This window comes from Cloeon dipterum, chromosome X (genome assembly GCF_949628265.1).
Source record: "Cloeon dipterum chromosome X, ieCloDipt1.1, whole genome shotgun sequence".
Taxonomy (NCBI): Eukaryota; Metazoa; Arthropoda; class Insecta; order Ephemeroptera; family Baetidae; genus Cloeon; species Cloeon dipterum.
In genome coordinates, this window is record NC_088790.1 from 19271372 (window position 1) to 20402974 (window position 1131603).

At 39.5% G+C, this 1131603-nt stretch overlaps 82 protein-coding genes, 4 long non-coding RNA genes and 2 other non-coding genes across 186 annotated transcripts in view; 37 read left to right on the forward strand and 51 right to left on the reverse strand.

Annotated features, from left to right (window-relative positions):
- Window positions 1-1536: 1536 nt before the first annotated feature.
- Window positions 1537-81700, forward strand: Eip74EF (Ecdysone-induced protein E74). 3 transcript variants are annotated; one of them, XM_065496489.1, is made up of 12 exons: window positions 1537-1825; window positions 34267-34330; window positions 34387-34568; window positions 34629-34760; window positions 37004-37166; window positions 38643-38771; window positions 72731-72928; window positions 73714-73818; window positions 73932-74075; window positions 78551-78874; window positions 78935-79127; window positions 79606-81700. In XM_065496489.1, the coding sequence occupies exons 3-12, from the start codon at window positions 34542-34544 to the stop codon at window positions 79712-79714; spliced, it is 1524 nt and encodes a 507-aa protein (XP_065352561.1). In that variant the 5' UTR covers window positions 1537-1825; window positions 34267-34330; window positions 34387-34541; the 3' UTR covers window positions 79715-81700. The 3 variants fall into 3 exon arrangements, with proteins under 3 accessions (XP_065352561.1, XP_065352560.1, XP_065352562.1); XM_065496488.1 differs by lacking the exon at window positions 1537-1825 and adding an exon at window positions 24853-25067; XM_065496490.1 differs by lacking the exons at window positions 1537-1825; window positions 34267-34330; window positions 34387-34568; ... (1 more) ...; window positions 37004-37166; window positions 38643-38771 and adding an exon at window positions 67198-67666.
- LOC135947540 (uncharacterized) lies at window positions 27957-31256 on the reverse strand. The gene is made up of 4 exons (XR_010575640.1): window positions 31024-31256; window positions 30629-30742; window positions 28914-29014; window positions 27957-28402 (listed from the first exon to the last, which is right to left on the reverse strand). It is a non-coding gene; the product is annotated as an uncharacterized LOC135947540 (long non-coding RNA).
- Window positions 81701-82218: 518 nt separating the features above from the next.
- LOC135946106 (lysine-specific demethylase 7B-like) lies at window positions 82219-88276 on the forward strand. The gene is made up of 18 exons (XM_065494164.1): window positions 82219-82337; window positions 82522-82607; window positions 82689-82806; window positions 82862-83025; window positions 83190-83331; window positions 83384-83579; window positions 83642-83746; window positions 83943-84088; window positions 84143-84341; window positions 84553-84765; window positions 85251-85399; window positions 85901-86200; window positions 86422-86511; window positions 86662-86930; window positions 87254-87456; window positions 87514-87574; window positions 87628-87708; window positions 88082-88276. The coding sequence occupies exons 1-18, from the start codon at window positions 82240-82242 to the stop codon at window positions 88162-88164; spliced, it is 2703 nt and encodes a 900-aa protein (XP_065350236.1). The 5' UTR covers window positions 82219-82239; the 3' UTR covers window positions 88165-88276.
- Window positions 88277-89704: 1428 nt separating this feature from the next.
- LOC135945804 (ras-related and estrogen-regulated growth inhibitor-like) lies at window positions 89705-114247 on the forward strand. The gene is made up of 6 exons (XM_065493685.1): window positions 89705-89905; window positions 107519-107575; window positions 110175-110251; window positions 112853-113028; window positions 113345-113534; window positions 113591-114247. The coding sequence occupies exons 1-6, from the start codon at window positions 89845-89847 to the stop codon at window positions 113690-113692; spliced, it is 663 nt and encodes a 220-aa protein (XP_065349757.1). The 5' UTR covers window positions 89705-89844; the 3' UTR covers window positions 113693-114247.
- Window positions 114248-119380, reverse strand: Mybbp1A (MYB binding protein 1a). Of its 2 annotated transcripts, XM_065493684.1 has the most exons (10): window positions 119275-119380; window positions 118992-119216; window positions 118514-118893; window positions 117788-118316; window positions 117216-117653; window positions 116618-116838; window positions 115951-116237; window positions 115111-115676; window positions 114621-114941; window positions 114248-114537 (listed from the first exon to the last, which is right to left on the reverse strand). In XM_065493684.1, the coding sequence occupies exons 2-10, from the start codon at window positions 119214-119216 to the stop codon at window positions 114286-114288; spliced, it is 3219 nt and encodes a 1072-aa protein (XP_065349756.1). In that variant the 5' UTR covers window positions 119275-119380; the 3' UTR covers window positions 114248-114285. The 2 variants fall into 2 exon arrangements, with proteins under 2 accessions (XP_065349756.1, XP_065349755.1); XM_065493683.1 differs by having other exon boundaries at window positions 118992-119321.
- A 732-nt stretch (window positions 119381-120112) lies between these two features.
- Crk (Crk proto-oncogene, adaptor protein) lies at window positions 120113-124174 on the reverse strand. The gene is made up of 6 exons (XM_065495030.1): window positions 124018-124174; window positions 123560-123674; window positions 123162-123489; window positions 122089-122217; window positions 121929-122033; window positions 120113-121462 (listed from the first exon to the last, which is right to left on the reverse strand). Exons 2-6 carry the CDS (start codon window positions 123592-123594, stop codon window positions 121217-121219), a joined length of 843 nt encoding a protein of 280 aa, XP_065351102.1. The 5' UTR covers window positions 123595-123674; window positions 124018-124174; the 3' UTR covers window positions 120113-121216.
- Window positions 124175-124425: 251 nt separating this feature from the next.
- Sirt6 (sirtuin 6) lies at window positions 124426-126990 on the reverse strand. 2 transcript variants are annotated; one of them, XM_065495028.1, is made up of 7 exons: window positions 126943-126990; window positions 126153-126312; window positions 125729-125856; window positions 125430-125672; window positions 125148-125315; window positions 124968-125091; window positions 124426-124910 (listed from the first exon to the last, which is right to left on the reverse strand). In XM_065495028.1, the coding sequence occupies exons 2-7, from the start codon at window positions 126285-126287 to the stop codon at window positions 124557-124559; spliced, it is 1152 nt and encodes a 383-aa protein (XP_065351100.1). In that variant the 5' UTR covers window positions 126288-126312; window positions 126943-126990; the 3' UTR covers window positions 124426-124556. The 2 variants fall into 2 exon arrangements, with proteins under 2 accessions (XP_065351100.1, XP_065351101.1); XM_065495029.1 differs by lacking the exon at window positions 126943-126990 and having other exon boundaries at window positions 126153-126485.
- A 513-nt stretch (window positions 126991-127503) lies between these two features.
- LOC135946703 (bis(5'-adenosyl)-triphosphatase enpp4-like) lies at window positions 127504-130482 on the reverse strand. Its single transcript, XM_065495027.1, has 7 exons — window positions 129967-130482; window positions 129622-129899; window positions 129379-129569; window positions 128852-129061; window positions 128540-128797; window positions 128025-128130; window positions 127504-127964 (listed from the first exon to the last, which is right to left on the reverse strand). Exons 1-7 carry the CDS (start codon window positions 130303-130305, stop codon window positions 127862-127864), a joined length of 1485 nt encoding a protein of 494 aa, XP_065351099.1. The 5' UTR covers window positions 130306-130482; the 3' UTR covers window positions 127504-127861.
- A 269-nt stretch (window positions 130483-130751) lies between these two features.
- Apt1 (Acyl-protein thioesterase 1) lies at window positions 130752-169061 on the forward strand. 2 transcript variants are annotated; one of them, XR_010575540.1, is made up of 9 exons: window positions 130752-131033; window positions 131174-131205; window positions 131428-131493; window positions 131871-131918; window positions 131975-132119; window positions 132523-132624; window positions 132682-132846; window positions 132907-133037; window positions 169051-169061. XR_010575540.1 is itself a non-coding variant. In XM_065495031.1 (8 exons), exons 1-8 carry the CDS (start codon window positions 130983-130985, stop codon window positions 132955-132957), a joined length of 660 nt encoding a protein of 219 aa, XP_065351103.1. In that variant the 5' UTR covers window positions 130752-130982; the 3' UTR covers window positions 132958-133956. The 2 variants fall into 2 exon arrangements, 1 of the variants encoding a protein (XP_065351103.1); XM_065495031.1 differs by lacking the exon at window positions 169051-169061 and having other exon boundaries at window positions 132907-133956.
- Window positions 133816-134840, reverse strand: PDCD-5 (programmed cell death 5). The gene is made up of 5 exons (XM_065495033.1): window positions 134714-134840; window positions 134535-134620; window positions 134380-134473; window positions 134167-134327; window positions 133816-134062 (listed from the first exon to the last, which is right to left on the reverse strand). The coding sequence occupies exons 2-5, from the start codon at window positions 134613-134615 to the stop codon at window positions 134012-134014; spliced, it is 387 nt and encodes a 128-aa protein (XP_065351105.1). The 5' UTR covers window positions 134616-134620; window positions 134714-134840; the 3' UTR covers window positions 133816-134011.
- Window positions 135077-141273, forward strand: LOC135946702 (putative exonuclease GOR). The gene is made up of 13 exons (XM_065495026.1): window positions 135077-135412; window positions 135682-135989; window positions 136054-136383; window positions 136495-136725; window positions 136775-136846; window positions 136901-136969; window positions 137028-137165; window positions 137542-137671; window positions 139344-139616; window positions 139904-140198; window positions 140258-140399; window positions 140501-140618; window positions 140677-141273. The coding sequence occupies exons 1-13, from the start codon at window positions 135316-135318 to the stop codon at window positions 140757-140759; spliced, it is 2286 nt and encodes a 761-aa protein (XP_065351098.1). The 5' UTR covers window positions 135077-135315; the 3' UTR covers window positions 140760-141273.
- On the reverse strand, window positions 141414-159665 carry LOC135946701 (calcium-activated chloride channel regulator 4-like). The gene is made up of 13 exons (XM_065495025.1): window positions 159290-159665; window positions 147629-147908; window positions 146523-146679; window positions 146058-146178; window positions 145634-145749; window positions 145427-145544; window positions 145098-145367; window positions 144604-144936; window positions 144316-144543; window positions 143737-144110; window positions 143259-143602; window positions 142563-143101; window positions 141414-142249 (listed from the first exon to the last, which is right to left on the reverse strand). The coding sequence occupies exons 1-13, from the start codon at window positions 159656-159658 to the stop codon at window positions 141839-141841; spliced, it is 3660 nt and encodes a 1219-aa protein (XP_065351097.1). The 5' UTR covers window positions 159659-159665; the 3' UTR covers window positions 141414-141838.
- Window positions 169062-179500: 10439 nt separating the features above from the next.
- LOC135947233 (uncharacterized) lies at window positions 179501-180620 on the reverse strand. The gene is made up of 3 exons (XR_010575608.1): window positions 180084-180620; window positions 179910-180015; window positions 179501-179850 (listed from the first exon to the last, which is right to left on the reverse strand). It is a non-coding gene; the product is annotated as an uncharacterized LOC135947233 (long non-coding RNA).
- Window positions 180621-201587: 20967 nt separating this feature from the next.
- Window positions 201588-224771, forward strand: Eip78C (Ecdysone-induced protein 78C). Of its 2 annotated transcripts, XM_065493478.1 has the most exons (9): window positions 201588-201811; window positions 206184-206302; window positions 216681-216799; window positions 217994-218135; window positions 218918-219231; window positions 219638-219851; window positions 220336-220502; window positions 220561-220740; window positions 221328-224771. In XM_065493478.1, exons 1-9 carry the CDS (start codon window positions 201717-201719, stop codon window positions 221514-221516), a joined length of 1539 nt encoding a protein of 512 aa, XP_065349550.1. In that variant the 5' UTR covers window positions 201588-201716; the 3' UTR covers window positions 221517-224771. The 2 variants fall into 2 exon arrangements, with proteins under 2 accessions (XP_065349550.1, XP_065349549.1); XM_065493477.1 differs by lacking the exons at window positions 201588-201811; window positions 206184-206302 and adding an exon at window positions 212755-213142.
- Window positions 224772-228705: 3934 nt separating this feature from the next.
- Window positions 228706-234966, forward strand: LOC135945627 (proteoglycan 4-like). The gene is made up of 7 exons (XM_065493427.1): window positions 228706-228899; window positions 228960-229158; window positions 229998-230444; window positions 230685-231239; window positions 231323-231451; window positions 231510-231770; window positions 232351-234966. The coding sequence occupies exons 2-7, from the start codon at window positions 228967-228969 to the stop codon at window positions 234649-234651; spliced, it is 3885 nt and encodes a 1294-aa protein (XP_065349499.1). The 5' UTR covers window positions 228706-228899; window positions 228960-228966; the 3' UTR covers window positions 234652-234966.
- Window positions 234828-236587, reverse strand: Vsp37A (Vacuolar protein sorting 37A). Its single transcript, XM_065493428.1, has 6 exons — window positions 236378-236587; window positions 236133-236319; window positions 235739-236072; window positions 235533-235684; window positions 235360-235479; window positions 234828-235070 (listed from the first exon to the last, which is right to left on the reverse strand). Exons 1-6 carry the CDS (start codon window positions 236449-236451, stop codon window positions 234996-234998), a joined length of 942 nt encoding a protein of 313 aa, XP_065349500.1. The 5' UTR covers window positions 236452-236587; the 3' UTR covers window positions 234828-234995.
- A 303-nt stretch (window positions 236588-236890) lies between these two features.
- Window positions 236891-240670, forward strand: LOC135945027 (ADP-ribosylation factor-like protein 13B). Its single transcript, XM_065492382.1, has 9 exons — window positions 236891-237168; window positions 237648-237718; window positions 238341-238474; window positions 238625-238740; window positions 238799-238957; window positions 239342-239558; window positions 239735-239864; window positions 239919-240125; window positions 240228-240670. Exons 1-9 carry the CDS (start codon window positions 237131-237133, stop codon window positions 240314-240316), a joined length of 1161 nt encoding a protein of 386 aa, XP_065348454.1. The 5' UTR covers window positions 236891-237130; the 3' UTR covers window positions 240317-240670.
- Window positions 240662-241850, reverse strand: LOC135945032 (ninjurin-1-like). Its single transcript, XM_065492388.1, has 3 exons — window positions 241419-241850; window positions 241169-241351; window positions 240662-240902 (listed from the first exon to the last, which is right to left on the reverse strand). Exons 1-3 carry the CDS (start codon window positions 241704-241706, stop codon window positions 240663-240665), a joined length of 711 nt encoding a protein of 236 aa, XP_065348460.1. The 5' UTR covers window positions 241707-241850; the 3' UTR covers window position 240662.
- A 6286-nt stretch (window positions 241851-248136) lies between these two features.
- On the forward strand, window positions 248137-348386 carry AdamTS-A (ADAM metallopeptidase with thrombospondin type 1 motif A). Of its 3 annotated transcripts, XM_065492376.1 has the most exons (32): window positions 248137-248272; window positions 248863-249277; window positions 285543-285796; window positions 286040-286252; window positions 316482-316665; window positions 320874-320968; window positions 321153-321263; window positions 321641-321879; window positions 322082-322234; window positions 322297-322446; window positions 323310-323642; window positions 337207-337433; window positions 337493-337669; window positions 337723-337902; window positions 338363-338535; window positions 338670-338784; window positions 338845-338971; window positions 339137-339263; window positions 339314-339481; window positions 339736-339897; window positions 340099-340248; window positions 340532-340642; window positions 340787-340978; window positions 341084-341254; window positions 341322-341477; window positions 341774-341947; window positions 342745-342915; window positions 343907-344101; window positions 344935-345266; window positions 345463-345602; window positions 345665-345858; window positions 346523-348386. In XM_065492376.1, exons 2-32 carry the CDS (start codon window positions 249049-249051, stop codon window positions 346652-346654), a joined length of 5535 nt encoding a protein of 1844 aa, XP_065348448.1. In that variant the 5' UTR covers window positions 248137-248272; window positions 248863-249048; the 3' UTR covers window positions 346655-348386. The 3 variants fall into 3 exon arrangements, with proteins under 3 accessions (XP_065348448.1, XP_065348450.1, XP_065348449.1); XM_065492378.1 differs by lacking the exon at window positions 342745-342915; XM_065492377.1 differs by lacking the exon at window positions 340099-340248.
- On the reverse strand, window positions 293932-295617 carry LOC135945037 (uncharacterized). The gene is made up of 7 exons (XR_010575392.1): window positions 295462-295617; window positions 295276-295412; window positions 295162-295203; window positions 295076-295106; window positions 294964-295022; window positions 294343-294448; window positions 293932-294286 (listed from the first exon to the last, which is right to left on the reverse strand). It is a non-coding gene; the product is annotated as an uncharacterized LOC135945037 (long non-coding RNA).
- Window positions 301859-303596, forward strand: LOC135945031 (uncharacterized). Its single transcript, XM_065492386.1, has 8 exons — window positions 301859-301953; window positions 302001-302013; window positions 302060-302229; window positions 302284-302328; window positions 302380-302410; window positions 302461-302522; window positions 302573-302678; window positions 302732-303596. Exons 1-8 carry the CDS (start codon window positions 301921-301923, stop codon window positions 303001-303003), a joined length of 732 nt encoding a protein of 243 aa, XP_065348458.1. The 5' UTR covers window positions 301859-301920; the 3' UTR covers window positions 303004-303596.
- Window positions 323925-325325, reverse strand: LOC135945038 (uncharacterized). The gene is made up of 3 exons (XR_010575393.1): window positions 324722-325325; window positions 324532-324660; window positions 323925-324475 (listed from the first exon to the last, which is right to left on the reverse strand). It is a non-coding gene; the product is annotated as an uncharacterized LOC135945038 (long non-coding RNA).
- LOC135945033 (transmembrane protein 272-like) lies at window positions 325414-328465 on the reverse strand. 6 transcript variants are annotated; one of them, XR_010575391.1, is made up of 10 exons: window positions 328237-328465; window positions 328060-328177; window positions 327885-328007; window positions 327686-327826; window positions 327305-327634; window positions 327017-327123; window positions 326344-326577; window positions 326234-326279; window positions 326046-326174; window positions 325414-325987 (listed from the first exon to the last, which is right to left on the reverse strand). XR_010575391.1 is itself a non-coding variant. In XM_065492391.1 (6 exons), the coding sequence occupies exons 3-6, from the start codon at window positions 326428-326430 to the stop codon at window positions 325662-325664; spliced, it is 588 nt and encodes a 195-aa protein (XP_065348463.1). In that variant the 5' UTR covers window positions 326431-326483; window positions 326525-326577; window positions 327017-327344; the 3' UTR covers window positions 325414-325661. The 6 variants fall into 6 exon arrangements, 3 of the variants coding, with proteins under 3 accessions (XP_065348463.1, XP_065348462.1, XP_065348461.1); XR_010575390.1 differs by having other exon boundaries at window positions 327017-327163; XR_010575389.1 differs by having other exon boundaries at window positions 327017-327138; window positions 328237-328464.
- LOC135945035 (uncharacterized) lies at window positions 330506-334041 on the reverse strand. 4 transcript variants are annotated; one of them, XM_065492395.1, is made up of 12 exons: window positions 333846-334041; window positions 333559-333673; window positions 333329-333439; window positions 333187-333271; window positions 332959-333066; window positions 332777-332892; window positions 332063-332718; window positions 331462-331540; window positions 331304-331403; window positions 331118-331222; window positions 330954-331063; window positions 330506-330862 (listed from the first exon to the last, which is right to left on the reverse strand). In XM_065492395.1, the coding sequence occupies exons 8-11, from the start codon at window positions 331525-331527 to the stop codon at window positions 330984-330986; spliced, it is 351 nt and encodes a 116-aa protein (XP_065348467.1). In that variant the 5' UTR covers window positions 331528-331540; window positions 332063-332718; window positions 332777-332892; window positions 332959-333066; window positions 333187-333271; window positions 333329-333439; window positions 333559-333673; window positions 333846-334041; the 3' UTR covers window positions 330506-330862; window positions 330954-330983. The 4 variants fall into 4 exon arrangements, with proteins under 4 accessions (XP_065348467.1, XP_065348468.1, XP_065348465.1 ...); XM_065492394.1 differs by having other exon boundaries at window positions 330814-330884; XM_065492396.1 differs by lacking the exon at window positions 330954-331063 and having other exon boundaries at window positions 330506-330884.
- On the reverse strand, window positions 334622-336963 carry LOC135945030 (transmembrane protein 272-like). 2 transcript variants are annotated; one of them, XM_065492385.1, is made up of 7 exons: window positions 336763-336963; window positions 336297-336381; window positions 336090-336209; window positions 335911-335982; window positions 335735-335851; window positions 335252-335392; window positions 334622-335198 (listed from the first exon to the last, which is right to left on the reverse strand). In XM_065492385.1, exons 2-7 carry the CDS (start codon window positions 336355-336357, stop codon window positions 334909-334911), a joined length of 801 nt encoding a protein of 266 aa, XP_065348457.1. In that variant the 5' UTR covers window positions 336358-336381; window positions 336763-336963; the 3' UTR covers window positions 334622-334908. The 2 variants fall into 2 exon arrangements, with proteins under 2 accessions (XP_065348457.1, XP_065348456.1); XM_065492384.1 differs by having other exon boundaries at window positions 335911-336030; window positions 336763-336953.
- Window positions 348387-348993: 607 nt separating the features above from the next.
- On the reverse strand, window positions 348994-355842 carry yps (ypsilon schachtel). The gene is made up of 6 exons (XM_065492383.1): window positions 355673-355842; window positions 354089-354152; window positions 352904-352937; window positions 351783-352160; window positions 350881-351192; window positions 348994-350315 (listed from the first exon to the last, which is right to left on the reverse strand). Exons 1-6 carry the CDS (start codon window positions 355734-355736, stop codon window positions 350262-350264), a joined length of 906 nt encoding a protein of 301 aa, XP_065348455.1. The 5' UTR covers window positions 355737-355842; the 3' UTR covers window positions 348994-350261.
- Window positions 355843-356608: 766 nt separating this feature from the next.
- LOC135945025 (mucin-5AC) lies at window positions 356609-362248 on the forward strand. 2 transcript variants are annotated; one of them, XM_065492379.1, is made up of 9 exons: window positions 356609-356755; window positions 356871-357356; window positions 357419-357652; window positions 358326-358419; window positions 358480-358592; window positions 358647-358801; window positions 359216-359512; window positions 359784-361730; window positions 361951-362248. In XM_065492379.1, the coding sequence occupies exons 2-9, from the start codon at window positions 356878-356880 to the stop codon at window positions 362013-362015; spliced, it is 3384 nt and encodes a 1127-aa protein (XP_065348451.1). In that variant the 5' UTR covers window positions 356609-356755; window positions 356871-356877; the 3' UTR covers window positions 362016-362248. The 2 variants fall into 2 exon arrangements, with proteins under 2 accessions (XP_065348451.1, XP_065348452.1); XM_065492380.1 differs by having other exon boundaries at window positions 359219-359512.
- A 591-nt stretch (window positions 362249-362839) lies between these two features.
- On the forward strand, window positions 362840-384420 carry LOC135945026 (ABC transporter G family member 20-like). Its single transcript, XM_065492381.1, has 15 exons — window positions 362840-363004; window positions 367473-367624; window positions 368065-368224; window positions 371649-371803; window positions 372179-372286; window positions 372922-373015; window positions 379138-379383; window positions 380824-380910; window positions 380975-381093; window positions 381152-381413; window positions 381682-381859; window positions 381918-382193; window positions 382670-382846; window positions 383024-383110; window positions 383612-384420. Exons 2-15 carry the CDS (start codon window positions 367503-367505, stop codon window positions 383824-383826), a joined length of 2286 nt encoding a protein of 761 aa, XP_065348453.1. The 5' UTR covers window positions 362840-363004; window positions 367473-367502; the 3' UTR covers window positions 383827-384420.
- Window positions 384421-384879: 459 nt separating this feature from the next.
- LOC135945034 (clarin-3-like) lies at window positions 384880-391084 on the reverse strand. The gene is made up of 4 exons (XM_065492392.1): window positions 390782-391084; window positions 386411-386605; window positions 386214-386349; window positions 384880-385340 (listed from the first exon to the last, which is right to left on the reverse strand). Exons 1-4 carry the CDS (start codon window positions 390999-391001, stop codon window positions 385205-385207), a joined length of 687 nt encoding a protein of 228 aa, XP_065348464.1. The 5' UTR covers window positions 391002-391084; the 3' UTR covers window positions 384880-385204.
- A 594-nt stretch (window positions 391085-391678) lies between these two features.
- On the reverse strand, window positions 391679-393687 carry LOC135946993 (uncharacterized). Its single transcript, XM_065495536.1, has 5 exons — window positions 393416-393687; window positions 393088-393273; window positions 392842-393030; window positions 392550-392685; window positions 391679-392490 (listed from the first exon to the last, which is right to left on the reverse strand). The coding sequence occupies exons 1-5, from the start codon at window positions 393630-393632 to the stop codon at window positions 392352-392354; spliced, it is 867 nt and encodes a 288-aa protein (XP_065351608.1). The 5' UTR covers window positions 393633-393687; the 3' UTR covers window positions 391679-392351.
- Window positions 393688-394224: 537 nt separating this feature from the next.
- On the reverse strand, window positions 394225-399299 carry LOC135947020 (cilia- and flagella-associated protein 58-like). Its single transcript, XM_065495575.1, has 14 exons — window positions 398979-399299; window positions 398552-398913; window positions 397897-398065; window positions 397664-397840; window positions 397475-397612; window positions 396888-397149; window positions 396504-396642; window positions 396257-396452; window positions 396089-396197; window positions 395803-395981; window positions 395402-395737; window positions 395148-395345; window positions 394675-394785; window positions 394225-394599 (listed from the first exon to the last, which is right to left on the reverse strand). The coding sequence occupies exons 1-14, from the start codon at window positions 399051-399053 to the stop codon at window positions 394459-394461; spliced, it is 2592 nt and encodes an 863-aa protein (XP_065351647.1). The 5' UTR covers window positions 399054-399299; the 3' UTR covers window positions 394225-394458.
- Window positions 399300-400239: 940 nt separating this feature from the next.
- Aplip1 (JNK-interacting protein Aplip1) lies at window positions 400240-406327 on the forward strand. Its single transcript, XM_065494953.1, has 9 exons — window positions 400240-400258; window positions 400333-400466; window positions 400533-400689; window positions 401514-401628; window positions 401878-402150; window positions 402504-402656; window positions 403775-404106; window positions 405284-405465; window positions 405982-406327. Exons 2-9 carry the CDS (start codon window positions 400384-400386, stop codon window positions 406058-406060), a joined length of 1374 nt encoding a protein of 457 aa, XP_065351025.1. The 5' UTR covers window positions 400240-400258; window positions 400333-400383; the 3' UTR covers window positions 406061-406327.
- Window positions 406328-407208: 881 nt separating this feature from the next.
- LOC135946514 (neurogenic locus notch homolog protein 3-like) lies at window positions 407209-409922 on the forward strand. Its single transcript, XM_065494760.1, has 4 exons — window positions 407209-407377; window positions 408161-408298; window positions 408475-408609; window positions 409153-409922. The coding sequence occupies exons 1-4, from the start codon at window positions 407344-407346 to the stop codon at window positions 409212-409214; spliced, it is 369 nt and encodes a 122-aa protein (XP_065350832.1). The 5' UTR covers window positions 407209-407343; the 3' UTR covers window positions 409215-409922.
- Unr (cold shock domain-containing Unr) lies at window positions 409923-417515 on the reverse strand. 2 transcript variants are annotated; one of them, XM_065494759.1, is made up of 12 exons: window positions 417391-417515; window positions 416471-416878; window positions 415925-416214; window positions 414903-415273; window positions 414324-414537; window positions 413804-414103; window positions 413342-413530; window positions 413131-413286; window positions 412948-413070; window positions 411996-412668; window positions 411413-411581; window positions 409923-411296 (listed from the first exon to the last, which is right to left on the reverse strand). In XM_065494759.1, the coding sequence occupies exons 2-12, from the start codon at window positions 416556-416558 to the stop codon at window positions 411098-411100; spliced, it is 2772 nt and encodes a 923-aa protein (XP_065350831.1). In that variant the 5' UTR covers window positions 416559-416878; window positions 417391-417515; the 3' UTR covers window positions 409923-411097. The 2 variants fall into 2 exon arrangements, with proteins under 2 accessions (XP_065350831.1, XP_065350830.1); XM_065494758.1 differs by having other exon boundaries at window positions 414324-414540.
- A 786-nt stretch (window positions 417516-418301) lies between these two features.
- vret (vreteno) lies at window positions 418302-424397 on the reverse strand. Its single transcript, XM_065494858.1, has 17 exons — window positions 424172-424397; window positions 424055-424106; window positions 423855-423967; window positions 423508-423750; window positions 423271-423452; window positions 423082-423217; window positions 422958-423025; window positions 422408-422570; window positions 422202-422351; window positions 421932-422153; window positions 421111-421357; window positions 420631-420925; window positions 420344-420537; window positions 419894-420128; window positions 419616-419840; window positions 419272-419436; window positions 418302-419217 (listed from the first exon to the last, which is right to left on the reverse strand). The coding sequence occupies exons 1-17, from the start codon at window positions 424369-424371 to the stop codon at window positions 418949-418951; spliced, it is 3159 nt and encodes a 1052-aa protein (XP_065350930.1). The 5' UTR covers window positions 424372-424397; the 3' UTR covers window positions 418302-418948.
- Window positions 424398-426140: 1743 nt separating this feature from the next.
- On the reverse strand, window positions 426141-460628 carry p120ctn (adherens junction protein p120). 19 transcript variants are annotated; one of them, XM_065494750.1, is made up of 23 exons: window positions 460235-460628; window positions 445012-445098; window positions 443045-443163; window positions 441804-441872; window positions 440713-440754; window positions 436341-436509; window positions 435866-436043; window positions 435275-435511; window positions 434177-434305; window positions 434062-434121; window positions 433770-433802; window positions 433490-433657; window positions 433159-433378; window positions 432814-433107; window positions 432187-432425; window positions 431571-431588; window positions 431274-431413; window positions 430757-431009; window positions 430557-430695; window positions 429821-430166; window positions 429536-429628; window positions 429241-429288; window positions 427782-427923 (listed from the first exon to the last, which is right to left on the reverse strand). In XM_065494750.1, exons 2-22 carry the CDS (start codon window positions 445078-445080, stop codon window positions 429271-429273), a joined length of 3033 nt encoding a protein of 1010 aa, XP_065350822.1. In that variant the 5' UTR covers window positions 445081-445098; window positions 460235-460628; the 3' UTR covers window positions 427782-427923; window positions 429241-429270. The 19 variants fall into 19 exon arrangements, with proteins under 19 accessions (XP_065350810.1, XP_065350811.1, XP_065350819.1 ...); XM_065494738.1 differs by lacking the exon at window positions 429241-429288 and having other exon boundaries at window positions 426141-427923; XM_065494739.1 differs by lacking the exons at window positions 429241-429288; window positions 460235-460628 and adding an exon at window positions 445149-445171 and having other exon boundaries at window positions 426141-427923.
- Window positions 460629-465454: 4826 nt separating this feature from the next.
- Window positions 465455-475079, reverse strand: LOC135945536 (xaa-Pro aminopeptidase 1-like). Of its 4 annotated transcripts, none has more exons than XM_065493289.1 (17): window positions 474967-475079; window positions 474663-474832; window positions 473824-473985; window positions 470466-470617; window positions 469745-469831; window positions 469499-469678; window positions 469314-469428; window positions 468980-469096; window positions 468657-468921; window positions 468067-468187; window positions 467860-468006; window positions 467589-467802; window positions 466673-466906; window positions 466550-466618; window positions 466417-466493; window positions 466262-466357; window positions 465455-466206 (listed from the first exon to the last, which is right to left on the reverse strand). In XM_065493289.1, the coding sequence occupies exons 4-17, from the start codon at window positions 470610-470612 to the stop codon at window positions 465997-465999; spliced, it is 2079 nt and encodes a 692-aa protein (XP_065349361.1). In that variant the 5' UTR covers window positions 470613-470617; window positions 473824-473985; window positions 474663-474832; window positions 474967-475079; the 3' UTR covers window positions 465455-465996. The 4 variants fall into 4 exon arrangements, with proteins under 4 accessions (XP_065349361.1, XP_065349360.1, XP_065349359.1 ...); XM_065493288.1 differs by having other exon boundaries at window positions 470466-470620; XM_065493287.1 differs by lacking the exons at window positions 473824-473985; window positions 474663-474832; window positions 474967-475079 and adding an exon at window positions 473489-473672.
- Window positions 473812-474824, reverse strand: LOC135945374 (uncharacterized protein C3orf18-like). Its single transcript, XM_065493007.1, has 2 exons — window positions 474663-474824; window positions 473812-473985 (listed from the first exon to the last, which is right to left on the reverse strand). The coding sequence occupies exons 1-2, from the start codon at window positions 474822-474824 to the stop codon at window positions 473812-473814; spliced, it is 336 nt and encodes a 111-aa protein (XP_065349079.1).
- Window positions 475080-475242: 163 nt separating the features above from the next.
- On the reverse strand, window positions 475243-478558 carry LOC135945537 (lipase maturation factor 2-like). Its single transcript, XM_065493290.1, has 9 exons — window positions 478328-478558; window positions 478030-478222; window positions 477869-477970; window positions 477244-477740; window positions 476791-476919; window positions 476529-476734; window positions 476227-476473; window positions 475644-475854; window positions 475243-475593 (listed from the first exon to the last, which is right to left on the reverse strand). Exons 1-9 carry the CDS (start codon window positions 478422-478424, stop codon window positions 475356-475358), a joined length of 1920 nt encoding a protein of 639 aa, XP_065349362.1. The 5' UTR covers window positions 478425-478558; the 3' UTR covers window positions 475243-475355.
- An 8780-nt stretch (window positions 478559-487338) lies between these two features.
- LOC135947379 (uncharacterized) lies at window positions 487339-524315 on the forward strand. 6 transcript variants are annotated; one of them, XM_065496212.1, is made up of 6 exons: window positions 487339-487496; window positions 511791-511871; window positions 513277-513306; window positions 519897-519990; window positions 522180-522354; window positions 523932-524315. In XM_065496212.1, the coding sequence occupies exons 1-6, from the start codon at window positions 487388-487390 to the stop codon at window positions 524082-524084; spliced, it is 642 nt and encodes a 213-aa protein (XP_065352284.1). In that variant the 5' UTR covers window positions 487339-487387; the 3' UTR covers window positions 524085-524315. The 6 variants fall into 6 exon arrangements, with proteins under 6 accessions (XP_065352284.1, XP_065352286.1, XP_065352287.1 ...); XM_065496214.1 differs by lacking the exon at window positions 487339-487496 and adding an exon at window positions 491739-491994; XM_065496216.1 differs by lacking the exon at window positions 487339-487496 and adding an exon at window positions 501536-501578.
- Window positions 524316-524376: 61 nt separating this feature from the next.
- LOC135947380 (uncharacterized) lies at window positions 524377-526562 on the reverse strand. The gene is made up of 3 exons (XM_065496219.1): window positions 526339-526562; window positions 526159-526281; window positions 524377-524772 (listed from the first exon to the last, which is right to left on the reverse strand). The coding sequence occupies exons 1-3, from the start codon at window positions 526506-526508 to the stop codon at window positions 524595-524597; spliced, it is 471 nt and encodes a 156-aa protein (XP_065352291.1). The 5' UTR covers window positions 526509-526562; the 3' UTR covers window positions 524377-524594.
- Window positions 526563-526669: 107 nt separating this feature from the next.
- On the reverse strand, window positions 526670-527270 carry LOC135947388 (histone H4). Its single transcript, XM_065496228.1, has one exon. The coding sequence runs from the start codon at window positions 527233-527235 to the stop codon at window positions 526924-526926; it is 312 nt and encodes a 103-aa protein (XP_065352300.1). The 5' UTR covers window positions 527236-527270; the 3' UTR covers window positions 526670-526923.
- Window positions 527271-527431: 161 nt separating this feature from the next.
- On the forward strand, window positions 527432-528306 carry LOC135947381 (histone H3). Its single transcript, XM_065496220.1, has one exon. It carries the CDS (start codon window positions 527445-527447, stop codon window positions 527853-527855), a length of 411 nt encoding a protein of 136 aa, XP_065352292.1. The 5' UTR covers window positions 527432-527444; the 3' UTR covers window positions 527856-528306.
- A 778-nt stretch (window positions 528307-529084) lies between these two features.
- LOC135947386 (histone H2B) lies at window positions 529085-529805 on the reverse strand. Its single transcript, XM_065496226.1, has one exon. It carries the CDS (start codon window positions 529785-529787, stop codon window positions 529413-529415), a length of 375 nt encoding a protein of 124 aa, XP_065352298.1. The 5' UTR covers window positions 529788-529805; the 3' UTR covers window positions 529085-529412.
- Window positions 529806-530017: 212 nt separating this feature from the next.
- LOC135947383 (histone H2A) lies at window positions 530018-530484 on the forward strand. The gene has a single exon (XM_065496223.1). The coding sequence runs from the start codon at window positions 530054-530056 to the stop codon at window positions 530426-530428; it is 375 nt and encodes a 124-aa protein (XP_065352295.1). The 5' UTR covers window positions 530018-530053; the 3' UTR covers window positions 530429-530484.
- A 2638-nt stretch (window positions 530485-533122) lies between these two features.
- On the reverse strand, window positions 533123-534699 carry LOC135947384 (histone H2A). The gene has a single exon (XM_065496224.1). The coding sequence runs from the start codon at window positions 534661-534663 to the stop codon at window positions 534289-534291; it is 375 nt and encodes a 124-aa protein (XP_065352296.1). The 5' UTR covers window positions 534664-534699; the 3' UTR covers window positions 533123-534288.
- A 212-nt stretch (window positions 534700-534911) lies between these two features.
- Window positions 534912-535704, forward strand: LOC135947385 (histone H2B). The gene has a single exon (XM_065496225.1). The coding sequence runs from the start codon at window positions 534930-534932 to the stop codon at window positions 535302-535304; it is 375 nt and encodes a 124-aa protein (XP_065352297.1). The 5' UTR covers window positions 534912-534929; the 3' UTR covers window positions 535305-535704.
- Window positions 535705-536411: 707 nt separating this feature from the next.
- Window positions 536412-537409, reverse strand: LOC135947382 (histone H3). The gene has a single exon (XM_065496221.1). The coding sequence runs from the start codon at window positions 537401-537403 to the stop codon at window positions 536993-536995; it is 411 nt and encodes a 136-aa protein (XP_065352293.1). The 5' UTR covers window positions 537404-537409; the 3' UTR covers window positions 536412-536992.
- Window positions 537410-537577: 168 nt separating this feature from the next.
- LOC135947387 (histone H4) lies at window positions 537578-538005 on the forward strand. The gene has a single exon (XM_065496227.1). It carries the CDS (start codon window positions 537613-537615, stop codon window positions 537922-537924), a length of 312 nt encoding a protein of 103 aa, XP_065352299.1. The 5' UTR covers window positions 537578-537612; the 3' UTR covers window positions 537925-538005.
- A 1674-nt stretch (window positions 538006-539679) lies between these two features.
- On the reverse strand, window positions 539680-540487 carry LOC135945983 (histone H1-III-like). The gene has a single exon (XM_065493953.1). It carries the CDS (start codon window positions 540485-540487, stop codon window positions 539831-539833), a length of 657 nt encoding a protein of 218 aa, XP_065350025.1. The 3' UTR covers window positions 539680-539830.
- Window positions 540488-544362: 3875 nt separating this feature from the next.
- LOC135945135 (uncharacterized) lies at window positions 544363-562780 on the forward strand. Of its 4 annotated transcripts, none has more exons than XM_065492593.1 (8): window positions 544363-544523; window positions 559424-559727; window positions 560191-560394; window positions 560455-560758; window positions 561146-561457; window positions 561873-561997; window positions 562260-562437; window positions 562541-562780. In XM_065492593.1, exons 1-8 carry the CDS (start codon window positions 544514-544516, stop codon window positions 562616-562618), a joined length of 1515 nt encoding a protein of 504 aa, XP_065348665.1. In that variant the 5' UTR covers window positions 544363-544513; the 3' UTR covers window positions 562619-562780. The 4 variants fall into 4 exon arrangements, with proteins under 4 accessions (XP_065348665.1, XP_065348667.1, XP_065348666.1 ...); XM_065492595.1 differs by lacking the exon at window positions 544363-544523 and adding an exon at window positions 546987-547101; XM_065492594.1 differs by lacking the exon at window positions 544363-544523 and adding an exon at window positions 547053-547126.
- A 10-nt stretch (window positions 562781-562790) lies between these two features.
- Window positions 562791-588712, reverse strand: LOC135945134 (metabotropic glutamate receptor 3-like). Of its 4 annotated transcripts, XR_010575404.1 has the most exons (18): window positions 588517-588712; window positions 588051-588281; window positions 587536-587988; window positions 587346-587478; window positions 586810-587295; window positions 586473-586753; window positions 585936-586106; window positions 585722-585872; window positions 585429-585672; window positions 584536-585071; window positions 584294-584478; window positions 584074-584242; window positions 583839-584020; window positions 583640-583780; window positions 583232-583588; window positions 582443-582933; window positions 582321-582386; window positions 575960-576034 (listed from the first exon to the last, which is right to left on the reverse strand). XR_010575404.1 is itself a non-coding variant. In XM_065492591.1 (13 exons), exons 3-13 carry the CDS (start codon window positions 576002-576004, stop codon window positions 562939-562941), a joined length of 2502 nt encoding a protein of 833 aa, XP_065348663.1. In that variant the 5' UTR covers window positions 576005-576034; window positions 582321-582386; window positions 582443-582516; the 3' UTR covers window positions 562791-562938. The 4 variants fall into 4 exon arrangements, 3 of the variants coding, with proteins under 3 accessions (XP_065348663.1, XP_065348661.1, XP_065348662.1); XM_065492591.1 differs by lacking the exons at window positions 583232-583588; window positions 583640-583780; window positions 583839-584020; ... (10 more) ...; window positions 588051-588281; window positions 588517-588712 and adding exons at window positions 562791-563000; window positions 563064-563111; window positions 563756-564155; ... (5 more) ...; window positions 568569-568892; window positions 570526-570826 and having other exon boundaries at window positions 575875-576034; window positions 582443-582516; XM_065492589.1 differs by lacking the exons at window positions 582321-582386; window positions 582443-582933; window positions 583232-583588; ... (12 more) ...; window positions 588051-588281; window positions 588517-588712 and adding exons at window positions 562791-563000; window positions 563064-563111; window positions 563756-564155; ... (6 more) ...; window positions 570526-570826; window positions 580887-581091 and having other exon boundaries at window positions 575875-576034.
- A 414-nt stretch (window positions 588713-589126) lies between these two features.
- LOC135946692 (transmembrane emp24 domain-containing protein 5-like) lies at window positions 589127-590830 on the reverse strand. Its single transcript, XM_065495007.1, has 5 exons — window positions 590556-590830; window positions 590375-590478; window positions 590102-590288; window positions 589874-590041; window positions 589127-589816 (listed from the first exon to the last, which is right to left on the reverse strand). The coding sequence occupies exons 1-5, from the start codon at window positions 590718-590720 to the stop codon at window positions 589718-589720; spliced, it is 723 nt and encodes a 240-aa protein (XP_065351079.1). The 5' UTR covers window positions 590721-590830; the 3' UTR covers window positions 589127-589717.
- A 510-nt stretch (window positions 590831-591340) lies between these two features.
- Kaz (Katazuke) lies at window positions 591341-595572 on the reverse strand. Of its 2 annotated transcripts, none has more exons than XM_065495952.1 (12): window positions 595420-595572; window positions 594885-594948; window positions 594646-594831; window positions 594178-594581; window positions 593877-594119; window positions 592941-593133; window positions 592514-592886; window positions 592324-592459; window positions 592205-592264; window positions 591997-592151; window positions 591817-591937; window positions 591341-591669 (listed from the first exon to the last, which is right to left on the reverse strand). In XM_065495952.1, exons 2-7 carry the CDS (start codon window positions 594921-594923, stop codon window positions 592785-592787), a joined length of 1167 nt encoding a protein of 388 aa, XP_065352024.1. In that variant the 5' UTR covers window positions 594924-594948; window positions 595420-595572; the 3' UTR covers window positions 591341-591669; window positions 591817-591937; window positions 591997-592151; window positions 592205-592264; window positions 592324-592459; window positions 592514-592784. The 2 variants fall into 2 exon arrangements, with proteins under 2 accessions (XP_065352024.1, XP_065352023.1); XM_065495951.1 differs by lacking the exon at window positions 595420-595572 and adding an exon at window positions 595066-595222.
- A 220-nt stretch (window positions 595573-595792) lies between these two features.
- On the forward strand, window positions 595793-624169 carry CtBP (C-terminal binding protein). 5 transcript variants are annotated; one of them, XM_065495948.1, is made up of 8 exons: window positions 595794-596073; window positions 602123-602263; window positions 602319-602504; window positions 602573-602701; window positions 602824-603171; window positions 603296-603527; window positions 603803-604146; window positions 624038-624169. In XM_065495948.1, exons 3-8 carry the CDS (start codon window positions 602319-602321, stop codon window positions 624152-624154), a joined length of 1356 nt encoding a protein of 451 aa, XP_065352020.1. In that variant the 5' UTR covers window positions 595794-596073; window positions 602123-602263; the 3' UTR covers window positions 624155-624169. The 5 variants fall into 5 exon arrangements, with proteins under 5 accessions (XP_065352019.1, XP_065352020.1, XP_065352018.1 ...); XM_065495947.1 differs by having other exon boundaries at window positions 595793-596073; window positions 602123-602504; window positions 603803-604134; XM_065495946.1 differs by having other exon boundaries at window positions 602123-602504.
- Window positions 606874-618491, reverse strand: gl (glass). Of its 5 annotated transcripts, none has more exons than XM_065495943.1 (6): window positions 618245-618491; window positions 615119-615375; window positions 613900-614149; window positions 613438-613493; window positions 613296-613371; window positions 606874-611178 (listed from the first exon to the last, which is right to left on the reverse strand). In XM_065495943.1, exons 2-6 carry the CDS (start codon window positions 615322-615324, stop codon window positions 610444-610446), a joined length of 1323 nt encoding a protein of 440 aa, XP_065352015.1. In that variant the 5' UTR covers window positions 615325-615375; window positions 618245-618491; the 3' UTR covers window positions 606874-610443. The 5 variants fall into 5 exon arrangements, with proteins under 5 accessions (XP_065352015.1, XP_065352016.1, XP_065352014.1 ...); XM_065495944.1 differs by having other exon boundaries at window positions 613912-614149; window positions 618245-618489; XM_065495942.1 differs by having other exon boundaries at window positions 613296-613493; window positions 613900-614131; window positions 618245-618490.
- Window positions 624170-627488: 3319 nt separating the features above from the next.
- On the forward strand, window positions 627489-631158 carry bic (bicaudal). Its single transcript, XM_065493005.1, has 4 exons — window positions 627489-627637; window positions 627694-627834; window positions 628930-629255; window positions 630506-631158. The coding sequence occupies exons 2-4, from the start codon at window positions 627694-627696 to the stop codon at window positions 630510-630512; spliced, it is 474 nt and encodes a 157-aa protein (XP_065349077.1). The 5' UTR covers window positions 627489-627637; the 3' UTR covers window positions 630513-631158.
- LOC135947588 (small nucleolar RNA snoR639/H1) lies at window positions 628094-628220 on the forward strand. The gene has a single exon (XR_010575675.1). It is a non-coding gene; the product is annotated as a small nucleolar RNA snoR639/H1 (small nucleolar RNA).
- Window positions 630200-630323, forward strand: LOC135947589 (small nucleolar RNA snoR639/H1). The gene has a single exon (XR_010575676.1). It is a non-coding gene; the product is annotated as a small nucleolar RNA snoR639/H1 (small nucleolar RNA).
- An 89-nt stretch (window positions 631159-631247) lies between the features above and the next one.
- LOC135945369 (uncharacterized) lies at window positions 631248-636963 on the reverse strand. The gene is made up of 5 exons (XM_065493003.1): window positions 636410-636963; window positions 634957-635258; window positions 633899-634288; window positions 632149-632236; window positions 631248-631670 (listed from the first exon to the last, which is right to left on the reverse strand). The coding sequence occupies exons 1-5, from the start codon at window positions 636908-636910 to the stop codon at window positions 631587-631589; spliced, it is 1365 nt and encodes a 454-aa protein (XP_065349075.1). The 5' UTR covers window positions 636911-636963; the 3' UTR covers window positions 631248-631586.
- Window positions 636964-639579: 2616 nt separating this feature from the next.
- On the reverse strand, window positions 639580-643539 carry Ppt1 (Palmitoyl-protein thioesterase 1). The gene is made up of 7 exons (XM_065493004.1): window positions 643343-643539; window positions 643140-643249; window positions 641398-641525; window positions 641180-641338; window positions 640865-640970; window positions 640638-640808; window positions 639580-639772 (listed from the first exon to the last, which is right to left on the reverse strand). Exons 1-7 carry the CDS (start codon window positions 643443-643445, stop codon window positions 639647-639649), a joined length of 903 nt encoding a protein of 300 aa, XP_065349076.1. The 5' UTR covers window positions 643446-643539; the 3' UTR covers window positions 639580-639646.
- Window positions 643540-647336: 3797 nt separating this feature from the next.
- LOC135945573 (GTP-binding protein REM 1) lies at window positions 647337-692151 on the forward strand. Its single transcript, XM_065493348.1, has 6 exons — window positions 647337-647640; window positions 650491-650809; window positions 683266-683496; window positions 684848-684930; window positions 688898-689087; window positions 690016-692151. Exons 1-6 carry the CDS (start codon window positions 647404-647406, stop codon window positions 690279-690281), a joined length of 1326 nt encoding a protein of 441 aa, XP_065349420.1. The 5' UTR covers window positions 647337-647403; the 3' UTR covers window positions 690282-692151.
- Window positions 692152-692449: 298 nt separating this feature from the next.
- mRpL52 (mitochondrial ribosomal protein L52) lies at window positions 692450-693345 on the reverse strand. Its single transcript, XM_065496276.1, has 3 exons — window positions 693067-693345; window positions 692738-692873; window positions 692450-692679 (listed from the first exon to the last, which is right to left on the reverse strand). Exons 1-3 carry the CDS (start codon window positions 693177-693179, stop codon window positions 692521-692523), a joined length of 408 nt encoding a protein of 135 aa, XP_065352348.1. The 5' UTR covers window positions 693180-693345; the 3' UTR covers window positions 692450-692520.
- A 244-nt stretch (window positions 693346-693589) lies between these two features.
- On the forward strand, window positions 693590-710775 carry Spn (Spinophilin). 8 transcript variants are annotated; one of them, XM_065496269.1, is made up of 24 exons: window positions 693590-693714; window positions 695837-695911; window positions 696639-696781; window positions 697379-697594; window positions 698362-698765; window positions 698892-698986; window positions 699884-700158; window positions 700518-700832; window positions 701057-701364; window positions 701474-701743; window positions 701936-701950; window positions 702232-702420; window positions 702478-702634; window positions 702691-702975; window positions 703304-703432; window positions 703489-703845; window positions 703899-703952; window positions 704784-705092; window positions 706089-706319; window positions 706484-706642; window positions 706793-707002; window positions 707269-707478; window positions 707768-708004; window positions 708448-710775. In XM_065496269.1, exons 3-24 carry the CDS (start codon window positions 696671-696673, stop codon window positions 708724-708726), a joined length of 4815 nt encoding a protein of 1604 aa, XP_065352341.1. In that variant the 5' UTR covers window positions 693590-693714; window positions 695837-695911; window positions 696639-696670; the 3' UTR covers window positions 708727-710775. The 8 variants fall into 8 exon arrangements, with proteins under 8 accessions (XP_065352341.1, XP_065352345.1, XP_065352346.1 ...); XM_065496266.1 differs by having other exon boundaries at window positions 693591-693714; window positions 707747-708004; XM_065496273.1 differs by lacking the exons at window positions 707768-708004; window positions 708448-710775 and adding an exon at window positions 707065-707088 and having other exon boundaries at window positions 707269-707377.
- On the reverse strand, window positions 710371-714923 carry LOC135947414 (uncharacterized). Its single transcript, XM_065496275.1, has 10 exons — window positions 714823-714923; window positions 714573-714755; window positions 713935-714077; window positions 713750-713875; window positions 712702-713134; window positions 712122-712313; window positions 711736-711898; window positions 711544-711677; window positions 711032-711350; window positions 710371-710976 (listed from the first exon to the last, which is right to left on the reverse strand). The coding sequence occupies exons 1-9, from the start codon at window positions 714886-714888 to the stop codon at window positions 711036-711038; spliced, it is 1755 nt and encodes a 584-aa protein (XP_065352347.1). The 5' UTR covers window positions 714889-714923; the 3' UTR covers window positions 710371-710976; window positions 711032-711035.
- A 1049-nt stretch (window positions 714924-715972) lies between these two features.
- LOC135946497 (uncharacterized) lies at window positions 715973-723581 on the reverse strand. 2 transcript variants are annotated; one of them, XM_065494724.1, is made up of 10 exons: window positions 723411-723581; window positions 723161-723350; window positions 721748-721783; window positions 720970-721078; window positions 720809-720910; window positions 720350-720466; window positions 719912-720062; window positions 719482-719658; window positions 718670-718917; window positions 715973-717967 (listed from the first exon to the last, which is right to left on the reverse strand). In XM_065494724.1, exons 1-10 carry the CDS (start codon window positions 723421-723423, stop codon window positions 717653-717655), a joined length of 1458 nt encoding a protein of 485 aa, XP_065350796.1. In that variant the 5' UTR covers window positions 723424-723581; the 3' UTR covers window positions 715973-717652. The 2 variants fall into 2 exon arrangements, with proteins under 2 accessions (XP_065350796.1, XP_065350797.1); XM_065494725.1 differs by lacking the exon at window positions 721748-721783 and having other exon boundaries at window positions 723411-723578.
- Window positions 723582-724409: 828 nt separating this feature from the next.
- Window positions 724410-728199, reverse strand: LOC135946957 (uncharacterized). Its single transcript, XM_065495462.1, has 4 exons — window positions 727760-728199; window positions 727480-727698; window positions 726231-726579; window positions 724410-725137 (listed from the first exon to the last, which is right to left on the reverse strand). The coding sequence occupies exons 1-4, from the start codon at window positions 727760-727762 to the stop codon at window positions 724569-724571; spliced, it is 1140 nt and encodes a 379-aa protein (XP_065351534.1). The 5' UTR covers window positions 727763-728199; the 3' UTR covers window positions 724410-724568.
- A 494-nt stretch (window positions 728200-728693) lies between these two features.
- LOC135945278 (phosphatase and actin regulator 3) lies at window positions 728694-737893 on the reverse strand. Of its 7 annotated transcripts, none has more exons than XM_065492864.1 (14): window positions 737758-737893; window positions 737297-737338; window positions 736897-737190; window positions 736680-736784; window positions 733475-733893; window positions 732870-733119; window positions 732694-732811; window positions 732421-732618; window positions 732327-732347; window positions 732092-732276; window positions 731827-732030; window positions 731287-731390; window positions 731062-731234; window positions 728694-730547 (listed from the first exon to the last, which is right to left on the reverse strand). In XM_065492864.1, the coding sequence occupies exons 1-14, from the start codon at window positions 737864-737866 to the stop codon at window positions 730532-730534; spliced, it is 2238 nt and encodes a 745-aa protein (XP_065348936.1). In that variant the 5' UTR covers window positions 737867-737893; the 3' UTR covers window positions 728694-730531. The 7 variants fall into 7 exon arrangements, with proteins under 7 accessions (XP_065348936.1, XP_065348939.1, XP_065348935.1 ...); XM_065492867.1 differs by having other exon boundaries at window positions 732092-732261; window positions 732327-732344; window positions 732694-732814; window positions 737758-737892; XM_065492863.1 differs by having other exon boundaries at window positions 732327-732344; window positions 732694-732814; window positions 737758-737892.
- Window positions 737894-738167: 274 nt separating this feature from the next.
- Window positions 738168-739796, forward strand: Dpck (Dephospho-CoA kinase). The gene is made up of 5 exons (XM_065492871.1): window positions 738168-738350; window positions 738813-738945; window positions 739006-739209; window positions 739261-739348; window positions 739419-739796. Exons 2-5 carry the CDS (start codon window positions 738834-738836, stop codon window positions 739702-739704), a joined length of 690 nt encoding a protein of 229 aa, XP_065348943.1. The 5' UTR covers window positions 738168-738350; window positions 738813-738833; the 3' UTR covers window positions 739705-739796.
- Window positions 739797-740790: 994 nt separating this feature from the next.
- LOC135945442 (OTU domain-containing protein 5-B-like) lies at window positions 740791-743924 on the forward strand. Its single transcript, XM_065493135.1, has 6 exons — window positions 740791-741294; window positions 741358-741642; window positions 742115-742270; window positions 742328-742696; window positions 742762-742887; window positions 743463-743924. The coding sequence occupies exons 1-6, from the start codon at window positions 741184-741186 to the stop codon at window positions 743724-743726; spliced, it is 1311 nt and encodes a 436-aa protein (XP_065349207.1). The 5' UTR covers window positions 740791-741183; the 3' UTR covers window positions 743727-743924.
- A 10-nt stretch (window positions 743925-743934) lies between these two features.
- Window positions 743935-752903, reverse strand: LOC135945438 (PHD finger protein rhinoceros-like). Its single transcript, XM_065493130.1, has 12 exons — window positions 752495-752903; window positions 752278-752363; window positions 751545-751920; window positions 751328-751491; window positions 751119-751267; window positions 749892-749985; window positions 749641-749834; window positions 749413-749583; window positions 749218-749354; window positions 748923-749046; window positions 748471-748596; window positions 743935-748414 (listed from the first exon to the last, which is right to left on the reverse strand). Exons 2-12 carry the CDS (start codon window positions 752324-752326, stop codon window positions 744263-744265), a joined length of 5736 nt encoding a protein of 1911 aa, XP_065349202.1. The 5' UTR covers window positions 752327-752363; window positions 752495-752903; the 3' UTR covers window positions 743935-744262.
- Window positions 752904-753296: 393 nt separating this feature from the next.
- On the forward strand, window positions 753297-758802 carry Spt5 (Transcription elongation factor subunit Spt5). The gene is made up of 15 exons (XM_065493131.1): window positions 753297-753623; window positions 753682-753914; window positions 754176-754313; window positions 754366-754600; window positions 754657-754869; window positions 754920-755103; window positions 755151-755374; window positions 755438-755691; window positions 755746-755941; window positions 755996-756121; window positions 756482-756974; window positions 757475-757639; window positions 757694-757822; window positions 758146-758429; window positions 758491-758802. The coding sequence occupies exons 1-15, from the start codon at window positions 753396-753398 to the stop codon at window positions 758725-758727; spliced, it is 3339 nt and encodes a 1112-aa protein (XP_065349203.1). The 5' UTR covers window positions 753297-753395; the 3' UTR covers window positions 758728-758802.
- Window positions 758803-759306: 504 nt separating this feature from the next.
- Window positions 759307-776032, forward strand: LOC135945440 (NADPH--cytochrome P450 reductase). 3 transcript variants are annotated; one of them, XR_010575428.1, is made up of 13 exons: window positions 759307-759460; window positions 760501-760662; window positions 762291-762639; window positions 762842-762966; window positions 763795-763983; window positions 764039-764166; window positions 764244-764485; window positions 764541-764738; window positions 765042-765294; window positions 765693-765799; window positions 765856-765977; window positions 774712-775209; window positions 775433-776032. XR_010575428.1 is itself a non-coding variant. In XM_065493132.1 (12 exons), exons 2-12 carry the CDS (start codon window positions 760502-760504, stop codon window positions 766219-766221), a joined length of 2019 nt encoding a protein of 672 aa, XP_065349204.1. In that variant the 5' UTR covers window positions 759307-759460; window position 760501; the 3' UTR covers window positions 766222-766282. The 3 variants fall into 3 exon arrangements, 2 of the variants coding, with proteins under 2 accessions (XP_065349204.1, XP_065349205.1); XM_065493132.1 differs by lacking the exons at window positions 774712-775209; window positions 775433-776032 and adding an exon at window positions 766077-766282; XM_065493133.1 differs by lacking the exons at window positions 759307-759460; window positions 760501-760662; window positions 774712-775209; window positions 775433-776032 and adding exons at window positions 761944-762076; window positions 766077-766282.
- Window positions 767255-770614, forward strand: LOC135945441 (methyl farnesoate epoxidase-like). Its single transcript, XM_065493134.1, has 7 exons — window positions 767255-767406; window positions 767460-767699; window positions 768198-768601; window positions 769530-769813; window positions 770034-770154; window positions 770212-770353; window positions 770412-770614. Exons 1-7 carry the CDS (start codon window positions 767322-767324, stop codon window positions 770588-770590), a joined length of 1455 nt encoding a protein of 484 aa, XP_065349206.1. The 5' UTR covers window positions 767255-767321; the 3' UTR covers window positions 770591-770614.
- Window positions 770621-774872, reverse strand: ERp44 (Endoplasmic reticulum protein 44). Of its 4 annotated transcripts, none has more exons than XM_065493136.1 (8): window positions 774731-774872; window positions 774393-774468; window positions 773995-774326; window positions 773798-773913; window positions 773710-773739; window positions 773626-773649; window positions 773222-773478; window positions 770621-771481 (listed from the first exon to the last, which is right to left on the reverse strand). In XM_065493136.1, the coding sequence occupies exons 1-8, from the start codon at window positions 774764-774766 to the stop codon at window positions 771135-771137; spliced, it is 1218 nt and encodes a 405-aa protein (XP_065349208.1). In that variant the 5' UTR covers window positions 774767-774872; the 3' UTR covers window positions 770621-771134. The 4 variants fall into 4 exon arrangements, with proteins under 4 accessions (XP_065349208.1, XP_065349209.1, XP_065349210.1 ...); XM_065493137.1 differs by lacking the exon at window positions 774731-774872 and adding an exon at window positions 774581-774695; XM_065493138.1 differs by lacking the exon at window positions 773626-773649.
- A 1176-nt stretch (window positions 776033-777208) lies between the features above and the next one.
- Window positions 777209-785815, forward strand: LOC135945445 (UPAR/Ly6 domain-containing protein crok-like). The gene is made up of 3 exons (XM_065493141.1): window positions 777209-777399; window positions 781412-781573; window positions 783608-785815. Exons 1-3 carry the CDS (start codon window positions 777327-777329, stop codon window positions 783823-783825), a joined length of 453 nt encoding a protein of 150 aa, XP_065349213.1. The 5' UTR covers window positions 777209-777326; the 3' UTR covers window positions 783826-785815.
- A 31384-nt stretch (window positions 785816-817199) lies between these two features.
- On the forward strand, window positions 817200-871364 carry LOC135945265 (pleckstrin homology domain-containing family G member 5). Of its 10 annotated transcripts, none has more exons than XM_065492835.1 (26): window positions 817200-817554; window positions 818806-818869; window positions 824473-824521; window positions 828074-828203; window positions 845399-845677; window positions 854159-854259; window positions 858478-858617; window positions 858730-858809; window positions 858895-859047; window positions 859105-859234; window positions 859604-859761; window positions 860044-860244; window positions 860503-860616; window positions 860995-861144; window positions 861816-861926; window positions 861990-862148; window positions 862555-862794; window positions 863676-863884; window positions 864923-865105; window positions 865622-865965; window positions 866729-866889; window positions 866976-866999; window positions 867082-867334; window positions 867607-867719; window positions 867781-867974; window positions 868433-871364. In XM_065492835.1, the coding sequence occupies exons 1-26, from the start codon at window positions 817258-817260 to the stop codon at window positions 868440-868442; spliced, it is 4047 nt and encodes a 1348-aa protein (XP_065348907.1). In that variant the 5' UTR covers window positions 817200-817257; the 3' UTR covers window positions 868443-871364. The 10 variants fall into 10 exon arrangements, with proteins under 10 accessions (XP_065348907.1, XP_065348908.1, XP_065348909.1 ...); XM_065492836.1 differs by having other exon boundaries at window positions 861993-862148; XM_065492837.1 differs by having other exon boundaries at window positions 817200-817548.
- A 446-nt stretch (window positions 871365-871810) lies between these two features.
- Window positions 871811-874030, forward strand: LOC135946827 (uncharacterized). Of its 2 annotated transcripts, none has more exons than XM_065495244.1 (5): window positions 871811-872034; window positions 872388-872495; window positions 873025-873105; window positions 873164-873295; window positions 873621-874030. In XM_065495244.1, the coding sequence occupies exons 2-5, from the start codon at window positions 872403-872405 to the stop codon at window positions 873702-873704; spliced, it is 390 nt and encodes a 129-aa protein (XP_065351316.1). In that variant the 5' UTR covers window positions 871811-872034; window positions 872388-872402; the 3' UTR covers window positions 873705-874030. The 2 variants fall into 2 exon arrangements, with proteins under 2 accessions (XP_065351316.1, XP_065351315.1); XM_065495243.1 differs by having other exon boundaries at window positions 871814-872034; window positions 872381-872495.
- An 869-nt stretch (window positions 874031-874899) lies between these two features.
- Window positions 874900-877623, forward strand: meigo (Solute carrier family 35 member B1 homolog meigo). Its single transcript, XM_065494766.1, has 3 exons — window positions 874900-875237; window positions 875294-875496; window positions 876262-877623. The coding sequence occupies exons 1-3, from the start codon at window positions 875052-875054 to the stop codon at window positions 876842-876844; spliced, it is 972 nt and encodes a 323-aa protein (XP_065350838.1). The 5' UTR covers window positions 874900-875051; the 3' UTR covers window positions 876845-877623.
- Window positions 877624-878087: 464 nt separating this feature from the next.
- LOC135946279 (solute carrier family 35 member E2A-like) lies at window positions 878088-880879 on the forward strand. The gene is made up of 7 exons (XM_065494435.1): window positions 878088-878349; window positions 878440-878575; window positions 878640-878755; window positions 879394-879526; window positions 879584-879637; window positions 879699-879902; window positions 880299-880879. Exons 1-7 carry the CDS (start codon window positions 878175-878177, stop codon window positions 880468-880470), a joined length of 990 nt encoding a protein of 329 aa, XP_065350507.1. The 5' UTR covers window positions 878088-878174; the 3' UTR covers window positions 880471-880879.
- LOC135946278 (actin-like) lies at window positions 879985-883298 on the reverse strand. The gene is made up of 5 exons (XM_065494434.1): window positions 883062-883298; window positions 882533-882763; window positions 882323-882461; window positions 882056-882261; window positions 879985-881332 (listed from the first exon to the last, which is right to left on the reverse strand). Exons 1-5 carry the CDS (start codon window positions 883191-883193, stop codon window positions 880937-880939), a joined length of 1104 nt encoding a protein of 367 aa, XP_065350506.1. The 5' UTR covers window positions 883194-883298; the 3' UTR covers window positions 879985-880936.
- Window positions 883299-883778: 480 nt separating this feature from the next.
- Window positions 883779-886866, reverse strand: LOC135946799 (uncharacterized). The gene is made up of 4 exons (XM_065495176.1): window positions 886627-886866; window positions 886454-886575; window positions 885837-886135; window positions 883779-884714 (listed from the first exon to the last, which is right to left on the reverse strand). The coding sequence occupies exons 1-4, from the start codon at window positions 886679-886681 to the stop codon at window positions 884528-884530; spliced, it is 663 nt and encodes a 220-aa protein (XP_065351248.1). The 5' UTR covers window positions 886682-886866; the 3' UTR covers window positions 883779-884527.
- Window positions 886867-887395: 529 nt separating this feature from the next.
- Window positions 887396-978766, reverse strand: Oamb (Octopamine receptor in mushroom bodies). Its single transcript, XM_065493677.1, has 6 exons — window positions 978466-978766; window positions 916657-917028; window positions 912771-913067; window positions 896893-897045; window positions 895076-895444; window positions 887396-891473 (listed from the first exon to the last, which is right to left on the reverse strand). Exons 2-6 carry the CDS (start codon window positions 916906-916908, stop codon window positions 891078-891080), a joined length of 1467 nt encoding a protein of 488 aa, XP_065349749.1. The 5' UTR covers window positions 916909-917028; window positions 978466-978766; the 3' UTR covers window positions 887396-891077.
- Window positions 978767-980952: 2186 nt separating this feature from the next.
- Window positions 980953-985085, reverse strand: Dip-B (Dipeptidase B). The gene is made up of 12 exons (XM_065494440.1): window positions 984951-985085; window positions 984851-984893; window positions 984449-984739; window positions 983766-983877; window positions 983585-983709; window positions 983349-983527; window positions 982467-982657; window positions 982227-982409; window positions 981814-981915; window positions 981634-981760; window positions 981431-981543; window positions 980953-981293 (listed from the first exon to the last, which is right to left on the reverse strand). Exons 2-12 carry the CDS (start codon window positions 984862-984864, stop codon window positions 981159-981161), a joined length of 1572 nt encoding a protein of 523 aa, XP_065350512.1. The 5' UTR covers window positions 984865-984893; window positions 984951-985085; the 3' UTR covers window positions 980953-981158.
- Window positions 985086-986082: 997 nt separating this feature from the next.
- On the reverse strand, window positions 986083-1088199 carry LOC135945821 (potassium voltage-gated channel protein Shaker-like). 10 transcript variants are annotated; one of them, XM_065493717.1, is made up of 9 exons: window positions 1031644-1031787; window positions 1029106-1029156; window positions 1000573-1000696; window positions 999199-999464; window positions 997851-998494; window positions 995856-995985; window positions 994984-995174; window positions 992822-993064; window positions 986083-991814 (listed from the first exon to the last, which is right to left on the reverse strand). In XM_065493717.1, the coding sequence occupies exons 1-8, from the start codon at window positions 1031694-1031696 to the stop codon at window positions 992829-992831; spliced, it is 1695 nt and encodes a 564-aa protein (XP_065349789.1). In that variant the 5' UTR covers window positions 1031697-1031787; the 3' UTR covers window positions 986083-991814; window positions 992822-992828. The 10 variants fall into 10 exon arrangements, 9 of the variants coding, with proteins under 9 accessions (XP_065349789.1, XP_065349787.1, XP_065349786.1 ...); XM_065493715.1 differs by lacking the exons at window positions 995856-995985; window positions 1029106-1029156; window positions 1031644-1031787 and adding exons at window positions 997353-997482; window positions 1087884-1088197; XM_065493714.1 differs by lacking the exons at window positions 1029106-1029156; window positions 1031644-1031787 and adding an exon at window positions 1087884-1088194.
- A 19341-nt stretch (window positions 1088200-1107540) lies between these two features.
- Window positions 1107541-1115373, forward strand: su(r) (dihydropyrimidine dehydrogenase su(r)). The gene is made up of 18 exons (XM_065493709.1): window positions 1107541-1107815; window positions 1109795-1109905; window positions 1110524-1110694; window positions 1110978-1111324; window positions 1111445-1111571; window positions 1111626-1111909; window positions 1112177-1112258; window positions 1112313-1112478; window positions 1112538-1112650; window positions 1113002-1113289; window positions 1113379-1113543; window positions 1113599-1113751; window positions 1113803-1113923; window positions 1113984-1114246; window positions 1114302-1114478; window positions 1114536-1114766; window positions 1114828-1114985; window positions 1115041-1115373. The coding sequence occupies exons 1-18, from the start codon at window positions 1107771-1107773 to the stop codon at window positions 1115123-1115125; spliced, it is 3087 nt and encodes a 1028-aa protein (XP_065349781.1). The 5' UTR covers window positions 1107541-1107770; the 3' UTR covers window positions 1115126-1115373.
- Window positions 1115374-1116154: 781 nt separating this feature from the next.
- LOC135945820 (bromodomain-containing protein 4-like) lies at window positions 1116155-1124658 on the reverse strand. Its single transcript, XM_065493713.1, has 4 exons — window positions 1124517-1124658; window positions 1119275-1119426; window positions 1119078-1119212; window positions 1116155-1118998 (listed from the first exon to the last, which is right to left on the reverse strand). Exons 2-4 carry the CDS (start codon window positions 1119422-1119424, stop codon window positions 1116791-1116793), a joined length of 2493 nt encoding a protein of 830 aa, XP_065349785.1. The 5' UTR covers window positions 1119425-1119426; window positions 1124517-1124658; the 3' UTR covers window positions 1116155-1116790.
- A 143-nt stretch (window positions 1124659-1124801) lies between these two features.
- LOC135945819 (zinc finger protein 778-like) overlaps window positions 1124802-1131603 on the reverse strand; it is a 7202-nt gene continuing 400 nt past the window's right edge. Inside the window, exons 2-12 of the mRNA XM_065493712.1 lie at window positions 1131277-1131550; window positions 1131033-1131212; window positions 1130628-1130977; window positions 1130014-1130133; window positions 1129816-1129961; window positions 1129376-1129660; window positions 1128590-1128848; window positions 1128422-1128532; window positions 1127633-1127917; window positions 1127187-1127339; window positions 1124802-1126310 (exon numbers count right to left, since the gene is read on the reverse strand). Coding sequence (XP_065349784.1) covers window positions 1126038-1126310; window positions 1127187-1127339; window positions 1127633-1127917; window positions 1128422-1128532; window positions 1128590-1128848; window positions 1129376-1129660; window positions 1129816-1129961; window positions 1130014-1130133; window positions 1130628-1130977; window positions 1131033-1131212; window positions 1131277-1131550 — 2436 coding nt within the window. The 3' untranslated portion in view covers window positions 1124802-1126037. The remainder of the gene's footprint in view (window positions 1126311-1127186; window positions 1127340-1127632; window positions 1127918-1128421; window positions 1128533-1128589; window positions 1128849-1129375; window positions 1129661-1129815; window positions 1129962-1130013; window positions 1130134-1130627; window positions 1130978-1131032; window positions 1131213-1131276; window positions 1131551-1131603) is intronic.

A 1131603-nucleotide genomic window follows, 5' to 3' on the forward strand; every position in this document is an offset into this window, starting at 1 on the left:
ATTGTCCTGTCTTCTCTCTCTCTCTCGCTCTCTTCGAAAGCGCAACATAAAGGCTTCCGTGCCGCACCGCGAACCGAACAAGGCTCAGATGAAATTGCACTTCGCCAATTCTAGCAAATTTTCATTTGTTATTTTTAATTTTGATTTCCATTAAGTCAGTTTGGTAGTTAAAAAACGTGTACTTTTGGGGAATGCTTCTAAGCACAAAAATAAATACGCCAGAAATTTTACAGTGATCAAATGTTTGTTTTGTATTTTTTGGCAAAATTTAGAATACAAGGTTGGAATTTCTCCACCCAAAATATTTATTTTATAAATTAGTTTTGAGTTTAAATGTTTTTTCGTTTTTTCCTTATTAAACGGTCGGTTTCATAGCTACATTTTATAATTTAACAAATAAATCTGTTGTCATTCCTTGGGGCAGTGAAAACGTTAGAAAACGTAAGATAATGTTTGTTTTCGGCTCAGTGCGGCGAGAGATTATTTAATATAATGGATCGTTTTTGCAATATTTTGCTAGTTCGGTTTGCCGGGTCTTGCATTATTTTAATTTTACATATGTGTGTATGACTTTGACTATATCCAAGAACAAACAAGTAAATAAATTATAAACAGTTGGATATTTCCAATAAATTAATATTTTTATTAAAAAAGCCTGCTTCTCACGTTATCATGGCTTCGAAAAATATCCCAACAGTATAGAAATAATAATTTTTGTCCAGAAAATTTCACTAACATCTTAATAAAAATTATACGCGAAATGAAAACTGTTCCAATTTTAATTCCAGTTCCAACTAAAACACATAAATTATTGACTGGTGATCTTTTAAACTCATTAATATTAGACAAATCAAAATACAATTGTTTCGTTTTGCTGATTTAACATTTTGGTTTTGCCACAAATGTGGCGTTTTTTTCAAATTTTAATTTTATAAATTTTTGAGTAAAAAAGCGCATCATGTATCACTCCATCTTAAATGCATTAAATATATCTTAAAGAACTAAAGAATGGTAAAGAAAATTTTTGTTCACCAATTATTTAGTGTAACTTAGAACCTAGAGACAAAGCAGGCTGACTTAACCAGATGTTTATTCAGTGAAAAAATGGCTTACGTTCGGTCCATTAATAGACCATTGTGAACTGAATGAGAGGAATTGAATTTGAGGAATAACCCCAGAGACATGCACAAATCTTGGCCAAACAACGGTCATTCTAATCATTCCTAAGCCTTCCCTGGTCGCAAAATTCGTGTCCTATGCGATCAGGAGAGAAACGAGCTCCGTTCACCTCACGGTCATCAGCCTCAGCGGCTAGACGACGGCGCTCCTCCGAGGTACTGCAAATATATGCGGAAGGTTGCAATTTTCTGTAAGTTTTTCACCGAGTCGGCGGAAAAGACGGCGGCTCGCTCGATTTTCGGGTCGTTCCCCGACGAGGCTCGTCCGTCGTGCGTTGAGTGTGTGCCGCTAGACGGGACGGCAGCGTCGGCAGGCTGCCGGGCAGGACTGCTCTATGCTCACTCGTCGCCGGTCTGTCGTGTCGGTCGGATCGCTTCGTGTTCGCCGCGCAAGAAGCCGTCCGTCCTTTTGGTGCACATGCTCACCTGCGCTGCGTGCTGTCGTGCCGCTGACTCGCGTGTACGATGCACTTTTCGCTAGCAACCGACGCAAGAAGGCCACGTGCGCACCTTTTGTGACATGCATTCGGCGCCCGCCAGTTCTACTTGCTCTCGTTGAGACTGCGTTCGTTCGCATTTTACCCGCGTGCAATTTGTGGATTTGCAGTGACAATCAATCACCACGCTCGCCCCGCGGCTGTTTTCAGGTATGTGCTTATCTTTGCTCTGTATGGGGGATTTTTGTTAAAAATTAAAAAAACAAGCCCAAGCAGTAAAATTAAATTTCTATAAACATTTTTATAATTTGCATGACAGATACAGACAATACATGCAGACTATAAAATTGAACTTGCAGAAAAAATTACTTCTAATTTCCATTTTTTTGGATAGCTCAGTTTTTGATTGGACACGTGTAACAGAATTAAGAAGCTTCCTATAACTGTTTATAGCAAAATTAAGAAAATATTTCCACCATTTTTAATTATTAATAATACATAATAACTTTTCAGTTTCATTTTTCAAATATTCATCGTGCAACAATTTAATTTCTTTATTTTGTTTATTAAGTTTTGGCAGGAAAATTCCTTTCATACCCTTACTATCACGAAAATTAAAAAAAAAAATTAATAATAAAATGCGATATTAAAAAATCAGTGGTTACTACTGATCATGGAAAAGTTATCTTCGGGGTTTTAACTAGAATATATTATGGTTTGATAAATCTTTTCGTGCTAATAAACATTGTTACCCATCACACAATTGCATTTCCAACTAAAATAGTCAAAGCTAAAGCATTTTTTTCGCACAATGATATATTATGTCTATTGTTTCAAACTAGGCTTCCTGATATAAATCTATTTAAATTTATTGATTTTAGAGATAAATTATCATATTCAGACAGAGTGCATCTGCGTACGCGTTTTAATGAAACATACACATATTTCGCAAGACTTACAATGTGCATCAGCCATGACTCGCGTGGCGCACACGTGTTACAACTCTATTAAACTTTTAAAACTTTTTTAGCATCATTTCCGTGTAGGGGGTTGGAAATAGTCGGTTGAACCGGCGTGGGGTTAATAAACTATCAGAGCGACCTATTGTGACGGCCACGAAAATCGATAATTCACGCGTAAAGTTTCGGCCAGCTCTGTTTTATATAAATACCTCTCACGATTGTTACTTCCGAAATTCCAGAGCAATTAACAATGTTTGCTTCTACCAATATGATACATTTTGCCGAGCATTTGGTCATTTTTTAAATATATTTTTACCAAAAAGGATTTTAATGAAAATAAGTTAAATTTACCAGATCTTGACAAAGTCGGCAATTATTTCAGCTTTTAATCCGTCTGCAAACACAATATTTATTGATTGCAATTCTTGGGAATATATTTGCCTATCATAATTCATCTATCGTCAGTTCAGACTTGTTGAAATGGAATAGTTGTTAGTATTGTCTGTTCCATAAATCAGAATTTTCGAGATTTTCATGCCCCGCACAAACTGTTAATTTAAGCCAATAGTAGGTTGCAGGGTTCATATAGTTTACAATGAGCACGTAAAAACCACACCAATGATTTTAATGACAGAGTTGGGAATTTTAATTTGTATTTGGTTTTCATTTCTGTGTTCATTTGGCAGCTTTTTCTGAGAGTCTTGAATCAAAAGGGGAGTTTATCGATCAAGAGCAAAATTAGACGTCCATCCATTTTCAGCTCGATTTTTTTTATTTCAGTGGTTTTGCAAAGGCTTTTAACTGATCAATCTTATTGTTTTCAAATTAAACAAATGACCGACGACCTAGCTTGTCTGATGGAATGATCACAAATAAAATTATTAAGAAATATAATTTAAATTTTACTCAAATTCTTTAGAGTTAGAGGTTTAGACAGGACTGCTTTGCTATGCACGTTTCGCCACACACTTACAATTTCCGCTACCTCTTTCAACGTAATTTATGGGGGGTCACCAGCGAGAAGAGTTAGCTGGCAGGAACCGTATATGTTTATCATACTTATGAATTAAAATTCTATATATAGAGTCAAATTTCGCACCCTCCTAGGGATTTTAAGCAAAAATCACACTAAAGTCAACCGTCAAAATTCCTGAGAGGTTTTCACACACAGTCCTTTTAACAACACCGCAAAGCTACGATAGCACAAAGGCGAATACCAGCGGCATTCAAAAGAGACAGAAAAGCGTCGAGTGTGCGATGGTGTCTCATTAACGAATGTGCATCACTGATTTCGGCGGCGACGGCTGTGTCTGAGCTGTGCGCCGAGTGCCGATTTTTGTTATTGTTTTAAGGTCAGAGATCATGGCGCGCAGCGAAAATGCCAGGGGGGTCAACGGGGGCTGCACTTTTCCCCTTGATCCCTTTCACTTGCCGCGCGGCATGCAATTGCTCGTGCTGTGTACCGCGAGGCAGCTGTGCGCTAGCGAACGACCGACGTGAGAGAGTGCATTGATCGCATCTTTCTTTCACTCGCGCGCGCGAGTCTGCGAGCCAGCTCAAGCGCCTATCTGTCAATCAGTTCGCTCTCGGTGCTGTGTGTCTGTTTCTGCCATCGATATTGCCCTCTTTGTTTTTTGCCTGCCCACTTTCTAAACAGATAATCTCGCACGATCTCTATATAGTGGCGTCTATGCACTCCTATGATTTGCGGCTCCGCCATCTGACGCTTCAATGGGTATGGATTGTGTCGGGAACCTACTTTATTTGCAATAAAATCAGTGCATGTTTTTGTTTCAAAGGTGTTGAACCGATTTTTCGATATTTTTTTTTCATTGATTGATTGCAAGATGCAAGATCTTTGCTGGAGGGTGGCATTAAGTTATGACAAAATTAAATTTAAAACGATGGGTCTTTTTCAGACAAAGCAAAATTTGGAATGATAAATTTAATGAGATTGATTTAAAAATGGCAAAATATTAGGGAGTAGCCATTGTAAAGAATATTTACCTCGATCCTCACATTTTTACATTAAATTTAGTTAAAATAGTATCACAATTAATCAATATTAAAAATATAGCAGTTTCCGCGTAACAAAATAGAGAGGATAGGGAAAAACGCAACAAATCAAAATATTTCTGAGACATTAAATGACATTGAAGATATTACGTTTGTCTTTATTCGCTGTTTAATTTTTATCGAACTTGCGAGACGGTATGAAAAATACAAGTATTTTTTTTTAAAGCGAGAAGAAATTCAAAGTGTTTTAAACATAGTTTATATTTCCGGTGTTCTTATCTCTGTCGGTTGGAAACTTTTGTTTAATTTATTTCTCTCGTGTCTTTCTGTCACGTTGTTAATACGTCACTGAATGAAAATTCCACATTCTAACAAATTAAAATGAGTAAGGTAAGGAGAGTAAACCTATCTATACTCTCCTTAGAGAAAGGTTGACACAGGAACCGAAACTACCCCTAGCTCAATTGTTCGATCCGATTTTTGTTTGATTGTCTCTTTGGTATGATTAACATGCATAGATTACAAAAATATTCTTCAATGAAACAAACAGTAGATAGTAACTAGGATCTGAATCTATTGATGTATCCTATGTCATCCTGAATTACAAGATAGCCTGGCAACAATTTTCTCGTTTATAAATAGGACATATTTGACCATTTTTAATGTCAGATTTCGAGTCCACTGAACGAAATCTACCTAATGCTCTCTCACGGCGGGAAGTCTTCTTGTTACGAAAAAAATAGATTTTAAGTACTCGCGCTGCTATTTGACTAGCACAAAAATGTCCATGAAAATTCACTGTGGTTTACTTTAGTAAATTTTGGCTTAAATAAAATCCCCAAGGAAAAATTTGACAAAATGTACTGATGCATTTTGATATATAATTCCTCTCTAACAATTTAAATAACTACTAAATCTGTCTACTCGTGCTTTATTTCTCGCTCTATTAAATAAACTAAATTAAAAAACTCATTTAAAATTTCCATTTTTATCCTTTTTGTCAAAGATCATTTGCGTGAGAGGTGTTTTTTGATTAAAAAAAATCTGCTGTTGATTGGATATCACATTGGTCCAAACCTAAAAATTATCGACTAGCCAAATAACAAATAATTGCTGCAAGTTTTAAAGCTGCAGCTTTACAAATTATTTCCAATGTAATCAGTTAAAACCCCCTTGCAACAAAATAAAGAGTCTGATGAAATGTTAAATATGCTTGTGCACATTTGCATGAAAACAATTGGGACACTTCTTGGAGCTGGCGGAAAGGCGCTTACAAACAAATGCTGGAAAATAAATGCCATTCGCTTCCCCTATGTGCAGAGAAGCAACTGCTTCTCTCATTTGAATGGATGCACGCACGACTGTGTTTGCAAAGCATGTGAGTTGCATTAGTAAGCGGATAGCCCTGCGTGCACTTTTTTATTGCACTTGACCTCCAGCAGGTTGCCTATGCAGGCAGGCAGCCAGGCAATTTCAACACTCCTCGCGCTATTGAATTATCGCCTATGCACTAAGTTAACGAACTCGCGCTGCAGTGTGTTTGCCTAGAGGCTGCAATATGCGTGTTCGAGATTTGATGCAAAGATTGCCGCCTTTGTCGTTGTGATAACCCACACGCCCGGCATATGAAAGTAAAAGTGCTGGCTAGAAATTTTATTAGCTTCCTCCTTCATAAACCATCCAAATTTTTGGCATTTTTGTAAGTAAAAATTTTTATGAAACAATTTTTCACCCTAATTTTATAATTTAATTTAAAATTCAGTTAATGTTTTTATATATATAGTCAGAAGGACCAAACAACTGCAATAAATTTGATTTTTAAACACCAATATTTAAAATTAAATCCATTTTTCTTCGTCTCAATCCAAAGATCATATATTATAATTTTAAGCAGAAATAACTATTCTGTAAATTTAAAACGGTTGATAAAGGATCTAAATTGGAAACTTTTTGAAGCTTCAAAAGATTATAAAAATATATAATTTTTTCAGAGGTTGTTCTTAGTACATCCCGAAAAAATAATTGTTACAGCTGTCATTGGCATACACAAATTATTCTAAAATAATTTAAATACACATTTTGGCCTTTTTCTCTTAAAAAGTCATTTATGATCCTATAATCGCTGCATTTCACTTATAATTATGTGCCTCTCCGTTAGAAATGAGGCGCTGGTCAGCGGTGGGTTCACCGTGGTGCGTCCCTGAGGTCAATGCGAGTCGACAGGGGTGGGGACGGGGTTAAAAAACACAGCAGAAGGGGTTGTTTCTCTCTCTCTCGCACACTCTGTTGTTAGCAGCAGGTGTGAATAACCTCAGAGGCAGCTGTTAGCAAATACTGCGTGTGCCAAGGCAACTCTCTCTGCACGCTCCAATTGAGAAAATCACGTGGCTTTTCCGATGAGCCCGGTTCTGCCCACCTGGGAAATTAATATTCAATTAGATTTGGATTGAAATTACGTAGATATTGAATCATCACTATATTGAAAAACATTCTGTTTTCAAAAAATTTCAATGACGTCAATCGCTACTAGGGAAAATAAATAATTATTTTTATTATTTACATATACGAAAGGACGTAACGCAAGAAGTTTTAGATTGCATTTTCACACCCTTGAGCTTTCATTGCTTGCGATTGATTTTTCCCTCGAGGAAAGCTAAAAGTTTACATATTACATATACCTTGTAAATATAAAATGTGCAAAATTGAGAAATTTAACCTAACATAATATATTTCATGTGTTACTGGTGAAGGAGGTGTACATTGAATAATATATATTTTTTAATTTATCATTTTCATGGTTCAGCAGAACAGATTTGCCTGTACATTGCCAGACAAATTATTTCATAAATCAACATAAACATTAAAAGAGGGTGAGAAATTAGTTGGATAATTCTTGAAGAAATCTAGAACACGTACTTTACTTAAGAAGAATTTTTTTCCGACAGAGAAGCAACGATTTCCATGCTTTATTTTTAGCAGACGTAAATTTTCAGTTTTTCCTTACGGAAAGCGTAGGGGTGCATGAACCCAGGGCACCAATTGTAAGGACCGGAAAGGCACCGTCAAAACTTGAGGATTTAACTCAGCGGGCAGCGGCCAATTTGCAGGATTTTGAACTCAGCAAGTCACCACCTAGGGTGGTTTTTCTACGAAAGAGTCCACTAGATGGCCGTCCCTTCGACTCGAGCCTTCTCGTACGCGGAGAGAGCGTTCACCGCACTGCTGTTCACTGTAAACAGTGGGTTCGTTGACCGCACACCACGCTACACTCACTCAACTACGCGATTTTCCGTTTTCTCGCATTGCCTCGCAGTATGCTGGAAAATTCTAAGTTTTTGTGTGGAACCAGAGTCAACAAGTTGTCAAGCAGAATCGAAAGCACAATTTGACCGTGGGAAATTTTACCACGGTATAGAGGCGTTTAAGATAATTGGATGAGTTCATAAGTATTGGAGTGCATATTATGGTATAATTAGCGCTTATGTGAATATATTAGGAAATGAAAGTGAAATTTTTATATGCAGGGAAAATCTTTTCGCGCAAACGCAGTATTATTTGCTACAGTTTCCCTTTTTTTACAGTAATGTTGTCTCTGATATTTAGATGGGATGTTTGATAATATTGTTGATCATTTCTAAAGCACAATGGTTTAGAGATGTAGTTGATTAACTATTTTTCGAATTGTTTTTTCACATGGATTAAAAACGATAACAATGAAATTCCAATATTTAGTGGAAAATTTTCAGATTATGTTTTATTATTTTTTATTATTAACTTTTACCATATTAGTACACTCATCAATAGTTTTATTAATGGAACTCCAGAAGTAGACTCGTTGGATTCAACTGTACAAATTCAATTAGGTCTTCAATTCTAGTTGGAGAAAATTGGACAGATTACACAAGAAATTCAAATAGTGGTTTTGATATGCTGAAAATCTGTCATTGAAGAGAATTTTAGGTTATGTTGATTTCTTAATAATTGACTTTGAATTTGACCAAAGACGTTCCAAATTTCGTAACTCAGGCTGATTTGAATCCTTATTTGCACCTAAAATAGACAGTCCCAACCTAGATTTCCCAGTCACGTTTTTGTTTTTAGAATCGAGCATTAATTTTCTATTTAATGTATTTATTGTATTGACCATTGCAAGAATAATAATATTCTATTCCTAAAAAGTGGCCAATAATCTTGGTCACTTCAGAAAGAAAGCCTATAATATACTAATTATATCGATCGGCGGAAGCAAAAAGCACTTTCTATGCGATGTCCATTTTATTTGATCAAGTAAGTAAAACGCAGCGGTCTCGGCAATCAGGTGGCTGGGAAGCGCTGGAAAGGTCAGTGCAGACACGGTTTTTCGGGTCTCCAGGTGGAATACCCTGGCTGGCTGCTATTTCGGGCAATGTGTGTGAGTGATAAGAGGTAAAACAAGAGGCGACGGTGTGTGTGTGTGTCGGAGTCGGCGGCCGCAGGAGCGGTGAACTTGCAGCAGTCTCTGCGCTCCACGTGGTGACGTCACGTCGAGTGACGTGAGCGGGTCAACGGCTTGCCTTGCCCGAGCCTTCTCACTCACTCGCGCTAATAATAAGCAATCAGCTGCGCCGCAAAGTGCCATACATAGAGCTAATTATGCTCGCGAGCAGACCCCTACCTGCAGCGCGCAGGCAGCCCCGAAAGCGGCCCTTGCCCCGATCAGCGCGCATGCACGCATTGTTGCCTTGTTCCTCATTGTTGCAGCTGGCCGCGGGGAAAGCAACCTCTCGTTATTGCCTAGTCGCACAGTTAAATCAGCTATTTTAAGTGATCAATTATTTGTACGTCCACTGCGATTGTTTCGAGCTGGAGAAATTTCAGACAAGGTGGAAAATTCCAAAGAGTTCCCTTTTCAAGAATGTTAGCACGAGACGTAAATAGAATTCATCAATCCCATTTTTTTCTAATTGGGTCTACAATCAATGCATGTGACTTGATGTATGTTTTGAAAATAATCCCAAATATTTATGAACAGGGTATGTTATAATTTAGATTTTCGTTAATTCACTGGAAGAATGCAGGCTAATTTTAAATGTAAATCAAATCAAACACTAAACTTGCAAAGCCATCAAGCGATCCCTTGAATAATTTCTTTTGAATAACATTTTAATTTTGAAAAAGAAAGGGAAATAAATATACTGCTAAGAAGTCAAACCATTTCAATATATAAGAAATTTTTGCAGTGCATATAAAGTTTTTTTTTAAAATTGATGGAGACAAAATATACAGTAAAATTGATCAAAAGGGTGAAGAGAGCTAGTTAATAACAAAGTTTTAGTGTGGTGGTTGAACCAGCGCGCCTATCTTGCATTTTAATATGCACATCCTAAAGTTGAAACGCCTTTAAATATTAATTTATTTAAATAGTTTTGATCTACAGTTATTATTTTAAATTCAGGCCTTCTGAAAATCTCCGCCGTTTTTCTGTATTTAAATTTCAGGCAATGCCAGCCCTTATAAGAAAATCTGAGTGAGATATTGTGCAAAAACACAATCCTAGATGATTACCTCAAATGTTCCATTTGAAAAACTTTTGAGTGGAAATGAAAAAAAAAATGAAATTTAATATGGATATTATTTATTATATATCTTCTTTATATTTTTAATTAGACTCGGAAATTTTAATCGTCAATCGACCATTTTTTCTGTTAGCTCCATAGCTGAGAACTGGATATTTAATTACCTTCAATAGTCATGAAACTTTCTGATCTCGATCTCTAAAGAGAATGGTGTCCAAGCATCTGTTAATAAAATCGAGTTTTTTTATTTGCCGAAATCAGCTTAAATGCATTTTTTTCCAAACACAGAGGAGTAATGCGGATTTAAAAAATATCAAAATCAAATTTAAATCCTGAAAATATAGAAGAACCAAGTCCACGTTGAGTATTGCCAGCTGTATCTTTTATTTAAAATAACATTTTTGCGTCTCAATTCCTTATTTCCATTAATGAGCATATTAGCATTAGTGTGCATATCTTAAACTGTTTCAAAAGACTACAAAATTACAAATAATGCGGTGACAAAGCACTCGTCCGCTAGGGAAATTGTTGTATAGACAAAGATTTGGCAACCGTATAGAAATGGCAGGGTTAGCGTTTGTCTCTACATTTCGACACACTAATACGTGCGTCAAATGCTCATCGAAAGCATAAACACACCTATGCAGCTTGCAATGTCACTGTACCAAGGTCATTTCTCCGGTCGCAGCAAGCGCTTGGGGTATAGCTTTTCGTTTTTTCATCAAAGCTCTGCTCTCCGCATGTGTAAATCTAACGGGAGCATAATCGTCGTACGTGTGTGTAAAGGAAATAAAACAATATAGTATGCATATAAACTGCCGTGAAGCTTATAGTTTATTATTCCACGCAACGGCCGGCCTGCTTGCTCTTTCTCTTCAACCAGAATAATCCAAGCTGTGCGTTTCTATATGATTTTTGTTTCAAATTGTAGGTACAGATGGAATTTATTTGAAGCAATTCGAGCCATTGAGAAAAAGATTATTTGGTTCAAATTTAAATGGAAATTTCAACTCTAAAAATAGCTTAAATAGTTTTCTTTTTATCAAAAATAAAAAATTAAAACACGAGATCTTTTCAAAAATTTCCTATTGGTTTTTATTTAAGTCTACTTTCAAAATCGAATGGTTTTTTTCAACACTAGTTAATTTATTGTCCCCGAAAATTATGCGCATAAACAAATTTTCTGTTCTGAATAAAATTGTTCGTTTTAGGACAAATTGTTTTTCAAGCAAAAATCCTTTAGAAAATTCATCTCTCGTAACAGGATATTAAACTGTTTCAATTGTATTTACTATGTAAATAAATAAGCTAATAATTTTGGCCTTTTTATATTAAATAAAATCTTAATCTTTTGATGATCACATTTATATGAGAAAAACTTAACAAAGTAAAATTTTTAACACAAAATTTTATTTGTGCTAACAAGTTTTTATAAGATTGTTTCGTCAAACACCGTGATCAAAATTGACCAAAAGGACTTTCATAGTTTTGTTATGTTTGATATAAAAATTAACTTATTTTCCTGAATTACGAATATGAATATGAAATCAATTCACAATTTATAAAGTGCAAAAAGTTACCAGACAGTAAAAGGCTTCATTGAGTTCAGTTAAATTGATTGCCGAGCACGTTTACAAATAAATGTCTGGCCATGAATGCCAGGAAAATAAAATTATAGTTATAAAGAAATGAGAAAGACCCGGTTTGTATCGTTTCTTTAAAATACACGGCTTACAATTAAGGATCAAAAGGAAACAAGACACGCGAGGTCCTTGTGTGAACATATGCATATTTGCATCATTTTGTGCAATAAAATTTAACTGTACAGGCGACGATTAAACTTAAAAAAATTATTAGAGCAATGTTTTTATCTTTTAAAAATAGTGAATTTCAAGAATTGTGTATGGTTGATATTGAGTCCTGTCCTGGACAGTTAATAATTTAGCATAATTTAGTTTAAAAAAAAGAGTTGATGACTGTCTGTAATGCGGTTTGATTTCTCCGGAAACACATGATGCTGCTGGCTTAGCGCAGAGAGTGCGACATTTTTGCAACTTTGCGGTTTTTATATACAATGTAAATTTCACGCGTACTTACAGTCGCGTCTCAGTAAGTGCTAAGCCTCGCTGTACAACAACTTTCCTCTTTATTTTCTTCCTGTTGAGCTGTTCCCAGACTCGGTGAATTTTAAATACCACGTCTCCAAGGCCGCAAGCCAAATTATTTCACTGAAAGGTCACTCTCGCACTTACTCTAGCTGCGATTCACGGTAAGAATATTGCTGAAACCTTAACGCACCGCAAAAATCTAGTTCGGATTCAAAGAAGCACTCCAAGGCTCGTGGATCTTTTCTCAACCTAACGCAACTCTTAGATAATTTTGGAACAGAGGACAAGAATTAAACAAATTTTGAGGATAAATGGAATGAAAAAATTCACGAGCCTCTCAAGAATATTTCCTAACTCTTTGAAATTTTGAGATTTTGTTAACCAGACGTTTGTTAGCCTAGATGTTTCCCAGAAATTAACTCTTTTTCACGTAGAAGCAGCCTGCGTTGAGCCGCTTATAGCGTATATACTCTCATGCTCGATTTTAATAAGATTTTTGCCTGATATAATTTTGTCAGGGTTTTACCTGACGATATTACGATCAATATTATTTGTAACGAAGCAATCAATGTAAAATATTCGGGCACCCAAAGGGGAGCGTGGAGGGAGAGTCTCAGGTTATACAACCACCCCTCACGGAGGGGAGCGCTCGTACACACACACACACACCCGCGACGGCTCCGTCTTCTCCTGGTGGCGGCGGACCGGTCAAGTCGGGCCACTTCTAGCTCTCCCCTTGCTCATCCCTTGAGTAGCCGCAGTGTAATTCTCTCATCGCATCCGACACCAATAAACCGCCATAGGTATGGATTTCAAACCACCGACCCTGCTTTCCTTTATCGACTGGCTAAATACGTAGTCAACCCCTTTCCGTAGTTATGGCTAAGAGAATAAAGCTCAGAACGGGTGAGGAAGCGGCCCTGCTGACAAATTTTTATGAGAGTTTAATCCACAAATGATTGAGGTAAAAACGCATGTTCCAGACCTTTCCTAAATTAAAATGAAATCCAAGACGCGGCCATACAAAGTATCTACCTGCCGAGGACATTATGTGGAGAGTGCTTAGCTTTTCTTGTAAATTTTCAAACCTGCTAGACAAGTATTTTTCCGTCCCGAGGTTTTAACTGGCGAGACTTCAACTACTTTTCTCATTACCCGCACTGCACGTCCCCGAGCCATAATAATTGCGCGGCCGCTGCTTTCAAGGAACACCTTCGATGCGCGAGTGTAGTAAAATTCGCAGTTAGCTCTTCACATAATGCCTCAGAGGGCTCAAATTGCGAAATCATAAATATCAATTCAGGTGCCTCATTAGAATATCGAGAGGAGCTTGTAAATACCATGCAAAAACTTGTTCTGCTCTCTGAAAATCGTGTTCTTTTGATACAATTTAAACTTTCAAATAAAGCATACATAAAAATTCTTGGATGCATAAATAAAAAGGGAAACTAAAGACTTTTTTAAATTCAGCAACGGCCAATCCGAGGACTGATGGCTAATTACAGCACGATTAAAAAATTCTTAAAGCTTCTCCACATCATACGCTACGCTTCAGTTTTGTATAAATCCTTAAAATTATTTATAATAACTTTTAAATTTATTACCTCAGAAAAATGTAACAAACTAAAGATGAAATTAATTTTTCACGCGTTAACTGTGGTATATTTGGTTGATTAATTGCGATCGCATCAAGGGCGTATCCGTTACGAAACTGGAAATTTCGGCGAGGGGACCTCGGGTGAAAAGCGGGAAGGTTAGCAGCGTGCTCGCTGAGGATTATGCATAAGGAGATGTGAGTGTATTCATGTTTGCTCATGATATTGTGCGCGCGCGAGCTGGAGAAAGATTTTAGCAAGGTTCGTAAGGCACAAGGCAAACTTTTATTAATATCCGCTGCGCGCGAGCCGCGGCTATTGTGACGACCTTGCGAAAACTCAAACGCACAAGGGCAGCCGCAGTTAGTCAGTCAGCCAGCCTTTGTGCATTATGATTCTCGGTGCTGCCTACGGTGTAAATACATAAATACACGAGCTACAAACAAGGCTCAAATTAGCTGTATCGTTTCACCGAATCTTTTCATGGGGATCTCGGCTTTATTTCCCCTCTGGAAAGCTTCTCATAATCAGTCACGACAACATAGTTTGATCAAAATTGGTTACAGATGTCGACGACGAAAATTTAATATAATTAATTCGGCAGAGCGAGGAGGAAATTTATTCCAACAGTTTACTTGGAATTGCCAGGCCAGAAGAAAATCAAAACTTATAGTCACTTATAAGTCAAGGCAAACAATTTTGCTGGAGAATCCATTTCAAATTAATTAGCAGGACTACTTACATTATTGTTTGCTTTCGCGCAAACGTACTTAAAACATACGCAACTCCTGAGAAGGTCTAATATTTCCTCTAACCCAGGAAATTTTACCATGAGTCTAATGATTTTTCGTTGAAGTGTAGTAAATTTTCAGCACGCTCGGTTCTGCACTTCTTGATACCTTTTTTGTTCCCAAAGAGAGTTATAAATAGAATCGAGTAAATCTAATTTGTGGAACTTTCTGTATTTCAATTTAAACACTCCAAACATTTGATTTTAGAATTTTTTATTAAATTAGTTGGTTTCAGGTTACTTTTAAGGATTTGTGATGTGAAACTATTTTGCAATAGTAATATGTTATCAAATTACAAAAAAATTATGAATTGTAGCCGGATTTTCTAAAACAAAAGACAAACATCTATAGACTTGATTAAGTTAACTGTGCACAATTTTTGCGGTAAATATTATCAACTCCTATATAGTTATAAGAATGTATATATATAATAATATTTTTGTATCTTATTTTTCATTTAGTATTTTGCAAAAATGTAGACGGTTGCATGAACAAATTTTAACTTTCAACTTTTTGAGGATATTATAGCTATAATCGAAAGAATATTGTATCAATTCAAGAATTATGAAACTCTAGCTCTAAAAAAAGATTTTGCTCCAAATTTATATTTATATTGCAAAAACTGCTCCTATTCTACTTTGAAATAACGTCTTCAAAATTTCGTTGAGATCGATTGAGTTGTGATTTGTGATGCAACAATTAAAATGTAAAATATTGGGCTCAATATTGAATATTGATTAATAAATTTATCGTATTTTTAAATCTAAAATTTAATTTGCTTACAGAAATTAAAAAACAACATTTTTTGAATGATTCACCATCTCCCAGCGCCAACCTTACTTTTTCCTCCCCAAATTATAGAGGCCTCTTAATTGATTCAAACAATTAACCATTGATGTTTGCGAGGCAGCCATTTAAAATCGCAAACTTACACAATGGAAAGGAAATTTAATAACAAATATCTTAATTTGCAAACAAAAATGCTTAATGAACAATTCAAATACAGCATTCTAACTAAAACGAAAGCGAGCATCACGGAATAAATATTTAGATCTCTAAATATTCACTTTCACCTTTAAATTTGAATTATACAATGGCACACCCAGATATGTCAGAGGTTATTTCAAATTGTTATCGCTGGAGTTAAGGTATAGTATTTTTAAGGCTGCTGCATATAAGCGAAAAATAGAATTTCACCGGTGGGCTATCAAAAGTTGGCCAGCAGGTTTGCGATGGGGGCACTTTTGAATAAATGTTTTGATGCGTGCGGGCGCAATTCATTTGCAATTCCGCCCGCCACCGGCGAACAAAGCGCGCGCGATTTTTATGTATTTGATGGCGTCGGCGGAGTCGGCTATTTGTATGCGCATAATTAGCTGCTTTGAAATGCTAAGCGAGCGACACCTATTGAAAAAGGAAATTTCGGTGGTTTTCCCAAAGTAGACACTTTTCCATAATTTCCCGGGCGCTTTTTCAACGCACATTTCGAGGAATTTTACCCAGCGTCACCAATCAATCAAAAGCACGTATTTAAAATTTACAAATCCATCGTTTAATTGGTAGTTGACGGGTGATCTAAAAGTAAAAGAGATAAATTATGGAGTTTATAAAACCTTCCATAGCGTAAAAGATTCTTTCATTTTTTTTTGTTTAAAATTATTATTTTTTAAATAATTTTTTTAAAATTAGCATTAATTTTTTATTAATCGCAGGGTTTTGTTATTGAAATTATTTTTTCTTGCATAGGCCACCTAATGGAGCTAAAACACGTCGTGAAAAGAAAAATAATATCTCAAATTTCAAACAACCAGGACAAGTCCTATATTATTTAACCAGTATTTATTCAAAACGCGATCATATTTAGTTATAATACAATTTTGCTGGGGAAATTTAAAACTGACTTCATGAATCATGATTACATATTGCAATCAAAAGATTATGTTTCGTGCCCTCCTAACTGTTATGGTATTTAAATTTATTTAAATTACAGGAGCGCGGTCCTGCCCCTTTTGTCATGAGCCAACAATTGTCGGCGGTTTGAATTATTGTAATTTAGCATTATTTTATATGTATAACATAACAGCAGAAAGATGATTTTAAAAACAAGAATTCAGTTTTCGACCGTCAGTTACTCGGTACTTACGTGGAAGGAATTTTGTCACTTATTATTGTAAAACAATTTCAGTTCTGGTGTTTGATTAGAGTCCGATTGGATTTCAACTGTAAACCATTCCATCAACGAAATTCTTCATTGAATATGTATCGGTCTTCATCATATTTGTACCTTCATCCAAAAAATTATTTTTTGTAAGAAAAGAATTTAAAAATAACAAGATTCTAACTATATTCTCTTGAAATGGGGCACCAGAGCTTAAACGTTAATGCTGGTCAAGGAACAAATACCATCTTATTTCGATGAGGATGAAGTCGTTTTTCACTCCGAAAATAAGTATTAAAATTTCTGTAAATTGTGTAAATTTTACACCTATTTTACTTTTAAATTTGCTAGGTTAAAAAATCGCTCAAAATGATCAAAATCAAACGCTGAATAATTCTGATTACCTGATCTTGCTTTACCGATGAATAAATTTCAATGTCAACTCTTTAAAAAAAAATCGGCTGCAGTCTTGTAATCCTTCTGCACAAGTGGAAAGTGCTCTTGGCGGAGCAGGAAAAGCTCGCGGCAAGTGCACTTCTGCGTCTTTATTCTTGATTGCCGTGTCAACTTTGTGTTTTTCATCCTTGCCCATGGAAGGCCTTCCACTTTCTGGAAATCAGGAAATGCAAGTCTCGCGCTCAGAGCGAAAGGTTGATAACTTTAATCGTGGCAATTATCGGTGGAAATCGAAAAGTAGCCCACGCACGCCGCTTGCACGCTTTGCGGAGCGCCTGGAATTCGACAGCGTATGCACGGAGGAGAGCACTTGTGTGCTGCCAGGTTGCATAACTAGCTGCCATCCCACCGGAGGATCTAACACACGAAAATCTGAATTTAATCGGTTTACATCTTCAGAGATTTTTTGGCCGTTTATCTAGAGTAAACTGGTTTCGAAACTTATAAATTTTCTCAAACACCGTTCAGTAGGGAACACTGCCAAAATGTAGACAATTTTAAGCCTTTAAAAGGTGCAAGTGGATGGAATTAAAGGATTTTTATGGTTTTAGGTGCTTTTTAAACGCTTTAGAGCTCGAAGAAGATAGTTTTGGATGACTCTAAGGTGAACTTTCGTCAAACCAGCCCGTTGGCTCGCATTGTTAAGGCACTCTCAGGAGTGTCAAAGCAATGGGAGGTATTTGAGCAGTTCGGAGATCTAATACCGGCTGCCCAATGTCAGAGATGGCAAAAAGTGGTTAGTTTAGTGACTCGAAATGCTCAAATTGCTCAACGGGCTGGGAGGCGCACCGGCGCCGACTCGCTACTTGCTAGTTTGCACCTTTCCAGCATGCGTGATTTGGCTTCACGGGACGAATGTCTAGCGTTTCAAAAAAAGTCCTCGGCGCGGAGGCAAGTGGCCCTTGAGTGGGCTGGGTCCCTGTGCGGCCTGGTGCGTCCATGTTATCCGTTCGCGGTGTTAATGGGACCCAGGTTTCAGCATTCGTGCTAGTGCAGTGCGCGCCCTTCCCGGTCCTCGGACAGGGATAAAAAGAGCAAAAAAAAAATAAATAAGTGTCATAATTGCGTTATTTGTGCTCGTTAGGGGCCTTAAAGTAAATTGGAACCCACAAAAACCATCTTTCATCTTTATAATTCCTAACTCCACACCACCTTTAATCTGTCTAAGAAAGTTTTATTTAAATCTAAATAATTATGCCACTTTTTATTTCAGGAAGTTTTATTTTTGCTCGTGTTATTAAATGTTTATAGTTGCAAATATTCGAGGAATGAGGTTATATATTGATTTGCAATTTCAGAATCAAAACATGTCACTTCTGCTTGTCAGACTTGCTAATAAGTTACATTTCTCATTTTATTTTTAACCTTGAGGTACCCTGAGGTATATCTGCATGTTTAGTTTTGCTCTCTCTATGCCTTTCCTCTATTTAAAAATCACACATGAACTCAATGGCCAAATTTCGATTCGAATTTTCAGGAGGAATTTACAAATACACAGAGAAATTTGTTATTATACAAAATATCAACAACATCCAGTAGACGTGAATGGGATTTTGCAGCGCAATTTACTAAGTTTATTGTTTTCTTTATCGGTTATTTCCGTCTGCTAATAGCTTATTTTTTACTGCTCGAGCAGTAGCCAAACAACAACTCAGTGAGCGGCGTGTTGTTAGCTAAATATACCGGTTTCAGGCGAATCAAAAATGATTATATAACTTAATTTCACAGTCCCATAGCTCAATATGTAAATTGTTATTTTTTCTTTAGCATTCAACCCCCACACAATCACCAAATGAAAAAATCGATTGAAATTGAAAACTATATAATTCAATACAAATTTGTATCTCTAATATGAACTGTAAGAAACTGCATTGAATTGCCGGCATTAAAAATTTTCAGCCCTTGTGCCGAGTAAAAATGAGAAAAAGGCATCGTGGGGCTGGTCAGAGAGCGCGTTTTTATCAGGGCAGTGGCCGCGCGCGCGGACGAGATGGTCGCGCTGAAGCGAGCCATTCGTTGAACTTTCTCCGCCACCGTACTTACTCCTTTCTCCTCGGCGGGCCAAAAACATTATAATTTCATACACAAGCGAGCGCGAGTGAGTCGCTCAGCATCTTTATCAGCCAGGCAGGCATTGGCCGTGTGCGGTGCGCGCGGATCTCCGCGAGTGCGGTATTTAGCGGCAGGCGCAACTTTCACTCTTTGCGCGCCGCGCGATATTTTATGGCTTGCTCCCAGCCAAGTTAATTAAAATAAAAATTGAGAGACTCGCCCGTTCGACGCAGCTATGTCTTATCGCCAGAGTTGGATCCTTTACCGATTGAGTTGTAAATATATCCTCTGCGCCGCGATTAATTGTCGCGATTGTCCGACAATCGCTTAAGTAAGTGTGCCCGACATTAATCGCCCTCACGAGGAATTCAGAGCTGATCAATTAATCAAAAGGCAAAATTTCTTTCTCTTATTCATTTTTTTATTTTAAAACATAAAACATCATTTTTCCTAACCAGTGGACAATGAGTGATAAAAATAAAATCAATATTGTGTATTGGATTAAAAAAATCTTTATTTTAAAAATAGGTAAATTTTTAGAGTCAATCGTAACTATGCTTTGACAGTTTGCTGCTGTCTCTTGATATCTAGACTCATATTAAGTAAAAAAATCTGCCTGGTTTTTAGCCTAATCTTCAAACCACATTAAAGCCAAAGTTTTGCTGCTAAAACGCACTGTAATCTTTTTGTGAAAATGTTCTACAGAGTTTTTAATTGCAAGCTATATCAAGCACAGTCTCCCTACTTAATACAATTATCTTATATAACACACCACGAAAATTCCCGGTCATAACGCAAACACTGTTAGATAGAAATCGTCGAGAGAAATCTAAATCTTCCATTAAAAAATGGCAGTGCTTTTTTTAAAGAAAATTGGAAAGTCCGTCTTGGTAGCGGAAAAATTGCGCATAGCTGGACAACCAAACGCGAAAAGGGCAACATACAATTCGAGAATGAAAATTTGGGTGTTTTTTTGGAACGATGCTCAATTTCCGCGCTACCAGGGCATTGGACTTTATGATGATTTATTGTTGCTTCTAGTTTAAACTTTTGATTATTGCACGTTTTTTTAAAAAGATCAACTTAAAATGCTTTCTGAAAACAACACTATAAATTATTTTCGATTGTAGTTCCATCTACATTTCAAATTAAAAAAAGAGAAATTCGGAATTCTAGAAAAATCCATTCATTCTCTTTAAGACCCCCCTGTAACGGTGAAATTTTTACATCATTTTGAAATTGAAACGAACTATTGGGATAGATTGTAGAGTAAAAATTTATTGGAATTAAATTAACAGTGATCACCGTGAATGCCAACACGCGTTTTCAAACTTGAAGGTGCCGACAAAAGTTCACCCCGGGGGCATTTAAATTTAAAGAAAAAAATATATATTTTAGTCACCTTTTTGAATTTGAAATAACGAATAAATTCAGCAATATTTTTTTCTGCATGTTATCCCAACAAATTATATTCTTCTCTATTCTCATGCGTTTGATTTTGAGGTATAAAATTTGATTGCAGCACAAAAGGCACGCCATTAGCATGAATTGCTCGTTTGCAAGTTTCGTGTGACTGCTGCCGCTGCTGAAGTGCTCTGAATTACATTAAATGCCGCAGTCAGTCAGTCATCGCGTACAAGAAGGTTTTTGTTGGAAAAATTCGGTCGTTCACCTCCTCTCGCTCTCGACGTCGCGGTAGCAGTGGCGCTTAAAAAGCCACTCGATCCGCGCTCTTTTCTATCCAGCGACGCCAGCTATCAGCTCGGCTAGCTCGTCAATCCACTTCTTTTTTTATTATTGCCATTATTTGTTGGCGACAAAAGTAAAACAACGAACGACTGGATGGATAGATTTGTGCTTTATGCAACGAACAAAAAGTTCGTGTCGCGCTCTCGCGGTCTCGCGCATTCAGTGGGCCAGAGTGCACGAGAAAAAAGGAAAGTGGAAACGCTGTAAAAAGCCAGCCTACTAATTTTACTTTCATTTGCTCTCGTTTTCAAAAGTGAAGCTCACTCTCCATTTCTATTCCACTTGAATATTCATCCGTCCTCACCTCGCCAATTTCTGCGAGTTGTAAAATAGAAAACATTTTTGATACATTTTTACGAGGCTTTTTATTTAATATCTCTTTTCACTGCGTGACTCTAGCTTTAAAAATATGTTTAAATAACTTAAATTAGAAAAACATACGTAAGGAGTTTAATTAAAAACAGGGTACTTATATGTTAGCAGTTGTCTTTAATATCCGTGGATTTTAAATTTCCTGCAGCTAGAACTACGACGTAAGTTTTGTTAAGCAGGTTATAGTATTACACTGCTAATTAGGCCTGCGGGACCAGCTATATACGGTTCAAGAACGTGCAGGAGATTTTTTCTGTTCAAAACTTTGCTCTCAGCCGCCCATCCATATAACAGTCCGCGCTGAGTAAAGCTATTTTAGAATTCCTTTTTTTTAATGAAAAATCCATTTTATCACCATTTTCATCAGGTCTAGTCAATAAAATATACATTATTTTTTAGAAAAGAAGCTCTTAGGTTAGTTTGCTTTTCAAATGAAAATATAGTCAAACGCTGCAAATCTACCAGCAATTTGATGAAAACGAAATTTAAATAGCAGCGGGCCCTGTTTCATTATTTCGCATTTCAGTTCGATTTATCTTGTTCAAGAAATCAACTGCTTACTGCTGGAAACAATGAAAATTAATTTCAATTGTTTCCTTGTGCCTTTCATTTTCGTTCAGTGCATAATTAAAAAAGGAAAAACTAAAAAAATCCAATGAAATGAAAACCACTCTATCACAAAATAAATCTCTGTTTATGATCTTTTAACCACTGCAAGGCCTATTCGAACATCACCACCTTTTGAAGCGATTCCCCAGGCTCTCCCAACATATTTTCCTTTGTAATGCGCTGCAGTTACAGTTGCAGAGGCGAGATTGCATCTGCTCGCAGTTGGCTCGAATGCACTTGCCCGGCCCGAGTAAGTGCACGCGGCGTGCGGAGAAAAGGCTGCTGCTGCTGACGAGCAGTCCCGTTAGAGCAACCTGGTCCATAAATACAGGCTCACTCGCCATGGCGAGAACGTCATTAGCCGGCAATTATATGTATGTGTATTACAACAATTTTCGTCATTATGCGCTCGCCGCCCACTGCAGAAAAAAGCGAATCCTGTTGCTTTTGCCGAATCATTTTAATTCGCCGCTCTTTGCGGCCGTAGGCACATTGCTCGAGCGCTTATGCACACCGCGTGTGTGTATTGGATAATTTGTCCACCGCTGTCGTAACAATGTGATGACAGTGACATTTGTGATTGCAAAGGTGACGCCGAGTGAGTAGCGAAAGCAGGTCTCTCAGGAGTAGACTAATTTAACTTGGCATTGATATGAATTTAAAGTAGCAAAATTATGTGTTGGCAAATATGGCTGCTTCATATCAAGGGTTCAATAGTTAAGACGACATTTTTTCTGTGCCTCCCAAATAGGCACTTAGATGAGAATAATGAAACTTTTGAGCCACGCGTGCAGATCAAACAACTCATATTTTCATGAGATAGTTATACAAAAGCGTTTGCTAAAAAACGAATTTCATTAATTTGAATTTTTAATGTAAAACATCATCCAGCTTTTTCTGTTGTTTTTTTAGTATTATATATATTTGTTTATTTTTCATTTAAGTCAAATATACATATATAATGCATATAGGTCAGGTTATATACAGGTGAAAAGAGGCAACAACGCTAGCGAAAAATCTATAAAACAGACCGCAGTCGTCGCGATGCGCCCGTCCGAAATTTAAACTTTCCACTATACTTTAGGCGATCACAAAACGCTTTAAAATTCACTCCACAATAATTGCTGCTTCAAAAGAGCGCGAAATTGCGCGGCGGTGCAGTCTTCAAGCACAGGCGGCAAGTCGTTCCAGGGTTTTACGACCCTGAAAGAAAACGCGCGTTAGCCCAAAACGCTGCGGGTCGGGGCGGCTGGAGACGCGGGTACAAACCACTATTACCCCTGACTGAGAACGCGACCCTGGACGATTCTAGCGCGTGCATTTAAGCCAGTTGCACTGCACTGCACTCGCACGTTTTGAAAAAGTTCAGGTCGTTGTATTTAAGCAGCATTGTTGAGAAAGGCATGATGTTTTGCCGGCGGCGAGTTTTGGTTTAGATGAAAATTGCTTAAAATTTCTCAGGCAAAAAAATTATCTTCCAATTTAGATGATTTAGAGAGAGAAATCAGAAAATTGTTATCGTTCAATGCTATGGTGATAAAATTTGAAGTAAAAATAAGCATTTTCAATAGAATTATTCAATGTTTTTAAGACTGTTTTAAATTGAAAAAATTGTTAGTAAAAAAGTCATTTTATTTTGACAAAATTCCAAATTTTCGCTAATCGTTTTATTTTTATTTTTTATCGATGAAAATTTCAGAAGTAAGACTAATATTAATTAAGGCAGCTCTGAAATCGCAAGCCTGGAAATTGCCGCCGTGAGGAACTTATGAGAATAACAGTTCACACGAAATATTGTTTTCGAGTGATCTGCTACCTTTCTTGTTAACTCGCAAGGAACAGGAAATTTCTTGAAAATCCCAGAGAAGTTAACTTTATTACGTCCGTGGAATTATACTAAAGCAGAATATATATATTTTTTTTTAATAACAGGTTGCTCCGGTGATTGAGATGGGGGTTTAAAATAAAATTTACAGCCTGCTAATCTAGTCAAAGTTAAAAATTTACTATTATTGCTTTCCGAAAACTTTTCATATATTGCAATAGTTGTTGGCTGTGGAATGTAGACGTGTAGAGGTTTCAATTTTCTTTTTTGAACTGGTAGACAATTTAAGTTTATTAAACATCATATACAATTGTGATTATTTTAGTAATATTAAGAGCTACATCCGTTTTTAAACCGCTGTCGTGAAAACCCAGTTACTCATTTTCAAGGTCTCGTCATGGCCCTGTTTATAATCTCTGTTTATTTTTAAACAATTTTTCCGTGTCAGCGGATTAACTGATTTAGATGTTTCTATTGGAACAGTTCAAATTCTTCCTTAGATTGTGTATAGGAATAGATTGGAAGAACGGCGGTGACCCTCGAATTACGCAACGACGGCAGACGGCTCGTCATAATATTCGCACACCAGTTGACCTAGGCCGGCCTATCGCATAGATCAGGCGTCTAGGCCGAATGCCACGGCCAACCTGCAAACTCGCGCTTGCATATTCAACACGCGGCTGTATAGAAAAAGACTCGAAAAATCTGCAGCCGTCGCAATCAGCCAGCAGCGAGCGACACAATTGCTCCGTTTGCTTGCTTGGACCTGGCGCGGAAATTTGCAAATAATAACAAAGTGCGAGGGAAAATAAAGCGATGCTCACGCGCTCGGCGCTAGCGATAAATGCAAAATTGCGAACGAGGGCATAACCTTCATTCTGCACAACCTTCTGCGAGCGCGGCGGCGGCGATGACTGCGAGAAAGTTGCGATTTGCTGGTGGGGCGTTCGCGTAGAGGGGACCCTTTTCCCAATGGACTCGGCGGCAAAACAGTCTTCTTCCGTCCACCGGCCCCTACTGTTGCACCCGCGTGTCCCTTATTCTGTCGGCAGTGTGCCCGCCAGTGTGCCTTTTTTTCCATACCTCGCGGTGGGAAAAATCAGTGCCCAGTGTGCTCTGTGTGTTTTGTGCCTTTTGCTCCGCATATACTTGTGATTTGCAAAATTGGATTAACACACACCCCACAAAAAGGATAACACAACATGTGAGTTTTTAGTAGCTTTAATATTTTGTTCCATTAAGCACGAAACAATTTCAAATTTAAAGAAATCCTAAAACGCCTTTAAAAGAGAGCGGTAAAATAGTTGAGATTTTATTCATTTATTTTTAGGGTTTAATGTTAATGATTTTTTATAAAAATCTTCAAAACAATTTTTACACACTTTGTGTATTTTTTTTAATAGAAATCACTTTGCTGTTTAAAAATTCCCTGTTGGCATTTCACTCTTACATAATGTTTCCCACAAAATTATTGATACTACGGTCATTTACATTCAACGTTGCTCTTGGATTTGCCCAAGTGATAAATTCACAATTGCTGTCGGAGCTCGATAGGCATTGCAACCCTCTGTCGTCCAGGGCATTGCTACTTATTAATTGCACCGTGTCCTCTGCGCCGGACGCACGTAGCACGCTACAAGCTTGTAGAAGCGCGTGCGAGTGCAGAATGAACGAAGGGTTCAAGGCAGTTTTTGTGATAAACACGGTCACATGCAGAATGAGTGTTTGCTGGACGAGCAAAAGCTTGACGTGTTGTATTACAAACAATTAAGAAAATGCGCTTGTCCGGCGCAAACTGCAGTCAATTTCACCGAAAACGAAAGTCGCGGCCGCGTGACATAACAATGGCTGCAAAATCGTGTGCGGCGGCGGCTCTCGCGATTCATTCTCGCTAGCTCGCGGTGTAATTATTGTTTTTTATCAGATGCGGCACGCGGGATGCGCGCAACAATAAAACACATTATGTTCGGCTATCTCTCCCATAACGCGCGGTGCACTCTTACTTTTCATCTCGTTTCTTTCGTCCAATATCGCCGCACGAGATGATTAGCTGGCATTGTGCATCCTCAAGAAAGGCCCTTTGTGTGTGGCTAATTAGCTGCTTTCCTGTTGATATTAATTTTCAAACTGTGATGACTTGTTATTTCATCATGCTGGCAAACAACACATTAAGAATCGAGAATTTTTCTAGCTATTTGAATCTCAATGAAAATCATTCGTGGTTTTTTTACTTAAAAGTTTCAAATATTTTCCACTCGATACGATTTGTTTTTAGTCCTAACAATGGGATCCACTTTTTTTGCATCTCTCGGGCACAGGGTGTCAATGACCCTTCGCTTTCTCATCGCCAAAAATATTTCCCCCGTCCGCAGGCGGATTTTTCCAAACAAACCCCTTCGCGGACGAGGGGGGAGGGAAACATAATGCTGGATTGCCGCGGAAATTTCGTTTCTGCGAATTCCTAGCGCGAGATGAATCGAATCAAAGGCAGCAGGCAGATACGGTAGCAGAGCAGAAAAGTCTTATATTGGCGTGTATTGTGCTCGGCAGCGGCGACGGCGGTTCGATGACCCACGCGGCGCAAATAAACCGGAGAAAAAGGGCCGAAAAGGCTGCGCTGCATCCCCGGATGTGTCAGGAAAATAACCCTGGCGCGGAGCAGCATCCGAGCGCCGCGGCGAGCGAGCAAAACGAACAGAGAAAGTTTTCACCAGTGAAATGAAAGCGCAAATCTCACTTTCTCCGTCGGCTCCAGCACCGCTTCGTACACACGCTCGTTTTATTTATATTTATTTATAAACCACGCTCGCTCGCTCGGCGTCTTGTGCTGCTCGCGTGCATTGCTGCGAGTGCGATAATAAAAATATTTCAATCGCAATGAATTAGCCCGTTAATTGTTTCAAAAATGCGGATCGGGTGCGTCGATCCATCCGCGAGAGGAGAGATTCGGTTGCGCCTTCTTGATTGCTGATTAATCACACTGACTGGTTTCAGCGTATGCAAATTACGATTTGAAAGTTCTCTCGAGAATTGCTGCTGCTGTTTCAATAATTGTCGTGAATGCTTCCTAATTGATCCAGCGCCAATAAAAGCGGCTTGTTAAACAAAAATTGATTCCTCAGCTGAGATTAACTGTCAAACAAAACATGTTTTTAAACTAAAAAGAGACTCTTATTTACAACAAGTATTAAAATCGAATTTTTAAGTTTAGGGTTTTTAACACTGCTTGTTTATTCTTGCACACCAATTATTTAAATTTATTTTTTGAAAAAATAAAGAATTTTAATATATAATGATATTTATAAATTGTATATTAGGATGAAGAGTCACATTAAACATCAGTTAGTGACATAAACCCTAGTAAGACGATGAAGTATAGGTGCAAAATTAACATAAAGTTTTAATTTCAACTAGGAACGACAGAGAATGCACAATATCAAAGTCCAAATCGCTGGTGAAGGAAATTTCAAAGTGAATTTCATTAGCAATCAGAAAAATCGCTGCATCCGCAAATAACCGTACTGTCTTCAATGCGGATGTTTTTCGTTCTTGAACAAAACAGCAAAAACCGAAAAAAAGAAGCCCCAGACATCTCTTGGCGATGAGTAATTTTGCTTCTTTGATTAATTGCTTGTTGGCTACATGTAAAACAAGTGTCTTCTGTCAATTACAAATCCGTCAAAGGTACAATAACACAATGGAAGCATTATCAACGGCTTTTCCTTTTTCGAATGCGAAATGCGGCTGTAAAAGGAGCGATAAATATATAATACACATATAAATAAAGAGTGCGGCTACAATGCTCCACAGCAGCCGGCAAAGAAAGGTGTATGTATAAATATTTATACGAGTTTATACTCACTTTGTAATTGATACTATTTCTGCATGTACGTAGCAGTCGGTAACGGTATTTTGATTGCTAGCTCGGCTTAAAGGAAATACAACTGCAAATAGAAATTGTAATTCCGCTTTGAAATCGTTTTTTAACGGAAAGGAAATTTCAGTTTAAAAACAACGCTGGCTGTTGTATGAAAATAGAAACTAATGAAACCAAACACATGAAAAAAAAATTTTATTAACATATAATTTTTTATTTAATTTTGTCAGAGTTTACAATTTCTGTCTGCAGAAAAAAGATATTCTCAAAAACATTGCCCCTCCACTCGGTAGCAAAGCCATTTTATTTTTCACTCGGAACGCGTAAAACGCAAAATGTTGATGTCTTTCTGAGGTTCTGCTTCTAGAATGGAGAGAACAAAGTGGCTGGCCTAGGCTCGTTCGTTGGTTCGTGTGTGTTTTACACCATCGCTGCACGATCAAGGCTGCTGCTCATTTTGAGGGTCGCCACATTAACAAAAAAATTTAGGTCATGGGCCACGGGTGCTCGCGGTGCGTACGCAATGACGAGGCGGCGAAAACATTTTGGCGGAAAGTCAAGGCCGAAATTCAATTAGCGTCTTTTTGGTTTCACCTTCCTCGCCGGCTTCTCTATCTATGCGCCTGCGAAAACGTGTTTTAGTGCTCTGGGGCATTTTTCATCTGTAAAAAAGGAAATTAGTGCCCATTCAAAATAGATGCTGCGGAATGGCTTGTTTTCCGTCAAATCATTTGACAGAGGGACTAGGAAGTGAGCAATGAAAGCTGCTTGGTTTGATTTTTAATGTTTTCAAGTATCCTTTGAGTGAATTGCAAGGCTTGAAATCTCCTTTAAAAAATATTTCTGCTAGTTAAAAGAAATCTGTTGGTAAATCTCACTGTCTGAAAAGTTTTGAATTTTAAACCAACTATAAATCTGTGCGAAATGTTCAATATTAAATTGTATAAAAAATTACTGGGTGCATAAAACAATTTAGGAACGAAACATTTACAACTGTGTGTTAAAAACACGTATAGTTTCTAGAAGTTTTTCACATTGAGCGTTCAATCAGAACAGGATATTTTAACGAACATTGTATTTACTGATGCAATACCTGCAATTTGTTACAAAAGCTACATTTAATAACAAACCAAGCAGCTGCCAATTTTGGCAAAAGACGGCAAAATTTACGACCATGGGAAAGAGAATGGTGTCGTTTTCGGTGTCCACGAAAATCTCATCAGTCTGCTGGCAAAAAGTTTCTCCGACGAGACGAAAATTTCGGTCGTGATTTCCTGAAAATGCAAATGCCGGCAATAAAAGAATCGCAGCTCCGAAAAAACACATAATTCCGCTCCGATTTCCGCTCGGGCGGATCAGCAATTTATGATTTAATGATGTGCACGCGATAGAGAGAGACAAAGAAACGAAATCGAAAGTGGTCCGAATGCGGTAACCGTCGCGCGCGGGGGCTAATTATTTGAGTGCATCCAAAGCATATAATTCGCCGTATAATTCGTCGGCAGGCTCACAATGATCGCGTTCTCTCTCTCCTCTCATCGCATGCACTTTCTCCCCGCGCATTACTTTCTCCCATTTCACTTTCCCTGCTGGCCGGCCCGACCAGATCTTTGCCAGACTTCTTCTCCGCGGCCTGACTCACACGACTACTCTTCCTCGACGTGCGATTTGTCTCTGCAATTGCAAAGGGCAACGCTTGCTGCTTCCCTTTTTAACTGTGAATCCGCGTATACGATACGACAGCTGCGTGATTGACGCTCGTTCTTGCACCTAGGCTGCAGTTATGCCTGCAGGCAGGCGCAATAATGATTTTAATTGCCTTTCCCAGCACAAAATGGAGAAAAAGGGGAAAAATGTCTTCATTTGACATCAAAATTGATGGCAGATCTTGTTTCGTGCATCAATGCCAATTTAAATGCTTTTAAAATTCCAACCTGTAGTTTTCAGTAAGTCATTGAAGCATCAGCTATGTTGGAAAAACCAGTGCTCCTGTTTATCTTACAATGGAAATTTCCAATCGAATTAAAACAATTATTTTAAAATTGCACATAATGGATATTTTTTTAAAATTAAAACCAGGCGCTGTTTTCTTTTATTTGAACGGAGAGGAAGGTGCAGCATTGGATAGGTTTTATTGTTTTATGGTTGTTGCGAGATTGAGGAACTAAATGGAGATTATTTTTAGCCTGAAAAAATCTCAATTTTGTATTCTTATGACAATGATGTCAATAGAAATTATCTGAGGAATGAACAACCTTAATGCAAAACGGTGTAAACAATGAGCAAGGCGTGGTGAAGTAATGATTTAATTTTTAAAAAACCTAAGCTTCAATTGTGTTAGAGCTTAAAAATTAAACCAAGAATAAAGCAACAGATTAAATTAATTCACTTTAGATCACAATTTAATATTTGCATCTTCAGATTACATTTAAGTATTACAATTTTTCTTGTCTGCATTTTAAATGTTAACAAATGTAAAACATGATCAAATTGAGGCTGTATTTCCAAATTATTTGTTACTACTCAAATTAGCTAGTACAATTATTAAAAATTAAGGAACCAAATCAATATTTAAATATATCATAAATTAGGGTAATTTTGTTATGAAGCTCTTCACAAAAACAACAACAAAATATATCAGCAGATGAATCAAAAAGCCGTTTCGCAGGTAGAAGGGAAATTTGTTTACATTTTCTATGGGGCGTCAAGGCTGCCGCTGCTGTAAACTGCGAGCTGGCCAAATAAGGAAGAAGGAGTAAATCGCGCAGCAAAAGGCGGAGATCGGATTCAGAAATGTCAAAACTCTGCAGAGAGCATGCTAATTTTCATACACGAGCGAAGAGGGCATGTTCATGCACACTTGACCTTCTGACTCGATCAACACTTACACTTTCATTATTTGATGGGCCCTCTGCTGCGTTTCAGCCTGCCGTCATTATTATTTTCGCAAACTGCTCAGGGTCGCTGTGCCAATCAAAAGCCTTTTTTGCCTGCTCAAGAAACTAAATAAAAAATGGTCAATAATGACTCTGATTCTTAATTTAATGTGTTCATATTGGTAAATTAAAATATCAATGGATGATTAAATTTAGCAGGTCCATGAATAAAAATAAACCGTGTTAATCAAAGAATCTTATTTTTAAATCCATTGAAGCCTTAAACTTGAATAAAAAAACGAAAAAACAAAATAAAAAACCAAATTTAAATTCTAGGTGTGAAATAAAAAACGAGCGTGATGAGTCGCGTATTTTTATCGCGGGTAATTGTTGTGTGGCAGACTCACATTAGGCGGATTGCGGCCATCGATGTCTCTGATTCGTCTAGCTGCCCTGAGGAGCGAGGTGGGCCGGCGGGCGGGCGGGCAGGCGACCTTTCTCAGCCCTAACCTTCCCTTCCTGCCTGACCCTGACGGCTGCTGCCGCTGCTAGCCTCACATAATAGCCGCGGCGGCGGCGGCAGCGGCGGCGCGAGCAGTGTTAATCTTGTAGCTTGACCTCGGTACACGACGGCCTCCAAGGCAAGGTCAACAATCACACCGTTATGATGAAATCACCGCGACGAGCAGCCGCGCGCAACACTGACTCACACACACATACACACTCGTACTTTTCGCAAACGCATTTCCACGTGCGAAATTTATCCGATTTCCGCTGCAGTGACTCAATTTGCATGCAACTCTCGAGCACGAGGTGCTGAAGTCTTGATTGGCAGGACTTGCCTTGACCTTGAAAATTCGCCAATTCGTCAAAATAATTTTTTAATCTAGCAAAAAAACTGTTTAAAATATTTTGTTTCTAAATTCTTAAAATAAACTTAAATTTCTTAGATGATTGCAGCCTAACTGATTTGAACACTAAAGAATTTCAAATGTTCAAAAAAATTAGAAATTAAAAAGGGAAAGGATTTTTTAAACTTATACTTAGTCATAAAACAATGCAACATTTTCAGATCTAATTTATAAGGCCAATAAAATAAAACTAAGCTTGTGAAAAATATTGTTAAAGAAAGCAAAAATTTACTGTAAATAAACCTGTTCATAATTATATTTTGCAAAAACTCTTCTTGAGTCTCCTACATTTTCTAAATTAAAGTAGAATCTCTGATTACATATTCTAGCAATTATTGTAATCTCACAAAGTACAGTAATTTATTTTTATAAAAAGAGTTAATAATTAATTTAGCCAAACCTTTTGCCCCGGTTCAAAACCAAATTTTCTTTTCCCTTATCCCATAGATCTTGATTGAGGTAGACTTATTCCACCAACGCACACTCTTGTGCTTAGCAAACACTTTCTAAACATAATGGATGCGCGAATCGTGACCGCAGAACGTAGGAATAAAAGCAGAGCTGGGGGATCGCACAATCCGCATAGAGGACAGCGAGAATTGCAGTATTGCAAACTTTGCCCCTGAAAATCCGCACACGATTGTCAAAGCGTGGGCAATGAGAGGTGTCGCAAACCGTATTTTCTTCAATGAGAAGGTCGATGCCCCGTGGCTGTTTTAAGCAACGCACTCCTTATTGTTTTTTACTGCATAACAAAAACTCTGACGCTTGCGTTCAAATAGAGAGGGGAAAAATAAATATCGACTTTTTTAATAAAACGTATTTTGCATCTCAAAGGAGTTCAATCTAGAGCGTGTTATGTGATTAGATTGGTTTGTTATTTAATACACAATTTTTGTAAATTTTGTCAAATTAAAATGCGAGCGTCAGGGACAATGCAAAAACCAGTTTGTTAAGTGTAAATATTGTGTGCAGCTAAAATTAGTGCTTTTGAAAAAACCAAAGCACTTTTTATTTATTATAGAGAAAAATAGAAGAGAGAAAGTATAATTTGGAACTGTTTAAATGTCTGGGGATGATTTTACTTAATTTTTGCTCCATATATAACCTGAAATATTAATCTGCGTTATGAACTAAAATCATTGAATTGCCTTGGTCCACATGATAGATACGTAAATAACAATTTTTAAACACTGTAGGCCTTGGACCAGACTCAGCAATTTCATGTCAAAAGCCACCCCATCCGCCCTTGGTGAAGAGCGATTGATTAATTCTTTTGGGCTCGAAGGAAAACAACAACCATTAATTAAGAAAATCCTTGGCGATGGTTTAGGGCCGAGCGTCTGGCAATTATAAAATTCTTGTACCAATTTGGAAACGAGTATGAAAAATAATGCAATTATGATAATGGTTGTTAAGTTGGGAATTAAACGCAGAAACAAGTGGTCGGCGGGCGAATAAATTTCACGCTGCGCTCCGGTGTTCGAAGCAGAATTTGTCGCGTGTTTCGCATTCAGGGTCTCGGCGCCGCTCGCGAAAAGGAAGGTCTCTCGCGTTCAAAGTCACCGCTCCTGTTGCTATTTTCGCGAGGTTCGCTGTGTGGGAGGGAGGGAGAGAGAGAAAGAGAGAGAGAGAGAGAGAGAGAGAGAGAGAGAGAGAGGCGATTTGCCCGTCGCGCGCAAACTTTTACTTTCAATCGTGCGAGCGCCGAGTTGCGCCGCTCGCCGCCACACACTGACTGGCGCCTTTGAACGGTAACTTTTAACTTTACTTTGGTTTGCGATAGAGAACAACTCGGTTTGTTGCCATGGGCAATTAAAATCTCATCGCTATTATAATAAAAATGTTTCTAGAAATAACAACTAAGTAAACTAACCAATGAATTAAATATGAGAAATAAGAAAAGCAATGTATTTTATTTTTAATTACAGAAATTTTATGCCGCGCCGTTTGGGCTGTAAGGAAAATAAGTGAATATATCATAATTATGTTGAATGAACTATTATTTGCAAGATGTTTAAGTTATTTGGGGCTTAATTTTAAAAATGGCAAGGAAAATGGAGAGGGAGATAAATAATGAAGGTAACACAAGGCTGCATTTTTAAAAAATCGACAAGTGGTCTCAATCTAATTTATCTTAATGAGCACGACCAAAATATCTGGATTTGCATATATTTTCATCTGTCACCTTTGCATTAATTTCGCCTATTTTTCTCTATCCTTTTAATATTTTAAGAAATATACCGTATATTTATGGAAAAGTCTGAGAGTAAGAAACACACATCATCTTTTTCTAAAGATTTAAACGTTTAAAAATATTTTTGAAAAGGTCTTCTGTCAAATTTGAAAGATTTGGGAAAATAATTAAGTTGTGCCTAATGTATGTTTCTATCCAAAAGTTTGTTCTAATATTTGGCGTAAAAATTGCTTGATATAGAAGATCCAAATTTTAATTACTTAAATTAATACAAACTTTGGAGCCTTTTTAAATGATCAAATATAAATTTAAGAATTTTAAAATAGCGAGTTAGTTGCGATTTTTCACGAAAGTGAAAATTTCAAAGCAGAAAAGAAAAACAATTATTTTGTGAACGTCATGATTTTTTACTGCAGAAATTTAGCTTCATTATTTGTTTAAATTCGTCAAATAGGTTCAGTTCCATATTTAAACCGTCCTGTATGCCCGTAAAAATGTGTAAACTGAGTTGTTTTATAATGTTTTTACATCTTTGATTTCAGGTGCCAAATTACAGCCTATGGTGCAAGTGTGGAGAACGTTTGTGAAAATTAGGGACATCTGCAGGTGAGTGTGTCTCTTCAAATGCTGCGACAGTATAAAATTAAATTTATAATTTTCAGGAACTTGATGAAAAAGGGAACAAGAGTTTACTGACGGAGTGCTTTTGCAGTAGAGTGGCAAAGATTACGGCGTGGATACCACGGGCTTCTACTGTGGGGCCACCGCGGGGCCCGGCGGCGGGGCCTCATTTGATCCTGCTGCCAACAGCTTCAATATGATGGCATTTTTGGATGATTACCTGGTAAAATCGCAAGTTACATTCTTATTTCGGATGGCTTCATATGTGCCGTTTGTTTCACAGGAGGGCGAAGGAACGACGCCGCCCATGCAGGAGTTGTCTCAAAGCGACCTCAACAGTTTGCCCAACGTGGACGCGGACAGCACAGCATTCGAGCTTGACCTCCTTTTCTCCGACTTTCCTTCCAATGAGAAGGTTGTTCAACGTTTTGTTCTTCATTTAAATTAATTTAAACCACAGTGCAAAATCAGTAGTAACGCAATGATGACACGCATGACCTAATATGATCCAACTAAAATAATTGATTGAGAAAAGAGAGTGATAGATATTACTTTGCCAAGTTATCTTGAAGCAAATGCAAATGAATTCCGAAGAAAATGATAACACAAATATTCAGACGCTCAAAGCTATCTCGCAAGTTTGCAAACGAATGATAATATTTATTGTGAGAATAATGCCGCAAATTACAGTGAATGCGGCAGAAAATTATCTGCACTGAAAAAAGGGAATTTCAAACAGTGCATGGTTTTGATTTTATGCGAGGATCAATTCAAATATGCAAAAATGGAAAGATATCGCTTATGTTGTGTTTTTGGCGTTGAGTTGATTGTTTGTGGAATTTAGCAACTCTTTGATGGGCAATTTGAAAACCAAGCAACACAGAGAATACATATCTCGTCTATTCGCTTAAACCACTTAAGTTTGGTTGTCTGTCGTTAAGTTCCAACCAACAATGTGGCTTTGGAGTTAATTTGTTCCTTGAGCAAATTAAATTAGTAGTCTGAAGATACAGACAGTGCTTGACATTTGAGAAGCACACATACTTAAAATTCTCAAAAATCTACTAGATCCAACTTGATAAGTTTTTGCATCAGCAAAATCCTTAGAAACAAATGTTGTAGATTCAGTTGTATGTATTTTATCAACTCCAGCCCGTTGGCTCACTTTGAAAACCACTTAATTTGGTGACTCGAAATGCTCAAATTCATCAACGGGCTGGGAGGCGCACCGGCGCCGACTCGCCACCTTTCCAACGGCTTTAGGGACAAATATCTGGCGCTTCAATAAAATACCTCTGTGCAGGGAGGCCTAAAGATGGCCATATATTAGGCCCAAGCTCCTCTGCGGCCACTCGGGCCCCATGTGATCCGCTGAGCGGTGTTATTGGGACCCGGTGAACTCGTAGCCCACGAGATGTGCTGAGCTGAGGTTAAACAAAATCACTAGAAAGCAGTATGCGCCCTTTAGGAAAATTAGGATTGCGCAGATTGTATTTAATCGCTGGAAGTGAACATTTCTTTCTCTAATTAAGAAATTTTGGTGGGCCAATACAATCACCTGAACTAACTTTCAAAGATTTATTTTTTTGGGAAACTTGAGTAGTTCATAGCAAATTTTAATTATTTGAGAACAAATATTCAATTTTGTTTTAAAATTCTTCACAATTCAATTAATGCCAACTATGGTAGATTTTTTGCCAATCAGAAACCGATCAAGACAGGAAATAATAGTTTTCAACAAAATTTTGCAAAATCAATTTTTGGGTTTATTTTTTATTACGGCTCGTTGGTGAGTTTTAATGTTATTGTTTTAATACTGAATACTACAACAAAATCAACTTTTTCTCTTTGTCAAATACATAAATTATTTCGCCAGAAAGGATATTACTTAATAATTCTCACGCCGTTGGATAGATCGCGATTAAGAAGACAGCAATCAGGCAAAGCCGTTTAATATTTCGATAAATGTGACAAAATCTGAAATTTAACTGTCATACTCTGTCTGAATTTTATTTGTGCACACTGTAGAGACAAACTTGCTAAATTCCTCAAACAATAGGCTCAAGAATCATTTGCTATAGCCAATTTCATGTATTAAAACACAAGAAAAATTGCTTAAATTGCTCAACGGGCTGGGAGGCGCCCCGGCGCCGACTCGCTATTGCTGGTTTGCACCTTTCCAGCATGCGTGATTTGGCTTCACGGGACAAATGTCTAGCGTTTCAATGCAGTCCTCGGTGCGGAGGCAAGTGGCCCTTAAGTGGGCTGGGTCCCTGTGCGGCCTGGTGCGCCCATGTTATCCGTTCGCGGTGTTATTGGGACCCGGGTTTCAGCATTCGTGCTAGAGCAGTGCGCGCCCTTCCCGGTCCGAGAGGACAGGGATAAAAAGAGCATAAAAAAAACAAGGAAACCGGATTAAAACTAACTTTAGTTCCGTCGCATGTAATTAAAAAAACAGCATATTTTCAACAAGTGCATTAATTGTTTTTTATGCTTTTTATCCCTGTCCAAGGACCGGGAAGGGTGCGCACTATGCTAACATGAATGCTGAAACCTGGGTCCCAATAACACCGCGATTTACATTTCTTTTTTAGATATTCTTAATTGTATATGTATTGTTTATTGTGCGAAATTTTTGTTTATGGATTTTATTTGCAGGAGGAGAACAACAATGGCACAGCAGACAGCATAGACGTAAAGCACACGCTGACATCTCTGACTGCCAGCATTATCAGCGACCCCATGAGCACTCCTTCCCTGGCATCAAATGCACTGGCACAAAGGAAAATGAACGTCGCGACAGCTAATCCGCTCTTAGCAGGTAACGTGCCGCGAGCTGGCTCCAATGCAATGCTTTCAATTCAGGATGAAGGCTTTTGTTTGGCTCTAAAGGGAAGATAAACCTAATTTCCAAAACAGAAATCAAGGAGATTTGGCATACTGTTTTGTGTTACTGTCGGTTGAAAACATTTTGGATAGAAGCATGAAATTCTGAGCTCCTAAAGTTGTCAATTGATGCCTTAAAAAGCTAACTGGCATATAGCTACATTTTTTTCTGTCTAGAAGTCTCGGTAAATCTTGCAAAGCTAAAGAATTAAATTTAAAATCAAATATACGTATATTTATTAGCCTGGGAAGCGTACAAAATCATAGAACCAGACAGCAAACTCACCAAAAGACTAAACCATTTCAACGTCTCTGTTTAAACATTTACATTTTTTAGTAAAATTTAGAATTTGTTGAAATGGTGGAGTCGAATAAGTGGCGTGTGTGCTAACGTTTAAAATTAGCTTCACGCAGCACTCCCTAATCATTAGCAAAAAAAAATTAATGCAACTATTCTGCTTTGATAAAATTGTTCGTTATAAAGGAGCATTTGTCGTTAAATAATTTGGCTCCACGGGAAAGAGGGAGACCATGATATTTCTCATTTGGATTTTCACATGAAATTTACTTCTTTTGTTTGTGTAGATGAAGCTATAAAAATTAGTTTAATTTCCTGCTACTTGCAACTGTCAATCAATTTTTTTCGATTAATATTGCTTATCTTTATAGATCGAGACTGTTCATATCTCTCGCAAATAAGACAAAATAATATAAAAAATGCACCGTGAACCACTAAAGAACGAAAAATCTGAGGACTTGTAAATGTGTCTTTAAAAAGCTCTGCTGTGAACGTTTTAAATGACGTTTTTTAGTTACCATCATTAAATTTTACACTTATTCCATACTAATACAAGCTTGAGTATTTTAACAACAATAAGCAAAGTGCACAAGCAGTTTTAATTAAAAAAAATATTTGTATGAACACAAACCTAAAGACAAAGCGGGTTGAAGTGGATTTAGTGCTAATAATTATGGTTTTGCAGCGTATTAGACAGATCCTCTATTATCTTAATCTCTGACAAATTAGAATATTTGAATGAGACTTTTAATGCTGGACAAGTGAATACGTTGCACTGCAGCTATGGCCAAAACAGCTATGTATGGTGTTTTGTCATCCGTGAATTTCTTTGTCTATTTTAAATAATTGTGCATGCATATATAAGATAAGAATTTTGCCAAGTTTAAAATGTCGAACAGAAGTTACAACTGTTTCACCTTGTGCATAGCTAAAATATCCCTTTTCTTTTTTTGAATAACATGAATAGTAATCTGATTTTTGTATAAGATTCCTCAAGCAGCTGTCAAACTAAACTTAAATAATCGACCATTTTCAACCGTAAATTCGAAAAAAAAACCGAAAGAATAAACTCTTTGAGCAGTTTCAAATAATGTTATTTATTTAAATTTGCAGGCAAGCTGGCGACACCACTACCTACTCCCGTACCTTCTTTCTCGTCAAATGCACCTCACCTCGAGTTCAAAACTGAGTTCAAGCAGGAGTTTCCTCTCAAGACAAAATTCAAAACGGAGCCAGGCACTGGTGAGTACCCTCTTTTATTTCTTCATCGTTTTAGCTGATCCTAGATTGTTCCCGAAGTGATGATTATTGCATTAGCGCGATTAGGGATCAAAACAATTCACGACGAGGCACGCGTGCTCTGGTTTCACGGCAGGCAAAACAGACTATTTGCTATTAAGATCGGGCACGCACTATCGATTGGTTTATTAAACTCGTTTCAAAAATGTAAACTAATATGTCGTCGCTGTAGTAACCAACAAATATTTGTGTTACCTCGTCTCCGGCAACACTTACTGAGCTTTAAAAAGCACGGAATTGCGACTGGGAAAAGCGAAAACCTTATTTCGGATGTCACATTCCTTCAGAGGAAATATGCAACTTGTTGTGCTCCCGAATCAAGCGCGTTGCATACTTCCTAGATGAATGTGAAGAGACGGCTCCATACGATGCAAAGCATCTGGTTGGGAACGCAATAATTAATATCTCTGACGCATTTTACCTTTTTTAGTATGGAATCCTCATTCCTAATTTTGCTTTTGAAAATAGATTTTTAACTAGAGACATCATAGACTCAATAAGAACGTTTCCCACGTGCAGAGAGAAATTTTGTTGGGATGTTATTGAGTGCTTGTTATGAAATTATAATCACTCAAAAATTCAATAAATTTTTGCAACATGTTGTATAAACAAAGGGCAAAAATGACAAGCAGGAACTGCATAATCGCAGGAAAGTAAAAATTTATTTATACTTCGCCACATGCCACACGAAAAAAATACAATACATCGCATCATTTTCTCGCCTAGAGTTGTATCAATTTGTGGCCCATTGCAATTTTGATATTTTTAAATAATTCGATGGATTTTGAGGAAATTCTAGACCGTGTAGGTGAAATTTTTCATTCACATAAATGGTTGAATTCGTTGAGGAATTGACCGCATTGCTAGGGAAGAGAGACCAAGAATATTCATGGACGCATTTTCACCGCGCGCATTTCTCACTCGCAGAGAAGCAGGTGGATTATTTTGTGTTTCTCTTTCGCCGCGGGTTTTCACGTCCATTGTCTCGTTCGCTCGCTCGCTCGCTCTCGAGAGTGGTTTGGCCGGCGCTGCTGCTGCTTTTGTGCAAGAAACGCGGCGTTCCACATTAATTGGCAACCGTTCAATGATTTCGTGTCAACCAATAATATAAAAATACAGTCGCTTTTTATTGAAGCAAGAGCTGATTCACAATAAAGAGATCTGCTGCTGCTGCTGATGCTGTAGAAGTTGGTGAAAAGAAAAATCGGCAATCACGACCGGCGATTTTGATCGACTCTGCGTCGTCTGTTGGTATTGGAGCGCGCGCGCGAGTCTTTGTAATGGCTTATTTATTTCTGCGCCGACAGACTTTGCCAACTTTTTTCGATAAGTTTTTCAAAACCGAATATTGCTAACTGTCTTGCTTTCATCAGAGAGGAAAGTTTTCAAATCACAAAAAAGAAAATGCTCAAACAATTTCCCTGATCATGCTTTGTGTATTTAATAACGCTGGACAAAAGATATAGCAGGTAAAATTTTTGATAAATTGGATATTGTCTGAAAACCACTGAAAAATCAAGCTCGAGCTCAAATCTGGAATGTCTGTGACAGCAATTTGTAAAAAATGAGCTTTAAACTAATAACATGGAATGAAACCGGAAAAAATATGCGAGCACCGCAGTTAACGCTTGGATGAAACAAAAGAAACAGTGTTATCTTTTTATATTTTTAACAGTTAAAAGTTTCGGACCATTGTTATCTGTAGAGAGATTAAAATTAATGTCCCAAATATTTTAGTTTTCCCTAAATGGGATTTTTTTCATAATAGTAAATTTTTATAGAGGTAAATTAAAAACAAGACTTCATCTTCGTTGGATTTGGAGTTATTTTATTAAACTTGACTATTAGTTTCAGCTAATTTATTCCGTCCTATTTCATGAGGTAAAAAGCATGCAAATCAATTTTTGACACGATTAAATTTTTTTTTCACAAAATGTCACCTATTTCACGAGTCGGCTCCACAATACAAAATAAACTTTTTATTCATCTACTCTTAAAAATGCAACCAACCTTGAGTGAAATTTATGTTTTTAATGTTTAAAAAAATTATATTCAAAAGCTATAAAATATATCAGACCGAAGCTCAATTTAGACTTGTTGAGGCAAACCACGTCACTATCCCGTTTTAGAATGAAAATGAATTTTTCCGTTCACTTCGGCGGAAAGTGCGAAAGCACGTACCACAATGATTAAATTTTTGGTCGGAGCCGCACACGATAAAACAAAGTGCGGTGTTTCATCGAAATTCCTAGTAAAATTCATGTCCTCATTCGGCCAGGCCGACCGCTTCCTCCCTCGGCGGCAGCAGTCGGTGTGGGAATCCTGCGTCAAAGGAACGAGAGCAAAAGTTATGTCACCCGCCGCGAAGTGAGAGAGATTCATCCGACGGACGTGTCCATCTGGCATTTGAATCTAGGTTACGCGAGGTGGGGGGCGGCAGCAGTTTTTCGAATCCCTGGATATAGGCAACCGGTTGTGCAAATCCGCGTGCGGTGGGGGGCACTCGCTTGCATAACAATGAGTTTTTGGGGCGCCGCGCGCGCGAGTGCCGTATTTGGGTAAAGGTGTGTGGGTTGGGTATCGCTGGCGCATTGTGTAGGTCAGAGCGATAGCACTCTCGCAGTGTAGTAGGAGTGTGAGTGTGTGTGTGTATACGCACCGCCGGTTGAAAGGGAAACTGGGTTAGGCGCGCAGGTGGCCACTCTGACAAAGCCACATCAATACCATTCAAATGACAGGCTTGTCGCCGATTTGCTTGTAAAATGCTTACGCTCAAGTCTGGTGGAAATTTCAAATATTAATGCTCTTGTTCCAAAAAATCACATTTTATTTCCTCAGACTAAAACTATAAAATTGGAAGAATATGCCTACAATCGAATACACAATTGTGATGGTTATTTAAATTTTGTTTAGCTGAAAAATTGTGTTTGCACAAAATATTTTTAATTGATTTTTAAATTCAAACTCAGGGAATTGAACTAAAAATCAACACGTCTTTGTCAAAATATTAGTTGAGTTTATGGACTGAAAACTCTACTGGCTTTCTTGCTCTTTTGATGACAGAAACATTCACAAAAATATTTTGGTTTCATTTAATATTTAAACTTTCATACAGTATGTTTTGACATTTGAAAACTATTCCACATTTCCCATATTTAAAAAATAATTGCCTGTTCCTAAAAACTCTAAATTGGTAGAAAACTCGACTGTATGCAAATAACTAAATATTTTTTAATTGTCTACTCGCAACTCATTTAATCAGAGGAAAATAATTGAAACCGCAACGATCATAAGTTGAGCCCGCGAGCTTTGTTTGCTCACGTACACACACAAAAAACCAACCAATTGAAACAATAGAACGTAGAGTTTTCCTCATTTCGTGCGTCGATGGTGGAGCGTGTGCGTTCAAACACCTATAAATCAAGCGATTAGTCCCAGGTGCGAGAAGCAAATTAATGCCAAGCGTTTGCACATACACATACAAACACAAAAAGCAGGCATAGCGAGAACGAGTGGGAGATATTTTAGTACAAGGCCAAACTGCTGGAACAATGAGTTTACATACACACTCTTCAACTCGGCGCTGGCAGGCCCCGAATCGGCAGTCAGACACCAAAGAGATAAACGGCGAACCTACCGTCGAGCCGGGTAGATTCTTCAAAATTAAAGTTTTATTTTAATAATTTTGTTTGCAGTGTGAAAAACTTGTATTGCCGTTTTATACTATGGTTATCATGCTCTTATATTTTATTGATTTGCGCTAGGTGTTAAAAAACATAAAATAATATTTTATTTTGAATATTGGATATCGAACTATATAAATTACCATATATATTGATTATTTTTATTCATTTTGACTTTTGGTTATTAAATTTTAACATAAGGGAAGCCAACCCTGTTTTTTAACCATTGTGGATATTTTTAAATTCCATTAGAATAATAATTTAGTTTTTTTTTTAAATTTTAAGTTGGCTTTTCATGAATAATGCAAAAGAGCACCTCATTGTCAGAGACTTGCCCAGCGCGACGGTCTAGTATGTGTCAGAGCAGGTCTGTGTGTATGTGTGTGTCTTTCGGTATTGCATCACTGAACTTAGTTAAAAAGGACCTACTTTCTCTTGTACATAAACGAGCGCCACCATACCGAACTGGAACATGGGGCCAAGGCTGACTGCCAGGAAGTCGTGCGAGAGAGATAGACGTCACTTCCCCTTTCACTTTCAATAATCGCGCGCGCAACAATGGGAAACGCACACAAACACCACACACACACGTAACCTCTCCTCTTTGGGTTGCGTTTTCCTTGAAAAAGTGCATTAACTCCGGCCGGCGCAGGCTCACACGTTTCCGCGGCCTTTTCAAACAAAACGGCTTGCATAATGCGTTCGTTATTTGCGGTCGACTGACCCTTTCCTCGATTCGCCACGCGGCAATTTCCAGCACTTGCAAATCTCGCCGGACGCACGCCTTTTTGTTTCAGCGTGGTGCCTGCAATCATATAATTTCCTAATAAAATTCGATTTCGGTCTCTGCAATCCGATTGAGTGTGGCGGAACAATCCATTATGTGGTATCACGACATCCTCTGATGATGAATAAACAAATGAATAAAATTCCAAAAGACCAAAAGTTACTAACAATAAGTGAGGAAACAATTTATTTTTTAATGACGATAAGCTTGAAGTGATAAACAAAATTGCATCTGCAAGTAAAAGAATTTGTTTATTCAAACCTGAAAAAAATTAAATTGAATGAAAAATCGAGAGAAAGAGAAGAAATCTATACCGGCCGCTGTAAGGTCTCATAAATATAGCCACTGCAGAAAGCTTCCATAGAAAATGATTGACCACACTCAGTTTGTTGAGTACAATCAGATAAGGAAACAAATTACGAATCGCATGAAGCTTACCACTCTTTCTCCCATCTGTTGCAAGATTCATAAGCCCGTAAATATAGCTATTTTAAGAAGGAAATTTTGCTAATTACTGCACTGCTTAGAATTAAAACGGTTGGCAACAAGTTGTTTTAATTAGAAACCAAACGCATGATTCCACGTTTAATTGGTCAGATTATTTATTGATCGAAGGCCTCTCACAACACTTGAATCTCCATTTACGGCGACGAAATTCCGGCCGAGCATCGGCAGTAAACTGCGTTGAGAGGAAAGCAAGCGGCGAAATGCAGCACAAATACATAATTAGCCGGCGATGACGAGCCGCCGCCGCCGGCTTGATAAACTCGACGCACTGTCCATTTTATCTGCTGACCCATTTAAAGAGGCGACTTTTATTGCCGTCGTCGGTTTACAGCCGAGAAAAGCTCGAGAGTGTATCACAAGAGTAGCAACTGCACGCCGGGTATTATTCAATGCAGTGTGCTTTTCTTATTTCCCTTGTTACTCGCTTGCCGAGCGAGGTCATTGGGCAGAAATGCATTTTTTCTCCTCGCTGCAGCGCGTTCCTTTTTCACTCTCTTCGCGTCGAGCTGAGAGTTTTCTCCGCGCGGCGGATGCAAGCGTTGCTAATAGCAATGCTGCTTGTACGCTGGCTGGATTTAAAACGCCATGACCTCATTGCGGGCTTGACTTGTTGCACCTCAGGATATTGAGTTTCGCGCCAAGGAGAATCTACAACACTCGCGCACCTTCGCTGCCGCTGATTCCAACGTTGTCCGAAAATAATAAATCAATTTTTATTTCAAAACAGTTGCTCTCATTACACCATGAATAAATTTGTGAGTTTTGCATACGCGTGATTATTTGAATAATTATTTGGTTTCATGTTCATTATTTGTTTTGCTCTCTTCCCCAAGCTTTTGCGTTTCAAACCTATTAAAAATTCCACTCTGAATACCAATTATCTGAGTTGCGTGCGGTTTAATTTGAATAAAATTACAATGAGTGGCAAATTCATCGAAAATATTTTTTTTAATCGTGATATACAAATAAATGGTTGTAAAAACTGCTGAAATTATTTCAAAAATCCACACAGTGTTTTTTGAGGTAGGTTTATCTCAAATTGAGAGGCCAAAAATAAAAAAGCAGCTGTGTATAATGCTAGTTTCCTGTGGAACACGTGTTCCTTTTTTCCACAATAACATATTATTAATGTTGACAAATAGAGGGAGCCGAAATTAAACGCACGCCAAGTGCCAGAAAACAACCCCTTTCCTGCACCCCTTTCCTCTCCATCTCCGCAGAGTAAAAAGGGAGGATATTCGGCTCGCATTTCAGCCACTTAGGTTAATTAATTAAATGCCGAAGCACATGCCCTCGCCCTCACTCTTCTCGTTCAGGCTTATTTTTTCCCAGAAGTCGGCGGAGGATGCACCGTTCAAGCGCGACCTGATGTCGTCGTAACTCATTTCGCGCTAACAACTGTCGTCGCACTTGTTGTGCACTTGCAGCTCGCTGGGGAATTCTCTCTAGCCACGATTAATGCTCCTTCTGCTTAAAAAAAAGAAGCCAAGGCTGACCTGGGCACCATGTGAGTGCTGAGCAGGGAAAACGACGTTGCAGCTCGTGACTGAAATTATTTTCAAACACATGAGCGAAGGCTGAGCGGCTTTTTTTAACTCTCGAGAGTGCAGCAAATATAATGAATAAAGCAATATGAGCGAGTTGTTAAATTAAAACGAGGAGATCAAAGTTCCCTTCAAAATTAAAATCTAGCTGATTGACAGCAGAATTAAATTTCAGGCATATTAGATTGAATTTCTATAATTTGAAACGGTTGCATAATCGTCGGATTACCGCTATAATTTTGGCCAGTATAATTATATTTGCTATTTGCGTCGGTCACTGATCAAAAAGCAAATACTCGGATTGAGCAACGCTGATCAAAGGCGATGAGTGTATTTATAATACTCAGGCCGGTATAAGCGCACAGCCCTGCTGGAAAAGCTCCATAGTTACCAGATATGGTGCACGTGCCGAAAATCAGCAATTTTCCAGCGCCGACCTGTTGGCTGACTTCTCGGAAAAGGCTCCCAGGAAAGCGTTTGCGCAAAGCAGCTCCTCGCGTCACCAACGAGGATGTTGTGAAACGACGAATTTCGACTAGAATTTCAGCAGAGGGAGGGTTTTAGCGATCCCCTAGACTTTGCACTGTGTTACATCCAGGGGATTATATCTGTCCTTTCAAAAACGCAAATATTCATCAAGAGGAGCCAAGACACTAATCCAGATAAGATATTTTCAATTAGGAACTAATCCAACTGAAAAATATAAATAGGTATAATATATTTAAGAGAAAAAATGTATTCATTTGAATCAGTTATATGGAAAAAGCCAGATTCCCCCGTTTTCCTACCTTTTATTTATTTGTAATGTATATTATATTATACCATCCATCTTTTCAATCTCATGATATGTTTAAGTTGTTGAAGTATTTCCTTGTTTTTGTGTTGATGCTGTGTTGTATTAATACACGCATTGGTGCTGATTGAATTGGCATGGACAGGGAGGAAGAAAAGAGAAAAAGGCAGCAAACTCCTCGTTGGTGCTGCAGCATACATGCATGACGTAATTGAATTAATCCCAAGTAGGTCAGTCAGCTCCTCCTCCACGTCATTTTTATTGCACTTCTTACTCTAATCAAGAACGTGCATGAGTGGCGTATGCACATGCTACCGAGATGCGCTTCACTTTCCGTTTCTATCCCGTCCAACGTATTCTCTCGCTATCGTTTGCTTATATTTTTGTATACTTCTGCTCAAAGAGAGACATGGAAAGATATCGTTAGGAGTCGAATGTCAGACCATCTTCCCGGAGAGCCAGGCTGAGTCATGTTACTGGAGCGAAAAATAGGAATATTTCTTCTTTCTATGATTTTAATGATTTCTAGGGAGAGTTACAGTGCTTTCCTCAGAAACTTTGCCTATTTTTAGCTATGATGTTATTTTTATTTGTAATATGTTAGCATTCAAACTTTTATAGATTTTTTAATCGTGAAATGTTTCGTAAAAATGTGTCACGTGCTCCTAATATAATTTTCCCCCGAAACATTTTTTATAAAGTTTTTTGTATTCTATTAATTAAAGTAATTGGAAAAATTAGGGTTTTAACTGAGACAAAATCGCGTTGTTGAAAAGAATATCTTTCTAACTCCTCTTTAAAAGATGAAAAGCATTTTGTGTTGCGACTGCTTTGGTGCGAGGCTTAAGGTGCAGTGGGGGATAAGGTGCAGTAAGGGTGCACTGCTTGTCGCACACCTTTGTACTGCCACCTGGCAATACGGGTTAAATGCAAAATAGATATTAGGACAGTAGTGGCGAGAAGGCGCCACAAGCAATTTAAGTTTTGTTTATGAAATCTTTTGTGTTCTTTTTGATTCAGACTTAAAAAAAGATTAAGAGAAAACTGTTTTCGTTTGTGGGTTTCAATGTTCGTTGGTACTTGCCTAAACCTTGTTATTTCTGAATCTCTTGTTTACTTTAAAAGTGGAGCAGTACTGAGAAATTCTGAAAAATGATTTCCATTACCTTATAAAATATGCTCCGAAAATTGTGAATGAGCAAAATCTTTCTTAAGTTGCCGTAAACATTTCTGAGAAAATCAGCCACAAAGTTCACATGCTAAACAAGCGGTGAGCACTGTCTCCTTATTGAAAATCATGATTAATTTCGCCACAAGGAAAATGTATCTTATAAATCGCACACAGTTGGATAAATCACGACGAGAGGAATCGAAATCAAGCGAAAACAAATTAATGGCAAAAACCGTTAAATTTTGCGGTCAATTTGGCAAAATGAGACGGGTAAAAATTAGACTATTGCAAATAGTTGAGGTAATTATTCAAACGAACAATTTAATTAGTTTCCAATTGTAGTCAACAATTTTAATTTCAAATTAATTTTAATTGTTGTCTGTATTCACCCACCTTTAAAATACAATATACTTATGTGCTTATTTTGTCGAAAAACTACATAATTGGTAGTGTTTATTAGATCAACGTAAATTTGGAAAAATGAAACGAAAAATGATCTCATTGGTTTACAAATTCCTGGTGAATATGATATTTTGGAGTGACAATTAAAAATCAGCACAAGAAATTCTTAAAATTATAGTCATGGGAGTCATGGTAAAATAAAAAATGATACAATAAATCTATTTCAAGAAATATGTTCACTTTTATAAAAATAACTTCTTAATAAATATGCGTAAGAGGATTGAAATTTCACGATCAAATGAGTAAAAGGATTACTTAATGCCAAGCCTAGATTTCACAATGATACCACTTTTGACCAAAATCTGAATTATCATTATAGTGAAAAACCAATTTCGACTCGGAAACCGCGATTATCAAAAAACTCGTCGGTGGGACGGACGGACGGCAGTGCGTAGAGACACGTGGTAATATGCGCTCATTGGGAAAGCCGGCGAGTGAAGTGTAGTCAGCAACACGCATGACATCAGTCTGCTTGCTAATGAACGGCGGACGTGCGCATTATGCAATTCAAATAGGTCAGCGCGATGCCACTTGAGCATAGAGAACGCTCGCGGGCGCGTGTGTGTATCAAGATGGGAAACGCCGCGCGCTCGGCGGTGCAGACGGCTCGCGGAAGAAGCTAGAGAGGGGCTTGCACGATGAATGAGGAGGATTTACTTTCAAATTTGCCTGAATCGAGTCAAGGTTGAACCGCGAAATGATCGTTATGTAATTGTTGTGTGAGAGGAGAACGCGTCGAGTGTCTCGCGGCACCATTGTTGCACACTCGCGGCTGGAATATAATGTTGCAAATTGTATTGTGTCGAGCAGAAGGCGAAAAACTTGGAATTATATTAAAGAGACGCTTGGTGTAAATTGCTTCAACTGCAGGAAACCAAGAAAATATAATCCTTTTCCTTATGAGTTTGTTTTTTTAAATTAGAAGATAATTTTTTTTAATCAATTAGATTGTGTTTCAAACTTTTAAACCTGGTTGGAATCAATAATTTCCTCAAATAAATTGTTTTTTTAATATTCAATGATTGAGAGTAACATAACTTTGTGCTGAGTTCTACAGCATCATCTCCCAAAACGGACACCCTCGCAAAGTTAAATTAATGCGATATATACGATTTGGAATTGTCAGTTAACTTTTGCTTAAGCCCTTTGACAACATAACTTCGTGTATGATGGGAAGAATACTTATTAGTTTTAGGACCAAACTTAGACCAATTCTTGTAGGTACATTGTTTCCTTTTTCAGTACAGTTTTCTAGTGCCCATATTTTAAAATATAAAATTTTGCTCAAAAACGTAAAAAATCGACTAAATATTTTTAGATTCTTCTAGAGAGATAGTAAAAATCTTCTTCTCTCTACTTTAATTATTACCCCCTAGGTGCACAAAAAAGCTGTTAAATTTTTATTCTTTACAGCTATTTTTTTATTGAAAAACACTGGAAAATTAATGGAGATTCTAATTGAGAGCTGCTCTTTTGCTACTAAAAATTATAATGGTCTGAAGGCGACAATTATGGTCTAGTAGAGACTATATTAAATTTCATTACTTTTAAACAATATTCTTCTAAACATTTTTTCAAGTTGGTGCCCATAAAATTCATATTTTAAGGTCACAAATAGAAATCATTCCAAAGTTTTCAAATAGTTAAAATGAATTCCGAATCAGAAGCTAAAAATGATCAAATACCGTTCGTTATTTCTGAAAATTAATGATAAAAAATTCACCTGCAAAAACGCATTTAAATTTACAATCTTTGTGCGGAGGCTGTCCTGTCCCGCAGACTCAGTTACGTCTGCAGCTCACGGCACGGGCGATTGCGTTGCAAATGCACGTGTAACGATCTCTCCGTGGCAGAGGTTTCAAGTGGCCCTGCCTGCGAGTCTGGCGGCTTTTCTTTGAGCCCCGCCAAACACACACCCTCTCGCTGTCTGTCTGGCCGCAACCCGAGCCGCCCCCGGCGTTGGCGGCTCTGACATCACGACTCCATTAATTCAACCCGCTCATCTATGTAGCCACCCAATTCCTGCAGATCGTCTGGAAAATGTGAAACGGGTGCACACGAAGCAGCAGGAAAAGGACACAGCAGCTGCTAACTCCTCGAGTCAGTGCATATTTGTTTTCCATTACACGCCGGCAGCACGTGTGCCGGCTCCTCTCTCGAAATCAGTCTTCATCTGTCGTCTTTGGCAATTAACGACTCCATTCGAAATTAAATGTTGCAATGCAACAAATATTTGAATTTGATTTATCACAATTTTTACTTAAAATGTTGTTTGTAAAATAGAAGACAAAATAATTATGTTCAACATAAAATTAAAAGTTTTCCGTCTTCTTGAAGTTGCAAAATTTATTTCTTCCTTCAATCCATAAATATGGATACTGTAAATAAAATTTCATTGAGGTTCCGGATTTTTCATTTCGATCAAGCAATTTGATAGGTACAGGTTGCTTAAAAATTAATTCATGGCACCAAAGTGGTATTCAGCCGTGCTCGAAAAATTTCCCACGGCTCTAAAGAGAAACGCAGATTCGCGAAGGGAGCGACACAACCTTCAAAGAAACGGAAATTTCAACACTCGACTCAGCAGCAAGCATACCTATACACAGTGCGTCTCACTAGTTACAGAATTATGTTACAAACATAAAGTCATAGAGCTTCTCGTCGATTTCAAGCGCGGTGTGTGTATTCAATTGCGCGAATTTAGGTCAAACGCACTTAATCCGCGAGCGGCAAGCAATTGACCCGCGCACTTGTTACACACTCGGTGGCATAAGGGTGGAAATTGATGCCATTGAATAATGCACAAGAATTGCTATGCTGAAAGAAAGAGAGGCTTGAGAATAATTATCATCAATGGCGTAAAAATTTAATGAGCGATTGTAGTGAAATTTGCACTCCCGTTCAATTCAAAATATTTGTATTCCATTAATACAAAATATTTACCGGTAAGATTTTTGAATACGTCGAAACATTTCAACTAAACAAAAATTCTTTTGGCATTTTTTTAATTGAATTTTTTCCCACAAAAATATTTATAGATCTATATTTTTTGTTTCTTGCCTGTAATCAATTAATTTCGGAAAAACCACAAAAAAAGGAGTGAGAATGGTTGAGTCAACGCACACAAACGACACCGTATGTATATTCATGCAAACGGGGAAAGACCTGAATGGAAAACCCAAGCTCATTTCGCACGTGTTGCGCGAGCTAATAAGCAGATATACTGCATTCTCTTTTGTGCGTTCGCCTGTCTGTCTGTGTGTATATGCGTGTTTTTATATTATACAACACTCACGCAGCAGTGCGAAATTGGCACATTGGAGCAGCGGCAGCCTATATTTCGCCGCCGCCGCTGCCGATTCCTTTCATTTTCAGCATCACTTTCATGCGGGTCATGGCCACGCAATTCGCCAAAAACACACTCGCTGGCTTGCCCGACTGATCCACACAACTTTTGCAAACACTCTGCTGAGAAGAGCCGTGTGATTCGCAAATTCACGCAATCGTCGTCAACTCAGTGTTGGCCAACTTTCTTGTTGCACTCTCTAAATGCGAAAATTTAAATTCAGAACGGAATAGTATTAAATAGTTTATAATTAACAAAATCATCAGAATGATTTAGGACCAATTATTGCTTTGGAACATCAAATTTGTTTGGTGATATTGAAAATGTCCAGTGCTACCATGCTCATCTGACCCAATTCAAATTTCTATCGTTGATATTTGTCCTTATTAAGAAATATAAATCCTAACGCGCAGTATGCATATGCAAATTTGCCCTGCTACCAATAAAAATATGAGCTCAAGTTCAAATTGGAATATGCTCTACATTGAATTCAATTATTGGTATTGCTGTCATTGTAGGGCAAAAGGCATGACAATGCTAAAGAAGCGCTTCGATTTTCCATTCAAATGTTTGCAAATGCAATGCTTGAATTGGAGCAGATCTCTGAGGTCCATATTGCCTCACTGCATAATCTCGTTGCAGCGTGAGCGTGTCAACTTGCAAACAAGTGGGTTAGAATTATCACAGCCGCGCGTTTGTTATGCATGCGGCTCACAATCAGCCTAGATAAATAGCATATAACCTGAGCGGATGTTATCGATTTTAGATCGCCTCTTCTGCTCGTTTAACTTGCCACTTTTCAAATAGTTTCGCAACCTTATTTTTTGGGACATGAGAATTTTTTTTTTTTTTGACGCTGGAACTTTTCAAGGATGAAGTCTTGCTATTCATTTTTCCTGTAAAGAATGGAAATTTATTTAAAAGGCAATTTTTAAGGTAGCTGGAAGAATGATTCTATCGACATGTATGTATTTTTGGCCAGATAGTGCTCCCCCGCGGTCCAAACATCTTTGTTCTGTCTAGCTTTTCTGATCAAGAACAATTTATGTTCACAAATTATCTCACATAAATAGGAGGGAATCTGACCCTTCGTTTTTTTACGTATTAGTCGAACAAAAGCGCATTGTAATGAGCTTAACAAATTGCAAGGAGATGAAAGGTTCCGAGGTGACAAAAGGACGGAGGGGTCTATAGTTTCAGTTAATCAGCTCTTCTTGTTAGTGAATGTTGTGTATCTAAATTACTAGAAAAAGTTTTTTAATTATTAAAGGTAAGCTTCCTGAAGCAACGATTTTAGAAAAAAAATACGCTAACATCTAAACTCCACAAATATTGGTCCTTGTGCTCTGTTCAGTTGCGATAAATCCTTAATAAAATATAAAATAAATCGAGCTCACGCAAAATTGGAATTATAGATAAACTCAAATAATGATCAGAATTTCGCATTTCCAACAGAAGAGGAAATATTTTTCCTTAAATTTCGAAGCGAAATATTCCAAGTGACATGCGGTCCCATGGGAATTGAGCAAACAAACAAGCGAAAGCACTGCTCGATCATCACAATTCCACATTGTCAGCTTTGCAAATCGCGCAGAATTTCCGGAGAGCGTGCGATGCACGAGATGCCAATGTGAGTCACCCGTGCAACTCAACTTTTTTCCAGATCGCGTTTTGTATATGTGTATAATAAATGCGTGACTCACACCATGGCAGGTGCGACTCAAAATATTATTCTTTCTCGCAAATTTTTAACGACCGTGTCAATGACTCCAAGCCACTAATGATGATTCCACACTTGAGTTGGAAATAAATTATTTATCCTTTTAAAAAAGGTACCTAAAGAAAAGCTGAAGTGTTGAAAAATCCGAAAAAATTGATTACAAGTTTCCAGATTTGAAAATTTAAGCAAATAATGCTCAACGGACTGGGAGGCGCACCTTTCCAGTGGTTTTAGGGACAAATTTATTGCGTTTCAATAAAAGACCTTGCGGTGTGGGTGTGGTGAAAAGATGACCACATTTTGGGCCTAAACTTCTCTGCGGCCCACTCAGGCTCCATGATATCAGCTCGGCGGTGTTATTGGGACCCAGTGATCTCATAGCCCACTGGATATGCTGAGCAAAGGAACTATAGACACTAAAAATTGTGATGCTTCTGCCAAAATGAGTAAATTTCAGTATGCTGGGAGCAATTTTCCCTTAAATTCTGTTATTGCTTTAAACCAGAACTGCTAATAAAATTAAAATCGTCGTTGAAATTGTCATAAAACATTTTTTTTTATTTTGATGAGACCTTCTAGAACTGCTGTTTTGTAATTGGTATCATCAATTTACAACAATTTAATTAATTTATTGAGAAACAAAACGTTGCGTGTGTCCATAAAATTGAAAACGTTTCTTCGACTCTCCTTTTTGTCTGGGTGACCAATTTGGCTTCGGCTCAAACGCCTTCGAATCGAAAAGTTGATTTGGGCCAAAGCTTACTTGGCTCATTACCCTTTAAACTGAAGTGTGTACTTATGCAGACATTGGTCACCTTGACACGCTTGAAATCCTGTTTCTCCGCCGCTGCGCGTCGCATCATCCGCAGCGTGCTTGTAAAGCTTTTTGCTCTCGCTCGCGAGAAGAGAACGGAGGAAAACTCGTCGAATTCACTCTCGCGCCGGTCGGACGCATTAGCACGTCTCACGCGGTGCCAATTTGATTTGACGCTAGATGATGTTGCCACACGATTTGTGAACAAATTTGCCGAACGTTTGTTTGAATGGCTGACTGCTGCGAAAAAAGAGCAAGCCTGACCTAAAAACTTGCCTTTTTCAGTTTCTTTATCACTCCACCGACGCGGCAGAACCAGTTTCGGTGACAACAACCACAGAAAGAAACAGGTTGCCCATTTTCTCCATTCTAATTTGTGACAGTTGAGAGTGGCGCAACATTTTTGTAACAAGTGAGCAGAGAGGCAGAGAGAAAATGAAAAAAGTGGTACATAAATATGCCATTGAAAGAGCGACGAGTGCGTGGGTGGACATCGGACGCCAACTGCTTTCAATTTTAGGATGAAAATCTAAAAAATGCTCTGGTTTGCGAATGGCGCTTAGGATTTAAAGTATTTTGGGGGGTAGGAGGTGGAAATTAAACCTTGCGGGATTTTCAACAAATTCTTCTGTTTATAAACGTCAGTCACTTGGCGACTTAGTCTAACAGTTTACAAGGACCCGATTGAGCCGGGTCCTTCACAATTAAACGCTCGGAACTCTTAAGATGCGACTTGTTGGCTCGTGTGTCCGGCGAAAACTAATTTAAATTAAAAATCTCTCTCTCTGTTGAATTAACGAATTTCTAACAATCATGAATAACAATACCCTAGGATAAAAATGAAAAAGGAATGGGAGCTCGGCTCCGCAACCACTACAGTATAATTATTAATTCATGCAAAATTTATTGATTTATGATCCATGTCTAAAAATATCAAATAGGAGGGCTACCAACTGATTTGAAGTTTTCAAAACCGTAATTAAAATTTTAACAAATAATTTGTTTTAAGATAAATGGGAAACTATTGGTGTATACCTCGAAAAAATGGAAATTTAAAAATTTAAAAACAGAATCTAGAAAAAATACACAGGTGGGAATTTGAAACAAAATGTTAACTTGAAATATTTTACAGAAAATTCCAAATCAAATCCTGTTAGAAGAGAGAGTCGGAGTACCAAAAGTAAAAGAGACAAAAATAATTCACCTTCTTGAAGAGTAAAAAATTGCAGAGGTCGATTTTATTTAAAGAAGGTGAATAATGTTTGACGTTTATAAACGATTCCAGATATATGCTGGATATACCAAAACAAACGACCAATCCGCAGCTATTTGGCTGCTAGAAACGGCTTTCGTGTTTTAAGAAGCGTAAAAAAGGTCTCGATGAATCATGCACACAATCCCGTTCCCACAAGGAGCAAAAAAAATTACACGCACGTCAAATTACGCCGATTAAATGCGAGAACAAAATTAAGCCACAAACTTTTTAGGTCGGCAACTTGCGTCACAATTTTGTTCACCCCCGCAGCAGTTTTTCAAATCCGCTGATTGCCTTCCGTCGCAGCGTCTCGTCTACTCATAACGCGCGTGTGTTGTGTTTTTTATCCTCAACACTTGCCCTTTCACATGTGTTGCCGTCTTCCTAAAACACAGCAAATTACGCACACATGATCGCCTAAAAAAGCTCAACGAGCGTCTCCTCACTCTTGCGCCGCGTTGGAAAATAAATAATACACTCTCGGAGGGCAGACGGCGTGGAGGATCGTATGTTTCCAGCAGTTTTGACTGTGATTCAGAGCGGGAAATGTACACAAACACGAGGTTTGAAAAATCTGGCTTTTTACAGGGAGTGTAAATACAGCTTTTGACGTGTTCTTTTTGCAGAGAGTATAATTCCCTGCACAAACTAGGAGACTCATTTATTTATTAATTTATTTTTGTTTTGCTTTTAACTGAATGCTGAACCTTGGGACAATTAATTAACAAAGTTTCTCGCGTAATTTTTAAACCAGAGAGGCCCCAAATAATAAAGTTTATTCCTTAAAAAAGGGACAATAGGAATTTAATGAAAAAATTGCTCGACGCCTTTCTGGGTCTAAGGATTAGATAGCTGGACATCAAGAATCAGATTAGAATTAACTTTTGAACTAACAAAAACCACATAATATGCTCGTCTGAAAGTCAAAAAGTTTGGTAAAAAATCAGCTGTTTTACAATTATCAGCAAGCATAAAAATGTTATAAAACCTATCATATCCTCCAAAAATTTAAGCTTTTAGAATTTAATACATTTTCTTAAATTTCCTATTTGTTTTTTAGGTTTAATTAATTGATCTAATCTCTGCTTCCTGTTCCTCTTTTCACGAATCAACAAAAACAAATTTCACGCTGCGGCCGTCAAAAGGTCATTCATTCAGCACACACACACTGGATTGTTTACCTCCTCGAAAGTGACTGTGAGGACACGCCAAAACGAAAGAGAGAGAAAAAACAAACGATTCGTTGAACTCTCAACCTTGTTGTCGGCGCTGAATCAAAATTGCAGCTGTTCTAGAAGAAACTGTTGTTTAGAATTGCGCATATTTTGTGGACAACCTTGCGCCGCCGCCGCGCTATTGGAGAAATGCAGCGGCGGCCGAATGGAAACAAGGCCGCTACAGCGCGCGTGGAACAGGAAAGCAGTGTTTGTGTGACCCTTGCTCGGAATAATTGCTGGATTTAGTCAACTTTCCTAATCGGAACGGATGCAAAATGAGCAGGCGTGGTATACATAACGAAGAAAGTTTTGAGACAGCCCGCTCGCGCGTACCGATAATTCAGACAAAATCATGCTAATCGGCGAAACTGGCACAGGAAGTCGGCTGCAAAATAAATTTTCAGTGAATTCGATTAAATTGATATGAGCATGCGGAATAAAAAATGAGCGAGTGAGGTTAATTTTAGAACTCTAATACATAATGCAGAGGGGAAATTCCCAATTCCAGAAGCTGTTAGGGGATAATTTAGTTAATTGGAAAAGGAGCTCGTTCGGGCATGGAAAAAAATGTTAAGCGGAAATTTCAAAATACTGCAGAAGCAAGCACAATTATATATTTGAAAAGTGCGACCACTCGAGGTTGTTTTCATGTTGAATATAATTATAATTATAATTGACAACGAGGATGAAGCCTGATTTTAATTATATTCAACAAGCACAATTATGTTTCATGCAAATAGGTTTGGAAGACGACTCAAAATACTTGTGCTTTTCGCTAAATATTTATTTTACAAGTATAAATCTGTGAAATACGTCGCTGTAAATATTATTGGGTAAATATACAACCTTAACAGCCAGATGCAAAGGAGACCCTGCAGGGAAATTTGAATCGAAACATAATTCGTAGTCATGTTTATTTGTCATTAAATACCGCTGTAAACACCCCAACAAGAGAGTTAGAAAAATGGTTAAAAATGACCAAATACCGTTGAATTATTCGTGAAAGTTGGCAAATTGTGACGTAAGTCGTCTAGAGGGATGATGCTTATTTAATTAATTGAATAATTAACCTCACACAAGAGCATCATTATTTTTAACCTCTACACTCAGCACATCCCGTGGGCTTTGAGTCCCAATAACACCGCTCAGCGGATAACATGGGGCCCGAGTGACCACAGAGGAGCTTGGGCCCAAAGTGGCCATCTTTTTGCCTTCCCGCACCGAGGTCTCTTATTGAAACGCGAGACATTTGTCCCTAAAGCTAACGCCTCTGGAAAGGTGCTAAAACCAGTAAGTGACGAGTCGGCGCTGGTGCGCCTCCCAGCCCGTTGAGCTATTTGAGCATTTCGAGTCACTAAATTAACCACCTTTTGCCATCTCTGACATAGGGCAGCCAGTATTAAATTCCCGAACCGCTTAAATCTCTCCCATTGCTTTGACACTCCTAAGAATTCCTTAACAACACGAGCCAACGGGCTTGTTTTGAACTCATTTTGAAATAATTGCTATTTACATTGAACTTATTCATTTAGTTGACGAAATGTTTAAAAAAGTGTTGCATTAAAAGAGAAGCAGGGAAGAAGGGCAATGCTATTATTGCGATGAAACTAAACTTAGTTGGGGCGATTAGTCCCCAACTGTGTCAAATTATCGCCCTCTGATACCAGTGAATGTGATTACCACACACATCAGTGATTTAAGAACCAACAATGAAGTTCTATTAATGCCACAATTGCGTCTTAATTAGGTTGCACATTTGTAAAATATGTATAGTCTCCTAATTTTAAAATAAAAATTGCAACATTTTAATTGAGCTGTTATTAATTTTTCATATAATTTATTTTCTCCAATAGGCAGCTTCCGTCACAAAAAAAAACAGATCAAGCAATTAAAACCGAGCGTTGTTAATTGCTGTAATCTCTCAGTGTCTTTTTTATTATTTATAAAAAGTGCTCTGCAAGCATGCACCGATTAGTGCAGGGTCTGAACGAGACCAGATGTGCCCCGGTGCCCATCGTGTCGGCAGCGGGCGCAAGGGGGTTCGTCGGCGGTGGCTGGGCACAAACACTGACCGGCCTGACGAGGAAATGGTGCTCAAAAAAGACGACCCTGAAGCGAGACATTGACACTGAGAGCGGCTCGGCGCTTAGCCTTGAACTGGCTCAACATCGCGGACGGACACTCCGACGCTCCTGCTGCCGGGAAAACGCCGCCGAGCCCAAAACCGGCTGCTCTGCTCCTGCAGAAAATGCATATAACCTCTTCGCCGTCTGAGCAGAGATGCGAGAAGCAGGAAAGTCCTTCGTTTTATCCGCCCAATCACGAGTCAGACAATTTGAAAAATGCTGAAGCTGAAAGTGCCGTGAAAAATCTGAAGCGATATTTTTGTAATTTACTTCCACGAGTAAAAATTTATTATCACAAAAGTTTTTAGAAATGAAAAACGAATTAAAAAAAACCAGTACCATAATTTAAGCTTAAGTGGAATTGAGATGAGCAAATTTATTAATAAAAGGGATTAATTAACCATAAAAAGAGAAAGCGACAGAAAAGGAAGAAATAACGTGAAATCATCAGCAGTCAAAATCAAAACAAGTTTATTTCTGTATAAGCCGCAACCGCAATTTCGCACGCGATTTTGGCGAAACACCACCGTTTGCATTTGCGTCAAAGACAAGTCTGCGGCCTGCCAATGTTGACCGGTCAGTTCCAAATTCGAATATCCCAGTCACTCGAGGGTGATTCACCGCGGCCGGAGCGAAAATAACATGGCAACCTTTGGATCGGTGGTGGTTTTTCGACTCGGCGTCACCTTGAAAGGGTCAAAGCTCCTGATTTTGGGAGTGGACCTTGAAAAGAGCTTCTCCCTGACGTCTGTGCGCGCGCTGGCGAAAATAACGTGATAGAAAAGAAGAGAGGAAAGAAGACGCGCGCGTTTTCGCCTTCTTTCGGACTCGTTTTCTTCTCTCTCTCTCTAGTTCAGCGAGCTTCCGTGGCACCTGAGTCGTCCTTTTCATTCCGGCCTTATTGCCGAGGCGAATAATTGAGTTGAAACAATGCGGTCGTGTGTGAAAAAGCGTGTCCTCCACTTCCTTGTGGTGAGAACCGAAATGCTAAAATATACACCAGCTCGCACGCTGCCGCACCTCGAGCTTTGCTTTGTTCCTTTGTAAAGAGAGTAAATATGAAGTTTCCTCATCGGATTTGAAGCAAAAAACGAGCTGTTGACTTCATTATTTGAAACCATCAAAAGCGAAGGAATGTAAACAAAAACATAGTGTCCCTTATATTTATACTCTAGGGAAAGATTTAAGTTTCTTGATACGCTTTTATCTGACCAAAATATCAAATGGTGCAGAAATTCTAAAGCTAAACTGTGAAGTGTACAAACGAAACGTTAAATCTCCTCAAAAACCAATATCGCATTCAATGAATAGCGACTCAAAAATAGAATTAAAAACATGCTTACGTTTATTCATATTGATAAGGTTCTTTCGAAACGAATAAATCTTTTTTCAACAGGAAAGTCGTTGAAAAAAATTTCCTGGTACAGAAAACGTCAAATCTGAAATTGGACTAAATCACCATTTTCTAAAAGGAAAATTTTAATGCTAGAGTGCTTGGAAACGGTCTTGTTGTAACGAGTAATGCTGTTGACATTCAAATTGCGCTCGCTTTATTTCGAGAGAATGCTGTTTACTTGCGCGGTGGTTGACTTCTTGCTGTCGCTTTTGCTTCAACCGCAGTTGTTATGCCACTTGGCCGGCTGCTGACTCGCTTTTCTGATTAAAGTGAGCTCATCATGCACTAGTAGTGCCGTCATTAATGAGCTAATGTTTCAAAATGGGTTGTTTATATCTACAAAACTTTTGAAATTTTATGAAGCACAGCACGGGTGCATTATTCTTTCAAGTTGCTATTTGTAGCAAAAATGGAGGATGAAGAAATGGAAGTAATTTGTTTAAATAGAGAGCAGAGTGTACATAAGTTTCTGTTTTTCATCCCTCTTAAAATTTGTTTGCAAAGAAAATAAGGCGCACTTTGAAAGGAAACGTGCCAGGATATAATTATTACGTCTTATTGTTTTTAAACGATGTTAAGTTCTGTTTCTACAGCTAGTACTGTTTGCCATTTCTTGCTTTTAATATTTCTATTCAATGTATTTATTGTATTGACTACTGCAAGAATAAACAAGAATATATATATCTAGATAATTGCAAAAATAAAATATTGATACTTATTTTTCCATAATTTTTTTATTATTTGAAAAGGAAAAAGGGCAATTAATGTATTATTCTTATACATTCAGCTGGGAACTGTGAATTAGTTGGAAAATATGCACAGAACTAACGCTCGGGCTTATTGCTATGCCAATCTGCTGCAAAAATTTTTATATTGAGTGCCGTGTTGGTTAAACATCTCGTCTTTTATCAAGAGCACAAGTCATTTTAAGATGCAAAGATAAACCTTAAGATGGTTATTTACCAATTTAAATTGTGGCTAAATGAATTATTAGAAACCAAAACTTCAAGAAACAAATAGACTGGTTGCTCATTTCAAAGAAAATTAAGCCATTTTTTGTTAACATTTTAGACACAGAAACAGAACAAAGCAAAGTTCATTCAAAAAGTCAAAATTTTCGCGTTGATCGAACGTGTGATAAAATGCTTGGACTGATCGCTCGTAGAAACAATGCATTGGCGTAGGCAAGAAGCGCGGCGTCGTCGGTAATATTGTCACCCGCACGCTGACAGCCCTAATATGCATAAAATATGTGCATGCAAATGCATATGTGTGCATAATAGTAAGCAAATGAATGCACGCCGCTCTGATAAAAATAAAGAGGCTCTTCTCGAAGCTAGTTAGTCAGCTATTGGGGTCAGGGCTCGAGTGTGTGTGTGCGCGCATGATTTCGAAATCATCCAGCAGCAGAGCAGTGCATAGTATATATTCTTCTCACTGCTTTTATAAATGCGACGCGCGCGCGATGCCTCAATGCGCCGCGTGTTGGACATTCGTTCGTTGCTATTCCAATGCACAACCAACTCAATATCGTTGTTTTTCCGTTTTCCTTTCTAGTCACATGCATTATTCTTCACGGACGCGCACAATTTGCTATGGAAAATAAGGAGACGTATTGATTTGTGTTCAAACTGCCTAGTTACTGTTTTAACTTGCAAATATAAGAAAATTGGAGCTTAAATTTTGATTTACCCGATTTACCAAATTTAATAATTAAAACATTTATTCTTCTTCTTCAAAGACTATGCAAAACTTTGTTTAGCATGTCTCTCTCTCTCTTAAGTTTCTATCCCAAGAGCTCCTAAATATTTAATTTGTGTGAGCAAAGAGCCATTTCAGTTTATGGCTTCAGCCATTCCAGGTAAATAAAATCTGTTGTTGGCTGTTTATGTTGCTCAAAAAACAAAATTGGATTTCCCTTCATTCCAAGCTTCTGTGCCTGGGAAATTGGGAACCCGTGCAAAGAGTTTCGCCCAGCACTCTCGAACGCCGAAATTCTGAGAATTTTTGATGCTCCAACTCCTGTCACGTAGGCACCGACAAAATCAATAATATGTTTCATGGCGAATTTGCCAAAATCCTCTTATAGCTCGTTCGAAATAGAGGATGAATCGGATGATGTCGAGTGCTCTCTGGCACGAATTATTAGCATAAAATGTTTATCGTCAATATGCCTTGATTTCAAAGCAGTTTTCTCTTAAATGCGAGATATTGCAGAAAGCTTTTACGGTTCAAATCTGGATATTATCAACTCGCGTGAAATTTATTGAATATTTTTACAGATAAATAAGTCGCGGTATTTCATACGATTTAAAATATGCCCTTGAGAATAAACCCCTTTTTCCATTATTTAAAATGTAAATAATTTAGTCTAGAAAAATTAACGATATTTAGTGTGCTTACTGCACGTTGCAAATTATGGCCATTATTTAAATTTTCGTCCCTGGAAAAATAATTCTCTAGGATAAAAATTCGAATTTCTTTATTTGTTCCAAATATTTTTAACAAATTGACTTTTAGCAGACTTACTTTAATATTTTATGATTATATGATTTTAAGTTTCAAAATTGATTTCATGACAGATTAGCCACAAAATCTTCTTACCAAAGAAAAATCTAAAGATGCTGAAATAGTGAAAAATAAAACAAATTAGAAAATCAGTATCACGAGAAAAAGCAAGCATTTTGTTTTAAATTTGCTCTTAAAAGTGCTGGTTTTTTAGTTTATATACACAGTTTTTAAAATTTCCTTCACAAATTAGAAGTTTGTAAATCGAGAAGCGACAAAATCACTAAAATTTTCACCGGAAAACTCCACTTAAATCAGCCCTAGCGTTTAGTTTTCATAGATTCATCGTCTCTTCTGAATCCAAATATGGAGGTAATAAAAGTACATATCGTTTTGCCTTTTTCTCACATGAAATACATTGACACTATTTCTGTGAGCGAGGACATCGAGAAGGAAACCCAAGCGCGCAGGGCGTGTCGTTCGCGAGTGTCAGTGGCGATGAGCTAATTATGTAAAGGCATAATAATAAATGATCAGAATGCAGCGGATGACTTGCGAGCTGTCGGTTTCGACGATTGTTTTCGATGCACAAGTGCAGTCGGTGTGTCTCACCTGCGGCGCGAGCCAGCTTTGCTTGAAAAGAGAGGGGCGAATTGGGTCACAACAAAAATAGGGACCTTGGCCTGCTCGGCGTGACGTCACACTTTATTGAGCCGCCTATGTACATTTACGTGAGTGCACCAGCAGCAACCACAGTGTGTGCATGTACACGGTGCTCTTCGGATAATGTGCCGCCACAGCCGTGACAAATCTGCGTCCTTTTCACCACCGACGACCGATATTTTATCAGCGTCAAAATTTATGGCCAGCAACAAATTTGCTCAAAAATGGCACTCAACCCTCAGAAATGTTTTTTTAGTTCATAGCTGAAGTTGAAATCTATACACATTTTAAATATTCAACGTAGTCGTATAGATTTTAGAAAGCTTTTTTTCTAATAATTTAAATTTCTAGATTTCTATGCATTAGAACGTGTTGGTACCTAAAAAATTGAGCATCTCAACAACCAAACGCGAATTTTCTTGTTGCAAGAAAAGGGCAACAATTAAAACTTGTGTGTTTATTGATTGCGCAATTTTTCCATTGTTGTTAAATAACTCCTAATCTGAAATATTTTTTAATCTGTGTATGTCTGAAAGAAAATAAAAAATTTCACTGCAGACCAGATAAATGTGTCAATTAAAGCAGTGCAGCAGAGCCAATGAGTAATATTAATAATAATGGCCTAATTCCATGTAGGACTTAATAAAATCGCTCACAAATTGAATTGATAGCGTTATCGGCCAAATGTTACCGCAATTAATAACAGAGGCAGGAAAGATAAGAGGTCTGAACAAACTGCTCGTTATCACTCTCATTTGGTGAAGTTGCTGATTGTTTCTCTTTCAAATATACTCGATCTTGCAGCGCAAAAGTGCATTATGAAGGAGCGAAAACACGTTTGTCCACTATTGCTGGCACGTGCCCGGCAGCTAGAGATAAGATTGTGATTTTAGGGTCGGCAGCGAGTTTCAACTTTTATACGGATATTAAAAACACGTTGCTATTTCGATCAGATCCTTGCGTCAAGTGGTCACATGCCGCAACACGAGAGCACTCGCGGTTTAGAGTTGAGATGGGTCACTTTTTCGATGACCTTTCACTTCTTAATCGGAGCAGGAAACGCAACGCACGTAATCCGATTTGTGGACGAGGAATTCATAACCCAGAAAACATTCAGAGGAGACAGAGAGACACACATGGTATCATCGCTTCTGTTGCGGTGAAGTGTTCTTCGCTTGAAACGCCGCAGATTACAAAGAAATGACAGTGTTTTACCCAAGAAGTCGGCTCAATTTAGAGAAAAAACACACAATTAATTTTTACTCAGTATTTGTTCGTTTACTAAATGACCTAAATTGTGTTATCTTGACATTTTAAAGTCATAAATCATTATGTGCATTTGAGACAGTTGGAAAACCGTCACTTCCCCTGACATTTTTAATTACAATATCAGGCAACACCAGACTATTTCTGTAAATTATAAAACCTGAATTCATCAAATTTAAATAAAAACTTTCCAGTTCACCGGGAAATGAATTGGGAAATATAGCATGTCACATTTTGCCAACGTACCCTGACTAGTCGTTCAACCTTCATCCAGCTAGACTCTCGGTGAGGATGCGCACTCAATTACTGAGAGCATGCATATGTGCACGTATCTCTCAGTCAGATTGAGTTGGAAAAAAATAATTTCTGATTTAATGTTTTTGCGCCCAATGGAAGTGTTTTGGGAATTCAAGAGGATCAAATTGCTGTCGCTAGTGCACAAACCAATGCTAAAGGATTTAGTCAATAAAGCTGAAAATTTTCCTGGTAAAGCTCTGACTTTTTTTTAAAACGTTTGTATGTTCTTTTCAAACTGCAAGTACTTGTCACCTACAAGAAATTATATTTTATTTAACTACGAGGAGTTTTATCGTCTTTCTTAAGTAGTTGGATAGAGTTCTTTGAGTGGAAAATACGTACGTCTAACACAGAGTTTTTACTTTAGTTTGTCTGTGTGTTGGCAAAAACGTAAAACCAATTAAATTGTCACAAAAAGATCTGGAAACCATCATAAATACCGTTTCAAATAATTTAACAGCAATCATACGCTCAAAAGTTGAGCTGGTGGACATCATTGAGTGTATATCGACTCTGGGAGCAGGGTTCATGCGGGCAGGTTTAAAATCAATACAGCACAGATTATCCAATCAAAGTGCGTCAACAATATAAGGCTTTGCTGCTCTGTTCTCTCTCTCTCTCTCTCTCTCTCTCTCTCTCTCTCTCTCTCTCTCTCTCTCTCTCTCTCCTTGGTGCACAGGGGATGCTCGTCGCTCCCGCTGGGATGAAATCAGATGCTCCTGCGCTGGTGGTATACGTGCCAAATTTCAGGGCGAAACTTTGCTGATGTACGAATGTATCGAGTTTCCAGCAGCACGCGAAGCCGAGAGCAAACATAATATGGATCCTTCGCGGAGGGAAAATAATAAGCAATTTTGGCCAATGCGCATACAAACTGAAATTAGAAAATGTCCCCTTCTTTTAACGCGAGTTACGGACCCATTTCTACGGCGTCCTCCGCGTCGATCACGTAGGCTCTGCGCCTTGTTGTTTATTTACTTAGGCTGCTGGCAATTATTTCCTTTGAGAAGCATCAGCAGCCAGTTAATTGACAAACTTTTGTCTCGCGCGCAACCTTTCGCGAAATTGTGTGTGTGAGTGTGTTTTGGGCGTTTTGGCCGCCATGACGGAAAGTCAAATTCGCACGCACCCCGCGTTGTGTCGATTTAATTTTGCTCTCTGCGCTGCTTTGCTCCTTTCCACTTTCTTTTATTAAAAAATGCTTACAAAAACGGGAGAGAACGTATGCCATCTTGGATTAAAGCATTTTTATCACAAAATTTACACGATTTTATTCCATAATATCAGAGCTCGAATTTTTAACTGATCAAGAGTACTGAATCAGTTTTGCGCTGATATTTCAAATTGAAATATAACGAGATGAAAAGCACTGGTTATTTTTTTCTTAGACAAATTGAGTTGTTTTTGTGCACAGACGGAAGGTCTCTTTTCTCCTCTTGCCGAGTTATTATTTGGTAAAGGAGTTTTTCCTTTCTATATGTTCGCTGTGCGCATTTCTCTGAAAATATCTTCGTCTACATCAAAAATATTTAACTTCTGAGGAAATTTTTGCTTATTTTTGACTCCCTAAACAAGTTCTTTCATGGACCTGTAATTTTTATATTTACGGGAGAAAAGCCACGCAGCAAATTAAAATCAATTTTTTATTCAATTTGTGTGAAAAAGGAACTATTAAAACCACACCAACGAAATAATGTAAAAATTCAATCGAAAACACTCACAAGATCTTTTGGTCAAATTGGACAGTGCTTTAATTGATTTTTCTTAATCCTTCCTTAGCAATTAATCTCTCCATACACACAAAAATACGAATTGATAAGAAAAAACAGATAATGAAATGACACTGAAAAAAAATCGATGATTGGAGCCTTCCCAGCTCCCATTGCTGTGAAATATAAAAAATATTGAGCGACCGATATTAAATTTGCTCTATTAATATTATTCAAAGGGGTTGTCGCTCTACCTTAGCCAAAAAGGTCTTCTTTTTATAATAAAAAGGCCATTTTAATTTTTGACATAAAGTTAGGAGTTGAGGATATTTTTCCTTTGAAAAAGACGAATATTTAAAACAGTATAAGGCTCCATTGGTTTTGGAGGCAATTTAGATGGCTATGCTATTTTAAATTGCCAATAATATCACATTTTTAAACTCGGTTAGATGAATGGTGAGATCTCAATTTTTATTTTTTATTTGTATAGAGCTAAATACAATTTGGAAAGAACTCTTTTCGAAAAACCGTTATTTGAAAATTTCAAGTGGTTCAAGGCGTTCAAAAGCGATCTAGACAGTTTTGGATTATTTGTGGCACTTTTTATTCATGGTTTTGGGCTCATTTTTAAGTGTGGCTCAAAGCCTTCAATTTGCCTGATAGGTGCTCATTTAGTAAATGAAACGCACGTCAGAACAGAAAAAATTAGTCGACCGTCTTAAGTTCCTAACTTTGTTTCCCAATGAAAGAATGAGGAATCAAGAGAAAAATAGCATACCAATGTTACCGATTTAAAAAGTTTTTATTCGACTGAAACAAGTAAATCGGCCGGCACGTGTTCAAAAAGTCTTCAAAATTTCGCGAATTTCTTACCCGCGACTTGACTCGGTGCAGAGACAATGCAGACGAGGGTGATGGCAGTGGCAGAAAACAGCCCTCGATTTGCAACCTGTGCGCGCGTTGCGGCCGGCGAATTTATTGAATGGCTAGCTCTCCTGGTGTACCTGACACTGGCAGTGGCGGCTGCGTCTGGTGTAGTTGGTCGGTGGCCGTCGGAGGCGCTGCTCTCTCCGCGGCAGGGCTGCGATTTCTCTCTCGGGCCGGCGCTTATTAGTTAGTTTATGTATGGCACTAGGCCACGCAACACGGTAGACAGACAGTGAGTGCGCGCGCGGTGCCGGCCAGCGAGAGCAGAAAACGCCTGAAAGTGCGAGTGACAGACAGCGAAATGAACAACAGGTGCCCCACCGACATGGATAATTCGCGGATTTGAAGCCAGTGCTGGTTTTATTTTGATTTACCCTCACGAACACACACTCGCTCTCGTTCGTCCTCCGCGATGGAAGTTATGGTGCGCTTCAACCCCAGGGACAGGTCGATGTCGCCCGAGCCGCTCGACCTGAGCGTCGGCCCTCGAAGGCGCTCTTCGTCCGACCTGAGCCGCAGACACAGCGACTCGGCCGCCTCGGACGAGTTCAGCGACGACTCGTCGCTCGCCGCCAACTCGCCGGTCAGCAAACGGCAAAAGCGAAAGGGCTGCAACCCTTACAAGAAGTCGCTGATGAAGCGATACCGTGAGTTTCCACTCCTTTTTGTTTCCAAGAATCGAAGGCGGGGGGTTCCTTCGAAGACCGTAAAACGGTTTCACCACCTGAGGGTGTCAGGGTAGATAAAAGAACGCTGGCGAAATTTATAACAGGGTTGAATAAAATTGCCGTTATTTACGAGGGATTTTGTAGCTAAAGAAAAAACTCAAGTGCGTATTGCACTTCCTCGGGGCAGTTTTTTCTTGTTGTAAAACTTTATGATCCAATTGGCATCTTTACAAAAGATTATATTTATTTTTTTTCTCGACCGTCCTTTTTCAAGATAACATAACTTTTCCCCTATAGAAATTCCTCATGCACTTAGCGCGTGTGTGAGAACGTTTATATATATGTATTCACCAAACGCGGCGCCTGCGTTTGCGAAATCTGCGCCGTGTTTTTCGAGGAAAGAGCGGAAATTGTCGGCACCGCATTTTCGCGTCAGAGATCGCTTCCGCAATCGTCCGGCTTTATTTCCTCCCGCGGCCGATGGATCGAACACACGACGAAACTAGGCTGCTGCGGTCTATTTTTACTTTTGGGCCGATGCTTGATGCGAAAATACGAATCGGCTGACTCACCAACACCGCCGCCGCACCACCCAAATAAAACAACCAGAAGCCGCGCGAGCCAAACGCATCAGTCAACCTGAAATTTGTGTGCAGAGCGCCAAAAATCTCTCGCTGCTCTCGTTCTCCACAGACCAAAAGCAGACACAATGAATGCAGCATATATATATTTAATAGAATTTTGCGGCCATGGAAATTGTATGCTTTCCCACTCGGTTGGTTGCTCGCTCCAACATTTCAGCACTTTTAGAATGCAAAATTGGCCATTTTATTAAATATAATGTTGAAACTAGCATCAAATTTGCCATTTTAACTTGCTTTACCTCTTGAAAAATTAAATTTTCCCATATTCCAACAAAACAAATACAGCAGCACAAAAATTAGACTAATCTGAAGTGAGATTTGAAATACTAACAAAAAAACTGACAAATTTGACTAGAAAAAACCTAGTTCCTTTCGCTGTTAACTTCCAAAGTGCAAAATTTTTATGAGCCAAAATTTCAAATTTCGGGATTCGTGAATATCAGTAGTCACTCGGAGTTCTAAAAAATTTTATTGACTTCTACCGGCAAGTTTGAACCGATATGTAAGTCAGGAACAGTGTGCATAAGTTTGCAGCACCTGCGCGGTGAGGAAATGGAAATATCCGTCTGCTGACAAAGGATGAGATGCTCTTTTGAAAGAATGGAGCTCAAGGAAAAGAGCGCCGCTCGTTTTATCGCGCGTGCAGCCGCCAGTTTTCGGGTCAAGTTGAACGCTTTTCGACATAGTTGGCGCCAGGACAAGAATAGTGGCTCAGCCGAAATCTCTTCCAACCGAAAATCCTTCTGAAAAATCATTAGCAGTTGCACGGAAAGGCAAAACCGGCCAATACTGAATTAAAAAAACACCCTCCCGTGATGCAGGAATACACGTGTGCCTTCTTGACCTGCTCTCGAGGCTGTTTCCCCGTCGCTTGCTTTTCCGACGGCGCTAAACGTAATGCACATCATGAAACAACTAAAAATAGAGCACAGGGTATTGATTTTCCCGTTCCGTGTGGGGCGAGAGAGAGAGACTCAACACATAGACGGGCCAGACGTGCCACCCCATAAAGCTACAACACGCTTTCAGGGTCAACCGATTATTCATGGTGGCGGCGGCGGGGCAAAGATGGCTGCAAATTCGCTGATCGGCACCCCCGTCGCTCGCGCCCAATTTTCCGAAGCTCGAAACTGGCAACTGTGGCAATTGTGAAAAATAATAATAGCTCTTTCATTTATCTTTGTTGCACATAACTCAGCTGATAAGTTTTGGAAAATGAAGTAACTGCCATTGCGCTGATTTTCAACAAGCGAGTTCGTGACGGTAAACAAAACGAAAATTATCATATTGCACCGCGCCCCGTTATCAGTGCGCTGCCAGAGAGAGACAAGTGTCTAATCAGGCGCTAATTGTGCCACAAATTCAAGGCGAAATCAAACTTTGACTCTGCTCAGGCAAACAGAGAAGTTAGAAAGTGGTCGGTTTCGCATGGGAAAAATGCGCAACCTTGGCATGAAATTATTAAAGCACAAAAGTTCCGCCGCGCTGAGACAAACAATTGCACACTTTTGAGCACAGCCGCGCCGCTTCGCCTTCGATTTTCGCATGTCGGGCCTAGACACACAAAGCTAGCCGATCGTTATCTGCTTACGTGAATTTACACTCGGATTCTATGCCTTTCCAACTTGACTCGCTCCAACTACAGAAATTTGACTGCCTTTTCCCGGTAAACCGAGTGAATATTCAGGAGCTTCCGTCTCTAGTCTGAATAAGGAAACAGTGGACAGGGAATTTAACTTTTGAAATGACACGTAGTTTAGAACGCAACAAATTATTTTATTGCCGGAAAAAGACATAATAAAGAAATTCCATTTAATTTAAGTCGGCACGAACCCCATGATTTTCTAAAATTTGCAGTCAGATCTCTCTCAGGCGTTTTAATTTTCATTAGCGATGCTTTATTGTATCGGCAACTCCCACACAAAGAGCGTCCGCGAGTCTGTCTGTTGAATTTCTCAATTAGATCCAATTCATTGCGTGCGATGTTTGCGTCACTTCCTCGCTCGAGATTTTCACCTTATCACTGGTCTGTCTGTCTGTGCGAGCGTGTACCTCGGCGGCCGCGTGTGCGCCGGGTTTCATGCAGCGTATAGCTCTCACTTCGCATTCTCGCGGCCGCCAAGACCTATTTTTCCTCGCTGGCCTGATTACAAAATTTTGTGTGTGTGATGCGATGTCGTAGAAGTGAGCGGCAATCTTAATGTGCTTGTCTGCATTTTGTACGCTTCTCGTCGTCGCTTGCGACACTTTTCCGCATGTGAAATGTTTGCGCCTTAAATTTGGACATACTATTTTAGCACTTTTATTTTTAGCAACACTCTTGTTTTTTCTGGCTATAGTTCCAAAGTTCTGTTGATTTTTTCCCGTATGTATGAGGGATTTCTATGCTTTCTTCTCGTCTACAAAAGAAAATTCTGCTCTGCTTTCGAGTCATCCTCTTCTATTTTTGGTCTCTTCTGAGAAATCGGTGCGGCAGGCGAGGAAACAACAAAAAAACGCGCACGCAATAAACACGGCTACTTTCCTCTCTCCATTAATTGGCAGCTTCTTCTTTCGTTGCTGCTTTGAACAATCAAGTGCAAGACTCATTACCATTCCGTCTGGTCGTCGCACTAAACTAAGTAGCTCATTGCACTGAACAAAAGAGAAATTGTTATTGTTCGAATTATATTTACACTTTTCCTTAAACGCTCGCGAAGTAAAAGCTTTTAAAAAAATTCTACCTTGAAATGCGTTATAGTTTCATGAACGGGAAACGTATAACTTAAACGACCGCACTTCCTTTGAAAATTTTGTGCAATCGAATATCCACTGGTGATTAATCTGGGAATTCTCCCCGCCCGCGTTGTGAGCCATTCAGTATCTGCAAGCGGAACTTTTGGCAGGTTGCACACCACCTGCGCGACTTGGCCGATGGATGAATCAGGACTACAATAAAGGCGTTTTTTTATTTACCCGATCGCGAGAGTTCTTCGGCCGAGGAGGAAAAAATGGAAAGCAAAAGAGCTCGATCGTATTGCCATAGGCAGTGCGGCAGGTATATAAATGCATTCTGAAATGTGGGTCAAGGAATATCACACACACACACACACACACATAGTCTCTGTGTATGTGCACAGCGTTACAAGCCGAGATATACACTCGAGAGCGGGGATTTTTTCTTGCGGTGAGCTGCACTTGTGTCTTATTTTTAAATGAACGTGTAATCACTCTAGCAGTAGCTCACTTTGTGTGTCATTTATGTCAGATGAGAATGAGTGCTTGTTTGTCCATGATTCCATGATTACTGTGGACGTTTCCTTGAAATTTAGCCTGCTGAGAATAGGAGCTATTTGTACAAGTGCAGCAATTGATAATTTAATTTGTTGCGACCAAAGGTTTAATATTTTTTGCTCTCATTTAATATGAAATGAAAATATTTAAATTTGGCTCAATGTTTCCTGAAATGTTCGCTTACTCCCTGATTTGCAAATAATAACACTCGATTTATAAACAAAAATTTATTGATTTGAGGGAAACAGAGCGCAATTTCAATACAAAAACAAAACGATGAACTGATGCTGAACGCGTATACGAACGAAAGAGAAAACAAACAACGAAAATGAGAATGTCAGTCAGGTGCAAGAGTGGCACAGACACACACACACATTCGCAGCCATTATTATCATGCACTACTTAGTTCCTGGTCGCGTTCCTTTCTTCGCGTGCGAAGCAGCCAGCGAAACGCCGCGGTGAAGAAAGCAGCAAGAACGAAAACAAAATCATTTTTATTTGGCCGGCGAAACGAATGCTCGCGTGAAAGCCATAAACGGGCGCCGTTCGAGAGGGCACAATTAAAACGTAGAAAATCCGAATCCTGCCAGCTTTTTCCTGTTACATCCGTGTGGAATTGTCAGCTGAAATTAATATTTCCCGACAAACAGACAAACAGACCACGACTGAGAATAATAATGTGGCCGGCAGCAGCAGAAACTTCGCTGTGTGTTAACCGACAGCGTAATTCAATTAAGCCTCGCTGCGAGAGGAGAACAGCAATTCCGAGCCAATAAACAAATTCTCTGTTGGGTGCCTGGGAACGTGTGTTTGTTTGTACTTTCCGCGCTGATAACGTACTCGCATTCACACGCGCGTGGTTCAAAATGGAAAAGTGTGCAATCAGTAGCTCTTGTAAATAATAATCACTTGACTTGCTGCGTCTTTGTGTCTCTGCCCGGCCTTTGGACCTGTGCATGCTTTCAGTCAAGGCCGCACAAACTGGGGACAAAGTTTCAACTGGCGTTGAGCAATATTTTACTTTTCTTGAACGCAGATAATCTGAAAACCAGTCAATAATGTTACATGTAAATTGAAAAGGAGAGAATTTTCAGAAGTTATAATTTGTGTGTGTTTCGTGTTTCAGTGGACACAACTCATGGATCACTGTTGGGTGCCGACGACACAGACACCGACGATGATGGTCCAGCCACGTCGGTCGCCTCCCTGCCGCCTCCGCAGCTGAAGCAGCCGTCCTCCGTCCTTCTTCACAACATTCTCAGCCTGCAGCCGAGCAGTCTGCAGCATCCCCATCGGGCCGCCGGCTTCAGCTCCAGTTCCACTGGTAACCAAATTCCCTGCCCTCGAGTGTGTACTCGAGTGTGCACATGTAGTGCCGAACAAGTTAATTACTTTAGCCAACGACCGGGCAAAATCAATACAATCGAGCCGCTGCTGACGGGCGCACAATGTTCGCTCTATATGTTTATTAATACCTAGAGTTTCGCTTCATCTGACTCTTGCCGTGCTTCGCTGCTCACCAATTGGTCGTGGTACTCGCGGGACTGAGATTTTGCTTACTGTCAATTTTATTTATTTTTTAGATCCGGTTCAAATCGAGAGCGGGCAGTTTTCCCGACCATCTGATTTAATAAACCTTTCCCGCGTAAAATATACCTATTACATCAAAAACTAAAACAAGGTTAAAGTTAAATTATTGACAAATCAAAATTTCTATCAAATAAAACATTAGCATGATTCACAAAATCTAAAAATAAAATAAAAAAGCAGGCGGAAAATTGCGGTGTTTATAGGTTTCGGCGACAAAATAACGCGCAACATTTTCAACTGGCTTTGTACACGGAAAATGGCTTTATAAAATTGGAAAGGCCAAAATGATAACAAAAAATAATTGAATTTTCCTGAGAGATGCAAATAGATAACAAAATTCCAGTTTACCTCTTGGCTATACCAGAGAATATTGTATTAAATACAAGGAAACCTTTCGACGAAAGGCGTGTGTTTTATTGATTTAACTCACTCACTTTTTTTAAAACGTTTCCGTGTATCGCAATCCACCCACAGAGTCATAAAGAATTCAACTAACAGCAGCATTCGCATCAATTTCAGGTTCCCTCCCACCCTCCCCCGCCGACAGCGGTGTGTCCGACGTGGACAGCAGCAGCAGCGGCCACACGGACGAGCTGAGGGCTAGACTGCAGCTCCCCATCAATGGTGAGTGTCATTTTTATTGCTAAATTTCATGGTTCTTCCGAGAAAAAAGACGTTTCTTGAGCTGGAAAGCAGCAAATTGCGCCCTTTGTGACTAGAGTGTGTTGCGTCCTCAGGTGCGGCCGGCGGCGACAACGCTCTGGTGCAGCAACAGCAACAGCTGCTGCAACAACACAACTCGTACTACCAGCATTTATCGACGCCTTCCCACTTGCCACAGCACGCCGCCTACTACAACCCCAGACAACCCTCCAGCAATGGTGAGTGCCTCTGACACGTCACAAATTAAGACTTTGCGTCGAGCTGTGCATTGATTGCGATTGGAATTTTACTTGATTTGACCAGTATTTTGAACAGTACAGAATGAGTTATTTCTCAGAAGTTGGTTAGTTTGGATTAGCTTGGGATGAGATTTAGTTTAAGTGCCAATGCAATGTTGCTAGTTTTTAATGGATATTAAGTTTTTGTTCTTTTCTCTCTATTTCTATGCCGATGAAATAACAGTCGGTCATCAGCAAATGTTTATGAAAACAAAAAATACATATATTTATACAGTTTTTAGCAAGAAAACTTACTTTGAGAGAAGCAGCGAAAATTGTAAAAATTGATTAACGTTTTGATGTAGAGTGTTGCACGCATATTTTGCGTTTAATAAACCATTAAATAATAAAGTTTTTAGCTGCCATGAAAGAAATCAAAGATCAGCTCACATATAACGTTGAAATAAATTTTGCAGTCTATTCAAAGCTTAAAAAAGAAGTAGGCGTCACTCGGTTTTTGTTGTTTGCGATTCAAAGATTTAACCAATTCGATCTGGCGCTACTTCTCGTGCCTAATAAGTAAGACTTGTTGAATAGGAATTCCTTTTCTACCAGAGCCATCAAAAGATTTTTAGACTTAAGAAAAAAAACGGGGATGATCCCAGAACTGCAAACAAGCACTAAAAGGTCAACTGCTTTTTGTTGGACCATCACAGTCTGTTCCATTACTTGAGAAATTCCCTACACAAGGCGTCAATTTACAACAGCCACACTTTTCTAAGCAATTTTAAAAGCAGGCGAGAAACCGTTACAAATTGCCGATTCCCCGAATTCCTAAAAATCGGTCCATTCGCTAGAAGGAAACAAAGCAACACTGATGAGCGCGACAAAAAAACGAGGGTTGCTCTGCAGCCTTGGCGTCTGCCCAGAAGCGGTGAGCGACGAGACAGCGACTGAGCCGCACAATTACCCCCGAAACGAAAACAACCCCCAGTTGCGAATTCACGGTCGCCGGGGGCAGGCAGCCGCTGCCGCCGCCGGGCTTGACGACGAGGCTTGATAAGTGGGTGGACGGGGGTGCTCATTAAAGTGTGGCGGATTGGCGACCGACGCATGCGTCGCTTTGCACGCGAGCCGCGCTGACTCCTCTTTTAGATTTGCACCTGACCTTGGTAAAGTCACTATGTCGTTAACCCAAAGCGAAGCATGGCGAGCGCGCGCGCCGAGAGCAAGGTATGGTGATTTCAGGAAGGTATGGTCACAAGCCCAATTGCCAAAAAAACGCAATTTACTGGCAGAAATCACAATTTCAATAAATTCGTTAATACATTTTTTTAAATTGCCTCGTAACGAAAGACTTTTAGGCTAATAAGTTTTAGATTGTCTAGGAATGATCAAACCCCACTATAAAATTAATAATGTGAAAGTTTCCTCGTCTGGCTCAGAAGGGTTTTCCAACCTCCAGATGCTTATCCCGGTGTTTTTCCACCGTCTGGCCCTCCCCCCCGATAAAACAGCCAGACGGAAGGGTTATGTTGAAAGAAAGGGTTGCGCGCTTTTATTTTTTTGTATGCGCTGGCGGCGGCCAAAAGAGATAGAAGAGAGAGCAGCCCCTAAATTAAAATAACAAAAGGTGGGAGGGCCGACAGGTAGTACGATCGCGAGTTTTCTCTTCAGGTGTCGTTCTCGGTGCGCGGCGTGCATGCAGACACAGGAAGAAGTCAAGGTTAGGGTAGATGAGAAGCGGCGAGGAGGAGCGACCTAAGAATCGCGCACAAGCAGTTTTTCGTCTCCGTGAGAGTCACTCTCCAAAATTGGCTAGTGAAATATTGAAATTTGTTGACATTCATGCAGGAAGGAAATGATTTTAGATTTCATAAATAGTATTTACTCTCATCACGGTTATAGATGAGAAGGCAAAAAATTGAAATTTAGTTTTGATTTTCCAACTTCAAAGAGCAAGACTTTCTTGACACTATTTAACTTTCAACACTCTGAGGAAAATTCTAATTTCTCCCAGAAAGGAGCTCATTTTTTGCTTGCCATGTCTCGTGCGAAAACACAATCTTTGGCGTGTCAAAAGCTGCTGCTTTCCCGACCGCTCGGCGTCTGTCTTGTGACGCAAACCTTTTCTGTCGGCCCGGCATTTCACATATACTTTTCCTGTTTTTCGAAACTGTCTGCTCCGGTAAACAAAGCGCGCGCGTGTATTTTCGTTTTCGCTGGCGTTGCCGCTGCCGCCGTCGGTCGGATACTGATAGCGTGATGAGAAGGAAAGGGCTGGTCTGGAGCAGCGGCAGCAGCAGCAGATACACTTTTTTGAGCACTATTTCAAAGTGAGTGACCCGCCTGTGTGTCTCAAGGCCGACGAGAATACAAGCAACTCGCTCGTCCGCCCGCTCTTGTGATATTATTATGTGCTGTGGGCCGAGCGAGATCTTCTCCGCGCGCAGCCAGCCAGCCAAGCAACCACCATTTAACTTTATTACTCAAACACACAACACACAGAGCACATCTCGGCCGCTCGCTCGCTCTCGTGCTGTGTAAAAAATCACACTTCCTGTTTGTGTATGCAAGAAATAGAGAGAGCCTTTTCGTGCACTGCGCAACCCTTTTGTTACAGACCTCTCCTTGAAAAAGGAGGTCTCCTCCCTTTTGCAAGAACATTTTCAACGCGAAATACGCGGAATGGCAAATGGGGAAGCTAACAAGCTTGGTAATTCCTTAATTTGCGTGGTGCTCGAGCCTATGGTCTGTTGAAGGCGCCTTGGTGTTACTGTGATTCTCAAACACTTCCGTTTTGAGTTGGGAGTCAGGTCTTTCAACAGGCAATCTCAGCAGGGTATAATTTTATTTGCAGCCATTTTTCCTCGTTGGTTTTTACCAATTTACAGCACGAGTTTTTCTACACTCTACAGGATTAAAATATTTAAAACTTATATAGAAATAAATTTAATTTCGCTTTTATTCAAACCGGTTTTTAGATCATAATTTAGAAAATAAAATCGATTAAGCCGTCAATGTGAATGAGGAAAATTAAAAAAAAAAATATGAAATGACTTCAATCATATAAATTTAAATACTGGCCATTTGTTGTATCTAGAATAGATCTGAAGCCAAGCCTCATGCTGTAAATAATCCTGTTAAAACTCGCTTTTAAAGCTTAAAGCGTAAAATTTACCGAAAGCAGTTTTCTCGCAGATTTGCGTGACGAAACGACGCACTTTGCTCGCGCCAACAGGCTAATCAACGTGCATTTGGATTAATTGAGGCAGGTGGAAAGCAGGAAAGGCTGATAGTGAAACCTGAGCCAGGCAGCCAAGCGGAGTCACTCTTTCTCCTCTCCTTCGTCTTCTCTCTCGCTCTCGTCATTTTCACTTCCTCAGCCTACTTAATTCCAAATTTAATTTTAATGCAGCGCGTATCCAGGTCGCTCGCTTGCTCAACAGACTTTTCATTTGGCCGGCGCCGCGCGCGTTTTCGCCTTTGGCACCGAGAAGAAAGGAAGAAGAGAAGAAGGAGGAAACGCGCGCGCGAACCAGTGTATTACATTTTTCTCGAATTTCTAATGCGCCGCGAGAGGATGAAACTATATTTTCGCGTCGCTCGAGGCAGAACAGGAAACCTTACGAGGAAAGCTACGACGAAAAATAAAAATATCGAACCCAATTACACGCCGGCTCGCACAGGTGTATAAATAAACACACGGAGATTGTATAGAGTATATGTACTATATAATGCATGAATCTCGCGGCTCCCAGAACTCCAAGCTGCGCCTTATTCCCAGTGAATCTAGCAGCAGCACTGTGTTATAAGTTTGCAAATGATGAGTCGGTATTATTTGGTCCCTTGACGTCACGAGTCTCGGCAAACTTTGGAGACGGATTCATTTAACAGCGCGCACTAGCCTCGTCCTGCGTTTTGAAACATCTCACACGAACACACACTGTTGCCTCTCGCTCGCTTTTGGCAACCACCACAATAATCTCCTATGTGAATTGATGTTGTAGTTATTGGTTTGAAGCCAAAATTTGCTTGCATCTCAAATTGATTTCAATTCTGCTGGAAAACGGGATTTTGCAAAAGTCAATCAAGGAATTTTGAGCCTGAAGAGTCGACCGACCATATTCGTTTTTCAATTGGGGTTGTAGAAACAACTGTAGGAATTTTATTATTTTGTTTGTCAACTTTAGGAGGAAAGAAATAAACGATGTCCGAAGATTTTCCAATAAATTTAGCCCCTCTAGAATTCGACGTGAGAATTAAAAAAAAATCACTAACCAAGTAAAATTCCCAACAGGTTCTATTTAATTGCTTCTGACTGCTCATGAAATGATACTTTTGGTCCTCAAAAACACAAAAATAGCAAATTTCAACTCTGGCTACTGCTCAGACTCGCAAATGCACAGTTTGAACAAATCTCATTTTTTCCACTTTATGGTGCAATGTTTGATTTTGTCCGGTTATTTCCTCAGGTGCGGACCTGTACGCAGGTGCATCATCAAGCTACATGCAGCAGCAACAGCAGCAGCAGCACTACCTGGGTTTGGGCTCGTACGGCGGCGGCATGATGACGTCAACGTCACCGCCGATGCACCTCGGCCAGCAAGGCATGGTGAAGCAGGAGCACTCGCCGCTGGGCCTGCAGGTGGGACATTCGGCCGGCTCGCCCAACGGCGCCGACCACTACTTGATGAATCTCGGCTTCCACGCCAAGGCCAAGAAGAAGCTGAAGAAGCCGCGCGGACCGGGCACCGGCCTGCCCGGAGACACCAGCGTCAAGCGGAAAAGCAGAGAAGGTCGGTTTGCGCAGTCCTAGACCAAGCCTTCAAGGTCTCAATCTTTTCATTATTTCCCAGGCTCTACGACGTACCTGTGGGAGTTCTTGCTCAAACTCTTGCAGGACCGCGAGTACTGCCCGAGGTATATCAAGTGGACGAACAGAGAGCGCGGCGTCTTCAAGCTGGTCGACTCCAAAGCCGTATCTCGGCTCTGGGGCCAACACAAGAACAAACCAGACATGAACTACGAAACCATGGGACGAGCTCTTAGGTGAGAGGGCAAATCATACATTTTACTAACAATTTTTTCTGTTTATATTTCAATATGAACTCAATTGAAAATAAGCTTTATTTATTTTATTTTTGCAGTAAATATTTCTCAAAGAACAAAAATGCATCTTATTCCACTGGAAAATTAATAATAATATTTATTTTTCATTGCTCTTTTCGAAAGTAAAATTTTTATAATTAAAAACAATAAACCTTTCTCTTCTAGAAATAAATTTAATTTGTTCCATTTTCATCCCGTTCAGATAATTTATAATCAAGAATCAAATTTAGGTTTGATTTAATTTAAAATCCTTATTATTTCTCTAAATGATTGACTTACTAGAAAAATTCTCAGCTGTTTTATACGTAATGCCACTCAGTTAACAGTTTTGACTTTTATTATTATTCCTACGACTCTTTACTAATTGAGCTAAACTAAGCACTTAACGAAATGTTAATAAATTGATCTGAATTAACAGATATTACTATCAACGAGGCATCCTCGCCAAGGTGGACGGCCAGCGGCTGGTGTACCAGTTTGTGGACGTGCCACGGGACATCATCGAAATTGACTGCAGTGGTGTTTAATCAGCCCAGTTGCTAAGGACACGTGCATGTGTTTGTGTGTGTGTGTGTGTGTGACGAACTCCCCTCTGTGCGCGAGAGACCCACGAACACTCGAGACAATATTATGTTACGTATCTAACTCACACACCCATCGAGGACGCAAATTCCGTCAATTTCTTCGACGAGAGGAAAGAAAAGAAAGAATTAATTATGTTTCCCCCCAGCAAGATATGCAAATCTACAGAGAAATACATATAGTTAGTGTCTGCTCTAGCAAAGTAAAATGCTGCTCTCTAACCGCCGTGTTGCTGTTCATTCACTTCTGAGTCGGGTGGATTCCGCAAACTACTACTTTACCAGTTGTCTAAAGAAAGTAAGAAAGAAAGAAAGCTGTTTTTCTGGCGTCAGTGTTTTAGCAGAAAAGGATGGTTTTACAAAATAGACGAAAAATCTGCTTGCTCACAAGCGTGTCCGTGATATGAAATCATAAATGAAATGTTGCATCAAACAAACAAACAAACAGTTTAACTATATATATTTTTATGCACAATTACGATAGATAATATATTAAATTAAAACCAGGGTGGGGCTATTTTAATTACTTAACTGAGACGAACAGCTGATTAACACTTTTTCCCTGTCGTGCGTTGCGTGCTTGCCGCCTGTATGAGAATCTGTCTGCTGTATTTTATTTTTCCGGTGTGAGCATCCATAAATGGGAATCAATTGTTGCTGCGGCAATTTTTCAACTCTTAACAGAAAGAAACTCCTTCTGATCCACCACTGCAGAGCAACTGAACCCTTAGTGTCCAAGTAGAGCAAACATTTTTCTGGATTAATGTCGACTTTTAAGCTTCTTCTCTACTATATCTATTATTGTATCATAGCGTTTACATATTAAGTAGGGTGTAAGCACAAAATGCATCTCTCACGCTGTACTAAGAACGAACATCTATGTTATTGTGTGAATTTTGGCCAATTGCGAGAAAACAAGAGGGATTCAAGAGCCGTCTGATTCGTTCAATATTGATGTTTCAATGCATGTATTTTTGGAAGTTTTTCTGTCCGCACTCTACTGGCGATCGGATTTATGAAACAGAATCAAAGCGATTTTCAGTCCCAGTAATTTTGCTTCGAGATTTGAGTTACTGTTTTTGCCTTTGGTCAAACGCAAAGAGAGTTAGTTGTGCACGAAAAATCAGACAAGGGAAGGTCGATCTCAGGTAATATTAAAGTTGGAGAACAATTTGAGAGACAAAAACCAGCGCGAAAAGTGTTAATAAAACTAGTTGACAAATTTTGCGGTCCAAAAAGTTGTACATAAAAGAAAAACGATTAAAAATTAGCAGAAAAAGAGTTGAAAATATTAAAGTGATACAATGTACAGAGAGTTTGTATTTTTTGAATAAATTAGAGGTTAACGATTTATTATTGTAAAAATTGTATAAATTGAGAAGAGGCGTTGCAAAATGTATCAGAACTCGAAATGATACTTATTTATATTTTTTGTCAAAGGACGCAAACTCCTGAGAAAAAAATCGACACTTGATCGGCTGTTGCATATTAAATTTATGAATAGAGCAGTTAAAAGAAAACTTTTAAAGTATCTATAGATTGTAATTTTCCCATGACAGAGAGAGTACACTTAGTGGACGATATTTTTGCCTCGCTGAAGAGGTGAACTTCTGTTTCTTTGCTATTTTTCCTTTAGTTGGAAAACACTCATAGGGACCACCATTATTCTATCTTATTTTGAAGCAGGAAAAATTTCCAATAAATCTCAGACACAAGTTTAAAAAAAGAAAAGAAAATGTATTCAAGTACATGATTAGTTGTCCAAGGTTGTACTTACACGGTGTTATACATGGTGAAAATTGTGATTTCGCTGATGTTTATTTGTAAAAAAGAGAAAAATGTGAAAACCGACACTTGATATTTAATTGTAATGTTTTGGACTTCAATGAGAAAACAACAATAAAATAGTCAGTTGTATCTGCTCAAATAAAATCCCAACCCTTTTATTTGCAATAAAAACAGTTTACAATCTTTTGCTGATGTAGCCCAAAATTATTTTAACCTTTCAAACTATTTGTAATTTAAATATGTTTGTTTGATTTTAATTTTTCCTCCATCTTGAAATTGAATAATTAAAGGCTGTAGATACTTTTCGTTCTGAAAGCCGCCTGTAAATGACCAGGAAATAAAGGATAAAGAAAAATTGCTTAATTGCTCATATTTCCCCTCGCGCCGAAAGTTCGGTTAAGTTGGTGACATTGCTGCGTCTGCTGAATTTACAAAATTTGATTAAACCTTTGCGAGATGAAAGTTGATAGATTTTTCTTAACCCCATAAAATATCACAGAGAACGCTTCGTGATAAAATTGATTTGTTATTGATCGTTAAAAATTCATCGGTTTAATTTAACACAAAATTATAGTAATACACTCTTTATGCTCTTTATATTTCCGCGCTATAAAGATGGGCGCGGCTGTGGTCGCGCATTCAGCGTTGGAGGGGCACGCGGCACGCGAAAGAGCAAAACAAAAATGGCGACCACAACAGAGAGTTGTTTTTGGTGTGGTCAGAATTTCCAGGACGAATTTGTGGTGAAATGTGGTGCCTGTGCAAACTCATATCACTGCAGGTAAATTCTTGAATCTTTCAACTTCTAGTTTTCTCCGGAATCGCGGCCAAAAGTTGCTTCTTCGGCTCACTTTCGTGTTTGCCAAGTGTCGGTGACCTCAGCTGGTTTTAAATTGTAGCTTGATTATAATTTGGAAACCATTTACATTTCTACTCTGAGACTTATGCCGAGTGTTTTCTTCTAGATGTGTCGACACGTTAGAAGTTGTGGCTCAGGATTTTCAAGACTACCACTGTTCACAGTGCGTTGCTCTCGTGGGACCCACCATTTGTAAGTTCTATCTTTTTTATCGACCTTTGCCACGACTTGCTGTACTGCTGGACTCTCTTTATTGATAGCGTTTTTCCTCAGACAAAGATCCAGCCAACTATCACAGACACGACCGGTATGAAGTTGGAGCCGAGAATCTTCCGACTCAAACAGGCACTCCACATTTTATTTCCGAGCTGAAGACTCGTATTTTCTGCAGGTTTATCCTCGCCTTTCATTCTCCTGTAATTGGGATTCAATATGTATTTTTCCAGTGCTGGTGAGATCGTGAAACTCGTTAACGGAACTGACTTCAATGTAAATTATCTCTCGGAAATTGGATTCATGAATCCAATCCTGCTCGAGCCAGCGGAAAGCATAGAGGGCTTCAGGATGGTGCCTACCAATTTTGATTTTCCAAATGTGCCTCACGTTATAGGTATTAATCACTCCAGTTATAATGATGTTTTGTAATGATGGACAATTTTCCATAGCTTAATTTGAAATAACCCATTTTTGAGATGATTTCATTTTCTAAAAAATAATATGAATAAAATTTGTCTGCTTTGGGTTTGGTATTGATTAAAAAATGTTATGTTTCAGATGGTAATATAGAATTCACAGCGATTTGTTGTACAAGTCAGTCTGCCACACGACTCACAGTGGATGAATACATAAAATACTACATTAGCGGTGACAGGAGACGGATTTTGAACGTTCTTAGCCTTGAGTACAACCACACAGAGTACGTTGACCACAGCAAACGCCTAAGTAAGACTCACGCTTCTTTTTTTCAGGCTGAACAAATTAGTTGTGGCGCCCTTGGTCATCCGTCAAATGGACTGGAGAAATTGTGTAGTGTCAGCAAGCGAATGGCCGCAGACTTTTGACGACCGGCCCGTAAACAACTGTCTCATAATGAGTGTGGCGGACTGCTACACCGACTTCCACATGGATTTTGGTGGCTCTTCAGTTTGGTATCATCTGCTCAAGGTGAGAAATGGGACCTTTTTAGCACTGAAGCTTTGTTATGAACGCGCTTTTATTGTTTACAGGGAGAAAAGGTGTTCTATCTGATTCCACCAACGCAGCCTAACAGAGCAATGTACCAGCGCTGGCTCAACTCACCCAAGAGACTTGAAATGTTCTTTGCAGACCAGGTTAGACCATTTCCTTGACATAGAAATGTTTCCTTAAACTCTTGGCCCAAAGTTTTCTTTATGACCAGACAATGTAACCTTTTAATTTAAGTTAATAATTGTTTCTTTAATCATGTAGTTTTAATTTGAACCAATAAACAATTTTTCGGTTAGATAATTTTAACCGTTATTCTTCAAAAATTTATGATTGTTTTAGGTTGAAAAGTGCTATCAGTTTGTGTTGAGAGCTGGCCAAACCCTTGTACTGCCCGGCGGGTGGATCCACGCTGTTCTCACGATGCAGGACTCCATAATGTTCGGAGGCAATTTTCTGACCGATTTTAACATTGAACTTCAACTCTCGTGAGTCTCTCTTGGCCAAAATTTTGTTATTGAGTTTAAAACCGCAATTGGTAGGGCATATGCGATTGAGATGGCCTCACACACTCCAGCCGGTTTCTGTTTCCCCAACTTTGAAGGCCTGCACTGGTTCGCAGCAGACTCGATCACCAGTCGACTACGGCTGATGCACCAGAACGGCCTCAAGTGTCCAGACTATTTGCTCAGAGGGGTCAAGGCTCTCAACACACACCTCAAAGTATGGAAAAATAAGGACGTAAGTTGCTCTTGATTACAATTTTTGCAACTTTGTAATGCTCAGAGTGCTGTTCAGATACTATTTGATTTTTAAAGAAAATTCTGAATATTTAAATTGCTAATGACCCTATTTTCACTTTAGTAAGACAGTTTATTTAATTCATTCAACGACGTTTCTGGTCATTTTTGAAAAGTTTCTCTAATTGTGACTTGAAAATGTGTTATGCTAGACGCAGAAGGGCCGGAATGTAAGTGTTCCGACGCCATTGGATGGAGCAAATGTACTTAGAGAACTGAACAAGGCTATCCGTAACGCAGAACGGCTAATCAACACCTTGAATCCACCAAAGCCTGAGCGGGAATCCAAGAGGATGAAGAAGAAGCCCATTGACAAGGACTTTGTTGATCTCTCACAGCCTCTTTCAGCCAAAGTCACACAAGAGGTATTGCAAATTTGTATTGAATCAAATAAATTTTTATATCTTCAGGTTGGACAATGCATATAACGATATAACAGATTTTTTTTATCAGCGGTGCAACAGAAATGAATTTCCAGATGATTAAGCCAATTAAATCCCTAGAAAATGAAAACAGAAATTACAGAAACATTTACAGTCGTTATTGAAAAATTTAACCACTACATTTCAGTTAAACAAAGAAAATCACATTTTAGATTTTTTATTACATTTTTTTGGTTGTACGCACTAGAATTAAAATTTTTAAATTTGTTTTGGTCTAATAGTTTCACTGTTTACTTACCTGATCAGCTGGACCAATATTCCTGTCCTGCTCCCTCTGTCAGGTGGAGCTAGAAGTAAAATTCACAGGGGGTGGTGTGGAAGTACGCGTTTAGTTTGCGTGCACGTGGTCGCTGCTCCAACGTCGAAATAAAAATAAAATTGCATCAATACTCCCTATTTGATTTCAGAGAATTAGTCTGAAGGTGATAAGTAACAAAATGGATTTTGTATCGGAGACGTCCAGCTTCGACCACTACCCTGGTGAACAAAAAGAAGAACCTATACCAGAATTGAAAGCTGAGCGTGTAAGCAGTCTGAAGTTACGGTTCACTTTGGGGTAAGTTTCTAAAATGATAATGCATGAAGTTTTTAGCTTTTCTACGGTTTGTTGGAAGGTTTGTTCTATCGCTATCAGTTTAAAATTAATTAATTATGATCGTTTCACACTGGCTACAAATAATATTAAAACATAGAAATTGCATCCGTCTCTTACAAAATAAATTTTAGTTCTAAAATTAAATTTAAAAGAATGAAATCTATAATGCAAGTGGATATAATTGTAGAATTGAATCACCAGTTGCGTTAGCCCTTAGTATTCGAATTCACCTATAGATGTTGTTTCTTTAGATTTTAATGAACTTCCGCTTTGATTTAAGACTCAATCCTGCTCAAGATGACTTTGACCAGAATAATCTAGTTTCCACTCAACCAACTGTTTTGTTTTCATTTTCCTGTCAGTTTAATTTTGTAGTTGCCTGCCCACAATTTTGTTTTACCCTAAAATCTGGTGAAAATTAATAGATAGTGATTGTCGATTTGCTTGATTTGTATTTAACAGAGACAAATCCCTGGCTGAAACCTGCGTGCCTGCTGTCAAAGCGAAGGAGCCAAGAGATCCATACGCCTTCGACGCCAGCGACGATGACCAGTTGAAAATTGACGAGAGACCCAAGAAAATTCGCAAGTCAGACAAAAAGTTGCCGATGGAGGAGGTGCTAGAGCACCCGGTATTTCTGCAGGACGCTGTGATGGCCCCTGTCGAAACGGTGGGCACTCTTGAGTTGGGCGGTGAGGTTGACGTCGTAGCCTACGTTGATCCAAGCAAGTCACGTAGCAGCAAGGAGTCCAAGGGCAGCAAGTGAGTTCTACCCTCAGCATTTGAAATTCATTTTTTATCGCAGGAGTAGTCGTTAATTCCTCATTAATTCCCTCGGTAGAAATCCAAACTGTTACCTGAAAGTATTTTTTATTATTTGAACAAATGTTTGTGCTATTTGTAAAAAAATCCTGTTTTGTCAGTAAATGAAGCATTGTATTTTAGAATTTTTATTCAAAAATTTACAAACTCTTGTGTTCCAGGAAAAGGAAAAAAGAAAAATCTGAGAAACTTTTCACCAAGCCAGAACCGCCAAAAATTCTGCTAAAACCGCCTTCAAAGCCGCAGGAAACGTAAGTCTAATTTTGATATGATTAAAACACCTGTTCTACTTGATTTCAAAAACTCTGTAAAACTAAATTACACAATTTTGCATGATTACTATTAGGACCAAAGTTGTCTCGCTAAAGTGTATTAAATGTCGCCTCTATTTGACTTTGCAGTATCAGCCTGGGCACTGTCTTGCCTACAATTGGACGCATGCAATTATTGGTGAATGAGCGGCCATCAAAATCGCAACAGCCAATTCTGCATCATCAGCCTGCTGCAGCAAAAGCGACCGTACAGCAGTCATTCGCTGAACCAATAGCCCCCGTGCATGGGCCAATACTTAGAATAAACTTGCGATTGCCGGAAAAGAGGAGCAGGGCTCCTGTGGCTGAGGAACCTGCTGAGGAGCCTGCCACCAATGTGCATCAGGATGAAGACTATGGTGAGTGAAACTGAACATTTTATTATTTTTAATACGGTTAAAATTTGTTTTTGCATTTAATAACTGACAGAAATTTAATTCCCCCACCTGCAAATGTCAGATTAGTGGTTTTTCTCGACTCAAAGCATAATTTTGATTGTATTTGAAATCTTTGGGATTTTAAATTTACTCATTTGGATGATAAAATGATCAAATATGCCGAGTTTACGGTTTTCTTTTATTTTAAAGCTCGGTACTCATGTCACAAATTGAATTTTCTAACGATTTTGTTCTGCTAAAAACGGCACATGAAGGTTTAATATCAGTAACATATTTTATTGCAGTGTACCCGCCGTTGGACGGTTCTGACGATGAGGACTTTGTGTTCAAGCCAAGGGGTCGGCGCAAGATGGACGAGGCGTGGAACCCCAAGGCCAGGGTGGGGCCCGTCGTTCCTAAGAAAGACAGACCAATCAGGGAAGGCACCAAGAAGCAGGCGGTTGAGAAGGGCCTAGAGGCGGCCGCAGCCAAGAGAGCCGGACAGCCGGTGAGTCCACTTACTCCCAGTTCTGTTCCTTGTTAGGATTAAAAATTTTCTTTTCAGGCTGCCAAAAGGGCGTACATCAGGAAGAAGCCACGGCAGGCGCCAAAGAGCAGTTCACCAGGTAGGAAGTTAATTGCAATACACGTTTTCTTAAAACTGATGTCATTTGTTCAGAGGTGAACACAACCACGGCTCACGGACCCGGAAACTTGGTGATCGCTCCCATCGTGTCAGCGGTAAAAAAGCAAGATAAGGGTCAGTTTTGGATTTTAATATTGATTTAGCTTAAGAAAGGTCTAGGGAAAGTCAAAAATTATATTTAAAGAGATTAAAGGTTGGCGCCTGATTGTCGATAAGAGACATTTTTTTTAGACTGGGCTTGAAGTTTTTATATGCCATTTGGGTGCACTAGAAGTTGGTATCTCTCAATTTTAAATGAATGTATAAACGTGTTATTTATTGCGGTTTTTTGCATTTTATTTTTTTCACTAAGATATTCTATGCACTTCTTGTGAAAATTGATGAAATGATATTTAGGTCTGGAGATAATTATTACTCATTCGTTAGCTATTATTAGTAATTGTTGACGTTTTGAGAAATGTTTACTGATTTCCTTCTTATTTTACAGCTAAAAAGCCAAAGAAAGGAATGAAAACACCCAAGCAGCGGCTCGGAAAGATCTTGAAAATCCACCGAATGAACCTCAACTAGGCTTAATTCTTTTTTTAATAGCTTTTTTCAGTTCCTACAAAAATCTTTTCTCTTTCCAATTGGAACCTTTTGATATGAAATGAATGATGTTTAATAAATCTGGTATGAGTGGTTATTTTTTTTTGGTTTTTTGGCTAGTCAAAAATCCAAGCGTTTGGTTTTTGCCATTCCACGCACACCGAGTGTGTCAAAGGTTAGTGTTGTAAAGAGTTTTTAAAAGCATAATTTCCGTCCTGCTATTGACAAGCATCTTTTCATAATACACGAGACTACAGTAGTGGAGCATTACATGACATTGGTTGCAAATAAATATCTCAGATTGTGTTTGAGTGCGGTGAACAGTGTACAAATGTTTAGTAACAAAACTGTCTGAAGATGTCTAATTTTTTAAATACAATGCAAAAGCTACTGTGTACTTAGGGAATAAATGTTTGAATAATCAAGATATGATTATTAAAGGTCACTGTCAATAAAATTATATGATTAGTCAAAAAAGGTTATCATTTTGTTTCTCCCCTGCGAAATATTCATATTTAATGCTAATTAAAATGTTTGTACCTTATAATTACATGATTATTCTTGACATCAAGGAGGAGTTAATTGAGTAGGAATAACATGTATAAATTATGATCATGAAAATTAACTTTGCTTGCGAGTGAAAAAATCGGGCAAAAAACACTACACCTGCCCGCTAGTTAGGTCGAGAATAAAATCTGATGCGTTATATAGCATAACATTATGGCTCGTTTCAGGTTTGGTCTGATTATATCTTCTTATTAATCTGCTGGATATGATAATCACTCTATCAAACAGGCTGAATCACCGCGTGCCGTTTGTTTCTCTTAATTATGGACACGCGAACGTGTGTGGGCCCATCTCTTATGAATTGCAGTCGCTCGATCATGTTTTCAAATTGGCCATCCTGCCGTTAGTCAGAGTAATCATCCTTGAAAATCAAACCGCTGACACACTTTTCCAAAGAAGAAACAGTTCGATTTACAATTTTGAATGCACAATAAATTCTCCTCTAAAATTTTTACAATCAACAGCAAATTCAAAAAAAGCTTGTTTGAATTGATTTTTATCTAAGGCCGGACTTTATTTGCAATAAATCTGCTTCTCGTTGTTTGTGTCGAGACCCAGTTCATTTATTGCTTCGAAATTGATTATTGTAACTAAAATTTCAAAATCAATAAAAATAGTCACATTTTTCCATTAAAAAACTAGCTTCCACATTTCTCAAAAATCAATTTGCTCTCCATTTTCATTACAAAGTGTCTCTTTATGAAACGACCGATGAAAAAAAATTTAAACAAAAATATTTTTTCTATGCCTCATACGGTTATAACATAATGCAGTGAATTTTTTATGTTACTAGTTAAAAGCTAGAGGTTAAAAGGCATAAAAATCAAATTTTTCGCCCATGTACAGAAATGATAGTAAGATGAATTAGTAAAAAGGTGTTGGTCAGTGGTAGAGGAGAGAGATGGAGCGAAGATTCCCGAGTGCGCTGCTCCAGTGGCTCCACTCCCTGCTCGCTGGAGGTTGCAGCCGCTCGCGAGTGTTGTGTAGGCTGAAAACTGCGAAATCGTCAGTGCCTGTCCGAGTGCCGGCGAGTGCGGACCAAGCCAGACGACCTCTGCTATCGCGGCCACACACGTGCGTGACCTGCTGACAGCCATGACCAACCTCAGCCGCATCAAGGTGGTCGTCCTGGGCACCAACGGCGTCGGAAAATCAGGTGTGTTTTTACTTCCTTGAAAAATTGCAGAATTTCGTGCCAGCGAGATCAATTGATTGTATTATCGTAATAGTGCTACTTACACTTTTGGCGTGGAAAGATTTTTAAATTAAAATTTCTAATAGATTCCCAAGAGGAAATGGGCGGTTTTTATTTTAATTAATTTATGGTGTCATTTTTGGCTGACTGCAGTAATAAATTTAATTTTGGCGAGGACTCGTGCCAGGAGCCAAATATATAAAAGACTTTTTAAATTTAGTTGCAAAATGTAGAACAATTTAAAACATAAATTAATTATAAGGTTAAACAGCTAATTATATCTTGTAGTGATTCACTTTTTTTACGAATTTTTCCATTTTTCAACATCAACCAAGGTCTTAACAGCCAATTAATGAGTCTGGCGCCAACGGAAATCAATAAAAATGGTGAAAAGTGCAGTCGGGGCTTTCCTAGACTATAGAATGCCTCTGTTCAGTTGACAATTACTGTCTTTAAGTTTTACATATTGTTTCTGGAGTGTCTGGCGTCTGCAGGCGATCAGAGCGAGCTCATTGCTTTTTATTTGTGTCGCTCGTGTGCACCGGCGATATAATTATGCGCACGCAATTAGCTTGAATGTTATTCAATCGCACAGAGCCTACTCCTGTCCTGTCTGCTTACTCGCTTTTCCACTTCATAAAATGCATTTATTTTTGCTCTTGCTGGACTGAAGTTGCAGGGAAATGGATCGAAATTCACCGTGAAATGAAACGTGTCCTCATATTATATTACTGCTGGGGATTCGTCTTATTATGCGCAACTACTCCCGACAACACAAAACAACAACAACACTCTTAAACTGAAAAATACCAGTAATACACTGTGCAAAAAATGACGCTATTTGCTGAAATTAAATATTTTTAATCGAATCCGCCAGCTGTAATCAATTATCGTTTTTCGATATAGTTTTACAGCCTCACTTTTTAAAGAAAATAACTTTCACAAATGTTCGACCAGAAATTCGAAAATTCGTATTTTACGTCAAAACAAGGGCAGAAGACGAGCTCTCTGTTATCAAAATTGCGGTCAGCGATTTTCTTTTTATTGCGTTTTATTAGGGCACACATCCTTTTATTTCCAGCGGCCAAAAGGTGCTAATGCGGTCCGTCATAAAATGAAGACGTTTTGGTGCGTGCCAATGCGCCGATCGAGCTAAAATCCTGAATCAGTTGAAGAAAAAAATGCTTTTTATCTGAACAGATTCATCAAAAGCAAATTTAGCAACGAAGTTTTTATGCATACCTTGCCTTTTATATCTTGCGTGTCTTTTATAAATCGTCTTATTGTGAGCAGCGTTCGCATTTTAACACTACTTTTGACCATATTTCACACTTCTGTCAGAAATCGTGATATATTTTGATTTCAAAAGGACAATGATGATAATATTTTTTGTCGGATTTTTGGGCTTTAGAAAATTTTAAGACCTTCAAAAATAGTCTTTAAAATATTAAAAACTGTCCATAGAAAACGATCAAGAATGTGAAACCGACGCTTGATTTACCGTGCAGCCCGTGTCTGTTTGCCAATATGCAAAGATAGGTAAAAAAATCGGCAGAGAGAGCTTCAGAACTCTATGCATTGTTCTGGGTTTTAACATCAGACAATTACAAAGGTCGACTACTATTATTTCCTGTGCGTATGATATACCTATTTATGAGCATCAAATTAGCTCAAAAAATGTTTTTAAAGCCCAAAACCATGCAAATCGCCTGCAAAACCTTCAAAACACATCTTAAACGCTCGGAATAATCATTGAATTAATTGTTTTACAACCTAGACTGAAAAAAGTTCAGACGGATTTTGAGACCTTAAAAGTTGTTACATTCGAATTTTAAATTATGTTAGTTGGTTCTAGAAATATAAATAAAAATTTCCTCTAATTGTTAAGAGCAAAACTTTGTTAGTGATGAGCCCGTCGTTTTTTAAAAATTTGAAATCTATTTTGGAATCTGAAAATTTTCAATTTTAAAGATCAAATTTTTTGTACCTTAAAAATTGACAAAGACTGCGTAAATATAAGCTTATGTTTACGCTGGAAAAATAACAACCAACTGTCTATGTTTCACAGAGCTAATAAATATTCTGTTTGTCAGTTGTTCAGTGAAAACAAATATTTTCAATGTTGGTATTTTCCGCGAAAAAATCGATGGAATGCAGGGAAATTTCCCTTTATGAGGATTCCCTAGTGAGAGGAGGCATACTTTCAAAGTCGTTTTCAGTTTGACAAATACAGCGTATGAAAATATCAAACAAACAAAATTATCATGTTGGCTGCGGGAGCAGAACGACTCGACTGACAGCGTGCATAATGCTGCATCAATGAGCGAAAAATCTACAAGCCGCTCGCCTTACAAAATACAATATTATAATAAAGATCTCTCGCGCGGTGTTTGTCACAAGATAAACGATCAGGCTGCGCGCTAATATTTCACTCGCGTGAGATCGTATCTCCCTTCTCTGCTTCTTTTTCAATATTCAATTGACAAAGTCCCGCAGTGCGCGCTTATACACCGGCCGCGGCCATATGGTACAAAGAAATCTGTGCAATAAAAGCCAGCAATAACTCGTGCATCGACAGGGCGGCTGCATTAAAATGCCTTTCAAGCGGCGGCGGCGTGAGATGCGAGCGCAAAATAAAGAAACAAACGCGCGCGCCGACCTCTTCGAAAATGAATTTATGGGCCAGAGATGAGTATTGCAATGCATCACGCTGCAAAGATAAATTTATAAGTTATTTGCCGCGCCGATAAGCGCCTGAGTGTGTGACTCCTCGCGCGGCAGGCAACAATGGCCGAGCGCTCGCTCGCAACAATGCCCTTTCTCCATTTGGCGAAACTGCAGACAATGGAAGCAGGAAGAAAATCATCAAATCGTGTTTCGCTCCGCCCTGCTCTTTCCAAACACACACTCACACATATTGCTCCCAGATAAATTTACTACTCCAGAATCGATACCGCGTTGCCAATTTCGGTTGTTCGTTATATCCAAAGGCGGCGAGACATGCTGATATTGTAGCCGCACCTGTTGATTGTTTTGATTTACTTTCTTCCAAATAACAAATGAACATAAATAGTGCAAGAGCTGTTAAATTTAATATAAAAATTTCAATTAACTCTGGCAATTTATGGGTAATTTTTGGAAATAAGTTGCCCAAAAATTACTTACTCAAGGATTCATTCATAGCTAAAATTTGTTCTCAAGGAAAAGATTGAACGTAGAATTTGGTTGAAAATTCAATAAAAAATGGCACATCAAAAAGCCAAATTTTTATAAAAAAAATAACGCTGTCCACTTTTTCGTATAGAGTTGTGGAATGTACAGAACTATTACTTCATTTTGCGTGTTAAACAGTAAACCACGCCGCTCTTAATTGAACCAATGTAAAATACAAAATAATTCGGTCACTGGACTGCCTCTCCATTGTCCTGCTAAAGAGACGCTAGATTTATGCCTATTATAATTATAATAACGAACAAACGCAAATTGAATTTTCCAACCAACGGTGATTGCGTTGTGAGTGGCCTAATAGGGACCTTTCTAAAAAGTTAATGCTGTTATTCAATGTGGAGAAAAGTGACAAGCAGACGTCAGTTGCAGCGCTGCACGTCTATTGCAGGGCTGCACGTCCATTGCAGTGCACCTAGCAGTTCTCCTTTGTTTTCCCATGCGTTCACTAGGATTATGATGCATTTGTCGTTTAATCGTTTTGAAAAATGCCCGCTCTCATTTTGATTGATGCGTTTGGCTGGTAACAGTACTTGCGGCGCGCAGTTGGACGCCTCGTAATCATCTCGTCATTATTAGCTCAACTCGTAATTTTTCCATCTCTCGCTTGAACGCCCCCGGAGAGTGTAATTGATTACTAAGGTACACGCGTGAAACGCTGCACGCCGGCCTATTGTGCATGAGAACGCGTTTGGAAAGCACTCAAAACTTGATTTATTTTGTGTTTTTCAAAGTTAAACACGATTTTGCAGAGCTTAACATTTACCACATATACACACAACATTATATTGGCTGGACATGGGAATTTTTTCCAATAGAACATGTTTTTCCAAAGCTCTGCGCAGACTAAATAATACTCTTAGTGTTAGTATGGTCTCAAAAATTGGGATCAAAAGAATTTTAGAAGTAGGAGTCACTATTTGGGTATCGCATTTTTTACATAACTCAAAATATAACAGTGGACAAACTGAATTGCAACTATTTAATAGTAAATCGACTTTGACTGTGGTACACTAAAGTGTTTTTAACTAATTGTTAGAATATACAAAAATGTAAATTTACCTAGAAGTTTTGAGCTATACCTTTCAAAGTTTAAAAATTACAAGAGAGTTAATGCTTTTTTTATTTTTTCTCAAACAGGTTTCTTGTTTCTTAATGAACTGAAACCGTCTAGCGCTGTAGAAAGAGTATTACATGAAAAATATTCTTCTCGCTGACTTTTGATCTGATGTTGTAAAAGCTCTTTAACTATAATAATTCAACAATCCCTCAAGCATGAGTCATTTAAAAAATAGAAGTATGAAATAGTTTTTTATAACTATCAGCCCATATTTTAATAAAGGATTAACACTTTGCTTTGAAAAAATAAGATCTCCGGTAGGGAAATACATTGGTCACCGTAAAAAGAGCAAAAAAAAACTTAGCGTCATTTTATATTTCAGTGAAAATTCACATATGTATTTGGTTGAATTTTGGGAACATAGAGATAACCATTAAAACAGTTTAATGACAGGAAAATTAATAATAACAAGACTTCATACACGTTGAAAGCAACCAACCTTCTTCCTCAAGAAATTTGATCGACAATAATTATTGCTTTTTTGCGACTCTTTGTGTCACTCAAAACGTATTAAAACATTGGCTGATTTGGTAGTGAAGGCACAGAAAAAAATTGTGTGCGTTCAATTCTCAATCCCCTATTTCATAATAAATTATACAAATATAAAATAAATAAAAGTGCAGAAATTTAAGCTATATAGTTCATCCAAGAGGTCTTCTTTTATTTAAAAAAAGCGACTTTTTGTTGAAAATTTGGAGCATGGATTGAATGACAATCATCTGATCTTTGAAGTTTTTTTTTTGTTTTCTCCGCAAACTTGACGTATATAGAAAGGACAGAAGCGACCAACAAATGAAAGGGTTTGCGGTGGCAGAGGCCTGTATACGTGTGAGATGTGTGCCATGCAGCGCGGTGGAAAAGTCGTCGAAATGCACTTGATTCAGCTGAGTCGCTTGCGACAACCCACACACGACGCTCGATCTGCATTTGGTCGGCCGTCCGCAATTTCTCTGTGAAACTGACGCAACAACAACTGCCATTGACCTGTGTGCGATTTATAAACAAAGAAATGGCTCAGGTTGCTGCACACAGAAGAGTAAAATCAATCTGAATAGTCATGCAGCGGCGGTGGCGGCGGCCGGCAAATGCAAACCGCAGAGATCTGACTTTGCGTCGCACTTCATCATCTCTTTGAAAATTGAAATCGAACACATGAACATTCATAATTTAATATTCCACGCGGGGATGCACTCTTTGCGGTAAAAGGCTCACGTTTCCCGCTGGTTTTTCTTTTTCGTGCAGACGGACGCGTTTCTCCCTTTCTCCCCCAGTTGCATATCCGCTGCTGACCCTTATTGCTGTTGCTGCACTTCTTGCTTAATGGTTTCGAAAACTGGAAACTGCCTTAAGGAACATTACCTTGTAATCGAAGAATTACGAAATGTATTTGATTTATGAGACCGTTTTTTCCTTAATAATTCGCAAATCTTCACGAACTAAAATATTTGATTAAAAAAATTGTTGATAGGTGCCAATGATGAGATGAAGATATTGAAAAAAAGAATCGGAATAGCAGTAAATATTTCGAATTAGTACTTTTCGAAGCATTTTTAACTTAACCTGGAATTGAATTATGATAAATTTGCTGCACTCCAAATTTAGAGATCAAAAGTTTATCATAAATTAGTTATTTTTTGGGCCAATTATTGACATCAGAATTTCCTAATTCATCGTCAGTTGCCAACCGACCAAATTTCTCGTGTCAAGCGATCTGATTGATATTTTCGAAATTCAATGTACAGCTAAAATTTGATAGGGTGAAAAAAGACGATGGATTTATTTTCAATATTTTTGGCCGGGGTTATGCAGCTAGATCGAAACGTGTTCACATTGATCAAAGCTAATTTGTTTATTTTATATCCTAATTAGTATTTAAACCATTAAATTATATAAATATTGAAATTTGTTGTATAATGGAGGAGATTCACCACTGAGGATGTCTGTGTCAAATCGTCAGCATTTTCTCAAAGTTGAGACCGTTTTGTTCTTCCGTGTTGCAGCTTATAACGTAATTAATGAAATTACACAGGCGATCCGAGAATCCATCTTCATTGCGTAAACACAGAGTCAACCGCTGATAACTTAACTTTTTGAATCTGGTCGCGTGCGCGTTCAGCCAACAGTTAATTAATAACAGAGGTTTCAATCGGCCCGTTGCAAGTAATTATTGGAAAATTATTAAATGGCTGCGAACGCGCGTTTGTTTGATCAGCAGAGCGAGCAGTCGAGAAAGTGAAACCTGAAGCGCCAGCTTTTATTACAAAGTGCCGTGCTGAAATTATTATTGTCTTCTCATTTTTGTACTCTGGGGCGATTTCAAAGTGGATCACGCAGCCGGAGAGTTATTGAAGGCTTCGATTCCGAGGAAAATGGCCAATAATTTTTCAATCGAAATTTCCTCATTGTCTTGTTCTTCACGGCTCGTTGGTTTTTGTTGATGTTAGTTGTTTGCAAGCAAGTGGACGAAATTTCAACTTTCTTTTCGTTTTGAAACATTTATTGATGTGTATAGGCTTATTATTATTTCTTGTTTGCTCAAATCATCTTAAATTCCAGTAGAGAATGAAAGCTGAGAAATAATTGCCTCAGTTTTTTTTATACAAATTTAATTTCAAGAACACAAAAACAGCTCACAGTTTTGCTTCACTACTAAATTAGAATAATAACATTTATTCATTCATTTGTTGGATGCAGTTTTACGGCACGGTCTAATCATGAATGCTTTCTAATTGATTTTGAAGTAGATTAGCCCCGCTCGCGGGTGTTAAAGTACACAAAGGGATTTGAGTGTTTTAAAGAGCCGTTCTTTGTTTGTGACATTTATTTGGCGCCGGCAGCCATTGTGGCAGAGGAAAAGTGAAACAAATAATAAATGTGGAGGACATTGCGGGCGCAATGGAATGCATTTCCTTCTTTCTATTACCACTCTGCAGGCGCCATAAATATGTTTGTATAAGTGTGCTCCATTGGAGTTTAATAAAAATCGCACCTGTGCTCACTAAGAATGCGGCGGCGAGACGCGGGGAAAAGTTGCGATTGCAAGATAGAGACGATTCGAACGGAATAATTAATCAGCGAACATCTTGATAATTAACTATCGCGCGTGGAAAATATGGCGTTTCTCGTGTTTCTGCAATCTTGATTCCAGCTGAACGCACAGTTCCATTATGATCCGACGCGAATTTTGTTACGACAAAACGGCTATTTGCGCTCAGCAGGTCATGATACAATTAACCGCGGTCAGCTGCTAGCTGCTGTCCTCGTTTTGTTGCCTTTGACGAGCAGACTGTTGTTTCAATGAGAGTGAAATGTGAGTGTGTGGCCGATTTTGGGCCTGTCATAAACAGGGCTGCACTATTACGCACGTTTTTACCTGTTCTGGTATTTGATAACGATCCAATATAACTTTGGTGTTTACATGAGCATTAAGGATCATGGAATTTTGATTAACATTAGCCATTCTCAAGCCAAAATCAATATTCATTTGCCCAAAATCTACAAGATTTCCAAGAAACTATACTGTGCCATTTTTTGTCGTTATCTCCCCTTTTTTTCAAAAATTTAATGAGATTCGCCCGTTACATTTTTTATTTAAACTAAAATAAAAATAATTTTAATTAGATAAAATTGATTTGGGATTTGCGCTTCAAGATAATAATCGATTGCTCTTCCTGACTTCCTATCAATTTTTATTTGCACAAAATGTCGCTTTTTTATTAATTTGTTATTGTTTTTTATGTTAATTTCCAGTATATTCATGAAATTCTCGACCATCAATAAATATGCGTTAAGAGCAATCAAAATTTTCAGCTAAAAAATCGAATTTTAACCCTTTTTAAATTGAAAAATGTCTTTAACATGGGCAATCTAGTCAATAACTGAGAGAACTTAATTATTTGCTATTGCTAATAAAATTTCAAACACCGTCTGCAATTTATACCCAAAAGCCAATAAAGGATGAAGGTTTTTGTGCCAAAAATACCAGCTATATAAATTTGATTTTTAAAGATTGTTTAAAGAAATAGTTTTCTCATTTCCCAGCCCTACCAAATCGGGAGGCATGCGTGATCCTCAAATGAGGCATATTCAGAAACGTGACGCCCGAAATTGAGAGTAGGCATGGTTCACACACTGGAAATTAAGGAAACGAGTCGCTCCGGAAATAATTTATTATCCACGCATAGGACAAACCAATAATTCCCATTTTTGCCTGTGATTGATGGTGTGTTGATAGAGGCTGTTATTACAAAACATCCAACGTGCCAGGTCGGCGACCTTTATGTTCCTTTCCTTATTTCTCTCTTCATCATCCCGAATCCAAACGTGAGCGAGCGAAATGTCCTTCTCGGTGCAAGCAGATTCGCTGCTCCTGTCGCACACACAAATGCATCTCAGCTGCGTGAAAGAGAAAGAGCAGGATGGACTCGTTTAATCCTGACAAATGGCTCACACAATGCATCACAAACGCATTAAACGTCGAGAACGGAGAAAGCTTCTGCCAAAGGTGCTGAGGCGAGGATAAATATTATTGTCTCACATCGCATCTCGTGCGTTTTGTTAAGTGACAACGGAATGCCTCGATAATTGACCACTCATCCGGAAAAATCTGCATCAAAGTGAAAATTAAAACAAATTGCGTGACATTTTATCTTAGGCTTGGAAATGGAAGAGTCTATTCAAGTGTCGTATTTCTGCATTTTCCTTTCGTCTATTTACAAATCGCGAGTTCAAATATTATGATTTTGAACTCTAAAGACATTTCTTGGTGGCGAAAGCTGAAAAATATGCATTTTTTATTGTTAGTCACACGTATTTTTAGTGCATATTTTTATAGACTCACGAATTTATTTGAATATAGAAGAGGTATAAGGAAAAATATTATGTGAATAAGACTAGAGTAAATTTATTATGTACAGCTTAATTGGTTTGAAAAGGGCATTATAATATTTGGAAACGGCGCTACTAGAAGTAAATTTTACTCCTTGAATCAATCTGCAGATAATAAATTCTTCTAACAAGTAATTTTTGGGCTAAAAATAACATCTATTCCCTGTTGCAAAAAATGCAATTATTTTTGCCATGCCTAAGCCATAAAATATAAAAACAATTGCGATTTTTAAATTTTAATATCATTTTTGCGCTTCGATCGTCATTAAAATTTTAACCTATATAATGACGAGTTAGTTTATTCGGTGTAGTTATTGAAAAATGGGAAAGAAGTTATTCATCAAAGAATCAATTTTCCAAAATAGATAGTGTGTTGTTTTTATTTTATGATCTGGAACTCATAGAGTGAGAGTGAGTAAACATAACGGGTTTATGGCCCTCAATAAACAAACAACATAATCAGTCAAGAAAAGAGCATAGAGTAACATAATTCTTTCCAGATTGGCATGGCAATTTCAAAAAATTTAAATAGAAATGAAAGAAAAGTCATCATCTCTAAAGAAAAATTATCAGAGCTTCCTTACAAGAAAAATATTTTGTTAACCTTTTAGTGCAATGCATTTCAACATCTCCTTACGCAATTAGCAAACTTTCATCAATGATTCACAATGAACTGAAAAGCACAGGATAAATTACTTACTATATTGTCTATGTCGCATCGATCGCCTCCCTTTTTTTGGGTTGATTCTTGTTAAGGTCAAGATAGAACAAAAAATTGTCTAGCCGGCGCTGGACGAAGAAAATACAGGTGTACATCTCCCTCTCGGATCTCGTCTGGAAGGGTTGACGTTGACTCTCTACTCGTCACGTGTGTTGTCTTAGCTTTCCGATTAAACAATAACATCACTTCACTTGTTATCGGATACACGCCCGCTTAGAAAAGGCGCAGGTGGAAAATAAAAAAAGGTGGTCAGTGAAAGCAGTCTGTCTGTCTGTCTGCATGGCTAAGAAACAAAAGGCGTTTGTTGACGATGGAAAGGTCAAACGATACTGTCTGCATCAAATTGTTAATCTTGAGATACTTGTTTGAAAGTTTCAAAAATTCCCTTCATTATATTTTTGAGCTAAATTAATTACTAATTTGCTATTGTTCTGATAAAGATTTCGTTTCTAAAAAAATAAAACTTGTAAAGCGCTTAAACGTATAAGTGAGATGTTGATTTTTTCAAATGTTTTCGGTGGCCAAATCAGCCCTAAAGCTGGAAAATTTATATAAAAACAAGCCTGAAATGATTGTTCTGTGTAAAATAACCTAAGAGATTCATTGGTAGCTAATCCCGAGGAAAATTGACTACAGCTCTCAACACGACCGACAAATATCAATTCCCGCTGGCTCTCTCATTAAAAGTTTGACATTCATTAGCTTTCGTCAAACGTGTCTTTCTTTTCTCCGTTTGATTTATGTCAGCGGCAAAGAATAAATTTTATTTATGCGTTTGGGTCACCGCAGGAGAAGGAACTAATTACGCCCAACCGATCCGTGCATGATTCGATGATTTACGATTTTGCTTCCAGACTCAGGTCAGAGATCTCACGCGTCTCGCCGATTTCGCTTAGCCAAAAAAGCGGGAAATTACACTCAGGATAATATCACGAAAGCAAATCCGCGGGTGAAAATGTTACCAGTACATTATAAATCATGTAAGAAGCAAAAATTTAAATTTTTCTTTTTAAATTTTAAAGTCGAATTGGTTAAGAGGTTAACTATAACTGCTGGGATTAATCTGTTCCATTTCTGCCTTTTCGGTAAGGTATTCCATTTACTTTGGTAAATTTATTCTTCTGGGAAAACCTTCTTTAAGAGGTTAACAGTAGTTCCTGAAGGGTTGCAGCCTTTCGATTCGTGCTTTAATGCAAATTCCAGATAAAGCGCCACTTATAAAAACAACAATCCGACGGCACGGGAGAAAAGAACGAGTTTTTCTTCCGATTCTTATCTCGGCAGGAATAGGAGTTTCTTTCTTTCCATTTGCTTCTCGCGCGGCCACAACGACATCAAAGCTCGCAAGAAAAATCGAGTTAATATAGGGCTAGCGCTATCGCGTTCGTAGACGCAAGTGATCGAGCAAACAATAAAACTGCATTTATAGCTTTTACTCTGCGCGGCACCGGGTAAGTCGACACCAAATGTAAATCACGCATATAGTCAAGTGCTTTCTTTCTGTCCTTTCCCAGTTTTACGGTAAAATTCGACGAGCAGCACAGGGAGAATGAAACCTGATGCGGACTGCTGGTGTGGCCTAAAGTCAAATTCAGTAAAAAAAGGCTGACCTCGCCTGACCTCTGCACACGAATAATAGAGACAAGAAGCCTTTTTGTAATAACCCTAAACTTCGGCAAATTTCTGCGATTTATCTTGCATATTAAAATTAACTGAGAATAACCATTTCACTGTTCACAAATTTATTTGATCATTCGATCTTGTGGTAATTTATGCTGCAACCAGAAAGTTTATATGATTTTAGACGAGCATATTTAGAAAACAAAATTTGGTTGCATATGTTCCAAAGAAATTAAGATGCAGTATTTTTCATTTGCTGGAAAAAATGAATGTTTTTTTAATATCTCAGACAAAATTTACCCTAAAATACGTACCATCTTTGAAGGTGCATTTTCGTTGTTTAAAAATACATGGAAATCACCGTAAGTTTGGAGGAAATTACCCTGACCAATGACCTTCAAGATTTGTTTAACAATCTGGTTCGGCAAGAGGAATCCGATGCATACGTTAATTTGTTTTCAAATAGTTTTTTTTATCAAAACTAAAACATAAAAAAATTCAAATTTGACCAAAACATTTTCGCAGATCCTCTTGGTGTGATTTTTTACGTTTTTGGTGTGAACTTTCTGCCAATATTTCCTACTAACTGTGCGAATTAAGCTCTCTTAACCTTTGAAGTGTGCTGTAAAAAGCTTTTAATTTTGCAAGATTTTTTTCCAATCTATGAATATCAAATGATCTCATTGGTTTCGATAAATGTGTCAGAAGGATATTGAAAGCTATTTCTATAGGTTTTACGCTGTGTCATTTCCACGACCTTTTTGCAATTTCAATTTTTCTAAATATCTCCCGGACATCGGATGTAATTACACAAGCCAGCGAGATATTGACTTTTCTTATTTGCAAGGCTCAGTGAAGAATGCTTCCGTGCGTCGGTTGCGTTTTCTCATTTTCCGCGGAGAATATATTGCGCCACGACGGGTGGTCTCGTCGGTGGTTTGACTTTCGCAAAGCGCCGATTGACAGCGGTTCTCTCGCGCGCGCGAAATTGTGCAAGTGTCAATATCGCGCTGCGGGAAAATGGCAAAATAGGGCAGCTCAAACGCGGTCGGGGAGACACGGCGATCATTTGTAGAAATAATAATTTGTAATATCAGCAAAATCAATCATTTCCAATAACGAGTATTTTCTGCGGTCGAGTTTCAGCGCACTTCTTACATTCAATTGAGTTTGCGCATTTTTAAATATTTTTTTCCAAATTATGATTTCTTCAATCATGTAGATTTAAAATTAAGGCAAATATTTAAATATCTAGTTCTGACAATGAGCGGCTGAATTTGCCGACGTTTTAGCGACCTGATCGCTTTTTCAAGTGCCTTTTCACTCTTTTTTAATGTATATTTTGATGTGTAATATGGTGTAAGAGGAATAAATAAATTAAAAATACATATTACATTGAAATTAATTCGTGAGACTATAAATAAATTCTGATTATTTTAATGGCTTTGAAATGTTTTCAAGCCTCTTTCTTCTTGCCACTGCAGCTGTGGTAGAACCTGAAATCCATATATTATGCTAATTAATTAAGAAAGACAAATGCAAATTTTCCATCTCTGAGCTAAAATATTGACTGCTAATTAGAAACGATCATCAAAAATAAAACTAATATTGCGGATCGGTTTGGAAAGCTTTTAATTAGATCCAACTCTCACCATAAATACTGGCACAAAATGAGTTTCTATAAAAAGCAATTATTATATCAAACATTTTTGCTCGTTTTTGGCATCGACGACGGAACAAGGATAGCTGCAAAAAAGAGATCGAATAACGAATGGGTGAAAGTGCTGATTTTGCTGCAGACTGATTGTCCGGCGGACGAGCACCCACGCTCGCTGCTTGAAATTTATTTATAAATGCGAGTGTGCAGTCAGCAGGGGCACTAATTAATCGGCGCACTGCGAATGAAATGCCGAGCCGTTCTCCGCACGACTCGTCCGGCGTGCAATTACAATCAGCCAGATTTTTATCTGCCGTTTACACTCGATCCTCGGCATCCATTATTAATTTCGGCGGCGGAGATACTTTTGCGGTTGAATTTCAATTGAGACTTGCCACTGCATGGGTGGGCCTAATGATCCGTGTCTTTATTGACTCAATTCTGACCGATTCTTGTACACACGGCCCGCAGCACTGCTCCTTTTATCTGCAGCCTCGATCAATCTGTAGACACGAGTCAAACGCTCGCGTTTTCAGCATCCACTTGCCGTCCTAAACTTTCTCCCTTCCTCCTCCCGCCTGAGGATCGGCAATTTTAGGTGCTCGAATTGCACACTTTCCTCATTTGCTTTAAAATATATTAATTCTTTCGTTAAAAAATTTTAAGATCTAAAGAAAAAAACAGTTGTAAAAATAATAAATTACTCGTTAATTTCAATTCATAATTTGAATGAATATTAGCTTGAAAGATAAAAAATGAAAAATAAATCTGGATCTTTAAAGTTGCGCCTTTTATCTATTGAGCTCTAGGTTTTTACTTGACTAAGTCAAATAGAGATTTTATTCGATTATTTATTAATTTTTAAATACTAAATGATTTTGTGTTTTAGTTGCTTTCTATATTTAGATTCCCACGAACCAAAGTTATCATCTGCAAAGATTAAGTCGACCGCACTAATGAAAAGCAGCTAAATCCGTGTCTCAGAATCAAATAAGCCTCCGCGAACGCTATAAAAAAGTTGTACGTGCTTCTGCTTTGAAATTGCACAACTACGTCGCGGTGGCATTATTTCCACCTTGATTGATTTTTATTTGAAGAGACGATTTAACTCAAACAGACTACTGCACGACGCTCTGTCAACAGAAAGATTGCAATTTGCAATTCAAACGTGCTCACGCGGGAATGCAAACACGCAGTAAATTAGTTTTGTTTGATGCAAGAGGAAGGGATTAAACAAATTGGACCAGAGAATGCTGCAATCGTGGCTTTTGTTTAACTTCTTGATAGTGGAAATTGCTATGTTTGCATGCAAATGGAGGATGGAAATAGTTCTGCGATGACATGTGCGCGAGAGTGAGGTTGTGGTTATGAACCAACTGGAACGTAATTTCTTGCCGCTTCATCAGTTTGTCCGGTTCATAGACTTTTAATTTATTCGTACGACTGCTTCTTCCAAACTCTGCAATGAATAAATTAAATTATACTGTCGTTTTTCAAAAGACTTTCAACGATAACTATAATTTCACTAGTTAAGACCAAAATTTGTAAATATTTTTTAATACAAACGATTTTTTGAACGAAAATACTAAATATTAAAATTCTAAAATAGCGTTTTGCTTATTTTTACATAATGAAAAACTGGACTTCTTAAACCTAGCTTGTAACGTTGTGACGGCTATTTCTTAGCTTCCAAATTTTCACAAGCTGCGCACAGTTTGACCCGTGTTGACCTCCTTTAATTAACTGTTGGGATGTTAGGGTGCCTGCCTTTTCAATCCTATCTTCCCACACGAAATGTAAAAATGTCCCATATTAATTTTTGTACCGCTTTTCGCAACTGAGATTAATGTGTTTCGCCCTGAAACCACATTTGCGCTAATTTGTGCGAAGTGGAGTCTAAAATTGTGAACTTTTTTGCAACTTTGACCGTTAGAACCTTATATTTGGTTGACGTTAATAATTTTAATTTACACTCATGCCTAAAGAATTGCTGAGAATTCACCAAATATGTGGTCGTAAATTCAAAACTACATTATATTTGACTCATCTTTGACGTCCCACAAAGGACTAATAGTTTCCAGAGTGTCATTTTCAACCATTTTTGCCACTTCCGTAACACAATTTATAAAAAATACGGTATTTAATTCGACCTATTGAACAATTTAAATTCAACGCACGTAAGCGGATTGAAAGATCAGCTGAATTTTTTATCCTATATATTTCTCAGCTTTGTAAGAACATGTTTAGTTTCCTTCTTTGATATCTTTGTGCAATTTTTTCTTGATTTAAGCTTGGACCAGGACCAATGGTTCTTGGCAATGGACATTTTTGCTAAATTGCGGCACTGCGCTTGTAGCCGCACGCGTGCTTGGAATAGAAAATGAGTTTTTCGCCCAGCCAGACAAGCTCGTTTTTGTAATTTCTCGCCGAAGAATGATCACTTTAATTCCATTCACTTTCACTGAATGACTGAGCGGCGTCTGCCGCGAAATTCACTTAATTACGTGCGTGGCGGTCAATTAAAATAACTGGCGATTTTTCCGGATAACTCAATAAGCGCGCGGCAGACAACAAAGGACACACGGCAAACTCGATTTTCATCCGCACTTTCCCGCCAATTAAGAGCATCCCAAATTCACTTCCGCGGCCGCTCAAGGGGTTCGTGCATAATTAAAACCGTGATTACGGTCCATTAAAGCCGATTCGACAGGTGTGCGGCAGCGGATGAGTAATTTGCATGCGAGTGCCAAACAAGAACCGGCAATTACTTTTTCGCCAACTCGAAGCCGGCAATTTGCCCTCCAATTTCGCAGACGATAAATGATCAATGACTGTTTGCAACTTGTAATTTGAGCGGATCTCCTCTTAAAAAGTTTCATCTTGAAATTTCTAACAGGCCCCGCGAGTGCGGCATGCATGAGAGAAAACTTACTTCTTATATATTGATTGGTAAAAACAATGCGGGTTGTTTAATATTTCTTCGACGCCATGCACTTTTGATTTTCTCTTTCGATTCAACTCTTGTGCATGCATGCATGTACTTTTATTGCAATGCATTATTTGGAATCAAATCAGAGTTTTTGCGTAACGTAAGCGAAATGAAAGTAATAGTACACAGCTCGTGCTGGCATTATTTATTGTTTTCCTCTTGCTGCGATTTGTTCCACGCGTCTGTTTGACTGTGTCTGCGGATTATGCCGCGCATTAAATATCGCCCTGATCACGACTTTCGTTGCAAAATAGCCTATAAATCAGACCATTGGTATTTTGTAAACGCAAACGCGAGATAAGCAGCAGCTATTTCTTCTCCAAACACCTCTCTTTTCACCTGCTGCCCATATCGTTAATCATGGGCCAAATCGGTGTTTAAACTCTGCTGCGCGCGGACAGCTTCGTTGGCACAATAGCAGACATTTAGCTGAAATAATGTATCAAATGGGTACAAAAATGAAACGAGGAAGTTGCACGGTTGAAATAAAAAGCTTACTATGAAATCAGCGACGCGTATGTGAAAAATAGTTCAAATTGCTCTTCTCTTCACGGATTGCACCTCAAACCTCATCAGCCGAACTTAAATCGCATTACAAAAAACCATTCCACAGAATTAAATGCATAACAGGATTCTGAATCACCGGTCATCGAAAACGATTTGCAGAACTCCCTATATATGCTCACCAAAAATAGCAGCAAATAATTAAATCTCATACAACACTCACCATTTGTCCTGCCTCTGCAACAAAACTCCCTCCTACCTCCTATGGGAGCGCGTACTCTATCCGAAAAAGAATTTGTCCGAGACGGGTGATTCGGAAATTGTCAGAAAAGGAAATTTATCCAAAATGGATTTTGTCCGAGTAATTAATATAAAAAAATCCTAAAATTTATTTAGCATTAATTTTATATAATTATATGCGTATGTAATTATCGACTTCAATTAAAAATTGTTTATTCATTTAATCTCTTTGTCACGGATCAAATATAACATAGGAAAAGAGGGAAATGTGGCTGTTTTCCGTTTTCCAGATATTGTGAAAACCTTGCGGCAAAAGTAAAATTGGTAAAAATTTTGTAGATTTATTAAGTAATAAACTTTTTCATCACTTTGAACAAAACTGTGCTGTTTTTTTTCTAAATCCAAGGATGAATTTTAAGCGTTTTCGCTCCAAAAAGCTTGATCGAAATTTCTCAAACTCCCGTGGAAATTTCTGTAGATGAAACACTGAAAAGTAAACATCGTGGAAAGCTGCATATTATACAATTCCAACTGAAAATTTTAAAATTACCTCGGCTCTTATACTTACGAAAGGCGGAATGAATAATTATTCTAATTTGTTGTGATTCCAGCTGTGACGGTGCGGTACTTGACCAAGAGGTACATCGGCGAGTACAGCTCAGGAAAAGGTGAGATTTGCACTTTTCAAAATAGCACTGCAGCTGCATCTGTGGGTGTGGGAAAATCGTTCTGCGAGGACGGAAAACGAATCCGCTCTTCGTCTTCAGCAAGCTGGCTTTCCGTGAAGTAAAAATAAAACTCCGGCATTGAGTTGCACTTTTTTCTCGCGCTCGCAACGGAAACACCGCGATCGCGCTGCTCCGGCCAAACCCTTATTATCGTGTTTCTCATTAAATCTCCGTCGCTGTCGGGTTCTCTTTGTCTTTCGCAATTTGTCAGGCGCGTGAAAGGAAGTAAATTATTCGTCGCTATGTGCCGCATTTGTGGTGGAAACAAATTAATTCTAAATTCAAAAGCAAACTAACACGATATTTATCTCAGAGAGCCGAGGTGAATGTTTGCACAATGAATAATGTAATTTCTCTTTTCTACTCTCTGAGATTGTAAAGTGGAAACTTGTGAAGAGAGATAGAAAGAGCAATTGAAAATAGGTAATGGTATTTTAACCTTCTTTAAATCTACCAATGAATTGCATTCGCGGCTATTAACTTAAATTTGCTAGCTTCACAATCAACGCAGGGTTAAAATTTTCTTAAAAATGAAGACGCATCCATTATTTTTATTCGAATTAGTATTTATAGTCTATAAAACCAATCGTATCTGAGCACAAAGCCCCCTGAAAAACACAAAATTTTACGGAATAAGAAAGACCCGATGATTGAGACGTCACAACCAAATAAGTGAACTCGCATTGGCATTATTCAATTTCCTCACCTTTCACATTTCGTGAGCCTGCCTTTACCCTTATTTCTTAATTTGAGAATCTCCGACTTATTTGAATTTAATTGTAGCTTTCTCAGCAGTAGATACTCAATTAATGTGCCGGCGTTTGAATTTTATTTACTCTTATTTTCCCATTAAAAAGTTGTCAAATTCTGATTGGTTGTGCTTTTTAGGCTTACAACTAATTCTTCCATTTCACCGCGTCTTTTCAGAATAAAACAAAAATTATCCAGCACCAACCAAAAAAGAAACGAGTTTGGCGCAAATATACACATCGCAGACAGAGCGAAATTAAAAAATGTCACGCGCGTGAAGCGTCAAATCCGCGCGAGTGATTATGTAGGAAAGCAATGCGTTGTCAGGCGCATTTAGGCACGCTGGACTGAATTCGACTTCTGCGACGATATCGACGAGTATCGAGTTGCCGCCCTTTCTGGTTCTAAGTTGGCATTATTTTTGCTCTTGGTGGCCACTTTAGGAAATTCAAGCGAGTGTTCTGCGGTCAGCGAAAATCCAGAAGGCCGTCGGATTAAAAACTGCCCAGACTGCATCCTTACGCAGTGTTTGAAATAAAATAATGCGGCCGCAAGACCACTTTGCAACACAAGTTCACGGAAAACGCAGAAATGGCTCCGGCGTGACTCACTGCATGCGCGTCCATTGTATTTTGGCTGGGTGAGGGTTGAAATGACCATGAGATTTTGGTCGAAACAGAAATAATTATTGTAGTTATACAAGTGCTTTATTGGCATTGGTTTTGCAGACGGGTAGCATATATTGAATATTAATATTGTGATTTTTATTTATGGTAGCGAGAGAGCGATTATTTTTAGTACTGTCAATCCGTGCCTGATTTATTTTAACTTATTAAATAGTTTAGTTTAAATTGTCTGCATTTTTGAATGACACAAATTATTATGTTTTCAATTTCGTCAAAGTTTATGATGTCCAACACTGCATCTGCCACCAGCAGAGTGTGTAAGTTCTAACTCATATTTTTAAAATAAATGAAATGTCATTATTGATACATTTATAGTGTGAATTAAATAAGACACTTCTATTCTAATTTTCTACAGGCATTCGACTTTTGAATTTAAATCAATACAACATTCTCAATTTGACATCAGAAATGACGTCCTTGCATTCTTTGTTTTTTTTTTTGAGTTAACAGTAAGGAGCCGATATAGCGACCAATTAGGAGCGTAGAGGCGGCTGTCAATAAATTAGAGGCTCCAGAGCGCAGATTCGCATCTGGCGGCTCTTTTCTCTCTCGCGCGCGAAAATAACAGATCACGCAATTGGAAAAGGAGAAGCAATAATTTATTGATCTCGTGTCTGCCAACGGGGTGCGAGAAACTCGCCGGCCAAATTGGTTAATTGGAGCCGTTACTTTTACAATCCGACAAGTTCAGCATGATTCCAATTACGACAATTACTATGATACCTCGAATCTCGGTCTTTGCGCAAAACGGAAATTTATTTACCACCCTCCTATCTACAAAACACAACTAAATAAATAACCTGACACGCGGTGGAAATAGAAGCTCTCGCGGTCTCTGCGTTTGTTTGCGTCGTAAAACTTGATGGCCATTTTTCGATTTGTGAGCAAGCAAAAACAATCTTCGCAGGTGGTGTGCAATTCAAAAACAATGGGAAATAACTGTAAAAGCTAGGCAACGACAGCACGCGTGTGTGTGTAAATATTTGACCTTTGGTCATCCGCGTCTCGAGGGTCGAGCACTCAGGGCAAATTTTGGCACGATCTCTCGCCAGATACACATCGCCTGCCGACTTTTATTATTCGGATGCTCTGGTTTGTTGCAGACATGACTTACCAGCACAAAGTGACCTTTGACAGCGTTGTCACCGAAATCGAGATCCTCGACACGTCAATGTGTTCCGTAAGTATTTTCTTTCAAAGTAACCCATTTTCTTCTTTCGTCATTTCATTTTCTTAGAGAAAGAATGTAACAAATAATTTCAACGGGCCTCATCCTATTTACAATTTTTCTTTTTACCCAATTAGTTGTTTGAATTTCATTTCAGGTTAAATTAATTAGGATGAAATTTTTGCAACGTTATCATATCCCAACTTGAATGTTTATATTTTTTACTTTTCGTACCAAAATTATCTTTGAGAACTAAATGATGCTCTTGTGATTTTTGGGATGTGAATGAACATAAATAATAAAATTTTTTAATTTTTCTATTGATTTTATTTTTATTGATTTTGCATTGGCTTCTCCCTTTGACAGTCAAACAATTAATTAATTCTGTAATAAAATTGAGCCTAATTAGATGATTAAATAAAAACTGCCACGATATTTGCATAAGGGAAATCTGTTTAAAAAAAAACTTGAGGATTAAGTAACTTCATGATTTCATTCATATAGTAACCACATCAGGGTGGAGTAGAACAATTTTACAAGGGAGAAAGTCGGTTTTTGGCCAATAAAATAAGAAAGTAGAGTCGCGTAAACGGACAATGCGCACTTTTGGTCAACACACAATAAACTGAAATCACGCGATTAATGCAAACAGCAGGAGCAGCAGCCGGTCGCGAGGAGGAAAGAGGAAAAAGGAATAAAGCAAGTTGAAACGCGAGCGTTGCAATAAAATCTACGCAAACACACCAGAAGATAATAATACATATATTACTGCTCTTTGGGGGGAATAACGGCACACTCTCAATGAATTCACCGCCGTGCGCCAGCTGGGAGGCACTTGGCCACAAAGCACTCGCTTGCAAGCAAGTGCACAAACAGACACTTTGAGTTGTTAAATTGTAAAAATTTAATAATACACTTCTGCTCATTCAAGAGTGAAGTTGCAAGTTCTTAATTTTTGATTGTTTTAGATGAAATAAGAAGTCAAGAAAATTGGTCCAAAAAGTACATTTCCGTTAACATATTTTTATTAAACCAACGATGTCTTATTTATCTCGGTTTGAAATTTTAATTGACATCAAGTGCCAAGTCGAAAATTTTACTGTGGTTGGTGCCCTGGTCTGCTACCATAAATAAATATAGCAGAGCATGCAGGTCTATAAATTGGTCAATTACACTGAGACAAGATAAAGAGAGAATAGTTATTTCAAAAATTCCTTCACCTTTAAGTAGAAAAATTTTAACGTTCAATGAAAGACCCATAAATTTACAGTTTTTGTCTTTGAATTCTAAATATGCTGACCTAAAATGCACAGAAACGTACCAACTGCGAAGGCACTTTTCTGCTGCAGAATGCAGAACATATTTAACGCATTTAGTTTAATGGAAGACCCATTTTCCTCCGACGCAAGAGGTGTAACAATTATTACAGCCGCTTATTTTGTTCCCACAAAAGTGCCCCGTCGCGGATATGCTGAAACCTTCCCTCTTGAAAACGATTATAAGGCGCGAAATTAGTGTAGTACGCAGTAAAGGCGACAAAAGGATCCTACTTTTATTGCCTTTCGCAACCACCGCGATTGCCCGAGAATGTCGTTGCGTTTCGGTTTTCCTTGAGCGCGCGTGTTTACCTCAAAAGATCGGTAGAAATTCAAGAAGAGCGAGGCTAAAGCTAAAGGCGGTGGCGGATCGGAGGTTGGCGCCGCACGCCAATTTCGCAGACATCGCGCGCCGAGAGAAATCCAATCTTGACCTTTCCATCACTAGCTGTGTGTTATTTGTGTTTGGAAGCGAATTCCGCTGCCGCTTTTTGTTTCTTCATTATTCGTCCTAGAAAGAGAAATTACAGCTGCTCGCACAGACGAATTACGGCCAACTTCAAAAAGTTCCCTGAACCTTTTGTGCTTTAACAATTAAGGAGGACGAAAAGTGCTGGTCAGTGCTTCATGAATGCTGTGGTTTGTTTGGTTCACTTTAATCTCGCCGCGATTAAGCGCACTCACTTGAAACGACACGCACGAATTTTCAATTTGGAAACAGAGAAGTCGCAGCTCCAGCTCTAATACTGCTGACGACTCAATCGAAAACTCCAGTGTGGCAAAAAACTTTTTCCGCCTTAACATATTCATTGTCTTTTCTGACTGAGGAGATGAATCTGTTACCTTAAACAAACACGGAATGACTTGCACGATCCACATTTTTTTGCGCTATCAATAAGACAAAAGAGAATATATATACTCAATATTTTTTCTGTTCTTAAATAGGAAAAAATGAGCTCGCGTAAATATTCAAATTTTACAAAGGTTTATGCAAAGCAGTAAAATATATAATCGCTCGATTTGATTTCAAATTCATTTTATAGGACATCTTATTAAACGCACTAGGCGTAAAAATGTTACAGTTTCAAGTTTGGCATAGGCATTCTCTTGGAGTCTAGCCCGACACTTTTGAATGTGATATTAATCGATCACAACACTCGCCAGATAATTTACATTCACAGCGATCGTTTGGCTAATTTTATTTATTTATTCCCCATTCTTCATGCAATTATTATATTTAAAAAAACCTAACCTTTATAATGTTTTGTGTTTTAATAAAAAATTCCTGTTTTTGCAGGGGTGTTTTAACGAGCATTTGAAGTGGGGTGACGCATTTGTGGTAGTGTACAGCGTGGAGGACAAGGCGAGTTTCCAGGGCGCGCGCAGGACCTTGCAGAACCTGTCACAGGCCAAAGAATCGTCCTTCTTTAGTCTCCTCCTCTTGGGAAACAAAAGAGACCTGGATTACATGAGGTATACTTTGACTTAATTGATTTTTAATTGTTCAGTCAAAATTCAATTCTTAAAAAATGATCAAAACATGTTTTTTGCTACTAATAAAGCCTAAACCACAATTTTAATAAAAAATTTTGTTTTGTCTTGTTTATATCCTTTCATTATTGGTATATAAAAATTAAAAATATTTAATAACTCGTGGTTCGTAATTTATTTATTATTATTTTGCAAATTTTCCTATTAATTCAAATAAAATACCACAGAAAGACTGCATCAAGTTATGCGTTGAAAATGCCCTGTCTCGTTTTCCAATTTAATTTTAATTTGGTTTCAGGCGGGTGGAAGTAGACGACGGACAGGAATTATCCCTAAAATACGGCTGCCAGTTTTACGAGGTGAGCGCCGCAGAGAACAGCGCCGGAGTCAGTCTCGCGTTCATGTCACTGCTGCGCGAGGCCAGGTCGGCGCAGCTGCTGAGAAACCTTCCCATCCGCAGGAAGCTGGGCGTCAACAGTGTGTCCAAGGTTTGCGATTTCCAGTTTGCATTTGATCTGTTTTTTTATCATTTCGTTTTTTATAGGTGCTAGGTACGATTTTCGGCAAGAACAGCAGCAGTCAAAGCAACTCAGGTGGCCAGAGCAAGAAGGACCGAAAGAAAAAGAGGCCTTCATTGAGTATATGACTGAGGGACCTGTTGGATTCAGTTTTCAAAGCGAAGACATGAACCAGAGACTTGACGGCCAAATTTGATCTCAAAAAGTGGTGCTGACTTAAGAATATAGTGTCCAATCGCCTTTTTGCAAGTTGTTGTGTTCACAGATTCTGTTGTTAATTGTACAAAATCAGATTGCCTTTTATTTATTACTAGAGGTCTTAGCAGCGCAATATTAACAGTGGGTGGCTGCTCAGTTTTATCTGCACATTAGGCGGGTAGCGGCTGAGCATTTTTTTGCCAGCAGTTGACAAATTTTATAAAGTTAAGTTTGATAGTGTTTAACGGCCCCAAAGGGCCAGAGACCAATTTTTATCTGGCACCCTCCATTTTTACTTTCAACACCGGCGGCTGACCAAAATTAGCCAGCAAGCGCAGCTGGCTGAGACCTCTATTTGTTACTGTTAGATCTGTTTCTATTTACTGAGATTCTTTGTAGCAAAATGGTGCTGGAAGAGAACTGAGAATTTCAAGAGCTAGCTGCTGTAATTTTGTACATAGCCAAAATAAAAAGCAGATTACAAATTCGGTTGTATACAAAATTAAAATTTATTCCTCGAGTGCTACTCCACACACTTATTTAGATTGACACTTCCAAAACTAACAGATTGTAGGCCTTGAGAGCTGGCCTCTAGCCGCAGTTTCTTTGCGGCAACCTTCGCCACCTTTTCTTGGTTTTTAGCTCGCTTCTTTGCCTGCTTTTTCTCCTTCTTCTTAGTTTTCTTGTCTTTAGGTATCACTTCTTCCGCAGAAGCCTTTCCATTTTCAATTTTGCCGTTAACTTGGGTCAACAACTTCAACTTCTCCTCAGGTACCTAAAATTAAAGAATTAATTGATTAAATATTTGCATCGCAGACTGCATTGAAGACTTCAGTTTCATCAAATTTTAATACCAACCTTAAGCTGAAGGGCAACCCTTCTGAACAGCTTCTTGGTTTCTTTGCCAGCCAGGGTCACTTGCGGAATGTAGCCCTCTAAGTCAGCAGTCAGGGGCTTCTTCTGCTTCTCGTCAAGGCGAGGAATCAGTTTTTGAATTAGTGTCAACAACTGTCGCTCAAAACGCTCTTTCTGCTCCTTGCTGGTCAGTGCTGCAGAAGCCTTTATCGCCATTTGACCAAGCAGCTTGGATGATTTCAACTTGTTGGTCTGCATCAGCTGCTGGTTGCTCACCAGCTCTAGCAAAAAGGTAATGGCAACCGGTCTCCGGAAAATTTTGGTCTGAAATCAAATTATAACTTCAATATTGACGCAAAACCAAAATCACTACGCAACAATATACACTTTTTGTTAAACGTTTATTGTGCGCTTGATACACAATGCATTAGTACAATTTAAAAATTAAAGTCTAGTTCAGTAATTGTTTGACCAAAGGGGTGAGTCACATTACCTCTTCCGTGCCATCAAAAGCGTATTCCATTAGCAGGGGCAGCAGGCTGAGGTTTCCAGACCAAGAGGTCTTGAGGAGAGGAGTGAAGAACGCGGCGGGTAGGGCGCAGTCCCTGACGCAGAAAAATTCGCTCATAGCAGCCTTGAAGGCGTCGGTCAGAGGCCCAGAGGATTCGACGGACTGCGACGCGCGAGCCAGGAAGGCGGCCACGGCCGCAGCCTCAGCGGCCACTGAAAGGAAGACGGCCTGGGAGGTGCGGCCGCGTTCAAGCAGCGCGTTCAGACTCTCTGCCAGGTTGCTCTCGGACACGCCTTTGATGTCGGCGAATTTGCGGAGCTGGCCAAACGAGCAAAGAAGGTGCTTGAGGCGGCCCTCCAGCGGTCGCATCTGTGTGTCCCGCAGGCAGCGGGCCAGCAGGTCGAGCAGCGGCTCCACCAGCTGCAGCGTCAGGCTCAGCGACTGCTCAGAGCGCACATACGTCTCCAGGAGGTCCAACACTCGCAGCCGGAAGTGGAGCATCTGCTCTTGCACCTTGCTGTCACGCTTGCTCAGTCCTTTCCGGGCACCTGGAAATTAAATTTAAAGAAATAAGGGTCTTTCAATGCTCTTGTTTAACAGTTTGTAAAGGAAAGTTCAATTTAATTCCCCTATGCAATATTTTGATAAATGCTTTAAACTAGGGATTAAAAATAGTTTATTATACACAAATATTAGAATTGTTTCATTACTTTTGACTAATGAATTAAAAATTGCAAGTTAAGAAATATATAATATGTATTTATCTACATAACTGAAACACAGTTGATCAAAATATTTTTAAGCTGGAAATTAAATGTGTACCTTTAAATGCCTGACTCAGGGCCTCGTCCAGCCTGCGCCCTTCCTCCTCGGAAATGTCGTCAACGTCAACTGACTCAGCGTCAGACACTTCACCATTAGTGCCCAAAGCAGACCTCACGGCTGCTCTGATTTTGTCAGCCTGTGTGTCCTCCTGATCGTCGCCATCATCTTCATCATCATCGTCCTCTACTTCCTCATCCTCATCTTCATTGCCCTCTTCTTCAGCTTCTTCTCCTTCCTCATCGTCCTCCTCTTCAACCTCAGAATCATCTTCCTCTGCTTGATCTCTGGAGAGGATCAAAGAAATTGGACTTTTGGTAATTGTATTTAGGAAAAGGTAATTCAAGGTCGGGACAATATTTTGCAAAGTACAAAAATGCACCATTATTTTTACACGAAAGACATCTGAAAAAATTAGGGTTTTCCACATTTTTCCGAATTATACCCCTAAGAGAATCGTAACTTGCATCCTTGAGCCAAACAGGATAGAGAGTATGAAAAAAATCTATGATAATATAATAAAATATCCTTTATTCTGTGAGAAATTTGGCACTTGAATCGATTTTTTTTTATTATTCCGATAAACTCTGCAAACCCTGTATTAATTTTTCTGCTCTTGGCTTAGTTAAATTTAGAGTAAAAAAATATAAAACTCAGTTTGACTTACTTGGGCACCAAAGGGTTATCTTGGGCACTGCAGGCTTCCACCAGGCTGGTCAAGGCCTCCTGCGTGATCGTGGGACAAAGGGCAGAGAACATTTTCCTGATGGTAGCTCTCAGAGCGGCCTGAGGGTGCGCCAGCAGGGAGAGCAGAACCTCCACTACCACTTCAACCCAATGCTTGTCTTGCTTTCCTCCCAGGACCCTGCTGCAGCACTCATGCAATTCCTGTATTAAATGATCGATTAATTGGTAATATTAGAGCTGCATCTTGATGCTCGAAATTTGTAGCTGTTTTAGACGGTTAATTATGTGATAGAAGCAGTTTAAAATTTAATAATAAATGGTGCTCTAGTGCTCTACTATAACAATATTTTTTTAATTTACAGAAAATAATTACTATTTATTTATTGTACCTTATATAATTTGGTCATGATTTAGAACGAGTCTAAATTAAAGCTATAAGAAATTTGTGATTTAAATTTTAAGCAAATAAATATTTTAAAATAAGTGATGATATTGATTGATCCACATTTGATTGCCATATCCAATTGCTTTAGAGAGAGCAAGAGAACAGTAAAAAAATATAATTTGTTTTTTCTCACCTCAAGTGCTTCTAGGGCTTGATCAGGGTCATTGAGTAGCTGCAGACCGACGTGCACCATCAGCTGGGAGAGGACAGCCTCCACCTTGCCCCTTGCGGCGTCCAGCTCGCTCACCTGAGTAGCCATCTTCTTCCAGGCAGACACAGATGTAGTGCTCATCTTGACAGGTGGCCGTTTTTTCTTCAGCTGGCCGTCTACGTAGTCGAAGGCCGCTCGCAGAACGCTATCTTGAGCCACCTTCTGGCACCGCAAGAAGTTCTGTTTGGCGGCTTGATTCAGGGCGCTTGTGTTTGAGCCGGAGAAGAAGGCCTGCTCCAAGAGGAACAAGGTGGCCGTCTCTCGAGACTCAACCGCGGCTGCTGTGCTACTTGCCAGGGTTGCAATCATGTGCACAGCGCCACACTTGTCCTTAGTCTTCTTTGAATCATCCACTACCACCTGATTATGGGCAAAACAAGGGGTCACTCTTGAGTTTCCAGTTTTTATGAAAATTGTTAGGAAAATTATTGTTTAGCCATGTACAAATTTGTAGTGCTTTGTGCATTAATTTGTGACGTTCAGCCTAAACCTACCTTTTTGAGATTATCGATGGCCACTTTGATTCCTTCTTTCTGCAGAGAGTTGGCCACTGCCCTGAGCAGCCCACACTTTGTTACTTCGTCAAAGGAAAATTCGTCAGCAGTGAGTTTCTCCAGCACCTTCGCCCTGACCTTATCAGGAACGGTCTTGACCCTGTCCAGCAGGGCTTCCATGGCGTCGGCAGCGTCAGCCCGCAGCTCTCCATCCTGAAGGCTTTTCTTCAGGAGGCTCACGCTTGTCGAGTTCAGCAGATTGGGAAAATTCTGCTCATCGGAAGTTTTGAAGAGACTGCTTAGCAGGTTCAGGGCGGCAGCATGGCGAGCACGCGACGCTTTCCCTAGCACCTCCTGCACTGGTCCGTTCCAGAACTCTACCCGCTGATCCGCAGGGAGACGAGACACCAGAAGGTCGGTAACCGGATGCTGGCCTTCAAGCAGAATTTTCGCAAGGTGCGGCCAGTTTGCTTTAGCCACCAAGTCAAGGCCTAATATACCTTTCAACTCGGTCTTCTTCACCTTAAACCTTTAAAATAGAACAACTATTAGACGGAACACTCAAACTGTAGCCAAAATTGACATGCTTTTTCAAATAAGGTGTTAAATTTAAATAATTAAAAATCTAGCCATATAAAATTTGGTTTTCTGAAGCGTATTAATAGTTCTTTGTAAGTAGTGAATTTAAATTATTTTATCTACTTAAGCACAAAAGAAAAAAATTACTTTTTGTAAATGTGTAGGAGGATGTAAAGCGAAGACTGCGTTTGCTGGCTCCAATCCTTGACCAGGTAGGGTCTCAAGGCGGGCCAAAACAACCGGTGGAAATCATCGTCCGGGCTCTCCTCCAGAAGACATTCCAGGAAGGGTGCCGCGATTAGAGGCAGGTAACTCCGCTTGGACATGGCCCCAACTAACCCTTCGACGACCTGGCCCTTCTCCTCGTCCGAAAAGGTCTGCAGGCGACCTGATCGAAGCAAGGCACCCGCGAAGAGGATCTTGCCAAGTAGGAGGTCACCTTCCTCGCCCTTGCTGCCCCCTGATGACACCTTCAGTTCTTTTTGGGCAAACTCGCAGATAGATGAGTAAGGAAGATCGGTAAAAGTCTGCAAAATACAAAATTAGTATGAATAAATAATACTATGCAATTATTTGGCAACAAGAAAAATTATGAAATGTCGCAAGGTCTCAAATTTCTGTTTACCTTCAGGAATCCGGTAAATGTGAGGTAGTAGCCCTTTCTCGCCGAGCTCTTGCTGCATGCAAGGCCCCGCACAAGCCTGCGGCCAACATTGGACACTTCCTCCTCTTGACCATCCTTCCTCAGGCGGAAGAAATATTGCAGCAGGGTTTCTGCAGCCGCCAGTCGGACTTTGGAGTCGGCGCTTGAGAGGCGCGGAAATGCATCCAGCGCTGGATCGCGACTCATCTGGATTTGATTACAGGTAGGTCTTCCAGGTAAAAATTTCATGCACCTCAAAACTCACACTTTTCTCACTTCAGTGTATGTACCATTTCTTAGCATCCCAGTAAAAGAAAGAGCTTGGAAATTTTGAATACAACACGTGTTTACGACTGCAGCGGCGTGCTCGCAGTGGCCCGCTGACTGATTTGCTTTAATGCTATTGAGAGTTTGAACCAATCACACCATGCCATTTTACGCGCGTAATATTTGATTTCTGTTTCCAATCACAGACCACAACATCGCACTTCTAAAACGTGCTTGTTTATTTCTCTCAGTGATGGGAGTAAATTTAAAATTATGATCAATATCGATAAAATTCTAAGCAAATATTAAATTTCATTCAAGTTTAGATTTTGATTGGAAAAGTATCAAAAGTAATGTTAGATTTCTCTTCTTAGGCAAAAGCCCGTTCACTGATATATTGTAAAGTTACAGTGTCTGCCGGGTTACACATCTCGCCAGTTCTTATGATGAGAATCCCAATGTTAAAGTAGGGGTGGCGAAAACTGACTTTTCCATATTTAGTATTTTAAATTTTTTAACTTTATTATACACAATACAGAGGGCGGTGTCTGACCCGGTCTCACCGCAATCTAAAAAACTAGGATAATTTAGGAACAATATTTGATTGATATAGCTGACTGATTTTTATGAAAATTATTGCAAAGGAGAACACAACTTGTTTTCTTGTTTAATCTTTATATTTTATATTCATTCCCTGGAACTTTTGTCAACCATAGTTTTCCAACTCAAGGTCTATCACTTAATGTATATTAATATTCATCGATTTAGTTCCTAACACTGGAAAATTAAAAAATAACGATCTATAGGGTTGTGACAATTAATTAAAATGCATACAATCCAAGCTTGATATGATTCTCCTGTTATTATTTTATGCCACTGTTGACTGGAAAATATAATATAATCATTATGCAAGTGTGTGTACTGTACAAACAAATATTTTTTCAGCACTACTGCGGAAAGCTACATTATTTGCACAACGAGTCATTATTTTGCCAATTTTTACAAAAAGTTTGCACTTCTCAAAGACGATACAAATCCAATCTGCATTTTTGCATTAATTATTAAAAATAGTCAATGCGCTGGAATTACAATGAAGAGTAAAAGTATATAAACACATAATCCTCTGTGTGAACAGACAGCGAAATGCATCAATATCCATTTGGCGAGGTCGGTTCGTAAATCGAGACCAAACTGCTAAAGCCACGCTCTTGTTTCACTGCGTTCGAATGGAATTGACCGAAATGAAAAAAATCTGGATTTAAAATGCAGAATAACTCTGAGAGAGGCTCGAGCATACAAAATGTGCGCTTCAAATAAATAATGACTTAGAATTACTTTTTCTCGTTTCAACTTGGCCTACGGTTATTTACACAGCAGAAGCCACTTTCTCAGCGCCGAGCGAGCGAGTTCTGTCCCAGTGAACTGCAGCTCTCCTTCACTTTCCACGACGCACACAAATATATAATGTACACGGGGAAAACTTGCTTTCTTTCTTGTTATGTTTGAAGCATATTCAGAGCTGAGCGCAAGAGAGGCTGAAAAGACAGGCAAGGCCGTGTGCTTTACTTGGGCTCTGAAGCACAGTCTAGGGTTGGACATATTATTTAATCTTAATTTATGTCCGAGAGGCGTGTTACATTTTTACAAAGTTCAGTCAAACTGAAACTGGACAGGATTTAATCAAGGTAGAGCATTTTAATTGGACACCTGATGAAAGACGGTCCAATTTTGTGTGAAAATTTAATTAGTAAATATGTGTAAATAATTTTAAGCGAGACAAAAAGCAAAAAAAATTAATCATCCAGCCGAGAATATCAAACAAGCAGTCGCTGCCCTTTAGTTTGTGATGCGGCAACCCCAGATTTGTGCCGTGAGTATTGAGCCATAATAGACTTCTCTTGCCTCTGGAAACAAAGAGCAAATCAAGAGAGAGGAGTAGCCTAACATTCGTTGTCGGCAGAGACAACAGAGGAGTTGGCCGCGTCGTTGCTGCACTCTGCGTCGATGAACTCAACATGGGTAAAGGGAAAGTGGCCTGTGCGGCCGGCCAGCTCGCCTTCCCACTGGCCGTTGATGTTCATCTTGGTCACCTTAATAAGGTCGCCCACTTCCAGCCGCAGGGCTGTCTTGTCGTACGCGTTTGGCACTCTTGTCTGCTTCACCCTCGCATATGCAGGCAATATTCTCTGAAAGATAAAGAATCAAGACATAAGTCATTCATCGCCTTGATAGAATAGTAGAAAAAAACTTATGTGTTGTTACATTTCTTGTGTGCTAAATATATAACGCTAACCACTTTGGAATAATTATGCTGCTAAAGCTCTACTTTGCTGAAAGAATTAAAAAAAGAATTTGAATAAAAATTTGTTCAAATTTCAACTAAGTTAGAAAATTATAAGAGAGGAACAGTTCATATCGGCGAAGAGATGATTTTCTGCATTAATTTAAAGCTGGTAAAAGATAGAAATGTTTTTTTAAAGCAAATATATTAAAAATGTTTTGGAATGTTAGTCAAATTTTTTCAGGCATATTCTAGTTCACACAAAAGACAACAGTAAATTGAGAAGTAAAGGGCAGTTTAAAAGTTCTGAAAAATTAATAAACAGCCTAGTTAAACAAAAATGCTTAGCCCAGTTGAAAGAAGTATCGTACTTGAGCATTGGTTCTCCGGGTGCCTGTTTCTGGGGCGGGTCCCACATTGCCCACGCCGCTGTTGGTAGAGGCTCTCTGGTTTTCCATCTGTTGTCCTTCTTCATACTAAGAGTAGATGAACGTTAGCATACTCTCAAATTTCACAACAGAAAAGACCTACTCTTTGAACATATGGGACAGGAATGGAACCCACTTGTCCCACGCTGTTTTTCGCTGTCCACCACTGGTCCTCGTCTTTCATCATCACAGTCAAAATGTCGCCTCTCTTAAACGGCAGGTCATCTGGATCCTGCAGCAAATTTAAAATCATCATATTTAAATAGAGTTTCTCTCTGATAAGTTTTAACTTAACAAATTTAATAGCCTATATAATAAATAAAACTGCAGACGGAAACGCTATAACACCAGTTAAATTTTTTTTACCAAAAATGAAAAGTGATAGAAAATAATAATAAATATTCAAACGAATATTCTTGCATTTTTTTGGCTCTTTTTATCCCTGTCCGAGGACCGGGAAGGGCGCGCACTGCACAAGCACGAATGCTGAAACCCGGGTCCCAATAACACCGCGAACGGATAACATGGGCGCACCAGGCCGCACAGGGACCCAGACCACTCAAGGGCCACTTGCCTCCGCACCGAGGACTGCATTGAAACGCTAGACATTTGTCCCGTGAAGCCAAATCACGCATACTGGAAAGGTGCAAACCAGCAAGTAGCGAGTCGGCGCTGGTGCGCCTCCCAGCCCGTTGAGCAATTTGAGCATTTAGAGTCACTAAACTAACCACTTTTTGCCATCTCTGACATTAGGTAGCCAGTATTAGAACTCCGAACTGCTCAAATACCTCTCATTGCTTTGACACTCCTGAGAATGCCTTAACAATGCGGGCCAACGGCCTTGGAAAAAATAAAACTGGGTTTGCTCAATTGTTCAATATAGTTTTTTCATGGCTGGAGATTTCCGGAATAAAATGTATGTTTTTTCCAAACAATAGGTTTGCTGATATTTTATGTAATTTTAGCTAAAATGCATGGCAAATCGCCGGAAAAGTGAAAGTCAAAAGCTCAGAGGAATAAATCTTTACAAGTTGGCAGCAATGTAAGTTTTAAAATTATTCCATTACAAGGCATGAAAATGACCATTGAAAAATATATATGGAAAGTGAGACTTAAATTACCCAATGTTTCTTATTTAACTGCACATTTTAAGTGATATTGAATGTTGTAACTCACACTTCCTTCAAAGTCGTACTTGGCGATTATTCTCTCTATCCTGCGGACCGCTGGTCTGATCAGAGGCGTGGTGTCCAGGTAGTGCAGTTTGTAGAAGGCTAGCAGGTTCGGCAGGTCAGGGAAGGTTTGGTCACCGATACGGTACCTGTGCTGCTCGCCCTGCTGCACTTTGTTGATGATGTAGTGGCTAACCTTGCAGTCTTCCCTGACGCAGAGGACGTAGTCACCGTGGATGGTGGTGCTGTCTCTGACCAGAAAGACTCCGCCCTCCTTCTCGCCCATCAGCAAGTCCGTCGCCTCCTGTCGGGACATTTGTCCGAAGTACCAACTGCGAGACAGATAATGTGGTTTGAATTGAGTACTCGCGTCGCACGCGTCCGAGTTGATTGATTAATCACCTGCTGCGGTCATTGGGGTCAAATGGAGCTGCCATGGTCGCTGCTGTCCGTGCTTCGCCTGCCTCGGAGAGAGCCTCGTTTGTTTGATTTACTTATCAGCCAGCTGTGGCAAGACCTGCCGGCGAGAACCGCGGCACAGCGTTAATTACATGCAACTTCAGTCCATTTAACGCATCATTATCTTAAGGTATGTATCTATGTGCACAGAAGACGAGATGCCAATCGCGAGAGCTGATAAAAACGTCAGCATCTCGCGGCACCAGATTGCGATTGGCAGGTTGCAGACGGCTTTGGCGAAAAAATCGATTCTGGCATAGAAAGTTAGTGTTTCTGATGGAATGGTCGGCGGAAAAGGGCAAAAAAGGCAAAGGTTGCGGCTGGCAACAAGTGGCCCGCGGTACACCGACGGACCGCGTCCGACGCCGAAGACCGGCCAATCCACTCCTCATCGAACTCACCTTGTGGACAGTCGTTAACTTGGCGTTATCCAACACATGTCCGAAGACGTGTTTACCATCGCCCGGCTCTCTGCACGGCGATAATTAAGCCGCTAATTGGAACCCCTATCAAGAGACCGACGGAAATTTCCAATATGGCTGGGCGAGCACAACACACGACTCGATCGCTCCCATTGGAGCACCGCTTCCAGCAAGCTTCCACGCCCTAATGGCGCAAAAATTCAAATAGGGATTACATAATTACATTGAGGCATAGTGGGTATTTCTGTTTAGTGGTTGATTTTATAATATTATGAAACAAACTATTGCTTTCATAATCGTAACACTCATGGAACAAAAACTATTGCTTTCATAATCATAATAACACTCTCTATGTAAAGGAAAAGCGTGATAAATTAAAAAAACTGATCGCCTTAGTTTTTGTGATGGAAAATTGTTATTTCATGATATGGCCTTTACAAGTACATACAAAATTTATCAGATCGATGACATGAAAAATGCTAGTTTACACAATTTTTAAGTTTTAAGCGATAGCAGTCTTAAATCTCTTCTTTGACAACTGCATCTTCATCCTCTTTCACTTGTTGGCCTATTACTCCTGACAATGAGCTATCGTCCTCATGCTTTTTCACTTTCTTTTCTCCCCTCGCAGGTTCATTATTTTCAGTTTCTTTTTTAGTTCTTTTGCTGACTTTGTGGCAAAGGTCCAAATGCAATCTTTTAGTAGCACTGAGAACATCTTTCGGGAAGTCCCAGGAAATGCTCTGGTTGGCCGCCTCCTTGGTTGGGTCTAGCGACGGTTCGTAGCTGCTGGCCTCCAGTTTAAGTGCCTTCAGCAGGCCATCCATAACTCGGTCGGTATAGGTATTAATTATAAGATCAGCCTTCTTATCCTATTAAATGTTCAGGATAATTTGAAGTGAAAAAATTTTGTGGCTGGGACCACTTACATGTTTTGTTGGTTGCAAATTGCAAATGACCAGCTTGCCACCCCTATTTTTCGCAAAGGTGGGTAAATTTCCACTAGGAACTATCTGCATTGTTGTTCCCATGGCAATGCTCAGGTCAGCCAAACTGCAATAGTCAATTGAAATCACATAAGAGTTTGACAATTTGTTAAAATTAATTACTGCGAGTGCCAGTTTGCCATGTTCAACTCCTCCTCTGGCAAGTTGTCCTCCCAGTCAAGAATTGTGTCCTTGATTTTGCCTCTGCACAGTCGTCCTTTCTTGCCAGGGCAGTCCTTGTCCAGGTACTTGCAGCCAACTGATGTTGTTGCGTTTGATCGCAAAAATAATCTGCAAATTTAGATATGCTTTAAATTGCAGGAACAGACATTATTTAGTCAAAGGAGTTTGCAATTTCATTATAAATAATTAAGTTATATTGATATATGAAAAGATAAAAAATACCCCTTGCACTTGTCGCACTGCTCTGTGAACATGTTCCCATGCAATTCTGCGAAATGCTGACGACCAAGACCAGACCGCAGATGCAGTCCATCTATATTTTGGCTAACCACAAACTTGACAATGTTGTGGTCCACAAGCGTTTTAATGGCCATGTGCGTGCTAGTCGGCAAAACCTCGTTGAATGATTTATTGAACTTGGGCTTCTCCCCTATCGCTTCCAGCGTCCATACCCCTTGAGGACCGCTTGAATTGTTTATTTTTTAGAATAAATTCATCTGCAGTTAAGTTTTGGGTTTTACCGAAAGTCTGGAATTCCTGCAGAAGTGCTGATTCCGGCTCCAGTGTGGCAAACTATGTGCTTAGACTGTTTCACCCACGAGGCTAGAATCTGGATTTTCCTCTGAACCTCCTCCTCAGTGTCAAATATCTAGAAGACAATATGTCAACCATCACACATGTCTCAAATTTAGTTTTTTCTTTGCAATAACATTTATATAAAATTCGATGATTTTGATAAATTGTTGTGTTTTAAAGGAGTTAATGAAATTTGTTGCTATCAGTCAGAACATGCGTTTAAACTCTTGGAATTGATGGATTTATTCGGATTTATTTAAATTTCATTTTTAAAGCACAATATATATTTTATCATATTTGATGTGCCTGAGAAGTGTACGCTGCGTGTAAAAATTAAAATATATTTAATTTAAATTAAACACAACATACTTCTTTGCCACCACAGGTGCCCTTGTGTTCGTAAGGTGAGAGACCGTCAGCATAGGAAGATGCCATTGGCTCCATTTGAGCGAGGTTGGCTTGTTGCTCTGGATCCATTTCTGAAGAATTACCCGTTCCGTCCATAACTTGAAATCCTAAACTCTGTTTTCTGAAATAAGGGAACTTTGTTATTTAGAAAGCACATTTTTTCTTGACGATAAAATTTAACTAAGCATTAAATAGATGGCTACATAATAATATAAATAAAGACAACACTATACCAGATTTACATTCTTTAAATAATTATACACGCGGAGGAATCAATACAAAACACCCCCAAAGCAAATATTTTTAAGAGCTGTACATTTCTGTAGTCCAGCAAAATAATTATTTCACACTCCGCACTCTCTGCGTGCTCACATTCATGAAATACCTGAGTGGATATTTTTTGGTGAAGGCAAAGGAGTGAATGAAGACTTGCCAACAAAATACATACATACATATACGTAATCTAGTAATTTTTTTGGTTTTTAATTACATAATATTATCGCCATAAATTACCAACTTTTTTGCTTTGAAAAGACAATCTATTTTCTTATTTGATTTCTTGAATAAAAATCATTAAAATATATGATGCACAATAAAAAAGGTACAAAGACGCCGCGAAAGAATTTGAAGATCAGACACGTCAAAATAAAAATAAATAATGAACATGCAGACGCAGAGAGTGGCGCAAAGTTTGTTTTTGTTTACAATTGAGTTAAAACGACGTACATAAAACAATTAATAAGAAACTCACAATCAGCGCAGTGCGGTACCAGCAAACAGCCCAAACAGCCAGGCTTTCTAGCAACAGTAGCAATAGCAACCAACGAACCAACCAGCCAGCGCATACAAAAAGAGGGGGTGTGTCTTTAACTTCAAACTTCAAAACTACAAAGCTCTCTACCGCGAGGCAAAAGCAGCACAATCAGGTTATAGGGTGCCAGGCTAAATATTTAGTAATTTTATGTAATGATCTGATCAAATTATTACAATTTGATTGTATTGATAGTTCTAGTTAGCGTACTAAAACATCGATAGGAATAAAAATTAATTTTCAGTGTTGGTCAAGGTTTAGCTATTGAATTTTGTAAAATCATATCGCTCACATATTTAATCACATTACATATTTATTTGGGATAGTTGGGGATAATTAAAAAAAAATCATTCTAATTTCCGATAACAGCATTTCCATAAATATCACTCTGTGTTTGAAGAGAATTCACAGTGATAAATAATCTAGTTTGAGTCCTAGATTAAATATTTATTATGTTAATCAATGTTTAAAAATAAAGGCATAAAAATAAAGCATCAAAAATACCTTTTGCTAGCAAAATTTTGCACTTTTATTATTCAATGCCATCAGCAGCGTTTTGCAAGATTTGACATTCATAGTTTCAAAAGTCTTATATAGTTTTGAGATGAAAATAAAAGTTTACAGCACAGTCAATTAAGTATTTGTTTTTGCGTATTTTGCAACACATACTTTGACAAGTTTCCATAGAGAAGGAGCAGTGAAATATGTCTCTCTAAGTGGTCATTTGTTTAGTTAAAGTTAATATCAGTGTTTAAGTATATAGACACTCAATTTCCACACAATATTACAAAGTAAAAGTCTGGAAAAAAATACCACAGCATGTGAAAATTTCGTTATTGACTAACTGTAAGCAGTTTGATTAGGACGAGTCGCCGCTGAGAAGGTGCTGCTCCTCGACGTTCCCGTTGACTATCTCCACCATGATTTCCTCGTTTTCCTCCACCTCGAGAGACTGCATGCCTCTGTTTGGGAAATAAATTGACAGTAAATTTCATGTTGGTATGAAACAAGGAAAATCATACCTGTAAGGTTGCGTGCACTCATCTGAATGGCGTTTATTAATCAGCCGCCGAGTGGCAACGATACCAGTACCTCCGATAATTAGCACGGCGAGAGACACGCATGTGACTGCAGACATCACCACCAAATTTAAACAAACGGAAGAACAGGATTACTTGTCATTAAAATTAAAAACAAATTGGTTTAATCAAACATTTTTGGCAATACATCAATATAAAATTGGAAGATTTTCAACAAGTCTGGTTGAGATTTCAATTTTTAACTTTAAGTTTTGATAATTTCTTTGTGCTCGTTCAGAAAGAAATGGGTTTTAAGGATAAGTAAGTAACGCTATTTATTGTGACCAGTTGTTTTAAAATTATGTAAATTTAAACTGGGAAAAACTAGTGATAAATTTGGAAAACCAATAACTATAAAACTTAGAGAAAAAAAGAAGAGTTTATTGCTAGATGAATTATGCATAATATGCATAACAATAACAAACAATTTAATTGCTTTCAGTTAGTTTTTCTCTCACATGTGATGAGAAGAGAGGAGAGGCTAGGCGTGATGTGGTGCGCCCTGAGGAGGGACAAAGTGTCCGCACTCAGGGTGCCGTTAGTGGCGTGCGCTGGCAGCCTGAGCATGTGGCTCCACAAGGAGAACAGGTCGATGGAATGCAACTGCGGCGCTTGGTAGTCCTCTCGGATGCTGGGCCCAAACGCCAGGAAGAAGGGCTGCATTTTGCGTTCCAGGTTGTCGTAGCCATGCAGGCCATACCTGTGGCTGCTGGAGGCTATCAGAGGAAAAGGGTGAAATCTGATTTCTGCACTAGGTGAAGGTAACTTACGCGTGAAGTTGTATTTCTTGGCGTACTCGACGATGGCCTGGCGTAGGTCGTCAAAGGCGTAGCCCTCCTTGGCCACCAGCAGGATGGGTGGAGCGCGGCGGCAATTGGCAACCTTCCAATGTTCTGGCAGGTTGTCTTTGGTGAACACGTCGAAAGTGCGGTACTGCTGAGAGGCCCACTCCAGTTGTCTTAGCAGATTTGGTAGCTCACCTGATGAAATAAAAATTGTTGCGTGGAGACGGAGAGGTACTTTGAAGTCATTACAAAGCCATACAAAATTAGTAAAAACAAGAAAACAACAAGTAAAAATGACGTTATAAAAATTACTCTGGGGTTAGCCTGGTTAAGCTCAAAACTTAATATTTTTCACGCCTTCATGTTAAATTTTTCCCTCAGGTAAAACACATGTTTTTTTTAAACTCATAATGTTATTGACTGGAAATTATAAATTAAGCACTTTTTAACTATTTTTCTTCCTTAGATTGAATTCTGTGGCAATAATCAAATTTGTTACAAAACCTACATACCAGGGTTGGGGTAAACGTGGATGACAGGTGACGTGCCAACCCTGAGATAGAGAGACGAGTCTACAATTTTGTTGAGATCAATTATGCGGTGCTCATCTGTCTCGGTCATGCCGTGGTCACTGACAATGAAGGTGTCCACGCTCTCAGTCAGGTTGTATCTCTCGAGCTGATCAGCCAGATAGCCAATGTAGCTGAATTCAGCCGGTTAGGAAAATCTGTCAAAACTAAGGAATTTGGAAGTACCTATCAACGTTCTTTATTTGCTCTGTGACCTCGTCAGACTCTGAGCCAAACGCGTGAGCGTGGGTGTCAGGCTCCTCCATGTACAGCATGACTAGATTGGCAGAGCTGTGCTGCTGCGTCAACCACGACATGACCACATCGACTCGACGCTGGAAGCTCCACTTGGAGTCCCACTTATGAATGAAAGTAGGCACAACTCCTCTGTGGTAACTGAACTCGCTTCCTGGCCACATCATGACACCACTATTCCGCTCCTTACTGGAAATTTCGTTGAGAGTCTGCGAAAATGAAGTAGATATTTATTTATTAGTCTCTGATTTTCAAATCAGAATATATATTTTTTACCCAAATGGGCATGATTTGGTCGTTGTAGTGCCACAATTCTGCGCTGTAATTGACTGTTCTGTTGTACTGAGGATCGAACACGTGGTTGGCAAGCACGCCGTGGCTCTCAGGGTAAAGACCCGTTGCCAGCGATTGGTGGTTTGGAAAAGTTTTTGTCTCGAAAACGTTCATCAGGTCACCGTGCGACCCAATTTTCTTCAGTCGGTCAAAGTTCGGCGAGGAAATTCGGTCGAAATAGTCGTGCCGGAAGCCATCAAAGGAGACTATTAAGACGGCAGGGTCTGTGGTGAGAACGGGCAGGATCAGGCAAGAGAGAACGAGGAAAGCCCAACAAGCCATCTTCGCTAATTGTGGTCTTTGACGTCGGCAGGCGGGCAATTTGCGTGATTCAACACAATGCTACGCCATTCTTATCCAAACCTCGATGGAAGCACTGTTGTAGAGGCCATGCGAGGGCCTTGTGTCCACACTTTTTTACGTAGCAAACAGAAATTTTCCTCTCTTGTTTACGAAACTCTGGAATCATATGGATGTATGCCCTTTAAAAAGTGACGTGCAAGTAGGCGTTGAAAAATTCTTCAAAATATTTGGTAAAAAGTCCTCATGTAAACAAAAATCTGATTTAGAGTAAAAGTAAAAAACTATTTTTATCTTAATTTAAGATATTTTAAACAATTTTATACTTAAATTTTAATTTAAAAGATAAAAAAATTGTATATTCGCACTCCTTTCCGTACTCTCCAAACCCGAGAATCGGCCATGTCCACGACGCGAGCGCTCTCCGTTTTGTTTCAGCACTTGAGCAGCTGACCAATGACAGGTTAGGCCGACCGCGGTGTTGGTGTTCTTTGTTTTTCTGTGCCCCATAAGCATTCAGCGGTCGCGTATCGTAAATTCGATTATTTCCACTGATTCACGTCCAGCTAGGCAGCAGAGGAGGACCGCGGCTCTTTAGTTGGGCCATCGTTTGCTTTTTTTACCACTCGGCCATCGACTCAACTCTCGCAGGAACGACCATGGCTGCAAGTCCGGTAGTCATCGCTGCCTCAGCTAAACACACCGCCACGGTATGAATTCAAATTTGGAACAATAAATACAATGCTACTCACCCAGCAACCCCTTGATTCGGCCATGAAAAATATAATACGCCCTCCAGCCCACGTTCTTGTTATCCGCCAGGCATTTCTAATCGATTTTATTTTCTTAGGTCATTTTTCTTCACGGACTCGGCGACACTGGGTATGCAATTATTATTTTTACATTATTTAGTGTTGGCACAGTTTCTTCTCTTTTGATCAGGCAGAGACTGCATGAGCTCTCTTTTTTGAAATTGACAAACCAAGTTCTAAAAGCTTAACACAAGTTACATAGCCTGTAGTCTGTGTAAAACATCTTGATGTGACAGCCTATTCTCATAACCTACGATAGATTTTTATGCTGATTATGCAAACTTTTTTGCAGACATGGTTGGGCGAGTGGAATGGCTGCTATCCGACCTCCTCACGTCAAAGTTATTTGTCCTACGGCGTAAGTAATAACTGATTGTGAAAAACAGATTATATAGAAGAAATATACTTATTATAGTTTTGTTTGTAACCATTTGCATTTCAATTTGAATTTAATGTCTAAGCCTAGTAGGGCGGCTGTCTGAACCGGCTGCAGCTGAATTTTGGATCGGTGGCTGAGCATTTTTGCCGCCGCTGGCTCATCTTTCAACCAGCAGCTAACATGGCCGGAGCAGGCTTGGCCAAAGCAGACGGTTGATCACGTTACCCAGAATTAGTGACTGGCTGAGACTTCTCTAATTTTATTACAAATTGCTTGATCAATTAATGATAGGCTCAACTTAATTCTCATCTAAAATAATTGTTGGAAGCAAAAGACTTATGTGAGTCTAATTTCAGTCCTACCATGCCTGTGACTCTGAACGCTGGATTCAGGATGCCATCTTGGTAAGAACAATTAACATTACATTTTTTCGCGTCTTACTAAGAGTATGACCTGGCAGGTTTGACCTCCGTTCCCTGGACGCGGACGGTCCTGAGGATGAGGAAGGCATCAAGAATGCTTGCAACTTAGTTCATAAAATGATCGATGAAGAAGTTAAAGAGGGTATCGCCTCGGAACGCATTGTCATCGGCGGATTCTCCCAGGTTCTGAAAACAAACAATCCTAATTATTAAATAAGGAAATCAATTTTTGTTGGGGGTTAGATTTAGATCAGTTAAATCTTTAGTTCTTAAGGATGGTAAGTTTTTAACTGAAAGCTAAAACTGCTATTTAGAGTCGTTGCCTTCGTTTTATGTTTATTTTCCTTGTAAACATATTTATTCCTTTTAAACATTTATTCCTTTTAAATATATTTATTGTATTTTTCCAACTTCAGTTGAGGCTGAAGATTAAAAAATAATCGCAACTACACAAATAATGGAAAACACTACAGTTTGATAGGTTCTGAACTGCATTTAAAATGTGAAACAAATTTATTTTAATCCATTACCGTTGAGTTGGTTTCTCTAATAACTTAATTCATGGCAAACTGATGTCGCATTCCAGGGTGGCGCTCTGGCCCTCTACTCTGCTCTCCGCAGCAACAAGACCTTGGGCGGCGTGATGGCATTGTCTTGCTGGCTACCGATGCATCGTCAGTTTCCTGGGGTTAGTCTTTCAAGGCGTCTCAATTCGCCAGTAAATAAATGAATACTAAAATTGCAGGCTGCCGTTGGCAACAAGGACATTCCGTTTGTCCAATGTCACGGAGACTGTGATCCGGTTGTGCCGTATAAATGGGGCCAGGCCACCGCGACGCTGATGAAGCAGTTTCTCTCCAAGGCCGAATTCAGAACCTACAGAGGAATGGCCCACGGATCCTCTGACGAGGTCAGTGTCAACTGACGTTTTAGCAGTGATATTCTGATTAGTTTTAATTTTTTCTCCTAGGAAATGAGAGACTTGAAGAAATTCCTTGAGGCAAACCTGCCTCCTCAGTAGGCAGAAGTTGTTATCCCCCCAAGGCAGGTCCGGCAGTCATTAATTTGTCCTCGTCAGCTGGAGATCTGGCCAAAGAATGCCAATCACTTTTCAAGCATCATTTTATGCTAGCGACACCTGAAACGCCCTCCGTTGGCGCAATTTGGTTTTTATTTAATAATAATTGCAAAGTTTCCTCCTTAAACTGTCTGTTTACATAGCTTTTATTTACAACTTGGAAGATTTCCTTAATCCTGGCTGGATTTATTAGTTCTTGTAACTACTACTAAATTGCTTTTTAACAGTGGAAGTGGGTCATAAATTGCTGATTGTGAGTTTTTGAGTGATCGTTGCAGTCCCTTTTGTTCATGGAAGTCATTCTTCCAAGTATTAGATCTGCTCTGAAAAATTATTGTACCTCTTGAGGTCCCAATTTCACAACTCAGTATTATTTTAATTGTTCTGACTTTCTCATTTTAAGTACCTTGCAGACAAGTTGAACCAAAATTATACTCTGGAATATTGTGCCCACATAATAATCAATCTATTTGACTTGAACTTAGAATGTGGTTTTGTCATTGATGCAAAGATCCAAACCAGCAGAAGATGGGGAACCTTGTTATTAATCTAGAAAGGAAAGGCCACTGTAATCTGAAAATGCATTTCTTAACCTTGTTTAGTGGTAAATTAACACATGGGTAGGTTTGAGAGCTGTAAAATATCAAGCAGAGTCCGCTGTTTGTATTGAACTGGAGAACTGCGACTCTAATGTATCAAAATTTGATGAGGCAAGCTGCAATTGTATGAACCATAAATAGAAATGTAGCAGTTGTGTTCAAAGGGGCTGTATGCAATACAGCAATCAAAGTCATCATATTCTGTTATTTTCTTATTATATTTTGCCTTCTTTCATTGTGTTAGTTCGTTTTGGAAAGGAATTGATTGCAATTTTGTATCAAAATCTTCAATTCTTTTGGCTTGCCTAATTTTGAACAAATAAAAAATCAACCCCTATATTAATCGGTTGTGTCATTTCAATCCGGATAATGCATTATGATAAATAGTTGGAGCGTTCTCACAGATCAAGTTCATCATCAGAGTCGAGTGTAGCTCTTCTTCTATCAAACTGGAAAAATATTTTCTAGCATTAAAACCAGAACACTAAAAATATTTTGTTTTTTAGTCGTTGCACTAACTAATTAGACTCTGTAGTTAATAATCAATACTTACACTGACAGAGCTTTGCGACTTTGAGCTGCTCACGTTTTCCAAAATATTTTTGAGTTGTTCCTCGCCTAGCTGGCCTTGGATGCGACCTCTTTGTGCCATCGAGATGAGCATGGTTTCGACTTGCCGCGCTTTTTCTGGCTTGGCTATTTGCAGAGTATTCACTGAAATCAAAATAATGTTAAAGACTGAATTAATACATGATAAATCATGTACATCTGGCTCTAGCATCTTGGCTGAGAATTTGTGACAGCATAGAGTTTTTCATTTCATTTTGTTGTCTCATTCGATCCTCAGCTTCACTGGCATTCTACAAAAGTATGTACGGTGGTATTTTAGAATGATTTTGAGATGATTATTTTCAAACAAACCGCTCCTCGCGCTCCTCCTTGCTCTGCTCTGAGCTGTGCCATCCTTTTAGCTCTAATTTCGGCCAACTCTGCGTCGTCCATGATTGCTGAAATTTTATTTATTTATGTAATTAGAATAAAAATGTATCAATGATGTAGCCAAAGCAGTAAAAAAAAGCTTGACAGAGTCTGACACTCACGCAGGTGTACAAATCTAGTGGAGGTCTAATGGGTGGGTGTTGTTATAAGGAAAACGAGTTCAGTGTGTGTGTGCGTGAGTGCGAGTCAGGACGACAGGACACAGTGAAAACTAAAAAGTGGGCGTGGTAGCAGACAGCAACTTGCGAGTGGGAGTTTCTCACAACGCAGTAAGTTTCAATAATTGCCACAAGATGTCACTAACGCACAAGTCATGCTTCATAAAATATGTACTTCATACTTGATTATTTCTTGACTTGTTGAATCTAGCCACCGCCAGGCTGCCAGCAGTTAAGGTGTAGTATCCTGCGCAGTGGGGAGTTGTGTTGTGCACTTGGTGTAGGAGGCGTGGTTTTTGTTATGATTGTAAATTGTAACTCGGCGTTCTAGCTCTTCCCAAAATTCTCTTGGTTTATTCTTTTTGTTGTTTCGTAAGTGAATTCGAAAACGCACCGAATCGTGAATTACCTGGCTGTCTCTCGTTTCGCCGTGATTTATAATAACGGACTGACAACATCATAGCTATTTTGAGACAACGCCGACCAACTTCGACTTTTGGACCACTTTTGAGCCGAAAAAGTGCGTGCTTGAAATGTTTTGAGGAATGCTCCCATCGAAGGGAAAATTTTCTCTTTACGTTTGTCCGCACCTCTACACCAGCAAATGTGGCAGGCCCTACTGCCAATACAGTCATGCTGCCGGTAGGTTATGTCAGTCAAAAAGTTAAAAAAATGCAAAAATTGAACACGGCCACTAAGAGAAAATAAATGTTTTGCATTTTGTCCATCTCTTTTTTTCATACATGAATGACGTTGAAAAAATTTGAAAATTTTCATTTTGTGGTTTATTCCTCACATAAACTCGAGATAAAACGTACGCATTTCTGGCGGAAACAAAGCCGTCTGAAAATTATTGCTATAGACGTAGAAAATTTCATGATATCACATGACTTTATGAAAATTTATTGCAGAAATCACTTCAGACGCAATTCCCTCGAGGTTGCACTGCGACACCTTTGATCTTGAGTCGTTGTTTGAAGGGAGGAGTGCTCCATCTTCGCCGCTTCCACTCAAGACAACCTCAAATGTCGTGGTTCAAGAGGATGATTTGGTTCCCCAATTGGAGGCCCTCTTCGGCATGGAGGGGGCGCCAGACTTGTCACGATATGAAAAAGACTCCACCACATACCAGCCGCCAACGTACGAACCAACCCCTAAAAACAAACTGGCAAATAAGTCAACCACTGTTCCTCGCACTAGCCATGCCTCTCACAATCAGGTACTGTTTGTTTTTCCTTTTGAAAACCAGTCAACACCATATAATTTACTATACTCCCCTGCAGGAAAAGACATCAGTCAAAATAATAGAGGAGTATGATCCGTCGCCAAGGTCTGAACCCAGTTCATACATACCCACCAAAAAAGCTGAAAAGCGCAAGAGCTCCAGCAGGAAAGATGGGGACTCTAGCAAAAAAAGCTCGTCAAAACATAGAGAACGCAGCAAATCTTCCAAATCTAGTAGTAGCAGCAGCAGTTCAACCTCCAAACACTCTTCGGATAGGCACAAAAAAAGCTCTTCTCATCGGCACAGCAAGAAAGAAGTGGAGCGTACCACTAAGGAAATTATTGTTCTATCAGATGATGACAACGGCAATGACGATAATTATTCCATGGTCAGCGTTTTTTTTCCATTTTGCTAATATATCTTTTCTAATTGATTTTGTTTAAAAAGTTTGACAAGGCTTTACGTAGGTTGGAAATTAAATCAATTTATTGCACTGCAGGATTCTCCTTCTCCAGTCGAAATTTCTGATGGTGAAACAAAGACCAAGAAACGCAAATTGGACGAAACCTCAGAAGCTAACAACAAGAATGCAGCTTTGGTTACGGAACCTGCTGCTCTGGATCAAGCAGTGATAGATAAGAAGAAGAGAATTGCCCACATGTCAAACAGTGGCCCAAGTGTGAAACGAAATGCAATAAAAATTCGACCAGTTCCGCTTTCCATGGCACAGGTAAAATATTGCTATGATGTTAAAAATTATTATTTAAATTGGACTGCAGGTTCTATCTAATAGACTGAAAATGCAACAAGAGAAGAAAGTTGTTACCACAAGTCAAGGAAATTTGCATGAGGTTAGTGATTTGGCTTCTTGGAGTGAAAATCATTTAATTCTTGCTTATTTCTAGGATCAAGGCACAAGGATGGGCTGCCAGCCCAAAGGAAAAGTCAGGGTCGCCCATCAGCCAAAGGCAATAGTAAGCCTTGCAAAACTGTTGTTATCATCATTTTTTTAACATCCTGTTATTATTTTAGGATCCAAAATTAATAGTGCGGCCAAAGATTATGCCTGCCCCTTCCAAAATTCCTGCTGTAAGGCGCCAGTATGTTCTTGACAAACTCTTTGATTCCTATCTGGAGCTCTTGAATGACCCCTCTGAAGCTTCAAACAAGGTAATCATTTGGATTTTAATCAGTATGATTGGTGTGAAAGCCGCGCTCAAATTACTAAACACAACATCACTGTAATCAAAATGTGTCAGAGCCAAAATATTTTTACTAAAAAATAAATAAATAAATAAATATTTTGAAACTGTTTGAACGTAACAAACAATTGAAAACCGAGTCAGTTCACCTTTGAACGATCTCGTTTTTATTGTTCTCAGTTTATGGTGTGACGATTAATGCTGAAAAACTTATTTTTCACGAAGTCCATTCTGGTATAAATTGCTTCCTCCAAATAAAAATAAGTTTGTTGGTCTTTGTGTTGGGCCGCTCTCACATATAGCCTGGAAAGATTCTCTTTTTCATCCCGTGTTTTCCTTGGCAGGCATCAGAACTCGAGCTGTCCATCTTAAAGAAAGCCACTACGCCAAGCGCCTACACAAGCTCTTTCATCAAGGAGCAGAGAACAATCGTTGCGATGATCAACGGAAATGAACCTGCGTCAACACCAAAAGGTAAGAAAAGCTCTTTTAATTTTGCTCCATTGAAGACAAAAAATCTGTAAAAAGAGACATAGATAGGCATCATTGAATCAATTTTATATTTGAGCAGTTCTCCGCGAAATTGGAGGTCGATTGGACACGATTTTATTGGTGATTAAATATTTAGGTGACAATGTGCTTTAAATACTCGTTAGTAGATGGTGAAATTCCAAGTTTGAAGCTCGGAAATGGTGGCGTTCCCTATTTTTGAGGTATCTCAAAATTCCTCGAAAAACGAATTCTGTTAATGAAAGGTGGACAAACTTTTTTATCTCAGGGTCACGTCAGGGACAGACCCTGAAAGTCGATTTTGACCTTCCTAGGCCTACCCTAAGCCCTTTTGGTGTTTCTAAGCAAATGAAATGTGAAAAAATATACTTGACGAATGAGAAGCGAACTCGTTGCTTGAATGTCTATGCAGGGTTGAACAGCCTCGAGCCGGTTTTTAATTTTCAAATTAGAATTGCAGCTTAACTGTCGCGATTGCACCTATGAAACTTGGTGTAGTTGTGCAGAATTTCACGGGATACATTTCAGCCCTGAACCCCGAAAAAAATGAAGTAGGAAATCATCCCTTAATTTTGAATTTTCAAAAAGGTCGCGAAAGGTGACCTTGACCTTTGATCTGCGAGTTGCAAAGTTGTTCAGAATCGAAAACTAGTTTAGGCGGTGAAAATTTTAAGGGGATACCTCAACGCATACAAAAGTTGCAGTCCTCCATTAATTAACAGAATTCGTTTTTTGAGGAATTTTGAGATACCGAACAAATAGGGAGCGCCCCCCATTCCTATACTTCAAACTTTGAATTTTACTATCTTTTAACGAGTGCTTTCAGCAAATATAATTGTCACGTATATATATTTCAACGCCAAAAAATCGCGTCCAATCGACCTTCCGGTTCGTGTAGAACTGCTCATTTTTCCTTTCATTGAGGATCAAAAGCAAAGAAACGACTGACAAAATCATTACCCTGTTTTTAATTCAATTCTTACACCTAAAAACATTGACTGTAAAAACACTACTTGCCTTGTTATGATTGAACCGTGGGGATAGCATGAAACCTCTAAATTATTATCTATCAGTGAGCTTTCATAACATCAACATAGTGACATTTGAATCACATGACGAAAAATTTCAGTGATATTTCAAATAACCAAATGATGTTCACGATTCTGGGCTACTACTCGCGTAAGAAAGCATTATTTGTTTTATTTATTTATATAATTTATCTTTCTGCGCAACTCTGACAAACGCTCTTTTCATTTCATCTCATTATTTATTTTTCCTTTGACATGTGTTCTTTTCCTATTCAAGAGTCAACGCACTGAAAACTGGAATCATCTTTAAAAATCATCATAATTTTTAAGCGTGTTTCCAAAATTCTATTCAAATAACCACCTATTGTTTGAATGAGCCTGTTAAAAAATTTATCTTGTGATTTTGTGAAAGTTGTGGCAATCTCAAGTTCTGTGGTGTCCTTTTTTGAACGTACAATAGGCACACCAATTAATTTAATGCCATGAGTCGGTTGAATCAAGTGTTCACACTTAATGATTGGCTTTTCCGTCAGTTAAATATTCTTGGTGATTTTTCCAGTAATTTATATTTTTCCTTGTCGAAATTTGTTTCTCTTTCTCTGTTCCAGACAACAACTTGTACGAGAAACTAACAGAATATGTGCTGAGTGAGGAGCAGCTTCAAGCCAATGGTTTTCCAAGGCCTGGGGAGAACGGCGAGGCATCCTTCATTGATGATCCTATGCGGAGAAAAGCGAAGCAAATTCAGCCCGTTCACAAGAATGAAAGGATTTGCGAAAGATGCCACACTCTGTACAAGGTCAATGAATTTGGAATGCCAAGAAAGCTGGACACTGATGAGCTGTGCATTTTCCACCCAGGAAAGGCATTCAAGTTAAGAGGTAATTCAAGTGGCTATACATTACTCAATTGTTGATTCTTTTATGTTTATATAAAATATGCGCATTCCTTGAAAATAAAAAATATTATTTGAAAATTAGGAAACCGTGAATTTATACAAAATCATAAAAAATTGCTGCAAGTTTGAGGCGCTGGTTGATTTAGGAAAATGCTTTTTCAGATAATTTCCTAAATTTTAAAGCTAGCGCTAGCCTATTTAGAAGAAACTTAATGGTGCTTAATGAGAAATGAAAATTAACTAATTGTCAAATACGTTTTTTCCTTGAAGAGTTCAAAGGCGACCTGACGTACATTTGCTGTAAAAAGAATGCCTCGACTGAAGGGTGTGAGGCACACATTTACCACGTTTCCGACAACCCACATTTCAATCACAAGAAAGGATTCGTTTCAACTGCGAAAAACAGCGGGAAAGACCGGAAAAAGGTGTACGCACTAGATTGTGAGATGTGCATGACGATTAACGGCTCTGAGCTGACTCGTGTTACCGTCGTTGACGACAGCAATAAAATCGTGTACGACACTCTGGTGCTTCCACGTGTTCCCATCATTGATTATGTTACAAAGTAAGTGATTTTCAAACGTATTCCTCACACAGTGACTCACTATTTTTGCTGATTTACAGGTACAGTGGCATCACTAAGGAGCTCCTTGAGGCAGGACCTACCAAGTCGCTGAAGGACGTTCAGAGGGACCTTTTGAAACTGTTCCAGCCTGACACAATTTTGATTGGACACAGTCTCCACAGCGACTTTAGAGCTCTCAAGGTATAATACTAAATATTTTCTGTACTATAAATTCCAAACTGTATATAAGTAAATTTTAAAAGATGAATTTAAAATAATTTACTCTGCGTGATGTTTTTCAGCTTATCCATGACAGAGTGATCGACACGAGTATAGTTTTTCCGCACCATGACTCAGAAAAGCGATTGTCGCTGCGGAAATTGGCTGGGATGCAACTTAGTCGGATCATCCAGGAAAACGGTAATCTTGTATTATTATTGTGTAATTTCATAACTCATTCGAATTATTATAAATGCAGAAAGCGGGCATGACAGCGCCGAAGATGCGATAACGTGCATGGACATCATGCGGGCGAAAGTTGGAGAAAAACCGATTCGTTAGCCAGCAAACCATATCAAATGGAGTGTCGATCTCATTTTGTCGCGTTTTCTTTCTTTTGTCAGCTTTAATTTCGTAATTACTGAGTGCGAGGAAAAGGATTGTGAGACTTATCAGGCAGCTTAACTTTGATCGTAATTAGTTTTATAATAAGTGAAAATTTCCTAGCCTATACTGTCATTAAGCGATTGTATTACCAGTATTGACTTTTACAAGTCATTAAGCATTGCTGTGTTGAAAATTTGAAGCTGTTCACTTCCAGCGCGATAACACTGTATAACCCATGTCACATTATTCTGTTGCATCCTAATTTTCACTTCATTGACACGATTAACTCCTAACTTGGGTTCATGATCATAATGAAAGCAACGCGCCTTGTGATTTTCACTGCTCATACTGATAAACCAGATCAACTGGAATATTTATTTTGTTTGAATAGTAATTCGTTAAGAGAGCTGTTCTGAAATGTTCTTTGTATTTAAAGAAAATAACAAAAGCTTTCAGTATTATATCTTAATGCGTTTTTCCATTTCTCAGCTAACCTCCTTTTAATTTCCTGATAAAAATTGTTAAATGTATCTTTATCAACTGATTTTAGTCATTAAATATGCATTGAAAAAAGGTTTGGAGAAAGAGAAATTTAGAAGTAGGCTGTAATTTACAGTGTACAATACTTTGTTTTTATTTATTGCTCCAAATCGGTTAAATAAAATACATCTGTACATTATTTGATAGTAAAACCACCTGCACACTATATTCATTCTCTGCACTGGTAGAATCGGCTCTCAACAACAAGTCCGCGTTTGAAAGTCCTGACCAGGTGTTGAGAGCAACGCTGCAAAACGACAGCAGATTGATGGGTGGGTCAGTCTCATTGGTTTGGAGATCACGGCTGGCAACACCTTTAACACCAGTAGTTCATTTGTTGCAAAGTCAACACTGGCCACCCAAGCTGCAGAGGCGTTAATTGGTTTGATTCGGGAACTGACCAGAAGAGTCGGCATTGAGCACGCACGCACACTGAGACGAGTCTCGGGCAATTAAAAATAAGTTTTGCACTTGTGTCCTCAGAAAAAGGAGATTCACACCATGGTGACGTTCCTCTTCTTCTTTTCGGCACTGTTGACCGACGAGAGGCTGCCCTGCAGACTAGGGTTGAAGTTTGGCTTTGGCAGCGTAGGTGGCCCCTGCTTTGGCCGCTGGCCATAGATGCTGTTGCCCTCGTCAGCGATCGACATGAACGAGTTGTTGTAATAATTGACCGTGTAGATGGACTGGTCGTGCGGCGGTGGCGGCACGGGTGGCCCATCCTGCTGCAGGTAGCCGTACGGACTGTGCCGCCGTTCGTGCTCGTGCAGGAGCTGGCTCGCCGTCCACGACTGGTACGGGCTCAAGGTGCGTGCGTTCACGATCTGCTGGTGTGGAACGTTGTTCTGTTGCGGCAAGTGCACCTGGTGATGCTCTGGCATGGCGGCTGCATAGATCGCCTTATCCTGTTAACATAAAAAATTATTTAAGTTAAAATATGAAAAAAGTCAAAATTTTGTTTTCACTTAATTTGTTAACTTTTGAAAAAAACAACACCATTTTTATTAAGAAATATTATAAGAGATTTTGTCAGGAACTTATTCAGTTTTTTTAAAGAAAATAAAATGATGAATCGTAAAATACTTTAAACCTTATTTTTGACCCAATAAAATTCAGAGAAAAATGATTTAAAATTTTCCTACCCTTTTACGTTCAAGTTAATCAGGCCAAATTTTTGTGCAATTAACTATCATGTGAATTTAGAAGATCGAAACATACTCTTTGCTTATTGTAATCGTCCTCTGCCTCGTATCGGGGTGGTGGTCCAGAGAACGGCTGTTGGCCACCAGACGACAATGCTGGTGGCAGCGCTTCCTTTGCATTCTTCTTCCTATGCATGAACAAAACGCAGCCGACCGTAACAAGGATGACAAGAATGATCAGGCAGGTGGTGGCAGCGACTAGAACTTGGCTGCTGTAGTTGAGCCCTCCAGCGCTGGACAGGTTGGGCACCACTTTGGGGTCGGCGGGGAAGTGGTCGAGGTTGGAAGGAATCACGGATGGCGTTGGAGGAGACATTTCCAGCAGGCGCACCACGTTTGACACCTTTCCTTCCATTTCATAGACGTTGATGCCTCTGAGGGCCACGAAAATGGGGCGGTCTAGCAGTTGGGGCAACTTGTTGAAGTCCAATCTGAATGTCGTCTCTGTGCCTGCCTCCAGCGGAATGTCAAGCGTATGAGGCCATTTAGAGCAGGTTTCAAAGTTGTCCATGAGCGAAACCAAATCGAAAGCGAATCTCAAATCGTATCGTTCCACTGAAAATTCAGACAAAAAATGAACTCCAAAACATTCATAGAATTTTGGGTCATTGTTGTGAGGAGTAAAAACTAATGAGCTAAGATTTTGAAAAAAAAAAAATAATTGATGAAAAAATTACAAAAGGTAAACCGTCCAAAGTTAAAAAAATCTCACCTGTGCCAACATCACCGTTCGATCCTGGCGCCGTCCACACTAAGCTGGGTTCGCGTTCGCCTGACTCCAGCACTTTGAGGTTGCCAATCCTGGATGGTTGCAGTTTCTGGAGCTTTGATAGGACATAATTTGTCATCTTGATGTCCACAGGTGGCAAGGTGATCTGGAACGGCGGCAGGACTTTCGTGGCCGATGACCAGATGGTGCTTCCGCAGCACCGACTTTTTGGCATCTGTTGGTCACTGCTGTCGTCGTCGTCGTAATTTCCGATCGATCTGCGGTTCGGATAATTCGAATTCGTCTGCCACGTGTATGCTTGATGGCCATTCACTGACAACTCAAACCTGCAGAATACAAATAAAACTTGCTCAAATTCAGAATAAAAATTAAAGTATGTGCTTAATTATTGTTAAAAGTTGATGCTGCCTTGATTTTTTATGACCGTCATTTTCATCAAAAAAGGGGCGAAAATACCAACCTGTAGGTGCCAGCACTGCTTATTTCGTCGGGAGTGAAGTATCGTGAGTAAATTCCGTCGTTCTGCGTTATGTCGGGGTCGCCGCTGCCAGAGTCGAGCAGCGTGATTCGTTTCTCAAGTACGTTCGTATTGTTGTGCAGCATGGTGACTGTGACCACGACGTTTGCCGCCATGACGGGCCAGTCACCCTGCTTGACCTCGGCGTAGAGGACCAAGGGGTCGCTCTGGTCGTTCAATTCGAGACTGCTGGTGAAGAAGCGCGCCATCACAGGTGCCTCCGACTGACCCAAGCTCTTCGGGGTGGCCGACACCACAATGTAGTGCGGCTGATTGTTGCCAGGGTACTGATCAAACGTGTACGTCCATGTTCCAGACTGAAATTAATTAAAATGATGAGTTTTAGAGTTAAAATGATATGGCAGGAAATATAGAGTATATAACATTACGACTTCCTTAATAGTTCTTTTAGACAAACTAATACTTAATTCTATTTTTAAATGCCCCTTTTTAGCTCCCTTTTTGATAAAAAATTTCAAAATAATTTCCCGATTAATATTTTTTGTCAAATTTATATTTTACCTCGTTGAGGACAGCATTATTCTCGAAAACCCTGAGGTTGAGCAATTCCTCAGACCTTTGGTCGTAAATCCTATGCGATGGGCTTTGCAGGGTGACTTTTTTCAAAAGCGTATTTTGGGGGTTGTGAATGTACACAAGGACTTGACTAGGCTCGCCAAGACCATTAGGGACATAAAACGTTCCTGTCTCCTGTTTGCCACTGTTTTCCGCAACCTTCTTTCTGTGGATCTGCAGAGAAAATTTAGGGTTTTAATATTTTTCCTGCTAGCTAGCTCTTTGGAAGCTCACCTGAACGCGCAGCTTGGATCTGTCACCCTGGTAAAACTCGTTCGTAATCGCGAGGAACGCCTGCGTGAGCTCAAAATAGGAGTCAAAGAAAGACTTTTCATGATTCTTCCTCCTCTCCATGATCGTGAATGCGGGGGCTCCTGTCGCGTGGGCCAGACTGTCCAGGCTGGAGTATGTAGAACGCGCAATTTGCGGATAAGTCACTGTCGCGATCCTAATGCCTTGGCTCTTTGCTACATTCCCCAGGTTCTTAAGCTCGTTCACTCGGTCAGTTCCAGGGGCCACAAGCACTATCACAGAGTTTCCACCTTGCTTGCCATGTTTTGTCAGCATCTGTGGATTTTTAGGTGATATTATATTTTTAACTATGCAAACATTACTTTTACAAGAGTTGATCTCTTTGGAATATAAAGGTTAGATGATTTCACTTTTAAATATTTGAGAATTTGAGTTTTGCTGGGCATAATAAAATTGCATGGGTGCACAATACTCACGTCAATGGCCACTGAAACGCCGCAGTCAAGGCAGGAGGAGCCTTGCTCGCCACTATGCTGCTCAGCACCGTCTCCTGGCGAGAAGGGTAGGACAGATGAGACCTTCTGCCTGTTATGCGCGGTGTTCAGAGGAACCAGCGGCCGCAATTGGATGGTACTCTTGGTGTTGTTCTTGTGAGTGCCAACCACGGTTACTATGCCCACTTCTGTTGTATCGGACAAATCGAGGATGACCATCTTGATGGCATCACGCAAGAAGTTCCATGACTCCTGAAATTTTGTGGTTTTATATGAGTATTTATAATCTAGAAACCGCGGATTAGACCTACCCTGGAGGCCATGTTGCTGGTGTCCTCAATGACGAAAACATAGCGCGTGAGCTTTTCCCTTTTGAACTTCAAAACGGGGGTTGTGTCTCCAAAATACGGCTCTTCGCCTACAGGAATGCTAAAAGAGAAAATTACAATTTTTTAATACAAAATCCAATTAAACGAGAATTAAATTTTTTCCTAGAAAACATTTTAAATTTAACTTACTTCTTGAAGTCCTTGTGCTCTTGAATGACTTCCATGACGCTGAGTCTGTCGCACATGGCGTTTTGCTTGGTGGGCGCGTACCCGTTGTGGTTACTTTGGTTGCAGAATTTGGTCACCTGCGAGAGAAGCAAGGTCCAGTAATGAGCAGAGCTAATAGTACAAACAGGCCATTCTCAGACCCGGAAGTTAACGTTTAGTTTTAATACGACGGACAGAGCATATAAAAGAAATTCAGTTGCGAAATTTGAACTGCTGACCTGATAATACAATTCGAGAAGAATGGCGCATTAATGAGGTGCTGAGGGAAATGATTTTATCGCGGCTGTGATGAAGAGAAAAAAATCAGCTCGAGTTACACACGCTCGCATTCCAATCACACGCACGTGGGAAAATCAAGAGAAGAAAGAAATGTAAGAAAACTCACGTCGGGCGAAGTGTGCGCAAACATGATGCTCGTGGTGGCGTCTTGGGGAACCAGCAGGCGAGTCAGACCATCAGTGGTGCTTTTCAACGAGTATGCTGTTACGTTCTGGCCATTGCAAATCCTGAAATGAAACCACGACGTTGTAGTCAAAACTCTCAAACCTCAAAAACACGACAGAGAGCGAAAGCCAAGAGATAATAATGAGGCTCACTCTGGAATTTTATGGAACAAAAATCACTTTATCGAAATGCGGTGAAATTTCCTTAGAATTTAATATATATATTTAATGGCAAAATTTTAATTAGATACTGTCAGGAAATGATACAAAACATTTTGCTAAAAAGTAGGAAGTGTAAGAAACTAATAGCAGACAATTTTTATATCATAAATATTTTTTGCCAGAAAGAGAAGAAATAAAATAAGATGAAGTCAGCGGTGAAAGTTCGATGCGGAAAACAAACTCACCCATTAGTATTGACGAATTTGTCAGAGCAGCCTGAGACCCTAGCGGCGCCGTCTCTTTCGTCATAGTAGCAAAGCGGGTAGACGGCATCGCCTTCAATGCCGGACTCGTCGAACACGCCGTAGCGCAGCTTGGCCCATTCCTTAACGAAGGCGCGACCTGCCACAGGTACACACGAAGGTAAGTAAAAGATAAGATAAGGAAAATCACGCCCATGCAAAGGTTGTGCTCAACTTCCTGCCTGCATTTCTTTCCCATCGTCAAGAGGTTGTTTCAAGAAACATTTTTTAAGGCAAATTATTTAGTTGATCGTGGACGGAGGACGTGTTTTAATTTGATTTAATTGTGGTTAATGAAATAAATTTTTACTGCCAAACAAAAGTATCGAATTTCTTATTTGGAAAATATGGTTAAAGCAACTGATGCTACTATGAAGATAGATCGTTATAAAAATATTATCTCTTTTCCTATTATTTTTATATTATTGTTTTTTTTATTATTAAATGAAGAGTGCATCATGCTTGTCCGTGACATGATTATCGTCTTAATAGGGTGGGGGAGTATACTATTCTAAACCCTGGCACGGAAGGGGCGATTCGCTCAAAAAATTGTTTTGGCGGTCGCGTGGAAACAGTTTGTTTGGAAACACCAGTTCACGCTACATTTTCCACGGACAGCATTAAATTTATTTCTACTGCACGCGTACTGATTTTGCTTTTCTCCCCCATATCCGCATCCTGCCTCCATATATTTATATGTATGCTCAGGTCGCGGGCGGAAGTCGAGATGAGAGAGCAATCGCATTAAAAAGAGCGAGCGGCTCTCTCGCAATCAACCGCGATTCGTAGTTCGTCCACGACAAAAAGAATGATGATGCTATCTGCCTTTTGCATGTGAAACACGCGTCTACAACAATGATAATTAAATGCACTCCCCATAGGGCTCACTTCCACCAGGTAAATGGCAGAATTCGCACCTGAGAATACAATTGAAGCATTAACAAGTTAATTTATTTGCAGGTAAAAGCAGCACGGAATAATTTTTAACAGTTTTGAATTTCTGCCTACAATTTTCTGCGATTGCAATTTTTATTTTTAGAAAAACTTGCCTAGGTTGGCGTTGTAGATCAGCTTGGTGTAAGGGATCGAAATGAAGTCACCAGGCTTTCCACAGCCCTGGCTCTGTTGGGTCCAGAGATTTTCGCCGAAGATCAGGTGCTGCGGCACGATGCGCACGTCGGCCCTTGTGGTCATCTCGCCGGACGCCGGCTCCACATACTGGCCGCAGTCGTCGGGCCACGAGCTGGGGAAAAGTACACTCGCAGACCTGAAGAATGCTCGGCCCTCCAGTGCGTCGTTCAGGTCTCTCGACGCATGAATCATCATCGTCTGAAACAGTCAAAAACTCAGTTCACAAGGGGTTTCAAGTAAAAGTTCGTAAGCAGAGGAAAACAAATAACTTTTTTTCTGATTTTCAAATAATATGCGATAAAATAAAATTGTAAGTCGCTTCATCTTCAGTACAATATTTTTCTTTTCACTTGATAACAGCTACACTTTGTGTGGCCTTTGATTTTTAAGAAAAATTGTTTTCCTTACATTGCATGAAAAATATAAATCAATGCGACAGATGCTTTAAAATTATAAGCCCTTGAATCTGCGGCGTTTTTTTCATCAAACTTATGTTCAATAAAATCATTACTCCTGCTTTAAGCAAGGCTAACGCAATTTTCCTGTGAGACAGCTGTCAGCAACATCAATTTCGCGGAAACTTTTGGGCCGCGAGCACAGCCGACATCTGCAAGTTCGCGTGCGACTTTTCTCGCAATGTATTATTTCCATTTATTGCCTCCTTTGGCTTTTATTGTTTTGCTGCACCGCCGCCGCCGCCGCCAATTATCGGAGCAACGCTTGCTCAGGCCGGTTTCCCTTTTGGCAGGAAATTGATTCGCGCCTTTCCGGCCATTACCTGCCTCTTGCAGCAGCAGCAGTTTCATTACGCAAGTCACACACAGCAGCAGTAAGTCACTTTCGGGGCTTCTTTTCTGAATATCTAGTGTCTGATCAGACAAATTCTCACCGGGCCGGTGCACACTAGACCACGTGCTCGCGTTTAAACTTGTGGCACAACAGTTTATCGTTGCTGGCGGATCGTGTTACTTCATCATCTTCCTGCTGTTCATTATCAAAATGTTGAAAAAATGTAATACTAAACGAATCCCCACAAGCTGCGTTAGAAAAGATCCGTTTACCTTTTACGAGATGCAATATGGTCGGCGCGCAGAGGGCAGAATCCGAGTGAAAACGCCCAACGGTCTTCTGCCTTGTTTGGTCTCACCGACAGGCCTCATTTGTTTCTTTTCGAGCGAATTTCCTTCCTCTGAACGCATGATGAGCATTTTTCAGATTGATTGATTTGGTAGCTCTCGTTCTTTAGATGTCAAAATATATCATTTAAAATTTACGAGGGAATTTTAATTGGTCTAATTGTCATTGTTAATCGTGGTTGGTTTAAACTGCCTGCCTATTTTAGTTACTAAAACAAATCCTGAACGAATTTGTTCACATTTACGCATTTTATTTAAATAAAATCTGTTGCACAGATCTATCCGATTACGCACAGTGGAAATTCGAATTAACAACTCGGCAGACCAATAATTTCACGGTGGGTGGCGGCCTGATGAATTCTTATCTGCACGCCGGTGGCGAAAAAAAGTAACGGAAATTACCGGAAATTGCATTAGCGCAGCACCCTACCAAATTTAAAAGTCCAACGATTCGTTTCGCGAGCGGAAATAGGGGCACGCAACGTGCATTCTGGATTTCGGACAGAAAAAACGGCGGAAAAAAATTCGTTTTCCGGCGAGCAGGTTGCCGGCTACTGCGCCCACGCGGCGAGAGCGAAAATGCGACCCCAAAAATAAAATATCTCCATTTCCTTTCCGCCTCCCGACGGCTTTCGGTTTTCTAATCTCTCTTTGGTGCACTTCCGCCCGTGCGCGCTGTTCAAATTAGCTCCGCGAGGGCACACACCTTTTCCTCTCTCTCTTTCTCTGTTAACTCTGTTTCTCCGTTTATCACATTGGAGAACGCTGTTTGCCGCACACGCACTCACACACACACGCAATCTGTGTGCACTGCATTTCTCTCCTTCATTTCAGGTATATATGCTATGCGGGCGTGCTGGCGCGAAAAGCTTTATTGTCTGCGCTGATAAGGAAGCAAGCCGACAATTATTATTCGTTCGAGGTCGTTGTTTGCAACCTGCAACGGCTTCAAGCGCTGCGATAAAATTGTATTAACAATTCTAAAAATTCTCTTGTTACCGCACAGTGAAGTTGTTGGTTAATAATGATTTATACAGTCAAGCACGGTGGTTTTATCAAAAATACTATTTTTAGTTAAAAAACGGGTTTCTGTAAAATTATTAGCTATTGCAACAGGGCCTATAATATTACCCTTATGTCGCAACAAAATTTACCAAATTTATCGTAAGTGCTTTCTTGAAGGAACGTAATTCTTGTTGATTGTATATACTTTGAATTATGGCAATATACTTGTTTTTGTCTATTGAATTACTAAAAAGTGTCTGAAATCATCGACACACGACATAGCACTGTCACGTTTAAATTAATTAATGAAAAAGATTGTGACTATTGTGAGTAATTTTAATGATTGCAACATTAAACAATCACTGATATATTAGAATTTTCAACAGCTGCGTCGATGTTAAAAAAAAATCCTAAAGATTTAAAAACACACCTATTGTTCGGCGAAGAGAAGGAGAGGCAAGGCAAGATAATTACCTCGGCCATTATTCACGCGCGTCACGATCTTTTCATTTTCTCAGCATTTAACCCTTTTGGCTTCGAAGGCAAATTATTTATTATTACTTTTTTCGGAGGTGAATTCCGAGTGACAGTCAGAGTATACGCATTTCGGTTTTGGAATGCTCGCGGCCGGCGGCGGCAGCAGGCATCGGCTCGTTGCGAAACGCGTCGCCGCGGCTTGCGCAAAAAAGGTTGGTGGCCAATAAAACACCGAGTGCAGAAAAGGAAGACGCGTCCGCGGCATTCCTACTCCACGCCGCCAGCAGGCGCATCAGGCAATTTTTCTATTGCAAAACCGTTGGGCGGGTCTATAATCGCGCAGCTCGATCGACGTCTAACAATAAGTCAGGTTTGTGTAGGAGTGCATTAATTCTTTCCCAACGGAAAGACACAAGAATTACCGATAAAACGCAACTTACTCAACTTTATGATAGCACGATGGACATACAAGAACAAAAAATAGAAGTTGGGAAATTATTAGAAACAGACATAAGTAACATCTTACAAACCCGCAGGGGTGGGTAATTGGAGTGTTTCACAAGAAAGCTTCCAGCAGCGATAAGGTATTCTATTTGTCAAGAGCTTTTGTCTATAAAGCAATTCGGTGCGCCTTGCATCAAGTCCCAGAAGTCGTTATTTTTTTGGATCGCTCTTTTCAAACTGAACACTTTAAGATAAAACGATTTCACGTGGGACATTTTTGTAATATCCCAGACGAAACGTAATCAACTTGTTTTTTTCTGGTAGTGCATTTTCAATAAATTAATAAAAAATGTAAGTGCATGGAAAATTCCTGGGAAGAGATGTTTTTCTCTGATAGTTCTGAAACTCCTATAGAAAATTAGTTTTTATCAATAATTTGACCTTAGTAACCACCTTAAACTCGTCAATTTGAGAACTAAAAACATCAAAAAGGACCTAGCCATAATTTTTGGTCGCACCTGAGGATAAATCGCAGATAATTGCGTTCGGGCTGAAAAAAGGCAGAGGTGCTGGGAGGATTGTTTTGCAATGCGCGGCCAATCGAGGTCATCACTGTTTTATGATAATTGGCGCCGAAGAGAGAGAAGATTTTCATATTCATATACGCGGCGCGCGTTGGGCCGCAGCCGGCGGCTATTCCGAAGCATGAAAAATGAACAGTTAAGGTCAGAGAGCAGAAGCAATAGAGTCTCTCTCTGTTCTCGACTCAACCTTCCGAGCGTGTGTGTGCGTGCGTGCGGTGCACAACATGTGTGTCACCGCGTGATCCGCCCGCAAGAGCATACTTGCAATTCCGCGTGACATTTCCGAAAAGCCGTGACCTGCCGAGGTCGAAATTTGCATCCATGGGAACTGATTTGGCGCCTGGAAAGCGTGTCAAAACCGATTGATTGGTTGCTAAAACTCGTTTCTCTTCCTGCTGTGAATTTTTTACTCGCACCGCGTAAAATTGATTTCGGACTTTTGGAGAGGAGCAACGAAAAAAAAAATACCACTACTCGACAGTCGTTGAAAATACCTTTGGCCGATTGTTTATTTCCTATTCTGCGGTTCCATAGGATTTTTACCACACCAAAACGTAGGGAAATAGGCTGTAGTGTTGCAAGTGATTAGGCTTATTGTGGTAAATTTTGCCTCTATATTGTTCATGAGTTTAAGTGGGCTATCCGCTAACACTACAAATGCCCAACTCTCTCGATTATAAAATTTAAATATTCGTGTAAATGATGACCCTGTTTTTTTTTTAATTTACTCATAAATGCAATAAATGAATTTATTTTCAACCGAATAATTATGCCGTTTAAAATATAGAAATACTTAAAAAAAGGAAGATAACTTTTTATTTGGGACGCAAATTTAAATGTTGTGGCATAAATTTAGCAGTTCTGCAAATTCGTAAAAAAAATGTCTTCAATTGTCATCGAAAATAGTAGTAGTTTTTTGTTGAATCGGCAGAAAATTACATCTCTCATCTCTTTTCTTTCTGAACATATATTTTTCTGCTAATTGTAAGTTCTCCAAGTCAATGGAAAGTCTGCGGTGGTGCAGAAATAATTACATTTCCGCGCGTTATAATCTCCAACGACGACTGCGACTTTCAAAGAGCATAGAGGAAAGGCGCATCTTTCTTTCTCTCATCGGTCGTGTGTGTGTTTTGTGGCGCAACAACTAGCGAGCGATAATGAGGCTCTCCTTATGCAACGCGGCGCGTTCTGTCTGTACTCGACGCTGCGCGAGCATCGGGAAAAACAAGTCGTGACTGATGAGCCGCCGATTGCTGAGAACAAGTCGGCGAGAGAGAGAAGAAGATGCGCCAACTTTCGATTCTCTCGTTACGAATCGGGTTTAATGCGAAACAATGAGCTCGTGCCTTTCACATTAAAACTCTACATACAGCAACAGAGGAACGGGTTTGGTGTCATTAGAGACGCGAGCTGGTCAAGTTTCAACATGATAAACGAGACTGCTGACGCGCGGATCGCGTTTTAATTAAGCCGTGCGTCTGCGGTTTAATAAATGCAGGCAGATTGCTTTTTAAGTCGAGTTGTTTTCTCGCCGAAACTTCTTTTTGGGTCACTCTAAAGAGAAGATTTTTATTTGCCATTCTTCAGTTGATTTTGGACAATGGAATAGGTTTTTTGCATTACGATATCTTCAGCAAAAGGTCAAAGTGTCGATTGTTTGAGTGACTCCACGTTTTCTAAAAAAAAATTACTGTGTCGCAATAATTTTTAGTATGACTGGTTTCTTGGCATCCCTAATTTAAATTTAATGGCGAATACTTTATATTTTCTTATTGTATTTTTCTTTGGTTAAGAACTCGCATCTCTTATAAAATTGACTTTGCTCGCAAGTTGCAAAAATACAGAAATTTAATTTTAATAAAAAACTTCCCAAATATATGCTTTTTCATGCATCGTTTAAGCTGAGGTCAATCTGAATTCCGCTTTACATTTTTGATGATGACGTTCCCCCTTCCGAGCATTTTTGCAAAATTGCTTGTATTATTCGTGATGCTACAACTGCACCCGAACTAATGATGGAGACTCCTGAATTGATCAGCGGCGCGGTGAGAAAGCAGCAGTCATCCTCTTAAATGAGCACGCTGATTAATAATCAATACAAAGTGTATTTTCCGAAGTGCAGCATGACTAGACGATTGAATCACACCAAATAAGCAAATCTCGTTTCCTTCAAAAAGTCGACTGGCGTTCCCAGAAAGGAAGCGAGACGCGGCGGAGACTGTGGTGCACGCTTGGCTGGTCCAGATTCACGGCCGCGCGAGTGTCAATGCAGCAGGCGGCGCGCAAATTGGCGAACGCCAACAAAGACTCGAGCAGCAACAACATCGGCAGTCATTATGCTCATTTATTCGCGCCTTATTCGGCCATCTCGAAATGATGCAGCACCAACGATGGCCGCGGCAGCCGCAGAAATCGAAAGTGTACTATGGCAGGGCACGTTTGGTCCAGAAATGAAAACGATGCTTGTTGTGCAGCCAGGCGGCAAATATAAGCAAAAGTGGAGCGGCCGCGCACGCAGATTATTATCTGTCGCGGCTCGACTGGCAATTTAGGCACAAAGAGCCTATTTCGGAGGCCGTAAAAATGTGATAGCGAGGTGACTAATGGCTTTGCATTGTCCGGCATGCAAATTAATAAATAGCCAACTAGCGTGGCAAATCCGAATTTATGGCCGCGTGTTTCAAAAACATTTTACCACAGCTTTCTCCTGAACGAGACATAATAGGGGGTGTCTTATTTTATCCAAAGGACAGGTATAAATTATTTTCTGATAGATGGCAGCAAAAAATCGCGTCAGGTCGTAGGACGCATTTAAATGAACCCTTCAGGATATTTTTTACAGATTCCTTAAATATTTTCTGCGCAGTCAAATTTTTTCTATAGATGGACAGGCAAAGAAGAACGAAAATGTGTGGTTTGCTTGAATAAATACAACCACATCCGCATCCCTTAAAAAAACACATGTGCAAGGGTGGTCCTGAATGAAATCTACTGGAAAAATATAAGGCGGCCGAAATGACCACCTGCGAACACAAAGATGCTCTCGCTCGCTAATCTCCTTTCGCAGAGGATAAGCACACACTTCCCTTCAAGGGACAACAACTGCTGTGCGATGTGGTTCAAGCTAAATACAACAATTCTTGCAGGTGCACGTACAGCCTTTAGAGGCTGTCAAGGAATAATCTCTGTCCTTCCTAATATAATGAATAAAATGCCCACATTCGTTCTGAAAAAAAAGTGCGGGAAGCCATAATTCGTGTATTTTTGACACATACAAACACCCTTTAGAAAACCGAGTTATTCCCCTAGCACACAACAAACTAGATATCTTGGATAATTCCACTGACCAAGAGCAATCACAATCAGAGAAGAAAAAGTAATCAAAATTCCAGGCTGTGGTCGCGGCTTGCGGTGGCCTACAGCTGCACCGACAGCAATTTCAGCTCATTTTTTCTTTTTCTCTTTCCTCTGTGCGCAGTCAGTCAGGTCGTTCTCCGTCCAGATGATAAACGAGCAGAAGGGTGCGCGCAGGCAATACAGTTCGGCGGAAAAGTACAAGGGCGACCGCATTTTTGCATCGTGCGCGGCTGCTGCGACAAAAACAGCAGGAGTGTGTTTGGTCTGCCGGCGGCGGCACCTGCGTCGTCAGCGAACATGAAACCAACGCGCGAGTGCAGCAAGAATGATAATAGAAAACTGTTTAATTTATTCTCGATTGTTCTGTAAAGTCATGAACAGGTAACGCGCCTCGAGGAAAACAAGTGCTGAAGGATTTTGTCTCGTTCAAGTTTTGTTTCTCCCCGAAATTTCGTTTCTCAGTCCATCTCATGTGGAGGCTGCGGTTTCGGACAACAATGGACACTCGGCAGCCCTTTTTTGTGCTTTCGGGATGCTTTGCATGAGTGAAGCTAAAAAGCCGGACTCGTTTATTTATTTATCAGCGAATTGACACAATAGAGAGAGCTTGGAAATGCGAGAACGGCGCGTCTAACTGTGTGAGGGAGTTGCGGTTGCCTTGCCAAGCGTGAATCGCGCGCTGCTCTCTGCTCTGCTCTAGCCAGAAAACTGCTTTTTCTCCTCCTTGGCGAGATTGCCACTTAAAACTGTTCAAATCTAAAGAAGTTTTTGTCAAAACGACGTAATAATTCGATCATTTTCATACCTCGAAAGCGGAAAGAGCCATTTAAATGCCGAGGAACGTAAACGAGCAAACACAAAGGCGCGATGAATAACAATAATTAATTCCAATTCACGAGAGGAAAAATATTATTGGCGTGATGATGATTCAAAAAGCTTTCCTGCGGTGTGTTATTATGTGCATGGAAAATTACTATTAATAAGCAGCGGAGAGGAGCGGTCTTTATTCAAAGCAGCGGGATAGGAATTCCCCCTCCTCTTCCTCCAGTCAGCTCGTTTGACCCCGGCCAGACCTTTCGCCTCTTCTCCCTCCAGGTGAGCAAAGGTACATCCATCTATCAGCATTCACGTACGGTACTGCATTTTCGAGACTCTTGGATCGCTCGAATCAAAAGGTGAAAAATTCAGCTGACAACACACAGCATGGAAAGAAAAGTGGCACTTCTTCTTTTTATTCTTTTCCCCCTCAGAGACCACGAGTGATATACGTGCGACCTATTCGCCGTGAAAATATTACCAGCCCACTGAATATAAAATTATTTACAGGTGGATACACCCTCCAAATGCTTGGCATCCCCTTCTATTGACGCAGCAGATTTTTTTGTGTTTCGTCAACCATTGAAAAAAGTGTTGCGTTGCAATTCAGATTCCAGGAATTCATTTCTTAAGCGACCCTGAGCTAGGAAAATTACAATTTTAAAAAGAGCCATAAAATCGGCGCTAATCACGCCTCGTTTCGAAATCTGTGAGTCAAATTTGACCTTTGAACGGGAGGAGAGGTGTCTGATAAATATTCAGCATGGCGGGCAATTTCGTATTCAAACACGTCTTGCGGGTTGCATGACCAAACGTCACTTGGCTTGCTTGGGAATAAATTAAAGCGCGAGTTTAGATCAATATTGATTTTCGGTGTGCGCCGCACCAGCCTAAGCATGCTGGCAAAGTAGAAAAAACGAGTGAGCGAAGACCCGCTAGGCCGCCGCCGAGAAATAAGCCGCCCTCTCCGCTCGCAGCTCGCGTATATATACATAATATATGATACACGACAGCGTTTCAATTGTACACACACACACATCTGGTTTTGTATCCGATTACAGGGACGAGAGGGTTGCAAGATGTTGCGGCCCAGCCAAGACAAAGTTTTTAAATTAAAACTCTGAAAGTGTGACATGTACGGATTATGTAACCAAAACTTATAGACAGTAAATAGATTTCCTAAACCGGATTTAGGTATACCTGTTTTAATATTGTTTCCAATCAAATGACTCAAGAGAAATAAAAGGAGAGGATTATTCACTTAAAAGTCAAAATATTTTTCTATTAAAATTAGTTTTAAAAATCGATAACAATGAATCATTGTTACCTGCGCGCGAAAAAAATACAAAGCTGCCAACACTATACTGGCAATTTAGCACTAGAAGAGGAAATGAAAGCCTCATGAGGCGAGTCCGGGGCCAATAGTGCGTGCGTTTGCGTCCGTGCGATAATAAGCCTAGCGACGAAATCCGCTATTTGGCGTCGGTAATTATCGCGTCTTTCGCAGTCTACTTGCTGCACTGCTGGGTCATCTTACTGGCATAAACCCTTTCGCAGCCGCAGCCACGCTGCTTTCGTGCCCAAAGGGATTTACTGCTTTTGTTGGCGGCGGTGATCGGTCAGCCGCGCACAGCTCGCTGCAAGTTGGCCAAGCTTACACGTTCAGCTGCTTTCCGATTCCCACTTTTCCACGCCCGCTGCACTCGCTAGGATGAATAAGTGAAACAAACGCCGTGCAGAGCTCACACTGTGTTCTCGCATCGTTATCAAGCTGCGTGACCGCAAAAACTGCGTGGCAGGTGGGAAATTCTCCAGCCATTTCCGAAAGTGCACACTTTTTAGATCGAAAAAGTACGGAAAAGGTTTATCTTGGGGGGTTGTGCTCATTATGTCTGTCTCGGAGATATGGCATTTTCAGAAAATAGAACATTGAATTTCCCAGAAGACCAGAAACACACTTTTTTAACAAAATAAGACTGTCAGAACAAAGCACTGCAATGTTTTAGAGGTTCATTTATTTCAAAACACCTATTTTAGAATTAAGAATTATTTTATTTATCCGTCGTTTTTATCACAGAGTAAGTTTGGTTAAGGGTTCAAAAATAAAAAAAATCGTGTTGGTTTTCAGGGTTTTTACATAGTGACATTCTAAATGGTAAATAAGCCTCTGTTCCGTGGATAAAAACGAGCTCATACCCACATTTATTGCATGATTTCATAACGAATCTGGGGATCTAATGGACTGTGCATATTAAAGACTCCAAATGGACTTTTTATCAGAATGTTTTCCTGCTCTTCGTTCTCTTATCTCACGAGCGAGCGAGCGGCGAACGTGCGCGCCAGCGGGCCAACGAAGCCTCAGCACTCACGTGTGTATTATTATTACCGTACACACAGACAGGCCAGGCAAGGCATCGGTGGCCAATAAAGCACCTCGACAGGCGCGGAATGAACTTTGTGGCCCACACTACATGCTGCGGATGGATGTGGGACACGCCTAGCTAAAGCCTGGCGCTCTCTCGATGTGTGTCATCCTCGTTATTGGCCCCGCGCGCGACTAACAATGAGCCCCCTGACTGACAATAAAGCACGCCGAATGCGAAATAATTGTCTTTCCCGGAGCCCAGCCAGCGCCACGGCCGCATTCTTGCCGAGTGATTATCATTCCGCACCTTTGACATTGTTTCTTGTTTCCTCATTGGAAATTTTCCCGAGTGCATAGTGAATCACGCCGGCGACGCCGCCGACGCTGCGTCACTGATGCACTTTGACAGGTTTCTATGTGCACAGCACACCTTGCTTGCGAAATGCTGCATCTTTCTAGTTGTGAGACAATGGGAGTTATTTGTTGCCAGCAAAATCTGATCTTCAAATACACATTTGAATGTAAATAATTGACATAATATATTGTCTTGCAGTCAACAACTGCTGCAAGAAAACAAAAATATAAGTTTTATTAAAATGACATCGGACTCATTGGTGCCGGTTTGGAAATTTAACATAACGGATGTTCTTTTTGTCGAAATTTATAATTTCGTTCAAATGTGGTCGGCTCAGGAGAGAATGAGACCGCTGAAATAATAATGGGCCTTTATTGTGGGAAAGCACTTAGCAGACGAATGGAAACGGTTTCCACGATTATGTGCTCCTCCACTATACCGATTTATTTATTTATTTATTCAAATCAAAATCTTTTGCTTCCAGCTATTCCGCTGGTGCATTTCTAGCCGGCCATCAGGAAAACAATTTACAATTATTGAAAAATTCGGCTCTAATTGTATACTTGTTTGAATGAGTGCCATAGGCGTGCCTAATAAATTAACATTAAACAAACAGAAATCGAACCGGCAATCAAATAGATCCGATCGAGAGCTAGAATTGTAATTTAAGTTAAAGAGCCAGTCAAATTATAAACCATCAGTTCTACTATGAATGCTTTAAATTATTTCTCTCACGCGGTATAATTTTTAAATCGATTCTACTCAGTTTTTTGCAGGAAAGATTTCTTTAACTTTGTATAATACTAAATATTAAGATATAAAAAAACGAGTCAAATCAATAAATAATGAGACGTATGTATTCTAAATAAAAAAATTCTAGATAAATCGTGTAGCACTAGAAAATTGCAATTTAGAGAAACCCTGAATATTTTTTTTACGTGATGAAATAATATCTATTTCAAAATTTAAAAGGCATTTTCACGTCAATTTTCTAGAGAATTCAACGCCCGAAAGCAAAGCATGAAATTGAAAGAACTGACCTTTAAATTCTCGACAATAGAAGAGCATTCCGCGTGAGGAACGTTTTCTCCGATGGAAATTACGAGACCGTCGTATCCACTCTTGTTAAGGGTGACAGCGGACTGCGCCGTAAGAGTGGTGGCCTGGACGAGCAGCAGGGCGCCGATCACGCACCACCACTCCATCGCGATTGCGGGGACGCAAAATAGACGAAAGAAAAGTCCTCCTGGGTGTTTGTGTCCCCAAACGGTCTCACAACCACGGCAAACTCGGAACTTTTCACGCCTCACTTTCGGTGAAGACCTGAGCGCACCAGGGTCGCGCCTCGACTGCCTGCCTGTGCGCACGAGGGAGACGGCGGAGCCGGCAGCGAACGCATATCGCACCATGCGCAGGCGCTCTCTGCGCGGAGTCGTCTCCCAACGGGCCCGACTACAATAGCATTTCTTGTCTTCAGAGGAAGAAGAGGGAAATATTGAGTTTTTAGTTGTCATGAATTATTTTATTTGCTTAATTAAGTCCCTAAATACTGTGTTAAATATTTTTTCAAATAAAAATAATAACCAGCGTAAATATTCTTCAACTACAAAAAGAAGAAATAGGCCTTAAAATTCATCTCTTTGTTTGGTAAAATGAGGAAATAACAATTTTAGTGTCGAGCATAAAATTTGCCATTATTGAAACCGATGATTCATTCCGCTGAAAGAAGAAAGTCTCTGCTACAGACGAAACAACTTTGGATCAATGCTCACGAAAGAAATCAAAATCTTTCGCGGATAAATGAACAGACAGTTTAAATTTTAAATGGAATTACAATATTTTTGGTCCATCTCACATTTAAGGATCCTTTAACCCTTAACCTTGCAATATTAGGATGAAGCCAAGAATGCACCACATAAAATTGATTTTTTTTCCAAAATTCATCATGAGAGGGCGAAATAATGAAAAAGCAAACATATTTTCGAGGGAAATAGAATGCAAAACCCCAGAGAGTAAAAGATTTATGCTTCAAAAAGTCATAAAACCAGACCATAATAACCTTTCTTAGAAACTGAAAAAAATTAAAGTATTTTCTTCCGAGTGGGAAAATGTGAAAACATCGAACGAGCAGCTCTTATCTCAAAAACCAGTGCGGAGGCACGCGCACCTTTGACAGGTAAGTAATATTTAAGATGGTCAGGCACGCAAGCGTGAAGAAGCGCACATGAGAAAAATAAAGGACGTGAGCGAAGCAACAACCCTGAGGAGAATTCCATCGATGTGTAGCATACAATTGGGGATGCTCTGTGTACCCATTGTCAAAAAGCATTGTTGGTGCATGGTTCACTGCAGTAAAGTTTCACAGTTGACAATAGGCAAACAAAAGGGAAGAAGCCGATGAGCGCGCGAAGAACGATTTAAAATGTATTGACTTAACGAGGTTAGGATTTTTTTAAAAGATTACACAGCAAAATTTTGAAGCTCACTTTGACAGAGATAAAATGTTGTTATTGTGGTCGGTAATTAATTGACTTGTCTAAGTTTTTAGTTAAGTCAGATAAAATTTAAGATACTTGTCATTTTGAATTTTAATTTAAGCTGACTTAAAAATTAGAGATAAAATTGTCATCTTCTCTTTTGACCACATCCAGGTGATTGATTGCGTTTTATATTTGTTGAATCATTCAGCTGGCATCTTCGTGCTTACACAGGTGACTAAAGGTTTAGGTGCCAATGCTGCGTTGAAATTTCATAAGTCTTTTAAAATTGAAGACCCCCCATCGTCTTGGATATGGTGAAATTGCACATTTTCTCAACAAACACTCAAATTTTCATGGATGAATTGATTATTTCTCTTTAATTGCAACATGGAAACTTGAATTTGGTTGTTGAAATATACACAAATTTAACAACATTATTTAAAACATTTAACAAATTTTACTCTGCAAGGAAGCCATAAATAATATTTTTAGATAATGACATTTTTTCAGAAAAACTGCCATCCCAGATCATTTGTTTTGTAAACCTATTTAAATCGACATTTTTAATGGATTTTATGACCGTTATACCTGGAAATTCTAAAAGTTGGTTTATGTTGAAAGAAGTTGTTGTAAATAGTAATTTTATTTTTTTCTGTTAATGGATTGCAGATTTTGTTTCTCTAAATCAAGAATTGCAAAATCATTTCACTATTGAGTGTATAATTTTAAAATTAAAATGCAACAGGCCCGCGCACAAAGACGGTCTCTTGCCGTTAGCGAGTCACGTGATCACGGCAGCTTTAATTCAATATCTTCCTCTCGCGTTTTTTGTCTTAAGCAGGCACGGGCGCCGGCTCATCAGCATACAGAGAGTCTTTTGCATTGCGTAAGCAAAAAAACAATCTAATTGGCTGGTGATTTGCATAAAAAATAATGAGGAAAGTTGTTCTCCGCGCTGATGTCTTCTCGCAAATCCTAATTACTTGTTAATTGCTTTGAAGCGAGAGAGATTGCAGTTTCGCCGGCCGGAGTTCGAGAAGAGGCAAAAGCAGATTTCGTGCGCGTGAGAGACGAGTGTTTGTCACCTGTCTCTACGTTCTTAATTAACACACCGCGACGAACGAACGTGTGTTACAGTCTTGTCTTTCTCTTTGTAAAACTCCGAGTGAAAAGAGGAGACACACGCACAAGCTTTGTTTCCGACCGCTTTCGAAACGCACAAGAAAAAGAAACTCCAGCTATAGTCTTTGCTGCTAATTGATCACTTGATGAGTCACAAATGGTGCGTTTCAGTTCTAAGCACGGAATTTCACACTTTTGCTTTGGACATGTCATATACCGAAATCGGTCAGGTTTTCGACAAGATAAAAAACCAGTCTTTGTTTTTCAGACACTCCAGAACACTTTATACATAGTTTTTACTCAGAAGTTAGGAATGTCCATTATTTGATATAATTGGATATTCAGTTCAGAATCAACGCAGCTTCCTTACTTAATGTGTTGCAATTTCCAATTTTAAAATATGAAAAACCTCTCCAAATCTAGAAATTATAATTATTTTTTAAATTAACTAATTCAATTAAATTTAAACAGTTAATTCTTCTTTAAATCATTTAGATTTCTAGTGTCATATAGTTTTATAAATATTGTTCTCGCCCTAAAACACAAGTAAAATTTAATCAGTTGAATTAATATTTAACAAAATAATATTTCCTTATTTTTAGTTTGAATTTTCGTAAATTCAAATCAAAGCAAATAAACTGTGGGCTCTTTTGTTAATTTTGTGTGATGTGTCGTTTACAACAGTTTAAGACCTTTCAGGCCCAGCAAAGAATAAACACCTGCAGCGCGTTAGAATGCTTCAAAGGTTGTTTATTATTCAGGGTGTGGGAGAAACGTACTCTGATCGCGAGGACGGCCGCGGGTAGCGTCAGCATATTTTCTCATGCGTATACTAATACTAATACTATATCTGCTTTTTACACAAGTTTTCACCCAAGGGAGATTATAAGAAGCTGCGTTCGTGCCGAGGCCAACGATCAGCCGCTTTGCTTTGCGTGTCTTCACTTGTTTCTTCTTTCCCTAGTCCGCGTCTGCACGGGTGAAATGGAGTACTAGGACGATGTGTGGAGCGCAGGCAATTACCCAAATATTTTATAGTATTTTTCGGCCTGCGTGCCGATGCGTGGGAAATGCCTGATTCGATTTTTCACGGGTCCCAATTTGTTGTTTAGGTAAAAACAGGTATAACACAACTTTTTTCATTTAACATCATTTTGTGACAAAAATTTTTAGAACAAAACTGTTTCGTTTTTGATGAGGTCATTAGGCAGAGCCACATTGGTTGTGAAAAGGTTAGTACTGCAGCCGCAGCCACCCCACAGGGTTGGGGAAAGACGATGGGGACAACCACAAAACGGAAAAAGTTTGTTTTTCTCTTCTTTGGTTATTTCAAAATAGAATACAAAAAATGGAAAGAAAAGATGTCAAACTAGGGATTTTACTTGCACCTAATTTTAAGACAAAGACTGATGAACAGGATTTATGGGTATGAAAAGACTATATTTTGAAATTTTACAACATTTTTACAACTATTAATGAGAGGTACTCGCACTTATTACGGAAGGCATCCTCAAGCAAAACAAACTAATGTGAGAAAGTCTGGAAAAACATTTTATTTTCGAAACACATCCGCACTGAAAAGATTTGTAATATTCTATCAATGCCAGAGCCCTGATGAGTACAGTCTGTATAAGAAACCCTCATCAGCTCGAAATATTATCTCATAAAATTTATTATTAAGGTATATTAAAAGAATAATTAAATGTTACACCCGTTCTCCTGTCTGGATGAAGTGTGAAATCTGCTCTTTATCCTTATTTTTATTTACGATACCAGCCATCGTCTGGTTTTGATTTGGATTTTGTGCACCTATCAAACTAGTTGAATGAGAAGGGTTAACAAGGTTCTTTCAACTGCCAACAGCTGCTTAATTTCCAATTATAGGGTTACTTTTTGCGCCTTGTGTGCGCGACATCTGCGGACAATATTTCCCGTCTTGGCAGCACTTTATTTACCCGGCCCTGTGGCAATTGTTGCTCCTTGTGCATTAGAGACGAGTAATCCTCTTTTCCTTGCACCCTGAAGCACAAAGCGGGCGATCAGGACGTGCCTCCGCGGTAAGATTACAGCTTAACTCTATGCTCCTTGCTGCATATATGGCTTTCGCTCCTTTTCATCCCGAGGCCTTCAAAAGTCACATTGTATAAACAGGAACATTTTTATTGAGAAGTGCACACACCGTCGGCCTTTGTCGGACTTCAAAGTGAAAAGAGCGTTTTCTGCTAGAGGGATCCATCTGCTGCCCCCACACGATCTCTCACTTCTAACTGCGCTTCTATTTAGAGAAACGCGAAATTCTTGCTGACAAATGTTTAGAAAAGATTTGTGAGCTTGGATTTAATCATTCGTTGTACATAAAAATACACGGGTAATTTTACGCTTTATTGAAATAAAAAGCGTGAAATATTCTGAATTAAATTAATTTCCTCCAAATACCAAAATTACTCACCATTTTTTCGTTACAGTGGTGGCTTCTGTTTCTAGTCCAGAAAAACTATAGTTTTTTTTGCTCTTTTATCCCTGTCCTCGGACCGGGAAGGGCACGCACTGCACTAGCACGAATGCTGAAACCCGGGTCCCAATAACACCGCGAACGGATAACATGGGCGCACCAGGCCGCACAGGGACCCAGCCCACACAAGGGCCACTTGCCTCCGCACCGAGGACTGCATTGAAACGCTAGACATTCGTCTGGTTGGAGATATAAAAATGTATCAAACTGCGGGGTAAATTTTTCTAAATTAAATGCAATGCCAAAAAATGTTCATTTCCAAGAGCAAAAATTTATTTTTTAATAAATTATGTTGTACTATATCAATTTCATAATAATTGCATAATAAATCGGGAAGACAGCTTTTTGGAGAGAGCAAACTATCGCTTCCTCCAATAGGTAATCTAAGTTTTTTTTGTGCTAGATGAAAAATGATTAATTTTGTACCCCACTAAAATATCCTCCCCCGTTAAAATCCCGATTGCTCTTTAATTCGAGTTTAATTGGTTAGTGTATCTTTTTTAACAGAAAACCGCAATGCAGGAGAAAGAAACCCGACGCCAGGGTTCCCTTGATTACCTTTGGTGGCCAACCCCTTTAATTTAGTTAGCCAATGCGGTATATCTTTGATGCGCTTAGCCCCTGACTCACAGTTGAAAAGCCACAAAAAAAAAAGAGACGAAGGTAAAAATGGATTGCGTTTTAACACGGTTTCTGATTCTATTTCTCTGGATCTGGTGACAGTCCCTTAAACTGAATTAGGACGTTGTAAATTGAAAGCAAAAGGCAATAAAGGAGATCCATGATGTTATCAACATCAGCGGCCAGTCAGTCCCACGGGGCAGCTGACACCATCGAAGGTCTCGCTCTGTTATCGACGAGATCGTTACCTCCCTGACAATATATACAAAACAATCAATCAACCCCCAACTATTTCGCTTTTAGCTGAACAACAACAAAGGAAGTAAAATTCCTGAAAATAGAAAAAATACTACAGTCATAGTATAGGCGGGCGTATTTGGTTTATTTTATCGCCTCTAGTTGCCATCCCCATCAGGTATAGTCGGGGAATTATGGTCAGCGCCAAGGCGACACCCTTAAAACGCATTCCTTGTCCACGTGCAATAAATCACTCTATAGAAAAAATATTTGGGGATGCGCCCGTGCAACGAACTGTACACTAAAGCAAATAGAATCTGCCCCTGTTGTTAAAACAAAAAATAACATGAAGTAAATATACTGAAAAGCTAGTTTTGTGTCTCACTGGGGGGTCCTGCAAAAACAACAGCTGAATTTTAAAAGAGCTAAATTCCTACACAAAATAGATAATTACCAAATAAATATGTAATAAATTTGTACAAACCAGAAGGTTAAAATTTCAAATTGATTTTTTGTTCATATCAACATAAATGGGCATCTAATATTAGCATTGGAATTATTCAAACAATTTTTCGTAATTTGCGAATCGGATTTGCTGTTTTCATCCATGCACCCTCTATTCCAAGAAAAGTTTGCTACATCGTGGTTCCACCATTTTTGCAAAAAGGAATTCATCGAAGGGCATCGTGGTTAAACGCTGAATACATTATTCAAAACGACTATCCAGTTTATTGGCTTATTTATTGGCCTTTGTGCTCGGAAAACGATAAATTAGCGGCGGCGGCCGAAACAACAATGGGATTTTATTGAGAGGGCCGCTCGTAAAGCGATCGCCAATATTTCGTGTGGCCAATAAATATATACCTGAGCCCGCTCGGAACTTGTTTGCGTTTTCCGAGTGGTGCTATTGAACATTTGGTTCACTCTCCACGTTTAATGATATTCCGTGAATGCGCGCCGCTCACAATCAGGCTGGCTAGCTCCCGAAATAGAAATGCGTGCGGAGGCGAGGGTTGCATTATGGGAGTCGCATTTGAATGTTGCTGGAGTATTAAGGAAGGCCGCATGCTATTAGTCTAGCGCGATAAAACACTGGAGATAAGTCGCGGAGAGGAAACCACCGCAGCCGTCGTGTTTGGAGACCCAAATAGAAAAGCTGAGAGAGATTAAGGTGAGAGAGCCTCCAAAGCTGGGGCTGCTCCAGGGGCGTATCCTGTCTTCTCTAATTCACACGATCAAGAGAATTCAAGTGCTAAGAGTACAGCATAAAAAGCTGTGAGTATTAAAAAAATAATTAGACATGCATTGTAGAATACTGAGTTTGTATGGTTTTATTATTTGCAGTCAATCCAATACACACAATGCAAGAAATTGTTATAGAGCTTAAAGAATCTCTCGCCGCGTTGAGACGATGTTGTTTTTTTACTTTAAAAAATTAACTAGTGGATATAATTATTTACAATTTCCACAATTTACCTTTAATTTTGCAGGATATTTTAAACATTGCATCTAAAAATTCTTTGAGTGAGATTTTTATTATAAATGGGTACTAAAACGGTTAGTAAAAAAGCCATCAGCTCGAATTTTTCAAAATCCATCTGAATTTATGAAGGACTTGAATATGTATCAATTTCATTTGGTGATAAATATACTCATTTATGTAATGAATTTCCTGATCAAATCAAAATATCTTATTTTTTAATTTACCACCTATTCTCTTTGAGTTAAATTTCAACTTAAGAATTTTTTAGTTTATAGATCCAGAAAAAGTTCAATTTATTTTTGCCTGTGGTTTTCAGAATAATATACTAACGGAATGAGCCTTTCTAGTGCCGCCACTCACTGTTCAATGTGCATTAGGGGTCCAGACTGACGACGAAAGCCAAATAAAACTCGTGTTCTACCTGGGCCCGATGCGCGTGGAGACTATTTTTGGAGAGGCATTATCCTCTTAATACTGTCTGTGAGTGCGATAAAATCCTGGAGGTCCTGTGACCTGAGGGAAATGTCGCAACGACCGCATTCTCTTGTGCCCGTAGATTCTCTCGACTTCTCGAGATGAGTAATCTGCGCGGAAAGCAGGCGGCACTCTTGTGTCGCCAAAGGAGCAGTTATAAACAACCTTTGATGGCTTTGTTGCGCGTTTTGAAGCATCGCATTGCACGCGGGCGGGCTATCGGCAAACTTACTAATGATGAGTCACAGGCGTCCGCGCCACACACATTTTTCGTGGAAAAAAAGAATAGGTCCGAGAGCCACCTAACTAGTGGTGAATGCGACACCTTTGAAGGAAAGCGGCATCACACTTTTGAACAAGACAAAATATTGTGTGTGCCTCATATGGATGTTTTTCCTGCTCATTTGATAAGCCCCTAATTATGAATAGATTGGATTAGGCTCGAGCTGCTGGCAAAGTGTAACATGAGAAATAAACTTGGCACTCTACGAGGCAAATTGGTGTTCTCGCGAATCTGCGGCTGAGTGAGCTTCGGAAGACGAACACACAGCTCTCTTCTCAATCAGAGCAAAACGTTATTTGTATCGCATGGCACTTTGTTCTGCTCAGGGCGAAAGGCGAAAGTTGACACACTACGCTCTGCTGAGAGCTAACAACACAGCTATGTACATAAAACCTTTGGTTTGCTTTTACAAAAAGATACCATTATCTCTCGTTTACTGATATAAATGAAAGGTAAAATGATTGATTTTCTACTTCAGTGGCTTCTTTATTTTTTCTTTCAGATAAACATAAATTAAGTAACTAAAAGGGTTTTTAATATTATCAGCATTTTGTATTTGCAGCCATTGTAAAAATTTCTTTTGCAGGAATGGCAGGAGTAGTTTTGTATCCATCACTTACTCTTTAATAAAAAATTTTAGCACCAGATTTTTTCCTTTCCAGACATTTTCCAGACTTTTCTTCTGATCATAGTTCTATTATTTTTAATTGATACTGTGATAGAAAAATATGGAAGTTTTGTGTGCTCATAAAATTCTCTCCTTTACTTTATTGTTATACGGTCTCGTTAAAAGAACAATTGTGGTCCAAAAAAGAAGTCGTCGTAATAAAAAATAGATGTGTAATTGACTACTCTAAAACAGTTAAAAATTTTGTTGACTGTTAAAATAAGAAAGATTAATATAAATATATGTTATTGTTGTTTATTCCTCAAAGTTTGTTAACAAAATCATGTTTTGGCATAGTAATTAATATTATAAAAGCATGAGAGAAAAGGCATCACTTCTGGCGAACAAACTTACGAAAACCCTGTCCAGGATCTTGGAGTACAGCTTTTATTTTTCTCTTTAATCACATTCTTCACTTAACGTGCAGAAACATTTTCTCTGAAATAGAATTGCACCATAAAAATCGAATCAAATTTTTAAAAACATCCTTAAATCGCTCGAAATATTTTTCCTTTGTATAGTTTTGGCAATGAGTATAAAAATGCCGTCTGAGCGCAAGAGGCGTGGAATTTGGAGCGAGTAAAACGGCTCTTTTATCCATTCTCATCACATTTTGTCTACACTCGTCCTCCCTCGCCCGAATAAAGGCGTCGGACAAAGCCTGAAACTCAACCCTGATTTTTTATAGAGAAAAAAACCGAAGTACATACAAGTGTAAAACAGAAAACGCAGACAAAGCTGGTGGTGCAAGAAATCCATCTCGGCTTTCATCTCACAGGCTCATATTATGAGTATAAAATGAAATCGGAATAAATTCGCCCTGGGAAGCGAGGCTCACGTGTGCAGTTGCACATAGATGATGAGAGCCAAAGGGGAAATTGAAAGAGCTCCGAGAAGAATGGTCTGCTCTCGAGAGTCCTTTAAATCGAGCACCAACCGCAGCACACACAGCATGTCAAATCACAATCGAAATTGAATCGGCCCAGGAACCGTTTGCCAGGTCACCGACAGCGAATCTAGCTTTGTGGAGAGTTTCACACAATGTTGCCGTTCGCCAAGAAGAATTTGATGCAATTTTGGTGTAATTACAAAAAGGTGAAAATTTGGCAAGTTTTTTTTAAAAGGTTTTTATTAAAATAATGCCGTCCTGGTACATTCCGTTTATTTTTATTTAATAAACACTTATACATTCGGGCTGTATATCTTTGCTAGATTTTTTTTATATAAATTGGGTCTTGCTGGTCTGTTTCCTTTTAACAGTTTAAAAGATGCCACTAGCCAAGTTTTTGAGCATGTCTTAGCGAGATTTCAAAGATCGGTTCATATCTTTTGACATGGGCGAACAACTCGCGAAAACTCAGAGTCCCAATAACTAACAAATAACATGGGCGTACGACCTCATTGGAAGAAGCTCAGTCCAGAAAAGGACCAGCTTATGCTGAACTGCCTCCGCACCGGGGTCTTTTATTGAAACGCTATAGAATACGTCCCGTGATATTAATGCACGCAATACAAACGGCTGAAACATTAATATAAAATTATTACTTCCCTGTCATCCTCAACAAAAATATTTTGAAAAATAAATTATATCTTTACTCGCACTTACTAGGGAATGCATTCTCATGAAACAAAACCAAATCTAGAGAAAAACTAAAAGGTTAATTAACATATATCCCAGCAAGCACGTGAGTGAACGGAAAAAATTGTGAATTAAATTTTTATCACATTTTGGTTTGAGATGTTTTTTACCTAAGTAAATTCATTTTTTCCAAAGTTTCTTTGATCTAAAATTATTCTTAGTTAGACTAAAAATGCTCTTTGTTTGATAACGAGCGTCTGACAGGCATAAAATATCGCAATGAAAAAACAACTCGTTTAAAATTCGGCAAGCAGCCTGTTGCAGTTGATGAAAGGAGCTGAACAAGGGTGGGTTCGCAATTGCATAGTAATAAGAATCTAATTTATAGGCTCGCGTCCGTTTTTCCGGTCATTAGCTGGTCCCCCTCCCCAGGCCGGACACAAACAATGAACAAGTAACATACAATTTCCGCCAAAAACATTTGTAAGAAATGTGTGAGAAACGGGTTTCTACGTTTCCTTTCGCGCGTGCTCTCTTACACAAAAAATTGTGCATCAAATTTTCCTCCAATTTTTTTTCCTGTCCGCGCTAAACGATTGGAGAATAAAATAATATAATGGAAGGAAGTTATGTGTATATACGTTGGCGCGCATGCAACCTTTCATTAAGGCAAAGATGCGTGTGTAATCTTTCTCGACGCTGCATTTCTCTGGATCCCACGATCGTTTACTTCTCTCCCTTTTCTACTATGGCAAGTCCCCACTAATTTTTCATCCTGCTAACTACTTTATAATACACTGAGCAGACCGATATTTTGTGCGAGGCCAGCGAGAGATGAGCCCTCACTCACACGCCCACTCTCATTTTCCTCGTTCAGGTGTTCTCACACAAGGCACAAAGGGTTGCTCGCGGTCATCCTGGGTTCGACCTTTTTCCAGCGAAATTACAATCATCTCAAGGGTGGGTAATTAGGATTCGAAAATAGCTGGTATATATATCAAAGAAATTATAAAATGATTATTGAGAGCATTTTCCTAAACAAATCGATCACGCGATATTTTGTTTTGCACACTGTACTTATTTCTGAAATGAGTTTCCTTGAAATAAAAGAACATGAGAATCTGACAAAATAACCGGGGGTTATCATTTACCTAAGACTGTATTTTTAATGTCAACTATAGGAATAAATTCTGAAGGTTAAGAATGAAAAGAAAGCAGTGACAAAAGAATATTGACTAAGCAACTAAGCAGAAATATTTTAGGGGAAAATTCCTTTTGTTGTTACAGTGGAATAATAGAAGATATATGTTTGTCACTTCTCGCAAATTTCAAATTATTTAAAAAAATTAAATTTATAAAATCACAGAAAATTTTTAACTGTAAGCCAGATTATTGAACAAAAAATTGGGAGCTACTTTTGTGAGCTGCATGAGCACAAAAGCAAATTTTTTATACCCACGCAATAAAGCAGAGTAGGAATTTGATAAACCCTAACTTAAGAAGCAGCGCATAGCCCCTTGTTCACTTCAAAAGAGTTTTATTGCTTTTTAATCCCTTATCTGATAGCGGTTCGTATAACCTTAATTCCATCACCCAGGCGTGCAGCAGGGATTTTCATCGCATTTCGAGGCGGTTGAAATCCGCCTGTGTTAGATATTGTGCCGAAAAAGGATGAAGGGGCCTCGTGTCTTTCATCAACGATTCATCCGTCAGGTGCGCGCGTCTCCTGTTGCATTTTATGTGTGTGTCGCACACAAAAACCCAAATCCGAATCATCTCTCTCCCGGCACAAAGGCCAGATTTTTTATTCGACAAAAGCAAGTTTTTTAACGTCCGTTGCAGCTACAGGTGGGGCCACAGCATGGAAGAATAAATGTCTATTTTTGACCTAAAGACGTATTTTTTTGGAAAGTATTTAAAAATTAAGGTGCACTTACTAAGAGAAGGAATTGGTACTATATTTTCTTTAAAAAATTTTCTAAAAATATATCTTAATATAGAGTAAGAGGGCGATGATGTCGTAACAATAGCATTTTTTGTCCTTTATTGGGAAACGAATATATTTTATTTCTTAAACTTGCATTATTTTGTGTATTTTACACAATTGATGAGGCGCAACCTCCAATTTTAGTTCAATTTACATAATTCAAAAAATACAGAAAGAGGAGATAAATAGCAGCGAAATATTTCCAATTATATATATTTGATATTTGAAATATGTGACCACTCGAGGTTGTTTTCATGTTGAATATAATTAAAACCAGGCTTCATCCTCGTTGTCAAAAAGAGAAATTCGTCGTTTTTATTCCTCGATCAGTTTCGACGTCATCACATACGTCCTAATCATGAGTTACAATTACAATCAAATACAACAATGCAATAATGTCACATCTAAAATCACAAAAAGTTCCATACAATTCTTAAAAAACACCCACCTATTCATGAGGCAGTTGAGGCAAGCTCCAAAGACCAAATGTAAAAATTCTAAGCCACCCCTTTGTTAAAAACACGCACATCTCACAGGTGGTAGGGAACCTTTTTATTCCGTGAGCTAAATTTTCCCCCTTCAGCGCGTAAAATATTTTCCAAATATCACAACGTTTGATCGGAAGAATGTGGAAATTTTGAAGCAAGAAAAACAAATTTGTGGAAGAGGGCAGTTTTAGAGGCGGTGGCAATGGAATGCTCAGAAAACGTTATTAGTAACCCAACAAGCCACCTGCTTTGTGATATTTGGAAAAATAATTTGCGCGCTGAATGGGGAAAATTTAGCTCACGGAATAAAAATGTTCCCTACGACCTGTGAGATGTGCGTGTTTTTAACAAAGAATTTTTACATTTGGTCTTTGGAGCTTGCCTCAGGTGCCTCATGGGTGTTTTTTAAGAATTGTATGGATTTTTTTTGTGATTTTAGATGTGACATTATTGCATTGTTGTATTTGATTGTAATTGTAACTCATGATTAGGACGTATATGTGATGACGTCGAAACTGGTCGAGGAATAAAAACGACGAATTTCTCTTTTTGACAACGAGGATGAAGCCTGGTTTTAATTATATTCAACATATATATATTTGATTTCAATTTTTCATATTTTCAGCGCGCTGTTTATAAATTTTCCGTAAATAAAGCCAGCATAACTCATGCTCATTTGGATTATATAACAATTTTCTGAAGGTTTCAAATTTATCGATTAATTTCGCTTTTTTCAATAAATTTAAAGTGCTTAATGATTTTGAATGTCGGTCACCTTTTAACTTCCTTAGTTTGTGTTCAAAGTTATTTTAGGTGCGCCTATATACAAGAGCATCGTACAATCGTTTGCCGTATTTTGGTCCCTCCTGGTTGAATTCAATTTTTGTGATCACAAAAGAGAGGATTAAGCATAGAACGGGGTGCGTGGCGTGTTTCCCAAACTCGGATTTTCTGCTTCGTGTAATAAAATATAGCACGTCTCGAGCAGAAGGCGGAAAATACTGAGATACGAGACATAAATTTCGGTGCGCGCGGACAAAAAGCGTCATTTCTCATTATGCATTATTACTTCTGGAAGGTGCATGACGGCAATAAATTAAATTCCTCGCCGCGCAGACAATGTGTGCGGCCCGCGGTGGCGCGAATCGATTCGAACCTGGTGAAAAGGAGCCAGCCACCTTTGGATGGATGATTGGAATAACAATTTACGCCTTGCACAAAAACACGCGTTAACGAGCTCGGCTTTCGGGGCGGCCAGGGGCAAAAAACAATGCTTGTAACAACCGCCAATGTATTCATGCTCGACGCAGCTATTTCGCTTTTTGCGGCCCGGTTTCCTTCATTTTCACGCAATTTGCCAACGCTTTCCTCTAAAGATCTTATTAATACTTTTTGCTCTCCCCAAAACTGATTGCATACCAAGGAAAATCGTTTCTTGGTGCAATTTTTCATTCTACTGAACGTGTGGAACGTGTAAACGGTTCTTTGGAAATTTTCACGACGTTTTTTAATTGTTGATGTGCAATAATGGTTCTTAATGATTTAAATATATATGCAAAAAGAATAATTTTTAAGAGGTGCGCTGACAGAATAAAACAGCAGGCTTTTAAATTTTGAGTGCTCTGAAAACAGATGATTTTTGTCATAAAAAATTATTTCCTTCAGATATAAATTTTAATTTTTAAACGGTGTTATTTTCCTCAAATCGTAATGAACAAAACATTGTTAAAATTTAAAGACAAAATAAATCATCAGTAAAGTTTATTATCAAGATCGTTTGAAAGCTTTGGAAATAATTTGGCAGCGCAGTAACCACAGATTGTTTTTGGACTATAGCACGGCGATGCGCAGCCTCTGCAGATGAGCGGTTCCAAATATTGCGTTTTTGGGGCCGCGTAGGCTGCTGGCCATCGGAATAGGAGCGCGAGCAAGTGCACAATAAGGAACTACAGTGGTTGCGCGTGCACCGGAAATGGCCGCGAAACAATAATGAGCCCACGGGGGCGGACTCGAAAAATTAACGAGATTTTCGACCAGATGAATCACCGATTCGCCGCGACTCCTCTTTTTCTATGGTTCAAAACGATATATATACCATTTTTCATTTTCCAATTTGTCGCTCGCGGTTAAAAAATAATGGTTCATTTTGGGAACAGTTTACCTCGGACGCGGTGCATCAGCGAGCATAAAATCGCAGGTAACTAGACAATTTGCATGCAAATCAACCGATTCAGATGCAAATTAGGTGGGGGAGGTGCGACAGCTGATTTTAAAATCCGTTTTATTTTTTGCCTCTCCAATTAGTGGGCGAATACAACGGCATGACCAAATTCTAAAATGTTGAATCAGCCTGCATACTATTGCAGTGTGTACGAGGCAAAAATGTTAATTTCGTAATATCTTTGGGTTAATCACCCCTAAAAACTAATTGGATTCGCAAACCCTTGAAGGGCAGCTACCGTTTAAAAAGCCGAAAATGAGGTGTAATCAAATCTGCGGTGGTTTGAATCAATCCGTGACTTAATGAGTTTGCTGTGAATGAACAGCCGTCGATGGTGCGAGCTGATAGCATCGAGTAATACCATGAATTAGCTTTGCAGTTCCTGTCATTTTCGTGTGCGCAGCCCTTTTACAGTGGCCGCTCGAGTGATTCCTGCCGAGAGTTGAAACTGGAAAATAATGCAAATCGCGGCGGCGACGGCGGCGGCAGCAACTGACTCGGAACAAAACGCACCTGCTGCCGCTCGCTTTTTATTGCTCAAAAAGCAGCGCCGACTCGCTCCCCGCTCGTGATGTGTTGTGCACCGTGAATATACGCGAGACGAGCGAGGCAAGTAGCTCGTCTGCTCGCATGTGTACCGGCAGAAGCCGATCGTTTATCTGATTGCTCTTTGTTGAGAGATGCTCTTCCTACGCATATACAGCAACTGCTGACAACCTTAATGGAGTGCTACCGGTCTCTATAGGCTGCGGCAACCAGTTTTGCCATGCTCGCGATAAATCAGAGCGACAGCGAAAGTGAACCAATACTTATCAATTTCTGACGGGACATCATTGTTATTTATTATTGTTTTTTTAGCAATGCGATGCTAAAACGTTGCGTCCTCAAATTTGAGTGGGTTGACATTTTCTTTTGAATGCCGATGGAGCCTCGTGCGACAACTTAAAAATAGTGAAACTCGTGTTGATTTTATGCCACATATTTTTTAATTTTAAAAATTTATGATTTTTTTTCTATAATATTTCCAAATATTTTGATCAAAATAAGTTATAACATTTTCGCCCGAATTTTTGCAATTTTATGCCAACTTGATATTTTTCCATGGAAAGCACATTTTTTAACCTATATTTATCTGATAGTCTACTTTTTTCAAACAGATATTGGGTTGCGGTGTTTAAAATTATTTTTGCCCGTTTTATCACAAAAATTATATTATTGAATCTACTTTGCGAAAAGTGTATTATCTATTAATAAAACTTTTAAACAAAAAAGATCTATTGGAAAGAGACATGAAAATTCAGAAGAATTATGGGCTGGCGCTCCTTGGTTACACTACTGAACAACTGAATTGGACTCATACGTCGGCGTGAAATAAAGATTTAAAATTTCGAAAAATTAGTTCAAAAACCTAATTTCAGCCTCATTGTATTGTAAGTTTGATTGGAATGCTTCCCAAGTGGCGAGTTTAGCTGTCTGCCCGCTTAAAATAGAGTGAGTTTTGTGATTTATTTTTCTAGGAGAAGAATTTGCACCACAAGCCAAATGATCGATTTCCTGTTTAGATCCTCCTTAACCATGCAATTTTCAATAAATGCTCAGCAAATTCTTTTTAATGTCATGCCAGTAAAACGTTTAGCTCTATCACGATTGTGGGAATAAATATTAAGACAAATAATGTATCAAATTAGAATAAAATAACTTTATTCTGGTAAATCGACTTCATCAATCCAGAAACTTCATTTATCGCGCATAATATTTTTTCATTATACTCTGAGTCAAGAGTTTTAGTGAAAAAAATATATACATGTTGCGTGTGGAAACAAAGCACAGATCCGTACTTATAATTTTGAGCGAAAGAGAAGGGTGCCTTCGATGCGGCACACGCACCCCTGAAGGGACAAGAATGTGATGACTAACAAATTTCCAATCATATAGACCTTCTTCACCTCTCACAGCGTGGAATTGCAGTCCAATATTATCGGTCGACGCGCCGCGAGAGCAGCAGGTGTGAAAACAGAGGTTCCCGCGCGCAACCGCCGCGTCCGACAAAATTATAAATGAGAGAGAGAGAGAGAGAGAGAGCCTGATCCAAAGATGCTGAGTGAGTGGGTGCGACGGAGCAACAGGGGAGGCCTTTTTGCTCTCGCCAGCCGTCAGACGCGGGAATAAAGAGAGAGAAAAAACGAATCCTTTTGTGCTGCAGCCGAGAGAGAAAAGCGGAGCAATGGGGATCTTGGGTGTGCAGGCAGCGTGAAAACTAATTGAGATGGATGTGCAGGCAACAAGAGGCCACGGTTTATCCTCTTTTCTGCATACTGCTCGAGTATGAAGTGCGCGACGTCTCGTTTTCCTCCCTTCACATAATGAGTTTTGAATATGGGAATTTAATCATTAAGACAAAAGGAAGTTTTCTTTCCTTCTTCACAGCTTCCCTGCGAAGGTATTTGAAAATAAAATAATTAATTTGTTACTAGAGGTAAAGAGCTTCAAAAATACAAAAAATATCAATTCACTGCATAACTTTATTAATAAAATGAAGCGAAAAACCAAATCAAAATTATTGTAAATATTAATACTTTGTAAATTGACCGAAATTCAATCATTTTGTTCGCAAAATAAGTAAGCTTTTTCTTTACAGTCTGTAATTTTCAGTCGCAAGTCCACGGCCTTCTTTTGCTTCATTTTGTACTCAAATATGGCACAAGTGCCGTCTTGAAACACAGTTTGGTTTCTATTCAGCTCTGCACCAAGGAATGATTTCCGCAGCGATCGAGGGGTGTCAGTGGAGCAGAAGAAAAACTCCTTGCTGCATGCGCTCTTGTACACCAGAACACGCAGCTTTCCCAATTTTTGGATGTTTTCAGCTGAACTGTTAAATTAATTTTCTTTGTTTTTTCAAATTTTCATTGTATACTGACGTAAGCCTTCTATCATGCATTTGACCTCGTCGTAATTTTTCGGCATCCAGTGCTTGTTGTTCGGCTCCATCATACCACAAATCATTGATACTGAATCGTAGTCGCTCTTTCATGCGAATTTGCGTTTTAAGCCTTGACAGTAAAAATATTGCATTATTTGTACATACTGTAAGCGCTACATTTCCAAAACTAATCCTCTTCCCACAAATGAAGATTGAACGTTTTTCCACTAAAATAGCAATTAGTAGAGAAATTATTTCTTAACAAGCATTTTTTGCTGCATTACAAAATCCAATCGCAATTTTGTAGCTTTGGTACTGCAATAAATTCAACAAATGAGAGATTCAACACATGAGGCAAAAACAATAACTTAACATTTTGCAGAGCGAGGTAGCATTTTGGGCATCCATCCTCCTGGAGCTATTGAAATCCTCGTATACAGAACAGAAGTTCCAAAATATAATTTCATATTTCGTACATTATTGTATTTCTCAATAGCTCTGCCTGTGGTCACATTGAAACTGCAGTTGGTTGATTGTGCATTTAATTGCAAACAAGCCGCAATGCATGTGGCAAGGCCAACTCTTCTCGAGTGAACATGTTCTGGCTGCTGACATGTCTTAAAATTCGAATTCTCTACAAAGCCTGTGCAAGGATAAAGGAAAGCTTTGGCTGTTTAAATTTTTTTGTCTAAAAACCTGCAAAGAAAATCTGAAATAATGATATTTTAACTTCACCTAACATTTTATAAGTCGAATTTTACCAGGCAAACCAGACCACCGAATATCATCCTGTATCATTCATTAAAACACTGCCAACTGAAAATTTTCGAAAATCAGCTCGATGGGCAGTATAGGACAACATAAAAACATCCTGCTCGTGCTTTTTTGAAACCAACACACGTGCCAAAATATTGGATAGTGCGGAAGAGGATTCAAAGAGCGCAGTGTGTAAACTTTTTTAAAAGCCAATTCCATTCGCAAATGAGGAATAATTATTAAAAATTATAATTCTGTGAGTTTTTGTTACACTCAGAGAGTACCTATCAGGGATGGAATAAGGGAAAATCATCAAGAGAAGAAACTAAATCCGAGATGAAGAGCCTTAAAATCGCTTACAATTTATTTTCTATTATAATTTTTTTCTGTTTGATAATCAGCTTGGTGTATATGACAAAAATTATTTCCTTTATATCCTCAATTTAAAGTACGCACTGTCATTACTTCAATCGTATTGCTCGCAAATACAACAAGCTGTATCTTTGCAATTTGTAATTTTTAGTTTGACGCCCACAATCTCTTTTGTTCCATATTAAACAGCAGCTATAAAAATTAATTATATATTCGTCTCAGACTCTCCGAAGTAGAACTGACAGAATGAAATTTAACGATACAACTGTGTGTATTTATTGCGAATAAAAGCTGAAATTTTTAATCACTGACAATAATGAGTTGACTAAAAATTTTAAAATCAAGAAGGTACCATTGACACAAAAAGCGCTTCTAGCATCATAAATCTATATTGAAACAGCGCGGCCGTAGCTGCGAATTTAAAAAAATCAGCCAAATCATACGTCATTATAATGCACGTTAGCATCCTGCAGTGGCACAAAGGAAATAAAATAAACGTAAGCAATAAACGCAATTGTTTGACGTCCCTCATGCGCATTGACATAAAAAATTAGCTGTAGAATATCTGTTGAAAAATCGAATTGCATGGTTTTTGAGAAAAAGAATTGGAAAAGAATTAATGTTTATAATTAAATACCTAAAATACTAGAGATCAGATTTGCACTGATATGATTGAGCAACACTAACATGATTAGTATAGGCTGATTTTCGGTTGTATGTTTCTTTACCTCACCAAGGGCTCGACCAAACCTTTGATGAAGATTGTATATAATAAACTTATAAATTCCTGATTACTTATTGGCATTTTTTTTAGAAAGAAAATCATCTTTTTCTTTAATTCTTCACTATGGATCGTCAGATATTTTCCTCTCTGCTTATGCTCTATGTTAACTGCAAGATAAAAGGTTACTTTTTTGCTGAAAATCTGCTGCACTTGAGAAAAATCAAAGGTAGTTTGTTTAGAAATAAATAAACACACCATCAAAACTTCAATTCATTTAGCACTTGGTTTATTTAGCACAATATTGGTGGTAGATGCCAATGAAAGCCGATATTTTTTAAATACGGTATACATTTAACTCAATAATAGTACACCATGCTCTGACGCTGCCATCGCCATTATTTTATTTATCATGCTCGCATATCAAATAAGCTGAATCTTTACATTTTGAAATTTTTAGTCGGACGTCCACGGCTTTCTTATCCTTAAGTTTAAACTCGAAATGTGCGCACGTGCCGTTTTGAAACACATCAGTGGTTTGGTTTCCATTCAGCTCTGCACCAAGGAAAGATTTTTGCAGCGACCGGGGAGTGTCAGTGGAGCAGAAGAAAAACTCCTTGCTGCACTCGCTCTTGTACACTGTCAAACGTAGTTTCCTCAAATTTTGAATATTTTCAGCTATCAACAAGGATGCCTGTTTTTATTTGGATGAATTTGCGAATAAAAAATGTACTGACGTAAGCTCTCTATGATGCATCGGACTTCGTCGTAATCCTTGGGCAGCCAATGCTTTGTGTTGGGCCACATCATGCCACAAGCCATAGACCCAGCGTCGTAAATGGACTTTTTGGAAAATAACGTCGCTATACCAACGTGCTACAAAGTATCAGCTGCATTCATTTTTCACTCACACCAGGAGTTTTGGTTGCATAGAAAAGCCTTTTCCCGCAAACTGAGACCCTTCGCGTTTCAACTTAAATAGAGCTTGAAAATATTTAAGCATTATTTTATGGAATGTTTGTTTATTTACGTATATCAAGAAGTGCCTTGTAAGCTACATACTGTTGCATAAAATAGATATAAACACATCATAAAACTGTTTAACACTTGCGTTTTTCAACGGAAGATAACATTTTGGGCATCCATCTTTCTGGAACTATTGAAGTGCCTTATTTTGTGAAATATAATATCATTTGTTACACAGCCGTTTACATTATCATAGTTCAATATCAGTTTTCCTGAAGTTTTATTGAAATTGCAGCGAATAGATTCCGAATCCAATTCCAAACAATCTGCAATGCAAGTGGCAACTGAAGCTTTGCTGATGTGCTTGATTTCTTCTTGAAACTGGCAGCTGGAGTCATCAATCGAATTCGCCTCAGAACCTGCAGAGGTGAGCTTATCGGAGACGGACTACAAAAAGAAATTGGGCCATACTTGCAAGGAAAATCTAAAAAAAATTTAAATTGAGAATCACGCATAAATTGCAAATTATTTAAGTTACCGCAGATAGTAGGAACACGACAAGTACTTCCAGCATCATGCATTCAATGAAAATGGTCGTGGCTTCAAAATAAACTATACATCAACCGTCACCGCAATTCTTGTTAGAACCTCGCGGGACAGGAAATTTCGCAATCGCGTGGAAAATCAAACGCAATATACACAAATTTAATTATTGAAGCCTCCCTCTCTTCAAAAGTATATGAAAACCTGCTCTTTCACATATAATGTAAATTTAACTTAAATAAAATGTTTAAGAGTTTAATTAAAATTTTTTTTGGTACAACATGTCCATAGATCTAATGTCGTACTTGCTCTTTAAGAAACGTTCTCAGCAATCCATTATTTCAGCCAGAGCTATTTGGTTGCAAAATAATTAAATTTCCCGCACTTTGAAATTGTTTGCTTTAATTCTATTGAAAGCAAGAGAAATTTTATGCAATAAATACATAAAATCCACTTTAAATCTCTTTTTAATCTCGTTGTTGAGACTTCGAATTTTATTTTGTCTATGTTTGTATTATAGTATTCCAAAATGTGGACTCTAAAAACGTGTGATCGTCACCTCATATCGAAATAAATCATCAATATGGCAGATAATACTCAATATTTATATCGTAATAGCAAAATTGCTTTCTCGGCGGCGACGCATGTTTTGTCTGGCATCTGGCACGCGATGTTTGGCACATCGGTGCCATGGCGACAGTGAAGTCAATTCTTCTTGCAGCGCACGGGGGTGCGGAGCGCGTCGATTTTGCCATTTAAAAGGCCAAAGGGGAAAGAGCAGGCCAAGTATCATAGCAAACGGCTCACTCATATCGCACTGCGCTGGCCAGGTGCCGCCCGGTTTTGTTTCTCCAACGTCGCTAACACCTGACGCAGTGTCACGTGCAGCACATTGCAAAAATAAGCAGGTGGTCATGTGCAGCAGTTAAATTAAGCGACAATGGTTTTTTAATTAGAGTTTCAAGTGCGAAAGGCTCGTTAGCAATATGACAATTGCATTTAAAGGGCCAAATGAAAAAAACATCAGACAATTTTTTAAAAAGGGTTGCAAAAACACTTTCTTCAAGCAGAAAAGGAACTTGAAATTGAGTAAAACTGTTAAATTTAATTTTGTAACTCTACCATAATAAAATTTCTTGATGCACGTGGTAAAAACTTGATCCTATATGGCTTAATTATTTAAGAAAAAAATAAGAGTAAAATTAAACGATCGATTTTAATAAAATATCAAGATACACCTCTTTCAGATTGGCCAAGAAAGAGCCGATTTCTGCATTCTTCGTTCTTATTCTCTGTGTTGTGTCGCGGCCTGTTTTTTGTCTGGATTGTCTCCCATGAAGCCAGTCGATTTGTTACAAAACGCGCGCGCAGGTGGAAGGACAATTGATCCGAAGCCGTGTGAACCCTTTGTGTGCTCCAATCGAATCACACCACCGATTCCCATCAGTCAATTATTTCCAGGGTTCCCAAGCAGAAGATACAAACTTTTTTCGGACATCGATCGAAATCGCAGAGCAGAAGCCGAAAGAAGCGGTAAAAAAAGACCGAGAGTGGACAAGTTGCGATCAAACTCCCGAGCAGGCACCAAAGATCATTTCTCTTTTCGCTTTTTTCTGGCCTCACCTGCACTCTGGTCCTGGGAAAATAACGTAAAAAAGAGGAATCAGATGAAGTCAAAGATACATTAATTTTAAAGAATACATGGAATGATTCAAAGAAAAAATTAACTCCATGTACATTTTATCCACTATAATTTAGTTTTACATTTGTCTCAATATCTTGAAAGCAAAAAATGTATTATTTAGGAAAAATTAACCTAGAGAAATAAAACCTTACTTTTTTAGGCTGGTCTAAATATTATCGATCAGATACTTTAAAAGTCTTTTAAGAAAAATTAGATTAGATAATGACATTTTAAAAGCAGTATAAGGTATCACCTCATCAGTGCTCATTAAAATACCTCAACAAAAACAAATTTTTGGATATGTCCAATTTGACAGAATCATTTCTTATTTGAAAATTTATATTTATGATATAAACACATTTTTCTCTCCGATTTTTCCCTTTTACCGCCGATCTTTATCCACCCTTATGAAGTAAACAATTAAATTTCAGAAAAATCCTATACAGTTTTTAAATGATAAATATTATTGATTGTTTTAATTTAAGTTGCTTTAAAATTTTTGACCCCGTACGCGTGTGATCTAACTAAAAAATTGAAAAAACAATCCGCAGCTCTTTCAAATCATCTGGATAATATTTAGATTTACCAATAGGAAAAGACCCTTAAAATAAAAATGTCATTTCATCAGAGTTTCTTGTAGATTTAAATCAATAAAATTTTACTGTAAAATCTCCATTTAGAACCCATTTTTAAGCAATCAAAATTCAATTTCCTTCTTTCACAAGAGCCGGGAGGAATAAAAAATTAACAGATTTAACGCAGGTGCACATAAACTCGAATTTATCTCCAGTCGAAGAGGCGAATAAGTAATGGCGCTAATAAAATAAACACTCTGATCGGGAAAGAGAGACTATTTAGCTGTTTTTAAGCGACGCTTTTAGAGAAATGAGCCGGGCCACAAAACGAGCTTTAAATAGCGCGTCTCTCGCGTCTAATCTCTGCATCCTTTAAAAAAGGAAGGGACAGTCACCTTTCGATCGAGCCAGTGCAGTACCTGCCGCGGCCGAAGGTACACAGGCGAGGCGCACCTTTGCAGCATTAAAAGCTGACCTGTGACCTGCGAGCGAGCGAGCTAGCTATAGCGAGGCGTACGTGGCCTCCTCCTCCTCTTTGCATTTAACGGCTGCCTCCAACCGACAAATAAATTATTCCTGCCCGCTCCATCAGGTGCGTGTGTGTATACGCTCAACCTGCCAGGCCGTTACAGCCGTGTTTTGTTTTCTGCTTTTTCTCTGTAATAAAATTAGCCCGTAGACTCAGCTCATCGGTGGAAACAAACAGCCGACACGCCGCCGCGCGGTGATTATAATTTGAGTATATTTTTGCAAGCTCACAAGGTCTCAGGGGGCACATGACCTTTGGTGTCAAACGCGGAGAACGCGACGGGGCGGATCGTTATTATTATTTTTCGGGGAAAATTATGACAGTCTCAATCTATTCGCATTTAAAGGGGTCTAATTTATGTCTTTGTGCGCAAAATTATAACGTTTACATAAAAAGTATTTTGGAAACTATAATGAGGTTCTATACAACTCTAAAAGAAGTGCACGTGATTACATTATATTTGTATAGCAGTAAAAGAAAATTTCCAACGTGTTGCTCTTGTCAAAAGTGAGTCATTGAGGGAGTTTTTTTAATAGGTGTGGAAATTGAACTAGTTGTTCATTTATTTGAATGAATTTAAGTTTGTCAACAAATGTCAAACCGTCTATCCCTATCAATCATTTGTAAATACTTGGAAAGGCACTCTCAAGCATCACAAAACCATTCTAAAAATATCAATTGCTGTAATTATTATATTAAAATTAATATTAAAACAATTATAATTAAGAAATGTTATTATCCGCCTGCGCCCAGACTATAGGACTCACAAGAAATTCCTGAAAATTATTTACTTGAATTTTGCATCAAATAGATCCACTTTAAAAGCATGCAAAATTACATCCTTGGTCTCGTGGTAGAGACTTTGAAATACCAACACGCTATAAAATTGTTTGTTTCCTTTAGGGTCAAATTGACATTAAATGATACCACCATTAAAGACTCGGGGGCGAGAGCTAGGTTTTTGCGACCGAAAATTACATCAAGTAAAATGGCTTCAAAAAATTCAAATTGTATCATTCGTCGTCGTATTATGAGAAAAAGTTGCACCAGTGGTCCTCTTATAATTTTCCATAGCTGGAGAAACTAATTTATTCACTTTTTGTATGGTGATTTCAATGCGTGAATTAGCCGTATTTTATTGGATTTTCAAACTAGAAACTAGGTGAGCCCTTGCCACTATTACTTACACAATGGAAATGAAACGATGAAGTAATGTTATTTCACAAACTGATCGTATATATATACTTGGCAGGAACTTCAAAAATTATTTTCAAATGAAAGGCAAGCGTGCAGGCTACCCTCAACACCGAAAATGTGTTTGGACTATCTCTCACTGAAGAGAAGCAATCAGAGCCATTTATAATATTACTTTAGTTTTAAAATTGTTCATTCATCATCAATGAAATATTGATGGTCTTGTATTGATAAACAAGAGAGAGTCAAATTCACATGAATCAGTACATCTAAAATTATGGATTAATATGCCTATTCAATTTATTCTTCCATTTTATTTATATTTGTTGTCTGGTTCTCAATCTTGTGAATTAATTACTACACAATCGACTGAATTGAAAAGGGCCCATTAGTGTGAGTGTTAAGAGATTTTTCATTTACAAACCCGTCGCGTTCATCAAGCCGCGTGTCAAAATAAAAGCGAAGATAAACAAAATATGTATTGCTGGGGCCGTCGTCGCGCATTTGCATAATGAAGCGAGCTAGCCGGCGCACAGACCGACCAGCAGACAAACACACACACACTCCCATCTCAAGGTGCAGGCAGAGCTTGCGAGGAGGAAAAAAGTGAGAATGCGTGCGTGGGAACATATTACGGGCACAGAGAGCGATCCCTTTTCTTCCTCACGGCGGCGGCGGCGGCGGAGGGTCGGGGCTACAACAAGCGCGTCGTTCTTCTTGTTCTCTCCCTCGGTTGTGCTTCTCGAGACGACGATAGAGCATAAAGCACCGCTCTCTGTGCTGGCCAGCCTTTATTGCTCCATTGCCAGAGAGGATGCTGAAATCTCAACCGCTCTCTGTCAGCAGATCGTGATTTCTCGGAAACAGCTGATTTGTGTTATCGGAGCAATAAAATTCACTTTTCGGAACAGTTGGTACACACGTGCGTGTTTACTCAGCCATAATTGTAAAATTATACAGCTCTTTAAACTCAACCGGAAACTGATGCATAATCTGGTTTTAATTTCCAGGCTGAAAATTGCAGATGAAAGTGAATATTGAAACATCTTAATGAAATCGAAAGGTATATATCGATGGAGTTCTTCAGGGTACTAGTAGTTTTAATTTCCTAATACCTTAATTTTGGATACTTCTCTCAACTTTGCTTAGCTAATTTTTTAAGAGCTTAGTTACTCATGTGATCGTATAAATTGATGAAAATGAGAAATGCAGGTAATTTGACAGTATATGTTTTTTATTGTAGAGGAATGATACTGTCGAATGCAGCAATATACTTCTGTTTTTTTCGTTTTTTACTTTTGGCAATAAGCTCTGTCTTTCCATATGAAATCTTTATTTTGAAGATAAAATCTGTCTGTCTCAAGCCACACGCCGTAGATTAAATCATGACATGAGATCCGATTTACATTTTCAAGCACTGTAAATTATTTCCTTGGTCTGTTTTATTTTGATCTTTTGCCTTAAGATCTCTTGAATGTACATGTTAAGTGTTGGATAATAATATAACAAAAGGTACTCATTTTTCTTGTTAAATTATTTACTTTGAGCGTTATTTAATTAATCAGTTAATGTCAAACATGATTGAAACAAAAATCTGAATGTTGAGGCCAGCCCTGTTTAACGCTGTACAGGTTTGAAAGCACAGAGGAAATTAATATAACAATTTCACAGTGGAGTTTTCCGTCACTAAACCTAACTTTCATTTAACTGTGTTTTTATTTCCTTTCCATCTATTGAAAGAACGTCTATATGTATTAGAAAGCAGTATTATTGTATTTAGTTGTGAAGGCTTTTTCGCAATTATTGAATACCTCTGCAGGTGGCCTTCCATTCATTTAGATTATTTCCCAAAACGAGTGCGATATTATTATGTTTTGCTATTGCAACGCGGTGGATCAATTTTCTCTCACACTGCAAATGTAAATAGGTCGCGCACGCGAATAAAAAATTCGAAAGCGAGGACATCCTCTTCTTTGAATCGCATATATTTATTACCAATGCTATTTATGCATTGAGAAGAAGACTCAATAATATAGTTGCGTGTTTATTCCCGGCTAAAGGAAATGATGGATCAAATGTCCCTCGCAACTAAATTTTCCCTCTCGCGCTTTAGGTGATTCTCCCTCGCCAATCACAAATTTTTTCTCATAATTTAAATACGTTTCACCACAATAGGCGATGTTGCATCAAAATTTTGCTATCAAGAGGATCTCTTTAAGTTTCCCACTGAAAAATTACAGAATTTAATCATTTCGCAGAACATACCATTAGCATACGCACCTTTTAATAACTAAATCCATTAGTTGACTGACGCATTTTAAAATGCATTTTAGTGTTATTTTCTTTGCAAATTCTCACATTTATTGTAACCATTATTTTATTTTTTAAGTTATATAGTCCTCAAAAGAAACTAAAATAGCTCGTTGAAATTTTTAAACCAAAAAATATTGTCTTCTGTATAAATAGGGTTCTAGAAGAAGTTAACTGCGTGGGTGTTTTTTTACTAAGTTCTAGTTGACGAAGAATAGCCATTTTGAATTTCTCCAAATGAAGAATTTTCTGACATTATAAAATATCTGAGACGAGATCTAAAAAACTGGCTAGAAAATAATTCGTGCATAAATTTTTCTGCCTATCCTCTCTTTGTGAGCAATCTTGAATCTCTCTCTCGTTGCTGCTTTTAAAATGGCAATTGAAACCCAAGAGCAAGAAACACGTGCACGCAAGGCACCCATTGATGCTGAAATCGTACTTTTCTCCTTCTCGTGTGCGATATAAAGCGATACGTGTATTCATTGTGCTTTTCAATGAAAAGCTTCTGTGCGAACAGGATGTTGAGTGTATTGTAGCTCAACGTTTGCTACTTTATTCCGTTTGCGAAATGCTATCAAAGGAGACGAGTGAAAACCGATCTCGCCGTTTCTTAAAAAATGCATGTGTGTAGTGAAATTAAGGAAAATTCCAATATCCGTCTCTTTGCTTTTCTTTGAGCGTGAGGCCAGAGCCGAAAAATTAAAATGCGAGGTGTCGCAGAGGAAGTGTCAGAATTCTATCAGGTGCCGCGCGAGTTGGCATGCAAGCCGCGGCGTTCTTAAGAGAAGAAAAAATTGTGATTCAGTCCTCTATCGGCGAGCGAGCGAGCATTGTCTTTGCTCGGAGCGATGCTTATTAAATACTAAAATCCCGCACGCCTTTCATTATGCATCGCCGGACTGAAATCTGCTCGACCTGGCTGCTCCCCTTTGGCCCAGCAAAGGTGGCATAGGCATCCGCCCTGTGCGTACACACAGCTCGCAAGAAGAAAAGCGCAGCATCATTAAGAAAACACTACGCCCTGTCATCATTATATGTATTGTATTATATTCCAAGGTGAATATGGCCATGTTCGAGAGAAGAGCTGGATCACCTTTTCCTTCCCCTCGCGCCGTGCGCCAACGACACTCCTGCTCTCGACAACAACCTATGTGCCTTTTGGGCTGGACCGCATCTTCTTCTTGAGAGTGCGAGCGATATGCCACTCACGTCTTGCCATTCGAGCGAATTAACCTTTCAACAGATCTCATTTCGACGCCCTTTCCTCCTTGGCACGTCGATGCACGCCGCGGGTTTTGAAATAATTTGTGCAGAGGCACACAGGTCGGCGTGACACAATGGTAAATCCAGGCCGATTGCCACACTAAAATATGAGGATAACTGCGCTTCATTCACTCATTCATTCAGCCCACAGGAAAAAGGGTCAAAATGTCACAAAATGGGGGGCGCAGGATAAAGAAGGAAAAGCCTTTATAACTTTTTAGTCCGTGTCTATATAGACATTATATGAAATCAAAAGTTTCAAACATGAACAAATATGATCTAAAACGTTAAAATGCATTGAAAATGTTGTAAGTATATTTTTGCTTTTATTGTAAGAAAAATTTTACTCATTTGTAATTTATAAATTTGATTATTTCAACAATGTGTGAATAAAATTGACGCTGAAAATGATCAAGTTCGCAATTCTTGTCCAACTTTGAGTTTCCCTGCATGCTTTTGAAAAATATCAATTCAAAACGATTGCAAATCGAGATGATTCACATCACAGAAACAGGAAAAGGTTGATGTAACACCGGCGGATATAAAACTATACGTGCGTCTGCCTCATCTTAAAGATCCTGGATCAAATCCTCTCTGAAGACGCAGACATTCATTAATGTTAGAACATAGAAGAGGCATTAATACACTCTAATTTTTACTTACTTTTTGCAATTTACACATACATACGTCGAAACCTTTTTTAAGTTTTGGAAAACGCTTTGGCGAATTCTGTTACTACCAGTTTAACACACTTAAGCCGTCACTGCCATCACATGGCGCTTTACAAATTGCTCTTTTAAATAAAAGCCACTCTCTTTCCTAAGTATGATTTTAGCATTTAGCAATTTCCTGTCCTTAAATTAGCAGATTCAAAAAGCTCTTAAAGCAACATGTCAAGCTGAACAGCTCATTTGAACCAATTTACGTAACTCTAAAAATGTAGTTTTATGACTTCTTGAATTTTCTCATGAGCATAAAAACCCAGAAAAATTTGACATAACTAAACCTGGTTCATTTTCAAATATTTTTCACAAACTAAGCAGGAATATCTGATTTTTTTTAATAAATACATATACCAACAGCAATAAAAACATTCCCAAACCAAATGATAGAGAGATCGAAAGAAATGTGAACAGTTTTTTTTAATCAATTTGTAAGTGAACCGACGCCTATTCAATTCACGCAACGAACCTGACCTGGCCAGTGAATAAAACCATTAAAAAGCAAAAGAAGTGGCTGGCCGCGTTCTCATCGTGCATGCGTTATCGGGAAGAGCGCTTAGTTGTATTGGTTTGAGGTTTTAGTGGGCCGCGAGCGGTCGTGACTTGACCCATAACAAGTCGTGCACCCGCGTGCCTATGTCTCATTGGGAGCTGTGGGAACCCCGGCCCAGAGTCATCCGGAGCACGTAACCTTATTATATCATCATCATATCGAACACCCGAAGAAACGTTTGTAATTTTGCCGTTTCTCTCTGCAACTCGCCATTTCTCCCCGCACGCTACTCTCTCGTTCATGCCGCGATTTTCGGCGCCTCGCAGCGCTTTCCATTTCGCGAGGTAATTTTCCCAGCGTGAATCGGTTCGATTTCGATTTGTGGGAATATTGAGAAGAGGGAAAGTTGCATTCGCTGATGCAAAATGTGACTTTGCGGAATTCAAAGCGATTGCAAATCGATGATTCATAGCACAGAAACAGGAAAAGGTTGATGTAACACCGGCGGATATAAAACTATACGTGCGTCTGCCTCATCTTAAAGATCCTGGATCAAATCCTGTCCGCAGACGCAGACATTCGTTTATGTTAGAAGAACATAGAAGAGGCATTAATGCACTCTAACTTTTATTTACTTTAAGCTGTGTTAAACTTTTTGAAAATAATCTAAATTAATAAAATTCTTCATTGATTACGTTATACTTGTCCCGTCATAAGGTATGTTGACGGGTAAATTTTTTCCCCAAGGAAAATCGGTATTAGTCCTGTTTAGATATAGTCTACTGGTTGCAATTATATCAACTTCAATGAAAAAATGCAACATACTTGGAGGGGGAATTTGATTAAAATAATTATATATTTTCCATCGATCCCGTGTTGTGATACATTTCAGGTTGAAGAATTAAATTCAAAGCATTTTTTATTTATTTCTAAAATGAGGTAGTAAAAAGGCTCATCTGCAGGCAAAATTAGGATCTTTCTGGCTCAGCTGCATTAAATTTAGAGTCTGGGAGGTGCAGGTCTCGACTTCCTGCTTAAAAAACGCGTTGAAAACGTGCACGCCACTCTCTTATAGTCCCACACTCACACACACGTCTCCTCAGGGAGTGGCAGGAGGGGTGCGAGCCGCGAGCAACCACCTCTCTTGCAATGTGTTTGCTGCTTGGTACGCATCAATTATACACAGAGAAACAAGTCATCTGCGCCGCTCTTTGCTTGCTGTCTGTCTCGCTGGCTTTGCGCTGCAGGTTTTGTTGGCCCAACACAGATGCAAACGGCAGCTGATGCACATTCGTTGGAAAAAAAATGAAAATTTCACGCATTTTCTCCCACGCAAGAGTCTCTTCCCTCATACTTATGATTTATGGCAGTTCTTTTAAGGGTTTGTTTGAGGAAGTTGTGCTCCTTTAAAGTCCTCTGTTGTCACGTAATTTCACGGCAATTTAGTTAATATTCAATATCTGGTTTCATCGAACGAAAGGGAGTCGAGGCCTTTTTTCGCAACGCCTATTTATCATACAGCCTCCCACGTTGTTTATATTGTAAGCAATTTTTTATTGTAATAAGGCATTCATTGATTTTGTCACATTTGTATTCAGACAGAAAAGGGCGCGCATTCAAATCCTACGCACAGAAAACGCAACGGCCTCCAAAATAAATGTCACTGTACATATATGAAATCTCCAAACGCCGGTGATAAATTTCCATTGCCATACTTTAGAGACAGGCGCTTCCCTTTGACATCAAGATAAAAAACAGATTTGAATTAATAAATGTTGTTTGTAGGGGATTTAAATGTATTTTCCTTTTGAATAGGAGAAATTTGTGTTTTAAGATTAATTAAGAGTTGTATATGGCGTGAACACGGATTGCATTATTCTTAAAAATTTGTTTTAAACAATCTTAACCTCTCACCTCTCATCAACGGACTTTTCTATTAGCTCGATTTAACTCACAATGAAAAAAACAGATTTATTTTCTTAGCTTGCTTCAATTTATTTTAAGAGGCTGTGAAAGAGAGCAGATTTTTCATAGCTTATTTAATATATTTCAATTTTGATTTTTCATATATAAAAAAGGTTAAAAGTATTAACATTTGACCTAACCTCTCTTAATTTTCACTTTTTCAAGGTAAAAATATTTTTTAACATCCCTCCTTCTTGCTTCAAAGACGCCGAATCGTGAACCAATTTTACGTGATGCTTTTATGGACGGAGTACCACTTTCTGGCGCAGTCTTTTGAAACTGCCGTGTTGCGGTTTTTCCCGGTTCTCCTGCAGCTTGTTGACATGCGATCGGCTCTCTGGGTAAAGCGGCTTTCACGCGTCCCGGAAACGTTCTTCTGCTGCTTTTAAAAAAGATGATTGGAAGGTGGTGGTGTTGCAGGCACAAATTTTATCCGCCTGCCAAAACACAGCTGCCGCGCACGTTGCGTCTCTAGGGGGTTGCAGAGTAGGCGCATCCCTCGAACGCCGGCCGGCCGTCGACTTTTCTTTGTCCCTCCAAAAGACTTTTTGGAATGTAAACACGCTTTTCCACAAAGAGCAACAGCGACCCTCTATGCAATCACACCTTTATTTGCGCTGGGCAAGCAGAATTCGGATTTCCAACCAATTGGTTGCGCATAATCAGCCTTTTATTACCAGAAACACCCCTGAAACGTAATTTCTGGCTCACCGAATTTCTAGCTATGTATATTTCAATTTGCCCTCTCGTCGAGTGGAAATTCCTTTGTAGGTTCCAGGTGTGATAAATTAAAATTGTCTATGAGTTCACCTTTTTCTCATAATGCGGGTAATGGTGTGTGTTATTATAAAAAAGCAGAAAATTTCATATTTGCCATGTTACTTGAAATTTGTTGCTCGCTTGCACATACCAGAAGAAAATACCTAAATAGTTCTATCATAATTTACTACGTCAGCACGATTTGTTTTTCTGACAGTTAGTTACATAGAGGAAAAATAAACACAAGTAAACCTTTTTAACTGAGTGCCTGTCTTCCTAATTATAAGAACTGATTAGCTGAATCGTCTTTCAAAATGATAATTGACTTTTTATCGTGAACTTTAAACTATGTAGGCATGTTTAATTTTAATAATAAATATACTAAATTAGTTACGTAGTATAAAGAAAATGTAACAGCTTGTTTGAAAATTTTTATTTTAATTACTAGTCCTGAGTGTCCTGACCGTATAAGCAAATGGGAAATTTCCACATACATCTTGGGAAATTTCACAATTTCAAAATATTTTTCAAGAAAAAAAGTACTTCTTAAGTTTATTTTATGAAAAAGAGTATCTCAATCTTAAGGATCCTGGTAAAGTCCTTAATTTGACTTTTACTAAAGAATTCGGAAAGGCCATCTATCAACCCTAAGTATATTTTAAGGCCAGAAGTAACGAGCAGAACTTTATGAAAAGCAGATGCTTAGGCGAAGGAGTTTTTTTCTCGATACATTCGAAATGAAGGTCCATAAATTCGGAGCCCATTAGCCGCCGTTTTGTGAGTGTGAGAGAGAGGAGAGGCAATATTATAGTATTACACATATACCATAAAAGTCGCACGTAGATAAAATTTTCCACGCACGTCTCAAGTTCGCCGCCTCAAGTGGCTGCTGGCTGAGGAGAGAAGCCAATTCATAACGAGAGCAGTTGGATAAAAAAAGATGCATCCAGCATGAGAGCAGAAGTCACCCGATCTGCAAGAATGTTTAAAAAACAAGTAAAATTACTGCCTAGCCTGCTTTTCCCTGGAATGCGTCTGTGAGAACACGGCACTAAACTGACAGCGTGTTTTACGAAATTGATAAAAACAAACGTTGAAACCCTTTGAAAGATCATGAGTGCTGGAAAACGTACAGGGGACGCGCTGCAGCTCTCATCTTGTTAGTAATTTATTAATTTCTGCCCGGGCGGGCTGCTGGTCTTGCTGCTTTTTATTGCGGCTGCCAAGAGGCATATACATTGTGCACCTTTGCGCTGCTCTGGCGCCAGATGGGAGACGCGCGAGTTGCCCGCCAGGCCTCCATTAAAGGGTTAAGTGCGTGGGTTAAAAGGGGCTATCAAATTTGGGGACGTCTGACGCACTCGATGCCGACGCCGGGAAGCGTGCTTTCAATTTTCGACACTCGATCCTCACTCATATTAACTTCGTTAACTTTCAATCCTTTACATTCAGTATGTATTGTTTTGTGCGCCTTTCAATCATTTGTATCCAAAAACTTGCGGACATAATTTTTCTGGCATGGCTTCTGGTTCTTTACTGCGACAAGAAATATTTTAGTTTTGTCGTAATTATAATAAAATGGAAGTGGTTTTTATGACGCCTTTTCTTGCTGAAAAATTATAATTTAAACACAACTTTAGATGAATTTTTACCATTTTCTTATTAATTAACGTGCAGATATGTTTTTTAAAACTATCAAAGCCGACCATGACCATAAATCTAAGAAATAATAAAATGAGTTTTTAACTTTAAAAATACGAAAAACCTCCGGGGTAAATTTAGATTACTTAAAACATTTTCTTTCGTTTTCACTCAGAGAAGAGTGCAGGCGGATGTTTTCAATGATTGCTGCTTCAAAACGCTCTGCAGCTAATACTGTGATATGATTTTTGCTTTGGAGTTAAAGTACTGCTGATGACGCCTATACGGGGCCGAAACAACTAATACTAAACAGTTTAATAGCGTGTGACATTATTTTTTTTTAATAATTTTGCATTAATTTTTTTCCATTCCTTGTTGCTTGCCTGTGGGAGTTGGCCAATCAATTTTACTAAAATAAAATATTATTGTTGTTGTTTATTCTCATAGTTAGTCAATACATGTGTATGTTATGGCATAGTCAATAAAATTGATAAAAACATGTGAGAAAAGGCAACACTCCTGGAAAACAGCTTACGAAAATCCTGTCCAGGAGGACAGAGCAGGAGTGGGCCCAGCGACCAGTATTAAAACACATCACTTAAAAATCTTGAAATTATATACGCATTATTCCTCGCAGAGTGGAATAAACAGTGTCACACTTCATGTCTTCATCACATATGAAAAAAAATTGTGCTGAGGGTAGAATTTTTTCCAAATATGTCTTACCTCGCATTTATAAATATTAAAATTAAGGAGATTTTATCTAAAAAAAATTCAAGTTTTAAAAAGGTTTATTTTTTAAAGAGTCCATTGTTTTGCTGAAAATTTTTCTTCCTACGATTGTCTTGCACATTGAGTGCATTTTTTAAGGCTTGGTTCTTAAAAAAATTCGGATAGTTTTATTCGATTTCTTTACTTATGCGGGGGCTTGAGATTCTTTGAATTAGCGTGATTTATTAACAGGAAGACCGTATAATTCCCAACCCTGCAAATAATAAATTGAATTTTAAGTCAATGCGGAAAGTTAAAAAGGATTTTAAATTCTTCAAAGAAAGCTTTTAGTATTGTGGGCATTCCATTTCATTTTCATGCATGTGAGGCTGAAGTGCATAACTGATTGAGTGGAAACCATTTGTCATTGCAGTCCAACCATCCATTCCTCAGAAAAGGTGCTTCTCGCACACACGCTGCAGGAGCTGCCTTTTCAATTTGTTAACCGAGCATAAGTGCACGCGGGACCGGGAGAAGAGCCCCCGACGCATATCTCATCTGCCCAATTTGGATGCGTCACGCAGCCGCGCATACGCTTAACAATTTTTTTTTTTCAGCGCTGATCAAAAATTCCAAGGCGGGTGATAAGAAATTAATAATCGCAGCGCGCAGGGCCCGCTGCCCCCTCCTGCCCGGCTGAATACCAAATAATGCCCTTTTATTGTTTCTCCTTTTGTTGTTATTCAAGGCGGAGTGGCCGCCCATTCCCACTAGCCGAAGCTCGTCGGTGCTGGACTCTCGCGCGCTTGATGGTCCATTGTTGCCGCGGCGCACCCCCGCAGATGTATTTTAATTTCCACTGATGATGATGATGATGTGTCCCATCTCGATCTCTCTTTATTTAATCACAATTTGTGCTCCGAGCCGCAGGTGGTAAATAACAACCAGCCTGTCCATCACGCCTAGTGCGCGGGGTATATATGCCTGTGCGGTCTGCACTTGAGTAATGGCACCGAACATGCTGACCACAAATTGTTGCATCACATCTAGACCCAGACAAGACCATCGACCCCGAAAAAAGTCGACCCTGTGCGCGCACCAGCCGCTTTCCGTGAATAGATAATTCGGTCTACCCTGATAATGAGATCACTGAGGCTTGTGGGAACGAAAAATCAGGGTTTGCCCTCTGGGACAAAGAAGTGTATGCGGTTTTACTCTTAATTCAATCTAATTCTGTTAAATTTAAAAAGACGACTAGAGTTTTTGTTAGTAAACTCTACATATATTATTTTGAAACTGTTAATAATCAAATGAGGCAATTGTTAATTCAGGTTGAAGAAAAAATGAGTTGGTTTTTTCCAGTTGCATCAATGTGGGGGAGTCAAATTAATAGGAAAATTCTTTCCTATTTTTTTAACCTTAATGGGGAAGTATTTAGTACATGACAACTATCCTAATTTCGATAGATTCATTAAAATTTATTGAGACATTCTCTCGGTATCGGGACATATACACGCACTTAAACAATTACTAGCTTTAATTCCAAATGTTGACATAACGATTTTCATTGTTAGATATTGTTTACTTTTCGCTTCATTAGCAATTTTTTAGTAGAGTCTGAAAAATCATTTATTAAATAGCTACTCATTAATTGAGAGTCTTTGCACGACGTGTTATACAAATATAATAAATTTTAATATAATTATACGCCTTGAGAGATGGGCCTCAATATTCTGAAATTTAAAGTTTTTAAAATTTGTGGCTGAAGTTCATCATTAATAAAATTTATGCTATTTTACGGAGATTGCAATTTCATTAAAAATAGTAAGTTATATAATCTAAGCTAAAAAGAAATGACTTGAAAGTATTGAATCACAAAAATGTGGCAAGAACGCTGATTTCCTTGTGAGAAAACCGCTATCCGGCATGGCAGAAGAAAGCTTATTCATGTAATTTATTTTGCAGCGAGCGCTGATTGGAAATTGAATTTTGATGAGGCCCATCAAACTTAACACACGCTAACACGATATAAACAAAACACACGAGACAGGCCGGGATAAAATCAGCGGTCACTTCTTCTCGGACCGAGGCAGGAGAAGACGCACACATGATGTAAAAAAAATCTGTGGGAACGCCAAAGGTTGCGACCTCTTGGTTCTCCTTGGCATCCACAGCTAATGTACCATCGAGTCCAGCTCGTTTTTTTGTTTGCCTACAGCGTCGAACCCACCCATTTGAATTCACGCAGTCGAGAGAGAAAACAACAAGACCGACGGATTTTTGATTTCTCGGCATGTACGTAATTTGCGTGTGAGGCCAGAAAGAGCAGGTTTTCGCAACGTTTAATTCGATTTTCACTCTATAGTGCTCGCATGTGCAATTTTTCATCTCGGAGATGAGGTTTTAATTAAAGCCATACACGCACGCTCTTCGAAATTATTTTATTAAAATTATAAATTAACATTTTCCCACTCCTTTGATTTCATAATTTAGAGCGTAAATGCGTTTGTTAAACCAAAGAAACGGATACATTATGAAAATGCCGAATAATTTCATATAATATGTAATGCTAAACCAATAAAATTCCTTCTCGAATTCCTAGAGGAACTAATAAAAGTCTCGCAGCGCAGCTGGAGTATAGTTTAACCGCGCGACGATAGCCTGCCATAATTTATTAATCATAGGGAAATATGAGAAAAGCGGTATAAAAGAGGAAAATAATATCTTTGGTGAAAATCATCAAAGAATTCGTCGAATTAGTAACGGATGCAAATTGGGAGAAAAATGAAGAAGAGAGGAAAGAAAATAAAGTCTCGAGGCGGCGATGATGAATGAAGCGAGATGGAAATCAGTGATTAATGGCTCGAAAATAATACATACATACGCGCGTAGACAAAAACCCTGGTAATGTTCACGCGTGCTTGCGACTTTCCAAATTTCCATATATTATATTGTGAGCCAGGCAACAAGAGAGGCAATCAACCGTTTTCAAGTGAAGAGGCTCATCTCACTCACTATCCGTAGATGGAAAGCCGAGATAGGATTGTGCATGCGGTGTTTTACTGGCGAGGGAATCAAAGACGCGACAAGCGCAAATAGGTGGGCCCGAACTGTGGATAATGGATGTTTTATGGAAAGGAACAAATTTACTCTGTTTAAGTATACACACCACTCGAATGTTAGAAATTGTAAGTCTTTTCAAGTTTCAAGGGTAACATTTTTAAGAGAGAACTGATGATAATTTATCTCTTTTTCTTAGCTGTTTGGTGTTATAATGATTGTTGTACAATACCTGATTTTTGCTACACGTTTTACAGGCAAACTGAATATATTGAGTGGAATAAATATATTACTTAAGGCCACGAATTATGAATTAATTTTGTTTATACCTTGACACGAAAAATTGAGTGACTTTTAGACATTTTCTACGCCAATTTAATTTGTTTTCCTGCACGAAATAAAATATTTTATGAACTTAAAATTTAAAATACAGTCAAGTTGATGAATTAATATTGTATCCAACATTGAAGAAAATAAAAAAAACATTTTAAAATTGAAAATAAATTTTGTTTTTCGGAAATATTGGCCTGATAAACGTGATTTACAAGACAGAAAAGTCAACAAATGTGTAGCCAATTGCGATTCTTTCTCGTAAAAATGCGAAACCTTCTATAAGTTCCACGTTTTTTTCTTAAATTTAATTCCATGTCAAAGAATCGCACCAAAAACAAAACTTATATATGAGAAGTTATGGAAATGACAGATGATGTGCATGAAAAATGATGGGAATATATATTTGAAGGTTTGCCAGGTTTTGGCTCTCCTGTAAAGATAGACACCGAGCAAATATGCTGTTTGGTTGGAATCGAGCACGAGGAGGCAGCGCGGATTGAATTTCGCCATAAATTATGCCCATATTTATTAATATAAAGGCTTATGAAATTTAAGAACGGCGGTATGCGCGCCGCTTGATTTTTCATGCTGAGCCAAAATCACTCGTAATTCAACGTTTTCGTTGCCGATTTTTATTCCTCGTCTCGTTTGTTTTCGCCAACTCAATAAAACGGCATTATTTATTCATCGGTGGGCAATATGGCGATCGTGTTTAACCTTGGGAAACCAGCTCTCTCTCGCGCGCGCGGTAATGAGCTTTCAGAGGTGCGGGTGTTCATTTGGCATAACGTCTGCTTGCAAACATCCATTAGACCCTCTATACCAACGAGAAACTGAGAGCGAGAGAGAGAGAGAGAGGAGCTGATAATATATGTTCGTTTTTTATATGCGCAGTGCCGTCGGCCCGTCTGCTTACTTAATGGATTTGCAGCTTTGAAAACGCTTGCGAAATAATCCGATAGAGTACTTCGTGATTTTAAAGTACTCCAAAGTGATTCCTCTTAATCTAAATGCAATAAAATTTACTCATGTAGCAATTTAGGATTTAAAAACATTCCTTTTGGCTCTGCTAGATATATATTGAAAACAGTTTTAGAAATATACAAATTTATAAATAAAAAACTGTGGCTAAAGTAGAGGTGTCTTCTCAATCCGAAGAACCGCCACCTATCAGAAAAAAATAATGCCCCAATAAAAGGACTTCCCAATTCTAACGAAAATACTGACTTAACCACTTCCAGAGTAGAACTTCTTATTATGTTAGTTTTTTTCAGTTAAAAATAGCTATATAAGGGTACATCTTTTACACAAAATTTCCTCTTAATTAAAAAACTTTTGTTAAAAATAATATAATGAATACAGATACAGCTTTTGAATTTGTTGCGAGATGTCAAAAGTTCCAAAATAATAAAAGCTTTTTCTGCAAGATAAATAATATATATTTAGATCCGCCCAGTGGTTAAAAGCCTTTTTTATTTTTATCCCTGTCCGAGGACCGGGAAAGGCGCGCACTTTGCTAGCACGAATGCTGAAGCTTGGGTCCCAATTGGTCCAAATAACACCTTTATTTTTATTTCTATTATTTTACAATGATGTATACCTCTGCTATACCTTCTAGAATATATTATTACTTGAACGTGTTAAAGGCACACTTCGCTTGATTTTTTCTGATCGTGCCAAACTCGTTGCACAGACGCCACCTATTGGACCGTTGTTGGACCGAACTAATGGAGCTTACGAAAGTGGCTCCTCTATTGGCTGAAAATAAAGTTTACCTTCAGGGGAACCTTAAATTGACTAACAAGTGGTTGCAAACACATTCTCATGGTTCCCACCCCAAAATCTAACCAAGCACAAAACTGTATCGTTTAAAACAATCCTCATATAATTAGCATTTTTTCTGCGACACCGATAGCTGATGAAATTGAAGCGATAAAGCGTACTTCGAATAATTAACTAATATTAATAAAGTGCAGGAAAAGCATAATTGCTCTCATAATCCTCACCAAAAAGCTGAACGCTAATATACTAAATTTTTAAGACTTTTCTATGTGCACTTTTGTATTTATTTGGTAAACAAATTATCAATTCTGTTCTTGGCAAGCTCAAAATCTTGATAGTTAAAATGTTAATTGTGATTTTCCTGCCAATTTCGTTCCATTTGGATACTTAGAAATCATGCATGAATAGATAGTTCCAGCGAAAAATATCGTCCTCTCTGGTTTCGAAGCAACCAAGATCAATATTGGTCCTGGCTCTACGCGCCGGATAAGAAGCGACTTTTTACGCGCGCTCCGCGGGTGAATCCGCGCGGCAGTCGTTATACGGCGCGCCGGGGGCGACCGACGGGATGCTTTTATGCTAAGTTTCTTGCACAAACAGGTGTGCGCGCGGATCACGCCGCTTCCTGAGTTGCTGCTGTCCTGTGATTTATGGCGATAAATAATATCCGCAAGAGCAGCCAGCGAGCGAGCGGAGAGGCACTTTGCCGCAGCATCCCTGGCTCTCTCTCTCTCTCTCTCTCTCTCACGCGCGCGCGAATGATGGAAGAGGGTTCAACCCCATCCTTCCCGTCTGCACGATGTATGCATCACTGCTAATTTCGACTGATACACCTTTACAGAATTGGGGAAGAGTTCTTCAAAATGCAAATTATTGTTGGGTTCCAAAAATAAGTTATTCAATTTTTAGCAATCAACTTCGCGTTCCGCTATGTTTATTCAAATTAAATAAGTAAAATGAAGTCAATGTAGCTCAGACTGCGCGTTTAGTTTGTTCAACTATTTCAGTGTTAGGAATGTCATGAACTTAAAATGCATAGAAGATACGAATAATTTAATTTCAAGCATATATAGTTTAAGCCAATGCCAAAATCATTTTTTTTAATATAAAACATGTGAGTTTCAAACCCATCGTGTTCTATAATATTTTGACTGCTGTTGCCTAATTTTTGAAAAATTATATCGCTTTGACCACGATTTAAATTTCCTTCGTATGGATCTTAAGGAACAAAAGAAGACTCAAACCACAGTTCTTAGTAAGCAAACTGTGTCCACCACAGCGGAATCCCACTTGCATTAAAGCCAAGTAACCTACAAGCAATATGAAAAAATAATGCTTAAACACAATTACAAACTCTATTAAAACAGGGAAATTAATTTTGTTTCCTCGAATTGCGCCTTTTCTTCCCTATATACAGATAAATAAAAAACTGATTCAAAATACCTATGTAAACTCAATTTCCAGTCAAGATTGAAAACTGGTAAATAGCTCTACCCTGCTGTGACAAGCTCATGAATTAAATAAAATATTCACAATTTATGGAGAGCACCCCTCGCCTCTAAAATTCCCTGAAAAATGCAGCGGTTTTCTTAGTTCCGGTTGCCCTTTGAGAGGGCAAATTAAATTACTGAATTTACCACATCCCCTGTTTAGGCCGAAGCGGAAAACAATAAATGCGGGTGTTGGGGGCGGCTCGGGGGCGGCGGAAGGTAGTTAAAAATTAAAGCAAAGGAGCGCGCATCTGGCCGCCTGCGCGAGTATGGATTTTCGGCAGCGAGCAGCTGGAGCAGCAAACGCGGCCGAGTCCGCAGCCGCGACCGGGGGTGTGCGAGGGGTGGCTGCCTCCCCTCCAGCCGCCTCCATTAGGCCTCCGTGTCGGTGTGTATGTGTGTATGTGTGTGCGCGAGCGAGCGGACGAGAGTGAGGCGAGGCGGCGCGAAAGAGTGCGTCGGGCGAATGCCGCGGCCGTCCTGGGCACCCTGAGCACCTGAGACGTCTCTGCGAGAAGCACATGGAGGTGGTCAAGGGTGGCGAGGTGCAGGTCAGCTCCTCGTCCAACCCCTCGCCGAGCCCCCCGTCCACCCCCGCCAGCCCCACGTTCGCCAAGTGAGTATGAAACGGCACCTTTCTTCTTTCCGTCTTTTTTCCTTACACTCGCCGCCGCATTTATCGGCACCTGACGTCTGATTTATCGGACGCACAACCTCCGCCGTCCCCTCCCCGTTACCGGGGGTAGCTTTAACGGGTACTGCATTTTTTATATCGCCACCTTCTTTTACTGCCCGGATTTGATCCACACACTTTGCATTTTTACCGATTGTACATTTGTTGACAGCAAAACCTTTCAAAATGTTATAATATCGTGGCTCTCGAGAGCTTAAATCGTTATTCCGCTCTTTGGACTGCATAAATGTGACCCTTCCATGAAATCGAAGACACAATCCAGAAGCAGTGTATCTTAAAAAAATCGACAGATATTCAGAAACCTCTAGAGCAATAAAAATGGCAGATACTATTCAAAATACGCCATATTTATTTCGAAACAATCAAAATATTTCGGATTGTTTATTAATCTCCCAGCAGACTGAGAAACTTAATTAGATTTACTTTGTGTTTAAACGTCTTAAAGTCGACTAAAACGATTTAATTTGACCAATACCGACAGTAGATTGATTCTTTTAGGCCAAAATAATCAACCTGGACAAAATAAGAGCAAAACCTTACAGGAATTGATTTGAAATCTTGATTTTCTTTTCAACAGAGCTGTCATTTTTTTTCTTTGTTTTGGAACAAAATTTAGGCCGTTAAATCAAAGTTTTTTTACCCTACATTGTTTGGTTTTTTATTTACAATCAAGTAATTCGAAACAATCCAAATTTATAGAATCTGACAAAATCTAATAAGAAACATTGCAAAAACGGACGAAATAACTATTTTTTAAGAATATTAAGTGGCCCGGAAAAATCTTAAATGTCACTATTTATATCTTTGATAACGAATATTTTAACCACAAGACTGGCTTTAAAAAATTCAAATATTAAAGACGCTAAATTAAAATTACCGCAATATATTCCATATTAAGTGTTTTTTAATTGATATAAGGGTGTTTTTTTTTTTTATAAAATATCATGTCTTTTGGAGCAAGGATAGTGTCTTAAAATCTTAATTTTTGTTTAAAGATAAGGAAACTATTGCGGTCTTTATTGTAGATTTTGTAGAGTGGATAGACATTCGATTCGCAATATTAAAAAATCAAAATTGTTCTGATGTAACCCCCTCCTGGACTGAATATTAAAAATAAACAACAATAAATGAGTAGATTTTCCTGGTATCGAAGGTTTTAGACACTATTAAGCTCTAAAAATTCAAATCCCCTAAAAATTAACCTTTTAAATCAACTGTTCTTCAGTAAAGATATCGTGTTCTGAAAATTCGCTTAAAATGAGATTAAATTAAGCATCTGAGAAAAAAAATCAATGAATTCATCAATCAGCCTGTGCTGGTTGGTTGGTTGGGATGAATTCGGGAGTGCAAAAAAGGAGCAGCATGGCGCTCGGCGGCACGCGTCAAATTGATCCGCGGCGCGCATCCTCCCCCTTTCCAGCGTTATGTGTGTGTGTGCACCGTCTTGCCGCTTTCCGCCCGCCCAACCCCCGTCATATCGCGCGGCGCGCTCGCAATCGTCTTCTCGTACATGCACATGTACATCCTCTCACTTCACACACACACACACGTTTGGTGTGTTGTGTTTACGGGCGGCCCAATCAATAACCGGGGCACCCGCGCGACGAGCGATTTTACTCGGCACTCGAATTAAACAGCCACTCGAGCGTTAGACGCGATTTTGCAAATTTCGCTGACTCCGACAGGGAACAAAGGCTGCTAATTAGCGAGAAGCGAATTAATTGATTGCGCCGAGGTGAAAACGGTTGGGTAGGCAACCTGCATGGCCAGAATGACGGGCGGGTTGCCGCCTTGCCTTTTGAGCAGGCGCTCTCTGTTGATTTTGAGACTCTTTATCGAAGAGCCGCATGACACAATTTGGAATTTTTTACCTTCCTTTTTAAATCATCATCTGCAACGTTAATTTCAAATTTAAAATAAAATAGCATTTTTCAGGCTCTGTCAATTGCAATTACTGACAAATCATGTGATATAAAATACAAATAATGATTTCTGAAATTTTAAAGATTATGACAGAAAAATGCAGGTGATTTTTGTAACTGATTTTATCTTAGATGAGCATGTTAATTTTAATTTGAACCCAATTGTTTGCCCTTCAAGCTAGTGTACGATTTATGTGAAGCAATTATTGGTTTAGTGAGCGGTGATGGAGTTTGCGGTCGCTACAATTAGACTTTACAACGAGCAATAAAGCAAACAGGGCAGCTGCAATACAAAGTTAAAACATTTTCTTAAAAATTTACAGCTCACGACCTTTTTTCAAGAAGTTGATTCACATATTATGCATCATTGCTGGGAAAACTCTTTCTTTAGAAACAAAATAATAAAGTGCGCTCGCTCCTTTTTCAGCGCACAAACTTCGTATCCAGTGTTCAAAACAACTCAAATTCACTTGAAAAAATTACAGGTGATCTTTGGTTACAATCTTCTTATACTTACCATCGGTTTGTGAGGTATTTGATATGATGTTTTTTTAATTAATTATCATTCTCATAGTTACAATCACTCGGTGTTATCCGAAAGCCAGGCTATATAATTAGATTGAAAGAATGAATGAATTTTCACTTTTCCTCTAAAATACAAAATATTAATTTAGTTTTGAAAGAAGAATTTATGACGATACTCTGTCATTCGGGGATAAATATTTTTGCTACATTTTAAATTAAGCCAAAATCAACCAAACTGGAGAAGATTTTTGTAAACAAATTAGGTGAATTTTTAAGATTGGATTTTAAGGGAAAACAGTCTGACTTTTATCTGTCGATATTTGTGTTTATTAGTGCATCGTTTGTAGCATAACTTATCCAAACAAAAATGTTACAAAAAGCATTAGAAATTCCAAAATGAGTAAAATCTCAAAAAGTTTTAAATACCTAAATCAAGAACATAATGACATTTTTGTGACTGATATTGCTTTGAACATCTGAGGTTTTGCACATACTATTAAACGATTCAAATGAAATAATATTTTCCTTAGTTCGTAAGTGACGATTTGCTGATTTGCAATAAAAGCAAACAAAGCTGATAGGTTTGGATTGACTTGAAGGTGTTTAAGAGATTTAAAGTTAAATTAAAAATACGCTCAGTGCTTTTACGCTTTTCTATAAATACCGAGCATAAACCACTCTCGTGCAAAGTGCTTAAAACTGCAACATGTGCAGGCCAATCGATAAAATGCGCTTTGGAGTGCGGCAGGCCGGATTGATTACTTTTGTGTGCACCGGTCTGTCGGTGCGAGGCAACGAGAGAGCCTTTTATCAGCGCGCACAAAAGCCACGCCACGTAGTACAGCGTTTGAAACGGGGATGCACCCCGTAATTAGTTCGAAATGGGGGATGAATGCACGGGAAAGGTAGATTCCAGTCTGCATGCTTTGTGTGTGCATACGTGTGCGTTTCGAGGCTGCGTTGTACTGTTGCACGTGTATATAGTGGTACACACACAGGTGTATAACGGTACGCAGGCGAGGCGAGTGGCAGCCAGTTTGATGCGCGTGGAGACAAACCACACGTGAAAAGAAACGACGAGCAAACAAATATTTATTGCACGCGCTCCGAGTTTGTGCAAAGTCCCAAGGGGGCCACTCTCTGACTCGCACATTTGTTGAAGGAAAAGGAAATCATTTGCTTGGCAAGTTTCTTGACGTGCATATAACAAATGGCCCAGCGTTATCGATGATTTTCTATGGCCGAACTTCGGTGCTGAGAGTTGGTCACGTGCTAATAGTTTATTCTCAGAAATGAAGAACGAAAAGAAATTATATTTGAGAAAGGCGTACGATTTTTACGACCCAACAGAGCTGAAATTGAGTTCCTTATTTGTTTTGTCACTGGACAAGCCTGAATTGTATCAGCAAGAACAATTTATACATATTATTTCCGTAGTGGGAGCGATAGAGCTTTCTTTCCTTAACCTGTTTTTAGCAAAATGATTATAAAATTAGCACTTATTTCAAAACTATTTAGGAACTTGATAAGAGAGCCAGAAAAAAGTATTCACAAATAGCATGATTTCAGATTGTAAAATGAATTCAATTAAGTCAGCAGAATTTATATTTGCTCATAGAAAATTGTCAAATGAAATAGTTTAATCACATTGTTTGATGCTTTTAAGTTTTAGAAAATACATTTACAATTAAATTATATTTCTCGTGTAAACGCACAATGGGGATAACGCTGATTGCTTCCAGTTCTGGTTAAAATATTGACTTTTTTCTATTTGAAAGGACGTTTTTCACCCATTATCTACCGATATATACGGGATACTAGTAATTTTTTTACAATGCGATTTTCAGGATCAAGTTGGAGCCGCTGAGTGTGCGCCTCGAGCTGTCGTCGTCCACTTGCAGTTCGGAGCCGTCCAGCCCGCTGGAAGCTAATTCACCAGGAGCACTTGTAGCTCGCGGCTCGCTTGGTAAGCTTGCATCTTCATTTTCTCCACTTTCATCCACTTCCAGACAGGATACACTTTACAAAAACTTAAACATTTTCAATCTCGAATTTGGTCTTCAAACCCATAGCTAAATTTCTTTCCTTTCAATTGTTTTTTCGTTTGTGAGCAAACCATGATTTAAAGGTACGATTTTTGGCCGGAATTTTCTGAAAAATATCGCTTTAAATGTTACATAATATGCAACAATATTAATATTGAAACTATTGAATTTCAACTAATTGAAAAAGAGCTTGAAATCAAGGGTTGATTTTTTGGCCTTCAATCGTTTTTAACGCGTGTTTTTACATTTCTTGCAGCTTGCACTACAGTGTATTTTTTGACGCTGGGTTAAGCAAATATGCTTATGAAGGAGGGGTTGAAGCTATGTGCTCTCCAGTACAAGAACGTGCGAGATAATTTTGTTTTCAAAATTTTTCATTTCCGTCATTTCCTTATTTTTAGTCAAGCTACGTAAATATTTTACTTCTTCGCCATCAACTATTTCTATTTTTTACCAATTTCAAAGAAATTCTTGATTAAATAATGAATAGGAAAATACTAAACCATCATCGTTCATAAAGTAATTATTATTACATAATCATCAACATAGAAACATTAAATATATATCTGCATTAGGCAAACAGGAATACAGATGAATTTATGACTGCAAAAAGTCTACGAACGAATAAGAAGTAGCACACCAGACGCTCTTTAATATTGATCTATTTTACGAAAATTGAAGAGAAGCAAAATATTTTGCATTGTTGCTGGTTGGTTTTTCTACTAGAAAATCTCTCGAGGATGAATGCACAATTTTCAGGATCAAAGAATCCTTACCGAGTGCGAAGAAGTGTAAAAATTATGCAGCGAAAGCTCGTTTGGGACTTGGAGACGCGCGGGCAAGAAGAGCCCTAGTAGCTTTGCGCCATTCGCACACTCACACACGCCGGCTCGTTGTTATTCTTTATCGATTTGGGCCGCGCGCGTGTGTTCGTACTGTACCTGTCAGCAAGCGACTCTTCTTCCTCTTGGAGACGAGCGAGCTTGCTTTTCTGCTCTACTCCTTTTGGTTACACAGCGCGCGAAAACAGATGCACTCTCGCACCGCTTTTCTTTTTCTCTTTCTTTCTGTCGCTCGCCTGGTACAATATTAAGGTGTGCGGGAGGGGGCGAGGGCGAAGAGAGGGTGCGGAATAAAAAAGCAGGCGACAAGACGGTCTGCTCTCTTCTCTTCATTGTGAATTTAAGAAAAGCGGACCGGGACACGAGACTTTCGCGCTTTTCCCCTTGCACGTGAGCTTTCCCTCTCGTCGCTTCTTCCATCCGCTCCGATGAGCATACAAATAAACTTGAACAGATGCCATTCATGCATACTTGGTTTGATTTCAAGATGATTTACTCTGCCTGATGGATGGCCGAAATTTGCTATTAGCAGTTTCTAGACGGTTTTGGTGGCAAATTTAGATGTTTTTATACTTATACTGTTTCTAATAAAAAAAGTTAGACAAAGTGTCGAAATGTGAGAAAACATTAAACTTTTCTATGGAGTTTAGGGGCAATATTTTAACTCCGGTGAGTAACTTTGCCAAGAAAAATTCAGACATTTCCTTCCTCTTAATATGTAAAATGGTCTCAGCGAAATCTGAGCAAACAAAGATGAAATTTTTAAACTACGTAGTATGTTAAAGGAATGAGAGCAACATGTAATTTAGTTTTAAATTTAAGAAATTTTCAATTTCCACACTCTACACAAAGTTGATTTGGTCTGAATTCAAGTTCAACTAGTTTATTGTTTTAGATATAGACCATATCAGAGCTACTTTTTAGGGGCTTATTGTCTCAAAACACACACTAAAAATGGAGTAATTTTACAAAATTATAAATCTAAATTCTAGCTAAAAAATATCAGAAAAAGTTTTAAAATCACAAATTTTTTCTTGTTTTGCTCTTTTTATCCCTGTCCTCGGACCGGGAAGGGCGCGCACTGCACTAGCACGAATGCTGAAACCCGGGTCCCAATAGCACCGCGAACGGATATTATGGGCGCACCAGGCCGCACAGGGACCCAGCCCACTCAAGGGCCACTTGCCTCCGCGCCGAGGACTGCATTGAAACGCTAGACATTCGTCCCGTGAAGCCAATGCTTCATGCTTGAAAGGTGCAAACCAGCAAGTAGCGAGCAATTTGAGCATTTCGAGTCACTAAACTAACCACTTTTTGCCATCTCTGACATTGGGTAGCCAGTATTAGATCTCCGAACTGCTCAAATACCTCCCATTGCTTTGACACTCCTGAGAGTGCCTTAACAATGCGAGCCAACAGGCTGGTAAACGAAATGCAAGTTACAAATAAATATTGTAAATTTGCACCAGTAAAAAATGGCAACATTTTATTTGGAGTTGATGGCTTCTAACAATAAGAAAACTAGGTCGGATAAACTATACGAAAATCCAACCCATTTTCTAACCAAAACTACGGTTGTGAAAGAAGAAATGAAACTGCTTCTGATGATCCTCAAATAATATTTGAGGCTCATATTACAAATTATATTTCGGTAAAAGGATTTCTGATCGTGACAGTTTGATCATTTTTTGTCACATTATATTGTATTGCATGTAAGGAAAACACCTTTATGTTTAGTACGGCTACAGTTCTCAACACCGGATTCAAACATACCAATTGATCTTGCCTGCATTTCCGCTTGTAAATAGGGTAAATAGATACGAAAGAATTGGTATAGCATTGGCTGTCTTCAATTTGATTCAATTCTTCTTCAAAGAGTCCTTTCTGTGTGCCGATTAATCTGTGCCCGCTCTTTTTCTTCAGCAAGCCCATTAAGTGCTCTGCTTTAAAGTAAAGCTATGGTGTGCTCGGGGAAAAGTAGGAAAAAGCAGCGGAGGAAATTGCTCAGCAGGGATTGAGCGATCTCGTCGCCGACGTCGTCATCCCACTCGCGCGCGCTGCTTGCTTTTCCTGCAGCTCGGGGATTTGCCGTCGCTGCCGCCGCCGCTGCCGCCACTGCTCTCGCGAGATGCGTGTTTAAAGGAAATCAATATGTTTCATCAAAATAATAGACGAAATGTATATGTATCGCTCCAGACTGCGAAATAAAATGCCGATATCGAAGTCGCGTTTGTGCATGCGGTTATTAAATTTATCCAGTTTCGTAAAAGAAGGCATGTGTTGTTTGCTTACAATTATAACGGGACTGTAGGCAACAGCAAATAAAGATACTGAAGAAGTTTGATCTATTCTCAGTAAAAATTTTTTGTGCATATAATTTTCATTTACGGTAGCAGATAAAGAATTTTCTTGGATTATTTACTGACATTTTACAAACTAAACACTATGATCCACGGTGACAGCGAATCAATATATTTACATGGTATATTATGTTTTCTTTACCTTCATCTTTTTTCCCATATCATAAGCTTTTAGTATAGCTTCTTTGTCAATTTAGGAAACCTTTCTGCGAAGATGCTTTTAGACGGGATTTAATTCGGTTTAAACGGCTGCATGGTTATTCCTAGAATTGGGAGCTTAAAAAATGATCTATTTTGGCAAAAAGATAACTCTTTTAGACGTGTATATGAGCTATTGTTAACTGATTTTTCCGAGCTAGATTTTACTAATAAGCTCAAATTCCCTTCGTTTGATTGGCAAATTTAAATAATTTTCCACAAAAAATCTTAATCTTCTTACTTCCCCAGCTCTGAATAAGTCAACAATAAAACTTAATAATTGGTTCAATAGAATTTTTGAAACATATTTTCCCTGAAAATCATCTTCGTCAGTTAATATTTCCTAAAAATCTGTAAAATGACTGAATTTTTTCCACCCTCATTGTTGAAAGAGCAAATTAAAAGAAAAATGCAAATCCCCGTATACAAAAAAAGTTTAATGGACCGTTTTTTCAGATATCGAGAGTCGAGAGTGATAATAGCGAATGACACACGTGGATCGTGAATGGAATGAGTGAGCGAGTGGAGAGAAAGAGCGGCTTTTTTGATAATTGCACACTTACACACACGCACTCGCGGATAGGGAGCGGCGGACGCGGCAACGCTGTAAATAGTGCAGGAGTTATTGACTGATGCGAAGGCGAATAAACATAAGCACACATCACATACACACACACGCGCGCGCTCAGCCGCGATTCCACCCATTGCTAACTCCACGCGAGGTGACAAATTGACCGACTGACTAAGTGACTCAGTCAAAATCAAAGATCAAAGTGGGCCAGCAAAGTAGCCTTGAATTTGAACACCGTGTGGTTATTCCGTCACTTCTCTTTAACTCGTGGAAGCTCCATGATTTCCTACAGTTCTTTTCAAAGACAAACTTAACTTTTGAATGAAATTTAAGGCTAGAAAACTTTTTTCAATTAATACGTTTAAAATAATGGGTGTCAATCAAATGCTGAAAAATAAATGAACAGTTTTATTTGAACTGAAATTATAATTTAATTTAGAGCAAAATGTAATATATACTTTCTTAGTTTTTAATCATAAATTGTAAATAAAATCCACCTAATTAATCCTGAAGAATGCCCAAGTATTTACAGTATATTAATCAAATCCTTTCCTGAGAAAAATATCACAATGATCCAAGTGTTGGGCCAGCTTATTGTTAGCAAAGCTCTACAATAAAGCAGTTCCTCGAGAAGAGCTTACTTTGCAGTGCGGTGTTAACTATATTACACTTAATTGGCTGCGGTCTCTCCCTTTCCCTCCACGAGAACTGTTATGATTCAGGTTTTTTGTTCATACGCCCGGCGCTGCGCCGTTTTCGTTTGGCTGTGACTGGGCGTCACGCGAACGAGAAATTAAGGGAAAATCGGGAGGAAAAGGGGTGCCCGCGCTACCGACTCTCATTAGAGCAAAAAGAAAAAACGCGAAGGAAGAGCTTGAGCGGTCGGAAAATGCGGCTGTGAGTTCATTTCCATTCGCTCACGTGTTTTTGCATCCGGAGATATAAAGGCGGTTTTTTCAGTGTGACAACGAGAGAGGATGAAAGAAAGAAAGTCATTCCTCTCCGAAATTAACGTTCGCGGTTGAAAATCGATAGCCTGCGTTGGTTTGGCAAAAGTTGCGGCGGAAAGAAGCTGGAGTTATATGCAAAAAGCTCGGTTGACGCGGACGAATATCCTGCGATATTAAGCGCGCGAGATTGTGAAAAACAACAAGGTGCGGTAGAACTACAGCAATATGTGTGTGTGTGTGTGTGTGTGTGTGTGTGTGTGTGTGTGTGTGTGTGTGTGTGTGTGTGTGTGTGTGAGAGAGAGAGAGAGAGAGAGAGAGAGAGAGAGAGAGAGAGAGAGAGAGAGAGAGAGAGAGAGAGAAGAAAGAGATTGAGCGAAAAAGGAGAGGCGCGAAGTGCCATCACTGATTGTCTGCTCTCGTCGACTTACGTTCGTGAAATGATAAAGCAATTATTCTACTGTCTTTAACTGAAAGCTCCTTGGGCGTGGATGTTAGATATTTTTACTACCAAATTTAATCATGTTTCTTTAAACTTTTTTAAGTCTAATAAAAATACGACAGTCACCTGGGGCCAGATTCGCATGTAATTTGCATTACATGAATTATGTAATTTCGCCGATCTGATCGGAAAACACACTCGCGAAACTCATATAGAAAGCAAAAGAGCTCAAAGTTTGCCTCATTTCAACGGCATCTTGGATTTGACATGCGGACACAAATTTCAACGCCCATATCTGGCCACCTTTCATAATAAATTCACCAATTGCGAAAGCCGCAAAACAGATGGCGCCACCGTATACTTCCTATTTTTAGGCACTTCCGCTGTGATTTGGGACTCAATCCTGACCTGTGTGACTTTCAAATAATATGAAAGACCACATACTCAACCGTGTTAACTTAATTCGCACAGGTCCTTTTCATCTTGTTCAAAATTTTCTCAGAAATTTCACTCATACCCTACCTAAAATTATCCTCAAGAGGAGTAAGAGTGATGAATAATTATTTGATTTGCTCAGGGTCAATAATGGTCGCATTCTTCAGGAAACAGAGGAAGTTTCAAATGTCCAAAGTGAAAGCTAATTTCCAGGCTAATCAACGATTGCGCAAAGGTCAGACTGCATGGCGTAATTTTTCTGTTTCAATGGAACGTGAGAAGAAATCAGTCCAAAATACAAAGTTGCAAATCAACAGTATTACAAAAACAACAATAAAGAAGAGCAGGGACAAATGAAAATTGCGGGGGGATTGATCGTGGCGCTTCTCCAGCTTGCGTCTCTCTTTCTCTCTTCGCGCTCGCGAGTGAGAGAGAGAGAGAGATCCATCGGCAGGCAAGAGGCGAGTAAGCAGGCAGGCAGGCAGGAAGGGGCCATTGACCCTGGCAGAGCTAGCTAAAGAGCTGGCTGGCTGGCTTGGCAGGTTGGCGTGGAAGGGAAGCAACGGGATTGTCTGGCCGGTGCGGTGCGCGCGCCACAAGGCAGTGAGTGAGTTGAGTGTTGCCCGGTGATGAGGGCCGCGTGCACCAGCAGGGTCTTCCCGAGTCCCTGACGACGAAAAATCCAAAACAGCGAAATGAACGCGTTCCACCAACTTGCCAGGGAGCAGCAGCTGCAGATCGATGGCTCGCAGGACGCGGAGCACCACACCACCCTGGTGACCTTTGACACGAGCGCGGACTTCGGCGGGCTCGCCTTCTTCGACCAACAGCCCTCGCCCGAGTCACCGTCCAGCTCGGCCGTCTCCTCGTCCACGGTCGTCGGACAGCTGCTCGCCGAGCACTCGCTCAAGCTCGTGTCCAGCACGACCCCCACCGCCCCCAGCCCTGCCAAGCCCAACAACACAGGTATTGCAAATCGTCTGCCACAAAAATCACTATCGGCAGGATGAATTTGTGTTCAGTCAGGGAAACTTAGATCCTATCAGTTTAAATTTAAAATCTTGAGGAATAGCCTCGGAAATGTATTAATTGGATTTGGAAAGGGGATGTGAAGCTTTTTTTCAGCTGACTAATTAAACTAATCAACGTGTTTGGCACAATAACCTTTTTTCAACGACAGGGAAACCGAAACAAAACATCACTTTACTTACTGTGATCGGCCTCGAAAGGAAGATGCTTTCAGCAACAAAATATTAAAATTTAGTGTCTATTACCAGAATTAAAATTTATGGCAAACTTAAATAATTATCTTTAAATAATATTGATTAAACAAATTATTTTTGTATATTTTAACATTTAAAATATTTGTAGATAATTTTAAAAGTTTAATATATATTTTGTACAAAGATAAAAAGAGCAAACATTTGTCAATTTATAAGAAAAAAAATTTATTTTATGTTTTTTATATTGATTTTATTTTTTTATTTATTTTCCTTTATTATTTTCTATAGTTTTTATCTATTATTGGGGACGTATGTATATCAAAAATAAAATTAAAACCTTATTCAAACAATATTTATGTATAAATTTTTCGTAAACATCATAATATTATATCAAAAAGTTAAATTAATTACTATTAATTGTATTTAATCTAGTCAACTCAGTCAATTGAAAATCAGCTAAGATGCATTATATTAATTTTTGATCTTAATATTTAAAATCTGATTTGGTGAATCATCTCTCGTGACATCATTCAAATCAAATAAAAGATCAAAGTCAAATATGGAATATTGTTATTCGAGCATAGAGATCTGCACCCTTTCTGTCGTCACAAATAAAGCATCTTTAATAATACAACAATAATTACTCTGGTAAATAGTTAGTATAGCTCTTTCAATGCATCATAGAGCTAAAGGATTAAAAGTGTAATTTTACCGAACAGATTCTCACCTAATTCCCCCAAAAAATTCAGTATTAGTAAAAATTTTGATCATTCTGTGTTGTTTAAAGCACTATGATTTCCATTTTCCATTAAAGCAAGTGATTTCTGATCCTAAAATAAGCGGCTTAATCACTGTGGCAAACACGATTCGCTCTCTCTATCTCTCGCAACCGCCAATGCGGCTGATTTCAAAAATAAATATTCAATCTTTGTTGGCGGAAAGCTATGGAGCGCGGGCATAAATCAATAACAATCATTACAGTTACATGCTATAAATATACAAGCGGTGAAAACAAATAATGCAAATGCTCTGTGAACGACACACCGCGCGCAGTTAAAGAGAGAAAATGAGGAGGAGGAGGAGGAGAAGGAAAAGCTCTATTCATGCGCGAATCACGATATTCCACCAAGGTCAAAGACATTTCTCGATAAATGCACAATCGGAGGCAGTTCAGTTGACATAGTTGACCGTAATTTCAACCCCATTTTGCCAATTACAAATGGTCCTATAAATGAAATATCCTGATTTTATGAGAGAGCGATGATCTTCAATAATTATTACTCATTTAAAAAAAATGGATATTGTTCCTTATATTTTACCATCTTTAAGGGGAAAAAATTAAAATTTGAAGAATTTATACGCGACATCACTGCTGTGTAAATTAGCCGAAGCTTTCGCCTGAATCCGAAATTTACATGAGCTAGAGCGAGCGCGAGAAGAGATTTAATGAGAGAAAGAGAGAGAGAGAGAGAGAGAGAGAGAGAGAGAGAGAGAGAGAGAGAGAGGCGAAGTCACTGATCGCAGCGCAAATAGCATTCAGCAGCCGAAGGGATTTAAATGGCCAACTCTCGCCGAATACGATTTCGCGTTGTCTCGAGAGGCGCACGAATTGTATACAGCAGATGATTTCGCCCTAAACATACATATTCGTGGACGCACATGCATTATGTATACATACATATGTGTTGCGTGCGTTTGAACGGCCCCGCTTGTGTACCGACTCTCTGACGAGAATACAAAACCGGTTTTGGTGCCGAAGAGGAAGCAGAAGACCAAGAAGAAGCCAATACACAATAATAAAGTAGTGCCCTGACTCTCGAGAAGTGAACTGTGGCATCCGTCGAGATGGGCTCATCATTCGCTAAAAACTCCTCCGATTGAAACTCTCAAACCGGGGAAATGTTTTTCTGTTCTTCATACGGCCAGTGAACCCCGATATTCATTTGAAATTACAAAATTGGTATTTTTAGATGGCACACCGTGCTAAAGAAGTCGCAATGTGTTCGCTCTTCTCGTAATATATGAAATCCATTTAAGAGAAAGAAATTGATAATTTTCTCTATTTAAATTTGTACCTGGGAGATTTTTAAACTAATTCTTAGCAGTAGTAAAATACTTATAATGGCGTTAATTGCAAAAAATCAGTCATTCGATATTCTATAATTGTGACTTTAAGCGTGAAATTAGTTAACAATTTTTAACATAGATTTAAACAGAAATTCAATGGATTCAATATAATAAGAATGGTATCGGTAGTAAGTTGCTCATATTTTTGCTACAAGAAAATATACGTTTTTCTTTTAGACAAAAATAGCCGGTTCTGTCCGAATCAGTCGTTTCCAGAAAATTTTAGTTAATTACGAAAGATTTAAAGCCAAATTCAGTGTATTTCACGTGACGAATCACATATTAAGCTGATTATTATAGGAATGAAAATTGCATTTTGTTTCAAAATAGATCAACTTTTTATCCTTGTTCTATATAATAATGTTTTTATTTATCATACTCTCCATCAGGCACAACAATTGCAATGTTTTTTTATGTGGTGGCGAAGGATAAAATTTTTTTATCTATAACGAGAACAGAACGTAGTGTAAAATTATTATATTTTACCAATTTGCTATCAGTTTTTCCGTATTACGATAATTAAAATTTCGTGCTCGTTTTGTTAAAAAGTAAATTTTATCACCATCAGTTTATTTGTACTATTAATTATTCCGTTTGCTGTATTTTTTAATCTATCTGCACCATTTTAAACAATCAGTATTCTTGAAATAGGAAGATTCAGTTGTCATAGAAAGAGCTTTGGGCGGAACATATCAACTAACGTTCTCCAGCCAGATAATAAATAACGAAATTTTGACATTGCAATGATTGAGCTGAAAAGAAAAAATTAAAAAAATTAAGATTTAAAATAACTATACTTACAGCAGGCAAAGCCAAATTAAAAAAATGTCATTTCTACGCCGCAATGTTTAAGTAAAACTCAAATTTATTTATTGGTTTGACCCATAATAGACAGATAATAAATAAAAATTGTCCTTTTTAGCTGTTGAATGTAGTAACGTTTCTCACTATTTTTTAGTTCTGACAATCATGTTTGAAGGATTATGAAAATTGGATGCAATTTCCGTAATCTGACATCTTAAGCCAATCAATTCCAAGGGAATTGTGATTGACCGTCTATTTTCAAACAAAACTACATCATTCCCTGTGTAATTGAGCATATAATGCAAAGAGAGATGCACTCGACGCTAATTGCGAGCATGTGTGTGTTGCAGAACAACAGTTATCAGCAGCGGCAGACTCGAGTCCGGCCAAATCGTTTGTACCTTGCAAGGTGTGCGGGGACAAAGCGTCCGGCTACCACTACGGAGTCACGTCGTGCGAAGGATGCAAGGTACGTCTATACGTCTCTTTTCCAGCAGCCCGCGAGATGCGAATCCGCGGCAAAAAAGCGCGTTAGTCAGCTCTATATATTGTATTGACAGTTATGTGTGGAAGCGAGTGCACATCCAGTCTGGCAGCAACCGAAAATCAGTTATCATATAGCTGCACAACGTAACCGTTAATTGCAGCGACTCTGCTTGAGTCGTTTGTTTTCCCTCAAAAATTAACTCGTATAAGAATCAAATGTGCAAAAAATTAGTGTTCATTGCTAAGCTTTCTCGCTGACTTGGAAGAACTTTTTATAAATTTGTTCACAAAATTAAATTGATTACAGAAACAATTTCAATTAAAAGGTTTCTAAATTAAAAAATTACCTTTCAATTTAAGGCAAAAACTGGGCTGCGTGTTTCTTTTGATTAATTTTAAAAATTCCTATTTTTAATTTTTTTTCACAATAGGGAAGGTTATCTAAAAGGGCTATACTTTATTGTTCTGCTAAATAAAATTTTATTATTTATGAACTTTGAAAAACTCATTTGGAAAGTGTAGTAGAAATGTGAATAATATTCAAACCGTAAAAAGTTACGTGGTCCTTTATTTTTATTTGAAAAGGCTCAAATTCAGAAATTCCGGATGTATATATTTCTGCAATTTTTTTATTAAATATAATTGATAATAAAAACGTCAATGACACCTATGTGCTTATTAAAATCAATGACTCGCGTTCATTCCAAGCCGTTTTTTGCTCTTTAGAGTCCTGCTTGATATAGAAATATTGATTTTATCATTTATTTCCTGAAATTCCCCGCAATTTTTTGTTTCTAATTTTACAACCGTCGTGAAAATTGATGCAACAAAAGTCTGGATTAAATATAGCATTAAATAAACATGATTCCAATTAAAGTTTCCGCGTCACTGTCATCACTGAAAAGTTCGCAACAATTTTCTCTGCTGGAATGAAATTGCATGCATGAGATGCAATTCCCGGAGCGACGCATACCCGTGGATTGTCGCTAATTTGCTGGTTGGATTAAAGCCTATTGTGCATCTGCAAAGGCTGCGCGCGCTCTCTCTATTTGATTATGCAAATCCCCTGGCGGCTATAATTGTAGCGCAGACTGGCTCTCGTTCGCTGGAATTGCTGGAAAAATTCAAACTCTGCTGCTCGAGATTGTCGTTTATTTATTTTCTCTTTTTTTTGCAGGGGTTCTTCCGCAGGAGCATCCAGAAACAAATTGAATATCGCTGTCTGCGCGACGGCAAATGCCTGGTGATAAGACTTAACAGGAATCGCTGCCAATACTGTAGGTTCAGGAAATGTCTCGCCGTTGGAATGTCCAGAGACTGTAAGTGCCCCATGGATTTCATTTAGTTTTTATGTATACAAATCTGAAGAAATGATCATGTTTTGAAATTAATTAAAATTGCGGGATGTTTAACAATTAAGGAAGCAGCCAGTCCAAACATAGTCTCTTAAATAAAGGAATATTCGATTTAAAAATGATGTTTATTTTAAAAGTTTAATGATATTTTTGTGACACCCAAAGGTGTAAAAGAAAATGATCAGTTTTCACTTTTACCCTTGATTTAGACCCATAAATATGGTATCCTTTCGATCAGGCTCGACGAGAGCAATTAAATGTACACTTATTTTTACAATTTGTTCAAAAGGATATGCTTCGCTTTCGTAAAATTTTGCGAGTTTCCCGAAAATGTACCGTATGTCCTTTACAAAAAAATGGACTATTTTATGACAGATTTTCTTGGCTTAGACCGATAACTGGTATGAATTTTGATTGAAAGGAGCTAAAACTGACTCAGGAACAGACCTTTTTCTTGGTCCCAAATCCCCTTTTTAATCAGAATTCAAAAATATATATTTAGTTTGTCACCGTAATGGTTTTAAAATTCCTAGAAGATTTTAAATTAATTTTGACTCTTCGAAAAAAATAATTTTTCCATGATCATTTTACTAGAAGTCCCCAACAGTTTTAGGAATTCTGCACTCATGAATTTTAGTAGAAGAAGCTCGACACCCCCATCAGCTTCCCTCATTTAAATAATGTCGCACTACCCGCGGCGCCGATGGCCATCTGTCTAAATTCTCACGTTGCTTTTGTCATTGCAGCCGTGCGGTACGGTCGGGTGCCGAAGCGGAGTCGCGAGCGCAGCGGCAGCGACGACTCTTCACCGGCGGTGTCGTCGCTGTCGCCGCCAACGCCGACGCCGACGACGCCGGTGCCGCTCCAGCCGCTGGCCGTCGTCGTCAAGCCCGATCCTGAGAGCAGCAGCAGCAACAGCGGCAGCATCAGCCCGCCGGCCGTGATGCGCACCAACTCATCGGACGCGGCGTCGTCGTCGTCGCCGCCCCCGACGCCGCTCCCGACGCCGCTCCTCCTTACCGCCGACTCCCTCTCTGACCTCGTCCTCACGGTCACGCAGGTAAAAATTTTGCAACACAAATAAATTATAAATAATTTTAGTGGCTCTGATTTAAACTTAGTTAAATATTGATGCGTTTAACAGAAAGGAATTTGGGCAATAAGTAGAAAATCAAATTTAAAAAAAAATTGAACCAAAATAGGGTTTTATTTGAAACTCATTTCAGATTGGATATTAAATTTTTCCTCAAAATTTGAATTTTTCTAGGAAAATGTTATATTTTGCTTCAGGTGTACAAAAGAGTGCTACATATATTATCATTAAATTATAATAATCAATACAATTCTGGTGTCTTGATGACGCCTGACGCCATGCTGTAAAAATATAGCGTTTTAAATAGGCAATATTGATTTGAAAATCACCAAAATTTCGAGCATACTAAATTTTGGGACCTTTGTCTCGGCAGGCGTACCACTTGCACTGGAGCGAAGAGCATATTTTAAGCGAGCCCCTGAAACCGTTGGTGGAAGGCAGCGTGGAGCAGGAAACCAGCTCCAACCCGTCCAGCCCAACGTCAACGTGCGGCGAGGTGGGTGTCCGGGCAGCTCTCTGGCAGCAGCTCGCGGACATTATCACCCCGAGCGTGCAGAAGGTCGTCGAGTTTGCTAAAAGAATACCAGGTACGATTTATTAACTAAGTATAAGACGTTCTGGTTAAACTTTGGTGATTGGATTTTATTTAATAACTTCACTATGACGACGCTAAAAGGTTTTAGCACGCAAGCCCTCCCTTTCATAAGTAACGCACTCGATCCTCTTTTTAAAAAAGATTTTTAAATTAGTGGAGATTTTGGTTAGACTATGAATGTAAATTAACACGCTTCCATTATATAAGATAGGTGTTATATAATGTGGCTGCTTTTTAATAAAAAATATAATTTTTCTCAATTACCAAAAATATTATTGTGTTGTTTAAATTAAGAGATCCAACCATTTTTTCAAGTGCCATGTTATGTGTAAATTTTATGCCTCCGTGGTCATGATGTAAGTGCAGGAAAATATTTTTTGATTGTCTAAATTGACGGACCAGAATATTTTCAAATATATTATTACCAAATTATACGCATCTGACAGATTTTTAATTGTGTTCGTCTCATTTACTAGGATTCTGCTCACTGAATCAAGACGACCAGCTGATTTTGATAAAACTCGGTTTTCTGGAAGTGTGGCTGAGTCAGTGCGCGAGCAACCTGGCCCAGCAAAGCGAGCAGACTCTGTGCTTCGCGGACGGCTCGTTCGTCTCCAGATCGCAGCTCGAGACAATTTACGACGTGAGTTTTTTTCACTCTGGCTCGTAATTTTTGCGAACTGATTTTCTGCTTTCCTCAGGTTGAATTCGTCGATTCGCTAGTGTCCTTTTCCAAGACGTTGATGAACGCGGCGCCGAGCGCCTCGGAAATGGCCCTCCTTTGCTCCATGGTCCTGCTATCGCCGTCCAGAAGCGGCATCACGGACAAGTGTCTTGTCCAGTCTCTCAGGGACAAACTGGCCGACGCGCTCAAGTGCCAGGTGAGCTGAATTTTCGAGTCTTCATCGCTTTGATTCTTATTATATTGATGGCAGTCAAAATGAAATAATTTAAAAATGAGATTGCAAGCTACGGGAAACTTTTAACATATATTTCATGGAAAATATAACCATTCTTTTCTAAACAGATAAACAGTTTGATGAAACTGCAGCTGTCAAGTTTTGATAATTGTATTTGTTATGCTCAGAATTGCATGATTGGTTGTATGAGGATAATGGAGGCATAGAAAAATGTAACCTAATTAAAAATTGAATTAAATTTTAAAATAAATTTCAAATTTTTTGAAGTCTTGAAAACCCGTGATTTAATAAGTCGATGTTAGGTTTTTTACTCTAAATTCAAGGATTGTTAAAATGTAGGAATAGTAACTTAAACAAAACAATAATTGATCTGCATTTGATTGGAAGAAAATTCCAGTAATTTAGATTTGTTATGAAATTTTAGAACATATTATTTTTAATAATTATTGAACAAAACATGCAGATTGTAGGTTAACGGTATCATCTGCTGGTGAACGTGCTTAAAAAACTGTGGTGGAATCTATAATATTAAACAAATCCCATTGCAGGCGATGCAGAGTAGCAGTGGCGGGCAGGAGCGAGTAAAGCAGCTGCAGGAAATGCTACTGGAACTGCACAACCTGGGCATCAAACACCAGCAACATCTGAGCTGGCTGCGGCACCACTGGACCAAAATGCACCTGCCGCCCTTGTTCGCTGAGATTTTTGACATTCCCAAACTCGAGGACGACCTTTGAGCGCGCAGTCAATCAATCACTTATTTCCGGTTATTTTTTTTTAATTCCGTTGACGTTTGTTAGGACGCATTTTTGCGTTCCCGCCCCCCGTTGAGGATGCTTTGTAATTTACGTAATTTATAAAAAGAAAATCTTTGATTTAATGTACAGAGATCGGTTTGTGTGCTGTTATTTATATACTTTCACATATATTATTGTTGAATATTGTTTTTCGTTTCCCGAACGCGTTATTTCGAGCAGGGCTAAAGCGGACGAATGTTATTTATTCATATATTTACATATGGATGTGGCATTTTCATTACATATTTACATTTATATATCGAATTCATCCTCTGAATGTGTTTCACTATAAGGTGTTCTCGCGCGCTAAAATATTGCCATTTTCAGCTCTCGTGTTATTCCATTTTTATATTATTTATTCGTCTTTTTTCGCGCTAAAAGTGGTCGTTGCAATTATTCCTTTCCCTTCCTGTCCTACATATCATGAAAGAAAAAATGGAACGCGGTTCCCAAGACTTAGAGCAGGACCGCACCATCAGCTAAAATCAAATTCAGCTGGTCCTGCCTTTTCATCTCACAACAACAAAAACACGGTTTGGCTCACTGGACGGTTATGCGTACACACATAGATTAAAAAATCAAGTGGAAAATGCAATAATACGATGTAATAATTATAAATCTGGGGGTATGTGTTTAAAACTACAAAAGAGTCTTAGCGAGCAAACTTCACACTTTCACTCACACACACGCTGTTCTAAAATAAGAGAGATCTGTATTTGTTACGATTTTAATAATTATCATATATCTGATTATTATGCACTACAAAGTACCTGCTAGTAACTTGGTTTGTGTCTCCTCTTGTTTCGGTTCAATCTCCCCTTGCTCCTTGTGACTTAACCGCAAAGGTCTGTTCCAGGGATTCCCAGGTCGGTGCTTTAATTTCCATTCTTTCTTTCTTTCTCGGGGAAGGAGGGGTGGGTTGGGGGGCCTTCGTGCATATAAAATATCGAGTGATCTGTTTCGGTTACGTGTCTGTATACTCTCTGTGATTGCATACAAGTGTTGTTGTTGACTCTAATAACAATCGCGTTTGAGTGTTTGTTGCTTATTGGTTCGTCTCTCACTATGTGCCTATGAATATATAATACTATCATGTGAAAAAGAAAATAATACATTGTCTTAAACACACACACCTTGAAAAGATGAGCACTCAAAAATGGTATATATCGGTGAAAACATATCAAGATTGTAATTTTAAAAATTCTATACTTGCGCATGTGACTTAAAATCTTCAAATTGAGAAAAATCGACAAGAGACAGAAGGCGGAAAACCTTGAGAACTGTGACTTGAATACATTTGCTGAGCGTTTTTGTGTCTCTCTCGTTCATGAAACAAACAAACACACATTTGATTGTGTTCAGATTCCCGTTGAAAGGAAGGGGTTGCTCATTCAGACACCTGTTAAAAATTTTCAAATCACTCTCTCAATCGGTGTGCTATAATTAAGACTTTTTCAAATTTAATATCAGAAAAGGTTCTTCGATTGCCGCTGAATATTTTCACACGCTTCTGAGAAATCCAGTGTCCGCGCGTGCGTTTTGAATTTTCCTGTTACATGCGATACGAATTAATTGTGTTCATATATTCCGCTTTTCCAATTTGCTGCATCTATACACAATCAATTGTGATTGCTTTTACTCAATGTTGTCTGTTGCAAAGTCACGTTTATTGCATGTCTTCTGATCATCCTCAAATGAAATTGTTGCTGTAAATTTTATTATATTTATTATTGTTACTTAACTGTGTACGAATGCGAGCGCTGAACAACAGAAAGAGAGAGAGAGAGAGAAAGAGAGCGACACGTGTCGCAGATTCGCTCTCAAAAGATCTTTTATCTCCATAAAAAATGTAAATCTCAATCACACACACTTAATAAATATATTTGTACTCTAGACTGGTCGAAAAGCACTGTGACGTCCATATAAGCAATTAACTCACGACGAGTGTGTGTGGACGACATCAAAAACACATGATTTCTCCGCGTTAGTGTGTAAAATACCTCTCGTTTTTAAGACAGCTGCCGTGCATGTGCTAGGGGCCTAAATAGGAACGGCACTATTCCAGCAGTGGAGAGGAAAAACATTTATTAGTCAGACGTTGATCAAAAATACTTCTTACATTAATTGCTTTCTCATTGTCCGATCGCTATCACAGTTTGTTGTGCTGCATAACTATAAATACAAGCGAGGTATAAATTGTATTTAACAGTAAAAACGCACTAGTTTGCGAGCAGATCTGAATTTTTAGAAGAAGAGAGAGCAGGAAAAATAGAGTTTGGCACAAAAAGTATTATTAAAAGCTGTTGTAGCACAAAAAAGAGCTATTACTCCGATGGCAACTCCAAACTTGCCATGGTTAAAGTGTGTAAATGCACAAGATATTATTAGTTTACAATGAAACTAGACACAAAAGAGCTCTACTTTGAAATATTGAAACGGATATGAGTATAATTATCTTAAAATTACTTATATAAAATAAAGTTATGGAAAAACTGTTTATTTCAAAATCCGGAAATATTGAAATGTGGTTTTAATTTAAATTTTGGTTTAAATATAGCAAGTAATCGTTTACAAAGTGGAGCATTTTCCCGATATTTTGTTTGTTCGAGATCAAACAATGTGCTTATCCGAGGTTCCGAAATTTTAGTTATAAGCCGCGTTGTTGTCGTCAATGTGCCAAATTTTCGAGTTTAATTAGAGTGAGCTTGTGTATATTAGTGTCAATATTCACACCTGATGTACTGAGAACATTTAAGTTTTAAATATGGAAAAGCATAACTCTCGTTCACCCTCTCACACTTCTCGGCCAAATGAGGGGCTCCATGTTATTCTTATGGAGGAAATAGAGAAGTGTGACGAGTGAACGATTATTGTGATGTTTGCATCTCTTATTTTCGTCCGCGGTCCCGTGATTTTCCTCATGACAATGAAGTGCGGCGAAGGTTTCCAGCTCTCCCTATTCTTCTACCTCTTCATAAAGCCTTTTATTCGATCTAGATTTCTGTGTTGTCCATGGACATTTTGAGAATATACGGTGTACAAGAATATAGACGTTTTCATCTGCACACTCGTTCCGAAAACCTCCCTCTGAATAACTAGCAGCAAAAATTGCGAATCACTAATTATTTTCATTGTGTTGAATGTGTAATGCTCAGAGATACAGATTAATAAAAACGGTAATACATGTCAATTAAAGTGTGGATGTTTTTCATTTTATCATGATTCAATCTCTGCGAAATGTGAATTTTTTAACATATTTGAAGGGGTGGGTTTGAAAAGTGCTTGGCAACCTTTGAGCTTTTCAAGCCACCTAGGGGAGACACGTTGATGCGTCACGCACCTCTGCCGCATTGGAATTCTATTGTTCACTCTTGAATGGGGGTTTGAAAAATTCCTCAGCATCGCGCAGCCTTCTGACCCGCGGTCGTTAAACTATACTCATATTCTTGTTTTTCAATGAAAACTCCCTCTCCTGCCTCTCCTTATAAGGATTCCGATCGAGGCAAAGGCAAACACACAGAGGGCGATAGTGTGTTCAGGGTGCAAGGAGAGGGGGACTACTTCGTTGACAGAAGGTATTTGGAAAGCAGAAGAGAAACATCCCCTTCGTAAACCACTAAATCCCACATTTCCTGCTTATTTCGCTGTTGCGAAGTGAACGAGTTCGCTTTTTTCAAAAAGTATTATATCCAAAGCAATTATGGCAGCTCCTGAGGCTAAAAGGTCCAAGGTGGCTTTTTCGAAAGGTGAGAAAATAAGATTATTTTCAGTTAGCATCATCAAATACTACTATTTTTGTTAGCACTTTTGTGGTTGGCCGCGCTAGCTCTTGTGCGGTTAAGTTACACATCTCGCCAGTTCTTTTGAGAATCCCATATAAAAGTAGGGGTGGCGATACCCGGCCGTTCTCTGCAACCGAATGATGATTCAAATTACTGCACATAAAGACAATTTTCAACATAGCATATAAAGTCGTTTTTGAAAATTTGACATATGAAATTAAAAATAAGTAAAAACGGGACAACGGCCGGCCGGCTGTGTTAGCAATGAGCGAGCGAGCGAGCGAGACGCTCTAAACAACACGTGTTTCAAATTTATGACGCATCAATTTGTTCAGTGTATTCTTCCCGTAAGCGACCATAATTAAACACGGTGGCCAATTCCAAAATTTCTAACTCTCTGCTTGTGAGAATTTAAATTAATTAAAAAAAGGAAATTAATTTAATGAATTAAAAAAATGTTGCTTTAATTATAAATGATTGTAAATTAATGAACCCAAATATTAAAAGATTAAAAAAAATGTTTGTTACAGGAAGTACCATGTATGAGGAGCTCTTAAAGATACACACCATCAACTACGAGCAATTGCAATTGCAAGCAAATGAGTTCCGTCAGTATCATCGATCACCGCTCGTTCCCGAACCCCGCAAACCCAATCAAAAAACCGTGTGCATTTCAACCGAGTCCATTTCCGGTTCAAATCCCGTCGTACTATCTTTAGACTGTGAAATGTGCATTACGGAAATTGGCCAGGAATGCACCCGTGTGACACTCGTGAACGAATTCTGTGATGTCGTCTATGAGTCTTTAGTTTTGCCTGAGGCGCCGATTAAAGACTATTTAACGAGGGTTAGCGGCATTACAAAGGAACTGCTGTCGAAAGGGCGTACCAAATCGTTAAAAAAAATTCATGATGATTTGCTCCATTTGATCAAGAAGGACACGATTTTGATTGGACACAGCATTGAGTGCGACTTAGAAGCTCTTAAGGTATATATCTTAAGTCGATCTAGATGGTTCTTACGTGCATCTTTTATAGCCCTTAGTGTTCGAAGCCGCCACCATATACTTTAGTAATAAACTTATTTAAGGCACTATACCGCTGCAAGTTCAGACTCAATCCTGCCACTTTGCATTCTTAATTAAATATGCTTTCTTTTAAAGCGCTGAATTCATGATTTGTGTATATTTGATGGTCCTAAGGCAGCTTGAAGCTTACAATTAGAGAACACAGTTGCTAATAATTTAATAGGGCAATAAATGCAATTCCAAAATTTTTTTATTTCAGCTGAAGCACAATTTGTTGGTGGACACCAGTATTGCCTATCCCTATGGGAGACCTGGTCAGAAAAACTCACTGCGGACGTTGGCTCTATTTCATTTGAAACGCACCATTCAGGAAAATGGTAGGGCACCCTTGAGTCTTTTATTTTGTGAGAATTTTTACCAAAATATTTTTAACCCTCAGAACACGACAGCGCTGAAGACGCCCGCGCATGCATGGACCTCATGCGTTTGAAAGTACGAGGAACCAATCGTCAAGTGCGCGTAACAAGCAATAATGTTTTGAAGAGCCTGTTAACGCAATCAAAGCCGCCTCTCATCCCTCCGCTGATTTCTCATGGCCATCAAGTGTCCAAGCAGGAAGATAATTCAGGAAATTCGGACTGCACGCAAGTGCGTGAAATAAGTGATGTTAATACAGACTGCGCTCAAGTGCGCGAGACACGTAATGTTTCGGAGTGTCCCCCATCAGACTCTGTAATATTAACGGAATCAGTGCCGCCTCTCACTCCTTCGCGACTTTTCCATGACCATCAAATAGCCGAGGTTGAAGGAAATTCAGACTGCACTCAAGTGTGTGAAACAAGTAATGTTTCGGAGCACCCCGCATCGGACTCGTTCATGTTAAAGGAATCGGCAGTGCTGTCTCAATTCCTTTCAAACTTTCTTATGGCCATCATATGCGCATGGCATTTTAATTCAGACTGCATTCGAGTGCGTGAGACAATTAATGTTTCGGACCGCCACCATCATTAACGCGATCAGAAGTAACCACTTTTCCTCATCATCACCATATTAACATATTATCACCACATGAACAAGCTGGAAAGACGCAAACTGCACGACAACACCAGCCAACCCTGTTTTCACCAACTCAAAGAAAAGGACGCCTTATTCAAGCCTGTTTTTTCTTAACCAATCATCACAACATTAAAATTTTTTATTTCTGTTCTAACCCCACTTTGGCTTGGTTTTGCCATTTAAATTTGGGACCAACGCTCATTTCATTCATTGAGCATTTTAATCTCATTTCTAGTCATAATATAGGAACTCAATAAAACTGATTGAATTCTTAATATTAATTGAGAGTTTTCATTATGCTATCTTGAGTTATTTTTCCTAATTGTCCGATTGATTTTTTTTTCGTGAAAAGCTGTATAACGAGCAAAACATAACATAATTACTCCGAATCACATGGAATGCTCATAAATTTTTAAAATATGTAACGATAAATGATACATTTTAGCAATCGTATATATAGTAATTGTTCTGTTATTTAAAAAACGGGACAATAAACAAAAATAATAAAAAAAAAACTAAATGAAACGGCACATAAAAGATGCTGAATTTTCTCCGTTACTTCTTTTTTTTAGATTTTTTTAAAAGTAATCCGTTATTAAAATCGCACCCTCACTAAAAATTTAGCAAAATGTGCTGATAATATTACAATACTGTTGCGTCCGGAAAATTTACTTCTTATAAAAGCCATCGCGCCATCGGTTTGGCTTCAGTTTTTGAGGTAGGAAGTATATTCAGTTTGTTAACAAGGTTGTCCTATAGTTTCACTTTTGACGTTTTCCCCTTTTTTGTGCGTGATATCATCTTGCTTTTTATCCTTTTTATATTAACAAAAGACTATGTTTTTCATAAGCCTGTTACCCTATAGAACGACAGAGAGATTTACGTTAGAATTGCGATTTATTAGTTAACGACACGTCAACAGCTATAGTATAGTTTCTGCCCTAAAAGTTACATAATAGTGAATAAAGTTAATGATGTTGTGTGTTTTTGTATTTTTTCGAAGCGTAATGATGAACTAGAGGCTTGACATATTTCTTGACCGAATATTTTATAAGCATTGACCATCAGTCTTCAGTCCCAAAATTACATTAAACTATTTAACTTTAAAAAAACCAAAAAACTTCTTACACCCCTTACAAAAGATTGGAGATTGGCGCGGTTTTCTAGCGACTAGAGCCTGTTATAACAATCGCCAGTTGGTGGCGCTGCGCTCACCGTTCATGACGTCACGTCGAGCTTAATTTTGGCGGTTGGAGCAAGAAGCATAAGCGTCGCAACGGCGAACCGCTGATATAATGTGCTGATTGTTGGTATTCCGAATTTGCCGTCGCCGAATCTTCGTGGCAACCGTGCCAATCATCCGCGTTTCTCCGACCAGGGCCCGGGTCCGACTTTCGACACCCTTTCGATTGAGGGAATTCGCGAAATTCGTCGCCAAGATTTGTGTTTACAACAGAGGTGAGAGCATTGTCCTTGAAGGCGCTTTCATACCTATCATGAAAATTTAAAAATTTTCAGATAAAATATGACAGGTATAATGGGGCCGTTTGGGACGCTGGCCATCGAGAAGAAAAATTCGACGTACAAAGTGCCACTTAACAATAGAATTACTTGGATTGGCAGTGACTCAAGTAACTGTGACATTCGCATCCACAAGCCTGATGTATTGCCTCAACACTGTGCCATCCAGTGCAACGAGTTCAAAGGAGTGAAAACAGTGAGTAAAATTTTCATCTCTCCTTAAATGAATTTTACGTTACGTCGTTACTTAATCAAGAGTTTCAGATATATTTTTGCTAAAGTATGTAGCAATTATTCAAGAACAATTTTAATGCATGTTAGTTGAGATATTTTTACTAAATTTGAAGGAAGGATTGAAAAAATGGATTAATAACTAATCTGTTTTTGACATATTATCTCCATCTATTGTGTCTTAACTGTGCAGTGTTATGTAGAAGCGAAATCTGGTTGGAATCAAGCATGTTGCTGCACTTCAGAAAATTTAAACTCTTTAGTAAAGAAGCAGCTATTACTGAAAAAAGCACTAAAAATCTCAAATTCACCAGTAGCATAAACCCTAAGTGTTCGAAGCCGCCAACAGATGGCGCCAACGTAGACTTTCGATTTTAAGGCACTTCCGCTGCGATTTCAGACTCAATCTAGCTGCTGTGCATTCTTCAATTATGTATTAATACGCTTTTTTGACGTGCTGAAAACCAAAATCGGTTCAGCCAATCGCCGTAGAATCGTGAAACTATTTTTTGAAATAAAAAAATCTTTTCCAACGTTTTACGGCGAATGGCTGATCCGATTTTGGTTTTAGGACGTCAAAAAAAGCAAATTAATTGAAGAATGCAAAATAGCTAGATTGAGACTGGAATCGCAGCGGAAATGCCTTAAAACCGCTTAAAACAAAATTTTTTAAGAAAGTCTGGTTCCGCCATCTGTTCGCTTTGAACAGTAAGGGTTTATGCAACTGGTGAAATTCATTAAACACTTCTCTTCCATGCAAAATGTTATTCCTGACATATTTTATACCGATTTCTTTGTTCACAGTTTTCACTACAATGCAACGGCGAGGTGAGCCTGAACGGAAACAAGGTGTCAGGACTGCAGCCACTTACAGACAATGACTCAATTGTTGTGGTAGACCGTTTGCTGGTTTGGGGCGCTCCGGGCAGTGGGGCTCCGGCGCCCGCCACTCCACAAGCTCGCAAGTCGATGCCTGCCAAGAAGGACTCACCCACCAAGAAACTAAAGAGGCCTTTGAAGAGACTCAGCGTGCCCTTCCCTGCCGACAAGGAGGGCAAGAAAGGAAGGAAGAGCATGCCAAAGACCGCAGCCATGATGTTCCTGATGGCCAGGAGGTCCCTTGGAGGAAGCGCAATCAGGCATACAGGCCTGAAAACTCCCGCCAAGACAAAGACACCCAAGAGTTCAAGGTTGACTGTCAAACGTCCTGCTGCAGACCAGGCTGATTCCACTCCTAAATCGGCGGTTGAGGCAAGTTAATTTTAATTTATCATTTTTATTAATAATCACCGTAGTATTTATTTTCAATCAATTGTGCTCAATAGAATAAAAATCTTTGACCAAATTAAAAAAAATTAAACGGTTATTATTGTTTTATCTGCCAGTATTTCATTCAGAGCACACCATTTGTGCTGCTTCTAGTTTTTAGCGTTTTACCATTGTAGGAAATAATTGGAAAATGGAAATAATTGTTTGCTTGTTTGACCACAGGGTACTCCTGCTAGAACGTCAAGACCTCCTAAAACGCCGAAAACCGCCACAAAAATTGCGCCATCAACTCCCCATACTCCTGCCAAAACTCCAAAGGCCTCCAAAACCCCAAAGCCAACTCCAGCAAAAACCCCCAGAGCCGTAAAGAATATTACCAGTCCTCAGGTGACCCCAGCCAAAAAAGCCAGTCCAGCAAAGAGTGCCTCTCTTGGAAAAACACCGAGACCTGCTGAGGCAACCCCAGTGAAAACACCAAAACCTGCAAAAAGTCCTGTCAAAGCTGCTGACCAGTGGGTTTCTGGTTTTAATACAGTGTCCCAAATTCCATCATTGATCAATCAGCTAAAGTCTGCTAAGAAGGCAACGCCTACCAAGACTCCCAAGGTCAAAGCAACCCCTAAGGCCAAGACTCCCAAGTTTTCGCCAGCCAAGAAGACTCCTTCTCCTAAAAAGCAACTTAATGTTGCCTCTGCTAAGAAGTCACCTACTAAAACTCCAGCTTTTACTTATGCGGAACCAATTCCTGTGTCCCTGCGAAAAGCAGCAATATTAAATGTAAGCTTAACGTTTTCCCTTTAGTTTTGTTGTATAATCAGTTTTGTACTTTGTATCATTTATGGCTCTTTTTATTCCATTAGGAGGCATCAAAAGAAATGACCCAGTTTGAGTTTGGCAGTCCTCTCCCCAAGAGCGGCACCAAGAAAACGACTCCCAAGAAGAAGGGAACTCCTCAAAAGGTTATCCCTGAAACGCCTGAAGCTAAACCTGTAAGTAGTTGAAACAAAAGCAAACTTCATTGTTTGTATCCATCATTGAAATTTCCAGACATCGCTAAAAGCAGTGACACCATCGCCAAAGAAGTCTGTTGCAACTAAGAGAACTGGAACGCCCATTTCCAAAAAGCCTGGCACTCCTACGCCAAGGAAAAAAAGCCCAACATCTACTACCAAGCTGTTGGCGTCTTCTGCCAAGAACGTGCTTACCCCTGTAGCTGAGAATATACAAACTCCAGAGAAGGCCACTCCAAAGGACAAGAAAGCTGCTGCCACGCCCAAGGAAACACCATTCAAGACCCCCTCTGCCAAGGTGAGGATCTTAAATTTAGATTTTTTGATTAAGTATCAAATTTAAGTTTCCAACTTTGTTGTTTTTAAATGGTGAAAGGAAGCTGATGGTTTGACCCAAAATAACATATAATATGCTTAAGTCAGTCTTCAAAAAGTCTTGAATAAAAATTGAAATTCATTATTACAGCTTAAATTTTTGTAGAGTTCTATTGGAGTGTTTTTCTACAGTTTTTACGTGCAGTAAAAAGATATTAGTTCTTAACTTGAAATTGTGAAAAGAGTTGATTTGGCTAAAATTTAATAATTGTGCAATATTATGTTCTAGATTTTCCTTGACTAGTTTCTAATAGTTTTTTGTCAGCATCATAGTATAAATATCTATTTAAATTGTAATTCTGCCATCATTAATTTTAATTCTTAAGAGAAGAACATTAGGGTAATATCGGCTTTTTAAACTGATACTCGTCTGCCCAAGGGTTACTTATTTAATTAATAATTGATAAAATTTTTGAGACCAAAAATCTCATTAAACAAACTTGCTCAAACTGAAATAGTGTAATTTCCTGTTATTGTATTGATTTGTGCTGTTCTGCTTCTAGGCCACCAAGGTGAACGCATCTCTGAGCGAAACTCTGGTTTCAACTCCAAGCAGCACCCGGTCTTCTAGGCGAGGCACCGTTAATGACTCGGTGTTAAATGCCTCAACGACCGCCACCATCTCTTCGTTGCCCGACCTGAGTAGCAGTAGCACTCACTCCACTGGCCGCCGCAATTCTGGCTTAATCATAGGCGTTGACCTTTTCCCAGGAATCAACACCCCCACTCTGAAGAAAGTGCGCAACATTTTCCACCAACAAGCTGAGCCCGCCAGCCCGAGGTTAACGGGTGTCAAGGAGATGTTTGCTGACAAGGCAAAGGCTGCCAGTCCTCGGCTGCAGGGTGTTAAGGAAATGTTCAAGAGCCCCAAGGTTAGCAAGGCCTCACCCAGGTTGGCCGGCATCAAGGAGATGTTCCGCGTGGACGAGCAGTCAACACCCAAGTTGACAGGAATCAAGGAAATGTTTGCCACTGGCGGTCACGTCAGTCCCAAAGTGGTCAACCTGAAGAAGATGTTCAGCAACCTCAAAGCCGCGAACTCACCAAGACTCAGTGGTGTTCCAGACCTGTTCGCTGCTGCAGCTGCCGACGTTTCCACTCCTGTTTTGTTGAAATTAGTGCGAAAGGCAAAGGCGACTCCTCAGGCCAGCGGCTCTGCAAAGAAGGGCAAGATTACCACCCCTAAAGCTGAGACTCCACTTAAAGCAGATACTCCAATGCCGAAAGCAACTACCCCGAAGGCTGCCACTCCCAAGGTGGCTACTCCTAAGGTTGCAACTCCCAAAACACCAATTTTGAAAGCCCGCACTCCAAAAACAAAGACACCGGAGAAGGAGACAGCCAATGATACCACTCCAACCATTATAAAGAAAACTGCTACTCCCAAGTCAGTGAGCCCAAAGAAGGTTTTGACGCCTAAAGTTGCCACCCCAAAGGCCAGAACCCCCAAGGGTACCACGCCCACAGCATTCAAAAAGTCGATCAGTCCAAAGAAGGCTGCCACACCTAAAAGGTCGGTGAGCCCGAAAAAGGTTGTCACTCCAAAGGTGAAGACACCAATAGCAAAACCAGTCGCTACTCCAAATCCAAGTGAGGTAGTGTCAGAGGAAGCTAAACTGAAGGTACTGTCGGCAAAGAAGACTCCCGCCAGTAAAGGCAGAGCAAAGGCCGTCAAGAAGATCGCCTCACCAAAAACTACATCGCCAATCAAAATGGCGGCTCTGAAGGCCATCGCTTCACCTGTGAAACAGAAAGTAGTTGAAGAAGCAGTTGCAGAGGAGCCTACCACAAAATCTCCTGCTAAGAGGAAGAGCGAGCTTGCCGAAGAATTGCCAAGCGCTAAGAAGGCCAAAACACCAAGGACAACCAAGAAGGTCATCTTTGAGACGCCTGCCAAGGAGTCCCCCGCGCCGACAAGGGCGAGGAGAGGCGCTGCAGCCAAACAACCGGCTGTTGAGGAGGCCAAGACTGCTAGCCCCAAGAAATCCAGAGCCAGGGGTAAGGTTGCCGCTGAGCCGGAAGCAGCCATTGTGGAGGTGGAGTCCCCAAAGAAGGCGGGTAAGGGCAGGGGAGCCAAAAGGGTGGCCGATCCTGAGCCAGAGGTGGCAGAGTCCGCGCCCAAACGGGGCAGGGGAAGGGCCGCCGCCAAGGAAGAGACAGTTGCCAGCCCAGCTAAACCCACAAGGGCCACCAGAGGCAAGAAGGTCGTGGAGGAGGCCAAGGCAGAGACGCCCAAGAAGCCAACACGTGGCCGTGCTGCAAAAAATGAAAATGCGTCAAGCACCAAGGAAGCCGCCGCCGAGGTTGCCGAGAATCCCGCACCTAAGAGGGCTGCTAGGAGCAAAAAGGCCGCTGCAGAAGTGCCAGAAGAGTCCAATACCAAGAAGCCAACAAGAGGCAAGAAGGCCGTTGAAGAGGCCCCTGCCGAGCCCACTCCTAAGAAGGCTACAAGAGGCAAGAGGGCCGCCGCAGCTGTCGCAGAACTGGAGGTGGCCACTCCCAAAAAAACGCCTAAAAGAGGAGGTAGAGGAAAGCAGGCGGCCATAGTGGAAGAGCCAGAAGAGGGAGTTGCTCCCAAGAGAGGCCGAGGCAAGAAAGCAGCTGTGCCTGAACCAGAGCCAGAGGTCATCGCTCCCAAGAAGGGCAGGGGCAAAGCCACACCCAAGGAAGAGGCCGTCGCCACTCCAACACCCGCTAAGAGTTCCAGGGGCAAGAAAGTCAAAGCTGAAACGCAGCCCAAGGCAGCCAGCCCGAGAAAAGCAGACGCGGCCACGTCTCCTAGGAAAACGCGATCTAGAAAGTGAGTGTGCAAAGTTCAGCGTTTTTCTGTAACGGCCGTGTAATTATATGAATTGTAAAGCATCCGAAATTGTGCTATGTTGATTTGCCTGCGTGTTTTAATAAAATGACTTACATCGAATTTGTACAATGTTCCAAGTGTTCATAGGGACTGGCTTTTTGGTGAAACTTTATCTTGTACTCATTGTTCAATCATATGCCTTGGACTTTTTATTTAAGTCATTGTATTTAGTTCATTGATGAAAAACAAATTAACACAGACAGATACTTTGCATTTTACATTCTTGATAAATAAATACATAACGTGAATATCAAAATAATATTTTTCATTGCAGTCTTTTCCATCCAATCAGTAACTAGCCTTTTCTAAATCGTGCAGTTGCTTGCTCAATTTTTCCTCCTTCACTCTCCTGCTGTGGCCCATCTAGAATTAAAATATATTGAGAGTGACTCAAAGGCTCAATCTTAAGTCGTAATTATTGAAGTTCATCGCGCTATAAATTAGTTTTTCAGAAACTACAATTGTTAAACATCTTGAAAGCTTTTAATGCTTTCAGTCTGCACTGATACAGCTGAATATTTAACTAGTTTTAGTGAGAGAAAGATTCATTAATCAAACTACCGCAGTTTTTTAAACCACTAGAAACAGATACCAAAATACAATTTGCAGATTACAGTACTTGGTCAAATCAAAATTATATTATAGAACAAACCTTTCTTGCATCAATATAGTCGCTCAAAAAAGCATCTATGTCCATTTCTCCTTCCAAAAATTGCTCTGCAATTTTATCGCTACGCTGGTCACACTCATGTGCGGCTGAATGCAAACTTTCCTGTAACATCTTGACTAGTATCTTGTGCTTTTAAGAAAAAGGAAGAGGGTTACCTTAATAGCTGAAGGCATGAATTTATTGCTAAGTTCCTGGTAACTGATGCTCAACTCTTCGTAATGATTACTCAACGATTGTACCCTTGCAACCTTTTCCTGCACCTTCTCCTTCAACTCCTGCAACCTTCCCTCTCTCTCCAACGTTTCCTCTGCAAAATTTTAGATTTACTTTTTGGGAACACCACTTTTTAAACAAAACTTACTTGAAATTTGTTCATTTTCTGCAATGATTCTGTCAATTTCATCTTCAAGGATCTTAATTGGGGGCAACTGTTCGAGGAACTCATCGCACTGATCCTCGCTCTCAGTCAATGACTGCAGCTGAGCAACGCTGAGAGAAGACAAGGCTGAGCGCAGCATGCTTTGTTCGTTGTCGGCCAGATTCAGGTTTGGTTGACCTATTTGCCCAAAGGTGTTTGGGGCTGAAGGTGGCGAAGTGGCAATCTGCTTCACTGGGGTGCCTATTTGCTGCTGCCTCTTTGTCAACTCCCTTACAATGGCGTGCACCACTCGCCCAAGGTCGGAATGCTCAGAGAACTTTAAAAAATAATGCGGTTGGTCAGAAAAAACCTCTAAACCTTTGAAGAATATTATTACATTTCGAACTCCAGGAGCATTGGACACTTCGCCTGTTTTTTCGTCCACCCAGGGGTGTGAGATTGCTGGAACAACAATGATGCTGGGTTTACTGTCGGGAAAGTTTGCGGGCAGTTTGATGAAGATGATAAAGTCCCCTGCTAATGGCTCCACTTGATACTCTTCTCCAGGTACTTTTTCATAAACACTGGTAAAAATGCAACAATATTAGTTATAAATCATAAGAAATAAATTAGTATTTTCACTTCTCATTGAAGACTTTTAAAGTGTTAATCTGCTTGCTCCTTTTATCGCCTTGATTGTAGCTTTTGGAAAACATGTTATGGACCTTTTAAAAAGCAATGGAATGAGATTACACAATAATTATTTAGATAATAATCAGCTAAAGACTAGGACGATAATTAAGACACTAATATTCGTATTAGTCGTTCATACAGACTTAAAGGTGCCTGTCAGGCTTGTTTGGATTTGGAAAGGGGGCGCGGTCGAAAGCCAAATACATAATGTAAGAAAACCGGTACGCTTTATTTCTAACCAGTATTTTAAACCCTCCAAAAATTTCCAAAATCATCTCGTTAGTTTAGAAAATCTTCTGATAATTTAAACCCTCATATAATCACTTCGTATTTATTTGATTAAAAAATTGAATATTTATGTTAGTCTATAAGTAGAAATTTAAAACAGAAACCGGTTTAGAGATAAAAAAAAATACTGATAGCTTATTACGATTGGTTCAAAAAGCGAAATTCCATCATTAGAAACAGAAACAAGGGAGAGCAGCACAATCAAGCACGAAAATAGTACATTGAGTAGTGCGTGTGAGTAAATAAACAGTGAAGTGGTTGGTTTCTATGCGTGCAAAAAGGAAGCATTCCGCTTTGTTCTCATATGTGCGCACAGATGACGCGTAATTGAATTACGTTTGAGCTCATTTCCACTTTGACATAACGTCGGAAACTCTTGGGACACAATTCTATTATACTAACGAGCTGCGCACAATGGGCTCGTTTTGCTCGTGCTGGAACAGATATTCTAGGTGAGATTAAAACCTATTATACTTAAAATTGTAACTTTTGCCCACAATTTGTTTCTTATCTCACAATTTGGTCATGAGTCATGACTCATTAAACGTCCACGTACTTTTTGTAACTCAATTAGAAAAAGCCATTTAACAAAAATAAGAAAAGTTGTTAATTTGTCTTCTAGCATGAACGAAATTTTGGCATGGGGGTGGATGAACATAATTTGATCTTGATGCTAAATAGAGTCACCATACGCACCATCATATCACCTCATCAAACACAAATTTATTATACTTATGTACGAGTCCTATTATGCCATAAATAATAGATATAATAATATTATCAGATGATAATATTATATGAGTTACATACAAAATAATTTTGTGGACGGTATAAATACCTAATTATTAAGTACATTTTTTACAAAAAATAATGCGTACTGTTTGGATATAGACATATCATAGTAATGGATCTCTGATTTTCCTTATTGCAGAACTGTGTCTCTCCTTCTCGTTGGATTAGATAATGCAGGAAAAACTACAGCAGTGAAAGGTCTAGCTGGAGGTATAAAATAGGTTCCAACATTAATCAGCAGTTGACTTAAATTCCATTTCTTTTTTAAGGAAAAACAATTAATTAGGTCAAATATTAAATACAGTGGTATTATTTATTGCTCGATAAAATGACTATTATTATCTTATTTCTCATTATAATTTTATAATTGAATTTTGGTGGCACCATTTTTTTAATTTTAAAATTTTCCAAGCACAGTATGAAAATTCTAAAAGAATCAGTGCTTTATCAAAATTTGAAAAGCAAGAAGATAAAGTTTTGAGATTATATTTTATATTTTTGTTGTTCTTCCTCCTCTGTAATCAAAATCAGCATAGTACAGCAATATTTTTTTCTACCCAACTATATATCTATTAACATAGATATATTTATGGATTTAAAAGGAACTAGTTAATTGTATTTTGCACCACAGTTTATGACTCGATCACTATCTGATTTCATTCCCTGAATAAAATTGTTTAATGCCAAACCCTTTTCTACTTATTTAGTGAGGCATCCTCTAAAAAATTCTTTCATGAAATGCCTGAAATGCTATAATAAAAAATTATGATCTATGTAGAGGTTTTGTCAGTCAATTCTAGTAGAAAATACAGAGTCACTTTCTTTTTTCCAGAACCCACAGAGCATACTGTGCCGACCATAGGATTTTCTTGTACGGTTATTCGGTCAAAACGCAATCAAGTAAAGGTTTTTGATCTTGGAGGTTTGCCAAACATCCGAGGGATTTGGGACAAATATTTTGCAGACGTGAGTTTTTGGATCTCGTTTATTTTTTGCTTTATTGGAATTTTTGCATGGTTGCTATTTTAATTAATACTGGAATTTCTCCCCTCCTCTAACGCATTTTGTTCAAATAATGTAAATATGTATGCATGGTGGTTGGTTGCCTACTTCCAGGTGCATGGGGTAATTTATGTGGTGGATGCTAGCCAGATTGATAGAATCGAGGAAAGCAAAGCTGAGCTTGAAAAACTGATTGCGCATGAAAAAATTAAAGGGAAACCACTTCTTCTGTAAGATTAACTACAAATATTCAGGGTATGATTGCTGAAATCTACGCTAAACCTTCAGATTGGCCAACAAACAAGACCTTCCAGGAGCGTTGGACGAGTTGGATTTGGTTGAAAAACTAAATCTGGAGCACCTGGTCAATGCTTACAAGTGTCCAACCACTGTGGAAACGTGTGCCGCCATCCTCAGCCCAGATCCAGCGATTCAAAGTGGATTCAAGTAAGAAAGGGGCAAGGCCGATTCTTCGATTTTGAAATGCATTAATAATTATCACTGGTTTTAACGTTTAAAACTAAGGCTGAGGAAAAATACAACATTTTTGGTGATTTTCTGCAACCGTTCCTTATTCAAACCTGAAAAGGTTGTATTTTAATTAAAATAAATCAAAATTCCATTGAATTGTCCAAATAGTGGTAAGTATTTTGTGAAACCCGTGTGGCACCAAAAATGTTTTATCTATAATGGAACGATTTTTGTAAAAATGCACAATATTGTGGATAAACTCGCATAGAAACAATGCCATGTTTTTAAATACGGGTTTTTGTGAGTCTTATTTAGGGTATTTTTTGCTGATACGTGACTAATTGAGATCTTTGAAAAAAGCTGGCTCATCGAATCGGTCATGAATGATTTCACGGTGCTGGACACGCGGGTCAGCGCTGACCTGGCGACCCAAGAGGCTGAGCAGAAGATTCTTAGAGAAGAGCGGCTGGCGCGTGTCGAACAGTTGCGGAAAGAAAGGGAACCAGTGACAGAGGAAATAGTTGAAGACTCCAACCAGTTTGAAGTCAGCCCCTTCCGTCCAATAGAGGAGATTGTGGTATATTCACTGTTTCCGTGGTTGCGAAAACTCGAATTTTTTATTGAACAAATTTGATTGAATTTCCTGTAAATTTTTATTTTGATAAATTCTCCTGAAACTTTAATTTAAAAACTAAAATACACACTTTTTAATACTTAAAAATAAATTAATCTCAAACTTAAACCAAATTACAGGCGGATAATAGACCAGGCCCAAAAATGATACTTGTGCAGCAATCTCCTCCACCGCCAGAGAGTCCATCACGAGTGTCTGAAGTGGAGGTCTCTTCCAAAGTGTCAATGAGTACAAATTCAACAGTAGAAAGTAAAATATTATGCGTTTAAAATTACTCGAGCGTAAAACGTGACTCCTAAACAGTGAGGCCTGTGGTGGAAGAGCCAAAAAAGAGAAGTCTGCTCCCATTGAGAAGCAACAAAACCGCTCCAGCAGAGGACACAAGTCCTTCCAGGAAACAGATTAGCTCTCTTCCACCTCTGAAGCAGAAAAGTCCGGTGACAGAGCCGGCGGTTCCATGGATCAAACCAGTCCTGAATGCTGGAGAGCGGAATGGAAGTGCAACCAAAGGTAAGAGATCTTATTTGCGCTTTGTTTTCAATAATGAGTTAGACCTCTTGTGAGTATGGTGATGGTATTTATATGTTCTTATTCTTCTTTCCTCTATTCTAGAAAATGCGTGGGATGAGCCCTCAGATACATTTCGTCTTGCTGAAGTTCCAAATGGGTTGCACCGTCCAAAAATTCCAAATGGACATTGATATTACTTAATTTTTCTTTCTTATTTATTTTGTTAATTTTTTAGACGTTTTTATAAAGCACCATTAGTTATGGGACATTTATTTTTATACATATGGCAGAAAATATCACATAAGCAATTTCGCAATTTGCATTTTTAAATTTTTGTATTTTCATTAAGAATGATTAACGTTTTATTGTGATGAATTATGACTAATAATTGATATTTAAATGACTCATGCAAATCGCGAATCGCGAAATTTTTAACATTGTCATGTAAGAATATTAAAATTTTTTAAAATATAAATCTCCATGTAATCTCATGTGAAAGTGTAAAACAGCATTATTAAATATACGACTTGTCGTCTCTTAAAGCCTCTCTGTAGTTGCTAGTAATGTGTCGTTCAGTTCACCCCTTAAAGTGTATGGCGATTTGGGCGGAATGCTCGAATCCGTGCTGATGCTGAACGCCGAGATGAACACGTTGATAATGGTGACCAGGAAAATACCAATCACAGTGAAGTTATTGATGCGGTTTGCCAGGTGCATGTCTTTCTCCTTCTTTATGTTGAACTGGCCATTCCAAATAAGTCCAATGCCGACTGCAATCTGCATAGCAAATATAGAGTTTATTTATAATTTATTCAGATCAAGGGGATCCTTAAGTACGGCGCACTTTTCTTTTAAATTCCCAAGCAAAAATAATTGAATCAAAATGTAAAATAGCGCTATCCATTATAAAGATATATGGCAAAACGGTCTTTCATCAAAGCGAAAGATGGAGCCTCGGTCAAGTTCGTGAGCGGCCACGTCTTTTCGAAAGTGCAGGATACATCCCAAAGTTAAAAATAAACAAAGCTGGATTTGACACGCACCTGCAGAATTATACTGGCCGAAATGAGTGTGAGGCTGATGTAGTAATAGGCGTCGTCCACTCCTCTGTCCAGAACGTACCTCAGCTGGTTTGCATTCGCAGAGAGAAGCGCCAGGTCCATCATACCCTGAGCAAGAGTCTTCTTTTGCGAATAAATATTCACGTCTAGCCTCGGTATTGCTGTCTGAAATTAAAAAGAAAATTAAGATTTTTTTTCTCTCTTGGCTAAAAATCTAATTAATTTTCCTTACTTCTACCATCGAGAGGCCATCAGGAGCGATCTCTGAATTCAGTTCGACTCTGTAGGTCAACGGAGTTTCCTCCATGTTTTTGAGCCTTGTGCCTTCACCCTGTTTGTCATGAGGCTTCCTGTCCAAATCGTCCAGGTCCAGGTGGTTGGTACCACCAAAGTCCATCTCTTCGTGGTCTGAGGTCTCCTCCATCCTCACCTCTTCTTTTTTGGGGTAATTTGGCCCATTTGGGGGCTGGTCGAGGTGCCTGTTGAACTCTCCCAGTTCATCAGGGTGAAAAGACGGCATGTCAACGCACTTGTTGTCGGCCCTGGGCGTTTCACTGGAAAAGTCGAACCTGATGACAGTTGTTGCACCGAGCAAGGAGTGAAAAAACGACGCGCGCTTCGGCCGGTGTGGCTCCGCCGACTGCCAATTTAGGATTCAGAGTGTTACCAACTTGACCAGATGTGGTGAACTTATTAGTCACGATAATCTGAATATAAAGTAGAGCGACTCGCGGAAACCAACATTGTTTCTCAACATTATTCCGTGTAGTGCAATCCGTAATGCGCCGAATAATCGATTTTATCGCGGCAAAACACGCAATTTATTTCGTGTTATCTCGGCTACGGTATTTCTTCACTTTGAAAAATATCCTTGGTTAAATCCAGACTGTATATATCATAACCTACTCCACTTGATTGGACCTCGAAACGTTTCACAATATAATCTCAATCCTGTGCAAAGTGTTTTCCCAACACTATTTTACTGACTTTGGAAATTCTGTCGGGTTTTTATTCTCTCTGTGCGCTTTTCTATTAAGATCACAATGGTTATTGGTATATTAGACTTGTATCACAAAGTTATGAACTACACTTTTTTCAACTGTTTTAGTGTTCTTTCTTAGTTTTAATTTTAAAGCGTTACATTAAAATTATATTTTGAATTATCTTTTTTTCAATCAAAGAAATTATATAAAGGCTTTGACTTGTGCGGGATAGACTTAAGGATGGGCGACTATGAGTGAACATTGAGAAGCATTTGGGAAGAAAAATGAAATCTCACGTCACTTTACAGCAGCTTTTTCAGCCCCGCAGGCCTCATCAGCAGTAATTAAACTTCAAAATAAAATTCATTTTCATACTTAAGGGTAAGCAGCAGAGAATTCTGAATGTTTGTCGAAACGTCCTACTGCAGTTAAATCTCCTTAGCAAAATTCAAAATCCCAGAATTCTATTATTTATTTAAAGCCATTTGAAAGAGCGATATTATGGTAATTATATTATTAAAAATATAAAAGGAAAAATTCTCTGTGTGCCCCTCTAACGGCTGCAACTCCTTCTCTGATCATCATGATTTTATATGTATGTATCGATTAAATGTGTGGGATTTTGGTTTCTTAAGTAGAATTTCGATCAATTTTCTAATTTTAAAACCAATTTTGTTTTAAACTTCCTCCTAGCGTTATAGTGCTTAATTTTTTTGTGATTTAAAAATTCGTACGAAGAATAAAATGTCTGTAATTTCTGCTATTTTTCTGCCAGAGTTTTTAGTTTCATTGCATCGGACAGTCACCGCGCGGTGTTTAATTTTTCCTAGATTTCTTAAGATTTTTAATTGACGCCCTATTTTTGGATCAAGGAAATACTTGAACGTTTTGGCAACGCTATTTTAGTATCCAGAGATGAGTATGCAGAGATATTGAGAAACCAAATTTGAGAAAGTTTATCGACCTTATTTCTCCATCTGCGCTCCCTGAAATGTATCCTTCAACACGTCAAAGAATGGATATGATAATTCAACCCTATCTGAATAAAGCGCAATTTTAAATTACAGAGCATGCTGCATTTTCAATTACCGACTGTGAAATATTATCCGTCTATGCTAATTATTGTGTTTGAAAATAACGCCTTTCTCATATTTCCAAACCCACGCACTCTGCACCTGCTGCGTAAACAATAATCTGCGCAGACACGATCATTAGCATCTTGGGAGGTAAATTGTGCAGAAAACCGCTGCAAAGTGAAATCAATACTATTCCGATGAGCACACACAATTGCCGTTTTTTTCTTCAATCCCGCGAAACCGTTAATTGTTCGCGTGATGCAAATTTCTGCATTTGTAAGTAACCGAAGATGGTTCTAATTGCGACACACGAAGGCAGTCCGGTTGCTCATAAATCTCGAGGCTCATTCTCTAGTGGCACTTTCCGCCTTTTTCTGTGTAATTTTCGCGAGTGCATTTTCCGCTGCTGCGGCTGCTGGACTCTACAACTTTTCTCATTGACAGTTCTCGGGAAGCTACTTTTTATGCACCAGCGTTTTATTATTGCGAACTGCTCCGCTTGTTTGCGCGCAAATGCCGCCAGGGTGAATCATGGCGTGAAAAGGGCAGTGCGAAAATGACCTGCTTTATCTCTCAAAGCAGCTAAAATCATTTTTGCTAACCTAGCGTGACCTCAAAATAAAAGCAAGATCAGATTAGAGGTTTTATTGTTTTGATTAATTTGCTGAATGTCCTAAAAATAATAAAAAATCCCGTCACATGATTATTTCAACCTTCATTATTATGATGTTTAAATTAAATGAATTGGTGCCTTTTTATTTCAAATTTATTATAAGCTATCGCCAGTTTTGACTGCAATTTAAAAATTATCAAATTTCCTTCTATTTGTCCTCGATTTCCTGCAACCCCTAAAGTACTGCTGCACGGCCCTTTAATGAATTTCCACGCTAATTAAAGCTTGTCGAGTGCTCGCATACCTTCAGCCGCTCCGTGTTTATTGTCCCGGCAGCCCTGCACGTCTGCGCATGGGAATAAATGTGCAATTTTTATTTCATCTGTCCCTCGGTCGGTCGGCAGTGCCATTAAAGTTGCGATTGTAAATAATGCGGCACGTCAACATATATCGCGGTTCGGGAAGCGAGAGCGCCTCAGTCTTTTATCAATCTCGCAGGCAGTTCAATTTAATTCTCTCTCGCGCGCGATGCAAACACTCAACCCTTGCGTCACTAATCCTTGAATTATCATCCGCCGCCGCTGCGTGAAGCAGCGCGATTCACTGGCCTGCTCGCGAGAACCGTTTTATTTTTGCCTCACTTTTTGCATACATTATGCACGCTTTGGATCGTATATTAATAGCATCTATAATGACATATTGTTCGTTGTTCTTTTTTATTTTTAATAAATAAATTCTTCCGCAAGCTGTGAAATAATTGATTTATCGGCGTTTCGAAACAATTAATCTTTGCTCGGCGTTCTCGATTAAGTCTTCATTACATGCAAATTCAGACTCGCGCGGCTCGTGTGATTCAGAAAGTGGCTGCCAGTCGCGGGTTAATGCAATCGATGATTGTTGTTGTGTACTCGCTAAGGAGGATTGAATGCGTGCTCGAGGGATTTTACAAAGCTTTTAAGCTGCTGCCTTATTGTGATTGATTGAGACGTTGAAATATCGGAATCCATTTGCATTGTCTCTTGCAAACCACGTTTCAATTAAGCGTTGAATGTATCAAAGTGACTACATTTCGTTTAACTCTTAGAAAATAGAAACTCAATTTTTATTTTTAATCGATCGTTAAATTCGTGATTGCGCAAATTTGAAGAACTAATCAAAGTTAAAAAATTATCAAGCAAGATGTATTGATGTAAAATTTCTCACCAAAAAATAAATTTAGTCGTATCTTATTAAGTCGACTTTTGGACAGTCATAATGGTTATTCTGGATTATGGATGATATATAAGCCAAAATATGTGTGATGTCAAACAATTAATTAATTTGTTGCCCCTGACAAATCATCATTACATGCAAAACAAAACTTTGAACTCGTGCAATCAGAAGGAAAATAAAAGCGTCGAGTAAGACATATTTTATTGGGTGTTACTTAATCGATTCAATCGCTGTTATATGTCTTTTGCATGGATAAAGTATTGCAAAATACATAATTATGGACGGAATGGGACGCAGTTTAAAATTAACTTTTGTTCTCTTTAATGGGTATTTAACTTTTAAGTTAATTTTAAGACTTTGATTCACAAAAATGGAAAAATTTTAAAATGTCAATTGAAACAAGCTCCCTGAAATTACAGATTTTTTGGCACCACAAAAATTGGACGAGAACCTTCTTGCCTTTTTTGCTGATAGAGACATGTTGACCTGCAATAAAAATCGATTTCTATACCATTTCCTTACAGGGCTGGACATGGGTATTATTTGCTGCTCTGGTTTGTTGCGTTTTTTTGCAGCTAGATTCTCCCGCATTTATGGTTCCCATGAAATGTTAAAAAATGAAAATATTAAAAAACCCTCAAAAACCCACGAGTCAATAAAAAGTAATAATAAAGTAAAAAGTATTAATAAAGTAATAAAGATTAATAATCATAACCAAAAACCCGTTCCCTCTCCATATAGGGAATTTGTTCACTATACAACCATAAGGGGTAAAAAACTGCACAAAGCTGGAAAATACCACAAAAAACCACTGCACTGCAAGTTTTGGAATCTACCCGGGAGATACCCAGCCCTGTTTCCTTATCTGGGATAAAAACAATCTAACTTATATTCAAACCGCAAGCGAACACATTATATAATTTTATAACTTTTGTTTGTAGTACAATTTTTATGCTAAATTAAAATATGTTTTCAATTTTATTTCTACACCGCATAATTCCATCAAGAGTAAAATAAAAACCTTGGTAATTCTTTTAATATTTATGCTCCTTCAGTTTTAGACTGCTAATTTTGTTCCAGTCGGATAATGAACCACAGCACTGTTCTAAAGTCATTTTGTCTAAAAAAAAACTTTGCTAAAACTGTCTGTAAAATCAAATCAGCTTTAAATATAACTATAAAGTAATTGCCGCTAATTTTGTATCAGACTCCAACTAGACATTTAACGAGGGCTTTTGCGCAACTCGTTCCAATCTATATAATTCGTCTAGTGATGACTTTCCCTGCACTGACGCACTTGTGTGTCTATTTTCAAGTCTTCAAAAGCATCTCTTTGTTCCTGATCTTTTTATAACTGTTCGCAATGCAAAAATAGTATACGCGGGACTCACGCGTATGACCGATTTTATTTTCGCCGTGAAATTAATCAGCAATTGTTATCTCCGTGGCGGTCGGCATCGGCGCGTAATCAAAGAGTTCAAAAGCCAAGACCGCGCGCTGCTCCCAAGGGCTGCATGGCTGAGAGCGATCAGCATTCGACTTTTCGGCCGCGTCTCAAATTTTGCGTACGTATCTTGCTCCCATCAGACACCTCCTACTCCTCCCTGGGGGCACACCAGGCCCCGAATTTCGCGGGCAAAAGTGATTGCTTTTTGAGTTTATCTCTCACGCCCACTCCTAGTTGTTGCAATAAAAATAGTGGAAATACTGTCAAGATCGTTACTTACGTTAAATTTAATATAATGCAAAAGATTATCTTTTAAAATGAAGATTTTCTCATGTGGCTTGATGTGGCTTACAATTAGTATACTTTATATAACTGTTAGTGAGATCGTGAAGAGTCAAGGGTAATAATAGTGAAAATATGACTGAGTATTTAAGAGTAGGCGAATGTTGTTGCTATAATAATATCTTAATCCAATTTAAACCAAGCCGCTGGCTCGCGTTGTTTATCGCTTTGCAATGTGAGAATTGCAGCAATGTTTGGGAGCTGGCTGATTTACACATACCTACATTTGAATATTTTGCATTGCAACCATGCGCCCATTTAGATTTGGAAGGATTGCGAAAGCTTTCCAACTCGCTACTTGCAGGTTTGCACCTTTCCAGAATGCGTAAATTAATTTCACGGAACAAATATCTAGCTCGGTGCGGGGGCAGTAACTTGAGGTGGTCCTTTTCTGTTCTGAACTTCCTCCAAAGTGGCACGTGCGCCTATGTTATTTGTTCGCGATGTTATTATTTTAGAGAACATTTTCAATGAACTCATCTGTTGTATAAAAGCATACGATTTTACTTTTTACATTGTAAAAATCAGATACTTCTTTTTCCAAAAGTAAAGTGAAATTATGAATTTCAATATTGGCAAATTGACAAACCACGGTAAGTCGTTAAAGGATTTATTTAGATTGTTATATGTATGTAACGAAATAGTTGAATGTGCTAAAGGCAAGAACAAGTGGAGTGCAACTGCAAACAGTTGCCGGTCAACAAACAGAATAAACTACAGTGTTTAGTCTGAATATTGGGAAACAAAACAAATAGCCTCAAAGCTTTCTTCCAATACGATAATTTTGGACACATCACAAATTTATCCGCACGAAATCACTCTCAGGTCTCTTTTCCTCGGATCCTGAAGATTTCATCGACGTTTATTATTTGTTCCAAGGTAAAGGCATTAAATACCCTGTTTAAAACAGGACGAAAGGGCAGAAATTCAGGAAATCTTCGCCATGAGACCGAACCCATGATGACAAGGCTAGAATGGCACGAAATTTAATTGTATGTTTCATATCTGGCACCCTTTACTTCGAAAAGCTATTTTTCCAACTTCGAGGACCTGTCAGGGGGAAAGCCACTACCTAGCTGAAAGGGTGTGCGTCTCGCCGCCAGTTTCGCGAGCGTCTTGAACGTCGGCCGTGCGAAAAGCAGAAGGCATGGAAAGGAGTCTGCGAGTGGTACGTGTGGTGGATGGTGCGTGCGAGCGAGCGACCAAGCGAGAGCTTAACTTGGAGGGGCCCCTGCCTCGCGTTCGGCGGCTGCGGCGGCCTTTCGGAGCCGTGCTTGCTCCTCACAGTCCTCAGTCCGCGACTTGACGCCTTCTGGCTCGCATCCTCACCTCGGCGCTCGGCCGCGTGCGTTTCTTTCTCACTCGCCGAGAAGAGCCAGCATCGACCACTGCACCGAACGGATTCAGTTTCGTGTGAGTCGGATCACCTTTCATTTTTATGCAGCTCGCTTCTTTTTGTCTCAAATTCCGGAAACTTTACTTTAAATTTGGAAAAAAGACAAATTTTTTATTATTAAAAATTGTTTTTTTTTAATTTTTATGAAAATTTAAAGTATTTAACTTTTATGCCGCTGCTTTTTTTATTTCGTCTGGAAGGACGTGTTGAAGGCAAATTATAATTTTTGAGGGGGCTTGTTATTATTTTAGAGGCATTGAGACACATTTACGCTCACACGAGGTCACGTTAAATTTCCTCTCTGCACTTGTCTCTCTCGAGCGGGTTAGCACATCCACGCCTTTTGCATTCATTTTCATTGACAATGTTGCCGGCCGGCCGGTTGCGGGCCTACGTTTGATTCAGCTCGTTGTGAGGGCGGGTTGATGGGAAACTGCGGTTGCAATGAGTTCTATTTACATCATTCACTTTGGTGTGAACGTCCGATGAAATTTTAAAGGGCAAGCGGATGAATTGGATCACTCGTCGAATTAAAATTAAAAAAATCGTCATTGTCGTATTTAAATTTTGAGTCGCTATACAAATAATGTAAATTTCGTGTTTTCAGATTGCGAAATTGCGTGCAGAGATGGTGGCAGGCCTAAAATGAGGCGTTGCATTGGAGCTGGTGATCAGCTGAAAGAGCAGCTAGTCGCCGCACGTGGGATGAAGCGGGTAGGCAACCGGCAGCGCATCGCCCTTACCTTTGCGTGAGAGTTTCGCCTTCATACGTTTCGAGCGCGATTCTGAGATCATGAGCGGCGGCGGAAGCGGTCGTCGCAGCGCCGGCGCCGTCCGGGACATTTTGGTGAACGCCACCGTCACGCTGATCATCATCCTGCTCACCGTGTTCCTTTACATTTTGTGGATCAAAATTGTGCCCAGCAGTGGCAGCAGCTTCCTCTCTGAAGAGCACCTGAGGATCAACGCCTCCGGAGCCGAGTTTGACGAGCAAAGAGGCATCGCAGAGCTCAGGAATAGAGGTAGGAATGAACTTTTTTCAATGTCCGACGTCTGTAAATATTATTCTAAGAGTTGAAACTTTTGGGTCTTGAAAAAATGTTTGAAAATTTAAATAACTCGAAATTCAACTTCATTGGTGTTTTTGCATTTTTTCTAATTAACTCCAAAAGAGTGATACTTTCCGATAAATATGTAAGTATTATTTTTAAATACAGAAATTCTTTACATTGCATAATTATATTGGTGTGTGGCAATGGATATTTAAAATAATGCCATTCAGTTTTGCCACTTTAAAGATTCTGAATCTAAAGTTTGAAGGGACTTTGTGTACCGTGTCAATTTTCACGCAAGGCTCCGCACTTTCGCTTTCATCTTTCGAGCCAGAGAAGTGCCATAACCTTTAATACGTCGACGCAACAAGTATGCCTCTGTGTGTAATATTTTCCACGTCCAGCAGCAGCGTACAGAGACACATTAGTTCAGCTGTTTGTTCCATTGATGGAGAAAACAATGCAGACAGCAGATAAACTCTCGTGCCACCTGCGAGCCGGCGTATTTTCATTACTTTTATGACGCTGCTGTTGTTGTTCTGCTCGGCGAGATGCATTTAATTCAATCCAAAGACAAGCGTAAGTTTGCCTTGAACGGCCGCTGGTTGAAAAGCAGGGTCTTCCGGCGGTGCACGAAAAAGGCGTTGTGCAATTGCTAATTGCTGACAACTTATCCAAAACACGGCCCGCGCTGCCGCCGTTTAATAGTTTCAGTCTCAATGGATAAGTGAGCAGCATGTGTGTGTGTGTGTTTGCCTGCAAATTATTTATGCAAATAGCACCATGTGCTCCGACAGCGAGTAGGCCAGTAAGCAGATTAACAGCGGCGGCCTATATTCGCCACTTCTCTTTGAAGTCGCCACGACCAAAATACACTTTCTTTCATTCAAACCCGCGATGCGTGCAATCAAATTTGCCGCTCGCAAGTCGCACAATTTGACTGTGCAATCTCAAAGGCAACTAGAATAATATATGTCGAGTGAAATTGAATTGTGTGATCTTACGACTCGCTGTTTTTTTTAATTCCTCCTTCGCCAAGACAAGACAATTTACTAAATCGTGATCTGAAAATTCGGATTCAATTAATAACTGAAAATAAACACGATAGCCTTGATGAAAATTTATTAGAATAACAAATCAGCGGCGGGCAAACACTGTAGAATTTGCAATTGGCCGCTGTTTAATCCTCCGCAGAGAAAAAATCGCGGCATTCCCTGCCGACTCTTCTTTTTTCATCGAGCCGATTTTGATTTATGCCGTAATTACGCGAGCCGAATTTATTGCTAATGCTACGACGAGTCGTGCAGCGGCGTGTCTGATATTTCGTTTTTCGGTCCGCGCGCAAAAATCATTTACGCATAAATTTAGATAGCATCTACAAACACACAAAGCCACTTAATGATTGATTCGCGGCCGATAAAGATCGCAATTAATTTGCGTTTCCGCACACTGTGCTGAATGGAAGAGTCGAGTTCGCTGATTGAACACAATCGAGGCGAAATTGTGCTGATCGATCGCGATCTAAACAGTATGATTAATTGGTTGAAAAGCTAAGTTGCCCGACACTGCAATAATTTGTGGTGACGGTTGCTCACGACAACATTTAAAGACCAAGATTTTTTGGTGCCAAATATTTCAAAGGCAATTTTTATAATTAATGACCCTAATAAAGAAAGAAAAACCACAATTGCTCCTGCCAAATTGGTATAATTAGCTCATTTTCCCCTCGTTCTGACGACTGTGAAATCGCACAGCTCAGCTAATAAATTGTGTCCAGAGAAGAAAAAAGCTGACGAATTATTCCGATCTGAATAATAATCACGTAAGCACATAATAAATAGCTGATTGAGGCCATAATTACGCGTTTCCTTTCGCTGCTCGCCTAAGATTTATGCCTCGGCAAGTGTGTGTTTCTGCTGCTCTCCACCTTTGGAGACGTGCTATAATTAAAAATCTGCTGCAATTAATTTTCGACGCTCGATTTCTACATTTGTATCTGAGCACATTAGTCCGGCTAATAACATCGTCCACACTTGATAGAGATTTGAAGTGCCGGCAGACAGCGCGGTTTTCACGACTCGCCTGGCGTTAAGGACGCAAATCGTGTTGGAGCGAGAGCAAAATTGTAAATGTCTGTTTCCTTCTGTCTTGACGTTAAAATAGTCTTCTTTTGGCAATGATGACAAGTAGTGTATTTTAAAGGTTTGAACGGGTGCATTAATACCGATATAACGAGTCTTTAATGCTCTTTGTTAAATTATATTTTATTGAAAGTTATCTTGTTTCGAGCATATGTTATTGATAAAATAAATTTGGAGAATGGCGGTTTCTGCTAATGACCGTAAAATACTCAAATTATTTTATTTTGAATCATTATAATCTTAATTCAATGCTGCTGAAAAATAATAATGTTTCTGTTACCGACAATTTATGTGCTAAAACTAATTTTAGCAGACGCCGCAAACTCAAAAAATGCAGATTGTAATTTGAATCGATATTTGGAGGCCTTCTTTTCCTTTTCAACAGATCGAGTTCGCACATTTACAAATTGGCGACAAGCTGTATAGCTGAAATTCAATGAGGCGTGTTATGTGCGGTGCGTTTGTGAAAATTGTGAACGTGTTGGGACGAATGGCGGCCCATCCCTTCATAAATCGTTGTCAGGTATAGTCACGCAGGGTCTGAAAAGGATCCTGCCAAACTATACACCAGGCGACCTTGGGAAGGCTCAAGGGGCAGCGAGGGTGCTACGAGCGGCGGCCACTCGAATTTCCGTCACACCTGCGTGAGTCGCCCCCTTCTGGAGCACGCGTGTGATTCATAATCTAGCGATCGACAGGCAAAACAAAAGGGCTGATGGGTGGAAGCGCGAGTGAGCGCGCGGCCGGCCTGAAAACAGAAATAGCTCGGCAATGGAAATCGCACACGCTGCTCACAATATTAGTCTTGGACGCCGGCCAGCCAGGCTTATTTATTGTGATTCAATTGCAGATTTGCTGGCCTAACCTCGTTTTGCAGTAGACACAGCAGCCGGCCGCCCCCTTTCGTCTCCTGCACCGATTTTCCTAAAGACCGAAAGACAATACTCTCAGTCCAGCAGCGATTTTATCTGGCCAAAAAATAATAAAGTAATCATGTGTTCAGAAAAAATACGTACTAATAAAAAGGAAATTGAGAAATATTTTGACACATAAATTGGAACGTCATCATTACTAATTTAGCAAAAATTAGGATGCTTATAAATGTGGGAGACGTGATTTCAGGTGTGCTTGCTAAATTTTGTTTCATAAAACAAATGATTAAAAAATCAGTAAGATAGGATGAATGAAGTGTCTCACCTAAATATTTTCCTGCTTCAACATAAATGACATCATAAGGTCTTATCCGCCATTTTCATCCTCAAGCTTTTTTCGCCAACGCGGCAGCTGATTCCTATAATTCCAATTTTAAATTTATCTGCTTAGCACATATAGTACTAATTTTTTCTTTCGCCTTTCATATCCTTTAAGCCTTTCGTTTTCTTTGGACACGAGCCACGCACCCTCATTCCGGTTGTCAGCCGGTGAAACGAGCCGTCTGTTGATTTTCCTCATTAGCTGAAAAGACGAAATCATGCACGCGGGCTGGAAATTTGGGCCACCGCGCGCTCCATGCGCCAGGGCGTCGTCTGCGTCGGGGCTTTTAGCCTGGCTGATTGTGTGAGGAGGCGCAGACAGGCTGCATCGGAATACATACGTGTGCGTTTGTGAGGACAAAAAATGGGCGTGGTGCACTCTCGCCTGATTGATTAGCATCACAAAAAAGCTCCATCGGATGGCTTCTGTGCCGGCGTCAGCATGAATTCATCGCAAAAAAGATGGATGATGCGCCATCGACAGACTGCAAAATTTATTGCTTTGCTCGTAAAAGTGACAATCGCATTCAGAATTCGGTCGAGTAAAATATTGATTCAGACGAGAGAGAATTTGCAAGAAAGTGGAGCTAGGAGAGACAGGAAGTAACATTTTGTTAGGAAGGACACACACATTTTTCGCGTTGTTTAGCGATCTATACAGTTTTAAGTGTGACTTAAAATTCTTATATAATATTGCGTGGTTTGTTCTCATAGGGTGTAGAAAAGTAAATTAGACTCACCGGAAAAACAGTCGACATGCTTAAATTCCCAATCCTATTAATTTTATTTAATTTTTGTTAGAAATAGTGTGAAAATTGAAATAAAATAAGGAGCTGGGCAATGCCTGGCACATTTTCTTGACATTTTACCACATTGTTTGCTTGGGTTGTCACAAAATCTGTACTAGTTGTTTTGTCCGACGCAAGTTACGATCAAATGCAGCCGTTTTTCCATCTCTCTCAAGCGATGAAATCCGATCCAAATCGTTCGCGGCCGCAGCCAACACATGTTTGAATAGAAAACCACCTGCCAACGTGAGAAATAATGAGCGTCGATCTTGATTGTTTTGGAGTCAGATTTCGCCTTTCAGCTTGATTGGGAGAAAACAATATAACAACACCAAACAGCCGTTGACACGTGCTCCGCGCAGTCTGCGGTGCGATTCGATTTCAAACGCGACCGACAGCTGCTTCGAGACTGAAGAAAAAAACCTAATGAGGTTGTTAAGACAGCAAAGGACGAATAACAATTATTTTCTCCCGAATGAATTTGAAATTCAGATAGATGACTCTTTCATTCGATCAAAAGCAGGGTTGGTCGCCGTGGTGAAACAGAGATAAAATCGTTTTTAATAATCCAATTGTCCTCCGCCAGCTAGGCAATTTTTCTCTAACCACGCATCCGGGTTAGAACCGAAACGAATTCATTTTTTTTCTTTCTATCTCTGCGGTCCACTTTCGGGGGCGAGACCCCACATCCAAGTCGCAACAATGAGCTGCGGTTATTCTCGCGCACGCAATGATGACTTAACCATTCACTATGCTCGTCTCAACACGGCGTCTGTGGTTTTATGTTATGTACTACCAGACTGATTCATTCACGAGAGAGCAGAAGATTAGAAGTGAAAAACACGCGTCTGCTCGGTGCCGGGCCCACACCCGCCCAGTTTGTGCAGCTAGGAAAAATTGGACGCCCCCCGCGCGCTGAACTTGACCTGAAATTCTCGGCAGAAGAGAGGCGGTTCATGACTCTTTTTCAATTACCGTCTGCCTGCCTGTGCGGCGGAGGGCTCATTATGTGTGTGTTGAGTGCTGCTGCTTCTGCTGCTGAGCGCGGCTAATTAAGTGGATTCCCTTTATGCATCAAATGCTTTCGTCGTGCGTGATCCAAACACTGTTGAATGATGCATGCGATTGAACGCTTGATTGGGAGAGGCGAGATTTCGGGGAATTCTTTCAACCGTCCAAACTTACAATCATTTGAAAGACTTAAATAATCAGAAGCCGGGAAAAGTCTGAGAAAGAGTGTGGAGATTTGATAAGGAAATTCTTTTAGAATGGGAAGTGTTTGTAAGTCTATATTTTTGTTTTAATTTAAAAATTATTCAACAATTGCAAACGAGGAGAAATTTTAAACTTGACGATATACTGCAGCAAACTAGTAAGCTCTAAAGGAGGGAACTAACGTAGGAATTATATTTAAGTAAAATTTTTGATCAATAATTATATTTTCAAATCTTAGGTGGTCCATGTGTTATTCATGATTGATTCACTGGAAAGACCCTATTTTTTGCCGTGAAAGTCGCACGTGAATTGCTAAAGAAGAAAATTGCTCAATTTTTTTGCTTCGTTCAATTTATCTATATTTTTTTCTTTTAAATCCTCGATCGTCAAAACTATTTTTGAGGAAAACATTTTATCAGTATGGAAGAAATTTGATCAGCTTTCACATTATTATGTTTGGTTTTTGGCTTTACACTTAAAAGTTAAAGGGCGCAGAATAAATCCTTGTGCGGGGACATATATTGTATCCAATATATCCCATATTCGATCCATATGTGTTTAGTTTTATACATAACGAAAAGACATGGTTATTTTTTTCACTGTGGGAGGTCTTTTTGTATTTCTAAAATGGAAATTTAAAATCCTTATCTTGAACATTTTCCATTCACAAGAAAGGCAAAAATATATGTATTTCGAAATTGCTCTCTCCATTGGAACAATCTATATATAATCAGGAGCAGTAACAAATTGCCCGCACGAATTTTGTCTAGCTGCGTGCATAAAATCCGAATGAACACGCTCTAGGTTTTTAGATCCAATTTAGATAAAACTGGACCAAATTTATGTGTGTTCTATTGCGAAACGGGTTCAGTGGGAGAAACAAAGATTAAATTATTGTCAAAGGCGGTGCAGAAAGAGCGCACAACGATAAAACTCGCATCTTTACGACTCAATTTCGACTGCCGGAGTGCAAAAAAAGTGAACACTTTGCTAAGTGGCTGGGCCAGTAATTCAAACAATTGAGCCGTCGTGCGTGGTTAAATGGCAAACCGAGGGCGATGCAGACGACGTGAAACGTAATTTAAATCGATCAGCTAAAGGGGTGCTCAAAGGGCAAACATCAAAAGGCTATTTTTATTAGATGATTGCGGCACATTCTTTAAAATTTGTTCACTTAAAGTGTGGATTTATTTTAATTTACCGAAATAAATAACAGTTGCCGTTCATTTGAATTTCATAGTCAGTAGTTTTCCTTCAGCACGTTTATATTCATCGGCCGCGTGTCTGGATTACTGCTCCAGCTGAGAATGTGACGTTGCATTGCCACACACAGACTCGTTAACTCTCGGCTCACACACGTGAAATAATTCCGCCTGCATTATTTGCATTTTTATCTCGCGCGCCGCCGACAATCAGATCTCACGCTCCAGTAAATTATCACCTGGCGAGAGCGAGAGTGACAAAAGAAAAAAAAGGAGCGAGAAGAACGAAGCCTTATTAAAAGAAAATGATAATAAATTAATGACTGCCCTTGTGGCTGTCGCGCGATTGTGGAGTACGCCGAGAGTAGATTTAGAGGCCGCGCGCCGAAAGCAGCTTTGCCTCCCTCTTTTTGTGTAACGTCACTCTCGGGGTCACCAGGGTCAGCGCAGGTATAATCAGCCTCTCTGCGCGCGTTTGTTCTTCTCCTCAGTTCCTTTGTGTTCTCAAAAGCAGGGACTTACGTCTTCTTCTTCTTCTGACCATAAATTATACTGCAGCGCGGCTGGACCTGCGCGATTTTTTGCCCGAGCAGCGTGAAAAATTGAAATGGCCCATTGATTGTTTCTTGGGGGCTCTCGGAGTCAAGCGGACTGAAATTGATGAGAGACACACACCGCAATTGCGAGTTTCTTTTGATCACTGATAATTTGCTCCGAGAGATCGAGAATGTGGTATTGCAGGTAGACGAAAAGCAGATTTATGGTCAATCTGGAGGGGAACTTAAGTACCACATAAAACAGATGAAAAATCATCGCACGTTACTAACACTTGAAATCGAAAAATTTCTTGATAGATTTAAAACCACTACTATTTAAACCAAAATCATCGCTTCCCACGTTTCTCAGACATTTATACAGCATATTTGCAATCAAATGTAGAATACAGACAACGAGCAGCAATAAATTCGGAGAAAATATTCCATCAAATCGATTTTCATGGCTGTAGTTCAGACTGAAGGCGTCGTAAAATAAAACTCGAGTAAAAGCAATCGGCTATCAGGAAGCCATTTCAATTGAAAAAGCAAACACCCATTATGCAAATAGCAGCTAATTTATTCAATTAGAGCGTGGAGAGGAAAAAAGTTACTCTCGCCCGGCAAATTTATTTAATTAAACGCACTCGCGTTTCTCTATAAATCGGTGCTCGCGATCAAAAGTAGGCTTTGTTTGGAGGCCGTCGCTCAGGATCCGCGCGCAGGTTACATTATTCTGGCCTCACCGAAGGTCAGGTTCAACTTTTAATTTCGCTTCTCGGTTCACGCCATTCATTGAGCGCGCGCCAGACTCGCTGCTCGCTCGTTCAGACCAGCCAGCCAGCCAGCGATAAAAAGCCAGTTTCTTTCTTGCCAGCGAGGAAAAGAATCAGCAGCGTGTGCGAGTCAGTCGATGGCCGCCTCATTCCAATTTCACTTTCGCTTTCTGCCCGTGCGGACCACGGAACTAACTCACAACAATTGATTACATAAATGGAAAATTATTCAAAGCTGACAAAAAAAATAGATCATAAAATTTCACATCGGAATTGAATGTATGAAACCAGAAAATCTCGCCTGGAAAAAGGAAAAAACCCTCTTATTTATTTTTTAACAAACTTATTCTGTTATTAAAAGGTTATTATCCCGTGGAGCGATGGGACATTACAAATTTAAACCTAAAAATTCTAAATTATAGTTTAACTCTGTTTAATTTGTTGAAAAATCAACGTTGTTAATAATATTTTTAAAAATTGTGTTTATATGGTCTCATTTTTTGTTGCACTCCGAATTCCGCTGATTTATAAAAAAATTAGCTGGCATGCTGTGGAAGAGTACCAGACTAAATGTATCTCAACTTGAATATTTTGCCTTCACAATAATATAATCGAATTTTTAATAGAACTAGAACCATCCATTCATGCCTCAAGGCAGCACACTGAACTCGAAATTTGGCGACCACGTGCGCACCTTTTACACAATTACTTATCAGCGAGACTTTTCTTTTCCATGAGTCGCACGTCACGAGTGCGCTTGAACTCGCGCGCTCTGCTGGCAAACAAAACCTGTGCTCCCGCGCGGTGTGTGCAGATTTCGGCGTTAGATAACAGACACAGAGCACATAAAACATCATTTTCTGCTCTCTCGTGCTTAAAGCGAGTACAAGGGGCCGTGCGTATGTACCCGCGGTGCGCACACATCATTAGTCACGCAAGGCAAATAATGAGTTTGCCGCTTTACTCTCACTCCTTCCCGCCCCCTGCTTTTGGCAACCCCTTCGCAGCTGGCGACGCGTGACATGACTTGCGCCTGATTATCGTCTGGCCCACTTGTTGCAAACTGCGAAACTGACACCACCGGTGACCCTCTTTCGCGGTCGGATCTCATTTCAGACAATCTTTGGACGACCCAAATGTCATCTTGTATTTTCGTAATTAAACAGAGCACTTTTTCAAATGCAAATAAACAGGCTAAAAACACTAACATATCTGAAAAAAATATTACCGAATTTATTTTTGTAATTAACTTAAATAATCGGCAATTTTTTTTTATTTCATAAAATAACGTAGTTTTTAAAATTTATTGATTGACAGCTTGCGGTGCGTCTCTTTTAGAATTTGTTTTGATTCCATCGTTGAGCTGCAAAACGAGTGTGTTTTCAAATCGAGCCAAATTCCCGGTCACGCGAGTCACGCCCGATCAAATCGTCCCTCAGGGGCCTTGTCTGTCAACAGAGTCGCCGTAAACGCGACGGGGAACGACCGTTTTCTTGTCAAAAGTGAAGTTTGGCACGAAGAGGAATCGAGGGCGCGAGCCGCTTTTAAACTTCTCGGTTGCAGCAGACGGTACGATTGCGTCTGCCGCCGCTCCGAGGGTGTGAATTTTAATTGAGCTCTGTGGTTTTTGGAATTCGGCGAGAATTTACGACTCCCTTTCCTTCAGACGAAGACGACGCAAATTGCTTTCTTGAAAGATAGTACTGCTGTGTGTAATTTTCTTTTCTGTGCTCGTGAATTCGTCAAATTATACTAACAGTAAAATAACTTCAAATTAAATCGGCTCTACTTAAAAATATTACTTTTTATATTCCTCTTTTGAATGCTTCTCCCTGTGTAGTTTGTCAACATTTTGAGTTGTGTCATGCGCATGTACGCAATTAATGAAGACCCGTATTGCGCGGAGCTTAGAATTTACCCGGCTGTCGACTTCCTTAAACAGAAAGTTGCATGCAACAACACTCGAGAGAGTAAAAAGGTCTGTTGCACGAGTATTAAAAGCCATATGCATGCTGGCGACACTCGAATTCAATTGGCTCCATTCATGAATAAAAATGAAGAGATAAAAATTCAGCTCCGAAAACGGCGAAACGACGAGCAGACGATGCAAATTAATCGTTTTCGCCGTGCAGATTTCAGTGTGCCGGCGAGCGAGCGAGCGAGTGAGTGACTCACGAAATGTATGCAAATCTTATATGTACATAATTGCTCTTGTTATGGGCAGGGTCTGCCACGGCGTTTTATTCAAGGAGCTGCTGCTGCTGCTGCTGCTGCGAGAGGTGCTTTATTCGCGAATCGCGCCAGCAGTTTATTATTCGCGCGAGAAGCATCAGGGTCACGCCGTGGATTTTTATTCCGCACGGCAGATCTTTTCCATTGGCACTTCGCACGTGTGTAATTTTAAAGTAGCTTCGTGCCTGGCAGCATATTGTTTTCAATTTCCCTAAAAACAGAAATATATTATATCGTAATAATTTATTGAATTATCTTATTCAAAAAATCAAGGCGACTGCTAAAGCCCTGGTGAAGGGTTCAAGGTCACAGATTGTCTGTAAATGTTACCTGATTGATATAATATTTTGAATAACTTTCAGGGATTATGTGCCGATTACTATAAAATTTTACGTTTTTTATGTCATCTCTTGTTTTCCCGAATTTCCTTAACTGCTTTTTACATCTTCTTTTCTTTAATTTTGGCTATGATGGCTCTTAATTTAAAGATTTCCCTCTTCTTTAATGAGCCGGTTATTTTCGCATGTGCGAATTATAATACCAACGTGTGTGTGACATTGGACGCCCCACGTGTATCTCCAGACCCTTTATTATCATTTCGTTCGATCGTGATAGGTGCGAGGGCCTTCGCTCATTACAACGCTTGCCACGTCAAATTACAGCCTAATTACTACTGGCCACGCGTTCCTTTTTTCATTGCAATGCGGAGGACGTCAAAAGCCAGAGGCCCATCCCTCCTGGATTGCCCAGGCAATTAAAATAGAGCTCCAACAGTCGACGAATTCCTTGATATGCTCTGCCATAGTGGAGTTAAATAAAATTAAATGTTAATTTTCAATGAAAACATTTTCCTTCTTTCTTTCAATGTGTCGACCTCAGAACTGATTGCGACGAAAAGCAAAGATTTTTCTTTCAATATATGCTCTTCTGATGCGTGCGTGCGTACACATTTTGTTTGAAGTAAAAAGCAGCTCCAGATCAGGAATTTGTTTTGGTCTGCTCGGCGTGTAGCCGCGCGATGGATGTGTCAGCCTTTGAGGCAGGCAGTCGCCGCCGCCGCGCGCTGCTTATTTTTATATTCCAACCCGTACGGCACGACCAGGAGACTGACTCAGTTAACCTTTGGGAGCGTGTGTATTTTTCAGTGTCAATATCGCAGCCGCCGCTGCCGCCGCCGTTCGAAAACAACACCCGACCCGCACCACGATTTTCTGCTCCTCCAGCGCCGAAGTAATGCCTTTATAATCGGCTGCCTGTAAGCCGAGATGTGGCTGGTAACGTTTTAGGGAGCGATGCGGGGACCTTTTCCTTTAATTCCCAATCCGGGTAATCTGCTTAGTTTTGGCGAACCGCTGGGCCTGGACGGAGTTGATGAAGTGCTGGAATGTCTCAAAATTCACAGAAATTTCATGGTGAAGGTCGCTATCAACCTATGATGGAAAATAAAACAAAGATTCTGCTATGATTTTGCAGAATTCATAAGAAAAATATTTAGAATCGCTTTAATGCCCAGAATTGATAGGTTTCAGGATTTTCTTGAGCCTCTAAAAAGAACAGGAGTGATAAAATCAAAATTTCAATGAAAAAACTGTTTAAATTTTATTTGTTTCAATGGTTAAAATGACATTCTTTTAAACGTAGAACAAAATATTTTAAAATAACAGAATTCTTATGAAATATTGATACAATTTGTCTCAGTCTAATAAAGTTCCGTTTCTCCGCAGCCTATCGGTGTTATTTATTTTATTTTCTGCGAAAAAAGATAACCGGAAGCCATAATTGAAGTTGGTCAGTGGAGAAAACAAAATAAGGCTTCTGCATGCTCTGAGCAAAGAAATTGTTAACTTCTGAAGAATGCGTTGACAAGCTGTCTATTCAATTCATTTGACTTTTCGCTTTGACGAAAGAAACTCCTCAAAACAAAGCACACAATCTGAACTAAGCGCGTGTTCGCTCAGAACGAAGCCACCTGGAAAGCAGCGCTCGGAAAAGACAATCGGCGGGCGAATAAGTGTGCTGGCCACTTAGTGGACGAGTTGAAATAAAGCGTCTGCAGACTGCGAAGAATGTGGTCGTTGCTCGGCGATGATATTATTACGGAGCATAAAGAGCTCTTTCTCTCTCTCGCCTGGTCAGCATCTCTCTCATAAGGAATTATAACGAGAGAATAAAAAGATAAAACACACGCACAGCACACATGAAATGAGGTTTGCTGTGTCATGTTGGCCACTCTTCCACTATATGTATATTATTTTTTGCTCTCGCTCTGCTGGTCCGCGCACGCATACCATTTGAATTAATGCTTTTAGCCGTGGCTGCCCGGCCGGCCGCTCAAAGGGCGGCTAACAAGACGAGCAATTTGAATGTACAAGACAGAAAACAGAGCGGGAAAGAGCCCGACCACCTGTTGCAAATTTCGCAGACAGCTGGGAGACCTTCGGAATGTAAATGGATTTCTCTGATGCAAAAAAGCATGGCAGAGGCTCTCGACCGGCTCCTTCGATTTTCCTCCACCGCTGAGCGATTTTAATTGGCGATGCAAAAACGAAATAGTTTCCAGTAGAATAGATCGATAAAAATTAAAAATCATTTGAATTAAAGGGCTTCTTTCGGGTAATCCACTAAAAAGGGCCGTCACTCAAGGGAATTTTAAAAAATATCCTGGCTCCTGATCATTTGAAATCAAGAGTGTGATAATAGGGTAAAATCTGTGTTGGAAATATTTTGCTCAATATATAAAAAAACAAAAATAGAGTCAGGGTCTTAAATTTAAAATCAACGGTTTTGCTCTGAAACAAAATCTTTGAAATTTCCGACACATTTAAACCCTTTTTTATTTTAAAATATTCATCACGGTTACAGAACAAAAATAAAAATAAGTTCTACACATTCACAAGCCGTTGTAGTGTTTTGCCTGTCTCAATTTTCATTTAACACCCCAAAAAGAGACCGTGAAGCGAGAACAAGGGTTTCCTTCCCTGATTCTGTTACCTTTGAAAGTGATAACATGTGGTCGGGTCTGAAAAAAAAACTCTTTTTACTCGTTGCACGAGAGGAAAGGCAGAGGCATCTCATTACTCTAATTGCAACAAGTGAGCAATTTTTCTGCAATCTGGTAATCTGGCTGCGCGCGGCAGACAAAGGTGTGTTTTCTCATTCAGCAGGCAAAGGAAAACAATGGGTGCGCGAGAGCGAAAAAGGGCAGACGCCGCAGACACAAGACACCGTCTCTGTCTTATTAATTGAGGGTGGAGTTAATTTTTCTGGCTCGAGCCTCCAAATTGCATATAATCGGGAACGGAAATGCTTTCATAATACGTACGCGCCGCACCGCACACACAGGCTGCGCTCTCTGTGCGTTTTTGTTTACATTTGCGGCGCACAAAGGGCTCGATTTTTAATGAGGGGGCGACGAGTGTCGGATCCAATTTCAATTCCTGCGCGGCGCGAATCATTCCACTATGCTGAGATGATAATTGTGCATGAAAATAGGGTGTTCTCTCTCTCTCTCCGACTCGTCGAGCAGACAGCAGACTGCGACCACACCACGTGGGCGTTCGCCGCAAGCTGTCGCATTTAATTGAGGCTGAAATTTGTTAATGTTTAATCGGGTCAAATGAGCATTTTGTCATTGTATGGAAATTTTCGGTGTAAATTATCCTGAGTCTGGAAAGCATTGTTTTCAGGGTCTACAATTTTTTACTTCAACGATTGGGTTCTACTTAAAATCAATGTTTTTTCGCTTTTATTCCGTTTTCATTTTTACCAGATTAATCAGTGTAAGCAAAATTTCTTGTCGTCGTGGAAATTTTATGGAGCCATGAAAATTGCTTTATTTCCTAGTCTTAATTTATTCCCTTTCACCGAAAGCTATCACAGCGAGAGAAGTTATATTTTCATTTGAAACGAAGACAAATCAGCTTAAACACATCCTTCTCTTGAATCCCCTGCTGAATTCAAGTATATTATGCACGGCAGCAACACAGGCAAAGCGTCTTGTATAGGTATAAATTTCAATTTTCAAGTTAATTCCAGCGAGCTTCCAGAGAAATAAATTAAATCTTGATCGCGAGAATTGCACTTGACTTGCATTTTATTGCACAATAAAGTGCGCGTTGTTATAAAACAGACGTTTTCACGCGCTCGCGAAAGCTTGAGGTGATGCATAAATTTCCAGGCATTTAAGCCGCGTGAATTCTGCGATAAAGAGGGAAAGAATCTGTCGTACCTGGAAGTCGGCCTTTGCGCGGGATGTGTGCGCGTCGAGAGCAACCCTCTCTATGTGAAAGAAAGAAATCAGGTGCAACTCATGCGTCTTAATGACCGTCATGCAAAGGTCATTTGAGCAGCCAGCGACTTCCCGAAAGGCGCGCGAGAAAGGACACTTCCTAAAATCCTCAGCGGGGAAATTAAATTATACACTGGCAGCCGGCAAAACCGGCTCTCGTCCACCAAGTGTATATAATGTAATTGAGCACTAGGGGTTTTCGCTCAATAATTCACGCTGCTTGATGAGAGCCCACTGCTCGCGGTAGCTATTTGAATATATTGGGAGATACCAACAGCAGGCGGCTCTTTCTTCGTAGAAATGATATTATTTTATATTTAAAATATATGAATTGTTTTTAAAGAAATGAATAATGATTTAGATTTTCTTACATAAAATTTAACATTATAACGTCATAAATCTCCTAGGCATATATGATTTTGTCAGGGTTTTTCTTGCTACTAAACTCCTGTTTCCCTGATTTGTTGGACTCCTGCCGGATGTTTGTTATTTGAAACAAGAAATCTAACAATTACGGTAATCTTTACATTATCTTTAAAACCTGAGCACCGAATGACCACACTTTTTTCAAATTAAATAAATGGAAAAATGGATTTGTTTTCATTCAGTCCCTCTCTGGCCTTTGAAACCTAAAATGTGATGTTTTCAACAGTCTGGTTTGATCCATTTTTCCAGATTTACGATTAACACTATCTCTATCAGCGCCCACCAATGGACTTTACTTCGCGGCAATAAAACGATTGCCTAAGGATGTTTCCTCAAAATTTGGCACTGAATAATAAACACCCATATCGCTCTCTCGGTACTGAACGTTGAGGTGGGAAGTGCAAAAACCAGTTTTTGTACACACAACACACACACACTTAGCTGATGAGCAGAGTTTTAAACGCCTCCAAGATCCCCGCCGAGATTTGCGAGAATTGAATAGCTGCCGTTTCGTGTCGCAAATATCGTTTTCAGCAAATTCGCATAAAGACCATGACATCACGCCGCGAGAATCCTATTTCCCGAAGCGGCTCGGCACTAAGCTTTCCCGGTGCCCATTACACGTTGTTACAATTTGATCTCTCGTCAGAAAGTAGATTATCAATCAATCAGCGAGAATGTGCTGCTTTTGTCGTAAGCCGGCCGGCGTGTTAAATTGATTCAGAAGAATCAACAATTGTGTCGAGTCAGAGGCTGCGCGTGGGGAACGTTTCACCAGAGATGTTACGAGTTTGACGGCACCGTAATTTGCATCCGAGAACAGAAAAGACGATTGGGCTACTCTCAAAGAACAGGGCAGTGCAAAATTGCAGTTTGTCTCTCGTGATATTTATTTTTCTTAACTGACAAAACATAGATCAGTCCTCTATTTCACACAGCAGAAAGGCGGGCTCTTTACAGTTGGAAATTTTCAGATTTATCCCAACGGCTTTCTTATTTTCCATTTCGTACTCGAAAAAGGCACAAGTGCCGTTGGGAAATTCGGTGTGGTCTTGATTCAACATCTCAGCCAAGAAGGACTTCGTGAGTGCTCTGGGGGTGTCGTTGGAGCAGTAAAAGAATTTCCTGCTGCACGAACTTTTGTGCACCAGAACGCGCAGTCTTCCTAGCCTCTGATACTCCTCAGCTGAAATAGTGGTAGTGTGTGAATAGATTCGCAAAGCCCAAATCAATACGCACGTAAGTTCTCGATTATGCACACGACCTCGTTGTAATCTTTGGGTAACCAATTTCTCAGACCGTTATTCGCCAGGCCACAAGTTATCGATCCAATGTCAAAATCAATCTTTAATTAAAGGAACTAGATTCAATTGAATTTAAAAAGGCGGCCACTTACATTTGCAGGAAGCCCGAAATTGAGTTTCTTCCGACAAATTGACATCGTCCGCGTCTGCACTGATTAGACAAAGTCAAAAATAGGAAAGAAAAATATTATTTTTTAAATTTACAAACTCTGCTTCCTTGAATTTTGAACTGATTGAATTCTCATACGAAATTAGCTCGCTGTTTCATGTATTGAAACTTAGCTTACTCGACTCAAATCGATTTTACACTTTGGACATCCGTCCTTTTGGAACTAAAATTAAAATTATTCAATTGCTAGTTTGAGTTAAAAATAAACAAACATTATCAAATTTTTCAATTGCCCTTCCATTGACTGAATTAAAGTTACACACAGGCCAAGTTGAGTTCAATTCCAGGCAATTGGCAACACACGCAACGATGTTGTTCCTTATTTCCTCCCTCGTTGCAACACATTTAGGAATATCGGTATTCTCATTTTTAACAGGGTCTGCATCGAGCTGAAAATATAAAACTCTATTTTAGGAACAAAGCAAACGATTCTCACGCGATTGAAAGAAGATCTAGAAGTACAATTTAATTAAAATTGAATCGGTATTGTTAAACGTGCTCCAATTTACAACAGCCACTGCCACGGTCAAGCGCATACCGTATTTTAGATAATGAATAATGCTATACGACCCTTCTGCAAACAATTTTACTCGTCATAATTCATCGATGCTCTCTTTCGATAGCTGACCGTGTAAAAAATTTTCACTGGAAAAAACTCAGCACTCCCATTTCAATTTAATTTTTCTCTGCGTCACAATAAACATCGGAAGCCATACTGCTGAAAGGCAAAATTCAATATATAAATCACGTAGCTATCAACAGTTTGAAAATTACACAAAATAGACTAAAAGAATTTAGATTGAAATTTATCGTTACTTTAATTTCTCAATTTTAGAGCATTGTTTAAACAAAAGTATCCAGCTTCTACGGGAGCACACGGTACGTAAATTTGTCCGGAATAACGAGAGGTAGCGCAGAAGAGGAAAGGAAAAAGCAATTAGGAAATGGCCCCCATCAATTATTTACGATGTGGCTCACTGCCCTGCGTCTATCCATCTTATTTTCCGAGCGTGTCCAACTCCCTCGAATTGTTTTTTCCTTGAATAATCTCCGGTGGTGCGATTTGCATACTATCATCATCAATCTTAATCACCTGCGTGGCTGTGCGAGAGCCGCCAGAGCCGCGCCGCCGCCGCATAAAATGGTGCGATAGTTTTTCAGGATAGACCCGATACTGCTCGAGATTCTTGGTAGCTGCCGGCCGGCCGGTCGGATGAATTGGTGTGAGTGCAATGTGCGAGTGAGTGGCTGTGTAATGGGGCAATTGCGCTCTCTCGACAAATAAATAATTGGTTTGCTCGGCGTCCTTCTTGCGCGATCGCGGCCCAACCAACGCTAATTGACAATTATTCTGTTGCGCGACAAGTGATCTGTGAGAAGTGCACGCGATGTTTTATGGGACGGTGAACTCCAAGGACGACCGGAGACGATCAGCGAGTAATTTTTTATAAGAAAAAGAGAAAAACCAAAGCCAAGAACTTGAATTTTCAGTTCTCAAATCCTGCTTCCTGATTATTATATGACTGGGTTTTGTGTATATTGCAAGACGGCAACAAGTCAATAAAAAAGCTAAAATTCATAAACAATTAAATAAAATTGCATGACTCGTGTTAAATTTAAATTATGGCGTAATCTAGATTCCACAAAATATCATTAAAAGAGCAATTTATCGAGATTTGAGGGTGTATACAGACTGCGAGATTTATAGAGTTCTATTTACCCGATCTTAGATGGTTAAAATTGTAATTATTTTTTATTTAATAAAATTTTGCATCTAAAAATTTCTCTCAAAATCTATTATAAACTCATTTTTCTCTTCTTGAAACCCGCTGTGGTGAAACCCTGGCCTTTTTTATTTAATGTGCGCCCCTTTTTGCGTTGAATTTTGGCTTCCTGATCCACACTCGTAGAGTGCATTGACTGCAGCGGTTGCATGTGCCTAAAAATAGTCGTTGCGTATAATTTCGACTTTCATCACCGCGCCTACATAAAATGCACACGAGGGAATGAAATAAGCGAGAAAAAATAATGTGTAATAATCACTGGCCGGTGCGCGGGCCTCGTAAAATCCCAAACAAAACGCACTGCTGCGTCGGCTGTAAAACAAAAGGCTGCTTTTTATGGCGGCCGTTGGGACAAAATTGACTGATGATGATGATGTTTCCCGGCTGGAGAGCGGATTAAAAGGAAAAGTGGGCGTCGCCGCCGCTTTTTGCCTCATCTTATAAGGCGAGCTCATTATTTGCTTTTGGATCATCACAGGCGGCGGCAACTAATTTAACGTCTTCATTACCCTATCGCCGCGCGTCCACCGAATTTAATTATGCACGTGATGGACGTGTCGGAGGCAGGAAATTGATTCTGATCGCATCTCCGAGGCGCGACAAGCCCGAAACCTCCTCTTTTCTGCTTTGTTTGATGAATTAAATTGGTGAAACGTGAGTGCTCCCACATCATCGCAGGCGATTCCTTTCGCATCATTATTGCACAGGCTTTTGTGTGGGTTCCTCCGCCTGTCTGACGTAATTAAAGAGCTAGGAAATTTCGCTATCTCGCTGGCATATTCAATGTAAAAGCAGACATTCGTTTTGTTTTGGGAAGAAGGCTGATCCATGATTCGAGAGGAACGAAAAGTCAAAATACATCTTATCTCACGGTAAAAAAATCATTTGACAACCTTTAATTTTCCTAGTCAAAATGCTGGCAGATCAGTTTCGTGTTTGCAGAAATTTTCCGAAATTTCATAGTTATTTTAGACTTTTCCAGATTAATAAGAAAAACACTGCAAATTATTCTTTGACCCTGTGAAACTATTCATCCATCCAGAGTGATGATGAAAGGCCGCATATTTCTGGCGTGGCTTTCTCAGAATGAAACTTTTTAAGGTTTCAAAATTCTCAGTGCGGAGGAAGTGCAGGTGCTAAAAATGCGTGGGAAATTATCGAGTGTTTGCTATAAAAGGTCAGGTTTCGAGCTAAAAATTAAACGATTAAAAAGCGTTTTAAAGTCAGCACTTACATGAGAATTGCACCTTATTGAGGAAAATTTTCAAGAAAGGTATACGTTAAACAAGGTTCAGGTTCTCGGAACAGCGTGAAAAATTACTCTCAATAAACACGCCAGGAGGATAATTTGCATAACCACCACCATTGTGCGGCACTCAATCTTTTTTGACTCCCACCTACATGCAAATTTTTCCTCTCTTTGAACTGCTATATGGTGATAATAAAAATTCTCTTGACGCGATTTTAGGCCACTTTTCGCGTGATTAATCTGAGGAGCAATACCGAGAGCGCGCTAATTTATGCGCGCAACCTTGTGCACACAAAGCAAATAATAATCGGCCTAATATAATATAGGGTAACAATAAAGTGCCACTGGGCATCCTCGCGCGCAGCACTTTCGATTTCAGTCCACGCTGCTTTTTATTGTAATTAGCGCCCCGTTGGCCGCGACACGCAACCGCTCTTTTTTCTAATAAAACAAATGCGTCTGGCCCAGAAATTAAAATTCCACGCTTGTCTGGTCGACTTCAACGACAAATTATCTGGTATTTCTTTATGTAAGGTGTTGGATTTTAACCATAGGGAAGATTCACTGGATTCAGAAAAACTGACGGATTATAATTTCTCGATACATTTTGACTAAAAAATTTGGATTGTTTTAATATTTTTCATTTTTCCCATTCTTTTCAGATGCAAAAATGCACATAATAGTACAAATTGTCTGTAAAACTCGGGGAAAAAATTTGCTAAATTGAGAAAGTTAAAAATATTTCATTGTAAAATATTGATATTTTTTACATCAGATATCTGCTTATTGAGGCCTCTACTCTATAGCTCAATTGATATTTTGTTGTATACAATAAACTGCACAACTTGCAAGTGCACTTTTTTAGGATTTCACTTTGCTTTTTTCGTCAATAGTCAGTTTGTAAATCTAATTTCCCAAAACTTTAGACCAAAATTTATCTACGATCCCACATGATTCTATCGAAAATCATAATCTATTTAAATATTTCAATGAAATTTATTCATATGTGAGCGTCATTTTTTTATGATCACTGGAATGCCAGCGAGTTCATGAATATTTTTGAAAGGGTGCGGTGTTTACGCTGACACAAAAATTTCACGGTTGTACGCTCAATAAACAAGTACACACAATTATCCAGCGGTTTTTGCAGATCGGAATCTGTTGCGCGCAGAACAAACGAGAAAACATTGGAAAACGCGGATTAGCATCAAGGAGGAAAGCAGAAAACAAGACTGCGTGGTGTCAGCGCGGTGTGGTACCGGCCAGGGCGGCATTATTGTCTTTGAGAAAAAGCTGCTGCTCTTGTTATTGGGTTTATGGCGCTATCTCTCTCTCACTCACTCGGCGGCCAGGCAGCGACACAAATACATACAAATTCGAGAGCAACAATGAGAAGGCAGGCAGGTCTAATTATCAAGGCCCCTTCATTATTTATAAACGCAATAAAATTATAACCAGTCTCTCTGCATCGAGTGTTTGTCTCTTTCTCTCTGCGCGCGGCTGTGATGAATGAAATGGCACAATTACACACCGGTCAACGCACAAACACAAAACGGCCGTGCTCTTTGCGTTTATGTGCAGTTTGAGAGCGCAATTTGAAATTTAATGCTGTTTGCCGTGGAATAATAAACCGATTTGCGCGCACACTTAGATTTGGGTCAGAAAAATCGTTTGTTTTAGCTGCGCCAGAATGACAGCGAGGCTTGTTTTTAAAATTGTAATTTGCCGCTTGATTGATATGATGCCTTCTTCAGTTCTAGTTTGCGACAAGTGTCTTGAATTTCAAATAATGTAAAAAATAAATAAACAGAACAGTAACAACTTATCCAGTTTGACAACATGATCTTGCGGCTGTAATAAAAAAAAAACAAAGAGCATTGAAGATTTTAAGAAACCACACCTTAAAAATCAAAGTTAAATCAACCTAAAATCTGCGGTAGAGTTCTTAAAAGATATTTGTAAGAAATTCTCAAAAAGGCATAGCTATACTGGCAAGAAAATTTTTGTATTCTTCATTTTGACATGCAAAAATGATCGCTCATTGTATTCTTGCAGTCTGGAATGATGTGAATCAAATTCAGGAGTCGAAATTTTACTTGTCGTCAAGATTTTATTTTATTTATTTATTCCTCATTCCTACATAAAGTTGCTCTGCAGATCCGCAATAAAATTAATTTGAATCTAAAGTTACACAAACAAGTCTGCCATTCCAAAAGTGTTTTCCATTTTATAATTACAATACATCTAGTGAACAAAAATACAACAAATGCGAAGTAACACATAAACATAAACTTTTTAATGTGGCCATTTTTTATATTGCTTTATAAATTTAGTCTACGTTTGATATGATATAGGGTAAAATTAAAATATTTAATATTGTTTATGAGACAAGTAGATATAGATGAGTCATTTTTTGATTGGAAAAATTTATCACTTAATATTTCATTGACAACTTGCTGTTCACTGTGTGTAATTTTATGATTTTCCTAAAAAATTCAGTGAACATTGCCAAGTCAGCGAGTGACTCATAATGCTGACCCTAATTGAAAATGATAAATAATCATGAAATTCAACATGAATAATCGATTAGCGTGAGTTTACCTGGGCAACATAAACATATCAAGTTACACACAGTGTAAAAGAACAAGATGTAATCAAGCATGACCGTGTCAGAACACGCATATTAGACGCAGATAAAAGTGATCTGCTGGCTGGAAAGGCCGCTTGACCAATAAATCCTTTTGTTTTGCCTCGTTTCTTGCTCAATTGTGTCTCTAGCCCTCATTTGGAGCGCCAGATTTCACTCTAATTGCATTCTGCGCCGACTTTTTTGGCACCATATTCGGTCGCAAGACAATGCAATAGAGTACTGGAAAGGGACAAAATAATTGTGATATTACATTCGCGCGCGGGACAAAAAGCCGCAGATTGGATCGCTGCGAGCAAGCAAGCGAACGAACGAACGCCGCCAGTTGAAAATGAGAGTGCATTTTCAAGTGATCAAAACAAACTGACAACACAAAGATGTGTCTTGACATGCGTGTTTAGATGAGAATTGAGACGGACAAACTGCCGCTTGGCATTTTCTGATTCCAATCTTTTCCAGTCGGCGCTTTTAATCTGAAAAAATCGTCAGGTAAATTGTTTGAATAGTCAGTGGATGAATAAAATAATAAATTTCTAGAACAGTTAGAGAATTCCTGCTTAAAAATGCAAGGTAATTAAAAGTTAATTTATTTTGATCGAGGTATTTCTTAAATTATGGTATCGTTAACTTCAGAATTTTGCACACAATTATTTGTAAAATTTTAATTGGACTCCCGGTGAGTTATGCAACAAAATTTTATACCGCAGCTAATAACATTGAGACAAGGCAATAAAATTGCGGCAACGAGTGAATTTGTCCAGGGGCGATGAAAAATCAGACAAATAGTGGGCAATTGCTCGTTACCCGCCAGAGATGCTATCTCCGCGTGCAGCGTGCCCATCGAGAAATATTCCTGCCTTTATTATAATTGTCAGCAGCAATTACGTTTTTCTTTTTCACTCCACAGCAAAACTGATAATTATCGCTCGCGTACAAATTAAAACGAGCTGCAGCTGGTCCATTATTGAATTAACACGTGTCTGCTGCATTGTGTTGTTGGCAGAGTTACGCAACCGGCTACCATCCCCTGAAGACACATTTTTAATTGGTCCTTGGATGGATCAACTCGCTTCGGAAAGAGGAAGTTTCTCTTTTGCCCCAGGATCAACTCGCACAAATTAATCTGCACTATTTCAACCATTACCTGAAAAATAAATAGATGCAGAAAAACTGGAAGCTTTCGTATAGGTTGCACAATATGTTAAGAAGAAAAAACCTATAGCCCGAAATAATGGTTAGCTACATAAATAAACACATAAAATACAATTTTCAATAATAAGCTCTAATTATTTTCCAAATTGAAGTAAAATTTTGATTTTAAATTCGAAATGATTTTTAGGAAAAGACTTTTACATATGTTAATGAAGAAAAATTGTTATGTTAGCGTTGCGCAGATTAATTTATTGACACCAACGCTGCGTTTCCATTAAGCAGAAACTAAACATCACTCATTGTCATTGCTATGAGATTAGTGGTGTCGCATTTTATCTGTACCAATTTATTTGACAGAGAAATTCCGTTTGGCGTGCGTCTGGCGTTTGTAATGCGGCTGCGGAAAGCGTGTTCCTCTCGTTAATTATTCATGAGGCAAAAACGAGAGATCTGCAAACAAAAACGCGGCTGCTGCTGCACCTTCGTACATTTTATGCGCCGCCGCGGTATAGTGCTCAAAATTGGCCACCTGTTGTCTCTCCGCTGTCGTCGCCGTGCGGGGATTCCGAGAAATTGAAATATCGCCCTAAATATTTTATCCGCGCGCGGCTCTCTCTTTGTGCAACAAACACACTGACAGTTCTTTGTAAAAAGTGGAAATGCTCTTGCAGCTGGGAATTTCAATCTTCCAGCAAATCGTGACTTGATCTCATGCACGGAGACTCGATCCGCTTTGCAAAATTTTTGTTCTAATTTCGTCCTTCGAAGCATGCGTCACGAAAATTCCAAAATTAAATGTAAGAACGGTTTCACTTTTATTCCGAGTAGACAGCTTAAATGTCACATCTGTCGTCGCCAAAAAGGAAGACAAACATGCGAAATATCACATTTCAGCTTGCGACACGACGTCGAGGGCCTCGTAAAATTCCCGAGGTATGTTAATTAGCGGTCAGAAGGCATATTAGAAAATAGTTAGGCGACGCTAATTCGCCAAGTTATTAACCTTGATACTTTAGCTGTGATATGCTGGACTTGCGAAACTTTCATGCCTGTTGCACTACAGCACTTAACTTTGCGTTTGGTTTGCCCATCCTCAACAATTCATTCTTTAACTTATCTTGCCTGTCATGTTGCCAAAATGAATTTAACGCTTTGGGACATCAACGAAGATGAAAAGTGTTTTCTCTAAAATTTCCTTAACTAGGAACGCTGAAACTGGTCGAGTAATTAAAAACTCTTTATTTCAACAAGGATAAAGTCATGTTTTTAATTTTTTCGAGAAGAATTTTGTGAACTTAATAGTCAGTTTCTCTCTTTACATTTTGCTGATTTCTTTTAGATTTGTCTATCGGTTTGCATTGTATTGAAATAAATCATTGGATTTTGTGAAATTTGCATGATTAGGGGAAAATTGATATTCATAATAGTTTAATAAAAAAAAATTAGAACTTTAGTCTCTTATATTGAGATTATTTAATTGATTTCAACATTTTTTGTTATTTTTTTTAAGAAAGAGTAACTGAAATCAATCATCACATTTCTAGGACTTATACCTACCATCCCGCCCCCCACCCCCACAAAAGAGGAAGTGATTTTTTTAATCCAAGATGCAATAAATTATAAAATCAGAATTTTTGTACAGCTGACATATTGCTTCAGGGTGGGTTATACACTTCTCACGACCCTGCAAGCATGGCATTCTTTATATACATATGTATTATATTATTGTTCGTTGCTGCTGCTGTTGATTTGTTTTGCTGGATTGCCAAACAATAAAATTTCTCATTGAACAAGACGCCTCTAGTCGTGAGAGCGCGAGCAGTCTGGTCCCGACACACGGCGCGCGAATACTAATTGCAAATAGTACAATATTTGAGTTCGCACGTTACGTAGTCAGCCGTCTCCTCCTTATCAGATCTCCATCTCTATCTCATTGTCAGCCAGCCGCGCGTATATATAAGTAAATAAACGTAATGGTTAATTGCACCCGCCGGCGACTCTGACTAACTCTGCACACATTGTATAATTACCCGTTCCACGTGTGTTTGCAAATCCGACTTTGTTGCGATTGTGATTCAGATTATTTGCGATTGCAGGAGGAAGTGCTAATCGCGCGCGCTACCCGGCGGCTGAATGCAAATATTGTCGCGCCGGCTCTTGCAAAAGGAGCCATTCCATTGTGCGGTATTTTTGCTTTTTACAATTTATTTTCCTCTCTCGTTGCGGAAATGATGAAGTGCGCGTTCGTGCGGAGCCGAGACTCCACCTTCTCGATTTTAAATAAAAAAGTTTGCTTACCTAGCGTGCGCAATTTATTGGCACGATATTTTTACACTTGAATTGGCGAATTTGAATGAACGGCAGGTGGTCCATTCGCTCGCCAAATGTTCGCTCGCACCATGAATGGGAAAATGAGCGACTCCAGGAAACAAATGCGAAATTTATTCTAATCGCCAAACTAACTGCGAGTTAACGTTAATTTATTTTATGGCAATTAGAGGAGACTAAACTTGTTTAACTTGTGCATGATACTGGCTCATAATCTGACAATGCATCGTTGCTGTGAATTGAAATAGTCAAAATGGAATATCAAATTTCATAATACTATGGTTGCCCTTGCTTTGTATTTGTCTGGATGATCTCACAAGGAAGCACTTGTTTTGCGGTTCAAATCGTTCGAATTTTAATAATAAAAAAACAACGAAAATTTTTCAAATTGCATCGAAACCTAAAATTTTAGAAAAAAAAATCGCCACGTTACTATGAATGCAGATAAGATTTCCTACATTTTGTTATTTCAATAATTTCTGCAGATTTAGAGCTCTAAATCGTATTTTAAAAGAATCCCAATTAATTGATTATAAAAACTGTATGAATGTCTAAATTCAAAAACGTTAATTACATATATTTTTCCGATAAAATTAATCTAAATAAGTTGGCACGTCTCTGTGCATGGGAAATTAAGAATACAGTTTTTACGGATATTGAAAATATTTTATTCAATCTCCTGCTGGCTTTAAATTTGACACGACACACATGGTGGCTGCTAGACGCGTAAAACACATACATTGCGACAGGCAATTTCCCTTTCGATTAGCCGACGCTCATATTTGCGCTCATATTGCTGTAAATCATGAGTTGGATATTCCAATTACTCGGCCGCTGCCAGGCAAAAAGCCGCAAACGCGTGCGTGGGAAGAGGCAAAAAGTCGAGCAGGGCGTCGCATATATACGTGAGTTTATTATTACGGCCGCTTTTTCTGCGCGTCTACATAATATACGAGAGGGTACAGGGCGCACGGCACGTGGAAGGGCCCCTCATACGCTGCTCTGAATGAGAGCTCAAACAATGGCTCTTGCGCGCGCCTGCCTGCCTATTTAACCGTCTCGCTTTCGCTGGGAAAGATACAAGGTGCGTGTGTGCATATTGTTGGTGGCGCGCGCGACATAGCTAGAAATCATCTCGCAGGCGCCACACGCTTGTCGCCGAATTTATATTGTTATTATCGCGCCGCGGCAGAGGCACCGCGCCGACGCTCAAGGGTTATTCAATTCGCGCTACGAGCCCGGCGCCAACCTCATCTTTCGAGCTCGCACACTGCAGCCACCCATCGCACCTCCTCTCGCGCGCGCAGTTCACTGACCACCTCATCTTTTGAAAATGTGCCTCCAAATTAGTGTGTCATTAGCCCGTTTTGAGGGCCGCTTGGCGCCTCTGCATTCAAGTCACGCTCGCATTTTGGGGCGAACTTCTCCGTTTGTCTTCTTCATTAGAGCGTAATTTTAAATAATTAGGACGGCTGTACCGTATTCCAGCTTTCTTCCCTCAAAAGTGTTATATTTAAATACATAGTTTTTCTTGCGTAAAAAATGAATAGAAGGATTCATTTTTTTAAAAAGGACCACTGTAATTATTAGTCTGGATTCCAAGCGAAATTGGCGAAATTCGCATCATGTTTTCAGTCAAACTTTTATAAACAGGGAGCAAAATGAGCAAATCTGTTTATCTTTCCAAATATACCTATAAAATGTTTAATATTGTCTTATTATAAAATCTTTCTGCTTATGAACCAAAGTCCATATTTTTTATGATTTTTTTAGAATTAGAAAAATAGTAGAATTGATGAAAATAGATTGAATTTTGAATAACAAAAATTCTCAACAATATGAAGCAATTTTACAACCAATAAAGTATCTTTTGACCACATAACCTCCTAGCTGTTTAATCAGTATACATTCGAGTGTTATAAAGCAATTTTTTTTAAATTTCGGTGTCCCAAAACCCCTTAGAATTCTCTTTTTAAAACAAAAATGTTCAAAATTTGATATGTATTTTGGTTAGAAAATCGCTAAGAAATGCTGATTAAAGAAAGAGTCGTCTCTTTCGTTAAAACGACTTGTCCCGGACCCTAGATACTTTCCTTATGCTGAAAATAATTTGTACCTCTAATCGTCGTGGTTGCAAATTCCAAACCCTACTGAATACCTCTTGAACTGCACTAGCGCAATGAATGGTTTACACTTTTAAGGGTAGGATTTAGCTCACTTTCCATTCAACCCCCTGGCTCAATTTTGAAAGAATGATTCTTCTCATTGCTAATAGAAAACAACACGACTAAAAAATTGAATCCGCAGAAGGACAAGCTCAACAAAAAAACGTCTCTTCTGGAGACACACAAACTAGTTAGCCTGCCAAGAATCGAATGTTTCCACATCTGCGACGCTCTGCTCGGGGTGGCACTAAGCAGGTCCGTTTTTTCCACTTTGATAACTTGAGCATCTCGCATTCACAATATTTACTCAAAGTGCATTGACTGCGCCGCTGTCGCGCCTCTCGTCGTCGGTGAGTCACGCATCTTCGCAGATGCAATTTTCAGATAAACGCGAGCGCGAACTTGCGACCGCGAGATCCGCGGGTGTTGTTTTCGTCGGTTGAATGGACAAAAAGCTATTGCAGCTTGTCGTCGGCGAGTGATTTTGCCCCGTTCATAAATTATTGCGGCTGCAAGCAGCGTGATGAGCAAACAATGCGGCCATAAAGGAGGCGTGAAAATGGCGATTAACATTTCATTGACCTTCTTGCTCCTCGCGCGCCAGTCTGATGCTGCTGCCTTGATGTCTCTCGCGCACTCGCACCGCATTATCGTAATGAAACACACACCGGAATAAATTAGGCCACTGCCTAGTGGACAGCGCGACATTGTTGGGCTTGCAACGAATGAAATGTCTGTCTCATCTTTCCTTGAAATGGTTCACCAGAGCAATTGACCAGTCGAGAGCTACATTTCAGCGTTGAGCAATGCTTTATGACCTTTTTCATGACAACAACTACGTTTTCTCTTTATGCTTAGGATAAGGAACGTAGTATTTCCCAATTCTTGACCCTGAGCTGGGAAAGTGAAGTATTTATAGATTTAAATGAAAAAAAAATCAACCGACTATTTTAGTCAACTCATAAAATTTTAAGCTTGATTTACCCCTCACAAATCTTACGATTTTATTAGGGTTTAGAATTTTAGACTGATTTAAAGCCAATTCAAACAGTCCTGGAAAAATTTTAAAATCATTTTTCATAGTGATTTCCTTACTGATCAAATCGCATTCTCAGGGCTTACACTTTTAACTTTGTTTATCCCTTTATCACAAAGGAGTGGTTGAGTTATATTTAGATGTTTTCTTGGCCGATAAAATTTCTGAGGCTTTCAATGTAACTCAATAAAGCCCCCCTCCCCCCAGCTCTATATTGACAACCGATTTATCAAGTTTGTTACGATTTGTCTCCGCTGAAATGCCTAGTTTCTAGTCTAACATTTTTAGCTGCTCTTAAAGATGTTTAGAGGGATTCACAGGTGATTTAGACGCGGGTATTTTGGTCTAAAGATGATTTTATGGCTCTTAACTAGTTCATGCTCGGGCAGTGCTGAAAGGTAAATTCTCAATCCTATACTGATTTAGTTTTCTATAGCCGTGGTTTCGGCTTAAACTTTTGCTTAGTTGGCCGATAATAGTAAACAAAGTTAAATCTAAAATCTGTCTCCTGCTGATAACAAAATAAAACTTTTTCAATGCAATAATTTTATTACTACCTAACTCATACTAGCATGCTTGCTTAAAATTTCGAATAATTTTTCGATTTTTTACTTTATCTTCAAACCTTTTCAAGCAAAAAGTTAATAAGTGAAAAAGATATCATAAATTTTGGTTTATTTTTTTGAACTCACGCTAGCATGGAAATATCTTGGAAATAATGGATGCTTCAATAGATTGTGTTTCCTATTTTTAACTATTGGGTAGAGGTTTATCAAGATACATTTAGGAAAAAATACTTGACATATATTGCTATTGAACCCTGCCTTAATTTTCTCATTTATTATTCCACACAAATTACACTAAATTCTAATTATTTTCACACGCTCTTGGGCACGTACTTTTCGACTCATTTTGGAGTAGCGCCTGTCCGAGTTTTGATGGGAGGAAGCACAGGTAGTGCACAAGCACACAAGTGGCGGAATCAGCGAGCAGAAAGGGCCCATCATCAGATCATCATCATCACCCACGCCACGAAAGTCGAAAACAAACACACGCACGAGTAGCCACTACTCTGTTCCGCCGACCGGCTATTGAAACGTGTGGCAATAAAAGCCGTGCTCGGACATTTTGCGGAAAGAAATGCTGCTTTTCGGCGGCACCACCAGAAGTGTAAGTGCAACAATAAATTACGAACACGTGTCTGCGCCCCGCGACTCGCAGCATTATTTATTATGGCCTTGATAAAAAGCTCTTCTGATGATGTTGTCTGCGCTGCTCTCTCTGCGCACACACAACATAAAAGACATGCACATATATCTCGTTCATATTTATATAATCTCTGCGGCGGAGAGAAGTGTGAGTAAGAAGACACGCCGCGTGTTTTGTTTTCTTTTTCGTCGCTCAAGTGGGTGGCACAATGGGCAAGGTGAGCGGATTATTTCATTTCTGCCAGCCACACACAGTGCCGAGTCTCATTTCAAGGAAGCGAGCCGACATCGTTCGACGTATTCTGATCTAAGAAAAATAAAACTGAACCTGGCAACTCGGGATTCATTTCGGATCAGCTTTACTGTAGGGTGTTTTTTCAATCTGAAAATAAGAAAATTCTAACTGTAAGGGAATTAGTCTACATTAATAATTATATGGGTAGTCCTGGAACTTTCCGCCTTTAAATTTTATTTCAAGTTAGTGTGTCCTATTCCCCAAAAAATCATGATAAAAGAGCTTAATTTTTTTTTAACAAAGATAAAAATCAAATTCGAAGAAATTGATAGACCCTTTTAATATTTATAGAATTTTTGCAGCAGCTAGAAATTTAAAGGTAGACTTTTAAAATAATTAAGAGATATAAATTGAAGTTAACATGTTCCAGAATACATTGTGTTAATCCTCGTTAAGCGCAGGAACTTAATTATTCCCGCTAGCTCAAGGTGCAGTCGTGATTGGATCGTCAATTTTAATTACCTCTTGCTGTAAAACCACAATCTGAAATTCCACCTGAGCAGCCACGTTTAATTAAAAGGTGGACGTGTGAATAGCAGCGAAATTCAATCGGCTGTTAATAGCAATTGAAGAAAGAAATTAAACGCAGCCGCAGAACAGATGCGAGCTGGAGACAAAAGTGCGGAGAGAATTCGCCGGCGGAGGTGCAAGCGATCGAGCGCCGAGTGCACCTGCCCTACGCAATAAATTTCCCGAGCTCGACAATGAGATGCACTCACACAGCCGCTGAACATTGTTGCGTTGGCTGCTTTATCGCCGCAAAAGCGCAAACACACTTCTTGCCTGCGGATAATTATAGGTGGGTGGAACGCGCTGCTGCCTTGGTATCCGGCGCCTCATAGTGTGTGCTTTTTCTCTCGCTCGCGTCGCGCGATTTCCCCCGCAATTTGTTGTTGCAGACGCTTTTTATCTGTTACAAACAAGAGCTGCAACTCCGCCCTCTTGGAAGCTGCGGCTTTAATTTTTTTATGTGCTATGCAGAAAATTGCTGCAACAATTAATTTGTGGAGCAGAAAAAATATGATTGATATAACTTGTTTCTAGAAGTCGAATAAATGAATTTTTGCATAGTGACTTGAATTCAACAAGATCGGAATGTGGAAAGAAACAAACTTAAAGTTTATTGCTCCAGGAATGAAAAAATCAAACACTCCAAAGAAGGGTCCAAGCAACAGCAAAATATTTAGATTTGTTTCCGGAAATAAATTTCCTTCGTTTGACTGTTTATTAATGAAGATTTCGATTCTTCTTGACGAGATCTTATCAAACGGTATGCCTTTCGATGGGGAAACTCCTTTGTTATGCATTAAAGTGCATATGTATTTTTAGGAAGGAGATGTAATAGAAAAGCACAGGGACTTTGCAACCACAATGCTATTGTTAATTTTTTTCTTTCTACCCTCAAGAACTAGTTTACGTCATGGCAACAAGGATTTTTCCGCTTGAGACTCTATCATTCCTCCTTTAAGAAATTAAACAGGTGCAATTTGAAATCACGTCTAAGCACTATTGTAGTTGAAGCTATTTTCTCATAAGTTACGCGCCGTGTGAACTTGAAATCCGTAATTTGAATTATAGGACTAGAAATATCATCGTCCATCAGAAATCTTCAAGTTCATTCTAAAAGCAATTTACTTTCCCAAGAGTCAACAATCTAGTGCTGGAACTACTGTTCAAGGCTCTTTACTCTATTTATACACAAAATTCTTATTATCACTCTTCATCATAACACATTCTGTGGGAGTAACGCAAGTGCGGCTGATCTGTTGGCAGCCAAGCTCACGTTCGTTTTTCCTTCTGTTTTCTTATCCAGCTGCTAAGGGGGTTATTTGGATAGGAAACAACAACAACACCCACGCTCCTCTGATAGTCCAGCTCGACCGACGCATTCCACACCGTAAAAGAAACTTCACACATTTAAAAGCGGCGCTGTCATGACATTACGCAGCCCTTTTTTACAACCCTTTTGCCCCGTTAATGATCCGCGTCTAAAATAAACAGCGGTCTTTCTCCCCGAAATACACTAATTGCCGCTCACCAGAGAGATAGGATAGAAAAACGGACAGGCACTAGTTGATAAAGCAAGGAATTTTTATACGTATGATGAACGTACTTCTCGGAAATTGACATCGAAGACCCGGCGCGGAAAAGTGGAAGGAGGGAAGACACGGGGCCATAAAAATCGACTAGACTTGAAAGCTTTTTGATTTATCCCTAGTCGAGCGTAAGTATTGCCACAAATTGCCAAAGATTCACGATTCGCCGGCGTCGTTAAGACCTATTGATGATGCCTGCTCAAGGCTTGGTCATTCGCCGTGAAAAATGGATTTGTTTATCGCATCCTGCTCGATTACTTTCAGCTTTGGACTCGGGCAATTGGTCATTTTTTTCTTTTGAATAGATCAGTGCCTTAGAATTATGTTATTACGGGACCTATTTCAACAAATGTAACGTAAACAAAGCAGCACATATGTGTGAATTCTAACCTTAAAAAGACATAAAGTGACTCCTATATTCGCCAGCTCCCCTAAAAATTAATTGGCCATTTGAGTCAAAAGTGCTTAAAGCCACAATAAATTCGAGCAACCGTCCTTTTGCGAATTTTGGCCTCTCCTATAACCCTCAATTCGAGTTCTTTATATGTCGTGTGAAAAGATTTCAATATTTGATCTGGAAACCAAATCTGTTTATTTTTTTTTAAAAAAAGTTTAACTGATTTTGGATCTCAAAACACTAATGTGTAATGGCATAATTAAATCCGATTCTAAAAAATGTTTTGAATTTTCCAATTGGATGGTGACACCAACTGTTAAAACGTTTTCAAACACCGAGGATTTAAACAAACTTAAATATTTATTCAAGCATTACAAAAAAGTCGACTTGTAATGTTATTGTTAAGTTACATGAGACAGTACAGTGTGGCAACAAAACAAGTCATCAATTTATTCGTGTAAAATATGATTGTACAGTCATACAGAGTTATCGGAGATGAGTGACAAATTCTGCGTAGCTCGTAAATCAAAGTGGCACGAGTTCAAAACTGCATCAGCTCCTTGTCAATCAACGCGCCAATTAAAGTACAAGCTGTGTGCAGAAGCAGCAGCATCCCTGGCGGTCGGCGCGCCGCTTTTCGGTTTATCTGAGATCGGCATCCTTTTATGACATGGGTAAACAGGCGCCACTCGATCATTCCCTCAGCATAGCTGAAAGCATATTATCTCGTCGGGTCATCGATATAATTCACATTTCCACGCAACTTTGAACCGGTGCGACAAATTTGTGTCTTTTTTATCACACACAAAACGCGGCTTTTGTGCTCCGTGACTGCGTCAGCTAGCGAAAATATTTTTTTTATCATTCGCGTCAACGTGTGTGGCCCGTTTGGAGAATTTATAGCCGCTTTTGATTTTGCCAGTCCGTCTGACAAATTCAACCGCATAAGGCGATGGGACACTCGGAATATCCATTAAAGTTTGGCCAAAATTTCGGAGTTAACGGTTGAATGAATTTGCCAGGGGTCCATCAATCACGGCAAAGTCAATTAAAATGGAAGAGGCTGCCGATTCACTCGTGAATGGCCTGCCGGAGTCGTGACTGTGAGGAGCGATAATATAAAAAATAGGTACTCGCCCTCCGAGATGAAAAAACACACGTTGAATTTTAGTTTTAGCGCCACAGTAAGATGGGTACTATCAATAATTATTGCTAGTTTAAGTTAACTTATATATAAAACGAATTGTCATTTCTTAAATAATGTTGTTGGATTGTAAGTATTTTAACAGCGCGATAAATGCTGAAGTGGATTGAAGAGTGTATAAATTTCAAGCAATATAAGTCTGCGCTCTTACAATTTATTCAATTCACTTTTATCTGTCCAAATAAGTCACTATGAGTGAATTCCCTGAAATTAAAAAAAACGAAACCTTTAAGAAAAAACTTTTAAACTTGATGTTTTTTTGTGGTAATTTATTTTGTGGCATATATCATAATAATAAAAGCTATTTTACAAAGTTATTAATAAAATAAAATTATTTCATCAAATTTTAAACTTTAAAAATTAAATTGTTTTCATTGATTTTTTAATTCAATTTCAAACATTTTTTTTAAAACTTTTTTATAATCATCTAAATAAGTAAACATATATACGAGTGATTTTATTTGAAACTAGAAAAAATAAACTATAACTATTTTATAAAATATATAATATCAGACTCGTATACTTTGAGATTACCATTAAAAACGGTGTTCAACCACATTATCCAACTGTCCATTGTTCTCTTTGCCAAGCATGATGATCATACCTTTGGAATTGAAATTTTATATAATCTGCCCATACATTCTGTACAACGTTGTAATATCTAATGTGCTGTCCGAAAATTTGCAAACATGTCAAAAAATCACAAAGAATAAATCAAATATTTGCTAATTAGATTTTAAGTAATAATAATAGCAAAACATCATAAATTATCTATTAATCTATGACATATACTTTCCGCAAGTCTTTTCTGCCCCTCATCTCTCTTTGGCTATGCTCATCACAGACCATTGAGACCGATTTCACGCATGGTCGGCGCGCGTTTTCTTTTCTGCTCTTGTCCGGCCCATCCATCTCGGTTCAAACAAGAGCGAAAATGCAGCCCCGCAAATTGAACGATTGATCGGCCGTGCAAAAACGTGCCGCACTACAATACACTCACGCATTATTATCCACAAGAGCGCCGAGAGGTCGATGACTCGCACCGCCCGATTTCTTGATATTGCTTTGATATTGCTGGCCGCGACGACGTGATCAGGCCCTTTAATTCCCGCGCATTTCATTACGCATATAATGCACTTACCTGCTGAGATTGTCCACTGGGATGCTGTGAAGAGAGCGGATTTTTAGCTCTTACTCGATTTTTACTGATTAGCCTGAGCAAGATTACCCCTAGTATTTTTTTAATATTATCAAGTCAAGAGTCTGTTGACATCAATTAACAATAATTTATGCTCTTCACATGTGTGAATTTTTTTCCAAGAATTTGAAAAACAAATAAAAATTATTTTAAATTGCCCGTTGCAGTCTTTTTCTAGTTATTGAATTGAAATTGCCGCACATTTAAAATATAAATCTGATGATTTCCACGTTTATTTTTATTTTCATCTCCAATCTGCGCAAGTAAATGTGCTGAATTGCAATCAGCTGTTGATTTACGACGCGGCGAACCCTTTGTTGCAGCTCTGACGGCCAGAGTAATGCATATAATAAAATTGAATGCTCGTTGGAGTGATGCGTGCGGCGTATTATCATTGAACAGGCGGTGGTTCGAGTAACGACGCTTGATTTGCTATCATCCCAACGCGAAATCGGGTGGAAATCCGTGCCCAGTTGCCGGTGATGCTGGAATTAGAACAATGGCTGTTGTAGAATAAATAGGGACAAGTTTTTCAGTCGCCGAGCCATACCCATGTTTGGGTGTACACACACGCAGCCAGGTACAAACTGTACACACTCGGCTGGTCGTTTGCTGCTTAAGATTTCACCTTATTAAAGCCCCCTTTTAGTAGATAAACGCGCGTTGATTATTTTTGCAAGGCGGCCCCAGAGCCCTCTGCCGTGCTTTATTGGGCCCGGCGGAAAATAGTATAAATTAGGACACGCGTGCCTGCCCGCCTGCGATATTGCGGCCTGTTTATTTACCTTCGCATCTGCCGAAAAGAAGGCCCTGCTCATCCGCGATTTCGCACTCGTGCTCGCCTGACACGTGCAAAAACACTATTATTATGGCTCCCCCAAACAGGTCGCCGATCAGCAGTGGAAAAGTGGGCTAAAATCGTAAAACATGCATTTATTTTAGCTAGTTTCGCAAAATATTTCAAGACAAAGTAGCAATCTACAAATTTCACACTAATTATAATTTCTAATGATAATAATAAACTGATTATCTGATTGATTTATTTACATTAAATTGAACCTAAGCACTCGACCCTAAAATTTCTCCACGTTTAGCGTCTGGTTTTGTCCTATTCAAAGAAATTAAAATTTTTTGTTTGTGTGATTGCAGTTCGGCAGAACAAGTCCCGCAAGCTGAGCGTGGACACGGAGCATTTGGAGGCCAAGAAGCAGCTGGCCTACTTCATCCCCACGAAACTACCCTCCAAGTTTCCTCTGCACGAGCACGACGTCCTCTACGGGCAGGACGAGTTGTGGAGGAGGGCCGGCAAGCAGCAGGTGCACTTGCCCAAAGCCCTCGGCAAGAAGCAACCCTTCGGCCACTTTATCCACAAGGATGACGAATTGTGGGACCCAAGCCCTCAGGTAAATTTCAAATTTATCTTTTTAACGGTGAAACAATATCACAATTTTTATGTAAACTAAATCAAATCAAATTTTTAACAACCCATCAGATTTTTTTGTGAGAATCTTTATCATGCATAGTATTCTTTTTACAATTTGTCAACAACAATGGAGTATTGCTTCCTGCCATATCCCCTCGCCCCCTTTCCTGTCCGCTCTAATCACCTAGCTCAACCAACATTTTTTTAAATTCAATATTTGCAGTACGAATTCAACGCATTCGGTCGGCACTTCCTCCTAGAGTTGAAGCACGACTCGTCGGCCTCGTCGGCCACCCAAACCCTTCGGGCCCACCACGTTTTCAAGAACCAATCACACGTGCAGCCGGTGCACAAAGACGTGAGCAAGTGCTTCTACTCGGGAAAAGTGCTCGGTGACACCGACTCGCGAGTCAACCTCAACCTCTGCCATGGAATGGTGAGTACAACCGCTTTTTCTACCTCGATGTACGTCTAAAAATATTTCTTACTGCCCGGATTTCCCATCGCTTAAATTTTTTTGTCAATTTCAAGAGCGACGCGCAGGAAAATAAATCTTAAGTTTTTAAAGAAATAATTAAATTTTACATTTAGGCAATGTTTTTTTAAAAACGTGTCAGGATTTAAGATAAATTGCTGATTACCCACAAGAAAATATAAGTATAAATACAAACCGATTAATCTGAAAGCGAATTAATGCAACCCCAAGCTGATATGAGTGATGTGTTTTTGGTGTTTGTGCGTGATAAAGGAGAAAAAGAATTACGCGCTCTCAGTCTTCGTTTTTTACCCAAAGAGATGTTTTTCGGCATGATCAATTAGTTCCCGTGAAATCAATCAAGCGCGGGACGGGCTGTTTGAAGAGATAAAAGTGGCGAATGACGAGAGCATAGTTTAGAAGTATAAAAAGCCACGTGCGCAGCGTCTCGCCGCGGCAGACGACATTAATCATGCTCACTGAATTTGTTTCTTTTGGCGCAAAAAGGCGGGAGGGAAACCCCTCCCGAAATAATGAGTGATTCACCTGATGCGGTGTTTAATTTCGGCGTTTGCTGCTGGACGTGCCCGGCGACCATAAACAAACCGACCGACCGCCATGCGCTGACCTGTTTTCTGCAGCCAGGAATTATTAAGACGCGCCGCGCCGTTTGTGCATGTATGCAAAAAGGGCGCAGTCGCTCGCCCGCTCGCTCGCGTAAATTACAAACAATCCGCGGCGCAGACGCTTTTATCCGCGCCTTACACTTATACACACACAAACGCAGCTCTATATTTACACACTCCCTTCTCTGCTATTAGCAACTGCTCTTGTTTGACTCGTTCGATCAGCTGCTAAATGGTTTTCAGCCACCTTTTCGGCACTATAGACTTTCGATTAAATATTTAATTTTTTTAGTCGCCGAGCTAAGACGTTTTTACCACTTTTTTAGAGATAGTTTCATTGATATAGATTTTTTTGTAAATGGGAGAGAGCTACTCACGTTTAGTCATTAATTTTGGTGCCTAATGTTTAACGGGCTACAATTGTTATTCGTAAGTTAAAACATTATCTTCAAGGTCCAAAGTTTCATCAAATTAGACATGTCTTAAAATATTTTTAGTATCGCTCCACCGAAAAACATTTAAAAATAAATGTTGAGTGGCATCCTCAGAGGAAAATCTAAATTTTTATCATCTGAATTTCTTAATTCGTTGTGGCATGCAAGTTTTTAACTAAGGTATAAGTATGTAATAGTATACAGAATTCAGAATATTTCTTTGAGCTTTCTTCTAACCCAAGTCAATTTCAACCGTTGTGAAATTCCACGACGAAAGCTCCATTCCCTTGTTGCATTTCCAACTCATTATCTATAGCATGTCTTGCACTACAGAGATCAAATTTTATTCTTGAATGTGCCACTGACGTGTGAAACAAGTCGTAGAAACGTTTGCATGCAGGCCGCGGCAGTATGTGCGCGCAGGGTGATAACCTTAAACCCTTTGCCAGTTCGCAGCGTAATAATTAAAGATGGAGATAAATATATATGTGCTCTTTTTACTCGCAACAGACACACACACGAAGTGATGAAACGAGCAGCAGATTATTTACAGATCGTGGCACTCTTCAACTCTTGTTCGTCCTATCAACGGATTTCGATCAAATTGAAGCGAATAACGCGGTAATGGCACACAACACAGCGAGAACGCCCTTTCTCTTCATTATTCGATATAACCTGAATTTTAATTGACTCTGGCGGCTTGTTTGTTTTATCTCTGCTTGTGTAGAAAAGTGAATTGCAACCTCCTCGGACTTCAGCTCGAAATTTTCTAAAGAGAGCTGCTGACAATGAGAAGATTTAATTTAATGACGTTTGTGAAAACTGTAAGACAGGTGGTTTCCATCTAGCCTTTTTTTTTAATTAGAACTGAAAACAGAATACAATCATATATCAACCGGCAATTAGTGTTTGGTCTCAACCGAGAAAAATGCAAACTTTCTAACCTCTGATAAAAAATTCCATCTCATCAAATTTTGGAAAATTACTGCAGACATTTCATATTCTTGGCTAGTAATAATAAATTAAAATTGTAAAAATAACCAGACTAGCTTGAAAATTAGAATACAAACGATTATTTAATTCTTCTTTAAGCTCTGGAATGAAGATGGTGGTAAATTTTAAATATTTTCCTTTTGTTAAATGTAAATTTTTACTTCAACTTTCAAGAAACTTTTTTAATCAGCAGGGATGATGAAGGCCAGCCAGAGTTCAAAAGTATAATCAGCGGTGCGCAGGTGTTTCGTGTCCGCTGCTCCTTTTTGAACGATGGCGATGCTGATAGCGCAACCGTTTTGATGCTCCCCAATCAGGATCCATTTAAGCACAAGCTTGTCACTCGCGAGAAACGAGTTCCTTTTCGCTGCGTTATATTTTAATGCTCAAATTGAAAAGTGTATTCCCTCGTCACATTACGTGCGTCGAATTTCCCTGCTGGGCCAAATAAAAGTGAATTAACTTATCAGTGTCCGTCTCATGCTCTCATCAAAGACGTCGTGTCCATTAAAACAAGGGCGGTATCAATCTTAATTCAAAGCGGCATCGATTTTATTGCCAAGCTGGCAAAATCAAAGAAAACACCTGCACTTCTCCGCCCGGATTATTGAGACATTGAGAGCAGCCGATTCTCTCGCACGCCGACATGCCTATAAATATTTATTTCCCCCTCGTTTATTAACTGGACCATTCAGACAGTCGCAGGGAAAGAGCGAAACAGAGAAAAGAGGTTTTGCGTGTGTTGCAATTTCCGCCGGCCGTAAATTATCTTTGACAATTGGCACTTGTGTGCGCGAGCATCAAGAGCAAACGAGCCTCTCTGTGCTGTGCGCGCGGCGCGAAATAAAGAAAGGGCCGCTTGATTTTTCAATGCGCTACGCGCGGCATAAATTCTGCTCTTTCAATTCGCTCTTGTCAAGGCACGCAGCCGGTTTGTATTTGCATTAGTTGCCTTTCAACTGGTGGTGCGCGGGCAGAGCATCTATTTTAACTTCAAATTCAACGACGCTCCTCTTTCACTGAAAACAAATTAGGGAAGCTGTGTGTCGTTAAATTTACGAAAACACTATAAGTTCACGAGGATGTAAAAATATCTCAAAAGTTAGAAATAAATTGTCACTTCCGTAATTGTAGCCCTGAAAAATTTAATTTATACTCTAAGGAATACACTCCAGGAAAAAAATACGGCCGAGCATTAAATCACGTATACGCGTTAAGCTATCGTACTTTGCGTGTAGATAAATTTTATTTTATGTACATTGCTAAGAAATTTTGGTGTTCATTTCTAACTGTAAGCTCAGTGTCTTTTTTCTAATTTTATAACAAACTATAGCTCCTTAAAACTCGAAAAGCAGTCATGAAAACAGGAAATCTTCCATTATGAAAATTGATTCATGCTGAAAAATACAAATGTAGTGACATAAAGGGCATCCAATCTAAACTTTCGTTTTCATCCAAAATGTCACAGCGTTGTTTGCAAAGTGATAAATCTGCCCATTGTCCAAATAGTGCGACGGCTGCTCGCGTTTTGCTTTGTCTGACGGACGCAAAGGTCAGCTAGCTGCGTGACAATGAAGAGCAGCGGGATGAGAAAAATAGCGCGAAAACTCGGTCGTCGCGTGATTTATCTGCGGCCCGGCCGAAAACAAATAAAACGGAGAGAGACTATGCACCTAATGGCTGTTTAATGAATCGCACACACACACGAGACGCCGCGGCCAAATCTGCCTTTCCCGCCGCGCGCACCGTGGCTGCACGCCCGTAACTATTTTTAGCTTTTCAGCACTGCGTGAACTTTAAAGCTGCGGCCTCTCTCGATGGGGCCTCTTCAAGATTGAATATTAAGAAAAGAATAAATCAAATGTGTACTTTCAGCTGGACAAACAATTTATAAAAACGGATTTCTTTGCAGTTAGTAAAGGTGTGGTGCGAAAAATAAGTTAAAATCTTCACAATCTTCTTCCTAATAAAATCCAGTGTTATAATTATGCTGTGATAATTAATTGAATAAAAATAAATAAGACTAGCTTTTGAATATTTCTTTTAAAAAGCTATCATATTTTAAAATTAATAAAATGCTACAGTTCGAGTTTTTTGCTTGTCAATCATTGACGTAACACAAGAATTGTAATCTGCGCAGAAAAATCTTCAATTAATTGATCATTAACGAATGGAAGATACATGAAAATCCGCTGTAATCTAAGTGTAAACAACAACTGTATAGTTCAAATGAAACTTAAAAAAAAATCTCCCTGTCTCTTAGTTGTGATTTTTCGACAAATACCGCATGTTTGGTCCGAGCCACCGGCTTATTTGAGTTATAAAAATAAGAGAAATGGCCTGCATTCCTTAATTTATTGCGTTGTGCTATCTGCTCTCACCCAAAGCACTAAATTTCGCTGCATTCAGACGTTGAATCTGCCATGCTAGCTGAAATTAAGGAATGCCGTCTGCTCTCGCTTTGTGAGTTTCATTTACATAAGATAAATTAATATGCACCGGCGGCACTCGCACTCGCGGCCATTAGTTATTTGGAGCTTGACACTCTCTCGGCTCTTTTTCAAAGTGCATTTCCATTCTTGAGCGAGTCGCTTGGCGTGTTTTCAGGCAGCGCGAGAAAGAGAGAGAATCGCGCGCTTTATTAATGCGTCTGTCCGCGTCGATCGTGTTTGGGATCGGATTTTATTTTTATTATGTTATGATATCGTCGCGCTTTATTAATGTGTGACCATCCGAGTGTTATTTCGAGAGTGTCATATGCCTCGTAAAAATTAATGGTGCGAGTTATGCGCTCTTTCTTCGCAGCCTCCAGTGATGGAGCTCAAGCTCGTCCCAAATGACAGATGACCGTACAGAACGACAAATAGACAGACGTGGAACTTTTTAAATACATTGTAGCTTCCTCGTGTTGTTTTATTAATTTCAAACATATTGTATTTTGCTTCTTGCTAAAGAGAAAAAAGAGCCTGTTAATTTTCAACATTAAAAGCTCATATATTTGTGCTGTCACATTTAATTTTGTTGCAACTCAAGGGAACCCTTGGGTCATTCTAATCTAATTTGTAAAATTTTTTAAAAATTAAACTTGCAATACAATAAAATTTATCGGTTTTAAAAATATTATAGAAGCCTTTTCATCAAGCTATTTATTTATTAAAAATTTAATTTACTAAAATTTTGTATTTGCCCAAAGCGACCTGAATAAAAGAGTTCTTTAGAAGGTAAAAATATCAATTAATTTGTCTCGTCAGTCTATAAGCAAAAACTCACAATTGAAAAATATTTTATTTCCGATTAATTTTTTCAATAATTACTGGCCAGAATTATTTTATACATCCGTGACCCAATGCTATATAGAATAATCTAGACTGGATGTCCTCGTTATATAACATCACAAAAGTAAAAGTCCTCGTTTGTGGATAAAAAATTGCAAGTTAGATTGAAACGATCCCAAGGTCCCCCTTCAATCACAGAAATTTTCAGTTTTGATGTTTTTGGCCTTTTTGCAGATGGTCAACTTATCGTTTTCTCGGTTCAGAAATAGTATTTGCTCTGCGCATCACGTGCCCACCCTGCAAAGTGCGGCTGGTGCCTCGCGAAAAGCATCTGGAGCGGCCAAAACGCGCGCTTCGTCTCGGTTTCGCCGCTTGGCAAGCACAATTTAAAAATAATATTTCCCTTTCCGCGATTCTTTGATGTCGACGGCCGTTGGAATATATATCTTATCAACGCGCGGCAAGAAGGAAAACAAGCGAATCGTCAGCCGAGCCCAATTTGTTGCGAGCTTTAATGCACCCCTGGAAATGAACAGCGGCAAGGGACGGACTGGCCGCTCGCGGAGCCAACGACCGCCGCCAAAGGTCAGAGCTACGTAGGGAGGAGAAGAGAGATGGTGCCAATTTTTGTATGCACTCGCTCGTGGCCAACTTTGGACAGCCGTTCTTTTTGCGTGAATGAACGACCTGCTTGTTTCCGCTTTCAAGAAAGTGAATTTCTAGGCTAAACAAGTCGTTTTCTGGGATATTCAGCTTGAAAGAAGTCGCATGCAGAGGAAATCTCTTTCAAATTAATTTCTTTTATCACGGTTGAAAATGTAATAAATAATTTACTTATTCTTGCATTGCCTTACACAAGAATACATGTTCTTGCGCTAAAAAAAACATTTTAATTAGAGGGTAGGAAATTTTTGATGGTTTATAACCTTTATTCCAGGCATAATTTTGTCAAAAATTTATTTGGCGTCTTAAAGTAAAAACCTGTTCTAATCTTTCTGAAAGCTCAACGTTAACTTGATTTAAAAAATCTGACGTTCTCTCCTTAATTTAATTTGTTTTTATATATTTAATTCTCTCCATTCTCTCCAAATAAAAAATTAATAAAAATTCTACCTGTCTCCCTGTCCGTGCATAGAGCGTCAAAAGCCAAAAGAGCATTCTTCTCACTTTCAAAAATAAAACCCACTTATCATCGTACATGTTTAACATGGCAGCCACACCTTAGCGCGCGGCTATTTTCGGTCTCTCGGTGCTCATCTCTGCTTCTCGCCGCTTTTATTGTTGTAATTGCTATTGCTCTCGGGCAGGCTTATCGCGTCGTTTTGTTTCATCGCCAGTCGGTAATTGATTACCATCCTGCATTAATAAGGGCCCGCGGCGTCAGGGGTTGAAACTTGCTATACACAAATCTCGTTTCGGAGCCCATCAGTTTGTCTGCGGCTGGAGACAAATTAAGCCGCGGAGATAAAACAAAGCTATCTTAAAATAGAGCGAAACAAATTGAACAAGTCCCGGCGGCAGAAAAGTTTAGAATTTTGTACGGAAAAGTCTGTTTCTTTGTGTTCCATTTTTGTCGAAAGGTTATTGAACGTCAAGAAAAATCACTCGTCTGACATTTGTACGTGTAAAAATAGCGCAAGAAACTCTCAACAGAGTGATCTTTTTATAGAACGCCCTCAGCCGACAAAGGAAGTGTTGATTTTCAAACAATAACACGTTTCAGTGCCACGGAGAAAGAAAGAATGAAAGGGTTACTATTTGAATAATTGCCGCTGAGGCTGGCGGAACAACATTTCCGAGTGCTCGCACGCCCCCCAAAGAGAGCCTTTCGACTTTTGAGCCGCCCAGCTGGCCGACAGAACATTTTCGGAACTGGGTCACAATAATTATTTCTTTTGATAAATAAAATAAGGCACGAGCGTAAATATAGGAAGCGCCATTTAAAGGGTTGGTGCAGATAATGCTGAGCAGCTCCACGCGGCAGTCTGCACAATTTAAACCCAATAAAAATACAGATGAGCGGCTGAATTATGTGCGCGGTAAAATTTATAGTTTGCGATTTTCGCTCGCGGCCGCTGCCGCACATGTTTATATCGCGCAGCCTCCGCCAGATAAACAGTCAAAACAGAAGCTGCCATTCGGGACAAAGTTGTCGATACGAGAATGGGGCCGACGCTTTTGAGCTACTCTTAAATTTATATGCCATCATGTACTTAGAGGAATATGCGTTTAAAAGCAGATCAAAACATTCAGGGAATGGTTTGAACGAGCGGACTGAACATTAGCATGAATCAAAATGTTACTGGTTTCCTATTAAGAAATTCATACAGTTTATTTTGCTCTCAATTTCAACTGAACATTTTTGGTTAAAATTAAAATGCTGAAACCTGCAGATTTATTAATCATTCGTTTCGCACACCATTGGGAATTTTTCAGCGCAGTCAACAGGCTTGAGTTGATACGAAACACAAATCTTTTTCTCCAACTTGTACTCTACAGAAAGGCACGCTCTGTCCGTAAAACTGCTCATATCGCTCGAGTTCGCAGCCCAGACGAAGTCCCCGACAAGCGGCTCGGAGAAATCGTGTCCGCAGAAATAGAATTCTTTGCTGCAATTTGTTCGCTGCGCCTGCAACCGGAGTCGTCCCGATTTGGTGTAGTCCGATGCTGCTCTTTAAACTTGTGCTTGTATTCACCTCAGCCGAGAATTTTCAAATACTCACGCAATTTTTCGATGATGCATTTTATCTCGCTTGAAGATTTTGGATACCACTGTCGTCTTGCCTTGTTCGCCACACCGCACAACAAATCGGTGAAGTCGTTGTCCATCTGTGCCATTTTTAATCCACTTTGAGCGCACATAGAGACAGTTAAAATTTTTAATTTTCTCAAAGCAATTGTGGGAAATCTCAAAAGGATCCTGTTGCAGATTTAAACTAGTAACATCGAGAGCGCTTTGACCTACCAAACATTGACGCCATCAACGTCTAGGGTCTCAAAGACCCCTGATTTTTGTAAAACTGCAAAGATCAAATTTGCTTTCAATGGAGTTTCATGGGATTTTCTTAAAACACTGGAATGACTGATCTGTCCTCTGCATGTCACATTGAACTATTTTAATGAAGAGAGGAAATTTGTGATATTTCTCTTAATTTGATATCTTTTGGAAATGGAGATAACGTTTTTGCCCTGTTGATTTAATATTGCCTGCATTGGGGTCATTATTGTTTCGACCCTTTGGCCGGTTTTGCTCATGCAATATCATGTCAGATTTGTATGCTGCTCTGACCAAATTAAACTATACTTCCTTCTCCTTAAATTCAATTAAAAGACATTCGTTTTACCGGCACAACGGTTGATAATGACATATTTTTTCCACACATCGGCACCGACCTAGATTTAACTGAAATTTCCTTTGTTATTGTTGCATGTGCATTGTTTCCTTAAGTCATATACTTAAGGTTTGTAGTGACCTTAGAGAGTTGACCTGATCAAAAGACAGTTAGTATGCATACAAGTAAACGCTAAATAGTATGTATTACATTGTTTTTCTTAAAATCGCGGACACACCTTGTGCAATCATCCTGGTAATATAGGATCGCAACATTAGTAACATTTCAAAATTTAGATTATACAACATGTTTCCTATTGTTTACCTTGGGACCCGTTGAAATTGCTTTTGTCAAACTAAATTTGCACTGAGGTTCTTCTTTGTGCAGGTCCAAGCATTGAGCAACACACGCCGAAACGTAATTAGCTGCTATTCTTGATTCGAAATTTCCACATGCTGCCACTTTTGTCCAAATGACATGACACTTTCAAATATTGATTACACTTCTTACCTAAATTGAGACACTAATTTTCACAATTAATTACAATTAGAAATGCAGCTGAAATTATGGATTCACCAGGTAGCAAAGTGGAAAAGCACGCTTGCAATTGGCAGCCATCGCTAACTAGTGTTCGCTGTAGACCGCGCCTTTTCCGCAGAGAATAGGTCCACTCTGCCGGAAACGTTTGACGTGTGCCAACGTTTCCAGCTCAAAAAATCCTGACGGAAGTCACGTTATTTCATTATTTTGCAAACTTAATTCGGGAAAATATTATTACGCATAATATTATATTTAAAATAATTAACTAATTGACCGGTACAGATTGTGCTGTGTGCAATATTAAAATTAATTTACACGTGGTCATCATGTAACGAATTGTATTTTTTTTAAAAATTAATTAATTGAAAATAACTTTTTTATTTTGCATTAGGATATGTAGACAGGAATTAGGTATTTTTATGTGACATTAAAAAGTGAAATTTTTTAAAACTGCTGTGCAGTGTTTTTCAGTCTCGCTGATTTTTAAACATAGTTTTTTCTGCGGTTGACAATCAATCAAGCATTTAAATTTACTGTCACTGAGTTAGTGAACTGATGTTTCTCGCCATTGAGAGGCGAGAGAAGAAGCTGCCGCTCGCGCAAATCCATCTCTGACATTGAAAAATAGCCCGTCGCTGCGCTGCCATGCGCTGAATGAGAGAGACGTGCTGAAAATTTCGCCACCCACATCGCAGCCCGGCGCCCAGAGCAAAGATTTCAAGGAAGCGCGTCGACGTCTTGATCTGTTCACGCCGTGCAAAGTGCAGCTTCAATTGCGATTCGAATTTGCATGCACGCCGCGTCTGCCCGCTCACTGTGACTCACTTTTGTCTCCGCGCCGTCGTCCTTGACTAGCAGTAATTCGAATAAATTTCTCGAATTTCGCCTGCTTAATGGAGGCCCAAGGAGAAGGCCGCCGCTCATAATTTCGGCCCATAAATTTTGATAAATGCACATATACATCCCTCGTGCCGCCGCCGAGCGAGTACGAGACCATTGTTCCAGACGATTGACGTGCTCAATTTATTTTTAGACTCGGCTGAAAGCTGACCTATTATTCAATTGTTCCCGTTCTACTGCGAATACGATCTAATCGGGATTAAAAATTTATCACAGATTTTTAAAACAATTTTAATGGTGGAAATATTAAGTATTTTTTGCTCGTCACAACAAGACATTTTTTTAAATATACGTGAATTTACAAACAATTTAAGGCGTTTGTGTTGACGTTTGTAACCAAAAAAATTTGCAGACATCTGTTTAGTGTTCTCCGGACTTGCTTGGATGAAGTTCGCGCCTCTCTTCTCTGGCTCACGTGGTTGGAGCCACGAGACAGACGGTCGCTTTTTTTATTCCATTCAGTTCAGTTGGGTTCGTGTAGGTTTGGCAGACGGAATAAATTGTGCAGCCAGTCTGTGGGTTTTATGGCGAAAGTGATTCATTTAACACTCGCTCCTGCTCTGCTTCTCCGGCTGCACTACAAAACTTTTACAGCCGCCAATAATAACAAAAATTATGTCAACTCGTGCACTGTGTTGTGGCAGCCACCCTACTTTTTACGGGCCACACTCCCCGACTGTAAAACGGGAACACGTGTGTGCGCCGCGGCTTGAGATTATAAAACGCTCGTATCACTGCTGGTCATGAAGACTCGTTAAATTTGAGTTATTATGCATTCAGAGAGAGTAAGTGACCTTAATCTCATGCAAGCTAGCTAATAAACACGGGACAAAAGGAAATGGAAATTTTGGTTCAAAATGCAGGGGATCAAATAATATGAAAATCACTTAATAATTCAGCATCTGCTCGCTATCACTTAAAGATATTTGTTATTATTTTTTTCTATAGAGGGGTCAAGTCTCGTTTTCATTTTTAAATTTTATTTTTATTTTTCACTCTCTCAGCTACTACAATTGTTTGCAGTTTTCAACAGTTAAAAAAAACAATATTAGCGATGAGAAATGTATTTCTCTTCATGATGTAAAAATGATTTTCATTTAAAAAACTTCTTTTAAACGCCTTTTTCCAGTTTATTTTGTGCTTGCATGTATTTTGTATGTTAAGAGTTCTGTCATTAGTCCTCAGACCTTACTTTACCTTAAAAAAATAAAAATATAATCGCTTTAACTCGCATATATTTTTAGGATTGATTATGAAGACAATGAATTTACACTTCTCCAATTTTCATTGAATTATTAAAAATTTATACCAATATTTGGGCTTATCTTTTAAATGTTTATGAAATTTTCGCGCTTCTCTTCTCTTCAGTCTGTGATGTACATTAACATTTAACATTTAGACAAGAAAACAACGTCGTAATCACTGTTATTACAGGAATCAAAATCGCCCACTAGCGATTCACGGAAAAAGAGGGACTGCTTTTTAATGAAGCAGCGCGCGGAGGCTGGTAATTATGATCGTCGAGTCACGTGGGTGCGACTAATTAATCTGCATTTTATTATATACACACGCACATGCACGCGCGTGCTTGCGATGATGTTGCTAATTTACACGCCGCCGTCGCCGCCGCCGTGCATGCAGCGCAGGAGCAGAACAACAAGCAGTGGGATGCAGCTCGGCAGTAAAATTCAATTGAAACTGCACTTTTTTACGAGATATTAAAAATAATAAAAATCGAGTTTGTGCTCAATTAACGCGTGTCGCTCTGCGCCATTTATGATACCCCAGGCCGTAAAATCCACTTTACTAATTCCAGCCGAGCGACACAAACAAGGCGTCGCCTCCTTTTGAATATTATGGTGCTCTGCTGGATTGAAAAATTAATTGCTGTTTATTGGTCATAAAAAGGAGAAAAATGTCGACGCAACAGCACTTGTACCCTGGATGAAAGGACATAAAATTTCTAACCAGACATAAATTGAAACACAAATATTTTTTCAACCGGGGAAGACATTTGATTTTTTCTTAAGGGATTTCACGAATTTCTTACATTGCTGTAGTATCTTTCGAGATTGAAAAACAAATTCCCAGCCGTTGGTGCGGAACCGATCACTTTTGGCAGCAGACTGGAATAAAATCTTGTATAGGAGCCAATAAGCAGTAAAAGTTTCCTCGGGGCCGAAATAAATAATAAACAAAAATCAGATTTCTTCACTGAACTGGATGGACCAAGTTAAGCGTGATGAGTTGCGTTTTATTTACCAACGAGCTGATCGATGGCGACAAGGAATTCGCGTTTTTACCGTGTGAGATTTCTTCAAAACACAAACTCGCCATTAATTTCAAAGTGCCAATTCTTGTTTTTTCTCTCTTTTCTTCTCTAAATCTGACAAAGAAACTATTTTTATTCGTGATCGCGTAGTGCTCTTTTGTGTTGGAAATGCAGCTCTCTTATCTGAAATTTGGGGAAACCCTTAAGCAAGAGGCCAAGGTTTGCTGCACAGATGATCAACCTTGGAGCAGGAGACAAGAGAATGAAAGCTGCAAGTGCCAAGAGAAATTAGAATAACGAGGTATGCAAATAATGCGACGCGCGGCTGAAATGATAATTTATCATGGCGCGCAATCAAACCTGATGAATGGCGTCTCGGGTCTCCTGTGCTTCCAAAGTGCCCGTTTTATTATTCATCCGATTTGCTTGCTTTTCTCGTTGCTTGTTATCTCGTCGTTCGCTCGCCCGTCTGGCTGCTGGATGGATATGTGTGTGCTTTGCTGTGCGTCCGCGTCCCTGCCCGCCGCCTCACATTCGCCTGGCACGCGGCCAAAATTTCAGCCTGCAACGGATTCCTCTCTCACAAAGTCGCGCGCTTACATGAACTCTATGCCAGTTGCATCCAGAACAGTCAACTCCCTGTTGGGGAGAGACGCAAATTTCATTTTTTTCCCCTGATATATGCAAATTTAACAAAATTAATAAATTGAAATCTCAAAACAAAATTTTGAATTTAACCTGAAATTGCCGCTTGATCCGCAAAGGTATATTAAGAACCTTAACCGGATGTTAATTAAGATGTTAAAGTGAAGGTAAAATTGAATTAGAATTTTTTTTTAACTTGTCCAGCGTTTGCAATAATTTGAAAAAACTAAAATCAAGAGATATGGTGTATTTGCAATTTTGGCTATAAATTAATGCCTCATCAGCAAACCTGGCTCTCAGATAAACTATTCGATCGTTCACTTACCACAACGCTAAATAAAAATTCCACCTAAAAGTATTTTTTAAATAAAATTCCTTATATTTTAATGAGTTTAACACAAGATTTTTCTGTAACCCTCTTAGTAATAAAAAATTGGTTCAGACCACAATTATTATTGTTTTTTATGGAGGTAATACATATTTTGATTATGTTACTACTCCCTAAAATCGTTGTTTTATAATTAAATTTTTTCCTTATTCAAATTCCCCTTAAAACTGCACATTGATTGATAAATTTTAAGGGTGAGAAACGCTTAACTGTTATATATTTATCAAAACATAATTTACTTTTCTAATCCAGTCTTACTGTCATTCTTGTTGTGTTCATATTGTTATATTTAAAATAGGTTTGAACCAGAAAAAATGACGGAATCCTTTTCTATTTACACCCACTACATAAACACCACTATTACCTAAAATATTCTCAGGCCCTTGTCTAAATAGCAGCAATTTCTAAACAATGCGCCAGGAGCGCGAGTGTTGCACAAATGAGGATGTCACTTTGCATAATAATCCAATTTTATTGCAAGCGTGCTGATCGATACGTTGAAGCGGATGCAAATGGAGCCGCAAACTGTCACGGAAAAAACATCCCGAGGGTTGCGAAAACGAGCGGCCGTGTTCCCGCGCGCACGAGCGCCGCAATTACGGCGTGGGAGTAACAATTTTACGATTTTTCCACGAGTGCGACTTTTCTTCCTAAATGGAGGCGTGAATTTTCTTCGTCTCTCGTGTGAATTACGGCCGCAAGTAATAAGCACTCTCGGAACAGGATCAAAGGCGCGGCTAATATACTTTCAATCTCGCCGGCAATCAAAGCAACCGAGTTCTAAAAACGGCAAACGGCATCGCTTGAGAGACATTAAAATATGAAATTTTATTGCCGGCTCGAAATAGGAGGAAGAGGCTGAACGCAGGGCCAAACTCATATTTTCTGCTCATAGGCCGTGACAATTGCAGTATTTTTCTGCTAAGCCGCTAAGCCTGCAGGGTTCGCTGCCAAAACAAATTTGGCCAGTGGTAGAATTGTTTAAAGGAGACCTCACATTACGAAGAAGAAGAATAGTTTGGTCGGACGTGAGAAGAAGTCCTACATATTTATGCTTCCTTCAGACTCCATGCAGAGACACGAAATAGGGGATTCAAATCGGTCAATTTTGTAGCTCTGTATATTACGTATTGACGTCAAATTTTCTTACTCATCATCATTAATTTTTGTTAGCCTTTTAACTAACCCAAATCATTTCAAAGAACAAAATTAAAGAAGTAAAACGAATAATTAGTGAAAATGGTTCTCATGAGGTACGATTTTCCTGGGAATTTTTATTTTGTATGTTTTTCATTTGTTGAATACTTAAACAGGTCCAAAAACTATCCACTTTTAAATATTTTTAAGGGACTAGCCTAGCATCGCTTTTTTATATATTTTTCCCGTTTTAATTTAAGCTTTCTAGATCTAAGCGACAACTCGGTCACAATCATTGCAGATTTCCATATAGTTGCGAGATAATCAAATGCCTCGCCTGAGGGTGATTGCTGGTAATTAAACTAATCGATTTGTCGGCCGAGCCAGAGTGAGAAAATTTCTCGCCCATTTGCATTGCTAATCACATCGCAGCGATAAATTACTCGCTGATTTATCGCGATTGTGCGGCTACAGGCTAAATGTATGTGTGCGTGCATACAAATCGCCGCTCAAGTGGCAGGAGTGACATAATGAATTAAAAATAAATTTGCACGTCAGGTCGTCCTCGCCGATATTGTCTCTCGGACATGATTCGCAAGCAGATGATCGCGCTCTTTGCCCACACCGGATATTCTGGTTAAAATAGCATGTCTTCGTGAGCTGCCATCACTCTCAATGCTATCATCAACTGTCAAATCAATTTTTTTATTACTGCAACCAATTTTTGTATTAAATATTTACAAACTACAAAATTCGCTCTAAAATTCGACTTCCAATTTATAGAAAATCCAGTTGCAGGTCAAATTACCTCAGAAGCAAGAGGGGCGATATATTTATAAAGTGCCTTGACCGTCAAAATTGATTATGGTTGGCTAGTTTTTAGAGAAAATTATTGTTGATGTTTCAACTATATAATTTAATTCACTTCCTCAAGGCAAAGTCATATGAACCATTTTCATTGATTTTATTCGTTTTATTCGTCAGCAGCTTTGTTTTGCCATACGTGTTCAGGATGTTAACGAACATTCAACTTTTTGACTCTTCTTCCCCTCGGCCTGGTACAGCAGTTTTCACTCCGTATTTCAGGATGTTGGTCATCGTTCTGGTTCTGGTTACAATGGTTAGCTTTTAGTGATTCGTTAACTTCCAAATAACATATATTTGCAGATGATTTGCGCAGGTAGACAATGTAAAATTAAATTTTGTGAGATTTTAACACTTATTAGGTTATGTGGAGAATTTAAGCTACGATTCTAGCTGCAGGACTCCAGAAAAAATCCACTCAAGAAAGGTTAGCATTGGCACTTGCATCGCCTCTTGTTTGGAACTAGATTCTCAGGCAGCTCGTTGCAGCTTTAACCCAACCACAGGAAAAGCTATCGAAAAATATGACAATGTATTGCGTGTTATATTTGGCTAAAAATTGCTCTTGAGAGAAAACTTAAAATAGCTGCAGAAAGATGGATGTCCTAAGTGCTACCTCGCTTTGCAAAATGTCAGTTTGTAATTTTATCATTTTTATATGCTATACCTTTTGAAATTTCAGTATCAAACCTACAAGGTTGCGGTTGGCTTATGTAATAATTGAAGCTTGTGTGCGAATTTTTAGCTCAAAATTTATTTCTAGTTGAGCACCGTTGGGCGTCAATCTGCGAGAAGAGGATTAATTTTGGTGCAGTGGCCATAAGCGTGAGCAGGCCTTTCTAAAAAGAGAGTATAACTAATTTTTTTTTTAAAAGGCTGATTTTGATACATCATCAATGGTATGTGGCATGATACGGACTAACATTAAGCATTGGCTGCCAAATGATTACAACGAGGTCCGGTGCATCATCGAGGGCTTGCGTTAGTACGCGGAAAAAATATTAATTCGTAACTAAATTGAACATGAAAATCAGCTGAAGGCTATCAAAAGTTGGGCAGACTTCGTTTGATGGTGTACAAGAGCGAGTGCAGCAAGGATTTCTTCTTCTGCTCCACCGACACCCCCAGGTCACTGAAGAGGTCTTTCCTGGGTGCAGAGTTAAATGTGAACCAAACCACCGTATATCAAAACGGCACTTGCGCCTTTTTCGAGTTTAAGATGCAGCAAAAAAAGGCTGTTGACGTAAAGTTAAAAACTGCAGATTGCAAGGAAAGAGCTTTTTTGATTTGTGAGTCCAATGAATGAATTTTAAAACCGAGTTCTATTATATATGCGGCGCAGTTTTAATTATTATTTCCTAACACCTTGCTATAAAACATTGCAAAATCAGCAGGATGTTCATAGCCACCATTGAATCGACAATTTGCGTGGAAAATCCCGACGAGGCTGCAGCCACACGATTCTCCGCACATCCGAAATCGGCCTGTGTGGGCTGCGGAGTGCAATAACTCTGGCAAATTACCCGCCCGCTCTCCAATTTCAAGTGCCATTTTTTGCCTGCGCGACCAGCCTAATTGTGATGTGTGTGCAATATACACACTCACACACGCGCGGAATAAATCAAGCGCATATTAACCAAAGTGTGCACATTATGCCGTGCGCAGAGCAAATCGGGAGAGATGAAAAGAGGCCGATTAGAACAAATTTGGTGAATCGACAGACACGCTTGAATGCGAATCGAAACACTAATATACAGATGGTGGCCGGTTCATTTTTATTATTGCGCGCGGCAGATTATCTCGCTAGGCAAAAACCCACTCAGTCAGGCACTTCACTTTCCTGGGACCTATTATAGCCCTGTGAAAAAACGTTCTTTATTCAATCGACCGCACACACGCCTCTGTTATTTCCTTTTGCCACAGAGTCAAAATTGTGCATTTTTCAGTCGCTGTTAATGCATGGTTATGACAAAATTGCTGATTTCTAATATTTAAATTGACATGAATTTTATGCCAAAGTTTATTTTAGGTAAAATAAAAGCTGGTTTGTGATATTTTAACAGTTTGAATGATTTTTCAATTTATTCTCAGGATATTTAGAACTAACAATATAAATTTGAAATATTGACAAAATTTAGCCATTTCTTGTATGATCAAATGTAATTCTATTATATTTCCCTAAAACACAAATTCAATTTTAAAATCAAATGAACCTACTCTGTAAATTGTTAGTAAATCAGACAGTTTTCACCTAATCATTTCATTAGTTAGTTTGAGTGACAAACATGCTAAGTAATTTTAAAAATCTCAACACTTCTTTTGGGTTTGATTGAATTTTATATGATTTCTAACTATATATTGAGCTCGATCTGAAGTTCAATCAGACCGGAAATTCAACTTACCAACTAAGATTTCGATCAGTACATTGTTCGAACCGAGGGCGGAAATTTGTGGGTGGTTTACAGTGTTCTCCTGATTTCATCAATATGCTGTGGATACGCTATAAGCTATATATAAATCCTGTTCGGTCTACTTCTTCGATTCATCTTTAACTTTACATGTCATCTGTTTCAAATAAAATTCAGATTTACTGATTCTTTTCATGCCAGATGACTTGTGACCTTGGTAGTACAGCTATGTGTAATTTTATTTGATTTGCTTGTAGTTCTTCCTATACTCAAAACACATTCAAAAGAATATAAATAGGATGAGTTTGCTCACAACGTCTATAAATAAAATCAATGCTTACTTTTTGCATATATGTTATTGAACGCCCTCATCCGTTGTCCAGAGTAAAACATGCAAAGGAGCTATATAAGCCCTTGTTAAAACGTGCATTCATTTTCAAAATCATCGATTTTAAATTGAATGCCAAAAGTGAGTCTTCAAAAACATGGTCTACAAATTTATATTCATTTTCTAAAAATGCTTTGATCAGAGTAGACTTCAAAAACTATCATTATGGTCTTTTCGTGTAATTTTAGACTTGTATAAAGAGCGGGAAAAATCATCTATAGTAGTTTAAATGGAAATTCTCACAATGCACACACCATTGTTAAGATTTCGACCTGATTTCGACGAGAGCAACAACAAAAAACGGTTAGAGCGCTGCAAATTTGTAAAATCATAATTCCAGTCAAAGTTGGATCGATCTGTAGCAAATATATAATTATTTTCCTAGATTTTCTCACTAATAACGAGTCGAATTCTTTGAACTTTCGCTGAAACCAAATAAAATAATGTGTTCCATTTTATACCGTCCATCCCTGCTATTTAAATGATTGTATTCAATATTTTTTGGTGATAAAATAAGACTATCGATTTTCCCCCGAACACTGCGATTCCTCTTTCATGACAGCGCGACAATGAGACTTGTGTTTGCTACCATAATACGCTCTCGTGTTGCATAAGAGCAAATAAATTTTCTCAAAGAGCACTTTTTCACATCAAACATTATGTGCACACGGGTCGCTACCTGAGTCACGGCGGTGTCACTTCAAAAGGATGCCGCCACCGCGGAGGATGAACACCCACCACCTCCAGCTTGAAAATAATGCTGTTCATCGCTCATCTAACTCAAACATGTGGAAAAATATGTACACACCGAGAGAAGAAGTGTGGCCGCCAGGGCGTAATGGAAATTACGAGAGAATGATTGACTTTGAGCCGCCAAGGGAACACCAACAATCTCTTTCCATACATGACCAGAAAATATTTGATATCTCAAAAGGTGGTGAATTTAAAAGAGCTTTATTTTATGCTGAGTTTTCAGTAAAAATTTAAACTAATTAAACGGTAATGTATGATGGTTTTTGGTGATGTTTACTATCTGAGTTTTTTTCTTAAAAAATATCGAAATTTTAGACGCCTAGATATTTTGGCACAAGATAAATAAGAATATGATCGCAAACAGTGCTAATTAACTAGAAAATATGCTTAACTTAAATAAGGTTTTGATTCAATTGTTTTCGTTTAACCATTGCCTTCTTCTGAATTCTGGAGTTCCCTGGTCACGAGAGGCGCTTGATGGATTCAGATGGATTCAGTGACATTCAAAACTCGAGCCGCACTCATCATAACAAGCAGGCAGGCGTCAAACGGATGAAAAGGCACGTTTTGTGTATCAGCAGCTCGCTCTCTCTCTCTGTATCCAACAGATCTCTCGTCAAACACGCGGCCTGAGCATAATTTGTCACAGACGTGTACATTAAGAGTGACACAGAATCATCTGATTAGCATCAACGATGAAGATGTTCTCCGCGGGCCGATGCCCGTGCCTTGCCGTGAGATGCAAAAAAATGACGCTGCTTTTTGCATTCCGCGCACGAGCCGGACATTATTGCTTTTATGACTCTCGTAATTGAGACTTGCTAAAATGCACGCTCTGCTCGTAAACATGTTGTAAATTTTGTATCGGCTAATTACACGAGCCAAAATAATATTTAATGTTTCTTCCCTTCTCAGTCTAATGAAAAATAAGTTTTATGACAAAAAAACAGTCACGGAAATAGCTCTTGAAAAGCTTTAAATTTTGCAATTGAACATGAAAACATATTTTGAACGTTTAAAAATATCTTTTAGCTCAATGAATTTTGACAGTGGCTCTTAATAAATGTCTCAATATCGGAAAAACACTGTTGCCCTCTACCAGCAAGTATTGAAAGCTAAATTTCCAAACGAGTTTAATAAACATGGCAGATTCAATCTCAAGTGCGCAAAATAATTTTAAATATTATTTTCAGAGTTATGCAAAATATAGACTGTTAAAAATATTTTACAAAATTTTTATCAAAGCCAAATCTTGACTATTTAGAATCGAAAATGAGCTTCCAAAATTTCCTTTTATTCGAAAAATGTACTCTACAAGGGCCACTCTTTGATATAAACTCTTCTAAAACAGAAAAATATTGAGAGTGAATTAAAAAAAAATGTTTGTTTTAATGAGGGAAAAAACTCGACCGCCGTGCTTTCCAGCACCAAGAATTCTGTCCGTTTGATTACTTTTTCCTGTCAAAACACACTGCTTGCTGCTGCAGCAGGGAGATTGAGCGATTTTTGTTTAGCCGTGTCCATCAGCTGGCAGCTGCGCTGAGATGCAGAAAGGATCATCTCGGAATTTCAATGAAGCCTCTGGTGGATTAGCGTGGGAACGCGAGGCATATTTCTTGAAACTGCGAAACAAGCTCGCTCGCGTCTTCTCTCTCTCAAAACAAAGGATTCGCTTATGAGAGATCGGGCGGAGTGTGTGTGTAATCGGCCAAAACACCTGCTTTCTTTCTCTGGCTCTGCGCCTCCAATGCAAATATGTATTTTCCATTAGCAAACATTTTTAGAGTCGTGATTGAGCTGCATGCTCAATGGTTTCGTTAGTTCAGCACGGCTACTCTCGGATTTTTTCTTTACCTAGAATAATTTTTTAAATCTTAAAATTTACTTTTGGGGAGGTCCATTTAGGATTCAAGGATTGATATTTTTTCAATTTATTGGTAAAAATTACACAGTTTTCCTCAAGATTTAATATTTTGAATTGAGTATTGAAAAGAAGGAAGCACACGGATGAAAAGTTCCCATGAAAATTTACATTAGCGTGACAAGTCCTAAAAAGTAATTTAACCGCGCGTCCAGCTAGCCGGCTACACATTATAATCATACTGTGGGATATAATAACAAAGCAGCGTTCGCCAGGAAAATGGAGAGTGACCCCTGGGCTGACCTCGCGCATAAAGCATCCAGCTCGGGAGTGTAATATTTTTCATGAATAAACGCGCGGCAGATATTCGGACATAAATACTTCAGCGCTGTGAAATAAAAGCCGTTCATTCATGAAATAAAAAAAGAGGAAACTTTTTCGAGAAATCCCGCGTGGAATTTTTTCTTCTATCGTTTGATTTGGGGTTATTATAAATGCAGCAAGTTTCTCTCCTTGCCTCTAATTAATTGAACGCCGAGATAATTATTTACGACGGCTGAAATTGTGTTTCCAATCGGTTGCGTAAAGTGAATAAAGCACATTTTGAATTACTGCTTGTGCCGCTCTGAAGCACTTTCAAAGTTATGTCTATTGAAAGAGAGAACACATTTCAAACGACCACAAATCACACTTGTCACCTCCGAGCGGCGAGATGTGCCAATCGAACCTTAAGTTATGTTTTATTTTATTAACCGCAGCCGCCGCGTGTACACTCTCAATTGGTGAAAAATTTTCTCATCAATTGTGCAGCCGGCTCGGGTTTCACTGCACTCTGCTGCTGCTAATCATGCTCAATTTGCATCTCAAAGTCAGCTTTAATTGTATCAAAGTTCAAGGGAGAACCACTTGTCCTTACCCCCTCGCTTGCTTGAGATAAAATCGTCTGCGCGCTCATTATGGAAACGATAAATATTCCGCCAGCGCGCACACACACTCCATGCTCCCATCTATTTTAATCTAAATATTTTTAGCCCTCATTTGCATAATCCCGCATCAAGTGCCACGACAAAGGGCAATAACAATTGAGCTCAATGCCGGTGTGCACCACACGGACGTGAGCTAGTGCAAAATATCGCCGCGCGCATCCGCCACTCTGAAAATTATGCAGAAATTTTTATTTTCACCTCACGATGGGGAAGGAAAGAGGATCAGCGATCAGCCGCGGGAGCAGGCGGTTTATCGCGCCCGCGAATTCGTCACGTTCGCTGATTATAAAGAGATAAATTCCTCTGTGGTGTGTGACACACGAGATTTTTATGGCTCGCGAAATTGAAAGCCGAGACAGCAGGGCAGAGTGTGGAAAAATTCCAATAGATTTCCTTATAAGGGGAAATGCAAAATAGTCAAAGATATGTCACGACTGAATCGCGAAATTTGCTTATGTTTATTTATGGCTCGGAATTTTTACCGCTGGAAATGCTAGCCATCGAAATCCTTGGCCGTCAGTTTAATGACGAAAATTCAAGGTTTAATTGTAGGTAGAGTTGGATAAAATGAAATAAAAGAAATGAAATGATAGTCGAGCTACAAGATGACAGTTATGTTGATCTCTTTGTAAGCATATGTACAGGACTGTGAAACTTTGACGATCTAAAATGTTTCTGAACATCCCATTGTTACAAAAAGAAAGAAAATGAGTATGAATTTTTAAGTTACCTTAAAAATGAAATACGTTTTTAGCAGCAAATAATGTATAGTCATACTTTAATTAGTTAATTAACATACAAAAAGAGTAAAAAGGCAAATAAAGGCCACTGAAACGTCGCAACTTATAGTAACATACTTGCAGTTTCTGACTATTTTTATATATTTTAAAACACTGCTAGTCTCGATTTTATATCAAATTTCCTGCTCTATTTCCAACTCATCTACAGTTGCAGTCAGTGTAATTGGAAAATTACGAATAAAATCAACAAAAAATTCATATTTGTTGAATTTAATTGTAGTATTTTAATTAATTGTTGTTTTACAACCATTCAAACATAGTTTTGTATTTTCTTCAGACGAAATGGGAACGCTCTTAACATTACGATTTAGCGTTTTTCATTAAATTTCATTAATGCCAAAAATATTACTCATTTTTCCGCTGATAAGTTTGTTTTCCATCAAGTGCGGTTTCCTTGGCTTGACCGTTCTTGACGTGAGGGATAAAGCGAAGCCAGTTGCTCTCGCCGAGAGGAAACAAAATTATCTGCTCGTGGCCTTGCCAGCGGCAAATCAAGTGCACTAATTGAGTGCATGCACACATGTTCGGCGAGCACCAAGACTCACTCACTCAGCGAGTCGGCGGACGGACCAGTCAGCCTGTCTCTCTTGCTGGCGAGCGGCTTTTAGAGGCGAGCTGAGCGTAAAAAGCAGCGCAGACAGTTGGCCGCGAGATGAGCCGTCTAAAAACAACACCCACTTGTGGTAGTGTGTGTGCAAAAGCTTTCGTCTGCTCATGCGAAACGGCGCAATATTATTTTCACACGTGCTGCTGGCCTCGCTGGATCGAGCCGCAATTGCGGGGCGAAGAGCGGCGGCTTTGTGCCCACGGACGAGCCACAAGGTGGTGCATTCAGACCTTCTACGCTCGATGGGAAGAGATCGCGGCCGTGTTTGCTGATCGGGCGAAATGCGAAACTGCTGCGCTAATAATAGCGAACGCGCTCCAAAATACACATAAATCCTCTCGCACTTGACCGCCGACGAGCAAATTATTTATGGTCGCGTGTGGTGTGGTGGGTGACGCGCGAAATCCGAGACTAATCGTCAAATGGGTTTAAATCGACCGCTCTAAAGTGACTCCACTCATCGGTTTGCCACTTTTCTGCATCAGATTTCCACTGTGCTCTTTAGAGCTGTTCATTTAACACGATTCTTTGTGATTTGATTAGGTTTCGGTTGCATAAAAACAAGTTAAATCTGTACCGTATTTGATTTGTAGCAAACCTATAAGTAAATAAAGTCAGAAATGAGTTAGATTGGGGGTGTGCAATTTAGAACCAATACTTTAAGAAAGCTACGGCTATTTTTATTATGTTTTTTGCGCCAATTATACGGTTATTACCCATTTTGCTTAAACTACAAATCACATAATCCCGAATTTGCATACGTCGAACTAAAGCTTTTTACCTCAAAATTATTGGTTAGTTTCAATTACTTAGAGAATAATTAATAATTAAAAAGACCTTGGAAAAATATTAACTTCTACCCAGCGAACTTAGTCGACTGCTGACGTCACGGAATTATTAAAACCAACCCAAAAAATAATAAGTCTTAAAAATAACTACTACGTAATTAATTTATGCTGAACGAGTGTATTTGAATGGAACATAAATAAAAATATTAAATATTCAACAGTATGAAACTCACTCTGAAGGAAGAATTATGTAAATTATGATTGGTGGTCTGTTCAATTTTTTAAACATTCAGAGATATATAGGAAAATGAGAAAAAAAATATGGGTTTTGATGGGAGAAAAAATATTCAAATTTCAGTGATGTGTATTCAAGTCGGCAATGCTGTAAATTTAAAAATAAAGGGGTTTTGATCCCCCATTTTAAAATCTATGGTTGGGCGTCTCTTTTGAGGAAGCCAAAAATGCATTGTCATAACATTTGCTGCTTGAGCCTCATCATTATTTCCTGCCGCAACGATTCCATACTAAAAAAAGACGTTGCAAATAAATCGGGAGATGCGGCGGCTGGCTGAGTGGGTGGGTGGGTCAGCAGGCTAATGTCACGCCGGCCGCTCATTGTCAGTCCTTGGCCCACTGAACCGCAGACGGACGGACGGACGGACGAACTGCTCGGCTGCGTCACTGCCTCTAATCGAGGAAGCAGTGAAATGGGCAGAGGACCGCTTCTCGTCGTCACTTTTTGCGCCGCGAATTTCGCCTTGGCGAGATTTTAGTGCCGATTTTTTTTTGTGCCCCTGCGTCTCTCGCTCGCACTCTCGCGGCTTTAATTTCATCTGGAGGAGTTCCTTAAATTTGCTAAATAAATTAGTGCTGCTCGCGCGGTGATGTCATATTACTACTTTACATGCGTAAAAAGGTCGCGCGGCTCATTCATAAATTTGTTTTAGCTTCTGTCTGCATGACATAATCCGCGAATTTAGAGAATATATATCAAGCAACGCCGTTTTTTCCCTCCGTGCGGCTTCAAAACTTTTTGTCTCGGTGGCTTTTTGTAATTTACAGCACCGACTAATTTATGCTTTCAGCACAAACATCAGCAAGCAGCCCACGGTGCCTTCTTAATTTCGAATTTATGAGGGCTTAGACTTAGAATAGGCAATATAATCCTTGTCATCCGCAATGAAAAGCCTTGACCTTGGAACTGAATCCAGCGTACGCGTCGCAATGTGTAATTGTCAGAATTATCTTATCATTTTAATGGGACTAAAAACATTTCGTTTGGATAAAAAAGTAAAGAGGTCATAAATTTAAATTAGTGGTTTATTTAAATTAAAAAATGGATTACGACGATTATAAACAAAATGTATCCTGCAACGTTTTAAGGTATAATAATTACATAGATCCCACTGGTCAATAATAATTATTATAAATTTTAAGAACTAACAGTTTTACTAAGGTTTATGCGAAATATTATGACCTAAAAAAATCCTGATTTCAGATTTTCACATTAAAATCGAAATCTTCAGTTTTTCTGCGATTTTCTGAAATTTCAAAGTCAATCTTCACGATTTTTGGTAAAAAAAAAATTCAACTTGGAACGTCACATTGAAGTCATTCAACACAGACTTGAGGTGTGAGATATCCCTTTTAATTTTTATAAAGCGCCTTCGTGTGAATACCAAAGAAAAATCTGATCAGTTCTCAACAATTTGCTGGGTTTACATTCTTTCAAGCAGAAATTGGCGTGTGCAAGAAGAATTTCCAGGAAATAAATATGCCGAGCCATAAAAATTCCAGCTCGTCAGCATACACACACTCGATTCCAATTTCGCCACAGTCTGAACTCAATCAGTCAGTGAGAATTTATGTGAACGCTCTCCATAATGGACGCCATAAAAGTTTTCCGCAGCTCAATTATCGCCTGTGCGCGGCGGAGAAAATGGGATTGCCCAATCGGAAAATTTGTCACTAAAAGAGCTAGCGATTTGGCTCGAATTCAAAGCAGCCAATTGGAAACTCTGATGGTTCACCTCGCGTATAAACGCAATTTACGGCGAACACAACTGCCACGCAGTTTTAATTAGCCCGATATTTATCAAAAACAGTTGCCACTGCATTAAATTATTTGGAAACCTTTCAGCGCTGCTGCACGTCAACCAAAATCGCACTTTCAATGCCACAGAGGCCGTCCCGTTTGATCTTTGACTTGGCGTTTTATAAATTATCGTATAATTTTCCTCTTTTGGATTCGCTCACTTGTGACTAATCCTTTGAAATTTTGAAAGTGTCCTGTTACTAAATAGACACTTTTAACAGCGGATTATTTTATACAGTTTTACGCTTAAAAAGATAACTGTATAATTAATGGACATTACCAAAGATTTATTTTAAGGGGAGACGAATATTTAATAAAGTGACTCATTCAAAATTATCAACCCCTCGCCCCTATTTTGAATTGCAATCAAGATTACTGGGGGGCCTCCGTGCAATGTCAGTTTGGGCCAACTTTTGATGCATGGCATCTCCATCGGCGCGTAAATATGTATGTATTTCGAGGGAGTTATTATTTTTGCACGCGCCGTTCACTCCATTCCGACGAGACGGCGACTGCGGATCGCGTGTGCTGGCTGGCGCTGGCCGTCGCACCAAAAATAATTCGCGTGCACTCGCGGCGCCGACAGCTGACCGAAAATCTCATTCCCAAGGAGAGAAAGAGGTGGCCATCTATCAAACCAAGACTTGGCCTGATTCAAACGCTTGCACTGGATTTTATATGAGAAAATAATGTTTATTTTGGTCCAGCCAATTCTGACAAATTGTCGGTTGGTGCTCGCTCAGCTGCTAATCACACCAATCAAATTTTACTAAAATAGTCTTGTGTCTTCACAAAAAAATAGTGCTTGCCAAAAAAACGTTACAAATCAATCAATGGCGAGATACCATTTTTTTGACTTGCTTTTGTCCCTTTACTAATGTCTTTGAGGTCGTTTAAATCACCAGGTAGTTGGTCCCAAAGTCTTGGTGGTACGTAATTAAAATTCAATTGTGAAATTAATAAAAACGTGTTTTGATTTTTTCAATACGAAAAAATTACAAATTTATTTTAAATTGCCTTGAGGGAAAAATGCAGTGTGGCGAGAGTGCCTGCCTAAAACCACTTAACTTTTATGGATTACGATTCGGCGACGAGTTTATATGCATAATTCACCGGCGCTATATTGAATGAAAAGCCGCTAATTGGAACTTTCTCGTGCGTGCGGATTATGATGTAAAATCTCCAAATCTCCGGCGGGCTGTAATTATTTCACAAACACGTTTTTCTCTGTTTTTGTTTGTTATCGCGTGACCGACGGATTTAAACAATTTTCCCATCTGCAAGTGAGAAACGACCGATAAATCACAACTTGTGCGTGTCGCAATTGAAACAGAGGCGATTGAGCAAAGAAAGAAAAGGCCCGTTTGTACAAAAGATGCGCGCATGCGAGAGGCTTTGACCCAATTAATCATCTCGTCAGCGTCGCCTTTGCAAACGAGAAATAATGCGCGCGCGATACTACCACGCGTGCACAACACACACATTTAATGTATGCGTCGCGGCTAAATTACGCTTGAAATTTATGTGTCGTGCCTTGCAGTGCGTGCCGTCGAGACGGGCGCACTTTGTTTTTATGCAGACACACACACACAGCTCCTTCGTGTCCGCTGACCGAGCTTGCAACACAAAACAACGCTAGTCTTTGATGCTAAAATTTGACACGACTTAACTCTCTTAGATTTGGGCTAAAAGAGAACAGACGAATCATGTTTTAACCAAAACACATTACCAAACACAGCATAGTCACGCATGATCTGGGACTTAAGTACAAATTTTAAATCTTGCATAAAGTGTTAAGTGCTTTTTTAATTGTTACGCAGAACCCCAATCATTTACATACCAAAACTTCATTATTCATAAATAGATTTAAATGCTTTGCTAAATCAGCTGGGATACCAAGATTCCACAATCTTTACTATTTTGCTATCAAAATAAATACAACTCATTTTACAGGATCCCAACTATCCTGCACGTGACACGTGATTTAACATCATTAACCTAATATATTAATTAGTAAAAATTTGGATTTAAATTTCACTGAAAGAAAGCTAACATCATTAAATTTTATGTTCGATTTTTCTTTCATTCATTATTTTCCATTTCATTTTTCAATCTTTAAAATTCCATTACATTTCTTTTGCAACTGGAAAGACCAGGTGCCCGGCACTACGGTTATGTCTCAAATGCAAATCAGTTTCAACTTAATAAAAGGTCGGTAGGCCGGAGAAATTATGACATTGGCCATATAAACATAGGCGGACCACTTCTACTTTCATTAAGCATAAATTCGTCTGGGCAATATTATAATTAGCAGGGAGCGCCGGGCCGGCGGTGTATACATATACGACGATGAGATGGAAAAAATCTCTCGGAATGCGCTGCAATTTCCTCCATGCATATTTATCAGCAGCAGCAACAGGCGGACCACTTTTGCTAACTAAATTGAAATCGTGCGTTCAGCACGGCAGTTTTGCACTTCCCCGAAAGAGAAGGTTTATAATTACACACGGCGTGAAACTAGATTGATAACTCGCCGGATGGTTTTATTTTGCGACCGCACTGTCTGGTGCAAAGTTTATCGACCCCAAGCTGAAATTTTTATGTTGCCAGATGACTTGAAAGTGGTTTCATTATACCCTGATCTGCATTTTTTTTGTTTAAGAGAGGGTATTTGCCGTTGCGTTGATTTAAAAATAAAATATTTTATGAAATATTCCTCTGATCTGTGTTAAAATTAGAAAATGTCTCGACTATTATAATTTTGAGCACTATCATTCCATGTTTTGTTTTTTCTGTTTAAAAAAAAAAAATAATTTTTTTCTGTTGCTTAAACTATACGTTATTGTCTACTTCATTGATAAATTTATAACTCTTTTGCGACACTCCCCTCGACTTTCTGCTGGAGAAAGGGGATAATATTTTAATTTCTAAATGAATTTCATTTGGAGCAATTTAATTAATGATAGCTAATTTTATTAACCTTGCTCAGGTCTTAACTTTGGCCTTTGGTATTGTGGTAACAACAAAAGCAATTCAATCTTCAGTAACAAAAGGAATTGATTTTATAAAATTAAAATTGCTGAAAGAGTATAAGCGTTGTCTCTATGCTGACCTAGATAAAATTTGTGTAAATATATCTGAAGTGATTTTCTCTTGCACAACCTCACCATGAGAATAGATTGGCTCTTGCTTTACAGAGTGGTACATCTTCTCTTAAAATAATACATACCGATTTCTAAATTGATTTCCACATAATATATGCTGTCAAAACCGTCCTTTGTCTTTGCTCAAACGCACATTAATAAATGCTTCTTGACTCGATAAATATAGTGCAGGAGCACACAGGCCGTTATGAATGGTGAGTTTGTGCTCATGTGTGAGAACAGCCGGACGGCTTGGAATAACATGTCAATGAAAGGGATGCAACTGTGTGCGAAAACAGACATTACTCCGCACTTGTTGCGGCGTGATCTACTTTCGTATATTCTCAAGGAAAAGATGGTATCAATTTCGTTTAAAATTTGGGTGCTTCCCGTCAGCTACATAAATAAAATAAGATGAAATATTTACGAAATTACCACCTAGAAAAAATTCAAATAGAGAAAAAGTGCTTATTTACAGAAATTTTTGGTGCTTTGCCTTTTTCCGCGTCAGATAACACATTTATTGGGCAGATTGATAAAACAAAAAGCCTCTTCACAAGAGGAAAAGGTTCAAAAAATAAGCCATTTGCACACATGAGCTCCATCAGCGGCTGTCAGACTCAATCTCGGAGATAAAACGTGGAGTTTGTGCAGTACACGAGAGAGGTAGAAGGAAATGCACGTCTCGTTTCAGCCGAGTTTCGCAAGCCGGCGTGCATGAGGCAGTTTGGTTATTCACGCGGCAAATTTTTTAGGCACCTGCATCTCAGCCGGTGTCGGATTTCTTCAAGCTCAGACCGCAAAACAATTGCACTGCCAAGGACGAGCTAAAGTCGTAAATCTTGCTGCCTGCACGCTGCGAAGACAAAAAAAAGAGCCGAGACGTTCACGCCGCAGCAGCCGCGATAATAAATCCTCCTAATCCTAAATTGGCAATTTTTTTCTTGTGTTTCAGTCTGGATACATCCGCACGTCCCACGGTATTTACTTCGTCGAGCCGTCCGAATACTGGCCGCCGGAGAACGCGACTGATGTCTCTTCTAGTCCATCTGTGATGCACGCCATTTACCCCCTGGTTGCCGAACCCACCGCCCTCGTAGAGGATGACGGCCACTGCGCCACGCCTCTCTCAAATGCAGGTCAGTAGTTACATTTGAAATTTAACCATTTTTCTTGTTAACAAGCAAAATCGCTCGAAGGTATTTTTTATTTTTAAAAATGCTTGCAAACTCTTATAAATTTCAGCGAAATTACAGCTTGTACATATAGCATGAGTAAATAATTGATTCTTTAATTACATCTTCAAAAGCTCTTCGCAGTTAACTTGAATTACGAAAAAAAATTTCTCACCTCTTTCTAAATATTCTGGACCAATTTTACAGTTAACATTGCGGGAAACAATAATATTAAACCTGTTTACGAATTAGGATTTTTTTCTTCAATTTTTCATTCGTTTGGAGCTGCTTGAAACTGATTGTGAGTTCACAGGCTATGGATGTATTTTTTGCTCCTCCTCGGAATTTTCTCTTAATTCGCATCCGCATCGGTGTGCGAAATGCTGGCAAAAAACCAGGAGGCGTGCAAATAACGAGGGATTATGTCATGCGTTTCACACCTGGCTCAAAACTTTTTGCAGCCCTATGCGATGATACAAAGTATTTGTTGCTGCTGCTGGCGAAAATTGTTTAGCCGACGATGAGTGGGAACGAGAGGAAATCGGGCCGCGGGCAAGGTCGCCTCTCGCGCTCATTACTCAGTGCTAAAGTGGTTTGCACGCGTAAATATTGTTCATGCACCTCAGGTGCAATAAATAATTACCTTCTGACTGTCACGCGTCCCGAGTCCTCGCTGACCTTAACTTACGGAAGGCAAATTGTTTTATTATGCGTCTTCCCCATTGTTTACACCGTGTTAAGATATTTGCTCGTCCTCGTCTATTAATAATTGCTATATTTACTCGATTTAAGTGGACTGGAATGCGGGGTGCCAGGGAAGGGTAGGATTGGTATTTGCGGTTAAATTGTTGCTTTAAAATTGAAAAGTCAAAAAGACACGTTACTTAAATGGAGCTTAATTTTTGGTACGGGATACTATTTAGAGCTGACGGTTTTTTTTCACTCAATATAAATCTGAAAAACTATTTAATGAACAAAAATACGCTTCAATGAAGCAAGGCGATTCAAGATTTTGCATTGAAAACCGAAAGCAGTCAAAACCAACAATTGGACCGTTTATTTTTCTATTTCTCCAGAGCTAAGTTTCAAAAGCAAATTTTGACTGCCCTTAAATAACCACCTGAAAAGGGAAATTTTATAAAATAAAATCCCAAGTATCCCGAGAGTTAAGACCATTTAGCACGTATTTGAAGGTGCGGTTAAAAGACTTCAAATGCTATTCAAGACGGTTTTTAAGCTTCATAGAGCTGTGAATGATTATAAGCGTAAATTAAAACCTAATGACAGTGTGATTCGTGCTTGTTTGGTGTCTAAAAAGAATGGGACGCAAGGAAAAATTGACTTTTTTAAATTCACAGCCCTTTTCATTTATTTTACATCAATTATTCACAATGCATGATGAGAATTGTAGCATTTAAGTTATAATCTATACTAAACAGTCGTAACAATCATAACATCTAATAGTCTTTTTGAGCAACAGTTCATACATTATGTTTGATCACAGAATATGGGTTAATTTGAACTAAAAATAATTGGCTGAAAATTTGGTTGGTATAAAAAAAAGTAAATCCCAATGTAAATTTTCACCTCTTGTTCAATGTGATCTAGTCATTTTAATTTTTCTGCAGAAGAAATAACTTTCTTCTTGCCAGCATGTATTTTAATCCTCGTTTCTATTTTCGATTATCGCAGACTCGTATTAATACGCTTCACATTTTGCGCCAAATTGGAAAGCCACGTTGTCGGGAAATCCAGTTTCAGCGTCTGCCAGCTTATCTCGCCGTTTGCAAGTTTTCTCTCTCGTTAGGAAACGCGACCACAATTAGCTTAATTAAGTGAATTGCCACGTCCCTCGGCGTAAATCCGCAAGTGCGCACCGAGAAGGACAGGGAAAATAAATAAATTTGTCTCATTAAAAAGCAAAAAGTCGTGTGTGCAATCTGAGCTGAAAAATCTGGCGCCAAATTCTGTGCTTAACAAGCAGCGCGCACCTCTTTGATTTTCGCTCACAATCAATTTGCTGCATCTCGGCGCGGCCACGGCGTTTTATTCAAATGAATAGAGGCCGAAAAAGCGATGATGAGTGGAAATACACGACGAGTATTAATAGATAGGAAGCGAAGGAGCGAGCGAGCGCGGCCGGCGAGCAGGTGTTTCGCTCCGGGCGCTAACACACACTACTGGCCTATCTAAACAGCGCCGCCAAAAAACCTTCTCGCGCGCACATTTGTACTTTTTCTGCTGCTCAGACTGCTTGGCGACCGCCGCCGCGCTGCTCATTCGCGCCATGACGTAATCCCTTCCCTTCCCGCGCCATCCAAAACCAAATACTCGCGATTTTAGCCGAGATTCGGCTGAAGACGCACACACGTGTCTCCACTCTTAACGTGCTTCAGATTCCTTTCATTGTGTTTTGTAGTTCTTTTCTTTTTCTCTCCAGAGGATGGAAGCTTTGAATGTTAGGAGGTAACATTTCTTCAGAATATTCAAAAACGAAGAAAGACCGTCCAGCATTTCCTACCAGGAAAAATATTTTTGCTAATTTGGGTGTTGATTTTCACAAATTTTCTTTTAGTTTTTCAATTACAACCAAGCCATTTAATCTCCTCTTCCTTCAAAGATGACTTTTACAGCTGAGAAGAGCCCGAAAGCCAAAGAGCAATAAAATTAAATTTAAAATAAAATTAAAAAAACAAATCAAAATAATCTCTAACTTTATTTTAGATATAATAATTGAATAATTTGATCGACTGGATTTTAATTCTCACAGACCAAATTTTCAAGAATAAAAATATACTCTGCTTATACGTATAATCATGGATAAAGTAAGTCAAGTTACAAAAATGTAAACATCATGCCTTAAGCTGTTAAAACTTTAAATCAAAATCAAGAAACAGTGACCTTTTTCACCCATTTAGTGATAATTTTTGACCTCACAGCTGATCTGAAAGCTTGGTATAGTTAAAAAAGAATAATTACAAATATGAATTTGAGAATAAATTTCGCTGTTTGGTATTAAAAAAAATCTTCTTACTAAAATATAATGGTTTCATGGTCATTAAAAATCGATGGGAGAGTAAATTAAACTATCCCTTCAATTTTCTTGGCTGAAATTAGGTTTGCTGTACATGATGAAGTATATTATTGAAAAGTCTCTTTTTTCTAAAAATGTCTACTCTGATAAAATTTTTGAAACAAATGGTCTAAAATACTGATTATGAAATCGAATACATCCTGTATTATTTTTTTAAGCTCTATAGGGTGACATTGTAGCTGAAAGTTTCACAACAAAATATTCCATTTTTTGCAATATTTTTGCTATTGTTCGCTGCAGAAAACAGTAAGAAAATCGAAGTTTATGCAACCCGATGGCATCGGCGTCGCGCAGGTTGCCTAAGCACACTACGGTTGTCTTTGATCCATTGTCATCAACTAACTATAGCGGTGCCGTAAAAGGGAGCGAAATGTAGCAAAATTCATTCGCTTTATAATTGCCAATCGCGCAATCAAGCAGGACACGTGTGCATTTGTAAGGAGAGGAGGCGATTCGAGCCAGCAGATAGCGGTGGATTATTATTTAATTAAAATTGCTGAGCTGTGGAATTTCTTTTATCGCGCGCTCGCTCACTCGCGAGGCCGATCGGAATTCAATTCGACGCTGCGGCTAATTTATAATTTCCCTCGGCCAGATGGTGGCTCGGAGAGAAAAAATCTGAGAGAATGGCTAATGAACTCGGGGGCCCCGGTGCCGAGTAATTCCGATCTAGAGGTGGATTGTCCAATTGCCTCCTTGATTTATGGCCATTCCGACGCGCTGATCCTGCACTTTTTGCGGTGGTTGTTTCAATTTCTCTCCTCGCAGACACAGCTCTTTTTTGATACTTGTTTGATACTTTAAACCAGCAAACAGATGAAAAGGGACAAAAATCATTATATAATTGAATGATACTAAATTTTGTTCAAAATTTAAATTTTCGAATGAGACATTTTGTTGAGCAAGGAAAACTTTTGTATTTCCCTCTCTAAAACGTGGCCGACATTTCAATAAAATGAAAATAATTCTGAAAAGCATAAATTTTATTGAATTTATAATTGCTTGTGTTTTATCGGATGTAATCTTTAAAATAAATGAACTGTCTATTTACAAGTTTTTTTGTCGACTTCTGTTGCAGAAATTACTGACGACCATCCTCAAGAAGACGAGACTGCACCGCACCACCGTGCGGCGCGATCCATACTCAACCATCCCTATCTCGTGAAACCACCGGTGCGTATCTTTTGCAACTAAAACAAACAAAAACGAGAGCATGTGCACCACTGTATTTTTTTACGATTTTCCTCGTGGCGCGTGGCCGTCTGGCTCTTGAAACGCTTGATCGTTTCTCAGGAAACTCGCACATGTCATTCCGAGAAAATTTGCGCGCATCACATATTGCGTCTTCGTCTTTCAGGGCTCCATCTCGAAGCAGTTGTACATAGAGGTTAAAGTGGTGACGGACCGCAAAATGCACGAGTACCACGGCGACAACCTGACGCAGTACGTGATCACCCTCATGTCCAGTGTGAGTACAAATTTTTCCATTTCAGTTGTATGAAGTCAAAAATTTCACTGTACAAATATTACTTCAGTATTTCTTTAAAATGCTGTTTTAGAAGCAAAACAATTTCTAATTTTTAGGCTAATTCCAATTAAATGCTTAACTTGACATAATTTAACTAAAAAAATTGACCCATTCAGATATAAATACTTTACTTATTGACCTTCTTAATCTTCGTTTAAATTTGTTTATAAGGATATTCAATTCGCGACAAAAGTTATTTTTACACTAATAAAAAACATCTCCTGATAAACACCTTAATTTTCTCAATTTTATTCCAGGAATTAAAATAAATAGGACTATTTATTTTAATCAGATATCAATGATTTATTTGCATGCAGGTGTCATCGTTGTTCAAAGACGCTAGCATAGGCAACCACATAAATATCAAGGTGGTGGACATAGAGAATCTGGCCGACACGTCATTTTACGTGTCGCCTGACGTCTACTGGAAAAGCAAGTATAACGCCAACGATGTCTGGGCCACGGAAATGCTCAAGAAGTTCTGTATCTGGCAGTACGAGAACCGTCACCTTGGTGACAGGACCAGACACTATGACACTGCCCTTCTGCTCACAAGGTAAGTCAAAAGAGAGAAATTTTTAAATATTCAGATACAAATACAAATTTAAATTGTAAATTCAAATGAAAAGTTGACAGCCAAATATGGAAATTTGCGCCCACCAATTTTTATTTTTGAAAAACCAATCATTTGAGATCAAGAAAATATTTAAAGTTCGACTTCTTTATTATGATGATTTCTTTCAAATTCCGCTTTTCAGAGAAAATCTTTGTCGGTATCACAACCTGACGAGCTGCGGGACCCTGGGCCTGGCCGAGGTCGGTGCTGTGTGCAACCCAAAGAAGAGCTGTTCAATTGTGCAGGACAACGGCCTGAGCGCGGCCTTCACCATCGCCCATGAGCTTGGACACGTGTAAGTAGAGGAATAGTGTGCGATTTGCAGGCGTCTCTCACAGATTCAATTGACACGCGCAGACTGAATATGAAGCACGACAACGACAACCACTGCAAACGCTTCATGGGCCCGAGCAGCAAGCACTTCATGATGGCGCACATGCTCGGCGAGAACACCTCTCCCTGGGAGTGGTCCAACTGCAGCCGCCACTATCTCACCGAATACCTCGAGTAAGTCGGCTTTCCCACGTTTCAAACGCGCGTGCAACTCCACCTGGAGCCTTTTGTTTACGGCGCCAGCCGCGATTTATTGCCCTTTGTCAACCTTTCTGCACAGGGCAGGCCCACTTTCCACTCGCAGACTCTCGCTGCAGTTTGCTTGTCCGCATGGCGGCCGTGTACAAAAGATAAGATTCAGACGTTTTCAAGGAAAATATGTCTATTTTTATGCACGTATAAGGATTTAAATTTCAATAAATTGCAATGAGGAAGTGATCAAACTTGTCGTGGAAAATATCAACTCTGCTTAAATAGATAATCATTTTCTCTTGAGTCACTTGTTGAGTAAAAACTTTTATGTAACTCACGCTGGTGAACATAACAAATCTATATTTTTATAATTAACTTTTATTTTAATATAGATTAAGAAAGGAATTTACGTAAAACATTAGGCAGTTCCTTCTGCGCTGCCATTACGAGCACAGACCGACAAGACTTAGTCTGAATCTGACCTAAAAACGTTTAAAAAGCACAAATTTTGAACTTAATCACTTATATTTTTTCTGGCATGACCTTCATCACAAAAAACCACGAAGAACAGATAATTTCAGGAGACGCACATGTTAAATTAAATGTTTAACAACTGCAATTGCTTTTTTTACAGTAAAGGCAGTTAACCAGATGCAATGATTCGTTGAAATCACACAAGAAAAGTTGTAGTTGGCCAGTTTGTGACGTTGAATTTACATCAAAATCGTAATTGCGAATCATTCTTAATTTTTAGTTCATATTTTGTGCTTATTTTACGTGCTCTCTCTCTCTCGCATATTATTTTTTAAAATTGGTGCTGAAACCTTTTTGCCCGTTTTACTCAGATCAGGACATGGCTACTGCCTGGAGAACGAGCCGTACCAGGAACTGCCGTTGAAGGACGACTCGAGCCTGCCAGGCGAGAGTTTCAACCACAACAGGCAGTGCGAGATGCTGTACGGACCGGGCTCGCGCATCTGCACCTACATGCCAGTGTGCGGCTCGCTGTGGTGCAGCCAGGGCCAGTCGGACGAGCAGAACGGCTGCCTCAGCCAGCACATCCCCTGGGCCGATGGCACCCTCTGCGCACACAACAGCTGGTGCCAGAAGGGCAAGTGCGTTCCCAAGAACAGGGAGGCCCTCGCGCCCAGACATGGCGGATGGAGCTCCTGGGGACCGTGAGTACCATTCTTTTCTCATCTTTCCTGAATTTCGTTCGACTGCCTTTAGATCAGTTTTGTCACATGATAAACTCACCGTCTCATAGTCTGCAGTTCAAGTCGGTAAAGCTGACGCCCTCCAAATTTTAATTTTTATTTAAAATTGCAAGTTTTGCAGATGATTTTTACTAACACTGCTATATATAGTACACTTATTAAATTCTGATTCCATTCTCATTTTCGAAACTGTTCTATCTATCTTCGAATAGTTTCAATGTTTAGAGACTGCCATCGCATCTCATGAAAAAGAGTGTCTATCGCGACACCAAAATCAGGAATACAAAAAAATATCTCGTCAGTTAGTTTGATGACTAGTTTTTATCTTCGTTCTGGAAACTACCCAAATGCTCTTGGGATATCTTGCATTAAAAACTTAAAATTTAAAACTCGAGTAAAAAACCAAGTAAGTTTTATGAATTCATAGCTTTATAAATCGATAAATTCGCAGGTGTAACAATCAATTTATGTGAAAAGATGGCGTAATTTTTGCCAATAATAAAGGTAGACAATCAATACAGCCAGACCAACATATGATGTCTTAAGTATGATTACAAAAAAATGGTAGAATCTCGGATTGCAATAGTTGACAGCCTGTGAATCGCCGCTACTGTCAAGAGTTGCTACTCTGTACGTAGCCCAAAATAGCCAGATGAGGAATAATGCTACTATACTGACAGAGCCATATTGATAAATTGTAAAGCTCATCATGTCGGTCCTTCTATTGAATTCTCTGGTCACAAATTGCATGTCCTTGATTAGAACGATCAAGCTGAAGAGAAACATGATAAAACCTGTTGGAAAATATGAAAGCTCCAAATTTAATTATATTGAAGACTAAACAATTTACCGCCGGCTATAAGTATCAGTGGCAAATTTGGATCAACTGGGCAACTGTTGTAGTACACGGCACCGATGGTCAGCATGGGGAAGAGGTTGCCAAAAAGTGAACCAACTGCACAGGCGATCAGGCACCAAACTTTGAAATATAAAAACGTTAAATCATAATAAGTTTTTCCACTAATTTCCGAATACTATACATTCTTTTATTTTGTCGCGCCTCTCTAAGGAATCCTGACGCCTTAAATTATGAATGGCCTTGAAAAAAGGTTAAAATTTATCGGTACACAAATTAAACCATTTAAGATAAAATTATCTCTTACCCCTTGCATGCCCGATGCATCAATTAGAGGATGAAGTTCCTCAGAATCTACAGAAACGCTTTGCACAGACATAGCTTCGTGTCTAGTGTGAACCTCGCAATCTTCAAGAGTAACAGTCAAAATATGATCAGACCGAACGTCGGATTCACTCGAGAATTATTGGTTGAGAGTCAACACACATGTTTGATAGAGCTCAAATTTCATCTGTAGAAATTTGTTGACGAAAAGTTTACTGAGCAGTGGGAGCAGTTTTAGATGCGGCCGCCTACCATAGAGAGTGTTTTATAACTAAACACATAATCTAGAACGTCACATAATGCTCATGTAAAAAAATCTAGATATTTCTGACAGACAAATGATGCACCGAATATAACAAAAGGTTGAGTGGAAAATCTGCACCTGTCATTGAGTGAAGTTAAATCACGCATATTATACTTAAGTTAAGGCTTTAATTTCAGATTATCGCGTTTTAAGTTGCATATTAAAATCTCTTGCATTTTTGTTGTCATAGTAAAATAAATATACTGTTGCACAAAATATTTACAGGGAAACAACTAAATCACAAAACATTTTTAAATCAATAAAATAAAGTTTATTGGCTATAAACATTGCTTTGACATAAATAGTCTCCATGTTAAGCATTTGTTAATTCAATAATATATCTTAAGAACAAATTTCGTCCTCAGATATGATTTCTTCAGATTCAATAAAAGATTCAGAGATCAAGTAAAATCGATACACGTGTTTGCTCTCGTGAGGCTAAAAAAAGGTCAGAAAATTTATCCATCATGCCAATTTTCTATATAAAAGTAAAAATTTAGATTACGGTAGTACCTTGTTCAAAACAATTAGAAGTGATAGTCATAAGCAGCAAAACTGCAAATGATATGAAAAGAACGGTAGCGAAGAAATTGTAGAAGAACGGGTGGCAATAGTCATCAGCTTGGGGGTCACTGCTGGAGTCATATTGTTCGGCCACTTTGCACAAGGAGTAAATGAGCCAGATAAAGTACATTGCTATAATGATCCAGAGGCTGCAATAAATGTACAGCCTTAGCCATCCATGGCACACGTTGCACAACTTGGTCATAAATCGCATGTACTTGACTGAAACGGCGATGCAGACGGCAAATGTGATGAGCCCTGTTGGAATTTGTAAGCATTAAAATATTTTTAAGGCTTTTTAACATTTTAAAAATACCTCCAAAAATGAGCAACTGTGGTAAAACTGGATCAGCTGGACAGTTGTCGTAGTAAAGGGCGCCGAAGGTCACCATGGGGAATAGGGTGCCCAAAAGTATAGCAACCACATAATAGACCAGCGACCAAACTATGTAATGAGAACATTGCTTTATAAGATGGATATATGACTTTTAAAATATAAAATACATTCTGTGATTTCGCCATAATTTTCTTCTCGGTGCTTGTCAACAATCTGAAAGTTCAAAAATTTGTACAGTCATACACTTTTTATGAAACTAAAAACTTTTTAAACTCACCTTGCCGATGTCTTGTGTAATTTCATTCTTTAATTTAATCAGAGGTACTTCCTCAGGATCTAAATAATCGCTTGGTCTCCACGTCATAGCCTTTTGGTGTGTTCCCTCTTATCCCTCACTGCATTTCAAAACAAATTTAACTATGGTTACCTTACGGCTGATTGAACACTTTCATTAATACCACTTGCTTTGGAATGTCGATTGCGCCACGTTTGTTTTGCTACGGCTCCTTTCCTATAAAATACGGATAAATGGTTTATAAGTTTGAAACGACCTGTGGTAAAAATAGCAGGTGGTTAAAACTATTTTTATTAAATCAGTTTGAACGTTTTTCACTTTTTGTTGTTCAGAGATTGCATAATTGATTCTATTTTTTTTTTTAATTAAGTGGTTGTTTATATTTGGAAAAAATTGCCAGGTCTGAAACTAAAACTTAACAATCATCGTAAATGCTAACGGTCGGGAGAAATAATATAACTCTAAATTAAGGTGATCAAAACGACTAGTGTAAAATCTTGCTATACAATCTGATTAAATTTTAAATGAAGACGAAAAAATTGGTTAAGTGTAAATATTTAGATATTCAACAACAAAGTTTGTTAATTATCAGATTAAAAATTTGTTATTATTCTAAATACTACATCTACTTGAGAATATTTTGCTGGCAACTTACGCACGATGTTGTTGGTTTGAGCTGGATAGAAGGTCTGCAGCATTACGTTTTTGTTGAGTTATTGAAGAGTTGAGTAGTGAGAAGGTGGTGATAGCCACGACTGCCATCTACGTATAGCATCACTTGTCAAATAACAAGTGGGAGAAACTAAAATAAGTTAATGTTGCACAACTCTTACCTCGACGTTATTATAAAAGATACTAGACCTATAGGTGCTCAATTTTAAGAAATGGTTTCGTAAAATAATGAAACTCGTCGTCTAAATATTTAATGATAATTATAATTTACCCTTATATGTCTTTGAAAGAACGTCTTTTAACCGCAGAACACGAGAACACGTTTCTTTGCACTAGCATATGCAAGAGAGCAGCAAAATCACATTTGTCACGTTGAGGAACCAAAAGTAAAAGTTGTACAGCACGGGGTTGCAATAGTCTTGGTCTTCAGGGTTTGAGCTTGGCTTGTACTGCACGTAAACCCAGTACGAGGAAAGACCGAGCCACAAGATGAATAAAAACGTGAACAATTTTTTCCCAGTCGATGATTTTTTTCGCTCTTCTTCACCCTGTGGCTTTTTCTTGGCGCAATTGATTATGTTAAGCAGAATCAAGACGGTTCCTGTAATTTTCATTTGAATGTATTCGTTTCTCAAACTTAATTAAATGTTACCTCCAATGATCAGCATTATTGGAATCATAGGCTGGGCCGGGCATTCATGAAAGTAAAGGGCGCCGAGAACTACCATTCCGACCATTACGCTTAAAATAGCGAAGAGCCCAACGAACATGAAAATCACCACAGTAATGCCAACTGTGAAATTAAAATTCAATAAATTATGAATTTGCTTAAAAAAAAGTTTTTGCCTTGCCTGTATTTGCGATTGCGTCGCACAGTTTGCTGCCAAAATCAGTCAATCCTTCTGAAGTTTCTCGAGCATTTTGGATTTCCGTCATTAAGGACTGAAACGAGGGCGGAGGCACGCTCGGGGCGGCTGAAATTTTGTTATTGCAATATGAAAAATCAGAATTATTAGGAAGAATCACCGATCGCCTCTTCGTAGGATGGTGGCGGCAGAGGGGGCGCACTGGGGCTGGGGAAGTCGTTCTGCGGTTCGATTTCCATCCGAAAACTCTGCGAGGGTTCGCCAACGCCCTCAGAGCCCTAAGTCAGATATGAGGAATTAGTGTCATTGTCTAAAATCACAATAACTAGATATTTACCACGGCAGCCATAGAGGATGTTTGGCCTTTCTCTTGGCACTCCATTGTTTTAATTTAAGTTGTGTGATGCCGGCCTTTCAACACAATATGTCCCTTTAAAAATGATGGTATTTAAATTAGAAAAATCCGTGCGGGAAAAGTACAAAAGTCATCGAGTAATATTTCAGAAATTAGTGGAAACTCGAAATTATAGAGATTTCAAGATATCAACGAATCAACACACTACCGGGAATTAAAAAAGCTCTTTTTTACTCGGTATGATACAAATTATTTTGTGTGTTTTCTTGTGAGTAAAGGAGAGCAAGTAAAAGTGATTTTATCTCCTTCCAATGACTAAAAAATATACCTTTCCAATGAGCCAAATGTTTTGTTTTGGGTTGGAGCCACGCTGTTGCATGCAGCACTTTTAAGGGGAAACAGCACACTAAATTTGCGTTTGGCAAGCGCGACCTTCGCAGTGTTTATGGAGGAATTGACGTCAGACGTCCAACACACGCAAGCGCAGGAATTAAAGAGATCTGCAGTGGACAATATTAAAGGGTTTTGTCCTTTCTTTATTTCTTATTTCTGTACAGTTAAAAGCAGGTTAAAATATTTCCTCTCTCAGTGTTGTAGGATTTGTTTTCGTTTCTTATTTGTCTTTTGGTATTTAATTTTTAATTAACTAAGTAATTTTCACACAAATTTTGCACATTTTCTCACCTGCTCTTTAATTGTTCCTGCTCTCAATAAGACTTGTATTTTTACCGCCAATCTGCAAATTGGCCCAGATATACCGCTGCAAAAAGATTTATTTCAATTTTACCCTTTGATTCTTAAATATGAAAAATGTATTACCCTGTATGGTTGGGCTCTTAATCAATTAGAACTGATCGTAACGATGAAAACAACCGTAATCCAAAATCCAAGAAGTGCGATGCAAGCGACAGTATCTCAAGGATCAATCGTGAGTTTTGCAAATAAATATATTTATAACCATTATATTTATACCCTTTGGTGATTTTATCTCCTCAATTTCAACGTCAATAAAAATATTCTCATCTGTTGCTGTTCGGTAGAAATTTCGCATTGCTGAAAAAAAATAGTATAGCGAAGTAAAAAATATTTTTTAGTAATAGTCGAAACTGTATTTTTCTCACCCATTGCTTCTTCAAAGGAGGGTGGAGGGTCCTCACCAGACCATGAAGGATCTACAGGAATTTTAACCTCCACAAAGCCATTTCCTACTGGTGACAAATTCTGAGCGAAGAATATTTAATCACAAATGTTTTATGAAGTAAGGCAAAAATGTTACTTTTTTAGACTGGGAGCAAGCCAAATCCATTGCATCTATTTAACGATATCTCCAAACACGAATAATAACCTCCTGAAAAAGACAAAATTATATTATGTGACAAATTATTATTAGCATTTCAATGATTAATATTATTTGTTTGAACAGATAAAATCTACTCTCAAAATGCGGTCCGAATTATTCTCAAGACAGATCCTTTCCACCCCTGCTTCGCAGGGGTCTCCGAAATACTAACCGAGCTGGCAGCACCTTCCAGTGGTGAATGAATTAGATCTGATTTAGGAGGCTCAAAGGATGCGTTGATATTTTATATTTTAAAAGCTGCATTGTTTTCTTGAAATCTCAGCATTCAATTTATTTAATAATGTTTCTCAAGAAAGTAGATAAATATTTAGTATTATTAATATTAACCGATTGAAACACTTTATAAAGCAATATTTGATTCAAGTTTACTTACATATTGATAAATATATTGTCAGTATTCTTCAATGAGCCCCAATATGCTTCAACTCTTTGCACTTTGAGAAAGTTCAAAATATCCACACAGTTCCAGCTGCTCGACTAAACTGTGAATTGAGAAACAGAGACGCAGTTGTTTCATGGTTCTCATCCACCCACACATCTGTTTGGGACGCAAGCGCCGCCAAGTCTGAGGCAAAAGAGGATTGCAGTGAACTCGTTTTTCATGCGTTTTTAACCAAGAATTTCAAAAGAGTTCAAAATATATTCAGTCGTTAAATTAAAAACTAAAACATTGAAATAAATTCTTTCATCATTAATCACTGTCAAAAATTTAATTTTAAAAATAATTTGCGTGCTGTATTTATATTTCATGTTGTGCGATTTAAAAAGCCCTATATTAAAAAAGCAATATTTTGCTTAGGAGAGTACGCAAGAAGAATAACAGACTTGGTTACCCTACAAACGAGCAGAGATTGTATAATATTAGTGCCGGATATATTAAAATAAAAAGGGTTGTTTAAGAATTTCATAGTATTTAAAATTTATTTCATATCACAAAAGGGTCAGTTCACAGCTTACACAAAAGAGTTTGCGAAAAGGCTAATTGATTCCTTAAAGTACAGCACAGTGCTGGTCTAAGACCAAGATAAATATATAATACATTAAAAACAATTGTAAATTTAATTATAAAAAATCCACGTATTCTTAATCTACTGAGGAATCATTTAAAGGGCACAGTTGGAAGAAGATTTTGCTCACATGAATTGCATGAGCATGGGATCTCTGGTCACTTGGTCAGCGCATTTCTCGCTTTTTCCCTAGTTGTGCTCTTAAACCATCGTCTTGCTCCATCCCGTGCTCGTGTCACACCTAAACAACAGCCAAAACATATCTGATTTTAATTATTTCCTCTTAATTTATTTTTAAATAATTTTATTTCAAATAAGCAATAATATATTACCGGGGTGTCTGCCAGTATTTTCCACACAAGCTAAAAAAGATTACTGAGCATGACAAGGGCAATCAAGATCAACCAAAATGCAAGAATTCCAACGACCGTCTCTTTAGCCCCTAATCAATCAAAAGGCCTGCATGATTAAAAAATATTTAAACTCGTTGTCTTACTTTTTTCCGACGAATCACTGTCCTGACTCTCATCGTCATCATCGTCCAGAACATCTTCTGGAGGTGCTGTTGGCTGAAGGGCAGGCGGTGGAACGCTTGGCATTGCTGTAAATTGCGTAAAAATAATTTAGCTTCACAAAATCTAAACGAACAAAAATTAAAATGATATATTTGGTCGAATCTCACCTATTGCCTCCTCAAAAGAAGGTGGAGGTGTTTCACGTGAACATTTTGGGTTACCAGAGATAGGAACTTCTACGAATCTTTCCCGTGCTGGAGGCAACTTCTAGGGAAAATAATGAAAGTATTACCAATTTTATTAATAAGAAAATATAAAATTTTACCAGTACAGACTTGAAACCAGAAGGATCTGTTTTTTTAGTAGAATCCATTGAATTTTTAGCGCTCATTCCACAAGATAAACTAAAAATAAAAGATTTAGTTACACTGGCAAGCTAAGCATAAAGAAAAATTAAGGCTTTTATCTTGTATCTATTAATTTTGTGATGCTAATTAAAACATCTATACCGATTATATTTTGTAAATTATTTTAAGGATTTAAAATTAGAAACTATTAACGTTTTGGTTAAAACAAGTAAATTAAATAAACTCTCGCGTTGCGCAAATTTTAACAAGAGAGTATTGCGATTAATCATGTAGATTCATAAGGTGGAAGTCCTGCTCTTGTTTGGCTCGCTTCGGGTATTATGCCAACAAAGTTGGCAGTATATTTCATACAACTCTTCGTGTGTAAAATTATAATATTTTTCGCCGTATTAATTAATTTGATTTCTTAATTGCTCTTATCTTAATCAAAAGGGCCAAATTTATATTTATTTTTATTTATAGAAATATGCTTTTAGAAGCTTTTTAATTTTAAATGTTGAAATATTTTAATGCGGAAAACTAAAATAAAATGCTGGTATCTAGTTTTTTTTTACTTACATTCATCGCTAAAATTCTCCAATTCAACTGATTTTAGTGACTGAAAATTTTGTAAGAGCAAGGTTCGCTCATTCGATTCACACATTAACTGATGTGAAGGGAAAAGAGGAGACGCGGAGCTATTTCCGAGGCTCCCCTCCCATGTGTGGTACGAACGCAGGCGCCACGGAGTCTGAATTTAAAAGAAGATGAGTGCAAAGACTATAGCTTTGCACAAATGTATTTTGAGTCGAATCAAAATTAAGCATAATTCTGTCAACACTTTAACTCTCAGAATAAAGATTTTTCGAGCTTACAATTAGGACGTTTTATAAAATATCTCTTGTAATGGTATTGTTTTTAATTCTTTTTAAAAATAGTATCACATTTATATAAGAGCTATATTTATATTCCAACTTTCTTATTAATCACATATTTCCACAATTTGGCCAAGAAATGTTTACGAAAAATATATTCAAGAGATATAATATTTTCTCATATTTTTATTATAAGTACATTTTAAGTGAATAAAAATACATTAAATTTTTCCTCGACTCTCCTTGGATTAGTTTTTAAGAAATGCAGTTGTTTGATTGATTTTTCTCGTTGGCATTTAGCGGCCAGTGCTTTCCTTCTTTCTCGCTGCTAAAATGCTGCCATTAAAGTGAGTTGGGTACCTGTGTGTTCTCTCAATCTAATTTCAATTGTTCACACTTAACTTGTTTTTTTACCTACTGGATATTCTGGTTTGGTTGCTTTGATTCATCGCTTTAGGTGGTTGACGAGAAAAAAGAGGACACTCATAACTATAATTAATAAAACGCTTGCAAGGCACATATCGCAGCTATCATCTGCTTTAAAACAAAAGGATTAACCGGATCTACCTAAAATAAATCAACATTTTAACTACTTTTTACCTTTTTCTACCGACTCCGTCTGCTGGTTTCCACTGTTATCATTTTCCAAAATATTTCGTGGGGGCGGTGCTGTTGGCCGAAGAGCTGGCGGTCGAACGCTTGGCATGTCTGGAATTAAATAATATCTCATCTACAGTTGATCAATTAACTAATTTACTATATTTAAATTTGGGAAAATGCATAATATATATTAAAATCTGTGATTAAAAAATTGAACGTTTATCTCACTTATGGCTTCCTCAAAGCTAGGTGGAGGCGCTCCACTGAAGTTAGAGTTGCTTGGCATTGCATGCCGGTTTGGATAAGAGACATGCTGAGTAAATTAACAAATCACAAATGAGAGAAATTTGTTGATATTTCAATATTATACTGATTGAGAAGTGTATTTTCTGTCACCCGCGCTCTCCATTTTCTTTTGATACTGATTCCTATTGTCCCCAACGATTCCTCTCCTGAAATAGCAGTTTTCTTACTTCCGTTGCTAAAAAATAAATCAGGAAATAACGGCATTAAATGATTTGAATATATTGTCCACGTGAAATAAAGCTGATGTCAACCCTTTATTTGAAAGAAGAAAACGCCAAGTTATTCAATACTTACGCGCATGATAACGATTAAAGGCACCAGTAAATTAAACCTTGCTCATTCATCATGTGGAAATTTACGCCCAATTACTTTGCACTTTTCCGGAATGTTTCCTTAGCTGGAGTGGCACCTGGTGATAACCAATTTAACAATTAGTATTTAATTATATGCTGTCGGATGCAAACAAATATTTTCTGTATCTCTCAAAATTCAATTCGAATTAAAACTCATTTTGGAAGATATGTAACAGCAGGGTAATATATAGATTTCGGTAAATTTCGAGTTAGTCTAAAATCGCTTACATTTTGACAGCATAAACGTGAGCTGCGATAAATAACTTTCAGATTTCGTTCTTCACGCAGTTGCTCTCTGAAATAGTTGGCTTGTTGTGGAGTGAATGCGAAGCAGTCAAAAATCCTTGAAAAGGTTCCCCACCATTGCCTGTTTCAGACGCAAGCGCTGCTGGGTCGGCTGAAGCAACAGAGGATTGCAGATACTCGTTTTTAACGAGTTCCTATAACTAAGTGCTTTTTACTTAAACCTCTGCTCAGCGCTTCTCGTAGAGCACACCAGGTCCCAGGTCCCAATAACACTTGATAACTGATAACACCTCCGAGCCGATAACATGGAACATTGAGTGGTCCGAGTGGCTGCAGAGGAGCTTTTTGCCTCCCCGCACCGAGGTCTTTGATTGAAACGCCAGACATTTGTCCCTAAAGCCGCTGGAAAGGTGCGAAAACCAGCAAGTGGCAAGTCAGCGCCAGTGCGCCTCCCAGCCCGTTGAATTATTTGCGCATTTACAGTCACTTAACTAAAATCACCTGACATTAGGTAGCAAGTATTTGATCCCCGAACAACTCAAATACCTCCCATTGCCTTGACACTCCTGATAGTGCCTTAACAATGCGAGCCAAACGGGCTGATTCAAAGTGTTGTTTCGTGTTTCAAGTAAGAGAAACTATATTTGGTTTTCGCGAGTCAAAAATGACTATTTTCAATTTATTGTTGCAATTTATATCAGAATTACATAGTTTCTTCTTCAAATTTAGGAACGTGAATCCAAAGTAAAATACATAACCGGAGGACATCTGGACATGTGCCCTTTATTGGAAAATAGAGTCATTATAGGAGGGCATATATATAGCTTATGTATTAGAAATACAGATTCTTTGGTTAAAAATGATTGTCAGGTAAAAATAGAGCAATTATACCCTACAGAAAGCAAACGCATAATACCTGGTAACAGTTCGCTCTATATCGTGATAGATTTAAAACGAATTCTGATTATCCTCACAAAAAATTTTAAGTATCTCCTAAAATTTTATTTGATTTATTGGTCCCCACACTAACGACATATATATAATATCATCTTTGGCAACAATACCAACAACAACACATTGGAAACAGGAGCAAATGCATAGCATTGATCAGCCAGAAGTAAAAATAGTACAGCACTGGATTGCAGTATGCTTTGTCCTCTGGGAAAGGGCTGGGCTCAAAATTTTTGTAAACCCAAAACGAGCTGAGTGCCAACCAGCCGAGAAACACGAGTATCAACTTTGCGTTAATCTCGTGAGCCCACTCAACGCCCGCTTCAGTCCGCACCTTGCCCAATGACCACCAGTAGCTGACGTTAATAAGAATGATTAAGGCACCTGTTTGAACAAATTGTCAGTTCTTGAACGGTTTAAGAATTTCATAGGTTTACCTCCGATAATCAGGAATGCTGGCAAGGCGGGGCTGATACGGCAGTCCCGGATGTATAGGATGCCGATCGTCGGCATGGAAATCATACAAATAAGATTTGCCAAAATAATTAAAAACAGGAAACAGCTGGCTGCATAATTACCTGGAACATTCGTTAAAGAGCATTTGTTAAAATTTATATCAAAGTAAACTCTCATAATTTTCTGGGCAAATTATGGAAATGATTTTACAGTGGGTTCACCCACCAGCAAATAATTAGGTATTGAAGGTTAATAAATTTATAAATTTTGGCGAAAGAAAATTAGTTTCACACCCTACGCACATGCCTAATTATTCGCCAATGGGCGTAGTAAGTGAAATATATTTTAAAAAATTTCACCCCACATTTTTTTCCTTGTCTCATAATTTTTTAAACAACATTTGTGTGAAATTTGTTTTTACAATTCTGTTTATTATGGAGCAATATTAAAAACTCAATAATTACTAGATGACTTATTGGAGTTTTCGTCATTAGATGCTGGTTGGTCTTCAGGTGGTCGTGTCAGGTTTATCTGGGACGTAATATTGCTTGATGAGGGAGAAGAAGTTGCTTTTGGAGATGCTGCAGTTGTCATTTGAAATCAATTTCATAAATCGGACAGAGTTATATGGTCATATTACCTGCGCTCTCGTCCAAACTAGGCATGACCCAGCCTATATGGGACTTTCCACCTGGTGGCTCGTTTGGTGTTACTATTGTCAAATCCGGAATGAGAGGGTGAGCAGGCATATTTTTTGTTTCTATATTTATTCAAAATTAAATAAAAAAAATCTCAACTTATATGGAAAGTAATAATAACCTGTGCCCATATTAGAGCCGGGCTGCTGGGCCCAGCCAACACGTGCCAGTCCCTCTGACGGCTGTGGTTGCAATCCTCTAGTCGCATCCGAAAAACAAGGTGGAGGCACGCTAGGTTCAACTGCAATAATTAAAACAACACACTGTATATAGCAGGCAGTTAAAATTTCACTTCACCTAAATAATTTTTTAAATCATCACAGCTTACCTAATGCGTCCTCAAAAGCGGGTGGAGTGTTAGGAATGCTTGTACCGTGAGAGTTCTGCATCGCCCTGACGTGAGCCAACGAAATCTTAAGAGAGTAAAAATTAATGGAAATGTAAAAATTATTATTTTATTATTTAGGAATTGATTTAACTAAAAAAACGGCAGCAAAATAACACTTGGATGTCAATTCCGGTGAGTTTAATAGTATGAATGATGTGAAAAGGTGCGGAAACTCTGTTCAAATTTTATCACGGGACTCTAGGCAATTCACTTTTAAGAGTTGGTGCGTTCTTTTTGCCTCTTGGGCGGAAGTGTACAAAAAAATACACCAGTCGAATCAAGCCATTGAAAGTAAAATATTATGCATGACAACAAAGTCAAAATTAAAAAAAAATGCAAAAATACAAATTATAAATAATGAGTGTTAAATTAAATCAAATTTTCATTCTGAAGTAGTTTCACTTACCTACGGAAGGGTTATGATTAATGATCAGCTAACAAACTTCATGGCAGAAATTTTCTCAAAAAAAAGAAAAAAAGCAATTTAAAATTTCTTTAATCAGGTTGACAGAGTGCCGTTCTCTGCTCTTTGTGGCAAAATTGAGACTAACATTATATAAGGGGCTAGTGGCCGCGACTGCTACGCCGCTAATTTCGTTGACTGCCCCACCCCTATAATTTTTAACCACACGCAAGCTCTGGAGTAGGGAGAATAGAGGACTGCAAGAAACTCTCTTTTCAATGAACCCAATGAGCCGCCGATTGCGTTTTTTTTCATTGGTAATCTCTTTTGAGATGGGTGACTGATCCCTGATGGTGAAAAACTTGTGCACAAATATTCTTGCATTTTAATCACTAACTAATTCTTTCATAATTTAATTAGCAAATAATCGGTCCTTAATGTTGGCAGTTTCGGCGATTGCTCTCGGTCGTGTGGCGGCGGCATCAAAGTTTCAAAGCGCGAGTGCGACAACCCGCGGCCTGTGAACGGCGGCAAGTACTGCATTGGCGAGAGGATGCGCTACCACTCGTGCAACACGCAGGACTGCCCGTACAATCAGAAGGACTTCCGCGACCAGCAGTGTGGCATGATGAAGCGAGGCTACAACGACGCCAAGTGGATTGCCAAGTACTATGGTGAGAGGGGGAATTTTGCGCGATTTTAATGAACTCACGAGGTGTAATTTGGCTTGTAGGCAAACCGGAAGACCAATGCAAGTTGTACTGCCGCCAGGGCACCGACTTTAACTTCCTCTTTTCGGAGAAGGTGATTGACGGCACGCCGTGCTCGCCTAAAACCTATGACATCTGCATCAACGGCAAGTGTCACCCGGCAGGCTGTGACCACGTCCTCGGCTCCAACAAGACCTTGGGTTCGTTTTTTGTTCTTTTCAGGAAGGAATTTCTGCTAATTCAGCCTGAATAGATTCCTGCGGTGTCTGCGACGGAGACAACTCCACCTGCACCATGGTGTACGGTTCATACAACGAGTCCATGCCCGAGTACCAGAAGGTCGTGGAGATTCCTGCAGGCTCTACCAGCATTTTCGTCAAGCAGACGCCCCTCTCCTACGTTGACGGCAAATCCGGCGACAACATTCACTTAGGTATGAGTCCGACCTCCCTGAAGGTTGCTGCTAGAATCAATTTGAATTTAAAGAAGCAAAAAAGGTTAGAAATTTAACCTTAAAAACTACAAGAGTGTGAAATTTTTATTAAAACATACACACTTTTAAAATGGTTTATCTAGACTATAAAGAGTTAGGTAATTTCTTTTGCTCCTTTGTTTTTTAACATTTAGTGCTGCCTTTTATATTATTTTAAGTTCGAAATATTGACACTTAATTATTTCACTGCCTAAAGAATAGTTTAAAATATATCTAAATGTCTACTTGTGAAATATTTTTTAGGCCATTTTATGCAGTAGTTAAATTTGTCAAAAAAAGACATAATTATAAAAAAAAAACATAAATTGCAACGGAAATAATGAAAAATATGCAACCCGCGCAGCACACCGACTACACTGGTTGCCGATACTCTAACCCCTTGATCGGTAATTCTTTGCAGCACTCCGCTTGAAGGACACTGGTCAGTATATTTTGAACGGCAACTTTAACATCAGGCCTTACGAAACCAGACTTTTGGAGGCTGGCACTCCAATAAACTACAACGGCGCTCGCTCCTTTGTCGAAATCCTCAACTCCACTCTAGAACCGCTGAAGGTTGCTGTCATCCTTGAGGTGAGCAGCGTCCTCTAAAGCAGCGATTTTCCGTCCTGTTATGATTATTACAACTCTTCTCCTCTAAAGGCTTTTTACAATTATACTTTCACGATTAGGTTCGCATACTTAAAATAATACCCATTTTAATTCAGGTTTTTATCGCTGGTACTCCTCTCCGTGCCAATGTGGAGTACAGATATATGGTGCACTTCCCTTTCATCTGGAAGCCAAACTCAGATTGGTCTACCTGCCACAGAACTTGCTTCAGTAAGCATCCTTATAAAGTGCTTAAACTTTTAGTATTCAAAACACATTAAAATATTTCAGGACATAGATCAATTGGCTGTTTTGAGAGGAGGACAAACATTGAAGTGGACAAATACCTGTGTTCTAACTCTACGCAAGAAAAGCCAGCTACCAAGAAGTTCTGCTATTTCCATAGCTGCAGACTTTCGTAAGTTCTTTAATTTATGAAAAATGGGAATGACCATGAGATTAAAAATTAAATGCTATTATTAGTTTATGCATTTATTGCACTATATATTTTTGCTTGTAATCTATTCTTGAAAATTTTAAACTTATTCCTTAAAAAACCTAAAAAATTATAATTTATAATTAGATGGAAAGGGAATCGTTGTGCCGTACTTTCGTACGGTAGCGGCGAAACTTATGTGGACAAGAAGCTGTGCGAGAAAGTCAAGAAACCAAGCCGCATGGCCACGTGGGAGTTTGGAACCTGGTCAGAGGTAAATACTCTCAATGTTGCACATTATACAATTTCTAATGACAAACACAGTGCAGAGTTGGTTGTAATCCTGGTAACCAAACCAGGACTGCCAAGTGTACCACCTACAGAGCAAGTTATTTACCTGATGAGCATTGCCCACCATTAAAACCTGAGGATAAGGAGAGACCCTGTGAACCTTTTTGCCAGGGCATGTGGAAGACTGGAGAATGGACCAAGGTATAAGTTAAATAATCTTGAAGAAATTTGATACAGTTTTAGATTGAAAATGCTGGCTCTACTTTTTTTAAATTTGTTCGTATTTTTTTGAATAACACACCATCTCAATTTTTGTAAATAAATACCGAGAAATAATTAAAAACATTGTTTTATATCTCTTCTAATCTTTAATAACGATTAAAAAATTAGTATTTTATTTTAAATTTGTAGCACAGTTTTGGGCTGTATTTAAAGTTTAAGCATTTAATTTTCAGTGTTCAGTCAAGTGCGGGACAGGCGTGCAGAGGCGTTCTGTTTGGTGCGAGCTGGACGGCTACAAAGTGAACAAGGATGAGTGCCAAGGCTTGGAGCCCCTCACGCAACGGGACTGTGCCCAACCGGCCTGTGGCTACTGGAAAACTGGGCCCGCCTCGGTTGTGAGTACACACTTATTTTGAATCCTTCACGCTAAATTAACTAACTAATTTCCAACTCCTGGATTCTGGAAAATTTAGATTTAAATAATTATGCAACCTGCTGGACTCCCGAGCCGTGCATGTTGCATACTCTAAATTTGCTTGAAACTTTTTCGTGTGTTGTGTGAGTGGCAGTACTATTGCACAGGCATGCTTTTACAGTGTTCGGTGAGCTGTGGGGTCGGCGTGGCCCAGAGACAGGTGGTGTGTGTGACCGAGGGTGGGGCGGCTGCCAACGACGAATTTTGCGATCACTTGGAAAAACCCAACAACGCGGTGTCCTGCACCATGCCTGACTGTCCCTCGCCCACGGTGTGTTTAAATTTCAATTCGACAAGAAAAATCAATTAAGTTTCTCAGGGTTGCAAACTAATACTCTAATAGAAAAGAGTTTCTTTTGGTTAAATAATTTTGCAATTTCGAGATTATCTCGTGTGTGTTTTTTTAGCCTAAAATATCTCTTAATCCGCTTTGAGCCTGTTTGTTAAAACATTATTTAAAATAGTTGACAAATTAATTGAAAAGTAATTATTGCAACCCTGAATGAAATCAGGTGCAAATAGAAATACATATTATTATTTTATACATTTTGCAGACCACAAAATTGAGAAGTATGCAAAACTCCAGCGATTTGATGATCAAGAACGCTATTGTGCCTGCACAAACAACCTTGCAAATTGCGTGGGTTGACGGAGAGTGGAGTGAGGTACGGTTTGATATGATTACTTACCTCTTGGATTTCAGGTTAATCCCCATCCCTGTAGGAATTTTTAGTTATGCTTAAAGTGAACTGTTTTCTAATTTTTATTAAATTTTTATTAAATTTTTAAAATTGCGTTTTTATATTTAGTGTTCTGTGAGCTGCGGCAAAGGCTATCAGCGACGCATAGTGCAGTGCCTGAATCTGAACTCGAACGACGTCCTTCCCGACTCCCTGTGTGAGCAACTCTCGCCAAAGCCGGTGACGCAGCACTCGTGTTCCCACACGTGCGGTGCCTGGAGGCCCAGGGAGTGGCAGCCCTGCTCAGCGACCTGCGGAAAGGTAAGCTAAAAGCCAAAAAATATTTAATATAATTTCTATGAGATAATTTTAGATGGCAATATTTTTCTTTAAATAGGATCATGATTTAACTAAAATGTTCTTTAGGGCATTGCCAAGAGACAGGTGGTTTGCGAGTCCGACTGGGGCAGAATATCGCTACCGGACTCTTCATGCGCCAGCCAGGAGAGGCCAGTGAGCGAGCACCCGTGCGAGAACAAACCGTGCACAATGGTGTTCCACACGGAACGCAAGTGGTCCACCGGCTCCTGGGGAGAGGTGAGTTTTCCCCCGTCATGAAATTCTATTGGCAATTTAAATGCTTGTCTGTTTTGTGTTTCTGCAGTGCGTGGTGCCAAACAAGGACTGTGGAGTTGGAGTGCGAAGGAGACAGGTCAAGTGTCTGCACGGCGGCTCGTGCGACGGGGAAAAACCTCCTGATATCGAGCCCTGCGTCATTTCCTGCAGGAACGCCAAGTGGAACTTTGGCGAGTGGGGAGAGGTGAGAAAAAATGGTTCAATGACATGAAAAATTATCAATTAATTTTTAAAATAATTTTTAAATTATAAATGGAAAAATGTTACAAAATTATAGATGAAGATGCGAAATCGACATTCAAATAACTATATTTTAGACTAAATTGAAAATACTAATGACTTCTCTGCACTGTGGTCTTTTATTTTTCAATTTTGATACCTTTTTTCTTTCTTAATGACATATATTAAAATACTGTGGTTTAATAAATTATTTCAAGTGAGTTTTTAATTTAAATTTGACTTTTTTCTGTGCCCCTCCAGTGTTCCAGACCATGCGGAACCGGCTACAAGCACCGACTGGTGCGGTGTCAGTCTCTAAACGGGCAGTTCCTGAAGGAGGACGAGTGTCCTGTGGAGGAGCGGCCAAGCTCTAAGATGGAGTGCAACACGCACAGGTGTAATGGCTACCGCTGGAAGGTCAGCGCCTGGGAACAGGTTAGTGACTCACCTTTTCTTGTCATAATGCATTCAATAATATATCGCGCCCGCTAATCAAGGTGGAGCGACAGGGGCCGAATCGCTGCTAACTCAGTATAGTGCTGAGGTGGCGGAATGATTTTAATTATTTATTATATCATTGCAATAGACTGACTATGTGAACAATTTAACCGAGACTTTTGACCCTGCGACATATTTATTAATAACCATGACAACAGCAGAACTATTTTTCACTAATTAAAATGAAAAACATTTGTAAACTGATCTCCCTCAAAAGTGTTGCTATATAAGGAAATAAATGTCTGATAGGGAAACAGCATTTGTAGAATTCTTTTAAATTGCACTTTTTCTAATACATGAGAATGAAAAACACCCTAATCAATTTCTAAATCTCAGATGAAGTTTCAATCGAATAAATTAGCAACATATTTTTTTAATTGCTACATTGAATTGAAAATTTGCAAGTTATTTCTAATTTGATAAAAAGAAAAAATATCAGCCAATTTAAACACTGGCAGATACTCAATTTCAGATAAACAGTCATAAACTGGTTAATATATTTCTCCCTGTCTCAGTGTCAACCAAAATTTATATGTACTTAAAGAATTCCAACTGAAATTCTCTTACACACACAATTAAAACGTCACCAACAGCAACTATAGCAAACGTCCTTACAGACTTAAATTTTAAGAGCAAGTGTTATACACTAACAGTTCTTGAAGAGTCAGTTTTTTGGATGGTTTTTAGTGTGTGAAAGCAGCAGCGTGTGTGAGATTTAATGGTTATCGCTTTAGTGCTCGGTGCGGTGCGGGCGCGGCGTGAAGCGGCGGACGGTGCAATGCGTGAGCAGCGGCAAGGGCGCCGCTGTCCAGGACTTCCACTGCCCGGGACGCAAGCCTCCGGACACTCGGTTCTGTTTCAAATACCAATGCCCGTACTCGTGGCAAATTGGAGACTGGTCTGAGGTCAGCGGCTTCCGACATTTGAGACTCTTTTTCATTTCCAAACATTTTTTTACCTCTCTCGATTCGCATCCTAATTGGCTTTCCAAGTGTGCTCATTGTGCATGACTAATTTTTTGCTCTGGGACGTACTGCACCCACACACACGTGTCTGCCTCTGATTTACAAGTTGTCTAGATTTGAGAGATGTTGGTAAAAATGGGAGCAATAATTTACAAATGGCTAATATGGGCTTGTATTTAATTAATATATTTTTAAGAGTGTTCTCTAATTATAAAAAGTCATTTTTAAATTATAATTTTTATTCTACAAGCTTCCACAAGTTAAAAAAATATTAATATTCAAGGTGATACATTTTATTAGCTCATGTTATCAATTGAAATTCTCAAGTCTAGAAATGAGCTTTGTACAACATTTTTTACAGAGGTGAACATTTGTATTTTTGGAGCAGGACGCCAGAAAATGCATCATTTGAGCAGATTTCCAAATTCCTCTTAAATGTCTGTGCCTCCTAAATTGATGGCTATGGGAAAATCATCTTCTGTGACGCATAAACATTATTTATTATTTTCTGCATGCTTTTGACGTTCGCAGGTAGAACTTTGGCGTTGACATTTTGGGTTTCGAAATCGGCCTCGCTGCTTTGCCCAAGCATCAAACATATTCCGCTTCTTCTTTGGTGATGGAATAATCATATTTTCATTAAATAGATTTCTGTAGTGTCACGAGAATGAACGAGTTCTCGCTAAACCATTAAAACGGCTGGTGCTGGAATCATAGTGTTGGAAATAAACAAGTGCGGTCATGTGCATCTTTAAATATATAAAACATCTTCCGTGTGGTATTGCAGGACGATTTCTCGAGTTTGAAAGTCGAAAAAGTCCTAGCATCTCATTTGTATAATTTTGGATCCATGTTCGCATGCTTATAGAAAATTAAAAATAAAAATCACTCTGATGGAACTCCCTAATCTCAACCTTCCCTACTTTTGCAGTGTTCGGAAACCTGCGGCTCAGGTCTGCAGACGCGCCAGGTGACATGCCACAAGGTGGTTGGCTTGGGCTGGCTAGAGCCGTCCAAGGTGGCGGAATCACACTGCTACAGCACCGAAAAGCCCATAGCTGTGCAAGCATGTCACTTGGAGCCCTGTTCTTCTCAGTTCCACTGGCTCACTGGACCCTGGAAACAGGTTAGTTTGCAATTTGCAAAACAATACATGTATGTCATTTTTTCTGGTCTAGATAGCCTTGTGTATAAAAAAATATACTTTTTAAAAACTTTGATCAACGTATATTTCACAATGGTACAATGTTTGGAACATATTTTGAAGTGAAAAACTAAATTTTGCAACTGAGCTGTGTTGAACTTTCTAGGTTTTCAATTTTTTAATATTTTCTATATCTCAATATTTTAATTTTTATTATTTGTTCCAAACTTAGCCAGGGTTAACATGATCAAATTTGTGCTTTTGCTTTAGTTAAAATCATCAGGATTGAACATAAATCAAATTATATTGGAGATATAGTAAGAAAGTTTTCGGGATTTATTTCATAACAAATCGTTAATTTATTTTCAAACTGCAATCATATTTAAAAATAATAATTGTCAAGTTTTTCATTAAACTTTTCTGTTTTTGGTAATTTCTTTAACGAGTAATTGTAAGGAAATCCTAGATGGTTTTCAATCTGAAATATCAAAAAAATTTTAGCTTTATAAACGCTGAATTGGCTTTCTTCCAATTGAAAATTCTTTTAAATCTATCAATTATTTTAGTTTCGAATAAATAAAAAAATTGATCACTTTCTAACGCTATCTTTAGCTCAATTTTCATTTCAGTTCAAAGACGTTTTCTCTAGCATAAAAAAATAATAGTAAATAGTATCGATTTTCATGGTTTAATTTTCGAAATGATATTTTTTTGTTATTTAGTTGTTTCTTTATTGACGTGGGGATGTACAGGGTAAAGTTACCCTGCTAATCGGCAATAAAAACAATTTTGAATCTAAAAATATTGTTGTGCAGTGCTCTGCGGTGTGCGGGAAGCGCGGCAAAAAGCGTCGCGCCGTGTACTGCGTGGGCCACGACCGGCTGCGGGTGTCCAACAGCTACTGCCGACAGGACAAGATGCCGGTACGCAAGGCCAAGTGCAACGTGATGCGCTGCCCAGGTCCATCCTCATGCAGGGAGGTAAAGTTCCTGCGCCGTCACTCGGCCGCCGACGGCACCTACACGCTCAACTTGTTCGGCATGAACATCAGCGTCTACTGCCACGAGATGCACTCGCACTCGCCCAAGGAGTACTTATCGCTGCCCACTGGCGAACAGGAGAACTACTCAGAATTCTTCCACCTAAGGTAAACTAAAAAACCACTAAAGTATAGTAAATATTTTAATTTTTAACAAAAATTTGTGATATCAGTAAATATTTGAGAGAGGAAATAAAATTAGCCCTGAACTATTTTTTGTAAAATTAAATAAATAGTTTGGCTTTCTCTTGAGCCTTAAATAAGCGTTTGCGGATAGTAACTGAAAAGTCGCTGTGAATTTCAGTTTGAAAAATCCCAACTCATGTCCATACAACGGAAAGAGGCCAGAAAAATGCGACTACTGTTATGACGAGAAAAAAGGTCTGTCGGGAACGACGGTCTTCACCAAAATCCGCTTCAACCCGCAATCTTTGAAAGTCACGAGTAAGGACCCCTTTAATTGTTGTAAAAGATGTGTGCGATTGCTGATTATTTGTCTTTCATAGGGGACGATTTCACTTTTGCCCGTCTGATTCGTGGCAAGAAATACATACCATACGGTGAAGCGGGTGACTGCTACAGCAACCTGGTCTGCCCGCAGGGAAGGTTTTCAGTGAACCTGTCAGGAACACCTTTCAGGGTGTCACCCACCACGGGATGGCTCAGTAACGGCGGCTCCATGGACCAACACCCTGATGAGGTTAGAATTTTTGCAGTTGATAAAATTTGCCTTCAAAATAATATCACATATAATAAATTTAAAAATACTTAAATTTATGAATCAAGCAATGAATTTCTGCAGAGTAAATAATCGGACTTGACCTCGTCGTTTGAAAGTCAAAACTTCATTCGTCTAGACTGTTTCAACTTTTGAACAAATAAAACCAGGAAAATATTAAGACTTTCGCACTTTCGACATTATTTACTTTTAGGGAAGAGCGAAATAATTTCGATTAAAAGACTCATTTTTTCACTCAAAACTCAATTTTATTCAATCAGTTCCTCTCAAACTAGAAAAATATTATTAAAATTTTTAATATTGTTTGATGTGCTTCAGGTTCAACTGAAAATTTATAATTGTTGTTAATTATCAATTTATTAGATGAAAGTTAATTGAAGATAAATTTGTTTTGATCATATAAACAAAATTTGCTAAAAGCGTGCTAAAAATTAGAATTTTATTGCATGTTTGACTGGTCGTTGGCAAGATGGACCCGTTCAAATTAAAAATTTATTTTCAATCTGGGCACACCCTTGGCTGTAGAAATATCATAATGCAAAATGGTCATTTAAATTCCGTTTGTGCGAAATCTTGCGCATATATGTTGCATCTTTGAAATTTGTATTTGTAAATTTGTTTGCAGGAGCACCAAAAAGTGTGGGGCAAGTGCGGCGGAAACTGCGGCACGTGCAGCCCACGCAAAGATACTGGACTGAAGCTGGAGCTGCTGTGGCCGGACAGACACACGAAACACCACGGCCGCTGGAGGGGTTAGAGCCCTTATCCTACGAGTCACACACACAATATGCGAGAGAGAGAAGAGAGAGATTCGGCCGGCAGACATGCACGGTCGGGGCCGCGAAAGCCACCAGCGGATCTGTCGACAAGCATGGAGGGCGACGCTGGACCCTTTATACTTTCTCGAATCCGCCAAAAATGATTGCTCTCGTCGTGTGCGCAAACGGACCTTTACATTTCGACAGCAGCAAGCAACCGAGTGGAATCTCAATCAAAAGCGCTAATGTTTTAGGCCTCCTTTTCTGCAGTGCATTTATTACTGTTAGGAGAAGAAGATACGAGGATCTGAATTTTTTCGAATGCGTTTTCATCTGATGGAATATTTTTGTACTGTTTTCGGCGTCGGTCGGAACGCCAACCTTTTTAATTTATTGATTTCTATACTTTATTATATATTATACATCGAGAACGGCCGCACTTGTTTGTACGTTTTTACACAAGCGACAACAATATTGCCACGAGGTGAGCAAAAGTATTAGTTTTGAGGCCTCTTTTTCAGGGGATTTTACAAACTCTGAACAATTCCCTTTAGTGTCAAAAAACTAGCCCAGATTCGCTGGAAGTGCGATTCAGTTGGATCCAAAAATTAAACTGAATTGGTTTTGTTTCGTCAAGACCACAAAATTTTTATTGATGTTTTAAATTCATTGCATCAGCTCTACGCGCGAACGGCAGCTCTGAAGACTATTGAATCGCACAAATTTCGAATCAAAGTACTTTTTGTCCCAGCATAATCAAGATGTGTAGATAAATACCTCATATATTACACCGTCATACTGTAAAAGTTACAAAAAAACTGTATACCACCAGCTTCAGGCTCCATTTTTTTACATCAACGCAGGACTTAATATATTTTACTGCCACGATTTTTGTTCATCGTTTAACAGTTTTGATTTGTGTTCCATGTGCACACACACGCCTAGCACGTAAGTCTTTTGCCCCTTTTGAACGCCATGCTGAAGTATTTTTCATTAATTTTTCGCACATCACACAAGTTTCATTATTTTTCGGCACATCAAAATGAAAGCGCGCGAATAATTTTTTAATTTTGCAAGAAGAAGGCTGACACTCGAACTACAAGGTTTAGTGTGTATTTTTTCTTCTTCGGCTGATGCATTTTTGCGAGAGAAAGAAAGGAAGGAACACGCACAGAATTTTCTATCAAATGTATTATTAAACGTATTTATTAATAAATGAATAATTTTGGTATTCAGTGAGGATGCACGAATGAGCGTGAATGCGGTAATATTTTCTTGTTGATTTTGTTACGTATAAAATAAATACTCTGCTCTTTCTGGACCCCTTGACCGCGCTAACTGAGATACTATACTTTTGGATGAATAACAAACTGTACCTTTAGTCTGTAGAATCACTGCCAATATTTGTACTGCTGCGCGAGGGAGACCCCTCACTGCCGCTGACAGGAGTTGATTAGTGTTGTAATTAATTAACCAACGGTGCGATTTAGTTTTCGTCCACGATTAATGTGATTCATTTTTAGATAATGTGCGACAACACAGCCATACGAGAGCTCGTAGTTGAGACAATAAAATAATTATATTCAATCGAATCCCTCCTCCACCTAATTTTAAGGAAACACATACACACCCACACCATACAAAAATTTGTATAAACATTTGACGCCACGCTTGAATCTCCAACCAATTGATATGTCAGTAATAAATTATGATAAATGCAAAAATTGACAACGCTGATGAATATTTTCTTTACAGGATTTGACCTATACTTTAAGTTTGAAATTAGATGGAATTGAAATATTCGACATTTAACAGCTTCAATTTTTTGCAGAATAAGCTTATATTTTTTTGATATGAATAACTCTCTGGCATCAGCATTTTCTTAAAAGTTCCAATTTAATTTTTATTAAAATTGTTGAATTTGTGGACGCTTCCTTTTTATGTGGAGATTATTCCGAAAAGGTTTTTAAATTCCTGTGATGTCTTGCTTCTTCATGATAGTTTTTCTAAATCTAGGAATTAATATCGTGCAGGTTAAGGAGATTCCATCTCAAGCCAATTAATTAACTCATACATAACCTTATCTTTGGGCTGCATTCAGGATCAATTTTTATATTAATTAATTAATTAACCTCTTCCAGGGATCACTCTGCGATTTTCAATTGAAATATAATGACTGTCAAATTTAGTGGACCAAGAAGTCCAGTGTGTTAACATTTAACTGGCTTCTAATCTTTTAATTTCTGCACTTTGGAAAGTCCAACGCCACTTTAAAAATTTGGTATTGCATTATAAGAAGCTAGAGCTAAAGGTTTGAGGAATGAGACAAAGACTTACATTCTTTTTAAAAAATGCATCATTTTTTATTTTGGCTTCATATGCACATGTTTCATTTTATAATAACGTGAAAAATGTAATTCTCGTTAAAAAATTGCCAAAAAGTCTGATGTAACATTTGTCTGTCCTCTCGGGGGACAAGTAGTGTGTTTTACATTTTTGTTGTTGGAGCGGCGCCCCCTTGCGTTTTCGCCACAATCAAAGAGGGGCCTAGTGTGTGAGTGTAAATGTGTGTCTAAGTTGGTCAGAGCGACTCATTCTTGGTTGTTACTTTACTTGTTTGCGGCTGTAGTTTTCTTTCATTCTTTCTTAGTAAGTGTGTGTGTGTGTGTTGTGTGTGTTGAGAGTGGGAAATGCAAATGTTTTTACTTCATTCATAGGCCTCCAACCGAACACAAGGCGGAGAGCAGCTAGAGGTGGGTGTAGCCATTGTAGTCGAGAGAAACCAAATTACTCAAATCGCGCCGTTCCTTTTTTTTCCCGCCTGCTGCGGTGAATTAATTGCAAGGACGGCTGCTGCTGCTGCTTTTACACTAATGTCTCGGTGTCAAACATGTGCATCAGGTCACGCCAAAACAATTTCCGTATTTCTTTTTGCTTTCATTGCATGTTTTTGCTTTTGGGAGAAACACATCTTAGTACAAAAAACGAGCGAGCATTTGAAGCTTCTTCTGTGTTTGCTGATTTTTTTACTTTTTTGATCTTCTAATAACTTTAAAATTACTCATTATCCGTTCTCAAGTTGACTGGGGGCTTTATTTGAACATAAAAAAAGGAGATTCTTTTCACTGAAGTTGTTATACATGACGGCTGCGGCTTTTCACATTTCCGATCAATTTAAATAAGTTTTGTTTAATCACATTCAGATATTAACTTTGCTTAATATAGGAATACCAGATAGCAAGCAAGGTACAAGAGTCCGCGTATGTGTGTGTGTTCGCCTCACAACTCAGCATTATTGCACGCTGCTAACACTGTACAGAGATGATGCAAAAGCCGGCCGGACATATTTGACGACAAAAATAATTGCGCTTTTACGTGAATTGATTACAATGATGCGTTGGGTGGAAACAAACGAGATTGCAATCAATCGAGAAACCGAGGTATTAAATTACTCGCCATCATCTAAGGTTACCATTTAAAATACTTTGTGTCTTCATGCACTAAACACAAACCGATGTTATTAAAGAGAAGGAAAACGGCTCAACTACTTGTTTTCATTAATTAATTAGAGGTATGACCCTTGCAGATTGGCTTGCATCTTCTTCATTAAGCACTGCTCTCTGTGGTGGTCGTGTTCTGTACTGATTGCCCAGATGGCTCCTGCAAGATGAAAACAAAATGTAAAAAATTTGAGCGCTTGTTTTACGAATTTAAAAGTTAATTGATAAATTTCCACATTATTCGACTTTGAAAAAATACAGTTGAACGTAAAACAGGAGAGCGAAAATCACAGTCCCAACTATTTAATGGGTATCAAAACTTTTATAGAGGGGTTAAACATTGTAATATATCACTGGTCCAATTTTGCAACAAATCTTAACACCAACCACAGCAAACAATACTAACGATTTTTTATTTTGATCCTAAATACGCTTTATAAAATCTATACCAATTTGAAAAAATTAATTTCCAAACAATTGTTACTTCATTTCCTAAAACACGTTGAATTTTTATATCAGAGATCTTGTAATTAATAAGTGGCCAAAAAATTGTGTAAGAGTGTTAGGATTTGCAATACTTTTGCATTACTTCCTTCCAAATGTTGTTCCTACATAATTGTATCATTACTTTATGGATGTGTGCTGATTTGGGGCAGAGTTGCCCTGTCAGCCCATAATAAACTTAAATTTTGAAACTAATATGAAATCCGAAAAAGGCACAATACCTTGGTCTTCTCTCCGCCTTCGCTCTGGCTGTTGCGAGCTGAGCCCTTGCCCTGGCGGTTGCGGCGGAAGCGGCCGCGGCCTCCGCTGCCCCTCGGCGGGCCACCAGTGCCATTGGTGGCCGACTCCTTGGACTCGCCCTCGCTCACACCGCCCTCACCGCTCTGCGTGCGGGGGCGTTGCGGGCGCGTGGCTCCGCCACCACCGCGGATGTTGCGGCGGAAGAAACGGCCACGCGGGGCGCCGCGGCCACGGCCACCGCCCCGGGGTGCGCCACCCTTATCTCCCTCCTTGTCCTCACCCTGGAAGTCACCCTGAAACAAACGAGATGCCAAATTATTGACTGCTATTTATTGATATAACCACCTATACTTATGAAAAAAAGATAACTTTTAACGTATGAAATGACTGTTCCAAGAATGCAATACAATGAGCGTTAAAAAAAGATTTCCCTTGAGAGATGATTAAATTAAAGCAAAAATTCCAAGGAATAAAATTTAGGAGCAAATCAATATAAAAAAGAAAAAGCATTTTTTAGCGTGTTTAATCGCTTCAGTTTTTTCGATCCTAAATTCAACCAAGAGTAAACGTGCCAGCGGCTTTGGACAATTTTAAGACACCATTAAAAACTCAAGAATTCAATCATTCAATGGTTGCTTTCGATGTCCATTAGAATAAAAGTTGATCAAATTATATCGAATCAAGAGCTAGACATTTCATGTTAATTTGGAAGTAATTTTCATCAGTTAGGAAAGAGCTCATTCACCAATAGTTGAAGCTGTGTCACATTTAACTAAAATTTTCTACTAAATTTAAAAATGGTTTCACAAATCAACCTAGGATAAGGGATTGCAATAGAACTGATAATAGAGATTTAAATGATTAGTAATTTAAATAGACGCACCCCATCTCCTGGCTGACCATCACCGCGGGGTCCGCGACCGCGGCGGTTGTAGAAGTTGGGATCGAAGCGGCGCCTGGGCTGCCGGCGCTGGTTCTTCTGGTCGCCGCTGGCGTCATCCTTGCCCTCGCCAGCGCTCTCATAGTCGCCGGCGTCATCCTCGTCGCCACGCTGCTGGTAGCCCTTGCGCGGCACCACCCACTGGCGGTAGCCGCGACGCTTGTCAGCTGCGTAAGGCGACCCCTTCACGGGCTCTCCCTCCGGGCCGGTCACATTGGCCGCCTCGTTGCCCTTCTCTCCGATGACCACGTCAAACTCGACAACCTCGCCGTCGCCGACGCTGCGCACCGCCTTCTTAGGGTTGTTCTTAGCGATGGCGGACTGCGAAAAGCCAAGTTCATTTTAGCCCAATTAGCAAACAGGATTATGACTAAATATTTAAAGCGTGTCTTGCTACTTTAATTGAGTATTTATCACACTGTACTTAAAAATATATTGGAAAAATGTGTGTGAGCAACACGAAACGAGAACGAGTAATTCAATAAGACTGAAAATTGCGATTTTAGTAGATCTCGAAATTTTTTAAAGAAAGTACCTTGAGGTGATAGCTATTTTAAGCACATTGACTCGGTCTGCTAAATTTAGACTATGGAAAATTTGATACCGAGCTCTCATCCATTACATACACATAATTGAAGCTGGTTAATTCTCACTTCTAGTCTTTTTACTCAGAGGGGGTGTAAATCATCTAATGATATGCCAAAAACAGTTTATATTTTGTTCTGAGGCTTCTAAGAGACGACAATTTCCTGTTGAAAAGTAGAAAACACTAAATAGGGTGGTGGCTCTATACCAATCAAAAATTCATTTGAATAAACAATAAAAAAATTTATTTCAATGTTTTTTACTAAATGTAGTTGTTACTTTCTTCAACAAGTTCGAGATATTTAAGTCACCTGATAAGAACTGCAAAATTACTCGTCATCAAAATAGACTATTTAGAAACCTCAAAAACACCAGTCTTATTACATCGCTACGTAAGACGATTCCGTAAAACTTTTTAATTTACTTTTGAAACTTAACAGAAGTCAGAGAGGTGCAAGTTTGCGATTTGGAATACTTACTTGGTGGACAAAAACGTCCTCTTTGGTGTCATTGCTGGAAACAAAAGGAAGCCTCATTAATACATTTTCTTGCATGTTTAGCCAGTCCTCGCGATAATCATTTCAAATTTTACAAGTAGGCAACAGAGCCGAGACATTCCGCTGAAGCCATAAAGAAACGCAAAATATTTGAGGTCACTCGTTTAAAAGTTGCACTTTTATGTGTTGCAAATCCGCGCACCGGCCCAGTTCCGATTATTCGCTTTTCCGTTTGATTCGTCGCCAAGGATAGAGCCCCAAGGAGATTATACAAAAATACTTCTCGCTAGAATTTTTCCAAGACGTATCACACATCAACTGTTCATTTCCTCCAATTTAAATATAAAAATGTGACGGTGTTTAAAATTACAATTCACAATGGGCTGGCAATTTCCGCCAGTCGAAAGCACACAGAATAACGAAGGGGACGATTTTATCAAAAATTTATAGAGGTTCATTTAGCACATATAATTAAAAGGTAAATAATATGCAGGATATTTTTTCTAGCGAAATAATTTGGTAGTCTAAAATTGAACATATTTCAAAGGCTATTAATATAGATGGAATAATTTTCCAAAAGAGGGTAACATCATTCACTTGGGAAAATCCAAAATGGCGGCTGTTCCGGTGCGTTCCGCTCAGGTCAGTCGCTTTCCACAACTGATTCGTTGTGACATTACCAAATTTTCCCTTGGTATTTTTTTTAATTTAACAAAACTATAATATTGTCGGTCAGATTGTTAGAAATTCTAAAAATATGAGTATTTCAATTCCTTAATTTGTTTACTTTTAAACCACTGGATAAAGCAACTATAACGATTTAATTTAAATGGGAAATTTGAATGGGAATACAATAATTTTATTGTAATAAAGCAAAGAGCTATTTCCCTTCGCGAGGCGGGGTTCGCCTCATTTGGGCAAGAGCTGGCCGTGTGCATGGGCATGCATGCACCGATAGCTGTGGCTTGAGTGCCTCTGGCTTTGGCTCCAGTATTGATCGGTCGCCGGGAGTGCAGCGCGGAGGGGGCGTCCTCTCGTCGCCGCCGTCATCGTTTTCCAGCCAGAATGCGCTCATTCGACTCTGCTTTTCTGCCGCCGACGGACGGGGACGACTTATCGGGCGGCGGCGATCGGCGCGCAACTTCCGTACTTTACGCACACACTCACCGGTTGATGAATCCGTATCCGCTCTTGACGTTGAACCATTTCACAGTGCCGGAGACCTTGGTTGCTGCGAACACAAACACGCACCGTTATTAGTTTCCAAAGCAAAAGTACAAAACACAAACAAAACAGTGCACATATTGAAATCATTGTGTTCTAAACGAATCCGGTTTACACCTTCAAATAAAATAAGAGATTTTAAATAATAGTTTTAAAATTGATACATTGAACAAATTTAATAAAAGAAAATATAAAGGCGCGAAATGCGCGTGATTGCGTCACAATTGTTGAGCGCTGATAAAAAGATCACCGCGGACCAATTATAATTCGAGTAGCTGTGAATATCCTTTTGGAGAGACCGTTCGGCCATCTAAGTGCAAACATCGAGTTTTGATAAGAAAAATGTGATGATCTGGAAATCGCTGATGTGAGACTGTGATAGTCCCGCAGACTCGCGAGTTCAATAGGTCGCCCAATTGCGCGACGTCAAATCTCAACACAGACGAATATAATATATTTCAATCATCAGCAAGTTTATTACAGGATTTTATTCAGCCCCCTCTGTTTCATAGGCTACGAACAGAGTTGAATTTAAGTTTGATTTTTTGGTTTGCACGTGGTTTCTTTCTCTTCTAGATTTTCAAGTGAATTTCAATACTAATTCCTCCTCTAAACATTACAAAATCATTGTAATGGTCCAACACAATTATTCAAGAACAAGTTGTATGCAGAAGAAGGGGCTTGCTTTCTAGGTTTCCAAAAAATTGTAAAAGCCCCGGGATTTTCATTGGAACTCCTTGCACTACACAAGATATTATCCCAGTTTCAAGCATTTTTTTTCGTTATTGCAGCTGGCCGGCGGCGAATCCAGCAGAATCGCCGGCAGAGGGTGTTAAAAATACTTAGACCGACGATTGAATTAGCGAGGGGCGAGGGAAGCGGCCGTGGACGATGCGGCTGCGGCGGCCGACGGCGATAGGCGCGATTGCTGGCTTTCGGCCAACACGTGCACGGCGCGGCCCGAGAGGAACGGAACCCCGCCGACGCTATTTTTAGCCCGATTTCCATCAATGCTGATTTATTTTATTCATACGCCGCCTGCTCATTACATTCGGCCGGTCAAAATCGATATTTATTTGCCGACCCGGGCCGCCTCCACCGAGGGCGCCGTGCCGCCCCCGCGTTGCATCAGGGGCTGCTGCGGATCGGCGGCCGAATCCGGCCCCCGCCGGCTCAGGCTCCTTCCGAAGCCTCCGTGTATATTTATTTACCAGAACTGAAACGTGGAGTGGGGTGAGACGGCGAGAAGTGGACCAACACACACACACACACACACGCGTGCACGCTGCTGCGGTCGCTAGCGTCGTGTTTTGGACCCCGAACGGCCCGGCCAGTGCTCGACCGACGGCTGAGTGGGCCCTGCGGACCCAGTCGGTGCCGCCGGTCGACGCCCGGCGCCGAATTTCACTCAGAAATAAGATGAAAACGCGGACGCGCGCCATGCGGCCGGGTGGCGTGCAATTTGCGGTTCTGCTTTTCGCCGCTCGTCGGCCCGAATTTCGGGCCTTCGCGTCGGCTGATGCTTACCGATGACCTGCTTGTTGGTTGCTGCAGCCTTTTGCTGTTCAGGCTGTTTCTCCGGGTCAGCCATGGGTGATGGTAAAAAGATGTTAAGACGAGCCGATGTTATCCTCCCTCACCTCAGCGATGTTTCTCACTACTTTTGCATTTGCGCAGCGCCGTAGCCTGAGTGCGAAACCAAGATGGCTGCCGCCCCCTTCCCCCCACTGGTAGTTGACGACTGCAGCGCCGATCATGGCGTACAGGGGTAAATCAGCGTGGCCGATTTGTGACTCAAAGAGTGGAGAAAAAAATATACATAATTATATTTCCTTTTAAAATGCCTGGCAGAAAACAATGAAATGAACGATTTCAAAGGCTTCGGAGTTATGCAGTCGCTTATAGTTAATCCATGCTCAGCCACTAAGGCGTAAGCACACTTTAATTTCATTAAGTATTTTTATGGTATTATTTAAATAAAGTTCTAATTTTATAATCGCGGCATCGTGGGGAAATGACAATGAATTCACGTGGAGGTGGAATCAATATTATATGTATGTGTAGTATTATTAATTTTCTATGCATTCATTTTTTCGATTTTTTCTGTTAGAAGCAACAAAAAGGCCTAACCACGCCCCCTTTAAAATATTTTAATATTTTATTGCACAGTTATTATAATAATTGCATTACATATGTAAAGTGATCAAATTGAATTGATAATTCGTAAAATAATATGTATCAATGAAAATAATACAAAGATCGTCTGCTTACTATGGAGAGTACATTAAAGCTTTAGCTTTACTCATTTACTGTACATATTCTCGTCCTCTCCTTTCCTTACTCCTTACTGTTACTGCTTGCATAAGGACTTCTTAAAACATGATAGTACTCAAAGGATACGCACAAAGGTCTTTTAAATTGCCGCGAATTTTAAACTCATGTTCTTAATATGTACCGATTTTAAATTCACCGCGCTTGGTCGTATTGAATTCATAGCTGATTTTCTCTTGTCTCTTCCTTTGCTTCTTCCCTCTTCCCTCCATAACAAGAGAATAGGATGGCTACATTGCGATGCAAATTCATCATCTCCTGATGGCTTGATCAAATCAGGTTAGATCACATTATTATGACGGCAGGATGCGTCGTTCCTTCCGTTTATTTTGTTAACCCAGTTGTGTATCTGTAGATATTGTGTATTAATGTGTATGCATATTTCCAACATCAGACGCACGATGATCGAGGCCATGCGTCACCGCCCCAGGAGCGCCCTGGTTCTGGCCTTCCTGCTCGGCCTGGTGATCAGCTACCTGATCAACTTTTTCCTGACCCTGTGCTATATCGCACTACTGGGGGGTAGCTGCGCCCTGACCATAGGAATCAGGAGGTTGGGCATAGGAAGACAACAGATCTTCGATGTGTTGCACCTGCCAACGGGCGCTCGTGACCTGATCAACGATGTGCTGCCCGCGGCTTCAAAGGACCAGACGTACCGTTTTCAGCCACGAGAAGCCCTAGACAGCTTCAAATTCGTGGGAGCTGACCTGTTCGACATGTCGAGTGGCGGAAGTAGTAGCAGTCCGATACAACAAATGAGGAGGACTGAACAACTGGCCTCACCCAACCGGCAACAGGGCAAATTCGCCAGGATGCAGCCGTCCACGCCCGGTCCTGCTCTGTCCACGACTCGATTCCGCAGCAACCTTAACTTCATGTGCGTAAAATTAAATCTATTATAGTTTCTTTTAATTTTTTGAATGCTCTAATTATTTGTAGCTTGGATGCTGAGGTCAATAGTCCTGGCTTTACAAATCGTGTTGTCAACTACCATCGACAGGAAAATGTGTCCCAGGATAGTCCAATTTCCCCTAGAACTCAAATTGGGGAGTTCCGCAACATCAAACTGCACCAGGAGTCGCCTCCTACGAGGAAAATGAATTTGTCATCTCAAGTTGGTTTGCCTCTCATCATTTCCTCTCCTGTATCACCGCCAAACATTTATAGCCAGTGGTAAGTTTTAATTTTGTATTATATTGTGTATATTCAAAGGAGAAAAACTTGAGCTTATAAAATATTTACTTCTGACAGCCATTTACATACTAAAATAATTCCCTTCCAATTATTCGTTTGCTGATTGTGTCATGCACAAAAAAGTAACTTGTACATTGGAAAAAGCGTTAGGCACTTAGGAAATTGTCAAAATTTTAAAAGCGTCATTGTGCTAGATTTCAAAAAGAAATTACTACTCAAAGATGGGAAGATGCAAAGCCCAGAACAAATTCTTTTATCAAAATACTAATTTTCTTTTGGAAATTAAGTCAAACATCAACCAATAATTCCTTTCACCACAGATCCAAAATTTACCATATTTGAGTCAAAAATGAAGTAAATATTATATTTTTCAATAAATGGCATTTTTTTAAATTGTTAAAATTAATGGTTCAAAAAAATTTCGACCACGGAACCTAATTCAAATCCAGACAGGCTACACTATACAAATCCAATGAGTTTGATACCAATCAAAAATTACCAACTGACTTTTGGTAGGAGTTAAAATAAATAAGTACATCGGATGATACTGTTTTTGTCAGTGTTCTTGAATTTAAGCTTTAAACATGAAATGTGAAAGCATAAAAGATCCATCAATAAAGTTAAAAAATGTTTAATTAAATTTTTGTTTTAGTTTGCCTCCTGAGGATAAGAGCAATCAAACAGAGCCCTCGCCGTCAGTGTTGGAGGCTTTAAAGGAGATTTCAAGGAAGAGAATTTCTAATGAAGTAAGTCTCTTTATATTTATTTCATTTGTTAGTAGCTCATGTTTATGCGCTAATTTCCAGGACCCTCGTGTGCCACCAGTTGCAAAGAGGTACAAGAACGACTTCATAAACTCAGTTGCTGAATTCCCTGCTGTCATCAAGGAGACGACTTCCCCAGCCCCCAAAACTGTTAGGTTGGTAATATTAAATTGCCAAAATTGCAAAATTAAACAATTATTTTCACACAGCAAACGAGGCAGAGAGCACATAGAAGTTACTCCTGAGCAAAGTCAGTCAAAAAGCAAACAAGCGAGAGTGGCGAAGTGTAATGAGATCGAAGCTTCTTTGAGCTCTTCACGGATGTACCAGGCGCAAAGGGCCACGGCTAAGAAAAGGAGAGCCAGTAAGTTTCCTGTTAATATCAATAAATATATGTTTGAAAGTGCTCCAAAACATTGCCAACTCTCTAGGCTTCTAAAATTGACATAATCTATCTCTATGGAGCGTATTAAACGTAAAATGAGATGCTAATAATTTTTATTATTAGTTAAAAAACCATATTGTAGAGTCATTAATAATGATTCACTACAGTTCTGGGTTTATAAAGTCAAATTGCAATAATTTCAAGACTGTTTCTAACGGTTAAGCTATTTTGAATAGTTTGAAATGATTTCAAATAATGTATACCAAAATAAGTTGTGTTTAATACACCCTATTAACATTTTTCAATATATTAAAAACAAGAATAGATCTTTACTATGTTCACTTGTAGTTTTATTATGTTGTTTGAGCAAAAATTCACAACAAATATTTTCAGCAGCTACTCCTCAGCAAGAGCCGCAATCAAAAACAGTTAGGACAGATGAGCTGTTGGAGAAAACTCCAGAGCAGGCGGCAGTGGTGGTGCAGGAAGAGAAGAGCTCCCCGCGACCCTTATTCAACGTTACAACATCTGCAGAGCCAAAGCCGACATTAGACACTCCAAAACGGAAAATTATTTCCGAGGAAATATACTCGCCCATCAAGCTGCAGGAGAAAGGAAAGGCGAGCAAGTTACTGTCTCAAAGAGAGCTGCGAGAGAAGAAACTCAGGGAGTTTTACGAACAACTCAAAGGTATAAATCTGAACATTTTAATAAGCAATTTTTTAAACTTTTATTCCGATTTACAATTTACAGAATTTTATTCAATCAGTAAATTAACTTCCTATTGCAATCTTTCATCGATTCTCAGAAAAATGAAGCTTTCAAATTGTAAGCAATTAATAATTTGAAGGTACTTCCATAGCTCTCACCAACTGTTGCTCGTGTTAGCAATTCAAAGCATCTTTTACAAATCACTTGATAGTGTGCATTTTTGTTAACAGTGTAAATTGCTTTATTTCAGACTACCAAGAGCCAGAAGTGGTCGAAGTTAAGAAAACGCAAGGGCAAACCCCTGTGTCGACACCTGTAGCCGTGACCAGTGCCATTACCTCCATGAGCTCAGCCACCACCGTGACCACCTCCATCCAGGGGCCCATGGTGTCCTCTGTGTCACCCATGTTCAAGTCCGCTCCTATCACCCAGCAGGCTGCGTCCACTAGCACAGAGCCGACTACGGCCGTCATGAGCCCTGCCACCACAGCTCCTGTCAGTGAGAAGCAAGCAGCGCCGGTCTCTGCTCCAGCACCATCTTTCAGCCTGTCTGCAAAGACGGACGCAGTTAAAACCGTAGCGGCTCCTACATTCAACTTCGGCTCTAACACCGCCGCGGCCACGACCTCTGCACCAAATTTCAGCTTTGGGTCAAACACCAAGACAGTCGAAACCACCAGCGCTCAGCCGAACTTTTCCTTTAGCTCAACTTTGAGCACAACTGCTGCAGCTCCTGTTGAAACCCCAGCGGCCCCGAATTTCAATTTCAGCTCAATTTCCGCCACTACCACTTCCACAACCAGCGCTGTTCCAGCTTTGTTCAAGGCCACCACGACCAGTGCTGCGCCCGCTCTGTTCTCTGCGAGCACCACCGCCACTCCAGCCTTCGGTACAAGTACCACGTCCGCCTTTGCGTTCGGAGGAACGACAGCGACGACCTTTGGCTCGCAGACCACAACCCTGCCCTCGTTTGGGGCGGCCAGTACAACCTCCTCCAGCGCCTCGATCACCAGTGGCTTTGGAGTGACCACCACTACGGCTTCCACACCTGCTTTTGGCACAACTAAAACGTCAACCCCTGCGTTTGGGTCTTTTGGCTCCAGCTCTGCACCGCTTGCTTTCCCGGCACCTAACACAGCTGCTCCTGCAACCTTCGGCGCTCCAAGCACGACTGCCTCAGCGGCCTTCGGGACCTCAACCACTGCTGCTCCCGCATCCTTCGGAGTTCCAACCGTAGCAACCTTTGAGGCTACGACCACAGCTGCTCCCGCCTTTGGAGCTCCGGCCACGACCGCCCCTCTTGCATTTGGGGCTGCGACCACCGCCGCCCCTCTTGCATTTGGGGCTGCGACCACCGCCGCCCCTCCAGCATTCGGGGCTGCGACCACCACCGCCCCTCCTGCATTCGGGGCTGCGACCACCGCCGCCCCTCCAGCATTCGGGGCTGCGACCACCACCGCTCCTCCAGCATTCGGGGCTGCGACCACCGCCGCTCCTCCAGCATTTGGGGCTGCTATAACCACCGCCTCACCAGCATTTGGCAACTCCATTTTCGGTGCTGCCGGCGCCACCACCACAACAGCTTCAAGCACGTTTGGCTCTGCGTTCTCTTCCAGCACAGCATTTTCCTCTGGGGCCGCTTCTCCGTTTGGCGGTGGAGCTGCGGATGCTAAGCCAGCAGGCTTTGGCGCCTTCAAACCTACCGCGGGCACCACTGCTGCTGCCCCGACGCCTAGCTTCTCATTCAACCCGGTCACCACAACCACCACTGGTGGCCTCTTTGGCAATTCATTCTCTGCCACTCAAAACAACACTTCTTCCTCCATTTTTGGCTCTTCCGCGCCTGCTGCCTCCGGTTTCGGAAAGCCTCCAGAGCATGCGCCTCTGCCAACCAATTTCAAGTTTGGCGGCGACAAGACGGACACGTCCCCCTCGGCGGCCGCCAGCATCTTCGGCGTTCCTCCAACCCAGAATCCGTTCGGTGGAGGTGGTTCCACCAACACCGCCCCTGCGGCATTCTCCTTTGGACAGGCTGCGCAGCCGGCCGCACCGGCTTTCAACGCCGCTCCCTCAACCGGGGCCTTTGGTTTTGGCACCAGCTCAACTCAGCAGCAGCAACAACAATCACAACAGCCTGGTGCTTTTGGATTTTCAGCCACCCAGCCTGCGCAGTTTCAACCGAATCAACCCCAGCCAGGTACAAATTCAGTCAATCTTTATTGTGAGATATATGATTTTTTTCAGAATGAATTTAAAGTTAATTTTTGGATAAGTGTTGTTCATTTCAAGACATAAGTTTTAATTTGGCTCATTTGGTATAATTTAGTTGATTAATTTAATAATGATGCGCCTGCTTTCTTCCATTCAAAAATTTCCTGTCAAATGAAGATATTTAGTAAAAAATGCTTATGTTTCAGGTGTTTTCACTTTGGGCACTTCTGGCACTCGTCGCCCCGCTCTGCAAGCAAGAAGAAGGAGATGAAAGTATAACTAACAGTGAACAGTGGAAATTTGATAGATACAATGACATGCTTTTACATGTCTCAAGTCGAACACTTGTGGATTAATTTTTGAAAGTGCTAATGCTCATCTAGTTGCACATCTGTTTTTTGGTTTTTAACAACGCAACTCTAGGAATTTGTATCGCTGATCAACAAAAAAATAATAATGTATGAAACTAATTAATTAATAAAAGAGGCTGATGATTTGAAGAAATGCCTTTTATTCATATTTGTTGATATGAAAAAGGAAACAAAGTAATTGGTTTTGTGAACCAGGCAGACAAGGAGAAGGGGCGAAATCGTTTATTTATCAGAAAAACAAACCAGCAGGGGGGACTTGAAAGATCTAGATGATTCCTTTTGCCAGTGCAATTTGGGTTATTAAGTGTGAGGCAATATTTTCAGCCACATAAATCTTTTTAATCATCTTTAAAAAAAACTTGTAAATTGGTCCTACCAGGGACTGAGCACCAGAGTGCTGAATTTCCCGGAACATGAGTTTTTTGCCGTCTAATAGCACTGGCATTGAAACTACATTGTCCTGATTGAATGACAAAGAACTGCTGACGCCTCTTCGGCGTTTTTCATGAGCTCTTGATGAAAAGGAGGAAGCCGGCGGGTTGGCAACTGGCTGCTAAACTTTTCGACACTGCTCTGCTGATTCCTGCTATTTCGCCACATCCTCTCCTCCGCGGCTGCAGCTCCAAAGGAACTCTCGTCGTCGGTGGCAGCGGCAGCTCGGCCGTCGTGTGCCTTACGCGCAGGTGGAGGAGGCAGGGTGGGGAGCAGAAAGCAGCCGTGCAGGCCGAAAGCGGAGGCCGCCGCAATTTGCAGTTGTCGTTGTCCGCGCGAACAGGCAGCACCCTCGCATGCCCATCCCCCGAGCCACCCTCGAGAACAGCAACAACCACAAGCGGCCAGTTGTGCCCGGCGCGGCCCGAAAATTAGCGGATTATAACCCAAAAAACTGGTGAGTTTTCAAATATAAATTTATTTTAATTTAAACTTAAATAAATAGTGAATATGAGCGTGATTTTCGGGCCGAATTCTTCGGCCGAAGGGGAAAATCGGGCAAAAGTGTGTCACCGGCCGGGATAGCCACCGCTTCCTTATATCAGATGCAATTAAAATTATTATACGCGCGCGCGAGCCGCTTATAGAGAGCGAGTGTCCGCGGCGGCTGTTGTTGTAAGGCCCATTGGAGAGCACTTTCGCCGCTCTCCGCCGCGCGCTAAGACTGCGTAACACCTTCCCTGACGTAACAAATAATGCCATAGGAAAGGGCTACACTTGATTACAATTAGAGCTCGAAAATGCGTGCGTATAGTGTCAATCTCGGTTTCTCTCTGTCACTTGATCCGTGGAGAATCCACCTTGCTTTGTTGACGAACGATTATTACGCACGAGAAAGGACTGTGGCTTCTAGATGCATCCGGCCCGGGCGCATAAACAAATCGTGGTGTTTGCCTTTTTTAATCGCTGTGGTGAACAAAACTAGGCGGAAACGGGGTCAGCATTTGTTTTTCAAGAAAATTTTGCTTATTCTGCAGTTTTTGAGAATATAATTCAAGGATCACCACGGGTTTTGAAGCAGGTTAAACAAACAGCAAAATTTTCGCAAAATATAAATGCGGCATCGGAATTTTGTAACTATATCAATAAATTATGAAGGCAAAAAACTATTCCAAGTCGATGTCTAAATTTTTAAACGTCAGAAGTTTTTCGTTTAAACTGTTAAGCCTATATAGGAGTTTGATTTGATAATTCTCGCCGCATCGTGTTTAAAGTAGGCCATAAAGTACATTAAAAAACCGATTTTGCGAGTTTTGTCCTTGAGCCGTGTAACAAAATGATAAATGATGCATTTTTCGCTCTGTGTCTTGCGTGTAAGCCGACTCGTCGAAAACCGACAATTAGTTTTCTAGCAGAAAACCGCGCGATGCAGTCAAGCACGTGTGCGTTACGCCAGCGACGGAAAATAAAGAGTTGTCCGCGGAGAGAGAGAACGCGGAAATGATCGAAAAGGCCGTGTTTTGGTTCGCGCAGAGGCGGCCTAACAGCTCCATTTCGGTCCAAAATCCCTGGCTCGAAAGTAATAAAATAATATTTTATTTGTTAAATGCGTTGGCTTGTGAAAATTGGCATTGCTTGCTAAGTCTGCAGCATTGGCCGAGCTAGACTTGTGAAGTATTGAGGGTTATTTGGTATTCCAGACAGAACAGCGTTTCTTTATATTTCTTGATCAAGGTTACCTTCAGGCTACTCGAACGCTGGCCAAGTTTGATGGAATAACACGTCGTGTCACTCTGCTTATAGTTCAATTATTCTGGCATGAGTTTCCATTCAAAGCGAAATTATAGTTGCTGCTCGAGGTCAAAATTTGCAGCAAAATTATATTTACTCCTTCGGTAAATTTATTCAAAATTTACTTAGCTAATTTATAAAATCCTCATTTTTGTGTATATCATCAGATTGAAGTAAAACAGAAATATCTTTTACCATCGTAAAAGCCACCTTCACATCATGATGTCATTCAGGTTGCATCAATTTAAAATAATTCAAGAAATAAAGCTATCTTTTTAATTTATCGGTTGATGCAGAAATACAAAAGATAGTAACAAAAGTACGCTTACAGGCTGTTACAGTTACGAAAGAAGAAGCTATACAGAATTATGTACCATATAATTAGTGTTCTGGCCTTGAAAAAACAATTTCCAATATTGAAAACTTATTGTTTAGAATAAAGAGCACTAAACTTGCAGTTTACAAATAGTTTACAATTTATGCATAAAGATTGTAAATTCAAAATTAGTTTATAAATAAAATTATTCAGATAAAAATAGTAAAAATCAATTGATGCCTTAACTAATTGATCTCCTTTAAAATGTGGCCTGTCTATTAGATTCTCGACTGAATTGTTGTCAACCTGTGAAGCGTGTGAGAAATTGCCCTTTTTTACAATCACGGAAGTTGGCGGTGCCAAGCTCCACGACGGGCTGACTGGGATGTGTCAAATACAACACACAGTCGGAACAAATGCCACTGCAGCGGGGCAGGACGAACGAATCTATTTGATCGGATTGAGAATGCCGAGCGTTCGCCATTCCTGCGCCGCTGATTGTGTGGGTACTTTCTATCTCGCTGCTGCGCTGTGCGGTAATTTGCGGCATAGGCAGCAGGTGAGAAGAATCCCCGCTTGTTCCTAGGATTAGTCTCCGCGCGCGCGTGTACCTGAAATTGCTCTCGGCCGCCGAGAAAGCTATTTCTCACACAATATTTCACTGCAATTCCTTCGCAAAGAGGAAATGCATGCGTGTGGTTTCTATGATGAGCACGGATTATTTTATTTTAATATGGTTAAACTGAACATTTTTATTGGAAAATAATTTGTTCTGCTCGTTTTGGCCCCAAATATGCAAGTACGCCGAAATTTAATGGCTTTTTAACCGATATTTCACTCCATTTTAATTATTTTGTGCCTTTTTGCTTGCCGTCAAGATTGTTTTAAGCTTTCATGAAGAAAAACGACAAACATTTCAGTTAGAAAAAAATAATTCCAGCAAAAATCTATCGTTTTTATATTTTTAACTGCCCCAACGTGCCCCAAGAACAAATTTTAAGAATTGCAAATTTAATTAAAAAATTCTCACTCCAGCTTTATATCAACGTTTCAACTCCAGTCTCTTCGTGATGTGTTCCCCTCCGATTAGTTGCGAATTTCCGCTCGAATCGCCACCTTAACGAGCACTTTTCCGGCCGTGAACCTAAATTAGAAAAAATAGGCTGCATTTCATATTTTGCTTTCATGCACTGTATTGCGAGAGAGTGGCTCGGAAATGCACATTTCCCACCGCTGCCGAGACACAGTGAGAAATTTTATGGCACGCTCAACAATAACGAACATATCTTGAGAGCGCCGCGAACTTGAAAGCAGCATTCAAATTATAGATTTTCACTTCACAGCGGTTTATTGCCGAACTTTCGACGCCGTAAAAGTCAAAATTAGGTCTGAATAAGTCGCATGTGTCACTTTGAAATTAATTTTGTTGACGCAATACCAACGCCGGTTAACACGTTTGATTCACAAATTAGAGAGTTCAATGAATGAAACGAACAGGAACTTCCCAGAACGGCGTTTGACGCGAATAGCTATAGTGCTGTTTGTTCAGGTATGACGTGCGAGAATTCGTTTCGCAGCATCTACTTCGCTTGATTTTCTGACACTTCGCTTTTTTCCTTCGCCTCATTCCCCAACAAAAGAGTGCTGACGCTGGACCTTGAGCGGATGTCTTTGCACCATTTTTTACGCTCTAGCCGGAGCTGATGAGCGTGCAGAACAAAAATTTGCAAGCTTATGTAGGCCTTGAAAAGCAGCAAAGTGATAATTTTGCAAGTAGAGGGTGACAATTCATTATTCATTCGGTATAATTCGTATATATATTCGAATATGATTGAAAATGGAACAAGGCTAAATGAATATTGTCTGCCAAACACTTTATGGGAAGCTTATTTATTAATAGCCTGTTGCGGTCTTGTTTTTTGTTTCTCAACTCCTGCAGAGCATGTCAAGTCGACAAGAATTTTGCCCTTTCTCACGTGCTCTTCCTCAATGAAAAATTCATGCTTTCAAAACTACTGCAAAGTGTGTAAACAAAAGTTTCAGACCTTTAAAGGTTACATTGTTGCTCCAAAATTGCAAAACAAACTTACTCTGGTCGTGTTCTATATAACAGAAAAATCGTTAGTGATAGAATTAAAAATAAAATTGTAAATTTTCCCCTTCATGCGAGCTATTCTTTTGAGGGAAAACAAAATTTCAGGAATGGTTAAATACGAGCCAAGACTTACAAAACAGTTTTATAGATGTTATATGGCTGCATAAAAAATAAAGATAATATTAAATAGAGTTTTTCATTAATTTAAATCTGGTGCTTGCAGAAAATAATTTACAAACCCTAAAATCTTTCAAAATTACAAGACATGGCCTTATCGCATCGTTGTTTGGACATAATTTAGAACTAAAATATTAATTTATCTTAATTTGCAACTTGTGTTTCAAAAGTAAATATTAAAAAGTAATTAAAACCCAACAACAGCAAGTTTACTTTCCTGAGAAAATCGCAAGCAAAGCCTTTATTCAATATACAAATTAAATAGTTCAATAATTTTGTTAATTTTTTCCCACCTTCTGTTCTGTAAACCTGAAGTAAAACGAGCTCAGTGGATCATTCATTTTTAAAAAGCATTCGGTCTAAAATATCCAGATTTGGCTTGCTAAAGTCGCCTACGGAAAGACAGCAATTTGCTGGGAAAACATTTAAAATATCCATTCGTTGATAAAATAGGATTTTCATTACTCATGAACCCTTTCAGCGTCTGCAACTTTGAAAACTGAATTTTCAATCACAATTTATTGAACCTGTTTGTGTTTGTTGCAGATTTGAGTGCCAAATCGCCTGTGCGCCAAGATGCAGTCGGCGCCGAGCGGTGCGGCCGTCAGCGTGCGGGAGGCGTACAAGTACTATGGTAGCAGCAAATCTCCCAAAGTCATCCTCGACCGTCTCAACATGACGGTGCCTCGCGGAGCCATGTGAGTGACGCCTCTCTCTTTAATTAATGAAGTTTGTCTTCGCAAATTAGGAACGGTGCACAACAGCCACGACCGTTACTGGCAAATAAAAACAAATTGTGTTGAAACGAGGACGTGTTGATCGATTCGAGAAATGAACAGAGAAAATTTTCACAAGCTGAAATCTTGCAAAACGCTTATTGTTATCATTTCCTCTTGAGAAAAATTGCTTGGTAATCGCGACCAGAATAATTATTTTCTCTTGATAATTCTTAATTTAAATTTTTGCTTAAGGGTTTTGTTTTATTGAAAACGATCTATAATTTTAAAATAAGATCGAAAACAATTTTAATACCAATAATATCTCAGAGCCACGGTAAATACATTTTTGGTATAAAGTACCGAAAAAATGAATCGCTACCGGCTTGTTCCCTCGTTCAAGTCTCTCTCTCGTGTTGCAGATATGGTCTGCTGGGCGCTAGCGGCTGTGGCAAAACTACCCTGCTCACATGCATCGTGGGCAGGAGAAAACTCAAGTCCGGCGATGTGTGGATACTCGGCGGCAGACCTGGATCAGTGGGCAGCGGCGTGCCTGGACCCAGAATCGGATACATGCCTCAGGTCAGTACAAAAATCGGTTCAAAATTTAATTTTACTAATTTAATTTTAAATCAATTCATTTTTTATTGAAAGAAGGAATATGATTAAAAAAAAAGGAAAATCCACGCCATCTATGCGAGTATTTATTTGGTTAGCTAAATGTTATAGCTAAATAATTTATTCTGAATATTAAAAAATTAAAACAGCATCAAGTTGCAGTAGTTGCGATATTTTTAATTTTCGCTGTATAAAAACATTTAATTATTTCAAATTTGCATACAATGGATTTAAATCTAGAGTTGATTTAAATTTTGTCACCGCCCCTGGTCACTCGAAAGGAATGTACGCTGACCGCGTTCGCTGAGTGGTTTTGGCAGGCGTCAGTGTTGGAATATCAAAACGAAATTCGAAAATTGTTGTCTCGCGCCATTTGCATTTATAGTCAAGGACGCTTATTAATATGACTGTTGGATGGTGGCATGTTTGTTTTGTATACCAAATAGGAGCAGTATATGTAGTGGCGCGCTGCGAGTGTCTCTCTTGCTCATTTTAACAGCACACACACACACACACATACTTTCTCCGGCAATGCAAACTCGCAACGCTTGGCCATACAATGCGTCTCGTAATGGGGCAGATGATCAATTATACTCGCACACGCATATATTTCACGCCGGGAAGGTCGCGTCGAGTGTGGAGACGACGACTCTCTGTAAAAAGTGAAATTAGCCGAGTGAATTCGGACACAAATTCGTAATATTTCGTTAATTGGGTCAAGTGTTTGAGGAAGTGCGGTTTTTAAATGGAGACGTCTGAATTCCATTCCTACTCAACGACTGATTGTTCCACTCGCGTTTGAGAAGAAAAGCATACAATTATTATTATTTTTTGGATCAGAAAATAAAATGCAACTTTTGCCTCCAGAATGTTCATCCCACGCCCTAGTTAAACTTCTTGTTCAGTCCAATTTTAGAACCATTTCCTTCTTATCGCGATTTTCTTGAATGGAAAAATAAAACAAGAAGTAACTAAAAGAGAGGATTTTTTTAAAGAATTGTATCAAAACTTTGGTTGATAATGCTGATGGGAGCAATAAAGAATTTAAAATCTTGAAATTTAATTTGCCGCACTTGATTAAAAATGTCCGGAACACCTTAACACCTCTCAAATTTTCATATAACATGGAATTCGAACATTATTACTGTACCTAATTTTGCTACTAACTTTAACCAAGCGTTGTTACGCTCTTGTCTTGTTTGAATCTGACAAACATACAAGTAAACCTTAAAAGTCGCATAAAATGTGTTAAAATTGATCAATACCCCCTTGACATTTGCAATACATAAAAAAACTGTGTTTTGCTCACACCCATGTTTCAACGAAATTTTTCCTAATTCGGATATTTGAGGAAGGAATTGTCCCAGCAAGTAGATAAAGTGGTTAACACCTTTAGAGTGCAAATATCCTTTACCCAAAGAATCCAAATGAACAAATGGTCCGCAAAAAATCTAAGGAAGAAGCCAAATTTGCACAAGTGACTCGTCAGCATTTTAATTTGCATAACGAGAGAAGTAAAAATATGAACGCGCACATCCAAACTCATAAATTTTCCTCCTTGCAGAGGTGAAATCTTTGCAAATTGAAAGAGCCACTCGCGCGGCGCACTTGCACTGCACTTGAATCGAGTAGGAAACGTCTGAGTGTGCAATAAAGTGCGATGATGGCAAAAGAGTAGTGTGTGTATTTTTTTCATTTATTTCTAGGGCCTATTTGCACAGCGTGCAGGCAGCATCTCTGCGCAGGCAGGCAGAGTGGATCGCGGCAAGGAGAAAGTTTTTCGTTTTCATGCTTAAAATCGCGCCGCGCGCTCTCATCCCACAACTTCTCTTGGCGAGCCTGTGTTACGAAACACTCGCACACATTACGTGTTGAGGCGCGGACGAAGGAACGCGCGCGCGCTGCTGCTGCTGCTATATAAAGCCTCGGAAATCGCTAATTTATTTTAATGCTAGGGAATCAATTTAGCAACAGTTTAATTTGATGCCGCCACGAGGAAGAAATCTGATCAGGCAAAAAAAAACATGTATTAATTGATCTGAACTGCAAATAGCTCTATTACGTTTTGTTAGGAAAAAGATTTGCTATTAACTTCACATCATCCTTTGCTTAAATTGTCGGTTAAGTCATGCAAAGCACAAAGAAATTTAGTTGAGAGTCGGTAAACAAATTCTCGTCTTATGTTTAAAATTGTAAACCAATTAATAATGCAATAGCTCCAAAATTGTATTTTGTTCATTACGTTGAGGGCAAATAAATCAGTTGCAACAATTCCATAATTATTATTGATCTTGAGCAGGGTACATAAATAAAGAACAAACATTCTCTGACTGAGAAATTGCAGGATAAAAATTGCTAGACTAAAAATGAAAATTTATTAGATGACGTAAGCCCAAACTCCAGACACGTAATAAACCCATCAGACTGTGAAGTTTTTTGTCGACTTGTTTCCTTAAGGCACTGTCCAGCTTCTTTTTTACTATCCCAGAGGATTAATGTTTTATTGCTCAGCCATTTTTGTTTTGTTTTTAATTGTTTGAACTGCTAGTCCTGTTTGAAGTATTTTTGCGTTAAACAAAGTAAACAAAAAGAATGAATTGAGCTAATATTTTGAAATTGAATCTAAATATGGCCAATTTAATCTGAAAGAGATTTATCAAATAATGTAATGCTTGCCGATAAATTTACCTTTTTAACGATCTTACGAAAAAATTATGACGAAAACCAAATTAACTATCCAACATAAGATTTATTAGGGGGAAAATTCATGACCAACACGTGCTCCTACAAATAAAAAATATTCATCCTCGTTAAACTTTTCAATTTTATTCAATCGTCATAATGAACAATTTTTTATATATGCTTCTAGAAATATTCCTGTGTAGCTCTGATAATATGTATGAGACATTACGATCACAATTTGCGGTTTAAATAAATACCAGATGTGAAAGAAACAGGTCCGTCGTCTAATTTAAAGCTTTCATTCCCGCGTCGCGATCGGCCTTGAGAGAGCGAAATCACGCGTTCATGTATTTATTATGCGTATTTTGAACCATCCATCTCTTTGGCGTAACATAATTGCATCTCCTCCACCAGAAGATTGCTCAGGCAACGGCGAAGAATTCCAAGGCTGGATTAGCCTACAACCAGATCTTTTCTCATTTTCGCTTTTGCTTGAGTTGCAAGAATAAATATACCACTCGCGTGTTAATCGCTTCCTTATTGTTCAAGAAAATGCGTGGTAAGCAAAACGCACACATGACAACGGCCAATTCAATGTTCGTTATGCGCATACGAATTTCCTGCATGTCATTAACTGCAATAATAATTGTTCCTACATTTATCTTAAGTAATGTGCATTAAATAATTATATGTGTATTGTTCGCAGGATATCGCCTTGTTCGGCGACTTCTCCATCAGAGACACCATGTTTTATTTTGGTAAAATCTTCGGCATGTCCAACGCGGAAGTCGAGGAGAGGGCGGTTTTTCTGCACAGGATGCTGGAATTACCGCCAGACGACAGACTGGTCATCAATTTAAGGTAATTTCCACTGTTTCTTTTACTGTGATATAATTTGACCCTGTCTCAAGCCACCAAAGCAAAAACGAGTGTTTGTCTTGTCTGTTGTAAAATTTTAGTGTTCCTCATTTATCAGATGATCCAACTTCATCATGCATTTTTCTCACAATATATCTATATTTTTAAAAACATTTATCAAATCAACTGACTGCACTCTATTGTTTATTATGTTTGGTTATTTTATTAAATTTGAATTAATATTTCTATTCTGATCTTAGTTGTGTTTTCTCTGGAGAGATTTTGGCCTTTGGTTCGATTTCAAACGTGCATTTATATTCTATATTCATGATTCTCGTCGTATTTCAGTTTGTAACCGGCATATTCGTGTGATTTTAGCGGCGGCCAACAGAGACGAGTGTCTTTCGCAGCGGCCCTGTTGCACGACCCCGAATTGCTCATTCTGGATGAACCCACAGTCGGCGTGGATCCTGTTCTCCGGCAAAGGCACGTGCTTTATTCGTGGGTCTCCTCTCGCGCATAAATTGGTGGATGATCCGAGCAGACGATAAATTATCAAAGTCGCGCCTTGAACCTTACCCACCGTTTCTTTTATGAAACTTTTAGCGTCTTTTCTGAGAGATCCTGTTATTTTCTAAGAGGGACTGCTTCAAATTTTAAAATTAGAATGACTAATGTACTGCTCAAGAGAAATATTTTGCAAAATTTAATATATCATACCTTTAACAGTAAACGGCTTTGTCCCCTTTTTGTACGATAGCGTTTGGAGCACTACTTGGCAACTTCAAACCTTTTATTTGACCTTCTTAACGAGACCTGAGTGCTCATTGGGCAAGACTTTATTCTATTTTTATCTTTAAACAAACAACTTGTAAAAGCTCATATACAGATGCTAATTATTGTAATTGTTCAATTTAACCTGAAGGATTGTAAAAAAACAAAATGGAAGACTGCATTTTAACTATTTGCTTGATAGAAATTTGGAATTAATTCAGGCAAATTTAAATTGGTACAATTCGTAATTTTTTTCTCCTAAACAAAATTGTGACAGTAGCTTGCATTGCTATAAAAATTAAATGAAGAAATTTTATTGACTGGTTGTGTTGCTGGTTGTTCTGCAGGATCTGGGATCATCTAATGTACATTACACAGACTGGAAACAAGACAGTAATCATCACGACGCACTACATTGAAGAGGCTCGCCAAGCAGGCACTGTGAGTACTCTAACAAATAAATAAATATAGAAATTCGTTTCGTCCTCAGCTGCGACGGTGACTTTTCCTTTTCGATCAAGACAATCGAAGGTGTCAAAAATGGTTTTCGCAAACGCTTTGATAGCACGCGGCCTTTCTCGCTTTGATTTTGGTCTCTGGCGGCCAGACAAAAAGAGACTCGCTGTGCAACAATTATTATGAAAGCAGCAAACCTTGAACTCGGTGTGATGCTGTGGGCTCGCCCGGCGCGATCCTGTCAGGGTCCTCAAGGTGCTGCTACTTAATGTGCCAATTCGGCGGAGAGAGACAAAGCTCTCTCCTTCGGCCCCGCACTTCACTGCAACGCAGTCAAATCTTTTTAAGGATTCAACTCCCATGAAGCCGATTTTTCAAATTAGTATAATATTATTAGTGCCATATTATAGCAATTGATTGTTTATATACAATGAAAGTCATATTTTCACAAGAAATCTTGATATTTGAATTTAATAGTGACTTTTGAAACTCAAAATAATGAAAAATCAATAAAATATTTTATCAGGTGTAATCATCTTTATAGAGTACACGATAATAACTCGGAATTATTACCTATTTTACAAATGGCAGAAAATTGATTAAAATTCGTTAACTTTGGAGATTGGTAGAGAAAATTTATGAAATTCTATCTATATTTTTTAATACAGCCAAATCGACCGCAAACAATTAAGTTAACAATTTTTCCTCTACCCTTGTTGCAGTTCTACCCTAGAATTTTCCCTTGCCTTCTATAATTTATTTTTTCACTTGTTATTTTTATATCAGTTATAATCCAAGCTTGCTCCGTAATTTAAAAATAAAAACACCCCAGAAAGCAATGCAGGAATCCGCTAACTCCTTCCGCAATGTTTTAGTTTTCAGGTAGGTTAGCCAATTATCATCATCACTCTCTTCGTGGAGCATTATTCTGTCCTTTTAAGGTGAACATGACCGAATAGATCACAGCCTTTCTCTGTCGACATTTTGCACAATGCTTAAACGTCGTTTTCCACCAGTGAGCAAACGAATTAAAATGAAAATTAATTTTGATGAAAGTCTCACGGCGAGACAATGGCTGTTTCGCCAACGACTCTTAAAATGTGTAGTGTTGCGGCGCTCGCACCATCAAGCCTGACAAATCGAGTTAATAAAAGGTGCAGGCGTGCGCATTACAGCAGATGCGTGCACAACCCTACTGCAATAACTTTCCATTTCATTCAGCCAGCAGCAGCTTCATTTACGATTCCCGGTATTTATATCACGCCGCCGGCATTTGTGTAATAAATAAACGCCAGGCATGCCGCTCAGTCAGCCGATATTTCCTCTCCATTGGGGAAAAACGCTCTTTTTGAAGAGAATAACTGCTGTGGTATTTTATAGGAAAGTAAATTTGCATGTCATGCAGAATGGACAAAAATATTTCCTTGAAGTCAAAGTGTGTTTTTTTAAAAATATAAACTCATACCAGTGTGTTATGTGGATAAATGATTCTGGAAAGTCTTTGCTATAAATAAATCTATACATAGAAGGGGAAAGTGAGTCGTTGGAATTAAATTGTTGCAAACGCAGATCATGTCAAAGGTCAAAGTTATCATTATTTCCGAAAAATCTATTCTAAATCCTTCCTTTTAAGAAGTAATGGATAGTTTTGATTTGCGTGAAAACTTATTCCTCGATTAATCTTAATTTTAAAACAATCAAACTCACAGAGGCCATAATGAAAAATCAGTTTGCCCTTTTTTTACAAAATCACTGCACTTTTGGCACTGTTTACCATTTATTAATCGCATATATTGATTACTCTCGACGAGGTCAATCTAAAGGTTTATTCCTCATGACGGGGAAACTCCTAGTTATGAAATGAATTTGAAGGAGACGACAGTATGTAGTGATAGCCATTTCTTCAGCACAAAAGCTGTGTTACAAATTTTCCAGTTGTTTTCAGTACTGCCAGGGAACATTTGTCTCAATAGCTGAACCCGTTTGCAGTGTAAAAAACATCATTTGATGCAATTTTCCCTGACATTCATCCTTCGAATGCCTGCTAATTTGACCTTTTTAAAATTTTGCGGTCGCGTTTGCTGAATGAAAAGCATTGCTCTGTTAGATAACAGAGCGTGCGACGCTGGCATTTATTTACTTATTTATACCGAAGCAGCTAAAAGGCTAGCTTGGCGAGTGAATGTGTTTTGTTATGTCACACGCCAGAGGCATGACCAAGATTTTCGTAGCTAACCCACTTTCCTGCAGACCCGAGAACTGGTTTCGGCTGCTGAGTGAGTGCGGCTGCACCACGGCTCACTCGCACTCACGCATCAGCGGCATTTCACCGGCCGAAATACATAATACACAAATGCTGGGCTGTATTTGCTTTTACGTAAGATCGGTAATACGCATCCAAGGTTGCGATCGTCCTTCGCGCGCTCATTCATGGAAAAGAAATCGTATGGACAGGGAGACGCGGCGCCGATTTTCGTGTCCGCGTTTTCAAGGACGTTTGCCTGATTTCTCACCAGTGAAAATGCGAACCTTCATCAGCTGTATTGACTGTATGTCTTTCAGCCACGGAAACGCGAGAAATCGTACACAAAGTTGGTCCAGGAGGAAACTGAGGTCATTAATGAGGTGGATCCTAAAATGAGTATTAACTACTTGACTGCTTTTTAATTTGAACAAAAAATAGTACTTTTAATATCCACCACAAAATTTTCATTGAATTTATGCCACAATTTAAAAAGATTAAAGTTGTAGAGACACAGAAATATGCACCGGGGAACCTTCATTTAATTTTAACTAATTAAACTTTTCAATCCGTTCATCGCTTGTTTTTTCTTTTTTTAAATTGCTCATGGCTGTTCTTCTTTTGCATATCTGCTCAATTATTTCAGTAGTGAGTTGATTTTTGAGAAATCTCAATTTTTATCTGGAAATCATGATGATAAAATAATGTAAATGGTTAGTTAATTTCAGAGTCACGGTTAAAGTTATTTGAACAAGACCCCCAATTCTATGTATTCATAAACCATCCGAAACTATCGCAATTTTTAAACCATATGAACTCTATATACGCAAAAACTACATCTAACTCTTTTTTGTTTTTGAAAGCCACGACAACCACGTTAAAAATTTTAACCCTTGAAAATGCAAGAGGACATACGCTATTTTCGAAAATAGAATTCAACTTTACATAAGAAATCATCCCTATTTTTTCTTAAGAGGTCAATACTCGAGGTAGTTTGTTCCATATTATGATAGAGAAACAGGCTTCAACCCTTGTAAGCAACGATGATGAAGTCCGTTTCTCCCTATTTGAATTTTGTGTAAGTTAAATAATTATGAAAAATCGAGAACGATTATTGACAGTTACTTTTTCAAACTATCATTTAAGGAGGAATGATAGTGGATTTCCCCGCAAAATCCTTTAACACACATACAGATTGGGTCCTAAAAATCATGTACAGTTAAAAAAATACATAGGCAGCACTGTAAATTTTCGAGAAAATCGGCCTCAAACTTAGCATTGTTTTAAATGGAGAATTTTCAACGGAATTGTGTAATCGCGATTTACTCTGAAATTCCGCATTTCCCCAAAAAAAGACTCTGGCTATCCGATAGATCTCGATGAGAGGATTCCAAATCATGTGAGAAAACATAGTGCAGCACTGTAAATTTCGGAGAAAATTGGCAAAAACAATCTGATTGGTCAGCGCCCAGCGCTGCTGGCCAACAGAGGGGGGCGTTTCATGCCGTCGCTTCTGGTTGCATTACAGAAGGTAGCCGGCGCGCAACTCAATTATCATTTTAATTACGTTTTCATTATCAGAAAAATTTGAAATTTTCGCACATGGTAGCAAATGAATCTTTCCTTGAAAATCAATAAAAAATTTATTTATATTATACGCAGTCTCTGATAGCCATAAGGGTCCGAGTTTGCCTCTGAAAATCATTTAAATTATTAAATTAAAAGAAACATTTTTTTCTGAGATGATTCTTGAATAAATTAACTTAATTTTGGGTATTTTGATTTTTCCCAAAAAAATTTTAAACGTTCTTTAACGGCCAGCTGAAATATTCAGACGATTTTTTTTCTAAAATGGTGAATTTGAGAAAATTTTGCTGAGTGGGGAAAAACTGGAAATTTAATCAGCTTTCAGAATTTAGGCAGTATTTAAAGCTACTATGAACTAGTGAATTTTAATGAAGCCAAACACAGACCCCTTTTGAAAATCTGCAATTTTTGAAAAAATAAAAAATTTCTTTCAAGACTCAAAAGCACTATTTTTTATTTTCTCACTGTTAAATTTTCATAAATTTTCTCACCCCGGAAGCAATTAATTTCCTATGCTAAAAAAAGAGGGCGTAACCGGTAAAATTCGAAAAATTAGATTTTGGGGCACTTTTGGTCAGAAGTACATGGAAAAAATAGGTCAGTTAGGGTTAACTCAACATGAAATTTCATTTTTTAAAATAAAAAAATCACTATCATTCCACTTTAAGCTGGACCATCTAAGCGCCGTTGGGAAACTTGCTAAAAATCTGCAATTTGTGTGATGATGATCAACAGTTTTGGCTATTTACTAGAAATAAATCGATGGTTTTGAGCATGGTAGTTGATTTCAAGTACTCCATGAATCAAAATTTAATGGAAAGAAGAACCAATTACAGACTTTTTATTCCAACTCCAAAAGATCTCGATTTTCCCCTCGTTACGTCTTGATGACTTAACTTGGCATCAAGTTGATGTTGTCTCTCTCCAAAATATCACGAAACAGAGGACTCACGAATCGTGACCTCACTTTCAAAACTTTAAAAACTGATCTTGTCGCATTTGCGTCATAGAATTTGATTAAAGAATGACGAAAACGGGAGAGAAAAGCTCGACTGCACAGAAGAGCAATTTGCTGCTGACTTGCATCAAAACGGGTCCCCAATTGCTGGCCTACGCAGGTGTTCATCATCCGACTGTGCAATTTTGTTTTTGTTCCGCGATGACGCTCGCTGGCAGGGCTCCTTGTGAATGCAAAAAGAGAACTGGTGTTGATGATGATGATGATGATGACTTGGTGGAAATAAATGCGCACCTCGTCTTTACATGCTTCTCTGCACGGTTTGGCACGTCCGCCGGGAAAACCATGTAAAAAAGCTGCTTGCTGGTCATTGCCTTGCCCCTGCACAAATGATCCCCCACTATATGAAACGAAAAGATCGAGGAAAAAGTTAGAGCATTCGTTACTCAAGTAGCGTGACAATTAAAATAAGAGTAAAATAATCTTGAAACAACTGTGGGATAGGCAAATTATATTCATGAGTGCTATGCGTGATGCATAAATTCATTTTTCTCCGTTTAAAGTGGATTTATGAAAATGATTTTAGTTGGCCACAGTCAATCGAGTTTATTGCTTGAAAATTAAAGATATAGATACACGAATCAGAAGAAGACTTCGAAAATATTATATGCTTCCGACAATATTTTTATGGCTGGGCTGATTTTGATTTCTCTCGTCGAGATTCATCAAACGGATTATATGTCACATTTCGGGGAAACCTTTTTCTTGAGATTTCAAGTAGGAGCACAGTAGTGCTTTACATTAAAAGTATACTATTTTACAGCAAATTTTCCAATAAATTTTTACAATGCAATACCTGGGGTTCACTTTTTTGCCTTAAACTTAATCCTCAAGGATTAGTTTACGGATTTTATTTAATAATGATTTTTCAGCAACTTTTTTCTCACTTTATTTTTAAATTGTTTGCTTATTGGTTATTTTGCCAAACTTAAAATTGCAAATTTGACCCCAGTTAATAGGACGCTGCGTGCTGATGCTGAGGCATTCCTCTTTGCAAGTTTGCGCCCAGTTTACCTTGATGCTAATGTTATCACATTTTTCTCAGATCGAATCATGTTACCCGTGCGAAGTTTTTGAACCGAGGTTAGAATTAAATGGTCTGAAAAACAGCTAAATAGTTTCCTAAAATAGAGATATTATTAAAAGAAGATGTTCTAATACTTTCACTGTTTCCTGTCGAAATTCTATAAATTGACTTTTACAGAAACCATCTCATTACTTTGTGATTTAAGCTTTGCCGTTTGTGTGCCATTGTTGTAGATTGGACTGATGCGTAACGGCACCCTTTTGGCCGAAGACGCGCCCAGCGAGCTGCTGGTCTTGTACGGCTGCAGAACCCTCGAGGATGTGTTCCTGCTGCTGAGCCGGAAGCAGGGCCGCAACAACCAGGACGTCGTCGCCGACGCCGAGGACCCTGACGAGACGGCCAACAACCAGCGGAATGCCATCCAGCAACTGCAAATTCAGCACCACCGCCAACAGGACAATATTCGAAGGGCCAGTCTCGTGAGTACATTGCCTCTTCTTACGTCACGAGTAAAAAACCAGCTTCTAAAATAATCAACTTTAAGCAATCTATGGGCTGAATATATTATAAAACAACTGCGCCAGTTAAGTTTAATCTTAATCTTCTTCGTGATTTGAATTAATAATGTTTTGGCATTTAATTTTGAGCGCGTTTTAAGATTATGGAAAATAAAATACTCAAAATTATCTCCAGTCAAATGATGGTTTTGGTTTAAATTGTTAATTTGTTTTAGTAGCAGCAAAATCCTGAAATTATTTTAATCAAGTTGCACAATTTTTAACTCGTCTCTATTGTTGAGTGTGGCTAAAAAATACGAACCGCTGTCAAAACAGAGACCATTAATTTTGTTCGCGCCATGATTTATTGTAGCCTTGGGAATTCGGTCTTCATTTCTAATTATTTCTATAGGCTCATCCTAAATGGGACCTTGAGGTAAAATTGCTATCCGTGCCGGTTGATCTGAATTTAATTTTTAACAACAAGAATATCAAAATTACCATCCGCTGCAATATGAAATTAATTAAATCGTTTCAAATTCCTCAAAAGTTACTCAGCTTTAATTTTAATTTAGCAGTGAAACTGGTTCATATGTTTCCCCTCTTTCTTTATGCTAAAATTTATTTAATATGCTCAATTTCACTGGTTAAGGAAACAAGATTTTGCTCAATCTGCGCCATGTTGCAGCCGGAACGTGGAAATATTTGCATCAGGCTCTCTTTGCCCAACGTTTGGCTTTTGTCCCATAAAAAGAAGCACAATCATGTTACGAAATTTCGCAACGTGCGTCAGCTGCCGGCTCAGCACAATCGTTAGCGGATGAAATGACGGGCAATTTTAATGATCTTTTCATTGCACTCGGCGCGCAGAACAAGTACCGGGGCTGCAAAAAGCAGCAAGGTGCGAAAATGGCCGAGTCATTTGAATGCACGCAAAATAAGTAAGCAGACGTGAATTCGCAGTACGCCGGCTGGCATTGACTTTTTTACTTGGTGCTGCGGCGCACAGAATTTTTAATGCGATTTTTTAGGTTGACATCAAACACGTACTGCATATTGCGATGTGTGCATGCGTCACGCTCCAGCACATTTGGGTTAATTGTGATCGATCCAGAGATTAGTCATTATATCTCCATTGTTTCTTTAAAAATTTTGTCTCGAGGCAATAAAAGCAAATTGTACTTGAAGAATTGAATTGATTCTATAATGGCTTTTCCTCTTTTTATTTGAGAGTAAATCGCCTGACGTGGCCTCAGCCTCAGCAGACTTAATTTAAGCTGCACCTGACCATTAATTCTTAATTCCAGCACGATAAATTACACTCTGTAATTTCCCAGGCTGACACCAAAGCCTGATAAACCAGTTTCCAATTAAATAATCCCAATAAGAAATTTAAAGTAATGTCTGTTCTGCCTGCTGCAGGAGGTAGTGTCACACAACCAGGATGAGCAAGGAATGAATTTGCAGAGAAACACAACTACTGCCTCAACAGCAACCTTGACTAATAATGTACGATCAGTCGCGTCGACACGCAACACATTTAAAACATTCCTAAACATAATTTCGTTTTCAGGCTGACGATATGCACATCCCCTCAGGACAAAGACGGCAGCTGAAAAATAGGGCCTCCATCGCAGGAAAAATGGAGTCGCTGCTGAAAAAGAATATACTCAGATATTGGAGGAATCTTGGGTAAAATTTGACCGCCGAGCTCATTCGCCAATCATTACTAATTGTGGCCGATTTCCAGAGTGATGATGTTCATCCTCGGATTTCCGCTCCTGCAGATAGGAGCATTCTTTCTTGCCATCGGACACGATCCGAGACACTTGCCGATCGCCATCGTTAACGACGAGGTGCCGTGGTACCGGGCTGGACCTGGGCCTTCCTACACAGGCGGTCCACTCTTCGTGGAAAGCGACCGCTGCATGGGCATGTCTGTGCCCGGCTGCAACATGACGAGACTCAGCTGCCGGTTTTTGGACACCCTTGACCCGCAGTTCGTGACAAAGGTTGGCACGAGCAACTTTTTTCTTTCACTTTGAGGCCAATTTTAGACTTCAGGAAAATATTTTAGTCTGCGATTGTTCATTCTCCAGACTAATTTAAGAGAAAAATTCCGGCTGTGTTTAAGTTGAATATATTTTTAAATAGCTCTACTGTGTTTTACTGGTAATTTATTTTTAAAGAGTATTCATTCGACTTAAACTCTCTCCCAAGAGTCTTGCCATAAATTAAACTAAGCACGTAGCTGTTTTTGCTGACATTAGACTTTTTCAGAGATTTTATTCGGACGTGAAAAGCGCTCAGGATGCCGTAAGAAAGGGCGACGTGTGGGGCACGCTGCACTTTGGAGCTAACTTCAGTGTTGGCCTGGAGGAGAGGAACGAAAAAGGGAAGGACACGAGCGATTTAGCCCTGGAAATGGGTGAACTCAGTGTCTGGCTTGACATGTCAGGTGAGGCATCCCCTTAAAAAGGGAAAGATCATCGAATTATAATTCAATTCTTTTTCAGATCGACAAATCAGTCTGTTGTTGAAGAAACAGATTCTGGACGCCTACAAGACGTTTTTCAGGGAACTGCTGTTCGATTGCGAGTTGAACCACAAATATGGCGAGATTCCGATCCAGTTCAAGCCACCGGTGTACGGCGTCGAGTACCCAAGCTACACCATGTTCATGGCGCCTGGGGTCATCCTCACAATTGTGTTCTTCCTCAGCACTGGTATCACCTGCACGACCATGATATCTGAGGTGCACGAAGGCATTTGGGACAGGGCTTTAGTCACAGGTAAGATTTAATTTTTAGAATTTAAAAATCACGTCTGAAATTCTAAAATGGCCAATTTTGGAGGTCAAATAATTTAAATCGTAGTCTAAAATGTAGATATGAATTTGCCCTCTATATTCGTTTTAATTTTTCCTTCAAATGGTTTAAAAATTCTCATAGATGGAAAATCACCTTGAACGTTTTTAGAGAGCATTTGAACTGAATTTTTTACTTTTATCTATTCTGTTGAGATTTCATTAGCATTTTTGTGCACGAGACTAATCCTCCTTAAACCCCCCAGTTTTATCTTTTGTAAATTCAGTTTTTATTTGGTTGAAACAATATTCGTTTGAAAATTCCAAAAAGTAGTGGTACAAGTTTTCAGCAACAGCTAAAAGGTTTATGCCCGTTTTGAGTGGAAGCCCGCAATTTTGGACAGTGATTCGTTGAAACTTGAATTATTGAAGTCTCTCAAATTAAATTTTGCATCTCCTTAGGAATTACGGCAGGAGAAATTTTGCTGTCGCACGTGCTGACGCAGCTGCTGGTGCTGTTTGTGCAGTCCATCGAATGCCTGTTGCTGTCCTTCTTTCTCTTCGGGATGGAAAGCAATGGATCAATTCTCTTGCTCACATCCTTGACGGTCCTTCAAGGATTCTGCGGAATGTGTTTTGGTATTGTGACAATTTTTGATTCTTTGACGCATCACATGATTTTGTTCTTGCAAAAGCTACAGCAGTAAATGTTAAATATTTTTTTCAAGCAAGTATTAAATCGTGAAGACGTTTAAAAATGAACGTTTTTCAACTATTTGTTGACTGGATGATTTTAATTTGTCTCTTGTTTTGCAGGATTTCTGATCTCTATCGTGTGTGAGAACATTTCTGCGGCAAACTACTTATCTATTGGCAGTTTCTACCCAATGATTCTGCTTTGTGGTGTGTATAATTTGATTTATATCCTTTAAATCTTCAGTAATGGATGATATAAAAATTATATATAGAAGAGAAAAAATTTATTTTCTTATAACTAAAATTTCGTTGGTATATTTTCATTCTTATTACTGGCCAGACCAAAGCGCACTTATAGCCTTAATTAATGTTGACTTTTAAGCTCATAAATGTCTACAAATATATTTATAATTAAAAAACTATACGTATTTAAAATGGAAGTTATTCACCAATCTCTGTTTCTAAGTGCTGCTGATCAATCCACCATTTATTTATTGATAAATCAGCTATGGAGCTTCTCAGGTTTCTTTTTTAAATTAAATATCGTGTTGATTTTTCCGATGAATTTATCAAGTCATGAATACATTTTCTCCTCAAATCGAAATGATTTTTTTGTCGAGGAAACTTCAAGGTTTATATGTTTACGACTAACCTATTTTTCCTTTGAAATTGTCATGTAAAAATTTTCTAATTTTATTTTCTTTATAGGTATCGTGTGGCCCTTAGAGGGAATGCCGACCGGCCTTCGGTTGTTCTCACTGCAGCTGCCACTGACCAGGTCGACGGACTCGATGAGGAACATCATGACCAAGGGTTGGGGCATTCAAGAGCCCGGTGTGTACGAGGGCTTTGTGGCCACCATCATCTGGATCATGGCGCTGCTGGCCCTCTGCGTGCTCGGCCTCCGAATCAAGAAGGGCTAAACCGGCCGCGCTCGGATTTCTGTCCACTTGTCGAGCTTTAAAGCAAATTTATGCACACCCACACAGTTGATAATGTAATGAAATATGAGAAATGCTCAGAGACTCCTTGCAGTTTAGAAATATTCACGTTTAGTTATTTAGTGCGTAAGAATTGCGGACCGGAGCAAGTAAATTATTAGCGACGATTTTGTAATGAGAGCAATTGCGAGTGTCAGTCGGAGTCAATCGTGCATGCGTTCTGAGGATTTCTTAACCGTAATGCCAGTGCATGTTGTGATGAGAGAGAGGCTCGAAAACCAATTCTGCGACACCTTTGCTGCTGTGATTGTAATATTTAACTGCATTTATATCTGTTTTTTTTTATCAATTTATCACAAGACGTGTGAAATATTTTTGTCGTTAAGCCGCCCTCTTTTGGGTGGGGAATATCGTTCGTCGCCTTTGTACATACTAAAAAACGGTGACTTTGGAGGACCTATTGATCGTTTCGGTTTCTTATACACAAGTGGTGTCATTTTTGCTCTTTTTATTACCAGAGTTTGTTACAAAGGACAAAAATTTTTGGAATTAAAATAAAAATATACGATTTATCGATCTATGATTTTATTTTAAGCACCTCTCTCATTTCATTTAGTCACATCATAATTTGATAAGTTTACTTGGAAAATATATTAAATATGAGAAAGAAAAAGAAGGTTTTAGATTTGGCAATGTGATTCATAAAACAGAAAATAAATATTAAGGCAATAGGCACTTACTTGCTTTGTGAAAGTATGCAACCGGCTCAGTACAAATGTTGAGCGAGTTGCATAAATGTAAAACTTCTTTAAGGACACTGTTTTATTTAATTTAAAATTTGCTAGAGTAATTTTATTTAAAGCCCTACGAGAGCAAAAAGTTTCCCGAATTTAAGAAACCCATTAAATTATGTAGCGTTTTAGGTGAGCCCATCAGCGCTTAAGTTTCAAACTGTTTGGGAATAATTTTGCATCTTGTTAGTTGCTAAAATATCTCTCCTTTGAACTGCTGACGGTGGAAATAAAATATAAACAATTTATAGAAATGCTAAAAATAAGCTCTTTATTCTTCATGCATGGCTACCGACAAAATCGAAGAGTAAAATCTAAAAATTAAGTAGACGAGTTTTTAAGTTTACAATAAAGTAGATAAGTCTTTGCAATTCCTTAAAAATATCAGCTCGTATTAAGTATTTAGAGTTAGTTATAAATAGGATCGAACGAAATTATCATTTATAAATCTCAGGCATTCCTCTGAAACTTTTCTACGAGTATCTTCTAACTCTTTCATTCATTAAAAGCTGCTTGAGTTGGCTGCGTTTAAGCTAATTTTGATATAGCTATAAAAGATGTTATCTTAGTTAGTACAACATAATGGCTCCATTTGTTTTTTCCTCTGCAATCGGCGTTACGGTCGACCGCGATTCTCGCTCCCTGGTGCCTACTGCCAGCACCACAATGTTGACCAAGTGGACAATCGCGGCACCAAGCACCAACCTGCAACACGTTGTTAAATTAACTAATTAGACACTCAAACTAAGAAAATTGAAATTATCATATCTGAGAAATACAAATCACTATAACTAATTAATAAACTGTCCCGTATTGTTTTGTTTATATATAAAACAATTTGAATTGTTGAATGCGTCAAATATTTAAAAAAATGCCAATTTATTTGTATAGAGTAAATTTAAAATATAAATTTAATTTTGAAGTATTTTTTCTATTTATTTGAACCTATGCCCAGCACTTCCCGTGGGCTATGAGCTCACCGGGTCCCAATAACACTGGATAACATGGAACAACTGGCCCGAGTGGCCGCAAAGGATCTTAGGCCCAACGTGACCATCTTTTTGCCTCCTCGCACCGAGGTCTTTTATTGAAACACCAGACATTTGTCCAAAAAGCCGCTGGAAAAGTATGAAAACCGGCGAGTCGTCGCCGGTGCTCCTCCCAGCCCGTTGAGCTATTTGAGCATTTCGAGTTTCCATATTAAAAGCCTTTTGCTGCAAACTTTGACATTGGGCAGCCAGTATTAGATCCATGAACTTCTCAAAAATTTCCCACTGCCTTGACACTCCTGAGAATGCCCTAACAATGCAAGCCAACAGGATATTTAACTAACCTGAATATTGGTATACTTGGTATGTTTGAATATTTTAATATTAAGATGGTAAAATAGGATTTTTCAACATATTTTGAAAAGCATCCAATATAAAATACCATCCCACTCTTGTATTAGTACTTTTCCTAGTTCATCAAAACTAAGATAACTACTAATGATTAAAAAACTCATTTTCAAGCACTTCACACTAGGTTTAAACAAATATATTAATCTTACACTATGATAAGATAAATAAATTCATGTACCAATAGGAAAAGCCAAACATGGCCTTGCCGTCGGTGGTCCAGTGGTTGTCCAGGTCGTCCCTGGTGAGCACGTTATACTGGAAGGATTTGTAGAAGGCGACGCCCCAGAATGCAAGGGTTGCAATGTTCGCAGCGACTATGAAAAAGAAAATTAAATATTAGAATCGAGCTAAAAGGCGAAAATCATCAGGACTCACTGGCGAGCGAGTTGCAGAGGTAAATGCCAGGAACGCCGGGGAGGGCGGCGGCCGGGGTGACCGCCGTGTTGAGGGCAGCCAATATGGCAGACAGGGTGGCCAGCAGAAGGCCGGCGGTCAGTCCGGCCACGGTGCCCCACCAGTATACCCGGTCCAGGGCAAACGCGTCAGCGTCCAGCTGAACCAGCTCGTCCACTACAAAAATAAATTTAATAGATTATATTAAAACAAAATAGGAACAGAATATTTTACGAGATTTAGCAAAAGTATGAAAACCTAACGAAGGATAGAATCATTTTCCTCAATTTTAAGTAATCCAAAACATTTCGTTATATGCACACAGTTTGGTTAAATTGTATTTAATTTGCTATCGTTACTCCTGAGTAGATTTTAGGATATTTCTTTCAACTCTTTTTCTTAGCGATTTTTATGCTTAACAAATTTATAAGATTTTGATAATATAGTCCTAAACGTTACTCCCTCTTTGCATATTTCAACTAATAATAGGATCAATCAATTTCCTAGCAAAAACTTCTCTTAAAATCTACTATAAAACTCGATTCGAAAATATGAATATCAGAATAAAACGAAGCTTAAGAGTAAATGCGATTGTAAAACGAGAGCGTTGTGATTTACGCCCAATTTTGAAATCGAGATAATTTTTAAATTAAACGTAAATTCAGAAAAAAAACTTTCAAAAGAAAACATCAATACTGATCAGTGAACTTATTTCTTTACAAGAGCCAACAAGAAATAAACTAAGGCATTACAAAAACAGAAACCCAAAGGAAACGCACCAAAAAATATAAAAGCAACTTATTCTAAATGGATTATCATGTCAATTTTTAGCCATATTTGAATTGAGTATATCTGAATATGAATTTTATGAAACAAAAAATTATCATGGCGGCACTAGTTCAGCGGTTTTAAAAAAAGGGTGACAAGTGACACATAAAAGTCTTAAAATTGCGTGATTTGTGCTTATTCGGAGTTTAAAAGTGAATCAGACGCACATATAAAAGCCAATCGTCTATAGCACTGAAATAAATTTTAAACGTTTCAGATAGAAAAAGCTTAAAAATCCGCCAATAGATGCAAATTTAACTTTCTGTTGCGCTCTTGGAATCATTCCCCTCAATTTTATCCTTCACGAAGCAAAGTAAGCTTTGTACGTAAAAAAGTAAAATGCACGAGTGCACACCAGGATCAAGCTGACCTTGCAGTTTCGTCTTAAAACGCAGTCGTTTTCAGCACAGGAAACGCTGCCTCTCGTTATTTTGATCTAGTAAGCTTGAACGCCAAATTAGCTCTGCGCGCATACTTAATTTTCGCTGCTGCTTTTGTTTTGTACGTCATTGCGCGAGCAGCCACTCATTTAGCTAGCGAGAGAGAACGCACTCACGGCCGAGCAAACAACGCGTGCCAGACGAATTTGCTCCGAAGCAAAGTAGAGTAGCATAGCAAGATAATGCTCTAGTTTTTTGAAAAGTATCTCACAAAGCAGCGCACAAAGGAGGCCCGCCGGCGATCATCCTCTCTTTCCTTCGCTAATATTCCGCTTTGTTGTTCGCATCTCGCTTTCTCATCTGTTTTTGTATATATCTTTTATCAACTGATCTCGCGATACATACAAAAAACGCTTTTGGGGGTTTTCGCATTTTTTACAAGGTCGTGGGAAGAAAATGTTTGTATCATAAAATGCTTTTTGAGTTTCTGAAGGTCAGATTTAAAAGTAGCATGCTAAAATTTGCTGCTTCAATATGTGAATTTCTCGCAAGCCAAGTTTTTTCACTCTCAACGAAAATTTATCAAATATTGATCGAATAAGTTGAGTGAAAAGTAGAGCAAATTAACGATAGTATATGGACTTAATTCTCTTTGAAAATTTACTGAGAAGCTCGTACCCATGTTATAAATATCAACAGTTCAGGTTTTTAAATTGAAAAATTTAAGTAAAGATAATATTCAGAAAATGAAGCCTAGTTTATAAGGGAAAGCACGTAAAATTCCAAAAATATTAAGTGTTTCATTGTTATCTGATTGGCAAAAGTAAAAAATTGCATATGCAAGCTAACTTAAATTTACAGTTTAACATTTTTCAAGTTTCAAGTAACATAGAAACTAAAATTAACATAAAATGGAATGTACCTGTCCTCGTTGGAACAACTTTGACGTTTCCCAACGAGGACAGGTCCATTACATTTTATCCCCAAAATGTCATCCTAGAGTGAATTCTTCAACAAAATAAAAATTAACATATTTACACGAGGCAACAGAAAAGGAAAGACTGATCACCGCGGAATGAAACATGGAATGCCGCCTTCCTGTTCACGGATAGCTGCTGTTTGCGCAACCCTTGCCGCCGGTGTTAACACGAGATTCGCCGAGGATCGAATAAAACCGCGACTTGCCTCACGCTCCCGACGGGAAAACAAGTCGCACACGCAGCTTCCCACAGGGCCCGAGAAACTTTCTACTCGTGTGGATCATATCTCGAGCCTACTACTGTGTGTTAGGGAAAATATGTGACAGTTTTGCTTCCCTCTTTTTCAGAAAAAAATCGACTCAATTTGTTGAATGCGAGCATGTCAAATTATGTCTGTTCGCCCACACTTGCGTGACCAATTATGCAAGTTCACTTCACCGATTTGAAAGCGGTTTCGCTCAGATACATTTTTTATCTTTTCGGCGAAGGCGTAAAGATTTAAAAGTATGGAGGTTCAAGTTTTTTTGTTCAATACGGTAAAGAAATCATGGAAATCAGTTCTGGCTGGCGAAAATCTTTTGTTACACGTCTTAATAAAAATAATATTTTTCTGCTAACCCTGAAAGGAAATGATCTTCTTTTTCCATTAATATTCTCTGGATTTTTAAAGAAATCATATCAACACCTCTGAGGTAAGTTTTCCTTTTGGTATAACTTAGTTCACGGCATTTATTTCGTGCTTTGGAGTTAGTAATAATGTCCAGTAGATTTTGCTGGACAATTGTGTTCATTTAAAAAAAATACGCTTTCAATCTCACTTCCACACGTTCAAATTAGGCCCACGCATTTCATTCATAGGGTTCTGTCCTGATAATTCTACCACTGATGCCAAACAGAGATAGCATGTGTCCGAAAGGAAGCTATTGAGTAACAATTTTGGTTGAGCGTAATCAGATAATTTGCATTTGTTGGTCATTAAAATTCAAATGAGAAAATAGTAGATCTTAATAGCTGATAAGGACTTTATTCGATGCAGAATGGAGATTTTAAAATTCCCTGCTCTTTTCGTGCTTTGTGGTTTCGCTTTGGGGATAAATTGAAGTCATATGTGACTGCGATGGGCCTAAATAGTTGTAAATTATTCTCATTCTGTCGTCGCTGTCGGTGATGAATCGTCGTCTTGATTTGTCCGCAAAACCAGTTTGTGGTCAACTGACTGTCCTTTTGACCCAGTGATACATTTTTAATTGCACCTCGATTTCCGCCGATCGCGAAAATTGCCTGCTAGACAAGTTGCAAACTCGCAGCAGTTAAGACTCAATCAACTATCTCGCGAAGTAGTGCTGTTTTCTTTCAATCGCCGCGGGGAACAAAGAGCAATTTGCGTCGGCTCGAGAGTGAGAAAAATTCCGTGTCTGGATAAAAGACCATAATGAGGGGCCTATCACAACTACTTGGATGCAGGCGCGGTACCGTTACGTCGCCATCACTCATTCGATGCACGCGCGTGTGTTCAAAGGTTCAAAAACAAAAATGCGAAGACTCCTCTGACCTCTCGAGCCGCGTGAGAAAACCTCTGTCCGCGGCAGAGGAAAAACGAAAAATTATCGAATTCCCACATTGCATCTCGGCGGCGGATAAAAATAATATCCGGTCACGCTCAGGTGCACCACCGCCGAGAGAGAAGCAGCTTTTGTTTGCGGCGCGTTTACGAATAAATGCAGCAGTCGCGGGGGCCGAGCAGACCTTGACTCGCGCGTATGGCTCCATCTGGAGATGGCTGTATTACCATGATTGCGCCAAAGGTCTAATAAAATAGGTTACACACCTGACGCAAAGGTCAGAAATCGTCTGAGCGCCTGCTAATTTCTCCAGTCAACAGACAAGAGATGAATATGTGAGTCCTTCAATGGCCAAACTAACTTAAAAACTGCCCTAGAGAAATATTCTGTAATTTTATATTAATTTTTTTTCTTAAATGCTATATTCAAATAATCTAGGTACTAAATTAAACCAATAATAATCTAAATAATTCATGACATTACAATGTGGGTCCCTCCTGTATGAAATTCACCTGAATTTGGAAATAAAAATCGATTAACCTGCCACCTTTGAACCGCGAATATTATTTAGCCTGGTGAGAGAGGAGACGGAAAAAGACGCACCTTGGAACTCGCTGGTGCGGGTCCCGTAGCCGACATTGAGGCTCTTCCTGCCGGTGAAGATGCCGAAGTTGACGCTGCCGTTCGACTTCTCCGTGTTGGGGATGCGCTCGGCCCTGGAGACGACCCAGTAGGGCGTGCCGAGGGCGCCCACCAGCAGGCCCAGGGCCAGGCAGCAGCCCAGAAAGGTGGCGAAGATCATTCCCCGCTTGTACAGGTTCATTTCGCGCGCGGCGCCAACACTCACGACATCGCAGCGTCACTCCGGCAACAAGCACAGCTGCGCTCGCACTGAACTGACGACGGCTACTCTCCGGATTAAAATTAACCGACTCGCAGGCAGAGGGAGCCCACCTGCCAGCCAGGTACGACGCCGACCTGGTGGAGGGGGCCGCCTCACACAATCGCTCTCTTCTCGCTTTTAGTGATTCTAAAGCGAAAGTTTAACAGAATGTTTTTCAGTTGATGAAAGAGAGCTTTTTTATTATATCGGTCGTAAAATTTAATGAGTTTTAAAATTAGTTAGTAAATTTCTTGTTTAATGCTGATTTATTGACAAAGTGCGTAGAAAATTAATTACTTAATTAAAGAAAATATATCTTCATATTTAGCCCTACATTTTTGTCGAAAAAATGGCAGCAGATTTGCACAAAAATTAATATGAATTAAACCAAAGAAGAGACAGTCTTTAGTTTGACTTTTCTAAAATTACGAACAATATAGCATTGTCAATTTTTACTTTTTCAAACCCACAGAAACACCCCAACTTTTAAACACTGCATGCAGCATTACACTATTTACCTAAATTGCTTTTGAAGAAGATAGACCACTTACAAAAGAACTTTCTGTTGGCTTCTAGTGCAGAAAAGTATTAAACCAAATTTTAAAAAAATACTCTAATATTTTAATACCATGAAATTTATTTTAGTACAGTGATACCGGATGGTTTCGATCATTTTCATACATAACATGGTGTGTTATAAATAAAACAATTTTGCATTTAATTGCTAGCTTGTTCTCATATTGGGGACGCATGATATCTCAGATATATTCTTAGGGAAATGAGAAATACTTAAATTGTTGGCACCTAAGAAAATGTTTGTTCTTTAAATCAACGTGCAGTGCGTCAAGCAAAGATTTCAAATCTTAATGTATTGATTGGAATTCCTCTTCGCACGTCACATATCATCATACTCGAGTCATTTTTAATTAAGTGTTTTGAATTACTTACAAATATTACATTTCATTTGAACACATAACTTTACATCTAAACAACTAAAATATTTCAAATTTGAACTGAAGAAGTTAAAATAAAATTTATGAAAAACCGCTGTTTTTAATAGAATTTTGCACATGCATTGCTCCAGTGGGAAACTTGCTTAATAACAGGGCTAGAATTACGCGACACATTTTTAAGAGAAAATATTTGTCACTTATTGTGTCATCTAATTAATCCGTTTAAAAAAAATCGATGAATATTGAGAGATATGGAATAATTTACTCACAAAAATAAAACCGAAAAAACATAATTACTCTTACAATGAAGGGTGGGCAAGACCGCAGAGTCTAGTTTTCAATAGAGGAAGATTGCTCCGTCGTTATCTTCCTTGAGCTCAATCGTTGGCGGAGGAGGAGCGTACAAGACCATGTGTCTGCGTACGAGCAGCAGACCAATATTGACCAAATGCATGATGTCCGCGCCGATCAGAATCCTTAAATTCCGAAAAGTTAGTTCAAAATTCGTTCACATGGTGACAGATTTGACCCTTACCAGAAGGAATATCCAATCGAAGCCAGGCCATTAGTGGACAGTGTGCCAGTGATCGATTCAGCTATGGCTGCGTTTGAGGTCAGGTCAACACCGAAATGACATCCCCAAATAATCAACGCCAGGCCAATGCTGAAGGCTGAAAACCGATTATTTAGGTGAGTAATTGTGCACTCGAAGGTCAGCAGTGTTATCAGCGACTACCAAATCGATTAGTCAGCACAGCCGCGCGCGTGATAAGCAAAATCATTAGAATTGCCAAACAAAATTTTGAAAAAGCTATTAGTCAAGTCACCTGCACAGGCATTCCAGATAAAGAGGCCGAGGATGCCGAAAATCGGCTCCACCGGCGTGTTTGCCGCGTTGATCACCGCAAAGACGGCGCCCATAGTGGCCATCAACAGGGCAAGCGCGATGAATGTTATCGTTGAGCCCCAGACGCCCATGTTGACGAACGACGGGTCAGGTCCGGTAGCCTTTGCGCCTGCGAACCAATTTGACAAATAACGCGGCGTTCCTATAAATCAGTAAAGGATCATACCGGCTAGGACCAGAGGCATTGGCCCAACTCTGCCGGCCGCGGCGCTGGCTCGCGAAATTGCCTCACAATCTACTAGGGTTTCTACATTGCCACCTGCGTTGTACAGATCTCTGACCTCTATTTCACGAAGTTCTTGTGTATTTAAGCAGCTCAAAGCGCAAATGCCCAAGTCAGCCAGGCATGTCACTGTTGACAAGAGCACACATTTTTAATTCTTTAAAGTATTCCAAAACATTTTTGATAATAAATTTGAATTTACCCTTTTGATGCTGAAATCATTTGCTGGGCAACTACTCATCCCCTCAAAATAAAAAAATGTTATACTAACTGTGCAGCTCGTAGTCCTTGTCCTCTAATTGATATGATCGCGTCAGCGTCCCAGTGAAGAGGCCGTAGTTGAATTTGATGGGTGGCAGGTCGGGATTTTCGTATTTTCCTTTCGACTCCAGCCAGTTCTGGGTGGACAGCGAGGTGGCCAGCAGGGCAATGGACACGCAGCACAAGGGAAAGGTGATGATGACGTAAGCCCTGTGCGTGATCGCCATTTCGACCTGTCCGCCAGCCCTGCTTAGCTCTTAATATGTATTATTCGCGCGCATCACCATCAATCAACGATAAGGCAGAAATTTTTATTGATAAGCCCACTGATAAGTTACAAGAGTGCAAGTACGTACATCAGCTTGTATATTAATATATTATACAGTGTGTGATTCGTCTAGCTCCTTCATTGTCGCCTGCAAAATGACGAGCTTTCTTATCAGACAGTTTTGTATTCGTATACGTAAGCGGGAAATTCGGGATTATGTATGCCAATGTTAGTAACAGATGATCTATTTTTTAAATATATCGTGAATTGGGTGTAGGCTGATTGTGAACTGATTATTGTTTAAAAAAATTGATTGTCTACTAATAAGTGCAGTAATAAGTACAAAACAGAATAAAAGTTAAGATTTGGAAAATTTTCTTTTATTTTAACTATGTATTTGAGATCTTAGTTTTTTTATTTTATTCAAATCACGATTTTAACTCGCCCTTGGTGCTGGTTAGCACTAATAGTTTAGGGGGATTTTTGCCTCATCGTTGCTCTAAAATCGAGACCAACTGAACTGTTCCTTCTACAAAATTAGAAAGGCCAAAATTAGCGTTAGCGCGTGCTGCAAAATAATGAGAAAAAGCTGTTTCCGTAATTACCCTTTTATTACATTATTCATACTTTCGCACGGATTTATTCTCTTCTTCACTTCATAACACATATTTTATTATATTTAAAGTGAAAAACGTGGCACTGCCTACACCTCTTCTCGTCCAGTTTTTTCCTCTCTGCACCGATGAAATCGTTGTGTGTGAGAGCAAAATATAACATCGCATGCATTAATCCGTGAGACGAGAGTCTTGCGGAGTGACGTTGAGGTTGAAACCGCCGCCGGTAAATCGAACCCTTTGCTGTGTTACTGCAGCAACGCTCGTCGTTTCCTCGGGTTTCGCGACCCGACTCTTCTTTAACTTCCTCTTCTGCAACAATAGACATTTGTTTTCAAATCGCATGTTCGCTTGAATATCGCTATTAAACTTTTTTTAAATATGCACCTGCGCGAAAAGCTGTTTTTTGCACTCCTGCAGTTGCAGTCCTAGTTGGTGCACCTGCTGTCGCAAGTCGCCCACCTGTGACTGGTACATCATCTTCTCTGCCAATAAGCACTATGGAACAATAGATTGATAATTTAAACGACAGTATAGTATTAGATAAAAAATATTAAATTTCAATATTCATACATTGTTTTAAATATTGATATTTATATGCATTCCATTGAAAAATTAATACCATTGATTTAAACACACGCACTCACCGTTTTAGGGTTTGAACATTTATAGAACTTGCAAAGAAAATGTTCGAATTGCTTGATTTTTTAATTATTTAATTTGTATCTCGTATTTAATTTTAAAATGACATATATTACAATTTCTACTTGTGTTTGGAAATAAAATCTAAGGCCTTATGACATTTCTAGTTTTTTTAAATTTGTTTAATATGTGATGATATAATTAAACATGATATGTACCTTAATTTGCTTCTGGCTGTGCCTGAGTTGGTACAGCATTTCTGCAGGGCTGAAGGACGAGGGCGGAGCACTATGGCTCATCCTGCTGTGCTCCTCAGGTTTGGCCTGCTTGTTGTTGCTCGACGACAGGGTCACGACTAGTTGCTTCTGCACCAAAGCCAGCCTCTGGATCAGCTCGAACCTCTCAGGGTCCTCGCCCTGCTCATTCCGGGCATTAGTTTCATAAGATCTGAGAGTATGCAACTTATTGTTACCTGAAGGTAGCGCCACCTGTGGATGTTCCTGGGCTGCGCCAGTTCGTCCTCTAGGGCCTTGCGTTTGAGCTGCTCCTCCGTCAGGTCACGTTGCAGCCGAAAAACCTGCATCCTGGTGTCGTCCCTGGCCATCAGGTCTTGTGCGATTAGCTTCTTTTCGCTCGTCAGGTTCTGCACCTGCAGCTGCAGCAGTCGAATTTCCTCGACCTTTTGGTCGTACTGAAGGTTGGCCTGTTTGAACTCCTTCTCCAGCTCTTTTATTTGCGACCGCAGAACCCTGATTTCCTCCTCCTTCGCCTTTAATTTCTTTTGCAATGCGCTCTGGTTCTCGTTTAGCTGCTTTGAAATTTTATTTTGCTCTCAATTAATATTTTGCTCTCAATATTAAGGGATGGATCCACCTTATCGAGATCGGTGCCCAATTTTTCTTTTTGATGGTGTAATACGGCAATTTCGTCCTGCAACTGCTTTTGCTCCTGCTCCGCGCTCAGGGCACGTTCCCTGAAGGTTGTCAGTTGTTCCCTGACCTGGCGCAGTTCGTGCCTAGCGTTCTCCTTTTCCCTTTCGGCTCTTTGCAAAACTATGGATACAAATTGGTGAATATTAGGAAACACACAATCCCCAGTTTAATTTTTGTTAAAAAAAAAGAAAAAAAACATCAAAAAGGTCAATAATTAAAAAACGTACCAAGCTCGTCTTTCATTTTGTTGCTTTCAAAATTGATAATACTCTCTTTCAGCTGCACCCCGTTTTGTTCTAGCTCTTGAATTTTTTCTTCCAATCTTTCTACTCTCGCCTATATTGACAGCTAATTACGATTAATTTCAACTTAAATGAATAGCATGATTTGTCAACTTTTGCCGCCGTTAGCTGTCGGTCGCAATTTTCTTTTTCAAAGCGTAGTGATTCCAAAAGCACCGACTCGTTCTTTTGCTCGAACTCAAGCTTCAGCATTTGCTTCCTGGCCAACAGTCTGTGCTCCTGCTCCTCTTTCAGTTGCTCGCAAGTCTCTTCAAATTTATCTCCTTTCCGCTCCGAGATGGCCTTGAGTCTGAAAACGGTTTGACACTTTTCTGTTCCCCCTCAATCGAAAATATTTCACCGTTTGCATTCATTTTCTAACTGCTTCAGCTGTGTCTTCTGCTTGGAAAGCTCGTGGTCCCTTTCCTGAAGCTGATTCATCAGCGTCCTCTCCATCTGCTCCATGTTTTTTGTCTTCTCAATTTGCTGCTCTAGCAAACCTTGACGCGGGTGCACAAATCACAATTATTTTATAAGGTACACGTGTTTATCCTTGATGCAAAAGTCGATAAAAACACAGACAGAATGAAAATAGTAAGAATGGCTTTGCAGAACTAAAAATATGTGCTGCAAAAATTATTTCCCAGATATTTTCATTGATCCGCTAAAATGAACCATTTTATTTTGCTTCAGTGACCAAAAGTTGGGCTTTGGAATATAATCTCGAATTTCGCAAGGGCCGCACCTCCTGCTTTGCTGACGTTCTTGGCCATCATATCCTTCTCTCTAACCACCGCGTCCAGTTTCTTCTTCTGGGTGTCAGCCTGCTTCCTTAACCTATCCGCCTCGCGCTCACGTTCGATGATCTGCGCCCTGAGCTCGTCCTTCTGACGCTCCCACTCGTTCCGCACAGCCTCCATGGTAGCCATCCGTTTAAAGTGTGATTCTTGCCCTTTTATATACTTGGCTGCCTCCTGTTTTACTTTCTGGACTTCATCATTTCTTGCCTGTAATACGAAAATCCAAATTAAAATATTATTGTTTATTTTTAATTAGGATGCTCTAATTCATTAAAATTTGAGGGCACCTTGAACTACGGTCATAATTATCTCATTCTAATCATATCTCATTATTAAATCATGTGTTGGTTTTTACATATATATGAAAACTAATTCATGGGATTGACTTTGTTGGAAAGTTGGAAGCCACAATTTTCATGGTAAATTTTTCTAAACACATTCCAAAATAAAATATCAGAGGTAATTCATGGCCTCGGATTGCGTGATGTGAACTCATACATATTATTTTGCCATTAATAAGTTACTATGGTACCTTTAGGGCTGCAGCCTTTTGAGAAGCCTCTCTAGACAGCTTTTCCACCTTCAGCAGTTGTGCTTCGTAGTCTAGTTGAATTTTCAGAGCCCTCGCCGTTGTCGTCTCCAATTCTCGTTGCAGCTTCTCCTCTATCAACTGCAAAACTGTTACTAACTTTAAATTTCAATTAAAAACAGCAACCATAACCTTTTTCTCATCTTCAAGGCTCTCATTTTTACCAACGAGTTTGTCGACCGCTTGCAGCTGCTCTTGCAGATTTTTTATTTCAGCATCCTTCTCCGCTATTGCATTTGTGAACGCAGTTTGTTGTGACTCCAGAGCTTCGCGGACTCGCATCTCCTTTCCTAATTCTATGCTCAAAACCTACATTTCTCTTTGAACGTTGGCATGTTCTAGATTATTTTAGGTGAAAATAAAACCTCCAAATGTTGTGCCATTGTGTCCATCTTGGCACCTGTGGCCATATTTTTCCTCTCCAATTCGTCATACGCATTGACGGCCTCAGCCAGTTTTGATCTCAGATCTGCAACCTCCCGACCGACCTTTTCGCTCTCCAGCCGTTGTTCATCTTGATTTCGCGGTACTGAACTGGAATAGGTAAAACAATTCTTGGAAAACTTAATTAATTTTCAACGAGAAGTTTAAATTTCTAAAAATTAGATTCTCATATAAAATGACAAAGAAATATAGTTGCAATTTATTGTACTAACTCGACTGTATCAATGTTGGAAGTTTGTCCAATCTAAAAACATTGTTTATGTTGACACAATATCTAAAAAAAAACGGGTAGAAAATTCAATGAAACATCAATCTACTCCATAGTACAGAAATTCTCAAAATTTCGTATGTGATTTGTTGCAAAACTTAATTAAATTAGTTGATTTTGGTCATAGCGTAGTGATATATTTTTAAATGGACACTTTTTTGGGATGACGGTATGAAATTTCTTGAGATTATTTTTATGAATATCTTTTGGAGAAATTTCTATTTTTGGCTGTGATCCTTAATATGTTTTCACAAAATAAATAAATCAATCAATCAATATATTTTTATCTTTCCAGCATTATTTTTTACTCTGCTTTTTCGAGAGCGGCGCGGTTGCTCTGTTCAATGTCGGTTTTCAGAAGCTGTATCTGCTTCTCGGCGGTGACGAGTGCTTCTTGAGCCAACTGCTCTCTGAGGTGCGCCGCGTCTGCTGTTCGGAATGCGTCCTCCATGGCGGTCTTCATGCTAAGGACGCTTTTCCGCGACTCCTCGGCCTGCTGCAGCGCCGATCGTAGACTCGCGTCGTTCGAAGTCATTTCCTGTTGCATTTTATCGCAGCTCAGCCGCAGCAAGTATTCGTTTTGCCGGGTAATCGTGAGGGCGCCGTACAGAAAATTGATCTCCGTCAGCACGTCTTCCATCGCGACGTTTCTCTCCAATTCGGAACACAACTGTGTGTGTGTGCGGTTGATAAAATTTGACATACATCGATAACGAATTGTAAAAGATGACAAACCTTTTTATATCTGCTCTCGACCATTTCCAGGTCCAAAGCCTGTGGTTCTTCAACCGGAGTGTCACTCGGCTCCATTTTAATTTTTGCTTTTGTAAATCTTTAAATATTTACAAAATTCCTAGCTGGATGGAGATCAAACATCATACTTTTATGTTCCCGACTAGTGCGTTGCTATGGAAATGTCGGTGTGTATGCAACCGGCACGAATGGCACGAAGTGCCAGCTGCCTAAACACTTAAACTGCAGGCGCTCCCTTCTAAACTATTTAATTTTGTATACTAGCTCAGATTATACAACCACGATTCAATCTCTGTGCATGATGAGAATTACAATATTTTGTTTTTCGAAACATGCGATCAGAAAATGTAGACGTCCAGATTTAAAATTATAAAAATTGATTGGGTTCTGATCATCATCATTTTATGTTTCAACGAAAAACTTATCAGCTTTCTAGAAAATAGTAATAATTAATATTATTTTTTTTTTAGGCTGTACAGTTGATTATTAAAAAAAATTATGGAACAAGATTAGAAATTAAATAGTTAAAACATTAGTATCGCTACAATGCTGGTTGCAAAATCAGTGAAATAATAGAAAACAACTCATTTCTTTCTAATCAATAGAGGCAACAGTTTATAAAAATTAGTGGTGAAAAGACTTTTGGACTCAGCGAAATGCGACTTGGAGTTTTATCAGCTCAAAATCAATTGAATCCCCATGGAATCTACCATGGAGGAATGTAAAAAATACTGCCGTAGATCATTCCCCATCGATTTTAAAATAAAATTGATTTTCTTTGCGGAAGCTGTAGTTTTTTGTCAAAATTTAAACATTTTAATCGTTTTTAGAAAGAATGAAAACTTTTAAAACCTTACCTCTATTCTACAGCCAGTCAAAATTGCGGTCTTGAAATTATCTTTAAATCCTGGGAAATTACTATTCTCCAAGTATATCTATTCACTTTCAATAAAAAAGTTTACTATGAGTCTAATTTTATTTTTGAATTGATTGACTTTCTATCGGTAGCATTAGGCTTCTTTCAATCTATTGCACTTTTACACAGCGGATATTTCAAATTTTAATACGTGAAAAGTAACAAGGAAGTCGTTATTATACGGTACATTGATCACGCAGTCTCCACACTCGCGCCAAACAAGACGACGAGCATGTGTGACCCGCGGAGCAGCAGTAATAGTGAGAGAGCGAATGATGCAGACACCCTCAGCACTGAAGGGGCGCATGGTCGGGGTGGAAAATCGATAGGCGCGGACGAGAAAGCCGAGAGAGAGAGAGAGAGAGAGAGAGAGAGAGAGAGAGAGAGAGAGAGAGAGAGAGAGAGAGAGAGAGAGAGAGAGAGAGAGAGAGTGCGGAGTCGGGAGTAATGGCAGCCGAGCCCAGCAGCTGAATGGGGGACACGGAATTCGAGCAGTTCCGGCGTTACTTCGACCGTCTGCCCCAGTACATCAAGGCCCCGGCCCACACCTACACGTGAGCCCCCGAGCCCCGCAGCCCCCACCCCCGAGCGGGCCCGCACTGAATTGATTTGCTCTGCAGACTCGTTCATGACATCGCTCTGGAAGAGGCGGTTGGCGGGCCCCCGCCGGGCCCAATAGTCCACGATCCGGGGCCCAAGAAGGCGGCCTTCAGCAGCGGCAGCAGCAGCTCGGCCAGCAGCACCGAGGGGGACAGGCCCCAAAACGACCAAGAATCGGTGAGCTTTTCACCCTAAGTCGTAATCCGCTTGCCCAACCCTTTGATTGATCGGAAAAATCGTTTAAATCAAGGAAATCAATCACTTTGCACAATTCAAGACGAATTTAAATTAAATAGGGTTGATAGGTAATCAGAAAAATAAAATGCAAAACATTTACGTGCACTCTTTTCCTTTCTAGGCTAAATATTAGTTTCATTTTGCAAGCTTTCAGTTTCATAAATAAAAGTCTCCCTCCCTTTCATATTTTCTAATCTTCAACAGAAACCCGTCAGTAAAAGAAATAATGATGATTATTTACTCCTCTCATTATAATGCATGAACTCAATTTTAACATATAAAAAAGTTTGATACGCAGATTGCCTCTCTTCAAATTTGAAATTTTGGAAATTTCATTGTTTGAGTTAATGAAACTCAGAAAAAAAATAAAAGCCATTACGTACACTCTCTTTTTTTTAGAGTTAAATTTTGCAAGTTTTTAATTTAATAAGGAAAAGTTTCTTTTCATTTAATCATTTCGCTTCTCGTATGGAAACTGTCAAGCGACTAAAATTATTTTAATTAACTTTCGCGCATGAACTAAATTTTAGCAGAGAGCAAAAATCGATATGAAGATTTCCTCTCGCAACTCTTTTTGTCTCTTCCGCTGTAAGCGACTCCCATTTCGAACCGAATACGAACGAATATGTGTACGAGAGAGCACAATGACAACGGGATTGACTGCGCGCTGTGTGCTCCTGTGTAAAACTCGGTGCAGTGTTTGGTGCCAAGCGCGATACGAAAGGCTCTTTCAACAAGAGCATTGCTCTTTTGTGTCTCAACAGATAATCAATGGCGACGAGGACGAAGAGGCGCCCTGGCGTCCCATGCCCACAGCCTGGCCCACGGTTGTGCACCGACGCAGGCGAAAACTCCCAGAAATTCCTAAAAATAAAAAAAGTAAGACAGCATTGGGAATTTTTTCATCCAGAATTACTCTTAAAGCTTCAAATTATTGTTATTCAAAACAAACTCATTTAAAGAAAAATCCTTTTCAAATATTTTTTAGAAATTGCAGAAAAAGGCTTACAACAATTTTATATTTTATTGTATATTTGTTTAGTGCATGAGTTTTATTACATATTAAACAACAAATTAAAATCTCTTTTACTTACAATTAGTATTTTAAATTTGTTTAATTCGAATTAGATTCAGGATTAGTGTTATCGCTGGCTGACGAGTTGGGCCAAGTGGGCAGCGGGCGTCTGCCGGAGACAGTGCAGCTGTCCCTGCGCAACGGACGCCACGCGGTCGGTGCTTTCCAGCTGCGGGGCTCGACGCACTTTGACAGCTCACCCGAGGGGCACACACAGGACTTCGACTCGGGACACTCGACCACGAACAGCCCTGACGGCACGGCCAGGCCCATCTCCATCGCCTCCTCGTCCTGTTGCAGCTGCAGTCTTTCAGAGCAGTCGCTCAGTGAGTGTGTAAACTAAAATTCTCTTGATGAAAGAAAAATTTATTTGAATAAAATACATCCGGTATTTCAAAGTCATTGGGGAAAAACTCCCTTGTCTTTTGGTATAGAAAATCCTATTTAGTCGTTCAATTGAAATAATTGTTCAGTTTTCTGGATGGTTCAAAATTAAAAAAATTACTCAATTTCAAAAACAAAAATTACAACAATTTAAAAATTCAAATTTTCGTTGATTATTTTTTCCTAAGAAACGGTCCCAGTCTCATACAGGACCATTCCAAGTTTTCAATTTAAAATTGCATGCGCATTTCGTGAACGTTTAAGAGCTAATAGATTTTTTTAAATAATTTTTCAGTCGTAGGAGGTGCTGAATACAGAGACGTGACGCGTCTTGTGGCTACGCATCGCGGACTACACAAATTCGTTCCCAGGCACAGGGATGAGATTGAAATAGAGATTGGTGACCCAATTTACGTTCAAAGAGAATGTGATGACTTATGGTGTGAAGGTAAATAGTGAACACACTTTATTTATTTAAATTTTTTTTAAATAACACTACAACTATGCCTTGTTTAACATTTGTAATATCTCTATGCTATTTCAGCATATATTATAAAATAAATTTTCGCACTTAATAATAGAATGGATAGGTAATTAAGTTGATAAGAAGGCAATAATTCATTGATAAAATATGCCTTTTCTTAATACAATAGACTCTTTTTAAGGGATGATCCCGAGAACTATCGTTTAGGCCTTTTCTCAAAGTTTCACATTTACAAAGGAAATGATTCGCTTCCAGCTACATTATTGTGTTATTTTATCAACATCTGGTCACCACGTTTGTTCATGAATCATTGCTAAAGTATTGAGTTTGGTATCTAATTATTGCCTTCTTATCAACTTAATTACCTATCCATTCTATTATTAATTGCGAAAATTTATTTTAGCATAGAGATATTATTACACATTAGAGAATTCTTCCTCAACATTTTTTTTTCAATTTCTTAATGCTGCTTTACTGTTTTAAATATTCTATTTTTGAAAAAGTACAAAACAATTTCAACCATCTTTAGATTATAAATTAGTAGCAAATCTAGCCATTTTAATGTTTACTATACATTATTATCTATTCAAACAACTATGAATATTTTTCATTTTAGTAGCATCTATATACAATCAAAACATAATTTTTTAATAGAAAAATGAAACATAAATTTATTAACATAAAGCTTATTCAAATAAACAGCAAATATAAAAAATAAATTAATATTAATGTTACTTTTTTGTATTTTTAAAATTGTTTTTTATTGAATTTAAAATTTTTTTGATTAAATTGCTAGTATTTTTACGAAAATTGTGGAGTAAATTATATTTGGCTTTTTAATTACTTAACAGTCGCTACGTTTGTTTAGTGCGGCAATTAGTGATTTTGTGTAGCTAAATATTATTTTCATGAAATATATCCTAGACATGCCGTAGTATGTCGAATATTAAACTGACAAGAATGATAAGAGTTTTTCGCTCTCTTTGTGTACCAACGTATTAAAAGCGCGAATAGCAATCACGTGTATTTCAGCTCCCAGCGGTGAAAAAATAGTGTTACAAAATTCGACCTTATGCTCTCAGGGGTGAACATGCGGACACGGAGACAGGGTTCGTTTCCGTCTGCGTACGCAGTGGACCTGGAGTACCGCGAGTTCGACCCTGAGACTGCGGCGGGCGAGGAGGAGGCGCCGGTGGCCGAGCGAAGGGAGCGTTTCCTGCTCGATTACCTCGGCTCCATCGAGTGTCTGCAGCCCAAGGGAAACGCGGTGCTGTGCCAAGCCGTAAAGAGGATCAATTCGAATCCGCCGAGCAGCAGGCCGGCCATTCTTGAAGTCTCTGATCAGGGCATCCGCATGCTCAGCAGGGACAAGAACAAACCTGCTGCCGCAGCAGCCAAAGAAGACAATAACAAGGTATATGGAAGTAGAAAATCAATTCTTATTTTAAGGACTGAATCCTATTCCTATATATACAAAAATTATCTGGATGGGATTTATAAAAAGCTTTGAAATAGCATAAAATAATTGTTTTTTTTTAGAAATAAGGGCAGTCGCCCGTCCGTTGATTTTTCGAATGAATACTCTATATATTATACTAAAAATTTGGACATTTTGTATGAGCTATAAAGTTTTCTTTGCCTGGAATTACAATTTATTCTTCGTTCCAATGTGTGAAAAACCGTTGTAAAACAATTGAATAATTAATCTCGAATTGAAAATTGTGCCAATTTTTTCATATTTTTTTATACTTAATTTAGGCGTTTCAATATCTAAAATGTAATCATTAACCAAATTTTGGCATAGTTTGTTTCCAAAATGCGAATCAAATAAAGGAAACCGATTTTACGGAATTTTAACGGTTCCTTTAAATTTTGCACATTTTTTTTATTTCAAACTTGTGTTTTTTATTTGAGGACTTTCCAAAATGAAGATTTTACATGAATTACATAGACAACATCTTGTTCAGTTTGAAATAATTATTTTGTAACGTTGTTACAAAACGCCATGGCGAAACATAACAGTCATACAAGTAATTAAACGAGTGATTTCAATTACTCGTATTTAAAACTTGTGTTTTTTATTTGAGGACTTTCCAAATTGAAGATTTTACATGAATTACGTAGACAACATCTTGTTCAGTTTGAAATATTTATTTTGTAACGTTGATACAAAACGCCATGGCGAAACATAACAGTCATACTAGTAATTAAACGAGTGATTTCTATTACTAATTACAATTTTTTGTAATCCTTTATATATATTGAATGGCGTTAATTCGATACATTTATTTAGTGCCCCTTTATTTTATTTGAACATAGCACATTTTTAATCTGGATGGCGATTGCAACCAAATTAGAACAAATATAACAATTTTTGGATACAATTTAGCAATTTCTCGAGCAATTTCACGCAGAGACGAGACTAATTACGATTATTGAGCGATACGCGAGGGCCCATATCCATGACCCTCGATAGGAGCTTCCGAGTCTGCGACTCGAGTCAAGGGCTGCCCGCCGGCACAATGATATCTGCGAGTTCAATGCCATTTATAGATAATAAGTATTAATGTTTATTTTCGTGTGTATTGCAGAAGGAGAACAACAACAGCAGCCTCGACTACTTTTACTCGCTCAAGAACGTGTCGTTCTGCGGTTTCCACCCGCGTGACCAACGCTTCCTTGGCTTCATCACCAAGCACCCCCAGCGCCAGCGCTTCGCCTGCCACGTTTTCCGTGGGGACGAATCCATGCGCCCCGTCGCCGAAACTATCGGGTATGCCAACCAGATGGGAAAAATAATCTTTATGTTATTCTAGGACTTACTCGTAGCTCTGCTTATCTATTGCAGGGGAAATTGTTGCCACATGTTTCTCCACCTCTTTGACTTCTAATATTAATTAGTGGCAAAGACGAATTATAATAAATAAAATTGCTTTTTACTTTTTTTTAAATTAGTCTACAGCAAAAACTAATTTTGCAAAAAAATATCAAATTTAATTTGAATTTAATCGCTCTCCTTAGGGGATTATGCCCATTTTTTATTTTTTCAAAAAGAGAAATTTCGTTAGAGAGTGAAAATTTCATAATGGTCGTCAGGAGCAGTTTTTTTACCTGCGTGTCCCATGAATTAATGAACTCTACACACACCATGAAATTTGAAGCTAAAAATTTTTAAAATGTCTTAGGCGGCTAGTGATTTTAAAAAAGCTAAAGAAATGATCAATTTTTATTTATTTTTATTCAAAATTTAAATGTATTAAATGCTAAATATTTTAAACCATTATTTCAGCCGTGCTTTTGAGAGATACTACCAGAAGTACATCGAGACGGCGTACCCAACCGAGGACATTTACATAGATGACGATTAAGCGCTCGCAGTTTTTCATCTCCAGGGCTAACAACTAAAGTTTTAACCTATTGGAAGACGATAATGTTGTTCAACTCGCTTTTACATCATCAGCTGCACAAAAGTATATTCTCGCGAGATCCTAATCTGGGACTGTTGTGTACATTGTAAACACTTAAATATATATAAAAATACACTCATGTACATATGTAACTTGAGACGTTAAAATAAACGAAATGTAACAATATCGCCTTCAGAGAGATGAGGATTAATTACGCCTTGAGAAAGAGTCTCTATTTCTTTTATTTATGGTCTCAATAGCTCCTTTTTAGGTTCACATTTCAAAACTGCGCATCTAACTGCGCAATTTGTTGCTTCAATTGCGCACGTAACTGCGATGTACTTTTATAACAGTTGGGTTCGTGGAAAATAGACTTAATAGGTAGTGTGTCACTTCTATTCTTCTGCGAATTTTTATAAGCGTCATTTAAGAAGCTAAAATTACTTATCTTTAAGATTGTAATATAAAACTCTCATGAAAAAGACAGCAGAAGCATTAATTAGCTCATATAAATGACACTGCGATGGATTGATTAGCTAAAAATTTAATTCGTAATATAATCAGCAACAGATTAAACTCTGAAACATATTATTGATAATTTGATACGCTTCTGCTATTTAATTTTTAAGATAAAATAGTAATTTACAATTACAATTTATATATTATATATTGATAATTTTATCTTGCAAATTACAGTAACATTTCAAGGTGACTTTTTCATGCAGAGTTAGATTTCAAATTAGAGATTCTTCACGGAATAAAACGGTCTCCCAAGGTTTAATCCTATTTGCCAACGTCAAACTTGAACAATTTATTGCTCAATTCGGTCTCATTGTCAGAGCATTGAGAAGTACTCGTGACAGGTTTTATATTTAGAAAAATCTTTTCTTAATCGTACATGCACTTACTTCAATTTAAGAAATATTTTACACGAGCCTGAGCCAGACTAAAGGGTGCGTATGTACTCAACGAAACATGACAAAGAAAATTAACTCTTGCGATGCCGGCGGTCATGTGACAATAGCGTTTGCTGGCTTGTGTCTGCTCCGTCCGTACGCGAGGAGGAGCAGGCTGCTTATCGCGAGGGGAAGTGCAGAGCAAAAGGGTCAACAGCCATGAGGGGTCACAGTTCTGGCAATGGAAGGGCAGCCGGAAGCTCTTTTATCCGACGGCTGCTGTGATTGAGAGCAGAGGAGCATTGTCGTCTCACACGCGCAGACGGACGGACACAGATAGAGAGAGAGATGAGGCTGCTGCTCTTCGTGTTGCTCCTTGCTGGTGAGTTCTTTTTATTTTTTTTCATCATGGATAGCAACACACGACGCATCGTGGGAAGGCGACGAGATTTTTCTCGTTAAAAATTCTAATTTAATTTTTTTAAATTGAATGTAACGAGCTTTAGCTTTTACAAAGCAGTATTTAGAAGATTAAATTTTTTAATATTTTTACTCAACTTTAAAATTATGTTAAAATTTTGCTCGCAGTGGAATTGGTGGAATATAAGCCAAGGCTGGTGTAGCACAAATTTTCAGATGTTAAATAAGAAAAATAAATTTCAAGATAGATTGAGATATTTTTCCAGGATTTTGTAATTTCCAAATAAATTCGTCGATCTCTCTCTCATTCTCCATTTATTTTTCAATTCTTAGCCGTACAATCTTGGAAAAATTCGTAATTTCTTCTTGTAATTTTTTATTTTTCTATTCAAAATATATTGGTCCAGTTGATGAAGGAGAGAAACACGGACCTTGTGATGCAATTTTTTTAAATTTAATAATGATTTACTACACCAAAAAAGGATAAAATCTCAGTGCGTTTGCTTGAATTAAATTTCAACAGCAATTATTGAAACATTTTCTTGACTGCATTTTTCCACTTACTGTTAGTGAGATTGACTTAATTTAAATAAAAATTAAAACAGCCTCAATTCATTTAAAATCTTCTAGCAGCAGGAATTAAATATCCCAAGGCTATATTATTTATTTCAATGTTACATTTATACACATATACTTGATTCAATTTCAATTTTGTTTTAAAAAAAAAAACATTTATTTTTTCAAGTTGTGGCTGTTGCTTTGGCCTGCGAGCACAAGCAGCCGGGATGCAAGATTGAAGGTTCGTCGTGCGTCTGCGGGGAAGGATGTCCTGGACACTACCGATACGCGACTAAGACTCACTGCCACAGAGCACTCGCTAAAAGTAAGTTTGAAAAAAACTCTTGGATAGAAAAACGCGGCTCCGATTCCGTCTGCGACGGAACATGTGGCGCACAGATTGCACCTCTTGCACAACACGTGCTCCCCTTTTTTGTGCGTGCAACTAGGAAACGAGGTGACGACAGCGTTATTTGTTTAATGGCTTTTAACACATTTTAGGTCGAAACAAGTCGCGTGACATTTGCCACAGGAGACCCTGTCAGAATGGGGGAACCTGCGTTCAAAGGTCTCAGGAGCCTGGATACAAATGCATTTGTGACGGAACTGGATTCTTCGGCGACAGATGTGAAAAGGGTAATTCATTTTGATTTTAATATTGTTTATTCAAGAGAATTACGGAACATAACTGAATTCAAATACATATAATATTCTCTGGTTACTATAAGATCAAGTTTATTTACAATCGTGTTAGTTACGGACTGATTTTGAAAAAAAAAACGAGATAATTATGTTTTCACTGATCAAGCTTGACTCTCAGAAAGATTTTTTATGTATGATAAAACTTAAATACACTTGACAATTTAGAAAATTAAAGTTCTTTTTGGGGCTACAATGCCCTAGCATCTTATTCAATGTAAAAAATTAATCTTTTCATAAATCTATTCAATTATTTAAATAGGTAAAATGGTTTTTAAAAATTCAGATTTATTTTACAAATTTTGATAAATTTTAAATTTAAATACAAATCAAATAGCAACCAAAGTTACAAATCCTTAATCATATTTGCTATAAGATTTGGTCATTCAATTCATGCTACACTAAGAGCTTGTAGAAATCTGAACATTCCGATGGTGGAAATAAAAAAATTGCTTGTTTGACTCATCGACCTGATTTCAGACTGCACGTTGGCGAGCAACCTCGAAGGCAAGAGATTTCCTTACGAGTGCGTGATGATCTGAGGCATCAGACGACGTCTAGACTAAAACTATAATGGTATTTGTTCATCAGAAATGACAACACCTTTGCTTGGGGGTTGATTTTCCAAATTATATTTCATAATGTACAATCAATTATGTTTCATTAACAATATTTCTCTTCTTCTTCAGTGTATTTTTCTTCATTTTAAGCCGGAATATCATGAATAAAAAGAATCGTACATGTCCATCTCGTAGTAATAGAAAGAATCTTGAGAGTTATTAATATTAGTTGTGGAATAGTAAACCGCCGAAGAGGTGGCGGTCCGACCTGTTTTTTCTGTTCACTTTTCTCAACTTGTTTAGCTGCTAAGTTTTAACCAAATAGGCGAATAAAAGAACAATTCTCCGACACTCAATTCGTTTTCCAAAAAAATGACGTTTTATTTTAAGCTAAAAAAGTGTCACCTATCATCTAAATATAGTAGTTATGCTCTCCTTACATTTCAGACATCAAAAAACCCTGATTGAGTGAACAAAATTATAATAATATAGCGTTATCAGAATTTAATGGGGAATTTCGCACAAACGACAACGTTACAGTTGCTCTCCGATGGCGTAATGAGAAAATATCATCGTGTGTGAGAGACAGAAAAGAGGGCAGGGGGGCGAATTAGGGGTGGCACGAGGGAGAAACAATGACACACGCACAATTAAGCAGCATTTCCCTTTTTCGGCACATGCACACAAATATTTTCGTCAAAAACTTTATGCTTTTCTTTCATTTTTTTTTGCTTAATTCACTTTTTGTTTCTTTTATTTCTTTTTTTGTTTGTTTTTCGTCTTCTTAGCTCTATACTTTAAATATTAACAAATGTTACAGTTTCTCAGTCTTGGTAACAATGGGTGCGTTAATATATTCACATGGTTGTTTCTTTCTTTTTCTTAAATCAGCATCTTCAGCATCAAGAAGCAAAAAAATTTACTCGTCTTGATCTCGCGGTTATCAACATTAGTTCAGTTGCGGTCCAATTGTCTTTATTTATTGTGAACGGTCCTGCTTGCTCGAGCTTTGCTTTGGTATAATAGTAGTTTTTCGTCTATACTTTCTCACCTCTCTTTGTATGCAAAAAACATCATCTGCTCTCTACTCAACCAAACATCAAATTCGTGTGTTACTTCCGTTTCGTTTAGTTTTACCGTAGTAGTATGCAAACAGTTTCCTAGGCAAATATGCAAGAAAAAGCTTAGTAGTGTGTAAGTTCTCGTTTTCTTTGATGCCCCAAAATTACTTCAATGAAGAAATACAGCAACATGTTGTGAGGAGAGATAGATTACAAACTGCTGTCCGGCTAAAAAGTGACTTGGTTTGAAGCACTGCGTCAAATTAAAATCGAATGCAACTCTTCTGCAGTGAGATGTAAAACAACTAATTTGGGCGTAAGTAAATTATACATTTCGCCTTGTGCGGAGATCGGCCACTGCCCGAAAAGGACGTTAGTTACAATTTAGAAGAAATACAAGAGCAAAGGAATAAATTCGGATTTCTAAAACGGTCGTCCGTTCCGGACACTATCGACTTCCGCCTTAGCTAATCGGGGGGCGAGAGAATTTGGCGGCATCCACATCGTCCGAGTTTAAAGCATTTTTTCTCTTGTGTAATAATTGTTTGTTTGAAATTTCATCTTTTGATATGCATCAATTTAATATTTTTCATCAGATTTTTGGTTTGTGTTCGTCCCCAAATAAATGCAGGACTATTATCGTAAAATCAGAGGCGGCGGCAATTAAGCTACGAGGAAACTTTGATTAGAATTGCGTGAAATCCCGTGTATCGGGCTGTAGAAAAGGCTGTGTCCCTTGCGAGTGTACATTCGTATGTGAGTGTGATTTCAGGCCGACAGCAGGCCTGCCTATCACAAGTTTCTTTACTTGACCTCCTCGATCTTCTCCTCCTCAATAATGGGGACAAAGCCTGGCTTGCGCGGCGTGCGGGCCTCGCTGCTGAAGCCCTTGCTGCTCGCGTCTGGGCCCTTGGGCTGTCTGATGGTCACAACCTTCGGCCCAGCCTCATCCAGGCTGATGCTGCGCAGCTTGCTCATCATTCTTTCCGGCCGCCTGGCGTCCCTGCATTAACAAAAACAATCATGTCAAATTTATATCGAAAAATGTTTTTCAAAATCTAGAAAAAAGCTGAAGTTAGTTAAAGAATTTCAGAATAGAAAAAAATAAGTTGAACTTACGCCACTCGCACAAGAGAGCAGGCTGAAGACTTTCCAGTGCGCTGGTTGGTCACAAGGACAAATTCGACGGTATCTCCTGGCTGAAGGGTGACGTTTTCAGCAACCTCTGAGGTGCGGAAAAACAGCTTTTTGCCATCTTCCATTTCATGGTTGAGAAAACCAAACTGGCCTGCGACAATTAGAAAGAAAAATCATGTACTAATTTAAAACCGAAATTAGGAAGAAATACACAAGCACATCACTTTATGAAATTTAAAATATTAAATGGCTTACAATTATTAGCTCTGCGTGCATTTACTAAATATGAATACTAAGCTATTAATGAAATTTGGAGAGCAAAAATTGAATAACACGCTTTCATACTGTTAGGCAGCTGTTTTGGCCCCGCAGGCCTCATCAGCAGCACTTTACCTCAATAGCAAAATTCACACCACAGTATAAGCTGCACAGCTGCAGATATTTCTGAATCTCGAAAAGGGTGACGAAATCTTGTCAACCCCGACACTCACCCTCCCGTATTTTAGAATACCCTAATTGTGACGCACCAAGAGGAGCAAAAACCAGCCTAAGTTAAGAAATGTACCTTTCATGGTATCAACGACCGCACGCAGCTTCTTCCTGACGGCGACTATATTGGTGGCTCTGTTGTCAGCATCCACTTGGAAGGTGACTGCGTCGCCGTTCTGCAGCAGTTCGCGCTTGTTTTGCAGGCTGGATATACCAAACTCAAATTCGCTGCCGACGGATTCCTCGCTGTCCTCTTCGTCCAGCACCTCCCTGACGAGGCCGGCGTACTCTGCCTGCTCAGGGTTTGCTGCCCGCAGCGATCTGACCACCTTTCCGTTGCGCACATCGGGCTCGATCTCGGCCACCACGATGGTGCCTTTGGCCAGCACGCGCACGTTCTCGGCGGACACGCAAGAGCCATTAGACGTGTTGCGCGCGCCCAGGGTGAATTCGACTTCAGCGCCCACCTCTAGGGTCGTTGGGTCGCGGTCGTAGTTGCTGAAGTGGAAGAAAACCTCACGGTCGTGCGTCGACGCCTCTATGAAGCCGAATCCGTCCTTTATGGCGGCAAGCCAGCCCTGGCACTGCGACCCAACTGGGCCCAGAGGGCTCAGGGCAGGGCCGTTGCTTACATTGCTGTTGCTGTTTGCTGCGACGTTGTTCTTGGTCGGGGACGCCTTCTGCGTGATCTGCACATCCACCCCCAGCAACTCCTTGTTCCGCTTCACCTGAGCGATGTTGAAGCGAACCTTAGGAGAACAAAAATCAAGTTACTTGAAGGCATGGTACCAAATTCGATTCAAACATTAGAAAATAAATGCCTCACACCCAAATAAAAAATATTTTTAGATTTCAAAAGACAACATGTTGCCCATACATTGACACTTGATTTCAGCAAGATTCTACATCCCTAACTCAAATCATACAACATACAATTATTTTCTAAGGGAAATAAAGTCACTAAAAGTATTGCATGTAAAATAAATAAATTAATATTTTTAATCTAGAAATTTTAAGCAATTGCATACCTTATCATTTAATCTTGGTATGTTCTTAATATCATGGCAGTCCTTGGCGAAGTAGGAGACAACTTTCTTTTCGCTTTCAACTGTGTAAGAAATTTGGCCAGCCTCCGGTTGATTCTTCTCGCTCTGATACAAAAAAAAAACGTTAAGCAACTTTGCTACAAGAAAATCAGGAATCCGTCACACCTTAGAGGGGCTACGTGGTTGCCACGAGGTGATGTTGGGTGCGTCTTTGGTCACTACGCCATTGAGATCGCGCTGAACGATCAGCTCAAACTGGACTGTTCCCGAGGGCAGCATCAAAATGCGGGTGGCGCTCTGTCTGCCAGGTTGCGAAAGGTCCTGGAAACAGAAAAGTGTAAAGACTATGATGCCCTTTGGTGGTCTACTTTACTACCTGGGCAACCGTAAATTCGACTTCATCGCCGATGCGCAATACACGGTCTATGTCTAGCATTTCATTTAGATGGAAGAACATCCTGGCATCTCGGTCGGCGCAGTTGATGAAGCCAAATCCATCCTTCAAGTTCACCACAATGCCTTGCTCTCGCTTTTCGCCAGACACATTGAAAGACTCAGGCAGTATCTGAGCCAAAAAATTTTTTTTTTGTTAATTATAGCTCCGACAGTTCCATCTTACATTAAATTTTGGGAAACTTTCTAACTAGAGAGGACAATCTCTTTTTTGCCTAATTTGAATAGCATTTACATAAAAATTTAACTTAAACCATTATATAAGTTAGAGAAAATGCTTAAATAGACTCCTGAAAATATTAAGAGTCACTCTCAAAAGGATAGGAATTCTTTACAGTCATCAGGGTCAGAAGAAACAACGCAGTTAAAAGTTAATATTTGCTACCTTAATCTTCGTAGCCCTTTGGAGTCCGTCGCGGCGGTCGGTGGCGACGCAGAACTCGACCCAGTCACCGTGTCTCAGGGTGAAATCGCCCTGCTGATCTTTGTCTCCAAACTGGATGTCCACCTCCTTATGGTCAGGAGCGCGGTAGCGGATACGGCCAGGCAGTGGATCGTTCTGGTGACGTGCCAGGTTGCGTTCCAGGGGTTTCAGGACCTGACCACTAATCAGCTCAGTGCCCACGTCCTCGAAGATAACGCTGCCAGACTCCAGGCGAGTGATGTTGCACGCCACTTCTTTGCCCTGAACACAGTCAATCTTATAATTTCCAGAGCTAAAATTCTTGGCGGGGGGTAGGAATGCACTAAATCAGTTAAGGAAAGCTTGAGTTATTTTGTCTGAGACTGTAAAACCCAACATGGTTTGTAAATTTCTGAACTCATTACGTGTTGTTGACAATACCGTGAAGCCAAGGGGAGAAATAAAATGATTTATCGGTATTACAGTATTACGAGATACTCACGTTTCTAGTTTGGATTGTAAACTCGACGTCGTCGCCAAGGGCGAGTTCTTCCTTCAAACCCTTGGCCTCAGAGAAGTGGAAGAAAATTTCTTTGACGACATCAGCGCGCTCAATGAAGCCAAAGCTCTCCTTCATTGAGCACACCACACCCTGGTAGCGGACGGGGTGAGCCGGGTTCTCGAGCCGGACATTGCGAGCGGCCAGGTTGCCACTCCTGCTGGCAAAAGCAGAGTCGGGTGACTCAAATGAATCTACGAGTCACTAATGGGATTGTATAGGACTAACCGAGTGTTAGAATATAATATTTTGCATTAAATATTGCGTTTTTTAAGATGGTTAAATAACAAAATATGAAATCTCAAACGCTTTTACACGAGACGATTTGGATTTAAATTTATCTTCCTACTCTATGGCCGAGAAAATGATATTCTAACTTATTTCTAGAAATAATTAAGGTTGAATCAAACTTTGATTATCAAAAAATGATAACACCCGAAGTACTTCAGACACCGGCCATTTTTCTTCCATTTAAATAGCTTAAGAATATCAAGATGATTCTGCACTAGCAAAAGGACAAACCTTTGATTGGTGGCGATTTGGAAGGAGACCTTGTCACCCGACCTGAGGGTGACGTTGCCCTCGACGTCATCCTTGTTGTATGGCAGGAAGAAGCACTCGCCGCGGTTCTCATAGCTGATGCGGCCTTGTGACTCGGGCGGCTGCGACAGTTCCGTCGTCACGATGCCCATCACGCGCTCCTCGCTGAGCACCACCTCGGGCGCGATCTTGGTCACGGCGCTGGCGATCGGCTTGCCAGTGCGCCGGTCGTAAGTCATCTCAAACTCTACCGGATCACCAATCTTCAGGTGCTCGATGTTGCCGTTGAACTGGCTGAAGTGAAAGAAGAGCCGAGCCTGACGGTCGCAGCACTGTATGAAGCCGTATGAGTGCTGCAATGCAATAGAACATGTGTCCCCCAATGTATTAATGTTGCAAAAATGCAATAAGCAAAGTAGTCATGCACAGGCGGGGAAGTGCAAAACAGTATTGTTCACACAACATTATCCAATTCCTAGAGAATTTGTTGGAAATGTTGAAAGTGTATTTGAAATTAGACCCTAGGGAATGGTATTATGAAAGAATAAGAAATACCATTGGGAAATATGACGAAATATTACAAATGAAAGAGAGAGCATGCCATGTATTTTAAAATGGAGTCGCTAAAAACTTCCATAAATTGAAACCAACAGATCTGCATCTATCAAGATTGGGCTGGAAAAATTATGACTTTACTTTGATTTGCTTTACTTTCTAATTTGATCTTTATTATGATTATGCAGCGCTATTGTACATACCCCATTATTGCCATATTCTGACAAATTAAAAATGCAAAAAATATTAAAATATTTGTTGCTTTAAGGCTGCAAGCCCCCATTTACGGCAAAAAAACGTATGGCACTGATGAAAGGCAAAAATTCAAACTGAATGCATTAGCAATTTATTTTGTTTATGAAAATATCCTCATCCACGCTTATTCATTAGTACTTGTTGCGGTTCCTCCAAGCTGAAACCAACAAAGAGTAAAAGGTTCCATTTCTCACCAGCAGTTTCTCAATGATGCCGGTTTCCCTGATGTTCTGGTTGTTGCCAGCAGAGTCGCCGTAGTTGTTAGACGTGTTGTTGGTGGTGCTGTTAGGCGGTGACCTGCCGCCAAACATGTTGTCCGAAGAGGCGCCGTTGAACACGTCCGTGGTGGAGAAAGTGCCGATGGTCGGGAAACGGGACGACGATGACGATGTCGCCGACGAGGAAGGGTATCCGCCGCTGCCGATCACTGGCCTCATGAACGGCGCCGGCGACGAGTAACTTGAGTTGTTGTATTCCGAATGACCTACAACAGAAATAAATACCACCAGGTTGATTCAATTTTCTAGAATATTGAAAATTGCAGCTTTGATTGTAAACTTCGTTTATGTTATAAGGCGCTGACAGAAAACAAAACAACAGCCATAATTATAGCGAGTAAATTAAACTAATTTAGCATTTCATCGCCATCTTATGATTTAATAGTTGGTTAAATTTTTAAAGCTCTACAAAATTAGAAGCAAATATTAAAACCATTTTTGCGAGACTAATCTATTTTTCACCTTGATTTTTAAAGTTGAAGACGTCAGACGTGGAGCTGTTCATGGCTGTTGGCGGCTGGAAATGACTCCACTGAGGATCGTAGGACATTTTGTTGTTGGTATTCAAGTTGCGAGTCTTAACGTTAAATATCACAGCAGCAGTGGCTTATTACAATTCACAATTTGAAAAACGAGAGACGCGTGGGTGGCTGGCTCCGTTGTTTTGGCTGACCAAACTTGAAGCTGGAGCAGACGGGCCACGTTTCAAAGACAGGAAACGAAAGTCAGGGGTGGATCCTCAGATGTGATCAATGCGTGCAAAGTATTGCTGAGTTTCTTTTTTAGCTTTGTCAGTTTCAGTTGCTTGGTCTTCTTCTTTGCCAATTTCTGATGGTGGTGGTGGTGGTTGCGTTTTACTTCTCAAACACGCTGTAATAAAAATGTCAAACAAGATGTGAGCCTTGTGGTACACAATTGATGACGATCTAGGTCGCTCATTGCTTTTCTATTAGCCTCCCAGGAAAAAGACAGATGCTAAGTATTTGAAAGACGGCAAAAATGTGCAATTCATTGCTATTGGTGTCACCAGCGGTAATGGCTGATGCGTGGAACACTTTCATCTAGCATCAATTTGTAAAGACAACAGCCACCAAATTGGGGCCAATCTCTTAACTTGTGTTTGAAGAATCAAAGGGGATAGCTTTTTTCAACAGAGATATTTTAAAATTGCAAAAATTTTTTCTTTCGGCATGGCTTTCATTCGTTTCTGAAAGTCGTGTAATTAGACTTCACTTGAGACGGCTTGATTTCTAATGATAAGGAGCAACCTAGCCCGTTTTCACTACCAAATCGATGAAAAAATTTCTAAATAAATTTGGAATAAAGAAGTTAGGAAAAAATCGCTCTGTGAAGTGGAATTAGGGTTAAATTTGAATGCGTACCAAGACACTGCACTGCACTGATGACATGCCGCCATGTTGTATTATTACAATCAGGGGCGGCCGGCCGAATTGGAGTGCTTGCAGCGCTACCTGACGACAGTACGAGGAATTTGTTAGACTGTAGAACTGTGAGGAAAAAATTTTACCTCTAATCCGCGCCAAGTTCATGTGGATGAAAACCATATTATATAAACGCATAAATGATACAATTTTTTTCGATGTCCCGTGGTAAACGTTCGCTATGTTTTCTACGCACTTTATCTATACAGTCATGGCTTGTTAATAATTGAGAAGCTTCAACAAAAATTAAAGTGTCAATTTCAATAAGACAAACCACCGCATATATTTAATATACAGTGAAATTTGCGTTATTTATTTATGATAATATGCTTTTGTCAAAAACTGCTCATGTGCATTTGAATTATTTGGAAATAATATAGCTTGATCTCCCATTTACATATCGCAAATCTGAGCACAAGGTTTAAATCAAATAAGGCACTATCACTACTGTGTAAGAGTGAGCCTTATGTAAATTTGAGCTGCAAGAGAAACATCTGTTCAAATATTTTGGTTTTTTATCGTGATGACCTACGTCAAATATTGCGATTCAAATAATCGTTTTTGAGTAAGAGTTCCACCATCAGGGCGCGTCACTTACTAAAGAGACGATGAATATTGTTACTCATCTCTTTACACCGGTGTTGCAACCATGGAACTATTAATTTGCCACTAAATTCAAATTTCACTATTGTTAAGCACTTTCTTATCGATATCAAAGAGGATTGTGAAACTTGAGATACGCCATTTCTTCCCAAAACTCAGTTATATGGTGCAAATCAATATCATTAATTTTATTTCAAAAAGACTGTAAAAAATAAATGCGATTTATGACTTTTAAAGAAAAAGCCTAAATTTGGTCAACATAGAAAGGCTGAATTTATTTTTATTACTGCCTTATTTCTACAAATTAATAGAACCAACATTATTTGGAACTATTTCATAGCAACATATGGCTTACAAAAAATTGTTGGCACACTTCTTACCAACAAATAGAGCCTAATTTGATTTATAACATTTTTAAACTTGTTTGACAATCTTGGAAGAAAGTCTAGTTCCCAGCTGGTCAATTGACATAATTTTATGTCTTGGTCCAATGAGCATAGGTTTAACCAGAGAGGGCCCGATACGTGCGAAGCGCAGACATGTCGTCCGGTGGAGTATGGCGTGAAAAAACGATCACGTGAAAATGCGCTAAAAGAACAAAGTTTTTGTCCATATTGTGACATATTTTGCATTGTACTAATTGTGTCTTTTGGATTGTAAACATGTTCCTCTTGTTCAACTCTTGACACTACGGGGATCCAAAGAGATTTTCGTTTCCCAAATTTAGACGCCACCTTGGATCTGCGCAGTGGGAACCAGTTATATCGAACATCTGGCCCCCGCTGGGTTTAACTAAATTAGAGTGAGATGTGAGGGAAATATCTTGCGAATGGACATTAACTGGCTTGAAACAATGAACTAATGGAAATTACACATCATTAAGATCAACAACGAGCTAAACATCGATTAGAATAGCACACTCAGCATCCAAAGATTCAGGAATTTCAGCTCTGTATTGTTCCAGCTCGCCCATCACTGAAGATAGTCTGTCAGCAGGCAACAGTGAGTTTTCATTCAAATGGTCCAGCAATTTTGGCACGAACACTTCCACTTCCTTGTCCTCCCGCTGTTTGCATACTAAAGCTTCAAACTCCACTCCAATAGGGAGGTACTCTTGGATAGTCAAACGAAGCTTAGGATTGGAGTAATCTTCCTGTTCCAGGCCTAAATAAAAAATAAATATAATGCTTACAACAAAATTTAATGAAAATAAATTACCAAAAATTGTAGCAACAGTTGCAAGGGCAGGGATGTTCAAGAAGTGAGGCGGGATCTTCCTCAGCTCGGTGTGCGGCACCTTCAGTACGTCACCAAAGTCAATGAAAAGAACATCACATGAGTCATCATAGAAGTTCATAGCAATGGCCCGGTAAAACAATCCATCTGTGAAATGCGGTGAAATGGTCTATTGTTATGATGCATATTCTACACAGCAATAATATTAAAAGAACTAGATATTAATTTTCCTGTGCACAAAACACGCTTCTCAAAACTGAGTAAATTTAAATAAAAAGTTTAAGAAATTTGTTTTTAAACTCTTCAATATTTTGCCATTTGCATACCATTTGCTTTGGCGAGACAAACTTCCTGTGGGCAAGGAACATAGTTGCCCCTTTCGCAATTGGCAACATATTTGGCAGCTTCACGAACTAGCGTGTCAAGAATGTGTCTCAACAAAGGAGTATTAGCCACTGTGCAAGTAAAACTGCCGTCTCCATGGCGCAGGACCACAAGCTTCTGCAATTTCCCTTCTTGAAGATGCATTGGCGATGGCAAAATCTGTTCATCTAAATAAAACAAATAATTCAGATAATTTAAAAAAAAATTACTGAATGCTAACCAGTCTGTGATTCATCTCTAGATTTGGATGAACAAGCAAGAGCGTTTGTCAGTTTTGAATTCACGCTCTCATTTGTCTCAAGTGAAATCAACACAGCTGAATTTGTGATAGCCTCAAGTTGCACTTCTAGAGGAACGTTATTTTCTTGCAATTGCGCCCAAATGGAGTAAGCAGGGTAAGTCAAAGGCCTCACTGGAACGTCCTTTAGTCTGAGTAAAACAGCTTCTGCAGGCATCTAGAAAATTAAATGGATAATTGAGTTTTGAATGAAGATTTATTTGCAAGAAACTTCAATTAATAAAATCAAATTTTACACTCATCAAAAATTAAATAAGTGGCAAACCAACAGGTTACAAAATATAGTAAAACAAATTTTACTATGGATTTATCATATTTCAAAGAAAGAATTGAATATAATGCGCAAGAGCATTAAGCAGCCATGAATTTTACCTCGCATAGATGCTTTGGAAGTGGGTATATTTGGTTCAAATGTACTTCCTCTCGATTTCCAAAGTCCAGACAAAAAACGATGACCGTGCATTCACTGGTTTGGTTCTTAACCATTGCGCGATACATTTTCCCATCAATTGCAGATTTAACGGCTACAACACTGCCAGCAGGGGGGAGAGCAGCAAGAGGTATACCTGCAATACATTATAGGAAGTATTGAATAATTACTTGTAATTAAGGAAATGCTAATCAAGTTGTACTGTATTAATAAATTCAAAAGCCCTTACAGTTTAATTTAACAACGCTGATTTCACTCTGCAGTTTGCACAGATCTGCTGATCTACTGTTCAACTGGACATAGCACATATTGGAGCTGCAGAAGGCGGAAATGCAAACAGCGTCTTTGCTCTTCAGCATGACATGAGGAATCACTTTTGAGATTTGAGGACTCCTTGGCAGCCAATCAGTGATGGTCACTTCGCCCAACACTACTTTGCTGCGGCCCAAAAGTTTGCCTCTCATCTGATGCATGCCACCTTGCTTGAAATTTTGTGCATCTTTCAGGTATAGTTTCTTGTTGGGCTGTGTGAAAAATGATTAATTCCTCATCTGCACAAAATATTCTTGGCTGATTTAAAGTTTATATCTGTAATTTAATTCTTGTACAGGATTCTCAAAGTAAAATATCTAGATGTTTAGTTTATTCTTAAAAATAGTTGACAAAGTTGTGTGATTCAAAGGCAAGTAGTAGTGCCTAAAGTACTAACCTGCAAGTATTTGGTCCACAGTTCCTTGAACGGCACGAAGTACTTGCTGACAACGCATACAGTTGCTAATCTAGGAAGGGAGGAATAGTTGACAGGCAACGCAAACAGTTTCTCGTCTGGCACAATTTGCAAATAGCCTTTGTCCACAAAAATGCACCTCCAGCCTTTGCCAGGGACCTTTCGGTCCAATAGAACCCTGCATTGCTTGTCGTTTAAATATGCCAAGGCAAGTCCGCCAACTTCCAAGCTGCAATGTAAATAAAACTAATTAATGTGAAAATTTAAGAAGGAAACTAAAAACAATTTTAAGTAGATATTTTTCAACAGAACAGTTATATTATTATATTGAGGCTTTTAAAAGTAGTTACAACTGCAGAGAGCTTCTCAGAAACACGAATAAAGACATTTTTTTTAATTCTCATAAACTGAAGCAGCAAAAAATTGTACGAAATAAGCTTTAAATTGTCATAAAAAATCAATTATTACAAAACAATAATTTTCTTTGTGACTAACTCTGAGAGCCAAAATAAAGATTTATACAATGAGAATAAGCAGGCAGACAAAAAGATTTTTATTATAGAAGAAACTGTGACGCATTTAGAAAGTTACTTTTTAATCTCCCAATAGATTTCAGTTAAATTATAAACCTTATGCCTAACTCAAACAGCTTTAAATGACAAGTGGATAATGAATAGCACGTGGATTTTGTCCCTGAGATGGATGAGAATTGATAAATTGAACATAACGCAAAAAATTATTTCCAAACCAATGATTATATATTTTTAAATTAAGCACATATGTGCGATTGCACAATAGCTTACTTTGGTTCAACTTCAATTAGGACAGCCGCCGCGTCATACCCTTTCTTAGTGTGAAGACTGTGCAGCTTGTCAACCACATCTTTCATTTCTTTCCTTTCTTTGTCTAAAACGGAGCAAACAAAAGCCACCGGCTCTCCAAATTGAGTCACCACATCTTTGATAAGGACAGTGCTCAGCTCAGAACAAGAGAAGGATTTCTCCAAGATCGAAGCCGGCACATATCTAGATTTCAGGAATAATTATTTCATTTATTTTATATATTTAGCTTACTCTTCACTATGAGCGGCAGCTTCAATATGGTAGCCATCAGAAATGCTTAGGTTTTTGTTCATAATCTTGATCAAGTCATTGCAATCATTGTAGTTTTCAAACGTCACCAACTTCGATTGAAAATTTGGGTGAATCTTTGCCCGGTCTCTCCTAGAACGCAGTTAGTTAAATGCATTTACAAATATAGTAAGAAAACTAAAGCGTACAGGTTTTGGCAAATCTGATTTTCGCAGTGCTTTTTAAAGCAAATGGCACTGCACAGGGGCAGGGTACAGGTTGAACAGCATGTAGCTGTAACGCCAGAGCAAACTGAGCACCAGAACAACTGGCCCTCAATGTCAATCTCAAAATCCAAGGAGATGGCAACTTCTGAAAAAGGATATTTTAATTTGAAATTAAACTTGCAATATGAATAACAAAAGGTGAAATCAGATGGCATTATAACTTATGAGAAAAGCGAATATTTTTTATCAAATTCAAGTAACCTATGCATAAAAACCTGATATTTTTCTTATAGCTCGTGCTCAAGAACATGAGGTGCAATAAAACAAGCACACAAATTGCAACAACTTTGACTCGTTATTCAGCAGAAAAACTATTATTGTCTATCAACATTAGTAACAAAAATGGTAACTTAAGCATGCAGTAGGGAATATGAATACATTATTTGATCAAAGGGCTCTATTTTGACCACTGATTGTAATTATATCCTCTTCATAAGTAGTTTCATTTAAGGATAATATTTTAACCACTCACTTTCTTTTAACACTTGAGAGCAGTGCATCAAAGGCTGCAATGTAAATGTATCTGGATCTGCGAAAATCCTGCATTCATAAATTATTATAACTTATCTAATAATCAATATGTATCACGCATTTACCCAACTTGCTCTTCCACTGGTCTATTCACAGAGAAACACCTTCCACCGCATATGTTGTTCACTTTTCTGCAATCATTGTTCCTCCGCATATTGTAGACCATTTCCATCACAGCCGTGGTGTCATCAGAAAAGGAGACTATAAATGGGGAAGTCAAGTCAAGCGTAAATTGAAATGTTGAAAATACAGACCAGAAAAATGCCAAAAGCAATCTAGCTCATGCTCTCTGTTCCCATCAAGGTCCAAGCTCAGTAGTGCATTGTAGTGCTCAATGTTCTCTCTTGTTGCATTTAGTGCATTTGAGACAAATGGCTGTCTTGGAGGGAGCACTACACCCCTTCCCGTGCAGAACTTCCAGTTGAAGATGTTTTCTCTATGTAATTTAAATTGTTATAGATATACTCATATCGGTCATGATCAAAGCTTACTCGGCAAATTCAATCATGTCAATCTTGGCCTCTGCACTCATATCGTTTACAGGAAAGCAGATCTCTGGGAACTCTTTCACTTCCATCTCAGCCATCCTCCTTTGTCTTCTTTGGTTGAAAAGAATTTCGTTGTGAATTTTGAAACTTTGCCTATTGACTGTAGTCTCCAGGCAGGATTTGAATAAAATTTTCAGGTTGAGGGGTGGCTTTTCATGAAGACTGAAGAATACCTCCTGGGCCTCTCTAAAAAGTTAATTTATGAAATTAAATTCTTTTGGTAATTAAGTCATATACCGATGGTGTCCAATAAATGATGACAAATTTTGAATTAGTTAAATATTATTCACCTGATTGTCCTGTACTCCACAAAGCCATCTGAAAATGAGTTATTGCCGTGTTTAAACACATTGCAATGCACCACCTCAGGCTGCACTGTAGCACAAATGTTTGCTAGGCCATTCTAAAATAATATGAGGAATGTGTGAATTGGTATAAAACATTGCAAAATTAAATTTAAGAACGCGTTTATGATGGAAGTAACAATCACCTTGTCTAGGAATCCAGGTAAATTAAAAAATAAAAGCCGCACATTCTCAGACCTAAAATCCAAAATATTGAATTAACTTAATCTCATTCATATATATTTTCTATATCTAGACCAAACCTTTTCTTGGCTGATGCCATGTCAGAATAAGATCTGCCTGGTCCATGAACGAATGAATTGAAACTCTTATTGTTAAAATCAGCTGCGAGAGGGTCATGCTCATCAAAGGGCGCATGGTCATCCGCAGCATCTACTGGACCCTGAAGCCAGTCACACTTTCGCTTCAGACCAGAAGCTTCAACTGAAACTGCGGCTGCCATGGCTCATTTGGGTCTACCAAATAATGCTAAAATTTTAAGAATTACATAATAGACATACATTACATTCTCATCTAGATACAAAGAGGAGACTTGGAAGATGCCAACCGAACATTTATTATTATGTACATAATACATATGTTTTATTTATATCCAAATAAGACGAACTTTTTAAAATAAACTTATTATCATTTAAATATGTTTTACTACATAAACTACTATATCTATTATCATACATACATAATGTACGTATATAATATATGATACATAAATTATACATGTCGAGACAGCAGAAAAATAATTATGAATCATATAATAAAATTATAAAACTAAAATATCTATATAAATAATAATTAATATGTGTATCAATGTAATAATGGATCAATTAATATGAATGTGCAAGATCTTGCATATGATAATACGCATAATAGATACATACATACTGCACGCTTTTATGTATTTCTTCTCCTTTTGCTTTCGTTCTTTCGTTGATGTTGAATGTTGATTTGATTTCGTTCAATTCGTTCTGCGTGCCAATGTGACAGAGTCTCATTGTCAGTCAATCCAGTTCTTTCCCTTTTTCACTTTTAGCTCCTCCTACCTGATCTTCGTATTTCATGCAAATCTTTGCATGTCTCAGCCAGTGACAGCATTCTGCAGATATCAAGAAATGTGGAATGTGGAAATGTGCAAGCTAAAGCTGTAAGCAGAACTTGAGAGCGTTAAGCGTTATGTTACATAAAACAGCAACTTGGAGTGGAGTCACTGCGCAGCACAGCGAGGGCGAGAAGACGCTGCTGCTCTGCGACGATAAAGGGAGGAGGCGTGGGAGGAATAGCCGAGGAAGGACTAAAATTTAATGAATTTTGGTAATTTCGACCATAATTTTGTCATTAGACATTAAAAAAAAATGCAAAAATCTGGTTTGGACGTATGAATGTATTGATGATTTTCTTAATTTATATAATGTTCTCCGAAATATGAACGAAATTAAAATAATTATAAACTATCTTGTCTTGTGTCCAGTTCGAAAAATTCTGAGGAACAATTTTTGGTATGAGATATAATGCTATTTTCCGATTCAAATCAACTTATTATGCGTCCTGAAATATACACCGCTGAAGCCAAGAATTCAGAAAAAATTATTGAACTCATTACTCTCCCCCTAAACTATATCCCATTTTTAAAATCTAATTTGAAAGAGTTGCTGATTTTTTTTAAGTATTTCACATTACCCCCTTCCAGCAAAATAGCCCAGAGCTTTGATTGTTCCTATTTAGATTCAGAAATTATTTACTCCAGATCTATTTAGCATGTTTTAATTCTCATGCAGAGCAGAATTTTACTCTACAGAATTAATGTAAGCCATGCAAATTTCCTATTAAGCCACTACGTATTGTCTTCTTGTTACATGACGAATTTGATAAGCGGGACGTTGTCATAACTATATAACCTAAACTAATAACTTTAATTGAGATTGTCTTCCAAATGGAAATTCCATAACTTTACGAGTTTATGAAAGTATGAGAAATAGAAGATTGAACCAGTCAATTAATTTTAAATTTGAGCAACTATTTCCAATTTAAAAAGTGTCTCGCAGCAAAGTTGAGATCAGTTGAAATTAACAAAGCAGGACTTGACTAAATTTAAACAAGAATAAAATTAAGTATCTAAAAAATGACAGTAATAACTAGTTATTGTTTTTTATCATCCCAATGAACAGGTTGTTTTAAAAATAAGGGAAGGTGAATGAAATTATTAAGACAGCGCACTTGTGCTAAAATTGTTTTTTCTTTATTTTACAAATTACATGATGAAATGACAATTATCTGAATAATCATTGATCTTGAAATAAATCTGTTGGTTGAGTCTCAATATAATATATTTATATAATCATTAAATATTTTCATGGTATATTTTTATAACGTCTCTTTAGAAAGTCAAGTATGCGTAATTATAAGCACTGAGAATTAGAAAATTCCTCATTTTTTTCGACGTCAATATAAAATTCTAATGTAGAGAATTCGAGTGTGTGTGCTTCTTCTTTTTAATCTTTCCAGTGACGCGGGCGGGTCCGATAAGTATGTATTTTACAAATAATGAGCTGCTTTGTGTGATTTAATGCATTGGGGATACACGCATTTTACCAATTGGTGAGTTTACGTGACAGAAAAAAACTGAAATATCACATTCATCCCACAATAAATAAAAGTCCATTAAGAAACTTCATCTCCAAAATAAAATATATATTATACATCATATATTTGAAACAGATAAATAGAATTTATCTGAAAAGAACAAGGAATAGCGTTTAAAAATAATGAGATTTGCCAAAAAATTATTATCGTAATCATAAAAGTATATTGAATTGTGTGTGTGTGTAAAAAACATGCTGGCCACAAAATGTCAACATATAAACACGCCTAGTTGTTCAGATAACTGTTAAATTCAAGCTGCAACACGATCCGCGAGTAGTTTGATCAATAGTCAGTGGAATGATTCTCTTAGCTCAGGTTACAAGCCAAATCCTCACATTCGTCCTCTCTTTCAGTTTTAATTAACACCAACATACAATATAAGCATTTTGTTCTTTTCGTTTGAGTCTAATATATTCGTCGACAACACGAGTGAGAAGTGTTACAATCAATCAAGCTGATAAAACGGCTGCTTCTACGCGCATTTTAAAAAATCCTGAGTTACTTTCAAAAAATGCTCGTCGTAGATGAATGGTTTGAATCCCAGAAATCGATTTTCCTACACTTTCAAGTTGGCAGTTAGTTTTTGTTCTCTGTGTTTTTGTGTGTGTGTGAATGTGTGGCTGAGCATCAATAGGACTTCCAACCTACAAGTTCCAAAGCTGCGTTTGTTCTGTTACTGAATATTTTCCGTAATATAATATTAATGCAGTCTATTTACACAAGGTCAAATGCCCGCCTCTCTTTCGAATTCAACACAACCACCCAGGCGCGTATCTTACATGGAGAGTGCGCAATTTAATTTTCTTAGCATCAGATGATCGTGACTTAGGAATTGTTCAAGGTCAGAAAAAGCCCTAAAATTAATCAGGAATTTTTTTAATTTGAAATTACGTTGCCTGTAATCAGGAGCAAACATCGGCACAAACTCTCCATCTCAGGCTAAACACTATCAGCTGGTGAGAATGTCAGATAGAAATTGCGCAGGCTCCATGCGGATCGAAAAATCACTTTCCTCCTGCGATCGCCCGGGGCTTATTAGACCGACTCTGTTTACGCAAAATTAAACGAGGAATCACTTGGCAACAAATCAATTTTTAAGTATGTATATTTTCGTCTCGCAGTCCGACAGAAAATTCGTTCACACCCACGAGTCGCCGCCGGCGCCCTCGGGGTCCATGGCGGCGGCGGCGGGGGCGCCGTTGCCCGTGTGCTTGGGCGGCTGCTGCTGCTCCTCGTAGCCCCACATGTCACCAGGGCCAGGTGCCAACTGCTCGTCCGGGTACGCCTGCTGCTCATATTGCCGGTTCTTCTTCTTCTCCCGGTTCACTTGCGCGTAAAGTGGCTCGCCAGGTTTGGCCTGCGGATCGACAGCAGCAACATTAGTTTCAGACGGGGAACGGATCGCGAAATTAAAAGCACAAATAAGCACAGGAATGGCGTTGGTGATCACGAAAAAGAGAAACGAACTTGCTCAAATGTGATGATTTTGACTGTGTTGTTTACAAGGAAACTCTTTGGATTCGACGTTTTAGTTTTGGACAAAACCATTGAATTTGTATAGCCTTGCCTCAAGCGAACCACAACAAAGAGTTTTGAGATTTGTTTGATTTGAGGCCTTTTCTTATATTATTTAAAAAATTGCAAATTTCTCAAAACGGTTAGTGCCATTAGCCAATTGCTTGGCCAAAGTGTAAAAATAGAAACTTTCCGAAAAGACAAAAGTGACCCTCCGATCAATTTGACATGTCTTGTCGAGCCTTGGTATAAAACATCATCACGATTGAATAAAACTGGCTTCACAATTTGATTTTGAATGATTTCCCATGTTCAATACTAACAAGATTTTAAACCTTTGGAGCCTTGTTAACTCGCTGCTTCGAATCAAAAATTTTCCCCTGGTGACATCATCTCTTAACTTGTCGGATGATACTTGATGTCTATAATTACCCCAAAAACTTCAACGTCCAACGCTAAGAGTTTCTTTGTTAGACTTAATTTTTAGTTAAGTTATTATTTTTTAATATAGTTAAAAGGAAGAACTTTCAAAGAAAAATTATTAAATAAATTTAGGAGAGTTATGAAGTAAATTCTAGAGAAAAATAAAAAAAATCAAACTCTAATGTTAAATTTTGAATCTCATCTTATTTCTGGACAAAAAAAATAATTACTTAGCCACTGAAGGATGAATGACCACAAAAAATTCTAACAGAAATATAATAATTACAATCAGAGCTAAGTTTAAAATAAAATTAAACAAATAAGTCACTTTTTAACATCACAAACAAATCAGTTTCTCTCTTAATTGAAGGATCTTAGTTTTTCACCAATAATATATTCAGTAAATAATTTAAACTAATAGCAAGAAAACCAACGCCATGATCATACCATCTTCGGTCTGAGCAGCCACTCACCGAAGAAAAAGTAAAGCCCTTTAAAAGACGAAATCCGCAGAAAAAAAGCGAAACGAAAATCGACACCAATGCAAAATTTCACAGTCTATTTGTAAGAGTGAGAAGATCAGAGCCAAAAACCATTAAGAAGCCTTTCCACATAGTAAAAACAAGAAAAAACGGTACATGAATTGTATGCAGCCACAGTAGTATGTTGATTCCTCATTGCGACACGGACACAGAACATGACAAAATGAAAGTAAAAATGATGGATTCAAACCCACCAGCAGTGAAGTGAGACAAGCAGGGACAGGTTAGCTGCGTTGCACAGGCTGATGGCACAATTGGAAAATTAATTATCGATCTTGTGAGAGTCGTGTTGAGAGGAATTCGAATAATTAATTAGTCCAGATTTATAAAAAAAGTTACTCATGCTTTCCAACGTGAGTAATCGTAATTCAAGAGATGATGTGCGCTTGAGAAACATGCAAATTTAGTTAAGAGAAGTGTATAATTAACCGACTGGAAGTTAATTGCTTAGTATTTGATTCAATTCCCGTAAAAAAGCGGGACACTTACGGGAGGAGGGGGATAGATGCGGACCCCTCCAGGTGGAGGAGCGTGAGTTCCGCCCTCAGGGTAGGACATGTCAGCCATGGGGATCTCATCACCCTGTGAATTGTGTCAGTGCCACTACATACATGGGTTTGTAAAACACGCTAAAAATGTAAAGTCAGTGTGTTCTAAGATCTAGTCTTGTTTAAAAAAACCTGCTGATCTTCAATAACTGTGATTCAAAATAATAATAATAAACCATCTAGAGTGAGCCAATCGTGAGAAAAAGTGAAAAGGAAGGACAGTTACCCGCTGGTAGTTGCCGGAGGGGCCGGGACTACGGCTGTTGGCAGTCGGCCGCTGCATGGTGCGGTCCTCGTAGCGGGTGCCGCCCTGGCTGGCCATCGGCCGGTTCAGCGTGTTGTTGGCATTGTTGGGCGAGTTGGGACCGCCGGCCGCGTTGCGCGCCGCCACCGTCTTGGTCACAAAGTCCTGCTCCTTGCAGCCGTGCTTCTTGTACACCTCGCGCAACTCCTGGTGCTGCCACATGGTGAAAAGCACCTGGCTGCCAAACTTAAGCACACGAGGCGTGTACTTTTGTCGCTGCTTTGTGATGTTCATCAGCCGCTCCACTCCACCAGCCTCCAGCAAAGACCTGGACACGAGTTATTTTTAGTGAATTGACACAAACCCAGTTTTCACACCAGAAAATATTAAAAACATGACTTATTATGGCTGAGTATTTTTGAAACAGTTTCTTAAATTAGCATTGCAAAAAATTTAATTTTTTCCAACATGCTGACAAAATGCCAAAAGATTAAAATTTCTGTTGTTTTTAATTTCATCTCTCCACTCCATATTTTACTCTCAATTTCAAAAGTTATAGATTTATTTTTTTTTAATGTAGTAGTACACTGTTTAACAATATTTACCAATAACTTGTAAACATAAATTGCACTTAAGTTTGTAAGAGTTTGTTTGTTGTTGTACATAGCGTTATTTAAGACACAAAAATACTGTGAGGAAAAAATTATTTCATGTCTACCTTGAGAATTCAGCATTCTTCTTGATCACTTCATTGAGGGTGGCAAGAACAGCTGCTATCGTGTCATCTGAGGTTCCTTGGTCATGTTGAGCGTTGCCAGACGGCAGTTTCTGTACAAGGTCCCTCATTGCGTATTTACCTGTAGAAGCGGAAGAAACGCTTTAGAAAAAACCAGATCTGTAAACCCTTATGAGAAATACCGATTAGCTCCTTGTTCCTCTGGTCGATGGCCAAGTTGCGGAGGGCGGTGGCGACGGCGCAAACCACCCTGTCCACCTCCATCCTCAGCAGCTCCACCAGAATGGGAAGGCCCTTCTCCTTGCGAACGGCTGCCCTAATTTCGATGCTTGGCTGCCAGTAACAAGCGGCAAGGTTCTGCACTGCGCCGGCCGCCGCCTCCAGAGTCTCAGGGTTGGAGCAGCTTTGCAGCAGCGACAAGTAGAGTTGCACCACCTGAAATGCCACAAAAAGCACAATTTGAAATTTAGCGACAGTAATAAATGGAAATAGGAGGGAAAATACCAACTCTGTCAAAAATAGATTGTGAATCAAAATTGATGCGTTAGGATCAGAAATTTTCTGTATTTTAACTTTAAATGAGGAAATCTATTTTTTCCCTTGATGCCCTAACATTTGAGTAAATATACACATATGACATAAGGATCTTCAGTGAAACTTATTCATTTCTTCCCAAAATATAAAAAATTCCAGACGCACCTCTGGTTGCCAAAGAAGCTCCATTCCCTTGACAGGTTCAGTCCGTTGAGTTCGACTAGTTGTGGCTGCTGCTTCCTTTTGCTGGGTCGGCTGAGCCTCCTTCTTTTTCTTGTTGGCGCCAAAGCAGCCCAGATTATCACCTGCAATGTGCAACACAGCAACAAGTTAGTCAAGTCGAATCCAAAGAGCAACATGGTCAAAGCGGACACGTTTGGACAGGTCACAACATGCTACAACTGCGCTACACAAGGACAGAGACTGCTTTTAAAGGTTTCTCCTCTATCGATCAGGTCTTACCTTGACACAAACTGTATGCTAGGGAACACACAAGGGCTATCAGACACACAGACTATTACCAATTAGTCAATCAGGATTGTCGTGTATCAGATGAGACGAAAAGAATGGCGATAGAACGCATGCAAACCGAGAATGGATGGCAAAAATCTCGAGGGATGTAAGTGTAGTTTGAGCCAGAGATGTGAGAAAAAATGAATTACAGAATAGAAGTCTTTCTCACACCTCTGACAAGGAGAGTTTGCGATCTAATGATGAAATTCAAACGCTACTTGACCACCAGGTTTCTAGTTCTATTAGAGTTCAATAATTGATGTGCTCAGAAATTTGCATGACAAAATTTAATCAATTTTTCCATATAAGATTTCGCGGAAATGCGTGGGAAGAGAAACATTTGGCGGATTATTAAAAATTATATTACACTGAAGTCAACTAATTTGATTATAAAAATGTTATCTAATCATATTATTACATCTTTTAGTGCTAAATTATTTAAAAGAATTTTAGCCCAAAATGAGTGGGAAATTTATTTAATACGAAGCCCAGTGGATAGTAACTTCAATTTTGCTTGATCAAAAAGCAAACCCTCCTTGTGAGTGACTTTTTGAAATTGGCTCACCTTTGGGCTGGACGCCAGCCCTGCTCTGCGTAGGGAGCGGATGCTTGTCGTAGTTCGGGTCCTCCACCTCCTGACACCTGTAGGACAAGTTCCTCAAGATGCACACACAGTTCTCCACACTTTTGTTGCCGATGTTGGACTTGTCAATGGCGGACTTGACCACGTAGAGCAGCGAGTCAACCAGGCCGTCGCACTCACGCAGCTTCTTCCTCGCGTACTCCCCGGCAGAACTCACGTTTCTAGACACGTATACACGTTGTGATTAAACTTAAATAAAAAGCACTTTAGGGCACGTGAAGTAAGGATTTAAAAAAACGCGAATAGCACAAATTTACAAAAATTTGACAAAGAAAAAGTGTGAGTTGATTTTTTAAATTTTCAAACCAAATGAAGATCACTTTATGACGGTAAAAACATTTGAAATTTCCCATTAAATGTGATCGGCGCTCTAGACTGATCAAGAATAATTATGAAACCTCTTAATTAATACATCCAACGAGTTTTCAATGTAAAAAATGCTGTGCTAGCTTATGAATTTCAGTTATGAAAAACTGTTGAACACAATATTACATATTTCCAATGAAAAGTTCATAATATATTTAGATATTTTCAGTCACTGAAAATTACCTCAGTACTCCAGAGGCGTTTCTAAAGACGTTCGACCAGCAGGTATCTCCAGGCGAGGTAGGATCCCAGCCAGAGTGAGGAATGATGACGTGGGTGACGACCACAATTAGGCCGTCGTCAATAATGTTTTTCTTAAGATCTTCGCACGAGGACAAGTTCCATAAAACACCGGTCACCAGCTCCTTGCAGTCGATGTCGGGAGCTTTCCTCATCAAGTTGATAAGGTGTGGTATGCCCCCAGCGTTTTTGATTGCGCGCTTGTTCTCATCATTTTGACGCCCGTAGGACAAGTTTCTGCAAGGAAAGTGTTGTATTTAATGGCCAATAGATTTGCAATTAAGTTACCTTAAAGCTCCACAAGCATTTCTGTAAACATCTGGACTTTCGTTGGCAAGCAGCTTGACAAGTGGAGGAATGCCTCCGAGTGCCCTTGTCTTCTGTTTGTTGGGGTCGTCCATGTAGCACAGGTGCTGCAGGTAGGCAGCTGCATTGGCCTTGATGATGTTGTTCGGGTTGTTCAGGAATCCGATAACCTCTGTCAGATTGGGGTCCCGCCATCTCATTCCTGATCAAAATAAATTGCCAATCAGAAAGTCGTAAGGGAAAATACAATGAACGGAAGGAAAACAAAAATTGTAGACAAGAAAAAGCGCAAAATGAATGTGGCAAATCAAACCTTTGTCGTCAAGGGATAAGCTATTGAAATTCTGCATGGGGTATGGGTGGTCGGGGGGCTCGCCATCGTCTTCAAAGTGAGGCACGTCGTCGTTGCCGCCTCCGTTGCTGCCCCCATACGGAGCGTGGCCAAACGAGGGTGCATAATCATAAACTATCTTGCTATCGTCTACACGGGCAAACGCAAAAGAATCAAAATAAAAAGCATGCCACAACAGTAAGTGTTTGTGTAAAAAAAGCACCAACAACACAAGTGAGTGAGTGAGTGGGGGCTTGCTTACCCTCTAGTCCTGAGCCTGTCATGATCTCCAGGCCTGATTGTGGAAAAGCAAAAATGTTTGAAATGGTTAGTGTAAAGGGTTAACGATCAGGGAGTCAAATAGCATCAGGATTGTACAAAATTTGAAGCATCCGAATCCAAAGGTATCAAACGCAACAAAAACACGCCATGAAGCTATCAGGTTCTCCCTTTCTGCATCTGCTAATTGGTAGTTTTGGTATTTTCTAGCTTGGTGCATGTGGAATTGTTCCATGCTTGGTAATTTACTTTTGATTAGAGTTTAATCTAGTTACCATGAGGGATTTGCGAGGGATCCCCGCCGTCGTCTATATTCCAAGGATGCGTCAAGTGACCTGGAATCAAACGTGTTATTTGTCAATCATCCTAGTGTGTGCTAAGCTTCCTCACCATATTGTCCAGCGGCTCCTCCCGGGGATGGAGTGATCCTGTAGTGTTCCTGGCCCCTTGGGGGCAGCAAGGTGGTGTCCAGCTCATCATAACCAGAAGGAGGGTAAGGAGCTCCTTTCCTCAAGTAATCTGAAACAAATAGATTCAATGTGAAAATAGTTTTTTAAAGTTCGTTAACAGAAAATGTGAAGAATGAGAGAGCCGATTCATTTATATTTTCATCACCCACGCGGTACGTGAGAGGTAGACCGATGCCAAAAATCTAAAATTAGCCCATTCAACCCGAGCAACACAAACTACATAGATTTCAATTGAGGAAATAACGCAAGCCCCGTACTAGCTTGTGAATGAAAAAACCGGAATATACGGGAAGAAAAACAGTTTTTGCGGGAGGGATGAGCAAATTTCAAAGGAAATACAAGCAATGATAAATCCGCCCGCGTGCAGGGAGACTCACATACCGCTGCTAAGCTCGATGTAAATACTGGATTTATGCATCTGCTGCAAATCCCGAGTAAATTCTCAGGCAGAAAAGCGGCTTTTCCGTTTTTCCGCAGGTGAGAACAACAAAAAGCCGCTCATTTTGCCGAGCGCTCTCAGCACATTGAGCCTGCTTTTTATTTTGAGAGCGCCGCACTCGCCAGTTTGAGCACCATCTAAACTTAGTCTCCCTTCTGTCCTGCCCGCCTGCCTCCCGCCCCTGCCGGCCAAAGACGACGGACTCCCCATTGAAATGCACACGCGTCTTGTCAGCTCTCTCACAGTCAGATCCCCCTTCACGAGGCTAATTTGGCGCCGTTTTTCTCTCCCGTTTACAAGAAACTCTCTTGAGACCCTTGCACTGGCAGATCATGCAAATTGAGTCCAAATGAATAAAGAAAAAAACTTGGTGGATATTCAGTGAGAGAAGAAAATGTATCTGCGACTAGCAAATTATGATGAAAAGAGGTGCTTAGCTTCCAACAGATTTACCTGAAGAAGAGTTAAGATGATATAACTTGCGGTTATGAAAAAGCTAAATTTTTCCTGGAAGTAATTATTTATATGGCAAGACTCCAAAGAAAAATTTTTTAAAGAAAAATGGAAATAATTGCTTACCGTGAGCAAGGGCTTGTTGTTGGGGAGGCGATTCACTCCTTTCGCTGGGGCTGGGTGGCGTTGGTGGCCGCTCGCCATACGCGGCGGGCACTCCTTCCCCGTAGGTCGGGTAGGCGGCCGGCACAGTCCCGTAGGCGGCCGCCGCACTCGTGTAGGGGTAGTCGGGCCGCGTGGGCGGTGGGTAATGGTCATAATTCTGATAGCTGCCATACGCATCTGGGAACCTTAGGCCACCTCCTGTCACGAAAAAAAATTTCAAACATTTATACGAATAATTATTATTATTGTGTCTAGAAACATTGAATGAAAATTTAAAATTCTACGCCATGCTGAAAATTTTCATTTGTATATATTTTTTGATATATTTATTTCCTTTAAAAGTTTGGTCACTGCATGATATCACTACAAAAATTATAGCAATCTCATGTCATCATATGTTCGTAATGATGTGTATTTTTGAAGTGATTCTTATCCCTGCTAGTAAAATCATTGTTACTGGCTCTACCACGAGCTAAAAGTAACGATTTTTTGTCTCTACAGCAAAAGTTATGGCTTGCGTGTTTAGGCACTCAAAAACGTTTCCTCCTGTACCTGCATCAGACGCTGCGTAGTTGTCCTGCCCAGGCAAGTGCTCGTAGTTGCCAAACGCCGCGGCAGGGTAAGCTCCAGGGGCGGCACCAGCTCCTGGGGGGTAGGAGACGTACTCAACCGGCTGTCCGTCAGACCCAACATGGTGCACCTCACGCACCACTTTGGTCACCGTTGTCACCTAAAAAGCATTGCCATCTTTAGTCAAGACAAAAAACTCTTGTAAAGATGACTCTATCACGACAATATTTACTGTCTAAAATTTTTTTAGTTAAAATATTCCGGGGAAATCGTTTAAAAATATTAGTTCCTATTTCCAAAATTGTTAAGTCTAAATTACAAGCATTTTAAGAATTAAATCTTAGAACAAGATTTTTCTAGATATTTCAATTTCATAATTTTGAGAACGTTCGAATTATTATTTTTGTTAGCTAGGCTCATATAAGGAGGACATAATTTAAATTTTGACTCTCAATACCTGTTGAGTGGTCTGTTGTTTCTGCGTCCTGGAGACAAGGGTGGCCTCCCCACTGTGCACTGAGAGGTGCGACGAGTTTGGGGAGTGGCCATCCGGGTGGCCGTTAGTGCCCGAGTGGAAGGCCACGTCTACTGAGTAAGAACTCGACTGCTGCATTTCTGGCTGACCACTGCAACAAAGCCACAAACCTCACATGAGAAAAAATATATTGCATGATTGAGAGAACAAAAACACGCGCCAAAAGTATTTGGTTGACCGCGAATTCGTGTAGACCAACCTCAGAAAGCTTTTTCTTTCATCGGCCAAATTTGGTACAGATAAATTTTGTTTCAAAATCAAATCTGCAGAATTCTGCGAAGTAAAAAGTTGACTCTCTGCTTCGTACGCTTTATTGTTTTTCGCGAGACATTTTTTTTCATTGCAATCACTGTGCGCGATCCGAGACCTTTTGTTTGTGAGATTGGTTCAAAAAACAATTACAACGACCGACAATGACCAGACTCTTTTCAGTTCAATCTCTGCGCCAGAGAGACAACGGGTTGCAAAAACAAAAACGGCGATCAATAAATGGTTGGTCGCCGAAAAATATAAAAGCGCGCCGAGACAATTCACAGCTTGTAAATTGAAATGAAAATTCCAGCGATTCCGTTTTCGACGCGACAAGGACGGCAAACTCGAATACAGCACCGAGGCGGATTTTAAAATCATCATTTCGTAACGTAGCGCGCTTAAAAGTGGATCCTTGTCGCACTTAGCACTGTGATAACGATGATTAGCGCAAAGGTCATCTGTTTCGCACTCACGCACTGAGCCCGGCAAGAGACGGATTCGAACTTTTAATTCTCCTTGTTAATTAATTGCGAGTGCAAAACTTTCAGCACTGTAAATATTTTCCTTGCCAAGTGCAATTTCCGTTTATCCGCAAGGGGTGGCAGCTCGCTCGGATTTCCAATATCCAAGTGCTCTCGCTCTCATCCACGGACACGACTTTTCGCTCGCAATGCAAATTCTAAAGAAATGCGAGCGCTGGCTGCTAGGCAGTTCGGGTTGCGGAGCGCGATAATATGCACGAGCCCGATGTTTGTTCAGCCCAAGATGGCTCTCCGGCTCTTTTTACTCGCGAAAACTGCGCTCGTCTACCCAGCCCCAAAGCGGGGGTTGACGATATGTTTGTGCGATCGATCCGCGTGTGTCAAATTCGCTCATGATTGTGTGCGAGTGCCGGCACCAGCCCGTCCCGTCGTGCCTACCTACTCCGTTTCCTTCTCGCCCGCGTAAAAAATTCACGCGTGACCGATTTTTTAAGGCCGCTCCGAGGGCGCGGTCTTTGCCCAAAAGCTCCCTTGACGCGAATTTTGAAACTGGCAATCCAGTGAAGCGAGCAAAATCAGTACTTTGCATGACCGGTTTTGTTGGGAAAATCAAATCAAAGCTGAGATTTTTTATCATGCACGAGGCCAAAATTTTATAAATATAAAACGAGAACTTGAGTGCATTCAAACAACAACTCATTGACATTCAAATGTTTTCTCAACTGATGATCCAACAGATTTTTTTATTTTATATATTTGTTTTGTAAATATTATACTATATATTTATTTCATAAATATAAATATTTATTTATTTTTAAATCGATTTTTTAAATTTGGTTCATTTTGTTTGGATCTTGCGACAGCTGATCAATAATAAAAAAAAATGAATCTAAAAAGTGAGTTTGCCCAAGGAAAAATAATTAATAATTGCTAGACCCGAAATCAAGGTTTCTGATATACTTAGCCAGCCAGATTAAGGAATACTTTTTTGAACGATCGTAAATTCTGGTCATTCCCTTGGCCTCAAAATGCCATTTGTAGAATATTCTTGAAATTATTGAAAAATAAATATGTCTGTCACACGTTGAGTCATTCAACGCGTCTCACTGGCGACAAACCAATAATTTTGTCAGTAAAAATGCATGAAGCATCAGCCGCCAAAGTCAAAGTAGCGAAGATAAGATAATCGGGCAACTCGCGCCAAAACAAACAACTCCTTCCTGCCTCGCATCGCCCCGAAAACCCGCAATTTACTCACACTGCCGCCGACGCCCTGATGAAACAAAAGTCCGGGTCTTTGTCCCAGAACGCCATGATTGCGGGTCGGAGGGAACACTCTCAGTCAGACAGCGGAAGACACACGTGCTTCGCGGCAAAGTGACGCGCGCGTGCTGCTCGCATTATTCTCAACTGAATGGTCTTTCTTTCGCGACTCCTTATCAGCAGCGAGTGAGAGTGACAAAGGTGGGGTTCGCTTCGTTTAGCACTAGTGAATCACTCCGCCCGCTGCTCTGGATGGCAATAATTATTATCGGACGAATTAGCATTATCGTGCGTGTGCCATCTGTGGTGGCAAATCGAATCAATCGGTTGGGTTGATTCCGAGTTAACTGAATTATCATTATCAGGAGGATAATATGTACACGGGAAGGGGAAACCTCTATGCAGGGAAAGTATGTTAACATATTTATATGAAGGAGAAAATGCATTCGTTTGTAAAACTGTCACGCACGGGTAAGCTGATGAATTTCAACTATTTGAGGCTTCAGAAAATGATGTAAGAAAGTCACCAAAACTTTGCAGGGTTGAAAACCATCCAGGGATGAAAACATGTAGGGAATAATTTTTTTTTAATTTCCAAATTTTCAATTGATTTAAATACATGAATTTAAAGCTGCAACTTCAGCGAGATGTAAAAAGAGCAAACTGGAATTGGCCGTTCAGAACATCAGAAGAATCCAAAAAACTGTTAATGAGCGTTAGTGTCATCAAAACATTACGTACCATAATGCTATCCTCATTTCGGGCAATCACAAGGACTAGCCCATGCGTAGCAAGGCTTTACCTCAGCCGCCATATTAATCAAGGTAATCCCATAACGCCAGGTTATTATAATTATTTAGTTCCCCTTTGTAATTATTCACACCGAAAAAATTAATTTAAGGAAGAGTGCCCATTTTTTGTCTCTTCCAAAATCTAGAATTATTGTAATATGTAATGGTGGGCTCTACTTCCTTCAATTTTTGCAAAGGGATGGTTAAAAGGAGTGGTGAAAATCTTGCAAACTGACTACTTGAATCTTATAATGTCGATTTGAGCTAGCGATCTTGCCGCCGGCAGCAGAAGGCCGAGCTCTGTTGCACTTTACGGCGGACAGGATTAAAAAATGAGTCCATGACGGCGGCAATAAGGCGCAACAGCCTCGCAGGATGGCCGTATAAAATTTCACTTTCGAGATTTCGGCGTGATAGTCACTGCTTTTTATCCTTCGTCGACGGACCCGGTCGGTTCATTCGCGGTGAGTCGGGGCGAATAATAAAATGGCACACAGCAGATGAAGTCATAAACCCTTGTTTGCGCGCAGAGCAGTCGAATTGCGCCCGGCGGAAAGCGCACATTCAGGGATAATCTGACACTTTTCCCTTTTGCTTTATCGATATTTCGTTCAGAGTTCAAGGCAGCAGCACGGAGGAGGATTCGCGTTTGAAAAGAGTGCTTTTCACATAGGGGACGAAATTGAACTCTCATAACGTGTTTTTATTTATCTTTCAACCTGGCCATCTCCAAAAGTGTGTGGCTTGGGGTTCAGAGACACTCTTCATATTTATTTGAAAATGCAGAAAGGAAAAGATTTTTACTTTAAACCTACGGCGACCAAGAAGTAAATTTTTCACGATTCCACACTTGTTAGGACTTGCGGTTTCTAATAATAGCTAAAACGTGGAAAAGGCGACGGCTTTTTTAATTTTGACAATTAGATATTGGGGCCGCGAATAATACGTCTGTAAGGACGAAATCGCACGCTTCGCAGCAGCCTCGATTCAAATGGCTAAGCTGCCCATCACCGAAACGTCCAAATTTAATATTATTCCACTTGGCTTCTCTTCAGCTTCAATTAACAAAACCGCAATTTACTTCACAATAGACGCCACGCAACCTCCAGACGAGTTTATTGAGCGAATCATCGAGTCGTCGTCATGCACAGAACTCGGACGTGTTTCTTTCACGCCGTGGCCGAAGAGAACACGTGTTGAAAGTCGAGCCGCGCGACGCAAACACCGTAAAAATTGCTTATTTGCGTATGCACACACGTACTCTACTCTCGGAGTGTGTGTGCAATGGCATGGCTCAACCCAGGAGAGAGAAAATAATGGCCGGAGCACGTGGAAATAGAACGCGACTTGATAATAACGTCATTATTATTAACACACGCCGCTCGCTGCAGGCGCAGGCCTGGCTTGATTAATAAAAGATGAGAGCGAGGAAGCAAGAGAGCCAACTCAAACTGAACGCAAGTGACTGACTAACTAGCCCTGACCCGAGGATGGATGCATACTTACGCATACTGAGGCATATCCGACCCTTTTTCTTGCAAAACTCTCCTGCAAAAGAAGAAACGGTGCTGCGTTATAATGGAGAAAGATAAATAGCTGTGAATTGCAAAAGCTCGTTTTGGCGAAAGTGGAAGATGCTGACAAAAGAGGATGCCCAATTAAATTTTAAATCAAGTAATAAGAACAGAATAATCTTAAATTCTGATTATCCAGTTGCTTGGAGAAACTTAGCATTAAGTTTTGATCAGCCCTTCAAAGCATGAAATTCCAATTTTTGTAAAAATTCTCCGAAGCCAAGAATTTTAATGATTAAAGTTAATTTAATATTTATACTATTAACTTGATGCTCATAATTTTTCCCATACTGCCAGAGCAGCTCAATGATCATCAGGAACTTCCTTCCACCTCACGAGCTTTCAATAATGTTATTCATGCGCGAGTATAGAATAATCACAAAACGCCCGCATGCAATTTAGCACGACCCAGCGTGTACGTTCAAAACAAATACACAGAAACAGAGCGAGAGGTAGCGCTGCATGCTTGCGGCCACCTATGAATATGCATGCTGCTTAAAATTTGCTGAGCGAGGCGGGATGCGAGCAATAGCAGGGCGGGAGCAAGGGGGATGCACGCACAAATCCTTGTGTTTGATTGGTGCACCTGTCCAAACCTGACATACAACGTGTTTCGAGTCTGAGATTTAAAATAAAAAACAGAGAGTACTGCACGAAGCATGGCAAAACACGCCACTTACTAAATTGAAATTTTTAGTTTCTCCGCATGAACTTATTCGTTTAATGCGGCAGAAAATTTGAAATTGTTTTTTCCTAAGGAAAAAGTTTGTTTTAGTATTGACATTGTCCGTCAATTTAGGACGCATTTATGTTTGTATGGATTGCAATTTTTGAAGAAGCCAATTTGAGAAAAAACAAGTGTTCGCAGCACCTAAAAAAACAAGAACTAGCTGTCAGACAGTGAATTGTTTCCGTTCAATTTAAATTGAATGTCAAGCACAAATGCATCTTATTTTTCGCCAGGATCTCCCTTCAAACACAAGAGTTTAACTGGCGTGAGCTTTACCTTGCATTAGTTTTTACCTTTGTGTGATTTCGGTGCGAGTGACGCTGCTGTGCTCCTGTCGCTCTTCGACTCGCCGGTTCACCAGCCTGCCACCAAAGCCACGTTTTTGTGTTTATTAAGCGCGTGAGAGAGAAGGAAAAGATTTGATTCTGGTTTATACAGCTGCCTTTTGTCTGCTGACCGGAGGAAAGAGCTATCAGGCACACTGCCGGGAATATTGAAAAGCATCCGTGTTACGCATAAAAGTGCATAATTTTCTCTATGTAAATGGTTCTCCAGGACTGGGGTCGTGAGCAGAATACATTTTAACAAAGATCTCTACACGATAAGTTTATTTATAACTGCTCAAAACGGTTTAATTTGATTTTTTTAGTTGATTCAAGATTTCCGCAAAATTTGACATAGAGTTTCAGACCTAAATGAGCATCACTTAAAATTCCCAAATCTAAAAATCTATTTACCCATTACTGTCGTAAAATCCAGGCAGAAATGGATTTTTAGTACGAAAAATAAGTCTTCTCAAGTTTTAATTCAATTCAACACCAAAATTATTTTGCCAGCGCATTTTAACTATAACGAGCGCATCAATCACCCTTTCAGCGACGCAGGCGCTTTAATTGGATCCGAGTGATTAATTATGCTGGGGAAATAATTGCAAATCGAAACTGCAGCAGCCGCGGAGGCCAAATGAGCCTTGTTCTGAACGAACTCATATCGATTTGCGCGGCGCCAAAAACAAAAATAAGGATCCTGCCAAAAAAGGCGTGTATTTCTGCTGCAGGGCGCGCGTATTGTTACCAAAGAGGGAATGGCGTCAAAAAGGGGGTGAAAGGCCTATGTAGCTCTTTGATCAAGTCCCTCTCGAGTTTCATCTCAAAAAGCAGAGGCCCTTAGAACCATTTTTTGTGTTGTTTCTTTGGTTCACCAGGAGTTTTGGGAAAAAAGAAATTTTTTTGCTACTGTTAACTCACAATTTCGTGTATTAATGAAAAACAAATTTTCTATCTGAAAAATTAGTCTTATTTTTGGAAAAAAACATGAATTTGTAAGTTGCATAATATTTGGACAAGAAATTTACTTGGCCTACACCACATAAAATAACCAAATTTAAAATCTTAAAAGTTCGTACGTAGAAAATTGAGATCTGCAAACCCCAGCTACATAATATACCTCTTGCAAGCGATTAAAAACATTAGTGCTGGAAAAAGCGACAAAATTCTGTACAGAAAGGAGATAAACAACTTTGCAAAACACTTACAGACAAGAGTCGACTAGTTGGCTACTGGACATGTTTGTGATTATTTGTGCTGCTGTTTCTGCGGATGACGTGGACAATCTATCGTCTCCAATTCCATTAAAACTTCCATTCACATGCACCTGCACAACAGTGAGACAAACATTCGCACGTATAAAACGAGTGCGTGAGTCACAATTTTTTTAGCAGAGATGAATGTCTGTGTGGACCGCGTTACATTGTTTTATTGTTCGTGGAACCATCAAAACTGCTTTTGACACGAGCAAAAACTGAAGGGGAGAGAATGATGTTTATAGAGAAAATTTAAATTTTCCAGTGGATTACATTTCTCAAAATTCATCATGAAAAATTATTTTTCATGTTTTGAGAGCAATGAAATAATATCAGATTTAAAAATAATTGAAAATGTTAAAATTTTTTGACGCTTTTACTACTTCAAATTTTGTAATGCAGTCTGCAATTTTTGTTGAACATAAATAGATGCTATATTATTAGCTCTTTTAGAGAAGGTGGGGAACGTGGCTGAAGATCGAGGTTCTTTTCGCGTAAATTATTATTTCAGTATAGCTTCAAAGAAATGTCTAATGGCTGGTTTGGAGCAATCAAGTTTATTTCATAAAGAACTAGAATAGCTTTATACTTCATGACTAATACATATATAAACAGTCAATTGAAGCCCTAGTTTGTGAGAGGATTTTTGCTGATAAGCACAAAGAAATTAATAGCAATTAAACCTCTTCTTGAGCAATAAAGCACAAAGGGCAAGTGGCAACAAAGGCTAGTGGCAGTAAGTAAGTCAAGCCAGCAAGGCAGCCAGTCAGAAAGTGAAGTTTGCCGTTTTGTATGCAAATGCAGGCAGGCAGGGCAGGGTGCTGCCGATCGACTGGTGCACCAGCCACGCCCAAGAGCGCCCTGCCAGCCCGAGCTGCATCTGCGGATGCAGCAGTCAGCGATTCTTCTACCTCGCGGATCGTTTTCGCGACGTCGAGCAGCATTGCATAGCCACATTTTCGCATCACGTACCATTTGAGGGTTAAACGGCATGTTAATTTGTCGCTGAATGCGGCTACAGGACGGCAGTGTTTTGTGTAAAGCTTTTTCAAATGATACGATTTGAGGATGAGATTTTTTATCTCTGGTTTCGCGTATTACTTTTAATCTAAAGGAGTTTCGATTATTGCTCTTTAAATTAGAGGCCAATGCGGTTTACGGAGAAGCGGTTAAAACCAAACCAAACCAAACCACGGTTTGGGTTTTACAATTCCCGAGCACAATTGGCGCTGCGGTTTCGGTTTGCGGTTGAGGGCTTTTGGTTGCGGTTTTTTCTTCCAAACCACAAAAGCGCGCATCCGGGGCAGACCGCTATTTAAAAAATATCTTCAAATTTAAATTCTACTAAAAGGTTACGTCAAAGGGAGGGCGGGGTTCTATAAGAATTTGTCACTCGTTTCCTTTTTTCGGAATTTACTCGGCAATCGGGCAATGAGTGAAGCTGTGGCTAATACTGCGTGGTTATGAATTTGGATGATTGTAATATAGCTAATATAATCATGTTTCATGCCTTTCCAACTTATGAAGCTCTGAGAAAAAGCATCGCATTTTAAAATGATTTTAAAACTGGAATGAGAGCAATAACAACGAATGATTGTTGAACTGAAATTGCATTCAGCATTTCTCGTTGTATACATATAGTTGATGAGTCATGTTGATGTTTTAATGACTCTCAGCTAGAGAAGAAAGGTTTTTCTGCGAGCAAGAAATTTTAACTTAGCCAATGACATGAATTCTGCAGCTGTGAATATGAGCAGTTTTGATGGATTATTGACGTGGTACTAGGTCGTAACACAGGTGTCGAGGTGACAAATTGTAACATGATGTGCGGTTGCAAATTATTTACAAATTGATGGCACTACGGAAAAGCGAGATACACAGACATTGCGAGTGGTTATAGAAAATAGAACTGGATTTACCTTGTCAGAGATCCAATCACCATTCACCGAGTCGCTGGCAGGCCCGTTAGCAACAATCGACACTGGCATCGCAAATGCGAGGAGCGCCTGCAAACAAAAAAGATGAGTTTCGGTGAGCTAGCTATACGTCTATTCACATGTCATTTGCTGTGCGTGCCGGCCGGGTCAAGTGATTTCAATCAAGAAGTTTGACCTCGGGGCAAGCTCAAAAGATCCATTTTCATTTCAATAGCCGTGTGCTCCAGTAAGTGGCAAGCAGCTTATTACATCAAATATATATTGTGTGCACATAAATTATCGCGCGATGGGGTGCAGATGCTGCTGACTGAGCATGTTAGTGCGCACTCTGGAATGTTGCTTGCATCACGAGTGAACAGTCACTTCCAGTTTGTTAAAATATACATACGCGTATTAAGACTGAGCTTGCAGTTCTGGTTGAGGAAAACTAATTCTTAACTAAATAATGCAGACATTTTGCATAGAATCATCAAATAGATTTTTGTAGTATTGCAACACATACTTTTAATTTACAATTTTATATCCTTCATAAATTGAAATTTCTCTAGTTTTCAAAAAGTATTTTTTTAAGTGAATCTTCTATATTTTTCATTTAAATCGGCTAGCTTTGGACCACCAAATATAGCTAAACAAACTCCGGTGCCAAATTATTAAAATTTAGGATTCATTAGTGATTTTGTTGAATTAAATTAAATAAATTTCTGCCCAAATTTTCCCATAAATTCAGGAATTACGTCAAACTTAGTGTTTAACATAGGTCTTCCAAAGTTTTCAGCTAACTGTTAACTCGTTTTAAATATAATCTTTTAGATCCTAGAAAAACAGCCTAGTATTATAATCTTTAATATTTCTTGAGAATTACCGAATGTGTTAAAAAAAAACTAGATTCAATAATTTAACCGTGCGTTTTCCATAAATCAATGGATAAGCACCAGCACGCACCCGTTTGGTATTTTTAAATCTGAATCAGATCAAACTCTAAAACGCTCAACCGGAAACATCCACAAGCATTTAACTGACGACCTAAGCCAACATTTTCGGCCGTTTTCGTGGGCCGTTGGTTCCGTACGTACGCCGGCCGGCCTTTCGCGAGGGGGTTGTTTCGCCAGCTGAACGCAGGGCTGGAGGGAGGGAGGAGGGGATCGATACCGGTGGCGGCGGTCGGCATGCACACACACACGGAGCCGGCGAGTGAGCCCAAGAGTAAAGGCACGCAATCAATGAGACACGCCTCGAAACGAACGGGACCTCCAGCAGCCAGAAGCAGCGTGGACAAGTCGAGCGGCGGACGGTCGACGTCGACGCGCGCCCTCGGGCCAGCCTGCGACTCGACTCGACGGGACCGGAATTCCGAATCATGCTCCTGCTCTCCTTTAATCCCAAGCCAACTGCTTTCAGACTGATTGATCGCGATACGGGAATTATTTTTTGGCAAGAGAGTCGCATTTCCAATTTTGGTATAGGTTGAATTTACTGTAATCGCAATTTTTCCGTTTATATTTATTTGTTTAAAATTCATTCTATTGAGAAGGGCATTTTGTAACTTTCTAGAAGCGAGTAAAAATAGTTCTCAATATTTAAAATTATTACTAATCACCCGAGAGTGAGTTGATTATTTTGTGAAAAATTGCATATTATAATTGAATTATTTATTTTATTAGTAGTTCTTTCTAAAGAGTTGTAAAAAAAATACCAACGTGTATCATCAGGACTTCTTGTTCAAAATTTTATGTATTACTCTCCTAACTGTCAGATTTTCTTCTTTTGCTCTCCACCAGAATTTAGGAAATCATGCCTAAATGAACATAATGGATAAAAATCATGAGAAACTCATTTATATAAATTAAAATTTTCTTTTTTGGTGACATGTTTTGTACCAAGTTTTGCAACCTAACAGGCGGGGTGCTGGAGGCCAGGACACGTTGCAACAAGCTACGAGACGGCAACTTTTGCTTTCACTCAACACCCAGCAGAAGTAACCCCTCTCGTTCGTGCGGCATGACTCAGTCAGTGGGCCCACCTCAAACACGACTGGCCCTTGCTGCTGCTGCTCGCACCCCGTTTTCTCGACCACCACAGAAGCAACTATAAAACTTTTCTCTTCAATGTGCGCCGAGCAAAACGGCTCGAGAGCAACAAACCATAAACGTCGGCCAGCATGGACTCTACTCATTTGTCTGGGATCGATACGTAAGGTTGATTTTCGCCTTTCCGCGTTACGCTATTAATTTGCCTTTTCAGGGAAACCAACGGCAGCAGCAGATGGCGCCATCTGAATTTTGAGGTAATTGCCCTCTGATTTCCAACCAAATTTTTGTCTTTAATGACGGTGGCCCCGCTTCCGAAAGGAGGATGGCGACGACGTGCGCGGAGAGTTCTTTTATACGTTTTATGCGCTATATATGAACGATAGAAGTTTTGCTAATCTGGCGCCTCCCTCCCGAAGATGCCATGCGCGGATGCGCGTAGTTTCGTGAATTTACCCTATGGCTAAGGGTAGTCGGGGAATGAACAGGGGAAGACATTTGTTAGAAACAACACCTGCTGTTTATTCAGTCGATTGTGAAAAGGCTCCAATTTTTTTAATATCTTACGGGATTTCCCAAAACAATGACAACTTTGATAGCAAGAACGATGAAAACAAAATTTTGAGCTGCTTCAACAGATGCTGAGAGTGTAGTGATAGGCAGCATTTTTGGCACACCTCTTCGCACGGTTGCATATACGCCCTTCAAGTTTGCGTTCGTTCGCCGCGCGGCCCAGATCAAAGCGGCAAAGAGGGAGACCAACCGCACGATGCCCAAACGGCTGATCAATTTCAAGTGTACTCTCGATTGCCAATCAACTCGCACCAAGCCTATAACCTCCTCAACTATTCACACACAACTAGTCCCAATCAAATCCTTTGCCTGTGAAGACTGCTGGCTTTGCCAAATCTGGTGGACGTGATAAGTTTCGCAGACTAACTAATTTGCACGAAGCTTTAGATCGTATTAAATAAGTTTACTCAGAACTGTTTACATAAATAAATGCTTTTTAGTGAAATTTACTGTTTTTAAATGAGGAAAATTTTCAAAATTGCTCAGCTGAGAAAGAAGTCTGGATATCTACATAATTATAAAAAATTATAATAAATTATTTGCATCAGAAATGGGCAGAATTTGTTTAAGAAAATGTCTAGATATTGAAGCAAAACTATATTCAAATTACCCCCGTTCAATTCGTGGGTAAATAAAAAAAGAGTTTAGTTACCACACTGAAGTGAAATAAATGTATGGCTTTGGAACGAGTAAGGAAATTTGCAACCCCTGGGCACCTCCTTGAGCAAATTCACGATATCCTTGCGCGAAAATGAGACGTTGTTTGTCGCTCGCTCCATTCCTTCCTTCTCTTTCTCCGGCCGACCCATTTTCGCGCGCGCGTGAGCGTGCTCTGCATTCGCGATCAACCGGCGGCGGCGGCGAAAATATCGGCCGAAAAAAACTGGGCAAGAAAAATCCGAGCTGCGCGCACGAGTGACTCGCAGAATTTCGATGAGGGATTTATTATGTGCTCGGCGATAATTATCCCCTGGCGCGCGCGCGTGAAACTTTGGCCCGATTTTTATTGGCCGCATTAGCGAGCGCCGAGCCCTTTGTTTGGACGAGAGTTAATTCCACCCTCGTCGACGCACGAGATTAGCAAAGCGGGCCTTTGTCCAGACTCTGACGTCTTAATTAAGGGGTTAAGCACCGACGGACGGACACGTGTCAAGTCAAAACGAGGCGAATTTGATTGTTTGTCCAGTCAGCTCCGTCCACTTATTCTCATGGGGATTCGTCAAAATGAGCTGCTGAGGAAAATTGGGGCCAAATATACTTGAGCAAGTATCAAAAGTTTCATAGAAAGTAAGGTTTAATTTAAATAAACGCAAGTGGATTTAAAAATTTCTTCTTTTTCCGTTTGTTTACCAAGTTGTAAACATTTGCAAAAATGGAATATCTTTTTATTTAGTTCTACTCTCCGTTTCATATTTTTTTAATCTTATCTGTTCGTCCTTAGAAACATACAAACAGAAGTTTCCAAATTTGTTTTTTAAGCAAAAACGACAATTTTCCATTTTCTAATAAGGTTGATGCAAAGGCTAACCTTTTCAGTCGATTGAATTCCAAGTTGATTTTCAACCTATCGCTCTTGTTCGGCACGCAATAATTTTATCAAATCAATGCCAAAAGTTTCTTCAGGGACTATTTAAAATCAAGAGCACTTCTACACCCGCATCCTTCCGAAAATTGTAGTTTCGAGAGAAGCAAAATTAATTTTCGGAGAATGTTGACTATGCCGTAATCAAACTTTTCCTCTGGAAAGGGCACTCCTCCTCCCACGTCCCACGCGCAGACAAAAAGTTCTTTTCCCCGGTGCGATATTCCATCAAAATTTTGCGCGCGTGGTGCGCCGACGGCAGTCTGGAGGCGAAAGTTGGTGGTGGAGCCGGGGACAAAAAGGAGTGTATTAAAAAGGGCAGCAGCACGCAATGTACGAAATTCCACGGGAAAAATGCTGTCCAATTTGTGCTCTCTCGCAGACACCACTGCAGAGGACGGCAGCGCAAATTATGGCGGAAAATTTTATCATGCGCGCCACTTTTACAACATTTTTACTACTTTTGACTGTGTGCCTCAAGTTCGGGATGATAAATGACTAATGTTATCGAGACCTCCAGGTGTTCAAAGTTCAAAGCCTGAACGATAAATATTGCAATTAGAGTAAAAAAGATTAAACGATTACGACTCTATTTAAAATAAAAATTAGCCATAGAGCTTTGCTGTCGGGGAGCAGAAAGAGAAAAAAACTTAGGGAATGATTAATAATGGTATTAAATTTGTTAATTTCCATTTAATCGGTTATATTTTATGATAATAGTTGAAGGACTGCATGGTTAATTCATTTTTAGAGGTAAAAACAAATACTAAACCAGTCTGTTCCCACTATTTAATATTTTAGATCTTTCCTATTTTTTCAACGCTTGGATAAAGAGCAACCTGCGACCTGCTCTGGTGAACGGAACTGCAACGCTGTTAAATGCATAGCATCCGAGTGCATTCGATCATTTAGCAGTGACAAAAAAGGCTAATATGTATGGCACGTAGCGGGTTGCAAATAGGGCAGACCCGCGTTCAACACAATGAGCGCTGCTGCATTCTAAAATATGTACTCTGCGGGCTTTCTGCGGTGGTGCGGAAGTTGCACTTGTTCCAACTTCCGTTCCCACACACCCCCTCCGCTTTGTTTTGCACCAAATTTCTAGAGACGACGCCTCCTGCCGCCGCCATCAAATATGTGTACGGCGCGGGAGAGAGATGCAGCGCGGAAAATAAAATTACGTATAGTCTCGTCGTGCCAAGTCAGATGGAAAGTCTCAAAAATTATAGAGCCATTGTTTCAGTGGGAATTGGATAGTTTGAATTGGATATTCTCCCTCCGAAAAAAATGGGTATTCATTGATGTCTGACGAATGAATTTTCACTGCAGGTGCTGAGTTATGGTTTAAATTATTCGCTTCAAGCCGGCAAATTTTTATACGCAAATTGCGTCGAGGAAATTCAATTTCCCCGTCCATTTACGCTTAACTCGCTTAATAAGCACAAATTCATTCACATGTAAATGGACATCATGAAAGCGACCTCTGCTCCACAGTGACAAACACACTCATAAAAAACGCTTCCATCTGTTTGAATTACGTCATTCCGCCAGCATTGCATAATTCGATTTCCCTTTGCTGCCGCCGAATCGGGTGTAAACGGGGATGGAAATTACCTCTCCATTGTTTACAAATACGACACAAATGGCCGTGCAGCCGCCGCCACCGCGCTCGTCGATGGCGAAAAGACGAGCAAGTGGGTGCCGAGGCGGCGGGGGTGAATCGCCCGCCGCCTTTTATTCAAGCCAGCTGTTTGCAAGCACGGGGTGCACCCCTCGGGGTTGCTCGGCGGGCAGACCAGACACGATGCACCCCCTTTGTTGTTCGAGAGGGTGCTTGTCGCAGACCGGTGGATGAAAAATCCTGGCCCGGCCAACCGCGGCACAACATTCACAATCGGCCAAATGGCCAGACACACTCGAGCGGTGAAAGATACAGTGGCGGCCAATTTGCGGCGGATTCGATTTTGTTCTGCCTGCGTTTAAACCAATCAAACGTGAATATAGAAATTGCATGTTTCACAGATGTTTCATTGATATAATATTAACGCGCAAGTATTAATTAATTTTCGATAACTTTCGCATATAAATATTTGATTTTAATATTTTCATTCATGCCAGAAGTTATTATGAAGTGGAGCTGAGGTGAAATTAGCAAAGAGGCCCGATATTTTTTCAGTCTAGTTTGTTCAACTGAGCTCTAAAAACTCAAAGTGCACTTTAAACTTAAAATCTGAGTGTTTTAGGCTTCAAGAGGGGGGAGGGGCACAAGCTTCCATAGCTTTTGCTTAGTCTCTTTGGAGGGTCAGGTTCGCAAGGAACCGTTCAAATCTGAGATTGCATTGTTAGGAGACGAGAAAATAAACAGAGCAGTAAAATTGCGGGCAGTTTTCGGGAATTAGTGGCCGAGAGCGAACGGGGTCGCACACTCGCTTCGTCTTGGAGACATTATAGGGTGATTTTATGGCACCCATTATACAGCTCTTTCCTCTCAGAAGCTAGATGATCATCGGAAAAGGGCCGCGTTTGGGGGCGGCGCCAGTGTGTTTGCATTGTGCTGGCCTCCTTCCAGCCTCCCGTCCACGACACTCGTAATTCACCACAACAGACAAAATTGCAAATTGGATTAACTCAGAAACTTGGAAGCGGAAAATTTTTAGTTTAAACAAAGTTTAGGAGAATCCTGATTTATCGAATTTGCTAGGGAAATTATGAAATAAGTTTTATTAGTTATTAACAGAAAGTAAGAGCATTGATTGTTCCGAAATTTTGATGAACAGAACGGGTGTTTTTTTTACAATGGTTATAAAAAGGTCTGATTTCACAATATCCCAACCGTCACTTTTCTAAACCTCTCTCCGATTTGATTATTCTACATCACCAAGTCTGGAGCCCTTTTCCAGTAGAGTGAGTGAAACGGATACAAAAGCGATAACTTCGCATTATTTCATTTGAACACTGAGATCACCAACCAGCATATCGCAAATATCCTCATTACTAACAAAAACATTGATCTTTATTATTTTTACTAATTTAAACCGATTTTATTAAAAAACGTTAAGAAAAACTTAATTCAGATAGATTCAAGAAATGTGAAACAAAAATACTACTTAATCCAGCATTGTTGGAATGCCCTTAAATAAATTAAATTTATGTTATGGAAAGAGTATTATTTATTTATTTATTTGTAAACATACTGAGAAGAAAACAATACTATATTTGGAACAGGATTTCCCTCTCGTTCTAGTTTGCAGAAAAATTATGAAGGGCCGCCAGACTCCAGACTGAGAAGTTGCACCTCCAGATTGGCGAGCGAGCATCGTGTTGTTGTGATTCGGCTGATTACGTTTGCCAAAGGTCGACGCACTGCTTGCCGCGAGCACGGGCAGAGGTGTCGATTGTTGCAATTGGCCGCGCGATCTGGCAACAGGGTGGCTCGCCTTGAACCTGACTGACAAGCCGGCCTCTTCCACACACACAACTTGCCTCTCGCATGCACACTCCGTACCACAGAGAGACGTCCTGCGTGCGTGTGTGTATTCCCGCGGACAAACGTGCCAGCCCACGAAAAAGAGACGTATAAATTTTAATGATGCATAGGTACGCGCTGCGCTGCGACGTTTGTGATGATGCGCGATTGTTCCAGGTGTCGGAATTGGAACGACAACGCCCCTTATTCTTAAGTAATTATGCATGTCTTCCAGGTGTTTCGAGCTATTTAAATCTTCTGACAATGAAAGGTTATTCAAATTGTTGTCGCTTCAGACGGGGGTTGAACAAAGCAACAAAGCTTGAAGAGATGTGAAATATATCAATTTAATTAAAATAATGAAAAAGGTGCAAAAAAGTTTTAACGTTGATAATGTGGATTAATTGAATAATTTTTTAAAATCATCTCTAAATGGACATATTGTTATGAGTTCTACCGCACCTAGTTATCGGGGTATCTCTAACTGACAGAGTACGGTTAGGAAATCGCTTAACTTTAACTCCAATAATTTATATTCCGGAAATTACTATTTTTTATTTGCAAATCATTGCAAATATAATTCTAGGCGAATAAGGTTTAAAAATCAGGCGTCTAGAATCTACTTGCACCACAACACATTTAAAATCGAATAGCTGACTTGTCTCTTCGGCCATTTTAACTTATCTTTTTTACTTATTTCAAACCTTATATAAATGCTTAATAAAGATAAAACCAAATTGACCATAGTCTCTGATCGAGAATTCTTTTTGTTTACCAGAGCGTACATAATCAACTTTTTAGTTAAATGAGTTATGAGTTTCGAAAGGCTGATTGCATCCTAGGCAAGAGATAGAAAAATTCTCGCCCATGCTTCTTTGTTTAATCGGTGCAATGTCAAAGACAAGTAACGGGAGCCATGAATGGGGCGTATTTGTGCACCGGGGATATCGATGTCGCTCTTAATCTCTCTTGTGGTCAACTGCTCCACGGCGAGAATAACAGAGCAAGAGCGCCCTTTGATCTAACAGGAGCGACCTTCCAATCAGCGGCTGGTGCTAATTTCGAGACATTGTTTGGCAACCGAATCCGTCACGCTATTGATTTTGCCGGGAAAAACAGCACCCCGGCAGAACAAAGGAAGTTTTTCGCGGGCGAATCTCAGCAAACAAACATTTTCCTTTCCTCGATCCGCGTCTTTTTTCCCGCCGACAAGAGGAGTGTACTTTAGCTGATTCGCTGCTTCCATATTCACAAAAGCGCTTTTCTTTCGGTGCTCGTCCGAGAATGTCTTCAGCCCTGTCTTTCCTCAGGTGCAATTTTTCTGATTTTCCGCCAGCACGCACTCGCCTTTTCCAGGCCTTTTTATTCTCTTTACGCAACGTGCTCGTAATGTATGCGAATACATGGCATTTATATAGATATAACTGGCAACACGGCTGGCTTTTGCTCCCTCAGGGCGACGCACCTGCAATCCGAGCAAATCTGCCGCCGTCGCTGCTTCTGCTCCGACGACGCCACGGCAGCAAAACAGAAGCCACATTTGTTGGCCTTTATCCTTTCAGGAATACACGCTTTTGCTCATTTGGAAAATTAAGTTAGAAAAAATATACGGGCCTGAGATAAATTTTTAATTAAAATACTTTTACAAAACATAAACGGAATTTGTTATGAGTGCTGCTCTTTTTTTTCTTTTCGCGCTTTTCACCTAATCATGAAGCAAATATGCATAATTCTAGTAGGGTTCTAAGAGTATTTTAATGGCTTCAGCATAAGCTCTACCGGTTGAGGATTGTTAATTAATGAAGCAATAATAAGATATTGTATTTCACACAAATTTAAATGAATCACCATTTAACCCTTGACATTTACATCTGTTTTTAGAGGTGGTGGAAGTGGTGATTTTAGTTTGCTAATTCATATAGGTTCGCATGGGCGGCGGAATTGTTTAATTTCGTAGCCTACACAATGATGCAAATGGCAGGGAGCCTCTGGTGCTCTGATTGCGCGAGCGAGGAACAAGGAAATTAACGGTTTATTCTGCTGAGGCTAAAATTAGAGGCCACCGTCTGCTCCAGCAACAAATGGCCGGCCAGCCAACGAACACAAACGTTCACGTTCCTCTGATTCTCCTTGTTGGAATTCGAAAATTCGGAGGCACTTCACGATGACACGGAAAATTGCAGTACTTATCAAGCGTCGTGAGGGGATTTTTAAACTATTTTCCTCTTGCAAAGTTAGGCGCAATCTGCTTGTTTGCGTAGCACTCGAACAACTTTCCGGCTCAAATACGTTTTCATTTCGGCAAACTTTATTATCCTCTCAATTTCCACTTGCCAACGAGAAATTTATTGAAAATTCAATTGTAGTAATGGCAAATAACTTATCTCTAACTGGCTAAAGAGAGTGCTCACAATCTCGCAGTGGAGAGAAGATTTAAATTTTAACCTTTAAAAATCGACTCAAATATTTAATTTCACGCGTCTATGCAGTTATTACTTGTTAATTTTAGCGTTTATTTATGTTGTTTGAATGAATGTTTTCAATTGTAAGGTTTTATTTATCTCATTAACAACAATAAATGGATCACCAAATTTTCCTAGCCTAAGAAAAAAGAACGCAAGAAAGCGCGAGCAAGAGATTTTAACTGAGTTATTATTGGCTAACAAAATATAAATGTCACATAAAAATAACGATCACAAAATTTCTTTTCTTTTTTCCAACAAAGAGTATGATGAAGCAAATCATGTGGTAAAAATGAAGCGAAAGGGGAGAGCTGGGAGGGACTGGCAGCAAGAATTAGGAAGCAGGCCGGCCAGACGGTTTGGATACGAGAGATGCGGTATTGATCGTCCATCCGAGGCGGCGCGTTTGTTTCTCATCTCTCACTCTCGCCTCGCTGTCTATGTTTCTTCTGAACGCCGGCACACGACTAGTATTTCATGACCCTAATACGGTCACAAGAACCAAGTTTCCCGACCAAAAAGGTGATTATATTCAACATTTTGATATATTGGTCGACACAATCTTTCCTCATTGAATTATGAAACCTGATGAAAATTGTTAAATATGAATGATGTAGAACGTTTTTTAGCAGGGTCTAGATTGATACTTCCAAATCATGAAAAAAATAAAAAAAAGGATATTTTAGTATCAAATTAACATACTGCTTTCAACGCGAACATCCGCATTTGCATTCTTTAGGGATTTGCAAATCTATCCGTGGCTTAAATTCGCTTCCAATATCCGCTGAGCGACCGAAAACTGGGCGTCGCTTTCTAAGCTACTCTTTCGAACGCTCTGATCCACCTACACCCCGCAATTAGCATACGTCGTTCGTTATACGCGCTCCGAATAAATAACTCTATTTGCACAATTTATGGCAGAGCAATCATAGTTCAGCATCTGGCCGCGCACGTGAAAAGTTGAAAGCTTGCAACTCGCTCTGTTCGTGAGTAACAGGGCGGCGTTCGGATTAGAGGTTCATCAACCCACTAAAATGGTTTGAAACAAAAATCATTTTAGATAATAATGGTATACCCACAAACTGATAAAAAAGAGTTAAATGAATACCCAACTTTATAGCAGCAGTTTTCACAACTTAAAATTAATCACTATTTCAAAAGAAATTACAGTTCCTTTTCCAGGCAGAAACAGTACCGCAGAACACAGACAGTCAGAAGGTACCAAAATGCGCTGTGGTCGACCTTTATTGCACTTCCCGGTTCTGCTCTCATTTCCCACCATTAAGTCGCGGTTTTCTCACTTTTGTTTCCTTTTTGTGCTGCTCTGATAACTCCCGGTGCTGAAATTTCAATATTTGGCCAAGAGCAGGTCTGGCCTCTTACAGCTTACAGTAGATAGGAGCATCAAGGAGAAACGCCGGCACAAACTATTGTTTCTAACACTAAAAGATCGCATCGGCTCCGATCCTTCTTCACTTTCGCGACAACTAGTTGCGCGCAACTGCAGTAAAAGAAAAGAAGTTTGGTGCCAGTTTCAACAAAACTCTCGTCACCAATTTATTTTACTTTCTAGAATTTTGTTATCAGTGGTGACATAAAAATTCTAACAGATATTTTGTTTCCAAATCCAAACTATGCTTAAACCTATTGAATCATCTCTGTGTGATTAAGTTCAATTTTATCAGGAGTTAAAATTCTAAATCCCAGCATTTTAGTTCGGAGATTAGATTCAGGAAGCAATTTTGCTGCGTTTTCGGCGACAAATTTCTTGGGCGTGTGGCGTGAAGGCAGGAGCGCGTTGCATGATTGTCCCGTTGCTCCTTCTTTGTGGGCTATCGCCAGCCTGCTGGCCTTTCGCGTCCCAATCGCGCTCTCGGGTCAAAAACTGAGGCGGCCAAATAATGGTCTACTTAGCATGTGTGCCTCGATGAATAAATTTCAACTCCCATTTGAGACTTTGGGCGGTTGCACCTGCGATCGTAAAAGCACAATATTATTTACTATGACGGCGACCAGATGAGATATTCTGTTTGCAAAATGTTATTTCACTGTGTCAGTCAGGCTTCATCAATTGATTTTTTAAACGTTTTAATTTATGAGCCGGCATCACATTTAATAGGAAATCTGTTACTCAAGCAGGAAAGCTTTATTATTACGAAACAAGATCTGTTTTTAGTTAATACTTCGATTTTCCTCCCTTTTATGGCTTTCGAGTACACTTTCTTTTTATCACGCGATCCAAAAATAAAATTCAAGTTTTCAGAAGAGCGAACCTGAACAGGAAAAGTCACTTGAAATGCACATGAAACGCTGGCGGAAGATAATTTTTAACTGCTCGCCCGGCGCTCTGGATAATTCCCCCGGATTCTCTCACGCTCGTCCCGATTCCGTCGGCCCCAAACAGCTACCGAATTCAGCAGCAAAAATGAATTCACGAAGCGTCACCACAGCATTGACATTGCTCGCGAATTACTTATTGTTCCAGCTGTAGTATAGAAGCCGTAAAAACACGATTTATCAAACCCAACGGTTGACCTTAAGCTCAATCGTCTTGCTGAAAGAAAAATAAGAGGAATTTCGCTTCCGCGCCTTCTTCTCTTCTTTTTTGGCACGGATTTGGGATAAGTTTCTATATTTGTAAGGTACATTCTTAACTGAAAATTGCCACAAACATAAAACTGGACAAATTTGGTTTACAAGAAGAGCCATAATACTTTATCTTGATTTTTTCAGCCTTTAGAGCATCATTTTCCATAATTCGGAGAAATTTCAAAAATTATATTGTTTTAAATGATTCAGCTAATTTTGATATAAGAAAAATTTGGCTACTACATTTTATTTCTAAATTACAATTATTACAAATCATGAAGGCGAGCATGCTAAAGACCTTCAACAAGAAATTGATGGTTTATTGCTCCTTTTCTAAACAAACAATAGGAGTTTTAGTGTAATAATGTTATTTTGGACCTTAAATCCTGGAATTTGTGATCTAGCTCTTACGTCGCCCAAATTGTTCACGATATCAAGTAGGATAGAAAATGAGTGTTTCTAATATATTTTTTCTTGAGGTTTTTATAAGTTAGCGCCGATTATTTTTCTCTTTTTTATTTCCAGCCAGTTTCTGCTTCTTGTAGCCAATATAATTTTCTTAAAAAAGTTCACTGCTTTGAATCCACTCCACCCTTTCGCCACTAGATAGGCCACGCAGCCATCCTTGCGTCAAGCGGGAAGAAATATAATAATAATTCCTCTCCGACATTGTCACAGACAGACAGACAGTGCGCGAGTTGCTAGCTGAAAATACGAGAGAGAGGGCCGCGTGTGTCTGCGAGCGGGGAAGAGTTGCAAGGTTGCCGGCTCGACCTGAACCTGGTGAGCCTCTTCCTCGGACCCTCTCTCTCCGATTGTGTGCGTGAGAGAGAGGAGAAAGAAAAGGGTTTTACGACAAAAAATCTCGATCCGTAATAATAACACACACGGCGGCGGCTGCGAGGCAGAAGCAGCAGCAGCAGCAGGGCAGTGAGTCAGGATGGAATCTCGGCGGCACTGCAGGTGCAGCACCTGGACTCAGGTGCCGAGCCGCGATCGATTAACCTGGATCGGGGCCGGGCAACGATTCGTGTGACCGCCGCGGCTCGGGTTTGCATTTGCAGTTCGACGCCAATTAATGACATATTAATTGCTGCGTTTTATAACTGTTTTGCTCCGCTCTCGACGATACTTAATACCGAATATGGATTTTACAAAGCAATAAATATGCATTGCAAATCATACACGAATGATAAGGTTACCACCAGCATTATTTAGTTCTTTTTTTCTTAATGGAGCTGGGGAAATGCACCTTTTTAATTTGTGTTACCACCAGGTAAAGTTTTTCGGATATCCAAATAACATCCTGAAAACACACATTATTTCAACCTTATTTCCAGGAAGGGAAAACCTCAAGGAAATTGGCAATGTTTACAAAAATTGCAATAACTGATTTCTTCGTGAATTTCCTTTTGAATTCAGGTATGCCATGGAGTTGCAGAGGAAATAGAGGTATACTGGGCCAATTAAAAAATGTCTGTGGCGTCATACTAGTTGGAAAAATTTACGATAAAAATTTCCTGCCGTAATAATGATTTAGCAATGAATATGTGGTCCCTTCCAGGAGATTGAATGAAAATCTTAGCAAACTGAAATGACGATCATCTTTTTGTATCTCCACCCTACCTTCGCTTATAAATTAAGGTATTGCTTAAATGGAATTCGTATAAAAAGCACGCTGGCTGTATCAGCTGGAAAACCCTTACAGTAGCCATCTTGCATGTCTGACCGGCAAGAAAAACACAACTCGTTTAGGGCTCCCATTGGAACAAAATTCTTTCACTCATTTTTCAAATCAATTCTGTAAACAGAGCTATGATCTGTGCAATCCGAGAAAACAGCAAAAACGAAAAAAATGAGCATGAAATCATTGCTGTGTTAGATTTGTTTCAAACAAAAAATACAAAATCAAATAATAATTGTTTCAAGAAAACCAAATTAAAATTTAATTTTCATTGAATTCTCTGTATTTGGTAATTTTGTAAATTTTTTCAGTCAGTAATAATTATTATTATTTTCTTATTTTAGATATAGTTTGCACGTTCATGGAATTAGTGATAAATGCTGCTATACCGTGTCAGTACGATTCCAATTAAAGGAATAAAATCTCGTGACGTTTGATTAAAATTTTAATTAAAAAAGTTAGCTCGCAGCCCTTTATGTCAACCCTCGGACAAATGAAAGGGTTGAAAAGCACGTTCATTAATGCTGCTTCCCCTTGAAAGAGGTGGCGTCAATTATTTCCAGCCTCGATACTCACACGTGCTCTACAATCAGGAGCCCCAAAAATTCGCACTTATATCCCTTATATCTCAATATATAATAAAATTAAAGAAGTAAATTTTCTGTTAATAAGCTTAGTCATCCAAACCCGTATAAGAAATCAAAGGCTAAAGAAGGCGGCTTTTGAATATGAACGAACGTGGAAAAACGGCGCGTTTCAGGATAAGCAAGAATCGCGTGTTGTCATGTCAGGTGTGGCGCCTGTCGAGGGCCAGGTACTCACCTGTGTTCATGTTTTTGAGCTGGCCGATGCTCGCTGCTCAGGTCGGGCAGATGTTGACGGACGGTCCTTGTCCGAATGGGGGGCTGGGACGCCACTGGGTGGGTGGGAAACTCACTGAACTGGGGTGTGCAACCCTGTCGCTGCGAACCGGGCTGGGCAGAACCTGCGTGTTTGCTGGGCAAAAGGGCCCGGGGCCGGGTAACACCGCACTCGCGAACGCAACACTGCGCGGCAGGAAACACACACGGCGCCGCCGCTCGACTGCTTCTGATGTCCCAACTGTCCACTGTCGGACGGTCTCGAAAGCACGGGCTCGCACCGACGGTCCTCTTCTCTACGATCGTCGTCCTGACGTACGCAACACCAAAAGCTTGATACAAGCCGTAGCAGCAGCCAAACTCACGACGCCAGCGCCACCGCCTCGCCGGCCACGCGCCCGTGGCGGCCGCCGGCGTAACTACGTGCTCGCCGAGCAGCAGCTAGCCTCGCCAGCCAGGCGCTTTTATTTCCTCAGGCGACCAGCCTGCCAGCCGACCGCCTCACCTTCTCCCTCTCTAGGGCGCTACGGGTAGTGCTGAAACGCAGCGGGAAAGTTCGTGTCGCTTTTTATCCGCAATTTTCCGCTTTCCCGATGCACATAACTGCACTGGAATATACAATTTATTCGCTCAGGTCTCATTGCGGCGAATGTTTCGTGAGTTTATGATACAAAGAACGTTCATTCAAATCACTGCACGGTCTTTGAAACATCAGCCAGTTAATTGTATGACTGTGTGTATATTTATTATATTAATTTTTTCAATTTTACCTACGTACATTTAAAACACACCAACGGTCAAATGATTTTCTGTTGCTCGCTAAATTTCGTATTGGTGGCTTTAAAATCGCGCATTGCTCAACAATAAATTACAAAACTGCAAATCAATTTGATTTGACAATGGAAATTCGAATGGATGCTAAGCAATACGTAATTTCACCGCCACCAGGATGATTTGGTATTAATTAATAGTTGACTGCTAAGTGCGGTTCTGTCAACATCCATTAGTCTAGATAGTAAAATAAAATATAAGTTTCCTTTCAAAAGCCGAGATGAAGAGTTATTTTTTCTTTCTCTCCAAAACTCAAGAGTATTCCTGAATAATTAAAATGTTCGTTTCCCACTCAAAGCGTGGTTGGGCCTGAGAATTGTGTTTTGTCTATGCGCACCTTTTACGTTAATTTCACAGAGAGGCGCCTCAGTGCTTTCTCTCCCCGTTTGTTGACAAAACACGAGTTTGCTCTTCAAGGCCCAACCTAATTTTAAACGCACAGCAGGTACAAAGTTCGCACAAGCGCTAATTGAAAATAATGGCATTTTAGGGGAAAACGTTTTATCTTTTAGCCTTTTCCAGAAAAAAATATAAATCGATCCAACTTATGAAAAGGCTTATTGATAATTAAAAAGGAAAAATTTCTTCAATCTCAGCTTACTTAGCACCTCCCGTGGCCCATGAGCCACACTACTAATTTTTTCCCTTTTGGTGTCCACAATAGTAAACGTATTTTGCTAATTGATTAAATTTATTTTCTAAAAAATCTTAAACGAATACCAGCCACTTGCGTTTAGTTAATTTCTTTTTAAAGGTGATTTTTTTTAATTCAAAAGCTACTAACTAACTTTAATCAGTTTTAATTCTAGACCCTTCCTTTCCTTCCTCTAAATCTGCAAAGTCTAAAGAATTCGCAGACTTTGTGTTTAAACTGCTATAACTAGCATTTTCCGTTGGCAAGATTGTATGGACGTAAAGGGGTAACTCCGTTTCCTCTTCTGTTTTTCATGGCAGGTTCCCCCTTTGGAAGTACATTTACATTCAAATTGCTCCAGCTATAATGCGGCCAGCATCTTTCTCTAAAATTCTCACAATGGACCAGCAGCACACTCGGGAGAGAGCAGAGCAGGATTAAAAAGACGACTGCCACAGAGCGAGAGTGCGTTAGGTTGCTTTTAGATTATTATTTAGCGCGACAGTTGAGCCGGAAGTGGAGAGCGTAATTGAATAAATGAACGCGCGCATCAGGGACATGACGGGAATGAAAGGATTCACAGGACCAGTATTCCCTACAAAAAAAAAACAATAAAAATAATCTCAAACCACGTGACAGCAGAAAGATTCAACGTTTAAAAATAATTTTATTGAATGATTTGCTTCACATGTGAACATTTTAAGACTTATATTCTAGTCTGATGTACCTATAAACATATATATTTTTTTTTAATATCTACATTACTAATATATAAACTATAAATCATGGTGGCAAATGATACTCTTTAGTTCTGAAAAAAAAACCTGATGAGTATTAATTTAAATCTACTTCCATTCCACAGTGAGGAAAATTGTAAACATACAAATTATAGCGGATTTTGTAATTCATAAAAAATTATCATTTACACCCTTCACAAATACTTTATTGAAAATTTAAAAAAGTTTGAATAAAAGATAATTAACAAAAATTTCGACCCCAATTATTCATCGTGAGGAGTTGAAAGTGTTGGGTGCCCGCAGGATATATTTTTTGTTTATTACTAACGGCAAAACAATTATATTCGGTTATGCATTTTTAATTTAAATTAATTCTGGTTCTCTTGAGATAAATTTCCCACATAAAATCGTTCCAAGCACCCTTTTGTTTACAGCAAACAAACACCGCAATTCATTTTGCAGCGCCCTTTGTTGTACTGAAGGCTGTTCTCCTCTCCACCCACACCCCACGACAGCATCTCGATGGTGTTTGATCACGTAGACCATAACTTCGGGCAGGTGTAAATTGTGTTTGTACTCGGCTCTCTCACAAGATGAATCAATAAGGGCGAAAGAGCGACTCATCGGATCGCGCTCTCTGCTCTCACTGCTGGCAAGAGCATTTTGGCCGAAAAAATAGCGCACCCAAATCAAAATTTACGCACGCACACCGCAGAGCACGATCGAGCGTGACGTCATCGGGGTTCGTTCATTATGCATTTAAGGGTTGTAACCTTATGGGCCTATGACACGATTTTATTCACTTTGCCATCAAGCAGCCGTTATACGTAAAGAGAATTTGATGGGGAATGTGCACGTGCCTTGAAAAAAATGGGGAATTGAAATGAAAGACATAATATTTTTAATATTAATGGATAAAGGAAAAAAAATTAAAGTCGGAAAAAATTAATTTTGAATAACTCTTAAAACTAACTAACTATATTATACTTTAAAATGAAATTGAAATAATTTGTGACGGTTAATGTCAACCAGAATTGATAGAAATAAAGAAAATATTTAATGCTCTTTATTTTCGGAAAATTTTGCTTTGCTGTTCATCTTCTTCAGAGTTGATCTGCAAAAATTTATATATTCAAAAGCCAATCATATTATTAACCATTGTTTTAAACTATTTTTTCACTTCTCAAGAAAGTTTCTTTAACATCTACTTGCTTATTCTATTCTAATTGACACTAGGTAATAAAATTAATTACAATCAAACACACTTAGTCAATAATTTAATTTTCATTAATTTGAATTAAAAAGGCATTTAAAAATAAAAAACTTCCCACACCATAAATCGTCATATTTATTTCGGCTGCGTGGCGGTACTCCTTTTTGTTTCTTTTGGTTGGCAAAAAGCACGCACAATCCGCGCTGACTTGACTCTGCATGAAATAACACACCATCAGGGGCTTCTCTTTCACTCCCTCTCGTAACCATAAAAATATCACTCAGCGAGCCCAAGCCGTTAACTCGCTCGAGTCAAACAAAAACACTTTCTTTCTGCATGCACGACAGTGTTTATGTAGATTTCTGCTCCCTCCCGAAAATTATTTTTCTTCCTCTCAAGGGATTTCAAGCAAAACGCACGAACTCGTGAACTCGCGAGTCTTTGCATTTGATTTTTGTTGTCAGCTCACTTTTTTTTAGTCGAGCACGCAGAAATGTTGCAACACCCTTCTTAAAAGTTCTGTATCAGCGCGCGTGAAATGCAAAACGAGTCTCAAGTGTGCTGACAGATGACAAGATGAAAAGCAAAGCTCGAACACGACGACGCGTTTGAAAGCCTTGGAACATTTGTCGGACAGGCGGGCAAAAATCATGTAGCTATATAAAGGTCAACATAAATGCTGATCGTGTTTCTCTTTTCTTTGTCTCGTACAATTAGTATTTATTTATTTTAAAATAAAAATAAAATTGAACCGTAGTTTGATGTTTCCAAGCAAAAAAACACGACGAAATATTGGAGATCAAAAGTGAGGAAATATGCACGGTAAAGTAACTATGCATAAATTCAATCTCTGATTTTTTTCTATTTATTCTGGATGGCTTGAGCGTGGTTGGTGCTTGTAACACGAGTGTTTGGTTCGTCGCCATTCATTTGAATTTGCCTCACGGCATAAGACACACGTATATATGTTGATAGTATACCCTCTGTTCAATTCCACAATGGTAAAAAAACTACGTAGAAGTTTGCGTCTCGTCTTTCTCATCTCTCGCCTCCGTTAATTATTTGGCCGCAATCGATTCCAACGGAGGGCGAGAGTAGCAAGGAGGGTGGAAAATTGAAAGCACGAGAGGCAACAACCACGATCTGTTTGACAGCTGCTATATATGCACAGAAGCAAAGCGATTTCGCCTTCTGTGTACAGTTGATTGGCACCCTCTGGAGTATTGATTAGCTATAAGATTAGAGCCTCTATTTGATATTCAAACACAAAAGGGTTCGTTTAGTGCCTATCCCAATCCAAATTTCTAGACATTTTGAAATTGGCAAACAAATATTTTATTTTCGTTAAAAAGATTTGCTTATTTTTTTAAATCAATTATTGTAGCGTGAATTCAACGTTTTTTTTAAATATTACTAAATATTTGCGAATTCTTCATTAATAAATCGATCAAATATATTTGAGTTCCCAATTTGGTGCACCCTAGAAAAATGAGCGCCTGTCAGTCTAGCCAGTTATGCAGCCGGCGCCACACGAGGGCCAAGCGCGTTGCGTGAATCCATCACCTTATTTACCCCAACTACCAAAATTATTTATGTTAAGCATATGAGTGGAGGACGCCATCTCTCGAACGGTGCTTAAATCGTAAATTCGAATGTTGTTTAGTGGAATGGAGATGTCAAAGCGCGCGAGGGGAAAATTGAAACAGAAAAACTAGCTACAACATCGAATTTGTATTCATTATCATTTTTTTCTGAGAAATGAAACAATTTTCCGGTTTTCAATAGTTCAGTTTTATTTACAGGGAGTGTTAAGAGTGTTTTCACGGGATGACTGTATCATGAGAAAGTTCCATTAAGTGATTCGGTAGTGCGTTTATCGCGTTTATAAATTTTTCCACAGGAAGCTTTGAAAATTTCTACATACTATATGATGAGACTGACGTGTCTAATATTATCTGAAAAAGGTTTTTGAGACTTACGTTACAATATTCATGGAATGGAAATCGCTTCACAATAATGCTTGAATATATAATTTTTCTCCTGCACCTTTCACCTTTTGAAGCCATTCTTTATGGGAGAGTTGAAAACAACAAAGTATAGCTCATTAATTCTCACTTTCAAGTTAAGAGTGTGTAAAGACACAGTATTTTCAGAAATTCTCATCAAACGCGCACTTTAACCAACGTGAATGACAATGAAGCATGTAGCACTCTTCAATCGACACACATAATTTATCCGCCACAATTTAATGATCAATCACAGAACAATTTTTGTAAGTCTCTCCAGTTTAAAATGCTGGTTTTCGATGGTTAACATGTGACCAGAATGCTAGAAATGACTGCTAAAATGCCGAAAAACCAAGACTCGTGTATAGAGGCTGAGTTTTTCGGTGGAAGCCATTCAGGGATATAGCCTGTTTTCTTCATCATCCATTTGAAACCTTTCAAATCTGGCTTCTTTTTCAGCTCAGCTCCAACTACTTGTCTTACCTTTGCGTTATATTGGTTTATCATTTTCCTCTATAGAATTGTAAAATATCTTAGTTTTAGTTTTAGTTATCAGTTACTTAATTACCAAATCAGGGTTCAGAAAATCTGGGTTGATCAGCTTGGGCTCATAAGGAACTAGAGTCGTTGTCTTAAAACCATAATATGGCCCAGAGACGTTGAACTAAAAGATATAAAAAAGTTCACGTGTGGTTGAAAATATATGATTAGAAAACAATTTACCTTTGGTTTGACTAGAACAACTTCTACAACATTCTCAATGCGCACACCAAAATCTCCGTCTTGATAAAACCCAGGCTCTGCAAGGGCACAAAGACAATTAAAATGTTTAAGGGATTTCAACCATTCAGCATACCTATTGTAAGGAAATGGCCTACTTCAAATGATTTCTTCTGTCGACTGTTGAAGTGGATGCTGATGGGTGCTGCAACATAAATAGTGAGTTAGAAATTCAGATTAAACACTCCAGGCAGCTCACGTTCATGTACGCCTAAGAATGAGCCAATGCCGTGTCCAGTGCCGTGCTTGTAATCCATCCCGGCAGCCCACAGGTGAGATCGAGCCAGCACGTCCACGTCAGAGGTGTCGACAGTGTATGGAAAGCTTAGCTTGGACAAGGCAAGCACTCCTCCTAATACCCTTGTGTACGCTTCTTTTTCTTTTGGGGTTGGAGTGCCAAAATGGAATGTTCGAGTGACGTCAGTTGTACCATCTGGAAACGTACATTATACCGTTCAATATATAAATTCAGTGTCAAGTCAAATAGTTTATGATTTTATGTAGAAAAAATCTTTCTGGTGCATGATAACCAAAATAACTGTTACACATAAGTACTGTACACAACAATTTGTAGCAAGCTTAAAGGATACTTTTTACTTAATAATGATTTGATAAGAGTCCATCGAAAGATTTATTTTTAGTTGATCAGTTTGCTTTTCAAAGTTCGCTATTAGTGCAACTAATTCAGAAGACAGTGATTTACAATAACGTAGCAGTGTTTTTATTTTTGCATGAGGAGGTCTTCTAGCAATAATTATTCCACGAGTTGATCGTTGAAAAAATTTTACGTTTCATTCTTCTGGAATATGATTCAAATTTAATTAGTTTGCAATTTATCACCAAAACAAGACTAATTTTATCATTTAAAGTTTTTCTAATGAAACTGGGATTGTTAAAAAGAGTGGAAATGATAAAAAAAAATGGAAAAATCAATAAGTATAATATATTTGAAGTATCTATTTTTTGGTATTGAGCCACACCACAATAGCGCATACTGCGCATAATAAACTTTGTTTGTAATTATAATTTAATTTTTTAAATACATTATATAAATATTTTCTTTAAAAAAAAGAGCAAAGAGAAACTATTGCGTCACAATTAAAAATTGCCATTACCCAAGTACTGCCCTCCAGAGTCGATGACGAGAGTCGAGTTTCGAGCCACTACCAGGGAAGTGTTTAAATGGGGTCGATAGTGTGGACTTGCGCCATTCGGTCCAAAACCAACAATGCTCTTAAAACTGGCTCCCTGACTCAAGAGCTGCTCGTAGCGAAATTTATCCAGAGTGCTGGCCACTTGAAACTCAGTCCACTTTTCACCATCGCCGAGCTGAGTGATAATGTGATTTATTGAAGTGCGCAAGAGCATTAATGAATGTCTCCATGCCTTGTCTTCCAAATAGGCCATAAATTCGCACACAGCAGCTGCGTCTCTGACGTGCGCTCTCCTCATCCCCTCGATTTCGACTGAATTTTTTACAGCTTTCAGCATCATAATGGGCGATGGCAGAAGCAGCCTCTTTTCTTCCGGAACCTGGAAGGAGTGACGCATTTTCTTTAATCTCAGTTGAAGTAATTCGAGATTCTCAATTACCAAGCTGACGACTCGGTGACTGCAGCCAGGATTGTAGTTGAACATGGAGGGGAGCAGGACTTTGTTCCACGACTGCAAGAAGGTTGGCAGGTCTCTCCAAAACTGGTCATACTCTAAAACTCTGAACAAAGTGAAGTTTTTAGGCCTAATTGTGCTTAACTATAATTTTAAAGGACAATTCATGAGGCATTTCTTTACAAGTTTAATTTTTCCGAAAACGTGTGATAATTAATAAAAAAAAATTGAATTTTTTCTTTATACTAAACACACTTGAAAATGTGTCATATTCGTTAAACTAAGCAGAGGGTTATTCATAAAAAATTAAAAGAAAAAAATATAACAAACATGTTAATTCTGCAGGCGGTATGAATTTCTCAAGATTTGACGAAAGTTTATGGCCTCTCAAATTCGTTTAAAATTTATCTTTTTAACTTACGAAAAAGGAGATTTTTTTGTTTAATAACAAAGAAATGGTTCAATTTCAAATTAGAGAAATAATCAAATTGAAAAAAAGTCTAAAAATTTGCCATTTCATGTAATAAATAGCAACACATACAAGATACGCACGTAGTTTATTTAAAATTATTTACCTGACGCAATATGGATCATTGATGCAATTAAATGTCCTCAAGTGGTTGGAAACCGACTCTGGCACCGTGGCTCCGGGCACATACAAGAAAATCTTTTGTGGAACGAGGATAGCGTATGCTTTCGAAACTGGCAGATACATTGCATCGCGCCCCCTGATGTTCAGGAGCCAGGCAATTTCGTCCAGCGCTGTAATTACGAGCGCGTCGGCACCCATGGCGTTCACGGCGCCACGCACTCTCTTTACTTTACTCTGCCAGGTCTCTCCTAAAGAAATTATTAATTAACCAATATTTTCAAAGGAGCTTAATTTGTTGTTTCTTACCAGTATACTCCATGGAATGAACGTACATCGTCAGTTTTGGTGGCTCAGGCCTGTCACTTCCCCAGATCAAGTCAATCAGATTTTTCAGCACAGGAATCAGGGTGATATTGTACTTCTCTAAATGAATTAAGAAAACTTAAGAAAATATCACTTTCTCATATTGTGTCTTTTAGTGGAATAAATCAAAATTAAGTACCCTAAGAAAAATCAGCGAAACTCATAAGATTTTTTACAGGCTCAAGTATTTTTATACCTGCTCATTTCAGCTCTCGTTGAGAAATTTAAAACTATAACATCGTGTATCTTAATTATATAAATTTAAAAAGCCACACACCAAACTCCTTTTCCCAGCTGATCCAGGTGTGGTGAGGAATCAGTTTCGGGTCAGCACCAATTCGAATTCTAGCTCTTCTGACATTTTGCAAAACCCACTCGGCGGCCGTAGGCGTCTGCGGCAAGGACGAGGGCAAAAAAGTTGTTTTCACGCTTAGATTACAGAAAAGCAGAGCGTGGTGTTACATTTCGAATTCCATTGCGCATGATCTGCCAGTGGCAAGCGAGCTCCGAGTCAGCCTGGACGTAGTACCTAGGGTCTATCCACACCGCCGAGTTGTTCTTTGTGATTATTGCTTCACCCGCGGAACCGCTGAAACCCGAGATAAACTGCAGACGGCGGTCGTGGTTCAGCGGAGAGCCTGTCTGTAAAATGCGTGTCGACTCTTTTGGTTCGGCTCTAGTTTAACTTCTCGTTTGATTTTTCTATACCTGGTGCTCATCCTCGGTTGTAACGATGTACGCGTCCAAAGGTGCGACTCGGACGTGCTCCACGTTGCGCATGGCCAGCCGCAGCTCCTAAAGAATTATTTTTTGTTTCAACATCGATTTTAAAGATTGGATATTTTAAAAAAGAGTATAACAAAATATTTGGCAGTAGCCCAGCTAGGAATGAAAAAAAACTATACAAAATTATTTAAAAGTGATAGAGGATTTTCCTCAAACTCTAAACCGTTTCTACAATTATTGCGATTTTTTCTTAGGTGTAATTTTTTCTGCTACAGAGTTTGGCCTAGATTAAATTTAAATAGCAGGATCAAGAAGGAAACCCAACTTTCACAAACCTAAATTTAATATACCTTATAGTGATTTGCAGCCTTTTAAGGAAATTAAACAATTTTTTTATTTTTTGATTAAAATATTTAACGAATTTTAAAATTGAATTATCCGTTGAATTAATACGTTATTTTCATGACATTTTGTAATACCTAAAGAGCCTTTATATTTATTAACTTGTTCTGAAGTGGAATACATAATTATTTGTTTCTCTTGACTATATATATTATTTATTTTACTCAAAAATAAAATAAACAGCCTGAAAATAATTCTTTTTAATCCCCTTTGCTGAGAAAATTTACAATGCTGGTTTAATTAAATGAAAGCAAAGTTGAAACCGACATAAAACTAATTACAGCCTGTTTTGACTTCTGACCTTGAGATGGGTGCGGGTGTTGATCCTTGTGGGGATGATTTCAGTGGTTTCGGTTGGTGTTTTCGGGCAGTTGGTTCGCGGGGCTGCGGATGGCTGGTTGCTTTTGCTGGGCTGGTGCACTTGAGTGGCTCCATCGGCCCAACTCATTATCACTGCTGGAAAAATAGCAAGGGGAATGAGACCAGTTTTGTGGCCTGCGCCGAGCGGCGAACAATATTTTAGCAACGTGAGTCACCTCGAAATTAGTTCACGGAAATATTACTAAAAATAAACCGAATTGATTTTAACAAGCAACGCAGCTGATTCGCCTGCTATATAAAAGGGTGTTGCGTCAAGCTGCACTCTGCTTCCTTTCCGAATGCACAAACATCGAGTCGAGGACGATTGGCGGACGTTTTCGGCGCTCGCCAGATCCAATAAAACACCCATCTGGCGCTTCCTTTGAGGAATTCATACCAAAAGTAACGCCCGTTTATTTTTAGTAGCAAATTGAAAGGTTTCTGTCAGCGGCATGCAATCTGTTTGACTTATCCACCTACGCAGGTTGCTAAAATTAAGCTTCCGATCTCTCGCTACTTCTTTCTGCCGCGCTCGCCTCCGCCTCAGCACACATGCATATTCGTTAAAAAGCAAACGCGGTGGGTGAGAAAATTTTCGCCAGTCAACGCGAACACGCTCTCACAACCGCTATTTTATCGCGCACGTGCATCGATTTTGCGTGGTGGAGTGATTTAAATGACGGGTTAAAAAGAAGGTAAAATCGTTGAAAACTGTTTAAGACTTAATTTAGGTAACATGGCATAATTTTCGTTCTGATGTGAGCGCCGACAGCTTTACGCGGAGGAAATCCTTGAGAATTTCACGGTTGTCAGCGTTCAAGCAGTGGCGCGAAGCAGAAAACCTAATTAAACAGAGCAGCCCTTTGATCCGTCTAATCGGTCATTATTAACCTTCCATTTTTATTGGCCTGGTCATCTGGCATTTCTGCTGCAATAAAACATATTGGGTCACTCGCTAGGATCTATATTTGCAGGCGGGGCGCATCATTACTCTCTCGCCTTTAATTATTTCGCTTCCTTGGGCGCGGGCCAACTTTATCGAAATTGAATTTTACGCCAAATGTTTGCTCTTGGCGAAATTTCCTCCACGCTGCCGCGTCGGCCGTGGGAACCCTCAATTAACATCTCAGTTTCCTGCTTCTTGAAACACACCATCGGGTGTCATATGGCTCCTGCGAGGGACTTTAATGGCATTTTATCTGCCTGTACAAACTATGACGGCGCAAAAAACAATATTAGGTCCGCCGGCAGCACTTAAGCCACTTAATTGTCCTCCGCCTTAATGGATTTGTATGAGAAATAAATTAATGCATCTAGCAGCTAGCGGACCAGTCTGCGATTGGACGGAAAATTAATGCCCCGCGTGCCATCGATTTTGAGGAATTTTAATTTGATTCGTGTGACGACGGGTAAAGCGCTTGGCGTACATAATTAATCGTCAAGGGGACAATGTGGCTGACAAAAATAGGCAAATGACGCAACGCGTGGTGTGTTTTTCTTTTTTGGAAGAGAGAAATGGATTACGCTCAAGTGCTAAATTTAAGGCCACTCTGTCTCTTGTGATTTTTATTTTTGAAACAGAATTATTAGACGGATTTGTGTGCCGGGATTAAATATCACTTCTCGCTCTAACACTTAGTTTTTGTTTCAAGAGTCACTCTCAAGGGGATTGCAATTTGTTGGGATTTGAAAAGATTTTGGCACTTTTTAACTATTGAGACATTTAATAAATTTGTAGGACCTGTGAGGTGAAATCAAATCAGTATAAAAATCAAATATAAATTATTGTTGAACTATACGTTTTTGTTCTGCATTCAATTTTTAATCTTAACTGATTATTTTTAAACTTTGCTAATGGTGTCAATTCAATGATAATTATCATCCATATAAAGTGAAAAATTAAAAATTGTAGATTAAATGAGTGTCAAAAATAATCTAAATTCAATTTAATTTATGTAGTAGAATATATAGTGACTTCAAAAGAATTAAAAGTTAAATTTTTGTTCTGAAACTGTCGAAACATAAAGAATTTGTCTTAATCGACTATTTAGCTAACGTCAGAAAAACGGATCATTTTCTGAAAAAATGACCATCTAAGCTAATCTCCTATGTTTGTATTTTAATTTCGACCATAATAAAACAATTTCAAATTTTGATAATTTTTTTCTGTTTAAAACGTTTAAATATTAATAACTTAACTATCTTGACTTTGTGGTATGCCCTAGGGAAAAATCATTCGATTACAGCACATTTATTAAAATTGTATTCGTAATTACGTGAAATTCTATTAGTTTTAGTTATGGCTATAAAAATAATTTTTGTCTATGAGCATTCTCAGTTTCACAATGTCAAGCCAAACTAAAAACACGCTGGAGAGGCTCAACATTGTCGAGCCAGCTAGCACGTGTAAAATGCAATTTCCTGCTGAAAATAGATGGCTAGCCCACCTCCTCCTTCCTGCTGCCGTTGACACAATGAACTTTGCGCTGAGATGGCTTTGTTGACGTAAAAGTGACATTAAAAGGTAACGCTAGTGTGCAGAGAGTGACGAGGAAAATAGGTCAGCGCCGCGAAAGGGCTGATTTGATTCATCGGCTAGGTAAATGAATGATTGCACCGCCTAAATAAAGATTTATGAAGCGCGGGAACGCCCTGGATCACTCTTTTATATCGTCGGGCGGGTAGGGCGAAAACGCAACCAGCGAGACACGTAATACAAAAGCGCCCCGCTGACAAATAAATTAAACGCCGAAGCTTCACATGTAATAATGGCCCAGTTGTTGTTAAATTTGCCCGTTTTTCCGATATTTCAAATTGAGTATTAAAAATCTGCGCACTATAGAGAATTCAAGTTAAAAAAATTAAAAAAATTCAGTAACAGTTAAATTCAATGGAAAAATGAAAATTACTGATATTAATTTAAGTGCTTGTAGAAGTTACAAGAGTAAAAAATCATTACTTTACCCATAGTGGCAATGAGCAAAAGCGGGTGTTCCACGTCAAGGAACATTGCGAGTTAAATGTTCCAGCGAGACGCACAGAAAGTGACTGAGAGAAGGAGAGAAGAGTGCCAAACACGAGGGATGCGCTGCGCAAGATCAAAAGTCGCACTGCCTCTCATTATACTCGCGCCTCTTGTGTGGTGCGACAATTTCAAGCACTTGACCAGGGGCAAAAAAGTTACGAAATGTGTGTCATGGCACTTTTTAAGCTATCTCAGTTTCACTTTCTGTAAAAATATCTTTACACATAAATATAGAGTATTTACATATTGTTTTGGGTAAAGATTAGATTTCTGCCTTAATGTTGAGTTGGTGCTGATATGGCATTCGCTCCTGGACAGACTCGAGCAACTCCTGTTCCCAGTCTTGGTCTCCTTCGTCAGCTGGGTCGAAGTTGTACATTGGCATCAGTGTGTGGCGAAGCTCATCAAGACGTCTTTTACGAATTATCAGAAATACCTGGGGATCATTCAACAAGTTATCAGCTTCATTTTTTAATTTAAAATGTTCCACGCAAAACCTAAAAACTAACAAGACTTGATGTGTTGACAACCTTTGAAAGTGCGCGATCAATTATTATTAACAAGTGCAGCGAATGGAATTAATAATGCTAGAGGTGCTTAATTCTGGGGTCGTTTGCATAATTTAAAGACACACTATCAATTAAAAAATTATAAAGGTAATGTATTTCTTTGGCCACGATTCAATGGGTGAATTACCATCATGTAATGGAAGTCTTTTGAGACGAGGAGTTTTTAAGAGATAGAGAGGAGTTGGGGGTTAATGTCACGGTAGACTCACCAATGTTATAAAATTCTATTCCAAAATCCAGAAATGTTGAATCATTTTTTTGGGCCATTATCAATTTAGGTGCGAATTAAAGGACAGCGGGTTATTGTTATGCTACTCCCACAAAATTTAGGTGTGAATGTGAATAGTTATATAATTTAAGAATTGCACAACACGTTTTTGGTTACGTTGAGCAGAGGGCATTGATTTATTGATTAGAAAAAATGTTTATAATTTAGGGGGGAGGGAAATTTTAATTATGAAGCTCCTCTGCTAGTTTTTAATTATGATCATTCAAATAAACCCTCTTGGAACAAAGTGCAACTCTTTTTTTAAATGTTGCTTACCAAGATCGAGGCGAAAATCACTGCCAGGACCATGAAAAATGGGGCAATCAGGTACGCGCTGACTCCAACGCTGGAGCCTGCGTTCATGGGCACTTTGCTCATTTCATCGGAGGCGGTCGTGTTCGGGACGGGAGGCTGCAGCGTTGTCGACGTCGGCGGCATTTCAGCGCCTAAGAGACATTAAAGTTGTGTACAGTCGACACGTAAACACTGCGAGAGTGCTTTGTATAAACAAAACGGCGTGACCCAAATTTAACAGGCGAAATTTGTGATTTCCTGCGATCACTTATAGATTCGGACTCACCTTTCCATGGAGAAAATAAAGAAACCCTCGAGAGATGAAAAAACAAAATTCAACCCCTATTGCAAAACACCCTCCGCCATATTTTGACAGCTGATTTTCAAGCGCTCGCGCCACTCAGTGGAGGGTGAAAGAACCCCTGTCAATGGTTGAATTATGCAACCCGCTCACCACAAAAAGTGATTTTTAAAGGTTTCTAAATATAGCAGGAAAAATATTGAATTAAAACTATCTTTTGTGTTAAATGACAGGTATGAAGAGGTAATAAAATATCAAGTAAATTTTTAATGTGTACGACTTGATTATTGCACATTAATGACATTGTGGCTACCAAATTTACCAAGAATTTTCGGTATTTTCTTACAAAAATTCAATCACAAAAAAATCATAATTCAAGTTAACATGATGGCAAAAGCAGCAAATCCAACGCCCCAAATGCTGACGACGGGATCAGTTGCTTGGAATATTGCACGAATAGAATCCAAAATTGTGACGAGATATTGATTCTTTAGAGGCCAGTCTTTGACATTGACGAGATTCAACTTCTGTAGGTACTCCAGCAGTGGTTTGTGTGTAGCAGAAAACATAGGGAAGTACTCAGATTCCTTCTTTCGAGTCCACCATGCACCACTAAAATAAAATGATTTAGTCTGGGAACGAAAATTGCACTTTTTGCTTACCTTTTCTCCCAGGGAGTATATCTGTAGGTGTACAAGGATGCACGGAGGTATTTTGGAGGTTTTGAGAATGAGTCGTTTTGAGCCAGGAGCTTCATAACCTCTGGCTGTCCCGTTAAAAGTCTGTACGCCAGGCTCATGATCCACGGGTTGTCGTGGTAGGTGCTCAAAGCAGCAAACCACATTTGCCAGTCCAGACGAGGTTGATGAGGAGCTAAAATTCAATTCATTTGAGAGTTGGTTGATCTACTCTAAGTTATAAACACAAAAATTAATCACTTCCAAGAGATTAGTTTTCAATTTACAACAAATTCAATATGCATGAAATGATGAGTAATAAAGACATCATTTTACAGATCATATTTTGACAATAACAAAAGCATCTAGTAAAACATAAAACCATGCTAAAAAATAAATATTATTTGCCTCATAATGTAAGTAAATACTTATTAAGTTAGTCAGCAATCTGATTTGCATAAAATATATGTATCCTAATTTAACTCAATAATTTGGTTATTATTAAATGCAATGAGCGACCGAAAGTGTGCAAGAAAAAATGAATATAATACAGATAGGGGACACTTACCGACCATAGGCAGACGTCTATTAACGTCACCTGGCTTGTACTTGAACTCAAACTCCTTCCAGGGCCCTTCCATCGAATTTGACCCTTCAATGATGACCTCTGGCCTTCCGTCAATGCCAGTCATGCGCCTGAAGAGGCCGTAGCCGCTGCTGATATGGTATTTGTAGGTTTGCGCATATATAGGCTCCAGCGCGGTCAAAATAGGCGGTTCGGAACGACTTCTGGGTCGGATCAAAGAGTATGGGACCTGAAAGAAAACTTATTAGAAAAGTTTGCCCTTGATTAAATATTTAGTTTCCTACCAGAGATATGGCAAAGAGAGACACCACCACAAGAGAGACGTACACCACTCTGCCAAGCTGGAAGACCTTGGTGAAGAAGCCAACGTTTTTGCGCAGGACGCCAAAGAATTCAGAGGCGGCCAGGAAAGTCAGCGACGCAAATCCATAGACCATCGTCAGAGGCACAAACCAAGTGAGCACTTCCTTCAGATGCTGTTGGTTGAAGGCTGCAATTTATGGTGTATTATTAATCATATTTCCCTTCAAATCTATATAAAATTACCGGCTTTGAACTGGGGCGTATTGTCTGGGCCGAGTTTGAAGCCGAACATGACTCCTGTGATGTAAATTGCGCCACCGTACAAGGCGATGCAGACCAGCACGCCAAGAAGAGACATAAACGAGGACTTTGCTGGAAGATATGGAAAAGAAAGGGCAAATATAAGAGGATATAATAAAGCATGTGATTTTTTTTTTAAAAAATGTCTGAATAATTCAAACAATATCAGTAAGATTATCAAAGAATTAGGTATTACAATTTTTTCGAAGTCTTTAGAATGTTTAGCTGGTTGGAAGGCTTAAATCAGCATTTAAAACGCAATTTTCAAAATGTGTGATTTCAGTTCATTTCCTATGAATAGCTATTGCAATGCCAAGAAAAAAAGAGTACTTCCACCTTTGTCATTAAAACTGTTCCTAAAAAAATTTCGAGAGTATTGAAAAATATTAAGCTAACCTTTAGGTTTCTTTGGTTCCTTGTACAAGAAGAAATGGTCATCAACCAGAGCGATGCAGAGCACAATCGTTAGCAGGTTGAAAAAACTGTAGTTTCCTGTCAAGATGATGGAGACTTGCAGCAGGATTTGCAGGTAGAATGCAGTATACTGGACCGGTCTGATGGGGATGAAAAAGAAAAGTGGCACGATGCACTCGATGAAGTGCGCGCCCAGGGTGGACAGGTGGAGGAACCAGCTTGGCAGGTGGTGTGCGTACCAGGCCAGCGGCGTTGGGATGCATTGCGACTCAAAGTGGACGTCAAGCGCGGTTAAATCCCACCATGTAGGACAGCCGCTCGTTAGCTTAACTATTCCAGACGAGAACATGAGGCGGAAAATGAGCCAGCGCACCAGCCAGAAGCGGATCGACGTCGTCGGATCCACTTTGTGGTAACGGGTGCCCCACAGGGGTGCAATCACGATGCTCAAGAAACCCACTTCCAGCAACAGAATGTCCCTAGAATTACATTAATAATAAGATTTCCTTTGAAAGAACATAGCTTTATAGTCGTTTGAAATTTAAATAAAAATTGTTAAAAAGCAAGTTTAAAACTAATTTTCATAATTTTTGGGGTTAATACACACCATTGGAATCCAAGGAAGACTGGATTCACTTGGAATAGGGACTGGTAGAGTATCCAGAGGGCAGCAAACACCGGTGCAGTGCACAGCGTCCGGAAGACAAAGCTGAAATACGTGACATGAATTTTAATATCACATTAAGCAATAAAAGCTCAAATAAATACGCAAGGAAGGAAATTGCAGCACCGACGAGGGCGATTAGTTCCATGGCATACTCGGTGTTAAGACCAATATCCGGAGCAAGCCAGAGCAACGTAGGTTTGGCCTTAAACTTGTCCAAAAGAGTTGCCTGTTTGCCAATTTTTGCGCTGTCCAGTTCGGAGCGAGCAGGGAGGATTCCATTGAGACCATTCAACCCTAAAATAATGACATTTAAGTTTATGTAATCATTTAGTTTAAGATATTACTGATTATTGAGATTTTTATTAAATGTTGAGCTGGTATTTATTTATAGATACATACCTGGAATCTGCACGTAAAGAGAAAGAAATGCGAACAGGTAAATGACGCAGACGCATCGAAGGAAGAGCACGCTCGTGTAATAAACTGTTTTCTGCATTTTGGCACCAAATTTTAATCCAAACTGACAGAAGACAGGGTTGTCTTCTCACATAAGATGAAGTAAATCGGAGTAAAAGTTGTGCATTTGACAGGTGGTATGTGCTGTGGTGCTCCTACACCTGCGAAACAACGACCGGCTATCCAGCTAAGTTCCTAAGTTGGAGGTGGGCGTGGCGTGTGTACTGTATGCTGTGTCGATCTGTCAAAAACGAACAAAGCGCCACTCTTGCCAGATGTAGAAACAAGTCGTTCGGGAAGCGGCAAAACCTATACACACCATCCTCGTTTTTCAAAAATGAACCATATCAAGCAGATTTAATTTTACACTCAGAACAGAGCCATTCAGTTTCTCTTATTGTCAGATTTAAAGATTAAACCTGTGTGTATTTATTCTTTGTTTTAAAATATATTTTTCATTTTCACAAGAATCAAGTTTCATAAATATATAGGACTAAAACATTTTGTAGCTGCCTGATGGCCTAGCCACACATTAAAAATACGATTGCGCAATTTTTACAGGACTAGCGCATGATATAACCGCTAACTGTTTATTTTTTACGTTTCTTGAATTTTATTTTCGAAGTTAGATGAAGCATTGGTGCTTTGTGCTTAGCAATTTTTACAGGATTAATGACTAATGCTTGACCGTCAACTATTTCTTGTTAAACAATATTTCCAATATGTATTTCATTGACTAGAAGTTAGAAGCATTGATTACCACATTAACGCGCCAACGCGCCTTTCTTAGGATGGAGCACTGTGCCGCCGAGCAGCTATTCAGTGCTGGTTGCATTGGCCACAGCTGCAGTAAAAAGATTTAAAATGAGCTGTCTTTTCTTTCAAGCTAATTTTTGATGCATGAACACTCGCATGACATTGACACAGTTTGTTTTCACACGAATTTACCCTTCAATTAATTATTTATCTCGTGAGAAAAATACGAAAAATACAGTCAAATTGATGCAAACGTTGCTTCAAAGAAGTCAATGACTGCTGGCTTTTACCTCAGCGTGCCTAGAGCAGTTGTTGGAACTTGATGGTGTTTATGCACAAATGGGAGAGTAAAAATAATTACAGAAATTGCGCACACGCCCTATCGTGGCAGCTGGCTAATCAGCCAGATTTTTTCGCTCGGTGGAGGCCTCAATTCTTTACGCGCTCCATTTGCACCGAGTGCGAGCGAGTCGAGATCCGGTTCACCAATCAATCATGCAGCAGGTGGAGAGAGACAAAACCTTAAATGCACGCGCCAATAATAGTAATAATCACAGGTTTGCTTGTACAGGTTGTTGAATTTTCACATTTACGCACAGATTATTGGCCAGTAAGGTCCTTGGAACACTTATAAGAAACCGAGCGCTCAATGCAAAACGAACCAGCCGCCGCCGCGAGATATTTTCGTCCCGGATTAGAGAATTATGAGAGCGGTAATAATAATCAATCTTACTCAATCCACAACTAACACACAGATCTCACTTATGAGAGCACCCTGATTAGATGACTTGATTGGAATCCCCACGGGCGATGTTATTAATGCATAACACGACTTGCCAGATGACTTTTGGTGATAAAAAAGCTTGAGCACAAGACATGTACAAAAGGTGAAGGATTGGAAGTATATTGGATTGTTTATTCAATTATTAGAAGGATATGGTTGTGTGCGCTATCATATAAATTTAACATTAGTTTCTCACATCATTGACCTGATTTCTTCGTTTATAATCATTTCATCGCCAAGTAAACTTATTAATCTCAAGTTTTATCGTAAGATCTTTTCGTTTTTAAAACAAATAATGTTAGAGAAACATTTTTATGGACTCGTTCTCGTTAGAATCAGTTATATGTTTAGTGCTGTTTTTATGTATCCAAAAACAAAATCGAAAAAACTCAAAGTCATTTTTCATTGAACATGCATTGAAAAACTGAGTCTTTAAACCGACCACGCCAGAGTATTCTGGCCGTTACTAATTCAACCAACTGTTGTGAATTGAATTGTAAAAAAGGTCAGGATCAGGATTACCAAATTGCTGTAAAACAGTTGGTCATTTTATCATTTTAGGGTCACATTTTTTCGACCTTGAATTTCTATAAGACACACAAGCTGTAGCTAATTTTATTTTTTTGCAAAAGTTCCAACGTTCAGATAAAAGTTTATTTTTCGTTTATCAGATTAGTGACGACCAAAAGTTGGAATCGCAAATATAAAAATAATATAAGTAAGCGATTTCTGTGTTGTACATGATAATGACTTAATTAATATTTTAGCAGAAAAACAACTAAACTTTGAAAGACGATTAAGATAACATATATTTGTTAATCAATCATTTATGCAGCAATGCTAGCATCTGTCAGCCCATTCTTCCTACAGACGTAATTTTTGAAATCCAGTCGTATTATTTAAAGACGTGTTTATTTTATCATGCGGGCTGCAATCACTCCCTCTGAACTTGCCCTTCAAATATTTTCGTGAGCACGTTGGAGTAGAAGTCAGTTTCTTCGCACTTCTAGAGTTCATTTCATTGCATTTCAGCAACAATTAAGTTTGCTATTTTGACTGGTGATTGATTTTAATCTTGTTTTGCACTCTCTCTAGCCTATTTACGTTGTTTTGAGTTGTCGGGTGCTAAAGGCTGGGAGACCAAAGGTCATGATTAAGAGCGTCAGGGATGAGCGTGGATTAACGCGGGATGAGCGGTATGCACCCACGATTTATTCATTTCTGCCCACTTTCAACCTAAATATCAGTGAACGAATTCTTACTCGTTTTTGGCAGGCAAGAAAAAGGCGTGCAATAATCGAACGTTAAAATATAAATCTGCCAGTCAGCACATAAACTCTGGCCTTTTGAGCGAGGAGTACGTGATCGCCCAAATAATTGCACGAAGTCGAGCTATCCGTGCTCAAGGATGTGATTATTATGCGGCTCTAAAGGCTTAATCATATTATGCGCAGTACACAATTGGAGCAGAACTCGCATAGGAGGAAAATAAACAGAGCCATCCTTGACGAGCGATTTGTCCTGCCACCAAATGCTAATCTTGATTTTCCTCTTGAATTAAAAGAGCCGCAAAGGAGGAAAGTGCACTCTCGCTGCTGTTAGTTCAGTTCCTCCTATAAATTGCACTGCCCATGTCCTACATAAATTTTGTATTATTGTTGTTCCGCTAGAGTTGACGGAAGGAGGCACTCGAGTGGAACGAAGCAGTAAATTCAGACGCACACCTCCACGGTCATAAAAGGCAGTCAATCTGACGCTTCGTTGAAACCATACATCGCTTAAGCTCTGTTGGTATTAACAGATTAAAAGCATGAATGACTTTAAATTTAGACTGCCTGCTAGTCTGAGAGTGAAGAATATCCTTTGGTCGTTTTTTAAGTCACATCTATTTTATTTCAGGAATTTTTCAGCCCTCTAAAAGAATGGAAAAGCATTGTAAATGTTCTTAGGAATCTTCAATTTTAATTGGACATTTGAGCCATATCGAATAATTACGAGTGTTTAATCATTTATTGGAGCATAAGTTAGTATGATTCACCGTTAATCACATTTTCCCTGAAAATTTAAACTGGCAATCTCTTCTTTTACTTTCTTTATATTTTGTACTGTGTGATTTGGGTTTGGTTTAAATAGAATTTGGATTATTTGTGGTCCAAATCAAAACAAAAACGAACTGGATATAAATTTAAAAGCAAATCATTTTAATTTATTACGCTCCATTTAGGGAACATACATATCTCTAGATTTATTAAGGAAAATGTACTTAAATTACAGATGAAAGCAATCAGAAGCAGAGGGAATTCCCATTTCAATCGGATAAGTTGCTCCACTATCATTAATGTAAAACACTTCAAAGGTAAAAAGCTTGTCCTTCGGTCTCTGAGAAACGATTTAGTTTTGCAAATAATAATGCTCGTTCCCATCGCCTCTCCTGCCCTGCAACCCGTCTGGGATTCCCCCAGGTCGAGGAACTCTCATCTTCTCCAGCTACGCAGTCCTCTTAGCAACCACTTTTTACCCACAACAATTTCGGTGCAGAAATTTTCCTCATCACGATGACCACAGGGACTGCAGCAGCGAGCGAATACCCAAGCAGGGAATTTAACCTTCGCAAATATGGGAGAGCGAACCAGAAATAATTAAACTGTATTAATTACAATAAAATCATAACTGGAATCTCTTCACGGCGGGGTGAAGCGAAGGTAAAAGTTAATTGCGCTAACTGGACGAGGAAATTTCGCTAGGTTGTTCGCAAACACGGCAAACATCGACTTTGATGGACAGCCGGCGAGTTAAGTGCGCGTCTATTTACTCGAGTCGAACAGTGTGTGTGTTCTATGCACCTGCTCGGCATGTTTTGCCTCAAACAAGCAGCGCGAGAGAAACAATACGCCATCAATTATGACCCAGATTTGTCTCCTTGTATATGTATTTGTCGAACAGGATCAGTGTGACAGAGCAGAATGCTTTTTTGAGTGCTCGAGAATAGGGGTCGTGAAAAATAGATTTTGTCTCGATATCCAGATAAATTTTTAGTATGTATGTTTCTCTCTTGTTAGAAAATTTCAAGTGTGTGTTAGAAGAAATTTTCAGATAGCTTCACAATTCATCGGTAAATTCATGCTTTTTCCGCACTAGTTTCCAAATCATTTCTTCTATGCTGCATTATTCAAACAAATAAAGATGCCATACAATTTTTAGATGTTGAAAATTTAAATCAGTCTAAAAATGGGAAGATATGATAACAGAGGGGTTATTTCTCAAGAAACATAATTCCACAAAACATTTTCTTCCACTCATAAGTGTAAAATAATGCTAAATGCTTTGATTTGAATTCGGATCTCTAACAATTGATACAAATGGTAAAATTTCCTCAAAAATATTTGGCAGCAATAATGTCAGAAAATCTTTTAGCGTTCTTCGGTTAGATTTTTTAAGAACGAGAGTAAAAGAAGTTTTTTCTTGTTATTCAAACGTTTTAAACCATTTGGACGCATGTTTTATTAGCTGTACAAATCTCTTTAATCAAATTCATCGGCTGACGAGAAATAAAATAGATTTAGCAAGGGAATGATTAACAATTTAACACAACCCTCGTGCCAAAGAGAAAAACCCCGTTGGCTTTTATTGAATAATCGCGCTTTGCAATAGCACTGTAACGATCAAAATGCATTTATTGTTTTTTATTTGAAGTTCTCCAAGGCGCTTTTATATTCAGAACAACTAGTCTATTTATCATAAATTGTGTGTAAAATGTGCGTCAAGTATGACAGCACCGATCTTGCCTCACAGCAAATGCGCGCAATCCTTTTAATTCTAGATTTACTGCGCTCAATAAATGTGTATCTATAGAATGAGACCCTCTCTCGCTGTGCAACATTAATTAAATTTCTTCACCAAGCACGATGAACTTTTGATTACCAATGACGTCGAACAGGATTTGGTTCAGCCTCAATTTCAAAATAATTGTCGGCTATATTTGCACCAAATGATCTCTTCAATCAATTTTAAATATAAGCACGTCACGCATTTATGATGAAGTTTCAAGCTGCGAGCTGCGCTATTGGAATAGTGCATATAAATTCAAGGAAAACTGGTGCTAAAAAGCAGTCGCAATGAAGTTTGCACTGGAAACATCTCAAACAGCGGCATAATTGATTTTGTTGTCACTGCTCCCACTGCAACTTCTTTCACTCCCAGCGCTGAGAAAAATCGGGCTAGGCTCCAAAACGCACAAATCATGGAATGTATCTTAAAGCTTTCCATAAGCCGACGTTGACGTCGATGAAAGAAAAATATTCTCAAATTTGATTAGCGCAGAGGGCTGGGAAAGATGACGTGTGCGAGAAAATCTGTTGATTTGTTTGGCAAATACAAGCAGTGATATTTTTTCCCACAACTAGTTGGCATTAAGTCTTCACGTGCAAAGCAAGTGGCTGGGCCTAATACTTTTTCCTTTTTCCCACGCTTCAAAATATCTCAGCTTTTATGTTTCAAGACAAAACATAGTAAACCAAAATGTTTTACCTTTTTACTCATTTCCAGATATAAAAATGATGTTTTTTAACATTTAAAATTTAGAAAGAAGGTGAAAAATTCATTACTTTTATTGATTTTATAATTTAAAAAAATTGTGGAAGTTCAAATAATTATCCTTGAGATTTTAAAAAAATTCAAGATACATTGTAAAAAGCTGTATTTTCTTGTTCATGAAATTTTAATATTTTTAACAATAGAGCGGCAATATTAAACACAGATTTAAATGGAGTGTAGTCAGTGAATAATTTAGATTCTAATTTTGTTTTTACTGTGGATAAGCAGGGTAACATCTCCATATCCAAAAAGAAACTACGAAATAAAATAATATCTTCTGGAAACAAAAGGGAAAAAATCAGTCTGTCCGTTTAGTATTCTGACAAAATCATTTGGCTAGCTTTTTGACTGTACGCACAGGAGTTTTCATTCATACATAGGTTCGGTGACAAATTGTTCCACAAACGTTGGCAGATGACCTGAGAGCACTGTTTGGGCACTGGAACACTGAAAAATAAGGCCAATAGTCGCATTCGGTGAGCCCGCGGCCTGCGAAACAAAGCCACATTATGCATTACGTTGTTGCAAAACATCTCAAATAATCAAACAAAATTGTATTTGTTTGAAATAAAACCATTGCCATTTTCGCCAATCAGTCATATCAAAAGTTCGACACTTTTAAAATTATACTATACCATATGATTATGTTTTGCAAAACGATTAGACTACTGTTTTTGGGACGTTTTGGCAATCTGGGGTAGATATTAGATAGTCTAGTGGACTCAAACAGTTCAAAATTTCCTTTGATTTGATATCATATAATAATGAATTAAAGGCTGAAATTTATTTAAAAAGTAATTAAACAATGTTGATTGAAAAAGTGCCAAATAATGTTCACGTAGAGCCTGTAAGCAGATTGAAAAAGCTAGAAAATTTCGCACCAAATTTATTTGACAAGTAAACCAATTAAAAATTACTTTATTTTTTATGATGCGAAGCTTTTTGCCATTTATTTTTTCATCAAAAACCAGGAAGAGTCACTTGGCAAATTGGAAGACCCTGAATGTCGCGTGCCGAGATGAATTCCTCGCTGCCCCAATAAAGCAATTCGTCGTGGCGGCTTTTAAGGTGGAAATCGTATAAAAGCGAAGGCGGTGTGCGGGCTGCATTCGTTTACTTATTCATCTCGAACGCAGCAGCAGCCGCGCGCCGCAAAAGTCAAAGAACCTCGGGGCAAATAATGGCCAAATTGGGTCACGGTCTGGCCAAGGTTTCGTTCTCGGCTCACAGGCAGAAAGAACAAACCATATTATAACATTACACTCTGCCATAGTTGGTCGGTTCGCGATACAGATTGTCGCTCTCACTGCTCCCGAGCAGAGCAATCTGGCGGCGGCGGCGTTTGAATGAATGGATTTGAACACGGACGCACGGAACCTTCGCCCGTTTCGCATAGATGATCAATCTGCAGCAAAAAATTTGCTCACGCGACTGCATTTTTCACTCCTTAAATCGCTCATTAACGCAGAAGTTTAGTGTTGATTTTCATACCAAGAGAGAATAGCACACGTATGACTTTGAAGTTATTACACATTCCGAATAAATAAATTCAAATCACCCTCGCAACACGCGATTGTAAACCTTGGAATTCAATTGTTATCATTTTCCGTTGCAAGCAGAGGACACTGGCTGTGTTGGCTGATTAGTTTTGGCTGGCACAAAGTGGTTTGTGCTGAAAACATTGTAGCCCTAATTCATGAGCTATAGAATGGAACGTGAGGACACAAACTCTAATTGCACCTCATCTTCCATTACAGCTCATATAACTCATGAATTTGGGCTGCAACATTTTGGTAAATATGGTAAATATACGGAAAAATATAAGATTGATACACACCTGGGAAACTGAATTTAATTTCAACTGAAATTAAATTAAGTAAAAATAAATAGTTCATTAAACCAAAGAAGGTTTTGGCTAGTAGTGTCTTCTTTGCTGTCAATAAATGTATACCTAGAAATGGCTCTAAAATTACCCTAAAATATTTTATTTTAGTGTGATTAAGTAATAGGACACGTAAATTCTGCAGCCCTTCATCAGACATGGAAATCCAATTTAAGTGTAAATATTATAAATGATTTTGATTCATATAACACAGATGGTAAAAATTTACGTGGCAGATGAGCAGTAAAAATTTATTGGCCTAAATATGGTGCGATGGCTGATGCTAACAGAAACGCAAATGCAACACAAGCCACATCAATGTATGTGACACAATTTAATACTTGGATGATTTTCCTGGTCCGGTTAGCTTCCACATTTTAAAAAATTATTTCCTCATACCATTTACTTAACGATCGTCAATATTTTGATTTAAATTCAAGTGACGATGAATAGCCGTGTGTTTATTTGCTTCTTACATCCTGCATAAGAAAAGGAAAAGAAATAAAAATCACGTTTGCCTTTATAACGCGTATACGTAACTAAAGACGTAAAGAAACTGTTTGTCAGTCTTGTCCGTCACTTTCCGCCGAATTAATAGTTGTTTCGCACGGCTCACGTGCGAACACGGCGTAATTGACGTTTTTTCAGCTGCGTGACAACCTCCTTTGAATACACTCTTCAATGTCACCCGCCGGCGCTGACGTTATAAAATAACAATAGAGCTCGAAATAATGAAATATAACCATCGCTGATTGCTGCGCCTTTGGGGGTGTGCCGCTTTTTTGCATAACACATGAGTCCAGCTATTTTGAGTAAGTTTTCGATACTTTTATCTGCCCTCGGCCGGAATGAGCTATGCGAGCGTGTATGTGATGTCACCTGCTCTCGTTGATAATGACGGGTGTAAACGCCGTCGGCGCGGCGCTCTATCAATGCAGTGTTTACCGCGGTGGTCGCCGAACAGCACGCGTTGGATGACCACTCTCCGATGGAAATCGTCAGGTGGGTGATAGTGCCGCTCAAGGAACACCAAAACGAGCCCCAGATCAAGTATCTGCGCTACCTCCACAACAATGGCTCTGCTTTATATGAAATTGGTAAGTAAAGAATAATTTTCTGCAATTTCAAAAAAATGTGTCACTGTAAAAAGATAATATATAGGAAAGATAGCGAGAAAATATTTTGATTTAAGGGTGACATCTTGCATGGTACTTCACGTCAACAAATAATGACATCGTTGCTCCCGCTGCGGGAGAGTCGAAATCTTAAAAACATTTTTTTTTAATTTTATACTTTTGCATTTTTAATATTTTTACTTTCATATGATCCCTATATGGCGTGCGATGTTTGAATAAAAGAGAAAATTATTTAAATTAAATTGGCCCTTCAGTGGGCTGGGTCCCTGCGTGCGGCCTGGAGCACCCATGTTATCCGTTCGCGGTGTTATTAAGACCCTGGTTTCAGCATTCGTGCTAGTGCAGTGCGCGCCCTTCCCGGTCCTCGGACAGGGATAAAAGAGCAAAAAAATTATCCAAAGTAATAACTTTTTAACACAAAATTTATTCAATAAAATATTTGCTTGACTGCGTCAAATGACGAAGTCTCCTCATGAAATATTCATTTCTTGATTCATGGAGCGAAATGGATTGTATGATTGGTTAAACAATTGTTGGCAAATTAGCTTCGGTACTGAAAAGTCCAATAACGCACAAAAATAAATCAAATTTATATTTTAACAGCCACGCAATTTTCGCCAGTTACACACGTCACGTTATCTTGAATACGTCTTATTTGTATTTGCGGTTTTTTTAAGAATACACGCGTGGCTTGGCAAATATCACACTTGCAACAAGAAAGAAAGCAAAGCAAGCGAACCACCTGATGCTCTTGTGTATTTATGTATTTGTTAGAAGGCCGCTCTTCTGTCATCCGCCGGCTAAAATCTCTCAACTCACGCCGATCGATTACAATATATTGTGTGTCGGCACAACTCACTCAAATATAAATATGCCTTGTGTTGAATACTATAGGCAGATGCCATCTCATTATTATTAATGTGCACTCTGCTCTCTCACACAACACGCTAGTAGTACTTGACCTGCAAATTCAAAAAAAGAATAATTGTATCGATTTCACGCTGAGTTCTATTCCGTTTAGAAAGGAAATTAGCATAAGTGGCGGCGCAAGAGAAAAACGATCAAGCGCCGCTTAATAACGCTCGTAATTCAAAGTAGTCGAATTCGGACAGAGCAAGGCTGTTCAGAAATAAATTTTCGCGCTTTCTTTTAGCGCCGTTTGGTGATATATTTGAGGTCAAATGTTTCACAAAAGAAAAATCTTCTATAAATCAGAATCTTTAATATTTGCATCAGAAAAGGCACTTAAAACTGATCGTGTTTACGCAACGAGATAAAAGAAAAATAACGACTTTCATCATGAAAAGCACCTTGCAATTTGCTTCGGAATTTCAAAGGGCTTGTATATTTTTGCAAGGGGGAGTGGTTGCAAAGGTTGGGCGCGATTTTCATGGTTTCATGCATATTTCTTAGCTCTCTTTTTCAGTCGTTTTTATCGGCTGGTTGATATAGTTTTGCGGGTTAAGTTCTGCTGATCCAAACCCACGAGAGAACCCAGTGCGAGAATTTTAAGGAGTAATTTGTTTTTCTTTTTTATTTAAAAAATCTTTTAATTTGAGATTCAAGAGTTACAACAGTGTAATAATAAGATCTTTTTTCCGTGTCAGACTCTATGTTGCAAAAAGTCTGATTTTAAACAAGTGTGAATTTAAATTTTTTGCCCTCATAAACAATGAGAAAACACAATTTTACTGGTGGTAAAGCTTTTTTTATGGGATGCTTAGTTTTTCTGATTGAGTTAGGTTGTTTCAGCGACAACTGTAATGCAGGAAAAATTTTAACAAAGTAAAGAGAGTGAAGAAAATGTACCTAATCTTGTTATACAATTGACAAGAAAAGTACAAAAATATGGATGAAGTTTAGTTTTAGTTCCGAATGCTTAATGCAATAATTTTTTGTCTGAAACCTTGTTCCGAAGTCTATTAATTGAGACTTAAACCAAATACGCACATCTATTTTCTCGGAACTCACAGATTAGCATTGAATTTGATTGCGAGAGATAATCGCATACGGACGTTTAAAAGGTGAGCTGCGCAGAACATTATTTGCGAGGACACATCGTAGATCAGATTAAGATCCGATATGGTTCATCGTTGGCCGTCTGTCTCCTTGATCCATATTTTGGCGCGGCCTGAGCTTTCAAACACAATCGCACACACCCTGCGTTGTTTACTTACTCTAATTCAATTATTCTCCTTTCCCCCACGGGGATTTTCGCGCAAAACTACACCGTCTGGAGCAAATCCGCGTTTCAAGGCTCCACCAGGCCAAAATACGGCTGCAAAAGGTGAAAAAGTGTTAACTTAGCGAGGCTTCGGCCTTTTTAATTGCGACCCGAAAGGTCACCCCGAAATAATAATCACATCATTATCTCCAAATTACAATTTTGCAACTGGGCCGCGGAACGCACTCAAATGCATGCTACAAAGGCGGCTCGAGTGAACGGCAATTTGGCTGTCTATCAAGCGTAATGAATGGCATAACGCACACGTAATACTATGAATATATATGTATGTGCGCTGTCGATATTACACCTATGAGAGAAGTGTTTTCCAAAGCTAGTAATTAAAAAAGGAGGCGATAAAAATACCTTCTAGAAGTTTTTCACGGCTTTCTGTGTGAAATACCAGCAAAAATATCAAGCAGAAAAATATCAGTTTGGTTTGTGTCATCAAAATCTGATATTTCTTTGTATTTTTAAAAAAAGCATTTTTTAAATATAAAGATTATAGAATTTTATGTAAATTGATCTCTTTAAAAATTGCATGGTAATTTTTTTTAAAAAATATAGATAACCACATTACAAAAAAAACCTAATAAAAACATGTCGACCATTTCATTTTTATTGGCTTGGTCGTGCAAAATATCTCTCCTCGTGTGAAATTAAAATCAAATCTCTCTCAACGCACAAGAAAGATCCCAAACTCTAGCTCTAGAAAGTGTTGAATAGCGAGAAACGGTTGAAGCGGATAATTAAATAGAATTTTTTATCCATTTGATGGCGGCTGTTTGGTTCGTCTCTGTTTTTGGCTTCTATTCGCGTTTCAAATTCGCCGACAGAGCGACTTTCAAAGCCGCGGGCATTGCTGGCCTAAATACGCCTAATCTTCGAGTGCAAATCCGCTGTATAGAAGATCGCTTTCTGCCTAAGTGCCAATAAAAATGGGCAGAACGATCAATATAACTCGGGTCTCCCGCTGATCGTTGAATAAATATAGCGAATGAAATGGAAAGTTATTTGCGCCCGCCTGGCTTAATTGACCATTTACTTAAGTGAATTCGATCTCGTTGGGAAATCTGAATTTTCAAAATGCGTTTATTTGTTTGCCTGTCATAATTTCCTCAGTCGTGATTTCTTAAGAGGGGATTTAGAATGATTGCCTCAATTTTATTCAAGTCATCGTTCGGAGACTTATCTTAACGCTTTTATCTTGAGATAATCAAAGGCATATAGTCCAAACAAAGATTTAACACGTCTGTCGAGATTTGATGAATTGATTGGAATTGTGTCGTTTTTTGTACAACGTATTCACCTGATCTCAAGATATATTTTCCCACGTGCGCTTTATGAATGACGCACATTTTGAATCGGGCCACACAGTGCGAGCTACTTTACATTTTCTGTTAAGTCTTCAAACTTAAAAATGTATATTTAAATTTAATTACTCAAAAAGGTAAACAAAAAGTAATTTAAAATTTTGTTAAGTTTATTTTAACGTCATTTAAATAATTTATTTTATGTTAAATAAATTAAATTTAAATGCTTAAATTGCGAAAACAAAACGCTGAAAATTATTCATTCGAAATAACAAATTGTGTGGGGGGGGAGGGTTATTTAAATGTAATGTTCACATAACCTTATTATATACAATTATTTACTAAGTGTTCTAGCGTAAATAATCATGATCTAATTTACAGCGAAGCTTTATAAATTTCCTCAAAACGAGCGAGGCAATAACATCAAAAGCCTACAGCTCCCAAACATTTTAAATCAAATGTTTCGAATGAAATTAATTTAGCATGGTCATGATTTGGTGATAAAAAATTGATTAATGCGTACTTGCGTATATTTGATGAGAGGCTTCGCTGTCGAAGCCAGTGGGCAAAAAGGGTTCTCCTTCTCCTGGCGAACTTTAGCACACACACTCAGCTGGGGCCGAGTGTCTGTGTCTGCACCTAGCAGTATGCACTGACTCGTTGGCTGGTTCAGATCACTGTTGCCTTTCACCTCGTCACCGCTTTTCGTGAGTTTCTCCGCCAAATCAAGCCACAGAATGTGAGCCGAGCTTTTCCGACCAACTCGTGAGTCGCATTGGACTTTTCTCACTATTGGCAACCCTCGCGGGCTCTCGACGCGACATGTTGAACTGTACTTTAGGGGTGGAGTGCATCCTTCACGAGCACAACAGCCACCACCACCATCAACACCATCTGCACCACCCAAGCGAACAAGCAAATCGTGAGTCAATGATCTGGACATTTTTTAAAATTAAAACGTGATAAGTGTTATAATTTATTAATTACTTTTACTCATCAGCATATAAATTCAATATAATTTAACTTTGAATTAATTGGGATTCACCTTCGTTGATTTACATCATACTATGCTACATTTTTTAATATTTATTTATACTTGATATAATGTAATTACAGTTAATTTGATTATTTAATGAAAGCTACACGCCACAAGTATTTGGCCTATGTGGCTATCTCAACTAAACTAAAGATTTAAAAAGAAATCTTAACAATTAGTGCAATTTTTGTTCTTTTGTTTAAGTCGATGATTACGTAACATTGATAATTGTACAAGTCATGCCGCTAATTACTTTGAAATAACCTAATGATTTTCTAGATAAGCTCAATTAAGATACGAAAAAGAATAAATAAAGTGCTCATGAAAGTTGTTGTTGATGAAGTTAGCATTTTTGTTTACACTGATGGGCATAGTTTCATTTCTGCGAAAATCTGCTGAATAACGAGGCAAATTTGTTGCAATTTGTGTGTTCGATCGTTTTATTGCACCTCATGTTCTTGCATGAGCATGAGTTAAAAATTTGGCTCACACAGAGAGCAGGTGCATATTACCAGCCTTCGAATATAATTGTTACTCAAACTGGAAAGGGATTTTTTTCTTAATAATTGCACTTTTGTGTATTTAAAAAAAAAATAATAGTAATTTTGGAGGCAAATTGGTTGAACTCAGGAGAGAGTAAAAATATCTAGTGATTATAAAATAATTAAAGCAGCGCATGCTACGAATTATAGACTTGTAGTGAACGAAACAAAAACAACAAACTGTATAGTGAAAAAAGAGTTTCACTATAAACTCTATATAAGCAATGAGATTACATCTTTTTTTAAATACAAATTAAATTCTTGTGGAACTGAGAAAGAACAAAACAATGTTTCTGTTGATATCGCGTTCTCCACAATTTCTGCGTCTAAAAGACATTTTAGTTGTGGTCGGGCTGATCACTTATCTGATCAAACACATTGAACAGTGTTTTTGCCTGACAATATCTTTGCTTATTAATGTAAAAATCGTTAGAGAGACTCTTCAACACCGCGCCCCAGTGAAGTGGGCAGTTAATGTAGTCGATATTAATGATATTATCTATAAAATTGGTAAGATATTTTTAGGATTTTTATCAGCTTGGAATTCACAAAAGAACTCGTTCAACCCGCTACTTCAGCTTTTATATCAGAGGCCCTAAAAAGGATTAATTATTTAAATAACTGAGTGAAAAGGGTGTCTTGAATGGCAAAAATATGTTACTTAATTTTGATAATTCAAGTTAAACCATAAAAAATTAATTTCCCTTTTTGATTTGGAAAATGTTACTTTTTTGACATCAGCCCTTGAAAAGCATCTTTCAATAATATTTTTTGTACGGTTTAAATTCCCCTTAATTTTTATTTGTTTATTCTTCTCTTGAAACAAAACAGTGCTAATCATACTCAATTGAGCATTATATTGAAATGAATGAAACAATGACATTAAACATTTATAAAAATCTTCTTCCGTAACAAAATTTTGGCCTCCAAATCTCGAATTTTCTTCCTCAAAAGAAGCCGCATGCAATTAAGCGCATTACGCGAAGTCGGCAGTGTCAGTGTGAAATTTTCCCACTCGTCAAACTCCCAGTCAAAGATGTGCAATTTACACAACCCAGACGCGCAGAAATGACTAATGAGTCCGCGTCCGTCGACGAACACGAGGCGTTGATGCCGGTAATGCTTTTGAATTGCAACGATCACACCTGTGCTGTTCAAACACTCGGTGTGTACTTTTTCAATTGAGTCGTGGCTGCGGAGATTCAGTGGAGCGTGTCTAAAGAGTCGCTAGTGATTGCAGACGCCGGATAAATCGTTGCAAAGTCAAGGCCGCGGAAGAAACTGCAAGCTGCTGTATTATTTTCACTTATCTGCGGGTTTTTGTGTGCTTATATAAAAAGAGAAAATAATGATGCATGCGGCAGGTTTGTCGGGCGCAGCCGTAAATTCGAATGTCAGATTTTTTGCCTTGAAACGCGCAAATTGCAGGCAAAGTCGCTTTATTGCCGCCGCTGCTCAGCTCGCAGCCCAGCTATAGTCCCCCGGAATAATAAAAGTTTAGACTTGGTGTCACGGTTGTACGTGATCATGACCGCTGGCTACTCCGGCTCCCACAATAATACACATACACATACATATATTTTATTATACTGCCTCGGCGCCAATAACCGCGAGCACACATTTAATGGCTCTTAATTAAAATGCTAAAGCGCCAGCCAATTTCGTGCTTATTTAGCGGAAAATTCGGCTCAAAATTCCATTTAGAGCAGCCAACTGTTACGTTTTAAGGATTCTAGGAAAAGAATATGATTTACGGGATTTTTGGGACTTGATCGGCAGTTGATTAAAAGTTCTTGAGAACTTTTGCATTTGAAAAAACAAAGGTCAGTTTCTAACCTTGATTTTAGTTTTATCAAAATTAAATTTTTAACCTGAAACGTAAGGTAAATTTTTAAATGTATAAAGGCTTACAGAGACTTTAAATCAAATAAAACGCACTGATTTTACTTACAGCACAAACGAGTTTAATTTAAATAAAGACTAATTGGAAAGCTATTAGCTATTTAAAGTATAGGGAAAAGTTTGTTGTTACTGATGATTCGTTACTAAAAAATCGTTATTTGAATGCAATTTTTATATAATAAGGGAATAATGTTCTCTGCTCATAATTTATTTTAGCATTTTGCAAAAGAAATTTTATTTCAGGAAAGAAAAAGATTAGTATTTTTTAAATTTAATAAGGTTTTCGGGTTTCTGTGAATTGTAAAAATGCGTTAATATTTTATCAAAAAGGTATAAATCTAATTTCTTATATATTGCTTGCAATTTTCCATCGAAGCTTTACATTTGCTCCATATTATCTGGTGATCTTTAATAAGATTAAATAAAAAGTGAAAAGAGGTGTGACCTCCGTAAGAGCTCTTCAAAATATCTTGCACGTAATTTTCCCTTGTTGAACTGTCTCAGCAGCACATTGGAATGAGTACAAAGTACAAACACGTCAAGAAATTGTTCATTCACATATATAATCTGAAATTGCAACACAAGAGCTAAAATAACCAGTGGTGCTGGAAAGGTGCTTTGGACGACTGAGAAAAAAAACACTTTCTTATTTGCTCCTGATTCAAAACCAGCATCTGAGCACACCTGCTGCTCGATCCCTGCCCCAGCCAGACGAGGCGGCGAAAATTGCTAAAGACTGCGCGCGAAGCGATTAATATTTTGCGTCGGCTTCCTCTTGCAGATCAAAGTGCATTCGGCGCCGGGGGAAAAACAATGTGAGGCAAGTCGCCGAATTTCTGTGTGCGGCCGATAACATTTAATTAGGATAGCGGCCGATAATCATCATCAGCTGGCGGCTGCGGCGGCCGGGGCAACGAGTTCATCGAGCGAATTTAATACCCGGCGGTGAGAGAGTCGACTATTATGCAATAGCGAGACAAACCAGTCTCCGCGAGAGAGATAAACGCTGGATACAGCAGAATGTTTTAATGGAAAAGAGCAGAATTATTGGAACACACACGTACGTAGGAGCAGAGGTATTTTCTTTCCAACGCGGTCGGTTTAATTACCATCATGCAACCTGAATGACAGCATCGAATTGAGCTGCTTGTGAAAAATCCCTATCGAGAGCCAGAATTCTGTGTTACACAAGTTAAAATATACCTCTATGTTGCAACCATTATGAAGATATGGGTTTATCCGTGTACACGGACTTGTGAGTTAAGTCGTTTTCTCGATCAAAAAGTCAGTTTTTGTCATTAAAAATAATGTAAAAGATCTGTTTTGAGGTGAGTTTTAAATATAGTTGAAACAAGAGGTAATGATATTAGAACTAGTAATGACTATATTTGTCACAAACTCAATCCTTTGAAATATACATAATATTTAAAAAAAATACTGCTGTTTAAAAAAAAAATTGTTTCAATAAATTTTTAATCTATTGTGAGAAAGAGAGAAGTGTTGCAGAAATACAGCTATTTCAGCGCTATAGAAATAAAATAATTTCTGGTTGCTCAGAAAAAACCTGAGAAAAAAAAATTGAGAAACTATTGTCAAAATGGGAAAATTGCTCAAAATTTCATAATTTATCTTATTATATCCATGTATACCATTGCGTGCAAAGCATGCACCAAAAGTATAAACAAATAAAGGATAGATAAATTAACTTTCTCTGTCAACCAAAATATTTTATCAGCTTATTGCAACGATCATTTTAATCGTTGACCAAATAATAAATTTATTTTTAAGAAGTGCTTGTTTTTATCATCGAAACGCTAGATAAGCTAGTAATTATTGTGCTTCACAGTTATTGCATGCTTTTGAGCCTTCGAAATCAGACCTGTTGTCCTGCTCCTGCCATTCTTGACTTAGCAGTTCGTGTCTAAAACACTCGAGAACCAAATAATATTATGCAACAGCTGACTTGTGGTTGCTTTGGAATTAAAAAAAACGTTGACATTCTCGCCAATCTTGTCTCGTGGCGTTTAACAATTTTACAACAATGTAATACCTTCTAAATGTTAACTTTAATTACCTATGAAAGTCAACTTCCGCGGTCGAGACTAATTTCCTTAATTTCCTCATAGCGCACATTATGTATAAATATCCCAGTTGGGCTGAGGAGACACTGAGTTATTGCAGCTTTCACAAATCTCGTACACAAAAATGAATTAAATTAGCCGTTTGAGTCATTGAGTAAGAAAGCAGTTATTTTCAGAGTTAACCCTGAATGGGCAAAATCAATTAAAAAGCAACCTCGCATTTTTCACTTGCTGCCTCTCAAAATTTATGAACGCGATGCGGGTGCTGAAAAACGAACATTAATTTTAATTAAATGAACAAAACCAAATAATAAAAAATGTCGCCGGGCGAAGAAAGCGCAAATGGTGCTTGTTCTACAAAATTTATTGGTGTTGACAGTAAAACGCGCGTCAAAGCCGAATGTAGAATTAGCTCACCTCGATTATCGCGCTTAAGGCATCTCTCGGCCGCACACACAAATATAATTCTCCGCGCTCGCGCTCGTGCATGTGTTTAGCAGGCGAAAATAATGTAAACGGAGGCAGTTCCGCCACAATGTCACACCTTGTTTCAAGTTCAAAAGATTGTACGCAGGCAGTCGTGTGCTGATGCCGAGCGCGAAACACACAACAAATGAAATTGAGCTGAGAGAGCGCACAATGGGAATGAAATATTATGTTGTGGCCTTGCATGCTATACACATATTATTGTTGGCTGCGCACATTTCTTCCGACGGCGATCAAGTGCGATTTGCAAACGGTTGTTGCACTTCCTCCTCGCTCTAGATTACACTCAATTTGACTCCTTTGCATTATTCAAAACACAAGATCTTGCGTCTCTCGTCTGTAAAATTGCCTCGTTTTGTCTTGCATAAAATCCAATAACTTATTTGAAGCGTGAAAAACACACAGAATTTTTATAGAGACAAGCTGAATTCGCGCAACAACGCATTTTCCGAAAAATGAACTTTTGCTCGTTGGAGCATTTTACTTCAAACCAAAAAAAGCACATTTTTAGCAAACTAGATAACTAAAAAATTAAATTTGCAATATCAATTTAATCGCCTCTGGTTTTACAATGTACTGGGAAAATGACTAATGATGTCTACTTCTAGATTAATAAATTTTTTGTAATATTAGGAAAAAGTGAAAAAAATTGTCAGGTTTCTTCAGAAAAAAACAGCGGTGTTTTTTGAATTTCAAAATTGGAGAACTCTGCAAAATTTCAAGTGATTTTAAATGTGTACTGTGGCAAATACTTCAACATTTTTGTTTGTAAAGCAGGACGCCCACAGGACTAATAGTGCCATGTCTCAAAAGTCACTCGCAAGAAAAGTTTGCTTTTTGCGTGGACTATCTTACAGAACCTATTTTTTATATTTTTATTTATATCTTTAAAATTTTTAAAATTATCATTTACCTGAAGCAAAAAAATCTGATCAGAGCGGATGTAACATGTCTGTCTAATTGGTATATAAAGCCGATTCTGCTAGGTCAAAAAAGTTTTAATTGGAAGGCTGTGAAGTGGCCGTGCGTAATCAATATCCTGCAGGATGGAATTTGTCACAACATTGACGGGAAATTGCCCCCGTTTATAAAAATCTACGCAGTGTGTGTGTGTGTGTGAGTTGATAATCGTCCAAGATCATTGGCTGCGCTCTAATTTGAGGCCTACCTCACCTTGCCAGCTAGAAAAGTTATATGTGCAACACTAAACGGCGTGTGATGGAAACCTTCGCGGATACAAATATAATAAACGCAGCGTCTGCGCGGACTCTCTTGGAGGCTGCTGGAACCGTACGTGAAAAATCCTAGCGGCGAGCAGAGCTCAGCCAAAGTCGTTATTAATCAAATTGCAGTGGCACACACACACACACTCGCAAGCCAAGGATTTCTGAATATAGTCGTGCCCGAGAGAGTTCAAAAGCCTTAATAATGGACCGCAGCGGGATCTCTAAATTGGCCGCATCACCTTCTGCCGAGAGAGTAAGAGAATCGGAGAATAAGGACTTTCGCACTGATAACCTAGCTTTTGGCGGCTATATAGTGGCTCAATTTACAGAAAAGTCCAGCATTAGGAAACATTTCTGTTTGGAAACGTTTTCCTAATTTATTTGCAGCTCTCTCGAAAGGCAATAGAAACTAGTTTTTGTTGTAGTCTATTTTGACCCATTTCAGTCAGGATTCATCATTTTCAGCAGAGAGGTCGAGATTTTGTCCTTTTAAGGAGCACACGCCTTCGCTTTTGTTTCGTTTTTTTTATTGAAATTTATCCCGACACACACGTGCGCCTGAGTCACTTCATAATGAATGGCCTTGGTCATCTGGCCGAAAATGCGGCATTAGATTATTTTTTTGCTCACACGCACACACATGCGATCGTAAATGAGAGGAAAGGTCACTCAGCGCCCAACAAATTTATCTTTTCTTTTTTCCAGCGGCTCGGAATTAAGCCTGCTGATGATGATATAATAAAAAAGGAGCAAGGATATGGCGCGGGTGAGCGGAAAATCGTTTGTGTTTTGATTGGGTGCCCCGTAATGAGGGCTAAGGTCGCCACCAAAGGATAAATCACGGTTTTTTCGCTCTCTCAAAACGTTGTTGCCTGAACGCGACTTCCTCCTTTAAACCCTTCATTACTTTTAAGTGCATTTTCTTAATTGCGGTGAAACTAATTTTACAATATTGATAACATATTTTTAAACGATATTAAAATAACAATTATGTATTAATTGGTCAGAAGCTCAGTTAAAGTTCAATCGTTGACCAGTGTACATCGGTCGCTCTTTGGATGAATCATTTAGAAAATCCGCCATGGATCAGGATTGCTGGAATGCCACTGGCGAACACGACCCTGAGTTGTGCAGTAAGTTGGTGCATGCATATGGAGATTCCAAAAACTTTTTCGATCGCCTCAAAGAATCAGTGAGTGAAAGAGACACATAATGTCGCGTTCTGACGGCAACAGCCGCGCTATTTTTATCTTGATCCTGGTCAACAAGCAACACCTTGATTTTGATTTGCTACGCCTCGTTGTCGACTTTGCTTTATGACTTTTCTGCGCGCATACACACACGTATAAAAACCGCCCGTCTCGGTCAGGAGAAAGGTGTCAATACATTTAGACTGATTTCCGCACTGTGAGTCTCGGAAGGCAAATAAAATTGCCTTTCGACGTTTCGACAGGAGACTCTTCAAAATTATACCAAACATCATTATCCCTTTTGCTGTCATCATGGTATTTTTAAGGCAAATACCGTAGTGATTTAGTTATCACGTGGATCATGCATTGGAAAGGGGTGAAAGGGAGCGATGAATTTTGTCATTGCAACATACGTCTCTTTAGGTTGTAAAAGGTAACACCCAAATCCTTTCATTTTCTGCTTTGGTAAAATATTCACCACAACGTTGTCCATCAGAGTTGAAATGGCAAGTTGAATTACCAAAAGAATAATTAGTCCTAGTCCACGTTAATGATGATGATGACTTAATATATTATATTTTTTAAATTGCTTCTAAAGCAGACCTGAGCTCTACAGGTGGCATTTATTCACGAGAGGCTGATTTGAAATTGACAACTGATACCGCATTTTGCATGTGTTGGAGTGGCGTGCAAAATCACTCTTTATATACTTTTGGCAGTATGCGTGAACTAATTTCACGCGGAAAATATCTAGCATTTCAAGGAATAGACCCTGGTGCGGGGGCAACGATGGTCCTTCAGAGAATCGAGCGTGTACTGCCCCAATGCAACAATGAGTACGCGATGTTATCGGGCGCTTATAAATATGAATCGTTGCCTAATGATGGCTAAATTTTGGAAATATTTTCTCCTCCCCGTGCTTTGAATTTGTTTGAAAAAATTTCTGTGATTTTTATCAAACTTCTTTGCTTCTTTGAAGTGCTTTTGAGAATATGAATTTAAGACTCTCTCAACATGGTTGTTTTGTGTTATTCCAGTAATGAATTCGATTCGTTATTCCGGCATTTTTAAGACGATCATACCAACCTTTACGTTAAATAATACATGCTCTGAAAAATGGGAAAGAGCTCTAAGTGTCCCAGGTTGCCGTTTAAATTTGCGAGAAAATCGGCTCAAACGTTTACATGCTACTATTCAAAAATCATTGTAAATATTCCGACTTAATGAATAAAGGAAAATTTGAAGCACTCTCCTTATTGGGAACCATGTTTTATTTTTTGGGAAATTTTCAAATTCTGAAATTTAACTGTTTTAACTGTTACTTGGTCCTAATTTGATTGTTTAACATTGTTGAATGATTATTTAAACTAACAATATGATCATCTACTTATTGCAGTCAATAATTCAGATTAGTTTTTGTCCTGTATCAATTCGCAATTCGCTTTAAAGTAAGAGAGCACAAAAATTACATACACCGTTTTAAATTTAACAACCCCGACATCAATAATTTCTTATTAAATGCGTCTATCTGGTTATTACGCTCAGGGACTAACAATAAAAATATAATGCAGGCGCGTTTTACAAAGCGCGGTGAGGTGATAGTGATTCGAAGCGACGCACGAAGAATTGCGTGAAAATAAAAGCGCTTTTATGGCTCATTCATGCAGTTTACGCGCAGAAAAATGATTTTACTCGCTCTGCGTGCATTTGTGTTCACTTTTTCTCAAGGGAACGCGGAGAATTATTTGTCTCGGCGTAGTAAACAAACCGAGGCGAACAAGGAAAACCGAAACCGAAAGTCACGCTGGCGAAGAGACCTGCTCGCTCTTTTATGATACTTCGCTGTAAACAAATTTGCAGCCTGAGATGCATCGAAAAACAAGCTGCGCGCGTGGCGCATTCTAGACCCTTCCCGTTTGCGAATTAAGTGTTGTGCGCAGCCAGAATTGGGTGTGCCGCGGTGCAGGAAAATTTTGGCCATCCGAAAGCAGAGTCAGTGTCGATTTAGACCGTGAATGGAATGCATTGAATGGATTTTTGAAGGTAAATTTTCTTTACTTTTGAGTACAGTTTGATTCCGAAAATATTTTTAGTAACATAATATCACCTTACATTTTTTCGTTAAAAATGTTTTGTTTTGCGAAACAAACTGCAATGTGATGTGCATTTAAAAGGGTAAGCTTGCCATGCATCCCTTCTGAAATTATTTGAAATATTACTTGCCGTTAATGAGAAACTGCTCCGACGTCACTATGTGTAAATTAAAATAAGTCATTGATATTTTTTGTAGGATCTAATTGATGACTTTGATTTTGAATCGAACCTAAAACTCTTAGCTGCATTTATTGCGAACAAGGATGTATTTCGTTCAGACGAAAAAATCAATGTTATTTTAGTAGGATTACATATTTCCAAATTTGCTGTGGACTTGGAAAATATTTGTAGATTGCTGCAAACATTATCAAGAAATGTAATATAACGAATCATATTTTTGAAATTAAAATTTTTTTATATTTTTTGCCAAAATTGTCTAATCATTCTCATAAAATTTATAAGTTTTGAACTCTCATAATATTGATGCGTAGTTAAGTCGCATTTTTCAACACTGGTAATTACTGGTCACGTCACAATAATAAAATTGTGAATGAATCACTGTTTAACAAATATTTTTAAAACAAATTCTGATGCGTAATTTTAAAAACATTTTTATTGTACGTGAGTGAAGTTTGCGTGAAATTATGGAAGAGGAAGAACTCTATTAGCAATACAATATATTATTTGTTGCGCATTTCGAACCGCAGCAAACATCCTGCAATTACCTGATAAAGTCTCCATTACTAAAGCATTCAAAACTTATGTATGTTGCATTGTTGAGTTTGTCTCCGAGATTGCAATCTGCTTTTCCCATAGGCCACAAAGGTGGCGAAATGACTCGATTGTGAAGACGCCGCTCCCTTTTTGTGGATCGTTTTTTGAGGATCTGTTCCGCTCGCTCGAGTCCTCCAAACTAAGGTTTGAGCGGCAATTGTTCATATATTTAATCCGACCGACTGAGGTAATTACGTGTGTTGTATTTGTATATTAAACGCTTTTGGTGCCGTGACTTTGACCCAATAATTTGCCTGTGGTGAGAAAAACGTCGGATATTATAATGCGCTGCACGCAGATGACACACACGTTGGAGCAGTTGTCACAGCCTCTGATACATGGAAAGTATTTTCTAATACATTCATATTGTTGTAATAAAAGTGGGCTTATATAGGTCAATTTGTTTCTGAAATGATTGGCATTTCATTGCCTCGGATCTCGTCGCGTTTGATTCAAAGAACAAAGGCTTATTCGTGTCTCCTTGGCTTCCTGCGGAACAGAAGTTTTTAATTTGCTTATCGCGACGAGGAAGAATACAAAACACCCGCGCTTTCAATTAACTTCAGACGATTTAATTATACTGTATTCGTCCTTTTCCCACTCGTTCGTGGAAGGCTTGTTTTTGACGCCTCGTAATGAATTGCAATGTTATGCTTTTTGCACAGGTCGCGTGGGTTTCGTCGAGTGTTAATCTCACTCGCGGTGTGTTATTGTGCGGTGAGCAGCCGCGACGCTTTGGGCGGACAGCCTTTTGTGAACAAGGGGAATCGAAAGTAAAACTGCCGCTGTTCTTCTTAAATTATGAATCTGCCACTTTGTTTAAAAAAATTACATTCAATATATAGTGTTCATGGTCGGCCAGCAAGCACGAACGATAGAAAAATGAAAGTTTTTTGATAGGTAATATCTTTGGCCGAAAAAATTGATTTTCAAGGGCGGAAATCGCGGAGTTGGCGTATGTGAGAGCACCAGAGGTCAAAAGCTACAATTTTTTCTTATTATGATGCCATGATTTTACTATAAAAGCAGCGTCAAAAAGTAAAGAAGCAATGTAATTTTCTATACTGTCTGCTCTAGCAAAAGCGGATTTTTAACAATATGTGGTGATCACGCACTCTCTCACCGAAATATCACTTTATCCTCCAGTCGTCTATAACATGCTTTACTATCCCAGGCTCCGCCTACACAACAGGTGCAGTTAATTTACTAATTTTCTTTCTTTAAAATCTTCAATAAAGGTAAATGACCAAACAACAGCAGAGATAACTAGAATTTTTCATGTTGTTCAAATCTTCAGCTACATCGGTCTCCGTCAATTTTTGTGTCTTTTTAAACACTTTGGAACGTAAAATTTCTCATAAAGTAAAAAAAAAATATTAAAAATGTATGGCTGGTATGGCTTAAACATTTGCTAGAGCAAAAATATTGGCTAGCAAAATTTTGCAATTCTCTTTTTTCATTTTTTGCGTTTTGACGTTAAGATTGATTTCCAAAAAATTTTCTATCCGTGTTTTACACTACATAATTTTTGTGCAACTATGTGACGTGGGTCATCTAGGGGTCTAAGATGGAAACAACAATTCCCAAAATAATTAAAATATAGTTTTAATAAAAAAGAAATGTCCGTGAGTATCAACTATCGTAATTTCAATACACTTTATTCGCTGAGGAGAGGATCAACACAAAAACATGACTCGCATATTTATTCAATTTATTGCAATCCAGACACTCGATTGATGATTTGATAGTTTTGAACTTATTAAAATATTTTTAATGAGGTGTTAGCGACAGCCCAATGGGAGTTTTCTTGGGGATATTCACCATAATATATATATATATATAAATATATATATATATATATATATATATATAGTCCCGAAAATCGTCAAATTTAAAAGCGAGCACTTTGAATAGATTATGCATTATGCGAGTGCCATAAAACTAGATGTTTCACATTTTCCCATCCTTTTCGAAAGAGTTAATTATTTTTGCAGCGTCTCAAATCAGTTGACCATGTTTCCGCATTGCCCTCCAACCTGGAACTAATGGTCCTAGTGCAGTAATTAGGACTGCAATCTTGTCCGACTCGTGACACGTTCTCTCTTTGCATAACTACTATAAACAAAGCGTGCACCGCCAGGTCGTCCCTCGCGCCTGTGGACTGTCAGTCGAGTTGCGTAACCCGATTAGAGTGCACCCGAGGGCGAGATTCGTGGATGATGACTTTCTCTGTGCGACGCACGGCGTGCCGCACTCTTTTAACCGCACACGCCGATTTTGCATAACAAAAAATCAACACCTACAGCAGACGCTGAACAATAGACCGCTGCGTTTTGCATTGAACTAGAACTGTCTGACACACTCGTGGAAAGATTGCATTATATATAGAGAGACTTGGGTAATTCGGTCTATTTTTATTCTATACCTGTGAACTGCCTTGACTTAAGAGTGACCGGATTAATATAACAATCGGGACGAATGTAAGAAGATAATATGTGTTCATTTTAAATATAAACAACTTTATGCGGATTTATATAATCAGGGTGGAGGGCTTAATATAAACAAAAATTTATCACACGTTTCCGCTTTGCAGACAGCCACTTTCTCGGGGTTTCCTATATTTTACCTGAAATTGGACTGCCCAAAAAAGTAGTTCATGGCATGGAATACCCAAAAAATTGTTGTTCCGAATATGTTTTGCCAGAAAAAATATCAAACGGCAAGCATGATAAACCAATTCTTCACTCAGTGCTAGAATGGCTTGTAAGAAAATAGCGACACGTAAAAACAGTAGTTAAAAAGGCCTTGCCCTGCTTATTCCAGCTAATCTAATACATGAAGGCTTTAACCTTATTGAAGGGAAGATTTGAAACATGAATCTCAACTGAAAAATTAAAATATAAATACTGTCAGAGAAAGCTTGAACCATTGTTGAGTTTTGAAATAATTATTTAAAGAATATACGGTGAGTCTATTTTTCTCATAGTCTTAAATTTGTAAAAGACTGCTCGATTCCCGAATAGATCAATATAAATTAAAGAAATATTGGACAAAAAACCGGTTAAAATTCAGTGTAATATATTATTTCTTTAAAAAGGCACGCATTTTAGAACCAACAAATGATTAAGATTTAGTACAAGATGTTTCTCAAGGAATTTGACCTGGAAATGGAATGTTTCGTATTGCCGGATCCCCTCTAAAAGGATTAGAGTTGTAAACATGCTAAAATGGCTAATATTTTTTGCGAGAAACTGATTTAGAACTGCAGCGTGGGGCCCCCAACGCTAAAAGCATCCGTTTATGAATTATAATGCGGCGAGCCGAAATTTATGAACTGGTTTTCTGCCGTGGTGTCCCCTGCACGTGAACGACCAAATTATTATATCACATTTGGGCGCGCTAAAAGCGATCCGCTGGAAAGTGCGCGCCCAATTATTTATATGCACACGCATATAATTATGTTATTATTGCACACATAATTCGATGCGAAACGGCTTTATATCGTAGACCGTGATCCCGCCCAGAGATGGCCTGAATTTGCATAAGTCGCGCGCGCGCGCTTGTGAAACACACCACACACGACCGAGTTGTATTATGTTCTGCGTAGATGATATCACAGAAGGGGCGCGAGGGCAAATTTCTTTCGAACCTGTTTTAGAATTGATATTAATTTTTAAACGCACAGCTTGCTTAACTTACACACAAACATATGGCCCACCTCTCGGATTCTGCGTGAATCGTTGCAAAATGCTGCGCATCTCGGATTGCCACCGCGACTTGCCTCGTAAATCTCATTTTACGACCCGATAAACTTGCTCACCATTCGCCGCTTAATTGATAAAGCTTTTCCTATTTCACGTCTGATATTTCTTTGGCAATCCCAAACACGACACGATTCCTGTAATCCGGCGTGTGTTAGATTTAGCGGAAAGCGATATCAGCACAAATAAATGTGCCAATAGAGTGTGCTTTAAGAAAAAAAATGGGCGTTTTATTGATTTTAATGCTGGTTTTATCCAGACAAATATATTCTGATATGAATAAAATTATTTCTAAAATTTTTAGATTCGCGTTCCCTTGTAATGTTGTAACCCCAAAAACTTCAATCGTGTTTTTTTCCTGTAAATCGAGAGTTCTAATTGTAAGAAACTCCCCTACTTTTTAGCTAGTATTTATTCGATCTTAATACTTTAAAACAATGATATTTAATTACAAAATATAGATTTTACTAGTGCTCCCAAAGACTATAACGATTACGAAATGGATAACTAAAAAGACTGTAATCCCGTTTGCCATTTTTTAAACTCTAAATGCAGTTTCGTAAAAAATCATCATATAAATAAATAATCAGTTCATCGACTATATTGGTTCTACCTCTCGTTACCAGAGCTATAAGAGCAACAACTAATCTTTCAACGACTGTTAATGGTGAAAAAATGTTAATGAAAATTCATAATGCTTGGCAGACAATTTTTAAACTAATTATTCAAGCGTTTTTTGTTTCCGTTTATTTAAAAAGATGATTCGGGTGGTTTTAAACGGAATCAAATATGGTTCTATTGACTCACTGTTATTCATTTGCCGAATCAACGGAGTGATTTGAAAAAAGTCCAACGCCTCATCCTTTTTATGAAGTATATTTTTAATTTCCACTAAAAACTAATGGCAAAACTCGACGCCTTGAAGTTTTGCGACGACTCAATTATTCCACTGCATGTAAAAGACTTAACGTCTTCCGTATATAATCATGACTGTTCGTACGTTCGACTGCCTGGATTATTGATCGATCTCTCATTCGATCATTGGAATTGACGCAAATGAAGATTGGCAAAAGAAAAGAGCACGTGCAATATCTCGAAAGCTGTCATTTGAAATGCAGATCGAACGGGCGCAGCAGCGAGAGATAGAAAACGAGATGATAATGAAACAGAGCAAGGCTTCGGTCAATGTGTTTCTCTCGATCGGCTTTTTGATTTCATATACGTGCATGAGCGCGGATATATGTGGAGAGCAGATCAGAGGGAAGGAAAATTGACGCCGTCGGCTGCCAATTCATTACGTGTCGTGCAACGCAGGCAGTTTTAATTCAATGCGTGGTCGTCGGCGCAAAATGAAAAGCGTGGCCAAGGTTTTTTTGCTCGGAAAACAGCACGTAGTCTTGCATCCACGTGCACTTTGACGAACGGACCAACGCTAGATGGTCTAAATTTGCATTTTTATGCGGTGCGAACGCCGCGTTGAAAGGGTCCTTGTCTCATTCGGCTGTTTACCGACAAGAGTTATTTACGCGCGAGTGTAATTCATTTAAAACTAACTACATGCCTAATTATAGTCTCGTCGGATCGGTCAACAGCTGTGTTAGCATATTCAATGAACCAACGGACTTAAAATGGGTAAAGGGCACATGTATGTCGTGAAATTTAAAGAAAGCAGTTAAGTTAAATATTAATTAAAAAAAATCTTCAGGTTCCTCCCCGCAAAAATGGCAAGTTTCTAAAACAGATAAAAATAATGAATTATATACATACACTCGCAGATGATTGATTTTTAAAAGCCTATAACAGCTACGATACGAGGGTGCGTGTCATTTAATTTTTTCTTAGAATATTGCTAGGTATTCATCCTTTAGTAAAATTAGTGCAGCGCTCAAAATCCATATTCTATACTTTAAATTTCAAATTGAAATTATTGTATTATATTGTCTATTTTTAATATTTTAACACATTTTCAATTTTTCGCATTCCATTTTTGTATTTGAGAAGCTTAAGTAAAAAAATGATTCTTAAATAATATCTGCCAAGTCTCTAAATGATTCTCCTCAAACCACAACTACATATCGCGGAATAATTTGGCAAAAAACCTATTTTAACCCACAAAATAGAAGTTTATACATTTAACACAGGCTCAAACTCACAGCCCTAACGAACTAACTTATCATGACGCCGCATGAAATGCGCAATTAATTATCAACGAATCGGTTTAAGTTTTGACACTCATGGAAAAATAATTACTGTCAAAATGCAAACAGTGCGCTAATGGCATCGGAAAGTTGTCTTTAGTTATAATATCTTTGAATAAGATTGGGAAAATTCTCTGCAAGATAAGATAGATGAATGAAGGCAAACCTGGTGGAATGTCACGTCTGTGAAACACAAGTGATTTTTATGTTGTTTGTGATTGTTTGTTACATCTGCTCACAATCAAAACACTCGAGAAATGAAGGTTTTTATCACCAACCAGATTGGCTCTATATTCCAACTGGAATGATTCAGAAATTCACTATTAGGAAATAATGATAATAAATCTTATTTAAATATTTCTTTAAGCTCGGAACTTAACATTGAATTTTTATGCAAAGCGGTTCACCGATAATAAAAATGCTATAATAAAATGAGAAAGGATAACAAATTTTACGGGGGTAAAAGACGACGTCACAGTATCACATACATAATCTTCGTATTCCACTTTGAAAAGAATGAGATGATGTTTATAAAAATATAATTTGCACGATACATCTGTGACAATTAATTTTGACCTCAGGTTCGTCTATTTTAGTTCATATTACTTGGGGAAAATGCTTAATTTAATATTGTGTCTATTTAAAATCTAAAATTCTGGACTGGAACATCGCACATTGTAAAAACAAAAGCGGACGCAATATAGAGATTGATGAAAAGTTACGAGACGAAGATCTGTCAATATTTAATATTCAACTCCTTATCTCGAGAACAAAATAAATATGTTCAGCTGAAGATCTATTTTAAGAATTCTTTTGAACATTGCGGTCAATGCACTCATTTAAAAGAAAAATCTAGCTTCAACTATAAATACTGTGAAAAAATTTGCAATCGTTTTTCTTTAGTGGTGAATAAAATTTGACATTGGGATGCGACAGCTGCGAAAGTCCGGCAATTTTTCTATTAGCTTGTGCTATCAATAACCACTAGAGAGCAAATTACCTCCGGCAGTTTGGACGAGAGAAGGGTCGTTCGCAAATAATGCAAACCCAAAGGGCTCGCGTGCCGTGTCAACTCAACTCATCTAATGATTGAAAACGTCATCGCACCATTGATGATGCGGGGCGTCGTTGTTGGGCTGGTAATCGCCGGCGATCGCCAGTCGTTGTCCGTCCCGCCTCGGGACACACGCGCACAAAACTCACTCGGTCCTATTTCCCGTGCCGAAATTGTCAGATCCGGACTGCAGGCTGCTTTCTCAAACGATGTTCCACCTTGAAGAGTCCAGTGAGTAAATTAACCGCACTCTTCTTTTACAAATCTTTTGTCTGATATAAAAATCTCTAAAATGTAAAAAAAAACTTCGGAAGATATATAGTGCTGCTCAGGGATTTAAAAAGGTTCACGTGATAAAAGTATTTTGATTAAAAATTAATGCACTCCTTTCCTTAGAGAAAAACAATTTATGTCGTACGTAGATCAAATTGAAAAAAAACCTGCAGGCACAAAACAAAACAAAATAAAGTCGGTAGCAAGTTAACGTTGAGATTGAATTGTTTACAAGCAGCAACAATTGTAATGGAAAACAAATAGAATTATGGTTAGCATTTAAGGCCAACAAGAACATTAAAAGTGCTGACTTTGGATTTATTCTAGAGATCTCATTTTCAACTAAACTATTATTTTTTCAAATTGGAGTGATACATTAATATTTTCCGATATCATCAAACACTGCTATAGATGCTGATTCTGTAATAATTGTTTGAGCAAATAAATTCGGGTGATTTGTTTTCGAAAAAATGAGTCACTCGCAAATTAGTTAAAATTCAAGGATTTGCTAGTTTTTATGGCGATGTGTCAAGTTGATTGGGCGCGGCGCTGAAAAAAGAATGTTAGGTCTTCATTAATTGCCAGTTAGCCTGGTCTTAACAAATTTCGAATGTAAGCGAGTGGAACGGCTTAATTTCATTAGCATTGACGTGACCGTGGCCTTGGTCTGCGATTAATTTTATGTGTGTAAGAGCACAAGCACTCGCTTACCGGCCATCATGATTTCCTCTCGCGAAAAACGCCGGTATAAATAACGCCGTGCTTTGATTCAATTTGATCGTCTTTACGTTATCTTCTTTCTAGTATGTTTGATTAAATATTGTAATGAGCAAAAAGTTGCTGGACAAGTGTCATATCACGGTGATGCAAACAGGAAATTTCCACTCGTGCAGTAATCTGTTCTTTTTGCATAACGCCAACTGAATAATTATGGTTTATGGAGATATCTCGCTCTTCTTCTCTTTTGCGGTGGAGGCGGCGATTATTGTTTTTTGCATTTAGCTAACTATGCCAGCTAACTACTCATTCGAGATTATCACACCTGTCATAGAGGCTAGAGACGGATTATTGATTTGCTGAGACAGAAAGTACGCAGAATAACAAATATGCGAGAATCTTATCTTTTATTTTTGGAATAATAGATTTAGAGGCTACGCTTAAACTTGCTCTGTAATTATTTGTTTTCTAAATATAAAAAGCCACCTTCACATTTTGTATCTTTCTTGCATTGAATTTTTTAATGTTTGATAATATGTCAATATATACATAGTAGGTTTGTTCATGTCTAAAATAACAAACACAGTAGCTCCTGCATAAGAGGTTACCAAAGAGCAAAATCTCGTTTCTGTTGCATGGAATTGTTTTAATCACCAAAATAAACCAATTTAGGTTGATGTTCTTGGTTCAGGTTTGGAGTAATGGGCTTGACTGTTATGATAATTATTGATCATTATATTATGCTTTATCACAACCACGAGGAGGAAAATATCTCGTATTTAAGTTTCAATGTTCTCACGTGGTGGAAGAACAGTTGGAGATGAATGGACAAACGGTCATCCGAATTTCGCAACGCCTGACGCGTTATCGCCCAATTAACAAGTGATAACTCTCAACCAAAAAAATTATCAGCTCTGAACAATCCGAGCTCCCTTGAACTGATTCGTGAATTAACAAAGAAGACTAACTCATAAATTTTTGACCTAGCTACAACTTTGAATGCAAATAATAATAAGTTTCTTCATTTTGCGAATTTAAATGGTAAATTTTATGAGTTCATTTAGTTTAAATTAAATATTTTTTTATTTGAAACCATTTTAGTTGACGAGAAGCTATAGCTCTGCCGATTTGAATGAATTGGCGAGCAAGTAGCCCGTTTTGATTCAGACTTGTGCTTTTGGCTCAAGTCGGATGCAGACGGAGTGTGGGGGCCACAGAAAAAGGAAGCAAGGTCGGCCGCTTTGCACACCTTATCAAAAGGGTCCACCAGCACACACCGGACAAACCACTTTTCATTCATTGTTTCCTGCTAACGTTTAATTTATTGGCCAATTAATAACTAAAAGGATTTTCGCTGACCACAGACGCTTTCTTTTGTCTCCAGCCGGTGACGGTGACCAGGCATCTCCACCCTATGAGGTTGTCGACGTCAACGACGTCATCCAAGGGCTTCTCAACACTACAGGTTAGTAAAAAACTTCCCTTTCCAATCTGATGCGAAATAATTTCAGAGCATTAAAAACACGTTGGTTAAAACTCTGCAACAATTTTTCTTATTCAATTATAATTTTGTAAATTTACTAAATTTATGATATATAGTAAAAATATTTGAGTGGGGGTATTTTATATAAATTAAAACAATAAACTGATTTAATCAGGCAAATCCATTAGATTTTATTTGGCCCCATTTATTTAAATATAAAAATGCTTTTCTTTCTGGCGTTGATTGAAATTTCGGCAAAGTTAGAAAATGCACAGGAGACATAATTTCGCAGCAAAAAACGTATCGCAAATAATAATTCATAAGGTTTGATCTTGTTTTCCCCACCGTTTGTTCGTGGTCATGCTCGTGTTGGCTAACATTACATTAAGTCACACCAGAGGTCGTTTTTTAGCAGTGTGCAAATTTGCTGATTTAGTGCGGCATGTCGCCAATAGGAGGTTGAAGTCGCTATACACCCAAGGTTGCATTAACTTCTCAGATCCAAACTAAAAAGCGAAACACTTAATGTTTTCTCCTTCAGATGGCGCTGTTTCATTTTCATTCATTCATTCAAATGTGAGCGACTTTTTGTCCTAAATTTTCTTTTTCATCTGCTATCACATAGAGCAGTTGTCACACTCAGTTGCATTTTAAAAATAATAATAAATAAATTTAAACAAAATCTCATAAATTCGAGCTGTCCACAGATGTTGGGTCAAATGAATGTCTTTTGTTTCGGATTAATCATGTTTTAGATTGAAGTTTAAATTAAAGTAAAAATAAACTGATAGATTTAAAGACAGCTGGTTACTGTGAATTTTCCTTTTTATAATGACAACGATCAGTTATAGCAATAAATTACTCTCGGAAGCTTATCCCATGCTTGAGTTTTATTTTAAAGGCAGAGAGGACTGCTGATAAAGTCCACCAAAATAGCCATTGTACATATAATACGAGAATGTGCGTTACTTTTTTCTCGAATTTCATTTGATGTTGGGGCCGTGCCAATTAAACAGTTATAGTAAACACATTTCAGAGGAAATTTGATAAAAGGAAATTAGATTTTAAGAGCGAGATATATTTTCGATTTGTAGTTGTCTCTATCTTTGATTTGCCTTCTAGTGAAAGATAAATTAACATTAAAACTAAAGTTGAAAATTCGATATGGTAAAAAAAGCAAAAACCATTCAACTCCAGGCATTTGTTACAACAAATGACACTTCACAATCATCTGGTTTAAAATCATTAGGTGCATATTTTTAAAAATTCCTAAAAACATTAAAATTGGGATTATAAAACGACTGTTCTTCTGCAGATACAAAATTGTTCGCACGTGTGGTTCATTGAATCATCCTCATCAACTTATGTGTTGCTTTTATTTTTTCAGACTCGGAATTATCATCACTATCCCACTTAGGTGAGTAACCACTTTTCATAAACAAATTTCTTTTCACTAGTTTTGTTTCTCTTCCTACGAACTCCATGTGTCAATATAAATAACGAAAAGAGGTGCTGGCGTGTGAGAGTGACACACACATTTATTCAAACACACAATTGTTGCTCATTCCTTGCGTTGCTTAATGGCGACACGTTCTCCAGAAAAACTGCGCACTTCTTCCCTGACGCAAAAAGGTGACCGCGTCTAGTTTGTTTATTTTTCGCCACCGCATCACCCAATGCTGTTTATTTGGTTTGTTATAAAATAAACGCCGTGCGGGAAATAGCCAAAGTGTGAACACGAGCGTCACTGTAGCGGCCTTGACGACAACTTGGGCTCGTCAAAACGCGATCATGCAAAGCAAGTGGCTAATTTTTGCATTATTATGTCCGTGCTCTAGGCAAAGCAAATATTTAGGGTCCAAATATTCAAATTATTAGCACACAAGAAACAGTATAAACAATTCATTTAATGATTTATCTTGTTAGTTTTCGTTCCAGATGTTTTTTATTTTTTATATCAGCCATAAATTTAATCAATTGCATTGATAATGAAGCGGTGTTATAATTTTCATGTTGGGATCAACCAGTTATCTTTCGCCTAAATGCATGCAACAATTTAATTGCTAATGTGTCACCTTGAAGTCCCAATTATGCGATTATCAATCTCCAAATCATTTCAAACAATCAAATTACCTGATTAAACCATACAAGTCTTCAGCTTTTAAATTATAGGAGCCATTTTTAACGTTGAGCTGATCGAATTATAATGAGTGAAATTTTCATCATGCGCAATCTGTATCTTAACTGTGAATAATGCGATTGTTGGCATATTGAATTATATATTCGACATAGGGAGGTGTCCCAAGGTGAGAGCTCGCAAAAAGCTGCGATTTCGCGGCAATAAACCCGTTCACTGATGAGGCAGGGCGCCTTCACACACCATTATTTGCATATAATTGCCTCGGTCAAGTTCAGTTCCTGTCACAGCGAGGCTGTGCGCCAATTGCAATGGCAACAATACCAATTTGTTCGGATAAATTCATCCACACGAAAAGGCTAAAGTATTTAGACTTTCCTGGTGGAGTGGATTTTCCTCTTGGCAAAGCTGTCAGAGATAGATTATTTCCTAATTAGAAAACGGACTCTGATTTTACCCATTCCCGAGCTGAATGATATCGACGTGGAAGGGATTTTCGATGACAAACGAACGCGGGATCAAGTGAGAAGTTATCTGCTGCTATTCAGACGGCTGAATGCGCCAGGACTTTGCTTCGCCTTTCATTTATATATTATTACACACCCGATTTGCACAATCCCTTATCAAGCTTGGCGAAGCAGTCTTTCTTTGCACAGTTATCAACGTGCCCTCTCTTTCTTGCTAAAATCCCCGTCATTTATTACACATAGGCGGCAGATTAAAATTATCTCGAGGCAGAGAGACGCCTCTAGAACCCTTAAAGGTGGCTTACTCCCTTACCCAGATAACGTTTCAATTACAATTCAAAGTCCGTGTTTGAGGACGACAACTGCTAATAGCGAACACGTGAAAATGCAGTGAATCAACTTTTTCCTCATCTGTTGAAAATAATTTATTTCTAAATATGCATGGAATCTTGTCCAACTTGTATCTCCAGGCAAAAAGTCGGCAATGAAGGAAGGCAAGATGTGCGAATTCCAATCCAACAGATGAAAATCATTTCGGTTTTCGATCAAATGTCAAGGACTCAAAAAATAGCTCGACGACAGTAAAGAAGCACGATTACGACCCTCCAGCTCTGTACGAGAAAAGTCCTGCTCTCTTGAAACAGAGTCGGGTTTCGCTAAATCTACCATTTATTCTGACAGGTTCAAAGAAGCAAGATAAAAATTAATTTTAATACTTAAATATTTGAGCCAGGCTAAGCTTGAATTACATCCCCATTTTTCCATCAGTAGAGAACGGGATCATTCAAACCGGATTTTTTTCACTGACTTCAAACTACTAAAAATTATTTAAAACAGCCAAGATTCACGGTTAATAATAGTCCAGTCCCAGCACGGATGCTGCTAAAATTAAATTGATATTCATTTGTGTTAAGAGTCGTGATGAGAATATCTGTGCTGCGTAATGGTTTGTAATTAATAATGCTCTTCCGTTTACGCAAGACGGGCGCGTTGGTAAAAATCTGTTTAACCTCATGCGGTGGTGCATGTGGCGATCAAAGAAGTTGGATGCTGGCTGGCACTGTCGTCTGCGGGCGCTTTTGTTGGAAAGCAAGGTCGTTAGACTCACGCTGAATGCAGTATCAGGTATCCATCAATAATTGCGCATTTTTATTTTTGCCTGCATCCTTGACATTCGCTCGCTCCACACTCATCTTCCTTGTCCCGCGAAAGACAATCAAAGCGGAAGATTTTTGATTGAGCGGGAAGTGAATTTTCCAAATTTATTCAGGGGAACTGACTGCTGACAGCTTTTAATTATAATTGTTGAAGCGCTGGACGAAAAAAGTCAGGTTCTGACAGAAATGCCTTTAAATTTGGAGTTTCAAGTTTCAACTTCAGAATTTCCACGCATATATATATATATATATATGGTCCAATCAATAATCAAATTTGAAAGATATGGTTTGGATAGTTAGACCCAATTTGACATGAGAAATCAATCAATGCGCAGCTTTTGCCTCTCTGGAAAGCGTCTAGATTTTTCCCGTTTTTTCATAACACAGGCGAGAAAATTGCGAATAGTTAATTAATGGCAAAAACTGGCTCGTCGAATGATTCGTGTAGTCAATACTAATAATCTCTAAACAATATTTTAACTTAAAATGTAATGAACAAAAACGGTACTTTTAAAGCAATTTTGATTATATGTTATTTAATCAAAGCTCCACAAAGTTTCATTAAATCGCTACAGCTGTCGAATTGAACATTTTGGACCATACAATTGCACTTATTTTTATAACTCAATCGTGGGTTTCTACATCTACATTCAACATAAAATAAATTTAGAACTGATCCAAATGTAGAATTCAAAGAGTTTTCGGTGGAAGAAAGAATGGTACACAACGCAAGTCACGCCCTTAAAACTTTATTGAAGTAGACAAATATGTTTATAAGATAGTCAGAGATTTCACAGAATAGCAGAATTTGCAGAGTGACATTTTCTCGTCTTCAAACACCTAGATTTGGTAAAGATAATATAAATATGGCAATTATTTGTTCAAAGTGCCAAAAAAAACCCAGCCTAGTTAATCAACCCAAGCGCTAAATTTTGTTATTATATATTATCTGTTTAAAATTATGCGGAAGATGATTGATTTGCATAAATAATTTTGCCCCAGGAGTAATTAGCTAAGAGTGGAATAGCGCGCATGATAAATTATTGGACGCACGTCAGTTTGTCGATCAATCACGCGCATTTATGCAAAGAGAGGCAGCCGCAGAGAATGGAAAAGTCATTTCGTCCGTGTGCGTGTGTGTGTGCTTGTGCGCTGCTTAGCTCAGCCTTGACCTTAGTTGGCAATTTCTATCTGTTTCGCGTCTTATTCGCTTCCTTCCCGCCCGCTTACCTCTCTGGTTCCCGCAACTCTGCAAAGGTCAAACGCATTTTTTTATTCGCGCAGTGAGAGCGTTTGTGTTGTGTGCCTGTGTGGAGCTGGTCACACACACACAAACACACTCGCTAACAGTCGCCAGGTTGGTACACTTTTTTGGCCTTTTGGAGGTCGACACATCGACCCACCGGGCCACCGGCCAAGGGAATTGATTCTTGATTCGCACTTTGTATTGCTATACCTTTTGCGTGACTCGGCCGCCGCAGCCGCCACGCTTCATATATTAATCCCGCGTTGACACTTCACTTCCCTTTCGCAGATTTCTCCCAGCAATTCAGCAACGCCCAGACCTCAATAAATTTAATTTTTTTAACAAATCCTATTGCTTAGATTCGCAGAAACTGGCGGAAATTGACCGTTCCTGAACTATTGAATTCCTAAACTAACAAAAATAGAAAGAGTAAAAATTAATTTTAGTTTTTTTATTTCTGGAGATCAGTGAATAGAGAATATTCTTATCGAGGATAAAGGACCACAGTGACTGACAATGAGGTGATCTTTTTCACAATTTTGCAATTCTTGAGTGAAAACTACTTGTCGGAATCAAAAAATCATTGGCGATTACCTTCAATTGAATGCCAACAAGGGTTTTCTAAGTTCAAAGTGCCGACAAACGTTCGCCTCAGTCGGCCATAGGCGATGACTGCAAGAATTAATTTATGTATAATATCATGTTTATTCTCTCCATAAAAATAAAAAAAATTATTTAATACGTAAAATGACTTTGTGTCAAGGGAAAGAGAGAGAAAAGGCCCTATATCTGACAAACACAACGTCAAGACCTTCCTCGGGAGAGCAAAGCCGAATCATGAGCTTAATTAAATTAATTTTAAGTTTTTTCTTGCAAAAAGCCTATCTTTTAATCAAGTTTAATGATGACGAGTTAATGCAACAGGTAAACAGGTAAAAATTCTTGGCAGATGAGAACCAACCTACTTGAGCCACGGCCCTAAATGATTTGATTGACGTACCATAAAATCAGGTGAAATAGCTCTTGAAATTGTGACTCGTTAGCTCAGCACACCCTCAACGAGTAATCTTGAGGAGTTTTGAAAGATATCAGAATTTGCGTGGTGGCTTTGCAGCTTAGATAACAACAAAAACAAACAGAAGGGTATGAAGGAGGAATCACACGTGGTCCTTTTATGATCGCGACTTTTATTACACACGCGACTGATTGCTGAGTGACAAAGTCTACAAATTTGGTCATGGTTGGATTACTCAGAGAAATCCAATTTAAAGCTGAATGATGTACTGAACAAATAATACCTCCCTATGTGTAAAATTGAGTTGTTTATTGATAATTGCAAGAAAAGTTTCAAAGTGCTCACTTGCGATTAAAATTTTGAGAGGATGCAAAAATAATCATAGCAAAAATAAGTCTACAAATATGCAATCATTAAATTTATGCCAGGTGCCAGGTGCCAATTATAGGGATTTGCGGCGGATTCTTCTTGAAAGTTTGAGGAGAATTCACTACAATTTTTCGAGTACCTTAATTTCCTTAAATCTACTAGTTGGTTATGATAAAATAATGAAAGTCGTGCACTGAAATTCCCCGGGGACCCCACCAGTGGATCTGAAGAGATTGTTACTTTGGGTTAAACCATTTTTATATTAATGCCTCGTTTTAATCCATCTCGTCGAGATCTATCCAACGTCGTTTGGTTCGACGCACCATATTTTATTTTATTTATTTTCTATAGGGGAGATTCCATAGTAGTTACTGTTGACATGCTAAAAATGTTGGAGCCGATTTTTGTTTTGATTTACACATTTTTAAAAACTAAAAATCCAGATTATTCTGGATTTCAGCAGTTTTATTCCTATAAAATTCTTGTATTTTGATACTTGACCTTGGCCGCCACTTCTCTTTTCCCTGTAGAAAACATACTACTTTGTAATTCAACAACTACTAGTTTTTCGCCACGGGTTTTCCACAGGTACATGCAGACATTAATTTGTTTACGGCTGCAGCCTGCACTATTATATAAGAAAGCGTGAATCAGTAGCTGGAATGAAAAACAAAAAGAACAAGCAAACCGTTTTATCGTAAAGGGCAAATAAATTGCCTTCTTGCGTGACTGAATAATTACGATTCCGTCACTTTGCTATTATTAAATTGTTTTTCTCCACCAAAAACGTGCTAGCGGCGGGAGTGTGAGTGTTACACAACATATTTTCCGTTTCTTGCACAAAGCCGGCGGGAAATTTCTGGACGAAAACAATATAAGCATGCGCAAAAGAATTGCACTTAAGAATGAAACTTACTCTGATTTAAATTTAACAATAAGGAATAAGCCATAGTACCAGCAAAACGTCGCGCAAAATCTTATTACCAAACTGAATCGTTAGAAAAGAACCTAGGAGAATAATAAATAATTAATAATAAACATTGATTCTATTAATGCGTAGTAACTTCAGCTGAGAGTGAGGTGTATTTCCGTTTTTACCTTGAAGCAAAAGTATGAGTGAAAATTGCGTTGTAGAACGGTTCTGTTTACGGAGAAAAATTTTTTTGGTAACAAATTTGACAGGAGGAATATATGTGGCAACATTTTAGTCAGTGATAGACAAGATATATGTACTTTTCTCGACAACTTTCTTGTGACTTATTTTATCTCTCGCTTTGCAATTTATTTTTGGACTGGAAGCCGACTGACTGTCATTCTTTTTAAAGCGAGCCATTAGCCATTGTAAGATCCCTACTAATGCACGCACTTTCTTTGTTGCAACGATTAACTGTCAGCGTTCTTGGCCAAAATCCTTGAAATGAGATAACTCTGAACAAAAGCAACATTATTTACACAAAATGTGCTGTCATTTGGTTTGACGCAAACCCTTGAAAATCCGAGCATTCATTGCCAGAAAAACAGAATGTGCCCAAAAATCCATAAACAAGTTAGCTTCGTTTATTAGTTAATAAACGGAAGGAATTAAAATAGTATATTTTGTCTATATTGTGTTGCAGATGCACCGAACGAGGGCATGTACATGATGAGTGGTATGCTGATCGCGATGCTGCTGGTCGCTGTCATTATTGTACTTCTTGCAGTCACCATCAGGTATGAGTATATTCGTCACTCTTTTATCACAGGTTCCCTATGTGTTTCATGCAAATTAGTCACACGCTATCGCGGTTCTATAGTTTGTTGAGCAAACCATCATATGCCGTCACTTTCTGGAATTTCTTTGCGAAAGAAACGGCAGTTAAAAACTTGAAAAATTAATAAGTTAATTGGGCCTTTTGATATAATAAGGTTTTAGGTCTTTGCTTTTTTGTTCCGAAATCCAGGACCCGGGCAGCTTTTGAAAATTATTTGTTAATTTGAAATATCTCTGGCCTTGTTCAACAGTCAATCAGTGTGCATATTAGCCAATCAAACGCAGTTAAAATTACATTCAGCGCATTATATGTCTGGTTGACTCATTTCCATTTGCTTTTTCCCAGTAGAATAATGTAATTGTGTTAAAATAGGCATTGCTAAATGTGCATTCATTTACAAAACAGACAAAGCAGCATGAAAAAATTTAATGCTTTTGAAATTTCGCATTATCTTAACGAATCAAATACATAACCAGTGAGACGCAAAATCTGCTAATTGCGAGGAGTCATCCTACTAAAAAAAAGGAATACAACGACTTCAGCGCAATAAATTCAACTTTACTACGCGTCTCTAAGTAAGCCCAACAATGACGTCAGCGCAGAGAGCGTTTTCCATCATTAAAAGGTGGATCCGATTTTTAAATTGCGCCGATTCCATTTAGAAACTTCGCACCCACTAAATACACACGAGCGCTAGTGACGCGGTTGAGCGGGTTTTCCTCGTTGGTATTGAGAGAGCAGCGATTTCCTGAGAAACAGCCGGTCTCTCCTCTAGTTTTTATATGCTCATAGAATGCATAATAAAAGCACGTAAACAACACACAGGAGCTGGCTGAGAAAAGGGAAATGTTTTGGTCGGTATGCAAATTATATGCATTATTAGACGGAATATTAATAAGGATGGGAATTTCAATCTCTGCTAGACAACAATTTACATCTCTTTGGCATAGAGGGTCATTTTTTAATTGATTATATTAATTTTAAATTTGTAAAAAATTTGTAACTAGTTCAAGTTTCCAAACAAAAATCAGCTTAATATTTTTGCAACATTAACACGTAAAATATTTTCTCTAAATGCGCCGGTTATTCTTAAAAAATAAATACCTGCTACTTAAATCTGGGAAGAAGTTTGAACTTATTTTCCCACGAAAATATATCATCTCTTTCTTCCTTCTTGGAATAAAATTTTGCCAACGGTGGTGCCGAGAAGCGCAGCCGTGCATCTTTCGAAAACTAAGAAAACAGCGGCTGGGAAATTCCAAATCATGTGTCTTAAGTACATAAAGCACTTCGATTTCCTCTAAAACAGTAAATAAAGTGACGTTTCAAAACACAACAAAATAAGTATGCCAGGCAGTCAGCCAGTGCTCTCATTTGAAAGGAGATGCGCAGTAAGTTTTCATAACCGTCCTGTTTCCTGCTACGTCCTCGTGGTTGACAAAATTATCCGACTTGCAATCTGAAGGGCATGGGCTGGTTGGGAAAATCACAAACGTGTATATTTTGGTAAATAATAACTTTTTTAATAAAGTAGTCGCGTGGTAACTTTTCAAACATATACGAAATATATCTCTTTTGATCGACTTCACAATATAAAAACTATCGTAAAATAGATCATAATATTTCCAAAATTAGTCATGAACTACCAATAATATCAATTTTTAACAATATATCTACCACCGTTTGGCACTACCCTGCCGCCCCCTTCTTGTACTCCACCAGTGATTTTAAATTCTTTTGAAAGTGGCTCTGCTGATCTTAAATATTAATTTCTTTTAATAATTATTTCTAAAGTAATTTAGTAAAAAATTGTCTGGATATTCTCAGTGAAGAGACTCTCAGCTTAGTTTATATGATGCACTCAATGCCCCGTTAACGCTGGTTCGTCTGCGTCTGGAGGCGGTTGGGCGGGCGGGGGGGACGGCGAAGAAGCGATTGTCCGTCCGACCTGACGTCACCTGCGAATACTTAAGCGCGGTTTGTGGGCACGGGCAAGCCAGTCGGCGGCTCGCTCGCGTCTCGCGGTGTAGGAGGATCTCCTCTAATAGATAGCTACTATACTGCGCGAACAGTTTGCCCCCTGAGAACCATGCAGTACAAGCCTGGAAGAGTGGTGCTAACCCCCAGCTTCCGTCTCTTGGTCCACAGCAAGCTGCGAAAACGTGGCGATGTGGAGAACGCTGAATCCCACGTGCAGCAGCCAGCCGCCGCTGCCGCCCCAACGCTCGTCACCCTGGCCGAGCCACCGATGAGCAACCTGTACGAGCCCACCACCGCCTGGAACTACCCTGCTGCCCACTTCTTGTACTCCAACACTGATCAGGTAAATGAAAAACCATCTTTTGTTCGATTTTGGACACTTTATTGTTAAATAGTTTTTGTAGACGTCCGCATGAAGGCATAAACATATATATTTTTGCAAAGAAATTCATAAAAATAAAACTCACAAGAGGAAATTTAGTGCTTTCTGCACGGCTAAAAGGGCAGAGACCAACAAAATCTTGGTCTGACCCCAAAAAATTATCACTTCTTGATGTAGTTCAATACAACTGTATATGATTTATCAAAGAAAGATAAATTTAATTGGGTCTTTTAATTATTTTCAATTCGAGCTGATAACTTAAAAGTTCAAGAGACTCGAACCTTAGGAATCTAAAGAATAGCGGAAAAGGCAACACTGCGTTTTTTAAATGCAAAATAGCAACAATCGGCACCTGACTGTTGGCATTGACAAACAGTCAGGTATTTGAGAGTCCTCATTTATTTATATTTTTTCAACAAGAAGGAATGTTTAAAGTTTGAGGCACGGCCGCATTTTACTGATTTTTAATGCATTGTTTATAATTGAAATTAACTATGTCTGACCATATTTACCAATAATCTAAATACGCTGAATGAAACGATTATATTCCCCTAATTTTAGTAAGGTAAATTTGACACATTTTAAGGAACCATTATTATTATATTAAATGAAAGGGAAAGCGTTTTCATTCGTCCATAAAAATGAAACAAAATAGCCACTTATCGATCAGCATAGGAAGTTTTCGTAGAAAATCAGTAAACAAACTTCGCGCAATCATAAAGTTATCCGATTTCTGATGCCCTGTCATTTGAGGTGTTTAATTAGTTGCTTGATAAGTCCCTGCAGTAGTAAATATTCACCATTAAAAACGCTATCAAAATTTTAAAGACTTAGGTTAAGAGCGTGTCTTTTCTTCAAAATTGAATTTAAATCCCTTATTCCGTTCACAGAGATTTAGCTTGCGAGTTGCATGATTAAGTCAATGAAAGGTGCGACGAATATTTGCTCATCTCTCTTGAGCTGATCTCAAAGTTTACAAAAACACTTAGTTTGCGGTGTTGCTTATTGACCCATCACGCGCACCCATGCAAAAGTAAAGTTTCTTCCGCGCTGCTTAAGGCACAATAAAGCAATTCCTCGTGCTACCTTCAGGAAGCAGCCGTTTAACCCCGCCTTTATTGATTTATGAAGTGCTGTATATTATCTCCATAATTGGGGAATTTTTCCTTCAAAAAAGAAGCCGGAGAAATTAGTTTAGCGTGCGAAGTTTGACCTTTACTTTAGAGGTCGAACGCACACAACGACGAATTTGCACTCAAGACAGGATCAATAGAAAACGGGCTCAATAACCCTTCGTTGTTATATCTGTACAATCTTCTCAATTTAAAGATGAAATTACAGTATAGTTGCGAAAACTCTTACATATAATTATTTAGACAGCTTTAAATGGCTAAAAGGTTTCAGTATTGTTGTAATGGAAGTCTTTCAAATGAGAATGCCTTTTTAGCTCAGATAAACAGTTCAGTTTTTTTAATTCTAGTCCACTTGTCCCCATTAGTTCATGAGTGATTAATAAATTTGTTTTTGTTTTGTTTCAGGAGGCCAACATCACCCCCCTGGCGACCCATCAGCCAGGATTCTGCAAGGGGATGAGGAAAAACCTGGGTGGCAAGTGGAAGAGGCTGGTGAGGCGGAAATCAGATGTGAGCGCGGTGAGCCTCGATCACCTCAAGCAGATCTACGTCTACTGATTTAGAAGAACACGTCTGAAGAAGAAATCAAAGTTCAAAGAGACTATGTCGAGTTGGAGTAGCGGAATAGCCGACTGACTCGCACCGCAAATTTCGCGTTGTGGGTCATGCGAGTGCGTTGTTCCTAAATTTTGTAAGAAGGGTCGATTTAGGTGGTGCTGTTTAAGACTTATTTGGCTCATATTGAGCTGTGTAACTGTAGAATAACAATAAAAAGATAAAAATACTTCATTTCCTGCTGTTTCCATTTTTCACCGTCTCCAGGGTTTCGACAGACAAATAAAAGTATCGCTTGAAATGTAATTATGTATTTCTTACAATGCCATTCAGGTCTAAATCTTCACAAGACTACAGGTACCTTTTACAAAATAGTCAAAAACTTGTATCAGTAAAATCATGGCCTCTTCAAAAGCAAGACTAAACAAGCAGCGGCCACAGTGCTGCTTTTGTTAGTAAAATGAACAAACAATTCATTTATGTATATTTTTTCCCCACAAAATGCTTTTTCCATTACTCTTTTTGTAGCTGCGAGTCGATGTGGTCCAAATAGGAGGTGCCAACTTTGACAAGGCTGTAGCAGGAGGCTAAGCCGACCAAGGTCGCGAGGTTGGTGTTCTCCGGCAGGTAGCTCTTGGCCACGGCGAACAACAGCAGTGAGCCAAAGTTGAACAGTAGAGCACCGTAAACGCTGAGGAAAAAAACTCACATCAGTCTACTTCAGTTCATGCAAATTAAAATCTTATACATAAATACAACACGAGGACGGTTCTCGCAAAAATATCATGGTTGATGAACGCATAAATTATTTTTTATTTTGTTACGTGTGGAGTCAGGTTAGGTCAACTTTAGGAATTGTATTTAAAAATGCATTGCAAGCACAATTTGTCATAATCACTCTTGTGTTAAAATTCCACTTTTTTAATGCAGTTTCTGCAAAATAAATTTAAATTGACTAAATTTATAAACCTAGATAAAATTTTTACTTATTGCGTTGACAGGGCTCAAAATAAATGAAAATAACAATAGATTATAATGTAATAATGAGAATTTCGGTTTGTGCTTGGCTAGTCGCTACAGCTCAGTAAAACAGAAGCGAGTAGAGCCACTCTTTTTGTATCAAATTGCATTTCACTCAAAATTAAACACTAGAGCTTTGGAAAAATCGACTAGGATAATCATAGCCGGTTTCGATTGTAAATGTGTATACTGTGATGAGTATGTTGTGAAGTTCTACCACTTTTTGGAATGCAAGAAGATCTCATTTACTCTCATGCGTGCTAGTGTATTGTAATATTTATGCATGCATAGGTCTGTTGTACACCATTGGTGTTTCTTTAAATAAATAAACTACTATTTATAGCCATTTTTATTCAATTTTTACTTAATTATAGGTAGCCGAAAGTGTAATTATTATGATAGGAAGGTATTTCCCGTATTTTCCACAATATCAATCTCGCAATTTAAATGATAGGAAAATTATTTAAACAACTTTGTTAAAAAATTACTTTTTTAAGAATTTAAGAATGCTAAATAATATGTATAGCTCAATATTAATAAATTGGAGAAATAACCAAATATAGTGAAGAATTTGAAGCAATATAAGATATTAACTCCACCCACTTGGAAATGTTTGGACATTTCCAGATTCCAGATCTGCAAGTTTTACACCGTTTCATTCCTCAAATTGCTAAGCAGACACTAACAAACATGTTTCAAGCTTCAAGCTTAGTTGTTTTTTTACTTTCTTAATGAAATCATATTAATTTTGTGTTTATTCATACTATCAATAATAACATTATGTAATAACACCAGAATCGAACATGCACAGTAAATTTCACAATTTTCGAAATGGTATTGAGTATTTCAAAATTTAGTGGAGTTATCTTTCAAAATGCTTTGAGTAGATAGCTCATAATTGCGCAGAACATTCATTTCTGCCAGATAGTACCTCAATTAATTTAAATCGAAATATATTGCACTCAATCCTATCTCGGTTGAATATGGACACGCCTATATATATGAAGTAAAATAGTATTGTGATGGAAGAAACTATGGCTGTTATCTATCAGCTTACCTGTAGGACAGTCTAAATTGCGTAGGTGCAGATTGCATGTGCGGCCTATTGTACAGGTAGAGCCCCGTTCCGATGGTGGAACAGGCAAGTAACGTACTCGTCAAGTCCTTCTTCGGGAACAACCTGCAATCACAGCCCAAAATAGCCGGTGTAACGAGCATAATTAAAATGCGCACTCACTTTTGGAGAATGCGTGGATTTGCCGAGTTGACCGCGAGACCGACAAAGCTGACTACGCCCTGAGCAGGAGCGTAGAAGAAGAGGAGGTTGTGCTTGTTGGGGCACCTGAGGCCCAGGGCACCCATACGGCCGCAATGTGACCGAGGACCAGCGGCTTTTCCTTCTGCCATGACTAAAACTTGCACGCTTCTCTCTTATGACCGTTCACAGCTGACTCACTAAATTGAACCGTTTTCTAGTCATGGGGATTCCGCAAGATGGCAGTAGAGAGCAGGTTTAGATAGTGTGTACGCCATTATAATGACGCTGGAAAATCAAGCGTTCATTTGCCGACCATCTGTTTCAGTTCGATGTTCGATTAGTAGCTCTTCGCTTTTCTAATATGCTCCGAGAATGGATTCAATTTATTTAAAGGAAACTAATTCTATTTGGTTAATTCGTCATGCTATGAATTCGATTTGATAATTAAGACTTAACAGGATCTTTAATAGTTAGTGATGATTAAATATTGCTTTGGAAACCAAACGAGAAATATTTGGGTGGCCCTGAAAAGGGCCGATTTTTGCCAAGCCGTGGTGATATAGCTTAGCCGCCGAAGCCGTAGAGGGTGCGGCCCTGGCGTTTGAGGGCGTAGACGACGTCCATGGCGGTGACGGTCTTCCTCTTGGCGTGCTCTGTGTAGGTGACGGCGTCGCGGATCACGTTCTCAAGGAACACCTTGAGCACGCCGCGGGTCTCCTCATAGATGAGGCCGGAGATACGCTTGACTCCGCCGCGGCGGGCCAGACGGCGGATGGCCGGCTTGGTGATGCCCTGGATGTTGTCGCGCAGCACCTTGCGATGACGCTTGGCGCCTCCCTTGCCGAGTCCCTTGCCTCCCTTTCCACGTCCAGTCATGGTTGCTGCTTCGGTTGACGGTGTCGACGAAACTGTGCTTCAACGAATGGCGCTGCCGACTTTATATAGCTCGACGAGCGACCGGCGACGCGATCCGAGCGGCAGCCAACCAGTAGCGAGAGGCGGGACCAGAGCCTCGAGGCCGGTATAAATAGACTCGCCGATTGCTACTGAAGCTCATTCGTTTTCTCGCAACTCGAAGTCCAACAATGGCCCGTACGAAGCAGACCGCTCGCAAGTCGACCGGAGGCAAGGCGCCCCGCAAGCAGCTGGCCACCAAGGCCGCGAGGAAGAGCGCGCCGGCCACCGGCGGCGTCAAGAAGCCCCATCGCTACAGACCCGGAACCGTGGCCCTGCGTGAGATCCGTCGCTACCAGAAGAGCACGGAGCTGCTGATCCGCAAGCTGCCCTTCCAGCGTCTGGTGCGTGAGATCGCCCAGGACTTCAAGACCGACCTGCGCTTCCAGTCGTCGGCCGTGATGGCCCTGCAGGAGGCGAGCGAGGCCTACCTGGTCGGCCTGTTCGAGGACACTAACCTGTGCGCCATCCACGCCAAGCGCGTCACCATCATGCCCAAGGACATCCAGCTGGCCCGCCGCATCCGCGGAGAGCGTGCTTAACTTCGCGTTGTAAGCGCACTCGGCAAAATCGGCCCTTTTCAGGGCCACCCAATTTATTCCAGTCAAAGACCAAAGCAATACAACCACAATCTGATTTGTAATTTCTTAGATTGACGACATAGCTGGTATAATATGTATATGATGTATATAAGCTAATATTCTGATAACATGTTTCCTGTCTTCTGCAATGTAATGATTTAGTACGGTATAAGGATTTTTGTGTATTAAGGTTCCGAAACACCAGGGCTCTAAACATTTTTCCCGACCCTCCTGGGTTTTATTGGTGCGTAATATGCCTTTGTTGAAATTTACTGCGTTATTTTCAGATTTGCTATTCACTGAAACGAAGAAATTTGCTCCCCATACCCCAGAGGGCTTGCCAATATTGCAATGTGCAAAATTACAGTATTACTTTTGCGTTAAATAAACCGGCCAAAAGACGCCATTTTCTACTTCCCGCATATTTTTATCTTTGATATTGAAAATATTGGAGCCATGGGTAAGATAGCGGGTTTTTTAGCCTGGTTAAAACCGAAAAAACTATGGCGTTGAAAATTTGGTTCCCTGATTTTTATTGATCGACTGCAAGAATGTGACCGTTAAAAAATGCTTTCTACAAAGCGACGGTTGAGCGGGAACCTGGTGGCTGGTGGTAAAGAGCGTCATCGCATGCAGCGCCATGAAGCTTTCATTTCATAACGATAATATGCGGATGAACTGATCACTGATCCACCATTCCCGATGGTCTACGGGCCTACGCCGACAGCCGAAATAATATGAATATTATGCTTCCTGCCCTGGCCCTGGGCACTGACGATCTTGAATTATTGTAGGATGTGCATTTTCGACCTAAATGTAAAAAAGATGGGTACTGCAAAAAATGCAAAATCCTAGTTGCCAATTGCCAATACATCAACTCATCCCTATTAGGATTCGGTTCAAGCCAAAATTTGCCTAGCAATAAAAGTAAATTCTTGAGAAAATTAGCTGCAAATTTACCAATGTTACTTAATCTCTAATTAGAACTGAAAAATGTAGCACCTTTATGAAATGCATTGACAATACCACCTTAAGTCCCACATACATTCCTCTGCTCTAAATGTCGAAATTCAAGACAACATTAAAAATTGTACAGCAGTACTCTTCAAAATTCCAGTGGAAATAAGGTTTTTAGATGATCTCTACTTCCCAGGGTTTGCAAGAAACCCGCATTATTATGGAATCCGGATAAGCTCCCTGCAACTGCATTTTTCTATTTTTCAGCAATTATGCGCTTTTTTTCTAAACGCATTTTTACAGCAGACAATTGTTACGCAGGACTCAATTTCCTTGTTAAATAAGGATACGTGACCTACACATACCTACGACGATAAGCCAGTGCAGTTCCTTAATTATTATGGATAGACAATCACAGCAAAGATGGGGATTTAAGAATGTAGATATGTACATGTAGGAAGAGATGGATATAATAATTATTGCTTATGAACTTTGGTCAGATGTATTTGGGTGGCCCTGAAAAGGGCCGATTTCGCAAGCCGCGCGGGTCGTCGAGGCGGCTTACTTGGAGCTCGTGTACTTGGTCACGGCCTTGGTGCCCTCAGACACGGCGTGCTTGGCCAGTTCACCGGGCAGCAGCAGGCGGACGGCGGTCTGGATTTCCCGAGAGGTGATGGTCGAGCGCTTGTTGTAGTGCGCCAGGCGGCTGGCTTCGGCGGCGATGCGCTCGAAGATGTCGTTGACGAACGAGTTCATGATGCTCATCGCCTTGCTCGACACGCCGGTGTCGGGGTGCACCTGCTTCAGCACCTTGTAGATGTAGATGGCGTAAGACTCCTTCCTGCGCTTCCTCTTGCCCTTCTTGTCGGACTTGCTGATGTTCTTCTGGGCCTTGCCCGACTTCTTGGCGGCCTTTCCGGACGTCTTGGGTGGCATGGTGATTCTGGTACAGCTGACGAACGTAACTGATGCCTGCCGCTGCTAGTCGCGCGCTTATAAGTCGCGAACGTGGGGCGACGGCCGAGCCGACCCCCGAGCCAATGGCAGCAGCGCCGGCCTCCCGTTGGTTCGGAGCTGTGCTACGGCGTGACGTCACTCGGCTCGAGCGCCGGCAGGCCGCATAAATACCGAGGGAACGCTCGAAAGGCATCACTCCATCACTCGTCCTTCGTCTCGTCAACCGCTCAACTACTAGCATCAACATGTCCGGCCGTGGAAAGGGAGGCAAGGTGAAGGGAAAGGCAAAGACCCGCTCGAGCCGTGCGGGACTTCAGTTCCCCGTGGGCCGCATCCACCGTCTGCTGCGCAAGGGCAACTACGCCGAGCGCGTCGGTGCCGGCGCCCCCGTCTACCTGGCCGCCGTCATGGAGTACTTGGCCGCCGAGGTGCTCGAGTTGGCCGGCAACGCCGCCCGCGACAACAAGAAGACCCGCATCATCCCTCGCCACCTGCAGCTCGCCATCCGTAACGACGAGGAGCTGAACAAGCTGCTCTCCGGAGTGACCATCGCCCAGGGAGGTGTCCTGCCCAACATCCAGGCCGTCCTTCTGCCCAAGAAGACCGACAAGAAAGCATAAGCCGCCACTCCGGCAGCGCGAAATCGGCCCTTTTCAGGGCCACCCAATCGACTCACGAATAGCTCCATTAAGCAATGAATTTAAATCTTATATTCGTTATAATAAATATCATAAGATAGGGCATGTACACAGTAAATGACATGTGTTGTCATGATATTATCAGCAAAGAGAAAAAAACACTATAACACTTAAACTAGATTGAATGAAGTAGTATAAAATGCATTGAAATTTTGGTGTGGTTGCGTTTACATGTACAAAAATTTGGGAGTTATAAATCGGCAATGCAATAATTCATGCTACTTGATCGGTAGTTATGCCATAACTTACATTCCTCTTTTAAATATAAAATAAGTTGCAGTTTGCTCAGATATATAGAAATCATAATGGGTGACTCAAATAATAAACGTAATTTCGCCAGGAAGCGTTCAGATTTAGTAAGCCGCATTTTTATCATTTGATAAAAGCAGTTGATTAAATGACAATCGCATGTTTTCTTGGTACATACTCATTTTGGTCATCATAAATTCGAAGCTTTGAATTCCTGGCTTTATAGCGTGTCATTAATACATTTTATTCGTTTGTGCTGCATGTATTCCCGTCTGCTTGGATTTGGGAAATTCTTGCTTTACACAGTTCTCCTTTTGAGCAAGGATTCCACTGTGTCGATTCAAATGGCTGGAGTTCACGGGTGTCGAATTGCGATATAGATTCTGCAGTACTGACTCCGTGTTTGGCTTCAGACGTTCCAATTGAAAGTGTGGAGGTCTCACTATATACTTCGGTACATGGCAGTCATCTATAACATCAGTCAATGAATAATTTGTTTTAAATTTCCAAAAAAATTATAATACCGAAAGGGTTCTTGATGCAAACAGAAATCGCATTGTGTTGCCATTCGTACCTATGTGGTAAAATAATTAAACATGGTAATAATCCTGATAACATTATTATAGATAACTTACGTTTTCTGGTGAGTTATCGTGCAAACTAGGCCATTTTTGCCATATAACATGCGAGTTTTGCACGCAGGGCACAGAATTTCGCTTTCCATAATTGCGGTTGTGGTTGTGTATAAAAACAAAATCTTCTGAAAACAGATATGAGAAAAAGTAAGTCTGTAGGAACTGAAATTGTATCTGAAGTTTTTGTCTTGTACAAGAAAACAAGCAAGAACAATAGTTTTATTATATTCGCATGGGCCTCTACGAGATTTTCTTATTACATATTGAAAGTTGTTACTATTTGAATTTGATTTATTTTCAATAGAATAAAACATTAAGCCCACCCTTTCTGCTTTTCCACTCAGCAGAGCCTTTTTCATTCATTAGATTAAAGATCTATTTTTTAATATTCTTTATACCTTTTCTAATTTTTCCCTTGCTCCAAAATCATTTTCCCTTTTGAAATAAGTTTGTTATTCCACGAAAAGATCGTCCGGAATTATGAAATACGTACAATATAGAATATAGTTGCAGGTTGCAGTGACGAAATTTCAACAATAACATGAGCAAACATGTGTGTCGTTAGTTTTCGAAATTTCCCACCAGCGCAGTTGGTAATGTTGGTATTAAACTGCTCGCAGCGCTCGCACCGTTTGAGCCAACAGCAACACAGCAACAGCTGATTGTGAATGAGCTGTCTTTAACACGTGTCGTGTGCTCTTGCTCTGGCAATATCATTCATCCCACATCCCATTCAACCTAAGAATAAGGACGGTATAACTAGGCCATATTTACACCCTCCTCCCCTCTCTCAGCTATACGCGACGTGCCAAGTATGGGGCAAAATAGCCCTGCAGAACAATAAAGATAACTTAGAAACTAAATATGGCGGTGTCCGCCACTCCTATAGTTATACCGTCCTTAATTCATCATTCATCCTCTTTGTGCAGAATACGTAGTCCTAGTTCCCAGTAGAGGCCATACAGTTTTTTTAATTAAACTTGTTCTCTTATATACGATATACATTTATAATTTATACATACATAAAATTTGTATGTGTGCTCACACTGAACGCAAAGTCCCTAATTTTTTATATTTTTAAAAAATCGTCACGCTTAATATGCAGTGGAGTTTCTATAATATTTACTATTTATATGATATTCTAAACTTATTAAATATAATAATATTTCACTGCGGATTGCAACAAAATCTTAAAAACATGACTCACCACCTCACCAGTTATTTCAGCCGTGTGTAGGTTTGTCAACCTAGTCGAACCTTCTCTAGGGAAGAACAGGTCTGAACTGAAGTGAGAAAATTCCACATTCCCAACCACTGACTAAAATGCCATCCCCCTTCCCTAATCCCTATCGACAATTCCGCAGGGGATGGAAATAGCTTAGCCATGTATGAATAGTTTTGTTGCTGCTCTCAGGTCGGCGGGGAGACTGCTAAGAGCAGCATCATCTTCTACCTTGCAGTTTCTTTAAACAATGAAAATATTTTAAACGTTGCTCATTTTGAGTTGAGTAATATTACAATATTAAGATTTTTTTGGCAATGTTTATTGTTTTAATATTTCTGATATTTCTATTGCCGATATTAGATTATCATTATTTCCGAACATTAGTAAAATGTCACACAAACAAACACTCAAAAATATTTTCAATTCACCGTTTTATTAAAAACAGTTCGTGTACAACTATCGTATCAATATTATTAATTATTCACATAAAATTAATTTGCGGTCTTAGCTACTTGTGTCAAACTAGATTGGTTAATATCACAGTTAAGAAGGTGGTACAACTCCATCTTTTTTCCACACAGTTTACAAACACAATATGTAGGCTTCGCTACGCTGTGGTACTCTTTTGTTTGGCATAGTACAATATGAAAACCGTGACAGGCGATTCTCGTGAGACGTGAATGCATGCCTGTTAGCGTAGCATGCTGCCTTCCAGTTCTGGTTAACCATAGCAGACGTGTCGTAAAATTCCGGCTCTGATTGTGAGAGAATTTAAACAATTGGTTTAAATATATTTAGGTAGCAATACAATGCGAACGCTGACATATTTTTCGTATTTTTATACTCTTGTTAAATTTTTAGTGTTGTCGATTGACTCGATTGTTTGGAATTTAAAAAAAAATCAAAAGAAGTGAATAGAGCCGCGAGTGGAAAGCAAAAATATATTAATTGATTATTAGTTATTGAACGTGACGCCACTACCTGCTACTCGCGAGCTCATCATAGGTATGGAAATTTTGTTTACCGCAGTTACAATTTCAATTAGTTCTGATAGATGTATATATTTTGTGCATTTAAAATCGCAAAATTGACAATTTATGCATATTTTTATTTTTAGACGAAGATTCACTTCATTAATGGATGCGGAGAATGTTTGAAAGATGAGAGCAATTTGACAGCGCTGCAATTCCATGCGTACCGCTTTTTAACTAGACCCTTTTTAGTCAGTCAGTAAAATATAAATTATGAGAATGCATACCGTAAATAATATTATCTCGCTGCTTCTTTTTACGTGCTCTCTTGGTATATATTTGCAGAACCATAGAATGCAGTAGCTTTTTGTTAGTGGAATTCCAATGTGTCTTTTTCTTTAAAATCAAAATGTGTTGTTCTCTGGGGCCTGAGCCATTGTTACTAATCAAGGAAGTTTTTTAAATTCAATATTGAATGTTATTTACACCAGATTAAAAATTAGTTGCTCTCCTAAACGCACAACTACTTATTATGTATGCGTTAACTAAAATATAAAGTAGGTCATGTCATTTGTTGGTAATTTAGCCCTATCTTAAGATATTTTGAGTAAATGAGATTTAAAATCATTGCTTAATGGAGCTATTCGTGAGTCGATTGGGTGGCCCTGAAAAGGGCCGATTTCGCGCTGCCGGAGTGGCGGCTTATGCTTTCTTGTCGGTCTTCTTGGGCAGAAGGACGGCCTGGATGTTGGGCAGGACACCTCCCTGGGCGATGGTCACTCCGGAGAGCAGCTTGTTCAGCTCCTCGTCGTTACGGATGGCGAGCTGCAGGTGGCGAGGGATGATGCGGGTCTTCTTGTTGTCGCGGGCGGCGTTGCCGGCCAACTCGAGCACCTCGGCGGCCAAGTACTCCATGACGGCGGCCAGGTAGACGGGGGCGCCGGCACCGACGCGCTCGGCGTAGTTGCCCTTGCGCAGCAGACGGTGGATGCGGCCCACGGGGAACTGAAGTCCCGCACGGCTCGAGCGGGTCTTTGCCTTTCCCTTCACCTTGCCTCCCTTTCCACGGCCGGACATGTTGATGCTAGTAGTTGAGCGGTTGACGAGACGAAGGACGAGTGATGGAGTGATGCCTTTCGAGCGTTCCCTCGGTATTTATGCGGCCTGCCGGCGCTCGAGCCGAGTGACGTCACGCCGTAGCACAGCTCCGAACCAACGGGAGGCCGGCGCTGCTGCCATTGGCTCGGGGGTCGGCTCGGCCGTCGCCCCACGTTCGCGACTTATAAGCGCGCGACTAGCAGCGGCAGGCATCAGTTACGTTCGTCAGCTGTACCAGAATCACCATGCCACCCAAGACGTCCGGAAAGGCCGCCAAGAAGTCGGGCAAGGCCCAGAAGAACATCAGCAAGTCCGACAAGAAGGGCAAGAGGAAGCGCAGGAAGGAGTCTTACGCCATCTACATCTACAAGGTGCTGAAGCAGGTGCACCCCGACACCGGCGTGTCGAGCAAGGCGATGAGCATCATGAACTCGTTCGTCAACGACATCTTCGAGCGCATCGCCGCCGAAGCCAGCCGCCTGGCGCACTACAACAAGCGCTCGACCATCACCTCTCGGGAAATCCAGACCGCCGTCCGCCTGCTGCTGCCCGGTGAACTGGCCAAGCACGCCGTGTCTGAGGGCACCAAGGCCGTGACCAAGTACACGAGCTCCAAGTAAGCCGCCTCGACGACCCGCGCGGCTTGCGAAATCGGCCCTTTTCAGGGCCACCCAAATACATCTGACCAAAGTTCATAAGCAATAATTATTATATCCATCTCTTCCTACATGTACATATCTACATTCTTAAATCCCCATCTTTGCTGTGATTGTCTATCCATAATAATTAAGGAACTGCACTGGCTTATCGTCGTAGGTATGTGTAGGTCACGTATCCTTATTTAACAAGGAAATTGAGTCCTGCGTAACAATTGTCTGCTGTAAAAATGCGTTTAGAAAAAAAGCGCATAATTGCTGAAAAATAGAAAAATGCAGTTGCAGGGAGCTTATCCGGATTCCGTAATAAAAAATGCTTTGTTATATTTTTTTGGGTTCTGGATGTGGATGTATGGGGCACAGTTGCCCTGCTGATCCGTAATAAATCGAATTTTGAATCTAATAAAGCGGGTTCTTGCAAACCCTGGGAAGTAGAGATGATCTAAAAATCTAATTTCCACTGGAATTTTCAAGTACTGCTGCACAATTTTATCGTCAATTTTAAATGTTGTCTTGAATTTCGACCTATTCAGAGCAGACGAATGTATGTGGGGCTTAGCAATGCATTATTTCATAAAGGATTTTTAAGTTTTCTAATTAGAGACTAAGTAACATCATTTGATTGAAATTGGTAATTTTGCAGCTAATTTTCTCAAGAATTTACTTTTATTGCGAGGCAAATTATGGCTTCGACCGAATCATAACAGGGATGAGTTCATGTATTGGCAACTAGGATTTTGCATTTTTTGCAGTACCCATCTTTTTGAAATTAAGAAGACCGAAAATGCGAAAATTCTACAAGAATTCAAGATCGTCAGTGCCCACGGCAGGAAACATTCATATTTCAAATTATTTCGGCTGTCGGCGTAGGCACGTCGACCATCGGGAATGGCGGATCAGTGATCAGTTCATCCGCATATTATCGTTATTATGAAAGCTTCATGGCGCTGCATGGGATGACGCTCTTTACCACCAGCCACCAGGTTCCCGCTCAACCGTCGCTTTGTATAGAAAGCATTTTTTAACGGTCACATTCTTGCAGTTGATCAATAAAAATCAGGGTACCAATACCAAATTTTTAAAACCAGGGCTTTGTCGGGTTTAAACCAGGCTAAAAACCCCCCAACAAAACCCACTTTCTTACCCATGGCTCCAATATTTTCATTATCAAAGATAAAAATATTATGCGGGAAGTAGAAAATGGCGTCTTTTGGCCGGTTTATTTAACGCTAAAAAGTAGTGCTGTAATTTTGCGCATTGCAATATTGGGAAGCCCTCTGGGGTATGGGGAGTAAATTTCTTCGTTTATTAAAAATACAGTGAATAGCAAATCTGAATCAGTTAAATCCAATAAAGGCATAATATGCACCAATAAAACCCAGGCGGGTCGGGCAAAATGTAAAGAGCCCGGGTGTTTTGGAACCCTAATATGTACACAAAAATCAACATATGTACATACTGTAGAAAATCATTGCATTGCAGAAGACAGGAAACTTATTCTCAGAAAAATAGTAGCTTATTATATACTAGCTATGTCGTCAATCTAAGAAATTACAAATCAGATCGTGGTTGTATTGTTTTGGTCTTTGACTGGAATAAATTGGGTGGCCCTGAAAAGGGCCGATTTTGCTGAGTGCGCTTACAACGCGAAGTTAAGCACGCTCTCCGCGGATGCGGCGGGCCAGCTGGATGTCCTTGGGCATGATGGTGACGCGCTTGGCGTGGATGGCGCACAGGTTAGTGTCCTCGAACAGGCCGACCAGGTAGGCCTCGCTCGCCTCCTGCAGGGCCATCACGGCCGACGACTGGAAGCGCAGGTCGGTCTTGAAGTCCTGGGCGATCTCACGCACCAGACGCTGGAAGGGCAGCTTGCGGATCAGCAGCTCCGTGCTCTTCTGGTAGCGACGGATCTCACGCAGGGCCACGGTTCCGGGTCTGTAGCGATGGGGCTTCTTGACGCCGCCGGTGGCCGGCGCGCTCTTCCTCGCGGCCTTGGTGGCCAGCTGCTTGCGGGGCGCCTTGCCTCCGGTCGACTTGCGAGCGGTCTGCTTCGTACGGGCCATTGTTGGTCTTCGAGTTGCGAGAAAACGAATGAGTCGATATCGCAAGAGGTGAGTCTATTTATACCGGCCTCGAGGCTCTGGCCCCGCCTCTCGCTACTGGTTGGCTGCCGCTCGGATCGCGTCGCCGGTCGCTCGTCGAGCTATATAAAGACGGCAGCGCCATTCGTTGAAGCACAGTTTCGTCGACACCGTCAACCGAAGCAGCAACCATGACTGGACGTGGAAAGGGAGGCAAGGGACTCGGCAAGGGAGGCGCCAAGCGTCATCGCAAGGTGCTGCGCGACAACATCCAGGGCATCACCAAGCCGGCCATCCGCCGTCTGGCCCGCCGCGGCGGAGTCAAGCGTATCTCCGGCCTCATCTATGAGGAGACCCGCGGCGTGCTCAAGGTGTTCCTTGAGAACGTGATCCGCGACGCCGTCACCTACACAGAGCACGCCAAGAGGAAGACCGTCACCGCCATGGACGTCGTCTACGCCCTCAAGCGCCAGGGCCGCACCCTCTACGGCTTCGGCGGCTAAGCTGTTACCACATCCAACAGCTGAAATCGGCCCTTTTCAGGGCCACCCAAATTTTTCTCGTTTAATGACAAAAGCAAGAACATTTGAACATCACTAACTATCAAAGTTCTTTATTACCTCCTAATTATCAAATCAAATTGAATGACGAATTAACCAAATAGAACAACTTTGCTAAAAACCTTGAATTAATTGAATCCATTCTCAGAGCTAATTAGACTAGTGAAGAACTAATCGAACTGGATCAGATTGTCGACAAATGAACGCCTGATTAATTGTTTCAGTTGTTCCGGCGTCATTTCAGTTATTTCAATGGTGTGATGTAAAACCAAACTGGAATTGTTACGTTTTCCAATTCCAGCGTTATTTTCGTGGGGTGCTGTACACATACATGCATGCTCTACTCATGTTCTCGCTGCTGAAGTGGAACGTGCAACAAAATGGACGATATTCTTGTGTTAAGATACAAAATATAAAAAATTCCCCAGAAGAAACGACGGTAGTAAAAATAGAGTTTTATTTGACCGTCTAGTTTCACGTTAAATTCCAAATTAGTGTAGCTGGTTACCTACATCTCCAAATTTAGTTTTAGGTAACAGTGCTGATTTTGTTCATACTTTTATTACTGTCCTCATCACTAATGATCGACATGTTGCGTGAAATGGTTCCTATTTTATTCCGTGGGACGCTGCCTTATTTAGGCAACGTGACCCGTTCGTCAATTATGCATGTACGCGCATATTTTGTGTAGATATATTTATGTACCTCGAATAAAGTGCAATTTTGCACGACTTTTGCAGCCTATACTTATTTGTATTTTGTAAGTCGTTCCTGTGAACAAATAATTCAATATTACTAAAATCAAAATCATGAGTGCCAATTTTATAAAAAGCAACCGTGCTTAGATATGGGGTACTCACGCTTTCCGATTACTCGCTCTGATGGGAAGATTCAATGTTAATCCCTATCCTAGTGAGAAGTGTGGTGTGAGTTGCGCGAAAATGGTGAGTCTACCATAGATATAAGGGACTAACACTACTTTCCTACTTTCTATTCACACACTTCTCGCTCTGATGGGAACAATCAATGCTAATGCCCTATATCCGAGCGAAAAGTGCGAGAAGGGCGGAAATAGCAAATTTAACATAATGGTTGCAAATGCAGAGAATTTGATGTCGGTAGTGTAAGAGCGTTCAAAGGGAAAGCAAAACTGCTCCCGCTCCTGTCCCGCAATATTTCTCCCGGTTTTGACCCGCCTCCAAGGACTCCCGTGAAAACTCGCCCCTGGTCTTGCCAAAAGTTCTCAATTTCATGTGCACTCCCGGCTCCCGGTCCTTTAAAATGGTATTAATAAAAGTGATTAAGGTGAATAAATTTTTTATAAAAAAAGCGCGTCTATGCAAGTTTCTTTGTATGTAAAATTGTTCTAATTTCTAACTCTCAATTTGCAAGATGTAGCATGCAGCGCATTAAACTAACATTTCAAAAGGTAATTTTTTCAATTTATTATAAAAATAACTATACGGATACGGACTAATTCTATCCATCCAGCACTATGGAACATTACATAGTACGTAAGTGCGCCAAATAATGCTACCTTTATGCTTTCGGAGCCAGATATTATGAAAAAACATAATTTAAAAACAGATGATAGAAATGATTGAAACGAAATATTCGAGTGAACAATTCTGACCAAGCTTTCCCGTCAGTCCCGCTCCGTTATACAGAGCAGGATCCCGCGGTACCGGGAAAATCGAAAGTCCCACTGACTTCTGCTCCCGTAGAACGATCCAACTCATTTAATAAAATAAATTTAGAAAAATTTATGTTGATCATTGCTTTCGTTGCTCTTTAGAAATATTTGGTAGCCCTGAAAAGGGCTGATTTTGGGGGAACTGGTGGAGAAGGCTTAAGCCTTCTTGGCGGCGGCCTTTTTAGGGGCGGCCTTCTTGGCAGCGGGCTTCTTTGCGGCTACCTTCTTGGCCTTGGGGGTCTTGGGCTTGGCAGCGGCGGTCTTGGGCTTCTTGTCCTTCTTAGGAGATTTGGCCTTTTTGACTGCGGCGGGCTTCTTAGCGACCTTTTTCTCGGCGACCACCTTCTTGGGCTTGGCAGCAGCTTTCTTCTCACCAGTGGCCTTCTTGGGTTTCACGACCTTGGTCTTCTTGACCTTCTTCTCGCTAGCGGGCTTCTTGGGCTTTACCACCTTCTCCTTCTTAGGAGCAGCGGTGGTAGCGCTCAACTTGAATGAGCCAGAAGCACCCTTGCCCTTGGTTTGGACAAGTTTGCCAGCGGCGACAGCAGACTTCAGGTACTTACGGATGAAAGGAGCCAATTTCTCGGCGTCGATCTTATAAGTGGCGGCGATGTACTTCTTAATCGCCTGAAGGGAAGAGCCTCCACGTTCCTTCAGGTTCTTGATGGCGGCGTTCACCATCTGAGCCGTCGGGGGGTGAGCAGGCACCACCTTCTTGGCACCCGCAGCCTTGGGGGCCTTGGCCTTCTTGGCCTTGGCCGGGCTGGCGGGAGCAGCAGCAGTAGTAGCGGGAGCGGCAGAGGTATCAGCCATTTTACGTAGAGATTGGTTATGATGTCGACATTACAGAAGCGTTCCCCCTCTTATATACTAACTGTGCGGACCGGGGCGTGCGCACGCCGTTAGCTGCGCGTGGACGAGCTGAAAATTATCTAGAAGTGCTCTCTTCGTGTTTCCCCCCTAACTTCTCGCGCTTACTGCGGGCCGACGGCTGGGTCCCCGGGGCCCCCGATGGTTTTAAAAGATGCACTAGGAGTTGGTCTAGTGGTATTTCTACTTTGGAAACCGTTTCCGTGGCCCTTTCGTGGTTAATTATGTGATTGAATCGGATCAGTAGATGAGAATTTCGTTTTGACGGGCCGAAAAGTATGATTTTTCTGCCGAATCCCGACTGCTAATCGGCATTTTTTGTTTTAAATCGATGCTCTGGTTTTCTATCTTCAGATTAAAACCAATTTCAGTGTTGGCTGCCCGATATTAATGCCTTCCGGAGAGTATCGAGTGCTGTATCCTCGAACATTTTTGCTCACTGCGCTCTAAGCAATTGGCGATAATCGAAACTCTCTATTCGGCCTATAACCAAGTTTTGACTTTTATTTTAACGAATAAAATTAAACAATGTCCACCCAACAATATTCCTTATGAGTGTCGTTGTCGGGATCACAGCGGAAACGGGTTAAAACGGACATTAAAGATTCAAACGCTATGCTCAAGCATGGAGTGGCGCTCGGTTAGCAACAGTAGAGCTGCACAAAGCAGACCTACTTACTCGCAATTTCTCTTTTTCGCTCAACATTTTCCAAAATTCTACTGATAAACGTAAAAAAATACGTGGAATTGGTGACTCGAAAGCTAATTGATGGTTTGATTTAAGATCGCTCTCCTCGAACTAAGGATTTGATCACGCGTTAGCCGTGTGGGCATTCAGAAGTTGATTTCAAACATGCATGACGCAAGCTAACATTTTGTGAGGGACAAACCGATAAATAAAGTCATTCCTCTTAAGTAAATTGTATTGTTTTATTTTTCTATCTGTGCATTTGCCACTCTTGATAATTCTGCAAATACTTGTAGGTAGTTTAAATTAGGATTTACCCCGTAGCTAGTTGTTTCGCAACTCGTTGTTGCAAAAATACATTATTTTATTCAAAGAGGATTCACACATTTAAATTGCCAAATTCGCTGCTGGAGAGGTTCTGAATTAAAGCTCTCTGACACGACACACGACTGCAGAAATAGTAAACCTCCACAGCACATGAAAGCTATTTTTGCCAACGTTGCTCTGAAGTGCCGCACATTCATTGCGGGAGGCTGGGCCTCTCATAACTCGTGCACACAATTGAAGGCCTGCGTTTGCGATCATTTAATTGGGTGGCGAATCTATCGCTCCCTCGTGACCTATAAAGAGCAATTTTCCGCAAGTATTTTATTTTAAACAAACACGATTTTAAATTAATAAAAAAAACTTGCAATAACATATTTGTGTCGCGTACAGTGTTATCTATTTTTAGATTCGTTTCTAATTATAACTTACAATACAGAACAAGATGAAGGTATTTAAATGTAATTTAAAATCCATTTAGCTGTTTTTAATTTTAAATGTTTTGGTTATATAACTATGTACTTTTTGTACTGCGTACTTCACTGATTTTCTGACAGATTCTTTTAAATAAAGTTTCGTATGATTGACTGTGGCAAATTATTTGTTCTTTTACCCCAAAATTATATATTTTCTACTAACACACGATTTAGAAAGGACAAAAATGTTAAAACTCAAAATAATTTAAATGAAGTGAAAAAGTTCTTGACCACAAATGATTTTAAAATTTAATTTAAAGAATATGTGAAAACGACGTTATCAGCACATTAATTGTGATTGTTGACCGTTTAATGAGCATAATTTTAAATTAGGTATATATTGTACTAGTTTCTAAAAACTAATAAAACGCATGTTCAGCCAAATCAAAAAATGATGTTTAGTTGCAAAATGCTGTTTTATTTTTCCCGTCTCTTTTCGGGAACTTCTTTTTACATCAATTTTATTCCACGGACATCTCTTGTTAGTTGGAGCACCTATAAAAATGATTTGAAAAAGCGTGTTTGTTTCCATATTTTCACAGTTGTTGTTGGATAAATATATCTTAAATATTTTGAATGAACGAGAGGATGACGTTCAAATTGCTATTTCAAAAATCATTTTCACCCTTTCTCTAAATAGCTATAGATCCAATTGTTTCTTAATTCTCGCATCCCGTCGTGTTTCGATTTTGAAGTGCTTTATTGTTAGGTACACTCTACGCAGTCAAAGAGCCAGTTCTGCAACCCGCATAGAACATCCAATGCACGGGTTGCCTACATCCCCTACATCCGAAGACAGTGGCGAGGCTACAACGCAGTACGGTACAAGTTTTTAATGCTCCTTGCTCGTGCTGACAAATGAGCGGTGGTCGAGATCCGAACTAAATTACACACAGCTTCTAATTTACGTGGAGAGAGGGATAACTAATTAATATAATATGGCAAAAAGTTGTTGTTTAAAATGTAATGGTAAAATGAAATCTAAATTGGAAGAACGAGTAGATGAATTTATTTTTGTACTTTTTTTGTCAATAAATGACTACAACTTTGGAGAAAATGGAATTTTGCTACTTTCACTCTTTTGCTTTTATTTACCGAAATATGTCCTTAAATGCACCTCATGGTATGTTTTTTTTGGCAGAGGAGAAAATATTGAAATAGTACATTTTCAAGTTTTTTTCTCGTCTAAAACAAAAAATGATTATTTTTCAGCAATAGCGAAAAATTATTTATGAAACCTGAGAAACTTTTAATTTTTCTGGATATTTGCCTTTAAAGAATTAGAACTGCGTTAACTGCCACACTTTCTTTGCACATAATTTTGATATATTTTTGTCGCACTCTTATCAAATTCTACATCAAAGATGAAAATATTTTTAAATTTGCTTGACCAAAGTAAAAATTCACATTGTATGAGGAAATTGACATCGTAGGGTTTATATCAATGTCTGCTTTACATACCTTCTCATACTATTTTGCATAAAAATCATTCAATTTTTTAATTTTCATAAAACCTTTATTTTGCCATTTTAAACATTGCCTCCTGATTCCCATCCCACCTTTCGAAAATTAAAATTACTTTCTTAGTTAATTTGTTTAACGTTTCTACACTTTCATAGTCAATTTTGTATGTTTCATTTTCCTAGAATTAAATTTCTAGACAATTACCTGAATTAAATTTTTACTTTTGAAAATACTTTCCCTTCAAGAGTTTCAAAACAGATAATATTATCTCTTTAAATATTTTAAATAAAGTAGTTTTACTGTACAATTTTTGTGCTTAAGTGTATTACTCTACATTTTTATATATATATTTTACCGCACCATTAAACATAGCAGGTTACTATTAAATACCAAATTTAGCATGAGAAATGAAACTCCTTACAAAATTTCCAACTGTTTAGCTATTTAGCTTAACGTGCGACTCGGTCAATTTAACCATTGTTTGACGACGGTTAGAAATTACTTTATGATAATTTAAAAAATCATAAAATTTAATTCATATTAATTAAGCTGAAACCGTTAAATAGATGTTTCGAATAAAACTCACTCAGATTATCTAGCGGCTAAAATTTTTAAACTCATAACCAATCATTTTGCCAAAACGGAAAGCAGACTTAAAAGTCGTGCGTCTGCTGCACTCGTTGATTGAACATATTGTTGCGTTGATTGTTGCGAGAGGCAGCAGCTGCAGCAGCAGGGAGGCGGCAGCAGAGCATAACCATGCAGCGGCGGCAACGGCGGCGGCGGCGAGAGAGAAAGAGAGAGAGAGAGCGCAGGTGGGGAGTGAGTCACGAATAACAGCAACTGGCCCGCAACTGCTCGCTCTCAGGTACAACAAGAGTCTGCCGGCAGCCGAGCCGACCTGACGCACGGTCTTGTACCTTCCGCGCGTGACATGCTGTGACCAAAGTATAGTGCTTCACAAATCCTGTGCAACCCTTAGCTGACTGACTGACTGATTGTGAGAGCAAACTCAAAATGCAAGCCAGTGAGTGACTGAATTTTTATTGAAAAATATTTTCTTCTTTAAATTCCTGTCCATCGGGAATTCGAGATATTCGTTGCCTTGAGCTGCATGTCCTACTTTTGCGTGTGTGTCCGTCTCGGCGCTGCTGCATGTGAATATAATTATTTCGCAGCTTTTGTCTGCCATACGGATGCTGTTACGGCTTTTTAAATCGAGCGGATAATTGCCTTTTTTTATTTCTCGCGCAGTCAGTCGCGGAGAGAGCAACGGTACGCGCGTGCATAATTAGTCATTTTTGAGCTGTGCGCTATGAGACAAAATTGCAGTCACGATTCTTTTAACGCGCTTTGTTCCTGGTAGATTATACTATTTGAATTGCAAAACCGGCAAGAATTTAGTGAAGGGATAATTCGGTGTTGGTGTTCATTTAAAAGCCATTGCAAATTTCTGAAAATCCCCAATCGTTCAAATAAAAGTTTGATTGATTTAAAATTTCAGATTCGATAATTTTAGCTTTGAGAAAATACTAAAGTGCTCCAAAATTGATTAAAATGAAGATTTTATATAATTTTGGGAGAAAATTGCTCATATTATAAAAGCTATGATTATATCAATTATTCCTTAATTTCCCGGCGTTTTTATATTTCTGTACAAAAATGAAAATTGTAGTTGATTTAAAAAAATCTTACACTTGTCAAAATAGGAGCTGGTTTTCCTACAAGTCGCTCAGAAAAACAATCAATTATTTTTTGCTATTCGTGATTTTCCAGGCCAGCAGAAAGAGTCGAATTACAAAATCTCACCTATAGTTATTATTAAATTATAAAAATGAATTGAAGATTTTTATTTTTGGAAGAGTACACATGAATGCTTCATATATAGGAACGAATTAACTCATTTTGAATATCATTTAGATTTATTACGAGATCGTGCATAAATAATAAAGTCCGTCATCTTGATTAAATTAAATTTCGACTCGCGCAATTAAATCTGAAAATAATTTCATAATTAAATGCAGACAGAGCATTTCATTGTGTGAGTTAACTTATTATCATTTGTTCTGAATCAAGTCTACAGGATGAATTGAATGTACAGTAATGCACTTAATTAAGGCACAATCATTACTCAATCGAGAAAAAATATAGCTCGGCGCATGAAGCAGAAGAGGTCTGGACCTGGAGGTTGAAATTGCAGAGTCGCGGCTGATTTATATAATTGCCGTGTCTCTTCCTTGAGCGCAGAAGAAGTGCTTTCACAAAACACACGGCTCGGTGGTCAAGAAAGGTCTTTTTCTGCGCCCATATGGCCCGAAAGCAGGGCAGTTATTTGTTTAATGACAGATAAACAAGAATGACTAAGGCGGTCCTCACTACTTAAGTGCCGAGCCCAGCGTGATTCAATTTGCTAAATACAGGTCGTGAACGACGTGTTTTCCCAGCACGCAATAATCAGTCAGTCACTCGCGCATATTATGTGTTTGCCTTGCATTTATGCAAAACTAGGAAAATGCGTGCGGTGACGCGTCTCTTTCGCCATTCAAGGTATTTATTTTTCGCGCTTACGCATGCCGTCTTGCAAAATTAGATTTGGAACTAAACGAGAAAATTGCATCGCTCCCGAGATAACGTGTATACGCTTTGTTTTCGTTTCGTGTTGTGAAATTCCATGGTGATTGACGACACCGACGTATCAGTCTGGATGTTCAAAAGTGACATTTTAAGCAAAATAAGCTTTTCCAAATCTACACAAATATAAATAAGCTTATCACTATCAAGAGGGCAATAAAATTAGGCTTAATATTGTGGCTAATTTAACGAAGGTTAATTTGGAAAGAAAATTTCACAACTTGAACAAAGTAAAGGAATTAGAATTAAAACCATTTGAGCTTACGGACACGCCTTTTGGTTTTAAAAATAAATTATTGCGACAGTGAAATTTTTATTCTGCTTAGTTTCCCGCTGAAATAAAACTGTTAAAATAATTAACAAATTTTTACGATAGGATTAAAATAAATTAATTTCTTATCTCGACGACACTTCTTTCTTTTGCCAATTTATATGATAAATTCAATTTAGAATCAAAGAATAATTTAAGTTTCCTCAACGGATGGAAAAAGCAGAAAAGGGTTGTCTACACATTTCTAACCATTCATGATAGTATACAATTTCCAAGCTGAGATTCCATATTATGTTTGTTTCTTGCAATGAAAAATCAGGGCATGGTGACCACAATGAATCGACCTGGCGCAGGTCGGGTGCTTCTATGAAAGAAACAATGATAGCACTGTACCATCCTTGAATACTAATCATAACAAGAATTCCATACGTGATCGCCTTGAAACAATGCACGTGATGCAAATCACGCTTGTTTTATCGTAATAGCGCAAAATTAAAAACGTTAATTAATGTTTATCCATCTCTCTCTCCCAAGATCTCATTACAAGTCTCACTGACAGCGTAAAAACAGCAGAATGTGACTCAAATGGCTTATGCTATCTAAATTGGTATAATACCAAAGCAATGAAACATTATTGCTTTACACGTTCAGTCAGATGCGAAAGCGAGCGAAGTAAACATCTCGTCCTTACAAACAGCACCAGGTATTTTCCTGTTCATCTTCTAACAGTGAGATAATTAATTTTTTGCATGAATTTCTACGCTTTTTGTCAATATATAAAAAAATTTAAATTTACAAAAGCCCAAGTGAAACCAATAATCTGATACCTGCTGTTTTATTGGCATAATAGCTGTTGGAAATGTGTCGAAATATTATTAATCAGTCATAATATATAATTTGCGAAAAACCCAAAGCGATTTTGTGAAATTGCGCTGGCTAGATCGGCTTACTTTCTGACCGGATTAGTCCGTTGCGAGTCGCGAATGCTGAATCATCAGAGATTTCACGTAAGAAATACACTGATTCAATTATTTACTTTATTTCTCATAAAATCATGAGAACCTCACACCTGCAATCACTCATCAAGATTAATAATTTGAGTCGATAATTGCGACAATGCGGCGCAATATTACTCACAAAAAAGCTTGTAAGTACGCCCTCGGCGGCGTTTTCGAAGCCTCACGTCACTCAGCACGAGCCGAAAGTGGCTATCTTATCACCAATATAGAGAGCATTAAAAAAAAATCATAAAGGCAGATAAGTATATGGCGTATTATTATTGGCCCTGCGTGAGCAAAGCGGAATGTGAAGGCAAACCCACTGAATCTCCGTGCCAGGTGATAATACAAAAAAAATTAATTCTGCCGGCGTCGCACGGATAGATCGCAAGCGAACTCGGCCAGCCAGAATTCCGTGTGCCGGTGTCACTTTTCCGAAAAAACCTCTTCCTGTGCCGCCGCAACAAAGCTCTCGAGTCAGGTGCGACACCTACAAAGTGCTCCGCCATGCCGATCGTCTACAGAGGTCTGTACGCCTTGGGTTGCCACCTGCTCACTTTTATTGTTATCTTTTACATCATTATTTCAAATAATTTTATTCTTGTGATGACCGATTAATATCTTAAAACTTATTTTTGAGTTGAAGATTCGTTACTGTAAAACGATAAAAAATTTCCTAAGGGGTTTGATAGAAAAAAATTGTTTCCATTGAAAATTTGGATTAATTTCATTGAAGGACAACAGTCTCACAAAATGAAGAATTTAGATAACAAATATGAAGAGCTTTTTTTCAGCTCTAAATTTTAATTCACCTTATCAGTTTTTTTTGCACATTGCTGTTTATTTGCCAGATTTAGGGCTCCCAGTTCGACCTGACGCCGTGCGCCGTGTTTGATAATAATATTTTATTAGAGCTTTCATATCTCTGCGCTGCGTTTGGTTTTATTGCGCTGCGCTTATTGTTAGCTCAGACATTGTGTGAAGGAGAAAGGGGCCCCCATAATTCATTCAGTCGCTCAATAAGGACAATGACATAACGCAACTAGCAATAATTGATTTTTCAACCTCGCAGTACTTCATTGAGCATTCCAGTTTCGAAACTGATTCGTTGCTGATTCGCAGCTGACGCCGAAAACGGACTCTGCGTCACGCTGATTCACTGATTAATTCTTGCTGGGGCGGTAGAATTCAAGGCATTCATGTTTGACCGTTTTGGCGAAAACTTCTAGTCAGAGAGTTGAAAGTTAAATCTTCAGATAATTGTAAGTGAATTCACTTGTGGAATTTGTGCGATTTAGAAATTAAATTAATATTTTTGCTTCTCAGCAAACGTTACAAAAATGAAAGCAGATTTAAAACAATTAATTCAAGTATTTGAACAACCTTACAGAGATCAAAAATTCATCCGTTTAGTAAAATATATGTCAGGGGAACGTGGCTCCGAGCGAAAGGCGAGTTCGTGGGGCCCAGCCAGCCATCGCTGCCTCGGCCGGTAAGAAGTAAATAGGGTGCGAGGCAGGGAAACAGAGGGATTTTCTTCTTGGTCTCATCTAAAGGCCCTTGAGGATATTTCTCATTGGATCAAGTGACCGCGGAGGCCCGTTTTTAGTTACCACAGGGCGAGGGCTAAGCCCTTGCGAGTCTCTTCCCAAGAATGTTTTTGTCTTTGCTCATTGATTTTTCCTATCTTTTAAAATAAACCCCCAATCTCACCAACTTGGAAGAGCAATTTTAACTTACTTTATACTTGTTGCGTTTGTTGGGTGCTGCGGTCTGCTAAACGCGTGGGTTGCACATGGCTGCTAGAGGGGAGAGAGAGGGCTGCATGCGTCCGTCTTCGAGTCTCTTCTCAACTACTGCCAACTCGCTCTACCCCCTCTAGCACCCTGATCGCTACCAAGTGGATACATTCAGTTATCGGTTACAATAATATCGATCGATAGCTTCCGTCAGGGTAAGCCGCATCTACCCGCCATACGCAAGGGAGAAGCGTGTAAGATACGTGCAGATAGCTCCTGTGCTTCTATAGGGGTCAATATATGCATACATTTTTCCAGCTGATACCCTGACGATATATATAAAATATTTATTTTTAAATTCAATCCCCACAGGTGTTTAAAATCTAACGCCACACACATTTTTCATTACAACAAGGAAGAACGCAGATTTCTAAAGAATCTCGTGAAAATGCGGATAAAAGCTGACAATTATTCCCTTTCCTCGTGTAATCAGCCATCGGAAATTCCACTGAAGCGGTGTGTGGAATAAAAAAAAACTCGAGGCAACACAAAAGCCCCCGAAATCGTGCATGCAAAAGAAACGCGCGCGAGAGAGAGAGAGAGAGAGAGAGAGAGAGAGAGAGAGAGAGAGAGAGAGAGAGAGAGAGAGAGAGAGTAAAAAAGAGACTGATCCTCCCGGGCCGCGCGGAGAAATTTCTGGGAAAAGGACAGAGAGACATAGCGTGAAAGGAGCCGGGTTCGAGCTCCTTTTCGCTTCACTTGGACGGCACCCGCAGCAAGCATGCATACTTTCAAGGCCGTGCTTACCGAGCGCAATGCACCGCCCTAAAACCATTTGCGAGAGAACGAGTAAAAATCGAGAAATAAAAAGCCGACAAAGTGCGCGCAATAACTCCAATAAAACATGAGGAATGCAGCTGCGTCTCGCCGCTCTGCTTCAACGAATTCTTACCTTTTGGAAATTTACAAATAATTTTCTCCTTTGAAAATAAATACACAGCTCATTTCACGCACTCATAAATTTGTTCAGCATTAAAAATTGTGAGTTCACGAAACTACATTTTTATTTGAAAAATAAATCATAAAATTGTTCAAGCGTCAGATTTTAAATTTGACTGCTTCTCGTGGATATCTTTCTCAATTTACAGCTCTTAGCATGACGTGTTCTTGGTTCTGGGTGTTATTATTTATTTGATTTATCAGTCGATCTATATAATGCACCAATAAAATCATTACACAAATCGACCCCGCCGTTGATTCTTTTGTTCTACTTTTCACTGATTTCTTTTGTTTTAAATTCTCAAATGATGTTATGGATGAAACAAAAATTCCACGTGTTAATGGATTAGAAAATGTTAAGTTTTGCTTTCAGTTTATAATTAAAAATTGTAAGTCACGCAACATAAATCAGAACTGAAAAAGCCAGGCTCATTAATCATATTAACAAAACCGGTGTCCCAACGTACATGTAATATTTTTATTTGATTTCCATAAAAGCAATATTATATTCAATTCCAAACCACGTTTGCTCGTCTTAAGTCCAATTTAGGGCAAATTTCAACCGATGTCACATGCCTTTTCATTGGGAAGTGAAATCCAATTGAAAATGATAGAATTAATGTTGCAAATCGTTATAACTTTATATTCATATTTTCGCAAGTTAAAATTTTTCATTTGAAAGCCTAGTATTTTCCTGGGTGTAATAAATTTGTTTCCATCAAAATAAAATAAAAAATCATTTTTAAAACATTACAGTCTCTAAAGTATGGCCAGATGTTTTCATGTAATTCATAAATTCAATTTTGTCAATATTTTTCCCCACATTATTATGAATTCTTAGAGCTTATTATTTTTACTACGTTTTTTGAGTCCCTATTTTATTAATCATTATTTCAATATTTTGAATTATACATTGTCATTTTGTCGACTTTGCAGAAGAAGTAGAAACATTAAAGCATTCGATCAAAATACAAACACTTTCCCAGAACGATTTTTAAAGTAGATTCATTGAAGGCAGGAAAAATGAAAATGATTGACTTTTAGTATATGTTGAGTTGGCGAACAATTTGACATAGCAAGAGTTCATAAATAACATTGGAGGGCTGAAAATCTTTAAAAGTATAACCAAATTTATCTTTACAAATTTTAAACCATCACTTCTTCATGGGAAAATTATGATTTCCTCCGACGAATTTGTCATTGCAGGGAAAACTCCCTGTAACAAAATTGAATAATATTTGGTCACTCGAGAGACAGTGCTTGCCATTCAAAAAGCACACAAAGTCTACCTACAGTCACTCTTTGAAAAAATGTATATTGCTCTCCCTCGGTAAATTTTGGCTCTGACTCAATCTTCAAGGACCGCAGTTAAGGATTTTATACAGAGTTTCACATTATTATCTCCCTTTGAGAACGCGACAAAATTCCATGCAATTTGCGCATCAAAACTTCCGAGAATTCAGCCTCACCATATCAGTGTATGCGTTTCCAAAGGCTTTGAAGAGCGCGTGGCGCAACATTTGCTGCGACAAAGTATATTTTCGCCAGTGGCGGCGTTTGCAAGTTCGGCTCTAGGCGTCAGAAGGTGTGCAGTCGGTTTGGAGCGTTGACCCGCATTCGTTTTCTGCATTGTCTCGGGCTGTCGTCGTTATATTCGCTCGGCTCGTTCATTATTCCCGCACGCTGATTTTCTCGTGATGCCCGACGGCTTTGTTTTCACGCCGCCGACTGGAATTTATTTTTTCTCATCCCAGGCAACCGCGCGCACCGCCAGCGCAGCCACAATTAAAACGAAATCACACGGCAAATAATCGGCCTCTTCTCTTGCTCTCTCGTCGAATTTCAAATCAGCCGACGTGTGCACTATTGGGAGAGAAAGAGCGCGGAGGGAACTAATTAGGAGTAGGCTTCTAATAGAGAGAAATTTTCGTTTGAAATTTCATGCACTGTGAAATAGAAAATATCGATTAGAAAATATGAAATTGAAAGAAGAAATTTATATTTTGTTGTTAGCTAGTAGTGTGCATAGCTTTAAATAAGAGTTTCAGAGGAGCAATAAAATTTAATTCGTTCATTTTCTGACACTTTTTCAATAAAAGGTCCAAAAGATATTCAGCACTCAAGCTCTAGGCGTGTTCCACCTCTCCTTTTGTTCCAGCAACTCAATTTGTTCGTTTACGCTCAAGTCGCTCGTTGGCCTCAAATGCAGCGTTAACGTGCCGTGTATGACTCCCGCGGTTAATTTTCACATCTGCTGCTCTCTCGTGATAGCAGGTTAACCTTAAGCGCACAGAGGTTAAAATCCGCTTTGTTGTTCGATTGAAGGCTGATCAGAAGTTATTATTTTATTTAAACTGTGTATCCTCATTTGTGGATTAAAAAAACAAAAGGTATTTTTGCTACAGCGAACGTGCGGTATGGGTGACCTGAAAAAAGGTCAGCAATTCTGCAGATGTAACAACTGCGCGAAATTAACGGCGAATTTCCATTGCGTTACTCTCGGCGTGTGTACCCTTGGTTGACCTTTCGCTAAGAGCCTGCGGGAGTCTGACGGAGACAAGACCACCACAAATGAGACACAAAAAGCTTAAATATGCTTTACTTAACCTATACACACGCCCGCATTTTTTGTTATACATTTGATGTGTATTTTATACAGGTCTAGTTGATTTACCAAGAAAAATGTATCCATTATACAAGGTCTCGTTCTGGGGTCAACAGCCCATAGCTACACTTGAACCCAAAGCAGCACTTCTTGCTTGTTTGCTGCGGCCTGGAATATTATCAATCAGAACTATCAGAAGCTGCAGGGACGATACGTTCGGCTCAGAGCCAAGAAAGTAGATTTTTCATTATTATAAAAGTATTTTTTTCCTTTTCCTCTCTATCTCTCATTGAAAGGGATTTTTTGTTTTTGCCTCCGTAAAATATGTAACTAAAATTATGAAAGATGATGTTATTGAAATTTCAAACATATTTATTGATAAAAATATGAACTGGAAAATTGGGAATTCATAACCAAATTCATCTAATCACCAAAGTTTGGAGGTTTAAACTGACAAAATTCTGATAAGATTTTAACTATTTTCGCTGCAGCAAATATAATTTTCTCTTAATTAAAACAAACATATCAATATAATCCTTTTTTGCATTTTTATTTCGCACGAAGTGTCAGCTAATTTATACAGGTTCAACTTGGTTCATCTTGCTAAAATTCTCTATAGCATTACATGAGAAGTGCGCAAAGAATTTTTCAGAACAGTCTAATTATGAGCTGAATCTTTGTTCCGATGAAAATAAGTGACTACATATTGACAAATAGTCTTTAAACTGACATTTCATGAGGGAAAGTCTTAAATCAACTTTTTTATTTCAGAAGTCACAGGGTTAAAATTCATTTCTTGGTTGTGTAAAAGCAACTAAAAGTCCAACAATAATAGACCAAAGCAGAAGTTTGCATACCCCTTAAAAACATGTTATTTCATACCTTAGGGTAATACATACAAGTGTATATTTCATTTTCTTGCTGCCATAAACAACAATAGATGTATATTTAAATAGTTCGAACTCCCAATAATACACGGCATGAATACAAAACGTATTTGTTCCCAATCTGAATTTTGCTACAGTTATTTCGGCTGTCTGAATCTGAAAGTCTCCCTTCTCTCAGATTGCTATCGGTTTTCCAGCTACTTTTCTGCTTGATTGGCGCACCATCAATCTCTACACTCCATTTTCGCGTTTGCACATATATATAACAATCAGAATAAACGAGTGTGTTTGTGAGTGTGCGTCCCAAATAGCAGACGGCGGATGAAAAAAGATTTGCGTGGCCCCTTCACATTCGTCTGCGTGCACTTTTTACTGTTAGTCGCGATCTTCTCTGCGTGATCTCGGCGCGGCTTTCATGCCTCTGTGCTCTGATAACAATTACACATCTTTTTTCTAACGAGGGGACCAGCGGAAAAGTGTTCGCCGCTGCGTCGTGATTCGATTGTTGCCCGAATCGAATCTCAAATAATGAAGCTTCGATCTGATGTGTCGTCCGAACGAACGCTCCCTTTTTCAGGCTTCACTGCCGTCCATTTTCATGGTAATTCCTGCGTTGGGCCGCAAATTTGCAAACAAAAGGATTTTGTGTTTCGTGCTGTGCGATCGACGCCACACGCAACGTGCTGCGTGCTTTTCATTCGGACCTAAGCGAGTGTGAATTTTCGACCTCGAATCGGCTCTGCCAATTAAAGTTAATGTGTCGCTTTTTAAGCATCAATTATAAAAGACCGATCCTGATTAGTTTTATTGGAAAATAGTTTACAAACGGGTTCGAGGCCAACATAACTGATATTAATTATAAACAAGATCACACTTTCAACTGTCTTAAATTTAAAAAAAAAATATTAATTTTAAATAACAATTTATAGTCTGTGAACGAGATGAAGTCTTTATTTTTAGCTGTTTAATTGCTATTGTTTTTTTTGCCCTGATCCCGCTTCCGTCTCGATTTTTATCAAATAAGGACAATAACAAACCTTGTTTGTTGATTTTCGGATTAATGCCCCCTCTACGCGTTAATCGAGGTGCGGGCCAAATTTTTTCAACACAGCAGGACTAGAGTGCTGCAAAAGCAGGAAACAACCGAAAAAGCACCAACATGACCCAAAACGTGCTCTGTGTGTATAGCTGAAAAAGGCATTCAGCAAATTTAAACGGCGGTGTGAATGTGCCGTGAAAGTAGAATATTATTTACGTGAGCTACCTATCATATTATGAATTCCGCTCGCTGGCGCTTGTATGATTTATGATGTGAACAAAAATTGGAACTTGTGAGAAAATTCCGTTACACGTTCATTTTGCACGAAATAGATATAAAATTTTGAATCCGATTTACTTTGAAATAATGCAAGAAGTTTTAGGGATATTAACCATACAAAACGAAGAAATACCAATCAAATCTAAAATGTTTACAAGAAAAAATTGTGTTACATATCTATAAATATCTAAAGACTTGTCTGCAAACAAAAGCGTAACAGTTTCTTATCTTCAAACTTTTAATAGCTGCTGGCAAGGGAACAGACGGTTCTTTTATTTCGCAGTTGTATACAAATTACAGGTTTTAAAAGCAACAATCTGCTTTGCGTGTGCTTACAAGATCACAATTATTCTCCGCCCATGTCACTATCTAACTGAAAGCTCCTTTGTTTTATTTTCTCCGGCGGCTGCCGTGTGTGTAATGATGTTTTAAATAGTTTTACAACGAGAGCAAATGGAAACTTTCTACTTCCTTGATCAACCGTGGCACAACAGTATTGCCCGCAAAAGCATGAGAAATTATTAGGCCCAGATGGTTTGAAAAATTGCTGCCGCCACTGACAGACATTCTAATTGAGAATAAATTTTAACAAATTATTTCTCTTGAGCGGAGAGTGTGAGAGCAGAGCATCACGACTCTTCGCTGTAAATGCACTTAAGTGAAATCTCGAACGAATGTCATTATTTCCTTTTGAGCAGCCGACCATTTCTGTATGTTAAATTATTTTTATTTTCCTGATACTTTCAAATGAGTTTTACGACAGAAGGAAATCTATGTTGAGTTTAATGACTCTTGTAACCATTTTAAAATTTGTATCATTTGGTATCAGCTATCTGTATAAATCATTATGAAATCTACAATTAGATCTAATTGAAAATTAAAATGCTCCACGTGGAAATAATAATAAAACTGAATTTATGGAGTTTATTTCTCCACCGCGTATTATAGTGTTACGCAAGCACACTTATTGCATTCACGTCTTTGTGCAGTAAACAACTTTCAAGAAATGAACATGCAAAGTAAATTCACGACTTGTCTCAGAGAAAAATTTATTGCAGCCTTGAATATGAATAATATTGGCCATTACGATTCGCACACCGTAGTCCGTAAACGGAAAAGGTTAAATAAATTGATCGTAAAAAGCAGAAAATACAAGAGAAAAGATATGGTGCTCCACTGACATATTCATTTTGCAAGTGGAGTGAGACCCATTTAGCCAGAGCATTCCTCCAGCACTAAATGGGATATTCCAACTCCACGTAGGCGGTCCAGTTATGAAAATTTATTTCGCCGCTACTCTCTTTCTCTCCGATTTGTACAAGGAGAGACGGAATTGCGGCGGAAGACCACTTTGTTTCTCCCATTCAATAACGAAGAAGCGAAGCGCAGCTCCATGACGAAAAATACCGAAAAGAAAGGACTGCTTTTAATGAGTCGGAACTACATTACTCGTCCCAAATACCGAGCCAACCGCCGTTGAATATCCAAATTGGCTACCTGTTCTGTTCCTCCCAGGCGACGAGAGAAAAAGTTGTTTACAGAAACACCAAACGCGGCAACGAGTGCGGAACACCTCGTCTGCTAATTAATTTCGCCCAAGTGATGATTTATATAAATAAAGTAAGCAAGCGGCTTTCTTCTCGCTCCAATAGGCCCATTAAACGAGCTGACACCTAATTACTTAATGGCTGCAAATAAGATTTTACGACCGTGCTTTTGATAGCAATAAAAGTTGTCGGTCGAGGATAAAATTGAAAGCAGCAAAGATTAATTTAATTGAACTCCTATAAGCAGCAAAACCGCACAAATAAAAAGGAAAAGTAGGATTTGCACTTGGCATAAAAAGACTTTCCTCGTGCGAAGAAGTGAAAAAACGATAATGTTGCTGGCACTGAAACCAAGTAAGCTATTTGCATTCAATGGCTTTTTGGCCGTTTTGCAATCGCGCGCACCTAAAGCGATAATGCTGAATAGAAATATGCGGACAAAACAATGGCGACGAAAGTGCAAGGACGACGATTCTGTTGTGAGTTGTGACTTGTCAACACGAATATCGTGACGAGAAAAGTGAATGCTTAAACTTATAATTAAAATAAAAGTTATTGTACGCGCGGCGACTAGAGAGTGCAAAAAGTTTATCAGCTTTCTTTTGACAACACAATAATTAGCTGTTTAATTCCCAAGACGATTAATTAGAACTGAATGATTTTGTTTAAATGCGTTTTAATAACAATCGATCGCAAATTCACACAATCCTGGGAGTGAAATTCGTTGAAAACTCTCCTCATTATAAATTTCTGGTTTAATTTCTCCTTAATGCAAGAAGAATTTACCTGGCAGAGTGATTAATTCGGTCATCAGGCACACACTGGTCCCTATAATCAGATTTATTCTAAACGAGTTTTTCAAGAAAAGAGAAAAAATGCCATGTGCGTCTTGTGACCACCTTTCATATTCTCTTTATCCTCATCCTCTCGAAAGTTGCAGACCTGTTTTTCGCTATATTTAGCATCCGCTAGCATCACGAAAGGAAGCTGTCTGTTGGCACCGGCAGGGCGCAAATAAACAACTCTGTGACACGTGGAGAAGGCTCTAATGGGCCCAATTTTTGTAACTCAATCTCGCGTGCATGTGTCAAAAAATAATGTTGAAGGAGAAATCCGAAAGAAAGGCTAGAAGTTGATCGATTGGCTTTTAACGCTAGGTGGCCTTTGAAAACGTAGAAAGGCTAATCCCGAGTCGAAAAGTGAAAAATGGAAAGGTGGATCAAATTGCTCAATTTTGTCAACACGTGGAACGTGGAAAACAGACCAAAGCTGTTGTTGGCGGTATAGTCTGCATTTTTTAGCAGTTGATTGAAAGGTTGAACTTTTTCACCGCTGTGAAATTATCTCAGATAAAATTATTATAATTTTTCAATAATGCAAATTTGGAGTATTTTTATAATAGCAAAACATTTTCCTCGTTCTCTAACTGATTTTTAACAATTATTTTAAGTCCAAAAATGGTTTCAAATTTTGCACATGTTATCATCTTCATAACTTAAATTTACTTGAGACTGCAAGGTTAAAAACAATTTTAAAATACCTTTTAAACTAATCTTATTGTTAAAGCTTTCTGACTTTGAAATTTTATCAGTATATAAACTCATTGTCCTTGGAAACCTTTTTACTGCCTCCTCAATTAAAAATTTGACGTGATGTAGGTTTTATCAGCTCTTTCTGTAGAAAATTAACCTCTTGTACCGACGATTTTGTGTATTTACAATAGGTAATTACTTTTAACGCCGCATAGCTTCAAATTCCAAGTTTCCGCGCTTATCAACCAAGAGTGCTTTCATTTTTTATTTAATTTTTTCGTTTTTTTAAAGAATCCGCACCATTATTTAAGTTTTATCTTGTACTGTCAGCAGATAAGATTGAACAAAGGCCGCGTACTTTCTTAACATTACCGATATATTCGCAAAAAATATTTGATTTTAATAGCACTGGCGACGTACTTTGCAGACGCTGTATAAATAAACGCTCGACAGGCTCGTTCATCATCGAGCAAATTTATTTCTCAGTGCACCGCGTCGTGTCGTCGTGCGATTATTATGTGTACCGGATCAGAGTTGATTTTCAAGTTTGTGCCACGAAGAATGCAGCCGGCTAGTCGGTCGGTCGATCGGCCGGTCGGTCGCATGGTCCCCTCGTTAACTGCAAAGACGTCGAGAAACTGCATCCCGACATGCTGTTGCTCGCTCCTCATGTCATTATCCAATAAGACGTGAAATTTCCCTTGAAGGGACATTATCCTCTCCGCGCGATAATGAACGAATTGGCCGCTTTTTAGAAAATATACATACACTCGACATGCGTGCCTTAACTAAGCGTTCTGCTCCGATTTCAACCGCAATGTATGCTTATTATACATATATCCACATAATAATTTCATGAAAATACTGTATATTTATACTGAGTACATGACTAATTTCGAATCGAGTTTGGCCAAAAAATTGTTGCATTTGGTAATATTTACTTTTACAGTGCATGCGACGATAAAACGTGCTCGAATTAATTTAAAATTTTTTCCTCAGAAGACAATTTGCTTCCCAATGGGAAATATGAATTTTCAACGTGCTTTTATTTACTCTTGTTATTTCATAAAATTAAGAGAAAAGGTCACTCAAAATATTTTAATTCTTCGCGATCATGCTTTGATATCTTAATATATTTACTCAATAATTTTGTTAAAACAAAAACAATTTTATGATAAACATTATGTTATTTTTACGGATATTTAAAATAGATTAAAATGTGTTTAAAGGAGAGCAAACATTGTTCAACAGAAACCCCCTTCGTAAAATAGAACTCTAAATGTCCGAGTAAAATCAAAACAAAAACAATGTAATTTATATAATGAAGTTGTTCCGTCTGAAAAATTAAATTTCAGTTGATGGTGATCACTTTCTTACCAAATTTGGTTTGTTGTTTGCAGCCGAAGTCGTATGCGACTCATCGATTTTAGAAAATAAAGAGGTGACCAAGAGCTACTGGGAAGAGCGCATGATGAGCCTGTCACCGGAGGAGGTTTTCGCTGGACGACCTGATGATGAGCCTGTCGTGGCCGCGGACACCGAGTCGCGGATCGCTCTCGAGCTGCGCGAAATGCGCGAGCGTGAGGAGGAGCTGAAGCAGCTGCGCCATCGGATCAGCTCCGGACAGCTGCTGGACAGCATGGCCACCGACGAGGGCAATTGCTCCGAGTACAGCAGCGAGGAGAACAAGGACCTTGGCAGCAGGTACAAAAATCTGCAGAGTGAAAAATAGCCCTCGAAGGAATTCTCAACACTTTTTTCAATAGATTATAGTATATTATTCATAAACTTCGTTTAAAACTTTTGATGTCATGAGATCTGTATTAAAAACACCAAAGTTGTACAGCAGACAAAAACAATATATATATATGTATATATATATATATATATGTATATATATATATATATGTATATATATATATATATATATATATATATATATATATATGCGTGTGTGTAAGGAAATCAAAGTTCATTGCTCGCTTTCACTTTGGCGGCTTGACACAGTGTCAATGTGAGAAACATGAATTATCTATTCAAAACATCGTAGTTTAAAAATTAAAAATGATTTAATTTTTTAAAAATAATATTGTTAATTATAATCATGAATAATAATGAATTTCAATAATAAAACGGCTGTTGAAAGTTATCGTAAAAATATTTTCAGCCGCGTTATGAGCCCGGAAGTGCCTCTTCAACGACACTTCAGCCACCATAGAACGCAGTCGATGGATTCAATGAGCTCAGGACACAGCTCTGGGTCAGGTGGGCATCAGGAAGTTTCGATTTCCGGCCCAATGTTCTCCGTCAGACGACGCATCACAGTCAAGCCCTTGGACGAGCCCGAGGACGACGAATCAACTTACTTAAAGTATATTTAAAAGATTTCAATTAAATCAAGGTGGGTGATATATTTAATTTTTTGGAATAGGAGTCGGCTGAGCGAGACGCCGATCGAGCGCGAAATCCGTGTGTCCGCCGAACGCGAGCAGGAGCTGAGGCGGGAAAAGGGCGTCGAGGCGGCGCCGATCACCCCGCCGAAATCAATCCCGGCGATCCTCACGGACTCAAAGCCTGTGTCGTTGCCGACGGTGGTCAACGACTCGCGGGACGTGCAACACCGCATCGCCACCAGCCGCATCCAGCAAGAGATCAAGGAGGCGACGCAGCGCGAAAAAGAGCTCATCGCGGACGGCAAAATCGTCACTCTGTCAGAGGACACCGTCGACTCCAAGGTTTGTGTTTGATCTGAATAAATTCATAGATATAGAGTGCTGCTGCAAGGGAAAAGAAATGAAAACTTGAAAATCGTCCCACAAATTATTTTGAAAATTCTAATAAAAAATGGTTGTTAGGTTTTCGAATAAAAAAAATTATAAAAATTAGGGTTCATCGAATAGCCTTTGGAAAATAATTGAAAAATATACAAGTGAAATACACTTAATCTCGTATTTTCGTGTCCGAGCCTTGCAATATATTTTTGTCCAGTTTTACAAATAAACATGGGAATTCCAAGTATTTTCAATCAATTTTAATATAATGCGTATCTTATTTTTTCCAATAACAATAAATGGAAAAATTTCAAATTTAATTTTTTACTAAGGAGATTTTTTTACTTTTAGGTGACGCGTTTCACTGAGCTGGCGGAATTCGCCATGGCTGAGAAGCAGAAATCGGCTTCCAACAAGCCGACAGCAGAAATCAAACGGCCAGTAGTGCGGCCAGCGGCCGTGGCGACCCCACCGACGCCAGTGCGCGTCACTCCGCCCTTCAACAAAGCGCGCTCCTTCGACGGCAGCGGCCAGAAGGGGCTCATGCAACGATTCCTCGCCTCCAAGGGCAAACTGGTTTTTGGAAACTCGACAACCGTTGCTGCATTTACTCCTGAATCGCCCGTATATACACTACCACAGCGCAGAGAGCCGGCCTTCCAAGTGAGTCTTGTTGTTTTGTTGGACAAGAATTAAGTCTTGTTGGTCCGCTCCTTTTTGAAGCGAACAATAATTTTTTGCAGGGTAAAAACTTAGATTTATCGATAGCAAAAAATATTTCTTAAGACAGTCTTAAGACAGGGCAAACTGGTGAAGTTTAGTAATTCATAGCAACGCCTAATTTGTCATGGTGGCTATGATAGAAATAAAAATGCCAACTGGTAAAAGCTGCCAGTTTGCAGAACCTCCATGTGGGCCGTCCAAAAATATTTTCAGCCTTTTTACAAATATATTTCACCTCCTGTCGTGTTACCAAACAATATTTAGCTGTTAAAACATACGCATTTATGATGTTAACTGTAACGAAATGGAATAAAACTTTTGCTAAAAAATATGTTTGAATTTCACCCTTTTTCAGTTGGAGCCAGAAATGAAAGAAGCCAGAGCGCCTCCGACCACTCCGGTGAGGAAAGGATTCATGTCCGCGGAAGACAAAATTAATTCCGAGCTGACCGAGATGAGGAAGAGAGAGGACGAATTAAAGTAAGTGTGTGCGGATTCATTTCTTGCAAAATCGTGCTTTTACTGCGCATTGGTTCCGCTCGACCACGCGGTTTATGTCCTAAGCGACACTCGATCAGGCCATTAAGTGGCACGAAATCGATCCATACGGCGAGCCAACTAACTAACTCAGTAAGAGAGTAATGAACAGCGAAACGAGCGCAATAACGGCTTGGCTTGACATGCGATAATCGGCCTTGTTACCCGAGCGGAGATGTCACTCGAGATGTTTTGCTGTGCGCAGGTTGCAGAGAGCCCACACGTTGGCACTGTCGCAGCCGAATTTGCTGGATATAATGGACAACGAGCCTGAGGAGACTGAGCGTGAGGAGGAGCCTAAGTGGGACGTGGCAACCCTGAGCAAGGCCCTGTCCAACCCAAATCTTCTAGATTCTAGTTCCTATCCAGATTCATCAAACAGGGTGAGTTTTATGCGTACTTTTTAATTAAAAAATAAAATTGTAGTCGCTTCCACTTGTCTAATTTACTTATTTGAATCAATCTATTAATGTTTTGTACTTGCAGAAGACCACTGTGAGGAAGAGGAGTGCGCTGATCGACCAGTGGGAGAGCATGATTCAAAAGAACAGCCAGCAAATGTGAATAAATTATGGAATTGTAGAATTTTTACGTCTATATTGTTTCGCCAAGTCTCTCGCACGCGAGATATTTATTTTTGTTTAATCGTAAAAGCAGCGAGTACTTTCTAACTGTATATTACATACTGTATGCAATAAAATTTCTTCTTGTAATGTAAAAAAAAAACAGCCTGTAGTTTTATGTTCAACATACTCTATAATTTAATTAGGCACATAAAACAACGTAAAATTGAGACTCACTTGATAAGCGTCGACATTAAATGCACGTTTCTCTTACAACAAAGATCCTTGAGTACGTTCATCTGATTTCTATTAAAAGCCAGACTAGAAATTGTTGACTTGGAGGCTAGCCGGGGTCAAAACCATTTCTTTGGTGGAATTCCTCCCTGCAAACCAAAAATTGGGTTGTAATAATTTTTATTGACTGTTTTAAAAGTGCTGAGACTCACATTTTTGACGAGATTTCTCCAATCCAGCGCTCATTTCCACACTCCCCTCTGTAGGAAAAAGAGCAATAAATATTAATTCAGTTGCGAAGAAAATTGTTGTAAATATAAAGCTTCCTGATTCACTTGATAAAATATTTAAAAATTTTGGGCTAACACAATTCTGAATTTCACTTTTTAGTTTACTTTGTTTTGTAAGAAGGAAGAAAAATGGTAGTAAAAGCAATTCAAGTTATTTACACTACTGTCCGCCCTCGTGCTGGTCGCGGCACCAAAATTGCTGTCTGCCCAGCGAGCGGCGCGAGCAGCACGAGGGCAGACAGCAACACGCATAGCTGAACTATCTTCCCATCAAAACACTGTTTTTCAAACTTTCTTTACATTTTACTTTGAAAAACCTTTGAACGTAGCACTAAAAATGTTTCCTTGCTGTCCATGAGTTTCTATTTTACTCCCAGGATTCAAAATAACTTCCATGAAATCAGGCTTCAGGTTTCAAACCAAAGCTCAGAAAATAAATTGAAGCTCTGGGCAATGAGGAAATGCAATGTCCAGATGATTTTATTTCAACTGTGCAACGTTCCTTGATTTGCTTTTTCTTTCGTTGAAAATTGCCTGTGAAGGTCAAAACTGCATAAACCTGACAACTTTTAGTCTTGGCATAACAAAAATTGAGAAAGGAGTGTGGTCGCAACCTGAGACAGCGTGCATGGGCGCTGGTGAGGGAGTGGGCGCGAGGCTGGAACTGCGGTGGTGCGTCATGACGCCCTCCTTGGTGTTCTTCTGCGGCCGCCACAACACGGTGTAGACCTTGGGCGCGAAGAGGCAGGCGAGCTGCACCAGGGCGCTCAGCGACAGCGAGATGGAAAGGGTGAGCGCCCTGAGCGCGTGGCTCGAGCTGACCACGTAGAGCGGTACAAACGCCAGCCACAGCAGTGCCGTCGTGTAGTTAGTGAAGGCGACGGCGCGCGCCTCGTTGAACCCGCCGGGCGCCTTCCGCGTCTTGATCGCGTACACCGTCGACGCCGCCACCAGGGTCAGCGGGTACGCCAGCGCGATCAGGTACGCGTGCCCAGAGTCCAGACCGGCACACACCTTCAACAAATCCAAAAATACTGCATTATAACTAGAACTTTTTAAAAGCAACCAGTGTTTCTATCAGTTCTATATCTGCCTGAAGGTTCTTTCCAGAAAAAAATCTAGCTATATAGGGACAAATGTCTGGCGTTTCTATAAATGACATTGGTGCTGAGAGGCGCAAAGTTGGCCATATTGGGCCCAAGCTCATCTGCGGCCACTTGGGTTCTATGCTATCCGCTAAGCTAACTTAGCGGAAGTTAAAAAATTGATACCAGAGTTTATGAAAATTTATTTCAAGAAAGAAAATTTTCATGGCTTTATTTAAAATACGTTTCAACCAAACATTTGACGGGTCGGTAATACATCGACTTGGTCTGACACTAACAAAATGTCGATCTATATTTTAATCATTCAGTAAATAAATTAAAAAGGTAAATCATGTTAGCGTTAGATCAAGGTTGGATTTTTAAAATGAGACTAACATGTGAAAGCAACTAGCATGGAAGAATGAATCACTCTGCTACAATTTTGAGCCACAATTACTTGCCACTCTCAAAATCCCCCCCCCCCCCAAAAAAAAATTGTCCAAAATATTATATTATATGCAGAATTATACGTTTTGAAAATTAGCAATCTCTAAGGATTCATGTTACACTGTCAAAATTGTCCGATTTATCAATTTTAGAGCTTTTAAAAATAGGCAAGAAATATATCAAATTTGATGAAACGAATCGATCTCTATTTATCTCTTTAAAAAATCACAAATAATAGAAAAATGGCTTGAAATTAAATTTTGAAAAAAATCTCGACTAAGTGGTTTTTCTCATTTGAAACGTCAGACTCACAAACACCAAATATTCTCTAAGTTACCTAACAGACTATGTTGAAAAGTGCATAATCCTAATGAGTATTTTTTGCTACGTGTCAAAATCGAAATGTAGCAACCTACATGTAAGAATAAGATTTATTATATAAAAAAATGTTTTTTCTATATAATTAACTTAATAAATTTCCTGTGAAGGCTTAAAAAAAGATATTACCTCAGAACTTGATAAGCAATTAACCAACATAAAAGTCGTGTCATCTATGCCACAAGGACAATTATACTCATTTGAAATAAAAATGACGCAATGTGTTCTCAAATTTGCTTTTTTCGTCCAAAATGCATGCACTTCTTCAACACTTTGGCAATTGAGTGTTTTTTGATAAATATTGAAAAATTGTGCTCAACTGTAACCCATACCAGCAGTCTTGCTTCTCTGGAGGGATAAACGTGCACTGCAGTAGGTGGCGCGAGGAGCAGCCAAGTGAAGAGGATGACCGCCTCGACCGAGGTCATGGCGGCCACGAGCACCAACTGCGCCTCGGGACTAGTGAACTTGGCCTTCTGGTTCGCCTTCTGGCCAAAGATGCGCGCTACGCGGCTCGTCTTGGCCAGGATGGCCGCGTAGCACAGTGTGTGGCAGAAGCCGAGCAGGAAGCGGAAGGCGCCGCACGGAAAGGGCGCCGGGTGCGCGAACGCGGCCAGGAATGTGAGAAGGAACGAGGCGGCGATGCCGACCAGCAGCAACCAGCTCAGTTCACGGCCCGACGCTTTGATCACTGGCGTGTGGCCGAAACGGAAGAATACGCACCTGCAGAAGCAAAGAGCATAAAAATCACACTTTTTACCGAAGTAAAAAAAATATTGTAAAAAATAAAGATTGTCAATTTTGGTTTGAGATGTACGGAGAAATGAAAATGAAAATTCTAGAACGTCATATTCTTGCAATTTGTCCATAATCTTTTAATGCCTATCCGTCTTATCCTATTGAAACTCAAACCCAATTGATTTGTCATAGCTATCTAGGTTTTTGGGAATGCAGATTTTTTTATTTTGAGAAAACAGATTGATTTTTATCAGTTTCAGACTCCATTCACAAGGTGTTTTGGTCAACTGGAAACTGGAAACCAAATTAGATGATTTTAGACTTTACACCATTTTTCTTGATGATTTTCTTGTTGATATTATGTTTTTGGAGGGCAGCAGTGTTTTTATAAAAGAGCGTCAAGGTCAAATTAAAATGGTTTCCCTTACGACTTTTGACAATTTGGAACGTTTCTTGTTTCAAAACTTTTCCCAATCTTAATAATGTTATATAATATGCAAAAGCATCTGCAATCTTTACGGTATAGATGGAAGACACAGTGAAAATTTGTAAATTCTCATCATTTTGATGCTTGGTTTTCCTTGCACCTTGATTTTAGAATATATTTTTACATAACGCACTAGGCGTACAACACGAAAATTAATATATACCTTGATTTTGTATTATTATTTAAAGAAAATTGTTAAAAATCAAAATTAAACGGAACTTGATTCCACAAATCCTTTCATACCCAACAAAGGCAGTCATGATGAGTCCAAAGGAGGCGATAGCCATTGCAGCAAGAGAGCTGGCGCTGTACGGATCAAGCACAGAGACTGGAATGGGCACACACTTGCTCAGCGAGGGGTCAGGTTTGGTGCCAGGGTTGCAGTCCTGGCACAGCGAGGACCCTAGCTGGATTTGGTACGGATTACAGCTACTACACTTCCAGCAACAAACGTCATCGGCCTGCAAATCGAATTAATCAGGCGTACTCGGTGGCTAAGGAATTTGCAGCTCACATCTCGGACTAAAATTTGCTGCTCTCCGCACTTTGGACTGCAGACGTGTGAATCTCCCGAGGCCAAAAAGGGAATGGAAGACTCATCCAGACTCAGCAGCGGCTCTCCTCTGGCGGTCACTGCGGGAAAAGTTAAGTTAATAACGATTTTAATAAGACGTAAGACTGCGTACGTGAAAAATTTCCAACAACCTTCCACATGTGGTTAGTCGGCCCTTCATACCCATAGCTGAGGATTGAGTACCTTGGGGGCCCGTCTCGCCCGTCAAAGAACCGGAATTCTTGATCTCCTTCATCTGCACACGCAAGGTGTTTTGAAATTAGAATCGTTCAAATCAGATTTTTAATATGTATATGATTAACTTCCTTTAAAAATTTAGTAATTATAAGCTGCCGATTAACTTATCAGACAGACATTTTGCCAATAAAATTCTTCCGTTTTTTTTTTGCTTACAGAAAAGTTTGATAAATTGTGGCAATTCAACAAAAGTTTTTCCATGCCCCTGCTACTCCCAACAAAAATTGCAAAGTCGCTTTCATTGATACCAATTTACACAATCAATGTAATTGTTTGTAAAAAATCGATATGGCACTCTAGAACTGTGTTTGCACAACACTGCGACAAAACAAATATCTAAAGATTGAGATAGCAACAGTCACATAAATTAATATCAGACATCCAGCACTTAACGATGGGATCTCTATAATGCCCTTTTATGTTAATTTACCTAGAAACGATATGTTTTTCAAAGCATTCAAGAAATCCGTCTCATTCAGGTGGCTCATTGCGTCGCATATGCCGCTCTGTCCAAGGCACAGCTCTTTGTGCAGAGAGTTCAGGGCGTAGGCAACCGCGAAGACAGCGTCGCGGATGAAGTGCAGGTAGTTTTGCTGGCGGTAGTTGACCAGGTGTGTGATTCCGTTCATCGGGTTCGGGTCGCACGTGCTCAAGTTGCACTTGAACATTTCTTCCCAGGTTGCGTTGAACCACGGGTTCACATTGCTGTGGTTCCCAGGACGCAGACTTTCCATATACTCGTCAAAGCCACGCAGTTCTCGCGCCAGGGGCTGCACTGCCACCGCGTTTTTCAGTTGGTTACCCCTGTGAGTCATAAAATAAATAAATGGCTACGTTTATGTGAAAATGATTTCTTTACAAGGTTTATTTCACAATAAATTTGAAACGATAATGTATATTTTCAGTCACTATAAAGTTGAGCCTGCAATTACGAAACAACCAATATGTTCTGTACCACGAGAGTTTTACCAAAAGTTTATCCAAAAATATCATCTGTCAGCCTAATATGTTCTACCAGTTTAAAAAAATGCCGTGTCCGGCGCGTGATATCTTAATGCAAGGGCAATTATTGTGATTAACGAAAGGGCTGGTCTAATCATCCCCTCAGAAGGAATTCAAAATGATCGAAGCTTCAAATTTGAAACTCGCGTAAGCAGTAAAGGAACTCCCCATAAAGAAAAGTACCCAACTAACGCTTTTTCGTGTGTCCTAAATTAAATGTAGAGATGTATTAGCAGCACAAAAAGGCACATTCCGTACATTTTATTCTTCTAACCCTGCGAGAGACCGGCCTGCTGATGGGCGAATTCTCAAGTTTGGAGATTAAATATTTTTAGCAAGCTATATCATCCATTACTTGAAATTTTTGGACAAATTATGATTTAGATTATTTTTTCAGACTGCTAGTACCATTTCCAAAACAAAAAATCCAATCATTCAGACAAGAACGCTCTCCCAATGAGACAAACGTTAATACTGACCCAGAGTCATCAAGCCGGCGCCACGAGTCTGAGCTGATCCAAATGAGCTCACTGGCTTGCTTGTTGGCTTTGGCGTAGCGCAGCAGGCGGTGCGCTGAAGCCTTTTCAGCGAAAACCACCACGACCCGCAGGTGTTTACGCTTCAGGATGTCCTGCATGGCCTCGTTGATGTCGCTCTCGTGCGTGCTGCCGTCCCGCTCGATCCGCCGCTCCACCGAGAAGCAAACGCTGTAGTTGGCGGCCAGCGACTTGAGCATCTCAAAGCCGTGTTTGCCATACTCGGTGTTTGAGTAGATCACCGCCGCACGCTGCCACTTGAAGTGCCTTTGGGAAGGAAGGGAAACATCAGTGTCAAAAACAGCACAAATACATTTTTAGAGTTGTTTTTGACGAGCGTGTTAAATCGCTGACGACAGCGGATTGCCACTTAGGCAAACCGCCCAGCAAATCTGTCACGCACATTGCATAATTATATTCGTAATTTAAGAGGGTGTCGTTCCTGCGTAGGGGTTTATTTTTCCGTTGGTATAATAAATTCATATAACAAATCGTATTTCCATAAATTTTGTCTGTTGTACACTGTTATGTGTTAAATGTATATTTTATTCATAAGGAAATGTGTTAAATATCCGTTTCATGCAGGTATAGACCATTATTTTTTTATGGTCAGCCCCGTTTTTTCTGTGGCTCCAATTTGTCTTAAAAGTATTAAAGGTGAGCGAAATAATTTTATACCGATACATTGTTATTAAAATGTAAACATTTAAATATATTTACCTTTTAGATCTGTCATAAAAGAAGATTTAAAAGCCATTATTAAAAACACGCAGCGTTGCTCAATATTGAAAATGAAGCCCTTGAAAATGTGAATGTATGCAACGTGCGTGTCACATATGTTTGGCAAAATGTCTAACCATTCAATCCACAGCAAATTAAAATTACCCCCTCATGGGGAAGATGATTGCTGCCTCTTTGAACCCACAATTAAATTTATTATTGCAAGGGTGGAACGAACAAGCATGCAATTAATTGTAAATAAAAATGGCGACAGTCGTGCACTTGAGGGGGTCCTCAATTATCTGACTGCTGTCGATTCAACGGTTAGGCAAGCCGCCAAGCAAGTGGGACACGCACGTTGCATATGTTTACTCTTTACAGGGGTTATTCAGTAAGGAGCAGAGTGGAGAGTCGCAAGATTAAAATGGTGAATATGAAATATTCTCAGTTAGAAAACGAATAAAATACCTTGCAAAAATTTTTAACAAAATTTCCCACAGGGCTGGGTATCTCCCAGGGAGATTCTCAAACTTGCAGTGCAGTGGTTTTTCGCGGTATTTACCAGTTTTGTGCGTTGTTTTGCACCTTCTAGCTATTTAATGAAAAAAATTCCCTATATGGAGAGGAAACGCGTTTTTTGTTTTTGTTGACTCATGGGTTTTTGATTTTTTTAAAATTTTAAATCTAATTTTTCATGGGCACCAAAATTGCGGGAGAAACTAGCTGCAAAAAACCACTTAATACCCATGCCCAGCCCTGATTTCCCAGCTTTGAAAAAATAATACTCCTTAAACAAGATAATATAACAAGAGCAACCAGAAAAACATTGAAAAAATATTATCTTTCTTTTTTATCCCTGTCCACCTACCTTTCCTATAATTTTCTGTGGATATGTTACAAATTTAATAAGTTAATTAGACAAATCGTCTTGGACAATTTATTTAAATCCTACACTTTTTCAATTATTACGGTGTCATACCCTCTATTTCCCATTTGTTTGCTATTGATTCTAATATTCAAGAAATATTTTGGTAATTAAATCCATTCTCTGATCTTGATGACACAACATGCGGTTGTTTTCGAAACTCATCAATCAGCATGAAAGAAGGAAGGGTGTTGATGTGTGTTTGTCCAATCTGACCCAAATTAAATGCGATTTAGCATATGTGTTTGTTTATACCTGAGAATTTCAAGCATGGCGTGCGCCTGGTTCACGTCACTGGGCACCGTGCGGAAGAAGTAGGGGAACTTCTCTTTGTTGCTCAGCGCAGGCGACGTGGACAGGTAACTGATCTGCGGGATGCCGAACAGCTTGAGCAGCGTGGCCACTTGGATGGAGACGGAGCTGCTCTGGCCGCCGATCACGGCCACAATGCGCTCCAAGTTGCGCTCGTAGTACTTGGGCGGCTTGCCGTCCTCACACACGTATTCCAACTCCTCGTTCTCAGCACCGTGGTGTGCGTTGTTATGTGCGATGAAACCTGCAAGCAACATGAACAAAAAGTCGTTATTAGGGCTGTTTTTTTTTGCAGGAATTGATTTGGTTGGTGTCGAAGAAATAATTCCCCGAATTTATTATGAAATCCAAAGTTGCTGTTTAGTCAATGTTTAAGGTGAATAAATTCACTATTTAGAGCTTTTTATAAATTCCATTCTTCACAAAATAATATCTGAAGGATAATTAGTAGGATTCGACGTTTTAGTTTTTGGCGACGCCATTGAATTTGTATTGCCTTTCCTGTTGAACCACGTACACTGGTTGATTTTTTCAATTTGTCGATTTTAATATTTAGAAATAAACATTTTTCACTGAAACCTTAGATTTCTTTCTGCTCTCATCTTGAAATAAAATTACAAAGCCACACCCATGTAATTATATTCCAAGTAAATAATTTTGCTTCCAAAATCCACAAATATAATATAGAGAACACAGAGCGTTTGTACCTGAGAGCCTATAATATACGTGTTACGACCCTCTTCATGACTAGGGCGCCAGTTTAGCAACATTAAAGCACTGTGAGAATTTGTTTATTTACTATCATTCTATTTTAGAATTGGTTTCTAGATTTACTTCGACAATAAGTTTTAAGAAATGTGGAGCAGGGATCTTTAAATAACGATAACGTCAAAAAAACAGAGACGTTTTAAATTTGATACAGCTTCAGAAAAAAATAAAAAGTCCTGATATTTTTGTGTGAAATTTACGTTATGAAATATAAGTTTTAAGCAGTGCTGTGCTTGCATCAAAGTCAAGTATTCTGTTGTTGGAGCCAGTTGTGTTTTCCCATAAAATAAGGATAAACTGTGAAGCCGAAACTAGTCAGATTAAAGGAGGAGGTTTTAAAGCAACGAGGACAAACTCCGTTTTAATTACAATACAGAGATAGTTTATTGTATCCAAAATTTCGCTTTAATCAAATTAAGTTTATCTGTTCTTGCAGACCACAAACAGAGTGGTTATACTGCGATAACTTCCATAACCACATACTCTTCTATAAATAGGAAAAACCCATATTTTTATCATCAAAACATCAACAGATGCCAGATTAACGTCAAAACCATCAACGCTTGCTTCGTTTCAACAAATCTGACGCGCCTTCCAACCGCAAAAGGCCGGAGTAAATAATCGAGAAAGCGGCCTGCACTCACCATTGATGGGCTCATATAAGTTGTTGCGTACACGGCGGAGAAGCGCTTAAGGGCTGAAACCGAGAGCCCCTTAATAAAGAGTTATAGTTGCACCCTAAACTCGAAATAATTAGCAATCGATCCTCGCGCGGGCTGCAAAAAAACAGCAGCTTTGGGGGTAAAATTTAATTACACCTCCCGTCATGGTGCAGACGTTCTGTGACGCTTCCCTTGAGAGTCGGAAGCCTGCCGCACAACCATTTTTCTTTCTCTTTTTGCAGCCAGCTAATTGCGTCTGGGTGGGACGAGACGCGCATCAGAAATAGCCCAATCCTCTCGAAATTTGACCAGTGATGAAATTTTAACGACTCTTTCTGGGGAATAATTTCGCGCGTAAAGCGTTTGCATTTGTCAGAGCGGAAAATTTATGAATGAAACCTCTCTAGCACTCTCAAATCAAGAAGTTTAAGTGTGCGGAGGTCCTCAGAGGATCCCACATATATCTCTGTAACGCTCTCCGGCTCTATCCATTTTCAAGTGGACCACTGTTAACCGATTTGAATAAATTTAACGATTTATGGATAGGCTCTAAGCGGGTGATTAATTGTGACAATGTGTGGTATTTATTTTTCTTATTTTAAAGTAGAGAGCTTCACAGGCTAAAAATTAAGAATATTTTGAATTGTTGGCTTTAGCAAGTAAGTAATGGTTCATTGAGCTTATTGCTTGTGGACTATTTCCACAATTAACCTCTACAGTGTGCAATTATCAAATCAGGACCGAGTTACAGGTAAATTTTACATTTTGCCGAATTCCTCGAAAAAATAAACTTTATGTCAAATATTTTTTCCACTTATTTATGTTGTCTAGCATGCAAGCTTTTGAGCCGATTTTCTCGCAAATTTAAACGGCAGCCTGTTAAAGTTTTAATTTATTCCCAATTTTCAGAGGTTATATATCAGGCAAAGGTAAAAAGGATTTTTCACTCTATTTTGTACAGCTTTTTACACTAAAATTTTTAAGCCACCGTTACTTGTTTGTGTTTTTCGCATACGTAGCCCACGGAAAACCATTATAAAAATCATTTATTCAAAATCTATAAATTTTTAATAATATTTAGCGTTAAAATTGGGGATTTACCTTATTTATAAATAAAGTTTAATTTTTGTCAAAATTACTTTCGACTCTCCATTGCTTTATTTATTTTTAAAAATTCGATGTGCGTTGTGTCAAACAAAGCAAAGTTATAGCATAGCCCTAAGTTTCTGAGGGCAAAAGTGAGAAATACATTCTTTAGTCAATTCCTTCCAAGTGATGGAACAGTAAAAAAACAATATTTTTGGTATGTGTTGCATTCTAGTAAGTTTTGTCTGTTTCTCTTATGGCTTCAAAAGATTAGTTTAGGCAGCACGCGAGTTAGTCGTTGAGATCAATAGTGTGCTTTGTGAAGCCGCTCTCAGGCCGCTCCATGAGAGTTAACAGGCCTCTTCAAAGTTATCTGAATCGTACCGAAATACACGCACGCAAGCTTCACTTTCGCAGCATCCATATTGCATCTCTTGCTGCGGCGAGCTCAACTAGCAATATTGGGAATTGCTGGCACGCAACAAATATCCACCTTTTGCGCCACTCCAATAATCGCGTCTGTGCTGGTGAATTCCGATAAACCGTTTTTTCCTGGCCAGCGCTTTGGAGTTGCTATTGGTGGAGAGAAATGATATTCTAGATTAAATCTCAGCCGCTTTCACTGTTCCTTTACGAGGAAAAAATGGAAAAATATGGAAATGGATTACTTTGAGGTGGTTATCCAGCTAAGACGGCTTTAGAGACCGTTTTATAAGGGGGATATTTGCCTTAACGAGATAAGCTGCTAACACACTTAAAAGGGAACGTAAAATAATTGGTAAGTTAATTTAATCATTTTCCCTGAAATTTACTTTTGCTCCCAATACAGTGATCAAAGTAATTTTTAAGAGTTTTTATTGGTTTAAAATATTTGAATAAATAACATTCAGAGTGAGCTCTTTAAGAAAAATTAAATTGATTCAAACTTTTCAGTGACATTAATATATGGATTAAAAAAGAATTCCCTATGCAGCAAATTTGTTCTTAGTTGTAAAACCAACGTCTTTGAAACTATTAATTTGAAAATTAAAGAACAATGTGAAATAAATAAAATCATAGTACATTTTTTCCGATAAAGACGATGTTTTTCGTCTTAAGAAATAATTGAAGGGGAAACTACAAATGGCTTTGCTCTTCCGCATAAATTAATTTTGAGGACATGCGGCTTTGAGGGAGATTGAAGAAAAATAAACATGAAAGGACCGCAACAGTGTGCTATCCATTGCGAGGACGTGAGAGATTATTTCTCTTCTCAAAATTCACTCATAGCAGCTCAGCCTTAAAATAGTCAAGGTAAAGGAAAAATTGTATAATGCTTAACAACCAAACGCGAATTTCCTTGTTGCAAGAAAAGGGTAACATTTCCTTCTTGTGTAAGTTTCTAAATTTATGCTTTTTACGTGACAAACAATGTTCAAAATATTAGCGACATCCTGAAAGTATCTAACACCTGCCGGACAGTCAGAAAATTTATTGATTTAATTTTGTAAAAAAAGATTTACCAAATGTTTTGAGGCTATAAATTGATTAGGAAAAAAATGCTTTTCATCGGTTCCATTTAAATCATTTGAAGTGAAATTATTCCGTTTTTCATCAACAGGACAAAATATTCATAACAAAATGCTAAATTAGATTTCCTGCTGTTACAGATATTTATATAAAAGATAACTTCTTCCAGGAAAATAAAATTTTAAAGTTCCGCATGACGTAAAGTTTCCAGTTTAAACCCGACTATTTTATTCGAAAGCCTTATGTGAACAAGTTTTTTTTTTAAAAAAAACTTTTTATTCTCACAGCCCTAGTTAAAGGTTAAAGAGAATTAAAACAAGTGGTATGACAGTGCAGCAGACTGAGAAAATTCTTAAATCTAGCCCCTACAATTGTTTTGGTTTTATAACAGCAATTTAGTTGTTGACAAGAAGCTGAAAACTATACTTATTTAAGTTGTTGAAGTCTGCAATTTTATATAGGCAGAGATGTCGAAGAGAATCACGGCATTCTTCAATGAGTGGGAAATAAATACCAGCATTAACGCACTTGTTCGGTTTCCCCAAAGTTATTTTTGTCTTTACGCAACTCTAACGACTGTGACAAACGAAATTATTTGAGTATCGCATATCTTTAAATAAAATATTTTATGAATTACATCTTCATTTTCATAAAAAAGATAACGTTATCTCAAATAAACGTTTAGGAAATCGGATGGTATAATGTTGAAACGAAGCAAATTCCAGCAGTTTCAATTTCATCAAAATATCAGTGCTGGAAAGTTGAAATAATCTTCAACAGTTAACACCAAAGTCACAATTAACTACAATATGATGGGAATCATTTTAAAAGTTAAAGAGGTGAGTTTATGTAATAAATAAAACTCTCTAGAAAAGGTCTATGTCTATAGCAAAAAAAACTTTTGTTTGTGATTTAGAAATTTTCTAACAGTTTCAAGGTTTAAGATAATTTCTAAGAGATCCTATAGCAGATTTAGCAGCCATATCGAGTTATTAAAAGTGACTTTCGGAAATTTATTTTTTATTTAATCCAGAAGATTATCATTTAATAGGAATCCAATTTAAAATCAAGTATGCTTTCTCAGTGCGAAAAAGCATGCTGAAATTCCCACGTTCAGCGGACACTTGCCAGTTGGAGTGTATACACGTCAGATCGTAACGAGCGGCTTGAGTAGACACTCAGTCAGGCACACGCACTCGCAGCTTGGCATGAGCATGGGCACTTAGTTGGCAAGAGTTTGTTTTAGCGCGGAGCAACGCACACGTACCTTTGACGAAGTGCAGGGCCTGCTCCATGGCGTGCGCCGGGTTGTCGCACGAGTCGAAGGCGGCCACCCCCAGCGTCACCCCCGGCAAGAGGGTTTGGTCGGCGTTGACCTGCTGCACGGTGTACAGCATGGCCTCGAGCGGTTGCAGTCCGTCCTCGATCTGTCGACACCAATTAAGCAGATTGAAATCGATCCGACTGACACTGAGAAAAGTGGCCGCGCGCTAATAAAGGGCGTTATATTGGACACACGGCTGGCGCGCCGTCCCCTTAATTGGGACGGGCGCGCGCGCGGCCAGCAGGTGAGCCTGCTTTTGACGCGTCGTAAATTCGGGCCGTTTGTCTTCCTCGCAGTCCCCGAATATCCAGCGGCACCCCCGTGTTTGCTGCGATTTTTATGCCTGATCAGTACATATAAACAACGTCCTTCGTCGCAGATTCTACAAAACAAGTACGTAAATTCGGCAAATTGAAGGTTTTTTGGTACGACTTGAATTTATATTGTTCTAAATTGTAAGGCCGATTTTATTTATTCATTTTTAATTTCGATCACATTTCAACCCTAGATGAATTACGGTTAGTAAAATTTATCCACTTTTTTTTTAAAAAAAATCTAGCTCTAGGCCAAAAAAAAGCTTCAAATAAGTTAGATTGTGAGGTGACAATCGTGCACTCCCGCTTTTTTACCATTAGAAATATCCCCAGCCTTAGACGGGAAAGGAAGCTTATGGTTTGAGGTTGCAACTGTAGCAGCCGAAACTACTTGAGTAGGAAACATCTGTGGTAAAATAAACAGCTCGCTATATACACCGCAGAAGCTGCGTTTAATATCAACTTAAAAAGGCACCTTCAGTTTCTGAGGGATTCGTTAAAAACGCCAAAAGATTTCGGGTAAAATATTCACTACGCATTGAAACAAACTCCTCATGATTGTACAGGAGCTGTAGCCTTCTTTGAGGCACACGACGGGAAACATTCCTACAAATTTATTAAAATGTAGCAGAAGTTCAACTTACTTTTATTTTAGGATTGTGAATTTTTGCAAGGGACATTTTTATTCAAAAGAAAGGTAATTGAGGGGTATATGAGATTCTTTTGCTTGCTCTCTTTTTGATCGCGCAGGCAATAATTGCAGCACATCGTTTTTAACGTTAAGTAATTTAGAATGCTCTGCAAACAATTTTTCTTTCAAAATTCCACTATTTTTACTGAAGCCCGCCAAAGTATGGTTATTTGCCCTTTTTTAACTGCCACGTATTTTTCTTAACTTGCTGAAAAATTTAAAAATATTTTGATAAACGAGTCCAAAACTTAATGGATAAAAATAATTACATCAAGCACGATCAAGCAAAATTAATTTCAATCACGTCCAACTGAGCGTCGGTATCTCCTCGCTTTTCGTTTCCTCAAGTTCACATCAACATTACGGCTATCCGCTATTTTATTATTGATTGATTCAAGTAGAACGTGAATCAAAAATATATCTAGCTGTCGTGCGCACAACATGTTGAGAAACTCTGTGGATCAACTGGATTTCTCGAAGTCCTCTAATATATCATGTAGGTTTAAAACGAGACAGAAGACCGATTCCTTCACGTACTGTTCTCAATTAAGCCTTGCAACATCCGTTCTCATATAATGTTAGCTTACTCAATTCTCGTCATAAATTATCGCTTACTGCGCGTCACATGCTTTGTTGCCAGGACGGTTTGCATTTTGCAAGCTCCAAAATTTGTCTCTGGCATGATAAGCCACGTTGCTCCACAGATCGATCTGCTCCTCCGCATTGGGATCGATGGCCAAACCTAATTCATGACCTTTTCCCGACGAATCACACGTCCCAAGACGCGTTCGACGGATACGCATACGCGATGCGGAGACAATGAGACATGATCGCATGCCGTCAGCACGCACAACTTGTTGATTTTGGCATGGTGCTGACACTTAATTTTCTGAGGCGCTCGTCGCAGCCTCTCGAATTTGCATACGAAATTTCTGCTTGCTCCCCAGTCCGGTCCCGGCCTAGGACACTTGAGTGCAGTGTGTTGTTCTCTTGACGCGAATATTACGATATTGCACATTGTTGGCGTGATTTTTACCTTCACCAGTTTTAAGGACAGTTTTCGTTGAAAACTAGAAAAACTGGGCCGGATATAATTCCGTGAAAAAGTGTATAATATTTGCTTGTATGATAAAACTGCGAAATTCCGTAGCTTTCTGGTGGATTTAAACTGCAAAAGGATGGCGTTTTTGCAAATTTTGTACCTATTATGTAATTTTCAATCATGCAGGGAATGAAAATAATGCGTTTTCCAATCAAATGAGAAATTCTAAATTTTAAAAAATTGCATCATTTAACTGTACATATTTTTAAAAAAGTATACCAGGGGTCTGAAGAATTTTCAACTGTTCTGAATTGCTGACCCAAAAATGTATTGCATTATAATACATCAGTTTTGGTATATTAACCATTTTTCTAATATTGTATTTTAATATTATATTGATTAATTCTTCAAGAGTAAACCTTTTTTAAAATAGTCAAAAGCGAGGATTTTTGTAGAAGAGCCATCGAAAGCCTCAAGCACAAGTGAAATATATGCTAAAAACGGCGTGCAAAATATCAGTTTAGTTTAAATCGACAAATTAAGTCTAAAATTTTACCAAAAAATATGACCAAATTGTATATTTGCTTGAAATATTTGGTTGAATTTTTGTTACTTTATGTCTCATTCCTCTGAATATATGAATAATAAATAGATCATTGAATTAATGAAGGATCATGAGCGATTCTTTCCACATTACAATGTTTCTTTTTTTTAATTTCCTAAAAATGAAACCTGATGAACTCTACACCTTAACTAATAATAAAAAAAAACTAGCAATAAGTGGGCTCATTATTTTTTATAATTTAAGAATAAATTGCCTATCAGAGAGAAATCCCTAATCGAGAATAAAGGTGCTTTTTCCACGCGACATGATAATTTTCCGCTCATAAATTCAAAATTTTCAGCATCGCTTGCAGAGGATAACGGCGTCAGTCGCGCGGGAAGGAATAATTCAATCACACAGCCCACTAGCGACCGCCCACGCGGCATCTTGATCGGCGAGGAGAAAATAATTGTCGCGAGAAAGCAAAGTTAATCACACGCATGAGCAATCTGCATCGCGTGTGCGATTCGGAGTTTCCAAGGAACTGGCTGACCGAGAGAGGAAGCTGCGGCTGGCCGGCGCGTGCTCCACCGTCCGCTGACACATCCACTTTAACGAATTCGGTGTCGTTTCGCCGCTCCTGTATAATTTCATCATCAACGAGAAAGCGCGCCCAGCACGGAAAATTTCATTTCTCGGCCACGCGAACGACAAACAGCCCCTTTTGGACAAGGGATATTTGATATCTCTGCGCTCTCTTTCATTTTTCTCCTGTGCTCGCAGCGAGCACAATGGCTGGAGTAAATTGCAGGGGAAACGTTGCAAAGTGTATTTTATCAACTATAGATTTTTATTTTTTCCAGGGTGAATCGTAGTTTTGTCTCTTTAATCACATTAGGGAATTTTAAAGTATCTAATGAAATTTTAGTAATGTCTAATCATTGTCTATTTGAAAAAATTTTGCCAACAAGCCTGCTAGAATAAATTATTCTAATACAGATTTTAATATAAGCCTTTTCAAATCCGAGATGTTATTATATTCAGGAAATTCCAGTGAATGAAATCCAGCCCTAGTCTTCTCATATCCTTTTGTAAGCATGATCCCATTTGCACGCAGCAGGAAAGTAGGACCCACATAATATGACTCAAAAGACACGGTGATTCACAATACGCGTCACCTGCTACTGCTAGGGAAAAATTGATTTTTGTCTGTCATCGGCAAACCTCTTTGATACATCATTTCATTGAAACCTGAGATCCGAGAAGCACCAGAAAATTGATATAGATATATTGCTGCTGAAATTATGTGCAACGTTGGAAAAATAGGCTTACTTTCAAGAGGAAATATCTGTGCGATATTCTAGGTTTATACTTTGAACTATTAAAATTAGTATGCGCGTTAAGCTCAAGCAGTTTAAACCAAACTACTGATCACTGTAAATAAATTGTGATTAAGAGAGGACGTGATGCGAGTCAATTGAGATTTAATACTATTTAACAGGATCTAAATCAGACGCGTGAGCTGGGATAATTGAGATTTAAGCAACGTCTCTGGATTACGAATAACAAAAGCATAGAACACTATTTTTGAAGAGAAAAAAAAACATTTTGCAATAAAGTTTGCTTTCGATAGGTAATATAAGAAAAATATCCGTTCCCTCTTTTACAGTTGATAACAGCAGAATGATAAAACTTTTAAAATATTTTGTTGGCTTTTTGAAAGATTTGTTTTGTGAATTGCAGACAAATTTTGAATCACAAAGGAATTCAAGTTTGGTGAATGAATCGACAAGTATAAAGATTTCAGATATAGAAAAAGTAAAAATCAAGATGTTATATGTCTTAATCTTTGACAAATCCCGTAGTGAAGTTTTGCTAGTCAGATAATATTTCTTAAGTTATTAAACACGTAATATAATTTGTTTTAAGAAAAAATGCAAACGCCAACGTTGCAGTAGATCTGATATGTTGAATCAAAACAAGGCGCAATGACAATTTTATGAGAAAACAGCAAAGATTTTGACCATGTTTCGATTTCTCTTAATTTTGATTTTTATCTGGTCGAATCTTTAAAACGACAAAGCTGCTTAAAAAAGAAAGTTGGCTGATTTTTAAAGTATAGACGTAAATATTCAGCATTCTTCATGATTTAAAGTTTGGATCGTGTAATTTTTGACAGGTTCCTGTAGCCAAAACTATGAATTTGAAGCCAGGAAAAGTAGAAATTATCTTTTGATCTCATAAAAATGAATTGAGAATATTCAATATCAGCGTGGTTTTCCAAATTTCTTTGAAAAAATCACAACCATATTAACTAAATTAAAGGCAATGAATAATGTAAACGACCTAGCGAAAAGGTCTAACCTGAAGAGCACCGCAGCGTTCGCCATCAGGGCCCTTACGATGAATGGGGAAAAAGGCGCCAATGACGAGATCGCCGTCCTGGTTGAGGAAAACCTCGCGGCCAACGGCGGCCGCGGGCCACTGGCCGAAGACGCAGACGAGGAGCAGCAGCTGCGGCCGCGGCAGCATGTCGCACGCAAATGCGCGCCGCCCGATAAAAAGGCCCAATTGGCGATGTCAAGGCGAGCGGCGGCGGCTGCGGCGGTGGGCGCCCTCCTCTCGGTGACGTCGAACCCGGAGTGACGTGAGGGTGATGCTCGCCGGCCGAGCGGGTTATCTATCTCGCAGGGCAAACAGCCCGCCTGTCAATCGAGGGAACGCAACACGTGGCGCACGCCTCTATTTTTAATTCTCTAGTCGTCTGCATGTTTGTATGCGTGACAAAAACGCACCCGCCGCCGACGCCGTATTTGTTTAATTGTGCTGGAAGGGAGCACGCATTTATTATTCCCTCTTCAGCCCCCGCAGATCCTGATACGATTGTTGTCTTTTTGTCCCTCTGAATGGTGTCACACCAAGGTCCGCCGGGTCGAGTGGCGCGCGACGGCTGCTCTGCTCATTCAGCACTTTTTTATTTTCATATATTGAGCCGTGGAAAAGTTGGCCACCGCGCGTGTTGCGAATTTCGCCTCGCATTGCACGCCAATTATATTTGTCTAAACTTTTGCAATTTCCTGCCGGTCGCACTTCACAAGTTTTGAGAACTTCTGCTCAAGACGTTTATATTGATTCAAGTTGTAAGGTTATGAAATATTCACTTCTTCCAAAAACATTTATCTAATAAATTTTCATAATTTTTAAAACGAATTAGAAAAATTATGGTTGCATATAATTCTAAATTATAAGCTCGTTGCTAAAATAAAATCAAGACAAGTCAAGAAAACTGCTCAACTTTTTTTTCCCGAATTGATTTCCCGTTGCGCCACTGAGCACATATCTTGATGCGTCCTATAATACGGCGTTATTTATTTGGGCCACAACGCAGTAGAGATGAGAATCAAAAGAGCCTTTTATCTATTTCCCGATTGTTTGCCGCTTTTGTTGTAATCTTTCACAGGAGGTCCAAAATATTTACAGAATGTGTGCCAAATCGGGCGCTCATCCAGTGCGTGGTTGCGCTAGCCAAGGTTAGACTGCGGTTTCCTGTCGCCCCTATTCTTCCTATAATAAACCCCGATTTTTCGTTTGCCCACATGAAACGTGCAATATAAAAATTAGATAATAATAATTTATAACCGCTCCATCATAAAAAAATTCACGAAAGTAGCAGTTTACTGACATTGAACTTGGATATCTGATGAACTGAGGGTCACCTTACTAGAAATATATAAGACGAATTTGATTCCTTCCTTAAAAACTATTCTTAAAATAGGATTAAGAAAAATAGCTAAATACCTTTTTATAGTAATCAGGATTCCAAATTCCAATGGCGTCAAGTTCGAAAAGGGAAAGGCAAAAAAGCTGTTTAAAAATCGTGGCATTTATTATGACAATATTATAAACAGAATTAATCTTACATAGTTCACGGGTAGTCTTGCAAATGTCCCCAATCAGGCCCAGTCTTTACTTTCACTGGCAGAGAAACTTTGAGATCACTCCCGACAGCTTCCATTTCTTTACGCAAAATTAGCGCTAACTTTTCCTTATCACTAGTCCTTGTTTCATATATCAGCTCATCATGCATGTGTAGCAGCAAATGCGCCTCCACTCTCTGCTTGAGTAACGCCTTCTTCACCCTGGCCATAGCCATTTTGGCAATGTCGGCAGCTGAACTTTGGACGATGGTGTTAGCAGCATTTCTGGCCAGCTTCATGAGCCTCACTCGGCCATACATGGAAGTAACACGGCCCGTATCTCGACACTGCTTTTCGACAGACTCTTTGAACTCAAACAAAGATGAGAGTTGCTCTTGTATGGACTCATAAAGGACATGAACTTGGTCAGCAGGGGCCTTCAACTCTTCTTTTAGCTTATCCACGCCCATTCCATAGAGAAGACCGTAGCATACCTGCAATTAACAATCCAGAGGACGTTTTAGATTGGTAGAAAAATTGGTGCATGAAGATAATTAGTAGAATTGTGCATATTTGCTCATTAGTACGGTCCAATAACAAATTTTAAGTTAACAATAGTTTAAAATGGAATTTTAAAATTTATTATGATAAACCTCATCAAAAGTAATCATGAAGAATATGATCAATATTTGCACTCTTTATGGAAGAATTACTGACGGTAATTTAGTCTCAAGTTTGACTGCCGAAAATATTTCACTCATTTTATTAATTTTGGACGTTTTGAAGCCTGACCTGTTTAGCTTGTCTTCTCATCTCGTCTGACACATCATTGGTTTTGTGTATCATACTGGCTATGCGAACAAAAACATCTTCTCCCGAATTCATCAGCTTGATCAGAGATCCGTCATTGCTCAGATGCACCATTAGGCGAAACTCTATCTGACGGTAGTCGGCAGAGACCAGGCAATAACCTGGACGAGCGACAAACATGCTTCGAACGCTCAAGATGTTGCCGTCAGGTAAGGCAAAGTCACGAGGCACACTTTGCAAATTTGGGTCGTACATGTGCACACGTCCGGTGGCAATGAGAAAATTGTAGCGAGGGTGTACCACGGACTTTTCTAAATTGTTTAAAATGGGATGTAAAATCTGTAAAAAGAAGTAAGTTTTAAAATTCTTTCTGTGAAATTTAAAACTCACAGTTGTCAAAATGTGGTGCAATTTCCTATATTCAATGATTAATTTGGGTAGTGGGTGTTTGCCCTCCAAAGCTTGAAGAGCCTCTTTTGACGTTGATTGTTTGGATTTTGGATCTCCAAGTTTCAATTTATTGTATATGACCTGCAAAACCACTCAGTTTTAACATTTGAAATTAAACCTTTGATTAACTGGCAACAACCTTCTTAACATCAGAGGACTTGTTAGGGTCGAAATTGCAGCTAGCGTATGTGGCGGCTTCAATCTTCAACTTGTCAAGAGTATCTATGATTTGGTTCTCTATAACAGAGCATTCTTTGTTGCATATAAAGAAGCCCCTACGTTCACATTCCGCAAGTACTTTCACAGCCTCGATATCAATATCTAATGAAGAGATTAACTTTGATTTCAAATAATAAGAAAATCATTAGATGTACCATTTAAAACGGAAATTAGTTTGCGGGACTCTAACCATGCCTTCAGCTGGCATGAGATTTTGGCAGTCATGATGCACTCGGTTATAGCTTCACTCTCATTAGTGGGGCACCAATTCTGCCGACTCAAATTTGACACTAAGTCTGTTAGCTCAGGAAATGTGTTCTGCACCTGTCAATTCAAGAATGGATAAAAAGTTTGGGTCACAAAATTTTAATTTACCAGTTGCGCGAGCGAGTAAGACGGCTTGTCGGGATTCAGGATCCAGGCTGCTAGTACAGGATCAAAAACTTGGGACTCTATAGTGTTGAAATAGTGCAGTAGGTGACGTATTTTCAACAAAGCGTTGTTCATTGAAATTTGTAAATGCTTTGAACTCAATATGCCTCGTATAGTGTCCATATAAACTGAAAATCATAATATTTAACTGCAATTCGATTCTGTAAATCCTATTGCATGCATACCTTCTAAAGAAAGCACAAATATGAATACTTCATCGGCCATTTCACAACCAAGGACGACTTCGTTTACTCTACCTCCACTCTCCACTGACATTGAAAAGGACAAAATTTCAATCTGGTTGAGAATTTTAAAAAAGTGTGGTTCCAGCTCCTTTGACACTTTTATCACAGCCACCTTATCCACATTTTGCTCCACCCCCTCCAAGCTGGCGTCGAAAAGGTCCGGACTCAGGCCCAACCTTTCTATTTCGCCCTTGGCCGGCGTCCTGTGAGGAGTGTTGCAAGTGGCCTCAAGTGCGGCAAGGGCGTCGTCCATTTCGATCTTTTCAGGAGTTTGGCTCTCCTGGGTGCACGCAGGCTGGCTTGCCCTTGGTGGAGTTTCCGTCTGCTTTTGCTCCCAGCTAAATCCTTCAAGGCCAAGCTCTTGCTGCACCACTTCTCTAGCGTGCTGCAAGATTAGAGTTGAGGCTTGCCTCTCCGGAAGAGCTCCAATCCCTTCAAGGAAAACGCCAAGCTGCACTTGTTTCTCCTGTTCAACACTAAATCGGAGTTGATTGTAATTACAGTTGTTGAAGGCCAATTAAATATTTAGAGTGGTTCAGGGATTAAAAATCGTTTCTCGTAATTTTAAAGTGAAAAACAAATCTAATGAGGATTCAGAGGATGTTTAAAGGTTGAAATGTGGCTATCCAATTTTTAACTGTCAGTTTCTCTACATTTTGAATGGTTATCTTCGTCCCGTGAAAAATTTACTAGCAAAGCACACCATTTTGTCAATAATGCAACATATTCTTTTCTAACAAATTTTTTTCCCCATAAAATCAGAGGTAGGATGGAACATTTTAAAAGCCAATGCATCCAATTTCCAATTTTTTCTTTCGACACTCTAAGCTTACCTTCCAAACTTGGGCATGTTTATCAGTATCCGCTCTATGATCTCAACATTGCTTCTGGCCAAGTCAGCAACACTCTCAATTCCGGCTTGGTAGAACGCCCTGGCTTGTTGTCCATTCAGCAATTCGACCCGCATCAGATCACAAAGCTCTGGCAAAACTCCAAATTGCAAACGCTGCTGGAGAGATTTCATCAAAACTGCCATTAAAGTCCAGCCAAGTTGCTGGCAGAATGCTTTGACTCGACCTAAAACAGCAATAAATTCAGGGCAGACGCAAATTATAGTTTAGCTTACCAGCTTGCATTGCGGCTGACTGTTGAAGGCTCTGCATGGCACCTTTGCTAGTGCTGAATTTTGCTGCTACCTCTGCGATCGAATTCTCCTTTATGAGATCCATCATTGCAAGCGCTTTGAAAAACCTTTGGTGCTTCTCCATGCTTGAGAGCTTCATAATCAATTCAAAAAAATTAACAAGGCTGCATTATTAGTAGAAACTTTTGCAACTCACAGCCTGTTGATTAATCATGTTTGAGGATTTGGCCATCATCACGCCTATGAAATTCTCCTTGACCCCAACCAAGTTAGCAACTCTTAAGTACTCTGCTGGCAGGGAGGAATACATTTTCATCCAGCTGAGCCAGTCAAATGAACCCCAGTCAGAACTGTAGAGAGGAGTAGTCTGAAAAAATGCAGTTTTGATTAAAGACAACACTCGCCACGTGTTTCAATGGTTATGTAAATATATCAACTTTATGTAACTGTGCCAAAAATTGCACTATGGGTGCTTAATACTTTTAAGATAAACAATAAGCATTGCAACTTTTGGAGACATTAGAAAAATTCATAAAAATGCTAGTTTTCAATTTAATGCTGTTAGCCTATAAAACCACTATTCTACGAATCTTGTAAATGGACTAAATTTAGAGCAGTTTTGGCTTTCTTTCAGATAATTTCCTGCGTGTATTTTTCTAATTCGTTTTTGAAATTTTGTTTACAAAACGGTGAAAACCTGGAAAAACCACAAAACAGTTAAAAAGACAGTTACTATATAACAAAGGTGCAGCTCTGTGTCCAATGCGAATGACTTTTGCGCCTTCTCCAGCTCTTCATAGAGCATTTTGGCATCTTGCGGCCGCGCTCCAGCAGCAACACAAGCGCTTCCTAGTCTTGTCGCCTCAGTGAGCTCTTCGTTTCTTCTCAAATATTGAGCTGCTGCGAGATCTTCAATAACCTCTTCTAGTACTGCGTCAATAGAGCCAGTTTTACAGAATCCATAAAAGGTAGAATTTACAAAAGAAATGATCTGCTCATGTGTCCGTGTCAAACCTTGAATAAGAAATATTTTCAGTGAGAAAAATCTGCTGGTGGAGGGTGAAACTGACCAATAGAAACAGCTTCCAAAACGGCCCGCATCAAATTGCTCCCCAAACTTGGTGTCACGTGAGCCACATCCTCAGAGGTCAACTTTTTAGCTAACGCAAGAAGGCTGGACGGAACAGTGAGAAAACTCGTGCCAGTCGTGGTCACTCCCGTCCTGCCTGCACGGCCTATCATCTGCAAGTACATCTGTTTGTCGAGCCTGTTGCCCATTCTGACGATGACCACTGAGGCGGGCAGGTTGACTCCAGAGCAGAGGGTGGACGTAGCCACCAGTATACGCAAGCGGCCTGAGCGGAAACCGTCTTCTATCACAGAACGTTCATCGTCGGACAGTCCAGCGTGGTGGAATGCCACTCCAAAGCAGACACATGTCCTCAACTCAGAGCTTGGCATGCAGGTGTCTATAAGGGACCTCATTTCGAGAGCCGCCGTTTCAGTTATGTGCTCCTGGATCTTCTGCGCCATTTCCTGGCCAAACTTTCCCCTGCCTAGTTTTAAAAAATATACAAACCGCAATTTTTTGATCAGATATACTCACCAACTTTAATAATTTCTTTGGCTATTTTTACTGACAAAGCTTCGCAGTGCGCTTTGGTCATACAAAATATGAGAACCGATTGACCGCCAAGAACGCTCTTCACAGTTAAATCAATAACATTTTCAGGGTCATCCTAAGCAATTAATGTGACTAATAGTTCAACATGCATAATTATTTAGACTCAATTCACCTTAGCATCTATGACTCTCTTGTACTCCTCGACTTTCTCAAATTTACTGTCCAGAATAGTTCCATTCATTAAAATCCTCTGCTGCAACGAAACTGGCCTAAAATCCGTTTGATATTTGACAGCGCTCAGCCATGAGGCAATTTCGCCAAGGTTTCCCAGCGTTGCAGACATCCCGACGACTTGCAAATCAGCACCTCTCGAGTTTTTCAGAAACTTGATCTTGGATAGCAGCATTTCTAAGATATATCCTCGACTGCTGTCAGCGAGAGTGTGCAGTTCATCTGCAACCACAAGACCGAGACTGGCCACTGAATCCTCGGACACAAGCTGGTTGATTAGTGCGTTGGCCTTTTCCGTGACACACACAGCTATGTCAACCATGGAAAAAGGACAAAGCATGGACGAGCTGCCTGTATAGGAGACAACCTTCAAGCCAGTCCGTGCAAATAAAGTCTGAAATCATTCATTCAATATAGTTTTAAACAGCTCTGGCAGCAAATTTTAATCTCTGGCACCTTTAAATAGTTAGTTTTTTCAGCGACTAACGCCTTAAAAGGCAACACTATCACAGCCTTCTTGCCCTTTCTAATTGCAGTCCTGGCAGAGAGCAACTCAGCAACAAGACTTTTGCCACCTGATGTTGGAGCTGCCAAGACCAGATCGCTTGTTTGTGTCCAGACACCAGGAAGGGCTAGACATTCTGCCTGCCAAGAAAACATCTCGTTGATGCCTCTCTCACGATATGCCTGAAACCAATCGAAAGGTTTGACATTTTTAATTAAAAACTTAATAAACATTTTAGTTAGGACAAATTATTGTTAAAATGTCAAAGCCAGGTTTTCAGAGATATGAATGATTTTGTTAGTACATACAAAAATTTTTTCACAGTAGAAAAACTTAACGGTGTGCCCTATATGTTAACATAATCTACAAAAATGCAAAATTGTAAATTTTAATTGCAAAATTAATACTTCATTTTACCTTTACTACACTAGGCGGGAGGTCCCAATCAGCCAGACAAACACGTTCTTTCAAGTCGAGCTGTCCAAAGCTGGTCTCAAGACTGTTATCAATCTCCATTTTAACTTAGAATTCAGTTCAACTGTCGCAATTTCAATGACAAAACCTGCAGGTCCATAATCTCAACTCTGTTTGTCTTGCTCCTTTTATTTATTTGTTATGTACTTGTTTCTTTCTCGTTTTGCCTCTCTCCGCGCTAAATCAACAGTTTGTTTCCGAGAGAAGAGATAACGCCATCTAGCGGCAAAATTTTATCATTTGCATTAATTTTGCGAACTTGTCAGTTTACTCGGTTTACTCTATTAATTTAATGTTGTCCACCCATGTTATCATTTTTTTACATTGAAAATTGGATGAAAATTTTTTATTTCCACTTGTGAAAAAACGGAAAAAGTCAATCAGAGTCAATTTCATCACCGATAAAAATTTTAATTACCGCTTTGTCAAAAAATAGTGATCAAATAGTTTTCTTCAGTGGCTCCCTTTGCAGACAATTGATTTAAACAAATAATCCGTTTTTTGACTTAAAGAGGAAAGTTTTGATCAGTTGATGAAGTACATAAAAGTCATATTTTTTTTTAATTTTAGAGGACATTTTATTATTGATTCAGCCCATTCATTTTCTCAAGAATTGATCTAGTACACATGAAAATTACAAATTTATAGCTGTTCATAATATTTTATATCACAATTATGCTTGTATTCATTGTCAACCTAATATATCTAAAACGTACAAAGGTGGTGTTTGCTGATAACCTCATTGAATTCAGCCTTTGGTATGGTATTAATGATCTCAGCATGAAAATGGCAGTTTCAAGGAGCAACATTTTGTGAGATTTGCACTTTTATTACGATAGCCCTCTAAAACGCACAGAGGAACTCGGATTCTTTCGGCAATGCTCCGGCAAAAATTGGCCAAGTGTTTAGCATCTTATGACTAGCTGAATATTTGTGCAGGCACTCAGAACTTATTAATTAACTGACCATGCGTGAACCTTTAGAGTGATAGTTGGTTGAGAAATTAACTTTAGCAACTTTTGTCAACAAAGTAAGGAACTATTAAAAACTGGTATTGTTGCAAACAGAGCTGAACTGAAATTACGGGTCACGCAAAAAAATATTTCAAACAATCCAAAACTGAGAAGTAATTTCAGCAAGTCTCTCAATTAAAATGCATGTAGGAGGAGGCTTGCATCTCAGCCTTTTTCCACAGCTTGTGCACACGGGAAGAATCATCAAAGAGGCTCCTAACCATGATAACCTATGATTGAGAAGAATTAAGTTTATTCATTTTTCATTTCTAGCCAGGAAATTGTACCTGCACGGCGCCAACAGCAAGCATGACGATAATCTGGATCATAGACCAATTGTTAACCATTGAGAATATGCTCTCAGCAACATTCCGGTCCCTGGCTTCATGAGCCCTGATCTGGTCCTGAGTGTGACGCACCTTTGTCAGGTGCGAGTGAACTCGATTTATCGCTTCCTGTTAATTACCATTTTTGTAAACATATAATTTCCAAATTTAGTGCTATTTTAACATTACTTGAATGTCTTGAACTTTGATCTCATAAACATCTTCAGCCGTTAGTCCGACTTCTTCGTCCCAGTTCCAGTCATCCAATTCGCCATCAGTATCAACCAGAATTTCAAAAAACACGGTTTTACTGTTGTAGCTACTAAATGAGTTGTCCCAGCAGAACTTGTAGTCACCATCTTCTTGGACAGTGTGTCTGCAAAAGCGATTTAGTGAGCAAGATTTTCCAGATTTTCATAATGTTGTATTGCATTATTACAATGCTCATAATGTTTAGCATACCTGTGAGTGTTTTCTGATTTCTTGAAATCTGCAACAATTAAACGGCTAGAAGGCGACCACAAATTAAAATTGATGTCGAGTTCTCCCTGACCACCATCGATGACCTATCATACGATTACATACATTTTATTGTGTCTAGGAGTTATGAATTATTTTAGAAAAACAATTCTTCAAAATGTACCTGGTACTCGATATCGACGGACGATCCAAATTTGAGGTTGTGAAAGAAGCACTCTTCTACTCCAGGATCGATACTAACAGTCATTTCCGGGGATTTTGAATGTGCCACATGCATTTTTGTCCAAAAGACAAGGAAAGCAAAGAGAAGATTGAATTTAGAGAGCATTTTGCAGGTGTGTTGGTAATAGTATATGTAATGGCTGTGATGTTATTCTCTTCAGCTGTTCCTAATCTTCAGAATATCATATACGAAGCGATGAGCGATGAATCAACGAACTTGAGTTTGGGATGATTATATTTTGAAATAATGATGTTTGTTGTTGTGATGTTTTTGGAAGGTGAGGTGTGAGTTGCCGGCTGGCTATGTAGCCGGGTGAAAAAAATGGCGCGAAAACGAGAATCACTTTTAAAAGTTTTCGCTGTTAAACGAAATATCTCTCCCGTGCTCAAAGACCATATACTATATATATAAATTTTATATAAAAATTAATAATATTATGAAAAATATGAACTATGAAAACAATTACAATTATGTTACATACTTTTAATGTTAGATTAGTATGACGCGTGGGTGTGGTGCGCGGAGTATCTATATTAATATTAATCAAAAAGTCAAGATTTCACTCGATTTTTTGGAACTTAAGATTTTTACTTTCTCGTCGAAATTGTGCATTTAAGTAGTCATAATAGTTATAGTCATCTGAATTGGAAAATATCTTAATTTTTCCAATTTATTCAACTTATTTTAACATCAAAGTTAAATGTGTGGGAAAAATAAAAAATAAATTAATAGCGAAAAAATATTTGACGGCTTTTAATAATTTTGTAATTAATACAAATATAATAGTTATAATTTCATAGCATAAAACGCATAAAACTTAAATGTTTTAAATTTACTTTAATTAACATGTTGTTACCACACGTGATGAAGAACAAAAATGACGTGGAATAAAGTTAGAAGTTTAGAAACATTTGCTACTGCAACGGTGGGAGCTGATGAGCACCAAATATTCAAGAATATTTCAGTCGCATTGCTGTAGAGGTGGTGAGCATCAATCGAGTAACGGTTAAAAATACCCTTACTCAGCGCGCACTCCCTCTGCTTTTGCAAATTTCTGAAATTTTGTAAAATTATTATATTTTATAATGTTCCCATGGCAAAAGTGTATAATTTATTTTATTATATTCATAATTATAATACTTAAATCATGCGCATATAGCTTTCGTTCTTTAAGATATATAATATTATAAAAAGGAAAAACCTGCAGATCGAGGTGTCATCTTCGAGTCTTAAAATTCTATTCCAAACATTTGCGCTGATATTTTCATCAAAGCAGTACTTATGTGTCAATGCACTAATGCATGCGAAATGTATTTCTGCATCTAAAATACACCACAAGAAAACAATTTTATTTTTTAAGGCAAAATATATATTACATTACCTCCCATTCTCTGCCTTAATTTTGATCCATCACCACAAATCCACTCAAACACACTTTCCAAGCCTTCGATAAGCTTCCGATATTTGAAAAAATCCTCCAAGTACTGACATTTGTTCAGGATGCGCAGAAAACAGTCTAAAACAGTTCCTATGTTCCTATTTTTTTCTTTTGGTTAAACGCAAAGAAAATTTATATTTTGCGCATATACTTGCAGTCACTCGCTAATGTTGGACCTTCCAATTTAGCTCTCTCTGATCTTCCTTGGTCACTATAATGGTGTAACTAAGAATAATTAAGTTGCTAAATTTTAACATATTTTTCAAATACCATCGAAGATTTTTCGGATAAACTACCATGTCCATGGAAATGAAGTCTCTCTCTAAAAATGTGTGCAAGCAAGTACCCACTGTTTTGGTTTCATTTGTGCAGCCTAATATGTGTTGTGGCATCATCCATAAACTAACTGTCAATTTTGAAATGCGTCACTTTAAATATTCAGGCTTTTCAAAGTACTTACAAAAAATGAAAATTTTTGCGGTGCACATAATAATGGCCAAATCTTATACAACGTTTGTTCAGATGAAGCATTAAGGAAGGAACTGCCTTCTTTTTTTATCGAACATCCTTTACCACCCCTCCATATCACATTTCCTGTTTTTAATGCGTGCTTGCTTCCTAAGTTAATTTAATAATACTATATTTAATTATGAAATGGATCATTCTTATTTTATTCAAATCAGTCCTATTTTACAAATTTACAGAAGATACCAATGCAATTCACTTAATATTTACATGACAAAAACTTTCTCTGCTTGCTTCATGGAGAAAATTTCCTTGGTTCGTGGACACACAATCTGTCCATTGTTCTCTTGCGCCAGCTGCCGAAGAGCCTAAATTTTAAAAAGTTTTACAGAGCTGTTAATAAATTCATATTTTCTACGTACCACTTCACCATAAATGAAGCCATTTGGCAGCATCATAGGCTGGTTGTGCTCGTTCAGTGGAAGGCCTGAGATGAAGCACACAAGACGAGATTGAGAGCAGTGAGCATAGGGTAGAGTCAAAGCCAACTCGTTCAGCCACTCGTTGCAGACTGGGCAGCTAGGGTTCTTGTCTTCGATTGAGGCGTAGCAATGAGTTCACAGGAGTTAAGTGAAAATCATCAGACAGAAATTCAAAATGACTCTTGAGTTTAATATATTATATATATATATATATATATATAAATAAATCAAATTTGAATTATATAAAGTTTAAAGAACATTTTACCATCCCAGATTGAAAATTGTTGAATTGTTTAGTTGACAAATAAAAATATTTAGTCATCCTTTCAATACAAAACAGTAAAATTGAGCTCTAGGGATAAGGTTTGTTTTTGAAAAATTGGATTTTAAATCATACTTTCCTAGTCGCAGCAGCAAAAAATGAGGATTTATAATGATGAATTTTATTTAGAAAATGCCCAGATTTCATAGTTAGTTAAGGTCTTTCATTTAAGGTAAGATTTTTGCCAGCGGGTGCCAGATTCGTGCGACGCGCAGATATCGCGTCCGGTGAGGTATGGCGCGAAAAAACGATCTCGTCAAAATGCGCGAATAGAACCAAGTTTTCATCAATATTGTGACATAATTTGCATTTGTACTAATTCTGTCTTTTGGATCGTAAAAATAAACTCTTGACACTCATACGGAAATCCAAAGAGAGCTTTTTTGTTTCCCACATTCAGACGTCATCTTGGATCTGCGCAGAGGGAACCAATTTTATCGCACGTCTGGCCCCCACTGGACATTCGCAGTAATTTTTGAATGGAAATTAATCCACCCCAAAATATTTACTTTAAATTAAGAATTAGGTAATTTGAATTAGATTGAAAAGGATATGGTGTTTTCAGAGCTGAAAGGCCAGCCTGCAGAGCTACTGTGAAGACAGAGTGCGTGGAGAGCTGATAGAGGCGGTAGTTTTCATGCCGGAACTGCTCAATCAAAGTGTTCCAGCGGTTGGAGTCAAGCAGCTCCTTGTAAGGACTGAGATTTGTTGTTATTGGAAGAGCCAGAAGAGCCATGCAGTGTTTGAAGTTGGTCAGCTGGTCGTCCTCGTAGGCTGAGAAATATTTCCTCGCGTGCCTGAAATATAAAAGACACCATCAGATGGGCTGGGGACTCTGGATTGGGGATTCTTTACTTGACAGCCTCCATCCTGTTGTCAGACTTGATCAGCTCCACAAACTCCTGGATGCGAATGTTGAACTCCATGGAGCTTTTGAGCTTCCTCAGTTTGCTCTTGTTGTCATGGCACCAAGCAAGGCATTTGGCGGTCTGATGTTCCGCGAGACTCTGCTCCACTTCTCTGGAGACGAGGAATACCTCCAGGTTGGTCAGCTTGTCCAGCTCCGATGCGCTGGCAAGCTTGAGAGCAGCTCCATAGTAACCTCGCCGGAGGAAGTACTCGACTAGCATTCTGTCAAGCCGGTGTCGACGCCACAGATTCATGGTTGTCGACTGAGGGGAAGCATACTCTTTCAAGTGCTCCAATCTTTTCTTGCACACGTGAGCTGCATCCAATTCCTCCGTGATGCTCTCTTTTGCCTAGATATATGAAAATAAAATAAATTTCTAGTTTGAGAGTTCATGGCATATAACATTGCAGTACCTTTCGCTTCAAAACCTGCAGTCTTTCCACCATTCCGCCTAAGATTCGACTGATTTCCTGGGCATCAACCGTTTCCGATTTGAGTCCCTTTTCAAGCTCGCTGGTTGCAACTTGGACGTGCGACACTTCTCTATCCAACTGCTTCTGTGCGGCCCTGAACTTCTTGTTCAGTAACTCGTACGGAACCTGAATAAACAGAAACTCTGTTTACGCAGTCCGCTTTGGCCAACTTGTTAAACCTTAAGAGTAGGATGCTCCAGTGACTTAATGTCTGCCATTATTTCCAAGCAAAGAATCCAGTACCTAAAAAGTGAATTAATATTCCAAACGTTGCAAGATTTTCTACGTCGTATGTATATTTTAAAGATGCTGAATGATACAACATTTTTTATGTTTGCAAGTTCTGATTGACGTTAATACCTTGAAGTCCTAAGGTCGAACAGTTGTGCACATCAATGATAAATTGAATAATTTGATCGTCATTTATGAACAAAATAATTATTATCGTCAAATTTTGAAACAAAATCAAGAGTGGGCCAAGCAAGGCCTATCCAGGCCTATCTGAACAGCTGTGAGCTGCACTTGGAAATAATAACAAAGGTGAGCTTAAAGCGTTTCTACCGGTTCTACAAAATTCATTTTTTTAATTGGACGATCCTTCGTTTAGATGAATGTTTAATGTAAAAAATTAGTTCAAACAGTTATTAAGGTTGCTCTTCTTAAATACAAAACTACAGGAAAGTTGTATGAAGTGAAATCCAAAATAAAATTAACCTCACGAATCAAATGGAGTACCGGTTTATTGGGGAACATCGTCCAAAGGAAAGATGAAATATTTAAAAACTTAGCGCAGAATAAGCCGACCAATTAGACTAGCTCCTTTGACCACTGTCCGCTCAAAAATTCCAATCAGAGCCAATGAACACTTCACGTTTGCAACACGTGACCCCGAAACGTCAGCGGTGTTTCGCAACGATTACAGCGAATGTGGGTGCAGGCAGCACAGCTGCTAAGCATTCTCGCAGAATCTCGTCAATTCTCGTGGTCGTCGAGCTCTCGTGAAAACATATCGGGCAGCCATTTTGTAGTTCGTGGTGGGGGAGATAGAATACCGCCGTCTGATCGCCCCTCGTGAGCGCCGCCGCTTGCTTTCTCGGAACCTTTCGGAAAGGAAATCGTCGAGAAGAACGCGAAGCTCGCCAAGTTTGCCCGCACCGAGGCGTGATTCGTTCTGCAGTGCGTGCGTCGAGTCGAAGCGTCGGCCGCTTGAGTGGCGTCAGTGGTCCGTGGCCCCCTTTTTCGGCGCGTATAGTGTGTGTGTTTCGGCGGAAGCCGTCGGCTAGCGAGCAGCGGCAGCAGCAGCAGCTTTCTCAAGGAGCGCTCGGCAGCGGCGTCAGCCAGCAGCGTGGCCTGATTTCGCGGCTTTAGGTGAGTGCCTTCCGCTAATGCAAGGGTGCCGGTCGCGTGCCCCCCGGCCCCGGTGGCGTCCCGAGACCCGCGGGGCGCCGCCACCGGACCGCCGAGGCCCCGACGCCGGCCGGGCGCGGGAGCCCAACGTATGGCTCTGGCGCCTGGCGTCCCACAGCGCCTCCCCTACCGGCACACATTCCCCGCGACCGGCCCCGGGCCGGCCGGCCCCCGCTCCGCCCCCCTCGTGTGGCCCCGATGATGGGCCCGGCGTGCGGCATGAACGCCGTAGCCGCGGTGGCCGCGGCGCCGCTCGCCGTTTGTAAACAAATAATGGCGACGACGGTAATGGCCGTATGTGGGTAGAGGCGCCTGGCGCCTCAGACGCAATGGCCGATGGTGGTGGCAAATGTGCAGGCTCGCAGTAACGGCGTCCCTAATTCTGACTTCGGATATAGGTCAGGTCGCCGTCGTCCCTTATCTCGGACAACGTGTTGCAAACTGGGCAGGACACGCGGACAACGGGGGAGGTCCCGCACTCCCATTTTCAAAATTGCTCCCTTATCACTCAAGGAAATTATTACAGTAAAGTTTGTAACGGCAGGCCGCGTCAGCAAAACGCGATAATGAGCTTCGAACCGATCATCTCCTAAGTCGAGTGGATTTTTCAGCTGCTGCATTAAAATCGCCTCCAGCGACGAAGCTGATTATATTCAGGAGTTAACGACTTTCACCTACGACTGGCTGGCTATAACGATTAGCCAGCCGCGTGTGTATGAAATATTTTACGAGCCGATTTATTCACTCGCAGCAGCGAGCACAATCGGAATCAAAAGTCGGCAAGAACCAAACTGGTTTGTAAATCCGCCATTTTTATTGCACTCTCTCCTGACGCGATTGTTTCCCAGCAATTTACTCTTAAAAGGTTAAAGATGCCAAGCCGCGGTAATATCCGACTCTTGGACGTTTCTGCGCTCGAAATCGGCGGTTTGAAACATTATCACAACTTGTACCACGTGCGTCACATGCAATCAGTTAATTGCAGGCTGTGGATTTTCCTAATAGTGTGATATTGGCGGACGCTGCACTTTGCTTTAATTGCGTGTTGCCTTTTTTTGTAGATATTTGTGTATGTGTGGGCTGGTATGGCATTTTTGGGCCGACTCAGCGGCATTGGCGAGAAAGAGCTGAATAAGCGAGGCCATGACTCAATCAGATGCAGCACGTGAAAGTCGGCGCCGAAAAGTGCCGACGCGGCCTTTTTTGCCCGCCGCCGCCGAGTAGATTGCACGGCCCCAAACTGCTTACGAGCCCGCTTTTTGCCTCTTCTCCTCATCCTCCTCGCGCAACGCCTGCTATTCTTTTCTTAATCGCCGCTTTTTGCCGCCCTTATCTCTCGAATCGGTCACTGCACACACACACGCATTCCTAGCTCTCTGTGCTCCTTTCTTGTGCAAGACTTGTGTACTAGTGGATTAGGTAATTTTAACGTAACCTTCGTTGCGCCACAGTAACCTGCAATCAGCTTTTTTAAAAGTCTAATTTTCTCTGGAGACTTACCTATAAAAAATTTCATCACACAATAAGTGCACTTTTTGGTGTAACGCAGTATGTTGAAACTCATTTTAAATTGAGTACCATAAATTCCTTTCATCCACTTGCATCTTAATAGTTAATTTGAACGGATTCAGAAATCCAGGTTGAATAAGATGAAGAAGCCGGCGGCGAGAGCAAAAAGCTTATCACGAACGAGCGCAGCGAGCAAGCCAGCGATTGATTTTGCTCCAATCGTGACTTTCACCTTATCGTGGCAACTCATTTTGTTTGCACTCACGCAATGTCACAGCAGCAGCAGCAGCAGAAGAAGTTTAAACGGTCGGATTACAAGCTGGACGTGTAAAAAAAGCTAAAAGAAAGTGCTTCTTGAACCAGCTTTGTTTCAGTCAAAATTCCTTCTTTACAGAACCATGCGCTCCGCGATGACGTCAAGATAAATAGATCTTTCTGGAGTAAATTGATGAGCTATGCGCTTATAACAATAAAATTTTTATAACCAAACCACGCCAAGGTGGTAAAAATGGATCCACTTAGTTGTTTTTATTATATAATTCTTCGTCAGCATCCCAACAACTTGGTCAAAATCCAATTCCCTCGTCAGTTGCTCCATCCTCCACATAACTTTTTTTGCCAGTTAAAGCGCTTGTTTCACAATTCATCCAGACATTGCACCGTGCGTGTTCAGTTATAGATGTGAGCCACCGAGCAAACGCTATCATTTGCTGTCGCTGCGATTGCTTGACAAGCTGATTATCAAGCTGCTGCAGCAGTGGTAGAGCTTAATTGGCCTTTTGTGCTGCGCCAGCGAATTCTTTTGGCACTTTGAATGCATTTTGCGAAACTGTCGACGCTTGCTTGCTCGGAGAGTGAGCCGCATGATTGGATTGCGCGGATTATCAGCAATTGTGGCAAGCATTTTCCCCAGCGCTGGCCTGTGTGCCCCGTAGATAAATATTCTATTTCGACGGTCGATATAATAATTATTGGAATTAATCGTCGTTATCTCAAGCCAGCGTTACGAATAATTATGTTCCTTGTTTGTAGATCGTAGGGAACACAGTTTGTTCTTTGACCGAGTGACGAGTATTGCTGATAAACATTTAGGCAGAATCGAGACCAGTCGATTGAGAAGGAGGCGAAAACTTTCACCTTTTGTGGCCGCACTTTTCCCTACTTGCACGCGTTATGTAACGAGACTTGCCGACCGGCCGGCCGGCGAGCAATAATTTCATACTAATTGTCTTTCTCTTGTTTACCTCTTTTAGAAAGCTGCGTGTGCGCTCGGATCGCTCGACTTTTTCACGCAAATCAGCAGATTCAGATTATTTGTGCCTGTTCGCATGTCACTTTTTTTAATGCGGCGCGCAACAGGTTGGAAATTTTGACTGCTTTTACTTTTCAAATGTCTTGATGTCGCGCGCGTGCTCACCGCCGCTGATAAGCAACGATAATTTTAGCAGTTTCTCCACGGCCTGATAACAGGGAGCCGCTACCAAGCGTGATCTACTGCTGTGTCAGCACTGCACTTGTATCATGAAGCGACAGTCCTATTCTCTAATAATAAACCGTCATTTTGCTGAGCTGCACCAAATAAAATAATAAAAAATTGACGTTATCTACTCTCAAAATTAATCGGGACCGATTGCAATAGAACCGTGTTTTAAGAGGTCGTTTTCCAAGGGGAGGGTGCATTATCATATTTCAGAAATAAAGAACTTTGTAATATAATAGCTATATTAAGCAACGATATCTACTTTATCTTTAAAAACAAATTTCTCAACTTTAGACGCTGAAGATACAACTTTTGTTCCATTTTTTTTATTATTATTATTTGTTTGTCAAGAGAAACCCTTCTTACGTCAGAGGTACGAAGTTGCATAGTTAAAATTAAAAAATCGTAAGTTACCTTTATAAATATCTATATCAGATAGCAAAGCCATCTAATGTGACGGGCTAAAAGTCTGAATGATCATCCAATATGATGAATTGCCGTAGATAAATTCTGAGGAAAAAAGCTATGCTAGGAAACTCCAAAACAAAGAAAAGAAACAGCAAGTCGCGGGAAGCATGCGATGAAGGAGGCAAATGCGGTGGCGCTGGCTCGCTCGATTAGCAAGTTGTTTGAGGCGGCGGTTGGCTTTATAATTACTTATTGCAGCAAAGTTGGCGGCTGTGACTGGCGCTCGCTCGCAGCGAGGTGTTTCAACGAAAAAGTTTGAAAGAAGTTTGGGGCCGGCAGCGCAAACTTTTGCAACAACCCCGCCCGCCGCCCCCGCCCGCCCACCCCCGCGCGTCAGCCAACCAGCTCTTTGCTAACCTCTTTCTTTCTTTCTTTCTTGTTCTTTCTTTTCTTTCCACTACTACTACTTCTTCTACTTCTTCTTCTTCTTCTTATAAACTTGCTCAACTTTCCTCGAGTATAAATTGGCACGGCTCTCTTTCTCTGGCCGGGAGGGCGGCCAGGGGTGCACCCCGCGCGCCCCTCCAGACCATACCTCATCTCTCGCCTTTGTCTCTATCGATTATCGCCGAGTCGCTTCCTTTGCCCATCAACCGAGTCATAACAATAATCTGCCCGCGATTGACGCAGCTTTCACGCCATCTTCTCGAAACTCGCTACTCTGATGCATCACGATCTTTGATCTAAACTTGGTGTGATAAATTGCTCATTGGTTTAAATTACGTTTTTAAAAGCATTTATTTAATGGAAGAATTGTTATCTCTTATTCTTATCATTGTTTTAATTACAACTTAGTACATAGCCAAACAAGAGAAAAGTTTGTAATCAGTTTAAATGTGACAAACGCTAGAGTTTAAATTAATTGTTAAAAATTCTTAATTCCAATAAGAAATAAAGTTTTTTTTTGTAAGTTACACCCGCCTTTTAACTGTTGGTAAATACTGAAAACTATTTTTCAAGATGGCGGCTCAAAGTAAGCAATCAAGAGTTTTTATCTTGCAAGTTAATCAAGCGGCAGGGAGAAAAAAACCGACGACGGCATCTGTTGTCGGCTGTTTCCTTTTAGCGAAACTTTGCCACGGCCGCCGACTAAGATGTTTACTCGGCCCGAGGAGTTGGCAAAACCGTGAAAAATTCATGCGTCTAACTTATTGGAAAAGTCGGAAAGCACTCTCTCTCTCTCTCTCTCTCTCTCTCTCTCTCTCTCTCTCTCTCTCTCTCTCTCTCTCTCTCTCTCTCTCTCGCTCTTTCTCTAGCGCTGCTTCCTGCCCGCTTGGCGCAAAAGATGCTGCACTGCGCCTGCCGCCCGCTCGCCCACCCTTGTCGCAAAGTGGAGCTCAACACTGGCCAACTTGGAGAATCCGTTCTTTCGTTTTGTTCGTACTTTCAGTTAAACACTTAACTACTTGAGCGGATTCTAAAATTGTATTTCACTTTGTGCCATATTTTAAACAGACTAATATATTGATGAAAGATCAGACAAAACTGAATAAAAAATTTATAAATTTAATTAAAAGTGACAGAAAAGCAATTGAACCCGTGAATCCGATCAATAGAGCGAGTTAGACACTTTTTTCGGAGTTAAAGGCTTCCCCTCGGTCTGACCAGCGTCTGACGAGGGAAAGGCGTCCTTCTCTCTCTCTCTCTTTCTCTCAGGATGCGCCGGCGAGCTAGCTAGCGAGCGAGAGTGAGAGATCAAGAGCGAGGAGTGAGTATGGTCGCGGAGCTGCCGCCACCTCCGTATTATTGATCCTCTTGATAGTTGCTTGGCGCAAAAACCACCCTCGGCTGCTTCACTTCACCCCTCGCTCGCTTGCTCGGCGGGCGCTCGTCGAGCAGCAAGGGCTGACCGCTGCCGCCCCCTCCCCCCACGGGCCGGCGGATGGTCAGCCCCCTCACCGACTCACCCCATTGATCTTGCGGTGGCAATTTCATCAGCCTGTCCACCCCCACGTACCCTCCACGCGCGCGCTCGCCAACAATTAATTGGCGCGCGATGACGAATCTCGTTGAGCATCAAAAGCTCAGATACGTCCGCCGCGTGCTCTTAATTAAAGTCGGACTCGATTCTGCTAGCTGAAATTTTTATGTTTTTCACTGTAGTTTTGGTAACGGTTTTCGAGTTTTGTACTTAAGTTTCTAATTCGGGAAAAGATCATAAAAAAAGCGGATTGTAGCCTCTATAAAGTTTCTGCTTATGTTAGATTCCTGCGTTGGTTGCTTCCGAAAACCATTCAAATAGCTCCGATCTAAGCAAGACAAGTAGTATAATATAATATAGTCGTTCAAATCTGCTGACTGACAATAGGTAAACACTTGCCTGCCTTACAACAATCTGTGACTATCAAGGCTTAATTAACGAGCCCATTGTGAGTGCTGACGCGGTCGGCTTTCGCCAAACTGCGTGATCAGCACAAATGCCGGCCGGCCGGCAGGTGCATACATTAGAGAGCAATTACCGTTCCGGGTGAATCAAACAGTGACTGGTCTTGAAGCAAGCGACGACTGCCAATTTGTGATAAATAACAAGTTTTCTTTTCTACTATGTTTCAGACTGAAAACAGCGAACGAGGACAGCTTTCAAGATGTGGGCGGCGTGGAGTAGCTGAAGATTGGTGTGAATTGCGAGTGCATGTGCTAGTGGCGCGCGGCCAGTGATTGACTTGGACTGACCGACTGACTAGACTCAGCAAGGTTGGACATTATTTTTTACTTGTGAACTCGAGGCTTACTGATGGACAAACGAAAGATGCTTCCGAAAAGACCACGAATGGACGCCTCGCGTATGGGACCCATCGCCAACGGCCCGATGCAGACCCGGCCTCTAGTCGCGCTGCTCGACGGCCGAGACTGCTCCATAGAGATGCCTATCCTTAAAGACGTCGCCACCGTGGCCTTTTGTGATGCCCAGTCAACGTCTGAAATCCACGAAAAGGTTGCTAAATTCGCCCCCGCCCTCTCGCCCCTCCCGTGCTCATCGCCGCCTTCTATTTTTTTATGCAGGTGCTGAACGAGGCTGTGGGAGCTTTGATGTGGCACACGATCATATTAACAAAAGAAGATTTAGAAAAGTTCAAGACGCTGCGCATCATCGTCCGAATTGGTAGTGGCGTTGACAACATTGACGTTAAGGTAAAAGCTGGTTTGCAGTACATGATCATATTATATATCAAAGTCACGATATTTAAACCCATTTTATTTCTGAAGGTAGGCCCAACATATAAACCTGACTCACATTTTGTTTCATTCCACAGGCTGCTGGCGAGCTGGGCATCGCAGTGTGCAATGTGCCGGGATACGGCGTGGAGGAGGTGGCTGACACGACTCTTTGCCTGATACTCAACCTCTACCGACGCACTTACTGGCTGGCTAACATGGTGCGTGAGGGCAAGAAGTTCACTGGGCCTGAGCAGGTGCGCGAGGCCGCACAGGGCTGCGCTAGAATACGAGGTGACACCCTCGGCATTGTGGGACTGGGCCGTATCGGCTCTGCTGTCGCCCTCAGAGCAAAGGCTTTTGGATTCAACGTTATTTTCTACGATCCTTACCTCCCCGACGGCATTGAAAAGTCGCTTGGACTCACCAGGGTCTACACGCTCCAGGTTAGTGATTTTATCAATTTATTTGCTCAATGTTGTGTAGAAAAAAAGCTAACAATTATGGAATAAATTGTACATAACTTTTAATGATGGTTATTAAAATGAACCTATTTTCTCGGCATTACAGGATCTTCTGTTCCAATCTGACTGCGTGTCCTTGCACTGCACCCTGAACGAGCATAACCACCACCTCATCAATGAATACACCATCAAGCAAATGCGTCCGGGAGCTTTCCTCGTCAACACTGCCAGAGGCGGGCTTGTCGATGACGAGGCTCTTAGTGCCGCTCTCAAGCAGGGCCGCATCAGAGCAGCTGCCCTGGACGTGCACGAGAACGAGCCGTTCAATGTGTTCACTGGTACGCTATTATCACTTACTGGCTGATGCTGTTGATTAGGAATGTCAGAATTTTTTGCCAATCTGTTTTTTTGTGAAATAAGTAATAAATGTTTCTTACAGTAGACTTACAGACACACTAATTAGTTTAAAGTTATATGGAATAAATGCATTAGCCCCCTTAAAACCTATATTTCCCTCTCTGTCAATAATGCATGACAATAAATAAAGCAACTAATGTAGTGTTTAGTAACTTCCAATGTGAGGCAGTTCTTAATTTTGATAACCTGCTTATAGGCCCTCTAAAGGAAGCTCCGAACCTGTTGTGCACGCCGCACGCGGCGTTCTACTCTGATGCGTCGTGCACGGAGCTGCGCGAGATGGCCGCCAGCGAGATCCGGCGGGCCATCGTTGGCCGCATCCCTGACAGCCTTCGAAACTGTGTCAACAAAGAGTACTTCCTGAACACAGGCTACCCCGAGGGCGTGAACGGTGGCTTCTACAGCAGCGGCGCGCTGCCTGTGCAGCAGGCCCACTCGACCACCACTCATGAAGTGCCCCACTCCGTGGCCGCAGCCGCCGCTGCTGCCTCGGCCGCTGCCGTCGTCCCCGGAATTCCACAGCACCTTGTTAGTACTCCTGTAAGTACTCTCTCTCTCTCTTAGACCCATTTTTTTAATTATTTTTACTCACTGTTGGGTCTTTGCAAAACCACTGGTATAGTCTATGCGTTAGAAATATTGCTGTGTTCACACCATTTTTTCAGTTCTTGTATATCCTGTTGCTCTTACTTTTATTATACTTGGGAATTTAAGTCATTATGTGCTTATTAAGTTGAAAACCGAATTGAAATGTATGGTTTTTCAGAAGTAAAGCTGTTTTTGTAAATAAATTTGTTCCAAACGAATTTTATGGACTTCAACGGACGTTTATGTTCATATGTTAAATTTGATAATTTGAAATCAGTGTTTTCTTAAATTTTCCTAATTGCCTGGTACAATAAGTTTTTTTACACAGTTGCAAGTTAGCTCAGTCAATTCCCAATGTTATGAAGCATAATACCTTGATTCTTTTAATTTGGTAGGGCAAAAAATAGCTAGAAAGTCGGCTTTTATTACCAAGTCAGATATTTTGCTGAAAGGACTTCGCTTTTGATTTGGCGTGCAACAAAAGATTCCTCGTTCACAAACCCATCCCTTTTAAAATATTTGAGGCATCGGTCACGCTGCAACTACAGCAAAACACGATTTAGCGTGGATGAGCTGAAGCAGCTCTGAACTTTGTGAAAAGTACCACTTGAGAGGCGGGCGGGCTGCGTTGCCGCACTGTGACGCACAATACGACTTGCGCACCGCCACCGGCCGCTGTTCTGAGAGGTGCTCGGCTGCGTTTTGCTGTGCAAAGTGAGGGTTAAGCGCCAGTTGTTTTTTCTCCTCCTTGAATAGTGCGTTTGGAGGGCAAGCACAGGCAGGCAATGGCGAAATGCATCAAAGCTTGCACAGCAAAACGCAGCCAGCCGACTCCCTGAACGGATGGCCAGTAGCGTTGCGCGTGTGATTTTGTGCGTCACAGCGCCGCAACGCAACCAGCCCGCCTTTCAAGTGGTGCTTTACACAAAGTACAAACCGGTTTCTGCGCATTCGCGCTAAATCGTGTTTTTGCGGTACTCGCAGCGTGACTGACGACTCTACTAATTTAAATGTGATATGTTTATGTCGGGGAATATTTTTTGCACACCAACTGTATAGCGGAGTCCTACTTTATAATTTGTCTCCTCTAACCAATACAAATGATGCAAATATTCTTGCATGCGAATATATTGCAACCCTGCTTCTCTCGCTTAATACCCCATTTACCTCATATTTATGCACCTTTGTCTGGTCTGCCTGCTGTCACTCGTCACTCGACATAAATTTGCACGCTTCTTTTCTCGCGAGTTGTAGTGGTTAACTGTTGCATGCTCGTAAGCAGTGTTAGTCGCCTCTTGCTTGCTTTACACCGCGGCTGCTCAAGTCTAAATCGGCGATTCGATTTTAGCCTATCAGCACACCGGACCCGTCGAACCACCACTCAACCAAGGCCGAGTCGTCCGAGGCCGTGCACTAACTGCCAGTGCCAACCACCCCACGTGAGACAAGAATGACAGACATGGCCGACTCGCAACATTCAAAACGGACAGAATCCGTCTCACGCGATGCCAGTGCTTAAACCTCTGACGCGTCCCGGTCCTCCCTCGTCTCTCGGACGACCGGCACGACTACCCACAAGTACAAAACCGGGGAATAAGTAGATTTTCGATATAACGGAAGCTGCTTTTGCTCTTGGATGTGGAGTTAGAGAAGTGGTGGTGTGTTGAATTACGACAGCAAATAGGAGTGAAGCATCCCATGAACTAACAGTGCTCACGATCGTTCATACGGGAGGAAAGACTTGCGGAACTGAGCGACCGCGATGGCGTGTGTGTTTGAGCAACCTTTCGCAAAGGCCATGTAACTACAATTATCGAAGAGGACGATTGATTATTTTTTTCATCATCCTTAAAGTTAGTCTTAACACTGATAATATAACTACGGTAACGCATACAACATAAGAATCATTATATAACGACGTAAAATTACACAAAAAAAAAAACATAAATCGTAATTTAGTGCAGTTGAAGATGATGCGGGATGAAGATGAAGACGATGTTAAAGGGAATGATGACGACGATAAAGTTGATTAATTAATTTGCATTATTGTAACAATATTATTAGACACTACGTAATGGCAACCTCGTCATGTATGATTTGAACCTTTCGTCACGCAAGCAAACGGAAAACCCAGCACCACTCAAATCAGAGCATATTGCCGGCAGCAAAGCGGATTTGTTGTCCTTTAATTCACCTTCCAAACAACGTCCGAGGCACTGTGCTGCCCATTTTGGCTAAAAAAATATAAGGATTTGTTAAAACTGAACTAGCTTCAATGGTTATAGGGTTTGTGGCATAAAATAACAGTTAAGAAAATTTCTCCTTTAACACTGCGTCCCCCACACTCTTGTCTTTTATATATAAAAACATATCGGCCCGTGGTCGTGCCATTTTTGCAGTGGCCCTGGAAAACAAACAAATTCTTACCTTGTGTCTTGGATTGTGATTGCAACAGTGGAAAATCAGTAAATGGTTCCGAATTTTCACAAAGTGTGCCGAGTTTGATTTGTGTAAATATCAAAATGGAGATTCTAAGGTTTTTCAGGTGACTTAAGTCCCCCAAAGGATTTCTTTGTACCCACTCAATAGATTTTTATTTGAAATTTTACAATTTTTGCATAATTTCGCAACTAGGCTGTGAAAATTTGGAACCAGAAATGAAGCAGGTATTAATTAGAATTGTTTTGTTTTGGCCTGCTACAGTATTAAACAAACACTACTTATTAGAGCAGGACAATTATTCCCGTGAACACTAAGATTGCCTGCCAAAATCGCGCATGGCTTGCTACGACTTTCCAATTTGCCCAGGCGGTAGCACGCAGTGTCTTTTTTTATTCATTTTGGCAGTCGATCCGAGTAAATAATGTCCGAAACTTTTAAATTAGCTGGCGGAAGGCATCTATCCGATCCTAACACTTGAATACTTTTGAAACCTCTCAGCTTCACGCAGATGCGATTTTCAACGATCAAATTGTAAGATTAGATTTTTTAATGACTGCAGCGCGAATATCTGAGCATTAGCTGCAACTAAATTGTTTTGTAAAATAGACCAGCCTTTGAGCTGTGTTGTGGAGAATCTCTGTTTTTTCCGAATGCTGCGGCCCTGACTTGGACAGACAGGGTTCACCCTGGTCAAAGTCAAAGTACTTTGTTTACCCTTAAATTTATTTGTCCAAGCGTTGTTTTGCAGCAATTGGGGGGCCGTATTTTGAGACTTGATTTGCGCGGTTGGGCCTTTTGGCGCGGCTAAACCAGTTTGGTCGCGTGCGTTTTTAACTTTGCATTTATAATTTCGCCGCTCTTTCGGTTCATTTGTAGGTTCACGTTGGATTTCGTCCCTTGTTCCACTTTGAACCCTTGTTGTACTAGTGATGACACACGCATACACTTACACACGAACACACACGATATTTTTCTATTTATTTTTTAAAATCGACAAACTTGTCAAAGCGAAGATGCAAGGGAACCAATTTCATCACGCAAATTAGCCAAACAAAAATATTCGCTGTTGATTAATCATGTGTATAAAGTGTGGACCTCTGAATAATCCGACGAAATTGTTACGCGATTGGCAACCTACCCAGCAAAGTATCTCTCATCATGTTTTATTTTTGTTTATTTAGGAAGTTTCTGTATAGATTTTTTGACAAAATAAAAAAGTGCAAATAATCGGGATTTTTATTACGAATCAAACCAACTGTCTTTTAGCTTTACTATTTATTTTACAATAAGTAGTGCTTTCAAATGTCACGCAAAGTCGCACTAAACGTGTTGAGAATCAGTGCGGTGTAAACAAATTTAAGTCAAATCGATAACTAGAACCGACTGAGTGATCTGATGCAATGTAAACTTGCAACACAATCAATATTGTTCTCATTTTTCTTCACTTCCTAAGTGGAACAATCAAGATAATGGTCAAACAAATTGTCTTGAATCATGAAATATTTTATGTGTAATTTCATTAGTTAAGTGAAATTTCTTATCAGAAGTAGTTTGTTGAAGGCTTAAATTTGCACCAGCAGGAAACGAAAGAACAAATTTGTTCACTGCAAATTTTGTTTCATGTGATTTAAACGCAAGGGAAAACCAGCTAATCGATCCTCATCCCTCTGTCTTGATTGTTACCCACTGAAAGTGCTCAATATTTTATTTTTTACAATTATCTTTCTTATTCGACCCTTTAGAAGGTGCAACAGTAACGTAACAAAGTTACCGAATGAGCTTTCTTAACAACTAGTGACTTGGACATTTACTTCTTCGCACAGTGATCTACATCCAAAGTGCGACAAATGAATTTTCTAACCTTCTAATACGTCGTAATAAATAATACATAAATACTATCAATGGTAATGAGATCTCATTATCTTGCTGTGTTTGTGGCCTCTTAACATTTGTTCACATGTCTGAGTCGCACGCTTATGATACAATAATACACACGTCAAGTCGCCCCACATTTTCAACTCTTAACGTGCTGAGCAGATAAAATTAATTTCAAGCAGTGTCGATGAAGCGCGTTTTTATCATTTTGATCTCAATTCGTTGCTCTCTGTGTGGCTCCGTTGCCTCAGCTAATTACCAAACTCACAGCTTCGCCCGTGTCAATTACTCGCACAGTTGCTGTTGATTAAATGCTAATTTTGATGCCACTTAATTGAACGTGAGGCTCGGATTTCGACGAAACTTTTTTTCTGTTGCATTGAAGGGAATCTCTCTGTAATTTCGCTGCATTTGGTGTAGCTACAAGTCTACACTAGCAAAAAAGTGTGATATTTGGCCTGTCTAATTCATGGTTGCAAGGTTAATCCCCCTGACTTATTTTGGTATGAAAAATTGTTTCACCTCACTGCATATTTTTTTATTCAAAACATTAAAATTGCCGTTATTTTAGATTTGAGCAATATTTTCAATACGAGTGCTTTGAAGAAATCTGGAAACTTGAGTGGCCGAAATCGATTTATTATTTCCGAATTTCAATTTGTAAAGTCTTAAAACCAATCCGGCTGAACAATTCTTAATTTTGAAATTAAACGCGGATTTTAAAGTTAACCTTAAAAAATTAAATAATCTTTTTCACTTGTTCTCTTGCCAAAATAAAATATTAATTTTTATAGCCCTGATAGCTCTTTAAGAAGTGTGTTTTGTTTGCCTTCTAGTGAATTTTGCATGAGTGTTTGATGAATTGGAAATTTTTTGGTTAAAATCTTAAATAAAAAATCACTACCACGATGCTCAAATACATGAAGAAATAACTCCAATGGTGCTCAACACATAGGACGTTTAAAAAATTGATTGTATAGAGATGAACTTCACTTTAACACGAGTCTTTGGTTTTTTGAGACCTGTGTCACCGACAAAATTAACCCTCTCACAGATTTTGGGTCTAATAATAATCAAATTTTGTAGAGACGACGACTCGTTGCAAAAAAGTGCTTACGCAAATTGTAGCATGTTGGCAATTTTTCAATCTGAAATTGCAAGTTCAGCACACTTGAATGGTGCTCACAAGACAGTGCAATCTTTGACCCACGTATTTCGAAGATGAATAGTTGCGGAATCGAAAACTTGTGTGAGGAAAGGGGTCCAAAATGGCAAATTGTCCGCTCTTAAGGTCATAATTTGAGATCGCATTCTTGAGTTGGGAAATTCAGACTTGTCGCAGGTTCTTCCACTAAAGTAAAATAACTCGCCCACGTGCTTTTTCCGTGATTGATGGTTTTTTTCAGCAGAATAGAAATCAACTTAAAAAAAAAACTATTACTAGGACTGGAGGGAGATGGTAAATAATAAATAAATTGAGAAAGCTCGCAAGAAAAAATATAACTATATGTATAACTCTATGCGTTTTCTGGAGATATTATTATTAATTTTTTTTACAAATAAGCTGTAAAACATTAGCTGGAAAAACTAGGTGATTCCAAAATTCACCCTTTATATAATACCATCCTCACACAGGTTGACTTGTCAGGATCATTAGACAATTTTTTAAATAAATTAGCTACTGATTGGCGCTAACGAACTGAAAGAGCACGTGGACGAGCTCATTTTGAATGATTGGAAGCTGCAACGTCAACGATGATTCAAACGTAACGCAGGAAGCGTCCGGCACTGTTATTCAGGGCAGACACCGCACACGCACACTTTGGATCGCGTCCACGATTGTGGCACAAGAAAAGTTCAGAGTCAGTGCAGGTAGCGGCGCTGTTCCGGGGGCTGCGGCTGGTGCGTAGCGCAGAGGAGCGTCCAGTGGCGTCACGCAGCCGCGTTGCCGTGGACGCGCATGTGCCTGTTGAGGTTGCCAGACTGGGAGAAGCGCAGCAGGCAGAGCTTGCACTGATAGGGCTTTTCGCCCGAGTGGATGCGCAGGTGCTTGGTCAGCGTGGACGAGTCGGAGAAGGCCTTCTTGCACATGCGGCAGCGGTAGGGACGCTCGCCGCTGTGCGTGCGCATGTGGGTGGTGACGGAGGAGCTCTGCGAGAAGCGCCGGTCGCAGATGGGACAGCGGAACGGCTTCTCGCCCGAGTGTGTGCGTACGTGCGCCGTCAGGTTTGCAGCCTGGCTGAACGACTTGTGGCATTCGCCGCAGCGGTACGGCTTCTCGCCGCTATGCGTGCGCAGGTGCGTTTTGAGTGTGCTCGGCCGCGCGTACGTCTTGCCGCAGATGCGGCACAGGTTGGCCCGCGGGTTGCCGCCGACGCACTCGACCCCGTTGGCGTCAGACCCCGCGCCGGGCGGAGAGCCCACCGCCTTGCCGAAGCTGCTGGTGCTGCCGCCGCTGCGCCGCCGGTTGCCGAAGCTCAGCGGCGACGCTTTGCTCAGCACCGGCTTGAACGACGACGCCGCCACCGCCGACGCTGCGTCGCTGCCGCTCGTTGGCCGGAAGTCGGCCGTGAACGAGTACGTGGCCGCCGGCGGGTACGCCTGTGGGCTCAGCAGCCCCTGGCTCTGCTGGTGGTACACCGGAGAGCCGCTCGGCGCCCACTGCATCTGCGAATGATTAAACAACATTATTTCTTAATCTGTTACCTGAATAATTTGAAATTATTTTGTGAAATGTGAAACATTTTTTAGGTTCTCATTTTAAAAACAAATCTAAGCTTCTTTCACGCCTGCAAACGACAACCATTTCTCCGACCATTTGGGTCATACTTTTCGGCTAGTTCCATTCAGACCAAGTGCAAAATGCCCAATTTGGAGAGCAGCCGGTGAACCAAGGAAAGACTCCCTACGATCGGTAACCATTTCTGGCCCAGAAATAAAGAAAATAAATGTCGCCGAAAACGTTCTTTCCTCTTTGCATGACCTGGTGGGAAGTTTTTCGGATTTTTTGGCATTGAGAAAAAGGAAAGTTAAACACGAAAATACAGACTAGTGCTGTTCATAACTGGAGAGATAACATTTTTAACCTCTTGCCATGAAAAGACCCAAAGAGGCTTCTGATTGTTAAACGCTTACCAAGGTCGCATAAGGTCGTGTTTGATATTTTCCTCTTTTTTGATCAAAAAACCGTAAAAAGCAGAAAAAAATTATTTGAAACACTTTTCAAAGAATATGGGCATTTTAATTTGGGTTTAATGAACAGGACATACATATATTTTCTATCACGCTTGGAACCTTGGAATTTTTTTGACATTTATCGATGATTTTATTGGATACGTGGATTTTATCAGACAAAATTTTCGATTAAAAATTATGTACTTAAAAAGTACCGACGGATAGTTAAAAATTGATTTTAAAAAAAGTTTTTTGTTCATATTAAGCGAAATGTTGTTTGCACGCACTTTTTAAAGATAAATATTCAGATTTTCCGTTCGCGTGGGAATTTATGTAATTATGATTGGGCCGATTAACACTAATGGTTAAACAAATTAAGAAAATTTCTTAACTTTCTAAGATGGTACTGGAAAATTTTCTATTTGCTTGTGTGGTCAGGAGTTTAAAATTTCAAATGAATCGTGCGCATTAAAAAATCAATTGCAGCGCAGGTATGTATAGCAATTTTGCTCAATTCCAAGCCTCATCAGCAAACCTGACTGTGAAAACACTCACCAATTCCTTCTCCCGCCACATTTAGGCGTTATTATATTAGTGACTTGGGAAATATTTTCTTAGATGATTGTGCGTGATCCACCAGCAGCCTCTTCGGTGTCTATAGCCACCCCTTTCCCAATCAATTCTATTTTTACCTCATATGGCCGAAATTTATGAAATTTTCGTCAGCGATAAATCACTAATTTTAACGCATCCTAGGATTTTCCTTGCGAGCCGCAATTACAACGCAAAAGAAGCAACCTGCTCTGAAACACATTTGCCCTTACAAAAACTTCTAAACATTAGCCCCTATATATTCATTCCTAAAAGTAATTATACAGCCCCCCGTCGAAGAAGAGACAAAAAATGAGCCAAACGGCCTTATTTCTTATTCGTCTTTCAAGTCACTTTGCCGGGCGTGATATAGAGTAAGTGCTGATGCAAGCAGTCCAACAACAAAATTACGCCATTGATCCAATTTGTAAGCTAGCATACGGTAAACAATTTTACACATTTCCGCGGCGGCGGCTGTGGAATGGAATGCTCCGTCAGAGCGCCTGCCGTACGTCAATGGCTGCAACCGGCGCGGCTGCCTGTTGGCGCGGGTTGCCTAGCTCGGCCGTCGGCAGGGGCCGCGCGCGGGTTGCCCGGCAACGCAGGGGCCGCCCGACCAATGGGGTGTCTCTCGCTTAATCAATTGATGAGCGGCCGCCATTTTACATAATCCCTCTCGCATGTAATTCATTTGCGCAGCCTTTGACGGAGATCATTCAAAGGCAGCGATATTACGTGACAGAATTATAATCTAGAATTTTACTAAATTATGTACGTATGAAATGGGAGAAACCTTTAGTCTTGATTTAAAACCATTTGAATTTTGACAATTTGCCACAAAGTCGGAAACCAAAGAGATATTTAATTTGAAATTGATAGAAATGGATCGTTGTTCATATTTTAGTTTCCAGGACTCATTAAACAATCAGTTTAATTTGGTTGAGGTATTAAGAAAATTTTAAAAACCCCGGAATGATTTTTTGTTACTCTTTATAAATACTTTAAAAACTCTTTTTCACCTGTGGACAAGCAGCCATCTGGTGGTCAGGGACGTTGTATCCCATGGTCATGTTCATGGACACGTTTACGCTCATGCTGGGGAACATAGAGGCCGATGAGTGTTGCGTGTTCTGGCTTTGTTGCTGCGGGGTACTTCCGTACCCTGTGGGGTCACTCGTACAATACTGGCTTCCGTAGCCTCCGGTTGGAGACATCATCTGCACAAATTTAATCATCATAGTTTTAAAAAATCAAATTCAACTTCAGGTTTAAATGATAAAAAACCCAGGCTATTTCACTTATTGCTAAATGAGCATCTTTTTAATGGGTTAACTTAATTTCATTTTTGTTCCCATGAATTAAAAGAAGAGGATTTTTATTGTTGAAGACAGTTCAAAATGCGTGAAACTGTTAGAATTTTTCCAGCCATTGATTTTGAAAACTAAATTGGCCTAAAGTTTTCAAGTTTCAAGAAAATCAATGTGAATATACTTCTCCGTCTTCAGTGCTTAAATTTACGGCTAACATTATTTCTTACCATTAGTTAAACCAAAACTACTGAAATTAATTTGATGCAAAACTAAGTTATAAAAATTTAGATGTATTAATTGTTTGCAAACTCACGTATGGATTTACCTGGTGATGAGGGTGCACGGTGTAGGAGAGCTGCGCGGACGGAAGTTGGTGCGACGTTTGCTGCAGGGACGGGTAGGGCGAAGCGAACGAGTTGGGCGAGAGGGACCCGGCGGGGGCGAGTTGGCCTGGGTGCACGACGGCGTGTTTGAGCGAGAGCAACACGTCTGCCATGTCGTGGCCGCCTGCTGGCTTGTTCGACTGATCTTTGATGCTCAACTCTCTGCAAAACACCATCTCACTGCCTCACGCATTAAACTCTCATCCAGCAGCATGCAGTGTTAATTGCTCTCTACTATATTTCTGGTTTTAAATCAATGTTATTAAAGAAGCGGAGCAAGAACTTTCTTTTAAAATCATTCAAACTCGATATGCTGGAAAGTTTCTCAAACTTGCCGTGCACTGTTTTTTTTTTGCGGTATTTTGCAGTTTTTTCAAACTTGATTGATATTTACCTTTTTTAGTGGAATAATGTGTTAGTGTAACAATATATTTTCAAAATCCATATATACTTAATATATCAACAATTTAGGAGATTAATTGGACCATTGAAGGTATTTTTCCATAAATAACGACTTTCATCCGGTAAGTTAAATTAAAACTCATTTTGAGTTTCTTTTAATAAATTTGCAAAGCTTTTCAGCCTTTTCCAACTAAGCTGTTTTGAAGCTCAGATCAAATAAACCACATTGTGCGAAAAATTCCGTTGAAACTAGCCACAAAAAAAACAACATGAGACCGCAAAAAACGAGTAATTCCCATTCCCAGCCCTCTACAAATTTGATTTATTCAAGCGCTCCAAGAAGACTTGTGCAAATCATAGGGCTTTCGTGTAATTTAATGTGAAAATATCAGAATGATCTAGATGTACGTTATTTCTCATGAAATAGGATTACCCCACTTGGGACACCGATATTAAAAAACTCATCGAAATCAATGAATTCTAATTTTTCTGTGAAAAATGCAACAAACCACGAGATTTATCACCAAAATATCTTTTAATTCCTGATATTTCCTGAATCACGCTTAGTGATACCAAATAAATATTTAGAAAGATAAATTACCCTTTTAATTAATAGAAAAATCTAACGTTTTGGGCTATAATTTGCACCTGATCTTCGTGGATACCCTTCTGCACAGCTTCAGCGAATTTCAAAATCAGAAAGAAAGCGAGAGAAAAAAGATTGTGATTCAAAATGCAAGGACTCACTTGTAGGACGTGCCAGAACAGGGACTGAACGGGAAGAGACTAGGAAGAGGCTCGAGATCGAGAGTCGGCATTCCGAACGCTGCCATGTCGGAGCCGACTCCATTGGAGGCGGCAGGGTTGGCGGGGGCGGCGGGGTCCACCACGCTTGGCCACGCCTCCAGGCCGAAGTGCGCGGGGTTGTTGGGCACGTAGCATCCAGCATCCATGGCTGCTGCTCTTTTGGGGGTGCTCTGCTGCTGCTGCTGTTATCGTGTTGCCTGCGATCAACAAGTTATCCGGCTTCAACTTCAAAGCATTCATCAGCCCGCAGAGAGCAGGGTGGAAACTCTAATTAATTACATCATTGCCGACCCCCTGTCACCCCCCGCGCGCTTTTCATCTGCGCGCCGATTGGAATTGCTCTCTTTGCGGGTGCGTGCGCTTGTGATTAATTTTGGTTAGACGCTGCAGCGATTGCGGCTCGTGTCTGAGTAAGTAATTGCCCTGCTTTTTCATGCCTCCGACGGTCTTTGCAAATTGGAATTTAAACGGTATCTCTGAAGAAATGAAAGAAAAAAACGGAGGCAATGGCTTTACACTAACCTAGCCAATTTTTATTTCTAAATAATGTGAACTTTAATTTTGAACTTTAGTCTAAAAGTCTTATTATTTTTCTTACTTCTCAACAAATTTTTCAAAACGTAATTTAACTCTTGAAAATTTTACAGGAGTTACAAAGTACTTTAATAAAACCTATTATTAGAGAATGCCAAGGTGCAGCGCTTATTTTTTTTTTTATTTAAATGCGTTTGTACTATAATTTTTGCCATTTGGAAGATGTTGCCGTGACGTTATCTTTTCCTCTACTGATTTTACAATCGCTGTACTCCCACAAGCGAACACACAGGCATGGAAGTCTAATAAATTGAAAAAAATGTATTATTTTTCTATTTAAATTCAATTTGAGAGCACTATAATTTCAATTGTAAGTGACAAATAGAAGAATTTGTTTTTATTTTATTTTTTCGGGTAAATAAAACGTCTTGGCAGATGTTTAAGAACAATAATTAATGCTGTAAATTTAGTAATTTTGCTATTGAGTTGATGTTTGTGAAGCCTCTTATTTGGGTACATTACATGTCAACAAATTGCCTTATTCCATTCCTGAAAAAAATTTATGTTGATCTTACGAAATGATCATTGCATCATTCAAGACTAGATACATGCGTCACTTAATTTTAAAAAAATGGTATTGGTACCAAAGTTTACATCGTGAAATTGAATGGAATGTTAAAGAAATAAAATCCTGAAAACCATTTTGATTTGAGAAAATAGTCCCTCAGGGATAAAGCACTAATTTAAAACGGTTTGGTGTTAAATGTTGTTTTAGTAAAGCATGCAGTTGAAAAGCCGTTTTGTAGATTCTGTTTTTCTTTTGGGAAGACTGGCAATTTCGTGTTTGTGTGCTGAAGTTATAAGATTGCGCGTTTGAAGCGATTTAAGTGCTACTGTTGCGTTGAGCAAATTGTTTAATAGCCAGAGCAGTGAGTGGTGCGCGCGATATTTCAGGGGCAGCGTTAGTATGCTTCCTACTTTCGGTTATGTGTGTTCCAGCCATGCCATAAGCGCACATTACAGGGAGCTCGCAACCATCACTTCTATATCTGAAAACAAGTACTTCTGACAGTGAGGGGATGATGCTTCCTCAAAAGATTAAGAGAGATCGAGACAGTATAACCATCAAGAGGTTAAAATTTAACTAATATCTAGAGTGAATTTAACTACTGAGAATATTTTATTTATACCACATCTTGGGGAGGGATAAATTATATAACTGTGGCTTTTCTGGCTCTTGGCGATGAATTTAACATTTTGCCCCATATAATTAATTTATTTATTTGGTATTTTTCAGAATATAAGTAGTGCGCTTTCAACTTTTAATTTATAAGATTCGTAAAGAAAAAAGAAAAATTTATTTCTAAATAGAAATGTAAACATTTTGAAACATAGCAAAATGGGAAAAGGAGGTAACGCTTCCATAAATATCTATTTACTATGTATTTTAATTCAAATTTTTACCAGCTAAAAGGGTTTGATTAAAAAAGAGAAATTTGAAGATCCTTTATCGTAAATAAAAATGGAATCATTTACAACTAATAGCAAATGGTGGTTCTAACGTTATTGAAGTCTCATTATCTGCGTCTTATAAGAAAACCATTTTATTTGATAATCAAATAAACATCTTTTATCCATAAAGGAAACACATTTTTCCATCTATTAGAGAATTGGCAACTTCATCGAAGATTTGTTCAGATTACTATTAAATCGCTCATATTTTATTGATTTCTTGCGATTTGTTAGTTTTTAAGGAAAATGTGCTCTATTAATTTCAAGATCAATTTAATGTACTCTGTTTTCTCATATTTAAATGGTTGATTCTGCTTTGGGCTTAAAATTTGCCTTAAATAAAAATAAACTAAACTATGATGAATTTTAGTCACTATAAACACCAACTGATACATTATTAACTAAAAATATTTGAAAAAATATTTCAATTCGAGGCTTCAAATAGTTGCGTAGATTCTTACTAAACTTATAAAAACCATGAGCGATTAAATTTGCCTGGGAGAAAATTTAATATAACGAAAAATTCAATTCATGAATACAAAACAATTTAGAAAGAAGAGTATTTTGGACAAGCTTAAAACAGTAAAGAGGAAGCAAGCAAATGCAAATAGTTCTGGTTGATTAAAATTTTTGGTTTTAAATAGAATAAATGCATCAAAATGGGCTAAACTCATAAATATTTCATGAATCATCTTTTTTTTCAAGGAAAAAATCAGCTTGTGATATTGATTGAAATTTACACTTTAAGTGCTAGAAATAAGGAAGGAAAATGTATACAGAAGATATTAAATAAATGGAAAAATTTATTTGCACGGTAAATATTTTTGTAACAATTAAGCCGTAAGCTTTTTGAACGCATTTTATTGAACTATTTGCTAGACACTTAAATATGTCTTAATAAAAATCAATTTGCGGTCCCGCTCACTGCTAAATTATTTTAACAATTGACCTAGGCGCTTCGGTGTTTGCATAAAATCAGGAAATGTAGGTTAGAAGAGGAAAACGGTGCGTTGAAATTACCTGGACTCGGGCGGAGCGGCGGCGGCGGTTGGGTCCGCAGTCCTTGAGGCGCACGGGGGCTCCGCACCTTGGTGGCATTTTGCCGAACTGAATTACGACCGCTGCACTTGGGCCATCACTTGAACACCACTCGGGACACACGCACACACACACGCACCGAGCAATCAATTAATTTAGCACCGGCGGGACGAGCGTCAGCATTTCGGGTTCACCTCTGCTCAATGGCACTGCTCCCCTGATTGAAAAAGAAAAGCTGCCGCTGCTTGCCCGTCGTGTCAGTTGAAACAAACGGAGAGGTGGTGGAAAGTGGGTAGTAGTAGGAGGGATGGATTGATTCTTAACGAGGACGACACCAGCAGCTCGGCCGGCGGGCGCACCATACGTGCATGGCAGATCCGATTAGTCGGCCTGTCCACCGAGCTGGAAGGGCCCCCAACCCAACTCGCTCGCCGCGCAAACACCAACCACCGACACGTCACTTCCGAGACGTCACATCCCAAAATTTTCAGTAACTCAGGACGAATATTTTGATTTTGGTTTTGTCAGAAAAATCAGTCTGAAATTGATAAGTTCGATCAAAGGATATCGTTCTCTCTCGCAATTCATTGTAAAAATTAATTTCCAGATTTTCTAAAACTATAAAACCAATTTTAGGCTATTTTCAATTCAACCAGTCCCTTTGCTAAAAGGATTTTACAGCCTTCCATAAAGACAATTAATGCCAATCAGTAAAGGGTTCTCAAATTCTTTCATAAATATGCGCTGGCGTGAAATAAAAATATAAGCACTGCAAATTTTTAAATTTAAACAAACATTTTTTGGCCAAACATTTCTTCATCTTTAAAAAATCAACCATCCATAAGACTTTAGTGCCAATCAAATGATTCAAGTGTGAAAATCCTCAGTTCTACACAACCATAGTTTTGATAAAAAAAGCATATAAATTTAACATGCAAAAAAGCAAGCCTTATTTATAGGATACAAAACACTTATACAGCTTTATTCAAGTGGTTTCGCTCGTTTTCAATTTTTAAAACTACTAAAACAAGCGGATTTAAAACAAAATATTTTAATATTTGACACGGCTTATCAGCTCTTTTGAAGCCTTTGGTGTCTCGAACAAGATGTTGGTGAATTCAACATACCGAGCACGCCTCTCGTCTGTACTATTTTATTTTTTATTGGTCAGGACCAGTTTTTTTCGCTTGCGCAAATCTGTGGCTTGGAGTGGAAGGAAGTGGATTTGGGCTGGGAGCAGCGGGAGGTCCGCACAATCATGCATCTCCGTGTGTCCGTCCGATCGAGTGAGTTTAGCGAATCGCTGCTGCCCGGTGCACGCGATCAGCAAGAGCTGCTTCTTGTCGCTGGCATCTCCTGTGGTGGGTGGATGGATACTCAATACAGTTAGGCCTCTCGAGTTTCTCGCAACCCTCTCCCGACAGCCCGTTTTTCAGCCAGCCGGCTCACATTGTGTGCGTTCCTCCTGGCGAATGATGGGAAACAAAAGTCACTCGCTCTGGCTATGAAATTCAAGTATTCACGAGAAAATTGACGATCAAATTTGTTTTGGAGTGCTGGGAATAGCTAAGGGTTTATAGGTTTAAATGTAGAATTTTCTTTCCTTTTTAAATATGAAGTCCGATTTGGTGGAAAAAAGGCAATTTACCTTATAGACATAATTATTTTTTTATTTTCGTTAGTGTTCCGTCAAAGCTGAAATTAAGCTCAATGAAATAATTATTACAATCAGATTTGCGTGAGGGTGGGATATAAGTAATATCTAGATGTCTCAGCCGCGACAATTAAGGCGGCGGCGGCTGGCTGGACTGGCTTTGCCGAATCTTTTACCCGGCGGCGGTGGCTGGCGCGGCTGACAATATTTTAAACGTGACGTTTGATAGTGCTTAAAGGAAGACATTTTTCTCCTGCGCACTTTTTAATTTTTGACCCTTGTTCACCGGCGGCTGGTGTGGCTGGCGCAGCATATCAGCCAGATTCACAGCCGCTGGCGGCTGCCCACGTGACCCAAAATTTCGCCAGCTAGAGCGGCTCAGCGCGGCTGGCTTAGACTTTTAGTAGTATCTAAGAGTCGAAAACTCCCAATTCATTACAAACTCATCATCTTCGAAAAATTAAAATTACTGTAGTAATCAATTGAAAATCAAATTTAACTCTGATTTTATCGACTTAACCAAAGTTTTCCATAATCCATCAAGTTAAATGCTGCTACAGAAACTTCTTAAACGGAAAAAATATACAAATTGCAACAAATTTCTTGGTAGCAAATAAACATTTTTCAACCGTGAAATATGGCTTGCAAACTTTTCTTGCCTCCTACCTTCTGTAAATAAGCATAAAAAGCAGTATTATCCTCCGCTTTCCTCTGGCGTCTGAATCTGAAGAAAAACTCTAATTGCTGACCATTTTTATTTGGCAAAAGATTTTTCCAAATAAACATCAGTTCCGAAAATAAATAAATAGAAATCAAGGATGGATTCTGATTCCTTAATAAAATGCTGTCAAAAACCAACAATAGATTCGCAATCTCGCTGAAATGAATCTGTTACAAATAAAAAATGGTCTCTAATAGTAACCCCCTGTCGTCAATTATTCCTGCTGCACATTAAGTTGCAACTGTATGACGCGATATTGCAAACAATTGGGGTAATTTTCATATTACACGACAAAGCGGCGCGCGCGCACCTGTGTTTACCGCGCGCACGCAGGTCTTTTGCGGAGCAGGTAATCCGCGCTTTGTGATGCAGTGGTGCAGCCGGCCAGTCGCGGCTGCAAAATGATTGCTCCGCGGGCCGTGAAAGGGCAAACAAACGCTCGCCTCTCGCCGTCAATGAATCAAAGAGTGGCGAGCGCCCCACCAGCACAAAGAGGAAAAACCTGAAGTGCAAGGGTGAGACCCTAGTGCTGTGCTGTGCCGCCTCTTTATTTACACACACACTCAGATCGCTGCGCTTGGATACGGAGATAAGAAGCGGAATAAACGCGCTGCTTTTTATAAGTGTATACATGTGTAACTTGTTGGACACTCTGCACTTTGCCTCTTTCCCTGGACTTTTCGCCCACGTGATCCCGCTGGACTGGTACTATTATCTCGATAGACGAAACGTGCGATGACTTCATGATTAGAGATGATGTGACAAATAATTCATAAAATTCCCTCTCTTTGTTCCTGAAATAAAAGTACAAACACAGCGTGTTTAGCTTTGCAAAGATTCCTTTTAGTGAAGCGTTGTTTGACGCTTAAATATACAGCCGATTTTCTTCATATTTCTCCCTTCTCTACTCATGTTTCATGTTGGAATTTACACCGCAACACATTTTCACCAGTCTAATTATATTACCGAAAAAGAGTTTTCTTAATAGTTCAGCATTTTTGTTTTCTAATTAGCAATAGGTCGAAGCAAAAAAATTAAAACTGTAGTAGTAAACGAGTGCAGAGAGCGTGGTATAAACCTGGAATTATTCGACGACATGAAGGAAATTAATCCAGACGTGCACATTTTCATGTTAACCCCCTAGATTTTGCAATTTTTTTAAGCACACAAGAGTTGGATATAACTTCTTTGATAGTGTAGAAATAATCCCATCTTTAATCAACGAGGAAAAGTCCGATTATTTCTACTTTATTAGAAATTTTTTACTTAAATGAAAACTCATTTTATTTATCTTTGTCAGAACTAAAGAAAATAAAATCAGACCCTTCCTTTTAAACTCCAAAGATAAAACAATTCCAAATGTTTGGTTTATACTAAAATTTACTTTGAGGTTAAAATAAAAGTAGCATTATTTGAAACTCTCCAAATTCTCTTAGATGCAAAGAGGATGAGCTGAAATTTTCGTCGTTCATTGGAGCGCGATCAGAGTCGTAGTTTCCTGGCCGCGCACGGTGAAAGGAAATATGGAAAATTTCCGGCGGTTGGAGCCGAGACTGAATATTGGCAAGGACGTTTATCCCTATTTCCGTGCAGCGCAGCGCGACTTATGTTCGGTTGAGCTAGGTGCGCACACCAGGTGCGGAGCGCGGCTCGAGTCATTTGAGACACCATCCTCCAAAGCCTCCAAACCACACACAGCACGCCCGACACTCTCACGATCAATATTTTCCGATTCATTGATACCAGCTTCCGTCCATCTTCGCCTCTGCTTGATCACAGAGCTATTAAACATGTCTTCAAAGGGATAGAATCAATATTTTAGACTTGTTAATTTTTCAATCACAAACAATAAAAAATATAAACTGTGAAAATACTCAATTTTTTCACTATTTAAAGTAATTAATATGGGAACAACTTTTTAAAACTAAACACTTTAATTATTAATTGATAATTTTTGTCTGAAATGACTATGAAATAGATAGTTTTCAGTTATAAATTATATCTTGTTGGTATGTGCCCTTTTTGGCATTACAGAAGACTCTGCCCATTTTTTAATTGTTTCTAAACATCTTAGTTATAATTTACAAAAATATTTCATAAATTAATCGTCAGGTTGATTTAACGGCTGAGAGTAGGAATTGGTGGAATTTTTTAAACTCTCCCTAATTGAATGCAAAATATGGTTGATAATAATTAATTCATTTTTTTTACGTGTGAATTTGGAGCTGTAATGAAGTGGTAAGCGCCGCAAAAAATGCACTAATCCGCTGCAGATGCGTCAAAAGTTGAGAGCGTGTCGCGGGCAGATTATCATCGTCTGATCGTGGGAGGACGAAATATTTATTAATATATGCGCGCGTAATGCCGTTTAATATCTTCTCTTGCGCCGCTCGCGGCCACTCGGCCTAATCTGCTTACCACGGGAGGCAGGCGCATGCTAATTGAATGACACCACAGATGAGTTAGTATTTGGACTGTGGCGTAATCCCCAACACGTGCCGCACTTCTCTCTTGGCTTTGTACAAAAAGCAGCAGAGCGAATTCAACCGTATCCGTTGCCATTTAGCAGATCAACTTGTCGAGATGACTATCTAGTGCAGAGGATGGATACAATTTTTGCTGGCGAAATTAAAATCTTGTCTTTGAAGCCTATTATCAAACATTTAGTTAGCAATAGAAAGGCTATTATATTTTTTAGGCGTCTGGCCTCTCTGATTTTGCTTAGAATTGCCAAGAATTTTCAGAATTTTTCACGAATCATTTTTATTACTATTTTCGTATTTTTAAGTAAGCTTTTTAAGTTAGAAAGTCAGTAAATCATGTTCTCCGTCGTTTTTCTCATTGAGAATCAATCAGTGTGCTTGGGTTTTTATATTGTACTAATTAAACTAAATTGATTTATTCATCTGAATACGGATCAATTTATTATAATAAAAAAAAATGGACATTGCAAATAATGTCGAGTAAAATTTAATGCCTTTTAGTCGAAGCAAAGCTTAGATTACAATGTGCAGATTATTTTTCATAAACAAACCAAAGATATCCGCAAATTTTGAGCACCCCGGCCCCTTTTCCGTTTATATAGGAATATGTTTTAAAGGGGAAGTTTTCTGCGGTTTCAAGCGCAAAGTCTAATGTTGCTTGGACGCGTGCGGCATGAAATCTACAACTACTACTCTCCCTTTTGTTATTGATGCCCACTGTGGAGCACAGGAGGAGAGAATTATTCTGTTTCCAAAAGTATCAGGTTGCGGCACACGCGGCTCGAGTTGTAATTTGTTCAATCGGACAACAGTCGTGACTATTAAATTCCATTCCCAAAGCACAGCAATGATAAATTCGAGACTTTGATCCACATATCACAATTCTCATGTATCTTCTCCTTCAGTTTGTTTCGCAGGTTGACGATCGACATCGTCGTAGATCACAATCACCCACCATTAAACGTTCTCCACATTCTCCAATGGCAGTAAAACATGATGATGATGATGATAACGACGTTAAATTCCCAATCTAGAAATAAGACTCACCACAACTGTCCTACTGCATTAAAACTGTATCGCCAGGTGGCAGTGCAAAGGTGAAACGCACGCTGCAGCGACGAGCTAAAGTGACCTGACGAGTAGGTTGCATACGCCGATAGCAGTTCGTACCTAACTTTTGATATGTTCTTATTAGCAATGGCTATGGTTTTGAAAGATGAAAGGTTTATCTCGTGTTAGATAAAAATTGTGGGGCAATTGCATTATTTTATTCGAGTCATATGTCAAAAGGTAAAAATATAATTCGTTCAAATTAGTGGTGATTGAAAAAATAGGTTATGTATCATTTAATTAAATACTACGTGGAAAAAGTGTGCAACAAGAACAATATTTTGAGCAAATAAAAGGAATTATTGAAAACTTGTTTTCTTTACATTTAGGATATTGGACTCAAATAAATTTCACAATAATAGGGTAAAGAATTTGGTCAAGACCGAAAAAAATATTTAATTCATTTTTTAATTGTTGATTTACAAATCAATGATTAAATTTATTGATCTTGAGAAAGTGAGCGATAGACAAAACTTAAAAGCAAAAACACGAAGACGTAAAATCCAAGACAACAATCAGAATTTTATATCTGCGGCATAAATTAAATGTACAACTTTCATAAAATAATTTTTAATTTTAAATCAATTTTATATTTTTATTTTTCTTATTTTTACAAGCCGATACCTAGTAGAATAGAACTATTCTGTGACTCGTCGGGAGAAAAATAGCATATTTGACGCCGCAGCAAGCGAACAATTCAAAAGTCAGAAGCGCAGAGAGAGAGAGAGAGAGCGTGGTTGTCGGTCGCTTGGTGTTGGCTACACATTTTATTTTTGCATCGCAGCAACCCCTGCTAGGGCCGCCCGCCACGACTGGCGTGGCATAGCGGCGAGGGGTGGCGGGTGGGCGCTTGGTGGGGTGGTTTTCGACTTGCCTTGGTGCCACTGTGTGAATTTCTGAGGCTTCTAAGAGCGAACTTTACTCGCAGGCAGGCGGCGCGGCCTCATCTGCGCGCGGGCCTTGTCCGGCTTCCTCCCTTAATATTATTTTGTACGTACATATATGCACGTACCAGCGAGCGCCGTGCTCTTTCTCTGCTCTCTCACTCTCTGCTGGCTCTCTATATCTATCTTTGTACAAATCAAGGTGGGCGATACAACTCGAGCAGCTAGGAAATACACGCTGGCGCACCGTCACAATCGCATTAAAGCATGGTCACAATCGTCACATGTAATGCATTATTTATAACCTCTTTTTCTCTTCTGGCAAAAATTATTTATTTCACTCCAGAATTTTCCTTCGGCACTGGAACAAATGCATTTTTTAATTATACTTGGAAGATCGATTTAGTATAATAGGCTAAAGAAACGATTTGATTTGATTTTTCCCTTAAAATGTTATTTAAATTTATCGAAAAGCAAGAAAAAACAAGTGTAATAATAAAATGTTTATCTCTAAATTCAAATTTTCAGATGATTGTTTAGATTTTTTAGATATCAACCAGCAGTGCTCTGAAAAATTTTTGTACGTATTCTGATTGTTGATTCTGAGGCTATTCACCAGATATGTACGAAAGTCCTTAATTTCAAATCCATAAATAAATGGCGTCAGTGGTTACTTTAGATTTTAAGGCACTTATTCACTGCGATTTCACACTCAATCCTGCTTTCAGCCCTAAGAATGATTTCTTTTGACGTGCTGAAAACTAAAATCAGTCCAGCTAATAGCCGTAGAAACGTCAGCAAAGATTTTTTTTATTTTGGATAATTGTTTCTCGGTGATTGATAGTACCGATTTTGGTTCTGAGCACATCAAAAGAAATCGTTGAAGGTAAAGATTGCACAGCAGCAAGATTGAGTGTGAAATCGCAGCGGAAGTTAAATCTAAAGTAACCACTGGTGCCATCTATTGGCGTCTTCGGACACTAAGGGCTTTAGCAACTTCTGAATTAAATACACATACATTTTGATTTTTTTTTCTAATTTTCCACATAGTTTTTTTTAGTTCAACTTTTTGAGCCAAGAAGAAAAAACATAAAAAAGTAATGATTGAAATGCTGAGGCCAAATAATTGTAAATCATATCATTGCACCACTGAAGAAATAAATGTAAATAATCAAAATAAGTAAAATGACATTTTTTTTGGAAATCGTCGCCGAAAAAAAATTCAAAAAATAAAAATTATTAAATGAGCAGCAATAATATGCACCTGTTTTCGCTTTTACATAATAAGCCAGCACCCATGAGTTTCAGGCAACTAAATTATTTTATGGTTTTTACCGTTTTTAAGTTGCTGTGTGAAATTGTGAAATACAAGCAGAGAGCATGCATATTTCCCGCTTTGATTTAAATTTTTTGGGATGGTAAAAACTTCGTTGCACTGGTTGATCAGCTTTGTTTTTGTTGTCCAGGTGTTTCTTTATTGGTTCATAGCGTAAGGGAGAACCAATAGGAGCAGCTAACTAAACGATTTCTCTTCTCCGCAACCGGTTTTTTTAAAGCAGTGAAATTTTTGTGAAGGATGCGCGGGTAAATGTTTTTGTCCGATTATTTGATATTAATTCGCTGCAAAAATGTGTTCGATAAAAACCATTAAAGTTTAACTTCAGAACCTTCTCTGCCTCTCTTTAAATCACACAAGTACAACATAATTCTATTTTTAGTCCCTTTGAGCCACTCATGAAAACAACGAAAATTTGGGAAACATAAAACCTTATTTCTCGCCAGAATCCCTATATTTATTTATAAACAGCCACAATTAAACGACGTAAAAGTGTCCTACCAAATTGAATTGGTACATGAAAATATCGATGACTTGTTATTGTTTCACGCGTTTATGCAGCTCCTGCTTGTCTTTTGACACTCTGTTCATGTTATTTGATATTCTTTGACTATTTAATTATTTCCATACATGAACTATAAACATTTTTATAAATGTGACGATAAGATATGGCCCTTTTCTGCGGCACGAACGATGTGGTATTAGTTCAAGTTATGCGTTGCATGCGTTTTAGGTTTTGACTTCGTTAATTATAAATTTTCAAAATTTAATAAATCTTTTCTAACTATAGCAAACACGAAAAATGTGCTCTTATCTGCTTTGTATCGCCTAAGTTAATATTATCAGCAATTAAAAAAAACAAACAGAACAAAATAAAAAATAGCCTAATTATGCCAGACAAATGGTAAAAAATTAATATGAAATGTACTGTAAGGTTGAATTATGAGTATTATTTATAAATTTAAGCATAAATATTTTTATTTCTTATTAATGTTAATTTCATTTTTGCGGTTTTCCTTTTTGCGTTTTAAACCGGTTGTTGGCTGACGTCATGGTTGATAACCGATATAATTCTCATCTGCAAGAAGTGTGAAAACTTCCATGATTCACCGGAGCGTTTCCTGTTGGTCGGTCGCCGAAAGTTGCAGCAGGGGGGCACGTGCTTGGAGCCGTTGTAAACACCGAAGGTAAGCTTGTCGCCGGTCGATGATGGCCAAATCAGCTGAATTGCTTGTTTCTGCAGATGAACGAGGAGAAGCTGAGGAAGATGCAGAATGCGGTTCGCATCGGGGGCAAAGGCACCCCGCGCCGCAAGAAGAAGGTGGTGCACGCCACCGCCGCCACCGACGACAAAAAACTCCAGAGCTCTCTCAAGAAACTCTCGGTTTGTATATATTTTTACATCAATTTGGCGGAAAAGTTGCTATTTCTTTAATATGTCATAAAATTCCTTGCTTTTCTATGCCCATCGAACCCTCGTGATCACTGGAAGTGTTTGTTGATAGATATTAGAAAATTAGATGTTGCCTCACTGGCCACCGTTGTAACCTTCAAGCCACGCACTGTGTAAATCAATATTTTTATTCTTGTTTAAGAGAAACGGTGGCTATTTGTGAAATTTAGTTCCAAAATTAGAGAAAAGAACCCCAGTTTAAGCCGACAGCAAAAGTATCCTCAATTTTGTGTGTGTGCTATGACTGGGAACATAAAGGCTGGGCATGTGTAAGTAGCTTGGATTATTTTCCGAGCTGCTAAGATGTTCCAGATACACTTTATTCCAAATTTTTAATTATTATTAAATTTTATACAGTCATTGTCTTATAAATACATAAAGGGGCATTATTTTACTGCCTGTGTGGCTGGAAGACCATTGTACCAAAATACCAAATTATACAGTTTTGTCAAATTTGGTATAGGGAGTGGATAAAATTCAGGGTTATTAATATCCGTTTTCTGCAGCCAGCCATATTAAATTCATTTTTATACAAGTTTATTTGTGAATATCACGAGTCCAGTCCATTTAGTCGAATTATCAGCTGGTGCGTTCACTCACTATCAGCTGCTGATCGCATCCTGACTGTACAAGCAAAATAGAAATTTCCACTTCCATCATAACAATTTTTTATCCATTTGTTTTTAACGCCGTAGCAATTTGGCCTTGTCCTAATCCAGATATTGCTAAGCCTTGAAGTTTCAACCCCAGATTTAAAGTTGATTAATCTCTCTTAATTATTGATCATTATTTCTTGAGAAAATGCCGATCCACTGGTTGACTATAAACCAGAAAAATAATGTATCTCTTCAAATAATCAATCAGTAAGATTATTTGTTCACAAATGGGCGAAAAGAACAAGGAAAATAAATAATAAAATAATTGCTTTTTTAAAACAATTATTATCCTTGTCCAATTTCCCAACTGCCATGTTCAGTGAAATGTCGCAAAATGTTTCCATTCTCATAATTATTGTTCATTCCTCAGGTAAACACGATCCCAGGCATTGAGGAGGTGAACATGATTAAAGACGACGGATCGGTAATCCACTTCAACAATCCGAAGGCGCAGGCATCCCTGGTGGCCAACACTTTCGCCATCACCGGCCACGCCGAGTACAAAAACATCTCAGACCTGTTACCAGGAATCTTGAACCAGCTTGGCCCTGACGGCCTCACTCAGCTGAAGAGGATCGCCAGCAGCGTGGCCAGCAACCCTGCGGCCAAGGCGGCTACAGATGATTCAGACGACTTTGTGCCTGAGCTCAAGGCCAACTTTGATGAGGCCAGCAAGGCCGAAGTTGCTGACTCAGGGTAAGAAGCAGACTTAATTTGACTCCCTTTTTTACTTGTCGTCTAACTTAATTTGTTAACTAAAGTTGAAAAACCTTGGTTAACAGGCTGTGTTAAAAAGTAAGTGGATATATTTCAAGGAAACTCGTAGGATTCGATGTTTTAGTTTTTGTAATATAATTTAATCCGTAGCATCCAAAAAGTTCAGAGATATCAATCAAAATTTTTAATATGACAGTGTTTGAGAAATATAGAGCTCCAATTTAGCCAACTGATTCAAAACCGAATTGTGAAGCCAGTTGTCATTCAATTGAGATGATGTCTAATAAGTAGATTGTACTGTACAAGAGGAATAGATCATTAGGTAATTTTTTATTTTCTATATTTAATTTCTTAATCTTTTCCCTGAAGTTGGCCAATGGCTCAGCAGCGATTGGAGATAATAATTCCTTAATAATTTCTAAGCCGACTATTAGGTTCATGTTGCTCCATTCTTGTCGTTTAGAAAAATTTTACTATTTAGTTTTCTTACAATTTTACGTAACATGTTTTTTTTTTCGGAAATAGTAAATGAGGCAAGAAAATTTTGTCAGCTCTCAGATAATGTTAAGTTTTTTGCTCTTCGATAAACCATTAAAAACTTACAAAGCCTGGAACTTTGTGATAAATTTTCAATTTTTTCTAGAACGTCAAAAATGACCCACAGATCGATTTTTCTCTTTGAACGTTGAATCACAATCTGTATTAAAAAAATTTGTGCAAATAAAAATGTGATTGTTACATTAATTTTGAAGATTTGGGCTGAATTATTAAATAATCACTTAAATTGTTAAATCAAAACATTTCCATCACTGATTCCCATTAGGGAAGCTACATGAATTCAATGGTTTCATCAAAAACTAAAATGCCGACTTGAAAGTTTCCTTGTTGGTAAATTAAGTAGAGCTTATTCTTCTCTTTACACCACCCCAGCTTTAAGCCGACTCTGGCAATTCCAAGTTGCCAGTGTGTGCTAGAACTGGGAACATTAAGGCTGGGCATGTGTAAGCAGCTGGGTCTTTACCTGGCTGCTAAGATGTTCCAGATACATTTTCCTGATTGCTTAGAAATTGTTTTTATAGAGTGTTACTTACTATAGAATCCACCACTCCATTTGTTTATTTTATTTTAATTTCTATTAGTTAAACCTTCAGATATTTTTTAAGTGTTAACCAGCAGCAAAAAGCAATGTTTTGATTGTTTATCCTAATCTAGCCGATTTTGGTTTTCAGAAAATAATTTCTGCGAAAAAAGAAACGTCGGCCCAGCCATCTCACTCACCATGGATTTACCTAAATGAAACTCATCATAGTCTGGACGTTTGATTGTGTTCTACAAACAAGAGCAGAAAAGAAAGTGTGTGTGTGTGTGTGTGTGAGAGAGAGAGAGAGAGAGAGAGAGAGATACACAAGAACTAATAATTCATACTATCAACGCATGTTGTGCTTTCCTTTTGCAAATTGAACTGCAAACAGTTCGAGACGGCCTTTGATTGTTGATCGATTTCAATTGGTTTCACGCCATACTATGTTCTCTATGCAATAGTTGCAGGAATTCTCTGATTAAATTCTAAGTCTTGCTTTGGAAATTCCCACGCATTTTGGCTGGAGGTTTTTTTAATGGCTTCTTTTGTGTTAAAAAAATTGGATGTTTGTGATATTAATCAACAAATGGAGCCAATGTTGAGTAAATAAACTATTTTAAATCGCTCCTGCAGATGTGCAACCTGCTTTGTTTACTTTTGCTCTGTTTAGAAAACCAAAACTGAAAATGTTGTCAACCCCGATTGAAAAGATCGCCATTTTATGATCTGGTTTCTTCTGTGTCCACATTAAATCTCTGTGTATTAATAAATCACGCTTTTTAGTTCCATATTTAACAGAAATGCTTCTTTTCTTTTAATTACATCTCCAAATTTTTTCTGCCTACCCGCAAATTAATGGATACACGAATATTTTCTGTAAAAAAAACACATTTTTATAATATAAATTTTCATTTTATTAACAGCACACAACAGACTTTAAAAAAACTTGACCCATCCAGCTTTGAGGAAAATACACTGGCAATTAGACAGTTCAATCCGTGACTGTATTTCCTGGTGTTCGTGAATTCTGGAGACACCTCTGATTTTGTCAGCGCCGATGGAATGGGGATCAATATTCGCGGTTAGGGTAAAAATACGTGGGTCGGCTTGGCCCTTCCCTCTGCAGGAGAGCACCCTTGACGTGAAGGATGGGGGAAGCCTCGCGCGCTCTTGCACTTGATTCACTCGCTTCTAGCATTCACACAGTCGCAACATTGCACTCGCGGGCTTTAAAGTTCGTTGTGGACGTACTTCTTCACAGTGGCCCTCTTGTCAACCACCAAGAACTCGTCGCAACCCTTGAAGAAAACATCCTGCAACAAGCGTCGGAAGGGATAAGAAACAATGCGTGAAAATTTTGGCATTTCGTGGAGATAATAAATAAATTAGCTTTCTAACCCCCTAGGAAAACCGTACGCTAAATTTGGCATGTGGCACGCATGTGAATTCTTAGGGCCATTTATTTATGTTATTCCAACCTTAAATAAGTTTTTAAGGATTTAATACTCTTGGAGTTTGGGCGGCTGTGTTCAGAAAATTATCATGTTTACTTTGAGTGAAGATTTCATATGGCCGAAGTTTCATTGTATTATTTATTTTGCTCGACTTAAAACCAAAATTTAATTTTTGGCGGGCAAGATATTTATCTACACCACTAAATGCTTATATATTTTCTTTAATAATATGGAATTGAATTTAACTATATATTTTTTCTTACCAATCACCCTCTCTACAAACTATAATAGAATAACACGTTCAAATTATAGAATAAACATTTTTCTTCGAACTTACTTCACAATCCTTGCTGGCGTTGGCGGCGGCGTACAATTGCCAGAAAGAGGTGTGCGCGTCGTCAGCCAAATACCAGGTAGCGACCAAGCTGAAAATTGCAACAGACAGGTGGTTTAGTAAAATTGGTTCGCCGAAGGCCTAAATTACAACGAAACGCGGGTGGTCTGTGATTAATTGGCTTTATATTGATAGGGAGAGAGCTGCGCGTGCAACCAACGATATGCATTATTTGCGGTTTGCTGTGATCAATAGGCGCGCGCGGCCGTGCTTTTTGCACAAGTAGGTATATGTGCCAGTGCCTCTCGCTGCACACACAGCAAAGCAACAAAGCGATGACCGATTCCTCGAGAGGGAACAAAACGTTTTCACGCACCATTTCGCCTCGCTCCGGCACTTCTCACTTTTCCCAAGAGCATAATGAAATTTAGTGCAAATCCGACTCTCGGATCTCCCTCTTAGAAATTGGTTAATCCAAGAATATTCCATTCAGACAAGGAGCGACTTCTAGTTTGGATTGGAAATATTCACAAATACTAATTAATTTATATTTTGTAACGAATGTGTTCAACAGCTAATTCAAATTTAGCTATAGCAGGTCTACAAAAAAAGTTATTTCAGTAAATTTCCAATTTGATCGCCTGTGTTTATTTATCCAGTTAGGCATGTAAAATCAATGTCAAAACACAATATAATCAAAGATATTTAATTCAAAATATACATTCATCATGAGGCAAATTTATGAAAGTTAAGCTAAATATTGGCTTTAAAAATAATCAAAAACCTGCTGGTGAAGTATTCATCTCCACAACTCTCCGCAATAAAAGCGGTATTTGCTCCGTCTGTATACATGAAGCAAACAACAAAAATGCACAGTGGAGAATGAAATTGCGAATACTCATGCATATGGAAATTCCGCAACGACGAGAGATAACGGCAATTTACTTCGCGTTAGTCACCATAACTACGGGCGGATGACGTGCTGCAGTGAATGATCTCACGCATGAAGATGAAAATATAAATGTAATAATGCATGCGGCACAAAAGTGTGTTGCACTTTCCGCACCATTAGTTTCCCTCATTGTTTTGCCAGCAGTATTGGTATTTCTTCGAGAATTTTCTGCACAGGATAATGAAACGTGCAATTATTTGCGGCCATATTATGGTGGAATATCGAATTTATTCAGTCGCGTGCCTCACTGACTGTATGGATTATATTGACAAGGAAATTTACATCACTCATGTTTCTATTCAATCTCTGATGGCCATAAAATATTTTTACGAAGGAAGCACGCAAATGTAAAGTAGTTTTTGCAGAAGAGAAAAACTTTTTTCTATATAGGAGAATAAAGTCTGCTTTTTCATTCAGGTTTTGTGTATAAGCTGATAATGAAGCTTTTAAGACTGTAAAAGAGGCTTAATGTAGAAAGAAAAAAATATTAAATTTAAGATCATTGGTAATTGTACTGATTTTTTTTAATTTTTCGTAACTTTGATTTAAAAATCTAGAAAGTACTGTTAAGAAACGTGTGAAAATTTACGAGTGCGCGGTGTTGACCATTTTTGAGAAATTCTACTTTGTTAATTAAAATTATTTTTATAATGCTTTATCTCACCATGGAGAATGCATAAACTGCACACTATTTATTTATATGTTAGTCGTTGACCTCAACCTCTAATAAACTGAAGGACATAAGAGAGGTGCTCAGCATCCTCCACTGTTATAAATGTCAAATTCTGCTTTCTATCTTACCTTGCGACCTTGGTGACTCCTGGCTTCAATCCAACACCAGGCATCTCCCTGGCCTCCTTGGCCGCCTGGCACAGCACGTAGCGGCCGCACTTGGAGTTGTCGTGTGCGAAGCGGTAAGCACGCCACACGCGCAGCACCGGCTCGATGATCTCGCCGTTGAGGGCCTCGGCCATGCGCGCCTCGATCTGCTTGGGCGGGATTTTGGCCAGGCCAAGTCCCTCCGAAGTGGTGCGGCCAACCTGCAGCAACTGCCACACGTACTCCACGCCGGGCTTAACGTACGGCGTCGTGTCCATGGACGAGCTGAAGTGTCGCCTCAAAAGTGCGTTCGAGAGCGCAGCCAGCGAGTGGCCCGGACGCGTTGGGTCGAATGTGGCCAGACCGTGCGACCTGTGGACGAATACGGGATATTTTTACCGCAGATCTAAACAATTCAATGATTACCATCTTCAAATAGAAAGACCATATGGGTTTAAAAACAAATTTTTAATTGATTGAAGAGTGTCAAAAATGCGTAAAAATAAATTTGAGATGATCTTAGATTTAAATAATTAAAAAAAACCTTCGTTGTCAGCAAAGAAAACGGCACATTTTGCATAAAAAAAGTTGAATCCAGAAAGAAAATCCTCATTTTATAACGGTGTGTGGTTGTGATAAAAATTCAGGATTCAATATAACATACATTCTTAATGAAAAGAATTATATGAGCATATTCTAGCGTTGCAAAACATATCTGAGGAGTGAAGAGAAAGGCAGCAGGACGTGAAAACGGTGAAGATATTTGAAGATGGAGAAATGTCCTGCAGAAAGCGCAACTGACTTTATATTTTATTTGTTGCATGACAAATAGAACACACGCAAACTGTTTTCTAAACACAGAACTATTTACATCGCAAATCTCTGAGCAGTTTAAACATCATAAAGTTGATTAAAATTACTTAAACAATAATTTCCGAGTTACTGTCAGTTTTTTCATTCAAGTATTAAAAATAAAATTTTGCTGCTCTTAGACCAGCATGATTTCACTTAAAAATATTATGATTTCTTCTGAAACTTACCTCATTGCACCATCGATCAGATTTCTGGCGATGGACGCGTATCTGGACTGCGACTTGGGGTCAGCGATGTGCGCCAGCCATTCGGCGAAGAAGGAAGTCAGGCTGCGGATCCAGGTGCGGCGGAACTGGTGGTTGCTCATCGACTCAAACACACGATGGACGTCGAAGCGGCCCTCCTGGTCCATGAAGCGATCAGCCACCTTGGAGAGGCCGCTCTGGCGCCACAGACTGGCAGCCACATCCGACTGCCGGAAGTGCTCCCACGCGTGCGTCACAGTCGACCAGATTTTCTCGAAACCACCCTGGAACGAAAGGGAAAGAGGATTTTAAAAATGTGGGAAACAAGGTGGATTCCATTTTTTCTCATGTTTGTTCACGAGAAAAATTGTTGGTTTTTTTGGCAAAATAGTCGATTTTAGACGGATTAAGTAGATATTTAGATGGTTTTTAGTGCACCATTTTAAGCATAAATATTTTATTTAATTCCTAAAGCGAGATAAAAATCTGTTATCTGATAGATGCTTCAGGCATGATACGTGCTCATTCGATGGTCCTGTGACGATTGGAAGCTCAGATAAAAATAGTTGATCGTCGACAGCCAGCCAAAAACATAGGTAATTTAGGAAGTAGTAATAAATATTCGATTAAATTTTAATTTTTCCTTTCTTAATTCCCAAGGATATGTTGTTAACAAGATTTTGCTAAGCTTTCATTTCTTCTAGAAATTTATATTGAACCAGGTGAGCACAGTTTTAAAGGTGGTTGATAATAAACCCCATGGTGCACTTAACATTTTTTTTGTCGATTTATGACGGTCACACCTCTTAAGAAACATAGTCTACAAACCGGCTGCAGAGACATAATAAGGTCTAAATTTTACGACCATTTTCCGAAATCATCGTGTATTTCATCGTGTATTTCATCGCCAGGCCCTACACATGTTTTCCCTTATTTAATTGTTTCATATTGGTAAACGCTTTTTGTGTTCATTGTCTTTATTTTCTAAATATTTAAAACGAATTGTTTTTACCATTTGAAACCATGCGCTTTTAAATATTTAGTTTTTATAACTGTTAACGCGTTTAGAAAAAATAATAACTGACAATTTCATTATCAATCTTTGACTTTGCACTTTTAACCTGCCTAGCCAGTCACAAATTAAACTGTGCTTTTGTAATCACTTCCTGACTGGAACAATCTTGATCAGATTTTAACTGGTTCATACATATTAAATTGACTTTAATGAACTTACTATGCAGCATTGAAGAAAAAGCATATATTATTTTAACTTTAACAATTATGCTATTTCACAGCTGATAAATGTTAAAACAGTTTGAATTTATCTATCATACAGCAAATTAAAATTAAATTACGATAAAATATTTCATTCTTTAGAGAAAATCCCGATAAATATGATGATTTGCTAGAATTTAAAAAACTTTATAAAAATTACCGGCTGTCCATTTTGTCCACCACCCATGAAAAGAGGCAGCAGCGTGAGGAGGCCCTCGGTGGCCTGGTTGTTGCCTCCACTCTGCTGGGCCATGAAGGAGCTGGCGACGCCGATCATGCTCTCCCAGTCGAAGCCCGGCTGCTCCTGTTCGTGGCCGTCAACGGTGTTGTCTTCGGCGCCGCCGCCCGCTTGCTGGGCGAAGACGTCGGCCAGCGACGCGAGCAGGTCAGCCTGGCCGCCTCCGCCGCCCTGGGTGGCGGCCAGCAGGTTGCCGAGGCCGCCGAGCAAACTGGCCGCCCCCTGGCCGCCCTCCTTGGGCTGGCCGAACATGCCGGCCAGGCCCTGCACAAGGGCCGCCGCACCCTGGCCGCCGTCCTTGTTCAGCGAGTTCTCCAGCAGCTGCTTGGCCACCTCGAGTAATGGATTTTCGGTGTCGTGGCTGTGGCCGTTGGCCGCCGTGGCCAGGCACGCGGCCAAGAGAAGAAAGGCAGGAAACTTCATGTCGCCTCTGCCGCTGTTCGTTCTACACTGCGCTCCACGGCAGGTGTCGACGACCTGAGTCGACCCTGAGCCGCGCATGCGTTCCCCACTAATCCTCGAGAAAAGTCGCAAGACACTTGTTGCCGCTTTTGGCCAGCGACGAAGAATGCGATAATTTGTTTTCTTAATTTCGTCGCTAGAAAAATAACGTTCGTGAATTCATAACAATGTAGATCACATTTCAAAAGCACCAGAGAATTTTTTTTCGGATTTTATAATCATTTTAGTTAAATTTTTAGAAGTAATTAAATATAGCAAATAAATAATATTTTGTTGCTCAGACGTTCTATTAAAAAAGCGATTTAAAAGCGATTGTTTAATAAAATAATATGTAAAGTTAAAAAGAAAAAATAATAAACCTCCTATCAAGAGCCGGATATAAATACCGAAAATGATTAAAAATGCAAGCACACAATATTTTGTCGGTGTTTTTTCCTTGTTTTCAATAAGTGTCCCCCCCCATAAATATCATATTCCTTAACCTTTTAACTGTTTTGAATCCTCCTGTCGATTAAACAATATTTTTTATCTGGTATATTATGATTAGGATTTTAAACAAAAATATTTTCTAGTTACAAAGTGATCCGTCGCTACGTCAACGTCAACGTCAGGGAAAAAGAGAGAGAGAGAGAGAGAGAGAGAGAGAGAGAGAGAGAGAGAGAGAGAGAGAGAGAGAGAGAGAGAGAGAGAGAGAGAGAGAGAGCTCCAACTGTCCAACACTACTGTCACTTTGATCTGTCCTCTTCGGGCCCTTCCGCGTGTTTCACCGCCGTATACTAACCATCCGAAACCAAGAAAATAGCCCCCCGTTTCTCCCCCGTTGGACTTTTTTATACTCTCCCCAGCTCTTGCCACGCCTAATCTAGAGCCACATTGCTACGCAAAATTTTTCCAACGCTTCACCTTTCACTGACACAAGATCTGCGTTCTTCGCCTTCTGCAGTGTCCATCCGGTGCTCTCTGCTCCTCCGCAAAAGTCGAAACTCCGCCTCGGATGTTACTTGAGCACACACAGTACATAAAAACACTTCGCGTTACAATTAATGCGAACGGCTCATATTTTCTTGCCGCGTTTTCCTCGAGTCCTTAATTTCTTTGGGACTCAATAAAATTTCCTCACAAGTTACCATTTCAACTTTTTAGCTTATTAAAACAGCAACAAAAAACTTCATGAAATTAGCTAAAAAGCACACATATATAATTGTTGGAAATTTTGCAGTCGTGACTGTTCCTCAGAAGCTCTATGAACGCCAGCGATGACGAAGTAGTCAACTGTTACTTTTTTATGAAAGCCCTCGTACCCTGCAATAAAAGCCAACATCCCATCTAGGGATAAAACAAGATAACACAACCTTGATCTTCTTAAATCACAAGAGGGTAGTAACCGAAACAAAATTTCCATTTTAAAACGCTTAAAACTCCGCTTTTAATTATTTGTCGGCCCCCTGGGAGCGGTAATTTCAGGAGGCTCGCGCATTCCTGCCAAATTTTAATTATCCTGCCGGCAATTAAGCGTATGTATAAGGGTATTTAAAAACATGCAGCACCATTAAGCTACACGGAGCAACAGTGGCGTTTCCGAGCCGGCACGTAGTGCGTGCGCGCTTTTCGTGGGCTACCTGACGACTCGAGTGAGGCAAGAGTGATTTGATCGAGTCAGGACCAGTTGCTGGGCAAGGTCGTGAAGGTCATTGACAGAATTTCCTTTTCAACGATGGACACGTAGCCAAATTCGTGTGGATGAGGGGAAGAGCTTATGATTCTTCTTCCACGAGAAAAAATCAAGGCAGCCGCTAACTGAAATTAAAAGGCTCGGAATTAAACTTAATTTAATTGCTCTAAAAAATTTATTTCAATTTCAACAACATTATATATTCTTGTCTTGGTCGCTGTGAAAATTATTGTGTGCTATCATAGCGGTAAATTTCGTTTTGTTCACCAAATTTATGACGAAAGCAAAGCATAACCGCCCTAAGGTGCCTCTCACTTTTATTTGCCAAATAATTTTACTGCCGGCGACAGCAGACATCCCATCACAGTCTCTTGTTTCCGATTTTCCCTTTCCTCTGCAAAATATTTGCTTTCCGCTGGTGCACTGGATAAATGGAGATATAAATAAATAAAAAAAGCAAAAAAGGACGATTCATGATATTCATCTCGAAGGTATCTTCGTCATTTTTTGGTGAGTGAGCACTCGCACCAGCGTGGGGTTCGTCGACCCTGGCCGTCTGCACACACACACACACACACACACACACACACACTCATTATTTGAGCGGTAATCCACGCAGCTCCTTGGCCGGCCACGTCGACTCTCAGTCGCACTCGCGGCTGCTTCTCCTTTCGTCGGCGCCGCTAATAGAATGAGTTAAAAGGCAAAGAGCATTGACAGCGAACGCAACTGGACTGAATCACTCGCTCGCTTGTGGTCCGTTCGCTAGCTCGCGAAACGACCTTGTTGCCGATTTATTTATCTCGTCCACGAGCGCAACTGATTGTTATTTGCTGCTGCATCTCTTTCTCGCGGCAAATCAGTTATTTTTTCGCCAACGGTCTGCGATCGACCTTGACTCTAGAACCTTCCAACCCGAGCGTTCTCAGGAATGCCAATTTTTAAAACATCAACAGAGTCTTATGAAATTACGCTCAATTTTAATTTACCGTTTCATTAACAATAACAAAATACACTGTCACCGTTCATTTCAAATATTTTTCAGTAATCTCCTTGTTGAACCACTCCCTGGTAAATTTCAAATGATCACCGTTGACCTGCAAGAAGTGTAGCCTTCCTGACTCTTTCAACTGCTTGAGGCCGAGGCGATCCTACAAAAAATTAATTTAGTAGGATTTAAATAGGATATAATTTAAAAATCCAGCTTATTTATTGAAATATTGTAATGTGCCCGTCTAAATGTGAGAATCAAACAATAATATATAATCTTTTCTGCAACAAAAAATGGAAACACACTCTTGCAAATGTTGACCGTCTACTATTTTCCCTCTTTACAAAGAAACAACAAATGGATGCGAATTTAACCTTTTTTTACGCTACGTTAGCCAAGCTTAAAAATGATAATAAACCCATCTACAAAAGTTAAAAAACTCTTTAGTTCTTAAAAACTTGTGGTAATTATTTTCTAAAAACCTTTAAAAAAACTTCGATTTCAGTTTCAAAACCTAGTATTTGACAAATTTATATCACAGAAAGAACAATAAAAATTAAAAATTAATATAAAGAATTGAAAATTTAGTTTTCAACCCCCCCCCCCCCTTTAGAATAAACGAAAAGGCTTATATATTGATAGAGCTTATAGTGTTTCCATATTTTGTTTATTGGCTTGCCAAAATATAAATATGAGAATTCTCTCCTGCAACCATTTAATTAAGCGCTTTATCAGGACGTGCCGTGCTTTCAAAATATGATTATTTGCTTAATAATGTGCATTTTAAAAATATAAATATTTCAAAAGCAAATCAATAGCGTATAAAAAATGTAGAAACAAATAAGCATTGGTATTGAATGACCTAAATAGCCTCTGAATTTTGCACAGTAATCTAAAAAACATTAAGTTTCACATTGTTTGTTGTGCTGAAATTTATTTTTTTTAAACTATGGCAGCGAAGAAAAACAGGAAAAACGTAATCTTTGTGCAAAAATGCGCAAAAAATAAATTTGAGATAACCATACCTGTTTGTAAAGATCAGTTAACTCAAGCGGCAACTCAATGAGGCCTTGCCCTGGCTTGTAAAACCCGAACCACTCAGTAGATATGGGCTCGACCATTGTGTCATTGTTGAATCTCACCAGCACGAAATTCTTCAGCTTCAGCAGATTCTTTTTGTACTCCTCATTAACCACCTTTTAACGGAAAATTAATTAAAGCAATCAGATAAAAATAATATATTTTAAGGTACCAGCTCGTTGTTGATATCTGCTAGGAAAAGACTGCCATGCTTGTACTCTTCTTCCTTGGTTGGATTGTGCCAGTATTGCGCTTGAACAAGCAATTTCTGAATAACACTGAAAAAAAGAAATCTCCCTTTTAGCAATTACATTCCTATTTTTCACAATTGGATCAAGGGAACACTAACAACTGGTGCCGCTGGAAAAATAAATGAAAGAGCTATGCTTCGGAAATAAATAGTAGTGCGAAATAGGCCAAGTTTGTTTACACTCTGCATTGGCTGGGTAGAAGGGTCTCACCGCGCGCGGCGGGTGGAGTTTATTACCTCTCGTAGGCTAAGTAGTTGAGGGCTCGTCTGACAAAGTCACACCACTTGTGGGTAGGGTAGAGACAGTGCGGAAATCCGTACACGCCCTGGTGCTGGCCGCCGAGCGACACCAGGTTCAGCATCGGCGGATCAGGACAACGCTGCGCCACGGCCCTCCTGCAGATTTGTTTAAATGATAATAGTGTTTTTTTTTCCTCGACTGAGCTTCTACTGACAAGAATTGGGAGCCCTGTGAAAATCCAATGGCGTTGTAGCCAGCCTTCAGGTTTGGGTCCTTTTGTATTAGCATGCACGCTTTTTGCACCTGTTTATCCACTCGCATGAAGAAGCCATTTTCCGTGTCCTGCGGATTTAAGCGAAAGTGCAAATCATGAAGGATAATTGCTGGATTAAAGTTTATTGAAATATGAAGAGAGGGTAAACCTGTGCCTTGTTGCAAAATTTCAGTAAACACATTCCTAGTTTTCTGAATCGTCACATTTAATTTTAAGTTACTGTATAGGATTTAATTTGGAAATATCTAAACGGTAATAAATTCTTTAAAAACTGATTGGTTTTGCTATTGAATCTGGATAATCTTTTTAGACGAGCTTGACATGCACCACGAACTGTCATGTTTAAGATTAAACAACACAAATATATTCCTTTTTTTAAAATTAAAACAAATAGTCCGTACCAGCAATCATACATGCTAAATATTGTTTGGAAAACCGCAAATAATACAACTCATTATAATGGATCGCAATTTTCTGAGCAAACGTTGAATTTGTCACCAGGTAAAAATTTTGAAATCATGTTATCGTATTTACAAATTTTATAAAACATAGTTTTTTCTGGGAAATATTATCATAAACAATGCAATAAACTTTTGATTACTTTGAAAAATATGTCATTCAATCAGCTCTCAGAATAAATGTGCAATTTTTTTCCCAAGAATAGTGTCATAAAAGTTACATTTTTTATTCAATTAGTGTGTTAAACGACTCACCGATCGATTATCCATTCATCTTGTGGGGGTCGAGGAGCCGCGACAGAAATGCATGTTTTCTGTCGCGGCTGCTCAACCCCAACAAGTGGAGACCGACCGACGTGACCCGCGAGTGGTCAGCAAGCAAGAACATGACCCACGAGAGAAAGTCGAGAGGGATGAAAAATCGGAATTTTTTAGATGCCAGCCGAGCCTCAACAAATTAATCAGATGTCAAATGGACGAGATTCCAAGTTCAATGCAGCCAGCAAGAAAAATTAGCAGAAGATAAATTCTTATACATACCATTATTAAGTATATCAAAAATGGGGTAAATTTATGAGGTGAAGCCAAGTGACAAAGCATTTTCCATATTCATGGAAGAATAACTATCATTTCTAAACAAATATGTATTTAAGATAATTTTTTAACAAATTCCCAGAAGTCGGTATTTGTGTTTCACGTTTCAAAAGCAAATTAATGTAATCACCGCCTGCACACGCAGTGCACGCCACGAGATTAAGTTAAAAAGCAATGCATAAATGACTCTGATAAAAATCTTGAGATCGTTCCAAGGATTAATGTACGCACTCGTGTCTGCTCGGCCGCTGCAGGGCAAGTGCGTATGATTATGATATACCTGCTGCAGCGACGAGAGCGGAGCAAAGGTGCAGGTTGCCTACTCTGCACGGTGGTCCCCATAATCTCATTGATCTCATGAAAAATATTTTGTGCTTAAGTTCATCAGAGTTTTAAAGGTTATTTTTTTAAATTGCTCTGTTTGGCCCTTTTTTAATCACTAAAACTACCAACTGAGCAACTGAAATCGTTCCCTAACGGCAAAAAATCTTGAAATATTCTTGAAATTAAGGTTAAACATTAATTTTTAACTCAATTAAAAGAATTAATTAATTTAATTTTTAAATTTCCGGTCAATAGGATTTTGCAAAAGTCTGATTTTAGGTTCCAAAAATTAGCTTAGTTTGTTACCTCAGCAAAATTATTTCCAATTCTCAGCGAATGAACGTACACCCCTGGAATATCATCTTTCAACTCTTTGGCAAAATATCCCAAGCTGTACGGGTTGCAGCAGCTGTCACCTAAAATCAGGAAAAATACAAAAAAAAATCGTTTAATTTATCTAAACCTGCCAAAAAATGAAGGGAGCAAATCTGGATTGGACACTTGCATACCCATTCCGTGCCATAATACTATCGGCGTTGGATGGTTAGCCAAGGCCCAGTCGGCTGTCAGCCAGAGCGCGCAACAAAACGCGAGCGAGCGAAAGAATAACATTCCAAACGAACTCTTCAAACCGTCTGTCTGACTGGCTGACGAGACACTTGACTTTAGCAACACACTCCGGGAGTGAGGTTATTCTAAAAACGACGACGACTTCAATTGCTCTCTGATCGGTCAAAGGTGGCGCACCACGCACGCACTCTGAGCTCACGCAGTCGTAAACACAACGCTTCAGCTCATATGTACTATTTCTATCTATTCGCCAGACGTAAAGCTTTTAATGCGGAACAAAATGACTGTGTTTATGTTTTTTCTGATAAAATAAATAAAAACTACTCGCTTTTTAATTTCGTGACTAAAACACAAGATAGAAAATTGAAATAAACATTAAAGCAGGTTTGTAAAATATTAAAAAGCAAAATAAATTTCTGTAAAGTATAATGGTGTATGAAATTTTTCTAAGATTGTACTTCTATATTGATATAATCAAACAAATTATGTAGAGAGAATAACACAAAAATTGGTACAGAAATTATTTTTTATTGCTATCTTCAAATTCCAGGTCTTGAGGTTTGAAATATTTCAACAAAATAGAAAAAATTATCTCTTCATCTAGAAATTTATTTTAATATCAATATCCATTAATTTCTATTCCGGAGTTGCGTAAATTTTGAGGCTGTGAGGGGCCACCGCTGCCGGCCACTGATCCGCAGGTCGGCGCTCTTCTGGCTCCGCGCTTAGTGGTTACTACTTTTGCTTTGCGCTTAACGTTACTGATTTTCCATGTCCAACTGTTCGATCAATTAACTTTTACTTAATGTGTCTCTTTCAAAATCCAAAATCTAAGCCCTAACCGGGGGAATACAGTTCAACAAAAACCAAAATTTTAAAACGAAGCTAACCTTTATTGCCCACCTGATCATCACGGACACACGGGCGGTGGCTGGACCTCAGCAGTGATGGAGAAAAAGGCAACCCCAGAAACCGCGAGATTCACGCACTGCACCAAGCACGCCAACTCATTCCGTCTCCCATATCCGATCCGGAACGCGTCCCCGATAATTAGCGTTCACCCCTTTTTCTCCCACTGACCCCACCACGCCAAAAATTCCAGTTACATTAGATTGTTTTTACAACACTGGTCGCTCCGCCTTTCAAGACAATATCAAATTCCATGACATGAATCATTTGCTCCAGTTTCCGAATTTACTACAAACAAATATTGCTACAACTTTGATTCCGCGTTGCTCAATTTACACTTTTTTGTTGACGCATTGAAACAGCTTGACTGTGTGCAGGCTGATTACTCAGCACTGCCGCTCATAATATCAACCCAGAAAATTGTGCTTCTAGACTCAACAAATTATTTATGCATCGCTAGCATTTGATTACCACATGCAACGATTGAGCAATTATGGCGCTTTTGAAATGATTTTATCTAATAATTTTCTCACAGAGGCAAAACGAGAAATTTGAAAGAATCGACAATTTTAAATTGTGAAATACACTCGCTTTACATACACCAAAAACGACAAAATCTTTTACTTTGATTTTTGACGAAGCAGAATCTATTTTACATCGAATCTTAAAAAATATGTGCAAGTCTAAAATGTCGCTGATTTTGTCAATGGAAACCTAATTCTTGCAAAAACCACTATATACGAAAACATACGTAATATATTTAATATTATTTATTTTTTCTTTACTCTTGATGAAACATTTTAAAGACACGTTGGATTGGTTTAGCCGAAATATAGTCAAAGCAAACCTTAGGCTTTTCCCATCGTCGATTACGAGAGCGTATTTTGTAAAAACACTTTATAAGTCTTTTTATGGGCAGAATATGACAAGAGTGTCGGTTGCGTGAGACATGTGGACGTGGACCAAGAACTAAAAGTTGTACAATTTTTTTTGTGAGTGCGAAAATTTGATGACGGCTCGCGTCGTAAAGTCTCGTTTTACCCGTTTTGCAAACAAAACACTTTTAGCGGGGCGCACACTTATTTTTATGCGCTCTCCACTCTCATTTTTATGCTGTAGTCATCAGCAGCGAATGACGTCAAAAGCTGTTGTGGCTGGAAGTATGCAACCCGCACGTGCCACTCGCCACGCGAAATGCCTACACTAGCAAGTGCAGGCGTTCGTCCGGCCGTAAAACCAATCCGCGTCTGTTTTACGACTGATTTTGGTACAGAGCAGTACAGAGCGTGACTTTTTTGCCTCGTAAACAGGCAAACGCAGCCGAATGTGGTTTAATAATGCATCCCGCCTTGATTGAACAATACATTATGAATGCTCGTGAGCTGATTGTAGCGCAGATGAACTTAAGACGTATATAATATCTTGATAAATCTGATTCAATGCACATCTGTAAGGTCAATCGATTGTGTTAAATGCAAATCGATATTGGAGTCAGCAGAACCAAGAAGTTATCGATTGATAGAATTAAGTAAAAATTTTAAAAACTAAAAATCATGATATTTGATTACGTGACAGCTCATTCCTTCATTGACTCGTTGTCAGATGCAATAAAATCTGTTAACTGTGAGCTGAATTTCGGCATATTGGGGACCTGAAATGGATTACAGTAAGTTTTGAGTTAATTTGCAAAGCTTCAGTATTCTAAGCATTTTTATATTATGTTCAAATAAGCATTAAAATAAAATTGTTGTAAGATTCACCGATTTTTTAGCCAAGCTATTTGCTACGGAGCACAGTAGGTCCATTTTTCAATTCAATTCATTTTTTATGTGATATTGTGATGGAGTATAAAGAAAGAAATATTGCTCAAGCAGGTAATTTTTAACTGTGGTAAATGAAACAAAACTTTTGTTTTGTTAATAAATATAGATCGTTTTCTCACAAAATTGGCCTTTCGATCTGTTTACAAAATTCTAAAAATACGTTCATTATTGACTCCCAGTATACTAATACGCGTGGTATGGCGGGTAACATCTAGGGATAATTTAGACGATCGACTATTTTTCTGCACTTCAAACCGTTGCGGAACCATCAAATAAGCAATTTGAAGTCACTTAAACCATATTCGAAATCATCCAAAAATTATTTTAATCAGTTATTCAGTCAAAATAGTTTCTTACAAGCGAAAAAAGTGGGATTTGTTTCAATATTTCAGACCTGTTGAAAAACAAGCAGATATCTCTCTTCGTTTTGGTCCTAAAATTTTTAAATCTTTTTCAGGTCCATTTTCCGGTTAATATTTTTTTTAATAACGTTTTAAAATCATTCATACATCTTTTCAATGTGGAAAAAATTATCGCACAATTTGACGTTGATGTAAAAAGTATGAAAAATCTAGTTAAGGCTAAAGTATACGATTAAAAAAAAGAGTCAATAAACTCTCAAAGGAGAAAAAAATTGCCCTTTGAACAGTTCTCCTTGAAAATGATGAATATATCATGTCATTTTGACACAAAAAAGATGGATTTTTCAGCAGAAAAATGTTTATTTTGACACTATTGGGCCAAATCGTCTTGTAGGGAAAACAGTCTAAAAATAGTTGACTAATAGCCGAAAAACATCGATAATTCCCTTAAGTCCTTAAAAACCAATTAAAAATATAGTCCTATAATTGCATTGGATTAATAAAGTTTTAAATCAAAAGGTTAATCTGTGAATAAATTCATTGTCATTTTCCTCTACACCTTCTAGCCTTTTAATAATAAATCTAAAAATATTGATGATAAATTTTGCTTTGATTTTGGTGACACCTAAAAGTAAACATTGAGGTGAAGAAGAGTGGCGTGTTAAATTCGTGAGTCGTGCCGTGCCCGCTGCCGGGGAGCCGCGAAAACTATTGTGGGCACACGCAGTTTCTGGCGACAAACAACAACAAGCGGTGGCGGCGGTGCGTGCGCGGCGGCCACGGCGGCGACGGGAGGGGTGGCCTGCTCGGAGGGGTTGACCTGTCGGGGGTAGTGCGCGAGCGTCGGCGGTGTCGGCGGCAGTGTCAGTGGGCCGGCGAGGCGAAGCGGCGGATGCAGGGCCGAGCATGACCATGGACGACGACGAGTTGCGAGCATCGGCCGCGCGCAAGGGCCGCAGCGCAAGCATCTGCGCGCCTGGCTTCTCCAGTATGGAGGCCGTCGTGCAGGCGGCCACCCAGGCCGACTCCACGCCGCAGCGTACCCGACGTGCCAAGCCGGCCACGCGTTCCCAGAGCGCGCGTATCACGCAGGCCAACAAGCCACGCGTCGCACGCAAAACCAGGGCAGAATCGCCCTCGCTGGTGAGTCAATGACCTTCCTCCCGAAATCACTGGATTTTTCTGCGTTTTTAGACCTGTTACCAAAGCCTGCAAACAATGAGCAAACCAAAAGAGTTTAAGTTAAACAGAATAAAAACTAGGCTTTCTTTTTGTTATTAATTTAGGGACGTAATTGACTATAAGGGGATAATTCGAAAATTCGTTCTAAAATTTCTGGTTGAACTCTGAAGAAATTTTTTTATTTCCTTTTTTTGTAATTGTTTGATTTTTAATCCTATTGTTAAATGATGATTATTAAATTTAAAAAAAACAGCCAAAACAACATGCGACACATGCAGGCAACTTTTGCATTTCACCATTTTTACACGGAATAAAACCAAATGGTGTTAAGAGTTTGTAAGTGTGAACGAATATGTAAAGTTTTGCCATAAAAGCCTCCACTATATATTTTCTTTTGGAACTAACTTAAAAACTGTTACAAAACCTGCAAAAAAGCAAATCAACCCTCTCTCGTTTTATCGCATCCGTTTCGAAGGTTTAGCGAGTGTCGACCAAATTAGTTTCTGACCACTTCTTCAACCAGAATTCTATAAAGGCATGTGGTTGGCAAAACAGCACGAATCTGTCTGCAGATTTTGCAGCACTTTGTCTCCAATTGCTCTTTCTAAAACTGACTGACTTATAATTAAAGTTTTGTGATGAAATATGACAATTGACTGAATGATTCTCTAGGCGGGTTTCAAGCCAATTTAAATATTTCTGATGCGATTTTTTGACGGACTTTAACGATAGCCTTTTCTTTCCTATCTTTAGCTTGAATTGAATTTGAAAAGATGGCGATTGCATGTGATGTATAATGCGCTCTTTAGAAACCAATCTTCAACGTCAAAAATACTTTATTTTTTGGCCACAATTACTGTTAGAGAAGAGCGGGGAATTACACAGTGGTACCATTATTTAATGCTCATCACGTGCAGTTTTCATAATTGATTGATCGAGAATCTGATGTGCTGTGACGTAGAAATATAAGCGAATACATGAAACTCTGATCAGATAATTATTCTCATTCTTAACCCAGCAATTATTCCTTTCAACCTAAGATGCTGTGGAATTACTGCAAGTTAATTGGCAGCTTAACCCAGATTATTTAATTGAAGAACTGTCATCTTTTGTATTTAATGCTACTACTAATTTCCACGGCTTAGACGTCATTCGCGGAGATTGCGAGAGGAAGTTCGCAAGGCCATAGTTCTTGTGCGATGCACATTGAGCCAGAGGAATCTTCCAAGTCGCGGCATCTAGGATTACTCGTGACTTCATTCGAAGTTTGCGCAATGCTTTAGCGGAAATAAGCAACAAGCAGATGTGCGATTTCAAAAGTCCTATGGCAATCGCAAACATTGTTGTGTGTATTGTAATTTTGCCAAAACGCAGCAACTGATTCTAATATCCGCCTTTCAAGGGGCACACATATGCACAGCACAGTTGTTTGCAATCAGCAGCTCCCTTCCTTTGAAGAAAATCCTATAGTTCTAAGCCGAATAGAAATCCGTTCCATTCAAATGAGAACTATTGTTGCGAATATAGAGCCGCCTAATGGTGGCGAAATCCACTTTGCACGCACGCTCTATCAGTGGCCATATTCACAATTGGGCTGATTGCGGAGATTCTCTCGCAGTAATTGAAATTAACGAGCGCCGCCATTGACTTGCAAATGGGACAAATTTCAGCCTAACCACCTTTTGCTCGCGAGCGTGAGATCGAAAAACTCATTAAGCGTGCGCAACGCCCTCGGGACTCGAAGTTAATGAATCCTGACTCGTAATCCGCAGCCGCCAGCGACTTTTTAATTTTGTGTGCCCGGCCTTTAGGCACACCTTCCCAGATGTCATAAGTGGCGTGACAACGCATTTGCATCTTTTTAAAGTATCTACCTTTGGTTCAAAAAGGAAACACTCATTGCATATTAAATCCATATAAAGTGAAAATTATTTTCGCACCCAAATCAAGGAGACGGCACCAGTAATAAGAAATATTTTTCTTCTTTTATTGCAACAAGAAAGTGTTGTAAAAACTAATTGAAGAATTTTTGGAACAGTCAAGGCGTCAAGGCAGCAAAGGCGTTAAATAAATAGTTTATGTGTGAAAAATACCTGCTTTTGAACCTAAATGGAAACATGAAAGCCGATTTTCTCTCTCTTGAGATAACAAAGCTGATAAAAAATCGATCGATGTGCCGTTCAAAAATTCAGCAGCCAATGGAAAAGGACACAGGTGTGCGGTCCGGTCGCTTTTTCCCTTGTGCGAGGGCTGCTGGCGTTTGTCACAGAGCTCGTGACAGATGAGAAAGAGAAACAAGTGCGAAAGCGTCGAGTCTGAACTAATACTCGTCGCGTGGCTGGTACCCCTTAAAATATAAAGAGACGTCGCAATCTTCCCCTGACGCTTGTAATGTTCGCTTGAAATGTGCTCAGCAATCTGAAGCGGATTTAACTTTCTCTTTGTTCCCGCAAAATGAAATAACTTTTGGTAAAACTGTTGTTGATTTTCATAGTCGGATGCTTTCTTTGAGAAACATTTCCTTTGCTGGGATTTATTAAAGCTAGTTTGCTGTTTACTATTTATAACTTTTGCATGCGGGAGAAAGAGACTTTGGTAGAAGAACGATAGCATTTAAAAATTAAAGATTTTAATTTTCTGAGAAAGGTCAGCTGTTATTTGTTTTGAATTATATGTTTTTTTCATTCAAATTTAAAGGAATTTGTTTCATAGGTAAAATTGGCTGAAACATTTATTTTTATGTCTTCACAATTGCAATGCTCAGCTGTGTTTCATTTTTTCAGTGTTTTTCTTTGCCCTGCTTGGTTGCAGACAATGAGCTCTTCGTGTCGGAGCGAACCGCGTCTGGAGAACATCCCTACGATCGCGACCTACAGCACCGAGTCACCCGGCGCCCCGCGGCGCAGCCCCCGCGCGACGACTGGCACGCGTCGCGTTAACAGCGTCAAGTCTCCGTCGGGCCACCAGCAGCCAATCCATGCCGCCGGTAGCCACCACAGGGGCGAGTCGGTGCGCGAGGTCAGCCACAAGAGGGGCGGCTTCCTCGACGTGCCCAACCTGGACGAGCCGAGACACCCTGATGAGGACGAGGAGTCCTACCGACTCAGGGAATTCGCCATCACTGGAAAGGGTGAGTACAACTAAGACAACTGCATATTTATGAGTTTAATCAAATTTTAATGCAAAATAAATTTAAAGGCACGTGGTCTAACAATTCATCAAAAAATTATACAATCAATCAATAAAATCTTCTCTGGAAATTCATTTAAATTAAGAAATCCACGTCTTCAGCCTGCATTAAAACAAAAGCAACGTTTTTTAAAGGAAAATGAATTAAGCATGATTGCAGTGTTGTGTATCGTGAAGTGAGTACTTTGAAATGTTGTCCTGTAAACTGAATGATACAATTCTGCTTTATAAAGGGGCCGAAAAATTCTCAAAGAAAAATAACAAATAGACACGCTAGTTTGACCTAAAAATCGCTTCTATTGAGTCAAACCCCGCCAAAAAGGTCTAAATGTGGCATTAAAACTGTCTGCAAAACCGTCTAAATCTTGTCAAACCCCGTATTAAAATGGTCGTCTTTTGGTAAAAAACATCTAAATGTCCCTACTCTAATTATTAGCAAAATTTACTTCAAATTTGAGTTCCGCAGAGTCAAAACCATGGAAATCAACACCAAGAACTGCTGAATTCGGCAAATTTTAATTTCTGACAAAAACTCACTCCTTGGGGGTGGGGTTCTTTTTAACCCCACTCAAAATAAACCTCATAAATTAAACAGTCATGGTTGATCATATTGACACCAAAATAAATTGAAAACTGTATGAAATTGGTGTGCCCGATTTTTGGGTTGCAAAAACATGTTTTTTTTCATATTCGGGTACGATTTGCACAATAACAAGGAAAATCGTTACATAATTTTTTGATAATATTATTTTCTATTAAATGAGGCAAATATTATTTTCGCCATCTCAAATGTAAACGTTATTGTTCCAGTTGTTCCCTTCGTTACGCCCGGACTCTTTAGAAATATTCGAGCCGATTTTGTTAAGCTACGAAGTTTGTTAGCGTGGAAAAGTTATTGTTTGGCGCGGAGTGAAGTTTGTTTTAGACAGCAAAATTTTTCAATTTCCGTCCATCTTAACAAAAGTTACATCTTGCTCGAAAAAATCACATTTTTCAAAAATCGCAAACTTTTAGCCCATGTAAATATGCTGTTTTTGGAATTTTGACCTGAAATTTTCAGGTGATGCGTAGGGGATACTAGGGCAACACCTCCACCAAATTTCATCAAAACCCTTTCCAAAGAGTGCCTACATAGTCTGAATTCCGGCAAATACAACAGCTACAAATTAATGTACCGGAATCTTGGCTATTCCATTATAACAGTATTCCGACTACATGAACATTGAATGACAAGAATTTCATACTAGTCGTAATTATTTCGAGCCTGAACACTTCCAATGAGAATCATTCAATGGTACTTATCTCATACACGGATGTTAAGGGGACGAGGAGTAGTGCATTTCTGTTCTGTCTGTATGGAAATACGCCAAAGGTCACTCGAACAATATCCCTTTCACGTTCAGGAAAGCACAATTTCCTTCGGAGTGCGGCAAGGAATTTCCTCCTATACTTCACGGAGCAATGTGCTCTCTACGGAGCTGCTCATGTGGATAATAATGACGGCAGGCAGCGGACTATTCGCTGCAAATCTGAGTACATGAACACACTCGATGCACTGCAGCCGTTTTTTCTTTCAATTTGTGTATATCGAAAAATATATATTATGTAACCTTCTTCCCCTCGCTGCTGAGCCAGCAAGAATGCTGCTTCAAAATTGGATGCGATATATCCCATTGAAACTTTTCCACTCCTGGGAATTGTTGGTGCGAGCTCTCTATACTAATAGAAAATTCAATTTATTTATGTTTGATTGTTTGTACAACTGGAACGAACAAAATATTTAACAAGGTCATTTCAATCATACCTCATACCTAATTGTCAGGGGAAATAATAAGTTTATTTTATTCGTAAAAATTGTACATTAAATTCTCAAACTGAATAACGAAACTAATCAGTTGTGAATAATTTTGTCAACTGGCCTAGTTAGAGAATTAAAAATTACTTTTCATTCCTCCATACCTATACAAAAGGAACAATATGTATATGAAAAAAAAAACGATGGGAATTTTCAATGAGCTTTGGTTTTTGCGTTGACAGTTTACCCGCCGTAGGGGATTAATTATTCATGCCGCTCCAACGCAACAATTGAGACAGAGCGAAATTGTTCGTCGAGCCATTATTATCCGGTCGCAACGTGCTGCGCATAATACTACTTGAAGCGTGAATCAAGCGAGCAATTGGCCGTCCGCTCGATCACGGGGTGAACCGCATCCGAGCACAGACTGACGCAGCATGTGTGTAACAAAAACTTTCCGCTCGCTCACAAACGTTATATTCAATCCCAATTTTTGTTGCAAATCCACGCACAATGTGCAGAGCAGACTGGAAATTCACTTGTGTGCTTGCTCCTGCGGCGCAGAGAAAGAGAGCAGGGAAGAATGGAATTGGCATTCAAGAAAAGTCGCGAATTTGTCTCTGCTCACGTTAGGTACGGGCAGCGACATCCACACGTTGGAATTTACATTTAAATGTTATTAAGCGTAACTATATTAACAGATTTCCGCTCTCCCGATTTAAATAATAATATTTAGTTTGAAAAATCCTGGTCACCTTTGGAAGCCGCATCCAGGGTGGCTTTTTGCAAATAAAAACTACACATTTGTTGATAAACTTGTAATAAAATTTTCTGACTGATATTGTCATTTATAAGCTGTCAAAAATTGAATAATAAAACCTAAAAAGATATACAAAATGAGTTGGAAAGAGCTAAATGAGCTAAATCCCGATATTTTACGCCAAACGAGAAAAATTACACGGCACTAGATCCTTTCCCTGCGATTGCAACGCAGGTGGAATTTTACCCCGCTGTTCACCGGAAAGATTGTACTTGTGGATTGCACTGCTCTAAATTGAAAAATTAAAAGGAGTAGTCAATTTTGGTATATTTTTGAATGGCGTGAGAGAGTTAAACTCCTTACTTACGGCTCTCAATTGTCCAGAAAGAAAATTGGGCTCATCTCATTTTTCTCTCGGTAAAATTTCTTCATACATAGAGCCTTAAAATCCGAAATAAAAAGCGAGACTACATATATACAAATGTGGAAAGCAGCACAAGTGTTTGCCTTAAACCCTGTTTGGAGAGGATGTTCGATCCAGCCGTAAGTCGCTGCAGCCACAAGGGACGAACCCATCGACAGTCTAGACTTGGGCTTAAGTCTGAAAATGTGTAACAGAGCAGTCCGTGCCTGTTGCGGCTCGGCTGACACACAACACACGCATTTGCCAGCCTTCCCATCCACATAACTCAATTTCCTTGAAAGCCGCACACTCACACACACCACACACGGGTGAGAGCGGCTGATAAAAGTCTCTGCGGGGCTGGCAAAAAATTCCACGCATTTGACGGTCGGCACCCTTGGTGGGACGCCGGATCGTCTGCCTTTTTCAATGCCAGGCGGCAACCGCAATTTTAGGAGTGTGTCGAATCTCATTTTATGGCCGAGGATTTGCACTTTTTTCCTTGCCTCGCCGAGAGCGAGGCTGACCATCAGGCCACTGCTTTTTGGCATTAAAACACCCCGAAGGCTTGGCTAAACACATTAGTCCGCTGGAGTGACAGAATGGGGTTAGTCAAACCCTCTGGTTTCTCTCGCTTTCTCTTTCTTCTTCACCAAGTATTCAGGCGTTTAATTAATTGCTTTATTTTTTAGCTTTGTGTTAAATTGGATTTAAGTTAAACAATTGATGGAATGATGGGGTTTTCATTTTCAATCTGTTGATTTTACAAAAACTAGTCGCACGTAAGAGTTAAAGAAATCTAATCCAGTTTTTGTACATTACTTATTTAGAAGCTGGAAATTTTTTAAAATCTGGTTAAAACAGACAATACGAATAATTGTTTGTTAATGAAGAAAAATTAAACTAACAAAATAGCCAAATTTGCAAGTGCATAGGCATAAATTGAGTCAAGAAAATCAGTGTCACTCTATCTTGGAGAAATAAAGAGGAAAAAATCCCCATGGCATAAATATGTCCATTAGAGTTCTGTCAACAATTCGCAGCAAATGTCAGAGTCCCAACTCCTCGTAACTTTGAATGCGTTTTCTTTTGAAGAGTGTTTCCACACCACCGTAAAATCTATTTTAATGAGAATTGCCGGGAGTTCTTTTCAATTTGCGCGCTCTTCTATCTGTTGGCTACATTTTTTGCACTGATTCAAGACTCTTGAGCTGATTAAAACCGTCCTTTGAAGCAAGACGCTTCCCTGCCTTGCATCAGATGAAATGAATCCCGGCTACTTGCTAATAGCACCATTCAAAAGTCTCTATATTTAGTATCTCCGCGAATGTGGAGGAAGTGTGCGCAGAAAAGAAGAGAGAGAGCACAAAAGACTCCCCAGGCAGCCAACTTACGCACGCATTGTTGAGCTCGTTTTCATTTCATCGTGGCAAAATAAAAACGGTCTGTTAGAAATTTAATTTCTTTCATGCACTCCTCCCGAGTGGAATATATGTACACGTATTTCTACACATGCAGGCCGCGTTGTGTCGGCGTGTTTCCACTCAGTTGAGAAGCAATTATGCATGCTTGCGCGAGGCTGGCGCGCAAATTGGAGCACGCGGAATTATTATTTCGTCGAAAGGCGCTGGAGCACGAATTCTTTCATCTCTTAGCGCTGCTCCTTTGAGAATCGTTCTCGACGGCAGAGAACGAAAAGAAAATCGGGCCGAGAGCGCGCAGCTCATATCAAAATGCAAAGAGGGGGCTCTTCGTAATTAGCGGCAGGCTAATTAGTTTTTGCTTACGCGATGAGAGCGAAAAGTGTGCAGACCTGAGCTTCAATTAAAACTTTTAATGGGCGTGGACACTCGACACTGAAATTATTTATTTTCGAGCACCGGCGCGCGCGAGTGCAGCGATAAACAAACAGCGCAGTAACAAATGCCAATTTTGCAAATGGAATTGGAGCTGGCACTGTTCTCGCTAACTCAATTTCACTTTAAAGTAGGAGCAGAACGAAGTTTTGCCGCACACAACACGTTCATTGTTCCACTAATGAATGCCTGCGCTTTCTTGGTATTAATTTCACGTGATTCCAGTTTTAGATCAATAAATTGTCTTGTTCTTCATACAAATGGGGCTCCTGTTGGGGCGAAATCCCTACTCCAGCACCAAAACATATAGATGTATTGTTTTCCCTTCAAAACTAATTAGTTGCCTTTTTCAGTTATCGGCTATTAGGGTACATTCGATGTAAGTTGGTTCAAAATTTGTTAGTTTTATGGGCTGGCTGCGCAAACTCAAAAAACATTTGAAAAAACAAATTCTTCGGTGAAACAGGAAAGGTATGAGTTAAAGGGTGTGCCATTATGGAATTTTTTACATTCACGATATTTTCAAAAATCATGTGTCAATTTTTCAGTTTTAGAGTACAATTTCTTGGAAACGAAATTTAAGGCCTCAATGAAACATATTCGTACGTGTCTTGAAGGGTATTTTCGGATTTTTAAAATATTGTGCTGGGCTTGAAAGTTACGAAAATAGTTACTTCGATCATGCTCTTCGAGAATAATCCAATCTACATCTTATTTAATTTGCATAGCATGCAGGTCGAGGCAATAATTTTTAAAAATTTACAAAGTATCAAAAATACCACAAAAAAATCCTAATTTCCACCACAGATTCTCATTCTGTAGACTGATGTCTAGTATCTAAGTTCCACGATTTTGCCTGAACTATCCTGCATGCCCACGATTACCATCAATCATGGTATAATCGGGGAACTTTCATTAAATTTGAGACATCAGTGTTCTGCAAGTTTTCACCTCTCATCTGTAATTTTATATTTGACAAAGTGCCATTTTTGTGATTTTATTATTATATATACTGCCAATGGAAAATAAAATAGCTATAATCAACTAAATATCCCATAGGTCAAACAAATAAAAAATAAATATGAAACAGAGTAAAGATAAACACAATTCACTTTAAGTGCTCGAGCATCGACCTGGATCACGTGTGAATGGGTTCTGTGGCGATTTTGGCGAGCAGCTGGCGGTGGCTGCTGGCTGCAGTTATATATAATATACGATCATCGAGATTACATCCACCCAGCAGCATTGGCTCTCACGAAATACATAGAGAGCAAAGGTCAGCCAGAATACGATTTAAACGCGGCTATTTTCAGAACGATAATCTCTACGTGACCCATATGGAGGGCAAAGGTAAAAAAATGATGTCTTGTTCAGTACATAGCGCTCACACACATACACACTCTCACGTGCGTCTGGAACACTTCCAGTTGCTAATTAATCTGCTGGCTCAGACATTAGCGATTTCTCCAAGGCTATTGCGAATCTAGAGCACATTTCACTATCGCTTTCAAAACTTTAGGAGGCAGCTGTCGAATCGAAGATGTCAGAACAAACGTAAATTATTATCCGCATGAATCACAAATTGCGTGGTAGTGTTCAAATGCGAAGATAAAGTCAAATGAGGCAAAGGAAAACTTTTGTCTGAAATTCTATAGTGGCGGGATAATTATCGAATAAAAAGAAGAAAAACTAAAAATGGTGGTTCTCAACTCATTGACGTAGGATGGTCGACTCAGAGTGAAAAATGCTCTCGCACACGCTCATTACTGATCACAATCAAAGGGAGACAAGTGACGACATCTTATGAAAGCCTCGACACTCACCCTTTGTGCGATACAAGATAAAATCACCTATAACAAAAATTCACACTTACAAAAGTACATCCTTTATTTCAAGTTGTTTCAAGGGTGAAAAAATTCATCCTCATAAGACGCGAAAGGAAGGTAGGTTGCTAAATCAAATAGATTGAGAAAATAATATTTATATTTTCTTCAAAACTATAAAAAATCCTTACTTAGAACATATTTTTCATTGATTTACAGCAACGTTATTTCTTGTATTTTTAAGGCAACAATCCTCTCTGTTACGTAACCTCAAGGTCTAAAAAAGCATCTGGTTCAATTGGCAGTCAGAACCAAAAAGAAATTCGCCAGGGAAAACAAACTCGAGAGCACGTGAGCGCAAACAAAAGCGGCACTACAGCGAATTTCCGCCAGCCACGCGTGTTGACATTCAAATTTAAAGCAGCGTGTCAGCCTGCAGTTTCCAATCCGAAATATGTGTACGTGAAAAGCACCTCATTAGTCTGAGGACAAAAACATTTCGGCGGCGTGCACGTGCGAGAGACTGTTGCCCGTCTACCCGCGCTTCCCTTGTTCATAAAAACAAGGCGGCCGCGGAATCAGTAGGGTGCAAAGCCCCTGAGCACAGCTCTTTCCGTGTGCGCGCCGTACTAATTCTCACTCGTCAGCCCCGAAGGAGTAATTTCTTCAGAAATGGAGCACGACGGCCTGTCAGCGCGGCGCGCAAACGTACTTGTGTTCCAAAGTACGAAAGTAAACTGCCGCGCAGCCGAGACTGAATGGAGAGGAGCAGGCGGGCGGGCGAGGGAGCAGAAAGAGAAAAAGAACTGGCCCCCGGATTATTAGTAACGGGCCTTGCAGCCAAAGCCTGAGCCGCCGTGATTATTTTGCGCGCCCGCCGACGCACCGTTGACCCATTTTTAAGCACCAGTAATCGTCCTTTTTCTTTCCACACGTCTCGACCCAAACCGTCTGTGTGAGAAATCACGGCTTTTTATACACACACTTTAAAAATCTTTTCATTTGCTTCTATAGATACAATCTATCTTTAATTTCGTATAAGTTTCTGCAAAGGACCACGAAAAAATAATGTGTGTTAAGTTGTTTCCGCGAAGCTATCAAACATCTTTAAGACTTCGGGCAGAAGCCGAAATTAACAGAGGACTATAAAGACGATTGTTAGGCATTCCAATTTTACATGAAAAAAGGGAAAAGGGGTGAATTCAATTCTACTGATTTTCCAATGGCTACTCCCAAAAGCAATTAATTAATTTCGTTGCTCGCTTCTCTTTTCGTTTACACTCTAAAGGGAGTGTGGTGCGGACGTTTTCAACGATCGCTGATTCAAAGTTCTCTGCAGCTAATACTTGGGCTATGAATTTTATTTTGGAAGTAAAGTACTGCTGACGAGGCCTACGGGGCCGAAATAGTCGCTGTACGGTATGAGAAAGTGTGATATTAACTTTATTTTACAATTTTTCGACTTGTTAACCTTCCATGCCTGATTTTTTGCTTGTTGTAATAGCCATTGTAAAATTAAATGAATGAAAAAAGACCTTGTGAGGATTCTTCAGTGAAATTATATTTTCGCTGGCTTTCTAAAATTTGCAACCCTTTACATCGTTGACTCGTCCAGCTGCATTTATAAAATCGATCAAAGAGATTTGAAACTTTTTGATCAATAATGCGTAAGCTGTTGATTATTCCAACCGCAGATCAGAAATAAATCCGCATATGACCTTAAATCATGGCTCATGGCATTGACTGCGATTGTGGAAGTTTGAAAGCGTTCAGCACCACATGCGGGCCTTTTACAAAAGTTTCATATTCGATTAGAGGGTTGATTGTGTGTGCCGTATACATGTCCCTTTTCCCTTGCACGACGTCAAGCGGAGAGTCAATTATAATCGAGAGATAGTGGCAATCGCGTCGCAAACAGAATCGATTCGTTTCATTAGCTGCATTGAATGGAAAAGCCGGTTGACATCCCATCGGGGAGAAGTGATTGCCCCAAGCGGACCCAGTGAAAGGGTTAGTTGAGTTAGGGCGAGAGACAGAAATGCGACCTTTCCCCGGCCATATGCGGTTTCTCCCTCTCTTGTGACCCCACAAAATAGCAGATAGACCTACCTGTCAATTAGCTCCGGAGAGCAAGCCGCAGCGACATATTAACGTCTCTGGTTAACTATAGCAACCATAATATTGGTTTTAAGTTGCCAAATGTGGCGGAGCGATCGCTAAATTATGCAGCGGCCATTAAATAGTTTGGCCGATCTATTTTTGGAGCAGCTGTCTAGACTTCAAACACTTTTCTTTGTCGGGACACATTTAACATGTAAAAAGGAACCAAAATATTTTTCATGAAACTTTTACTGTGCACCTTTGGACAAATTTATCAGTAATAAAATGGTTATTTTAGTTTGTCATATAGTCAATATATTTCTTTGATTTAATCGTCTTGAAATATATATGAAATTAAATATTCTGATGAAAGTATTTAAATCGCTTCAAATGTTATTTTGTTTTTATTTTAGGTTCGTGCAAGGAAACATACAAATTTGGGTCCTTTCCGGCTATGATGGCATTCTTCTGAGCTTTAAAAATTTTACGATGGTTTTGACTTAGAAAATAGCAGAGCCCTCAAGGAATACAACATTTTTTATATTCTACACTGCATCAAATAATTTTCTGATTTGGAGTTGATTAAAATCTTTCTTTTGATTATTCGTTAATTTTGACATCGTTGGGAAAGATAATCAACGGAACAGAATTTATCTTATTTTGGTGAAATTAATCATAGTCTATACATCACAGCTTCAAAGAAAATATTTGATGGACTGAAATTCCCCAGTCAAATTGCTAGGACAAAAATAAATATTCGAGAGAAAAAGCGCACAAAAGAATTCTAGAATTGCTGATGTCAAGTGTAATTAATGATCACTGCGTTGTTGTCTATGAATGCGAGTGGAAAAGAGAGCCAATTTAATTCAGAAGAGTGCGGCACAATTAATTCGGTGGCGGCTGGAGCTGTTAGGCTGGAAGGAAGGGAATTTGAAACGAGCTGCGCCTCATTTATATCTCAGCCCGGGAAAGAGCCATAAAATTTAAAAGCTAGCGGCGGCCGGCGTTTTATTACTCTGCTCTCGCTGCGCTAACGATTTTCCGCCAAATTTTGATCGCCTTCTAAGGAGAAAGCTGCAACTTTTACCTGTCGGTGTGGCACACCGATGATTGCTTCGGCGAAAATACACACACGGGCGCCGTCGTAAGTCGGGCGTGCACAAACTTTGTCTACCGCGTTGTCGCTCATTTTTCTCCGTCAACGGAGGAGGGCTCGACTCTATTTTTGACCCGCTTTTGTCGGGTTTTGTGTACGTCTCCGGGGAGATCCCTTTTTGATTGCGGAACGGCATTTATTAGCAATAAATTTGGGCCTAAAACCCGCGCCCTGCTGGAATTAGACCGTGGGCACGAACAAGGAAAAGGCAGCGCTGCGATTCCAATTACTGATATGTCAGCTCCATTGAGTTCGCAAGAGCCATTTCTTGATCTTCCAATTTGTCTGGATGTGATTTTCCATCAAGAAAATCCCTTATCAAGTGTGAAATTTAGTTTATTGTTGAAATTTCTATTGGGCAGAATAATCTCAGACGAATAAAAAAGAATGACGGTGAATGTCGTTTTTGCCTTCTGCTCCTCAGATGTAGAAACGTAAAAAAAAACAGCACTGAATTGTTGCGTCGTGAAATTTTCCCCAAAAGTGTTTTTCTAGAAGGAAAGTAATTTTGGAAATTGGGTGCGAATCTGTAGTTTGCTATAGCATTCTAAAAAGGTGCGTGAAGCGTGAATGAAGGCAAAGTCAACGGAAATTGTGAAAATATAGCGACCAACCTTTGTTTTTGAGACAGCTAAGTTAAATGAAGTAGTTGTGTCTAAATTTATTTATTAGAAAACACGCTAAATCCAAGTGTATTTCATTTCTCTCTTGTCATTCACGGTTAATTCGTTTTCCTTAGAGTTCTTATCTGAAAAAGGTCGTGTGCTGCATGGTTTGGTAAAATGTGCGTCGATTGAAAGGTAACATTTTTATTTGTTATAAAAATTAATTGAAAATATAAAAATTGATTGGCCGCAGCATTTTAGATTCCAAAAGCATTAAAAAATGTCTATAAAACTCTGAATCAAACCCAAGAGTCCTTTCAAGCCGAAAACGTGTCTTGAATTTATTCCAGCAAAATTAATTTGAGCGCAATTTTTGAAAACGAGGATAATTAATATAATTTGAAACAGATGTATGAAACAGACGAAAATATTTCAAATACCCAAACAAAGAGCAATGTTAAAAAAATTGCTTGATGCTTTAGGTGAAAATAAGCTCGAGACATCTGACATCGATTTTCATGCCGGCGGGAAATTCCAATCGTTGGGAATTCAATGTGAAATTTAAACTGGAGCTGCTCTGACAACGGCTTATCCCGTATTGTATTATGCAAGACGCCCTCGCGTTTCAATGCTAATAATCTGAGCCAATCCGGCATTTGGAGCTCACACAAAGCGGATAAAACTAAATCAAGATCTGCATACACACAGTAATCGAATTGGAGTCGCGAGTGGAATGAGTTTAGGCCCGGCAGTCAGTGCGTTTGCTGCCTTGTTTACCCAAGTCTGGCAGCGATTTTGAGCGAGAGCGGCACACACTAGTAATTGGATTTGCGAACTCGCTGGCACGCACAATTATGCAGCATGCAAGATGAGATATCGAGCCTTTTGAAATTCGCCGACACCTCCGCCGGGCAAAGAGATCGCTGCCGACTAATGCGATTAATCTCCATGGGCGACAAACACGGGCGGCAGCTCTGCTACGCGGCGGGCTTAATTAATTTTTCCGACCGACCGTCCGTCCGTCCGGGCTGAAATAAGCTCTCGTTTCCACTTTTGACGCAAGCCAGTGTAAGCACACACGCACGAATGCAACTGAGTGGATTGCGGCCGGCGATGCTGACCAAACGCAGCTTAAGGCCTCGCTCGCACGATCTGCTGCTTGTGTCCACTGTTCTGATGACAGAGAGCTTTAAGCTAATGCTTTTGTTCCTGATCACATTTTGCTAGGTCTTACACAAATATTATGGATTTTGCGAAGCAGGAATATTGACATCTCTGTAGAGCAGCCTTTCAACTAAATGAAAATCCCACTTTTCTTCAGGATAGAGTTGAGCCATTATTTTTTGAATTAATTTTTAATTGATTCCTGCCCCTGAAACTATTACAGAGATTAGATTTCCCTAAGTGAGTAATTTTTTCATTTTTCGTTGTATTGCTAACTTGAATATTTAAGCAAGCAAACTAAATTCAGAAGCACACACTCTTTAAAAAAATTTTAATTAGAAGGAGTTTTATAGAATTGTTGGTTTTTAATTAAAACAATTTAATTTTACTTTAAAATAGACCGCATTTCCGATGCATTAGAACGTACATGGTTTTTTAAATTTGCATACCTTGAATGAGTAAAAAAACGAAATAGTCATGTTGCAACAACAAAAGCAAGTTGGCTGACTAGGGAATATAGTTTTCGCAAATTTGTTCCACTCTACTGCATCTCAAAAGGGAGGAAAGAAAATGTTTGCGTCAACACACGTAGGTTACACTGCGCGACGAACGGAAAAAATAATACAGATCCTGCAGCAGCAAGGCGCATTATTACTCTCGGCGGCTCTCTTTTCCGCGCCTAATATGCATGGAAATGAAAAACAGCCGCGTGCGAGGAAAGAAAAGAGGCAAATGCAGCCTCAGCCCGTGTGCCGTAATGCGATCAAAAAGCGGTGGGCGGGACTCGTGCTTGCTCTCTCATATATCCCGCGCGACGTTGGGCTCAGCTCATTATGCACAATATTTGCACCATTCAAAGCGGCCCTTTTGCAGCACAAGTCGCTCTTGCAAGAAGAGGAAGAGCATGCAGCAGTGTTTTCATCATAAGCAAGCCCTCCTTTCATCTGCGCTCTCGCTATTACGGGGATTAGAAACACACGGCGGCGATATTCTAGTAATGGATTGCTGCTTTTGTTCTCGCGCCACAAAACACGCTAAATACAGCCAAGGTCGCGCCTAGTCAGGGCTAATTCGACCGAAAATTCATTTATGCTATTTTAGAGAGATGAGGAATTCAATTATAACTAATTGCTTGCTCAAAACATTCCTAATTAAAAATAAATCATGCAATTTTGATACTGATGAAGAAATATCAAGAATGAAAATTACGCTTGGAGTTAGCATAAGAAGACTTAACAAACCCAAATTAAAATTTAAAATGTTGAGGAAAAAGGAATTTTAATGAGATAAAAAATGCTGCTTTGTATATGCACCGAAACCAAAAATCTAGAAGGAATATTCCTTAGTGGATGCTGCTACTACTGTCCATTCAAGGCAAAGTGGAATGTTTTTGCATTTTTTGATAGTTGATAAAATTTTAAATCATCAAAATTATGGGAGACAATATTTTATCTGGTTTAAATAAAAGTAAATTCACCGTACATTGAAAATATTTTCGCGCTAATATATTTAGCTGGAATAACACAGGGCAACGATTGAATATGATTTGCAATTTTGTTTTCAGAGGAGTCGATTGAGTTAGTTATATGAGTAATAATAACGCACCAAAACTTAAAATTTGTTTCACTCGAATCTTCAGAATGAGAATTTTCCTCTTTTTTAGTAATTTTTATTTATTAAACTCTTAACGACAAAGTTTGTTTTTTAGTAGTTCCATCCATGAAATTTTGAAGGCAGATTTTATAAGGATTTTAAAAGAGGACAACTTTTTGTAGCTTTTAAGCCCTGTAGGAATAGCCCTCTTTAAGGAATTAATTTCATGATTGTAATTTGAATAAAAATACTGAAAGTCTCCATTAAGATTATTTATCGATCATCGCCTTTGAAAGGCCGATAAAATAGTTTTCACGGGAAAGGATACGAGAGTGTATATTTTTCCGCTTTCAACTCATCACGGCTTCTGATACAAATTATTTGAAAATCCATATATTCATGATCACAGCAGAGATTGCAGCTTCCGCATCTACACAGCCGTTAGAAATGTTTGGAGAATATCTCAAATAATCAATATATACATGCGCTCGCATCTCGGCGCTAGGAAAACAAGCAAAACTCCGCTACTTCCTGCTTGGGGTCTCTCTTTAAAGGACGAGAATTGATTGGCCCAGATGCGAGTGTAGGCTAATAGGAGCTAGGTGTGTGTGTGTGTGCACATGTGAACAGACACGAAAGAGTTTTCCATATACACGGGCAGCGACGCGTGAGAGCGAATGCACGCCCCCGCTCGCTGTATATTAATGACGAGGAGCTGCATGCTCCAATGCATTCCGACAGAGGAGCCGACTTGAGTGTGTTGTTGCCCGATCGATTTTCGGGCCAGCCGCCACTACCATAAAGCGCCCAACATAATTTCCGTGGGATTTGTCACGCTACGTGATGGAAACGGGGTTGTGTGTGTGTGCGGCAGCAGCAGGTGTTTGTCGACTGCGCGTTTAAAAAATGGGATCGTCGGTGTATCGTGCACGCGGCGAGCCCTTTGATGACAAACAATCAACCGTTAGAACAAGCTCGATTATTTCGTTGAAACATCTCATCGGATTTATTGATTGACTAGAGGTCAATCTCTAACATTTACGAAAACAAAATGAATGAATTTGAATTACATATTACTAGGGTTGGGTTTTTCTGTGCGTCCTTTATGCCTATGTAGGCATTAAATGAATAGCACGAATCATGAAATTTAAAGACTTTTGAGCACTCTCAAATCCTTCTAAAACAGTCTTTATCAGTCAGTTTTAGATCTTAAAATGTTGCTAAATTCTTTAAAACAACATCATCACGTCATCAAAATTTCTTTAAACATTATAGGCATAATATCACTTTTATGTTGAACTATTTATAAAATTCTGAGGCATAGCGAAAGAAAAAAGTTCAGCTGTGAGTGGCGGTCACATTTGGACATGACCAAAAAGGTTCAAAATTGTGAATTTAACCCATATATTGAGGAGATTTTTAGCAGAGTGATTTGAAGGCGATCAACTATTTATTTATTTACGTCCTTTTTACATTTACAATCAGGACGCAACAATTTCCTGAGCTGCAAGTCATTTAATATTTTGAATCTCGCGTACCGAAAAACCTCAATCCGGCTCAAAATAAAAGTCCAAACAATGTGCAGTGCTTTTAAAATATAGAACATAGTATAATATGAAAACTATAAAAAGTTGCTCTTTCTTAAGCATGTTTAAGAATCCAAGCGATAATTTTTCGGTCCATTAAAAATAAAAGCCACATTTTCATTAAACAACCTGTCAGTCCTGCGGCGAAGCTTGAAGCTAATCTATTAACAGTTGAAGCAACTGGATGTGACAGTTTTACCGGCGGCATGTGTTTCTCATTCAATAGACGCATTCTCTGTGTTGTTTGCTTGCTTACGTTGATTCTTTCTGGGCGATCTAGCTCTCTTTTCGTATAGAATAAGCGAGCGAACCGCAGGGAAAGAAAGAGATTTCGGGCGCAGCATTCAAATGACGCACAATAACACAAGTTGAGTGATCTCATTCTGCGCGCACGGTGTGTGTGTATATCCGAGTTTGAGTGCCAAAAGCGTGGCCAACGTTATAGGGGGCAGCGAGACTATTTTTGGACTCAGCTCCACTCTGACTAGCGCGCACCGCTCACTGAAGAAGACTAAAGCAACGCCACTGAAAAAGGCACAGACCGGGTTTCTCTTGTATGCTTGTTGTAACTATAGGCCTGTGATACTCGGACAGTTTTCCCATAAAATATTAAGCTTTATTAAAGCAATATTTTCATAGAACAGCCGGTTTCCGTTGGGAATTTTCAATTGCAGCTAAAACCAGCAATGTTAGGATCCTAGCAACATCATAGTTTTCACGTTGTCTGATTCCAGAGGTTGATTCTGATAACACAACTTTTTGATTCAGCCTTTTTATAAGAAAATGAGCCATATAAAGCAGAAATTAGAGCATTTTTTCATAAATAACTTGTTTTAAATCAATAAATTCTAGAATAATTTCTAAAATAGTTTTTGCAAAATTTATTTTATTTTAACAACTGAAAAATGGGAAATTGTGCTTATTAGGCATTTGTGATTTTACAGGAGTTATATATAATTGTTCAAAAGGTTCATTATATAACCTTTATACTCCTCTTAGGATGCTGAATTTTGGTTATTGAGAAATAATTTTGTATTTTTGCGCTTTCTAACAACAGAGGCAAATTTTTAATTAGATGGTTTTAGATCCCCAAAAATTGTATATATACATATATGTTTACACAGCATTTAAAAAAGACCGTTTGTTGATTCGTATTATTCTAAATTGTCTTTAGAGTATATTGCGACAGTTAAATTTTTTTAATCAACTTTAAACACAATTTTGCAACGAGGATGAAGCCTCCTGGTTTTATTTATTTCCAATATGAACACAACTTCGAGTGGTCACCTATTTCAAAAACTTTAAAAAGGTTTGAGGTAATCTTTTTAAAAGCTTGCTGAAATGGCTGAAAATTTCAATTGAAAAAATTTGCGGTTTAAACTACGACCAACTCTAGTTTGCTTTTACTTTCCAAAGCACAACAACTGTTCCGTTAATCCGGGGGTAAAAATTTACCCCCTGCAAGGAACGAGTTTCCACACATTTTTCGTCCTCAGACGACGGGTTTCCTCCCTCACGTAGCGAAAATTCCAAGCAGCACTTATCTGCTGGACGATGTATCATCGAGTGAGAGAGCGTTTCTCGTACTCTCTCTTTTGCAGCGGCGCTAATGTAACGAAAATTGCGGTCTGCACTTCTCGCCGCGGTGGGTCGATTTTCCTCCATCTTCTCTTACGCGAGAAAATTGCAGCCTTTCCCAGAAATCGGATCCCGAATTCATTTTGTAAAAGAACAAAGCAAGGCTTCCGAGAAATCGGCCTCTGGAAAGGGGAGATGTGCAATCACCTCCCTGCGAATTATAGTCAGAGTGGCCGTCCAATCGGTCAGATTCAACGAACCTTCCGAGAAAAGTCGATTTTCAATCGATAAAGTAGCTGTACTCTATTCTCTATATTGTTGAGGCCACAGAGACAACAGACAGTATTCGTAATAATTTGCGTATATTTTGCGGCGAAGCTTCGGGGGCGGGGTTTTTCGCAGACAAACAGACGGGAAGATCTCTTCCGTGACAACCTGTGGAGCTCCAGATAACAAGCAAAAAAGGAGGGAGAGGGAAGAAAAGAGGGTAGAAAAGCTCGCTAGATGTATTTTTACTTTTATGGCAGCTAACTCGAGGCCGTTGTGTCATTTCCGAGAAAGGATTGTGTGGAATTTTTGAATTTCGTCTTTCTTGTTACGCCTCAGATGGAATATGGAACCGAAAAATACTCGACAAACCATTTCAGAAACAGTTAGTGGAATTTTCGGGTTTCCTCATTTGTAATCAAGAAATTTTTCCAGCAGTGGAACCAATCGATGGTGGAAATGGATTTTTCATGAGTTGCACGAAGGACGAATTTAAGGCGAATAAACTTTAACTCTGGGTTAGGCGTGAGAAATAGGATAAGGAAGATCAATCACTTTGACAAGTTTGGTTTTCTCGCTGACGAAATTCAACTGAATCCATCCTTCTGCCATGGCATAAATCGATATAAAAAGAAAATATTATCATTGCACGAAGCGTTGGAAGGTTTTTCACGCACTTGACACTTCCCTGTCAAATAAATCATCCAAACTCTTCCAACGCACTGTTAACAAAAAAGAAGGGCTAAAAATTGATACCGTGGCTCTGTGAGTCCAAGAAGAAATTTTATCGACATAATATCCCTTCATATGAAAGTAACCCAAAGTTTTTGATGCTGATTTAGATATTTCAAAAAGTTTGAAACTGCGTGATTCATGATCCTTTGATGTTTGGATAGCAATTAACTGTAGGCACCGAAAAACGGGTAGATAGTATACATTTTACGTCGCTTTTTAAAGAATTCGTTATTTCAACGCGCCCAAAGCTCAGTATCTAAAATTAATTCTGATAGCTTGCGTTTTTCATGAAAAATGGAAAAGCTTTTTGCCGCTGAAATCCGGATTTCCTCTCTACGGTGCAAATGAAGCACTACTGCTGCTTCATCTGGCTGTACATAATTGTGGAGCATGAGCTTTTGAAATTGTGGTGCGTCGGGTAGATAAAAAGGAGCAAAAAGTAAATGCCGCCGGGGGCATCAAAGCGGTGGCAGGCCACGTAATAATAATGATAATTATTGCAAGCGAATTTCAGTTCTCTCTCGGGTGACGACGAAAGGTCGGACAAGCGCCGCATTACTCGCATTTCACCGCGGCAAAAGGCTGAAATAATGCCGGTGACGGGCGAATTCGCTCAGCCCCATTATTGCTGCCGCGCCAAATGTAATTACACAAACACGCTGCACAATTCCCTTTTGTTTGACGACAATTGCTGCCAACATTTATATTTTTATCGCTGCGTTGCGAACACAATTTTTCGTTTCAAACAACATTTTTTATTGCAATGAGGCATCGGCGCTTTTTCGCCAGCTGGTTCGAACTATTTTCCGAATTTATTTCAACACACCAAACGTAAACACTCGTGGAAAAACGGCTTTGCTCCGAGTTTGATGTGAGAGTATTCATTTTAATATTTATTTTAGTCTTGAAGGAAAGGTAGCGTGTGGAAATTCAAATGTCATTTAACGATTCCATGAAGGAATGTTTGCTTACGTCAACAGCTCTTATATAAACCTTTTCACCACTAGAGTACATCATTGATTGACGGCAAACACAGCCACAGCAGACTAGAATTTATCCATCGATGCTAAGAGACTTCAAAACATTTTAAAAAATTCTTAAAGTTTTCCGTCGTAGCTTCATTTTTTTGGGACTCCGGTCTGAATATTAAATATTTCGTGCTCTTGCTTGAAATAGCTAAAAGTTGTCGTGCAATAAATTTTCATTCGTTCAGCATTCGTTGAAAGTTGGCCTTTCTATAAATGGAAAGAGCGTCATTCAGCTTTCAACCAGCAATATTTATGAATAAATTACATTTCGTCGGCGTCCATATTGGTATTTCCGAGCACGAAACCCTCCACAACACAATGCAAGCAACGTGTTTGTGTGCATACGACTTTCTGATTTATTCAGAATCCACCATCCAGCGAGCTTTCAGCGATTTGCACTCGTTTTTTTCTCTCTCTCTCATGTGCTTTCGTCAAAGAATTCATTACTGTTCTCGTTTAAAAAGTGTGCTTCGCGTGTGGGGAGCACATAAACATTTGTTAATTACGACGCGTCTTGCTTGACTTCCAAACATTGCGCCTACATAATCGATTAATTGAACAGAAGATGCTTATCTCGACTGGCAGGCGCGGGCAGACTCTAAAATCTGGCCACGCATGTAGCAATTTCAATCCATTACATTTTACAAATTCCGCTCCGTAGAGACGGCGAACGCAATTTGTCAGGCATTTCTGTCGTGCCGGTTGCATAATCAAGATTGTATTTAGACCTGCTATTACGTATGTTAATTATCTAAACATCAAAATTTCGTTTTTTATTCACACTGAAGATATGTTGATGAAAACATATTTCTGCTTGTAATTTTTAGTACAATAACACAATTTTGGAAATATTTTTGTCGAGCGCTATTTTACAAAATCACCTTTCAGTAGTGTAAACCACTAACAATTGTTTTTTGTTAAGTAGAGCACTGAGAAAAAAGTTGGGAAACCAGGTTTTTTTATTGTTTTGAAAAATCTCTCTTCGAGTGAGGCGTTTTTTAATATAATTTGATGGTGTTGTGTGTGACACCCAAATGGTCAAGATTTTGTGGAGAAAATACAATTTGCTGTTCACACCTGTAATTGGCCGTTGCAGTGACAGAACATAATAAGGCTTCTTCACGTGGACTGAAAATTTTAGTTTTATATTATTTGAGATTAACATTTCAATGAATGAACTGTCCTAAAGGTAAATCATTAATTGACTCAATAACTATAAAATCCAATTCCATATTGTCCTTTACAACAATCAATTAGGTCAGTCTTGTTGAACTGAAATGGAATTTCCAAACATTAATTTTAAAGAGCAAAACCGACTGCTGATAATTTTATTAATCAACGCGCGTTGCCCACAGTGGAAGAGCAACAAAAGCAATTAATTGATTCAGCCTGCTTTTATGGTGGCGCGCAATTTCCTTGTTACAAACTTTCTGGCTAATTACAAAAAGTTCCAGAAGAGCGAAATCACCAAAAGTTACGTAATTCACAGCAGCTAACAGAGACACGTTCGCAGTTACACAGGATGGAGTCACGCCAGTCCAAATTGGTCGCGACCCGTCTGCGAACTTTCAGTTTTCCGGTTTAATAAAGCGCCACTCTCTTCCAGGAAATAAAGACACATATTACATACACGCTCCGCCTGGCTTTATTTCATCAGCACCTGTGCGCCGCTATGCTTGTAATAATATCCATGCGTGTCCCAGTGCTGAGGGAGGTGCTAAAAACGAAGTAAATGTAGTAAAAGAAGTCGGTAAAATCGATTCTTTGGTTTTTGGAGTTGCCTCGCAGCAGACTGAAAGTTATTTGCTTCCTAGTAAACTCAAATTAGGCCGTTTCGAAAGAGTTTGGACAATGCTTCACTTCCCTGACGTGCGCGAAGGCACTTTTGAACACGCAACATTTGAACTTTCATCATCCGACGAGCCAGAGGCAAAAGTTCACTCACTCAAGTCTTGGCGGCTCTCCTCTTCGGCACACGTGCATTTATTTGCTCTGCCTCTTACTCTCATGGAAGGGCCAACGCAAACACAGACTCGGCAATTCAATCAGGGGCAACGCAGTCATTCTTTTCCATTTGAGCGTGACGTGGAGAGTTACCTCGCAATAATCTTGTCCTATTACCTGTACCAGACCTGAACCAACTCACATTCAACGTCGAGACTAAGGAATAAAAGAAGGCCTTTCAATAAATTCGGAATCCGTGATTTTATTAACTCTGTTTATTAAACGTTTATCTCGTAATTGATTTGTTCGAGAGAGCTCAATTACCAACTTGCTGGAGAGCCAGGAGAGGAAATTGATTTAATCAAAGTAGCTATGCACAGAACTGCACGTCTAGTTTCCGTGCTTCGTAGCGTGGGACTTGAAATTAGCACAATTCATTGAATTGAAAGCTACACATGTCACAACAAACTAAAATCCACCATTTTTCACGAGTTGTTTGGCAAAATTATTGTTTACATTTTAAAATCACTACACTCAATCTAAATATTTATACTGAATGGGATTCGTATCGATGATCAATCAATTTGTAAGATATTGCAACGGACAAAGGTTATTTTTGTTTATTTTGATTTTTTTATAGCTGTAAAATTTAAGAGAAAAATATATAATGTCGTGATGCTATCGATCAAACCTTATTAGATTTAAAAAAAATATAAAAAGAGTAAAAATTCTATAGCTGGAATGTCTTCCCTGCTAAAATTTGCAATTCTAGAAGATAATTTTTTAAAATATCTTTTCATTTAAATATTCCACTCAGTTTCAATACAAAGCAAACGGCAATACTCTTTTTGTGAACGAAATAAACGAGGGGAAAAAGCGAGCTATATATAATAGTTAAATCTATTCCTACCTTAAATGTAAAGTAAATGCGCATTCCAATCGTTGCAGGAATAATCGCCATTTGAGTCTTGTGATTGAGGAGGCGGAAACAAAATTAAACCAGGAGGATTACGCTGATGGCAGAATGGAAACGAGCACTCGGCCTAGTTTAGCACAATCGAGCGAAAATCAATCAAGCACTCGAATGAGATTTTACCCAACGGTGTCCAATTAGCGAGATGGCAATATGTGCGCATTTGTCGCGACAGATTGCAACTTTTAATGAGGCCAGCTTGCACAATATATTAATGGAAGGTTATTTACTGAATAACTCACGACCTGTGGTCGTAGAGTGGAATTAAAGCCGTGAGTTTCCTGCCGACCTGCCGAGAAGTGTTTGCTCTTGCTCGCAGTCTCCGCGAAGCTGGGCAAACGTACACGCAGGCAGACACGTTTTGTGCTTGAAATTAATGCGCCCTTCCTTCACTTGTCGTCGGCAGAATTGCGAGAGAGAGAGAGAGAGAGAGAGAGAGAGAGAGAGAGAGAGAGAGAGACCACTGTGTGCAAATGAACGCGACCAAGAGTGAAAAGGCTTGCGACACAGAACACACATGAAGACAAGACCCGAGACTATTTGCTCTCACATGATTCTCTCCTTGCCTCGGTTAAATGGCTTGTTTTGTATGCAAATCACCCTTTTATCTCCGAGACCCACTCATACACATTCTAAAGATGCTGGTGGAGTGCGGCTGAACGACTCTATCACTTTCAGCCAAAATAACTTGTTCTGCAGTCAAGAACAAACTTTTTAATCACATTTTATTGGTCTGTGAATTTTCTCTGACGAGAAAACTCTCAAGATGCTCAATTTATATGGTGGGGACTTTATAGAATTATTACTTTTTTCAACAACCACGACTGAATGTTTAATTCGACGGTGGGGGGCTTCAAAAGAAGCAAATTTGAATTTCTACATAAATTTCCTGCTCAACTAGTTACAGTTGTTGGTTTGGCAGCCCTAATTCATGGGCTTCGTGTCCCGTCTAGGGGCTGAGGAGCAGGATATGAAAAATGAACAGCTTGATATGCACCAATGAAGCTGCTTTTAATTTCAACTGAAAAATGATGATGACCTCAAGTGCTTCAGCCTTCATTGGCATCTATCAACAAGAAGAAAAAACATGTTAAATCGTCTTAATGTCATGTGAGCGGAATTTGGGAAATTCGGTGACAAACAATTTGAATAAGACGGGACTGCGGCTTTAATTCCGAAAGACAACATCGGTCGCCCCGAACCCAAATGGTTTTCGGGCCCTGCATCTGCCCACTTTACCTTATCCTGCCTAATAAATTCCCTCCCTTATTCCCTTTAATTTCAGACGCTTCATTTCCCACGGTGGGTTTCACAATTTTATAAACTATTCTGCCTTTCGGAATTACAGCCGCAGTCAAATTAGTTTTCACGGAATTTCCCAAATTCCGCTCACATGTCACCACCTTAAAGATCTAGATTATGCATTTGATCAAATCGAAGTTTCCGTTCGTGCAGTGCACCGTTTTCGCGAGTCAGCTCGTCGGAGTTTGCGGGCGTCTATTATTAATATTTAGCCGACCTCGTGGTTAATTGGCAGCCAAGGATGCTGGGGGGATGTTTCTGGTCTTGCTGCCGCGGAACAAAAGCGTCAGACCGGCTCTGCTAACTAATTATTGGCACAGCAAACCATAACAAACAACACACGGCGTGCACTGCGCTTCGTCATCGTCACTTTGTCGAGTGCATCATCTAAAGCTGCAGATAATAGAGTACACTAATTGAGTGTAACCATGACACGTGCCATGAACACCGGAGACTCCAGCAAGGCGAATAGCAAATTATTCGCCGCAATTCCAGCTTGATGCTGATGAAGCAATAATGTGTAATCTCTTTCAAATTAGGAGGCTCTGCCTCCGCACTAAATTCAAACACAGCGCTCTCTCTGGATAAATAATTAAGGAAAAGGAGAAAATTCATTTACGAAGATGCTGTATTCAACGCAACATTTCTCAGATTTATTTTCTCTTGCCATGAATGTATATATTAAATTTCAAACAGCTCATTACTGCTGAAGTTCTCCATTACAAGTCGGAATTTGCTAGCCATGAGGGAAACTGAGACATGCATAAATTGTAAATCAAACCCTCGCTTGTTTCGCTATATATCTTGTATTTAGATAGGTAATCTGAATCTAATTAAGGCATTATTTCCCTCCCTAGGCCAGCAAACAATTACAGCGTGTCTCTGTAGCTATTTATAGATTTGCTGCCTATTTCACTCCATTGTTTATTTCTTGCGATTACAACGTAACTATATAGCGCGAGACACTTACTTAAAATATAAACGATTCTTATCCATAACATAGAAACATTAATCTTACTTTAAAGCTTCAAGGCACCCTGAATTGAATGACTGACTTAATTTTTAATAATTTAATCATCTGAAACCAAAATGTTCAGAATTGGAACAATAGAATCAATTGATACCACAAAATGTTTTCAATCGTTCAATTCAGGGGGCTTTAATCTGATGTTCCTCTGAAAATTGGAAGCTGGATCAAATTCTCAACAATCAAAATTTCACAACCAACGTTCACAATGGGTGGATTTTCCGTTCAGGATGCTGATTTGCCTAGACCCGTGTCTAGACGAGGTTGCGGACAAATTTATCGCATACTCGTTTCGCGAGAGATCTGGATGGATGTGTTTACTCTCGCGTGCACAAGGTGGAATAAATAAACAAACAAGCACGCGCGTGTGCTTCTGACCCGGGGGATTCTCGAAGGGCTGCCGCCACTGCGCGGCCTGTACGCTCGGGGTTCAATATCAGCAAACAAGCCGAGTGCAAACAGCCACTGACACGATGGACCGCTTGTTAAGGGCCTTCAATCGCAGCGTTCGTTTCGCAGAAAAGCAGCGCGAGCGAGCGCACATGTGTATGTGCGAACGGAAAAGCGATAATTGCGAAATTTTAATGGATTCCGCCTGAACTCTGTTGAATAAGCTCGCTTGTGTGATGGAGTTTATTGCATTGACGGGTGTTTTCGCAATCGACGCGAAAAAACGGAAAAACATCACACTGTGTTACTTACAAGGCTCATGCATTTTGCCGTTAGTTAAAATTGCAGTTCAAAGTTTTGTTTCTGCACATGAAAGGTATGAGAAAGATGAGTGAAATGTCAAACATCGAATTTTAATTGAATGATCCGTTTCTTTTATTTAAATTCAGATCAATAGAACAATAGAAGTATAAATAATGGTCTGAAAACGAAAATTTAACATAATATATGAACCAACAACTTCATTAAGAAGTTCGCCAGAGAAATTTAATGCAGTTTTTCCTGAAAATTGGGATTTTTTCTGGGCGTTTCGCAACTAAGAGTATCTTCTCAAGTTCTAATGACGGTTGACCATTTAGACAGCCTACAACTTTTATTTTAAACCACAATTTTGTAATATTGTCCATTTTTGAAATCTTTTGTTAATTTATTCTACATGTTTTGTAATAGAAAATATATTGCATTTTTTATATTTTTCCGAACATTGAGTCAAAATTTGCTGTAAGTGGGTGTAACATGCCTAGAAAGTTTCTAGGCTTTGCTTCGTGCCTCCTAGTTTTCGAGATACAGAGGCTCGCAGGTTGAACAACAGGTATTTTTTTTTTGTTCAGGTCAATAGGGAGAAAATCAAAATTGTATTCGATCAGTCGATAATGAACCTCGGAACATGCTGGGAGTCACTATGTGGTCAGATGACACCATTAGAACATGTAAGAAATTGGACCCTGGAGTCAGGGTAGCCCTCGAGGGACCGATATTATTAATTCGCATATATTGTCTATTTTAACGACACCTGATGGACTCTGTATTGGTTCGATCTACAGTGTTGCAACGGCCGAAAGTCGAGAGCTTTCAAATTGACCCTTTGGAAGCCTTTAAGACGATCAGGAACGGAATTATAGGCATACCAGGAGCGCTTTTGATTTAAAAATTGCAGACCATATCAAATCTCCCAAATGAAAACACCCAATTTCAAGTAGCTGATATTGTTTGCTTTTTAAAATCATGATTTATTATGTCACAAACCCTCTCAAAGTGCTCACCATTAAATAAGTAGTGCGTGGAGAGATATTTTGTTTTTTCAATTTTTCAGTTTCTTTTTTCATTATGCAAGTCATGCAACAGTAATTTAATTTTTGAAGTCTGATGAACACTGGTGACCCTTTGTTTTTTGAGAAATGAAAATATTGAGACAATGTGTTCAATGTTCTTTTGCGCGGAGAGCTCAAAACAAACACGTCAAGCTCATTATCAGAGCTAATGACGTTGGGAAAAACCAATTATCATCGCGGCGTGCGCGTCGCAGAAAACTAATTCTAATTGAATCCAGGAGGAAGTGAGCGCGGCAGCGGCTGCTGCGTTGGCGGCATTGAATTTCCTGTGCACCTCATTTTGCGCTGCATACTCGAGGCGGCTGGCTCTCTTTTCTCTTGCCATTCCTTATCTCGTATCGATTCCGCTGCGTTTTTCACCCAGTGGGCTCAAGGGCTAGCAGCGGCGGCTGGCTTTTGTTCGCGTGCCCTGCTGTTTGCCTATACGCACCTGGCTGCGAGCTGAACAGCGAGCTTTTCTGTTCGCAGCCGCCGCCGTTATGCGATGCATATTTGAACGGCCTGTCCTCCATCTCTCACCACCCACGGCAAGGCGTGCGATTAAAATTGCAAAACTTGTGCTCGCCTTGATGCTCTGCACGAACTGCATCATTTATTAATTCGTTGGCGCGCAAACGCCCGTTTCTGACCGTGTTATGCGATTAAACGCCCGTGGCCCAGCGAGAAAACCTCACTCGCGCAGATTTTTTTACGGCAGAAATTTAATTTCCTGACACCACCGTGTGCTATTTCTTCTAACTTGGTATGGCTAAAAACCTTTCTGAAAATTTTAGGTTATTGTTGCTTGTTGACGGTGATAATAGGTTGAAAGAAAAAGATGAAATATTTATAAAACCAAAGATTTAGCTCTTCTTATTTTTTCATTTTAGTCGTTGTTGAATTTATTGTATTCGTGTGGCTTAGCCTGATGTGTAGAGCTGTGAATTTTGACGGTTGAAAACTTTTTCTCTAAATCGGTGCGGGACCATTAAATGAGCACGAATCAAACTTAAAACTATCTAAATCTACCAAAGCCGTCAAAAAGTGTCTAAAACCATTCCAAAAACATTCTTAATTAGCTAAATTCCAAGGAAAAGGATTTTTTGCTTCTCACGCTTGAAAATTTTTCTCTCGGTCTCATTTCAGTGGAGTTTATCAGTCCAAAAACATTTTGCAAATATCCCCCGGTGACCTTTCTTACATTGTTGATTGGTGCTCGAATTAATGACTGAGCTCCGCCACTAACTGAAGCGTATTGTTTCCTCAGAATTAAATTAGTAACAAAAAGAATTACCAATTAAATTTGCAATGAAATCTTCTCAAATCAACTATTTTATTATAAAATAACCACATACCTCTGGAATATATTTTTCAGCGTTTTTAGTGCTAAATGGGAATCAGAAAAGGTTTAATCATCACAAATTGCCTCCAAATTATCAAGCAAAATAAAAAAATATAATGACATGCCAAAAATATTTCAGTTTTATCACGAAGATAACCTTCAATTTTTAAATTTTGGTGAGTGAAGCAGTTTCGCTGCTGAAGACGCTTTCTGAGTGGCGTGTCGAGTTGATAATTTCACCAACAGACGCGTCCCCCGCTGAGCGAGTGATTTTATTGCACCTGCTGTGCTGGAGAGATGCGAAGATTTTCAAGGTGTATCAGGAGTGGAGTGTTTCCTAATTAATGTTGAGTCTAAAGCAGATCGCTTTGATCTCGAGACATGCGGTAGCTCATTACTCTCTGACGTGAAAAGTAATCCTCCCAGGAAATTTTCGTGTTTCGATCTCGCGGCTGACGGAAATTGCATGAAAACAGTCAAATTAACGTCGTGTCTGTTGATGCTGACAGTCATAAATATTTACACGCGGCGGGCAGCTCGAGTGTCTTCATTATTGTGCAGAAAATTTGCATGCCTTGACCCCGAAACCTCGTTTTCAGCAAGCTGGAGATTTTCTCGCCTCTTAATCACATATGACAACAATATGCTTCCTGCGGCCTGTGCACATATTTTGGCAGCGGCACGGCTCAAAAATACACTCCACCATGCGGGGCCATTAACATACAAAATATAACCGAGTACGTGTTTCAGTCGCTGCGTTGCTTTGGCTCAAAGATGCGAAAAAATTTGGGTCACTCGCACGCGTGTGTAAATATGTATTGTCGGACGCGGCAATCGCTAAAATTGTCATCCCGCCAGCAGCAGAAAACAGAAAAGTTCGCGCGCCCGTGACATTATTTAAAGGTTGCTGTGCATTTCACGCTATACACACTCGTTGGGATAATTTTCTGTCCGGAACAGCACAAGTGATGGTGTACCCACATAAATTGGCCCGACGAAGTTGAATGCTTATCCGAGGGGAAGAAATCGCTCGTGCATTTTTAGGCACGATTTATCGAACGAAACGCAGCAGCTGCCGCTTATTGTACTCCGCCGGCAGTTGTAAAAACACTGCATAGATTTTCTTGCCAAATGCATTCAAGAGCTTATGAGGGAACAGAACGATTTTATTTGCTGAAATAGCTGGTTATTATTAAATGGGAGCGAACAGTGGTGGCTTCATTTCTATTCCCGGGATTAAGATTATATCATTTAATTGCTTTGTTCTGAATAGTAAGTAGTAAGAACGTATATTACTCTCTTTATTAAACTAGCATATGGTTCTATACATGTTTGTATTTTTGTTTTAATCATTGCAATGATGGATTTATAGAATGCGGTTGTCTGAGATGGGATTCATTAATTGTAAGCTGTAAATAGCCCTGACAGGCTACAGTAAAAATTCAGATTTTTCTTATATCCTAGGAATGACTTTTTCACGGCAAATTTCAATTTATCTCGACGAGATCCACCCACAATTTCAAACTTTATTTCGGGGAATCTCTTTGTCACACAATGAAATACAATAATTTCAAATAGGATAGATGCAGACTGTGCAGGTCATATTTCAAAAACTTTGCAACTACTTTTCTAAAATAATGAGTACTGCCCTGGCCAATTTTGGTTTAAACTCATTCCTGGGTGGAGCTTTAATACGCAGCGAATCTTAAATCAAATTATCTCAGAGGCCCCAGAGAACTCTTAAAGATCGATAAATCAGCCAACCTAATATCTGGAAACATTATACTTATGAAGGTTCTGGAAAATAAACACGTTTAATGTAATATATTGCACAACTTTGAGGAAAATATTTTCCCGTTAAAATTTTCATTAGCTTTCAGGTGTGGAGCATAATCATTTAAACTTCTTTTTTATAATCTTAAAGTTAGTCTTGAAAAGAGAAAATATTAGACTTATAGTTAATTACTGTCAGAGATGTTTTAGCTTAGGCAGGGTAAAATTAGTTGACTGATATTCCCAAGTCAAATAAACTACGGTTTAAAAAAATCTAACTGCGTGCGTAAGTAAAACAAACGAATTTAAGCAAACTCTCCACATTATGTCATAAACACAAATATCTAAATATATATAAAAACTCCCCAAAATTTACGTGTTTAGAAAAATACCTCCAAACCTCTCTCAAGCAAAATTCACGATGTTAAACCAAATGTTTTATGAAGATATTGAGTGTTTAAAGTTAACAGCCGTGACATCTTTCAAATTAACACCATCATCATAATGATTTTGGCTTTAAAATCACTGGTGAACACGAGTTCAGAGTAATAATTATAGTTTGATTGATGGCTCACACTGAGAACTCATCATCGGCAAATCACGCGCAATTTTCACAATCTTGGCACGTTTAATAACGCATAACGTCGTTATCGCTTGTCCTTTTCTCGAGCATGTTACGTACGAATGCAGAAGGTCCTCGATGTTTGCAGGAAATGCGCGAGAGCAATAGTATTTGAAGCTCCACATTTATTATGCACATCATCAAACAGTCTGCTTGTTGCGAGAGAGATTGAGAGTGTGTGGCGCACTTATGAGCTCCAAATTAAGAGAACGGTTTATTTACGGCTGCGCGCGGAGATGCGAGCCGCGCGTGTGGTGTGCATTTTCACATCCGCGTTCGAAAATAGACAATTATAATGCCTGCCAGAAGACGAGAGCAACCGAAAATTAAATTTAACAGCTTATATATACTTTGATAATTATCCGTAAAGGCAAAGGATTAGACAAAATATGACACAGTTTAAATTGAAATAAAGTATTTTTATAATTTGCAACAAACGTAAATATATTAATAAAAATATTGCTCAATGTTCACTCCGAGCATTTACTCTCGTGGCTCGAGGCATTGTGAAATTACTGTTATTTCTGTTGTGACACCTCCCCGCCACTACTTTCTTAGCAATTAGTCTACATTAAACTCGTTCGCCAGGGGGCAGTGTAAAGGTGCGATAAGTGCTGCACCCTGACTGCGCCTTTAACCTCGCACGACAGGAGTCGTAACGAATATGTTCTCACCAGCCAATATCGAGATTTCGTGCGATTAAAATCTAGAAGCTTTGATGTTGTAATAACCAGATTCAAACTACGACGAATTGCCACGTTTCCGTAATAAACAAGACAAATACTATAAGAAAAGATGCATTTCTGTCATGGCTCCTCGATCCCCACACTGTTAATTTAGCCCTATAGTTTACTCATTCCATACCAGTTACGGAAACAGGCAAAGTGCCACAAAGTCAACTGTCAAAATCATACAATGCATCCTGTGAAACGTTCAACTAAAACAAGTCACATATAAAAAAGTTTAATTTTATGTAATATTCGATAATAAAATTCAATATTTACATTAATACATGCAAAATATCTTTGTGTAAAGGGAGTCGAGATAGTGGAAGAAATCGATCTGTCTATCACAGCATTTGCAAACACTTTTTAGATGTCAATTTTAGAAACTAAATAATGAAAACCGAGACAAGAGTGTCTTGAGAACATGTCTATTAGAAATAAGCTTCCAGTCTGCTGAAAAAAAATCTGGAATAACTTCTGTGGCCATGACTTTTAAAAAATACAACCGTTTCTGAACAAAAAGTCCAAATAATCTTGAAAGCAGCTCATTGAAAGTCTTTTTATCTTAAAACTTATTTGAAAACTAAAAAAATCTTCAACTTGGCAAAATTGACGTTTCAGCGCTACCCCAGCTTTGAATAAATCAAGTGGGAAATTCGCCTTTGTAAGAGTAAGACCAAATGAAATCGTTTCTATATAAATGCTGGAAATGGCAGTGGAGACATTCATGATCTTTCGATCCTTCAAACGTACAAAGCCAGCTGAAAGCTTTTAATTCGCTGACAAGTAGGCAACTTTGCCAAAGGCAAATCTAACTCTTATGAAACTCTGGGAGCTTTTTGGCCCGTTCTGCTTTTGATGCGTTTGAGGCAACGGCGATGATCAAAATAAAATCCACATCTAAACCAAACTTCCGCACTGGCTGCTTCTCATTCACCGAGCGAGCGGACGTTTCAAAAGCAGATTGTGCGGCCATTCAGGCATATTAATTAGTCCGGCATCATATCCCGCACAGAGTGCCTGAATTAAATGATTGCACGCTGGATTCGCTTGCCACACCGGCAACTCATGAAACAAATGCACCCTCAGGGAATGCGAGATTTTGCTTTTAAACGAGAGCCCGTTATTTATTTGCTTTTAATATGGAAATAGAGACCCATATATTACCCTCGTTGGACGATGGGATTTTTTCCTCGTTTTATTTTCGACCGAATGTGTGTTTGTATAAAAGGCTTTTTCGCTATATAGCCGTGTGACAAAATCGTTTGTAAGCAGGGTGGAAATAAAAACACTTTCGACATAATCCGTAAACAAACACCCCGGCTGGAATAGTGCCTTGTTTATTCAATTTATTTTAGGAGGGTGAGTAGACGGCCAACATAACTCTTACAAAAAAGCCGCAAAAACAATACGCAGGATCTTTTTGAGTTCAGCAACAATAGCTTCATGACGTCTTCTCTCTGATATGAGTTCTGGCCGAAATTTAAAAATTCTATAATATTTTTGTGTGTATGCAACGAGCACAGCAAACCTGTCGAGCCGGTTGCGTAGCAGACTATGTGGCAGGCGTCAAATGTTTTGCCGCGTTTCGCACTCCTCATTAATAATGCAGGGACAGCTTAACTGGGCGGCAAAGCAGTTTTGTATTAAGTAGAGGCTGTGCCTTGATGAATAAATCTTAAGTGAAGAGCATATTAATAATGCACGCCGTAGTCAGCTCTTTCTAAGAGTTTCCTGCTATATATATGTTATTTATTTACTGTACAGCAGCCTTTCCTCTGCTTTCTTCCTACGCAAGCCAACGATGGCATATGAAATTATATGCATCAGTCAGTTGAATGCAAGGAAGTCCTCCAACTTCCCAACACCATTCAGATGCATTAACACAGCTAAATAATAAAACACGACAGGCAGGAACAAATGGAATCATCTATACATATAAGATATAATCCTTCTTCAGTCTTTCTTGACAGGCGTTTCAATGGTTCATTAATTTGAGCACAAACTAATTTTAGATTATCCAATCAGGCCTTTTTATTAATTAGATTTCCAACTAAGATAAATGGAGCTAACAAATTTAGCTCATCCTGTAAAACTATTCTGAGCCGGCTTTAAAATTCAATGAAAATTTTTAAATTATTTCTTGAAGTTTTGAAAAAGTTAGTTAAAAAAATTATCTTTCGTGTTTTTTTTCTAATTTTTTAATTCCTATTTCAATTGAAAATTATAGGAAAGGAGGGTGGAAAGGAAAATATAACTCATAATTCTCCCCTTTCCCCCTCTCCACGCTCCGACCCTAAATTTTACCTTTGAAAGTTTAATAGAAATCACTTAGATATAAGTTTCTTTTAAATCAGGATTTTGAAATTTTTTATTTTCTTAAAAGGACGACATTACTTAATACGATTTAAATAAAAAAAGTTTTGACACTTATGATCATATTTCCCCGTCTAATAGTTGCGGTTTTTGCTGTGTTCTAGGCATCGTGAACCGCGGTGACTCGTTCCGTCGGCGTCGCTCGCGGAGCAACTCGCTGCTTCCGCCGAGCATGGCCCAGGAAGCGCAGCAGGCGGCCGAGGCGGTGGAGAAGCCACCACCCACCAGCTTTCGAGTGGCATTGCTGGGCGCCTCGGGGGTCGGCAAAACGGCCCTCATCGAGCAGTTCATGACTTCCGAGTGCATCAACGCCTACGCCTACGACAGGCAAACAAGTAAGTGCATCAACGCAAGACGTGTATCGAGTTTCATTTTTTTATGTCTACTCCCTCTTACGACGATGATATCCTTGTTTAGTTTTCAGGCATGAAACTAGTTCTGAAAAAAGGAGTCTGATAAATATAAAATGTTTTACTTAAAATCCAAATGCAATTTAATGTTTGGCGTGTGATTTTAGTTGTAAAAATGTCTTACTTCGATCCAAAAGCTAAAGATAATTTTCCGGAAAAGTTATGAACAATTTTCAAACAAGGGAGTTTATTATTAGTTTTCAACTATGTATATTCAAACTAAATAAGGGTAATTATTTGTCTGGAAATAAAAAAAAACAAAAGTAGTGGAATGTTTTTTTTGGCCAATTTAGGCATTCATCAAGCAAGCGTTCATCAGCCAAGCGTTTCCTCAAGTTTTTTTTATTGTTCGATTCACTCTAATTAATCCCTTAGCAGCTCCGAAATTATTTTACCATTCACACCCCAAATTTATTTCCTTTCAAATTACGAGTTGAGGTCCAATTTTAGAGCGAGAGGATATATGAATTTTTGGCCATCACTGGAATTCTCTGATGGAGCAAAATGAAAAATTTTCCCCGATGCTGCTGTGGACAAAGGGCGGTAAAATTGCATTTCAGAAGGGCTGCTTTTGTGACAGTGCAAAATTACGAAACACAAATTGCGTCCTAAATTATTCAGGCCCGACTCTCAGAGTCAAAATTTGTTGTCGAGTGGAAATAAAGGGAAGCTCCCGCAGCCATCGCATATTTTCACCCATTATGCATGAAAACGGTTCCCTCTCTCACTCACTCGTAGCAACGCAATGTATTGATTTTCATACACCATAAGTCGAGTTGGCTGCCTATTTTTTCCATTTCCACTTCTTTTCCAAACCTGTGGGGCGAGCACTTTGCAAATATATTTTTGTTTTAAACCGCTCCAGTGGAAAATGCTGGAAAAGCAGAAAAGCGGAAACAAAGGCCCGACGCCATTCAGGGGAATCAACTCTGGCCGCTTTTTCGCGTGCTTTTGTGCTTGCCTTTCACTTTGTTTAATCTCGCTCCGCGCGCGCACTGCTGACCCTCGGTTCTTTCAAAATTTGGTGGAAATCCCCTCAAACTCGGATGGAAAGCCAAATGTTTCTCTGAACGAAATCAAATCCAATCAACTCCATCCAAATCTGAATCTCCAGAGACCACACTGCTATGCACCTCTTGGCAGAAACAAATGGAAAACTGGCATTTTGTGCTTCACCCAAAGCGCAGACATCCAAGGCAATTTTATCTCTGGATTGTACTTTTGCCTTCGTGGTATAAATTGATATTGAAATTCCACGTGTGTGCTTGTGTTCCAGACGAGCCAATCGAGCAGTCGGTGTGCATATCCTTGAACGGCGAAGAGTCGGAACTCACCTTTACCGTCATCCAGAACACAAAGGTAAGTTATATTTGCGCGCCGCGCAGTTTGCCTCCCGCTAGCGAGTACCATCTCAAGCCTCATCTTCAAACGGGCAAGAAAATCAACCGAGTCACTGAGTGTGCGTGTGTGTGTGCGTGTGTGGTGCTTTGTCTGCCTCTCTGTTTCCACGGAACAGCCAGAAGACGCGAGGCGAACCAGGTGGAGGAGGAGAAGGGCTTTCCACTTCAGTTATATTTAATTGTCAAAGGCTATACCGTGAGGAGCTGGTGGTTTTGTCAGATCTCATTGCTCGTTTTGCTGCATTTGAAAGGTTGTTTATAACTTAGTTTGGAAAAAATTCTAGTTTAGAATAAATCTGAGCAAATGAACCGCTTTTAGGAGAAACCAGCTCTGTTTGATTAGTTTCACGTGTCGCGTGTCGCGTTTAGATTGGACATTGGACGACAGAACTATTGGAGGCAGTACTTTCACATACTCTTCAACTTTTAGAGCTTTGCAGACTTATTAATCTTTTATTTCATTTAATGGTTGGATTGTTAGTTCTAGTTAGTGAAAAGAATAAAACATAAACTTTTTCCCTCTGAGTTGAAAAAATTTCTTTCTCACAAAAAGTGCTGGGTCGATGGATGGTTTCGTTTGCGGAAACACTAAAAAAGGAAAATTATTCTTGGTCGCAATTTTGTCTGGAAAGTTTTTGTTGGAAATGTTTAATTCAGGTCTTTTTCAGTGTTTTCATGCCTAAATTAGAAACAAAAAACAATAAACTCAGTTATATTAAGCGAATCAAAAATGGCAAAAACTTTCAGTTACTAAAAGAGAAACGCACTCTTTGTTTATAAATCTCAAGAAATTATTGTAAATTTTTTGCAAAAGCTCTTGTTTTTCTATCCTTAACCCCCCCCCCCCCCCCAATCTCAAATACAATTTAGAATATAATCGCGTTCCTGTCTCTCATCCGTTGAAACAGAATGCACGTCATTTTATTTTTCCTATGATTTCATCAGTCGCCGGACACGTGTCCCTTAAGTTCCAACTTTACGTCACTTCTCCTTCATTTGCAAGGCAAATTCGACATTGAATATTAACTCAAAGGCGGAACTCCGCGCTTTCACTATGGTGTCTCGTTCTCAGAAAACATCATTGTCAAAATAAGGCAGTAAAAGCGAGTGCTTGCTTTGTTAATCTCTGAACATTTCTTGAACAACTCACAATTTTCATGTCGGGCAACACTGCCTACACGTCGGAGCGTTCGAGGAACAAGCAGGGGTGGTTTGGGCAACGCAAGCAGGGTGGGCGAGATCGAACGACGACATTGCGAGAGCTGAGCCGGCACAGAGAGAGAGAGAGAGAGAGAGAGAGAGAGAGAGAGAGAGAGAGAGAGAGAGAGAGAACCGAAACACCCATTTCTCTCGTATAAAATCACCGAGTCACGCGACACGACACATGAATAAATTTACTCGCTCGCGCACACACAGACACACATACACATTCGGTTCATACGTGAATTGGCGTCGGTGGCGAGAGAGAAGCGAATGAGAGGGCCACTGAATATCGATTCCAAATTAGATTCCCTACTCAGAATGTGTGTCGCATTTACTGGTAAAAACAATTTGCTCTCTTGTATTCCTTTGTCTTGGAACTCGGAATTGCGTTGCTTCTTCAGTCACGGACCGACCTCTATCTAGAGAGCATTGGGTGAATTTAAAATGTTAGGTTGTGTATCTTGTACAATCGATCAAGTTGAAATTTAACGAATTGGTCTGGGCTAGCCAGCGAGATATAATATTCGAATCGATGCTACCCACCGCTGTCTTAAAGACACTGTGATTTACATATTATATAGTTAAAAGAAAAGCATTTTTAAAATTGTGAATTGAAACAATGAATGCATTTACATTTATCAGACAGGGTGTAAGCAAAATTATATAAGCAAATGAGAAAATGATACCCGCACGATAAGAATATTCGATAAACATGACTTGGTCTTAACAATTAACAATTAGTTTTGATCCAATCGGAGTTAATCGTAGCAGGTGTGTATTATATAATTTTTGACCAATCGACTGCTGTTTTATATTCATGTTATTAATAAATTTTTCACACATGGCGGTAATTGGTAAAGGATATTTCGATTGTATATCATTTACAAACAGATATAAGGCATAATTTCATTCTCTTATCAACACCAAGAGCTTTCTTGAAGAAGCGACTCTTATCTTATTCTAAAAGTATTAAGACCGTTGAGAGTTAAACGAGACCAAATAACAGCTTCAATTTCGTAAGAGGTATGTAATAGGAGAGTTTGCCAGATTAAATAACTTTCGAAGATTGAGTCGAATTTTTTATTTTAGAGGTAGCGAAATTGGAGGCATTTTTATTTTTACTGTGTTCAGTCAATTCAATAGCGTTGATCAGCGTGTTTGTTTACCTTTGAAAAGTGGATCTGCCTTTGATAAAACCATACTTTGATTGTTGAGAATGTATTTGATAAGGCATGAATAAATTATCTTATTTAACATTTAGTTTGGTAAATTAAAAAGGGAACACGACGGGATGTATATTGATTCCACGATAGTTATTTTTTAAATTATTTTGTAAAAGTATCAAAAAAGGTACACTCCGAGGAAGGTGCATTCAATTTCAAGTGACAAATAAAAAACACATTAAAATTAGAAGTTTCATCCAGCCGCGCTGCGCCGCGCCAGCCAGCAAATTTTGGGTCACGTGGGCAGTCGCCAGACGCTGATGAAAAAGGGTAAAAAATGCAGGAGAAGGAAATGTCTTTCGGCCCTTTGGGCCGTCAAGCACTATCAAACTTCACGTTTAAAATATTTTCAGCCGCGCCAGCCGCCGGGCAAAAAATTCGGCTAAGCCGCCTTAAATCTTGCGGGTGAGACCTCTAATTAAAATATATTTACAACAGAACGCTGGCAAATAGTCAATTGAAAATAAAATTAAAGTTGATTTATAGTGAAGAGTTTCATTGTATTTTCTATTCGCACAATGGTTTTATTCAAGGCTCATAAAATGTAGCCCCATGCTGTTGCTGGATAGTAACGAGTAAACCAATTAGGGAGGCTTTCCGTGAAAACGGGAACACTTTTGAAGTTGGAAATCCTGACTGCTCCAATTTCAGCATGTTAAAAGAAGGAAGCGATTTCATTTTTGAGCAAAAAGGCGGATAGAAATAGCATTGTCAGCGTCATGCCCTTTGTGGGTCGTCGGCGCACTGATCGGTTTGAAGCGGCCGCTTGTCGCCTTTGCCAGTGTGTGTCAAATAATTCAGCTTGTGTGTGTGCACGGGCACGGTCTAGTCCAAATTTACGCAGAGAATGAGGGAACTGGCCGGAAGCCAGAATGCAAAAAACAAGACTGGCCGGCCTTTGGCGTTTTGTGTGTCACGCCGCCTGCGAATTGATTTTCCTCTCGAGAGCGTGTTGGCGCGTCCAGCGTTTTGTGACCACGCTCCTGGCTTATCGCTTCATCTCCTTCAGAACTTTGCAGCGTTCGTCTTTAATCCAGGCGCACAGCCTTTTTGTTTAATCAGCCGATCCGAGAGGATTCCTGCTCATCTGCCAGCACGCCGCCGGCGATTTGTGGCATTTTCACGTATTTTCACCACGACGCGGCTGCCACCGCGCCGCCACCGCTGGCGGAAACAACGCATGCATTCAGCTCTTCGTGCGTTATTATGACTCTTCGAGTGAAAACTTTTCAAGCTGCTGAGGCCTGTCCCTTGGGGGGAACGTGATCATTCCACGTTTTGCGGAAATGACAAAAGTTTGACTTGGAGGTGTTGTTGTCTGCTTTTTCTCTTTCGAAAGTTTGCCTCCTCTGGGAAACTCAGATTCCAACTTTGGGAGACAACTCAGTATTTTAAGTCTTGTCTATGCCCTTTTAGCACCACTAAAGTCGAATAAAATTATTCGCATATTTACCAAAATAAATTAAACATTTTAAATATAAAAATGTCTTCTTTTTCCAGACCGAAATGGACAAAGTCAACCCTCCGCACGCGTTCCTTGTGATGTACTCCGTGGTGGACAAAGCCAGCTTCCAGCGGGCCGAGGACGAGCTGTCCAGGCTGCAGGAGTGGGACATGCTCAGGTCCAGACCAGCCGTGCTCGTTGGAAACAAAATCGATTTGGCCCGATCCAGAACTGTCTCCACTCAAGGTTGCTTTCCCCTCTCACGTCGATCAATATTTTTTTCCTAATAGTACGCACAGACACGCCAAGCATTTTAAACTGATAGAGCCAGTTTTATCTTCCGTCTGTCGCTGATTCATTGATCAACAGTTTTAAAATAATATTTGAATAAGTTTCATTAGTTTTTTTACTATTATACAATATTCTTCAAAACGACCCAAATGACCGGAGATTTTTTAATATATATATTCAATAAAATAATAAATAAAGTGAGAATGACACGCAAATTTGCTTTTAGACCTTAGGGTTGGTGATTCAAATTTCCAAGAGTAAATAATGCTATGCAAAAAATCTAATATTTTAATTTTTTTATCTTTCAAAATTTTTTTTATCTTCGATGCTATGAAAATACTCACAATTAGTCAACAAGAGCCAGAAAATGAAATTGTGCCCTGAAAAAAAACTAGTGCAAAAACTTAAAAGAAGCATCGTTTAAAATTTACGCTCATGTTCTGAGAGGTTGGCAATTTGTTGTTTCCAGCAGATTTCACGAATTAAATTCAGCAGGTATTTTTTTTATATGTATTGACCATTAATTTCAATATTCAATATTAAAGTATTGACAAAACTTCTCGATTTTAAATAAAAAATGAGTTGTAGGCATATTTCAACATTTTAACATCTGGTTTGTATTTTAAAATAAGGTTGCAACTCAAATCACACTCCTGTGATAAAAAATATTGACTTTTTCATTCCTACTTACGAACCGGAAAAGGATTTTTACTATAAATATATTTTCAACGGCGATCAATTCATGTAGATCACACTTTAGATCAATAGAAAATCACTGTGTGGACCAATTAAATGATGAAATCAGAACAAGAAAACAATAATCTCAAAGATCACGCGGTGTGCTCATTTATGTCGATCGTTCTAATTTCGTTTCGCATTGCAGACGGCAAGTGCTTGGCGTGCACGTATCGGTGCAAGTTCAGCGAGATCTCGATTGGCATCAACCACAACGTGGACGAGCTGCTCGTGGGCATCCTGAGCCAGATCCGGCTGAAGATGGCGGCCAATCACGAAGGGTCGCCGCCGCCCTGGTTCCACCGCAGTAGGGGTATGACCAGGGCGACGATGCGCGCGCGCCAAATGTTCTCGTGGATGTTTGGCAAAGAAGACTCAAAGTTCAAGAACTGTGAAAACTTTCAGACTTTGTAACCCGCGAGGTACCGCATGAAGTCGAATATTCTTCGCAGGACTGAATGTTGAATTAAACAATACATATTTGTAATCACACAGTAAGAATGATAGTTAAAACTTATTCTCAAACTATGAGAAAGGATTAATATTAATAATAGGTGGAATGTAAAGTGCGTATTCAGGTTATAATACATATAAAAACGTATATTTGCTTACGAGCTAAACCTAAAAAAGGAGTTCATTTAACTCGGAGTAAATGCGAATCAAGCTCATCCTTAGCCTCTGAAAAATGCACGAATTTAACTCTTTGTTTTTTTAAATCCTTTTAGACGAATAAAACTCTGCCAAGATAGAAATCTTGAATTTCCAATTATTACATCGCACAAGAAAATGAATGTAAATAAACAGTTTAGGTTCTCTTCCTTGAGTAACTGCTTCCATGAATGCAGACTGGCTTTGGGTGAGCTTTAAATCAGTGGCAAAGTGGCTTGATATGAACTCGCACGTGGTTGATGATGCTACTACTTCCTCCTGTTTTCCTTAATTTCCGTTCGACCTTCCAAGTAACTGTAAGGACAAATATATCAAACACTTACTTACAATTAGAGGAAATCCTAATCGAGTCATAATTTTCTACGACTATGAGAGCTAAAAAACATCAGGGGTGAATTATTAGTAAATATTTTGCCACTGTTTACGATGTTAAATCGGTGTAGTTACTTAAATGCTGAATTAAAAACAGGGTAGACAATTGGCAAATCGCCGTCTGAATGGACCATACGTTTTGGTGTGAACCCCTGCGCTGATCGAGTTGATTTTCTACTCTCTTTGCATTGCCTTCTACGTAATCAAAAGGATATTGTATTCATTGTGGTGCCGACGGGTGGATTTGAAAAGGGAAAAGGCCTTAATAGGTATTGGAGTGAAGAATATAGAAAAGATAATTATCTCTTTCATGTTAAATCTTCCTTGATGTGAGATTCGTCTAAGATAAACTTGTGTAGTGTGTATTTTGATAAAACGACAATAATGACTACTGAAAACATGGCATTTGGAATAGCCATTTAGTTTCCCGTGGTGGCTCAGCGGAGGCATTGAAAAAGCAACCACTAAGTAGATTCAGAGCTCACAGGTCGACCAACTGAATTATTAAGCGAATTATAGGCTGCGTTTCTGCTGCTTTGTGGTTAAGATAGTTCACTCAACAGAGCACATACTACACACCAATCGATATTTGATACGACCCCCTCGAGCGGCTGGAGAGTGCCCTTTGGCATTACTGTAGCCGCAGGTGAGAAAGCAAAAGTGTATGTATCCCATATCCACGGCCTGTCCTTCCCTCGGTCTGCAAAAATGATATAAATAACAAGTCGCTCATCCCTCTCGATTTGTAAATTAGTTGTCTTGAGTGTACAAACACTTCCTTCTTGAGTTGTCTATAAGAATTTCAATGTACAATAAACGGCCCATTGCTTTTCATATCAAATTTAAAAAGATTGGACCGCACCAAACTTGCTAAAATTGATTTGGGATTTATGAATAGATGCGGGACATACGAAAAATTGACATTAGTGAGTGGTCTGTCTAGCAATCGCATAATGACCAAGGAAAGATCTTCTGCTGTATGTATACCCGTAAAATTAAAACAAAAGCGCAAATGATTTAACTACTATTAAGAAATGTATAATCAAAAAATTGTTCAAAGCTGTGAAGTTAAACACAGTCAGTCAGTTAAAAACCTATTACTGGCTCATGATTTAGAATGGCAGATCATTTAACTGGATCAGATTAATGCTACCCAAAGTTAACTTAATTGCATGCTTCATGTTTTCTGTTTTGTAAAAAATCTATCGATATAAACAAATAAAGATGTATTTACCTGTAAAAAGTGCCTTTTTTCTTGCTTTTTGCAACCTTTAAATGAGAAAACTCTCACGTGCTCAAGTATATTGCTCCTTGGGTAAGAAATTTCAAAACTGTTAGCATGATGGTTGAGAAGTAGAAATACTTCTTGTCGCGATTATGAATAAAAATTGCACCGAATCATACGCAAAATATAAGTCCTATTTCAAATTAAATTTTAAATTGGTTTTAACCATTTAAATTATCATCCGCAGTAGATATAACCAGTATAGAATATAAAAAATAATTACAATTCTTTGAGGAAATTGTTTTGTGGTTTTGAAAGTATAATTGGAGTTTTTTCCTTCTTCTGTTAATTAACACTAACTTCTTTATTTTCTTTTAAATTATTGCATCACTTGAGTTTTCTGGATCTTTGGGAAATTAATGCATCACCCTTAGGCTTAAGTTTGGCGTCAAGGATTTTCTGAGTCTCTTGCTGAGCTTCTAGCTGCAGTCTTTTCTCAGCGTCAATTGCGAATTGTATCTCCGCATTCAGCTTCAACACAGTATTCTAAAAAGCAAAGCAAAAATCAGAATCGAATAACTCCTTGAAGGTGATTTGGTCATACAGCTAGCTGTTGGTTCTTCAAAAGTCTCTTCAGTTGTCCTTTGCCAGGAGGTGCGGGCTTATTGCTGTCCAAGTATGAGAAGTCCGGGCCGTCTGTCAGGGGGCCTGAGGCGTTATGGTTTATCGGTAGCTTGTTTCTGGAAATTTTAAATATGATATATGTAGCATTAAATTTAGTCTCTTTATTGGTTTCTGTTATAGTCGAAGGCCTTGAATCTTGAAGATAAGCCATTATATAAATATCTGATATTTGAATCGTTGGAAGCAAACTGTCCTTGTGTGCATAATGCATAACTGTATTATGCACATGTATTATTATATTTTACTAACCTCAGTCTGAACTTGTAATCACACATGGTTGAGCTCGTGGAGAATGGATTTAAAGAAATGTGCCTCAAGAAAGGGAGTCTTACGATAGGTGTGCTTAAATTGGCAATCTGCATCTTGTTAACGTTTAAAGTGAAAGAAAATTCGGATAACTATGAGGTTTAAAACAGTTTACAATGCACGAAAACACTGCTAAGTCCAAAACCCGAAAACCCTCAATGCGGCGATTTGTTTTTCTTTACTTACAAGTGTTGCCAACAAAAATCTCAATCAATAATAATCATTGATTTTTTCTAATTTTATTCATAATGGGTATAACATTCAAGCAAAAAATTATTCAAGCAAATGAGAAGTGTATTCAACATCAAATCTGCAAATTTTAGACGCTGTTACTTGACGTAAATCTGCAACAGCGTTAAAAAATTATCATGAAGCTGCTTACTGTTTATCGTTTTAAGTGTTTTGAGTAGGAGGAAGTTTTGTTGGCAGCATTGAATTAGAAGCGATTTAAATGGTAGGGGGCGGGGCGAAATATGGCAACACCGCCGATCAAGCCGTCAGCCAGCCGGGGTCAGTTTTCCAGGGAGGGTGTGTAGGACAGGCATTTCGCAGCCTTTTTCGGCCCCTTCTGCAGCGCCTGCCGCCGAAATGGTGAGTCGCCGGAGCGCTCGCGGTCGTCAGCCACCGACAAGCCGCGTCGGCCATGCTCGTTCGCCTCACCAAGTGCCCGCTGGAGCCGAATTTCGGCCCGCAGTGACCCGATTCCGACGTGTTTGCCAGTGCGTTGTGTGCGGGGCCCTGCCAGTCTGCCGAAGTCCCATTTCGGCGATCGATCCGCCTGTTCGGCCAGGCGTGTTTCGGGCCGACAACAAGCCGAGAGACCAGCGTCCACTCGCGCGTGAGCCGCTGCACAGCCAACCTTGAAAGCAGCACTCGCCTTTTCTCGGTCAAGGTCCGCGCGCGAGACGCGCGTTTTCGACAACACACTGGCCGACCCGCCGGTTTTCGGCGTCCAAGACTAGATTCCGGCCTCTTTATCTCAAAATCAGCTTTTTCTCACGCTCGTCGCCGCTCTCGCAGATTAAAAATTGTTTTCCTCTCATGTCAGGCGCGCGGGGAACGGGGATCATGTCGGGGGCTCCAATTGAAGACAATTGACGAGGCGGCAGTTTTTTTTCAGCAATTAGTGCTAATTAGCCGCCCTCTGTTGTTTCGGCTCGACGGTCCATTGCAATTGCCCGTCGCGTTTGTGCGGAAACTAGTCAGTGTCATGTAAATTACTGCGGCAATACCTGTTTTCATGCGGACACCGACCGCGACTGTAACTGTTCCGGTGAAATTCTTATAATTGGATACGAGCGATCCAAGCGAACAAATATTGTTTTGCGGTGAAAATTGAAAACGAGTCGCACTCGATTTGCAACTAATACACACATGTCCGAGAGGAGGAGCAATTAAAACGAGATTTGCGGAAACTGATAACTGCTCTTTGTCGGTCTGGTGTGTAATAAAATGTAATAATATTCGGTCCGCTCCTTATGTGCGGGAATCGAAGCTTTTGCGGCTGGCACACAAACACGCGGGAGCATTGTGTAAATAAATTGGGCTGAGCAATCAATAATCACGAGTCAGAATCCCGCTTCCTGCTCATTGTCGTCCGCGTGTGTTTTATTCCGCTCAGCCGGCTCCAGCGCACAAAGAATCGACACTCTTTTTCCGTCTGAATCTGAACAGCCAGCCAGCCGCTCCGATCGAAAAGTGCAGCCGTCGAATAAACTCTCCCCAGTTGCGAAAATGCCATCGGAAATTTGCGCTAGGGATAAAAATCGCACATTAGTGCTATCATAAATAAAATAAACCTATCAAATGAGACCTGCAACACATCAAATTAAGCGGCTAGTTGTTTAGGATGCGAATTCCGATCTAAACATTTTACTGCGCTCATCGTAATTTATATTGTTGGCTCACGAATTTGTAGTGAACGCGCGAAGAGAGCAAACTTTGTTTACGAACGTGTTTGCTAATAATACAAACGCTGTAAAGTTCAGAATGGGATCTGACGGCATTGAGGGTTTTGCCTTAAAAATAGGACCGAACATGTGCTGAAAATTTATTCCCACCGATCAAAGAAAGTGATGTTTTTAGTGTTGAGCAGTAAATTTTACTAGCAATTAATTTTACAAAAGTGTTTCAAAATCATAAAATTTGCAAATTGAGTTTTAAAATATTCAAGAGTAATAGTTTCGTTGCTGCGATCTAATGTCTTTTGTAGACTCTAGTTTGCAGTGCGCATCAAAAGCTTTCTATGCGAAAATAAGAGGCCAATTAGCTTTGCCTGCTGTTTGTTTGCGCTAATTTTTTCATTGGGGGACTTATTTGCTTTTAATTGTTCGTCGCCGACATAAGTTTGGCTGCAATAATGCGCAGGAAGCTGTGCAAAGGGTTAGTCCCCCTCGCCGCTGCGATACCACTCGAGTCACGTTTGTTTTCTTCGCGTCGGGCCCAATCTAAAAAAACGCTGCTGTCCAGACTCAAAATTTAATTGGGGACACCTTGCAACAAACATTTTTGAAAGAGGCCGAAAATGCTCGATTTAATAATTTTTAACAAACGATTGAAAATTTTAAAATTTATCCTGCCTTTGCTCTAATTAGATAATAAAAATTCGCGGCGTTGCTCATATCTGTATTAAATTTAAGCATTCTAATTTATTGACCGTTGACCCATTGAATTTTTTTCTCATTTCGATGACAAATCCTGTTCTTTCTTGCAGCCGATGTTGACAACGACCGCTTTACGCCGGAATCAGGAGTTTGTGGCGTAACACTCTGGAAATCTGACAAGCCAGGTGAGTTAATGTTCTGCCGCTACAACCCTTTCCCTAATGCTGCTTCTTTCCAGCATGTCGTTGTCTTTCTAATTTCACTAACACACAAACAGTAATAACTAGTAAATTTGGTGAACCCAGTCAAGATTTCCTTGTAGTTTCCACTTAAAATTTTTTATAAAAACCTATTTTTCTTCTTTGCCCGCTGTGAAAAGGAATAGTCGCTATTTCAAGGCTTAGACTGACTAGTTATGAGCTCTTTTTTTTAAAGAAGTGCCAGTTCAAAATTTTATATTTTACATAAACATCCCTAACGAAATTTCCTATTAAAACTTTCACCGAACTTTGAGACGACCGACAGTAACAGTAATTTGTCTTGTTCCGGCATAAAAGAGAAAAATCGGAGTCCAATTAATGATTGGAAATATTGAAACGTGAAGAATGATAGTCCCTGTTTTTCTTCTATTTGCGGAGCTTGGAGGTGTTTGTGACTCGGAAATTAATCCGTCGCTGAAATATGAAGTTTGCCGTAAGCTCTGAAAGCGCGGCAAACACTGTCAAATTCAGTCTGCTCGGCGTGCGACCGTCTAATCGCTGCTCTTTTAATTAGGAAAGCTCGCGTCGAAATGCTGGCAAACATTTGTCCAAACACGCACGCGGCTGATAAGCAAAGAAAATTGAAAGCGCTCCGCTATCTTTGACAACACTAATTATAGCTGTTATGTGTGTATTTATGCACCGTACGCAGCCGTCCGTCCGACGCGTCCGATCGAGCGGAGCATGAACAGTCCCACGACCCGTTCACCCCGCGTCCACCGCCGTCCGCACCCTCGCCCCTGTAAACGCAAACCCTGCGCCAACCAGCTTAGGTCCCGCTTTGAGTCACAGAAGGTTGAGCAACCCATTCACGATCTCTGCACCGTGTGCTTTTTTCTCTTTCCAGCCAAACTCTTCTCTTTCTCTCAGTACTATATGCATGCACTCGTTTTGTTGTTGTGTACCGAGTCGCAATTAGGAATTTACCGGTGAAAAGCTACATTCTTACAATGGGACGAGGTACCGATCGATTGGATGCATTTGCTCCTGAATTTCGGTCTGTCCGTTGGTTGTTTCAAAACGAACTGCGGACAGATCTGAAAATGCGTAGAATTCGTGATGCCAATCGGCCTGTTTCGCTGTTCTCGCTGGTTTGACCGGAATGCAAGGCGCGATATCGCAGTTTCCGCAAGTTTCTACCAAGTGGTTTTTACCAGTGTGATGTTAACCGTGATTTTGCTTATATATATTTGTGTAAAAATTGAATGAGGTAGTGTTTCAAACGGAATTTATGTAATTAACTGTGCTAAACTGCATTTTATTTTCGAACAAAATGTAACGGAAATAATCTGTGAAAACCGCTGGTATTTACTTATAGTATTATAATACACTGAATTATAATAGTTATGAGTTTTCCAAGTTTTTGTGTCACTAATCCAACCCGGATTTCAGGGAATGGAGGCGCCACCGTGCAAAAGTTCAGGTCCAGTGCGCACAGGACCCAAGGTGTCCCAAATTGCCACCATCTTCCAGACCATGAGCCCAAGCAAAGAAGTGGCTGACACGTCCGTCCCGCCCATCAGTCCGCGCACCACCTCCCTCGAGGGGTCCACCCAGTCGTCGCAGCGGTTCAACGTGGCACGCGCCCTTTTCGAAAGGCTTGGCGAGGTAAGAAAATACTTTAATCCTGTAATTTTGCTGTGTACCTGATGAAGATATTTTAAAAATTATGTTTAATTTGTTCACAATCCAGCTTTTTCACTACTGGATTTAGTAGTTTGGCTATCAACTTGGACTGTTTCTTGCGTTAGTATTGCAGGGAAATATTTTTTTGTAATAAAAAATAAATTTTATAATAATTGGAAAATTTAGGCATGGTATTTCCCTTTTAATTAATTTATTTCCTTGATACCCTCTACTTCGTGCTCTCTGCAGTGTAAAGTGATGCACCAATTACGAGAATTTGACGTCAACTGAAAATAAAATCAAATGAACATAATTTCGTTTTTTCTGCAGTGGGGAAGTTTTTTTATTAATTGTTTTCTTTATGATTACACCAATTTCTAACAAGAGATCAGACCGTATTTCAAGCAATTTCTTCCAAGTACAATAACTGTAACTGTCTTATAAAATGTTTAAATGAAATTTAACTCATATACCAAAACAAGAAGAAACGATCCAAGATACCTGTGTTTTAATTATAAAATACCATTCAAACAAATAACTGAAAGTTGTAAAATAACTCCACAACACAGCGGCTTAATTTCCAATTACGAAGGAGTGAGGTTTGATTGGAGATAAGCTTATCTGGATGGCTTGAACAAATAATTTTTGCCCCTGTACTCCCACTGCCAGCATTAGATCACTGAGTGTTGCGCTGGTAGCACCTTGATTTCGTTCCTGACAGTTCTGCACCACCTCCTGTTTGCTTGCAGGACGCGAAACCGATCGTTCCCAATAAGGCGGAAAAGCTGGCGGTGAACACGCAGCTGCGGGGCCAACCGCGGCCCACGAACGGCCACCACTACCCCGAGCAGCTGGCCGCGGAGGCGCCGCGCGAAGAGAAACCGGTGCCGCCGCCGCACCGAGTGATGCCATCCTCGGCGCCGCCGCCTAAGCCGCCCAAGCCGGAGAAGCCAGAGCGGAAGTTTTCCAGCAAGGAGCTGATCGAGAAGCAACGCAACTGGACGGCGCACTTCAAAAATAAATCTTCCAGTCCGCGAGCTTCATTTGACCGAGTCCAAGGCATCCGAGTGCCTGTGCTGCCCACCATCGGTGGACCCATTCCCCTTGAGAGTCCCATCGAGAGGCCGCATGAAAAACAAGATGTGCCAGAAAAGTACGAGCATTGATAAAATTTGTAGCTTTTAAGGTTTTAAATGTACTTGGCTTATCTTTCAACGCTTAATCGTCATTTATAACATTTGGTTTAATGCAGGTAATTTTTCTTTCTGATTAATTTCAGAATCGAAATTGGAGTTGTTACTCCAACGTCACCAGCACCTAGTATTAATTCAGAAACACGCTCGTACCCATCAATGCTCTCTACAACGCCCTCTGGTAAGTGATCAGCTAATATTTCATTCATTTAATTTTGTGAGGCTGAAACTCCGATTTAACCCAACACCTAAAAATTAATATATTGAAAAAATGCTTGAAAGAATTGCAATAATTGAATTAGAATATCTGTATAGAGATCAAAATAGATTAATAACCATTTACGTTAATTGTGGTATTTTTCAAATTTTTACTCGAAAAACTGCAATGCTTACAATAAAATAAATTTAGTACAACCTTAATATATAGAGATATACATTTTTTAAAACTGCATTTATATGTAAATTTTTTTATTTATAATACTAAATTAAAAATTTATATTCTTCAAAATAGTGCTCCAGAAAATGCTTTCGCAATCAAACAAATCAAACTATCCAATAAACCTGTCAAGCCAGCTGCTGTAGAAAATAGCCAGCGCTCTGCTCTGTTTGAGCGCTACCTTTGACATTTTTAACGTTATAAAAAAGTTAGACGGAGAGACTGGGGTGTCCAGATTCATCATCTCGCAATTATGCCAATTGCTCCCCTATCTCGCCTTGACCATGTGATGTGCTGCGGCGAAAAAAGCGGCGGGCGACTCTTTCCTCTCCTTGTCCCATCCTCTCGTGCTAATTTTAGTTTTGGTGTCACCTCAGTCAGTCAGTGCATTAGCCGTGCCGAAAACACCAACACCATGTGCATGCGCTCTTTTTTCACCAGGATATTCATCAGTAGGCGCGCTTTTCCACTCGCCCTTTCTCATTTTCTTGCTTCCCCCGAAAATTTATCGACTGAGGCGTGCGGGCGGCGTGCCAAAATCGCGCCGCCTTCCGGTCCTATCTTTACTCGGCGTCAAATTTTATTAGGGGGGTGTCTGTGTGACGAAACGCAAAATTATAATCCCTGTTGTTGTTATTCCAGGAACGGAAAGTTCGGGTGACTCATTGGACACGGATAAGACGCTGTCCGAATTGTCGGAAGCGTCGCCCGGCGCCCTGCAGCAGAGTCACTCGAGTCCGCTTGAGGGCCCAGTGATCAAAAAGAGCGAGGATAAGGAAATTCTCGCGAGTCAAAGTTACGAGGAGATCTGCAAAGATGTTTCAAAACAGAAGGAGGGCCGTGTCAGTCCACAGCTCGCCAGTGATGAGGAGGAAGAACTCAACCAACTAGTAGCAGTCCATGACATGAGGAACAAGGTCAGGCATTGGTTTGATTTCCAGTTTTACTCTACTATTGCATGGTCTATGATTAAAAAATGCTTATTTTTTATCTGATGGTGGGTGCTAGAAATAACTTTGGTGTAAATGCAATTCAATTCCTCACCTATCCAAGCAACTGATAAAGTTACAACCTAGTGAGAGTCAAATTTTCTTACCTGTTTTTGTACGCACACTCACTTTGATTCGGAGAATTGCATGAAATTAATTCCAAATTTCACTAAAATGATAAAAGGAACGGCGTAAAAAACCATCCTTTGAGGGTGGTGCTCACAAGTGCTGTGTCGTCGTGCAATATGAGCTGATAACTAATGAGGTAATTGAATTACGCTTTGCAGGTTTCCTCGATGCAGTTGGTGCTAGAAACGCCAGCTTCACCCACGAAACCACAGTCGCCAGAGTTGCAGCCAATGGAGTCGGAAACGATTTCAGAGGATCGCCCACCTTCGCCAGAAGTTGCGGCCGCGACGCAGGACAAAGTCAAGTTTGTCGACCAGGTGGTCGTGGTGGAGGAAGAATCTGTGCCGCTGGCGGAGGAGGAGGAGGAAGAGGATGACGAAGAGGACGAGGCAATAACTGAAGAAGTCGAGGAGGCAGTGACCGAAGAAGTGGAGGAAGCGATAACCGAGGAGGTGGAGGAGTCGCAGTCAGAGGTAGGAACCGTTTGTGTTATCCGTTGGCGGCGATAAGCCCCGCGTTTACGGTTACTCAGCACACTTTCCCTCGCTAGCACGTCAGTCTAGTGCGAAATGTCGGTGGAAATCAACAACAATGTTGTGGGCTACCAGCTCAAATTCTTTGAGTTCCGTGGGCTACCCTTTATTGTCGGTCCATCGCGACCTTTGGGTGCTAAAACTTAACCACTTTTTATTTTCAGGTCTCTCCTGAGCAGAGCGAAGCAACGCAATCTTTGCAAAGAGAGCTTTCCTCGCCTGAGAATGAAACACCACCTACCCTGCCTCCAAAAGACATTTCGCCTGAGGTAGAGGAACTGCCTCCACTGCCCCAGGCTGACTCTCCTAGGTTGCATCCCAAGGGTGAAAATGTCGTCCGTCGGCCGCTGCCGCCCTCTCCCGAGGAGGAAAAGCTGCCTGAGCTACCCGAGAGTCATGTGGTACCTGCCAGAAGAATTCCGCTTCCTCCTGAGCCGCAGGAAGAAAAGCCACTTCCACCTATTCCACGCAGGTACAGTCAGAAATGATCTTTTGTGACCTGATAAATCCATATAAAAGCCCGCCTAAATCATCTTAAAAAATTGTAATATTCTAATCTGTTCCTTACTTTTTATTTGCAGGAATATGCCAGAGTTTGTCGAGTCTCCGCCGCCACTGCCCCCAAAAGATATCCCTGACATCCCTGAGTACGCTGTTCCGCACAAAGTTAAGCAGCACATCAAACAGCAGCAGGAAAAAGAAAGACAGGAACAGCTGGAAGCTGAGAGGAAGCAGCTTGAGGCTGAAAATAGGCAGCTCGAGGCCGAAAAGAAACAGCTTGAGGCCGAAAAGAAGCAGCTTGAGCCTGAAACAATGACCTCTGACGAGGCGGAAAATCTGCTCAGCACAAGGTATTTTCTCAAAATTTTGAATCATGTGCGTGCCTGAAGTTTAAATTTTCATTTTAACTCGTGCGATTCATTTAATGCCTTGAAATTTGTATTATTTATACTAATTTGTATGTTTTGTCTCATTTCCATTTAACCATTCGTGTTCAACCTGTGTTCTCATGTGTTTGTGCTTGCTGCTTGTTATTTTGACAGAATACTTGCCAAAAGGTGAGTTGTTTTGCTCCTTGCATGTGTGGCTACTTGACTTTGCGCTTGGTTTGAAACACCAAATCTTATTATAAAATTTTTAAATATGAGCAAACGCAATGTTTTTTTGGTGCCAAGTGTGTCATTCAAAATAGCGTGACGATTTTGTTTAATGTTTTCACGGCCTGTATTGATTTATAAACTCAAACAGTTTCCTAGAATTAATCCAAATTATCATTTCTAATCAATGCAGATTTAGAACTCCAATGAAACCAACAAATTAACATGATTTTACTTAACAGACAAGAAACTCTCCTCTCAGACGAACAAGCTGAAGAAGTGCCAAGACTTTTGGCTAAGGCCAACGAGGCGAGAGCCTCCCCCAGTGAAACTGTTGCTCCAGAGCCAGAGGAGATTATCGAGCTCGTGCCGACTACCGTTTTTGACAAGTCCCAAGAGTCCACCTTACCTGATACTAGTTTAGATTACAGGTGCAAATCAAATTAGACATGTGCGTGTGCGCTGTAATAAATCATTTGCCAATGCAGAGAACCTTTGAACGGGTCGCTCTCGTCGGAGTCCGTGGGTCTGGCTGACTCATTGCCAGTGACAAGAAGTGTTGCCGAGCGTAGCGGTAAAGCAGAGCAAGTGACCGTCGTCGAAGAGATAGAGCCGCCTGAGTACGTGGCTGTAGCTTGCAGAGAGGTGATTTGACAAATCCATTTCTTGAGATTTCAAATCCAAAGGGTATCTGTTGACAGCTTTTCGTGGAAAACGGCATTCACTACCTCGAGGACGGCCACTTTTGGGTCGAAGTGCCCGGTCTTCCAGAGTCTGACGAGGAGGAGGAGTTTGACGAGAGCGTCATGGTCAAGGCACCTTCCAGAGTGTGCTTCAGCGCTGGCCCCATGAGAGTTTACTCGACACACTCCATCTCGGACTACGACAGGCGTAACGACGATGTCGATCCTGTTGCGGCATCTGCCGAGTACGAGTTGGAGAAGAGGGTTGAAAAGATGGATGTTTTTCCTGTTGAGCTCATCAAGGTTTGTTCAGTGCAAAATAGTTCTAAAATACGGTTATAATTATTCTAAAATTCATTAATAATTTTAATTTAATTTCTCTCAAGTAAAAAGCCAAAGAATGATCTAAAATGAGTTTTTGAACATTTTTCCTCATTCAACCAGAAAGATTAATATTTTTGTGCTCAAGTTAGCATGAAATACAGTTTTCGTCATATTTTAGCATAAAAAACCTATAACCTCTTTTGTTTTCATTCATTTAATTCTTCTTTTTATCTGGATTCCGTGCAATGGATAATTAAAATAATCCAATATGATACGAAAAAACGAGTTAATTAAAGAAACTTTATAGGGCCCTGAAGGTCTGGGTCTCAGCATAATTGGAATGGGTGTCGGCGCGGACGCAGGCCTAGAAAAGTTAGGCATTTTTGTGAAGACGATTGCCGACCAGGGCGCCGCCGCTCGCGACGGACGCATACAGGTAAATCCAGCTGGTCAAGTAGGCATGGATCTGTGCTAAAATTCGTCAATCCGCAGGTGAACGATCAAATTATCGAAGTGGACGGCAAGTCGCTGGTCGGGGTTACACAGGCGTACGCAGCGTCAGTGCTCAGGAACACATCCGGTTTGGTCAAGTTCCTGATCGGCAGGGAGAAGGACCCAGAGAACAGCGAGGTGGCGCAACTGATCAAGCAGTCGCTGCAGGCGGACCGGGAGCGCGAGGAGGCCCGCCGGCAGCAGCATCATGAGGCCATTGCTATGGCCCAGCACCAGCAGCAGCAGTCACCTGGCGGTGATAGCATGTCAGACATGGCCCATTCACCAGAGGGTCCAATCATGCGGCAGCAACCCTCGTCCGCCGAGCTTGAAGCCATGAAGCAGCTGGTCAAGGAGGTTTGTCTCGCTACTGTGCTAATTTATTCTTTATTTAAATTGTTTGATTGCAGAGTCAGTACAAATTGGCCGTGGCAGACTCTGATATCGCCAGACTAAAAGCGAGGGTAAGTTTATTAAATATTTACTGGGTCTCATTGAGATTAAATTCAATTGAGCTACAAAATGATATTGAAAGATAGGAAGAAAACTACAATTTGATTTATTTTGTGTCAATTGTTTAATAATTGACGGCTGAGAATGAAATTTTAATAGAAAAATGATTTCGTAATAAACGGCCATAAATGATTTTGGGCCCCTAAGGTTTCATCTGCAATAAGAAACTTCACGCCGCATTGCGAGCTGATATTTATTTGATGGTTAAACAATTGATTACTCACATCCAAGCTCAATGGAAAATAGATAGAAGCGAAAGAATCTTGTAAAACCTTGCCTTTATTTCTCCCTGAAACAACACTCTCTTACAAAAAGTTTTAGTTTAATATTTTTCAAAAAAATTATACTTAAAACTGTTTGTTTGTTTAAGCTATTACCGCGAATTTATTTAAAATATTCTTTCATTTAACGGAATCAAACTAGAAACCTGAACTTTAGTAATCTCTCCTTCAAACTCTATCATGACAATCAACCTAAATCTTTTGAAACTGCGTATTTAGTTTGTAAAAATTGTCTTGCGTTTATAAATCGTGCAAGCATCTAATACTTTTCTACTTAGCGTTTAATCGCGCGCGCTCAAACAAAATTATCTGTGTAAACTGCACTCGTGGGGGCTGATAAGATAAATCCAGCTGCCAAAGTCGGGCGTGCTGCTCTTTTAGCCCTTGTGCAGCAAAGCTTGCGCCGGCAAAATGAAAGTGCAGCTAATTAACAACAGCTTCCAAGTACACCAGTTGCGGGGCCGCGGCAGAGATGACTACAGTAACAATTTGTTATTTTAGCTGGCGGAACAGGAGCGGCAGAGCGGAGAGGAGGTGTCAGACCGGCTGAAGCAGGCGTCGCAGAGGCTGCGCGAGATGGAGCGCGGTCTGCAGGCGGCCAAGAAGGAGGTGGCCACCTACCAGGACATGCTGGAGCAGTCGCAGGGCCAGTACACCGTGCTGGAGAAGAAGTACCACAAGGCCAAGAAGCTTCTCAGGGAATATCAGCAGCGCGAGCAGGACTTGCTGCACAGGGAGGAGTTCCACCTGCAGCTCCTGCAGGAGAAGGACACTGAGTACAACGCCCTTGTTAAAACACTCAAAGATAGGGTGAGTCATTGATTATTTTTTAGCTGGTAACACACCTAGTTTAAGCGAGCATTAGACTTGATTCTGCCCTGCAAATACCGAGCAAATCCCCTCCAATTGCGGCTCCTTGGGGGTTGGTGATGGTGAATCCTCAATTTCCTGTTAAAAATAACTGGCTGCCTAATGCACAGTCTCCCATTCCCCGCTTGTCTGGCAATGCGAAGAAGATTCTCTTGCGCGTGGCATGTGAGGTCAAGTTTAAAATATCAAAGTAAAAACAAAAAATGCCTAATGTGCACTAAAGCTTTAAAATATTCAAAAAAAAAACTCGTGTCGATTTGAAATGATTGACATTTTCCTTATGAGTATTATTACGCTTAACTTTTTTCGGCTTCTACCTGAAGCACTATTTTATGAACATAAAAAATTAAGAACAATGATTGTATTCAAATTTTCAAATAAACTCAATAAAATCAGCTCTGAAACCAATGAGCGTGGAATTTCAGTTCAATATGAAACTAAGGACTTTGTTAGGATTGTTTAGTAGTACAATTAAACAAGCCTGGTCAATTTTCCATTAAAATTTAAGCGATTATCTCCACAACAAATGATTATTTTTTGCGACTCTCTGGCTTGACACAAGCATCATAATTATCTTTTACTCTATTTAGCCACATGATTAATTGTTTGCTTATTTAAAAGATTAGAACACTAATGCCAGAGTAAAGTTACTGTGCAACAGTTCAACTGAGTTCAACCATAAAAAATATCAAACTAAAAGGCGTGAAAAGAAAATTGCTTACGGCAATATTGAAGCTAATTGCAAGCTAAATTTACTAGCCACGTAAATTAACACTTGTTACCCGGAAAACTTCCACTTCAATGCGAATGATAAACCTATCGAGACATTGGAAAATCCCTTTACAAGGGTTCTTTTTGTTGTTCTTTTTCTGGAAAACGCAACTTCCTCTTCAAAATTACCTAATAATAAATGATTATGCAAACCCTGATTTTCAGATAATTCAACTAGAGCAAGAGTTGTTGGACACCCAGAAGGCAGCCGGGCTGACCCCACAGCTTCCATATGACAGCAACAGCATCAGGCAGCTGACCCCAAAAATGGGCAGGAAACACTCTGCACAGGCGACAAAGCCGCTCATGGAGCAGCTGGACACAGAGCTGTCCGACACAGAGATCTCGGACTGCAGCCCTGAGGAGACTGACAAAACCTCAACCGTGGAGAGAAAGGTTTGCTCGCGCTTCTCTCCGGCACTTTTCTCCAGTTCTCTTTCTGCCTGTGCATGATGTTTAAGTTTTATATGTAGGGAATCCCGTCCGCTTTTTCCGTTAATTTTAATTTTAAATTTTTCGTTGAATGAGAATGTAGTTTGGTCAACTGGTTGTTTTGTCAGATGCCTGTTAAGGAGGAGCTTGATAGGGCTGTGCCGCCACACGAGCTGCTCGACAACTCTGCCTTTAAATCAAGGGTGGAGCTTGTCAAGGGTGGCAGCCTCGCCGGCAGGCAGCTGCCCACCCCCAGCAAAAAGTCGCCAGTAAATCCCAATTGTCCAGTGAGTATCACAGTCACGTTACATGTAGCCTGCCTGTTTGTACACATTCTTTCTCTCCGTTCTCTGCACGTCTTTTGCCAGATAGTTTTATCGCCATAATTTTAGATCCAAATTTGACCCGCCTAACGCCCGAATCTCGCATTTGATTAGGACTACGGCCTAGAAAACAGCTATCATTCCACCACCGAAGAGGAAGAGGAGTCTTTCAAAGCAGCCACCGAAACTTCCATTTCCACAAGTTCATCTTCATCCAGTCAGGTGTCGGTCGAGAGGCCGTCCAACCTGTCTATCCACTCTCAGTCCATGTATCAGCAGCGCTCAGTGTACAGCTCATCACAACAAGAACAAAGTTATCAACAGGTAGAGAAGCTATAATTCGAACCTAGTCCGCACCTCTAACAATAAAACCGATTTCGTTCTAGTGAAAATACACATCAAATTATAAAGTAAGATTTCCTCCCAGACCTATATTATTAGTACCTGTCATTCACGTTAATCGGAAATTTCACAGCTTTTGACCCTTTGGTATGCTTTGAGATTTCCCAGAATTTCAAAATAATTGAAAAATTGGCACTAGAAAAGAATACAATAGATTTTACATTGAAATTAATAAAAAAATATTTCAGAACGTATACGGGAGCAGAGGGAGTTACAACACGGTACCAGGCAAGAGGTCGTCCGGCGTTGGTCCGCCGCCATCGTTGGCTGAGCAGCTGAAGCAGGTGCTTGCCGACCGCGAGCGGCGGATCAACACCGGCGAGAAAAAGGACATGGATCACCACAAGCCGTCGACGATCTCGCAGACGCTGGTCGAGGAAATACGACTCGCTGTGCAGGTAAGCGCAGAACATAATTTAAAAATGTTATAATTAAACAAAGTTTCTAATTTAAATAAAAAATTTTACAGTTTTCCTTTTTTAACCATTTTTCATTAAAAGTCTTCTAAATATTAATCAGTGAAAGTATAAAGTTGACCTTAAAATCCAGGAAATTCATGTTAACGCGCCTGAGAAATGGTTTTAATTTTGAAAATGTCCAGGAATAACTTCATTCTCTTCTTTAATTTCTCCCTGTATTTTCGCAATAAAAGATTTTTCTAACCAGGAGGCGAACGCACGTATCAAGCGGGTGCCAAAGCTAGACCCGCGCGACTCAACAGGCTCGCTGAGTTCGTGTGCAAGCGTTCCCGCCCTGCGTACCTCCTCCTCGCTGGACAACTCCCGGAGCAACCTGGACGACCCCAGCAGCCCAGAACAAGTGTGGCTGTCGCAGGAAATGCTGGCCACGCAGCAACAGCAGGAGAAGCGCAGCTCTGGTCACTTTTGGCACACGTCCTCCGTGTCAGCGTGGACCAAAGAGCAGGTATGTAGTCACTGAATCTAAAGAGTTTTCTTCCACGTTGAAAGTCTGATTTGATTTTTAATTAAAATTATCTGTATAGAAGTACAACCCTTATTATTACTTTTATTATCTTATTGTCGTGCTCAAGCTATTCTATTTCTAATGCTGTGCATAAAAAATTAATGGATTTCCATCTTTTCACTTCCACCCATGGTTTTCCTTTTTCCTCAATTTTTTTTACGGAATTAACAAAAACAAATCCTATAATTTTAAAATATTAGGTAATCCACATCATTAGGCTGTTAGGCTAAAACATTTTTAAAATAATACGTTATTTATTTTCAAAACTATGCTAAATGGTTTTTATTTGCAAATTTACAAGCTTAAAGATTGAAAAAGTTATATTCTTTAGTTGGTCTGATTTGATATTTAAAACGTTGAATATCTTTATTTTGCTCTTGTAGGTGTGCCAGTGGCTGGTGGTTTTGGGCTTGGACCACTACACGACCAGCTTTTACGAGCACAACGTCACGGGTCCCGAGCTGCTGATGCTGGAGTCAAAGGAGATGAAAACGCTGGGCGTTGGCGGCGAGGACAAGGCCAAGCTGAAACGCAAGCTGAAGGAGCTGCGGCTGCACGAGGAGCGGGAGCGCAAACAGGCGGACAAGGAGCGCAAGGAGAAGGAAAAGCTGCAGAAGAAGGCAGAGAAGCTAGCCGAGAAAGCGAGCAAAATTAAGAAATAGACAGGCGGCAATTATTTTTAACTCAAGAACACCAGTGTTTGTGTAATTTGAAAACGAATGCAAAGTATTTTACTGCTAGAGGGGACGGTTTGGCAGCTGCGATCGATCGGTCGATCAATTCTGTTCTTATAAATAATATTCACCAATTTGCTGCCAATGTGCTCAAACATAAAGGGAATATCTTGTACTTAGGCATCATTTATATCCGGCGAGACGTTTTAACCCTGCGAAAGTGTAAATGTACAGAGCAGTCGCATAATTTATTACGAATTTGTAAACACACAGGTTTGTTTTGCTGGGAATGAAATTCACTCGCACCCGAACGGAGCCTGGCATCAGTCCGTAGTTGATTCCGTGCATAATTTATATTTATTACGGATGACTTTTGTTATTGTTTCTTTGTTATGGTTGTTTTTGACTACTTTTGTTGACGACGATTATGAGTTTTATCTATTTTGATTTGCAAAAGCAAATCGCACACACCTTTTGTACACGTACAAAAAGCGCGAGTTGGATGATATGATGTGCAAGCATTTATACATATATACATATTTGCCGCAATTGATTCAGCAGCACAAGCTTCTAATCTAATTTATTTCGAACGCATCTGATTCTTGCCTCGTTTAACATGCACGTGCCATGCACTCGAAAAGTGCTTTTTTTCACAAGCGATTTTGTTTTCTTGTGTGCTCGTTCGAAGCTGCAAATCAATGCCAACGGGAGAATGAATTTTTTAATCACTTTCTTTCGCGCCAAACGAATCGACGTTTTGGCAAAACGTGGGCACACGTCGTTGCATTTAAATTTCCGCGTGACACTTGATGGCAGCAACCAATCTCAAGGGAAATATTATTTAAGTGTTCGTTCTAAAACTATATGGCTTTGCGATCTAACCCACTATTTCTGAATCCCAGTGCCAATCTCTTTAGTTTGGGTTTTCATCGGGGGTTATATCCGTAGCTGTTTGATTGACTTGAGTAGCTAACTTTTTCGTTTAGGGTTCGAAATATTATGACCAAGCTAATATTCTCGTGGTCTGATAACGTATTTTGTAATATCAAGAAACAGTTAGCCACACAAAATACACTCAAGCGAATTGAAGATATAAAAAAATGCCAAACTGTTCATATTGCGATGCATAGAGTCTATAAAAAGAGAGAAGCCGACAGGCAGCTCAACTACATTGCAAGTGTGTAGGTTACTCTCCCGTAAATTGTAGATTGAAGGTTGTTAACTGAGCAAGTAAGGCTCTGATCTTTTCCCGCGATCTGGAGGCTGAGTACAGATGACGGCATGTGATTGGTCCATAAGATTTACAAGAGGGAAAAGTTAATTCGCTCAAAACCCTGATTTTCTGTGTGAGTTTCGCTAAATTCGGAGAGGAAAGGGAAGTTGGGATTGCCATTGGTCGACGACGTTTAACTGAAACAACAATTATTAACTGTAAATCTACCTAATGATTGCTACTAAACTAACCAACAGTATTTACGTAGGTTTAGATTTTTGTATCAAGCGAGCATGCAAGAATACGTGAAAGATTCTAGGGTAGCACACTCACACCATACATTTGGACGAACTAAAATAATATATTCGCTGACCTTTTCACTCTTACTGTATAGCACTTGAGCGCATTTTTTTGAAGGGTTTTCATAAAATATAATTAAAATTTGTGCACAACAATCTACATTTGTATACATTCCCATAGATAATTTATTCTATTCTGATAATTTTAAATAACATTCCAAGCTTGCCAAAAGTGACGCGTGCGTTGAATGGAGAGAACTTAAAAAAGAATCAAACTGTTTAACTGTGACTCCCTGTAAAATGAAAAAAAGGTATCGATTCTCCCCCCGAAACAATTATTAAATATGTTTGCGTATGACTGCGAACGATGGAAAACGAAAATTGAACGATATTGAGGATAAAGTGATAATTAGAACCCTCTTAGCGTAGAACGTTACGTCAATCAGAAATAATTTTGAGCACCTGATGTGTGTGTCTGTGTGTTGTTCCAAAATATTGATATAAAATAAAAGATATGAAACGAAATTGCACAGATTTTACTTTCAGCCAACCTAATACTAATTTAAATAAGTTAAAATGATACAAAATATATTGCTAAATGAAAATTGATGAGCCTAGAATGAGTTTTGGTGTGATATTTAAACTTTTTTCAAAGCACAACTCATTCCTGTAGATGCGTAAATCCGAGTTTTCTACGATGGGATGACTAGGAGAAATCTTTTTGACCTGTATTTTTAAGAGATGAATGAAAAAATGGAACAATTAACGTCTTATTTTATACCTTATTAATTGCTTATTACCAAAAGCAGCCGCGGCATTTGAGATTCCGGGTCCGTCATGCCGTTCAGTTGGTCCTGCAATCGTGAAAAGTCGGCTGACTCGACCAGGTGCTTTGGGTCCTTGTGTTCAGTCTCGAGCAGCCCCCAGCGCGCGCCGAACACCCTCTCTGCGATGGCACACACGCCGCAAAAAGTGCGAAAGTCGAGTGTGCTTGGCTGCTTCCACTTGTCATCAGGCAGGCCCAGCAACTCGGACAACAACTTGAGGTCCTCGCTCGAGATCTCACGGCCCATTACTTCAGTCAGAATGGTCGGCAAAACCTGCAACAATTGGAAGGGGTGTTTTACTCTCCTCTCAGTCTTATAGGAGTTTAGTAGTAGGAATAAATCCATTTGGAATTCAAAAACAGAAATTATATAAATTTATTTACATTTTCTTATATTAAAAATACCAAGGCCTTCAAAAAATTTATTACAGATATGTACGCATAAAAATACCAAGTTTTTGCTCAACCTTCATTTTGATCGACCTGGCTTCGTTTTCCATCCCGCTGTCCTCGCGATGTTTGTTGAATATTTCGTTGTACAAAAGCTTTCGACTGCGAGAAATTTGGATCAGTTGCTGCGCGTACTGAAGTGGAGTCATCCCTAAAATTTCGATTTTTTTTTCACTTTCAAGGTTGAGCGATAATTTATGAATTCGTACGGTTTAGTTTTCTGCTGTCCATGGGCAACTCAAATCTGGCACTTTTTCTCGAAAATGACCGTGGCACCGAGAGCCACAAATCGTTCTGCTGAAACGTATTTTCGGTGCCCTCGGGGGAAATCAGCTTTGGTGCGCGCATCGCTTCTGTCAGAGCGACTTTCCGCTGAAACAATATTGTTACAAGATATTTTAACGCGCCATAAAAAAAAACTAAATGAAACCAACAAAGAAAAAATAGAAACTTTTTGTTTGTTTAAGAAAAATATGTGTACAATTTTTATACTTAAAAAACGCCGAGTATTTTTTTTGTAAAGGACTTAATTAAGTTGCATTTTTTATAGTGTCTGGGAACAATGAAATTAAAAAGAGGCGAAATATTAATTCACCTTAAAGTCGAACTCAGCTTCAACCTTATGCCAATCGAGCTGTCTTTGCAGCTGGCGAATTACGTCGTCGCTGAGAAATGAAGAAAAGGTTTTCTCTTCATGCCCCCGAGGCCTTAGCTCGTCGCCGCCGCCCGCCCCTAACACATCCTCGGCTACCACCAGTGCTCCCTGTGCGGAATCCGATGATGCAATCTGCTAGAATCACAGATAAAAACAACTCCAGAAATACTTTGTGTACTTTATAATGTTAAATTGTTTTATTTTGCAAATGAAATATTTTAACATATCACAACTGTTTTAATTTAAAAAATTAAAATTATTAAAAACTAAATGTTGTAAGGAAACTGAGCTATGTGGAGATAATAAATAATAATGAGAATTTGAAAACGAATAATAAAAAAATCAATCTTTATCATATGATCTATTGTTCAAGAGTTAAATATTTCGAAAAATCTCTAAAGAGAAAATTTTTATTGTTAAAAAATTTTCCAAACTTAATTGTTTATCTAAAATAACTGGCAATAAAATATGTTGCTTCTACAAATATGGCAGAAATAAAGTATTTTCTGTTGAATTGTACCCCTTGCTGCTCTTCACCGTCTGCCATGGAAATCTGCGTCTCGGCCGGCTCCTCGAGGTGCTGAAAATCCTTGGACGGACTCTGCCCCCGGGACTTTTTGCGTCCCCGCCGCCGTACCCCACGCCTCCGAGGGGTGGCTTCCCCACCCAGGTTCAGGTCTTCTTCGGTCATCACCACCACCTCGGGGGCAACGGGCAAGTGCGCGGCCGCGGCGGCCCCGCCTTCGGGCTGTTTCTCGGCCAGATGCTTAGGCGCGGGCGGAGGGGGCCGCGGCCGCCGGGCCTGCTGCGGAGAGGGCCGCTGACGCTGCGATGGTGGCGAAAAGAAGCGACGCGAGGCCGTGGTGGACGCTTTCTCGTGGCTCGGCGGAGGCAGCAGCGGCACTGGCGTCACCATTTCCCGCCAGCTTAGCGTCTCTTGACTATGACTCCGTCTGATTCGATGAAAGTTGACAAAAATTAATTATATACGGAAACAGTTTTGCCGAAATGTTTTAATAGTACTATAATAAAGGACTACCATCTAATTTCTGTGTGCTCCTTGTAATTGGCTAATAGCGACTAATATCAAATAAATCAGTGTTTTTAAAAAAATTTCTGATTAATTAATTCAAAACCTGATTAAGTTTGCATATAGTTACAATTTTTAAGTGGCGATATACTTGCAAATTTTAAATACATGAAAGCGAGAAGTTTAATTTGTCTCATTTTTAAATGAAATAAATTTAAAAAATATATAATTTGAACGTTATATTGTCAGGAAACTGTGGATGACGACGTATAAGAATGTTTTGCTATCTTACATTTTGTTCTAGTTTCAAGATATAGCACGATCAAATAAATGGAACAGAGTTTGGTGCAGTTTCTTTTTACGCCGCTTTCAAAACGAAAATCGCTCTTCAAACATCAATCAAATTGTAGGCTATATTTGTGCTGTATTGGCCCCTTAAATCTTTTTCCTTATGCAACAAGCACATCATGCATGCTGTGCTGGTGTGCATTAAAAATGATACACACGCACTTATTTTCAAGCATAAATAATTGCAAACCTCAAATCAAGAACAATCTGCGTTTTGTTCTCCTTTCCACTGGACAAGCGGGCAGTGACCGACCTCTTATTCGACGAATTTTTAATCGTCTCCAGACTTGCAAGTGTTGGCGCCGGAGAAGGAGGTCTGGAATTTAAACACATTTCAACTGTCAGTATATTTAATGTAACCAAAGCCCAAATAACCTTGAATCTGTCTCCGTATACTTTCGGAAAAGCTCTTCCGGCACCCAGTCATCCGTCATTGCTGGTGCGTTCATGAAAGAATGACGAGCGTGCTTCGCTCCTGTGAATTGAACGCCTGTCTCCTGATCTCCATCCTCTGCTGCCTGTTATATGGGGGAAAATTCGACCAAAATGACTAATAAGGTGTATTCGTTGAGATGATTAGGGCTGGTTTTTGTTTTACTGGTTTTACTGAAAATATGAAAACTTGTATGGAGAAAGTTTAGATTGCAATGTAGCCGTGTTTTCGGATACACAAGATTGGATTTTAAAATCATATCATTTTTGTTTTTAAAACTTCGTGTTTTTTAAATTTTTAAAAATTTTATGAATTACTAAATTTTACCTAAGATTTAAAATAAATTAATTGAACTTGTGAAAAGTTTTTTACGATATAAAATAAATACCATTGACCTTTCACTATGTCGTCGTGGCATTTACAAAATAGAAAACTATAAAGTAAAAGCGTGTATTACAATTCCTATTTTTAATTTCTAGAAATGCAAAATTTTGCGATGGAACCTGTTTACAATATTATGGTAACTCCCAGAGTTCTTATATTATGACTGTTTTGCAAACTTTGCAAAGAAAATGCATACCCATTGCGAGTTTCTTGCTCGTCGGAATCCACTCCTAGCCTCCAAATCGGCAGGATGGTTGCACAGAACGGAGCACCTGTAGGGGAACGGGTTGAAAATACCGGCGAAGGGTCGTTGGATGACGGGCGCCGGTCCGGTCGTCAAGTACCAGCCCGTCGCCATCCGAATCCTATCCCGCGCACGCTGCAAGGAAAGCAGTTATAATAATCTCAGAAATGTGTATTTATTTTTCACAGGGAAAGGAATTTACAACGTGGCGGTGGTACAAAGGAATCCGGACAGCCGCCAGCAAGCCTGTTCTACTCGAGGGCTCCATTGTGGGGGCACTGCTGGGTCGAGTGCTGTGTCGTCGCCCGGGGCAACCACTCGCGCTTACTATAACGACATGAATGTGAGCTTGCAACGCTCTGACGCAATTGTTAGCTTTTTAAAGAGGGTTATAATAGATGCTGCGTAATTAAAAAAAACTCTTATACTAACAAGGAAACTCTTTAAAGAAAGTGAAGCTTGACGAGTTGTGAATACACTGCATTTATTCACCGTTTAATGAATTTTTTACCATAAGCAAAAGTCAAATAAGGCGTCAAAGGAGAAATTTTAACGGGTATTGTTTTAAAATTGAAATCTTAAGCCAATTTTACTCGCAATGGTGACTTTTTTGACAGGTTGACTATTTGACGTCAATATTCGATTTTATTTTAAGAAAAATCCATAAACAACGTAGATTTTGGCCAGGAAAATCACAAATAACTGCGATCATTGCTGAAACACCAAAAATTAATTTAGTTTGACCTGTCAAGTTGTATGAAAATAAATCAAATTTTCTTAATCCTGAAACAGCAACAAAATGTAATTTTAGTCTAAACATTTCTGGAAACAGCTCGGCAAGCGAGATTATTATTTAAAATGTAGGACTTTTTTCCTCAAATATATTATTGTAAAATTCATTCATAAATCCTTAAATTAAAAAAACTAAAAATTGTGCTTAATATTTTCAGTTTTTATTTTCCCTGTTTAATGCTGAGCCATACAATAAATCATCATCATCAACGTCACTGTCATCATATCGACATTCACCAGACTACACACACTTCTTATGAGGATTCATCTTGGTTCCTAAGCGGCAACGCCACGCCTTGACGAACTCGTCGAAATTTGCCATCGGCAAATTCACTCTAAACCGAAAAGGGCTGTGTACTTCATTAAAAATGGTGTATTCCGTGAATTACTTTGTTTCACTCGAGCACATAAGCTAAAATGATATATATCAAATAAAATTTGTGCAATCTAGAAAATTAAAAAAAAAAACGGAAAAAACTGACTGCAGTATCTTTTTGCTTTATATGTATCATTAAAAATCTGATCCCGTGGGACGCAGGGTTTGAAATTAGACACGTTGGTTAAAATCCAGCTTTTATTGATAAATATATATGGCTTATGCCAGATTGACGATTCTTCCATTCATAATACAAACGAGAATCTGTACATAATAATATAGGATGTAGACCCATTATTTGGTAAAACTTGAACAATGAACAGCACAACCACATTATTTCAACGATGATGTTCTCACAACAGCTCAGAAATTAACTCAAGAGGGTGTTCTTGGCTTAGGCCGTTGTCACAAAAATCCGAAAATTAGTTTTTTTTTCTGGTAAATATCTCGCTCACCTATTCATACCCTAACTAGATTAGGTCTTTTTGTAACACAATCTTCATAATTCGGTGATAACTGAAGGGGAAAATATGTGTTAAAATTGGTGGCTATGTCAGCTTTTTCCTTTTTAAAAAAATACACTCCATATATCCGAGTTGTTGATTAACTTTTAAGAATTTGTCGCTCCATCACATTTAGTTGAAATTCGTTATAATTTAACATGCAACACACATCTGATTTTCCGGTGATTATCAAGACAGTTAAAATGTTTTGGGTATAACGGTGATACAATGTAGATTATAGGTATATACGTTTCCTATCTTGTACGCGTACAGATAACTCTCCTTTGTCTCAAAACCTAATGATTTTAAAAAAAAGAAAGCAGATTTTTTGAAAATCCTCCGAAAGACTGATATACTCAAAAGTCTACTGTTGTGTCGAGTACAGTGACTATTTGATTGCGTCACGAAAGCATCAAATGTGTTAATGAGGACGGAAAAGTCTATTGAGTATAAATTAAAATAAATGGAAACTCGATCTCGTCACATTCAGTGCGCTCAACTAAAAACTAAACATGACTGAAATAGTTTTAGACATTATAATATACGTTCTTGAGTATATTTTGGCCTGAAGCAGATATTTGAGCAGACGTGCTTGCCCCAAAAACAAGCATACAAAAATTGATAGTATATTCAGTTGGATTAAACAAACGAAATACTCAACACCTCTTGAAAATTAGAATGGTTGACCTTTCCTGATGATATATTTTCCAAATTGCAGGCCATTGATATCAAATGGAATTTATTCAAGCCGTGAAATTGAAATAAAGTTTTTGTTAAATTTGATCATAGTAAATTCTTGCAAATTCGTTTACATGACTGATCTGCCTGTTAATTTACTGCTATGAAGTTTCCTTGGATTTTAATTTTCACCATTACTTTTTTGACAAAAATTATGATTTAAAAAAACACACGGATAAAAAATACAATAAAGACGTTTTTCCAGCGGATTTGAAACCAATTTTTATGAATTTTTCCAAATTTTAATGCACACATGTTCAGAGTTTGCATTCACAAGAGGGCTTTAGGATCTATTTCAGGTGAATTCACTGACGGATTCTTTAATGGTGGCTTTTCTGGTGTCAAATCGTAAATCAGAAAAAGATTCCTCCAACTCCAATACAGTCGATCATCTTACAACTCCCAAAACCCAATTTAAAATTCTAGCAATGGCTCAACAATTTTAATACAAACCATTAAGTGAGAAATATATATTTTTAAATACTTTTAAAATATTCAAAAGTGAGATTTGTCAACTCCAGAACTGCAATTCAATATTTGAACAAAAACTTGGGCCGTCACTAAAAATAAATCCTCCAAATTCACATCGAAAGAACTTGCAAGCGTATTACGCGCCAGGCCTCTCACATGTAGAGCGAGGGTCTGGCGCTGCGGAAGGTGGCCATTGGTGAAAAGGGCTGAGGCGGCCGCACGACCGGCTGCTTTGTGACGCTGGCCATGGCGCAAGCCATCAGCAGCTCGATGCCACGGCACGCCGAGTGGAAGGTGAACCACAGCCAGATGGACGGCGGCTCGAGCGGCGCCAGCAGGGACGCCACGCTCGTCACCGTGGTCGGCTGCTCGACCAGCAGGTGCCACGCGCTTGCTAGCACCCGGAAGAACTCGGACACGCAAAGCACCAGGCCCATCAGCGCCGTCGCGGTCGTCACCTTCAGAACCTGCACAACATCGTCAAAATTAATTTTTAAACATGGTTCGACAGCATTTAAATTCATGTTATTGTAAGAATTATGTAGGAAGTTTGTGACAATCTCTAATTGAATCTCATGTTTCCATTCTAGGTCATAAACAAGGGCTGCAACCAGAAGCAGAAATTGATAGAGCAGGGACCTTTTCTGTAGAAATATGTAAAAATAAACTGCTCGCCAAACACCGAGGAAGCTGCATTTAATTTCTTCTGACAGTTAATTCATTCTTCAATATTTTTTGAAGAAACTACGAATCGATACAGACTGGTTCAGACGTAGCTAGAGACTAAAAATATGATTTTTTAATTTTTTAAAAGTTTTTGTATAGTACATCAAAGATTTTGGACTTTTTAAATGTGAATTAGTTAATGGGCTTTTAACTGCGGTATCTTGAAGGACAAATTTTACAACCCAATTAAAAGCCAAGGAATCTTTAACACTCAAAGCGAATTTTCTGTTTTGAACAGTGACAAAAAAAACAGCTACGTTAACTCACACGAGTAAATTATTAATTCCAAATTTACCCCCAACCAAATAAAAATTTAAATTCATTGACTTTACAAATGGACATTTGATCTTTTGGGTGAAAACAGCGTTAAATTTTCTATGTAAGCTTTGGAATATTCTTCAACATTTGGAAATTTAATCTCAACTAATTTTAAGCGAACTGACCCGTTCGACCTGCAGTTTTCTGGTCTTGCCAGCATCGTTGGCCGCGGTTGAGTGCGAGACGAGCGCGATGTGTCTGAGCACCGTGTGCAGCGTGTAGTCGGCGGGTTTGGGGGACGCAGGCGTCTGTCCCAGCAGAGACTCGTGCTGCTGCGCAACCTCCTCGCAGGGCGCCTCCTTATGCCACGTCGAGCTGCCGGCCTCACTGCCCATCCAGCTGCAACCGGGCCGAGTGCTCACCTCGGACGAGTCTGTACACAAAGCCATTATTGAATATCAAGTACCTCTATGCTCAATAAATAATAAAAAATCAGTTCAAGGGCAGCATTCAAATAACATATAAATGAATCGATGATTCTCATTGAAAATTTCTAGTGCCCGCGCTGCATTGGGAAACGGATGAAGTCTTCTTTTTTATCTTTTTTATTTTGACTTAGAAAATTTTTAAAAACTTCATAAAGTTGAAGGCAAAAATCTCATTTTGTTGAGAATTTGTTTTAAACTAAATAAAATTAGCATGAAATTCAGGACATGTATTTTCTAAAAAATAATAAATTTTTAAAAGATGACGTTACGAACTAAAATTCATATTATCAATGTGCCAAGCTAATTGTAAGTGGCCTTTCCTTAGGAAAATTCTTAGGCTGGAAAAAACATATTTGAGTTTTAATGAAAAATTTTCCAAGAACCCGATTAATTATGCAGATGATTTTAGGTAATATTAATTTAATTTTGAATGTTAAACAAAGTTTGGTTTTTATGCACATTTGAAGACGTATCTTTTTAGGATCGCATTAACTGGATTTTAGTCTTACTGGTTGGTACAGAGCACGTGGAGGTAGACGTTTGCCTGCTTTTGCCGCTCTTCGGCGACGTCATCTCCTGCTCGTCTGAGATGCGGATGCGAGGCGCCAGCAGGGTCGGAACTAGGGCTGCCGCCACGGAGGTGGCCAGGTTATTGTACGGCGCTAACATCGCCAGCTGCATGATTCCTGTGGTGGATTTTTTATTTCAAATTCCATTAATAATATCGAGAGTGGATAAAATAAAACATTTATTTTATAATTTTATATGATTTACTATATATATCTAAATAGAAGATATGTAAGAAGGGAGGCCCACGATTAGCTCAAAGGTAGATAAAAATATTCTTGATATATTCATTAAATAGATATTTATAAAATTATTGCATCCCGAGAAATTTTTAAAATTAAATCATATATACTTAACATAAATATAAGTTACCTTTGTGGTTGGCATCAAGAGGACCGCAGGCCAAAAGACCGCTTGGCACAGACTGAACCAGTTTTTTCACTCGGTGTCCGATGAAGAGGAAGGAAGAGCAAAGGTAAATGCTCCAGATCACGTACAAAGCTTGCAGAAAATATTTGGCACCCTAGGCAAGGCAGATAAAAGAACAAAAATTGTTGACATTCACCTTGCAGATTTACGGATTTAGTCAAAGTGGAACAACAGTGATTATGATTATGCAACGAGTGGGGCGTAGGTGTCGTGCGGCACAGCGGGACTCTTTCGGCGACAGGCGCGAGAGAAGCCCTTCTCGGGCCGTTGTTTATGCCGCTCTCGGCACACGCGGACGGGGAATTAGCAGTTGCGCGTGATTGACGAGGCGAAAATAAAACAACGTGGACGATAGGAATAATTCTACTCATCGGCACGTACCAGAAAGGGTTCGTTGAAGGCGACAGCGATGTCTGCCCCGATGATGACACTGTAGTGGCCTGTGATGATGCAAGACAGGCACGCCTTCTTCCTCAGCTTCTCGGGCCCGAATTTCAACTAGCACAAATACAAATAAAATTTAATACGTCAAAAATTTTAAATTTTGAAATGTGAATTTTCACACTATACTAATCGTGTAAACACAAAGTTTAAGGTTCAAGAGCCCTTTGAGAAAATATCGCAATGGAAATTTCCCCTTATCATTTAATTTTTCTGTGTTTCAATAAATTCCAAATGGATCTGGAAGAAAATGAAACATTTTTTATTTTTTTAGTCGGACCAAAATTGAATCTTGTAGGTCTGTGACCATTTTGGCACAACCCGCATCAAATAAATTTTCAACGTTATGTCAATTCGAAACTTTGTAAATAGCTGGTTTGAACCGAATTAAATGAATACCTGAGTGAGCTGCAGGAAAGCAAGTTGGATTAGACAGAAACCGGATGTTACGCACGGAAATCCAATATCCCATAAAATTGAGCCGATTGCTTTGGGCAAAGACTGGAAAAGAAGTAAGAAATTGTTGTCAAAGTAGCCTGCCATTTGAGACACGAACTCACGTGTGCCAAGCTGTAAGGGTCTATGAAGAGGCAGACTGCCCTGGAGGCGCCGAGCAGGCAGATGAACACGTTGATGGTCGCCATGAAAGGTCGCGACGAGATCAGCGACCTTGCGAAAGAAAGAAGAGAAAAGCGGGTGCAATTACACGAAAGAAAAGCAAGAGCAGGAGTGAAATGGCAAAAAGGCGCACTCATTGCAGGGTGTTATTAAAAATGCACGCGACAATGCAGGAGAATGTAGGCCGCTGCTTTGTGTGTACGAGTATCATTTCACTCTCTTGCTCAGCCGCTCTTTCAAGTGGAGCTGGAATTTGCATTCCGATGCGACCGGTCGGCATGGCACTCTCAGTTTCGAACCCGGCGTTGAAAGGTTTCTGCACTAGAGAGAGCTCTACTGTTGTTGCGATGATCGATTGCGAAAAGAGATCGTTGCGTTTCAAGCAGTGTGGCTTAATTTTGCAAGGATTTCGTGCTCCAAAGTGAAATGCTCTCTATTATGTCAACAGCAAATCAATAAAAGCCCTAGGGAAAACCTAGATGTTCTGTTTCGACGGTAACACGGAAAATTTTCCCCAAGGGTGCCGCTGCCAAAACGGGCAACCATAAGCGGTTGATTGAACTAGACTGCAGACTTCATTTTTGATGAGCAACACACCGTTTCGGCTTCACACACTGGTGTTTAAAATTATTGAGCAGATGGATTTTACTGAACTCTGCAAATTATAACTTTTACTTGAAATAAAAATGAAATTGTTAAAGAGTGTTTAATTCAACTGACCCGAACTCCTCCAGAAATGTCGGATTTGCAAGAATTCTGGAAAAGAGTGAAAGATTATTTGAAGAACTGTATGTAAATATTTTTCGCTAACTATACAAGTAATGGATACGTAATAGTTTGTTGCTTGTTGCAAATGGAGGCGCGAGCTGGTCACGCAATATCTGCAGTATGTATATGGTTATTTATGGTTAAACACAGAGCTGCGCCTTTTTTCTTCAGCAGGAAGCGTGTATTCATAAAAAGCTATGGGAGTGGAAAAATGCAATTATTTCCGCAATTTCCAATTAGCTTGACCGTTTAGAAATTCTTTGCGGCTGCGATTTTCTGGAATTTTCCTGCTCTCTTCAGAGCAAAAAAACAAATAAACGGTTCGCCTTACGTACAACGAGGTTTTATTCAACTCATGACTTCATGGCCTCGCCTTCAAAGGCGTCTCTAGAGAGGCAAAATTATGTCTTTTTATGTTTTCAGTTACATTTAAATGTAGCTGCCTCTGTGTGTAGGTAGCCGTTAATTGACATCATGCTCCGGATAGAAATTTCTTTTTTCGTAACAGAAAAATAAACGGCTGTACACCGAGGGCGCTACTTATTAATTTAGCGGAAATTTTATTTTTTCCAATGACAATAAAGGATTTAATCAGTTCAAAAACAGTCAAGCTAACCGAGGAAATTATTTTTTAATTAAAAAAAGTAATAAAAGGTTGTGTAAAAATAAAAAAAAAACTCGACTTATTTGCCCTTGGAAAACAACAATACTTGTTATAGCAAACTGAGCGGTGCAAATTAAAAAAAACGAATTTGGCCCCAAAACACTAACATTATAAATACATATTTTGATGACAGTTATAGATAAAAAAAAACATTTTTGTAAAAAATAAAATAGTGCAGAAAGTTGACAAATTATTGTATTTTCAACTGTGAAAATGATTTTTTTTGTGCTTGCTCTAGATACAATTATGTCCGAGCAAAAATGAACTTTTTCTAATCCTTCGCGTCAAATTATAGTTTTATTTCATCATATTGAGTCACGTAAACTGTAAAATTTCATAGGACTTTTGTAATATCCGTTAGTTGTCCTTTTCTAAATATAACTCTTCGGTTCAAAATGTGATTAAAAAAGGCAGCATATATCAGTGAAAAACGTTTTGATATAAAAAACGGCTTTTTATTTTTCCGCAAACTGATAATAGAGTGTTTTGTTATTTCAACCTCTATTACTTACTATTTTAGTGCGCACGTCTTCCTTCTCGAAACGGTTTTAAAAATGTCACCAATTTCTAGACTCAAATATTGAAAAAATGTGTATATTTTTACTTTCGAAAAAGGGAGAAAAAATAAAACATAATTTCGAGATTGAGTTTTAAAATTTTTTCCAGTTGATTAATAAAATGCATATCAAAAGAAGTCTCACCTGAGGTTGAGGATGGAGAAGAAAGCGTAGAATGAGAGGACGAAGAAGCAGAAGCCGAATCCATAGACGTGCAGCAGCAGCATCCAGCCAAGGTGCGCGTGCAGCAGCTGCCAGGTGGGGTGGCACCCTGAGGGCAGGCAACCCGCCCTCCAGTCGCTGCCGTTGCCCGCTGCATCAGGTGTCAAAGTGCCTGCGAGCAAAGCGAACCTCGCGTTTTTTACTCGGACCCTTTGACACGCGTTATTCAAACCGTTGAGCTCCATCGGGGGCGGCTCGGGGGTGTCGAAGGCGCATCACTGGCTCAGGTGCGCCATGCTCGTCCGCTCTTCCGGGCCAGGGTGCTCGCTCGTTCGCTGCGAATGGAAAACGTGGTGAGCGGACGGCCGAGTCGCTCTCGCACCCCCCGCGATCGATCCACCCCGGCTCTCGCGCGCTGCCCTCTCCAGGCGCCGCCCCCAAACAGCCCTTTCCGCCAAATTGTTGCTCCGGTCGCTTCCGGTTTGCTTCGGCTCCGATATCTGCTCTCTACGCCCAATTAATTGCTCCCTCGCGACTGCTCCTCTCCACTCCGACGAGCACAATTTGCAGTGTGCTGTCATGTGAGCCGCTCGCTTATTGGTGATTTCTGCTAATCGAGCCTATAATACACTCTGCTCAACATATCTCTCTTCCGACCATCATTAATTCCGACTAATGAGAGCGTTAATGATCGCATTAAAGTCTCATTTCCGTTTATATCCTCAAAGCAAAGTTTAATTAATTTTCTCCTGGAGTTATTAATAGGATAAAATGTAGTGACTTTCACGATTTTCACTCAAAATTGTTATTTTAGGATTAAAGTATCAGGCAAATTACTAAATCAGAGTATTGTATGGTTGCATAAAATATTATTGCACAAAATCCAGTAAAAAAAATAGAGAAATAGAGCGATAATGACTAAAAAAACTGAAATTTAAGTTTTCATTTCTTGAATGTTGTAAGAGTTTTTTGGTTTATTTAAATCAAGAAAAATTTTCATTCTCAATGTCTTGTGGTGGAGTGTCGGCAAATTTAAAGTTATATAGAAGAGTTTAAGAAATTCAACAAAACAAAATTCTCTGCTTTGGGCGGATTGAGTACATGGGACACTGTAAAATAAAAAAATTGGTAAAAATAAAAAATATTGGAGATTTGTTATTGCTTGATTTAATATTCATGTATGCCCTCTCTGCTCCACTAAACATTATAGTCTAATAAAAGTTAGTTTTTATTTAGATTATTTTTTTATTAAAAACGCAAATACAGTACATAACTGGAACGTTTCAATCTCTGACTAGCAAACTGAAATCATGCAAGTAAGCAGAGGCGATTCCAAAACCTCTAAATCGAACGAAAAAAAGCATATACTTTTCATTTTTACTACGAGCGGTCAGTGCTGCTGCGTCTTCTGCATCAGCTCGTCGGTGTCCCAGGCAAAGTTTCTCTTGTCCTTGCGCTGAGGCACCACGACCAGGGGCTTGACGTCCTTGACCGTGCGCTGCTGCTGTCCTGCCGCGTCCAGGTCACGAGGCACGTGGTCGTTGGCCGGATCGAGAATCTCCGGCTGATGGAATGAGGCCGCCGGTTGCTGGAAAGACGCCATTGGTTGGTAGACGGGTGCAGGGGCGGCCCGAACGCTCTTGAAGCTGACCGGCCCGAACGGGTTGCTGTGGTGCTGCTGCTGCTGAAAGCCGCCGAAGAACGAGTCCCAGAAGCTTTCCCCGTTCGAGTGGCCGGCCGGGTGCAGGCCATACGGCCCGTAGTGGTGGTGCCCGCTGCCGCCGAAAAGAACCGACTTGAGGCCGATCAGCGCGCCCGTCATGATGGCCAGTTTGCTGAAAAAGACGGCCTTGGAGGCCATGAAGAAGAAGCCGGCCAACAGGATAGGCATCAGCGTCGACAGTTTCAGCTTAAAACCGAGTAGCGCCGGCAGCACCGTCCGCTTTACCAGCAGTTTACCTGGAAATATTCATTACTCGTTCTCGTAATTTATTTACAGAATAGCCTTGGAAATTTTAGTCAAGTTCTGAACATTGCAATTGTCTAACTATCTTTACTAGAATCAAGAATTTCTGATTTCCAAAAATGTTGACGCTCCAAGAATTTAGCACAAAAAAGTCAAACTGTGGTCTACTATTTGAAATTATATGATTTTTTGCTCTGGAGAAATTTAGGTCCTGAAAATCTAAGTGACTTCCAATATATTATGTCCTCGGAATAGATAAAAAAAACTCAAAACACTTATAATTTATGCAAAGTCTAGCCAAGTCCAGGAAATAAATGTAGCAAAAATGCGCACGCCTGTGTTGTGTTATCTCAATTTTCATTCCTTCAGAATCATTCGGTCGAAAAAATCGACTGAAATTCCAAAAGTCTTTATATTGACGAGTGGGGTTGAAATAATGAAAATGGTAAATTAATTCAAAGTTCATTTTCTAAAAAAATCCTATTTCATTTATAGCATTATTTGTGTTTCTGCTTTGAATATAAATCACAATTACAGTAAGTTTCAATTAATGATTACAGCTAGAAAAAATGAACAAAATTATTTAAGCAATAAGTACGTTGAACCTTTTGAAAGGGAAATAGCCAACTACGCTCTCCATCTCTTATCTGGAACTTTAATTGATGTCTTATCTAGAGAGTTAAATTGCTTTTGCTTTCACTTTGAGAGGGCGTTTGGAATCAGCGGCGCGTGGAACGGAAGCTTGCTACAGTGATTTCCTTCCCCATACGACTTTCGCCAAATTTAGTGTCCCGAGAAAACATCGTGTAATATGCTGTTTTTTTTAATTTAAAGCAGTGGCTCAATTTTAAATTTTGAATATCGTGAGTGTTTTTGCTAAAGAATTATGCAAAGAATAAACAACAGTCTTTTCTTTCTTAAATATAAATAATGCTTTTGAGTGACTTATTTGTCGAGATCAAACAACTATTATTTTTTATTCTAATTTAGATAAACCTGCATAATTTAAGATTCAATCAAAGATTCAAGTTTTAAAGGTAAATTTGCATCTTAACAACCCCCCATTAAAAGTTTTTCGTTCCTTACCTGGTCCGAGGGATCGGTCAGTGTCGTCGTAGAGTCTTTCAAGGACAAACTCGAGCATGCCAGAGTCGTGCACGCCCATGGGCCCGACCCTCATGACGAGGCCTGGGTAGAGCATGTCCAGCTGCCAGCGCATGATGCGTTGTCCGAGGAAGTGGCGCATCGCGTCGGTCAGCGACGGCGTCTCGGAGCCCGCGTACTGGAACTGCGGCAGGGCGCGCGACCCTGACGCCAGGTCACTCGCCGCCGGCTCCAGACTGATCGAGTCGGACACGCCGATCGACGAGGCGGTGCCCGACAACAGGTGCGTCACTGCCCGTCGCCGCAGACACTGGCCAAGTCCCTCCGAGCTCTGCGTATTCAGAGACAAAAACGACAAAGTGACAAATTGGATCATTTTGATTATTTTCTTACAGTCTTGCTTCGAATGCAATAAAGAAATAACAGTGAAAAATTAATTGCACGTAAGAAAAAAAATAATTTCACAATATTAAAAGCTGTAAATATTTCAGAACTAAGTAAGATTAATTGAACATTATTCGTTTTATTTCTTTCCAATATTCTAGATGCAAAAATTAAAATTAATTTAAGAGAGCTGCTTAATTTTCTGCTCATTAAATAAATAAAAAATTTGAATTAACAAACATAGAACATAATTTAATGATCTGACAATTTGAACAATTCCCAACAAAACTGAGAAACAATAAAAAAAATCTCATAAATTGGCAACAAAATTATAAAGTAAAATCTGGAAAAAGCAATGAAATTTGCTTTTGGTTTTTTAAAAATTATGCATTATGTAAAACATTTTTACACAAATTTTCAGATTCGCTTATTATGCATTACTGTTCCAGCGAGAGAGGTAAAAAATGAAGGGAAATCAAATGGTAGAGCAGGTTTAAGAGTAATATGACAATTTTAAATTCAATCAAGTGGATAATAGCTATGAATATGATTAAGTGTATTAATTAAGAGAAAATTATTGCATGCTCTTTTAATTAAATGTTAAAATACAAAATCATGTTAATTTTTATTCATATGAATATAAAATGCCGTGCTATTCTTTCTAAAATATATTTTGTACCCTAAAAAAATATGTTTTATGTAATGATAACATAATAATTATTAAATACGTGATTTCAATATCATTTTAAAAAGTTAGTCATCATATCCTTATACAAATCAATTGTCTGCATGGTTGGTTTATTTTAAATTTGTATTTCACGTAGGGATCAATGTTTATGGGACTTACGGAAAATATATTGTTTGAAGTGGGGTTGCACTGCAAGAAATCCTCGGCAAAAGAACTGAAGGTCGGTGCACCAGAGCTGGTGCCGCTGGGCCGGTCGACGACGTCCATGAATAGTCCATCTCGCGCCTCCTTCTTGTCCCCTTCGGCGGCGCCAGTACTGACGGTGGCGCCGGTCTTGGCCAATACCACCAACATCAGCATCATGAACTCCTTCCCGAGCTGCCGAGGGATGAAAAAAATTATTACTGAAAGAGCGAAGATGCGAAAATTTCCAAGAGACCATTTCTGATGTGTTGTGCGCACGAAAAGTGGACGATATTGGTATATGTTACATATCCTTCGAGCCGTTTTATACCTTTCCCTCTCCGCTCTCGTGTCTGTCGGTGCTGCGAAAAGTGAAATTAAGGAGGAAAATGAATAATGAGAAGACGAACCGCACCACCCCCACTCGCCGGGTTCTTTCTCTCTCTTTCTTTGTTGTCCGAGGCGCGAAGACACGGTACCAACAGGTGGACACGCCGGCGGAGATAGGCTTGGCTAGCCAATGTCAAGATCCTGCGCTTTGTTCTCGCCTCGCTACCTCTTTCGACGCACGCTCTGCATAAAATTAACGACCAGCCCCAGATTCGTATGGTGAAAGCACCGGCCGCGTTGAAACAAAATTTATTTTTCGTCCCTGAGGCACATCATCGATTTAATTAAAATTTCACCATAAATCGATAATCTGATTAAGAAAAATCAAGATTTACAAATAAAAAAATGTTTCATCGTGATTGAATGTTAAAATATTTAGAATTTGTTAAGCGACTAGAAGATGGAGTTTTACAACAATAAAAACCTTGTGAGGGCGGCGGGCGATTATTTTTTCTATGCTAACTGGCTTTATCTTTCTTAAATTTTGAACTTTCAAATATCTCTGCAATTATATAATTGAAATTTTTGAGTTCAGTTATAAGCTAAACAAATTACGGTACGGGCAGAAAGTATGACAAATACTGAAAGAAAAATAATAGACAAGCGAGTGCGAGCAGTGGCATCGAGACCATAATAATCTGGTTCATCGTACGTGTAGAAAGCTTTGTCCAGGAAAATTGGAGCATAACTGTCGAAAATTTACTCTCAAGGATAATGACCAAATTTTCGCTAATTTACTCTCATCGATCGTTTCTGTTAAAGCATTTCACTCTCGACGTTCGGTTAGAAATAAAAATGCGTTTTGTTTTGTATTGTAAAGGATTTTGTTATTCGTATATTACTTTTATTATTTCCTGGTATATTTATCAATTTATGCACAATTTGTGATTTCCACTTGTATTCTTGTTTCACTTGAAATTTCCTTTTCTTACAATATACCTTGTATTATACACTATACACTGCATAATGAGTTCTTATTATCTTTGTAAATGACCTCACACATAATATACGCATGACAAGCCATCAAAATTAATCAAATATCTCTCTCCACAGTTCCCTCGACATTTTTTTTTCATTTCCCAACTTGTCTCATTTCCGGACTAAAAAGCGAACTTAACTGAGTGAAGAGATTTGCGCGCACGCTAAATTATACAAACCATAGCATTTTATTAACTATTTATGCAATAAATACAAAGAGGTAAAAATCCAAGCATTCCATTTCTCGAAACACCCCAATTTTTAGTGCCGATGTTGTATAGAAATCGTTTGTTGTTTCTTAGGTGATAAAATTTTATAAGAGACAACAAGAAACTCTTCAAATAAAATACAAATCCGTGTGAAATACTGTTCACCTTTAAATACTTCAACCAGACTTTCGCCAAGACAAATTCAAAACAAAAATTGAGCAAATCATGAAACTAAAATTATCAATAATACTCAATGGGAAACATTTAATTCAGAATTAAAAAAACGGCAATTTAAGTGTTGCTATCGTGTGCATATTATGTTTCTAACTCTCTAAGAAGGGGTTTCTGAGACAGAAATCAGGCACCAGTCTCATTTCAAAATTCATTTCGTTAAAAAATTGAGTACCAATGAATCCGAATTCCGATCGCACAGCGACCCAAAATTCAACCGGTTAAAAATCTCTTTTGGCTGATTCAAAGAAACCACCCCAACGTGCCTTATCCCTTCCGACGCGAATTAAATAATTGAGTATGTGGTGCGAACAAAGATGAATTAGTTTTGCAGTGCGCTTTTTGATTTCAATCGGATCGCAACATTAACATCAAGTCTAAAAAATCTACGAAATTTCACTGCTTGACTTCATGTTTCCTCGGCGGGCTTCAAAGCGTAACAAAAGACAAGAAGAATTTCCGCATTTTTCGATCCGATCAATTTTCAGTTCGTGAACACTTGGCATTGCATAAAACTCAATTGCGGGAGGATGCACTAATTGTTAACCAACTTTCAGTCTCCAAAATTAACATTTATCAATATTACGAGCAATTGCGGATCGCTACGTATATTTTATGTTTGTGTTCTGTCGATCTATGTACAAAATTTACTTTGGATTTACACACCAAAGAGGAGTATGAAGTGGAAAATGAATGGCACCCAAACAAATAGTACGGACAGACAATCATTCACACAAGAGCTAAATCTTTGGCACTTAGAACTGTTGAATAGTAGCTCCTACCTGTTTTTCGTAATGTTTTTAACCGAATTTCTCGCCTCTGCCGGGGTGAGTGCGGCACAAAATTGAGATGCAACGGGTTAATCAATATTACCGTCTAAAAAGCAGCCTGCAAATTACTCTTGACTGGGAACACAAAAAACGAGAGTTTGCTCACTTGTGGCGAAAGTAAGACAGCTGTTTTGGTAACTGACTGATGACAACGGTGACCGTATCAAAAAATGCAGCACTAAAATGCAGTTAACGAATCAACAGGAGGTATTGCTTGATTCAAGGCCTAATCGACTTGACACAATGAGTGGTGTTGATTCCGCAGTTCACTTCCCGACCAAAGACAAATAATTTCGCGGGTGGGAAACTCAAAATCACTTAACGCTGCATTTGGTTTTTCAAAGGCGTGACCAGGTGCAAATCAAGTAGACAACTTAATGCTTCTACGTGTCATGGCCTGTGATACCTGAAATCAGAATTTCATTCGATCAGTCAACATATATTTGAGGGTTGGAGTTCATGATATTTGGCACTTGAACAATTCCCTAGTTGAAAGTTGAAATAAATGAAATTTCAATAAAATGAATAGATAACAAAATGAACAAAAATTATTAATTCTTCTTTGGAGCTGTTGGCATTTTCAATCTAGCTATAAACTTTCGCATTAAAAAATCCATTTCTATACCAGGTATTTAAGCAGCGAAAAGATTATAAAAATGATAAATTTTTACAGGAAAATAATCATTAAGACATTTTCCATCTATTATTTTATTTTTCGGAAAGGATGATAATAAAATGGCTAATAATATATGCCTGGTCATGAATCTAAATAATTTATTCAACACTTTTTGCTATTTAAATTGATATTTTTATATTAAAAGTTAATTTATTCTGTTTGATAAGCCATTTGAAAAAAAATCTTCTCTAAAAGACAGACATTCAGATGCGCAGAAGTTTTAGCCCAGAAAACAAAAGCTCACCTTGTCAAGTGCTTGCTTTGCGCATGCACTTCCATTTCGGAAGACTTAAACTCGTTGAGCTCTTTCCTGATAGCTGCCTTGTCCTTGGGCGTCAGACGGGTCCAAGGTTTGTCAGCCCGCCTGTCGTAGTCTTGCGCGCAAGTGACTTCAATATAGTCGTTGAACCTTATAATCTACAAAGAGAATTATTAATATATTGAAACAGAGGGCAGTTTCTATATTTACCTTCTTTTCCTTGAGCTCTTCAACCGTGGGCCGGAAGGACAGTTTTCGTAATAACACTCTTTTCTTCTCCTCTTTTTGCTGTTTTTCCTCAGCAGGGGATTGTTCTGTGAACATCATGTCGTGTGTTATTCTTGCCACAGATGTTTAATATTTGGATACATGGATTGTAGCTAATATACAAGGAAATATTTCAAGCACTTTTGTAGGGAAAGGTTCAGTTGTTTACATCAAAATACAAATTTTCCGTCTATTATAATCTGAAACCCGATCGACTTAAATGAAGAAAACAAGTTAAGCACTAATATAAGAATATATAAATACGTAACAACATAGAAATTCAAACAGGAGGACATTTTAAGAAAACTAACTTTACCATCAGACGTAAGGTTATATCAGGGAAAAAGGAAAAATTGAATGAATTTTTTGAAGTTTCAGGTATATTTTTAGTAACTAATCCAGGTCTTACAACCACGAGTTTAAAAAAAACTTAAAAGTTCTTTCAAGAGATAAAATGATATAGAATTTTTACGTGACACTCACTTTTCAGTATGTTCCTCTCCTCCAGTTCCTCTTGCGTCGGTCGCATGCTGAGCCGCCTGATGAGCCTGGCACCGACAGCCTCCTTATTCATTTGCCTCTCGAACTCGCTGGTGCAGGGGATTATGTTCCTGTCGATCAGTTCTTGTCTTGACGGCCGCATGGCAATCTTCAGTGCTAGACTATCCTTCCTCGCAACCCTAACGCCTGTTGACGCGTACATCGTGAGCAAATGCTGTTCTTTAACGGAGTAAAGTGAGCCACTCACTTAACCTATTGTTGAGAAGGTGGTCGTCCCCGCTGCTGTCCGAGTCCGAGTCGTTCGAGGGGGCGAGCATAAATTGCAACTGCTGCTGAGTTGTCTGGGTCACAGTCACCTGGGTGGGCCGGGCATTCTCCTTGTCCGACGTTATCGAACGCATCACGCGGATGCCACCACTGAAATTTGGAATCCTCAAATTAACTTTGAGAGTCACCTTTTTCACACAATCCGCTTTAACTACCTTATCCTCAGTCTTGGCCTTCTAGTGCAGCGTTTAATTGCAATGTACGTATTAACAAAAATAGAGCCAAAACGGGGTTAAAACTCGCGCTAACCTGATAAGATTGCTATTTCTGCTATCCTTAGCGTCTACCACAGCATTTCCTGATGAGTTAGCGACAATCACTGCAGACTGCGGCCTGTCTTTCGACTTGAGTGCAGACTTAATAGGTAAAAGATGGAACCTTGGCTCCTTTGCAGGTACTTCCTCCACTTTTGACGTGTCAAGCATCGGCTGCATTGGGTGGAACATGCTGCGCACACAAAGTTCCATTTACCAAACGACACACAACACCAAGCATTAGGACACTCTGAACGAGACGCCTTACCTTGCACTACTAATGAGACCTATCCTAGCTGCCACCATCTCCCTTTCGTTCTCTGTCTCCTCTTCCTCATCCACAGCCGTCCCACCCTTGTCTGAATCGTCAGAATTAGGTTCAGAGTCTTCTGTGTGAGGAGCAAAGGTCAAATTCGGACTAAACCAGCCTCAAACCAGACCCACCTTCGTAATATTCTGCGAAGTTAATGGGTTCCATTGTGTAGATGCCGTTGTTGGGCCCGAGGGGTCTCATCGGCTCCTCGGAGATGGTCTCCGGGGTATCACTGTTTGACGAAAACATGGCGGGCGGCGGGATCAGACCCACCTCCATGATGGGGATCGGCGGCTCAGGTAGCTGGGACAAGGTGAGGTAAGCATGATTGTAGCTCATCGGCGGTGGGGTTGAAGGAGGCTTCAGGTTTGATACTGACGGCTAAAATGTATTGATAAATAAGGTCAAACAAGCATTCTCAAATTGTTTGGAAAATATGCCGAAAATGAAAACTATGCTTATCGATTCAAAAAGGTGATAATTTTTAGTTGAAAAATAAAAATGGTTTATAATGCTGTACTAAATATTTTTCTGAAATCAGAGAACAACTTTCAAGAATTTCAATATAGGAACTAGGACTTTAAAAATTTTAATAAAATTATGTAGAGTTGAAAGAACCTCTTAAAATTTACCAGTTAAATAATCGGCTGAAAATTACAGAGGTGTCAAACAAAAACAGGGAAAAAGGTATGTAATCATTTCAATTAAAATCTTTGAAAGCCTACAAGTTACTTACCATCATGGGGGGCAGCTGTTGCTGCTGATGATGTTGGTGATTAGCGGCGTAGGCGGCGGCCGCCTTGTTGGCCGCGGCGGCCGCCTCAAAGGCGATCGACGCCAAGCCATAGGTTCCTCTGTTGAGGGAGCCGCCCCTCGTTTGCATCACAGTGGTAACAGTGGGGTTGCTCGGCGAGGCAGGGTAGCTGTTATGGCCAGCTGCGGCCGCCGACTCGGCGGCCATTTCAAAGGCCTTCCGGTTGGCTTTCAGCGCCGGTGTCACATGCAGCGTGCGCGGCCGCTCGGCCATGCCGCCTTCCGACATTAAGGTCGGCATCACGTCTGGAATGTTGCTGTCGGGCAGCTGACTTGGCCCTGTGGAGGACGAATCCTCCAAGGCCTCGGGGGCGTCTTCCGCTTTGATTTGCTTGTGAGCATCTGCAACAACACAATATCGTTGATTCAGAGCTAGGCTAAAACCATTAAAATGCAGGAAAGTATTGATAACCTTTGATCTATTGTATAAATGATAATTCATTGCTTCTGCTTCAAATTTAAAAATTTTAAATTCACATAAATTTTGACCGGATTGGACATTATTCCTGAATTAAAATTTTAAAATATCTGGGTGAGGTTTCCTTTTGGAGGATATCCTTAACTCAAGAAATATTGAAATACCTGCCATGGGAGATAAAAGATATTTGAAAGGGTCGATTTGAACATTTTAATAAGAGCAGGGTTAGCCGAAAAGGAACATTTTTTTCTCAAAGAGTGAAATTTTCAATTTTCCTGAATTTTTAATGAACCAACCAAGACTAAAAAACTAAATTTTGTCTTTATCTGTGAGTAAAACAGGGTGGGCGGCTATATAAGTGAAATTTTGAAATTTAACAAGATGCAATATCCCACATTCTCAATTTCTCATACTGTAAAGCGGCTGTTTCGGCCCCTGCAAGACTTTCCCTAGCAAACAAAATTCACATCACATTATTAATTGCAGACCATTCTTTATCAACGGTCTTTGAAAAAGTCTATTATGACTCATTTCCGAGCAAAAACGAAAATATAATGTATAATTTTAAGTTAACATCAAATTTCCTTCGTCTGTATTACTCTTATTTATTTATGTTTTAAAAATTCAGATTTTCTCTAGATTTCAGCTAACCAGTCAACCTTTCAAAGTCTCCTTAAGTTAATGTGCATCAATTGCGACAAATAATTAATTATTTTCATCGTTAAACTATTGATTTGTAATAATTAATTTCACTTGCCAACAGTATAACCTCTTAAGCCATTTTAAAAATTAAAACTGGCTTAAAAAACCATCAAAAACCTTTTTGAAATGTGAATTAAATACAAATAAATTAACTATTTAGGACTAATAAAATATGATGCAATGAGTCCAATTAAGTAATATCAGGTTGCAAAAGGTCAACGTCACGCACGACAACACGACAAGTCATTAATCCAATTAGCATCACGTAAACACGGGCTAAAAGAGCTTTGGCGGGGGTCGTAAATTTCGCGTGAACTGCGAAATGACCGAGTCGTTGGCCTGCGTAAAGTCCACACGTTCCGGCAAGTCACTCTCGGCGTCTTTGTGAGCTGCAAATTGGCTTCCGCGCGGGAGGGAGGGCGGGCGGGTGGTCGGCGAAAATGCCAGCCGGGGGTGCAAGGGCGCGGCCGGCGGCGCCGCCCGGCGCCCGTTTTACCTTTGGCAAAGCAGGAGCAGCCCCAAACGTAGCCCATCATAGCCCACGAGAGGGCCCGGAGGCGGGAATGCAGCGCCTGGTGCGGGAGTTTCAAGGGACGGGGCCGCGCCGCTCCTTCCTCACCCCATCAATCGATTTTCCCAACAGGTCTGCCAACAGCCCCTTTGCTACGCGCCGTGTGCGTTGCCTTGAGTATTCAAGTCAGCGCTCTGACGTCTGGCCCGCTGTTTGCTCTACCCCTTCTTTTCATCTCTAATCTTGCTCTTCAAGCAATAATCAAAGGCTCAAAACCTTATTCAGCTTTAGCTCATTTTTGCCATTAAAGTTGAAAGTGACAAATAATTTAAAAGACTGCAGTAACAAAATTTAGTTACAATTTCTAGCGTTAATGCCATTTCATAACAGCCTCAAGAAACCATCGATCTTCTCAAACTGCGACTCATACTTACTGTCAAAAAGGGTTCATTTAATAGAAAGAAATCACTCGCTACGTTTAGAGACAAGTTTAAGAGAACGTTATTATTGAAGGCGAAACCTCTAATTATTGTTACCATCCTTTTCAACAGTAAAATTAGGTTTTTTATATTTAATCCAGATTTTTTTAAATTATCTAACGATTTAAATGTGAGTGGCAAAATCAAAAAGCTTAAATTACATTTAAGAAAGCGAGCAAACGAAAATCTCATAAAATTATTCGTAAATCCTCAATTTTACTGACTGGCAAATTCAAATTCTGAATTTTACACCTGCTACAAGCTACAAAGTTTATACGGTTGGCTCTTAAAATTACCGTGATAATTCGCTTCAAGACACAGTGCAATCTTAATTGAGTTTTTTGTGATCTCTACCATAAACAATAATTTAGTCAGCAACTTTATAATAAATTATTAACTGTAATTTTGCCGTTTTTAGCGACTTAATCATTTGGGGGAAAACGACAGGATATGTCTCATGAAAATCCTGGCAATGAGCAACTCATTTCTCCTTGATCAATAACCCACAAGATAAGCTAAGACCCTTGAGCAACCGAATCACAGGAAAGAGGATGTGGCAATCCTCTGTCGCCTGTCGCATGCAAATGTTGTTTATCGCCATTGGGCCAGGTATTGCAGCTTATTTGTGAATTTACACCTCTATCTTATTGATAAGGCGACACTGTTTTGGACAGCCAACCATAATTAGTCATCATGCGCTGGACTAACAGTACACGCATCCTGTTTTCTCCAAAACTACCTAGTGATTGACTTCTTTCACAAAGAGAAATCACGGAGATGGTAAGGTTGTTTAAATCGATACTTAAAACTTGTGCAATGTATTTAAATATACTTCTGCTGAATAAGAATATTTTACCGAGTCGTCCATTAGTCAATATTTTGAAATCGACTGTGTCCAACTGATATGCTGCTGTATCGTTGAAATATAAAACTCTTTCAATAACGTCCCAAAAATCAAATGCATTTTGACTCATTTTTGTCACGTCAAGCTCGATAAAAAATTGAAATTGTGAAATACCTTCAGTTGATGCATCGATTGTGTCGAGAGAGCTGTCTGGAAGTAAAATGCCTTTTTGCACTAATTCTTCTCTGTGTGCCCTCATAGACATTTTCCGTTCCAAACCTTGAACAGAAAAGTCAACATTTTAAATCACTCAACAACCACTATATACAAACAATTCAACAATTATTACAGACGGTAAATTAAAATTTGAAAATGTGAAGATAATACTCACTTTTGGATGTGGCCTCGAACTTTTCTGACCGCTTTCTCCTCCGCCACTTCCATGGTTTGAAAAGTCTGCCCAACGCGGACAATTTCGATTTTCTTTCTACCGGCGGCGTCCTAGCTTTCGCGCTGCCTAAGCTGCCCGTCCTCACGGGACCTCCGCCATTCATCTTTTTATTCTCAGGAGTGCTGGTGTTTGATTTGCTCCTGGCCGAGATAAAGTCGGTGAGAGATAACGACGAGGCAATAATCTGCCTTTTTTCTTGGAAGTTAAGCTGCGATGTGCCATTCTTTGATCGAGCTGCAGAGTATTCAAATTATCAATCACTGTTAAGCTGATAAAAATTAATCTTGTGCAGAGAAAAGGTTAACACAATTAATGTTTGAGTGGAAGAAATTTCACTCACCCGTGTCGTTGGGTGACGGTTCCTTCAGTTCTGACGACAATCCTACGAATGCAAAATTTCAACATTTAATTATGCTTGCAGAAAATATTAATATATTGGTTAATTAAGGGTGATGTCATGCATTAATAAACATGACTAAAAGGAGGCGTGTCACAGTTAAATAAAAACTCAGGGGAGTATTAAAATTATTTCAGAAGAGGTTACATTTTAGCTGGTGGAGTTAAAAATTTAGTATGGAGTACGGAGCAACATTAAACTGGAACTGTCCAAGTGCACAATAGCACTAAAAACTGGTAAAAAATGTAAACGAGTATACGCAGACGTTGGTGAGCAAAAAAGCAACTAAATAACCGTTTAAGGTGGAACTGGGTGACCGACCTCGATATTCGCGGTTCGCAATTTCGATGGCTCCGACAAACAAATTAAAGAGACCAACTCTTAAACGCCAAGTTGAACTTTACCTTCAACACTGTGCGACGTCTTGGGCGAGAGTGTGGAGTTAAATATCGAATTATCACATACAACAGACTGGGCTTCCACTTCGTCTGTCATATTTTCTTTTTCAGCCATCTTACATTTCTGCAGAGCTACCAACACGATGTTAGGAATTCTTCGAACCATCGAAGGCCGAAGGCCAACACAAACATTAAAGCATTTTAACCTATGCATCCTTTTCCCTAGATGAGATGGCAATCAATGGAAATTGTTCAAACGAGAAATTAGTTCGAAGTTAGTTACGTTTTTTTTCTACAGTTCTGGCCTAAAGGTTTAAAAAGTGCACTATTCTGTGATAAAAAAATGTAATGTCAAATTTTGTTATATGCAATCTCCGTTTTGTTGGTGTCCATGCAATGGCTTTGACAAATTTTTATTGTCAAAGCAAAAGGATACATAGGCCGACAGGGTGGACTGTTGTTTATTCGTGAGAGCTTATTTAGCTTTATGTAAAGTGCATGCATCTACACCAGGTGCCACTATCAGTACATACATACATACAATATTAAGGTGTAACATTGTTAACAGTGCAACTCCATACATCCTGAACACGTGAATTGTATGAACTTACGGAATTTACGAAGGATTTGTGATGCGAATGAATTATAATAATTGGAATAATTGCTCAATCACAGTTTCATGACTGTGATAATGGTATCATGCACACCCTCCCGATCTTTTGTCATCAGTAATTCACATTACATAGGCGATTCTTGGTTGCCTTTTGATTTTGAGTTTCAAAGCGGCCTCAGCTCGGAGCTCTGCTGGTCAATTTTATTTTCATTACTTTTGACTTGATATATATACAATATTCTTATTTAGGGAGTGGCCAAGAAATTCGTCCTGTTCCCGACCTGTTTAGCTGAATGAGTTATTTATTTTAAAACAAAACAAATTTATTTTTTATTTTTTAAGTTGTGATAAAAACGCAACACCTGGCGTATTATTCAATTATATTATATTTATTACATATATTATTTATGTTTAGTTCTTTCTTATCTAATTTTATTTCGATTTTCAGATCGACTGAGAGTCAGCCAAAATGTTCATTGTCGGACTGACTGGAGGGATTGGGACAGGAAAGAGCACAGTCTCAAGCATATTTGTGAAGAATGACATTCCAGTGGTTGATGCTGACACAATGGCACGAAAAGGTTTAATTTACTATTGATCTGTAGTAATTAGAAATGTCTCATTTTATTCACTTTGAACAGTGGTGGAACCTGGTAGAAAGGCATGGAAAGCAATCCGCAAAGAGTTTGGCGAAAGTGTGTTTTTTGACGATGGCCAGCTGAATAGAGAAGCCCTGGGAGATCTTATATTCAACGATGTAGAGAAGAGGAGAAAACTAAACGAAATTACACACCCGGAAATATATAAAGAAATGATGAAGGCTGCGTGGGGCCATCTTCTGGAAGGTGAAAAGTTATATTTTAAATTTTGCCTTAAATTAATGTAGCTTTTACCAGGCCACCAGTTTATTGTGATGGACTTGCCTTTGTTGTATGAGAGTGGACGAATGCTAAACCTTTTGCACAAAGTTATTGTTGTTACATGGTATAATATACTTCCGAATTTTCAAATTGTCTCATTTATTTTCATTTGTCTCAATCTTGCCCTTTAACAGCGAGGAAGACCAGCAGCTGGAGCGGGTTATAAAGCGTGGACAGCTGAGCGAGGAGAGGGCTAATGCCAGAGTCAAGGCCCAAATGCCTCTAGAGGACAAGTGCAACAAGGCCAATTTTGTGCTGGACAATTCCGAGGACTTGAGCCACCTGGAGAAGCAGGTGGATCAGCTGATTGTGACCCTCAGGGCTTCCAACGCACACTGGAAAATGAGGATCTACTTCATCTCCTCAATGATGCTGATATTTTACCTCATAGTATACCTGTACTCGTTCTTTGCCTTTTGAAAATACTGCATTTTCAATCACATTTTTAGTCATGAAGATAAGAAAATAAAATTGCATTGTGCCTATTGTGCAGCTTCAACTGTTACGATGAATTGCTGGAATTTCTCTTTTCTTGAAAAAAACATTTAAATTTATAGATATAAATAAGGGCCTCCTTAACTTTGTTTAACTCATTTAAAAATGTTCGTCATAATGCTAGAAAAGCAAATTATTTTGTTTAGAACTTCCCTTGCTAACGGATCAAATCGAAATATTGGCTTTAATGTTCAAATTCTTAGTTACTGCAACAGCTTTGTTTGTGCAGTCTTTGAGTCATCTAAAATATTTTACAAATCGTTAAGAATGGAACTGTTGGGGATGATTATTTAGATGGTTACTGTGCTCTCAAATTTTTACTGTTCAACGGGGACGCTATAGCATAGCGTGTTTTACTGCGACAAGTGAAATTTTCGGACAGCTTCATGAGTTCTTTATTAATATTATGACAAAAATAATAGAGAAAAATGCAATTTTTATGAAAACGTTTTAACGCGAGTTAAAATATATCCGATTACATATTGTTTGTGTTTCTTTTAACTATATTAAATTATGTCACCGCGCTTCTGCGTTGACCTATAATTTATCATTTTTTTTGTGATAACGTTTGCATTTTCTTTTATAGAGCTAGAGAAATAGGCCCAACTTACATGGCTATTTTATTCGTTTTCAAATCACAACATAACAAAATTCTAAAAAATATTAATAAACAAATATGCTACACGTTTATTCACATTTCATAAACAAAATTTTATATTAATTTATAATTAATATTATTATATATTACAATAATATAATATTATATAAATTATTGTATTTCAATCTGATAAGTTCATAGTATTTACTTATAATTTTATTATTTTTATTAAAAGTCAAAAATTCTGTTGAAGTGCTCCTAGTGTCCTGGCCATCATTCCTAGCTTATTGTTAATAGTTTTGTTAACGTTATATTATTATTTGTGCTGTTTTCCAGCCAATGATAAAGCTGTGACAACATACCCTGCGCGAGACCCTGCGCAGAAGTACGAAACATCATATCATATGCTCTGAACAATAGAGCAATATGTGCCTCTGTTAAAGCTCTTTTTAAGTTCTGCTGCAAAGTGTTTACGGAGAGCAGCTGGTCTCAGGACTGTCTGGACAGTGAATTGCCGACTGGCGTGGATCGGCCTATTCGTCATTAGGGCCGAATTCTCCTCGTTGTGCGTCGTGCTCTCTATTACACTGACGTTCGCGAGACTCGCGGCGAACGTATCTGCGGAGCTGATTCCGAGAGGAAATTTGCTCATTACACACTTGGACGCCATTTTCAGTTCTGTCGGAGGTGGCCTCTACTGTAGTGAGTGGCCTCCGGTGGCCACTTTCTGGTCCTTCAACCAACCCCCAGGAAGACGTGTTGCATTTCGTGCAAAGTGACGAGAAATCGTAGCTGCTGACGACACCATGACGATTCTCGCCCCTAAGAAGAGTGGACAGGGGTCCAAGCAGGCTGAACAGGAGGCGGCGGAGCAGTCGCCTCCGCATCAGCAACTCCCTCAGCCTCGCTCTCCACAGGTGTGCTTGTCGTCTGTCTCATTTTCTGATCCAAGTGACACATTTCCTTATTTTAAATTGTAGGGCAACGATTTGCTCGGAGCTGGCTCGCACAGATGGTCTCCAGGGCTCCGGGAGGAAGCGGAGGCAGCAGTGGACGGCAGTCGCAAGCGGTCAATGCGAGCCTCACCCCACAGACGCACCAAGAGGGAGCGTGGCGCCTCCTCTCCAGGGTCAGGGGGCAGAACCTCACCTGACGAGCCCCCCTCGCAACAGCAAGAGACAGCCTCGGACACGGCTGACCCTTCCGGATACAACTCTGGTGACGAGCACAAAAACGATCCAAACGAGGAGGCAAAGTGGCTTGAGGTAAAAAATACCTCTCATCAATAGTAATAATTTGATTTTGTATGACATTTTGTGCTATCTTATGTTTTGAATGTGGGCGAAAATAATGGTTCAAATTATAAACAAAGTTTTAACCTCAAAATTACGAAATATTAAGCAATTCTACAACCATGCATGGTGATATGATTGCACAATTATTTTCAGAAATGGAGAAATAAATTCACGTTTCTTCATTCTGATTAAATTTTGATGACTCCCAATAATAGTTACTTTTAAAACAAAAGAAGATCCGATTCAAATATGATAATTATAATAATTTGATTTACCCATAACACACAATGGTTTATGTATTTCTCCATGAAAAATGATCGTTTTTATTAATGTTTGAATCGACAATAAAAATATTTTATCAGCTTAACAATTCATGGCGCTAAATACATCACATTTTTATCAAACTACAAGTTGAATCTAATTTATCAAATTTAATTTTTAGATGGAGCGAGGTTTTGCGAAGAGACTTAGCAAAAAGGGTTTGGTGGTGCGAGAAATGGCGAAAGACGGCGCTTGCCTCTTCCGCGCCGTTGCTGACCAAGTGTATGGCGATCAGGAGATGCACGAAATTGTCAGAAAACACTGCATGGACTACCTGGTGCGTTTTCTGGAAAAATTGCCAGGAGCTTCTGAAACTTAATTGTTTTTGTTCCAGGAGCGAAATCGCGATCACTTCAGCCAGTACGTCACTGAGGACTTTGACTTGTACGTTGGGCGAAAGCGCGACGTCTCGTGCCACGGAAATCACATCGAGCTGCAGGCCGTGTCTGAAATGTTCAACCGGCCGGTGCAAGTGTTCTGCTATGATTCGGAGCCGCTTGAGATCTGGCACGGTTGTACTGAGCCCAGCGACGACCCCATTATACTGTCGTACGAGCGCGGTTCTCACTACAACTCGCTCTTCAACCCGACCAAAGAGCCCCTCAACTGCAAACCGCAGCTGCCAATGATGCACCAAGGCATCAAGGACGCAGCCCTGGTCGCTGATGCGCTCGCTCATTCTGAAAACTTTGCCATCGAACAGGTGAAAATTTTCAACTCAATTATACGCAAGAAATTTGCTGACAATATATGATCTATTCGCTCTAGGCTATGCTGCAGGACAAGATTTTTGCTTCGGACATGGAAGCAACTGAAAGGGTTCTTGAAGAGCAAGTGGCCAGAGCAAGCTACATGGACTGGGTCAGAGAGGCAGAAAAGAGGCAGAAAAACAAAGTAGGTTTACAGGCTATCAAAAGAATTTTGCAATTATTCTCGTTCAGAAATGCGTTTCTTGAAAATTATTAATAATAATAATAATAGGCGAATTGCGAAGTTTTATCGAATTGTTTTCAGAGCCTTTGATACTCAAAAATAATTTGAAACAAAATTGTAACCAGTACAACTTACATTTGAAGATGTTAGCATAAAAGGCTTTTAGTTAAAATAATTGTGCATTTGAGGGAGGAGGGGGGGTTAAAGCTATCATTAGCAACTGTTTTATTTTTGCCAAATTTTGTATTTTTATGTCATGACAATAGTTAATAAGTTGACAATTTAACCGTTTGTCAATTTGAATTTGGTTTGTTTAGCTGGAAGTTCACGCTCATGATTTTTTATAAAGGAAGCCTAGAAAAAATTTAATTTGCGTGGTCCAAAGAAATCATTTTAGTGATTCTTCCCCCAATCGTTGTTTTATTATCATCTATAAATATTTATATACAGTAGATTGTTGTCTTACCAGAAAAATAATATTTGTAAAGTGCAAAATGTAAAGAAGGTTACTCAATACACAATTAACGTTTCTACAGATGGGCTCATCTAGTGCTACAGCGACAGTGACCTCTGGCTCGAGCAGAAGCAGGTGCGGCAGTGGCTCGCCGCCTGCCGGCCCCAGCAGCAGCTTTGATCTGTTCTATAGCACCCCAAGCACAAGCTGGGCTCCCGCCCCGGGGCCAAGCTCTGCTGAGAACTCTCTGCCAGTGCCGTGCTCCTCTCAAGAGGCTGCGCCAGCAGCCCAAGACTCGTGCTGGCCCACCAAGAAAAAGAAGAAGCAGAAGAACGAACACAACTGAATTCCATTTCATTTGCTGAAAAAAAGACTTGCTTCAACGTGATAATTGATCATCGCATGCTGGCTTAGCCAGCCTGGATGGATGTGACAGCAGATACTATGTCATCAATAAAAGAGAATAATGTGAATAATATATGTGTATTGCAAAAATTTATGTTTGCATTTAAGGAAACCCACTGAAACGTTTTGTGGAAAATAATACACACGAGTTTTATTTTAATAATTGTTTATTTAAACCTTCAATGTTAATGCTTTCTGAGATTTTCACTTGCTTTGTATCATAATCGTAATAATAGCAGCAATATAATAATTATAATAATGATTCATTAAGCACAAAAACTTTGAGTGAGAGCGCATCCAGTGAAACAAAAAAAGTCTTGTCAGCAGCAGGCCTCTTCAATTGGTCGCAACATCCGTCGGACACAAAACCAAGCCGTGAACGAAAGAAACACCCGCCACTAGAGGGGACTTTCCTTTTTTTTATTTCAGCTCAGGTATCACAAATATCACAACTTTTACACCTGCCAACTAAATACACTATGTACACGGAGATGGGGGATCAAGGGCAGCGGCGGGGGTGGGCGCAGGGAATACCGTGGGGGGCGGCGCATCGTCTTGCTTAGGGGCCATTATGTAGCCAGTGTCGCACCGCGACAATTTCAATTTGATAGGTTTTATGAGGAGATTGTTGTTGTCGCCGCCTCCGGAAGCCGGTGGGGTGGGCTCCGATATGGCCTCCGGATGGTCGTTGGGGGACTTGCCAAGCCGGATGATTAGCTTGGGGCCCTTTCTCGCTTTTTTACTCTTCTTGTCGAAAGAGGCGGCGATCTGCTTGCGGTACTTCATGCTGTCCTTCTTCAACTCCTCCAAGGTGGGCACGATGGAGGCGGCAGCCGCCTCCTGGAGACGTTTCTTGGGCGGTCGCGCGCGCAGCATGCGTCTGTCCTCCGCGTCGTCCGGCTCGCCAAGCTTTATTTTGATCCGAGGTGTCGGCAGAGGCGGGGTCGGCGCCTCCTCCACCTTTGGTCGGCCGCGTTTTTTGTTGGAGGCGGCAGCGGCCCCCGCCGCCTCCGAGCCCACATCCAGCTTCCGCTTCTTTTTGTCGTAGTCCACGAACGACTTGTAGTCGTCGCGGGTCGGTATCGATGTCATCGACGCCACAGCCTTTGGAATGGTTATGGTGGTGCGTTGGGGGCTGGTGGCTGCCCCCGGGCCACCTCCGGCGCCTAAACCAGGCTCCTCGGTCCAGTACTGTCGCAGTAACTCCTTCTTGCGCATGCGACGCACATCCCCAGAGGAGGCGGCAGCGCCGCCGGCGCCACTCTGCACAGCTGCAGGCGCGCCCGCCCCTGGGGGCGGCAGCGGTGGTCCTCGCTGCTCCAGGAACGGACCCTTGATCTTAACCTTGAGCTGACTGCGCTCCGGAGGCTCCGGCGGAGGCGCCACCGGTTCCGGTGGAGGCTCGGGCGGCGCTGCCTCGCACATAGCGTAGCTGCGCAGGTCGACAGGGCCAGGCAGTAGCGGTGCGACGCTTGGCACGGCTTCGTTGGCTTCAAGCGGTGCCGCTGGCACATCATCCTCGTCCTCCTCCTGCGGTGCCGCGAGTGGTGGCGGCGGCGGCGACTCGTCGAATGGCGCCGTCGCCTCGCTGTCGTAGCGGTGCGTGTCCACACTCCGGCGCCGCTCTCGCATCGCCTTAAGACCCTCGACGGCGTCGTTGTCAGCGCCAAACTCGTCCTCTTCAAAATCGTACACAGTGCCGCTGAACTTGTTCGGGATGGGGGCGCCGCGGGCCGCACCACGTGGCCTTCCTCGGCCCCGGGCGGTGCCACGGGCGCCACCCCTGCCGCGGCGAGGCGAGCGTTGCGGTGTCGGAGGCGGTGCCGGCTGTTGCGTTTTGGCCGGCACGACGCGCGATGAGATGCGAGTCGGCTTCTGCGGCGACTTTTTGACGGGCGGAGGCGCGACAAACTTTTCAGGCTCCGGCTCGGCCGGCATAGGTGACGGCAATGGCTGGATGGGCGAGGGTAGCGGTGGCGGCGGTGCTATCTGCACAGGTGGAATGGCTTGCATCGGCGTTGCGGCCTGTTGCACAGGGGGCGGCGGGGTGGGTTGCAGTGGTGCGGCCGGCTGCGGGGGCGGCAAGAATGGCTGGTTGTTCAGAGGCATGTTGGCCAGCGCGGCCATGAACGCCATGTTCTGCTGAGACGCAGTGAAGGCGGCTGAGTGCGGGGCTGGCGGCGGCACCCCCACTTGGGGCGGCACCGGGGGCGGCGGCGCCTGGTCCATGGCCGGCAGCAGCGATTGGTAGGGCGTGAGGTAGGGATTGAGGAAGCGTTCCGGTTGGAACATACCGTAGTAATCGTACGGTGGAATCTCCACCGGCGGCGGGGGCGGCACCTGCGGAGGCAACGTTGGCGGCTGTTCTACCTCCGGCTCATCGTCCGACTCATTGGTTGAACTGGTTGAATTCCTGCGGTGGGGCAACATCTCAGACTCTGACCATTTTTGGCTCATGAACTCGGACGAGTTGATGGGAACTGGAGTGACAGGGGGCAAAGGGGCGACGGGGGTATGTACAATGGGCACCGGGGATTGGTAAGGAGGTGGCTCCGGTTCCAGCGCGGGTGCAGGAGGCGGCGTTGGTTCCGGCGGCGGTGTCGGCTCCCTTTCTCGCTTCTCTGGCAGAGGCAGCACATCAGGTGGACCAGGACATGTGATGTCTGGTGGATCCGCTGGCGGCGGGGGTGGCACATCTTCTGTGCTCTTCTTGGCATACTCGAGTCGGAGTTTCTCCACTAGATTGAGCGTCTCTCGAGTCGACTCTTCTTTTGTGTCCTCCTTGAAGAAATCGTCAGTAACAAAGCTGTCATCAGGACCAAACATGGGAAGTCCTTTGTTGAGGCCTTTCGAGTGAGTCTCGTCAACAGCCAGGATCTCTTTTTCGAAGTCCTCATCCAGCTCGTGGAGTGGGTGCTGCGGCGAGAAGATGGACCTGGCCGGCAGTGCGCGCGGCGGGCTCTTCACCGGCGGTGGGGGTGGAGTCAACGCCTTGGGGGGAGGCGGCGTTGGCTGCCGCGGTGGCGGTGTGGGCTCCTTCGGGGGCGGTGTCGGCACCCTCGGTGGCGTTGCTTGTCTCTTAGCCGGGCTCAGCGATGAGGACGACGAGGAAAGCCTCGTCCGCCGCTTCTGCGGTGGAGGTGGAGTTAGCGGTGCTGCCGCCTCAGGTTCTCTCTTCCGAGGCGCCTCGGACGCGGCGGGGGTGGCAATAGGTGGCGGGAGCGTAGCTCGCGCAGGGCTCTTCGTTGAGTGGCTGGAGGAGTTTGAGCTTTCAGAGTCTGAGTCTGAGGAGTCAGAAGACTCGGATGAGCCACCCGAGCTGCTGCTGGAGGACGAGGATCCCGAGGATGAGCCGGAAGGGGAGGCTGGTGCCTTCGGAACAGTAGGGATGGCGGCGACTGGCGCCGCGACGACGGCGGCTGCGGGCCGAGGGACAGCATCCTGCCTTGCAGCAGGAGTAACTCGAGACTTCGTACCGGGCTTTTCTGCGTCGACGAGCGGCCTTGGCCGCTCTTCGGAAGTTTTAAGCTTCCTACTAGCGACTTCAGGCGCTCTCCGACGTTGCCCCCTTGCAGCCCCGGAGGTAGTTGTGGTAGTGGCAGCGGCGGCGGCAGTGGCCGCCGCAGGCGTTCCCCCTGCCTTTTTGCCACCCAGAAAGGACTTATCCATTTGCGCCAAGGCGCTACCGAATAGGTCTTCCTTGGAGCGTTTGACAGTGTCGTCATGGTTGCTTCCCAGACACTTGATGCTCTCCGAGGCCTTCTTAGCGGCAGCCCTCTGCGGCACGTAGCCACCGTTGAAAGTGTCGTCCTTCTTGGGCTTTGATTGCAAGGGTTTCGACAGCACAGGCTTAACCTGCGGAGGCTTAACCTGCGGAGGCTTAACCTGCGGAGGCTTTGCCTGCGGTGGCTTTGTCTGCGGAGGCTTTGTCTGCGGAGGCTTGGCCTGCAGAGGCTTGGCCTGCAGAGGCTTGGCCTGCAGAGGCTTGGCCTGTGGAGGCTTGGCCTCAACTGCAGGCTTGGTCTCAGCCTTGATGCTCTCAGACGCCCTCTTGGCCGCTTGTCGTTGTGGAACGAAAATGGGTTTAGACTCTTTGTTGCTTTCCTTGACGGCTTGTTTCTTGTTGAACTCTTTAACAGCTGCTTTTGTGCGAACGGAACTTTTAGCTGCCTCATCATCTGTGTCTTCTGTGGACGTGTCTGAGTATATTTTCACAGGTTCCTTTGAGTGCGATTTCTTGTTGAACTTGCTCAGCTCAGCCTCGCTACCTGAGCTCACCGCGTTCTTTGTACCAGTCCTCTCAGTCTCACTGTCCGACGTTGAGAGGCTAGATAGACGCTTACGGGGCGGCAGCGGCCTCTCCTTGGACCTATTAGGACCTTGGATGCGTGAGATGAGTGTTTCTATGTCAAGGGGTGGTGCTCGATTCTCCTGGTCATGCGAATACAATGTGTCGTAAATGGACGGCCCGTGGTTTGCGGCAAGGACGGCCTGAGCCTCATCCTTGGGCAGGCTCCCAGCAGCTTCCATCAACACGCTCACTTGCTTGTGGAACGTCTGCTCTCTGTAGCGCAGCAGATTTCTCGACAACTTCTCTCTTCGGCTCACCATGTAACATAAATTGCGGACCTGTACAAAGTTGCGCTTAGTCGTCGAGCAGCAAAATATTATTCATAAATCCTTACCCTTTCAAGGTCCTGTCTCAGTTGAACAAACATTCGCAGTTTTTCTTGATCTGCTTGAGCAGGAGTCTTTCCCAGAAGATCAGGATCATCAGATGGTGGCGAGATCAATGGCCGATTGCCCCCAGCCTGCAAAACAAAATTATTTCAATATAGGCAGAAGAGTTTGAAGGTGCAAATAAGGCAAACCAAAAATGATCAAAATTATTATTTATTTTTAATGTGTGAGCTATAGTGCTTGCAATAATTATTATGTTAGCCTTAGTTTTTATTATGTTTTATGTGGGGTGATGGAGACAAAAGGAAAATATGAAAATAAATTACTTTTTCAACTATGCTTAAATTTAGCATTTTATAACAAAAGTAAAGTTCCGTTTGATTTTCTACGGCCGAATTAAAGCATGAAAATTTTATTTGTTTATAAAAACTATAATTATCTTCATAGCAAAACATACCCTTCTTTTGAGCTTCCAGTAGTTGTAAATGGACGTGAGAGCCTCTTGGTCAAGGTCAAAATGTCTCATGATCAAGTCCTTGACGCTAACATGCTTGTCAAAGGTTGCCTCAATTTCAACCAACCTAGAAGGACATTATGTTAGACTTAGCAAAAGAGGATAAATCACATTATTATTTTTCCTGAAGCTAAATTACCAGTCATTCAATCACTAGCTGAAAAAGATAGCATTAGAAAACCAAAAGTAAGAAAGTGAGCCTCAATTCAAGCAACATTCATAAATATTTATATCTTACTTGGCTGCTTTTGCCTGGATCTGCTCCTCAGACGTAAGTTCTTTGCGCTTCCTCTTTCTCTCCACCTCATGGTTGGGGCTGGTTTTCAGCACCTTCTTGTTGGCGAAGCCGCTCTTGCTGTGTTTAGAGCAATAGCTCTAATAAAATGACAGATGATTAAAAATTGCTAGAGTTAACAAAAAAGGATTGAAGTACCCTGAGCTTCACACCATCCTCCGCATCATCTTCAACAAGTGCTTTCATTTCCAGGCCATGTTTGAAGCCACAAGTGACATGGTAGGCTGTTTTGCAAGTCTTCACGGAGCACTGAATGCATGCACCTGTCTTTTCCCTACACAATGTACAAACTAATTGCCACCGACTCGGCTGAAAAAACAAGCGATATTAGTTTTTGTGTCAGACACCAGATTTAGCAGCACTCACAGGTATGCCAGATATTCTGGTGATAGGTTCCATGAGTTCGACGCTGCCTATGCTGACTTCGGGGATCCAAAGAGCACAACTGACGTGTGCCCACTTTTGCCCAGACCGGGTGCATTTCATGGCACCGCCTCGATTCGGACACAAGACGCAGTCTGGTCGTAAGGTTACCGAACACGTCCGACACAACCAAGACCCTAAATGAAGATGTTGATTAAAAAATATTTTTTATTGATCATTTGAAGCAAACGCACCTGCGGGAATGGAAGTAATTCCATAGCATGCTTGATGCACGCATATATTGCACATGTCACAAAAAACCATTTCGTTGCCTTCCTCCGAGTCGGGCTAGAAAATTAATGTTATTATTAATTTAATGTTGAATCACCAGTGAAATTTTTCAAGCAATGCTTTAATTCTGGCAGGGTTGCATTTGATTGCCACCCGGTATTTTCACCACTAGTTTGTAATGGTTTTTACCACTCATTTTTACTAATTTCAAGAAATGAATTTATGCCATTTTTCCCCTATGAAAATCTGATATTTGCGGTCGGAAGTGGTTAGAATTTCCTCTGCTGTGCAGATTTTTTCTTTTAAAAACTGCTATTTGTTACAGAAATTCTCCAAAGAAAATAACACTTTTTAGAGTCAAGGTCATGAGCTATTAATTAGAAAATTATTGAAAACTGAGGTGCAAACATGGCCTGCAAGAAACTGGTAAAGATTGAAAAAAAAAACGGATTTAGCTCTGCACTACATTTAAAAAAAATGCGTGGTGTTTTGCAACCCTGATTTCTGGTTAACATGAGTTAAATAGATAAAATTGGCTGACTGTTCATAAAAAGTATCATACTTTAAAAGCCCCTGATGGTAAATGAAACAAATTGTTGGGATATTTTGTTCCAGTAAACATGCACAGAATAATGATGAAAAAAATAATTTCTATCGTTACCTAAAATACTCTCTATAAATTGTGAAAGAGCTTAAATTTTCCCAGGTTGCCACTTAAATATTGAAGAAGGGAAATTTACCGCATAATGCGCACACTGTTAGATAGATTGCGATGAGAGGATCAAAATTGAGCGAAAGAAATCATTTACAAAACATTTAATTTATCGTTTCTCGATAAATTTGGCAAATTCTGAAATTTAACTGTAGCTTAGTCTTGATTTCATTATTGCACATGGTGGATAAATTGATGATAGCTTTCACGAACAATTAGCTCAATAAACTATAATTTGCAACAGTCAACAATGCAAAATGTACTTAATTGTCGACCTGTAAAGCTCTACTTAGGGTTATAGTCGACTACCATAATTAGGTTGAGTACCAACCAGCGTTTTCAAACTTCTAAGAACCGTCATAAGTTCACGATAGTAAAAAATTTCTCTGGATAATTTTGAGCTCATTTGGCTTGCATTTGATTATTTTTATAAGGTTCAATTTTTTTTAAAGAGAAATAATATCAACTGATGACTTACCGATCGGCACACGTCGCAAATGGTATTTTCGTCAAATTCGATGCCTAGTCCTTCCTCAGATCGTACTATACTTTGTATCTTTTTCCAACAAGTAACTTCTAACTCTTCTACCATACGCTCAAGTTGATCTTCGTGAATCGGCCATAATCCTGCAAAATTGGCGTGCATCACTCATGCATTGATCTAAACAAATATTTATATTTACTCACCCATCAGAGCCCTCTCTCCATTCAAGTTGTTGAGCCAGACAACATCAACATCGTCCAGATCGTAGAAACACGCACGATCGGCCTCTGCAGGTGCGTTTGACAGGTAATGGCATTCCGGGTTAAAATCAGCACTCTTAGTAATTCGAATCATCTTGCCCTTGGGCCTGATAACACCAGCATCAGAAACAACGCATTTAACAATTAAGGCATTATTTACAATTTGAACTCTGATCTTCGCGGTGACAGCAGGCTGTGGTTGACAACAGTGACCGACGGCTCAGGTAGGGAGTCAGGGTTGACAGGGACCTGCACACCTGACTCCCATTCCTGTTTCCAGGTATCTGAAATTGTCCAGTACTCATCAGGAGCGAGCGGCTCAGAGTCAGGAATTTTCATGGCTGAAATCAGGTCCTTCCTGAAGAGTTCCGCAGGGGCCTCTGGGGCGCTCCGATTGTAGATGTTCGACATTTTCAGGTCTGATAGCGGGCCTGGAGTCCAAACACTGGGGCCGCCGCTGTCTGAATCGTCCGATGGTGACGGAATGGCGGTAGCCACATCGTTTTTGCCTCGGCCTTTGCGCCGTTTGTTCGGCACTGAAAGTATGCACGATTCCCCGTTTAAATTTTAAACATTATTTCGGGCGAAAATAAAATAAATATGATGCAAACTGAAGAGGGAAAGCTTGAGTAAGCTCAACAACGAAAGAGACCATAAGTTGCAATGATGCTCAAGGGGGAGGTGGCTGCACAGTGAAGCAATGCTTGGGTTTGTTTTGATACTCAACAGCGAGTGATTGTCAAATCCCAACGGCCGTAAAAAAGCGAATTAAATCGATGTTTGATGAGATAAAAACAATCAATGAAGCACAGAAACGGGAAAATTTCGGGTCGAGTGAGTTATTCGCGCTAAAGAAGGGTGCAAAAAAGGGGGTCGCGGTGTCCAGGACTCACCTGAGTCGTCAGTGCGACTCTGTTGGCGCTTCAGTCTCTGCGAGGACATCTTATGGTTTCCCAACTGGTCTGGACCTCGGCTAGACCTGGGCACAATCCAAAATCAATTTGGGGTGAAAAACATCGATGTCGTGGGCCGAATTCCTGGTGGGCGGCCGAAGGGTCAGCCGAAAGGGCTGTTTGGGAGCGGCCCCGCCCCCAGCGGCCAAATTCTCACCATGATGGGCAGCGGGGTCATGGAAGACACCCGCTGAGCATCGGCGGGCTCGTCCGCTTTCCGGTCGGTCGACCGCAACTGTCGGACGCGGCTCTATACAACGATCGGACGCTCCGTCCAATCTACAGTCCGTCGTCCGTCTGTTTTCGCAGTTTGAGCTGCCAGTGTTAGTTTCAAGGAGGTTTGGACTGTCACTTGGATTTGGTGCACAACTCGAGCAGCGGATATGCACAAATTGCAAACTTGATCCGTTTCCCGGAAGCACAAAATGATCAACAAATGATCAAAAAAATCATTTTTCATCTGTCAGCCTCTTGATTTTCTCAGGAGCATCGCTCAATCCTTCATCAACGATTGGCGGCCATTTTGTAAGACGCTGCGCGCCTAGAAACTCATTCGCACAAAATAATATAATTTGCGAACCTCCTTGCAAGATTTAAGCCGGTGAAGGTGAAGTTCAACTTACAATCAGTTATTACTGTTTACATTACAACACTCTGAAGCATAAATTTCGCTTTGAAAACCGGTTTTAAATATTCGGTAAAAGTGGTATTGTTGATTCTAAATAACTTGATTATTTAAAATTTTCAAGAAGCTAATAATTAAAAGTGCACTTAAAGAGAATTCCAAGAATTTTTTTTATTTTGAATTCCAAATAAACAATATCTTAAATCTTCACAACTAACCGGATAATCGAAAAGAATGAATGATGGCGATGAAGGCGCCTCAATTCATGTTGCGTTGTTTGTCGGAATCAACATCAGCAGCGACAAGCAAGCAAAACTTAGCAAGCAGTAGCAGTGGCTTGAGTGAGTTGTGCCTTGCAGTGAGCTGCCGTCGTTGCCGAGAACAATAATAATTATTGTTTTAGCTAGAGAACAGTGCAAATTAAGCCAAAACCATGTCGGACAGCGACGACAACGACAATGATAACATGTGGGAAAACAAAGCAGAGGACAGTGGATCAGAGGAGCCTGAGCCCTCAGAAAAGGGCTCTGACAATGAGTCCGAGAAAAACCATTCCAGCGATAGCGAACAAGAAATTCAGGCCTCCAGCAAGAAGAAGAAAAAGAAGCAGAAAAATCGACAGGTTGAAAGTGGTTCAGAAGAAGAGGAGAAGGACCGAGAAGTAGATACTCAATATCTTGTTTTTAAGGTTGTGGGGACTAAAATTTAAACATTTTTAGGATGAGTATGATGAAGAAGAGGAGGAAGACGATTACGACCGGCCAAATAAAAAGCGGAAGAAGGATCGCTACGGCGGGTTTATTATTGATGAAGCAGAAGTAGACTCTGATGTGGATGAAGATGATGAGTGGGAAGACGGGGCAGAACCAGCAGGATTTGTTGGAAATGATGATGAACTTGGTCCGACTGCTAGAGAAATTGAGGGTCGACGACGTGGCCATAATATCTGGGAGTAAGTAATGGTTTTATAAATTAGTTTTATTAATTACACCTCTTTGACCTTCTTGTTCAATTGCCATTCTTTTAAGCAGTATCCATGTGATTTAAAGAAGTGTATAAGAAAAATAAATATTTGGAAGCAAGAGAGTGCCATTTAAGGCAATGTTCCATTTCTTATCATCGCAATTAATATTTATAATGTAATAATATGTAGATGACACAGTTTGTACACACTCCTTGAATATTGTTTTACTGATTTTTATACCGTGTGCAGCCAACACAAGGAGGATGAACTGGAGGAGTATTTGCGTAATAAATATGCAGATGAGGGTGCAGTTGCCCGGCACTTTGGCGATGGAGGAGAAGAAATGTCTGACGAAATCACCCAGCAAACACTTCTTCCTGGCGTGAAGTAAGCCTTGAGGGTTAATATCACATGTTTTTCCTCACTAAGTGACTTCCAGAGACCCAAACTTGTGGATGGTCAAATGTAGAATGGGCGAAGAAAAGGCCACCTGCCTCTCGCTGATGAGGAAGTTTGTGGCCTACTTGAGCTCGCCAGAAGCTCTGCAAATTAAGAGTGTTGTTGCTCCAGAGGGAGCCAAGGGCTACATTTATATTGAGGCGTTCAAGCAGACTCATGTGAAACAGTTAATTGCCAATGTTGGAAACTTGCGCATGGGGCAATGGCAACAGCAGGTCAGATTGAAACAGGAGTTTAATTGATATCTGTATACTAAATTAATTTAACACAGATGGTCCCAATCAAAGAAATGACAGACGTTCTGCGAGTCGTGAGGGAGCAGTCCGGTCTTAAGGTCAAGCAGTGGGTTCGACTGAAGAGGGGAATTTTCAAGGATGACATAGCGCAAGTGGATTATGTAGATTTAGCTCAAAACACAGTACATCTTAAACTTCTGCCACGCATTGACTATACCAAATTGAGAGGCGCCCTAAGGAACTCCCAAGTAAGTTTATTATCTGTTCATCAGTATTTTTCTGACATTTAAAATTCCAGTCTGACGCAAACAAAAGAAAGAAGTTCAAGCGTCCTGCTGCCAAGCTTTTTGACCCCGAAGCAGTCCGTGCGATTGGAGGAGAAGTGGCTCGGGATGGTGACTTCCTGATATTTGAAGGCAATCGCTATTCCAGAAAGGGATTCTTGTTTAAAAATTTCCCCACCAACGCTGTTCTCGCTGATGGTATGTTTTAAGTAACACTTGAAACACTGTTATTAAGTGAATTAAAGGTGTTAAACCGACTTTGAGTGAGCTGGAGAAGTTTGAAGATTCGCCTGAAGGCATCGACTTGGAGCTCTCATCAAATGTGACTGCGAAAGAAGAAGTGGGACACTCATTCGCCACTGGAGACGTAGTGGAAGTGTTTGAGGGTGAATTGATGCACTTGCAAGGCAAAATTCAGACTATTGAGGGCAATAAAATCACGATTCTGCCCAAGCACGAGGAGCTTGTCGTAAGTTCTTTGCCTATTAATCAGCATTATTTGAATCTAAAAACGTTAAAATTTGATCATTAGGAACCTCTGGAGTTCCAAGCAAGTGAATTGAGGAAGTATTTCAAGCAAGGGGACCACGTGAAGGTTCTGAAAGGGCGATACGAAGGAGACACAGGTCTCATCATCCGCGTTGAGGACAACCGTGTAGTTTTGTTCTCAGATCTGACCATGCATGAGCTGGAAGTTCTTCCAAGGGATTTGCAGCTCTGCACTGACATGGCCACTGGCGTTGACTCCCTGGGTCAATTCCAGTGGGGAGATCTTGTTATGCTTGAGTAAGTCAGTCCACGCCAGAAGCAACGATAAATTTTCATTGAAACCTGTTCCAGTGCTCAGACCGTAGGAGTGATCGTTCGTCTAGAGAAGGAGAGCTTCCAAATTCTTTCCATGAGCGGCAAGCTTGTGGAGGCCAAGCCACAAACTTTGCAGAAGAAGCGTGAAAATCGGAACGCTCAAGCTCTTGATCTTGAGCAGAATCCCATTCAAGTCCGGGACATAGTCAAAGTTGTGGATGGCCCGCACGCTGTAAGTTTTTCTCTTTTTACTGGGGATCCATGGCTAATGTAAACGATCATGCAGGGACGCGAGGGTGAAATCAAGCACTTGTACCGCAACTGTGCTTTCCTGCACTCTCGACTCTTCCTGGAGAATGGCGGTATTTTCGTCTGCAAAACCAGGCACGTTCTTCTTGCTGGCGGCGGAAAGGTAGGAAATTTCAATTTGTTATTTAAGATTATGCAAGTGATTTTGAAGTACCTTAAACTGTTTAGAAAGAAAAATTTTAATATATTTGATAAAACTTTTTAATAAAGATTGACATGAAATTTTTTTAGGGACTGAAATTTTCTTTTCTGGTCCAAAGAGGAATAAAATTACGTATAGTTGAATGCCACTAAAAACAAATGCTTAAAATATTTAAACTGTTCCTCTGTAAATTTCTTGATGTTTGCTTTCCACAAACTTTGTCCAGTATTTGCATAAATATTTTTTTTTACTTTTCATTAAACAGCATACTGCCAAAACTCATTTCTTTATAACATCTAATCATGAATATGTTTATCCTAGGCTGTAAGCGCTGCAAGTGCCGGCACAGGAGGAATCGGCGGCGGCTTCATGTCGCCTAGGATTATGTCTCCCCGCATCTCATCTCCCGCGCATCCTTCAGGGGGTGGTGGCGGCGGCGGAGGCGGTGGTGGCGGCAGGGGTGGTCGCCGAGGAGGCATGGCCGGCGGGGGTGGCGGCAACATTCGCCGCGACCGACAGCTCATCGGACAAACCATCAAGATCACTGGCGGGCCGTACAAAGGCAACGTGGGCATCGTCAAGGATGCGACCGACTCGACCGCCAGGGTGGAGCTGCACTCGACCTGCCAGACGATCTCGGTTGACCGCAGCCACATCGCGGGCGTTGGCGCGCCCACCAAAGATGGCTCGTATACCACGTACAGCCGCACCCCCATCGCCCCTCACTACGGAGGTGGCGGCGCTGCCACCCCTATGTACAGAGGCGATGGCTCGAAGACCCCTATGCACGGCAGCCAGACTCCTATGTACGACGGTAAGGACCAGGATAATTAAAAAAAATTTAATATAATAAGCAGCACAGGAAAATTTCTAGAATAAATAAGAAAAATGGCAGGCCAGGAAATTATTTTATTGCTAGATCAATTGTGTTATTACTCTCTCTCTCTTATAATATGCTCTATAATGATTAAATTTTTTATATTTGAATTACCTAGTCACACAAGAATGGCATATCATCTCATTCAACCTTAAGATTTAATTATTCAACATCTTAAAATTAGGGTACTGGCTCAGGTTTAATTAAATTCCCTTGTGGGTTAAATTGTAACTTTTCTAGATTTTTTTTTATAATTTAGCAGCTGAAAAATTTACTTGTGGATTTTTTTGTATATTTTTAAGATACCTTAAATTAAGTAGCAAGCGTGTTGATTCAATAAAAATAAATAAATAAATTGGAAACTTTTAACCTACAATTGGTTTAAAAATGCAAAACAATTAATTTGCATTTATTAATGTGTGATGGTGATTTTTCAGTTGGTTCGAGGACTCCTCACTATGGCAGCATGACTCCATCTCACGACGGCTCTCGCACACCAGGAACTGGTGCCTGGGATCCCACAGTGGTCAACACACCTGCCCGGGGCTCAGACAACGACTCATATGCCCTGGATGACTCGCCATCTCCAGGCTACAATCCAAGTACATTAATCTAAATTTCATTTAAGAGTAGAAAAATAGTTATTGAATTTTCAGGCACTCCAGGTTACAATCCAGACACCCCAGCTGGGCCATACACACCGCAAACTCCTGGCACTATGTACGGATCTGATCACAGCTACTCACCTTATCAGTCGTCACCATCACCAAGTGTTGGATTCAGACGTAAGCTTTTGATTTATGAAAACTCAAAAACCTCCAATTTTTCTTAAGTTACAATTTGAAAAAAAGTGAATGTGACTCGCCGGCTAGAGTGTAAATAATGCAGTGTTAAAACAATTATTATTTTGTCTTAATTTTGGTGTTTGATACTCACCAAATGTTATAGCACTTAACCTGCCTCGGTTTTAAATAATCAGTTAACATTTAAGTATTTCTGAGGAAGGTTTCAAAATAGTTAGGTTAACCAGGCAGCAAAATTATCCTTTAATGAAGTACATGTGGACTTTGAACCTTTTTTAATCAATCCGTGTTGTAAAAATTTGCAGCAACTCCCAGCCCTGGTGGGTATGTGCCAACGCCGAGTCCTATTGGAACTAACTACCAGGTTTCTGGATCTCCTGGTAGTGGAGCGTACGAGTCGCCTTCGCCCTCTTCTAACTACAGCCCTATTGGCAATGTTACGTCGCCCTACAACCCGCAGACGCCAGGCGCAGGCATGGAGCACCTGACGATGCATGAGTGGCACACAACCGATCTGGAAGTGCGCATCAAGAGCACCCACGGGGACGCGGGGCTGATTGGTCAGACTGGTATCATTCGAGGCATTTCGGTGGGAATATTTTACTCCAAGCAGGCTGTTCTAGGGTGACTTATTTTGATTTGATTTTTAGGGTGGTATGTGCAGCGTTTTCCTGCCTGAGGAGGATCGCGTGGTGAATTTGCTTTCGGAGCAACTGGAGCCTGTGGTCCCACAGCGAGGCGACAACGTGAAGGTAATTCTTGGAGAAGACAGGGAAGCTGTGGGTATGCTGCTTTCCATCGATAACAATGAGGGTGTCGTGAAACTTGGCCCTGACGATGTTAAGATGCTTCAACTCAGATACCTTTGCAAAATGAAATCTGTGTAGCGTCTTGTTTCAGTGGTGTAATTCTAATTAGTTTATTGTAACGCTACTTCGTAATAAAGTCTCTTATCAACTAGAGTTTCATAAAGCTTTGCTTTATTTTTTCACCAAATTATATTTTTTATTTATTAATTTAATAGTTAGTTATTATGTTTCTCACTCATTTCGTCCTTTTTTTTACTTACCACATTTGTAATTACCATAATTATGGTATCTTAAAATCAGTGAGCAATTATTACAGTATCAAACCAGGAACCTTGAATGGACTATAAGAGCTTTGAGTTCAGTTCAAGATAAAAAGTCGATGTCATGCTCTTTATCTCATTTGAGATTGCTCTCGCAGTAGTAATGAATTGCAGGATCACTGCAGGTTGATTTCTCTTGGCATAAGTGATGCCAACACCACCAAGAGATTGCACCTTGTATTTTTAGTGCTTTAGTGCAAGGAAAGGTGTACTTTATAAAAAAAACAAGCGCTTATTACAAGTGGTTTTAGTCTTACTTTACTTAAATTTATTTAAAAGACGCTGGTGTTGAAGCCAAACCGACCACCCCTAGCTCCTTGCACAGCGGGCTCGTTTTTATCATGTTGTCTTGACTGCAACTGCACGTACCTTCATCCACGGCACGGGTACGGGAGCAGCAGCAAACAAAAAGCAGAGCAGATAGCAGGAAAGGCTTGCAGAGGAAGAGTGCAGAGGCCTATGCCGAGTGCTCTCTGGATTATATAATTAAGGTAAAAGCAAAATCATCTTTTAATTTTAGTACCATAATACGTTTATGTATCTTAACAAGTTGCCGAGTTTACACTTGCCTAAATTTATGTAAGCGTACATATCTCATACAAGCAGCAAATAATAAGCACTGCGAGCATACTTTTTCTCTTTGTTGAGCACCTCTGATCCCTAGCTATGAATTAATTTCAATATTTCCACATCCCCATCTTTAATAAATTCAATTATTCTAGTAAAAGCTGATCAGAAGCTGCATCATCTATGCATGTACGTGTCAACCTTTCAATCAGCAGTAGTAGGTCGTGCGTGCAAACCCTGACAGTGACCCCGACCTTGCGAAAACTCGCACCTGTTGCTCTCTTTCCATAACCTGTTCTATGACATCAAAAAAGCGCTTACCTATTTAGAAAACAAGGGTTTAACTTAATTAACGTCACGGCTGAAGCGCATCAGAAGAGTAAAATGCTTCTTCTTTTATGTTATAGCAATAAACAGATGGAGTGACATTCCAAAACTGTTCCAAATACACACCCGAACTATAAATAGGAGAGAGGCTCCTTCCTCCCCAAATTTATAAGTTAGTTTCTCATTTCGCGAATATGTTCAGAAAGGTTGAATTGTTCATTCACATCAATTGATTGGTCAGTTTTTTTTAATTACATAAAAATATTAATATATGTGAGTCCGTCAAAGTATTATGCAAGCTTTTGTGGTTCTTGCGGCCACACGCCCAGCTCAGCATATTATTCTCGCTTCCACTGGCCTTGATCCCTGCAGATTTGGCTGTGAACGCAGCAGCGTCGCCGCTCCGCACAAAAAAGGCTCACACTCCAGTGTGTAAGGTTGTCAGATGCAATAGTTGATCAGATAAGAGATGCGCGTGCACAAAAATGCCAACGTTTATTTTTGGTCGAGATTATAGAAGATTACAAAAGAATAGCCGGCTAAAATTTGTACTGAAAGGCCGCACATAATATTTGTTGTCTCCTGGCAACCCTAATAGTCTTCTCACTCACTGATTGTACTCAATTTATCACTGCAGAATGGAGGCTGCAGCGCGCGTGGAGGCAGACGCCGGCGAGTCAGCAGCGATTTTTGGTGCAATTGATTTGGTCCTTCTTGTGGTCACAGTTGGCATCGCGGGATGGCTTCTGATGAAGAAATTGCGGCCAACACCGCCCCCGTCCATCAACTACGACGTCCAGTAAGTACTAGCTGATTCTGTGTCCTTAAGGCTTTTAATTCCTATTGTTGATGGTTTCTACTGAGCAACCTGGGTATTTTCGCCACTGAAACTAGTTCTCAATTAGGGGGTTTAATTTGAAGTTCTTTCTTATACATAAAAAAAGAAAATATAATTTAATATAAAATTGACAAAATTTTCTGAAAATTTATAAGCTCTATTAAGTTTTATGCAGGCGTGGACTCCAGTTTAGGTGCATTAAATATTTTCATATTATAATGTATAAGTTTCGACATTTTTTGTTGATTTTTCAGTCATAACCACTCTTCTATTGTAGTTAATTATTAAATAAAGTCCAATTTCCCGCTCTTAAATATTTTATATTTTATATAGAAATCAGTAATAAACTTCGGGTTCAGGTGCGTGAGCTTCAGGTTATTTCTCCTCTTGCTCATCCCCTTACCTGTTAGGCCTTTTACGCCCTGACCCATATCGGCCTCCCCTACCCTACAAACAACAAAATATCCTTTGAGCAGGTTGCTTCACATAGTGGTTGTTTAAATTCCTATTCAGCAAAGGGTATGCAGGGGAAAGCGTAACTGATATGAGTCTGTGACAGGCAGCCAGGTTGCCAAGTGGCTTAAGGGGAGGCTTAACTGCCTAAAGTTGGTCAGGGCATAAAGGGGGTAGTTACATAGTTTAAAACACAATCAGTTCATCACTTTGGAGCCTGGAAATTGAAAAGACCGATAAATTCGCAATTGATGAGCCACGCACAAAAAAATCTCAAGGAATTAGTCAGAAACTATCCATTTTTTTCGTTTTCACTTGTAGAAGAATGTTTTTTTTTAAATAAATGATATTTAAACCGGAATTTTTTCCGCATTTCACCATGTTACAAAATTCCCCGTTACTTTTAACGTTTTATCGTCATCGTCGATCTGTTGGAAGATGATACAAAGAAAAATTGACAGACTAGTGATGAGCCAATTTAATAATTAGAATAAATTTAAAGGTGGAGAAATTAAAAATATGCATCATCAGTCAATGTGATAAAGGTATTACTGTAATGTGTTATGTATAAATTTCAAATATTAATTGACACTATTGTTCCGCACGACTCTTTTTATAACACATAAGATATCATAATGTCCTTCGTGGCAGAAAAATTTCATTTTTTGCTTCAGTTTAAAAATCCTTGGCATTTTGATCACAATTCACGTTTCTTAAAAATCATCCTTCCACCAATCTACACTATTTGAGGAATTGTAAGAATGGCATGCCAAGTGTTTTTATCCAGTGCCAGCTGCCGGTTTAAGTCCCGGTCGAGTTTGAGTAAGGTTGATGTGCTTTAGATTCATGCTCCCAGCAGTTGAGTGCGTCTGCATCAAATTATAGCTGTTGAGGTTATAATATCCAGAACAATTCTAGTCAGGTGATTTTGAATTTGTAACTAAAGTTTTCGATCGATTTTTTTTGCCGCTATATTGCTGAAATTTTATATTTGTTGTAGCCTTTTCTTATAATTCTTGAAATAGTTAAGCTGCTTTAAATTTTTGGGATGGACATCAATTTTTTATCATTGTTGGTTTGCTTTTATAGTTAACAATTTTTACTCTTTTTTAACTGGAACAATCCGCACCCTACAGAGTCGTCAGTTCGATGTACCAATCAACACCAAGTTCAGAGACGTCCTTTGTGCAGAAACTGCGCACGTCTGGACGCAGCCTGGTCGTGTTTTACGGTAGCCAGACAGGCACTGCTGAAGAGTTCGCTAGTCGACTGGCCAAGGAGGGAGGCCGCTTCAGTCTCAAGGGAATGCTGGCAGACCCTGAGGAGTGTTCCATGGAGGAACTGTCACAGCTTAAGGACATTCCTAACTCATTAGCGCTGTTCTGCCTCGCCACATACGGCGAAGGTGACCCCACCGACAACGCACAGGAGTTTTTTGAGTGGCTCCAGAATGGCGATGCTGACCTCAGCGGGCTCAACTATGCTGTAAGTTTTCCACGTCTGCAATTTTTACTCCTTTGAGACACGAATTATAATTAACGATATTATTTAAAAACAAGTTTGAGATTGAATTTGACCCATCAAATAAACAGTGTTGATATGATCCAGAAAATCAATTGGAATGCTTCGAAAATTAAGAAACTAAAATAAAAAAATCCCCACATTCACTTAACACATTATTCTGCAGGTTTTTGGACTGGGAAACAAAACCTACGAGCACTACAACGAAATGGGCAAGTTCGTGGACAAGCGGCTTGAGGATCTGGGCGCAACTCGCGTTTTTGAACTCGGCATGGGTGATGACGATGCCAAGTAAGTTAAACCGTTCAACTGTTATCAGTTATCAAATTGATTTTACCGAATAAACAGATTATGGAATTTCACAATTAATTATGTCTGCTGACCTTGAAAAGCATTTTTCACTATACCTTTATATTGCGATAGCCCCCGCTTATGTGTGTTAAAGTACACGCTTGCGCATAGTTTACTTTATCATTACTAATGATTACATTTTTGCTGTAACTTACACCAGTAGTATTTATTAAATTTAAAACTTCTTGGAAGCATGTATTTTCATTAAATAGAATTGTTTTTGTTATCAATCGATTTTTAATGGCTTTTATATATTCTTTGGAAAAAAATTTTATACCGAGGTGTTGGCTTGGTATCCAGTGTTATTCCCGAAATTGGAATGCACGGAAACATAGTCTGCGAAATACCCGAGAAAATGCTCTGAACATTTTTTCCCAAAAAATATCAATTGGTGAGAGTGGAATGCCCAAAATTTTTAACACATAAGTGCAGTGCCCCTAAGTGTGAAAGGATATAGGTTGAATTGCTCGCATTGTTGAGCTATGATTTGTGTGCACATTGCGATGTGAAAATGAGAATTCGAGCGATGTTTGGGCCATTATTTTTTGATGAAATAAAAAACCATTCGATTTCTTTTTTTTTAATTAGTTTAATCTTTCATCAAAATTTAAGTAGCCAGGGTTTGTAAATATAACGAATCAGCGTTGTTTGAAAACCTAGATATACACACTATCAGGTCACAGTTTTTGCTATAAAAATATTAATAATTTTTTATTTAAATGCGTTTTGAAAAGAAAGGAATCAAAATTAAATATAATTTTTCCATAGCATCGAGGATGACTTCATAACATGGAAAGACCGTCTTTGGCCGGCAGTATGCGAATTTTTCGGCATTGAAGCTAGCGGCGAAGAGGAAAGCATGCGTCAATATAAACTCACCGAGCATGCAGACATCGCACCCGAAAAAGTGTACAAGGGCGAGGTTGCAAGACTCAATTCGCTCGTCACACAGCGCCCGTGCGTGAAAATTTTTTCTCCTCGGTCTCCTGTTTGATTGAAAGATTGATTGCAGGCCTTTTGACTCCAAGAACCCCTTCATGGCGCCAATATTAGAGAAGCGAGAACTCTACACTGGTGGTGATCGCTCTTGTTTGCACATCGAACTTGGAATCACTGACTCAAAGATCAGATATGATGCTGGTGTGTATTTTACTGATGTTTTCCTTGATTTCAATTTTTAAGTTCAATTGTGATTCCTACTTAATTTGCGTTTTTAGGCGATCACGTGGCTGTGTATCCTGAAAACGACAAAGCTCTAGTGGAGCGTATTGGCCAACTCCTTGAAGTTGACCTGGACACTGTTATTACCCTGACCAACGTTGATAGTGACTCTAGTAAAAAGACTCCGTTCCCCTGTCCGTGCTCGTACAGAACTGCTCTCTCATTTTACGTCGATATAACCAGCAATCCGAGAACGCACGTGTTGAAAGAAATATCCGAATTCACTAGTGACCCTGAAGTAATTAATTCGCCCTGCAGACTGGCCGCATTCTTTATTGCACATCTTGTTCTAGGAGAAAGCAAAGCTGAAGCAGATGGCCAGCACCACTGCTGAGGGCAAGCAGGAGTACCAAGAGTGGGTCATCAAGGAGAATCGGTCCATTGTCCACATCCTGGAGGACCTGAAATCATGCAAGCCACCTCTTGATTATTTGTTGGAGCTGTTACCGCGCCTGCAATGCAGATATTACTCCATTTCATCCTCTCCCAAGGTGAAAATCTTTCTTATGTGAATGAATCAGATACAGAAAATTTACTTAAACGGAAAATTTTAAAACAATATATGACTCAAATTTGTCAAATCACAATTTTTCCATTTTTTATGATCGTTTCTTGCATTTATGCCAGGCTTGGTATTGCTTATTCTCCTTTAAATTAAGAGTTTTATTCCTGGCTCAAATACTTTAAATTAAACATCAAATATTATTTTTCCCTTTTTACTTAAATTTGTTAATTATGGAACCTGCCCATTTTTAGAACATTTTTAATATTTCCTTTTTAATGTTGATTTCCAGGCACACGCTGAGAGAATACACGTTACCGCAGCTATTGTGCAATACAAAACTCCGACAGGGCGCACCGTCAACGGCGTCGCCACTAGCTGGCTGGGCCGTCTGTCGTTGAACGATAAAATACCCATATTTGTCCGTCGTTCCGCATTCCGCCTTCCGACCAGGCCGCAGACTCCTGTTGTCATGATTGGTCCTGGCACAGGAATTGCTCCCTTCCGTGGATTCCTGCAAGAACGAGCATTTTGTTTGGAGCAAGGTTAGTTCATTGCAATTTTCCTTTATTTTTTACCACCTCTGACTTTCGTTTTCCCAACTTGCAATTCTAATTGCAATAAAGATTTTTGCTGCAATGCTGTTGTCAGGGAAAGCCGAATAACGCCGTTTTTTTATTTTTTTTTGTGTAACCAAATAACTCAATTTTGACTATGCATCATCAAACATATTTAATCTTGTGGATTAATTTCCTAATTTTAATACCTGTCGTTCTTTCAGCTGTAGTATGTTTACTAAAGTAATTCTCTCATGAAAATACAAAAGCACAGCAAAGTTAGAAAACCTTAAAATCTGTTACACAAGTGCAAAAAATTAATTAAACAACCATGTTAGTGAATCATTAACAATTTTTTTTTAATTCTATTTATATCCAATTTTAAGGTAAACTGATTGGGGAGACTATTCTGTATTTTGGCTGTCGGAAACGGGACGAGGACTTCCTTTACCAAGAAGAGCTCACGGAGTTTGTTAACAAAGGTGTTCTTAAGGTATGTTTGTGCAGATAACCAAAATATTTTCCTTTGTTAACTGCTTGTTCTTGTAGCTGCATACTGCATTTTCTCGAGAAAAAGAGCACAAAGTTTACGTGACGCATTTGATGGAGCAGCACAAAGAGGACTTGTGGCGCATTTTAGGAAAGGAAAATGGCCATCTCTATGTTTGTGGGTAAGTGAATGTGCATCCGTTGCTCTTTTTTGATAATTAAAGCGTCACCCCTGAAAATATTGACGTTTTTCGTGACATTTGACTCGTGTCTCGTTGCAGTGATGCGCGCAACATGGCCCGGGACGTTCACAATTTGGTGGTTGACCTGGTGGCCGAGGGTGGTGGCATGAACAAGGATGCTGCCAACGCTTATGTCAAGAAGATGGAGGCCCAGAAGCGCTATTCAGCCGACGTGTGGAGCTGATCAATAGTTGACGACATTTTTAACCATATTATACAATTTTTAAAGACAACTGCAACATCAACCTCTTGTTTCAATGATTGTGCCTTGTTCAAAAAGATAACTATTGTTAGATTTTGCCACCACACTAGTTACTTACAAAGGAGGTTGTCGTTTGTTATCTTTGGAGTTGGAAATTTAAAGCATTTAAGGTATTTGACCGACCCTACTGATGAACTGAATGCGGATTATTGTAGGAAATTGTAGTTATTGGGGAGACGATTATTCAGGAAATCTTATTAGTTTGTGTTTTATTGTTTTGAAAGTTTTAAATTTTAAAAAAAGGGATCTCGCTACATTGACTTCACGGGGATTGTGTTAGTTATTTTATAGTTTGGACGACAACATTTAAATTCATTGCACGTGTACTTGTGTTGTGATCCAAGATCGAGTTTAGTTTAATTGGTGTCAGCACCAACAGAAATCATGGTGATTTATAAATGTCACTTAATTGTCTCAAACTCAAAGCAGGTATTTGTTTTATTTTTTACCTCATGGTTCAGAGCACTCGCGGTTATTCTGCCGAAATTAATTTTATAAACTCAGAATTAGAATCAAATTTATTCAGCTTGTGAAGAATTGATTCGTAGCAATTTTTCTTGATCCCAAATTCGATCTATCTCTTTATTTGATGATGCTCTGTAACACAAAGTCCAAGCACCAAATTTGTGTATTGATGAGAAATCTCGCATTTTCTGCCACCAATTGTCACTAGGCGATTGTAGGCTATCTGATATAATACCCTAGCAGGTGTAGTTTTATAAGTGGCGAGTTGAGACTTTATGTCACATCAGCCCAAGTGCAAAATTTGATAATGATTTTTCATCAGTCTGCGTTTGATGGAGTAGCAAGATAGTTGGGTCGGTAGAAAACTGCTCGTTAGAGCTTGAAAGTGAGGGCGCAATTATTTGTAGCTAATTTACACGATCGGAAGGCATATATAAAAGATATATGACTCACGCCTCTGCTTAATAGATATATTGATGCCAGTGAAACTGGAATTGCGTCTCTGCCTGCATCATAGTTGTTTAAATCCAGTTTAGTCCGTTTAGTTGGTGCTCAAGATGCTGGTTGAACTGCTACTTTTTCTCGCCATCCTAGCGTTGGCCAAGATTTACTTTGGAGAAAAAACACCAGATTTTCCTCCAGGTGCGCTCTTTTCATCGCAGACGTTCTGAATTATAAATTATTTATTTTTAAAGGTCCATCGGCGAAAACAGTTTTAAACTCCTTGCTCTTTTTGGCTTATGGAAGGCCGATTCAAGAGATTGCGTTTCACGCGTCTAAGTTGGACGGACCGCTAGTGGGTTTGCAGCTCGGACCGTTGAAAGTAGTTTTTGTAAATGGCTATGAGACCGTCAAGGAAGTGCTTGCGAGAGAAGACTGCAGTTTCCGGCCGGACAATATTATTCTGAAGATGCGATCCTTCAACAAAAAATTAGGTTAGTTTTTATTAATATGTTTTTTCCAACGAATCTTAACATGCTCACGAAAAGATTAAAGCAAAAACTTCTATATGTTAATTTGCCATATAAAGGGATACATGGTCGGAGCTATTTTTAGTAAGATTTCCACGAATTCTTGCAAGACGATATATATTATATACTGGCCTCAATATCACTGGACGAAGGAATTTTTTAAAGACGCGCGCGATATCCGTATATATTACATTTGTAGAGGTGCAAAGCGAGTTGGAAACCTTTCGCAACTCTCCAAAATCCTAATTCTCACATTGCTCATTTAGTGTGCAATAAAAGCAAAGCATGCGCTCAACAATGTGAGCCACAAGCCATCGGTCCTGATGCAGCAAAACCCCACACTATAGTTATATATGATGGAAGGAAGGAATTTACAAATATACATTATTTTGCTTTCCGATAAATTTTTAGGATCGAGGAGTGCTAAGATAAAATGTCTTAAATATTTGCACGTCTTTCAAGGAATCCTTTTTGCTGACGGAAATATCTGGAGGACGCATCGGCGCTTCGCAATCCGTCATTTGCGCGACTTTGGCTTTGGGAAGAGCAGCACGGAACGCATGATTCGCGACGAAGCCGAAGCACTGGTAGAGTCGATGAAGAAGCGCGCTGGCTGCCCCGAAGGCTCGGCCCTGCACGATTTGCTGCCCATCTCGGTCATCAACGTCCTTTGGGCCATGATGTCTGGCCAGAGGCACGACCACGAAGACGCCCAGTTCAAGCAGCTGCTCGAGAGTATCACCGCTTACACGCGCCAGGGTGATCCACTCAGGATGACATTACCCTGGCTCAGGTTTATACCTGTGATAAATAGGCCCATCAAAGAAGCGATGAAGTCTGCAGAAATTTTGCAGGATTATATTAAGGTGACGTTAAAGAAATCAGTGTTTCAACGCGCGCTAAAAAAGTTTCGCAAGCATATTTTGCTCTACATTTTTTTCGAGTGCTTTCTTGTTGCAAAAACAAAAAATTGATTAATTATCTTTGATATTGCGTCATACAAAAATTAGCAAACAAATTAGGTTGAAGCTGATCATGGAAACAATGTCTGCGCGCTGCATGCCAAATGATAACGTTATCATTATCAACTTTGAAAATCGGCAAAAATATCTAAAATAAAGCTAAATATTCAAAGCAGCCCAATCAAGCTGTCAAAAAATCAATGATATGACTCTTACTCTGCTGCAGGTGAGAGTGGATATTATGTAATTTAACATTAATTGCTTAGATAAATATTTATTTAATGTGCATATTAATTTGCCATAATTATTTTATCTAACGAGTGTGCTTAATTAAAAATGGCACGTTTTTGCAGTGGCGCATTCGTTTAATTAAATATTACATTATTCAGATGGTCAAATAAAAAATCACGATATCATACATTTAAAAGACACTGTTAAAGCAAAGCTTTTCATAAACCTTTTTAGGGATGGAGCAAAAATTTGTTTTGTGTCAAATTAAATCTTGTAGCTGTGCGACAACAATAAATTAGCAAATAAAAGTAGAGGTTTCAACCGCGAGATTTAAGGCGGCGGTCGGTCATTTTCACCGGCGTGGCTGACAATATTTTAAATGTGAAGTTAAATAGTGCTTAACGGCCTAAAGGTCCGGAATGCAATCTTTTTGTTCCGCGTTTTTTAAGTTTTGACCCTTTTTCACCGGCGGCTGGCGCAGCTAATTGTGAGCCTGACACAAGGCGGATGGCGCAGCTTAGCCGGGTTCACGGCGGCTGCCCACGAGACTAAAATTTGCCTGCTGGCGCGATGACTGAAAGGTAATATAGTTCCTGTGCAGGGTGTAGCAGAGCAACATGAGGCTACCTACGAGGAAGGCGTTACCCGCGACTTCATTGACGTTTACATTAGCGCAATGAGAAAGGGCGAAGACTCATCGTTCGATATGGAGCAACTCATCGTAGTGTGTATGGACCTATTCCTTGGCGGGACAGACACCACGTCCAACGCATTGTCCTTTGCGCTGCTCTATCTCGCGGTCTTCCCCAGGGTGCAGGACAAGCTACGGGCCGAAATGGAGCGGATTTCCAATGGAGGAGAGCCACCCCTCAAAGACGTCCCAAAGTAAGATCATTTTAGTTACCGCAATTTTTCCTGCTTCAGTATCAAAAAACGTTTGAAAAAAGGAAAAAAATTAAACTATGGCCTTATGAATAAATTTAGGCACAAAGTTGAAAAAAAACTTGTTGTTCATTTTATGACTATTTCAACTATATGCTCTGGAAAAAAGGGCAAATCACGTTCTGAAAATTATACATTTGTCAAAAATTGGATTGCATTTCAGCTGCCATTACTATCAGGCGTTTGTGCAGGAGCTTCTCAGACACGTTAGCATGGTGCCAATACTACCGCCGCACACAGTTAGCAATGATATCACACTGAGATCGGGCCATCACATTCCAAAGGTGTGCGCACTGCTCATCTATACCCGTCAAAACTTATTTAATTATTAATGTTTGCAGGACACTATGTTCATAGTCAATTTGTACAGTGTGAGCATGGACAAAAGCCACTGGGTGGACCCAGAAAACTTTCGCCCCGAGAGATTCCTCGACGAAAGTGGTGTGTACGAGAGAGACCCATGCTCAATACCATTTGGTCAAGGTATTAAATATTCCGATCGAATTCGTTTTTAAAAATACAATTTCTAACCCACCCACAGGACCCCGGCAGTGCCTTGGAGAGCCTCTATCAAAGGACACGATGTTCATTATTTTGACGAGTCTACTGCACAGATTTAAGTTTTCAGTGCCTGCAACTGGACCCTTGCCCACCCTTGAGCCAAAGCAAGGACTGGTGCTTTCTCCCAAAGATTACAAGTTACATGTTGAAGAGATTTAATAAACTGGGTATTTTGATTTTAATACAAAATTTTGATTTTAATTCAATTTTATTGCATGACTCAAGTAGTTGCAATCAAAACGAAACACACTATGGACTTATCTTGCGCACAATCACTTATCCTAACATTTAAATAGCAACAATTATTACTGCTTTCAAATTTCATTTTTGCACAAGGGAGGAATGCTGGTTTTTCTTATGAATTAAGAGGTCACGCACTCGATGCTCATACACACGTTCTGCCACTCAAAAACAAGTCACTTTTGCATAGGACAAGATAAAATTTCAACAACTTAAAAACTTTGTCTCAGAGAGTAAGTGAGTAATGGTTGCTTTCAAGTTTCAACTTGAGAGAGTACTCACCGGTTTAGAGCCAAGAACTCGCGATTGGTTTCAAATAATTACACACAACCCCGTGTAAAAGAAGAGAAAGAAAAATTTCATTTTAATAGCGTGATCGAGGAAATGGGCATTTTTATGCAATACTAAGGTTGACTCAAGTGAGCAGGTGATGTCTCAGAAACAGTCGGCGGATTTGGCGTGTTCACAGTTCGTCCTTGTGCAGCAGCGTGTACCTGTTGCTGGAGGGGGCAAGTTTCTTGAACGTCGACTCGGGCGGCGCAGTGATGATCACCTGGGCGGCGCCATCGATGGCCGGGTGCTGCGTTGAATCAGGTCCGTAGTGGAACTCGCGGTGCAGCTTGCCAGAGTAGAGGTCTTTCAGGAACTGCAGCACCTTGCCTGGGATGTGAGAGTCCTCATACCTGGGGAACAGGTACATGTGCCGGAACGAGTCGATGGCCAGCAGCGGCAGGTCGTTCACCGTCTTGCCCAGGTGGTGCAGTGGGTGCGAGAATTTCTCACCGTCAGCAGTCAGGAAGTTCACATTTTCTGCAAATTTTAAAAGGGATGTGAATATTTCATTCAATCGGTTGTCAGTTAAAAGTAACAAAATATTGCATAAATGAAATCAAGATTTAAAGTATCAAACAAAAACTGCAGATTGGCACGGAACGACAAGATCAAATCTTGGTCCAGCCCTAAAGTACATCAGAGTATCACTTATTTAAGTTGTGTAATTTTTAGCTCAATCTAAATTTTGGAAATCTCATGGAATCTTTATGACATCGCGAATTGTTTGATTGCCAATTTTGTTAAGATGTTTATTGTTAAAAAAAAACAGTTAACAATTGTAGTGAAATTGTTTTCCAAAATGCACTCATTGATCATGAACCAACATTTTCACGTTGTTTCAACGATTTCCTGCAATTATCTCGAAACAGGAAAATAACACCATAATTAGGCACATTTTTAATGGGCATTGGTTCTTAGGGCTTTGAAATCAAATTTTATGTCTGTGGAGCCAAGTGTCAAAATAAAATTGAACTTTAACCATTTGTGCAGATTTAAAGTCCAGTTAGTTATATCTCAATTGGGTTGCTCCCAATTGCTAAACTTGAAGCCGAGATCGAGATAATAGCATTTGAATTTTTTTGTCTTTTTCAACAAACCGCAACTTTGTGTTCTGCTCTTGAAACTTCATACAATTTTTGCATGAAGCTGCAATTTTTGTTCTCAGAAAGGGAACATCTGCGAGTAGCAGATTAAATAAAAAAAACTAATGCACAAGTATTGCCAGGTGAAGGACTGTGTGCGTTGACCTAATTCGAAATACGGAGACCAAATAATGTTCCTCGCCACGTCCTAAAAATATGGACGCAACCAAAAGTGCCGCTGATTATCTTGGACATGATTGGGACAAAAATAAGTTGTGGAAGGCACTGCAAAATTAATATTATATATTATTTCACATCACGCAGCAGCTGAGTCAGTGTGAAAGGAACTGTACACGTTAAAAAAATGACACTCTTCCATGTAGCGAAAGGAAGAGAAGGATACCCTAAGCGTGGACTCAGCATAAGGGGCACAATTGAGGTCTACTTTGCATCTAGAGATTAAGAACCCTACAATTCAACCCTCACTAAATATTAGTGGACTAAAACTGGAATAAGCCTAATTGTGATGTAAATAAAATCTTTTATCTTTGAAAAATTAGGAACATTTTTAGCTCCTGAGGTGCAGAGCCAGATTTTGAAATGGTTTGAACTCGTTTGTAGGGGAGTAATGAAAATAATGAACAATTTCCACAGTGCGTAATTATGTCTTTTGTGAAACCATTAATCAGTGATTCAAACAAAAAAAACCATTCCTTCAATCTTGGGAGAGCACAATAAAAAAAAGTGACAAATTTTCTTGTTTTCTCTACAAAAAAACACCCTTGTAACAATAATTGAAAAAATCACAAAAAAACTAATACGTATATAAGAGTATTTTCTTGGAGATATTTATAAGTGAAATTCCACTTCTAGCTTATACTAGTTGCCCTTTAAGAGGATTTCATGACAAAAAGAATTATAATATTTTCCTACTGGAGAAGCTAATATTTAATTAAATAAAAAGTAAAGAACACGCAAGGTAACTACAAACCAGGAAAATTGCTGTAATTATAATTAAACTAGAGCCTTTGCGTGCAACTGTTTATACAGTATTTCATATCACCGGATAAACAAATGGCACCACACAATTATTTTGTCGGCACGTTGCATATTAATGAAAATTTCGAACACTTACGTTTTTCCTCTCTCAATTCCCTGTTGACCAAATTGTTGTATTCCTGCTTGGACTTGGTGTCAGACGGCCTGTGGAAGAGGATGAGGAAAGGCAGTCCTTCTTCAGAGAGTTCCTCAGCGTTCTCAAAGGTGATCTCACGAACAATAGGTATGCAAAGGGGCTGCAGGAACTGCGTCAGCGCTGACATGGTGAAGTCACTTGAGTAGGGTAAACGCTCATTGTTGTGAACAAACTCGACGCTCGGTGGTGGTACTCCACTGAAATACAGAAAATAGATCTTTTCACAAGCTCAACAAATACAAGCAGTAAAAAAGCACCACTGACATAAATAAAGCAACCGAAACCAGACCGAAAATGTGCGGTAAGACAACAAAAACAATTGCTGGTATAAGAAATAAAAATACCTAGGAGGTAATTCCGTCAAAACTCTAGATAAAAATTAAAAATATTTTTAATTCACCAAGAAAAAATATCAAGCTTTTTTTTACCCTCTAGCCTCTAAATTATGGTCCACAGCGCTTTAGAAAAATGCAATATATTAAATCAAGTCAATTGTAAATTAAAATTGAGACTTACTCGACTTTAATGTAAAACGTGCAATCATCCTTGAGAGCGGTGGCTGCTTTACGATAGACGTCATATTCGGGCGTCAGTCGAGAGGCAAAGGTTCCAACAACTGACCTAGAAGAAGGCTAAAAATATGAAACATCAAATTAGTTCATAATTTCAACTGGAAAATAAAAGTGCAGAACAATTTTGAGAAAGAAACGAACCTCAATTTTATCTTCAGCTTTAAGCTCTTTGACAGGGTCCTCAAGCTGCTTCTTGACAAAGGTGAGCAGCGCCTCTGCCGACCTCTGACCTCGGTACTCGCGCTTGGTGACCTGTCCGTTGCGTAAGATCTTCAGGGTGGGATACTTGGTTATGTGGAAGCGGGTGGCGATGCTACCCTCGGCATCGCAGTCCACCTTGGCCAACAGTACTCTACCCGGTTCTGGGAACTCCTTGGCTATCAGGGCGGCTGCCTCATCCCAAATAGGCGACAGCATGTTGCTGAAGCGGCACCAATCGGCGTAAAAATTTATCATGACCAACTCATTGGTAGCTGCAAGAAAAACAAATTTTTGAATTTTCAACTGTGGAATTATTACATGCAGCTGTGTTTTCCTACCTAAGATAGAATCAATGTTGAGGGCGTTAAGCTGCACCGCATTGCTGTTTGTAGGGTTGTAAAATAGAACGAAGGTCTGCAATAAAAATAAAATAACATTAGCGTCTAATTTTATTCACAAATGATTCAATAATTCATGATATGAAACGAATTTGTGCTTGGTTTGGCTTTGGGTTCATTTTTATTACGATTACGGTCACCCAGGTGTTGGGCATGATAGCACAAGGAAGGACCCTTCGCGGCAGCCAATGAGCAATGCTTTCGTGGCACCACTGGCCAGGCTTGCGTTCGCGAACCTGAAAGACCGCTCAATTTAGTCTGATGCACGCAAAACTTACAAAGATGGAGAAGAGAAGAAGGATTTTGTGATCCATGCTGCACAGAATGCCAACCGGGTAAGCAGATCAAGCAGAAAACCGTCCTAAAACCGGCGAGTCCAGCCCACGGATCGCCATCAACAAGAAATTCTCAGCAGTTCTCTGATTCAGAGCGCACGCAAGCCAACGAAACAAAATTTCCCTAATCAAGAAACCTTGAAATTTCAAAATGAGGGAAATGTGTAGAACCAGAAATCCAAAAACATTTCAAGAGTGTTGATTGTTTATTAATGAATGACATATGTCTCATTTAAATAAACTGAATATTTTTTAAACTCTAAATCAATCTATATCTTTATGATATCATGTGGCAACCCTGATTATAAAAAAGGGGCGTCACAGTACATTTATGTATTTCAAAATCATCACTTTTCACTACTTCTAATTTTTTATCTTATCGGGTACGCGGCTCGCCAAATCAGCGAAATACAATTGATAAGGTATGTTCTCCATTTAAGTTCTGAAAAAATATGGTGTGAAAAAATCAAAAATAAATTTTGTGTATCATATCTATTAAACCATACATAAACACAAAATGTTTACTTGTTTTCTAGCATCGGTTTTATAACATTATTTTTTATCATTAATATAATTTGTTTGTTTTTTTACATTTTTTTGTTTGAAACGATCATCGTTACAAAATTAATTTTATTTTCGTTTCAGTTGGAAACAAATAGATGATCAAAGCATTCAAAAATGGAATACGCACTGGAAGCCGCTATGGACGAAATGATGCAGGCTGCTGACGTGAAGGGCGTGCTCTTGACAGACAAGACTGGCATGACTCTGGGACTACGAGGGCTTGGTGCAAACCTGAACGCTGGAGGTGTCGACCGGCTAGCCAAAATCGCAGCTAAACTGGACCCGAGTGGCCGGCTTCCTCAAGTGGTGGCTGTCGAGGGCGAAAGCTCGCACATTTTAATCCAGCAAAGGCCCAACTTCACCGGTGCAGTGGTCAAAGAGGTCATCTCAGCTCATAATCCTACTTCGTCGGAAAACACTTTCTAAAAATTTAAGGTATTGCAGGTACTTGGTACTTAAAAATATTAATGAAAATATAATTATATCATGAAAAATTGTTATTATTTACCGCTCATGATATAATAATTTAAATACGGTCAGGGATCTATCTAAGTGCAAATTTTTAAAGGTGCCATACATGATTTAGCCTAAAATTTAATGTAAAGTACTGTTTGCTGCCATCGTATGTACATATATTGAATTTATTGTATCCATGCAAAAATAAAACTGATATTATCTCGATATTTCAAAACATTTCAATTTCCGTATTCTCAAACAAATATTATCTTCTTTGCTGTAAATGTGGGAGGAAATAAAATTTGAGAAATTATAAACCAAAGAGGGTTTGGATTATTATATTTATCTATTGAAGGTTTACTTTTAATCAATTTGCTAGAAACTAAATATAATTTTTGCAGTCCAAGCTTAAACAGCTAAAACTTAATATGGCTATGCAAATAAATATAATTTATAACAAATAATGCTCGTATATGCCATATTTTATGGAATAATTTGATATTTTTTTTTGTTACGCGCGTTTATTTGCAGTTCCTGCTTGCTTTTGTTCATTTCATTCATGTTATTTAAGTTAATGATATTCTTTGAGTAATAATTAGTTACTTGAACAATAAACAATAATATCCTAGGAGCATTAACTTACTGTGAACGATAGCGGGATACTTTTTCTGTTTCAAAATATGTTAACTGAAGTCTATTTGAAAAGATAAAGTTCCAAATCCAAAGTAGGTGGCCTGAAATGGTACTCCTGATATTTTTAATATTTTATTTAACAGGTAGTACTAGTACACATTGAAATTTAATTGATTTGAGAAAGTTGTACTTAGTTAAAAATTGTTGAGTGCTTAAATTAAACCTAGCGCCGGTCTCATTGTACATGTATTTTTCATTGAACGGCTAATCAACCAGTTCAAAAGATATGGTAATGAAATAATCTGTTATGTGGCTTAGTTTTTGTTTGGAGAGAAGAGAACGTAAACATTTAAAGGCCTTTTCTAATATTTTATGAATAAATATTTACACGGAGGAATACGTAATATGTAATGAAGAATAATCGGATTTGGCCTTCTTGTGATATCGAAATTTTCCGTTTCACTAATTCTATTTGGGTTTGTGATTCGTATACATACCGTTAAAAGACTAATCAGTGCAAAACTGTCATTTTGTGTCCACAGTAAATAAACTAGAACATTTCGACAGATCAACAATTATCAATTTTTGCACGCGTATGACCAAAGAGAGAATTGTGCCGACGACGGATAAAAAAAACGAACGGCGAGTGCTAAAGAGGCACATCGGAAAACAAAAGCAATTACCCCCAGTGGCAGGGGATGGGTGGGGGGCGAGGGGTAGGGCCGGCCGGTCGGTGTCGGGGCGTGCGCACCGCGAGCAGCGCGACCTGGTGAATAGCGAGCGTCCGCAGCAGGGCTCTTTTGCTGCTGCCGGGTCGAAGGTGGCCGTTGTGCAGCCCAAAGACGAGTAGTCGGTCCCTCACTCTCAAACACACATACACACCACCATGGAGCTCACGAGAGACTCGACCTGGATGCTGCTTGTGGTCGGCGTTGTCCTCTGTTTCCTCGCACCCCAGGGTGAGTCCATCACCGCGGCCGCTGCAGCAGAAAAGTGATCTTTTATTGACCGAATCGCGTTCTAGAAAAAAATTTAAACTAGATTTCGTGCTCTTCTGCATTGATTTCGTAATGTTTGCCAGTCTTCGGCGTGGACCGTGAATAAATTAGCAGATTGATTTTGGGCCGGCACGCAAAGCGTATATTTTATAGAAAAGTGACACGGAACAGACTCGACGTGCCCCTTCGCTCCCGAAATGAGAAGTCAAACGTTTTTCTGCGTGCATGCCGAATTTTGTGGCGGGCGCGACTCACGCACCAACTATTTTCCACCCTATATTGATTTTCATGGCATGCAGTCACTATGGATACCACTTCTGAACACAATATTCGCGCAAAACCGTGGCTGCTTATTCCTTTAATGAACAGACGAGAGACATTCCAAACCTGCCAAGCTATTTTAAATTCCAAAACGCGACAGCGGAGAAATCGCATTAATTCGAAACGAGTTCGTCACGATGTGAATGAACTTTGACGTCGATTTTCTCAGCGAGCAGAGAGAGAGAGATAATTATGATGATTCACCGACTTTCCTGTCCACTTTTTGCCCCTGGGCGCCTTGGCCAGTGTAGACTTTATTGCCCCAGGCCTCTGCCGGTCCCCCTCGAGAGCGGCACTTGTCTATTATCTCTCCTGCATGAATGCGGCACAGTAGCAGCAGTACGCACATTTCTCCCTCACGTCTTGCTGCCTTGCTTGAGAAAGATAATAAAAACACAAAAATCGGTTTACAACCACTTAAGTTGGGACCGGGAACTTTTACGACGATGTAAACTATCTGCGAACCATATTAAGTCGGGCTGGAAATTTTTTAATTATAAAAATTGCCGCTGTGGATAGTCCGTGAAAAATTCTCACTTTTTCTGATGGTTTCCGAGAAAAAGCAATCGACTCGCGTCCATGTGAGTTGGAAAGCGCGTTTAGTGCGTGAGAAGCAAACGATTTCGCGACGAGCTCAAGACCGGCTTTTAATGATGATCGATCAACGTTTTGATTTGAACTAAAGCAGGTCAAACGCAGTTCTTTAGCGCAGTGCTTAAGTTTCGTATTGATTTCTATGCACACAGGCTTTTATGCACTTCAATTACAGTTCAGGGACGGCGGATAAACGCTAGTTGAATAGAAGATCGGCTTTCGTTTGTATAGGTGCGGTAACGCCGATAAGAAATGACATCGTCAGTGGCACAGGCAAAAGAGAAAGAATTAAAGTGGGGCGAACACAAAAAGACAGGATCAAGATTAATAAAAAGTAAGGAGCGTGGAATGTGTCCTTGTGTTTGCATAAGAAGTCGGCTTCCCCTGCAGCAAGGGAAGCTGCCGATTTGCATGCTCTGCCTCCGCCTAAAATCGTGCACAAAAAAGCCATTGTTGAATCATCAAAGTTGTTTGCTTACCATTCATTAGCCTGTGGCTCGAGCTCAAATATGTGGACCGCCGAGGAAATTAACTTGATTCCGTCGGACAAGCGCAGATTAATTTGTTAATTGAAATTAATCGTGGTCCATATTTAATCGATGCATGAGCGAATCGACTTGAAGGGCCGGAAAATAGTCGAATAGGTGAGGGGGTGTTTCTCTCGACTAATGGTTCGGGGCGGCAGATCGATATTCGCCCCGTGGCTGCTTTCACGACCCACTTTCCTCGTCGCTATGCGGCATGAACTCGGGCCATGTGCTTTTGGCCCAACCTTTATTCACAGACCGGCCTGCCGCAACCAAATTTGGCAAGCGAACAGCAATTTTCAAACCAGTTTAAGACTTTTCCTCGAAACTAAGTCGTCAGATGACAGTTTAGAGTTGAAATGTTACTGTTTCAGTGCAACAGACCGCTTGCCCAAGGAAGAAACCAATGTAGAGTACTGTTTGCAATTTTTTTTCGCAACTAAATTTAAATCAAGAAGCGTTTGCCAATCGAATCTGAAATCATCGCAAGAACGTTATATTTCTTTCCGCTCACCGGAAAATTCATCACTAAAATGAAGCCAAGAAAAGTGCAGCACGATAATCTAGCCGCGAAGCCACACAAGTTTATAAGTGACCACATAACACACTGTAACACACTCGCCCCCCGGTGTGACCAGAAGCGTTCGGGCTATTTCGTAAGCACGTAGTAAAAAATCAATACGCCAAAAATTAATTTCGCTGCAAACTAGTCCAAACATCTTCCACGAGAAAATAAATTTCTTTTCTTTTCGTCGATCTAGTCCTATTTGTTCGCCGCCGGCGGAAAAATGCTGGTCTAGCATGGTGCACACCCGTGACCTTTGACCTTAATCTAGAGACTCCGGCAGTGTTGCCAACAATGCGGCCAGACGCAATAAAAGTGGATGAGCCGCGACCCGTTTCCCTCATTCAGACAGAGAGAGGGTCCTGAGACCGCCCTGGGGGTGTTCGCACAGGGATTGGTCGGTGTCGCGGGTGCACCCTATGTCTGCGCTGCCGGCCGGGGGATCGATACTCGCTTTACCAGCGAGTGCACTGCACCCGCCGCCTTTTGATTTGCCTCCTCCTCCTTAGTCACGCCACGTGCTCGCCCCTTTTCTTCGGCAACCTCGATTTGCATGCATTTTTCCTACGTACCCACCTGGCTCTTCACGGAAACAATACTCTGCTTTGTCGTAACTACCCTCGTGCTGAGAGTGGCGGCGGAGGATGCCGTGATTGGCAGGGTCGACGCAAAGCTCTTTGGCGAGACTGTTGACGGGCAAATATTTGAAGCGACTCGTTTTATTTAGTGGGACTGGAAGGCAGGTTTAAAAAAAATTCAATGCAATGCGAGGATCGAGAAATTCTTTCAGCCAGACCAAAACTGACTTTATTTTAAACTGGTATGAAATTACAGTTATTTTCTTGCTATAAGCGTATAGTGTAAAAATAATCGCCATCTAATAATTTTATTCCAAACCCGATAAGGTTTATTGAATGATTTAATACGTAGTTCTCTTGCACACAAGCCAATATTTATTGGGCAGAGGAGTGAAATAAGTGGTTTCAGTATAACATTTTTCATCCAGAAATTTCAGAGTGTGCTGCTTATTACGCAGGACCTTGTGCTAAAATGCTAATAAAGACCAAATGGCTCGTAAAATGAATCAAGTCAGTTCATCAGCAAAGTGTCACGTTTCTTATTCGTACCGAACATCAAGAGTAAACGCTTGACGCTGATGTGGCGAATTACTAGCAAGGCAGACGGTCAACAATCGACTCGTGTGCAAAAAGAAGTAGTACACGCGTTCGTGTTTGCTGATGATGATGATTTGCATTCAATACCTCGCATTTCTGAAGTTTCCAACGAGAAATACACTTGAACTGCCAAAAGACTCTAGATAATTTAATAGTGCTTGGTTCGTATTTTATCACATTAAACTAGTTGGACTCTCATTAGAGCAAAAGTATAGTTTTCAGTTTTTCATGAATCAGAATGTCTTGCGTCTTGCGTGAAAAATATGGATTATTACAGAATTATAGTTTTACACGGCTTTGTCAGCCGGATCAATCAAAAGGCGGATGTACAAAAGGGAATATATTTCCCCCGAGTTTGCTTTTTACCACATCGCGCGCGAGTAGGTCAGCTTGGCCTGCGACGAAACATCACAAGACATGACGTAAAAGTTCTAGCGGTGACGTGTTCGCCTTCCCCCAAGAAAACCATACAGCGAGCCTCCCTCTTTCAGTTTGATCAATAGTTTTATTCAACAGCAAGCTATTAATAGGAAGTATTTCGTCTGCACGCATATGCACAATTTACTAAACCTGCTCAAATATATTTGGTTTAAAAGACAAATAAATTTTGGTATGATACATATGGAGTGTTTAAAACTCTTGAAAAGGAGGCCTGGCCTGTTCATGCCCTACTTTTGAAAATAAAAAACAGTATTTACTGCATTTTTAATATGAATTTGATCACTGACTTGATAAGGATGCGTTTAAAACATAAAAGTGATTTCAATTCTAATAGTATTTCTTGTTTGCAGGGGAGTGTATCAAATGCTACGAGTGTAACTCCGAATACGACCCCAGATGTGCCGACCCCTTCGATTCGTACTCAATCGGTGAAGTAGACTGTGATCTCAAGCCAAAACTGGATCATCTAAACCACCTCAACGCCACACTGTGCAGGAAAATGGCGCAAAAAGGTGAATAACCCCGTCCGCTTTTTGCCCCTGCACGCAGTACACTTATGCAATGTGTTTGTCGCCTCCATCGGGCGGGTTGCATAACAAGAACTTTTTAAAAACCTACTGTAATTGTATGAATATTATGCTCATAAATAATCTGATAATTGCGAGGAATTTTTGAACATGGGTCTAATATTTAATACCAAATTGTTTAGTTTATCGTGTTTTGCATTTATTTTAAAAAACGGAGTGATGAAAACCCAATTTTTGACAGAATTCTCATGTTAAATAATTTATATCGACAAATGCGATACACGGATCATTTTTCGGTTCTTCTCTTTTTACAATAATTATTAAAAGTGAGCCAAATATTTAACAATTCAAAGCAAGTTTTTAAGCTCAAACCATTTGAAAATAAATAGATCCTTTGATCAAAATATCACCTTTTACCATATATATACTTCTATTGAAACGTCATCTAAAACAGCAAATAAATAGAAAGATTCAAAATATTATTTTTCTTAGTTTATATTGATACAGTGACAGCAGATTAGTCGTTAATTATTATTATTAACTTAAAAAGAAATTGACCTGAATCTCTTTATTACGAGTTTTTTTCATACCACCAATCTAAATTGGATACAACTGTGCATATTAAATAAATTATTTTATTGAATTCATTTAAACACAGGCCTTTTCTAAATTCAGTGCGTGGCTCATTTTGACGAAGGCGTTCCTTTTATTTCAGTCTGCTCAGTCACTGAATTTTATGTCCTCTGCATAAAAATAGACACTCTCTTCTTTAACATGTCACGTGATGGTACAGTTTCCTCTTGTGTCACATCACTGTGTCAAATTTGGCACACATAATCCAGTAAACCAGTATAAATATGAGTTTTAATTTTACTTGCGAAATCTACTCTAAAACATAGAAAATCTATTCGATTTTTAAATTAGAGTAGGTATTTAAGTACAGGATCGATCACGTTAAAAGTGAAGCAGGTTGATTTTTGTAGTTATTATTTTGGTACTAAAGCGTATTTTAAGCTTTTTATGGTTTGCAAAAACTTCAAATTGGCCCCATATTTAACGTTAACTGCATAATAACTTTTAGTTTAGTTTTAATATTTAGGAGAATATTTTTGTTTGCGAAAATAATTTTAGCTTGTAAGAACACAGTTAAATTTTATATTCAGCTAAATTTATGTTTAATTTAACAATAATTCCCTTAATATACTTGTACAGTTCATCAATAACCAATAAGCCATTGGCTCGCATTTTTTTAGCGCATGCTTTGCTTACACTTGCAATGTGAGAATCCTAGCAATGTTTGGGGTGCTGGCTAATTTGTGTGTACATTTGTTTCTCTTGCATTGAAATGACCAGTCCATTCGGGTTTAGGAGGATTGCGAAAGCTTTCCGACATGATACTTGCTGGTTTGCACCTCTCAAGCATGCGTAAATTAATTTCATGGGACGAATATCTAGGGTTTCAATAGAAGGGGGCAGTAGCACGAGCAAGTCCTTTTCTGGACTGGGCTTCCTATATCAGGGGTCACCCATCTCGTAAGAGGCAAACCAATGACAAAACCTTTGTAATAAATCTGATCATAAAAAATAGCAACAAAATTAGGAACATATTATGCCTTTTTTGGAATTAAAATTTAGAATATTTTGGGAATTAGGGATGGCGAAATAATGAAGAACGAAAAGTTCTTTGAAGAATTTTGCTCGTGCAGTATTTTACAGTTGAAATACGATCGGGCACTAATCATATACCAGAACTGAAATTGCTTTACAATAATAAAAGTAACATATTTGTTAGACTCACCTCAATTTTAATCTGGATCTGCAATATTAAACGACACGCGTCAGCATCGTGTTGCTTATACGGGCAAAAACCAAATTCTTATTCTTAAACTCATCTTTCAATAACAAATATTGTTGGCTCTCAACAAAAGGGAAGGACCGCACTCCTGAACCGTTTCAGATAGTTACTTGGCGTAATTTTATCACCTTGTAGCAAGATGCTTATTTCAATTTATTTTGCAGTGAACGGGAAGCACCGGACGGTGCGTTCGTGCGGCTACCTGCCGGCCGAGGACAACAAGTTGGGCTGCATTTTGCGATCGGGCACGTACGAGGTACACGTGCAGTACTGCGCCTGCCAGGGCGACCTGTGCAACGAGGGGGCGCGTGCCGCCCCCGCCGCCCCCCTGGCGGTGGTGGCGGCCGCCGCCGCCGGCCTCGCTGCCCGCCGCCTGTTATAACGGCCACGACGCTTCCACCGCCTTCAACCGACCCTCGAGAGCATCGCATAGTCAGGATCAAAAGTAAAAGAAAAAAAGAGACGAAGCCGGCGCCACGATTTGGTAGAGATAAAAATCTGGAGTTTCCCCTGGGGCAGCGCGCAGCCTGGAATTTGCCTTAGGTTTAATGCACATTGCTGACCTTCTGATTTTCCAACAGAATAATTACTTATTATATTAAATTATGCAACGGATTTGAAAAAATCGGCCTTAGGTTCTGGAATCGATACGTATTGTGTAGAATGTTTGCGGAGCGAGGCTATCAAACTGCAAATTAGCGCGCACCTGACGTAGCTTAACGATAATAAAATTAGACTATGTCATCGCGACGTAGCTAATACGAAAAGGACGAAGAAATGTTGTTAACTGAAACTCTCACCCTCTCACACTCAAACACACACACACACTCTCGATTATAACGATAGGAGAAAATCACTTTATGGAGAATAAAATGCGCCTAACAAACACGTGGAACGAGACGAGATATTAACTAATTAATAAAACGCAATAGCTGTGATTTGCATTCAAAAAGATAATATCGCTTATTAAATACTTACCGACGATGGGAAACGTTATCAACTGCACTCGTACTTGTTAAACAACTCAAAAAGAATTAAAAGATGTAGTCACAGACACAGACACACAAACACTCACAATCACACCAAAAACGCTGAAAATTTCGCGCTGTGGCTTCAAAGGATCTAGTTAAGTGAGAATAAAATGCTGCTTGAATGCTGAGCTGTTTGGAAAAATTGTTTTGTGCAACTGAAGTTCCGTTGCTGAGATACATACTAGTTGTGTTATTATATAGCCTATCGTTTTGCAAATCTGAGCCAGTTTTTGTGTGTTAAATCAGCTAGAATTGTTTCAAGACGAAGAAGAAAAATAACGAGAGGAAAAGTGTTTATTGATTCATTGTTGACGCTTTTGCATTGTTAATTATTATCACAAGAAAACACTTGCTGAAAATAATACGATACTGTAATTTACAGTTGCTAGTTTCGAGTTGGGATATATCCCGAAAAATAAGGTAGAGAGGCACACATAAAATGTTTTTACGTAGCAAGACAACGGCGGGATTTTTTTCGAGCCGCCGTTTCTCGGTTAGTTTTTGTTGGTGCAAACTGAAACGAGCGCAACGAAAACCAGTCCACGGTTGAAAACCAAACCACCCTCAAAAGAGAGATTAACCACGTGCACTACCGATGTACCACCGACAGACAGACATTACTCTCACGTTCCGCTTATGCAGTCGGAGCGTGCCGGGAAAACTGTGTAAATAAAAGCTATTCCAGTCCGAGGTGAATTGAGAAATTGCATTTTGGCTGCTCAATCTTGACTCAACTCTCGTGTTTATTTATTTTCTTCTCATCTACGATTAGTAACTTAACTGTAAGGACCTTTCTGTGTTTGCAACGATCGTGACTCTTTAAGGCTCGGCCTGAACACCCAAATCTCTGCCGTCGCCGGCGGGATTTGCGGATACGAATTGGATACGCTGAAATTGACCGCAAGGAATGCAATGAACATGAAAATATATTTTTTGAAAATGTTGACCAAGCCTTAAAGAAGTCGAGAGGTAGGCCGACCCGCGTCACTCACACACATACTCGGTAGTTTTCACTCTCGACCCTTGACCTGATAGGAACTGTGCCCACTCAGCAATATTCGCGTGATTCTCGAGTCGATCTCTCGCCACTGCCTGCGTTTTTACGTTCCTGCATCATCTTTGACGTGCATTTTAGTTGATAATCTCTTTTCAGGAGAAGGCTTCGAATTTCCCTCACCATTAGTTGTTAGCCTTGTTTTGCCGGTTTGTTGAAAAACCGGCGGCAATACTTGTTTCTCGGAAGAGTCTTATGATATTTGATTATATTGTTCTAGTCTGCTACATACGGTGTAAATAAAAACGTGAGAATAAGTTTTAGATATTAAAGGTTGTGAAAATATATTGAACTTGTTTCACTTTCTCAAACCATTCTTAAACGTACAACACGCAACTTAAAACTTGATAAATTCCATAAATTCCTCCAAAAAGAGAGAGAGGTTTTGTTTGCCATGCATTTATCTGACCTAAATAATGTGATTTGACATAAAAAAATAATAAAAGACCAAATCATTTAAACACTATTTTTAAAATGTCCAACACTGTTTCAAAACTCACCGCAATGGCACATTTTTTACCAACCTTGATTTAAAGATTTCATCAAAGCTCTCTTACACGAAAAAAATCGAGCAAGTTTAATGCAAAAACTGATAAAATGTTTAGCATAGCATCCATGAATTAAATATAAGTTCTCTAGAAGAATTCCACTTACTACAGCATGCAATGAAAACTAGTAATAGTCCACCCGCCCTAAACAACTACTCGGCGGCGCAGTATCTCTTATTGCAAGGCGAAGTAATAATCTGTTGAGTTAGAAAATTGGCTTCGAATTTGAAAGCACTGCATTTTTCGTATTTTTCAAAGCTGCTGCTATATTAAGCTAGCGAGTTACATACGAAAAGCAATATCGATCTCATCCGACTTCAGATTTTCCCGCAGGAGTAGTTACCGCCAAGAGTTGGGCATTAAACTCGAACCAATCACGTCTCAACTACAAGCATGGAACGTGGACGAGTTTTTCCCGGCTGCCGCGTGAAGTCGCTAGCTCTTCGTCAGAGAGAGGTTACACGCTAAAACCGTTGAGCTGGTAGGAAACCTTTTATCATATCCCGCAAACATTTTTTTGGAACACCTCATTTGGCAAATTTTAAATTAAATGATTTTGAAATTATCCCTCGATGATGAAGGCATTTCTGATGATGGAGAGATAAACGGTCTTTATTCTATTCTTATGAGGGGGTCATAAAACGTTGTACCTGCGAGGACCCCTCATTACTAGGGCGCCAGTCAGAGCCGAAATCGTCGAGAACAATAAAAATATCGGCTTTTAATTGAAAATTTAATTTTTTAAATAAATTTTAAGATAAATATTTTCGGTCTATTGACAAGTGCACGCTTGTGATATCTATGGATCCTAGAGTAAATTAAATTGGACTATTTCAATATACAAATAAATCAATTTTTCTTTTATGCTTGCTAAAATATCGCTTTTCAACGTATGAGCTAGCTTTCAATGAGCACAAATTTGCTTAAAAGTTTTGGCACCTGAAAATTCAGAGTTAAATTTTGAAACATAATATTCAATATAAGTGGGCATTCTTCAAATTTAGAACCTTCGTAACTTTTGTCAACAGAAAAAGACAAATATATAAATTTTTCTATATGAATCGTTTTTCCAGTTAATATTAGGTTTTGTAAGCCATTTTCTTATTATTACTATAAAAGGGGTGTTGCCATGGTGAGTTAATGTGGTTGATGTTAAGTATAGTGGGATATGTTAAGAATCGTGAGTGCACTCACGATTCTTTCCTTTTATCATAATTTGATCTGGAAGAGATCAGATCACCGATGAAGAAGAACCTACTTTCAGTTAGTTGCTAGACTGTTTTATTCTAATTCATTAGGTGTTTTGAAAAATTAAAAAAACCTTCAAGTTCGTGTACAATTAATATTTTTTGCTGCTTTTACGAGTATGAAGACTGACGGAAAAACTAATATCTTTGCTGAAGCCATAGATCCATATGAAATTTAATTGAACTTGTATAGCCGTATCGAGCTCTCGTTTAATTAAGGGAATTTGAGTGAAGTCGATATTGACATGCAAAAAATATCAATTTAACTGGCTTTTCACGGAACTCAAGCAAAACGAACGAAAATTTTACGTTGAACGTTGGGCAAACACTTAATGAGCAGGGGGAATTTTTCCCTTTCCAGGAATTCTGTTTCTGCGCTGTCAACACTGTGTCGTTGGTGTACATAATGCCAACGTAAGTTTCCCCACTTTTCAGAGTTTCTCGTGTACTGCGCTAATTGCCTCTGCATCAAACGATCCGCGTGCAAAGGGGTATATATATTTTCACTTGCTGCGAATGTGAGCGGCTCGAGGGCAGAAACTGCAAAATGTGCAGACATTCGCAGCGTGCTCATTTCTGTATCGCTCTCTTCTCTTGAATAGATGCTGTCAGATGAAAAATTAATGCTTTGGATATGTTTTTTGCATACTATGAAATGGAATCTACGCAATGCTGTAAAACGGATTTGAAAAATACAGTATAGCATAAATATCCTCACAGAGCAAAAAATACTCACCGCTGCGAGACCTACATATACGATTCTTCAGTAGATTGCTGACAAAAGCGTATTTAATTCAATTTCATAATATAGGATTTCAAATCATTTTAAATAATGTGTATTTATCATGAGAATCAATTATAATAAATTTTCTTGTGGCGAAATTGAGAAATTATGTTGATAAAAATGAAAAAAATAGTACTCATTCTCTTACGGCTAATAAAATCTTGCTACTTCTGATTTTTAACATAACTTTTATATATTTATCTATTTTTAGAAAAATATTTGATCCTCTATACATCTATCATGTTTGTTTCGTTTTTTTGGCATGAAATTGTCTGCCATACTTAAAAAAATGGAAGTAAAAGCTCTTCTACTCTGCGCTGAATCGACTAGGGATTTGTTTGTCATCTTCTCAATGCATCCACCCATCCTTGCCCAATTCTGCGCGGTGTAAAGCAATTATTAAGTTATTTTTTCTTTCATAGAATTTCCTGAGTCTTAGTGTGGATTTCTTTCTTTCACTTTTTCAAATTGGTGCGTAGATTACATCACATTAAATTGAAATAAATGTTACTGCATTGGTTAACTTCGTTAAATTTATAAATGATATTTTAATTCTTGGATGAAAACACACAGAATTGGTGCTTGTGAAAAACGTTATTTTTTGTGTTACCGTTTGAACTCTGTATTTATCGCCTCTACAAATATTGTATTGCAACAGTAGCTTTTTATGCCCCTCACAGTTTTATAGTTGTGCCGCGTCGTGTGTACAGACACTATCAACTATATCTTCGCCCTGCCCGTGTAATACATTTAGGTATTGCGAGCACTAACATAGCACCAATCGATTGTGCCCACTGTTGACCGGCGAGTTTTTTTCCTGCCAGGACACCGTGTTGTCCGATAGGAAGTGTAAAAAGCTCTGTCTGTGTTTGAAATTTCTCCTATACTAAACGTTGGTTGTTTTTTAAGCTTGCACATGCGTACGAAAAAAGAACTCGCGTCACCACCAATATTGTTGACAATGGGTGGACTGATCTGATCACACATGAGAGGAAACAATTTCGATTTAGATGAAGCTCAAATAATACTGTGAGGCATTATTTGTTTTATGTATTTACAGTTGCGAATAAAAATGCAAAAAGCTGATTCAATATCAACTTTAAGACTGGAATTTACGAGACAAATTAATCGTGGAATTGAGTGAAATCTAACCAATATGTGTTCAAAATCATATTAAAATTTAATCTGCTTTTGATACTCTTTACAGCCATCTGCTGCATGGTAGTTAAGTTTTTTTTAATTATACCTCTTTTCGATTCTCAACAATTTTTAAGATGAGTATAGCAAAGCGAAACGTAGCAATCTAATTAAACACTTGTATTTTGTCATGGTGAATCTTCGTTAGTGGTCTAAGTTTTTGGATTTAACAAAAATAAACATTAAAAAATATATTCCAACCCCTTCCCTCTCTCATTTCACAGTCCAGCTGTCGTCCAGCAGAAATTAAATTACAACAAAATGCCGCAGTGGACGGAACTAATGAACATTATCATTAAAAATAAATGATGAATTGAGCAAAGCCGCCGCACAAACAAAGCTGCACACATAAATCTTGCGGTAGCAAACAGCTCGTTAAGAGGAGCGGCTTCAAATTGAAATGTCTGCCTTTTACCACCACGAAGACTCGCTTCTGCCCGATGTTTTGTATGTATAAGCACCGCCGCCACATAATATGCGCGTATATAAAAAAAGGCAAAGGGCGCGCCTACTTTTCCTCATCAAAATTTCGTTAGGGCCTCTAATTGTGTGGCAAGGGCGATTTTGATCTGCTCGGCAGCACTCACGTCAGCAATCGCGGCCGATTTCGTGCAGCTTTCTCCCTCTGAGCTTTTCACCCTCGGCTATATGGTCTGTCATTACACGGCGCGAATCATGCAATGCCAATAATTTCGCTCTCGTGATTTGCACCGCGCTCGAGACGAGCAAAGTGCCCAATCTCTCGGACCTTTTTCTCTGTTTTGGGCGTTCACTCGGTATCGATTTCCAGCGTACGTGTCTGTATTTTTTGTTGCCACTCGGCTAAAATTGTCCGAAAAGGCTCTCTCTCTCTCTGCGCTCGGCGGATGCAGCAGCTCCCACTTGAATTGAAAATGAATCGGAAAAATAAGGAGCCAAATGATAAGTGAAAATCAATTGCTGACCTTTATTTAAGCACACACGAGAAAGCTTCCAGAAGGACGGCCTTTCAGCAATCATTTTCAGATCAGAGATAGACTGAGGCCTATTTCTAGATTTCGATTTTATTGGTTGATTTTTTAAAATATATTTTTAAGATCAGTGAGGCTTCCAAACCATGAATAAGTTTCAGGCTTTTTGCAGGGTTCGACTTAAGGTATTTGATTTTTGCTCATAAATCTTTGCTTGCGAGATACGGGCTTCTGATATTCCTTAATTTTTTTTGGCCAGAAAAATTGAAAATAAATTATAATTTTTAAAGACACAAAGAAAGCAAATATTTTCTCCTTAGAAGGAAAATTCAACTTTAAATTGAAGAATGTATTGTTTTCAACCTTTTTCTAAAATCATAGAGCTATTAAGTCTCTAAAAATGGACATTATTTTGCACCCCTCGGTTTTAAATTATCTTAGAGGTTCAGAAATTACAAAATTAAAATATTTTCGGCAGAATAAACCATACACAAAATAAACTCAAAATTATAAATAGATTTCGGCTCGGCCATTTCGACATAATTGATGAAAACTAGATATCTCAAGCCAAAAACTAGAGCGAAAGAAATTTAACTTAATAACTTCAAAAGATTCAATTAGAGAAACTTGTTAGGAGGGAAAACTTAATTTATACAAACATGTAAAATTAAGCTGCTTCTTCAGTTGATTTTCTGTCGTGAAATAAAATGTTTTAGTGCGTGAAAGACGACCGAATTAATAAAAGGTAAGCGCGGATTTGTATGCAAACGAGCGGCAGAGTCCAGCTATGAAGATAAATTTTTCCCTCGGCACGGTGAACAGCGAAGCAGCGCGCGCCTCGTGATGAAGTGCGGAGACAGAGCGCTCAATTTGCACACAAGAGAAAATTACAGCCGCCACCGCTGCTGCTGCTCATGGCGCGGGTGACACTGCTTTGGATTATTCTTCGTCGGAAAAGAGCAGAAAATTTCACAGGCACGTTCCGCGCGAGTGGAAAAACGGAAGAAACAACTGCTGAGCGTCCACTCAAAAAACGGGGACACTTCTAAGAAGGGAAAATTTGCATAACAAGCAGACGTCTTCCTTTTCCATTTGCGCTACCTTGGAACAACATTATACAATGCGTGTTTTTGGGGCTGCTCCTTAAATTGTAATTTTGTTGGTAATCTAGGGCCTATTGTCAGTTGAATTACAAAATGAAGAACTTAGTTGCATTTCCCTTCCATTTCTTCAGACTTTGGATAGAGAAAAACGTAAATTTAGGCTTATTGGCTTCAAGTAATAAAATTACTAATTATTTATCGGTAATCTTATTCAAACTAATAATTTTATTAAAAAATTGTCAGTGACGCGGGGCAGGGGCCGCCGCATGGGTGCAATCGGCCCTGCCGGCGCGCCTTCTCTCTATCACGAGGTCGGAGCCTGTTCTTCTAGCCATGGTCGACTTTAAAAGGTGCAGGGTGGACAAGAAGGGAAAAGGCCCGGTTACTATACCATACCAGTTTATTGCTGATGGCGGCGACATTACAGCGTGGCTGCCCAGAGGGACGAGCGGGGGAGCGAGAGAGTTACCCTCTTGCTCGCGTGCCGTCAGGAGAGCGAATGTGTGGGTGCGAGCAGGTCGTGTGCTCGCGAGAGGGAGGCTCTGACGTAGCCTTTATTGATACCTGAGTTTCTCCCTCCACTCTCCCCTGTGGGCGCCCAAAGTTCACGTCAATACATATCGGTGCGCAACAATTATTAATGCGATCGTAATATCGTCAGGTAAAACCCTGACAAAAATATATACGAATTTAGGTTTTAATACAAACCACATGAATGATTTAAAAATGGAAGAATTGAAAAAATATTTTTACTTGAGAATAAAATTATTACTTGAGGTTGGTTGTATTCCTGACAGGAAAACAAATAACAAGATTTCATCGCCTCATTGATTTCAGTTTGCCGAAACTGGTGGAGTCGATTAAAAAACTGCTGAAATCGTATTAATAATTTTCTTGTCAATAATTTGTTTTTTTAAAGTAAATCTTTGATAATAAAAATATCTCAGTTGCGTTTGGATATTCTGATGATTGTAGACTTCAGCCATAAATTAAATCAAATTTGCTCCTCCTTTCCGCAGTTTGAGATGATTTTAACTGAGGTTAAAATAACTTTAAACTGCTTTGATGAACAAAACAGAAATCTAAAATCTAAAACATTTTGAAGAAATCTTCCAGCCGCATTCCAATGCATATCAATTTATGCCCCTTCATATTTTTAACTTTATGTGGCAAACTTAAAACTAATGTTTGCTGCTAAACAAAGTACAAAACAATACCTCAAAGGTTCAGAGAGCGTAGCTCGATGTTTAAATCAATGACAAACTTGCAAAACTAAATGATATAGAGGCCGGCAGCTAGCAAGTTAGCAAATAAATCAGTAAAATTTCTTCGTACTGTCTCCTGGCAGCGCGCACATTTCTATCGAGACGAGCGGGTTGCATAGCCGGAGCGACCGCAGGCGTTCGCCACCGCATAGTCATGATATAATGAAATAAACTTGACCATGCAGCCCGAGGGCGCTTACAGATTGAAAGTTTGGCTACTTAGCCTCGTGCATACTTGTCAAGTGGGTTGCCCAATTACTCAGGCGGGCGTGGAGTAGCGACGCCAGTTGAAAACTATCCACAGGGGAATGGAGCGAGCTTACCGCCTGCTTTGTACTGGAGCATCGTCTTCTTTGTTTCTTTGCCCTGACAGCTCATTGTCTTGGGAAATTTGATCTCCGCCGCAGCTCTAGTGTTGTTGTACAAGACTTGCGCCATCATTCTGGAATTTCGCGGGTGATTAATTAATTTCCTGTTTTCGCCTTTGATATGATCACAAATTAGATTAGCTTTCAAAGTAACTACTTAACGAAGATTGTTTACTACAACATAGTGTTAAAAAATAAAAACGAAAACTTGCGAATAAAATAAAATTATAAATATTATATGTTGTATACCGAAAATATTAATAAATCTATCAATCAAATCAATATAAGCTGGTTTATTTTGAAGGTATATGTCTATTCTTTGCAATTTTCAATTCCATATTTATGTCATGGCTCTTTAGGGATTTCCTTTGATTATTGGTAATAACAAGGCTTTCTAAAATTCAGGCAAAAGCTTTTAAAATACCCAAACCTTGTGACAGCTGATTTTTATCAATATTTTCACTGGTTTTTCTAACGTATTTTTGGATTTAAAAAATAATAAGTAAGGAAAAATTTGTCCATTTTTCCGATCGATTTTACAGTGCGTCATCAATCCTCACTAAGTAGTTGTCACGTGAAATTAATTTTCTGTTGTTTTCATCGGCTGGTGGTGCGGCTTTAGGGTGCTTCATCTTTAAGGCGGTGGATGGGCAGCCGCACTTTTCCATTTATTGTGTTTTTCATCTCGCTTATCGCCGTTGCTTCTCTCGTTCGGGCGGCTTTTGCTGCGTGGGGAAAACGGGCGTGTGTCTGTGAGTGCTCGGTCTCATTTTTCACGTCGGCTGCATTTCCACCAATCCATTCATCTGTTTTCTAATGCGCGCGTCAAAGCGTTACGCTGGCCGGCCGCGCCAGCAGCTGCGCCACGTCCTAAAAGAGAGCTAGAAGCCCAAAAAAGGATAACGAGCAAAAAGAAGTAATTGACACTAGCTAGGCTGGGAAGACTTTGAGCTCGTGCTCTTAGAGGGAAAAATGGAAGACAGAATGAAAATTCCCTGTCAAGAAGAGTCCTTTCATACCTTATATAGCTGTGACGAATGAAAACATTCCGATTGTATTTTTTTAATCTTAAAAATTGAGTATAACTAAGAAATGACATTGACCAAAAGTTTTAAGGTAAAATACCGCTGACAAAGCCTGCAGGGCTGAAACAGCTGCTGTACAGTATTTGGAGCGTAGATTAATTTTTCGTCACCTATCATTCCAATTAGATGACAGAGAAAACGTTTTATGGAAGCTTACTACAAATATTATTATTTTTCCTGAAGGTGATTATATTGCCTGGTAGAATTTATCAAGTTTTTCTTTTACGAAATTTCTTCTCAAATTTGGACACGAAACTAAATTAACAAAGATTAAAAATTAATGTTGGCTCAGATTGTTGTTTTAATATTTTTTTGCTGTTGAACTTATCCTATAAATCAAACTTTCAAAAAGGTCATTAAATCCTAAAAGAAACCGTGTGATGCAACAACCTAAGAAATTTCCCTATATATCCAAAGGCTATTAAACGTAATGCATACAGATCAAAACTTGCATAAAAGAACAGTGAAATAGTTGGATTTTTTTCAAACAATTCTATACAAAATAAATATCCCTCCTGGATTTGTTACTGGATTGCATGGAACTAGTCCCACAATAAAATCAGAGTGAATCATTATTCGTCAGTTCAGTATCTGTAGTGAATACGGAATAACCAAAAAATTGTACCCCGCAATGATATCTCTGGAATTGAATGTGGTGATCAAATAAATTTCAAATGCATATTTCATGTAGCCGAAGTCTCGGATCGTGCCAGCCGAATCTAGTATATATTTATAAGGGCCGGCGCGCTATCTCTGCTGCCGGGGGAGTCACTTTGGGCAGTAGAAGCGTTTGTTGGTGGAACAGGAAGAAGATCAAATGGCAAATAGCTGCCTGGCAGCGCAGGGACGAGAGCGCCAGAGGAAATTGAAGTTTGGTGTTCGACTAACCAGCAGACTCTGCAAAAACCAGCAATAGCTGCAGAGTGGAGAGCGGTGGCCAGATCAAAAGTTTAACAATAACCTCTATAGCTTGGTTGGCTGTGTGGTGTTTAATTACACAGAAGCGATGCTCTTTCACTCGCAGCAAAATCGATGACCTATATTTTTTTGCAAACTGTTTATCCGAAAGGAATTCGATACACGGTCCATCAAAGAGACCGAAAGAGAATTTCCTGCCGGTTTTTTTAACACGGGAAAACGTGGTAATATGTAGTATGGTTCCGTGTACTTCCAAACGATTTTTTCGGTGTGGAATTTTTTCCTCGACAGTTTTTTCTCGCTTGGAAATATTTTCTGTTTGAAAAGCGTCAAATCTCATTATCTAGAAATTAATTAGTCATTTTCATGAGATGCTTGCTTTTGCGTCGAGACTCGAAACTGCGAAATAATTAGTTTATCATGCAATCATCACACCGTTCAAACCCATATCCTTTGGTGGATGATGACCTTAATGTGCATGACCACTCAGCAGATGTGACTCCAGACTCGCAACGTAATTAAATTCCACTCAACTCAATTAACGCTACAGATCTATAGTTGCTTCCAAAAATAGATATGATTTGAGTGATTTTTTCATGGATCCACAACCTATGAAAAGAAGATTTGAATGTTTATAGTGCATGAATGAAAAATTTCTAAAAATTTGACTCACACTGTAATAGAAACTTAATTAAATCTGACCAAATTTATTTAAAATTTTGCCATAAAAATTCTATCTGTAATTTAGACATACAAAGTTAAAAAATCATTTTGGGTAAACACTGATTTAAAAAATTAGAGCACAAAACCTTTCCCTCTCTCTGCTTTGTTTGCCAAATTAGTCAACGTTAGCCTGCTAAACTTTTTAAATAGTATGGATTCATGTACTGGATATTGCAGATAAATGTCTGTTCAGCAAATAATAATACTATATCAAAGTATAGCACGTGTATGAAAGAATTTTTTTGCTTGCGTTGTTTTTATTTTGAAAATAATTATTAAGGTCAGATTTATAAGTGTCAATATTTAAAGTTTACACTGAGTAAAAACCATGGAAGATAATCGTTTTAGCTTTATTTTGCTATAGTATAGAATTCCCCTTTTTGCATCATTTTCTTTTAATAATTACTTGTATATTTGTGTACCAACTTTGCATGAATAAACAAGTATATCAACATGAATATTTTTAGTATGGATTTTGCCGGAAAAATTATCTTCTGACTGATGTTCCCCAGTCTAATAATTTATTAAACAACCGAGATCAGAAACTGGTTTGAGCCATAGTTCGATCGGTAGGGGCGTTGCAAGGGTGCTTGTGACACTGCGTTTGTCCCGCGGACAGAGATTTGCAGGAGAGAGCGGGACAACAATCAAGAAGGCGGCCGGATTAATTAATTAATTGCGCGGCGCTCACGTCGGTGCAGCAGACACTTTCCGGCAACCAACAAATTACCGGGGCCGCAGGGAGGCGCGCATCTTTGGCACACGGCCAAACCTGCGATGACGTCACGCCGACGCACAAAGGGACGCAACCTGCTTTTGTGTATGTGCGCGCCCATAACCAACCCCGTTTATGCTGATCCGAGCGGCAGGCAGCGTGGACTGGAAAAAACTCGGGCTTTTGTGCTTGCAATCAGAGCGAACACGCCTAATTGACTGCCGAGCTGCGCACAAACACGCCTGCCTTTGATAATGTGGTTCGCGCGAAGTGAGATCGGACGACTGTTCTTCCAAAATTTAGAGCAGAGTGAAATGTGAAAAAACATTCTGCTAATCACTAAGCATGTTGTAAATAAGTAAAGCATTTCCTTTTAATTTTTCACGTTTTTAACATAAAATGTGTTTCAGTTAGGATAATTATTACAGAAGATATGAGCAAAACAAACAGAAGCAATTTCTTCTGTTATTGACGCTCGAGGGGTAAAAGAACTGCTCCGCCCATATAATAGGGCTTCGGGTAGAAGCCAAAACCGCAGTTGAGCGTAATAAATACGTTAAGCTTCGATGAATTTTTCGAGATATTTTTCATTTAATCCACTATTAACATTCAAATCTTCTTTTCATTCGTTGTGAATTCATGGAAAAATCACTCTAATTATATATATTTTTTGGAAGCGTTAATTGAGTTGAGTGGAATTAAATGACGTTGCGAGTGGGGATGAGTCACATCTGGTGAGTGGTCATGCACATTGAGGTCATCATCCACCAAAGAAAATGGGTTTGAACGTTCTGATGATTGCATGGTAAACCAATTATTTTGCAGTCTTGAGTCTAGACGCAAAAGCAATCTCATGAATATGACTAATTAATTTCTTGATAATAAGTGTTGACATTTTTGAAACAGAAAATGTCCGGAATTCCAATTCTAATTCAACTTGAAGCAAAGGCCCTCGTTAGGATTTTTTCAAAGCAAAAATGTTTCGGGTTTGCATGCGAATTTAAAAAAGTCAGGTCCAAAGGTCACACATCAAGAAAAACGAAATTTCTATGAAAATATAGACGCAAACGCCAGATCAATTTTAGAAATAGTCCCATTTAAATCGAACAAATGTTGGCTAAAAAAAACATTTAAACCGAAAACAGTCAAAAACCATCTATTCTGTACCAAAAAACAGTCTTAAATTTGCAAAACGTCCGTCTATAAATCACAGCCCTTATCTCATGAGCTAGATCAAAAGACTCTTGAATTCGAGTGTGGTTCAAAATATAATAAATTTGCTCTATATCTGCATTTTGCGTGCGTCTAATGCGTTTTCTTTCAATAGGTGAATGTAAACGATTCCGAGAATAGCACACGTTTAAAAGCCTTGTTTAACAACACGCCCTGACACCGCAGCGCCGAAAAATAGTCATAATTGATTAGCAATCGATAATCTTGGCCAACGTCGCGCGCGCGACCACGACCTGCACGGTGCAAAAGTAGCAAAGAGCGCGGAGTGGGAAAATAATACACACAAAGAGAGAACGGACACATGCACCGTTCACGTGTATATAATGATGGCAGGGCATGCACCGCAACAAAACGGCGCTTTGTGTGTCTGTTTGTTTGTTTGTTTAGTTTGGAACCTGCTCAAAATTCACCCCATATACAGAACACGGGCCGGTCTGAAGGCATCGATCCGTCGTGTTATTTCCCTCCTCATCCGCGACGCTCCCATTCTAAAATGAGTTCGAAATGAATAATACACCGCTCGTTACATTTCCTCACTGACGTCTGCGTTATCTGCAAGGAGGGCTGTGTAAAATGCTCCAGATTTGAAACCAAACAAACCAAAAATACGAGTGATTGAAAAGTAGTTGATGGTTATTATTGTTTACTCAATCGACTGCTAGAGAATTTGGGTTTGTTGGCTAATGAAATTATGCAGGAATCGCTCTTTGATATTTTGTTTTGAAAGCTCTCATTTCTCTAAGATATTTGGGGCAGTGTAGCCTTACCTAATTAAAATAAAATATCTAAAAATATTACAAAGTTGTGAGTAAAATAATTGATTTTGCAATTTTCTTCACATTCCAAACTATTGGCTTTCCTTCCTTTCCTCCGAAATAAGCGAAATGTATAATGCGTAATACATAATATGTGCGTTCTCAGCCTTTCGCGCATCACGCAATGCAGTAAAGGATTTTATTTCCGCCGAGATACATAGCTTCGCACTCTAAACGCACATTTTATTTCCCCCAAACCTGATATTTCGATTGTCCAATTGTCCTTTCTGAGTATAAAATTTAGACTAATCAAAACTTTCTGATTGCTCATTAATTTTGCAAACATCCCTCTGAATTTTCAATTACTCAAAAACTGAATATTTTGTCACAGTAAATGTCACAGAACAGATGTGTCTCACTATTTTGTATTTTTATTATCTTGATGTGTTGATAATTGGGAATATCGGCTCTGCAGAGCAGAACCACAAAAATTTTCCAAAACTAAAGTAAATGACTTTTATATTCTCGTCACTGCCCTCATTTGTACACAAACATTAGTTCTTGACACAACAAATATAACCTTTTTTTAGTTAAAGGGACTTTTAATTTTTAAATATGTATCTGTTGCTTTATTTTTCTTCACATATTCCATTAAAACTGCTGAGCTGGACTGTTGCACACGACCCCGAGAGCAATATTGAAGGTGCCATCAGCTGTTACGCCGTCTTCGCCGCGACACTTGATCGACGCGCACGCAAATTCTGGCCGTCGTTCACTTTAGAAGCATCTTATTAATAATTTCTCCGTGCAAATTCCCCATAAATTTCCGCTAGCACTCGCGAATATGAATTCCGCGGCCTTTGGCTACAGCAGCGGCCTGTCGTGCCATAATTTTCCGAGCCATAAATCTCGTCTCTATGCGCGCAAAAAACATCTTTTGTGAGGAAAGCTCGCGAGAGAGTTGGGTTCATGCCCAGCCGAAGCTGCAGAGGCGAATCTCATTCCAGATGAAACCGAGTCGGCTTATTTATTTTGGACGCGCTTTCTTCGCTCAACAACACGCGTTTGCAATAAATCCGCAGCTTTGAATAGGAACCTCATCTAGTAAACATGCACGAGAATGCAAACAACACTGACCGAAAAGCGGAACTCCTTAGGGCGCAGTGAGAACATTGGTTCGTTCCGCACTTACGCAAAATGACATGACAGCCGGAAGTGCTTTCAGAGTGACGCAGTTTAGAAGCTTATTTTGTACTGGCAGTCAAAGTGAAATGCTAAATTTTTGAAAATTAAAAATAAATATGAAAATTATGAACAAGTGTATGCAGTCACCGTTTTCATCAGCCGCTGCATTTTGCTGCTCTGTGTTGATTTGTTTTGCAGGCTAAAAGTGCTGCAGTGATGAGGCCTGAGGGGCTAAAACAGTTTCTGTCCATAGAGCCACATGTGAGATAATTTGTTTGTGTGTTGTTTAGCCATATTTGTAATTCATACGTGTTTTTTAGGTTGGTAAAAATATATAATGCAGCAATTTTTTATTAGTCATTGTTTAACTGTTAAATTTAAAATTTTATTAAGTAAAGGAAAGTATTTACAACTATGGAAGTAAAAATCGAACTCTCACTTGAAGGTTTTTATTGTTATTTACATTGTTAGTGCCAACTTGGTAAACTTTTTCATGGTGTATAATTTTCATTAATGTCAAAAGATGTAACTTATTTCTACTTTAGAGAAGAATTCCACAAGTATATGCACAAACATATTCACGAAGGGAAGCATCTCCAGGAGAATATAAACAATCGATTCATTAAAGCTAAAATGAGTCTGATATTAAAATTTTAAAGATTTACACATGCTCGTAACGTAATATACTATTTATGCCGTGTTTTGGTGTGATATATTTTGAGATCTTAAGGAATAACTTTTAAATCAAAACTGTGCTTTTGTCACCTTGAATATTTTTTATATTTTCCGTTTTCCTATATAAAACTGATATATGAGTGGCAAGGGGAAAGTGGTGCTCCGTCAATATCCACGAAAAGTTTAGGGAAATTCTCGCTTCATCACACGTCTCGAGTGATTCATTGCAGCAGTTCAGTTGTTGGCTGTCAGATTGCTCATTCAAACTTGCTATGAAGTCAACTTTTGACCTCATTCCGGAAAAGTTAGGCGAGGATTTTAATGAATGGATCCCAAAGTAAAATGAACAGATGCTTCAATGGCAATCACATTATTACTCCCTTGATGCAGCAAAGTTTTTATATTTTATAAAGCGTGTAAGTCGTGAAAAAATTTATTAATTGCGTTTGCGTATCGCTTCATTTTACCTCCATAAAATTAGGAAAAAATAATTAAAATAATTGGTAAAAGGGATTAAAAAAGTGAAAGTGCGTCATTCAACCTCCGCTCCAGTGTCTTGAAAAAGCTCGGCCATTCTCACGACAGCCTTGTTTGCAAGTAAATAAATAAATAAATAGACGCAGTGAAAGCAAATACTCATCGATGGACTATTTGAGTTCGCATCGTGGCCTTTGTCAAACAAAAATCTTTTGCGAGCGCACTTTGCGCGCAGTCAATAAAGGGCTATTTGCCTTTTATGTTAAACGCCATTCACTTCGCTCCCAAGCAAAACTGTTCCGCTTCTGTGCAAGACGACGACTTGAAGGTCCATCATCTTGCAGAGTCTGAGGTAAAAGCGCGTTGGAAAGCGTTTACTTTGGATAAAATTATTTACTGATCGATACAATTTTGTTGCCGGCTTTCAAGAGTAAATATGTAAATTTTTATAAAGAGCTAAATAATTGGTTATCGACTGCTTTTATTTACATTTTGGAACCATCAAAATTGGGTTTGATATTAATATTCAATGTCGTGAAGATGTATGACCTACCAGTTATTTTTGTTCTCCGCGCAGGGTCAAAATACAGGGATATATTTTTTTCGATAATAGGTTTGAAGAGAAGGCATTTTAGGAGCATCTTTTTTGCATTTATATGCATCTAAAAGGAACGACCTTATCAAAGTTTTTAAAAAATAATTATTTTCAAATTAAAATAAAACCAAATAAGATAGAAATAAAATATATTAACAAACTTAATTTTAGATAACACTTCTTTCACATATAAAATAAATAAAGCTTTTCTTTGATTCGCACGCTGAAAAAGCGCACTGTAAAAAAGGGCAAGTTAAGTCTATTTTTTGAAATTTTTAAATGAATGGGAAACCGAACAATATTTACCAAAATGTGATATTTTTCCACCGGAAATATTAAACAATAAAGTTTATATTGATTATATTTTGAAATGTTTTGGATTTTAGGTTCATGTAGTTTATAAATAGATCTTCAGATTATATCTAGGAAGATTCCCCAACGACTTAATCAATTGTTATTTTTGATCGCGAATTTTTTCATTAATTAAAATCTCGTGTATTTAATGTAAAATTCTGGCCCATAAAATAAAATAATCCGAAAAAATTTAGACCCACCAAAGGAAAAAGGTCAGAGTGCCTTTGTTCTGGTTTGGCTGTTGCAGCGTTGAAATTGGCCGCAGACAACGAACGGCTGGAGGGGCCGTGCGCCCCACGTGTGCTGGCTGGCTGCCGTGGCGAGGAGGATCAAACGCTCGACTTGGGCGCCGAGCAGTTTGCTGCGAGGCCTGCTTTGATTCGGGTGTGCGCCTCCAGCTCCTCGTGTCCGCCGTGCAACCCCCAGAAAACAGCGGTGGGTCGGTGCCACGGCAGCTGCGGCAAAGCTCTCGTTCTCCGCCGGCTTCGAGTCGGTCACACACGCCGACTGCACGCCGCCGCGCTCCAAACTACTAGGTCAGTTATATTTTCATGCTCTCCATCTGTGAATTGCACTTTGCGCATACCGTTGTGTTACATTTTATACTTCTTACTATTGATTGGAAATCACGTAAACTCGCGTTCAAGACGAAGCTTACAAGCCTGCCTCTCTGCCTTCTTACAACTATCTGAAGATATTTTAGTTTTAAATTTTATTGAGATGTACTATACTTGTCATGATAAATCACTACGGAAAACTGAAATAATTTTAAACCTTATTCTTGCAACTGTAATCTTAAAGAGGATGGTTTTATCAGGATTTTATCTAACAGATATAATTCTATTTTTTTGGCATACTTGTTCCACAGGAGATGAAGAGTCATTTAAAAATTTCGCAATATTATGCAACGTATTGAAGAACACAAAAACATATTATGTACACACGCAAAACGAAACCATTTATACACCATACACTTCATTTAGGTTCGTAAACATGGGTGAGGATATAATTGAAAGAAATCAATAGAACTGTTAAATATTAATAGGTGTAAAACATAAAAATATGACAAGGTTCTACAGCCAATTTATAGCCTTATCTTAGATAAATTTAGACCACTTGAAGGGTGCTTAAAATTTTATTCAAAGTATACATTAATTTTTTGTCTAAAATTTGAAAAATATTTTATATTATAGGAATACAAGGTCTAAAAAGAAGAGGTCTGTTAAATCGCAGGGTTTTCTTAATCCAGAAATTTAGTTTTTATCGATTAATTACCAGGATTTTCACACTGCGCATTAACGCGAGTTATCATACAGTTTGGACCATTAAAATCCATACTTAAATATTTTTCACTGCAATTAAATCAGTTTAAAAATTTCCTTGTAATTTTTAAAAATGGAAAAATACTTTTGAATAATATCTTGCACGCGCTCACGCCTTTTTAAATATTTTTTCAAAATAACATTTTTACCGGATGTTTAGCAGTATTTCGTTAAAATAGCTATAAGAGCTGCCTAATGCAGCCGAAAAGCACCAGCCGATCATTCATGAGATTCTGCTGGATTTCTCTATGGTATTCCCAATTAATCTGTTTCTTAGAAAAATCTCGTTCATAGAATTTGAGAAGAATGATCATCATAATTTAAAAGCCTATAAATGATTTCAACCTTCGTTAGATGTTCTGCAGATTTATTGAGATTGCGCATTTGCGAACACTGACCTGGTAGTTTTCTCAGTACTCGACTGGCTTCTGCTGTACATTCGAAACTACCTCGGGAATGCGCAATATTCTACTCCAATTTCCATTGGGAGGTTTTTCTCATTTGTGCTCAAAGCAACGAGTTCCTGCGCAACCACTTTGTAATTGGGAAGCTGCAAATCAAGTTCCTCTTTTTTGCCAGCTCATTCCTGCAATTATAAACCAATTTTCTCTGCTGCGAGTGACTTTCATCGTTCCGCTATTTTGCTATTGACCATTAATGTATCGTTCCGAAAAGGGTTTTATTTGTGACCTAAAACTAGATCGTGACAGGAAATATAAAGTTCTGCGTTTTATGGATTCCGGTTCTATTGATAAATATTCGAGCAATGTTTAACAATTTGCTCAACTGGAAATATTTGGAATAAATTATAAAAATGTATACCTTTTTCTCTGTTCATTGGCATTTTATAATTTACAAGATTTTGCATTGAACTACATTACCAATTTTAAAAATTGACCTTCAAACATAATATACAAGCAATTTAGTTGCTGCACTGCACAGAATATTAACAACAGCTGAAAATTTTAACTTGAAACTATACCCTAAAATGGAAAAAACGACAAATTTAAGATAATCTTCCTTGAAACTAAGAAACGCAGTTGGTTCCCCCTTTATAGCACACAGTCCCATAGTTTTTATTGGACGCAAAAAAGCGAGCCTTATTGATGGGCGTCCTCTCGTTAATTGCCTGGTAGTCACGTTTGAACGGCGGTCGAAAAAGCCCTCCTTGATTGAATTAACGTCAATCAAGCGGTCTGCCGGTGCCAAATGACTCCGTGGAATTATGTGCGTTTCGCGTTCCCATCAATTGGTGCGTGCTGGGAGACGTGCGTATTCCCTTTGCCCGCTCTAAATTAAGACGCTTTAACTTGCTCCTCGACCCGACGTATCACTATTAGGCTTTCCCCCCACGGATTATTCCTCGTCGATCACCGCTAACTAATTGAGTGACTATTTCGGGAAACGCTAGTTCCGTGTGTGTATTTAGGATGTTTAATTGTTAATTAGACACCGATACGACATAATATACATTTCAATTTTTGGATTTCTATTTTGTGCACTTTAGGCTTCTGATTTTAGAGGAAAATAGCTGCAAGAGTTCTGTGCTTTCAAAAGGTTGTTAGTGATTGCCAGGGGAGAGTTGCCATTTATTCATTTACTGTCGATAGATACCAAAATGAAGGCAAGATTTATGTCGTAGTTAGATTCGGCCTGATTTTTGGTCTTGGAAACCCGCTTGGCCGCTCCTAGCTTAAGAATGATTTTGTCCTTATTAAGTCAGGAATTATATTATTACAAATCAATGGACTTATGCTAGGGTTAGTCCATCCAGCCATTACCGTAAATTTCATCATACTCGGCGGTGCATGATACGAAATATATAAAAAAGGGTGAGCGCGAGCAAGATATTACTCAAACGATTTTTTCCGTTTTAACAGTTTTATACTTCCGTGTAGGTCAAAAGGAGTATTGCTATCTCGACGAGCTGATCCACCGGGTGACTGGGGCGTATTCATATTGGGTAGTTTTCACTTTATTGCTTTCTGTGATTGTTGAGCTATTTCATTTATCAACTATTTTGCTCTCTTGTTTGTTAGTTGATTTTATTTTGAGTTGAGTGAATATTCATTTTCCAAATTTGGAACATAATTTAAAAACTGGAATGGAGTCAGAGCAGCAAGAGTTCCTGCTTTTGCTCTTGGTTTCTTCAATCATTGAAACTGTGTTACATGGAGCCGATTATGAGTTTGGTGAGATTTAATTAATTCTAATTTCTGCGTTTAGCAAACTGTTAATTTTTTTCGTATTTCTGCAGGAATTTCCTGCTTTAACTTGTTTTGGCTGCTAGTCACAGTCTCATTCAATGGGACATGAGCAACAATAATAGAGCTCGTTAACAAATTTCCATATATTAATTTTGTATGAAAATGCATAAAAAACAACACAAAGTGAACCATTTAGTCCTATTGCAGAGTTTGTTACATTCTTTGCAAAATCAATCAAAAAGGCTCAATTTTTGCAGTTTGAGAAAACTTGTTGTTACTTCCCTTCTTCGTCTTAGTGCTGGAGATATTTCTGAAGAATTGTTTCGGAAATATAAACAGCTCGATATATAAAGCAAGGAGGCTGCATTTAATTTTATACAAAAACATTATTTAGTTTTTCTTTAATTATAAATAAAAAAGCCCCCTATGATGTCAAATGCACATTATTTACCTTTGATAGCTATTAGGGAAACATTTATTTAATTTATATTTATTTAGTAAGCTAAATCTGCATTTTATCCAACCTCCTTTTTCACCAAGACCACAAAATTTTTGTTTACAATTTATTATTATGACTCATATTTAAAGATATACAGGAAAAACTGCGTGATAAAATGCAGGGGAAAATTATAAAAAGCATAAAAATTTTCAACTGGTAACAAGCCCATTTGATTAGGTGCTTATTTTCTGTTCCATGGACCGTCGAGTGTGCAAAATGTGTCGCCAATAATCCAACAATGTCAGCACGCACAGTGGTTCGTTCATGCACCGATAGATAATAACAATAACAAACCGCTTTTCAATGCCACCTAATTCATTCCCAAGTTCACGCGCGTGTTGACACACATCCAGCAAATTTAATGACTTGGCAAAGTCCCGACCGCACTCAAATACCGGCTATATAATAACACAAAATGCAAATGTAGGCACTAGTGCTAATAATAACACTCGCACCGAGCGCGCTAACTGCTGCAATTTGACGTTTTCACTTGTGCTAAAATTAAGCAGCTATATATACAGTTAAACACGAATTTGATCGCGTGTAATTCAATAGGATAGAACCAACAGAACGAGGTCGTGAGTAGCGAGTTTGCGTTCTGACTAATTAATAGTGCGAGCAATAACACTGATAACGATCGTACATACATCGGCTGTTTATACAATCACCATAGAATAAAAAATATCCTGGTATTTCGCAACGGCTTAATTGTCAAAAGTAAGAAGAAACCCTCAAAGAAACAATATAAATGCATTGAGGGTAATTGTTGCGCGATTTTAAAAGTAACGTGCCTATTCTGATTTAACATATGTTGATGAGGACATCCAAACACATATTCCCTGAAAGTTTCAGTCAGATAGCTCATAGTTCTGCTGGAAACTGGCCCGAGAAGAAACGTCAAATTTAAAACTCTTTATTTTGACTGTTTTCTATGGACTATCGAGGTGATATTTTCACTATACCTAACTTAATTTTTGGTGGGGAAAAATGTTGTAACTCTGAAATTCAAGTGATGTGATGAATTTTTGGAATTAAAAATTCGAGTAAATGTAAATTTTGAAGCCCTCTATACTGAAGATTTAAAAAAATGGCGAAGAGAACAAGACGTGATCATTAAAATTTCACCAGTCATCAAAGGAGACTAGAAAAACATGAGTTTTTTTATTTTTGATAACACTGCCACTGCCAAATCTCTTTTTTTTCGGTACAATTGCAAAAACTGCATTTAATTTGGCCCACATCTACCTTTCCTGACCAGCTGAATGGTTGTAGGGGTGATCAACCACCAACCTTAAACCCCTGTGGTAAAAAACGAATCATGAAATTGCGATAAAATTGTCATTCTATCATGGATTGGATTTCTTTTACCTTTCCACTCTCGAACACAGGTAAAGGGTGGTAGTTTGGGGTAGATTTTAATTGATTTAAAAAGCAACCGCCTGAAGTTCTTGACACCACTGTAATGTTGTCAAATGATGGAAGGGTGAAGAGGTGGAGCACCTTCATTAAACTTGTTTTTGTAGGAGGTGAAATTTACAAACTGTCAAATTTTTTAACAGTTTCGTCAAATTCAAGGCTTATATTTTGCCTTTGAATAATTAAGCAAAACAGAAAATAGACGGTGATAATCCAAAGAGTCAGAATTTCACTCCTAGTTTCAGCTCTGTGCCCACTTTAATTATTACATTTTACACTAATCAACTTTTCTCCCTTTTAGATTTCAGGTGATTTGAGCAATAGCTAGCAAAACTCTTTTTTGAACTGAAAATAATCTTGTTGAGACGAGGAGCGTCCTGCTTGACCCACAAACCGGCAAAGGGGAGCAGCGACAAAGGGAGCAGAGACAAAATATAGCCACGCGGGCTGTCAGTTTGCTTGCTGTCAGCGGCACCGCAGCTGCGACCTTGCTGCAACCCTTCTGCACCGCGGCAACACAAAATAAGCGCGTGAAATGATGAATGACGTCAGGCTGCGCGTACATTAAAAATGGATTTGCTTCGAGTGGTTGGTGCGGCATGTGGAAAAAAGACGCCACCGCGGCCGCCCTCGCGGAAGCGGCAGGTGCGGTGACGTTTTGACTGCGAATGAATGGGCTCCGCTGAAATTTCGGTCGGCAGAGCAGATAATTTGAAGGCGCGGGCGTGATATTGATTCGCGAGACGCACTCCAAAACCGTATCATTTGAAATTCTAATTTTAATTTGACGGCATGCAGGGAACGATCCGCGCCGGGTCGCAATTTGCATCTAAAATGCTGATTTATCTCAAATTTGGGGGCGTTTTGGTAGATTTGATTGCAAAGCTGAGATTCGTGAGTTTATCGTAAAGTGGAAATTGAGGCTGGACTGATAGTAAAACTCCGTGGAGGAAAAATCCAAATCAGAGTCATCCAACCACAATTTTTTCAACTGTCATCATTTGAAAATTTCCTGATACTCTCAGAAATCTACAATTAAAATTTGAATTATTAGTTTCATAAAATTTATGAGTTGATATTTTGATGATACTGGAAAGTAAAAAACATATAGTTAGAAGCACTGAATACATATGCACTGATGGAGGATAAAGAATTCCAATTTTTTTTCCTAATTTGCCGATTTGATTGTCTTTTCAGAAATAGAGTTATTTCTGAACGGAACTTCTGAATTTATACACTCTCAGCAGTCGTCAAGAGAGTTAAATTGATCACTTAAACATCATAAATAGGGTTTTGAAATTTAAACGGTTTTGTTAAGCAATGAAGATAGGAAGATACCGCCGGGCCGTTTCTGAAGTGTTGAACTTTTTTATTAATAATTTAGAACGAGCAATATGCACATTCAATTGCCATATGTTGAAAAGTTAAAAATGGATACTGCATTCTCGTTGCTTGAAAAAAATTATTTTTATTCCTTACTCCGATATTGATTGTTGTTGGCTGTTGCTAGAGCCAGTTGTGACGGTTCATGAAATATGACGCTACGGTGACGCCGAAACAAGTCGGAATGAGGAATAAAAATGAACATTAAAGCAACGAGGATAAAGTCCGTATTTAAACTTTTCAGCGTGAAAAAATAGCCTCGAGTGTCGACATTTTGGCGAAGCATATTCAGTTAATTGCAAATTTTACAAACCAGGCGCAGAGCACTTTTGTGGTCTTATTGTTAGCTAAAAGTAGCATAGTTAATAGTTAACTATCCTGATAGTATATAAGGTTATTTTCTGTCTCTCAATTTATTCGATATTTTTGTGCATTATATATTGCAATCAGAAACTTGTTTCAAATTATGTTTTCTTTCTTTGATTTTAGAAATTATGTTAAAAAATGACTGCAATATAGATCCGGAAAAGCAGTTAAACTCTGCTATGGCGACTGACGTAGAAACATTTTTTTCTCGTCCAAAAGAGTAATTTTTACAAATGAATAAAAAATTTGTATTTGGATGTTCGGATGTTTTTCATTTTTTTTTCTAATTTAGATGAGTTTAGCGTTATTGCTAAAACGATTTAAAGTAAAGCTTTATACAGAAAAATTATAAGATGCCCTTTTTTCCTTAACTTGAAACACACTCTCTAAAAACTAAAATTTCGCCAGTAGTATGAATAGTATTAAATATAACTTTACCGCATTCTTTATGACAATTCCTCGCCTAAAAAACATACATTTACAATACAATACTGATTTTCTTGACTTTAAATGTTTGTAAAATAATATGACTTGTTTGGAGAAATAAAAACGAATTGATACAAACAGATCTCAGAGTCCCATCTCCCCATCCGACTCTTCACGAGGGAGAGGATTTCCCTAACAACACATTTATGGAGCTGATACATCCCTCAAATATCACAGTCCATTTGCAGTGTCTTGAGAGTTCAGGAAAGCCGTGAAAAACTTGGAGCGTGACCCTTAACTGATCCTGGCCAACTTTCCGCTCCCTTTTACACTTGCAGACTCTGCGCCGCGCAATCTCGCCAGCTCTCGTTGCACATTCTAAACTTTTGCCGCCGTGCGCAAAAGTTGCAATATTGCCAGGCTACTTTTCACTCGAACCAATTCACAAAGTTTTATCATATCTGCTGCAGGCGTGAGGTGGAAAATGGTTTATTTCGCAAGAGAGTGCCGCCCTTCCGGCCCCCGGCGGCGAGCGGCGAAATTTTCGAACGTCCCAAGAAAGCAGGCGTCGCAGTCGGTTTATTATCAGCAATTGCGTGGCACGCACACTCACTCCTCCGCGTTGAATTTATGCACGGTCGGCGTGAGCGAGTCAGAAAATGCTGCCGGAGTCACTCCAATTTGCACATGCAAATTAATGGCCCTTTGGACGGTGGCATTATTTTAGAGATATGCGTGCGCCGCGTATTAATTGCGCATTCGTGATCAGACACACTAATTGCCTCGATTATATACGAGTCGAGCCCCGGCAGCAATTTCACGCCACGATTGTTTTTTCATTCCTCGCTGCTGTCATTCTTCCGACAGACACGACGTGTCTCTGATTGATGTTTCAATCGAACTATGGTGGGCACGCTCACACGACCCTACACACAAGTAGCTGTTGAAATAAATGCATCAAGAATTAATTAGAAAATGACTATTATATATTAAAATTTTCAAACTTGGTTCCTTCAATGTATTTTTAAGTACGTTTAAGTAATAAAACTATTATTTTTTAATTTCAGATCCTAATGTTCGTGTCCTTTTTGTCTGCCTGTCATATTTTTAAAATAAATCATTTTTGGACCCAGAAATGAACATAAAAATTTCAATACTTGCCGTTATTTCATCCTCTTGGTGCGCCATTCTGTCTATATTCAATACGAGAGGAAATACTTTTATGAAGATGCATCCGTAGCTGAAGCATACAGAAAAGTCGTTGACATTTGTACTGGTTTGTATGGAAAGGTCAACTACCCACTGACGATGAATGCAATGTTTGTTCTGTTTACGAAGACACACATTCAAACAAACAGAATTACAAGAGTAAAAATTAAAACCGTCGTTAGCGGCTGATGTGTGGAATGTGCCGTCGTCAAGTCGTGTGTGCCGCATGGAAAATGATATTCGTGGTGCGAGTGAGGAAGGCAAAAACGGCATATATATCTCGTTAGCCGCGCTAATTAACCGGCGGCGAATTTCCTCACTCTCGGCTCGTGCGCGCGATTAGGCGCGTGTAATAAGTTATCTCGTATAATCTGCAATTACACTGGCTGTTTTGTGTGTTCCTCGCCCGACCCGAGCCCTACAGCCAGCCAACCCTATTCTGTTCTCGCTCGCGCAAGACTTAACGCATCCCTAGCGAGAATATACGCGATGGATATATCGCGCCAAATGAAAATTTCTGCTTGGCTGCTACCAATTTTTTATTTCATTTGTGCGTTCATGTCTTCTCGCAAATGAGAATGTAGCCCGCCACCCGCTGGGAATGATGATCGTGCGAAATGGTTCGTTTCATGCGCGCCGCGAACGGCAAACGCGTGCCTGTTGTCAACCTTTTTCAGCTAATTAATTAAATTTTGCTCATATAATTTCTTTGCTTATTACTCAACCGCTGACTTTCATGAATGGATAAGAGAAATCCTAAAGAAAAAGATTTTGGCTTAATTAAGGCAATTCTCGTGCGCCTTTAAATAACCAATTCAACTGGTCTTTTGCAATGTATAAACAACATTCTAGTCGTCATCCTACGCTTACTTTCAGGAGGTGCTATATTAAGATATTTTCTGCTTCGAAGGGAGAGCCTTGGTTTCAGGGACAAATATCGATTGCTTTCTAAATTTTGGCAGGTTATTTATAGACTTGTGCGTCTCAGTCAGTCGACTTTCTTCCAAGCTCCATGGTAGAAACATGAAAATTCACTTTATTGTCAAAAATATTTACTTTATAAAATCAGCCAGTTTTTCAGGCCAAACTTGTAAACAATAGATTTTATTAATTAACATTTTTTGTCTTAAATTCCAAGAAAAAGGTCCGCACACTAGTAAAAAAATGTTTCTAAATAATTTGAAATGCAATTTTTAGTTTCTTATTGTGATGATTAGAGTTGGTTAATTCGATAATAAATTTTGGAATTGTTTTGAAATCAAAACTCTTGTTAATATTTTCTAAATATTTGTGGCCATTGTTATCTACATAAAATGCACAACATAATTTTTTCGACTTAAAACTCTATGTGCTGGCAGTCGTATATCAACTTAAAATTTACACACTGGTCCCAAATTGCCTTCAAAATAAGTGAACAGTCGGCTAAAAATATGCCACCTTTTTCTGTTAAGAAGGAAAAATAAAGGACTCCTTTTCTTTACTTTCTCTTAATTGCTTTTCAATTCTTGCTAAAGTGAGCGTGAAAAGCACATCAATAACATCTTATTTTTGCCATTCGCTGCTCTTGCCGAGTGAGCTCTTGATGCTCTCAACGCGAACTTTCATCTTGTCGAGTGTCATAAAAAGATTTAATTTTAGTTTACGGCGACGGCGACTTTTGGCACTTTGTCAATCACTGCGTGGCTGCAAATCCAGTCAGAATTAGCAGCCACCGGACGTCCCATTAAAGCGGCCAGGCCATTAAGTGGCCAACCTGGCCGGCCGTCCAGCTGCATGGAGAAGCGAGCCAAGAATGGCATTCAAGCTTACGAGAATGCGCCTCTTTCGATGACCTCTAATTCAACTTGGACTGGTCATCGCCGTAAAAGCAAACTACCGCTCCAATACAAAGCAAACATCTTCGCCCCCGGCCTGAAATGAGCTCCGCTGCGCGCAAAAGCTACATGACTTAAGTTGCGAGTTGATTTTGCAACGCGTTAAAGTTAATTTTGTACACACTCCAGCCATCCCCTCGTCATCTGTTTATTATGTAAATGAGGGTTGCTTGCAATTTTCCACTTGTGCGCTGCATTTTAATGCGTTGTTTGCATGGATATTAAAACAGGCCTGAATGTAAATTGTAGAACTATATACCGTTTTTATTTAGTTCTGGGTGCGTGGGGGGACTGATGGGGTGAAAGTTATTTCCGCCAATTTAAAATAAAATGAAATTTGAAATGCTCGTTTAGTTAAGTGTTCACCGTTGGGTGCGTGCTTAGATAAGATTAAAAGGGCTTTGAGCATTAAGCAAAAAGTCTAGAACATGTTCAAATCAACTATTCATACGGAACCAACTGTTTATTATTATTATTATTTATTTATTTAATCAACTAAAACCAACTATTTTTTCCGATTGAAGCACTCATATTCTATTTTATTCGTGTTCTAAGCGTCTATGCCTTTTTAATAATTTTCTGAGAGGCATCTGAAAAAAAGTCTCAAACAATCGCCGCTATGGAACGAATGGAGGCACAAAACGAAGGCTTCTCGGTCTCATTGCGCACTTTCTTTCCGGATTCCTTGCCGCTAGCTGGGTTCCATTGTGATGATTAATGACACGAATAGTAAAAAGTGATTGTAAAAGCACTTTCGGTACAATTGCCGCTGTCACCACGCAGGCCGCAACAAAATTTTTTTTTCAGCAGGCGCCGAAATGGACAAGGGCTGGCGTTTCCATTAATCATCTCGTAATGCGAGCATTATTCTTCGGCCGGGCCACAAAATTAACCCTTTCGGCCTGGTCGATTTGGCGGAATGACGAAAATCGATGGCCTCATCAGTAGCACGAGAATGAGGGAGCATGCATGCCGTGACGTGTGCACCCTCATGCGAATCGCAAGGTCGTGCTCCGCTTTCCACGTCCAAGGGGGCGAATCGATGCCCCGCAGATCTGTTGCACTCAATTTGAATTTTAGCTTGCTCCACTGCACCTGCCTGTGCTCCATTATTCGCTGCCGATCTCGCTCTTTAACGCTCCGCCAAACGCCAAATGCGGCGGTGGCGATTAGCTTGATGCCCTCCGGCGCGCATCGCGTCAATACTGCATTTGATGGCGCACGAGTGCACTTGAACACGTTGAGTGCGGCTTGATTCGCTTAGGCGAAAGCTATTCATAATTGAAATGAGCTTCAATCTCCAGTCTGCTGCAACTGCGTAAATAAAACAGTATCATGCATCTTCTCTGCAATCAAGGTGATGAATTTGATGGAATAAATAAACAATCTATCCAATTGTTCAATTTACCAAGTGTTCCCCATAGCTTCAATGTAGTTTTTAAAGTATTCTGGATTTTCGTCTCTACGTTTAGTTTTAAATTTAAAAGAAATTACATGTAGGATTGTGATTTTTGATCATTTTTTGTTTTGTTTACGAAACGTAGTCGACTACAAAGACAAAGAGTATAATCATAAGTAAATAATTCATTATTTCCTGTTAGTTCTTTAAAGAAAAAAAATATTTTTATGTTTAAATGCTCCACGTAAAGCTCAAAACATAATATATATGTACAAACTCTTATTTGATTTTCCTTATTTTCTTGACTCGCAGATTTTTATTGACAATTTCTGAATTTTGACCTTCGTACACGTCAGGGTCGGGCCCTGAGGGTTTATCCTGGCTTTGAATTGATCAACCTAGGTTTCCTTAGCGTGCCGAAGAAGTCTGAACATTCGTTTGCATTTAGAGGAAAATTGCCAATAGAAAAGAAACATGCCACAAATTTGCCAATTCAGTAATTGCTGGAATATGTTGATTTTTTTGCCTCAGAGTAAGCAGCTTACATGCACCTGATTTGTGCTCATTATATGTTTCAAATAAATTTCATGGCATTCATAATAACTTGTACAACGTAACAGAATCGCTAACAATGGGGAATATAGGGCTATAGATATCCCATTCATGCCTTTGATGCAGCGTAATTAACAGGCTCATTGATAAAAGGGATTCAAACCACCAGATTGACGGGTACACATATACGTGCTCTACAAAGCACCGTGGTCAATAAAATTCTTTTTTACCCCGACGTAAAGCCAGTACCTTTTCATCCGCAGCCGTAAAATGAGAATAATTGGTATTTGCTTTTACAACTTTTGAATCAGACATGCGATCGGGTAATTGGCAATCAGCAAGAAAAACGCATAATAGCATAGTTTGCATCGCGGGAATGAAGATCGAGCCACTTATACTTTTTACGCGGCAATTCCCACTCGAAAATAACGCAACGGGCCGCAAAACGATCCCGCCGCTTGTTAGGTGGCTGAAACATTAATACGCCAATCGAGCAAATGCATAGTGCGTGCGTCTCGTGTGTCTTTTGAAAGCAGAGATGCCGAATAAATGGTGCACGCGCGCGCCCGGCGCTTTGTGTGTGCTGTTAAACGCAAGCGAGAAAGAGAGAGAAGCAATTTGGAACAGTGCTTTCGCGACATATAAATGCCTGCAGGTTCATTATCCCCATAAATTTCGATTTTTACTGGGCTCGGCCGTAAAAAGGAGGTGTGCAGAGAAGCAGCCTTCTGCCCGCGTGTGCCAATTGGCTTTTGGCGCGTCGCTCGCGTGCACCGCGAGCGCCCTCGTTTCGAAACAACAGGACCTCGAGTTCGTCGCGTTGCGCGTAGGTGGAGCAAAAGTTCGCAACTTTTCTACTCTCTACTTTTTTTTCAAATTTCCCATTAAAAATGTTGCAACTGCTAATAGACCTTAATAGTTGCTCCAGAAACTAAAATGTAGGGGAATTAAATCGATCGAGATTTTATAACAAATTGATGAAATTATTGTGCTTTTCCGGACCAATTAATTTTCCCGGTTACGAATAAATTTCCAATGGCCACCATTAACTTTTATTTTGTTTAAAATATCTCCTGGATTTTTCAAAACTTGTCTTTTTATTCATTTAAGTGAATGTCTAAAATCATATCTCTGTGATAAAAATAAATGAAGACAAAGCTTTTGAAAGTCAAGATTTAACACCTAAGACGGCTTAATTGCAACATAGTGCTACAAGATTATTTTTGTTTCCACAGAAGGCGTTTATAGCTCGTGTTCGAATCTACCAGCAATTTCTATGATTAGATTAAAATCGATGGATGCTGACTAATTGAATTGGCCACGAGACATCTTTGAGGGAAATTGGGCCAGTAAGTTTTGACAAACTACTCATGATGAGTAACAAAATGTGGCTCTCAAATTGATAACACAGCTTTGAGTCTCATCGTGAGGATCAGAGGCGGCCGGACGCTTTTGGATCTCACTGTGAGATCGAAACACTCGCTCTCACTTCTCAGTTGATACTGAAGCGAGCGAGCATTTTGGTCATCGCAGTGAGTACGTGAAGAAGCCGGACGCTTTTGGTTCTCATTTTCATTTTTTACAGGTTTTGATCCTTATTTGGCAACATAAATAATTAAAGATCAATATGACATGGAATCCAACAAAATTTTCTTCTGTCTAACAACTTAAACAATTAACAACAATGAAAACAATTGTATTGTTGGCTCAAGCAAGTGACTCATAAAATTTGTATTATTTACATATTTTAAAGAATCTAGCAACAATTTGTCTCTGCCATTATGTAGTAAATTAACCTCAACCGAACAATAATTAAATTCCACATATTTAGCTGAATTCCTCGCAAGATAAAACAAATTTTGTCTAGTTTTTCGATCGACTTTGATTCGATAGTTATTGCTGCAGTGTATCTAACAGCGTGCGGCTGTTAAATTTTCCATCTAGCGGAATAAATCATGCATTTCGGGAGGAAAACGGTATAATAGTGCTGGACGCTTTAGTTAGTATAAAACTTTTAAGTCAATTTTCATGAAAACTTCATGGGTAAATGTTAGCTTATAAAGTTATGATGTCAACACTTGAGGTTTGGTACTGCCATAGTAATTTGAAACGGACTTAATCCTCGTCGCTTAGAAACTTCATTCATATCCTTTTCCCAGCAAGTTTTGGTGTCACAGGTATAGCGCCATATTTCATGGAAGACTAAGACTGGCTCCAACCACAGCCACAAACAAAAGAACTTTTTACCCCACTTTAGAGATCATGTGAAAAAGGATACCTCTGAATTTATCAGTACGAATTTCAACGATTTATTGTCATCAAACTGTTAAATGGAAGTTTAAAAATATTTTAGAAAGGATCCTAAAAATTTTATGAGGTATTTTATTTGAAGAAAATACTAAATAATATTCTTATTGTGTCAGATCTTTCATCTTGCACACTTTCCTCTCCAATTCGACATCTCAGTCTATATCTTGGTTGTAGTGAAATTGTCTATACAAATTTTTCCCGCGTGAATTTATAAAATATGCAATTAATTAACTGTTTTGTCTGGCAATGGAGTGCGAACAATCCTTATCGCCGTTTGCATTTATTTCCCAGTCAGCTGTGTGATAATCGTTGCGACACCTTCACGAGATAATTGTAACTCTCGGTGCAATTTCCTCTCCTTTTATTGTCAGTCTATGCAAGCCCAGCTCTACTGATTGAATTCTAACAAACCGTAGCGCTTTCACTGCAGCCGATAATTAGTTGCGCCTGGCGAGAAGAGGCGCATCATCACTTTATCGGGCCCCATTATCAGGCCGGCGATAAGGGTTCGCCAACACGCACGCCGAGACGCATGCAGTATGTGAGCTCTCTCGGTCAGTGAAGTTGATTTGCAAGAGAGATAATAATCATGGCCGAACAAGCGGGCGGCGGCAGGTTGAAAAGCGTGGTGAAGCGCCTCCTGCCCAAAAGCATGGTCAAAGAGCACGGTGAATTCAGCCTGGACGGCGAAGACGAGGTCAAAGACACGGTGGGCGACCTGCCGCACAGTGAGAGCGGCTTCAGTCGTACGGCACGCCGCTCCTCCCTGCAGAGGGCGCACAGCTTCATTCTGGACAAGGGGGTCAAGGCCAAGAGCCGCTGGTCTAAGTTCAGTGCGTCCACGCTCGATCTCAGCACTTTTTCTAGTCACGACCTCGAGGTACAGGTATGGCTGAATAATCGGTATTGGCGGTTTGTTATAGATTCTCCTTCCATTCGTGAATTCAGTGTTCACCGAGTAAATGAAATAATAAAATAGAATAGGATTTTACTCTTTTTTGGAGAGCAAAATGGTGCGGATATTTTTGTTTTATTGATATTTAACAAGAAAGTGTGCTTGAAATGAATTATTATTGCAGGCCTGAAAAACTATTCAGGCTGGTAAAACATGACTTTTCTATCTTTGCAGCGAAATGATAACATTATATAAAACTAAAGGAAGATATTAAATTGAGGCAGTAAAACGAGTAATTTGATATCTTTACATAACAAAGAATAACGGTATCCACTCTTTTTCATTGTGGCTACTATTTTACCGAGTAAAAATTTAAAATTTCGAGAGGAACATTAAATTTTGCATTTAAAACAGCAAACTTGAAAATTAAAAATTGCATGTATTTCATGAAAGTCCTGAAACTTTGTTCAAGCAAAAACTAAAAATATTGGAAAGTCTAAAATGGAATTAAATTCTTATGAGTTATTGAAAATTCCAGTTAATTTCTTCCGGGTGAAACGAAATTTGTATATATTTGTGTTAATCACAATTTTTACCTTGTCAACTTTTATTTAAAATTTGAAGAGAAAAATTAATTTCTAGACAAGGTTTAGCGATACAGATTTATTAAATTTAAACCGAGTGATTAAGTTGAAATACGAAAATATATATTGCATAGTTTTACCTTCAAATATCTTCCAAAATGTATTTTTATCATCACATGCCTCTAACCGCAGTTTCAGCTAATCCCAAGTTAGCCATAAAACATAAATCACTTAAGCACTTACTTTCGTTTTAACGGCTTAAGGGACCAGATGAGCAAATAAATTTGGAAGGTCCACTAATAAGAAATTTTATTGCTTGTTCGGAAAAGGCTTACTTTCAATACCAGTAAAAACTACTAGCAAGGCTGAGGAATTATTTTTTAAGCGAATCTTTGTTTTTACCACAAACACTTACAAATTTTCTTTCATCTTTACCATTATTACTCAAATTTTAGGAAACGTTTCAATCTAAACTTGCTTTTTATTTCGTCACACATGTAACTGCAATACTTGCTTAATTTTACACCGGCCTCCTTAGTTGATGTAAGCACACCTCTTAATTAGAAGCGACGTTTTTACGTTATTACTGCACCGCTCTGCTCTGAATGTATGCAGGGATGAAAGTCTAATTAAAGACATTTCATCATTTTGTTCGCAGGTGACCTCGGGCGGTCGACTTCGACTTGGTAGCGCTCCAGACTTTGAAACCGAGAGGCTTTCAGGTCAGTGAAATAATGGGGGACAAGGGCTTGCACCGGAAAATTTATTGCTTTGCCTGTTTTGATTACTAATTCCAAACAACGCGTGTAGTCTAGTGTGCAGTGCACACATACACAAATAACACCCATATAACAGAAATCAATAATGGATGGCACTTTGTTTAAGTGTAGCGCAACATGTAGTTTTAAAATGCTCTAATTGTTTTTTATGGAAGCTTCATGGTTGATTGAGATAATGGATTGTGCTCTTTTCAAAATTGCTTTATGAAAAAAATCATACAGGAAGCGCAGTAAGCGGAAAAGAGCTAGGTTTCAGATTTTTTTTAACTCGCTCTCTTTCTTTTCCTATTGGATTTTAAAATTGATTAATTTTCCCCTCAAGTTGATAGCCTAGTGTGATAATTATTAGAAAATACTTTTTCAGCGATCCAATATTTCGAAACAAACTATATTACTCCATAATAATCTTTACCGATCTTGAAAAAGGTTTGTCACTCCACAATCTCACAACAACTCAGATTAAATAAAACTTATAAAATATAAAAGAAACGAAAAGTAGCAAAAATATTTTGCTTCTTACGATTTCATATTTAAATTAATTTGGGGTTTCATTTACATTCTTTAAAATTTTGTAAATATATCCAGACTCTAGTTATAATAAATATTTTTCATTCGTTAAAAAGTCATAAGTCACGAGAAAAATAAATTCCTCTTGCAGACTATATAATTGCACCGTTATAAAGACGCTAAATCAATACACGTGTATTTCATCACTAAATTGTTCCACCCCTTTTTTACTCCTTTTCTTAGTGACTTTTTATTGTAAGTTTTCGTCGTAGCATGTATCCCCTCGGTCTAAATCGGCCAGCTGCGGCGATTAAAAAAGCACAAATATGGTCGAAGTCGCTGACAATGCACTTTTACTGCTTTTTCTCGCTGAAAAATCCACCCTTTTGCCGTAAACTCACGCGCGTGCTCACGACTCTGCTTTTTTCCATTGTTATCTTGAGGCTGCTTGTTTATGATGTTTCAACACGAGTCGCTCGCTCGCTCGTAAAAGCCGCTTGAAAATGCACATGAAAATCCGCGCGCCTTCCATTGAGAAAAATTGCGCTCAAATGCCGGAAGACTACACTTTTCCTGCTTGTGATAATGCTAGGGCAGATTTGCCGGTCGCGAACTACGCGTCATTCCACAATTATAGTTTCATGAATATTAGTATTACTTTATTTGCAAGATGAATACAGCTACAAATCCTGTTTAAACTTGCAGCCTGTTTATTTTTTTAGACTTCTATATAGGGTTCAGAATGTTATACCGTTTTACACAATTTGTCAATTTTTACATATTTTTTAAGCTTCCCTCACAGTCAATTTTATTGCTGTTGAATATGATATTTTTCACATGTCTCGCCACAGAAATTACATCTACAGTCAATATTTGGTTCATAATGGAAAGTTGCATTATTACTGAAAGCAAAGTGATAGCCATGACAAGTAAATCTAGTAAAAATGTGTCCATCGGGATAATCTGGACCACGCCAGTTCTCATTAATCATCGTTTTAGACTTATACTAACCCATTTTGTCCTGCATTGATTTTCTAAAAAATAATCAATTTTAAACAGGTTTTGCACTTCATTTACATAGTTTTAAATTCAAAAGATAAATTAAGGACTAAATTCAGATGATTACACTTGCAAATTTCTATTATTTTCGACGAAGATCAATCACAATTATTGAGAATGCTTTTCGGTCCAGAGCGTTTTGCCAAGATCTTTTGAACTCAGCAGCTGACTGCCTGAATTTTTTTAAAAGAAAACGTTTTATAAGTTTTTCTGTTTCCCCTGTTTCATAAACAAACAAGTTCAAAAAATCAAATTTTTATGTATTGGAAACCAACTGAAAATTGAGTTTATCTTTGTAGTTTTTAGAAAAAAAACTGTAAGTTAATATACAGCTTTGTGAGCGTTTTTCAATCAAATTTCAATCAAATATCTTAAGCGATTAAGATGGTTTCGGTCTCCAAAGACGGTTTTAGAAGGTTACAGTGTGGCTAAGAAATCTTAAAATTATATTATTTTTGCCAACTATGGTATTTCATGTATGTAAATCAGATACATGGAAAAGCGTAGTCAACGGTCTGAAATTTCCAACTCTACTTCTATCTTTTGAGACTTTGTAACCATTGTTCTGAGAACTAATTAGCAATAGCAGTTTAAGCGACCTTTGCATAGTTTCCTTTTCTTTTTACTTCTGGAAAAATAAGCTTATGTTCACCAAGACGCAGACTTGGAAGCAAAAGAATTTCATCGCATCGGATTTCGCGTGCTGTTCCAGTCGAGTTTCGAGACTGCGATCTAAATTTCAGGCGCTGACTGGGGGTACGCTTTTCCACTTGCGTTTCGCCGCAATCAGCGCGGTCCAACACACACATATACAAATCACGATACCAACACTCTGTTATTAGGGTAAATGTGCACAATTTCAGCTCGCGTGCAGCGCCGAGGGAGTTTTTCCTCGCACGACCTTCGGCCCTGATCTTTGTACTCGGCCTAATCGCGGCTTGTAGTCGTGTAATTTAATTTCTGGCTCGAAATCAAAACAACACAATCCGTGGTAAATCACAATGTTGTTTGCTTGGGCTTTTACTTTTTACGACCAGCGTCCTTATCGTGGCGTGTCTCACACGGTTTTTTGTTATCGCCGCCCAAAAGTTGCATAGCCTCGTTCCGCAAAGATGACGATTGTTATCGGAATTTACTCAAGAAATACTCAAGTTGCGTCAATCACCCAGGATGCACTTTGTTTTTAGTTAGCTTTGGGCGGTTTAACTACCAGGAAGTTATAGCTCTATATGAAGTTGTTCAGTACTTATAAATTTTGAAATTCAATGTTTGGAATTGCCAATAATTTTGTCAAACAGGTGAATTTTTTAAGTTGGAAATACCAAATGTTCAATTTTTTTCCTATGAAAACAGCAACAGTTGACGGTTAATGCATTTTTCTTACCTTAGTTTTTGATAGATTAAAAAGTATATTGGGGTTTTAGGTGTCCTGCTGACCCAGTAACCAGCTTTTTTTCCTCAAATATAATAAAGTTAAAATTCGACAATCTCAAGATTACCTTGTACTCTAGCTGCTACAACAGCTTCAGGAACATTATTTATTACCTTTTGTAGATGCATGTAACAGAGCAAAGAATCCAACAAATCAAAATATTTCTGATGCCTGGACCGATTAAGAATGATATTTAGAAAAAAATAACTTTGTTGAGTTTTTTCTTTCATTTTTTCTTATCAGTTTATCTCTTTTATGATGAGCGACTCTCAGATAACGAATTTATTTCTTCTTCATTCAATTACAAATCTCAGGAAAAATGTAGCTCACACAAAAGCATAAAATCTTAAAGAAACACAATACACATTTTTAAGTATATGACCAAGTTGTATGTGCTATAATAAGTTAAAAATTAAAACCAAGAGTCAGAGTAGAAAAACCAAAACAAATCGTATATTTTTTAATTACGCAAACACAAATTTGACAAAACTGAAATATTTATTTTAGGATGTCTTATGCAAGATAGCTATAAATAGTTTTTCTTGATCGTTAGAAGTTCAATGTGTTTATGCAACACGCTCGACAGTCATGTTGTACGGGAAGCAAAACTCTCTATTCAAAATTTAAAACTCAGTCAGCTTCCTGCGGATGCGGTTTCTGGCGATTATTTTATCTCTTTGACCGGGAAAAAAAGCCGGAATTGTGCATATATTTTTATTCAGCCAGTGTCAATATCGCGAGTCCCGAGTCAGCATCAGTGGCTCGGGCGGGAATTAGCGCCTAGCGACAGTTATTAAATCGTTGATCCAGGGTGCACATCACACACGCCGACATGGGTAATTACAATGTGGCATGGTGAGCGCGGATTAAATGTTGCTTTGTATTGCGTACAAGCAGATCAGCTGGCCGTGTCAGACAACAAGTTGAGGCGGAAGTCGTTTTTCGGCTCCTTCATGGGCCTGTTCAGCAACGCGGACGTCCTGCACGAACAGGAGGCGGTGCTTGTGACGTTTAAAATGGATGGTAACTAGTGATTAACCTCATTTCTCTATCGTGGAAGTCTTTCTCATCAAACCTTTGTAAATGTCAGTTATTCAACCAGTATTTTAAACTTGGCTAACTTGGAAAAAATGACAAAATTGTATTGATTTTTTTTATGATTTAACTTATTACACAGTAACATTTGATCATTTAAATTTTTAGGAACAAAGGTAAACAATGTCAATTAATAAATAGACCTTCCAATGTCCTCCAAATATTATGCATACAATTTTTTGGTATTTTTCGTCCAAAAATAATAATGAAAAGAGGCCTAAACAAATTACTGATGACTTGACAACGTATATCATCTCCTCCAAAAAGGATTTAAATCACACGAAAGGGGTTTCTCTTGCATCAGAAGTGAGTTAGTATGTCAGGGCGACGTGACCCTAGCAGCCACGCGCAGCAGTCCTCGGCTTCCCCGGCCTGCAGCAGAAGTGAGATAATCTCGGTTGCACCTCACTCTTCTAGATTATTCAATTTTAATCAAACCAATTATTTTTACCCTTTTAATTATTATGAATATTTCTCATTTCTCACGTTTAACTTAACAAAAAATTAATCAAGTAATTGGAAAATTTTTGACCTAAAATAAAAGAATTTAAGGTCATTTTATTAAATGAACTGCTCTAGGGCACGGAAAAAATTGTGATATTGATATGATTGACTTCTCTTTCTCAAAAAATGGGCATTTGGTTCGACAAAATGAATCAAAAGAACAGACTTGTCTTCTAAGAAAGGTAGATTAAATTTACCGAATGCACACTTTATTGGTCAAAAGTTTCTTTTCTCTCTTTTCTGAATGGCGCTCACAATGTTCTATGACCACGCATTCAGTTACAAAAACTTGGAAAGTTCTCCAGCCCTTGCACACTCAAGAAAACGTTTCATGCTGCTTGCTTATGCACAACACACATAGGTTACAAAAATATGCACAAGTGCGTCTTACATTCATGATAATCATATACAATTTCTGGATGTTATTAATTAATCTAATTATTGAACATTTATAGCTAAAATTTAGGCCGAATGAATGATTAAGAGTTTATTTCCACTTTTAGGTTTCATGTTAATGTCTAAAATTACTTTCCATTCTTTTTCTTTTGGTTTTTCTCATTTCTTTTCTCTATTGACAAATACCGTCGAAAAAGGAACTGATGAACTGGTCAAAATTGAAATTAATTTAATTATTTGCTTTTATCACCGGAATTATAAAGGAATTGTCGAGGTGTTGAATTTATTTTTAATTTTGAGTAGTAACATTATCCGCACGGTGGGACCCAGTGAGCTCATAGCCCACGGGAAGTGCTGTGCAGAGGTTCTGAAAAAAATAGAAATAAAAAAATCTAGAAAGAACAAAGTAGGACAAAAACTGGAGCATTAATTTAATCTTTATAAGAAAATCCAATCATTCTTGTGTTTTTAAAATTGAACTTGCAATTTTTTGGAAAGGAAATTCGAAACAACAATTGAAAAAGTTTTGTAAAATTCAATCTCTTTGTTTCAGAGAAGAGCTCATCGGAGACGAAGACATTGAAAGGCGGCAAGCAAAAAAGGTGAGAGTGCAAGGGTTCATTTCAATTAGTTCGGTGCCAATGATTGCGGCACAGTAGCGAAAACGCGCGGCCGATTCACGCCTTGCGTGGCAGACAAATGAAATTTATGAGCCCGGCTTCCCCGGTGGGAGTGACGCGCGCCGCCGAATTTATAGGAAAATCCCTCGTGTGCCGTATTTAACGAGGATATGGCACGTTTCGAGCAATATTTTCAGTGGCTTGCCCGTTATTTACAAACGGTCGGGGTGGCGAAAAAGCAGCCGCAAGTCTGCAGTTGGAGCGTGTGTTTCACTCAACTTTCCCTGTGCGAGAAGTTCAATTGCCATCGGCGAAACTTGGTGCAATGCTAGAAATAGGTGCTCCGCGCGCCCTGCCAATAAGCTTCACGGAGCAGTAGTTTGCTACACAGTAACCTCGTTAACGGCACAAGTGACTTTGATATCGATCCATCCTGATTGAAAAAAAAGTGGAATGAGAACTGTCCATGCCACATTGAAAATCAACTCAGAACTAGATCACGTTTCTTTCAAACTATTGATATAGCCAGGAAATTTGTGCAGTTCATGGTCAATCCAAACGTAGAGAATTTCCATAGAAAATTTACACTAAATAATTATTATTTATTTCTATCACATTTTTTCCTCGAGAATTTGGTTCCAAACGATCTCTTGCATATTTCACCAAAAGAGAAAGTCCTTGATGAATAAACACGCCATTGTAAACATTTTGGAAAAAAAATCACCCTGTGGGAATAACACTTGTTTTTCCATGCTAAACACGTTCCAAACACAGGATTTTCTCGTAGGGAAATTAATATATCCTAACAATGCTATAAAAAATAAATATTTTTGGGCTTATTGTTAGAAAATATTCTATATGTACTATCCGGATGTTTTCAGTTTCCCTTGAATGCATCAAAATACATATGTATAGCGAACTGTTTGTTTTCCTGTTGTGAACGGGAACGAGTAGGAAACTCCTGCGTCACTACAGAAAATAAACAGCTCACTGTACACCAAGATAGCTGCATTTAATTTTAAACAATAGTAATTTGAAGTCCACGAGTGCACCAACTTCATCAGCCTAATTGTTAAGCTGTTTCGCTGTCTAACCAAACAACGAACACATTTTGTTAAAACAATATGGTTCGGTGATATTCCGATTCCTGCGGTCTCTTCTTCTCTGTCAGGGTTGCACCCTGGTTGCACCTGACACTTCCTAAGCACTTCACACCTACATACGCAGGCGCGGCCTTGCAGGCCGCCACTTACCGGCTATCCCAATATATTTATTGTTGTGTCTCGTCAGACGACCTTCACTCACTTACGCTGGTGGATGAACGTACTTGCACTCACTATACAATAATAAATTATTCTATACTAAACATCTGGACTTCCATTCCATCAGAGTCCAACCTGGGCCCGCTCCCCCGCTAGGTAGGGACTGCCCCTTCTGGATCCAAGCTCCATACTAGCATCCAACATTTCTCTCATATGCTTTATATCGATATTTTTATTTACAACTCATGACTTTGTCAAAATATTACAGTCAACGAATATCATCAATTCAAATAGCATGAACATTTAAGTTGGTGGTGGATTTATTGAATTTGAGAACCATGCAACGTTGTAAGATCACCCATTTGCAAATTTATAATTCGATGGCGTAAGTGAGTTTTGAAGCTCTAAAGAAATAATATTGTTTTGGAGTTTACTAGGTTAATGCTTTAATATTGAGTTTGGAAACTAATACTAGTTGTTATTGTTTAATCAAGGTTATTTTTGACAGGTAGACTATATTTAACGTGAAAGTCCGATCAAGGTGTCATATTTTTCTCTCTGGAAAGCCCCTATTTTTAACTTTGGCCAGACAAATCATTAATAGCTCATTAACGGCTTTAGGTAGTTTTCAACATTAAAGATTGCAAGAAAATTAATTTATCCGAAGAATGTAAAAAGCGACTCATTACTCAGTTTGTCTCATCAAATATTGTCTACAAACTTTAAGAAGTGGCAATTTTCTCCTTGATTAACTGCCACCTCAGTCGGGCACGTTTTCAGGTGAGCAATCTACTTTTAATCAAAATAGATAAACAGACAGCCTTGGTTAATAATATGTTGCAATTCCCCTCAACATTTTCTAGTAAGGAGCAAGTAGCACAAGGAGCAAGGGAAAGTCGTGGTGCATAAAACGTTTTCGATTTGCGTTGCTGCAAGTCTCCTTGAGGCTAATCCACATGGATTCGTTTGTAGTGCTAATGAGTTTTCGTTTAATTGCGTGCCCTAATTAGAAAGCACGCACACGTGGGTGTCGTCATCGAGAACATATACGCGCGCGGCTTCTCCGACATTCATTCAATCTCGCTGCGACTCTCATTGTGCCGCCGCAGCGCTCATTTGAGCAAAATGCGTGAGCGAGCAGGCCGATTCTGCTCCGGCAAAAACCATTACCGAGATGAGAAAGTCTCGCGGGAGCTCCGCAGCATCAACGAAGAAAAGTCATTATTTTCCATCGCGGGTACACATAATCGCGCACGCCACACCGGTTCAGCCCGAAGATAGGGTTGTCCTCGGAAATTAGTTCTCCCCAAAGAGGAGCTCGTTCTTTTCTGTGCGGGTAGAGGTTACGCTGAAAAACAATACATTTGGGCTGCAGAGACACTTCCAAATATTGCGTTGGAGTACACCCTTTGCCAATTTCTCTGTTGTCGGAGCCAAAAGTACATTCCAAAACAACGCATTTTGTAGATATGTTGAACTTTTAAAAAACGAAAACCACAATAAATATTTTAACGTGCAAAGTCCGGGCCTTGATGTTTTTTTCAGTAAATTTTCTCGATTGAATAGTGCCAGATTTAGGCATATATTATTGAAATATCCACAAATAATAAGAGTTGTGTCCTTAAGTTCATATTTTTAATTTTTCTCTTTGTTTAAAAAATTAAACAACCAGTTTTGTTAAGATCAAACAATCGGGCAAATTAAATGTATCTTATCTGTTCTAAACTAATCAGTGCTAATATATTCAACCTTAAAGACGTTGAAAGGATGAATTTCCAGCTTTTAGCTCGAATGTCGATCAGGATAGGCGTATATATTGATCGAAAAGTTAATGCTATCCACTTGAAACTGTTATCCATTAGCAAGAAGCTTACCTTTTACTTCCTTGATCGGAAAGCTCTCAAAATTTAATCACTCCATCCGAGTGTTCAAAATATTATTAGAAATTCTAGTGGCAACGGAACATGAAGGACGTGTGTTCCTCCAGATCGATATGGCATGTGAACAAGAACTCGTTTTGCGAAACTAGTTCATCATTTTAACGGCGAACACGTGTTTTGCTATCGACAAATTATCAAAATAGCGTTGGATTTCCAATAATCCATCGGCGTTTTTTTTTGCAAGTGTATCACACACTATCTCGACAGTTTTTACAAATAGATCAGACGACGGCACGATGCAGAAGCAAGCAATCAAGTAAAAGCTCTTCTCACCTTTCCTCCTCAAACAAGCAGGGTGTGCAGATAAAATATCAGTCGATTTTTGTTTGCAGCGGCGAAAAAGAGAGCGGGGAGAAAAAGCGGTTCGCCAAGCGTGCCAAGGCGAGTGCCACCAATCAGCAGCAGTTGACCAACTCGTCGGCCGATCTCAGCCTCTCCACTTTGAGTCTGGGCGAGCAGCAGGTATGTAGCCGCAGCTCCACTTTATTTATTTACTGGCCGGCCGAAGAGATGCCGAGAGAAGGTCCAATTTTCATCCCTCTGCGCGTCGGGCACAATGCCGAGGAGTTTATTTATTTGCCTCGGCCGTGCTGATATTGCAGTTGACGGGGCCAGAGATATCCGGTCAGCTGGAATTTTCCGCCTTTGATACTGGACATGGACTTATTATGTCTGGACTCACATTTCCCAAGGCTTAAATGAATATCAGAAAGAACGAAATGATTTGATCCTAGGGCTGAGAATTTTAGACGGATTAAAAAAATTAAAATAATATTGCGACAATTTTAGAGGGGTTTACGCTCCATTTACATGGTTTTGGAACAAATTAAGACAAGTTAATAGACTGTTTCAGAATAAATTTTACTGTCAAGTTTCATCCATCAGGGGTCGCAATTCATTTACATATGTTTAGAGCTTTCAAAAAGGGTTTTGAGGCCAAATTCAGCTGTTTTCATTGGATAATTGGGATATTATTTTTGACTAAAATTTATGGCAAGTTAACTACTTTCAAATTCCAAAACTTTTTCCGAAGCTAACTAACTTCTTGTCTCAACAGTGGATGCAAAATTTCCTTGAAATCATTTGTACATGAAACAATATGTTGGTCAGACTCGACCTGCCTATTTCCACTTAAAAACCCAACAAAATTGGAAAACTTGCCAAGCGAGAAAATTATGAATAGAAGCCTTATTTTTTGCAAACAGTTGATAATTAATGCAACGACAATTTTTACCATTTTCCAATTTTTAAAGGTAATACTCAAGAGTGACCCAGATGGTTACATGATTGATAAATAGTCTCAAAAAGTGTTTAAAAAAGTAAACCCTAGAAATATTTGTTATCCTATGAATGGATTGACGGCAGTTTATTCAATCTCGAGACGAGAAAAATGTGGTGGCATCATCAGAATCCCAATTTAGCGAGCATAAATCAGCAACTTCTGAGCCGAGGGATGAATTTCAGTGGTCGACAAAAGGGCCATGAACGTCAGCGAATCGATGAATGGTCCAATAAAGCGGCAACACTCGCCCGGTTCACAAATCAAAACCTGCTCGGCGGCGAATGCAAGTTCCATGGTGCTCGGGCGAAGGGAAGAAAAGTAATTTGTACGGTCCAGGCAGCCGATAAAATAAAAAAATCATCCTTCTTGACGCTGCGGGCCTCCTTAAAGTACGGATTGCGTGCTGGAATTAGGCCCGGCGAGATTTTATCAGATTATATTTCAAAAAGTTTGTGAAAACGAAGAGCGGCCCGTTATCGCGCGCGGCCGAAGTGGGGCCAAGGGTGCTTGATGGATTTCCCTTTTTAATCCGGCCGGTTGCATCCAGCAGGCGCACGCGACTCGCTTTTTGATTGCGTTTCCAGCGCACCTCTTGGGATAATCAGGCCAGCTAAAAACCGCACCGTCTGCTGCCATTCTCGCCGCCGCCGCCTCCACCACCGCCGCTCGGAAACTATTCATGCTGACGGCGCGGATCATGCAAATTAGTCACTCGCCCCGCAAAGGCAGCCAGATGAAATTTAGCACGCAATCGGCCTTTTCCACCGAAACCAGCCGCATTTTCTTTCCCCCCTCTCGTGTGTGTCTGTAAATTCACTTACAAAAGCGGAGAGAGTATACAGTTCGTGATTCCGGCACGGAAGATACGATTTAATTGCTCGGTGCTATTATGACACAAAAGCCAGCTTTTCCAACTAACAATTTTGTTCTGAGAATAAACCCTATAGACTGCGAGGTAAATATATTAGGCTTTTGTAAAAATGGCTGCAATACTTGCTGAAGTGACCGGTTTTCATAGAACTTTGCTCCGTGAGTAAATTAAAGCTGCTAGAATTTTGAAACTTGTGTAAAGGGATAGTTGACATTTTTTACAGAAGCATTGATACCATTACTAAAAAGGTACAAAGTTAACTCCTATCATGCAATTTAATGCTATTTAAACAGACTACATTTTAAAAAAGGCTTTCGCCTAAGCATTTTACCGTTTGTTGTTTGTTTAGATCGGTATTAAAGCAACACGAGTTTTCTACACCCTAACCTTTCCCAGCCTCAATATTAATTTCGGTATATCTCTATAATCCTCATGACGTCATACACATCAGCCGTTCTTTTTTTTTCATCGCTTGTTTGATAAAGTGGCGGCCGATTCCAAGCATTCCAAGCACGCTCTCTCTCTCTCTCTCTCTCTCTCTCTCTCTCTCTCTCTCTCTCTCTCTCTCTCTCTTTCTCTCACACACACACTGATATGATCTCTGTTTTGCGTCATTTACGGTATAAATACGTAGTTAAAGTGGATTGGCACTGACCACAAATAAAAAATAGGGCTATATAATGACGTGCTGCATAAAAATCAAAATGTTGCTCATTTGATAATGATATGTTTTCGTTGGTGTTTCAAATGCTCTTGTCGAGATCAATCCAATGATGAAAACATCATTAAATTTATTTGTTAACTTTGCTGTTAAAATTCTCTGTTTTTTGTGTGTTTTAATTCAGGCTGTAACTCAATTTTCAAGGATTACATTTATATTATCTATGTAAATTGGCAACAATGGTTGTATGAATTTGGGAGCTATTAAAAAGTGGAAAATAATGATCCTTGAGAGGTTAATGACTAACAAGAATGGAAGTAACCTCGAGAGGAAATTATATTTAGGTCAAATAATATTAGTTGGCTATTTTTAAAACAAATCCGCGTAGTGAATAGCCATTTCGTCAATTCTTTTAACGTTTGATTTTTTTACTAATCAAGTGTTAATGCTATTCTCAAATTAAGGATCTAAAACTTTATCTTTTAAAACCAGGATTAAGCAAAAATGAATAACCGATTGTTATATACGACCAACTACGCACGCAGACAGGTGCGAGATGCACGATAACAATTGCGTTTAAGAAGTTTCTTGTTTTTCATAGCAATTAGCCTTCCTTTAAACAAGCTGTGCGTATTAATTTGGTGCAGAAAGAAGGCAGTGAGGCGTGAGCTGGCGGGCAAACTTTGCGGCCCATGTTTTGCATGCCGGTGGACGAAACTTTTGCCGGCAATTACGCACCCTACTGCCTGCCACCCACACCTTTTCAGCTCTTCTAAGGACTGGCATTAAAACCAAACAACTCCTTTAATTGCGCTTTTTAAAACTCGGCGTCTTTACGAGCGTTGCACAATAATCAACTCGGGCGGAGCAAAAGGGTTTGCAAACGGAGGTGTCGGCAGGTCCAAAAATAGAACGTGGGAACTCCGGCGGTCTGAAAGGCTCTAGATTAAGCTTTGGAAATAATTGGGTGCGTTTCCCTGAATCCAAATTTAGACCGAAACACGGGCTTTCCATCATACACGCTGTATGATCAAGGTTGGCTAGCCAGCATTCAGGAGTTGCGACGCTTTGGCTATTTTTGAATCTGCTACTTGGCTTTGAAAATCTGATTTTTTGCATGCTTTTTGCAAGTGCTAAAAAATATCGTAGCATTCTAAAATTCAAATTGTGTAAAACGGTTGGTTTTAAAAATATCATTGTTCGGAGGGGGCAATGTAAAAAATAATGTTTTCAAGGACAAAATGAAAATCGAGTTTGTTTGAAGTGGCGATATGTATTTCCCCGACTTTCTTCTGAGAGCGCCTTCTCGACTCACAACGCGAGAGTGGGCAGTTGTCAGCGAGCGGGCGAATGCGATTAATAATAACTTTGTGATTAATAATAAACCGGAAGTGTGTACCGTAAAATTATTGGTATCCTTGAGATCTAACCGAAATATTAATAAGTATACGACATAAAGATAATCTCTTTTACACAATTCTTCTTGTTACACTCGCCCTTCTGGTAGTAGTTGATGTTCTTTTCGTCCCGGCCCATTTAATCAGTGTCCGGCTTCAGGAAGTCGAAGACCGAGCAATTAAAGCTTTAGTACGTTGAACGTCTCCAAAAGAAACAGGCCGTTTCCAGCCACAGCGTCCATTAGATGGACTGAGCTGGTGTGCGTGGGGTTAATAAGTCAATTGATTAAATAAGAATCCTCGTCCTAGACGACCCGCGACACATTCAATCGAATTTATTAAAAAATTTCTGTTAAACAATTTACATGGTTCAGCTTTTTATTCCCGGTAGGCTGGTTATTTTTACACTTCTATAACGGTTTTTCCCACTTTCCAACGAACGTAGAGGTAGATTTGATGGATTTTTAACTTTAATTACCCCCAAAATATTTAAAATCGGTGAGAACTAAAGTCATCGATAAAATAAATGAGATAAAATTGCGTAAGGAACGAGGTTGTTGTATTTTTATGTCCAAATCCCTCATAACAAATGAGTCCGAAATTTTTTTGGGACTTGAGGCTACAGCCAGAATTCTTTCGCTAGACATAATTATAGTCAGTCTAAAAGTGTACCGACGCTGCCTCGAAAATAGAAGGGTCATTTTCCCTATATAAATAGCCATCCGTTTGAGAACGGCAAAAAGAAGAGAAAAATTGGGGTGTAAGCGTTGTTGAGTTGGCTAGAAATCAATCCGACAGTAAACATCGGGTACACGTGTTGACATTGTTTTCGCCGACTTGACTGATGAAGATGGAGCGAAAATTAAAAGTGGACGGCGCCGGTGTGAGCTGGTCGGGGCAAAAACCAGGCAGAGCGAGAGAGAGAGAGAGAGAGAGAGAGAGAGAGAGAGAGAGAGAGAGAGAGAGAGAGAGAGAGAGAGAGAGAGAGAGAGAGAGAGAGAGAGAGAGAGCGTGAGGCCTGCTTGCGGAAGCGGACCGCGGGAAGCTGTTGGGCGGGCAGGCGCCGTGGCAGAGGCGCCGGCTCGTGAGGGAACAGACGCGGAGGCGGCCGGTCGGAGCAGTCAGTGTTGGTTGGGCCGACGCACGGTGAGGGCGCTCTCCGAAACGACGGTGGAACCGAAAGAGACTCGCAGCGGCGCTCCATCGCCCAACCAGCATGACTGGGGACGCAGGATGCTCGGCTCCCTGCGTCGCAAGAAGCCGCGGCCACCCCCACAGCCGCCCCCGAAGGCCACCACCCCCGTGGCCGCCGCCGACAGCTTCGAGTCGGACGTGCAGGACGAGCCACAGTGTGCCGGCAGTCCCAGCATGCACGAGGACTTCCTCAGGGCCACCATGCGCATCTTTCTGGTCGTGTCGCCACCTGTTGGCGGCAGGATGAGCCAGGTATGTCCAGCCTGTGGACAACTGGGCTGTCTGTGCTTGTTGTTCTGCGTTTTTTGGATTCAAAACTAGTTCTTTAAAAATCGAGAGTTTGAAATTGTTTAAATGAAAATCAACGTCTCAACCGAAAATGCGAATAGCAGAGCCTCGTGCGGCCCCGCTCTATAGATGTACATAATATACTTTTTAAGAAATCCATGGCTTTGGAAGTCCGTTAAATGTTTGGGGAGGAAATATAAAAAGTTTGTCTCCCCTCGAATATAGAGGCTACTTGGAGACATCAATTTTGCAATCAAAGAAAAGGTATGTACACATAGTTTACTTGGCTCTAAATATTCGATGAAGGAAGGTACGCAGATGGTTACGGCATATTAAGATAGTCTTTTATTACTTCCTATTTCCTTTCTCCGACCTCCATTATTTGATGGCAGCTCACACCTTGCTTGAAAATCTTTCCGCAAAGTACTAAAAATCGTTGCACTTAATTGTCAAAGTTTAAGTAACTTAAACTATCGCGATGTTTTCCAGGAGTTGAAAATAGTTTTCAACTTTTATATTAAAGTACTTTTTGATAAGGTATTTGGAACATACAATTTTTTCAATGCGAATCACTGTTCAGCATTGCGATTAAGTTGACGTCTTTTTCTCTTCACGAGAATCTCCTTCTGATACGAATGATTGATTTCTAGTAATTCGATACACACCCACAAACCCATCGTTCTTTTGTTGTTCATGCAATGTAATCAATCAAAGTGAAAAATTTAACGAAGCAGGGTGAAAAATTTAATAGGAAAGGTGAAAGGGAGTCTTTTTCCTGTAAAAACAATAACTTTTAAAAGGTTATCGAAATTGATGTATATATGGCCGATGACTTTGATTTTGAGTCTGTTATCGATGGACGAGTAATTTATCTTTGTTTTTTATCTATCGTCCCCGTTTTCTTAAGGAGCTGAACACTCACTCCTCAAGTATGCACCCTCGGAAATATGTTATCACATCCGTTTCATTTTTATATTATTTGTCATGTGCCTTTGAAAATAATGCCACTTCAATCGATCCCATGCACAAAGCCAACAATCTTCAGACGACCTCAATGAGTTGTTAATACGACCGGCAATATTTACAAGCCTCCGTCAAGCTTCGAATTTGCTTGATATTTTGAACTTTTAAATAAAAAAATTAACGGTGGTGTGTTAGCGCAATGGAGCACAAATGGTTGCAGGCCAAAGTTCGCGGAAATTGCAATTATTCCAGCGCACACCATTGCATAACAAATGCTCGACACTGTAACGTAAATTAGCACATTAATCCCAGAATGTAAATGAGGGCAAACTCGGCTCAAGCATGTGCGTACATCATCAGCAGTTCCATAATGCACACTGCATTGTAGAGTTAAACTCGTGTCGCGCTTCGCCAACGCTCTACGAGAACAAATCAAACATTGCAGCTGCACGTTCCGTTTGAATCGATAGCGACGATTGTGCGCATATTTCGTGGAAGTCATTTAAAGAAAAATGTTGTGCATTTATTATTTATGCGTATGTTACACTGAGAGACGTGGCGTTTTCAACACTTATGTGTGGGTGGGCGGCAAAAAGGGCAGCGAAGACGAGCACCGCGGGGGAGCGGCGGGCGCTTTTATTAAAAATTTACAAAACATTCTCCCGCATTCGCGCCGCTCTTTCATGAACACTCGGCGAAAGCAGAAAATCCATTTCACCTCTTGACGGGGCGCGCACACAGTCATTTTTCACCGGAAAAACCAGATTCTGGCAAGACCAACCGACTCGCAATTCCGACTGCTTGAGAGCGAAAATCCCTCGAGCTGCCCTGTGAAATATTCAATTGACGGAAATGCTGAGTGGCTCGAGCTCTCAGGTAACGCAAACACCGGCTCGAGTTCGAGAAACCACACTCCTTGCCGAGCTCATGTACGCACCGCCACAATTGCATTTTGCTATGCATACGCAGTCGACTGGACAGAGTAACAGAGGCATGATAAATAACTCTACTCGAAACAGGGTAATGTGGTTGTCTCTGGAGGCATGTTACGTAAATTAGGCCAATGGGAATATGCTTGGAAAGAATGAACTACTTGAAAAACATCGAATATAAAGCGGCCATACCATTTGGGCTTTATTAAATATCACAAGACTATAAATGATTTCACTCTTTGGCCCCTAAAAAGGATTACTTTGAAAACGAGATATTTAAACATAATCAAACAAAAACTAAATGGACACTTCGCCATTTGTAATTGAAGTTGCTAACAGATGGCGCGACCTTTTATTTACAATTTTCGGACACTATCGCTATTTATAAATTCAAATTCTTTCGCTGTGCATTCTAGTCGCGGGAATGATTCATTTGATGCGGTGAAATCAAAAGTCGGCTTAGCTAATCACTGGAGACACGTAAAAAGGTAAAGACCCAAAGCTTTGCTATCGCATTTCATCCAAATTTGGCTTTTAGCACAATCTAAAATCGTATATTGGAAGTACCACAAGATTGTGTAAATTGGTGATGACGTTGACGACTTTGACCTCGAAAACTAAGACAGGATTTTTCTAAATTTTGTTCGTTCAACGGCCAAACTGCTTGTTCCACTTCTGTATTGATCATTGCACTTTACGTCAATTTTCAAAAAGAAATTCTTTTTATGGTTTTAGTAAATTAGCTTAAAAGCTGTTTAAAAAACGCTTTCTATAATGATTCACTTGGAATTTCATACGGTTTTACGGTTAAAATACCGCCTTAAGTGTTTTCTCTCTCAAAGTAATTTTGAGCCATAGTGTAAAAATTTCGACTAATTTAACCATTATTATTTTATCTAAAAAGTACTATCATCAAACACTTAGACTTATTTGTATAACAGCTCCTTGCCAACACAAGTTTTTCAAGTCATTACAGGAGGCAAAAACTTGTTATGAATAGTTTTGAAAAATATTTTAATCAGATGAGCGTAACATAGTGATAATATCAGCTGGTTATTTGCGGAAAGCCAATGTTATTGGCCCGATATACTGCCTGTAGAGTTATATTTGACCTGAAAAGTACAAAATTATTATTTTAAAGTCTATATTTTGGGTCAAATTTTAAATTATATAATAATATTGACCTGCCTGGAAAAACGCCTTTTTTGTAATGATAAATTTTAAATGAGTTTCCTTTAAGTATTTTATAAATTAAGCCCTGAGGGTCTCGCAACCTTCATTTCTGTGGAGGTATTTTATATGGAAAAAATCGAGCGACCCAATATAAATACATATTTCCAGTCGATTTATTTTAAGCGAAGACAGCAGAATTATTCTTCATTCCAGTCGCAATTTTCTTAATTAGGAGAGTAATTTCCTTAGTCGTCGTCTGCTGACCGCCATTCATCGTGGTTAGTCGGCGATAAAAATGCTGCTGCTGGGCATATAAATTGAGTATCTTTCTGCGTGCTCGCTCAACCCTCGCAGCAAGCGTTCTTCTCCCCGTCTTGCCGGCCTCGCACACACTGCACACAAGGCAAGGGCGAAATTTTTGCAATGACGTCAAATGCCTCTCACCACAAAAGCAGCCCGATTCATAAAAAATGGCGCGGTGGCGACGAGGGGCGCGATTTATTTTACATCTGCACTCACGGCCATTCGTGTGCATGTAACAGCGCGGACGGGAGCAGTGTGTTTGCATACAATACACCTCGGGGCAGCATTCATTCGGGGCCGCAGCAAGGAGCGCGCATCACTCGCAGAGGCGACATGCACGTCGGAGGCAAGGCCGACCGATCGAGCGACGATCGCGTTTTTGCGCAACCCTAGTGCCATCGGCGCCGGGCAAATGAGGAAAATTGCGCTCTCTGTTTTGATAAAATGCTTTTAAATTATAATAATATTATCGTTAGCATTGTCTGTACTATTGTTTGAACATGTCGCTCTTTGCATGTGACAGAAAAATAGATCGAACAACGTGTCGTGTTGCCGATGAAAGGACTCAAAACTTTATAATTGAATTATGAATTAATTGAACTCGCAAACAAATACGCTTTATTCATGGCAACAAAAAATACAGAGAGACGGTTAATATTGTTGTTGAAATAATAAAATTATTTAACTCTAATAATCACAATAAACCAATTATGTTTGGTTATATTTGTTTGAAAAGTTTTTTTTGTCAGTTAATGCTTTTCTGGAATGTTGACAAGACTTAAAATTCCCCAAACTTGAAACAAAATAATTCCTGACAAAATGTTTGGAAAGCACTGATTGAATTTACAAAATAAAACCAAGTTGTATACAAAAATTTACTGATATTTTAATATCATTCACTGAATCGGCAAGCAATAGATTTTTTTCAATTTGCGTCAAGGTGCATGGGATTTCTCCCTTCTACTATACTTTCGTGACCAAGAAGGCAGAAATTGCTCTTTGAAAAGGTACCAAGAAAAGAATTTTCGGCTTGCGAATTTCGACTCGTGGTTTGATGAGTTAGATTCACAAAATTTCTACATTATTTTTTTTTAAAATCTTACTCATAATTAGGTATGGGTGATCGTTGATTAAAAATATCTTGCAGCTAAATACTGCTGTGCTTTAAATTTTATTTTGCATTTAAAGACCAGATCTGCCGATGAAGCCGCTGAGGAGACAAAACAGCTGGTTGTTTTATGGGAACGTGTGACATTGCTCTTTATCTTCAAAAGGCTCATCAATAATTTTCAAATCCGCGCAGAATTGAACCCATTAGTTTATTCGTTTCTCTATTGTCAAGCTGATTTGATTTCTCTCGCGCTTAGTATAGCTAATCCTAATGGCTGCAAATTGTTCCCGTTTTATGTGAGAGATAATTCAATATTCTAAAATGTTTAATTTCAACGTTGAAGCCGCATATGCATTCTCGTTAAAGTACGCAGTTTTGCTTTTTATTTGGTCAGCTTTAAGCAACTCAATTATATAATTGAATCTCACCGTGTTCATTCTACTCAGCACAATCAGCTCCATTAAACTAAAAGCCAGAGCTGTTTGAATAAATACGCACCGCACTATTATGATTTATAATTTGCATTAAATGTTGAGCGTCATGTCAGAAGCAGGTTTATCTGTTGGAGGCAAGTCGTAAATTAGCCTGGAAAATGTTGAAAAGACCACGAGAGGGAGCCGTGACTGCAAGAGCGGAAGGCGGAGGAGCGTGTATTGTTTTTGACACGCGACGTGCACCAGAGCCGCCGCCGACCCCTTTGATTCCGCTTGCTGATTTTTTCTCAGCAGTCGAGCGGCAGATCTCTGCTGCATTTCACCCGCACTTGCACTTTTACTAGGAAAGTGCGAACTAGGTCAGAGCTGCCGCGCTAACCGCTCGACCTCTATGTGATTTGTCCGTCGGGGCGAGAAAAATAACGACACCGCTTCGCGCATAACTTATTCAATACGCGGCGAGCTGACCCTTTTCCCTCGACGCTGCATTTATTCACACCGGAACGCTTCGGACTCTGGACTCGTCGCTACCGACATGAATAAAAATCGTTTTGTCAAAGTAAGTTAATTATTTTTTCATTCCATTAATTCAGGGGTTTTAAAAATGGCGTTGGAAAATATTTAGCCGTATAATTAATTGCTTATATAGACGAACAAGTTTTTTTAAATAAAGTCACGCTGTTTTGAATTGATCTTGTGAAGAATATTTAAGTGGATCAGCATAACCGGATGCAAAAAGGTATTTCTCGGGTTAAAATAAAATATTTGAGAGTTACATAAATGTTTCTATGAGGCAACAGGAGGAATGGCTAAATAAAACAATTTTTGGCTGTATTAACAGAGCTTTTCGACAAATTTTTAACCTTGCCCGCAGCGGAAATTGACGCTTTTACTCCTTTATCAATGTTTCATGAAACATAAATCTGAAGCTTAAAAAGCGACTCCAAGATAGTTTTCAAATTTATATGTATAGCACTCAGATTTTTAATATAATATATCAGCAATATCTAAAAACCAAAATGTTTTTTAATGATTACGTAAGGCTATATATTAGCATACAAAGGGATTGCGGTTTGCCTACCCAGCTCAACGTTATTACGCTTTACGGTTCCAAACTAACTTTATCGCAGCCAATCGGATGAAATGCGTTTGACTTGAACGGTCTTAATGTGATTTAAGAAACGGAGAAAAACTGTCTATAAATCCGAGGCAGAAAGGAGGAGATATCTTTTGCTTTCAATTCAATCTTGGCACAGCTAGCTAGCACCCGCGGTGCTGGAAAAATATTGGAAAACGACTGCTACTGCTGTGTGTATATAAGAGGGTGTCTCTTTTTCATTCACACCACTCTTCGCGACGCCAGATGGAAAGGGTGGAATCTGGGTCACCGAAATCAAGTGATAAATTTTACTCGCAATCTCTTCTCGAGCCACCCTCGCCCCCCTCTCTCCTTCGCTACACACAAACTGTATGATAACACAGAGTGCGCTAGACAGACTCGACAGATAAATGGGCACCCGAAATTTTTGGACGCACCCCACACATTTGCTGCGTTGACAATGAATTTCTGTTTGCCACCGTCAGGTAATAGCTTTTACGGAAATCAGATAAAACACAACGTATTATCTTTCAAATGAAATTAACAGATATTAGGCTGCAGCTTCTCTTTGCATCAGACTAAATTGCTTTTTGCCGGGAGAGAATTAGATTTCAATTACAGCTTCATTGGAGTACACAATCGGTAATTTGACAACAACTGATGTCAATTGTAATTTTTTTTATTTTTTTTTTATTTTACGGAAACCAAACAAAAATGATACATAAACCATCGATTCAAATGAAAAATCTTAATTTCTTTTCGGATGCTGACTCGCACTTTCTTTTTTCATTTTCTCCATAAAATCAAATTTTATATATTTAAATAACTTGGACTGAAGAAGTTGTAAAGGCAACGGAGAAATGGTGTTTAAATGTACCGCAACAGCTCTAATTCTTAATTTTAATGTGTGCCCATTTTAAAACAAATAAACCGTCTAAATTTCACTAAACGAAAAAGTCCTTTAACTTTTTTCCTTTTGTTTGAAACTGGTACAAACACATTCATTATATTTTGCCTGCTCTAAATATTCTATGTTCTCTATCGCGTAAATCAATGTGTCATTAATCATAAAAATCCACGTTTGACATGAATGTGATTAGTGATTGCAAAATAAAAGCGATTGAACTGTCAACGCTCTCTGTACATTTTTTGAGAAGCAAGAGAAATGCGCCCCCGAGGGCGACTGTACTCTTTATTCCGCAATCATGAGCCGCTTAATTGATGGCAGCCTTTGCGAGTGAAACAAAAGCTGCGGAGAGAGGGAGAGGAGGCAGTGATTAAAGATCGCTCAGCTCGTTAATTACTGAAGAATGTACGTTTGGCTGGTGCAGCTATTTGGGCTGAATGCCTTCGCTTCTTCAAAGCAGAGGCGAGAGCGAAAGAGAAAATGCGGAGAGCGAGAGAGATGATGTTGTTTCGCGAGCGCGCTCATTGTTGCCGCACCCAGCTCTTATTTATTTCAGCGCCTTAAACGCGTTTTTGACGCCAGCGTGCACATGAATTATGGCGCTGAAAAGTCGAAATGTCAAAGGAAATGTCCAGCCATTCGGCGCGGAAAATGAATTTTCTCTCCCTCTCTTTCTCCCTGCTCCGTCGGAAGGCCGCAGACAATGCCCGGAAATATGTATGTACCCTTCTCGTGCTTCTCCCTCGTCGACTGTTGGGCGAAAGCAGCAGGGAGAGAGAAAAAAAGAAGCAAAGAATGACCTGGCTTTTGATTTTCGGCGCGAGATAATTTGTTGAGGGATTTCTTTCCCTGCAGACGGAAAGATTAGATTTGAAAGGAAGCTCTTCACTTTGTCTTCTTCTTAGCCTCCACAGTGACATTGCCTGTGTGTTGGTTTAAATTATTTTTCTCAAAAAGAGAAGATTACGTTTATTAAGTTTGTTAAATTTGGCAGTGAATGAAGCCAAATAATAATTTCAGATATATATCACTATATCACGAAGCTTTAACTTTGATTTCTGGAAAATAAGCAGGACGAAAGATAGTTTTAAAGTAGCAACAACATTTTTTGAAATCGATAAAATCCGCAGACTTTGTTTGGAAGTAACGTTTCTTTTTGTTCAGCTTCAATTTAATTTGAAGAATATACGTTGAATTTCCGTATTAAACTGGTCATTTTATTGTATTTTCTCGAAGTTGAATTTTTAATTTTCTCTTTGATAACAATAAGATCGCAAGCGGTGCTGAGAGATTAATTGTGTCTCTTCCGTCCTGACATTTAATGTTACGACAAATTTAATGATTAATGGGCAAATGGGGCTTTGCGCTGCTCCAAAATACATTCGCCGCCGCGCAGAAGCCGCGCTTAAGATGCAAACAACTCGGTGAGACCGAGAGCAAACTGCGGCAGTTCTATTTTCGATTTTCACTCTGCACCCATACTTATTGTAATCACCGGGGAGGAAGCTCCAGCCAGGCGCCCTCCTGGCTGCGATCCGCCCGCGGCTCGAAACTTTGCCGACGCTCTCGAGCATTTAATTGCCGCGCATAGGTCACCGAGCGACCTTTTTGCAGGGTCACCTTAGCTAATTTTGACGCATCGTTCAGGCCCCAGTTTCAAACGAAAGAAAACAGCACTAGGATAGACTTTAAATCGGTTTAAGGTCTTGAAATAAAGGGCAGATCAATCAACTGCATCGTGCTACAATTTTGCTGTCGCGTGTTTCACTTTTGTACTCTTAATAGAGAAATTTGTTAGAGTACGAGATGTGAATTTCATTTAATCAAATTGACGTGCAAGTAGTTAAAATTTATTTTCTGGTGCGTTGATAGTAAAAAATGAATGTAATTTTTCCCTTTTTTTTTTAAAAAAAAAATACTTTTTTAACGGACACATTTTGCATTTGATAAGCTGGTAATTTTTCCTCTGGAAACTAATTAAAAAATGTAATTTTCATGGCTATAATCTGCGTGGATTGTGCTGTACGCCTTGAATTCTAAAAATTAAACATAAAAACAGTATTACCGCCCAAAATATTCTTCAACTGTTTTTTTACTCTCGCTTGTTTTTGAAACTCCCATTCGATTGGAAAATAAATGGGAGGTATGTTAAAACCTGTATTTTCTACAATATCTAAAATTGTTGTCCATCGTACACGTGTTATGTATTTTTTCTTATTATTTTGAATTTTCGTATATATTTTTGTGCCTAAAGTAGACGACACTTGAAATGGAACTGCTGGGGATGAACAATTCGTTGTATTGCCATCAGTGTGCGTCTGGCGGAGCGACCGATGAATGCCTTGATGAGCTCGTGTGTGTTATTTCAGTCGGAAGCTTTTAGGGGAGACAAAGGTGACGGCTGCAAGTGAAGGGGTGTGCTTTCTGTCGGTCTCGCTCGCGACACGGACTGTGCATTAGAGAAATACGAATGGGAGAATTAATAGTGTTTAACTCTAGTGAGTGTGCCCGCTCAACTTAGTGGCTGCCGCTCAAGTAAACAAGCTGGAAATTGTCAGCTGCATAGCAAACAGGTCGCCAGGGGCTTGAAACGTGATCGCAATACTGACCACGCAACTTGCACGAAAGGTGAAGTCTGCGCACAGTGTCAAATATTCCATTTCTTTCCACTCAGTGGCAAAAAAGATTTTCCTCGCCTAACTTCTGGTCTTTTTACTGCTCCATTGTTGTTTTCAATAGCGTTTGATTTTCAAATAATCTAATCGGTCTCGGCTTAGTAAAGAAGGATTTCTTAACGAAAAGGACGGCATTTTTAGATGGGGATTTGAAAATTATTTGGACATTTTTCTCTTATTTCCCGATCGATTTTTTAACTGATTGTAACCAAAAAATCGTATAATTTACAATTTTTACGTTCGATAGTTGTCAAATTTTTTAATTTAACTGGGGAATCTGGCTGTTTAAGACTAAAGTAAATCAATTCACATTTTTTTGGAACCCGCTGAGCTCGAATTCCACGGGTGTGCTGTGGGCAGAGGTTAAACAACTACACAAGGAGAAAAATTTACTGATCATGCAAGCTCAACAAATAATACCGATGATGGCTCTCATTATTAACAAAACTGAAAAAAATGCTTACGTGATCTGAGCATAAAACGTAACGGTTGTTATTTTACGCTAATTTCTTTTACATGATTGCAGACTAAAATTAATTAAAAAAACTGGCAATGCTCACCATCAATCTTACTAGAATCATATAAAGTAAAAAAATCAATATCTCATAACACATTCGATTAGAAATACATAAATCTTTGGTGTGTCAACAATTTACACCACTTAAGACGATTTTTCATTTTAAAAAGCTGTAACAAGTAAGTTTCTTAAGACGCTTTAAGAGGATTTTGGGGTCTTAATGTGGTTTAAGGTCGATTTGATTTTTGCCTAAGTCTTAAAATAGTTATAATTCATGAAAACTTATATATGCAAAATAGTGTGTATGTTAGGGATTAAAAATTAATTTAAATGGTGCTTTGGCGACTAAAGCCTAATGTTTAAAAAAAATATAATACAAATGGATCTGCTCGAGGACAGCAGAGGTTATTTGTTTTCTCGTTGCATAGAGTCTGAATTAAATCGGTGAAATATCACATATCTCAACTAGTTTCAGCTTTATAGTTTATTAAGAGAGATGTATATATTCATGCCTGTGAATTATAGCTTCGACTTCCGTGTAACAATAAATTCAGTTTAAAATATGAGTTGCACATTAAAAACAGATTTCACTGCGTCGACAAGAGTGCTGTGGTCGCTGAAAACGCAGTGCAAAACAAATATTAAACGAGAGGGAGCGAGCAGGCTCATGTATCGCGTTTCACACGTTTGTGTTTCTTTCTTGTTTGCATTATTTCAACGCCGTCTGTTTGCTCTGCAAAGCGGAACAGCGGCGCCCAGTGGAAAAAGCTGCGCCGCGGCGAACAGGCAGGCAGGCGGAGAAAAGCGCCGCGTGCTGAATTCGCCGCGGTGCGCGCGGCAGAGAAGTGCATGTCTGGAAACCGCCGAAATCTATTCAAAGAAAGAAAACTTTGCCTCTCTTCCTTGAGATTTTTCCAATTTCATTTAACGTTTCGTCAGGAGCAGGCCAACTTGTTAGTGCCGACACTCTGCTCTCTCTTTTCGCTTAACTTCATACCCGCTCTAATCGGCTTACCGTTCCTTTTATCCTCAACAAAAAGTGCACGTTGTATTTACAAAGTGAGTTCAAAAGACTCATATTTCATTACGAGGGTGCCTTTCCTTACAGAAATCAACTGAAACCGCATTTCAACTGAATAAAAGTTTTTCACAATGAAATCTGAAATCTAGTTCTCATAGCGGGTCGTATTGAAGTTAAAATGAAGCTATTCAATTTCGAATTAGATGACGAACAGTATGCTAGTAGAATCTTTGTGGAGGCAACAGGCTTCGCTCTGCTTTGAGATTAGTGGAGTCATGTACGGCGTTATATTATGTCATTATTTCCCTGTCATTTTAAATGGGCAGATTTGTACATCGCGTCTTAAAACATTAAAAGAACATTAACCAAATAGCTGATGAGGCAGTAAAATTTAAATAAAGTGGCCTGCTTCAGCCGAATCGATATTTACGTCCTATTTTTTTTGCATTTACATTCCAAAATTGTGTTCAACCTAATAGTTGGTCGAAATATTTGAAATATTTGCCAGACCCGTATTAAATTGATCACACATCGATGTACCGGCTGCAAATGTTTTCAACCAATTATAAATTGGTTTATTCTCACACTAGGTCAAAATTCATTCATGTTATTAAAAAGTCGTCAAATCCTAGAAATTAAAAAAAAATGAGAATAGCATAGAAAATTTCAAACTTTTTTTGCATTCATGCTTCCTCTAATTGTAAGAGCTCCTAAAAAATAATTAACGATCGCAATACTTTGGATTCATGGGAAATAATTGATACACGCCCTGAAGTTAGTTCTTTTAGAATGGACAAATGTTTCAATTGCAAATCTGGGTTGCTTTCAGGCTCGTTCACGCTCACTGACACATCTGGACGCATTGGATGGGGCGCGCGCGGGCGAGGCGGGGTCGCGTAGCGCTGGAGGCACCGCCGCTGTCCCGTCTACCGACGCCTCACCCTGCGCCACCCCCGGTCGGGACTTCCAGCACAGCGCCCTCGAGGCGGCCGCCGCCCTGCTGAGGCAGCCACCTCCTACCCCCGGCATGGACGACCTCAACCAGCGGCTTGTAGTGCCCTCCAACGACCCTTCCAGAGATAGGAGACGCACCCTGGCCAGGTCGCAGGTAGGAAACTCACTTTTTGAGCTCGATCTGTTAACACTAAATATTTTACTTTAATGCGAGACTTATTATAAGCATGGAGAATTTGGAATTTTTTACAAACTTATTAAAGCATATTTTAATTGGAATAGGGATTTTTAGTCGCTAGCCTTTTTCTGTATAACTTTGAAAATAGCAGAACTGACAACAAATCTTCCAAAATTGTGAAATACTGATTTCAAATTTTTTTCTGAAGTCAAATTTTTTGACCAAATATGCCATCCAAGCCAAATGGCTTTACCAGGTTGAGATAGCGACTCGCTTATTTCGAGGGGTGCAGTCGCCCAAGTAGCGGGGAACAAAAACTAGTCTCTGCGCAGCATTTTTTTGGATTGGTTAAGGAGGAATTTCATCCCTCTCACGCAAATGGGCGAAATTGGAATATAACCATCATTTCAACATCGTAAAAAACACTGGAAAAATGCTACTCAAAATGTTCAAAACTCAGCTATCTCTTTTATTTTTCATCAACTATTTATTTAATTAATTTTAAAAGAGAGGGAATTTTTAAACCCACAAAAATATTTTACTGGTGAAATACGCCTTTTTTAATTATCCTTTAAAAATTTAAAAATAGGTAATGTATACATGCAATTAGTATCAAACTAATATTTATTTACTTTGTAAAAGTTTCCATGTCAAAGTCAATTTTCCGTCCTTGGAAGCAAAAATCTATTCGAAAATTTGCAAAATGAACATCAGCCTTCCTTGAGCTTTCACTTGCCCACGTTCGCATTCCTAACGAGGTGAATGCAAAAAAAAAGTTGTTTGCGTGGCCGCAGACACATATAAAAGCAGAAATGAGGAAAAATTGGAGGGCTCGTTGGCGACGCGCATTATTGTGAACGGCAAAAGCTGGCAGTGAAAGAGTAGTATATAAAGCGGCTATACACTCGAGGATGCGCCATCAGCAGAATAAGCAGGGAAACAAGCGTCCCAATCGATGCCTGCTGGCGCGGATAATTAAATTGGAGATCGGCAGCGCGACTGTTTATTCGCCGCACACAACGGTGCTTTGATAATCGGCAACGAAATTCCTTCCGAGGGAGATTTTCGGAGAGACTAGAACTACTCGGTGGTATCAAAATAATTCAGGCAATAAACGCATCGGGTTTTCGTGGAAATTATGAGCACAAAAAAGTTGTTTGACAACGACACACATTTTCAGTGGAGAGGGACCATCCATGATATTTTTTAAATTACAAAAAGCCGTGGAAAACATTGATTCATGACTAAAACGAAGATGCTGCTGATTTTATTCAATTTCAACGGTCATATATTTAGGCTTAAATGTTATCATAAAAACATTCAGTTTAATTTTTAAATTCTTTAATAACATATTTTTTCAGAAAGGGAAAAATACTGTATAAAGTTGGCAATATAAACAGTTGCCGATTTTGTCAGCATTAAGAATGCAGTTTTGCCCTCTACAAATAAGTATTACAATAGCTACAGAGCCTTGATCAAACTATTGTGGAAAATTGGACTTTTTCAGAATGCCTAAAATGATTTATCGAATGACCAATCACTTCAAAATTGGATTTTTAATCAACTTTCAAATACTTGGTAGTGAGTTTAAGGCACTGTAAGTTATTGCTAACATCGTTAAAATAAAAAAAATGGCTACCACATGATTTGGGAATAAGACCATTTTACAGAATAGCTTTGATAGTTTCCTTGTCAGATAAAAAACCGACCGTCTAATTTTCACTTTTGCCGATACAAAATTAATTGATCGAAATGCTCATACTTTCTTTCTTTGGCGCACCGGCCATTATCGGGAAAATAACGAAGCACGATGTCTGTGCAGGGAAAGCCCATTTCGGGTCGCAAAGTTCCCATTAAATCTGCAAGAATTCGTATCAAAGCAGAAAGAAAAAGCAAGGGGTTGAATGTAAACCGATTAATTCGTTCCATTGCCTTTCTGTGAAAGGCTTAACGCATTGCTCCGTAAATTAATTGGTTGCGAGTGCTTGTGTTTCGTGCATACACTCGCTCGCTCAGTTGAATGCTGCTATAAAGCAAACAGACGAACGAACCAACTGTTGGTCCGAGTTGCGAGCAGGAGGGTGCGGTGACCCCCCTTGAAGGCCTCTTGCAAATCGGCTCATCGATTTTGATATTACCGAGACAGTGACTCAGTGAGAGGATATTACAGCGTAGTAGGCATGTTTTGCCAGACCCTGTGATCTTCCTCGCGAACAAAACGGAATTTACCTCTGCTGCTGAAAATTTCCTCCCTCGACTAGGATTTACACCGTGGGTCGTTTTCCTATTCACCGACAAGCCGAATCAGAGGGTAGGGGGTTGTGTCTCCACTTGAAGAATGATAGCGAGCAGGGCAAAAATAAATTCATCCGGCCGCCAAGCCCAGGGGACGATTCCAGCGGCGGAAAGTTGATTTCAATATTCGCTCTCTCGTTCTGGAATTGGGAAACAAGCGTCGTGAAAATCCCCCAGGATGCAAAGCCCCTTGCCTGCGGTCTGCTGATTGAGTTTGGCCTCATTCTGGCGAGGGCATAAGTAGTCCGTGCAACTCTCCCCCTGTACCCTTCAGACCGCAAAATGCTCGCTTCTCCCTGTGGCCAAGGCTATTTTAGAGAACCTGCTCGACACATAATCGTAAATAAGTCTTTACACGATTTGAGGGCTTTAAGTCGTTGATGGTCAGAATTCTCGCTTGAATTACTCGAGGAACCCTGAAAATTTTAAGAATTGGTGATAAAGAATTGAATGAAAAATACGATAATATATTTTATAAAATTGGAGGCTGATTGGCAAAATATATCATAATTGGTAAATCAATAAAAAAAATAGAAATCCTACTGGTTAAAACATTCTGCTACGTTTCATGAAGCACGTAGAAATTAATTCATGCCTCTTTCAACTATGATAGCCAAGTCAATATTTATTGCTCATTGCCAAAAAAGATTACATTTTATCCATTGAACGAGATGAATTGATCGGCGTGCCATTTTTACCCTGCTAGAAGAGTCGCTATATTTTAGATGTTGCTTCTTTAATGGCTCTAGATATTTACTTCAAATTTTTCTTACTAACTGATAGGTCAATCTACAAATATTTTTACAGTAAACTATTATTTTCATTTTATAATTGTGTTTGAATTTTTTTAAATATGCACTTACTGAAGGTCAAAAATATTATGTTGTTTCTTATTTTATCAGGGAACAATTCACACAAATGCTCAACAACTGGGAGGAAAAAGTAAAAATTTATCTCTCATCCAGCTTTTTAACGTGTTTAAGCTGGGCTAAAATCGACTTTTCTCTGAAGAGCTGATTAAAAATCCCGACTAAACAAGCGGGCTAAATCCGTCTGAAATCCCAAGTCAACTAATAATCCGAGCGTGCTCATCAGAAGCGAGCATCGCACTGGGTTCGTTTTTGCTCGCGCCGACACTGACATTTCACTCATCATGAGTGCTGCTGGGCGAGCAACAATGGGGATGCTTTTTCCCTTGTTCATCCGATTCCGCCGGAGCAGCGTGTAATGCGAAATTCTTGCTCGCCAGACTGAACGCGCGCGCGACACGCAAAAAGAAGCTGTCTAGGGATTAGTTCTCGATTTGGCAGCCACACCGCTCGCTTCACCAGCATCCCCAAGCAGATTTGGTTGGAAATACCGCACATGTGAGAATTTGGCGTATTTACTACCCGATTTGACTGGAACGCACGGCGTGTTTGCTTTTGCAGCCAAGTAATGGCGCCGAGTGCGGCTGTCTCTCGCTATTTTGCAAGAGAATTTGATTTTTTGCCTCAGTGAAAAGTGTCCAGGGTTACAGAAGGGCTTATTTCGGTCGTTTTGGGTAAATGCAAAAAAATACTATTTTCCTAAATTCCAGGGAAGGTTTGAAAAAATCTCAAGACATTCGTATCAGTCAACTATGGCTGAATTAAGAAAATTAAGACGTAAAAGGACAGCAAATCAAGAAAATGTATACAAAAAATTTGAGAGACGCCTCTGATGCAAGTAGATTGATTGTTCGGGATCTATCCAACGTTCTATGCGCCGTCTTTCGGTTAATTAACTCTTTGAGACGCTGTAAAATATGATTTCAAGTAGGGAGACGGTGCTGGTCATTTAGTAAAAAACACTAATTTCCTTGCCTTTTTCAAAAAAAAAAAAAAAAAATAAATAACAAAGAAAATTTCAACATAAGCTCAAATATCAAATATTAATTTGTGCAATTAACAAATAGAATACTTTTTGGGGCTCTAACAATCATCTTTCCGAAAACAAGCAGCATTGTAAAATTTAAATGTATCGATCTGATTCCAAAAATTCGTAGAAAATTGCTTAAAAATGCAATTCAATAGATCAGTGAAAAATTAAAACCTGTAAAACACCTGTAAAATAATGATTTAATGCGATTTACTGGTGATTTTTAAAATCGCAGAAAGTGTTTGGACGTCTCATGTACGCCATTAATTATAAATCAAACTTAAAATTCTTATGTAAATATTGTTGAGGACATATTTTTCAATTGTTTTGAACCTCAAATCATTGGGTTTTACTCGACTCAAACTCACAACAGATAAAAAAGGGTAGTTATTTACGGGGCAGACACTGACAATGAGAAGATTTGTTTTCAATTGTCCAAACCCTCAATATTTTTGGGTTTTGCTGCATTAAAACTGCTCGATTGTTTCTATAATAGACATAGTATAAAACGTCGAAAATTGTGATAGCCCTCGCAAAAAGTTTATTAACTGGCGTGTGCTTTCTTATGAGTTTAATTTTCTGTCAACACGTAATGGAATTCGCTTGTATGAGTGGAAACGCCACAGATAGGGCGGGCGGATGACATTGACGTGAAATCCTTTGGAAAGGGACTAAATAGCTCATCAGCGAGCGAAATACGTTATGACAAATATGTAAGTGTGTCACGATAATATGACGTCGGGTCTGGGAGTTTCATTTTTGCAAATGTGTATCAAACACTGCGCCGCAGCAGGAAACACGTCCAGAATTAAATTTAGAGTGCCTCTCTCGTTGATAATATTCGTATTTGATTATCTCGGCGGAACTGCGTAGCGAACAAACGCATGTATCGCGCGTCCACTCAACCGGCAGTGGAATCGGCTGATAGTGATGCGATTAAGGGGGCGAATTTGCACACTCGAGTGAAGCAGGAGGTAGTTGCCAATTATTCGCCCGTTCTCCGCCAGCATTAGCAACGACATTATGTTGAGTCACCAAAAACGGATAGTAGAAAAACGAGATGCGATTGGTATTGAACAAAAACGCGGCAAAGAGGATAAGGGTTCTTGGAAACGGTTGTGAAATCTGGTTTGTCCGAGGCCAGCTCACATTTCTTATTTTGCTCCATGCATTATTGTTGGTGGCAATTTAGCGCGTTTAATTATCTACGTCTCGTTTTACAAAAACTTCGTTCCCCATGGCCTTTGAAACGTTCTTGCTTTTTTGCATCAAATTATATTTTTTACCAGATGGCCTTTTATATAAATTTCCTCAAACCGTTGTAAATTTTTGTCTTTTGATTTGAATGGAATGCTGACCTAAAAAGACTTATTTTTAAATCTCGAAAAATAAAAAATCAATGTTGACTACTGGTGTTGCGTTGGTGGCTTTTGACAGAGTTAAATTATTCTTATCACATGCAGTCTAGGAAATGGTAGAAATTAACTGGTTTATCACAGAATTAGCATTCGCGGCCCACACTCGCGCAGAAGTGATAAGCCACTTCTGTATACATGACTCCTTTTCTATTAAAGTAAACAAGACATTGCATTTTTGTTAAAATAAAATAAAAAATTGAATCAAATCTGGACATTTTACTCGTCGTTTAAAAGGTTGCGCGGGAATCTTATTTTGGTGCCATTATTTTGAATAACTTTTTGGTGCTTTTGCGTTGCTTTTAATTTATATTCGTGCAAGAATCGTCTATGCCTCAGTTTTATGTTGGTAAAGAGTGCACTGGAAATAAGCTTTAAGTGGAGCTTAACAGGAATAAGCTGTAACAAGTGGTCGATTCAATCAATCATTCCATAGAAAAGTGAAAGTTAATCTAAAAAACGAGCATTTATATAAATACAAATATTTAAACTAATTTTCTCAGAAAGGTAGACAACATAAGGTATAATTTTTTGTTATTTATATCCCTCAAACGGAAATTTTTATTCAGAATATTAACTCGCTAGTCAATAGAAAATCAACAAAACTTTGATTTGATTTTTTTCATAAATTTCGTTTCAACTGTAGGGCTAAATATACGTCGCAACTGCTGCAAGTTTCTGCCTCGAATAATTTTTAAGATGATTTCAATTGAAAAAGTTTAAGTACTTTTCCTGAAAACTATTTTCACAGAGCGTATTTTGCCTCATGATTCAGTGAATTTTGACGAAGGATAAATAAGAACCACTCATTTGTTTCTTGATCTGTGCTCTCTGATCGGGTTGCAATCAGAAACGAAGTCCATTTCAGAGTTTTATGCAGTGAATTTCTCATTTCAAAAAGCACGTTCGCGCATCATTGCTTTTACCGAGCAATCGTGAAGCTGCACACATGACGCGGATCTGAGCCACTTTTCAATTGGTGCATGCGTTTGCATCAGTAGTCAACGCTGGTGAATTGCGGCGACCAATTCATCGTGCAGTCGATATCACAAATGACCGACAGCAGAGCCGCGACCGTTTTATTTCTGCCACACGGCATCAATAAATACGTATTGCGCCCCGCGGCAGTCGGACTCGCGCGACACCATAGATGGATTCCGTGTGCGCGCGTTCCTAGACGAATTAATTCATCCTCTGGCAGCAATAAAGTGGCTTGGCCGGACGTAAAAATTGTCAGGCGATGTCCTAATTTGGTACGCCCCATGCACACCACGCTGCTAGGTTTTTTTTTGTTTGAGGCGAGACGTCTTTCTCCTCAGAGAACTCTAACTGATTTAAGAGCGGTGGGAGCGAGGGAACGAGACGGACGCATGATTTAACGGCTTGAATGTCAATTACCTAATGTGAGGAATTCTATTTTCGTTCCCTGCATGCCAGCGTTTTTTAAGTTTTAATAGTTACAGCACATATTTTTTGTCCACAGAGTGTGATTTGGATTTAAAACCTGCTTTTAGTTGTTTCGAATAATTATATCTCTTTATGTTTTAAATAATTTTAGGTTAATTACTTATTGAAACGCAAATTCTCTAAATAATATTATCATTTTTAATCTTTCCTACCCTTAAAGAGTAAATTTCGACGACATTCTAAATCAGATCAAAACCACGAAGAAAATATGGGAGCACTGGATTGACTTTTTGTGAAAGCAAAGACACGTTCAGTTCGAAACGATTGGATTGATGAATCAGTTCATTTCTGGGAAATTCTGCTGGGGAAATTCAATCCGAGCGCGAGTGAGGCGACGGGAAATATTCAGTCGTAAATGAGACTAACAGGCCGGAATGCAATTAACGCGCGTGCCGTCCGGTTGAAAGTGCCAATTTAATAATCGAGCAATCATTTGCGGAAGGGACGGGATTTGTCAAAAAATGCAGCCGTAGCGGAGAATTCTGGTTAGTTATTCCCAGGGGCCGGATTGCGTGGATAAGAGCCCCTGCCAAGCGAATTAGATATGCAACTCGTGTGTCATCTCGGTCGTGCTGGTTGCATACCGCAGTAAGTGCGATCGCCGCGGGCAGAGTGGCGCTCGGGGAGCGACAGCTATCCACTTTCCCTCCATTTTTTTGCCGTTTTTTCTGCCCACGTGAGGCACTCTTTGAATTGTAATGCGGACCGTAATCTACAAAATGCGGCTGTCAAAATACATTATTTTCACTTTTGCCGCAGGCTCAGAACGTGGATTATTCGGCTTTGGCGATGGCGACCATGCGGCAAATAAAACGAGATATATATGAAATCATTATTTCATTCACAGAGGCAAATATCTTTCATCGTTAGACCTTGTTTTATTTATATAGTTACTAATTTTCCTTAAGTGATTTAGTTTTGACAGGACTGATCAAATTTTAAACTTACATTGAGAGCAAAATTGTTATAGAAACAAGATTAGGAAGGTGATGAAAGTAAAAATCGAGAAAGGATGTAAAAAACGTGATTTTTCGTTCTGTATGGTTTCTAGCTAATTTTGATGGTTTTGAAAGTTTTCAACGGTTTTTCACATGTTTCAATAATAATTAAATTGCATGATTCATGCTCATTTGACAGAGCCTTTACAATTGGAAGCTCAGATATAAATTAATAATCCATCACGTTTAAAATTCAAAGTCTTGGATAATCATCTATATAGCTTTATCTTAAACATTACAATAGATCGTTTTAAATTTTTCTTTAATTGCTTAATTGCAATCATGCTGTGTAAACTAAAACTCTACTTGAAAGAAAACATTTCAGAGGCTCATAAATAAAATGCAGCCGATTTGTTTCTAACACTTTGTTCAAATTGTTTCAGGTTTCCAGTTCCGAGTTTTTCAGCATCAGCTTCGAAGGAGTTGAGGTGGATGAAAATCTCCGAACAGAGTTTATCCCTGCCACCAAAGGAATGCTGCTTGTGTAAGTCCATGTCCAAATTTGTCAATTCAACCTCCAGGCGTTCTTCATATCGCACAAAACTTTGCGATGCGGGCTGCCTAATCCCGGTAGGGGATTTGAGCTGAAGAAATCCACTTGACGGATTTCAGTGTAGTGTAGTTGAATTTTTACTCTCGGCTGCGCAAAGGGGCCGGACAAAGTGCTTCCGCTCGCACCTGCCCCCCTCGGCGAGTGTTTTTCTCAGATTTCGCCCGGCGTCACTCGGCAAAGTTTGGTGCCTCAGCAAATTGATGCTAACGCGTCTCCCTTAATGAAACGCGCGCGCGGGCGACGGGTCATTAAGTCGCAACAAGACAGAGCGCTCTAGCTCGATTCTTCATCACTCTCAATTAAGTTGCTCTCGACACGCCTCGCATTGTTTCGCACACACAACGTGCGCTCAGAGAGCTGCCACCGCTTCTTTTCCGGCGCATGCGAGACGACTCGACGATCAATTTACCTCTCTGTCCTTTGGTACGATCAAAGCCTTTTTGCTCATATTTTTTTGGCGAGAAACTGCATACTGGAAGATACATATTTTGAGAGGGCACAGTTGAATTTCTCTTACTTTTCTTCAGGAGTATTCTTTGCCTGAAGCATTTTTCTAGCATAAATGCCAAACCAAAAAAATATTAAAAATAAATTATACAAAAAAGGAAAAATATTTTTGGGGGAATTTAATTATACAAAATATCTGCAGCATTTACTGTTTAAGTACGAAAATGTGTTATACATTTTTTGTAATTAAACTAACTAATTTCAAGCAACCCATTCCTCAATTGTTTTTGGAAGCAGACAATGTACAGTAATTTTTTTTTTAAAATGAATTTATATTTTTCTTAACCATGGATTAACTTGTCGTTGTCAATTAGGAAGATGTCTAGGACTATTTAAATTTGCCTCATTTGGAGTTTTCTCAAAGCAAACTTGGAAAAACATAAGTTGAAAGTTTTGATGTCACATAGCCCCTAATTTTTATTACGTACTCGCGAAGCTAACGTGCTTTAAAGATAAAACATTTTAGCCGAACGATGGTGGAAAATGCGTATAACGTGTGTACTTTAGAGCCGCACACAAAGCTTTGCCGAGGGCTGGAAAATGGCGCTCCATGTCGCACTCAGGGACCACCGCGTCGCATTGAACCCATAAAAGTGACATTCGACGGGGAACAATAGCCGCGCGGCACCAGCTGCAAGTTCAATCCGAGTTTCTCTCATCTCCGCCAACCTGTATAAACGCATGCTGGCTGGTTTGCATTTTCGTGTTGCCCTACTGGGCTTTGTTCACTTTCTGCCGGCACCAGATTTTCCTTATCTACAGTATCGCGAAAGCACTAAATTTCGTTCGGATAAACCTGCGCTGCTCCGCACTCTGCTGAAAGAGGCACTTTGAAATTGGACTTTTGGGAGATGTGCGTGGTGGATTTCGCGTTTAGTGCGCGATAGGGAACAAAGAATTGCACTAAACCTTCAAGAAGCAAACATTTATTTAGTTTTTTCACATTTTATGTTCCTTGCCGGTAAATAAGAATCCAATATTCTGATATTCAATTAGAGCTGAAAGTTGCTAAGTCAACTTTGGAATGAATGATCAAAAGAACGCGGATACTTAACTCCGGTGTTTGCAAAAGGTAGACCTTTTTATAAGTACCATTTTGCAAGAAACCACACATTGAAACACATTTAGCGGAAAAATCGGCATCAAAAGAATTCAACCTATACTAATTTGGCTCCAAGGCAACCGATAAATGTATGATATTTGGAATTAAATTTTCTCTCTTTCTCAAATTCAATTGAATTGAAATTATCTTCAAATTTATATATCCCTCATTTTTATGTTATTGCATCTCCCGATTTAACATTTTCTTTTGTTGTAAATTTAAAGAGTTCGTACGTACCACATGTTTTAAAATTTTGCACTGAATACCAACTGTTTTGTGTAAATAAGAGCCAGTCGTAATAAAAAATATTAATTCATCTTGATTTGGTTTTAGATTTGGTGACATTTTTTCCAGTTTATAAAATGTAATATTAGATCAAAAATCGATTTGATTTGCAAAAACTGTTGATTTTTACCACAAAGAGAAAATAGAGCGAGGTTACTTGCCTTCCAGATCAGAGAAATTGAAAGCAACTAGATATTAAGCTATTAATGAACTTATCGCTATTCTTTATCAAATTCTTAAGAGATAAAAATATAATATTTTCTTAGAAATATCATGCGTGATACAAAACCATCTTTAAAATACGATTTGATCAATTCCCATGTAAGATCCAACAAACGAATCTTTGAGGATCGTAAAAATTCGATCATACAGTTTAAAGAGTTGAAAAGTGATTTAATTTAATAATTACGCAAAATTACTAATACGTTGCACCCTAGAGTTGTTGTTTTTAGTGTAAATTTGCCTGATTTGTTGAATGCATCAACTCACCCGAATATCACACTATAGAATTCTGATCACAAATCATCTCCAGCTCATGCTCAGATCACTCAAAACAGAAAAGTCGAGAAATGCAGTGTTTCAATTCTTGCCAATATCGGTTGATGACAAGCATATGATTACTCTATAGAGAAGAAAATTGGTTTCGACATGAGGAATTCCATGAAATTCGAATGCGTATCAATGTCAAGAGCTAAATTAGGTATTCCGCGCAGATCTGTTTCCCTGGAGGCAGACGCGTGCGGTTTTCGCTGTTCCCGCACAGACTCTTCCACCTTGCTCAACTCTCTCTCTGTGTGTGAGCAGTCTCGAAACAATGAATGGTGTGGAGAGCCTTAAAGTGCAATTTTCCGCCCGCGCGGCATGAACAAGGGGACGTGTGCGAGAGAGCTGCGCGCGTGTGTTTTAAAAGGCACTTTGCATTGCTTGCGCTTCTTCCCCGGGGAAACGATTCGAGACACCGCGAGTGCGACTAACACCAATTATTCTCGCCTGCGTCGCAATTGGAAACGCGATGAGAACTGCAGGAGCAGCGAGATTTATACGTGGAAGCTAGGCTATGCAAACGTCTTTAATAAACTCGCTGCCTTGATGAAATTATGACGGAAGGAACGCGCGGATTGCGGGAGCAGCGTGCAGCCGGCACTAACGGAATGAGGTCGTTGGCAAACTCGTTTATATTACTTTTCTGCGCAGCAAAAACCGTAAATTGCCACCCTGTGAAGTGTCGCTCGGTACTCGACGGTGCATTTTTCTTAACCTTTAATCATCTCTATCCTATGTCAAAGTGTGTTTGATTTTATAAAGGAGCTGTGATATTACTTAAATAATATATATGTATATCTCCCCCTCCGCTCCTCTTCAACCAGATACCCAATTTAATATTTAACATCTTAAATGATAGGGTAAAGGCTGATTTTGATTTAAATCAATTTTAAAGCTAAAACCTAGGTTTTAGCTCTACACGATAAACAATAAACTAGTTAAAATGGAAACGTATAAATTTATATTACTGAGAATATTGCATTCTAAAATTTCGTATCTTGATTAATGTATACTCCGGTATTATCTATTATTCATCAAAATTTAAAAAAATTGGTAATGAATTTGTTTGAATGACAATTTCTTGACCTTCCACCTTTGGTTATTTATATTGTGTATAGTGTGTGGGGTATGTATCCTTTCTTTGTATGAAATTGAGGTCCCCTAATGGAAAATGAATTAGTTTGGCCAGTGAAATGTAGAGTTAAATGGCTTATTATTCGCTGTTAATAAATCAATGTTCAATGTCACCAACACACAGACTGCTCAAGCTGTTCAACCTTTTGACCATAAACGCGTTCACAATTTGCAGGCTTCGCTATTTAAGTCGGGTTTATTGTCAAAGTGTCGACGTTTTCAATCGATTTTAGTTGAAATAAACAGTTGAAATAAAAACACGATTCACGAATAACACGTATGTAAAATATTGAATGAAAACTTTAAAAGAAAATGAGAAATTCTGAACGCAGTTGACTAAACATGAGTGGCTATGAGTGCAATTTGAAAAAAAAAATGGTTTTTTCATCTTAGAGGGAAATAAATAATTTCAAGGATCTTCTTCGTTCGAGTTTTTGCAATTTGGTCAGGTATTTCGGTTAAAAAAAAAATTAAAATTAAGGCTTTATTTTTAAAAACATAATTAGAAGCCGATCTAAACTCCTAACTATAACTATGGTCAGGGTACTTGATGAAAATAACTTGATTCTTTTGTTTAGCGATGCTCTGGCCGAAGCGTGTGATCGGCGAAAATTGGAAATTAACTCGATGGACGTGTTTCTGGACACAAACAGGAAGCCACTTCACATTTCCGCAGTAGACACTCACAGTCTGGGTGGGAAACATCTTTTAATCTGTGGTAATGGTTTTTATCAGTAATAAAGGAACACGCCTCTCAAACCAAATGTTAATATATTTCACATCAAAACATTGAATACAACCGCATAAATGGGATTTTTCAATTCTTTCAGCAAAAGGAAGTGGGCCTTCTCGACTAGCTAGAAATCCCTCGTGCACTAGCCAGCCATCCTCGAGAAAAACATCTGGAGGGGTAAGCTCATCTGTGTCTGCTTTTTTCCCTTTCCGCCTAATGGAATTTCCAATTCTGTGTTGTGCTCATTATCGGCAATTTGCAGAGCTACAAAGGCAAGGGAACGCGTTTCTTCAGCGCCAGTACGGAGGACGCGACCTACGCTGCCGAGCAACACGGCCACTTTGAGTTCAAAATTCCGCTGTCTAAGCAGTCGTCGTCCAAGCAACCGTGGAGCTCGATATTCGGTGCAAATAAGGTAGAAAACGAGTTTGATTGGATTGCAAATTGGGCTAACACGCAACCTCTTCCGCAGCAACAGCAACAAGACAACAAATGCATGGACTTGTTGGTGGATCAGTTGAACATTTTTAGCAGATTTGGTTGTGTTGACAAATCGTGTTCTGTGCCTTCGTCTATGTCCTCGTCTACCTGTGATCATGAAAGTGAGTTAAAACTGCGATAATGAGCTTCAGCAAAGTTTTTATTCAAATTCTTTAAGGAGTTGTGTCAATTTACAAAAACTTAAGCGTAGTTCTCAACTTTCTTTTCATTTAATTTCAAAATTTAAAGATGACAGTATTGTTTTTTTACCCTTTTGCAAATTTTTTCAATGCTAAAAAAGACAACGTTTGGTCGACAAAAAAACTATGCAACAATATTGTGTTTTTTGTTTTGTTTTATTTTTTATCACATTATCTGTAGCGGTAAGAATTTATAACTAAAATTAAGTTTGTAATTTGCATTCTTGACCTTAACAAATAAATCTCCAAACGTTTTTCAGTCAAAATATCAAAATTTTAAACTCGTTTCAGGATTCTTTTTAAACTTGTACGATATGGAAGATGACTGGCGGGATCTGGTGCACGGCTGTGAGGACCTGAGTGAAAAGATCGTGCAACAACAGACAGCGATATGGGAGCTGGTGCAGACTGAGCTCTCGTACATTCACATCTTGGGAGTGGTTCGAGACGTAAGCGGCACACACACACAAACTTGTCATTCAGCAAGCAAGCATCCCTTTGCTGCGCAGCAAGCAAATTAAATTCAGGAGAAAGTATACTGCCGGTCGTAAATCACCAGCGCACAAAAGAATCTGCCGCGTGCTCTTTCATAAAGAAAAGTTTGCTCCTCTCAAAGTTGAGTTGTACTCGCTTGCTTGCTGCCTTTATCGCCAAAAGCTGCTGCAGACAGGAAATTAATTGAATCAAGCATTAATACCACTGTTCTCGATTTCCGCGGTTAATTTTTTCAGCTGTTTATCGCCTGCCTACGACATTTGCAAGCCGAGAACTTGTTGGAGCACGTCGACCCGTCGCGACTGTTCAGCAACATCAGTGATATTTACCTGGTGAACGTCAGCTTCTGGCTCAACCATATTCAGCCGATGGTCGACCGCAGCAGGGCGACCAAGCAGCTGTTCAACCCGAGCCTCATGCTAGCAGGATTTCTAAAGGCAGATTACCATGTTTCTGAATTCCTAGAACATATAGACCTCTTCCATTTAAAATGACTTCATTTGCAATTTCCTCATCTGAAAGTTTCTATGCAATACAAGTTTTTATATTTGCATAAATCAAATATGGTCGCTTCAAACTTTTCCAATAATAACATTTGTGCTAGAAAATCCTTGTGTTTGTTTGCACAACCTTCTTTGCTCTCTTACTCCGCGGCAAAGAAAAAATATTGATCGTCCTCATCTTAAATTTTGCAGTTCGACGAGTTGTTCGCCCCCTACACCCGCTATTGCTCTGATCAACAGGACCAATGTCAGCAGTACTGCCGCGAGAACATGCAAACCAGTGAATTATTCATGGCCTACTTGGCAGTGAGTGTTCCACTTCTAATATCTAACATGTCAGATCCCCGCAATTTGCTCAAATATTCATGCATATTGCTTGTCACGGACTTTGATGCGAGCTAAAATTAGAACCGCATCGCTGCAATTTTATCTACAGATCGAAAAAAATATGCTAGAGTTGTAACTACTGAGGATTGAACAGAATCTTCACTAGCGCTGTCGTAAAATTATATATTAAATTTATCTCATATTGCATTGCAAGTGCACAAGAAAATAATAAACTTCATAATATCATCAAAATGAAAGTTATAATATCGAATTTTTGCCTACTGTTTTTTTTTTCAAAATCCATAATATTTTACATCTGCATTAATGTAAATGAAAAAACTTAAATTTTTGCTTCAGTGGTGTGAAGCTCAGCGTGAATGCAAACGCCTCCGCTTGCTCGACATCCTCGTCAAACCGATGCAACGGCTCACCAAATACTCGCTCCTCTTGAAAGCCATCTTAAAAAATACAGATGATACTGACCAAAGGATGGACCTGCTGCTAATGGTAATTCAAAGTTTTTACAAATATTTGCACACCAGTGTAGCTTTTGTGTGACTTAACCCTCCCTCCATTCACTAATGGCTTCTGAGAACTGAAATTTCAATTTCGACTTGCAAGCGGCCTTTAGTGCTGCCTTCTGTGGCCACAGTGATTGCTTTTGTCAGAGCTAGGCGCTCCAACTTTGCAAGCTGAGCATAATATGCAACCCGCACAACTCTGGTGTATAATACTCTTGATTAAAACTCTTGCTGAAACTAGACTCTAATAGCGAAAGCTATTAATTTTAGTTTATTCATGACTATTATGGTTCTTTGATTTTGATTTCAAATTTCTCCTAATTTGGTTAAATATCTACGATTGTTTTAGTATCTTATCTCAAACAAAAATATTATTTAATTACAATAAAAGTTTTGATGGTTTTGAAAGAGTAATTCTAATTTAGAATCACAAACTTTAATACAAAAAATTGAGTTACCAAACTAACAGATCAGTTTGGACTTAAATATACGAATTTGAGTAAAGCTCTTGATATAATTATCAGAGAACCAACACGCAAAAAGCAGCACTTACTTAGTATGATAAAAGTCCGCAATCGCGATGTATTTTTCTTTTTTATTTTTGTTATTTTGAATAATTTTTCCTGTCTTAAAAATTAAATTTCTCCTCTCGGGCAGATAAAGCATGTGGACCATTTCGTGAGCAGCGTGAACACGTCCTTGCGGATGCAGCAGGACGAGGAGAAGTTGCGTGTGATCGCAGCCAGGATCAACAGCTACGAGGTCATGGTGAGCTTGCTGTTCAATTAAAGTGTGACGTACTTGCATAATGCAAGGTGATGCGCTTTCAAGCAGGAAATCAAGGACGACGACTTGGAGAAGCTGGTAAAGGCGCACAGCGAGCTCAACCTCAACACGCCGATGCCAGGCTGCACGTCCAGCCAGTTCAGGCAACTCGTCTTCGAGGGCGGCCTCATCCTCAAGGAACATGCCAAATCCAAAGTTACTAAGGTCAATAAACTTTTAAAATTAAATTCAATGATTTAACATTTTGTTAATTTTTGCGGGTTTTAATTAACAAATTGGACTCAGAATCACTAGTAAAACTGCAGTTGTGGTATATTTTTTATTTGTGAGAAATTTGGTTTCCAATATAAATTTATTTTCTTCTAGATAAACAAATAAAAAATATTTTAGTTTGATTGGGAAAATGTGATTTATCTTCTTAGAACATTCTCTCCTTTGTATGGAAATTATTATACCCTGTTTAAAAATTCTTTACGCTACTCATTGAAACTATTTTAATACTGAAAAACGGCTTGTGTTTGCTTTGGAAACATTCCCCTGGAACATTTTCTCACTACCCCGTCCCTTTTCATGGGCCCCTTGAATTAAATTTCGCACATTCCTGCTCCAGACTGAGGTGCACGGGCTTCTCTTCACCGACATTCTACTGTTGAGCAAAGTGACGAACGCCGGCAAAAAGCAGCCGGAAAATTACAAAGTGGTGCGGCAGCCATTCGTCGTGGATCGCTTGCAGATGGTGGATATCGTACGAGATTCGCAGCCTGGTCTGGGGGTAGTTTACCTCAACGAGTTCCAGACCGCCGTCGCGGCATTCACTCTATTTTCGAACGACAAAGCGACAAGCATTAAGGTGAGTTTTCTGTGGCAGAAGAATTTGCCAGTTTTGAATGAGAAATTTACGAACTTCATTCTCTCCAGTGGAGTTTTTTTATGCTCCAACTGCGCCGGACACTCATTTAAAAGCGGAGTTTTTCTGCGATCTCACTAATTAGGGCACCCCCACGAGGGTGGCTCAAGAGAAAAGTTTGAAGAATTAAAGACTTGCAAATGGGGGATTCATTCAACTTGTTTAAGTGGTTGTAAAATTCATCTAATTAATACTTCCACGAAAACTTTTAGTTATTACCAAAGGGGAATGAGAAGTTGGAGTGTTTCTGGATCTTACATAACCCAGTTAAATGAGAATCATTCCAAGTTATCAGGGCAAAAGGAAAATATTTGATAGAATCATTATATTGTTGTATGTATGTCCTTGGTATTGATACCATTTAATGGGAAAATTCAAAGCTTATTTGCAGAATTTTGTTATTCAACAATTTTACCATATAGATGAAATGACAACTGATCTTTTTAGTAACGAAATTTTGAAGAAATAATAATTTGTGAAACCAATCCCTCCGCAACGTAATGGTTTAAAATAAACAAGTCCCAAATAAAATAATTTCAAATAATAATCTCTTTTAGTCACTGTTTAGTTCACAAATTAATAAGTTTCTTCATATGACCTATTTGTTTTATGTGTCATAAGATAAGAAGAAATATCTAATCCACTCGCGGTGCAATAAAATCCCATAGGTGATATTTAGAGGAATATATCGCAACAGTTAAAGTATTTTAACTATGGCTGCTAGTAGTAAAAGAAGAAAATACCAAAGAGGAGAAGTTCTGAAAACAAATCATTCTCCCTGAAATTATAACTATTGAACTATGCAAAATATTCCTGTGGCACAGGTTTGGGCGGAGAAAATCCGGAAAACGCAGCACGCGTACAAGCAGGCCAAGAGTGCTGCAAAGGCGGCCGAAACGGCGGCCGCGCTGGCCGCCGGCATGATGCACCCAGACATGACAGATGACGGCATCGAGGACACGGGCCATTACCTCGCCTTCTCGTCGCGAAGCCAGAGCTCGTCACGGATGCTCAGTCTCAACCACTCACAAAGGTAATTTAGCTCTCGCTCTTTTAGACAAGTGTATTGGCTTTCGTTCGCTGGTTTGTCAGCGTTTTTCGCGCCATTCGCCGTGTGCCAAATGACGCATCAACGGCAATGTGCTGAAGAAGCGTCCACGAAAGTTGATTGGGAGAGAACGCTCATATAATTTAAAGAGAAAGACTGCGAAGTCTGATGTGCTGGAAGAGCAGTAGCTTCATAGGAGAATACGCAATTTCAGGAATAAAAAGTCCATTGTCATTACCTTAAATATTGTATTGGTTGAAATTTAAAGCTGTATTTGGCTTGCGTTACTCGAGAAGTACGCCTTTGAAATTCCAGCACGGTTATTTTCAAGCTAAGGAGAAAAGAGTATAGCCAAACGCAATTAAATAAATAAGAATAAATAGCTCTCGCGCCAAAAATTGAAGCTATATATAGTTTTATTAATTTTTACATCCAAATGTTTTTATCTTATTGGTTTATAATATCACAAAATTCTAATGCTTAAATCTAATTTAAGGTTAAAAGGCATGCTCTCAAATATTTACTACCCTTTTACTATTCTGGAAAATGATGTATTTAAATAATAAATCAGTCTGTTTTTGTAAGGCACAGGAAATAAGACTCTAGAACAGGATAAATCCACAAATATCCAAAAATTGTCTACTCGATCATCGTTATTTCTCATGTGAAAAATCCCTTGTACATTTTTTTCTTTTTATCCCTGCCTGTGTTTTATGGTTGAAAAATCTGAGAAAATCCACATATGCTTTCCCTAAACATATTGCATTTGTTTTGTTGTGCTGATTCCTAATCTTTTCCAAGAATTTACAGCGTTTATATATTTCTCATAAATTAATTTCAAAGGTTCGTGATAGGCTCCTTCTCGTAAAGGAGGGCAATATCATTCAAAACACAATCACCTGGTACCTGGTGGTAGATAATACTGAACGGTTTCACTAGAAATTGCGCACCCTCCTTGCGAGCAGAATTAATATTTTTTTTTATCTGAAACTCTGCGCGAGATTAAGCTTTTTTCGTTTTCAGCATATGCAGCGAATCAATGGAGATCACTGATGCCTCCAGCTTCAATCAGAGCAGAGGTGTAAGCTTGGAAATGGAAGCAGGAAGAGGGTCAAGCATCAGTTCCGATGAGGGCTCGTCAGGAGGGGAGTTGAAGCTCACTTTCACTCCACCCCATGGCAACACGCCGTCTCCACGAATCGAAAAGTAAGTCACGTTTGAAAAAGACCAAAGCAAAGAGAAAAAAGCTTCCACACATCTTTCAACTGCTTGGAATGTATTCCGCTCACAAATGTATATATAGCGATTCGTTTAAATTAGTTTAGATTAAGTTACTTCTGAACTTTCAATTCGTTCAAGTATCAACAATTTTAAACTAAATTTTTATTTGTCAAATTTTGTTGATTGAATTAAATTTAAAATATTTATAAGAAGGTATTCTTAATAATTTATATTAAAAATTCTATAACACACCGTGCTCGTTTACATTGAAGAATAAAGTTGATTTTTTAGACAAAGGGTATATATAATATTTTCAAACTTAAAAGATCTTTTTGATTAAAAAACACAATGTATATAATTAGGGGGTTTTGCATATTATTAGCTTTATTACAATAACCATTATTAAAAATAAAATGTGTCTTATGTATAAAATTCTTGTTGAATAAAGCATGTTAGAATCCTAAATATAATAGGCATAATAGGTGAAATTTTGTGTGTTAGACGCTCTCCAATGCGTTCACCCAACATGTTGGGCGTGCAGCACATTCGTCACGGCGGCGGCCAATCCCTGCCCAACCTGAGCCTGTCGGAGAGCCCGTCCTCAGGGATGACCAGTCCTGTCAACCTGCCGCAGAAAGGCACCAACAGCCTGCTGTCCGTGCCGACGAGCAAGGGCCTTTCGCCGCAGAGGGGCGTCTCGTACCCGCCACCGTCGCCCCGCGCCCTCAGACGCAGCTACGCGGTGCCGCAGTCACGCAATCCGCCCCTCATGAAGAGCAGACACGTGCTCGGCGTCAGGTCGGCCAATGACTCCGACGCTGCTGCCGATTCCCTGTTAATTAATGGTAAGTCTTTCAAGGAATTTTATAAAAGAAACCTTTTGTTTGTATAAATTATTGCTTTGGGTTCGTTGAGCCATGAGATGGATAATACGTACGTTTTATTCCTATTGTGTTCTTTAATTGAAGAGCGAAGCGAAGCAATTGGACTGTAAAATATTTAAATGCAATTTAACATTCATTCATATTACAAAAGGCGACATATTTTTTACAAACAATTAAATACACGCATTAAGTGAGTCAAATAGTATAACAATTTTAAGTATAAATTATCACAAGATAAGCTTACCCCGGTGTGGTCTGGTTTATCATTACACGATTCATCAGAAATATAGCTTCTAGAAATCACGCACGCACAACTTGATCTCCCAGCCGGAGTGCAAGTAGTAGACATAACCATTGCGTGCGGTTGTGGAAAGGTGGAAGGTTGCGAAGCGCTCATCAAATAGTAAAAGCCACATTTATCTTGGCGAGAGGTTGAGATACAAACTGGAGTTTTATGCCAAAATGCAGGGACCCCTAAATTGTTTTTTATGAAATATGGATTATATAGATATATATGAACCATGGAGTTTTTTCATTTTAAATAAAATTATGTTTTTACTGTCAGTTTTGGTTTTGGGTGACTGCAAAAAAATAAAAAAAAACCTATAGCGATATTAATTAAAAATTTACGAGTATGTAGCTTTTGACATTATATTTGCTGAAATTATTAGTTCAGACTTCATCTTACGTAATTATTTGATGATATATTACTTTATGTTAACAGAAATTTCAACTTCAAAAGAGTGCTCGAGCAGTTCGAATCTGAAGTTTGAAGAAGAGAGCCCTGGAATGCGAGCATATAGACAGGTTTTTAACGCGAAACGACCAGTGAGGACCGCTGATGGGAGACGTTACCACACAGCCGGTGTCATCGATGATCTGAAGGTAAATAGTAATAGCAAAATAATTATTGTAATGTGTGAATTGGAAAAGCCAAAAGGGCATTTCAAATTGTAACATTTGTGCCAAAGCAATTCAGTTTGGATCCTCCAAAGGTGAGTTTGAAATTCAGCTTTTTAACTCATTATACCCCCTTTACATTGACAACAGAGTTGAAATGTGGCATGAATATTGCAGAAGTTGGACATCAAAGACGCGAGCATCCATAAAAGACTGTCGTGGAACTGCGGCGCCAACTCGGCGGGCATGCAGCCACTGGGCGCGTGTGCTAGGAACTCGACCGTCAGTGCAGACAGTGTGCAGAGCTCGAGCGGCGTGTCCAGCAGCACTGGCAGCCAGCCGTTGCTTTACCAGAATGAGTCAGCAGACTCCAAGATCATGGCGCAGGCAGAAGGACAACCTCCAACATCACCTCTTCCAGCATTGAAAGGTGGGTGTCGTTTTATGAGTTAGCATTTGGGTCAGTTGGTCGTTTTTTTCTAAACCTGATTTGCTCTTTAATTATTTAAACGTTGTGTTAGCTGTATAAATATCGGGAAAACACTAATATTGACTTTTCTCTTTAATTTTTGACGACTAATGATCTTCATTAATTAGAAGATATTTTAATTCAGGGAAGAGTAACACACAAATCAATTTGCACGTAACTTTAAACGAATTCCTATTTTTATTTGTTTTAATTATTCGGCCTTCAAATTTTAGTTTGTCCAGCTACACCATTGCTAAAGGCCGTCGAAGACGAATTAGGCGCATTGGAATCCGATGCCAACATGTTTTCTACAGTAGAAGACATAGTGGAAGCATTTAATATAGAGGTAAAACTGTTGTTAGCAAAGATAAAACTCTGGAATATTGATTTATGCTATGAAAATGTAGGTGATCCAAAATATGGGTAGCACCGAGTCTGGTTCTGAGCCTAATTTCCCCCATCAGCTGCCACCTTCAGTATCTCCGGCCGTTCGCAGAAGCGAGTGCTCATTATCAGGGCCTCCGCCCATAGTTCCTCCAAGGTCCAGGAATAATTCGTCCAATTCCGACAAAAGCGATCTCTGCTCCAAGATGGATTCCACGTGAGTTTTGTCGTTCTGTTTAAAAGGACTCAATTGAATCAACTAGCTCGCCAGATAGTTTTTGGTGTTAAAAATATAAATTAATGAGCTAATTTTTGTGTGTGTAACAGCCTCAAAAATGCATCTAAAGAGGCTGATATTGAAATGCAATTTAATTATATGAAAAGCAATATTTTTTTATAATTAACTGATTTATTTGATACCTGGGAATATATGAAAATTTGATTTATTAAGCACATTTAAATCCTTTTGAGCTAAGAAGTCCAAGTCATTCGATAATTTTTCAAATATTATTATTTAGATTTTGTTGTTTACGTAGACTGAAGAAATTAAATCATCCAGGTGTTTTAAAAAAGCTTTTCTTTATTGATTTTGTGTTTCTGTTTACCTATTGGTGGACTTTTTTTATCAAAATAATGAACTGCTCGCGTGTAAAATTTCCGAAAATATTGTTGCAGGGATGTGTGAGAGGGGCGAGCCTCTGTGGACGAAACGGCTACAGAGGCTCTAATTCTGAACGACTTCTCCACAACGCACCAAGGGACCAGAAAATTCCTGACCAACGCTGCTCGGAGCTGCTCAGTCATCTGGAGCAAAATCAAATCATCGGTCGACCAAAGTCAGCCTGACGAACCGTCAGACACCAATTTGGAAAAATTTTCCAACCTCTTTAACATTTACAAAAAGTGAAGCCGTGATGAAATACACACACCCATGATATAATCTATTCGCAGTGCTGAGAGCGGTAAAAATATTTTTTAAGCGAGAGTAATTCAGAAATATTTTATCTACACACGAGAATGAGAGGTGAAAAAGAAAGGGATTTTGTAAATACACGCGCATAATTATTATATATTCACGAACTTAAAAGTCTGTCATCTCTGCTGGGTAACAAAATATAGCCAAGATATAGACTCTGAGGAAAATTCTGAAGGCTTGTAGTGATAGAAGGAAAGGTCTTGTCATTTTAATATCGGTCTCTCGATTGATGTTCGCCTGTCGCTTAGTGCGAAAGAAAATTAAACGTAAATATACAATACATTTCAGCCTAAAATAAAATTGTTCTCTTCCTTCAAACTGCAAATTTTCCAGACTGAAAGTGAGCATACACAAACGGCACTTTGAAAATATTCACGCGTTTGCAAAAGAATATTGAATAAACGTGTATTGAAATAACACATGAATATCAATAAAAGTTAAATGTAAGCTACCCAATACCAAGAAATCAATGGTAAAGTTAAGCAAAATTCTAAAGGAGCAGTAGAAGTCGGAGGTTATTTTATACTTTTGATTTCGTTGTTATGGAAGTAAAGCGGAGAACACGGAAAGTTAAGTCTCAGGTGATGAAATTACGAAAGTGTATAAAACGCAACTATACTACCGAGTCGTGTACTGGAATTTCGTTTCGTTAGGTTAGACCGTAGCGTTCAGACCATTTCAAACATTATTTAGACACAGTTGTCAGGTCGAACAAATCCGCGAGGCAACTTCATACGTGTTTAATCCCTATGAAGAGGCAATTATTCCTGCAGTTAAAAGAAAAGCATGTTTAGTCTCGTCATGCATCATGTAATTAAAACTCGATTGCCTAACGCCTAACGTAGCGCAGAACGTATATTCATAAAAATAGTCAATCGTTCAGAAAAAGGGGAATCACAACTTCGCTATAAAACCGTGAGTGTTTTGTAATATTTAGGTAATTGATGTGACAAAGGAAAAAATTATTTATGGTTGCGCGTTTATAGTATCAAGTGAACACATCACAAAATTTTAGCCATTTTGACTAGCAATCTCACAAAGTGCACTGTTTCTTCTTTTTCCGCAAAAATGGTTAGTTTTTATCATGATATCGGCGCCACGTTATGAATAATATTAATAATTGTTCTTGAAGACCCTGTGCATTTTCAAGATTTTGAGCATTCAAAATTTTATTGTGATTTCAATTTTCCAAAGAAATTTATATTTCTTATGTGTATTTTATTAGTACTGAAGAGAATTTTGAATTTATTATGAAATTAAAATAATTTGTTAGGCAAAACGCGTAGCCTTAGCGATAAAATACTACTTCTTCCTGTGAGTGCGTGTAAGTGTGTTTCTCTTGCAGATTCATTAAGGCAAATTGTGATTTTGACAGACAAGGATGGCCTACCTCTTGCCTGAGTAACATAAAAACGACTCTTATAGCTTCGCACTTGTTATCTAGAGGAGATTTTAAAAGTTGCAAAAGGGGAAAACGAGAAACTCAGACTGCTGCAAATTAATTTAAAATTGTTATTGTTAAATTCAACAACTCAAACACTATATATGAAATATTTCTCTTGTAAGTGTGGTGTACTGTGAATGGCTTAAGTCATGAATCAATCAATTATAATGCGACTAGTCATAGTAAAAGTTGAGGGAAGATACACTGACGCAATGCAAGACCTATAGAGTAAAATTTCCTCGAGTCTCGACCACTTGAACGTTTGCAATAATGAAAAGTTTTAAAGAAGGTAGTAAAAATGCATATCCCTTTGATAAAATTCCTCCAGAAGTAAGATAAAATAAAAGAAACTCGATATTTGACATAAAAGTTATAGAGTTTTCAAGTTATATATTATATCATAATAATTTGTTCCTCTATAGATAAACGTAAACTAACTGAACTCAGAGTATTTAATATATTTTCTTATTCAGTTTTTTATCTTATTTTCTGCCTCACTGACAAAATGGGTATCAGCACAACTAAAATTTATCCGTTTTATGTGTAGACACGGTATTTCCAAAAAAGAAAAATTAGCAATAAAATCCTCGTCTTGGATTTGCTGTAATTTATTTGACATGATATTTACTCATTCAATGTATATGTTTTTGCCTAATGCGTAACACACATTATTTAAAAAAATCAACTATTGCTCAATTACAAGGATACACACTCTAAATATAATTTAAAACTCTTCTACTCTATAGCCTTTTTAACATCGACGGCACGTTTCAACGCTATTTTATCTTCCTTTTGTTTACTACATTTTTTACCTTTGATTTTAATTAACAAACATGATCTCATATCTAAGGTTTCCAGGTCTAAACTTGTTTCAGAAATTCAGCCAACTACAAACATTATAATTATGTAAATATAAGGAAGGATATACACTCAATAAAAATCCAAAATATATGTTCGGATTTTTTGTCATTTGTTGTCTGTTTCCTGTGATTTCATTCTGAAATTAAAAGATTACTCGAAAATTGATAATTTAAACTCTGTTTTAGAACTATTGAACTGTATATATACTATTAATTATTACAAATGTTTATTACTAAAATGAGAATCAAGTTATTGTAAATAATACTGTGGAAATTAGTTCAATATGTTGTGGTCAATAAATAAATGTGATTGATGTCATATGTAAATTGCTATATCTATTTTAATTATGAAAATGGCTCCTTAGCCATGTCATAACCATATCAGGGCTTTGAATTCACTTAGGTAATTAAGAGAAATATGGCCGCATTGGAAAAAACTGATTAGTTTGAAGAAATTTGCCAAATTTTAGGACAAAAATGTATACGGTAGATTTGGTTTTCACTTAAAACTTGTTTTATTTTATTTCATATTGGCTGAAACTCTGAAGAGTATTTTTTTTTAAATACTTGAGTTAAAAATTTTAATTTCACAATCCTTCTCATTGTCAGTGAAAATATCAATCAGAGATTTTGGTCCAAAGAGTTCTCTTCACGAGCGACAGAGGTCGGTTTGTCTGGACCGTAAAGAGATTATCGTATATATTTATTATTTATTTCACGCCTGCGGTGTACACGCCTTACTATAATAGCGAATGCTGAGGGGCAGTGAGAGTGATTTCCTTGGCGGGCAGCAGCGGTGCGCTGTGCACGTTGCACACACACTGCTCCTTGCAGAGTGGGTATAAAAAAGTCGGCCGCCAAAGTTACGTGAATAGAAAGCACGCAGCACAAACACTTTCACATTTCTCGAGCGCCGCCGTGTCCTCAGCTCGATCGTCTGCAGTCTCATCGCGCTGCTCGAAGCACCCACAGCTCTTTCCGTCGGACTTCCCCACAGGTGAAACCTTTCATCCATCCTTTGCAATTTTATTTTGCAATCACATATTTAAACCATTAAATTATTGCAAAATAATTTTCAACCTGGAAATTTATTTTTTAAATTTTAATTAGCTTTTTAATAAGTATTGAAATTTGAAATATTATCTAGTTTTTTTAATGAGAATTTTAGAATTAGTTGAAACTTGAATTGTCATTATTTATGAATTTGTTACGGCAAAAAAGTTTCATAACTTAGGAAAAGAGAGATTTCGCGCTCACCTGGTTCGATAATCTTGCTCCTGCATAACTTCCGGAGCACATTAAACCAGTCACACAACTAAACGAGTGTTGAGTATGGCTTTCAGATTTCAGATCTCTCCTTTTGAGATGTGGAGGAGACACAGTACCATCGCCTGCTTCCTCGCTTTTTCCATGCTGTTGCACAGCATTAATGCAAGGCCAGTCGACCAAGTTAACGCGGTAAGTCAATGACAGTTCACTTTTTTGAAAAGGTTTCTATTTGATAATGCTAGACGACCAGGAACTATTATGTGGAGTTACAGCACAAAATTTTGAGAGTGAATGATTGTAAAGACTTCTGATGTAATGGGTTTCATGGTAAAAAGGATTAATTCCTTGCAATATTTGAATTTTTAATTATCAAATAAAATTTTTCATAGCAACCTTTCGTTTAAAGTGATTTTAAAAATAGGAATAAATTGTGTGATTTTAAGATTCATTCAACATTTGTTGAAATATTTAAGAATAAACGTATCCCCACGAAACATTTTAAAATTCACTGATCTCGTGACTTTTCTGATTTTATTTTAAAATATTATAGCTTCTAACTTTTGATTGAGTGCAAAGCATAAACGAAACAAATTTATTGAGCTGATATTTTAATACTTAAACGGTCAAAATTTGCGCTTTTTCTGTTTAAAAAAGAAAGAAAATTTGAGGGTCTTTAATTTGTATATTTATTTCTTGACTAAATTAATATTCTTTCCAGATATCAAGCTTTGAGGTGCCAGTGCAAAATGGAAGCAACAGTCTGAACGGAGTGCAGAAATTAATTTATGATTACCTGGAGGTCAGTGTCTTTTATTAATTAATTTTTACTGACGTCTTTATAAAACTCTGAATTACAGCCAAAGCCCATTGTGGATACGATTAAAGAGGAGGAAAAGTATGGCAACCAGGGTGACGTCCTCGGAGGTGTTGGAAGGGCCATCGTGGGCGGCACCGAATCGCTCACCGTTTTCGCCGCCAACGCCGTCAGCGTAAGTGACTATTCAACGAAAGCACGTCTCACGCGCTCACTTTTACCTCATTGTTATTCTGACTGTAAGCGATAATGTGGCTCTATATTTTCTAATAATTTGAGAGTGTGCTCGTGCTATCCATTTAAAGTTTATCTACCATGCAATAAACGAAGATTAGAAAAGCATTTTTGTTTGAACTGAACAATGATCAGTGAACATTTGGTATTTTATCGAAATTGATAAATTTTCATTATTTTTTGAAAATTAATCTATTTTTGAAGAGCTGCCCTTACTAAGAAAACTTTCTACGTTAAAGTGTATAAAATTATTCCCGTTCTTTCAGCTTCCCGGCTCGCTTTTCCGCAGGGCTGTCAACAGACTCACTGAAAACCTCAGCCGGATGGGTGCCTCCATTGTTGGACTTTAAATACACCAGCAATAAAGTTTTCGCTCAAATTTAGAAATTATTGAAATAAAAATTTCCAAATGCCTCACATTTTCCGGGGCAGTGATTTCTGTATTTATTTACGAGTATGTAATTTGCTCAGTCATTTATTTGATCTTCAGTGAATTTTACCGCACACAAATCCTGATTTTTATACGTCCAGACTGGTGATTTAAGCTTAAATATTTCTTTCTTGCTGAAACGTGCAGTCGTGATTTCATTGTGTCATCCATTTCAAGTCTCTAGATTTTCGTAGATTTCCACTATCATAGATGTAGCTTTTTACGTAATAAATGAAATAAAAATAATTTTTCAACACTTTTATTTCACGTTAAGCAATTTGAATTCCTAATGGTATTTAATTTCGTTAATTTCAATTACCTGTAATATGTAATAGATATCAAATATTTTGAGGGAACATCAATTGCACGCTGCGAAAACTAACCAAGTGACAAAACAATTTGGAGCTTATTAACCGTGAAAAAATAATTAAGAAATATAAGAAATATTTCAACTTTGAAAGCAATAACAACTGCACCAATCCAAACTTATCAGTTGAATTTTTCATATTGAACGTTTAATCAGAAGATTAATGGGATTAATGTAGTAATATATCGAGATTAGTGAACATCACTAGAACAAAAATGACAGAGCTTTTGAAAATCGCAAACCTACGTGTTGATAACCGATCGGAAACTACATGCATAATAGCGCAGCGACAGCTTTAAACGTGGCATTGGCTCCAAAAATTTCAAAGTTAAAAGCGTTAAAAGAATAAATAGATATAAATAAAAATTATCAACAGCGTTTAGCATATATGATAATTTCCGAAACGTCAAAAAAGAGTTTATGCAAATAAATAACAGTAATTTCAGAATATATCGTACTACACACAGGCAAAAAACTGTCCAAAGAATTAAAGAATGCATAGAAAAGTTAAAATTGGCAATACAAAGATTTAGAAAAACCGGTTGTTTTTCTAACTCGGCTTAACCATGAGCAAAAAAGTGTTTTATCTAATTAAAGCCGGAATAAATTAGAAGCAAGAGAAAATTTTAAGTTAAGGAAATCATTATTGATTTCGTCATTCATTTGAACACAATTACATTGATAACAAAAACCGGTTTTTGAAAGTTCCGCCAAAAACTATCACCGTCACTTTTGTTTACGTCAATGTTATTGTGCAGGCAGATCCACGAGCCACGCGCATTCACAATCTGTCCAATCTTACAATTTGCTGAGCCGGACGAATCGAAAGTGGCGACGTGGTCTTGAATCACATTCGAGATCCGGAGCCGTGCGAATTCCGGCCCAGGTTCGGACGCCGATATGGACACGTCGCGGCTGCTGTTCTTCGCGCTCGGCATCTTCGTGTGCTACTTCTACTACGGAATCGTGCAGGAGCGCATCACCAGGGGCAAGTACGTCAGCGGACCGGACGACGAGGCCGAGTTCTTCACCTACAGCCTCAGCCTCGTGCTCACCACCTGCTTCGTCAACTACCTCTTCGCCAAGGTGCCACAGTCAATTTTCAGTTTCAGGTCGTTGATTTAATTTCGTTTCATTCGCAGATCTTGCTAGCGACGATTCAGAAAAAACAGGGCGATGACTCGACCAGGACCATTTACTACTGCTCCAGCGCACTCACCTACCTCCTGGCGATGGTGTGCAGCTTCATGGCCCTCCAGTGGGTCAGCTACCCCACGCAGGTGGTCGGGAAGTCCTGCAAGCCCATCCCGGTGATGATCCTTGGTGTTTTACTAGGGAGGAAAAGGTAATCATTTTTTTGTGCTGAATTTACCTTCATGATTAATTAAATCTGCACTATTTTACCAACGCTTATTGTTCTGAAATTAAAAAGGAATTTTCGTGACGAAAATTAAGTCTGAACTGAGAAATATTAATAAAATAATCGGTGTTTGATCGAATCGGATAGAAAAAGGGAATACTCGATCTTTCTATAATAAATATTAATACGTACATGCCCAAAATTTAATAATCTTACTTTCACAAAATTTAAACTCCTGAAAAGATCAAAATTTTGAAAATTTTATAATATTTTGCTGGCTAAAGAAATTTCCTCTGTTTGTTGATGGAAATGGCCTGCTTTCTTTTTAGCAGCATTAGGTCTTTATAAATCAGCAAAAATTAGAAAAGCTTCTTGCTGAAGAATCCCAATAATTAGGCTCAAGAATATTTTTTTCATATTTGACGTGCAGCACTCTCCATTATTTGCAAGTTAAAGGCGGTGCTATTCTGCCTGGAATTTGGATTAAACTCAATTTCTGGGACTTTTTATGAAAAATAAATCTTCCTGAAATCTTCCTAATCCCATCGCTGTAGATAGGACAAAGGATTTTCTACTGCCAACTGGCTGAACTGAGTAAAGGACTTAATGAATTACTTAACCATGTAGGTGCAAATAAATTCATAATCATGTTTTTTTTCTGAAAATTGACACGAACATGACAATAATTACAATTTTATAAATAGCAGAATTTTAAAAGACGTAAGGCACTTTAAATGCATTTGTCCCCAGGTACCCGATGCAGAAGTATCTGTTTGTGCTGTTGATCGTCGTGGGCGTGGCCCTGTTCATCTGGAAGGACCACTCTAAGAAGCACTCAGCAGACTCGGCAGCGTCGGAGAGCTGGATGGGTGAGCTGCTGCTGGTGCTGTCGCTGACGATGGACGGCCTGACCGGCGCCATCCAGGAGCGCATGCGGGCCGAGCACCAGTCCAAGTCAGGCCACATGATGCTCAACATGAACTTCTGGTCGTGCATTTTTGTCTCAGTGGCTGTGCTGCTGAGCGGTGAGATCTGGGACTTTGTTGCTTTCGTCGGCCGCCACCCGGACATCGTCTGGCAGCTGGCCAGCTTCGCCATTGCCGGCGCCCTTGGACAATTCTTCATCTTTCTCACAGTTAGCGAGTTTGGGCCCCTGCCATGCTCCATCATCACGACGACGCGCAAATTCTTCACCGTGCTCGGCTCGGTGATCTTCTTTGGCAACTCCCTGCTCACCAGGCAGTGGATCGGCACTTTGTTCGTCTTTGCAGGTCTCTTCCTTGACGGCATGTACGGCAAGTCGCCTGCGGCTCCTGCAAAGCCTGTTAAATAATTTGTGGGTCTGAAACGATCCACCTGGACCGTTACTGTTTGTTTGTTGACCTTTAGTTGTGATTGGAGCACAAGAATTTCGGGTGTCATGATCTTTTGAGAAGGCGATTTGATCAAATTTAAATAATTTTTTATATTTTCATGCAAACAATTATGCATAAAACATGCCAAAGTTGAAAAATTGTGTGAAAGGGCACCGCTTCTGGCTAACAACGTGAAAAGACTTAACTCAGGAGAGCAAAGTCGTAGATGTGTGCCCATATATGGCATGATACGCTGTTTAAGAATTGTATCATGGTAAGCAAGACATACCAATTGTTTGTTTTCTATACTTATTGACATGATGAATTGAATTGCAAATTTCTGTTATTTTATAAAAAAAGTTTAATTATTTGCGGTCATCTTGTCACTTAAGACAATACTACTTGAGTATGTAAATGTTTATTTATTTATTATAACTGATCATCTTTTGAAGTGAAGCTTTAATGTGACTGTTATTGTTTGTCTATTTTGCCAAGAGAATGAAGAACATATAAAGTACTGCATATGCACACAAAGTTGCACAAGCTACAATCCTACGCGCATTTTTGTGAAGCCGGCAAATTATTTTATCTGTTTCATTGGCAGTATTGATTGTTAAATTAATGTTATAGGAACTTTTGGTGAGGAAAGAACTGTGTTAAAAATAAACTGCTTGGGCTGCTTTATGACAAAAGCAGCATCCAACGAAATGTTGTGCAAAATGTTAAGAGGAAATAAATGAAGTGTGTAAAACTTAAATACTGAAAGTGATATTATCATTTTATACCTTGATTATAATAATTATTTTTCCTAATTTTCTTAAAGTGTGAATATTTTTTCATTACATTACATATAAGAAATTGTCATATTGTTTAAACCCTTATTATATTTATTAATTATGAAAAATGAAATTCAACGTTTTTCATAATGGGAAATTTTGTTTTGTTTGATGTTCTAGTGTAGCTTACATATAGATACCATTGAAATCAATTAAATTGTTAATAATTTGATAGTAAATTATCACTACTTGAAAAGCTAGAGCTGTCATTCATTCTTTATTATATCAGGCAAAATGTCAATCTAATTAAGATCTCCACCAAGACCACAATCCACCACCGCTCTACGAGACAGAACGTGATTTGCTGAGCGGGCTGCACTGAACGCTGATTGGTCTAGAGCCTATTTTCCGCCAGCTGTTGCGATTTTTGTTTGTGTGGCTGACAGCAGGTTGAGTTTGTTGGAACTTCAACTTCTATGATCGGCGGACGCGGACGCGTATTTCTGCACGTTGGAGGCTGACCAAAGGCGGCATGGAGGAGCCGCTGGTGCCGAGGGCTTCCGGGGGCCGCGAGGTGCCCCAAGGAACAGGTCTCATGTCGGCGCGAGCGCTGCTTTTCCTCATTCTCTGGTACATCTTCAGCGGATGCACCTTATTCCTGAACAAATATATTCTGACGTACCTAAAGGGCGACCCCACGATACTGGGTGAGCATTGACTTCTTTTGCCAGTGTCACAAAGCTGCTTTTTTCTCTGTCCGTCTTCAAACCGGCCTGTCATATCCTATCTGATTTCAGGAACCTTTCAAATGCTGATGACAGCATTTTGCGGTCTTGTTCAGATGTACATTCCCTGCGGAATGTACAAGCCAACGCAAAGAATGACCAGGCCACCTGGCTTTTATAAGCACATGCTGCTCGTGGGGTGCACCAGGTAATATTTAAATTTTTTAACAGAACAAAATTGTACCAAAGATACTCATTACGCCAATTTCCAGATTCATGACTGTGATTCTGGGTCTGGTGGCGCTCAACTACGTAGCAGTGAGTTTTACTGAGACCATTAAAAGCTCTGCACCAATGTTCACCGTCATTATTTCGAGGCTGCTGCTAGGTGAGTGCCCCCGGAACCTCTCCTTTAATTAATTGACCTTTACCACAACAGCTTGTCAAGGCTCTTGAGTGGGGGGTTATGAATATGATGTGTATGTATGTCTATCTACCTGTCGTGTGCAAGAAGAAATGCGGAAGAATAATAAAGAAACAATTAAAAGTATGAAGGATGATAAGGGAGAAAATTCCATGTCAACAATACAAAATTTAATTAATGGGTCTTGTAGTGATGTTGTAGTTTTTCTTTTATTGTATTATACGAGTTTTATTGTACCTTTTTAAAAATGATTAAGTGCTAAATAATGAAAGTGGACGGTTCTGCTGCAAATTTTTGAGACGAGGAAGTTTGTTTCCTTTTTTGCTGGGGAAAATATTTTAAATTTACATTTGAATATGAAAATAGCAATTGCATAAGATTTGAAAAAAAATCCCGTTCTTTGCCTCAAAAGTAGTGAGTAAAAATTTTCTGCTTGCTCTCCCTATACGTTTTAACTTATTCTGATTGTAAGTTTAATCTCATATCTCGCTCTTAATTGGTCCCGAAATATTTGTCTGACACTCTTAAAGAATTGGGCCATGCCTCAATCAGTTGGAAGTTTAAGTTTAAACTCCATCATGATGTGATTTTTTTATTTTTAGGCGAGCGCACGGGTCTGTACGTGAACCTGTCTCTAATCCCTGTGATGACCGGTCTGGCCCTGTGTTCAGCGACAGAGTTGAGTTTCAACATGAAGGGCTTTCTCGCAGCAATGGCCACAAACCTTACCGAATGGTAACTGAACCATCTTCGTCCAATCCATCAAATTTAATTTCTAACCTGATCTTCCAGTTTGCAAAATGTGTATTCTAAGATGCTTATCAGCGGGGACCAGTTTAAGTATACGTAAGCTTGATGAATTTTTGAAAGTTGTATGTTCATTCTTAACTTTATTATTAACTTTTAGTCCAGCCGAGCTGCAGTTTTACACAAGCATGGCCTCCGTGGTTGTCCAAATTCCGGCCTCGCTGCTATTTGTTGACATTGTATCAGTGTCCCATGAAACGGACAACACTCTTCTTTCCCTCTTCCTGCTCAACGGGCTGTTTTTTCACTTTCAGAGCATCACTGCCTATGTGCTAATGGACTATATCAGTCCCGTCACACACAGGTATGAATTACTTTATTCTAATTTTGCGAATTGAAATATTCCACAGGGTATATCAATTCTTTTGAGGAATAAAACAATTAAATTGCTTCCCATATAACATAGAAAACCGTTTTTTAAGTTTTTATTTCTCTCATAAATTCTAAAGCAGGAAAGGAGGAAGATATCAACCATAATCTCCTCTAATAATGTCAGGGGCACGTCTTAAATTTGCAACCTTTTAAATGTCATGTAGAAAGCCTTAATTTTATGTAAAGTTGTAGGTTACAAGGATACTGTTGAATGGAATACAAAATTTGTCAAAAAGTTTATTTCCTACCTAAAAAACTCGTATCGCATTTCTGTACACCTAAAACACTAGATGGAAGTAGAATTAAACGTGTTCTCAATTTGTTTCAGTGTGGCAAATACTGCAAAGAGAGCTTTCCTGATCTGGCTGTCTGTGATTCTGTTCGGAAATCCTGTGACCGTGCTCAGTGCTCTGGGCACATGCACGGTCATGGCGGGGGTGCTGCTGTACAACAGGGCCGTCCACGCCGACTCTACGCGGTACAAAGTGGCAGACAGATAATCAATCCTAGCTGGTCGCACCAGCCAAGATCATTCCACCATTAATTTCCTCGTTGAGTGCGCTATTTATTTCATTACATACTTTATTGTTGCTCATGGGTGCTCTTTTTCAAGACGTCAGAAGCAATCAAAATACAACCTTAAGCAGCAATTAAGAAGCCCACCTTGTCATGCATGGTAGGGTTGACCCTTGCCATTGTTGGAGCACAATTAATTACCATGTTGTTGTTGTTGTTGTTTATATGTAGGTTTCTTAAGTTGTAAGATTATGTATTTTCCTTAAACGCATTTCCACTATGTTTGGTTAAAAAAGCGAGTGTTTGTCTCTTTCTGGAGCCAGTTTGATAATTTTTCATGCATATTTTAATAAATAGACAAATGTTTACAAATATCACTTTTAAATATTCTTAGCAAATACCTTGCACCTTGAGCTATTCTCTAAAGATAATGAAAAGCAGACGAATACATCAGACCAAGTCGCACTTTTTGTGCACAATAGCAGGACCATGGTCGTCGTACTCTGCCTTTGTGATCCACAAATTTTGAAAGGTGGGCAATTCCGCAAATATAGCGCCTCCCGTCCAGGCGGAGGGTGCAGGGTTCTTCTCCTGACCCCAAACTCCTATTGGTAGATCCGTGAGCCGAGCTTCCAACTCCGTCTTCAGCCTGGTCGAGTATCCTGGCAGCAGTCTTGGACCTCCAGACAAAACCACGTTCTTGGCCAGAGACTTGTGTAAGACGGCAGGGGAGTCGATTATGGCCTCACGCACCAACTGGGGAACGCTCATAGCTTCAGAGCCGATGACCGAGGGGTTGAACAGGCCCTCTGGCGCCAGAACTCTCTCTGGACCAACGTTCACCACCTAGGAGAGAAATTTAGGAATACTTAATGAGAGTGTACAAATATTGAAGTCAGAACTGTGATAAAACTGCAACAGAGTGTTTTGTTTTTTATTATGAAAGAACGCCTTTCGCTGTTGAATGCTGTCAGTATTTGTAATTTCCCCCTTGCAAAATTTGGAACGTTTCTAGTTTACCAATAGCGCGCATTTAAAGAGAATTTAAGATCTGGAAATATCATTGTTGAAAAAGTGGGTGGCGAGGAAACCATACTGGATTTTAACAGCATTTCCTTGATAGTTTTCTGCGGTGGCAAAGAAATGTAAAAAAAAAAATCGAAAATGTGATTTTATCAAAATTGTCCCCTTTTCATTTCTAGAGTATAACATCTCATATTTGTTTGTGTTTTTTGAAAATGCCTTCCTTAGAATAAGTGCGAGCATCTTATATTTATTTATAGAAAAAAAATTCGGGAAAAACAATAACATGGGGAAATTAAATTCTTTTCATATATTGGTATTGAGTTGGCTCGTTTGTAATCTTTTAAGACCCACACACTATTAAAAGATATAGTTGAAAGTTTTGGTTTTGTTTATGAGTCCTGATATGGGATATTTTAGATTCTGGAATAAATTGAACAAATATTTGACTCTTCAATTTTAGTTATTGGGCTGGGAAGGTTACTATGTCTAAAAATGACCATTGCAATTTTTTGAATTGGGAAATGTTTACAACAAATTAAGTACCTGTCCATCTGGGAGCTGATAGCTAACTTGAAGATTAGGGCTTGTCAACTCAGTCTCCAGGTCTTGGGCGACGAAGCAAAGGTGGTGCACCAACGTGTTGGCGTGCTGCGTGAGCACGCCTTTTTGTTCGATGGAGCGTTGCATGAATGCGGTCAGGTCGTGACCACCCAGGTCAACCCTTCTCACGCCCTCTCGCACCACGAAACCTGCAAAATTCACCTTTTGGGGTAAAATTGTAATTTGGAATCGCGGGGGAAAATTAATAACCATTATTGATGGGCACTGCGTAGGTGGCGTCCAAGCCGGTGTCAACGTTCAGACCGGTGATCTTGCCGATGGAGAACAGGGTAAGCACAGGCTGGCTGGCCACATACATTTTTGGCACGTTGAAGGTCTCAAATAGAACCTGTGGCGAGGGTAAAATAATTTAATAGAAAAAATAAGTTAATTTAAGTTTGCTGTGTGGAATCGACTCACCTGTGTCATTTTTTCCCTGTTGACTGGAGGCACCAGGGGCTGTTCGGAGAGCAGGACCGGGTGCTCCTCAGGGTTCACCCTGAGCACCTCCTTGAAGGCGTATTGCCACAGGAGAATCATGTCGTCCCAGCTGTCCACACGACCCCTCCGCAGGGGCCGCCGGATCCCCAGCACGTCTTGCTTTAAAAGGGCTTCGTCGCCGACGTAGTGATCTCGCAGGGCAGACACTCGCTGTCACAAAGAAACAATTTTTTTAATTCTAACCAATAGAATCCAAATAAAGCAATGTCCCTTCAAAATTATTGGCTCTCCTGTTTTTTTTTTGCCTTTTCTCACTTAATATATGTTTTATCTTTGAATTTTGTCATTGATGTATTTTTTGTGTATATATAAGAGTGAAAATATACAATAGAATGATCAAATATACACCATTCGCACTTTTTTCGAGTCTAAATAATCAAATTTTCAATAAAAAATCAACCATGGGATATTTTCCTAATTTTACTTTCCAGAATCTGTTGGAGCAAACCTTGTTCATGGGCCTGCCGACGACAGTCCGAATCGCCGCCGTAGGGGCGCTTTCACTGCTGAGGCCCACTTTGCAGGTCTCGGCGCCCAGTTCCATGACGATGCTGGGCGGTCGTTTTTGATCCTGATCCATATTTTATTAATGCTGATGCGGAGAAAGAGACGAAAGAATCGCGTAAGCTGGATTCGTCAGCGCAGCTATAGTGTGTGTCCCTCGACGATTGAATCGGTGATTCAAGCTCAGGAGCTTATCGGAATCGCTATTCTACCAGACAGATAAGACATTAAGTGACGAGAGCTTTTAGAGAAAATGCATGCTTGATGTGCCTGATAAGAGCTTGTCTCGTCGATCAGCTTAATTGTGCAGATCGGTATAATATACGCGGTATTGTTCATCAGCACCAGCAGATTAGGAGGCAGTATACTAATTACGTAGAAGGCGATAATATTCATATTGGTTAGAAACGATTATCTCTTGCTGAAATTTTTATGATCATGAGATGAAATCGAAGTAAGTATTTCAAGAGGCCTGAAAAAATATCGTTTACAGATGAGAGGATTTTTCGTGACTATGCAATACGCGCCACATAAATGCTAAGAACATTGCCTACGTTTTTCCAAACTAAGAACTGTTTGAGATAGGCTTTCAACGTTTTTCGAAATATTTGATAATATGTAATTACTTGTGAGTGAGTTTCAGGTAAAAAAAATATTCGTAAACAGTTATTTAATTTCTGAATTTATTGAGCTCCACAGATAGTTGTAGCATAAAGAATAGTGTACTAAAGTCAGTCATTTATCGATTAAAGTACATCATTATAAGAGAACGAGAAAGTAAAATACAAAAATATTTCTTTCCACCAGAATAAATATAGCCAATTATTTTTCCCTAAATAAAAAAACAGAGGAAAAATACAACTTTAATGAATTTGGTCGATATTTACATCACCTGGAAGATAATATGAGCTATATAATAGCTTTCCTTTAATAATATCCTAATTATATTCACTGGCAAAATGTTACCAATTGATTATGAGAAACGTCTCATTAAAAATACCATTTATTACTGCCTTTCGCCACAAGCACATATTAATCAGAACCGCTCGAAAATTGTAAAACACGAACACACTTTGTGTGGAAAAGCGTGACAAAAAGCACTAATTTCGTTGCGGAACGACAGCAAAAATATACTCTGACATTCACTGCCGCGCTGATGTCAGCCCAAATGACTGCGACCGTAATGAAGAGAAACACACTTGCAAAGGCCTCTGATTTCGCTGACAACCCACTTTTGCCCTGCCGCCCCCGACACCACGTTTAATTAAATTTATATTCCACGCAGAGCTGTGAAAAATATCTGTCACTCGTTGACGGCGCAATGCCTAGAAAAAAACGTTCGCACAACGCAAATCACGGCACTCTTGGTTTGGGCTTTGGTCCGCAATGCCTAAATTCATACAATTCCGCTCACAACTCAATTTTCACGGTTTTCGTGTTATGCTCTTTGCCACCCTTCTTTTTCTTTCTCGGCCGCACGTCGTCTGGGGTGAAGGACACCTCCCCTTCTTCTCCGGTCACGACGGATTGGCGATGCCTGGGAAGCGGCTTCCCTGATGGATCGGCGTCCGCAAGGCTGATTTTAGAAATCGGCTTCCTGCGAGAGATATTTCATTGTTCAAATATTTTAATGTTCAAATTTATGATTTTAAATGCTAAATTGTCTGTTTGATGCTAATACAAAAATTAAATCAAATCAACACTAGTCTAAAAACGTTTTTTTTTTAAATGCAGAGGTTGCTTCATTTTTTCGTTTGTTAATACGAGAGAAAATACAGTCACAGTTTCCTTCGCATTTGCGCACAATTTTCATGCTTATTTGAAAAATTTGAACATTGCAATTTATTTTAATAAGTTTGATAGATATACATATTTTGCGAACAATGGAATAAAGTGAGAATTTTTTTAAAAAAAGCGATTACTCGAGGTTGTATCCATGTTCATGATAATTAAAACCAGGCTTTCATCCTCGTTGTCAAAAGAATTCGTCGTTTTTAATCCTCGACTAGTTTCGACGTCATCAAATACGTCCTATTCACGAGACATTCGGTCTTTGGAGCTAGCCACAACTGCCTCATGAATAGGACGTATTTGATGACATCGAAACTAGTCGAGGATTAAAAACGACGAATTCTTTTGACAACGAGGATGAAGCCTGGTTTTAATTATTATGTACAAAGTAAAAATCGGGCAAGTTCGCCAAAAATTCAACATTTTTCTTTGCCGCATTTACCCCATCGAACAAATAGAAATACTTCTAACAGCGGCATTTCAGAAGTAAAGAATAAATCCGACTGCATATAACTAATCAAAAATATTTTTGTTCTTATATACACATTCAAACAAAAAGTCAACTGTTGACTAAAATATAAATATGAAGCAAAAAGTGAGGGGTTTTCTACTAGCTGCATTTTGATCTAAATAGTTTTGGTAGTAGTATGCTGAAATTTAGCAATTATAGCCATAAAAGCATTTGCTAGAATACTATATTGGCTTCACTAGAAAACGCAGACCTATAATGCAAGCCCTTGGATGAACCCTTTTGAAATATACAAATTACAGCCAGCAATCAGCTTGCAATCATTTAAAGGGAATCGATATTAGCTTATTTTCGTTTCAATGGGTGCGTGACTCGAGCGAGTTTTCCTTTCTGCATGTTTTGACAGCAGCTGCAAGAAGGAAATCAACCCGTAAAGACACAAAGCTTTTTTTGCTTCACCTGACTTGTGGCTGCGTGCTGATGGCGGAGTCGACGGTGACCTCCGCCACAATGGGTCCCACGTTGCACTCGAGCTCAAACGCGGCGTCGCCGGGCATGATGAGGAACTCGTCGTACTGCACGATGAGCACCGTCTTGAAGATGTCGCCCTCGCGTTTGGTACCGCACTTGTCGAACGGGATTTTCATGCGGAACTTGCGGCCCGCCTTGGCATGCAAGAAGCAGTCCTTGTCCTTGCTTGCGTAGCTGCCCCGCGTGTATATCACGCCGGAGAAGTCCTCGTCCAGCTCTATGTTCACCTTTTTCATTTACGGAAGATTCAATTTAGTGAATGATTCGGTCAGCAGCATAGATTGCTAATAATAGCTGACATATCCTCCCAGCACGTTTACTTTTCCTGTCAACTCAAATAATATTTATTTTCCTATTTTCCTCAAAAAGTTTCGTCCATGAAATGGCTTCAGCAGATATAAAAAATAATTTTACTGTAGGAGGGGTTTCTCAATGAGGAAAAGCCTAAAAATAATATTTTTGTGGACGTACGTCAATCCCTTGAGTGGTTTCTCTAAGTAAGTATTCCCTGAGACATATATAGTTTAGTATTAGTCTGAGTTTACCTGGAATATACGTTTCTGCTCTATGCATCTAAGGTGCACTTCCTTATACCCTGAATCTGCAGGCCCGATCTCGATTTCATTTGTCATGTCTTTTGACCACATCTCTTGATCGCATAAAACGACTGCGAATAGAGAGAATTATTATTGTAGTTGATAAACTATTTAATATTTACCTTGAAATTGGGTAAAAATGCATGTTGCAAATATCAAGAACAGACTTAAATTCATGTTCAGTTCTGGGCCAATAAATCGTGCGATTCTACACTAACTGCGGCATCTGCTAACGTGGTCTCGGGAGGTGTGGCATTCTCTGTTGTGAGTCAGGTACCGGTGCTCAGGTGGTTTCCAGGTTCAAGGTCGATCTCGCAGGTGTGTTAATTGAAGCACTGGTGCCGTTGCCTCCGCGGTTCTTTCGGCACTTACCTGTACTGCCTACAGATGGCAACCTAACGCTTTATTCTGATCCAATTTTGATCTCCTTACAGGTATCACCTTAAGAAGTAAATAATATAAATTAATCATTAAATTTTATCTTCTTCCACGAATCAAAATGCAAGTAAATTGAATTAACCCCAAACATATACTATCAGATTAATTAATCTTTGAAAGCAATATTCTCAAAATTATTTTCAATGAACAATCTTCTTTTTGAGTTTAGTAAGAAAAGCAAAACGTACACTCCTCATTTTAAATAAATTTTGTAAATATATAGCTCCAAAAGATATATTTACACTATATTTTAAATTAAAATTATATAGATGATGCTAATTTTAACTATATATTTTTTATATCATTCCCACAACTTTTGCTTATTCAAAAGCTAACTGAAATATCATATCTTACTGTAAAAATTATTATCTCTTTAATTTCCTTTTATTTTCCCTCAACAATACCGTTTTTAGATGAGGTTGAATTATTTACCATGATTAAATAACAAAATCGTTTTATGTGAGTTATTTTGATTCTTTATTGGACATGGTTTTCCATCTCATTCGCCATCTCTGCACATGTATATATTTTTGAATCAGTCTTAACAGTCAACCAAGCGATCCGGTGGTTTGATTTTCTCTAACACTGAAGATTTTCTGCTGATTTTGCATTGGGGAACATCTAGAGAGATGCGTCCTCCACAAAATTATCTTTTAACGAGACTCCTTTAATTCGTCCAGTCTGCGTTTTATTTATTTTTTCTTGTACAGATAGTCTCTTTCCTATTTTTTTCCAAATGAAAGCAAAAAACAGCTAGGAACGTTTAAGATTTAATTTCCGCTCCTAGGATTCAAATGAATGACACCCACAGCAATGAATATACACCAAACACATTACTCCTCTTTTTTTAGTCGAAATTGAAACACATAATTATATGGCATCGTATAAGCATATTTCCATCCAAGAAAGTTACCCAGAATTTTAAAATACATCTCGTGTGTGGGGTAGGTTTCTGCGTGTTCTATACAGCACATCAATGCGCGAGTACCATAAACTCTTCTGAAACTTAATATGGAATACGTATTATAAAACATGGATTGAAATTCAACAAGAAAGCTTTTGAGATTTCCTCTTTTGTTATACATCGAAAACACCTCTCTTCCTTCTCTTAAATCTCTTAATCTCACTTGCACTAAACGCTTTCCTTTCCCGCGAGCGACGCTTTTTATTTTCTTTCGACGAAAATACACACATAAATTTTAACACTTACACGTCAGTCTACAAAGTAAAAAGAGTTAAATTTCACCCTGGCTGACTAACAGTCGAAAAATAAAATATTTTGATTCCCTGCATTCTTGCGAATAGAAAATAATGTTCTCGTCCGCCAGAAAAACCTCTTGTTGGAGTTGCAAGTACCCTAATTTAACAATGTGGGAGGGAAAAGGCAAAAAATTAAGTACCGCTGGAATGTAAGCAACTCGCGAAACTGGTCCACTCAACCAGTCTGCGTTGAGAGAGGCAGAGAGAAGGCCGAATCGCAAATCCTGGCCGCTTTTTGTGTTGTCAAAAGTGCTGTCGTGAAATAAAGCCAATTTGCCGAAGGAAAACTCGCGGAAACTTTTTTAATAAAACATTGCAGGCGAACGACGGCGGCTTTCGCTCATTTATCAGCAAATCAACCAGCGGAAACGCAGCCGCTTGCTTTAATAAAATATTTCTCTCGTGTCGCGTTAGATTAATGCCGCAGATACACACCAGCTGAGATTTATTTCGTTAATTTGGCTTGCACGCGCGCCTTTCTTTGCTCTTTTCCTCTGCGCACTCAGCACGCCGGGGCTGAAAGTGTTTTCGCAGGGAAAAAAGCAACAGCTTGAGTGAGAGAGCGAGAAAAAGAGGCTGTTTTAATGTGCGAGCGGCTAATCTCACTCATTCCAACTTCTCCCAATCTCTCCCTCTTTCGCTGTAAAACGGCACGGCGACTTACAACATTCGACCTCAAAGGAGAGAGAAGCAAATTATATTTTCCCTTGGCGCCGTGCGGGAAAAACCAATTTTTCTGCGAGATAATTGCTCGCCTGGCACCCCAACCCTAAATTGAATAATTGCAACCCTCGTCGGCGAGACAAAATTGTGTAATCATGAGATCAGCGGAAAAGCAGCTAGCTTGTATTTTTTGTGTTGAAAATTCCGCCTAGTCATTAACTAAGCAAGCGTTTCCCTAATTAAAAAACACTGCGGTAGAAAACTGAAAAATATATCACACAGTTTGATAAATAGGGAATTGGGTGAAAAATTAACGCGAAGCAGGGGTTCGTATCACAATTCTTTTACTTGCAAATTCCAACCAAACAGTTTCCTTTTGGGCCATTTTGTTTAAAATCATTCAACGCAATCATAATAAATACCATTCAAGTATTTGGTTTAAACAGCACGAATTTGATGATTATGGTTATGTTGCACCTGAGAAACTGTTTTCAGAAAGCGTCAAGAAAGGTTTAGGTTGAAATGGAGCAATTGGGAGAAATTTCTAGTTGAGAGTCGCCTTCAGATTTTCATGAATATTGGCAGATCAATTTTTTCCAAAGCAAATATTTAAATAATTAATTTTTTAAAGTAAATCAGCAGACATTACTTTAGATTTTGGTCACAATATTTGATTAGTCATAGTTTTTGTATTATTGAAAACTTTTCTTGAAAACGTTTTGAAGTGCCAAGATACCAGAAAATCTTCTCTAAATATCACATTTCCTAACCTCTTCAATTGGCCACTTAAAGAAATGCAGGAACCTAGAAATTTTGAATCAAAGCAAAGATAACGCACCACATTTTTTGCAATGAGTCACTACCCTGACTAAAGTCTGTTTAGTAAACTGACTATATTTGAATATTTTAGACCTGGCATAATGCTCCACTCAAGAGACGACTACAAATTTCATGAGGACAGAATAGAGTAAAAATTATATTATAAAAATAAAAACAAAGACCATTTTGATCACGGGTAATTGCGTCTCATATGAATCAAATTGGTTTTTTTTTTTTATCAAAGTCCAAAAAAGGTGTCAATGGAATGTTAGCAACGCACGTTTTAGTGTCATAAGAAGTCCATCTGCATTTCCAAAACACTGATGATACCAGTTGCGTAGAATTGTTTGCAACAGTCACGGAACAAAGCTCAACATTTAGCTTAGGAGATGAAATCTGTGTCGGGGAGGCAAGCGGGCAGGGGTTTTCACCACAAAAGGAGATATACCACTGAATTATTTTCCTCGTCGAGATTCTTCAAGCACTTTTTAAATCTTTGAAAATCACTAGTGTAGTAACAGCATCAAAACGTATTTTAAGTTTCTAAATCGTTCTTTTTTTGAGTCTCAGATACAAGATACAGGGTCAAAAGGGCATTTAGAATGAGTTGCATCTTTACGGTGTACGTGACCTCAAAAAGTGAAATTTCAGAACTACATTATTTTATCATGTAATGGATAAGTCTCTTTTGTCACCTGCGTGCATTTTCCTGCTGCTGATGCTTAATTGAAATTGGAATGATTTTATTAAATTTATAAAAATACATTTAAACGTTACCGAAACTAGCAAAAAAAATCATAGATAGCTAAGTTTGTTTGCTGTCCGACGTTTCTGCCTTTAAAATTCAAAATACTATACAAATCTTCACTTAAATAAAAGCGTGTCTCAAAAGCCCCTCAACGTTGTTGAGAGGAATTAAAATCAATAACGTTATCATCAAGCCATGTAAATATCCAAATAGTTTTTATGGCTATTTTGGCATTTAAAATTTTGGTGACACAATTATTAGTTCCTGAATGGCTACTGAATAAAAAATAAACAGCCGCGAAAAAGAGCAGTAGCTATAAGTAGATTGCAAAGTTCAACAAAGTTCACTTATCAATCACAGCCCCCTCCATCTGTTAATTTGTTTAATGAAGACCAGACACTCGCCTTTTTAAAGATTTCCATTTTGTTGCACTTATATCTGAGAATCATCAGAACAACTTAATTCCAAAAACAGCCAGTCAACATTTTCATGTAATCCATGGGTTAATGTTAGAAAACACTTTTGACAAAGGCTCGAAACTGCCGCTCAGTCAATGGCATTTTTGTCTTAATCCCGGAGAGCTCAATTGTTGTGCGAGGATCCGCTGGCGTCGGCGTCGTTGTTGCCGGCGGAACTGTGTCGTCGTCACCGCGAGTCGGAGCAGTTGGCGTCGCTCTCGTCGTGCGGCAAGCCGGGTGGCACGCCGGTCGCCGTCATCTTGCGCCGCGTTCCCAGCTTGCGTCTATTGTTGGGATTGCGCGTGAACTGCCGAACCGGCTTCTTGTTGCACAGGCAGCGGCAGATGATGCGTTTGAACGCGAACCGGAAGTCCTTGCTGAAGAGCGCGTAGATGCACGGGTTGATGGCAGAGTTGCAGTAGCCGAGCCAGAAGAGGATCGAGAAGACCAGCGGATGGATGCACTCGTCGCAGAACGCGCGCACCACGTACATCGTGAAGAAGGGCAGCCAACACAGAATAAAGACGCCCACGATGATGCCCAGCGTCTTTGCTGCCTTCGTCTCCATCCGAAAGCGCTTCACCTGCAAAATAGAAACACGCAATTCCATTGTCATATGTTGGGCTTTTTTGTAAATTAATATTTACATGGGGAGTGGCAGCAAACCAACCAGCATTTATGAGTGTATTTAAACAATTGAATTCTATCCTCCCGTTTTTTAGCAATTAGAATCGAACTGAAATTTTTGGAAAATCTATTTTGACAAAAAGATAATTATGTGAACTAAAAAAATTTCTTTTTAAACTTTTGGCAATTTTTTGAAGAAAATATAAATTTTATAAGGGAAAAATGAAGGAAATTCTAATTATTTGACGTTATTGACGAAATATATAGTATAGATAAAATGGATTTGTGTTATGCCAGGATGTGAAACAAGTTCAGCTGTAGGAATGTTTCATTTTTTCAGCCAAGCGATTTAAAGAGCTAGTGTGAAAATTAGAAAAAATATTCTGAATTGATAAAACTTGTTCTATAAATTTGGATGTTCCTTTGTAAACCATATTTTAGATTACTAGTTCGTTTAAATCAAAGTTTCCTAACTTTATGTGAGTAAATATTAGACCAAAGTCCGATCTTATGAGCACCTAATTAGTTATTTTTCACCTGGTCGGTCCTTAAAATCACGAATCAACGTAAGAAAATTAAAAAAAGGTATGATTGATACAATTTATAATGTTGGGGTACCTATACTTAATATACGAAATTTAAGACAGGAGCAAAACATAGATAAATTACGATATGATAAAATAGTAAACACATAAACTGTTTTTAACATGCACGCTCTGTTTTTGGTTTTGGTTGTGGGCTGTTACATGGAAAAATTGCTTGGCTGATCCATATTATAAGAATAAAAAAGGTAAAATTTTGATTTTTACATCACCTATATAATTATCTATTTTTGTTTAAACACGGATTAAAAAATAGATTTTTTCGAAGAAAATCGAATTTAGATTGTGGGTCTTACAGGTCTTGAAAAAGCATGTGTATTGAAATTACGCAGGGAGGCCAATTCTATTCTCAACCCTACTCTTGATACACCCATATTTAAAGCTGCGCTCTTTCCAACTTGTATAGCACTTCAATAAAATGAGATGAAATGGTATGAATGGAAATATCAAAACAACCCCTCCACTGATTTCAGTCCATTTCAAAGACGTATAAACGGAGTAAAAATAAAATGGACCACAGCCCGACTGCGAACTGATGCAAACTCGTATTTTTTCTTAATTTAGCAAGTGTGCTGTGCGTGACAAAATGGAATATTTCATTTTCAATGCTCAGTGGGAGGTACGAAAAGGTCAAACATTAACGTGATTGATTATTTAATTGATTGATTTTAAGCCTTTATATTGTAGGTGATATTTCTAATGAAATTCCTTATCTATACGAATCTCATAAACTGACTGAAGCAGCTAATTGTTGAACGCAGCTGTGGCATTTTTAATCACACATTTTGTTGCCCTCGAGTGGCTTCCACTGCATCTTTTATCACGCGGAAATCGTGAGACAGCTTTCCACTATGAATTTTTCATCGCGTGAATCGACCCGACGCTGTGCAAGTGCGTCGCTGGTTGCGTCCCATTTTCCCGAGCGCGCCGCAGCCACAAGTCGGGCCCGCAGCAGCGAGCACCAGCAAATCTCTCGGAGATTAAAGAGCCACACACTTGCAGCTCGGCAGCTGCGAGCAAGTCATTTCTGCGTTCTGGGCGCGTGAGGCGGCGCGCATTTTGATCAGCACATCGCCAATTTAACCTTCTCGGAAGGCACCTTTTATACGGGTGGCCTCGGCGCTTTCAATTTGGAGCCGGCAATCCATCAAATTAATAACTTCCACGCTATTCACCAGCCTTTTCAACTTTTGACGCGAACTGATGGGCGCCTGCACACGTATACCCGGGAAGGAAAAGTTTCAAGGAAAGTTTTTCCGCCGGTCGTCGCTACTAATTTCCCTCTGCTTAATTTTAATTTTGCGCGAGGAAAAAAGGCTCGGATTAATAAAGAGAATATGGCTGGAGAGGTGGAAGGTCTGCTATATTAATTTAAAGGGTGAGAAATAGTGCTGCAAAACTCTCCACACATCGACGACAAAGAGCACGCTCTGCCATAAAGTTGGCTTCTGCTGTCATGTGAATGTAATACCATCCCTGGCACGGGCACAAAGGCATTGCGGCTTAGTTTCGCGATTTTCTTGCCGCCGATGCCAAAAGCCTCGGTTGTTTAGCTAATCTGCAATAAACCTGGTTTCGTTTTGAACTTCAGATAGATGCGCAAATCGTAACAGTAATGCTCAAAGGAAACTTCAGGCGCATTAAATGGCTCTCATTGGCCCTTGTGATTCAAGCCTTCACTTTAATCAAAATTGTTCTTGGTACAGAATGCCATTTGTAAATTACTTGCTGCCAAAGTTGACAGTATGCTAAATTTCAAATCACACCAAAAACATATTAGTTGTTTTTTAGGCTTGTTAATTGCCATGCGTTTAGTTCGTTTGTATTAATTTACAATTTCAACTTGGAAACAAATTGTGTTGTGTAAAAAACATTTTACTTACCAATTTCACTGAATCCTGTGTTAAAATTTTAATTTCTGACTTTTCGTGCGTTTGAAGGGTAAAAAGTATAGGAGCGAGTTTAATCTGCTTGAATAATATAGCTCTCAAAATTAAACCTGTTATTTGTTCTATTTTTTTTATATCAAATTTCAGCTGAACAAACTAGAAACCTTCACTCCGTGGAAATACCTAAAAAAGTTATCAAAGCTGAGGGTGAATTGTTGTTTTGAGTTGAATTTTGATATTAAATTTTTAAATTAGGAAATGTTTTCGCAGATTGAATAAAGCAATTGCTTGACGAACAAGTTCTTTGGAAATTGAAACCAAATTTTTTCCTTGGTGATTTCTAACGTGTAGGATATATTTGACAATATGAATCGATCAATGTATTGTTCAAAGTCCAGATTTTCTGAGCTCAATTAATTTTTACTATAAATGAAATAAATTATCATTGTGAAAATGAACCAATTTTTCAAAATCAATTGAAAATTGTATTATAAAACCCCAATCAGCAAATATATGTTAGAAAAATACATGCATTAAACTAATGAAAGCAAGAAACACTGCCAATGGCTCTGGTCCGCTGGGGAAGATTGATATCAGGATGGGCGGCTACGCGTGAATATTGGGGAGAAAAATATTTTAGCATGTCCTTTTACTTCATAGCCTAAAGTCTGGCCCCATCAGCAGAACTTAAGCCGTAAAACAAATTTAGCGCTGCGCAGTATTATCTGCAAGCAGTCTCCATACGTAATTTACTTGCAGAGAACATAGCAATGTAGCTTTTATTGATCTCAGATGTAACATACGCTTTTAAAAAACGGGAGTTCCACTCAATATCATATTGTGTGTAGGTTTTTGCTTACGATTCAGTGGGATAAAAATTACACAACCCAGAACAAAGAAAAGTATTTGGACTCTTTAGAATGTAAAAAAAATAATCAATCGATGATTGATTTATTTTATAGAAAGGGTCTTCAAACCAAAATCCATTATTTACAAAAAAAAATTGAAGTGTTAGTGTAGGTTGAAAATTCAATATTTTTGCTAAAGAAGTGAAAAATGCGTCTCACCTGCGCTTTGATGTTTCGTTTGCCCATTTTTGAGACAAAGCGGGGCCGCTGCTGGTTGTCCTCAGAATCGCAGGACGACGGCGACAGCTGCGGCCCGGTGGCGGGCTGGGCGACCCCGAGGAGGCCGGCCGTGCCCTCACCGTTGGCGGTGTAATGCACAGCGTAGGAGGTGGCCGCCTCCGGGGGCGGCACGCTCACGCTGATCTGGATCTTGTCCTGCGTGTTGCAGCGCTCGAGGCGACGCGGCCCCGCGGGTGAGCCCCCTCCGCCCCCGCCGCCTCCCTTGGAGTGAAGGGACGACCGCCCCCGGTGGATTCGCAGCGTCAGCCGCTGCTCGTCGAAGCGGTGCGTCTTTGTCGTCCGGAAGCCCTGCGCAAGCAAATGCGGCTCGTTGTCAATCAAGAATTGTTTTCGATATTCAAAGAACGTTGATGGCTTACATTCAAAGCTTCTCAAAAGATGCATGGTAATACAATACAGTTTAGGTTATTACTCACGTAATCATCTTATGAAAACTGATATAACCATAGCTCTTTAAGCATATCAACGCTGAAATTATTTCCCATCAATAGAGCAATTTAAGACACAAAGTGAAACTTAATTAAAAGTGGTCTCCAGCTGTGCTGCAGTTATTTTAGTCCGAAAGAAACATTTACAAGACCGATATTTTGTTCATTTTTTAGTATTTAGAGGAGAAAAAAACCTGCATCTTTCACATACATGTTCAAAGGAAATTACATTGTGTGTAAATGAGGCGTCAAAAAATGTTTAAAAAACAAAAGAGCTTAGCCTATCATTTTTAAAAAATTTGAATTTTTACATTTTAAAATTTTCAAGGGAAGGGAAAAGGAGAATCGCATATTTGCCACAAGCATGAAGTTACGGAGGAAAAATAAGAACATTTTGGGAATTCGATAGACGAAGTGACAAGTTTGCTGTCCTGCACGCTTGAAAATATTGGGTAATTACTTCCGAATTGTACAGGCGATGCACTCATTCCTAAATAAGTAGTATTTGTATTTTTTTTAGAGGGCTATAGCTGATTTACAACAGATATTCATATCTGACAAAACATAAACAACCGGCCCTTACGGGTTTTAACCAACTGTTGTAACATGGGAAATGTTTCAAAATCAGATTTTGAAGCCAGTTTTCATTAAATCGTGATAATATTTTGTAGATACTTGACAAGAAAAATAATCGATGCTTTTTTACATTTTGGAAAGTTCCGAGATTTTAAAACTTGGCCGAGACATTGGCAAATGGCTCATTGACGTTGACGACTCGAGATCTTGTTTAAAAAAATCTCATAAATACCAGGTCGTCAAGCTTCGTTTTTGTTATTAAAAAAATATTTGTATTATTTTAATTTACTTTAATTTTTAAATTTAAAATAACTTTTTTTCCAAAAACTGACGTCGAATCCGTATGAATTTCCATGTAAGAAGAAAACCTTTCTCCGGAAACAACCAGACTGATAGTCTTAGTCTGACAAAAACACTTAGAGGAAAAAGAAAACAAATTTAATATAACAATAGTTATTCATAAGAGTTTCTTTGATTTCTAAAACATAAAATCTTTAATTTTAGCCATCCGAAAAGTTAAACACCATGGTATTAAATGTTGTGAGTTCATGCAATCAATTGGAGGAAATAATTGACCTACATTTAACCACGCATTGGAGCCCGTTGTAAATAAAAGTAATAAAACTTTATCGATTAATTCTTGACGTGCCATTTTTCATACACGCATACAATGTGTATTTTGAGATTCTGCCAAGGATGATGTATAGAGCGCAGAGTGCCTCTCTCTTTTACCTGATTGATCGCTCTTGTCGTCTGCACGGCGGCCCTATAGATGCGCCAGTAGAAAAAGAGCATAACAAGCATCGGCAGGTAGAAAGACCCCAGGGCCGAGTAAACAACGTAGCCGGGGTGGTTGGTCAGCTCGCACACCCACGGACAACGCACCTGCAACACGCAACGCCGGATGGTTATTCAACAAATTAATTAGTTTGGTTTGTTTGGATAACAATAAAGGTTGTTTGTCATGTTATGGTAAATTAACTCTGCGATCGCTCTAAATGTTTTTTAAACACAAATAAATTGGTCATGCATAGAGTTATTTGTAAGTTTGCATAATCATGTTAAAAATGGTACGCATTTCAGATACATTTGTTTGTAATTGTACACACTCGCGTTAACTAAGTTAAGACCTATAGATGTCGCTATTACTTTATGATAAACTCTTCGCATTTACCCTGTGTAATTCTCCTCACTGACTGCTCACCCTCGCACGCACACGGTCATGTCACCTTGCTCTCTCCGGCCGGAGGCATTATGCCGTGCGCATCTTTACGCTTGTCTAATTAATAGACCCGTATTTCCGGGTCTTAAATCTGGATTAAATGCTAATACTAAGGACTTGAACCTGGACCCCACATAAATTATTTATATATTTTTAGAACAAATTATAAACTGTTGATAAACACATTTGACTAGTGAATATTTAATTCAAAATTATTCAAATTGTATGATCATAATACAAATACGAAGGCGAAATTTTCACAATATCACTTTAAACTTAACTTCATCCGCTGGATTATTTTGCTAGTAAACAATTTTTAATATTAAACAAAGGCAAAGTAATGTGTTTAAATATTATCTCCACTCAGCTCATATCAAACAATCAATAACCACCACCGATTTTGCACGGGAGATGCCAAACATTTTCCTCAACAATCCCTGGTTTTTAATTAATTTTCTCAACGCTCTTTGATTTCAATCTGCCCTTAGCATAAATCTGTTAATTTAACTCTACAACGTTGTATGCAATACAGGGACTGTGAAGCACATTTTTAGAATCGTTATTCACAAATTTCCTCTGTTCCGAGAAGCAATAAATCGACAAACTTTTGCGAAACCAGTAATCTTATTTTAGAAGGAGATATTGCTTGCTTATTTTAGCTATCAAGAAGTTTATTTTAACACGTTGATTGCAAAGCCGTTTTTATCCTCGCAATAATAGTAGCAGCGTGGTTTTATTATAAACACTCAAGCTCTCAGCCTCAAACCAAGTGTTTGTAATTACACGAGCCGTCAGTCACGTTACGCGAGGCGCATAATGAAACGCGGCTTGAATTACTTCTACTCGCCAATCAATACATTGTTCGCATGAAAGGAAATCCATTTCCCGAGTCAAGTGGATGTTCCTCCCAACGCCCCTTCGTGCTCGTCCAGCGCAGCGTTGCTAATCCGATCAATCTGCGGTGCTTTAATTTGCGCCTGCATTAATTAGTCGATATGCAACCGGTTGGGCAGCCACGCCGCGCTGGTTGCCCGTTCGACCGTGCGGCAGGCGGGCGAGCGCCGCCAGGTCGGCGGTACGCCGCATAGCACTGATGGCACGGCTTAATTGTCCCGCGTTCAGATGTTTTCACTCACGTTCCGATACTGTGCATGACGTGCAGAAAGATTTGAACTCGACGACACGGCATTGAGCAATAACCGGATTTGTTACGTGTAGACATTTTTACATAACAGAACTAAAAACATCACAATTTCTTAATTTTTTTACTATTATTTTAACTGAATAAGAACCATTTTAAAATCCGGAATGTTTTTTTTATATTTTTTCTGGTTTTTCTGAATATTATCCATCCCGGGGTGTCTCTAGATTTCAACAAATTTTTGCGACCTTTCGAGATTTTCTCACAATTAAGACTTTTTTCACCGTGCGAAAGATTTAAACTGGCTTATCACGTGAAAGGTTAAATTTAATCATCTACCCCTGTCATTCCAACTGTCAGAGCTAGACTATTTTAGTTGGGAATGAGAAATCCAGTCAATAAACAGTCTCAGTCATCTGGCAGGAGGTACATTTTCTCCAATATTAGCACTAGACAAGGAGAGTGGCTCGCACATTTTTGACGTCATCAAAGTACAGGATGCTCGAATTGTAACACTGGTTGTTTGGCACGAATAACAATTACTGATAAGATTCGACGTCCCAGACGGGTGACATTAATTTTGAGTCAGTCACCACCATTTGAAAAGCATGCTAACTTTGCAGTCAGTTCTTAAAAATATGTACAGTATTATTCTTACATCAATTTTGGCCTTAAAGCCTTAACTGAATCCTAAAAGGGATTAGTTTATACATTGCCAATATGGATTTTCAGAGGTTTTGCAGTATATCTACTCAATCTTGTCAGTTGGATTTAATATTATAAATAAATCACAGCCGAAATTAGTATAGATAGCGAAAAATTTCCATTTAGTGCTTAACGCATTGCAGTAAAATAGTAAATTTATCCGTTCAAAAGCCAATAATTTGAAAACCAGCAGTTTTCTATGACAAATTGCCAAATAGCCACCCCTTGCAGCGTCCGACGCGCCACGAATTTTTTTCTCTCACGCAGACTTAAAAAATCGGTTATTATTCATGCATAATCCAGAGCTACTGAGGGTGAAAAAAAGTAAATCATTCCACACACACTTGCCGGTGCGAGTTTGCGCTGCCTGGTCGCATCGCGGCCGATTTTATGCAGTCATAAAATTGAATTTCCCGCCGGCACGCACGCTGCTTCCGACCCAGGGGAATATCAATCGTGAGCCAACTGAAACTGTGGGAAAACATTCCAACGCAAAGGTCACCCCAAAAATGCTGACATTGCAAACTCGAGGAGGTAAAAAACAGCAGGGTTTCTTTAATTAGAAAAACATCCCTTATACAGTTAAAATAACTAAACCGAGGATAATTCGCAGGATGAATATTATACATCAAAAAGCTGTTTATTTTTTGTCAAATTCTCCTTGGAAAATTAAAAACAAATTTGTGACCTTTGTAAGAATTTCCTTCGATGCAGCCAATTTATTTAATTAATTAGAGCCATTCTAGCTGGTACGAAAATGGCTTCAGTAAATTCCAACAAGGGGGAACAAAGAAATTGTGAACTCGATACCCAATCCTATTGTCAAATTTAAAGTTTTATCTATCGATATGTGAAGGAACATTTGTAAAACGGTATTTTATCAAAATTGTTTTTACAGAGCTGCATCAACTTTCTTAATAATTCTTCTTTGTTTTATTTGTCTGAAAGTAATTATTAAGGCGCCCTTCGACACGTATTCCACACTCATGCAAACACGTGCGGAGGCAGGAACAACGTTGGCAAAGTGCAAACGAAAAGATTTCGCCAACTCTCAGTCCCTTATGAATTATTCCGACTCGCGCTGAATTTCAACAATGGTGGCGACGACGCCGGTGCTGGAAACCATTTTATTAATTTTTTGACGCGCGCGCGTGCCACCAAAAGTTGAAAAATTAATAGCCTCTGGCGGCCAACAAAAGTACAAATTTTTGCACACAGAAACTTTTGGTCGAACAATTTCCTCCGAGCCCACCGCTTTGCGCATTCCTAATTACGTTTGACTTTTGCCTGAGGAATCTTTTGAATATGCGCCTTTGTAAATCTTCTTCTGAATTAATCTCGATGGGAAACAGGGCCACAATTTACAGTAATTAATGTTTATGAATATTTTAGCTCACTTTTTGAGGATAGATATAGATTGTTCTCCTAAATAGGATGTTACTTTAACATTTTTTGTATGAAATAGAAGTGAATTGAAGTAAAAATGCGTTTTTCTATAGAAATAAAAGGCAAACGTTTGATGTTCACTGATTATGTATCAATAGATTATTGGCGGCTCTATTTCTCCAGCAGTTTGTTTCTTCCAAAAATTGTAGATTGATAAATATTTTTATGCGCGAAAAACTTTAAATTCAGATATTTTTAACATGCATGTATGTTTGTATTGTTTCAAATTTTCTGTTGAAATTCAACGCAGCTTTTTCGTTGTTGGGGGCATTTTATTTTCCTGAGCTGTGTGTTTATTTTATTGTATTTCCATATTATAACAACTTGCTAAGCTAATTTCAACTGAAAAATTTGACAACTTCGTGTGCTTCTGCCTTTATTGGCATAAATCAGCAATTTCTTTTGATTTCAAAATTCATTTGTTTGGAGTATCTTCTTTACGATAACGCACGTTAAAAACATTTGCACTCAATCCAGAATAATTATTGTCTTTTTCATTTTTAGCAGACGTTAACTAGTGTTGCAATTCAATCAGAAATGTAATTATTTCCATTGTGCGTTGTATTCACATCTCGGTCGAAAGATTCCATTGGCGTTTCATTGGAATGGAAGTTGATATTAATGCAGCAAGGCACTCGAAGCGCTGCACAAAGCGACAATAATTTCTTCGCCTGCGAAGCGTGAAACTAGAACCAGATCGCGCCTTTTTCAAACATAATCTAATATTATGCAAACGATCCAATAACTATGGTAATAAGGTGCGCGAGCTGACGTTTGCGCGTCCGGCCACGAAAAGTGTCACGGCCGATTATTTGCCGGTTTATTTGGCAATCAGTTTCGCCACCCTCGCTCCATTGGCACATTGTCGTGTCAGGATCTGCATAAAAATTCGACTCAATCACCAGAGCCACCCGAGCGCGAACAAATGTTTGCATAATTCACCGCGGCGAAATTGAGCTAGCACCCGCAGATGACGCGTGCTTCACCAGCAGACGCGCATCGCTTGCGGCTGCAGCCCGGCCCGCCATTCGCCGCACCCAGTTTTTTCTCTGCCCACACTTCCTCGTAACGTGCCATAAAAAATATTTTTCTCCGATTTTTTTAATTTTGCAACAGGATTTTGAGCCTGGTCGTCAATTATTTTCATTTTAAAAAGCCTAATATGCATAATAAGCATGTTCATTCTACTAAATTGGTAGAAGGAGTGAAAGTTTTATGAGGCAGTAAAAAGCTTTTGTCTTATACGTGTGCGTGCAATTTCCGGTTTCGCCTTGCGCAGAGTGCAGTTCAAATAATGGTATATTTATATTGAAGAAACAGCAGCTGAAAGAATATATTTAAGGATAGTAAAGGAGGTAGGAAAATTGTGATTATTTTTTTAGTTAGATTTATTCTATATTTAAATGTAAGGAATATTAAAAAATACATTTAATGTCAGGTTTTTGCTTACAAAATAGCATATTGAGACTGGAACGGACATGGCAATATCGACATTTTTGAGCTGAAATATACTTACTACTGTATAAGTTTTCTTATATGATACTTTATTTCCAGAGTTCAAAAGTTTTTGGATCATAAAAAATGCAATAATATAAATTGCGGTAAGCTGAGAGGTTTGTTAGAGATTCATGCTCATTAAATATTCTTGATTATGTGGACTAGAAAATTAAGTTGAAATCTTAGAAATTTGCTATATCGCTATCTCAATTTTCAGCGGAATCATTACTCTTGATTAGTGATAGCATGCTTTTCATATTTAAATATTCATGAAAAAGTAACCAACTGATCTCTAACCCCTCTTTGATCCTATTTAAATGAGCTTTAAAAATCCGCTTAAAAACTTCTGCCTCATCATTTTAATGAAACGTTAATTAAAATTTTTGCGATTGAATTTGTGATCATGTTAAAACAAATAATTTTAACCCAACGGAAAATGTGTCAACTGCAAAATTTCTATCTCCCAAATGCGATGAATTGGCATCCATATAAATGCGCTGGAATTGATGAGTTTATTAAATTTGCAAGAGGAAAAGCGTAAAAAGTCAACGCCACACAGCCGGGATTTTGGGAGCAGTCAAAAACGCTTTTATTGTGTTTAACGTTGGACACTCTCATCGGTCCAGCGGGGATTCGTTGCTCATCAATTATTCCTACACACGCCTGAAAATGAAACTGTCATGAATAAACAAACGACCTGCTGCATCGAAATGCCAAAGGTTCCGTTCGATGTTGCGATTCACAATTCGAATGAGTAGAAGGCAGCGTGTTGATTGATTTAATGCTGTCGCCACCTCGGTAACAGTGTACGTGCGCGCGAAGGGACAGCTTGTCGCTGCCCTGTGTTTTTGCCGCCAATCTAGCGTCATTACCGGCACAAATTGAGAGACAACAGAGGGCGAACGCGACTGATTGGCCGGTTAATAATTGATTGGAAAATAATAGAGCCTGACCCGGTGTGCGTGACCAGCCAAGCCTCGCTTAAGTAAACTACACCCTGAGTAAACAGAACCAGGCTTTTGCGGAAGTTGTCACGAACGGACACACTAGTGGCGCGTGCAGCTTTCACCGTGCAAATGCTCTGTTATTTGACTGATTTTATTGGCTTCATAAAAAATTTAACGTTTTAATATTCAAATTTTCCTTTTAGATTTTTGAGTCGCTGTTTAAGAAAAATTTCACTCTGATACTTTCGGCACTTTCGGGCTTGCAGATTTTTGTTGAGAGTAAGTATGTAGCAGCAAGTTTTACGAGATTTCATCTTTCTCTTGCTCTCTTTTTAATTTTGCCTGGAATGCTCAGAAGTAAGTGCATGCGCGATCGTTTTAAATGGTCTGTGATTCAGAATCCTCTGTAGTTAATTCTATGATTTTAATGGGAAGTCGCTGATGAGGTCTGAGGGTATACTTAACCAGCAGCTGTCCAGTATGAGATCTTGCAAGATAAATTTTCCAAATTTTAAAAGAAAGAAATTAAAGTTTTTTACAATAAGAGTTAATTTCATAAGAATGAATACATTTCTGTTGCTTCATTAAATATTAATTTTGCTTAAATATATTTTAGAGATATTTCTCATGTTCTATAAACATGTTAAGTGCATATTTTCTTAGATATAATCAAGAAAACCCATAATTTTGATGAGATAATGAAAGAGGTTTATTTTAAGGCATAAAATTCCATTTTCTGATGGTTCATATAGATAGTATTGAGATTATGGCACATTAAAATGTTCTCATTATCCGTAAAACGATATTATTTATCAACACAACGACGTGCTTTAGCTGTTATTAAGATGCAAATCGAAAATAAGAAAGAAAATCAAGTTCTTGCATGAAGGGAGCCTACCCAAAAATTTCCAAATCATAAATTACACACTAAATTAACTCTGTGTGTAAATAGGATCTCGATGCAAAAAAGCAACCGTTTCGAATTTAAGAGTAAAAAAACTAATGTGCTCAGCTAGTTTACATCAACAGCGCTACTTTGATTTGGAAATTAATTTTTTAACACGCATAACACTTGGTTTTGCAGTAAAAAAATATGCAAATAGTCCCAATTGGCCCCTCGTATTACGCACTATTTTTTAAATTTCAATAAAAATTCTTCTCCATTTGCAGCAACAAAACACATGTTACAACGAGAGGGAATCATGCTACTCTAAAACTGAAATCATCTTAAATTTAGTTTAGAGCATTCCTGTTTAGCGTTACCATAACAAGTTTACATTCTGAAGCAGAGAGTGTGTTCTCAACAGAGAGCACAATTAGGTAATGGCGCGCCGCAGGCAGTACAGAAAAGATAATGATTTTTAGTGTGTGGTGTGGCGCAGAAAATTGGGCCGTAAAACGACGGCTGCTGGCGAAAGGAGCAGCAGCAGCAGCCGTGCTTCTTCACAGGCCATAAATTACTCGCGAGACGGGCTGGTGATGGGAACGCCGCTCGGCAAATCTGTTCCTTATGTACGTTTCACTTTCTCCAGAGGTCGATTCGATCGACATTCGACACACGAGAACTAATGAGAGTGAGTGATGGACGAGAGGCGAAGATTTGTCACGAGCAGATGCCCTTGGCTTTGATCGCACAGCCCGGCCATCCTTTGTTTCGCCCGCGATCATTTGGCAGCCGCTTCCAGGGCCGTCGGGCCAATTATCAGCGTCTCTGCTAGAGACGGATGCACTTCTTTGATCAGCTTAATTAATTATCCTTGTGACGCGACGCAAATTAGTGCTCTCGATACGCACTCTTGAGCGTTTGGAGGCTTTCCTCCTACAGTAATTGGATACAAAGCGGGATAAATCGAGGAAATCGCCGCAAACTGGCTTTTGTTTAAGGGGCGCGGGCGGAGAATATCGGCTGAATGGTCCATAAACCAGATGGATACTGGAGACTTTTATGCGACGAGGAATTTGTTCTTCAATATAAAAGATATCTTCATTATACCATTAAGACAATAAGAGGGAAGTTTTAACACAACTGAGTGATTCTGGATCTGTCCCAAAAGAGTCGTAATAAAGTTAGGGGAACTGGAAATTGTTTAAATCCAGTTTTCCTTGGGTTTTTCTATAGATGCTAGTTTTTTTACAATTCTAAATCAATTTCTAACAAATTGGCCTTTCAGAATCGTTAAGATTTATTAGCTGAAAACTTATCTCTGATACACCACCAAAAATACAGGGAATTAAATTGGGCCAAAAAAATTGAAAATAGCGTAAAACAAGAAGTGGGATTTTAAGTAAATTAAACTTTTAACTTTCCACAGAATTGTGTAAAAATGCAATTTGTTAGATTTATCAAAATAAAAAAATTATAAATGAACTATAGCAATATGATTTACTTTGTGACTGATTTTTAAATTCGTAAACAGGAAAATGAGTAGCCGGAACAGGTAAATATATTACTCGATTTTCAATCAGGAATCAGGAACATGAAAATCTAGGGTTATTATATATTACGACAAAACAGTAACGGAAATTCCTCTCCTGAATATAGTTCAATTTTAAGACTTCCGAAAAACGTTCCAGGTTTAATTTCAGCGTTTGTTGCTCAATTAAGTCACAATTAATTAATTAAATTAATTTGTTTGAACCTCTGCTCAGCACTATGAGCTCACCGGGTCCCAGGTCCGAATAACACCGCCGAGCGGATAACACGGAACATGGGGCCCGAGTGACCGCAGAGGAGCTTGGGCCCAATGTGGCCATCTTTTTGCCTCCCCGCACCGAAGTCTTTTATTGAAACGCCAGACATTTATTTGTCCCTTAAACCTCAGGAAATGTGCGTAAACCAGCATGTGGCGAGTCGGCACTGGTGCGCCTCCCAGCCCTTTAATTAATTATTCACACATAAAAATTCAATGACTTGGAGCCTTAATAAAAAATTGCTTGGAAATTATTCATTCGTTATGATATTCAAAGTCGAAGGAGGCCGCTAAAAAATTTATACGAAAAAATCTTATCGCATGTCACAAAACTATGCTGAAGTAATTTTTCAAGATTGGCTTCACTTCTGCCTCTCGCAATCCTGCGTTGGAGAATCGTAATCAAGATTGCATGCCTACTCAAGAACCGACGCAGCGAATTAAAATTATCCGCCATCCAACCTGTTCGCTTTAAAAGTTTTTATCATTTCTTCTTACGGTTGTGAAAGACGGCAAAAAACGACGGCCATAACAAACTTTGCGAGCTTTACATTCGCAACCTCATTTTACTAGGCGGAGAGGGCAAATCAAATGAACGCTCGAGCTTCAATTGACACAACGCTGCTCCTCCGCTGGCCTGCAAACTTTAATGCATGCAAAGAGCCCTGCTGTGCATCACAGAGAGCGATCATAAGCCTACTTGTGCATCCGACCGACGTGCAAAAGGCTAAGGTGCAAGTCATTAATGTTAAAACGGGGAATTCATCGCTATCAAAGTGAGTGGCAGCTAAAATCAAAAGCTTTGAGGATATAAAATGCTTCATTCCATGAGCAGCATCCGTTACTGCGTGATTACCCAATAAATCCCAACCCACAGGCAGTTTTTTTCTAAGCTCTGAAGGTAGCACTTTTTTAAAATCATAAACGAGACCCATGTTCAAAAATAACGTCTTAAAATGAACATGTTTTAAAAAAACATTCGATAAACAATCAATACGAGTGCAAAAAATGGTAAATTTCATGTATTTGTACACCGCATTTATTTCTTTTAGTGTATCCCAACATTAATTAATCGTGCGCCATCATTAAATTACTAATCAATGATTTTAAATCTTTGTTTACTTCAAGTGAAAGCGTTTTAGACAAGGGCATTTATTTGGAAAGAAGTTTTATATGGTTTGTGCCAATTTAGATCGATTCAATGAATTGATTTTTTTAATTTGTTTATTTTCGAAATTGTATCATTCTGCGAACAAATTAGAACAAAATGAAATTCATTTTATTTACATCTCCATTTAAGAAGCCGAATATGAGCTTTCAGAGCTGCCCATTCAATATAAAAATACCCCAGAATCGATGACTTTCATGCATTATTGTAACGCATTTCCGAATCCATGAGTAGCAAATAGAAAACGGAGGCAGTAGATATTTGGGCAAGAAGCTTTCGCCTTTCTATCACGACACAGCAGGCCAATTCCAGGCGCCTTTGCAGAATGGCCAATGTAAATTCCGGATTCGCATGCATACGCGTAGGTGCAGAGAAAGAGAGAGAGAACGGCAAGGGACCGGGGATTTGGGATCGTATTTCTTCTACAACACTTCGCCGTCTTTTTGCCTTCGCCCAGCATAGCTCAAATATAGGCGAGCGAGCGAGAGAGCGAGCGAGCGAGTGAGCGGATGGCATCAAAAGGGGCGGTGAGGACGAGAAAGAGACATCAGATTCTGCAGTTTGATTTGTTCGGTCGTGTCTTTTTTGCAAATGAAGCAACTTTGGCCTTTTTCTTCTGCTGCCGCTCCACTGCGAGAGCTTTTTCTCACATTTATTCCGCCGAGCCTGCAACTCTTCCCGATACCGGCGAGAAAGCAGAGAGGAGTCTGGACGGCGACCATTGATTTTTGCTCCATTATCCGGGAGTTGCGTGAGAGTCCGCGATTCTTCCAGCGGCTGCCATTGTCTCGCTCCAAATGAGCTTTCGAATTGATCTTGAAAGCTGCTGTGTACGTGCTCACTCGCAGCCTGCAGACAACCATGCTCAAGTCTTGAAAAATTATATGCATATCTATTTGGGCTCGTTGGCAACAGGTTGCCAACAAGCCCAATTTCAGGGTTGGAAAAATTCATATCGTTTTCGCTCGCTTTGGCCAACAGTACAGAAAATGAGCTCTTACGGGGAAAAAGCGTTGCAGGGTAAGTGTTCGTGGTTTCTAATTGCATTAATTTGCAACAGTTTTTGGCCAAGGAAACTGTTGCATGCAAGTTAACCCATTAATGATGAAAATGTGGACTGACACTAATAAGCATGAATATCAGAAATATTCATACATATTCCAATTAAGGGTTCCGTTTTTTATATGTTTACGTATATTTTTGAGCCAAATTTAGCTTTTAAAAGCATTAAGAGCGATTACAATTATTTTTGACAGTTAAAAACAACTTCATTTCACCTTTTATTAAAAATTGACAATTTTTATAGTGCGCATCTTTTAGGGAATAAAATTGCAAATCATGCATTTTGAATAATGTTGAGCAACTGTTAAGAAATCATCTAAAATTGTCATTGGAGCCAAAAGCCTTTTTAAACTCCCAAAACAATTGGAATGGTCTTAAATGTCGTTGCAATTATAATTTTTCTACGATTTTCAGGGTGTGTAAAACACTCAATGCCTGTTTTTGAATCATTCAGTTCTAAAGAATCTGTTACATATTCATGATTCTATCATTTGAACTATTCCCGCATGATTGAAATATTGCGTAAGAGAGCATGTGTGAGGAGTGAATAAAGTTAGTTAGGAGTCAGTCAGCAAGCAAAGTGCCTGTGTTTGATTGCTTCTACTAGAATTACAATTATTGCAGTTACAAGTACAATTATTAGCAACTACAATTCTGCTAAATAGTGTTAGGTAACAATTTATTAGAATCATAGGTTGATTCAATTAAATACAAGGTTTTTGGTTGAGTTGAGTTTTTAATAAAGGAAATTCTCTGCTAAAATCTGAATCCATTAGACATTTATTATTCACCATGTTGTGCGCACACTGGATGTAAATTACCTCTGTCAATTCAGTTGCTGATGGATTGAAACTGTATCGACGTTGTTTATATTTGTATAAGATGATTTTAAACAACTCATAATTCCACGAAATGCGCGCTTTTTATGCTTCCTCAAAACCTACTTAATTTAAAAAAACAGTCCATCAACTATTCCATTTCCACGCCACAAACATTGTTTCAAATGTATTCAGGTAATGTTTGCGTTAAAAAAGCTATTACTTTGTTTAGCTACCGTAAACGTAGCTTAATGGTCCGATTCTTTTGGTCGTTTGTTTGGAAAACATTTTTTACCCTTCCCATCCATTTTTGCAGTGTAAAAGTATTCTCGTCTGGTCACGTGTGAAACAGCAACGAATGCGCTTGGCGATCGTAATTCAGCGGAGCAACTTTGGCAAAACATTTCGCAGGGGTTCAACTTTTTCAGCATCGCCGAGATTAATGGCACCCTCTCGCCTCCGGAAAATCTATCAGCAAGCGGGCGCCGGATTTTCCACCTGCAATAAAACCGATAGAAATGCTGGCGGACGAGAGTGCGCGGCCGGTCGTTTGCCGCCGCGACCGCACTCTATTGCGGCAGTGAAACTTTCGAATATCGCCTTGTTTTGCACAATCTCAGCGGTGCAGCTTCTTATCAGGGGCTAGCATGCCGCCGCCGGATTTCTCCTAATGGCACAGCACCACCGCAACTCTCACAAAGTAATGAGCTGGCGCGCCCTCTAAATTTCGTTTCCGCTAGGGTTAGCAGCTCCTCCAAGCAAGGAAAAAACCAAATTTGTTGAGGTCAACAATGCTCCCATCCTACTTCTTCCATTATTTAACAAAAACATAATTCTTGTTTATTCTTGCCATGCCATAGACATAAATATAAAATTAAGTAAGAAAGGGGCGAACAGCGTTAATGGCGAAAAAAATGCTATAGCGAAATTAATTGGATATTGATATTTTTTAATTCAATGATTTTAGCAAGTTCTGGAATCGTGTTTTAGTGTTTTGAAATTAAATTTCGAAGCTAGCTTTCATGGTCCTTTTCAATGGCAGACTCTAATTTCACAAAAAAATCAATGGAAGTGTTGTTTAACAATCTCTAAATATTCCCTAAATTTTCGATTTTAGGCCAGGAAAGTCTTTTATAACTCGATCATGAGTGGTTCAAATTGATAATTATTTTCTTTTCACATTGCATGAAACAAAATAATATTAATTACGGCATCGGAGAGAAATAACCGAAATTACCTCTGCAAACCAGAACAAAACACCAATTGTGTCAGCTCGGGAAAAACAAAATTACGCTGAAATACACTTTATATTCCAGCAGCAATCATTAAACTGACAGCTTGTCAGCCTGAACAATTAGTTTACCCAGAAATGTTTTTGCTGGGCTGAAAAAAGTCCTCATAATTTATTCATCGCAGTCTCACAAGGGAGCAAAAACACTGTGCGTGGCAACCCTAATTCCCACAGATGGAAAATGAGAGCAGCACCGAGAAAATTAATGGAGGCATTTATATGCCACGCGGAAGATTATTTTCGCGACGAATGCCGCGTTTCCATTGCACAACGTCAACCGACAGGCATGTTTTTTGTCGGATTAGAGTCAGTTCAAGTGATGTCGTCAAACTGCCTGCGTGACGGTTGCCTTAGGCGCGGGAAATCCAATCCGCTTAAATGATTTAATTTATGCCCCAGTACTGAACGTATACATTCCAAGCAATTTGTCAGTCTTGCCCTTCTGCTATCTGCGCGCGCGGAAGATCGATTTTGGGTCACATTTCATGCTCCAACAGTTCTTTCCCTGATGGATTAGCTTCAGCCTTACTCTTGACTCCTTTCATGGATTTTCATCCCACAGTGTTCATTTCCCGACACGCTCCAAACGAGATATTTTCCTCATTTTTTTATCTTTGTTATCAGACTCAAATTGACAAGTTTGTTCGTTAAATTATAATTGAGGGCGTAATTGTATAACATCATTAAAAATTGCACAATGGTCTTGTCGTCATAATGACATAATCATAGAGCAAAAAATATTTTCAAAAATTGGAACAAGAGGAAGAGCGTTTATATCGATCGAATAAATCGCGCCAAGCATTTATTTGGCGGGCGCTTTTTGTTCGGGAAAGGAATGGGAAGGGGAGAAAACAGCCATATATACCCTCTGCTGAAAAACATGCTATTACAAACACTGAGCAGTGAATGGTGCTGGAAGGAGTACAGGTTGTCCCATGACGCTGTTTTTTGTTCTTCCTATGTCTATATAAACAATTTGAACAGAGCTATAAATTGCATTGCTCCCTTTTTGCCTTGGAGGTTTGCCATTATTTGTCTGTTCCGTATTCTTAAATGAATAAGTTAGTGAAATGTGTTTGAAGGTGAGGTTCCCCCAATTAAAGATTTGGCTTGAGTTGATCATCTTGATTGTTCATTTATTTAAAACTGTTTCTCAACTCAAACCAGCACGCTACATGTTTGTCGATCTTTCTCGAAGCAATTCGTGCTATATGTTCATTTTGGTCTTGCGAAATCTTATTTTGTCAGTGCAGCGCAATCATGCTCCATTTATATGGACCAGCCTGTGCACGTGCACACATTTTCCCAATCCAAAACAGCGATATAGCATTATTCGCCCACGCGAGAGGATCAATAATATTTGCTCTGCTCCACTCGTTGCCGCTCAGTCAGTCAGCACGCGGATAAGATCTAAATTATTCCGGTCGGCGTGCTGGAAAAAACAAAGACAAACAGCTCTCGGTCGACCAAAGCTTGTTTGCTTCTGGAAAACGTGCACACATGCGGCGCCGGCTAATTCAGATCAGCAGCCGTTTCCGAAAGGCCGACAGCTGGAGCAGAAAAGTCGAATCGGCCCCCTAATATCGCACTCGTGGCCGCTCGACCGCCAAGTGCATGCAACCAAAATAGAATCACGAATCAATAGGCGCGTGTTTAAATATTCATGGTCGCAAGCTACTGCCACGGTTCTTCGACACGTTGCCCAAAGACTTATGTACTTTTTACATACACACAACACAGGTCTTGGCTTATTAGATATTCATTGCTTTTCATCGGTCGGTGTTTATACATGACGCGGTCCCTGGCGAGTTGCTAGTGGCGAAAGTTTTTGATTAGTGCGTTGCCTTTGCGATTGGCAACTGACGGAAAAAGGTTTGCAAGTGGAAGAGGGTATTTTTTCAGACTGTGTTCAAGAGGGCAATTTTTTTAGATTGAATGCGGCGAACTGAAAAATTCACCATTTGACGGTCGGGACAGGCAGCGTTTTGACGCATGCAATCTAGTTTTTGAATAAAAGTGTTGGAGGTGCTGTTATTGCTACTCTTGAAGTAAATCCCATTATTCGCTATCGGTGATTATAAATATGAAGCAAGTGACTAGCAATGTAATTCAATATCCATTTACAATATTAATAAACTTAATGTCAAACAATGTAGACTATAATGATTAAAGAGAGAACATTCTCATTAAAAATAGAAAATATCAAATTTCTTTTGTCATCTCATATGCAGAAAAATACATTCACTCTGCACAAACCAAACAATTTCTTGTAAATAGTAATTTTAATTAGATTTTTATTTCAATTTGACTGAAATGAAACAATTAGCTAGAAACGTTTCTTACAAAAAAGAGGTGCGTTCCTGACAGCATGTTCAGGGGGATTTTTTATTAACTGACCAATTTCGAGTCAAATATTCAAACCAACTAGATATAATGACAAAGATCTTGAAAATAGCCTAACCAGCATGTTAATGGGTAAAAATTATACAATTTGTGCTGCGCAAATTCTTGCATTAATGAATATAATCGCACGATTTCCAGATTATATGATGCTTATACATACAAATATTTTAAATAAACCTAAAAAGCAATGCTGGTATAATATTTGCAATTTGGTACTCACCGTGTCAGTGTCGTGGACCGTCGTGTTGACGGCGGCCGCGTTACCGAAGAAGGCATCGGCCTTCTGGTCTTTCCAGCCGACAAGCGGAGGGAAGCAGATGACGAATGAAAGCACCCACACGCCAGCGATTAGCAGCTTGGCCCTGCCGGGGCTCATCAGCGTGGGGTACGAGACCGGTCGCGTCACTGCCAGGTATCGGTCCAGCGAGATGGCACACAAGTTCAGGATGGATGCTGTGCACATCCACACGTCCACCGCCAGCCAGATGGCGCACCACGTGTCCCCAAAGAGCCAAACCTGGGAAAAGGTCGTGATTGTGGTTAAAATGTGTGAAATATTTACTTCAAAAAATTGACTACCGTAAAGAAAATGAGTCTGGCTAACTTATTTTTCCGAACTACGCGGTGGAGTCATTTTTTTATTTTAGGTGAATGATCATTTAGGGATTTATTTTTCAAATTTTGACTCTCGATAGTAATTTAAGGGAAAATGGAAACTTTCCTATTTGGATTTAAGTTTTAAAAATCCATCTCAGTATATCTTTGAATGGGACGAACTTACTTACATTTTGTGATTCACTTATGAAAATTACTATAGAAAAATGAGTGCCAAAAATAGCAAGCATCTAAAAATATTTGATTTAAACCCGGTTCTGATTTTTTTAAATTAAATTATAAAAATAAATCTTGTTTGTAGCTGGAATTTCCTGGTGAAATTTCCTATTTCTCATGCCTTGTCACATGATAATTACTCCAAACATGATTTTCCTCATGCCATTCCTTTGTGAGCTGGAGGGTTTCCTGTAAAGGAAATTGCTTTTCTAAGAAATAAGGACTTAAGCAAAGTAATAACGATCCAATTTGCTTTGGAATTCTAGACTGCAGAGAAAATATCCGAAAATTTTAGTTTCTATATATACTCTCTTTCGTTTAGTTCACGTGAAATATGAATTGATTTTAAAAGTCTCAACAAGCTCGCATCCACGTTTCACGAATCAACTCAAACGGAATCAAAACGGAAAAGAAATACACGTAGAACAAACGTACCTTTGGCCAAATTATTTACTGTTAAATATCTCTGAACTCTTGTTTTCAGTTTTGACTGCAATTTTTCCGTTGAAGGAAAACTACTATTAAGAAAACAAACCATGAATGTTGATAGCAAAAATGCAATTTATACATTCATCATGGACGAAGTCGTTTAGCGAAAAAAGCTAACTTCGGCGTAAGCACTTAATCTGGAAAATAAGCTGCACTGCATAGTCCACGCATAATTTTCCCATTCTGCCGGCTAATATTCTGCATGGAGCAGCGCGATACGAACGGCGCAGCCTGTGAAAATTGCCTCATAAGCGGCTATAATAATCCGGACGGCCGCAGAACAGAACAAACACGACGACGGGGCTTCCAAAATTGGTCATTTTCGTTTCTTTCCCTTTCTTTCTCCCGACACACATTAGAGCTCAGCAGCGCTATTCTCTCGGCAAATCGAGCGTGCGAAAAGAGAAAGAGGGAAAATCATCGTTGCCGGGGCTGCTTGAAATAATGCCATAAAGTCACGCTTTTCCCTAGTTCTCCGCAGTTGTGCACATTTATGGCGATAAGAGATCCAAGTGTGCTCCAGTTACTTGCCTCGTAGTAAAAACATGCAAAGATGTTGGTCGGTATTCACGTAAGTGATAAATCACCGCTGTGTCCATTTTTTCTTCTCGCTCACGAACATTTTACAACTACAACATTATCAAGTGAGTCCAAGATGACTTTTATTTTTCCGCTTTGGCAGTGGAAATTCTCGCCGTATTTCACGCTCGGATTGATCCATACAAGTACAAGTACATAATACGTTCGGGGCACGAAACGTTTTAACTGGATATCGGCATTGCACCAAGTAACAAATAAACATAGATTTTGAGATTGCTTTTGACTTTTAACAAATAACGATAGGGCTATAAATTTTGGATTGTTTCTTGAAGCAAACTTTTTACACTAGATGGGTTTTAATTAAAGTTGCTTGAGGCTTAAAAAGCGTTTTTATGTATATGAAAAATTTACTGTCCCATATTTTTTAGAGATTTCGTTTACTTGAATACCACGTTTTCCAATTTACACAATAAAAAAATAATAATTTACGCACTTTACATATTAGAAAATGTCTTTAGGGCGCTAATCCCATCTTACACGAGCCGATGTTGTGCATTACTAAACAGATTAGTAAACGATTTAAGACTGTTCTAGAACGGTTTTGGCAGTTTTTCAATTTGAAATATGATACAAATGGTAAGTTCATTTGATGGACTCGTGGCGATTGGAAAATATTCCAACGAATAAAATATACAGCCCTACTCATAAGTTTTAATGTTTTACATCTTCAGGTGCGTAAAGAAATAATTTAGTCTCTACTTTGACTTTAAATTAAAAACTCTATTGCCTGAATGAACTAGATTTGCAAAACTGGTTAAATGTCTAATGTCAGAAGCTCTCTATGCAGTAAAAATATAAAATTAACTTAAATATGCACCTTGTTTTTTTAGCAATTAAAAGACGTCTTAATTTATCTGTCTCTAATTATTTCAAATCTATATATATTTTAACTTTTCGTGAATGAAAAGAGATATTAACGTTTCACTCTCTTTTCATCTTCGTTAATTGCGTTTCAAAATATGTCGAAGGTAATACCATGGACCCACACAATGATCACTGTGCTCAAATCATGTGGGAGGTCATTAATGACGCTGTTCGTGCGTCAACGCGTCTCTTGTGCCATGTACATTTTGTTCGTGCTCACGCGGCTTTTTGTTCTTACAAGTTCAAGTTTGTAATTAAAATCGCAATCTCTTTGTAGGCAGAGTTGGCGAAAAATTGCAGAAGTTTTCGCAAGGGAGGAAAAAAATAATTCAGCTTTGATCGAAAGGAGTTTTGCCGTTCTGTCACACGCACGCGAAACATGAATGAATTTGTTGCAAATGCCCCAGATGGTAGGGGAGAGTAAAAATAAATAAGGGGTGAACAATTTTGACCAGTTTAAAAATGTTCTAATGAGTCGTATAAAGCGTGAATTTATTTGACTGAATTGCTTTTTCGTTAAGAAAATATTTCGGTCAATTATTTTGGTGTAGTTAAATAAACTGTAAGGAGTTAATGATGAGCTAAAAACTGAAACCTATCATTTTCGATTGGGAGTCTGTAGGGATCGAAAATAGTTACATAACTTCACACACGCACGCAAAACTTAACTCGAGTTTGTTGAGACCCTCGTATAAAATTCAATTCTTACAAGCAAAGACGTTTCCCTCAGTCAGAATTTTAAATTTTAATTAAGAGAGAATATACCCATTACATCAATCTTTTAAATTATTGCGCCTATTAAAATTTTAGTGCCTTAAAATCGCAGAAATAATATTTCTTATTCACGGAATAAAAATGAAGGAACATCACGAAATTTCGATTTACTTATGAGGAAAACACGTTTTGGAAGCCATTAAAATCATTTCTTCACAATTCAAGAGGTAAAAACAGATTTTTAATGTTTAATTACTCCTGATGTGACGAAGCATAAAAATTTAGAGTCTGCGGTGGACCAACTCAATAAAGGTGTTAGATATTCGCTCATTAAGATATCTTCTTTGATCTTAGATGTTGACCAAAATTTAAATATAGACTAATTTTTTTATGTTCGTAACAATTATTTTTCTTAAATACTCGAAAACAAAATTTAACAAATAATTTAGATTAATAGAAAATCGTAAAAAGGTTTAGATTTTTCTTGGTTGGTAAAAATCTCTATGACTAACGAGAAAATCCAGCGATCAAATAAAATTCTGGATTTTCCTCGTTTGAACGCCAGGTTTTCCCAGCGCTTGAGTGAAGAGGTGTAATAAACAACTGACCTTGAAGACCTCGAGGGCCGAGCTGAAGGGGAGGACGGCGAGTCCGACGAGCAGGTCGGCGACGGCGAGGGACACGATGAACAGGTTGGTGACGGTGCGTAGCTTGGAGCTGATGTAGACGGCGGCGATGACAAGACAGTTGCCCAGCACGACCATCACGTCGACGACGGCGAGCACGGCGAGCGGCGCCAGCACGGCCGCCCCCTGCCACACCACGGCCTCCCGCAGCGCCTCGCACGCGCTCGCGTTCATCCTGCTGCCATCCGAGGCGGAGGCCTGGCCCGCTCTGGCCCCCGGCCGCCGCAGCCGCCTCCGCCGCCGTCGTCGCCTCTGCTTGCCGCGAGGCCGCCCCCGGCGCACGCGCCTCCACACCTGCAACACACACAGAGACACACTTTTGTACTCTCCATCTCTCTCTCTCGCTCCTCCGCTGCCGTCCTCCCGCCCAACCGGCCCCAACGACCGAGTTTTGGTTTTCGTCCCTTTCGCTTTCGACAGACGCTCGACTTGTGTGTTTTATTTGTTAGGCAAAGTGAGTTGTTAGTCAGCCAGTATGTGCTTGGCGTGTATAGATTTTCATACTCCTTGCCGATCAATGCCAACGCCGCTTTTAACGAGAGCACAAACATTTCTCAAGTCATCTCAAGTTGTGAATTTGATTACGTTTACGATTTTGTTAACCACGGCAATCTTCTCTTACTATGATTCATTTCTAACTCAAATTTTTTTAAAATGTTCAGTAAAACCTGTAATTAAATTTCAAAAGTTTGATAAACTTTGTTTTTAACATATTCTTATAAGGAATCTGATCTTATAAGGCAGACCGAAAACTAGTGCGAATTAAGCTTGGAATTAGCATTATTCATCCTGTGACCCGTGTCTTTTGTCTTTAGCTAAGACATATGTTTGGCAAAATTCGGACTAAAAGATATCCCAAAGAAAAATAATAAATGTATTTATCTTTAACAATTTCACAGCTTATAAGAAATTGAAATTTGTGGCCATCACGTTGTGCTCTCAGAAAATCAATATGTAAATTTTACAAATTTTGACAAAAATGTCACTCTCTCGTTGGATCTGACCATGATTTCTCTTTTAATACGCCATAATTTGAAAGCCATTACAATTTTTCAATTTAGCAGAGCAGGCCATTTTGCATTTGATTTGTGAAAATATGTTAAAAGCAGTTTAGTCAGTTTTGGACAGCGGAAATTGCTTGATAATGGGATTTCCGTGTTGCCGTGTTGCGTGGATTTGCCTGCACTCGGTTCCAAAAAAAAAAAAAAAAAAAAAAATACGAACCAAATTAGTGACCTCTAGTTTCAATGAACGGTCGATTAATTGAGAGCTGAACAACTTTATGCATGTGAAGGCGTTAACTGCGTCAAAACCTTCCCCCACTTCGCACTGTTTTTGGCTATACGTTTGATTAAATTAGCGAAAATAGCTTAGTTTTGTGTCAAGAAGCAATTTGTGAGCAAATCAAGCATTTCCTCAACAGCCTTTGTGCTATTTATTGCACGATTTCCATATATATTGGATTTTTTAAATTGCAGGTTTTGAATAGTTCAAAAATATTGAAAAGATCTCTGTAGTTAAAAATGTGATAATTAAGAATCAAAGTATTATGGGGTACGTGGAAGCCGTGACAGAAATGCGTCTTTTGGTAGTGAACGTCTTTATTCATGTCTCGTGGTTTGGTAATTAAGATCAAGACCAAGATCAGGAGCAAGATCAAGACTGTGAAATTACATTAATAATCAAAATCACAAATACAAACAGTAAAAATATCACATTCGAAATACAAACAATTATTACAACTTACCCCGTAGTTCAGGTCTAATATGAAATAGTTTTTTTGGAATTTTCTCGCACCAAATCTCATCCTAGCCGGAGAGAGAAATTATTGTGTTGCGACTGCTTTGGTGCGAGTCTGATTGTGCAGTGGGGGAGAAGGTGCAGTAAGGGTGCTCTGCTTGTCGCACACCTTTGTACTGCCACCTGGCGATACAGGTTAAATGCAAAGTAGTTATTCGGACAGTAGTGGCGAGAAGGCGCCACAGTATCATAAAACTTTTTACTTATTTAAAAATTAAAATATTCTTGAGAAAGTGTAATTTTCTGGACAGTCTGAAATAAAATAAAATTGACATACCATATAAGCGATTCTATTTATTGATCCCTGTATATTTTCACAAATCTTTCCATCTATTTTTAAGGATCGTTTTTTAAGGACCTTCCATCACGTTAAATAGAGATCTTCTTCACTTGTGGTCTCAAGTTTGTATTGAGGAGACCATTTTCTGTCAAGCCTGCGACCTGCGATCAATCTCTCCATTCTAAAAATCATTACAATGATGACTGACGACCGACGCCATCATTGCGTTTAAAACGCAAAGAGAGCCAATCTCTACATATATAAGTTAATCCCTTTTGCACAGATCAAAGTTCTCACAAGGAGAGTCACTGTCAATGAAGTGTTATGAAATTTCATGGAATCCCGAACACGACAGTAATAAAGGCTAATCCGTGAGACTCATCCTTGCGAGGCCGAGCTATGCAACCCGCGCAGCGCTTGTGACATACCGGTTGCATATTTTTTCAAAGGCGAATCGCTGAAAAGTTGAAAGGCGCCGCTCGACAATGCGACACAGCGGAGCTAACCCCGTTTCCGTCGCGTGTGCGCCAACCGCGCAGCGATTTATATGTATAATACACATAGAATAAAGCGACGTGTAATTGGCAGAAGGACGCTTGGCTTAATTTGCATTTGTTGCCGACGGAGGCGAAAAGCCGAGCGAGCAACCACTTGAATGTGCACAACAACGCCAACGACGGCGCACACACACACACGGTGCATGCAGGTTAATTGATCTGTTGAGCCCTGCACATCGCGCGCGCTTTGTCCTGCGGACGACACCACCGAGTGCTTCAACAGCCGTGATTGAAACGAGGGCTCATTCTACCTGCACCTGAACGCGCCGTCAGTCAACACTGTCAGTGTTTTCACGCTGATGCAATCAGGTCGAAAAGATTGCATCTCAAACAGCGATCAACAGATTATTAATTGTAATAATCTAGGGCTGTGCTACTTAATTTGTTAGATCGGTTCGGTAGATTTTTTTTCCACTTTGGATTTTCCAATAAACATTTTTTAATGTCCATATCTCTTAAACAGCGGGAATCAGATTCATGCGACGCGCAGATATGGCGTCCGGGAGTATGGCGCGAAAAAACGGTCACGGGAAAAGAACCAAGTTTTGGTCATTTTGTGACACAATTTGCATTACTTGTACTAATTTTTTCTTTTGGATCGTAAAAACAAACACTTGACACTCGTACGGAAATCCAAAGAGAGCTTTTTGTTTCCCACATTCAGACACCATCTTGGATCTGCGTAGTGCGAACCAATTTGATCGCACAACTTGCCCCCGGTGCTCTTAAAGAAAGAAATACGCTTGAAGGTAATTAATAAAATTGAATTTTTTAGCGGTCTCACAGTCTGCACCAATTGTTCAGTCAAATGAAGTTCCCCAAGGAGGAAGCATTTTTCTTTTTCTGTTTATTTTTACTCTCTTTGACATTGATGCTCTTCTCGACGATACGCATCCTTATGTCACACTTTGAATATTTCAAATGCATACAATTCCCCTTAGTTTTTAGCTCTTGAAGGGATTTTATGGCAGGCTCATCCTTTTAAGATTATCACGCGTGATACATTGGACACAAAGTAGCCATTCAATCAGCGCGTCCGCACGCTAGGCGGCAGGTAGAGCGAAGTGTCCACCGGTGCGCGCACTCGAGTGCCACAATCTTTGTGACCATCAGTTAGAAAAAGAGGGTGAAAAATTTGCACTCTCTCTTGAGGCGGCATGTCGGCGGCGGCGGCAGCGGCGGCAGGCGAGGAAGCTGTGTGTCTCTCGGCGGCCTCTTCATCACGTTCCTGCCTCTTTGTCACAAGGGCCGCCCTCTCAACGAGGTGAATTTTTATCATCGCACCAGCCCCCACCCCTCTTCCGCCCCCGCGGGGCTCAAAACTTCATTTGTAGGTCAATTGTGTGCGAGAGAGCGAGCAAGAGGGAAAGAGACAGAAGCGCCGGATTTTCGGTTGCCACCGACAAAACAGGTGCTGCACTTTCGCATTCTTTGTTCCGCACTACTTGCCTCCCCTCGCGCCCGCCGTCCGATTTTGCTGGTCGCTCCTCTTTAAAAGGCTTTTGTCTGCGCTGAAAGCGGCTTGCATAAATCCGTGCCATCTATGCAGCGTTTTATGTTTAAAAAAAGAGAAGAGTGGTTAATTATTATTAACCTATTACTAGTAAACTTGTGAAAATGGGATCCAGAAATCAAATTTTAGACACTTTTTTAAACTCTGCTCAGCAATTTCCGTGAGCTTAACAATGCGAGCCAACGGGCTGGTTAAACCTTAACAAAACATGAAATTGGTATCAATAACTGTTAATATTGAGACCAGAGCTACCTTGACTGATTAGTTTGGATCAAACGACCAAACTAATGACGTGGTCCTCATATTTATTATTATCACCGGTGTAGATGTATGGAAATTAAGCTATTGCGAATCAATCTGCACGCCTGAGATGATCATAATTGTGAGGCTTGTGATAAATTTAAATGTACATATATTGTAATTCGACATTATCTAGCATGTATCACCTATTAGACTGTGACAAAAACGTATGAATCTTTCCAAGGCCACTGTCTATAAAAAGTTGGAAGTCAATTTGTTATGTATAAAGTTGAAAACCGTTTGCGTTTAATAAACATATCAATCAATCAAAAATAAATAGGGAAAAATCAATAATTCAATGCAAATATATCCTAGATTTTTGTCAGCACTTTCCATGTCATCTATTTTAGAAACTTAATTGAGTCTTAGCCAATTTTAAGAGCATATTTTTTCTAAATATTTCATCTAGAGCACTAAATTCCAATTGATGACCAAAATCAATTTTATCCCTGATCTTAACAGTTTGTTTTGTTTATTTAATTATTACTAAAATACATTATAATATCATCATTGTTTTTAAAATAGACTCAAAAGTAGGATAAATCACGTCACTGAGGGATGTTCAATCCTCGGTAGCTAGAGGTTTGGTGCGGTATCAATTTCCTTTTCTCAGCAGCCAATAAACCAATACATCGTTCCAACATTAAACTACAGCCTCTTGTCTTGTGAAACCAAATCCCGCATGTTCAAATATACATATTGTGTAACTGTTCGTGAAACCTCCTAAAATCAGAACTACTCTAGACAATAGATTTGATCATGCAGCCAACAAAAATCCCAACCGAAAATCTAATGTCGCCTCAAAACGATTCATGAATTCACAGATTGCAGAGCAGCAAAGTTTCTATTTGCGAGTCAAATTACATATGATTCAATTTACGAGGGTGCTACAGAACTGTATGGGATTATCGAATTAAAAATGGTAGCGCTGTCAGTTTCCAGAGGAAATCAATTCCTCGGATGCGATTTGCGAGCGCATCAGCTGACCAAAACGCAATTTCCCACGTGCATCTTAGAAGGGCGGAACGTATATGACAGAAATTCCCACCGTGTCGGGATGCTCGCGAGCGAAATCTGGATCGTGTGGTGTGCATGTCAGTGGAGGTGGCGGTGTCGGCTCGCGTGTGCTGCGACTGAGCAAAATATCCGCAGAGAGAGAAAGAGAGAGCAAGGTCGAGTGTGCTGCCTGCAGCGTTCGGCAAAACGCGATCGTGTATATGGCGAAACTGAACGCGAAAATAGCTGACTTGAAAAACAATAACATCTCCAGAACGGAAATAGCAGTTTTGCAAACTTGCTTGAAAGTCGCGTCAAGTGCCCTTGCGAGCCTGTGAACGCAGAACATCTCCACTTATTTCGATATTTATTGACATATAGGACAAGATGTTTCCTTGTAAACCTGTCAAATATTTCGTAACGGAACGTTCGAGGTCACAGTTGATAGAAATTGACAAGGCTATATTACCTGGATTTTTTTTTGCAGAGATGGTAATTAATATTGAGTTGAGATTTCGATAATAATGATCGGTTGACAGTTTTTTTATCTTGCAGACAACTGACAACACACATTCACGGATTGTGTGATTCTAATTTGAAATTCGAACATTAAAAACCGATTTATATATGCTGACAAATTTTACACTTTCTAAAATAAACTAGTTAAAAATAAATAAATTGAACATGAGAGCTCATGCTGAAAAATGCATTCCTTACAAAAAATTTAAACATTTTTCAATGAAATAAGGAGACAATCAGAGTACAATTCAGATCAAAAAATGAAATATATTGGATATTTAAACCCCACTCATCCTAGCATGCGTACCAAACAAACAAAAATACAATATGAAGTGGGAAAAGGGGAAACTCAATTGGTTTAGTATGTTGAGATTCTCTTTTAATACCCTAGAGAGTCTTGGTCGCAAACTACTTCGGCGAAAAAATATTCCACAGACAATATCACGTTTTAGCCTATTGGGTGATTTTTTTACTTTTAAATGATAACTTTTACTTGATTTTGTTAGTTCTGCAAAATTGTCCTGAAAATGTCAGTTACAGCGTATGGAAAACCGAGTGATAACAAATTTTCACTGCTAACTAAAATTGGCATCGTTGAATTACCTTTTCATAAACCCCAAATTATTCTTCTCACAGCGTCTTTTCAAAAATTTTCCTTAAGCTGCACGTGTGGATAACAATATGCAGCTCAGCTGACTCTTCCTGTAAATTACTGACTCAAAATCTGAAATTGACCTTCGTAGCAGTGCTGATAAAACAGCTCGATTATTCAGCGTTTCCTGAAGCGATAGTTAAAGTGAAAGTGGCGCGTGCAGGCACGAAATGGGAGTGCAGTTGTCATCTCCACCCGTCTCGCACATCCGTGTGCTGGTAAAGGAGACGTTCCCATGTCCCTCACTTTTCACTTCCCCTTTTTAAATACGCTGAATTTTAAAAATCGGAAATCTCATATCTTTTCCCTTAAGGAATTGTCAGGATTGACGTCGAAAACGGTCACAAAATGCAAATTTTTGTGCAAAATACTTGGAGACATATCAACTTAATCTGCTAAAATGCGTTCCTCTCTGCAATAAAATGTTGAGCAGAGCGATAAAGAGGAGGAAAACGAGCAATTAAAGCGATTCTCTCTGTCGTGTAGCAAACTTAAAACAGGGACGTCCAAGTTTTCTGGCAAGCTGAACACGCGTAAAACACGAAAGCAAAAGTAAAACAACTGATTGTTGCGGACTGCGTCTTTGTCAGCAACCGCGTTTGCTGAGCAGACAAAGGCGAATACAAAATGCCGCGTTCTATTTGAATAACATGTAATTCGAGAAACAAGGCAGGGAGCGGCAAAGCAGAGTGCAACAGGTTCTTGGTAAAAAAAATATCAGCCCTGTCGACACAGCCTGCGCCCCAAGTTCTGGAGGAAACTGGTTTAAGTAAATAAAACCAATTTAATGAGGGTGAAATACAAATATTAAATATGCTGCAGTCTAGAAAGATTCTTACAATTTTAACAGTTTAGCAGGTCGTGATTTTTATTTATTTTTATTATTTTTTCACCCCTTTTTGTATGTATTTATTTCAAAGTTATAAAAAATAGTAGATGTATGCCGAACTTGGTGCATGCAGATTATGAAACGAAATTACTTTTAGTTGATTATTATTGTTCTTTTCTATTTTTATGTTAAAGTAAGCTTCATTTGATATTGAAAGAAATTTAATTATGAATTACTTTATGACAATACAACTGTATTTCAAACATAAATCATTTAACAAAATAAATGCGTGGGATTGCACATAAATGACTTCATTTTTATCAGGCTTTGTATAAACTGATTATCTATTCATAATTTATAAGCAACATGAATGGCTTCATGCCCTCTTTTCCTCTGATATTGCAAAACTTATTCAGCAAGAAAAGAGGATAACTAAGAAATGCAGTACGATTTCAAAGATATATTTTTATAAATAAAATTTGCAGAGCAGCTCTTCTCAAGTTTTTTTGCAAGTTTGTGCAGTTAATGCAATCGTCGATTCCAGGGACACCCTCTGCAGCTCTGCTCTCTGGTGACTGTTTTTCAGCCGGTCGATTTGTCCTCTTTAGGGAAGGATATTGTTGATATTGTTTTGCGGGCTGGTCCCGCAAGCGCCGGCGGTGGCTCAACTTTGGACGCCGATTTTCCGGGCGACTGCGTCTCAACCCCCCTTTGTTAGATGCATTGTTCGCTGCGACGGCATTGTTCAGCATTTGGCTCCGAGCTGGGTGATTTTTCGCCCACAGGCATGTGACCCTCCGCCCACAACGTCCTTGGGGCCCTTGTTCACATTGCCGCAACACTGAACGCTGACGTGCCAGAGGACGACTTCGGGCGAAAAGACAGACTGACTCGCGCGGGAAATCTAATTTCATGCGGTTCATTTGAAGTGGTCCAATTTCAGCTTAATTTGAATAGGACTTTTTGGGACAACTTTTTTAACTATTTTAATTAAATGTTGTGACTCTCTTGTCTTTTACCAATCTGATTATTTTAATACACCATTTTTCAAAACTTATTCTAAGCCAAAATGTAATACAATAAATTTTGATTATTATTGACAAATTTTGTTTTATATACTTAATATACTTTTAAATTTCATTTTTGTTTAAAATGACAGACTAATCGTCTGTGAAGCACTAAAAAGTGCTCAATTTTTTACGTAAATTTTTGTAAGATATTGTCATAAAATTGAATGTATTTTAGGAAATCAGAAAATATCATTTTTACATTTTCCTTTCAATGCTTAATCTTTAATCAATTGGATAGGGATTAACCCAAAAACCTTAGGTTAATTTAATAATTTAAAATGTTGCTTGACCCCATGAATTAATAACTGAAGTTCCTGCATATAAAAAGATTACTTCCGTTAAAAAAATATCAAAACTAATTGGGAACGGTCTTTTGGCGTAATTATCCATCAAATTTATTTTCTCCAACTTTTTTCATTTTCAACGCGAGGCTCTCAGGTTTGATCAAAGCAAAGGAATGATCCAGTATTTTTGTTGACGCCTCAAAAGCAAACAAAACTTTCCGGTAGTAAAATTCCCGAGAAAATTGCTTCTTGCTCTTTCATCTAACCTGGCCTGAAAGCGTGCCTCTTGAGCAAGTTTGTTTGCACTTCACAAGAAATCGATGCGCCGTGTTGGTGAGAAAATTCCGAAAAATGGCTTTCTCGCCGCACGCGCGACTCGATTTGAAAGTAAAATTATTGCTCTCAAAGGGTGCTGTTGAGCCGAGTTGAATTAATTCTGCAGCCCTAAAGTTTTCATGAATAATGTTATCTGAATTTCATTTTGAGCTATTGGCTTGCACACCCTGCAACGCTGCCACTGGTGCTGCACAACTTGAGCAATTTGTCAGACTTTTCTTTTTGACTGAATTTACACCTGCTGATGAATGCAAAATCTACACCACCAATGTATAAAGTGGTCAAATGGTTTATGAGATTGTGGAAAAGGGTGAATAATCGGTTGCATTTTTCATTACAATATGTTTTATGGGTTTCATCTCCACTGATGGCGTATACAACTCGCAAAAAGTCGTGTCCCGATAACATCGCGAACGAATACCATGTGCTCACGAGCATCATCGGAGTTCATAGTATTCAGTAAACCGTTCGCATTTTGACTAATATGTAGAGATCTCAGCCGCGAGATTTAAGGCAGCGGCTGGCGGGACCGGCTTAGCCGATTTTTTTGCACGGTGGTTGGCACGGTTGACAATATTTTAAACGTGACGTTTGATAGTGACATTTTTTTCTCCTGCGCTTTTTAATTTTTAAGCCTTTTTCACCGGCGGCTTGCGCAGCTAAGCCAGATTCTCGGCAGCTGGCGTGACCCGAAATTTGCCGGTTGGCGCGGCTATAATGATATATGCTATTAAAAAAAAGCAAATACAAAAAGAGAACATTTCTGCATTGGATTATTTGTTTCCGTCTATTTCTCTGATTGGGCTCTGCTAGTTGTTCCTGCAAGGTGGAGGAAAAAGCAGAAAAAGAGCTGTCCCTATCCTGAAGAAAAAAATATGAATTTCATTTATCCGAATTACAGGAGTTTGCTATTGCTATGAAAGACAAAGCTCTTATCTTTCCCTTTCTCCCTCGTTCCTCCTGCGCTACCACGATCTCGCTCTGTATTTAACTGGACAACCCTTCCGCTCTCCTGCTTCCCAATCGAGTTGTGACCCTTCCTTCCAGGGGAATAGAAAGCAGTTGAAAGAAGAATGCCAAAGTAATATAACCTAATTTATACAAATAAGTTTTTCTTCTGTACTCTACCATGAGGAATAGACCGGCTTATCAAAAAAGAACAAAAATACTCTTTCAAGAAAGTTAAAAAATATCATTTTTTATATAACATTTCAAGCTTCTCTGAGAAAAAACTCGAAATAATTAAGCAGCAGCATTGAAGAGAGGTTGGTGCTAAAAGTTTCGTGGAATAAGAGCCTGCCGAGGAGAATAAATAAAGACCTGCATGTTTGGGAAACGCAAGTTGGGCGGCGGATTAGAACATAAATAAGCGGCGGCGGGTATGTTGGGGATTTGGAGGCAATCAAGCACGAGACGAGGCAGTTGATCCACTGGCGAAGCCCGCTGCGACTCACTCTCGCACTTGATTCCAAATCCCTCTCGATTAAACGACAACTCCAAACAAGCAGCAAACAAACGAGTGAACGACGCTGAAATCTTCCCTCCCTGTTGACGCAGATACGAAGACAAAAATGGATTTGGCTGTTCTTAGGCTGTTCCACGCAGCGAGTTCAGAGATTGGAACCTTTTCATACAGGCAGCAAGCTCGAAATGAACATCCTTTCTGTTGTCAAACGCGATCCAATTTAAAAGGCATACAACGTGTGCGTCACTTTTCTCGGAATAGACTCGGGATTTTGGTATCAGCGGGATATTTTTGAGGAAATGGTAGAAATCCTCTGAGTGATTGTTCCTGGAATAATTGTATTTTACGGGGAAAATGTGAAAAGACGAAAGAGGCAAGTTTGAATGAATTGACAATTGATGAATTTGAAATCGGCTGAATAAAGGGAACGTATTCAATTAGAACGACCACTATTGCACTGGCATTATTAGTGCAATAAATAATCAGTTTTTAGGACGTTCCATTATTAAAATGCAATATAATGATTAAAACGTGTTATTTTCCTTTGAATGACCTTTGAGCAACGCTTGAGACCACGTCAGGAAAAATTGTGATACTTAACTGTCTAATAAACACGCATACATGTCTGTAAACCTGCAAAAATCAGAAGTGATCAAATTTTTGTGTGTATATATACACGCACACACCATTTAATCCATCTTAAGATTTCAGAATATAATCTATTTTAGTTTTCAATTACAGTTTTCCTATTTTAAATATTTGGACTGCTTTGATTCCGAAATTAATAGCTGATCGTGAACAGTATTTGATGTTAGTTAGAATGTCAACACTCGGAGGTTGAGTGTTCCAAATTTGAATGGAAACGGACTTCATATTTAACCCATGAAATAGGGCTCTACTGCTGTGAAGCCGAAACTTGTAGGAAATAAAGATTAAAAGGCAGGAAGCTTAAAAACAACGATTCAATTGACTTAAAATTAGATTTGAAGGGTTAAAGAAAATTTATCTTGCTTTCAAAATGCAGCCGTATGAATGTTAAACAATAAAGTGATGTGGTGTTCTATAAAAAGAAAAAGCTATATAGCAGTTTTATACAACACTGAACAGAAGCATTTCATTTCCCCAAGTCAGAATTCGGGCCACAATAGAGAGCTGACAATCGTGGATAGACGGGCATACAGAGTCGAAATCAGTCAGCAGAGAGGAATGTTGTCTACCTACCCGTGAAATGCAACTGGCAAAACCTTTCAGGAGCGACGATTCGCAGTCAAGTGGGGCGGAAAATGACGCGATCAGAGCAATAGCAGAAGAGGCAAAAAGAAGAGAAGAAAGTGCGCTTCCCACGATTCGCATGCGGTTCGGGGACTGGTCGGCGGCGTGAAAATCGATCTGGCCGGAATTATACTCTCGCCGGCTGCATGGGCACCGTACGCACGTACATTTCAGCCGGCGAGGTTCATTATAATGCCATTAAGCCGCATGCAAGCGACCGCTTACAGCCTTTTTTTACCCTCGATGAACGCCGGGCTTTTCGACCGACCAGCGAATCACGCCTTTTGTCGATTGTTCAAGCCGTGTGTGCGGCGAACTGTATGTACAAGTATATGCTCCTGCTACTGGGTGAAAAACGGGTTGAGGCAAGCAAATGTTGACCTTTGGGGTGCCTCCGCTCTTTGTTTCACTTCTCTGATACAAACCTCGGTGGGGTGGAATAGGTAATGATGCGCGTGTGCCACAAAGCTATACAAGCGCTACATTTGGACGCCTCTGCCGTAGCAGTGTAGCAATACATTTAGATTAACTGAAATCTTTGCTGAATAGCAAACGAGGTTCAGTACAGGTTCAGAAAATATTAAAGTTTCCGACACTTTCATTTTGAGCTGTATTACATCAAGACATTTATTATATATATTTTATTTCATTAACTGGAATGTTTTCCCCGATCTTAATATCATCAAATTAGATTAAGCGCAGTGAAAACAAACGTTAATTTTTGCTCAGAATATTTTAATTGCATTGAAATGAAATAAAAATTTCCGCAACTGATTTGAAAATGCAATGAAAAAATTAAAACTATTTAGCCAAAATTTAAAATTTGATTTCAACCTTGATGTTAAAAAATATGATATTCTAAATTTGACAATTTTTCTCCGTGGATAGGAAGTCCAAAAGGAAAACCAAAATTGTTTAGAAATTCAATCAAAATAAATTTTTTTGCGAATATCAGTTGACTCCTAAATCAAGTTGCCTTTGATCAAATCTCCTTGACAGCTTCTTAAAAACTTTGGCAGATTCCAACTTAAATACAATTCTCATCTTGGAGTTAAAAGCAGAGGATATAAAAAAATTCAGCACCAAGATAAGCTGAGAGGCCGGAACAAGCCTAGAAAGCTTACAACTCTGGGAGCAAGATTGTGCGAGATCCACGCGAACTTCTTTTTCGTCTTTTTTCTCATGCTTTACTGAGATTTATCAACAGCGTTTTTTATTAAAGTTCTACGAGCCTCACAGCCTGCGTGAATATTTGACCCACCAAAATAACTGTAGAAACTTTTTAAATAAAGAATATTTCCGGAATTTTCCTCAATTACAATGTTGTTTGAAAACAGTTTTTTCGTTTGAGTGAGTGGCTAAATTTTTTTGCAGTTTGTTTTTTATTTATATGGTAAAAAGGTTTTAGCGTTTAAAAACCTCTTTGAAAATTTAGACCGTGCTAAATAAAAGTTTATCTTGTAGTTTGCGGAAGTAAATTAATATACGCGGTTTATTTTATTTCATTATAATTCCTTCTCAGAAAATATAAACGTTGTTTCAGGTGAAATATTGTGTCCTAGTTAATTTAGTTTGAGTACACGCTTACGTTTTCATAAAAAAAAAAATAAAGCGCAAATTAGATAGTTGAACACACTCTGTGCAAATTTCCGACGTTCGTCATAACCTGGTTTGTATTGTTTGTAAATAAATGGTTGTGCACAAAATATCTGTAACTTAATTCTGTAAAAATTTTATTAAATTCTTCAGTCCAATTTAGACTATTTGGAAAAAAACCATACACACACATTGTTGTTGGTGCTCTTCCCTAGAATAATCGAGCAACAACAACTGCATGGTAAAATGTCAGTGCTGTTCACTTAGAAGCATTAAAAGATGCGAGTATGTAGTTCGATGTCGTTGAAGAACAACTTTTGCAATAAAAGTTCTCATCCAGCAGTGATTATTGATTCTGGTTTATTTGTACTGCTTCGCCTTGGGAAGCAATGAAACGAAACATTTGCAGTTGTGTCTGGCATTTCCATTTGCCAGCCGTTAGTCAGTGGGTCGGCATCGAGATGAAATGCCAAACGATGTCTGCACACGGCAACAGAGTCGGCAAAAAGAAAGCGACGGTTGGCTGGCTGGCTCTTGGTGCAGCTCGCAAATCCCCCAGCGCAGGCAGCTGGAGACGTGCGCGGAAAATCCTCCGATAAATTTGCGCTTGTCAAAAGTGTGTGTGAGCGATAAAATTCGAATCCCAAATGAGTCGCTATTTATTCGTCGGCGCTTCCGCATTTTTCCAATTTTGCGACGCTGGCAAGGCTAGATTTATGCGTGCATCTCTTTTGTGCGTGTTTACTCGTTTGCCACTGCCAGCGTCGCCTCTCCAATTTATTCTCGTCGCCTCTCGACTCGAAAATCATTTTCCGCGCGCCGGGGAGAACACCGGTCGCACTTCAAACAGTTGCGCCAACTATGTGCACGCTGCTTTTTTATCCTGGCAAAGTTGGCCGTGCGCGCCGAGGATAATCAGACAACGACGCTGACGGCGACGGAGCGCAGCCTTAATGAGAGTAGCTTTTTATTATTATTATTATTATTATTGTTCGCGACACACCACGTGGATTGTTTGCCCACGTCGAAACTACCTGCCAACTTTGATTAGTACAAACAGGCGTTCGTCGACGCGGTTGTAAATTAAAGAATAATTCGCCAGACTCGCGCTTTTCAAGGACTGATTTTCATCTCGGCTATAGATTTCTTCCATTTCGCTACTTTCCCATTTATTGGATCAATAAAAGCGTTGATTTTGTGCTTTTTAAATAAAAGATTCACCGATCTTCAACCTAATATAAAGTTGGTTAGTTAATAATTAATTAATGTTAATTTTATATAATTATTGATATTTGATGTAACGTGATTTTTAAAGTGAGCGTAAACAAAGAACCGGTGGAAGTTTCAAAGAAGTTCTAAGATGAAATTCCCTCAGGCTCTTCAGGATGTTAATGAATCTTAATAATTAAAATCGTATTTATTTTGTATTTTTGTAAAATTTCATTTCAACTTGAGAGGTTTAAGAGCAAGGGCGTATGTTTGCTTCAGATTCTAATTTCGTTTCACCTTTGAAAATAAGCCTTTAAAAATAAATCCGACACTTTGACACTCTTGAAAAACATCCTAATGCTGCGCCTCCTCTTATTTCCTTGAATACAAGCTGAATATTCACGAGGCGAGTGTGGCAGGCTTTCTTTCGAATCCAATTTAAAAGGGGGCTCAACGAGTTTACTCGGGTTGCCGACTAAGCCACGTTTTGAGCACAATACTTGCACGGATTTCAAAACAATATTCAAATTCGACTTGTAAGATTACCTTGCGATTTTTTGCAAATATTGAATTACATAATACCTGCCAATCTTGTTCAGAGGAAAAACTTGAGGGATTCACTAATTTCATTATTTTTCTTTTAAAAATGCTAACGTTTGTCGCAACGAAAAACAGAATGTATGACGATAGGGAGAAAAGTCATCTTTTTAATTTCAGCTTGTACTTAATATCATAAAAATTGTTTTAAAGAAGATATCTTCGTAAAATGCATTTAAAAGGTTAGAAATAAAGATCAATATGATCAGATAATTCAGCCTGATTTGCTGCCGAGGGCATTTGATTTTTTTATTACTATTCCAAAGCTATGAAGAGATGTCTCATTTTACAGAGTTATCAGTCGACTCATAATCCCAGAGTGAAGAAAGTTTGTAGCCAACGATAATATCTACTCGAAACTCTCTGAGAGTGCTGCAGGCAGGATTAAATGAAGTGGTTTCGAAAGGAAGATAAATAAATATGTATAATGAGTAGGGTTGAATACGGAATTTCTACTTGTCAACGCATGGTTTCACAACTTTTGCAATTACTCGACAGGCTGCGTTTGTCAATGGTGGAAAAATGGAAATAGGACTGGCATAAAACACCGCGTAGGCCTGTGTGTTTGAGGTGTAATCATTGTCGATTGTGCCATTTCGCAGCAGCACGCGGCCGTGTTTTTCTCGCCTGGAGGCGAAGAGAACAGGCCTCGTTTCTCACGACCTTTGACCTACGCGCCCGGCTCCAATGAGAAGAAGGCGGATGAGTGAGTGAGCAGAGAAGCCGCTGGTGTGTTTGTGTTTTTGTTTGAGTAACGCTCGCCTCCGCATTTTGGTGCCTCTCAAAAGCGCTCTCCTCCAAAACTCACGTACACATAGCGCATAGCAGAAGTGTAATAATATATTTTCTGATGGATTTGCTCTCTCAACATATAAATGTTCGTTTAATTAAACCTCTAAGCTATACGCTATTGGACTCATTATTAATGGAGCATGAAAGTCAGGAGTCTAGAGCATCCGTCTCTTGAGAAGCTAACGTGATTATTTTGTATTACAACCATTGTAACAAACAATTCTTGCTGGTTTTGGAGGTGGAAATTAAATTTTGAGGTCGATGGAGATTGCGAAACTTTCACAAGGTTTGCAGATCTGACATCCCCCTGAAAGAACATGTCGAACAAACAAAAGAAATCGTTTTAGAGGCTTTTCCTGCTTAGCGTCGGCGGAGAGCTGACGAAAAAATAGCGATTTCCTTTTTTTCCTGCGAAGGAGGATGATGTTTTAGCAAGGCGAGTAAAAAAGCCCACGTGGAAAAGGGCTGGCAAGAAGCTATCGTCTGGAAACGTATTTGCTGTTTGCGAAAGGAAAAAGAGAGCAAGCGGCGTTCTCGATATTGAATTGTGTATTTGTGTTTCCTTCTCTTCACTGTCGCTCAAGACATTTGTTTTGGCTTTTCAGTCCTTTGCTGACAAATCGAACTATAATGTATCAAGATGGATGGAATTTTTTTTCTGTGGGAGGTAAATCTGATGAAAAAATGTTTTCAGATATCTTTAACATACCTGAAAATTAGAGTTTGTTGCATTAAGTTTGTTTTCGTAAACAAATTTTCAGAAAAGCAGACGTTAAGAAAGTTTTTGGACGGGGAAATTTAGCACGCTTTACGCGTTGCACACCAGCGTAAAATCACCAACAAAGCAGCTTGCTGCAGAACTTTAACTCGGGGCAAGAATTTCAATTAGCAGTGCCAAGAACAAACAACAGCATTTAATTCATTCCTGGATAGCCTTGGGTGGATTTCAAGTGATTGCTTTTCGCCCATAGGTTTACAGCCCGCAGCTTCTGAGCACTTGCTTCTACGATTAACGAGCCTCTTGCTTTCTAAAGGTTTTCCCTTTAACACCAAGACAAGAGCGAGCGAGGGAAGAAAAATCGACTAAAATGGAGGAGTTTAAAAGTAGCTGTTTAATATTCAAGCGTTGTGTTAATAATCCATTTTGTCAACTGTGTAACATAAATAGGAGCTGACTTCATCAAGTAAAGTGCCCTCTAGAGACTTAATTAATTTGCAAAGATGCTCGTATTATGATTGCGAGCCGACCAACTTGTAGCAGCAGCAAAATCTTGCTTGCGCAGAATTCACTTCACACAAACCGAACCGGCAAGAGAGGGTCGACGACAGGCGGGTGCGGGCGGCGTTTCTTGCCGCACTTTGGAGAGCACCAGTGTTGCACTTATCAAAAGCAGAGAGAGTCAAGGATTTCGGCTTGCTCTCTCTGCTCCCAATTATCTAAATGAATACGCATTAGTGCGGCAGTGATAAGCAGCTCTAAAAACAGCGCAAATCGAGAGCAAGCGCGCAAGGGAGAGTTATTCGTTCTTGCTTGAAACAGCCGTTAATTGCCGCCGCCGAGCAGAGCGACAAAGTCAAGAGGCGAATTCCACTAAGGTCTCTGACTGCCAAGATTACTAATGCACAGAATTGCGACCGCGCTCTAATGGCTCCATGCGACGCTTAATTATTGAGCAATTTTGCACTTGAGTCCTGCAGCAAAAGGGCGGGTGAAAAAGCCATCGCAGCACGCGTTATGGTGGAAGGGATTGGAAATATATCGGTTATCAATGCTTTTAGCGCTCAAAGCTGCTGCTCGTGTTTAAAATCCATTGTGCACTTTTCGTTATTAATGACTTTTCAGAAGATTGAAAGTTAGCAAGATATCCATTTGAAGGATTAAATTTGATTGTGTTGTTAATTCATGAAACACGTGTTTTTATTTGATGACTATAAGCATCATTGAAACTTATGGCTCTAGTTACCTACGGATGAATCTCGTTTTGAACTAAACAAAATGATCTGACATTTTAAATCACTGAATTTTTACACAAATTAAGACCTCACGTATTTTAATACTTCTATAGCAGACTTGTAATTTATAAAAACAATAATTTACACTACATTGTTAAACAACACCAACAGATAACGCCAACGTTCATTTAATTTTTTGCATCTGATTTAATATCAGATAAAACGTGAATTATAGAGAAACAAGCATTTATTTTCATTTCTAATTCTGAAAAAAAAATCAGTGTAGCTAGCTAAACAAAAAAATCTTTTTTTAGTGTCTGTAGGGATTAAATACAAAACAAAAATTGAAGTTTTCAATGGGCTCTCAAGGCTTGAAAATAAACAAGCGGTAGTCAAATTTGTTGAGAGTTTCAAATATGAAGGATTTCACGCAAAGGGGGTTTTGCTGCACAATTCAAAAGGCTGTAGACCATATCATAGACAAATCTGCGGAAATGGAGAGCGCCGAGGACGATCTACCAGAAATATCATATATAACCCGCCCGCTGCTCATAGCTCTGTTTGACTCAATGTTTGTTTGTTTGTTTGTCCATGAGAAGTCAGCCGCAATCGGCAGATGCGGACCAACACAGTGCTTTAATGAAAAGCCTGTGAAAATCAAACACGGGGGCGCGAGCGTTCTCGCTTCTCTTTCGACCGCGCGAATTGTTCTTGGATTGAGTGGGTGAGACCAAACGGAAGCCTTGCTCTGTGCGGCAGAGTGAGTAAATACAATCAAAATTTCCAATCAAGCCTTCACATCGGAATCCAATCTGAGTGCGAGTCAAGGAAGTAAAAAGAAAGTCAGCGCCGTCTAGAAAAGTAATATAAATCGAGCAGGAGGGAAATTGGTCGTTTCAAGTTAGATAATCGATGGAGATATTCGATTGAAGGAGTGAATGCAATTGAGCTCTGGGTTTTTGTTTGAAAGAGAGCACTGATGAATACATTTTTTGTTTATATTGATTTTTAAAAACAAAATAGAAATACAATTAAGTAAAAACAAAAACTATTTCTTCTTAACCTGCATTTTTATAAACGAAAAGTAAAATCCATTGATGCAATATCCGTTAAGCATTTACCATAAATTTATAACGATGATTGATCTATTTCCTGATTTTCCAATTGTTATGTCGCTTTTTTGTCAAATTAAATTGGACTTCTAGTCTATCTCATACATTGTTTATGTATGTATATTTATAAATAGGTTGCGACTTGATTGAATTAAGCCAACGAATTGCGGTCGAGGAGATATTAGTGTTTGCAGCACTCTATTGATTTCTTCGGCCTCGGATTTCAGTTTTGACTGATGGAAGGCTGCCATCGAATTTTTTTCTCGTAAAAACCATTGTTGACTTGTGCTTACTGTTTGGTCTGACGTGAAGTTGTCAGACATCTCTCCATGACAATAAGCTTTTTGTCGCGACCCCCAGGTCTCCTTGCAATCGACGTGTCGGTCTGCAAGACGCCTGGAGCGAGGAAACTTTGACGGCTTCGACAGGCAAAAAGTTGCAAATGCGCACACACGCTTATCTCGATCTGCGTCAGCAGACAAGCCGACTCGAAGATAAAACAAAGAGAGTTTTTGGCTTCATTACGCAAAACATATCGATTGGCGAAAGAGAGTGCGCCAAGAGTGACGCGTGTGCAATTATTTCCGAGGCATTCAGCGCTGCTAAGTCAACAGCGAGCACCACCTTTTTATATTCATAAGCCGGAGAACAGACCAGCGTCTTTGTGGCCTGCTCTGCGCGCAACACACTTGCACACAGCCGTGTAATCCGCACGGCTTTATGTTTGTTATTTTTTCTCTGCGGGACATACACACACACACACACACACACACACACACACACGCTCTAACGACCACCGTAGTGAGCTCTCGTAAAAAAGTGAGATCTTCCTGCATCACAAAAATCTCACCCTGGTTTCACAAGCTTTAAAGAGAGATGTTGTCCTGCTATTCCACCTCTCCAGGGGACACTCGTGTTGAGCTGTAAAAGAAAATTGATATTTTTTTGCACCGGTATAGCAGAATTACTTAAACTGCTGCAGGCAAGCTTGAAACAATATCATTTCAAGAATAAAAGAAATTAATTTGCAGCGGGGGCCAGATTCGTGCGACGCGCAGATATGGCGTCCGATGGAGTATGGTGGGAAAAACGGTTACGTAAAAATACGCGAAAAGAATCAAGTTTTCGTCAATATTGTGACATTATTTGCATTACTTGTACTAATAATTGTGTCTTTTGGATCGTAAAAAGAAACTCTTGACATTCGTACGGCAATCCAAAGAGAGCTTTTTGCTTCCCACATTCAGACGCCATCTTGGATCTGCGGAATGGGAACCAATTTTATCGCACATCCGGACCCCGCTGTTAATTTGTAACTTTCAAAGAGAAAATTTTAGTCAGATACCATCAATATCAGTTCCTCCTTGAGCTGACAAACAGACTGCAGCCATTTTATCTCGCATATCCACATTTGCAAACAAAATATAAGCATGTACAGAAAATTATTAAAATATTCACGGTCCTGAATTAAAAAAAAATCAGGCTGGTTAAATTTGGTTATATTTTTTTTCTTTTGCCAATCTTGTTAGCAGTTTTGTCCAATGGATAACAGCAACAATACTTTGAATGGAAATACAATTGATCCTGAGAGAATTCGGGCCACACCTGATTTTTGTAAATTCAAAGCGTCTTCTAAATTTCCCTTCACAGCGCATAACGCATTAAATTTCTATAAAATTAAGCAAGCACGCAGTTCTTGTGGAACCAACATATTTTTGCTGAAGTTAAGTGTTGCACAGATGATGTCAAAATCAATAGCATAATTTGCATCTTCACGTAAATCCTGCTTGTCATTTTAGCAACTTCTGTTACTGGGTAAATATATTGACTTTCCCAATGTATTTAAGGTTTGTTATACTTAGAAATAAATTGTGGCGAATAAGTGCTTCATATATATTGTTTTCTTGATGTGCCCTTTGTGCTGGAGATTCTAGCTGGTAACAAGCGGGAGAGTATCAATGTTGATAGCTGATACACCGCAGTCGCATGACAAGCACCGACAGAAACTATATCATGTTCTAAAAGTCTCAATTATATTTATACTTCCGTTGTTTCCATGCCTCATACTCATAATAAGGATGATATAAACAGCATTTTCACCGAAATCAGCCAAAGAATATCGTTAATTTCCATTAAAAAACAAATTCATTGAACCTGCTGAAAACTAAGAATTAAAAATTTTAATTATTTTAGTTTAAAATTTCGTTGCAAAATTTCTTGCTCTAAATAAATTTGTTAGAGTAGAAAGAAGCGTTTTTCAGGTCAACTCTCGCATAAATTTTACACGTTGCTTGCGAGCGAGATGATATGCTTTCAATGTCTACTCTGGAAAGGACCGAGAGAAGGCAGCATGCAACGTTTTTTCCACCACATCCTCTTGATGAAAATTGCGTCAGCTCTCATCTCTCGGTGCAAATTGAATATCCGCAACATCAGACGACAGCGAAAGCAGCGAGAGAGAGCACGAAAATTCATTTGCGCACAAATTTGAACCAAGAGTGGAGAGAAGTCATTTACAAACGACGGCTGCGGGAACTCTGAATGTCATTAGCGGATGCGGAAATCTTTCCCAGCAGCGAACCCTTTCTAAGTTCCTATAACGGCGGTGAAAAGCGTTTTGGCAGACACTGCTGAAAATCGGAGCGAAATTATCGAATAATTAATGCTTGTCTTATGGGAGGAAACAAAGACCAGCTGTTGTTTTCTACAGAACGGATTCCTCTCACTCTCGCAGAGGACTCTTGGGATTGGAACTAGCTGAAAGCGTAATTAAAACCCAGTGCCGACCCCGAATCTCAAGTTCAACGTGAGCTAAATTTGATTAATTCCCTAATTTTATTAAGACCCTGATATACGGTGGCAAAGTAGAGCCTGCCGCGTGCTGTGCAAGAAAGGAAATGCTTTCCCAACAGTAAAGAAATTAAATATTATAGGTTTTTACGAAACAGTATTTTTAACATGGCTTTTTAGTTATAGTCTTTTTTTAATAAAAGAAATATTTATAAACGATGCATTCTTGGCTCATTGCCTTTTCTTGGTCTTCGCTCATTTAGTACAACTTTATTTCCTTAAGGAAAAATGCATATTCTTTTTGTATCTCTGTGGCATGCAACTTGTTTTGCGTGTAAGTCTTGAGGGTTAATTTAAAAAGTCTTGAAGCCTGTTCGATAATCATTTCTCAAACCAAAATATTATGACTCAGAGGGTTGAACTGATTTACTTTGAATTAAACTTATTCAAAAATTTATCTAAAATAAAAGAAATGAGTGTGGCCACGTGCATTAAAATGACCTAATTAAATGCCTTTCGCATAATTTTTCTCAATATCTAAATAAAATTCCATTGTAGACACTTTTATAGACCGATTAAAAGATTTTTTACACACCTAAAAGTGAAAAAAAAACATGAAAAATACGTTTTACATGTCGCTTTCATTAATCGGGTTTTCAATCGAGTAAAAGGCGTTGACAGAGGCAATCCTTCTACCACCTGCAATTCAGTAGTATCAAAGTTGAAATTGGCTATGCAGGCGCGAGGCGACAACAAAGCGCGCAACTTCACCTTATTAGGCTTGCATGTATGGCGACTGTATGGTGTAAATAGAGCGTTCCTTATGTGAAGAGCCCCCGTGCGACACTGCTCTATAGTGTGGTGAAAAGGGAGAGAAAGCAGCCACACAGCCGTGCGTGTAACAGGTGTGTGAGTGTGTGTGTGTGTGCCGAAACACACACCCTCCTTCACCACGCCGCACAAATCGAAGTTTCGCAACGGAGCTGAAATTAAAGTTTGCTCGGCGCACGCAAGACGCCCAAGTTTTGGCAAAAGGAATTATGCATCCACTTTTAGAGCTGTTGACGCACCTGTTGTCAGGTAAACGTCGGCAGGGCTCAGGAGGATTAACTTGTGTTTAATTTAAGGCTTTTCAATTTATAATCATTCTACCCACACATGGCTGCAACCGTTTGGACATCGATCTAAACCGGTTTTAATTATTTGTCACGAATTCCTTTTTAATTGATTTGTGAAAAGTGACATTTCACTCCTGCTCGAGTGAAGACTGTGAGTGAAAATTCTGTGATAAACCAATAAAATTTTACCACTTCCTTAACTGTGATATGAAAAAATTTAGCCCTTTCTCAATCCACAAAAGCAAAAATTAAAAGTGAACGGTGATATCCTAATACATGACGATTTTCGCGATAGGATTAAGGGTAATTGTCAATTTTTACCGACTTTATTTGCCCATCCTGAATTTTACATATGTTGTTAGGGATGTTTCATAGTGTGTAACCTGAAATTTTGAGCAAAAAATTCGGGGGCTCTTTTTGGGAAATCGCGATTTTCGAAAATTGAAAACTTCAGATAGTAAATCCGAAATATCAAGTTATCTTCGGTCCAGATTGGAATTTTGATAAGATTTTTTCACCTGTAGACGTAAATTTTTAAGTAGAACAAGTTTGCCGTTGGTCAAAATTTTGTAGGTCAAAGGTCAAGGTCACAAATTCGCATGCCAAATGTTTGGTTAAAAATATCGCAAAATACGCCCCCTCGGATTTTTTTTATGAAAACGTAAAAAATGTAGCCCTGAATGCGTAGAGTCGAATGGTTAAGAGAAATCGATGGGCACTCTCGTAGATCGCGAGATATTTTGAATTTAAGGATTCGTGTCGAGCGTCCGGCACGACGACAACATCATCCGCCGATTTTACTTTCGTAATTTACGTCGGAATATGATCTGTAACCCCACATGTTATGCATATGATTACCTAGAAAAATAAACAAGCTTTTCAGTGGTGTGCTTAAAATTTTTTTTTAGTATCAAACTTTTCAAGTAATAGCGGCGCGCGAAAAGAAAATATAAAATTTTCAAATATTGACATTTTTGCAAATCTCAAAACTCGGGTTCTAATCATCAGAATTGCAAAAAATACCCACCGTTGGACTCGTCTCGACCTACCCTAACCAGCTGAAAGGTTTAGGGGTGCTTTTACCCCCTACCCCTAAGACACTACACTTTTTTTACTTTTTATGAGGGGGTTGAAGTATATAAACTTAGGGGTAGGGGGTAAAAGCACCCCTAAACCTTTCAGCTGGTTAGGGTAGGTCGAGACGAGTCCAACGGTGGGTAGTTTTTGCAATTCTGATGGTTAGAACCCGAGATTTGAGATTTGTAAAAATGTCAATATTTGAAAAATTTATATTTTCTTTTCGCGCGCCGCTATTACTTGAAAAGTTTGATACTAAAAAAAAATTTTAAGCACACCACTGAAAAGCTTGTTTATTTTTCTAGGTAATCATATGCATAACATGTGGGGTTACAGATCATATTCCGACGTAAATTACGAAAGTAAAATCGGCGGATGATGTTGTCGTCGTGCCGGACGCTCGACACGAATCCTTAAATTCAAAATATCTCGCGATCTACGAGAGTGCCCATCGATTTCTCTTAACCATTCGACTCTACGCATTCAGGGCTACATTTTTTACGTTTTCATAAAAAAAATCCGAGGGGGCGTATTTTGTGATATTTTTAATTTGCATGCCAATTTGTGACCTTGACCTTTGACCTACAAATTTTTGACCAACGGCAAACTTGTTCTACTTAAAAATTTACGTCTACAGGTGAAAAAATCTTATCAAAATTCCAATCTGGACCGAAGATAACTTGATATTTCGGATTTACTATCTGAAGTTTTCAATTTTCGAAAATCGCGATTTCCCAAAAAGAGCCCCCGAATTTTTTGCTCAAAATTTCAGGTTACACACTATGAAACATCCCTAACAACATATGTAAAATTCAGGATGGGCAAATGAAGTCGGTAAAAATTGACAATTACCCTTAATCCTATCGCGAAAATCGTCACATATAGTATTTGTATTATCTGTTGTAAACATTTTGTAAGTTTCCTAAATATTTCTATGCTATCCATTCAAGTATACTCATTACTCATTACGTCATTACAGCATCAATTGAGACAAATAAAAATTCTTATTTACACAACTTTAATCAGGTTTCAAGTTAAAGTTAATTAAGATATCAAAATGTAAAAATTTAAAAAAAAAATCTAAAGCAAAAACACAATAAATAGAGTGTAAATCTTTTGCTTCCATGAACTGTTTTTATATGTATTGCAACGATTTAATTTAAAAAATTAGGTTGCTATAAACTTTGGCCCGCAGTAAAAATGGTCATAGCATTTTTTTTGTGAAATTGTGATTACTGCTAATTCCTGATTAACTCGGGCTATTTTGTGAAAAAAAAATTAATGGGTGGTCTCAATAAAAAAGTTGGGCACTCTGCCATTGAAGGCACAGACTGACATAACTTAATCTTGGTCTGAAAATAAAAAACTTTTTTTCGGTTTGACACTTGTTGTGATGTAGAAAGCTAATTAAATCAAATTTGCGTACGGAACGAGAGGTCAAAAGCATCCATAAATTTTGTCAGGATAAAATCAATACCCCATAATCCGTGGATGCGTGTTGCCAGTTGTCTATAAATATATAATAATTAAAAAACTTTTGCAGATAATTAAAAAAATTCAGAGGTCATGAGAATGTCATGACCCTTTTTAAAGTTACAAAGGGAACGGGGTCGAGGCAGTAGAGGAGGTGCAAATAATAACAGGCTAAATTTGTCCGACGTGGGAGCAGCTCTTATGCTCCAGGCACTGGGTCGGCTGATTTCAGTGGAAATGAAATGTGGGCCGGTGCGTGCATCGTTGTGCCTTTTGGGGTGTAGAATTGCCAGCAGCGGCGGGCAGGACGCTTTCCTTTGTCTTTGGGGACTTCAAAGGTGCGGCCTGACAGATTCATTTGTTGCCAGCGTGAGCTGCTGGTGCGCACACAACACACACGGGCCCGCAACTGACTCCGCGGATTTGCCGTGTTGCATAGGGATGAAACGAGAGAATCTCTACTACTTCTGCTGCTATACAAAGCCGATTATAGTTCTGCTCCGCGATCATGAGACAAGATTAATTAGCGTGGAGTGGAGTGTGTGTTGCTTTGCTTCATGGTATTGTGGTATGAAACCAGCACGTACTGAGGTAAAGGGTAAAGCGTTAAGCCACCAAATGCTACATCTTGTTGTTATGTTCTTGAATGATAATTCCCCAGATTTCTCTCCTAATTGTAAAAGTACGATTTGATCATATATCATGTGATAATGATGTGTTAATTTTTGTTGCTAAAATTTAAAAGCTTGTAATGCCAACGAAAATTAAATTTTTACATAATTAAAAGAATAAGCAACTTAAATTTTTCAAAAGTGTTCCTAGTACGATGAAAAGCTAATGTAAGGTGGCCCGTAAATCAGCTTATGTCAGAAAGTTTACATAGATCAATTACCACGATCCGTTAAAGAGCTGTTATAGTTCTTGACTTTCCCTACCAAACTCAGTCTAATATGACAGCAACCCTAGTTGCGCGGCTTGTACAGTGTTCAAGGGATTCCAGTATTTATTTATCGATAAACGCTTCTAACAACAATGCGATCACAAATTATGGAAAAATTAGCTAGTGCTCCACAGTTGATAAAATGTTGCATTTCGTGGGTTCCGTGCTCATCTTTTAGGTCTTCCCCTTCCAACACGACATATTAATAATTTATAAGTGGAAAAACGTCTGGTAAAGAGGCATAAAAACGGTCGGAGCAGTAATAAACTGGTCCATTGTTTGTGCGACACTTTTTGACTAACGCACGTCTTTCCCGGTGCCGAATGTAATCGCATTAACTCACCTCTCTTCTGTGCTGCCCGACCTTTGGAGGAAGAGCAGCAGCCGAGCTGCAAACGCCTAGGGAGCCCGGTTGCATTTGACGAGAGCTTTAATTTAATTCTCGCCGCCCCGGGAGAGCTTCCTCTCTCTCACACACACACACACACATTCGCCGAGCTCTCCGTTAGCCAAAAAGATCCATTCATGCTCGGGCATATTTGCTAGTTAGCGGGCTTCAAATTGCACGTCTCTCTGTTTCCCTGCAGAATAGACGGCCACCCCACGTTGTTTGCATTTCCGAGCGGACATACATGCTATGTGCATGGCAAATTTGACGAACTGCCTTTGCAGGTACAATGTAATTACACACGTCTGTTTGCCTTCCGCTCCCTTGTTGTACAATTGAAAATTGGTTCGTCCTTTCAACATTTTTTTCCTCCCGACAAAAACAGCGCATAAATGTTGTACCTCTATTCCAACAAATACCCTTTAAAAGAGAACAAACATTGCTGCTTCAATTTAGACAGACAACCTCAAGGAGCAGACAAAATCAACAATCCTCCGATGGCAATTTGCTCGCAATTTCTCTCTCGTGGCGAAACTCACTGCCATAATGCTGGTCTGCTCCCAATAAAGAAGAAGAAGAAAACTATTTCGCAGCGGAAACGCAGCGTCCTGCATAGTTAATAATATTGTTTGATGAAAGAGCGAAGGTTAACGCTGGCACGAGGACTCGGGCTGGTCTTTTGTGAGCCGGCAGCGGCTGAGAGCCGAGGGAGAACCCTTCTTTTGATCATCCGCGCGAGCATCCTCTCCCATTTTCCGGCGCAATTTTCAACGTCACGGCACTGCAAGAGTGAGTTTTTCGGGGGCAAAAATTACAAATAAACGCGTGTGGGAGTCGTGGAGGCTGCAATCGTTTTGCTCACTGGCTTAGACACAGCTGAAAAAATTGTATTTTTTCTAGATAAAAATGGAGGGAAATTTTCATGTCTCTTCTAGAAAAAAGAGTAGAAATATCGTTGAAAATCAGCAACGTTTACTCGAATGCTGATAGTTGACAACGACCGATTTTTTTCTGACTTAAAAGTGAATTTACAAATGAAATTTGAAAAGATTGATTTTATTTACATAGTTCCTGAATAATTCCAAATACCCATAATTCCACATGTTTAGATTAGACAATCAGCTCTAAAACTGTTTCAATAAAATCAGATTAAAGCTTGGAACACATGTCTATATGTTGACACAAAATTTCATATAATTAACTCATTGTTCAAAAACTTTCGCTCCATTCATATGATTATTCATCCCTTGCGTGAAACTGGATTTTAGTCTTTTTGTATTACAACAAAATGTGTTAAAATTAGAGTGCTTAACAGTCCCAATTGAGTCAACCCTTCAAACAACAACGAGCTTACTCTCTAATTCTCAGTAAGCTTGGGTCCCTGCGGATGGCATACGTGGAAATTAAAGCACACACTGCTCATTGAAAAAGGACGATTCGCCTGTTTCGGGGACTTTAGATATGGTTGCCATTTCGCTATCGTTCGAATCTGCTCCTTTAGGGATTTCAGAGATGCGTGCACTCTGGCAGATTAAACAATCCGAGCAAGTGGGATGCGAGTGAAATAACAAAAAATTGGATGAGAGGCTGATCGACAAGGAAATTTAAAGCGAATGAAAGGGACAGGAATAGATTTTCCAGGAAAGACCGCCACTCTATTCAATCTGTTCCATAATTAAACATTTTGCTTTCTGAGAATATCTGTGAAAGAGATACAAATTGGAACCGACATTTTTGTCAGCACATAATGAAGAGTATAATTCGTACCGTGAACTTGACATTTTATTGAAAGAGATCTCAGAAGAGAAACCACGCAATTCCCTTTTGGCAAAGGAGAATTTAAATTAAAATATTATCAATTCTAGCTGATTCTAAATTGAAATTCTACTCCATCAGCATGGACATCCAATTTTCTTCTCTCATTTCAAGGTGCAATCTAAATTTTCAAACTGTTAAAATCTTGAAAATAAAGAGTAAGCCAACGGATTTTGGACTAGAAAAACAAAAGGCGCATCCGCATTATTCCTCTTGATTGAAAATTAATAAAACTAAAGATTTAATGGATTTTTTATAACGTTTTTTTAACTTGGACTTTAAATAGGTCGATCAATTTAATTCGGGAAATTGAAGCTCCAATAAAGTTAAGATTAAAAAAATTCGGGTGTATTCAGGCTTTTAAACTGGCTCAAATCCGGATGATCAAACACAACAAGTTGATAAAGGCATTCAATAGGAAGCGGTCAACGGAAAGTTGCAGCAGAGGTGGCCGGCGGGCAAATCCACAGGACAAGCACTTTAGCGCCCTGTGAAATGCAGCACGGGCAATTTGGTCAGTGTGCAAAACAATGAGTGCGGTTGCCGCCGGAGCGGATCACGTCGCCGCTCGGATTTGCCGGCAGGCCGGTCGGTTGGTCGGATGGTCGACCGGGCGCGGTGCGATGGAAAGATAAGCGCGCAGCCGGAGAAAGATGAGCCCTCTCGGCCCCTGCGAGTTATGCAGCGGCGGGCGTAGTGGTGGTGAGCGGCCTGCCTGCCCGCCGGGCGCACTCCTCAATCGATTCCCCCACGCTGCACGTGAGCGGCAACAAACTGTTGCCGCCGGGGGGCAACGACGCCCTTAACGAGCACCATTCAATGCCGTGCACCGAACCCACAAATAATTTTCCTACAATTTATTCCTGCCCACACAATGTAGTCGAAGAAGTGCTTTCTGATACACAACATGCGATTTTGCTGACCGCATAGTGACTTCATGATTAGTTTTAAACTAATAAGGAAAATGAGTATACGCTGCTAGGATTTGATTGTGTGTTAGGACCTATATTAAAAAATACTGCAATCACAGTTAAATTAAGAGTATTAACAGCCTGTATAAACTTAACCAGTACAATCTTGATATTCAAGATCACTAATAATGTTTAGCTATCAACATTTTTAGACGCAAAGCCAATGTACTGTTTTTACCAAATTTCCTTTGCAAAATATTTCGAGGGACTGTAATTCATTTTCACGGTTTAATTAGCTTTTAAAGAGAGCTTAATAGTCAAATCTGACGATTTAACCGGCTGATTTCTGACTATTTCCGACAAAGATTAACCATAAAAGTGGGAATATTCTTGGTCGGAAATTATTCTCAAAAGCTCTTTAAAGGTCAAAAGTTTGTTAAAAAAATTTAAAAGTTTGCACATTTGATAAATCAATGGCAAAATCGCGATTTGAAGTGCATTGTATAATTTCCATAATAATTAGAAAATTGAATACTATGTATAAACGGCTAACGCGACAAAATTTAAACGTCTAATTCTTTTTACAATTTTAATTCTAGAAACTACAGAGATTTCAAAAAATGGCTTGGAAAATTAATTAAAAAATAATTTTGTGGTAAAATCTTGAGTGACTGACAGTGTTTTCGATTTTGAGTGATTTTTTAAGACGTTCATCTAGCTTTTCAAAAGCAATTTACACGTCTAGTCCAGGTTGTTGCTTTTTAACTCCAAATATGTGTTTTGTTTTCTATGATTTCAAGTGTGGCTGAAAAGTCTTAAAATTTTGTTGTTGACGCTCGTAATTAGTGCGCGAGGCACTGTACGAAATCTCATCCTAATCCTATTATATCGATTTTGTTGCGTAAAATCGTCTTAAAATAGATTAAAGGTCGTCTTATTTTTACCCAAGCAATTTTACTGAAGCCATTCTGAAACACAAACCAATTAGTTCACCAAAAATAAACTAAAACTCAAAGCAAGTCTAAATTGGCAGGCATTAAAATTGAAGATGGTATCAAAATAGATTTCCTGGTAGAGCGAAAGTGATCACGATCAAAAGGAAATAATGCGCCGGCACCCACACAAACGGGCGAAACGCAAACGATGAAGAAGATTGGATGCTCACTCGCCGGCGAAATCGAAACTTAATTGGATGGGAAATAATTGAAAGAGTGCAGTAATTAAAAGCGTAATCCGCACCACCGGCACGTGCGCGCGCCACTTAATTAAAAGGGAGGCGAATGTCGGCCTGCCTCCCTGTCGGCAGGTGAGCTTACGCATACGTGGACTGCCGCAGCTTTTTTGCCGTCGACACGTCAACCTTTTCGTGCGACGAAAGCAGGAAATGTGCGTGGGTGCCATCATGTCGCCAAAAATTCGCTCTTTCGCCTGCGGTGGGAAAGTATTTTTGGCCTTTTCAAATATTAGATTCTTTTCTGTTTACAACAGAAGCACGTCAAACCATTATTTCGCCTACGTTGCTGGAGATATTATATTTATTACCAAAAGTTTTTTTAGTTCCATTCAAGAATCTTTTATTTAAACATTTGGAAATTTTTACATTTTCAGCACATATTATGAATGAACAAAAAGATCTAAAAAATTTTAATGAGGAACTTAACGTTTTCAAAAGCATAAGTCAATACTCAAAATCCCATTTCTGTTAAATATTTGAATTGATTTATTTTTCTTTGAATCAAAGTCATCGACCAGTAATAAATTGATAGATTTTTGTCCGGTGCTTCAAACATGAGTTTTGAGGAAAGGGAGGAAAGGCAATAAAAAAACTCATCTATACTTGTATGCTGACAACGTAGAAAAATAATATTGAAAATTGGTTGCCTAAATTAAGAAGAAAAATTGTTAAGCCCCTGAAGAGCATAATTGCTGCTATTTATTTGACGATTATTCTCACTAATTTAATTTTTAAATAGCAAAGTAGATTCTTCGTTGAGAGGGTGCACAGAGATTTCTGGCACTCAAAGTTCAATACCATTTTCGAAAAAAGAGGCTACGACGAACCATAAGTTTTTTGATAAATTTAGTTTTTCATTTTTTTTTCACAAATTTTTGAGAAATCTTTTTCTCATCATTTTTTCGAACGAAATATGTATATATTTGCAGAGTTTTCTTAAGAAGTCGTAAGTCGGATTCTGGGGTGAGTAAAGGGTGCCCTGCACGCCCAGGGTGCGACATTTTTCAGGCTTCCTTCCTGCTCTCGGCTCCATCTCGCCGCTTTTTACGTCTCTGCCTGCTCTTTCAGCGGCGTGCATGGTGTGTGCCAACCGAGGTGATCACAATTTTAAAGAGGATGAGCCCCAGCGATTGCGATGAGAGGTCTCGGTGCTCTCGACCCGCGTCCGCTGGCCCACATTATGCGTTGGAAATCTGTGGCAATCACCTCTGGGCCCGTAATCTCCGCCACGGATATTGCGTGCTTCTCTGCGCAGCCGAGAATAAAGCGAAACGTTTGCCGAATTTACTGCTCTTCAAGGAAGTGCACAACAAATCACAGTGGATACACTTTCGGAAATGTATTCCTGCAAGTGTCCCGTTGCAACGTCTTGGAAGCAGTGTGCTGAGATGAAATTTGAGAATTTGTTTTTGCGGTTTGTGTTTGCGCTTGCTTGTTTACCTGACGCTTGGTAAAAACATCAGATAAAATTTCACCTTGAACAAAGAGTAAGCGAGGTTGTAGAGCAAGCCATTTGGAGAAATTCAATATTTCTGATTGTTTTTGCCGGCAAAAAATTGTTTGATCTCTTTACTGAGCCGAGACCACAGAATCCAATTATGAAAAAATACGTGTATAGCTAAATCCACTCTGTACGATTTTTATTCATTTCACTCTCGTGAAATTCAATCTGGCTTTACTGATAGAAAAGTCTTTTTTCTCTCTACACATACCCAAAAATGTTCTTCCAACTGACGGCAATATATGACTTCTGACTTCTTACATTGTCTAATAAAGTTTAATGAACCAAGTCAATAGAAACCATTGAATGGAAGTCCCTGAAATTAAAAAAATGAGGATATAATATGTAAATATTCATGACTTCCTAGCTTTTGAGCAATATGTCAATTCTACTATTCTCAGCCAAATTGGGTAGTTCGTGAAACCCCTTACAATTACAGTTTTTGCCACCTCGTAGAAAACTGAGTTACAGAATTTTTGGGCTTTGTAATGTTGGCTAACGCTGGTATTTCCAACTCATTTTTACAATATGACCTAAATGTTCGAAATCAGAGCCAAGCCCGCGTAAATACAAAAATTAGATTGAACAAAAGGATTTTATCAGCTTGTGCAATCGATTGCTAAGCACCTTTCATTGCATACACTTTTAATAAATTAAAGTTACGCTTAGCAGAAACTCATTCAACATAAACCCAAACTTTATATTCTTTAGATTTGACGAAAAAAATAGATTCAAAGTGATTTTGCAAGTTATATTATAAAATCTGGAGTCTTTGTAGTAACAGTCCTTCTCAATTTGCTCAAATACACAATTTGCTATCCCCGTAAGTTTGCAACGTTTGGGTACAGACTGAAAAACGCCGACTTCACTGTCTGGCCGGTCACTACATGCACACAACAACCGTTTGCCTTTGCGAAGAGTTCGTTGGGTCAGCATCCAGACGAACATTGTGGCGCGTGGTCGAAATTCCAAATCGGCGTCGGGCACAATCAGCGAACGAGTTGAGTTGTTGATGGAAATTTAATTACCCCTTGTTCCGGCAGCGATCTACTATTTTCCGACGCATTGTGTATTCGCGGCAGAAACACAGCAGTCGCGCGTTTGATTGCAACAAGAGAGCCTGCTGTGCTCCATCCTTGCTCGAAACAGATGGATGGATAGATGGATGGATGGAGAGAGAGACACACACACACACGCACACAATCCCAATTAGAGAAAGGTCTGCCACTCTCCATATTAAACCGTCATAATTGTGTTGTGTGCGACGCTAAAGTGTGAGTCTTTTCCAAAATGAGCTCGTGCACCTGCTCCCGCGTCCCTCATGATATTATTGCTCCATTGTGGTACATGCACACGCACACACTGAGCGCGTTTTATGCTCTCGCAGCCGTGTTTTATTGTAAGTGTGTGCTGCGCCTGGACAATAATGCACCACGATTTTCACCAGTGGCGTGGCGGCCTCGCATTGAATTTACGCTGATTATTCTGTTTGTGCCACCATGAACGGGATTATTTGCTTACTGTGCGATTTAATTAACAGTTACCTAATCATTGCGTCAGACGTAAAATATATTGTGTTACGTAAATTGTTATTTGAGGTTTCAAAAGTAATAAAGTTTTTAATTTATCCCGTTTTATTTTTTAAACGTAGAAAGTATATCATTGATCCGTCTTTCATAAAATTTTGCTGCGTCAGAATTTTTTGCTAGCTTCAAAATTAACTCTTAAATGCAAACTATTTTTAAAAGCTGTCAATATATCCATATTGTGGTAGAGTATTTCTTTTGAGATTGGTCAGCATTAAGGTACACAGAATTTTCACTCTTTGAAACAATTTCATTTTGGTTTTGCGAATTTTTTTAAGAGGAAGTTTTATCTCCGTAGCGAATTTATCTCTAGGTTTCGTCACTTTGATTCTCTATTATTTGATCGTTATTTAGCAATGAGTGTGGTGTAAATTTGGTTTGCAGGTCCGAGGCTTGAGGGGGACGTTTCTATTCAAAATAATTCACCCACAGCAGCTAATCTTTAAATTCATTTAACGCAAAGTTCAGAGACATTTTTTTATTTTTTTCTGTATTTAAATAAAATTTCGTACTGGTGAACTCTCACCTTTTTACCAATTTTTTCAAGGTTAGATTAGTCTGGGAAATAATAGTTCTTGTAAAGTGAGGATTTTAACTTGGAACAATCGAAATCTTCAAGTAGCAACTTTGACCAATTCTGTGATATTAGCGAAGTCAAAATCACTCACACTAACTCTAGAAGGGGTTTCTCTTGCATTTAATTTATAAACATATAATCAATATTTTTGAGTTGAATTGCACCATATAACTACCGTTGAAAGACCGCAAATCTTTAGTAAAGATAAACGCTTTTTTACACAGGCATAAATGAAATTTTCTTCCATATAGGTTTTAAAATTATTTTTAATGGATGTTCAGGACCAACGTCGACTTTAACTTTCATGTAAATAACATAGAAGCCTGGAAGCTTTCCAACATGTGCAGATTAATTCGTGCAGAGGACAAACGAGAAGACAGACAACGCTTGCAGGCCGTAGGATATGATTATACAAGCGGAGAATATTAAATGTTTTATCCGCTTCTACATGCTGATTCCTGCGAACATTATGGGCTCTGCGTCAGCAACTGCTTTTTCGCCATTTTAAGACCGCAAAAAATACTTTTACTCTTGGATGATGCGCAAACCTTTGAAAAAATCAAACTTAACAGGATTTTAACCACCGTAAGATGATAATTTCTATTATTAGAGAGTAAAAACATCCTTTTTTTAAAATAATTTTTAGAGCATCATTCTCATTTGCAAAGTATTCAAAGAATTTCAATAAATTAGAAACAATTAAATGGCATGTTTTCCTAGAACTTCCTGTGCAAGGTATAAACCATTATTTGCAATATCTCTTTTGAAAATAACATTATTCGCAAATTGCAAAATTCTATTGCACTTCTAAGTAAGTTGTCGGCAGCTTACGATGAAAATCAGAATATTGCATTCCTGCGGCATGCCACTGCCTAGACGAATAGAAGAGAGCAATTGCACTTGCTGTAACCAAAGAGGCAAAACAATAAATGTACACCATATATTCGTGTGTGTGACTGTAATGGAAGAACACACACTGCTATAAGAAACATGCATTTTCCTCGTGCGCGAAAGACGCAGCGGTAGTCGTGCATGAATTCATTCTTGTTTATAAAACGAGAATACGATAAAATGCATCTCACGAAGCCATATTTGGAAGAAGGAGCGCCGACCAGTTTCGTGCCACTGCACGTGGAGCTGAGGGAATGTTCTATTAATGTTGGTATAGAGTCACAGTACATATACTAGATCATTTGATTACTGCAGCTAGCTGTGCACTTTGTTCGGCAACACAATGAGAAAGCAATTGCTTTCCATGCGGGAGAGCATTTACTCATTGTGTGCTTCATGGTATTTAAGCCCTACTTTTGGATGAGCGTTTCGCTGTCCAGCCATGCAATTGTTACAATTTATGGAGCTCATTAATCCCAGAGTTAAATTAGCAAATTCATTAGCATAACAGAGGCAGACATTCAAACGCCAATTTTAATTAAATTTAGATGATGCAATAAAAGTTTGACACAGTTAATTAAAACTGAATTTTCGATTGTAATAAATATAAGACGTGATCATCATCCAGTAGCGGCGGATGTCGCAGCAGCAGCAACAACTAAGTAAGGATTAATTTTGAATGAATATCAGACCTCCTAAATTAATATTTGAAAAGTTATTAAAAAAGGCGCAGGACAGTTTTTGCAGCTTGCATATTTTTTCATAGATTTTTTAGCCCAAATAAACGAGGCTGTAAAGAAATCCACAAAGTAAATTATTATTCCATTGCGGTAGCAAAAAACCGTAATTTTTATTTTGAAAAATCAGTGATCTGTTAAAAATCGTTTATTTTCCCCAAATTTCGCCATTTCATTGCAAATAAAAGTTTCTAAATAATAATAAGTATGAGAAATAAAACATGGAATTAATGGATATTTTCAGTAAAATAAGTACTGTTTTGCAGCTTTTCTCCTAGTTCTCGTCAACTCAAAGAGCGGTGAGGATTTTATTAATAGATCTTTTGACGAAATATAACAAAAATAATGTGACCGAGGGAAAACTAAATCTATAAAAGTATTCTCAAAAATAAAAATAAAATATAACATTCTCGAATCCACTAAAAGGGTAGATTCAATTTCAATTATTTCACTCAACAACAGGAGACCATTTTGGCTGTCACGCTTCGAAGCAAATTGAAAATATAAGAGCAGATAGGCGCACTAAATCATCCTCTTTGTCACTGTTTACTCGCAAAATGGGACCATTTCGTGGATGCGTTGGGTCATAAATATGAGTGCAGCTGCCGCAAAAGCGCGCGCGAGCAGCCAGAGAAAAATGAATAATGCAGTCGGCCGAACGAAAAGGCTTCCGCGAGCGAGCACCCATTTCATTCATTTTTATCAAGAGCTGGATGGAGTCCACTCCATCACGACTGCGCTAAATTTGATGCTGTGTGAGCTCTCATTCTCTCCCTTGGCTGCCCACGCACACCAGCCACAGCAACGTGAAGCGAGAGAGCAAAAGTCTTCTTCAAACACACGCTCTGCCGAACAAAGGCATTTTCCGGCTGCCTTTCCAACACGCGACAGAGCTGATATAACCAACAAGCAAGCGACATGCTCACTTGAATGTCAAATGAAAAGCGCTCCGCGCAGGAATGCGACCTAATTAACACGCGGAATTCCAGCTCTCTATGACAATAAACGAAAATGAAGTGATTGACATTTTTGCGAGCTGCTCCCAAGAAACGCTTCCAACTTTTCAAAGAATTAAGTCGTTACGGTGAGCTACAGGAAACCTGCTCATCGTGCAACAAGCTCACGCGCAATAAATGATCGATGCTGGCAGACAGTTTGGTATCAAAATACTGCTTTCAACACAACCATCACTAGGATAAATAATTGCCTACCCATTACACAAACTTGGTAAACTGACACAGATTTAATTAATTACATTTAAAATCCGCTGAGTAACTAAAATATTTGAGGACTCAAAGCGAGAGATTACGTTCTATATATTACAAACATTTCTGTCAAAAATTGACTAAATTTTCTAGATTTATCACAAATTTTTTTAAAGATTGTTCACCTGAAATCCTTTAAAACTTTCAAAGTCATCAAACTCGAATTTTTCTAATGAAAACCAGGAGTTGAAATTTTAAAGGTTGCCTTCTAATCTAAAAAAGAATAAAATTATTGAGGCTCCATGTTAAGGCAATATATTATTAGATTCATTAAATTTGAATTTCTCACGGAGAGTCTGAAAAACGAGAACATTTATTATAAAAGCTAAGCATGCGGTGCCTAAATTAATTTAAATCTTCCATTCGTGTATCCGGAATTTTCTCTCAAATGTCACGCGAAATTAGTCTTTGAATATTCCGTTTGGAAAACTCGAAACATATTGAATTTCCTTGTGGGAAGCACCTTTCACGCAGCCGTGTTAGAATGTATTTGAATTGAATGAGGAAGTAATGGTAACTGAAGGAATGAGAAAACGAGAGCGAACGAAAGCGAATGTAACTCCGAATTTGCATGTGTGCGTCGAAATTGGTTTCCCCTTTGCCAAATAATACGCACAATAACGTAAAGGAAACGGAGGGAAAAGGTGCTGACATATGGGCTGCCGCACAAATCCACGGAATAAAGCCTTTGTTTTGCCTCTCTTTTGTGCACGCGTTGTTTGTTTTTATTTATCAGCGGACGGTGATCAACAAGTTGTGCGCCCGCCCGCCTTTTGTCTGCTCTGCACGAACACAATTATATAATATGCAATTTTGTGGAGAGCTTCGGCACCATTAACGGCTACAATGGCCTCGTTATTTCGACGTTTGTGTTTGCTCTGCTTGTTTCGGAAACAAAAGAAAAATTGTTTTGACGGTCCCCTTGTTTTGATTGCCCGCTATGGATCTGTAGAAGCCCAATAAAAAATTAGCTGATAGTTTAAGTGCTATTATATATTATTGCTATTTTTTCTTCAAAACAAATAGATAGTGACACTTAAAACTGTAAATTTCGTTTTAGTAAAGATTTCTGCATTCTATCATCCAATTTGTTAATTGATATTTAAATATCCCAATGAAAAGCACTAAAATTCAATTTTTAATAAAAGTATAAGATAGAAAGTGGGAGCAGTATACATTAGAAAATTGAAAAATCTTTTTTTTAAGTTGCTACATGTAATAGTGCTTATATATGTACAATTCAATTTCATCATGATGCTATGAGTGATATGGTGTTGAATTAAATACTATCACTCAAACCCCTGCAAGAACTCTGCACCTACCAGAGAGTTCAGCTCAAGTGATTTCATTCTTTTGAGATCTGATACCGTGATACCCGCGAGATAGACGGTCATTTATTAAGCAAAATAAAAAAAGATAGAAGTATACAATTTTACCTATGACGATTTTCGCGATAGGATTAAGGGTAATTGTCAATTTTTACCGACTTTATTTGCCCATCCTGAATTTTACATATGTTGTTATAGGTGTTTCATAGTGTGTAACCTAAAATTTTGAGCAAAAAATTCGGGGGCTTTTGTTGGGAAATCGCGATTTTCGAAAATTTAAAATTGCAGATAGTAAATCCGAAATATCAAGTTATCTTCCGTCCAGATTGGAATTTTGATGTGGTTTTTTCACCCTCCAGGCGTAACTTTTTGAGTAGAACATGTTTGCCATTGGTCAAAAATTTGTAGGTCAAAGGTCAAGGTCACAAATTGGCATGCAAATTAAAAATATCACAAAATACGCCCCCTCGGATTTTTTTTATGAAAACGTAAAAAATGTAGCCCTGAATTCGTAGAATCGAATGGTCAAGAGAAATCGATGGGCACTTTCATAGATCGCGAGATATTTTGAATTTAAGGATTCGAGTCGAGCGTCCGGCACGACGACAACATCATCCGGCGATTTTACTTTCGTAATTTACGTCGGAATATGATCTGTAACCCCACATGTTATGCATATGATTACTTAGAAAAATAAACTAGCTTTCCAGTGGTGTGCTTCAAGTTTTGTTAGGTCTCAAACTTTTCAAGTAATAGCGGCGCGCGTAACGAAAATAGAAAAAATTTCAAATATTGACATTTTTGCAAATCTCAAATCTCGGGTTCTAACCATCAGAATTGCAAAAACTACCCACCGTTGGACTCGTCTCGACCTAACCTAAACAGCTAAAAGGTTTAGGAGGTGTTTTTACCCCCTACCCCTAAGTTTATATACTTCAACCCCCTCGAAAAAGGTAAAAAAATGTAGCGTCTTAGGGGTGGGGTGTAAAAGCACCCCTAAACCCTTCAGCTGGTCAGGGGAGGTCGAGACGAGTCCAACGGTGGGTAGTTTTTGCAATTCTGATGATTAGAACCCGAGTTTTGAGATTTGCAAAAGTGTCAATATTTGAAAATTTTCTATTTTCGTTACGCGCGCCGCTATTACTTGAAAAGTTTGAGACCAAAACAAATTTTAAGCACACCACTGGAAAGCTCGTTTATTATTCTAGGTAATCATATGCATAACATGTGGGGTTACAGATCAAATTCCGACGTAAATGACGAAAACAAAATCGCCGGATGATGTTGTCGTCGTGACGGACGCTCGACACAAATTCTTAAATTCAAAATATCTCGCGATCTATGAAAGTGCCCATCGATTTCTCTTGACCATTCGATTCTACGAATTTAGGGCTACATTTTTTACGTTTTCATAAAAAAAATCCGAGGGGGCGTATTTTGTGATATTTTTAATTTGCATGCCAATTTGTGACCTTGACCTTTGACCTACAAATTTTTGACCAATGGCAAACATGTTCTACTCAAAAAGTTACGCCTGGAGGGTGAAAAAACCACATCAAAATTCCAATCTGGACGGAAGATAACTTGATATTTCGGATTTACTATTTGCAATTTTAAAATTTCGAAAATCGCGATTTCCCAACAAAAGCCCCCGAATTTTTTGCTCAAAATTTCAGGTTACACACTATGAAACACCTATAACAACATATGTAAAATTCAGGATGGGCAAATAAAGTCGGTAAAAATTGAAAATTACCCTTAATCCTATCGCGAAAATCGTCCTATATAATTAATTACAACTTAACAACTACATTTTCCTCACATTTTTTCCTACAAATTTAACCCCACGCTAAACACCATAAAGAGAAGACATTTTCATACTAAAATCTGCGCCAAATAAATACACGGCTAATTCTATCTTCCTCTCTCATTGTCAGCAGTTAATTCCAAACATCGTGAAAACCCAACCCCTTGGGATCATCCTCTATAAACACCGCCTTTCACGCGCAAAATCCAGCAAGCGGCTGCTAGCTTTCAATTTGTACACAACTGAGGGTCAAATATTTATATACCAATGCCTAGCTTGAAAGGAATCTTTTTGTGCGTGTATATTTGCACTAGGCTTTTTCTCCTTCGATCTCCTGGCTGCAGCGCGTGTTGCGACAAAAAGCGAAATCACATGCTTGATACCGGGGGTGGGTTTGAGTGGTTTACTCCACACATACGCCCATGCCACAATCCAGCAAACTTTTTACGGCCGTCTAGATTTCGTCCTGATTTTTTGCCCCTGCCATACTTTACGGCCCGTCGCCACTCACGAAAATTGGCCAAAACTTAAGTTGTAAAAAGTGAAATGAGAGCTTTATGCGTGCCTCGCAGACCACTAGCTTGATGAAATGAAGATACCCAGTGTTCAAAAGATTGTTATTTAGTTTGAAGCTACATAGATAGGTTAAATAAATGTATAAAATAAAAGTGTTAAAATATCTCGTGAGCAAAGAGCCTGGATTTAACCATCGATTCCAATTTTCCACTTATTTTTTTCGAATTAATAATTATAGCTCGGTAAATTTAATAATAACAATAAGACTCGATCATTACAGCTTTTGGGAAAGATTCTTAAAAATTGAGCAGCTTTTTTCAACAGTATCCAAGACCAAGTAGATTTCCATCAGGTGAAATATTTCACAAGTCTAAAAATTAATTTGCTCCTGCTAACTGACCGGAATTAACAGAGGTTATTCTAACCAATCAATTTCGTGGTACATGAAATTTTTACACGTCAATCCCATGGAGAAATTGTTTCCTCACATCAAAACTGAAGGGCCTCTCTAAGTTTATTTTCAAGAAGTTGTAAGTTGAGGCTGTGCTTTGAAAGCGACACTGTCTTGGGCTGACTCTTGTGTTTGCCGTGCTCAGCACACTTGCGTCAAAGCTGACATTCTGCTCCTTTCAATAGGCAAGTCAAGCACGCTTGCATGCCACGCGGTGCCTCTCATTAACCGGCTCTATTGATTAGAAACACATTCAAGGAGCAGATATATATACAGTGTGTGTGTGGTGAGAAATAACTAATTTGTCCGTGGGCCCGTGCTGCGGACCGAGTTTTCGCACCTGGTCGGCCAATCAATCAGCACGAGTAAATACTCCTCGGGAAGGCGGGCGGGCGGTCGCTCGCTCGCACATCGATTCTGCTGCGAGTAGCAAAGAGCTGGCGGCCTCCTCGCCGCGTTTACTTCTCATCCGCCCAGGCAGCCAGCCACCTAATCAGTCTGGAAAAGTCCAACCAGCTGGAAAATAAAATAAACAGCCGCAGTAGTTGCTCCTTTTTGTGGCTCGCTTTCCTGCCCCGGCCACGCTATGCCATTATTCGCGGCGGATAGAAAGGAGCCAGCCGAGCAGCGGCGCCAAAAAAGTTTGCTGAGCGCACACCAATGATATCTCTTTTCGCTCCGAAACTAGTGCACCTTGTTCGCCGGGCGGTGCAGCAAACCTTTGCCAACTGCCGGCACAATATTGATTTCTGCTCTGCGACTCGAACATACACACCAATCAAATTAGAGTGAGGATGTTGCAACAAAAATTTCAACTTGAAACTCAATAAAATTCAAATAGACAGTGCTTATTTTAAAAAATTATGGAATATTGAGATTATAGGAATCTCATTTGTCACTAAAAACAATTTAATGCTAATATTTTAAGGCTTAAGAATTATTTAAATAATTAGTATGAGCTGAATAAAGATATCGTTGATTAGTGGTTTATACTTTTAAGTTACAAGTCACATTTTAAAAGTTGTTTAAAGGTAAATTAGGTGTGGGTGTTAACTTGCTTAAATTGAAGATTTTGACAGTGACAGACGGTCTGGTAGTTTTAAATTTGATTCTTAACTTTAAAATTATTACAGGTCGAAGTAGTTCAAAATGGATTTTAGGTGAAATTTAGTTCCAAGACCATTTAAATAAAATAATCTAATTGATAGATAATGTTTCCAGAAATATATTTTATCTCACACCATTGAAAATTGCACCAATAAATTCAATGACTTCTCACCACTATAAAACGAACGTATAGCCTCTTAAGACAAGTTTCCTTTGTCAGTGCAGCGTGAGTTTACTTTTACTATGTATTTGATCAGTTTTTTAGTTATATACTTGTTCATTCTTTACTCTGTGTTTTTCTGCATGGCTAGGGGCAAGAAAAAAGAATAAGATCATTCAACAAGAGGCCAAGTTAGTAAAGAAGTTTATAATTAGGCCCATAAATGTCGCTATTTGCCACCTTACTTGTTAGAAGTGAGGACACTGTTTAAAATGCCGCAGGCATATTCGTCCCTTAATTGAAGGCTGCTACAAACTAGAAAATTTATTATTCTATAAAAAAGTATCAACATGGTTCGAAACGAAAATTCACAGCTGGAATCTGGAATGCTCAGCACTATTTTATTGTTCAACTTGTCTTTAAAAAAACTTACTACATTTTAGTGTCATTCTGGTTCTTTTCAGTTTTTAGTATTAAAAATTAATGATTGTCTGATGAAATTTTACAATTTATAAACATTGATTTAATCGCTGATCAGAAGTTGATTTAGTAAATTAATGCAATATTATCATTTGTGAATCGGTGGGTGGCACGTAATGTACAAACGGTGCATGCAAACAGGCACCATGGTGAATGATTCTAACAGTCGATGGAAGAGAACGGTCTGCGGTCGGCTTCCAGTGGTTCTCGTTGTTGATAAATATGAATAATTATTTATCAATGCGGATTGCACGGTCGTGTTCGTGGCATCGTTATGCGCGTTATCGCATTTTGACATGATGTGTGTATATGTCTGAGCAGGCATATACATTTGCGTATCATTACGGACACATGTCACACGCACGCGGAGGGAAGCTTGCATGATTTTCGAGCCACCTCCGCACAACTTGTTCAATTACCGCAGCAGCACGACCCACGCAACAGCACCCAACGCGCATTGTGCCGCACGTTATTATTTATTCGCATGGACCGGTGCACACATCCGCGGCGGCAAGTTCTCCATTTCCCTAACTAAGTTTCCGCGGAAAACGCATGCAAATTTAGGCTACTTTCGTTATTTACATTCCGGGACGAGAAGGAGGAAATGCCGCCAGAGCTGTGCCGGTTGCATAAGCATTCGGCACTCAGGCGCTATGGCCTCTGACGTACGCGCCGAAATATGTTTGTTCATGCGAGGAGAACTTTTTCCACAAAAAAACATAGCTCCGTGTTTTGCTACAGTTCTGATATTGAACTGTCAATTTATCAAAGAAGTTCTTCATTAATCAGCAGTATGAAATATTCCTGAGTTAGTGCATTTAATGATAAAATTGTATCTGGAAACTAGCAACTGGAAGAATTTTATCAGCATGTAGTTTATTTCCCATGAAAAATTTCTAATTAAATTCCTTACAAACACATGGAAAAAACCTGACGTTCCTCGTTTAAAAAATAATCGTTTATTTTTTTGCCTGCAGCAAACAGTGCTTTGCAAAGCGAGTCTGTGCTAGTTGACAGCCGTAAATAGTAGGCATAACAAAATAATGACCTTTTTAACGAGGAATATCCGATTTTTCTCTCGAGTGCGACTTTCAATAAAAAAATAGAATATTCAGCGCGCAGCATTTTTGCTGAAGTGAAAATAGTGCAAGTAAGCTAGTGGCTCACTCATATGCACAACACTTGTGGAATTCCTGGCAAGAATTGAACGCGCATTGCAATAGGAAAGAGAGTCAAGACCATTTTTGCATGACAAGCTTATTCGAGAAAAAAAATGAAAAGTTGGACAATGGTGAAATTCGTCGTTCTTGTTCTCTGCGTTTCCAATATTATGTATTGACCATTTGAAAAGAAAGAGACCAAAGAGTACGGACTCGGCTTAAACTCTTGGTATAATGGTGTTCAGAGATGAATTTTCTCTCAGAATTTTAATTATATTGAAAAAATATTAAACTAGATAATTGAATAAATAGATAGTTTTCAACTGCATGTATTACGTTTTCGGTCATATGATCGCAAGAATATTATTGTCCGGTCTGTGCAAATTGGGGACAGAAAATTTTCGGCCATCTGCAGAGGGGAGCATTTCAAATATGGACTTATGAACAGGAACTGCGAAACTTTCTCGGATTTGCAACTCAACTTGTTTCACAGCATATTTACAGCCTCACATATTTCACATCAGATTTGGATTTCCGTTTACTCCCTAAAACTTTCCGAAGGACAGACAACAGGAACGTGCCATGCAAATAACCTGATTTTCACGAGACGTGAAACTGCGGAATTATGTCAATGAGTTGATTTTCCAGCCGTGCTGGCTCGCTGAATGCAAATACGAGGGTGGAAAATGGGCCGACGATGGACAGAGTGGATAGTATGTGTGTGTGTGTGTGTGTTGTGTGCCTGCTGTCGATTTTACGGCGAGCGCAGCAGGCATTCCGCTCGACGAGGTGGAGAGGCGTGTTTCGGTGATATGCTGCATCTGGGGCTGAAGTGCGAATTTAAGGCCGGCTGGGGATTTGTCATTAGCCGAGGCGCACACCTGTTGTTTCCGAGCGCATAAAGTGGTTTGGGCCCAAGCACACGATTATCCCCCAGGCTGCATCCTCAATTCTTTCTCGAACACGCCCGCGCCAAAGTTTCGGTTCTGCTCTCTCAATCGATTGACTCCCACGAGCATCCAAAGCTTAAGTGAAAATTCAGAGGATCGACCGATATTTAATGGTAAAAGACCCTCAAATAACGGTAAAGGCTCGAAAACAGAAAATTATTTTGTTCTTAAAATTGCTTTGGTATTTCTTATTGGCTCACTAATTAATATTGACTGGTTTTTTCTGTAAATCTAATTTTATCATTAATCGGAACGCGCTCCATCTCACTTTTTCCTTGATAGTTCAATATTTACGTTTCATTAAGTATTTTTACTATCAATGTGAATAATATTTGAAATTTTTATAATGATGAATGGTCCATTATCTTGAGAATATAAAGTGTTTAGAGGAAATTAAAACAACTGAAAGATATCTTTGGGAATTTCTTTTTGACTGTTGATATTGCATTATAGCACATTAAGTATCAGCTTGTTTCGTTTTCAATGAAACGATTTTTTTCTAGGAAATATCATTGACTTTTAGATTATGGATTTTAATAATTTAAACGTATGAGATGTTTTCAAAATAAATGAGACTTTGTGTAAAATTGTCACTTAACTCTTTCATCTTCAACTTTAAACCCTTTTAAACATGGTTTAAATTTGGAAGAGAGGGCAAAAAATCGACGCCATTCTTGCATTTTTGCTGCCAAGGTGATGGACGAGTTTGTAAGAGAAGCAAATAATCGAATTTCGAGCTCTTGCCTCCCTGCAGAATTAATTACGCCCGGTGTGCAAAGACGAACGCGTCAGCCCTATATATTCGCGAATCTTGATTCGGTTATCCCGGCCGTGGATTGAATTTCTGCCCCGCTCTGCTGCCTCACACAATCGGCTGAATCAACATTTTCATCCGCACGTAGATTGCGCAATTTCCCCGGCTAAGACTCGGAATTATATTCAAAACGACGACGAGGCCGACGACGCTCCTCCCTTTCAGCTCCCGTTTCATCCCCGCAACGCCAGGTGCTCCAGCATTGACGTCGTATAAGCGTAATTGGGCCTGGAGTGATTCTGGGCGACGCATTCAAAGGCAGTGTGTCGCGCTCCTTGCATAATTAATGGCAAAAAGCGCGTTCTTTTCGTCAGCTTTGCTCGTCAAGCAAAGCAGTTTTTGTCAAAAACAAAGCAAAATTCTCGAAAAAGGTCTGATCATTAGACCCTTGATTTGGCCTTTGATTTATTAATTCATCAATTTAGACTCTTCTTTGATATATCTACCATCTAAAAATTCGGTATTTTTAACAATAAATATTTTTTCTCACCGTACGAATTCATTTCCAGAGAGCTGAACTAATATAGACCATAATTAAGGGGTAAAATAACAACATCACAATAATATAACTTGACCATTAATAATTACATTCTTGCTATGTCATATATACAAAAAATATTTTAATTTAATTTTTTATAATATTCGTTTTACGGATCTCTATTTAATTCCTGTTCACATCAGGAAACATTTATACGGTTGGATCAAAATTTTCAGCTTTTTAATTTAGTATTTTTAATAACAGCCTTAAAAATGATGCTATTAAAAAATTATAATGTGGATAATATGGTTGTCGTTAAAATTATATAAATAAATGTTAGTACGTTCTGAAAGCTGAAATAGAAACCCCAATGCAATTTCACAGGTAGCTCAATGATAGGGGGTCGCGCATATATCAGAAGAGATAAAATGTTAAGAATTATTTTTTCCATTGAGGCCTCAAAAAAGAATGCTAAAAAAATTGAAAAATCCCTCGCCTTTCCTACTGTTATTCTTGTTTTTTATCTTTCAAAGTCTACATAAAATAAAAACAGACGAATTAAAAAAATGCAAGAAATAACTTATTCAATACATTTCAAGGCTATATTTATTTGAAAAAAAAAATCAACGTTAGGTAGCGAATAAGCCGTTGTTGTAGGTTTTAGCAGGTTTAGAATCCTGTCTAAGGCAAATTTGTTTTTGCTTCGCATTAAATTCATGCTGCACGAGGAAAGCAGCATTGAAACTGTAACTTTACTAGATGCATTTCGTTATTCAAGCAACTTGGGCGGTAAACGTAATCTGCACTCTGCAACAAGAGAAGCTTAATCAAGAAACTTTGACAGATTAAATCTGATGCTGTTTACCATGCAAAACCGATTAATTGCAGACTTTTTCTGTGCTCCCCGACAAGCTCAGCAACGTTTGCTGCCGTGAAAAGGTAAAAAATCTTTCTTTTTTATAATAACTCCACCTTGAAGTTTTTGGAGCGGCTCCGTATTTATAAAGACGTTAACCAATTGCTACTCGACCAAGATATGTATTTATATTTTCCTCATTTCGGAGGCGCATCACATCGTTCATTTCCCAACGGGCGCCCAGGAGACGACGGCAAAGTAACTCACTTCTTTCAACAGAGTGCGAGGCTTGGCGAAATCGAATTTGCGTTCGTGCGCCGGAGAAGGAAAGACCCTCCGCCGGCGAGCGCACCGTCTCGATGCAAATAAACAAATTAAGACGCCACGCGACACGGTTTGAATTAAAGTTTGTCTCCATGCCTGCAAGTTTCGCGATAAGTAAAAGCAGTAAACTCGAGCGTCCTCCCTCGCGCACGGCGTCCAAGGAAAAGTTGCCCTCTGTAATATGCTGCTCTAATGTCGACACTCTGCGTATAAAGAGTTTGCAACTCTGCGCTGAGATCCAGTTTGGATGCAGATTTATTGAAGTGCATCGCGGCGAGCAAGTTCAGACACGGCTTGATTTTATTAAATCGCCGTAATAAGTCAGTTTTTATGATTGTGAGAAAATCAGGAAGCGATCAAATATAAATTACATTTAATGCAAATTAAGGATTTGAATTTTAGGTGGCTTTTAGGGCAAAACTGTCGGATTTAGATTGTTTCTTTTCAAATTAAAACGATGTTTGTGTAATTTATAATATAATGTATTCAAAACTCAGGCATTGAATGACACTATCATAAGATATCTTTAACCCTGGTAAATAATTCACTGCAACCCACGGTGGCATAAGAAGAATTAACATTGAATCCACCGCAATTCCCCCTGGATCCACCGGGATTGATATTTTCACCATTTTCACGCAAGAATTGAAAGAATTTATTATTTGTAAATTTATTTCACTTCAGGTAAAAATTGGAGGCAGTTTTAATTAGATTCACACGATTTTAAACTATGGATCAAACTAGCCCAATACCGCATGATTTGATTTGTGCGCTTTTTATGGTCACATGACGATCGGAAGCCCTCAAAAAAGTCAATTGTCCCAAATTCTTTACCCTTAGCCTATAGTAAATAAATAGACTAACTGTTCTTGAAGATAAAATTTATTTAATGTCAAATTAATCTTTGTTCTGGTTCAGCAGGGCAGCTCTGCCCCATACATTGTCGTATATCCAGACAAATTTTTATAAAAATCAACATAAACATTAAAAAGTGGGTGAGAAATTCGTTCAATAATTCTTGAACAACTGATTAGCATTGAAAAAACTGAAACTTTATGGACAGGAGAGTCTCCTCGAAATTATAGATGAATTTTACTCAGTGAAAAAGTTGCGCCATTCAAATTTTCATAATGATTTCATTTTTCTGTGAAAATCCTTTCAAAACGGAATTCCCAGGGATTTAAGCTGGCAATTTCTACGTACCCACAATGCAAGCTCGACAGCGAGGGTTTCATATTACACTCACCAGAAAATGGAACATCAATAACCAATCAAAATCTAAGTGGAATGCACTGATTGAAAGTGCAGTGTGCCGCTAAAAATTACGCCAGAACTAAAATGATTCACTTTGCAGGTAATGGAAATGAAGACCGTGATGAATTGTTCAATTTGTTGCCGATCCCGTTTCAATTAATCCTTGTCGGTACGCGAGAGAGAGAGAGAGAGAGAGAGAGAGAGAGAGAGAGAGACCCTTGTTTCATCTCGTAATAACACAGAGAGGTGCATAGGGCAACATCCAAGAGAAAATTAATGATCTAATAACAAATTGCGACAGACGATCTACGTTGCTGTTAATTGATTGCGGGGGTCGTTTGCAAATCATTTGCCTCTCGCGTGCAAAAGAATCAACAAGCATGTTTGAACCGTTTCACTCGTGCTGCATTGCATGTTAGTTGGTTTACTCATTTGCAATTTTGATCAGATGGGAAGAAATGCATAATCAACAGTAAAATACGTGCGCAACTGTTTTGCCTTGAATCTATTGACTTTTTAATTGATTACTTTTATTAGTTTCAGACGACTCGTCAGGAATGTTAGAATAAAAGAAAGTATTGCATAGAATTAAGGAAATCTTTATTTAAGTTATTTTGAATAATCCTAAAATTAGTGATGAGGTCATTTTCTAATGACTAAAACCATGGCACACACAATTATTTTAGTGATTTGTGAGTATTTTGAATTTTTCAATCGTGTATGAAGAAATCAGTTTATGACTATGACAACTTTGTAAACCCTAAATCGTAATAGATTATAATTTAAAAATTTTGTTCTAATTTTTTTTAATCTCTGCTCAGCACATCCCATGGGCTATGATCGAGCTCACTGGGTCCCAATAAACCACCGAGCGAATGACATGGAATGTGGGGCCCGAGTGGCCGCAGAGGAGCTTGGGCCCAATGTGACCATCTTTTCGCCTCCCCGCGCCGAGGTCTTTTATTGAAACGCCAGACATTTGTCCTTAAAGCCGCTATAAGCAACTGTTTCGCGTTGTTATATGGTTTTCAATGTTTTCATGGAAACCTTCATAATGAAATTGAAGTCGCCGCGATATTGTCCTGCTGTTCTAGTTTAACGGTTGAGATCCTGCAAAATAATTAAATTTTCCATTCCTCGCGAGAGTATGTACAGTAAATGGTTCAAGCAAATACTCTGATTAAATATTAAACGTAATTAATTGGTGCAGTAATTTCTTGTCTTCAAACGGCGACAAACATACGCAAACGAGCCGCTTTTTGCCTTTGACAAGAAATGCCTGTGTGCGAGTTTCTGCTGGTGACGGGAAGACAGAAAACGGTGCGGCGGCAACGACAAATAAGGGCCAATTTGCCAGTGCAGTGACCTGAAAGTGATTCGCGTACAAAGGCGACCCTGGCGTCGGCGCCTGCCTTAAGGAGCCGAGGAAGAAACGTGATTTCTGCGATTTGGCGCGGCTGCGGTCGGGGCGAAAAATCCTGCCGCGAGACCGCACTGGCTTGCTTGCCAGCGGATCAATCAATATGCGCCTCGATCCCGCTCTGTTTACCTGCTGAGCCAGCCCTGATCTGCGGTTTCTTCCTGCCAGCTAAAACCAGGACCACCGCAAGTGACACTCAGTCACTCGGCATATTTTCCACGCCGCGCGTCTCTTTCTCTCTACATAATATATATAGCTGCCTCCTCTCTCTCGCTCTTGGATTTCGCGTTCGCGGTTCTTTATTTTCGCACGTTCGTCGCCACGCGCGACCTCTGCGCGCGACGCGTCTGACGCCGATTTTCGCATTGCTCCCACGCTCGTTTGCGCCAGTTCATAGAATTCACAATTTAATAATTATAACGCTCGTGTACCAATGACATTATAAACGGCTGCGTACTTTACACGTTTATTTCCAGCTTCAAAAAGTAAAGGTTATTATCATGATTTATTTAGATGGTTTCATACACAGAAAATTGTTGTATATTTTTGCACAGTTTCAAATGTTGTAGTCTAACAAAAGAGCCAATTAACTTTTTCAAACCATAGTGTTGACGTACATGAGCCCGACCAAATAAAATTGTATTCATGAGATAATTTTAGGAACAAAAAACGTTTTTGACTCTTTGTTTTTGGTTAGTCTGCACTCATTTAGCAAACCCTTGTTTGATTAATAAAACTTTTTTTAACTTTCACATCAACTGTTTATGACGTAGATTTTATACGGATTTATTTTACTTTTAAAATCAAAATCAAATTCAAAATTTCTAGAGATGTATTAATCATCTCCATTAAGGGTTGGGTTATTAATGTACTCAGTTCACATATTTATATGTCAATTAATATCTTTAGAAGTTTTTGGGATGTTGAATTAAGTTAAACAGAAAAATATATTGCATCAGGGGAAACTGGAGAAAAGGGCATTTGTGGTTTACAAAATTAGAATATCTCGGATGTTTCCATAAAACAAATTATTAAAATTGAATATTGCTGAACATAAATTTAATATATACTATAATAATTGACGGCTCTGCGAGCTCGCAAGCCCGCCTGCCCTTTAAACCTAATTTCTCAAAGCCCACACAATCAGCGCAGTGTCTGCAGCTCTAATGCGAGGCAGTTGAAGCAGAGCGTGCATCCATATCCAATAGGCACCTGAGGAATAAATTTCCATAGCAAACCCCGGGAACATAGAGCAGCTGTCGCTGAGGCTTCCTGCTTGACAAATCGGCGCACGAAAGCGAATTCTCGACTCTCCAGCACATGCTATAGATTTCCGTCTCTCGGCGCTCACTGCCCGGAAACGGACGATTAGCTTCCCTTTAGAACGCAATTACGAAATAACACACGTTGCATGATCACCGCGCTGACGGAAAAATCAATCTAGCTCTCGGGCTGCTTTTTTAAATAGGGAGCAGCGAGTGTGTTATTACTGCCGTCCTTCCAACAGTCTGCAATTAAGGTGGACTTGCGTGGAACGAATATCGCTGCGTCGTCTGCACTATCCCCACGTGATGCATTATTCCGTCCGCTTTTTAGGGTCACCTCCGTTTGCCCAAGCGCAACTGCGATGAATATTTTATGGAGAAGAACCATATAGAATGATTAGTAGTTAGGTCTTTTACCTTCGTACAAGAATTTAACGCTCACGCAATTTCATTATCTGTGTTTAAGCGCAACCTATTCAAAGCATCTATTCAATTGTACAAAATTAGTGTTTTGTGAAACGATCGATGGGTAAAAATAAAAATGAGTTTTCTATTGATTTGTTTTAAATAATATATTGGCTCTGAAAAAAAATATTTTAATATTATCTGCCGTTCAAAGATCCCGTATGAGAGCAATGGCGGTTTCCCCAATCGATTCTGCGTCCTTTATCTTTTCAAACACTTGTGCGCATACTGCTATTAAAAAGCCTCTCGCTATTACATTACTGCATGCTCTGCTGATCTTTGGTCCTCTTGCCTTTTTCTCCCTCGGAGCTGCACATGACTGTGTCTGTCGACTTGCTTGAATAATCGGCACTGCGCGGGCGGACACGAATTGCACACAGCAGCAGCAACAAGCATTAGCCACTTGTGTCGAGCCCGGAGCAACGTCAAACGCTGTCAAAGTGTATTTTTTGCCTGCACTCTTGCTATGAAATTGAGAGTAATTGTATATAACGGCATCAGCGCGCCAGAGAGTTTTATGCCTTTTAATTTTCTCCGTCTCTCCGCTTTGCACTATGACACTGCAGCTGATTATAATGAGCCTGCTTCCAGCAGCCAGGAAATTTTTAATGCTTACGTCAGCTTTGCCTGCCATAAAAGACTAAGCAAATGCCGATAAAACATTTAATTAAAACTCAGTACGAGCAAAATCACGTTTTTACTTTGAATTCTTGTATTAGCATCAAGGATGTGGGTGTTTTTGTCCATTTACGGAGTTTCTTCACACTAATTAGCAGAGGTTATTTCTTCATTATAAATTGTTTTGAATAAGTCTTTTTATAGGAAGAGATCACTACTAGATAGAGAAAATTCAGGTGTAACAAAATAAAAAACTATTTAACTTGCAGATGGTATTATGCGTATTTTCATTGGTTTCACAAACCCTACAGCAGACCCACCAGAAAGCCTCTACGTCTTAAGCTCACAAAAATGAAGTTCAAAGCAATGTGAGATAATATTTGAGCATTTCTGGGATCTAATACTGGCTACCCAATGTCAGAGATTGCAAGAGGTGGTTAGTTGAGTGACTCGAAATGCTCGAATAGTTCAACGGGTTGGAGGCGTACCAGTGCCGACTCCCACTTTATGGTTTTCGCACCTCTCCAGCGATTTTAGGGACAAATACCTAGCGTATAAATAAAATACCTCGATGCTGAGTGGCGAAAAGATGGCCACATATTGGGTCCAAGCTCCTCTGCGGCCACTTGTTCTATGTTATTCGCTGAGTGGTGAAATTGGGATCTGGGAGTGGGACACGTTGAGTTCATCGCCCACGGGAAGTGCTAAGCCGATGATGGTTAAAAAATCATATGTGTGAAGTTAAAATCATGGGGCGCCGTTTGAAAATTGACCAAAATATGGGCAAAAACTCCACCTGCGTATTATTTTTCTCTGTTTTATCTGTCATTGTGTTTACGGGAAGGGGCGCGACGTTTCTTCAACAGTTTTCAAAAATGCATCTTAACTGTTTTAAATAATACAACGAGTTTGGTTTTGAAACTAAATATAGTTGGTTTTTTTATTAAGGACGATACAATAAAATAATAGCAGTGAGAGCTCAAAACTGCATCTAAAACGAAGAAGCTCGTCTTTAATGGCTAGCTGCAATAATTTATACGCACAAAAACGTCAAATCCAGAGTCTGCAGAGAACGTCAGACTAGACAGATTTACGACTCGAAAAAAACATTTTGAACAGACGAAAAAATGATATGTATTATGCATATTATTTTCCTCTCGCACCCTGGTTGAATTCGATAAAAATGCAAACGGAAATATGAAGTTTGCAAGAAACAACCCATACACTTTGAGGAGAAGGTGGGAGTGAGAGTGAGAAGTGAGGAAACATCATATAGGCACAATATTATTCCAAGCCGCAGCGACGCGTATTTATTTTCACTTGAAATTGTTATTGGCGAAGCAAGCAATGAAAAATATGAATATAATGCAATCTGGATCTGGAGAGTCAACTTGTCAAAAACAATAAAATCATGCGGAGGGAAACACTCATCCTGATAGAGTTGTATGGAATAAAAAGTCTGTCAAAAGCGAGAGCTTAACCCACGCGAGCCGAAAGCTCGCTTACGCAGAGAGTGACGTTAATCTCGGGCATTGATTGCCGCCGTATATACAAACGCTTGGAAAAAATGCCATTTATCATGAGCTGAAGGATGAAAGTAAACTGGAAAACGTAGTGTTTTACATGAAAATCGGCAGCTACTGATCTGATTAAGAGATTAAATCGCGACAGCTCCCCGTGCGTGGCAAACAAGCGAAAGAGAGAAATATACTAGAACATTGCGTGTTGCTTTAGTTCTCTAATTCTATTACATAGATAGTATACCACACTACATACATATATACATATATTTGGAATTCTGATGCGTTTTAAGTGGAATGAAACACAAAAGCAATGAATGAATTAAATTGAGATGATTTTTTGAACATTTAGACTCTACGCAATTAATAGAGGACTAAGCAAAAATTAAAGTTTCCTTTCAAATTAACTTGAGTATGAGCACTTGACCATATTGATACCCCTTGGTAGATCTATCCAACGGTTTGTTTATGCTGTACAGTATGACGAGGAAAATCCTTGACGCGAATAAAATACTGTAATATCTGAGCAAATTTTGGCTTTAGCTCAAACCTAACAAGGATTTTTTGCAACATAAGAGGCAATAAATAATTTCTAGGTCTGTTCGGTTGATTTCTCCAAAAAAGTCATCATTTCATGAAATTAAAATTTTTAAAATATCAAGTAAAAATAAAAATACAATTTTGGCTTGTGTTGGAGCCAGTAATAGTGTTTTTCCATGAAATAGAAAATAGTAATAGACGAAACCTGCATAGGAAAGAAAAATAAAAAGTAGGAAGTTGTAAAGCAACGAGGATATGAAGTTCGTTTTAATTCTGAATAAAAATATAGTTTAGTCCTAAATATAGCAAATTAAAATATCTCCTAGCTGGATTATAAGATTGTCCCATTTTTAATTCAAAGTGAAGTTTTAACTATCGGGAAACCATATTATTATTTGTTCAAGTGTAACTGTTACATCACTGCAAAAAAATAATAACCTCTTTAAGTTGGCAACATTCAAGCACTTAAAAAATCCAGCGAAATAAAATTTTCATTTTTGTCATTGGTAAGACAGTGAAATACTATTTTAGTTTAAATTACAGACGATTATTTGACCTAGAAATATGATTTTTTTACTCAAATGTTTAAGAGGGAAATTTGTTCCATTTTATGCGGACCTCCGATTTTGCCATCATTAATAGTATATTGTAAAGCTTTAACCCCTCTGTTAGAGTTGAATAGCATAAATTGAAATTAATTCATTAGATAGAGAGTGAGTGAATTTTGAAAATGATTTATCGCATAAATTGCAATCATCACAAAATGTTTCCTCAACAATTTTGTCAGTTTTAAAAGCTGAATAAGGTATTTGACTTATCGTCGAGAAATCTGTTCAACGGTGCGTGAATTATTTCTTATTATGAAAATTGAGCGAAAAAATGGAAATGTTAGCTTTGAAACGAGCTTCAGTAATATGTTTGATTGCGGTAAAATAAAATTAGCAGCCTTTGAACAAATAGCCCAAATTTCGTAATGTTTAACTTCAAATTGGAATAAATCCTTGTGACATTTTGACGAAATTTTATCGTAACATGAGCCCTCAGAGATGCAATACAACTATAATTAACGCATTTTGCGTGTCAGAATTTCAATCGTTTATCTCAACAGTCCAGAGAGAATGCAGTGTGTGTACCATTCAATATCATGCACATATTAATACAATCGATAACCCAATTTCCTCGCTCCGGCCGCAATTGTTTTGCCACATCTATAACGTCGCTAATTGGTGCACATGCGTGCTCGATACTAACAGGTGCAAAAGTAAAGCGCAAATTAAACGGAGTGCGCTTCGGCTTAGGCAAACGAGTATCGATTAATATCGGAGAAAAGGTCTGTAATGAGCAGCTCGCTCTTGTCAGTTCATTAACGCGCGTGCACGACGAGTCACATTTCAATTATTTGTGTTCCGCTTCGATTTGCGGCTGCCGTGCTCATAATTAGCGTCGAGTGTGCGGTTCCAATCACAAAGCGTGCTGCACTCACCGAGTACTATTAAATTTGTGTGTGCATCGCCACTACAACAGCAGGCGTGGATCATACAATTGAAATTAATAATGAACACAAACCAGCCGTTAATTGTAAGCTGCATTATAGGTGTGCAAATATGACTCGAACGTGTGTACACACGTCAGGGCAATTATTCCAATCGCTTTATCATTTGGGGGAACGTTCTGCTCCATTCGATAATGTTAGATAATCTGAACAAATAGCCTCTCAATTAGCGGTTAGGGTAGTTTTTTTCGCTTCAATACCGATTCAGTCGTAAAAAGCTATGAAATACATACACGCGGATAAAAGAAACTTGTAAAATGATGGAAACAAGAGATAATGTATAATGTACTCACATTTTGAACTGCGCCGGGTTTGAATAGCATTAACTTTGATTGAATTGAGGATATTTTTCAAAGCCTATTTTAAGATTTAATATTTATACTTTAGGGGTTTCAAGTTAGGCTATAATTCAGCAGAATAATTGCTAATTTTGTTGGAAAATATTTTGTTTTTGTCACATTTTTAGGGATTTCATTTTTTTAAAGATAAAATATTTATCATTCTTGAGGTTGAAGTGAAAATTTTTCGGAGACAATATTAATTCTTTGACCTCTAATAAACCTTAAAAATTAATAGATTTTTTCTCTCTACATACCAAAATTTTAACAAATAGTGAACGCATGCACCTTTTCGTTTTTAGTTATGTTTTTATTCTTGAATTTCTATCATTGATTCAGTTTTTGGTTCTTGAATACTTGCTCGTAAATGTATATTTTTTAAAGACGAGGGTTTACATCATGTTTTATTTAGATAATTAGCAAACAAGTATAAACGAGAGAAATATGTCCACAATTTTTCAATCATTGAAAACAATTTGTAAATTGGTTAAATAAGTACCTCATTGAGTGAAGTGGCCAAAAAATATTTTGGAGATGAAAAATGTGTTCTTCTGGTTTCCTCAGAAAAACAAATCATTCTCGATTGGGTTAACCGATTGAAATGGCAGCTTCAAACGGTTAATACAATTTCAATTGGGTTGCAAATAGCTTAAAATTGCATTATACTTGCTCATTTCATAATATGCTATGGTTGGTAACACATAAAAATGGTGATCGGATGAAACTCGTGGCCTAAGCAACTGGCTGTCATTTACGCACAACTGTAAAAATATTCCTTTATCTAGCTTAGAATTCTTTATTTTATTTTGATCTTTTACAGCTGGTTTGATTGTTTTGTGCACAACAGAGCATCCAGAGGCCGGATATGAAACAAAATTAATTAGCTATTATTTTCTAACGATTTGAGTACATAATTTAGAGCTGCACACGTTAAAAAGTTTGGATTTCCTAATGTTTATACTAGCAAGCGTATATCATACCAGTTTTCGCGTGTGACTGCAATACATCGACATATTTCTTGCTATCCAAAAGGAGATGATGTCGAATCAAATTTTTAATTTTAAAAGTTGTATGGTATTAAACAAATCACCCATTTCACCCACCTTGCTTGTAGTTCACAAACATGTAATCCGTTTAAAGCAAGCCTGTACGTCGACAGGAGTGTAACCAGATCGCTTGTTCAGCCGCAGAGCGCAAAATTCAAATCCGTAACCATATTTGGATTGGCTCAGCGTTTTCCGTCGGATCGAGTTATCCAGTTCGCTTGATTCGATTGCTAATGAAAAATTGGACAAAGCCCGAATTAAGTAAGCTTTTCACGCTTTTGCCGATTACGCAGCACCTTTTCGCGATTCTACAATATCACTCATCACAGAGCATTGTTTTCGCGAGTTCCATCAAATCGGATTGTGACGTAATATTTCCATCAGACCCGGCGGTAGCGCTGAGGCCCGGACTGGCTCTGCTTTGAATGATAGGGGGCTACGCAAAATGTCAAAGGGGCAAAACGCTTTAAATGGATTAAACGAGTAAAAAGCTGAAAGTTCACCGAGTGCGTCAGTGCTGAATATTTTAAAAACGGCGTCCCAAAGCTTGTGGAAATCGAGTCCAATTGCAAGCGAATCCGTTAAATTATAAATGAAAGTGAAAATTTTAACCGAGACCGTTGGGGTTATAAATGTCACTACGCCCTTTTCTTTAAAATTATTCATTAGATTTTCTTTACCTTTTTCCCGAAAATTAATCAAACCCCCGTCGTCCTTTAATTTCCTGGTGAGTAAAATTCACTCTACTGCAGTGCCGTACCAAATTAGTATATAATTATTTTTTCGTTTTTTGCCGCACTAAAAGCCTTGGCCGTTCCAACTGAGTGCAAATCTAGGGGATCGAACAAATACAGAGCCCGTCGTTGAAGTGGATACGCATGGTAATTTAATTATAATTATCGATCCTCGAGAGCTACTCTGATGCCGGGTTCGATTTCTTTAGTGGTCTGAGTTGTCTGACCTCAGGTTGACCCAAAGCATGTTCCAATTGTAAAAATTAACCGATCGTGCAATTTTATTTCTCTCCCTATTTAGCTGCAAAACGTTTTTCTACCTTTTACCCTTCGTATCTCGAAAGTTGCAGGTTTCTCCATCCCAAATATTTCCAAGGATACTAAATGTGCACTGGCGGGGCAACATTTTGACAATACTTTGAAAAAAATTAAAGGCGCTGCTATTCTCATTATTGAATTTGAAGAATAAACTTAAAAAAATACTCGAAATTGAAAATTTCAAAATTTTTGGGGCAATTTTAAAGTTGTTGTTTTTCTAACTAGGCGTTGTTTTGCTCAAAGTTTGTGGTTTTGTGGGTCTATATAATTTCATTACAGATATTCATGGTTTTGAGAACTCTGGCGGATCCGCTTTTCCAAATTTCGCGGGGAAGGTAATTTTTTTCGAAATTTGGTTAACACGACACCTCTATAGATGCCCCCCAAAAATTCATCAAAATGAAAGAAAGACAATTTAAAAAAAAAAATCAAACTATATCAAATCTCGCATGGAAACACCCATCTGGAAAAGGAAATCTTCGTCTAAGACCACATTATCTCATATTAAATTAGTAAATCATTAATATTAAAGCATTCTATATATTCCCACGGTTGTATGAAATTTATGATTATATGAAGATATTTTGCTTCATAACAAACCAACAAAGGAAGCCAATTTTTAAAAGCTGAAAATATTTTAGCAAATCTTGAAGTAAGCTTCATTTAAAACCAGGTTGCACTGCAAAATGTTCTTTAATTATTTATTTTATTCACTCGCGAAAAAAATCAAGTAATTATTACATCAAAGATATTCCAGTTCTCTCTTGTTTTGCCACAAGCGTCGAACAGCTTCATTTTGATTTATTATGCAGCTACTGACCGTGACTGACAGGAAGGCGTTAGGTAAACGGATTATTTTGATAAAATAATTCTTTAATGCATAAATAAGCCAACCTCCAGTCCGTGCCTGAGGTACGTACACTCCCGAGATGCCTATGCATTATGCACATGTGTTTCTACTCTCTCCGCTGTGTGACGATGAAATAAAGTATAGATAAATTAACGAGCGAGCCATTTTACAAGAAAGGAGATAGTCGGCCGCGTATGAGAATGCCCTTGCAAAATCGTATTAAACGCTTCACTCTTTTCTTCCTAATGACAACACTAGCCGCTTATTAAATGTGTGTGCGTGTTTTCCATTGGCAAACACCGCCGCCGACGTCTATTTCTCTCTCTAAAGCAGCTGTTACAGTTTCATTCATTAACAGCCGAGGACAAACGATTCAATTTCTGCGCCGGCACCACCCACGCGAATAGCGAATTTATTTGCACAAACTCAACAGAGCATCCCGGGGATAATTAGAATTTCGACCTGTTATCCGCGCTGGTAATAATTATTCGCGTGTAATCCACGTGCGGCGCAGCTGTTATTCAATCAGTTCTACGCACTTTTTGTTTTCCCTTCCGCTATTTATCCACACGTCAGCTTTCATTCACTGTCTCTCGAACGCAATCAATGTCACGCTGCTATTTAATAAGCCTCACCTGATTGTAAATCTGACCGCACGACGTAGTTTTCATTGAAATTTTGAAAAAATAAAAAATAATATCAGGTTTTTGTAATCACATTGACGGAACTGGAGACATCAGGTGTCAATGTGGATCCAAGGCAGAGCTAAAACTTGAAAAACAAGCAAAGCTGAGGGAATGGCACTTAAGAATTCTAATCAATCTTTCAACACCCATACACTGATGCCAATCTCGACTCGATTCAGAGAAAAACAGTCATGCATATTCTTAAGAAATCGAAAGTATGACGAGAAAAAAGTTTAAAAGAGTGATCGGCATAGTTCTGCAAAGATTTCTATGTCTTCCTTGATTATTCCTGCTACGTGTCATAAACCTTTATGCGATGATGTAAAGTACAGAGCAAGGAGAGGTTGCAAAACTTGCATACGCAGACACATAAGAGCCAAACTCCAGGTGTAATTTACAAAGTGGACTGTTTATATTGAAAGATGCCAATGAAGGCAGAAGCGTCGTTCCTGGCTTGATGTCTTTTCTTACAAAAAATTTGATATTCTCAGAATTTATAAGAAAAAGATGCTGACAAAGAGGAAAATTTTGTTTTGTTCTAAGGTTGTAAATAATTTTTACCAATGAATTAGACTGAATTCCTCACCAGTCACCACATAAAATTTATTATCATAAGAGTAAAAATAAAATTGCAATTTTCAAAGTATTATTATTTGTCAAATGTAAAATGTTGGAGTAACGTTTTACAATGAATATTTGTATGAAAGAATTGGTAAAATTTCATATCGTTCCGTTTTATATCTGTTAAAACGACTACTTAGGGGGAAAACAGCTAAAACTCGATTTTTTGGTTTTAGAGGAGTCCTATTTTTAGGAGATAAAACTTAAATCACGTGCTAAATATTAATTGCATTTAAAGGAATTATAGAGACAGATAAATACAAGACATTCCCTGGGACAGTTTTAATCTATTAGAAATTTTCTAGCTCAATTTAATGATCACAATACTTTTTGCAGTAATGAGACCTTCCAATTATTTTAAATGACTTAAAGTATAGATTAAACCAACGACTGATGACCGAAATATTTAGCTTTGACAGACTTTGCGTAACCTTGCGCAACACTTTACAGACTCAAGCTGATGGAACGCGACGTGTGCGTTGTTCGATTTGAACTCGAGATGTCGTCGCCTCGAGACGTCCAGCTGTCCAAACGGTTCAGGTCGACACGCGTGTAATTGTCTAATTGCGATAAATAGCCATTGTAACATGTCACCCGCGCGCGATAGAAAGAGAGGTAAATAAAGCGACAGCACTCACCAGTCCGCAAGATGCTGACAGATGCGAGTTATTCCGCTGCTCTCACCGTTTCCATATTTGGCCAGAATTTTTGTATCTCCACCAGAGCAAACTTGCACCTGCACTCTCCCACGAACAATAGAACACACTCGGCGCCGGCGACACAAATTGACAGCGAATTTCGGTGCAATCGCGTACAACACGTCAATTTCGGTCCAGGCGCGCGGCACGAGACGCCACTGCTTTAGTCTTAAGACAGCGCATGCCTGCGAATACGGCTGAAAAATCGGCCGGAGCTTTTTCTTTCTTCTCGTATATGTCTTTCCAGCTCTGGAGCACTAACGAGTCCCCTCTCTATCCGCGTGTGACCATAAAAATTGCCGCGCCGATTCGTTTGCACTTCTACCGCGACTATAAGCGAGATCTCTCTGCTTTCAATCTCAGATGCACGATCCGAATTTTAAACTTTTTTCTCTCGAAAAGTCCGGCATACCTAGCTCAATTATTTGAATTTATTAATCATTGATCCGCTGAATCAGGGAAAATTCATCTTTGAGATGTGACCCTACAGACCACATCATAAATAATTTGGTAATACACTGGCCGACCTTGGTCATGAACTAAATTAAGGCCCAGGATGAGACCGTTCCATGTTACTAACTTCATTTCCACTGACCGACACAATCATACGGCTTAAACTCAAAGCCTGCAGCAAGACTCGTTAAATTCTATTTTTATATTTACGTTGGGGAATCAAGTGAGCATATATATCGTAGCATTTTATCATAATTATTATAATTTTGGTCATCTTGACTGGAACAAATTAGAGGCAGAAGTAAATTGTTTTAATTGCAAGAGGATTAAAAACCCATCTGATTTAAGGATACATTAATGCTCTAAAACAGCCTTACAATACATCATTTCAATGTTCTCTACGTTAAATTCTTTCCGCCGTTTTTAAGTAATTATTTTGGGTAATTAGTGTCGAGCTACTTGGCTGTACAGTGTTTTCGAGGCACAATATAAATGCAAATGAACTAACTACTCACATTTTCAGCAGTAATGCTCGCAATTAAAATGAGCCATCGCGGCAGCCTCCTCATAAAGCTTCCTTTGTGGCAAAGGCGTGGCGCCGAGAAATTTTAATTAACGTGTCCAGGATTACCATAAATATTGGCTCTGCCCTTTCGCTTTTAATTTCTGCACCCTCGCTCTGCTTCCTGCCTACTTTTTCGTGCGCTACCTCTCTTTGTCATAATGAATATTATATTACTCTCCAGGTGTCCGGAAAAAAGTTCCTTGATATATTGAAAACGGCGGGCTTGTCTCCGTCTCTCCTTGAGCGCAAAATATCACTTTTGAAGCCAAAAGCAGAGAGGTCCTGACGGGCGCTGAGGTTTAATTAGAGCGCGAAATTAAGACTATTAGCGTGAGACGGCGCGCGCGGAGGGTATTTCCATTTTTTCTTTCCAGCTAAAGGGCTTAAGTTTGGCTTTCACTGCCTCCTGTAGCTTTATGAAATCCCTCTTTCATAATTGATGTGAAACGTGGCCATTCTTGCAAGAAAATACACACACCAAAAAGATTTTCAAGTACACATAGGTGTCAAGCTCTTAAACATGAACCGTGCAATTTTTATGATCATTCGGATTGACATGTTAGCGATTGATTTATGGTATGGCTAAGGAAAGTTTTTTTATCCGCTCATCTCTTTTGAGAAAACCTCACGTATATTTCGTGTCTCAATAATATGGGGACTGCACAATCAGACTCGCACCAAAGCAGTCACCGCAAAATGTTCTCTCTCTCTCTCTCTGACTAGGATGAGATTTGGTGCGAGAATTTTCTAGAAATGTTGATCTCATACTATTAAGACCCGCACTACTTACGGGTCTTGATTCCTGATCTTAACATTACTGTTACTTCAACCACGAGTCCAAAAATAAAAGATGATTTCTACTAAAAGACGCATTTCTGCCACGGGTCCACATACCCACAATAACAAAAAAAAACGAAAAACATTGACGTACAAGCCTCCTTGGAGGAAGCCGAGTCAAGAAAAGGAGCAGCCATTGGCCCCACACCTGTCCTGACTTTTATTCAAATGTTAAACATTCGTCATATTAAAATTATTCACACGTGCTGGAAAGGTGAATTCTCTTAAATCCAAATGGACTCGTCATTACTATGCAAGGATATCAAATTTCGGTGTAAATCAGCCAGCACTCGACCCCCAAACATCGCTCTGATTCTCACATTGCAAGTGCATGTAAAGCATGCTCTTAACAATTCAAGCCAGTGGCTTGGCAATTCATTAATCATAAGATAACATTTATTTAAAAAAATGTTTGTTGACAACAGCAAAACGAGAATTTCTTTTTTTATATCTCCCTTTTCCTTTTAAGTTTAAATCCAGTAGATCTCATGTCAGTCTCGTTCAGGCTGCATTTTGCATTATTGTTTAACCATTAATAAAAACTATCAAAACCTAGCCAAATTAAAGAAATATTTTTAAGTAGGTACGCATAAATTATTTATTTCAAGTTAGCAAAGCACATTTTTTTCAGTTCACAAAGAAAAAATCTTTCAGACTGTTTCACAATTGAGCGACACACTCATTTTGCAAGATTTAACTCATCTACTCCCCATAATTCAATAATAAGAAAAACATCCCGTTCATCAAAAAATAAGTAACGATTTCTTTGGTTTCCAAATTAGATACGCGACTTGATATGGTGGAATGCGAGCGCAGCAATCGGAGCACCAGTTGGCTCATGAGGTAGATCGCCTGCTGAGGCAGCTATGTCCAAGTGCGAATACTTCAGAGGCGTGCTGGAGCCCAAGCCATGCTGTACGAAAATTTGCATATTAGCTTGAGCACACGCGAAACATGCAAATTTTCAAAAACGTAACCCCCAACTGGGAGGCTTAAATAATTTTGCCTATTTGCATGTCGAGGAAAAGTGGGATAGATTTAACCACTGACCTTATCTAGACCTGACGTGAGCAGCAGAAAGGCACCTGGTCCCTGGTGACCCCTGGCTGTTTGGCTTGATGGTTTATTGTTGCACTGCAGCACATCTTCAACCTGTCCCTCTCCTAATCAGAAAATATACTTAAATTCATGCCATACGGTGCGTTAATCTATGAGATATGTCATTATTCCGATAATATTAAAGTTTCTCTTACCTTTGTGGAACTGATAATCCTCGCGCCTGATGGTGCTGATTTCAAACGGATCTCCAATCACTTCTGAGTCCTTTTGCAGATTCCTGGAGTGGTCTTCCTTGCGAGCAACACTATTGTCCATGCAAATCTAAATTCAATTGTTTTAGGAAAATTTGCATAAAGACTTCGTAATTTTTTTACCGAATATCCTAATCCAACAGCTAAACAGGCATGGCCAGTCAGAGTGGCTATTGTCATCAGGTGAGCATTGGCGATTTTTTCCTTGCTGCAGTCTTCCTTGAACTAAGGACATAAAAACAGTTGTTAATTTTTTTAAATTGAAAATTATGAAGAATTTTAAAATTCATCCAACAAAAAAGTGACGTCAGGAAAATAAAACACAAAACATTTTAATATCATAAAACCATTGTAATCCAAGCTGAACATAATTGCAAATTTAGCACGTTATAATGTAACCAACTTTGAAAACTTGAGCAACAAAATTTCTTATCTAGTTAAAAGGAAAACAAAAATAGACCTGGAAACAATATCCACAATAAACATGTGTTTCCCAAAAACTTTTAGCATGATTTGATCTTAAACTTGATCCTTACCTCAGTGAGAAGATCGCACATGGCCATGCGGCCTTCTGCATCAGTGTTTCCGACCCTAACACGCACTCCACTCCTTGCAATGATGACCTCATCAGCCACATAACAGTTTTCGCCGACACTGTTGCGCACCACTCCCAGCTTGGCTCGCACCTCGATTCCTTTCGGTGCCAAGACGCTCAGGGTCTACATGACAGTTATAACATAGATTAAATTCGCTAGGATTACAACGCAATGTCGGACCTGCATGAATCCACCAATGGCTGAAGCTCCGCACTTGTCCCTAGACATTCCTGCCATGTGTCCACCCGCCTTGATGTCCGCGCCGCCGGTGTCATAGGTCACTCCCTTTCCAACCAGACAAAGCGTTTTGTCAATGGCGCCTTCGCCACGGTAAACGAGATCAATAACACAGCCGCGGTGTCTCTCAATCACTGCAAACAAGAATTGATAAGGGACCCACTTTTAAGGAATATTAATTAAAAAATAAAATTTTATCAAATTTCTAGCGTCAGAATCCAGAGTGCTGAGAAATTTATATTTTTATTGAATCTCAAAGAGTGCATTATTATGTATGATGACTGGCATTATTTTGAATTATTGGTCATTAGATATTTAAGATTTTGTTTCTTTTAATTGGTCTCTCTTTAGAATTAAGAGGATTGAGGTAAAATGTATGATAAGCCACCGACAGAACAAAGAAAGATTCATAGGACCAAATTGAGTGTCCAGTTCCAGATTAAATCAATGAACTTGCAAAGTACGGAGCATTTTGTAACTCACGGGAATGTGCAATAACTGGTTATTTTCAAATGAAGCAATCCTTTTCTTTTTGCAATGAATATATGAAAAATGAAGATCAGACCAAACAACAGTAAATGATTGCAATACAGCAAGAATTGTGTACAAATAATCGTACAATAACATAAGCGATTTAACTTTAAATTGGTTAAAAAAATTAAAAAGCTTTATCTATACATCAACAAAAACCAATTAGAGCCAAAACATTATCATTGACATTTTATGCACATTCTCTCACAAAACGCTTAGCTACTGATAATTATAGCTTTAAATGCATTTATTATTACGACTTAAATCTTAAATGATACAACTTTAATTGCTCACCACTAGCTGCCCTGTTGACAGCTCCAAACAATGGGTACTTTTTCTCCAAATCTTTCTGATCCGAATTTACTGATATTTTAACGTTCTTGCTTCCCTCAAACAGGCTAACCAGGTGCTGCGCAAACTTGGGTGGTGCCATTCGCTCAGGGTCCCCACCTCCCAGGTCCCGAGCAATGAACCTGGAAATACGATGATTGTTATAATCACAGTTGTGTTAATTGAAGTGGAATACACACCTGCCTTGCTCAATGGCACCACCAAACCTTAAAACGTACTCAAGCCGCTTGGGGTTGCTGTGCCAAACATGCAAGCTCTGAACTTTGGAGGCACGACTCTTGTCCGCTTCCCGCAGTTGAAGTGGCTAAGGAATAACCATTGTGATTAAAAAGTTGATAATAATATGGTGTTAAAATTTACCACATAGAGAGCTTCTAGGACACCAAGCAGTGTGACCAGATCGCACTCCGGAAATTCAGGACAGTCTGAAGGCAAAATCAGCAGAGGACACTTGACACCAGCTTTGAGTGCTCTGCAAATAAATAATTATTATTGTTATATTTATAGTTTAGGGCTGGAAAAATTGAGATATATTATTGTCTTGAATTAGGATCTTAAATTAGGGGCGAAAAAAGGCAGAAATTAATTTTTTCAGGCAGTTGCAAATATCCATAAATGGCCTAGTAAGTAGATATTTTTTAATCTTATTTAAAAACACCTTGTCATACTTAAAACCTTCTTCGGTGCTTGATAAAACATATTATTAAATAAAATTTTGACTTGTTATACTTATGCACCTGATTGTCATTTAAAAAATATTAAAAATGATTTTTCAGTTTGAAGGCTACTAATTTGTCAAAAATAAATATGGGAAAAATGTCAAAGGAGTTGCTAGGGAAGGCATTCTTGTGCACAAGCTAATTATGTGAGCAAATTATAATCTTAAAAATAATGTAATTTGTTTTCATATATCCAGCAATCACTGGAAAGAACCAAAAAATATTTTGATCATTCAACGACACAGCAATCTATATTTTAATTATTTTGTCCATGATAATGAACTTAGAAGCATTATAATTATTAGCCTTGCCCGAAGGCTATACCTCTTCACAGCTTTAGCTCCAGCCTCCGCAAAGCTTCTGACGTCATCATAATCTGGGTTAATTTCACCAGTGGGGGCGTAAACCAGCCTCTTCTGTGGCAGCTGCACCCTGAGGACAGCGCCCTCCGAGTGCAGACTCTCGTCCACTGCAGCCTGGTCCTCAATTGGAGCCAAAAGGACTGCGGGGAGGCCAACCTTCTTGGCTGCCTCCAGGCTGTGGCAGACCAGCAAGATGCCATCGCTAATGGTGGCGGACGCAATGTCCGTGGCAGGGAAAAGGCCACACGGGAGTCTGCAATTTCATAAATAAGTGTAATTTATCCATTTGAAAGCCGATATTCGATCGAAGTTGTCAATCTAGTAAATTGAAGGCTTATTGGAGATGAAAGAAGTGACTGCTTACGTGTCCGGTATCATGTTAGACGAGCTTCACAGTTGACTTTGCCCTGTAAAAAACAATGCAGCATTAAAACGTGAACAAGAGCAGCGCAAGGCGAGGCAACCTGCTGTGACAAGTTGCCTGACTTGAAGTGTGTGAGCGATAAAGGCGCCAAGTGTGTCGAGAGATCGGCTATTAATGCGACCGCTGCTGCTTCTGTTTCCTCTAACCGACAGCAGCAGCAACTTCATGTGACTCTGAGTGGACGGGCAAAGATATGAATGAGCATTATCAATTATGATATGTGCCAACACGTTATTATCTGTCATAAATCAACCAACTCCCCCTATTTACATTTCTACACAATATTGTGTGTGTACAAACACAGAGACAATAATTTTGCTCTGTTGCAATCAGATAAAATAGATACAAAATACAGTTTATTACACACCATTAATTAAAACTATAGATAGCATCAAATTCTGCAACAAATATTATTTGTGGTGTTATATTTTACTTGCAATTTTGTTTTCGCTTTTCAGCTGTGACTCGACAAAAAGGTTCTGTCAACCTAAAATATATTTTATCAAGTCTATTTTCCTATTATTTTTGTCCGGTTTTGTAACCAAATGCTCATTCAGATCATTTCCATTTACAATTAAAGCTCGAATTGATTCATCCCAACTTGAGACCATCCAAAATTACTTGAAAAATTCGTACCTTAACCCGAATGAGATCCAATGTTTTGCAAAGCAGCTGCTCACAGTGCTCACGCTCACCTGTCAAAATTGGAGCTGACTAAAACACAAAAAATAGAGCGGGTGGCAGCACAGTCGAGCGTTTTCGACCATTAATGGCGCGAAACAAACGTGCAGATCAAGTTGCTTGATCGTCAATTTGAGGTCGAAAGAAAGAATGAACTTTTATTCTGATCGCGAAACAATTGTTCCTGTAACGTTATCTGATTAAAATGATTTCGTTCTAAAAATTTATTTTACTGCTTCCCTGCAGTCTCAGGAAAATAATAGTTTGTAATTTGAAAATTATATTATGTATTTCGGGCAATAAATTTTGAACTGAGAATAACACAAATTTCTGACAAATATAAAAAAGAAAATCAAGTTGCTATATTATGCAACTAAAAATGTCTATCGGATCAACAATTTCGGGTTAATTTTAAAAAGTTGTATGCTACTAAACAATATGGAACAATTTTAACTCAAAGAGGCAGTATACTTAAATGAAACGATTTTGCCTTGTGGTAGTTATAAAATCTCTTTTTTTCTTACACCTGCATAAGATACAGTACAATGAATGCATTATGTTGAAAAACATTGTTTATTTTATTGATTTTAAATATTTTTTGCAATAATAATTCATTAATAATAATTGGTAATCAAGACTCAATGACAGCTCGTTCAGTGTTTTCAGCAACCATTGGTTTTCTTCGTTTTTCATTTTTATAAGAATCATAAAGTTCCGCACAGAACTGGCATAAAATACAGTAACAATAATAATATGTACAATTAGAACAACAGTAGCACATTTTCGTAATATGAAAAGAGTGTAAAAACACAGAAAGAAATACATAGAGAAACAAGAAAAGAAGGCTTGCGTGTCGATTTTCATGTTTCATTATTTTTCCCGTCGATATGGCTTCTCAATAAATTATGGTCTAACCAAACGTGTGAGACAATTTATAGGAATAAAGTAACAAACACACGGCAAAGGAATCGACCTGAATTTTCTGCTTGGACAAATAGAGTCGTACGGCGATAATTATACCATGAATATAATTACATCCGAGGGAACTGAAATTGTACACAATATGCAAAATGTTTTACAATCAACAATCATGGCTGGTAAAACGTCACAATTAGAATTTCACTTTTTCCACTTGCGTGTTCATTTTTTGTGTTCGAGTGAGTGTTTAATAAACTTTTCTCATTTAAAACCACTTTTGGCTTTTGTGTATGTATTTTCACCCCGCTTTGATAAAGTTTTTTAAGTACACAATAATAATCGCGACTTGTCAGCAACAATAGAAAATAACGGCTGCGTAACCTTTTCCCGTACACTTTATGATTACTTTTTGTTTTGCATCTTTTTCTCATAATCTCACTTAATTACCGCCTATCAAGCATATCAAGTGATTTTCTCTTTAAATTGTTTCGTTTTAGTACAACTCGCTAATCCGATTTCATTTGATTTGAATTCGCTTATAACTTATGTGTCTGTATTTTTTCTCAAATATTAAAGCAGTCAGCGTATCTTTTAATATTTTGGTATTGATCAATATCTTTTTTCACCATTCTTCGTTTAAATCGAGTAATTAATTAATTAATACGAAGAGTGTCTGTTTGTGTGTGTGTAGCTGCAAAAGACCAAATACGATTCATGTTGTTTTATTATATTCCTTAATTTCTCGCTCTTTAATTAATTAATTAATTGTATCGCTATTTGATTGAGTTTTATCCTGCTGGCCGAAAAAAGAAACTGCTGCAAATACTCGATCAATCAAGCAATCAGTCAAACGACCGCAATCAACCTACAACATTTTCTCACCACCACGATAAAAAAATTGGCAGGGCGTTTCTCCAGTATTTTTTCATTTTAAATTGTAGTAATAATGCAGTAATAATTATTTTTTATCTCAATTCTGTGGTTACAAGGACGTTATTCGATAAAAAGCGTAGTGTTGTTTTTCATGTTAAATCTTATTTATGTTTCAAAATTCCGCCGCACTCACTTCAGAATAGCCCAATTTCAGCGTGTGTGTTGTGTATGTGTGTTTCGTGAATAATTCTTCTCCGTAAGCGATCGTCGAGTAATAATTAACGAGTAATTAATTCAATGTAAACTCTTTCTTTTTTTTGTTAAGCTACAGTTAAATTTTAATTTAAGGACGGGCATAAAATGTGTGTTTGTTTTGTGATATCTTTATGCTTCATTTTTTCCCATTTGCAATTATATGTAACGCTCTAAACCTCAAGACCTGATACTTGTATTCGTTATATAAAAAATCTTCGCCAAAATCAACACTCTGATTGGGTTTCATACACCTCAGGGGCGGGGACCGTTTTACGTCTTTATATAAAGCGGAGAGATAGAGAGATTGTATTCGAGTGAGTGTGAGTGTGTGTGTGTGTGTTCATTTCTGTCTGGATCGAAAATAGCATCAATTGAAGGTATTCAATTTTTTAATCAACGATTGTTAATTGTCATGCAATTTGCGTGATTGATTGTTGATCGGCAAATTCGAGAAGCGAATAAAACGAAACTCGCGTGTACCTTATTAAGATTTTACAAATTCCCGCGTTTTCCCTACGAGATTTTTTATTTTTTAATACGCTTACTTGTTTGTTACGTTGTTCGCTGCTGTAAGAAAATTCGCTCTGATTCCTACGGAAGGGGAAGCGGAAAACTCTCAGAGGAAACGAGAACGAAAAATTGCTGATGCGCGCAAAAATCGACTTAGGGGCCTATCGTAAAAATCGAATGCACTGTAATTACTGTCACCATGCACCGCGTCTCGCACCGCGCGCGCGTGTGTGTGTTTGTGTGTGTGATGAAGATTTTTCCCGTTTACAACTCTAAGTAGTGTGGGTCCTTGTGTGTGTAATTTCTGGAGATAATAGGGGCTATTCTTTGTCGTCTTTTGTTACATTAAAAGAGGGATGCTTTTCGGTTATATCTTCGAGTAATTTAATTAACTCTGTTCGCTTAGTGGAATTACAACTCTGCAGGTAAAGGAGAATTAATTAATCATCAATCGATCCGCTAGTCTTGCAAAGAGAGAGAGAGAGATAGTAAGAGAGAGAGAGAGAGATAGAGAGAGTTTAGGAGTGAGAGAGTCAAACTAGCCCCCTCGACTGCCTCCACCGCCCCCGCCCCGCCTGAATCATGCACCCCCGGCGAGTGCGTCGGGGCCGGCTGCGTGGGACGAGGACGGGCCGAGGTCGCGTTTAGTATCCTTATAATCTGGCTAAGGGCCTAGCAGTAAAGTTAAATGGTGGCGCGCGTGAGTTTGCTTTTTGTCATTTTTATTCTTTGTTAGTCGATCAAGACGGCATCACACTATGTAGAAACTTGTTGATTTGTAATAAGTCGCATTCGTACTATCGTAATGAGAGGGGCAGAGAGAAAATTAGCACGAGTCACCCTTGCTTTCTTTGATTGTGAGAGAAAAACCGAAATTTATCGCATGTATAACATCCTTGACTGGCTGGCTGGCTTCGGATGAGATAGAGAAAAAAACCAAATTTCGCATGATTATGATCGCTGGACAGTCGAAAAATCAAAGCAGCAGTACTTTTCACTCTAGTTTTTTTCTTTAGCAATGCAAATCTCGTATCACAATAACGTTTGGAATCGAAAAAAGATATGCGCGCGCGGCGGCCGATCCCGCGGGCTTTGGGCTGCCGATTCTGGGCCGAAAGGGCTGAAAATGCGGGCTTGATACGCGCCCCCGGGGGCAGGCCATCCGCGGCCCCGACCTCAAAATACACATTCGTGTTAAGTATAGTAAAAATATCATCATGTCCAGACCAGAGTGAGTTGGCAGTTGGAACATCGTGGGCGAGATTGCCAATCTTTGAAGGGAACAAAAATCAACTCGCGGTCATTTACACGACTGGCGGTAAAAAGGGGGCTGCTGGTATGCTGGCTGGCAGGCGGAATGAGAGAAACAATCGGCTATGACTTAATACAAAGGTACTGCTTCTGTCGGCTATGCGTTTAGCTGAATATGGTGGCTTTCCGAAAGCCTCTCGTCGCGGTTTGCGTGTGAATCCTCGGCGTGTGTGTGTGTTTGTGTGAGAGTGTGTTTCGTGTAAGTGAGTCCAAGAGATTGGCATTTTCTCAATAATAATGAATGAGAGAATTAATTACCTCATCGATGCGCGCGAGAGTGAGAGTTTTTCGTTTATATTGACTGACTCTTCTAATTCTCAAATATACTCGTAAATAGTCGTTAAACTCTACAAAGGGATGCTAAATTTTATGACTAGAATATGAGCTCTTTTCCCTAAAATTATGTTCTGCTCCGTTTACTGTTTCAACGATTCTCTTTTTGCCTTGAGTGAATGAGTGTGTGTTTGCGTTTTTGTCTGTGGCAGCAGCAACGAGATGATAATCAGAAGAATTCAAGTCCGCTCTTCGTGTGTATGTGATTAAGTATAAAACCAAAAGGGATGGGCATCCTCCCGATAGTGGTCGACACAAGTCAACAAACAATCGCGTGTGTGAAAGAGAAAGGCGGAAAAAAGTTGGAAATATCAGAGAGGGGACCAGAGCAGAATGATTGCGACAATCACCGGCGATTCTAAGCTAAACAACGGTCGCGAATGAGAGAAACGAAATTAAAAAGAGATGCAGCACGAGAGCCATGATTGGTAAACTCAACTCATCTTTTCGTCGTTCGGTTGCTCGTCGTTAAAACTATAAGTATTAATATTCTCGTTCGTCGATGCTCACGACAGGTTGTCGGTGGGGGGTTCAGGGGGTTCGCAAACCAGGTCGAAAATGGAAGGGTCCAGAGAGAGAAAGAGTCCAACATTACAGTTAAATATCGTAGTAGAGTGGGAGAGGGGCCTCATCCGGTGAGTCTCTGCCTCGTATATGAGATTCGATTCAGTTAAAAAATAATATCGCGTTTTTCTTTTTACATTATGCCATTCAGACACATCAGTACAACGAGGGACCCACTAGTTCGACGCCCTGGGCCGTGGAGTTTTCGGGGGTAGACCAGCCCCCGATATTTCGCTCGCATTATAGTTGATAATTTACATCTCCTTGCCTGGCAGGGGGCCGACTGTGGTGAGCGTGAGTCCTCGGAAAGTAATGGCAACAACAATGAATTAACAATATATAATATGGATAAAAACATGACGTGCACTCACACATTTCTTTTACTGCCACTGTCTTTATTGTAGTATTAATTACGCTGGATAAAAGTCCGCACTATAATCTTTCAGAAACTGCTGGTTGGTTTTTGTCCCTCGTCGAGAGTAAAATACATACTTTTTTAATTATTTATACTATTATTTTGCAAATTTTCTCGTTCCGTATTTTTCTTTTTTTGTATCTCGTCGGATCCCAACACTGCGTCCGGTTTTGCAACAATCAACTGCTCGAGCTAGCGCGCGGCCAACAATGAGAAAATCGCACGGCGCGCCACTTTGGGGACGGTTGCTGCAGCTGTGCTGTCCAAATCCGGCGGCCAGGCGTGCGATCGTCGTTTCGGTCTTGCTCAGTTTTGCGCCGGCACCCCTTCTGATAAAACTCAGGAGTGGTCCGTTGTTATTATACATTTGAATTCGGTGCGCAAGGGTTGCTGCCGCGCGGCTCGACAATAAAAATAACACATTATCATATGAGTGTCTGTTTTTGATGCGCGCGAGTTTTTGAGCTGATTTGAGAGCTTATAATTGATTACCACCACAATATTGCTGAAATATATTATAACATACTATTCTTGCTGTTGCGTCTACTGGGAAAAATTATTAACCTTTTTTCAACCTTATAATCCTTGTGTTGCTGTTGATTTCTTTTTTTATCCAAAGAGAGAACGTGTCTGTGTGTCTGGCAATGACAAAAAATGAACCATCATGCAAGCTGGAATAATCACAATCGAACGAGAGAGCGAAAGAGAGGGAAAAATCACCGTTTCAAATTCGCTCGGAAGAAGCTACGATTATACAATTTGTTCGCTTTCGCAATTGTCTAATCGGTTTTCTGTTTTCCTTAATAATTGTCTTATGAAATCTCGGGTGTAGCGCTCTTTTGGTTTTTCTCTTAAGTAGCAATAGCGGCAATTTATAATTCAATTACAATAAGAGTAATAATTATAGTGTGTGTGTGTGTGTGTGTCTGTGTATCTGTGTGTGTACTGGGATTCGTCAAGCAGTAGCTGCGGATTCTAGGCGAGGCAGCGACGTGTACACGACCAACTCTAAGCGTTTACCGCCGCCATCAGTTCTCAACACAGCTGAAACATAAAGTGGACGTTAGAACTCAGCTCGTGAAAACTGACAGGTTGAGAATTAACAATTCAGGCTCTCGTCTAATTGGATTTCAAGAGTTTCCCGGATAGGCACGTTTCCCGGAACCCATCAAGACCTGTGTGCTATAAAAGTGAAACTAATTTTAGTTTCTTCTAAACACTTCTGATTTTACGATTATTTTGACTAGCTGCTTTAAAAATTACCTAATATGGAAGAGCTTATTTGTACATCTAAACAAAGAAATTGTCGGTTACAGTTTTTGAAACCAAGGCAACTGTAATTTTGGTATGTCCTCAATTTTCCAATCTAGATGAGCCAAAATGGACTGACAGAATCAATATTTTGAACATGATTTTTATTCAAGCCTTCCCACACATCAAAACCCCTGTCAAATGCTTGCCTATGCATTACTTTAAAGCTATAGTTTTAACAAACATTGTGGAAATAATCTTATGTGAGTCTTAAATTTCTAATAAAATAGTCTAGATAATATGAAAATCCGCTAAGAAATGGAGGAAATATTAAATATTTATCAAGCATGTTATTGTATAGGTTAGAAATCTTAAACACCCCTCAATAGCGCTGAAATTTAAGACAAAATAGCCTTGATTTGTCATTCTTGTTTTAGGAGGAACCAAAAAGCTGCGTTATATATACATTTAGAGATCAATATTTAATTTTTAAACATCTCTTGGAACTTTTGAAGTGGAGTTGAAGCAACGAATCAAAATAGCCATGCCGTTTAGATTTTGAAGCACAGAGCTCTTGAACCAAAATTAGACCTTCTTTTACAGGAAGCACGCGCAATTTTACTTGTGCCGATTGCAAAACCGACAACATGACCTCTCGGTTTTTCGCATTCCAGCACAGCCGTCTCTGCTTTCTGTTTGGACAAACGTGCCAGAGTCTCAAAACAGAGCGGCCAAAAAGCTGAGAGCAATTTCTGACAAGCGGCGACAGGCTTTGCCAAATAGAAGTCATGCGTTCGCACCCAGTAGTCAGACGTCTGTCTCGATGCTGACGGCGTTGATGTTGTTGTTGCATCGATTGGCCGTGGCCGCGGTGGTGTTGCAGTTCTGCTTTTTGGCTAGCAGGGCCGGTGCGAGGGCGGCACTGGCCGGGGTGCATGCAGTCGCTGGAGTGTTGGGCTCATGCTGGCCCAGCAGAATGCCCTCCTCCAGCTCCATTATGTCCGACGAGGACTCGGAGAGCGAACTCTTTTTCAAGTGGGCACCTGCGAGACAAACGCACACGTATATAGATAGATCTCAATTTAATCACACTCTGCTCCACCTCTACTCGGCTCGGCAGGCAGCAGCAAGCACACACACACACACACACCGCGTACGACCCCCAATATTAATTAAGGAAGGCCGAGAAAGCGCGTCGCCGGCCTATTGATCGCGCGGCGCGCTATTTCGATGATGATATGAACCACCAAGAAGGTCGACTGGCTTTTTATAGAAGCGAATCACGCCCTTGCCAAAAGAAAGCAAGCCGCCGCTGTCAGAGGCAGCGAGAGCAGCGGCCCTTCTTCTTCTTTTAGCCAGCGAGCAGGAAATGAATCCGCGAACGTCGTCGCTGTATGTGTGTGTGAGCTTGTCAAGAGTAGATCGATTTGAATGATTATTATTGTTATGAGCGAGAGTGCGATTCCACGGCGAAAAACGTGCGCGGGCCCCCCGCTGTTCGAGGAATGGAAAGGTGATGATTGTCCACCGGTGAGAATCGCTCGGCGGTGGTTGTGCGGTGTATAAATTTGATTGCTTTTGTATTCTATCAGGAGTGATTGATTGCTGCGTGTAAACTGGTAGATATGCGTTTGTTTACGCTAGAAACGTGCCGTCAAGTTAATAATATAACTGACCCAAAACTTTCAGGTTCTTTTAAATAGTAAACAGTAAAAATGATTGTCACGAGGATAATACATACGGCTTCACTGTCCGATTCTTTCAAACAACATTCTGAATTGATTTTGTTGCTTTTAAGCTTTTGAAGTCCAATGCTAAGATATTTAGAAAGGACTCTTCAGAGCTACAGAGCTCTAAAAAAACACCAAATCTAATGTGAGAAAAATGAAGATCTTTTGAACAGCAAGAAAATACATACGAGTTGAGCTAATTTTAAAATGTCTGTAGGAAACAGTCTACAACGCAAATTCAGCTAGTCGGGCCTGAGCGAAACCACTCTAGGCTTGATTTAAAGATCTTAAGCAAAGTGCAAATGATGGACACGGAATTTCCGCATCATGTCGAGTTTCAGTTGATTGCGTCAAATTGCAATTCAGCGATCGAGTTAAAATATTATGTATTGTTTTCGACCGATTTCTATCATGCGAATTTTACAAAAAGTACACGGATAAGTAAAAATTAAAGAGAAATTTAGAAAAGTGTTGACCCCGGGATAAATCAGAATTCAACTGTGACATGTATTTTGTTTTACACTTAACAACTGAGGTGCCGAAACAGTGGATTTGAAATTCAAAATGAATATTCTCTGCAAAATTTCACTCTCAAGCTGTCAATACTTGGTCAACCCACGCAGGGTTGAGCCATTTAAAATTTCCTTTTTCACGAATAAAAACATATTTGAAAACTGTACCAAGTTTTAATGTTAGCTGGAATAAGATAATAATGTAGGAAAATGAACTAACCTACATAGTTCCAGTAAAAAGATCGTAAAGGGTTAACGACTTGATTTAATGAACCAATTCTAAAGCCGTTTACAGTAAATAGGAGCAAAACTTAATTGATCTATTCATAAACTGTCGCGTTTGACTGTACGGCATAACATATTAAACTCACTCTCAAATTGCTTGATTAATTAATTTTAAATTGATCGAATTCTTGTGGTCTTAAGTACCAAACTAAGAAAGTGGCTAACATTTTGCTCCAAAATCTCATTCATATTTTTTGCTGAATAAAAGAGTCACCAAAATTCACAAATCTAGTAAAAGAGAAAAATATATATGTAGTATAATTATGAATTTAATTTTAAATATCGCAGCATAATGTCAACATCCAATTACACGCATCAGTATGAAGACCGAAGTTAAGTTATGCAACGACTTTGCACCAGAGTCGAGCAGGTTGCATACACTCGGCAGTGGGAGCCGTGGAATCGGGGCTCGATTTACGAGGTCACGCATCTCACCTAGAGTTCCTGGCAGATACGGGCAACTGGTGACGTGGTTGAAGTTCTGCGACTGCATTTCCTCTTGATCAGTCTCGCGGTGGTAGAAGTAGTTGAAGTTGGATACAATGACAGGCACAGGAAGGGCAATGGTCAGCACACCGGCTATCGCGCATAACGAACCCACCATTTTGCCCCACACTCCGACTGGCCTGCATTCAGAGAGAGTAGAGTTAGCTCGCAAAATCGGGCTTGCAACACCGGCGGCGATCCGCATGATCAATGAGAGAGCGGGGTGCGTGCAGGGACGGAACGTGCTCCGCGGCCTCCGAGTGGCCTGCGGCGATGGAGGCCGCCGCGGGCCACTCGCCCAGAGAGGGGAGAGACGAATGCGTGTGTGCTGGAAAGAGCGAAAGCAGAGGGTGCACGTGCAGCAAGGCATGCACAAAAAGTGAAACAGACAAACAGGCTTGAATACTTCATGTGAGTTCGGCTTTGAAACTGGCTCTAATGCACGTCGGTTAGTTATCATCAGTCAGTGAGAGCGAGCTGATTAGTTGGCCAATCGCGAGACCGAAAAATGCATAGTTATATATAAATATATTTGTGTGTGGATATATATAATATATTGAGAAAAAAGCTGCAGCAACTTCGAGTGGGGTGCTTGACGCATGCTGCTCAGCTGGACTTTTCGAGTCGAGTTGCACTTTCCGCCCCGGCAAGGGTGCGGGAAAGAGCAAACCGAGCTAGCTCTAGCTGGTCTCTTTGAATGTATTTATAAATTTCGCTTCCGCAATGTCAGTGGTAGCAAAAAAGGAAAGAGGAGGCAATCAAAAAAACGTATGTATATATGCGCGATTTGCAAAAGTAAAAAAACTGGTAAGCAAAATTACGTCATGTCTCCGTATCCCACAGTGGTCATGGTCACCACTGCCCACCAGAAGGCGTCTGGGATAGACTTGAAGTAAGAATTTTCAGAACCAGCCTCAGCGAAATACACTGCGCTTGAGAAGAGAACGACACCTGCAAGCAAATCGGCGACAGTTTACGAAAACGCATGAGAGAACAACACAGATCGAGAGCAGGTAGGTCGCCGCTACGCTCATTTCGCAATCGGTATGATCAGCATGAATAGAGGAGGTCAAAATTATAGAATGGAGAACACAATTATGTCGTATATTATAAAATCCAGGCAGAGTTCGGCTCGTGCGAGCGAAACGCAGCGAGTGAGGGAAAGGAGAACAAAGTTGCCTCTTTCTCTCTCTCACTCACTCACTCACAATATCAGCTTCCGCCCCTAGGAAGAAAATCAATAAAGCACACTGTGTATTGTGTGGCGTGGTGTGTAGAGTGAGTATCAGCCTGCCCCACACAACAACATTCTGCGCCAAATCTCAAGCAGCGTTTTCGTAAGCTCTCTCGGACACAATGACTCTGTCTGTGTGTATATATATACTCATTGTTTGGATATATATACCTATTCATGTATCATACATATGTATAAACTCTTTCCGTCGAATGCACGTTCGTTCGTGTGAGAATATAATATGTTGCAGTTTGGTATTATTAAAGAGTATGCTGTGTTTATATTTTTCATGTAAAACTCTCGAGAGTTAGGGACACACCGAGACACACACACGCACACGCAGCACTCGACACGCGGACGCCGGCAGCGACGGCGCCATCTTGCTCGGGACGCCGCCGCCACCGAGGCCCGCGCCAGGTCGGACACACCCTGACCGATATCCGCGGCCGAAGAGGTGGCTCGGTTTGCTTATCGATGTCTATATTTGCATGCCGTCGCCTGAAAAGCCTTTTGCCGCCAAGGAGTTTCAGTAGTTAAAGAGCCAAATTCAAAGTCTCGGTAAAAAGAGAGAAGGGACGAGCAAAAGGTTGAAAGAGCATAAAAAAGGTGGCTAAAAGCGTCAGTTTCCTGACTCAAAAGAGAAGAGTGAATTTAGCGCTTTCTGGTGTCAATTGAAAGCAGGAAGTTGCCAATCGGGTCTCGCTTGCCACCACTTCGGCTGTCAGGGCGTGCCTGGGGCAAACTCTGTACAACCGGAATTTTCCATGAACTTCGAGAGAAAGAGCACAATATGTAAATGAAGTAAACTAACGAATAAAATTCTGCGGATCCAAATCGAGTCCACGAACAGAAACACACGCAACACAAGCAACAACGAGCCGTACGTGTCAATGTACAAGAGATAGATGGTAAAGAAAATGGACAGACAGAAAAGAAAGATGGATAGAAAGAAAGACGGACAGACGGATATTTATACAATATATATATAGAGATAGATAGATAGATAAATAGGTAGAGAGAGAGAAAGAGATAGAGAGAAAGAGAGCAGACAACAGCGAGTTGATCTGGAGTCGGGTCGGGTTACCTCATGTCGCCGTATCCGACCGTGGTCATGGTCACTACAGCCCACCAGAATGCACCTGGAATCGACTTGAAATACGACATTTCCGAGCCCGACTCGGCGAAATAGACTGCGCTCGAGAATAGAACCACCCCTGCAAGTGCGACGGCAAAATGTTCACAATAATTAAGTGAGTTAGCATCGGATGTGCCCGGCCGCCGGACGAGCGGCGCGGACGGAAATAATTGTTAGTGTGTGAGTAAGCGGAGGAGGGAAGAGAAAGAGAGAAAGATTGAGTGGCAACAACACACGGCGCTCGGCTCAACGGGCGAACGGGGCCGCTCCCAGCAGGGCCTGTAAGAGAGTTTGCTGCGTTAACCAGGACACCGCCGGAGCAAGGCGGTTGCGGCCTCCTCAGGCCTCTACGGTTGCTCCGGCGGCCGAGTCGAAAGATATTCCAGGCGTGTGAATCAAGAAACGAGTAAAAAGGAATAAAGGAAGCAAGAGTCGAATCGTACTCACCTATAAATAGGAAAAATATCAAAAGTCCTAATTCCCTCATAGAGGCTTTTAGTGTCCTTCCAAGAATTTGCAAGCCTTTAGAATGCCTTGAAAGTTTAAATATTCGGAAAACACGCACAAGTCGTATCACTCTCAAGATGGCCAACGACATGGCTTGGTTAGTACTTTTGTCTTGCGGGGAAACTGGCGCCTTGGGCAACTGTATCTGTTCATCTTTCTCGGCCACCACAGTCGCCAAGGTGATAAAGTATGGAATGATCGCGATTATATCGATAATGTTCATGACGTCGCGAAAAAAGTTCAACTTGTTGGGGCAGGCGAGGAATCGGACCGACAGCTCGAACGTGAACCATATGATGCAGATGGTCTCGATCAGGAAGAAGGGGTCGGTGATGTCGGGCACCTCGTCCTCCTCGATCTTTGTGCCGTTCGTCGTAGTATTAAATACTTTGTAGTGCTTGAACTCGGGCAGAGTCTCTAGGCAGAATATCACGATTGACAGCAGGATTACAACTACACTGATGATCGCCACCACGCGCGCTGCCTGCGAGCTCTCCGGGTACTCGAACAGCAGCCACACGTTCCGCTGGAATTCGTGATCCGGTAGCGGCTTCTCCTCCTCCTTGATGAAACCTTCGTCCTCTCTGCAAGAACACAACAGAGCGAGAATGCTTGCGTCAGACCTTTTCATTTCGAAAAAGTTAATTTAAAAAATTGGGAATGAGAGTGCTAATATTTATCAAACGACTTACTGCCTGAAAAAAACTAATTTTACTGCAAAACCTCGATTTCATTCTTCTAACCCTTGCAAAAATCAATCGGTACATATTGTAGATTTAATCAACAATACATAATATATAATGTATATATTATGTATTATTTACTGTCAAACAAAGCCCTCAGAAGTATTGAATAAAATATTTAGCTAAATTTCATCCTGGTGGCGGTGAAATTGCGCATCGCTCGACAAACACTCAAATTTTCACTGTCGAATTCATTTTTGTCCTTTTCTTTCAACAAAGAAAATTTAGTTTGGTTGTTAAGCTATGCGCATTTTTCCGTCATCAGGATGATTTGGTCTCTTCATCTTGCTCCACTCTCGTTAAAACGTTTAAAAATGTATGATGGGTTTTGTTGGTTTAAACCTCAAAAATTCCAGACCACTTTGAAAAGAGCCAAGATTAACAGGCGGCAGAGCAGCTCATCAAAAATTAAAGGCACACATCTCTTTTGAAAACCACGAGAGCCGCGTGCAGCTAAAATTTCAGCCCAAAAAAAACAATTTGAGTAATTCAAGAGCCGCGCATGTGAATGGGTGGGGGCCGTAATTGCAGAATGCGGCGAGCACCTGAATTTGTTGGTGGCGATTTCCCCAAGCTCGTAAAACTTGATCTCCTCGGAGAAGACATCGAGTGGGACGTTGACCGGCCTCCGGAGGCGGCCACCGCTCTGGTAGTAGTAGAGGATGGCATCGAAGCTGGGCCGGTTTCGGTCGAAGAAATACTCGTTGCGCAGTGGGTCGAAGTAGCGGATGCGGCGGGCCGGGTCCCCCAGCAGCGTGTCTGGAAACTGGTTGAGCGTTCGCAGCTGCGTCTCGAACCGCAGGCCGCTCACCTGGACGCGGGCAGAAAGCGTACGAGAACGAGTTAGTCACTTTTGTTGTTTCGTGCACAACCGTGGGAAATGCTTGTTTCGTTCTTTTTCCCGATTTTATCAGCGTGTATGCAACACGCGAGGCACACGCCACGCGCCGGTTGCATACGCTTGCTTCACTCGACACACGCTCGTGCTTGATTTCGGCTTGGGACTTCTCGTCTGCTTTGATTCTAGATTGTTTATTTAAATGCGTAGTATGTAAAACGGTTATTTTCATCGTTTTTTTTTCAATTCAAATAAAATAGAAACAATTTAATTTAGTGGTTTAGGCAGGATAGAAAGTTTTTGGTGAGAGTTAAAAAATGTGGTTTTCATTTGCTGAAAAGTGTCTGCATTTTAAAAATTTTGGGAAAAATCAGGAAGATATATGTAGAAATCAGCCATACAAACCTGGTGAGGCCATGAAAATTTCTAAGAAGAGAAGGAAAATCTGAATAATGATATTTTTCTCTAGTCTTTATTCAATGGTTAATTGTATTTATTTAAAAATAAATTAATTCGAAGCGAAAATATTCGATCTTGAGAGTATAATTTTGAATTTTCTCACGAGCAGACCAATAAGGTAGTTAGAAAAATAAATAGATTTATATTTGCATCATTTACTTTAAAGAGGATTGGCAATGGCACACATCTGAAGTGCTTATTAAACGTGAAAATAATTTCCACGAACTCGGCCATGAGAACAAATGAATTCATTAACTAACTACCTCTCCGACAAAATCACTGTCAGCAAAGTTGAGCGTGAAAAATTGGACGCGGCACGAAAAGGCTCAACTTCTCGTATTGTCTTATTTAAAGTGCGAGAATTTAGCAGGAAAACACGGCATTTGGAATAGTTTCGTGTCACTCGAGCGCGGCGGCAAATGAGAACGATCTAAAAAATATAGCTGGAAAGCATGAGAGGCAGTTTCGCGCGCGTCCTTTGTGTCAAGTGTGAGGCGTCGATTTGCGAGCAGCTGCGCCGAGGGTCGGAATCGGGGTCAGGGGAGAGCAACGCGCGCGCGAATGGAAAAGAGGCCAGACCAGAGGAGGAAGAGGAAGAAGAAGAAATGCAGAAGAGAGTTACATTGATCACGACGCGCTCGCAGAAGTCGTGGTCGTGGGGGATCGGCTCGAAGTTGACCACGCCTGAGAACTCGCGGTGTTGCGTCGGCCCATCCTCATCTTGGCTGCTCAGTTTCGGCAACGACCTGCGAATCGAAGACAAATTTTAGTTACCGTTGTCACTAAAAATAAAATAATACTTCTTCAAAAACATTTGGGAAACTGGGTGTCATTGAGTTTATTTTTGTATTGTTACAACAATCCTCACTGAAGTAACAACAACTACTGTTCTTAATTAGGATTGTTTCATCGTAAATATTTATATTAAAGATATATTTGCTGAAATTGAAACAATCTATGTTATGTATAAAAGATGGGTTTACAAATATTTCCCAAACTTAAATGAATCATTCCACCCTGTGAGACTGAAGCGGACCAAAATATGAGTCTCTTTATATTTATCTTAGAGCTATTTCGCTTGGTTTAGCATACTTGAGTTGAGTGTCGATTCTTCCCTTTTATTTTCAAACCCAAGACACACGACTCTTTTTGTCTAAATCTCTTAATTTTGGGAACTATTTTTTACCTTATCTACGATTCTGTAATCAAAATTTGACAGAATTACTATTTTAACCTCTAAATTTATCCAAGTTCAGTTCAATAAAGGTTTGGCAGGACAAATGTCTTGGATAAGGAGCACTTTCTACATGCAAGTCACACCACTCTCTAATTTAGCGCTTATCTCCAAATCTTAATCGAATTCCCGGAATTCAGCTTTAATAATTACTAAGTAATTTGCCAGGAAGCAGAATCTGATTTATCATTTTAGCTGTTCAACTGTGCTGCAGTCGAACCGCAAGATTGGCCGGTTCGGGGTCCACGAGGGGGCTGCAGGCTCCCGCGGTGGGTTAGTGCGCAGACCGATCGGGGTGCGAGCCCCAGGCGGGATGCCACGTGAAGATGGAACAGAGGGCAGCAGCCAAGTAGAGAGAGATTTTCCGCACAGTCAGAAAATCGATTTTATATCCGCAACGACAAGTCAGCCAGTGTTACGGCGCCTGCCCCACTCACCCCAACCCCCGCCCGTCCCCGACAGCCCCGCGCGCCAGGCCGAAACCAAATTCGCCCAAATTCAGAGCTTGCTGTGTTCTTTCCGCCGCTGGATTTCACTAGCTGGCTCGCTGCCGCACAGATTCGCTGTTTTTCCGCCCTGTTTTTTTTCCTCCTGCTCGCGGGAGGCGGGGGACTCACTGCAATGTGACGTAGTCGCCAATTTTGCAAGGGTTGAGAGAGGCGCGTAACAGGTTTGAATGGCTGATTTGCCGAAGCGATTTACGGCCCGCCATTCGATTTTCCGTCGCCTCTCTCCTGCACGGCGGCTGTGCACAATTGAAATTCTGTGGGGAGCGATGCAGATGGATGAAGGTTTGATTTTTACTGCGCTTTTCATGCTCCTTTCTGAGCGGTGAAAACAAAGAGAGGATTTGCCAATCCACGCGACAGCCAGCCTCCTTTCAAATGAGATCGCTATCAAATCTGTTTTAGTTTATTCAATATCATGATTTCCGCAAGGTTTATAACATAGCTCGAATTGTGATATTTATACATAGCATGAAATCAAAAACTAAGCTGAATATTTAGATTAAAACTGGAGAGAATTATTTAGTTAATTGACAGTTTTTAACATAAGGAGACATTTCAAATATTAACCACATTACCAAGCTAGCAATAAGTAGCATTTTGTTTTTCAAGCATTAAGATAAAGCACTTTACTTAGCGAAATGACCGTTTAAACGTGTTGAAAATTTGAGGACTCTCTCATCTTCTTTGCTGCTAGAAAAATAAATTTTAAAAGAATGTTGGTCTTTCAAAAAGTGGAAATTCTTGAGCTACGCATGTTGTGAAAGTTACAATTTATTACATTTTTACAAAAAAGGTTTCAGCTATGAATGAGCAATAATTATTACTTTAAAGAAGCCAACTTATCCCTCTTTAAAACCGAATTAATTTTACTTAAACTAACTTATCGCTAGCAAAAGTTTGCCATCAAATTATTAAGAAACTTTTTGACTTATTTAATAAATCTATTGTTAACTTTCACTTATTAAAATACGAATTATATAAAAATGACTTTGTCGGTGGAAAAAGTGAGAAAGGATTCCACTTCTGGCAAACGTGTTTTTTTTCTTTCAATTCAGCCAATTTCCGCATAATTTTAGGCTGGTTCTATTTCGGCTGCTCAAGGCAGCTCTTAATGCTATCACTTCATATGAACCAAATTTTTATTTTACAGTGCTTGGGAAGACAGTACGTACAACCAACATTTTATTAGAGTATCATAGAATTTTTACTGTATAACAATTCATAATTTTTAATATACTCGCCAACAGATTCCCTGAACTAGACAAAATACTTTCAAATGTTTTGTTGAAATACTTTTTTCTAACAGACCTAAAAGACAGGTTCGAACAGCCACGTTATAATAATAAACTAATGTGTTTTGTCACACTTCCAAAACATACATCACACGATAAATTTAATTGCTACTTTAAGATTAAAATGATATTTTTAACTATAGGCAAATCATGACAAAATTGATTCCGTTTGTTACTCTTCATTGGAAAAATTTAACACACTTTGTGCCTAACTATAGAATCGAAAAATGTACGAATTAATTCGTTTGGTGCAAAAACATTTGCAATATTTGTTTATGAATTGACCAGCCTGGCATTTAGTTAGTAATAACCAGCAATAATGTTTAATTTTGTAAATTATTTTTTTTAACCTCTGCTCAGCACATCCCGTGGTCTATGAGCTCACCTAGTCCCGATAACACCGCTGAGTGGATAACTTTGGGCCCGAGTGGCCGCAAAGGAGCTTGGGCCCAATGTGGCCATCTTTTCGCCTCCCCGCACCGAGGTATTTTCATTGAAACGCCAGAAATTTGTCCCTAATGCCGCTGGAAAGGTGCGAAAATCGGCAAGTGGCGAGTCCGCGCCAGTGCCCGTTGAGCTATTTGAGCATTTCGGAGTCCGTTAACTAACCAACCTTTTGCCATCTCTGACGTTGGGCAGCCAGTATTATATCCCCGAATTTATGAAGCGTTAAAGATTCCATCTTAAAGGTCTTTAAATTTGCACCCCGCAGATGAGAGGAGCGGCAGGATGTGATCGAGCGATTGAGAGAAGAGCCATTGTTCGCCAGCGGCAATAAATCAATCAAATCACGTCGTTCCCAATGACTGAAGCGTCAACAAAAAACAAACTGCCGTACAGCTTGTTTAGTCTGGCTTAGTTTTTGGCCAAATTAGCCCGGCGTCGAGATGCGGAGACCGCAAGGAGAGCAGAGCAGGCGACGCGAGCAGATATCGGAGCCGAGAAAAAGATATGGGCGTGTGTTGTCGGTCGGAATTTGTTTTCGTCGTTCAACGTGTCTGAAGAGCGAACAAAAGAGACCCTCAAGTGGTTGTTGGGTTGGCTGCCGTGTTTTCTATTCACCAGATCACAATGAGCGATTGCATTATATAAATGAGTACATGCTTCTTATTACTCGATAGCGAGGGGGCGAATATTTCGAATTTGCAGCGTCGTGCGGAAACTGCTGATTAAACCTCCAAGAGCTGCCTACCAGCGTGTGCTTCAAAGTGGGCTATTTGCGGAATATATATGGAAACGTTAAACTCGTGTTGGCAACTGAAACATTCTTCGTTGACCGCTTAAAACAGTTAACCGTCCGGCATCAACATCTTGAAGAGACTCGGAAAATTGTTTCTCTGGAAAGAGCTTGGAGTCATAACGCAAATGGCAATAACATTGGTTTTGGAACTGGTGCTGCGGTCTTACACAACAAACAATTTTCAGTTTGAAAGTGCAAAATAAGACAGTGCGACGAAAGGGGGATGTTTTTTTTAAATGAAGGATCCTAATAATGGCGTTTTTAAATTTTCAGTTAGGATTGTTTTAAATCAAAAGACCATCGTGAAAAGATTCCGTAACAAAAATATCAGAGTAATTTTATTTTAACTTTATGTCCTTCATGAGCGTAAAGAAATCGCTTTCGGTCATTTCCTAGAGCGGTTCTAACAAGTCATACAGGTGTTTGAATATTTTGTGATGATTCGGCTGATAAGTCGCGCGCACACAAGCTGGCCAGCCAACCCCCAAACTTTGAATGCATTCAGATTGTTAGCCAAAAGCGGCCAGCCAGTGATTATTATGCGTGTCTTGCGTGCCAGATCACAAAACTCACGAGCTCGCTCTCTTATTTGCCGAGCAGATCGATAATTCCGCCTGCTTAACTACCGGTATAAATAACAATATATCCAGCAGCTGGAGGCAGAAACGCGATTTGTGTGCCGTTGGCTTGTTGGACGACGAGGAACATTCCATGAGCGTGTGTGTACATGTGTGTGTGCACAGCTCGAGCAAATAAAAAGGCGACCAACGCAAAAAAAAATCGGAGTGAGATCTGCAATAACGTTTGGTGCGTTTGAAATATGAACCCAACTAAATGAACTTAATTAGCCTTGAAAAAGATATAAGATCAAGGGAAACATCAGTGAAATGGAAATGAGCTGCGAGCTATTGCAACGGATAACAAGCTGTTGATTGTAGTTTCTACACTGAATATACCGGAGCGATTTTTTTCTCGCTTAATTTAAATTTGTATTGATTTTTCAAATAATTGTGTGCGTGTTTGTTCTGCCTTGAAAAATATCCGAAGAATTATCATTCAGCCTTGGAAATTTGTGGAAAACTATGAATCCTTACAGTGCTCTGGGGCCGGTAGAGAAATTAATTAGTTATTTAAAATAGACTTTTAGTTTCTGTGAGATTAAAAAATATATTGTGACTTTGAAAAGATATTAAGCTTACAAAAGGGTGTAGATTTCTCACATATCCCTTATTCTATCTCAACACGTGTATTTGTAAAAAAATATCCTTTTGAACAAGATTTGTGGAAGAGTTGTCAACTAACTGAAGCCCTAACCAAAAGTGCGATAGTATTTTCCTGTCAAAAAGTTCTGGGGAAAATGCCCTTTAGCTCTTCAGGCCGTTAAGCACTAGATCAAATTTTACTTTGAAATTTTGGTATGCCGTGCAAACCGGTGCGGTAAAATGGCCAGCAGCAATCTTCAAATCTTCGCGGCTGAGACCTTTATTGAAATATTTACAAGATTTGATTTTAAAAAGGACAAGAACTATTGAATTATTTTTTTACTGTTTACCCTGCAGATTCCCAAGCGGCGATGGCCCACGTGCGTCCTCACTTTTCTTGCGGAAAAGCACTGCGCAAAGTTCTGGATTCTCAGCGTGTGACTTCGATTGACACATAAAAGTCGCAGCCCACTCTCTGCCGTGTCTCTCAAAGTTAAACGGTGTTTTGTATTTTTCCCTGCCTGCCTCTCTGCTGGCTGTGCACACGTTATTAATTAGCCACTTTTGCTCAAACGCCGTGATCAATATTCAAGTGATGACGTCAGCGAGGGAAGAATTGCTTTTAATTGTTGGAGGCGCATACACCGACGCTACCACCGCCGCACTATTGCTCGCATTCATATTTACTCCTCTTTATTTTAATTTCTATATTTAGAAATCGGTGACGCACGTATATTAAACAATAGTAAAGAGGAGAGAGCTGATGGTTTGGCAGAAAATGTGCTTACCTCGGTTAAATCATTCTCACACGAAGTTCCTATTTCGAGCTGTGAGTTTGATGTTAACTAATTTTGTTTAGATCTTTCAAATATGAAAGTAAGGATTTCACTGTTGATTGAAGTCTGAGCGTTTTAAAAAGTTTGTAAACAAGAATTAAAATAGATGACATGTTAAATAAAACTGTTTCTAAACTATCAAAGATTCGACTCGATTTGAGAAGCAAAGATCTCGATGAGCAGCTAATGTTTTTACAACGCCTCCCTCTTACATCATCAAAAGCGACCATTATAGGCCTGTATAACGTAGTCGGAAAATCGACACCTTCTTCCCACACCGTCTGGAGCGAGATTTTAGCTGGAGGACGCGTCAAAGTGGCGATAAATATTTTTTGAGCTGCGGCCAAAAGTTTGCCGGTGACAAATCTCGTCTAACGACCCGCGAACTGACGTTAAAATGCAGGGGCGTGTGCGGAGCGGCACAAAACCCGCCAAATCGCGACCGGCCGCTTAATTGGAGATGATATTTGACAAAAATAAAACACGCGTCCGTGCAGCGTGCCATTCATTTCTCTAAATGAAACAACCGTTTGTCCGTCTTGAGAGGCAGCCAAAAAGTTAAATGATTAAGTTGCAATAGTTATGTTAGGTTAAATATCAGCATGTATTAAATTTTGATCCGTTTATGCCTTTGGTTCAGTTCCAAATGGTCATTTTCGTCTGCTAAATTACTGGGAAAATTCCACGACTGAATAAGCAAAAATAATTGTATGGTTTTTGGTACCAAGAACGTATGACAACAATGAAAACAGTTTTTTTTAACTCTGAAAAGTATATAGCAACTGACCGACAATGCTGTAACACCAAAGTGTTTACATTACACAAAACATCGGGCTTGCCTGCTCGAAAACAGCAGCGGTCGTTGCTTTTGATTACGAAATGGCAAATTCCAACGCACTGCTGCTGAAACTTCCGCGAATCGCGCGCGTGGAGCGCTTGCGGCAACGACTTCGCTTGCTTGAAAGTGAATATATTGCACAAATTGGCTCGAGCCGATTGGTCCATGGACGCGCGCCAGCAGTGGAGCCCCGCGACCGATATCGATTATCAGTAGCAGCTCTCACTGACTGACTGACTGTCACATCATGCACATTTAACTTAAATTGGTGGCAGCCGCTTCTCTCGGTGCACGCGGTAGGGTACAAGCCCAATTTGAGTGCCAGTTTTTCCAGTACGGTGAAAAAATCTACTTTTCAAAAAGCATCAGTGATCTGTACAAGAATATAGACTTTTTTCTTTGTAAGGAGCCTCTGGTGCCGCTTAAAGAGGAGAGATCCTTGATTTGCAGAGTTCAATCTGAAAATCGCTCCATCTTTGAGTCATAAATACTGAAAATCTTTTCTTTACTGGAGCTCTTTTTACAGCAACTAGTTTCCCCTAACAAGGCACACACCGATGGATCCATCTCCACAAAAGTAATCATAATCTGACAAGTTAGCATGGTACAGCACTTTAAAGTTAATAGATAATCTGCAAAATCTGTATCTTAAATGCTGCTTACAATTATTAGTCCTTTGTGTAGAGTTCGTTTATTTAAAGGAACATATCTTTAGTGAAGCAGACGACAATGCAAATCAGTTTACATTTTTGATCTGCATCAGCCAACTTTTTGGAGAGGAAGACGTCAAAGTTCCAGGATCCAAGAACCTTGAGTAATGCTTGTTAACTTGTTGGTTATCTTTTCAGCTACAGTTAAACCAATCAATTGAACACCCCAATATTTGGTCAAGCTAGAATGTCGTTCTATGGTACCCTAATCTTAAAGCGCTTTTTGTTAAGCGCATGTAAATACATGCAGGGGCTGATTCCGCTCATATCTAAAAGGTCTCTGTTCTGATTTTTCTAGGAAACAAGTTTTCCAGTGTAACTTTATCGCACAGACAGGCTAAATTTGTTGAAAACACGATTGACACCTAATTTTACCAGAAGAGTAGGTATAATCGCTACTTGAGGTATTATTTCCAGATAATCACAAACAAAACTAGCTTATAGGTTCTTGCTGTTCCAAAGTTTGACTCCAATTGTAAGAATCTAGGAAAAAATGGTGCAGTCCGAATTTATCATGAGATGTATAGAAATGGCGAGAGATTATTTAGTGATTTTTATTGCTTTTTGAACTCTTGTTTTATTACATTGCAATATAGAGAGAATAAATTAATTCGGCCAAAAATGATGTGGATTAATAAACATCTTTTTAACTTATGGCAAAGTTTGATTCCCATGAGTGATTTCATTGTTAAAATTAAATGTTCTACAGGAATGAGAGGAGAGGCCACTGTTTAATCCCCAATGCGGGGCAGTGGGAGTTTCATTCGAGAAATAATTTAAAACCAACCGCTATCAAATACCTCGCGGGGCGACGGATTCGCGTCAAGTGCGAGCGGCTCTTGCTCGTTCCACGTGTGATTGAGAGCGAGCCGCTAAAACGGGACCCAATAAAAAAATAGATTTAATAAAAATGTGACAGGGGAACGAGTCTGCGAGTCTAATTTTAGCCAGGCAGAGAGAGAAAGAGAGAAAGAGAGAGAGAGAGAGAGAGAGAGAGAGAGAGAGAGAGAGAGAGAGAGAGAGAGAATGCCGCATTATTCAGCGAGCGTATCAGCGGCAGCAGAAACACAAACATAGCTACTCAGTTGGTCCGTTCACCGCGACACACGCAGACACCACGCACTACATTATTCTCCAACCCTTTAGTATAATTGGCTCTGGCGCAAAAGTAACACTTTTGATTTTCAACGGTTCATCCCAATAGCCACGCTTGTCTTCTCTTCGAGATTAAGCTGCATCCTAGGAATTGAGACGGAAATCACGAGGCACTCTTTTCAGACTTAATTTCTCAGGCCAGCCAACGAACATTGCCAGACTTAAATTTTTCTGCGTGAAAGTAGGCTTTATTTAAAAGCAGTCTTATTTATTTTGCACCTTGTTTTTCACCCACGCAGATATATTAAAACTTCTAGGCACGTGACACTCAACTCCCAATGCTAAGATGGGATCATCTCATAATCTATTTCTACGCTCTTTTAACGACTTTTAAGAATATATTTCCCTTCAGGGACACTAAATATAAACGCGCTCTTTCATTCAAAATCAATGTTTTTTGAAACCAACTTAGGTCACAAAAGATTTTCATTTCCACTTTTTTAACTCCATCAAAATCTGATTTCGATAATTTAAAAATGGATGGTATCGCAATTTAAGTAAAATTCGGCGAATGCTCAGCGTCCAGGGGCTAACGGTGAGCTTTTAAAAATAATTTAGCTGTTGCTTCTTCCCGTACGATTCATTGAACACCATTACGCGCGGATACTTTTGCTTTACTGCCCGGATATTTTGATCCTTTTTGAAAGCGCGCCAATTTCGCGGCCTTGCAACAAATGTAATCAAGTCGTTTTCGCCGCGCGGCGCGCACCGACCGGCCGGTCGCAGCAAACGCGCCCCTCGCAATTCTTTCCGCGTCGCAGAGCTATTACTGGAAAATTCGCGTGATTAGCACTTTATTGTCATCGTTGCCTCGCCCGCTCTGGAATGTGAGTGTGAGTGCATGTGTATGTTGTAGGGTTAATTGAACGGAAATACGCGCGGTGAAATGCGGCGGCAGGAAGTCGTTCGCGCCGCGATGAGAATCTCGGCTGCGCCCACAATAGACGCGGAAAATGCAATTTGATTTTCCCCTAATCACGCCTGATTCAAATTAGCATTCTCGTGTTTCGCTCTCCATTCAATTTAAACATGTTTATTCTAGAAATCAATACTATTATTCGCGGGATATAATCAGAAAAATGCTTGAAGGTGTCATTTTTCTATTCATTTAAAAAACCAGAACTTTGAACGCAGTTTGGGAACTGCCAACATTTTGAAACTGGAAAAGTTAACTCTTGTGGCCACATTTGTGGAATTTTTTAAAACCATTCATAGAGTGAAACTATTTTGCGTAAATAATAGCCAAATAAGTGGGATTTCTAAAATGTTAGTGTTTTTTTCTGTCTTTACAGTTAACGATAACAAAGCAACTTAAAAAATTGAGATGCTATAATTTACAACTTTCAATTGTAGATATTCACATCCACCAAAAACCAATATTAGAAGCAATTTTATCTAAAAGAACGATATATTTTTTAAATACATACTTGGAATGGACTGAAAAAATATGAAATAAAATTGTTTGTTACTTCATGGTACTCCATTTTTAGTAAAAACCTTCACTCAATGGTGAGTAAAAGAACGTTTTGCATAATATTGTTTCATTATTTCATTAACAGAAAGAGAAAATGAACTTCTTAACACTGTTTTGATGACTTCCCCTTTATTGCCAAGTCCTGATTAAATATATACTCGCTGCTGACGTGAAAATTTACTCATTGAAAGTATAGTTGCAAATTATCTCGCTAATTGCCGGCTGAAAATTGGACGCTGGCACTTTCGAGGCTCGTTTTAAACTCTGATTCAACCCTAGAGCAACGATATAAAATGCGGCGGTGACTCAAGCGCAATTTTAACAAAAAGGCGAGAGAGCTACCACTTTTATGGGGGAAAATTCAAATTGTTTTTCAAGATGCATGCGTAAAGACGTCGGCTTTATTGGACAGCGGTGCAGAGAATGCCGCGCAAAAATCCCGACTGATTGGATATTATTTTTAATGCCGCCGGGCACGCAGCCAAGTCTCTCGCAGCATTACAGTTGAGTCCCCACCAGGCAATCAGCTGATTGCCACACACCGAACGGATCGCAATTCACGACTTGGAAACTTTCGCGGGTGGTGCATGGATTATTCCTCCGTGCGTGAAAAGTGAAAGCTGCGCTACGACACCTAACGCAAAGAGACTAAATTTAAAAATAAAATGCAAACGGGGATTATTATTATGCATTTTTGGCATGCAGGAATAATTATAACTTTTGCAGCACGTATCTTGCAAAATGCATGCCCATTTTAATGATGGGAACAAGATAAACCCATATTTTAAATGAGAGCATAAGGGAAGCAATACCAATAAATGAAAATGGCCGAAAGACAAAAACACTTTGTAAAGCGTAAATTCACCAACCTTACAAACAACAAAAATTTTCCTAAAATATCCTAACGGGGTCCTTTCAAATTAAAAATTAAAAGTAATGTTCTGTACGAGAAATAGGGCTTCGGGCAGAAGCCAAAACTGGTTGGGCTTAGAAAAGAACTTTACTTCGAGGAAAATGTCATGTATTTCACTTCAACATGAACACAAAACTTATTCAATTTATTTTAACCTTCATGCTTTATCTTTTCCAAGTAAATGGAAAATTTTCTCTTCAAACCAGGGAACTTTTCGCCAATTTGTTTTATCATCCTGGTATGTTAAAAAAATATAAACATTTATTCCAAAAATAATGTCGCATATGAGGATTAACTTGTCTGGCAACACTTGCGACCTAATCATGCTACGGAATTGATATCATTTTTCTTAAAGGTTAAATGTGTGATGTTCTCAAAACATCTTTTTCATTATTTCAAATATTTCAAAACCGAAGCTATAAAAATGTGCAAGGGCTACAGCATTTAAGACTAAGATTTTAAGAAGAAAGAGCTAGCACACAAAATCTAAAAGGCAAGAATAAGCTATCAGAAAAAAACAACTCTGATTTCTAACATTTTTAATGTTAATGCTATTAAAAAGAAACAAACTAACAGAGCTGATTTGAAAATAATATGCTACAAAGATGCTATGACATGTAATTAATCACTTTTAGTTGCCCCCTTCCGATTGCGCAGTGGCCGAGAGCGCAATCAAAACGTCCGCGAATTCCGTCTGTGACTTTTTAATAGCTTTTCCGCATTTCTGACGAGCGAACCATCAATTGCCTCCGAGTGAGCAGCGTTGGCATGTGTCAAAACGAGCCCATCACGCTTTCAAACACACACACATGGCCACGCAAGCCTGTCCTAGCGTTGTTCTTGCCGTGTCTGTGTGTTTGTCCGCAGCAGAAGATGCGTTTTCTTTCGGGTCTGCCAGCTCGCTTTTCACAATTCGGCCCGGCGGTTGTGCGCGAGCGGTAGCAGCACAGCAGCAGCGAGCGACCCCGTTTTCGCGAGTCGGTGCGCGGCGTGTGTCTGGGAATGGGGTCGTTCAGCGCGTGTGTGTGCGTGCGACCAAATAATCAACCGCGCGCTTTCTTTCTGCCGATTCGCTTTTTGCGCGGCGCCAAAGGTGCCACTAGAATTTCTGGATGGCTCCGACGCTTAATCCGGAAGAAGTTCCAGTCAAAATTCTTATCTCTGGGATTTCAAAGCAAAAAAGGTTTTATCAAAATTAACAAAAACTTACTCATGTATAGTTTACATCAAAACCTTTATTAATTCTTGGTTTTGAAAATGTGAATAATTTATTATCTGTTATACTTTGTAAATTTTTAAACTGTGCTCAGTACTATCTGCGAGCTATAAGTTATCCGAGTCTCCATAAACTGATGTTTTTTAAAATATTATGAAAAACAGGGTCATGACATAACACAGCTATCACTCTAATGGTCCTAAATTTATTTAAGTCATTTTGTTCCATCAATTATTATTTAATTTATCATAAGATTTGTCAAACGAGTAATAATAGCTTGATGTTTTCAGCAAAAATTCCCTCCATAAGCTTGTGCTTCAATTATTCTTTCTGGAAATAATGACTGTTATCTGGCCTACTGCTTATTTAAGTCCAGTGCTTACATATTTCAGCGAATTCAATCCGTAAAAATCACAAAAACAAAAGAAACCCTAAGAGCCTGCTTAAAAATATCTGTAGACGATTTAAAACGTGTTTTATTTGAGTATCGTTACGCAGTCTAAATAAATTCCCATCATCATAATAGAGGGAGGACTGATTTACTAAATTTAGTTTAGCAAGATGCTTTTCTTACAATTAAAGGAATTGCCAGTAATGCACGCATAATTATCGTTAGTAAATCAATTAATGTCCCGTCTGATAAATGGAAGAAAAACTCCGATTCAGGTGTTGAGAAGCCCCGACAATTGTCACCGCGAATGGTTATCACGCGGTTGTATTGGATGCGACATTTTAATCTTGGTTTCAGCAGGTTTTAGGACACCGACGACGATGAGTGCTCTTATTTCTTTTTCTGTTGCTACGTACATGTACGTAAGTGCAGTTTGTTTTGTGGGGCTTCGAGTTGACTTTTGCACAACCTGCCGCGGTCGCTGGCAAGATTACAACGGATTTCGCGTGTCCAGCCTAGTTGGAGATACAAATGTTGATTGAAGATTGTCATTGCGGCCTAGAGTTATACCAGAGATTAGAGTCATCCGTCTTGAGCTTTTCTGAGCCTTGTGTGACATCATTGGAAAAATGAGGTTGCAAGGCTCAAAATTGAATCTGCATGGGAAGTTTGGTATTTCACTCGTGCCAGCGGGTCACAGGGAAGCCTGTACCAATTTCAGAGGGAACGTGCGTGTGCAATCGTGCGGATATCGATTGTTGCACAGCCAAGGTCACTGTTTTCCGTGAATCTTGGTCCGCTCGCCGATTCTGCCTGCATTTTCCGGTAAGGCGGCCAGGTGAGTGAGCGGAATTGAGCATTTATTTTTGAGAGGGTTGCGAAAACGCACGTCTGTACCAAGGCGAATGGCATAAATATTCATCCCCTATTCACGGAGAGGGGTAGTTGTGTGCCAGTGGCACCGACGTTGAAGCACTTGTAAATTTTAATGATGCATGCAGATATTTGAGCTCAAGTGTGCGTCTGCGGAGCATCGTACACGTAGAGAAAAGTGCCGCGACATCGATTTACGGCCCAATTAATGCTATCAAATCATTTCGCGGCCCATTCTCGCTCTCTCGGCACCGGTGGCAGCGGACATTTTCCCTCTGAGAGCCCGAGAATCGCTCGATTTCGCGACGAATTCGCACCCTCTTTCTCTCTGCAGCTTGCGACCCGAGCCAATTCGTGGAGACGAGGGCTGTTTTCACCCTCGCAGCAGCGAGCAGGCAGCCAAAAACACCCCGCTTGGCAGGTTTCGGATGCTGCGAGAGAGCTAAGAGCGAGCGAGCGAGCGGCGGAATGGTAGCAGCTCAAGGGAAGCGTACATTTGCAACGTGGGGGTGGTTTGGGGGTTGGTTTCACTCTTCAGACGCCGTTTCGGCCGGCTGGCCACTCACGTTTCCTGCGGGACACAATGTAACGGACGTGGGCCGTCGCGGGACTGCTCACTCGCTCGGAAGGGGTGGCTCGGCGGCCCAAAAGGGGGGCTGTCCGAACAACCCCCCACCGAACGGCGGCTTTGCGGACGGACTGGTCAGTGGGTTTAAAATGTGCCGCGTGCAGGGAAAACGGAGCCAGCCCGGCCGTCCAGTCGCTTTTGGTACGGGTGCACCGGGGGTGGTCGGTTTTGGGGGGTGAGAGATTGATCCGAGTCGGCCGGGGGGCGCGCCCCCCGGCTGACCTGCGGTTGCGAAAGGTGCTGCAAAGGTCGTACCTGCTGTAGGGCAATGCGTAGATGGACGAGTTGGTGGGGGCGGAGGGTGTGGGGGCGGTGGTCGGGGGCCACTCCGTCCGCGGCCTCAGCACTGGAGTCAGCCCCCATTTGTCCAGCAAGTCGATGGCGGTAATGTTTCGGCGGGGAAGGGGCTGGGGCCGGCTCAGGGCCCAGCCGCCGCCTCGGGGGCCCCCATGCGGCCGGGGGCGGCGCTCGTAGGGCCGCAAACACAATCAGCACGGTGCTCGCTGGCTCGCCGCCTCCGAGACTGGGCCGCAGCTGCACGCGGCGAGAGGGGAGGCGGCCGGGCGCCCCCGCTCCGCCCCCTCTCCGCCGCCCAGCGCCGCCTTGCCGCACACACACGCACTTTGGGGCTTTTAGCGCAAAAATCGCCTCTTTGTTTGGCACCCCGGCTGATTTTCGCCGCCGAGATTGCCGCCGCCCCGCTACACTTTTCCTGTTCTCGCCTTTCCTCATTTCAATCAATCGTGCACGTGCAAAATATCTCCTCCTACAGCTTTGCATAGTCTCTCCCGATCATTGTCAAATTCAAGCCACGAGCTAATATTTTCGAATTAACGTACAAGTTTGTACCTCTTTTAATCGATTCGAAATATTGCTTTGAAAAATACTCTCTGATTCCAATATTCTCTGAATTTACAAGGTGCCATTCAATTCTCAACGAGATACAGTCGGCGTGTTTGTCATATCGCTGCGAGTCGTAGCTTGTTTGCTGCGGGAGGAAGACGCAGATAGCTCGCTTGCCTCGTGGAAAAAGCAGTCGTCGCGGTTATGGCAAGAGGAAAAGGCAAATTTGGCTGCTCGAAAGATGCGCTAATGGCGCTTTTATGACTGCTCTTTTGCCGGCGAAAATAGACAAATTGCACTTTTGACACGAGTGTGCCGCGAGGACTGGCTGCAACATTCACTTTTGCTCGCAGTATCAGATATACTTTCACATGGATCAAAACTCCCAAGAGCATAGACTTGAATTCAGCCTGCACACCGACACCACGGCCATAAAAAATTCTCAATTATTTCAAAGTATGCTTATTACATGAATTTTCAAATTAAAATAACTAAAATACTTTTATAACATTGCTGTAAAATACAAACATTCAATGCATTTTAATTGTAAGATTAGATTAGAAAACTTGGCCATGACAATGTATGCAACCGGTGCATCGTAAGTGTCCCACAGGTTGCATACTTAAATCAGTGCAGGGGCCTACTGAGTGAGCTTTCCCCTCCTTCCTCGTCTCTGCTCGCTGCTGTTTTTAATTTCGCCAAACAAGCCCTTTATGGAGAGTTTTTTTATGTTCAGCTTAAAAAACCGAGGGATGTTTCGTGAAAAGCGCATTCGTATTCAGCGGTGGGCGCACACGCGGAATACATAAATAAAATGCCTGATTTATTCTGCTCTTCGGCTCATTCAGCGCAGTGCCACTTATTTCATTTCATGACTCACGGAAATAAAATCGTGAATGCAAATGCAACAAATGATCAGAGGGATGATTTACCGAGAGAGCAGGAGAGGGCGGACGGGGGCGCAAAACGCGACTCCTGCCTTGCCTACCCGCTCCGCTCTCCTCCAGTGTAATTCAACAGCGGCCAACAAAAGAAGATATGTTCGTCTGATGTTGCACTCCAAATAAAACACATTTTTCTTTCTCCCCCTCGCCTATAACGTGTGGCTCTGTTGATTTTTTTAAGCATGCCGCAGCAAAACAGTCATGATACAAGCATCTGGGGATGCAAGGCTTCCATAATTCTTAACATTTTTGAGTCGACAAATTGGCCACTTTTTGCTAAATCTTAAATATTTGTTAAGATTCTTGATATGATTCTTCAAAAGTTATTTTAAAGCAGTTAATTTCCAGTATATTTTTATTTGATCCATTCGTTCAACAACATTAAGATAAACCAAAAGGTAATTTTAAAACTGCGTAGTAATTTAGACATTTTAAGATATTAAAGTTGACCCAATTCATCAAAAATAGCATTTACATGTCTGATCATTTATTCTTTTGGAGCATATTTTGACTGACTCATTCATAAATAAGGTTTAATTCATGAGGTTAAATTCTACTGTTAATTTATAACAGAATTTCATTATTTTAACTTGATATATTTAGCTGTAATCAAACTGTAAGAATTGTTTCTCATGAAGGGCGCACTTTTAGGGCGCCAAAACTGTTCTAGTAGTTATAAATTTTTGAATTGCCAATTAACAAGTCTTGTTTTTCTTGTTCCTTTTAAGAATGGACCAAAACATAGGTTTTTTTACTTTAATTTCAAAATGACCTGGAACTGCGGCAACATTAGCGGCGCGGGGTACAGAGGGTGCAGAAATATCTGCACCGAATTGGCAGTATTCGCCGTGTCGGCAGAGTAATTGGAGCCAATTACTCGAGTAGAGGCGTCGCGGAATCGCGCGCCACGGAGGAAATTGTCCCAAAAAGGAAGCCCGAAAATTTGCGAGCTGCCGAGAATTAATCCATATTCGCGAGCGGGCGAGCTTTCTTCGTAGCTGCGGGGCCGGCGATGTTTCGGGGCCGAGGCAGCCCTCTGTGTCGCACCGCGTCAAGTGGTTGCTTGGCTCGGCGCTCGTCGGGCGGCGCCACCCGCGGGCTCATTCATGCCGCGGCGGCCTTGTCACAATATTATTATTAGCTTGGCATTATATATTGCATTGTTGTTCCCGGCGAATTCGCGCGCGCTCCCTCTTACGATTTCCGTGACTTTTATAAACGACTGCCGCATTACGGTTATGATTGTTTTCGTCAAAAGCAGCGACACTGGAAGCCGCCGCCGTTCGCTAATTTTCACACACCGCGCGCGCTCACGCTTGTGCTTGGCGCCGCGCTGACAAGGTTCACACCGTAACTTTTTTATCCACCAAATAAAGTCATAGTTTTCTATCGAGTTTTCGACATTTCTTTTATAATTTAATGGGAAATTTTAGGGTGGAATATTTACTGGAATAATAATATTAAATTATGTGAAATAAAAAGGTATACTCAAAAGGATATCTGCGTTTTAACAAGTAGCAATTTAATTGAAAAGGTGTAGTAGTTTGTGAATCAAAGTTAATTAAAGTAAAAGATTTTCAGAGCTTTAAAATTAGCAATTATTTCAAAATTCATTCAAATTTTCGTGAATTTTGGTATTTTGACGTTATTTAATGAGCCAAATCGATTATTGGAAGCAAAATGTGCCACCTAAAAGATGTTTTGAGTTCAGTCAACTTAAAAATATTAAGTTGTAGAGTAAAAATCAGTTCCTGGAAGCACATGAAATTTCTTGTTCTCTGTAAGTTTTATAAATGTTTTTGCACCTATTTCATATTGTTGAAAAAATGTGAATATGCTGCAGTGATTTTTTTCTAATTTATTAATAATTTACGTTTGCTTTCCATCATCAACGCAGCACGTCGATTCATAATTTTCTGATGTGAAAATCATAATTGCCTGTTCTACGTGCGAATTCAATCAGAAGAAATTGAAATTGGCTTTGATTAAAATATATGTCACAAACAACCCTTGCACATGCACAACTAAATAACTGATTGAGCGCACAGTTTCCAATAAATCACATGCCATATTCAGTTATTACTTTTTCATCAGCTTGGCAGTTAAACTGAATTTAGATTGATTTATTTCATTTCGATATAAATTTTTCAAATCTTTTATAGGTTTTGTTTGAAAATGTGTGTCGGCGAGAGCTGCTATTTATAATTCGTCGAGTGTGTCAGCAACATGGACTGCTGCAATTCAAAAAATTAGCTCTACTTACAGATGGCGGTGACTCGAAATTTAATTTGTTGTAATTTTGTGTAAACTTGAGTAATCCAAAAAAGGGGGTGTGGTTCTGATGATACTCACCTGAAACAAAGAAAAGAGAGAAAATTAGTACATTCCAATCGTGTTCTCACAATCGTGAGGATTAAATTGATTTGTGCGGAAAGGTGCCAGCAAAAGCGTTTTTTTCTCTTTCAAATTTAGTGGAAACAGCAAAATCCCAATGCTCGAAATCGAATTCTGTGAGAGAAATCGTTTCCTTTCGCATTTCGCGGATTCAGATCATAAATCAAACGAAAACAGCAGGAAAAGTGCAAGATCAGCAACTTGCTGCAAATGCCGAATTAAAAAGTGATGAACTGCATTTTTCGGAGGCGGCTTGAAGTCGATTAATGGCCGCCCCCGGGGGTGAGTACGGAGACCGCCCCCGGGTGGTGCGGTCAATTAATTTGATCAGCTGCAGACTTTGGAGGAGCGGCGCGAAAATCTTGGCAGTGAGTCAAAAGAGCGGCCGCTCAATACTCGAGACAATCTTGGCCGATTCCGCCGCCGCCGCTGCTGCAGAAGAGCCACCCCTTGCCCCTGTACGTGTGTGTGTGTGTTTAAGTGTTGTGTGGCGCAGGAACCCTCGGGGCCGAAACAAAACATCCCCCTCGATAAGTGCCTATTTAGATTAAAAGGAGGGCAAAATGTTTAGCCAAGCCGGAAAATCACAAAGCAATTATTATAAAATATGTAGCATTCTCCACAAAGTGAGTAGGTGCGTCTGTGACAGCGTAAAAAAGTGACAGCGTAAAAATAGAGGCGCTGCGGCTGTTTAATTGGCTTTTGTGTTGAAAGTTGTGTGTCTTTTGTTCTTGCTCGTTCACTCAGTGAGTTGGAACCTCAATCTGAACTGACAACGGCTAGACAAAAACACAAAACTCAACTGGTCTTTTACAAATTTGTCAAGCCAAACAAGCGTGCCCCTCTCTTCTCTATAGCTCGACGACACAAATATAAACATTAGCTGGGAGGGGCTGGGCACTAGTCCTATTAACTTCACCATTTTTTTGTCTCGCAAAAACTAAATGTAAATTGGTTGTGATTTATTGTTTAGACTTAACTGCCTTTTTTATTGTTTCACTAACTTCTCAATAAAATAATTAATGTGGAACGTGATGTGAAAGATATGAGCATAGTTCCGTGACATGTACTTCGTCAGGCCATTGAAGTACTGGCAAAAAAATTGTTGGTAGTTATTATTTTTTGAGACACTATGATAGTTTATTTTCTTTTAGGCTGCTCAAATTATAAATTATAACTAACAATTATCACTCCATTATCCCCATGTAAAGGTTGGGAGATTAAAACAATTCATATTTTTCTGTTCGTCTGATTCGCTCTTTTAGAATCTAATTAACAAATGTCAAGACTTTTGAGCCACACTCAGAAGTCGTCTATACATAACCATCTAAATTGTCTATGAAGATTTCAAAATTAAAAACGCTCGGAAATGTCTAATTCATCCGAGTATTCTGGTTTTAGTAAAAAGATATCAAACACCTGTAATTGTGAGTTTATTCGCAAATTGTAAAAACTGTTTAAATTAGCTAACCCGTTTAAATTTCCGAATTTTTAGGAATTCCGATATCATAAACCATTTCTGTAAGATAATTTACTTTCAGAACATCCAGATCCATTTTAAAATATTAATTTTCTCAAACATAACAGGTTGTGCAGCAAAATACTTCCCCTAAAATCGATGAATTTTCTCGTCTACACTACCCAGCTTTTCGTGCCAAATTTAATTATTTTCCAAGACCAAGGGGCGATGCGAGCGTTTTGAGTCTCATGATACCGAATGTAATTTTGAAGACCACGAGGGACGCAACCCTCGCAGCCGTTTCGAACTTCTTTACAACACCTCGAAAGTGCCGCCAGCTTTCACATTCGGCTGCAATTTGTGAGCGAAACGGCTGAAAAGGCACGGCTAAATTAGTGTCATTGCGGAAGTTCCGCACTTGTCACCACGTTGACGCGGCGGGTAATAAACCAGGCAGTTTGGCTGGAAATCTGGGGGTGTTTCCCCCGGCTGGCGGGCTGGCTGGCTGGCGTGGCTGTTGAATCGAGGGAAACAAGGGCGGCTGTGAATATTTCAGACGTCTTGGCGACTGCAGCACTCCAGTCACGCAATGAGTGCCGCAGGATCAATGAAATAAACACACGCTCTCTCGCTCGCTCCATGTGAGTGAAAAGCAAAAAAAAGCGGCGGCGCCGCCGCCGCCGCGAGCTTGAGCCAGTTCACAATAACTTTTGGGTCGCGCCTCGCTCCCCGTGTGCGTTTCCACGCTGGCTGCTGGAAAATCGGCCGCTCGGAAAGTAATCGGAAAAGTTTTCGGCTGGATGACAACAAAGGAACAGCCGGGGCCGTGAACTTTTGAGTGTTTTGTTAGTTGAATGGCGTTGGATGAGTCCTCCCTGCCCCCTCTTCTGTTTCTAAGTGCATCTCGTGTGTCCATGCTTTTGTTTCATGGCACGAACAAAATTGAATTGTCTAGTCAGCAATAAAATACCTAAAAAAACATTGCTGCCTCAATGCCTTTAATTTTTTACATAAACGGGCGGTGTACATTTCAATTTTTCTCTTGTATTTCTTGTTTGAATAGCTATCAAATCAGAACTGGCTGAAATTCTTCCGAGATTAATGGACGTGAAGAATATCGCTCCAACGAATATCTTTTACAGATTAAAAAACTTTTCGTCACGTTGCGTGTGAAATGGATACTATCATATATTGGAGATATTTCGGGTATTTTTCTTTGATGTTATTCATATATTTTATTTCCGAGCCCTCTTTGGGTCTGAATTAGAAAAACATTGAAATCAAAAGAATCTAATTTCATTACATTTTTTCGTATTTTTAGAAGTGTTAAAAGTCACACACATATGAAAATTTTGTTAAAATAAAATTCAATATACTTGAATACTTACGAATAAGGCATCCAATTATTCAACTGTATAATTTAATCCTTAAAACTGCTAATAAAATCAAGTATCAATTAAAAGAATTGCAAATTTAATTAATTATTTTTCATTGTTCATTTTGACTCAATGTCAAAAATATTTGAATCTATTTTATTATGAGGTATTAAGTCGTTGAGTAATGATGACAAAATACATACTTTTTAACGTAACTATTTTTTAAAATGAATAAATGAAATAGAGTTAATTTAATTTTAATCAAAACTCATAGAAACAAACATTTTATTGAATTATTTAAATTATCAAAAAGTCGTGTATGATCATGATTAATCGGATCCTCAGCTTTAGAGAACAGTAATACAATTTATAGTTGATTTCAAGGGCAGAGAATTTTAAAAACTGATTCAATGTCTAAGGTTTGACAGTGTTATAATTCTTTTTGAATCAAATACGATGACAAGGAAAATTTAGTTTTGCTGCTTCAGATTTCATATGACATCCGTTGAAACATTGCACAATCTGTCTGAATTTAATAAACCCTAGAATTTGCATAGTACGCGCAGACCTCCATCTGTATCTCTAGACCAAGTAATTCATTCGACTTCTCCGCAATCTCCTCGCGTCTCCTTCAGCCTCGAGGAAAAGTGGGCCAAATATGCCAGGAGCAATGTAGCACCGACACAAAGCAAGACTGACATTCGGCAAATCCACCCCCATTACCATCACAGTGAGAGGAAATTCGCGAGTGCGGTGTTCCCCGCAGAACGATTTGTGCAGAATTGGGTTGAGCATATCCATTCGTCGCGGCGGCATTCGTAGCCAGCGGAGCGAAAGATATTTGGGTTGTTTGATCCGCGAAATGGTGTCTCCGGCGCGGCGTGTATTACAGAGAAGGGTTGAAGGGGTTGATCGAGGAACAACAATGGGCGGCTCGCGCGCGGGCACTTTGTCCTCGTCGGAATCGCACAATGGCTTGCTGCCGCGCCGGTCAAAAACAAAAACGTCTCTCCTTCGCCGCGCCACTTGAATATATCCACACTGTTGTTCCCTCATTAGTAGAACAAAATGGAAATAAACATTCACAACTCAACGAATATTTTTCGCTTCATCATTTGTCTGCGTCAAAGTTTTATCCGCATTGCAAATTTAGGTGTTAATCTTTTGTCATTTATTGATGGCAATTAAGAGGTTTTGCTGGAAATCTATATTCTATGGAATTTTAAATTTTCTAAGGCAACAGATTATAAATAGAGAAAACGGGGAAAAAATAGTCAAAGCTACACATCTTTTACAGATTTCCATCCTTTAAATAAAGCTATTTTTAATAACGAACTCCTGCTTCTTTTTAAAAATTAATAAATAAAATAATAAATAAAAATCTAGAAAATAATTAATTCTGAGTACTCTGCAAATGCTTGTCGATCGAGAGGATGTTCCCGCAAAATTACGTGTAATATTTCTCCATTTGGTTTTTTAGAACTGACAAAACATAATAAATAACAATCCATCCACGCATAGTGGCATTAAATTTCATAAATCCTGCATATTTCCATCAATTCGTTTTCTTTTTTCCAATATGAACACATTTTTAAAACGGAATTTACCTTTAATAGCAAGTATTTTTTCATTAAATTTTTAAATTTCTGGTTGTTCCTGTTGCAAAATATGTAATAGCAACTTTTTTCAAGGGCCAAAATGAATTATGTTTTATTCGAACTAGCTATTTTACGAAAAAAAGGTAAAAAACTGATCATATCGTTGATGAAATGCCAACTTTGATGTAACTTTAAAAATATGCAGCACACAATGTAAAATATTTATTAACCAATAATTCACATCTATGGGCTACGGGAATATGTCGTTGATGATATTTTGACCCCCTCCAAATATTTGAGCAGATGAAATATGTTGAGAAAAGTTCCCAGTTGAAATTAAATGCAGCTTCCTCGGTGTATATTCATATATGTGTTTAATTTTCCGTATGTATGCATAAACGTCCTGCTCAACTAGTTAACTAACTATGGATTGTTGGTTACAGTCTTTATTCATGAGCTTCCTGTCCCGTTTGAGGGTTGAGCAAAACCGCATATTTGTCTAATTTATAAACACTAGACGGACTAAGGGTTTTGCTATTTGGTTTAATGATTTTTGTTCTAATTTCATAAAAATTTCAAGCCCTTTCAAATTTGTTTAATATCGTACCCAAGTGCAGCCGCTGTTTGCGATATAGATAATTTTAGTTTAAATTGTGCACAACCAGAATTTATCAATTTAGAAAATTACTTCAAGTTAATAATGACTCTGGGTCAGCGGGTTTCTGGAGATGCAAAGCTCTTAATAATATATTATATGTCAAGCGCCGTTTGTTCACGCATTGAACCATCTCATTCACGCCGGCGTCGGCAGCGAACGCGGCGATGTTTACCCTCATGCACAGCTGCAGAATCGCGTCCTGGGAGTGACACAAGGTTTCGCAGTGAACACAACAAACAAGCCCCGAAACAGCCCCTCAGAGCAATCATCCCCCTGAAAAAACGCGTGTGAGTGTGTTTGTGCGAAAGGGTTCAGTTCAGTGAGTCAGTCACTCACGGCCGTGCGCGACGTCGATCGATTGGCTGACCCAGATAGCGGGCGGGGGGCGGCAGGCCGCCTTCGGCCGCCTCCGACCTCCGCCCCCGGACGCCCAACGCGCTACTTCTAAGTGGAAGCGGGCGATTCGGAGGGAGATTGAGTCGATTGTGGCCGCTGCCGATCTGAATTTAGCGCCGGCGTGTAAAAAATAGACCGGCAGCCCATTGCGAAATTAAAGCCGAGGGCTGCGCCGACGGACGGGCCGGTTTAATCAATTGGCCAAACAAAATTATCACGTGCTAATTGCATCGCTTGACATATGTTTCTTGTGCTGGTTGGTTTGCGACGATAACGCCGGGTGACAACGCTTTTATCTGAGAAATTTCCCGGGTTCTGTTGCCGCATGCAAGAAAAATATTTAGAAAAGGACCATGAAAATTTGGTATTTTGAGGTAGTGCCTGATATACTTTATGGGTTTAAAATTTACGGTTTTCAAGGCCGTACCCACAAATAACCCAATATGGTCAGTTGATAATTAAAATCGAAACGTAGTCAAAGGCCTAAAAAAAATGTGTCTTTTTAACTTTTCTTGAAATACCCCTTTATCTAACCACAAATTCGGTTGCAAGCTTCAAGAAACAGCTTTCTGACACATTCTTCTCTTTAAAAACGATCTACTTACTATTGCAGTTGAGCTTCTCTTTCTTCATATTTTTGTATAATTACATTGATTACAATTATTACATCATTTTACAAGATTTCTCTCATACAGTGAATTTAAAAATTTAAAAATCTGAATTTTTCAAAACTGTTTTGAACCACGAAATCTTTTCTGATTGTGCAGGCCTTGTGAAATCTACTTTCAAAAATGGTTGAAGTTTTTTAAATCCATTTTGATAGTTTACGCTTTTTGTGTATTAAAAATTCAAATATTCAGCATAATTATGCGACTGTGGTTTCGCAAGTTTATAGAGCCATGAAAAATAGCCAGTGCTAATTTATTTACTTTTTAGTCATCTGATGTCATTTTATTTGTTTAAAAAATTGTTTGACGCAATTTGAAGCATTTTATGTAACTGTATGATATGACTATAAATACACCCGTTTTGAAAAATTGTTGTAAGAACGAGAAATCAGAGAAAAATCAACTGACTCAATTTTCCAGCAATTCAAAAATAAAAAGTTCCACTGGTGAAATAATTTTGGAAAGACGTCTGTCACAGAAAGTATCAGTTTGAAAATAATACAGTTCCTTATATTTTTGATATTTTCACATTTATAAATATACAAAAACGTAATAAATTAGGAGAAATGTGACAGTGCAAAGATAAATTTTTACCTTGCTCAAACATTAAGATAATTTTTGTTGCTGAGACTATAAAAAATAATGTTGAACCCACGAATTCAACTTAAGTTAAAACGTCCTATTGGCGTCTTTTCGATTTGGCAAGCAAGCACTGCTGGAAAATTTAATAACCAAAGTTGGCGTATAAAAGCAGATCTCTCAGCTTCATTGGCCTGATTCGGCGGTTGCTTCAAAGCGCTGGTACACGCACAATAAAATCGGGGATCAGAGAGGGCGAAAGTAGCGGCGCCGGTCGGAAATGGCGTTTTTAGCACTGCCTGTGCTCAGCTAGCATAATGGCTCTGCGGAGTTTCTATGAATAAAACGTTCTCGTATACATACGAGCCAGCTAGCTCGCACATATGTTGTGTGTTTTATAATATAATGCGAAGGCCTCGCCTCGGCTCGCTCGCTTGCGCTCACATTGTTATAAATATGGGGGCCGGACCCAGTTAGTGCATGTGTGCGAGTATAAATTTTATTTCGGAGCGGCCGCGCGCAGCAATAATATTGATTCTCGACGCGGTGCGGCGGCAACGGCGGCCGCTTTTCATTCCCGACTGCCCATAAAACGTCGGCGAGTGTCTCTCACTCCGAATTATTTGTGAGTACATACAGCCCGCGATGCACAACGGCGCGATTTGTTCCGGGCGCAGCAGTGCATCAAAAGTTAATTTGTGCCGCTCGTTAATTAATCCGGCCGATAAATCGCGAGACTCTGCGGCCCGTCCCTCCACCAAAATAAAACAAAAAATTTCGCAACGATGGCGCTGATTAACTGCGTTGGTGCGGTTTTTAGTCTGTCTTTTATTGGCCTGCTAATGGTGTTGACTGCAGCGAAAGCAGACGCTAGTGTGCATGAATAGCAGAAGCAGGAAAAATAATTTGTCTCTTTGGCATGAGGAGTGGAAAATTAACGATAGTCTAATTGGGCTCTTGTCTGATGTATAAGGGGAAAATAAAAAAAATACAACAGACTAAAGAGATATTTTAGATTCAATATACTTTAAAGGCCTAAAGAGACTCTTTTTCTTTTAACACTCTTGAAACAAACACACTAAGTCAATTTGGCCATTTGTGATATTGGTAATATGTGGAATATGTGTATAAATATGACATGACTCAACCACTCTTTTTTACCATTCCTTACATGTAGTTTTATAGCTATGCTGATTTCTAACTTAGTGATCAGACATGGAAATATTATTAGACCTTTTTTCTCAAAATAATCTTGATTGTATAGCAGTGTAGCACTCTTCATTAAGGAACCCGGGATGTTCCATTTTAGTTATTTCTTCGGGAATTTTTTTATTCTTCCTACGAGTCATATACAGTTTAAAATCAACCAATACAATAAATTGTATTTAAAACACGACCGTACCACACAAAAAATAAGGGAAGAATGGGCTGTAGACATTAGCATTACTGCAAAAACTATTGACAACAAATCTCAAGCCTCACGCCGCGCTGAGCCCTATATATTTCACTCCTTGAAATATATTCAAATTAAGGTTGTGAATTAGTTCCTTTTATGTCATACTACACTTTAAGTTCATTTTGCAACTAAGAGAAACAAAACTGTCAAAAACTGAGGTTCAGCTTCACTCAAAATTAAATTCGAAATTTATTTACATCCCAAAAAAATCAGACAAGGGTCAGTTGACGATGTAAAGGAGAAGTGGAAACATCAACAAATGTTTCCCCTTTTGCCACTCCAGTGAGAAAAAATATGCGTGGCTAAAAATAGTTATTTTGAAAGGTATACAACATGACAAGTAGATAAAAGAGTCGTTAATCAATATAGGGAAAGCGAGCCTATCGTAAATCCAATACGTGTGTAATTTTCTTGGGGAACGCCCCTCTTTCCGATATCCCTGCGAGGTTTGCGCGTCATGCAGAAAATAGCCTGAATTAATTTTGTATTCGTGTCGGCGCTTTCTGTTTATTTGCAAGACACGACCGGTCGTGTGCTCTTTTCAATTTTTGCGATTTTCCACCACTTTTCGCGCACTCCGGGGCTCTCGAGGACATGAATATTTGAGCCAGCAGCAATCCTCGCGTCGTCCTTAATATTTAACTCGGCTGCGTGCTTCTTACACTCTCTCTCGCGCGCGAAATAAAATCTTGTTTTCGCAGCGCAAACTTTAAGACGGACGCCGAGAGATCAAGAGTACGTGAGGATTTCGCTTCCCACACGCAACTTGTGGCGCTTCAATGGCAAACAGGGCTCAGTTAGGACATGCAATTGTTAATCTTTTGTGAAATACTGAAAAATAGGTTAGTTTTTAATGCATAATTAGTACTTCGAAATTATTAATTATACAGTCTCCACGCAATTTGCGCTAGTAATATATGAAAATTGCTTTCGAATCTTTTGTATCCATACTTATTGGTTTTCCTTTTCCGCCATCCCACATAGCAGTGAGGCAACTTGTGTGAAATGCGTTCACGTGTAGTGAACGATAGCAGTTTGCTACTCTAGCAAGGCAAATATAGCTCGAGCGTTGATGCCATTATTTGTTGCTAGTCGCTGTAATTGAATCCCTACACTTCTGCAGCTTGACTGCCGCAGTGCTTGTCATTTGTCCCGGGCACGTCAACGCCTGTTTTTCTATTATTCCGACAGTTTACTTTTTTTAACAATTATTACACAAAATTTATTTATAAGATTAGATTAGATCACACGTATGTATAATTTGACAAATATAACTTAACAAGTTCATTATTTATGCTGCATAGTTGTATGCCAACTTGATATTTTGTAGGATGTTAAAATAAAAGTAAATTAAAAATTCAGATGGAATTAGATATATTCAGCTATACAAATATATGCAACGAGATAAAATACATGATTTATTTAGACCTGTGCATTGACTTTTTTAAATACCGGACACAGAAAATTTCGAATTCCAGGTTGAATTTTATTTCCCTATGTTTTTACTAACGTATAAATTGTAACAAATTTAGGTCAGGAACTGATTTCATAAGTTAAGGAATAAATAAATTGTTATTTCAATGAGACATAAACTTGATAACTTTCGCATTTCTTGAGAAAAAAGTCAATTAAAAATACGGCAGTTAAATTTTTCTTTGGATTTAAAATATGCCCTAAATGTGTCATCATATTTTATTTCGATTAAAATTAACTTTTTGACTTTTCATCAACACCAGAACCCCTCTTTATTAACATTGAATTTCAGGATCTTTACCTGTTTGAGGTAAAGTTTTTTGGAGTTGCTGATTTTGTTTCAAAGCATCTTGGTATTCATTTTTGAAAGGTCATCATCGTCTTCATACTTTCAAAAATTTTAGCCTTAAACCATTTGCAACTTTTCTTATAGCTCAAATATGTAGGGCCTCACGATAATGTAACTTGCCACGAACAAATTGATAACAGTGAAAAGTGCTGCAGCAAAAAGTGTCCAACTCAAACAGGTTCGATCAGAATTGCACGCTCGCATTATCATATTCATTTCCTGCTTCACCCGGCGCGCGGTCACACTAAAAACCGACATACACACACACACAGATTTTGGTCACGTGGTGTGGTCACTGTTCAGGGGTCATGTGAAGAGCACGTGTGGGTTGCCAAGGCAACAGGCGCTCCGTGTGCAGGTGTGAAAAGGGAGACACACACACACAACATCAACAAAAGTAGTACACACACACACACGAGGAGAGAGGAAGACGCAACACAAACAAACACACCTTCGGATTCTCAGTTTGCTGAAGGCAGAAAATTTGGTCGAGTCAGATCGGCTGGACATGAAAATAGGGAGAGAACGGGTTAAAGTACAAGCAGCGCACACAAACACACCGACCAACCGACACACGCGGCGTTGTGTCGATCGTGGATTATTTACAGCACTTTCAACAAAAAAGCTGCTGAGAGATCCGTCGAAAGAGATAAATCGCGCACGCGGCGAGTGCGCCTCTAATGAAAAGTATCGATTTTCCGAAAAAATCACGCGAGCTAATAGAATTAGGACTGTGTCTGCGAGTGCGTTTTTCCTTCCAAACGAATATAAAACACACACTGATTGTCATTATCACCGTCGTGACTACTGTTTTTTCCCCCCAGAGTTGTCTGCATTTTATGGTTCGCGGCTGAAATAATGCAATAAAACGCGCGTCGAATCTAGAGCGCTTTGATTTTTATTTTTCCAATGTGCCATGAAAGCAAGCCTTTGTGATTCAGCGCTTTTCAACAACTAATTGCTTCAGGAAGGCGTGAAAATGATAAAAAAAATTCGAGCCTTTCCACGAGTGGATTACTCCTCGTTTGACCGATAGACGAAAGTAGAATGAGCCGGGAAATGAGAGGAAAAAATAGATCTGTGTGTGAGATTATTAATAAATCGGAGTTGAATTTCTAGTTTGTTTAGATGGAATAAATGCGTGTTTTTATCTTTTACTGTATGACAATTAGGTGCGGTTGATTAAGAAGAATTTTAAAGGAAAAGCGGCACAACATTTAAATTCTATTAATTGAATTAAAAAACAGCTATTGTATTGTATCTTTATCTCCTGGTCTCTTTTTTGTGGCTAATTCGTATCGCCAAGATCATTCCAACCGTGAAAGAATTACGGCAAAGCAACAACTCATGCGTCGATTTTCTCGGTAATTAACTTCGGCTATGACACAACTCTCGGGGAAAACATTGCTACTATTTTTTTAATTCACCAGCATCATTACTCTCTGCATCAATTTCTCGCTTGAAACGCTTTTTGAAAGATTCATGACCGACGCGAGGACCGCACTCGCCTTGAACCTGCATTTTATAAAGGCCGTCGTAAAACCGCCACCTCTGCAACTTTGCTGCAGAAGAAAAGTATGCAAAGGAGAGCTGTTCTGCCGCCGCCGCTGCCGGCGCTGACCCATTTTTCTTCCTCGGGCGTTCTACTTGGACGATTCACGAAAATCATTTTCCTCGGGTCCCCGGAACGACACACGTCTCAACTTTTTATCACGCACAGGGTGCGAGTGGCGCCCGTGCGGAATGACAATGAGCCGACACCGAAATTTCCGCTGCTTAATCGTCCAACTTTTAATTTTCGACCCCCCAGTCTCGCTTGCTCGCTCGCTCGGCACCTACATGAAACGAATACGACAAACTGAGCGGCGCGGTTTTCGCGGCGGCGGCACGAGACGGCCGGCAATCAAGCTGAAATTCCCGCAGGCCAGCTTGGCGAGCTTTTAGCGAAATGAGAAAGAGAGCGGCTAGCCCGAGAGACAGCCAAATAATGAAGCGTATTTACGTAAAGGAGAAAGCCACAGCCGGACGGACGTACGATCAATTGATCGATTGCTCGAGATCGAAAATAGTGTCGTCATGGAACACGCGTTCCCTCACTCAGTCAGTCAGTCAGGTATAAATACAACCACGCACACACACTGCCGAACTCACCCCCTGACCACCCCTATTCCGTCCGCGTACAAAGAGCATTCCAGATCGGCTGCCACCAAATTTAGGAGCCAATAATTCGCTGCGCTGCCGCCGCCAGCAGCCTCATCACTGCGAGTGGCCCATTTCCCTTTTCGCCCCCAAATATTCCTTCCGCCCGTCGTTTATTGCAGCCGCTTTAGTTTTCTCGAGCCGGGGGTAGAAACGCTTAAGCTTTTGCCTTCTCGCTCGATTAGGAACGGCGACTTAGTAAGAAAACTCGAGGCAAGAGGATTATTTTGAAATTTGCGAGACAATTTCACGACAGTATGCGACTTTCGCAGAATCGTAATCATCGTTAAAAATAAATAATTGGACAAATAAATATTTTTCTAATTAGAGATTTTTAAAATTAATTAAGCCAGGCAGCAATGAGATTTACGCCAGACTTCTCAAGCTTGAAAAGAGGTTTAATTGAAGGAATAAACTATGCCGAGGGTAAGAAAAAAGTAAAATTGTCCATCTGATTGTGAGTGGGATTTCCCAAAGACAGGAAAGAGTTCTAAAGTCGGGAAAAACAGACAGCACAGGAAAATTTCTTCAGATTTTGACAAGTGATTTCAAAACCATCCAAATTACCCATCTGACTTTTTCTTAAATATTAAATATAACTTTTGAAAAATTAAAACGTCACGTTAGTTGCTAGGGGCATAAATGAAGAAGTGTTAAATCATTTGACGACCGTGTGAATCATGACACCCGAACCGAAATTATCTGTGAGCAGACAGAAACTGATTTCAGTTGCGCCGACAGGAGGGCTAAGGGTGGTCAGGGTGCGTCAGGGTGGCTGGAGCTGGCATACCTGGAGTAGCGGGAGCCGCTCTCGTCGCCGAACCCGTAGAGGACAGCGGCCATAACTACGTGCTATCATGGGTCTGGGGCACGGCCCCCGCGGCCCCCGGCCGGAGGCATGTCCTCCTGCATGCGGGTGTGGGAACAGCACTACTGACACGAGCGGCCCGTCGGGGGCGGGCAGCCGTCGCGGCCCCCTGCCGGCCGCCAGCCCAAACTCGCTGCTTTGCCTGCGCACCGCCGAGGGCGCCCCCAAGTGCCCTTCGAGAGCCGCTCGCCTGCCTCCTTTATTCAATCTTCGGCTCGCGCGTTCGGCTGGATCCTCGACCCGACGCCGACGGATTTCGCTAGCTCGCCAGCTCGCGTCGGGCCGTCCCTCACTCTTGTTGCTGCTTAATTATTCATCGGCCCATCGACCATAGCTTTTTATGCCCGCCGGCCACGTACCGTTTAACAACAATAACAAGCGTGACGGACTATTGAATGTGTGTTATTAGGCTCTCTCTGGACCTGACTTGTTTCGGCTATCTTTTGGCTTCCCCTCGCTGAAAAATACTTTATGCAACCTGGAATTCTTATTTGACGCACAGGTTGCATACTTTATGATTTTGCAGGCGTTTGTACAAAGATAAAAATGCACACACAACGAGCTCTTTGTTCTTTTCCGGAATGCATGAAAAGCACTAGATTAATTTTGATAAAAAGTACGAATATAATAACGACTTTGGTACGGCTTTTTAATTCAATAGCTACTAAAACCCATACTTTTTCAATCATTTTTCTTACCCACTAACGAATTCGCGTTTACATAGTTTTAAAAAATTAGACTGGATTTCGGCTTCAATAAAGGGCGTATTATTTGATTGACAGACACAAACTTCTGTTTGTTGGTTCTAGTAAAATATAACCATTAGTCTTGAGAATCTTATTAAATCCAATTTTTTTCAAACGCTGCACAACGCGAGGGGATATTTTTTGATTGAGGTTTAAAAGTATGAATGTAAAAATATACAAACAATTTAATTTTCGAACAAACGTGGAAATAATTGGAATAAAAACAATACCACGAATTGTTCATTATGCTCGTCTTGATTGCATGTTTTCATTTTCAGGGAAATTGAATTTTTGATTTGTTTGGTTAACAAGCCTCATGATTCATGATGGACTCATTATTTTTTTATGTTTTCGTGTCCAAATTTCTGGAATATAGTCAACTGCCTACGTTTCACTGTTAATTTTGTATTTCAACGTCAAATTTTCCCCATTATCACGTGTAAGTAGATGCCTAGAAATTATTGTGGATTTTGTACTCTTTAAGTCCCACAAAATTCTTACTTTAGTGAAACAGTAAATTTTTGCCACTAACCCAAAACTTTCGCCGGTGTAAGTTAAGAACCCAATTTCAAGATTTCCCATTTAAAATTAAAATCAATTATATCGAGCTGTTGTGTGTATTGCGATAAATTCAAAGCTTACGTGGAGTTAACGGCGGCATCGACAGAGCTTTTTTTACCAGAGTGTGTCACATGCGCTGCTTTTACGACGCTCGAAATTTATAGCGGCAATTATGGCATTTATTTAAGACAGTAAAGTGCGCTTCTCCGTGGTTTTCGGCATTAAATTTTTGCCCTCAATTTCAAGCAAGTTGGTTTTTATGAGCACTCATAGTAAAGCTAGAAATATGGGCTGCTGAGATACCTTTTCTTCTTTCCAAACAAATTATTAAATAATCGATTTTGATTTTATTTGTATGAAATGTTTTCAGTGTGATACTGGAAGAAATTTTCCAAGTAACTAGGGAGAAAAATTTTCAAATTCAGTTAATTGGATTTAAAAATAATTATTGATATCATTGGGCGCACCTAGCTCGTCGATAAAGCACGGATTTCTAGCTCAAAGGCAAAATAGAAATAAAATTTAGTCTCTTTCAAGAGCGATTTGTCAATTTTTTTTGTTGAAACAGAAACTAAGCGATGAGAGCTGCCGAGCGAAAAGTGGCAAATTGTTTATTGGTGTTTCACTAGCGCATCGGGATGATCGATCGATTGGCAACGGGCATCTCGTTCGAAGGAAGAAACACGGAGGTGGTGCCTACAGCTGTTATTAAAAGCGGGTGTGCGCACATTATGGGCCGCACAATGGTCTCACGTGTGTTTCATTTGACGGCGGGCGCGGAATAAAGCGTCCGCCAAGAGATCACACAGGCAGAGAGAGAGAGAGAGAGAGAGAGAGAGAGAGAGAGAGAGAGAGAGAGAGAGAGAGAGAGAGAGAGAGAGAGAGAGAGAGAGAGAGGGCTGGCGCGGTCGCAGTTCCTCTCCAGTGCAATATGCTCCGCTTTGCGCACTGCAGACTAACCACGTGTTCGCCACGTGACGTCACAGCATCAGCAGCCGTGTAGCAGCAGCAGCAGCAGCAGCCGGCCTAACCTGACAGTATGTATGTTATTGCACCCGCGAAAGCCAGCGATAAGCGATAACGCTACGCATGAATGATTCATTATTTTCCTGGTTCGTTTGCTACTGCTTGGGAGTCGTTTCCAGTTTAAATAACAGGTTTATTACTGTCGTTTATTTCATCACAACTAGATAATTTAAGAGAATTTAAATACTTTTTAACACATTGAAATATTTTCCCCATAGCGCACATTTTTTGGCATTTACTTTAGTACAATGGGAACCTGAACAAATTAAGAGAAATTTTCATAAATATTTCCAGAATTTACAGGAAAATAAATTGGGTTAAAACCAAACTATTTTAATGCATCATTAATATTTTGGTGCATTTCTTTGTGCAGTGGGATTTAAATTTACTAATCTCTCAATAAATGTAGATTAAATGTGTTTAACTATTCAAGAAGTGTGTGCCTCTGTGGCTTTGATTAACAGTACAATTTTCATTACAGAAAACGCCTTCCCCTAATTTAAATTTATATCCAAACGATTATTAAGATTTTTGTCCTACAATATATGAGACTTTTTGGATATATTTAAAATTTCTCAGTTGCCAGACATGCGCTGAAATTTTTAAAAGTTAGATGTGCTGATAAAAATTTAACAGGGAGATTGAAAATACGTCCACTGCAGTCATTCATTGCTAGCTCGCATTGTTGAGCCAATGCTTTGCGTGCACGTTGCAATTTGAGAATCCGAGCGATATTTGGGGTTCAAGAACGGGCTGATGCGCCTACGTTTGACTCCCTTTGCATTGCAATGACGAGTCCATTCGGATTTAGGAGGATTGCGAAAGCTTTCCGACTCGCTACTTGCTGGTTTGCATACTTTTCCCGCATGCGCGTGAGTTAATTTCACTGGACGAATGTTAAGCGTTGCAATAAAAGACCCCGGTGCGGGGGCAGGAACACGAGCTGGTCCTTTTCTGGATTGGGCCTCCTCCAATGAGGTCCGTGCGCCCAATGTTATTCGTTCGCGATGCTATTGGGAAACGGAGTTTTCACGAGTTGTTCGGTCTCAGGGGGTCGAAAGAGATAAACCGATTAAATATTTTTTATAAACATGGTTTACCAAAACAGGGAAAATTTTCTAAAGAGAAAAGAATGTATAATGGCTACTTTAAAAATGTACTATCGTAATTAATTTTTTGCTAGTGTTAATGGTTTTATTCCTAATCCTTGGTTGATTTTAAACAAATTTTTCGAAGTTTTACAGAATCTTTTATAAATCTTATATTTTGGTCCGTTAATAATTATATCTTTTAAGAAATCGAGAAATGGCACGAACGAGTACAGAAGCATAAAATAAACAGCATACTGAATTTATTTGAGATAAAATGTAGCAAAAATTTGCAACCCATCAGTTAAGATTTCAAATTCGGAAATTTGCCGCAGTCCCATCCCCACTCCTTATCCTGCCTGGCTTTTCGACTGACATAATAGAGCGACCTGCTTCTCTTTTTACCCCAGTGTACAGTATTTTCAAGCAAGCGCCGTCTGCGAGCGAATCACACACACACACAAATATTGTGCGAATAAGCCTCAGAGGCACGCGCTCGTCACGACTTTTGCGGCTTCAGTCGAGAGTCGATCACTGCGTTCTCTCGCTACCAAAACTATGAAGCAACACTGAAACTTTCAACAAAAAGGTGACACGAACAGTATAGGGACATGGACAAGAGCGAATACTCGGACATCAGAGGAGAGAGGAAGGGACGGCCGGACTCGAAATTCTAACGGACAGACAAAGCAAGGCTACACTCGACTGACACACGGTGTGTACCTCTTGAAATTGCCCTTTGGGTTCATGTAGCTGTTGAGGAAGGCATTGCCAAAATAATCGGTCATGGCAAACATTTTGGCCGATTGTTGTTACCCGCCCGCGCTCCGATGGAAAATGCGACTCGAGTAGGGTACGAGGAGCAAAAGTAAAACTGGCAGCTGCTGCTTTCGGGGCTCTTGCAGGGCTTCCGCTGCGTATCTTAAGTTGCGCAAAAGTGTAAATTCGCATAATATGTATATTGAGCCGCACGTAGGCGTCCAAATCAAGTACAACGTCCGATCTGCTACACTCGCATCAAATGGCGATAGCAAAGGGTATTCCAGCAAATGCGGCTCGTGAAATTAACAAATGAGCGCATTGTCAGTGTTTTTTTTAAAACAATAATAAAACCTGCAGGCCATTTGCTGTGTTATTTAATTTAGTTTTCTTCGTAGTGTTTTTTTTTTCAAAGCCAAACCAATGAAAATACCTCGTCTGATGTATTTTTCCAAATGAAAAAGTTTAATGAGAGGCCTTACGGGGATCACAATGTGACTAGGATTTAAAAAAATTCTGTAAGCTTATTTTGCAAACCTCTGGAACGTTAAAATTTCCCAACTAGAGGAATGAATCATCGAAATACATTTTTATCTTTAGTTGATTCTTTAAATTTTTAATTAAAAGTGCTTAAGAATTAAATGAAAGCCAGTGTTGGATATAAAAAGCAAAAGCATGTTAGCAATTTTATTTCATCCTTGATTTGTTTCCAAACAAGATCCGTCAACCTGCTGGCAAATTCGTCTGTGAAGCGTGATGCAGAAGCTGCGAGTGCCTTCCACGGCCGTCTGGCGGGCGATTTGAAATTGCATTGCGGCAGTCCCGTCGGGTCGATAGGTGCGGATATAGTGCGAGAGAGTGCGATAGTGTGCTGTGAGCGAGTGTGTGTGTGTCGTGCCAGCTGCATAACCAAGCCATTCACTTTCTTCCAGCGTCGGTCGCCGTTTCGCTTCCAACCAGGAGATCCGATCGCACTGAATTTGCCGTCGCACACACGCACGCAATTCTGATTCAGATCTGTCCGCAATCCGGCGAAATTTGGAGCGAGGGCAAAGTGCTTTGCTCAAAGGAGAGGTTCTTAGGGACTCCTTTTGCTAAAGAAATTTGAGTTAATTTGAAAATTGAGCGAAGGAACCAGACGTCTAATTAGGAATACTTTTTTCTTGTGTTGGAAACGCGAGTGCAAAATTAAAATTTTAAATGCTTGACTCTGACCAAAAATAGACATTTGAAAACCGTGTGAACTTTTAAAATGACCTATAAAGTTTATTGACTCCAAAATTCAAGCGTTTATAAAATCATGGTTACTATGTCTTCAATGTGTTCTAAAACAGACAAATGACCAATATTAAATTTCAATGTGACTAAATAAAATTAACCAAACTAACCCCTGGTTCTGGTATGCACAAATGATTCAACTGAAGACCTCGATTTTTTTTTTTTAACTTAGCAAAAAATATTCTATGTGTATTAATTAAAATTAAATGTCTCTGAAAACAAAGCAATGCGCCAGACGCGTCTCGCTGAAAGCAAAGAGGCAGCGTTGGTGTCGGTGCGAGCGTGACGGCAAATTGAGCGTCGGTGTCGATTGGGTGCTGATTCAGACAGAGTGAATGCAGAGATAGTCTTCTGTGGCGAGGCAAACCTGTACGGTGATGAGTTCTTCTTCTTGCGCAGGGGTCTGCGGGCCTGTTGGTCCATCTCGGTGCTTCGGCGGGGCATCGGGCTCACCAGGGTAAGGTCGGGCTCGAGCTCAGCGAAACTGCATTGCGAGGTGTTGCGCGGTGGGGTGTCCAATCGCCCGGACCCACCCATCCAAACTCACTGGATCCTCGCACGGACACAACTGTCGGACAATGCACAGAAACTCGTTTTTCGTGTCCGCGGCGCGGGAAAACTGAACCCCTAAACTGGACCCTGCTCCTCCGCCACCGGGAAACTCGTCGGGACAAGGGTTCAGGTTTTTATTTTTTCTAATGGGACGGGAAACTTGAGCAAGAGATTGCATACTCATGTCTGTTTGGGTTTGGAATTCCTGAATTTTCCCCCAATTGAGAATTATTTTTTACATTCATGTAAAAAAATATCTACCCCCTTTTCCTTCGAGTTAAATATTAAAATAATTAATTAATTGTGGTATTATTTCACAATTCTTAACTTTTCAAGATGGGATGGTGATTAAAATGCCCCTCATTTTTAATGGAAGTATATTAAATTTATTAAAAAAAAACTCCGGTTGTTTTTAAATCAGGAATTCCGGTTCTCTTGTTGGAAATTAGCTTTAGAGGGTACGCGTCGATTCCAGACACCCAAAAACCAGGTGTCTAAAATGCGACTCTCTTTTGAGAATACGCGGCACTCGATCGAAAGAAAATTGATTCATTAGAACGGTTGGATGCCTTGATATTTGAATGTAAAAGAGTTCTCGAGTGGCAATAAATCATCCGCTTTCCCAGACACACTGAATCACTTTTGACGGTCACGCCAAGATTGTATATTCTTTGTGGATGCGACAATTTACAAGTGTTTCCAAACATTTTTCTGCATTCGATAGAGACACGAAAACACTTTTGTTTTGTGGCTTTTGTAATCTCTCTTCACATGACAGCAGTCTCACTGCAGGGAACGCAAACTTTAACTGCGCCTCGGTGGCAATTTAAAAGGCCAGTTCAGATGGAATTAGAGATACACTGCCAGGGACAAGCGTCGCGAGAGACGCATGTCACACAAAATTGGCCTAATTGCTCATGCAAAATGAAATAGCCAGCTATGGGGAAAGAAAGTATATAAAAATGGCGTGTCTCTTCGCGTGCCTAGTCCGGGTTTGCGGATGATTTACTTAACGGCGAGGCTTCTTGTGTGTCAACATCGCGCGGCTTTCCGACTTCACCTTGACTCGTCGCCGCGGCTACTGCATTGCTTTATCTGGCGAATGCGGAACTGTAAAATTCAGCCTCGCCAAATAAATCGTCTCTCCGAGCTGAATTTCGATAGAACTCATTAAGAAAAGGAGTGCTCGCGTACGCGTTCTGGGAAATTTCTTGTGGCCCCCAACCCTTAGCAGGGAGATCCGCGGGCCCGATAAGCAGACTGCTACTGCTTTCTCACTCGCACACCCACATGGTCAGCAGAACGGAAAATAAAACACAGGCTTGCCGGCCGCTGACTGAGAATAATTGATTCGGCGGCCACCGCGTGCAAAATGCGATCTAATTAATTTTCGCGTGTTCAGATTTATGCTTGCATATGGGCACGGAATTGTAGCTTCTGCGGATCGATTTTCTTCCGAGAAGCTTTCCCAACCGGCAAAAGGGTGAGGTAAACAAAAGCGGAAACTCCCATCCATTGCAAGGAATTTGAATAAATTAGGAAGGATAATATTTCAGAATGTGTATTAATTTTCCATTAATTGGCGAAATTTAAAGTCAAGAAATATCGGAAATCGGAATTTCTTGTCCCATTTGCATCAATTAGCAAAAAATGGCGGTGCTAAAATGATTTCAAGCCGTGTAAGGAGGCGTGCAGTTTCAAAACAAGGTGAGTGTGTGCGAGTTTGAAAGGACAACTGATTGAGCTGCAGTCTGCCTGGGGGTGGAAGGGCCCCGCGGGGGTGCTTCGGCAGCGGAGGACGGGTACCGAGGCTGCGGCTGAGACACCATGGTCCACTCTGGCGGTGCACAACACACGAGGCAGCGTGGCGTGTGCCAATCGATAAGGGTGGGGTTGTGCCAAGCACGGGGGTGACCAACCCCTAATTAGCCATGTGCGCCCCCTCGGAAGGACGGACTCGCCCCGGGGGCTGCCGAGCAGCTGACTGCCACCTGCCGGCCGGCCGGGGGTGGCGTAGTCTCTCCGACTGCCGCTGCTGCTGCTGCAACCCTCTCATCCTCAGGTGGTTGCGTCGGGAGTTCAAGTCACTCTCTGCGTGTCGTCGGTAGGGAAGAGATGGCCGTTCTGCCCGCGCTCTTTGATAAAAAAAAAACACCGCGTGCTCTCGGATGGTACATACATGTGATGTGAATGGGATGGGGACGAGATGTTGTGCTGAATTTAACTTTCACCCACCGCATCATTTTTCAGCGATTTTTTTCTTTGTGAACGCCTTTCACATTTTAAATAATTTTAACATTCCGTTGAAATATTTTCTTTTTAAAGAATAACAAAGTTACGAAGGTCCAATATTACAAAATGTAATGTACATTATAGACTTTATTTTATGGCGGAGCACTTTCTCTGTTGAATCAAAATTATTTAACTGATAGTACAATTATTAAGGCGCTGTGTTGATAGATCTCATTTAAAAGATTGTAGTATTTCTCAGCGCTCCAGTAAATAATTTAGATTCAAATTTTGTTTTTATTGCTATCAGCAGGTAAATTTTACCCTATGTAATTAGAGTAAGTTAAAAAATTGCTTTCGCGTGCTTTTTATTGACATAATTCACTTTAAGTAACTCCAGAAAAGGTCATGTGCGTCCTAAGCTGAAAGGCTTAGGACGGCTATTAAAAGTAAGCTTTCAATATTACAATGAACAACAAATTTATCTTAATCAGGACTGATATTTAGCGAAATAATGAACGGAATGTGAATTATAAAATATTTTCCTTAATGTGCTTTATGCAATATAATGTTTTATATTATTTTACTCTAAAATCAGTGTCAAAAGAAACTTTGTGGTTTATTTTTAAGGTGAGTTTTGGCCAATTTTAAATATTATTTTTTGGTTCTAATAATAACACTCCAAGACAAAGAATTTTTGGTCTGTGCCCTCATTGACAATATTTTATTATTTAGGATCATAGTGCCCCCGAATATAATAATTTTTAATTATGGTCTAAATATATAGCTTCAAATTGTATGGTTCTGGCCCATTTTTTATTTTTGTGTAGCAAAAATATATGTTATTGTGCATTTCAAATTCTTGGCTATTCATAAATCCCATCCTAGAATTCCATACGTCTCTTTGAACTCACAGCTGAGTATACTCTGAGGAATACACTCGGCTTCTTTTGTCGCTTAAGTGAATTGAACTACATTCCATTCTGTTTGCATTTGTAATGGATTAGAATGACTTTATCATACTAATTCACTTCAAAGAGAAAAAACTTTTGTATAATCATAAATCAATTACATTATTCTGTTCATCTTCGCACAATTTAAAAAATGCAAACTATTAACTGCTATTAATTAACAATACAATCGATAATATCTCACAATAATTATCACTACCTTGTCAGTTTCGTTTTGTATTGAGCAAAAATCCTTTGCATTGGAGAGATTGATGCTCTCTTGTATTTTAGATAGCGTATTAACTGCTATTGCTTAAAATTTATGCATATACAAGGCCACCAGAAATTTTTGAAATTAAACAGAGACACCAATAATCATACTTTTAAATCGGTTAGAAAGGTTTCGTTTAGTTATTAATTGTTTCCAATTTAAAAGAAAGAATATTTATATCATTGAGATTAGCTGAATTTATATTCAACTAAATTTTCCTCTATTATAATTTTTCAATAAAACATAATGATTTTTAACAGTGAGGGTAGCCATTATGACGCCAAGGTCGTGGAGGACTTTTGTTATTAACTCGCTTTAAGTAAGACGTGCTGCTAATCTCCTCATGGCAAGCCTACCAATATAAATCTCTGCCGTGATTGCAGGGATGAAATAACACTTACTTTTCTCTCTTCTTCCGCCTTTTCATGGGCCGCGTGTTAGTCTGGACCGCGTACATGGTTGCGGCCCGCGACCCGAGTTGCGGCTCGCGTCGCTCGGCTTTCGGTACTGCATAAGCAATTCAATTTTTCGCGTAAATAAGCACAATAAGTCTTCTAAATCCACTTACTCGCGATCGAAATATTCCAGTTTTGCAGCTCTACCGACAAGCTGTTGCTTTGTTTCGGTGTCAGTGACCCGTCATGAAAAAGTGAAAATGCGCACTCAAGCCACTTTTTGGAGAGGGCCTTATCGCTCGGTGAAAAGAAGAGAAGACTTTGCTGCACACCCACGAATTATTTCATTTTAAAGGTGCTCTGATGAATTAGCAATATTTTATACTTTCTGACAGATCATTAATTGCATTAATCTATACATTAAAAACAAATTAATGAGAAAAGTGTATTTTCTGAATCCAATTGTACAGTTTACACCAAATATTTATTTTTTTAACAAAAATTAACAATGTATTTACCGGTAAAATAAAAGAAAAACCATTATTTCCGACGTAAAAGTCCAAGAATGACCAAAGAGTCCTTATTTCGAGCGCGCGCTCCAGAAAATGGTTCAAAAATAGTTGGCCCTTAATTGAAGTGTCATTAGGATGAAGGCCAAAAAACACAAAAACAGAAACGTGTCGATCCCACGCTTGAGCGAATCATTCTCTCTCAAGTAGCAGATTCGATCGGCCAGCATTTATAGAGTTGTCAGGACCGATGGATGGCTGGCCGGCCGCCTTCTTTTTTGATGTGCGAGTTCTAATAAAAGATCGGCCTTCATTATGTATTCTGGAGCAGCACTTTAATAATAACTCGACACCTTCTGGCACTAGACCAGTCCATTTGACTATGCGGCATATGCGAGCGGCGCGAAAAACACCGACTGATGACGCGTGCTCCAGTGACGACACAAATCTCGGCGCGCGGCGAGGCCCCCACGTCGTTCCGACCCATTTGCCGGCGATTATTTTAATATTGTGTGTGTGTTCGCTACCAGGCTTGATTATAATTATTTTTAGGGCCTCCTTTATGGTTCATCCTCGCGAGGAGAGCCTTTCGAGACTTTCAGCGACGGGATAAATAAAGACGCTCGGCGTGGATAAAGCCGCGTCTGCTTTGATCGAGTGGGCTTGCCCGCGTTTATGGACAGCTACTTTGCAATATTGCAGACTTGATTCACATAAACTGTATAGATGAGCTGCGAGATGATGATCAGCAAGTATGGGAAGTATGTAAGACTATCTTCGAGGACTATATACGTATATAAAAGGTTAAATGTTTTAATATGAGTTTATCAACTTTGATTATATAAAGTAAAGTGTATCACGTAAGTTTGTTAATTTGTATATTAATTCTTTGTTGTAAGCTTAAATGAGTAGATCCCAGGTAGAAGATTTATTAATATATTTGTTTGTGTTTTAGCGACAATATATATAAAAATATATATAAAATAAAAAGCTTACTGAATATGTATATTCATATCGCAGCCCCAGTGAACATTGAAGATCACTAACCTTTTATATCATTTCTCTGATATATGATTCTTTTGCTTTTGGTTTGCCATTTTTCCAGTCATCAACTTTTAAGGAAACTTTAAAGATTCTGTTTTTGACAAGGAGTGATGTCATCGCATTCTTGAAGCCTGTTATGGTGTAAACCAAATTCTGTGGTCCTAATGTTTTTGATCCGACAATTCTAACAAATTACAGTGCAATAAAAATTATTAAATATTTCAAAATAGATGTAAAAAAATTTTTAGTAGAATTAACAAGAATTTTCCTGATTGTGAGTGTATTATATTTCCTTAGATCAAACGGCAAAGTTCAATTTTGAATAATTTCCCATAAACCTCGATGATTCACGAACAAAATTGCGAAATGCATTTACCTTAGTGATCGAAGTTTGCATACATATTTGAAAAGTGCATGAATTAAATAAATTCACCCTTTACCCAAAACTGAGGAGCTTGGAAAACGTCTATTAGCGAATTTAAGTCCAAGAAGCAGTGAACAGACCTGCGTTTAAGGGTGGTCCAAGAATTCTCAACTTATTGCAGTTTTTGGACTACTTCCAGAGAGACAAAAATACGATAAGTGTACCCATTTGGGCGCAATCAAATCAAACCAAGGCAATGCTGCCAATCAAAATAATCTCGAGCATTCCGCCTAATTCAAATTTCATGTTGGCATTGGCTCTGAAACAGAGTGGTCGGTGCGTATACCCCTAATTCCCTTGTTAACGTCAGAGGGGACGACGATATAAGCTAAAAAATCTACAGAATTCCAGACAGCCCGCTCACGCTGTGCGTATCCAGTTGGCTTGGAAATCAAGCAACGCCTGAGCTGGGCTGAAATTTTGGCTCCTATTTAATTAGAAAGCGAGAAGCGCGCGTGTTTTCGGACCGGCGTGTTCGTGTGAGTGTGTGTTGTGATGTAATATCCGAAAGTAGTCGCTACAGCTAGGAAAGAGCGAACCAGCCCCATGTGTGTGTGTGTGTGTGTCGGCGAGGCAGGCAGGCTCAGTCAGGGGCGTACAATATAATAGCCGGTGTGAATATTTGATACAATGCGGCACAGCCTCCAATGGGTGCTGTGCAGCGAATTTGCTAACACGCCGGCCACTCGACCAGGGCTCGTTGTGAACTTTACGCATTGCCAGCGAGTGCGGGGGGAGAGCGATTAAGCAGGGGGGTTGACCTTTAAAGGTCTCGTGCGGGCCGAAATACCGCGTCGCAATCAACACCTCTCCTCTGGGGGCTCCTCAGGTCCTTTTCTCTGCTTCTCGGTCGACGCAGCCGGCCGGCCCCGTCTCCAGAGCTAAACACAATCCAAAAGACACCACTTGAGTCACGCCTCTGTGCGCCGATTAAACCAACTGACAGCCTCAACAACCTTCGCCCTGCGCCCCCCTCGCTGGCCAATACCGAAATGGCAGCGACACAGCGTTGTTTACGGGCGCAAGGTCTCGTCGTGTGACCGAACATTTAAATACCAAGCGAGCCGACGCGTGCAAAGTGCATTTTCGGCATTAGAGAAAGGAGGGAAATCGAGTTTGCGTTGTTGCTCGCGATGTTTGTTTTTGAGGCTGCAGCTGTTTTAATTTTAGGTCAAGTTGAGAATCTACCGACAGAACTGTCTGCGACTGAGGCCTATTCTCACCCAAAATACGCACTCTCTGTCTACGTGGTGCAACTTCTAAAAACGAGACACACACTCAGGCAGGACCTAGTTCAAAAGTCTAGAATTATTCGGAGAGAGAACATTAACTCGTTATAATACTAAGAAGGCCTTTACGGGCCCAAAACCGCTATGTTCTAACCAACTACAGAAATTTACAGGATTTTGTTCAATTTCTACGGACCTAGTATAATTTCCTGCTGGGAGAAACGCTGGTTGTAGAGCTGGCTAGAAGAGGAGTCCGTCGTAATATAAAACTAATCTACGTATTCTGGCGTGTAGCGCCAGATTTAAAATTTGTAAAACGTACTAGTCTAAGGAAAAATACACTGAAAAGGTGTGGGAATTGGATGCTGCCCCGAAGACGACGTGATCAATCAGCGTAGCGGATTTGGCAAATTGCTGATTTGCCGAATTAGAGTGAATTAGTCTCGCGAGTCTCTCGGCTTTTATTCGAGTGGCACTGAATTAGTCATCTGCCCGAGGAAGAGCCTCTGTATATAAACTCTCTCTTTCTGCACTATTTATACGGGATTCTTATTAGCGGGTGAAATACTCGCGGCTTGTCTCTCGCGCAGGGGCGCACAGCACACACACGCGCGCGCTTTCTTCTCTCTCTCTTTCTCTCGTTGCTTACTCAATCTACCACCCTAAGTGAGTACCAACGACGAATGACTCTCCTATAATGCGTGGCCAACGATTGCGTATGTACTAAAGCGGGGCCGTCAGCTTTGTGTGCGGCGCTGCCTATTCTCGTCTGACAACCACGGCGACAGAATGACAGATTTGCACATTTTTTTTGTCACTTTTTTGTATCTTTGGAACAAAGAGAGCCTGATTTATATGAAACACCCTTCTGGCGTCAAAGGAAAAAATGATTATAAATGTAATAAGCAACAAAGAAGCACAAAACATATATTTGGGACATATGATTAATGTTCAAACTTGGAAACTCTGTGTTTTTTTTTAGCAGCGCACCATGTATATAAAACAGTACGTTTTTATCTTTTTAAATTTGGCATGACATTTTTCTCATTTTTTGTGAGTGCGTCTTCTGCGGTTAAAGTAAACTCTATAAGCATTCCAATTAGTATTTTAACTTTTAATGGTACCCTTCCCATGCGACGGTATAATCAGCCAGTAAGCACACGTGCAACAGGATTGCGTGCCTAATTAATTGTTTTGAGATAGTTCCTGACGAATCGGCCTTGTTTAAAGGGTGAAAGAAATACGAGCGCATTTAAACGCAACAAAGCCATGTGAAATATTTATTATCATTGTTGAGTTGAAAAAGCGAATGATTTTTTAACATTCGTTTAGGAATTTAGCAGGGATTTTGCACTGTAAAACTTTCAAATACATTTAAACAGCTTAAAAAATATGGAAATTGTGCTTAAAACAACAATTTTAATAAATATTCTCTGTTAATCGAGTGCAATTTCCCAGAAAACCCGTTTGTCTGGATAAATACCAACATTCCAACAATGCAGCCTGTGATTTTTTAGTCCACTTTTATTATATCAGGTAATATTCCACTATAAAAAGGTTACGCGCTAGTCTAGTTTTTTCCTTTTCTATATTTTAGAAAATTAGAGAATTTGGCGGAAAATACGTACATTATTGATTTAAAATTAAAGACCATCTAAATAAAATCACATAAAAACGTTTCATGAAAATTTTAAATTGAGAAAATCTGGGAAAAATATTAATTTCTAAATTGAGATAGTCAGAGAATTATTTGTACAAGAGGATTTAAAAATAGTAGAGCTTAAGGTGTCTAAAAATATGTAGACTTATATTAACGACAGGGTTTTTTATGAAGCTTGTAGATTCCAAATAAATACTTCTTAGTAATAGAAATGGGCAATATCTACTTGGTTAAAACAGCAAATGTTTATGACATACAGTAGAGATAGAGATGTGATTGGGTTGCAAAAGGTTAAAAAGTGGCCTATTTTAATGCTTCAATTATTGCTTCATTAGGTCTATTCTTCCAGTTGTTATATTTTTGTACGTGAAACAAAAACAAAAAGCTGTCCCAAACCCCTAGTTTTTTCACAAGCCTTTAAATTGAACCAATTTTCAAAACAGCAACAAGACGTCCCAGTCTTTGACAAAGGCAATTTGACCGCAGCGTATTGTGCGAGCAAAACACCTGGAAAAAAACGTGGTCGTGCTTTTTGCCATTTTAATAATTCGGCTCTCCGCCTCGAATCTCATCTGCAGCGGCAGTGGCGAATAAAAAGGTGGGCACTCTTTGTGCTGTTTGGGGTGGCGCAGTCCCCCGTCGAAAAGAGTGCGGCGTCTAATTATAAATTGGGCCAGCAGGGATTTGTGTGAAACGACGCGCGGCGCGCTCCAAATTATAGATGGGACGCCACGCCAGAGACTTTCAGCCCCACTCTTTCTCTTTCTCTCTATCTTGGACAGAATGAGCGAAACGCGTGCGAAAAATATAATTGCTCATATTGTCTCTTTCTACTTTATCGCTCGCGGGCGCTACGAAAATACTCGAGTGACAGACAAATGCTTCGACGGCAGCGCGAATAATTAATGGGCGCGGATCGAAAAAAAATCAACCCTTCCGCCGAGAAGATAAAGCCGAGGTCGCTCCCACTTGTGCTCAAGCCGGGGGCACCGACATTAAAAATAAATATCGCTGCCGAAATACCTCGCGACCAACAATTCGCATTCGGCTCCGAGACAAAAATAGAGAAACAGAGGAAACCCTTTCATTTCCTATTCTGCCCTGATTTTTTCACTAACTGAGATTCAGCTATAATAGAATAATCAATTATTAAATTTCGCAAAATGTATCACTGAAATGCTGTATATTGAAGAAAATTCAGTTGTTTCTCTCAAAAATGTTTAAACTGTAAGTTAAGTCAATTCTCGCGAATTTGCAAGGTCAAATACTGTTGCTTGAGTTTTGTATTTTTAGTCGGCGTGCGTGCAAGTTTAGGGTTGGCCAATATTTGTGTTGAGGCGCGATCTGCATTTTTCTGAGCTTTTGAGTTCGATTTTATGTGTTTTAAACGAGTTTTTCTTTTCTCCTCGCCCTTTGTTGCTCCATCTATTTTGGTAAATATTTTATTAGGCAGGTCAAACGACGTTGTTTTCCTGTCGAAAGACGTGCCAAAGGAGAAATGTTAACTTTTATCGGGTCCTAAATTGCCAAGCCGATTGTTGATTGACTTTCAGCCTAAATGAAGAGAGGCAGAAATCGGACCGCGTCGTTCATAAATCGTCGGTTGAACACAATGAAATGCAGATCAAAAGCGAAAAATCTGAGGAAACTGCGAAAATTTCATGCTTATATGTATAGAATTAAAAATATTTTATTTTAACGCATTACATTCAAACCTTTATAACTTAAGTAAAGTTTTATCACACAACATGCTATCAAATTTCCAAACTTCAATTTAATTTTAGGAATTTAAAATGTTAAAAATAGTGATTTGTAGTCCTTTACTCAAAATCAGGCACAAATTTTAAAAAAAAATCGCTGGAATTTGGAATTGTATTTAGGGTTTGAATTGGGTAAATTTAACTTTTTCAGAGACATGAAATGGTAAATTATAAGTCTAATATTATTATGTTACTTAATGACGAAAGATATGTGTCAACTTCAAAATTACATTTTCATAGCAATTAAAATTCTTTAACCTTTAATATGAAAATGTTGTAATTAAAGGTCACACATTTTTTCAATTTGATAGATTCATTATAAGTCTTCCAAGTTTATACAATATTTACAAAAGAATCGCACACTTTTTCTCATTGTGAAAACTAGGCCAAAATATTTTGTCCAGGGTTCATTAAAATCCATGATTTGCGAATATTTAATATTATTATCTAAATATCTCTTTATTTGCAAACTAAAACTCCCAATGAGTCATTCCAAAAGTGTGCAAGTCACCCTCGAAAAAGTTTTCCCTGATCCTGTCGAAATGAGAGGTGATCAGGAAGAGTTAATAATGAGATGCTGTGTCGAAAGTGCAGCGAGAGCGGGCAAAACGGCATGGTCACGCGCATCAATCACATGGCACACGCAGAGAAGGAGCCGGCAGAGGGTTGATCGGTTACCTGACGCAGGCGGAGGCACCCTGAGACGACGAGAGAAAGGACATCGCTGAAGGGCACCATGCTAGGAGCTAGGGGGCACGGCGCAGCACATGGCCCAACAGGTGCCAGGGTGTCGGAGGGTCGAGACCTGGGGCCAGGGCCTGGCCCTTGGCACGCCGCACACACTGCACGCCACGCACCACACACTGACTGCTCGCAACCGCCGGTGGCTCTCGCGCTCTCCTCGCCTCCCTCCTCCACGCAAGCCCCAAAAGCTCTCTCGCTCGCTCGCTCTCTCTCGCTGCGTTCTCGCCTGCTCTCTCTCGCTCTCGCTCTCTCTCGCCACCTCTCACCTGCACCACTTTATGCAAATTCGCGCACGCAGCGAAACACGACTGCACTGTGTTGTTTGTCCCGCGGCCGGGTCGCTGGCGCAAAATGCGCCGGCCGTTGTAGCGCGAATGCTCGTTTGCATATTTGCGCAGCTGCAAAATATTGTTACACGGACCTCCAGGTGGGGCAGTGCTTTATATTGAGTGTGACGCATTCCATTTTTTTGCGGCCTGCGACATTACGCAAAATCCACCTCTTCCCTCACTCAAATGCTTTGTCGTTTCATTTCGCTGAACGAATGGATTTCAAAAAGAGGAATTTTTGCACAGAAACCTATCCTCATCGTCTGCAAGCGAATAGTTGAAGAAGCATTGAGTGAGATGAAGACGACTCATCATCAGCTCCATTTGGCAAACATCAAACAATAGGAAAAATTTTACGCAATTTTATGCTGTTGGAATCGGCATTAATTTTGGCTAAGCAAATATTAAACTTTAAGTTTGAATGTTCAGTCTTATTGGTATAATCCGCAGCCGCCACCAGTGCGTAGCCTTTTCGGCCAGCGAGCCTTCTCCTTCAGGGTGGTAAAATCATGGAATGACCTACCACTTCAATCTGAGCTTGAGGACTGCTCCGTTGCCGGCATTCGCTCACTGTGTTTTCAGTGCTCCGTGATAGCATAAATGTTTGTAATTTTTGGCTCAGTGCGGCGAGAGATTGCCTATTTAATTTATCGTTTATACGTTATATTGCTTTTTATTTTTATTCATAAAATGTATCAATGTACTGACAAGTAAGAATAAACAAGTATTTAATAGATGGTTGACTATTGCAGTTCAATATAGATCAAGCTATGCAATGAACGTGTAATGCACAAATGTATTTTATATAATTGTATGTTTTGTTTCCTTTGTTATAAAAACTTTGTGATCTGTTGGTGTATTTTACAGAGATTTACAACAGAGTACGCATCTTGCACTTGCAGCGTGCTTCTTTCTTTTGTTTTCTCTTTTCTTGTTCTTCTAAGCCTCCTCCTTACAGCGGTTTCCCCCTTGAACCCATCTTTCCACGATGACTTGGAACGACACCCGAGAAGAAGATGATGAACCAATAAATTAATAATTGAAACAAATGATATTATTGTTTTTATGAATGTAGAAAATGTATGCCTAAATATTTTTGGGGCAGTGTGTACTAGTCAACAAGACTAAGTCGTGGTCTGACCAAAACAAAAATTAATTTCTAAGTTAACAAATATTTTTGTAATACCTCATAGAACTCTTCATTAAACATTCATTATACATGGCTTTCTGCGAATGAGGAGTTTTGGTTAAAAAAATATATAAAACCCTATATCATAGGCGTCGGAAAGCTCGAGCAGAGTAGGAATAATAAGTTCAAATTAAACATCCAGCACTAAAAAGCGGCATTTGACGTCAGCAAAAAGGCGCCTTTCCAGCTTTTGAGCGACGAGACCTCCTCATTTCCATGGCAAAGATGAGCTGACAACGACGAGTCCAGCTCTTGGGCTGGCCAACTTTCATCATCACGTTGCAGTGAGAGATAAATAGAGAGAGAGAGAGAGAGAGAGAGAGAGAGAGAGAGAGAGAGAGAGAGAGAGAGAGAGCCAAGTGAGGAAGCACCTCATCGTCGTAAGCATTGTTGATGCAACAATGCGCGTCGTTCTCGGGTTGCAGCTGTGGTGGCGGCGCCCTGAGACGGCGGCGTGGAGCTTAAAGGGTAGTTTAAAGGGGTGCTGCCCGACACAAAGAGGTGATCATTGTGAGCCGTTTTGCGCCAAAATTAAATATTAACAGCGACGTCTGGCCTGCATTATTCAAGCCCGCCACGTTTCTTGCGGCCCTGTCTTGTTAGCTTCAGCCCCGGATGGAAAGCACATAAATTCGGGCGCATAATCCAAGAAGGGGATGTTTTGAATCTTCTGAAGTGGATGCCCCGGAGGTGCTTTTCGGGACTAATTTAGCTGTCTTTTCGAGGGAGGCACAGCCACACATATTTTACGAAAGTAAAAATCCATTTTAAAAACGCCACTTTTATCAAAATTTCCACCACAAGATAATGACTAATGACGCACGTGGCTCAATGTAATACATATTTGAACAATTTGTCAAGTGTGCTAAGAGGAATAGATAATTTCAGATGATAAATGGACAGGAAAGGGGTAATGAGTACTGTATGTTAATTAGGACAGCAATTTCATAGAGCCTGTCTTAAAATGACTTCAATGTGTTTTGCGCCTTGTCCAAATGAACCGGCAATAGCCATTCAAATCTATTCTGAAATCTTGCCAAGGAATAAAGTCTTCAAGACGTTTTTGCTCCGACACATTACTTCAGGTTGCAATCCACTGCTCAGGCAAAAATTTGTTCTCAATTTAGGAATGGTCTAGACAGACCACGCGACTTTTAAAAAGATAAAGCGGTTTAAAAACATTTTCCGTACTTTTGAGATAACAGAGGATTTAAACTATTAATAAAAGCAGTTAAAATTGCATGTTCCAAAATTATTATCCTTTGCTTTCTGCTGTTAAATTTGTGTTGAAACTTACAGAAGTTCCAAAACTGTTAAATGCTTGAAATATGTATTTTTAACAAATTAATGGGTTGCATGTAGGCTTTGAAAAAAACATTGATTGAGGTTTCAGAAATCACAATTGGTTTTATGGCAATGAGGTTCAAATACATATTGGAGCTATTAAATTCTGAGCCTTAATACAACAGTAAAATTTGTTGCAATAAATAAATATTTTTGCTCAATTAATTTCGAAATTTTTACATGTTAAAGTTAGATCTGTTTTGAAAGGGAAAAAGGATTATTAAAAGGCACTAAAAGTGTTGTTTTGAGGATGAAGGTAACAATGAGTTGTTTCAATTATTTTTTAATAAATTATTTGTTCTTTGAAGTTGAAAATGTGAATCGAGTGCGGGGTCAATAGTCTGAGTGTAAGTAACCGAAAATATAAAGATCGTGTCCACGACAAAGGCCGGGAAAACTTTCGATGTCGTGCACAGCCGACACAAATCAAGTTTGGGGTGACCGCGAGTGCGTGAAGGGCGCGTGTACGCGGCTGGAGCGGCGGCGGCAGCTTGGTTTCGTTTTTCCGGGGAGCAGGCAGAGCGCGCGCGAGTGAGAAAAAGAGAGCCCAACAAGTGTAGCTAGCGCTCGGCTCCAAATGCCCGCGCGCATCGCTCGCTCTGAAGGTGACGTCACCCTTTATTTTATTTTTAGCTGTCGTCAATTTATTCTATTTATTCTGCAGGCCCACTTGAAAACTCGCGGCCGCTCAATTGTCCCTCGGCCCAAACCCCAAACACAAATATGCCAGCCATTCCGGCGGGGAGTCGCGCGAATCCCAACGCCGCACATTTAATGGCTTGGTGCATGGATTCCTGAAACTGCAGTCCGAGCTCTGTTTAAAGTTTAAAATTAGGCCTGCACGGGATCTGCACACAGTCACACTAACTTGCTGGTCTGTTCTGACAAACAGTTACTTCTACTTTAAATATTACATGTGTCGTTTTTAATTAAAAAATTATTTAAACATTTTACTTTTCATATATGAAAATGGGCTACGTACAAGATAACCTCAAATTCAATGTGATTTTATTTTAGTTTAGATCTTTTCTTGGACAAAAGTTAATTTTTAATGAAGGCCAGAAAAAATGCAAATAATTTAAAATAAATAAATATTATCTAAGCTTCCATTTAACTTTGTTATGCACTGTAATTAAAACCAAAATTCCCAGTTAACCAACTATATTTAATGCAGCAAAACCTTTCTTAAAAATTAACCAATTTCATTATTGCAAGTTTATTCAAATGGTATCAAATACAATGCCACGAATTTCTAATTCCTCATATTTTATCTCAGTAAAGATTACATTTTCCGGGATCATTCTAGCTTTTTTCTTCTTGGAAAGGATCAGGAAAAAACCTGTTTATTAGATGTCTTGCTCTTTTTATCACGCGCATGCTTTGTATTTTAACTATTGAAACAGTTTATGCATGTAACATTTTTCTGGTTGTACCAGGTAAGCCTTGGGCACTACCCAAAATATTTCTGATAATTAGAATTTTATAAATCTTTTTTGGAAAAATGAACATTATTTTACTATTGAATCACGAAAATTCGTTCAGTGACCAATACTTAGTGAGATAAAGCATTATTTCAATTTTCTTCACAATTGTGTCAGATGAGTCTAATCACAATTCTTGCTGGGAATCCATTTTCATTCCATTTTTGGCAGGGTATTTTTTAATGCATTTTATCCAAATAAGTACAAACGAAACCCAACTTTACGTTGTAATATTGATTAAAGTACCAATGGAATTTAATTTTTGACAGTGGAAATCGATTGCTGAATGTCGAAATTGGTAGAGAAGCCAAATCATTCTGTCAAAAATTGGCCATGACTCGCTAAAATAGGCAGGAACGTGAAAACCGTAAAGTTACGTACAATTAGGTGATTTGTTTTGTCCGTCAAACTATTGAAAAGAGCCAAAAGAACGCTGGTGACCAATCAGTAAAGGGAGTGGTTCACACAGGTTGGCTGTTTGAGTATCACGGGCATTGCAGTTCACACGTTCACAGGCAATTCCTTCTCTGATTGGTCGCCGGCGTTCTTTTGACTCTTTTCAAAAGATTATCAGACCAAAAATCCACTAACATAACGGTTTTCACGTTTCCGCTGATTTTGGCGCGTTGTGTCGAATTTTCGACAGAGGTATTCAGCTACCTAACATAATTTGACCTTCAACAATCGATTGGCACTATCAACAATGAAATTCTAGGGTAATTTTAAAGTCTTTCATTGGGAACAACTATTTTGCTATTAAAAGAACCTCGCAGATAGCTATTTCAATCCTCCAGGTATTTTTTTAATTAAAATTAATGAAGTTTCTAGTCTTAACTGCACAAAATTGCAGGCTGCATTGGCGTATTCAAATATACTTTGTAGAGGATGACGTTGGGAAAAACTATGCTCCTTGAACTTGCTCCAAATCTTGGCACACACACATCGGTATCGATTGCGCGTTCGCTGGCCCGGCGCAAAAATGCAAACATGCCAGCAAGAATATCTGCATGGCCAGTGGTACATTCGTGTATAACCCGATTCCCTGGCCGAGCAATTCACGTGGGAGTACAAGAGAGTCGCGGAAAACGGCGGAGCAGCGAGCAGCGCCGGCCGATATAGGAAGTCGGAAAGGCATTTCAATGGAGGAAAGACATTGATTTTTGCTACACCTAATCTGGAGGATGAGAGTGAGCGGCCTTTTATCCGCCGCGCTCGTTCACCCCTCTTTTATTTCTGATAATGCATTTATGTGTCTCGTGGCATTGTTGTTGTTCAAAACACAACGCCGCAATCAATGAATGCAAAGCCGCCGTTTAATCACAATTGGCCTAGATTGAGCTCGATCGTCGTCGCTTGTTGCCTTTCCAGGTTGCATATTATACACCGTCAGGGTTGTGAAATAATCGAGAATCCAGGAGCAGCAGCAGCAGCAGCAGCAGTAGCATTTTTATTATTATTACTTATTCATCTGGGGGGTAGAACGTGTGGGGGTGACGTTTGCGGCTCACAGACTCGGCTCAAAAGGGTGCTTGTGCGGGAAATTGCTGTGTGTTTTTTGTTGGTACTGAGAATAATAAAGAGAGATAGGTATCTCGAGGGTGTCGTTCAACCCTTTGATGCATCAAAGAGAGTGCAAATCTGGATGCGGCACAATCGCCTGGACCGCGGCCTCTGTTTACCGGCCTAACGAGTTCAAGACAAGCCAGCAAAGACGGAAAATATAACGGCAGCAAGAATGTATGTCAGTGGGTAAAAGTCGAGAACGAGGCGTGCGGAGGTCGCCAAATCGTGCGAAATTCGAGTGTAAACACGCAGAGCAAAGATGGCCGGCCAAACACACACGCACCGGACGCGAGTTGCATTCAGCGCTGTTCAAACGCCGCCCGTGACGAGCGTGTGTCTGTGATGTGCAGAACAATAGTTTTGCGAGAGAGATAGGTATAATTACGATGCGGTGAAGAACAAATTCACGTGCGAAAAATTCAGTGCCACACAAATAAAAAAAGAAACGACAATCGTCGGTGGTTGAATTGGTGCCGAGGGGCGGCCATGCCGCGGCCTCCGGAGGCGGCAGTCGGTCGGTCACGTGACCTTTGACCCCCGTGAGGATCACGTGACCGGCCGGCGTCCTCGGCTGCGTCCGCGGGCTGCGGAGGCCGCCGGGAGCGACGCCCGGGGGCGGTTGGTCGGGGTCTTTCGGGGGCAGGAGCATCGGGTTTTGGGGGCGGCGGGGGCGGTGGCAGCAGCCGACTCACCTGGAGGAGGAGGAGGAGGTGCTGCGGCTGATGGAACCGACGAACTGGGCGCAGATTTTGGTCATGGCTGTCGGCGGGGGCGGCTGGGCGGAGGCGGCATCCCGGGGGCGGCACGCGAGAGCTCACTCGGGAAGCTGCATTGCAGCTGCTGGACCGGTGGGTGGTGGGCGAGAGGGTGGCGACGCGGCGGCACCACCTCCACTGCCAGCCGCCCCATTTTCCCGCCAGAGGGCTCCAGCGCCGGCCCCAATCGTTAGCCGGGGCCCCGCTTAGCCCAACGGCTACCGGCCGTGCGCCCCTCGACCCACCCGTCCCACTCTGGGCCCAATGTCTCGAATTCGGGCCCGACTATCTATGCTGTTTGCCCTGCACCATTGCCACCGAATTGCATCGATTTTCTTTCCTTTCCCGGCTTTCTCTTTCCGTTCTCCAGAGTGTTTTCTGCTCTGCCGGTGAATCTCCCGCGGTCGTTTGCGCCGAGCCGCTGTTTATTGCGAATTCCGCGCGACTCCTAACCGATATTTACGACCTGTCGACGCGAATTTCGGCTCTTGATACCGCGCCAGCCTGAGTGAAAATAATGCCGCGTTTTCCTTGCGTAATTGCGTCCGCACACGCGTGTGGTTCACCTCGCCAAGGTTCTCTCCAGGGAAACAAAATATGATTTTAATTATCTGAGACTTTAAAGTAATTTAGAACGGAATTCTTCTGTGAGGAAGCCTCTAATTTTTTTATTCATTCAATTCTTAATTAACTGGCAGAGATCGAGAGCAGACATTTTGTCACGTGGTTCAATTCGACTAAATTACAACACGTTTTTCCTCCGTGCACCTTTCTGACAAATTTATTTTACTCTCTCCTTTCCCTTAAAATATGACAGCAGTTAGCTTTCCATCAACGAGATTAGAATATAATATCAACTTATTTTTTTTTTCAAAAAATGCATTATTTTAAATAATGGGTCAAGTTGACGTTTTGTCCTTATTTTTGCTTGTTACAAAATCAAACGCTTAGTAAAAAATGTCAAATGTACAGGTTCGAGAACTATTTCGTTCGCAAAAGATCTCTTTCGTCAGTGAACATAATTCCATAAAAGCCGTTTTAGTGCGGAGAAAGAGCACTATTTTTTAGAGATTTATAAATGTTTCATAACCATTTAACGTTGAAGAAACTAATATAGTTTTTGGAGGGACACATATTACGTTTATGAATTTTAGAGCCCCCTTATTAAAGGCTATATAATCCAAACTTTCAGCATGGGGACGGTTATTTTCTTGAAGAAATGTACGTTCGTGGTCACAAACGAACCAACAACTCCATTGAAAATGCCGTGTGAAATTGGCCGTGCCCACGAAAACGTGTCTGAGCTTGAGACCGTTAATATAAACGTAACGTGTACATATTTTTCCGCCCGTCGTGAAATGTCCATAATGAAACGCGACGACACGCAATCTGAAAAATAACCCGGCCGCGCGCGCTGCGCGATGTTATTTTCATCGCCCGCCTTTGCTGGAAACAATAAATTTATTTCTACGTTAGCAAACACACACACCACTCATTAAGGCGCGCATTTGTTGCAGCTTGCCCGCCGCGGAAATCTTATCCCCGAAAAGTGGATCGAGCGAGCACTCCACAGATGTTGATCGACGTATTTTCGCCTTACTGATCCACTTCGCCGTCTGCCCGACGAAATCATTAACGTGGGAATCGACTAAGCAGCGGGAAATTTGAGATGATCAGCAATCCGAGACTTTTTATTAATCGCCTTTTATTGTTTGAGTGAATCGAATCATAAAATTACACTAACAACCAATTTTTTAGTTATTTTATAGAAAACATTTTTAAATTTTGTTTTTCGTCGAGACAACACGGAATACAACACTTCATATTAAAAAGTCCACTTGGGTTAAGAAGTGCAAAAAATAACAATCGCTGTTTTGGATTAATTTATTCCCTCTACATAGCATTAATTATGGTGCATAAAATAAAAAATATTTTTGCATCTTAGACCATGGAGTAAAATCGAAATTAGGACGGTGGAAGTCCAAAATTGCAAATAAACAGTGGTGCAAAATGCTAAATATTTGTTGGAGACTCTAGCTCTGACCATTAATGTGACTGGCCAGTCTTCGAAATACCATCTTAAACGCAAGTCTTTTTTAAATTTGTTTTCAAATCGATTTAACTGAAGATTTTGGAAAGGTAAATGTCCCCCTAACCAACTACATCCTCCAAAGTGTTGAAGAGAAAGCGGAACAAATCTGCTACACGAGTAGCATTTTGCCTTTGATCTTGCTTTTCAAGGCAACAGTGTTCTCATTCAAACACCTATTAGGGTTCAAATTGTTCCATGAACAGTAGCAATGAACGTGAAAGCTTTGCTCTGGCGCTTTCACACTTACAAAAGGGACCAGCAGCTTCATTTGGTGGGCCAGGACCTGCCAAACAAAATAGCTTTGTCGTAACAAAGACCTTTGAAGAATTTTTTTGGTAGAAAATGTTGGCCAAAATTTACATCTTTAATGTGCGGTAATTTAGTCGTGATCTAGCAACAAATAAAATTCAGATTTCGCTTGAATACTTTTTCTATTTTTTTTCGCTTCCTTTTGATTCTCTTGACGCAATCTATTCGACCGTGAGCAGCTCGTGAGGCAAATTTCCCTTCTGGTGAAATAAATAACGATTTTCAGGAGGGAGATAGTGCTTGCCGCTTTATTAGCATGCAAACTTTGGAGCCGATCTTCTCGGAAATTTACCCGACAAACTGGATATATTTTTCTACGGTTTTTATATAATTTTTAGGTTAAGTCGGACGATATTTTCTTAGCTGTGTCCTTTCTAAGTAATCAGGACAGATTTTGTCTAGAATTTTTCTGAATGTGCTGAAATGTGAAATTTTGTGTAGAGAGTTCTTTGGAAATTTGGACATTTGTTTGTGACATGGACGGGAATCTTCTTCCTCCGTATGTTAATGCCTCATCTCCATTTCAATTTAGCTAGACAGCACTTTATTCTTTATCAAAACTACCGTGGCGGATAAACTTGAAACTCGGGGCAGTGCTGCTTTTGCATCGTCGCGTGAACACAAACCTCGCACGAGGAGAACAGAAACTCGATGCAGCATAGCACGAGTGTATATTGTGTTGTGCCCGCGACTGCCATGCCAGCTTGCGTTACTGGAACTGGGTTATTTAACGTTGCTGGTTGGTGCAACACTCGCGGCCGGCGAGCACCAGCGCAGGCACACTCTTATCGTTGGCCAGTTTTGCGCCATATATGTGTATTGCACGAAATTAACACATTTCGTGTTGCTCGGGTATCGCTCGCACTCCTTTGAATTTGAATAAGAGAAAAGGATTGAGCAAAGAAGTGCAACAATTTTACTATACTCCTTTTAGCAGATAAGGAAAACGGAAAATTGTTGAAATTTATGATGCAATATCTCCAAAATTATTATATTTTTTTATGGATTAATATTAAGAAGCGGTCAAATTTAAATTTGCACACCCAAATAATGTCACATGAAAAGTTGACTCAATTTTTTTATTTCGCGCGTCCATGCAGCTTCTGCTTATCATTTGTTTTGCCTCTGTTCACGTTCCTTTTTAACGATATTATTTTTTTTTATTATATTGTTGTCTACAATCCCCAGTAATAAGTGACACCATTTATTTTTAAGTTTCTGCTTTACTCTGTTTTCTGCAGGTGTGGTTATTAGCTCACCATAGTAACTCAGTTAAACTTTCAAGCCACAATTTGGTTGAATCAACTCTTTATTCAAACCTTGGTTTTATTACTTTTTAATACACTTCCAATTATAACCCTATAGTGTTTTCATTTTGACCAAAAACTAGCGACTGAAATTATTATGTGAATTAATGTATCATTCGCATGTGCTATATCTTAAACGCTTTCTAATATTTGAATCTCAATAACAAAACGGAATCTCGGATATTGAACAAGTCTACCATGGCTTCTTCCATTTTGACGTTCAGTAAAAAATCATGTCTAATTTTACATGAAAAAATGGCGTCAAAATTCGGAGAAGAAAGTTGCCGCAGCACATGAGAGCAAGGTCGCATAAATATAACGAAATCAGTGGTTTCAGGGTCGGCGCAGCTCATCAAAAGCCACGCGAAGCGGCTCCCTGCCAGCACGCGGGGCCCAAAAAGCGCGCGTGAAATTGGCGGGAAAAGGCGGCGGCGCGAAATTCTTCGCCTTGGCAGTTGCAGCAGCCAGAGTGAGCAAGGTCAGAGCGCGTCGGTCGGTCGGAGGCGGCGGCGGCGGAGGCGGCCGGGGGCGGGGGGAGGTGTACGCAGTGCGCTGCGAGGACGAGGGTTGCGCGGGCGCCACGGGGCTGCATATCGACCAAATGCGGAAAACGGAGCGAGCGAGACGCGGCAGCAAAAAAGGAAGCAGACTCGGCCGCCGCCGCATGGCCACACGTGGGGCCATCTAGCGGCCGCCGGACCAACCAAAAGACCACCCTGCTTCCTCCCGGGGCGCTGCCGGAAGCAGTGTTTTGCCTATTAATTTTCTAGGGTCGTGACTTTCTGCTAAAAAAAATAATCGATAGTTTTCTAGGTATCGAGTTCTTCAATATATCATCGAAATTAATTTTTGTAAACATCAACCCTAAAAATATGGCAATTTTTTATTCTATATACCATCCAATTGATACTTTAAATAAGAGGCCAAGTTTACGTATTTCATAAAATTATAAATATCGATGTTTAAACGTCCTTAGTCCGAATAATTGCCCAACCGTGCGGGACGGCCGGTTTCGGAAAAATAATTCAAATATATGCAGCTAACAAATCAATAAGAGACCGGCACGTAAATAAAACGAATTTGTTTCATTTGGTCACGAAACGCGTGCCCTCACCCTTTCTCCCGGTTTCAAGGGCGGAAATCAGGGATGGATGGGCGCGAATCCAGGGGTGCGCGAGCGAGCACGTGGCCCATCTCGAGTGTCGCATTGCGCTTCCCGCTGACGTCACTGGTGCTTTCACAGCAGCCTCGCTGACCCCCCGCCAGGTGGCAGCACAACGCGGCACCCGACCTCGCTAATTGAATAATTACACCCTAATTGACCCGCGACGATTAATTATACGCCCGGCGACGCGCAGAGTGGATTAATTGACTCGATTTTGGTTGGGACGCCAATTTAAAAACCATACTGCGGTGCTCACTTCCTAATAGCCATATTAAGCGCCAATCCTTTCATTTTCTTTGCAAAAAAATGGCAAAAAGATGGAGAAATCTAAAGATGTTTGTAAACTAATAAGTATCTTCAACACCACTGCAAATGTGATGCTTAAAATTAGCTCATTTACCCTGCAGCTTTGTGTTGTTCATGGTTTTCCCGGATGGGACGTATATTTTTGAAACACCTGGGATTGCAAGTTTGGAAGTTAAAACTTCATTTGCTTAAAATGCTTAAAATGAAGGTTATTCCAGCTTAATAGGGCTGTCTTGGCCAACAGCAACCCGCTTTAAAATCTCTTCCAGTATTCCGATTAGACTGATTAGCAAGCAAAGAACTTAAAGAAGTTTGTGCTTTGCACCTGGAGAGTTCAACACACTGATTTTCACCCTTTGAAAGCGGAAGTCTTTATTTCGTTCATGGAACGGCTCCAATTCATTCGCTTTGATCTCGAATGAATGGCGGAAAAAGTAATCAGCGTCTCATTAACCTCCGCTGTTAAAAGTGTCGATCCGCGATTAGCAGCCAGCAGCGATTTATTTATAGCACTATGGGCACTGGATTTGTATCCACGAGAGGAGAAGGCAACGCACGTCCAGGGAATTTGATTATCGCCGCCGTTTGATGCGGCCAAGTCAGGTGTCCAGCCAGCCGGCGAAAATAGCGCCAAGGGCGACGAGTCAGCGAGAGTGTCATTCCAGCCGCTCGTCAATTAATTTGTCCGTGAAAAAGCCGCCTTTTAACGTGCTGCCTCCGTTGAGCATGAATGAATGTATTTTTAATGCACCTCCCGCCCCCGATGGCGGATCGATAGTCGAGTGCTTATGCAACCGGTACGCCGCATCCGCTCTCCCGGTTGCATAACCTCGATTTGCGGCGCGATAACTAGCTAACTGATGAGATTGCCACACTGCCCATGGTGGAAATTTGTGCACAATGTAGTTCGAATGGAACAAGACTCGGCCAATCCGCGGTTACTCTCGTCTGACAATGAAACTGTTTGGCTTTTACGTTTTGACCAGAAGCGATCACATGGTATTCGTGAAGCTAGTCTTTTGTAATGTGCATTCTATTTTCTATATTTTTTGCGGACACTGTAGGTCTTACACCACTTGATTTAAATAAAACGCACACACTGGCACATTTCCATTCATGATAGTCAAAATTTACTAACATTGTTATATTTAAAAAAGTTGAAATCAATTATTTGATTAAAAATTTAAGCATTTTCCCAATGACATTTCTTAAACCACAAGAATTTATTTCCTGAAGAGCTTTATAACTCACCAGCATCGTTGAGTTAAAAATTTCTCCCAAATATCTTTGGTTTGACTCGTTGAAATGATCACTAATTCAATAGAGTCACCAGAAACTAAACAAAGCATACTTGGAGTTTCCTTTTTAAAATGAGGGTAGCAAGAAAACAAACAATTATTGTTGCCGAGTATATGTGTATACAGTGGGGTACGTTTAGATTCAGCAGAAAATCTAATGCGTGGAAATTACCCTCTCGCGCTGAATGGTTTTTAGGGGAAAGCACGTGTTTATTATTTACACCTCTGCTACGTTTGAAGTTGTGTGGATTTTATGAAAGCAAGACCCTGGAAGCAGAGAGATCATTATTTTACGTTGCTTGGATATTTTGGCAAATGTAGCGTGACTAATTGGCGATTAGCTGGCCAATTAATTCCAACTAATGAATTCAGACAGGCTTAAACGTGAACACAAGCCGAGTTCACAGCGGCTTATTGCTCCTTGGAATCGAGAGAAATGTTTCCTATTGTAGCCACAAATCTCTCTAAAATAGCTAAATTGTGACCTTCCAATGTTTGCTTACGTAAAAAAACTCGGCTCTCTCTCATTCTGAGTGAATTATTTTGTAACTGTGCAGGAGCGCGATCCTCCTTTTTGTTGGGAGCCAACCATTGTCGGCGGTTTGAATTATTGTAATTTTGCATTATTGTTTAACAGCTGAAAGATGTTTTTAAAATAAGAATTTAGTTTTCGTCCGTCAGCCACACGGTTCGTTCTGACGTGATTCGTTTAATCGAGTAGAACACGATTCAAAGGGGTGAGTCCAACCGTCAGTTAGCAAAGAATTTGTAACTTATTATTGTAAACAATTTCAGTTCTGGTATTTGATTAAGTGTCCGATCGGATTTCCAACTGTAACTAATACACCAACCAAATTCGTCAAATCTGAATTTAACGGTCTTCGTCATTTCAACCCTTTCAACCCCCAAAATTTCAAATTAAATTCCAAATATTTTATTTCCAAAATTGTACTGCTCAATTTTTACATTAAAATTTCCACAAACTGAATCTACAGAAAAATAAAAATATGGCCTTTTGTAGGATTCCTCAAATTGAAGTTTTTTGCATAAATTTGAAATGCATATTCTCCAAATTGTTTTAAAAGCTTTTTTGAATAATAGAAAGCCATTCCATATCTGTTTTCAGGTTTGGTGTGCAGGTGAAATCAAAATCGTAAAATCGTAATAAATAAAGCTTTGTTTCATCTTCAGGGAGTTGAATGAAACATTTCCCATCACCAATTTGCATTCATCCAAACTTTTCTCCGAGATTATGCCGCAATGAAATCCGCTGAACCTCTGCGCCTAAAATATTCAGGACAGCGACGACGGTCGGTTGCTTCCGCTTGCATTTTTCCCGGGGAGACATCAAAGCCAAATCTGCGAGCGTAGTTTTTCTGGGCGGAAAAGTTTGCAACGGCAGAAAAGCGCCATCTTTATGAAAGTTGCGACCGCGTACACTTTGCCTATCCTTTCGCGTCCGGTTTGCTGCGAAGGGCATGCTGCGGACATATTTCGCCCAGCCCGAGCAAAGCACCTGTTACCGGGAAACACACACAACAGCAGCATTTGAATTTATAATCAGAGCCATCCATCTGCGCGGCACGCAAATAATCCGCTCTTGCCTTTTTGCTTTTTGCGCTCGCTCGCAGCCGCCTCCGTCGCCGCACAACAAGTGCACACGGCTAATTAATAAATATGTAGCACGGCTGCAGCTACACACACGTTGGCGGAGGAAACTGTTTTTGCCTCTCTCTGCAGTCGAAATAATCACGGTGGAAATAAAAGTCGGCCTGGTGTAACTCTGGTCGAGCGACAAAAGCCGTATGGACTGGAGAGTGAAATAAAGAGCGCTCGTAAAATTCAAAATGGGCGCATTTCATCAGTTGTGTTTGTGCATATTAACGAGGTTTTTGTTCAAGTTTGTATTATGAAACCTGGCTTTTTACTCTGAAACAGACGCTGTTCAATTACAATCATCGCTCACATCTCGCATGAATATTTAAATTGTCGGCTAAACAATGGAGGAACGCGTTTTTTGCATTTGATCCAGTAGGCTTCGTTTCTGGATAATTGGTTGTTTCAGATGATGAATCATTATAATGCTAACAAATTGATTGTTAATAGCTTATACTGGATTTTACAGTAAAGATGATTTTCCTTAACTTTTTATACTGTAAATTACAAAGGCAAACATTTGATTTAATTTTTTTAATCATAACTGTCCATGTTGCCATCAAGGTTATTATTTCATGGCTATTCTTCGTTGATTCATGGAAGGTCGCACAGTTAGGTTGAGTTTTCAGGATCTCTATTTTCAGGAAGGTTCTGGAGGAAACTGAAAATTACAACGTAATGTTGAGCTTTTAATTGACAGTAGCTTTTCTCCATTAAGATATTGCATAATAATTAATAACTAATCCGATTATTATTTTTAAGGTTTTGACTCGTGGATTACGTTTTTGCTTTGCAAGCTCCTGCAAAAATTCCAATTTTCAGTATTCTGGCAGTTCAATATTGTCATTGAATGTCAATGAATTAACGAATAAATTTGAACAAGACTCATGGTGAGTTTTCAATTGAAGACAACGAGTCAAATCATTATCGCAGGGAAATTAAAACTTTTTAAATCGTTAGTTTAGTGTTCCCTTTTTTATTTTTTATAATGTTTTACACTAGATTTTTCAAATTTAAGGAAGAACTAAAAAGCTCCTTCAACATGGAAAAATTGAATGGTTGACAATCAGAACCAAGCTCCATCCCAAACTTGAAATATTAATATGTTTGTGATAATTTTGACTTCACAATTTGTATTTGGAAACTCAAAATTCTACTTTTCAGATTGATTTGAGCTGTAAAAGAAACAAAAACAAAAACCGGAAATTCTAAGCACTAGCTGTGTCAGAGTTTCGTCGAATTCCAAGCCGCTTTTAAGAAGTGAAAGACTCAGTATGCAGCCAGCTTGCAAAGCTGAGTGAGGAGGCATTCCGGCCGCCTGCCTTTGCAATATGAGGTTTGTGGACGGGTGTTGCTAGTTGCTACCGCTTTGAACAAATGGGGGCAAGAAGTTATTTTTCTACGGAAATTTCACAGGCCTGGTAACTTCAAAGTCGTCGGTTCTGCCAACAAAAACGAAGATAAAACGTCTCCCTCTCACATTCACTCAGCGGAGGCGCAAGAAGCACCGTGATACCGCTCTCGTCGGGCGGGCGGGCGGGCGGGCGAGCATTCCCCTGGTGGCCCAATTCCTCTGGTTATGCAGGGCGGGGAGATTCATGACAACTGCAGCAGCATCTCACCAAAGTGTCACTTTTCCTGCTAGCTGGAGAGTACACTCCATATATGCGAGTGAAATTACCGCCGCTCTAATAAATTGGAAGCAGAAGGTTGGCCAATTAAGACGAAAAGCAAGGGTCGTCGTGAAATGCGGGTCGTAAAAACAAATGGGGCTGAATTTCCATTTGCGGGACGAAAAGGGACGCCGGTGACGCAGAATATGAACACTGCAACAGCCTGATGCGACAAACGGCACGCGCGCGGTGGGGAGTCACTCGGGGTTTTGGGCTTGATGATGCTTCTTTTTATCATCTTGCGGGACAGTCGACGCTTTTGAGAATTTAACACGACGCCCAAGATCCAAGTTTGCTTCGCGCGTTTAGGCAGTTCCTGATTGTCATTTATTTTGCCTTTGTTCATGCTATTTTAATTGATGATATTCTTAGACTGTAATTATTTTCGTACATGAACGATAAATATTATTATGCAAAAAGATTTAATCTGAAAGCAATTAAGAGGATTGATACTGCACAATCCTGGAAAATCCTTGTTGCCAATGCATGGACTCATCCCCTAGGATTCAGTTGAATCCAAAATTTGAAAGTTAGCATGCTTTTCAAATGGTGAGGACTGTCTCCTTACTTGAAATCCTATTTTATTTCACAGTAAAGAGTTTCCCCCAAAAAGTGTCATACACTGTTAAATAGATTTGATGAGAGGAATCAAAATCTACCAAAAAAAATATGGTCAAAGTAAAGTAAATTTTGGAGAAAATTTGAAAATCTGGAATTATTGCTGTAGCAAGGTCCTTTTTTGATTATTACAAATTGTAGATCAAATTGTTTATAGATCAACTGCTTATTGCATCCAACAATTCAAATAATTTTCAACTGTCGCCCTATATCAATTCATTCTAAGGTGTCTAATATGAAGCAATTATTATTCCGTCGTTCGCACCCAGAAACGCTTTTGGCAGGTGAAAGAGCTACCCTCGATTGCCTCAGGTAAACAAGAGTTGGTCTTATCCAGTGGCAAAAATCCAACAAATTGACACCTGATGAGTTCGTAATAAAATTTAACCTCATTCCTGATTCCGGGCACGCACAAAAGTGGCCCTAATTGACTCTGCGCTCGCTCGCACGGCTGCTCCTGCTCCTGCTGCTTTCCCCTGCGAATATCGCTCGAATTTCGAGCCGGGCGAGTTGCCTCGCATGAATACTCAGCCGCCGCGCTGCTGCTGATTATGATGGAAACGCGAGTACACGCGCTCGCACGCAGCCGTGGAAAATACACTCCTCAGAGCAGCGTCGTCGGAACCCGGCCGGGATTTACAGCATTTGTAACGCGGATTATTCGCGCCGAAACGATGCTGTTTTGCCAGCACTCGCACTTTACATGCAAACAAACGCATGCTAATGTGAGGTAAACGGCTTTTCCGCGCAGCCAGCGACGAAATTATTGCAGAGAGCAACAAGCGTGTTTTCCTGCTGCTTTAAATGGGGGACGCGGTTCTGCCGATGATGGGTGTGTGTGCTATCCGTGCCAAAATGAAAAATGATGGCGAGTCCAGACGTTTTGATGGATGGCACGATCGGAGTTGCCTTTTAACGTAATCCCAACGAGGAGAAATCAATTAGCTGGAAAGGTATAATGTCCACGTATGAAAAACAAATTATTATAAAGAATGGGAATTTGCAGCATATGTTCAAACAAGAGTTAGGTTTGTGCAATGGAAGTAAACAAAATTTTGCAAATTTTAAAATATTGAGTTTTGTTCCGTTAAGATAAATTAAAAATTGAGCCTTTCATTTCCATGATATTTTACCTAATGCATTCTCTGAAAAAAAAAAACAAGAAAATGTATTCACAATATATGTAAAATTCAAAATAAATTATTTTTTCTATGGGAGTCGGTCCAAGTCCAAAATAAATTTCAATCAACCCAATTTGCTTTGTTTGTTTCATTAAAATTGGGCTCGAGCAAAGGTTGTGCTGGCTAAAAGGCCGATCCCAAATCCTCCAATTACGCGGGAGCTCTCCCATTTTGAGGGCCAACATACGCCACACATCACGAGTGGCTTCACTCGAATGCCAACAAATCCATTTTGACAAAAAGGAAGTTTGATCAGAGTTCTTCTCATGAAAAATTCAAATTGGCCTCAGGAGCGCACGCGGTGCATCGATTAGTCTGAATTTTTCATCCGCATGCAAAATGCAAATCTGCACTGATGTCCTCCAGATTGAATCGGCGCGAGTGGACGGCAAGTGCGTATTGGGTTTGGGTCAATTACTTGGCACGTACGCGGTACAAACTGGTTGCCCAACTCCGCGGCGACGTCGGCCGCCTATGTAAACACGCGAGGGGATGAGGGATGACGACGACGATCTCTGCGAACATGTTTAACGCAAGACGTGCGTTCGCGTGCAGAGTGGATTTACGGACTGGAATATAGCAAGTGGATTTTGATTAATAATCTAGATGAATTTGCAAACTCGTATTTAATATTAGAGCTTTAAAATCATTACACAAAAAAGTAGTATTTGTTTAATTATTAAACTGTTGTAAGAATCTGCTTTTGGCGCAGAAGCTGTTTTCAAATCAGCAAAAATTAAGAAGCTTCCAAAAATTGTCATAGCGGAAAGATATATGAAGATGAAAGAGATGTTTCTCATTCAACCGAGAAAATTTTGTGAATGACTCCGCTAAATGCCAAAGTGATGGATTGCGTGAATCACGTCACTCACTCTTTCATTGATCACATATATTTCCCCCTCTCAATTCGGATAAATTTGCATCGAGCAGCGTGCTATAACAAATTGATTAGTTTTGCCTGGCTTGGGAAGAACAGTTTGATAAAATATTAAGATTTTGTGGCCCAGTGTCAAAAATAGCTTCAATTTTGACAGTTCAGAGAAAAAACAGCTGTCCATCATAGTAAGACAACCCATTTGTGCATGGACCAGGGCTGTTTTGATGATATTTACAAAACTCTCCATTATTGTTTTCCCTTTTGTAAATATTGAATTTCAGCGGACGATCTGGAAAACGGCATTTGATCCTTTTCCGCAGAGGAGGGACAGGAAAAACAAACTGACGTTCATGGGTCCTCAGGCCATTAGCGCTGATCCGTTCATTTGATGCCTGCGTTGTTGAAAAATCACCTAAGCATCTCGAGGCGAGGGCAAAAAAATCCGGCCCCAATCGATTATCTGGAAATTGGCGGTTTGAGCGGGCGAGTTAAAAATTGATTGGCGCGCCGTCGAAGCCATTCTGTGATTAAAAGCGGCTGAATTGGCCTGCAGCGATGAAAAGCGATCGACGAAGCGTTTTATGTGTCGAGTGTTCAACGAAAATAAATAAATCTACTGAGCGCAGCGGCGGCGGTTGCGGCAGGGATGATACGGCGGACGTTAATCTACTGCACCGAACCGGAAATTGGGCCAGGCGCGCTGACGTCGCATCAAACCCGCATGCAGTCGAAGTTTAAAATGAGCAGAATTATGTTGTACGAAAATCAAGCCGCAGTTTAATTTCTGATGCTTGAGAAAGCGAGGGGTCTCGCGCGTAAAATAGAATAGGGGCTGCACAGCTCTGTTCATATTTCAAGGGCTGCTGCGAGAATGATGACAGCAATGCAGATTACATCTCCCCGTAGTTTTCCTTTTTATGGTTATTAAAGAGCGCATTTTTAACACCAGGCGGCTCATTTCCATTCTCAATTTACGTCCTTATCAGCCAGATGTCTTGCTTGCAGCGAAGTTTGATAATGGCTAAAATTTTAAACAGTTTGAAAATTACATTTTACGGCCGAATTAGCGTCGGGGCAATACGTGGAAAGCGATTTAATCCTTTCATTGTGTCCTAAAAAGCCATAAAAATTGAGCCTGCCTTCCATTACCACCGCCGGCAGTACGAGTGAGTGTCATTGAAAATTTTCATTCCGCGCCACCATTCCGCAGTAATTTATTCAGAGCAGCCGGATTTTTGCATTCTGCTCGTCTCCCTCTCGCTCTCTCGCGCGGGCGGCACGGCTCAATGTCTCTGGAACGTGTATTTAGTGAGCGAAAATCGATGGTAGACGATATTCTCTTCTCTCTCTAACACATACACACACACTTTGGCCCGCCCGTCGCTGATGCGAACTTATCTCCGCGCTCGCGAATATTGCACGGGTAATACTCGCGAAATATACACACATCTTTACGAGCACATTCAGCTTCAATATCAGATGTTGCTCGATTTTCTTCTCCCTCTCCGAGAATGGCGAAATGATTGCCCGAGGAGGATCAAGAAAGGTGCAATCACCGGTAATGCAGACGCGTAATTCAATGAACTTATTTCGAATGAATAGTTTTGTATTGATTTTTCCACAGCAAAAACAAAAATATATGTCCCAGCAGCAGTAATAAACATTCCACAAATAACATTCTTTACAAAAACAGCGTATGTAATCTTGGCAGGAATGCCAGTTTTTAGAAAATGTTGGAGCGTTGCCTTTAAGCCAAGAGTTTTCTACTAAAGCAGCAATGCCTTCAAAAGTCATTTCTCTCTACCTCTGCATTGCTCGTAAATATGGTGGAATTTTCTAAAATAATCATTCTTTGTAGCAATTTTACACTTCGTAGTGGAAAATAATTAGATTTTCAATGGATTATGGAAAGATTGATCGGAAAAAATCGGTTTCCTAAAATTTTAAAATAGCTTTATTCCTCTGAATTAGAAAAATTTAGCATATTATCAGTTTTCGAGTTTTTCACTTAAAATGATTAAAACTTAATGTTTATACATCAGTAACATGACAAAATACCGATCTTCAGAAGTCTTCATAGAGACTTCTGAAAATATGGACACTTGTGCTCGCTCTTGACAGTGACCATTGTAAGAAATAGTAACTCTATTCTAGATTTCCAAAAAGAGGTCATAGAGAGGTGTTTAGTTCCCGAAAAAAGGGGGCACGACAAGTGCCTTGGCCACGCATAATCAATAAATCTGGAAACAATTGATGACATATATATGATATACAATACATCTTTTTAACAAAATTTAAACACACAGTTTTACCAAAAATAATCATCCTAAAGATTGCATTAGAACGCATGAAAATTCATGATTTTGGATCATTTAGTGATCTAAAATCCACATTGCATATAGGTAAGAGAAAAATTATAACTGTAATCAATTTTGAACCCTCCTCATTGGCAAGCAATGGATACTCTTCTAGATATGTGGATAAACTAGATATTGGATAAACGTTATCCTACCATTCTTTGAAAGAAAACAACCTCAGGTGCGAGGGTATATATTGATGATTTTGATGGACAGAACGAGATACTCAACTCTTACGACGCAGTTCATAGCAGCCAACTCTGCGAAATAACCATGTCATTCACGGTCATCGCTTTTTTTGACCTGTCAGAACGAGCGCCAAAATAAATTCAAAAGCCCCCGGCGTACCAACAAAAACGAGTTGATTTCGCCTTTCCGAGCTGCGGAACATTCTATTTTGGTTTATGATGAACAACACGGTGTGAGGCCAACAATATACCGAGCAAAAAGTGCAAAGCCCGGCCGGTTGGAAAAGGCCATTATTTTGCCGCTTTCTCTCTCGCTTCGCTCGCAAATCTGCGTCAGCAGCATTTAAAAACGCGCGGCCACCAGAGGTAGAACCATTTTTGAGCGGCGCGCGTGCTTTGTTTTTTACTACACAGCTCTCGTACTTTTTCGCGCATTTCCTTGCTTACGCTCGGCACCTGTTCCCGAGGGCTTAATTTCCATCTCCACTGAAACCTCAGCCAACACAGTTCCATCATTTACATGCGCGTGGCGTACAAGAGCAGAGCTTCAAGGTGCCTATTACGCTGTTATGAGTTAAAAGCACGTGCTTGGTGCTGTAGACCGAGTTGATCATGTCCTCAGCAAAAATTGCTCTGGGAGTCAAGGGTTGAAAGGTCCACCCCAAATCATTCCAAATTTTCATTCTCCAAGAGAAAATAATTGTTATTTTGATTGTCTCTGTTGGTATTTGCAGCAGTTGTTCATTTTCAAGTAATAAACTTGCGGCTTAGTTTCAGACAGTAAAATGTAACAGGTTTTTTGACCTCTTAAAGGGGTATCTCCACTTGCAAATCGATCCCCTTCGCGTATATTGATTTTCAATTACCGTAAGTTCTCTATTTATCACGTCGAAAGAGTTCACTACTTATTTTGCCGGCAATGGTTGGGTTTAAACTGCGGCTCCGTCCTTTCTATGAGACGACCATTATCTCCTTGGGCAGTTCCATTAACAATAAGGAGGATTCTGAAAGTACTTTCCTCTCCGCAGAGAGCGAGAGGGGAATAAAACGGAGCCGAAATGCCGTGAGATAAATCTAGGGTCACTTGGTCTGACTTGGCCAAGGCATTTTCTCCTCCGCAGATAAGTGAAACCTACGGAGCCATTCGACAAAATGAGAATTGCAACTTGCGCGGACAAATGTTTGTTAGTTTGAATGACCTGATAATCCCGAGTCATTGTCCCCTCTTGTCACCGAAAGCCTCAGACTCAAATCACGGATTAATACATATTATTTGGTCAGAGCATTATGATAGCTTTTAAACAGCGCCCATTGAATGCTCAAGAAGCCTGCTCCGTAAATTATCATAATTTATTCATAATATTACCATTTTTCTTTTCTTGGCGCAAGCGAATACGGCGCAGCAGTGCAAAGCAAATGTGGTGACACGGTAGAGGAATGCATTCATTCAAAGAGATGGCTCTCGACGAGTGCTCTTCCGCTCCTTCACCGACACATTCCAGCCACCAAAACAATTAGCACAATCCTTTCATCGCCAGCATGTCAATTGAGATGGCCGAGTGTAATCGACCCACCTAGCCCGGTGTTTGACTCTTCCCCCTCATTGACACCCCGATGATGCTTTTAGATTTGATATTTAAAATTGACAAGACAAAGTAATTTAATATATAAAAAGGAAGCGAGAAATATGTATCCCTTACTAGAGGAACACTAATCAGGCTTAATCCTTCTGTAACGTTTGTAGAGATTAAGTTACGTAAATTAATAGCCAATAAATATAATTAAATTAAAATATTTGATCTTTGAAGCTGACGTTTTGAATCTGATCAGGGGTGGGGTTAAAAGTTGATTCTTGCAAACGTCTTCTTCCTTTGCAATGGTTATACTGATGATACTTGAATGCCGCCTGCCTACTTGTTTCTTTTTTCACAGGAACAATGCCCTTCCTTGAAGCAAACTGAGGTCGTTCTAATTCAATGCGCTAGTAAGAACGCTCTTCTGGTTCAGCGTTTAGCTTACGAAGCCTTATGCATCCGGAGGTGCGTGTTCCACTTCTGGGAAATTGCCAGCAGCTCACAGGGTGGCATATATCTCGCATTGTTCGCCAAGTCTGTAGCTTAATGCAACTGTTCGCGGACCGTGAGAAACGCAGCACAGGAAAACTGCGAGCTTCTTGATGGAAAACATACCTCCTTGTCTCTTCTCAAAAGGAGGGATATTCAATTAAACCCACGGTGCAGGAAGGAGCGTCTGGGCTCCCAATAAACTCTCGATGACGGCTTTGAAGTCTGAAGGAAAATAACGGGTCGTCCCCTGCGGGCGGCTGATGTTTTGACAAAAAGTGGCATGACAAAAATAATAATGATCCCTTCATAATCGGCGAGGCGACGCGGCTCAACACGTGGTTGTTGCGAGAGGGTAGGTCCGGGGGCGCGGCAGGCGGCACCAGCAGGCCCGGACCACCGCACTGGAAGCAGAGAAGCTGCCTGGCTTTGCTGCAGCCAGCCGACCTTCTCTCGCTCTCTCGCAATTCCAGGCACAGCTCAGCGGGAAAGCCGCTTTTTGTTTCGCCGGTAAACATTCCTCGGCGTGCTGTGCTTGGCTCTGTGTTGTGTGCCAGTTGAAAAGGGGATATGAGCAGAGTGACGAGGACGCGCAACTTGAGATTTTGATCCGTGTTGCGCGAGCCAGCGAAACTGACGAGGTCGCGGTGAATATTTTACGCAGGTGGAGAACGCCGCCCGAGATGATGAAATGCAAGGATGATGCAAATAAAAATACACTCTGCACCTTTTTGTTGCTCGAATTCGAGCCGGATTTTGTTTTACTACGCCGAGAGTTAAAAGCTTTTTGCACTTACAGAATTTCCAAGTAAGAATGGGGTGATTTTGCAAGAAGTTCGAGCAAAGTTTCCGCAAGTTGCCCTTCTTTCAAACTGTGTAAGACAAACACTGCGGGTTAAGTTGGCAGGTCTCTTCTACTGGAGCAGTTTGAAAAATTAATCTCGATATTCTTGTCAATTTTTTAATCTAAATCGCGAGAGAATCGCTTCAAAAGATTATGGCGGACGATTATTCATCTGAAGAAGACGAGGACACAAAATGAGATGAAATATTTAACCTAATCTTGGACTGAGAAGAAAATCTTTGACTGGCTAGGACGTAAAAATCTTATGCACTTTAATCGTAAAATATTTTGTGTTTTAAATCATATAAAAGGTCTAGTTTTGTAACTTAAATATGTTTATAAAACGCATCAAAGGCTGTGTAGTGAAATAAGCAGATTTATATGCTAGCAGGTTAGCTTTAATGGATAAAACTTTCCTTGATTAGTCATTTTTTCAGATAATAAAATTTATTTATGTTATAGAGTTTCGTTTTTTGCCGAAGACCAGCTACAAAACTTAAATTACTTTTCCTCTGGCGAGGTAGAAAATAAGTCGCGTCACATTAAAGAAAACACTTGACTTTTAATTGCGTCTCGGAATGCGGCGTTTGTTAAGAAGAAAACTCTCAGAGGAGCAGGCAGGCGACAAGAAAAGTAGGCGAGGCGTCAGCACACTTCTCGCTTATTATTTTCAGGCCAAGCCCAATATTTGCCGTAATAAACCCCAGTATTTTCCTTTGTTCTCAGTTGAGGCGGAAAGATTTTGAGCAAGCACTTGAGCAGGGAGCGGCAGGAGAGGGAAGAGCACGCAGCAGCCTCTCTGACTATATTGATTTCGGCCTCACGCAATCACTTTTTCCCTCCCCGAGACGCCAAATTCTCTGTCTGGAAAAAGCAGCACCTGAAGAAAACCGCAGGAAAAAGCAGCTCTGTGTTGTGGAAAAAGTGTGTGTTTAACAACTTTTAATACGGCCGCACTCCATTCGAACGCTTCGCCGGCAGGCGAGGGAATGGTGCAAATGTATAACTCCTTCCGCGTCATTTCGCACCAGACACGCGAAAAGTTGTCCGAGGGGAAGAGAAAAGTGTGGGCAAAAGTTTGAATTATTTCCGCGGCAACATTTCATTTCGTGAAATATATCACGCTCGAACTTTGCTGTGAGAGTTCGCACCGCCGCTACCACCGCCGATGTGAGAGTAATAACAAAATCATCGCACCTGATAGATAATATTATATCGTGAGCAGAAGGTAAGAGACTCTCGGGTTGATAGTTTCAGAGGCGTTTACGATCGACTGCCGCACTTCTAACAATAAGCCTTCGTCTGCTGCAGAGGTGATTTTTCTTTTGCTGGTGTTATACTGCTGACGAAGCATTCCGAAACATCTGCTGAACAGCTCAAAAAGTTGGTAAATCTTTTAATTTCACGTCAAAAGTAATTAAATATGTTTTTAAAAAATTACTCCAATCTAATATCGTTTAATAAAATGACTATGTTGAGTTAAAAATTAGCATTAAGAAATATTTTAAAGACAAGCTTTGCGCTCATTTTAATTTTTCTACTAGTATATTAAAATTATTAAAAACTTTTTAGTATAAAGTCCCGAAAATATATTTTTGGGACTTGATATATGTTTTTAAGAATAATCTGTAGAGATGGCTTGTCAAAGGGTGACACTGGTTTTGTCCGAAAATGATACATCGTCTGCGTTGCCCACTTTGTCCTTCTGGACAGGGTCTTAGCTAACATGTATGCCTAGCGTGTTCCCCTTTCTCACATGCTTTTCATTTTTACTTTGATACATTAATGTAATTTTGATTGACTGAGAAATAATACAAACATAAAAACAACTCCTTGTTAGGGCTATATTTCAAGTCTAGGCTATCCAAAATTAATGAACATGTTAACGTGAAAAACAAAAATGTGTCTACCAGAAATTTCTCCACCCTTTCTTAACTGCTCAAGTCAGCAACCTAAATAGACCTGAAATTTTCACAAGTATGCATCCCGCGCATCTCATGTGTGAGCCAGTTTGCATAGCCATAAAATATTTTTACACGCATTCCAGGAAAAGTCCAATTTTAAATAATTAAATAATTTTCTTGTAAATCCCTCTCATTCGTAGCATCTGGTGACAACTGACAGAGCGACGCTTTTCTCACTCTCTCTTTCGTCTTTGGTCGGACGCCCGCTACTGGAATAAAATATATTCGTTGGCGTATAAATTTTGAAGCAAGAGCGTTTATTTTCGGAAGGCCACTTGGCTAAATAAGACTTCATTCAGCTGCGATTCCCTCGCCGCTGCCAGCCGTACGTGTCCGGGCGAGTTTTCATTTTTTAATTAAAGAAGGAGAAGATGCCGGGTGATCTTTCTTTTCCCGTTCACGCGTCCTGTTCGCCTGGCTGCGCGCGCCAAGCGCATTAAAAGCTAATTAAGGTCGCTGTACAGATGTGTTTATGCACTCGGAGGAATCGTCTTACAGCAGCACCAAGCTAATGCGCGAGAGTTGCAAATTTCCTCAGGCTACATTTTCACTTCAAAAGAAACTCGGTGCTCACAATCAGTCCGAATCCATGTTTAAAACGGTCGATTTCAGCCGGCAGCGTGAAGACAGAATGAAGGGTCTTTCTCTTATTTCCCTCTGATTACTGTTCTCCGCATCGTTTGAGTTATTTCAACATGAAAGACGAGAGCTTTTGTATTGTATTCCATAACTGCTCCATTCGAATTCCGTCACAAAGGAAAAACAATAAAGACCAATTTCCACGAGAGAAGCAATAAAAGTTGGCGCAAAAAGAGACTCAGCAATTAAGCCGTCGATCGCGAAGAGCCGGAGGAGCGGAGATGCGTGGGCGCCGATTGATTTATGCTAATGGAGGATGCGATTTGAATTCCAGCGTCTTTTATGGCCGCATTGCGTGAGAATTAATTCGGTGCGACCGTTTGATTGGTCGAATTTGGCACCACGCATCGCGAGAGACCGAAAACGGGGGCCTTCGTCTCTTTCTCTTTGAAGCCGACATCGATTGAGTCTTTAAAGAAGATAAATCAGGTAGGGTGTTCGCTTGAATTTCCATTTCTGCCCGAGCAGGTTGCCAGCAGACCGTGTGGAGACTTATTTTTGTGTTGGCTCGCGCGCTTCGATCGTTTTGCTGCCTTTAAAGCGGGCTTAAATTGTCTTCCGACTCGATTAATCATGCCTTTCAACTTGCAGCGGTAATTTATGTGTTATTGCGTGAATAGTGGTTCTCATTGGAATTCTCCTCCAGACGCCGCCGACTTCATCTGGCCCATTCATTCACACACACCGCCAGTGGCGAATCTGCACTTTTTGCTCCCGAGAACACTGCGCTACTTTGCGATTGATTGGTGCCGTCTAATCTCCAGCCTCTCCAACTTGGAGGACACAGAAAATTTATCGGAGTGAGTGGAACTGCCTCTGCACCCAAATCAAACACATTTCGAGAACGTCGTGCAACCAACAGCTGCCTCCTCCCTGGCTGAAAGCCGATTTGAAATCGACTTATTTGATTCCATCCACGAAAATAATTCGAGCTGTCTTTTATATTACACTCCACTCTTTTAGGTTTGCACACCCCTGCTACCCGAGAACGTTTATGAACGTATGCATCAAATGGCGTTTAAAATTAATAAATCGACTGATTGGCGAAAATCATCGAGGCCAGCCAGAAAAGCAGTGTAATTTGGTCAGGGATAAATCCTCGCCAGGAGGGATGACTTCTATCGACTGTATCGAGTATCGTTAACAATTTTCAGACACATAGCACTGACACGGAAGCACATTTTTTATATTATTAGTGTATCTGACACAATAATACGTGCTATAATATTTCATTTTATTAATTTAAAGTGTTTTTAATCAATTTTTGTTTTACTATGACCGATTTTTTTATTGGTTCATCTCTTTTGAGATGATATAGCAAACTATTCGGGAAAACTTCGTGTCCCAATAACATTATCGAGCGAATAACATGGGCACACGGGCCACATTGGAGGAAAGGACCAGCTCGTGTTACTGCTCTCGCACCGGGGTCTTTTAATTAAAATGCTAGACATTCGTTCCGTCAATTTCATTCACGCATGCTGGAAAGGGTGTAAAACATCAAGTAGCGAGTCGGGAAGCTTGCGCAATCCTCCCAAATCCGAATGGAATCGTCATTGCAATGACAGAGAGTCAAATGTGGTCGTATGTCAGACCGCTCTCGACCCCCAAACATAGCTCGGATTCTCACATTGCAACTGCACACAAAGCATGTTCTCAACAATGCAAGCAAACGGCTTGGTTCCAATTTCGTCCCAACCAAAAAAAATAATTTTGAAAATATTAAATTATAATTAAAGTTCAGATCTAAGTTTATACGTGGGAAACCTATTTGCGCTCTCTTTTGCTTTCTGTATGAGTGTCGCGGGTGTGCTTTTTCGATCTGGTCAAATGCAAATTATATCACAACATTGGCGAAAACTCACTTCTTCACCATAATATCATGTGCCCGTTTCAAAGCGCCGTACTCCATCTGACGCCATACATTCGCGACGCGCGAATCAGGCCCCCAGTGTCGAAATCTATTGGTCTATGCAACTTTAACGTAGATGATTATCTGCGAATCCCTCAATATATCAAATTTTAAATAGAAGCAAACCGAAAAGAAACGAAAACAATTATTCATCTTTGGTGAGTTTTGACAAAATCAATATGCTTAACTTATTTATCAAGTCCGAATTCACGAACCGTGTATAAATTTGGATAATGCACCAAACTGTGAATAGGCGAGTTGCTTTATTCACTTTTGTTTGGAAATTCTGAGCCAACGGTTCACGGTTCACGCAGCAGATCCCATTTGTAACTTTCGCTGCGGCAATTAGCAGCAATTACGCTGTTCCATCCGAGTGGAATCATATTTCAATTTTAATAATGGCATCAGCATCCAATGGAACGTTCAAACGCGAATATTGATTGAGCTCCGTTTCCCGCAACAACTATGCTGTGCCGTTGTTTCGATTTGTTCCGTGCAAAATAACACAACAAACACGCCCATCGGTGTTTGTTTGGGATGAAATTGAGACGTAATACAGCAATTCAGGAGCATTGGACTGAAAATGTAAACAAGCTGTTGATTACGGCTGTAAAATTTTGACGGTTGGATTTTTTGTGCTTTGATTTATGACAAAAATTAAATGATCGCTTAAGCGCTGCTTAAGCTACGCTTTAATTCAACTAAAGTCCTTTTAAACTACCTTCATATGGGATGAAAAATATAAGGACAAATTTTTCTTTCCTTGTTCTCACTTTTTAATCTCTTTTGACAAGTAATTTTTGGTGATAATTATCAAAATTACATACATGTATGTATGTATTTTTAAGTGAGAATAAACAAACATAATGCTAAACACAAACTCAGCATTTCATTGAAAGAATGGCATAAGCAAATTTCCCAGCTGCTAAAGGGGCCCACTTGGAATAATCTAAATTTGATTCTCGGTCCAGAACTGTGGTAGCAAGTTGTGATTTTCGCATTAGTGGCCGCTGCACACTAGGCAAATTACACGTGTCTGCCTTAGCCGCAGCATCTCATGTGTATGTGTGTCGGCAGCTGGTGCTAATTGGGTGAGGGCAGCGCCTCACATCGACGATGACACGGTGAATGCATTGCACACAATATCCATGCACAGCTGCCCCTAGGCGTGCTGCAACCTTCTCAGTCGCCGAGCTGCATAATGCAGAGGCCACTGCTGCGCTGCTTATTTGTACACGGGTGCTGTAAAACAGCAGAGAGCCAGCAGCCTGCCCCTCGCGATTAATTAAATTGCTGCTCAGAATGCAGATGAATTCCAGTTTCATTCACCGAGCGCATTCGCCTGCCGCCCTAAAAGAGCCTTAAACCGCCGCAGCAATTCACGAGAATGCTTCTTTGATCCGGTTTTAATGGTTGGCTCTCCAATGAAAATTGCCTGGCGATCGGCATGCAAATTTCTCTCGTTTCTCGAGATTCGCTGCACGGAAATGTAGTTTGATAATTTGAAACATCTCTCACGGTTTAATTCTGTGTCAAATATTGAACTGAAAATTTTTTGCTCGTATATCATAGATTCAAGTTGATTCAACGAACAAAAGCGTTATTCCAACATCAATAAATCATGCTCTGAACAAATGTTACCCAGTTTCTGCAGGACTTTTGTTTTCAGCGTGCAGAAAGGTAATATTTCGCGAGCGACGTTATCTGATCGTCTTTAAAGAGAGTTTTTTCGATGAAAAATAGACCGTTTTAGACAGGCATGGGGGCTGATAAAAAACCTGCAGTCAAGAGGACTGCAGTTTTTTTTTTTTCATTTTTACCGACTTTCTTAGCCTTCAGTAGAAGAGCGCTAGAATAAAGATAGAAAATTTGGACACATCAAAGAGGATGAAATCGGTCTCATCAGCTTATTAACACAACAATGCATAAATTACTTTCTTGTGATTACTGCATTTTATGCTTTTTCCTTGATAATTATGCAAAGAAAAAATTCCTTTGGTAAAAACTGACCAATAAAATAAAACCTAAAAAAACTATTTCCAGACGATCAAAGATTATTGAAAAAAAAATAGTTCGTTGAAACAGCTCAAAATTCAATGATTCGTGCTCAATGAGGTTTCTACATATTGAAACTCAGAAAAAAATGGCCCAAGCTATTTATGTTAACAATGGAGAGAATTCAAGTTTAAATTTGGATATTTATTTCGTCAAATGAGAGCGATCAGCAGTTGTTAAAATTTCGAGTCCACTCCATTTTTTGCCAGAAAGTGCATGGGTGCTGCGTACTTTGCGGCAGGAAAGCCGGGATTTTCGATCAGCGCGCAGCTGCTGTTGCCAACCGAATTTCGCAAAATGCGGTCGGCAAAACCTAATGCGCGAGAGGTGAACGCCCAAAGGGGTGCGAAAAGCGTGACAAATGAGCGTGCCAGATTTGCCTCCATAACAACGCACCGCTTGTTGATTTTCGAGTCGATTAATGCCCTCCGATGACATTGTAAAAAGAGGCAATGCTGTTTGCGCCGCACGATTATCACCATCGTTTGATCTCGATTCTCGACTGGGGTGTGAATGTTTCGAGGCTCAAGCGTGGGCAGTAATAAACTAAATTACATTTTTGGCTGCAAAATGACAAATGTAGGGGATGAAATTATGGCGGGGGTGACAAAACATATTGAACACAACAGTTATCATATAGGGGTGCGTTTATTTTAAGTGTGTTTTTCCTGCGCTTTTTAGTTCCTTTATGTCCACAAAAAATCTGATTTTTTTTAATAAAATAATAGTGTTTACTGCATGATACCTCAGCAACGATTCAATGTGAAAGACTAGCACGTGAATGCCAGACAAAAAAAATGAAAAAAAAACGAGGCATTCACTAAATGAAACATTTTTTGTTTCTCTATAAGGATTATCCACACCTAAATGTTGTATTGTGTAGGTTTAAGAAAACCATAGCTCAGACACATTAAAAGGGTTAAATAATACCCCTTGAAATTTCTGGTAAAAGGATATGTTTCAGGTGGGGGGAAAATATGTTTTGGTTTCTTTTGAGCAAACAGCATAGACTTGAAATTTGAAGACATGTTCTCGTTGTGAGTCTATTCATTCAGTTCCATATATCTATTTTTAAATGCCGCTTAAAAATATGTCCATGCTTTTTAAAGTCACCTATTCAAAAAGCTTAAGAAGCTAGCTACTCTCAATATGAAAAAAGAATTCGGTTCTGGATAATGAAACCAATTAATCAGCTTTCTCATTCAAAGTTGACTGCTGCAAATAGTTCGTGTGAACGTATGGCGTGAGCAAAAATAGAACTTTGACGTGTCTATTATTACATTTTGGAGGTCGACAAGCTGCCGAATGGGAAATAAGAGTGGAGGAGACGGCTTTTATACACTCGCGAGAGAGATGACGATGATTATTATTTTCTCAGTGGGCGACAAGATAGCTGGCGAGGAAAACGCTCGCTTTCGGGCCCCTTGGAGGCTGCTGATATAGGCGCGAAAGTGAAAGGAATTGCCACTTTTACAGCCGGCGCATCAAAAATCGCACGCGCTAGCCATAAATAAATGCGACGTGGAGAAGGTTAAAATGTGCGTAAATGTCACGATTTATTGAGACCAGCCCTCTCGTGGAACGTGACAAAATGCTGTTTTTTATATCAATTGACCGTTTGTGTACATCGTTAGTGTTCAACGTTGCCGATAGGTGGGGCCACAAGTAAACAGCAGAACTTACGATTTGTTAAGACAGGAAAATTGCAAGTTATATATTGTTCTTTTGTACTGCCATTTAATTCATTCAATTTATATATTTCAGAAAAGCCTATTTTATTTTTAGCGCAGGTTGAAAATAAAAATCATGTCTCGATGAAAATGTAATTCAAAATAATAAATACTTAGGAAATTAATTTAATCTTTCCTAATGTAAATTAAACGACACCTTTAGAGATTGTATTCACAATAAAATTAAATTTCGTTGTATTAAAATGAATTTTGAAATGAAATATCTATTGGCTCCGCGCCAGATGGTCGCGCCAAGTTTTTCCAACTGGAGGTAGTTTAAACTTTGCACGCCTGTTGTACACATAATTTAATTGTCTTAAAACAATTAGAGTGTGCTTATGTGACTACCAGCGCGCCCATTTGCACGCTGATTGCAATTTAAGCTCGGACTAATGGTTAGAGGCAAGTTTTTAATGAATCCAGAGTTGTCACTTTAATCACCTTTCCTAAACAAACGCAGCAGGTTATCCAATGAATTCTCTCTCTCTCTCTCTCTCTCTCTCTCTCTCTCTCTCTCTCTCTCTCTCCACTCTCTCTCTCTCTCTCTCTCTCTACTCTCTCTCGCCCTCAAGACCATGTCACTGGCAGAGCGCAAACAGGTAAATTAATTGCTGTCCCTGTCTTGCATTTGCTGAACCATTTCATCAGCAATTCCTAATTACGTGCGCACTAACAAGATGAGAGCGAGACCGTTCTGCTCGTTCAGCGGCACATAATACAATAATAAAATATCCTAAAACGCGTTGCTGCTGCTGCTACTGGCGCCAGCAATTTCGCATTTCTTGCCTCTTGCGCGTAATTAAAGTGGCTGTGCTGAATTTCGCGGGGCTCAGGCTTTTGGCGTCGTCGCGGGATGCGAAAATGCGCCCGGGAAAAACAGGATTTCTGGCCTCGTAGCGCGCAGCACAAGAATTTAAATTGAATTTATGAAGCCGCACACTTAGCCTTGTGCTTGAGATGAGACAATCATGATGAGATTTTTTTAAATTAACTCGCGCTGAATTCGGAAACGTATCTTAAAAGAAAGCGATGTGCAGAATTGCGTGCGTGAAAAGAACGTAAACAGAGACACAAAGCTTTGAAAACAAAGCGCAGTAGTATTTTCCCTCAAATTGCTTTTAATCGATTTGCTGCATTGCAATTGTCGAGCCGAGGAGCTTTAGAGTAAGGCTTTTATTCAATCTAAAAACATGCTGCATTAGAATGAACGCAGATTTACTGCAAATCCGGCACAAGAACAAGTAGTGTATTTTGTACATTTTTATCCTTTGCTTTTCCCAGGAATCACGTGCAGCGAGATAAAATGCAAACAAAAGAGAAAATCGTCGTGGATTATAGAAATAGTTTATTGTTCATGCAAAAATACTAATCCAAGAGTTATCTGTCCAACATTTTAATGAATTCTGGGATATCTAGATTATTCATTTACCCTGATTACAATCGGTAGTAGACAATTGTGTGTTTAATAAAGATGAAAAATTCTTAGTTTTTTATATTCTTATTTAATAGAGCTGTAAATCTACTTTTTAAACAAAAAGACAAGTTTTACAATATGTGACACGCACTCTTAAAGTTGCACACAAAAATCAAGTGTATCGTATCGATCAAATGCATCAAACGACTGTGTATTACTCAAAAAATGCGGTATATTTATGCCAGTTGCATTTTCTGAATTGCAATGAAAAAATCCTCTGATTTATGTATCTGATATCGAAATAATACATATCAGGATACGACAATGTACAATTTGGAGCCTAGTTACTCGCCATTTGCAAACAATAGTGAAGTAACTAGGTACCAATTCGATTATCATATCCTGATTATTATACATACATGAATTATGCATTGACTGCAAGAATAAACAAGTATGCAGTGTGAGGTTAATTGGTCGTTAAATTAAATAAGCATCATCATTCAACCACCTAGACAACCCACGTAACAAGCACATGAAAACTAAAAATTAAGAATATTGCTGAAAACCTTTTTTGTTTCATTGAATGTGAATGCTAAAAATCTTGGGCGCTATTCAAGCCTTTTAAAAAAATGTAAGATCTTTTAGAGGGATGCGGAATTTGTGGTCACATTGGGAAGATGGCGTCTTCTAATTTATTCCCGCAGATTTGACTGGAGCGTTCCAATTTAATTTAAGATGATTGAGCTTCTGCTTTAAATTAGTTTCTTATTGTTTTGAAATTAATGACTTTTGGATGAAAAGAACGGTAAGAAATTTTTATTAAAAAAATATCCTGCGCGTTTCAGTGGCTTCCAAACCGAATGGAAGCTTAGAAAAATTTCCTAATAGAAATCGAGTGATGCCGTAAAAGATCGACGAAACCCTTCAAAAGACTTGGGAAATTTTATCTTTGGTCCAATTTAATTTCGGAGGGATCGTGAGTCAATTGTTGAGCCCTAAGCCTTGGGAAAAGGCGAAATCCCTGTCAGGCACTATTCGCACTCATACCGAGTGCACACGGGCCAATTTGCGGCTGTTCAAGCAATTACAAAATAATATCCCGGCCGGGCCATTTCCAAAATTCATCAGCACCGAGTCTGGGGACGGAGTGGGCGCAAGAACGGTTTTACGGCCGTTTGTGCGAAACGATGCTCTGGAGGAGGCGGCGGCCTCCGCAAAACGGGCCGGTTTAATATGTATCACACGGCTGTTGAATATTTCACGCCCCGACCCAACTTATTTATGAGTGCAGGCGCCTCTGTTGTTTGTTGTGCACAAGACGACAACGACGACGAGCCGCCGAGAAGAGTGCTCTCAGTCAGCTACTTGCCACCTCGCTCGCTTTTTCACACGTGTGTGCATTCAAATGCGGGCAAGTGACTCGTGTCTCACCAGGCTTTGCATTATTTTTTCCTTTGCTTGTCGGATCGAGCGACACGGATTTATAAACACACTCGTTTTACTTTACTACTCCAAATGCACGAAAGGATTCGAGGGCAACTCGAAAGCGATGCTAACGAGACAAAGTAGCTCGTTTCCTGTGGCCAGAACTAATTTAAAATTCAGTAGTGGTGGCAACGGTAGAGGGTGTAATGTAATAATCAGCAAATAGGATTAGCGGATGCCCTCTGATGGCTCCAATTTAATATCGGCACTGTCGTAAAGGTTGAGCACAAGAGATTGGAATTAGCTAACAACAATTAATGAACGAAAGTTAATAATAGGAGGTGATATTAACGATCATTAATCGGTACAAACGGCTGGATATCCTCTGTATGCTCTGTATGCTATATTTGTGAATGCGGACATTTAATTATATCTAAACTATCGCTAATATCTAAAGCCAAACAAATTATGAAATGGCCACATGCACTTGCAACAGGAGAGTCAAACATGAATTCAGTGTGTGAATTTATTTTTTGCGATGCTAGCAAGCAGAAGTCAAGCTGTGAAATCAAAAATATTGTGAAGTTTCATGGTTGGATCAAATTAAAAAATTTAACATTAGAATTTAATGTCTTAATCATAATCAAATTAAATCGTTTCTTTTTACTTCAACATTCAGATATTCATTAATACTTTTATTTCACCTTACGGTCCAACTATAAATAAAATAGACGAAGCGTCTAGTTTTCAGATTTGCCGGGAATTGGACCAACAACCATTAGTCTTGCTTTAGATATCCAAATCGTTTCATAGTAGGTTTTTTTTATTTTTTTCCTCACAGTCAGGAAAAAAATACAGCATTGACGTATTTAACAAAATTATAGGCCTTTGAAGTCGACGTAGTTTTTCACCTCCAACTAAATTGGAAGAGAGCCTTACTTGCAGACAAACAAGTGTTCACGAGATATTCTTGTCACGGTTTTCACTATTTGAGATACGAAATGTGACCTAACTACTTCCGCGTGAGAGAGGACTGTTGGTGCAAAAACTGTGATTTCCCCCATCATAACAACAACAACAAACATGTCTCGAGTCGCGAAAGCAAATGCGAAGTGAACGTTGATCTCCTTGTTTACCTTGTCTGCTGTGTTTTTTGTGTCGAATGAAATATATTCCAGAAAAACGAATCAGCCTTACGTAAATTTAATATATTTTGCAAAACGAGTTAGTGTCATCCTTCTACAATAAAGTGCAGGTTCTAAAAATATTTTTTTATGTTTGTAGAATGTCCGTTTAGATTCCCCCAATTAGAAGAATGCTCCTCCCCCGTTTCTTTGGACTGCTCTCTCGCAGCACGGACATATATTTAGAAAGCGAAAGTCTGCTGGACGGCTGGAGGCTCAAATCGCGCGTCCACCTTGAAAATGCGTCACACTCCTCGGGCGAAAAATGCGTCGACCCAGAAACGACGCAGCGCGTCCCCCGAAATATAAAAGCCGCGTCGGCTGCGAATAAATTTCGGATTTGCGTCAAAACTTATAATGGCCATTTTTCTTAGCGGCGCAGCAGGCGCAAGAAATTATGGGGGCCGCGGCTGCACGATGGACCGCGTGCGCTTGTTGTGGAATTTCGCTGAGGCAGCAGCGAGATGCGCGCGGTGGCTTTCGCCGCAATCGCAGCAGCAGCAGCAACAAAATGATAAATCCCGAGTCATAACTCAAGGTGCGCGTATTGATTTCCCTCGGCGGTGTTTTCGGCAAATCGCGCGCGAAATTGATGGCTTTAATGCGGCGGGAATTCCGAAAATAGGAAGCGTAAGCAGCCGCCCGTAAGAAATTTGGCCCGATCCCAAAACGCATCAGGTGGGTCTACGTTTCGCGTTATGCGCTTCTCCGTGTGATTCGCACCGTTTTCACTCAATTAGCAACGATTTTCAATGTGCGTGTGCGAAACAGATAAAACGGCGTCGCCTCTCGTTTTGCAGCTTATGATTTCTCGGCCCAGCCGGTGCTAGCTGCCCCGAGGATGCGAAAGAAGCGTTCTTGGTATTGCGAAAGAGTGCAAAACGGGCTGTAACGAGCTCGCCAATGGGGTTATGTCTTGCTGCTGGCATTTTGCAATGGTCTCTGCACACTCTCGGAAACGATTGGCCAAGCGTAAGAAACCAGCAAGAGAGAGGCACAATGTGGTTTTACCGTAAAACAGCCATCCCACTGATTGTGAGCACATTATTCAAATTTTCAGCATAGTAAATGGAATTGATTTGTGATGATAGTTCCACTCCGCAGTAATAGCAAAATCGGTTCGGTGAGAGGAGTAAAGTTTTAAATACAGTAATAACAGCATCGGGAGCTTCTGGTATTCACAGTTTTCAATCGCTCCAACTATTTCTTCATCCGGAAATTTCCAATTCAGATCGTTTCCAATAAATTTATATCCGCAGTTCGTAACTTTGCTTCTCAACTTTAATAATCAGAATCAATTTCTGATAATTTTTCAAAGCTCTCTAACATTAAATAATCCAAACGCATTGAGTAATAAATTATATTAATTTGTCTTTCTGATTTTCAAACTGGAGGGTTGGAAAATTTATACGGATTTCAAAGAAAATGAGACGGTTTAAGATGATGGTCTTTTTCTGCCTTTTTGGTTTTGACGTGTCTTAAAAAGAATACATTAACTGCCTTTTAATTACTTTTTTAATGAGAATTGTGAGATGAAATTACCAGAATTTCCGTGACTCTACCGTTTGGATCTCCTTTAGCATATATCCATCTTTAAAACGAAAATCTTGAGCCAAAACAACGAAAATGAATCGATTTAAGGTGAAAATGAAGATATCATTTTCTATTTTAAAGCACAGTTACGGTTCTGCGCTGTCAATTTTGATGTTTTAGCGAGTTTTAAGCATATTAAAACTTTCATTTGATGTTCACATAATGTTTGGTGGCTCAGGAAAAGTTTGCTCGTCTAAATTTCACAACCCCATTTTAAGTAGATTTTCCCACATATAATGTTGAAAGCTGGCTAAACGAACAATCGAGTTTCCAACCCTTTCGGATGTAGTTCTTGGGCGCGTCACTCGTCTAACCACAAGACGACAGCAATTTCGTTCGGGCTTTCGTGTAATTGGATTTCCAAGAACTCTTCGCTGATATCCCATGCCTGTGCAGCCCGGAAGAATAGGAGTAAAAGGTACTCACTGGTTGAGGTTGCGGTCGTTGGAGGCGGTGGTGGAGGTGGCGGTGGCCTGGGGGCCGAGGGTGGTGGCGGAGGCGTTGGGGTCGTGGTGGCGGCGCTCCTTGTGCACGATACCCATCAACTTCATCCAGGGGTTGTTCTGTCCGTGGCCCCCGCCGCCCCCCATGCCCCCGCCCTGCCACATGCTAACCGACGCAATGGTGGCGGCTGTGGTCGGGGGCGGCTCACCAGCCGGCCTCCGTGCTCGTCCAACAAACGGCCGCCGTCAGGCGGGTCTCCATGTCTCGCTGTCTCGCTGCTCTCACCGGCCACGCAGCACTGCCGACTGCCAGCTAGCGTCCGTCCGCTGCCGCCGCCGCCGCCGCGCACGCCGCACCGCCCCCGACCTGCGCGCCGACCGACACCAACAACAGGCGAGCCGGCCCCGACACCCAGCACCCGGCAGCTGCCGCAGCCTTCCTAGTCTCTCTGCCTGCCTGCCTCGATGCTTTTGCCGCCAAATTTGCTGCTCTCATCACCAGCAATTTGTGAAATCCTTTCTCTCCGCCATCGCTTATCTAAAACGTTTGAAATGTTCATTGTATACGCAAAGCACACGGAGCACTGATTAAACTAGCAAGGGAAAACCTGATTTTCATGAGCACCAAACGTTGAAATTTTGTTCAACGATGGGTGCTGCTGATTGAAAATAGGAAAAAATTCACACCTAAAATAAATTGTTGGAAGGTGCACTCCAGGTTGTCATAATGTTCCACTTATTGATATTGAAAGCAGCAGCTTCCTCGGTGTGTAGCGAGCTGTTTATTTCCCCGTATTTTTACAGAAATATCACCTATATACTCAACTAGTTTCCTCCGCTCTTGAACTAGGGCTGCAATCAGCAGCCAACACTAGTTGGCTCGTCGCAATGCCCTATCTTTGCACTCCTTCCCTCCCTCTATTTCGTAATACAATTTATTTCAAATGAAACCGGTATGCAAAGTTCTTCAAACTTATACTAACATTACTTCACAAAGAAGTATTGAAACTCATACTGATTATTTGATAACTATATTACTTTGTTTTCACAAGCTTAAAACTCAAAGTCATAATCCAGACGAAAGAGGTACTTTTTAAATGAAAATTGATTAAATTTAGGCAGACTTTCAGTTAGATATTTACAAACAAAGACTTTTTTGTGCACGAGATATGCTTTCAACATTTTCCCTGATGGACATGGATGCATTTATTAAATTCGTTGATGACCAGCACTTTGTGGTCATTGATTAATCTTTGATCAGACCTCGTTTTTTGCTGTTTTCTTCTAACTTATTAATATAAGCATTTAACTAGCTATGTGCGTGCACATATCAAAATATGGAAAAATATTTTTAAGACTACCGATTTAAGGAAATTCAGATAATTCTACACCAAAGAATTTGCCATGAAGTCCACAATTCGTTTTAGCTAGGAGAAAAAATTCAAAAATTTGTACTTTTTTAACACAGCCTACCATTTCTGAGGATCATATATATGCTTTTATCAACATAGAGAAACAAATCTCGTACCATTAGCTAGATCTGGGCAAGAGAAATTGAACGCAGAAATGAATATGTGGCCAAAACGGGTTTCTAATTATGTTTCTAAAAATATCTGCTCCAAATTTTTAGTTTACTTTTCCTGTTAATTTTTGCGGATCGATTAATTTGCAAGATTTTGTCGAGCCAATCAATATATTGAACCTTAAGTGTACTCAAGTTTATTGCTTGACACTCCTCTTTAAATGGGAAGGCGAAGCTGGAGCGAGACCCCTCTGTTATTTAAAAATATACGTGTGTAATAACTATACTGTGTATGAATGTTATATTAATAGAGTCGTTTTCCATAGGCATAAAGAGACATGAAAGAGACTTTGGTGGGATGGAGAAACGCCAATGGAAATTACTATGAAAGAGAGCGTGAAAGCAAAATGCTTTTGGGTTTGAGTGTATAAAAAGTAGCGTTACTCAAACAAAGCAGCAGCCGTGAGTAAATTGAATTTCCTGCTCAGTTCCAAAGAATGTCCTCCCTCTTGCAACAGACGCGCGCTGAAATCAGATTTGCCATTCGAGTATGTGTGTTTTTTGCTAGTCGACCACTCGCAAACACTCCTTTTTCCTCAATGAGCTCAGCTCTAAAGACTGACTCTTTTTTAAATCCGTCAGTTAACAGCCTCATTTTGAAAAATTTGAAATGGTTGATCTTTAAAATTTTAAGTTTTTTATGTAAATTGTTTCCCACTAGTTTCCCGTCATATTTAAATATCAATAATTCTTTTAAATAAGATCTTAACCAAGTGAATAGTACCTTAAAGTTAATATTTTTAGCAAAAAATAATTTTGCACGTTCTTTAGCTGAGCAGTTTTGACTCATTAGGGGTCGTGTTCAGAACCTCAGAAGCTCGAATTTCAGAAAGCCGAAAATACGAATTTTCACGAGACTGAAAGTTTTGTACACCGAGAGCAGAAGTCCGAAAAAATCTTGAACAAGACCGAAATTTTAATATGATCTGTAGGGTACCTACATTCCGTCAAACAATGACCATTCTGCAACACACAAATTCACACAACAGACTAATCACATTGTCAAACTGCATAAGACCTAAAATTGCCTCGCTATTATTGGCCTTACTTACTGTACCAAATAAGGATGGTAAAGCTCACACGTCTAATTGAGGTTATATTAAACACAATTGTTGATCAGGCACTACAATGAAAAATCCAAAGTGTTGGACTATCCAAAATTTGTAAAGGCACGACTACCAGTTCAAGAAGATTGCTTTCATGCTCATGATATGTGCGCATTTGAAACCTCAACATGTCAAGAAAGGGTTTAAATAATGTGTTTAAAGTCAATTAAGCCATGACGAGAAGAAGAAAAAGCTGAATATACGAGTGAAAATTGAAAGCTGGACAGTGGTGAAATTGGTCTGAAGTCATTCTTCAACTCCGTTTCCAGCATTAAGTATTGGCTGCGTGACAAGATAAAGGCCAAAGAGTTCAAGCACTCCCAGAAAAAAGAGGTGGACGAAAGCATAGACTCTCCTTTAAAATTGCTAGGAAAAATTATGCCTTCATATAAAATTATAATTTATATTTTGATAAATAAATTAATATTCTACTTCGACTATATAAATTTGAGTTTTCGGTCTTATTAAAAAAATATCGTCGTTGAGCATAAAATTTGTTCCAAAAATATTTCGGCCCTCTGCATAGTGAAGCATTTCTTCTTTGACCTTATGATTTCGACGTAAAAAAGGGTCGACCCTCTGAATTTCGGAACAAGCAATCCAAAACATAACAAAATTAACATTGCAGCTGTAGGAAATTTTGAATCAGCGGCCGTTGAAAACGGTTGCTAACCACAGTAAAATAATGTTAAAACCTACCACTCACCACTCTTCCTTGCTAAAATTTCAATCCTTTTAGTTGAAGAGCAGAACTCTGCTAATATATCACGAAAATCTAAAAGGAAATTATTAAACTTATACCTCTAAAACTCCCCCATCTTCTCAATCAAGTTTCCAGCTTTTAATTAAAACCTATTCTCAGTATTCCGCTCTTGTCAGTATCTGTTTAAGATTCACTTTGGCAACTGGCAACTTGTAAATTCGGTTGAAGACGATAAAGCTGCGTGTTTGATACGGTCGCATACCCGCCGGGCGCTTTCACCCGGGATCGAGTCAATTATCAGGCGTTCGCCGGCTCCATTGGCAGCATCCATCCAATATCCGGCAAGTCTAGTAGCAGTGGCAGCGGCAGCCCAGTTCTCCTTCGATATCTCGATTCGACACCCGTGCCGCCAAAGACAAAGCTAAACATACTTTACGGCATTCACTTCGCTTGCTCACCCGTGCCGATCGACACAATTGGACCATGTGTGTATTTTTCGCAATGCAGAGAATTCATTCAGGCGGTGAACTTTCTTCGCCTCAAAGGGAAAATTTCCTGGCCCGTTGATGTATATCGTATTAATTTATTCTGATTTTGCCTGCAATAAACTGTGTCTGCTCACGTGGAATTCATTCCTTTCTTGGTTAAGATCATTCTAAATAGTAAAAAAGCTAAAATGGTAAAACTATTTCTATTCTAGAGCTTATTTCTAAATTCAATCCATTTACTGTTGAATTTTTTGCTTTGAATTTTGATATGCACGAATAAAACATTTTACACACAGGATTTTTTGACAGTTTGTTGGGGCGCGAGCAAAAGTGCCCTTAAAAAGCAGTATTGAGTGGCAATAAATAAGTTAAAAAATTTCCTATCATTAATGCACCAATTTTAATTATCCATATCAAGATTCTAAAGAAAAATTAGGGGATTCATATCTATGATGTCAAAACTTCCACAAAACATAAAAATGTTGGAATTTGGAGTCTTGACTTATAAGAATTGTTTTTTCTCGGTACGCATTAAAGTCAAACTTTTGTCAAATGTATATTACTTATTTTTCAATACTTTGAGTACGAAAAGCCATTTAATATTCTTATCGTCAGGCTTCTCTTTGACACCGCACCCAAGCAAGTTCTCCTCTTCCTGCAGCCCGTATCCAGTCCTCTCGTGGCCGCAAGTTTGAGGTGCAGCCAGTTCAAGTTAAGTTTGTCGAAAGGTCAAAAGTCAGAGGTAAAATAAAATGGGTTTCTGCGTGTTGCTCTCGATTCACATCAACACGTATACCGCAATTTCCAAGAGGGAATTGCGGCGATCTGCACTCACCCAGTCGATCAATTCAACGAATCAAAACTCACCTCCGTGAAGTGGTGGAGCTGCAGATTTCTCAATATTCAATTTAGCGAAAATTTTGGTCTCTCTTGCCCAGCCTTTTCTCATGCAGAGCTTTCATAATTAGAGTCATTTTCTTTAAAAATATTTAAATAAACGAGGATGAAGTATGTTTTTTCGTTTCTTGTGATGAATTTAATAAACCTCAAGTTCAACTCTCTTTTTTATCAAGAGCATTATTACTGGGGACGAGCACTCAAATAGCTTTTAGAGAAACCCGCCTGCTGTAAAATATTTTTTAAATGCTACATAGCATTACAGAAAAAAGCTTAAATCAATTAAAAAATTATTGAAATATAGCAGCTACAAATAAAAGATCTTGATGTTAACTAAAAATTGACATTTTTGCCTTTATTGTTAGTTTGCTATTGATAAGTTTTGTCAGTTGATCGATTTTATGTCAGGATATGAGACAAATTAAATGCGTTTCATTTACAAAACGCAAACTGATGAATTCGTTTTAATGGAAAACATTATTAAAACGTCACAGAACTTGTAAACCCGTGGAAATATAACAATGAATTGTTAGTTGCAATATTAATCTTTTTTTGTAAACCCTCATTTCCATTTTTACCTAACTCTTTCGTTCCCGTAGTTGCCTTTCAACGCATATTACACGCGAAATACAAATGACAAGCAAAAATACATAGAAGAAGTTTGGAGGAAAACAGAAGAGTGGGTTACAAAAATAAAAATAAATTCCATTTTTTTACCTCATTACGAGCTCTACCAATTTGCCATTATTGCTACTTATAAAATTCCTTGTTTTAATGAATTGGAAATATTTCTTGTTGAAAAAATATTATTGCAACAATTATATCAAATTCTCTCTGCGCTATTAAACAACTTGTCGTCCATTTTTATTAATTGTAAAAAATCAGGGTCAGAGATGATGATGTACGAATATTTTTATCCTCTTTACAGGCAGCAGCGTAAATTAATAATCCTGTCCGCGATGAGTTATGAAGCTAGTCTAGATTTACATTGTGCTGAAATATCGGTCGACTAATCTGCCGCAGCAGCAGCAGAGCTTGGGCGAAATAACGCGCGCTGGGAGACCAATTGCGGCTGCTTTGGCCTGCACGTCGGAGCAAACACGGCATAGATTTAGAATGGAGATCCTTCCTGTTGGCACGCAGAATGACCATGTCATTATTCCAAGCTGCTTTTCACCACTTGGGTCTTAATTCACGAGTCACGCAGCTAAGGCTTTTATCCGTAGGCTTTCGTTGAGATCCTTTAAATAAAATTAGAGTTCCGCTCTGACGTCGTATCGATAATTTAATGATTTTGTACCGCACAAAAAATAATTTTAAGCATGAATATATCGAAAACACCCCGACTGAATCAGCTGATATACCCTTTCTATCTGAAAGGCAGGACTAAAATATAACTATCGGTGAGATCATCCTGAAAATAAATTATTGACATAGATTAATATGTTTGCTGTCTTACTCTGTCGACTCAGACTTGTAAATCTCAATATTTGATAGTGAAAAAACGTTTGCAGCAATTGAACAAATAATATATTTTTAAGGTGCCCAAAATAAAAAGTAAATACTGCTCCGAAATTTTTGCGCAAGTTCACAAATGCCTCCCAGGACCATTTTTGAAGCGCTTCTTAAAATTTTCTCGTAAGCTTTTTATCCAAAGAGTGCAACGGTCGTTAAAACAATATTTTTCAACTATGTCTTTAGGTAGATTTAAAAAACTAGCAATATATTATTTTGATATAATTTGCCCTGCAACGAAGAAACTTCTTTCACGTATTTGCTCGATTCATTTTCATCGAAACCATTTCAATGGATTTTTTTAACACAGTAAATCTGATTTCTGCGATTTGGTCGCTCGTGCAGAATATTTGTACGATCTGTCGAGTATAACACTCTGCCCAACAGATTGCGAGTAGAATTGGCATAAGTCCAGTTGTGCAATGCAATTACAAATAATTCACCGTGTTCACTGCGATGCGCGACACAGTTATTGACAGATGCCTGAAATGAATTACGCGCGTGCGTTCATCGGCGTCAGCGTGACATATCCGCAAAACTGAACGTAAAAGAGAGTATTAGGAGATGAAACGGACGCTTTGAGCCAATTAATAAACGCCGAGTGCAGCAGTAGCTGGCTTTCCATTGTATGTGCACGGCCGCACAAATCGTTCAAACGACCCGGTACAAATTGCGTCACTTGTCGAGAGATAGAGATAGAGAGAGAGAGAGAGAGAGAGAGAGAGAGAGAGAGAGAGAGAGAGAGCATGAAGTACTCAACAGCAACTGTCACTCTCGGCCCGTAACTTATTAACCAGGCATGATAATTAGCAGCCGAGATGGCAATCGTGCGAGCACTGCTTTCATATGCCTTTGAGCATTTGTTCAGCCGAAAGCAGCGTGGGATAATGGTCCTATTTGTTTGGTTGTAATTTACCGTTTCATTGCGAAATAACTACTGTATGAGCTCTAGTTTGACTTGTTAGTGGCAAAAAAGCGACGTGATTAAGTTGAATTTCTACCTGGTTTGGTATTTGCTTGTGTTTGGGGGTTGCAAAAAGGGGTTGTTTGGAGATGTTACGACCGGAGTTAGAACATTTTCAAGATGATTTCAATTTTTATCATTTATTTTTTAATTTTACAAAAAGATTCAATTAAAATATAAAGTAATAACCGTCAGGAAATGGTCTTGTAAAATCACACTAAAATTTTCTTTGAAGAAGAAAAATGCTTTGCAGAGTATCTGATGTCCATTAAAGCTCAGTTAAAAAATGTTTGTGTCTGCTAGAGACTTCAAAAAAATAAATAAAAAATAAAGTTCAAATGTGCAAATACCTTCATCCTCCCATTCTTTGTAAATTTAATCCATATTAACAAAGAATAATTAACCAATCACTATAAATATCTCAATATTTATAGTCATAAAATTTCACTTTATCAGTCGCTAATTCAATTATTTAACCAGCTGCAACCTAATGAAAGTTGTTGTTTGAATCGTTCATCCTCTCAATCTTTGCCATAACTTCAGAATAAAAATCCCCATTCCGATTTCCGTGTGGCACGAATCATATTTTCCCAGTTAGAACTGCAATGCTAGTTTTTATTAGCCACTTCCCCCGCGGCTCTTCTGCTGAAGTGAATTTATGCCGCGACCATCGGGCAGAGTGTATGGTCCAGCAGATTTTTGTAAGGATGGAAAAACGTTGATGCCTTTACTATGTGGGCGAGAGACGCGCGGTGGCATGTACATAAACGCGAGTATGTGCACCACTCGTCGCCCACTCAATGATAATAAAAGCAACGAAGCGAGAGGCAAACTTCTCCAGCTGCCACCCAGTTTCTTTTTCACTTGTTTGGACCAACTTTTCAAATTTCATTCCGAGCCGGCGCACGGAACGCCGATAAATTATTTATTAATAATCTCTAGATCGAGCAGTGGCGAGCTGAATTTACAGACGTGACCTTTTTCTTAAAAGCCTCGACCGCGCGGCAACATCCCCGACTCTTTTATCTATTTATAAAATTCGCCCACTTTTTCCCATTTCGTGTGAGTGCGTGAATTCGTTTTCGGCCGAATAAACGAGCCGGTATCAGGAAACGGCCACTTCCCATTTCACACGCTCGCTATTGTACGCCGACGCCCTCCAGGACCATTTGCATACTCAGGCGTGCGCGCATTATTCATTCTTGATGTTTGTCCTAACTTCCCGAAACGTTCACAGCTCATGAGACTATGGAGAATTACGAACGCTAACCTCTGCATCATCAGGTTATTCCGCTCAAAAACAAACAGCTGGTTATTAAAAGCTTTGGGTTGCGCTCAAAATTTTTAAAGCATTTAAAACTTGAAACGCACACGCAAAAAATATAATGAAAGAGAAAAATTAATTTCAATTGGCTTCACTCTGCGAATATTTACCAAGGATAAGAGTTATATTTGAAGAAAAAACATTACCTTGCACGTTGCCGTACTAGACAGCAGCTATTATGGCCCCTGAACTTAACCTTTAAAACTAAACTTAATGCCAGTAAATTTTGAATCACTTTAAAATGATCGACTGCAATCATATGTGTATACAATGATAAATATGAGAGTGATTAAATCTCTTTAAAAGCCTTTCTTTCATCTCTCTTGCGACAAAACTCCCTCTTGGAAATTCACAACAATAAAATTCCTAAATTATGTTCATGCAGAGAAGAACCATTTATTTAAATAGTTATTTTTCCAAAAATACTCATAATGTTTCTATGAGCATTGATCATTATTTAATTTTTTGAAACAGCATTCCAATCCCAACTAATATCTAATCAGATAAAAAAGATGGCAGCTGTAAGAAGTTTCAGCACGTCCAGCTGGGTTTGTTTTAATTGAGTGTGATGTTTTATAGTCATAGCATCAACCTGATTTTATAAAATATTTATTCACGTTATTTTAGATCCCGCACGGAGTATTCAGATTACAATTACATCCTATTATACTCTTAGGTGTAGAATAGATGAAAAAGCGCACATCTCTATGCGATATAGCTTAATTTAATTTAAATTGCCAGAGCGAGAAAAGCTGAATTATTTCTTCTGTTCTTGTTCAATGCTAAGATTTAAAGGATGTCGTTAACGATAATATGTTCATACAGGGAAATGGCGTCTAGGAAGCAGCCAATGAAATTACTTCCGTCTTCGTGAATATTTATTCACACAATATTTGCCCAGCTCCGACGGCTGCGGCAGCGGCGGAGACGGAGACGACGACTCGAACAACAACAGGTGGATCAAAATCTTGCCGTTGTGTTGAATCAATTTGTGTATATTTTATTGCTTCGCTCTGCTCTCGCTGGCACACGTGTACAGCTTTATTGCCGCCTGAGTTGCGTCCCTTTTGAAACTGCGCCAAGTAATTATCGATCCTGACGACTCCATTTACTTTACGGCTCCCGTCGGGATGCTGCTGCTGCTGCTGCTGTTTCCTGACTCCCTCGACTCTTGCTTCTGCATTTTTTTCCATTTTGTTTCCCCGAATCAATTCTGCTCTACAACAGGATTTGTTTGAGCTGTGTGTAAACGCGTAATCATAGTGGCAGTAACAGTAAAGCGGCGCCTGCTGTGCAACTCGAGTAACGAAGAGTTCGCACACTGTGGCTGGAGCCCCTGGGACTATGCAGCCTGCGCGACCGTACTGTCGTGCGGTACGAAATTTTCTGGTTTAACCTCGCCTGATTTATTTCATTGCATAGCATTTTGCTAATTTTAAAACAAAAAATTATATGGCTATGATGCCTAATACATATGTATTCATGTTACATAGTAATATTCTTATTTAAAATAACTCTAGTGGTCAGGCAATTCCTAATTTGATGAAAAATTACTACAGAAAATAGTCCATTCATTGATACCATGTTTCATGAAATGGCACTGTCTCAAGCAGCCTCGTACAAAAGAAAATCCATTTTGACAAGCATAGTTTTTTGCCTTTAATTTTGCATTTTGGCTGTTTACTTTTAGTGTTCAACAAATTTTCTATCTGATACCAAGTTTCAACAAGATTGGCTTTATATTTAGCTTTATTTTGTTAGTACTGTTCGCCATTTCTTGCTTTTAAATTTTCTATTCAATGTATTTATTGTATTGACCATTGCAAGAAAAAAACAAGAATAATATATCGGTGAATATATATCAGTTGCAAAAGCCCTTATTGCCCGAATTCACCAATAGATGGCACCTGCGGTTACATACGATTTTAAGGCACTATTCCGCTCCGATATCAAACTCATTCCGGTTGCTGTGCATCCTGCTCTTAAAATTTTTTCTTTTGATGTGTTGGAAACTAAAATCTGTCCAGTCAATCGCCGTAGAAACGTCAGCAAAGATCTGGTATCATGAAAGGTTATATTTCACGTTTCTACTGTGATTGGGTTTTGCACATCAAAAGAAATCATTTGAGGAAAATAATACCTTACGCCTTGTGACAGGATTGAGTCTTAAATCGCAGTGGAAGTGCCTTAAAATCTGAATTAACCGTTGGTGCCATCTATTGGCGGCTTTCGCAACTGGGGAATTCAGGCTTTTTAAAAAATTTTGAGCTGAATAAATACTGCAAAAGAAAATACTTTGAAATGAAACAGCAAAAGAATTAACCTAAAGATTATTCAGATTGATAATAAATTCAAGTGACTCTACGTGTAGAGTATAGCAAGAATATGGCTCTCTGCTTGATCCTGTGACATTCTTCAACAGTGAAAAATGTTGCAAAATATCCTTTATCTTTGGATTATCTGTCTAATATATAATTAGCTTTTCACGTCATGTAAGAAAAATAAATTAATATAAAAGATTTTAACTGTGTTTTATTATGTAAATAAGATTTTCAACTTGGTCTCTGTTCGGATAATCGTTTGTAACTAATTTTTAAGAAAATCAGAGTATCCAATTTGTATATATTTTTTGTTGATTTTGGAATTTAATCAAATCAATGCTTACTATATTTAATTTATTTTGCCAAAGAAGTTACCGTTGTAATTAACAAACCAACTTTTAATTGTAGCCACCGGATTGCATAAATGATCATGCCTAATGTTAGCCTTAAAACTTAACTAACGTGCTCAAAACACTCGTGAAGTATGCATATCGGTGTTCTTGAAAGAGCTCCAATCAAAAATGGAAATTTCCTCTTATTATAAACACCTCTGGCCTTGTGGACCATCTCAGTCGGTGGTGGTTGTGGTGGTGCAAAAAGCTTTTCATTTTGCCGCAGTGTGTGCTTGTGGGACAGAATAAAAACTAGTGTGTATTACTTTAATAGGGCCACCCCACTAGGAGGGCACCATTTTTTATCATCAAGCGTCCGTGTCCCGCGGCAAGAAGGGAAGCGGCTAATTAAAAATTCTAAGCACACACACTCGCTCTTGTGGAAACTGTGAGGTTTTACATTCGAGGAAAGGGGCCGACACGCGAATCGTGGCTATTTTCGATCCAATTGTCACGCGAGACGATTTTTATGCATGTAAATCCGGCGGAGAGCGAGATTGATTTGACGGCTGGTTTTTACTTTGGGCACCGAGTGAGAAAGCTATATGTATATATATTTTATTAATAGGCCTGCGCCCGTGCTCCCCGCGCGGCCGCGGTCTCTCATTAACATTTTGTGTTCACCTCTTCCTCCTCTGGAAACAGACACCACCCCCATCCTGCTTGCCCTCTCGAGTCTAATTTCCCTGCCCTGCCCGCCTCCTTTTCATCTCCACCGCTCACTTTTGCGTGTATAATTTTGGCTCTACAAAACAAGAGGCTCCAGCAATTTCGCCTGGCTCCTCTTATTCACTTTTTTACAGACGCAATGGAGCGAAATTTTTTACTCTTGGCCTCTGAAGTGGAATTGGAAATAATTGGCTGAAAATGAGTTTTTTAAAAACTTTCCACTGCATCAAATTAATTCGTTGATTTACGCTTCAGAAGCAATTTATTTTAGCAAATGCGTATATACAGCAAAAAAAGTTATGTGACAAAACGATCAAGTTGACAAATTCTCACTTGAATAAGCAAGTAAGTATTCGGCTGGCGTTAAACACGCGAAAAAGTTTCTGAATTATTTATGAATTTTATGATAACTTTACGCTAACGCCCTTCTTGGAAAAATGGTGCTAATTTGAAACAAAGTTTTATCGCGCTGACCGAAGTTTCACTAAAAAAATAGAACTTCATATCAAAACACTCATGTGCGCCTTTTAAATATCTTGATTGCTCAAGAATACTGATAACTCTGATAAGAATGGCCCCAGGATTTGCTAAACGAGACAAAAATAATTCTAAACAGCTTAAAGTGGAAGTGATAATCTTTGAATTCGTATGGTCCATCCAACTGGTCGCACCTTCAATAGAAACAACGAACGCATGATGAATCATTTCTTTAAAATATCATTTTCGGAGTTACGAATTTTTAAATAGACGTCCATTGGACAGACTTAGATGGATATTCTTCAAAAAAAGTAGTCACAATTCTTTGCAGATTTTTCATTTTATTTAGAGCAATTTCAGCAGTTAATATACGCTTTTTTTATTTTTCACGATGGATAAAAAATAACGAACCATCCATTCGAATCTTTAAACACTCACACTCTGTTTGATCCGCAGTTATGTCTCTCAGCCGGTTATTTCTCTCACAAATTAATTTCAATGTTGGTTACTACTGTTATAACATTGTTGTTTTCTTATTTTCGAACCGGGCATTTTCCATTTAGGATTGGACCGTTTTGAGTTTCGTCAATAGACTTGCGGGCATGCGGTTTTTGTGCCTCGGAAACGGCATATTGAGTGGGTCGGCGGCGGCAGTGGCGGCGGCGGGCACCGGCAATTCAATTTGCGAGCAATGCAGGCGTGCGCGCGCGCGTGTGTCTTTACGGTTTCGAGAGGGCCGAGGACCATCTCAAGGGAGGAAGATAAGAAATTTATTAACGGAGGATGCATGCGGCCGCAGTTGCTAGCCTTTAGACCAAGGCCGCCTGCAGATCGGGCCACGCTGTGCTACCATGCCAGTATCAGAAAAGTCGGTGATGCATGCTTATGGGTCGACCCATTTCCTCGAAATTTAAATTACTATAGAGCTATTTGACTATATCTTCTTTTCTAGGGGACGATGGTGCTGGCGTAGATCAAGTGCAAATTTATTTTAATTAATTTAATTTACTTCGCTGAATAAAAAACAAACCCCTTGCTACAATTTTGATAGCAAAAACGTACCACTAAAAGCATGCTGACTTAACTCATGCTTTTGAATATTTTAAAAATATGGTACCATCCCATATTTGAAACATTTTTTTATATTAATTGCAAAAGATTATAAAATTCCGGCGTATGTATAACAATTTTTAATTTTTAAAAAGGGGTTGAAATTTAGCAATTTTGGGTTGGATTTTTCCCTGAAGAATGACAGCTAAAAACTTTTGTTGATGGACACTAGCACTATCTATATGTTTGTTTATTCTCACATTTAGCCATAATACATTATATATAGTATCACAGGTCAATTACAAAAAAGAATGGGCGACACTTCTGTTAAAACTCCATGCACTATCTGTCAGTGGCTTAAAACTCTTAAACGGACACAAGTTTCTGGCCCACATGCTCAAGTCGGTCTCCCTGCTCCTTGCAGTTGCGAGCCGAATAAGACCGGCGTAAAAAATAAAACATGTCTGCAGAGCAGAGGTCGCAAAAAGTGTTGTAAATTCGGCATTAAAAGCGGCTCTTTATCTGCTTTTGCCGACACGTAATCAGCACCTTTGGACTCTCTCGCTTCCTTTGTTCGCATTTAAAAAGCGGAACGACTGAAAATAGGCGCTCGGGTAATATTGCCCGCCTCGCCATCAGATTTGATTTGATGAGTCTTTACTCGCTATATTCTGGCTCGAATTTGAATACAGCCCTAATGTAGGGTTGCAATCCAATATGGCTTTACGGTCGCGGTTTAATCAGAACGCACGCATTGGCCGTAAAAGCGCGGCGGAAAAAACAAACCGTCGAGAGACTCTTTCAGCTTTTCCACCCTATTCACTTTTGCAGAGGGAAAACTTCGCGCAAATCTACTAAAATAATTTCTTATGCTCCCCATTCTGATGAATAAAACATCGACTAGGCCTTATTTCAAATCACCCGTGCTTCTTAAATTTAAATTGTGTTAAGCAAGGGAAATATTATTGCTGATCCTGCGATAACTACAAAATATTTTGACTATTCATGCAAATTCTGTGAGAGTGGTGAATTCCTCGGCGTTGTGCAGAGCTTCAATAAGTCATGTTTTCAGATTTTTCACTAGCTGTTTTTTGTCTCTTGTGTTAGATTAGAACCTTAATTAAATGACGTACGTTACGTCCGTGATTGCATAAAATTGGGATTGTTCTTGAAAAATATTAACAATGTATTTCTTAAAATTAATCTACACACAAGGATCTAATCAAAGCTGTTTAGAAATTTGATCGAAAATTAAACTGAATCCTTTGATAATATGTTTTGCTTTCTTAGTGAGGCTATATTTTGAGTAAAAAAGATTCAAAGTGGAAGTCATTTGTAGAATTTGAATGTCCCGGGGTCACCAGAAGTGACCTTAACGTGTGAGCTCATAAAACTATATGACTAATCGAAAAAGTACTTGTTTAGAGACAAATCAAACCGTTTTTGGCTCGATTCTCTGTAGCATCACTTGGGGCGAAGTTATTCGTTGTCAAAATATCATGACTTTTCTCAAAAAACAACCCCCAAATCTGAGGTGGTGGGGGTATAGGAACCTACGATGGGCAATTTTGGAGCCTCAAGACATGGGCAAACTTGCCACCAATGTTTCAGGCAAATCTGCTGACCCTTGCCAACCGATTATACATCAGGTGTTTTCTTGCCGCGAACATTAAAATCTTACGTTTTCTTGAAAAAAGGTAGAATCATATAATAGAATCCGAATATTAATTCACCAATCGTTGAGTTCTTAATTTATTCTTTGCCAAACACGACCCTTGACAGCAAATGATTCAACTGTTGACAAATAATGCGCATCTTGCGGCTCACTCCATGCCGGGACAAAATCTTATCTGTCGGATGTTTGACAGGAAAAGCCGCACGGCCGTCTGCGAACATCAAATACATGGGTGCTGCCGTACATGTCATTAATCAAATCGCCTATCCCTCCAGACCGCCGGCGGTCGGATGCACCCCCCGCGGGGGTGTTACCGGAGGCACGCGACAAGAAAGGCCGATCGCCGCGGCAGAGCCACAGGTGCCCAACGGCCGGGGGCGGCCCCGGAGGCGGCCGTGCGGAGGCCGCGGCTGCGACGGCGGCGGCCGGGCGACGAGGAATTTCCCTCCTGCTGGGCTCGCGTGCAAAATCGATGCAGCTGCTGATTCGAAGAGAGAACACGCTTTTCCGGCCGCCTCCCCTCGCCGCTCGCGCTGCCGCCCCCGACCGCCCCTCCGCCAAAAGTGCCCGCTTTCGCGTCTGCCGCACTTAATTTACGCACGCCGAATGAATGTGCCGCCGAGATCGATAAAAAAATTAATACGGCCCGTGGATCAAACGAGATTTTTAACACTTCTATGAGGATGTAACTGTTCGATTTGCATCGATAATGTTTCATTTATACCAGACTTCAAATTTTAAGTCGATTGATTCTGATTTCTCACTGTCAGCTCTCTGTAAACGTGATTAGAATAAAATTAAATTGTAGTATTATTGAGCTGTACCAAATTTTGTGTCCAAAACTGCAAATTTTAAGACAAAAAATGTGAAATATACTGAAAAAATGATTTTAATCATATGTCGTAGACTTAAATGTAAATTATTCATTCCTTTAAAAGAAAGTAATTTCTAAATCTTTTCTAGGATCTATAGGGGGTTTTAGTGAATTTTTTCTGACTCATGCATGGGATGCTACTCTAAACTTGTTTTGTTAGTGGCGAATTGGCATATTTTTAAACGACTTTAACAAACAATATGATCTGATCACATGGTGAATTTTTTTAATTTCATTTGCGTTAGCGTGTTATAGGAGCATTGAAAGGATTAACTTTTTATGGATATAAACAAATAGATCTTTTTAAAGCCAATTCAACTCAATATCTATTTTTTTTAAATCAGCTTGATTTTATATAGTTTTGAGCTAACTATTTATTTATGTGGTAAAACCTTCAAGAAAGTTTTAATAATACACATGAAAAATTGGGAAGGAAGTGCAATTTTAAACTCTTGTTTTAACCTTTTAAAAGGTCTACAGCACACTTTCCTTTTGATAAAATGAAATTAATACTGTACATATAGTTCAGTGAATATCCCATTTTAGAGTGGATTCCTTTCATCCGTCCACTTTTGTGGTGCTACAAAGCTGTGCAGTCGATCACACTGTGGATAAACAAGGGTATCCAATTAATTGCGGAGGAAGCAGATCGATTTTTGCGTCGGCCTTTACAGATTAGATTCTAAGTTGTCGGCAGTGTGAACAGTAGTTAGTTTTGCCATCCAAAAGTTTTAGGCTTAATTAGCTTTCATGGTCAAACTTTCTGGCCGCGTGGGAAAGGGACGGATTTCCTGCTGGACGCGCTTTGAAAGCGTGAAATTCGATGAAAATGCACTTGCTCGAATGACTGTACTAGGAAGTCACGCCGTTTAGGCATTTGATGCATCAACGCCGTCCCTTTCCTCGACAAGTCAGATTGCTGAACATGAACAACCCTATCATGTAAACTTTAAGTAGTGCAATTCGTCGTTAACAAATACAAGACTTTTTTATTTTATTTGGTCGTCACTTCAAAACTCAAAATTTTAATCACCTAAGTAAGCTTATAAATTTATCTATTTTCTGACTAGAATTATAACATGGTATGAACCCAGTGACTTAAATTAATGGTCTGGCACTTCTGTGAAAAGTATATAAGGACTGTGTGTGGTTTGGGGTTTCCAGCGACTGTCCACTTATGGAGGAGGGGTTAATTTATTTCACACTCTCTGCTTATACAATTGACGTATACAAAAACGCCCTTAATTAACTTCCCTTGTTGTTCTTCCTTTTTAAATGGGGAAAGTGATGATAATGTTTCTATTTTCTGTTGGTTTTAATTATCTGGTAGAATAAATTCTTACTTGTTGATATATGAGACGAAAAGGCCTTATTTTTTATCATCATTGATATTTCACATGTCTTTCACAACATTTACTTATTACATTACTTAATAATGCATTTGTTATTTGTGAGGGCATTACGCCAGCGCCAGAATTATCCTCTCTAAAACTTTTAAAATATTGTCAGTCGACTAAATTGCCTAGTCTCTCTGACGTTCAAAATGTCGAAATTGAATTACTCGTCTGGCGTGTCTGGATAAAAAGTCGTCTTTTGTAATCAGGTCCAGGACTGCTAAGTGCGTCCTCCCTCCTTGGAGGCAGGCACATAACAACGATAATGCAATGTCGCAGCATTTGTCAGGCTAATCTGCCGGCACAATGCACCCCGGGGGTGCGAGCGAGCGAGCGAGCCAGAGCGAACGAGCGAGGCAAGCAAGCAAGCGTCACTTGGGCGCGCGCTTTATTATCGTGTCAGGCACTCTCATCACGCGCGCAATTACGTCCCCGACGCGAACAATTGGTTGATCTTGGAACCTCTTCAAAAGGGCAGGCGGGCGGGCGGCGCGTACACACGCGCCGTCAGCCACCTGCTCCACGTCCAAATACACACGCTCTCTCACGCACTTTGTGAGACTGATGCTAAATTTCTGTTCCGAAGCCCATAGTATATCTCACAGCTTTTTCCTTCAGAACGGCTGGGAATGTTCTTTGAGGGAAAAACCAATATAATTTCATTGAAACCCTTTGGAATGCACTTTAACGACTTATAAAAGCTTTCTGACATTCTTTTTTATGCGTTAAATTGGAATGCCGGACATTTTCCTCGAAGCTATCAAACGCTTTAGTGCACTGTGCTAGTTTTGGATTGTTACAGAAGCACTATTTCATGAACAGAAACAAATATTAAGAACATACAAAAAAAAATTCACATAAAATAGGTTACAAAACTTAACACGCTTGAAAGCCACAGAACTGCTTGCCCATGACTTACTATTAGGTTTAAAAAGGGCTTTTTATCTTCTGATTTCTGCGTACTATTAAACTGATGTCATCGTTTACTGAGTTAAAATTTGGATTATGAAATTATAAATGTTATAAAAGTAATTCTCTTCCTGCAAAGGGACTTTGGGTAGAAGCTGAAACATATTCGAGCGCAATAAAAAAGTTTATTACCTTCAATCCAAACTCATAAGAAATCAATTAAAGAAAAATTACTTATTTATTCCAAGAGGATGAAAAAGTAATTTAAATGGATATAAATATTTTCCTCGGCACATTTAACAAATGTCCTAATATCATTGAAATAAATAATATAATTTTCCAGCATTAATCTCTGAAAATGTTATTTCCAACCATAATTATCTATTAATTAAGCAATTTATTAGAAAAATAAAACAAATAAGCAGCCACACACGATTTTCAATAACATTTTAGTTTTGACACAGGTGTATGTTTGTAGATATGAGTGGAAACTGCTCCATTGCCCCTAAAATAGGTAATCCCGAAATTTCAAACAAAAAATAAAGAGCAGGATTTCATTTTGAAAGGGCAATCAGGTTTAAGTCACAATTTTTAAAAGCCAACTTTTTCCTATCCACGTTTCACCGGAAGCATATATGAAATCGTGTAATTGGTGGAAATATAAGCAGTGGGGGATAAATACACACAAATATATTTTTTTTAATTTGCGCAGGCGGAAAGAGTTTACTTTATAACGAAAATGAGAAATTCTGAGTGCGTTCAGACGGTGGAGTTAAAGAGAATGCATGTCTGCTGGCGGATGCTGGGGTCGGAAATAAATGATAGCGCCAGTTCTCTGCTCTCTTTTCGCGTTTTTGCTCCTTTTGGCCGCCTCTGCTGCTTTACGCTCTTGTTCTCGTCGCTAAGGTCGTGTCGGTGGTAATTTTCCGAGACGTTTACGTTCTTTTGGTGCGTGTTCTGCGAATTGCCGGCCGATGAGTATCGCACAAATTTATTTTCGCTAAGCGCACGGAGCTGGTAGTTGGCATGGGGTGAGCCGCGCGTGTTTTTCGCTTTAGTTCCTTTTTGGCACAAACGTGTTCCTCATATTTTAAACCTTTAGTGGCCAATTCGAGCTAAGATCGCGCACCCACGTGCATGACGGCACACAAGCACAAATCAAAAAGTCGTTTCGGTATTTTCCGGGTATTCTCCTTAACTAATTTTCTAGAGAAATATTATGACGCGACACTTGTTTTTTTTTTTAATTGAAACACCCACATTAGCTTTTATCTTTCGGTGTGCACTGTGCACCAGGAGACTGCACGTCGTGGTGGCTCGCCATCTGGTGGTGCTGGCGTCAAATTCAGCCGGCTAATTGTGGGCACAAGGTCAAAATCTCGAATCCAGCTGCGTGCTAACTGGCTGTCGGTGTGGTGTGCGTTCGCGACGAGAAAACGAACGACAGGCGTGCGTTCACAAGCGAGTACGACCTGATAAAGCGAACGGTCTGAGCGCTGCGCCCACATAGAGGTTCGATCTTCAGAAGAGATGGCCTCGACTCGACCGCTCAGCAAGGATTTGCCGGACATTGAGGTAATTGGCAATTTATTCGATTGCTTCATAGGTTAAGGAGAGATATTGAATTTTAAAATATTGAAAAATAAAACCGAACTATTTTAAAAGTTTTTTAAACTATATTAAAACATTAATTTTTCAGAAAATAATTTTTATTTTCTAATTTTTCTTCGTATCTGTTGAATTTTTTTCACAGGCAATTTATACTGGCCATTATAATAAATAGGTATAATTGCAGCAGATGCCTTGAAAGAATGACGAGCTATAATTTTCTCCAAAAATGCCAAAATTTGCCAGAGTGGATGCTCTTATATGTTTCTTCTGATTTGCAACTGGAAATTGTTTTATTATAAGAACATACTGCTCCCCGAATAAAATCTATTTTTTAGAATCTATTCAACTTTTTGATTTACCGGTGAAGAAAATTTTTGATATTAAATTCTTTGGAATTGGAAACAAAAATTAAGTTTATTTTGCTTGAACAAGAAGTATCAGCCCGTTGGCTCGCATTATTAAATCACTCTCAGAAGTTTCAACGCATTTCTGAGATTTATATTACTGGCTACACCTATAATGTCAAAGATATGGTTAGTTAAGTGGCTCGGAATGCTCAAATCACTCAACGTGCTGGTAGGCGCACCGGAGCCGACTCGCCACTTGCTGGTTTTTGCACCTTTCCAGCGGCTTTAGGGACAAATGTCTGGCGTTTCATTGAAATGAAAGACCTCGATGCGAGGAGGCGAAAAGATGGGCTCATTTGGCCCAAGCTCTGCGGCCACTCGGGTCCCATGTTATCTGCTTGGCGTTGTTATGGGCTAATAGCCCACGGGAAGTGCTTAACGGAGGTGAAAAAAAACAATAATATTTTTTAATAATAAAAAAACAGCTTGTGTAGGCCCAATAATATTTTACATCATTTGAGTTGAACGTATTCTAGGTTATTTTTAAGAAAGACTGAAAACATCTGGCCCCTCCTCATATTTAAACCTGAATAATATTTTTTTAAGGTCATTATGAATATTTTCAACTGTTAAACAATTATTTTTAGTGTTTTCTACACGTGCTGGAAGACGGAATATTCTTTTTCCCTCTTTCCCTTGCAATTTGGCGACCAAACTCCGGCGTGTCACCACTCGTGCTCGTTACTGGAGCTCGCAGAGATAAAAAGAGTTCACGCAAAACAAACACTCGCTATATACTATCGTTCTATTTACAGCCATATACGTTATCGCGATCGTGGTCGTGAAATAAGCCTTTGGCGAAATGCGCGGAGCACAACACACATTCAATAAAGTAGCTCCTCCTGTGAATTATCTCATTTAAATAAAAAAATAAACCGTTCCCTTGCGTCATCACAACTTTTTCTCCTTTCACTTGTAGGGGTACTTGCTTTTTTACAAAGAAAAGTTTCCAAATTTACGGTAAAACAAAATAAGCAAACCGTTGGCTCGCATTGGGTACGCATGCTTTGCGTTCACGTTGAAATTTGAGAATACGAGTGATGTTTGGGGATCGAGTGCGGGCTGACATGCGCCCACGTTTGACTCTCTGTCATCCTAATGACGAGTCCATTCGGATTTGGGAGGATTGCAAAAGCTTTCCAACTTGTTACTTGCTGGTTTGCACCTTTTCAGCATGCTGGAATTAATTTCACGGGATGAAAGCCTAGCATTTTAATGAAAGACCCGGGTGCGGGGGCAGTAACACGAACTGGTCCATTTTGGACTGGGCTTCCATGCTATTCATTCGCGATGTTATTGGGACGCGTAGTTTTCGCGATATGTTCGCTATCTTGAAAGAGGTGCACGAATAAAAAAAATGTAGCATATTTATTAATTTTTAAAAACTTTTCCGCTTTAAAAACATACATAATATATAGCATTAACAAATGGCAGCTGCCGAAATGTATTCGTTGACGATTTCTGCGCAGTAAAGGAGTCTTCACGCTAAGCAATGCTAATTTAATAACGCCTCGTTTGTTGCCTGTGTGTGTTTAGGACCTGCTGGCCCTGAATCCGAAAATCGCCCCGTTCGCAAGCGTGGTGCCGTCGTCGGTGACCAAGCAGGAGAAACTCAAGTGGAAGCGCAATGCCAACAAAAACTGCACGGTGAGTGACTACAGCTGCTTGTTATAATTTGGGTCCGTCAACGGGTCAAAGGTCAGTCGGCTAGCGAGGGACAGAAAGCGCTTTTAGAGTGCGTCGTCACTCTGCTGGACAAGGATTGCGCTTTCAAACACAAAAACTTATTCGCTCGATGCGCTATGAATTTAATTACATAACGTTCGAAAAATAATTTTTGTCTGGTTCATTCAACTCTGTTTTGAAAGCGCAGGGTTTTAAATATAGCATTTGTGTCCCCATTTCCCGAGTTTCTATTTTTAATTCTGAATTTTTGACTTGAAACGATTCCAGGTTGTCATATAAGTGATATCCGCGGTGCATTCTATGTCATCGATTATTTCTTGCGATATAATAAGCATCTTTCATTGCATTCTAAACTTCAGAACAATGCAGTATCAGATTGCGACCCCGTTTAGCATAAGTAGGCTGGTGCTCGTTAGCTCAGTCTGCTCCTTTGCAATCAATATTTATTCCGTTTAATTAATGAATGCAACTATCTGCTCCACATCATACTCCCTTCCGGGTGATTACCAATTGATATTATATATATGCTTTAATCTTTATTAAGTACCAGCGCAATAATAACATTCAATTATGAATTAGGCATGCCCAAGTCTGGAAAACAACTTCGACGACATCAAGCACACAACCCTGAGTGAAAGGGCCGCCCTGAAGGAAGCTGCACGCTGCCTGAAATGCGCCGACGCCCCGTGTCAAAAGTCCTGTCCAACTCAGCTGGACATCAAAAGCTTCATCACCAGCATCGCCAATAAGGCATGTTAATTTAACCCATTAAAACTATGCAGGTGGAAAACACTTTGCAATTTAAATATTCTCTCCATTTCCACTTTGATATATTATGCAGTCTCTATAGAAAAATTTTCCAAGACACATTTCTGAATTGACAATAATTGAATCCCTAGAGTTTTTGCGTCTTAACCGCTGATTCAATGATTTAAAATTCCATGCCATGTATTTTTTAATAATTTAGTTATCAGAATTTGTTTCCAATGATTTTTCAACTCTGTATCTATTGACCGAAAAATGTCACAAATAGAACTACTATGGTGCCGCACGCCAAATCCTGTCGGACAACCCTCTCGGCTTGACCTGCGGTATGGTGTGCCCCACGAGTGACCTCTGCGTGGGAGGCTGCAATCTGGCCGCCTCCGAAGAGGGCCCCATCAACATCGGCGGCCTCCAGCAGTTCGCCACCGAAATCTTCCAACAAATGCGCATACCGCAGATTCTGCAGCCTGGACTGATCCGTCCAGCGGGACACGACCGCAAAATCGCCTTGCTTGGCTGCGGCCCCGCGTCTCTCTCCTGCGCCACCTTCCTTGGGAGACTTGGCTACTCGGACGTCACGATTTTTGAGAAGAATGATTTCATTGGCGGATTAAGGCAATTTTCTCTAATTCGAATTCAAAATTTTATTCGTTTTTTTTAATAATTCATATATCTACAATCTCTTTTAAAACATTTTTTCTGTTACTTATTTATTTTTTTACTATTTTAATGCAGCTCCGCAGAGATTCCCCAGTACCGTCTCCCTTATGACGTTGTCAACTTTGAAATCGACTTAGTGCGAGACATAGGAGTCAAGATAGTTACGGGCAAAGCTCTGTCTGCAAATGACCTAACCATAAAGGTGAACTTTCCTTTCAAATTTTGTTTTCTAATAAATATCAAATAAAATCCACAGAGCTTGCGGGCGGACAATTACTCGGCCATTTTCGTCGGCATCGGCCTGCCAGACCCAAAGAAATTCGGCGTGTTCGCTGGCTTGGACGAGTCAAAGGGTTTCTACACGTCTAAGAGCTTCCTTCCGCAGGTGTCACGTGGCAGCAAAGCGGGAATGTGCGCGTGCAGGTCCGCTTTGCCCAAGCTGTACGGCTCAGTTGTCGTTTTGGGAGCTGGAGATACTGCCTTCGATTGTGCCACTTCCGCCCTTCGCTGCGGAGCAAGAAAGGTCTACGTCGTCTTCAGGTATATTATTTACTTTGATAATTGTTGAAGAAAAATAGAATGCAGTAAAGTATTATTCTTTTATCTAAATATTTTACGCCATTATCTCTCATACCTCGTTAAAAATTTAAAGATTTTATCAGAGGAGAGCCACTCCATTTTGCTTCGGATTTTTAAGACATTTATCAGACCCCCAATATCTGTGTTTTATGACACTTTAAGTTTTTAATTGAACTTAAAACCAAGAAACATTTATATACCACTATTAATTTTTATAATGCGGTTCAGGCGTGGAACGACAAACATCAGAGCAGTTCCAGAGGAGGTGGAACTGGCGAGAGACGAGAAGTGCGAATTCGTGCCCTTCCAGGTATTTAACTCGTCATATCAAATTACTTTCACAAGTTCTAATTGTAAAATTAAGGCGCCGAAAAAAGTTCTCATCGAAAACGGCAGAATATGCGGCATCGAGCTCGTGCGCAACGAGCAGGACGACAACGGAGAGTGGCACTTGAGCGACGACCAAACTACGCGAATTAAGGCCAACTTCATTATATCAGCGTTCGGCTCCACACTGGACAACACTGACAGTAACTTGATATTATTTAACCGTTTCAATAGCCGCAATCAATTGGATCATTGTGTGCAGCTAAGGAAGCGTTAGCACCGCTCAAGTTCAACAAGTGGGGTCTACCAGAGGTTGACCCTGAGCTGATGACCTCAAGTGAACCTGATGTTTTTCTTGGAGGAGATGTGGCTGGGGTATGTTCATATCTTTTTCTTTTGTTTGTTCCAAAGTTTTTTCAATGCTATCAGAGAAGATAAATGTTGTTTTTGTTTATTTCTAAAAATTTAGTTGTGGGTTAAACTACAATGGTTTCAAAATTTCCATATACCAAACTTATTAAAAAAAAGTTATTTTATGTTACTTGCTAGAGCAAACGAAATTAGATAGAAGAATCAATCAAGTACTTTCATTAACTAATGATTTTCCTGAAGGCTGTTTTTCAAAGTCAAATTTCCTTGCATACTTAAATTTAATATTTCACTCTCAGTGAGATGTAAAAGCAATTTAATTCAATTCGAAACTCTCGCTCACTCAGTTTTGCATAGGTTTCAGAAACCACAGTGGAGTCGGTGAATGATGGAAAAACAGCTTCTTGGAGCATCCATAAATATCTGCAAGGACTGGAAGGAAAGTCTGTGCCTGACACTCCTCAGCTGCCAAAATTCTACACTCCGATTGACACTGTGGACCTCAGCGTGGAGGTTTGCGGTCTCAAGTTCCCGAATCCATTTGGTCTAGCTTCCGCCCCGCCTGCTACTTCCAGCGCAATGATCAGGAGGTCGTTTGAGGCTGGCTGGGGATTCGCTGTTACGAAAACCTTCTCCCTGAACAAGGTATTTAATGTATATGATTTGGTGCTACGAAAATTAAAATTAGCTTTAATTGTTAACTCTAATTTGTTATTAATTTTTGACAATTTTAGGATCTGGTGACCAATGTCTCTCCAAGAATTGTACGTGGCGTGACGTCTGGCCACAACTATGGTCCTGAGCAGGGCTCTTTCCTCAACATCGAACTAATTTCAGAAAAATCCTGTGAATACTGGTGCAGAAGCGTAACTGAATTGAAAAAGGATTTCCCAGAGAAGGCAAGTCAAGAGCCGTGTTTAAACTTGACGCAAACTTACTTTCATCTTACCACAGATTGTCATCTCCAGCATCATGTGCAGCTTCAACAAAGAGGACTGGGTCGAGTTGAGCAAGCTGGCCGAGGCGTCCGGAGCTGACGCCTTGGAGCTCAACCTCTCTTGTCCCCACGGAATGGGAGAATCTGGAATGGGTCTTGCATGTGGACAGGTAAAGAAAATTTAACGGATATGATAAATTATTTAACTTTTAACCCTGCAGAAACCGGAATTAGTGAGGGAAATTTCTCGGTGGGTCAGAGAGTCTGTGAAAATTCCTTTCTTCGTCAAACTGACGCCCAATATCACCGACATTGTTGAAATAGCAAGGGCAGCCTATGAGGGTACTCATATAAAATTTAACTTTTATTTTGTTCAAAAAATTAACAATTGAAAATATTTAGGTAAAGCAGATGGTGTGTCTGCCATAAACACCGTTTCTGGTCTGATGAGTCTCAAGGGTGACGGAACTCCTTGGCCCGGCGTCGGACAAGAAAAGTTGACTACCTACGGCGGCGTTTCTGGAAACGCAGTTCGTCCAATGGGTTTGCGTGCTGTGTCCGCCATCGCAAATGCACTCCCTGGATTCCCTATCCTCGGAATCGGTGGCATCGACTCCGCTGACGCCACTCTGCAGTTCTTGATGGCTGGCGCACCAGTTGTCCAAGTAAGCTATCCTTTGGTGCAAAAATTAGAAGTTGGTTTAACCCATTTTGTTGCAGATTGGCAGTGCAGTGCAAAACCAGGACTTCACCCTGATTGAAGATTACTGCACGGGTTTGAAAGCCCTGCTTTACCTCAGGTCCCTGGAGCACTTGAAGGAATGGGACGGCCAGTCTCCACCCACGCCGGTGCACCAGAAAGGAAAGCAAGTCACATTAAATGGTGCCCTTGGAAAGGTACTTGTAAAATCTGATGAAATTAAATTTTAATTTTGTGTTCTAACCCCTTTACAGAAACTTCCCCACTTTGGCAAATTCCTTGAAGAGCGTGAAAAGGTTGAATCCGAATTGAAAAAGAAGGAAGACCTCCTGTCTGAATCAAAGCTTCCGTTTGTCAACCGACCAGCCCCTGAGCCAGCAGTGTCAGTGCCTGGCTTGAAGGACGTCGTTGGGCAAGCACTGCCCAAGATCGGAGCCTACAAACGCCTGGACAATAAGCAGCAAGTAGTCGCCCTCATCAATGACGTAAGCCTTTTACTTCTTGCTCTTTATTTTGCTATAAATTAAAATGTTCAATTATTTATAGGATATGTGCATCAACTGCGGAAAATGCTACATGGCTTGCAACGACTCGGGCTACCAGGCAATTGGTTTTGATGCTGAAACACACATTCCATTTGTTACAAACGATTGCACTGGCTGCACCATGTGCGTTTCTGTCTGTCCTATCATCGATTGCATCACGTAAGGATAACTTAATTGAAGAGAGTAACGTTTGTTTCATGAATTCTAATTTTAGGATGGTCAAAAAGACGATTCCTCACGTTATAAAACGAGGCGTGCCTATGCCCAATGCCCAGCAAGTGGTCAAAGAGTGTCAATAATCTTCATTGTACAGAGTTTTTAAATAGTTGGCTATGGTCTATTTGATATTGCGTTGAAAAAATTTAAAATTGAAGTATGTAATCAAATAAATTTTATCGCATGTTAGAAAATATGTATGTATTTCAACAATTGTAACATTTTGGAGTGGGAAAGTTACAACCTGATTTAAGAGAGAATGTATAATTAAATATTATATGTGTGGCTTATTCTTTTTTGAATGACAATAAATTGTTCAAAGTATAAACAATGTGTCTAGATCTAGAATCACCAGTCATGGTTCTTTATAAATTAACTTTTTTTAATGAATTCAGTTTTTAACAACCCGTATTAAAATTCACAGCGAATTGAATATATTTTAAAATGAAATTTCTGGATTTTCAAATTTATGCAACCTGCTTGACATGTTTGTGTGTAGGTGCAGTATTATACCATTTTTACGGCTTAAGGAACGTAATTAATATATTTGACGCAAAGCAGAGCTAATTGTTTAATTTTAATTATTTTAAATAAAATCCGAACCAAAGATTAAAATTGATGTTACCTTTTTTGCTTGAGAGCACAATTGCGTTATTTGTTGACTATTTAACGCGATGTATTCTAAAGAAATGTTGAAAAACATGAGATCGGATACTATTATTTTAATTATTATTTTTTTCATCTACAAGAAGTGATAAATGTTTATTAATTGATGAAATACTCACAATAAATCTATCGCAGATTAAGTTTTGAATGCAAATGGAAATACATTTGAATGTTTGAACGCATAATTATTCAGTGGATTTGCAAGCATGAAGTATCAAGCAGTGTGCCAACGTACTGCGTGAAAATTAATCTGAATGGCAAATACCTGCTGCGAGTGAAACGGCTGTAACAGTAAAATGAATTCAAACAACGTGTATTCGCAAAGCCGGTATGATTGGTTGGCATAACATTTACCAACTTATGCTTGCATACTATACTGATCCAATCAAATCTAAATTAAAATATTAGCAGCCATGGAAATGGTGTTGTGTGAAATGATACATCAATTGTTTCATTTTATTCATATGTATTTTTATTTCATTTATTTCGCTCGAAAATCATTAATTACAAATTGTAATGACAATAAAGAAACTACATTGGGTTGGTCTCACTCTAAATACACTAGCACACACATATTTCTCAATGTAATATTGAATATTCATTCACGCACGCACTCATCATGTTGTTCAATAAATATTAAATACAGAAATAAAAGTAAAAATGCAAAGCATAAATAAAAATGCAGCTTGTCCTGGAATTTCCGTAATGCAAGTAGCAGAGCAGCCAAATATTGCGTAAAGCACCAAATAATACCGGGAAGTAAACGCCGCGATGTTTCTCAACCGTTGGGGAGATCTGTCCATTATTGTTTCTTGTGACAAAATACATTTTGAATCCTCATCAAATAGTGGATGGAAGCAACAACTATATTTTTCCTTTGGTTAATTAAGGCTATAAGGGAAGTACACGTTAATTTAATTTAGGACCTACAAAACGACCATCGTTTCGCCCTGACCCACTCGCAAAATGACAATCAACGCTGAAATCCTTTGAAATTGGCCAATTAAGAGCCGAGAGTAGCTGGCAGTTGCGAAAGAAGGATTCCCTGTTGAGCGGCATTTTGCAGGAATACTGTAGAAAAGCTAGCGTTCTTGCCGATCGGTCGGGTTGAGCTGCACCTTCTTCTCTTCCGCCTCCTTCGGCGAGCTGTCGGCCGACGGCAGAATGGGCTGGAAACCGCCGATCAGCTGCGGGCTGAAGTTCTCGATGTCGAACTTGGTGCCAGGCTCGCTCGCGTCCGGCTCGGGCATTTCATGATCGGCGCGCTCCACGATACCCTGAGGCCGGAACTCGGTCTCCCTGATGGCGGTCCATCCGTTCCCTGGCGAGGGTGCGACGTTGGCACTGGCGTGGAAGGGCGCTTGGAAGGATTCAGAGTTGGAGGGAGCGACCACCTCGGCGGGCCTATGGTGCGTGGGCACCACGTCGACGGTTTTTACCTCAGGGCGCTGGTGCGTATTGACCACGAACACCTGGCCCTGCGAGGACGAGGCGCTCGAATGGCCGTCAGGACCGGCGTGCATCACCGCTGAAACGGTGATTTCGCTGCGGTCCCCGCCTTGAGGCACGCTCACCTTGTTCTTGCTCTTGATGCTGAAGTGGCCGCGGTCGTCGTTGTTATTGTTTTTCTCGATGGCGTAGGGAAAGTCGGACTTTCCAGGAAGGATGGGCTGCTCGGACAGTTGGCTCGGAGGCAGGGGACGGCTGGCACCGGCTTGTTGGCCGACGTGGATATCGTTGTTGTTAGAGTTGGCGTAGACGACGTACACGCCGCCGGGGTTGACGGGACGCTCGTCCGCAGGCGGCTGCGCCTGAGCCTGCTTTTTGTCCACGACCACGTCGACCGGAGGAGGCTGCGGCACCAGGGACTCTGCGCGGTGCGGGTTCTTGACGATGTTGCCCTTCATCATTTGGAGGGTGGCAACGTCGGGGCCGACGCGGCGTCCCATGGGCGGGCCAGGTGGTCCTTGCTGCTGTTGATGATGGAACTGTGGGGTCTGGACGGAGTTGGGGAAGCGTTTAAAATAGGGTGGGTTGGAACTTCCCGGCGCCGGCCCACGCATGCCGAAGTGCTCGCCGTGCTCGGGACGCAGGTTGGGACGGAACTGGGGCAGGATGTTGGGCAGCGAGTCGTCGTTCCTATTGCGGACACCACCGACCTTCTGGTGCGGACGGTACCTTGGAGGGGGAGGACGGCTCTCCATGTGGATGCGGTCGATGGGCTTGGATTCGACGAAGGCATATGGGCTGTCGTGCGGATGTGGACGCTTGAAGTGGGGACGCTGCTGCTGCACGCGGAACGGTGGTGGGAACGGCCTCTTGGGCTCGTAGCCCTGGGGAAGGACGTGTCTGTAGGGGACGCTTGAGTGATGGAAAGGAGCAGGAGTGGCGGCTACTGATTCAGGGAAGGTAACCCTGTTTGAAGGGAAGGGTGACGGTGGCGGGGCCTGAGGTTGAGGTGTTTGAGCAATCTGCCAGCCCTGAGACTCCAAAGCGGGCCTCTCAGGTCTCTGAGGCTCGTACCTCGGTGGAAGCATGACGCCCTGAGTCGGACGGGGAGATTGGAAAGGCTTATCTGGCAACGGAGGACGCATTTCCACGTCCAAAGGCTTCACCTCTTGAGGTCTGAAGTCCACTAGCGGAGGGCGCATTTCCAAATCAGGAGGCCTAACTTCAGAAATGGACGGTTGGCTCTCTTCCTCAGGAGGCATGAGCTCCAGCTCAGGTTCTCTGAACACAACTTTATTAGGGGGTTGGAATTCCGCTTCAGGGGTCGGGGGTTGAGCTGGGAATTCGGGCTTCTTCACGTCCTGCTTCTTCTTGGGTGGAATCGGTCTTGCGGTTTCCGTCTCTTCAGCTTCGTACTCGTAAGGAGGCAGAGTGGTAGGGAGGACGGTGCTCGGTGCGGGACTCGGCGCCTGTGGTTGAGTTTCAGACACTTCGGCGGGCACCTCGTCGTACTCGTAATAATCAGAGGGCACCTCAGCCGAGGGCTTGGTTGGTGGCCAGAAGTCGAGGACGTCCTCTGTGGTCGTCGAGGTGGTCGAGAAGTAATAATTCGGAGGCGGAGTTGTGGTAGTGGTGCTCGATGATTTGGCATCTGCGCCGGCACCCTGCAGTTTGGTGCTCGAGTAAGAGCCGGACACCAGCGGCACTTGAGGGATTTTCGAGTGCTTCTGCGAATAATCAATCAAATCGTTGGGCCGCACTGGTCCGAGGGTGTCCTTGCGGTCGATCGGGTCGGCGTCCATCGCGATCTCTTCATAATCGTAATCAGCGTGAGCTGGAACCTAAAAAAACGACCGTGTTTACAAAGGAAAACGAAAGAAACAAAAATGAGACCAATTTAAATCAATTAGGGCAGCTCACCTTTGAAGAGAACTTGTGTGCTGGCTCGGAATTTCCGGCCGACGCTCCTGAGAAGTCGAAGGCTCCAGTAACAGGATCCCTCTCCAAATAAAAAGGCTTCGTGCCGAAACCGTACAGTCCTTGCATTCTGTAGCCCTATTAAGAGAAAGACGGTAAACATTGCATTAACTACACACATATTGGCAGAAATTCCTTACTTTGTTTGGCGTATTCAGCGGCAACGTGGCCTCTGCGGCCGAAAGGTCGGGGGGTGCCATCGCAGGGGATGCCTGCTGCTCAGTGGGGGCGGCCACTGCCGTGGAGGCCACGAGCAGCACTACCCAAAGTTTTGCCCTCTGGGCGGTCATTTCTGCGAACACAAATTGAAATTTTGAATTGAGATATTATTGAGATTTCAATAGAGAGAATAAGACAGAGGAGAGGAACAAGTCAAGCGACGCGCGCTGCTTTTACACACACGCGCGTTTCCTTGTTGCAAAACATTCGTTTTTAACATCGACAGAAAGAACAAAGAACCCGCCTAACCACTTTGGCTTGCTGCTAATTTGGACATGCCCATACAGGGCTGAAAGTGATCGAGTTGGTTCCGTTGAATCGAAGAAGAAGATACCGCTACTCCTTCGTTGTTCTTTGACGCCGAGCATACGTGTTTTTCACGAAGCATTGTTTGACATCTCTCGCATGTACAAGAATTTGTAGCTCTTGTTGCGCATCTTGTCGCTTCCTTGTTCTGTCCGCCGGTAAATTGAGCAATTAAATCATTGGAAAGAACTAATCACTTTCATCTATGTGTCCACCTGGAGTTTTCCCCGTTTTTTTACGTCGGTTAAAAGGAGGTTCATTTTAAAAGCCAACAAAATAATTTTGTCATTATCTTTATTCCATTTAAAAGCAAAAATCTAAAGAGGTTCTTTGTTTTCCCCGACAATTTGTTCCCTTTTAAACAATTTTTTTTCCTGCTCTTAAGACAAATCATTTGACAGTGCATTTCTACATTTTTGTTTTCGTCAATCGTTATCCCCTATAGTGGTGAAATCTGAACTCGGAGAAGCCACTTTGACAGACGAGACGGAGCGCATATCTCGGCTCACAATCAGAGGTTGGGCAAGGCGGCAGGCGTTGAGCGGTCAAGGTCACCTGAGCTCGCCCTTGCCTCAGGGCGGTCTGTTGACCTGGCTATGCCGATGTCGCTACACTCTGACGCAACGTTTTCCTTCCTCCTCTCACATCTTCAGCGCGTGAATAAGCAGAGGCGAGTGAGTGAGTTGGGATTTCAACGGGACCGTCTCGACCACCGTTATGCATGCCTAATGCCCGCCTTATTTAATAACAGCCGAGCCGCCTCGTCCATATTTTCACGCCTGGCAGTCGCGCGCCAGAACTCGTGGAGTGCACTTTGCAAATTTAATTGAAATCCGTATGGCTAATTATTGAAAGTGAAAATGATCCATTTAGGATTGAGTAAAAATAATGAGCTTTGGAAGCTAAGTTTGAGAGGGAAATAATGTGATAATGATGATGAGTCACTCAAATGTGCTTGTATATTTTAGCGTTCTGCTCCGCTTGAAAGTGAAATTACGAGGCATCTCATTTAAAACCGGGTTTATGAGTGATTCAGATTAGTCCCGTCTGACTAATGGAATTTTTCTACACGCTATTTTCTCGCCCAAAATAAAAAAAATATGTCTTGAAATTTTTGGCAGCCTTCAAAGTTTTCACGCGAAATCAACCTTTACCGGCCAATTAGAAATTAGTGCGGCCGATTATGAATCATAAATCGCAAACAACGAGAGGCCAACACGCGTTACGCAAAAGGGCGCGGTGTAAATCACCTTTACAGTTCTAATTTTCATTTTACAGTTGCGCAGACGTTGAATTAGACGTATAGGTGACCCTCACACTCGCGCAAATCATGAATGGCGTTAATTATTTCCGCTTAATTCCTCGTCCGGAATTGTTCTCAGAAATCAGGTTAGCTGGTGGAGCGTGGGAGTCTTTGTGCAATATTCTCCGTGTATGCATTATTTGGCCCGTTCTGCACGCGGCCCCAAACAGGATTCGCCGCGCGTTAAGCTCTCCGTGGGTAAAACGAGGAATTACATGGCTTTGTTGCCGGAATGAATCGAGCAAACAAGTAGTGAAATATTGCTGCCCGACACGTTGACGCCACCACAACGCTCGCTCGTCATTTTCGTGACACAGCGCGGAATGTGGGTCTCCACGAATGATTAAACATCCCGGTATTTTTGGGTCACCCACCCATGCAAATTTGCTGGCCACTTTGTTCCCGCTAGTTCTTCGTGAAGTATCATAAATCAGTTGCCATTGCCGTTTTCCTTGTTTCATCGTCCCAAGCAAGAAGAATTTAAAATAAACGAGCAGGAGCTAAAGATAAATAATCAAGGATTTAATTAAATTTCACCCTCTTAAGTACAATATTTCTTGCCTGAAAATTGCTTCTTTCGTTTTTTGTTAACAATAAGTCACAACTGCTCGCAAAATTTGAAAAATTATTTTAAGTTTTAATGTGGGGCTGTCAAATTTAGAACATCGACATTTTTTGTGAGCTTATTTCAATCATTGCGAGACTAAGAAATTAGCTCGAATCATACAATTTCAAGCCATTTAAACCATACTTAAAATGGTCTAAAACCATCTAAATTAGCTAAAAATTTAAGAGAGGGCATTATTTTTTGTCTGTGCGTACTCGGAAATATTTCTCGTGGTTTCGTTTTTAGTAGAATTTGTGTCCTGTGAATTTTATATCACATTTTTATTCAAAACCGTTTTTCACACGTAAATATAGGTTGTGTTGCAATTTTTTTAAACCTGATAAAAAACTAACTGTCCTCGTTTTGGTTCTAAATTTTTTATGTGGATTTTTCAGTACAAATGCTAAATTTACTCTAAATCTCCTTCATGTTAACTTAATTTAACTTATGTAATGTACATGAATAAAGAAACAGATAAATATATCAAAATTCGAAACACTCCTCAAAAGTTGTTACTAAACTGCAAATAAAATATAAACAATCTATCCTTTAGTCTTTCCGGCTGACGAGTTTCTGTTCCGGAAATTCCAAACGCTCAAGTGGGTCAGTTCAATGATCACCCCTTTCACGTTGGTTAGTTTACGGCTCTTTAAATTTCCATCGCCTGCCGAAAAAAACGTCGCCTTCTCGGTTTCGAAATCTAGTGGAATGCAGTTAGATGCCTCTCACACTCTTGCGTTCCGCATCGGTTTCGTGAACTTGACCGCGAATCGCGTGGCACTGAATTATATGTATGGCTTTTTAACACATTTTTCTCGCAGCGAGTGGGAATCGACACGGTAGCATAATTATCGGCTGGCTCGACACACACGCTCGCTCGCACGCGGTTATGATATCTGATGCAGCGCACAATTTGAGTCGGCGCCAACTAGGTTTAGCCCAGATATGCCTGCCGCCAAAGAAAAGCAAAATGCAAACGAGTTGGAAACCATTCTCGGAACCCAACCTGATGATCCAGATTCGATCATTTATTTTATCGTGCGTTTGGCGCGATGTTTACGGCCCCTAAGTGCACTTTGCGTGTTCGTGAAACGAGGAAGCGAAATTCAGGAGCAGACGCGAGAAAAGAAAGTTCAGGGATTCCTCTCCGCACGCGGGCAGAAAATTGACTGAATCATACCCGGTAACAATTGACGACAGGGGAGAAAAGAGAAATTTAAATGTTAATAAGTAGTGTTGTGATCCGGCTGTGGATTTTTCCTGGCAGAAAACGCACGTCACGTTCGTTCTGGCAGTGAAAAAGGAAAACGGCCTTACGCCAAGGACGAGTTTCTCTGGGGACGTGAACTGAAAATTTTAAAACCACGGCGAGAGACAGAAATTTCGAAAAGAAACATGCCGCATCCCGCAGAAATGCGAAGAATGAATAAACGCTGCGGTGAAAATTCACGCATCATTTAAAAATTGTATCTTCAACGCAGGAAAGCGAAACTCAAACTGTGCAGAGACCATAAATGAAACTTCCCAATGGAATTTTTAATTAAAAGAGGCATTAAACATCTGGATAAATTGGTTTCCAAGGGTCGCCAAAAGCAAAAATCTCCCCTCAATCCATAGGTTTTGAGATATTCAGCTATAAAGGTGTGTAAATATAATTTTCAAAATTGTTAGGAGCAATAACAAATTTCTACTTAAAAGAATAATTGGACAGATGTCAACGAGAAGAAAGAAAATCAGATTATAAATGTTCTAAACGATACAAATTTTCTGGAGAAAATCCAAATTCATAGCATTTTTGTTAGATTAAATTCCATTTTAAAGCTTCTGGATCTCTTAGCTCAGCGTAATTCTTCTTTACACTATTTTTAATAAAGCAAAAGAGTACCGAACGATTTTCTCTTTTTCTTTTGATATTTATCGCACAAGGCGGCAATTTGTAATAATAATGCATTTGGCACTGTTGCAGTATAATTAAATGCCACGCGTCTCTCACAGTTATCGGCGTGTGTGAGTGTTTGAATTAATTGAGTCGAATACGTGCAATGGATTCGATTTTGGTATCGAGAAAAGCCAATGCCGTTACCCTCGGATAGACAAATGAGCTACCGCCGTGCGCGGAGCGAGCGGATGAAACCGACTTAGCTTCTTCTCAAAGTAGCGGCACGAGACTTTTAATTCGCTCTGTTTTTCACGGAGCGAACACGGAGCGAGAGGAAATAAAACGAAACACACCTTATTGTTAATTATGGCAACAATTAAATGTACAGTTTCAGCGCGCTCGCAGCCAGCAAACGCAGATGATAGCGATCCATCCGTCCGTCCGTGAGTGTGTGTTTGTTTGCTTTTATTGCCTTCTTATTGCGGCGTAATGCTCTGGCCGTAAAAAGTAAAACGCGTGCACCTTAATGACGAACCCACCAAGCTCCGATTTCTATCTTCGAGCTGGCTAAATTACAGTGACAATCGTCAGCAAGTCTTTTTAGCATGACGAAGTTTTCAATGGGAAAGCAAACAAATTAAATTAAAAAGAATGGAGCTGCAGCCAAAGGAGAATTAACTCGGATCAGCTCCACTGCAGCATGAACCAAAGCTTATTTTGTGAGAAAGAATGAAGAACAGGATAAAATAGCAAACTAAAAAGATACTCTTAAGTCTGCATAAATATAATCTCTAGCACGAGAATTAAATTCAGAATTTAAGTTACTTTTTTGCCCATGGGTAAAATAATCTATTATTACCATTTGTTACAGTGGTTCACGTAGCTTTGGCTGGGTTTAATATCAGTTTTAAGAAAAGAAAGATCCCGTTTTATAAAATCCTCAAAATAAAATTAACGAAGTTTAAAAATAAAATCACGCTTTTAAAATTAAAAAAGGATAGAAAACGCGACCGTTATAAGAAAATTTCGAGTTAAAATAAAGAGAAATAAAAACGCTGGCTTGCTAACCTGCTGGTGCTTCTGGTCCTGTGCTCTGAGGTGTTTGTGAGGCGAGGCGGAGGCCCTGAGTGAGCTGACTCGAGCGGCAGGCGGCCGGTAACTGTATTTTGGTCGGCCATCAAGGGAATAAATACCTCGCGCCTGACCCACATCCGTAGCGCCTCCGCCGTCTTCCCTGCCGCTCGCGGTGCCTTGCTTGCGCTCCGTGGCGCTTGCTCGCTCGGCAAAAACAAAAGTAAATGACTCAATTCTGCCATCCGGCAGCCGAAGGGCGCGGAAATCAAAGGCGTCGGGCATATTTCACGCTCGTCAACAGGATTTTATTAATTTGTCATTTCACACACATTTACTCTTCACGGACGTGCATAAAATCCTGGCACGGCTATCATTACATTTGGTTTGTTCGTGGATTAATAGTGAATTTAACAGACAAGTCGTAATCGCCGCCAAATGCGACAATTCCATATTGCTCCGTTGCCTGGAATTGCAAATGTTGTATATATTTACAAATAAAAAATCATTCTTTTGCGACATCTTGTAAAATAAGATGCACGCTCACATGGAAACACTTGGAATGCTAAGTGTTACTTGGTGGTGATATTATTTCATTCCAGCACTCTCCAACAATGTTTATTTAGATCACCTGCTGATAGAAAGTTATGGAGCTTGAAATGAGTAAAATTAAGGAATTTTACGAACGTATCATACAGTGGAACAATCCCAAAATTTGATTTTTCTCAGGGTAAAAAATTTCCCATAAAGTTAAATCCCATTAAAACTTTTTAAACCTAAAATTTCATCACAATTTGACAAAACGTATTTTTTAATTTGACTATTAAAGTTTTTAAAATTTTCTGGCTTCTATAAATTGCTTAAATTTATATGCAAAACCATAATAAAGGTCATTTGAAACTAAATTGTCAGATAGATAAATAATCTGGCCACTAACAGTAAGAGAAGTTGACAATACGCCAGGCGACACAACTCCAATGATATCACCACCAACTAAGACGTAGCATCTTGTCAGAAAAATAGAAACGCAACACAAAATATCAATGCACTGAGGCGACATTTTTGAACGTGTAGCTCACGTTCAGAAGACATTGAATTGAATTAGTCACAAGGATCCAAACAGATATGTCCACCTCAGGAAAAGCTCCAAATCAAAAGACAAACTAACTTATTGCCTAGATATTACTTTTATATCTAACTGGTGTAAAAGTTGACATCAACAAACAACGCGACATGTAAACCAAAAGAGTCGTTTCAATCCTATTCCCCCTTTTGCACTTCTCCCTTCAATCACCCTGCACAAGTTACCATACATATGATACAGAATTTCTTTAAAAAAGAAGAACAGGGCATTCTATCGTCGTGGCGCCGCGTTCTCAGCATCAACGGCGCCACATTTCGCAGACAATGATCACAAATATTATGACATTAATTAACTGCAAGTGGACTGAAAATTTAGTTGCAAGTCAGGTCCAATCAAGTGGAATGTTAAAAAACGTTCAAAGAGGCAGTTAGAATCTAGTTTTCCGGCGTGACAGGCTCCTTGCCGAGGTGAGTTTTGAGGTGTTTGTTGTGGTTTGACTTGGTGGTGGAGTTTTTGCCGCAAATGTGGCACGCGAAGGGCTTCTCACCAGAGTGGGTGCGCAGGTGCTCGGCCAGGTAGTACGACCGGTGGAAGGTCTTGCTGCAGATTTCGCATGTGTGTTCTTTGTCCTTGACATGCTCCCGGTAGTGACGCATGCAGTTTGACTTGCGCAGGAATTTCATGCCGCAAACGTTGCACGTGTAAGCCTGAGGACAAATCGATTCAAAATGTAAGTTAGTTCAAATTTAAGAAATCTGCTTCAATTTAGATATAATAATTGCCCAATTAGTTTAATATTTCCACTTTCACTAACACAGTTTATCTTCACCACTTATTAAAACGTCAACAATTTAAGGGCAGCAGTTCTGACAAACAACGACGCCAAAGAAGGGAATATTGCCTGAATATTGCCCTTTGTTCTAAAACTTGTTAAGTTTTCAAACTCATAGATTTAGAATGTTTTTTTCCATGGATTTTTACTTTTTGTTGCCAAGCAAATAAATTATTTGAATCGCAACAGCTTTATGGCATTAAAAGAGTGATATTTAAAATTAGAAAATAATTTATATCTATTCTAATTAGAGCTTCACTGTGGAGCTAAAAAGCACCTGCTAATAATTCATCGGAATTGAATTTTGCAAATATATTTCTTTACAAAAATTACTTAAAATTACAATACAGTGGCATGTAGTACAACAATATATGTTTTAGGAACTGAGATTCGTTTAAAAAATCATGTGTGGACACTTAAAAATTATTTGTTCATGCAGTTTCTGCGCTAGATTTAAATTGACTAAAAATTAACCAATACTTATATCCTGAAGATTTTTAGCCAAGTTGAAATATTATACACTATCAATGCAATGAGACAGAAGACAGGTTTTATAAGAGCAATGTGTTTATTTTTGGTTGAAACCCAAACTTGAGGGTTTTGATTGTAAAAGAATGGAAAAAACACCATAAATGAAAATTATTAATAATGATCAACTCGGCAAGACATTGAGCTGAGCTACTTGTACAACTTCTAAATTATTCACAAAATTTCATAAAATAAAATCACGTGAATAGGTGGTGGCACGCACCTTGTGTTTAGTGTGGGAGCGTTTGTGTGCTTCGAGATCTTCTTTGCGGTAGAAAGCCTTTCGGCACTGCTGCACATCACATTTGAGTGGAAGCTGAGCAGGCGACTCGTGGGTCCACATGTGCTGATTCAAGTTCCAACGAGTGGTGAAAGCCTAAAAGCAAAAAACATATTTCATAAATATAAATTAAAGTTCCAATGAATGAATTTGATGATACAATTTTATAGTTTCTCTTATAAGATCTACCATCAATTGGTTCTTTTTTTAATTTAACAATAGTATTTCATCGATTCTGAATGGATTGTCTAGTTCTGTCAATTTAAAATACAGTAGAATTTAATTATGTAACTTTTCATTTACTTTAAGTTTCAATGAGAGTAAAAAATGCGTTTTTCCAGAACAAGTGAAGCCAAGGTCAAAATTAAATTCTTCGTGGAAATACACACCTTAAAGCATATGTTGCACTTGAAGGGTCGCACACCTGAGTGGGTGCGCATGTGAACAACGAGCGAAGTGCGCGAGTACACGCCGCCACACTCGGTGCACTCCTTGCAGCCCTTCTTGATACCTTCTTTGGTCACTGGCTGGTATTTGCGGTCATGCAGCTGCCGCACGTGACGCGTCAGGCAAGAGGCGTGCGTGAAACGCTGCGGGCAGTGCGCGCACACATGTGGCTGAGGGAAGTGCGCTTCCTCCACGTGCCATTCCAAACGCTTCTTTGAGTGGAAAATCTGAAATGATAGCATAAACATTTTTTAAAGAGTGTGATTGCGGAATTTAAATCAGATAAATGTTTGAAAGTACAAGTGAAAGAACAATGAGTTGTTAACTTAAAAAATGGAACAGATATATTTCTTATATGAAATACATGTGTGGTAAGTCCAGTTTACTATTTTTTCAGAGGGCTGAGATTTTTTTAAACAATAATCTGTTCAAGACAATGTGACTTATCAACTAAGGAATCCAATTTTGCACTCTCCTAAAAAAGAATTAAAATTTGGTTGCCCATGAGGGAAGAGAATGAGATTTTTAATAAAATTAAAACTCTAAAACAGCCCTAAAGTTAACTCCCAAAAAATTCCTGCGTCGGATAAGTAAATGAAATGCCAGGGATTGCGTGATTTTAAAAATAATGATAGTAACAAGTCAGAGAAGCGACGGTTTATTTCAAAAAAATGCCTCAATCGAAACATTATCAAGTTTTACTCATGGGGTGACTTAAAATTATTTGTTACCTGTTCACACATCCCGCAGAGGAGGTCGATGGGTGGCTTACGCTTTCGCAGGTGCAGCCAATCTCTATGCTGGATGAGATTGCTGTAGCGCCTGAACCCTTTGCCGCACAGCTGAAAAAAGGTAAAACCTCTAGTTGTGGCAATGAATGCGTGTAATGAAAAGCTCACCTTGCACTCGTAGGGAGTGAGGCCCGAGTGTTTGTTGGAGTGCTCCATGAGCTTCTGCTTGGTGATGAAGCTCTTCTCGCAGATCTCGCACTTGTGAGGCCGGATGTTCATTTCGCGTTTCATGTGCAGGCTCAGGCTGGGAAGGTTCTTGAATGTTTTTCCGCACAGTGGACACTCCAGTGAGTGAGACTTAGTGTGCTCCAGATAATCCTTCCGCTCGGAAAACTCACATGGCACAATGCAAATCGGGCACTTATACCTGCACAGAGAAAGTTTATGTTTTATAAATTTTGTCAATGATGATATTTTGATAAATTTAATTATAATTAATTTAATCAAAACTAGGAATGCGATACTTAGACACTTGAATTTTTATCGGAGCTTCTAATTATGATAGGACTGCTATAAATAATTAATAGAAGTGATAACCGTTCAATGCATTCATTGCATTGACTAAATCTGCAAGATCCACTTTTAAGTAAATAAAGTCAGCTAAAAAACCGTCTATATCGGATTCTTCTGAACTAAACATCTGTCAAATAAAAATTTGTAGGGGAAGAATCCGTCTTGAATTCACCCCCCCCCCCCCAACTAAGAGCGTTTCATAGCTACGAGTACAACAATTGAAAATGATTTAAAATAACAAAAATTTAGCAGGAAAAACATTCAGTAAAAATTGGAAGTCTAGGAACAGATCATGTAATAACTTTTTACTGTAAAGTGAAGCCTACCATGAGAAATTACATTTGTGCACATTTCACTTGAATATAATATTTTATGACTTACTTAGTTTTTCGATGCTCTTTGCGTCTATGATTCTGCAGTTCACGGTAGCTGTTGAAAGTCTGGTTGCAGACTGAGCAGATTTGCTGCCGCCGGACTGACTGCTCTACCAAAAGGGTTTCTTCACCCATCACAGTCATGAGTACTTTGGATGGTTCGACAGGCTCTTGATTTTCGGCCGGTTTGAGATCTTGATCCACCTGTCGCCACTGTTCCCCACCGCTCACCATTGGAATGCCCCTGTCTACGATTGTACCACAGAACACCATCTTATGGTCCGAATGAATACTGCAAAATTGAAATTAAATCGTTATGATCAAAATTAAAGTCCTAAAATACAATTTATTCTCAAAATCACCAATAATTCAAAATGCAGATTAATCAAGTAAATTTTTAGCATTGAATTATGTTTAAGGTACGAAATTCAAAGCGTGATCTCGCACCTATTAGTGGTGGTTGAGGTGCTGGACGATGCTGCCTCAGAGTGTCGGGACGCGGCAGCCAAAGGCTGCCACTCAGTCAAAATGTGCGGCGTTCCTGACCTCCTTTGGATCGTCAAGGCAGAAAACACCTGAGGTGCAGAAAACACCTGTGGAGCGTTCTTTTATAGAGGAGCCAAGTTTTTAAGAGGTAAAACTAACATCTTCAGCAGCAGGTCCCCACAAGGAGGCAGAATCTCCGCCAATGCTCTCCTGTTCGCTGAGTTCGCCCTGAGGTGGCATCGTTTCATCAGTCTGTATGTCCCTGATAGACGCGTTGTCCTGAAAAATGGTTTTGTTGAACAATTTATATAATTACTTGACTTAAAACTACAAAGAAAATAAACAGGAAGAGTTTTTACAAACAAAGATAATAGATTCTACATTCATAAATCGCTTGGATTCTGCTCAAATTTAAGAAGGGTATAAGTTTCTTATAAATTGTTTAAATTAATTATTTGGATTTCATGTAATCCTAACCCTTTGTAAAATAATTTTGACATATACATCGATTTATTTGTAATGTTAAAAAATCGTGATTAGTTCAGTTGATCGCTTAGAATTCCAAAATATTTCCCATGTAAGCTCTTTTGATTTGACGTTATTTGACCAAAAAGCTAACTCAATTTTTATTTTACTCTTTCGTCTAATATTCACAAAAGGAGGACATAATTAAAAAATCAGCAAGATTTTTCTAAAGAGGGCGTTATTTGCCTCGCAAGTTTGAAAACCTATTGCTTAATGGCATTTTTAAAACGTAAATTAATATATTATACCTTTGGTGAATTTGGACCAATGCTATAGTGGTCTGAGACCTCATGCGCGTCATTAGAGATGCCGAGGACAAATTCATACTCGGCATCGTTCTGCACCTTAACAGTCAGACTCTCCTGAAGACTGTCAGAGCGATCAGAGTTGGCGTCCAACACTTCAGAGCAATGCATTTCGGCATCGCCCTCCTTCATGAGCAGCGAATCCAGCGCCGTGCCTGCGTGTTCCTCAAGAGCGTCTCTGCACTGCTGCATCAGTTCATCCTTGACTTCGATGTAGACGCTGTCAACGATGGTGCCGTTGTTGCGTGTGACACAATGCGTCATCAGCGGTGATGAAGAGGAGCCAGCGTTTTCTGTAAGATATGGGTTATTAATGTGCTGCACGAGTTATTTTTAGCCAGGTCTCACCTTCTTTAGTAGGGTCAGGAACTGGGCTTTTCTCTTGCAATCCTTCATTCTCCTCCTCTTCATTACTCTCGTAAGACGCGTCAATGTCATCATCGTCGTCTTCTTCATTTTTATTCGATGGACTTTGGGTTTCTTCAATTTTTTCTTTAAGAGGTTCTTCTTTAGCCTTCTCAACGACCACTAAAAAATTATTTGCATTGGAGCAACTCCTACACTGTTCAATTTTTAGTTATTGAGCACAAACCTGAAGACCTGGACGAGGTTGACAAATTGATGTTTGAGGTGCTGCCAGTTGGAGTTTGAGCTGGTGGTGGTGTTTGTGTGGGGTTGGGTCTCGGGCTGGGAGCATTGAAAACCGGGCCCGGAGGCACAAATGGCGCCGACACTGCGTTGTAATGGAGGAAGCCCGAGGGGTGCACGATAAGGCTGAACGGGTTGTACGATCCCGGCGACACGAACTGCAGCGGGGCTGCTGTCGGGGCCGAGGTCAGGCATCTCCGGATCAGGGCTTGGATCACCTGGACAATTAAAAATTGATCAGCATCAGCTCGTTTAGAACCAGTTTTCACGA

What these genes read in the sequence shown, in the direction of transcription:
- Eip74EF (XM_065496489.1), top strand. Translation starts at nt 34,542, where the DNA reads ATGATGGCATTTTTGGATGATTACCTG. An exon ending in AGCTAATCCGCTCTTAGCAG is followed by an intron (nt 37,167 to 38,642) that starts GTAACGTGCCGC and finishes TTAAATTTGCAG; the next exon opens with GCAAGCTGGCGACACCACTA. An exon ending in ACCATGGGACGAGCTCTTAG is followed by an intron (nt 79,128 to 79,605) that starts GTGAGAGGGCAA and finishes CTGAATTAACAG; the next exon opens with ATATTACTATCAACGAGGCA.
- LOC135946106 (XM_065494164.1), top strand. Translation starts at nt 82,240, where the DNA reads ATGGCGACCACAACAGAGAGTTGTTTTTGGTGTGGTCAGAATTTCCAG. An exon ending in TCTCGTGGGACCCACCATTT is followed by an intron (nt 82,608 to 82,688) that starts GTAAGTTCTATC and finishes GTTTTTCCTCAG; the next exon opens with ACAAAGATCCAGCCAACTAT. An exon ending in CCTTCAAAGCCGCAGGAAAC is followed by an intron (nt 86,512 to 86,661) that starts GTAAGTCTAATT and finishes TTGACTTTGCAG; the next exon opens with TATCAGCCTGGGCACTGTCT.
- LOC135945804 (XM_065493685.1), top strand. Translation starts at nt 89,845, where the DNA reads ATGACCAACCTCAGCCGCATCAAGGTGGTCGTCCTGGGCACCAACGGC. An exon ending in CAACGGCGTCGGAAAATCAG is followed by an intron (nt 89,906 to 107,518) that starts GTGTGTTTTTAC and finishes TTGTGATTCCAG; the next exon opens with CTGTGACGGTGCGGTACTTG. An exon ending in CGAGTACAGCTCAGGAAAAG is followed by an intron (nt 107,576 to 110,174) that starts GTGAGATTTGCA and finishes GGTTTGTTGCAG; the next exon opens with ACATGACTTACCAGCACAAA.
- Mybbp1A (XM_065493683.1), bottom strand. Translation starts at nt 119,258, where the DNA reads ATGAAATTTTTACCTGGAAGACCTACCTGTAATCAAATCCAGATGAGT. An exon ending in CTTTTGATGGCACGGAAGAG is followed by an intron (nt 114,942 to 115,110) that starts GTAATGTGACTC and finishes ATTTGATTTCAG; the next exon opens with ACCAAAATTTTCCGGAGACC. An exon ending in GGGTTGCCCTTCAGCTTAAG is followed by an intron (nt 114,538 to 114,620) that starts GTTGGTATTAAA and finishes CTTTAATTTTAG; the next exon opens with GTACCTGAGGAGAAGTTGAA.
- Crk (XM_065495030.1), bottom strand. Translation starts at nt 123,594, where the DNA reads ATGGCAGCTCCATTTGACCCCAATGACCGCAGCAG. An exon ending in GACCCCAATGACCGCAGCAG is followed by an intron (nt 123,490 to 123,559) that starts GTGATTAATCAA and finishes TCTGTCTCGCAG; the next exon opens with TTGGTACTTCGGACAAATGT. An exon ending in CTGTCCCATATGTTCAAAGA is followed by an intron (nt 122,034 to 122,088) that starts GTAGGTCTTTTC and finishes ATCTACTCTTAG; the next exon opens with TATGAAGAAGGACAACAGAT.
- Sirt6 (XM_065495028.1), bottom strand. Translation starts at nt 126,287, where the DNA reads ATGGACGGAACGGGTAATTCTTCAGAAATGGATCCAGAGCAACAAGCC. An exon ending in GCACCTGTGGTGGCAAAGAA is followed by an intron (nt 125,857 to 126,152) that starts GTATGTTGTGTT and finishes ATTGTCTTCTAG; the next exon opens with ATATTTGACACTGAGGAGGA. An exon ending in ATTTGCAACCAACAAAACAT is followed by an intron (nt 124,911 to 124,967) that starts GTAAGTGGTCCC and finishes AACATTTAATAG; the next exon opens with GATAAGAAGGCTGATCTTAT.
- LOC135946703 (XM_065495027.1), bottom strand. Translation starts at nt 130,305, where the DNA reads ATGGCTTGTTGGGCTTTCCTCGTTCTCTCTTGCCTGATCCTGCCCGTT. An exon ending in CCACGTTTACCCCAACCCTG is followed by an intron (nt 129,062 to 129,378) that starts GTATGTAGGTTT and finishes TTATTTCATCAG; the next exon opens with GTGAGCTACCAAATCTGCTA. An exon ending in CAAGAAATACAACTTCACGC is followed by an intron (nt 128,798 to 128,851) that starts GTAAGTTACCTT and finishes TTCCTCTGATAG; the next exon opens with CCTCCAGCAGCCACAGGTAT.
- Apt1 (XM_065495031.1), top strand. Translation starts at nt 130,983, where the DNA reads ATGGCTGCAAGTCCGGTAGTCATCGCTGCCTCAGCTAAACACACCGCC. An exon ending in CACGGACTCGGCGACACTGG is followed by an intron (nt 131,206 to 131,427) that starts GTATGCAATTAT and finishes ACTTTTTTGCAG; the next exon opens with ACATGGTTGGGCGAGTGGAA. An exon ending in TGCATCGTCAGTTTCCTGGG is followed by an intron (nt 132,625 to 132,681) that starts GTTAGTCTTTCA and finishes CTAAAATTGCAG; the next exon opens with GCTGCCGTTGGCAACAAGGA.
- PDCD-5 (XM_065495033.1), bottom strand. Translation starts at nt 134,615, where the DNA reads ATGGACGACGCAGAGTTGGCCGAAATTAGAGCTAAAAGGATGGCACAG. An exon ending in AAGGAGGAGCGCGAGGAGCG is followed by an intron (nt 134,474 to 134,534) that starts GTTTGTTTGAAA and finishes ATACTTTTGTAG; the next exon opens with AATGCCAGTGAAGCTGAGGA. An exon ending in CCAAGATGCTAGAGCCAGAT is followed by an intron (nt 134,328 to 134,379) that starts GTACATGATTTA and finishes TTTTGATTTCAG; the next exon opens with TGAATACTCTGCAAATAGCC.
- LOC135946702 (XM_065495026.1), top strand. Translation starts at nt 135,316, where the DNA reads ATGCTCCCATCGAAGGGAAAATTTTCTCTTTACGTTTGTCCGCACCTC. An exon ending in ATGACGATAATTATTCCATG is followed by an intron (nt 136,384 to 136,494) that starts GTCAGCGTTTTT and finishes ATTGCACTGCAG; the next exon opens with GATTCTCCTTCTCCAGTCGA. An exon ending in TCGGATCATCCAGGAAAACG is followed by an intron (nt 140,619 to 140,676) that starts GTAATCTTGTAT and finishes TTATAAATGCAG; the next exon opens with AAAGCGGGCATGACAGCGCC.
- LOC135946701 (XM_065495025.1), bottom strand. Translation starts at nt 159,658, where the DNA reads ATGGTGCGATATGCGTTCGCTGCCGGCTCCGCCGTCTCCCTCGTGCGC. An exon ending in GATCTACAACGCCAACCTAG is followed by an intron (nt 146,680 to 147,628) that starts GCAAGTTTTTCT and finishes TACCTGTGGCAG; the next exon opens with GTCGCGCCTTCGTTAAGGAA. An exon ending in ATAATGCTGTCCTCAACGAG is followed by an intron (nt 144,111 to 144,315) that starts GTAAAATATAAA and finishes AATTAATTTCAG; the next exon opens with TCTGGAACATGGACGTACAC.
- Eip78C (XM_065493477.1), top strand. Translation starts at nt 212,872, where the DNA reads ATGAACGCGTTCCACCAACTTGCCAGGGAGCAGCAGCTGCAGATCGAT. An exon ending in TCGTCCTCACGGTCACGCAG is followed by an intron (nt 219,232 to 219,637) that starts GTAAAAATTTTG and finishes TTGTCTCGGCAG; the next exon opens with GCGTACCACTTGCACTGGAG. An exon ending in AGCTCGAGACAATTTACGAC is followed by an intron (nt 220,503 to 220,560) that starts GTGAGTTTTTTT and finishes TGCTTTCCTCAG; the next exon opens with GTTGAATTCGTCGATTCGCT.
- LOC135945627 (XM_065493427.1), top strand. Translation starts at nt 228,967, where the DNA reads ATGACAGGTATAATGGGGCCGTTTGGGACGCTGGCCATCGAGAAGAAA. An exon ending in AAACGCCTGAAGCTAAACCT is followed by an intron (nt 231,452 to 231,509) that starts GTAAGTAGTTGA and finishes TGAAATTTCCAG; the next exon opens with ACATCGCTAAAAGCAGTGAC. An exon ending in TCAAGACCCCCTCTGCCAAG is followed by an intron (nt 231,771 to 232,350) that starts GTGAGGATCTTA and finishes TTCTGCTTCTAG; the next exon opens with GCCACCAAGGTGAACGCATC.
- Vsp37A (XM_065493428.1), bottom strand. Translation starts at nt 236,451, where the DNA reads ATGTTTTCCAAAAGCTACAATCAAGGCGATAAAAGGAGCAAGCAGATT. An exon ending in TCATGCCTTCAGCTATTAAG is followed by an intron (nt 235,480 to 235,532) that starts GTAACCCTCTTC and finishes AAGATGTTACAG; the next exon opens with GAAAGTTTGCATTCAGCCGC. An exon ending in ACTATATTGATGCAAGAAAG is followed by an intron (nt 235,071 to 235,359) that starts GTTTGTTCTATA and finishes TTTTAATTCTAG; the next exon opens with ATGGGCCACAGCAGGAGAGT.
- LOC135945027 (XM_065492382.1), top strand. Translation starts at nt 237,131, where the DNA reads ATGGGCTCGTTTTGCTCGTGCTGGAACAGATATTCTAG. An exon ending in TGCTGGAACAGATATTCTAG is followed by an intron (nt 237,169 to 237,647) that starts GTGAGATTAAAA and finishes TCCTTATTGCAG; the next exon opens with AACTGTGTCTCTCCTTCTCG. An exon ending in GTCCAATAGAGGAGATTGTG is followed by an intron (nt 239,559 to 239,734) that starts GTATATTCACTG and finishes ACCAAATTACAG; the next exon opens with GCGGATAATAGACCAGGCCC.
- LOC135945032 (XM_065492388.1), bottom strand. Translation starts at nt 241,706, where the DNA reads ATGCCGTCTTTTCACCCTGATGAACTGGGAGAGTTCAACAGGCACCTC. An exon ending in ATGGCCTCTCGATGGTAGAA is followed by an intron (nt 241,352 to 241,418) that starts GTAAGGAAAATT and finishes TTTTAATTTCAG; the next exon opens with ACAGCAATACCGAGGCTAGA. An exon ending in CGGCCAGTATAATTCTGCAG is followed by an intron (nt 240,903 to 241,168) that starts GTGCGTGTCAAA and finishes TTTGCTATGCAG; the next exon opens with ATTGCAGTCGGCATTGGACT.
- AdamTS-A (XM_065492376.1), top strand. Translation starts at nt 249,049, where the DNA reads ATGAGCGGCGGCGGAAGCGGTCGTCGCAGCGCCGGCGCCGTCCGGGAC. An exon ending in CGCAGAGCTCAGGAATAGAG is followed by an intron (nt 249,278 to 285,542) that starts GTAGGAATGAAC and finishes GTGTGATTGCAG; the next exon opens with TTCGGCAGAACAAGTCCCGC. An exon ending in AGGTTGCTGTCATCCTTGAG is followed by an intron (nt 338,536 to 338,669) that starts GTGAGCAGCGTC and finishes ATTTTAATTCAG; the next exon opens with GTTTTTATCGCTGGTACTCC.
- LOC135945031 (XM_065492386.1), top strand. Translation starts at nt 301,921, where the DNA reads ATGTTGGTCATCGTTCTGGTTCTGGTTACAATG. An exon ending in CTATCGAAAAATATGACAAT is followed by an intron (nt 302,230 to 302,283) that starts GTATTGCGTGTT and finishes AACTTAAAATAG; the next exon opens with CTGCAGAAAGATGGATGTCC. An exon ending in GTGCATCATCGAGGGCTTGC is followed by an intron (nt 302,679 to 302,731) that starts GTTAGTACGCGG and finishes CATGAAAATCAG; the next exon opens with CTGAAGGCTATCAAAAGTTG.
- LOC135945033 (XM_065492389.1), bottom strand. Translation starts at nt 328,281, where the DNA reads ATGGAGTGCCAAGAGAAAGGCCAAACATCCTCTATGGCTGCCGTG. An exon ending in CATCCTCTATGGCTGCCGTG is followed by an intron (nt 328,178 to 328,236) that starts GTAAATATCTAG and finishes TATCTGACTTAG; the next exon opens with GGCTCTGAGGGCGTTGGCGA. An exon ending in ATCCTACGAAGAGGCGATCG is followed by an intron (nt 328,008 to 328,059) that starts GTGATTCTTCCT and finishes ACAAAATTTCAG; the next exon opens with CCGCCCCGAGCGTGCCTCCG.
- LOC135945035 (XM_065492393.1), bottom strand. Translation starts at nt 331,527, where the DNA reads ATGAGCGCTAAAAATTCAATGGATTCTACTAAAAAAACAGATCCTTCT. An exon ending in CTGGTTTCAAGTCTGTACTG is followed by an intron (nt 331,404 to 331,461) that starts GTAAAATTTTAT and finishes TATTTTCCCTAG; the next exon opens with AAGTTGCCTCCAGCACGGGA. An exon ending in TTCTTTTGAGGAGGCAATAG is followed by an intron (nt 331,223 to 331,303) that starts GTGAGATTCGAC and finishes CGCAATTTACAG; the next exon opens with CAATGCCAAGCGTTCCACCG.
- LOC135945030 (XM_065492384.1), bottom strand. Translation starts at nt 336,357, where the DNA reads ATGCAGAACTCTCACGGTACAAGCATTCCTAACACTCCACCCGCTTTT. An exon ending in CGGCTCTAATATGGGCACAG is followed by an intron (nt 336,031 to 336,089) that starts GTTATTATTACT and finishes GAATAAATATAG; the next exon opens with AAACAAAAAATATGCCTGCT. An exon ending in AGCATTCCTGATTATCGGAG is followed by an intron (nt 335,199 to 335,251) that starts GTAAACCTATGA and finishes TTGTTCAAACAG; the next exon opens with GTGCCTTAATCATTCTTATT.
- yps (XM_065492383.1), bottom strand. Translation starts at nt 355,736, where the DNA reads ATGGCTGACCCGGAGAAACAGCCTGAACAGCAAAAGGCTGCAGCAACC. An exon ending in AGGACGTTTTTGTCCACCAA is followed by an intron (nt 352,161 to 352,903) that starts GTAAGTATTCCA and finishes GGCTTTTCGCAG; the next exon opens with TCCGCCATCGCTAAGAACAA. An exon ending in ATGGTCAGCCAGGAGATGGG is followed by an intron (nt 351,193 to 351,782) that starts GTGCGTCTATTT and finishes CGTTTGTTTCAG; the next exon opens with GGTGACTTCCAGGGTGAGGA.
- LOC135945025 (XM_065492379.1), top strand. Translation starts at nt 356,878, where the DNA reads ATGATCGAGGCCATGCGTCACCGCCCCAGGAGCGCCCTGGTTCTGGCC. An exon ending in CCAGCCCCCAAAACTGTTAG is followed by an intron (nt 358,593 to 358,646) that starts GTTGGTAATATT and finishes ATTTTCACACAG; the next exon opens with CAAACGAGGCAGAGAGCACA. An exon ending in GGCTAAGAAAAGGAGAGCCA is followed by an intron (nt 358,802 to 359,215) that starts GTAAGTTTCCTG and finishes AAATATTTTCAG; the next exon opens with CAGCTACTCCTCAGCAAGAG.
- LOC135945026 (XM_065492381.1), top strand. Translation starts at nt 367,503, where the DNA reads ATGCAGTCGGCGCCGAGCGGTGCGGCCGTCAGCGTGCGGGAGGCGTAC. An exon ending in ATATTCGAAGGGCCAGTCTC is followed by an intron (nt 379,384 to 380,823) that starts GTGAGTACATTG and finishes TGCCTGCTGCAG; the next exon opens with GAGGTAGTGTCACACAACCA. An exon ending in ATTCTGCGGAATGTGTTTTG is followed by an intron (nt 382,847 to 383,023) that starts GTATTGTGACAA and finishes CTTGTTTTGCAG; the next exon opens with GATTTCTGATCTCTATCGTG.
- LOC135945034 (XM_065492392.1), bottom strand. Translation starts at nt 391,001, where the DNA reads ATGAACCTGTACAAGCGGGGAATGATCTTCGCCACCTTTCTGGGCTGC. An exon ending in CCGCACCAGCGAGTTCCAAG is followed by an intron (nt 386,606 to 390,781) that starts GTGCGTCTTTTT and finishes TTATTTTTGTAG; the next exon opens with TGGACGAGCTGGTTCAGCTG. An exon ending in ATGTTTGGCTTTTCCTATTG is followed by an intron (nt 385,341 to 386,213) that starts GTACATGAATTT and finishes AACGTGTTGCAG; the next exon opens with GTTGGTGCTTGGTGCCGCGA.
- LOC135946993 (XM_065495536.1), bottom strand. Translation starts at nt 393,632, where the DNA reads ATGGCGATCACGCACAGGGCTTACGTCATCATCACCTTTCCCTTGTGC. An exon ending in CAAGGACTACGAGCTGCACA is followed by an intron (nt 393,274 to 393,415) that starts GTTAGTATAACA and finishes TCTTGTCAACAG; the next exon opens with TGACATGCCTGGCTGACTTG. An exon ending in AATGCCTCTGGTCCTAGCCG is followed by an intron (nt 393,031 to 393,087) that starts GTATGATCCTTT and finishes ATTGGTTCGCAG; the next exon opens with GCGCAAAGGCTACCGGACCT.
- LOC135947020 (XM_065495575.1), bottom strand. Translation starts at nt 399,053, where the DNA reads ATGGAGCCGAGTGACACTCCGGTTGAAGAACCACAGGCTTTGGACCTG. An exon ending in GAACGTCAGCAAAGCAGGAG is followed by an intron (nt 396,643 to 396,887) that starts GTGCGGCCCTTG and finishes ACCCGCGTCAAG; the next exon opens with GTTTGCTAGAGCAGCAAATT. An exon ending in ACAGGTGGCGCTACCTTCAG is followed by an intron (nt 395,346 to 395,401) that starts GTAACAATAAGT and finishes CGGAATGAGCAG; the next exon opens with GGCGAGGACCCTGAGAGGTT.
- Aplip1 (XM_065494953.1), top strand. Translation starts at nt 400,384, where the DNA reads ATGGGGGACACGGAATTCGAGCAGTTCCGGCGTTACTTCGACCGTCTG. An exon ending in GCCCCGGCCCACACCTACAC is followed by an intron (nt 400,467 to 400,532) that starts GTGAGCCCCCGA and finishes TTTGCTCTGCAG; the next exon opens with ACTCGTTCATGACATCGCTC. An exon ending in CCCGTCGCCGAAACTATCGG is followed by an intron (nt 405,466 to 405,981) that starts GTATGCCAACCA and finishes CCATTATTTCAG; the next exon opens with CCGTGCTTTTGAGAGATACT.
- LOC135946514 (XM_065494760.1), top strand. Translation starts at nt 407,344, where the DNA reads ATGAGGCTGCTGCTCTTCGTGTTGCTCCTTGCTG. An exon ending in CTTCGTGTTGCTCCTTGCTG is followed by an intron (nt 407,378 to 408,160) that starts GTGAGTTCTTTT and finishes TATTTTTTCAAG; the next exon opens with TTGTGGCTGTTGCTTTGGCC. An exon ending in CGGCGACAGATGTGAAAAGG is followed by an intron (nt 408,610 to 409,152) that starts GTAATTCATTTT and finishes ACCTGATTTCAG; the next exon opens with ACTGCACGTTGGCGAGCAAC.
- Unr (XM_065494758.1), bottom strand. Translation starts at nt 416,558, where the DNA reads ATGTCCTACGATCCTCAGTGGAGTCATTTCCAGCCGCCAACAGCCATG. An exon ending in GCATCATTGAGAAACTGCTG is followed by an intron (nt 415,274 to 415,924) that starts GTGAGAAATGGA and finishes ATTGCATTGCAG; the next exon opens with CACTCATACGGCTTCATACA. An exon ending in TACCAAGATTAAATGATAAG is followed by an intron (nt 412,669 to 412,947) that starts GTATGCAATTGC and finishes TGTTCTCCTAAG; the next exon opens with GTTCGCTTCAACATCGCTCA.
- vret (XM_065494858.1), bottom strand. Translation starts at nt 424,371, where the DNA reads ATGGCAGCCGCAGTTTCAGTTGAAGCTTCTGGTCTGAAGCGAAAGTGT. An exon ending in GACATGATTGAATTTGCCGA is followed by an intron (nt 423,453 to 423,507) that starts GTAAGCTTTGAT and finishes TAAATTACATAG; the next exon opens with AGAAAACATCTTCAACTGGA. An exon ending in TTGTCTCGCCAAAGCAAATG is followed by an intron (nt 419,437 to 419,615) that starts GTATGCAAATGG and finishes CGCATTTCACAG; the next exon opens with ATGGATTGTTTTACCGGGCC.
- p120ctn (XM_065494738.1), bottom strand. Translation starts at nt 445,080, where the DNA reads ATGCCAGTGTCGATTGTTGCTAACGGGCCTGCCAGCGACTCGGTGAAT. An exon ending in ACAACAAGCCCTTGCTCACG is followed by an intron (nt 434,306 to 435,274) that starts GTAAGCAATTAT and finishes TATTTGTTTCAG; the next exon opens with ATTACTTGAGGAAAGGAGCT. An exon ending in AGGAGCCGCTGGACAATATG is followed by an intron (nt 434,122 to 434,176) that starts GTGAGGAAGCTT and finishes GTTTGATTCCAG; the next exon opens with GTCACTTGACGCATCCTTGG.
- LOC135945536 (XM_065493286.1), bottom strand. Translation starts at nt 473,534, where the DNA reads ATGTTCCTTGACGTGGAACACCCGCTTTTGCTCATTGCCACTATGG. An exon ending in ACACCCGCACCCATCTCAAG is followed by an intron (nt 469,832 to 470,465) that starts GTCAGAAGTCAA and finishes ATAATTCTTTAG; the next exon opens with GAGCTGCGGCTGGCCATGCG. An exon ending in ATTTTCTGAACCCTGATTTG is followed by an intron (nt 466,207 to 466,261) that starts GTAATTAAGTAA and finishes ACAATTCTATAG; the next exon opens with AGGAAAATGATAAACCAATA.
- LOC135945374 (XM_065493007.1), bottom strand. Translation starts at nt 474,824, where the DNA reads ATGCCGCCGACGTCGACAACGCTGCAGCCTCCCGTCCCGAACACGACC. An exon ending in TGATTTTCGCCTCGATCTTG is followed by an intron (nt 473,986 to 474,662) that starts GTAAGCAACATT and finishes AATGATCCCCAG; the next exon opens with GTATTTCTGATAATTCGTAA.
- LOC135945537 (XM_065493290.1), bottom strand. Translation starts at nt 478,424, where the DNA reads ATGCAGAAAACAGTTTATTACACGAGCGTGCTCTTCCTTCGATGCGTC. An exon ending in TCTTTACGTGCAGATTCCAG is followed by an intron (nt 478,223 to 478,327) that starts GTATGTATCTAT and finishes TCATTATTTTAG; the next exon opens with GGTTGAATGGTCTCAATGGA. An exon ending in GTCTTCCTTGGATTCCAATG is followed by an intron (nt 477,741 to 477,868) that starts GTGTGTATTAAC and finishes ATGTAATTCTAG; the next exon opens with GGACATTCTGTTGCTGGAAG.
- LOC135947379 (XM_065496212.1), top strand. Translation starts at nt 487,388, where the DNA reads ATGGAAATCGTCAGGTGGGTGATAGTGCCGCTCAAGGAACACCAAAAC. An exon ending in CTCTGCTTTATATGAAATTG is followed by an intron (nt 487,497 to 511,790) that starts GTAAGTAAAGAA and finishes TTTTGTCTCCAG; the next exon opens with CCGGTGACGGTGACCAGGCA. An exon ending in CTTCTTGCAGTCACCATCAG is followed by an intron (nt 519,991 to 522,179) that starts GTATGAGTATAT and finishes CTTGGTCCACAG; the next exon opens with CAAGCTGCGAAAACGTGGCG.
- LOC135947380 (XM_065496219.1), bottom strand. Translation starts at nt 526,508, where the DNA reads ATGGCAGAAGGAAAAGCCGCTGGTCCTCGGTCACATTGCGGCCGTATG. An exon ending in AATCCACGCATTCTCCAAAA is followed by an intron (nt 526,282 to 526,338) that starts GTGAGTGCGCAT and finishes CTGTGATTGCAG; the next exon opens with GTTGTTCCCGAAGAAGGACT. An exon ending in CAATTTAGACTGTCCTACAG is followed by an intron (nt 524,773 to 526,158) that starts GTAAGCTGATAG and finishes TTTTTTCCTCAG; the next exon opens with CGTTTACGGTGCTCTACTGT.
- LOC135947388 (XM_065496228.1), bottom strand. Translation starts at nt 527,235, where the DNA reads ATGACTGGACGTGGAAAGGGAGGCAAGGGACTCGGCAAGGGAGGCGCC.
- LOC135947381 (XM_065496220.1), top strand. Translation starts at nt 527,445, where the DNA reads ATGGCCCGTACGAAGCAGACCGCTCGCAAGTCGACCGGAGGCAAGGCG.
- LOC135947386 (XM_065496226.1), bottom strand. Translation starts at nt 529,787, where the DNA reads ATGCCACCCAAGACGTCCGGAAAGGCCGCCAAGAAGTCGGGCAAGGCC.
- LOC135947383 (XM_065496223.1), top strand. Translation starts at nt 530,054, where the DNA reads ATGTCCGGCCGTGGAAAGGGAGGCAAGGTGAAGGGAAAGGCAAAGACC.
- LOC135947384 (XM_065496224.1), bottom strand. Translation starts at nt 534,663, where the DNA reads ATGTCCGGCCGTGGAAAGGGAGGCAAGGTGAAGGGAAAGGCAAAGACC.
- LOC135947385 (XM_065496225.1), top strand. Translation starts at nt 534,930, where the DNA reads ATGCCACCCAAGACGTCCGGAAAGGCCGCCAAGAAGTCGGGCAAGGCC.
- LOC135947382 (XM_065496221.1), bottom strand. Translation starts at nt 537,403, where the DNA reads ATGGCCCGTACGAAGCAGACCGCTCGCAAGTCGACCGGAGGCAAGGCG.
- LOC135947387 (XM_065496227.1), top strand. Translation starts at nt 537,613, where the DNA reads ATGACTGGACGTGGAAAGGGAGGCAAGGGACTCGGCAAGGGAGGCGCC.
- LOC135945983 (XM_065493953.1), bottom strand. Translation starts at nt 540,487, where the DNA reads ATGGCTGATACCTCTGCCGCTCCCGCTACTACTGCTGCTGCTCCCGCC.
- LOC135945135 (XM_065492592.1), top strand. An exon ending in AACAAGGACCTTGGCAGCAG is followed by an intron (nt 559,728 to 560,190) that starts GTACAAAAATCT and finishes AAATATTTTCAG; the next exon opens with CCGCGTTATGAGCCCGGAAG. An exon ending in ATCCAGATTCATCAAACAGG is followed by an intron (nt 562,438 to 562,540) that starts GTGAGTTTTATG and finishes TTGTACTTGCAG; the next exon opens with AAGACCACTGTGAGGAAGAG.
- LOC135945134 (XM_065492589.1), bottom strand. Translation starts at nt 581,054, where the DNA reads ATGCTGCCGCGGCCGCAGCTGCTGCTCCTCGTCTGCGTCTTCGGCCAG. An exon ending in GAAAAACATATCGTTTCTAG is followed by an intron (nt 567,086 to 567,517) that starts GTAAATTAACAT and finishes TTGCGTGTGCAG; the next exon opens with ATGAAGGAGATCAAGAATTC. An exon ending in ATCATGACTGCCTTTGTTGG is followed by an intron (nt 565,775 to 566,519) that starts GTATGAAAGGAT and finishes TTGCTTCTGCAG; the next exon opens with GTGCGTATTCTTCCGTTTCG.
- LOC135946692 (XM_065495007.1), bottom strand. Translation starts at nt 590,720, where the DNA reads ATGCTCTCTAAATTCAATCTTCTCTTTGCTTTCCTTGTCTTTTGGACA. An exon ending in AAATCAGAAAACACTCACAG is followed by an intron (nt 590,289 to 590,374) that starts GTATGCTAAACA and finishes TCGCTTTTGCAG; the next exon opens with ACACACTGTCCAAGAAGATG. An exon ending in TTGCTGTTGGCGCCGTGCAG is followed by an intron (nt 589,817 to 589,873) that starts GTACAATTTCCT and finishes TCTCAATCATAG; the next exon opens with GTTATCATGGTTAGGAGCCT.
- Kaz (XM_065495952.1), bottom strand. Translation starts at nt 594,923, where the DNA reads ATGGCAGACATTAAGTCACTGGAGCATCCTACTCTTAAG. An exon ending in TGCAGGTTTTGAAGCGAAAG is followed by an intron (nt 594,582 to 594,645) that starts GTACTGCAATGT and finishes TCATATATCTAG; the next exon opens with GCAAAAGAGAGCATCACGGA. An exon ending in CTTTCAGCTCTGAAAACACC is followed by an intron (nt 593,134 to 593,876) that starts ATATCCTTTTCA and finishes ACTCCTGTGAAC; the next exon opens with TCATTGCTACGCCTCAATCG.
- CtBP (XM_065495946.1), top strand. Translation starts at nt 602,304, where the DNA reads ATGGACAAACGAAAGATGCTTCCGAAAAGACCACGAATGGACGCCTCG. An exon ending in TTGACAACATTGACGTTAAG is followed by an intron (nt 602,702 to 602,823) that starts GTAAAAGCTGGT and finishes TTCATTCCACAG; the next exon opens with GCTGCTGGCGAGCTGGGCAT. An exon ending in GCCGTTCAATGTGTTCACTG is followed by an intron (nt 603,528 to 603,802) that starts GTACGCTATTAT and finishes ACCTGCTTATAG; the next exon opens with GCCCTCTAAAGGAAGCTCCG.
- gl (XM_065495940.1), bottom strand. Translation starts at nt 615,324, where the DNA reads ATGGATGCTGGATGCTACGTGCCCAACAACCCCGCGCACTTCGGCCTG. An exon ending in ATCACCAGGTAAATCCATAC is followed by an intron (nt 613,494 to 613,899) that starts GTGAGTTTGCAA and finishes AAATTTGTGCAG; the next exon opens with ATGATGTCTCCAACCGGAGG. An exon ending in AGATGGCTGCTTGTCCACAG is followed by an intron (nt 611,179 to 613,295) that starts GTGAAAAAGAGT and finishes AATCATTCGCAG; the next exon opens with ATGCAGTGGGCGCCGAGCGG.
- bic (XM_065493005.1), top strand. Translation starts at nt 627,694, where the DNA reads ATGAACGAGGAGAAGCTGAGGAAGATGCAGAATGCGGTTCGCATCGGG. An exon ending in GCTCTCTCAAGAAACTCTCG is followed by an intron (nt 627,835 to 628,929) that starts GTTTGTATATAT and finishes TTCATTCCTCAG; the next exon opens with GTAAACACGATCCCAGGCAT.
- LOC135945369 (XM_065493003.1), bottom strand. Translation starts at nt 636,910, where the DNA reads ATGAAGTTTCCTGCCTTTCTTCTCTTGGCCGCGTGCCTGGCCACGGCG. An exon ending in GTGGACAAAATGGACAGCCG is followed by an intron (nt 635,259 to 636,409) that starts GTAATTTTTATA and finishes CTTTCGTTCCAG; the next exon opens with GGTGGTTTCGAGAAAATCTG. An exon ending in ACGCCAGCAAGGATTGTGAA is followed by an intron (nt 631,671 to 632,148) that starts GTAAGTTCGAAG and finishes CGCTTGTTGCAG; the next exon opens with GATGTTTTCTTCAAGGGTTG.
- Ppt1 (XM_065493004.1), bottom strand. Translation starts at nt 643,445, where the DNA reads ATGTTATTCTTTCGCTCGCTCGCGTTTTGTTGCGCGCTCTGGCTGACA. An exon ending in TCACAGGGCTCCCAATTCTT is followed by an intron (nt 641,339 to 641,397) that starts GTCAGTAGAAGC and finishes ACAAATCTGCAG; the next exon opens with GAGGGCCGTGGCGCAGCGTT. An exon ending in AACTACTTAGCCTACGAGAG is followed by an intron (nt 640,971 to 641,179) that starts GTAATAAACTCC and finishes TCTTTTTTTCAG; the next exon opens with TGTTATTCAGAAATTGCTTG.
- LOC135945573 (XM_065493348.1), top strand. Translation starts at nt 647,404, where the DNA reads ATGACCATGGACGACGACGAGTTGCGAGCATCGGCCGCGCGCAAGGGC. An exon ending in GGGCAGAATCGCCCTCGCTG is followed by an intron (nt 647,641 to 650,490) that starts GTGAGTCAATGA and finishes GCTTGGTTGCAG; the next exon opens with ACAATGAGCTCTTCGTGTCG. An exon ending in CGCCTACGACAGGCAAACAA is followed by an intron (nt 683,497 to 684,847) that starts GTAAGTGCATCA and finishes CTTGTGTTCCAG; the next exon opens with ACGAGCCAATCGAGCAGTCG.
- mRpL52 (XM_065496276.1), bottom strand. Translation starts at nt 693,179, where the DNA reads ATGCAGATTGCCAATTTAAGCACACCTATCGTAAGACTCCCTTTCTTG. An exon ending in GATTACAAGTTCAGACTGAG is followed by an intron (nt 692,874 to 693,066) that starts GTTAGTAAAATA and finishes TAAAATTTCCAG; the next exon opens with AAACAAGCTACCGATAAACC. An exon ending in TGAAGAACCAACAGCTAGCT is followed by an intron (nt 692,680 to 692,737) that starts GTATGACCAAAT and finishes TTTGCTTTTTAG; the next exon opens with AATACTGTGTTGAAGCTGAA.
- Spn (XM_065496266.1), top strand. Translation starts at nt 696,671, where the DNA reads ATGAACAGTCCCACGACCCGTTCACCCCGCGTCCACCGCCGTCCGCAC. An exon ending in TTAAAACACTCAAAGATAGG is followed by an intron (nt 705,093 to 706,088) that starts GTGAGTCATTGA and finishes CCTGATTTTCAG; the next exon opens with ATAATTCAACTAGAGCAAGA. An exon ending in CAGCGTGGACCAAAGAGCAG is followed by an intron (nt 708,005 to 708,447) that starts GTATGTAGTCAC and finishes TTGCTCTTGTAG; the next exon opens with GTGTGCCAGTGGCTGGTGGT.
- LOC135947414 (XM_065496275.1), bottom strand. Translation starts at nt 714,888, where the DNA reads ATGGAGCCCTCGAGTAGAACAGGCTTGCTGGCGGCTGTCCGGATTCCT. An exon ending in CTTTGTACCACCGCCACGTT is followed by an intron (nt 714,756 to 714,822) that starts GTAAATTCCTTT and finishes CTTTCCTTGCAG; the next exon opens with CGTGCGCGGGATAGGATTCG. An exon ending in CCAGGTCGATCAAAATGAAG is followed by an intron (nt 711,351 to 711,543) that starts GTTGAGCAAAAA and finishes CAATTGTTGCAG; the next exon opens with GTTTTGCCGACCATTCTGAC.
- LOC135946497 (XM_065494724.1), bottom strand. An exon ending in ACCCTTACAGCTTGGCACAC is followed by an intron (nt 720,911 to 720,969) that starts GTGAGTTCGTGT and finishes CTTCTTTTCCAG; the next exon opens with TCTTTGCCCAAAGCAATCGG. An exon ending in GAAAACTGCAGGTCGAACGG is followed by an intron (nt 717,968 to 718,669) that starts GTCAGTTCGCTT and finishes GATGTTGTGCAG; the next exon opens with GTTCTGAAGGTGACGACCGC.
- LOC135946957 (XM_065495462.1), bottom strand. An exon ending in CTTCAAACAATATATTTTCC is followed by an intron (nt 726,580 to 727,479) that starts GTAAGTCCCATA and finishes CTGAATACGCAG; the next exon opens with AGCTCGGAGGGACTTGGCCA. An exon ending in TGACCGATCCCTCGGACCAG is followed by an intron (nt 725,138 to 726,230) that starts GTAAGGAACGAA and finishes GAATATTTCCAG; the next exon opens with GTAAACTGCTGGTAAAGCGG.
- LOC135945278 (XM_065492862.1), bottom strand. Translation starts at nt 737,866, where the DNA reads ATGGCTGAAAAAGAAAATATGACAGACGAAGTGGAAGCCCAGTCTGTT. An exon ending in GTTCGAGGCCACATCCAAAA is followed by an intron (nt 736,785 to 736,896) that starts GTGAGTATTATC and finishes TTTCTGTTCAAG; the next exon opens with GTTTGGAACGGAAAATGTCT. An exon ending in CTTCGCAGAATATTACGAAG is followed by an intron (nt 732,815 to 732,869) that starts GTGGGTCTGGTT and finishes CTCCTCACACAG; the next exon opens with AAGACTCTGAACCTAATTCT.
- Dpck (XM_065492871.1), top strand. Translation starts at nt 738,834, where the DNA reads ATGTTCATTGTCGGACTGACTGGAGGGATTGGGACAGGAAAGAGCACA. An exon ending in TGACACAATGGCACGAAAAG is followed by an intron (nt 738,946 to 739,005) that starts GTTTAATTTACT and finishes CACTTTGAACAG; the next exon opens with TGGTGGAACCTGGTAGAAAG. An exon ending in GTGGGGCCATCTTCTGGAAG is followed by an intron (nt 739,210 to 739,260) that starts GTGAAAAGTTAT and finishes AGCTTTTACCAG; the next exon opens with GCCACCAGTTTATTGTGATG.
- LOC135945442 (XM_065493135.1), top strand. Translation starts at nt 741,184, where the DNA reads ATGACGATTCTCGCCCCTAAGAAGAGTGGACAGGGGTCCAAGCAGGCT. An exon ending in CTCAGCCTCGCTCTCCACAG is followed by an intron (nt 741,295 to 741,357) that starts GTGTGCTTGTCG and finishes TTTAAATTGTAG; the next exon opens with GGCAACGATTTGCTCGGAGC. An exon ending in AACACTGCATGGACTACCTG is followed by an intron (nt 742,271 to 742,327) that starts GTGCGTTTTCTG and finishes TTTTTGTTCCAG; the next exon opens with GAGCGAAATCGCGATCACTT.
- LOC135945438 (XM_065493130.1), bottom strand. Translation starts at nt 752,326, where the DNA reads ATGTCCTCGCAGAGACTGAAGCGCCAACAGAGTCGCACTGACGACTCA. An exon ending in GAGTCGCACTGACGACTCAG is followed by an intron (nt 751,921 to 752,277) that starts GTGAGTCCTGGA and finishes GCATACTTTCAG; the next exon opens with TGCCGAACAAACGGCGCAAA. An exon ending in AATTACTTCCATTCCCGCAG is followed by an intron (nt 749,835 to 749,891) that starts GTGCGTTTGCTT and finishes ATCTTCATTTAG; the next exon opens with GGTCTTGGTTGTGTCGGACG.
- Spt5 (XM_065493131.1), top strand. Translation starts at nt 753,396, where the DNA reads ATGTCGGACAGCGACGACAACGACAATGATAACATGTGGGAAAACAAA. An exon ending in ACACTTCTTCCTGGCGTGAA is followed by an intron (nt 754,314 to 754,365) that starts GTAAGCCTTGAG and finishes AGTGACTTCCAG; the next exon opens with AGACCCAAACTTGTGGATGG. An exon ending in CCAGACTCCTATGTACGACG is followed by an intron (nt 756,975 to 757,474) that starts GTAAGGACCAGG and finishes GTGATTTTTCAG; the next exon opens with TTGGTTCGAGGACTCCTCAC.
- LOC135945440 (XM_065493132.1), top strand. Translation starts at nt 760,502, where the DNA reads ATGGAGGCTGCAGCGCGCGTGGAGGCAGACGCCGGCGAGTCAGCAGCG. An exon ending in TCAGCGGGCTCAACTATGCT is followed by an intron (nt 762,640 to 762,841) that starts GTAAGTTTTCCA and finishes ATTATTCTGCAG; the next exon opens with GTTTTTGGACTGGGAAACAA. An exon ending in AATTCACTAGTGACCCTGAA is followed by an intron (nt 764,486 to 764,540) that starts GTAATTAATTCG and finishes ATCTTGTTCTAG; the next exon opens with GAGAAAGCAAAGCTGAAGCA.
- LOC135945441 (XM_065493134.1), top strand. Translation starts at nt 767,322, where the DNA reads ATGCTGGTTGAACTGCTACTTTTTCTCGCCATCCTAGCGTTGGCCAAG. An exon ending in TTTTGCAGGATTATATTAAG is followed by an intron (nt 768,602 to 769,529) that starts GTGACGTTAAAG and finishes GTTCCTGTGCAG; the next exon opens with GGTGTAGCAGAGCAACATGA. An exon ending in CCCCTCAAAGACGTCCCAAA is followed by an intron (nt 769,814 to 770,033) that starts GTAAGATCATTT and finishes ATTGCATTTCAG; the next exon opens with CTGCCATTACTATCAGGCGT.
- ERp44 (XM_065493136.1), bottom strand. Translation starts at nt 774,766, where the DNA reads ATGGATCACAAAATCCTTCTTCTCTTCTCCATCTTT. An exon ending in ACGTTTTACATTAAAGTCGA is followed by an intron (nt 773,740 to 773,797) that starts GTAAGTCTCAAT and finishes ATTTTTCTAAAG; the next exon opens with CGCTGTGGACCATAATTTAG. An exon ending in CATAATTTAGAGGCTAGAGG is followed by an intron (nt 773,650 to 773,709) that starts GTAAAAAAAAGC and finishes ATTTTTATCTAG; the next exon opens with AGTTTTGACGGAATTACCTC.
- LOC135945445 (XM_065493141.1), top strand. Translation starts at nt 777,327, where the DNA reads ATGGAGCTCACGAGAGACTCGACCTGGATGCTGCTTGTGGTCGGCGTT. An exon ending in CTGTTTCCTCGCACCCCAGG is followed by an intron (nt 777,400 to 781,411) that starts GTGAGTCCATCA and finishes TCTTGTTTGCAG; the next exon opens with GGGAGTGTATCAAATGCTAC. An exon ending in CAGGAAAATGGCGCAAAAAG is followed by an intron (nt 781,574 to 783,607) that starts GTGAATAACCCC and finishes TTTATTTTGCAG; the next exon opens with TGAACGGGAAGCACCGGACG.
- LOC135945265 (XM_065492835.1), top strand. Translation starts at nt 817,258, where the DNA reads ATGGCCGAACAAGCGGGCGGCGGCAGGTTGAAAAGCGTGGTGAAGCGC. An exon ending in AAAGGCGGCAAGCAAAAAAG is followed by an intron (nt 824,522 to 828,073) that starts GTGAGAGTGCAA and finishes TTTTGTTTGCAG; the next exon opens with CGGCGAAAAAGAGAGCGGGG. An exon ending in TCAACAGCTACGAGGTCATG is followed by an intron (nt 861,927 to 861,989) that starts GTGAGCTTGCTG and finishes TGCGCTTTCAAG; the next exon opens with CAGGAAATCAAGGACGACGA.
- LOC135946827 (XM_065495244.1), top strand. Translation starts at nt 872,403, where the DNA reads ATGTGGAGGAGACACAGTACCATCGCCTGCTTCCTCGCTTTTTCCATG. An exon ending in CAGTCGACCAAGTTAACGCG is followed by an intron (nt 872,496 to 873,024) that starts GTAAGTCAATGA and finishes TATTCTTTCCAG; the next exon opens with ATATCAAGCTTTGAGGTGCC. An exon ending in TAATTTATGATTACCTGGAG is followed by an intron (nt 873,106 to 873,163) that starts GTCAGTGTCTTT and finishes TCTGAATTACAG; the next exon opens with CCAAAGCCCATTGTGGATAC.
- meigo (XM_065494766.1), top strand. Translation starts at nt 875,052, where the DNA reads ATGGACACGTCGCGGCTGCTGTTCTTCGCGCTCGGCATCTTCGTGTGC. An exon ending in TCAACTACCTCTTCGCCAAG is followed by an intron (nt 875,238 to 875,293) that starts GTGCCACAGTCA and finishes TTTCATTCGCAG; the next exon opens with ATCTTGCTAGCGACGATTCA. An exon ending in GTTTTACTAGGGAGGAAAAG is followed by an intron (nt 875,497 to 876,261) that starts GTAATCATTTTT and finishes ATTTGTCCCCAG; the next exon opens with GTACCCGATGCAGAAGTATC.
- LOC135946279 (XM_065494435.1), top strand. Translation starts at nt 878,175, where the DNA reads ATGGAGGAGCCGCTGGTGCCGAGGGCTTCCGGGGGCCGCGAGGTGCCC. An exon ending in GGGCGACCCCACGATACTGG is followed by an intron (nt 878,350 to 878,439) that starts GTGAGCATTGAC and finishes ATCTGATTTCAG; the next exon opens with GAACCTTTCAAATGCTGATG. An exon ending in TATTTCGAGGCTGCTGCTAG is followed by an intron (nt 878,756 to 879,393) that starts GTGAGTGCCCCC and finishes TTTTATTTTTAG; the next exon opens with GCGAGCGCACGGGTCTGTAC.
- LOC135946278 (XM_065494434.1), bottom strand. Translation starts at nt 883,193, where the DNA reads ATGGATCAGGATCAAAAACGACCGCCCAGCATCGTCATGGAACTGGGC. An exon ending in ACAGGGAAAAAATGACACAG is followed by an intron (nt 882,462 to 882,532) that starts GTGAGTCGATTC and finishes CCCTCGCCACAG; the next exon opens with GTTCTATTTGAGACCTTCAA. An exon ending in CGCAGTGCCCATCAATAATG is followed by an intron (nt 882,262 to 882,322) that starts GTTATTAATTTT and finishes TGAATTTTGCAG; the next exon opens with GTTTCGTGGTGCGAGAGGGC.
- LOC135946799 (XM_065495176.1), bottom strand. Translation starts at nt 886,681, where the DNA reads ATGAATTTAAGTCTGTTCTTGATATTTGCAACATGCATTTTTACCCAA. An exon ending in CATTTTTACCCAATTTCAAG is followed by an intron (nt 886,576 to 886,626) that starts GTAAATATTAAA and finishes CTCTATTCGCAG; the next exon opens with TCGTTTTATGCGATCAAGAG. An exon ending in AGCACGCAGCCACAAGTCAG is followed by an intron (nt 884,715 to 885,836) that starts GTGAAGCAAAAA and finishes TATCTCTCGCAG; the next exon opens with GAAGCCGATTTCTAAAATCA.
- Oamb (XM_065493677.1), bottom strand. Translation starts at nt 916,908, where the DNA reads ATGAACGCGAGCGCGTGCGAGGCGCTGCGGGAGGCCGTGGTGTGGCAG. An exon ending in CGACAAGAGCGATCAATCAG is followed by an intron (nt 895,445 to 896,892) that starts GTAAAAGAGAGA and finishes TTGCTTGCGCAG; the next exon opens with GGCTTCCGGACGACAAAGAC. An exon ending in AACGAAACATCAAAGCGCAG is followed by an intron (nt 891,474 to 895,075) that starts GTGAGACGCATT and finishes TCTATTTTGCAG; the next exon opens with GTGAAGCGCTTTCGGATGGA.
- Dip-B (XM_065494440.1), bottom strand. An exon ending in GGAGCTAAAGCTGTGAAGAG is followed by an intron (nt 983,878 to 984,448) that starts GTATAGCCTTCG and finishes ATTTATTTGCAG; the next exon opens with AGCACTCAAAGCTGGTGTCA. An exon ending in CTGTTGGATTAGGATATTCG is followed by an intron (nt 981,761 to 981,813) that starts GTAAAAAAATTA and finishes AATTGAATTTAG; the next exon opens with ATTTGCATGGACAATAGTGT.
- LOC135945821 (XM_065493715.1), bottom strand. Translation starts at nt 1,088,065, where the DNA reads ATGTGGCAGGGCGGGGGCATGGGGGGCGGCGGGGGCCACGGACAGAAC. An exon ending in AACGACCGCAACCTCAACCA is followed by an intron (nt 1,000,697 to 1,087,883) that starts GTGAGTACCTTT and finishes TTCGATTCGCAG; the next exon opens with GTCGTTGCCGAAACTGAGCA. An exon ending in GCGAGCGCGTCGTGATCAAT is followed by an intron (nt 999,465 to 1,000,572) that starts GTAACTCTCTTC and finishes GCCCGCGTCCAG; the next exon opens with GTGAGCGGCCTGCGGTTCGA.
- LOC135945820 (XM_065493713.1), bottom strand. Translation starts at nt 1,119,424, where the DNA reads ATGACCGCCCAGAGGGCAAAACTTTGGGTAGTGCTGCTCGTGGCCTCC. An exon ending in CGCTGAATACGCCAAACAAA is followed by an intron (nt 1,119,213 to 1,119,274) that starts GTAAGGAATTTC and finishes TTCTCTTAATAG; the next exon opens with GGCTACAGAATGCAAGGACT. An exon ending in CACACAAGTTCTCTTCAAAG is followed by an intron (nt 1,118,999 to 1,119,077) that starts GTGAGCTGCCCT and finishes TCGTTTTTTTAG; the next exon opens with GTTCCAGCTCACGCTGATTA.